The 1,153,433-nt window shown below is 40.0% G+C and overlaps 1 protein-coding gene and 1 pseudogene across 4 annotated transcripts; both read right to left on the reverse strand.

Moving 5' to 3' along the window:
* Nucleotides 1-6,914: 6,914 nt before the first annotated feature.
* On the reverse strand, nucleotides 6,915-954,586 carry SGCD (sarcoglycan delta). Of its 4 annotated transcripts, XM_045436332.1 has the most exons (9): nucleotides 953,870-954,586; nucleotides 571,554-571,707; nucleotides 376,316-376,504; nucleotides 224,437-224,538; nucleotides 156,106-156,193; nucleotides 150,318-150,437; nucleotides 113,493-113,565; nucleotides 13,708-13,831; nucleotides 6,915-12,358 (listed from the first exon to the last, which is right to left on the reverse strand). In XM_045436332.1, the coding sequence occupies exons 3-9, from the start codon at nucleotides 376,502-376,504 to the stop codon at nucleotides 12,185-12,187; spliced, it is 870 nt and encodes a 289-aa protein (XP_045292288.1). In that variant the 5' UTR covers nucleotides 571,554-571,707; nucleotides 953,870-954,586; the 3' UTR covers nucleotides 6,915-12,184. The 4 variants fall into 4 exon arrangements, with proteins under 4 accessions (XP_045292288.1, XP_045292296.1, XP_045292280.1 ...); XM_045436340.1 differs by lacking the exons at nucleotides 571,554-571,707; nucleotides 953,870-954,586 and adding an exon at nucleotides 434,461-434,540; XM_045436324.1 differs by lacking the exons at nucleotides 571,554-571,707; nucleotides 953,870-954,586 and adding an exon at nucleotides 397,093-397,529.
* On the reverse strand, nucleotides 473,791-473,888 carry LOC123582277 (annotated as a pseudogene).
* Nucleotides 954,587-1,153,433: the final 198,847 nt, after the last annotated feature.

Here is a 1,153,433-nt window from a genome sequence, read left to right on the forward strand (position 1 = left end):
ACATTTAACCCTGGTTCCGTGGAGGTCATTTAAAGTGTAAGTCTAAAGCTCCCTCTCTCTATCATCACCCATAAATTTGCTGATCAACTTTCCTAATAGCAGTCAAATACTCAATATATTTTTCTTTGGTTTGTAGTAATATTCCAACTATCTGCTTCCCTGGCGCCAGACACACACCCTCATTGCGTATTTAATATCTGCAGCTGTTTGTTTCATTGTCAAGATTGCCCATTTGTGAGCTGAATGACCACCTAAAGAAAAGAGAAGGATGTTTGCCTAATAGAGAAATAATACTAAATGCAATTGATCTGTCTTTCTATTTTTGAAATATCACTATCTTCATTATTGCTATTTTGTGTTTTGAAATAGTCTATCATTTTAGTGCCTTTTTTTGTGGAGAATATTCCTTAACTTTTTTTTTTCTATTTTATTTTGCCCAATAAACTTTAGATTTATTTTGTTTACTTCCCAGAAAATTTCTGTTGGGATTTTGATGGAATTTTGTTAAATGTGTAAGTTAACTTGAAGGAAGACAAAATCTTTACCAGTGTTAGTCTGTTCAGCTAAGCGTTGATCTCTTCCTTTTAGATTTATCTGATTTATCTCTCTTAAAGTTTTTAATATTTTTTTGTATAGGTTACAACAGATCTCACAGTATTTTTTTTCTGTATACATAATTTATGAATATATGTTTGCATGTATATTATAAATAAAATATAATCAATAATGTGTTGATACTTGAAAAGTTATATCTTGGATGGCATTTCCTACACAAAACTATTTTACTTGCACTTAAGAAACCAGCACTAACTTTTACCTTGTTAATTTAGGTTAATTTTTTATAAATTGTACACTTTATAGAGTTTTTCTGTTTTTTTCATAAGGAAAAAATCATGTTGTAAAACATGCTAGAACATATTTAAAATTTTACATGTGTGTCTCAAACTTATTTTTGTTTTTCAAAATTTCTGAGCAGGTTTGTCTATTTTAGATTTTTGTTTTTGACTTTTTAAAGAGGTAGGATGCAGAATTATTTATGCCCCCTTATATTTATTGTTGATTTTGTTGTTTTGTTGGTTGTTTTGGAAACTTCAGTGCTTTATTTATTTATTTCTCAATTGATATGTTTAAATGCTTTTATTTCAGAAGTCTTCTTTGGCCAAATTTAATAATTTGTACTGTTTTTAATTATTAAGCTGTAGATAGGCTGGGTTCTTTTCCCAAATCATAGATTAGTTAGGGAAGTGTTTTTCAATTAGGAAATTCCTAGGATTTTCTGTTAATATAAAATATATCATCTATTTCTACTTTCAGAGAACTTAGCCTAAAAACAAAGGTTGTTTTAACTTTTTTCATTTTGAGATATTTATTTCTTCTATATGATCATAGCCTGTCAAAGAGAAGTTGTTTCTTTGGTGCCACGTTTAAGGGTGTGTGTGCATGTTTATTATTTATTTACTTATTTTGTGCTTTGCCAAGTTGCAATTTAGAAGATAGAGTGGAAAAAATTTCCTACTACAATCATATTTGTCAATTTTCTTCTTATATTTCAAAGTTGTAGGTTTTTGTTTTTATTACTTGTCTGATCAGTATAATGGTTTAATCATGTATATATATCACTAAGACTAATTTCATCATCATACATTGTTCATCTGAATGTCTCCTAATATTTTTTATCATAAAGTCTACTTTAAAAAATGATTTTACTTTTATTCAAGTTGTATGGGTTAATTTTTGCCCAGCCTGTTTTAAGTGCAACTTTTGACTTAAGTCTCATAATAAGTTAAAACAGATGATTTAGTGTTGTAGCTTCTACTTTTGATTTAGTATCTATTTCCTAAATTTTGCCACTTAAAAATTCTTACTTCCTGTTAAAATATATTATAATTTTGAAGATTCTGTCCTCATATTTTGTATGCCCACTTTAAATTCTATTAAGAGTTATCTTGAAATATTTCACAAGCATTTTATATTCATGTTTAATTCTTGTGCTAGGGAGTTCCAAAGGCTTACATGCTGTCCGTCCATTAATAGGTCATGAGAGCCTTCCTTGGGGCCTGTAAATTAATCATAAATTTTAAGTGTTTGGTATTATTGAGAGTAATTAAAATTTGGCATTCATGAACCAAAATGAACCCATCATTGGACTTAATTGGAGAAGCTAATTCAAACCTGTTGTTCACAATGTACGTCTCTGCACTATGATGCCTGTTCCCCACCTTTGGGTCTTTTAACTCTGACAAAGCAAGTCTGGATTATTAAGTGGGTTACAGAATCTTACATCTTTTTAAAAAAATTTTTTTTTCAACGTTCATTTATTTTTGGGACAGAGAGAGACAGAGCATGAACGGGGGAGGGGCAGAGAGAGAGGGAGACACAGAATCGGAAACAGACTCCAGGCTCTGAGCCATCAGCCCAGAGCCTGACGCGGGGCTCGAACTCACGGACCGCGAGATCGTGACCTGGCTGAAGTCGGACGCTTAACCGACTGCGCCACCCAGGCGCCCCTCCTGGTTATTTTTTCTGCTTTCCAATTTTGTATCAACATTGATGTCAATTAATTTGACTCATTAGTGTCTTTCCCTCTATTAGTGTTTCTTTATCATTTTAGAGACACTTCATTTTTGTCCATCAATGCATCAGGTCTCTTGAGTGGTGATTTCTCTGATTTAACTCTCTTTGATTTAGATTTTTTTGTGTGTTGTATATTCCCACCTCCCAATACCCCCAGACAAACTATACCCTGCATGGGAATCAAATTTTTATCTTAGCCTTTTACCTTGAGAATTCAATAATACTGCTTTAGTGTCATTTGTAATCAGGAGCTAAATTTGTTGAGATGTAGCCTATCATGAAACATATAGTTGGGAATGGACACCGATTCTGTCATGTATTGGTTATGTAAAATTTATCTTAGACTTCCTAGATGAGAAAATGACTTATCTATCTTAAAACATATTATGAGGATCAATTTAAATGTCATTACTCTTTTATAAAGTTTAAAAATGAATATAACCATTCTATGGCTCCAGGTTGGAAGGTAAATAAATAAAGCACAGTACAATGTAAAATTATAGGAGAAATCAGAACAAATTCATAGGGATTTGAGGAAGAATAATGAAGGCCACTGAGACAAGATGATATGGGAATAGGATCCTGAAGGATGATGTCCTGGGGTCGGGTGGTGCTAGATGGAAGGGCATTCTAGGCGGATGGTAGTATGTGTGAAAACTCAGCATTGTGGAAGGCCAGGAGACAGGAGATGCTCAACATAGAGAATTGACTGTGGTGGGTAGATTGGAGTGGTTCTGTTGAGATGCCTTCTATCATAAATTGTGTCACTCACGGCCCCATCTAGGGCAGTGATGCTAAGGTATTCTTTGGAAGACAATGAAAGGTGATTAGGTCAAGAATGGGCCCCTGGCTCAAAAGTGGCTTATTCATAGGCAGACCAGGAATGCTAAGGTAGTCTGATTAAAAAGGTTTTACCTAAAATTGACCAGTCACATTGGATTCAGAAGGGGGTGTAGTATAACGTAGCAAAAGGAGCCTATGCAGGACATCAGGGGAGCAGTCGAAGCTGTTTTCCTGACCTGCTTCAAATCCTGGGGACTTCCCAATTCCAGGCCATGTATTACTGTAAAAATAAGCTCTCTTTTATGAGGCAGCCTGTGTGAATCTCTTCTGAGAGCCAAAAGTGGCTTAATCAACATGTCAGGCCACTGATCAAAGAAATGCGGAAGAGAAGTTCATCTGAAAATTTATTTCTGAGGTAGAGTCAATAGGAGTGACTGACTTATCAACTGTGAAAGAGGAAGTCCCTAAAGAAGTGGACAAGGGTGCTTTCCTTCTTACCAATCATTATTTTTATTAATATATTTTACAAGACTGCAGTTGAAATAATATTAAATACAAATTTTTTTTTATACAGAAAGTGTAATAAAGTTAAAATAGTTCCTTGTAGTTCATAGCATTATTGCAATGCTTACAAAATTTTTGCATAGAGTGTGCAAGGATCGATGTTATTTAAAACAAAACAAAACTAAACTAAAAGGCTCTTCCTCTTACATCAAACCCAAACCCAGAGAAAAACAAAACAAAGCCCAAAATAACCCAAAGGCTGAACTCAATTGCTTTATGGGAATGGGGTTCCTTTTTCAAAGTCTCCAAGCAAGTGGGACTTCTTTGTCCTCTTTTCTGTGAAAAGCACCAGAACCTGGGTTCTCCAGGGGCGTATCTAGCCAGAACAATGACGGATGGTCTCTAACTTTTCCCTTTAAAATATGACCTCCTTAAGAGGTGTGTTTTTCCTTCATGGCCTCAAAGGGAGAAACTTTACTGAGGAGGTAGGTGGTTAATACATAGAAAACTCCAACCCCACCCCTCACCAAAACACTGCATACAAAATAAGCCAATTTTGTGTCTATCCAAAATTCAGGTGTGCCAACTCTTCCCTTTGCTGCTTAAACCTCCCCCCCCCCCCAACCCCTCATTATCAGGGAACCTAATTTTTGGCTCTGGTGATGTTAGTTCCATGAGACTCATTAAGGGTACCCATTTCTGATTTGCCATTGGGACACATTGATCAGTAAAAGAAAATTACTGAATGACTTACCCTGAAACAGGGCTTTTGACATTTTTGAACTTGTCCCTTTATTAAGGTTTTATGGGGTAAGGTTGAGCCAGAGGGGATTATAGGACTCTGGCTCGTACTGGGTCTGTGTCTGTTGGCAGCAGTGGGAAGTTCTGTCTACAAACACCCAATAGATCAGATATGTGCTGTTGAGAAAGCAAGAAAAGCAGGATGAACCCCAGTCTCTTTGCTGCTGTGTTCTCTCAGCTCTGGGTGGGGGCAGATTGATCATAGGACCTTAATATGGGCATACTGGTTTATAACCCGTTCAGATGGTCCCTGGCTGAGTTAATTCTTCAAAATGATTTTAGGTCTTTTAACTCTTACATATCAAACCCTCGTCCCTTTGCTCAAAAGATGAAAGTGCTCCAAAGCCACCAAGTTGTAAGGGACTTCAGATGTACTCATCTTCTCCTTCAGTAGTTAGAATGCCACCAATCTCATTGCTGAATCTAGGACACCAGTCAAAATGTATAGGTTCAAGGTTAAAGAGAGCCACTGTTCAGACAAGAATTGGCAAATAGGTCCCATTTCCAACTCAGATCAATGGTTGTGATGGTCTGAGTGCTTTGTCAAGAAGATTTCTGCTCACAGGGAGGGGTATGGCCCATTAGTAATGGTTGACAAGGTATGGCATGTGGGTCTCCAGCCATTATTAGAGCCTAAGTGGCCACCTTGGGTATTGAATGCATAATGCTAACTGAGTTCTTGCTACAATGGCAGAGATTGAGTTCCCTTCTATTTGATTCTTTCCTTAAGTTTTGCCACAAGTAAAGGTCAGGAAGTATGATAATCAAGACCTCATCTAAAATAAGATCTTTGTCTTTTGAAGTGAGGAATAGGAGAAGGAAATGTATGTGTGCAGAAATGCTGACTTGCTTAGCCTATGCCTATAAATCACTAAGTATTACAATTTTCTCTTAACTGTAATGCTGACACCCCAGGCATCTTTCAATTTGTAAGGACAAGAAGTCTGACTTAAGAATCAAACAGAGCAAACAAAAAAAGCTTTTTTTGGTTCCAGATTCTATTGTTCAGACAGATCACTTATATTTTCACTGCAGATATCTCTACTTTAGTACTGGATGCTGTCATGGATGAGAGACTATACAGATAAAAGTTTTATAGCCTCATCCACTCAAGAAGGTCTAATCTAACAGCTGGTAGGAGACACTTCTCAACACCTTGAAAAATAGTTTGACATATTGGTGACTTCATAGCATAGTGGGTTGGAGTTAGACCCACATTCTAGCTCTGCCATTTTCTAACGAGTGGCTTTGGGCAAGTTTCCTAATCTCTTTAAGCCTCAGTTTCCACATCTGTAAATTGGAACTATAATAGAACTTAACTCAAAGGATTGTTTTGAGGATGAAATAAGTGAGTGCATATAAAACACTCAGCATTGTGCCTAACATATAGTGCTTAATGAACATCAGTCAATGAAAATTATTATAACTGGAGAATAGACTCCAACATTTGACATATCTTAGAGAAGGCTTCAGATCCATAAAAGTCACTTCCATTTTATGTTAAATTTTGAGGGTGCGATACTTTTTGGAGAGAAGGTTGAGAACTTTGCTCAGATTCTCAAGAGAATCTATAACCCCCAAATTCAGTATCATCACCAACATCTTCCTCGTTAACAATTATCGTTTTCCTGCCTTAGGACACTCCTTTGCTATACTGTTCCTATGTAACCAAACTTGTCAGGTGGGAATTTCTCACATGATGAAGTCTGAGCTAACTCTGACTGTCCCCAAATAACCCAAATGGAGAAGTAGGCTGTCAAGACAATGGCAGACGAGAGACCACTAGGCAAGTCTAGCAGGGGCAGAGTAGATTTTAGGTAAAACAGATGTTTCCTTCTTCATGTTTGTTGTATTTATCTGGCCTCAGCTAGGGCTCAGCAATGAAGCAAAATCCCCTCATTCGCTACTGAGGGTGTCTACATGCCTAATGAGGCATCTTGGACTACTTTGGCTTCCTATTATGACAGGTGGCTTTAGATTCTAAAAATACTTCTTGCTTACAGCAAGTTTTCCTTTGTTCTAATTGCAAAATTCATGGACATGGAGCTGATATTCACACTTGCTGGGCTGACAGTGAGGAGTAGCAGTTAGCATTGCTGTTGACCTTCTGAGACTGTTCAGTAATGGATTTGATGACATCATCAACACTGTTGATGACATCACACTGCCTATTGCATCAAGGGGCCTCACATTCTTGAACTGCTGTCTTTTCTCCCAGGAAGATGCTAATTTTGTACTCTATCAGTATCTGCAACAGTAAGTGTGTGTGTGGGGGGGGAGGGGGTAAAACCAAAGCAAATAACTTCTGTGAGCATGAGTCACCCCAAACTTGCTATTTTTTTCCACACTTGTGCTCTAACAATACTCAAAACAAGGACTTCCCACAAATAATTATTTTTCCTTCGCCATTCAGACCTGCCTTGAGAAATGTCAAGGACTCCATTATGAAGAAAGCTTTTCAGAACCATAGAAATCCCATTGCGTTAGAAAGTGCTAATGTGTGTGGTGTGCTAGTGCAAGCAGCAGGCTTCAGAGTGCTTTATCTCCTATCAGTGGGTTTAGCTTTGTGAATGAGAAATTCAGAGGCAACCGTACAATTTTAAATTCAGATTGCCACAAAGAAAGAGATGCATCTGACATCCCAATGCAGTAGTTTTGACTATTTCACTGGAAATATGTTGGAAGGGGGGGAACCTTCCCCTGAGGAGAAAGTGATAAAAGACCAAAAGAGATACATTTTTATCTTTGAGATAAAAAGCCTGTTTTCTAAGGTTGTTTCTTTTATTATAACATTTTCCCCCACCTGCTACTGGAGCACCATGCAAATGTATCATTCCAGAAACTGCTTCGTTATCCTTTTTATGCCTAAGATTTCCTAGTGCTGGGGAAAGAGAGCAAATAGTCTTGTTTGTAACTTACTTAAATGAGGTTCTCACCTTTCACAGAGCCTTAAAAAATAAGGATCAGGTGCTTATATGGATCTGTTTGTCTCTTTGGTCCAAACATCATGCTACCTTTTGCCTAAAATAAACAAAAGCAAGATATTCTCATGGAGCTGCTTCTGTGGAGGGCAGTGTTGCCAATTTAATCCCCTTTTGGTTGAATCCAGATAAAATGCAAAAGGGCTCTTTCTGTGACATTGATTAGGGTCTGATAAATGGTGGTCGATTTCCTTAAAAAAATCTTTCTGACATGAACATTCATGCTTACAAAGAGTCATTCATTATTGATGCTATTTTAACAATATTGAATATAAGTATGGACTTAGCAATAGGCTATTGACTGAAGGGAGAAATCTCTGGTAGGAACTTGCCTTACTACACAGAGGTAGACATGGTAGAATTCAAAATAGGTCTTTTTTTGCACTCCTGCTACACCAAAGAACACACACCAACTCCTTGGAAACAAAATCAAACTGGTATTGATCTGGTTTCCCCCTCAAAACACCTTCATAAAAGACTTTTACTGTATTTTTTTCTTCCCGCATATTTTCAGATGCTGCCTCCAAAATTTCTTATTATTCTTTCAACATTATTTATTGGTCCCACCAACCATTCAGGCCTGGTGGGGACATAGGAATGGCAAGCACACTGGAGGTATAAATAACTGAGGTGATGGACGTCAACAAGATACGTTAGGTCAAAAGTGTTCTCTGGAGGACCATGGAATGTGCGTTTTTCTGGAACAGGTGATGGTGAGCTGGAACCTATGAAACTGCAGAACAGTCTCTTCAGGAGAAAGATTCTAAATTTAATTATAGGACCTTTGCTTCTCTTCTTGTCTTACACAATGCTGACCAGAGAAAGCACCTCTCTATTAAGGGTTCTAAGACAACTCTTGGAGAATCACAGCTTTCCTTTTGCACTAAGGCTTCCTCTGATTCCATCTTTCCTTTTCTCAAGAATCCTGTGAACTTGGATTTCTAAGACAAGTGGATCACTTTTATACATAGCATAGGGCTAATCTTTTTTTCTGTAGGCAAGTATTTATATTTCCAAGCACCCAGGGAAATGTAGGGTTACTCCATGCTTCCTTGGAATTCGTTTTCCTTCCAGGTCTAACACATGGCACAAATGACCTCTACGTCAGGGGTCGGCAAACTTTTTCTGTAAAGATCCAAATTGTACTTTGCTTTGCAGGTCATGAAGTCTCTGACAGTTACTTGGCCCTGCTGTCACAGAATGAAATCAGCCACAGACATCAAGGAAATGAATAAATGTGTCTGTGTTACAATAAAACTTTATCTACAAAGACTGGTGATGACCCAGGTTTGGTCTGGGGACCACAATTTGCTGACACCTGCTCTAGAGTTAAACTTGAAACAATCTTTGGTCTATGGTTGATGGATGTACAATGAAAACCATCCAAAGGAAACTGACCTAAAGGAAGTTAAAGCCAATTCAAGTTTATAAGATCTATCCCTTGGGAAAAAGAACAATTAAAAAGCCTCACACCGAGTTTCCACCTACAGAGATGCCACCATAAGGGCTTTTGACAACCTTTGTCATATGTTAGTAGGTTACCACCAAACTTGTATGACTTATTGAACAGATAACAAATATAAATGAGGGCTAAGTGTTTGGAGATCACTTTAATTTTTAAAAATCTTCTGAAGAATATTAGCATACTAGAACTTCTAGAATATTGACGATTCATTTGAACTCTTTGTTATACCCCCTGCTCCTTAATATCCTCAAAGATGTGATTGTCTAGAAGGTATTATATATAAAGATGAGAAAGAATCTCAATTTCTAAAATTAAAGTTTATCAGATTTTAATGTAAAAGATTTTTTTTTCCAGAATTAAAACTTTTTCTCATGACCATGGACAAATTTTCTAGTTGGAGGAAGTTGGGAGAAAAAAAATATACACTTAAGAACTTAAAATGCATTTTACCGAATTCTGCAGTCAGAACTGAAATACGTGATTTAATCTATGCCAAGTTTCCTGCTTATTACCTGGTATACTGTGGTCACTTAGCACAAATGAAAACCAGAATTTTTTATTATGTCTGTCCCCCACAGGTGCTTCATTTCTATTCTTGGTTTGCTATTATTATTTTTATCCTATTTGTGATCTGATTACCTTTAGGATTAAATTCTGCAAGTGGGATCCCATTACTCTCTTTTTTTTATATTGGCATAAAATTACCAAGGGGCTCATCTTAGACTTTCATATAACGATTAGAACAAACTCCGAGGAAAGAAGTTCAGGGAACCTTCTGTTTTCTTGTCATCCATAGATAGTGTACTTGAGACAGTAAAATACAAAGATGGTCTCTCTGCTTAAAAACACTTAGTCTTAAGGTAATTAGCCATGGAAGGCCTCACAGCTACTACTGTTTATTTGAATGGCGGGGCGGGGGATGCTCCTCGGGGCCAAGGGGGGCTTCTTCTATTTGGCAAAACCCTGTATATAGTACATGCAGATTCTGGCAGTATGATCCTACAGGAAAGAATACTGATGGAGAGCAACTTAACATGTTTTTAGGGTTTTCCTTTTTAGACTCTTAGTGTTGCAAACTAAGTAGTCTTGCCCGTGAACAACTCAATTCCTCCACATGGGATACCGAGAAGGAGTGACTGGAGGGGGTATGGGGTCTGGAATCCAGCAGGGCTGCTGACCAAGCTAGGAAACCACCCCTCCCCACCCCCCGACCCACTCCTAAAGCAACACACAGCTTGCTTTTTACATCCTTTGTATACAAACCTCAGCCTGATGCTTGAGTGTCATCTCAAAAATATCAAACCTCATATTCGTTTCCAAAACTTTCTCTGCTTGTGAAGTAAGAAAAATTAAAACCTTGTTGAAGAAAAAAAAAACACAAATGCCATCCAGGCCTACCAATATGACCTCATTTAGGATTGTGGGGCCGCTGCTTGCCAAATGGCATCCAGGACTGTCTAAGCCAGTTACAACTCCATACGGGCTCCTGAGAGTCCATGTCTGTCAGCCACCTGGTTTGTCTACCAGTTTTTAAGATGCCCACTCATGACTAAACCATTCCCCCTCCAATCGCCCAAAAATAAACTACAGGTAACAACAAGATAAATAGGATGTGCTTCTCCTTGCTGAGTGCATTGACTTAAGGCATAGGCACATTTCTCCCTCTTTGAACAGAGATGGTGTAATCCCCTGTCCCAGCACAAGAGCTGGCCAGGGTGACCCTGGAGCATGACGATGAAGGTGGAGGGATGAGAGGTAGCTGATGGCGGGAACTAGGGAGGTGCCTCCACTTATGGGGGAGTGGTTTCGCTGGGCCGTTGAGGACACGGTGAGTCTGAGAGAGACACTTGACTCAGTTTATATTGCTTTCCAGTGACCATTTCTGGGGGCAGGTATTTCAGATCAGTGATTGTTGGGTCAGTATTCTTGGAGAAAATATAATGGTGGATTTAGGAATATAAATATCCCAACAAAAATATATATAAGGATATTGAAGCTAGAGTTTGTGCGTATCTTTAGAAATAAAAAGGCAAGTCTCCCAATTACCTACCAATCCCAGGAAATATATAAAAATTAATTAGGTTTTCTAGGCTCCTCTTAATTAGGTTTCCATTCCCAAATGGTTTCTCTTGGGGTGGGGGTTCCTCTCTTAAGGATTTTGAGGCTGGAGTCCACTGGATAAAGTCACAAGTGAGGATGAAACAGACTTTGAGCCATTTTTTTCCTTTAAACAGAGACATATCACCCATTTATTCTTTTCCTGTCAGGCCACTGAGTAGCTTCCAGCCGACTGAGGAGCAGCTGTTATCCTATTTTGTGCTGATTTACAACTCCTATTTTGACTGTGGGATAATATGTAATTTTGAAGGAACATAGCAGGAGTTGGGTGGGCAGTTCAAACTTTGCTAAAATTCATCCTCCACATTCATCCAACTACAAAGGCCCCAGTACATTCGGCTGTGAAGGGAGAACAGCCATTTTGAGTTCCCACAGCCAACTTCTATGGCACTGCCCCATCCCTAACTTGAAGAAGGGGAAGTTGGCGAGCCTTACGAAAGCTAAAAAAGGAAACGAAGTATCTGCTGCAATACAAGGGTCTCAGTGCTTGAGTGTGACTTAGAGATTCCCGCCATCACTGCCTTGTAATGACACTAAAGGGGAAGATGCGTGGCTGCTTAAACATGTAGGTGACTATTCGGTAAGAGTCTGATACACTGTGTGGTTTTGAAGGGTCTGGGGAATATTGGGCCTGAATTAGTGTTTTGATTTTATCATGTAGGTGGTAGGGTTGAAATGGAAATGATGGTGGATATCACAGGGTCACCCATGGTTCCTTTTGTACTGAAACCTCATTTTATACAGAGGATATATATATTTATTTATATATATTTATATATATTTATAGCCACCCACACGCATACGCATACACCCACGTCCACACCCACACCCACACCCACACACACACACACAAGGTCTTTGATAGGCTTTCTGTGTTCTAGTAAAAATAGCTGGCAGCCAGTGTCTAAAGCCAAAAATGGCCTTTATGCTGCCAACAAGGTCCACTATGGATGGTCTCTCAAAGGCAGACACTTGTGTTTATCTGACAAGTGGAACCAGTTCCTGCCTGGGACAGGAATAATCTCCCATTGGCGCAGACGCAGATCTCGAAGACCTTCTGCCTCGTTCCTGTAGGCGTGTAGGATCCGTGAGGCAGTCTAGGTAGTTTGATTTTCGCAGCATCTAACTTAATCTAAAGAAAGTGAACAGGAAGGAAAGAGGAGTTAGAAGCTGCCCTTTATTCTCTTGACATTCAGAAACAGTAGATGAAGTTCAACTGCTGTGTTGAGTATTCTAGGCCCTGGGAATTCAGAGACGAACGTGACAGATAAAGTCTCTATCCTCAGGGAAGCATATATTCTACCAAGACAATGTCTCACTGGTCTATATTAGCATTTTACAAAAAGTTTAGCATGTAGAATATGAAGAGAGTCCTAGAGTGAAATGAATTTGGAAATGCAAGGTTGATAATTTCTTTACTATGGATGGGCCTTCACACCCCAGCTCTGTCTGTGTGCATGGGAAGACTGCAAGAACATGCAGTGCTTTCTGGTCTTGAATGACTGTTAAGATTATAATCAATTCCTCCAGAGTCTGGATTCTGAGAGCTATAATCTGCATATGTGATAGAGCCACTATTTCTACACGTGTATGATTTTGGGTTTGTGGCTGTTTGAAGAGACCATTTTGATAACTGAATACTTTATCTAACTAGCTCTTTTAAAACAAATATAGCAAATGCCAAACCCATCAAGAGGTGGATTGGGTACACAAAAGCAGGTGGGGATGGGAAAGCTCTAACTAGATATGAAAAGTGGAATACAGTTTTGATTTAAAAAAATACACATTTTTTCCGTCTATTTAAAAACTCTTAAATGGAAAAGTTCACCTATGCACGTGACGGAGACATTTTTAAAATTTTGCAGTTCAATCTTATTTTCTTGGGGATTTACCTTACCTTGTCTACACAAACCCAAGTAGCTATTCTATTCACCAAAGTTGGATTATATTGGGTGGAAGAATTAATATCTTCAGTCCTCCAACGTCTTCTTGCCTAGTCTTACCCTATTTAAGGTTTGCCTTGTTCTGATTTGGGATAGCTGTTGGATCACACTCTCCATTCTCAAAGTAGAACCATACAATGTAAACTTTGAAAGTCACTGTGAGTAAATTAAGCTCAGCTTGAGTTAGATGTACGTGATATACAGCTTAATCATGCCAGCTACCTAAATCTTACTTTCGGGTGACGAGAGAGAGAATTTAGAAATAGCATTCATTTTTATAGCCGTGTGTATAATTCTCTACTTGTAGTACATGCTATTACTTCAGCGCTTACAAACAATGAGCCATAACTCTTCTGTGTTGTGGGTTAAGCTTATGACGGTGCTGTTCAACATATTTGTTCCCGAAACAAAACCTGATTGGCTCCTCTTGTTTGAAAGTGGGATCAACTTCAGTGCCACGGGAGTCTGGGAAAGGTGTGGGAAAGGTTGGCTTGTTTGGAGCTGGATCTCTCTGAATTTGTGTCCTTCTCACCCCTACCTCTCCATCTTTGGACTCCAGCCTCAGCTCTGTTCTGCAGGTGGCTTCCATGTTGCCGGCTTCTGCATTTATTTCGACTCCTTTTGGGGCCTCCATCACCAGAGACCGGGTCGGGGACTCCAACCTGAAATACACACAAGACTAACACTAAAAATCCCATTTCGTTGTTTTGTTTTGGTAAATTTGAGAGGGAGTTGCTGCTCAGAGCATTGAAACAAAACAGCATTTCTGTATTCGTGCTGGAAATTCTTCTAGCTTTGTTTTACAAACCTGGTCAGGTTTATGACAGAGGACATAACCTACCTGGGCATGGTCTTCATTGCATATGATGAGGATTATAAAGAAGGTGTTCTAGGATCCTGGCTTCATTTTATCTCACACCCAGCTAATTATTGCTTTATTGGTGTAGTTAACCAAGTTCTCACATAACTTTTATTTATTTTTAGAGTAAGGCTATCTCAGGTCTAAACTGAGCTTTCTAAAATTGGTAGATACTCCTTCTACTTTGTCAAAAGAAGCAGCATCAGAGGTTAAAGCAAGAGACCTACCAGTTAGACATGCCCGACTCAAGCCCCGGGGATGCCAGTAGTAGGTGACTTTCGCAATACTCTTCTCTCCTCACTTCTTTCTTTTCCAAAATTTCTCAATTTCTCCTTAGTATTCTCATCTATAAAGTGCCTCAAATGGTGCTTGGCACATTGGAAATGCAGTGTATCTATTAACTGTTCCTATTACCGCTGCTATTGTTTTTATACCATGGAATCATAAAGAAATCTCCGGCCTTACTCAAATAGTTGTCAAAAGAAGAGCTGAACTGATCCTTGGTTGCTGGGGGAGGGAGAGGGTAAGGACTTTGACTACAAAGGGGCAGAATGGCAAGGAGAGGTTTTTAGTGATAAACTTTTTTTTATATCTTGATTGTAGCGGTGGTCACATGACACTCCGTGTTTGGGAAAACTCACATAACTGTACCCAGTAAAAAGTAAACAGTAAAAAGAGTAAACAGTAAAAAGTAAACAGTAAAAAAGTAAACAGTAAAAAGAGTGGATTTTACTGTATGTAATTAAAAAAGGAGAGAAGGTGAATCAGCTACGCTTATGTTAAGTATTATGACCCAACATGATAATACTCCTTAGAAAGATCTTTGCCTAACTCATTTAACGTGAGAAATATTGACCATCCCCAGAATAGTCTAGATTTTAGTAGTATTGCCAAATAGAAATGAATGAACATCTTCTCTGTTTACCAAGAAAGTACCCCAACTTAGGAAGCACAGACCTCAGCATGGCTCTCAACTGCTCTGATTCAGACCAGTCTCCTGTGTTTTATTCATATGCTCCCAACTTTCAGACACGTGGAACATGTTCACAAGGAACAGCATCCTCTCTGCCAACTGCTGGCTCCCTGTACTGCGTCCACCACTCCTTGTAAACCCTCTCGGGTTTCAGCAAGTGGCAGGAAGAATGAGCTGACCAGGGGAGACACCACCATGGAGCAATCCCAAGCCTCATCCCATAGGTGCCAAGAGAGGGCTTTTCTATGCTTCTGAGTCTGGGTTCCTGATGTTTGCTTCTAGGCAGCAGCGTTCTCCACTGATGTTTGTATTTCCCCTGCAGTGACTCAACCAGAGTCCCAAAGAAAAATGACAGGTCTGTAGCACTGGTGAAAGATTGACTTGAGCTTCTGTGGAACTCTCATTTTTCCCTTTGCCATCTCAGCCCTTGTAATGGAAAAAATCCCCCATCCCTCCTGGCTCCTCATAAGTTCTTCCCCAAGTTGGGGCTGAGCCCCCTCTAATTACAATTTACTTCATTTGCACATGGTTTCTCTCACTTTGCCCTCAATACAAGGAGGGGGGTCTTGACATCAGAGCAATGGGGAGTGACGTCTGTGCAGTGCAGTCTTGCCTAGGACCTTAATCCAACTCCATTCAGCTCCTCCTGCACTCTTGATACTCTCACTTTTGAAACATGAAGGTGGTTTTGTGCCATTTTCTTTGTTTCTCTCCTGCAAAGTCTGGCTGGCTTACAGTTTATCCTGCATTTTGTAACGTCTTTTCTTTGTACTAACGTTGATACCTTTTACCCTCAGAAAGGCATAAGGTTCCCCTCTGGTAATATTTTTGTTCAACTCCAGCTTCCTTCACCCAATTCTCAATGGCACAGCTGTCATCCATCTTCTCCAGGTGACAGTCTCATGCCATCTTCTCTTTCCCCTTCCTTCTTCTTCCCTCCCCCTCTTCTTTGACCAGTTAGCCTACAGCTTCTCCCTACTCAGTATACTAATGTATCTCTAACCTGGGCTATTTGACTGCCTCACAAGTTTTGTCTCTCATTCTTCCTTTCTTTCCAGCATACTTCACAAATAGGTCTACCTCCTGAAGTGCATTTTGAATATGTCACTTCTTGTATCAGTAGGTGATGGGCACCGTGCAAAGTGCTTTATACATATTACCTCATTTAATCCCTCACAAAAACCCTATGATTTCGATATACTCTCTTAGTCTTTTTTTTTTTTTTTTTTTTAATTTTTTTTTTTCAACGTTTATTTATTTTTGGGACAGAGAGAGACAGAGCATGAACGGGGGAGGGGCAGAGAGAGAGGGAGACACAGAATCGGAAACAGGCTCCAGGCTCTGAGCCATCAGCCCAGAGCCCGACGCGGGGCTCGAACTCACGGACCGCGAGATCGTGACCTGGCTGAAGTCGGACGCTTAACCGACTGCGCCACCCAGGCGCCCCTCTCTTAGTCTTTTTAAAAAAAATTTTTTTTTCAACGTTTATTTATTTTTGGGACAGAGAGAGACAGAGCATGAACGGGGGAGGGGCAGAGAGAGAGGGAGACACAGAATCGGAAACAGGCTCCAGGCTCTGAGCCATCAGCCCAGAGCCTGACGCGGGGCTCGAACTCACGGACCGCGAGATCGTGACCTGGCTGAAGTCGGACGCCTAACCGACTGCGCCACCCAGGCGCCCCTATACTCTCTTAGTCTTGATAGTGCACAGAAGGATGCAAAGGTAAGAGACTTGCTCAGGGTTGTACATCTAGTAAAAGGGCATAGGTGAGATTCAAACCCAAGTTTAGTGGAATACCAAAGCCAGTATGTTTTCCACTATATCTTACCACTTACAGAAAAAATTGGACTTCTTTCTTGTCTATCATATCTTCACACCATTCTTTAAATTTTATTTGAGAGAGAGAGAGAGAGAGAGACAGAGACAGAGACAGAGAGAGAGGGGAGAGAGAATTCCGAGCAGGCTCCACAAAGTCAGTGCAGAGCCCGATGTGGGGCTTGAACTCACGAACTGTGAGATCATGACCTGAGTTGAAGTTGAACACTTAATCAACTTAGCCACCAGGTGCCCCTTCACACCATTCTTTGTAAAGTCCACCTCTTCATGGAATTAGCACCTGTATTTCCAAAGCCAGTATCTATAAATAAGGGTAAGGTGATAGTATTGCATATGGCTCAGTGATACATACTTCCCCGTATGCGATATTTCTCAAAATTTAAATAACTGACATTAGTGACATCAAGTTCAGGACATGGTGAATGTGTTCATATTTGGTATGTAGCATTCAAACAGACTGATCATACAAATAGATAGCTGGGGTAAAAACATTCAAACGGACTGATCATATAAATAGACAGCGGGGGTAAAAACAATTTAACATAGAAAAAAATGTTTAGAGCTAGGAGAACTTGATCAGATGGCGCGCTGGCATTTCAGATGGACATTAGAATTCCCTTTACTGCTGTGCGCCTCCTGTGGGCTCTGAGATCAGCAGGTGGGCTCCATGGCCAGAGAAGTGGACTCCGAATGACTGCTATCTTTTTCTCCCCTCTCAGTCTTGAAAGTATCAGGGAGCTGAGAAAGGGCGCTACTCTGAAACTGTCTTTTATTGTGAAAAACTACAATAAGGGTAGAAATGGCGATTTCCTGGAAGCAAAGACAAAAAGGTAACTGCATTCTGCTTTGTAGCCTATCTATCTTGATATCTTTTGCTGTTAGGCAGACTTAATAGTTAAGTTCGTTCACATGTTAATCTTTCCCTTGTGGTAAAAAGCTCCTACCAGAGCCCTGGGAGCCTGCATAGAGCACTCCTGTGATGTCAATTTCTGACACTAGATAACCAGTCACAGCACAGTGGCTAAAATAGCATTGAGGAAGGAAAAATGGGAGGCGGCTCCATTCTGATGGGGGACATTTGAGGGTCCTGCTGGTTCTTGGAAAGAAATACTGCTTCCATTAGAAGAGAGTGCAACCGTCTTATGGCAGGACTGAACAGACTCAGAACTGAAGAATGGCCAGGCAGGGAGGTCCGTGGGCTGGGCCAGGTCCTCAGAAACAAGGGTTCTCAACAGTGGGCATCGGAATCACCTGGAGGGCTTGTTAAAATACAGATTGCTGGGCTCCACCCCCAGAGTTTGGATGCAGTAAGTACTCGTGGCAAGTTGAAGCTGCTGGTTCTGGGATCACACTTTGAGAATCATTGCCCTAAAGCAAAGGTCATAATCTCAGGTGCCCACAAAGACTATGCAGGTGATGTAAATCAGTGACCCATAAGAAAGCTGTGAGGAAAACAGTTTCTGCACAGCAATATAAGGCAAGTGATGAAAATGCTTTCCATAGGAGGCGGCTCCTATTCTAATTTGGCTGATTACTGATGACCTTTGTAATGTCCTGAGCTGTTTTGTTTTTTTTTTTATTTCCTATTCCCACCCATTGCCTTTTCTCAAGAGTAACTACTATTATGAATTTTGTGTTGGCTATTTTCTTCTCTTTATAGTATTACTACATGTTTGCATCCTTATGCCATTGTGTACCAGTGCATGTTTTTAAACTTGACGCATAAAACAAGTCCACTTAGATATTCTTCAGCGACTTCTCCCCCACCTCAACATTATATTCCTGAGGTGCAGCTATGCTATAGCACATAGCTGTGATTTATTCAGTTTCCCCGGTGTCCTCTTAATTTGTCCATCCCTCTGTTGGACATTTGGGTTGCTTCTAGGTTTTTGTCTATCAACAGTACATCTCAGCACATTCTGTATGCGGCTCCTGGTACACATGTGTAATTTTCTTGAGGACACATATGTGAAGAGTGGAATTGCTAGCTTCTGGAGGATGCATAATTACAGCTTTTGTAGATACTAGTAGCTCATAGTAGTGTAGTGTGTACAGGTCCCACCAGTACTATATGGAGTTCTGGTTCTTCTCTCTTGCCAGCATTTGATAACGTTTTAGTATGACACGAGTGTGAAATGGGATGCTATTGTCTTTCAAGTTTGCATTGCCCAGATTAGTAATGGAGTTAAGCATCTTTTCATTTGTTTGGAAGCCATTTGGGATTCTCCTTCAGTGAAATGTCTTTTGTCTATTTTAATTGTTTTTATTGTTATTTTGTGTGTGAATTGTAGCCATACTTCATATTCTGAAAAAGAAGTATTTAGCAGTTTGATGTATTTACAATTTCTTTTTGAGTCTGTGGTTTTTGTCTTTTCACTCTGTGCTTAGCATGTTTTCAAGAATGGGTTTTATATTTTATATTTTAATAGCGACAAATTTATGGTCTTTTCCTCTAGGGCTTGTGCTATGTCTTATTTGAGCAATCCTTCCCTACACTGAGGTCATAAAGATCTAATATACTGTTTTCAAAACTTTCAAGCTTTGCTTTTTCATGAAGTTTCTAATTCATCAGTATAACTTTGGTGTATGGTCTGAGGTTGGGGTCCAAACAGATGTATATCCATGATCTTATCATATATTGAAAAGCCCATATTTAGCTTTGCCATATGGCATTGCCATATACCTATGGGTCTCTTTGGGGACTTTCTAGTCTGTTTCGCTATTATTTGTCTACTCCTGTGACAATAATCAATTATTTTAGCTTATTTGTTACAGTTTTAAAAGTCTGTATATTTCACAAGGCAAGTCCTCTTACCTTGGTCTTCAAGGTCTTATGTTCATTCTATTGCCATTGCATCTGTCTCTATTTAGTTAGGTTTTCTTTGGTGTATTTCAATAAAGTTTTACAATTCTCTCTATGTGGGATTAGTATACTTTTGTGGCTACTGAAAATGGTATTTTTATAAAGTATATCTCTTATCCCTATTCCTCTCTCCTGTTGTACTGATACCCAATATTTTTGTGTGTGCTGATCTTATAGTCAATACCTATGTTATATTTGTTAGTAGGCACTAATTATGTTAATTTACAAGAGTTCTATATATATTTCCTAAGCCATTTCTTTTTCTTTTCGTGTTGTACTTACTGAATAAGACTATCTCATATAGTGTTGACCAGAAGTCAAGAAATGGCAATCTTCCTTTTTCCTAACTTTAAAGGGAAAACTTTCAACAATCTACTAGTAAGTATGATATTTTGTTCTCAGCATTTTTAAAAATAATACTTTTTATCAAGATATGAGAGTTCCTTTCGATTCTTATTTTGTTAGTAGTTTCTGTCATACATTAATATGAATTTTTATCAAGTACTATTTCTCTTTAATATATTAATGTGGTGAATTATATTAATTTTCCGATAACTCATTTCTATTTTTTTGGCCTTAACCCAACATTGTAATTGCAGAGTATCTTTTTTTTTTTTTTTTTACTTCTGAAACTATTTGTTAATATATTTTTTAGGATTTTGTACCTGTGTTAGCTCGTAAGTGAGTTTATCCTATAGTTTTTTTGCAAGGTTCCATCACTTTTCTATAGTCTGGATTTCTTATGAAAAATTAGACTGATTTGTATCTGGCCTATTTAAACTCATTTAAAGGACAACCCTCCTTTGGGCACAGAAAGACATTTTTATTAAAATATTTACAGGATTAGCTAGGTTTTGTGTTTTTGGCAGGTTGGGTTTTGGTAAGTTATATTTTTTCTTGGTATTTTTCCATTTCATATAAAGATTTAAATTTGTTGGCAGAGCTTTTCATAATATCTTCAAATACCCTTGCATTTGTAGTTTTGTAATTTTGGGTCTCAAATATTTTTTTTTTCACATCTTTTCCCCCCTTGAACAGTATTGCCAATTATTCTTTTCAAAGAACTAACTTTGGGTTTCTCTATCTTTATTTTAAAGTTTGTTTGAGAGAGAGAGTGCGAGCCTGCGCGTGACTTGGGGAGGGGCAGAGAGGGAGAATGAAAATCCCAAGCGGGCTCCATGTTGTCAGTGCAGAGTACGATGCGGGACTTGAACCCATGAACCGTGAGATCATGACCTGAGCCGAAATCAAGAGTTGGACACCCAACCTACTGAACCACTCAGATGCCCATCTTATTTTTCAAATTTGTTTCTATTTCTTGAATTTCTTCTTCTTTTGTTCTAGATAAATAAGGATAAATCTGCAGTTGTTCTAAGTTCTGAAATATGTTGCCTTCCCTAATTTTTAATATATGAATTTAAGGTTATGCACTTTTTTGGGGGCAGTGTCCCTGTGGAGTATTTATAATATGGGTGCAAATATATTTTTTTTAAATTTTAGTACAATTTTTGCTGTTGTTTATGAGTTTAATAGAGTGTTGTCCTTAATTTCTAAGCATGTAAGATTTTCTGGACTGTATTTTTAGTATGTATTTTCTTGATTGGTTTTGAACTGATAATCTTATAATAGAAAATATTTTATTTATAAAATCAAGTCTTTAAAAATCAAGATTAGGTTTTTGGCCTAGTATGTGTCAATTTTTACAAATATTCATGCCTGTTTGAAAAGACTGTGTTATTGCAATTGTTGGTGTTATCTTCTATATGTGGTTATTAATTCCATATATATAAGATATATATGTGTGTATAGATATATATATTTAAAAAGAACAGTTAAACACACACACACATACTTGTTAGGTCAATTACTAAAAGCAGTATGTTGTTAAATACATTCCAGCATAGAACTGTTATGTCTTTTCTTCTTGTATTGTGTAGTGGTCCTCTTTATTTCTTAAAATGTTTTTTTGCCTTAAAATTAATTTTGCCTATTAGTATAGTTGTTCTCACTCTTTTTATATTAGTTTCTATCTTGGACACATTTTTTTCATACTTTTAAATAGCAACTATTCTGTATGGTTATGTTTCAGATTTTCTCATGTAACTGGATTATTTTTTCTTTCTGATGATTTTTTATTGAAATCTACATACAGTGAAATGCACAGATCTTTTTATTTTATTGACAAACATATATATTGAAGGTGTACAGTGTGACCTTTGGGAGAGGGTCATGTGCTTTTTTCCTTAACTGAAGCATAGTTTACACATAATGTTAACATTTTTCAGGTGTACAATGTAGTGATTCAAAGACTGTATGTTATGTTATACTCACCACAATGCAGCTACCATCTGTCACCATAGAACACTCTTACTCATTCCATAACTACTGGAGTCTGTATCTCCTCTCCATGACCTATTTTGCTAACGCCCACTACTCCTTTACTCTCTGGCAGCCATCAGTTTGTTCTCTGTATTTATGGGTCTGATTTTGTTTTTTGTTTGTTTATTCATTTGTTTTTTAGATTCCTCATATAACTGAAATCACATGGTATTTGTCTTTCTCTGACTTATTTCACTTGGCATAATATCCTCTAGGTCCATTCATGTCAGAAATGGCAAGATCTCATCCTTTTTTGTGGCCGAGTAATATTCCATTTGTGTGTGTGTGTGTGTGTGTGTGTGTGTGTGACATCATCTTTATCCTTTCATCTATGGATGGACACTTTGGTTGCTTCTATATCTTGACTATGTAAACAATGCTGCAGTAAACATGGAGGCATATTTTCAAATTAGCATTTTCATTTTCTTTGCATAAATAACCAGTAGTGGAATTACTGAATTGTATGGTATTTCTATTTTTAATTTTTTGAGGAATCTCCACACTGTTTTCCACAGTGGCTTCACCAATTTACATTCTCACCAACAGTGCCTAAGGGTTCCTTTTTCTCCACATCCTTGCCAACATTTGTTATTTCTTGTCTTTTTGATTCTAGCCATTCTGATAGGTGTATGGTGGTATCTCATTGTGGTTTTGATTTGCATTTCCCTGATGATTAGTGATGTTGAGCATTTCTCACATGACTGTTGACCATCTGTATGTCTTCTTTAAAATAATATTTATTATTCAGGTCCTCTGTCCATTTTTTAAATTGCGTTATTTGTGGGGCTTTTGGTATTGAATTGTATCAGTTATTTACATATTTTAGATATTAACCCCTTGTCAGAAATATCATTTGAAAATGATCTTATCCCACCCAATAAGTTGCCTTTTAATTTTGTTCATGGTTTCCTTTTCTGGGCAAAACTTTTTAGTTTGACATAGTTCCAACAGTTTATTTTTGCTTTTTGCCTGAGGAGACATAGCTAGAAAAAAAAAATGTTGCTAAGGCTGATATCAAGGAAATAGTGTCTGTTTTCTTCTAGGATTTTTATGGTCATGTCTCACACTTAGTTCTTTAATCTATTTTGAGTTTATTTTCGTGTATGGTGTAAGAAAGTGGTCCAGTTCGTTATTTTGCACAAAGCTGTCCAATTTTTATCAGCACCATTTATTGAAGAAACTGTCTTTTCCCCATAATATATTCTTGCCTCCTTTGTAGTATATTAATTGACCGTGCAAATATGTGTTTATTTCTTGGCTCTCTGTTCCATTGATCTGTGTCTATTTTCGTGCCAGTGCCACACTGTTTTGCATACTACAGCTTTGTAATATATCTTGAAGTCTGGGATTGTGATACCTCCATCTCCATTCATTTTTCTCAATATTGATTTGGCTGTTTGGGCTTTTTGTGCTTCCATACAAATTTTAGGATTATTTCTTCTAGTCTTGTGAAAAATGCTATTGGTATTTTGATAGGGATTGTATCAAATCTGTAGGTTTCCTGGGGCAGTATGGACATCTTAACAATATTAATTCTGGGGGCGCCTGGGTGGCTCAGTCGGTTGAGCGTCCGACTTCAGCTCAGGTCACGATCTCGCGGTCCGTGAGTTCGAGCCCCGCGTCGGGCTCTGGGCTGATGGCTCAGAGCCTGGAGCCTGTTTCCGATTCTGTGTCTCCCTCTCTCTCTGCCCCTCCCCCGTTCATGCTCTGTCTCTCTCTGTCTCAAAAATAAATAAACGTTAAAAAAAAATTAAAAAAAAAAAAAAAAAACAACAATATTAATTCTTCCAATTCATGAGCATAGTATGTCTTTATATTTGTGTCATGTTCAATTTCTTTCATCAGTGCTTTATAGTTTTTACAGTACAGGTGTTTCACCTTCTTGGTTAAGTTGATTCCTATATATTTTATTTTTTTGGTACAATTATAAATGGAATTGTTTTCTTAATTTCTCTTATACTTTCAGGGTATAGAAATGCAGTGGATTTCTGTATATTAATTTTGTATCCTGAAACTTTCCTGAATTCATGTATTGTTTCTAGCAGTTTTTTGGTGGGTCTCATGTCATCTGCAAAGAATGTTTTTTTTTTTTTTCCAATATGGATGACTTTTATTTCTTCTTTTTATCTGAGTGCTATGGCTAAAACTTCCAGTACTATGTTCAGTAAAAGTGGTGAGACTGGATAGCCACGTTTTGTTCCTGATCTTATAGAGGAAACATTCTCAGTTTTTCACCATTGAGGATGATATTAGCTGTGGGTTTTTAATATATGGCTTTTATTATAATGAGATACATTCCTTCTAAACCCACTTCACTGAGATTTTTATCATGAACATACATTCAATTTTGTCAAACGTTTTTCTCCATCTATTGGGATAAGATGATTTTTATTCTTTTTGTTGATGTGGTGTATCACATTGATTGATTTGAGAATACTGAACCATCCTTGCATCCCCAGAATAAATCTCACTAGATTGTGGAGAATAATCTTTTTGAGGTGCTGTTGAATGTGGTGTGCCAATAATTTGTTCAGGAGTTTTGCATCTATGTTCATTAGGGATATTGGCCTGTAGTTTTCTTTTTTGGAAGTGTCTTTGTCTAGTTTTGGTATCCAGGGTATTTTCAGCCTTGTGAAATGTATTGGGAAGCTTTCTTTCCTCTTCTATTTTTTGAAATAGTTTGAGGAGAATGGGTATTAACTTTTCCTTAAATGTTTAATAGAATTCACCTTGTGAATCCATCTAGCCTGGACTTTTATTTCTTGGGAGTTTTTTTTTTTTTTTTTGATTATTGATTCAATTTTGTTTTGTTCAGATTTTCTATTTCTTTCTGATTCAGTTTTGGAAGATTGTATTTTTCTAGCGATTTATCCATTTTTTCCAGGTTGTTCAATTTGTCGGCATATAATTTTTCATAGTAGTTTCATAATCCTGTGTATTTCTGTGGTGTTGGTTGTTTCTGCTCCATTTCTTATTTCATTTGTGCCCTCTCTTTTTTTCTTGATGAGTTTGGGTAAAGGATTATCAATTTTACCTTTTCAAAGAACCAGCTCTTGGTTTCATAGATCTTATTCTATTGGGCTTTTTTAGTCTTTATTTCATTTATTATTGCTCTCATTTTTGTTATTTCCTCCCTTCTCTAAACCTTGAGATTTGTTCTTTTTTTCTAAGAGTAGGGTTATATTGTTTATTTGAGACTTTTATTATTTCTTGATAGCCTTTAATCACTATAAATTCCCCTCTTAGAACTTTTTTCACTGTGTCCCAAAGATTTTGGAGCATTGTGTTTTCATTTTCATTTGTCTCCCTGTATTTTTTGATTTCCTCTTTGATTTTTTCATTGGTCACTGGTTGTTTGGTAGCATGTTGTTTAGTCTCCACATATTTGTGCTTTTTTTCCCCAGATTTGTTTTGTTTTGTTTTGTTATTGTGATTGATTTCTAGTTTTATACTGTTGTGGCCAGGAAAGATGCCTGCTATGATTTCAGTTTCTTAAATTTATGGAGACTTGTTTTGTGGTCTAACATGTGATCTATCCTGGAGAATGTTCCATGTGCACTTGAAAAAAATGTGTATTGTGTTGTTTTGTATATATCTGTTATATATGATGGGATGGGATGTTCTGTATATATCCATTAAGTCTATCTAGTCTATTTGTCATTCAAAGATAGTATTTCCTTCTTGATTTTCTGTCTAGATGATTTACCCAGTGACAGTCCCCTACTATTATTATATTATTGTCAATTTCTCCCTTTATGTCTCTGAAACTTTTTTTATGTATTTAGGTGTTCCTATGTTGGGTGCCTAGATATATACAACTGTTCTATCCTCTTGTTGAATTGACCCCTTTATAATTATGTAATGCCATTCTTTGTCTTTAGTTGGAGTCTTTGTTTTAAAGTCTATTTTGTCTTATATAAGTAGTGCTACCTTGGCTTTTTTTAACCTCAATTTGCATGCAATATATTTTTTCATCCTTTCACTTATAGTCTGAATGTGCCTTTAGGTTTGAAGTGTTCTACACAAGTAGACCATGACAAAAGCAATGAGATGTCACTTATGATATTAGTTTAAAAAAGGCTAAGACTTCCATATTGGGTTAGTGCTCTCATTCCCTCACTCTGCGGTATGCCATCTGCTATCTTGAGAGCTGTCCTATGGAGATATCTAAGAAACTGAGGAAGCCCATTAGCCTATGAGGAATCAAGACCCTCAATCCAACAGTCTACAGGAAAATGAATCTTGCCAACAATGACAGGAGTGTTTTTGGAAATAGATCCTCCCCAAGCCAAGCATTTGACAAGACACAGCCTTGACCAACAGCTTAACTGCAGCCTCACAACTGATCTTGAGTTAGAGGCATCACTACATTGCAATCAGATTTCTGACCCACAGAAACAGTGAGATAACGTCTATTGCTTTAAGTTTTTAAGCTTTAGGGTAATGTGCCATATAGCAGTAGAATAATACAATAAGAAACTGCCAAACCATTTTCCAAGATGCACAGTTTTACATCCCTACTACCAATATTGATGTAAGTAAAACTATTCTGGTGGCTATGAATTGGTACTTTAGTCATCATCTTTCTGATGACTAATTACTTTAAGCAGCTTTTCATGTGCTTATTGGCTATTCACAGATGTTCTTTTGAGAGGGATCTTTTAAATCTCATGCCCAACTTTTTTTTTTTTACAGTTGTGTTATTTGTATTTTTATTACTGATTTACTATATATTTTGTGTAAAAGTTCTTTTTCAGATATATATATATATATATATATATATATATATATATAGGATATGGTATATATCCAGTATTTTCTCCTACTCCATGATTGGGCTTTTCTGTTTCTTTTTCTTCCTCTCCCTCCCTCCCTCCTTTCCTTTCCAACACTATCTTGATGAATTTATGTTGAGTACTTTTTGTACCTTTTCTAATAAACCAACACCTACACCAGGGTCACAAAGATAGCCTCTTATATTTTCTTCTAGAAGCTTTATAGTTTTAGCTCTTATATTAGATTTATGATCCATCTTGAATTAGTTTTTAAGAATAGTATTGAGTGCTCTCCCAAGAGATTTACCCTGTTGCTGCAGCACCATTTGTTGAAAAGATACCCCTTTCCCCACTGAATAGCACTGTTTGGTTGAAAATCAACCATTTTGATAGATCTATTTCTAAAGTCTCTATTCTGTTCTGTTTATCTATCTATGTCTAACCTTATGCTAATACCGTCCTGACTGCGAAAACTTCGTAAGTCTCAAAATCAGGTAGTGTCAGTCCTTTAACCTTTGTAAAAGGAAAACAGATTCTTTTGGCTATTCTATAGCCTTTCCTTTTCCATATGAAATGTTAAAGCCTGTTGGGATTTTGATTGTGAACCCATAAAACAATTTTGAGGAGAGTTGATATCTTAACAATATTGATTCTTTAATGGATTTTCTTTTTAAATCTAGCTGCCCAAATTCACCATTCTTCATTTATGTGCTATTATTCCATATTTTGGCTTGTATTCTTTAATCCAGAAAGATTACTGTCTATATACTATTTATATATGTCTACGTAGTTTCTACTTTCTTCCGTTATTCTGTCATCTTAAAATTCCCTTTGTTTTTAACATAAAACAAAATTCTTGGCATTTTCTTTCAGTGATGGTCTGCTGGGCCAAATTTTACTTTTGTTTTTCTGGAATAAATCTTTAAATTTCGTGCCCTACCCTGTGGGAGGAATTTTGGCTGGATGCACAGCTATGCTGACAGTTATTTTGTCTGAGAACTGAAGATATCATTCCTTTGTATTCCCATTCTCACAGTTGTTGTTAAGAGATCAGCTGTCAGTCTAATTTCAGTTCTAGAACTTCTATTTGGTTCTTTCCTCTCCTGTTGCTTTTTATATTTGGTATTTTGGTATGTTATTCTGATGTGTCTCGATGTGGATTTCATTTTATTTACTCTACTTGAATTTTTTTTTTGCGTCTCTAAATTTGTAGTTTTGTATCTTTCATCACGTGTGAGTAATACTCACCTGATATTCTTTGAAAATTGTTTTTGCTCCATTCTTTTGCTCTTTTCATTCTGAAACTTGGACTAGACACTCTCACTCCAGCTTTCCTGTTATTGCATCTCCTTGGATAATTCTCAGATATATTTTCATGTTCACTTATTTTTCACCTATCTCTCAATATCCATTGGAGTTTTACTTTTTGAGATAATATTTTCATTTCTAAAAATTCTGTTTGGTTCATGTTCTAATTAGTCATTTTTATATGTCTTTATCTTTTACTCTTTCTTTAAAAAAACTTTTTTTGATGTTTATTTTTTGAGAGAGAAACAGTGCAAGTGGGGGGAGGGGCAGAGAGAGAGGGAGGCACAGAATTTGAAGCAGGCTTCAGGCTCTGAACTGTCAGTACAGAGCCTGACATGGGCCTTGAACTCATTGACTGGGAGATCATGACCTGAGCTGAAGTTGGATGTGCAACTAACTGAGCCACCCAGGCACCCCTATCTTTTACTCTTTCAATTCATTCTTTTGTTTCTTTACTCAGAGCAAATATACTTGTTTTATATTCTTTCTCTACTAATTCCTATATTGGAAGCTTCAGTGGGTCTAACTTGGCTGCCTCATTTTCCTGCTTCCTCTCCTGCTCATGGTGCCTCATTTAAGTGTTTAATGTTTCTCATTTTTGGGTTCATTTTTTCTTTATCTGTAGAAATTGAGACCTGCATTTAGGGTGCTTTTTCTAGAGAGGATTTGCGTTTGTCATCGGTCACTGGTGCCACCATCAGCTTGGGCCAACTGTAAACTAATTTTTTTTGCTTGAGGTTTTAGAACCACCTAAGTAATAAATATTCAGGCTATAAGCCACAGTGAGGGTCAGTTTGGAGTTAGTTAGCAAACTTTGGAATCATTTTTTCTTTCCCTTCCATTCAGTGCTGAGATTCAAAATAGGTAACTTCCCTTGCAATCCACTGGGTGAGAGTTGGGTACACTGGGGTCCAAGTTTCATTGCGGGATCTCTAATTAGACTGTTTCAGGTTGGCCCTGAGATCTGTTTTGCTCCTATGACTACTAGGACATTAAAACTGTAGCTGAGTTTCATCTAGTTCAGCAAAATCTGTAAAGTTATAGCTGGACTTGATACTCAGGTTGCTTCTCTAGATTCCCATGCTGTTTTAGTTCTTGGATTCTGAAAAATCCTAATTTCCAATTTTAGATTTTTTCAGTGGGTGTGCTGGTTAGGATACTTAGACTACCATTCTACTGCACTAGAGGTCCAAGTTTCTGATTTTTCAAAGAAGATGGAAATTGAAATTACAGTGAAATCACCTCAATTTTAAAACTTGGTAGCCTATTACTATTCTATACCATGAATGTGCCAACTTTTTAAGAGCCAGATCTAAGGTTAAGGTCTAAGGGTTTGGTCTAAGTGTTGCCAGTTTGCTAGAAAACTCTCTAGAAGTTTATTGATCAATGTTCAATCAGAGGAAGAGAACCTCTATAAATAGAAAATATATAGACACCTTGTAGGAATTTAATGTGTCTTTGTGTCTGATCTTGGGTCTTAAGTCAGCAGGACAGGCAGTCAGGAAGGGGAGATGGATGTGAAGTGAAGGGAGAGGATGAGCTGGAACCTACCAGGAAGAAGCAGTAAGAGATCACCAACAAGTACCAGTTCAAAGTCTCTGAGTGAAAGAAAAGCTGCTTCCCCCCACCTTTTTTAAACATTTTTAAAATGTTTTTTTAAAATTCATTTTTGAGAGACAGAAAGCGTGAGCGGGGCAGGGGCAGAGACAGAGGGAGACACAGAATCAGAAGCAGGCTCCTGGCTCTAAGCTGTCAGCACAGAGCCCGACACGGGGCTTGAACCCGCGAACTATAAGATCATGACCTGAGCTGAAGTAGGACGCTTAACTGACTGAGCCACCTGGACACCCCTGCTGCTCTTCTTTGTGAAGAAAGCATGGACCTGGCACATGAGCTGGAGGGGTTAAAGACTTGGCTGCTGCCCCACACTAAGCAGGTGAGCTGGCAGGTGATTTCCAACAGTGCCTGGTGCCCTGCACTGACCTTTGGGGGTAAAAGGACTATATCTGCTATTTAACGCCACCCTTCAGTCCTCATGCAGCCATGCTAACTTAGTGAAGGGAATTACAGGAAACATAGTTCTTTTTTTTTTTAATTGTACTATGTTATTTCATTTTATTACTTTTTAAAATTGAGATTCTCAGGTGTACTGAGAACCTGAGTCTCAGGTGTACAGAATGATTTGATATTTGTATATCAAAGTCTAGTTAACATCCATCACCTTGGAATCACACTGTGATAATGTGCTTCTTTAAAAAATTATTTGGTTAATAATCACTTATAGATTTGTTGCTGTCTAAGAAACCAGTCTCTAAATTAAACCAGTTTGATTTTCAACTCAGTTTGTGTTTAGATATGCTCAAATTTCTAATATCTGGACCAAGTGAATACTGCATTTGCCAAGAATAAATTGGGAAATGAATTCTGTAAGCAAATGACCGATTGTTTTCCTGTAGGTCAGTGAAACGTAGTTCTAACATAGCCAAATTGGTACAATACAAATCCACCCACATGATCCTGTTTTAAATGGCTACTTTGACTTGAACTTCCAAATACAGAATCAACTTCCAATACAGAAACTGGTTGAAATAAAATAAGTACCTGAAAAAACTAAGAAACTTGGGCTTTTCTAATTATGTAAGGTCTACTTTTAAGTTGAGTGAGTTTTACTTTGAAATTCAAGCCCCTTATATCTGCAGTAGGGATTTAAATTTTACCAATGAAGCTGCTGAATTTTTAGAGTTAGATCTGTCTTTAAATCCTGAGTTGAAAAATCTAAGCAGAATATTCTAGGGTTCTGCTCTGAAGATTTAAGAAATGGACTGGATATTCTCATTTGAAGGCCATTTCTCTGACAAAAGCAGTGATATTCTGTCCTCTAGGGCAAAACTGTTTTGAAGTTTCCTTCTATAAAAGGCATGTCAGGCCATCACAAAACATTCTTTTGAATCAACCCTTCTTTTCCAGTGTGGAGATTGCTGATATATTTAATAAGCGTTTATAACACTAGGTCTAAGGGGACACAGTGAAGTGGCCTGTATCCCTGATTGGCAGAGTCTGGGTTGGTCTTGAAGGTCCTTTAAGAATTGGCTCATTTATTTGCTTAAGAAACATTTATTGAATTCTTAGTATATGAAAGATTCTGTGGTTACAGCTGTAAACAAGGTAATCCTAATCCTTGCCCTAGTGAGTTTATGTGCTAGTGAGGATGAGATACATTAAGCAACTTGTTTATGGTGGTGAAGAGTCCGTAATGGAGAAGCTATTAGGACTTATAACTGGAGGCTGGGTCATGGGAAAAGCTGGAGCCTAGGAAAGCTTATGCTGACATCTGAAGGATGAGAAGGTATTAGCCTGGTAAAAGATGAATGTTTCAAGCAGAGGGAACAGCATGCCTGAAGACTTTTAGGAGGAAAATAGTTTCGGTTAAAAGAAATTGAAGGGCAGCTGATAGAAATGTGGTATCAATAAGAAGAGGTAAGTCAGGCCTGGCCTGGCAGAATATGGTGAGACAATAAAGGATTTAAAATGGAGAGGTGGTATAGGGGAGTAAAATGATAATGGACAACATGATCAAATGTCCATGCGGCAGAGATTACTGTGGTAATTAATTTTATGTGTCAGCATGACTGGGCTATGGGATGCCTAGACAGTTGGTCAGACATTATTCTGAGTGAGTCTGTAAGGGTGTTCCTGGATGAGATTAACATTTAAATCGGTAGACTACCTTCCCTAATGTGAGTGGGCCTTATCCAATCAGCTGAAGACCTGAATAGAACACAAAGGCTAAGAAGGAATTTTTCCTGCCCTCAGAATGGAACTTACACAACTGGCTCTAGCTTGTTGCCTGCAGAGCTTGGGACTGCTCAGCCTCTATAATTGTGTGAACCAATTCCTTATTAGATATATATTTCCTCTTGATTGTGTTTATTTAGGAAACTCTAATACTGTGTGTGTGTGTGTGTCACACACACACACAATTATTATTTATATATCTGGCTACAGAGTGCATATAGGGGGGCAAGAGAATTGCAAAGAGAGCAGACAGAAGTCTAAGGTTATCCAGGTACGAGAAGACGGTGACTTCGATTTGATGGTGGAATGACTCCAGGATGATTCCCAGTATTGTGGGTCAGACACTGATGTAGGGAAGAGTAGAAACAGAGCACTTCTAGAGTATCATGAATTGAGTCCCAGACATGTCAGATCGGAGGGGTCTGAGGTATCAAGTGGAAATGTGAACATGTAGGGCTAGAGATAGAAAAGTAGGAGGTATGTTTGATCATGGTTGGCAGTGTATTTCTGTATTGCTGAGTTAATGGTACTATGTATATACCACTCAAAAGAAATATTTGAAAACCTAGTCAGATCCTATGGACGTGTTTTGACTGCTGAGACTAGGTAGGTACACCCCAAGAACTGTCTCAGCCAAGTAATGATGGTGGCATCCCATGAGGGTGAACATCTTCTCTGAAATATTCTCTTTCAATAGCCAGATACAAAGCAAAGTTCTGACCAGAGTTCCACAGCACCCAGACTCTGCTGCCCTCCGAGGTGGCTTCCCAGCTGTGGTGTGGCCCAGGGAATATGACAAGGAGAAATGTGATTGTGTCTCTTAGATTTATAAAGCCCTGGAGAAATGTTTTCTTTATTGAACCATCACTTCTTGGCACATTCTACATTCATTTGTAAGCTATCCTTCTCTGCTCAAATTTCATTCCAAATACCTGTAAAACATGGGGCAGCAATAGTGTCCCTTTCTTCCTCGGTTATACTCAGAAGTGTCATGAATCAAAAAACCCCACAAAACTTTAAATGCTATCACAAGGTCTGTTTTTAAAACTCAGAGAATAATTTATTTGCCGTTGGCATTATCAGTTTGTTCTCTCCGTTTCAACCTCATTTTTTGTTGAAATTGTTTTTGTGGAAACAGTGATTACTTATCCAGATTTCTCGTTTTCATTTCCTTCATCATAAGAATCTACATTAATCACTTCCAAACCTAGACAAGCTTTTAGATCATATTTTGCTCTCATCCTTAGAGAATGAAGACAATCGCTTTTGTTACTTTGGGGAGCGACCTTCAAAACATCATAAAAACCAGGTACTATATGTGGTAACTGAAATAGAAGAGGGTTAATGCCAACATCTAGGAAATAGCATATTCATGCTAACACCAATACCTAGGATTACTCTGTGTGTTCTAAGTTTGAGGCAAAAAATGAAATAGAAAACAATTATGTTTGAAAGGGACATAATTTAGAAAAAAACTAGTGGGTGGGGTTGAAAAGTTTCTGGTGCTTTGGTTAATTATAATGGCTGCTTTTGAAGAGTTCTTGAATTGGCTGAAGCCAATGGCTGGGAAATTTCAATTCAGTCAGAATCACAAGGGGAACTTTCAAAGCTTGCTGGAGGGGAGGTGGTGCGGGGATAGAATAAATGAGCGATGGGCATTAAGGAGGGCACTTGTTGGGATGAGCACTGGGTATACTATGTAAGTCTTGAATCATTGGGTTCAAATCCTGACACCAACACTACACTGTATGTTAACTAACTTGAATGAAAAACAAAACAAAACGAAACTTGGGTCAGATCCCACACAAACTAAATATTTAAATATATTTATTTATATATTTAAAACACTTCTCTATGTGGTGATGGTTGAAAACTACTGGCTTAGATTGACTTAGCAGATCTATGCGTGTGATATAGGTAGAGAAACTTTAATATGGAAGGCTACCATCCCACTAATGAGAATAGAACAGTTGTGGTATTGCTCCTGGTGGAAAAGGAACCCAAACTATGACGATGGCAGCTAAGTTAATATACTTGATAAAACTGAGACCTGCAGTACCGACCCTGTGGGTCCAACGTACTACCCTGGCCAACTGTATTTCTGTGTTGCTGATGTAATGATACTGTGTATATACAACTTTAGCAAATCAGTGGGATCCTTTACCCAAGTTGTGTGTATATTTCTTGAACAGTTTCTTCATTGATCTTAAGTTCATTAACTCTCTTTGAATCTTCAAGAGCTCAAAGTCGAGTTCCTATTTCAAGAAAAGTGCTTTAAAAATTGCTCTCATATTTTAGTTGTATGCTTGATAAACACTAATGAACCAACAGCCAATTTAAAGAAGTTGACTTGTATCAGTATAATGGACCACTTAAAGTCATGTGGAGCGAAATTTTGATGGCGGATAACTTTAAGAGCATGGTATTAGCCACCATCATGTTTAACATGGTGACTCTTCAGTTTTTAGCTTAAAAATTAACAGTATTCCCTCTGACCTTATTCTCCTACAACCCCTGTGATTCATTCTGTATTTTTGAGTTAAGTTTTGACATCGTCTGATTCAAAGGAGCCTCAGAGGCCTCAAGTGAAAACCAGGGACTTATTTAGATTCACATACCATTAATGAAGGCATATTATATGCCCTGCACATGGAGCGCTTTTCATGTATTTTGTTCCATCTGGTATTCAGTTACAACCTCATTTGTGAGAGAAAGCAATAGAGGGTCAGAGAGGTTAAATGTCATGGTCCAGACTACGTGCCTTAAGAGTTGTATACCAAACCCAGGCATCCTGATTTCTAGCCAGTATGTTTTGTAATATTCCATGGTTTTGCTTGCTGAAAAGTGGTTCCACATATTGGTTGGAAGTCTCATTCTATGGCATGCTAAGTAATCTACAGTTCCCATAGGTTTATATTCCAAATTTGTGAAGACAAGCACCCTAGTTATTCTGAGGTTTTCTTTATCCAGGCTAAAGAAGATCTTCAGCAGATGCTCCAGGGAGTATACTTGAGCAACACTCCTGGTCATCCTGCCTGCAGCAGATGGTAAGGCCACCTGCCCCATTTTCTCATCTTCCTCTTCCTATGTCTGGTTTCCCTTAAATGCCACCTCTTTAGAGAGGCCTTCCCTGACCACCCCTTCTGTCACTGAAGGAATGCCACTGAACACAATTTGTAATAATTTGTCTGTTTACTTGATTTAATCTTTTCCTCTAGCATAAGCTCTGTAAGGGCAGTAATTCCCCTAGATTTATGTCTAGCATCAAGGACACTGACTGTTGCTCAATAACTTTTTGTTGAATGGATTTCCCTCTTAGATTCTGCCACCTATTATTGAATACAGTGCTCCTGCTATATTCTGAGCAAGGTCCAGGACCAAAAGAACCAGTCTCTCCCCGTCCCTCCTTGGTATGACTCTGGACCACTTACTGCAGTCTAATGACATTACAATTTGTGGTCATGTTAGTGTTGTACTGAATTTAAACCAAAGAAACCTCCAAATCCCTCAGTGTGTGACCCGTTTTGCTGGTAACTACCTCATTCTGTATTTGTGCTTTTAGGGCCACATTTTGCCCCTTGTAATATGTTACCTTTTAGATTTTCTTTGAGGTCCATAGTTCTCCTCCCCAAAATATATTAATCTAAATATCTTGTGAAGGAATATAAAGCTTGATATTCAGCATCAGGATTTACGTCCAAGCACCGCCATCTGCTGGATGTTGATCTCAGAAAAGGGACAAAGTGTTTTTGAGGTGTTCAGTAGGGATAACAATATCTCTTTCAAAGGACTGTTATGAAGCTGGAATGTGGAAATGTAGGGGTGCCTTAGTCAAGGATATGGCATACAGAAAGTGGTGACAAACAATAGTTTTATTACTGTAGTCATCCAGATAAAAATTCTGTCACACCTGTTCATTCCCTCCTCTCTTCTGGTTAGGATGGATCATCATGTTTCCTCCTCATCTCTAACCACCTCAGACACTTTTAAATACTTATTTATTTGTTTATTGAGAGAGAGAGAAAGTCCCGAGCAGGCTCCACACTCAGCATGGAGCCTCATTTGATGCTTGATCTCATGACCTTGGGATCACAACCTCAGCTAAAATCAAGAGTCAGACGCTTAACTGAGCCACCCAGGCGCCCCACCCTCTGGCATTCTCACCATCCATGAGAGGTATCCTGGCTTACACAGTGGCAATATAACAGACTTTGCAAAAAGCTTGCATGCCAAGCGTAATTTAAATCCAAGACGTTCAAAGGCAGGTTGGCTGAAGAAGTCCATTTTTCCTCCATAGTATGTTTCAGACTGTTACAAGATTTAGTAAAATGTCAATGGCTTTGAGAGCGGAATATCTCGACAGGTTCTGTATAATCTGTCCATTATATTTGCTAAGGGAAAAACTGATCACAAATACTGTGCCTTAGTAGACTAAAATGGGCTCTGTAATGGTGCTTAGAGTTTGGATTTTGTAGCAAATCGTATTTCTCAGAACCTGGGGCTTCCAAGGTGACTGCATATGAAAGTACAGACATCATAATTGCAGTTTCCACAGGAAGTCTTTCAATAGTTCTTCCTGTGCCCTCCCATCTCCAAACCATCACATTTTTTGCTCTGAGAGATTCTTTCTCAAGTGAGATGGAAACTAAATAATTGATTTGAATATCAAAGAAATGATGTACATTTCCACATTCCCAGTTCTCATTAATGACAGTAATAATTTTCAAGTCTTCCCAATAAGACCTAATGCTCTCAGAACATTTAACGACCCATGCAACTAACCTGACTCCATGTGTAGCAGAGCTAGGCTGTCAACTATTTTAATTAAAAATGAAAATTAAGTAATTAACAAATGTTATTTAGATTTCTCCTTTAAATTAAATTGCTAGTTTTGAAGTCAATTCAGCTCAGGAAGGAGCACCAACATGAGTGGATTCTTGTTACCAGATTTGCCACTCACTTACCATGGAGATCCACTCTCCTCTACACAACGAAAGGGTTAGGAGAGCAAGTGAAAGGGTACTTGTCCCAGCCCTAAAAACCAAATCCTGGTCCCCGTCAGTATACATATTTTGAAAGATTAATAGCAAATGAATGTATGGTCTGTCTGCCATGAGATTCTAATGTAAGTGACCCCATCACTGAATCAAGGGGTCATGATGATTTCTGTCCACCCTCAATGTCCACAGTCAGAGACACCCTAAGGAATACCCTGCGTTTGTTTGTTTATATGTTATACAGTAATTCCTGTCTGTGGGGACCGAATTAAGTCCCCTGTATGTTATACAGTAATTCCTGTCTGTGGGGACCTCACTCTAAAAGGCTGAGAAGTGAAAATTAATGTCTCAGGTGTAAATAATTACATTTCACTCAAGTTTAATACTGGAAAAGCTACTTACTACAAAACTACAGCTAAAAATTGTTGCATACTTACTAGGTATGAGGTACTGTGCTAATTAAAACAATTTGAGGAGGAAGTGGCAGAGTGGGTGTTTCAAGCGAACACAGCTCTATTATCGGAACCCATTCTCTTAAAGGCTACCCTAAAACTGCCTCTATTTACCAAGAATGACCACATGTTACAGTAACAAGACGAAGTTTTAGGGCTCTAAAGAAACAGTAACTTCTACTGAAACTTAAGGAGTACCTTAGCTATGCTAAAAGACACTTTGGATAGTATGAAGGCATTCAATGAAAATGAAGGTCAAGTAGTGTCTGTTTTCTATTAATTCAAAATTTCTATTTTGGGCCCAGCCATGAAATAGATAATTTGGTTAATATCTAGCCATGTACTTTGTGGGTTTTTTTTTCCACAACCCATTCTAGGATCCTTTCTTGTTAAATTGGTAACACAGGAAGCCTGAAATTGTATTTGAGAGCTAAACAGAGAGAGGTGAATGGTTCGGTCTCAGGCTCAGGATGATCAGCTGGAGGATTCTAGGTATACTGGTGGCTGACCAAAACTGAGGGCACATTTCAGAGCGATTTGTGCAGATTTATTAAATATCATCATGTATTGAGAACCTATTAGGTTTTGGACTTCCATGTGGTCCAGGGAATCTGCAGGTCAAATCCCTACTGAACAGATGAGGCTTACCGAAGGCCACCCAGTCACTGACTCACAGAGGTGAGCCTCATATAACCAGGACTACTTGGCTTCAAAATAGCTTTCTCAAAACCTTCCACGGAATTAGCAATTACTCTAGAAGATTCATATGTTCCTGTGGGGCACAGGACCCACTGAAAGGCCAGTGTTTCTTTGAAGTCTCCTGGAGTCAGCTTAAAAAGTCATACGATTTAGTGTTCTGCAGCATATAATATCTCTATGTAGTGGAAAAAATAATGATTTGATTCATCGTGGGCTAAATGACTTGACTTCTCCCTTAAAATCCTTGGGCAAAACATTCTCCAGGAAGATGTGTCAATTTTGTCCTGTGGCTTTCTGTATCCTAACTGGAGAAACACTGCACTGGAATAAAGCAGAGTGAGTAAACACAGATTCTGGGGTCTGACATTCCACTCAGTAGCTGTGTGATCTTGGATTAGTGCTAACCTTCTCTGACCTCAACTTACTCATCTACAAAATAAAGGTAATGATGATTCTAATAGACCCTTTATAGAGCTGTTACCAAAAAATGTACGTCCATTGAGTGCTCAGTACAGGTCTGGCCTATTCTGCCATGATTCAGTTGTGAAAGTAGGACAAGAAAAGCTCTCAACTATGGTTAATTATTGGAGATGTAGAATGAAAATACTTGCATATTTCTCTTCTGCCACTGCTTTGATATTTCAATTGATTCCCTGTTAGGAGTATGATTTAATTTCGATCAGCATATGGCCTTTCAGGATATTTTTGCTCTTCATCTCAGTTTGTTGAAGAACTAAATCGAATGGGTTTAATCTATACAGAAGCTCACAGAGTTATAAAACTCTGGATCTATTTCAGAGCCTTTAGTGCAGGGGTGGGGGATGGAAGTCCACTCTAGTAGTGACTACGGCTGGTATCGAGAATATGGCGTATTTCTCTGTTCGCATGTGTTTAATTTGATCACAAAACAAATGAAAATGCAGACAAAAATGCTTTTACAACATGATTTAAATAAAAGCTTGCCCTAGAACTCGGAATGTTTCCTTAAAATATCAATTTAAAATATCAATAGTACTTTCAAGGTCTTCCTACTCTATCATCTCTATTTGTAATATTCATTGAGTGCTTCTTGTATTCCAAGTATTGGCTCAAATCTTTTATGTGTTTCATCCCATTTAATGCTTGCTATGACCCTAAGAGATGTGTCCTATCATCATCTCCATTTAGCCAAAGTGATAGACTTCACAGCCTAGAATCACTGTCTTTTAGGGCTTTGCTCCAAACATTTCTGCTCATACATGTAGGAGATTGAGAAATATAGAACAAACCAGAGTCTTGTTGCAAGGTAAATCATGAGAATAGTAAAGGCATGTGGCCATAAAGAGAAGGTCTTGTTCTCACAAAGGAAAGGTCATAGTATAATAATGTGCTATTGTTTACTCAGTCACAAAAACAGTAAGTAAAAGTTTCTTAGAAAAATCCAAGAATCTTATGTAGCATATACCATATTTTGATGTAAAGCAAATTCTTTACATGGTGCAGATATCTCTGTTAACAATGGTATTTATCAAGATTATTTATTACGAGGCATTAAAATAAATCTTTTTTTCAATTACTTTCTAATGAAATGTTCCAATTACCTTTTGAATGGTGACATATGGTTGTAATCAATTCCAGTGGGGATAAATCTTGCTTATACAAGGTTTCAAGGGCTCCCTCCTGAACTACATTAATTACTGATGTAAACAAAGATAGAGGATTATTATCATATTTATCGATAAATCCTCAACCTCATTGCAATATAGTTCTCTGCGTTAGATGACATTCATCATCAGGTAATTTCCAACAGTTATGGTGCAACTCTGCTATAAAAGGTATGTTTCTGTGAGCCAGCTGATTTTTGGAGCATGTTTATTAATATGGTTGAATTCTGGGGTACCCAGGGAAGAAGTCCTGTAGTTGTTGTACATAGTGACAGTGACAAAATAATGCTCTTAAGCAACTAGTGGACTAGTTGCTGTTGGCTAACAAATGCATAACTACTACAGGAAAATGTCCACTGCTATTTCTGGGTGCTGTTGAGGAGAATGAACTAGGCTTTCACCTGTACCAAGCCTGTGAAGTGCCTCCACCTTTTGGACTAACTTTGTCTTGAATGGGCTTTTATTTTAGTGAGGAACTGGGAGGGGAGCAGGAAGAAAGTATAATTAGTGTGAGAGAGAAGCCCAGTTTCCCAGCAAAGGAAAATCTTTCATTCCTGTTGAGACCACTTCCTTCCCGTTCTATGATACCATGTCACTACTGGTTTCAAAACAGGGATTTTCCATGAAGTCATTCTTCCTCATTTCTGTTCATCTTTTGGTCTTCTAAACCTTCTCCAAGCTTTGGTTTACCCATCTGTTATATGAGGATGATACCAGTACTGGCCTTATAGGATCTGGGGGATTTGAATGTAAGATACTTCATGCCTGGCTCATTTCCACAGTTCAAAGATGTTAGCTATTTTATCATTGATGGAGTCAAACAATTTAATATTCATGAGATAGAGAAAACTTTTACATGTTTTTATTTCCTCAAACTACCCTTTATATTTTACAATGAAAGGAAACTTGTGTAAAAGATGGAAGGTGATTTATAAAGGGAAATACATAGACTACCTTCCCTATTTACCATGGTGATGAGTACTTTATACATCTACTCTTTTTAAAAATTTTTTAAAAAGTTTATTTATTTTGAGAGAGGCAGAGAAAGGAGAGAGAAAATCCCAAGCAGGCTCCTCACTGTCAGTGCAGAGCCTAATGCGGGGCTTGAATTCATGAACCATGAGATCATGACCTAAGCTGAAACCAAAAGTCAGATGCTTAATCGACTGAGTCACCCAGGTACCCCTTGGAGCTATACAAATACTCTTAACTCCCGTTTTATGTGTGAAGGAATTGAGACATAGAAAAAGAAGAGATTTATATTATGGAACACATAGGTAAGTAGCAGAGATGGATTCAAACCTAAATCTAACTTTACTGTATTCTTTTAGTGTGCTTAAGAATTTAGCTTCTAGGAAGGGCGCCTGGGTGGCTCAGTCAGTTAAGTGTCATGATCTTGCAGTTTTTGAGTTCGAGACCTGCGTTGGGCTCTGTGCTGACAGCTCAGAGCCTGCTTTGGATTCTGTGTCTTCCCCTCTCTCTGCCCCTCCCATGCTCACACTCTGTCTCTCAATAATAAAAAATGGAAGTAACAATATGCTGGCATTCCTTTGTCAACCTCTACTAAATGGCTTAAGAACCCAGGGGTTCTTGAGTTATCAGACCAAGAGATAGTAGGTGTCTATCTACATTCTGTCGCATCTGCCTTTACCTATATTAATCAGATGTTGAACGATGATGATCGGCTGTCTCTTCTATAGGTATTTACTGTGACCTTGTTATCTGTGTATTATGCATTGTATTGAGACTATAATAAAGTACTGTTTAAGAGATTTTATTACTATTCCTCTTTTTCAAAGAGGAAACTAAGGCACAGAAAGGTTAAGTAACTTGCTCACGTTCACACAGCTTGGTAGGTAGCAAAACTTGGATTTGAACCTAAGCACTCTGATTCTTACGTTGGTGCTCATTTTACTACCTATCCTGAAGAAGACAAACCTGTAAACTGACAACTGGAAACCAGCAGAAAGCATTTACTGAAAGAGAAATAGAATGAAATGGAAGATGGGAGCTGTGAATGGGGGACCTTGGAAAAGTGTCCCACAGAGAAAGTCACAGGAAATGAGAGGGAAGGAGACTTCTCCAGGTGATGTAGCACAAGGTCTTTGTTACTCATGGAGAATAGGATGGGGTAGGCATGGGTGGAGGTGAGGAAATACCATTGAGACCTTAGGGACCAAGGAAGGGAGTGTGGAATCTGTTCTCTGAAGGGGGCTAAACAGGACATGACATGGTAGGACTGTGTTTAGTGAGACCATCTGATTTCAGCGAGGAGAAGACATTGCAAGAGGTAATAGGCAAGATGGAAAGTGATCAGACAGATGAAGGGGTTATTGATGAGGGAGACGACATCCAGATTTATGTCTTTAAGCATGAGAAGCAGGGATGGGAGTGGGATGGAGTTAAGGGGCCGCACTGTGGTACTCTCAGGAAAGATAGACATCTTAGTGGGCAGTTGTATTAGGGTCTGAGGTTCACCACCCATAGAATTACTATGATAGGTAAGGTGTGTGAAAGAGAACTAAGGATACAAATATGTCTGAAATATTTTAGGGATTTTCAGAACTTTTAAGCACAGCCATCTTCAAGATGTATTGTGCATGAAGATAATACTTAGAAAACAAAATCAAATACGGACATAAATACAACTGAGAAGCGAAAACTCTTGGGAGAAGACTAAAACTTGAAAAGAAAATCTCAAGACCAAGTATTGGATTTTATGAGATGCCAAGTCAGTGACAGTTAGCAAACAGAGTAGACAGAAAGGGTAATATTAATAATTAACCAAGGAGAGATATGGATATGTAAATTAATAACCATCAAGATAATTAAGAGTTGATTATAAAGCAGAAAGTTTTTTTTTCTTCAAGGATTGGAAGATTAATTATATTGTGTTGCAGACACATTAGTCTGTTGGTCAGGCCTGCTTGTGTCTGCTCCCACAATCTCTGCCATGGGCCGTGTGAAAATTCCCTGCACTGAGGTATCTGGAGTGGGGTGGGCCAGTTTGTGTCATCTACAGAGAAAGGGATAAGTTCCTTATTTCTAGATGGAGACCCAATTCCTATTTATGGAACCATTTAGGCCTTTTAAATCTGATACTCCTGTTTCTTTTTAATACATTTCCATAACCTGCCTTCAGTAGACTTGTAACTGCAGTGGACTTTATAACCAATTGATTCTATGCTAAGACGGCTTTAAGCAGATGTCCCAGTGGTCCTAAGGCCCTCTATTAGTCTGTAGCCTAGTCTTCCTTGGATAAATGGTTTTGTAAGACCATGCCTCCAATATGTAGTACTCCTCAATCAAGCTTGACCCTCCCCTGAGATAGCCTATCACTCTTGGCATCACCATGCTAGACAATTCCTTAGAACTCTGGACTTTGTTTTTCCACACTTCCATTATTGTGTTTAAAATCAGACATCCAGATTTAGCATGTCCCCAGTTTAAGCATGGTAGTTCCTCCTCAAGTCTGGTTCTCTTACAGTGCTCACTATTCCAATGAGTGGCACCACCACTCTTAGTCACCATCTAGGATCCATTCCAGACAGTGCAGAAGTTCTCCAGAACACTGTGTGAAAGGCTTAGTAGAAATTAGCACCCTGGCATACGACTCTTGAAGAAGTTATATTTTACTATGATATGCACAAAGGACACATTCTCAGCAAAGTTTTCTGTGAGATCTCAAACTGGTGGATGTTTATTAAGAAGAGAGATTTCTCAAGTCTCTTCAGATCTCCCCAGAGAATGGGCGTGGGCTAGTAACTGTGGTTTTCTCTGTTGAGTGTGATGTCCTATCAGTGCGCAGAAAGCCCCAAATGGGGACTTAAATACTTATATCCTCTAAATATTACCAGTCTAAAATTCTAGCACAATTACATATTTGAAAAAGGCTTTTAGAAAGCCCTATCACCATCCAGTTATGATACTTTCCTATGCTAAAGTTCCATTCTGCTCCCCTATCCAGAAGTTACACACTAGTGATGAAGCATCCTAGATGAGCATCACATTCAGTTCAGTAACAATGGCCAGTGCCTCGCAGTAAGCTATCTTCCATGATAGATGACCGGCAGGGGGTACAGGTGGTAGGCCTGGTGAGGGATTTGTCTTGTGCTCTCTTGACTTCCATATTCAAGTCACTGGTAACTATTGCTATCATCCCGGCCCAAGTCACTAAAATCTTTACTGTGCACCACTGTATAGTTTCCTAACTCTATCTGCACCATGGTCACCTCCAATCCATTCTCTACATTTCAAGGAGAGTGATCTCTTCTAAATAGAAACTAGATCATGTTATATACACAGACCCATGCCTGGCCCAAAACACTTTCAGTGGATCCTCACTGCTTGTAGGCTAAAGATGGAAATTCTTAATATGGCCCACTGATCCCTACATTATCTGGATACTTCTTAATTCTCAAGTTTCATTTAAGACCTTGACCTTGTATACCACCTTCCTTCCAGCTCTCATATATGCCATGCTCCTCTTCCCCCAGACTGCTCACCCATGAACTCCTCTGCTAAGGACCGTCTGCACATCCTTGAGAGGCCTCCCTAATCATGTGACTGGTTCAATTCCCTATGACATATTCATGTAGCATCTTGAATCTTTTCATCATAGTGTTTGTAACCACTACAAGTTTACATATATTTGTGGGATTATTCACTTATGTCTTACCCCCTTACTTGGGAAAAAGGGAAGGATTTTTACCTGATTATTTTATTTGCTATTATGTCCCATAGGGAGGATGGTGCTAGCAACTTGTGGGTCCAAAATCAACATTTGCTAAGGAAAAGAGAAGAAAGATGCTCAATGCTGCAAACCTAAGACATAGCTCAAACACTGGAATCTTCAGGCACTGGATAAGTACATGAAGGAATAAGGATGCATAGGAGAAGTAAGATTACAGTTCAGTGGGATGAATGTGAAAGACCCCCTCCCTCATTTTGCCTCTTAATTTCAGATAATCGTGGTTTGCCTTCCCTTTCATATCTTGTAGAAGTCTGGAGAGATACAGGGTTTCAAAATATAATTTCATTCAGCTCTAATCTCTCCATTAGATTTGACAGTACTGGCATTAAAGGAGCTTTAATCCTCTCTAAGCAAAGGGCTATTTGGAACTTGATGCCAAGTAGGTGTATTCTCTTTCTTTAATGTTGAATTTACTAGCAGGTAAGGACTATGCAGAAAGCTTTTACTCTGAATGTGGACATATTTGATTCAGAAGCTGACTGGACATTTAGTGGGCAAGGTGAGAGAGAAAAAAAAAAAAGATGGCTGGTTCTCTTCAAAAAGGGGACAGAGTGTGTTTGTTCTGTATACCCCTGGAAGTTAGCCAGAGAATCAAGGGTTAGAAGAAGGGAGAGATTTAATTTGTTGTAACATAAAACATTCCATAAATGGAATGGGCTGCCTTATAATAGGGTGAGTCCTACAGCCGAGGTTGTTTATAAAGTCCGAATGGCTAGTTGTCAGGGAAGTGACAAGAATAACTCCAGAACTGGATGTAACATTGGATAAGATGACCTCCAAGCTTCCTTCTCTGAGATTCTATATTTGGTATAAAGTAGATGTTGCATTTTAAGCTTGGGAGGAGGTAGTAAAACACAGTATGATAAGGGGAGCTGAACAGCCACAGAAGAATTTATTGTGGTGAATTCTGAGCCTGTAGGCCAGGAGAGTCAACCCAAAGCCCAGAGTAGCGGCTGTATAGATTTTATGACAACACTGTTATCAGGGCTTTGATTATAGTTGTGACAAGACAAAAATGTATTAATGTGTAAGAGTTCACAGCTTTCCCTCCTCCCCACATCTGTCCAAAAATAAACGTGGCCTTGCCTGCTCAGATTCTCTCCTCTGTCCTTTCTCCTTACCCAACAGAATTTGTCTTACCTAATAAAAACCAGACAGAGAGGTGTGGAAGGATTGGCCACCCTGTGGACTGCAGTCTTAGCAGAGTGGGTTGGAAATAGGTGTGGAATAGCTGCCTCATGGGGGTGACAATACGTGATGGTATGGACTGTGAGACCCATTCTCCCTTATGGAATTTCTTCTCAGTTACCCTTGCCTGTCCAATGTGATTCTACTCTAGGAACAACCTATAGTGTACTCAAGTCTTATAAAGATTATACAGGCATTCTCAAAATAATAATTGCTCCCATTTTTCAGATGCCTATTAACTTCTGTGATCAATGGCTCCTGTTCAGCAGGAGTCGAGCATGGAAGATACAGGAATCAAATGTGAAAGTGAATCATGTCTTTTTTTTTTTTTTTTTTTTTTTTTGCTAATGACTTTGCTTCCTTTTTCACTAAGAAAAAGACAACAGTCAGAAGAGAACTTGCACCCAACTAACCTACATCTGTACTCTGGGAATACTTTGTCTTCCCTGTTTTCACTGTGCATGGACTCTCCATGCACCCAGGGTTAAACTCTGACCTTACCCTCTAGACCTGTGCCCTACTTAAGTAAATCATCTTGCTATTCTCTCTCCTTTGTAACCTAAATTTCCCTTTTTCTCTTGCATTATTTCCATACGCATTCAGACTTGCTCCTTAATTTCTCTCACTCTGATATCAAAAATCCTAAGACATTTGATCATTACTGCTCATTCCATTTCTATTATGAAGACAAAGTCGATGGGCCAGTATCAGTCTCATTAGTCAATCTCTCAGCAGTGTTTGACACTGGTCATCCTTGCCTCCTTCTTGAGTGTTCCAACACTTAGCTTCTATGACAGTTCTATTAATTCTTTTCTTAACTCACTAGCAGTTTCTCCTCCTCTCTCTGATCTTAAGACCTGCTACCCAGGGGATTTTAACCAGTGTCATGGTCTGGTTCCCATCTCTAAGTGGATGACTTCCACATCAACATCTCCTGACTGGGCCTCTACTCTGGACTTGGATAGTTGCCTATGGAATTTCTCCACCTGGATTCCTCAGATATCTCAAACACAACACATTCAACCGAAACTCCTTATTATTGTTCCCCCAGCCTCTATGCCATTCCCCTCTTGGAGCTTTCTCCATCTCTGTTGACTGCAACCTCATTTTTCCAGTTACTCAGGCCATAATCATTGGTGTCATCAACAATTCCTTTCTTTGTCTTACACACTATGCTGCTTATCTGTGCTTTCAATATATATTCAGAATCCCAGCTCTTCTCAAAATGCCTAGTTCTACCACTCCAGCTGTGTCCCCGTCTTATCCTCCCTGTGTGTGTTTTTTAAGTTTATTCATTTAGAGAGAGAGAGCCAGTGGGGGAGGGGCAGAGAGAGAAAGAGAATCCAAAGCAGGTTCTGAGCTATCAGCAGAGACTGATGCAGGGCTCGAATTCACGAACTGTGAGATCATGACCTGAGCTGAAATCAAGAGTGGGACACTTACTGAGTCACCCAGGTGCCCCTTATCCTCCCTGGATTTTGCAAGAGCCTCTTTACCTGGTCTCCTTGCTTTGCCCCCTGACCTTCAGTCTTTTCTCCTCACAAAAGCCAAATAATTTTTAAAGGTAGCACATCTAGGCCAAAACAATCCTTGGAATACTAGCCTTATGAGCCAAAGTTCCCTTTGAGTGAATTAGAAAATAAACCATGGGGGAAGGGAAGGGGAAAAAAATAGTTACAAAGAGAGGGAGGGAGGCAAACCATAAGAGACTCTTAAATACAGAGAACAAACTAAGGGTGGGTGGGAGGGTGGGGGAGAGGGGAAAATGGGTGATGGGCACTTGTTGGGATGAGCACTGGGGGTTGTATGTAAGTGATGAACCACAGGAATCTACCCCAGAAACCAAGAACACACTGTATACACTGTATGTTAGCCAATTTGACAATAAATTATTTAAAAAAAAAAAAGAAAATAAACCTCTCTTTAGGAGAATACCACCCTTTGCTGGATTGCCTTCCATTCTTAGCAGGCCTCATTTCACTGTGTGGCTGAAAACCCACAGGTGGTAACTATGTCAGCCTGAGTTAAAGCTCCAGTTTACACAACCATCTAGAATGCCTCCCCACTCCTGGCCCCCAGCTGCATTCCATCCTCCTCTCTGAACAGTCTCCCCTGTGCTCACTCCTGTTAGCTGCCTTAGTTACCTGCTGTTCCCTAAACATACAAGGCATGCAACCACAAGGACCTGTGGACTGTGTTTTCTCTGCCTGGACCGCACTTACCCCCCAGGCCAACAATATACACAGGGCTTGTTCCTTACTTCTGCTGCCTGCTCAAAATGCCCAGGGAATTAGAGGGCTTCTCTGACCACCACTCACAATAGGATTCTCCCCCAGGCACTCACCACCCTGCTTATCCTACTATTTTTCCTATTACTTACCTGACATCTGTTTATTAGTTTTATCGTCTATAGCTTCTACTTGACACATAATGTTCAATAAACATCTGTTGAATTAATGCTCAGTGACTGGTCAGTGAAAGGCTTTGATAAAAGTAATGGATACAAATGTGAGATCTCCAAGTTCTGCCTCTCTTCTTCGTTCCCTCTCACTGAGAAGTTGGTGGAGGGGTGAAGCTTCTGGGATAACCAGGGCAGGGAGCAAAATGTGTGGAATCAGTGTGGCTGGATCAGTAACACATCTGAATCCCCTCCCCCTTCCCTTGGAAGGTGTTTCTCTCCAGAAAGAACTCTGGAAAAAAGGAATCAAAGGGTACCTTTAAATTTGGAGGTAAATAAGGGATCTTGTGACCCAACTGTGATCCAGTTCTGTTTATTAAAGTCTAATTCAGGGTTTGGAAACACTTAGAGCTAGAAATAAAATGTTCCTGTGACTGCCCTTGTCCTCTGTGCCTTGGGCCTATGCTATACAAGTCTCCTCACTGTTTGTATCCATCCATCCATCCATCCTCCACACCTTAGAGACCTGATGGGGATAGCTTTGCCTAGTGGATGGTGTGAGATCTCTCCTTTTGTCTCCTTATTTAAAATCCTGGGATCTAGCTCTCTACTATCCATATGTATCTTAACACTGCTAAAGGTTTCGATTGTAAAGAAAACCGCCATCTGCCACTGCTTGGGCTTTTAGGTATAGCACTTGGCAGTGCTCTATGTTCACTCATACTGCAACAGGTCGCACTAGTAGACTGACTCCTGCTCTCATATTTTTAGGCTAACATACCAGTAGACTCTAAGTAGATTATCCTTCGTGAGTGGGCCTTATCTGATCAGTCAATGGCCTTAATAGAAAATCACTGATCTCCCCAGAAGATGAGGGAATTCTGCCAGCAGACTGCCTTTGGACACTAACAATAATTCCCCCGGGTCTCCTGTCTGCTAGTCTACCCTGCAGATTTTGCAACTGTTAAGCCTCCACAATTGTGTGAACCAACTGCTAAGAACACCCCTCTCTATGTATGCATGTACATCCCATTGGTACGGTTTCTCTGGAGAACGCTGACTCACACACAGTCTGATAGGAAAGATACACATTATTCAAAAGTCATAACTGTCAGTGAAGAATTATCACAGAAAATGCCACTGAGGGGAAGTGCACGGGGTAAAGGAAGTCTCAACTCGGGGGATGTTTCTCTAGTTAAGGCAGTCAGAAGGGTTCACTGAAGGAGTGGCTCTTGAGTTGCCATGTGTCAAGGGTAAGGAGAGCTCAGGAAGCAGAAAACAACGTTACAGACAGAGGCAAGAGTTTGTAAAAAGACTTGGGGCAGTTTGGGGCCCCTGGGTGGCTCAGTTGGGTTAAGTGTCTGACTTCAGCTTAGGTCACGATCTCACAGTTCCTGAGTTCGAGCCCCATGTAGGGCTCTGTGTTGACAGCTCAGAGCTTGGAGTCTACTCCAGATTCTGTGTCTCCCTCTCTCTCTGCCCCTCCCCCGCTCACATTCTGTCTCTCTCTCTCTCAAAAATAAACACTAAAAAAAAAAAAAAAAGAATTGGGGACTTCTTTCTTTTAATCTTTCTAGCACTTGGAGATAATATTATTGTCCTTATTTTATAGACGAGAAAACCAAAGCATGTAGAGCAGAAATATCTTGTCCGAAGCCATGTGGCTAGGATAGCAGAATTGGTATTGGAGGATCCACACTGGATTCCAAGCCTGTGCCCATAGCCATCAAGCTTTAGTGCCCCAGTCAATCCAGGAGGAAAAACAACATGGCAGCACACATATGGAACTGTTTTCTGACTCATCTGCTACTGATGGACTTGGGTAGAAGGCTGCATTATTTGCAATTCATCTACTTACTCTTCATATGTACTAGGCACAAAAATTTCCTGGATCTTGTCCTAAGTGTTGGGAGTTGAGATAAATGTGACATGGGATCTGGGAAAGTTCAGTCACATGAAGGAACAGACATGTTTGCTTGCACAAAAGTAACCACATTTGCAAGGGGAAGGTGTCACAGAAAAAAACACCTTTTGAGCTGCACTCTGAAACATACTGTTTTAATCAGGTGTGGAAACACAGAAATGACAGTCATGAAGGAAGAGTTTTAGCCACAGAGCCCTAGAAACTCGAGGCATGCGATGCAGGAGGGCCACGTGGGTTAGCATCAGGGTCACTCTGGGGGCAAGAGCCTTTAGTGTGGTTTCCATGGGAAGGAATGGTGTAGGTGGGGTAGGCTTAGCTAGCTTGAATAACTAGTAGGCTCTGGGGTATAGGCACTGTCCCTAGCTGTTGGGTACCTGGCCCTAGGGTGATATGGCAGGGAAATAGTGCTGTAGAGTGTGAAAGCCTCTACAAAGAAGGTGTGGGGGGGCGGGTAGTGTGGACTCTGGATTGGTTGGTTTGCCCGTGATAGGTGTGCCTGCAGGCAGGTGAATTGTGTGCTATCCTTAAGAATTAGCTAATCCCTGGTGGGGTGGTCCCTCCCAGCAAGGCCCCTTGATGTCGAAGCATCAGAATACAGAGAAAGACAGGGTTAATATACATGCATAAGGATGGGATGAGGCCCTATGGGGAAGGCCATACCATATACAGAGCCACTGAGGCATAAAGGAGCAAGGCAGTTTGGGAAATGATAGAGCGTGATGTAGCTGGAGAACAATCCGCATGAGGTTGGGGGAAGATGGAATTGGAGTTAAAATACCTCAATGAGGAAATCAGATTTGATCTCTAAGCAATGAGGCACCATTAAAGCTACACAACTAGATGTACTGGTTAAGAGACCAAGGGCATATCCCAGAGATATCCCACATCTAGTGGCCATTGAAAACCAGCCCAGCTTTTCCTAGCATTGCTTCCAGCGGGACTCCTTTGAACTATCTCTTTGCTGTCAACCTAAAGCCCAGGTAAAATGCTTTAGATGTTTTCCTTTTTAAAATATTCAGTGTATTAATTTCACACATGAAGAGAAACCATATCAAATCTCACTACATAATTAGCCAAACCACAACTACATTTTCAGAAACAAAGATGACTCATGTCATTTCCTAATTAAACCTTGAAAGGTTTAATTAAAAAGCATAATTTGGAGAAAACTAGTTTGGGAGGAATTGGGGCTTAGCATCGTGAATGTGTACACACAGAGCTTCCCTGTTCAACCTCCAGTGAGGGTGGAAGAGACAGCCACATGCACAACATCAGGACCAACCCTTTGCAGAGCGATGGGCTGTGCCTTCCTCATGCATGACACACTGTCTGAGAGACAACAAGGGAATCAGTTCATGTTAAGGAGTAGCTGGAAACAAAACATTCTACTACTTCAGTTGACCAGATGCCCCCTGGCAGACGGGCAACAGAGCAAAATAAAGAGAGTGGCGGAACCTGTGTGGAGTGCTTACTCTATGTCCAACGCCATGCTGGCCACTTTGTGTTAATACCACAGCAATTGCTCACGAGTCTGTGGAAAGGTGCCATTATTCCCATTTTTCAAACATGGAAACTGAGGCACAGAGGAGCGAGGCAGAGCTAAGACAGCTTGTCTGACCTTGGGGCCCTCTCTCCAAGTTGCCTCTGGAGATGGGTGAGAAGCCAATGAGCTCCAGAGCAGAACACCTGCACTGGAACCCTAGCTGTGGGATTTCAAGCCTCAGTTGCTCATCCATGAAAAGGGGGTTAATAAGACCTGGGAAGGTAGATGTGAGGTTTGAATAAAATAATGCACGTGAGCTTGACATGGGAAGGCACACTATCGACAGCAGTTGGATCTATGGATACCTACACCAGTACTTCCAGCATCAACATTCAATCTGGTTAGTGGGTCCCTGCAGAATTTTATGACAGAGTATTTAGGAGCACTATGGGGGACAGTAGCTCAGAGGCCAGTCAGCACTGAAGGGAATTAAAATACTGAGACTGTGCTGAAAATGTTTCCAGTTAAAAGAAAAGGACAGTATATTGCAGAAAGTATATTTAGAACCAACATTGTTTTCTTCTAAACAACATCAGTGTCCTACTTAAATCCATGCAAAGCTTCCTAAATGCACTTAAGAATTAGTTTTAAAATCCTCACCTTGGCTACCTGTGAGGCCCTGTAGGATTTGGCTCACCTACCTCATCTTGTACCACTCTTTCTCTGCTAAGGATATCTTGGCACAGTGGCCACCCTTCTGCTTCTCAGACAAGTACTCAATCTTTGCCAGGCACTGTGCTCAACTCCGATATGCGGATTAGCTCATTTAATCCTCAAAACAGCCTTATGAGGTGGGTACTAGTGTTATCTGTGCTTTACAGTCGTGGAAAGTGAGGCCCTGACAGGTTAACTAACTGGCCTAAGACAACATAGTTAATGGGTGAAGCGGTAATTCAAACCGTGGCACTTCTGTGCCATGGTACAAACACTCAAACTTTCCACTCTACCACATTCCCAAAGTTTGACCTTGCTTGGCTCTCCTCACCACTCCAAGGAAACGTTTGTCGAATGAGGCCAGATTGATGGCGACGTGGGAACATGGATTAGTCACTGAGGACTGGGAGAAGCCAGCATGATGAGCAAGCCAAGTCTGGACCACAAAAGAGACAATTTGTAAATCCTAAATGTGCTAGCGTGATGGGCCTACCTCTCTCTTCAGTTGTCCCCTTGCATAATCCTCATTGAGTGTGAAGTTCGACTCGATCAGCCAGATTGCCCTTTGCAGATGAGCGTCTACAAGCCTTAAAGGCTAATCCCCTGTCCTTTCCATTTAGCCTAGAGTCAGTCAATTTATAATAATTCCATTGAACTTCATCTTCATTATTCATCTTATCTATCCCCTGCCTTCCCTTTCCATTATTGCTTCTTAATTAATTTTCAGTCCAAGACAAATGACAGGCAATACGATGACTGACCAGACATGTTAGAAAGAATATAACATACTTCCATGGCGCTTCACTATCATGAAGGCTGAGTGGCTGTGTACCAAATGTCAACTGTCACAGCTCAGTGAGCCCTTTCCCAGGCCTGTCAACAGTGAACTATAAGAAATACAAGCTCTTCTTCTCCAGTGAGCAGAATGGCATAGATGTTCAGCCCCAACTATTCACAGATATATATATAGTTCTCACAAGCCTGACACCAATGATCTGAGATGAATTTAGACAAGTGATGAAAAAAATGACATTGAAAGGATGCACATTCTTCATCAAAGATTTGTTTTTTGAATGGCTTGTTTTGAAAAAAAAAAAAACACTGTGCTTCAAGCAAACATCTAGATGTATGTGTGTATATACACACACATATACACACACAGTAAGTATACACAGACATGTATAGACATATGTCTACATGTCTGTATGAGTATATATTAGACATTATATAAGTGTGTGTATATATGTATATATATATATATATATATATCTCCATATATCTAAGTATATATAGACTATAGGTCTATAAATGTCTATGTATACTTACTGACTAGATCATCTATGTGATATGATATAATCAAATAGGTATAAAAATCCCTTGAAGTCTCACTAAATTAATACATACATTAATTATTCTATTCTATTCTCAGTATTCACTATAGTTATGTTCTCAAAAGTCACTATGAACACTCAAATAGCAAATACTGAACTGTTACTCTTAGGGGAAATAAGGTTATGTTCCCGCAAGCCTCTGGTCATAACATTTTTGTCAAGTGATCAATAACCCTGTTTTATGTTTAAAGACATTTAATACGCATACTGTTGATTCATTAGCAGTGATCTCATGAGGAGCACTATAACTCATGTCTGATGAGGCTTCCTAACACATGTATTTTCTCCATAAGGCAAAGCACAGCCTTCTTCTGCTTAGGAATACCAGACAGCAGTTCAACACTTTCCTGGGCACCATTTTAAATGACACAAAAAAAGTATCAGTAACTAAACCACAAAAAGGATACTTGTTTATAGCATAAGAGCTGAAACAATAAGGCAGAGTTGTTCTGTTAAATCTCAACTGGGAATAGCACCTTGAATGACTCAAATTTGTCACCATTCTGCCCATGTCCATGAATGACCATAAAAACAATAGCAAGTATTGATTTTGGGGTTACATTTTTTTTTGTATTTATTTGTATTTTTTTTTTTTGGTATGTATTTGGGGATATGTATTTTTTGATGTATTTCACTTCGGGGAGTTTCAGGAAGTCATTTCAGTGAATAGGTGAATTAACAATTATGGGATCTGCGAATAATGAAAATTATGAATATTAATCTCTTGCTTTTGGCTTGAGATTCCCTTCATGTGTGTTGGAAGGAATTGTAATTGGAACATTTATTTGACATGATTCTGGACCTACAACCTCTTCTCCTATGAATGGCACAATTATTAGCTCCTTGAATTGATGTGGGATCAGTGCAAAGATCAGCATCAATCAGTGTGTGATGCACATCCTCCTGCTTAGTTAAGAAAATACTAGAAATTGGTTAAGGTAGCCAAGTGGTGGTGGACATTTGAGGGAGTCTCTCCTAGCTCACAATGATCTCTTTTAACTGCCTGATCACCCTTAACTGAAACTAAACCTATATTTATATATTAATTCAGGCAACATTTAGTGAGTACTGTGTGGGAGGCAACGTTTAGGTGATGGGGATATACTGGTAAACTAGGTGCTCATGAAGCTTACCTCCCAAGTTTGGGGGTAATAAACTAACCAGTTCATTTCCCATTATTTTCAGTGCTGTGAAAGAAATAATGAGAGGATAGAGAACAATAGGAAAACAAAGCTATTCTGGAAAAAAAAATGTTGGGGAATGCCTATCTGAAAGAGCCCAGGAAAGGGCATGCCAACCTAAGGAAAGAGCATGTGTAAAAGCAAGGAAAGGAACAAGGGCTTAGTGCCCATCATCAAGACATGGGCTCATTATGCCATGTGGGAGATCAGAGCCCAGACCCTGGGTCCAGGGTTTCCTAAGAAATTGGATGCTGGTTTTTGGAGTCTGTGAGAAACTCAGTAAGCTTATAATATTTTTCTCCCATAACCTCAGTCTGTCTAGTTTCTAATAATTGCATCTGATGCTTTCTTACCTAGTAGGAAAGTTGATTGGAATAGGTAAGTGGGAACATTACCTCAGCTGGAAAAAGTAAACTTTAATTTATCAATATGAATTGATAAAATAATGACTATTTTATCTGATTCCCATAGCATGCCTGCATACCAACAGCTCATCTTAAATGTTTCTTAAAGATCTGCCAACCCCTGTAGTGTTACCCTCTTTTGCAATAACTGGCCAGACTATTAGGCTATCACACCTCTGCAGAGATACGTATTTTTGATGTATTTCACTTTGGGGAGTTTTGGGAAGTCATTAAAATATAAAACCTGATAAAAAAAAAGTGCATATACTGGATTAAAGCTAAAATAGTAGCTCCCAGGGATCTCTCACTAAGCAAAATCAGGTCAGGGCCTGGGGACAACCTTTCCCTGAAGTCACAGCAAGAAGTAAAGTTCAGCAATTACCACTCCTAACAGAGAGGGTCATCCTCTGGCAAAATACAGAGGATTAAAAAGCACTTATGTTGATGCTGATGGCTGCCAGAGCTGCTTGCATCAAAATTTATTCCCCCCCCCTCCCAGCTTCATTTTCCCTCTTATCTCTGACTGCTCTGTGAGGGAGATATCGAAAGATACATTTGCAGGAACTTAATGTTAACTTGGCAGGAAGCCATCTGTATTGCCTTAGCAGTGTTTACTAAAGTAGGACATTCTAGAACTCCATGTCTATGGGACGAACTCTGTAAAGCCTCTTAGAAAGTGAAGGTACTTTTGTAAGTGCTTGGTGTAACCAAGTGATATCGCCCCCAGGCTAAAAAAAAAATGTTTCTCTCAGAGAGGCAATACTTCGGCTTGTTTTTCCAAGGGTGTTAGAACTGGGAACAGCATTCACTCATTCACTGAGTATTTACTGAGCATTTTATCTCTGTCACAACTTGGTCTATATAGAAATGTGCACATCTTCTTGGGGGGGGGGGAGGGTAAGCTTCCTGGCTTTTTCTACCAATACTCAAGAAGCCAGCGATAGAAGGCCAGAGAGAAGAATCTCCATATCCCAGGCACTTCCTGTTCATCATGCCCAGATTAGTTCCTGTAATTCCTTATGGAGAAGACTGACAAGGAGAAGTGAGATATTGAAGCAAGTACACTTTCCCCAGATGCCATAGCTGCAATGCTACTGGAAGGCTTTAAAGGGAAAAACCTGAATCCTTTCTCCGTGCCTCTCAAACTCTTCTGTCTAAAGTCCCTAATGGTTGGCAGGCTGTGAAGGTGGAGTTTAGAGATGTAGTCTGCTTTTCATGCTGACTCCCTTCTTGACTCCCTAGAGTAGGGGGGAAATAATAAAAGTGATAGGAAGTTTCAGTTTCTCCAGACTTTGCACATAACATAGATCACCAAAAGAATGGATTTCTACTCTTTCTAAACCCTAAGTTTCTTTCCTCACTGTGTTGCTGATCAGTAAGAAAAGGGGAGAAAAAATAGGTGTGCAAGAACATAATCCATTGTTTATACAAGTTGTGGATCAGGTGAAGACAAGCCCAGTTCCCCCCAAAGCTTTCAAATATACAGGATCATTTTAATCCTTATCATACTACTCTGATTTCTTTCCCCCATGAGCTTAGTTTTCTCAATTTCTGTCTTCAGGACAAATCCCTTCCCATTCTGCCTCTTTCCAGACTTTCTCCCGAAGTAGAAATGGTGAGCCTTCAAGTTACTCTTTTTCTAATTGTGATGTACTTACCCATGCATGTAGATTCTTTCACTACAATACTGTTTGCAGGGAGAGGAGGTACATTACCATGTGCCTGACAGAGTGGGGAAGTAGGAATAACCCAACCTTACTGAAACCCCTGCTCTTTTTGATCAAATATCAAAGTATATTTGTGGCTAGTTCACTTCTGTGTTCACAATGGAAATACTCTGCAATTTCAAACTCTTCCAGTTGTTGTTGTTATTGTTGTTGTTGTTTTGGTCACCAAGTGGTCTTGGTGATCTCTGCATATTGACCTGAAAATTTAGAGACACTCTGTATTGTATACCTACTAATCCACTCTGATGACTTTGCCATCTGCTCAATTCTGCCCATACAAAAACAAGCAAGAAATGTGTTTGAAAACCAGTGCTCTATCCTGCAAATTAATGCAAATTTAGCATCAGTTCCTGACTACATCTATTTATATTACATCTATTTATATTTATATATTTGTGTGTGTGTGTGTGTGTGTATCCAGCTGCTGTAATCTTCAAGTAAGGCTGATGTTCTAGAAGACATGTCTTGTTTATATTCTGAAGATTATTTTACTACTTTGCACTCTGATCTGTAGGCCGAAGGAGGAGAAACCAGCTTATACCATGCTGTCTTTCACCTTGACCCAAATCAGGATAAAACAAAACATAAAATTAGACTCTTTGAAAAGTCCTTTCAGATCAGTCTGTGGTGCCAAAAGTTCATTCATGTATATTCTACCTGCCCTAATATTTCCTTATAATTATTATTTTTTAAATTTTTTAATGTTTGTTATTATTTATTTATTTATTTATTTATTTATTTATTTAGAGACAGACAGAGCTTGAACAGGGGAGGGGCAAAGAGAGAGAGGGAGACAGAATCTGAAGCAGGCTCTAGGCTGCAATCTGTCAGCACAGAGCCCGATGAAGGGCTCAAACCCACAAACTGTGAGATCATGACCTGAGCTGAAGCTGGACGCTTAACTGACTAAGTCACCCAGGTGCCTGTCCTTATTCTTTTTTTAATGAATTCTTTTCTTAAATTTTAAAAGGCTACTCTGTTCTACTACCATTAATGGGAAATCAATATTCCTTGTCCCAAAGAAGATAACCAAATAATTAATACAATAAAAACAGAACAATATTTTATCTAGAAACTGTTACATACTAATAATTTCTGAATTTAAAGATCTTTGTTTAAAAAGTATATATAAGGAAATATTACTCAGCCATAAAAAAAAGAATGAGATGTTGCCATTTGTGACAATGGATGGACCTAGTGGGTGTTATACTAAGAGAAATAAGTCAGAGAAAGACAAATACTATATAATTTCACTTACATGTGGAATCTACCAAAAAAAAAAAAAAAAGCAGAGACCCACAAATACAGAGGACCAACTGTTGATGGCTGCCAGAGGGGTGGGGTGGGCAAAATGGGTGACAGGGAGTGGGAGACACAGGCTTCCAGTTAGGGAATGACTAAATCATGGGGATGAAAGGTACGGCATAGAGAATAGAATCAATGATATTGTAATAGCAATGTATGATGACAGGTGGTAGCTATTTGTGGTGTAGCATAATGTACAGAATTGTCGAATCCCTATGTTATACATCTGAAACTAACATTGTGTGTTAGCTATAACTCAATTTTTTAAAAAAGGAGTAGTAACACCAAGTTAATTCACAAAACTAGCACTAACAAGACTTCATCTTTGCCTTAATTAGGATGGTAGAGTTGAAAATGGAATGGGCTGTTACTCTATTATTTAATATACCACCTAACATGATCGTGACACCAGTGCTATGCTTTCTACACTTTGGGAAACACTGACAGTGCTATTCCTTCTACTAGTGTTGATGAAAACAACAGCTCAGAGAAATTAAATGAATTGCTTATTAATGGCAGAGCAAATCTTAGAATCCCTTTTAGGCCCTTAATTAAGTGCTTTTTCAAGTACAAAATGATTCTCATTTGAGGGGAAAAAATGACATGTAAACGTTATTTGTTGGTATCCCTGTCATGATCGTTTATCATATTGATTCAATCTACATCATTAATGGTTTTGTCCAATAATGTAGCTCAGAATTCTCATGTTAAGATCATCTATAAAAGGAAAGAAATACTTCCTTATTTTCAAAGATAAATATGAAATATTCATAAACAAGGAATAAATACTTCACATTCATTTGATTGTGTTCATTTTGGTTTTGTTGTTTTGGGTTAGCTCAAGGGCCTGTTATCTAGTATAACCAGGAAATTTTCTTTTTTAAAAGAGAAAAAAGTGGGGCATGCTGTAAGATCTGATAATGCACTAAAATGTGCAAAATTTGAGTACATTCAAGCATTCTTTACTGAGAGTAATAATTACAATGAATAAAGAGGATGTGAGGCTAAAAAAATAATTCTATTGAAGAGGCATGAAACTAATGTGTTCCATGATGTGCTGGTTAGCATAGACATATACTGTTAACACCCTAGTCTTCAGACAGGACAGATGGAAAGACAAGTGAAAACAAATATTAATATTCATATAAAAATGTCTAGCCTTTGATCAAAAATGCTCTACCAAGAGCCCAAAGTTTGTGTTTTATGACTACGTATATGTATTTATATATGTATCTGATAGAATAATATCTTGATACGATAATGGTAGGGCTTTTTTGGAACACATGCTACTTCCTGTCATTCTGTAACTCTTCTCCCTATTCAGGTAATAGGTATTGTATTCTATGCAAACTATTTCAAGAAAGAGATGACACAGTGGTATGCAAGTAATGAGACAAATTCTTGTCTTTTGCATATCAAAAGGGCGAGGTCAGGCTGTTAACAATGGGTTCTTAAAAACCAGTTGAAGAGTCAAAGTAACAGATCAAACTTGATCAACACTCTCCCACATGAAGGAAGAAAAGGGTAAGTCATAAGAAAAGAAGAAAGTTTAGGCAATGAGGAATTCCTGAGAATGGGCCCTAGTGCCTATTTCATATCCCAGGAAAGTTGAAGTACAGGAAGGGGAAGACTATTGAAACCTCCAATTAAGTTTGGAGACTCTGAGAACAGAAAGAAATGTACCCTCATCCTTTTCCCAGGAAAAGCTAGCAAAGTGTCAACAACCCAAGAAGAAATGGTTGCCTAATGGAACCAAGAGACAGAGTGAGAGCATTTCAGTGTGCCTCTGATCAGGGCACAGGGAGGAGCAAGATTTTTTCCACCATGTAAGTGAAGTAGGAAAGTGACACAGAGAATGGATGGAGTGCAAGTCCAATTGTCAGGATTAGAGGGAGGCCATAAGATACTGCCAGAACAAATGAGTGAGGATCAGAAGAAATAAAGGCATCTTGGCAGATGTCAGTGTATGTGCAGAATGACAAGGACTCAACTGCCACCACCCAGAAGGCTTGTCATGATATTACTACTCTGACCAAAACAGATATATAACCAGAGTGAGAAGGATGGAAGATAGTTACACACTGAATTAAATAATAGATCTATGCTATCTAAAACAAGAGCTGTTCTACATCAATGAAAAAAAAAAGGCCGTTTGATTTTTCATCCCAGATTGAATTGTACCTGCTATAGATACATATAATTTGAGATTTTACACTCAGAAGATAGATAATACATTATACCACTGCATCCTCTATAGAAATGGGAGAAAAACAGGGTTTAAATATATCCTCAAGTGACTTTTACTTTAGAATTTCTGACAAAATTGAATATGATTGCCCCAGCTTGGAGTATTTTAGTAAACATATTTGAACTCACCACGAATAAAAACAAGGCACTACAAAATAGCAGTGAAGGGCAAGATCTAAGCCACATCACTATTAAAGGACTGGCTAAGACACAAAATCAAATATTAGAGTTCTTTAAAGTAAATTAATAAGGGACTATTCAATACCTGTGATCACAGAGTCATGACAAAGAAACTCATCTTCTTTGAGAGGTAGGCAATGCCTAGGCAGAATCGATGCAAGCTAGTTACACACAGCTCATTGCCAACACTCAAAACATTGAGTTCTTCCTAATTAGTATAGGCTATAGCTCTCTGACTTTCGGGTGGGTGGGGGGGCTAACAAGATTCTTTTGATTTCTAGATCAAAACGGTAATTGCATTTAAGCTGAAACAATGTCCTTTTAAATCTCTGGATTTGTTATCATTTGGTTTAGGTTAAGGTATGCTGCAGTAACAAGAACCCAGAATTTTAATGGCTCACGAAAATGATGTGCTGGTATCATGGCAGAAAGGAAGAGAGAAAGTGGCAAAATCAAGCAATGGCTCCTAAAGTCTATTCATACTTCATTGGTCAAAGCAAATCATGTGATTCCTGACATGGGCAGGGCAGTGCAAATCTCCTCCAGGGAAGGACAGCAAATATTTTTTATAATAATACAATTTACCATACATATTCTTATTTCTATTATTTTGGATTTTTTAAGCAACTTACCTATAAAATTATTGTAAGAAGAAGATGGCTTGATTTATAAGTTAGCACTTCAACTTGTGAAAAAAGAAGTACCTACTTTGATTGCCTATCATATTAAGGATGCTTACAACAGCATGTGATAGGTCGAAATTTTTAATAAAAGTTTGATGAATCATTACTATGCATGGATTATGATAAAGATCTTCAAGAAAGAACTAAAATGTCACTTATTTTCTTCCAATCATCTCAAACTTTCACATCAGAGTTGGTTCTTTGGGTTATGTTAACAAGAGAAAGTAGCTGGTGTGATTTTGAGGCTAGTACTTCAGAATTTTTTTAACCTAGGTAAGCTACCACTGGGTGAATGATCATACCTGAAAGGTAACTACATAGGCATCCTAGAGGCATTGTTAGCTGTGTTAAAAAAATAATAATAAAATGTGGGGAAATGTGCAGCTAGCTTCCAGGGTATTTGAATGATGTTATGCAAGTTAGACGAACATTTATAGCAATATAAACTTGAAGATACTGTTCTTTATTTTGTCAATCATTGTTTAATTGATAGCTGCTTTACTAACAGACTTGAGGAACCTACTTTCCTATTATAAATATTTGGTAATTTCAAGAAATGTTTACAGTTTCTATATTTGAACTGTATATTTAAAGGAAAGAAAGATCTTTAGGTAGACAATAGACATTTGTTGTTTCTGTGTGCCTCCTTTCATCTGGTTACAGTGACCAAAATTTGAGTATCCATCTCTTACATATATTCAGACAATAAGATTTGGATGGCTATACCTTTACCTCCAACCCAGAAAAAGTCACATGACCCATACCTAGCCAATCTGAGTATTATACACTCTTGGCTACTTATTATTGGTTCAGCAATAAGCATGTGGTCCAGGTTAGGCTGCTAGGGTTTAATTCCAGGATTTTTATTAGAACTGTTGAGAAAAGATTATTTCTTTCTTCTTCTGGAGTGAATGAAAGGGTGGCATCTTGACAGAACCACAGGAAAGCTTTCCTGAGAATGGAACTTACACAAAGGAAAACAGCTCAAAAATGGAAAGAGTAAAGTGGAGTGTTGGTTATAACATTTGGGTGCCTGGATCCAAAAATACTTCTGAAGCATATTATTCTCTGGAATTTTCAGTTATGTGAGCCAATCATTACTACCCCCTTACACCGCACCATCCTTTTATTTTTATTTTTTAGAAGAGAAATTGAATTTCAAAGTTTATTTATTTTTGTGAGAGAGACTGAGTACCAGTGACAGAGGGACAGAGAGAGAGGGAGAAGAGAGGATTCAAAGCAGGCTCTGAACTGACAGCAGAGAGCCCCATGCATGGCTCAAACTCACAAACCATAAGATAATGACCTGAGCCAAAGTTGGATGCTTAACTAATTGAGTCATCCAGGCACCCACTATCCTTTCAAAAGTCTGTTTGAGTTAAGTGTTCTTCCACTTGTGACTAAAGTTCTTACCAATATACTTGTCCTTCTGGTAGATATAGCCATTCCCCTCTCTGTATATGATAATGTTTCAAGAAGGGATGGTGATTCAGAATCACAGGGTACCATATCATTCTGTGTAGATCATAAAAGCAGTACAAAGCCATAGTGTTTAGAGACCTTGCTTTCTGTGATGCATTTATGGTGGAAGAATAAAATCCATACTAGTATGGATACTGTCTCATCTTTACCTAATTATTTTATATTCATTTAATCCTGTGCTTTATAGTACCAAGAATTCCCTATTTCTGTATCCTCAAGATCCAATGCTGTACCTGGCACAAATTAGGTATGTAATAAATGGTTGAACAAAGGAACGAATTAATATTCCATATTAAAATTGATGCCTACCATAGTAAAAAATGCCATCAAAGTTGTAGCATAAGCCGTTGGTTATTAAATGTATATTAAGTAGTAATCCTATTCACAAAACTCTCCAAATGCCTGCTGTTGAATGACTTGGATAAATATGTGGAAGGCAGGAAATTCCAGGAAGAAGAGATAGCTTGAATAAAGTAAAACAAAGAAGTCTGGGTAAACTTAGAGACATATATTTCCTGTTCCAGAATCACCCACTGTAAATTTTAAAGCAGTTTTTTTACCTTTATAAAAATTATTTAAAAGTATCTTTTCCACAGTTGTCAGTAACAATAATCTGATATTTTACCCTAATTGCAAGCTAATTAGATAGCCTGCTACAGTTTCATGGAAGACATGAGATTCCTAGACCAGAGTAAAAGGACTCTCTTATTCATGGAACAGAAATCAGCATAAGCATCATCATGTCATTATCATTTTTTCTTGCCACAAATCCCATGGGTGCGGGACAATATAGATGGGCTGAGATGGATGTCTGCAAATGCAGTGGCTTATGTTACAGGAGTGGAACCCTGAACCTAGGGAACCCAAAGCTTTTTTAATGGGCAATAATTTGCCTATGTTTTGCTCTGGAGAGACATATGGTTACATACCAGAAAGTAAGTATGGCTCCTTTCTGCTCTGGAGGAGATGTTATCTATTTCCTAAAGCTGTTCACCTTATGAACTTTCTTGAGAAGACAGTTTGGAATCAAAAGCTAAACACAAGACACACAGCAACATAGGAGACCCATGAGAATTGCCTCTCACCAATAGTAGCAGAAATAACAGAAAACCTAAATTAAAAGATTAAAGTATGACCTCATTAAATTTTAGATATTTAACTTCCTCTCAAATAGAACTTCTACCATCTCAGAAACAGAAGCTATACAAAGCCAATTTGACTCTGAAGCATCCTGAAGAATAAAAAGCCAAAAACATATTGCTTTTTTATTGAGAATCATTTTCCAAAGGAAGTTAGACTCTTTTGGGTTTGATTGCAACTCTAGGTTGAGTTTCAATACATTTCCCTCTGTATTTGTTTGGGGAGGACTTAGGGAGGGAATATATCTACAATATTTGCTAGAATGTTAACTTAATGCCTAATATAGAATTTATGATAAAAGGGTAAAAGAGTTCAGAAAAGGAGGTTTTGCTGAGAAATGAGTTGTTAAGAGGAATGGAAATACAGGCTTGTACCTTTAGGAGTGGAAATTAACCCAAGCAGAGGCCCATTGGCTTGAATAAAGTAAATTTTAGTTATCTAGCCCTTAAACACTGTTGTAAACAAGAGTTGAAGTGTAAGTCCACATTTTACTACTCATACTATTCTGTAATATCCAACACAAGTACATCTAGGGCCAGACAAGGATCAGGCAATTTAAACTGAAAAGACCTCTGCCTGAATATGCCTTTTTCATAAGTAAGGTAAACAGAGGGCACAAGTTAAGTTTGAGACTCAAATCACATACAAACCTTAATAAAATCTAAAAAAAAAAAAAGGCTGAACTGGTTCTATGAATTTCTATTTACTTATGTGAAATTTTTTATTTGATTTTACATTTTGTAAAAGTATAAATAATTGCGAAAGAGTGAATCTACTTAACACTTTAATTAAAAAAAAAAAACAAACATAGCCAACACATGCAAAAGCTATCATTTTTAGCTTTCTTTGTAATCGTAAATGACAATATTAGTTACTGCATATCTCCAAGTTCTCAAATTCCGGAGGGTAAGAGAAATCCTGTGACTGTTTTTTCTGGGTCTGAATGTATTATCAAAACATCATTTTTAAATGATAATCTGGGTTAAGTACCCTTTTAAATCTCTTCAGAGGCTACCTATCTCCTTAAAAGCATTAATGGGCCCTTTCAATAGCTGGTCTTCCCTGGGTACCTTGCCTCACCTTCATTAGATGATTTCGGGCAAAGAAGGGATATGGTCTGACTATGATTGAAATGTTGAAAATATAAGCAGTCAATTGTATAAAGCAGGAGGATAAGTTACCAGACTATTATAATAATTCAGGAAAGGGGCAACTGGGTGGCTTAGTAGGTTAAGCATCTGACTCTTGGTTTTGGCTCAGGTCATGATCAGATGGTTTATGAGTTGTGAGTTTGAGCCCTGTGTCGGGATCTGCACTGGCAGTGTGGAGTCTGCTTGGGACTCTGTGTCCTTTTTCTCTCTCTCTGCCCCACCCCAGCGTTTCTTTTTTCTTTTTTCTTTTTTCTTTCTTTCTTTCTTTTCTTTCTTTCTTTCTCTCTTTCTTTTCTTTTTCTTTCCTTCTTTCTTCTTTCCTTCCTTCCTTCCTTTTCTTTCTTTTCTTTCTTTCTCTCTCTTCCTTCCTTCCTTCCTTCCTTCCTTCCTTCCTTCCTTCCTCTCTCTCTCTCTCTCTCTCCTTCTCCCTCTCTCTCTCAAAAATAAATAAACATAAAAAAATAATCCAGGCAGCATGGGGCAGGAGCAGTGGTGAAAATGGTGGGTGCTAGTCAGATGCTGGACATTATTTTTAAGAGAAGCAACAGGATTTTTCTGATAAACTGTATGTAAAGCATGAAAAAAAGAAGTTTCATTTGTTTCTTTTTTTAAATGTTTATTTATTTTTGAGAGAGAGAGAGAGAGAGAGCAAGCCGAGGAGGGGCAGAGAGAGAGGGAGACACAGAATCTGAAGCAGGCTCCAGGCTCTGAGTTGTCAGTGCAGAGCTCGACATGGGGCTCGAACCCACCAATTGTGAGATCGTGACCTGATCTGAAGTTGGATGCTTAACTGACTGAGCCACCCAGGCACGTCTGCTGGTTTGTTTCTTATTGTGTCTCAAGCAACTGGAAGAATGGCATTTCTACATACTGATATAGACAGACCATAAGAATTCAAGCTGGTGGAAAAAATCAGGAGTTGAAAGTTAGCATTTGAGATATCTATCAGACACCCAACAGGGAAAGCAAGTAACTACTTGGGCACAAGTTTGGAGTTTAGGGGAAAAGTCTGGTCTAAAGGTAAATAATTTAGAGTTTTAAGAAGAGAGATAACATTTAAAACCATTAAACTGGATGAAACCATCAAGGGAGTGAATGTAGGTAATATCTTGGGTTGAGTCCTGGGGAACGTTAGCAGACAAGAAGATGAGGAGAAATAGGCAAAGACACTGAGAAGAAGAGGCCAGCAAAATTGGAGAGGAACCTAGAAAAGGAGCACTTGAAGCAAGGAAATCTTTAAGAATGAGGGAGCCATACCATGTTACATGCTGCTGACCGATTTAGTAAAAAAAAAGGACTAAAGACACTGACCATTAATATGGCAATGGCAATGTGGAAGTGAGGGGTAGATCCAGGTTTTGTGGGATCCAAAGCATATACAATTTAGGGACTCTTGGAATTATGCATAGGGGTTTAGCTCTTGGGACCTAGGTACAGCACCTCAAAAGGTCTTGTGGAAATGAGGATCACTGAAGCATAAGCTTTACTAGTTCCAAAGCAAAGCCACCTCTGTTGATGGTCTCTGATGCATGTGGAAAGTGTACTCTGGAGTGTTTGGGAGAGCCTAGTATTGTGAATCTGGAAAAAATGGGAGGGAAGGAAATGAAGACAGAGAGTAGAGACAGTGCTCTCAAGGCGTTTTCTAATGGGGAGGGGCAGAAATAGGGTGGTATTCAGGAGTAATATGGAAGTTAAGGGAAGGTTTCTTTTTCTTCGTTTTTCTTTGCTAGGAGATGATATATAAAGTTGAAGATGAAGATGAGGAGATGGTGGTCAATTGTTGGGTTAATATCTGTGAAATGGTGCGAGAGAAATGGGATCCACTGCAGGAGTGGAAGGGATGCTTTGAAGAGAAGCACACAGACAGTCTATCCTGGAAAATGAAGGAAGGTAGATGATATACACAGGTAGATGTGGATGGAATGTGTGGAAGTTCTCTTTTTATTGCTTCTCATTTTTTTTCCAGGGAAAAGGAAACAAAAACATCAGAAGACAGGGAGGTATAGTCAGGTGTATGAAGGTTTGGAGAAAAAGACATAGGAAGTAATTCTCTAGGGGACTATGACAGGGAATGGACTAAAGACAAGTTGGAGGATTTCTGGACTTTACTTACATTCCTCTTGAGGTTAGTTAGGGCTTGTGATCTTAGAGAAAGGCTGGTTACTATGACTGTATATTTTTTCTCTATTTCTCTATTTCTGCTATTTTCTGCCGCCCCAGTGAAGACAGATGGTAGGCAAATCATTAGATTAACCAAGGATGGGGCATTCATGACAGGGTTGGGGAGGCCACCTTCAATATTTCAACCAGACTCGATTTTTTCATTTCTTCATGCTCCCTATTTTCTCTAGATCTTCCTCCGCTCGCCTACTAAATTCTGCCTCCCACTGTGCCTTGGCTAATTACTAATGATCTTGATGCTACTTCCTCAAGGAAGTCTTCACTTACAGACACTAGATTGTAAGAGGGTTCTCTGCCATTCTGACTTCTTTCTTCCATACAAGACACTCCTTGTTAAGTATCTGTTCAACCTATGTCTTTCATACATGACCTAGAGTTTCCCAAGGCCAGAAATACATCTGCCTCACCCACCTATCTTGCCTCCATGGCTGGCACAAAGCCTAGTTACATACGGTGCAGTCACATGATTCATGCATCCAACATAAACACTGTCATTAGAACCAAACTCTCTGCCTCTTGGGCTCCAGGATGCTGAGGCCCAGAACTAACAGTGACAACCAGTGAAGCCACAGTAAGAATGACCAAGAAGCAAGTGACTATCTTCTTTTGTATAACTTTCCCAAACAGTTCCAATCAAGTAAGATTTAAACTTAAGTTGAGCAAACATTTATTGAGCATTCATGTGGTACTAGGACATATGCTATATGTTTTTATAATTACTATATCATGTAATTTTTAAATATCCTTATATGTATTAAGACTATAGAGACTTAACATTAAAAAAAAAACCCTCAGGTGAGCATGAACATGACATTCACTCACTGATTCATCTTTAGAAATTTAATAGTTACTTAAATGCAGAATAGTTTGGCTGCCCATATATGTGCACTGAGATAGCCTTTTGTTCCTTCTTTTTACTCAATGGATACCAAACCTTTGAGTGCATTAGAATTACTGCACAGGTTTGAACCTATAAAACCATGTACTATAGGTACAATTTAAAAGATTTCTAAGGTTATTTTAAAAATATAACTTGTTCTCTTGGTTCTGCTGATTTTGAAACCTCATTCCCTTATAATTTTATATTCCCTAGGTATAATAACTCAATAAATATGTGTTGAGTGAAAAAAAATACCTCAATAAGAGTAGTTTGATATCAGAGGTACTCAACGAAACCATTACTGGAAAGTTATTAAGTGCCATGAACCTGAGAATACAAAAGTGGAGCACACAGTCTCCTGGGGACAGGTGAGCAAGCAAGTAGGTTACAAGGTAACAGTACAGGCTACCTGGAAGGTACAGAACTAAGATGCTGGGGGAAGTCCAGGAATGCGTGATGTTTTAGGATAAGCAGGAATTAGCCTGATAAAGAGAATCAGGGAGTGGAACTACAGGTATTCCAGGTAAGGGGATAATGGGCTCCAAAGGACAGAGTTAAGGACAAATAAAACCAGCATTACAATTGTTCTAGGAATTGGCTTAATTCATTCAAAGAAAAAAAACATTGGATTTCTTCCATTAGAAAGAAAGAAAAAGAAATAAAGAAAGACAGAAAGAAAGAAAGCAAAGAAAAAAGAAAAGAAAAGCCAAGCCTTCATCCTGAGCTTGAAGATGCCTCCATCAAAAAGAATCAGACCCAAATGGATTTTTTCAGTTGGAGTCAGTGATATAACAAGATGAAAAGTTGGTGACCAGAAAGTAATAACCTCATGGTCCTTCAAAAAACTCTGTGGCCCTACTCTTGGGTTATTGGGAAGCTCATTTCATGTCAACCTCATGTTCAGCTCACATGCACAAGATGTGCTTTAAATTAGGTAGGTGACTCTGAATGAGATCTGGATCAATGCCCGTTGAGAAGTACATGGCAACCTAAGAAGTACTCTCACATATTTCTCAGGAGCTCTGTCTACTGTAGTACATAGCTACTTTGAGGAAACAGGTTTTGGTGCTAATTCATCTTCCATCAAAACCTTATTTCTTTCTTGGTTTGCTGAACTGAGAGCTGGGCCTTAACCCTTGGCCCTCTTACTTGTAAGGATAACTCTTGATTATAATGCAAGATAATTTAGAAAAGTCTCAAGAACAATGGTCTTTTGTTTGGGAAGAAGGAGCCAATTGCTTTTAGAGATCAGGCTGAGATTCCAATTATCAACTTGATGAGCTAGGTAATTTCAAGCTTAGCAATAGAAAAAACAACAACAACAATCCTAACTCACAATTAAAGTCATCAAACTCTGCATGCAGGTATTGCTAATAAAGAAATGGCCTTTTTTTCTCAAACGGATGATTTGTTTGATTTTATATTGTGTAATGGTACTCACCACCTGGTATAGTAGGAACAGAGCTTGGCAAGCAAGATGACCAAGGGGCACAGACAGAACCTTTAAGAAGTTTTCATTTTTCTGTTCCACTTTTTCTTAAAAAAAATGGAGTGGCCCATTCTGTGTCATGATTCATTCTCATTCTCTCTCTCTCTCTCTCCCCAACTGTCCAGCAATTTCCCATGCATACCTGTCCCTGGTTAGTAATTCCTCATTCCTAAGTTTCTTTAATTCAGAATGAGTTCAGGGTCCTTCATTTCAAATCCAGGTATAGTCATGTGATGCCATACATGTTAGTGTAAGATACTGGCATGACTTGGGCGATAATGGTAGCTGTAGCTAATTCTGTTCTTGGCCCTTATATGCAACTATTAGTCCGAGAACCTTTGAGAATTTTCTTGGTTTGATTTTTAAGCTACTACTTATTGGATATTTGCTATATTCCAGGCAACACACTGAATGCTTTGCATATATTTTCTTATTTAATCCTCATAATATAATGAGTTAGATATAATTGATCCCCCTTTTGTATACTTAGAAAAATAAGGACTAGAGAGGTTAAGTAATTCTCCCAAGGATACCCGGCTGGTCAGGAGCAGAGCCATGACTCCAAGGCTGGTGTGTCTCCAGACCGGTGTACTTTAAGACTCTGCTCCTCTGAAACGAACTTTCTATGCCATCATCCAACAGGGAAATCAGTTGTCTCCTGCAGTAATGAGTAATCATCACTAGAGATGCACAAAGAACAAACTGAATACCATCTGTTCAGAACACTGCAGAAGGCACTATTTCATTAAGTAGCAAGTTGGACCAGGTACCCTCTGAAGTGCCTTCCAAGGGACACATTGTAGTAAAAAGTTGGCATATTTTTGGAGTTGGGTTTGGGATACTGAGTAGGCCATTGTAGGTGTCATAAGGGAAGGGACAGATGGGAAGGAAAGACACAGAAGGAAATGAAGAGAATTCGTCATTTTTTCATGTTATCCCTGCTTCTAGCCTGCTTAAAAATTGTCAGGCCTGCAAATAAGCTCTCATTCTGTTTCGTCCCATCCTGGTGAGTTGGTGAGTGATGTTATGTCTTTAAAGAAAATGTGGTGCACCCTATTTGAGCTACAACGATGTCTCTAAATGGTCCTACATGTACTGCCATCTTACTCTTCTGTATGAATATATAGCTCCCCCACCAAGTTGAAAGATGTTCTCTAATTTATAAACAAGCAGGGAGAACAGCAGGACAGCAGAGCTAGGTCAATTATAATAGCAAATGTGGATGAGCCACTATCTCCAGAGTAAGCCTTCATTACACACCACTCAAAAAAATTAAGATTCTGAAAAAACAAAATGACCGATCTGAATACTAACATCCTCACCTCTTTTTCCTCACTTAAGTGAGGAATTGTAGCTTCCATCAGTTCTTACTCCATGAAAGTAAAATCCTAACTAAACTGCACATTAGTAGTTAGGTCATCCATCTATCCATTATCCATCCATCCATCCACTACCCATCCACTCTGTACTTTCTACTAGGCACTGTTCTGGGCCCTGGGGATATAATAGCGGGACACAGTGAAAAGGAGTCTTGCTCTTACAAAGGTCACTGTCTAGTGAGGAGGCAATTGTGGCAAAACATGAAACAGGCTATGATAGGGAAATTTAATGATGTAATATGAGTACGCGGCAGGGGCTCTTAATTCACATTTAGCTGATCAAGGAAAGTTTCATGGAAATAACTAATGTCTAAATTGTTTCCCAAAGGATAAGTTTGAATTCTCTAGACCCAGTACATACATATGAGATTTAAGGGAAAGGATAAGGGATGCCTAGAGAGTTTCACAGTTTAGGAAACATGTGAGGAAGACAACAAAGTGCAGGGGTTTTGGCAACAGAACATCTAGTCGTTTTCATGCATCTCCTCAGACACACAGTCAAGGGTCTTAGAGAGCTGGGTCATTTCTTTCTTTCTTTCTTTTCTTTCAATATGATTAAAAAACAGCTATATTGAGATATAATTCACATACCATATGATTCACTGATTTAAAGTGTCCAATTCAATGACTTTTATTATACTTACAGAATTGTGCAACCTTCACTATGGTCCGTTTTAGAACATTTTCATCATTTCAAAAAGAAATCCCATCCTCCTTAGCTGTCATCCCCTAAGGCAATCAGTTTTTAAACATGCAAGTGACCTTCAGAAGTAAAAAAGGCGTGACTGTCAATTGCCATCTGTTGTCCAGAAAACAAACAGCCAGAAACTCAACTTGTGGAATCAAGAATGGCTTCTATGCCTTCTGTGGTGGTGAAGTCTGCTTGTGTGTATATGTGTATGGAGGGTAGGGGGCAGGAGAGAGAAGAGGATTTTAAGAGACCCTAGAGTAATGAGTCAGATGCTTCATTTTTAGCTCTAAGATAGGCTCATGAAAGCAGAGGTATTTACTTATGGCAACTGATCTTTGGAGAAGGGGGTTTGTCTTTTGTTTGTTGGTCTATTTGTTAAGCAAAAAACATGGAATTGTAAGAGGAAGTTTGGAAACTCCAAGCATGCATAAGGACAGTTTTCCTACCCCAAGCAACTGAACAAATAGCTGTCAAGACAAGAATTGCAGGGAAAGCATATTCAAAGTTTAGATCTTGCCTATGGCCCAAGGCTCCAGGATGCTGGACCAATGAACATAGGGTCAGCCAAGTCAAACTCCACATAGGTCTTGGGGAAGGCTTACAAAGAAAAATTAACATTGCTTAGTTTTAGATAGCTTAGTTGTAGATAGCACTAGAGTAAACTAAAGATCCCAATGAAAAATTCCAGGTCTTTCTGGTGTCCGAGTGGCAATTACCAAATGGTGTAACTAGAGAAATAATCTCCCTCTTTCCTGGCCACACTTGACAGTTCCGTACAGTCTCAAGGAGAAGAGCATCTTAAAATTTCCCAAGCATCCCAAAGAGGGGATATATAGCGAAGAATTGACTGGTATTACTTAGAGGTCTCACGGTTGAAGAAAGTATCAGTGTTTCAGGTCCCAGGGATAGGTGCTGGTGACTAAAACTAGTGGCTCATCTCAAGAGACTGGACACGTACTGATGGCCATGGATTAGGCATCTTCCTCCAAGGCAGGAAGATTCAGAATTCCTCCTCATAAATCATACATCCCTGTCAACTGAATCCTGTAAGTTCAAATCCTTGAAGACTGAACTACCATTTCTTTATGAAAGCTTTACCCTAACTCACAGTAATCTCTGCTTTCTATAAACTTGCAGCCCTTGACTATATGACTTATTTCCCACAAAGGGACTACTCTGTTGTGTTCCTTTTCTTTTGATACTGACTCACAAACTAATTGTGATTCCATAGATTGTAGTCCTCTTCAACAACAGAATGTCCTGTGGAAATACGGGATCAACAAAACCCACTGAAGGTTCAGAATCCTGGCTTTGCAGTCAGGATGACCTTCTTTTGAATCTTAGGTCTGCTATGTCAGCAAATGATCCAGTTTCTCTCAGTTCTAGTTTTCTAGTTCTAAAAACAGGTAAAGTTAGTCATTTTACTCTGGGTATTGTGAGGATTGAATGTGACAGGGTAGTATGGTCAAACATTTACCAGTGTTTTATCTGGGTATTTTCTTTCTCACCATGGCTATTCCTCTCATCTAGGAGCCAGGCTGGTTTGCTCACTGTCTCAGAGAAGAGATACCATGAGAGAAAACAGAGAAAACAGGGGTCTTTTGGTGCCTTTTGGGTTTGAAAAACTTAGTAGGGAGGGTACTGGAAATGCCTCAAGACATGATGAGGAAGAGCGAGCTTTCCTCATTTCTGGACCAGAAAAAAGTTGACCACACTTGGGGACAGATAAAAGGCAGAGGCAGGGGGTGACAAGTTAGGCATTGGCCAGTTCCTGCACCCTGTTCCATGAGGTGAGCCTAGAGAAGAGGGAAAAAAAAGAGAAAAGTTTATGGTATCCAGTGTATCCCAATGTTGGAAAGAACCTAGGAGGGGCAAGATTCTGGGTAAGATTAACGAACCGGTGTGTTCAGAAAGTAAGACCAGAAACTGTCTTAAGGAGTTTTCTCTGCTCCCATGTGATGCAAGAACAGAACAATTATCAAGATAGGCATGCAGATAGCAGAAAGCATCTTTGGGCTTGATGTCTTACAGACAAGAACTCAGGATATCCCATTAGTGATCTGTGATGACCAGGAATCAGATGAGACAACGGACACCACATTGGATATCAGCAGGATGAAGATATAAAGTGCCATATGGACATGCTCCTTTTGTACAGGATAAGCCCTGAGGAAATTATTCTGGGTGTCCCAGCTGGTAGTTTAACTTCTGTCACTCTGTTCCCCTCTGGTGGAATGAAAACTAAAATTACATATTAAGTTGCTACAGAAGAATAAGGATTCTGTATCTTCTATATTTGTATATTTGAGTTGTGGTTGAAATGTATACACATTACATGCCATAAAATGCTTGGCTATATGACGAATTCTAAATATTCTATCTGTCAATCAATAACTGTTAAAATTGTTATGTTACACAAACCCTCTGGAGTATAGATGAGAGGTCTGCAAACTATGGCAGATCAAATCTGACTTACCCTCTGTTTATACAAATAAAGTTTTATTGGAATACAGTCATGCTCATTGTGTTTTCACATTGTCTGTGACTGCTTTCGAGCTATAGCAGAGCTGAGTAGTTGCAACAGAGATCCAATGGCCCTCAAAACCTAAAATATTTACTCTTTTGCCCTTTATATGAAACATTTGCTGACTCCTGGTTAGAATCTTGATTGCTTTAGGATATAGCACACATGCTCGTTTTAGCCATTAGTCAGGTTTCTTCAGAGAAAAGAACCGATAGGATGTGTGTATCTATGTGTGTGTATTTAAGGAATTGGCTCATGAGATTATGAAAACTGACAAGCCCAAATTCTGCAGGGTAGGCTGGCAGGCTGGAGAAGACTTGCCATTTGAGTCCAAAGGCAGTCTCCTGGCAGAATTCTCCCTTTTTCTGGGAAGGTCAATCTTTTTCTATTAAGGCCTCTGACTGATTAAATGAGGCCCACCCACATTTTGCTTTATTCAAAGTCTACTAATTTAAATGTTAATCTCATCTAAAAATATACCTTCACAAAAACATCTAGACTAATGTTTGGCCAAATATCTGGGTACTATGGCCCACTAATTGACACTTGAAATTAACCATTGCACACATGCATGCACACATACACCTGCAGCGGTGCCCTGTGAAAACACAATGCTATCTGTATTCTATCTAAAGATCACACTCAACTTCTCGGTATTGGTTTGCAGTCAATCAGGAAGAGAATACATGACCCTGCACAGTGCTCATTTCCTCAGACTTTGAGAAAGAATACATTTTTGCTACAAAAATTCAAATTTTCTTCTAGAGAATGAAATCAAGGTAAATGTTTCCCACTTCACATCCCGGTCCTTTGGTGTAGCACCAGCATGTAAAGGCTAAATCCAAACGGAGTTTTGTTCAAATCAGCTGGCATAAAAGATGACGCATTCCCTTTTTTCTCTGTGGGAAAACCAGACGGGCCTAATTAATAAAATGTATCATATCAATCTTCAATTACGTCTCAGTGGGGAGGGAGACTAGTGCAACCTAGAAGTCTTTAGGCGGAGAATGATGTTTTAATTGAATAAACACATTTTTATTTTTGTATTTAGGAAACCACTTTAAAAACAATGTATCAGGGTCCGATTTTAAGGGAAAAGGCTGAATGTAAAAAGTCTATTTTAAGAACATGCTATTTTCCCCTCACTTTTGTAAAATAGGTCGAGTGATACATGCCCTATCTCTCTCTCAGGGTGAGCGTGAAAAGCAACTATTTCGGAGAAATTCTTGAAAATTATAAAAGACTGTACAAACAGAAGCTTATAAAGCAAGGGGGTCAGAACACGCTAGTTGGCTATAGTTTGGATTTGAATATCAGTACGCAAGAAGTTAAAAAAAAATCTTCAGTGAATGGCTGAAGACCAAAGCAAAGCAAAAGCCAGGGAGATGTAATTCAGCAGAGCACAGGACTCCACCACACTCACCTAAACTCCCAGATCCAGGAGTCAGCACTTCCTCTGAAAATTACAGTGACCTGGGTGAAAAGGTTCATCCTGAAATTTGGACACCAAAGCTCCCACTTTAATTAGACAACATATTGCAACCTTCGCTGTGGGGAATGTTCTATTTTACCAGACAACCGGAGAACCTCTGAGACCTTAGAGTTCATAAAGTCCGGGTTATAACTGCAAATGTCTCCAGGGATGAGGCAAGGAATGTGAGGGAAGTCACCGCAGGTCCGGTGTTAAATGGCAGCTGGACCTCAGCCTCATTGTTGGGAATATGATAAGGAGTGGTGGGGACTGTGGAGAATAAGAGGCCACTCATCCTTTCTGAAGGCAGCAGCTCTATTTGGAGATTCCCTCACTCTTGCCATGTTAGAATGAGGGTCCAGAAGAAATGTGAAACTTCCCAATTTTCAAATACTGGCAGCTACCCGAAATTTTAAAAACCACAAGAAAAAACTCCCCATAGTCCATATGTTAAACCAAACGTTTATAGTCTATAAATTGCAATTTCTTAAAATAAGCAAGTCATAGGGAGGTAATGTATAGCATGGTGACTACAGTCAATAATACTGTTGCTGTACAGCAACAAAAGTTGCTAAGAGAGTAGATCTTAAAAGTTCTCATCACAAGAAAAATCACTTGTAGCTGTGTAGGGTGACAGATGTTCACTAGACTTACTGTGGTGATCATTCTGCACTATATACAAACACCGAATCATTATGTTGTACACTTGAAACTAATATAACGTTCTATGTCAATTATACCTCATTAAAATTTTTGCAATTTCTGGTGGCCTATCCTTCTGATTTTCCTGACAAGAAATAAGAGCACAGAGATGTGACCATGTGGGGGACACCAGTCAGTCAGCAGCTAGGGGCTCTGGTCTCTATACCATTTTCTTGTGTTTACTACACTGGGCTACACTGGGCAGATGCATTGATGTCCCCAACAGTTTGATTATTCAACATAAATGTGTAACTGCCTCAAATATTCCTGAAGTTGAGAATATTTTCACACTCTCTTTTCCATCTTCCTACCCACTTCTCAAGACAGAAATGAAAACTATTGTGGAAGATCCTCAAGATGGGTTTGAGGTCAGATCCATGCACTTCTTCCCCCACCCCCAAACAAAAGGTTTCATACATTTATTCCTGAACTAACCTGTTCAGGTTTGTTGCAGAAGCAAAGTAACAGAGAAAAATTATTTCCCCAATAAAACAAGTATACTGTTCAGGTAGTAGGGCTGTTTACAGAGTGACAGGATAGGCGCGTGTGACCTTCACGCAGCATAAATATGTGTGCCATGTCATGTATGAGCCTTTACGGACCCAGCTTCATTCTTCTCCAATGCCTCCTCTTGGAGTTGTACCTGATTTTATTACCAGATTTCATCAGAATCCACTGGGGAATGGGATGATTGTGCTTTTGTTTCTCGAACAGGAATCACTTGATCATTCAAAGTTTTGTGAGCATACATGGCAAGGAACAGTCAATTGCATACACCACAATGGTGGAGAAAAGCAGAGAGAGACCCACGCAATTTTCTTTGCTCAAGTCTGGGGATGTAGGATGCACTGGTCTCTTTTTCTCCAGGCAGTCAGAGCATGTAACAAGATTTCCTGCCTTAATTCCATGGTCATAAATATTAGCTTGAACTCACTTGTTCCCCTCCACATCTCTCTCCATGGTTTTTGTCAGATGGATCCAAACTTTGCATAGCTACTGGACCAGATTTCAAAGACAACTTGAGTAGAAAAAGTAAAATCTACCAAAGGGAACATGAGTGGATAAGGGAACATAAGTGGATATCCATATGTTGGATAAGGTAGAAGAAGCTTAGATGTATTGGAAGCCATGTTTCATTAAATCAATAAATTATTCCTTTAATCGCCTCCCCTCTGGCTGATTGGCCTCAGATCCATCACTTAACATACTTGTGCTTCAGCTTGCCTTGTGGTAACCACATCTTACACAGCTCTGGGTGAAAGGAGGGGAGTAGGCTGAGCATGATGTTTGGCACCTGGTTGGCACATGGTAACTGCTAGCGGAGCCTGAGGATACAGCGTACTTAGAATTGCACACATGATAAATCAGGGCTTTGAACACGTACATACAGGCATGCGAGGGTTATTAGACTACAGTGCAGTTCACTCAAGTTTCTTTTTAACCAACCATTTTTAGCCCTTTCAAAGTAGCTTAGTCTGATGTTGCCTTAACATTACACACTAAACAACGCAGAACAATCTAAAAGCATTTAGACAGAAGCATGTGAGGCAGGACTCAAAAGTGGTCAAAAAATAGCTGCTGAATACTATGATGTCTGTGATTTGCTTCTACATAACATGGGGATGGGGAAGTGAAGTACAGATTGGCTATGAGTTGATAATTGCTGACGCTTAGTCATAGGTACATAGAGGCTCATTATAGCATTCTGTCTTCCATATATACTTACATTTTTCTCTACTAAAAGGCAAACAAATGAGCTCATGTACAGTAGAGTTAGATCTTTGAATATTTCAAAATCTAGTATCTTTCCAACACCCTCTATCTCAGTGCTCACACAGGAATGGCAAATACTTATGCCACATGTCTCCACCCCCTCACCCATGGCAGACATTAGCAGTCAGTCATGACACTCCTTATCTCCAGGCTCTAGGCAGCTACTGTCAATTAGTGAAAGTTGGTAGAATAAAATGAAACTCTTTATTACCAATGTCTAATAAATAAGAAAGGTCATTAGTGTACTTAACTGAATTTCTCTTTTTCCTTTTTGAAGACCTTGTTGAGTTGGCACAATTAGTGGTTAAGACTGTAAATACTGATATTTCAGGAAAGTAGGCTATTTTTCTTTTACAGTGACCATCTAATTTGATTTCTATATGGCAACACATCTAATAAGCTAGTCACAAGTTGAGATTCCAGCATATTAATATGAACTCCACACATCAAAATTTCCTTTTCATCATTATATTATTAAAGATCTCCCTTTTTATATTCTAACACAGCTCATGTAATTTTGATGTGTGTTTTTATCTGACTTGCATTATCTATTTGGATGATGAAAAACTCAGTGTTTCCAGAGGAAACTCAGTGTTGATCTGTATTTATTTTATGCTTTATTCTTGTCCAGCCAATCTAGCACACACAGATGCTCAGTAAATACAGTAAATACATGTGCTGCTTCTGTTCCTGAGATCCACGGCGTTCTTGCCGAGAGGATGGTAGACTGCAGCCCATTGGCTAAATCTGACCTGACACCTGTGTCTGTATACAAGCACACAATGGCTTTTACATTTTCAAGTGGTTAAAATTAAATCAAAAGGAGAGTAACATCTCATGATGAAAAAAATCACGAAATTCAGGCATCGTTGTCCAAAAGTAAAGTTTGACTGGAACACAGGCACATCCATTTGTCCATGTATTTACTGTGGCTGTTTTCAAGCTACAATGGGAGGGCTGAGTAACTGTGACACAGAACATGTGGCCTTCTGAGCTTTCCCAGAAAAAGTTTCCTGACCCTAATTTCAGTTCAAGGCTGTATAACAGGACTTTCTGCAATGATGGGAAAGGTCTGTGTCTCTGTGGTCCAATACAGTGGCCACATGTAGCACATTATGTACCTAGTGTGCCTGAGGAGCTGAATTTTTAAATGTAATTTTACTAAAATAGCCACATGGACCTAGTAGACAGTACAGTTCTTGTCTGTCCATGATGGCAATTTGGGTCCCATTTTGACCTTCAAAGAGTATACTGTCCCGCCATCTCCTTAACCTTCTGACTTCAACATTCATCCTAGTTTCCCCCATACAACTGACCTTCACGTTACCAAATACAGTGTGCCATTGGTGATGTTCATTTTCCTTGGCATTTCTTCCACTTGAAACCAGTTATTTTCTCCTTCCTGTGCTTCTGAAATGTCTTCCTATCTCTATTGTGGGCTCTTTTTTCCTTAAAAGTAGGCATTTACCAACGACTTGGCCAGTCTTCTATTTATAATTGTTTTCCTGACAATAACTTCCACTCTTGTGGCACCAACTGTCATGACTAAGCAGATGGCTTTCATATCTGAGTGGTGTTCCCACAAGTCTGCCTGCTGTACGTCTCTATTTAAACAACTCACCAACGTACAAGCTCCAGCTCATTTTTGGCCACCCCCTTTCGGTCTCTCTTAATGTTCCAGAAAAACTTCCAGTTGCAAGGCTCACATGCTTGGAGTCACCCTTTAGTTTTCCCCCCTCCATCCCTACTTGTCTTCAAGGAGTTGCCATAGTCTTTATACAACCTCTCCCATTCATTCCTCCTATTTCCACTGTTGTTCGAGCATGATCTGTTTTGCTTGGATTACAACTTTTAAAAAATAGTATAAAACAGTATATTGATTAAGAGCAAGGACTCAAGCCAGGATGTCTGGGTTTGAATCTCAGCTCTGACCTTTATTAGCTCTATGACTTCAGGTAATTTACCTGACCTCTCTGTTCCTTGGTTCCCTTATCTACAGAATAGGGCTAATATGGTAGTTACTTCATAAGAATGTACAATAGAGGATTAAATGGAAACATGTTTGTGAAACATTTAGGACACTGCCTGGTAGATACTAATTTTAAGTTTGCATTTAAATAAAAATTTAATATTTTTTGAATATAAAAATTATGTTTTGGGAATGATAACTGCTGTTTGATACAATAAAAGAGGTGATAAACTTTTGGTAACCTTTTACCAAGACATCACAGATGACTACAAGCCATAAGCCAAATTCCACTTCCAGTTGGCTTCTCCAAGCTGCCATAAATAGCAGCAAGTGTTTGGTGCCTCTGTCAGATATTTCTGGTTATTTGGATAAGCATAGCCTTTCACTGATGACTATTTCTGTGCTTAAGACACAGGACTGATTTGAATGATATCTTATCTTGAGTTCTGAATCATCTTCCCACCCCATTTCCTGCCTGTGGCTTCTCTAATGAGAACCTCTCCTACATATCAAATTGGAGTATGCCTTCCAAAAGAGAGCTTCAATGACACCATCTAACTGCTAGCAGAGAGGAGGAGACCCCACATTCTTGATGAAATACCACTCATGCAAGGTCTTCCATGTGCCTTTCCTACTCCCCATTTCACTCTCCATCTCCTCTTATAAACCAGGGATATGCTTTCTACTTCCTACTCCTCGGGGAGCCAAATTTCACCCTTTTTCATGACCAACTTGAATACCACCCTTCCACAGTTCTGCCCCCTAGTTTTCTTGCCTTGTCTGACCTTTCTGAATATCCTGCATGTCCATCCTCTTCCTTTCTTGTATGGCTGCTGCTCTTTCTAAACAATTTGTTTCCTTGGTACAGAGGCTGAGATTTCAACTTTTGGGAATTCCACAGTGCTTTGCATATAGACGGTGATTGATAAGTGTGTGTTGCTTTGCCCCAAAGAAGACTAAGGAGAGCTATTACTCAATAAAGATTTAAATACCAAATACCTGGGGCACTTGGGTGGCTCAGTCGGTTGAGTGTACGACTTTGGCTCAGGTCATGATCTTGCGGTTCATGAGTTCGAGCCCCGTGTCAGGCTCTGTGCTGACAGCTCAAAGCCTGGAGCCTGCTGCAGATCCTGTGTCTACCTCTCTCTCTGCCCCTCCTCCACTCGCACTCTGTTTCTCTCTCAAAAATAAACATTAAAAAAAACAAATACCAAATATCTATATGTGCCAGAGCTGTGCTAAAAATAGCACATGTTTCAAAATAATTATTAACAGGATTCAAGGCTGAAATGTCCTGTAGCTCTTTCTGTTCTGAAGTGACATGGTGAGTGCATGTGTGTGCATGTTGGGGTGTCGGGAAGGGGCTGGGAGTAGATGTCAGCAGAATGTCTCATGGTTCCTATAGTGGCTGAATCTCTCTCTTCCAGTCACTAATGTGTTGAAGCACATATCTGGGAATTGGTCTTGTAATGATCATGGTTGTCACCTTTCTACCCTCTATTAGGCAGCAAAATGGTGATCAGCTTGGGATGGGCAGGACCTACAGTCACTGGCACTAAGTGAATGGCACATTTCTCTTGTGCTGGAACCAGCCTTGAGTTCATATCAGCACAACCTGTCACCAAATAGCGATTTATGACAGACACTGATGCAGAGGGAAAGGAGGGTCAATGAATGGAAGTGTTATATATTTTCCTGGCTGGGGCTGCCTGTTTTACCAGACACATTATCTCTGCCTTCTTCAACGTGCAGCTTTGATAACAGTGACATTTTGCTTCCATTCAAAGTTGAGGAAAGAGAGTCTCAGATAGCTATTCAATGCTGGCACAAGTTGAATTTTCTACCTCCAATAAACAACTCACCACCTCCTTTTTCTTTGTTATGTTTGATGATCCTTTCTAAATGGTTTTTAAAGAGGAAAAGAAAGTAACATGGAAAGAAAAGATGGGAAGCAAGGAAAGTTTGTTCCACTTGAATGTTTGTCTTTTTAATTCTACTGATTTCCAGATTGCCTCAATCCAGATCTAAGACCATCTCATAGTCCTTGAGAAACATCCCCCCACCCCCCTGTACCCCCAGGTTGCTCAAATGTCAATTCCTCTTGCTAGGGTGGGGTGTAGGGGGCGTGTCAAAATGCTACAGCCAGGGGCGCCTGGGTGGCGCAGTCGGTTAAGCATCCGACTTCAGCCAGGTCACGATCTCGCGGTCCGTGAGTTCAAGCCCCGCGTCGGGCTCTGGGCTGATGGCTCAGAGCCTGGAGCCTGTTTCCGATTCTGTGTCTCCCTCTCTCTCTGCCCCTCCCCCGTTCATGCCCTGTCTCTCTCTGTCCCAAAAATAAATAAACGTTGAAAAAAAAATTAAAAAAAAAATGCTACAGCCACATAAAGTGCTACCATCATGTGGCTTAGTTTCCTGAAATTTTGTCTCCATGTTCCTCACCCTCTGGTCATCCCTGCCTTTTCTGTTAATCTGCCTTCTCACTTTGTCACAGTAATGCATTTCTCTAAATCCATCATTCCTCTGCCAACTCCTAGGAGATTGTTGCACTGTCTCATGAGGTGTGAGCACATCTGGAGCTGCTGATTGCTGGAGCAGGTGCCTGTGATGGACAGTCACTGCAAAGAGCTGCTTGAAGCATGGGAGATCTTTAAAAATCTTTTAAAAAAACTGCCCCCAGCAGGAATCAGACACATTAATAAATCACAGCCACAGCTGTTAAATCCTGACAGAGGTTCACAATGAGAAGAAGAAATGGTCAGTTTTAAGGACTGGCCCTGGGAAGTCCTTAAGATTAAATTCCCTTGTGGCTTTGCCTTTGCCTATAAAATTCCCTAAAGCACAGCTGCTCAGAGACTCAAGAAGAGCCATCCCCAGTTACTCAGAGGAGTTAATCAAAGTGGTTAATCTTGAAGTACCATGCTTATATTGCTCAGTGCATCTGAAGCAAATAGAATAATCAGGTAGAACTTTGTCCCCTGGACATAAACCTGTTAGCAAGTGGGTGAGCTTTGTGCCAAGAATGGTGGCTGTTCTGTGTTCAGCAGAGATTCTGTCTAAGGCGGAAGATAGCTGAGGACCCCTGGTGTGGAAGATACAAGCCTGTCTACAGACACTCTCTGGGTTCCACTGAGGCAGTGTCCATGCTAAATACACCAAAAGCTCCGGCTTCTATTGGGGCTGGATGGAAAATGAGGATGAAGGTATGAGAAAAGTTTCTTTGCAGATTACCATAACCCTACTTTCTCTGGGTATGTGTTTTAGGGAGATGAGAAAATAGTTGACCGAATAAGGGATAGTCTAGCCTACTGGTCTTTGGACTCAGACAAGCCTGAATTCAAATGGCAGCTGGGTCATTTACTTACAGCATAACTTTGGATTAATAAGTTCCTTAACCTCCCAGGTCTCAATTTCCTTATCAATGAAATGGGGATAAAACTTGTACCTGTTAGAATTGTCTTGAAGATCAAATGTAAATAAAGTGTTTTGTACAGTGCTCCGTGTAGATTAGCCACTATTGTTAATAATTCATGGAAGAGTGATCTTCTTTCTAAAGTGTTTTTCACCCACTTGGAAGAAAGAGTGTGAAAGTCAAGCCTCATGGCATAAAAGAACATTAGGCCAGCTTGATTTAACTTCAGTAGACATTAGTTAAGTAGCTAATGTGGAAACTCATTACTGCCAAGACACTAAAGCAAATGACAATATCCCTGTTGTCTTCCCAAACTGTACTATAAACTTCTTGACAAGGCATGCATGCATGAAGAAATCAGGAAGGGTTCCAAGACAGCACACAAGCAAGCTGGCACTTCGGTGGACAGGGTGATACTGAAATTCCTAGGAGCTACACAACAAAGTACAAAGATATTCATGAAGGAGTGCTGATGGTCTTTTCCTTTCCAACCATTCCAGAGCATGCTTCATCAAATGTTTGGGAAACCACAAAAGCATCCTATACAACAACATGCCCAACTTTCCAAGGAGCATTAGGAACAAAGAAGATTCAGAGACAGAATAATACCAGTGACTTTCTAGCTCACTCTTCCCTCCCTTGGCGTTTTCTCTACTGTCTTCCATCTCTCCACATTCACTGCTGTTGACGGGCAGGAGTCTACCTTGTTACCATATCAGCTGCCCTTGGCCAAGTAGCCCATTGAGTTCTCATCCCATTCTTCTCCCCGCTCCGGTGTGCTGGAGCAGTTGTCTCCATTCCAGCATCCAATTCCTTTAGCACATGTCCTTTACTTCAATGGCTTTTTAAAATTCCACTTGCAGGGTTTGGCCATGTCTACTCCTTTTAGAAACATTTTTTCCTTCTTGGCTTCTGTAACATAACTCCCTTGTCAGCTTCTTTTCTTCCTTCTAGTCCCTAAGTGTATGTGTGTCTTTTTTACCCTTTGTTCTTCTCTGGAGATGTCATCCACTGCAGCCCCGCCTTTGCTCTTCTGCACTTCTGATCTTTTGCTTACTGGGTATTTTTATTCACCTGGTCTCTGTTCCTTCAAAGAAGACTAAATCCTGAAATGATCCCACTTTAAGCTCCAACCATCCCTAACCTTCTTATTTCTCTAGGAACATGCCTTTTTTAAAATGTTTATTTTATTTTTGAGAGAGAGAGCGAGAGAGTGACAGCAGGAGTTGGGGAGGGGCAGAGAGAGAGAGACAGAGGGAGACAGAATTGAATCAGGCTCCAGGCCCTGAGCTGTCAGCACAGAGCTCAACAGAGGGCTCAAACCCACTAACCCTGAGATCGTGACCTGAACCAAAGTCATATGCTTAACCAACTGAGCCACCCAGGCACCCCTCTAGCAACATTCTGATCATTCTTTCAGGCTTTACATCTTAGAACAATGTTATTCATTCAATGAATATCACTAATATGTCCTTGAGGATGGTTAGTGTGAATGAGGCATGGCTATCCATGTCTCTTCTCAGCCTACTGGGGGAGAGGAATATTTCAACATGGACACACAACACAGAAGAATAATTGCTATGATTGTGTTAAAGACTGGAACCACTTTGAGGGTTCAGTAAAGTCGTACAGGAGGAAAAGATGTCTAAACTCAGACTCAAAGAGCAAGGAGCAGGAAGGGTCCCAGGCAGAATACCAAAGTGTTCCAGGCAGAAGACTATTGAAAGACCAAGTGGGAAGAAAAGGAATTTGAGAATCTGGAAAGAATTCACCATTTCTGGAGGCCATAGAGCAGGAAAGCAAAATAGGTCAGGGCATGAAAGACTATTTAGTCACCATGAAAAGTATCCATGATGACCACATGGATGTGGAAGCCCACCATGTTATGCTTTCTTTCTTGTCACAGCATTCTTACTTCCTCATCTTACCTCACCTTTTCTTGTGCTCACCCTTGATGGTCTGAAGTCTAGGGCAGATCATAAAGTGGTCTAACTAGTGTTGTAACTAGTACTCCAATGTGGACCATAGATTATTCTAACTAGTACATAGTTTGGCGGTTCATAACGTCTTACCTGGGAATTTATGCATTTACTCATTCATTCATCCACCTAACTCACCCACTCATCTTTCCATCTGTCCAATGTTTATTAATGACCTATTGTGTGCCAGCCCCATGCTTCATAGTACAGGGGAGTAAACAAAACAAAGTTTGTCCCTGGGTTATGAACTTAGAGTTTTGGCAGGAGACGATCAACTGGTAAACAAGTAACTTATAATTTGTTGTTATTTTACTATTTTAACTGTCTCTACTAGCACTATGGTTTATATATCAAACCTCACACAGGCCTTATGAAATGAGTCACATTTTTTTCTTTTATAAATAAGGCATCCAAGTTGTTAGGTGATTTGTTGAAGATCACATAACTAGTACGATTTCAGGACTGAACCAAAGTCGTAACTCTGGTCTGTATGAGTTCAAGGTTGAGAATATTGTGCAGATGTTTTGGTGCTTCGTAAGTGCTGGCTTTGTTGTTCTTGTTAATTAAATTCTTAGGGACTTGGGTTTTTTGGTTGAGTAAAGACATTTGAACCTATGTCAGGTACAATGAAGTGTGTGAGGTTCTATAATCTAGCAAAATATAACTGTGCCTACAGGATTACACATCTCCTTCTCCTTTCTTAGGGTTAACCATACCAGATGGCTCTGATTTTTTCTTATTTATTTATTTTGCATTCAACAACTATTTATTGAATAACTACTATGTGTTAGGCACTGTGTTAGACCCTAATGATAAAAAAAAGAAAGTTGCCCTGCTTTCATGGTACTTTTGGCTCACCAGGGATACAAAGATGAATAAAACATGCTTAAAAGTGAATGGGCAATACAAAACAGAAGTAAATGCACTCGAGGAGAAATGTGAGGGCTCTAAAAGCTTAGGGTATGGGGTAAAGTGTAAGGAGATGATGTTTAAGCTCAGCATGGAATTTAATCAGGCAAAAGGAAGGGAATCTATGGAGTCATTGATGGGAAGATCTGTGTCTGTTTCATGAGCTTACAAAACTTACAGACTCAGTAAAACCTTACAGAATGAAGATATTCTGATATTTCCTACCATCTCATGTGGTTCCCTTAGATGTAAACATCTTTACATACTGGGCATAAGTTCTTTTGAGACTTATGCTTGACTGTCATTCACCCAGATGCCCCCATTCCCTGCTATCAGAGGAACACAAGTGGAGTGGTGCCTTTTCCTTCTATATTTTATCACTGTTGTTGGCACTTACCTCCTGCACTGAAATGTGTCAATTGTTTTAATACCTTTCGCCTTCTTGGGGATTCTAAGTTAAACCCATGCAAATGTGTGCTGGCAGAAGGATGCACAGGGAAGGGAAGGACTTTAAACATCCGTTAATCCACTGTGTGTGTTGTATGTGTATACATTCTGTGTCAGTACTTTTGAGACTCTCGGTGCTGATACTGTGCCCAGCCATTAAGTGCTGTGGAGTGTAAAACTAAGCTTCCCCCAGTCCTTGACCCCTCATACTTCAGTGCCATAGAGAACCTAACCCCTGCTGGTCAGATGATGTCCTCTGTCTCTCTTACGAGTTGCACATGCTGGTTTCTTCCTCCATTTCCAATTAGTTTTCTGCCTAGTACTTTAACGTTCTTTGCTCATGTCTTGGTCCCTGTGTTAAAACTCTAAAGCAGCTAGAGGACAGCCTGAAGATAATGCCTTTTTGGTAGAAGCTGAAAAGATTTTTACATTTATGCAGTTTGATTTTGGAGAAGAGGGGTGAAGCAAAAGTCAACAATTTTTTTGTTCCAGCGTAAATGTTTTCTAAAGAATTATTTCTTGCTACCTGCCCACATTAGAATCTATTTGACATGTACACTTGTCCAGACACCTTCTGAAATTTTATTTTAGAAGTTTTCAGGTGGCTGTCACATCTTGTGAGAAAATGTAAGATTTTATTTCTCAATGAGAAGGGATCTACAAATTTACTACTTAGGTGTTTCATACCATTAAAACTGTGGTGCTGCACCTGTTTTTGACATCTATTTTTGACTGACATCCCACAATTATCTTTTCCCTTTTTAAAATTACATATCCTCGAATAAATCAGCAACATGTGTCATATTTGATCCTCAGTAAGTAAAGTCCTAGGAAATGTACCAGATAGAAAATGCACCTAGTTTTTCACCCTTTTTATATATACTTTAAGCAGGTTTTCATTAAATCCAGTGCCAGGGAACATGTTACTTTAGCTACAGTGAACTCCTTCATTACGCAAGCCCTCAATTAAATGAAAGCCTGCTGAGATTATATTTTCACCTTCGTGACAGCATTTGGTTTGGCTACTTTATTTGAGGCGATCCATTTTCAGGTGGACAGCTTCGAACTGGAATATTTTTCATCAGTAATCCCAAATTGAGAAATCAATCAAGAATATGGATAACAGTCAAACATTAAAAACATCACTGTGATGATTAATATCGTAGTGCTTCTTTTATTTAATGATTATGTTTGCTCTCCCCCATCATCTATAGGTTGAGATCCAAATTTATTACCATGGCATTCAATTATTTCCATCATCCATTCCTCACGTACCCCTCCAGCACTGTCTCCTATTGCTTCCTGTCCCAAATGCTCTGTCGACATTGTCATTACACTTCTCCTGTATCATACATGTGCTTTCTTGTCTCCATGCTGGACCACGTGCTGCTGCCTCTCCCTGCTGGACGGCTCTCACCTCTGGTGAATTCCTACTCATCTTTGAGCCTCAGCACACATGACTAACCATCTGTGGTGTTTCTGTGCCTTTTATATAAGCCTGTTATAAGACTACACGTTTAGTGGGTGATGTATTCATTGAGATGGGGACGATGATTTTATTCATCTTTGTACTCCGAATATCTAAGCATTCATAATATATGCTTAGTTAGTTGACGGAATGAAGTACAGGACTCTAAAGCTATAAAGGCCTTCTGAAACCCACAGAGTGCATTTCAACCTGGATTGTCTTACTTAATGGTATTAGCACACCCATTTTGCAAATGGGAAAACAGGAAGCCAGGGAGGGGTAAGTCCCTGGTCGTAAGTGGTAGACTCAGGACTGTCTGAGTCTAATGTCAAGATTCTAATACTTATGATATCAGTCTGGCATGTGAGCAGAATATAAAGTATGGATTAAAACTTGTAAGAGGTAGTCTAGTACCCAAAAGAATCCAGGCCTGGGAATCAGGATATTTTGTTTCCAGTGCTGACCACCCCACTTAGCTGTGGGACTTGAGGCAGGCCACTCTCTCTTTCTGGGCCTAGACTTCCTCCGGTAACATGAGAGGACTAGACCTGGTAACTGCCATGGGCTATCTGTATCTTTAACTCTTAAGAATTCTCCTCCCTGAAAGGCTCCTCCCTACATACAGCCTACAGAATGGTTACTAAGTAGAAACCAGCTGCATACTGCACAATTCCTAATTCCAGATTAAATATGTGTGGAAGATTAAAAAAAAATTCTTAGTGCTTGCTCCAGAATTTATCTTAGGGAAGAAATTTTCTTTGTTTGGGAAATTATTTTGATATGACGCTTGAGGGAAAGACAAGACCCCAAGGGCACAGGTCAACAGGAACATGAGTTACCAAGAGTGTAACTAAAGTGATAGTTATCAGACAGAATCCAGATTGTTGGCAGATGGAGGAGTAGACAGTAGGGAGAGAAGAAAGAAGGAAAGACTGCCAGAGAAGACACAGGGACCAGGAAATGTAATCTGGAGACTGTTGGGAAAAAGAATATTCACGTACTACTGAATTTTAGCTCATTTTGCTTTCTTAAAACTTTAGGAAAATCTGTACACACCAGAGCCATTTGTGAGTAGTATTTTTGGTGGAAATTAAATGAAAAATGTGGAGATCCAAGTTTAAATCAATGTCTTAGGAAACAGACCACTTGAGCTGGATAATGAGATGCCCTTTCAGAGTACATGGTATGTAGTTCATGCAGTGCTCAAGGGTGACGTGTGCACACAGTGCAGAGGCAATTCAAATCTTAGGTGTAGTAGGTTTGTGGACTTATAATTTTCCAATACATGGAAATAAGGGTCCTGTTCATAAAAAAAAAAAAATCACCATGTTATGACAAATGTCTGACAGATGGACATGTTGGAGGAAGGGATGCCTTTTTCTATTCTGCACAAAAGTGATGTCTGGTCTCTTGGTGGTACTCACTCTTAAACCAAATACACTCACAGAATAGAAGTTCAAAATCAGAGGTGATCAGAGGTCATCAGGAAACTTGACAGAGGACCATGGGACAGACATTACAGTTTTCTCAAACTGTCAAAAAGAGTTTTGAAGCAATCACTCGTAAGTAGATATTAGAGGGCAGGATTTCGGCAGACGTCCAACTCACATAGTAACAAAGTGGTACTAGATACATCAACAGAAACCCATACAAATGCTACTTTCTCCACTGCTCTCTATTATATACACATACTTGCTTGAACTTTTACATGAAGAAGACGAGGAAGAAAAATTGGAGTACCCAATGTGGTACTGGCATCCCACAGAATTATCCAGCGGTGTTATCAAGGCTGTAACAAGGAAATCGCGGTTGCCCACGTGTGGAAGATACTTCAGCGTCTTTCTCTCACCCCCAATTAAAATGTGAATAGGGCATAAACTGCTCCCTCTGAGCGTTTTTCAATTTTAATTTTAATTTTTTTTTGCATTTGGAGGACAGAGAGAATTCTCAATTGCTTGCATACATTTCCCTTTCACTGCTCAGTTTACAAGCATTCATATCACCACACACAAACTGTAATTTCCTCTTTGTTATCTTTGCTTCCTTCAGACAAACATGATTCACCGAAGAAATAATAATGAGCCATTACCTCTGATGTAATGGCTGCCTGCATTGTCGAAATGGGAGTGTGCCCAGACTGGAGATTAATGTGGTATTAAGGAAGGCAGAGTACATTCCACTTCTAGATGGTGCAAACACTCCACAGTTTACTGTGTACTTTTTCATATACTTATCTAAAACCTTTTTTTCCCCACAGTCGTACGTAGAACCCGAACCCTATAAGATCAACTGTAAGCTACTATCTAGTAACAGTATTCTAAGAACTTACTCATCTCCAGTAATTGTTATAATCATTAGTTTCTTCACTCACTCACTCACCCATTCATCCACCGCTCCACCTACCAAATTATTCAGCAAAACTTTATTGAATATCCACTAATGTGTGAAGCACTCTTTCAGAGTTCATAATACTCAGAGTGTGGACAGTGATGGGGGCATGTGACACAAGAGCTGTCCTCTTGAAACTCAGTGATCAACCTTGGCTACACTCTGGAATCACCAGGCATGCTCTAAACAATACCAAGGCTTAAGTGGCACCTCTAGAGATTCTGATTTAATTGTCCTGGGATGGCGACTAGGAGTCAGGGTCATTTTTTAAACTTCTCAGGTGGTTTGAATATGAAGCAAAGGTTGAGGATCACTGGCTTAGAGTTTACAACTCAGTCAGGCAGACAAAGAATAAGTAAGTGAACAAAATAATAATAATTACATGAAACAAAAGGCCATGAAGAGTGGTGTTTTGTGCTTTCTGGTTAGCTCCAACAAATCTCCATTCTGAGATAAGGCCCAAGGCTTAGTAGGCTGTGACTGAAAACTAAATTTTGTGGATCTGTGTCTTCCCACATTTTTTCCATGGTGAGGTTGTGTTTATAACAGACGTTACCCTTGTGGCAGATTATCAGTGAGGCAATGGCCAGGATGCTGAACCTTTGGCTTTTCTTGCTGTGTCAAGTTACTTGTTCTGATCAGAAAACCTGAAAGCTTTTGCTTTTGAGTGCAATTGAAGGCATAAGAAATGAAACAGGGAGATTGAAATTCCTTTTGTTCTCTGAGGACAGATTCCTTTTGCATGGTGGTATGGTTTAGCAGAAAGAGTATAGAGTCAGGCCAAGTGCTATTATTCTTCCTCACTCCCTGAATATCTTCGTACAAGCTCCTGAACTTCTATGAGTTTCTGGCTCCTTACCCATAAAACAGGGATGATCATGGATGGGGCTTCTTCCCAGAGGTGCTTCTTCTGATATGAAGATTAAATGACATAAGACACACAAGGAACTAAGCTGGTTCTAGGCATAGGATGTTCTCCATAAATACTGACCACTTTGCCTGGGTATTCAAAGTCTCCCCTTCTAGACAATAAACTCCATGAGGGCAAAGACCATACCCGTCTTGGTTGTCATTGCATCCCTAGCACCTAGGTCCAATGCACAGCATGCATTCAAATATTCGTAGAAGGAATACATTCATTTGGGTTATATTTACATGTCTGGTTCAGTAACTCCAACTAGAACCCTGCCCAGTAAAGTGCCCAGATTCCAGCAGCAACTGTCATCTCAAAGATTCTTGAACAAGGCCTAATGGGGAAGATGGCGGCGTAGGAGGATGCTGGGCTCACCGTGTCCTGCTGGTCACTTAGATTCCACCTACACCTGCCTAAGTAACCCAAAAAACCGCTAGAAGACTAGCAGAACGGACTCTCCAGAGCCAAGCACAGACGAGAGGCCCACAGAAGAAGGTAGGAAGGGCGGAGAGGCTAACGAACTGATCAAAAATGACTTAAACAATATAACAGAAAGTGAATTTAGAAAAACAGTCATAAAATTAATCGCTGGGCTTGAAAACAGTATAGAGGACAGCAGAGAATCTATTGCTACAGAGATCAAGAGACTATGGAACAGCCAGGAGGAACTAAAAAATGCTATAAATGAACTGCAAAATACAATGGAGATGACCACATCTCGGATTCAAGAGGCAGAGGAGAGAATAGGTGAACTAGAAGATAAAATTAGGGAAAAAGAGGAAGCTGAGAGAAAGAGAGATAAAAAAAAATCCAGGAGTATGAGGGGAAAATTAGAGAACTAAGTGATGCACTAAAGAGAAATAATCTATGTATAATTGGTATTCCAGAGGAGGAAGAGAGAGGGAAAGGTGCTGAAGGTGTACTTGAAGAAATAATAGCTGAGAACTTCCCTGATCTGGGGAAGGAAAAAGGCATCGAAATCCAAGAGGCACAGAGAACTCCCTTCAGACGTAACTTGAATTCATCTTCTGCACGACATATCATAGTGAAACTGGCAGAATACAAGGATAAAGAGAAAATTCTGAAATCAGCTAGGGATAAACGTGCTCTAACATATAAAGGGAGACCGATAAGACTTGTGACCGATCTCTCTACTGAAACTTGGCAGGCCAGAAAGGAATGGCAGGAAATCTTCCATGTGATTAACAGAAAAAATATGCAGCTGAGAATACTTTATCCAGCAAGTCTGTCATTTAGAATAGAAGGAGAGATAAAGGTCTTCCCAAACAAACAAAAACTGGAGGAATTCGTCACCACTGAACCAGCCCTACAAGAGATCCTAAGGGGGATCCTGTGAGACAAAGTACCAGAGACATCACTACAAGCATGAAACCCTACAGACATCACAATGACTCTAAACCCATATCTTTCTATAATAACACTGAACGTAAATGGACTAAATGCACCAACCAAAAGACATAGGGCATCAGAATGGATAAAAAAAACAAGACCCATCTATTTGCTGTCTACAAGAGACTCATTTTAGACATGAGTACACCTTCAGATTGAAAGTGAGGGGATGGAGAACTATTTATCATGCTACTGGAGGTCAAAAGAAAGCTGGAGTAGTCAGTCGTACTTATATTAGACAAACTAGACTTTAAATTAAAGGCTGTAACAAGAGATGAAGAAGGGCATTATATAATAATTACAGGGTCTATCCATCAGGAAGAGCTAACAATTATAAATGTCTATGCGCCGAATACGGGAGCCCCCAAATATATAAAACAATTACTCACAAACATAAGCAACCTTATTGGTAAGAATGTGGTAATTGCAGGGGACTTTAACACTCCACTTACAGAAATGGATAGATCATCTAGACACACGGTCAATAAAGAAACAAGGGCCCTGAATGATACGTTGTATCAGATAGACTTGACAGATATATTTAGAACTCTGCATCCCAAAGCAACAAAATATACTTTCTTCTCGAGTGCACATGGAACATTCTCCAAGACAGATCACATACTGGGTCACAAAACAGCCCTTCATAAGTATACAAGAATTGAGATCATACCATGCATACTTTCAGACCACAATGCTATGAAGCTTGAAATCAACCACAGGAAAAAGTCTGGAAAACCTCCAAAAGCATGGAGGTTAAAGAACACCCTACTAAAGAATGAGTGGGTCAACCAGGCAATTAGAGAAGAAATTAAAAAATATATGGAAACAAACAAAAATGAAAATACAACAATCCAAATGCTTTGGGATGCAGCGAAGGCAGTCCTGAGAGGAAAATACATTGCAATCCAGGCCTATCCTATCTCAAGAAACAAGAAAAATCCCAAATACAAAATCTAACAGCACACCTAAAGGAAATAGAAGCAGAACAGCAAAGACAGCCTAAACCCAGCAGAAGAAGGAAATAATAAAGACCAGAGCAGAAATAAACAATATAGAATCTAAAAAAACTGTAGAGCAGATCAACGAAACCAAGAGTTGTTTTTTTGAAAAAATAAACAAAATTGATAAACCTTTAGCCAGGCTTCTCAAAAAGAAAAGGGAGATGACCCAAATAGATAAAATCATGAATGAAAATGGAATTATTACAACCAATCCCTCAGAGATACAAGCAATTATCAGGGAATACTATGAAAAATTATATGCCAACAAATTGGACAACCTGGAAGAAATGGACAAATTCCTAAACATGCACACACTTCTAAAACTCAATCAGGAGGAAATAGAAAGCTTGAACAGACCCATAATCAGTGAGGAAATTGAATCAGTTATCAAAAATCTCCCAACAAATAAGAGTCCAGGACGAGATGGCTTCTCTGGGGAGTTCTACCAGACATTTAAAGCAGAGATAATACCTATCCTTCTCAAGCTATTCCAAAAAATAGAAAGGGAAGGAAAACTTCCAGACTCATTCTATGAAGCCAGTATTACTTTGATTCCTAAACCAGACAGAGACCCAGTAAAAAAAGAAAACTGCAGGCCAATCTCCCTGATGAATATAGATGCAAAAATTCTCAATAAGATACTAGCAAATCAAATTCAACAGCATATAACAAGAATTATCCACCATGATCAAGTGGGATTCATTCCTGGGATGCAGGGCTGGTTCAACATTCGCAAATCATCAACATGATACATCACATTAATAAAAGAAAAGATAAGAACCATATGATCCTGTCAATTGATGCAGAAAAGGCATTTGACAAAATTGAACAATGTTTCTTAATAAAAACCCTCGAGAAAGTCGGGATAGAAGGAACATACTTAAACATCATAAAAACCATTTATGAAAAGCCCACAGCTAACATCATCCTCAATGGGGAAAAACTGAGAGCTTTTTCCCTGAGATCAGGAACATGACAGGGATGTCCACTCTCACCACTGTTGTTTAACATAGTGTTGGAAGTGCTAGCATCAGCAATCAGACAACAAAAGGAAATCAAAGGCATCAAAATTGGCAAAGATGAAGTTAAGCTTTCACTTTTTGCAGATGACATGATATTATACATGGAAAATCTTATAGACTTCACTAAAAGTCTGCTAGAACTGATACGTGAATTTAGGAAATTTGCAGGATACAAAATCAATGTACAGAAATCAGTTGCATTCTTATACACTAATAGTGAAGTAACAGAAAGACAAATACAGAAACTGATCCCATTCACAATTGTACCAAGAAGCATAAAATACCTGGGGATAAATCTAACCAAAGATGTAAAAGATCTGTATGCTGAAAACTATAGACAGCTTATGAAGGAAATTGAAGAAGATATAAAGAAATGGAAAAACATTCCATGCTCATGGATTAGAAGAATAAATATTGTCAAAATGTCAATACTACCCAAAGCTATCTACACGTTCAGTGCAATCCCAGTCAAAATTGCACCAGCATTCTTCTCGAAGCTAGAACAAGCAATCCTAAAATTCATATGGAACCACAAAAGGCCCCGAATAGCCAAAGTAATTTTGAAGAAGATCAAAGCAGGAGGCATCACAATCTCAGACTTTATCCTCTACTGCAAAGCTGTAATCATCAAGACAGCATGGTATTGGCACAAAAACAGACACAGAGACCAATGGAATAGAATAGATACCCCAGAACTAGACCCACAAACGTATGGCCAACTAATCTTTGACAAAGCAGGAAAGAACATCCAATGGAAAAAAGACAGTCTCTTTAACAAATGGTGCTGGGAGAACTGGACAGCAACATGCAGAAGGTTGAAACTAGACCACTTTCTCACACCATTCACAAAAATAAACTGAAAATGGATAAAGGACCTGAATGTGAGACAGGAAACCATCAAAACCCTAGAGGAGAAAGCAAGAAAAAGACCTCTCTGACCTCAGTCATAGCAATTTCTTACTTGACACATCCCCAAAGGCAAGGGAATTAAAAGCAAAAATGAACTAATGGGACCTGAAGATAAAAAGCTTCTGCACAGCAAAGGAAACAACCAACAAAACTAAAAAGCAACCAATGGAATGGGAAAAGATGTTTGCAAATGACATATCGGACCAAGGGGTAGTATCCAAAATCTATAAAGAGCTCACCAAACTCCACACCCAAAAAACAAATAATCCAGTGAAGAAATGGGCAGAAAACATGAACAGACACTTCTCTAAAGAAGACATCCGGATGGCCAACAAGCACATGAAAAAATGCTCAATGTCGCTCCTCATCAGGGAAATACAAATCAAAACCACACTCAGATATCACCTCACGCCAGTCAGAGTGGCCAAAATGAACAAATCAGGAGACTATAGATGCTGGAGAGGATGTGGAGAAATGGGAACTCTCTTGCACTGTTGGTGGGAATGCAAATTGGTGCAGCCACTCTGGAAAACAGTGTGGAGGTTCCTCAAAAAAATGAAAAATAGACCTACCCTATGACCCAGCAGTAGCACTACTAGGAATTTACCCAAGGGACACAGGAGTACTGATGCATAGGGGCACTTGTACCCCAATGTTTATAGCAGCACTTTCAACAATAGCCAAATTATGGAAAGAGCCTAAATGTCCATCAACTGATGAATGGATAAAAAAAATTGTGGTTTATATACCCAATGGAGTACTACCTGGCAATGAGAAAGAATGAAATATGGCCCTTTGTAGCAATGTGGATGGAACTTGAGAGTGTTATGCTAAGTGAAATAAGCCATACAGAGAAAGACAGATACCATATGATTTCACTCTTATGTGGATCCTGAGAAACTTAACAGAAACCCATGGGGGAGGGGAAGGAAAAAAAAAAGAGCTTAGAGTGGGAGAGAGCCAAAGCATAAGAAACTCTTAAAAACTGAGAACAGACTGAGGGCTGATGGTGGGTGGGTGATGGGTATTGAGGAGGGCACCTTTTGGGATGAGCACTGGGTGTTGTATGGAAACCAATTTGACAATAAATTAAAAAAAAAAAAGACTCTTGAACAGGTTCAACTTGTCAAATGGTGCTCTATGCCTGCTTCGCATTGTCCTACTTTATAGGCTGTGTCCCCAGATCTTATCAAGTTTTTCCGTTGGAACATGGGAGTGTTGGTGAACCAAAGGATCAGCATTGCTTAGCTTATCCTGAGGTCCCAGGCTCTGTCTTAAGTGCTACCCCAGAGAGTACATGAAAACTGTTTCAACCCATGTGCTATTCATCCACAGGACCTCATTAGTATTGTCTGGTCAAGTGATGCCAGTCCTTTGAAAAATACTGCTGAGGTTTGCTTTTCATGACCATGGGGATATCTAACTATTATTACCAAAGAGAATTCATTTGATTGGCAAAACCACAGCACTCACTCTGTCTTGCAGGTTCATCTGGCCTGGTTATAGGCTGCAGGCAAGAAGCAAGTGTTCAATGATGGCAACCTAAGGTTATTAGATAAAAATCCATGTAAGCCAAGTGAAAAAGAGGTACCCATTCTGGCCTTTGGGGGAAGAAAACACGGTAACTCATAAGGGTGCAATTTAATGAAGGATCAAAACCTTTATGAAGGTATGTGAGAATAAATGGGTGAGCTCTAGGATGGTACAAAACAGTCAATGTGAAAAATGTTAAAAGAAATCTCATTAGGATTTCATGTGTAATTTCATTCTCCTGCTGGGCTTATGAGAGAGCCATTGATTCCTGGTGGCAGTAGAAAACCAGGATGAAAGGTACCCAGATGAGGCTTCTTATTTCTGGGATTTTCTACCTGGTTTGTCCCCCAGGGAAGCTGGTCTAAGCTTCTGTCTCCTTTCTAGAAATGGTTGAAGAAGCTAGGAGGGGCAGTGTTTTGGTCAAGGCAGTGTTAGAGTTAGTGGATTTTAAAACATTTTAAAACTTACGAGCTAATTTGTTTTTCCTTTTTAAACAATGTTTCCACCTCCATCCTCACCATACTGTGACGAAATTCAGAAAAAGGTCAAAAGCTATTTGCTGTATGAGTGCTTAAAACATTCAGCTTTTCATGCATAACCACAACACTTAACCACTTCATCCTGTGTAGTGCAACCTCTCAGTTTCCCTTTCCTTAGGACAAGGTTTGCCTCTCTAATGCATGAATACAAATGGCAAATGGCTTTGCTCTAAGAAAATTTCCAAAGCTGGGTTAAAGTTCACTATTAATGTTTGTTACTTTGATTGCCTTACACTTTGTTTTATTGTTGTTTTGATTATATTGACTTGTATAAAATAGGCTAGGAACCCACTGCTGACCATTTTCTATGGGAGGCAAATGACAGAGCAAAATTACCCCTATCACTGGGACAGATCCCATGGGCATAATCCAGAATGAGTAATGGTCTGTTGCTTCAACAACAAAGTCCTCAAAACTAACATCTGAGTCCCTACATTCTAGGTATGTGTGAAGTTGTTCGTATAGATCATGCTATTTGGTTCTCACAAGCCTTTCTGAATTGGTGCTGTTCTCATCCCCCTGTTCACAAATGAGGCAGCTGACATAGAGGTTTTAAAACCTTGTCCAGAGGCATATCCTAGCAGTGAAGGACACACGGGGATCTAGGGTCTAGTAGTCAGGCTCTAGAATCTTCCCCTCACCTTTACTCTGTACTGCTGCCAGTGTGAGGGATTCTGCCCATAGACTAAAACCTCAAAATCTTACTGAGCTCTGAGAAAGTAACATTTTTCTTATGCCAAACATTAACCCCTCAGTCTCCTCATGGGTACCATGGGGGATGAAGCCAATCCCTCTTGTCCTACTTTAGGTTGTTTCTGAGGGAGTATTTATAAAAATGCTTTGAAATTTACAAAGCACCACAGGAATGTGAAGAATTTGAATTGTACTCCAAACACTCACAGTGCAAGCAAAAATAAAAAGGAATCAATCAATGTTGGTCACAGACTGTGTCCTTCAAGGTTACAGTCAAGATTAGCTCACTGAATGCAGCCTTTAAAAGGAATTTAAATGTAATGAGAGGTCCCTGGTAACATCACATCCATGAGCAGTATTTTGAAGGCCGAGTCTTAGAATGTTGGTGTTAAAGCATATCTGAAAGGTCATTTAGTTAAAATCTTCCCATCTTTTGATGCATGACACATCTCTATAATAGTCTTGGTCTGGTGGCCCCCTGCTTATGCTGAGTCTCTCATGAGTATCAAGGGAGATAATTTACCACTGCAGACCATTAGAAACTGCTTCCTTATGTTGGGATTCCTCACTTTGGGTTCTGTTGCCCTCACTCCTTAGACATCCCGCATCATTAGAATAGCAAAATTCTCTTTTTGTAAGAATATCACACATTGTGCACAGAGAGGAACATTGTGCCTTTACTTGTTCATTTGACTTAGTCACTGCATGACTCAAGATATAGTATTAGTATACGACAGGAGGCAAAACTCTCCATGCATCCTTCTTTAAGAACTGACTTCTAGCTTGAGAATCAGTCAGTAATGTGCTGAATGTATTGTGATAGCTCCTCAAACATGGAGAGGGGGACGTGCCCAATTCATTATGGTTGTGTCTCACAAATGGTCCTCAAAGCATAGCTCAGTCATTTGTGGGGGTGGGTAATCAGAGGCCCGAGGCCTCCTGCTCTCCTGTTTAATCCCACATATCAAGCACATTTTCCATAGATATTTGCACTCAGAGGCTGAAGGGTATTTTCTTCATTTCCCAAAGAGATTCCCATGAGGACCACAGGGAGAACCATAAACTAACAGACAGATGCATCATGTTAAGAAGGGTGTCAACACTTTCCTTTAATCAGTACACAGTCAATATTCTCCATCATGAATAACTAATAAGTTTCTGAACTCCTTCCCTCAGATGTCATTGCAGAAATCTGAGGAATGGCATCTGCACTTAATGAAGGGACAAGCATTATAATTAAGTTCGAAGCTATTTCTTAAGCATGAAGCTGCCACGAAGTGTGAAATGACTATAATTCACATTTTTAAGCCCCAGAATTTATTAGCATCGATGTTCTATTCAAGGTTAGGAGTATGGTGCCTGTACAGTCACAGGATTCAAATGGCTCTGTGCTGTTATTCTGGAGTGAGTATGCCTGAGCTCAGATGTCAGGCAAGGAAAATAATCATTAATGACTCAGGTTTTATTTTTTGGAAAAAAAATCTCAAAGACCTGGAAACTCATTTCCCTTTGTGAATAGGAAGGGACAATGACATGCAAAACTGGGCAAAAGGGGACTTCGCATTCCTCTAGGAATGATAATAACCATGGTTGAGAAAATGGAGAGAAACTACAGGCCAGAGGCTTCCAGTTAAGCATGGCTCTGCTGGAGTGTGATGACTCTACAACCAGGGTGAAAACAGAATCAAAAGTTTTGACACTGCTTGTAAGAGAAAGAAGACTGAATTATTCTCTTTTGGAAATGACTTCATGTAGACAGAAGAAACAAAAGCATGGGATAATAAGTGCTTAGACAAAATCCAGGAGACTTTGATGGGCCCTCCTTTACAAACAAATGTGAAGGAGGCAACTACTCATGTTTGTGCTGGTTGAGCACATACTTTTGGAGAGGATACATTTGTAATGATCCATCTAACCTAAACCCCTTTGTGAGTGTGGGCAATGGCAAACATGGAAAACATCTCAGCCAGTGAATCCAACAAGGAAGAAATGTAGGGGCTTTTGTGTGTCTGTAACAGGCAGGTCATATGAGCCAGGGGTGTGCCCCAAAGGGTTTCCTTAGGAAGTACGATTTAAGCTGAGAGTTGAAACATGATTATGTAGACAGAGAGTACAGAAGAATGTTTCAAGGCAAGGGAATAACAAAGCTCTAAGGGAAGGCACCAAGGTACAGCAGAGGAAACAAAGAGAAGGTACAAGTGCTGAAGTCACATGGAGTTCTGACTGAGCTCAACAAAGGTCTACCTCTGTTCCTTCTGAAATGCCAATGCAATGACTGGAGATAACTGTAAAATGACCCCCCCCCAAAAAGGCACACACCCACAATGAAAAGAGAAGCAGCGCGAGTAGAAGAAAGGTATTGATCAAGTTTTGGAAGTTGAAAAGCAAACAGAGGTGACATCACTAGCAGATGACAGAAAACTGAAAGCTAAGAGCCTGTGGGTTTGGGGAAGACCTAGCCAAAAGTAAATTCAGGCTGCATAATCCCTGCAAGGCGCAGGCATGGAAACATGCCGGCATCACTGTGACTGACAGTCTGGTGGGACTGTTTTCAGGAAGGCTGGTTGAGGTCTCCATGGGAAACTCTCAGACTAGATGTCTCTCCACTGTACATACCCAGGGGACCAGGCCACCTTTACCATTATGGACTAAATGTTTGTGCCCCCCACCGCACTTCCTGCCAAATTCACATGGTGAAACACTAATCCTCAATGTGATGGTTACAGGAAGTGGGGCTCTAGGGAGGTGATTAGGGGAAGCCGTCACAAATGAGATTAGTGCCCTTAGAGACCCCAGAGCTCCCTAGCCACTTCTGCCATATGAGCACACAGCAAGAAGATGGCTGTCTATGAACCAGGAAGCAAGCCCTCAGCAGGAACATGCCAGCACCTTGATCTTGGATTTCCCAGCCTCCAGAACTCTAAAAAATATATTTGTTGTTTATAAGCTATCCAGTCTATGATATTCTATTATAGCAGTCCAAATGGACTAGCACACTCACTATGGAAGACTTGAATTCTGTGAGACAAGGACAGCTAAGGCAGTGCTATACTGAAAACAGGGAATTAAGTGAAAATCTACATGTTGAAGAATGACACCTTGTAGGCTCCACCTGAACACCAGCTTCATTCCCAGCAAGGAATTAGGACACTAATCAGTGACCTGGGGAAACTGACCAGCCCAAGAGAAAAAAGGCATATAGAGTCTCATATTTGGAGTCCCCCACCTAAAAATCCCAGCCTGACCATGCTACTTACTTTGAAGCCCAACATCCAACAAGCTCCATTCATGCACACAAAACTTCCCAAAACATTCTTAGTGCTTCATGCTAAAACATAAACAGACATCTGAGAATCACCAGCCATTTGAAAAAGTCTCAATCAAAAAGCCAGTGACCTGAAACATAATTTTAAAAAGTAAGAACGGGAGACATTTGAAATGATCACTAATATCATCAAAGAATAAAGAGACGATAATACACCTGCAAAATTAATACAGGGTGCTACAGAAGGGAACAGGTATAGAGTAAAATATGTTTAGAAACTGAAATGTGAGCTCAGGAATTAAAAGTTCAGTGGGAGGAACCGGCAATGGAGAGGAGGAGAAGAGAGGGAGAAACAAAATGTGGAATTTGAGAAATTTAACAGAAGACCATAGGGGAAGGGAAGGAAAGATAAGTTACACACAGAGGGAGGCAAACCATAAGAGACTCTTAAATACAGAGAACAAGCTGATGGGGGTGGGGTTGGGGGGAGTGGGGAAAATGGGTGGTGGGCATTGAGGAGGGCACTTGTTGGGATGAGCAATGGATATTGTATGTAAATGATGAATCATGGGAATCTACTCCCGAAGCCAAGAGCACACTGTGTGCTAGCTAACTTGACAACACATTGTTAAAAAAAAAAAGAAAGAAAGAAAGAAAGAAAGAAAAGATTGGAAGGGGGGTAAGGGTGATCAGAGACGAGAAGCCAGGACATCACCCAAGGCCAGATCAACTACTTGAAGGTTACTTGTGAGTACTCTGGTTTTGAAATTTTATCTTCAAGTCAGTGGGAGCCACCAAAGGATAGCAAACAAGGGATTGACATTTGACCCAAGTTGGCACATAGTCCCTGGCCAGGAAATCCAGTGAGTTTATAGAATTCTCTCTGAGATCGGATGGTCTTGATCTCATTTATATTATATTCTAACAATCCATGGAAAATTCTGGAGTAAGAAACAAAATGACATCCATTGGCTGATTTTTTTTTTTCTTTTTATGATTCACTTCTAGTTCTCAACTTATTTCAGGTAAAAAACTGTTGTCAGCTTGTTCCTTTCAACTCCCATTACTCTTTGTTTTGAAAAGGTTATAATTGGAATAAAACAAGGCTGGCTTTGAGCCAAAATCATGAAGGGTGTAATTAAGCAAGATTTTCTGTCTATGCACCCAGCAGAGCCATCCTACTGAGGGGGAAAAAAAACGGAGAATCACAAAGCAATTGTGTGTTTTTCAAGAATAATAGAACAATCTACCCCACACAACTTTACATAATAAATGGCAGCTGCTGACATTTTAATCAAGATAAAAACAATAATAAAGTCACAATGCTCCTTTTGAGGCAGAAGGTAGTCCCAACTCAGGAATTTTGGCAAACCTACACTCATGCCCATTCTGTTCTAAAAGGCTGAGAGGTTAGCACTTAATTTAGGATCTCATACCTGCCCTGACGACATGGACGAAAGTGCCATTTCAAACCGCACTCCCCCCCCCCTCCATCATGAGTTAATCTTCTGAGTAATTTTTTCATATTTTGAACTCTTACATTAAAAATTAATTTAAAAGATATAATTTTAATTCTTAAGTAAAAGCCACTTGTCCTGGATAATGATAATCATGTGTCACATTGCCTTTCTTGGGTTCAGATGAAAATGGGCCAGCCATTAAGGGACAACCACATAGGTACTAAGGTGCCTCATTTCACATGGTTGATGGCTTTAGCTGTCAGAGATAGTCGAGTAATCATTTTGAGAGACGCATGTAAATGTTTTGGTTATTAAGGTATTTCCTCCAGTATTTTGTTGGTTTAAGAGGTTATAAATCTAGGAGCATTTTGGGGACTTTGAGTGTCAATCAATGCTAGTTCAGAGAAACTAAATCACTAATAGCAGGTGCCTGGTGATGGATTCTGAAAGCATTTTTTTTTTTCCTTTTGATCATACCCGGTGTTCCCTACAAGACGCACAGGGGAAGACTCACGGCTTCTGAAGCCTGATGGTCAGCTCAGATATTGTGACTGACACAATACCTTGTATTGCAGGCTGCCCAATTTACAAATTGTGTTCATCAGTGATAGCAAATGGCATTTCTTTGTTGTTCTTACTTGACTTAATTGTTCTCTCAAATTTATCCTTATGGATTGTTAGAAAAAAATTACACTTCTTGTGGCATCTTCTCTGTGATTAAAAAGTATTGTTTCCCATTAGGATAAATAATTAATCTTTCAATTTTCTTCTCCCATTTTATATCATAATGGATATGGGGAGGATGGGGCTTATGTGACCTTGTGGTAACAGGAACAAAGTTCAGATTCCATAAGATGTTGTCCTGATTGACATCAGGCTAGCAGCCCACACTTAAGCCCTCACAGGATGAATTCTGGTTACTGCTCACTGGGCTCATTTAATGCTCGCTGAGTGAAGTCTGAATGGTGTTTGCAGGCCCTGAGGCCTGGGTAGGTTTTCCACTGTACCACCAAATCGGACTGTCTGCTTTGGAGCCCACAGACCCACTGCAGGGAAGCTGCCCAGGAGCCCACTAGTCTGCCCCATCAGTCATCAATCTGCCGGGCTCAATAGGATACCACGTAGATTCCTTCCTGCCCTGGCATTGCCAACCCCCAGGAGCTGAAGGAGATTTGAGAGTGCTGACCCGTCCCCTCTTCCTCTCTAGCCACATGACAATCCAGAGGGTTGTGAGACCAACCAGCTCTATAAGCTGCTTTCCTCCTAGAGTCCCAAATGAAAATGCACAATGACCCTCTGCTTCTGACTTTCTTTGAAATCTAATTGGTTTCCCCTTTCCATGAATCAGAGAACAAAGGTCAACAGGCTGTAGTATATTTTACCACTTGCTTTCCCTACATTTCCTATCTTCTTACTACACTTCACCAGAGATCAGAAAAGATCTCTGGAAATGGATTTTCCATTTCCTCTTCCTGAGTGGGAATTCCTCTATGCCGTAGACTCCGTTTCCCCCATGATGTTATCTTCCATTTATCCTTCCTTGGTAGAATTACACTGTACAGAGGAGATGTCGGCAGATCACAAAGGTTTGGTAGCTTTAAAATATAATCTCTATCATATTTGTAAAACAAAAAAGCCTTAGACAAATATGGCAAAGGGAAAAATGGAAATACCTCAAATATGGCAGGATCCCTTTACCTTTACCCCTTTGTTTCTCCTATATTCTTAGAAAACCATGGTGAAAAGGGCACCTAGAGAAAAGGTTGGGGATAAGGGAACAAAATAAATAGGTAGATAAATCCAAACTCTGTTTGGTATTAATGAAAAAAAGGGGGGGGGGAATGATAGGATTCTGGAATGCAGGAAGAAGGGAAGGAGGGAGAAAAGGGACATATATGGTCTTGAAAGATGGACAAGATGTATTACTTTGGGTTTTCAAACAGGTTTGCCACCTTAAAGCAGACTTCTTTAAGCTCTTGCCTGTGGCTTTCAGATGTTCATTTTTTCTGGGTGGGCACTGTAGGTTGGTGAAAAATTGTGATACAGTCCCTAGCATCTTAGGCAAAATGAGAAAATGGAGCCTCCGCAATTATATGCTAATATTATTACATGCATGCAGTTTATGGGGCTTTCATTCTAAGGCTATGTCTTAGTCAACAGTAGATGTAGATACACAAAAGCTTTTTGGTTTTGTCCTCTATTGAAAAAGAATTATTAGTCACCCAGGTTTCATAGAAACTTTTTACTGGTTGATGAAATTTAAAACTTTAGGGACTCGTGTCTGAGGGCTGGAGCCCCAAGAAAATGAGCTGCTTGTTCCTCCCAGTAGCTAACATTTGTTGAATTAATGTTCACTGAGCTTTTCCCATGTTCTAGGCACTGGGGGAGGATAGCTTAGGAGACTTGTCCAAGTTCACAAAGAAGATAGGATTTGGGGCCAAACTCAAACACAATGCAGGATACCTTCAAAGCATGACTCTTGACCAACATGAACATTGTGTCATGATCCTTCTGTTTTGTAAGGCTCGTGAGTATCTATGACATTATCTGGCCATTGTACATTTTCATTTCTCCTTTGAATCACTTCAGTATTCGTGATCTGTGATCAGACAATTGTGAATTTCATATGTGCAAAATAAAACTGAAAAACCTAGTCTAAGTACATGGAATTGGAAGTTAGAGGAGAGGGAAGATAAACAAAATTACAGAACATGTCTGCAAAATGTTTAAAAAGGAGAACATTTAAGGATTTCTCTTATGATGGTATTCCCCCATATACCATGCACCCATAGCTATAAGAAGCATAATATATAGCCTCTCCCTCCTCTCTCTACCTGCATACATATATAAAATACATATGTATGTGTATATGTATATATGCATATATGTAAAAATGTCATATGTGTATAAAATGATATATATCCATGTATATATAATATATATTATATACATATATATAATATATATATTACACATGTCATTAAAAATGTGACCACCCATCCAGTATTTTTGCTATTTTGACTTTTGAGGTGGACACGGGAAGGGAGAAGTATTACTAAGTCTCTAATAGAACTCTGATGCTTTAACAGACTGTTCCGGTGGCTTACATTTATAAACCGTTGCCAGTCAAATAAACATTTAGTTGGCTACAGCCGTTTTAAAATAAAATTAAAGAAATAAATTCATTTTTTTGTCAATTTGGAAGTGTCTAATTCTTGTTTTCCTATGATATACACAGACTTTAAATCTCAAACGTTCCCAAAGGAGTTTAAATTAGTATCTATCCATTAAAAAAAGATCCTACAGAATACTCAGGTGCATATTGGGAGTAACAGATGCATCTTTCTGCTTTATTATTAAAACTCTGGTAATGTTGTGGGGAAAAAAAACAGTAGCAAAGAAATGCCTTGTTTATTTGAAGAGGCAGAATGGGTTTGATAGTAATGACTCTTACAGTTCTGAATTATGTACTAAACTCTGAAACTTGTAACAATCCTTAAAGTCCTCTGTGATCATATTTGAGATTGCCTTCACAATTTATTAAAGAACACAATGGTCATAAGGAAATTATAGCACCTCATTTTTAGAAATGACACGGTAATATTCTTGGGAGCTACAGAAATACATTGGCCTATTTGCCTTTACATTAAGTGGACCTAGAGAACCATGCTTTTTAAATTCTGAGGCCCACTTACTGGCTTTTTCTTTCATCTTGCGACTAAAATATCCCATGCCTAACCCTCTCAGGTAGAATTCTCTGTGTCATTCTCTGTGTGTCCTCTGACTTTGTTCATATATCTAGTCCATCACTTATCATACTACCTTATATTTGGGTTGCATGTCTATCTTATTCTCCTTAACTATAAATTATTTGAGTACTCATTTATCTCTTTATTCCAAATATTTAGCACATGCCTTGACTCCTAGTAAGTGTCCAAAAAAAAAAAACCAAAAAACAAACAAACAAACAAAAAAAAACTGGCCAAGAGTGACTGACCTATGATGAAATGGAAATCAGGTCACCACCCTTATCATAACTGTATGTAGAGTAAGAGCACATCCGCACATTAGTTGATGAAAAATTCTTTTGTAAGGATCTTTTGGTTTCTTGCTGTTTTTTGGTCCCTTCCAAGCTTTTAGTGATATCCAGAGGAACAGAATTGGCTATATGTGTTTAGTGGTCTAGGTAACCTTCTCCTATGTTTTACATTTGCCCTGGCATATGTCTGGGAAATAAGATCTCACAGTCTATTTCCTGTTCCTGTAGGATCAGAATCTTACAGAGAGCTTCATAGTTGAAAAGAATCCTTAGAGCAAGGTAGGCATTCAAAGGTAGCTTCTGTTCTTACAGAAAATACATATGCAAAACTAAATGGCCTATTTCCTGTCTCAGATCATGCACAGCCTGAGATCAGGGAACTTTCCAATTGTCTTTATACACAGACACCAGGAAAAAAGATAATGAACAAGTGAACATTTAATATAGTCAGATTATGAATTTCAGATCATGAATTTATTAAAATCCAGTTTCTGTTCCAAGTTAGTTTTTCTTATTTCAAGAGATAGGCATAGTGAGTGGTAGATTTTTTTCAGTAGAGTCTTGAATCTAGAGCAACATGTCATTATTTCAGAATTGTCCTTCAGGGGCAAAGTCAACAAACCACCCAACTTGGATATCGGGCTCAGACCTTGCTAACCCTCATTATTTGTCTGGAGAGAAGCAACCCTCTTTTGTGATTTTTCAACTCAACTCTGGATTATTTACAAACATCTTAAGTGAACACTGTGAATACAGTAACGATAGTAACTCTGAAAAAGAAAGCAGTCAACCGAAACTCTAGCAGAGGAAGCTACTACTTTTTGAGCCGAGGATTGAGATCTTCTAGGAAGATGTGCTGGAGGCCTAACATCTGCCTCTCATTAACAAGCAAACAAACAACAATAAAAGAACAAACAAAAAAAAAAACCTTCAAAATCCAAACTGATGTTGGAGGAAACAAGTTATCCCAACAGACAAGGTCTCTAAAATAGATGCTATTTTCCCACGTTTGATATTTGGGGTAAATGAAGGACACGGATGGATATTTAAATTTTGCTTGTTCAGTTCAGAAGATGGTGTATGGAAAAATAACCTGTAGTCTTTTTAACTCAGTTCCCACTGACAAGTAAGGCAAAGAAAATCTGGGTATAGAACATTATTTAAAAAAAACAACTCTCTACTCATCATCAGGGAAATACAAATCAAAACCACAATGAGATACTACCTTACACCTGTCAGCATGACTAACATTAACAACTCAGGCAACAACAGATGTTGGCGAGGATGCGGAGAAAGAGGATCTCTTTTGCACTGTTGGTGGGAATTCAAGCTGGTGCAGCCACTCTGGAAAACAATATAGAGGTTCCTCGAGAAACTAAAAATAGAACTACCCTATGACCCAGCAATTGCACTACTAGGTATTTATCCAAAGGATACAGGTGTGCTGTTTCGAAGGGACACAAGCACCCCCATGTTTACAGCAGCACTCTCAACAATAACCAAAGTATGGACAGAGCCCAAATGTCCATCGATGGATGAATGGATAAAGAAGATGTGGTATATATACATACAATGGAGTATTACTCAGCAATCAAAAAGAATGAAATCTTGCCATTTGCAACTACATGGATGGAACTGGAGGGTATGATGCTAAGTGAAATTAGTCAGAGAGACAAATATCATGACTTCACTCATATGAGGACTTTAAGATGCAAAACAGATGAACATAAGGGAAGGGAAGCAAAAATAATATAAAAATAAGGGGGGGGGGACAAAAGAGAAGAGACTCATAAATATGGAGAACAAACTGTGTGTTATGGGAGGAGTTGTGGGAGGGGGGATGGGCTAAATGGGTAAGGGGCACTAAGGAATCTACTCCTGAAATCATTGTTGCACTATATGCTAACTCATTTAGATGTAAATTTTAAAAAATAAAAAATAAAACAAGTTAAAATAAAAAAATATTAAAAAAAACAACTCTCATTAAAAACATTCTAACAACTGCAGTGGGAGTTTTAAAGATGCATTAATTCACATATCAAGAAATAGTTTTTCTGTTAAACTCTTCTTTACATATTTTTTGGATCTGCAATGCATTCAGGTGATTGCACGTTTTTAAGCAAATCTTACATAAAATAAGATATTTTATGGGGCTACAATGTTAATTTTTTAGTTTTGATAAATATACCGTGGATATGTAAGATGTTAACATCAGAAATACCAGGTAAAGGGTATAGAGGGATAATCTGCAGGAATATTGCAACTCTTCTTTTCTTTTTTTTTTTGCAAAGGTTTATTTACTTGTTTATTTATTTAGGCACAGAGAGAGTGAGAGAGTGAGAGAGAGAGAGAGAGAAAGAGAGAGAGAAGGAGAGAGAGAGAGAGAGAGAGAGAGAGAGAATATGAATCTGACTTGGGACTCCATCTACAAACCACAAGATCATGACCTGAGCCAAAATCAAGAGTCCAATGCTTAACCACTGAGCCACTGAGGTCCCCTGCAACTATTCTGTTAATCTAAAATTACTTTATAATAAAAAGTAAAATAATATAAGGGGATTAGCTGTTTGGAGCCTGAAGAGACCTGGCTTTTTATAGATATCAGGGCTCCAGGATTAGCTCAAGGCTATATAGTGTGTTTGCTTTAGGTATCTGACCCCCAGCTCGGTATTCTTCCCCTCAGTTGTGTTGCTCCTGAGGAGTGGACCAATTCTGCTTCACCTGAACAGCTCACTCAGTGCTGTCTGCTGGCACAAATCCAGGGATCTTCCTTAGGTTATTCTACTTTCCTAAGATGAGAAGACATCCCAGCACAAATGCACTGGATCAGTAAAACTGATCCAACTGTAAAGCCAGAGGCCAGAAGACTTAGTCACCAAGTTCATTACCTATTTACTCAATATCCAAGGTCAATACCGTTCAATAGCACAGAGTAAAGTGTGGTACCATTAGATGACAAAGGTGAAACATCCACAGAAGCACTGGTCTGGGCTAATATATCAGCTACATTTCATTATCTTTCAATTGGTCAGAGATTCTCCTACAAAGTGCCATTAAAATAAAATAAAAAAATCATAAGGATGAAGGAGCTAATTATCACATTCTAGGCCCTGACTCCATTCAGGCTATCAACCATCAACACAATTTGAATAGGGGCGAACATTCTACATTCCAGTTGTAGAATGACGTATGAAAGTCTTTTTATGTGTCCTGCAAGAAAATTTTATTTCTTGTTTCTGTAGGATATGCTTACAACTTTAAAATAAACAATGGAAAGGTAGCAATGAGCAGAAGTCCTTATTTTGTTGCACTTTGACTCAGGAGATTCACTTGTAAATTTTGGAGATTTAATTTTTTTAAGGCAAGGTCCCAGGGTTTTCCATTGGTGTCAACAGAGGACCATAGTCTACAACCTTATATGAGCAATTACTGTGCTCTAAAGTTTTCAGAATATGGATCTCTAAAGTGGGCTGATGCTTGGAGAATTTGTCTTTTTATTTGATGTGGGCTGGGTTTGTTTTTAACCACGTAAGATTTATTTTTCTATTAAAAAATTATTTTTGCATTTATTTTTGAGACACAGAGAGAGACAGAGTATGAGTGGGAAGGGGCAGAGAGAGAGGGAGACACAGAATCTGAAGCAGGCTCCAGTCTCTGAGCCGCCAGCACAGAGCCCAACGCGGGGTTCGAACTGAGGAGCTGTGGGATCATGACCTGAGCTGAAGTCGGACGCTTAACTGACTGAGCCATTCAGGCGCCCTTATTTTTCTATTTAAAGCAAAGTTAGCCTAAATTTTTGACTCTCATATTTTCCATGCCTTCCAGGTAATGGAGCACTTGTTCCATGGGGGAGGGGAGGAATTACTGGGTCATATTTAGAGGTCAACTTCTTCTAGACAGCACCTTTCTTTGGACTGATCAGCACTAATTACTGACCAGTTGTGTTAAAAAATAACCCTGTTCCTCAAGAGGTCTGTGAAAAGAAAGGGAAACAGGTCACACATTAGCTTGTCTCAAAAAAGAGCTCTTATATCACAGACACGAGGATTCGCTGCACTCTCAGAGAATGAGCTTGCTCTCAGAGTCCTGAAATATAGGTTTCCTTGGGTGGATTTGCTGAAAAGATTCCAGCTTTAGTACCTAAGATGAAACAAAGGATCTAGCTGACGGTCAGGTAACTTCTGGCAGGAAGAAGCCCTGAGATGGAAGCAACTATTCAAGGAAAAAATAAAACCTTGCAATGTAGCATATAATGTTAAAAATACAGCCCATGGTATATGGGGTTTGGAGAAGAAAATGTTCTCTTTCTTCACCAACTATCCTCCTCCTTTGGCCCAATTTATTTCCCTATAGTCATAAAGCCTTACAAGCTTTGCAAGAATGCTAGGCATTTTGTAATGAGGAGATATATTCTCCACTTACTGAGAATGTGTTTCTGTTCAGGGAAATCCAAACGCCAACATGGCTGTTGCCGTTTTAGCAAGACATAGATCTCGGGGCTGCATCTTGAAAAAGTAGATATGGCTTGTGTGATACAAACGCATTTGCTTATGTTTGATGTCTACTATTAAATATTCAATATTATTTATGATGATTTATGTTAGAAGAACTACAAGAAATGAAGCAATCCAGCATTCCCTGAATTCTTCATGGCTGTAAATGAGGTAGGGAAGCAGAAGAGACTCCATTTTAGAAAGGTTCCAACTCTGCTGTTTTTCTACTAGACCCCATTTCTGAATAAGCCAAAGGAGCTATGTTCCCACTTCCAAGGGGAAGCAAGAAAGTTAATCTGAATTTTGTTCTAGGTCCCAAACATCTGATAACTTCTAAGAAGAGCCAAAACCCAAACATGTTCCAGGACATTATCTTCCAACAAACCACGGCCTACACTGGCATCAACACCCCCTACCTTCAGTGATTTATGGAATAACAGCTATTGGTCACCCGACACTTGCAGTTGATCAGACCCTACCCTGGATTCCTGGAGAGACGCATACCTCAGACCCCTTTCCCGTATAAAACCCTAATCCCAAGCGATGCTGAAACTCATTCTCCTTTCCTTTCTGAGTCTCCCAAACACTCCATCTGCTATTTTCTGTCTGTCACTCATGCTATTCAATAAATTCTGCTTTCACTTTCTCCAGATTATATTTGATTTCTTCCTGCATGAAGCCCAGGAACCTCTTACTGGTCCTGCGGGAGACCCCTCTGGGTCCCAGCCTGCCTATATCATAAGTATATGGTAAAAATTATAGTTATATTTGTGTCAACATACCACTTTTTATGGGTTCCTTTTTGGAGCCAGGGATGGTCCTTTGGTGGCTGTAATGGTTTTTAGGTTATATCTATCTCTGTTTGTCTGTTTATCTATAGGTATATCTATTGTTCTTTTTTGTTTCCTTAGTTGTTGGTGGTAAATATACAGGATCTCAGAGTCTTTTTCTGCTAAAGGCGGCACAATTATAGATATTTGAAGATTAACACCAGTACAAGGAATATCCACAGAAAGTAGTTCTAGTACCATAACACTCCAAGTAATGGAGAGATTATTACATACAAACAAAAATCTGTATCGTATTAGAGTCCAGTTTCTTTCAGATACCACTTTTCTTTGGGCTGATCAGCACCAATTACTGACTAGTGCTGTAACTGGTTAGGTTTTTTGGTCCCACAAAATACAGCAGGAAACAGGCAGTGCAAATGAATGAATCCTGCATCTCCTAATTACAAGGCTGGCAACCTCTTCCTCCAAACCCTCAATCTTCTTAAGTTCTCAGAGAAAATTTTCCCTTGGCTGTAGCTTATCTTCTTGTCCTTTCTAATCTCTCCCAGTTTGTATATTCATGTTGTGACGCTGTTACATTCCTTATAGTCAAAATGGATCATCAGCCAGTTGCTCAGACAAAGGAAACAGCCACTAATCAATGCAAAGCATAGTCAGAAATTTACCTTAGTTCCTTGAAGGGGTCTGCCCTGACATTAGGTGTCTCTATAGATTTAGGGAACACTGTGCCCTCCGCTCCTGTAAACAAAAGAAAAAAGCAAACAGAGGTTGGAGACTTTGCATGTCACCTGGGGACACGATCAGCACAATGAGTGGAGCTAAATGTAGTGAATCCTTCACACAACCCAAAGCACACATTTTGCTATTGGCTTTAGCTTCCTACCTTTAGTGGGGGGGGGGGGGGGGGGCACTGAATCAAATCATGCAAACAGCCTGTGAAAAAACAAGGAGCTTCTTTTGAAAGTGTTCTTGCTGAGATCAGAGTGAGGCCATGAGGCAAATACAATGTTAACATTAAAAAAAAAAAAAAAAAAAAAAAAGCCTAGAAATGGCACAGTCTAGCTCTTGTCTCTCATCAACTATTAATAGTTACCCAACTGGAAATGTTTTGAAAAACAGCAGCTGAAGCCCTCTTATTTCAGTGTGGGGCACAAATCATAGAACACATATAACATCTCAGCAGTGGGTGGATGGTGGAGAACACTATAACACTGTTAACTATTCACCTAATAAAATCTAGCAAAAACATTTTTCCCTAAAGTTCTACACTATTATCTTGAAAAGTTAAACAAAACAGAACACTGTGAGAGATCATTTGAAGTTCAGTGCTTTCACACTTTGAGTATTATTCAACATTGATCCCCAACCCAATCTAGACAGTTAGCTCTTGACCTTGCTACAAGCTTTTATCTTTACAACTTGTTATCACCAGCTGAACCTTCCCAGCCATAGAGGTGGTGATTATCTGATTTGTCTGCTCCCAAAGTGTTTTTCAACTCATTTACGCCTTAGTTTATCACAGACAATTGCACTGAATATTAGTTTTTCAATTAAACTTAGCTAGGCAGTATCCTGTACTTTGAAGTCAAGGGGTTGATTTTTATACATTTTTTTGGTGTAGTTCTTTGAAGCCACAAAAAGGGGCAGAATAATACCTTGTATGCATGTGTGAATTTCTAGAATCCTCTTGCATTGCTATGATGTCTAGAATTCCTCCATTAACCACTGATATTACAAATCCAGATTTATCTTAGCTAAGTCTAGGAAAATGAAATGGTTTCTTGACTTTTGTAGCAACTGTAAAGATATTTAATCTTTTTGATACGAGTAAGACTACTGCAAGTAAAATCAGCAAACAATGCCTCAAATTTTAACATCATGGATGGTCACTAAAGTATCCTGGTAAATGATAACTATTAATCTGAGCTAACATTTTGAGTGACTACTACAAGCCAGATACCATCATGTACACATCATATGTACTAGCTCATTTATTGCCTGCAACCACCCTACCAACAGTTGCAGTAGGCAAAGAGACGTGTAGTGTGGGGACATTAAAGATCTTTTTCTGCCCATAGACACTTTTGCCTTTCAAGACACCAACCCACCACCTTTCGAATATATCAAAATGTACCCACAGTCTCAATTATATACAACATTTTTTGATGTAAATTTCCTAAGCATGTTGTTTTATTATGCATACACTATTTTGCCCTAGTGATTTAAACTTTATTATGTTCTTTATAAATGTGGTGGTTCATTTTATGTGTCAGCTTGACTTGGATCATGAGGTAATCAGATACTGAGCTAAACACAACCTCTGGGTGTGAGGGTGTTTCCAGATGAGAGTAGAATCAAAGGACTTAGCAGAGCAGTGTGGCCTCCCCAGTGTGGGTGAGCATCAGCCAATCCTGTTGAGGGCCCGACTAGAACAAAATGGCGGAGGAAGGAAGAATTAGGTTCTTCCTGTCTAACTGCTTGAATTGGGATATCAATCTTTTCCTGCCATCAGTGCTCCTTGTTCTCAGGCCTTAATACCCAGACTGGAATCTACACCATTGACTGCACTGGTTCTCAGTGAGCCTTGGGACTCATTCTGAATTATGTCATGAACTTTCTTGGGTCTCCATCTTATAGACAGTAGATTGTGGGACTCCTTAGCTTCTATAATGACTTGAGCCAGTTTCTTATAATGACTTTCTTCCCATAGGTAGATCCATATTGGCTCTGTTTCTCTGAAGAATCCTGACTAACACAATAACTGAATAAGATTGGGTTGGATTATAGACTATAATGTGGCTTTTGTTACACATGTATTAAATTTTGTTTTGCAGAGCATACAATCCACATCTCCAAGATTTTTGTGATCCTTTGAAGAGCGCCTAGATGAAAGATACTGTAGAGGGTGCCTAGTAGGTAAAATAGGCCAGGAGAAATCACGGGACAATGAGTGACACATTGGGACGTGGCTCTAAAGTGTCTGACCCAAGAGCATGGCCTTAGTCACCTCTCAGTACCATCTCAAACCTGTTATTGAGCAATTCCCATCTGTCACTACTGCAATTAACAGGGGCTTCCCTTGAAATCCCTTCCCTTTCTATTCCTTAGAGATGCTTAGTTCTGAGCCACTGGAACCTATTTTTGTTGTTGTTGTTGTTGTTTTTAATGATTAAAAGGAACAATTATACACCTGATTAAGACTAGGAAAGTTATTTCTGTTTACATACACTGTGTCGACTCTTTAGTACCAGCTCATATCTCCCCTTCCTCTACTAAGAAAACTATGAAAACTGCATGAGAAAGAGCATTACCTCCCTTAAAATCAGCCCTAATTGTCTGACTTACCGATACAGCAATTAGTACTGCTCATAGACAACCTTCATTATTTGAACTGGTATTAAAATGCTGTGAGGCTTTGTGTTTCACTGATATCTCCTGTATCCTCCTATCATTTTATAAGGCCCCTTGAAGCCCAAGAATACCTACTTCTTAGGACTATGCAAAATATATACATATATAAGGATACATACTACATTTATTCAGTTCAATTGTCCAAAAATGAAGAATGCCATTTTCTTAAAATGAACCTCAAAAGCATGCACTATATTCTTTATTTTATTCAAGCTTTGTGCTGCGTCTGTTTCTCCATTTGTCAGATACACTGACCAAACCTCATTTGCCACTTCTTAACATCTGGCTGTACTAAGCTCAGGAAGGAAGTGCTGTACCACAGCCAGTGGCCCCTCGCTCTGCCACCCTTTTAAAGAAATTCCAAGGGGGATAAAAAAGGTTATATGAAGTCATCTAATACATTATGGGTGCTCACCATATGCTTGTGGAACAACCATGGTCTCTGAAGGTCACACACAGAATACAGACAGATTCAATTTTAGGTTCCCTAGGCTTCCACCGGACGCCTTATTGGTGTCCAATTTGGTACTACTTATTTCCAATTGGTACTAATACTTCTATGGCAGTACTAATTTACTGTCATAAAACTCCTCATGTATCACATTGCATTTTTAATGAATGTCCAAAATCCAACTCCTTTTAATTGTGCCTCTTAAAATAAAAGAGCCATGCTAAGAAGAGAATATTATTTGGGCTAAATACAAATATTGCTTTAAAATAAAATGAGATCAAAGGTCTGTAGTTTCTTCCCCAGACCAAGAAAACTAATTGTCCTACAAGACAAGTGGGGCTAAAAAAGAGGGGGCTCACAGTCACATGGCTAGTGAATGCCTGAGCTGAGATTCATATGCAGGCATCTGAACCGAGGCCCTACTTTTAGCCACTATACCCTAGTGTCTTGTTTTCTGAATGCCAGGAGAATGTGGCACCCATAAGGTGGCAAGACAGCAAAACCCAGGGGTCTAGGCTCTCATAGAGGATCTGGGTGGTTGACGGGCTCTGGATGTGGGATCAAAGTGAAGGGCAAGACACTCACTAAGGCTCCTTTTGCTCCCACCATCCAACCAGATGCCCTCTGATTTTGTTTTTGATGCACTTTGCCACAGGGGCCCATACGTGCCATCCATACTGGAAAACAGACTCACAGATATGACTTCTCAGGGGAATGTACCAGAATTTCTCATTATCTGAGTGTCCTTGGGCATGAAACCCAATCTCTATGATGCTCAGTTTTCTTCTCTGAAAAGAAAGGATATTAATGGTAACTTTATCTCCTAGGGGTCTTGGAAGATTGAACGAGATCTTTGGCACATAGAAATCAGCAGATGATAGTCAATAAGATACTGCTTATAGTACTAAAATATTTATGAAACCTATTTTTTCCTCCCCTTATCCAGGTCCTCTATGACTCTTAAAAGTGACATTTTTAAAGCACATACTAGAAACTAGAAATGATGGAAATTGTTTTAATTTGATCATTATTATGAGGTAGGGACTATGCATGTCTGTCGCTACGGATGTGGAATCTGACACTCAGGGAAGTCAGGATATTTTCCCTATGGTTGCACAGTGAAAAGGAGGTGTCAGAACCCGAATTCTCATCTTTTGGCCCTGGAACCAATGTCTGTGACTACTATTCTAGACTGTCTCTTTCATTATATTAAATCATTCTCTACTTGTTCAGCTTTTTATGAGATATGAACAAATCCCAATGTTTATACCCTCAAGTAACACTTACTAAATCTCCCCTCACCTTTCTTCTGAAAACAATCCACATGCACAATGAGATGAGATATTAATACTTTGCAAAAACACCATTTATTTCCAAGTCCTATCAGGCTTCTGCTTTTAACACCATTTTTCACTCTTCTAGAAGCTGCAGAGTGGACAAACATCCATCAGGATGAATTCTCCCATCCCCTATCTGTTCTTAGATAATAAATTATTCTCGATTTTATTATTTCAAAAAGGTTTCTATTAAAGCCATACCTACTGATTCCCTCTTCTGACACAATATAATTTACTGGCAATAAATGTTCATAAACAGTTTGAGTGAAAAATCCATAAAGCCATTTCAGTTTTATTTTAAGTTCCATTAATGTCCCTCAAAAATGATTTCATCAATGTGTTTCCATTAGATGGTTCTCTGCCCAATAACTTAATTCCACACAATCAATTAGGAACTTATAAAGCATGTGACAGGATCTATCTAAAGTGTTTTGAATCACCATAAAGATTAGCTCAGTGGTTCTTTTTTCCTTGCAGTACAGGTAGGGGGTAAACTTGTCAAAAAAATCTCAAATCCCCTCCATTGCCATAGTAACAAAAAGCCAGCTTCTCCTCTCGGGAAAGCATACTCAACTTCGGAGGCTTTCCCCTCAAAGTGTCCCAGATGTCAAGAGACCTGAAATCCAGTCCTATCTCTGTGATCCTATGCAAATCAGAAGACCTCTCTGACCCTTGATTTCCCCAGCTATAAAATAAGGGATGGGATAAGAAGTGTCAGAGCTAAATTGTTTTCCCCTCAAATCAAATATTTCATCAGGTAACAATTTAAACAGATGATTGTCTTGGGCCACCTCCATTCCCTACCAGGAAAAAAAAAAAAAAAAAAAAAGAAAGAAAGAAACCTTGAAATATCAAAAGAAAAAATGCTAAAACTTTTCTGTGTTTAAGGAGGAATCAAATAATAGCAAACAGACTTTTGTCCAATTTCAAACTGCATTTAACTGGCAGAACTGCTTGCTAGAAAATAAATTTCATAAGAGATAAAACAGTAGATGGAAAAATTTATTATAGAGGAAGCTAACTGCAAAAACAAAACCCTGGTTCATAAGTCTTTAAACTCCAAAAATTGGGGAAAATTCAATTTTGTAAAAAATAAAAAACACTAAAGTGCCTAAACCTGCATATGTTAAATAAAGCCATGAACCAAATCCTGAAAGGCAGATTCACATCTGCAAAACACGCTACAAGAAAATTGGACTTGAGAGAAGCATTAGACACAAAGGAAGAAATACTATACTAGATGTTATAGTAATAGGAGCCAGAAAAATTGGATGATGAATCAAATTTTTGTTGTACACGAAGAACTGATCTTTCAGACAGTAATTTCAAGGAAAACTTTCAAAAAGGTCAGAAATGGTTTAAGTGTGCTGTTTAGAACATTGATTAAGGAGTTAAGCTGGCTTAATGGAGTTTGCTCTGGTAATTCTTTCTTGATGTGCATGCATTAAGATTGGCACAATTATGATTAACGCTTTTGTATTAATGAACATAGACTAAAACTCATCTTTGGGCTTGAATCATGGGGCCAAAATAGTCAAAATGCCGAGTTAAAATATCTAATCACCATTGTTTGAAGTCAAAACATTTTAAGTGTTCTAATCCGTGTTGCTTGGGTAGATGTAACCTGAATGATAACCCTAAACAAGAACCATATTTTACTTGAAAAGGATATATTTTTATACCAATATTAGGTTATAAAATCGACAACAGATTTCAATCTAAAAAATGGTGATAAGAAAAATGGGAGAAGGAATGATTTGATCTCCTGAAATATCAGAGAACCGACAAACCAAAGACCTGATTTTTAGTGCTGCTCTTCTATGAGTTAGTTTATTATATGGCCTTTGGCAATTTGTTTTCTAGTCTTATTTCCCCATTTGTTATACAAAATGGGGGTGGCGGTTAGATGATCTATAAGGTTGTTTCCAGCTCTGCTGTTTTACAATCCTCCAGATAACCTGGCTGGATAAACCCAACGGACCAGGAAAGGGACCAGAAAAGGAGGCTGGTAGGTTTGAAAAACCCAACATTCAACATGTTTTGAGCAGGAAGGTCTAGAAATGAGCCAAACAGACATGGAGTCCATAGTATAGGAGAGCACAGTGTATTCCAGTAGTGTGTGCTATTAGTTTATTTATTTATTTTTAAGTTTATTTATTTACTTTGAGAGAGAGAGTGATCATGTGGACTGGGGATGGGAAGAGAGAGAGGGAGAGAGACAGAGAATCCCAAGCAGGCTCCACACTGGTAGTGTGGAGCCCTATGCGGGGCTCATGCCCACAATCTGTGAGATCACAACCTGAGCTGAAATCTAGAGTTGGATACTTAACCGACTGAGCCGCCCAGGCACCCCTGAAAGCTATTTTCAAATAAAAATATCTAATAGTTACAAATAGTGATAAAGACTTGAAAGGAAAATAAAAAAAAATGTCTTTGAAATACAACTTGGGGTCATAACTTGGTCTGGCAGGTAAGTTTCCCTGAGAAAGTGAAATTCTGTTGGTATTTGTGAAGTGATTAGGAACAAACTAGTTAAGAGGGGGAAGTGGCAGTTGAAAAGATAATGAAAAAACATCAGGGTTGGGAAGTTGAAGTTAATAAAGATCTGTGTGGCCAGACTATTTTTTGCAAGGGTCAGCAGCATGGTATGAGACTGGAAAGGTGGGCTGATCTGGGTAATTCAGAACCGTATAGGTCACGGTGAAGGTTTTAAGCAGGGATCTGGCTCGATCCAACTGGCATTTTTCAAGATCACTGAGCCAACATGCTATCATCTGCATGTTTGTATCCTCCTAAAACTCATACATTGAAACTCTAATCGTTATTGGAACCTCACCATGCTGGCACCCTGATCTCAGGCTCCCAGCCTCCAGAACAGTGAGAAATTCTTATTGATTAAGCCATCCAGTCTATGGTACTCTGTTACAGCAGCAGCACCAGCAGCTGACTGAGACACTGTATCATGGAAAAGACACTTGAGGAGGGTAAGGATAGATGCAGTGGGGCAGAGAGAGGGATGGTGGGAGGTTGAACCAGAGAATTGGCAGCACAGATGGAGAAAAGTGGATGGGTTTAGGAGATATTTAAGTGGAAAGCCAATGGGATCTGGTGAGGCACTGGACAAGACAGACAACAATGGGTATCAGAGGGCCCAGGGGAAGAGCTGACATGGATGGTCAAAACCAGGTGATTAATACTCAAAGCCAGTGGTGCCCATGGCGACCTTCTACATCTCCAATGAAATCTAGTTTTTCACATTTGATATTTTAATTGCAACTAAAATTGCCTTTACTTAGTAAAAGAAGCTGCTCTGAATCTGACTACATTTTTCTTATGAAGGTGTAGGCAATGTGACAAGGAAACTTAGTTTCCCAAAGTATTTATAAACAGGAAATATTTTTTAAAAAAACTATGAACAGTATAGTAATTTCTTGAATAATGAACATTGTCTTCCTTGCAAGATAACTTTCTAGTTACTCCAAAATTGTAGCTAAGCACGTTTCACATTTCACATATCTGCTACTGTCTAAAAGCTTTCTAGATACAGGAGAAATGGTTTTTGCCTTCTAAGTCCAGGCTAGAGAACACAGTTACATTTTAATATTTAAATATTCCTTAGAGGCCTATTTTCCTGAATAGCAATCCCAATATCATGTTATCCATAAAAGTGTTTCGTGGGAGTGCTGATCACAGGAAATTCCTCAGAAACAGTAGTTTTCTATTTATTTCATAACAAGAATTTTGGCTTTCTCCTAATGGTAATGTGCAGTGAAAAATTCTTTTTAAGGAAGTGGGTTGGGTTATGTCTAATCTGGGATTTAAAATGAACTGAGTAATCAGTGAGATTGCAGAGTTTCCATGAATTTCAGGGCTAAGCACTTTGAAGGCGGCTGTCGGCTTCTGAAAGCCTTCCCAACATGAGCAACAAACAGAAACTTTGAGTGGATAAAGTCACTTGAAGTAATTTAATCCCATTGTGCTTCTCTGGCTTCTGGTAGCATTTAATAAACTGCTCATGCAAAACATTTGTAGTCATTACAAGTCATTTCCAGGATACATACCAAATATTTTCTTTTCAGGAATTAGGGACAATTCTCCTGACCAAAATGTACAGATAATTAATTCATTCAACAAATATTTATGGATGACCTATTCCATAAATGGTTTTGGGGGGAAAACAGATTCAGGCTTTTCTTATTTATGAGATCACAAATACAATTTTCAAAAAATATATAAAATCTCTAGCCATCCTAAGTGTTGTAATATTCATTGTCTATCAACATTTAACAATTACCTACTCTGTGGCCAGCACTGTATTAAGGCAATCCTGGCTATGAAGATCTAACGTCTGCCCTTATGAACTTTTATGGTGGCTAGACAGATACTGATTTTTATAGTGACAATTATTGTAAATCATGTATTCTCAGTGGGGTCAATGTAGCCCCCAAGGGTACAAACACTGGTTCTCTTGTTTAAGTTTATTTATTTAGAGAGAAAGACAGTGAACATGTGCAAGTGGGGGACAGAAAGGGGGGAGAGGGAAACAGAAAATCCCAAGCAGGCTCTGTGCTGGAGCCCATCTAGGGCTCTATCTCACAAACCATGAGATCAAGACCCGAGCCGAAAACAGGAGTCAGATGCTTAACTGAGTGAGCCACCCAGGTGCCCCCAAACACTGGTTCTTAAAGGCACAAGAAATCTTTCTCTGCGCATAGATATATACACAATGCATAAAATGGCTTGCTGCTTTTAAGGAAGAGTAAGGAGAGGACTGTAGCTGGAGTGGAAAGAGCAAGACCGCCATAAGATTTCTGAGGCAGTCAGGGGCAAGGTCACATAGGAGCATTTGGTCCATGTGCGTGTTTGAGAATTTTATCCTAATAGGAAAAGGAAGCCATTGAAAGGCTATAGAGAGGAGAATGAGATGATCAGGTATGTTTTTTTAAATACTCTGGGGCAGATATTAAGGACTGTCGGCTTGTCACATTTTAAGCACAGCGCATCCCCTCTTGCATTTGTCTATGATGCAGCCTGGAAACCCAAACTACTCAACTTCTCAGACTCCCTTTGCAGTGTTAGGTGGCTGTGTGATACAGCCTTGGCCAGGGAGATGTAGGAACACATGTCTGGGGGGATATTTTCTTCCCAAATTAAAAAAAAAACAAAAACGAACAAACAAAAAAAACCCAAAGCATAACAAAGAAGGATTTTTGTTCTTTACTCTTCCCTTTCTGAAACAGAGAAGCAATGCTTTGAGGCACAGTAGCCCTATGAGACCATGTGAGTAAAAGCCATATTGCTAAAGGTGTGAAAGGAAGAAGGTTGAAGGAATCTGGTCCCTTTATAACATTGTTCTGCTATAAGCCTTGGACAGCATACATCCAGAATTATTATTGCATAATAACAAATCCCCAACTTGTTTAAGCCACTACTGGTTAGGCTGTCTGTTATTTCCAACAAAATCGAATTCCAATAGTTACAGGATCTGACTATACTGTATAAAATGTAGTACAAGGGATCAAGAGCAAATGCATGCAGATCAGTTAGATGGCTATTTTAGTAGCCAGGTAAGAAATGATGGAGGCCTAGACTATGTAATCCATAGTGAAAAAAACGGGAAAGGTGAACGTGACAGGTACCAAAGAGGTAGAGTTGAAAGAACCTGGTAGTATGATATGAGGGGTGAAGGGGTAAGAAATGTTCAGGTTTGGGGGAAGAGCAAAACTTTGGTTTTGGCTATGATGAATTTAAGGTATCTGTGGGTTTTCCAAATTCAGATGTTTATGTAGGCAGCTGGATACAGAGGTATATTACTCAAGGCAGAGTTCTAAACCACTGGCATAGAGATTTTTGGAATACAGATAATTATGGAAACTAAGAAAATGGGATGGGTGGTCTGATCCAAGAAATGGTGAGAGTGATGGACAAAGATAGCCAGCGTCAGAATTTTAAGGGATTCCAACATTTCAAGTTTTGCTATCGGAGCATGAACTATCAAAGGAAACTGAAAAGAAATGGCTTGTGAGGTTGGAAGAAGACCAGGAATGGGGTAACATAGGAAGTCAAGAGAAAAAAAGTACTTCTAAAAAGTGGAAGGAGTTACCCATGTTAATTGGTACTTAGAGGTAAGAAGGGAAATTAAAATGCCCATGAAGGGGTGCCTGGGTGGCTCAGTCTGACTCTTGGTTTCAGCTCAGGTCATGATCTCACAGTTTGTGAGACTGAGCCCTGTATCGGGCTCTGAGCTGACAATGCAGATCCTGCTTGGGATTTTCATTCTCTCCCTCTCTCTCCAACCCTTCCCTTGCGTTTGCTTTCTCTCTCAAAATAAACACATAAACTTAAAAAAGAATGCCCATGACATTTAGCAACACGCAGATCACTTATATAATCAGAGTCATTCTATCAAGAAATGGAGGCAGATTCTTGTGGGCAGGAGTAAGTGGGAAGGGAAGAAATTGTTATAAGCAAGAGCTACTACTTTTTGACAAGAGAAATATAGTAAGATAGCTGAATATTGGATATTGGTATTAGATATCAGAGTTTAAAGTTCCAGCTCTGGTTGGTAACAAAACTTTTATAGGGGCATCGGTCTGCTCTATGGCACCTGCTGGGTAGAGGCACATGTGCTTAGCTACTTGAATGTCCGTGTGCATAATGTGGATATTCAGGTTCATGTAGATGGGGGACTTTAATAGACATGTACACTGGGTAAAGTGTAACAAGTTCAGGGTTGTACAGGAAGACTGTGAAGAGGAATATTATACTGGGCAAATTATTTAGCTTTTTCAAGCCTCAGTTTCCGGCTTCGTGGAATGGGGATTATAAAAGTATATATATAAGGTTGCATGTCCTTGAACACTAAAGTGTCACCAAACAACAGATATCATTATTTATTATAATAGAAGATTAGACCAGTAATACAGAAGAATATCATTAAATAATTTGAATGGTAACCACGGAGAAAAATAAAATAAGACAATTTAACTGAACTGGCCATACCATCAAGGTGCACATTTTATATACTTTTGTAGAATGTGAAACTGCAGAGCAATTTAAAGATCCACGTATAAAAATATTCTGGCAAGATATGAAGAGACAAGTAGTTTAATTAAACAAACTGTACTCTAGAAACCAATAGACCAGAACTCATGCTCGGTGTATCATTAAGCCAAAACTGGAAAATATAAAAGGAACCATCCAAGCAGCAAGCAACCTCATTTTAGTTTCTTATGACTGCACTATTTTTGATAGTAAATAAAACTACACAATAAAACAAAGAACCTCAACTCACTGGATTTGTGTAACAGACGGAATGCTGGAACAAGGCAGCCTCTAAGTTAGGATGGTATATGAACAATGGAGCATCATCAACAAGCCAAGAAGGCTGCTTGGCAAGGACAGCACACCTGGGCACGAGAGAGACCCATGTTCTGTGTTCTCAAAGATGATGCACTGTGTGTCTCATGAATGACATGAATGTGGCACTCCACCCATGTTCCCCTCCAGGTCTTTGTGAGACAGAAGGCCAGAATCAGGCCAACAGTGCAGGGAGATGGGGGGAGAGAATGGATACGAACTGCATGATCAAGTTAAGGACAGCACTTGTTCCGCCTGCCCTTCCTCTTGGGAGTGAGTGCAAAATGAAAGCCCCGAATACACGGCTTTCTTAGGCAAGACTCAGTTCCCAAGTGTCTGTCTCACAGTGTGAGAGCAAATCAAGACTCTGAGGCTCGGACGCTGGTGAGACCCAAGAAAACAACACATACATGATTTTAAGGGCTTCCTGGTCATTGAAAAAGAAGTGGAACACTGTGTGCCTGTAGCCAAGCAGCTGGGGGGTGATGCTTTCCTATAGAGAAGGAAATTGAAACATTAATTGAGGACCATGGAGAAACACTGTCTAAAAAATAATTGGAGAGACTTATAAAGTCATTTACAGGAGATCAAGATGACGACTTGAAAAGTGAGGACCAGCAAACTGAAATCTTAATAAAAGTCCTGAATGTCTCAAAGCTTTAGAACACTTGAATGCTTTACTTTCAGAATACAATCTTATATGAAAGTAAGCCTCAAAATGGGGATACTTTACAGGTTACTTGAAGATAATTTGGATTTGGGGCACCTGGCTGGCTCAGTCGGTTAAGCGTCCAACTTTGGCTCAGGTCATGATCTCAGGGTTTGTGGGTTTGAGCCCCACATCGGGCTCTGTGATGAAAACTCAGAGCCTGGTGCCTGCTTCAGATTTTGTGTCTCCCTCTCTGCCTCTCCCCTGCTGACACTCTGCCTCTTCCTCTCTCAAAAATAAACATTAGAAATAAAGTTTTTAAAGAGGTAATTTTGACTGTATGATTTTCACCTTACACACTGTATAGATTTCTTTTACCTTTATCCCTAGTATGGTCAGCATGTCACTTATCAACATCCATTCCTTTGCCAACAAAATATTGGTATTATTCATGGAAGCAAAGTACGCAGCTAAATACTTGCTTTCCCAGACTCTCTTGAAGCTAGGGGTGGCCATTATGACATGGGTTTGTCTAATGCCGTGTAGGTAGAAGCCTACTGAGGATGAGTATGGGGTGAGCTTTTTCTGTTCTAGTAGGAAGGGACAGATATGGCTGGTACCACTCTTATTTCTGATTATCAGTATAATCTGGAGCTGTGAGAGCCATCTTCCAACCATAAGACAAAAGCCAGGTGGATTTCAGATATATTGACCCAGACACCACTAAGCCACCAGCAAGTGTCTATCAATAGACTACTTCTTATGAGAGAAAACCAAGTCCCTAGTTATTATTCATTTGAGCCACCTTGTGAGAATTCTGTTATTCACCCCTCCCTGCATAAGAGTCAATACCATTCTACCCAAGACCAAGGAGAGAGAAGCAAACAGACCCTTTAAGATGATCATACTCTTCACCTAGAATTTTTTTTTTTGCCATAAGCCAAATGATCAAAAGTTGGAAACCACTCTTACTAGACCTTCATATGATATTGAAGTACTTTCTCATTGACCACTGACTGCAATTCTATGTTCTCAGCCAGAAAGTTTTTTTTCTTTTTTAAGTGTATCAAATTCTTTAAGGCCCAGCTCAAATACCTCCTCCATAACAAATCTTTTCCTGGTCCTCTCTCAGTTATCACTAATTGCTCCTTCTTTTGTGCTTCCATAATGTATAACTGAAATGCTGGATGAACACTCATTTTATTCCATCTTGTGAGACAGTCCATTGAGTGTATGCTGCCTTCACTGTCATATAAAGACCACGTCATGGGATTCTTTGTTCTTTTCTAAACAAGATGCACAAACTCAGATGCTCTGAATTCAATTTCTTAGGTAGTAAAAGTTGTGGAATGAAACAGAAACTTCTAGAGGGAAGAGGTTTGAGCTGGTCAGTATCTGCTACACCACTGTGACAGCCTGACACATCTTTGTCCAGGAACGGAAATGGTTAGGGCTTTGGCTATTCGGTCTCAGTGGTACAGTCTCCCTTCTTCTCTAGCAGCTCTCTTGTAACCTCTCCAATTTACTTCAGTCAGTGAAACTTCCCAGAACCCAAGTGTCTCAGTTTTCCTGTCTGGTTCACAGTATGTGATGAGCTCCTGTTCCCTACAACAAAAAGCCCAACATTTGAACATGACATGATCAGGCTTAGCCCCCCTCTTTATCTTCATCTGTGGCTTGATGATTTTTAGAACGATTGATTTGTGTTTGTTCTCCCCATATTTTTATCTCTCCTCAACTTCAAGCAGATAGTAAGACCCTCTGCATTTCTTTGATGTTTGTTTCCAGCAAGTGAAATGTACTATTATTTGTGATCTATCATTCTGCAAGTTTTTAAAATTTTTTTTTTCAACGTTTATTTATTTTGGGGACAGAGAGAGACAGAGCATGAACGGGGGAGGGGCAGAGAGAGAGGGAGACACAGAATCGGAAACAGGCTCCAGGCTCTGAGTCATCAGCCCAGAGCCCGACGCGGGGCTCGAACTCAGGGACCGCGAGATCGTGACCTGGCTGAAGTCGGACGCTTAACCAACTGCGCCACCCAGGCGCCCCTGCAAGTTTTGATAAATAGGTACAGTCATGTATCTATCACCATAAGCAAACACAGCACAATTTTATCGCTCTGAAAATCTGCTTCCCTTGCACTGCCCTTCTGTAGTCAATCTCTCCCTCAAGCCCCTTACTCCTGGCTCCCACTGTCCTCAGGCCCTACAGTGTTGCCTTAGCCAGAACGTCATATAAATGGAATCATTCAGTAGAGAGTTTTTGGGTTTGCTGCTTTCGCTTAGCAAAATGCATTTAAGTTCCATGATGGAAGGTTTTCAGCGGATCAAAAGCAAAGCTGCCTCAAATCGACAGCTATTCCTGCCCTTAGTGAAGGCCTAATCTGAGTGGAGAGTGTGCTGGCTACTCTCCCAGGGAGGGAAAAGAGAAGAGTGCCTTGGAGGGAAGCCCAGAGGAGAGGCAGATTTTGCCCCCGATTTAGAATAATTGTGAGATGTAAGGGCCTCTGGGGACCAGAATTATCCCTAGGGAGGTGGGAAACTCTCAGAGGGCACAGCTGTGTCATGCCCCTTGGCACAATGGTCCACAGCCTCAGCGAAGATTCCTTAGCCCTCTCCGTGGCATGCAAGTTGGGAGACTACATACTTTCAGTGACTATATAGGCTGGAAAAATGAAGATAGCAGAGGTGATCTTAATGGACCAAGGATTAACAGGCTTGCCCACATTTTCTTGACACTCTCTGTGCTACCCTGATTCTTGAGCAACCCAGTAATGATGGAGATAGAGTTTCCTACCAGACTGTTGTGGGAGCTCAGAGTTACACGAGTAAAAAGCCATTTCATTGGCTGATATCTATTAAGTGCTTACTATTTGCCAGGCATGCTTCTGAGCATTTCACATGGATGAACTCACTTAATTCTCACTCCACCCCTATGAGGCACATGCTATTTTTATCTCTCTGTTTTCACACGACACAGCTAAAACACAAAAAGGTTTCAGAGAGTGACGGTGGAATCAGGATCAGAATTTAGGCAAATCTAGCTGCAAAGCACCTTCTTAACTTCTTGCTGAAGGTGTTATTTATTCCATCATAAGCCTGGGAATTGAGACATATTCCAAAAATCTCCTCCTCCAAGAAAAGACCACCAAGAAGTAGTGACGATTGGTTAGACCAGATTCTCTGCTGAAGGGCTATCTAGGTGGTCCTGTTAGAATTGCCACCTGTCCATACCTGACCAATCAGATTCTGGCTTGAAAACTGAAACTAAGCAACCCAGAGGAGAGGTTCAGTGAGTGACAGGTACTGACCAATAACAACTAACACTTAACTGACAGTCATGCTAAGTGCTTTTCCAGAGACAGTCCCTTTCATCTTCGTGACAACCCTCTGGTTAAGAAATATGAGGCTTCTGCAGGCTAAGTGATAACTTACCCACTATTACAAAGCTAATTAGTAATGGACCTGTGATAAGAAACTAGACCAACCAGTCCCCCAGGCTTACACTTTTAACTTTCAAATAGAGATGCAAGGCTGGCAGCCATATTGAAAGTGTGCAAGAAGTAGCATCTTCATGAGAAAATGTGAGCAAGCAGGGAAAAAGGAGGTCATGTGGCCTCCGAGGTGTGGAGGGAATACCTGCATTCTAGGGTTTCCCTGGCACAGATCTCCGAACACCTGACTGAACATAGATAAGCAGCTGTAAGTGAGCTTGGGCCCTTTGAAGAGAAAATACCACTCAGGAGGCAGTTCTTCATTTGTGAATGGTGGAGATATTCCAGGTCATTTGCTTTGCTACATTAAACTGGAGCCATGGCACCCGCTACAATCTTGAGTTCCTCTTGCCCTCTGCCTTCAAAGTTTTGTAACAGGCATTAAACCCTGACTACTCAACCAGGGTTAGGCAATACAGCTATGGAGAAAAGACAAGGGGAATTTAAAAAAAAAAATGAAGTTTCATTTTCACCCATGTCTTTTGTCATTGCAAATCTCTGAGACTTTAGCAAGAAACAAAGTCTGAAGAAAGAATTTCAAAGGAAGATGTCACACCCACACATGAGGCAAGGGAAAAGGTTGAATGGTGACAATGGCTTTACCTGTTTAATATTCCCTCACTCTCCTTTCAATAGAACTATTATTTGCTTTGGGTAAGTCTTTGAGGGCTGCTCATCACATGTTCCTCCCCACATACCCCACAAACACGAAGAAGGGAATGTGATGCAGGGTGGCCAATTGAAAGTATCTGATTCCCCAGAAAGAGTAGTTGCTGTGAGAGCATATTACCCATGTGGGGCTGATCACTTCCCTCCAATGGCAGCTATGTCTGTCCATACAAGGATGTTTCCATCTTTCTCTTAAGGTAATGTCTGCTAAGGAGCTGCCTGAAGAAAACCTGGGCTGGGGAGGAGATGTTAAAAACACCAGAGTTGGCCCTATCTGGAATTTCCAATGATGTGAGTGAGGAGGTTCCCTTTTTTTAAAAAAAAAACAAAAAACAAACAAACAAGAAAAACGTTCCTTAAGTCTGATTAATTTTTGCTTTCTGTCACTGATAATTGGAAGCAACCTGAATAATGCATTCTTTTCCTCTTGAGTGGAGAAGTCTATGTCACGACTGTCCCTCCCACTCAGCATCACTAAAGCAAGGAGAACTGCTCTCTGGAGCCTACAAACAAGCCTGTCTTTTGAGAGAGATCATTATTCCTATACAGCTCTACTTCAAATGCCTGCTCAATATGAAATGGAAATCCACAGGGCAACAGAAGCCAGTCGATTTTCCCTACCAGACAAGAGTTGTGAAAGCGAGTATGCTCAAGTGGCCTTCTGGGCTGAATTGGTGTAATACAGCTTTGAGGGCATTTAGCATCTCTCTCTCTCTCTCTCTCTCTCTCTCTCTCTCTGTCTGTCTTTCTATTTAACAATCCATGGGCAAGGACTTTTTCTGAGCTTTTTATAGCTTTTTCCTCTATTCCTATAAATGGTGCTGATGTCATACAGCAAAGGAAAAAAAACGGTGTCAATGAGGTCTGAATTATTCAGTGCCAAAGAGTATATTCTTAAATGTTGAACTGATTATGTTTTAGAGGGGGAAAAAAAAAAAGGCAAGTGTCAAAATCCAAATCTGCAGAGCTTTATAGCTTGGGTTGGGTATTTGCTAAGTGTATCTTGTGCTGCTTTGTCAATCCAAGTGACAGTTAATCAATACTAATCTGATGCCAGTTGATTCTTCCCTTACCATAGACAGGATTAAGGTATACTACTTATGAATATACTTTATCCCGGGCTGTAAATCTATATGCTTTAACATAAATGCATTAGCGTCTCTTTTTAAATGGAATGCACTGTGTATACAAGAAAATAAAGATGAATTACCAAGTTGTCCTGAAAAATGCCTTTCTGATCCATTATGAAAATGTTTCAGCTTTCAAGGCAGTAGTAAGTAGATCAGGCATTTCCCATTATTTTATATTATGATCTATATGCCCGTCTCTGTGGGGATACCTATTAAGTTAACACTTAGAATATTTTATGGACATATTGTCCTTCCTGGGCTGGGCAGGTGGATTTTTTACTTATTTTTTTTCCTCTGTTTGTTTATGCCATCATTCCTCCTTTAAGTCAATTTTCTTTAGTACCTACTGTAGGTTAGGCAATGCCCAAGGCACTAGAGAGAAGATGGTGAACAATGATCCACAGACCTCCACCCCCAAACTGCCCTAATATTGTCTAATTTCTCCACAGCCACCTGGGGCAGTACACACATAGGGTCAAACGTTCCAATGTGGGACCACTTCAGCCTGTTCATGTACACCAGCGCTTGCTCAAAGCTTGGTAAAAATCTTTTATTTTTTATTATTCTCTTTTTTAATATTTATTTATTTTTGAGAGAGAGACAGAACATGAGCAGGGGAGGGGCAGAGACAGAGGGAGACGCAGAGTCCGAAGCAGGCTTCAAGGCTCTGAGCTGTCAACACAGAGCCCAATATGGGGCTTGAACTCAAACCGTGAGATCATGAGCTGAGCCAAAGTCGGAGGCTTAACCAACTGAGCGACCCAGGTGCCCCCTCAGTGACCTAATCTTTTAATATCACTTTAATATTTATGGAGATTTTCCTACATACTTTTAAATTCTAACAAACACCTATATGAAGGGATTGGGGAGATGAGTGTAAGTGACTCAAGGTTGAGCATCTAACATGTCCAGGACTATACCATACTACTAGAACTGATGAGCTATGATAATATCTACCTCATAGTTTACTGTAAGGCCTTGCTGTTCTTAAGAGAACATACGTATAGCACTTTGCAAGTGCCTAGTACACAGTAAGAGAGTGCAGTGAATGTTAATGGTGATGATGATGTTCCTGTTTAGAAACAGACATAAACTACTGTCAATCTGTCCATCTGTGTGTTGTTCCATCTATCCACCCATCCACCTATCCATCCATCCTTTCTTGTGTGTCAAGCACTACAAAGATGCTGAAGACTCAGTGTTGAATGAGCCCACACTCTCAACCCTCTCACAGTCTGGGGGAAGATTTTCAGTCTTTGGAATTTGTATTCAGTATCAGATGTCACAGACTGAGTGATGAAAAGGTAACAGAAATACAGACTAGACCGGGGACTGGTGAACTACAACCCTAGGGCTAAATCTATCCCCCCATCTGTTTTTTTTTTTTTTTTTGATAAAGTTTTGTGAGAAAATAGTCAAGCAAAATTTCATTTCATGTTGTCTGTGGTTGTTTTTCCACTATAATGGCAGAGCTCAGGAGTTGGGATAAAGATCCTGGGGTTCCCAAATCTAAAATATCTACTATCTGCGTCTTTAAGACCAAAGATCCCTGGCCTGGATTATTGTATCCTTGCATTCTTTCAGCTGTTTTACCTTAAAATCCCTTGGAACTTAAGAAATAAAAGATGATGGCTTACCTTCTATGGGCCAATAAGCTTGCTTTCATCTGATATACCCTAAATGCAGAAAGGTAGTTTATGATTTTGATACTGATTTTCCCAGGGGAATCCTTTCTATCGCCCTCTATGGGCAGCTGGATAACCTTGTGAATATTTTCTTCTAGAGCATGAACTCATTCTTCTGTGGTCCTACTGCTCTCTTCCTATTTATTGTCTCCTTATTATGGCCCAAACGTATTTAGCAATCCTCGGCTCCCTTATGATCTCATGCTTGGCCCAACTTTTCCCCATTATGTGACTCACTGGGCAGAGAACACCATTCTTGTGTTTCTTTGCTAGAATTCTTTTTTTTTTTTTTTTTTTAAATCAGTATTACTTTGGCTTTTATGCTCAAGTTTGTGCTGGCTGATTTACTGAGCAGTTAAGAATTTTTTTTAAATGCTTTTTTTCAGGGGTATTTTAAATATTAACTATTGGATGATAGGAAATGTTCAAGATTCTAAGAACAACAATTGACAACATTACTTTCAGGTGCTTCTGCTATATTATGCTTTTTAATCCCTGCAACAATAACACAAATTAGACACTATTATTTTCTTTATGTGCAGCTGAGGAAACTGAGGTTTTGACAAAGGTAATTGTTTTTTTTTTTTTTTTAAATTTTTTTTTTCAACGTTTATTTATTTTTGGGACAGAGAGAGACAGAGCATGAACGGGGGAGGGGCAGAGAGAGAGGGAGACACAGAATCGGAAACAGGCTCCAGGCTCCGAGCCATCAGCCCAGAGCCCGACGCGGGGCTCGAACTCACGGACCGTGAGATCGTGACCTGGCTGAAGTCGGACGCTTAACCGACTGCGCCACCCAGGCGCCCCTAAAGGTAATTGTTTTTAATGATAAAAAAATATTTTATTTATTGAGAATGTAGTGCCTTTCGGGAACTATGGTAAGCTGTACATGGATTGTGTTACTTAATTCCTACAGCGACTGCCTAGAAAAACAGGACTGCCCACCAACCCTCATTGTGCACAGAAGGGTTGTGGACTTGCTCATAATCCTGCTTCCGGTAAGCAGGGACACCAAGACTTGATACTGAGATCTGACTGAGGCTAGGAAGGTATGTTCTGAGGACTCCCATGGAAAGCCTGTCCTGTGATGCATTCAAACACATTCAGGTCCTCCCTCTTCCTCCCCTTTTAATCAAATATGGGGCCTGCACATAGCTCCCTCATTTGAATAAAGGGCTTTAAAACATTCTGGTTACTTCTTTTCTGTGCTTGGGTGACTGGAGCTGAGAGAATGGCAGAACGAAAAGACAGCAGCTGTCACGGTGGTCCCTTCTGCCTAATGCGAATCCGCTTTAAGCTCCCAAGGATGCCCGATCTGTTATTTTTTTTTCGTTATCTCTTATTTTAAAAATAAACCCAAGGGGCACCTGGGTGCGTCCAACTCCAGCTCAGGTCGTGATCTCACGGTTCACGAGTTCGAGTCCCTCGTCAGGCTCTGAGCTGACATCTCAGAGTCTGGAGCCTGCTTCAGATTCTGTGTTTCCTTCTCTGCCCCTCCCCCACCTCGCAAAAATAAATAATAAACATTAAAAAAAGAAAAAAAAAAGAAAATTCAAAGTAATTAAAAATAAACCCTAGTCCAAGTTCTCATCGGTAATGGAAGAATAGTACTAAAACTCCTGCACATTAAGAAATATACCCTCGGGGCGCCTGGGTGGCGCAGTCGGTTAAGCATCCGACTTCAGCCAGGTCACGATCTCGAGGTCCGTGGGTTCGAGCCCCGCGTCGGGCTCTGGGCTGATGGCTCAGAGCCTGGAGCCTGTTTCCGATTCTGTGTCTCCCTCTCTCTCTGCCCCTCCCCCGTTCGTGCTCTGTCTCTCTCTGTCCCAAAAATAAATAAACGTTGAAAAAAAAAATTAAGGAATATATCCTCTACCATCCTCATGTTGGATTTCCCACCAAACTTACTGTGTGATTCTAGACCTTTTAACTGTTCTGGGCTTAGTTGCTGCCTTATTAAGTGAGCACAATCCACTGTCCAACCTATGGCCAGTTTATCATGAAGCCCAAATGAGAGGAGAGCAAGCTTTTTAACCTGCACGGCAAAGTACAAATGCTAGTGACAAATGGTCCCGGATCAGGGAATCTCCCTGGATCAAATCAAGACTCCTTTTCACTTTTTAAAAACTGCCCCTTTTGTAAGTAGGTCTTCTTAAAGTCAGATTACTAAACTAAATAGGATTAATTTAAGATTAAAAACAAGACTTCCATCTAAGTCATTAAACTCTCTGTATTTTCAAAGTTCCCCAAAGGTCCCACCCCAAGGTCCCATTTTAGGGACAGTGGACACTAACAAATCAATAAACCTAGTCTCATTTTTTTCCTCAATGTTCTTGCTCAGGCAATGCAAAAACTCCTTCCAGATTTTCATGACAAATGGAAACAGCTCAAGGAGAAAGCTCACTAAATGGATGAAGCTGACATCCCTCTAATCCATTAGAGCAAAGGACTTTCAGAGGCCCAGGGACCCCACAGAAATCATCCTTCCACCAGGCAATTGATCATACCTTGAAGAATCATTCAGGATTGGGCCAAATCACCTTAAAGGAGAAGGAAATGCCACCAATTTCAGCACATCTCAGGATTTTAAAGCAACAGATCCAACTATGAGATCATACCCATATTACTATGGTAGTTTAGAGGGCATTCTTGTAACATGTAACACACAACTTAGCACCTGCTACCTACCTACCTACCTACCTATCTATTTAAATGTTTATTTATTTTGAGAGGGAGAAAACGGGAGGGGGAGGGGGAGAGGGAGAATCTCAAGCAGGCTCTGTGCTGTCAGGAACTGTGAGACCATGGCCTGAGGGAGAGGGAGAGGGAGAATCCCAAGCAGGCTCTGTGCAGTCAGGAACTGTGAGACCATGGCCTGAGCCAAAATCAAGAGTTAGAGGCTTTACTGACTGAGCCACCCAGGTGCCCCAGCGTTTGCATTTTCAATGCCTCAGATAACAGATGCAGCCTACCCTTTGTCCTAGTAATAGGTTTTTGTAATAGAGGAAACAACCCTGGTTCTCAATGGAAAGGAATGTGGGGGACGCATCAAAAACATGGGAAGTGATAAAAGTACATATTAGGTGCTTAACTAATGTCAGTGATTTCATAAATGCCTTTTAAGGTCAATTTCTACTACAAGATTATATAAATAAAGGAAGGGATATCCATCCTGTATGACAAGCATAATTTATGCTGTATCAAGAAGAAACAGAACTTCCCATTAGGGATGTCTTTCCCCAGCTGTTTCACCCCCGACTTCACAGATAAAAGTAGGTCATCACACTGCTCTGAATAGGAGGCAAAGATTCAAACCCGACTTGTGTCATTTCTTTTAGTCCCCACTCCCAAAAACCATCTCTTGCAGAGCTCCTATCTGTAGTTCCTTGCTTCTGCCATTACTTTGGAGTGAAGCCTTAAGTTAGGGAGGCAGCAGGGTCACCCCTCATCAGTGGCTAACATAGTGCAACCTGCTGTATGTATGACCTGACATCAGGCACTATGGCAGCATTTGGGGGTGGGGGGAGAATGTAATCTATACAAAACCTGGAGAAATCAGAAAGGACATACATTACATGGGATGGAGGGCACAGAACCAGAGACACTCAAGTTTATTTACAGTGGGACTTCAGTGTTCAATAGACCTTCCTGCTGGTCTGGGGCTTCTCAAACTCTGCATTTGGGGCCAGATAATTCTTTGTTGTGAATGGCTGTCTTGTGCATTGCAGGGTGTTGAGAAGGATCCCTGCCCTCTACCCATTAGATGCCAGTAGCAACCCCAGTCACCCACATTTGTGACAATCAAAGATATCTTTAGACACTGTCATTTATCTCTGAATGGGTGTGTGTGTGCAAAATTGCCCATGTTGAGAATAACTGTCTAGTCCTGGTGTATCGTCGCATCTTCCTCCTACCCATTCCAGGCTAACTCCATTTCCAGAACTTAATGATAGAGCTCCACGTGAGGCAGGAGGCCCTTTCATCTGGTCCATGATACTGAACATGAAATGATACAGACATACCTCAGAGTCTGGAACAGTGTCTGAGTCTTGTTACATCCTAGCTAAATCCCCAGCTTAATGGAGAGACTGCACATTAAGTGCTCACTGAGCATTAACATTAAGACAGGGGACCTCACCTGGAGATGCTAGGGATTCATGAATAGATAGAATTCACATAGGTCTGTGAACTGTGAAAGGGCAGATTTTACATCATTATTTCCTCTCATCTTTAACTGAGATACATCATTCCTTTGATTGGAATGTAGAAAATGGTCCGTATTAATGATTACTCTGTGACTCTTTCACCAACAGAAATCACAGATTTCCTATCACAGTGAAGTTGTACGCACCGCAAAGCCATCATTCATACTCATCACTACTTTGAAATGATGGTAATTCCTCGGCCTACAACTACATCTTTTTAGATGTGTATAATGAAGACCTCAAATATTGTGTCACAAAACCGTGTTTTATATGTTGATAACTATGTCATTGGCTTGCTTTTGTCAGAGACTTAACTGACTGAGCCACCCAGGTGCCCTAGCATTTGCCATTTTAAAGGCCTCAGATTTGGGGCGCCTGAGTGGCTCCATGGGTTGAGATTCCTACTTCGGCTCAGGTCATGATCTCATAGCTTGTGAGTCTGAGCCTCATGTCAGGCTCTGTGCTGACAGCTCAGAGCCTAGGGCCTGCTTCAGATTCTGTCTCTGTCTCTCTGCTCATACCCTGCTCATGCTCTCTCTCTCTCTCTCTGAAATATAAATAGACATTAAAAAAATTTTTTTAAATGCCTCGGATTGAATGGGTACAATGGGTTTAACTCATAAATGGGCTAAAAAAACATTCTGAGAGGAGGCCCATGATCTTCAGAAAAAAGAAAAACTGTGCTTTAGAATGACCACCTAAAAGAAATATCAGGCAAATGTTCAGAGATCATAATCAATCTCTTAGAACTTTCTATATCATCTGCAGTGGCACTTGGGGAAGAGCCATGCTCACAGCAGAGGCCTAACCACTGTCAGCGAGCAGTACGAGAGGTGGGTGACTGGTCCCACCACAGGGCATGACGTCAGAGTAGAAATATACACTCGCTGTGTAAACTTGGGCAAGCTTACTTCCACATTCTTCCATCTCTTAATTTCTCAGATGGAGATTTCTTTTCTTTTTTCCCCCCTCATCCTGAGCACCTTCAAGGGTGGTTTTGAAAATCAAATGAGATGGCAAAAACAAAAACAAAACAGAAACCCCGTGGAAGTATTTTGATCTAACTAAATGCTACTACGCAGAGGGTGATTATACATTCAGTTCTCAAGGACTGCATTAGCTGTTTTGTGTCACCTCACTTGTGATTTGTGGTAGCAAAGACATTCCCCCACACTGATTTCTCACACTCATAATTGGTCTGTCTGTGGATCGCAGAAGGAAAGGCGGCAGGAAGAAGAGGGAGAGAGAAAGAGGAAAGGGCTCATTTTAACCACCAGTCAATTCAACTCCCATCCCGTAATTCATTTTTTATCCCCCAGCTGTTCAAGTGACAGGACTAAGTTTTTAAACTGAAGTTCAGTTACCAGGCTGGACTGCAAGAATAAGAGTGGCTTTTGACATCTCCTGTCAAAGAGAACAGCTTCTTCTGATTGCTCTAACTTCATCCATTGAAATCCTTCAAGGGTTAACTCAGACCTCTACTTCTCAGTGAAGGCCTCTCTTTGGACCATGTGTGGCCCCAATGTTCTGGACACTTTAAGGGAGCACAGCCTTGCACATGGGTTTCTCTGGTACATTTTTCACATCTTATATTCTAGCCTAAGTTCGCAAACGCAAGTAGAAACCATGCCTTATAAATCCAAGGCCCTGGCTCCCTTCCTTGCTCCGCCAGACATCTATGATCAGAGTCTGCTAAGGAGAAACATCTTTTCAGAGTCCGGGAGGAAGAATTAGGCCACAGGAACTTAGGCTCTCATGCAAGGATTCCCTCATTAAACATAGCTAAAGCACTAGAGCCTGAACACTTCCCAATAACCAGTCAGCTAGACAGATAGGAAGTTGAGAGGGAAAGTCATTTTCCTTGGCAGCTGCGATGCATTTAACAGCCAAAGAAGAAAAGCACATTACCTTCCTCCATAGCTCATAGGCACTCTGCATATTGATTTCATATCAGCTCTCTCCTTTGTTTGGTTAAATGCAATCTCTGCCACAAGCCTGTGATACAATACAAGTACTTTAGATGTGCTCTGACCTCTGATCAGCTCCCATCAAGCACGTTAGCGGGAAGAACAATGAACTGCGTTCAGAATTCATCCGCCATGCTTGTGCCCTGTCCAACTGGGATAAAACTGCCCTTCCGCATAGGCTCAGCCTGTTGCCCTTGGGCTGAGCATGAACACGGGAAAGGTGAGCTGTCTGTGAACACTGAAGGTCTTGGAGAGCAGGCCGCATAACTTTCTTTTTGGAATGTCTTTTTGAATTAAACCTCCAAGCAGAGACCTCACAGATGTGTCTGGTCCCATAAATAGTGGGTCTGTCTGACCCACTCCCCAGCTCATCCTCCGTCACACCATCCTGTAAATCACAAATCAGATCTCGTCACTCCCCTATTTGAAGCTCTTTAATGTCTTTCCATTACCCTTAAGTCTAAGTACCTTAATAATGACACACAGTGACCAAGGTAATAGTATTGTTTTATAATAGATGCATATGCGCACATCTCCATAATGATCCGTGTATATATCATGTTTATCTATATATTTATATAACATATAATATAGGCCACATGACATATACAACAAATATATACATACATTTGAAATATATATATGTGTGTGTATTTGTTGCTATAGGTCTGTGATACATGTTAAACGCACAGGCTTTTTATACTAAAATACTGAATTGCACACTTTAAATGGACGAATTGTATGATATGGGAATTATATCTCAACAAAGGTACAAAAACAAACAAAATACAGACTTGAAATCTGATTATCGGGTTTGCATCTAACCTCAGCCATTTAATTTCCACATAACCTTGGGAAACCTGCTTCTGTGCTTGTCAGTCTGTTCGTATGTAAAATGAGCATAACAACAAAACTTATATTACAGGGCTGTCTTGAGAATTGAGTTAACTTGAGTTAAATTGAGTTAACGTGAGTTATCTTGAGATTTGAATGGTATCTGGTATAGGGTAAGCTTTTAATAAATGTTGACTATCATAATTACAGCGGGTCTCTTTTCATATCTGGGCACTCTGCTCCTTGACCTCCACCCTCTGGCCATGCTGGAGTTGCAAAACTTTTTCTAAAAGGTCACGCTTCTCCAGGACTTTGTACATGTCACTCCACACTCAGCCTCTTTACCCCCTTTCCTTGACTAACTCCCATTTATTCCTCCAGTCTCCACTGAAACATCATTTCCATCGGGAAGACTCCCTTACTGGCAAAATTAGGTTAAGATCTCCTAATTTTATGTTTCTGTGACGTCGTACTTCCCTCATGATAAGTCACATTCTTCTCACGTAAATGTTAACAATAGCTGTCTTTCTTGCTTGGCTATGGAATCCAGAAAGGCGGGGGCCCCAGTGCCCTTTGGTCGGCAAAGCAGCCGGCCACAGTAGGTGCTCAATTTGTTGAGTACACCTGAATTTCTTTTTAAGTGAGAACTGCCTACACTATGGCTTAAATAGCGCCAAGAACCTTCTTGTTGATGTCACTCCCTTTCTTTTCTTTTCTTTTTTTTTTTTTTTGGACCCATGAAAGTTCTTGCATCACGAATAACTTCTAATTGTCTAAGTATACTTTTCTCTTTGGCTTACAGAATCAAAATCACATCAAATACTTCCATTAACAATTCAGCCACATCCTCTACAGTATGCTGCCAAGAGTGGAGCACTATGGGCAAGTCCTGTTAGCACATAGAGTAGCTAAGTGCTGACTTCTGTATTCTACCTAAGTTCGTAAGAAACATTTCCACTGATATTTAAGATTTCACTGGGTGCACTGACAGCCCTATTGGACCATAACCTATTTGAGATTGAGAAACTTCTCTGCTGTGTCCTTACATCCCCGCATTGAGATTTGATTGGCAATAGCTGCACAAATGGTGCTCAAGAGGAACCTGTAGAAGGAACGATAGTAATATGCGTAACAGTGGGCACTTACCATGCACTTAGCGCTGTGCCAGGAACTTTTCATATATTATGTAGGTACTCTGACCACCCTCACTTTACATATGAGCAACCTGAGGCTTTCAGAATTTAGACACTTGTCCGAAGTTATGCCATTAGAGCCAGGAGAGGTATCCAGGCAGTCGGTCTCTAAACCCCATACCCATCCAACCATTCTGCTGTCCTACCCTACTGTCACAAAGGGAACTCTGGCATTTGCTTCTATCCTGTTCCCTGAGGGGTTCTGGACAATTTCTCCCCTCCCTCTCTCCCGATCTCTTTAGTTTAGATTCATCCTCACCACCGTACCCATCATTCCTAGGAAAGACATGGTACAAAAGGGGTTAAGATTAGAAGAGTAGTACAGAGAAAAAGCACAGAGCAAGGTGGGAGGGAAAGCATAAGTTGCTGAGGGAAGTATTTTTAGCACTCTTTTCTCCCACTCAAATAAGCAGAATTAAATTCAAGTCCCTCCAATAAAGGAGAATGAAGTTAATTTCCTTCCCCAGTCTGCACACTGAGAGTTTCTTATTCACATTGTCATCTCATTAAATTCCTAGTGTCACTGTGAAACACCAACATTCTCCTTGGTCTCTGCTGGGAAGAGAGAAAAAAAATCAACTCAGGTGACTTTTGGTTGAATAAGAATATTCTGCAACAGTGAATATAATTAAGGAGAAAGGCGACAATAAACCTACACTATAGGGACAAGCTTTTGACATTGAAGATGTCCTGGCAGAACTTTATCCCCTCATTTGAAAACACTCTGTTCTTGGTATTAACTGCCAAGAAGAAAACTTTGATGATAAAAACAAACCAACAGATGCCTGAAAGCACATTAGCTGTAGCTTGATAGAGAATTTCAAGTCGTGTTGGTTCCGCAGACAAAAAAGCTGAGACGTACCCCTCCCTAAGTGCTGGAATTGGTTCTCTTGAAAGCAGACAAAGAGTGAACCTCATCAACTCTTTAATCAAACTAGAAAGCTGACAAATGTCTCCCAACTGCCTTTCCCCTTCTTCCCACCCCACCACGTGCAAGTGAGGGAGACCACGGCTCAGCAACTGGGGAGGTCTGCTAAGGCATTGCTTCTGGGACAGCTGGCAACGTTTACACAGTACGATGAATCCGTCATGCTGATATTAAATCACATCCCTCTTGCCAAATGGAACAGTGTGTGGGGCCCAGCAAATGCTTTTGCATCAGGAATCAACCCCTCAAGCTTGGGGGATGAAGATGCACCTTGAACCGTGGCAGCTCACTGAGGCCTGTGCGCATGGGTGGGTGGGTGCATGAAATGAGGTGGTGGAATCATCTGGGCTTTTGTTAGTTTTGGGAGCATTACGACAGTTCTACTCTGCAGCATTTCAGATGAAACCCCACTCTTGCTCCTCTATTGTAGAATTGTGCTTTTTCTCATTAAGTATCTCTGGTTTATTAAGGTTGGGGTTGTTCATCCGAGACTCTTTTATACTTGGCTTTCTCACTGCATTATTTATGGGAAATGTATCTTTATGATCAAATACATTATTCCTGCATTCCTGTAAATAATAAACTAAGTTTGGAATGAGATGCCAGACAACTCTACAAGAAGCAATTCTTTTTAAATAGTTGAATCTCCTGCAGATTATCTCTGATAATGATAACAGAGAGCAGAAAGAGGGCGCTGGCAGGTTCCAGGCTCTTCTGATTTGTTACACAAATGTTCCTATTAGACTGGGGGGCTCTCATCTCTCAAGAATCAATGTATGAATTCATCACCATTTAAGAGGAATTGTGTTCCATTTTTACTATAACCTTTTGGCCTCTCTCATGCTTCCTTCCACTCATGGATAAGATATTTCAGAAAGGAAAAGAAACAGACAAAGATGGAGGGCAAAGAAAAAGGGGGAGAGGTTGTTTAGAATCTACACACACCGCCTAAGCAGTGATTTGATCAGAGCCAAATAGCCAACATCACATGGCTGGTAGGTATGGCAGAACCAGTTCATCACATTCTAAAGCATTGGGTTCCTTCTCATGGAGAAAGGCAGAGTAGATAAGGGAAAGCCTAAGAACACAGGATGGGGACTTCAATGTGTGAGGATGTGTCTGTGAGTCACAGACGTGACAAACCAGCCTTGGAGTTTTGTTCATAGGAAGAAATGGGCAAGTGGCTGTTTGGTGATGCTCTGTTTGAAAGGCATCTCTTAATTCTTCCTCTGAGATGCCCTCCTAAGCCTAAGCACTCCTCTCTGGAGTCCATCTGTTCAATGCGTATGGATGACTCTCTGGCCCTCTGCAAATGGAACATCTCTTGTGGCCAGTGGACACTTGGCCTCTCCTTTAGGTGCTCAAGCATTAAGACCCAGAGCAACTGAAGCTGAACCATTTCTCTCCAATCTCAAACCTGCTCCTATCTAGTTCTATTAATGATTCTATAAGTATCTGACAAAGTACCCAACACCAGAGCCATCCCAGACTTCCCTCTCTTGACCCTCCACATGCACTTAGTTACCAAGTGTCATCAGTTTTACTTTAAGATGCTCTTTCCCATTTGTTCTCTCTGCTCTTTCCATCCTGGTTTAGGCCCTTATGAATCCTCAGCAAAAGCATAATAATACTCTCTTAACTTAGCTGCACATTCTCCCTCCCTCCCATTCTCTATGCAATCAGATTGGTTATCAAATATTGCAATGTTCAAAATCTTTCAATCCATTCTTGCAAAAAAATATTACTGAGCACTTACTAAGTACCAGGCACTATCCTAGAACCTGAAAAACAAAAGTGCCTTCTGTCATAAAGCTTACATTCTAGTGAGGAAGATATGATATAAATAAACATATTTTTACATAAAATAAACATTTTATCACAACAATGCGTACTGTGATATCTGCCCTGAAGAGGAACAAAGATACAGACTAGGAATATGCAAACTTTTTTCCAGAAAGTGTCAAATAATAAATATTTTAGGCTTTGTGGGCCACATGATCGGTCTCAACTACTCAATCCTGCTGTTGGAGTGTGAAAGCGACCATGGATAGTACTTAAAAAATGAGCACGGCTGTGTTCCAATAAACATTACAAAACCAGGCAGTGCTTTCAGCCTCATTGGCCCAGAGGCTTACTTTGCCAGCTCTTGGTACAGAAAGTGCAAGCAGGAGTGTGCTATTTTTATAAGGTGGCCAAGGAAGACCTTTGAGATGAAATGGCATTTAAGCCATAAAAGGAGAGAACCTTTATATGTAGACTGGAAAAGAGCATTCTATGTGGAGGGAAGAGTAGACACAAATGCTGGGAGATGAGAGCATGCTTGGTGATGAAGTGAGGAGTGAGGTGACGAAAATCCAGTGACTGTGGAGCTGAGTAAGCAAGAGGATGAGAATTTGTAAAGCATCTTCTGGTGATCTTCACAATTCCTGGGTTCCATGGTCTCAGGCACAGTTCAGAATTTTCCATGGTCATACCTTTGATGACAACAATGAATATTTGTTGTTTCTTGCCCAGCGTCCATTCTCTCTTCTGGACACAACACCCCAGTTTCCCTTTGGACAACTGTCCCCTGTAGCTCATTCTTGGTCATTTCCAACCTCAGCGGTGGCAGTGGAGATATGAATCACGCCTTGCTCACCAGCAAATTCCATCACTGAGGTCATAATGACTAGTTGGGGATGGGCATATGGCCCACACCAATCTAGTTAGAGCAAAAACTTAGGCCTTTGTTGGATTTATATTCAGAAGGTAAGCACTATTTCTGCTTTTGAAGAGCTGAGAGGTGTTCAGAGAAAGAGAGTGACTGAATTTCAGTTACATTATTTGAGCCACTGAATCTAGCCTCAAGCCAACTACCAATGGACTTTTCCATCACAAGGCAATCAATCTCCCCACCTCACGACCAAGTGAATCCTTACTGAAAAACACATGCTGTTCCATTCACCAAGCAAACTCTCCCCGTCTATGTTTTGATTTGCCAACGTGTACTCAAGACCTAGTTCAAATGCTTCCCCATTTATGAAGCTTTCTAACCTCTCTCTAGCACACCACCCCACTGCACTCTAGCTGGATTCTGGAATTCTAGTCACTCTGTTTCTATCTTTCTAAGCAGCTTGTTTTTGGGATGTGTGTCTCATCTCCCGGAAGAGACAGAGCTCCCTGAGAGAGCAGGGACAGGGACAGGTACACACATCTCTGTATCTCCATGAAGCCAGAAGTCGCAGTTTAGAGCTTTAGGTATAGAAGGGGATATATGATACACACACACACACACACACACACACACACACACACACACATCTATTTCATGAAAGACCACCACTAAGAATACTGCACTCCTTTCATCATAATTATCCATCACCAGGATGCAGTAGAAAGTTTCATCAAAAACTAATTCAAACGGCTAAAGGTATCATCTGATGTCTTCCTAAGGAAAAAAAACAGCATCAGACCACATTTAAATTTCTATAAATCTTCTGCTAATTTAAATGGATTTAGAATTAATTAAAAATGTTTTTCAATTGATAATAATGTAACTCAGATAATTAGCATCAAGTAGCATCTAGAGGACATATTTAAAAAAACTAATCTAGAGTACAGACCTAATTAACAATTAGAATAACACTTTATAATTATGCTTTGTTTATAAATGCTAGAATGTCCGATTCATTGTTCAATGAAATTGGTCATTAATGAAAATCAAAATTATTTTTCCCTGGTGTCTCCATGAAGATGCCTCTTAGATGCACTGGCTTTTATGCTGCCTATTTTCTTGGTGCTTCTTAAAGGCCATTCCTGTCCAATATTTAATAACTTTATTCTTTAATTAAAGCTGAACAATACCATGCCTTATTGTGCACACTAACTTACACCTTTTTGGTAATTAAGCAGATGCATTTGACTACAAACCTGAATTCTCTCATGTCAAGCCTAAAGAGATAACTCTGCAGTATGGAAAACCCAAGGGTGACAAAGATACCATGACCATATGAAGAGACACAGGGCCGGATACCTTCATGAAAGCAAAGAGACTAGAAGACCAGGGAACTAGGAGACTCCTAGTCTAGGAGAATGACAGCCCCATCAGTGGAATTAGGGAAGTGGGTTCTGGAGACGCAGGGAGGTTGCTGGAAGACACCTAAGTTCAGCTACAGAAGTGAAACTTCTAGAAAGACCTCTATGCAGAAAAATGCAGGCTAACTGCTGAGAACTTGGATTTAGAATTGAGAAGGCAGTTCAAAGTGAATACTGATTGAGAAGGTCATCTGAAAAGAAGCAAGTGTTGAAGCCATATAGAAGTGTGGGATTTCCCACAGAAATGCAAAAAAGAAAACAAGGACTGGACCTGCAGAGAGTCTACACCTGATGCCAAGTGTGAGTCCAGGCTACTTATACAAGATGAAAGAAGGGTTAGTGAGGGAAGCAGAGAAAAAGTCAGGTAAAAGTCAGAGACCTGGGAGAATGGTGGGAACAGCAGAGTATCCAGAATCCAAAAAGGGAAGAATTGTTGAAAAAGAGTTGCCTGGTTTTCTTTTCCTCTCCTTGTGGTACCAGTATGCTATGGAGCTCAAGGAAGGTACAGACTATTGTGATAGAAGTCACATGTGTAGTGGGAAGACTGCCTGGATTCAGATCCTGATTCCCTCAGTTTCTCTCTGTGGAAATTTAGGCAAGTTTTACATTACTCTGTGCCTCAGTTTGCTTGTCTGTACATCAAGGTGATAAGCCAGTGCCCTTCTTGACTCTTTGAAGGTTGTTGTGAGAAGCAAATGTGTTTATTCACCGTGATTTGTTTGGTATTTTGCACAGAGTAAACCCTTAACATGTGTTAGCTATATCCAAACTGACTTTTCTGGAGCAAAGTGATAAAAGCTGAGCTTACACTCAACTGAAAGTTACCAGCAAAGTTGTGGCGAAGTTGAGTGTCTTAGGTCATGGTTCTCAAACTTTGGCATGCATTAGAGCCACCTGGAAGCTTTGCTGGCCCCCAATCCTGAGTTTCTGGCTCAGCAGGTCTGGGTGGGTCTTGAGAATTTGCAAGCCTAACAAGTACACTATAGCTGATGCTCTCCATTCAGGGACCCACACTTTCAGAACCACTGTCTTCATGAGTAGAGGAAAAGACTCTACAAATCTGGGAATCCAGTCCAGGCCTTCAACCTCTTTTAAGTTCAACTTGAGAACACACATGCTAGCAAGATTAGTTTCATGTGCACGTGGGTGAAGTGGGCAGTGGAGTACTTCTTAGCTCTTAAAGGCTCTTTCTAGTCTGGCCCTTCCTATGTCCAGGAAATCGGCTAGTCCAAACTTAACTGATATATGGATACTTCTTCTGCAAGTTCTCTGCCAATTTCTCTGAGTACTTTCTTTCATGGACAGAGAGGGCTGTGTAAAATTTTAGAATGTGATGGGTCCCCTGAAATCCAAGTGGACCAACTGAAAACCATCACCAACATGATGGTTAGCATGTACGGACAGCTTACCATGTGCCACCACTGTGCTATTCACTCTACATACACTTTACCATCCAGTTCTCCCAACTACTGTGACAGTCAAGCATTATCATGCTATGGCACAGAGTAGAAGGATGCCTAGAAAGGTGAAGTGACATCATAAGGACTTGGCTGATGAATGACAGAAACCAGGATTATTGGCCAGTGTCAACTACAAAACCTATGCTCTCAGCCACTCATCTAAGTGGTTCTTGCCTTTTCTCTTTTCCTCAGGAAAGATGTGCATCAGCAATTACAATCTGTCTACAATGATACCCTTCTCCCTGCCCCCGTATCTCTTCCTGGATAATTATTCTGTATGAGGCATGGCTTCTAATCCCTTTGTCAAACTATTCAGGGTCCTTTGAGTGTGCTTGAGGAAGTCATTGTCCTAAAAACTGAATAGGTGGGTGTGATTATCCAGAGAAGAATTTAAACAACAAAGTTCCTATATTTAGGAGGCATGATCTTCTTAGGCTTATTCCTTATTATTTTCTACTGCTATTCCTACTCAACTATCAGTAGAAATAACTGATTTATTTACGTATGTTTCTTATTATATTCATTTATCCTTCCATTCTTTATTTTGTTCCACCCTGTTTTAAATTTATTTTTAAGTGTTTATTTATTTTTTAGAGACAAAGAGACAGAGTATGAGCTGGGGAGGGGCAGAAAAAGACAGAGACAGAATCTGAAGCAGGCTCCAGGCTCTGAGCTGTCAGCACAGAGCCTGCCGTGGGGCTTGAACTCAGGAACTGTGAGATCATGACCTGAGCCAAAGTCGGACGTTTAACAAATGGAACCTCTCCACTCTCTTTGTTTTGTATATGTGGAAACTAAATGTTAGAGAGAAAAACAGATTTGGGTAGGGTCACTCTAATCCTAAATGTTTGAGCAAGGATTCAAATCCAGCTACGTTAGACTCCACCATGAAATATGCATCCAGATTCAAAGCTCCTGAGAACTTGCTCAGTCTGATGACTCAAAAAGACAAACTTCTCATTAAGCAGAAAATGAAATTGCCTAAACTTCTCGTTCCACACCATATGGCTGAATCCCAGCTGACAGGAAGCTCATTTCTGCAACACACTAAGCTCATTTCACTGAGTAGGTTGATGCGAGATTTGTAGGGTGGTCATTTCCTAATCTTTTTAGCATTGATAGCAACAGTGGTATTTATCATGATGCTTCCTTTCTACATTTTAACATGAAAAAGCAAATGTTCCTGATGATGGAGAGAGATAGATCTTGTCCTAAATTGTTCTGTAAGTAAAATATCAAAAGCATAAGCAATGACAGCAGCAACAACAACAACAAAATATCCACCTGCTTTCAAATGACCAAAAATTACAATAATCTTCTAGTCCTACTTAACTGTAGGGTGGGGAAGGGGAAAGTTCTTAAATGATACCATCACAGAGTTTTGCACAGGAAGGTAAAGTCAAAGTATTTGGACATCTAAAAATTATTCTGAATCTTTGAAGATTCAGATTTTAAAGAAGTGAGGTGACTCACAAAGTGCCGAAGAACTAACGGGAGGTACCAATCTCCATTTGTACATAATTATCTTAGCAGGAGATACCATCACTTTTCCCCTGGGCAATTATTTTATAGCTGGTATAGCTAAGTATTCTTTAACAAAAGGAGAGCCAGAAATTTTTGTGTTTGTTTCCTCCACCACCCCCCAAAACGTAGAACTCATGTGGGAAGTGCTATTTCTACAAGTAACAGAGAAAAACATTAATACTAAGGGTTGGCCAAGGTCTTAGAACATATTTATAGGCATTTAGGTATGCTGAGTCTGGAGTCCTTGGGCAAGGATTTCAACTGGTAGCTTGATCTTAGACCATTTTCTTTACTGTTGGTAAGTGTTTGTGTACTTATCTGAAATTGGGACAAATTTGAGGAGGTAGCAAGGTATAGTGCTTTAAAGTCAAGCATGCTGAATTCAAAATACCTGATTGATAAAACATGAAGTCATTTAATCCTAGGGACAACTTGAGATGGTAGGTGTTCACAGCCCCACTGAGCAGGACAGAAAACTGGCTCAGTGAGGTCAATACCTTGCCCAAAGTCACACAGCTAATTGGTGACAGAGTAGGGACATAAGACAGATTAGCTCCAGCACCAGGACTCTGAAACCACCATATTAGACCATTTCACTGTAACTACAGAAGACTAATTTGTTGTGTGCTCCAATCCAATGATTCCAACAGTGGCACCATAGATATTCCTGCAAATGTTTTCACCAATTAATTCTTGGGTCTTTCCACCAGAACTTCTAATTCAGCATGTCACAGTTGGATCCATGTGACTTTTCAGAAGTTCCCTAGGCAATTCTTAATTTATAACCCAGTTTAGGAATCTCCGTATCATGTATGTAGGTCTTGACTGCTTCTACCAAAACTGCCTGCGAGGACAGTATGTGTTCATGCGTATTTGTTGGCATGAACATGTTTCCCTAAATGAAGCTCAGTGTTGGTAGTCATGCCACAAACCCTCCTGACTTGAGAACTTTTCACTGGGGTACCAAATTCTGAGTTTAGGGGGTGGGGGAGTTCATCTACCTTACTTTAAGAGAATCCAGGTAATTGGCCTAAATCTCTCTTCAAGGCAACATTTCCCTTTTCCTCTAAAATGTATACATTGGTATCATATCAATTATATGATCAAAGTTTCCTTACCTAAAACTCTTAATCTCTCAGCTCCTACTACCACTTCATCGTTATCTGCAGAAAAGAGCAATTTTCCAGAAACTGTCTTTACTTCAAACTTTTTGCCATAAGCTTCTACGGCTTTTGGACCTAGAATTGGGGGGGGGGGGAGAGATAGAGGGAGAGGGAGAGAGAGAGAGAGACATTAGTCTCATTGCATTCAATTACAAAGAGTTTTTCACAGGACACATGCATCTGATGAGGTTGTGTGGGACTTTAATATAAGTGGATTGTTTTTCATGAGCCAATCATGAAAATTAGTCTTGTGACTCTGGCCATATCTTGTCAATTACTTTTAATCATGTGCTCTCAGGCTGATTTTAAAGACCATCGTGTCCCTTCTTCAAACTAATGCTTGAATGAGGTTTCCCTTAGCTAACCACCAAATTACTATCAAATACTTGCAGATTTTGGCTTGAAAGTATCAAGGCATAGAAAGTTCACCACCTCTTGAAGTAATCGGAATGTCTATGGCCAGCTCTAACTCTTGGAAAGGGTGCCTTTAAATTCAATTGAAGTCTGTCTCAGCCGGTACCCTTAAACCATTGGCTGTATTTGATACCAGACAAGTCTATTTCTTCAGTATATATAGATCATTTCCTGGCAGAAAAGTCCAGAAAATATATTGCAATTAATTACCAGAAAGTTATTGAATCTTTTATGCTAGAATTTCACTCAATAAAAAATAAATTTTAGAGGATTTATCATATGGCAACAAATGCTATCCTTGAAGGGAAGTTATTCTAGTGGCATCTTCTGATGGACCCAAATAGAAGTTTAGACATTTATTAGTAAATCAGAAAACTGCAGAGTTTTGGGTACCATGGAAAAAATAAAACAAACTAATGTGTTAAATCCCTTAAACAAACAAATAAAACAAACAGAAGGCATTGTAGTTTATCTGAACTAGAGCTAACTGAATATCTCAAGTTCAGGTGGCTCTCAAAAGCTGGTCTGCAGAAATTAATCAGAATAACCTGGGAGGTATAATCATCTTCACAGAACCTCACTCAGATCAAAAAGAATTTATCTTTTGGTCCAGAAATTCATAAAGAAAAAAAATTGGAGGAAAGAGTCTAGAAATCTTATATTTTCCCAAAGCTGATCAGGAGATTCTGATAGAGCATTTCTGTTTCAACTTATTTTCAAGACAGTGTCATTTAATTATAAAAAGCAGTAATGAAAGGGCCCTCAATGCCTTCCAGGTATAGACCAAAGAGAACAAACATGTAGGTGAACAAGTTGAGTTTATTATTCATTGTTGTGATAGAGAACACACACCAGGGGCAACCACTCAGGGCATCTCAGTAAGAAAGACCTTACTATAGTATTTGGTTTTATGTTAAGTTATTTTGGGGCTGAATTTAAGGAAGCAAGGCTTTGCTTTGGATAAGGTGCTGACAGTAAGTGGGTGTAATTTTACAATTGGCATGTTAATAAATCTTATCTAGAGGTGGGGGAGATCAGAGCAATGCTAAACCTGGAATGGATAAAAAACAGAAGTCACTGATATTAACCAGGATTGAAGAAGTTCAGTCATTTTGCTGGTTTGGATAGGTGTTTCCATTTTTATCTGTTTTCAGACATGATTAGAGTTGTCTTTGTTTTCTGTTTTGTCTTGATCCTTCATGACGGCCACGTTGCCTTGTCTGGTGCTGATGTTCTGCGAAATGGATTATGTTCAAACAGGAGAACACAGAAGCCTGGCTTATATTGCCAGGACTACTCCTGGACGTCTAGGGGTGTCTTCCTCAACGACAAGACTATCAGACTAAGAATCAGAAGACAAGAATTATGTTCCAACTCTCTCATTTTCTGGTCATGTGACTTGGGGAAAATCCTCTGATCTTTCTGAACCTCATTTTTCTGCATCTGTAGAATTGTACTATCACCATCTCTTCTATTACCTTATAGAAAGATTAAAAGGATCAAATTATACTATATTTATAAAAAGCACTCTAGGTGGGAAAGTGCTGCGAAATCATGACTATCGTCATTGTGATCATGACCTGTCACCAAGTTTCTAATACAGCGGTCCCAACACATTGAAAATAATTAATGACAATCACCTCTTAGTGCACTTGCCTCATTCACATAATCCTGCCAATTTGGAAGTGTGATCTCCCACTAGTACATCCACACCAGCCCTCTGACAAAAAGAAGGGCATTGGAAAGGCTCCTGAATGAATAGGAAATGGAAACAGCAGACACAGCAGAGACTTTCTAAATGGCATGGGACCGAGGCATTATCTTCTCCAATGGCCTTCATGCGTAGGTGAAAACAAGTGGCAGCAGAGCTAAGGGCTCTCTCAAGGTCATGAGGTCAGCTAATGGAAGATCTGGGTCTGGAATTGAGCTCTCAGAATTGTTCCATAGAAGAAAAGGGATGTGTGTTTGTCTAGAGAGGAGAAGACAGCTGGAGTCAACACAGGAGGAGCAGTGAGGAGGGGACCTTTTGGAGGATAGGGAGAGGGGGCGTCGAAAGCTACAGACAAGGACCAGAAAACAATCCTGAAAGAACAGGGATGGACAGTGAGGGCTTTTGATTAGGTGATTCTTGGAGGGCGAAGATGCAGGTATCTACTTGGTCATACTGAAGACTCTCTGGTCATACCAGAGGGGGGAGACTGGGTACCAGGAGGTGAAGAAGTGTTAATGAATGAACGAATAACCTTGGGATAGGCATGGGGTGAGCACAGTTTGACACTCTGGATCTAGTCAATGGCAAAATGGGGGTATGACTGGGAGACAAAACTGCTTGGCCTTTGCCTCCGTGGATCTGGGCAGTTTCATGAGATATGGCCTTGGAGGAGTTGAGAACACCTGCCTGTTTAAAGCAAGTGTGCTCTGAACTTATGACTGGTTCCTGAAACGTACGAGAGAATGTCCTAAAAACACCGAAACAATCAGATAACTCAAAACACAATTAAGTTATCTTGTTTTTCAGAGCTTCTCAGAACACAAAAGAATTTATCAAGGGCCAGAACCATTTGCACATATAAAGCTCTGTAGTTGGAAGTTCTAGCCAAAACCCCACAGAGCAACTGCTGGCTCAATGGTGCAGATGGCTTGTTCTTTTGTTGATTTTACCTGGGGCTGCCAAATGTCCTGGATGTGGCTAAAATCTTTAAAAACAAAACAAAACAAAACCAACCCCCCCCCAAAAAAAAAAAAAAAAAAAACAAGGGTCCTGGAGCTCAGGAGGTCCGTCAGGGAACCCACTCTTCCTCTCTAGGATGGAAAAAAATCATTATTTGAAGCCCGAAACTACTCCAATTAATCTCCCTCGGTGCCGGGTAGTATGTGTCAACTACTTCCTTAATGAATCTCCTACACGGGAAGAACTGGAAACCATCGGGACATACCAGCAGTTTCCCAGTCATGCCAATGCTACGGATCTGGGAACTGTAAAGGGGCCATCTCGTCTAATCTCCTTTCTCAGCTCCCTTGACGCTGAGACTGTTGCCCACTCTGCGGAAGACTTGCCTACAGCTTTCCTCCTTGCAGGCCAGAGGGCTTTCTGTTCAGGCCACTACTGAGAGGACACTAAATCGGCAGCAGCGTTGGCCAGATGTGCTTTTACGGCCTTGCCTGAGAACTTAACTATCACTTAAAGCACTCTATCATGTGAAAAATTTACCTGAATTTCTAACATTGGAATTTCTTCTGGGCTTTTACGACCTTCGTGAGGTAAGCAGGAGAATTCTTGATCCTCAGGATTGTTTTGGTGAACCTTGCTACCGGGATGAGAGCAGTCATTTGCTCTCGGGTAAGTATAACAGCAAGTATAAGAGGTTTTAGAAGATCCTGTCTCCTGGAACTGCTCTGTGCTTTCTACCACGTGCTTAAATGTAAAAGGAGAAGCCTGAAGGAAAACTTTAGGGGTGAGTGTGCATATGTATACGTACTCAGAATCATATTTAAATACATCTATCATCTTCTCTAGAGATCATCTTGGAAGGCTCCTGCCAGCTGGTGTTAGAGTGGCTTTTTGCCCATCTCATTATAACATGAGCTATGTCATGCCTCACCCTGAGAGCTCTGGGTAGGTATCTCAGCTTCCAGGAGGGTCTAATTTGGGCAGGGGAGATGGGAAGACAGAAGACAAGGAAGGAGGGAGAGTGGAGCAAACGGGAGAGAAAAAGGAGAGAGAGAATGGAGAGATGGGGGAGGAAGAAGGAGAGGGAAAGACAGAGGCTGAGAGAAATAAGAGAAGAGGGTAGGGGAGGGAAGGGAGAAGGGTGAGGACGATGGAAAGCAAGGGTGGAGGAGAGGAGACAAGGAGGGGGAGAGGATGGGGAGGAAAGTAGAGGAATTAGGGGGAAAACAGAGAAAGGAGAAGGTTAAGAGGGAGAGGGAGGGGAAGAGACGCTGACTGAAGAATAGTCATTTGGGCACTTCCAGCTTTATCAAAACAAAATCTCTCAAGTAAACCAAATCTCCCATGGCAAATAAATGGCAAATGATCAACAGGCTAAGTAGGTTCCTTTTGAACAGAGGAATCAGGAACGGGGAGTTTGGATTTATTTCCCTCCTGGAGGCAATTTTCACACATGCTGCTTAAATCATTGCTTACTGAAGCTGTTTATTTAATTATTTAGCATTGTGACTACAGGCCAGATGTTATATAAGCAAGGCCGACAATCCAGTCACACACTGGAACAACATGTTTATGGATTATGGGCTTTGCCGTGCGGCAATCCCTTCCAGCCTTGGTAGATGGTCTAATACACCCACTGGCTATGAATCTCCAGACATCAGATGCGGTGCTCCTGTGGGGAACAGAGACTCTCTCCCCAGCAAGACTCTGGGCACAAAGCACCTGTTTTCTTGTGGCATGTTTATTGGTGGGGCTCCAGATGTTTTAGTCACAGTTTATGTTTCAGGGCATTTGGGCAACTGGCTTCTCAAAATGTCCATCTGTATACTTCTCTCTCAGCCCTGAAGCCAAACAAATGGCATTTTCTCTCTGGAAGTGTAACAGTGCCATTCAGATACATACCCCTTTTTCCCTTCCACTGGCGGGGTGCATAATGGCTCCTGTTTACTGCAGCCCATAATCTACACTGGGGGCGTTGGTCGTGCCATTCAACACATTACCGTGACCATAAGGCCCACGTTTATCATTATAATCATTATAGTGAATAACCAATCCTTGTTTAAATTTTAGGAATATGCAGCTTAAAGCCCAGTGGGTGCTTTCCACAACTGTTAGGAGCAGATCTGCTATATTGAAAGGAACCTCGCAACCATAATCAATGGCAGTACATCGGCATTTTGCAGTTGGGTCAGGCTCAAAGTCAGCACCTATCACAAACATGGCATGGATTCAAATTAACTTTAAAAATCCCCTTTATACCTCATAAAGTACGTGCGCATGGTTTTTTTGTATACTGTGCTCTCAATTAATCCAACACAGCCAGCTTTTCCTCCAGCATTGGAGCAGAGAGCTTTTCTGCTGTTGAGCACCAGATGAAGCAGCTGGCTTATGTTTAGGGGCCATGTTACGTGAAAAAATAGTTTATTGCCCCTCTAAACAAGTATTGTTGGATTTGCATAAGTTAAATGTGTGCATATGATGAGACTCTACCCTCCAGTGGAATCATGCAACACATGCTACCTTCTCTTTCTCCACTCTAAAATGTCTTAGCAGACATTTCTTTCTTGAGTTTACGTGATATTTCATTCAATCTTTAGTTCTAATGTTTTCTGAGTGCTTCGCGTGGACCAGGTACTGCTACGTTCTTTATTGTCTTACCTGTTATCAGCTGAGTTAGCACTTTAGTCTGGTCATTGAGAATGTTCACTGTAACATTTCTGGCTGATTTGAAGTACAGGGCATTACCCTGTAATAAGAAAATAAGAGAAACACATGAAAATGGCAGATTTCTAAATGAAAAACTGTAACCACAACTCTCTAAGGACCTGAACTGGCTTTCACTAAGTTCTAACTGATGTGTATTTATTTGAATACTCCAAGTATTTAATGATCCCCACATACATAATTAATTGGAATTCATCCAAAATGGATTTCTTCCAACGTTTATTTATTTTTTTTGGGACAGAGAGAGACAGAGCATGAACGGGGGAGGGGCAGAGAGAGAGGGAGACACAGAATCGGAAACAGGCTCCAGGCTCTGAGCCATCAGCCCAGAGCCCGACGCGGGGCTCGAACTCACGGACCGCGAGATCGTGACCTGGCTGAAGTCAGACGCTTAACCGACTGCGCCACCCAGGCGCCCCAAAAAATGGATTTCTTCCAAAGAGACCCACAGAGACCAACACCTACTTAAAATAGATTTCACTAACACACACACACACACACACTCGACTCAGAGATAACCCAGCGATAAAGAGTCCTTTAGATCTTACGACAGGTGTTAGTTACCCTTGGCATACAGAATGATCAGGAATGATCAGTAATCTCCTAATTTCACCCTTTCTCATTTATAATTTCTTCAAAAGAACCATGAAAAATACTTAATGGAGTGCAGAAAACTTGTATAAAATACCTGAGGTCAGCCCCTCTGGCACGTCCACCTGCTGAGAGAAGCCGGGTACAATTCAGACTGAAATAGTCTCTTTGTGGAGATATTTGCCATATATGTATACCAGACCTAGGAGATGTGGCTTCTCCGAGTAGGCCTCTGCCTCCCCTTTCTCGTTCCCAAATTTCTCCTCCTTCAAATATTTTGTGCCTTCATCCAGTTTTCCTTTGTCAAAAAGGGCACCCCAATCCATTTCCACACTGTGGAGGGTATTTCTGAAAATGACTCGAAACAGGGGCTGGCACACTTTTTCTACAAAGGGTCTGGTGGTAATATTTTAGGTTTTGTGGGATGTACAGTCTCTGTGGTAACTATTCAACTGGTAACTGCTGTTTTGGTGCAAAACAGCCATAGACAGTACACAGACAAATGGGTATGGCCGTATTCCAGTAACACTTTATTCACGGACAGTGACATTTGAATTCCAAATAATTTTAAATTTAACATGATCTCACTGTGTCATAAAATATTGTTTTTCCTTTTCTCCCCTGATCGTTTAAAGATATAAAAAATATTCTTATTTCATTGGCCATAAGCGAACAGGCAGAGGGCCAGATGTGGCCACAGTTTGTCAACCTCTGGCTTAGATGTTCTCTCTTTCCTGGAGTAAACTAAAGCCATAAACTGAAATATGATTGCTGCCAGAACATGTCAGTATCCAGATAGTTGTTGTTAGAAAAAGGATGTGTGTAGTCATTCTCATTGTTCCAAACCTTTGTTACCACATGGCACTTATCTGCCTGAAAACTCTATAACACCACCATGCATGGAGTCCCAAACCCAGAAAAACATTGTCCCCAGAGCTGTGCAGAAAGCAAAGATAAGCAAGACTCCTCTTTAAAGCCTTACATTCTAATGGGAAAAATACCATGGGCACACAAATAATACCAGGCAGAGAACAATATAGATAATTAAGGAGCTGCGCACAAAGCCTGTGGGGAACTTTCCTGAATGGTAAGAGTATTCATAGCTTGAGGCTGTTGAGTGGGAAGCAAAGATACTTGTTAAAGCTTAAGCTGAGCCTTGAAAAGACTATCGATAGGCTTCCCCAAGGTGAAATGAAAAAAAACGAGGTCAAGGAAGTAGAAAGGTTGTGGGATGGTTGATGTCTTTTTCCTTCTAAAGCAGGCGGGGTATAGGAGAAGATTCATGAGCCAGCCTAGCACCTGCACGTGGCAGAGTGGCCGGCCAGTGCTGACAGGCAGCCTCCATGAAGGCATCCTTTCCATAGACTGAAGATCTGAAGTCATGGTCTCCATCACCCAATCCTTTGTGGGGGATTCCAGTGAATCAGTGGTTGCCCTGATGAAGAAGTCATCATCTCTCTCACCCACACTAGGACAGGAGCTCTTGCCCAAGGTGAACTTCTAAAATGGATAATCAATACCCATATCCCACCCAGGCCCTGAGGAAAGAACGGTTTACCTTATTTTTAAAAAGTTTTTCAATGTTTATTTATTTTTGAGAGAGAGACAGAGAGTGAATGGGGGAGGGGCAGAGAGAGAGGGAGACACAGAATCGGAAGCAGGTTCCAGGCTCCAAGCTGTCAGCACAGAGCCCAATGTGGGGTCAAACTCAAGAACCATGAGATCATGACCTGAGCCAAAGTCTGACACTTAACTGACTGAGCCACCCAGGGGCCCCAGAATGGTTTACCTTCTGTTTCATCAGGGCAACCACTGATTCACTGGAATCCCCCATAATGACTTAAGATTAAAATTCTGCCTAATGGTAAACTTTTTGCTTTGTTTTGTTTTTTGATTAGGTAAGAGAAGAAGAAATTCAATATTGTCATAGGCTTCCATCTTCTGTCCATTACATAACAAATATTAGCCTCAAAGAGATTCTTTGGCATTGCTTTTGGCAGTACTTAAGAGTTCTACTTAAAACTTAAAATCAACTCAAGTAATGTAAGGATTCAGAACCTGGAACCCAGACAGGAAGTTTTATGTTTCTAGAAGTTAATGTACTAATTCTTCTTATATTCAGCAAGCTGGCACTGAAGAGAGGAGCTACCTGGAGTGAGAGAACAGGATAGACTCTGTTGCCATTGACCAGTGTGTGACCTTGAGCGAATCACTTCACTGCTCTGTGATTCATTCTGTGCATTCCCCACCACCAACATGGGTATGATCAGCAAGCTCATGGCTAACAGACCTGTGTGCTCACAATGTGCTGCACATGCAGTAGAAGCCCTGAAGTCAGCCTGCCTAATTTACTATCCCTGCTCTACCACTAGCTAGTTAGGCTACTCTAGGCAAGTTACTTAATCGTTCTAAGCCTCAGTTTGTTGTTGTTGTTGTTGTTGTTTTTTTTGCTATGTATAATGGTGCAAATATTATTGAAGTATTAAAACTCACATATTACTGAAATTATTAAATTCTGTATGTAATTATTAAAACACATGCGGTCCAGTGCCAGGCACACAGTAAGACTTCCAAAGTTGTTGCGGTAATTGGGGGAGGGGAGAGGGAGGGAATGAGGCACGAGCAGTAGGGGAAGAAAGGAAGGAAGGAAGGAAGGAGGCGGGGGTGGGGGTGGTAAGTGGGGAGGGTAAGATGGAGAGAGATGAGGAAGACTGTCCTTTGCATTACCAATCTTCACAATCCATCTGTGCACTGAGTCAGGGCCTTCTTCCATTTCCAGCAACTTCTGTTTCCACATGTCAAAGGATCTCCCTATATGTGGCTGGCTCACTATTATCTTCCAAATCCCAATTTCTCAAATGCTACTTGCTTGCCCTGAATGTTATTCAAACAATTCCACTGCAGAAAAAAAAAAATCTCCCAACAGCTCTGCTCAAGGTTTATAACCAGAGATACGAGAGCCACCCATTCCTTTATAACACCATGTCAAAATATTATCATTTAGCATTAATTGTTCTAATATGCTAAAATCCTGGGAAACACAGTCTTTGGTATGTCATGGTTTAAACAAAAAGCCTCATTCTAGCCTGGGACGTGATGCTATAATCCCCCCTTCCATATACCTGATAACAAAAAGATTACCAAGTAAAATGCACAAACCAGCTAACAAACTCTGAAGCAACTCTTGTGGCAACTGGTCAGTGTGACTTTTATTTGGCTGTCCCTGCTTACTGACACCCAACCAGGAAAATACCAGCCACTGCAAAACACTGGGGTCTCTATAGTATTAGAACAAGTAAAGGAAACGCTCTCCTGTGTCCTTCCCACTCACCACTGCAGCCTCTGGGCCTGGGGAGGTTAATTTCTGCCACAGAGGAATCTGCTCTGGGGACTGGTGACTTTCACTAACTGACTTCAATGCAACCATCTGAGGATAAGGGGCTTGCAGGAAACTGCCTGTGGGTCCCTTCTGCCTGGCAGAAAAGAGTGTGGCAGATCCATGGCTTCTGATGAAGATAAGAGCTCTGGACCAGGTCAAGTCAGTCTGAGGCCAATCAGCCCTTCATTCTTCTGGACGCGGGATGAGACTGACTGGGAGATGAGGAAGGGAGGTGAACAACCCTTTTTCCCATATAGGGAGAGGAGGACAGTCTACATCAGTACTATCCCCCATATAACTATGCCCACAGCATTTTGATGGAGACGGATCACCTCTGTCTCTCTAAAGCAGAACATGCAGAGCAAAATCAAACCTTTTCTTGACCATCCAAGACCACTGAAGCGAACATTATTTGTTCTCTGATGTCCTCGGGGGGCTGTAAGACACACGTTTGAATGCCAAATGGCTCCATTTTTGAATGAGTGTATCTTATTTTTTTAAATGTATTATTTATTCTTTACCAAAATGAATATGAAATGTCAAATATTATAAAGCTTATAATCAAAGAGCAATGGCTCATACCCCCTACCACACCCAGAGCTTTCAATTTGCCAGAATGTTCCTTCATGTATTTCTCTTCCCGTGGCCTGAAATAGGCTTCCACCATATCTCTTGATTTATCAACCTTTAGACATTATCCATTGGATTTCTGCAATCATATGGACTCTTTCATACAACTCTGGTAAAATCAATATTCAGAAGCTACACTATGATTACGTGTGTACTGTCCACAGCTGAGCCACGTAGTATTCTTTAACTACATGTCCTTTGCTGTCTTGCACATTTTTTTTTCTTTTCCTGGAGACAATAAATGCATCATTTAAAAAATGCTTCTTTTTCTAAGTTTTCTTTTTTCCTCCTTCTGTTTAATCCTTTTTCTTTCTTTCTTTCTTTCTTTCTTTTTTTTTTTTTTTTTTGCGGGGGGGGGGAGGAGAATATCCTCAACTTTAAGATCCAATTTTTCTATTGATTTTTATTTATTTTATTCATTTATTTCACTTTTTTAATGTTTATTTTTTTGAGAGAGAGACAGAGAGACAGAGACCGAGCAGGGAAGGGGCAGAAAGAGAGGGAGACACAGAATCCAAAGCAGGCTCCAGGCTCCCAGCTGTTAGCACAGAGCTTGACACGAGGCTTGAACACATGAACCAAATTGTGAGATTGTGACCTGAGCTGAAGTTAGATGCTCAACTGACTGAGCCAGAGGCATCTCTTCTGTCGATTTTTTTAAAACACTTGTATCATCATACTCATCATTTTCGAGAGCATTTTCTTATTCTTTGACCCTTCCTTTTTATGCCATCCCTTCCTTGTTTGATTGATGCACTATTCTCTCTTACATGAGAATAAAAAAACTGGTTGGAAGCTGTGTGCTTCTAGATGGGTGAACCTTGCCATAGGGTACAGTAGTAGGGGTTTGGCTAATTCAATGGAGAGTTTCCAGATGTCAGTGCCAGTGGGCAGTCAGTATCCGTGACTAATTTCATCAAAGAATAGTTCTCTAACTCCTGCCAGGAACCTGGTGGGTATAACTTTTGATACAGGAGTTCTGAATGTCAGAGGGGAAGAGGTCTGGGCATTTTGCTGTTCAGGGACAGACTTTCAGTTAAACCTGATTTCATGCCTTATTCCTGACTTCATATGACCAGAGGTCCTCTGGTCAAACTTTCTAGAAAACAATCTTCCTATCTTCTGTGAGGTTGGGAAGAGGTACTTATTACCTAACTGGGTCAACTGGGAATAGATGGAGAGTCTAAGTGTATGGTCTTTATGCAGATTTTTGACCAGTCCAGGTACATTTTGACTTCTGTGGGTAAAGACACTGCACTTAAAATACCTCATGGATAAGGGGCCCTGTCCCATTCACTTCACAGAGTGACTTTCAATCCTACAGGCATGTTTAGCTCTCATCTACCCTCTTTCCATCATTGTGTCTCCATGGTTTCCTCTCCCTTTCTCTGTGACCATGTACATTTACCCTCTTTCACTTTTGTTCTCAATTTACTGTATTTTTCAGTGGGGTTTTTGAATGAAACAGAAACCTACCATTTCTCACTGCTGTTGTGTGTCTACCTCTAGAACCACCTTCTTAAGAACCATTAAGTTCTATAAGTACTATTGCCTTATTAAAAGGAAAGCAGGTTAAAATTGTGTATAAATCAAGAACAGGTAGTCTCTGTCCAGGACTCAAAAGCTTTCTTAAATTAAACATTTTACATACACTGTGTGAGTGCCTACAACATATACACTGTCCTATGCCCTGGAGAATGAGAAAGATACGGCCTTTATCTTTGAGAAAGCTCCTCACCCAGGAGAAGACTGAACTGATGCAAAATTATCATAACAATGATGTGATATCACTTCAGTGGAGATCTATCCTTTCCTGGTATAAAAGGCAGTGATTTTAATACGTGCCTTTGATGGCAGCTGTATCACCACAATCAGTTCTGAAGTGCTTTGGCCTCTAGAAGTTACTTCTCTTGATAATCTTACATGGTAGTGTATTTTCCTTCCTCCCTGAGGAGCTAACAATCTGATCTGGGAATTTAGATAAACAGAGAAAACCATAACACAGAACATAAGCACCTTCCATGTTCAGGGAAGGCTTTCCACTCAGTGCAAAGTTCAGAGAGGGAAGGGACCAGTGTGGCTAGAGTTCTGAGGAGTCTTCCAAGAGCACAGTTCACTGGCTTCTGTATTTTAAGGGTGGTCTGCAATAGCACAGATTGCATCCAGTGTTAACTTAGCTCACAGGGGAGTCTGGGTCTTGTGGAACGAGGGTTCAGGGTATGAGCTTTGGAGTCAGACAGATTTGGGCTTGAATCACAAGCTCTGCTTTTTTTTGCTAACTGTGGGGCCTTAGGTAAGTCATTACATTCTTTGAGCCCCAGTTTCTATGCTTATGAAATGAAGTGAAAGGCTACATATAATAGTGTTGAAATGAAGATTAAGAAAGACAAAAGATATCAAGTGCCTTACATAATGGCTACCAAAATACTTCATTAACTATAACAAAAACTACACAAAACCTACATGAGGAGGGCCCCTTGAAAAATAGCTGATTCTAGGACTGAGGCAAGAAACATACAAGAAGAACCTGGAGCATTCTGTAGTGACAGAAAGAAAGGAAGTGCTGAAAAAAACAAATAAAAAACCAAACAGAAAAACACTTCTTAATCATGGAAACATGTCAAAGGGACACAGGAGACAACTGAAAGTGGGTGTAATGGCCAAAGCTGAAAGAATTTCAACAAAATAATAGGATGAAGTGTTGAATTATAACCCAAACACACCTTTCCACATAGCCTCTATGGCTAAATATTCACTAAATTTAAGAATAATTGTAGGAAATTCAGAGTGATAAGTGTGTAACATTCATAGTGATAAATGCCTACATCAAGAAATATAAAAGAAATAAACAATCTAACTTTTCATCATCCATTAGTCCAGACTGATAAAAATAAGTGACTGAATAGATAAATGTGATATAATAAATAAGTCTTTCATGTATAAGAATTCCAAACAATTTTCATAGTTAACTATGTTAACTTCCTACTCTTTAAAGGTGACTTTCTTTCAACGAGTATAGGATGGAATGGAGAATGGTAACTTCCCAGTGGAGAAACTTGACAAACACTGCCTCAGCCAGGGGGATCCAGGTCAACATCAGCAGTGATGAGCCACGTTGATAGCTGCACCTCTGATAGAGGTGAAGAAAATGATGCTTTACCTCTGTGGCCTTTCTCTTCAAAACCTGTAACACCCACCTAATAAGGAGGAAAACACCATATGAATCTCAGTTGAAAGTAATTTTGTAAAGTACTTGACCAGGACTCTTCAAAATTGGTAAGGTCATCAAAACCAAGGAAAGTCCAAGAAACCATCACAGCTAAGAAGAGCCTTTTGAAGAAACAATGAAGACTAAATGTGATACGGTACTTTGGAGAAGACCCTTGGGCATAAAAAGGACAGTAGGTAAAAACCAAGGAAATTGAAATAAAGAATGGACTGTAGTTAGTAATAAGGTATCAATACTGGTTTTGGATGTTAGTAATAGGGATACTGTGAGGTATATAAGAACACTCTGCACTATCTTTGCAACTTTTCTGCATATATACAACTATTTTTTTTAAGTTGCAATTTTTTTGAAAGTTATATTAGGCTGCCATATTCTAAGATCCAGAACTTCAGGAAGAGACCTTGGGAAGCCAGCCAATCTCTGAGGAGGCAGGAAGCTTACTACATTATGGACGTGTGATTTCACTTTGATGTTGATAACATTAATGGGAAAGTCTCCCCTAAGTATATTTCCATGGGATTTTGTCATTAGGAATACTAAAATAGGGGCACCTGGGTGGCTCAGTTGGTTAAGGGTCCAACTCTTGATTTTGGCTCAGGTCACAGTCTTACAGTCCGTTGGATTGAGCCCCACATCAGGCATTGTGCTGGCAGCACAGAGCCTGCTTAGGATTCTCTCTCTCCTGCTCTTTCTGCCCCTCCCTGCTTGCTGTCTCTGCCTCAAAATAAATAAAGAACATAAAAAAAAGGAATACTAAAATAAACAATAGTGTAGAGGTCTCTCACAGATAGTTCTTCTTCACACATGGCTCTCTATCCATTATCATTCCTTCCCTGCTCAGCCTACAGAAAACACTGTAATCACAAGTAACCATTTCTTTGCCATAGGTTTCACAATGTACTGGCTCCAGTGACCAAAGTTCATTAAGTAATACTAGAAAAATTTAAGCTGACACCAACTTACATTTGTATTAAAATCATTTCCAAAGGATAGTTTGTCAGTTTATCTTTAGTAAGCCTCAAAATCCTCTATTATCTATTATCTATTATTAATGTCAAGAGGATGCTTTGGTTGTCTCTGAATCGACCCTTTGCAAAGCATGAGAAGTATTTTAAAAAAAAATAGCAGAGTATGGTTAGTTTTTATTTTACTTTAGAATATCTTTTTATAATGATGCTTGGGTAGATTTCTACTGTCTTGAAAAGTTTTCCAGTCATGAATAATGAAGCTACACTCTGAAGCGCTTACTCAAAATAAGCTGGGAACTGGTCCAGTTTTTCCATTGTAGTGTTCCCGTTCAGCCACTCTCTGCACTGTGCCCCAATTTGGGTGCATTTAGGTCTCTCTCAATATTTAACTAAGTTGAGCTGCTCTGTTCAATGACTCCTTTGAGGTATCATGTTAGCATGTCACCAGTGGAAGGGGACTGCCAGATTTTCTAGTGCCTGGCACATTCCTGGCACCCACTAGATTTTCAATAAATATTTGCTGAATAACTGAATGCCCAGATCAAATTAAGAGTCAACAGAGAGTGAGAGCTGTCAACAAAAGAAGTAATTAAGTGGAGGTTGACACCAACTGTCAAAGAGAGTTTTCAAAAGGCAAGTCGTTAAGCATGGTTGAAGTGATAGTCCACACACAGAAAACCAAGCACGGTGGGAGGAAGCAGTGTAGATATATAATCAACGAATATCTGTGTACCACCTTATGGAATGCAACGAGCTGCAGGTGATACAAATGAGATTTGAGATGTTGAGTCTCTAGATGACAGGGAGAAGCAGGGGCACAAATAATTACCCCAAATTCTTACTGACATAAAGGTTAAATTATGCTTGAATCTTCCCTGGGCTTGCAGCATCCATCTAACCTGAGCTATGGAATATGTCCTCTTTCAACTGCCCCTAATCAACTCATTCCACTAACGTTTTAAAGGTATATGTTCTAGGCATAAAACAGTGTGCCAAGTATGAGCAGGTGGCCTCTGCTCTCCTGGAGTGTACATACCACCTGGAAGGGGACATGGACAGGAAATTAAGAGTCCCATAAATGATTATATCCTTGCCATTGCAATGAGTGCAATGAACACAAAGTTGAAGGTGAAATAAGAACAGTCAGGGAAGGTCTTTCTAAGGGAGAGACATTTTGGCTGAGAACACAGGGATAAGTAGATGTTAGGTGAATTGAGAAGAGAGAGAACTTTTTAGAGCAATAGACAAGTAAACAAGCCCTGAGGCAGGAAGGAGGTTGGTACATAAAAGGGGCAGAGAAGGGGTGCCTGGGTGGCTCAGTCGGTTGAGCGTCCAATTGCGGCTCACAGTCATGATCTCACAGTTCATGGATTCGAGCCCCGCATCAGGCTCTATGCTGATAGCTCAGAGCCTGGGGCCTGCTTCAAATTCTGTGTCTCCTTCTCTCTCTGCCCCTCCCCTGCTCACGTTTTGTCTCACTCTGTTTCTCAAAAATAAATAAATGTAGAAAAAAATTTAAAAAAATAAATAAAAGGGGCAGAGAGAAAGGCCCATGTGGTTGGAGACTGATGATCAAGGGACGGAGGGAAACCAATCCCCCGGTGCTGCCATCAGCTCTGTTACCTCTGCCCACGCTGTCCTCTGATGAACGGCAATGTTTAGTTTGATGTAAGAAAACTCATTTGTTTCTTCTTAACGATAGTTTCTTGGGGTTTCATAAAGAAACCCTTTCCTGTCCTAGTTCATTCTTTATATTCTCTTCTAAAAAACACTTTAGTTTTACTTCTCATACTAAATCTTCATTGTCCCTGGAATCCCCTTTTGTACATAGTTTAGGTGAGAACCCAAATGAAAGTCATTTTCCTTAATGCTACTTACCAAGAGAATGTTAATTTCTCCACTGATATGTGGTGCCACCTTCATCATACATTAATTCCCAAATACACAGGAGTCTGTCTTAGAGACTTCTGGTCTCTTCATTTTCTGCCTGTTCCTATACCAGTATGTACTGTTTTATTTCTGTGGTTTGTGATATGCCTAAATATCTGTCCACCCTCCTTGCTCTTTTATGGGCCATTTAAATGATACTTCTGTATTTAGAAAGACAACATTAACACTCAAGTAATAATTCAAAACCATTATGAGATCAGAAACAGACTACACAGGCGGCACTTGAAAATGTTCACCGTCCTCTAATATTATCTTGGGTGACAATTTCATCTTCACACTATATAAAATAATACCTGAGTAACTGTCTGAACCTTCTTCCTAAGATTTCCCAGTGTTCTGTAGAAAACTCTTCCATAACATGTGAGTAGCCATTCTTAAAAATAAAAAACTGGGGCACCTGGGTGGCTCAGTTGGGTAAGGATCCGACTTCGGCAAAAGTCACAATCTTGACATTCGTGGGTTTGAGCCCTGCGTTGGGCTCTGTGCTGACAGCTCGGAGCCTGGAGCCTGCTTCGGATTCTGTGTCTCCCTCTCTCTCTTCCCCTCCCCTGCTCAAGCTCTGTCTCTCAAAAATAAATAAACGTAAAAAAAAAAAAAAAAAAAAAAAAAGCTGACCAAGAAAGGGTTTTTTTTGGGGGGGGGCAAAAAGTCTAGGAAATTCAACATACCTCTCCCCTCCTTTTAGCTGCACAGTAAGTTACTACATTATCAGTTCTGAGAAGTCCCATATCAACATAATTTGGTTAGCTCTGTGCAGTAACCATTCTAAGATTTACTTAATAATGGATTATTTTTCCTTAAACCACATGTTAACACAAAACACTGCAGGACTCATTTTGGGAAATGCTACTTTATTGACTGCTTTAAATACATACATTAAGACCTAGATTAGGGGCGCCTGGGTGGCGCAGTCGGTTAAGCGTCTGACTTCAGCCAGGTCACGATCTCGCGGTCCATGAGTTCGAGCCCTGCGTCAGGCTCTGGGCTGATGGCTCAGAGCCTGGAGCCTGTTTCCGATTCTGTGTCTCCCTCTCTCTCTGCCCCTACCCCGTTCATGCTCTGTCTCTCTCTGTCCCAAAAATAAATAAACATTGAAAAAAAAAATTTTTTTTAAATAAAAAAAAAATAAAAAAAAAGACCTAGATTATCTCTGGCTTCCTCTCTTTAAGACCATGAACGGGCTTAGCAGAGGGTCTGACGCATGATGGGCTCTCAATAATACCTGCTGGCTGGCTAATGGCTACAATCCTAGAGAGCAGGTGTTATGGCCATTTTATAGATGAGAAGATTGAGGATAATTGTGGGGCATGAGTAGTCTGCACCTGCATGCTGGTGAGCTGCAGAGAGAGAGGACTCAGCACTCAGGATTCCAGACCTGAGCACTTGGCTCCTGTTCCACTGCCCTGGGATGTACAGTCTGAGCTGTAAGTAATGGAAGGAATACTTTGGTTCTGGTTGGCACAGTTAGGGGAATCTTCACAGAAGGAGACACATGACACAGAAAGAGACTTCAGTGCAAGGAGACAGCTCAGGCTTTCCCCTGTGAGGTCAAGCGGATTCTGATAGCACAGCATTAAAACTCAGCAGCCACAAGACCAAGATAGGCTTTCCTCATGGAAATTTCATTCCCCCTGATACACAAAGTAATATAGACGAAAATTGTTCCATGCTGTTCTTTGCTGCAGAAATGCTGTAGGCCAAACTTGTCTGGCTTTTGGCCACATTTGTAAACAGGGCCCTTCTACCCATGGTGTCCTTATGATAGCCCGAGAGCACCCCCGGATCTGGGAGCACAAGTCCAGGCTTTGTGGCTGGCCCCCACACATTCCTCAGCTCTGTCTGCTCATGTTTCCCTCCCTCCATCAGCGAAGGCCTAATTGCTTTGGATCTTGACCTTTCACAGAAGGGTGCATGGCATTCTATGGAGTCAAAAAAGCATCTCTCAGGAAGAGTCTGAGCGAAGATGACGTGAGTCTCTCACAAAGAAACAAGGACAAGCGGAGGCTGGAATTGCTCACATGGAAAGAAAGACAATTGTTGCACAGGACTGGCTTCTGTTGTGGGAGAGTGGCAATGTCGGCCTAATGCCGACTGACTTGGTGGAGGCTTTGCCTCTCAAAAAATCAGTCGAGTGACATAGCCCAAACTGCTAACCTTGGGGTGACTCGAGCCCTTCTTTGTGATGTGCTGTCATGGTTATGTTGGGCATGTGGGGGCACACGGCCCCTGTCTGAGACCCCATTTTTGAGCTAGTCTGTGTAGACCACACAGCCTCAATTTCTCAACTGCAAAATGGGAATAATAACAATGGGCAACATAGGGATAAGAACAGTACCTCCCTTACAGAACTTAAAAGATGAACTAAAATAGCACATACAAGGAATTTAGCATCACATTTGTTTCCTCAAACATGTATTTTTTGACAGGGTGTTAGATCATCGATGTTGATGACTGATAAGCTCTGTCAGCCCTAGGAAAATGGCAGAGATATTAGGAAGTGAAATGTTTCTGCTTTGTCCATGGTGGTTAAAAGCCTGATTGGGGGAAGGTGAGCGAGACATGGAACTCAGCTCTTCTATATGCTGGCAGTGGGTAACTTAACCTGTGTCTCTGTCTTCTCATGTAGAGTGTGGGGAGAAAAGTGTCCACTTCAGGTTGCTGTGAGTAGAAAGATAATATATGCACAATGTACAGCATATGGTACGGTCATGTGTGGTAACCATACCTGACATTAAAGAAGAAGGTCCTGCATAGCATTTTGTGTCTAGGCAGGGTAGATAGCCATCTGGTGTATATAGGAAGGTATCGAAAGACACCTCGACTACACAAGGTGTCTAAAGATCCTATGATAGAGGCTGCTCCTTACATGTAAGCCTTCCTTACCCGCTGCCATGAAGAACCTGGCTTGTGAAGAATGGAGACTGTTGATTCATGGAAATCTTTCCCCCCTGATACACGGGGGGAAACTCTTGATTTAAAGTGAGGACAGGAAGCACTAATTCCATGTGGGGTCCTAGACCAAGTGTGCCTGTGTGGGGAATTCATGAAGGATAGGCAGAAGATAAGAGAGAGTATTCAAAGAAAATACTTCATACTTGAGGCAAGGTGTCTGTACTTTGTATCCACGTAATTATCAAATTCACATAAAGGTGAAATAGGAATAATCCCCAGGTCACACAAAACCTGACCTAGACCTAGGCTCATAATTCAAATGTATGTAATGCTGGGACCTTCATGCCATGACCACGGAGTCCTTACAGCTCTTAAGAAGTGGCAGATAACGATTTTAATTTTCTTGCTCAAAAAAAAAAAAAAAAAAAGATGTGTTTGTATTATTTTTACAACCATAAAAAATCATGAATATATAATATTCTCATAATAATTAATATCATGAACATAAAACAAAAATGTGTTAAAATAACATATTATTAAATAAAAAATATTGAAAAGATAGGCAATATGTAAGTTTCTAAATTATTTTTGTGTGCTTTTAATATTCTTGGCAGGTCAAACATTTCTAATTTCTAGGGCAGGTCAAAGGGAGAGACGTGATTTTGTCATTGTCACTAATCCTCTGAAAAGAAAGCTCAATTCTTACAGAATTGAGAAAAGAGAAAAAGTTAAAAAAAGAGAAATAGAGAAAGAAGGAAAAGAGAAAGAGAGAAAGGGAAAGTTAAAAAAAAATAAAATAGAAAGCAAAGAGGATAGAGAAGAAACACAAACCAAGATGGTAGAAATTAAAACAAATCTATACTATGTATATAAAAATCAAAGAAAATACTATTTATAAAAGAAGTAGTTAAAACAAAACCATATTGAAAGGTTGAAGATAAAGATAGGACCAAAAGATATCCCATGTAAACACTTACTAAGAGCAAGCTGATGTATCAATATTAATTCAGACAAAGCAAAAAGCAGTAATGCGTAAGTAGGAACTACATGTAAAACTAAAAATCTAACAGGAAGCTATACAAATCATGACCAGACATGTAACTATCATTGTAGCTTAGAAATATTAATTAAAAGTTGTCAGAAGCATGAGGTAAATTTGGCAAACCCTGGTGTGATATTTTAACAAAAATCTTTTAGAAAATTATAGACTCTGTCGACCAAATAATAGCACTAGGATGCTAATCTGAATAATAATATTTAACTTGTTTAATTTAATGGATATGAGAACTCTGCCCCCCACAAATAGCGGTTCTCCATTATTTTCAAATACACAAAAGCGTTCACAAAAATTAATGTTGGGCTAGTTCACAAAGGAATTAAAAAAAATAGGGTCATGTAGAACACATTTTCAGACTGCAGTGCAATTAAATTATAAATCAAAGAAAACAGATAATTAAGCCAATCTATCTTGGACATAGGAAAAATAAAAATAGCTGTTTCTGTCTATATTGATTTCCCTTTCACTCTTGCTTTCTTAATGTCTACCAGTTCCAAAGTGGCCAGAGTAATCCTTTTCAAATTCAAACATATTATGTCACTCCCATGGGGGGGGGGGTGGAAAATCCTTCAGTGGCTTTCTATCACAACTAAGGCTTAAATTAAGACTCGTACTATGAGACTCCATATGATCTGGTCTGCCACTATTTCTCTAATCTTTATTCCCTACCAGGTTCTCCTCAAACCCATTGTCATTTCTACTCCAGTGGCTTTGGACTCCTATTCTTCAAACAAGTCAGGTGCCTTCCTCTCCTTCAGCCTGGGGCCATTTGTACCTCCTGTTCCCTGTGGCAGCAATTACCTCCCCCCAGATAGTCACCGCCACCCAACCCCCCATAGTCACAGCAGCCTCTTTATTCTCTACCCTTTGGAGAAAGAACATAGATGCTTTCTCTTTCTTTTAACTTAGCACAGCCTAATGTGTATTATATGTCTATTTGATGGTGTTTTTGTGATCTGTCTCCTCCTACTACAATAAAAGTTCCAGGAGTGCAGGGCCTTTGTTTTGTTCACCATTGTGCCATCAGTGCCTAAAATAGAGTCTTGTACAAGGTCGGTGTGAAAAATGTCTATCAGATGAATGTCAAAGTCAACATGAGTTCATTGAATTAAGTGGTTGCTGGAAAGGTCAATACTCTTAGTTTGTGGTACCTCAAATGCTGAAGACAGGAAAATATTCTACTTTACCATGTATAATCAGAGTACTTCTGGAATACTATATTCAGATCCAGACCCTATGCTTGCAAGCAGGAGACAGAAAGAGGCCAACAGCCAACACAGTAAATACAATATGATCCTGAAGTATATAAACATTGATGTATATACTTAAAATTAGCTTCATGGTATTATTTTATAATACATCATGTGCTCAATGACATTATGAATGTTCATTGTGGTGTTCCTTGCTAGCAATGCAGAATTCAAAGAACTGACAAACTGCAATACATGTGGTGTATTAACAAATTTTCCTTAACCGTGCTGTTGTATCTTTCATGCATTGTCTCAGATGGTTTGTATGTTTTTTTCTTGAAGAAATCTGCACTTCTTGCCTATCAGAAGGGTCCAAATATGGGATACAGGTAGGTTGCTGCACATGTTTGCACATCCAGTCTAGCTTAAGACATGATTGACAAGGCAGCCCATCACCACCTCCAACAGGACAGTGGCCATCCTGTTGGAACCAATCTGAGTGACCTTCTAACTAGGCAAATATGGGTATTAATTGGTCACTTAAATATTCACATACGTCAATTAGTCACCTCTGTTTGCAGAATTTACGGTCACCCCATATATTTTACAATGTTTTTCATTGGTTCAATGGGGGTGCACTAGAGATTAGGGTCATTATGATATAGACTCTGGAATCAGACTATGTGAGTTTGAATTCTACCCTTACCTCTTAGAAGCCTCACATAAACCTAAACACATTACTTCACTCCTCTACTGTACAGCTTCTACATCCATACAATAGAAATGTGACCCTGCTTTCTAGATCATTATGAGGATTAGATAATGTCAGAAAACCATGAAAACTATGTCTAGCAGATAGCACACCCCAAAGCTACATTAGCTATTATTTTGGCATGGCTAATAATAAATGTAATATCATTATCACTATCCAACACCCATCAGTGATGGACCACCATCTCTGAGCTTAGTTCAAAATTTCAGGACAATATTGAATTTGCCACATGCAGGGGTCTAACACATTTCAAAAAGGTGTATATCATACTTTGAATATTTACCTATTCTCATTTTATTTTGTTAAACATGATACTTAATGTGTGGTCCCTATACAAATGGCAGTGTGATTGTAACTTTTATGTCAACTTGGACAGTATTTTGGATGAAATTTATATTCGAAGTTTGGGACTCAGAGGTATATAAGATGACTTGTGGGGGGTCATAGAGCACGGTGCTACATATATGAAAGTCACTGCCTTTCAACTCTCTTCTGCCTTTCATGATGTTAAAGACAATGTCTAATTTTGGGCCCCCACTGACATTAATACATCTGCAATACTTCCACATTTCCATTTTTATCAAAGACAGAGTTGATCTTAAGCTTATTCTCTCACTATTTATAGTTATTCTCTATGTCAGGCTTCTATTCATGGGACATCATGCTGGTTTTTCACGTAGTGTTAAATTTGTCTTTTAAAATATCAAAGGAAAACAGGAGTCATATAAAAGGAAAATATTAAGTAAAACTAGGAAGGAGGACCCGAATTATGCCAAGGGTACACAGAGGACTAAAATTCGAGTTAAGAAGGGCAGAGGGTATTCCAGCAACGGCTAAAGGACAAGACCACCACATGGATCCAGTCCAGGTTGAGTGTGGGGACCAGATAAGTTTCAAGATACGTTCCTTCCAATCTGAGATTTGATGATTCCATAACATGGTAGGTCCTTTAAAGTTGGTGTTTATCCTAATAATCCTTATATTATCCTAATAATAAATAGCATGCTATTATTTAAAACATGTAAAATAAGCCATGTAACTTTTAGAAGTAAACACTAGAAATATCCTTATTTTGGTAGACATCTCAGTTTTTTGAAACTGGGTTTATGCAAATTTTATTTTAAAATAAAGGGTGAATAAAACACTGAAAAAAAGAGAGAAAGAAAGATGTTCACTTCTTTGATTCATGTAATTTGGTCAACGGGCATGTGTGGGACCATAATGATGGACAGGTCTATGATATGAGTTGAAAGAGAATAATCCAGGGCTGGCAGGTTTTTCTTTAATTATTGAAATTGAAATGACTTTCACTTATAATTAGTTTTATATGTTCTTTGAAGAACTGTCAAATCGTGTTCCCCAAGGTTAGTATTTCAACAAATCTATTACTTGCTGTGGAAAGTAAAATTTTCACAAAACCTAAACACAACCTAAAAAAGCAAACCGCTGTTCAAACAAAATGATTAGCTTAATTGAGGACAAATGAGATGAAAATGTACAGTGGGAAGCTTTCTGTATTTATGAGTCTATGGAAGAAAAGTCAACAGAAATTTCTGTTCTGTGAACTGTGGGACTGTCCTGTTTATTTAGACAAATCAGTTCCTGAGTCTGTGAGCCTTCAGATCTCTCTTCTACATAGTGTTGGAGCATGAAAGAGACTTTCTACTCTAAGTCTTTACTTGATTACAAAATGATACGACCTCTAAAATTCAAGCAATTAAGTCATTGTGCCATAAGGCTCTTAAAATGTGTTTTGGCTCATCAACAGATAAATGGGCAAACAAAATGTGGTATACACAAACAATGGTATATTATTCAGCCTTTATAAGAAAATAAATCTTGACATGCCACAGAATGGATGGAGCTTGAAGATATTGTGTGAATAAAACAAGCTAGTTACAAAAGTACAAATAATGTATGATTTCACTTATACGAGGTATCTAAAGAAGTCAAATTGAGATAGGAAGGAGAGTGGTGGCTGCCAGCAGGTGGGGGAGTGGGAGTGGGAGAGGGTTTAGTGTTTAATGGGTACAGAGATTCAGTTTTGCAAAAAACGTGCAGACATGGGTGGTGGAGAAGGCTGCAGGACGATGTGGGTAGGCTTAATGCCACTGATGTGTACATTTCAAAGTGGCATATATGTATTTTACCACAATTAAATATTTTAAAAAACAACGTGACCTTGAAAGAGTTAAAAAACTATTTCGATAGAATTTCTTGTTCCTTATTTTGTCTTATTTTTCAATAAATCAATTTGCCAACTAACCAACACGCTAGCATCTCAAAGGACAAATTTACTCTACCATTAAGCATCACATTTAGCTTACTCATTCTTTGATAATGATTCCAGACAAGAAAGATACTGAGTGTGGGAAATCTCTCTTTGATTTAGTCTGAAAAAGTTGAGGTAGTGAGGAGAGAACAGTCTTTATAGAACTTTTCACACTGCATGGACCATCCTCACAGCAGAGCCCCAGAACCAGACCCCCTGGGTTTGTCTCCCAGCTCTACTACTTAGGAGATATGAGCTCTCCGCTATATCACTCAGATTCCTTATCTGTTACAGAAAACTTCAAAGAGTTATATCTACCTCTTAGGGTTTATGATTGCTTCATATAGTGTCTATTTCAGAGTGTTAATAATTGTCTATATACTGTCTTCCTCCTGTTAATAACTCTCTCAAGTTAAATAGTTAAATATTGTTACTATAATCCAAGAACTAAAGTTTAAGTGGAAAGAAGGGCCTTTATGTTTTATTCAGGATCTGATCCCTTCTTACCATCCCATGGCTCAGACCACCATCATCTGTTATCTGGAATTCTATACAGCTTCTATCTGGTCTCCCTGCTTTTATCCTTGCTGCCTTCTTCCCATTTCCTGCTGCTTTCTAAAATAGTAACTTGAGTGGCTCTTTTGAAACTGTGTCAGATAACATGTTTCCTTTCAATGTCTATATATGTTCCTATAATCTTTATATGTTCCTATAATCTTTCAATGTCTCCTCCCCTTATCCTCAAGAGTAAAAGCTAAAGCCTTAACAATGGTCTGCAAAGCATGAGATGGGTCTGGTCCCATCACTTGTCTGACCTCATCTCCTAATGCTGTCTCCTTGGTCACTCTGCTTCGTTCACACTGGCCTCCCTGTTGTTCCTCAACATGACAAGCATTCTCCCTTCTCAGGGCCTTTGCACATCAGCCAAAAACCCTCTTCCAGCAAATATCCTCGTGGCGCATTCCCTCACTTCCTTCTTGGCATTGCTCAAATGTTAACTTTTCAAGAGGCCCACCCTGATGACTCTACTTAATTCTACAACCTCTCCCATTCAGCCTGGCCCTTCATATTCTGCATACTGTGCTACATTTTTCTTTTTCCCCCATGGTAATTACTATCTCATGTAGTACGTAATTTACTCATTTTCCTTATGTTTATTGTTTATTTCTGTTTCCATCCACCAGAAGTTAAGCTTTATGGGTTCAGGGTCTTGGTCTGTTTTAGTCTCTAATGTATCCCAAGTGGCTAAAACAGTGTCTGACACATAATACTCAGTACATATTTGCTGAATAAAATAATAAATGCATATCTATCTATCCATCCATCCATCCATCCGTCCATCCACCCATCCATCCATCTATTGAATGGCTGCCAAGTAAAACATATATACTTGGGGCTCTGCATGACTTATCTTAATTAATCCTCATGTTGATCCTTTAATAGGAGTAATACTATCCCTATTTTTAAGACAAAGCAGTTTCAATTCAATGAAAGAAGTATAACAAGTTTTCCAAGATTGTGGACACGGGAGCTGGGATTTAGACGCAAGTTCTTGACTCTAAATTTAGCATTCTTTCCATAATACCACATCTTAATATGACAATGGAAAAAGTATGTGATGTGTAACAAAAAATCAGTCCATTTGCAGATTGCAGCCCTGCTGGAAGGAGTGACCCAAGGAACCTGCTCAGACACTGGAAAGCCACTTAAGTCCATTCAATACCATTAGATTGATTATGTCTATCTTCAGAGAAGCAAGCGCCAGTGACCCCTATCCTAATAGGAACAATTCTGATCTATGTTTCTAACTCATCAAAACTAAGTTATCTAAGCCTGAACAGTCAGAAAAACCTTCCTAAGAGTTTCACTCTTTTGCTGATTGGACTAACATAATGTTGGATAAATTTTAGCCAGTCTCTTTCTATTGGTGTTGGTTAAGTTTTTCAAATGAAAAATCATTCTCTCTTTTGACGTATTAAGGCAAAGATGAGAATTTCTGTCAATGACTTAAAAAATGGCCTGGACCAATCCTGAGAGAATCTCTAGAAGCCAGATCTGAAGTGGTCCTTGGAGGTCATCCACTCTACTTCATCAGCTGCAGAGGGGGAAAACTGAGGGCCAGAGTTGCCAAATGACTTCCAGAAAGAACCAACTGTAGAAGAAGAATGAAACTTGTCAGCAGAAGGATGTCATATTCTGTACACAGGTGGGAGTTACAGAACGGAATGTCTTCCACATTTTCATTAATATAGTCTTATCTTTCATTAAGACTGGCTTACCTGTGTGTTTCTCTCCACCCCCCCCACCCCCCAGAATGAATTCTAATTAATGAGGTTCCTACTGAACTTTCATGGCTAATAAAAAATTGCAATAGCAATTATTATTATTGAGTGTATGCTATGTGCCAGAGTAAGAGCTAATAACAGTTTCATTTATTATGGATGTTATCCCTCATCTGATTTTTAGATGAGAAAAGTGAAGACCAAGGATATAAACTGACTCATCTAAGTTCATCTAGAGAACCAGAGGCAGAAGACAGAGTGGATGGAACTGGTCAGGAGTCTAACTCTAAAACCAATGTTCATACTCACTTTACTACCCTATATTGTCTCTTATTGAAATCACCTCCAGTTAATTTCACTTGCCTGAAACACAGAGGATGGAGGAAAAAATAAGAAGTATTACTCTAAACTCTAACAATTATCCAGTATTAACTTACTAATGGCTTGTAAATTATGCCCATCTCTGAATTTCTATTATAAAGTTTTTTGGTTTTATGGATTCCACGAGCTTCCTCCATCATGGCATAGATACAGCCCACAGTTGTATTAACGCCACCATCGTATGGAAACTCATGTCAGCACCTGGCAGGATTTCTGGGTGTAGCCCACAATAACTTTGAGAAAAGGGAGGGTTTCTTTCCAGGCCCCTCTCTTTAACTGGCTGATGCGACATTATTTAAATTTAATTACATTTCGTGTAGGATGCGGTCTTTTCCACTTCCAAGGGGTTTTGTTACTGCTCTGCAGCTAGGAATTTGGGGGAGGCTGCGGTTCTGGCAGAGGTAAGAAAAATTACATTATAGCTTGTTTGCTTCTATTAAGAGATCTAAGAGGAAACTGTTACATCTGGCTCCATTTCCATGCCAAATTCTTTAATTGTTTTGTAATTTGAGAAAAAAAAAGTGATCAAAGAAAGCTGATAGAAATAACTAACCATAAATAAAACAAGCTTATAACAGAATCTTAACTCCGTCACCATGGTAATGCATATGTATATTTCTAACCTCTGACCTCTATGACCACTGGAGGCTTTTTATAGAAACTTTTGCTATTGACCTTGTTGCATTCTTGTTGGAGGGAAAAATGTAAAGAGATCCAAAAGTTTTACTCCCTAGGCTTGATAAATATCACTAGCTAGAAACCGACACTGCTTTATAATAATGTGATGTTCTTAGTACCTTTGGATCCTAGAGCTAAACCCTCTTGACATAAAATGGGGAAAGAAAATCCCTTGATATAGGCACAGATCTCCAGGAGACTCAAAACTAGAAAGTTCGGGATGCCAGTATCCTGCCTAATGACCACTGTTACCGAGAACTATGCAGAAGTCTTTAATTCTTTTTGTACCCTGGAGAGAGAGGTTCTGTATCCCCACTTTACAGATAAGGCAACTGAGGACAAGTTAGGTACCTTGCTCTTGTTCTTACTGCTAGAAAGCAGCAAATCTGAAACTTCTTATTCTCAAGGCTGTGTTTTTAACTATTGTTCTATTCTGCCTCTTGTGGAAATATCTGGGCCACCGTAGATTTTTCCATGCAGAAGTAGCCTATCTACTGAGACAGAACATAGTTTTTGTTGTTGTTTTTTGTAATATGCCAACATGTATTAAACCCAAGTTCCACTTTGAAAGCTTAACAGTACCAACGAGACACTCCTGTCTGGCCCATGGATATTCTTCTCACACTGCTCAGTCTGGAGAAGTCATGCAGAAACTAAACCTATGGATGGGGAGAGTGGCAGGTGGTAGAGTCCGGGATTGCTGGCTTCATGATGCAAAACCTCCTAGTCTGAGAGATTCAGGGCAGTTTTTGAAAATGAACCAGGGTTTCTAAGGCTAGAGGCTAAAACCCACACCAACACTCATCTTCCTTCTACTAGACAAAGGTCCACCTTAATACATTCCTACTTTGCAGAATTAAACAAAATCTAGAAATGGCCTTTGCTCTCCTCCATATGGAGCTCCGGCCCCCATTTCACAGCTAATTTTACTGAGGTCGTACTATCCACCAGGCGCTATTTAACACTTCGTGTTATCACATTTAATCCCACAACTACCTGTAAAATTAATACAACCGTTAACACTTTACAGATAGGAAAAATGAAACGGAGAGAGAGAAGGGAAAGGGTCTTCCCAAGGTCATCTAGCTCATGAAAACCAGAACTGGGATTGAAGTGCTGTCAGATCCCAGAAAAGGAGCTCTTAGCCCTATTCTTTGTATGACAAATGGCTCTGGCATCCATCTGCTAAATGCCTACTTTTGTTTTCCAGACTACTGTTAGTCATATCACATAATCAAAGACCAATGAGTACCAAACTTTTAATCAAGTCAGGAAACCTGAGTGATTTTGTTGTGTTTTGTTTTACTAGGACCATCCACAAGTGCAGACAGAAACTGTCTTCAGGCACAGTGAGGATTTGGGACTTTTCTCTATTCACAACATTGGGCTCCTTGGCTGGTTTCTGAAATTCCTCAGACAGAGCAGCATTTCATTTGCCTAGGGTTTTGTTCTCTCATCAGACAAATGTACCAGGAAAGGCAATCATCCTCCGTGATTACCAATCTCTGACGCCCCCACCCCCTTTGAGACTGAGTGGTACGAATCATTTGCTAAGTGTCAGATTTAAGCTCCATGTACAGATGATGAAAAACTTAAGGATCATAATGATATGAGATCCATCTCTCTATCCACAGTGACTGGTGTGGTGCGTCTGACACAGAGTAGGAGTTAAAATGTTTGGTTATTTGTATGAAGGATGTGTCTATACAAGTACACGAGTATTTCTATGCAAATAATAACTTGGAAGTTTGTGACATGACAGAGAGCTGACTTTTGATGAAAGGAAAGGGTGAGAATCACCAGTAATGGTGGCCGTATGTTGAATACTTAGTACACATCAGATGCTGTGCTGACGCTTCACGTGGATAATATAAAGTGTGCCCGACAATGACATAGGAGGGACTTATATTTCTATCTCCATCTGCAGTTGAGAAAGGTGAAATGGGAGCGAATAAGTAACTTGACCTAAGACTTGGAGCTCACCGTGGTGGAAATGTAGTTTTATGTCAAGTAACTGGAGTCCAGAGACCATACATTTAACCACTGCCTTTGCTTATTTATTTTTTTAAGTTTATTTATTTATTTTGATAGAGAGAGAAAGTGGGGAAGGGGCAGAGAGAGAAGGAGGGGAGAGAATCTCAAGCAGGCTTCACACTGGCAGCACAGAGCCTGATGTGGGGCCCTAACTCATGAACCAGGAAATCATGACCTGGGCTGAAATCAAGAGTCAAACACTTAACCAACTGAGCCACCCAGGCATCCCTAACCACTGCCTTTAAAAGGGAGCCACACTGGGGCACCTAGGTGGCTCAGTCGGTTGAGTGTCTGACTTTGGCTCAGGTCATGATCTCACAGCTCTGTGAGTTCGAGCCCCACATCGGGCTCTGTGCTGATGGCTCAGAGCCTGGAGCCTGCTTCGGATTCTGTGTCTCCCTCTATCTCTGCCCCTAACCCACTCACATTCTGTCTCTGTCTCTCTCAAAAATAAATCAATTTTAAAAAATTAAAAAAAAATTTAACATTTATTTATTTTGACATAGAGAGACAGAGCATGAACAGGGGAGGGTCAGAGAGAGGGAGACACAGAATCTGAAACAGGCTCCAGGCTCTGAGCTGTCAGCACAGAGCCCGACGTGGGGCTCAAACTCACAAACTGTGAGATCATGACCTGAGCCAAAGTCGGATGCTCAGCCGACTGAGCCACCCAGGTGCCCCTAAAAAAAAAAAATTAAGGGGAGCCACATAATAGCTTTTTAAAAAAAAAATTAATAAATCATTCAATTAATTCATTCACTCATTCAATAATGTTTTGAGTGCGCTCTTTGCCTTAGGTACTAATATTAGGCACTAGGAATATAAATAAGACAGAATCCTTCCCCATGAATGACCATGTTTCCTGTTTTGATGGACCACTATCTAAATCAGGACATAATGTGAGAATTTTCACAGGCTTAGAGAAAACAGAAGTCACAGAAATTATTTGTTTTGGATATTAAGTTATGAAAGATACAAGATATATGCAGTAATTGAGACCTACCCACAGTGTCATAGGGCAATACGCCCAGATTGATGGAGAGCACAGGAAAGTGTCATGGAAGGCTACCTGGAGGTGGTGATACTGTGTTCTTAGCTAACAGTTGCAAATCTAAAGTGGACATGGGCCTCACATGAAGGTCATGTAGACCTAGTGACAGTACAAAATCTTCTTCTAAACACTTTCTGCTACAAGGGGAGGAAAACTTTGTCTGTAAAGGATCAGATAGTAAATATTTCAGTCTCTGCAGGCCATACATTCTGTCACAACTATTCAGTTCTGGTATATCCTGAAAGCAGTCATAGACAATACAAAATCGAATGGGCATGGCAGCGTTGCGGTAAAACTTTACTTATAAACCCAGGCCACAGGCTGAATTTGCCCATGGTCTGTAGTTTGCTGACCTCTGTTCTACTGTGTAAAACTAGAACCCGTTGACGGCTGTATCAGTGTTAACTTCCCCCAAGTTTATGAACACTCACATGGCCGGTAGTACTTATTTGGTACAGAAACTGTAGAAAATCAGATCAGCTTCTGATCCCAGCATGCAACATGCCTAATTATGACTAACACCTCCCATTTTTATCTGAGGGAAAACATTCTGTGAACAACAGATGGTGTTGCTATGGAGTCTTCAACATCCTCCTCAGCTGCAGATGTAACTATGCGGGTTGCAGGCTGAAAATGATCAACCAAGCGATGGCTTCTTGGGAAAATACTTAAAAGATAGAAACATTCTTCAGATAGTAAATTCAGAGCCATGGTTGATCTTCTCAAATCAAGAGTACCCACTAGTAAAAAAAAAATAATAATAAAATAAATCAAAGACACTCATACTACACAGCTAGAAAACCACCAAAAGTAGGGAAGGTAGGGGCAATTAAGACTAGCCAAACCAAGATGACATTATCATTCACAGGGTCGTCTCAATTTAAGACCCTGTAAAACTGGGTATCTAAACAATAGAAATTATGATATAGTAAAATCATACAGCTCTGTATTTATAAATAGACCCTTTGGTGTATAACCTATAACTGCCGTTTCAGAAAAGTGATAAACCTCCTCTAAGTTTGCAAAAGTTCTTATATAAAGTCCTTGTTTTTGTAGGTGTCCATCAAAAAAGAAAACATTTAGGGAAGGTCTAACATTATTTCTCAGCCGAGCCAAGAACAAAATGTATATAGTTTGGCTTTGCATTGATTCTTACCTTACCTTAAACTAGCTTAGGTCCAAAGAGATGACTGTTAGCTTGTTCATTTCTGAAATATTTATTTAGGACACAGGCCAACAAAAGAGAAGAGCTACAGGGGTATAAGCATTAACTAAATGAAATTACAATCCATTAGAACCTCCCCATTAGCTGGACACCATTTTGGGTCATTGCTGACCATGTGCAATCCCCCTGCTCTATAGATCAGCATTAGATTCCTCTGGTACACAGAGAGATACAGTGAAGGGGGACAACAAGGCAGCAGGAGGGTAGCAAGGAAGGACAGTTGACTGGAAAATCACAGAAAAGGATAAAGTCTGGTAAAAGATCCTTCAAAGGAGAGACGGTGACAAAAAGGATAGAGAAGATTTTAAGTGACAAATAACCATGAATAATGTTATCTTTTTAAGGTCTTCTCTGCTTTAACGAACAACAGTAAGATCAACTAGGCTTAGCTTATTTGGAGGGAGGGACATGAGTTTATGTCTAAGCCCATCCCTGGTAGCTGTTTTGTTTTGTTTTTCCTCTTCATCTATATTAAAGTGTTTTAGATATCAGATGTGTAATTCACTGTTTAGGCAATTAAACAAATATATTATTGATTTAGTAAATGGGAAATTTTAGGTAGAAAAGATCAATTTTCAAAAGGAGAAATACCTAAAGCTTAAAAGATTATGGAAAACTTGGGGTGCCTGGTGGCTCAGCTGGTTGAGTGTCCAACTTCAGCTCAGGTCATGATCTCATAGTTTGTGGATTCGAGCCCTGCGTCGGGCTCTGTGCTGACAGCTCAGAGCCTGGAGCCTGCTTCGGATTCTCTGTCTCCCTCTCTCTCTGCCCCTCCCCAACTCATGCTCAGTCTCTCTCTGTTTCAGAAATAAGTAAACATAAAAAAAATATTTAAAAGATTATGGGAAACAATTTTGCTCCTGATGATGATGATGATGATAATAATAATAATAACAACAATAAAAACACTTAGTGCTAAATTTAATCAAAGAATCTTAAGACATGCATAATACTGAAAAGTATAAAACACTATTGAAAGAAATTAAAGATCCAAATAAAAGGAAAAAAATCTGATTTTCATTAATTTGAAGACTTGATATTAAGATGGCAATGCTCCCCAAATTGATCTACAGATTCCACACAATCCTTATCAGAAGTTCCATCTGCTTTTTTTATCAGAAATAGATACACTAATCTTAAAATTCATAAGAAAAGGCAAAAGATCCCAAATATTCAAATAATCCTGAAAAAGAACAACAAATTTTGAGGCCTCATACTTCCTTATTTCAAAACTTACTAACAAAGCTACTATAACCTAGTTTGGTGTTGGCTCAAGAATAGACACATAGACTAAAGGAACAGAACTGCGACTCAGGAAATAAACCCATACACTGTGAAGGTTTTTCGACAAGGATGTCCAAACCGTTCAGTGGGGAAAGAAGGGTCTTTTCAACAAAAGTTGCCAAGACAATTGGATATCCACATGCAAAAGAATGAATTTAGCTCCCAGCCTCCGACCATATATGAAGATCAACTAAAAATGGACTGAAAACCTAATGTAAGAGCTAAAATTATAAATAATTATAACCAAACATAAGGTGTAGCTGTAAATGACAAGGTATTAGACTTCTTAGATAGGACACTAAAAACATAAGCAATCAAAGAAAAAATAGATGCACTGGACTCCATCAAAGAATAAAAATGTTTTTGTGCCAAAGGACACCATCAAGAAAGTGAAAAGACAACTCAGAATAAGAGGAAATATTTCCAAGTCACCTTTCTTTTTTTTTTTTTTAATTTTTTTTTAACGTTTATTTATTTTTGAGACAGAGAGAGACAGAGCATGAACGGGGGAGGGGCAGAGAGAGAGGGAGACACAGAATCAGAAGCAGGCTCCAGGCTCTGAGCCATCAGCCCACAGCCTGACGCGGGGCTCGAACTCACAGACCGCGAGATCGTGACCCGGGCTGAAGTCGGACGCTTAACTGACTGAGCCACCCAGGCACCCCTCCAAGTCACCTTTCTTAAAAGAGTCTCGTATCCAGAACATACACAGAACTCTTATAACTAAACAATGTGATGACGAAGCCAATTAAAAAGTGGACAAAGGATTTGAAGACACATTCCTCCAAAGAAGATATACAAATGGCTAATAAGTACACAAAAAGATGTTCAGTATCATTGGTCATTAGGGAAATGCAGAGAGAAATGTGTAATGGGATACTGCTTCATACCCACTAGGGTGGTGGTTAGAAAAACAACAACCAGAAAACATGAAGTGGTGAGGACATGGGGCATCATACATTATTAGTGGAATGTAAAGTGGTACCGGCCACTTTTGGAAACAGTTTGGCAGGTGGCTCCTTAATGAGTTAAACATAAAATTACTATATGACTCAGCAATTCCACTCCCAGGGATACACCCAAGAAAACATACGTTCACACACAAAGAAACTTGTAAATGGATACGTGTAGCAATGTTATTTAGAGTAACCAAGATGTGGAAATAACTCAAATGTCCGTGAACTGATGATCTATAAACAAAATGAGGGCCATCTAAACAACAGAATATTCAACGCAGCCATAAAAGGAAGAAAGTCCTGGTACGTGCAATAATACGGATGAGCCTGGAGAACATTATGCTAAGCGGTAGGAGTCAGACACTAAAAGTCATAGATTGTATGTTTCCATTTATATGAAATATACAGAATAGACAAATCTATAGAGACACAAAGCAGATTAGTGGTTGTCAGGGAATGGGGCGGGGGTGGGGAGAGAATAGAGGGTAAGTGCTGATGGGTCTGGAGTTTCTTTTTTGGGGTGAAGTAAAGGTCCTGGAATGACAGTAGCAATGGTTGCACAATAGAGTGAATATACTAAAAACCACTGAAGTATATCCTTCAAAATGGCAAATTTTAGGTTTATGTGACTGGTATCTTTATAAACAGAGGACTATGAAGGAATGTTGGTCCTCAAATGGATAAAATGAGGACCTTCTTCGAAGTGTGCTAACAAATGATTAAGGGCATCCAAAAGAAGAAATGAAAAAAGTAAATAAAAGAAGAAATACATTTGTATAGCTTAGTATCCTTTAAGGTGGAATGACCTAAATATAAAGTTAGGTTTGCTAAGGCTTTAGATAAACTAACAGATGTGAAAGGGAATTCTGAAAAAACAAGCAAGGAAAAAAAAAAAAGAACAAAACAAAAAGCTAAAATATTTTGGGCTGACGGCAAACACAGAGCACAGCTATGCTCTACCGTGAAATGGCCTGTGCTTTCATTGTCATCATCAGTAATATCACTGCTGTCTCAGAGAGAAATAAGAGATGGGGATATCCCAGGCTTGACAGCAGGAGGACATTCTTATTTTCTAATGAGCCGATCCTTACTCTTGAGTGGGTCAGGAGCTTCTCCCCATTCACAGGGCCTCCAAATCCAACTGTACTTGAACCATACCTACCTGTCTACCTACCTACCTATCATAGATAGGAAGCGTCTTCTGTGTGCAATTGGTTCTAAAAAGGGCATGCTTGCTTCGAACTAGTTAATCAGAACCAAGAATATAGGATGTTAGATCCCACTGGGGGCAAGACCGCAAACCTGAAGCTGGTACCACCGGTCCTCCTACTCTTGTGCCTAAGGCAGCCTTGCTAACTGCTAACTGAGCACTTTCTCCCTTGGGCTCAGCATCAGTTTCCCAGTTTCTCTTAGCGCAGCAATCCAGGCAGAAAGGACGCAGCCCACAGAGTGGGTAACCAAGAGGAAACTGATTTACACATTTGCCCTGTAGGCTCTCCTCCCGATGACATCAGGGGGAATGAACAGAGAAGCACAGTGTTAGAAACGTGAGCTTCTCTGTCTGCGGCATAAGTTCTAGTTTACTTTCAGTATTTGAATGGCAGAACCATAGAGGGGAAGACTCGCTTTCATGTGTCCGTGCTGTGGAAAAAAGCCTGGCGATGCATCCCAGACGCCGCCTCTTAGGGTTAAACAGGCCAAGAGAGATGCCCCAGTGTGACTGGTGAGGTCAAGTGAAGAGCAAATAGAGAACTCTTTTCACTCCTGTTACTCAGGAACAGCTTTGTGGTGAGATGACATTTTCATCAGGCCTTTGAAGAAAGGGGAAAAGTGGTAGAAACTTTGGGGAGAAGCAGAATGTGAGAACGCATGGAACGGACAAGTGAGGAAATGGTGATCTGTATCAAGGGTGGCAGGGCAGATATTGGCAAGCATCGACGGAGAGGTTGCTAGACCAGGAGAGATGTCTCTGAGAACTAGAAGTCACTGGGACAAGGTCAACTTAAACACATATTGTTTTCATCTTTCTTCCTTTTTATTTCCTTCTTATCTCTCCCTTTTATCCTTCATTTCTTTCCATTTCACACTTGTATTCATTAAATGACTACCAGATTTCACCACGTGCCAGGCACTGTTCTAGGCATTAGAGATAAAGAATACAAAACAGAGAAGTCCCTGCCCACTTCCCTACGGACATATACATCAAGGGGAGGAACCAGGAAGGGCAGACTTACCTGTGACATCGTGAGAGCAATAGTCTGGAAGATCAGAGAAGATCCAGCAGCTGTGTGTGTGTGTGTGTGTGTGTGTGTGTGTGTGTGTATACACAGGGAGGGGATGAGAAAGATCACACTGCCGTTAAAATATTCCAGGCAGCTAGAAAAGTGCCAAAACCCTGAGGTTGAGATTGCTTGCATTTTTGGAGGGCGCAGGGCTAAGGACTGATGAGGTGAGTACAGGGACAAGGTCAGAAAAGATCTGGGGGCACCATCATGCTTAGGTATGAGGAACAAGTCTAATAGCTGAGTATAAGAAGAAAGAGTGGAAGGACAAGATGGTCAACTCAGGGAGGAAGATGAATACTAAGTGAGGTGCCTCTCTTGAAAAATGCCTTTCTTTATCTCATAACTATTTTCTCCAGTGAAGCAAAGATGAGTCACAAAGGCAGAAAAACAAAGTGAAAAGTCAAGCACCATCTTCATGCAGCATGCTAATTTGTGGATCTTCGATACCACACCTAAAAAGTATCATGCCCCAATTATTAAAGTCCTACTTGCCAATAAGGAACCCTCTTTTCTCCACAGAGGAGAAGTTCTCCAGCACGCCCTGGCTTGGGCTTTAACTCAGAGGTAACCATGGGGCCAAACGAGGGAATTTAATAGTGATGTTTTATTTCAGTGACTCCTCCACAACTGAAGCCACTTGTCTGCACAAGCAAACAAATAAAATCGAGTCATAAACCTCCCTTCACTGACTCTGGGAACAGGAGTGCTTGGTGATGTATCTGTGGTCTGAGGAATCTGAGGATAAATCAGTGGACATAAAGTCAGCTCTCACGGGGCTGTCGGCGTGTCCCAGGCTCACCCTCCACAGGCATTAATGATGGCAGAAGTTTGGGGGAGAATGGGGGGGGGGAAGCAAAGCCATCTTACAACTTATCACCAAAGCAACTAGAGTGTGAAGAAATCACCAGCATCTCTCCCTGCCTGCTCACAGCTGAAACACTTTTTTTTATTTGTTTAATGTTTATTTTTGAGAGAGAGAGAGAGAGAGAGAGAGAGAGAGAGAGAGAGAGAGAGAGACAGCACGAGTGGGAGAGGGGCAGAGAGAGAAGGAGACACAGAATCTGAAGCAGGCTCCAGGCTGTGAGCTGTCAGCACAGAGCCCTATGTGGGGCTGGAACCCACGAACCGTGAGATCATGACCCGAGCCAAAGTCAGACACTTAACCGACTGAGCCACCTGGGTGCCCCCTAACAGCTGAAACACTCTTATCTGGAATGCCCATTTCCGCAGTTCTGTATGACCAAATCCTCCCCGTTCCTTAAAGACTGGATCCCCATTTACTCAGCTAAGAAATACAATTTATCTGTCCTTCTTTCTTAGGATATGTGCACTTATAACCTTGTAGTACGGTTATGAGACAAAGCACAGTGGTTATGAGCTATAAGAGAGAGATGAGCGGTTTTAAATCCTGGATTCACTTCTAATTCTGTACATGAGTTTTTACTTATATTTTCCACACCTCAGTTTCCCCCATCTGTAACACTGATCTAATCATGAGAAACCTCATGGGCTGTATTGTGAAGATGGAGTGGGTCAATGTATGTACAACATTTGTACTGCTTCCTGGCTTCAATATGCTGCTTGTTTTTATGATGATGATAACGGTTATTTGTGTTCAGTTTTCACTCACCTATGAGGGAGTAAATTTCTTGATGGCAGTGATGATTTTGTCCACCTGTGAAGTAGGGTCATTTAGCAGGAAGAGTCTGGGCACCACAGTCAGAATTAGACATGAGAATTTCAGTCCAACAGCCTATCAGCTCTGAGTTTAGGCAATGGCACAGACAGCCAAGAGCTTGAGCAGCAATTAATGAATATTTAGTGTTTGAACAAAGTACCTACCTAAAGATCATGTCACCAAAGAAAAGCCGATGCCTCCATTCACAGCAGACACAGTGACCTTGGCATAGTGCAATGAGGTGGTTAAGCGGATGAGACAAAATAACACACATATTTCTATCTAGCATATCCTATTTCTAGCTCATTTTACTTGAGTAGAATATATGCCTAGTAGATGCTAACACTTCTAGGTCTCTATCCTCTACCCCACCTGGAAATGTCTGTACAGATGCCAAGCCAAGTCCATATCCTGCATGTAACAAGTGCTTGACAATTGTGTGTTTGATGGAATGAATGAAAATTTATAGCAAAGTATGTTAAATTGTAAATAGGCATATAAAATACAGGGCTATAAAGTACCACCACATTTGCATCTAGGCTGATGATCTGAGCACATCCTGCTTTGCTGATGGACATACATCTTCTACATCCTGTTTTACTGAGAAAAAAATCCCATGGAACAGATGTTTTCCTTTAGCAACAATCTGTGATCAAAGATGATAGTGTACCTTGTACAAGGTAATACCATACCTAAATGCTCATGGAGTAATAAATATTCCCCAAAATGTTAAACATATGTATTTCTCATATTTGGGTTTGTTTATTTACTTATTCACCTAGGAGTTTAAGCAATTGATTTTTGACTTTTGACATAGGGAAGGGAATGGGGTGGTGAAAAAAGAGATGGTCTAAATAACTTCCTGTCTGAGCTGGCAATTTTCTAAGTTGAAAGCCCCTTAAATAGCTCAAGGCAGAAGTAAATTTTAAAGTGCTGTGATGCTTACCCAGAGATAGGGAATTTTAGAACATTATTTGAGGTTCTTCTGGAAACTTTGGAGCAGTCACCACCTCCTGCAAGCTCACAGGATCTGCTCTTGACCAGTGGCCTCTCTTCTACTCTTCACACTCACTCTGTTTACTCCCCAGCTCAGGGACAGTCACCTCAGCTGCCCCTACCAGTGACCATTCACTGATGCTTTCCAACACCCATAACTTGTGGGGGCACACTGCCTCACTTAATCATCCCACCAGACTTATGAGGCAGGTCTTACTTTCCCAATCTTACAAATAAGGAAGACAATCAGAGAGGAAAAGTGACTTGGCTGAGATCACATGCTCAGCAGGTAGTTGAGCCAGCTCCCTTTACAAGGAAGACAAACCTCTCAAACTATGACTTAATTATCAATATTCAATTTCTTCCACAATTATAGTCTTTGGCCTTTTATGCTTTCTTTTTGTCTTCCTTGCTTGCTCAGCAAATTCATCCTTGGATGTTTTCATGAACCAGCTTCTATTCAATTTGGAATTTTTGCTAACCCAAACACTAAATTTATATGAATGGTGATTAGCTCAAAATGTAGGAGGTATGACCCCCAATTCACGATAGGCCATACTTATCTATCTCTTTTCTTTCAAAGATTGTGCAGTGGATACCATGGTTAAAAACCCGACATCCACTCCACCAATCTGATCTTATCCATACGGTCAGTAATAGGCTCAGGGACTGGGGTGTAGAGTAGGGGTGCTAAGTCAACTGGGGTCAACAATACATGAAGAGAAGGTTTGTGATGGTTCTTGGGAAAGTGAGTCAGGCTATTTGTCTATCACTGGACAAAATAAGGAAGCAGTTAGACACAGTTGCTGCCAATCACCGTCCTATAGCCCAGAAGGGAATCAGCACAATGCCATGGGTAACAGGCCTCAAAGTCCAGGAAGAATCAAGTCCATGATGACACCAAGAGCTACTGAGTCACCCAAAACTGGAATGTGACTTGCCTCAAGATCATCTGTCAGAGGAGCAAATAGGCTTCCTTCCTGTTCAAGCCGGTTTAAGTCTGCATATTTTGATCTTTGTCACAAAAGGCAAGATAATGGACAGAGATTTTAGTCTTTTTCCATTTACATATGCCTGAGTCCTTGAAGCTAATTTTCAGTTTTCCTCTTCTTTATTTATATAAAAATCCTACCAGCATCACCTCCATCTTTTTGTACAGTGATTCTTCTTTATAAAACATGTCTGTAACAGTGGTTCTCAACCAGAATGGTTTTTGTCCCCCAAGGGATATATGGCATTGTCAGAGGTTGTTTTCAGTTGTCACAACTGAGGGGGGGGTGCTGCTGTCATATGGTGGGTAGTGGCTAAGGATGCTACAATGCACAGGACTGTCCCCACAACAATGACTTCTCCATCTCCAAATATCAACAGTGCCAAGGTTGAGAAACTTGCTCTTGAAGGATGCACACTGGTCATTATGACTGTCTCTGTGGAGGTGAAATGGGTAGCTGCAGCAGATAGTGCCAAAAACTAAACAATTACTTTAAAATAAATCATTGAATTAATTATGATGTGTTTATAAAGGTGGGGAATTTTTACTCATTAAGAAACAAATGTGATTTTTCTTGTTTGAAAACCAGTGTATTTCTTCCTGTGAGACAATGCCACACTTTATCCAGTCACCTGTCCTGGGATTGTACCAATGGCCTCCTGCTGATTTCACCTCCCAGATCTCTCTCCACTAAAGTATATTTTGCCCCATGTGATTTCTTTGCTGAATAACTTATGATACTTTTCTTGCCCTTCAAATCCTGGCTCCATTCCTGTCTATTCCATATTATTCCTACCTGAAAACAACACATTTCACAAATTTTCAAGGTCTAGACAATTTTCATTTGTTCCATAAAGTTTTCTCTAACAACTTCAGTCCATGATGATCTATTTTTTTTTTTTGCCTCTATTGCATTTAGTGCAATTCACTAAATTCACAGAATTCAATGGAATAATCTAAAAATCATTCAGCATTAGGAATTCTCCCATGGATAATAAAGTCCACAGTGGAGGTTAAATAACTATATTTTACATTGTTCTTCCATTGTCCATAGAATATACCAAAGTGGTAGGCACACTGGCCTTCAAAAGACTTTCTAATAAAATACACACATGCACATACAAATGTATACATGCCTGCTGGCCCTCCAACTAATGAGGCAAGCTTAATTTTATGTGAGAAAAAAAGAAGAGAATAAAAATGACCCTCAACACTTGTATATGTAACAAAGATACAGTAGATACATCAGAATCTCCTTCCATAAATAATTCTTTTAGAGAACCACACCATCTAATTCTGAATTTTCCAGTTATGTTTTATGATATGGTAATAAGTATTCCTGAAAAAAACGAGTTCCATGGTCAATCTAATTTGGCAAAGAAATTAAATAAAATCAAATGTATTTCTCTATTGCAGAGCATCTTAGAATACCCTAACATTAATATCTAAGGGGGGACAGAGTATGCCATATTTTTAAGATGGATACCTCTCAGACATTTTTAAAGAATCCTTGACAGATAGTTTTAAAAATTCTAATCTAAACTAATGCTTTCATTTTTAAAATTGAGAAGCTGGCACTCATGTGACACGCTGGTTAGTTACAGAACCAGGATCTGAAGCTGGGTTTCCTGCTGTGGACTCTTTCCTCATCGCCTTTATTTTGTCACCTCAACTCTCTCAGTATCCTCCAGTGTACAACTCTACCACCCACACAAGCTTCCACCTCTGAACCTGCATGACAAGCTAAGCATGTGTGATCCCCATTTGCTAGATGACAAAACTAAGGTCTCAAGACGCTTACAGTCTTGGTCATAGCCCAAGGCTCTTGACTCCATGTTAATCCATTGCTCTTAGTACATTTCTCTTTCTTTTCTCTGCAGCAACAGAAATTACCCTTTTTTAAAAAAAAATATATTTATTTATTTTGTGTGAGAGAGAGAGCGAGCAAGTGCAGGAGAGGCAGAGACAGGGGGGAGAGAGAGAATTCCAAGGAGGCTCCACACTGTCACTGTAAAGCCTGACACAGGGCTTGAACTCACAAACAGTGAGATCATGACCTGAGCAAAAACCAAGCATCAGATACTTAACTGACTGAACCACCCAGGCACCCCTGAAATGACTTTTTAAAAATGTTTATTTATTTATTCTGAGATAGACAGAATGTATGTGTGCACACATGAGCAAGGAAAGAGCAGAAAGAGAAAGAGAGAAAGAGAAAGAGAGAGAGAGAGAGAGAGAGAGAGAGAGAGAGAGAATCCCAAGTAGGCTCCACACTGTCTGTACAGGACTCCAACTCACAAATGGTGAGATCATGACCTGAGTTAAAATCAAGAGTTGGACATTTAACCAACTGTGTCACCCAGTGCCCTGAAATGACTTTTAAATAAAGCCTGGGTGTGGGGACATAGAATCTACTGTCCCCTGGTATTAAAACACACAGTAGTCTCATTCTCATTACATTATTAAGTATTTTCATTTCATGGGATACATACCTAAATAAAACATTTACTACCCAGAATAATGGAATATTAAAACAAGGATGGATTTCAAGAACTATCTGATCCAACCTCCTTATTTCACGGTCAAAGGAAAGTGATGTGCTAAAAGGAGACACAGCTTACAGAGTTCGCAGCCGAGCTGGCACTTGAATAGCTCACACAGTTAAAAGACTCCATGGGCCAGCTCTGTGACCTCAGGCAAGTCACCTCACCTTGCTAGAATCTTTCTTTTTCTAAAAGGTGAGGCTATTCATATCCACTTCTCAATGTTAAGATTAAGGGAAATAAAGGAATGGCAACCTAACACGGTCAGTGATAACAGCAGTTACTAATATCACTTTATGCATATACATGTTGAAATTCATAACTCAGAATAATATCAACAAATATCATCACTGCTATTGCTTCCTGATGAAATATCCCAGTGCCCATAGTTATGGGGGAAATGCCCTTATCTAGAATAGTTGCTTTTTCTTTGGCCTTTTCAGAAACCTACCTTTTACCTTCTTGGCCAAGTGTAAAACCAATCTGACCTTTATTTTTGTTTTGCTCCAGCTAACATGCCAACACTGTATTTATTTCATACTGGGTAGGAACAAAACCCAAATGACCTACCCCATGGGCCAAATAACAGTGAGTGGTGATGCCTGGGATTGATGGGAGTATACCTGTTAACCAAAAACCTTTCTATTCAATGTTCTGAAGACAGTGGGATGGCAAACACACTTTGCAAGAGCATTGTGTAGTGGTTGAACGTGAGATGTCTAATAATGTAGAACAAGCCATTTTTACCATCACCCTTGATAAATGTCCTTTTATTTTCTCCCAATATCTTACTGGATTCTTTTCCCAGTCCCTAAGCAACTGTTATTACAATAGTGTCCTGTCCCAATTTGGGAGGGGTGGGGGGAGTTGGAATTCAGAAAATTCTAATTTTAGGGAATGAAGAAAATGCTGTGTCTGGTTACTCTAGCCCACCCCTTGCTCTGAAACCTTCAGAAGCCCTCACTGAGTTTATGTGGAAGGCTCAGACAGAGAAATGTGGATTGTAGGGAGACTACCATCCATGTCTGGACATTCCAGACTTGTAGGGAAGAAATGACTGAAAACTGAATTTCATAATCTGGCAGTCCTCAAGTAATTTTCTTATTTGAGAGATAAACTGATATCCAGGTAGGTTGAGAGATCCACCCGAAGTTCCCACAGGAAATTACTTACAGGGTTAAGGATTAGAAGGCCACTCTTTACTAGCCAGGCTGGCTCTTTACTGAACAATATTCAAATTTCTCCCTGGACTATGGAAAGACAAGATAATGATACATCTTGCCTGCTGCTTCTCTTTGATTTTCTTGCTAACGTCAACTAGACTAAGGGATATTACTTTGACTAAGTAACCACTCCTTGTTAGCTTGACGTTCAGGTCTCCCTCTTTATTTCTGTAATACACACTCATCTTGTTCCCCAAAGAGGAGAATTAATTTAGAAAATCCCTCTTCACTGGAATACACCCAGCTGAGCTTTCCAAGCTGCTTCTTGAAGAGATGCTGTTAATCTCTTAAATCCTTTAATGACAAAATTGCACTGGAAATGGAGCCAGTCCACTCTTTGGACGGACTCCACAGGGTCTACCACAGTTTGTGGAAGTTTCCCTATAATCACAGAACAGCCACTTGACTGGACATGTTTTGGATGTTTGTCCTGAGAGTAAAGCCATAGAAGTGGGTCCAGCAAGTGCCAGCTCAGAGCATCAAAGACTACCTTTGGGTCCCAGGGGTTATGACAGACATCACCTATGATAAAGATCACTCAAGTACTTACTATGTATGAAGGCATGAGACTGGCATTATGGCCTAGACTCTTACTTTTATTATCCCATTTAATCCTCACAACCAACCCATGTGTTGGGTATTATTATTATCTCTAGTTTGCAGACAGGGCTCCTGTGGCTCAAAGAGAGTTAGTGACTTGCCTGAAATAAAGATGCCCAAACTCTAAATGGATTAGACTTACAGCACATGTCCTCCACAGCACTGTGATACTGTCCAGTTTCCAGACAAGTACTGTGATTCAGGAGTTCTGTTTTACTCAACTTTTAAATGAAAGGGATCTGAACTCACATGATATTTAAAACTGACTAGCACTTGGCAAGCATTTGTTGAATGAATGAATGAATGAATGAATGAATGAATTCTCTTGCATTCTTTCTTCTTCTACATCAGTGGTTGTCAACAAGGGCACTCGAGGGTGTCATGACTGGTGTATGTATGTGGTGCTACCAGCATCTACTGGGTAAAGGGCAGTGATCCTACAGTGCACTGGAGAGGTCCTCATAATAAAGGACTTTCCAATCCCAAATGTCAATGATGCTGAAGTTGAGATGTCCTAGTCTAGACAAAGGCAGCCAGGGTTCCTGTTGAAATATAAGCAGCTTCTTCTTCCTGGAGACATTTCTTAGACTCAGAATCTCCTTTGGTTTCTAGATCTAGGACTCTGCCTTGCCTTCATCTGGATTTCAGGCTTTGGTCTACATCTTACATACCTGCCTCTATAGTCCTGAATTCACAGATCTAGGTCATATGGTCTGCAGGTTCCACTCTCCAAAGATGGAGGACTAGTAGTCAGATCTCCTGTTTTGGAATTCTTGCTCTGTAGTTGCCCCTGATTTGCTGTGATTCTCTGGGCAATTCTTTCTGGTGAGTCAGTGCTTTGATGCAGCCAAGCAGAAGTCATGAGGTTGGTTACTATTAAGGAGAGAGTACAGACTCGAGGTTAAGGCTTGCTTTAAATTCAGAGTGCCTGCATGGGAATGCTGGTTGTGTAGCTTATCAGCTTTAAGACAAGTTACTCTACCTCTCTGAGGCTCACCTCACTGTTTCTTACCTGTAATAGAGGAATAATAATAGTTCCTACTTCCACTGGATTGCTAGAAGCAATACATGAATTAATACGTGTAATGCATATTACCTTGACAGTATATGAAGGAATGCTTAACTTATTTTTTTCCAGAAAGCTGGTTGCACTTACACAAGCTGGTTTCGGAAAGTCAGATTGCACTTCCATAATGCAGATATATCATCCTGATAAATTCTTGCATTTAGATGTAGAATTCAAAGGTGACTATGTTTAATAGATCCAATGCAAACTAAACTACCTTGAAAGGTAAGCCAGTTATTGTCTAGAGGAGAAATGGTTGGCCTAAGACAAAGAGAAGTGGTGGGGGCTGTGTCAACCTGGGGATGGTGTTCCTTGCCAAAAGGCATTAAAAAATTAACATCATCTACTTCTTCCTAAAACACATACATACATTTGCATATGCCTGTAAGTGTTCACTCACACGTGCATGCACACACACACACACACACACACACACACACACACACACAAACCCTCCAAAGTGAGCTTGCTGTTTTATAATTTGTTAACTCCTCCCCAAAGTTTTGATAACATTTAGTCTATACAGGTATCGTCTTTTCCATATAAGGTACATATAGTCACTTGCCCAAGGTAAAGTTGCTCAAACTGTAAGTAGCCGAGGCCCAAAGTAGTCGGACTCAGAAAGTGTGATAAACACACACATACAAAGCCAAACAGAACAGAAGTCATCTTTCCAAACCCCGAATGGAATCCTCTAACTTAGCAGACAGTGAATTCTCTTCCTTCCTTTTCAACTCTTCTAACACCAACTACTTGGCAATTAATCCTGGAACTTCTGTTAGCATCCTTCAGTATGACTTGTATTTAAAGCTTTAAGTATTCTGGGGGGATGGGGAAAATGTATGTTTCACATCACCAGTTTGGCTCCACGCATAATGGGGAGAGGAGGGAGTGTTTGCACACAGTAGGCAGGCAAATAAACCTGTTTTTTCTCCCTAACTTTGCCATTAATATTCTGTCTACTGTTATGATCAACCCATCTTTAAATACACTGGGTTTTTTACATTCACCAGCCTTTGAAACCTGTGGCATTTCACTAAAGGCAAATGTTTTCACTGATGATTAAAACCTATCACTTAACCAGTATATAATGAATATTCAACAGATGCCTACCATAATACGAGTCACTTCTCAAGGAATAAAATATGGAGTGATGTGGCATTAGCTCAGTCCTCAGAAATAGCTTGATGTTGTAGAAAGAAATGAGACTTTAGGAACAGAAAGATCTGGTTTCCATTTCTGGTTTCCTCATTTGCCAACTCTGTAACCTTTGATGAATTATTTAACTTTTCTAAGCCTTCATCTCCTTCTATGTAAACTGTACACGTCATGAGTTTTACTGCATAGTGTTGCCATGAAGTAGAAGATTAAATAGCATATGCAAGGTTAGCAGAGTTCCTGACACACATTAGGGGCTCCATTAATAGATTTCATTTCCCTCTCCTTCTCGTGGTGTCCTCCTTCACTGCCCTCCATTCACGCTAAGAATTTAATTTATGATCGTGGCAAGATGAAAACACACACACACACACACACACACACACACACACACACACACAACCATTCCAACAGAAATCCAAGAATCAAAACTGAGTCCTCTCTTTCTCCTCTCCTTGTGTTCCCAGTAGTTGTCTCAGTAGCTCCCGTCAACTGTACCTTCAAAATACTTTCCAAGTCTCTCTATTCCCATCTTCTCTGCCACCATCCCATTCGGAGTTGCCATTATGTCTCTGTTGGACCATTGTACAGGTCTCCCCCAATGTCCCTGATACCACTGTTGTTCCTTCCTGTGATCCATTTTTTACACATCAGTCACAAAAACAACACGCATCCTCTCCCAGCTTAAAATTCTCCCTGAGGGGTGCCTGGGTGGCTCAGTCGGTTGAACATCCCACTCTTGATTTCAGCTCAGGTCCTGATCTCATGGTTTCATGTGTTTAAACTCCACATCAGGTTCTGTGCAATGGGAGCCTGCTTGGGATTCTCCCTCTCTGTCTCTCCCTCACTCGCAATCTCTCTTTCTCTCTTAAATAAATGAACTTAAAAAAAAAAATCCTATCTCTGACTCTCTAGCTCATTTAGGATAAAACCCCAGCCTATCAACATTACCAATACAGCTTTGGTTGTAGCTGTCATAATCAACTAGTTGTACTCAGCTTGTACAAATTTCCTTTCCAACTGCATTAGCCTTCTTTCTACTCCTCGAACATGTCAAGCTTTAGAACCTTGCGTCCATATTCCTTTGGTTTGAAACATTTCCTCCTTTCTCTTGCCATGGCTGGCTTTGGGTCTCAGAAATATTCTCTATAACAACATCTAAATTAGACCCTTCTCTGTCATCTGTTACCATCTCTTCATACTCTGTCTTCTTCATAGCTCTTAAGAACAATTGACATTTGTTTTGTTGTTGTTGTTGTTGTTGTTGTTGTTTTGTTTATCTCCCGGACTAGATTATTAACTCCACGGAACTAAGAAAATGTGAATCTTTGGAAAAATTGTACTTCGAAGCTCATAGTTTCCTGCCCAGCACCCAGGGGGTGCTCAAGACATCTTTGTGGAAAATGTGAACAATTGACTGCATTAAATTCTGTAGGGCCAGCATGCTGGTGAGAAGGCAAATGGGTGAATACACACTACTACATTACTGCTTCTATTATGCAGAATATGGCCCATCAGGATTTGGCCAGCACTTTGGTATGTGACGAGACAGCAAACTCTGATGCAAAGTAATGATTGATACTTTTTAAACTGATCATGAGTTTAAGGTCCAGCAATGCAAAGAAGCATTTAGGGTCTAGGATTATCAAGTGAATATTCAGAGGGAAATAGGCATTAAATGTGTATTTAAGTGATGTGGCTTAGGGGCTCCTGGCTCCCTCAGTTGGTAGAGCATGCGACTCTTAATCTCTGGGTCATGAGTATAAGCCCCATCATAGATGAAGAGATTACTTAAAAGAATAAATAAATAGAAGTAATGTGGCCTGGCTAAGTGTATACAAACAAAAGGGAAGACGTCTCCTGGAAGATGGATATCCAAGTACTGTCACAAATATTGGTTGGAGGAAAAAACAAAACAAAAAACAACAACAAAAAACATTTAGTGTATCAGTGACCTTCCTCAGAAAAAAATTGTAATTCTTACCTCTCCTTTAAATAACTTGCTATTAAATATAGGGATAAATCATAAATAAAATAAATAACAATTATAATATCTTCCTATCATCCGAATGCCAAGAATGTGCTAAAGACTGTGCTAAGTGTTTTAGATGCATTTTTTTCTACCTTATTTGTAGCCATATCAAGTGTGTGATAATTAAACAATATGACACCATGGTCAAGGTTATGGACTTGAGAGCTGGGAGTCTGGGGATAAAATCCTAACTGTTTATAAAGCTTTGGGCAAATTAAAAATCTCTCAAAACCTGTTACCCACATTTTGAAGGGGGGCTGTACATGTAAAAGAGAAAATGTATTATTCAGTTAATGTTCTACATGGTACTTATAGGATTCTTGACTCTATGAGCTCATGTTCACATTTTACAATTGAGTAAAATGAAGCTTTGACAGCTTCAACAATTTATCTGAGATCTACATTGTCCCAAAGACTATGGTTTTTCCAACATAACTTTATGCCCTTCAAAGGAAATCCATCTTTTGAAATGTGGCAGAGTTGGAACACACAAAAAGAGGGTGACCCACGTGTACCAAGTCCAGCAGGCACATTTTCCTTTTTTTCCTACAGCCCCCAGAATCACCACTCAACACACAAAGGTTGGACACAAATATGGGCAGTGTAAGTGGGGCCTTCTTTGCTATTACTTAAGAAGGACCGCATGGTGCTCTTTGTCAGGTCTCCCCAAAGGCTCTGCTAAAGGGCCACAAATTACTATTTTCATTTTTGAGGCCCCTATGGTCCTTTGTCATAATACACATACCAACTGAGTTTAATACATGAAATTATTAGCTGTTACTTATAGCTTGATTAGAATTAGATTCCAATTAGGAATTACTTAGAAAAGAACTAAGAATGGAAAAGAGAAACTGACAAAGATAAAGGGATAGGACAAACCTTGAAAAATGGGGCTAAGGCAGGACACCACAGTAGAAGGCATATCTCTTTCCAAATTCCTTCCTTCCTTTCCTTCCTCCATTCTTAACCCCCCTTCTTGTTTCCTCTGTCAATTTATTCAATAATAATAATTTATGGAGCACCTGCTCTGTGCCATAAAACGTATCCAAATGTTTAACACAGTGCTAAACAAATAGAAGGAGCTATGAGACTTTTAAGTGTTACATAAGAGAAGACACAGGGCAAGAAGAAACAAAGGTGCCTCAATTCACATGAAGTCCCCAAACTTAATTCACATTAAGTTCATAAGCACTTGCTAAGTGCCTGTTCTGTATAAGATACTGGGAACAGAGCAATCACTGAGCTCTAAGAACAGAGATAAGAGATTGAAATGGCAGGAAACTCATAGGCTATCTCCAGGCAATCATGAAAGGGAAGTCTCTAGGTATAGGAAGTAAAGGTCACTCTGGACCCTCATCCTTGAATACTCCAAGATAACAGAGTCAGCAAAATAAGGTATCAAAAGAAAGCAACAAACACAAAAGTAAAGCATATTCAATTCCAAATTCTGGTCAGTTCTATTGGAAACAACAACTTTTCATTGTAATTTTTCTCATCTGCTCTTGATATACTTGCTTTTTTCCTTTAAAAATATAAACTGAATTGCTCTAAATGACATCACCCTAACATCCAGTGGAATTACCTTCTGCCAACCACTGAGTTTACCTTATTCAAAGGCAGTTACACCAAATGAGTTATTCTAAATACATGGGGATCTGAAAAAGCCGAGAAAAATTTATTAACCAAGAATTCCTTCTGGAACTATGCCAAAATAGGCCCACAGAAGCTCAGCAGCAAGGAACAACATACCATCTTTCAGTTAGTTAAGTCCTACAAGAAAAAAAGCCAGTGTGCTTCTCCAGGCCTAGAGCAATGAGAGGGTGAGAAAAGTCATAAAAGCAGAAACACCTCTTTTCTGGACATTGACATTACTGTTTCACTTTCTACTCACTTGGGCATCCCGAGTGGGTAGAAACATTTTCTTCCTTCCAGCCTGCTGTCAAGAAGCTATTTACAGGATAGAATACGACTAGTTAAGGCAGAATGCTCCTACTCATTTTACCCTGTTAGACAATCAAGGAAAGTTTTTAAGAAGATACTAAAAATACAGTTTCATGGAAAATGGAAATCTGAGTAGACAGATTAGTAGTAGGGATATTAAATCAGTAATTTAAAAACTCCCAACAAACAAATCTCCAGGACCAGATGGCTTCACATCATTGGTGAATTCTACCAAACATGCAAAGAAGATTTAATACCTGTTCTTCTCCAACTCTTCCAAAAAGTTGAAGTGGAAGGAACTCTTCCAAACTTATTTTATGAGGCCAGCATTACCTTGACACCAAAACTAGACAAGGGCACCATAAAAGAATTACAAGCCAATATTCCTGATGGATATAGATGCAAAAATCCTCAACAAAATACTAGCAAACCAAATTCAAAAACACAATTCAGCAATTAAAAGGATCTTGCACCATAATCAAATGCAATTTATTCCAGGGATGCAAAAGTGGTTCAACATCCACAAATCAATCAATGTGATACACAACATTAACAAAATGAAGGACAAAAACTATGTACTCTTCTTTTTTTAAAATTTTTTTAATGTTTATTCATTTTTGACAGAGAGAGAGACAGAGCATGAGCGCGGGAGGGGAAGAGAGAGAGGGAGACACAGAATCTGAAGCAGGCTCCAGGCTCTGACCTGTCAGCACAGAGCCCGATGCGGGGCTTAATCTCACAGACTATGAGATCATGATCTGAGCCAAAGTCAAACGCTCAGCTGACTGAGCCACCCAGGCGCCCCTTGTAATCTTCTTAATAAAAGCAGAAAAAGCATTTTACAAAATTCAACAACCCCCAAAAAGCAGATATAGACAGAATACACCTCCATATAATACAGCACATAGCCAACGTCATACTCAATGGTAAAGAGCTGAAAGCTTTTAGATCAGGAATGAGACAAGGATGCACACCCATGCCCCATTTATTCCATGCCCCATTTATTCAACACAGTATTGAGAGTCCTAGCCTTATCAGTTAGATAGGGGGAAAAAAAACATAAAAGGTATCCAGATTAAAAAAGAAGTAAAACTGTCACTATTTGAGGATGACACGATTTGATACATAAAACACTAAAGATTCCACTGAAAAACCATCAGAATTACTAAACAAATATGGTCATTGGAAGGTACAAAAGCAATATACAAAACTTGGTTGTGGTTTTATACACTAACAATGAACTACTGGAAAGAGAAATTAGGAAACCAATCTCATTTACTATTGCAAGAAAAAGAATAAAATATCTAGGAATAAATTTAACTGAGGAGATGTAAGATGATGAAAATTGTAAGACATTAATGAACGTAACTGAAGACACAGATAAATGGAAAAATATTCCATGCTCATGACTCAAAACAATTAATATAATTAAAATGTCCATAGTAACCCCAAGCAATCTACAGATTCAATGCAATCCCTATCAAAATTCCAATGGCTTTTTTTTTTACAGTATTAAAACAGTCATAAAATTTGTACAGAGCCACAAAAGATCCTGAGAAGCCAAAGCAATGTTGAGAAAGATGAACACATCTGGAGGCATCATGCTTCCTGATCTTAAACTATATTACAAAGGTACAATGATAAAAACAGTCTGGTATTGTCCTAAACATAGATACATACATCAATGGAACAGAATAGAGAGCCCAAAAATAAACCCAGGCATATATGGATAATTAATTTATTAGGAACAAAGGAACCAAGAATATAAAATGGGAAAGACAGTGTCTTTAGTAGGTGGTATTGGGAAAACTGGACAGCTATATGAAAAAGAATTAAGGTGGACCACTATCTTACACCATATACAAAAATGAATTCAAAATGGATTCATGACCTTAATGTAAGACCTGAAATCATAAAGCTCCTAGAAGAAAATATAGGCAGTAAGCTTCTTGATACTGGTCTTGGTGATGGTTATTTGGATCTGACTCCAAAGGCAAGAGCAAATGAAGCAAAACTAAACAAGTGAAACTAGATCAAACTAAAAAGCATCTGCCAAGAGAAAGAAACCATCAACAAAATGAAAAGGCAATCTACTGAACAGGAGAAGACATTCTGAAATCATGTTTCTGATAAAGGGTTAATCTCCAAAAAATACGAAGAACTCACACAAGTTAGTAATGAAAAATAATCTGATTCAAAAAATGGACAGATGATACGAACAAATATTTTTCCAAAGAAGACACACAGATGGCCAACAGGTACATGTAAAGGTGCTCAGTATCACTAATCGTCAGGGAAATGTGAATTGAAACCACAATGATATATCACCTCATAGCTGTCAGATGGCTATTATCAATAAGAAATAACAAGAGTCAGTGAGGATATGGAGTAAAGAGAACCTTTGTGCACTGTTGGTGGAAATGCAAACTGTTACAGCCACTATGGAAGTTTTTCAAAAAGCAAAGTACAGGAGCTCCTGGGTGCCTTAGTTGGTTAAGCATCCAACTTCATCTCAGGTCATGATCTCACAGTTCGTGAGTTCAAGCCCCGCATCAGGCTCTTTGCTGTCAGTGCAGAGCCTGCTTCAGATCCTTTGTCTCCCTCTCTCTGTCCCTTCCCCTCTCGTGCTCTTTTTTCTCTCACTCAAATATATTTTATGTAACATTAAATTATTTAAATTACATAAACATTAAAAAAAATTAAAAGTACAGATATATTATCTACCAATTTCACTTTTAGGTATTTATCAAAAACATGAAAACACTAATTCAAAGATATATATGTACCCCTATGTTCACTGCAGCATTATTTATGGTAGCCAAAATAGGAAAGTCATCTAAGTGTCTACTGATGGATGAACAGATAAAGAAGATGAGGCATATATTTACAATGGAAAACTACTCAGCCATAAAAAAGAACAATGTCTTGCCATTTATGACAGCATGGATAAACCCTGAGGGCATTATGGTAAGTAAAGTAAGGCAGGCAGAGATAGACACCATATGACTCACTTATATGTATAAATTAGAAAACAGAACAAATAAACAAAATTCATAGATACAGAGAATATAAATTGGTTACCAGAGACAAGGGTGGTTGGGGATAGTTGAAGTGAAGGGGATAAAGAGGTATAACTTCTAGCTATAAATAAGTCATAGGGATGTAACGTAGTACATGGGGACGATAATACAGTTATATTGGATTGCATATTTGAAAGTTGCTAAGAGTGTATAAAATTTAAAAGTTCCCACCACAGGAGAAGACATTGTGACTATGTAACAAATGATACCCATACTTATTGTGGTGATTATTTTGCAACGTACATTAATGTCCCATCAAAATGGCATACACCTGGGGCGCCTGGGTGGCTCAGTCAGTTAAGCGTCCAACTTTGGCTCAGGTCACGATCTCATGGTTTGTGAGTTCGGGCCATGCATCGGGCTCTGTGCTGACAGCTCAGAACCTGGAACCTGCTTCAGATTCTGTGTCTCCCTCTCTCTCTGCCCCTCCCCTGCTCATGCTCTGTCTGTCTCAAAAATAAATAAAACATCAAAATGGCATATACCTGAAACTAATGTCAATTATACTTCAATTAAAAAAAAAAAAAAGGTTTCAAAGGCACCAAACTATAACTGATGTGTGATTCCAAAGTAAGATTTCAGAGCAGAATAAGCAGAATCGATGGAGGAAATATCTAAGAACACCATACTGTTTCAAGAAGATGCAAAGGTCAAAGGGGTGGAGGAGAGGGCATTTGCAAATAGACAGTTCTGGAGGGGGCTGCTACTTTTTAACCTTAAGTTCAATAATAAGAGCCTGGAATGAATCCCATCTGAGATCTTGCCATGGGTGTCCTAGCACGAGAGGGATGTGTAGGTACTGGAGGTAGAAGAGAGCTGCTAACTCAAAACGAGTGTGTGCTCTCCGAATCTGTCAAGGAAAGGATGTAGATTATTTTTCAGAAATAAGACATGGGCCAAGTGGGAGAGAGAGCTGTCCTGGTGATATCAGAAGCCCTACCCAAGGGGAAGGAGACAACATTCTGGGAGACAAGAGGTTTCTGTGTGGAATGGAAGGGGGATGAAGCAGCCTGTCCAGGAATGGAATGTTTTGCCTATTTTTTTTCATAGGGGTTGTAAGAGATGCATTGTACTTCCAGGACTGAGAAGCTAAAAAGAATCCAGAAAATGCCTCATGAGGGAAGAAGTCAGCTTAACCATCTACTACTCCCAGAGGGCACAGAGTCACCCAGACAAGGAACAACTCTCTCACCCTGTACCGCCACCACTACCCCAAGAAGGTTCTAAAACTATAGCCGGCAGCTTAGCAGATCAGAAGGTGAGAGTAGACTCAGCTGGAAAGAGTCATGCTCCTCTTCCCCAAAGTAGGAAGCCACCAACAAAGGATATCCAGGGAAGAAAACCAAACATTTAATTCCAAATGAGGTTTAAAGTGTTGATAAATACCTTAGATGAGATATTTAAAATTGCTGAACTGAGCCTTTGTCATTTAAAATACCAACACAATGCTTATAATTTTTAAATAAGCAGAAAATCCACTAGGGATTGGCCAAGTTTTCATAGGAGGGATAGAGGGGAAGACCACCCCTAGCCGATGTTTCAAAGAAAAAGCGAAGACAAAAATAAAGTTGCATTTTAATTATGAGTTGTGCTTATTTAACAGATCAGTTACCTATTTGCTCAACAAAGATTTGTTGAGTGCCAAGGGCGGTGATAGACAAATGAATACAATGGTGAATAAATCCTACAACAGGGCTCTTGCCTGCAAGGAGCTCATAAAGCAGAGGGATGGAATGGGGGCTGCCTTGAAATAGCCTGTTCTCCAAAGCAGATTGATACTGAGATAGAAAACACGCTTTGGGTTAGTTCATATCTGGATGTGAATTCCAACCACTCCACATACCAGCTGGAGAGAATTACCTAATTATTTTGCGCTCTAGCTTTCATCTATAAAATGAAGATCAAATGATCTGCCTTTAAAGACCGCCAAGAGGATTTAAGGAAAATGTATATGAAGTACATATGGCTAAAATCCTTTAGAATCAAACAGACAAAATTATGGATATTGCTATTAAATATCCCATCATAAAAGTTAAAATGCAAGATTTAGCAGAAAGTATTCTTCCCAAATCACTTGTGTCTCACTACTCATCTTTCTTACACTCTATAAAAAGTCCCACTCAACTGACTATAATATTTTTATTTTCTGAACTTTTATTGTATAAATAATCAGTGCCATATAATCTAGGATTTAATCATCTCATTTCCTATGCTTTAATTGTCTTCTTGCACAAAGTCTTATCTCCCAAATTATATTGTAAGAGCTCACTGAAGACAGGGCAGGCAATAACATTTTGGAGCATTTGCTAGACTACTGTAGATCTTCAGCAAATAGCATTAAACAGAAAGGACTTAAGTTTTAAAATTTGTCAGTGTCTGAAAATGCAGGCTATTCAGAGCTCCCACTGTAAGCACAAACACAAGCAAGGCAGTCTCTGTAATCTCCTCTTAAACTGGCAAATACTCTCCTGGCCAAAGCAGAAACACTTCTTGGTACCTGCAAATCACCTTCTGACTGAAGAGAAACTACTTTTGGTATTGAGGTGGGTTCCATACATTACAAAGACAGGTAGGCAGAGAATAAACTTTCTCAAACAATTCTTCAAGTTGAATTTCAACATGGAATCTTATTGAGTCTGCCGATGGCATTTTGAAAAGAATTTCATTAAATGTTGCTAACATGTCATAAGCTCCCTTAAATGGAAGGGTAATGGCTCATAACATTTGTAAGCTTTTTAATTTCATGGAATATGAGCAGCCTAATCAGGACCTATTAAAGTCAATCAACTGTGCCAAGTGGGGCTACCCACCTTTGCTTTTGTTTCTATTTTTCCTTGTGGGTACACCCCGTGAACCAGGAGGCAATAGCCCCAGTATCATTCTTTAAGGCTAACATTGGTGGGTAATATTCTCAACAACCTCTGATGAAACCATCACAGCAGCGTTTGTATGTATGGGTTGGACAGACACCTCTCAGGAAATGGCTTTTGGCTTCTGGGAAAGAGAGATTTCCCTTTCCATTTGCTTCAGCTCAGAGAGTGCAATTTTGGTAAGATTCAAAATCAGTCTTCTGACCAATGTTAGTGGAATTAATAAATGGAGATGAATATAAGGAACCTTATTTATATTTTCAATGACAATGGTACCCAAGCTACCAATCCTTCCAGATCTACCTCCAGGTTCTCTTCTATCCTTAAAGCTTTTAATTATAATAGTGTGGTTTTATAGGGCTGAAGTGCCGGGCAGTGCTCTGAGCACCGTCTTCTCATGAAATTTTTAAAATAACTGTATGATACTATAGTTACTCCATATTATGGAGAGAGAAATTAAAGCTTGAGACATCAAGTATCATGGCCCAAGTTACAAAGTGGTGAGTAGCAGAGCCAAGCTTCAAACTTCATTTTACTCTGACTTTCAATCACATGTACTTTGCTACTATGTTGTATTGCCTTCACGATCACCATGTTTCAAGATTTCCCAAGGGGATGGAGACATTTCCACATAGGGTCTAGAGGAGGGGAGGTAGGATGATAATCCAGGATACTTGAAGGCTGTAGAATCAAATAGGGAGAACTCACCCACCACCGTCAAAGAAGAATGTATACGTCAAAGTTGGAGAAGCAGAACTGAGTCTAATGAACCAGCTCAGGGCAAGGCCACAACAGAAGGATGATTTAGATGTGGGGAAAGCCAAGGGCAATTCAGAAATGGAGTAGAGGCCGAGCAAAGGCAAGCAGTATGACACTAAGACTGAACACACAGAAAGGTTAGTTACACCAAGACTGTGAACACATGGGGAAGTCAGAGTTCCACTTTTGTGCACTGCTGGTGTAGTGTGGGGCACACCAGATGGCTTGATGGAGGTGGGTAGGACCAGACAAGTTCATCATGTAAACCTTCACTGTAAAAAAACCGCAGAATGATGGACAGATAGATGGTGTCCAAATACAGTTTCTGCATTTAATTACCAATTATACAAAAGATCAGGAAAACAATTCATTTATTCTCTAGCCTGCCATTAATGACTACTGGACCAAGAAAACATAGAAATTAACAGTGTACATTCTTACACTGACTGCCATGCACACCCACTATAATACGTGAAGGTGAAGAGAGATTAGTATTCGTCTTAAAAGGAGAAGAAAATTCTATCCAAAAACACCACATGGGTGCCTGGGTGGCTCAGTCGGTTAAGCACCCAACTTTGGCTCAGGTCACGATCTCACTGTTTGTGAGTTCGAGCCCAACATCAGGCTCTGCGCTGACAGTGCGGAGCCTGCTTCCGATTCTGTGTCTCCCCGTCTCCGCCCACCGCCACCTCCCTCTTGCGTGAGCATGTGCAAGTTCTCTCTCAAAAAGAAACAAACACGACAGGGGAAAGCAACTCAAAACTCCTTATCGCACTGTAGGGGTACTACAGCAAGTATCAGTTGAGGTTGATAAGAAATGAAGCAACAGTTCACGGAATAAGAATGGTAGTGGGGTCTTGTACGTACTTTATTTGAAGAACTTGTAAGAGAAGTTGAATTTATAATGAAGAAGACAGAATCCTATCTCCAAAGGGGTTCCCAGAGGTGATTAAGCCCTAATGCCCTAAGACATCCATTACATGTAACAAATTAATTCTCTCCTATGAATCTATGATGCTACCAGCTATTCGATGAAAAGGAAGAACTGGGGACACAGTCAATCATATTTTCTGTGTTATGTAGTTTCACATCAAGAACCAGAGTTAAGAAAGGCCAGCTCTTTGGAAATCTGAAATATCTAGAGATCTTTACAACTTTATATTTGTTTCATTTTGATGGGCTCAGAATGACGAACTGGTAACTTGTAGTCTAAGCTTCTGGACAAAGTCAGAGCTATAGAACTTAAGATCTTGGGAATATCCTGGCATTTTCCCAGAGTCAGACTTATTCTGCACATGGATCCTTGGTTATTTCTAAACAGATACTGTAATAACATTCTAACAGAAGGCATGGCCAGGGAAAAGTAATGGTGTAGTGGAAGACGAGTGCCTTGGGGAAAATAATGGCTTCCGAAGGAAGCTGTGACTATGTGAGGCAAGCCTAGAGAACAGAGGCCATCTGAAAGGGACTAAGGAATGGCCAGACAGCAGTTGGCAGCAAAAGGAAATAAGATGCTCTCCTTTTCACGCAACTGGCAAGGTTCCTGCATGTTTCTATGGGTTGGAGGGAAAGCAGGTCAGGTAAACAGCACCGGCTTACATCTAAGTACCATTTACCATCCAAGGTAATATGCATCCCAGTTGAGAATATGGGTGGTCACGACAACATGGGTTACAATGTCAGGGGTGTGTTCTCCATTAACCCTTGTATTTGCTCATCTCTAAAGAGAGGATCAAAATGATAGGTTCCTTCTACGGTTACTATAAAGAATAAAATATAATTTTACATTAGAACTGTGGCCGTTAGCTATTACAACATGAGGGCCTAAACACATTAAATTCAAACTCAGCACACATATATGGGCAATTACTATGGGCAGAAATCTCTGCTAGGTGATTTGGTACCTATTAGTTCGCTTAATCTCCAGAACAGCAAATCTTTTAATATGTATTAAAGTTACAGATATTCAATATTAGAAGAACACAGTGAAACCTTGCATATCCTCAGCAATACTAAAATTGTCTAACCACTCTCAAATTCCTGGTAGCAATTTGTTAGTTCCTCAACAGAATACTCCAGGCATCTGTAGAGTCTTTTATTCCTCTACTTAGCCTAGCCTCAGTGGTTTTCCTGGCCTTAAGTTTATTGTGTAAGGTTGTGTACATGAAGCCACGGATACTATACTTTGTGGTGGTGTTAAGGACTTTTCAGGGGTGATTTTCAAGTAGATGCACTTTTTGCCTGCCATATGAGCCAACTTAAAAGTCAAAACCAGGTAACCTGCCCATATAATCCACATTGCTGGATTCCACACGATAATGAGCCCAGGGGCCAGCTGGGGTTGTAGGAACCCTGACAGAAACAGTTCCCACTACTTCACCCACAGAGGGTGGGTAATTGTCTTGCACAATCCAGCTGGCACTGGCCATCTTTATATACTAACTCTGATACAATGTCAAATTTGGTTTTCTTTTCATTAAACTTCTTCCTGTATCTCCCTAACCAGAGTGCTGCTTGGATATGATGAAAGAAACATTTTGTGATGCAGTGAACTCTTTGTGGCAACAGTCAAAAGCATGGGGAGGATTCCACGTCTCAGGAAACTCACACGGGAAGACAAGAAAAACATTATTGAGAATGCTGAGAAATAAATGAAAAACCTCTGTTAACAACAGAAACGAGAAACAAACATTGAAACTATACATCCATCCAATGATATGAGTATTCATGTATTTCTCAACTATTAATGGGGGTGGTACTTAAGGAGAATTCATCGTTCTGTAACATTACTCTCATATTTCTTAACATAACTGTCGGAGCCTTAACAGAGTGCTAAAACCAATCTACACAGTTTAAAATTGGAAAACTGCAATTATCGGGCCATCTGTACTTATCTATTACTGTAGAGATGTTACTTTTTATTTCCAGGACTCTGGTGTTACAAAATGAAAGCTGTGGCTTACGAGGTAGAGAGAAATCTACCTTATTGCACAAAACAAGGGGGAAAAAACAGAGTCGTCTACTTGTCTCATTTTTTTTCAACATGTTTTTTTTTTTTTTTTTAAATCAGCCTGCTGGTTCTTCTTCTACTTTCTCCAAAATGCAACAAGTACATCTGCAAAATATTTATTAGTCTTAAAAGCCTCATTTACTTGGTGGACCATTTGGTATTTGCCTAGAGGCAGAATCACTGCTGATAAAAACAGAATCATTCATGGAAATGGAACGTCCTACACTCATAATTTAGGCAACTGCCATTTAAACATCACTGGTGATAATTTACCGAGCACTGCATCAAAAAGGCTATGCTCAGCTGCTGATGGGGATCAAAGAATCAAAGTAAGAGGAAGTAGTTGCTTGTATCTTCATATGGCAAAAAGGCATTTTTTTTCCAGCCTCAGAAATTATGTCTCCTGAAAAATTATCACCGTTTATGACAAATGAACATTTTTTTTTTTTAAATTGAGACTAGCAGTGTAACATATCCACTGCAATTATAAAGTGCTGGGTATGACAAAAGTTGTCAGGAGAGGAGTATGTTTTGATTGAGGCAATTTTTTTTAAGTGATATTTTTGCCAACCCTTTCGGAGTGAAGAACAATAAAACTTTTATGAATGCATTACAGTCTTCTTCCTTACGGTTTGCTCCTCTCTCCATCATACTCCCCAAAACTTAGCAAATATCATTGGCTAAGAGATGCCACCTAGCTCAAGTAGGACTCTTCCTACCATTAAAGGAACATAAACCAAACCACAGGAGACTCTGGTGCCCTCTTAAATGTTGTTTATGAGATAAGCACGAAACATCCCTGCACTGACTAGTCATTATCGGCTGCTGGGATGTTCGTGAAACCAGGAGTCAGACAACGCTGATATGCCATAGTGATGATGAAGAGAAGCTCAAAGATTTGAAGGGCTGGAAGGGCTAATTTCATTCTCTTAAAACTTTCCTGTCTGTAACACACAGCTCCACTCTTGGGAGCTCACATTGGCCTGTGGATGGCATGAATCAAGACGTACAGCAGGGCCAAACTGCAAAGTAGGGGAAGAAGGGCTTTTAGTACCTTTCATACCACTCTTATCTCTTGCACCTAGTTGGCCCCACTTGCCTGTAGCCTCATGCCACATAGCCGTTCATGTCCTCATCTACATAACAGAATATGTGGCGTGTGGCTGGTTCAGGCAATCAATCTATAAGGCCCCATAAAAGAGAACTTGTCTTTGTCTCTCTACCTGAGATGAGAAGCTTTTAGAGAGTCTTTGAGCCAGCAGTATCCTAAGAAAACATCCATTCACTTACTTAAACACACCCACACACAATCACACAATCTGCTTTACTTCCCTGGGGCATGCACTAGTCTAGAAACAGGGATGCAATGGGAAACAAAGCATAAAATAAGTTATTATACTGAAAGTTTATATAGTTCTCTACCCAGGTACTGTTCTATAAGCAGCAAAATTTACATAATTATTTGAAAGAAATGAACTCCTATGATCCTGTAATACATTTATGAGGTAGTGCTATTCCTATGCCCATTTTATAAATGAAGAAAGTGAAGCAGAGAAAAGGTCAAAGAATTTGCTCAGGAGTCAGGATTTTATTCCAGGAAGGTGGTGTTCCAGAGCCTGCTCTTAAATATCCCTCAGTAAGTGCCTTTCGATGTCCCTGCCATCATGGAGATTATAAAGTAATAGCGGTGGCAAAGAGGTTAAGTATATAAATATATAATTATATGACAGAATACATATAATATAAAGATAGAAATAGATATACCTGTGTAATTCATATGATAACACCATGAGGAAAACAAAGCTAGTAGGTAAGGGATATATTCTTGACAGAGTGATCAAGGAAGGTATCCATGAGAAAGTGCCATCTGAGCAGAGACCTAGCTGAAGCAAGGCCAGGTTTTCATCCAGTCTGGTAGTTCTCCGACTGTGGTCTGTGGAACCCTCCTGGCACGTAGGCATCGTGCGGCTGGTGACAGGGACACTGGGTAGGTAAGAAAACAGGCTGCAGGGCTCCAGCCATGGCACAGACATCGCAGCTGAACTTCCATCTTGTCTGGATTTGGGGGTTTCAGAGAAATTTGGCTTATAAAAAGATTCCATGACTTAAAAAAATAATTATAGAAAACCACTGATCATGTCCAACCTCTTTAGCTCACAGATAAAGAACTGAGGGCTCAGTGATGATCAGCAGGACAGTTAAGAAGAAAATTCACATTCCTTAAATTGGAATCTGGTGTACTTTCTAGAACACCGAACTGCCAGCCTTAACTCACCTTCCTATCCAGGACATTGTATAGTCTCTGGAGGGTAAATGTAGAGGGTTTCATCCAACAGGCTGTGTCTCTCTGTTTGGAAACTCCATAATCAAACTCCAGGCTTAGCAAGAGGAAGTACATAGGTGCTCTAGTTTGTCTCACGTATTTTATTACACTGTCTCCACCTCTGCCTTCTATTCGAGTTTATATTTTTCCTGATCTTAACCCATTATAGCTGTTGTTACTATGTTACTGTTAGTTATGAGCTACCTCAAATCCTTGCAGAAGTTTGCATGCACGTGGGGAGAAGGAATATTTGCAGTAGGGCGTTGGCGTGAATATACATTTCTGAGTCTTTGAATTAATGAGATGTGCATGGTGGACCTGTGGGCATCACAACAGGCAGTAAGAAAGAATTTGGGGCAGCCTCCCTGACCAATGACCCTCAAGTCATACAATCAGATGTTCTTAGCCAGATTGTATGTGAAGTTTGGAACTACTTCTACTAAAAATGGCCATTACGGTTCTAAGGAACATCTGACCAAAGCCCTCAGTAACTCTTATATTTACAGCATGACCTTCATTTAAGAAAAGTATACACAGTCAATCGCTCCCAAATTAAAGGAAGAACATGAACCCTATCAGCCCATTTTAATTCTACGGCAACCAAAAGCCTCCGAGTAACTATCTCTGTTTCCCAGGATAAACAAACAAACACACCAACCATAGTATTAAGCATCGATCTACTCAAGACTGTTTGTCTGCTTTAAAAAAAAAAAAATGAGTAAGCAGCTGGTTCACACTATTGTCCACAACAAATTACAACACACAAAAAGAGAGATACATTTCGGGAACGGCAATCAGCTTCCCAGTGCAGATGGGCTTATAGATGACCCTTCCATCTTTTAATAATCTCCATAATTTATGTGTGAACAAAGAAATGCAAAGATGCCTTATGCACCCCTCTGACTTAGTACAAATCACTTTTATTTACTCGGGCAATACTTCATGGTCCAGTTAACTTCTTAATTAAAGACAGCAAGATGCTCATGTTCCATGCAAGTGGCATGGAAAATACTGTTTTATGTGCAATATGTTCAGCTGGGAGTTGAAGCTGTTTTGCTTGCTGAGGAGAAACCACTGCAGCTTTCATTTGGTTCCTCAACTAACCAGAGACATGGCTCTTCTCGTCGCAACTAAATTGTAACAGAGCCTCTTCAGACAAAGCTTGTACTTGTCTGCCATCCCACATTCGGCCACCCCCCACCTTTTCTTTGTCTCAGGCAGAGAATGCTGGATCCAAATTTTCAACTTTCTTTTCCCAATCTGCCTCTTCCCCAGTAATGCTCTGTAGTGGTCAGAGAATAGAGACCCAAAGAAAGCATGCTCTAGGAGTCTCAGGGAGGGGAGAGTGTGGCTGTAGCAGGCCAGAGCCTCAGCCTCCAGAAGCTCTGATGCTGCTCTCCTTTGCCGCTGCACTTGCATATGATTTCAAAACCCCCAGGAGCCAGACTGCTTGGGGAAACTGGGGCACAGAAGAGAACCAAAACAAAAAAGAAATATTAAGGAACAGTGAATCATAAATGACTAAGGATCTTAAGAAGCCAACCTAATTTCTGAACTCTGCATGGCAAGATTTATACATTCTCTATTCCGTAAACCAAGGGCTGTACCCTCAAGGGACTTCAGAGCCCCATCATATAAATAAATGCCTTAAAGCAGTTTGGGTATTATACAATAGTGCCTGGTGGAGACTGTGGCAAACCAGAGAACAAATGTCCATCTGAAGAAGGCAACTTCTACTCAGCCCCAGCCCTTAGAAATATCAAACTACTCTGCCAAATGTCTTTTAAACAAGAATTAGAAAATGTAGATTTTTTTTTTTAAAAAATGTGTAATCTTCAAACATTTAAATATGATAAAAATTCATATTAAGAGAAAAAAAATACTGTGTGAGGTAAATAAACTAGATCTATGAGCTGGATTCAGGGTACAACTTCTGTCATAGGTTTTCATACCAACAGCTTACTTGATAGTTCACAAGGTGGGTCACTGAAGTTACTTCATTTAACTCTCATAGATTTCTGAAGTAGAGAATATTATCTCAGTGATGAGATCAGCTATAATTAAGTCTGGTCTTATTGCATTATCCACTGTTGTCTCCAGTTCGTTCGTTCGTTCGTTCCTTCCTTCCTCCTCCCTCCCTTTCTTTCTTTTAGAGCTTTATATTCCCTCCAGAACTTAACATACCTTCCAGAAAGTTATTCCCCATGAGAGGGAAATGGCCAGCATCACTCAACTTATTGTACTGAACAGTGTCATGAGAAAATAATTTACCATAAAAATAGTGTGTTGATATAGAAGAAGACTAATATTCTGGATTTTTATTCTGACTTTGGCTTGGTAGAACTTGGGTACATCCCTACCTCCTTTCTGAGCCTTTGGGACTCCATCCATTAAATGCAGTGATGGTCTAACTGACCTCTTAGGGGCTTCAACTTCCACCCCAGATAGATCTTGGGAATTCTAGCTGGCGGAAAAACTCTTAATTCATATAATACTAAAATCAGAATGGAATTAAAAAAAAAAAACTCATCTTTCCATAAAACAAGGAGATGAAAGATCCAAATGTAGAAGTCCACAGTGAGAATGACCAGCTCAGACTTTCAAGGAGAATGCAGTATTTTCTCAACTTTCATGAATATTGACAAGGTGGTATACCCTCAAAGCCCATTTTATACGTGGAGTTCAGACTTTAATATGAACCAACACTTAGCCTGATTTTTGTACAACACCAGTGTTTGTGTTTTAATATTTAAATATTTTATTACATTTGGCTCTTTATAGATCATAAAATGAGTGGAAATGTCATTACTGGATCAAAATGTATAAGCATTTGTAAGGTAATTGATATGTGCTATAAAAGTATTTTTTTTCGGAAAGGGTGGACAAAGAAAAAATAAAGACTGTGCCAGTACTAAAACAATTTAAGCAGAAGATGAGAAACAAATGAATTGAACATTGGAAGAGTATAATTCACTGAAGGAAAAAATTAAAATTAAAAGCTATTTAACAGGAAATAGATTTCCTTGGAGGGCAATGAGTTTGTCATTAAGATGACATTTGAGAAGAGGAGGAAAGACCATCTGGTTCAGAGCAAGTTCAAACATCAGGTGATATGCGGGCCACATGACAATGATGCTGGTGGTGGAAATTACTGTCACCGTCATGGTCATCATCACTGTCGTCATCATCATCAGCAACGGGTGAGAGCAGGAGTCGCCATTCCTGGAACACTTACTTCACTACAAGTTCTGTGTTAGGCACTTCACAAACATTATCTTACTTGCAACCACCATGATGTAGCCATGAATACCAATGTTACAAGCAAGAAAACAAGAATTTGCCAAATTACGAAGGTTCTCAAAGATCACTCATCTGTCAAATGGTAGCACTTGCTGCCATCCAAGTTCAACAATATAGCACAGGGGTTTAGCCATGGTGTGATACCGTCTCTTGGAACAGGCAACTTTTAAGAACCACATTTAGTTTTGATATCATAATTCTACACACAGGTTTTAGTAAGTAAAGACATCTTAAAAATATGCGAGTTTTTATAGGATAAGGAAATTTAAAAGACATATAAATCTCAAGTCTAATATAATAATTTTCTACTTTATTCTCTTAAAGTAAACTAATTATTTATCTTCCTCCAACTTCTTTTTCTGCCTCTCCTCTCCTAAACTTCTAAATTCCATATAGTAATGGGCTAGGACCCCTATGCCCAGCCCAAGTATAGTTGGAAGTGAGTATAGAAATAAATTCACTTAAAAAAAAAAAAAGAAAGAAAGAAATTCACTTGCAACTTTCCCATTGCTGTAGGCCTGGCGCAACATACTTATAAGAGTAGCTACCCAGAGTAGCTAGTGTCCCTTCCTTTGTCACTTCACGGGAAGTTATGTAAAAGCACCATCTAGTTGCATCACTCTGCAAAGTAAGATGAGCAGTCTCTCCAAAGTAGGGATCTGCTACTTTTGTCCAAATTGATTCTTTGTGGTTAAAGATTTCCTTAGTATTAGTTCATTCAACCTATCTACTAGTAGCACTTACCAAAACTTTGTAACTGTATTTACCAATTAAAAAGAAGCCTATCAAACACAACACTCAAAAAACAAATACTCCAGTAAATAAACGAGCAGAAGATATGAGCATACACTTTTCCAAAGACATCCAGATGGCTAACAGACACATAACAAGATGCTCAACATCACTCATTATCAGGGTAATACAAATCACAACCACAATGAGATACCACCTCACACCTGTTAGAATGGCTAAAATTAACAACTCAGGCAACAATAAATGTTGATGAGTGTGGGGCGAACACTTTTGCACTGTTGGTGGGAATGCAAACTGGTTTAGCCACTTTGGAGAACAGTATGGAGATTCCTCAAAAAATTAAAAATAGAACTACCTTATGACCCAGCAACTGCACTACTAGGTATTTATCTAACGGATACAAACATGCTGATTTGAAGGGGCACATGCTCCCCAATAGCCAGCACTATTAGCATACGGCAATACTACTGACAACAACCAAAGTATGGAAAGAGCACAAATGTCCATTGAATTATGAATGGATAAAGCAGCTGTGGTATATATACACAATAGAATATACTTGGTTATCAAAAAGAATGGAATCTTGCCATTTGCAATTATGTGGATGGAACTAGAGTGTATTATCCTAAGCAAAACCAGCAGGATGAGAAAGACAAATATCATATGATTTCATTCATGTGGGATTCGGGATACAAAACAGATGAACATAGGGGAAGGGAAGGAAAAACAAGATAAAAATGGAGAGGGAGGCAAACCATAAGAGATTCTTAAAGAGAACTAAGGGTTGCTAGAGGGGAGGTAGGTGGGGGGGAATGGGCTAAATGGGTGGTGGGCATTAAGGAGGACACTTGTTGGGATGAGCACTGGGTGTTACATGTACGTGATGAATCAGTAGATTCTACTCCTGAAATCATTATTACACTATATGTTAACTAACATGGATTTAAATATAATTAAAAAGAAAAAAAGTACCATCATGTTGAAATGGTCATTTAAACGCAGAATTTTTTTGGCAGTATATCCTTTAACTTTACAAAATTCTGTGCTAATGCATTCAAGTAGTATTTCTAGAGACAGGCTGGTCTTTGGATGTCATGGTAGAATAGTTAATTTAGTGTGTGCCCTTTTCAATCTATTTTCTGAGTGGCACAATACTTACAGAAGCTATGCATCCATGTGGCTAATGCTAGCATGTCCTGGGACTTTCATTTAATTCCCAGTTGCAAGTTTTTGTAGGGATGAACATTTTCTCATTAATTTATCTTCCAAAGTGATTGCTATCACACTAATCAATTTGTAGTGACTTTACAGGGTTGCAACCTTCAATAATGAAATTGGATACAGTATTGAACGTTGTGTGGATTGCTTAACCAATCCCAATTCCTTTCAGATCAATGAAACACAAAAGCAATACTTCCATTAGTTATCCTCACTTAGAGGGGTTGAGTAATCTTCTTCAACAGGGCACTGATCTCTTTTCAATGGGCAGAAGAAATAAAGGCAGGTGTAATCTACAGGGAAATGATACTGCAGATACTTCTTCTGAAAAGACCCTCCCAGGGGTGGCTGAAGCAATAGTCAGGTGCATCAGCAAAAAACCAATAAGCTGAAACTGCCAGAATGGAGAAAGGAAGGGAAGTTGCTACGTGTGAGGTTCATGTGAGTGCCCTGCAAGGTTACAACTCAGTAGGTATGGCAAAGTCTATTGGTTGCCTATCCAACAGGCCTTCCACACATTCCTTGCTACCAGAACCCCAGTTTTGTTCAGCGGGCAATTACCCCTGTGCTTGAAAGAAGGGGAGCCCTATAGATTAAGTCACCAGCTTCGGATATCACTCTCCTGCCTTTTGGATCTAGCATATCTGCTTTTACTTTTTGTGAAAATCCAAACAGATACCGATTCTACCTTGGATGCCATGCTTAGTGTGTTATTCTCTAGTCCCTTCTCAGTGCTCTGATATCATCCAAAAGGGAAATACTCAAGGTCTATGCCCTGAACCACTTCCACTATCTCTCCCCAGCCAACCAAGACAAAGCAATTGCAGGCAAGCAAACACACACACACACACACACACACACACACACACACACACACACACAATCTTCTTTAAGTTGAATATTAAATAAATGGTTGAAAGATCTTGATAAAGTGATGTGGACAATGTATTCTTAAAATTATTCAGATACACAAATTGTATTATTCCATTTAAGTAAAGTTCTAAGAAATGCAAAGCAATGTGCAGGACAGAAAGCATATTGGTAGTTGGTTGAGGGACTATGAAGGGGTAAGGGAGAAACTCTTAGGGGTGAAAGATATATTCATTATCTTCATTGTGGTGATGACTTCATGTGTGTGTGTGTGTGTGTGTGTGTGTGTGTGTATATATATATATATGCAAAAACACTTCAATGTACACACTTTAAATAAGTGTAGTTTATTCTATATCAATTACGCTTCAAAAAAGCTCTTAAACTATTAAAAATTATTTAGATACAGAAAATTTACTGTTAATATATTATTTGGAAGAAAAAAGGTACAAAAGAATATGCAAAGTATGGTTTTATTTAAAAAATATACTTGTAGGAAATGCCTAAAAATGTACACTGAACTGATATTTTAAAAAAAAGTTTTTTTTAACGTTTATTCACTTTTTGAGAGACAGAGACAGAGCATGAGCAGGGGAGGGGAAGAGAGAGAGAGGGAGACACAGAATCCAAAGCAGGCTCCAGGCTCTGAGCTGTCAGCACAGAGCCCAACGCAGGGCTTGAACCAACAAACTGTGAGATCATGACCTGAGCCGAAGTCAGATGCTTAACAGACTGAGCCACCCAGGTATGCCTAACCTTGTGTTTTTCAAAAAAATGTTTACTCATGTATTTTTGAGAGAGACAGAAAGCACAAATGGGGGAGGGGCAGAGAGAGAGGGAGAGAGAGGGAATCCCAAGCAGGCTCTGCACATTCAGTGTGGAGCCAGATGGGGGCTCAAACCCACAAACCGTGACATCATGACCTGAGCTGAAGTTGAGCACTTACCTGACTGAGTCACCCGGCTGCCCTGGTATGCAAAAACTGTTAAGAGTGCTTCCTCTGCAAGACAGATTTAAGTGATACTTTATTCGGAATGATTTATTATTCAATTTTACAAATATCTACTGAGCATATACCATGTGCTGGAAATAGCAATAGGGTTAGGGAATATAGTGGGGAAAATCTGCACAATCTCCTGCTCTTCCTAATTTATATTCTTAAGTAAGAAAGAATGTCAAATGATGACAGTTACAAGGAGGAAAAAAAAAAAAACAGGGTGATGTTTCACATATGCTGTTACACTAAATGAGGAAGGTCTTTCTAAAATGGCAACATGTGAACTGTGAACAGGATGACCAGAAGGAGCCCTCTATGGAAAACATCCAGGAGAGAATTTTCTAGGCCTTCATGAGGAGTCAGGAGTTTATTCCGGGTGCAATGGCAAGAGGATGGAGAATCCTTTGGGAAGAGGTGGAGAGACTTGACATTTTGAAACATCCACTTTGGCTACAATGTAGATGTGAGGCTAAGAGAGAAAGGTAGCAGAGAGAGATGGACATTGCAAGGGTGTAGGTGAAGGAGGATAGGATGATGGCCGCAACCTGCAGGTAGCGCGTGACGGAGAAGAATAGGTACGGGCACTGCTTCAGCAACAGCTCATGTGATCTACGGACAGATTTTGTTATATTTGCATATCTGTAGGTCTTTCTTTTCTTCAGTGAGAAGATATTTATTCTGTTGTCAGAATAGCTAAAGAGCTCTATTCACTATTTATTTTTTGAAAGGAGAATACTTTCTAAGGACAATGAAAGACAGTCAATTCTGACACTCGGGTTTCCTTAAGTGATGACAAGAAAGCATGGAATTTAGCTCACTGATTTTTCAATATTAAAATAAGACTTTTGAGGTTATCATTACTTTTTAAGCTTTCTGTCAAGTATATCTTTGAGTTGGTATCATATGGCCATTGATTTTCAGATACGCTGGCTAAAAAATTTGCAAAAAGTTCAATTCCTGCACGTGGGCCTAAGAGATGTACCTGTATCCCCTTTCAAGTCTTCTGAAACACGCTTTTCAATTCCTTTATATGACTCTAATTCTACACCAAGGAAACTTATGTCAGGATATTTTATGCAAAAAATCAATTATTCTACCCATGATCTTAAAATCTGCTCTCTTGGGGCACCTGGGTGGTTCAGTTGGTTAAGCGTCTGACTTTGGCTCAGGTCATGATCTCACAGTTCATGAGTTGGAGCCCCACATCGGACTCTGTGCTGACAGATCAGAGACTGAAGCCTGCTTTGGATTCTGTGTCTCCCTTTCTCTTTGCCCCTCCCCGACTCGCACTCTGTCTCTCAAAAATAAATAATAAAATAAAATAAAATAAAATAAAATAAAATAAAATAAAATAAAATATTAAATAAAATAAAATATTAAATAAAATATTAAAAACATTTAAAAAATCTGCTCTCTTGCACCATATGTTGCTTAGCCAGATCATTTATATATTTACAGAAATATCACTAATATAGAAGGCTTGGCAAGCTTTATCCTACAGGCTATTTTTTGGTGGCCCTCAAGGTAAGAACATTGTTTCATTTTCAAAGAGTTGTAAAGAAGAAAAAAAAAACCAGAAGTCTAAAATATTTAAATATCTGGCCCTTTACAAATAAAGAGGTCATCACCAGTAGAAGGAAATTATAAGTCAAAACTAGTGACTTAAAAAGTTTAATCCAGAATAAGAAGATCGGTACACACACACACACACACACACACACACACACACACACACACACACTGAAATATTATGCAGCCATAAAAAGAATGAGATCATGCCATTTGTGACAACATAGATGGACTTAAGAGGGTATTCTGCTTAGTGAGCTAAGTCAGATGAGAAAGACAAATACCATATGATTTCACTCAGATGTGAAATCTGAAAAAAACAAATGATTAAACAAACTAACAAAAAACCAAATCATACCTATAAATACAGAGAACAACTCCGTTTGCCAGAAAGCCAGTGAGTCAGGATGGGCAAAATGAGTGAAAGGGATTAGAAGATACAGGCTTCCAGTTATGGAATGAGTAAGCCACAGGAATAAAAAATACAGCATAAACAATATAGTCAATGATATTATAATAATGTTGTACAGTGTCAGATGGTAGATACACTTGTTCTGAACATAGAGTAATATATAAGCTTGTTGAATCACTTTTTTTAACCTGAAACTAATAGAACATTGTGCCAACAATACTCAAAACAAGTTTAATACAGGTAAGATTAATCTAAAGTACAACTAGTAACTCAAAAGATGATTTAACCAACTTGCCAGGCTGAGAGAAATAAATACAGATCGAAGCAATGCTTCTAAGAGTGATTTCTTAAATGCTGGAAATTGACTATTTCCATTCAGTTCAACGTGGAATCATCACTCAGCCCTCCTTATTATAATCTTATCTCATGATTCCTTCTAGGATGCAATTTCTTCAAAGATGAGAGATACTATAAATACAGTACTCTTTGTACTTTAGTGCTAACTCAGTGTGCTATGAGTTCCAGTTAAATTTTATAATCACTGATTGGGTTGCTGAAGTGATTTTCTCTTTTTGATAATTTTAACATCACGACTCCCTCCGTTTTACTAGGCACACAAAGAAGTAAACTTATTGGCAATTCAGTAGTTGCATCCAGTTTAACAGAATTCAGTAGTTTAGACAGCATTCAGATAAAAGTACCCACTGCATAAAGTTGCTGAATTTCATTAATTATGCCCATTGATGCACGCCATGCAAATAACACTTTGGGGAGCTTTCACATTACTCTTTGTTTGCAGGTGGGCATGAACCAATCCCAGAAGAGCAAATGCATTAACAATCCTTTTCAGACAGCAAATTCCACCATCCCACCAAAAAGACGAACACAGAAACAAAGCCAAAGAAACAACTGAGAAGAAAAAAACACTCAAAAGCAAAAATTAATTCTGATCGTATTGCTTAATAAAAGCAAACCAGAAATCACTTCTATCGTGACAAAAGTAACAGATGAGAGAAAAAGCTTAAGTAGGAGACTCTGGTTAATAGAAACATTTTGGAATTCGATTTCCTGCACTGGAGTCCCTGGTCTACTACTTCGTAAGTGTGTGGCTTTGAACACAGTACCTCACTCAGGCTCAATTCTTGAATCTGTAAAATTGAGGTGACAATAATTGCCAACCCTATGGACAAATCTGTGGATTAAATTAGGTAATGGTAATGCCTGCAAAGCAGCAAAGTACATGGAACAGAGAGCATTAATACCAGATTAATACCAGACCAGAGTAATTAGTACCATTTCAGAGCATGGTTGCTGATTACCGAATTGATTCTAACCAACCTTGGCTACCTTGTCCAAATTCTTAATGAAAAACAAAATTCTAGTTCTTTACTTCTGTGTTTCTAAAGATAGTATCTAAAGCACTTGGCAATTAAAAAATGATAGCAATACTTTTGGGATTTGTATAGTACCTAGAGCACATCCACATTTATTTTCTTGGCTTATTTGCAGCAGAATCTAGAAAAGTTCATTAACAGAGGTTATTACCCTCTTTTTGGCAGGAATAAAGAAAGGCTCGGAGAGGTCATCATCATCGTTTACGGTACCACAGCAAGTGCTTATGCTTGAGACTTCAGATATGAGCATATCTCACTACCTATATTATCATTCCTTCCCATAATCCTCTATACTCTGCTGATGGCTGATGATAAATTTCCCCAGATCTAGAGTCAAGAAAAACAACCATTCCTTTTTCCTGCAGCAGAAACTTACTGGTCGGGACTGGATTTCTTTGGCGTAGAGAGGTTGCAAGAATTCGGAGTCTCCTTCTAGTTTTAGACCTTTGTCTGTGATTCTCAAGTTCCCCATTCCATCCTGAAATAGAAGCAGAGAGATAACATAGAAAATGCAATTAGCCAATATTTCGAAAAAACCTCAGGCTTTCAAAAACGTAAACAAAGTATTGCCCCCTTTTTTTTGAGAGGGTGAAATGAGAGGAGGTCCAATAAAACACTAGGAAGTATTGTTCAATGCAATTATGCATATTACCCTCTTTGCTCACTTATTCTGAGAAAATTCTATTCCAAGCAATCTGTAATGCCCCTAGTCATTTACTAGCACAGATGAAGGAAGCCCTTTTGCTAGGGAGTGCAGAAAGAAGGGAGCCAGGAAGTGAGTGGGATAGAAGAAAAAGATAATTCCTCAGGTTAAAGAAAAAGGTCCAGTTTCCAAAACTTTATGCAGAAATTGTTAACTGGTAGCCTCATGGTCAAATCCAGTTTTTGGACAGGGTATGTTTTTCTCACAAAATATTTAAGAAGTCAAATTAGTTACCAACATTTTTACCAATATTTTATTATGGAGATATTAAAATGTATACAAATATAGAAAGTGTAAATAGCACACACCTGTGTACCTGTCATTTGTCTTCAACAATGATCCATTTATGGCTATCATTATTACTTTACCCACCACACTCATCTCATTTGGTTAAATATAACCATCACTACCACCATCACAACAAAAAATAAATAAAATCATTAATATCATTTAATGCTCAGTGTCAATGTTCAAATTTCATTCATTTAAATTTTCTCTCCTTACATTTGCTTATTTGGATCAAGTTCCCTGCTGTAATTAGTTGGTACATGAAATACTAGGTCATCTTCTGAAAGTCTCCTAAGTCAGTCAGTTTCTCTCTCACATCCATACACATATACATACTTTATTCGATAAAGAAAACATATCATTTTTGTGATAGCATTGCCCAGAGTTTACATTTTGTTGAGCATTCCCATAATTTCACACAATGTGTTCTTCTGTCTCCTGTATTACCTATAAATTGGTAGTTAGATCAAGAGGCTTGAGAACTCAGTTTTATAGGAAGAACACATTCTAAGAAATGGAATATATTAGTATTCTGTTGCTACTATCACAAATAACCATGAACTCAGTGGCTTAAAACAACACAAATTCATTATCTTACAGTTTTGTACATGTCTGATTCAGGACTCAAAGGGCAAAAATCAAGGTGCCAGCAGGTCTGTTGCACCCCTTCCTGGAGGTTTTAAGGGAGAATCCAGTTCTTAACTTTTTCTAGGTTCTTGAGGCTGCCCACACTCCTGGGCTCATGGCCTCTTTCATCTTCAAAGTTCACATTGACTGGATGACTCTGACAATGAATCTTCCACCTCCCTCTTCCACTTTTAAAGATCCTTGCAATTTCACTGAGCACACCTAGATAATTCAGGACAATCTCTTCATTTTATTTATTTATTTATTTTTTTAATTTTTTTTTCAACGTTTATTTATTTTTGGGACAGAGAGAGACAGAGCATGAACGGGGGAGGGGCAGAGAGAGAGGGAGACACAGAATCGGAAACAGGCTCCAGGCTCCGAGCCATCAGCCCAGAGCCCGACGCGGGGCTCGAACCCACGGACCGCGAGATCGTGACCTGGCTGAAGTCGGACGCTTAACCGACTGTGCCACCCAGGCGCCCCAATCTCTTCATTTTAAAGTCATCTGATTAGCAACCATAATTCTATCCATAATGTTAATTCTCTTTTGCCATGCAATGTGACATATTCAGTGGTTTTGAGATGGGGACAATGACATCTTTGAACTGGAGGGTATTTTTCTAATACATGCTCTGTCAGGAGACATACAATGTCTTCCACGGTGATGTCATCAGCCACTGGTGATCTTTGCCCAGAGGATCTATTACTTCACTAGAGATTTCAAATTGGTGATAAACTAATTCTATTATTTCTTAATTTATTCGTTGGGGTATTCTATTAGGAAAAAGTGCATTTCATCAACTGTTACCCTAAATTATGGTTTACAAAAACCTGAAAGGTGCTTGATTTTTCCTCCTTTATTTATTGATCCTCAAAATATTGGTCACCTAGTATCCTCCAAAGATAACCAATGAGTGCTTTTTTCTTTTCTAAGAATCATTATGGACATTTTACTTGCGTCATTCCAGTGTAGTTTTTATTGTTATTGAAGTTCTAACTGTGCTACCCTTGCTCAGCAGGAATCTCTTCAAGTTGGTGTCTAGGTCATTTTAATATGACCCAGTAGTCTTTGATGGACCTTATGCTTCTGGTATGACAAAATGATCTAGAGTTATTTCACAGAACATCCTGTCCCAGGCCTGGAACCAGTCATTTCTACTAAGAACACCTGTGGCAGCTTTTTGTAGTAAGTAGTAATTAGAAACCACAAACTGAGAGCTTCGGGTGCTCATTGCTACTGGGTTGATCCTTGTTTCTGTGGACAGAGCTGGAGAATAAGTTCTGAATGTTGTTTTTTTTAATAAAATAAACTACAAATTCTCATTAAACTTCAATTCAAATTTAGGACTTGAATGTTTCCATTGAATCTCATAGATGTGACAATGTTATTACCTTTCTTTCAAACCAAAAATCTGTGTTCTCAGTAACAAGAAAATGATTACTCATTTGATTTAACCCACAATATACAGTCACTACTATTCTAACATGATTAAGCAGAGCAATTTAAAATTTGTCTTAAAACAACTCTACAGCACATCCTACTAGGAAGGTACGGTCAAATGACTGGATTTCAAAACCACTTGAAACAATTCCATTATGTATAGTTAGGTTATGCCACCAACCTGCTGTCTGGTAAGGTTTAATCATTTCATTCCCCACCACCTTTCAATTTTTCATGAATGTTTTAAGGTTCAATTTTGTATTATAGTTCTGTGAACTGTTCAGTGGGACCAAAGTCAAATCTACAAAACAACATGTATTCAAAGAAGTCTAGCTTCTTTCCTTGTCCTTCCACCATGTTTCCTTTTTTCCAAATAAGTGTGGGTGTGTATCTGTATCACTCAGTGTTCTCCAGGGAAACAGAACGAACACACACACACACACACACACACACACACACACACACACACACTCATTTTAAAGAGCTGGCTTTAGCAATTGTGGAGGCTGACAAGTTTCAATATCTGCAGTTAGCAAGCCAGAGACCCATTTTATTTATTTATTTATTTATTTTTTTTTTTAAATTTTTTTTTCAACGTTTATTTATTTTTGGGACAGAGAGAGACAGAGCATGAACGCGGGAGGGGCAGAGAGAGAGGGAGACACAGAATCGGAAACAGGCTCCAGGCTCCGAGCCATCAGCCCAGAGCCCGACGCGGGGCTCAAACTCACGGACCGCGAGATCGTGACCTGGCTGAAGTCGGACGCTCAACCGACTGCGCCACCCAGGCGCCCCAGAGACCCATTTTAAAAAAACAATATACACATACATATATAAAAACACACATACACACACACATACTTTTTAAAAATGTATTCCTGGGGCGCCTGGGTGGCGCAGTCGGTCGAGCGTCCGACTTCAGCCAGGTCACGATCTCGCGGTCCGTGAGTTCGAGCCCCGCGTCGGGCTCTGGGCTGATGGCTCGGAGCCTGGAGCCTGTTTCCGATTCTGTGTCTCCCTCTCTCTCTGCCCCTCCCGCGTTCATGCTCTGTCTCTCTCTGTCCCAAAAATAAATAAAATGTTGAAAAAAAAATTAAAAAAAAAATGTATTCCTACATTTTCCCAAACACATGTGAAAACTGAAAGATTTAAATAAAAATTCCAGGTTTTCAGCTTCCTGTGAAGCTGGAAGCCTTGGGAAACCTGAGCCTGCCTTCTCTCATAGTCACCACTGGCTGGAAGTGAGTAGCTGACCTAGGCTATGTTAGGGACCATATACTCTTCAGTTTGCCAGTTTACACCCAGCCTATTTCACTAAGTTACATTTTCTCAGATTCCTCAAGTTCCTCTTGAGTCTACCATTTCTTCTCTCTGGCACTGCCACATGGTCTGTCCATCAATATATTCAGGACAGACACCACATTGGGGGGTATTGAATGACCATGTGGGAAATGGGCACTTTTCCCCATCCCTCCTTCATAACGGCACTTCAGCCTGTGGATGAGAACAGATTTTTCAGGTCAATATTGTCCTTTCATGGATAGCATGCCATCTGTATATTTCTATTTTTGGTACTTGCAGGCACAGCTCTGCCAAAAGGGTCCCAGACTGGGCATTCAAACCCAGTGTGAGAAGCAATGGCCTGAGGGTATGTTCATATCACACTAGCAGCAGGTACAATCCACAACCAAAGAAAAAAAAAAGAAAAAGTTAACACCCACCCAGTCCCCACCCCCCAAAGTATATGTCAATTATCTTGTTTTGGTTTATTCTTGATGATTTTTGTTAGTTGGAGAAGCAGACCTTTTCATAGAAACACATACTACCCCTGACATCTATAAACCAACTAAACTGGTTTGTGTGATGTGTGTTACATAAGAACGGCTAAACATTCTTATATAGAAAATTGTATTTGGGGTAATTAGCAAGCCTATTTAGATAAAATCTATCTCCCTCCCCTCTTATTAAAGTGTATAGATCTGCCATTCTTAATATTTAGTGGTAACTTACTATGTGCTTATTACTATACTCTGTTTTCCGTGCTTTATTTCATTTTTCTGAATTTCTACTGAAAACTACCATGTTTCTTCATGAATTTAATCATAAGGAAATAAAACTATAAATGCAAAATTATTTGGCTATTTATTGAGTTGCTCATCACCTTGCCAGTTATGAGAAAAAAAATTAAAACTTAAAAACTACCCAAAAGTTTCACTGTTAATGCAGAGCCTGACGCAGGGATCAAACTCATGAACCTGGGTTGAAATGAATAGTTGGTCGCTCAACCAACTAAGCCACCCAGGCGCTGCTGCATAATCCATTATTAATGAAATAATAACTCAATAAAGAAATATATGTGCATTTTTACCATTTTTATATAACTATATGTAAATATTCATACAGATACACACATACAATCATATGTGCACATAGGAAGAATTCTCGAAGAAATTTCATAGGGGAAAAATTCTAGAGAGAAATATACTTAAATGTTAATAATGAAAATCTTTACATGCCTAAGATATGAGTGTTTTATTTTCTTCTTTTTGCTTGTCTGTAGTGTGTCTTTTTCTATAAATAGCAGTTGTAATGAGAAAACTTGTTATAAAATAGTAAGTTCTCACTGATTTATTTACAAAATAGTAAGTTGCTTTAAAAAGTAACATGTGGGGGTGCCTGGGTGGCTCCGTCGGTTAAGCGTCAGACTTCGGCTCAGGTCATGATCTCGCAGTCCGTGAGATCGAGCCCCACGTCGGGCTCTGTGCTGACGGCTCAGAGCCTGGAGCCCGTTTCAGATTCTGTGTCTCCCTCTCTCTGACCCTCCCCCGTTCATGCTCTGTCTCTCCCTGTCTCAAAAATAAATTAAAAAAAAAAGTTAAAAAAATAAATAAAATAAAAAGTAACGTGTCAATAATCCATGTCATATACTAAGTGCTATACACATATCATCTCATGCCATCTTCTTTTTTTTTTATTTATTTATTTTTTTTTAAATTTTTTTTTTTCAACGTTTATTTATTTTTGGGACAGAGAGAGACAGAGCATGAACGGGGGAGGGGCAGAGAGAGAGGGAGACACAGAATCGGAAACAGGCTCCAGGCTCTGAGCCATCAGCCCAGAGCCCGACGCGGGGCTCGAACTCACAGACCGCGAGATCGTGACCTGGCTGAAGTCGGACGCTTAACCGACTGCGCCACCCAGGCGCCCCTCATGCCATCTTCTTAATGATCCTATGATATAGTCTTTATTTTTCTTATTTTACAGATGAAAAAATATACTGATCCATAACTTGCTCATAATTGCACAGCTAGTTAATTACAGGATCAGGAATTTGAACCCAAGTCTTTCCAGTTCAGACTATATGCTCTTACTCATTATTCTAACCTCATCTAATGTTTGCAAAAGTAATATATGTAAGTATCTGCTGGATTGCATTCTGCCATTTTGATTTTCACTTACTTCGTGAGAGCGCTCGGTGATGGTACAGAGAGCCCTCTCCAACTGCAAGAATAATGCCATCTGTTCTTATGGTCAAACACCTCTATTCTCTCTTTCCGGGGTCCAGAATTTCTTTATTATAACCCAACTATTTTCCATGCCAAGGAGCATAAGCAAAATGAATCATCTGCTATTTCTGGAAAGACTGCTATGTAGATAATCGTGTACTGCAAACCATGGGGAGTCAGAAAAAAAGAAGGCCTCTCCTTATCCTTCCTCAGAGACAGTTTATAATACAGGTGGCACACAGCCAGAGTGAAGGAGAAGCCAGATGACCAACATCTGAGAAATGCTCATGTCATCCAACAGGCAATGGATTCCTTTGCAACAGTAATTTGAGATTTACTTCAATACCTCTTTTGGTAGGAAACTTAACATAAACTTGCCAGATCTCTACCATTTCATTCAGTTATCTGTTCTTCCTATTCTTGTGAATCATCACTTCATTTTTCCAGTCTTCATCCCAATCCCTAGGTCTGCCTAAAGTATTAGTGGGAAAGGTCTACAAGTAGTATAATTTTTTGTTATTGGCGCCTATATTCTAAATATAATACAAATTAGAGTGTCCAATTACATATGTTCCCACATTAGAATCTTCTTTATGGCTTTGGAACAATTAGACTGGATTGATACACATCAAAACAACTTGAGAATAGCCTTATTTAAAACATTTCACCTTTAACTGCAGACGTAAGAAGCTATCAGTATTATTAAGATAGGAGCTTTAGGTCAGTTTTAAAGCAAAATCTCCCTCCCAGTAAGATGCAAAAGAGGCATTTAGATGGAAGATTCACAGTCATTTCAAAAGTAATTAGGAGGAAATAGAGCTTTATGTCCCCCTGTTCAAATGGTAAAACTTCAATATTCTTAAAGGCAAGCATAAAAATTCTAGCAGCCAGAAAGCTGGGCTCTACAGGGCCAGATCTGTCCAGTTAGTGGTCCTAAAGTCTATAAAGCATGCTCAAAACAAAAGTGGGGGGTCAGGATCCCACTGTCATCCCAGTTGGGGCAGGGCTTCTCCTGTCCTATATATTGCAGTACACCACTGTCTACCCACATGCCTGGCACACAGGGCTTTTCACACGTACATGAGGAAATCTCAGTATTCTCTCAAATTTAGAATGGCCTCCGTGTAAGGTGTTTTGAGGGAAAGAGGGGTTGGGGGTGGGGATGGGAGCAGAGGTGGGTACAATCCAGAGACTCTCCCTTTGGGGTGGTCCAAGAATGATGACATTTGTTCTTTTTTATGCGGTTGAGACTGGTTGGTTGTTTCAAATGGACCGTTTGCTACAAAATGAGTACAGAATAAATAAAGAGATTTCCGAGGGGCAGGACAATGGACTGAAATATTAATTTGTTTCTTTCTTCCCAGCTCTCACGCTGACCCCTGGCCACTTTCACTGCCATTTCAAATAGGTTCCTAGGCTTTGTAATTATGAGGCTTAGAGATTTTGAGAGCAAAGGAGCATAGGCAGCCTGAAAGCAGTGGGGTTTCTTATCTTTTGTGAAAGGTAACTCTCACTGAATGGACTATGTTAGGAAGGGAGGTGAGAAAGAGAAGTTTTCCAAAGGCGGGGGGGTGGGTGGGTGGACAAGAGATTTGTCAAGGCCATGAATTCTAGAGGCCACTGTCTTCCAGGGTCCCCAGGAGGGGATACGACCTTAGAAGGAAGTGGCTGTGGGGTTCCAGCTTCCCCAAAGTCTCCTTTCCACAGCAATGGCAGAGAGGTCCCCTTCCCAGACTTAAAAGGACCACATGCTTGGGACCACGGTTCTCTCAGTCACTGCCAATGAAAGACAGTCACCGGTGTCCCCAGAGGCCTTCCCACTGGTGCTGGCAAAACACTGCGGTGTCCTCAAATTCCTGAGATGTGAAACGCTCTGCTGCCTTTTGTGGGGAGGGGGGGGGGGCTGGGAATTAGTATTATGTTGATTTAAAGATCTTGCTATTTCTTGCTCTTCTGATTTTCCTTCTGCATTAGCATCAAACAAGTTTTTAATTCCTTCAGCATATTTCCAAGCTGGAAGTACTGTCAAGTTCTATTTTAGGAATCAAGTTGCAAGCCTATCTCCTGCTGAGCAATTTTAATGGCAGGCATTACTTGGTTTTGTTGAAGGGTGAACCATTTTTATCTATACACAAGTTGCTTCAGAATGTAAGCTTTATGAGGGGCGGGAGTTTTGTTCACTGTAGTCTCAATTCTTTTTTTTTTTTATGTTTATTTATTTTTGAAAGAGAGAGAGAGGAAGTGCAAGTATGAGGGGCACAGAGAGAGGGAGACAGGGAATCCCAAGCTGGCTCCTGCTGTCAGAGCAGAGCCTGACATGGGACTCCATCTCAATCAAGAACCATGAGATCATGACCTGAGCCAAAAATCGAGAGTCAGATACTCAACCGACTGAGCCACCCAGGTACCCCTATAGTCTCAATTCTTAAAATAATGCTTGGCTCAGCAAATATTTGTTTGATGACAGAATTTCTTCCTTCTAAAGGGTGCATTTTGAAGAGCACTGTGGTGATTACAAAATGTTAAAACCTAGGCTTATCTCTTGAGCAGAGTCCAATAGATCAGAACATGCATTCTCAACAAAGGTGATAGTGTCCCCAGTGGGTGAAATTTGGTGACTGGAGGGAGTTAAGAAAAATCTTAGTTTTTTTATGTATAAAGCACAAATCATGACTAGGTATAGAGTACATATACAGTATATGTGTAGCATTAAAAATTCATGAGTGGGGGGACAATTAGGGAAAAATATATCTAAAAATGTTCTGGGGGAGAGGAGGCAATAAAAAAAGATTGATAAATATTGAATCAGAGTGTCAGAGATATGGAGACTGCTCTAATTTTTTCCCCTTTAATCTATCTATAAATGGTCACTTCTGCCATTCACGTATGGAACCATCTTCTTTGGAGTTCCTCAGCCTGTAAAATGTGACAGAACAGAGCAGCACAGGTAAGGAGAAACTCCTTAATGTAATATTTAACACCGTCTTCATCTGGCACCTGCACACTTCTCCAGCCTCGTCTCCTGCCAGTCTCCCTTCTCTCTGGCACAAAATACGCTAGCAATTTCTCCCAACTCTTCCCCTTTTCAAGTCTTTGCATATGTCCTTCCTTGGGCAGTAATGCTCTTTCTAACCCTTCTGGCCCTCTCCCCAGTCCTTTGGTTCTTGTTAGATGTCTTTTCCTGGTCTGGGGTCCCTGTCTGAGGTCTCCTCATATCCTGAGCGCATCTCCATTAGAGCATTTAACGCATGGCACTGCAGGGATCCATTTCCATCTATGTCCTGCCTTGCCAGACTTCAATGTTCTTTGAGATGAGAAATACTGTGTCACTCGCTATTCAATCCCCGTGGCCCAGCACACACTATCTAAATACGTGACTGTGAGAGCAAAAGAGAAATAGGTTAACCCAGGGATGGTTCAGAAAGCGTGAATCCATACAAATATAAAACCGTAATATCAAAGCTACCATTTCCATATGCATTAGACAAAGCACCCTATTGACATTATCTCCAGTAATCCTTACTGGCAGTAGGCACGGTTCACCCATTGCACAGTTGAGAACTGTTGCTCAGACATGCTGACACACCCTAACTCGAAAACAAAAGTCCTTCATCACCACACTCCATGTGGCACTGCTAAGCTCTTAGTGGGTGCCCAGCCCTGTGCTAGAAGCCAAGTGAGGAGGCATGTAGATAGAGTCTCTCCCTTCTAGGCTAAAGGAAAAACACATGAGTGACGTACATGATGGCAAGGATGTAGATGCACAGGAACTCTCACATACCACTAACAGGAACACAACATGGGGCAAAACTTTGGAAAAAGGTTTGACTGTTAAAAAGTTAAAGCTGGAATTACCATATGACCCAGAAATTCCACTCTTAGCTACTTGCCAAAGATAAGTAAAAATGTATGTTCGCACAAAGACCCGCATGCAAACGTTCGCTGGAGTAAGATTCACAATAACCAAAAGGTGGAAACAACTCTAATATCTATTAAGTGATGAAGAGATATAAAAAATATTCTCTAGCTGTGCAACGGGATACATTTCAGCAATAAAAAAGATTAGATGCTGGTATGTGCTGCAACACGGATGGACCTCAAAAACACGCTAAGTTTTTGGCCTCAGACACAAGAGACCATGTATTGTATGACTGTGTTCATATACGATATCCAGTGAAGTAAACTGATGCAGAAAGTAGATGAGTGGTCGTCTGGGATTGGCAGTAAAGAGTTACCAGAAATAGGCTTGATGAATTTATTGGGGTCACATAAATTCTCCAAAATCAGATTGTAGTGACAGATGCATAACTGAGTAAATTTATTAAAAGTCATTGAAACATTCAGTGTAAGCTTTGAGGCGCCTGGGTTGCTCAGTCAGTTAAGCACCTGACTTCAGCTCAGGTCATGATCTCATGGTTAATGGGTTCGAGCCCCACATCGGGCTCTGTGCTGAAAGCTCACAGCCTGGAGCCTGCTTCAGATTCTGTGTCTCCCTCTCTCTCTGCTTCTCCCCTGCTCATGCTCTGTCTCTCTCTCTCTCAAAAACAAATAAACATTAATTTTTTTTAAGTCATTGAAACATATATTTAAAAGAGGGAATCTTATAGTACGAAATTTAACAAGTTTTTTTTTTTTTTAAGGGTAACAGACGTCTAATAATGTTCACAGAAAAGAGGAATCCGGTTTCAGAGACACAGTATTATGTGCTCCGGAATTCCCAAAATCAGCAAAGAGAACCGGTTTAGAGATGCGTGCCAGGGGAAGGACATAGGAGGTTAGAGAGAGTGCCAGTAAGAGACAACCCTATTATGTGCCTATACCTGGTATGGAGTTACTAAAGGAACAGGGTGGCAAGTGTCGGTCATCAAGGACCAAGGTGAGGGTGGGAGGAGTAGCAAGAAGGAAGACAGAGCTGAATTAGACATAGGACGTGTGTCTGTAGTCAAGGCAATCACATTGTGAGCTAGGCTATGGTGGTAATTGTTGGTCTTCTTTTCCAGGGAGCATTAAAAATATCAGTGCTTGATGAGTAACACAACAGCAAGAGAGAGGCCCAGATGACCGCTCAGTGTCTAGGTCAGAGCTTCTGATCCTTTGTTTGAAATGCTACAGAATCTCAAATGCATCCGTATTCCTTTTCTTTTACCACTGATGTCAATTTATCTTGTAGTTTTTCTTTCTTTTCCTTACTACTGCAAAGTTACCACAGAGCTAAAAGTTCATAGATTGGTTAGAACAGTGTGTGTGTGTGTGTGTGTGTGTGTGTGTGTGTGTGAGAGAGAGAGAGAGAGAGAGAGAGAGAGAGAGAGAGAGAGAAGGAGAAGTATAGAGGGGCAGAGAGGAGAGAGAGGGAGAAAGAAAAGAATGAGAATGAGGAGCAGGAGGAGGAGGGAAGAAAAAAGAGGAGACAGAGACAAAGTGGGGGTATAAGACACACATAGCTGCCAAATTGCTTTGGTGCCTCAGTGGGTCAGAAATTGTGATTCCTCACTTATGTTTTCTAACATTTCATAAAGTTGCTTTTAATGATTTATAGATCCAAGGCCATGATATCTGAAGCATTCTATATTTCCTGGTTGACAGTAGTAATGTATGGATGGACATTCTTTGCTGTATACTTTCCTGGGGGTGAGTTAATCAGCCAAAGAGGAGGGTTACACACACACACACACACACACACACACACACACACACACACACACACACCTATCTAACTATCTATCTATCTATGAGCCTAATTCTCTTTATTTTCAAATTGCTTTATACCTACTTGCCCTTCAGGGCATACCTATTAGTTTCTTTAGGAAATCTTCCCTGATTCTCTTAAATCCTTTAGAAGCAACCTTTCTTCAGTAACTGGAACACACAGACACAGACAGATAGATACACAGAACATTTCGGTAGGGCTAAGAATACGAGTTCTGCAATCAGAATCACGGGTTAAGCATTAGTTCTTCCACTTAACTTTCTATATCTCACTCTTCCTTATATAAATACTTCGATAACCAAGGTAATTATATCTTCTAAACTGAGGATTAAATCAGACAATCCATGTGCATCAGTCAGAAGAGGTTAGGTTGTACCATGATAAAAACAACAAAATGCTCAGTGGCTTCAAACAACAAAGATTCATTTCTCACCCAAGTTATATGTCCATGGAAGCATAACAGCAGAGTCAGCCAGGGATATCAGAGGATAGAGCAGCCATGATTTTGAAAATTGTGCTGCTCTCTGACTTTGGGCACATGCAGGGTTATATTTCCCCACCCACGTATGGTACTTTGGCCCTGAGATTTGTTGTAGCTTGTGAAATGTGAGAGTAAGTCAATTCAGAGCAGATGCTGTAGCAGCCAGGGCATGCCTGACCATGCTTTGCTCTTTCTTCTCTTCATTCATTCTCTCTCTCTCTCTCTCTCTCTCTCTCTCTCTCTCTCTCTCTCTCTCTCCTGAAAGCTTCTAGCAGGCAACGGCAGTATTTTAGCTGTATTTTTATCCCCAATCACCTGTAAGAACCCTTACGCTGAGTAGATAGACAGTAAATTTTGACTGACCAGATGAAAAGTCCTCTGTCAACCATAAAGAACCATGAGTATGGCTCGCAAATGAAGTCAGGCCTGGCTGAAAAGTCAACAAGCCCAAGATACCATCTATCCAGACCAGTACTGTGCTGGGTGGCCACCCAGGCAAACAGATCACCATGGGGATTGAGGTATACCTCTAGATATCAAAGATTATCGTGCAAGACTGTTTGCAAGGAAATGTAAGTACATCTCATGGAATCATAAGAGTATAGCACTTGGGTGCTGGCCTTGACCCTTCTGCTAGGTCTTAATGCAAACTTGGACAAGCCTGGCCAGTCTGAGCCTATTTCGTCCTACGTCATCGTGGGTAGTTGGACAGCATAAACATTAAAGTCTCTTCCACCTAAAAAAGTCCTGTATTATGAGGCCCAGGAAATGGGATGCTCTCTGGATGACAACAAATCACAGCTGTCATTGGGAACTGGTGCCCACAAATCCGAGGGGCTGCAATTAGGGCGTCTTATGTGACTTGAAGTTTGCCAAGGAAATTCTTGCAAAAACTCTCACAAATTACTCCAGACGCACACCCAGATTTGGGGAGGATTTAGGCACGAACACCACTGCCAGCACGTTGTTCTGAAACAGAAACTTGTAAGCAACCTTTAAAAAGAGACCTCGGTGGAGAACTTATCGATCGTTTGAAGGGAAGAAAATGAGAGATGGATAATAAAGTACAAGTTGCTACATCCCCTGTCCCAGGTGAAATATGTGAGCTTATGAATCCTGAGCTATTGTTGATAAAGGAGGGGACTCATTTATCTTAAGCAGACACAGAAAGGAAAATAAGTGAAGTATGATTAGGCCTATGCCAAGTGTTCAGATTAAATTCCCGCCGTGGCAATCCTTGCTGCGCAGGGAGCGCTCCCCACCAGTAAAGCCCGATTAAGATGTTGGCCTGAGTGATATTAAAAATGCACGCTGTGAAAATCCCTCCCAAAATAGATTCTTTCACCGGGGTATACACCCCGAGGGAGCTACCTGTCCTGCCTGCTCTCTGTTTCATTAGGAAAAGTTGTCAGTTGTACACGACGGTGTCTTTTATGAGACTTCAAGTTACAGCTTCAAAGGACCCAGGCCCTTTTTGATACTTGTGAGAAAGGTTTTGAGGACAAGTTCAGAAAAAAAGAAGGCTAGTCCTTGTACCCCCGGCACTGGAGCTGTCTTACCTATTAATTTGGCCCTTCTGTTCAAGTTTTGATGTCCAAATTGGCCTTCCAAAGGATGGTGTCACATGCACTTTCCGTCTTTCAGATGTGTCACCAATTTCCACAATTACTTTTAGCCTTAAACTAACAAGCAAAAGTAGTCTTCCAGAGGTGATGTCTGTTGCCGCTTCCCTGGTGTGTACCCCTAAGGCTAATATTCTTCCCACATTTCATGCATGTATTCTCAAAAGAGTATAGCAACTGAACACAGCACCCTTGGAAAATTGAAGCCTTGGAAAATCCTGTCTGCTCAGAGAATAAAGGAATGCATCTGTGTCTTATTACTGGAGCATTAGCCAGTCAGAACCATGAAATTCTGTGAAGAAGGAGGCAGTGCAAGAGGGTAGAGGGTGAGGAGGGAGGGTGGGTGCACTTTTGACAGGGCGTTGAAGAAGTTGCCTCTGAACAGAAACCCAAATGAAGCTAGGGAGTCAGCCATGGGAAGATCCAAGGAGAGGGGGATGGGTGTGGCCCATCTGAGGAACACAAAGAAGTCCAATGTGACTGCAGTGGTGTCACATTTACCTCTATATAAGATAGAGGACAGTACGAGATGAATTCAGACGGGTGGGAAGCGACGAGATCAACAGAACATCTTGGAGAAGATGCTTTTCAAAATCTGATCTTTGTTTTATACCCATTTTATGTCAATGGGATGCATTAAGGAAGGGAATAATGGGAAGTGATTTACATTCTAATTTAGATAAATTCCAATAAAACTTTCATGAAAGTACTGAACCCAACATTGATAAATTCACTACCTCAGAATTAATTCCAAAAATAATTTTCTAATAAAGAACTTGCTGATAGCAGATTCTGTGATTTTGTTCAACTTAAATAATGTTTTGGAACACATTCTCTGCTTCCTTTGCCTGTGACCAAATTCAGAATGCACAATGAACGTGACGATGTGTTTGGGAATCATAAAGACCTGTTTTGGGGTTCAGATCCCACCACTTACTAGTCATCAGATGTTCCTTGAGACTTTAATGTCCGTAAAACAGGGACCATTTTTGAGGATTGTGTGTGTGTGTGTGTGTGTGCGCGCGCATTTGATCTTCTCAGCACCATGCCTGGTGCACTGTAAATACTCAGCAGAGCCCTACACTGAACCCTCCACTAGTCCAGCCCGTGGCTCCTACCTCCACCTCCTCCTTCCTTCCTTTTCTGACTACCTTCTCTTATCCACACCAGTCAGTCACACTCTGCCACACACAGTTTAGCACATAGTTGATTTGATATGCTCTGAGAGGCCTGTGTAAGAGGAAGCAGAAAGAGGGTCAATGATGGAGTTGCTGATGTCAAGCAGATGGAGCACGCAGGAGGTAAGGGGCAGGATGAAGAAGCAAAAAAAGTTTGCCACTGAAGTTGTCTTAGAGTTTGTAGCAGAAAGTGAAGGGATTGGCATTCACCCAGTGTCTTACAGCTAGCAATGTGGGAGGAAAGAAAAGGAGCAGGGGTGTTCTAGGGTTTGCCAGAATTGAGATTGCCTCCCAGTATGGACAAGAAAGTACCTGCATGATTTTAACTATAAGTAATCAAGTCATCAAATAATAAGAGACTGAAATTGGCTAAAGGGTTTCCATTTACCTCTTATTCCCTTTTAATTACCATGCTAGATATTACCCTCATGCCTCCATCTACTTCTTAGAAGGGAATCTTTAAACTCTGAACACCTTCAGAGACCAAGAACTAGGGTAATTCTCTGGGCAAGAAGGGAAGATGGCAGAGGAGATTAAAAATCCATAGCAAACTGAATCCCAACTACTCTTTAAATCTTATTTAGGATAGTAGTTGTGACAGTTCATTTTATATGTCAATTTGACTGGGCTGTGGGGTGACCAGATAGTCAAACATGACTCTGGGTGTGTCTGTGAGAGTGTTTCTGGATGCAATTAACATTGGAATTGGTAGACCAAGTAAAGCAGATTGTGGTCCCTACTGTGGACAGCCCTCATCCAATCAGGTGAAGGCCTGACTAGAACAAAAAGGCTCACCCTCTCTCAAGGAAGAGGGATTTTTTTTTTCAGATTCCAACTGGAATGTTGCCTCTTCCTAGGTCTCCAGGCTGCTGGCCTTTAGACTGGAATTGAAACATCATCTCTCCTGATTCTCAAGTCTTAGGACTGAGACTGGAACTAACTACATCATTGGCTTTCCTGGGTCTCCAGCTTGCTAACTGTAGACAATGGGCCTGGTCTGTCTCCATTATTGTGTGAGCCAATTCCTTATAATAAATCTCAGTATCCATACACACATACATGCACATGTGGACACATCCTACTGCTTCTGTTTCTCTGGAGAACACTGGCGAATATGGTAGTAGGGAAGTCTATCCCTAAATTCAGATTATTAAAGTGTAACAAGAAACAAAGTGAGCATGACTTTGAATTAAAAGAAACCTTTGGAAAGAATTCACCCATGTTCGAAAATCTTTGCCTGTACCACTCACCTTTGAAAGCTGTTGGGAACAAGAGTCACCAGTGCCCCTTCTGTTTCCTGTGACAGGGAAACCCCATTATGTGACAGATTCAGTTCTCAAGCACCACGTTACAAAGTTAGAACTTTTCCTCTCATAGTTCCCAGAATTGGAAGCCAGGCTTAACGTGACAATGTGGGTTAAGTGAGAATGAGCTATGCCACAACTACAAAGAGCTTACGGTAATCTTGACCTTGATGGCAATGGGGCTACCACACATACGGAGAAATTAACTCCTTAATACAATAAACTTGTTGGGCATCGTTTGGTCAGAGTTTACACTTACTACGGCCGACTAGAAGTTGGAAGGTGCTTCTGTGTGTTGGGTGTGGAATCCACGTGCTTATACAAGGGTCTTGACGGATTTGCCTTTATTTATTAATGGCTCTCTACATGCTTTGGTTATAGGGAAGACATAGTAAGAATCACTTTTTCCTACATTGTCTACAACACAAGTATGTCAGAGAGCTTAGCAAGAAACCTCGCTCTCTTGTGCTCAAAACACAGCAGAAAGGAAGAGATGTAAAGGATGAACAGGAATGACATGGAATCCCTCGGGTCGCACTTAAAAGGTACAATGGAGGAGATCTCAAGTTAACTGGAAAACATTCATCTAAGGTGCACTTCTGTTTTTCAGGAACGTCAGATACATGCAACATGGTAATAACTCCTTACACTTGTAAAACTCTTTATATTAAAAAACAACAACAACAAAAAACAAACAAAAGAAAAGAAAAGAAAAAAGAAAGAAAAAGATAACGTGTTCCCAAAGGTTATGTGGCAGATATTCCTCATACTTTACTAGCACTTTCAATTTTGGCTCAAATCCTATTATTCAGGAGATGCGAATTGGCCACTGGGAACATTTCCAGGAACAATATTTCAGAATTAAAATCTAATTTCACCAAGATGACCCTGGAAATTGCCAAACTCAGGTAAAAGGAAACCTTTTAACATAAACGGCCATGCGTTATTCATTCCATCCACCGTGTGCGGGGAAAACTCGCCAATCTTCTTTTTTTTTTTTATCATCTAAGCCACCTTTCTCATCACACAATGCCTTGTAATGGGCAAGACTTAAAAAAAATAATAAAGGACATGTCACCATCACTGATGTATGTGTAAGAATGAGACCAGGTCCAGGAAACACAAAAAAGCCATTTGGAGTGTCTGAATAAGAGGGGAATAAGAATAGTTTGAAAAAAATACACAGTCTAACAAGTAATTAAACAATGAAGATGTCAGCTTAGGGAATAACTCAATACTTTCTTCCTTGACTTCAGATTTAAAGATGTCTTTTTTTCTCTCTCTCTCTTTTTGACAGAGAAGTACAGTTGCCATAGAATCAACAGACCCTTACTCATATGCCACTTGTACTCTTAATTACATGTATGACCTTGGGCAGGTCACTATTTTGCACCTCAGTTTCCTCTTCTATAAAATATGAACATGTTGCCTAGAAGATGGGTGTGAGCATATAACAATGTGTTTAAGTTGCCAGGCATAGGAAATGGCAAGCTATAGGTGCTCTGTAAATGTTACTGCTCTTATTTCAGTTAAAAGTAGAAAAAGATTTGGCCTTAACGTGCTCTTTCTAGGGGGGAACAAAAGGCCTTCTGTTAAGGGTAGAGATTTTTAAGGCTAGGATAATTGCAGGTTTTCCCTTTCTTTCATAATAACATCAGGCACTAGAGAATGGGTTCTTTAGTGGATCTAGACTGAAGCCCACAGAGTTACTTCCCTTAGGTCCAGGCCTGACATGTGGGACTCACCGGAGTTAGTTTCTGTATATTAGAAAGACCTGGCTTCTGGGATGTCAATTTCAGACTAGAGGAAGTATTCACAAAGTTTCTTCCTGTTGCCTAAGATTTAAGCTTCAAATCCTGAAGCAGTAAAATCCAGGCCCTGATGGCCATTCTAACTGGCATCGGGTTATCCTCTCTCTCACCTGGATTTAGCTCTAAGATCTGGGTTATAGTGTGGTGACACTTACTCTAAGCCCTGTCCTCAAGTTGATAAGGATGTTAGTGGAGATGTCCCAAAGCTCACTCTAATCTCCTGGATGATGCCAATTTTGCAATCTTGAGGTGGAGAAACACTATAATGAACAGCAGGGGTTTACTGAAGTTCAGTACCTAGAAATGTGCTTGCTGTATGAGTTATTTCAAAACACAAAAAGTAACATCCCAACTAGACATGTGAAACAAAATGGCTGGCCTGGTAGGCAGAGAAGAGTGCCTCTCAGTTCAAATGGACAAATTGGCATTTGGCTGCTATGTTGAGGGTCACAACACAGTCTATTCACCAACCAGCACATATAAGGTGCCAGGCTAGGTATAGAGGCTACTACTCTCAGGAAAGAGGTTAAAAAATACAGAAGAAAGAACCTGAATTTCCCCTGAGGTCGACTCCATATATAAATGAAGCCATGGAACTCGAGGACTTCCCTCTCTGTTTGGTTGTGCCCACACCAGGACAGAAGAGAGGGAACATATGAACGAACCCTTGTGGGGAGCAGCAGTCAGTAAGCACGTAAGATGGGCATACTGTGTCAACTGCGACTCGTATTAGTTCTTTCTCCTCAACCTCAGGGGGATTCCTTTCACAAGCAGACATCTAAGATTTGTTGTCTTCTAGAAATGTCACGGTCTGATTCCTGTTAAATATCAAGCATGCATCTTAGAAAAGAGAGCCTTCTAAGGCACGCCCATGATCTTGGGGGGTCTGAGGCAAAGTCTACTGCAGCCACACTGGCCTTCTTGCTTGTCTGGACACATCAAACAGGTCCGACCTCAGAGCCTTCATACCTGCTGTTCCTTCTGCCTGCGTACTCTTCCCCATGTTCCTTGCACAGTTGGCTTCTTCACTTAATTTGAGTCTCTGCTCAAACATTATCTTTCTCAGAAGGCTTTCCCTGACCATGCTATCTAAATTAGCACACTTGCTCCATCTATACCAGCCCACTGCTTGATATCTAACATTCTTTTTGTTTACCTGTGCATGGTTGGTACCCCTATCTAGATCATAGCTCCATGGAGAGAAAGACATTGCTTCGCTTACTGCTGGAACAATATCTGACGTACAGCAGGAGGTCAATAAATAATTTTTCTAAGTAAATGTGTTATCCTTGACAAAGCACTAAAGCCAAGTCATTTTTTCCCCTCATTTATAAGCTGAAATAATGATACCTGACATCATAAAGTTTTGCAAAGGAACTAATATACTTTGAAAACTACTCAATAAGCCATAAAATGCACTGAAGTATTAGTAATCACTATGATCCTCTTTACTGTTAACTAGCTCTTCTATCAGAGCACCAGGTAAATAATGGATTTTGAAGCTTTGGCTTGATTTATAAACTTGTCCAAGAGTGGGTGAACTCCTTGAAAGTAGTAATCATATTTCATTGTTTTTCTCTTTAGGCCTGACTTAAAGTAGACACAATAAATTCCTGTCGGATAAATGGATGGATGAAGTAAATAAAATGCCTTAGCAAAGGAAACGAGATGGGGCCAAGTGTACAGTTCTGACTCATGAAGCTGGGGATTAAGACAAAACACTGGATATGGTAATAGACTAACACCCTGAAGAGTGCCTGGGCTGGACCCCAATCCAGAGGTCCAAGCTGAATCACTGGCCCCAAATCAATAAAACTGTCATCATTAATCAACTGTTCATAAACAGGAGGTCAAACCTGAGTCATGAATCCACTCTGTTAAATGACAACAAATACAAGGCCCTAGGGCGAGACAGAAATTCCTGAACCTAATGACATGGGCAGCCGAAGGTCTGAAGCTACCAGCGAGGGCATTTCACTAGGATGGAAGGAAATAAGCTGCTGTAACTGGGACTACCAGTATGTGGTCAGAAATGGCAGTGGAGTCAGCCATGCATGAGTCTGGGCACTACAGAACTCACTCAGTAAAAATGCACATGTCTCTAATCACATTTAGTTCTCACGTTTCAGGAAGTCCATAGTAAATATGGGAGACCCATTCATGCAAACGATTTATGGTCAGTGATTTTGTTTCACAAAGACAGATTAGATCAGAAGTGAACTGAATGTATATCTAGGCTAAAGAATTTTAGAGTAAAAAGAAACCTTGGAGGACATGGAACCCAACCTTACCAGTGAATAGGAAAAGAAACTGGGGCTCAGGGTCTACATTGACTTGCTTACAGTCATGCAAGTACTTACTGGCAGGACGGGAACCATGATTTAAATCTCTTGACTCCTCATCTGGTGCTCTTTCCACTTCACCATTCTGTTAGTCCTGAATAATAACTAAGTCAGTCAGACCCTTTGAAAATGGCCATCAAACCAAACAATGCAAAATGCCAAGCAATAAATTAAAACAGGGCCTTCCCCTCACTCCAGAGTTGTGTTTGCAGAAACCCAGAAATTTAAGTCATCAGCAAAAACATCCCAGATATATAAAAATCTCAAGATTCCTCCAATAATTTAAAACATATTTTAGAGCCAGAAGGCCCCCTAGCAATCATTAACTACAATTCCCCAATTTTACAGATGATGAACTACATCTTAGAGAGGTTAGTTTCCCAGTAGCATAGATCTGGTTAAAATGACCCAATAATTTCATAAAATGATTCTTATGCTATTCTATATAGGTGGTCGCAACTCTGGGAATGGGTCCCTGGGATGCTATGAAAAAATCCCTTGTCATTCTCATCAAACCAAATGGACATGCTTGCAGAAAATGGTACATTTCCATTGTATTAGAAAAACACTCTAGAGGTGATGCCATTTGCTCTATAACAACTGAAAAACAATTACATTTTTTTGTCTGACATGTGAAACACACCTAGGTTAAACGCAATTCCCCAAACCAGTATATAATATGGGGCTCAAGGCACTGGGGGACTTTCCCATGGCTTGACCTAGAGTAGACAACCTAATAGATTCTTGTTGGATGGATAGATGGATAAGTGGATGAACACAGTAAGTAAAAGGCCTATAGTAGAGATATAAAAGAAAAGGAAAGGGAGCCAGTGTTATTTGATTCATGAAGCTGGGAATTAAAATGCTGGAATAAAAACACCGGATAAGGTAACAGATGAGTGCACAAAGACCCCAAATCAGACACCTCAAAAAATGCCCCCAAACCAGGGGTTCAACCTGAACCACTAATTAGTTCAAATGAAGAAGTAATGTCTGTAATGTAACAACTGATATGGTGCACGGGGCAGAGGGGGTACAAACCAAAGACCTTGCTGGGGTAAATCTAACCCTTGAATTTACTAAGTGAATAGACTGAAAGTCACATTTCAGACCAGATGGTCTGAAATCACTTTAACTTGTCTTTGGCTACAGAATTTCAAACAAGTAAGTGATCTTGTCCCCAAATGTTCTGATATTAGGATATACAAATTTTACCATAAGGCTAAGATTGGAACAAAAACCAATCAGTGGGGTCAATTTCTGTGGATTGTTCAGAAGGCCACAGTAGGATAGCCAGAGGGTGATGACAAGAATGGATACCTGGACTGGCTGTGACAGTCATGGAAGAGCTGATTCCCATCATATTCAAGAAGCCACCCATGACAAATATGGGTACACGTTTGTAAGGCTCCATGCAAGAACGTGCGCCTATTACACCTGTCTAGTTGCCACTGAAGGCTTGTCAAACATTATTAAAGATATGAACACCTTCAGCCCAAGATTTTACAGAAATGCACTTATTTCTTTGCTTAGCGGCATTAGCACTTCCTCATTCATCCTCCTTTCTGGGAAATTCTCATTCCATTCACCTGCATAGCCCTTCTTCTAGCTCCCACACCCAAATAACAGTACACTTTCTGCCTTTTTGGTCCCACTCTAGTTTATTCCTATGAATATCAAAAGAAAGAGAGAAGTCTTCTACGACAAGCTCTTCCACTCACTGTTAATATGGCCCTACATTAGTGGTTCTCAACCAGGGGTGATTTTGTTCCTCAAATGGAAATTTAGCAATGTCTGGAAATAATTGGGGAGAGGGGTCCTTAAAGCAAAGGTAATGGTATTTGGTGGCTAGAGGCCGGAGTTGCCAGTAAACATCTAAGATGCATAGGACAACACCCCCCTCCTGCCCCTATAAAGAATTATTGGGTTCCAAATATCCAAAGTGCTGAGGTTAAGAAACTCTGTCCTAGATAATTCAAATATTTCTAGGTCTCGGTTTTCTAACTGGCCAAAAAGAGAATACTTACCTGCTATTCCTAACTCACTCTCTTGCATGGAGGATAGATTGGTAATGTGCACATAAGTGTTTTGAAAAGTACTTTATACATGCTACTTTTCTTTTTAGCTCTTGATACTTTCTCAGATTATATGAGGAGGCTTAAAAGGTGCTTATAAATCTTACTCATTTATAGTACAATCTTTGTACTTTGATTTTAAGAGAGGGTCTTTATTCTAAAGAGAACACAGAGTGGAGCTTTTTATTTACCAAAGTCTACAGAGCAAGCATTACCATCCCTGTTTTTTGAGATAAAAGAACTGGTAGAAGGAACATCTGACCCTTTCCTCAGGAAACAAACAAACAAACAACAACGACAACAGGAGTTATAATTATTTTGTTCATTGGTTTGATAATTATTTGATGTTAATATGTATAAAACAGTAACGGTAATATAACAAAAAAGATTATTATCAATCCCTTACAACTGCTCAATGCTAAATGCTTTATATACACTGACAGCTTACCCCTGAGGTAGATCCTATTATTATCCACATACGTAGAAGATAAAATTAAGTCTTTGGAGCAAACTATTTGCCCAAGGACAAATAACCAGTAAATGGTGAGGCTTGGAATGGAATCCAGCCCTGTGTAATGCAAATGCTGCTAGTAAACACCATGCCATATTGTGCCTGGCACTGAATGTGCATCCTAGGGGTCGGGAGGAAGGGAATAAAAGTATGAATCAGATGTGGATGCTGCCCTTATTAGCTAGCAGTCTCCTGGAGGAGATCAGAAGCAAATACAAGGGGAGACAGTAATAAGTGTCAAAGATGTGCCAATGACCTTCCAGAATGGAACTCTAAAATTGAGAGCTTGAGGCATACGGATTCTAAGTACTGAAATAAGAATTAGGGAAAAAATAAAACAATGGAAAGGAGGCACCCAGGCAAGGTTCCTCAGGTAGAGAGCAGTGCTTCATTACTTTTAGTGCTTACAGAACTGCTCTGAACTCTGATAGTCCAGCTTATACTGATTTGAACATGATGATGATGAGATCCGAGTCACTGGGTCACCTTCCCGGGGCTAAGTTTCTTTTGCCACAATTCAAGGCCACATACTCAATCAAGGATGGCAAATGTGGCCATGTGTGATGCCACTGCTCCACTGAAATACACATCAAATGTCATAAATAGGCCACAGTACCTTTCCCTATGTCGTCGAGAAAAGTCTCAGAGTCCTTCTTAACCTTCTTCCCCAGTCATTAACGTAGTTGAATAGCACATGAAATAAAACCTATTTCACCTCTCTGGGGTTTTTTTCTATCTGCATGCTATACCTCCTTTACAGAAACATTTGTAGGTGGGATATAAATAGCATTAGGTAAAACAGGAGGGTTGAAAAACATGGAGTCCCTGAGACAGGGCAGTTAACATTAAGGTCAAAGGCACACCTGGGTGGCTCAGTGGGTTAGGTGTTGGACTTCAGCTCACGTCATGATCTCACAGTTTTTTGAGTTTGAGCCTCGCATTGGGCTCTGCGCTGACAGCTCAGAGCCTGGAGCCTGCTTTGGATTCTGTCTCCCTCTTCTCTCTCTGCTCCTCCACTGCTTGTGCTCAATCTCAAAAATAAATAGGTAAACATTAAAAAAAGCGGGGAGGGGGGGATTGCCTGCATAGCTCAATTGGTTAAGCATCCAACTTGGGCTCAGGTCATAATCTCACAGTTAGTGGGTTTGAGCCCTGCATTAGGCTGTGCAGTGACAGTGTGGAGCCTGCTTGGGATTCTCTCTCTCTCTCTCTCTCTCTCTCTCTCTCTGCCCTCTGCCCCTCTCCCACTTGTGCTTTCTCTCTCTTTCTCAAAATAAATAAATAAACTTAAAAAACAAAATTAAGGTCAAAAAAGGATCCAAATCTTAAAGAAGATGTGTTATGCATATACAATGGAATATTATTCATCCATGAAAACGAATGGAATCTTGCCATTTGCAGCAAAATAGATAGATCTAGAGAGGTATAATTCTAAGTAAAATAAGTCACTGAGAGAAAGACAAATGCCATATGATTTCACCCATATTTGGAATTTAAGAAATAAATGAACAAAGAAAAATAAAGAGACAAACCAAAAAACAGACTCTTAACTATAGAACACAAACAGATGGTTACCAAGGAGAGGTTGGGGGGGAGGGGAGGGGTAAAATAGGTGATGGGAATTGAGAGTACAATTATCTTAATGAGCATAGAGTAATATATGGAATTGGTGAATCACTGTATTGTACACCTGAAACAAATATAACATTGTATGTTAACTACACTGGAATTAAAATTAAAAAATAAAGATAGCCTCATTCAAAGCAAGGTGTTTATAAAATATTTCATATATACCAGTTCATTTTTCTAATCTATAGTACAATAAATTATGATTCTAATATCGAAAAAGACCCAAATCTTGGGGTGCCTGGGTAGCTCAGTCAGTAAAGCATCCGACTTCAGATCAGGTCATGCTCTCACAGTTTGTGAGTTTGAGCCCCGTGTTGGGCTCTGGGCTGTACTGACAGCTCAGAGACTGGAGCCTGCTTCAGATTCTGTGTCTCCCTCTCTCTCTTGTCTCCCCCACTCATGCTCTGTCTCCCTGTCTCTCAAAAATGAATAAACATTAAAAAATGAAATTAAAAAAATTTAAAAACACCCAAGTCTTTTAGCAGAGGGTAATTTTCTGTTAAACTTAAGAGTTTACTATTATTAAGGACTGGATTTACCTCTAAGTTTCCTGGCAGTCATGGCAAGAAGGGAAATACTACTAGGGGATATCACTGCCATTTTCTGAACAAGGAAAGAATTATATTTTTTTTCCCTTTTAGATAGCACTGACTCACACAAGCATCCTGCTGCATGAGTCCTTATTTAAGGAAAACTGAGTAACTGTTAATATAGGGCATCCATTTTAGAAAAAAAGTATTTGAGGTGAATTGATGAATAAAAGAGCCAGTCTCAGGGAAACTGCATTGTGACATGTGCCTTTGACCATGAGGAGGCCATCTCTGAGAGTGTGTGTATGGCTAACTTCAAACTCATCCCTGATAGTGGGGGGAAAAAAAAAAAAAGAAAGAAAGAAAAAGAAAAAAACAACAAGAAAAAAAAACGGCTCTAGAATATGCTTTTGGAAGATAGGCCTGTAAGTAACTTAATACTGGATAGAATGCTCTTTCAAATGGACAAGAGTGAAGTTAAATTCTAAGGTCAATGCATAAAGTGGGATTAAGTCAAAAATAAAAATTAGTCTTGAAAATCTCTTTGGTTTCCCATAAGTAAAATATGGAATGCACAGTATTTTTTTGACCCAACATAGTGTGTGCATGTAAATATATGATGCTTACTGTAGTGTATAGTATTCAATAAAGATGACACAAAATAGATTGTTCTTAATTATGTGAGAGTCTGAATAATTAAAGAAATGTGAGTTAAACGTGCATTTGAAATAAGTTCTTTGTATCAACAGGACTAAACCGGTGTTGTCCAAGAGAGATATAATGCAAGACGTAGGTGCAATTTAAAATTTTGGAATAGCTACATTAAAAAGTAAAGAGAAACAGGTGAAATTAAATTTAATAACATTTTGTTTAACCCAATATACCCAAACTACTACCAATTCATCACATAACCACACTAAAAAATATAAATGAGATAGTTGGGGTTTTTGTATTAAAACTTCAAAATATGGTATATATTTTATATTTATAGCATATCTAGATCTGGGCAAGCCACATTTCAAGCACTCCAGAGCTTTACATGTGGCTCGTGGCTACCAAATTTCCTGTATCAGTGCAGATTTAAGCCTTTTCTACCCTTTGGCATTTTTTCCCAGATTTTAATTAATGAAAACTTCTAGTAAGCACCCAAATCACTGTGATCATTCGGGCTGTGGTGGCCTGCACAGTCTTGTTTACCCCACAGCACTGGAATCTCAGACTGGATCCCCTGGAGTTGATCTTGTCTCAAAGACTGATACACAGTCCCAGCAGCTGTTCTGGTCTCCCCAATTCAACACCTCATTAAAGCCTCACTAGTCAGACGGCGGTGGCCAGGCTTAGAAGTGGGGAGGAGGAAGTGTCTCCTTCGAGAGGCCCGGGACCAGATGGCCTGCTCTGTGGGCTGTGCTGGTTCCTGAGTCACCAGATGCAAAGGCTCTAGCAGGGGGCCCAAGCAGGTGGTGTGTGATAAGTCAGGGTTAATGAGGCAAAAGAAAGCCTAAGCCTCTTCACAGATTTGCTGGTAGAAGCCAAAGGGAGCAGAGAAAGCTGATCTTGGGGCCCCACCCTGGCTTCTGTGCCCAAGTGTGCCCCACACCTCAGGTGATCTATAACAGACACCTCTTTAACAGTGTCTTCTTATAATTTGCCTTTGGAACAGATCTGAGACTCACTGTAGAAACATTCCCATTTTTCTTCTCCCTAAATTCCTGGGGAGGCAGGTACTATTATTATTTCCCTCTTCTGACAGATGCAGATAAGAAAACCCCAGACTTGTGGACATCAAGAGACATATAATAACAAAAGTTTCAAAGTAGGAGCCTGTGGGCTATTTGGGGCCAGCAGATGCAGTTTTGGGGATTTACCTAGAGTTTTAAATAAAAAAAAATAATAAAAACTCAGGCATTTGGATTGTGGATTTCTCTTGCAAATCTAAGATTTAGCAATGAGGCCCAAATTCCTATATGATTACAACTGGCTAAGGCTGAGTAGTCACTTTGCTTTTCATGCAATCAGGGACTCTAGGTCCAGAGCATCACAGTCCCCTGACCCCCCAACCCTCTTACCCCTGTGTCTCTTTATTTATTCATTACTTGTCAGTCCTTGTAGATCTTTGAATTTGGGGCCTTGGCTTAATGCATTAGACTTTAAGGGTATATACCTTTCTTTCTTTCTTTCTTTCTTTCTTTCTTTCTTTCTTTCTTTCTTTCTTTCTGAATTTATTTTGAGAGAGAGAAAAACAGTGAGAGAAGAGAAAGGGCAGAGAGAGAGAGGTAGAGAGAATCTAAAGCAGGCTCTGTTTTGTCAGCGTGAAACCTAATGCAGGGCTCGAACTCACAAACTGGGAGATCGTGACCTGAGGCAAAACCAACAGTTGGATGCTTAACCGGCTGAGCCATCCAGGCACCCCAATGATATGTACATTTTTTAAATGGAGGAAACTTTAAGCTACATAAATAAAGGCCCACGGCAGAAATTCAAACACCAATACTCTAGGGGAGAGGGAAATATTTATTTTTGTTATGGCCCTTCTTTAGGCTTTGACACCATGTGCCTTATCTCAGTCTTCTTGCCAACATTATGGAATCCATCCTATTATGTTTTCCATTTATTAGATGACAAAACCAATGCACAGAGACCAAGAATGATGCTCAAAACCATGATCATGTAAACTGTTAGTGGGTAGGTTGCAATGAGCTCCATTTGCCATCTTTCTATTCCTTTATAGTGTTCCTCTCACTCAATTCTCAAGGAATAGTGTGACCTTTTCCCTACACAGTGTTCTTTAGATAAAGCCTTTGAAAGAAATACAATGTTTTTTTTTTTTAATTACTTATTTTTGAGAGAGAGCGAGAGACAAAGACGGGGAAGAGAGACACAGAGAGAGAGACTGAAAAAGACAGAGAGAGAGACAAAGACAGAGAGGAGAGACAGACAGAGAGGATCCCAAGTAGCCTCTGTGCTGTTAGCTCAGAGCCTTACATGGGGCTTGAACTCACAGACTGTGAGATCACGACCTGAGCCAAAAGCAAGACTCAGAGGCTTAATGAACTGAGCCACGTGCCCCAGAAAGCAACACAATTTGAGTCGTAATATCTAATGGGCCTCCTAAAATCTTATACAAGTTCCTTAGCCTCTTGAGATTCAGAATTTTCTAAATAGCACAACACATTTTCAGCAGTGGAAACTGGGAGGTATGCTTGGGGGAGAGTACAGGTTCAGAAAATGCTGATCCCCCCCCCCATCTACTTAACTAAATAAGCTGTTAGAGCAGTTACTGTAATTGCCCATCTACCATGTGTGCTCACAGCCATGAGTAGATGTGACTCCTCTCTCCATTCCAAGAGAAGACCCTGCACAGTGATTGGCTCAGGTTAGGCGTGTGAAATAAGTTGGTCCACTCAGAGTGAAACCCCAGGTTTTGTTTGAGGTGAGGGGGTGGGGGAAGAAAGAGAGGCTACTGTAGATTCTGGATGTGCAATATACTATTGGAACAGCTGCTGCCATTTTGCAACCGTGAGTGAAACCATGTGAAGAGAAGCCAACTTCGAGTTCCTACAAAACTGAGGGAATCCCAGAAAAAAAATGGATCAAAACTCCAGTCAAAGCCTCGTTCTTTCTGGACTTTTACATTATCTAGCAGCCGAGAGCATTCGCCCTAATCCAGACACAGCTGTTAGGTATAGTTGAAAGCACTCTTCTGGTGCTTTCAATTTATTTCAGTCCAAGATGACGAATATCAGGGGACCATGCTAACCAATGTATTCTCCTACTGACTGGCTAGCATACTTGTAACAGCAACTTATCATTCCAGTGATTCAGCCACCCCAGCGGGGATGGAGAAGTAGTATGAGGCAAGGCAGCTGGAGAGCTGACCCTTCCATCTACAGGGGCTCCTCCTGGGCTACCACACTCATCAAGACAGCAGCTGATAGCATTGGCTTTGAAGTTAGAGTAACTTCATATATTTGGGTCAAAGCAGGCACTTTCTTCATGCAAAGTGTTGGGAGACCCAGGAGACCAGAATGTGGCACTTGTTGTAATATCAGTTGGTGACCTACCTATGAGTGGGTGGTTTGTGTCAACTGTGCCTTCCACCTTCCCTAGAGGAACACAGTTATACAAAGAAAGAAAAGGAGTGAATCATGCCAAGACTTTCAGAAAAGCCAGGACTGTTTCCTGAGTGCTTTTTATATTTTCTATTCTTATGCCATTGTATTGGGGTGAAAAGGGAGCCATAGGGGTTCTTGAAGCTGTGAGCATGGGTAAGACACCACAATGGATATGAGCAAAATGAGTGAATCCTCCTCAAGTCTTAGTGCTTTAAAGTTTAAGACAGGGGTCCCAAACTCAAATGCCAACAGAGGCTGGCAGGTGACTTTAACGAATGGACGCCCAAGTAGAAGTCTGGAGACTGTAGATCCTGATAGGGACATGTCTATTTAGCTCCAGTTGAACATTTCTGACAAGAATCTTGAAATGTGTTTTTTTTTAAATGTAAAATTTCTTTAATGTGAAATTTTCATTCATTTTTTTCCTCTCTCAACACTGACAAGATTAAATGAAACACGTAGGTGGGTGGATTTGGCCCTCACACTAAAGACAATTGAGGGAGCTGGCTGGATTACCAGAAAGGAATAAGAGGTGGTAGCTTTTTGGTTCTAAGGAATCCAAGTGGAGAGTGACTGAATGAGGCGGGGAAAGTGGATGGAGGGCTGTGGCTCCCCCATGTAGGTTAGACACAGACACCTCAGGGCACAGGGTTTCCGTTGGGATGACTACATAGACTCCTGTCAGGACCGAAGCCAACCGTACTACTGTTGGGAGATTCCACAATGATTCCTGTGACCAAAAGTAGCAGCAGAGAACAGAGCCACGGGCATAGCTACTTGATCTCAAAATGACCTCATGGGGGTTAGATAGTACCAGTGACCACTGTCAGGGTCTGTAGCTGAGGCTGTCTCCCAGCTTGGGGAAGGGAGCCCACTGAAATTCCTGATATGTGCTTCTCATCAATCTTAGTGAAGTACTCTTAGGAATTAGAGAAAGGTAAATAACAAAAATGAAGACATCTGACATGCCACAGAGTAGTCATAACTGCTATTGTGGGGACTGTCATTTCCACATGAAAAAAAAAAATCATGAGTGTTCTCCAACACTCAAGGTTCACAAAGCTGGTGAATGCCTCAGGTGCACTCAAACCCTAGACTCCAGTCCCAAGTCCCCTCGGATCCAGGCTGCTTCTCCAGGTGTTCTTCCCATACTGAACCCCCCCCCCTTTTTCTCACTGTTGTTTACATTTTGTATACTACCTAGATAGCAGTGGCGGTCTGATCCAGAAATTCCAAGAGTATTTGACTAAAATATTTTTTTTTCTCTACTATCTGTTAACTGTATGGAATGAACATTCCAGAGGACATACTTTGAGAAATGCTGCATTATGCACCTAATGGTACAGAAAATAAATGATTTCAAGGTAAATTTCCACTGCCTGTTTTACCGCCATTACTATTATTTCAGTCCATTAAAACAAAATTTAGATGAAGTGTCTATGGCCATGACATCCCATTTTTTGGTTGCTCTTGAATATTTTTAAATCCTTTTTTGTGAGATCCTAAGTCCAGTTGCTATGTAATCAAAGCCAGTTTCTAGAAGAAGCTCTCTCAAATTGTGGAATACCATGTGCTCTGAAATTCGAGCCCACAGGATGTTAATTTATGGAGGTGATGGACCGATGACATGCTGAGGCCAATGCCATTTCCTGAGGGAAAGGGGCTGCCATGCTGTGCAGGGCCATGTGCAGAAGAAGCACCAGGTTTGGGCAGGCAGAAGGGGGAGTGGGGTGGAGGCTGGACAAAAGCCTTCAGTGGGTTTTCCCCAGGAAAGGGAAGGCCAGGCAGAGTAAATGGTTTATCTTTCTCTGTATACCATATGTTTTCACTCTTACATGGATCCTGAGAAACATAACAGAAGACCATGGGGGAGGGGAAGGAGGAAAAAAAAAAAGTTAGAGAGGGAGGGAGCCAAGCCATAAGAGAATTAAAAACTGAGAATAAACTGAGGGTTAATGGGAGGTGGGAGGGAGGGGAAAGTAGGTGATGGGCCTTGAGGAGGGCACCTGTTGGGATGAGCACTGGGTGTTGCATGGAAACCAATTTGACAATAAATTCCATATTAAAAATAAACGGTTTAGGATTGGCCAGCCTGAATGATTCCAATGATCTCTGGGCCACATCTAATCTAAAACATTAGATGATTTAGGACCGGGGAAACCAGAATGGCGTCATTAGAGAGTTGGATAAGGAGGTGGCTGGGACCTGACTTCGGACTGGTTGATTTGCCCACAGCAGGTATGCTCCCCAGTGAGGTGGTACTGTCCTTAGGAATTAGCTAGCTCTGGGTTTGTGAAGTCCCCAAATGCAAGAGCATCAAGCATAGTGAAAATAAGAGAATACAGTTAATGTAAGTGGCCTTGTTTTAAATGGATGCCAAAGAGATAGATACAAAATCTAAATAAAAACGCTCTTCGAAATTCATGGCAACCGAACATGCGGTTGTCAGGATGAAGGCAACAGCCAGTGGGAGATCCCCAGGAGGTCCTCATGAAAGTAAGTCCTGTCAACAGAGGCCAAGTGCAAAGAACACTGGCGCCAACTACGATAGTACTAGTCGAGAGAGACTTTTCTGCCCTTGTTCTCTTCTCCCTTGGAATTACCGAAATGAGACTGTTTGGGGGACTCAAACTGCCTAGGTGATTCTTCATTATCAGAGTGTGACCAGAAAAGTCATAGGGTTGGCCCTACGTTTATTCAGTGAAAGGGGAAACTCTGGGTGTATTGAGTGGGTTTGAACAGGTTATATTGTGTATGAGAGAATAATCTTGCTGTCTGATTGCATGTTATGATTCTCACTTGCTCAATGTACTGGTTCTACCATAGCACTGTACAAAAACATACACATATCTAAACAAATACCATATTTTGTTGGCTACATTCTACTCGATGGGGCTCAACAATACCAAAGGAGTCCTTAAAAGTAAAAACAGAATATAGAAAGCACGGAGTCTGAAATGTTCTTTCAAAGTACTTTTCAGTTCATTTAACACTGACAATTGTATGGGTTTTCCTTTCTTCTTTCTTCTTTTTTTCTTTCTAAGTTCACTGAATTAACAATCAATGTCTAAACTAGCTATTGCTTGTAGTTCAAGGATATTGTGAGTTCCAACGAAGCTTCTTGTGAACCCATAAAATTTCTTTCTCTTAAAAAAAAAATCCCTGCTGAGATCATGGTGCTACGATCTATGTTGGGACTAACCTGTTACTTAAATTGGCAATTTCATCTGGTCCAGGTGTGTCTTTTTAAAACAAAAGGATTTAGTTTACCTATTGGATGGTACTTGATTAGGGTTCCCAGAGTCATTGTTATAACTGAAGCAGCCAGGATGGGTTCCTCCCTCGGGTAGCAATTTTCCTCTACAATGATCCTGCTGAAGAAGTTCGGGATTTACCATTCACTGTGTTCCAATTCCCCTGCATGCAACATTTAGCTACAGAAGCATTACAGTATGCCCTATTGTCTTGAAGGCATATTTCTTTTCTCCAGTTTCAGATATGGTTCTTCTATGTCCTGATCTTGAAATGAAGTTCAAATGCCTTTCTTCAAAAGTTTTAAACTTCAGGTCTTTTTATGGCCTTGTTCGAATATAATGATTACAATTTGGTCTTTCTGGATGGTGGGGTGAAAAATGATGTTCACTGAGTGTTTTATTGCTTCTAATCCACTCCCTTCCACATCTACTGTATCAAATTAATTCTGCTTCTGCTTTGGCTGCTCCGGTCTATGTACATTCAATTCATAACTGGAATGCTCCCCTCCCACCTTATTTATAGATTTTTTACTAATTTTTCAAAGATTAACTCAAAACTCACTGCCCTTACTTGGTTAAAAAGCAAACACAGAACTGCATCTGGAAGGTGCCAACACATAGGTCTGCAGATCCCTAAAGATCCCCATGCCATCCTCCTACACTTCAAGTTCAAGAACCAGCCACGCAGATTTCTTGGAAGTTATCCAGTTCTCGGCTTGGTTTGGTGATAAATCATGGGGAGACTGGGGCTAGCCCAGCCTGCTCGGACATTAGTGATGAGGAAGAGGCCATAGCTGACTGTTGCCTGCAGGCAAGGCAAATCACAACTACGCAGATGGATTGCCTCTCTCCCTCCAATTTCTCACTCTGAGGCCCCAGGGAACTTAACCTTCAGGCCCCAGTGCATCCTATTCCAAGAAATGTTCTATTTCTCCTGTGTGTCTTTCTTTTCTCCTTTCTGCCTGTCTCAGATTTGGCCACCTCCTTCCCCAAGGGCTTCCTGGTTTCTGTTCCTGTGCCCCTGATTTAGTCCTCTAGGATTCTATCAGGCTTCCTCATAATCCTAACATGCTGAATTGGGGGCCAGAAGCTTCCAGGGAAATACACACTTCTCTAGGAGCTGTCTGCAGCTGTTGGTATACCTGGGAGTGTTTGCTTTATTGCAGTGGGATTAGCTACAAGGGTTGGCTTGCAGAAGGGACTGGAGGATAGGGGAGTTATAGTGTATCTTGTCCCTTCCTATCTTTTGGATGGATTGAAGCCTCTTGGGAGAGACAGACTAGGGGAAGAAGCTGTTAGAACAAGCCGGCACAGATTTCTAAATAAGAGATAGGCTGCTTTGTGGCCCATGAGGAACAAAAGAGACACAAAGTTGCAAGGAGATTTTTCTTCTTTTTCTGCAAGGATCTCAGATGTGCTCTGACCTCTTCCATCACCACTAACCTCAGGAGAAGCTATAGCCTGAACCGCCAGTATGAGCTTTGACATCTGAAGACATTCCATGATGGGGTGGGAGAGGATGGGGGGGGGGGCATCTCTAAATGGGCTGTGGGTAGGGGAGGTCAGCTGAAGTGAGACAGGATAATAGGAGTAATGGTTGCTGCAGCTGAAAGACTGGTTTATGGGGACAAGCAAGGGACCCCTTTGTAGATGGTTAAAACAATGGATGGGGGTACTGTGGAGAGAGCCTATAGTTTGCAGTAATTAAGGCAGGGAAAACCTGCACCAACATACTGTTGATATAAAAAGGAAGTTGGGAGAGGACATCCCGCATTGCCAGAGGCTGGTGGAGCCTGGCATATTTTGCAAGTTAATGGTGCAGGATAATATAGTTAATAGCTATCATTTACTTAGTGCTTCCTGTATGCCAGTCACTACCTTGCAATCTTTCTCCACATGCATTAGCTTAATCTTTGTAACAACCCTCTAGCATTGGCACTATTATCATCACCATTTCATAGTTGGGGAAACTAGGGGTTAGAGCAGTTTAGTAAATTCCTGAGGTCATAGCTACAAAGTCCTGAGCCCCTGAGACCCCATGCACATATGGAAAGTTAATATTACCCTAATAGCACAGCAAAATGGACTCTGGGCACACAGTGAACATCCATCTTTCCTTATACCATGAGTTATGAGGTTTACTTTCTACCTGTTACCCCAATTATCCTTTTAAGAATCTCAAATTTGAGAGGACACATCTCTAAACCGGTTTCAGCTTCAATCAGGACCCAAATTAAATCTATTTCCTTCCAAACCCAGCTGGCTGCTCTTTCTGCGACCGGCTGGAGCACCCCCCTACCTCACCAGAGAGCTGTCAGCAGGGCTGCGGTGGCCCATCTTCAGGACGCCCTGGCTTGCCACTGGCAGATACTATGTCAAAGAGAGGAGACAAACTGCTATGGAAGTGCTAAGGAGTACATCTGAGCTGCCTACAGGAGAGGAATGTCTGCAGCCAGGTTTAGAGCCATTGTGGGTGTGCAAAGGCATACAGGGTAGGTGGCCTCCAGAGTGTTTGCAGGAGACCTTGACACGTGATGCCTACACAAGGGTGAAGCATTTTGAAGACTACCCGGGACTACATCTCCACCTTCAGTGACCTATAGTTTCTCCACCTTGCATTATTGGCTAACAGTTCTTTGCTATGTGGGTTGTCCTGTGCACTGTAGAGCCTCTAGCAGCATCTGTGGCCTCTACTCACTAGATGGTAGCCACCACTCCCCCTAACCCAACTTGTCATCTCCGAAAATATCTTCAGACGTTGCCAAATGTCCCTTAGGGGACAAAATCGCCCCCACTTGAGAATCACCCCACTTTCCCATCTTCACAAAGCAGTGGTTGGATAGGGAGAACTGGATGAGGCTAGGAGTCAGGAGACATGAGGTCCAGGCTCCATTTAGCTCTTCCTAAATGGCACTGAAAAACTCTCTGTTGTTCTCTGGGCCTCAGTTTCCAGATCTGTAAAATTACAGGGTTGAGAAGAATGATCTTTTAATTTAGGAAACCTTCCTTCCTTGCTATCTGAAGTCTCTAATAGTGTCATACAAAACAAAACAGAGCAACTAGCCACAGTTCAAAACTGGTGTCGGAGGGAGTCATTCCAACCCATCTGGTTTATTGATTAAACAGCTTATTTCTTGGCAAAGACAAATTAAGCCTTGTGGATACCACAGGAATGATTCAAATATAATACAGATCAGTGTTCCTCAAAAGGCAGTCATGGGACAGTCACACAAAATACTATTTAAAAACATAAGATTCCTCGGTCAATACCAAATCTAATGAATCATTATAACCATTATACTTGCAGAGGCCTGGAAATCTGTATTTTAATACATTCCCTGAGTAATATTGTGCATATTAAAGTCTGACAACTACAGATATAGATGATGTTCCCAAGGAATCTGCAATCTCTTTGAAGATACAGAAACCAATTTTTAAAACGTGAAAAGCCATACATCTTTAAAGATGGTAAGCACCGGGAAGTTGCCAGAAGGAGAGGCAATGGCTGAAGTACCACTCAAACCTTCCTATCACTATGACCAATGATTTCGAAGACCATTTCATGTGCTATTGGTCATTCATAAATCTTCTCTTGTGCAATGCTTGTGGGGTTTTTTTGTCCATTTTTTTTGAGTTGTCTTTTATTGGTGATTATAGTAACTCTTTATGTATTGATATAAATCATTTATCAAATCTCTATAATGCAGATATTTTCTGTCTCTTGCTTGTCTTTTCTTCTCCTTAATGCTGTCTTTTGATGAGTAGACGTTTTTATATTGAAAAAATCCAATTAATTATATACTCTTTTATGTTTATGTGCTTCTTATGTCCTAAGAAATCCTTGCTATCCTATACTCATGAAGATAACCTTGTATATTTTCTTCCAGAAATTTAATAGTCTTAGTCTGTGATCCATTTCAAATTAATTTTGCTGTGTAGGGTAAGGAAGGGGCTGAATTTCCTCTTTTTAATTTTTTTTTTTTTTTTTACGATTTATTCACTTTTTGAGAGACAGAGACAGAGTGCTATCAGGGCAGGAGCAGAGAGAGGGAGGGAGACACAGAATCCGAAGCAGGCTGCAGGCTCTGAGCTGTCAGCACAGAGCCCGATGCAGGGCTCAAACTCACAAACCGTGAGATCATGACCTGAGCTGAAGTTGGAGGCTTAACCGAGTGAGCCACCCCGGGACCCCTGAATATCCTCTTTTTTTTTTTATTTTTTATTTTTATTTTTTTTAACGTTTATTTATTTTTGAGACAGAGAGAGACAGAGCATGAACGGGGGAGGGTCAGAGAGAGAGAGGGAGACACAGAATCTGAAACAGGCTCCAGGCTCTGAGCTGTCAGCACAGAGCCCGATGCGGGGCTTGAACTCACAAACCGTGAGATCATGACCTGAGCCGAAGTCGGATGCTTAACCGACTGAGCCACCCAGGCGCCCCTGAATATCCTCTTTTTAGAACCTAAGTTTGCTTTTGCTAGCACCACTTGTAAAAAAACAAAAACAAAAACAAAAACAACCTCTCCTCTCTCCCACCTGAACTGCCTTGCTACCCATGTCAAAAATCAGTTCACTATATAGGTATTAACTATATATACTTGAGTATGTATATATACTTGAGTGCATTTCTGGATTTTCTTTTCTGTCCTATCCTTCAGTTTTTCAGTTCTTTCACCAAGTACCATATCATGTTGATTCTGCAGCTTTATACCAAATTTGGTACTAGGAGATATTCAACTTTTTTCTTTTTCAAGACTCTTTTGGCTATTCTTACTCCTCTGCATTTCCACATAAATTTAGAAATAATGTGTATCTACAAAAAAAAAAAAAGTCTCTTTGGCATGTGGACTGTGATTCCATTAAAACTATAAATTAGAGGGAAAATGGAGAAATGGCATTATGATGCAGTAATACTCAGTTTTCCAGTCTAAGATATATGAATTTAATTTCTCTTCTAAAGAGTAGTCTGTCTCCCATCACAGGTAGGTCTTTCTGTTTGGCTATCGTACTGACATTCATAGGTTAGCAAACGGTGAGAAGTCTCCCAGCTAACATGGTTCATTTAATTTCCTCTTTTAGGAATTTAAATTTGAGGAGGTGAATTTTTCAGATTCAATATCCAAAAAAAATAAGGTTTGGGGTTTTTTGAGTTTTCCAAAGATGATCTAGCTCCTGCATTTCTGTAGACTTCAGCTGTTAGGCTTTTTCTTTAATTTAGTGAGTTATTCAATATCCTTTTAAACATTTCTTTCAGGAAGGTACACTGTTGCTTATGGCCAAAAAACTCTAATGTGACTTTTAACATTATTATAGATGAACATAATTTGAATTAAATTAATCCATATTATAATTGCTTTTAAGATCTTCTCTGTTGGTTCATGTTCAAATTTTTTGATATGATACCAATTTGTACCCTAAGCAAAAATGACTTTTTGGAAAAATTCAGAGCAACAGAAGCGATATAAAAATCTTAAAACATCAGTCATTTCATGAATTATATACTAATCATTCAGAGTTAATTGGAAGCATAGCCTGTGGAATAATTCTTCTATTTTAACATTTGTCTCAAGTAATATCCTAGAAGGGAGCTGAGAAGATAATAGTGAACATACAATTATTTTCGTTTCTTCCAAGATGCTCAAGAAATAAATGAATTTAAATTTAGAAAGAACCTGATCACATCCAGAAAGAGGGTACTTCCCTATAGAAGCCAACTTCTTTTCCCAAAGCCCTCAGTTCCCTAGCCTGGCTTCAAAGCACTCACTGCATGTAACTTACAGGTAATTCCCTGGTAGAAGCTGATTACTTCAGAAAATGTGCATGTGCCTCCCTCTATGACCATCATACTTTCTGGATTTCTTAAGCGATATGAACCCAGGAGACTCCAGACCTAGCAGCATTACAGACCTCCACTTCACCTGCCATGTCCATACTTCTCTGAATGGCTTTTTCCACATCTTGGACCCCTGGAGCATCTCTCTCCTTATAGCAAGCTGAGTCAAGATGTCATTACTAACAATAGCTTTTGGAGTCACTCCTGTTTTCTGCAGCTGCTTTCAGTCCCCATTAAATGGATGTCTAGTGTCAACTGATATCAACCCATGAAAGGACTGATCTCAATCAAGAAACCAGGCACATTTGTGAATTATCCTGGCGTTGTGGCAAGGACTAAACGGCATACCACATATAAGTTACTCTTTAGTACCCTGGAAAATAGTAAATACATATTAGCTATTGGATTTTATGTTTTTACCATGGTGATAATCACCCAGAATCAGCAAGGTAGGAGTTATTTCACTTATATTGATTTTCCAAAGTACTGAAATTCCCACCTCTAGATTAATTTCATCCTTTTACATGAGACTTGGTTCCTTACTGTCTGGAAATCTCACTAAAATATATCACTATATATCCTTGGGCATCTTAAATACGCCATACTAATTTAAGGGAACAAGTTCTTGATAACTAGGACTATCATCGTAAGCAATTATGATACAGGCTACAGCAGAGGCCCTCAAATCACATGGACTGTTTGTATAATCACATGATTTGTTGTGGATCTCTCTGAGAAGCGGAGTGAAACTATGAACATTTGCTCCAGAAAAATGCACACATGGAGCAAAAATTAAAACAAAACAAAACAAAACAAGCTCTGGCATATACAAGTTTTAAGAGGATTCATGTGCCCTTAAACGGCACAAGTCTCCAAGGAGACCCCAAAAACCTCATGCCTCACACTAAGCAATGATGTAGAAAAGGAACAAGAGGAAGGAGATAAAACTTTACAACATGCCAGCATTTTGCACTCTACCAGGCTTTATAGGCATGATCATATGTAATATTCCCAACAGCCTCATGAGATATATTCTATTTACACCCATTTATACTAACTTCTCAGATGAGGAAACTCAAGATCAGAAGAATATGTGGTATAATATAGTAATTGAACAGAGAGGAGACTCAAATTCTAGAGTCCAATGTTGTAACACCTGTGTTTTCTAGTTCATCCCTTCTCTGTTATCCTTTCTCCCCAGCAATTATTACACCTATCTCTAATAGGGGTTAAAGTGAAACCATTCATTGAGAACCTATCTCAAGTCAATCAATGACAGGGAACCTTTATATGTAAAATCTCAGTTAACCCTCTCAAGTTGCCATGCATGATGTATAAATAAGTATTCTTAACTCCAACTAATAACTACAAAAACTGAGACTTAATCTGCCTAACACCAGATTTGAGTCCAGATTTACTCCCAAAGACTATGGTCTTTCCCCTCCCACGTCTTTCTAAAAGCTATCCCTGTTTCATATGCACCACCAACAAATGTAGCCATTTGTTTCTTAGGCCCAAACTGATGTGAACTAAGAGTCTGGCTTCAAGAAACTGAGAGTGAAATTTTTTCTACAGTCAAGTATGTATCCTTAATGTATGAGGTCTTGCCCACCTCTTCAGGGGCTCACTGTTCTTTGTACTGAGCTAACGCTAGTCTTTGGGAAGATCTTGCTGCCCCTCCTACAAAATTATTAAACATCCTCTGTCTTTAAAAGCAATTACCTGAGCTGCCAAAGGAATCACAGGGAAAGCAGCTTCAAATTACAACAGAGAGTTGCAGAGCATAACTATGTTGTCATATACCATTTCTGTTTATGGATTTCTATACAGACATGTATCGCTCCTCAATAGAGACTGCTTTATGAGTGTTTTCTTTTCCACACAAAGCAGTCTCTGGGAACACCGAGGTGTGACCACAGTATTTTGTTACCTTATGCTTGGCTTCCTTCTTCCGTATAGTGAAGAAAAATGTGATGGCCTGTTTTAGTTAGAGGAAACCTGTATAGCTGAGACTTCTATTTGGCTATCTCCAATACCCCAAAGTATATCACGTATTTCTTTTGCCTTTTGCTCACATTTTCCACAGGATAGTTCATAGACAATTGAATGAATAAAATAAAAATGTATTTAAACCAGAAGTCAGCAAACTAAGTCCTACAAAAAAGTCCAGACTGCTTGTTGCCTGTTATAAATAAAGTTTTATTGGAACACAACCATGCCCATTAGTTTATATATTATCTATGGGTGTTTTTGCACTATGATAGCAACGATGAGTAGTTACAACACAATAGAGACCATCCCCTCTACAAAGCCTAAAATGTTTACGATATGGCCTTTGCAGAAAATGTCTGCCAACCTTCAATATACTTCCTGGGTGATGGTCACTGTGCTAAGTGATATATATATACATTTAGGGCCCATTGTGACTTTTGGGAGGTTCTAGGCATTTTTGCCCTCATGGTTTCTTCCTCCATAAAAAGTGATCAAAATTATATTTTGTGACTACTATGATATAAATATAAATATATTACATATGAAAACATTTTCTTTGATTTTAAATTCATTTTATTGTCCTAATTTTAAAAGAAATTAAAACACTTTTGTGGTGCTCCAAAAATATCGTGAGCATTGTGCCCACAGTGCTTAAAAAACATCAGCCCGACCTACATCATAGATAGGATTTATACTTCTTAGAAGCCCCATTAGAGAAGATGAGGAAACCAGATCTTCGAGCATCTGATGTCCTCTGTGCGACACAAGCCCACACATGTAGCAAGAACTCAGACTCAGGTTTTGTCAGACCCAGGAGAGTGAACTCTTAATCCCTTTGTCATACATTTTCACTGCCTCCCCTTCCCTGCCACGATCATGGGGACAGTTAGGTAAAATGACCCAAGAACCACCAGAAAAGGAGAGAAGCTTTTCCGTTAGAGCACTCGGGCTACTTAAGTGCCTTGTGATCCTCATTACTCTTAAAACTAGTAGGCATTTTAATTAGTACTTGCAAACAGTTGTAGATAAGGGTTAAAAAAGATTATTTCTCGGAATGTTTTTGCTCCCTAGAGCCTTATCAGGAGCAGGGATGAGATGACTTCTCTTGTCATGTAGTCCCTCCCCTATAGTTCTCCAGTTAAGGAAACACAGAATTTTTATAGTTGTATCTGTTCACTAAAATATATGACTTGGCATTTTCACTCTCAGAATATATTGAAAAATAATTTAAGCTGCCTTCCAGTGTTATCTACAACTTGTACAGGACATTGCTGGCTGCAGAGAAAGCTCAGGAGACTACACAGAAATGAGAGATTTGAAAGATATTGTCCCAAAGGGGAAGGAATAAGTATATTACTTTCTTTTTCTTTACAAACATGTACCAGCTAAGAACTTCTGAAACAAAAAGAAAATGTCTGTTAGCATAGAAGCCTGAGAGTCTAGAGTAGAAAGTACAAGGGACTGTCCACTGAGTGGAGAAAGCAGCTCCTCAGTGAGCCCCATCACTGTGTATCTTCACCAACATTCATGGGCCATCATCTCAGGGATGCCAGGAACCACCTCTGCTCCCAAATCCCTCTCCATCCAATTTCTTCAAATCATTTGCTTTTGGATCAAGGCTTTGAATTGGTCACATTGGCACCAAAATGAGGGTAAGGTTGTGAGGGTACGGGGTCAGGCCACAGTTAACTTTTGACATGAGTTAAGAAAGAGAAAGAAGAAGTCTTAGAAATACTGGGACATATGGAAAAGGAAGACAGATTCTCTTGGAGGCCTCTTGGAGGCCTGTTCTACGGGAGAACAACTTAAAGACTTAATGACTCCGGGAATAAGAGTTACCAAAAAAAAAAAAAAAGACAGAGAGATGACCATGTGGGGGGTAGGTCTGTATTTCCTGTATTTCAGGAGATGTCTACCTAAATTTTGCCAATTTCCTAATATTCCTGAGAACTTTCCAACAACTACTTATAGTAAGTTGTCCAAGGATTATCTCTTTCCCAAGCTGACATGCTGTATCAATTCCTTCTAGTAAGATATAGAAAGGCCCTTCAACTATCTTGATTCTCAAAATACAGTGTATACACCAGAGTATCAGGATCACCAGGTCTAGCCACACCCACCGAATTCGCATGTACATTTCACTCTCAGTGACAGATGCACACATCACTGCTTTGGAAGCACTAAAGACACACTAGAGGCTCTTTGAAGAAGTAGGATGGTCGTTCCTGGAGGGGGATCCTGGAGGGATCCCCTGACCCTCCCTTTTGTTGAACACATGCCTCCATAAATTTCCTGCATCCAGTAACATCCAATTCATACTCACATTGCATCTGAGGCACCGGAGACTGCCTCAAACAGAGCTCAACAAATCTAAAATGTGCAGAATGACCTCATCCTATGTAGCATTTTGGTTCTACTGCATAAAAATGCTGTAATTAATGTTAGCACCCGGGAACTGTTGGAGTTTTGACTTAAAAAAAAAATCAATAGCAATACAAAAGCCTTTCAAGCATTTGGGGGACAAGACACCTCTGTGACACTCTGCCCACACCTAAATGTCATTACGTTATTTGACACACATAACATGAAACATGCATGAACTGTAGTGTATTGTACAAGCCATGTGTGCTCAGGGGAGAGGTAGCTGGAGGAGGAAGTAACAGCAGAGGACAGAGCTGTCATCAGGTTCTATGGCATTCAGGCTTCAAGGCACCATTTTTCCATTATTCCCAGGTTGTCGCTGAAAAGAGCTATGGTATATCGAGTAACATTTCTTGCCACTGCTTTGATTTCAACAAGAGTATTTAAGGCTGCTGCAAAGGAAACATGCCCTGTATTTCTGTATACATCCGTCCTCAAAACATTTTTGTGTATAAAATGGTGGTCCTAGCATCATTTCAAATCTGGCTCTTCCACTTCCTGGCAGTATGATTTGGGGGCAAACTATATAATTTGCCTTGGTCTCTACTCCCTCATCTGTAAAATGAGTTTCACAGTAGTAGCTACTTCACAGATTTGTTGTGAGTTTTAAATGAGGTAGTACATATCAAGTGATGAGCACAACACCTGGCACATAACAAACGTAGCTAAAATGTACCTACTGTCATGAGCTAAGCAATTTTTGCGAACTTCACTTTGAGTCCAGAGAATGAAACAGAGAGAAGCTCAGTGACCCATGCACGGTCCTATGCTTTTAGGAACAGGGAAGCAAAAATCTTACTTCTTCCTTAGCGTTCCCTCTAGTAACAGAACAGTGACCTCAATCCAAACGGTACTGTCTCTATGTAAATTCATCCAAAGAGATACACAGTTCAGGTAAACAGAACAAAACTGTGCCTCAAAACCTATCATAGAACCTTATTACGAACTCATCATTTGGTATCATAATACCAAGAACTGTATGTCTGCTCCCTGAAAAGGGCTTCTCTGGGGAAAGTCAACACATTTTGCCACTGTTAATACACATTTTACTCTGATGTTTCCCAGGGCCGGTCGCTCTCTTCCAACATGTCTGTACAAACTTTTCAAGTGAAGGGAAGCATTTGAAAGAAGAGAAGATGGGCCTAATAGATCACGCTTAACTTTTCTCAAAAATAATAAACTCTTGATGAAATCAGAATATAATAAGAACGCATATTACTTGTGATTGTGTATTAGTCACAATTCTGCATAAGCTCACAGCCTAAAAAAACTACATTACAGCCTTCCTTTCTTTGGGAACATTTCTGTGAAAATAAAAGGGTGCATATTCTAAACATTTGTGCTTCATTCATGTAAGAATACATTCCTTACTACTATCCCAGCAACCACCTCCATCCCAGACACTCAAAGTCTGCTTGATATTTCTTTATACAAAATGCTAACAAGCTTTGGATCTGATTTCTGAACACAGGGGAAAGGACACTACGTTAGAATTAAGGAGTCAAAAATTCTATCTACCTTCTTCAGATATGGTAAGCTTCTTAAGTCATTTTCTCTCTTTGGGTCTTGATTTTCCCGATAGTAAACAAGGATGGTTAAACTAAATAATGTCCTGGGTTTCCTTCAGTTCTGTAATTATGCAATCCTATGGATTTCAGTAGAGGGACACCTCAAAGAAGGATAGGTATCAGAAGTGAGCAGATAAGATGAAAGCAAAAAGGACATACATATATAGTCTAAGGTAACTCTGACATTTTCTTAAACTTCCCCTTAAAGCCAGGAGCTGTACTTTTAGGAACATAAAAGTTCAGGATTAGGTTTTTTTCATTTCTATTTGCATTTTGTCTATGGGTTCCTGGTCCACAGAACAAAGACCAAAGTCTCATCTTAACAGGGGGAGGGACACAGGCTATTTGTTTCCCTCTTCTTACCTCCTCCTCCAACCCTATCTATCCCTCTATGCATTATATAGTTGAACTTGGCTATATAAAATTTGTGTATGATGTTACTCTACTATTTACAGCTTTTCACATGTTTCTTCCTTCAACTGCAGTCTACCCATGGCCCAAATCTGTAATATTTGCAAGAACTGTATAGGTGGCTAGCTCGAGGTCTTAAGGTACAATTAGGGTCCAAATTTCCTTGATTTAACATAGAACTCTAATGGTAATTCAAAATGGATTTATCCATGAAGGAAGGAAATTAGAAATGCACTTGGTCAATCACAAAGGGTATTTTCAGGAGAAGAAAGTCAAATAAGTACCAGATTCCCACTCTATGATTCCCTCCCTCTTAAGTGGAACTGAAAGGCCCAAAGTATATTACAGTAAAGGTGACTTGAAATTTAATTATTTGAAATATGATTGCAAAAATAACTCCAGAGTACAGTCTGTGTCTATCCAAAAAATAAGAGGGCAAAGGATCAAGAAAAAGAGAGTGAAAACCCAGGGCAAAAATGATTTCCTAACAATATCTTATATAAGAAAAGTAATTTGTACGATGGAGGCTTTTTCCCCCCTAAGGAAATTTAATTTCATTACAGCTGTTTTTAGTCAGAGATTAAAGTTATTTTGGGGCACCTGGGCAGCTCAGTTGGTTAAGCACTTGATTCTTGATTTTAGCTCAAGTCATGATCTTATGGTTTGAGAGATCATGCCCCGAGTTGGGCTCTGTGCTGACAAAGCAGAGCCTGCTTAGGATTTTCTCTGCCCCTCCCCCCGCTTTCTCTCTCAAAAATAAATAAATATTTTAAAAATTATTTTACTGTAGCCATTTTTTGTTTGTTTGTTTGTTTGTTTTTAAACTTCACTCTCATTTGGAGTGATGATACAACGTTCTCATTTTCTTTCTGCCAGAATTTTTGATAATGCTATGCTGTTACAGAAACTCCAATGAGAAGAGGGTGTTTATTTTGACATTCGTTGGGTTGACTAGACAAGAAAGTCCAGACACATAAAATTGCTTAAATATATGTAATTTTTTATCATCAAAAATATGTTTTTGAGAATGCAATACACATCAGCTGTCACATATTCTGACATTTTCAGAGGCTTCTTAGAATTGACACAAGGAAGGGGAAGAATTGTCATAAGAAATGAAAAATCTGGACTGGGAGAAAGCTCACTGTGAAAGGAAGTAGGATATTTAGTAAAAGAAACTAGCACACGAAAACTTTTTTTTTGTCAACACTTCTCAAAGCATTCCCTAGAAACACTTTCCCTATGAGATGACCTGGAAAAATGAAATCTGTACTCTGTATCTATCTACCTATATATTGGTATATGTGTGTATAAATACACAAACATGTCATGAATTTCTTTCTTTCTTGGCCGAATCATCTTGGGAAATGCTCTACACTCTATTAACTTCTTAGAAAATGACAAGACACAGTAGTCTGTTCAAGGTTCTCAGAAGGCTAAAATAAAAGTGATTGGTTTAACTTTATCCCAGCGCTTTGAAAATGTATCTGGCTGCAGAACTCCTTTTCATGATCCATCTTTATTATCCTACAGAGAACACCACAGAAAATGCTATTATGACATACCTCAAAATTAGAAAGTCTGAACTTACAGTATCCTAGATTGAACAGTCCTTTAGCTCCACCATTTTAGCCTATGGAACGAATGGGCTCATATCCATTTGTGATTCCCAGAATACCTATCATTCATTCACTCATTCACTCCCTCAACAACACTGAGACAACACTGCTGACCCTTCTCCTTCTTCAAAGTCCTGGTCAGATCCAATTTCCTCAGTGAATTCTATTGCACTGGCCATTAGAGAATGGACCTTTTTCTTTGAACTCCAAAAGAATTTAGCATACCCACAATTATGATAATGATTTCTAGATCTTTTAATGTTTTTAAGTCTTGATTTGATACCTAAATTTTTTTAAGCTCTTAAAAGGCAGAGACTATATTTCATATACTTCAGACTTACAGACCTAATGTCATCTTGGTTTAGTAAGTCATTGTTCACTTAACATATGCAGAAAACTGAACTCTCTAACCTTATAAATGACATCACCCTGGACTGCCTACAGCTGAGGACAGTTGCCACCCCCCCCCCCCCGCCTTGAAATGCAACAATCAATACCGCATTTCCTACTCTGTATTTATAAACAGGAAATTAACTGTCTTCCATCATTGTTCTAATTGACCTTCAGCTCAGGTTTGAAAGGAAAGACCTCAGCCAAATAAGAGGCTTTATTGATGGTATCAATCCATTAGTGGTGCTTTTGGTTTCATTATAATGGTACCGTATGCAATAAAGAAACACATTTCAGTAATCTGGATTGGGGGGAGGGAGGGTGTCTCTAAAACAGGTTTCCCTCTAAAGGAGCAGAGAACCTTTTAGGCCAAAGCTTATTTCTTGCTTGAATTCAAACCTCCAGGGAACACAGAAAGGAAATCCTAGCTAACTTGCAGAAGGAAACAAAAGTAGGTAAATGCGTGCTATCCACTTGAACCTAGGCGTTTCCAAATCAGTGTAGTTAATCCTTAAAAACTGCCTCACTTAAGAAAAAATTGTCAAGATGTTAACTGGCCTATGCTAACTTTCAATACAGTCATGGTGCATTAAATGCATTTTATCTCCTCTTTTAAATCACCAAGTAGTTATCAAAGAGCTAATAAGTATTTACCAACAGTTCTTGCAAACACAGACACAGCTGAGAGAAGACAAGGGAAATGGGATCTTTATAGACACACAAACGGCTGCCAGTTTCTCCCAATGTAAAATGTGGCCAATGAGCTAGAGAGGCCCAGAGAAGACTATAAGTTCTCCAAGGACATACAGACAAAATGGGAAACGCCTGTCATATCTCTGGACTCTCACTTTGTCCAAAGTCTCTCAAATTAAGATGGTATTTTTAAACAAGTCTTCCAAGTGGTTCTTGTGCACACCAAAGTTTAAGAAGTGTTATTTTGAAGAATCAAATGACTGAGAGGGTAAAATGGAATATAACTTCTCTACTTAGACTATAACCTTTCTTGTAGATAATAGGGCACTTGAATGCAGGGAGCTTGTCTGTCTTATGTCTATATGTCTAAGCACTCAGAACAGTGGGAACTCTATAATGTGCACATAATTATACATAGTACTTATAAAATGGTGAATGGGAGCAAGGAAGAACAAAAGACAGAAGGGGGTGAGAAAGGGCATAAGACAGTACTTCATCAGAGATGCTTGGACAAGGTTGATTTTTTTATTCTTGAGTTTGCCATCCAATCAAAAGTTTTCCTCCCTCTTATGTGCTATCAGTTGAATAAAAAATAAGATAATGTCAGTATTTTTTGAAAGGACTGAATTTTATTCTTCATAATTCAGGTTAAATCTCTTTAAAAAAACATACCTTATCTTAGCCTCTAATAACCCCTGCTAAAACTGGCATCTTCCTAAAAAGTCTCAAGTTTTGAGAGAAAGTAAGAAATCAAACTGTACTGAAAGCCTACCATGTGCCAGTCACTGGGTACAGCACAGACAAAGGTTCTCCCATGCGATAGCCATAATACCCTTGAGGTTAGCAGATCACCTCTGTCTCTACCTTACACATGATGGTGATGATGAGTGTGCTTTTATAAGGTGGCCGTGTTTACCCTTTACATAAGTCATCTCATCTAATTTGTACAACATCTGCAGGAATATTTAAATATATATTTATATATACACACATACACATATATATTCATAATATTTTTTGTTCATAATATTTTTATTCATTCATAATATTCAAAATATTTTTATTTTTACAAATAAAAATCTGAGGATTAGAGACCTGTCAAGGTGCCAAAAAGCCACCCACCTAGGTTGTAGGGAAGCCTGGCAAAGACTGTGGGTCAATCTCCATTACTTGCACACACATACCCCAAATAAGAAAAAAAGGTGAGGAGGGGTCAGTGGCCTCCCACATTCTGAGCTCCCAGATGGGGAATACATGTCTCCCAGGAAACCATGAAGTAGGGCATAAGGGACACTTACCCTTTTCTATCACTACCTAAGACAGTCATAGGGTAAGGGTTCTGTTCTTGAATCTTCTGAGGTTACTCTGTGTGCCCCAGGCTCAGATACCCCAAGGGACATTAAGGCATAAATATGACATGGGTGTTAAGATGGAAAGAATTTTATTTTGCTCCTGTGTTTTCTTCAGTATGAGCCAAAACAATGGTATAAAGCCCCCAACGAGGGATGCAATATTTGATACATTTTTGGATGAATGGGTCAAATATTTACTGTTTTGTGCTTTTTATTGCAATGGTTTCTTGTTTACTTAACTTTTTAAGATCGTAAAATAAACTTCATTTCAGTAACTACTGTATATTTAATTCATAAGTGTCAAATAAGCTTCTTATATATGCTAAAAATTATTTTAGGGGACCAAAAGTATATCAATAGCAACTAACTTAAAGCAAGCAGGATGTTTTTTTTTTTTTTTCAACGTTTATTCATCCTTGGGACAGAGAGAGACAGAGCATGAACGGGGGAGGGGCAGAGAGAGAGGGAGACACAGAATCGATAACAGGCTCCAGGCTCCGAGCCATCAGCCCAGAGCCCGACGCGGGGCTCGAACTCACGGACCGCGAGATCGTGACCTGGCTGAAGTCGGACGCTTAACCGACTGCGCCACCCAGGCGCCCCAAGCAGGATGTTTTTTTAAAGGATTTTTACAGAACTATTTGTATTATCAAAGGAAAACAAGGTGCCCATACTGAAGTCTTTACTATTTAGAAAAAATACAGCTTGTAAGTGGGGTATAATCATTAAACACAGACTGTCACACATGAGAAAGCAAATAACAAAGTTACCAAATGTGCTTGTGGTCTGTGTTCCAGTAAATTGTAGATAAATGAACAATGCAAAAACCTAGATACTGAAAATATTTCCTCAGGCTGAGGCTCCAATCAAGACATGTTCACTAGGACCAAATTATTTTTGGATTGATGTAGTTTTTTTATAAACTGCAATTTTATCTATATTCTAACAAAGCATATAATTACTAAATGTGCTTTAATTCAAAATTTGAATTGCTGAATGAAACTTGCCAAGTGTATTCGTCTTCTAGAGCTGCCAGAACAAAGCAATTATACCCTGGGTGCCTTAACACAGCAGAAATGGGTGTAGGGTACAAGCCCCAAATGAAGGTGTTAGTAGGGCCATGCGCCTTCCGAAACTTTGAGGGGAGAAGCTTCCTTGCCTCTTCTGGCTTCCAGTTACCCTAGGCGTTCCCTTTTGCTTCATGGTTCGTTTCTGAGTTTATTTCCTTTTGCACGTTAATATAAGCAGCAAGAAGCCGCCACAATACACCTTCCAAACGTTGCTTGGAAATCTCTTCGCCTCCACATCCAAGCTCAGTGCTTTTAAGTTCTACTTTTCTTGCAATAGCAGAACATAATTCAGTTGAGTTCCACATCACTTTATGGCAAGACTCATCTTTCCTGTAGGGTGTAATGGTATGTCCCTCATTTCTCAGATCTCACCAGAAGCACCTTTAACATTCATATTTTCAGCAACACACTGTTCATGACATTATAGGCATTTTCCAGAACAGTAAAAGCTTTCTCTACAGATCTCCTTTCTTCTGTATAAGCTCTTAACTGGGTTATCTTTAATAGCCATATTTCTACCAACACTCTTTTCAAGGCAATCTAGACTTTTTATGTCAAGTACCTGCAACGTCTTCTAGCCTCTATCTATTACCCAATCCCAAAGCTACTTTTGCACTTTGAGATTCTTGTTTACAGCAGCACCCCACTTATTGGTGCCAAAATCTGTATTGCTGTCCTAGGGTTGCTGAAACAAAGTAACACGAACTGGGTGGCTCAAAACAACAGAAATTTAACTTCACAGTTTTGGAGACTGGTGTCAGCAAAATCAGGCGTCCTCTGAAACTCTGAGGAGACTCCTCCCATGGTTCTGGTGGGTGGAGCTCCACTCCTCTATCAGTCCACCCCCTGCCTCCGTAGACACATGCTGTTCCTCCTGCATGGCTGTCTTCACTTGGCATTTTTATCTTCTCGTAAGGATGCCAGACATACTGGATTAGGGCCCACTGTAAGACCTCAGCTGAACTTGATTACATTCTCGAAGACCCTATTTCCAAATAAGGTCCCAACCACAGGTACTGGGAGGAGTTAGGCCTTCAGCATATCTTTTTTTTGGGGGGGGGGGGCGGGGGGAGGGACAAGGAGGGGCATAATTCAACCCATAACAATGAGCGTGCCAAGTATCAATGAAGTCTCCCTCAACTCCAGATTCACTGTTTGTACATGCTTTTTAATAATGGCCACAACTTCTTCCAGCATCCCTTCTTTATGGTGAAGTTGATGTTGAGATTTTTCCTGGAGGGGCAGTAAGGGAGGAAGGTCTTTTGCTCCCTTTGCCTGCTTCACAGGGGATCGGCACTGTGGGTGTAAGGACTTCCAGTGGAGTTCAGAGCCAGCCGTATCTCCGGAGTACTTAGTCGCTGGGCAGTATTGCAGCCTCTCCCTGGCCTGACAATAGCCCGTCAGCAGCTCTTTTGACAGGGACACTATATATGAGGTCTCCTGCCCTCAGAGAACTCCAATTGTCTCTGTAGGCCCACACTCGGCTTTCTCACAACCAGTTAGGTCCACACTCTTACCATTGTGTCATCACTCTTTCCGTAGGTCCGTGGTTGGTTCACCTGTACCCTGGGATCTCCTCTGTGTGCAGCCATTGACTGAATGCACCCCATCTAGACTCCGGAAGGCTGCCTGTTGCTTGACCAGTGACCACAGACCAGCTCTGATCTGAACCAATTAGCAAACTTCTCTGTTACCCAGGGGTCAGAACTATATACCGTCCAACAAAGTCTGATGCTAACTTGGGAAGAGGGTTCCCTTCCAAGTTTGACATTCCTTGGGTTCTTTCCCTTAGCTCTAGGGTACCATGTGGAGTTTCCTTATGTCTTTGAGTTTCTCTTTCATTAGTATTTAATCATTCTTTATATTAAACTTCTCCTCTTTAGCTTCCTGCATGGTCTTTATCTCATGATTGGACCCATAATGATATAGCGAGCTTTTGTAGATTTTTTCTATGTTTGCTAGATGGGCAGCACAATGGATCTAAACAAAATAATAGCACTTTGAAGTTGGGAAGCAAAATTAAAGATCTTGAGTGCAATCGTTTCTGATGTACCACATCTTTAAATTTTTTTTTTTTATTCAGGTATGATTTACATCCATTCATGTGCATTTTTTAAAACAAACAATGCAGTGAGTTTTGACAACTACATATACCCATGAAAATACCACAATCAAGATGCAGAACATTTTTATCCCAACAAATTCTTCATGACCTTTTCCAATCCATTCCCTCCTACCACCCTTGGTCCGAGGTAACCGCTGATCTGCTGTCACTATACAGTAGTTTATATTTACTAGAATTTTGTGCAAATGAAATAATGCAACATGTATTTATCCTTTTGTGTCTGGCTGCTTTTACACAGTGTCACAACTTTAGAATTCCTCCATGCTGTTGCATATATCAGCATGTTGTTACTTTTTATGGCCGAGCAACTCCACTGTATGGATTTGCCACCTTTTGTTTATCCCGGAGTCTTTCACCCTGGGCAGTACTGTCATTTGGGCTGGATAATTTCCGTGTCCTCTGTATCACAGGACATTTAGCAGCACCTCCCATCTCAAACCAATGGATGCCAACAGTATTCCCTTTCCACACTGTGACAAACAAAAATGTCTCTAGCCATTGCCAAATGTCTCCCTTGAGCAAAACCACCCCTGGCTGAGAATACTGACTTATCTATCCACCCAAATAATGGACAGTTAGGATGTTCCAGTTTTGGCTACTGTGACATTCATGTTCAAGTATAATGCTTCCTTTCTTAGCACTCATGATACATAATTTTCCAGGCTCTAACTGAACACTTTTGATGGTGAGGGTACTCACTACTCTGCAAAACAGCTAGTCATATAACTGGACACTGCAGTGTGATTCCCATTAATGTGTCTGTTCTACATGATGGGGAAATCTACCCATTTGCTCTACACTACAGGCAACTATAGATGATGCTCTTTCTTCTTCTATGTGACAGTGTTTCATATGGTAGACTATCTTATTTCTCCTCTGATTTTTTCTTTCTCTTCAGGATAAAAATTTCTAGTTTGTTCAGCCTTCCTTCATATACCATAGTGCTATTCTGTTTGTCTTCTCCAGGATCAACTTCAACGTAGCAAAAGTACTCTTAGTATGCAATATTCAAAATGAAGTAAAAAAAACCCCACCAAATTCTATTTAATAGTATAAATAAAAGGATGAATGATCATAGTCATTAAGTAAAATTATCCTAATTAATGTATTTCAGGATTGAGGTGGTTCATAATAACTTATGGGTAAGTCAGTCTATATTTTTTTCCACGTAAAGTAAATTAGGGTCTCTTTTATCCCATTCTTCCACAATTATTTTGGAGACAGTGCAACTATAAGATTTCACATTTCTCTAAGTTACCTTTCACCTTGTTCATGTGAACCCTCATTTCAATAAGTCATTGTTCATTGAAATCTTGATTGTGCCATTCAGTGCAGTACCTAAGCTTTGTGACATTCAGAAATTATCTAAAATAATTTCTCATTCTTCTATGTTTTAAGATAAATGTTGAAGATGGAAAGCCAAGGACCCTGTTGGCTTCCAATGATTTAGTATGTTTTCTAACAACCATGGTGATTAAAGGCAGGAGAGGCTATTGTCACAGTCACTTAGAAACTGTCATAGAACATTTGGTTCCTGCAGAATTAAGGCACTGTTTTCCATGTATAAGCCAAAGAGGGAATTTTGTTTTTTCCTGTCAAAAAGCTAGTAGCTTCGGGGCGCCTGGGTGGCGCAGTCGGTTAAGCGTCCGACTTCAGCCAGGTCACGATCTCACGGTCCGTGAGTTCGAGCCCCACATCAGGCTCTGGGCTGATGGCTCAGAGCCTGGAGCCTGTTTCTGATTCTGTGTCTCCCTCTCTCTCTGCCCCTCCCCCGTTCATGCTCTGTCTCTCTCTGTCCCAAAAATAAATAAACGTTGAAAAAAAAAAAAAACAAGCTAGTAGCTTCAAAAGCCTCTTAACTGTGCGGCACAATCTGAAAAATAGGTAGAAGGCAAGTGGATCATGCGGTCAAATGCAGAGAGCTGCAGCTTGTGTTATACAAAGTGCAAGCATTGTGTAAGAATTAAATGCTAGAAAAACTTAATGAGACGACATACCTAGAGCATGACTTCTGAAGAAGTGCAGGGGCCATGCGCTGTCTGCAATGAGAATGAAAAACTACAATGCCAAGAGGCAGACCTTGGAACCCAGATGAGCATGCAACCAGCTGCCAGCATCGGCAACAGAGCTGAAAAATGGTGAGTAAGGCAGAATGAGGAGGCAAAGGGTAGGTACTGTGACTGTATGTAGTGACCGAAGCTTGGAATCAAATCTGTGCCACACCCCATACCAGCTGTGTGACCTCTGGTGAGCTAAGTAGCCTCTCTCTGCCCTAGTTCTCTCATCTATAAACCCAGAATACCTGTCCTACAGGGTTGTTGGGAGAATAAATGAGGTAAGTCATTAAAGTCTTTGGCAGTTCCTGGTACAGATTAAAAGCTCAACAAAGGCCAAGTGTTTTGTTACCGACCAAGGAACAAGGTACAGACATTCATGCCAGCCATACCTAGCTGAGTGTGTCAATGACTTCTGTGTGCAGATAAAATGGAGTGTAAATAATCACCATGTACCATGTTGTAGTTTGATGTTCTAGTTCACGGTCAGGTGAACTATTTATTAAACTCAGTACTACACTACTCAGCACCAATTCAACTAACTTCAGCCCCTGGTCTTATTGGTAGAATCCTTTGTTATAAAAGCTCCTCCAGATTTTGTACCAAGTCACAGCAAACTCCAGACCAGTCGTGTCCGTGACTGTGTCCACAGCATTTCCAAACCCACCAGTTGCCCTTTTATGATTCCATTCTTAGAAAACTATTTCATCATTGGCAAATGGACTTTCACTGAAAAACTGCTGTTAAGATTTTGGTCATCAGAACTTACAGATGCAACGGGTCTCAACAATTCCTTAACAAGGTGTATTCCTGGGAAGTGACTGAGCATAATACCTGCTAAACATACTTGTCCCAACACCACTGGGACCTCCCTGTTGGTTGCCATCCATGCATTAATCAAGGCCTTAGGGTACAACTGCTCAGCCAACTGTGAACTTACCTAATTGTCCTGCCATCTAGACCATATCTCTCCCTCTTATCCACAAGTATGTAATAAGAGACTTTGTCAAATGCTTCACTAAGCCTAGACCCAAAACATCTATGGCATTAAACTGATCTACTAATCAAGTCCATCAATTCTTAGCTGAGATATGTTGTCGGAAAAGAGTATGGTCCCACTTAAAAAAAAAAAAAAGGAAGGAAAAAGAGAAAAATAAGATTACACAATCTGTCTGCCTATCTCTAGAAAAAAAGGCTAATTTCAGGAATGAGGAAATTGAGCAAATTTTTATTTATGTTTTGTTCATTTATTTTTCAGAACTTCCCCCAGTATATCTGCATTATCTTAATATAAAAAGAAAGTTTCCTCCAAGTTATAGATAGATAGATAGATAGATAGATAGATAGAATTTGCTTCTACCATTGATTTAAGTTCCAGCTACACTCCTCTTAAATAGTTTTCATTTAAAAATGGAAATTCTGGGGCGCCTGGGTGGCGCAGTCGGTTAAGCGTCCGACTTCAGCCAGGTCACGGTCTCGCGGTCCGTGAGTTCGAGCCCCGCGTCGGGCTCTGGGCTGATGGCTCAGAGCCTGGAGCCTGTTTCGGATTCTGTGTCTCTCTCTCTCTCTGCCCCTCCCCCGTTCATGCTCTGTCTCTCTCTGTCTCAAAAATAAATAAATGTTAAAAAAAAAAATGGAAATTCCACAAAGTATTTAAATTATATGATCTGACAACAAATGCCAGGGCTTTGTGAGGAATGAGATTCCCCTCACACCTCAAATAATAACAGAAAGAAACCAGAATGCTATTTTTCTAATCTCTTGATCTGGAACACAATAATTCTTTCCAAAGAGGATTCACAGTTAATCCCAGTGATCTTTTGGTGAATGTCTCAGCTCGCTGTATACTATCTTTGTTATCTGAGTTATTTACATTCGCAGGGAAAATGGAGAGTAAGTTTTGGAGGACTTTTTAATACAGGCTTAAGAACCCTATGAATCAAATATCCTGCCTTTAGTAGCTTTATTCTCAGCAAGCCTTACTATTCAGTGTGCAAAAAGCACACCCTGTGAGAGCCCCACCAGTCTTGAAACACCTGTCCACATTTCCTTGTTCTGCACCTGGGTTCCTATTGATGGTGTGGACATGAAAAATGGACTGTTTTGGGCAATCAAAACAGCCAAGCTGCCAGCAAAGGAGGCAAATTCAATCTCCAGGAAAAACAAAATATATGGGCAATCAAAATTGCAGGCCACTGAAATTTTCTGAGAGGAATAAGACAGAGCAATATTGAAATATAGTAGCAAGTGTTTACAGGGCTCATCTGACCAGCTGCCAGGGTGTGAAGGGTAGTGAAAAGAGGGAGCTCAGAGTACATTGGCTCCCAGATGCTCTCATCCTCCCTCCCATCTGGAGAACATACCATTTCAGGCTTTCAGAACCTAAAAATAAATATAACCATCCATCTTAACAGACCTAAATAACCCCAGCCTTGTACATACAGAGTTTGGAGCAGGCCCAGCTTTGGAGAAATTATGAAGTTAGTGAAGTTTCTTTTTTATTCTCTCACTCTTCTTATTTCCTTCTTCCAGGTGGGTTGTTAGGCCTCCTCCTTATCCTTCCTTGCCTAACTCCCTTTTCTTCATTCCTTTATTAACTCATTCATTCATTCATTCATTCATTCATTTTCAAACACATCTCAAATGAGCCAGGTGTTGTACTAGTTACTGGAGATTCACTGGTGAAGAAATTCAGACTCAGTTCTGCCCTTACAAAACTTAAGGTCCGGTTTGAAACAAACATGACCCAAACAATCTGACAAACAAGGATAAATGAGAAATTGAGAACAGTAAAGAAACAAGATTTGTTTAGTTTCATAAACTTATCTGATCATGCAACCCTTTTTAGAGTAAGACCTACTCAATCCCACAGAACTGATCTTTCAGACACACTTTAGGAACTGAGGACTCAATCATGTATAGGTGTTTGGAGTGCTTTCTTAAGGCCCTTTCAGAAAAGCAACAAACTGAGGGTTGATGGAGGTTGGGGGAGAGGGGAAAGTAGGTGATGGGCATGGAGGACAGCACTTGTTGGGATGAGCACTGGGTGTTGCATGGAAGCTAAATTGACAATAAATTATATTTTAAAAAAGAAAAGAAAGGCAAAGTAAGGACTTGAAACCTTCTTGTACATTTGAAGCATTCCTGTGAATGAGGATGTGCCCGCCCATTTCCATCACCATGGGCAGGTACCTGTCCATAGAATGGGCAACTGCCAAGACTTCAAATTCGTGTATGTGATGAAGTGTCCTGAAAAGGTACAGGCAATGTGAGGCTACCTGAAGCATGTCTTTTCAGTCCATGGTGCTGTGCTGTGTGAAAAGACAGAAATGCCTAAGGTGACCCACAGAGAGCTTGCTGTTTAGTGTTGTACACAGACCGTACTAAGGAAGAAATTAAACAACTTCTTTCCAGCATCATGCTCTGATTGAGAAGTCAATATAATTCATCCCCAATAGAGTGTTCTAATTAATGTGATCTCATTGTAACTTTGTGTAGACTCACGTAGCTGGTCAAACTGAAATGGAGGTTCATGTAACAAGGCACAGGGATTAGGCAACGAGCACAGCTGGAAAGCAAATGAGGGGCAGTTAGGAGTATGAAATTGAGACAGATTTTAATTGTGCTGCAGGAAGTTTACAGTCCCAGTCACTGGGGGACTTCAAACAGAGAAAGGATTGAGTAGTGTTGAGGGTGCTGTTGAATGAGATTTTGCAAACGTAGAATAGAGTGGACACCAAACATATACATTTATATTTAGGTAGACCTAGGTTTGAATTCTATCTCCTAGGTTTGAAAACTAGTTTGACCTGGAGAAAAACTGCTTAAGCTCATCGACCCTCATATTTCCCTCTCCCATAAAGCAGAGATTAAAAACAATGTCTAAGAAAACAAACAACCTGATTAAAAAATGGACCAAAGACCTCAACAGTCACCAAATAAGATCTACAGATGGCAAATAAGCATATGAAAAGATGCTCCACATATGTCATCAGGGAAATGAAAATTAAAAACAAACAGACAAACAATGAGATACCACTACAAATCTATTAGAATGGCCAAAATCCAGAAGTGACAGCCTCAAATAACAGGCAAAGGTGTAGAGCAAAAGAAATTTTCATTCACTGCTGGTAGGAATACAGAATGGCAGGGCCACATTGGAAGACACTTTGGTGGTTTCTTAACAAACTAAACATTCTCTTATTATATATGATCCACCAATGATGCTTCATGGTATTTACCCAAAGAAGTTACAAAACTACATCCATAGGTACACACACACACCCACACACACACACACACACTCACACACAGACATACAAGGACATTTATAGCGGCTTTATTCATAACTGCCAAATCTTGGAAGTAACCTAAGATATCCTTCAGTAATGAATGGATAAAGAAACTGTGGTACATTGAGACAATGGGATGAAATTTAGTGCTAAAGAGAAATAAACTGTCAAACCATGAAAAGATATCGAGGAACCTTACATGCATATTACTAAATAAAAGTCAATCTGAAAAGGCTACATAGTATATGATTCCAACTCTATGACATTCTAGAAAAGGGTACAACTACTGAAATAGTGAAAAGATCAGTGTTTGCCAGGGGTTGGGGGTGGGAAGAGGTAAGGGATGGATAGGAAGCCTACAGAGGATTTTTAGGGCAGTAATACCATATACGTGTCATTACACATTTGTCCAAACCCATAGAATGTACAACACCAAGAATGAGCTGTGCTATAAACTATGAACTTTGGGTGATTATGATGTGTGAATCTATGTTCATTAATTGTGGTGAAGGTACCCTCTGGTAGAGGATGTTGGTAGTGGTGGGGGCAGTGCAAGTGTGGGGGCAGAGGTATGAGGGAAATCTCTGTACCTTCCCCTCAGTTTTGCTGGGAATCTTAAATATCCCTAAAAAATAAAGTCTTAAAAATATATCTACACCTCATAGGGCAGTAATGAAAATTAAATACAACAATGGAGATAAAGCATTTAGCATGGCACATGACTTATGATAAGCACTCAGTAAAAGGTAGTGATTACTACTTTAAACATTTTTTTAATGTTTATTTATTTTGAGAGAGAGAGAGAGGAAGGGAGAGAGGGAGGGAGAGGGAGGGAGGGAGGGGGGAAGGGAGGGAGGAGAGAAAGAGAATGTGCACATATGCATGATGGAGGGGGCAGAACAGAGACACAGGCAGAGAATCCCAAGCAGGCTCTGCGCTGTCAGCACAGAACCTGACACGAGGCTTGATCTCACGAACTGCAAGATCGTGACGTGAGCAGAAATCAAAAGGCAGATGCTTAACCAACTGAACCACCCAGGTGCCCCACTTTAAAATATTTTTTTAATGTTACTACTTTTTTTTTATATATGACATCCAGGTTGTCCATTAGGGTATTTATATTTGACAAGGCATGCCAACATTACAAGAGAAAGATGGATTTCGATGAAGGCAACATCACCCTAACAGGAGTAGAAAATTTGTTTAGGGGATTCAGGAAGTATGAATTATTCCTGGTCACACTGCTGTGTTCTTAGAATATCAAATAAGCACTCATTTGTGTGTTATATTGCATTATATTCAATGTTACAGAAATTTCCATTTCAGTATGTCCAAAATGGTCAGATACTGACAATTTCTATCTCTATGGGGATGATATCCCCCAAATCATACCTCCCCATCTTATGTTCTAAAGAAATATTTGTTGGTAGGTAGAAGTAAATTAACTTCATTGAAATATTTATCTATGTAATTCCACAGGACTCCCAATAAAACGCTGTAAAATTCTTTGTGGACATTTATAAAAGCTACCTTATCTCATCTCTGGAATCTTATCTATGTTTGTTCAATACCTGTCATGTGTTCTGGGTACTGTTCTGGGAACAGTGCCTGTGGTCTCTGTTATTGCTTGTGGAGACCTGGGGGCTAAAACCCTAGGCCTGCCACTATTTGATGCATAATCTTAAGATACATGTTTAATTTACCCAGTCCTCAATCTCCTATCTATAAAAATGAAGGAGTTGGAGTAGAGGCCTTCCAGATCTTGGCCAACTCTAAAATTCCCTAATTCTATAGCTGGGTTCTAATGTGAGGAACCTGGGATTCATGTTCTTTCCCACATTATCCCATCCTCATAAAATCATTCCATCCCAGGAATTTTACCAAGGGCTAATTTGCACAACAATTATTCCTACCCTGCCAGCCTTTTCCTGGATCCAGCTCTTTTGATCAAGAAAGGAAGTAGAACTCTGGCCATCTGTCTGTCTACACTACAGACGACGTTTCTGAATGGTCACCTAGGATAAATTTAATTAGGCAAGTAAACCTGTTGGGAAAAATCACAAAATACATTCATTGAAAAACTAGAAAATAAAAGGGACTTTTGAGTAAGATTTGTTTACTTCTACAATCCTGAAGTTGGCCCAAAGCCTGGGCTTTTCCTTCTTTTTCACTTTGCATTATTAATAGCATTATCCTGGTCATCTTCAGTCATCAGATACCTCCCCATCCCTAAGGTCTACCAGAATCTTCATACCCCCTACCCCATTGCAAATGCCTTTGTGATTTACTTTGTCTTACAACACCCTCTCCCAAACGTCCCTAACTTTTTTTGTGTCTGTAAAGGACATTTATTTTTGTGGCCCAGCACCTTTTCCCCCAACTTTTGACAAAACAAAGACCATTTGCTTTTGGGAAAACATCTTCTATGTCCATGTTTTCTGGAGCCCTGGGGTGGAGCTCAGGACCTCGGGTGAGCTGACCCAATTCATCCACTCAGCAAATCTCTTTTTCAGTACCAACAATGTGACAGACCCTGAGGATGCTGGACTAGAATGACAAGGCTCTTGCTTGGAACTTACACTTGTATAAGAGCTCCTAGAGATCAGAGTGATTTTTCATTTTGCCATCCCTAGCAACTAGCATACTACCTAGCACACAGTACACACCTCCCAAACAACTGGTTAAGGTATTAAAGGAAACATCTCAAGTGCATGGGATGGTGAAAACATCATGTATTGGTGTGTGTATGCAACACATATGACATTGTGGTAGGACTCTACAATTGTATCACGATCGCTCCTACAGTTTTACACGAGTAAATTGATTTAATCTTTACAGCAATCCTATGTGATTGATGTTATTATGATGCTAGTTTGCAGAGGCGGGAAAGAATGCACAGAGAGATTAAGGGACTTGTCCAAGGTCAGAGAGGCAGCAGACAGTTGATAGAGGATGGAAAGCCAGCAGTTGGCTCCTTAGATGACAGTTATAATCATGCTCCTTTGTCGTCTCATTCTCAATCATGGACGCCCGACCGAGGGCAGTGACAATACGATCACAGTAGGAAGCATGACCTTTCTCTTTCCCATCTGAAAGGTGGTATTTTGTATTTTACATTTTCTTCTCATCCTCAAATCAAATAAATACACTTGAAAGTAAATTGTGACTCTGTGGTTCTCATTTTGCCAGGAAGATGGAAGATCAAGATGTAAAGACCTCTAGTTTGGGCCAAGTACAATAATTTTGATAAAAATACAGAAGAAACAACTGGTGAGAGGGATCAAAACACATCATCAGTGCCCACGTAACACAATGGAGAGTGAGATATTTGCCTCCTCCTTAGGGACCCCCATAAGATCTTTGTAAAATACTCTGGCTCACAGAAGTCAAAGATCAGCCTGGAAACCAGGAGAGGTTCCCCAGTAACCTTTTAAGTTAGGGCCTTTCTGTGGCAAAGCAAATTCATCAGTTAGCATTCCACGGGGTCCTGTTTACAGTATGCAGGAACATTCATTGGGCTATTATGAAGAACGCTAATGCTCTCAATTACACCTAAATTAAGATAAAGCAGTAACCTAGTTACTGTAAAAGTGGTTTTATTTATAGACAGCAATTTAATCTTTAATATGCAACTACCATCTGTAAAACTACTTAGCCCCATCTATCCCATTTATGTCTTTATTATCCTCTTGTAAAAACACATGGAGAATTCTTGGTTATACATGCGAAATGAGTTCTTTCGGTAGCACTTTTTTTAAGCTTAAAAATGTTGATGTAATTACAGCGGATAGATACATTTTCGTGCTGAATGTTCTTCATCCATTATAGCCGATAATGAAATTAACCACAATCTCTTCAGAAGGAAAAACGATTTATGATAGCTGCAGAGGAAGACTACTTCCCTCCTCTAATAGAAGCATTTGTTCCAGTGGCAGGGATGTCTGAAGGAGGGGTTAGGGGTGGGGGAGGCACAGAGAGATTCCCATGCTCAGCGCCATCAACCTTTCCAACTAAAATCATCTCTCAGCAGAGTGCAAGCCTCTGAGCCCATGGAACCAGCTGTGTTCCTTCAACTGGCACAGTTGGGGGCCCAGCTTTGAAAATGCAAACTGTCTCCTGTGTCAGAACACATCTGGAAGCCTCGCCAGCTTCTAAGCTAAGCATTTCATCAGAGGCAGCCTGTCTATCCCAGAGGAGAGACACGTTATTTTCTGAGCAGGGTTCCCAGGCTCTTGAGGGGCTTTACAAAGCCTGACAGTTACTAGTCATTCCTTTAATAATGATTAGTTGACAGCTGGAAATAAAAGCCAGCAAACATATACAAACAGAAAGAAAAAGTTTTGAAAACTTGGTGAGACATTCAAAATCAGCAAGTATCTTGTTTTGTTTAGGCTAATTTTTAAAATGCAGATAATCTCAGTTAACTGAGATGCTTATTTATAAAGGTGGAAGAGTTTTATAGCTAGATGACGAGCTTGAGATGATCTAATTTGGGGTCTGCAAATGCAAGTCAGGAGTTCAAAGTTCACCTCTCCCTTGCCCATGGTGGACGTAATCAACTGTGGCAGACTTTGTCACTGGGCCCTGATTCAGTGCTCCACACTACCGATGGCACTTGGGATGAAATCGAAAAGCCACTACACGTCAAATAGTCCCTTAATTTTTATATCTGAGAAACTGAATCCCAGAGAAGTTTAGTGACTCTCTCAATGACACACAGCAAGTTAGTGTCAGAGACTGGAATGTATCCCAAGGGTTTCCCCTTCCTGGTTATGGAGACTTTACATGTCTCAAGAGTGTTATTTGCAATCAGCAGTGATGCAGAGTGTAGTAAAACATGACCCTGCAAACTGAACTGCAAGAGATGACTGCAAGTTCGGTTTCTAGTCAGCCTGATCCACCCTCTAACACTCACAGTCCCAGACAAGAGGCTCAGTCTAATGACTCCCTGGATAAAGTCACTGCAGAGCCAGGCATATGGTTGACTCAGGCTGACAAAAGTGTTTCCAATAGGAATTTAGCCATGCATTCTACTAAGAGTCTGGGAAATTGTTATTATCCTTTGCAATATTAGTCTCAAATGTGTGGATATGTTATAAGCAAATAGTCCACCAGAAAGTGGAAAGAAGGTTCCATGCATCACAGTATGCCTCCTCTATAAAGTAGGTCCATTCCCTCTTTCGATCCATTGCAGATGTCTATTTCCTTCAGAAATACCAACCACGTTCTGAAATCACTTACATTTGCTGTCCTGTTTACTATCCTCTTCTAGGACGTAAGCCCTATAAGGGCAGGGATACTTCAGTCTTATTCTCTATCATATCCCCAATACCTAGTAAGGGTGAGTGCTTAAACTGTATCTGTTAACTTAAATAATGAGTAAAACTCAGAGCAATTGTAACAGAAGACAGAGGGCTTTTACCTAGACAGACAGCCAGAGGAAGAGGGCATATAAGGCAAGATTATAAATGATGCTTGCAAAGATGACCTGAAAACTTAGGAAAATGCTCACAGAATGGAAAGAGAAGGGTGCAGGTAATGAAGCTGCATGTGTGCTGTGGGCTCAAATACACTCTTACACCTATAAATTTTATCCTGTGGTGCTTATGAATTGCCGTTGAAAAGTCAAATAATTTAACAACCACACAATTTTTCCCTTCAATTTTCTCATCATACAGTTAAGAAAACTGACTTCCAGAGATGTGGGGCTATCCAAAAATGTCTAGAGGTGAGGAAGGTTAGAGATGAGGTTTAAAATGGGGTAGTCCAATTCTATTTGAATGCCTTCTACTCTACTGGCCAGATTCCTAGGGTTGAGTATTGGCACAGTCCTTACTTCTTGAGTCAGACACACTTACAGAACATGGACAATTCTTCTGAATCTATTTCATTAGCTTGGAAGATAAAGTAAAACAATACACAACTTCTCAGTCAATCACTACCATCCCTCTCTCCCCAAACAACCACAGTGCCACATCTTGAGTTAAATCTATTATTTCCTCTTACCAAGCACCGTTCGATTTTTTTTTTCTGTCATCCACAAAAGTGCACCATGATTTGCACATTTAAGGGCTTTCTACTCTCAAATGGTAACCTGCTTCCTCCCTCCTTGGATAAGGAATACATTTCACAATTAGGGGGATGCTCTGATGGCAGTGCACAGAGTCACAAGTCATACATTCCATCCAAATCAGTCATTTCTAATGTGGGTGGTTGTGAGCAACTCGCCCATTTGCAGCACTCAGGGAGTGCATAAGATTAACCCCAAGGCCTGATGACAGCCTGAGAATACATTGCAGGGAGGTGAGGTCAGAGAACAGCTTCGGCTGGATTCCCGGCACGTTTCTAGGTGAACTTGCCCTGTACTTACACAGGTGACCAACAGGTTTCTTATTTTAAAATCCATGGGGAGAGGCACTGAGCTACATGGCAATGGCAAATTTTGATTGCAAATGCAGGAGGTTTATCTGTGCAATCATCTTTCAATTAGTCACAGTAAAAGAGAGGAACAGTTGCACAGATAATGCAGAACCACTCAATGTGGGAATGATCATTCATTCCAGTTTTGTATCATATGTAGTGATTAGTAAAGAATAAAGTGATACCTGTTAATAATATAGCTAACAATAACATTTATCAAGCATTCACTATGTACCACATGCTGTATTAAGCTATTTATAAAATGTCCTCACGGAGAGTATTATCATCCTTCTTTTACAGAAAAAGAACACTAAAGGTTCATTAACTTGTCCCGTGTCACAGAGCCGGCAAGTAAGTCCTGGATTCAAACTTAGAATCAAGTCCTGGATTCAAACTGCTGTTTGCCTCTAAAGCTGTACCTGTGACAAGTATGCTACACTTGTTAGAGATTCAACTTCTCTGTGCTCAGAGTAGCTTTACTATGTTCAGATTAGATAGCTGATGATGTGTCAACTTGAAATACGTTGCTACACTGGGTGTTGTATGTAAGCGATTCATAGGAACCTGCCCCCAAAACCAGGAACACACTGTATACACTGTATGTTAGTCAACTTGACAATAAATTATATTAAAAATAAATAAATTAAATAAGTAAATTCCTTATAAAGATAAAAAACAAAATAAAATAAAATATAGATTTATCTGATGTCACAGGTAGATGATAAAGTGTTTATCATTATAATTTGTTTTAAGAGTTATATATAGAAGTATTTCAATTTTACATTGCAACAACCCTGATGTTCAAAAATGAACTTAAATATCTGGCATGCACATCATTAAAATTAATGTTTTCACAGTAAGTTGTTTATAATGCATTGTAATATAAAAAGATGTGTCACATGACAACTTCTGTCAATCTGCTTGCATATGGAAAGTACAGTTGGACCTTTTAACAATGTGGAGGCCAAGGGCACTGACCTGTCTGTGCAGTGGAAAATACAATGTAACTTTCGACTCTCCCCAAACTAATAGCTTACTGTTGACTGGAAGCCTTCCTGATAAAATAGTTAACACACACACACACACACACACACACACACACACACACACACACGAAGAAAAAGAAAAAAAAAAGTAAGTTGCTACAAGGTCACTCCTACCAAAATTAGTGTTGACTCATCTTATTACAGGGCCTGAAAGCATACGATTCATGTTTCAATTTTTTAGGTTAACGATTTAATAGCTACAAGAAGCCCATTAAAATGCCAATGCATCTTAGATATAATACCCAAAGCACAAGCAACAAAAGAAAATGATCAATAAATTGTACTTCACCGAAATTAAAAAAAAATGTTCATCAAAGGACACCATGAAGAAAGTGAAGAGACAAACTTACAGAATAGGAGAAAATATTTAGAAATGATTTATCTGATGAGGATCTGGTATCCAGAATGTATAACCAATTCTTAAAACAATAAAAAGATATAAATAACTTGATTTTCTTTAAATTAGGAGGGATTGGAAAAGACACTTCTCCAAAGAAGACATATCAAATGGCCAATAAGCACATGAAATGCTGTTCAACATCATTAGACACTAGGGAAATGCAAATCAAAACCACAATGAGGTACACTGTATACCCAGTAAGATGGCAATAATAAACAAGATGAACAATGAGCGTTGCTGAGGATGTGGGAAAATGGGGACGCTTCTTATGTTGCTAGTAGAAATGCAAAATAGTACAGCTACTACGGAAAGAGTTTGGCAGTTGCTCAAAATGTTAAACCTAGAGTTCCCATGTGATCTATCAATTCTACTCTATACACAAGAGAACTGAAAACATGCCCACAGAGAAATTCTCAAACAAATTATTCATAGCAGCATCATTCCTAATAGCCACAAAATGTGGAAACAACCCATATGTCCATCAACTGATAAATGGATAAGCAAAATGTGGCATTAGCCATAAGAAGGAACATCATCTAACCACAAAAAGGATTGAAATACTGATGCAATGCTACAACGTGTAAGAAACATGGGAGGTTAAAGAAACCAGACACAAAAGGCGACATACTATATAGACTGCGTTCAATGTGAAGCATTTGGAAGAAGTAAATCCACAAAGACAAATGCAGACTGGTGGTTGTCAGGGGGCTGGAAGGAAGCGGGAATGAGGAATGACTGCTTAATGGATACAGGGTTTTGCTCTGAGAGGATAAGAATGTTTTGGAACTAGGCAGAAATGGCAGTTGTGTAACATTTTGAATATACTAAATGCCACTAAACTGTTCACGTAGAAATGGTTGGTTTTAGGTTATGTGAATGTCTTGACCTCAGTAAAAATAAAAGCAGCCAATTTTCTAAAGGAGGGGTCTCCTATGAGTTCTGGACCTCAAAAGATTGAATGAAAGGCATGAAAAGCAAATCTACTCATTTCTTTTATCTATCTATCTATCTATCTATCTATCTATCTATCTATCTATCTACCTATCGTGATCTGATACAACCAGGCAAGGTATTCATTAAGGGCACAAACCTAAAGGATTCTTGTTTAATTAAGTGCGGCATGCTGTACAGTGAGTTTTTAAGTTGAGCCAAAATTCTACTGTGCACTGCTTTTCCAAGAGCCCATGCCAAACAGCTTTAACATGGGGACCTGGAGACACTCAGGCACATATTCTGACTGGGGGCTAGATTGTATATAATTGCCAACAGAATGCAAATTGGTTTGTGGTAGCTTAATTTTCTTATTCCTTTCATGCATAAAGCAAAGCTATATACATAGTATACAAACAGATATACAGTATATCTGTGGTATTAACACCAGATGGGGAGGGTGGTGATTATGAAAAAAAGACCCAAATAGGCTCCTTTGGGGAACAATAATGAGAGAATAATTGACAAGCCCTGCCCTAGATAAAGAAAACCAGGAACAATTCATTTCTCTTGAGAAATGGGTAAGCTTCCCCATGGAGGCATCTGTAAGTAAATAGTACTTGTTCACCACCCAGGTAAATATCAAGTACATCTTGAAGATGATGTCTTAACAGTACTTAAGAGAAGTGATTCCCCGGCTGTTCCCCTTACTAGCTGCATGGCACTGAGCAACTAATCACCTTTGTGAACCCAAGTTTCCTCCAATGGAAAAGGGACTGGAAAGAGCTCCCACTTGAATGGGTTATTGTATTACCTAGGATTATATCTCAAGGGGACTTAGAACAGTGCCCGGCACAGTCTACCTTCCCTATAAAGGTGAGATGACCTTCCTTATCTCCCACTACCATAGGAAAGAAAGCCCAGTAGTGAGAGAGGGCCATGGAGACAGATGACCTGGGCTGAAGTATTCGCTCTGACTTTGGATGATTTACTAAACATGCCTGGTCTTCAAAGCCTTTCCAATGAAGGAAATAAAAGTAACTCTCAGGGTTGTTTGAAGACTGAATAAGGGGTCAGTACCTGGAAAGCTACCATGGCGTCTGCCACCTAAAAAGCATTCAATAAATGAAAGTTGTATGACCATTATTACTGCCATGATTACTCTGGCAGCTATTGTGATTAGTGGCCTATCTGGCCATCATAATTAAATTAGGTACAACAGGTACAAAAGACTTTTAAAAATGTAGACCATTTACGGTGGGGCCACTGGGTTGGGGTTCCCTGTGCGAAATGAGGAGAAAAGAGACGGTAGGAAATGATGAATTGCTCAATACCACCGGAGAGACGGTTGGTACTCCACAACTATATAAACAGGAGAGCCCAGCATGAGCTGGAAAAGCTCAAGAAAGCTTCCTGGGAGAGATGGGAGCTGAGGTGAACTTTCCTTTCTATCACGCACAAGTATAAACACCTCCCTTTAGCTCTGGTCTTCTTGCAGCTGCACATGAAAATCGTTGCAAAGAGATCTTTCCATCTTTATACAGTTTCCCACAGGCTTTCCTCTCTTGCTGCAAATTGCCCACCTGAAAACCCATAGAAAACAGAGCCAAAGTCCACCTCACAGAATAATAGGTCCTTAAGCTACAGTGACTGCCAGAAAATGCAAGCTCTCAAAGCAGGAGCATATGGTGAAAACGGCCGAAAAGGCAGTGGTAATTTTTACAGCAGGTTATTACTACAAACCTCCTTAGAGAGGCCAATTCACAGCTTGTCCTGAACACTACATTAACTCATTTATGGTTTTCCAAAAACGCTCAATTTCCTACTGTCCCTAAATCCAACAAATAAGTTCTCCTCATTCAAAACCCTCATGGATATCCTTAAACTCCCAATTGAGTCTGGTGCCATTTCCAGGTTGCAAATCCAGCCTTCAGGACGCATCCTCTAGATAGCACACTTAGGCGTAAGCCTTCAATCCCTCTCAACATAGGTTTCTTTAGGCTGCCAGGACTCTTGTAGCTTCTCTGTTTCAAACCTAGAAAATGTGCAGCTGGAAACACTTTGGAGTGCTCATTCCAACAACCCCTTGTAATGGGGCCAAGTAGTGATCCTAAAACTTGAACTTGGTTATCAGTTCCAAAAGTTAAAATATACATACATATATAAAAATATAAATATGCGTATATATACCTATTTTTAAATTCATATTTATTTCCTATATTTCTATATATTTGTTTTTACATATGCACACACACATATATATATAGTTCCTTCCTTCTCCAAAAGAGTGACATTACCCATTCCTTTTTTTTTTTTTTCTAAGAGAGAGAGAGAGAGTGCACAAATGAGCAAGGAGCAGAGAGACAGAACTCCTGGAGGGGCAGAGAGAGAGAGAAGCAGGGCTCACTCAAAGCGAGGGTCGAACTCATGCTAAGTGGGGCTCGAGCTCATGAACCATGAGATAACGACCTGAGTGAAAGTCAGATGCTTAACAACTGGACCACCCAGGTGCCCCAGCTATATGCTCTTTATCTTTCCCTGAATTGCCATCTCCTCTTAGTCCAGATTTAAAGATCTACCAGTCAAATTAGGATTTCCCTTTGTTGCTAGATAACTATAAATCATTTCCATCTGTTACCAAGTCTCTTGTTTTCTTGAAAATAATGTGAAATTTAGATGTGAATGCAACACTATCTGCATTGTTTAATCACAGCAACGAAACAGCCTTTATATGCTATAAAATTCGCCAGACATACAAAGAAAATTTAATTTCTACCTTAGCAACCTTTGTGCCATCTGTCATTTCTTTAAAATAACCAAATAGCTCTGGGCATGATATTAGCATAGAAGACTGTCGGACGTGCCTTGCCAGAAATAATACTGCAGAGGAATTAAGATGACTTTAGGATAGTATCTTTATTTTCATTTAAATTAGACTATAAAAAGATTTCTTTGGGAAGTTTATGAATGCTCCCCTTTGGGGCATGATGGGAAGATCACAGAATCCAACTAAAATAATGAGTAGGTTGTATCCCAAAGTGCGATGCACATATCACTGATTATACTAAAGATGGCTTACATGGTACAAGGAGGCATTTAAAGTAATATTTTCAAGTGTGCATTAGAGGAAAAAACCTTGGACATCAAACCTGAGATTCCATATATATGTATTACTATTTAGGATGAATCCAGTATTTTTTAAAAGCTCATTCAAAGGAAAATGTTTAGAATTTGAATACAGCGAAAATTGTGACCAATGAATGGGAATAAACAAAAACTAGGGCACAGATGAAACGATAATGGACGAAGCTCCAGGAAGCAGAGCTTCCTAACGGTGACAACCTGACATCACCAGCACCCTGACATTTTGATAAGAACCTCTCCATGAATTAGATTTGGCTGAGTTGCTTAACTATAAAGCAGAAATCTCTAGGAGGACTGGATGCTAGTTATCCACGCACTGTACAAAATTGGATTTGTTTCTAATTTTTTACAGAACTGCAGAGAGTTTGCATCTTTGCTTGAGAGACAGGGCAGCAAGACTAGCTTTACGCCCCACTGGGTAGAACACGGCAGTGGGGGCACGGTGTAATAAGGAAGGCAATGGGCTTGTTTGAAAGCATGGGTTCTGATTCGGTCCCTGCCATGAACATGCTCGGTGACCTCAGGCAAATCTCTCTCTATCTGCTCATCTGAGCAACAATGGTTGATTGGAGGATCTGGAAGAACCTTGTAACTTAGGAAATTTATTACTTCTAAACTTCTGCAGCAACAGGCATAAGAAATGGAAGCCTATGCTAGCAAAACTGTAAGTCAAAGTCTTTAGGAACATTCTCTTTTTTTAAAGTTTATTTCTTTATTTTGAGTGAGAGAGAGAGAGAGAGAGGGAGAGAGAATCCCAAGCAGGTTCTGTACCCCCAGTGCAGATCCCCATGCAGGGCTCAAACTCAAGAACCACAGGATCATGACCTGAGCTGAGGTGGGACGCTTAACTGACTGAGCCACCCAGGAGCCCCTAGGGACATTCTTATTACATGATTTTTTTCTCTTTTTCTTATGATCAGAATTCATTTACTCGTGCATTCATTCATCTGATAAGTGCATACTGAGTACCTAGTGTACTTGTCTGTTTTTTTCAGAGAGCCAAGAGCGTAAGAAAGTATTTTCAGAATTTACAGTGCATAAGAATCACCTAAGCAACTTGCTAAAATCCACTTTATAGTTCTTCCCCTCTGATTAAATCTGGGTAACAGCCAAGAAATTTGAATTGTTAACAGAAAATCCAGGTGATTTTGATGTGAGTGTGCCTGGACCACATTTGGAAAAACTGTAGTCTGTTGAGAGAGGCAGGTAATCAAGCAGGATACTTGAAATATGAAAGACAGCTGCCATGATAATGTAAGGTTATGGCGCCGCGGCAGGCACAAAGACTCCCTAGTTGTCATGGGACCCAGGGTTGCCTACTTAGAGGAAAGAAGATTCAAACAAACACTTACAGATGAATAGAATTTCACCAGCTCAGGGTGAGGATGAAAGGCATTTTGGACAGAAAAGAGGCTGAGACAAACATTGGGAGCCCTGTGTCTCCTTTTCAACACAGAGAGAAGTCTCCAAAAGCCTAAATTAACAGTGTTTCCCACTGCAAACTCCTCTTCAGAAGTATCTGTAGGATTAGTAAATGGGTAGAGGAATGGATAAAGTAACTTTAGTGGCTAACAACTCATGGATGTTAGCATACTTGGACTCTGGTGATGTATGCTGGGAACCGGATACAGAATTGTAAAGGAATGTGTATATCTCTACATCACTTGCCAGAGATATTCTAGAGTACACACAGAAAATAATTTTAAGTACTTGATGTAGCAGGAGCTTATATCTCAATAGCCCTTGTTACTTCCAGCACTGTTACACATACCATCCCATGCCAACATAAACAGTCTAATTGTATTTGTCCATCAGGCAGATTTTCCATTTTCCTCACAATTACATGTGTGGGTAGATCACAGTCTTGTGCGATAATTGTCTCTCTGTAAAAATGTCACAGGATGTCTTTAGCCTAGTGACAAAAGGGGGTAATACCTTCTGCAATATTTAATTCACAAGTTACACTCCGTTGACTACATAGTCTTGTATCAAAGGCACAAATTAAAGTGTGCTAAGCTGTGTGATCTTGAACAAGTGGTACGGCCTCTCTGGGCCTCATTTTTCTTCAGGAAAGTAGAATGGCATGGCTTAGATAACTCCTAAGAACTGTTTCTATTTCTACAGTCCTAGAATCAAAGTAAAAGAACATTTCCACAGGAATTAATTAATCCTCAGGGGATAAAATGAGATAAGCATTTGCTTTTATTCTACATTGCTCTGCAGATGATCTCTCCTTTACAATAATCAGATCTGAAAAGAAAAGGCCACGTGACATGCCCAAGTGTAACCAGACTGTTTTCTAAGAGATACAGTAAATTGAGGAATGATTTTTGCGAAGCCCAGATGACTGGCTTGGCAGCTATAATTTTACCTTCTCAATGACTGAGCCAATTTTCTCCTCCAGCTCTCTTACACACCTTTAATGAATACATGTTTCTTTGATTAAATTAACATTTTTGTCTAGCTAATTAGCCTGAAAAACCTATGCTGAACTGATCTGGTCGCAACTTCATTACTGCTCATCGGTGCATGTTTGTGACCAATCACTGTCAGCTCAATCGCCTAATGATTAGGGGAACATTAAGTTTGGCTAATTTGGCTTTCTGTGGCCATCATCACGTTCCCAGTGATGAGCCAATCCCCACCCTGAATCGACCCTGCTTGACAGTGACAGATGTTTTAATCACAGGGTTTCATTCATTAATGTCCATCAGCATTGCTAGCCAGGTTTGCAGCAAATACCTTGATTTGAAACCAAAACTAATTAAATACTATCTTCGTAATTACCTTATATAGTTACCCTTCCCTAAGTGGGCCAATATGATAAGAGCTGAAAAATAAAGCCCTAAATGCGACTGGAGAGGGAGGGAGTCCCTGCATGGCGAACTGCATTTCCTGTCTGCAAGTTTAATAAATGGTATGAGTGTATGGGGAGCCGTCCCTCCCGCTAAACACAACGTTCAGAAACGCGTTTCTCACTTTGGCCTGTTACAAACCAGCCACACTGCGGAACACATTGCTTTCTTCTACCTATGATGTTTTAAAAAGATTATTTTGTGCATACAACACACTGAGAAGATGCCACTAAATCTTCATTACCAATGTAATCACCGTTCTTGAGTATTGGCCACTTGGAGAGCCACCACACTGCCTTTCCAAGTGGTTCTGATGGTGTTGGCTCCACCTGCAGCTGCAAGGTGGCATATGGCTGGGTCCCAGCCAATGAGGATCCAGCATTTCCTAGTAGAAATGATTTACGGCCAGGCGTGTTACCCAATGAGGTCAATCCCAGGCAACGATCCTTAATTCTGGGAATCTCAGTTTGAGCTATGTAAGAAGCTGTCACTGTCTTTCCTGAGACATGTGACACTCAGAGACATCAAGGTCTATGAGTGCTATAGCCATCCTGCAAACACAACCAGAGGCACTTTCGAGAAAGGGGCTTACATGAAGGCAAGTAGAGCCTAAAGCTGGCCAGGGAGGAATCAACTTGTGTTGACATCATTTTGGCTCTTTTATCCAAGCTCCCCATGTTGACAGACATACTCCAAATTCTCAGTTTTACGCCCTTGATAAAAGACCTTTTGCCAAAAGACACATGCAACCAAAGAGGCAATACCTGACATAGGCCCTTTTTAACTATTCAACATACATTTACATCTGATACCTTACATGGCCTCCAGAATGACACTGGGCAGTTGATAGGGCAGGAACTGTTAGCTTCATTTTGGAAACAAGAGGACTAAGGCACAAAGAGACCAGAGCTCACTAACATCCAAGCCAGTGCTAAACTTGGTCCACCAACATGGCCCATTATTTTCCTGCTTAGTTCATGGTGTCTTGTTCCCCTCACCTGAATCACTCTGACCACCACTGGTATAGTGCTTGGGGATGACAACAGAGCTCAGATTCTGGCGTCTGCCTGATTCAAATCGTGGCTCCGCCATTTACCAGTCAGGTGACACTTAGCGAGTTCAACATATATAAGCATTGGTGTCCGTATCTACAATGGGAATAAAGCATGTAGCATGCCCAGCACAGAGTGAATAGTTCTTTCTCGACCGGAGAAAACGGCAGAAAAGAGGTAACTTTAATATTTTAAACTGATTGTAACATAGGAATTAGCCCAGCTTTGTATTCACTGTAACAAAAATTTTAGGCTTTGCTCTCTGTGGTTCAAAATAGCCATCACCTACCCAGTTTAAGAGAAACACCCCTTGCTCAGGACTGTAGCGATAGCCACATCCTATACTTATGTCAATTTAATTATATAAGGTTTTTCTCAGGAGCTTTTTCCAAAAACAAGAAAATAACAGGTCAAGCTATTTTCGGGGGGGGGGGGGGAACCTGTCAAATCCTCTGTGTCTAATTACTGGAACAAACCTAAATTAATGACAGAGAGTATGCCAATCTGTGATCTAAAAAATAAATTGCTTTCCAGGAAGCTTGAGGTACATTTCGGCTCTTTCTGTTTTTAGGTCTGTGACCTGGAGCAGGTTACTTCTCTAAGCCTCAGTTGCCTTACTTTATTTTTTAATGTTTATTAACATTAAACACCTGTGTGTGCATACAGAGTAGGGGCAGGGAGAAAGGGGGACAGAGAGAATCCACAGAAGTCTCCATGTTCTGCAAGAAGCCTGACTTGGGGCTTGACCTCAGGATTTCAAGATCACAACCTGAGCCTACATCAAGAGTCGGTCACTTATATGTGGAATTTAAGATACAAAACAAGTGACCCTAAAGGAAGTGAAGCAAAACTAATATAAAAACAGGGAGGGAGGCAAACCATAAGAGACTCTTAAACACAGAGAACAAACTGAGGGTTGCTGGAGGGGAATTGGGTGGGTGGGATGGACTAAATGGGAAAGGGGCATTAAGGAGGACACTCGTTGGGATGAGCACCGGGTGTTACATGTAAGTGATGAATCACTAAATTCTATTCCTGAAATCATTATTACACTATATGTTAACTTGGATGTAAATTTAAAAAAATAATTGTAAAAGAAGAAAAATGACTGAAAACTTACAAAAAAAAAAAAGTCAGGACGCTCAACCGACTGAACCACCCAGGCGCCCCATCAGTCACCTTATTTTAACAAGAGATAGTTTCATTTTCTTTCCTGCCAATGCATGTACGGAATGACAATGAAAACAAATATGCAGAAAAGACTTAACATAGCAGGCTTGACTGCTATCATTTAGAAGCCCTGCTGATAAAGTTGGCTCTTGGTTGGTGTCTGGGAACTTATACTTGGGGAGCGTTCCCACCATTCCCAGAACTGGTAAGAACGTGTCAGTATTTCCAAACTGTTTGTACAGGCAATACGGTTTATGCTATTTATCTTTCTTTCTGGAATTTTGATATATCCCCCATACAGGCTACCTACGTGACCACGCCCCGCCCGCCCCCCCCCCCTCCCATAAAAGCCCTGCTCATTAAGTCTCTAATGAGCTTTCCCTGAATGGGAACATATTAGATAGGTGTGGTCAGAGCTGGTGGCTGGGAGAAGCAAATGCATTTGGTGGGGCATCCGTGAGAGAACTCTGGGTGTTGGCATCTGGTTTCCTCTGGCCTTTGCCCCATGCACCTTTTCCTTTGCTGATTTCATGGGCTTAGTTTGCTTTTGCCGAGGAACACCATAGTGTCACTATATGCTGAGTCCTCCCAGAGAATTAACAAACCTGACTTGTTGGTGGTCTTGGGAGCTCCCAATACATTAAACATCTATTGTAACATCCAGCATATAAAAACATACAACAAATAGATGTGCTTAGCATGGTCATCCTCTTGATATATTGATTTTTTAATTTATTTTTTGCTCTGAATGAAACTGAAGGCAACAGAGGTATCGATGTAGCAAGACTGGAAACCTGAAATGCTCTCCTAGTTCAGCTTCTGTCTGACAGGAATGTGTGAACAGTATATATCCAAATAAATTCTCACATGGCTCTTAAAGGTTTATAAATGAGGATATTCATGATGATGCTATTTGTGGAGAGCTGGAGGCCATTGGGTTCTTATTACTGGGAGAATGCGAAGGTAAAATGTGTTGATCCCTGACCATCATGTAAGTGTAAAGGAGTTCAGGAACGAGCAGCCACAGGCTGGGTGAAGAGGAGGAAAAAAACTGATTAGAGCACAATATCCCTTACATGAATTAAAGATATCTGCAAATAAAACAATATTTATTGGGGTGCCTGGGTGGCTCAGTCAGTTAAGTGTCTGACTTTGCTCAGGTCATCATCTCGTGGTTTGTGAGTTCGAGCCCCACCTCGGGCTCTGTGCTGACAGCTCAGAGCCTGGACCCTGCTTCAGATTCTATGTCTCCCCCTCTCTCTGCCCCTCCTATGCTCATGCTGTCTCTGTCTCTCAATAATAAATCAACTTAAAAAAAAAAACAATATCTATTTTGTAAGAACACTTAAACAAGACATTCAATAACTATATCAGAATGATTGTCAATAGTAGGGGAGAGGGAGAGAAGTGGGGTGTGGTAATGAAAGGAAGTAAATTCATACAAACTGATAATAAAACAACCTTGCACAGATCCATAATGAAAACGTGCCATTTATAGAAGAGTATGATTAACTCAGCCTCCTGCACCTGGGATCCAAGATACATCTATTTCTCACATTATATGGACAATGATGACGCTGACAATCATCTTACTAGATAACATTAATTAAGCATGATATACCAGGTACACACTTTTTAATATTACCTTATTCAATCCTCTCTGCAATTCTACTGGGTATGTATTGTTAACACGCCCACCTTAAAGATGAGGAAGCTAAGGCTCAGAGCAGAAAAGCAACTTTGCAAGGCTACAAGCTCTGAAAGCAGCTCAGAGGCTTTCAGAATCAAAACCTGAACAGCTTGGCACACGACCATTAAGTTAATTCAAGGATGCTGAGGTTTAGCTTGTACCTACGGGGCTGATGGTTTTGGTACCATTCTTGAGATGCTCTCCTCCCTCTTTTTTCCTTTCCCTTTAACATCTAAACACACACACACACACACACACATACACACACACACACACACCACAGGCTAAGCCATACTCCAGAAAGAGAAACAAAATCTTCACAATCCAAATTGTGACATTCAAGAAAGAAAGGATATAAGATACTAGACATACCTTCACCTCCAAGGTACCTGGGAATCTAGAAGACCTGTACCCTTTGCCTGTCTCAACTGTTTCTAAAGACCCTTGTGAAATGGAGGCTTAGGCTTACATACTTTTCTTAAGACCAATCCTGCATCATGAGTTTGGTGTCCGTGTAAATCAATCAGTTTGTGAGTAAACACTGCTGGCCTTTTAGTATTCACAACGTGCGGATTTCTTGGTCTCACCTTGCACACAATTTCCTGTAACCCTAGCAACCTACAGAAGGACGTGTTAGCCTCACTTTACATCACGGGTTCTCAACCAGAACAAGGGGAGAATTTTCCCCACAGGAACATGTGGCAGTGTCTCAACCAATTTTGGTTACCGCAATCAGGTACGAAACTGTGTTACTGGGCAACTCGTGGGGTAGAGGTGAGGGATGTTAACACGCCATAACGCCCAGGACAAGTCCCTAAAACAAAGAATCACCCAGCCCGAAATATCAATAATGCTGCTGACACACTCTGCTTTATTATAAGGAAATTGAAGAAATTATAGCCTATGGTATTCATGAACTTGGAGAATTGGGAACACATCAAGTTATCTTGCTTATGAATATCAAGGGTGTAAAGCTGCATATACGTTTTCAGTGATTCCCTTTCTATTTCAAGCGTTGATTCCTTTAAAAGGCTGCTGTGATGCTGCTGTCATCAATTATACGTGAATGGAAGGCCAGAAAAGCAAGAAAGGATCACTTTGACAGCTGCCTTTTGGAAAACAGGCTTCACTCTGATGTCTGAGAAACAGGAACCAAAGGAAGAAGAAAAAGATTGACAGAAATGGATGGCTCAAATCCCACATTTGGGGAGCAAACTGTGATATTGTTTTGGACACTTTGCTTCTGCCTTACACAGCCTGATTTTTATTTTTACTTAGGTTCCTACTCACTGCAAACAGTTCCCCCAAGCGAGTAGTTCTAAGTCCTTGAAAAGCAATTGGAATGGGAAAAAGAGGCCCAGTGATAAGATCAAGATATGAACTATCAACCCTGGCTTCTGGGTGATAAGTTTAACTTTCTGACCTTCATGGGAAACCACATTAGTAAAGTGCTGATAAAACACTTCGAGCTGGTGGGCGGAAGGTGTATGTTTCCAAAAGCACTTTGTGGACTCACTGGCTTAGCATCATACCAGGCTTACTTATCTCTGTAATTTGCAGAGGGCACACACTGTCATTGCACATTTATCCCAAGTGCTAGTCCTGGGAAAGCCTCACTCACTGGGTTTTAGGGTTTATCCTTAAACCAGGGCCAGTCGGAAAACTTTCCAAAGGCAGTGCTGAGTAAGGGAAGGAATCCCCCAGGTTTCTGCAAGTAGCACCTATGATTTCATAATGGGCCTTTTCAGGACACCGCTGAGAGCTTCAAGTGCTACCAAAGACTCTCATTTACGTAAAGACCATGTTAGCAATTCAAACTCTATGGCTGTTGAGATGTGCCCCGTCTGCCCCTGTGGTCACCCATTCTTCCCCTCTCAAGTTATGTCCTTCATACTACACCTCCGCGTCTCCACTTCAAAGGCAATTGTACAAGTGGGAAGATGATGTTATTGGACTAAAAGTACATGTGTGGCCGAGTGTCTTGTCACAGGGGCAGTCCTATGGATCTGTGTTTGTAAAATTCATCAGCTGTTGTGAAGAAAGCTGTCAGCAGTTTTAGAATAAAGCAAAGATAACGCAATTGTTCATAGTGCCAAACACCAACACCAACATAACGAACAGGCAGGGAAAACGTGTTACTTTAACAACAAGTAACAGAGTTGCTTCAACGAGACACAGGTCTGCAAGTGATACAATGCTCAGTAGACAGTTATGGGTTGGCAGGTAAGGCCTCAGGCATCAGGACTGAAGGAGGTGGGGTAGGGGGGCTTAGCAATATGGTGGAAGGCAGGCTCTGTGGAGAAATGGAGTCAGTTGGGAATTTCTGGTGGGGCTACAGCCAAAGAACTTTTCACACACACAAATTTAAACTTTAAATGATTTGTGATGTAAGCCACCTCTATCATCCTAAATCACACATAACAAATGCTTGACCAATAGTCTCATGTTGGTGGAATTATGGGCACTGAGAGTTTGAAATGTGTTGGGTGTACAAAACAGGGATGGTAGGAGCTGAAAAATGCAAAGATCCATCACCTGAACTAATATAGCAAAAGCAAGAATTCATACCCAGAAGTGGAAAAAATAAAGACATGTCTCCTTCTCCCAGGAATTGCTGAGGCTACCTGGAGAGGTACTGAATTACTTGGTGGGCACATAACAGTAGGATTACATTTATTTAATGTATATCTCAAAGGGCAGTCTGCTCTAGCAGACATGTGGGACCTAAAACCAGTGTGATTTACACTAGGACTTTTTAGAATATAAGCTTCATAAGGGCAAAGATATGACCTGATTTTTGTTGTTTTGTATTGTCATCTAAGTGGCCAATGATTTACACAGTACCTCACACATAGCTGGGACTCAGTAAATACTTGTGTATGGATGAAAAGTTCTTTCATCTAATAGAAGTACCCTGAATTTACAGAGATAGAAGCCAATGCTAATATGAGATCAGAAATTCATCCAAGGTCATAGAGTTTGTAGATTCAGGGTCAGGATGCAGATGCAAGGTGTCAAAGGGTTGCTCTTGCCACCACACCACAAAAAATTCTAGTTCTGCAACCTAACTATTATGATGCTTTCATTTGCCCATCTAGTAGAAAATGCTTGAAGACGCTATGCCATCTAGGCTGCATTATTACCCCACTATTAATAATAGTTTAGAGGGCATGAGAGAAATTTGGACATTTCTGTTCTATACCCCTCCATGTACTTTCATTGTGCCTTTCTTTCTGTAAGTTTTCTGTCAAGTGTCCCATTGGGACCATTTTGTGTTTTTTGTGTTTTTTGTTTTGTTTTGTTTTTAAAGGTTTGCTGAACTAAGCATTTGATTTAGGGGAAATAGCAGGTTTCAAAGAAAGATATCAGGAAACTTAAACATAACAGATGCTTGTTTGCAGACACCTGCTTGAGCGGAATTGAGAGCCCCAACCTAGACCCTGAAAGCCATAAATGTCAGTTGACTGGAATTGAATCATAACCACTTTGAAGCATGGTTCACCAACAGATAGCCATTTTAGAATCATAACATCCAAAATGGCTCTTCATCTTGTCAACACTACTGAAGAATAACATAATTCTTACAGTGGGAAGGAGCTTTCATTTCTAAGAGATAGTAACTGTACCTTGCAGCTCATTGTCTTGGCAATTACACAGCATAGAATCTCTTTTAAAAAAAAACACCATGGAAATACCATGTTGGTCTCTTATCTCAGCAAAAAACCTGAACACCATTGCCCAGCAGGTTGAGAAGAGGCAGCGTAAGTTTCTTTGTAAGGTAGGAATTGAAATTAGAATCTGGCCTCAGTTGACATGGAGTTTTACGTAAATCGTATAGAAATGATCAGGCAAAGAAGTTCACAGCCCTGTGAAATTCACATAGATTAGTTATGTGAGTTATTTGGAATATTATAGAACATTCTTCCAATATTCTCTAAAGTCCTAATGGTCTGGGCTTAGTAAAAACGCCCCAAGAACATATTTCATTTGGTATTTCTGTCATGCTTCACATATATATTATGTGCTTCCCCTTTGAAATAGCTTCCCTTGCATTTATAATATACTAAACATTTTCATATGTAAACTCACATAGCAGGAATTTCTTGGACATTTTATATCTGACTCTGTTCAAACCATAACGATAGGTCCATCAGTGCTCTGGACTCAAACCGAAGTATGATGTAAATAACAGAAGACTTCAGTGTCGTGAAGAAAAAAAAATGGTGAGGTTGAGGGCCAAGTCTGAGTAGATATTTTGGCAAGTTACTGTGGGAGGATGCTGAGAAAGCTAAAGCAAAATACGCTAGGACCAGTGTTTGGGAAGGGAGAGACTGAGGTGGGGAAAGGGGACAAAACCATGTCATCAGAGTCTTACCATCTCAGCAGAACTAAACATTCTGATATCTGCTGGAATGCAGTCACCCCTGGCAAGGATAAAGAAAAAAAGACTACTGTATTAGTATACAAGTTTATTCTCCATGCTTACTGCCCACTTAGAGACATATGTACTAACCCTGGTAACTATCAGTTATGGAAATGGGAAGACCATTCTGCTGTGGAACCATGGAAATGGGCTTAGGTCTTTGTCCAGAAAGATGTTTTTAAAATGTTTCAGTAAAAGATCAAGAACATCGGTCATGACAGCCTTCTGTTTTTTCTTGTCCTTTTGTGAAATCAATACATGATACAAATGACAGCTACAAATCCCTATCTCCCCTTGCTTCTTGAGGGCCAGCCTGTTGCTGACCCATAACCATCCTGTCATTACTGCTTGCTGACTAGGACGACTTTATCACATTCTTTAAGTGATCCACAACATCAGCCAGACTCCATTCTGAGTGGCAGTATTCCTGTTTCGTATAAAGTATAAATCTGATCCTAAAAAAAAAAAAGAAAGTGATGGAGGTGCAAGTGTCATGGGCTAAATAAAGATGCATATGCTATTTCACCAACAGAACATCAGTTCTTAAACTTCAACTCCCTATTGTGGCTACGTTCCCGGCAGTGGATGATGGCCATGGGTTGTACAGCAAAAGGTAGGATACTAAGAATTCTCTACAGAGACACGATCTGGGACCATAACTTTGTTATCAACAAACTCCCATTCTTTTGGTTAAGATCCCTTGCTGCTTAAGGGACAGGTAATTGTGATTGTTACTTTTATTTTAGTCAAACCCACAAGTGAAAAGGTGAACCCATGTGATCAAATACCGTTTCATTTTTTAGGTGGCAAGATCATGAATGACAAGTGTGTCTGGATTCTACGGGTGGTTGGAAAAATAGCCTAAAGAATGCACTGAGATATGCCCCTTAATAATAGTAAGCTAACAAAGTAGGTTAATAAAGTTTATTTTCATTCTGAGGCAGCCAAGTTGCTATGTATCTCTAGAACCACAATGGGAACCGAATGCTGGAATCAACATGTATAAAAGGAGAGAATTCAACACTAGATTTCATTCTGAATGGGAATATAATGGGAAAATAAATGGTAATGCCAAACGTACACTAGTCTGTAGCAGCACACCAGAGGCCCCTAGGGAGAGCTGAAACATGAACTTGAAATGAACCTACCTCAGCACAAAATGTTTTCAGCTGTAGAAGCTCTTAGGTCGGAAACCGTAGCAGATATTAGTTTTTGTTTTGTTCTGTGGATATCCTGCATCTAACAACTTTCTATTTTGAGGTATCCCCCATTTATATGCGGACACGGGGCCTATGTTCCCTGGTGGAAGATATAGGGGCCAAGATCTTCCCTTTTTGGTCCCATGTGGAGGAGTCATGAGTGCATGATCAAAGATAACTGGAAACATCCTTCCTAGCACTGTGACATTCTATACAGTCCCTTTAAGATGAAGGATAGTTTGAATTCACTCAGAGTGATTGTGGTGGAGACTGTGCCCTCCAGCAGCAGGGATGGGTGTCCAGTAAATGATTCTGGGGGTACTTCCCACCCAGTGGCTGTTGGGATTCACACCCCTAGTCACCAAAACAAACCCCTGTCCTCCTCACTGATTCTGTGAGCCTCCAACATCCTTTTGATTGAGATCAGAGTCAATTTACATTTTGTGCAACCACAAATATCCTAATCTATGTTGACTTATCCCATAAAATTGGAACTAATTTTCATATAAGCTTTCATTTGAAATACAATCCCATGTATCACCATACTAAGCACTCTGATGGTTGTCAAAAGGCCTCTAGGATCGTATCGATAATGAATTATCAGAATGACCTATGGAAAAGCTCTTCAACTTTTTGAACCTCAATTTTTCCACCTGAATATCTGGGTGTAAGTTTTGTGTGGATGATTTTTGAGATCTGTGAGTCTGCGATCTTGTTGATCCTCATTACTGCCTTATATGTTAACAAATCAATGGACAGATGTCATCCAAACCCAGTCTTGAATGTTTCCATCTACTTCAAGCTTCTCATGGTGCAGAAGAGTGGAAGTACTTCTGATATTTGTGGACCAACCATGACAAATGCTGAGGGCAAGAAATCATACTGTTAAATTGACAACTGAGCTCCAGACCAGCAATGGTTCAATTTCTGAGTGTACATTGCCACGAATGCAATTGTGACTTCCCCAAACTCATATGCTGAAGGCTTATCCCCCCAAATACATGACTGTATTGGAGACTGGACATTTAAGGAGGTGATGACAGTTAAATGAGGTCATAGCTGTGAACCTCTGACCCTACAGAACTGGTGCCCTTATAAAATTAAAAAAAAAAAAAAAAGGAGCAAGAAAAACCAGAGTTCTCTGTTCCTCCCCTGTCATGTGAGGACACAGAAGGAAGGCTGCTGTCTCCAAGTTGGGAAGAGGGGCCTCACCAGAAACCAAACTCTGTTGGACCTTGACCTTGGACTTCCAAGCCTCCAGAACTGTGAGAAAACAAATTTTTATTAAGTCATTCAGTCAGTGATATTTTGTTACAGCAACCCAAACTGACTGAGACAACACCTAAGGCATTCTCTGAAAATCACTTGTAAATATTAAGCAAACTTCCCAAAATTCATTTGCTTTCTCCATTTCCCTGTGAGGCATTCTTATCATCATCATCCCAAAGCATTGATAGAGCATTTTGCATTTAGAGGTGCTCACAATCATTTATTAATCAGTAGAGAGGTATGCTACTGCCTTATTGCTTAGGATCTTGTCTCTGAACATGAAACTGGGATGGAAATAAACATGTGATGTTTGGAACAAAGGTAAACACAGAGAAATTGAGGATTTTACTTGGGGGAATGAGATGAAGTAATTCAATCGAAACATTTGAAGCATCACTGCATTATCACAATGTGCAATGTACGATGTGTTGTGGAAATAGTTTTCTCAGTTTTCCCCCCTAAAATGAATTTTTTAAAAAAACATTGTTCTCCTATGCCCTTTCTTCTACTTCCTGCCACTACAAAATGATTTTTTTTAAGCAAAGAAAATCTAAGAATAAGATACAGAATTGAAACTGCATTTGACTTAGAGCCAAAATTATGCCTTCTTCAAACTCACTAATGACACAAGGAGGAAAAATAAATAAATCAGGTGCCATTTCTCACTCATTTCAATGACTAAAAATTTAAAAGGACACAAAGCCCTTGCTGATAAAGTTTTGATGGTCATTAGTGTACCCTAAGACTGCTGATAGTGTTGCAAATTCCCCTAAAGGTTTGGAAAGCAACTTGACAATATGGATTCCCAGGATCTGCCTGAGACTGGGAACTTCCCGTAAATGATTTCTTTATAAGACAAACAGGACAAAGGAGACCAGAGACATGAAGTAGTTTGCCCGAGATGACACACAGGTTGACTCCTGTACTCCCAAATACGTTAACATAGGACATGTCATACTGTGGGGCGTTTGTTAAGTGTTTGTGAACAAACAAACAAATTTAGATGTCAAAGTACTTTATCCCCCTCCTAGAAATTTCTCCAGGATAGTTAAAAGGAAGAAAAACATAAATGCCCAGTGATGTTTAATGGAGAGTTCATTGTAACTGTGGGGAGATAATGGAATGATTGTAATCTCCCTAAAATAGGAAAAGAATTCATTTCTTTCTAGTAACTTGATAAATAATGAGACGTATATTTACTAAATATATATTTGCCAACCCATGATTCTGCATTTGAAAATACAAAGCTATTTTAGTTGAAAGTTTTAAAAAGAATTTTCTCTAATTAGGAGTAAATTAGAAACCATAGCTTTGCTTCATTTAACTGATTTTGAAAATCCACAGAATGCAGACTTCACAGTTACAGAAACATTACAAGATGGGGGTAGTGTCTACCCTGGTATTCTGGAGTCACACAGAGGGTAGGCCATTCAATGCCTACAAGTTGAGTTTCTGCTTCCATTTTCATTAAAATAACCTCTAACCTACATGTTAATCATCCTATCGTATCAACTGGACTTGGACGATGTATCTCAAATGTAAATTGTGTTCAAAACAGATGGTTAGTCTTCCTTCTCTTTCAGTTGTGTTTATTAATGTAATTTGATAAAAGAAAGTAAGGGCACCTTCTAATCTAGTGCAATATGCAAAAGATGGCCAATGCTCTGATAATGTAAAATTCAGGTTGCTGAGAAATACCAGACCAGGTATATTCCTCAGGTTTTGTTATATTTTAAAATTTGCTTTCCCTAAGGATTTGCATCAACGTTTATCTTTGTCTAGAATACGAGATCAGAGTATAACTAAAGCCAGAACTTCACTTGATATCCAAACACTCTTCAAGACTGAAAACTTGTTCATGATCGAGGGTAATTATGCTCTGTTCTTGTGTAAATTTAATTAGTTTAATTTTATACTTCTGGTTTCTGCCTCCAATGAATAAAACACCAGCAACTGCCCTAATGCCATAGTAAGAATATAGTTAAAGATTATTTATTTGGGCTGAACCACCCAGAATGAGTGAAAAGTCTGAAATTTTTTCTTCAAAATTGGAGTATCTTCATTGTTTCTGCTGATTATAAGGGCAATCAATTATTGTTTATTTGAAGCTACCGAGTGCTTATATCACACCATTTTCCCATTCCTAAAATATAATCAACATTAAACAATCTGGTAGACAGCCTTCCAAATATTTAATTACTGTTTAATAACAAATTATGTCACACTCTCCGTAGTGTATAATAAAGGTCTATAAACCACAGCCCGCGGGCCCACTGCCTGGTTTCCTATATAAAGTTGTATTGGAATACCGCCACATTCATTTGTTTACGTATTGTCTGTGGCTGCTTTCACGCCAACGCAGCAGAGAAGGGGAGTTGTGATAGAAGCCATATGGCTTTCAAAGCCTGAAATACTTACTATCCAGTCCTTTACAGAAACTGTATGTGATATGCTGGCCCCCTCTTCTGTAACCTTTATTTCCTGTCAACTTTGCATCAGGAATATCCTTTTATGATGTTATCTGATGTTTTAGCTTATTCTTTTCAAAAGACACATATTATTAAATTGTATGGAATTTTAATAGTTTAACTAATGCCCTACTGATAGACATTTAAAATTGTTTTTATAGGTTGAGTTTATAAATTCAAGAAAGAGAATCAGTGAAGCATTTAAAAGTGGTGGGTGGTAGAAACCTACAAGCACCTCGCTTTAGAAAACTGTAATGAAAAACGTTTGTGGAGTCCTCTAATAATGGGTTGTCCCTTCAGTTCTTGGGCACAGTTTAATACTAAAATTACTCAAAGTATTTAAAATATTCTTTCAAAAATCGTGGGAGCAGAGAAAGGGGCTGCCAGGATGCCATATTATACTCTTAAGGAGGACATGTGCTGTGAAGCAACGTTTGTTAGCCTTTCTGAAAGTTCACAAATTCTGTGTGACCTAAATCCAAAGGAAGCGGTCTTCTCTCTCATCCGGGCCCATTTTAAGGAAGCAGCCCATATTCCTCCATCCTTGAACTCTATGTTCTGTATTCACCATTTCTGAGTCCCAAGCTCTTTGCTAAGGTACTTGCTTCTATTAAAAAAGGCTTCCTTGGGGCGCCTGGGTGGCGCAGTCGGTTAAGCGTCTGACTTCAGCCAGGTCACGATCTCGCAGTCCGTGAGTTCGAGCCCCGCGTCAGGCTCTGGGCTGATGGCTCAGAGCCTGGAGCCTGTTTCCGATTCTGTGTCTCCCTCTCTCTCTGCCCCTCCCCCGTTCATGCTCTGTCTCTCTCTGTCCCAAAAATAAATAAATGTTGAAAAAAAAATTAAAAAAAAAATAAATAAAAAAGGCTTCCTTTACTCAGTTTTCTAGCTTTAGTTCCAGGAGACTAACCTATGAGAAATCCATTGTGAATGTCCTGGCCAGCAAAGACAACATCTGTTGTCCACACTGAGAAGGCTCAAGAATGAGGTAAGTGGGATAGGACTGTGCAGCTACTGCAAGAAATTCGAGATTTTAACTGTGAGGAAAAAACCCTCCACCTCCATCCTGTTGCAGGATGCTTTGTCTGCCTTGCTGGGTTTAAAGGATGAAATTCCTTTTTAGTCTAAAGTAATGTGTTAGATTTGGTCTTCTCTCTGCCCTGGGCTTCTATGTAACAACAAAGTTGAGGTGTCACAGATGTGTCAGGCTACCTCCTTATTTCTTGCATCTTAGATTAAACGTCACCCCTTCCGAGAAGTCTTCCTTGATCGTCCAATTCAGAGAGAGGTCTCCCTTGATCCTTCATTCTCCATGTCAGTGGTTGCTGGTTTTAGTTACAACACTTATCCATTTCCATGTGCAATTAGTTACCTCCTCATTCACATGTGTATTTACTTACCCACCAGGCTATGAACTCCATGAGAGCAAGAAGCAAGCCCTTCCAGTTCCCCCTAGCACCACCTGCCCCCCAGCCCTCACCCCACCATGGTCTGCCCCACCTGACACACAGTAGATGATTAATACAGATGTACTACAGGAAGGAACGAGTAAGTCACAGAATATGAAGTTTCTCTATATGGCCATTATGTTCATGGACTCTGGAGACAGATTAGTGGACATATGAACACTAATACCTCTGATTATAACCGGAGACTTCAGTCAATTGTAACTTCCTATCTCTGTGCCTCCCTGTGCTTATTCATAAAAGGAAAAACAAACAACCTAGTTCATAGGATTTTTGAGGCTCAAATTAATTAAGCTTACAAAGCACAAAACACCTATGTCTGTTGCTGTTTTTATTACTATGCTCTTCTTCAGTTTATAAAAACGGGTAGGAAAAAATAGCTGTTATGTTGTATATACTCCTAGAGTACTACAGTTCTTAGAAGTCCTTTTATATATGTACACTAATTTTATAATATTTTTAAAAAGTTAATATTTATTTTGAGAGAGAGAGAGAGAGGGAGAGAGAGGGAGAAAGAGCAAGTCGGGGAGGGGCAGAAAGAGAGGGAGACACAGAATCCAAAGCAGGCTCCAGGCTCCGAGCTCTCAGCACAGAGCCCGATGCGGGGCTCGAACTCGCAAACCGCAAGATCATGACCTGAGGTGAAGTCAGAGGCTTAACCGACTGAGCTACCCAGGCGTCCCGATGTACACTAATTTTATATGAAGAAATGCTTAATAAATCTAGTAGGCTGAGTGATCATGCTAATCATTTTGAGGGGAAATGGTGAGAAATTAAAGGCCTCCTCACGAACGTGTCTCACTCAGGTAGGATGTGGGCAAGTTCGGTGCCACCCTGGCCCCCCACATAGTACAATGTTTCCACATTCCATTTCCCTAAGTCACTTTAAAAAGGTGAATGTAATACACGAAGGTGAAACAAACATCCTATCAAGGTCCATTCTGAATGCCTGACTAAAAAATATTAGCCAAATTCCAGACTGCCTTATTGAACTTTCCCCTCTTTAGGGAGCATAAAAATTGATCAGTTCTTGAAAATTCAAAGTAAAGGGACAAAGGTAATTTTCAGACTTTTCCTTCTGGCTGTCAGGTAGGAAATAACAAAAACAGCCCTAACTCACAGGTGTATTTTATCAAATTTTCCTCCTGTTAAGCAAGAAGAACAAAATAATCAACTTTTAAAAATGATTTGACAACAGGCCTGAATGTAGATGAGAAGTTGTTCGCCAAGTGTTTGGCACATGCATCCATAATTTCGGCAGCGTTCTCTCTGGGAGGCATTCCAAACACCTCTGGGACTGAAGAATAATTGTATTAAATGTCTATGCTGGGCCAGGAACCATGCTAGGAGCTTTTTATACAATTTCTCGCATCTTACAGTAGTGTGAGTTTTTTATACAATTTCTCGCATCTTACAATAGTCCAGTAGGCAGATATTGTTACTCTCACTTTCTAGATTGATGAACAAAGATTCAGAGAGGATGAGCAACTCGCCCTAGGTCTCAAAGTACACAACAGGCAGAGTCAGGATCTGAGCCCAGTCTTGTCTGGCTCCAAAGCACCTTATTCTTTCCTCTGTAGAGAGATCTCCCTGCTTCATTTCTCAATGTGCCTTGGGGGATGATAATCTGAACCAGGATTTGACTAACTTGAGCCTACTTTCAACTCCCCAGTGCTCCATCTGACCCTTACTTCCCACCTCCCCCAGAGGGGCTGCCCACCTGCTTTTGCAGTTTACAAGGAGGGTGGGAAAGGAAATGACTCATGAGCTAATTTCTGCAAAGCAGATGGAACCTCTTGGAGGGAAAGGTTCTGTGCAGGGGCCAAGAAATAAATGGTGCGTCCTAAGGATCAGATGGTACATAAGCTGAAAATTCCATGAAAATCAACCTAGGAAATCACCAACAAGAGTTTACTAAGCTTTTAGTGTGTAACTGCTCAACATCCGTCTCGGCATTATAAAGGAAACACAGGCAACAAAGAAAAATCCATCCAAAAAAAAAAAGTGTGTGTGTGTGTGTGTGTGTGAGAGAGAGAGAGAGAGAGAGAGAGAGGTGTATATACAATACTATTCTAAAATAACGTCAAGGGGTGCCTGGGTGGTTCAGTCAGTTAATACGACTTCAGTTCAGGTCATGATCTCACGGTTCGTGGATTTGAGCCCCACATCAGGCTCTGTGCTGACAGTTCAGAGCCTGGATGGAATCTGCTTCAGATTCTATGTCTCCCCCTCTCTTTGCCTCTCCCCCAGTGGCACTCTGTTTCTCTCAAAAATAATAAATAAATGTTAAAAAAAAAAGACTTAAAAACTGGTCATTTAAAAAATAATGTCAAATACTGTAAAATCATTTGCTAATGTAAGGCATTGATACACTAAATGTGACAAAGTTCCAACTAAACTGGCATGGTAAGGTCTAGATCCCTTCTTTTTATTCATGAAGTAAGACTTTATCCCATCCTGGGAGAACAAGAGGGACTGGTCAAGAGAGAAGGAGAGAAGATTGGGATTCCAGAAAGGAAGAGTAAGAAAAATGGCAGGACAGAGGCTGAGAAAAATGTGGCCCCTTATGTGGGTCAAGCAGCTCATACAGGAGGATACTGGGAGGTACGACAGCAATGGCAGCTAAAAGGTCAGGTTGAGGCTGGGCTGTAGATGAACTTGACTGTCCACCAAAGCTTTTAGGAGTTCATTCTTTAGGTTAAAGAGAACAGGGACTGATTTAATATCCTGCTGCTCCCATTTACTGAGTATGACCTCTGTACTAGGGCCTTGATATTTTTAATTCCTACACCACCTCTGCAGGGCGTCTGTGATATTTTGGTCTTTAACTTGAGGCAATTGAAACTCAAAGAGGTTCAGTAGTCAGACGAAAGTTATCCAGCTAAGAAGTAGCAGAACGAGGATTTAACCTAAGGTCTGCCAACTCCAAAGCCTATACACTTGTTGTAACATCTTACTTTCTGAGCCCTCCCCACTGCACAGTAGTAAAACTGATCTAGTATTTGTGTGTGGGGTCTAGTATTTGCAGTAGATGGGGGATGGGGTAGAAGATGTATATAGCAAAAAGGATTGAAAATGAAAAGACTACCTCTTGTTCTAGTAAAACAAAAAAACAAACAAACAAGAAAACCTAACCCCGAGGGTTGGGATAGTGTGCTGCCGATAAAAGGACTGCTTAGTACAAGAAGAGATAAGATTATCTACCACTCTGTTTGATGTTCACAATAACTCTTGGAGGTAGAAACTATTATGATTATTATCCATATTACAGATGAGGAAGGCAAAGCTGAGACAAGTTTAGTGGTCAAAGGCCACATAAATCTTAAGAGGCTGGGCACAGACACAACACAACTAATGTGTCTGCAGAAGGGGAGGAAGGAAAAACAACGGCAGTCAAGGTTCTAGTAGGGCCTGGAGATGCTGGGAGTGAGCAAATAAAGGCAATGAGCAACTCCAAGTCTAGGCTATGGTCTGAAGCTCGGGAGACCAGAAGTGTGTTATCTTACAAAAAACAAAAACAAAGCGAAAAAACAAGGAGGAAGCCCTTAGTTGGACATAATGTCCAAAAATGTTCATAGTTGCTTTCAAAGACAAGAATTTGACCAATGTAGTATAAAATACCACAGGGACATCAAGAAGGAAAAAGGAATAAAGGCTATTGGATATAAACAGTAGGTCATCGGTGACCCTCAAGAGAACAATTCTGAAAAGACAGAGGAAGGAAGAATGGGGTTTGTAGTGAGTTAAGGGGTAAGAGAATCGGTGGGGAGGCAGTGGGGACTAAGAAGAAGGGCTTGTCTTGCAGTGCAGACAAACGGAGAAATAAGCTGGCTTCGGGACACAGAGCCAGAGTCAAAGAAAGGTCATCTCTTTCTAAGGACAAAGGAATCTCGAGTACATTTTAGGTAGTTTTTATTACGGTACTGTTTCACGTTTGTCTTTCTACTGTCAAGATGGTATAAGCTCCTTTAATTGGGGAGAAATATACAGCAACAGTGACCAGGGAGGCAAGCAAGAGAAGGGCCATGGTCTCCTCTGCAACTCTGCAGAAACCAAGGCACAGAGAAGTACGGGACCTGCTTAAAATCACCGTGTGCAAGCAGTGCACCTGACCATGGAACTCTCAGCTTTCACCTGTACCTCTTCCCCAGACACAAAGGTCTTGACCTTGGAAAGGAAGGGCACGGCTCCCTGTGTCATGGAAAAGGAGGAGAGAATGACTCAAAGTGAGAGATGCTTTGAGGATGTAAGGAGAAGGTGAACACAGAGGAGGAAGGGGAACCAAGAGGAACAAGAAGCATTGAGCAAATGAAAACCAAGTGTGGATTCCTGCTCAGGAAGCAGATAAGCCAAAAAGAAAAGCTTTCAAAGTTTGTCAGCTCGTAAGTCTGCTATGTGTAAGTCCACAGAATGTAGAGATGGCTGCATCAGGATGCTTTTACCAGATGCCTCTTAGCCCTTGTAAAATGCTGAATTCAGGAAAGAATGTCAAGAAACATTCAGACTGAAAACTGAAAAGATAAAAGGGTTTAGGGGGCAGTGATAAACTTTTATTAAGTTGTGTACGGCTTTATAATGTCTCATTACATATTCAACAGTAACATAAAGGAGCATGTAAATGTTACCTTGTGCCCCTCCTCTCTCCCCACATCACCATCCCCGCGAGCTGACCATTTATATCCCCCAAACCAAGCATTAAATGCCACCAGCCTCTGCTTCAAGGAAAAGATCTTTCTTCTCCACATGTGTTATATATGATGCCATAAGGCAGAACGTTTGTGAAAATGAGCTTTGGGAGCGGAATATCTTAAAACCATTGCTCTGAATGCCCACAGTGGCGGATCGCGGACTTCATCCAATATTTATTAAATAAGCATATTAAACATCGATGATCCAATAAAACCCATATTATGGAGCAAGAAGCAGACTTGCTCTCCTTCCTCCATTATTTCCCCTGCTCTGTGGGTGGCTTTTTCCTGCAATTTTCCTTTTCCCTTCTTTGAAACAAAAGCGGAAGGAAGGCAGGCCCTTCTAATGTGGCCATTAGTGATTGGCCTTACCATAGACAATTTAATTCTGAGTAGATGAAAATTTCTCTTAAATGTTTCTCTCCTTCGTACCTGTTTCCTCTTGCTATTTTTCCGACCGCTCATTTATGAAGCTCAGGCGAGTCCCATATTTTATGAGGTGTGTATTAAGATGGAGGGGATGTGATCCCGATCTTCCTGAAGTTCAAAGACCAACTGGGGAGAAATATTTGAATCAACAGTGACAGGAAGTCATGAGAGCTCCCCCACAGCCCAGGCATAAGCTCTGGGGACCCAGATGGCAGCATAGCATGGAGGCAAGGCAAAGGGCCTTGTCATGATAAGCAGGGGTTTCGGGCAGGTAACTCCTAAACACCTGGCTTCATCCTCTGTAAACATGAGGATAACGTCTGCCTCCTGAGCTGTTGTGAGCACTACGTAAGATAACTCCTATAAAGTGCTCGGCGCAGGGAGCGTATTCGGTACATGTTTGCGAAGAAGTCCGCTGCCCAGGGAGGTCAGGGAAGGGTGTGTGGAGGTGACGTTTGACGGGCATCTTGAAGGAAAACTGCACAGATTGTGGGGAGGGGCTGTAGGAACGTTCGCTCCAGAACAGGCAACTGCATAGACCAAATCTGGAGGGGAAGAAAACCCCAGGGCACAGAAGAGCTGCCAGCAGGTGAGCAAAACTAGATCAGAAGCCCGCACAAGGACAGCAGTGGGGATGAGGCTGCAAGGGGCTGAGAGCACAGTGTACCAGAGATGGTCGATGTTTTCCTGCGGTTAATGAGAAGCTAGTGAAGGGTGTCTATGCTAACGGCCCAGGAATTATAACAGGTTGCCTCAAGGAAGGACGCCACCACTGACAATCCCCTTCCCTGCTGTGTCCGAGGCTGTGGCTCTCAGGTTATTTCTTGCCTTACACAGAACTCCTAACAAGCCAACCATGGTCTGAACACATTACAGTCATTCAATCTTTAATGCCACGGACCAGCTGCTGCTCAAATTATTTCTCTCTCTGAAAGAGGGATTTATGCCCAGAGGTCTTTTCTTTTTCATTCATTCTTCTTCTTCTTCTTTTTTGTTTTTTCTTTAGCAAAGATGGGGCCAAATACAGCAGGTGATATCTAAACACAGGAGCGGGTGAAGAATCAAAAGGTGAGTTGACTGACTTTATTAATCGGGAGCGCTGGTCCTTGACTTGTAAAATCAATCCATGCACGAGTGTGTGGGAGGACCGACTGTATATGGGGCATTTGGCTAGGCTCAGTGGGGACATGGGAGCTACACACTGGAGTCCTGCCCTCAGGCCCCTAGCTAGGAAGGCAAGACAAAAAGTGGAGAGCACCGAAGGACACAGGATTCAAAGCCACCTTGACAACAAAATCAAAGTCATTACTTGGGCACAGGTTCTAAGAACTCACTGCTAGGAAGAAGGGGATGTCTCAGGGGCAGGACATCCCTAGGAACCCTGGTGAAAAAGTTGACTTGAAGTGAGCCTTGGAAAAGGGGATACCTTCAGTGACAGAAGGGGGGGCACATTTCACTCTGATTCCTAGACTTGGTGATATCACTGTTCACAGTCAAGCCATAGAAGGCGGGCGAGAGCTGACTTGGACAGATCAACTTTTTGTTTTGCCAAAGAAAGAACCTTTTATTAAACATACAAAAACCTCTCCTTTACTACCACCATCATTTCAAAAAGGTGAGACTATTTTAAGAAGCACAATGAAAAGAAAACCAGCCCCAAATAAAGGGCACCTAGCAATCATCTATGGCTGTGTTACCCATTACTACAGGTTTAGTGGCTGAAGCCAACACCCATTTATTATCTCACGATTCTCGAAGTTCAAAATCCAGGCACAGAACTGGGTTCACTTTCCAGGGTCTCACAAGGCTGGAACTAAGTTGGGCTGTGTCCCTTTCTGAGATTCAGATAATTTTCAACTCAGGTGGCTGTGGGGGAAGTCAGCATTTTGTAGCTATGGAATGGAGGTTACTGATGTCTTGCTTTCTAACTGCTGGGGACTACTCTTGGGTCTTGGAAGCTACGTTAGTTCTTTGCCATGTGGTCCCTCCTGTATCCCCTCACACCTCCAGTCTCTGACTCCATACTTCAATTCAAAGGTGCCTTTGAGGGGCGCTTGGGTGGCTCAGTTGGTTAAGCGTCCGACTTCACCTCAGGTCACGATCTCACGATTCGTGGATTTGAGCCCCGCTTCAGGCTCTGTGATGACAGCTCAGAGCCTGAAGACTGCTTTGGATTCTGTGTCTCCATCTCTCTCTGCCCTCCCCTGTATTCATTCATTCATTCATTCATTCATTCTCTCTCTCTCTCTCCCCAAAATGAATAAACATTAAAAAAGATTAAGAAAATCAAGGTGCTCTTGAGAATGGGTCAGGCCCACCCAGATAATGTCCCTTTTGATCAACTCAGAGCCAGATGATTAGCAACCCACCTTACCTCTGCAAATTCCCTTACATGGTGGAACATAACACGTTTATAGAGGGGAGAGCTCATCATATACTATAAGTTCTTCCCTCACTGAAACAGAGGAAATTACATAGGGCATGCATAGAGGGTGAAGGTTTGGGGGGATGTCTTGGATTTCTACCAGCACGCATTTTTTTTCCCAAAAAGGAAGCAGCACATATTTATATCAAGATATTATACAGGATATCTTTAAAAGTTCTTTAAGTTGATTTATTTTTGAGGGGGAGAGAGAGTGCATGAGGGGGAGAGAGAGATTTATTTTTGAGGGGGAAGGGCAGAGAAAGAGAGAAGGGAAGAGTGAATCCTAAGGAAGTTCTGCATTGTCAGAGCAGAGCCCAATGCAGGGCTCGATCTCAGGAACTGTGAGATCATGACCTGAGCCAAAATCAAGAGTTGGACGCTCAATCAACTGAGCCAACCAGGCGCCCCAGGATATCTTCAAAAATTCTTAACTGAAGAAAAATAATCACAGTGTTGCATAGCCCCATTTTTACATATGCAAAAAAAAAATGTATAAAATCTACCACTGCCCTCAGAGAGAGGATGCAGACGGAAAAGCCCTTTCTTTGAGTCGGAAGCTGGAGAAATTGAGCTGCTCTGAATGACATGGGGAGTGGCAGAGAGGGACAATGTGAGAGGAAAGAGGTAAAATTCAGGAGGGAGAAGTTAGAAAAGAGACCTTGGGTGTACCAGGGGAGAAAGGCAGAGGAACAGGGGCAAACCCCAGTGTGATTTGGAGGGGACAAACTGACTTAGTAGGGAAGATAGAGTTGATGCAAACATCAAGGTCTTTGCTACAGAAGATGTCCTCACTCTGGCTCCCATACGAAATCTTTAGTAACATCTGAATTCCTCTCTAATGCTCTCTGTGTGACTGGAATTTCCCTGAAAAATGCAAAGAAGTGCTAAGTTCTGCATCAGAGAGGGATGGTGTGGAAAAAACAGAGAACTCATATGAAGACAGCAACACCGCTTACGTGCACACACGTGCACACACACACACGGAAGGAAGCTGAAGGCAATAAAAGCAACATTCTTAATAGTATTTGTGCTTAATTTTGAATACTTTGGGAAAATGAGAGATGGCAGGACATCTTAAACTCTTCTCCTATAGGTGCCTTTCTATCTTCTTCCCAAAGATCTGGAAGAAAAAATTATGCACAGACCAGAAGTTTTAGCGCAAGGACTACAGCTGAACATCAAGGGCTAGTACTCAATCCCTACAGAGCAGGAAGGGATTTCGTGGGAGTGACGTACTTGAGGATCATAGCTCTAGATATGGACTCAAAGACACAGGAGCCAGAAAGTCAAATCTAAGTCTTTTGCAGCCAAGTGAACATCCAGCAAAAGGCTTTGGAAACACACCTTCTTCTATCATGATGCATTTCCTTATGACCAGCTCCAAAGGGAGGTTGTTACAATCATTTCAGGGAGTCAGAAGATACAGAAAATTGTGGAGGTTAATGACCTGCCTGGGGCTGCCGCTCAATATGGGGCAAAGCTGAGCTGAGAACTCCCCAGTGCCTATGCCCCAGGCCTTTGCTCAACCTTAACAGAGTTAGAGTTCTCTAAAATCAGCAGCTTTTTCTCTGGAGCATGGTGATAGGATCATGGAAGACGGTACCAGGATGGAACAACTGTGATTCACAGGGACACATTAGAGGCCACCTGACCTTGGGTTTAAAATCTTGTCTCGATTTCTTATACTGGAGGCAAAAAGGCAGCATTGTAGCTTTTCTTTACTGGGGAAAATGGACTGAAGAATGATCAGGGGAAAGCATGGTGAGGGGCTTACTTCCTTGAACAAGTCAACATAGAATGGCCATATAACCCAGTAATTCCACATCCAGGTATTTACTCAAAGGAACGTAAAGCAGGGGTCAGGAGAGAGATTTGTATACAAATGTTCACAGCAACATTATCTACAATAGTCAATAGGTGGCGAGGACTCCTGTCTACTGAGGGATGAATGGATAAACTAAATGTGGTAAATGCCCAACAGTGGAATATGATTCAGCCTTAAAAAGGATGCAACTTTGGATGCATGCAATGACATGGATAAACCTTGAAGACATTAGGCTTTGTGAAATAAGCCACTCACAAAAGGGCAAATACTGCATCATCCTACTTTATGCGAGGTTCCTCGAGTAGTCAAATTTACAGAGACAGGAAGTAGAATGGTGGTTTGCCAGGGGCTGGGAGAGGGAGAAATAGGGAGTTATTGTTAAATGGGAATAGAGTTTCGGTTTGGGAGAATGGAAGAGTGCTGGAGATGGGTGGTGATGATGGTTGCACAAGAGTGCAAATCAACTTAATGCCACTTGGACATTGCACAATTGGAATTGGGTTAAAGTGGCACATTTTATGTTGTGTGTATTTTGCCACAATTTTTTTAGAGGGAGAAAAGAAGACCATGGCTGCTTATTCCTGTGTACATCTCCACTAACCATAAGGCCTGTGATGACAGGGGCCACAATGTTTTGCTTCTGATATTCCCAGTACCTTGCGCAGGACCACACAAAGTAAGTTCTAGATAAATTTTTAAGATTCCTTTTTAATGTTTGTTTGTTTGTTTATGAGAGATAGGGTGCAAGTGGGGGAAGAGCAGAGAGAGAGGAAGACACAGAATCCAAAGCAGGCTCCAGACTCTGAGCTGTCAGCACAGCGCCCCACGTGGGGCTCGAACTCACGAATCGGGAGATCATGACCTGAGCTAACGTCGGATGCTTAACCTTAAGACTGAGCCACCCAGGCACCCCGATATTTGTTAAGTGAGTAAACCAACCCCGGCCACTCTTCTGGAGTGGCACCACCTGTGGCTTCCTCTGTCACAGTACCTTGCTTTGTGACAAGTCAGTCATGGTCTCTTAGCTCTATTTGTAGCTCACCCTCTCTAGACTAGGCAGCTCTCTGTAGCTGGACTAAAAGAGCTTTGGTCAGCCTCCCTGCCCTTTGGTCTATTGACCAACAAGAGAACAAGACTGGATAGGACAGACTCTACCAAATAGGACATCTACACTAGGAAGAACTTCTAGCAATAGTGTACAAGACAACATCTTGTCATAGTCAAGCATTTGAATGAAACCCAATGGATTCCAGGGCTACCTGGTCATCAGCAACAACTGGAGAGCTTATTGAAACTACATATTCTCTGGTAGCACCCTTTCAACATCTGATTTAGTAGGTCTAGAATGGGCCCTGGGAATCTGAGTGTTTGTTTATTTGCTTAAGCTGCTGTGAAAATACATTTGGAAACCTCTGCTCTAATTGCTTCATGCGTATGTCTTGCTTCCCAAATGATAAGACCTTGCCCATGAGGGCAAGAAATATGCCTTCTACGTTTTGTGTGTCACCCAGAGCATCTAGGAAATTAATAAGTGCCAAGCTGCGTGATTAATAATATCCCTAAAAGCATAAAATTGCACCCAGGACTGGGCCATCCTACAGTCACTGCTGTCCTTCCAAACACTTCCCTAAACCTAAAGACCCAGATGCAGCTCTTCATTCTAACACAGCAAAATATATAAATTGAAGTATCAATACACTTAATCTATTGCCTTTTGGAACAATACCAGCAAGAGTTGATTATTCCTTTAGGTCCTCATCTGTTCTTTCAAATACTTGGAATTCAGCAGACTTATGGATATCACATTTCAAGTCACAGGAGAGTCCAAGGGGCAAAAAGCTGCATGCTGTCAGGGCCAAGCAATGTGTGTTTAAACTAGAACAGCTGCAGATACAAAGCATCAGGGTTGCTTGAAACAATAATAAAGTCAATGATTTGAGTTATAAACAGTGCTTTCCCAGGCAATATAGCATTGTGATCAACCCCACTTTATAACTAGGAGGAGTAGGTGATTTTTTTTTATACTCCACCCAAAGAGTATGTCACTATTTTGGAATGAGGTCTAAATTCTACCAGCAGCAACACGTTATTTGTGCTTTAGACTGTTTTCTGCCTACATGTCCTTTTTACAATGTGCATGCATTAATTTATAATTCATTGACACGTAAGTATGAACTAGGTCAGCATATCCTAAAGTTAGCCAGAGTTCTTGATTTAAGGAGCCCTTTAGTTGTATAGTTTGGGAATTGGTGAAAACTGTATCTTTTCTCCAAGAGTCAAAAATGCAGTGGTTCTGAAAATGTGGCCACTGGACGAAACATACCAACCTCGCTTGAAAACTTGGTTAACAGTGCAAATTTTCAGGCCCATCCCTGGCCTAGGGAATTAGAAACTCTGGAGGTAGAGTCCCTGATCTGTTAAAACACAGGTGAGTCTGACGCTCAGTGAAGTTTGACATCCACTGTATTAACACATTTTGGTATAACAAGGCCTGAGGCAATGAAACCTGCTTATTTTAAGCAGCACTACTCAAACATATTTGCCTCCACACCTCTTTTTCACGTAACAGCTATCAATTTCCACGGAATCTGTGGTGGACAAGATATACATTAGAAACTGCTATGCAAGTCTATGGAAAAGCAAAATATATTCACTGCACTATTGGCAACATAAAATGTGAAGAAAAAAAAATATTTAGTGTGTTATACTATGTGCCAGACCCCAGGAACACTGTGAGAGATTTGACACACGTGATCCCTTCCTCCCCAGGATATATGGACTAGTAGCGAAGATGGATAAACAATGAACATATGGAAACATTATATATGAAGTGCACCCTGTGCAGAACGATGTGAAGCACATTAAGAGGGCCAATGGACGGTTCAGCATGACTTTGGTCATTAAAGTTGCTCTGCAAGCCATTCTCGTCATTCTCTTGTCCACACTGCCTAGGCCATGGTGACTAAGGCACCTGTCTACAGCAGGTATAATCAGACTACTTGTAGCATGTTCCAAGTATAAGGGCTTTAGAAAAGTCATGGTCATCAACAAGACTGGCACTATGGTCTGGATGTTTGTGTCCCCAGCCCCTATATTCTTATGTTGAAATTCTAATTCCTAAAGGTGATGGTATTACAGTAAGTAAGGCTTCTGGGCAGAGCTGATATCATGAGGTTGGAGCCCTCATCAACGAGATTAGTGACCTATACAAGATTCCACAGAGATTCCTCACCCCTTCCACCATGTGAGGGAAGTAGCAAAACTTTGGCAGTATGCATCCCAGAAGTTTTTTATCGGACACTGAATCGGTCAGCACCAAGATCCTGAACTTCCCAGCCTCTAGTACTGTGAGAAATAAACTTCTATTGTTTATAAGCCCCACAAACTGTGGTATTCTGTTATAGCAACCCCAACAGACCACCAATGCTGGCCAGCAAAGCTACAGCACACAGGCTCACAGACAGGCTTGTCGTCTCTTAGGCTGCTGTTTCTCACTGGGTCCTCTGAACCTCCAAAGTCACGCCTCTGGTTTGGTGGGCCTGCTGCTTAGAATGTAGCTGAGGTATGGGGGAGAACTGGTAAAAGACAGTGGCATTGCAGTAGGCACTCAACAAATACCTGCCTTTTACAGTTCAGCAAACCCTCTGTGTCAAGCTTATTCTGATCTCTATATTAGTAAGGGGAGGCTAACTTAAATTAGTATCAAAAGCTCAAATGTAATAGAGAGAAAATATCCAATACAATTTTCTGAAGTCACGGACATTTTCTATGTGTTGTCTGATAGGACAGCCACGCAGCTATCAAACATAGGAAATGTGGCTACTGTGACAAAGGACCTGGAGCTTGTTCTTTTATTTTTTTTTAACTTTATTTATTTTGAGAGAGAGAGAGAGAGGCAGGGAGGGGCAGAGATAGAGAATCCAAAGCAGGCTTTGCACTGTCAGTGCAGAACCCAATGCGGGGCTCGAACTCACAAACCAAGAGATCACGACCTGAGTCGAAACCAAGAGACGGACGCTTAACTGACTGAGCCACCCAGGTGCCCTGAGGAACTAGGGTTTTAATTATAATTACTTTGAACAGCCTTATGTAGCTCTCCCATTTAGACAACACGCGAGAAGTATATGACCCACACACTATGAGGGCTCCACTATACTCAATATAGAACATTCAATCCTAGTTACAGAATATTAGAATTAGGTAAAAACTTCATTCAACTGTCAATCAGATGTTCAGGCAGTTCATGCTAGAATGTTCCCTGTGACACCCTTTCCAGTTATAAACAGGGACTTTCCTGAAGAACCTGCAGGGGGGGGCCTGCCCCACCCCCCATTCCTCACTCCAGACTTTCTATTTCTCTTTCACTTCAAGTCCAATATAACTGCCCCTTCTCTTAGAGCCTGTCTGGATGGTGGCATTATTCTCATTAACATTTGCACCTGACCCTCCCCAGTTTCCTGCATACAGAGCTGTGCATTAAATTAAGGACTTCAATGTCTAGGCAGAAGGAACGACCAAGAGAAGAACTTCAAGTAGGGCCTTTGGGGAGATATTTATCTAACAGGTAGGACTAGCTCTTAAATTTCCTGGAACATTTGTAAAAAGGGGTTAAAAAGTTTGAATGTTGGCTCAAAACGGTAAGGGCATTATGTTAATAAATCCTTCCTGGGCCAGCCTCCAGAGAGATTCCAAACCATTTCTCAATAGGTAAGATAAAGGAGAGCAACAGATCTCTTTGCCCAGAAATGCATCAAAGGTGTGCCTGCCCTTGGTTGGGAGCTTACAGAAATCACTTCACCCTATTTTACTGGAACTCAACATTTAAGGTGGCAGCTACTTTCCTGGCAATAATTTATGCACTACTTTAGGGAGAGTTCTGTATTGCTGGTTAACTTATCTTGTATTCTGGGTCTTGTCTGTGTAGACTTTAAGCTGCTAGTGAAGGCAGGAGTTCATTCTACATGTGTGAATCCCTCACCCACTTAGCTCTATGGCTGGTAAGCCACAGCACACAGTGAACTTACACCTGTTCAGTTGGGTCAACAGGGTCACTAAGCTATTCTGGTCAATGCAGGTTCCAGTCCTGGATGTGTGGCCTTAGGCAAACCACTTTCCTTCTCTGAACTTTGTCATTATCTTCTAAAAGAGACTTCAGGAAACTACCAGCTGTAGGCCAAATCATCTTTTCTATAGGCCAAATCATCTTTCTGGTCTGTTTTTATACAGTTTATCAGCTAACAATGATTTTTATATTTTAAAGATTTATAAAAACAAGAATATACAACTGAAACCAAATGTGGGCCCCAGAGCCTAAAAGTGTTACTATCTGGCTTTTTATAGAAAAAGTTGGCCAACTTCTGCACTAAACTGAAGACAGTAAAGTAGAAAAAAATGTTTTTCTTCTATTACACTTTATTTTTTTTTCCCCCACCATGTTATGAAAACCATATCTCTGAAGACTTTACAGGGACTCCAAGCAGTGAATATACAACACAATGGCAAGCCATTGAGGTTGGTGCATGAGTGGAAACTCGACCAATACCCCTTCCTTTAGGGCAACCCCCTGAGGCTTCTGTTGTACAGTCTGAAAGCCTCAGACCAGAGTGATCCATAAAGTCCTGTTTTGGCCTAACTATACTCTGTTTCAGGGAGTCTGTACAGTTAGCAGTTAGTGCTTAAGCTTAGGAGTCAGGATATTCAGGCTGAGTCCCGGAGTTCTCTCTTATTACCTTGGTAAGTCACTTAACCTTTCCAAATCTCAATTACCTAAAGTGGGAGTCATGATAGGAACGCTTTATTGTGGTAAAGTTTACATGGGAATAGTGCATGAAAAGCATTTAGTAGAAGGCTGGCAACATGCTAATATATCAGTGGAAACTCATTGTTATTGTGATAATCCACTCCTGTCTCCTGCACATGCCTGCCTTTTGAAACAGTCCCAATTAATACCGTTTGGAGGTCAAAAAGCCCCACATGGGAAAGTACCCCCACCACGCTCCACACCAGGGAACACGCATTCCTGTTATCCAATCACTACTGTTGGCAAAGGGCTCTGCATCTCACAGATGAGAAGCCCAACAAGGGCATGAAATATCTTCTCTTGAGTGTCTGCATCACCTGGCTTACCCGAGCCCAAAGCCCTCCAGATACCCTCTGCACAGCAGCAATAATAACACACACAAAACCGCATATATAAATAAAAGATTTTGCTGCTAATGAGAGGCAACCCGGCAGTTTTCCCACCACTTCCGTGACAAGTTAATGAGCTCTACAATTGCAGTCGAAATATTTTTGCTATTTTCATGATTTTCTTGGCTTCTTTCCCAAGGAATGAATCACTTCTACAGCACTGGGGAGAAGCTGAGAAATCACAGACATGACTGAATGACATGATAGTGCATTCTCTTCACCCACGCCCAATCTCTCTCTGTGCAGGAAATTGAATCGTTCCAGGGGAAAATGGCTTGCTCTGGTAGGGAAGGTGTGGAAGCCTAGATCCTTCAGGGCTCTGGCATCATGGGAAGTGTTCAGTCGACCATGGAGGTTGATTTCAGTTCTTTTGAGATTCTCCAATTCCAGGTGAAGCACCAGGAACATACTTGAGGTCCTGTGGCTGTGCCAAAATTAAACTTCTGGTGTCATGGTGTCACTGGGCTGACAGGAAATAGCTGCTCTGGTGGGCCAACTAAGTTTATGACTGAGAAGGCAGACTCCTGTGATCGAGTTTTGAAACAAGAAATTCTACCTGAGGAGACTCCAGAGATCATCCTGTTCATCTCCTCATGTTGGGAATGAGGAAGCTGTAAACTCACAGGCTTTGGAGGTAGACACACACGTATTCGAAATTCCGCATCTTGTTACCAAATCGCCTAACCTTTTTACAATTCTCTTCTTCTCTGCAAATGTTACAGTACCTTCTTCACAGGGTTAGTAACAGGATTAAAGATACAGTGTAGCACAGGACTTGGTACATATGTACCAAAGAGGGAATACAACTTTGACCCACAACTGCAGCAACCTGCCCAGAAAACCAACCTCTTGATTACAATAAACTCAGGAGGCCAGCCTGCTATAGGTTGGATGCACAGGGAGTCAGATTCCTGTCTCCAGTGACAATGCAGGAGGTTAGACAATAACTTCTTTACATTTTTTTTTAACGTTTATTTATTTTTGAGAGAGAGAGAGAGAGAGAGAGAGAGAGCATGAACAGGGGAGGGTCAGAGAGAGGGAGACACAGAATCTGAAACAGGCTCCAGGCTCTAAGCTGTCAGCACAGAGCCCAACGTGGGGCTCGAACTCATGGACCACGAGATCATGACCTGAGCTGAAGTCGGCTGCTTAACCGACTGAGCCACCCAGGCGCCCCGACAATAACTTCTTTAACAATCATCTCCACATGGCCAGAACTTAATTAATAACTGACAGCTTCCCTAATTCTGTCCCTGCTCCCAACTGAGATCAAATCAGAGAAAACCCAATATACTCCCCTAACCAATCACATAAATACCCTGCATCTAGTTAGCCTGCCTACAATCTGCCCATGCCAACAGCCTGGAATCTGGGCTCACCTGAAGTTTCCTACTCCTCTGTCTGCCTATGAGTCTTCGCCAAAAGACAAGTCATAGTGGCTGTTTCCCTTGCTGTAGCCAGCTCTGAATAGACAGACTTTGCTTGTTCCCATTTAGTTGGTCTTCCTTTACTTCCACAATGCACATACATACCTACCCCACACATTGTTTGCATGACCATACACGTTACCATATAGTGAATCAAGAAAAGTCTTGAAAACCAGCGTGGTGCTTTTCAATTTGCTGATGTACCATCACAAAGGAAGTAATCACCATAGTATCACTACTCAAGCTTGTTCTATCCAATAAGAATTCTAAAAAGGCTCTAAGTTTGTGTAGTGTTTAATCTTCTGTGAGTTTACCCAACTGTTCCCTCATTCATTCACTGACTTTATGAATGGAACAGAGACACAGTCAACTTCTCCGTTAAGAACATTAAGAACCAAGCGAAGGGCCCACAACATTTTGAGAGGCTCACAAAACATGGTTTCATTTCTTATAAAATCAGAAGGAAAAAAACCCCAAACTTTTAGGTGGAAAAAAATAATTTACACATACTCTAAGTATCTCAGATTTTATACCACAGTGCTGTAAAATATAATTTTAATACATTTTTGTGGAGGAAAGGACCGATAAAAGCAAAAATATATAGAGTCTTCAAAAGTCATGTTGCAGCCCTGGTGAGAAAAGAAATAACATTTGCCCTTTTTGTGGATGAATAAATCAATGGTCAGCTATCACTTGCCTATATCAGCATCTCCACCCACCCATGATCTCTATTCTATATTTTGGTAAGTCTCAGATTGGTCTTCTGCCTATTTTCTGGTGCACTGATCCTCTTAGTTCATCCTTTCTGCAGCTGTCAAACATAATGTGTTCAAAACACAGGAGAGATCATTACCCAACTTGTAGAAAAATCATTTAAAAACTTTGCTGGCACCCCACGTTCAGGATCACAATATGATTCTAATTTATAGTCTGTTTTACCCACTTCTGTCACCCACAGAAGTTCCCCATCCTTGATCTAGGCATGACTATGCCACACCTGCCCAGGTGTTCCTCCACCTGCTGAGAGCCACTGCATTCTGCTCACATCTGGCTTTACATATCACATTCTCAATGAACTCCTCTCAGGTGTCCCATCTGAGATGTTCCTTTGTCTCACTCCCAAACCACCATGAGATCAAAATTAACTGTAATTAGTTAGATATACATCTGTCTTAGAATATGGCCCTGTTGAGGGCAGGAATCAGATCTTATCCCTATCTTTTTATTTAATGTTTATTTATTTTTGAGAGAGAGAGAGAGACAGAGAGAGAGGAAGAGAGGAAGGGAGGGAGGGAGGGAGGGGAGAGGGGCAGAGAGAGAGGCAGACACAGAATCTGAAGCAGGCTCCAGGCTCTGAGCGGTCAGCCCAGGGGCCCGATGCAGGGCTCGAACCCATGACCCATGCATGAGACCATGACCTGAGCTGAAGCTGAATGCTTAACCGACTGAGCCACCCAGGTGCCACTTATCCCTGTCTTTCATTGATGCCCGGAACTGACATTTATTAAACAACATCCCCGGAATGTAAAACTCACCAGTAGCAAAGTTGATATTAGAAGCTAAGTCACCAGTCTCCTAGTTTTGTCTTCCAGTTCATCATACAACATCTTAACACTAGCCAGTCAGACCAGGGAGGTGGACAGGTGCTCCAGACGCCAAGCACTGAAGTACAACAGTGCGGTGCTAACGAATATTTAAAAAACAGCCTCACCAGGAAAAGACTAAAGAACAACAAAAAACAACTCCTTTGATTTACAGTGTCTGCCTATTTTCCCTTGTGTAAATACTCCCATGATGGCCAATTTCAAGCTATCAACCATCAACATGACTTCACTGAACACGGAGTTAGGGAGAGATGCACAGGGGCATACCATTATGTAGTATTTCCATTTTGTAAATGCCATAGCCTAAATAACCACAGAATCTAGTAAAAATAATTAAGAAGTGATGATTTTTGAGTACCCATTACCTTTATTTCAATTAATTTAACTGTATATTTATAAAGAACTTAATTTTAATAATGGGTTAGTAACTAGCTCCACTCGAAAATTTCTGAGAATTTAACAATCTGCTCCTATTAGTCAGTACAAGCTGTCTCATCTGCACCACAGGCAGCACGGAGTTTTTTCAGATGTAGCCTAAAGGAGCGCCAAAGACAAACACCCATAGTATTCGAGGGTTTAGATCTACCCTATGACCCAGCAATAGCACTGCTAGGAATTTACCCAAGGGATACAGGAGTGCTGATGCATAGGGGCACTCATACCCCAATGTTTATAGCAGCATTTTCAACAATAGCCAAATTATGGAAAGAGCTTAAATGCCCATCAACTGACGAATGGACAAAGAAGATGTGGTTTATATATACAACGGAATGCTACTTGGTAATGAGAAAGAATGAAATCCTTCCATTTGCAGCAATGTGGATGGAACTGGAGGGTATTACGCTAAGTGAAAAAAGTCAGGCAGAGAAAGACAGATACCATATGTTTTCACTTATACGTGGATGCGGAGACACTTAACAGAAGACCATGGGGCAGGGGAAGGGGGAAGAAAATGTTACAGAGAGGGAGGGAGGCAAACCATAAGAGACTCTTAAATACTGAGAACTGAGGGTTGATGGGGGGTGGGGGAGAGGGGAAAGTGGATGATGGGCACTAAGGAAGACACCTGGTGGGAGGAGCACTGGGTGTTGTATGGAAACCAATTTGCCAATAAATTATATTTAATATTAAAAAATAGATCAATAATATAATAAAGGCACCGCTTAGATTCTATTTCATTTATTCAGGTAGATCTTCCCTGTCCCTTTCCTGGGCTTTTCTAGGACATGCTTCTGTTTTATCATATGTGTTCCATGCTTACCTGTCCCTAGCATACCACAGACTCTGTGAGGTAGAAGGCCCTGTCTATTCTTCACCGCTTTATTTCTGGTGTCAGGACCTCAATAAACATTTGTTGAATATGTGGGTGGGTAAACATGTGAGAATCTTATTGCCACTTGATTTTTTATACTGACATGATAAGGGTGATGCTATAAGACGGATGTCAAGTGACACAGGGTTTCAAACAGGAACCACGAAAGGCAAAGTCTTTACTTAGTGTGACCTAATGTTGCTTACATTTAAGAAAACCCCAAGACAACACTGAGTATATGTGTGCTAAAAGGACCAAGGCTGCAAATAGGGGTTACCTGCTATGCTTTCTTGAGCGGTTTATACTAAGCGCTAGATATCAACTATGAAGTAAAAGGCAGAACAGCAAATAATAACACACAAACTAAAGTAATATTGCACAAAACACTATTTTTGTCCACAATTTAAGAAAGAAGTGTCATCAAAGAAGAACATGTAAGACTTGGATTTTTAAAAATGTTTTGCCCTGTATAATTTCAAAATAAATGATAACGGTAACTGTGTGTGTGTGTGTGTGTGTGTGTGTGTGTGTGTGTGTGTATCCTATCTGTGTGTATAAAATTCCTATGTTCCAGGAACCACTAATTCCTTTAGTCATATGACAACTCTCTAATGTATGCACTGTTATTATTATAAGAAAACTGAGACACTAGGAATTTAAGTAACTTGCCCAAGGTCACATAGTTAGAAAGTAATGGCAGTCTGGCTCCAGAGTCTCTGCCCTTCATCATTATGCTATACTACAGCTGACAAAACAAACGATGTCCAGAATGTCCAAAATGTCCCTGGAGTTTTATCTTTCTGGAGTTAGTCTCAATTGTCATAAGCAAGAGTTTTAATCTTACGAGATCTCTAGGGTAGGCATCTGATCTCTGGATGAGAGGAGGGACCACCCTAGTTTGGGGACACATAAATGTCTCCCCTACCAGTAGAAAGAGGATCAGGAGTTCCTACTAGCTGCCTAGATTTGGGCAAGCTCTTCAGTGTATCATTTCAAATGGAGATATGTCTTACAGAAGGAAGAATTTGCTAAGCCTCTGTTTGTCCCCCCAGATTAGGTAGCCAAGAGAAGGCCCATGGTAGTAAGACACAAGAAAAGCTGATCTTTGTGGAGGCTTGGGGAGAGGAAGCTTCAGAAATTTGTGCTTTTCAAATATGTCAGCATTTGTGTGCCTTTGTGGGAGGGTGGTGGGAAGGTGCAAGCATTGTGACAGGCTCATGCTAGATAAGAACCGTGCCTTCCTTCCTCTCTGAGCCCTGTTACAGAGTCAAATCAACACTTCAGGTATGTATATGTGAGGACAGTTCAGTAGATGTGTACATAGCATCGCTGTTTGTTTGTTTGTTTGTTTGTTTGTTTGTTTTTACAAGGCTAGCATTGGGACCTTCTGGTTTCAAGTAGTTTATATTTCAAAATATTATCTGTATTATGTTTTCACTTCCAGAAATGTTTAGGGAATTACTTAAAATACAAATGGGTCTCCATCATTCCTTTTTCAGCTGCTAAAAGTAAGAGATTAATAAAATCATGGAAGGATACCAAGATTGGGAGTGAGGAAAATTTACAAGTTATATTTATTTTGTTAAGAAAAAACAGAGCTTTGCTGGAGGAGGAGGAATTGGTCTAATTAACTGATCCAAGCCCCCAGCTGTATTTTAATGTAGTCCATGTGTGGATTCTGGCACAATATGGTCTTCAGGCTGCCAAATCCAAAATCAATTTGTAGAAGAAACAGCAATCAGTCATTAATTGATTTCTGATTCCATTTAGCTTTAAATTAAAGGACACCTCTATGTCCTTGCAAATAAAATAATAATCAGTGATTGGGCACATCTGATAGCAATTTGATTGCTGTCCATATCGGACTACTGGGCTTGCCAACGACTGCCATTTGCCTGGCACCTGGTCACTGAATGAACCTGCCTTCCATATTTAACCCATCGACTGTCTTTCTGTTAATGATCCAGAGTCCATGGCACAAACAGAAGTATTCAAAGAAACTATCACCAGGAGCCTTTTAAAAACAGCAGTACAAGCAGATGGTTCTTGTACTCCCATCCTGAATTTCTCAATAGCCACCTCAACTTTCCTTCATGCAAGTGTTTCTTTTTAATATGTATTTTTTTTTACTTTATTGTTTTAATTTAAACCCAAGTTAGTTAACATATAGTGTAATAATGGTTTCAGGAGGGCTAACAGACATGAAAAGATGCTCAACATCACTCACCATCAGGGAAATACAAATCACACAATTGTTTCTCATGGTAATTCAGAATTACAGGTTGGCGGTTCTGACAACCAAAAATTGGTTCTTCGCAGACTCAGAATGTGAAATCCAACTTACATAGCTCTTCTGGCTATGTAATAGCCATCAATATCCACTGATCCTGAAAAGATAACTTAGCCCAACTTCATACCTATTGAGTTTTATTTAGAATCTTTCTTTTTCTTCTCCCTCTGTTCTTCTAAGAAAAGTTAGAATGGAACGAGCAGAGCAAAAGAATTGTAGTTAAAGGAATGTTTGCTTTCCGAGGTATCACAAGTGATGAGGTCAGTTTTAGACTGTAATGTGAATGTGAGCAACGGATAACTAATATCCTCCACCATTTTGTGTATTTTTTACTTCATGCCAAAGACAATGCTCATGTCTCCTTCAATATGTACATTCTCCTAAATGAGGAAATTGTTCTTGGGATTGTTTGGGGGTACCTTTTTTTCTTATTGAAAATACATTTTCCTTCCAGCGTTTCAGAAAGTTATTTAGAGACCATACTCTAGGCCAAATAATAATTCTGTTTTTATAAAGTAATGCCAGGCTTCAACATCTATTTTTAATCTGCTAAGACAGAGTTAGCAAGGAATATTTTATCTTCAGTTGGGCCCTGTTAGTCCTTCAACTCAGCTTATAGGTGCAATACATCATGCCTGGAGGCCCTCTGGTATTATATAACCTCCCATGCATAACGTGAATTAGCAAGGAAATGACATATTTATATAGCAATTAAAAATATGTTTAGCATTCCCTGAGGTGCCACCCCTCCCAATTATTTAAGCTAAAAGCACATTAATCATCCTGCAGGGTGTAGTACAATAGAGACAGCAGTTGTTTCTGTATGCAGTGTTTAATACCGCACATGGAAACGTAATCTGAATTTTCACAACCTTGACATGTCACCATACATTGATTATACGTACACTTAAACACAGCATGCTCTTTTTTAAACAGCACCATTTGGAGCTGTCACATACCCAAAGCATGAGGCTCTGGGCTTTCATGTTAACCCGCTTCACGATAAGACCATTTATTACTGAGCATGAACAAGAAGCAAAGGGGAATCGAGCTCATTCCCATAAGCCTTCTTGATTTGAAAGTCAATGTTAGGCATTCTCAGATGCTGTAAGATCCCAGAATCTGTTAGGTATTCTGGAATGTTTATTCCTGAGTGTTCATAAGTGACATCACTTAAAATTAAAACAAAAATATTTATTTTTGAGGAAGAGAGAGAGAGAGAGAGCAAGCAAGCAGGGGAGGGTCAGAGAGAGAGGGAGACACAGAATCCAAAGCAGGCTCCAGGCTCTGAGCTTTCAGCAAACAGCCTGACACGGGACTCGAACCACGAACCACAAGATCATGGCCTGAGCTGAAGTCAGACACTTAACTGACGGAGCCACCCAGGTGCCCGATAAATGCATTACTTTAAAAGCACAATTTTAATTGCTGTGTACACCCCTCAAATACAATAAAAACGAGAAACAATGGATAAACACACATTTAACTTGGTTGACCATTCTGACATAATTTGGGGTGCACTAAAGTTTTTGAAATCCTAGGATGAGCCTCAGATGGTTTTCACTGATCCTGAAGTAATGACCATCAAACACGGAGCAACCAGCCTTCTCTCACGGGAGCACCCCGCCCCTCCACGATCTGGAACACTCTCAATATCAGTCGTGAAGGAGCCCTGAACAGCTCATCATCAGCCAGGTATCACCAATATCTGTATGGGGCTTTGTGTTCCAGAAACCATTTCTACATACTTCATTTCATTTAGGCAGATAACAACATTCTGAGGAGGTACTATGACCACTGGTTGACAATTGAGACACTGAATTTCCTGAATTTTATCTGACTTTTTAAACAATGCACATTTTAAAAGTCACAACCTCAGATGTTTATACGTAAATCCATCAAACGTGATAATGTGGGTGATGATTGTAATATCTGGTCACATGTGTTACATTTTCACTGTGTGCCATGTACTATCTGTATTAATTTTTTTTTTTAATTTTTTTTTTCAACGTTTATTTATTTTTGGGACAGAGAGAGACAGAGCATGAACGGGGGAGGGGCAGAGAGAGAGGGAGACACAGAATCAGAAACAGGCTCCAGGCTCCGAGCCATCAGCCCAGAGCCCGATGCAGGGCTCGAACTCACGGACCGCGAGATCGTGACCTGGCTGAAGTCGGACGCTTAACCGACTGCGCCACCCAGGCGCCCCACTGTATTAAATTTTTAACTACATTAACTCAGTAATCCTCACCGCTCCATGTTATGGATAGGAAAATCAAGACTCAAGAGGAAGGGGGCTTGCCCTGTGTCACACAGTCAGAAGCCAGAAGGTAACACCTGACAGTCTGGCTATAGAGTCCCCACTCTGCTTTACCATCCACAGTGCATGGTCCCCCAGATCATACTGCTCCCTGACCACTGGATTTAGCACGAGGCCTTAAAGAATATTCATGAATCGTAAACTAAGGGAGGTCAAATAACGGTAGTGTCACTAACATGCATGAGGAGGTTTCCTGACCAATTTTATACCTAATAGAAGGAAAAAAAATATGTTAGTCATCATTTCCTGCTAGAAGGCCGTCTGGCTCTAAACATTTGGAGTTCACACTCTGACTCTAATTAGCTCTATGTTCCTGGGAAAATCACTTACTCTCCCTAATTCTTCAGTTTTCCTCACTCATACCTTAGTGACAGGGATGGAAAAGACCCACGGGGGTAGTTCAGGCAACCATTGAGATCATGGATAGAAGTCACTTATCAGAGTGCCTAGAGATTGCCAAGTACTCAACAGATGGGGATGTCTATAGTTTTGTTTTCTTTTTAATTTGAGGATCCATCCAACTCCATCACATTAAGCTTATAAAGCTCTAGTTCCATGCTCAGGTCTTCCCGCAACCTGAAAGACACAGTTCACCTCCATTGCCACCTGACATTCATTGGTCAAAGTCCCTTCATTTCTGGCAGGCCAACATACGCTCTTACCTCCTCCAGAGAGTACCCACAAGGCACTGACCCTTTCTCTTCTCTTGCTCTGATATTCCCACACACTTTTCTGAATCACTCTTTCAGACATCAACCCAAATATATTGTGAAAACACCAATAATGATTGTCCAACTTAAAGTAACTCCCCCACCCCCACTGATTTCAGTTTTGAAAGTGTAGCACCCTTGTGAAGAACTATATGAGTTCTTAGTCTCTCCTTTCTCACCTCACTTCCCGATTCGCTTTATTCTCCCTTACTCCTAGGCTCGAGACTGCCCAAACTTGAGACTCACTTGGGGTGCTAGCAGAAAGGGTTGTTAGGTGATGGGTATTGAGGAGAGCACCTTTTGGGAGGAGCACTGGGTGTTGCATGGAAACCAATTTGACAATAAATTTCATATTAAAAAAAATAAAAAAATAAAGAGACATTTGGAAGGCAAAAAAAAAAAAAATGGTTGTTTAGGGGGTCCTTGTTTCAAAAACTCCCACTGGCCAACATGTGACAGGGCATCACATTGCCTACTGCCCAGATGGAAGCTGAGACTTCACATTTAGGGGGTGAGCCAATCCGCTCATTTTGCAGGTAGAGAAAATGGAGCCCAACAAGCAAGGTGCTTTGCCCAGGGTCATAGGACTGGCTACTAGGCAGGCTGGAATTAGACCTCAGGTCTGTGAATTCCTGGGTTACTGCTCTTTCCATTGTAGGCCACTATCTGAGCACAGATCCCTGACTACCCAGACTTTTGAGTAAGCTTCTGGTATTTTCAACAGTCTGCCACATCGGGCTGGATCCCCGAATCTTCCCACGATGCACCAGAAGCCATTCAGCCTGCCCAGAGCTACAGTGTGCTTTCTTTCCCTGCCTCGCCTACCTGCTGTCTCCAAACCCTGACTCCTCCCACCGCACCTGAAAACTGCAGCTCCACATTTGGGCCACTGGTTTTCAACACCTACATGTCTTCACTCAAGTATGACTTGTTGTCCAGGCCAGGCCCCTTCTCTCGTCACCCAAGGCCTAGAGTGACTATCAGAGTTTGTACATAAACATGGTATAACTTGTACTCACATAGCCTTATATTCGAGAACATTATCCTAGAATCTAGAATTCTTAGCATCTACCACATCACATCTGATGTCATTGACTGTAACAGTGGAAGGGAAAGAAAACAACTGGGCATTTTGTTAATTGCATTTATTAAGGGATCCTTTTTAGTGTTCTCCTCTATAGGTAAAACTCTGAAGATTTTATTGTTTCTTGGCATTTAACTTTTCTGAAAAAAATTGTGTGTTTATTCAGTTATTAAACACATGTTTCCCGTTCTATCTTCCTGCCTAGAACAGTGTCAGGCACACAAGAGATGCTCAATAAACAGGACAGATAAGGTTCTTAATCTCATAGAATTCTTCTTCTGATAGGAAAGGGCCAAGTCACCAAACAGTTTTGTGAAGTGTGAGAAAGGCTTTAATCGGAAACATCTATGATGCTTTAGGAGCATACAGGAGAGACATCTAACTTAGATTTAAGGGGTCAAGAAAGACTTCCTGGAAGTAGGGATTTCTATGCTAACAGCTAGTGGAAGCACACAAGCTAGGGAAGTAAAGAAAATTTCAATTAAACCAGCATTATCAGAAGAGAGACGATATACTCAAAGCCTTGCAAGTAATGAAGAACTTGGTCCATTTGAGTACTGGAAGGATCTATACCCCTTGGCCCTTCTTCTTTGGCTCTTACTAAGGTCTATTGCATATGCACACATTTAACTTATATTCTGATCCAAATAATCCAACCTCAGCCACTAAATGTATACACACAGACATGCATGTAAAATATGTAGCCATACATGCTGTAAACATCCATGCACTCCAGAACGAGCAAGAGAGATTAAGAGATTTGATACTCAGTCTCCACATCTTTCTCACACATGCTGACTCTCTTGCCACGTTCATACAAATCTGGTATTTTACAATACGTTTTTAAAAAATATATGATTACCCCCCAACTCCTCGCCAAACACAAGTCAATGACTGTATCTGGCATCTGGTGCTTAATCTGAGGAACCATGATCTGTTCCATCATTGGCGGAATAAACGGCTGTTTCAGACCTCTGGAGAGGTGACATACATGTCACCTAATATTTCTAATGTGAAGCAAAAGTCCCAGGGCCACGAGCACATCCATGTTTTGCATTATAGGCCCTGGATCAACCTCTCTTTAGACCCCAGTGAAAAGTTCCCTTTTAAAGATGTGAGAATCAAGGTCACTAAGAGGAACAGTGAGTTGTCCAAGCCCACACCAGACCAGGGGCAGCACAGCTCCGGGAATCTTTTCCTTCCAGGAAATACCCTTTGTTCAAGCATCCTATTCTTATAGATGAATTTCGGAGGCAAGCACAGAAGATCTTGGCCCAAGCTTCATGATAGGATCATAGTTACCCTTTCAGACTCCATGCCTTCTTTTTTCCTAAAATACCAGTCTTTGGAATCAGGTGGCATTCATGAATGTTTATCTCCTCTGTAACAGCCTACCTAATAAAATGGCTGGTGAGCTTGTAACCTATGGGAAAGAGCTTGGTGGTTGCTGAGAATGTAATCAATTACACTAAATATAGCTATTCACCATGATGTGAGCGCCTGGAATGCCCTTATCAACTAGATGAAAAGGTAATGATGTTTTCCTCTTAAAACTGTGCCACCATCTTTGAAAGTTCACACAATTTCTTATGTGAATCACCAGTTCAGCAGCCTCGAGTAAGAGGAGAGAAACTTTTCTGTTTACATGTTTCAGTGAGCAGACTTTGGCAAGTTAGCAAACTAAACATGAGTGCCAATATATCCTCAACTGGATTTAGAAAATGTTGTATTCCTACTGCTATTATTACAGGTAAAACTGAGTGTTCCTAATTTTTATTGCTTCTTGTTTTAACTCCACCCCCCCCCCCACCGGCTTCCACTGTAGCTCTTGCAAATAATTTTTAGGTTTCAGGCTTTGAGTAACAACCGACTGGCATTTGAATGAAATGAGACAGAATCACTTCATAAAATTCAACCCCGATTTGCTAGTGAATCAAGACACAAAAGTGATCTTCCCATTATTCTATTAGACCAAGCCCTCACCCTCTTCTTGGTGTTCATGTTTGTATATTCCCTTGATAGGCATCTTGTTTCTGACACACAACAACATGAGTGAGCAAGTCTCTGAAGGCTGCAAAACAATGTTGCCATTCTGTAGCCAGCTTCTTTTGGCAGAGGAACGTTGACCCAGGACATGGAAATATGCCAGATGAATATCTGAGAGGCACTAATTAAACATCTGGAGAGTGACCAGTGAGCACCGTGTGCCCCAAGAGCATGGGATTTGGAACAAGACACCTCAGTTCGATTCCTGCCCCCACTATCATCGCTTGTGTAATTTAACATTCCTGACCCTTCGGTTTAACAGCTATAAAGTAAGGATGAAGACCATACATACTTTAACTTGTTGTGGGACCAGAAGGAGATGATATAAAAATAGTATTTACCATAGTAATAAAAAGAGATGCATTGAGCGCTTACAATGTGCTAAGCGTTGTACACATTATATCGCGCAGTCCTCGCGACAACCTTAGGAAGAATCCACTCTTACAATTCCATTTTGTGGATAAGAAAACTAAGGCACAGAGAATAACAGCCAGAATCAGAGGCTGACTTGGGGGAAGCTGGGATCCATTCCTGAGCAGACTGCCTCTAGAGCCACACTCACAACTATTAACTGCACTCCCTCACTCTTAAGTACCAAACTTTCTATGGTACTGTTAAGTACCAAACTTTCTACGGGTCCCCTTCAGCCTTCAAATGCTATGATCCTATGACTTCTATAGCAAAGTGTGCTTTTTAACACAGACACAGAAGACCTAGCTAGTTGTGGCATAGAGTGGCACAAAACGTTAAGATACCTTTCGATCCTAAATAAACATATGCGTGTTTACGTGAAGTCCCGTATCTGGCCGAGCAAGCACCACGCTCAGGTGGGAACCTAATGCTTCTGGGTGAATTGTAATGAAAACATTTCCACCGTGGCCCCATGCCCAGACACCCAAGCCACCTGAGCTACTGAAACAGTACCTCAAACTCCAGTGTTACTGTGACCCCAGAACAGCATAGTGCTCCTACTGGACTTACAAGACAGAGAGCCCACCATAGCCCTTATCTTTGCTTTGTCCTCATGTGGCTCCTCAAATTTTAAGATTGAGATGAAAACCATGAGCAGTCTATATACAATTTCAGCCTCTGCTACACACTTTCTCTACGCTAATTCCTCTGCTTCACTCAGAAACCTTGTGAGGGGCGCCTGGGTGGCTCAGTCACTTGGGCGTCCAACTTCGGCTCAGGTTATGATCTCCTGGTTCATGGGCTTAAGCCCCATGTCGGGATTTGAGCTGACAGCATGGAGCCTGCTTCAGATTCTCTTTCTTTCTCTCTGCCCTCCCTGGCTTGCACTCTCTTTCTCTCTCTCAAAAACAAATAATAAAATTAAAAAATCTTGTGAGATTCGTACTCTTCTCCCCATTTTACAGATAAGGAAACTGAAGTCCATAGACGTTTAAAGATATATTTAATAACATGTCTAGGAAGCAGCAGAAATGGAATTTAACCCACATCCATCTTAACAGCTAAGCCATATTCTAAACGTCTTCTTCTCAAATGTTAGCACGACTAAACACAGAAAAAATAAACCTTCTAGGCTTATAAATCATAATGCTTCATCGACATTATTTGGCAAGGTTTTGTTTGGACGAGGAGTGCCTGAAGAGCACACTTCTCTGGCTTTTGTAAATTCAGCCCTGTCAACCACTTCTGCTATATGTTGGAAGAAGAAGGTTGTGTTTACGTTTTTTAAATAAGAAAAATAAATAGAAAATACAATGCAGCAATCAAATTAGGGTTCTCTAAGATATGGTTACGTAGGAGAGCACTTTTGATGTCTGAATTTGACTTTGGTAAAGTCTGCACAGTACATTAACTTCTTCATTACTGTAGCAATTCTCTTTGAGACCCAGAGGGAACAGAGATGTGCCCACAGGACCCTGAAAGGAAAGTTGAAAGCAGATGTCTGCCACGTAATTTCTACTGAGAACAGAAAATTAAAGGGTAGGGTTTAAGACCCAACCACTAAAAGCTTTAGGGAACACACAAGACCATAAATGTGGCTCCCAGAACGGGCTCTAGACCTGGATGAGCCCACACTTTGGAACTGTTTGCTTTTGTTCAAACACGGGGAAATCATTTTAAACAACAGATGCATTAAGACTAAAAACGGCTCTTTCAATGGACCATTTGTCATCTGTACTCAGGTTTTTCTTTTTTCTCTTTATCTAAGATAATGTTCTCAACTCTTCTGGAGAAACTTGCAAAGTAAAGGAACGGGTGTCATGTTGGATTGCTCTTTTCTTCCTCACTAGCAGCATCCTACCCAAGCCACACATCCTGCCAAAAATATCTCCCCCAAAATATCTTCCTCCCTACCTCGCCTCATCCTGGCTCACATCACTATTATTGCACACCTGGATTATTGTAATAGCCTTCTACCTCAGCTCTGTCTCTCCCCTGCCCTTCTGCAGTGCCTTCTTACCACAGCAGTCATAGCCATGCCAGTAAATTAAAAAATCTGGCCATCGTTCTTCTGCTTAAGAAGTGGCTCAGAAGTAAACTTTCAGAATAAAAACTCCTACCTTCTTCTGATTTACAGATACTCCATGATTTGGCCCCTGCTGACCCTCTGATCTTATCCCTATTATCCTGTCTGTCATCACACCCTGTGCCTCAGCCACACAGTAAAACACTCCTCTTTGCTTCTTGAACATGCTATCCACACCTTACCACAAGATCTTTGCACACGCTGGTTCCTCTGATGGAATGTTCTTTGCCCAGACATCTGCCTGCTTACCTTCTTCACTTCTTGGAGATCGTTACTCAAAATCACCTATATGAGGTTTTTCTGGACTATCTACATGTTAATTCCATCACTCCAATGACATTCTCCAACCTTCATCTAGGAGTTTTTTTTTTTTTCCTCCTTAGCAATTATCAATATCAAAAATACTATGTATTTCTTTACATCTTGCTTACTGTCAGATACCATATTAGAATGCAAGCTATATTCAGGGAAGTGTCTTTTCTCTTTTATTTCTTTTACATCTTTGGAACCTAGAATAGTGTGTGACACATGATAATTACTCTTAGTGATTAATTGTTAAAAGAGTAACTAAAACATAATTAATGTGTATGCTTGGGGACAAATAAGTAAGCAAATGGAATAGAAGTAGATGCAACTACTTGGTACAAAGTAGACACTCAGTGATTTAAAAGATTAAAAACATGGATGAATCATAACATGGGGTAGTATCTGGGATGGTGACATTACAGGTGATTGTATTTTATTCTTTAGGATTAACTATATCACTCACTTATACATGATAAGTTTTTACAATGATGTTTCACTCATATAGGACTTTAGTTAACAAAATTTTTCCATATACCACATCTTGTTTTCATCTCTGGGTGGTACACCAAGTAGGATTATACTGCCTTTTACATGTGAAGACCTAAGGCAGAGAGAAAATAAACTGATTACCCATGAACTCACAGCTAGTAAGGGACAAGGATAGAAAAATCGGAACGCATTTATTCTTCTGTTTCTGTAAAGTGACTGAAAAATGACAGGAAAAGTCTTTGTTTTAAGTATGCTTCTATCAAAATTTCAACACACTAGGAGCTCGATGCTGATAATAAGTTAGAGGCATCTAGACTTGAGCCTACACTTGAGGATTTATATAATGCTGGGCAGAAAAATGAAAAAAAAATAATTTAAATGATGGTAAAATACGCATAAAAAAGTCAAGACGGTAAGTTTTATGTTATGCGTACAGATCAGTGGCATTAAGTACATGGACACTCTTATGCAAACATCCCCACCGTCTATCCCCACAACCCTTTTCATCTTGCAAAAGTGAAACTCTATACCCATTAAATAATAACTGCTCATTCCCCCTGCCCCATAACCTCTGGCAACCACAATTCTACTTTCTTTCTCTTACGAATCTGACTATATACCTTATTTAAGTGAATCAGATTTGTCTTTTTGTGACCAGCTTATGGCACTTAGCACATCTTCAAGGTTTATCCCCATAGCAACATATGTCAGAACTGCTTTCCTTCCTAAGGCTGAATGATATTCTATGGTATGTATATACAACCCTTTGCTTATCTATTTATCTGTGGATGGGCAGTTGGGCTTGGTCCCAGCCTTAGGCTACGGCAGATAAAGCTGCCTTCAACACCAGTGTACAAATATCTATTTGAGGTTCCTGTCTTCCCATTTCTTGGGTATATCCCTAGAAAGGGAATTATGGGATCACATGGAAATTAAAAGCTTATTTTTATAACAAAGATTGACGATAACTGATAGACATCATTGCTAGCGAGTGGCTGCTTAAGCCTACACTTCACTGGACCTGGACACACAAACAAGCCAGTTCACACCGTTTCCATCCCAAATTGCATTGCTGGCTTTATTTTCATCAAGAACAGCCACTCACATATCCCATCATCTACTGAATGTCTTCCATTCACTGGGCTTGGTGGTGACCTTGCTTTCATCATAGGGCTTGCCATCAACTGGGAAGTCAGGCAGATATTGCACAAATCATAACAAATCATCACTTTATGACTGTGATACATGCTTCAATGAGAAAACACAGTGTGTTGTGAGAATACTGAATTAGTCATCAGGACGGAGATAAAGGAGACTTCTGCAAGAATCAGGGTAAGTTTTATCATGCAAAGGGGAGTTGAGCACCCATGAAATATCACATTTATTTTGCAGAGTAAACAACTGGTGTTGAGCATCATTAAATTCCTCCCTCCAAATTTCAGAACCATACTCTGCAGATTCAGAATAATGTTGGCAATATTCAGATGCTCATCAGATGAATTAATTAGACTAATTAGCCTAAAGTTTAATTAAATAGTAGCTATTAAGTTCATTATCCCCATAACACTGATTTATTTTTTAAAGTAGTGGTTTGGGATTTTACATATAATTATTTTCCTCTATAATGTTGTATTTTCTATTTCAGTGATATATATATATATATATATATATATATATATATATATATATATAATTTATATTATTATATATTATTTATATATATATAATTTATATTATTATATATTATTTATATATGTAATTTATATTATTATATATTATTTATATATATATAATTTATATTATTATATATTATTTATATATATTATATATAATAGGAAACTGTTGGATAAGTGAGCTCTATCTTACTTTCTTTTTGCCATTATTTTTCAGTGATAATCTGTTTTGGTTCTCTTCTGTTACGAGGCCAATATAGGACTAAAGTAGAACTGGGAGATTTAAAAACCAAACGTTACCTACTTTTCACCATCACCTGTCACAAAGAGGAAATTATTTAAACATCAAAAAAAAAACTATTTTTATAAAACTATTTTAACCCAGAGCACCTTGGGACACTGATAATTCCTTAATAAACTAGGAGAATTCAAGTTCAATAAATCCCTTCTCCTGAAAGTATTAATTTCCTCCAAAAAAGTATGATTCGGGTTAAAAATATTTAAAAAAATCACAAAAATACTTTATTAAGAATCCCCCCCCCCCAAATAAATCTAACACACAGGAACCATTTTATTCTATTCCAATCAGTTATGCTGGGACTCAGTGACTCCATTTGTAAAATGAAGGGTATTTATTACCTGCGCGGGTGATCTCAAGAGAGTCTGTGCAAGAATCAAATGAGAGGATATGAGATTAACACAAAACGACTAAATCAAACTTGTGAATGCCAAATACACATATGCCAAATACAGGTTTCTAGAGACAGCTAGTTTTTCACCAAAGATTTATATTCACCTTTCTTATTCTGGAGTTGCTTCCTGAAAGCAGTGCCCTGCCAGGAATAACAACCCTCCCCAGCCTTCTCCCACCAGTCATGACCCTGGGCCATGAATCCTTGTCTAAGGAATGTGCCTGTAAACATAGGGGCCAGTCCCTTGCAAATTTCCCTCACAATTCTTTATAGCTTCCTTTGCGCTGGCTGGGTGTAGCACCCAAGGTGATTTTGGGAGCCACTGCAATAAAAAATGACAAAACCACCTTCAGTCTGGGTTCATGAGTGAATGTGAGGAGCAGAGCCCTCACCCCCCTCTCTGCCACTGTATTCTAGGTGAGTGGGAAACTATCTGTTTTGTTAATCACTGATATGGGGTTTATCATCTGCTACAGTTTCTAGATTTTGACTCATACAGTAAGGCACTGGTGTGAAGTCATAGATCTTATTGCATGACTATTGCATTTATAGGAAAAATGAATATTTTAAACATAAATCTTACATTTTTTTTTGTTATATTACAGTCATTTTCAATGTTTCAAAAGAAGGCTGACTAGCCCACAATTGAAAAAAACAATTAAAGAGAAAAGACTTTTTGAGGTGAAATACATACTGTGAAAATAGGTAACAGCATTACCCAAATTGAATGATATAGATAACTGAGGGCATCAGATGGACGGTCTGTGGTCACTAAGGGAAATTCTGGGATAAACAAATAACATCTCCTCACGGTATAAATATGTGAATACTCAGAGCCTATTATAAGCCCATGCATTCTGTAAATCTTCAAGAAGTGAACGAATGGAGGTGGGTAAGTACTGTTTAAAGTTTTCCCCAACTTTGAACTCAAAATCTTTACTTTCCATAGCATTTCCTGGAACAAGCATTTCATGAAGCATGTCTCGGGAAACGCTGATGTAACACACAATCTTGAGATTACTATAGAAGAGCGGCCATCATGCTCCCTCTCAAGGTTTCTGAGTGTCTAAGGACCCAGGCGAGGGGACAGGCAACATTACTAATGGTTTCGGAAGTTCTTAAAGAGGATCAAGGATCTTACTGGTTCAGTGAATGCAGTTTGAATATGAACTGTGGGTTAGATAATAGAATTGTAGCAATTGTAAGGGTCCTGAGGTTTGATCATTTTACTGTGTTTATGTAAAAAATGTTTTTTTTTAGTATTTATTATTTTTTTTAAGTTTTATTTATTTATTTTGAGAGAGAGAGAGGGCATGAGCGGGGGGAGGGGTAGAGAAAGAGGAAGAGAGAGAGAATCCCAAGGAGGTTCCACACTCTCAGTGGAGATGTGAGTTCCGAACTCACTACCTGTGAGATCATGACCTGAGCTGAAATCAAGAGTCAGATGCTTACCGAAAGAATGTTCTTTTTTCTTAGGAAATGTGCACGGAAATATTTAAGATCAAAGAGGCATGATATCTCCAACTTACTCTCAACCTATTGTTTTAAAGAAAGTACATATAGGGGGTGGAGAGAAATAGAGGGAGTGGAAAAGGAAGAGAGAAAGAAATATAAAGGGAGGGAGGAGAGGGGAAGGGAGAGGAGCATTACATGAACATAGAGTAAAATGTAAGTACTTGGTGAATTTCAGTTAAACAACTTCAGAAGTTCCTCCATACTCCTGTCATTTTTCTATGCTTGGCATTTTACTTACACACACACACACACACACACACACACACACTACTAGAAAAAGAAAGAAGAGCGATGCCCTGTAGTTAGTAAATTCAATACTCAGTTTGGCTGTGTCTCATTTCTAACATGTCATACATGGCTATTTAAAATTGCCCTTTTCAGAACTGAATGGCACCTGAATCTGTGAGTTTTGACTTAAAGTGGCTCTTATCTCTGGCTGAACTGGTGGTTGCTGTCCCTGGTTGGTGGGCAAAAAGTGAGTGTTGCTCTGTACTGTTTATTCATTCAGGAGGCTTCTGCTTTAAGAAACAATTCAAAATCTCTCTCTCTCTCTCTTTTTTTTTTTTTTTTGCCTCTTAAGCGAGAATTGCAGCCTCTCATTTTTTTTTTTTTTCCGTCAATGAATAAGCCACGTGCTGAAAAATAAAGGTCATAGACAATTTGCTAGGTTTCTGTTGCTCCTGGAGGAAAAGAATTGGAAACTCAGTAGCTGCTGATCAAGGAAACTATTAATATTTTGCCAAGTCAAGCTGACTGGCAGTAATTACCCCACAGATTACTTTTGTGTTGTGCGGTAGTTGGCTATTTGTTACTTTTTCCACTGCAAGGAAGATCCAGGACACCAGTTACTGTTTTCAAGCCAGACACGGATGGGCTCCTTCTGTAGCTATCTGTGATACAGTTTCTGCATAAGTCAGCCCCTTAGAGTCAAAAATGTATTTGGGGGCAGCTGCGTGGCTCAGTCAGTTAAGTGTCTGACTTCGTCTCAGGTCATGATCTTAAGGTTCATGGGTTCCAGCCTGATGTCGGGCTCTGTGCTGACAGCTCAGAGCCTGGAGCCTGCTTGGGATTCTGTGTCTCCCTCTCTCTCTGCCCCTCCCCCCACTCATGCTCTGTCTCTGTCTCTTTCAAAAATAAATAAACATTTGAAAAATGTATTTAAGCTAGGAAGTGCTGTCAGTTACCTGAACACTGAGGTACCAATATGTACTTCTGCACTCTGAACACTTTCTTCCCTGCTTGGTCTTTGTTCCTTCTCTTGCATTATTTCTTTCTCTCTCTCTCTGGTTTTCTCTCTCTCTCTCTCTTCCCTCATTGGATACCATTTTCATCATAGTTACTGCCTACCTCAAATAAAAATATCAGTTGATAGCACATCTCCTCTTCCAGTTTCTATCAAATTTTTCAAGTCCCCTTCTCAAAAAACATATCTTGAAAGAGAGGTAACTAAGCCTGGGGTCTACTTCCTCACCAATGCAACACAGTGTGATTGGTCTTTCCATACCTATCCCTCCATGTTGATCACTGGATGATGTGTTGTTCTCAGCAGCCACAAACGCAACACAGACCCTAATAAAAAGGTCTATGAAAGGATGACACCTCTTGGCCTGAGTTAGTAACAGCCACCCCCTGCCCCCTGCCTCTGTGTCAGTGCCTCATTTTAATGTTTAAATAATTTTAAGGTTTCAGAAGGAAGTACCATTCTAATTACAACCACTATCCATTCACTTTCTCTCAGTGCTGTAATTCTGTGAATCTTAAACATTATTATAATCAGAGCTACGGCAATTTCTGGAAATTTAAGGAAGTTTTGCTCACTGTGGCATTCTCTAAAATTAGGTCTAATTTCTTCTGGATAATAAATGCTTTCACAGAGATGGAAAGAATCCTGGTGAATTTCCAAAGCAAAATGTGCAGTAGGCTCTTGTTAAACTAATTCTTAAATGGAGTGATTTTTCCAAATATAGGCTAGCCTTGGGCGGTCTTAATGCATTACTTACTTTTAAGTGATTAAAGGTAACTCCTACCAAATCAATAGAAGGGATACTAAAGAGGGAACAGTAAAACTGAAATTAGCATTAACTGAGGCTAGATATAAAAATAATATGAGATCATGTTTTTATTTAAAAGTCCAACGGAATTATTGGAGGTTAAAGAAAATGAAATGAGAAATTGGAGATGTAATTGGATTGGCAAGTGTCCTCCCTTACAGATCTCTTTTAGAGGAAATTATACTCTTCTCCTGTAAATTATCTAAAAGACATGAATGCTAACACCAACATAAATGAAACCTACTCCAATGTCTAGACAGCTAAATTATGATAGACTGTTAACTATTCAGTTAAACACCGAAAACCTCTAATGATCAAGAATCCCTACTCTGTCCCTCTGGGATGATACAAAAGAAGATGCAAATCACTACATTTCTGGACATTTTATAAAATGTCATCTTCATTAGGGTATCTCAGGCTGATAACACAAGGGCAAAGGAGTGATACATGATTGGAATCTACAAAGACCTGAAGGGAATAGAAGAGGAACATAAATGCACAAGTGCTTTTAGCTTGAAAGAGATGTATTGAGAATGAACAAAATAAACTTTAACACCCAAACTGTAGCAAACCTAAGGGCGCCAGCACCATGACAAAATGCTGAACGCTGTTTTAAAAGCTTCAAGGTACTTAATTCATAGGAGGCAAGTTAGGTACCACAGTTCTGCAGTAACTAGCTAAAATAGCCCTTGGTCTCCCAAAGCACGCATTTTTCTGGGTAAACTGTTACTCCCGCCTTCAAGGAATTCATATCTCGGTTGATGTATACACATCGTCGGCAAGAAATAAGCACAAAAGAGGCTACAAGTAAATGTGAACTGTGATGATTTATACTACTCTGATTTCTGAGCGTCCCAAAGGGAAGAGGTAAGAGGCAACTGAAGGCGACTTCCTGGGGAAGTTAAATCAAACGAGCCCTAATAGTGTGATGGGCTTAAGGTAGTTGGATATTACAGGTGAGCACAATAGTACAAGCGTACCTATTACCGAAGACTGCAGACCATCGCCTCTCACTGCTTCAGGTACCAAAGGAAATTATACAACTCAAATAACAGATTAACACAGCATAAAGACACTACAAAAAGCCCATTATGCCACAGCTTTTGAACAGCCTTCAGTGATGCATTTCCTACATTTCAAACATTCTTTACTTTTGCTGTTTTCCATTAGAATTTCACACAATCAGCTAGCTCAAGTTCAACTAGGTCCTGGAAGAGAACACAGTTTCACTGCTGTCAATACACCTCAAGAGGCCCAACGTTGCCTCAACTGCCTTGAGACCTCTGCTGGTCATCATTAATAGTGTTTCATCTTCTAATTATTTCAAGAATGAAGGAAAACACAGGGCATTTTCTTTTTTTAATTTTTTTTCCAACGTTTATTTATTTTTGGGACAGAGAGAGACAGAGCACGAACGGGGGAGGGGCAGAGAGAGAGGGAGACACAGAATCAGAAACAGGCTCCAGGCTCTGAGCCATCAATCAGCCCAGAGCCTGACGCGGGGCTCGAACTCACGGACCGCGAGATCGTGACCTGGATGAAGTCGGACGCTTAACCGACTGCACCACCCAGGCTCCCCACACAGGGCATTTTGATACTGATGGCACACTGACAGAGAAATAAAAGTGGCACTCATCCTATGGGAGCTTGAAACAATGAAAGCCAAAATTCAACATATGAAAGGTAGATTCCTGTCCTCTGTTAAAGACTGCAAACTTCAGACTCAAAGGTGTGGAGATTAGAAGAGCACCCCCACGGGACGGTGATCATGTCCCCGGAAGAGGAATGGGGGAGCGTCCCTTGGAGAGTTTGAAAAGTCCAGAGGACAGTTCCAAGGGCGACGTGATTAGAGATCCCTCCAAATTAGGCAGAAGAATTTCCTCTTTTATACAGATGGCACTGGGGAACTGATGACCATTTTGAATGGGGGGCCTGAATTACAGGGGTAGCCATGAAGATGGAGAAGGCAGGCAAGAAGCAACAGGAAGAACATTCAAAAGGAGATTAGTTTCTCCAGTGCCATGGGAGATAAAATGCTGACTCAGAGTCAGCTTTATACACCTTGGGTTCTTGAGAAAGCTTGTGAGTGTGCAAGGGCGAAGTTTGCACTTTGAATCTCCCTACTTCCCTAATGGGACACTCTGACAACCAGGGCTATCACACGCCTGACACTGGGTGTCTCTCTTCTCTCCAGCTTCTAAGAAGGAACCTTAACTCATGCCACCCGTGTCCTAGACTTACTGCTTTTCTCCTTGCGACTTTCTGTCAGCATCATGTAAGGGACAGTGTTCCCTACATCCATCCCTACATAGTCTGTAAGGTACATACAAGCCCTGTGCCTTAATATAAAACAATCGTAAGATTATTTTATCCCTCAACTTACAGTATAAAAAATGACTCCTAAAAATAAACACCTCCCAGAATGAGTTAAAAAAAAAAAATCTGGTTTTGTGGGATGCAAGCACCAGAGGACCAGCTGTTTGAATTGCTCTCAATCATATTTAATCTCTAGACATAGCAATATAGGCATCGCACCCTATATTTGGCAGAAAGGTAAGAAAATGAACTGAACATATTTGTAGTTGCAGGTTTCCTAAATAAGGGAAAAACACTCTCAGGGACTAGAAGAGGGTAAAAATAGAAAGCTAAGCTGGTAACTAAATGTCATAAAAAAAAATCATTTTTTCCCCCCAGTACATGAATCATCTACTTGCTGGTGTGCAAGCAGGAAAGAGAAAAAAAATACAATAAATCCTCTATTGACCTCCCGCAGAATCTCAGGCATTAGAGTCCAATTACTTTGAAATGCACACTGCTTTGCCGACTATTTTAGTATTCCACATTCTAATCACTCTTGTTCTGTTGCCTCTCAAGATCTCCCCTCCCCATCTTTGTTTCTATGAATGCCATGAAGTGATCCCTTAAAAATTTTAATACATGCACACAAACATACATACATTAGCTTGCAACCGCTGCACTCACTCTTGGAATGTGGGTGTTTCAGCCTTACAGACTTCCTACTGACAATCCTATGCAGGTGACACGAGGTTCCCATGTCAACATTTACTGGAAACTGATTTTCAGATATCATAACATCATAATAAATGAATCACATGCATGAATCATTCATCAGGTACCAGTGTGCAGAAAATAGTTCTATGCCCTTCACGAAACATGTTCAAACCCTCAAATCTCTAATACAGGCAGGTTCCATCACCTATCCGAGCCTCAGTTTCCTTATCTGTTACCTTGTGACAACAGGGTTTACTTCCCAGGCCCCTTGTGAGGTTGAAATGAGGTAAGTCTCATGCAGCTCCTAAGTGGGTTTGGCATACAAGAAATTTTCCACCCTCTTTGTTAGCAGCACACATCCCTCTTTTTAGAGAGGGGTCCTCAGTCCCATGGTCCTTCCCTCTCTCAGCCCTTGTCTTTCAGCAGACTCTTTGCTTTTCCCGACATCACCAACCAGGGGTCTCCTGCTACAGAGCTGTGCCTTCTGAGTCTTGTCTCTAATAAATAATTATTCTCCCAAGGTCATTGAGTAAAATCTGCAATCTTAATCTTGGATGTTGATTTCTGGAGAGTGAGTGACCTTTAAGAAAGGCGCCCTCTGAGAGCACCTGACTCAAGCCATGAAATGCTGAATCATTAACAATTTAAAGCAGAAAAGAATTTAACCAAGTTAGACAACCTGTAATAGCTCTTGTGACTGGGGCCATTAGGACCATTTTGGTGTAGTTCAGACCAAACTAATGACTGTGAAGAGAAGGCACCTGAAAACAAGTAGACTGATTCAGCTTTTCTATTTCCATTTTAAAACCCATTTGGAATTTCTCTGGTGTGTCTTCCTAGGTTGACATTTTTTTCCACATCAATCCATTCTAATTAGTCAAATAGTTTTTAACCTCCAAAGTCTACTAAAAAAATACCTTTACACACTGGCTGTCCTGAGTCTGCAGAGCAGAAAAGCTAATGTTAGAAACAAAATTGAATTCTCCTTTTTCTCCACCACCCCCCCCGCCCCCACATTACTATCCAATGCCTATACAGGCCAATAAGGCAAGCATAAAGGAGCAGTTGCACTGGGGTGATGTCACAGAGAGTGAAGGGCTGTGGCAGAAGGCACACCCTGTAAAGGCTCTTCATGTGAACGACAACAAGTGTCAACACCCTCAAGGCCCAATGACACATTCTGCTAGGCAGTTGGGCCAACTACTGATCCACAACTCCTGATGTAATTCAAACCTTTCCATTCACAAACAGAAATTTAGCCCAGAGAACTCTAAGTGGATTGTCTTAGGCCACAGTAGACAGAGAGCTGCCAGTGGGATCCCATGCCTCCTGATCCAAAGCCCCCAATTTCATCTTCAATGTACTCCTGCATCCTGAGGTGACACGAGGAACTACAACACCATAAACCCAAGTCTCTATAGAGCATCAACTGTGTTCACGACTCAGTTCTAAGCCCTGGGGTGGATAAAGAAATCATCAGTTTATAGCCCTTGTCCTGAAGACAGTAATAATCTGTTACTTCTTCTGTTAAGTCTAAATCCTCTCTCTCACATGCACAGGTGCCCACAAACACAGATCTTAGAGCTGAAAGGAATTTCAGGGACTTATCCAGTTCACCCCCTGCCTTCAAGGAGATAAAGTATTAGATGCATTTAAACAATAAAGTTACCAAGGGCCTGGGAAAATGAGAAATTTACCATAACAAAGAAGCTAGCCTTCTTGCTCTTTAGGATAGAGGTTTACCCTGGAAGAGACATTCCAAACCATAAGATAAAAAAATAAATAAATATACGTATGAGCTAACACATACGGTACAGACTATGTATACTGAAGACAGTGAAGAGAAGTCCCTGGATTCTGGTCAGTGGTCAGTAAAAGCTGCAACAGCTCTTAGTACATCCCAGGAAGCTCCTTATTTAAGGGGGAAAAAAAAGTGGTTAAAGTGCCCAAGAACTACAAACACTGGTTTCGCCATTCGGGTAAAGATTCCACAGCATTTCTGAAGGTCAGACTTAGGTAAGTCATGCTATTTATCCCTGGCACAATGCTAATGCTGTGTCAAGAAGCCTGCATGGCATCACCAGAAATGACTTTATTTACAACAGCAACCAGAGCAGGGTGGATCAATCACTCTGGGATTAGTTGGGACCAATCACCAGGGCTGGCGCTTACCATGATCCAGTGGGGACCTACCATATTGTATCAGGGGTGGTGGAGGAATGTCTAAGTGTCCTTGTCAAAGATCTAGGACATTCTGCATGTTCACATATGTCAGGAAGCTACATGACTGCTTCCATGTTACAATTAACAAATAATTAAACTGAGTCTTTTCAATTAATCGGAATGCTCTTCATGCTTGTTTGTCCATTTAGAACTGTCTGTTGCCTTCGAGTTACAATTTCTTCCTTCTCTGCCCTCAGGTTTAAAAGACATTCATTCTTAAGGTTTTCTTCTTCTCTTTTTTTTTTAATATTCTTTTGTTTACTTAAGTTTTACCTACTATCAAAGTGAAGACAGAAATCATACATTTTTATTGCTCATATATAATACACATAATTTTGCCCAAATTTTCATCTTTGTGCCCCTATAACTGCACCTCTGGTTTCCTCTTTTTGGTCTTCGTAGATGTAATCTGGCATCTTGGATATTGGTTTTTAGACTATTTAACATATTGCACCTCTTCTTATCTGCTTATAGCTATATTTCATAATTTTTAGCAAGTGTTTAGAATGTTTTATAATTTTAGCAAATCTTTCATATACACACAGTTCCAAAGCTTACCCAGCAGCCATTTTATATCACAAGCCTCTCACTAGGGTTCTTAATTTGTGGAAGTTTTTCACTTGGCTGGAGCAAACAGGGAAGGGAAGGTGTGTCTGGTGAGGCTTAGAACATGTGAGAAGGCATTTCCGTTGTCCTCTCAGAAGGCAGACAACTTCTCTGACCATAACATTCATGTGATTCACTTTTCCCCTCCAATCTTCATTCCTCTAAAGAAGAACTCTCTAATCAACATAACTCCGGTTCTTTTGTAAGATTTTTCTGTTTTCACACTGGAAACATATTTTGCTCAGTGTTACTGAGGGGGTTTGGTTGTCTTTCCACGTATTTCATGTGGCTCTCTATGTAATCTTTCAGTAAATCCAGCTCAGGAAAATTCGATTATGTTTTGAAGTGTTAGTCTCAGGTCTAGTCTTTTCCTCAGGAATTTCTATAGTTCTTAGAAATTTCTATAACTCAGTCTCTATCCACCATTGTAATCATCTTACTTTCTCCTGCTTTATCACTTGGCTTCCTTATTCATTTCCGTGAAAGCACTCAATTTTATTCTTTACTTGGCTGATTTACTTTTACTCAGTATGAAATCTGTGCTGATGCCGAAGTGGGTTTTAATTCTGTGACTGCCTTTTCAGTTCCCTCGCAATGTTTCCTATGTCATTTCCCTTGAGTCCGTGACCTTTTTGTCAGCCTGACCTGTCTTTATGGATTTCCATTCTTCTGCCGTGGAGAAGTCACAATGACCTTTCCCTGATCCACCACTCCCCACTCCCACCCCCCTAAATCTTTCTTCTGATTTGTAAAGTAAATCATTTTTCGAAGTGTGTTTTTTTCTCCCCATCTTCAGGATGATGCTTGTGTTCCTTACTCTAGAGTTTTCTCCAAAGGCTCTATATTGCCTCTATTGATGCAAAGAGGAAAGAGCTCTGTGGACGCGTTGCTCCTGGATGCTCACTGTCCCACGGGTTGAATGCCCTTCTCACATCGCCGTTTAGCTGTTCCTCCAGGCGTTGGGAAGGCACTTATCTTTCACACTCTGAACAGATGAAATTCACGAAGGACATTTTCCAGTTTGCATGGCTACTCATGTCTCCTTGTACCTTCTCTTGCTTCAGGAGCTTTGTACATGGAAATGTACCTTTCAAGATACAGATGTCTTGGCTCTGTCCTACTTCTGGCTGCTGTCATTTTGGGATTGTAGCCTCTCACTAGCTTGTGTATGTATATATATGTGTGTGTGTGTGTGTGTGTGTGTGTGTGTATATATATATGTGTGTGTGTGTGTGTGTGTGTGTGTACATATGTACATGTACTTGTGCTCGTATATCTATATCTATATCTATCTATAGATAGATATATGCATATATTAAGTGTGCATAGGTATATATACACATGTGTGAGTGTTTATTCTCTGCAGGGGAAGAAAACAGAAAAGCACACTGACTCCAAAACATCACCCACAAAGAACAGAGGGGGACATTTTTGTCTTCTCTGTTTCTGCTGATAATGGATTTCACATCCAAGGCACAGATATGGGTCCAAAGGGAAAACATCTCCTTTCTGGTGAGGAGAGGAATCCTATCTTTCCAATGGCCTAACAGTATCTTTAACTGTGTCCTTTAAGGCAGTTTCATAAGCCTTGAAGATTCCTGACAATTCCTCCAAGAGTTTGGTAAGAGACTACTGCCATTCCTAGCTTTTGATGATAGAATAATTCCTCATTCTCTGTTTTATCTTCTACATTTTAGTAGATTGTGAAGAGAGACTAAGTAATATGCCACTTTTAATCCAAAAGTCCCTGTTTTACATCTCCCCATTCCAGATGTTTACAACTTAAAAGATTAAAAGCTATCTGAGACAGAACTTGGTTCTGTATGCCTTTGAAACTCTCCATTTTATCAACATGTACCATGATGCCCAGAGGGGACGAGTCGTGTGCCCAAGGTCCCAAAGCTTGTGACAAAGCCCAGACCATAACTCAAGTTTCCTGACTTTAATAATGATGAGACTCTACATGATTCTGGAGAGAAAATGATAATGATAGCTATTTAAAAAAAGCTACCCAGTCTGTGTGTACCTTAGCTTTCCCAGTCCTTGGGGGAAAGGAGGAGTGACTCTCATTATTCTTGAAGCACTGTCCTGTCACTAACAATAGCCAGTTCCCATTTCTTATCCTCTGAAATGAGCAAAAACTCCACAAAGGTAGGGAGGCTGACTTCATACGCACAGAGGAAAATGACCTTCCTAGAGTCTGTGTACAAGACTCAAAAGGTACTGGACCTCTATAGACCCTCTGAAAGTCACAAACTGGATTGCTCTTTTTTCCAACTGCTTACGGCTAACGGCTGCCTAGAGACGGACCAAAGGTTTTTCAATTCATGCAATTGCCAGACACTTTTCCATCTCATTCTAAGCCATGCACAGCCTCCAAAGCCAATTTTGCAAAGTGCCACGTTCTTTCTAAATATTCCATGGATTTCATTATGCATTTAAAAAAATGTAGCCCTGAAGCTAATAATAAGATAGGCACTGAAAACATGTTCCTTTTGAATTGGTTCTATAATACTGGTTGTTAATGAACCTTGGAGAGATATAGAAAGGAGGAGCACTTTTCAGATTCAAAATGCACATACACTGACCATCTTGAAGAAAAAGTCACTCTAAAGTCAAGAGGTTCACCAGGCTTCTGCTGTTACAAAGCCATTAAAATGCAGTACATTCAGCTCTGATATGCACCTGTGAATGCCTTCCCAATAATCTCCATCCCTTCACTTGGTGTGACCCTAATTTTCTTTCTGCTTCCATACCTCCCTGCACAGCCTATTGGCTTGGGGTACCAGTCCTCAGACTTGTGAATCAGGTCCAAGCCAGTGATGATAATAACACTCCATCGCCACAGTTACTGGTCCAGAGATGAGCACGTGACACTATTCAGGCCAGTGAGACAGGTGGTGAGTTTTGCCTGGTGCTCCTGGGAAAGAAGCCCCTGGGTCTTCTGAAAGAGGTTCAAAAGCATCACCCACCTACTTCCAGACAATGAACACAGAAGAACGAGAGAAAAAGGGAGAATTTCACTACCTTTGATTTTATGCAAGACTTATTAGGGAGATGATAAGGGAACTAATAAGAAAGTTTAATTGCCAATCAAGTGAGAAGGCATGTTTTCAGAGAATAATTTCTTAGGATTAAATATGGTTTTCTAAAGATCTCTGCAAAGGGAATAGCTTCTACAGCAAGAGAATCTGGCTCAGTGTATAGTAAAGTTATCATTCTTCTCAGGAAGACAAATCCTGGAAATATCAGGAGATTTAAAAAATAATAGCTATTCTTTTTGACAGTTAGCTGATCAATGTAATTTGAACTGTCATTCAAATAGACTAAAAAAGCCTAGGTAACTTTATGAGAAGTAGTCGGCTTTGGAGAACATATCAAAATCATATTTCTAATTTTTCTTTTTGGCTTTCATCAAAACAAAAGCAATGCTATTCTAGCACACTTTTTTTCATTGCAGTTTCAAAACATGAAACATGGGTTATAGAGGTAATCACTGACTTCTGTGATAAAAGTCATAAATCAAAGGAAAGAGTAATACTTTGAGAATTACGCAAGTTGATTTAGTATTACCATGGAAAGGCAGGAATGTAGATAACCTGAAATCTGATGTTTAGAGGTCAGCAGAGAAAAGGTTATTGTTTGCATGGAAAAGCTACTTCTGCAATTAACTGAAATTAATTATACTTGTATAAATTTTATAAACACATCCCAGATCTGGATTTTTGGCTAATTAAGCTTTAATCTAGTTGAGAAAACTAAACCATATAAGCTTTTATGAGAAACTACTGCTCACCCATTGAAAGGAAAGAGGTAAAATCATAGTTTTAGGAAACATCTGGAGAAATAAACAATTTAGAAAAGCTGTAAAAACAGAAATTATAGTCAATTATCCAAGATGTAAAGCCATATTTTGAGGTTACGCTGCCCTTCATTTTCTCAAGAGTACCCCTTAATTAGATGGAAATCATCAGAAATGGCAATTAATAGATTGCTATAATTCCGATTAGATAGTGGAGCCCATTTACAATACTTTAAGGTTGCTGTGGACTCTGAGAAAAACCAAATAGAGTGTATATTCATAAATCGTCCCCCAGTGTATCCGTTATTGAACCGTTTCCTACAGTGGCTCCATCTCCAAGATGATCTATGAGGTCAGCAGCTGTCACTCCATCACCACTAGTTCTAGGGCATTTGGACATGTCATCTTCAATGACACATAGGGATACTGGCTTGGAGTAGACCAGTGGCAGGCACCGGGCCTCCAAGAGGATAGGACTTTTGAATCACCTTGTGTAAGCATCACATCATACCCATCAGGAAAGAGTCGTTAAAGATCAACTGGTCTCTAATGAAGGACACAGTGCAGAGCAGGAACCTGAGCACAAGTGTATTGTTCCTTCTCTGGGTCCCATCGGAAGTCTGATTTCCCACAGTGAAGGCTGAATAGCCACTCCCACTTCCCACCACACAGAGACTGTCTGGCTCATGCCTTTCCCCCTCAGGGTCTTTGCACACACCTCTCACTCTGGCTGCAATCTCCCTCAGCCCTTTGACTGGGATCATGGCTGTCTTGATCTTGTTCTTCAGGCTTCTACTCAAATCTACTTCTCCAGAGAGACATAGGCTCACCTGTATCTCAAGCACATTGTTGCATCTCTTTATTTTGTTCAGAGGACACCTCGTGATACACGATTACTTTGTTTATTTAGTCGTCTGCTCCTTTATAGGCTGTCTCATCCATGAGAATGGTTATAGTTTCCTGTGTTTCATGCAGTTCTAAGTTGAATCAGCAATAATGCGCACATATAAAATACTGGATCGACTGTAACTCTTAAAGCAATAATGATTTTTCAGCCACACCCAAGTTAAATACGCTTTTAAGGCTCCATTAGTCATTTCTTTAAAAGGGAGCTCATGACTCTAGGCTAAATTTTAGCAACCAAATCTCCTCCTCTTTGCAAGGCAATTCTCCAAGTGCTCAAGTTGACATTAATAATCGCAAGCATTTACTGGTTGTCTACCTAGCTCTACCTTCAGGTTCAATCTTCCTCACAACTCTGTAAAGCAGGTGTTATGAGTCCCATTACTACAGATGAGAAAATCAAGGCTCAGAGATGTTAAGCTACTTTGCCAATATCACCCCGGCTCATCAGTACCAGAGTTGAGGTTTGAATCCAGGTCTGTCTTCTCTAAAGCCATTAAACCACACTGCCTCTAACACCACATTTTTTTCACACATCAGCATCCTTCTAAATCATCGGCTGGTGCCATCGCTTCAGAACAACTGTGGCCAATCAGTGTGTGATGGAAAATGAGCCAAGAAGCTGGGCGGTCTGGATGGACTGAGAGGATTTGCTCCAACATAATTAAGGTTGCTGGTCGTGAGGCCTCTTAACCTCTCTAAGTTCAATAAGTGATTCGTCCCATATGAGAGAAAAGAATCAATAAAGTCCATTAAAAAACAAAGAGAAGACAATTTCTCAATAAACTGTGTGGGAGGCATACCACCAGTTGGGAACGAAAAGTACTCATCCTAATGTACAGACATTTAGAAGGTTCTAGAGATCGGTTCATCTTTGAGATACTGCAGACCATCAGCATTCTTCATGCACTCTGCTGTTGACTCTTTGAACCATTACAGTAATGTCACAAGCCTGGGGACTGGGGGCCCTGAGGAACAAAGACAGTGACCTTTCAGCTTGTAGGGTATCATGGGAGAATATACGGCATAGTTATGAGGCATTCTGGGTTCATATTGCCTTCATGTTCCAGGTCTGTCACTGATTGTAACCATGAGAAAGTGACTTGACCTCTCTTCGAAACCTCAACTTCCTCATCTGGGAAAGGGTACAATTAAATTTTATGTTTAAGTGCACAGTAAGTACCCACGTTAAGTGCCCAGTACCATGCCTGGCACAAATAATAATAATAATAATAATCTCAATACATGTCCATTGTACTAGTGGCAATAATCCATTTGGAAATCTACAATGTACCTGTGAGTAGCCAAATACTGCTTTGTGCCAATGAAGAAAGCAAAGTCCTATTATAAACAGGCTACCGTTTGGAATGCAGTAAGTATTTGTATTAAGTGTGAGGAACTATAGTCTGTATTCATCCTAACAACTGAGGTCCCTAATTCGACCATGAAGATGCTAAATTGTCCTTAAAGAAAGTAAGTATATGCTATACTACCTTTTTTTCTATTTATGACTTTTCTTCTCTTTTTCCTTTTACCTCCTTATTTTTACTTTTGAGCCCCACAAATATTACATAAGCACACATTCCTTGAAAAATGTTCAACAAAATACCATGACAAGGAAAGGCACCTTCCATCAGCCTCTCGCACTCACCTTGACACCCCACCCCCTACCACCATCCAACTCTCCCCTCAAAGGGAACCATTGCTCTCAGATTTTCTAGGGATCCTCATACAACATTACTAGATTGTTTTTATCTTTTTCCATTATCTTGCTTTGTTCAGTTTCACCTTTAGCATCTATGCGCTCACCTTGTCCTGAAAGTCCCCTCTTTGATTATGCCAAATCACCCTTCATACGTTATACATTTTTAAAGTTTATGTATTTAGTTTTGAGAGAAAGAGAGAGAGAGAGGGAAAAAGAGAGAGAGAGAGAGAGAGAGAGAGAGAGAGATAGCACAACCAGGGGAGAGAGGGAGAGGGAGAGAGGGAGAGAGAGATGGAGAGAGAGAGAGACAGACAGAGAGAGGCAGGGGAGAAAGGGAGTAAGGGAGAGAGGGAGAGGGAGAGAGAATCCCAAGCAGGAAGCAGATTTTGTACTGTCAGCGCAGAGCCCAACCCAGGGATTGAACTCACAAACTATGAGATCATGACCTGCACCGACATCAAGAGTCAGATGATCAATGGACTGAGCCACCCAGGTGCCTCTCCCCTTCATAAATTTTTACAGCATCCACTTATCACAGGGTTATTTTTACATTTATTTGTTTGACCATGTGATTACTGCTTATCTCCCTGACCAGACAGCAAGCTCCTTGAGGCAGGGACTGCATTTGCTATTGTTCACTGTTGTACCTATAGCACCTAGTACAGTGCTTAGACAACAGGAAGAGATCGATAAACATGTACTGAGTAAATAATGGTTATTCATTCACTAGGCTATAACCAGATAGCAACTAGACTGACAACAGATTTGAAGAGCTGAGAATTTCAAATAGGAACCATTCACCTAATTGGGACCAGGAAACTATTTTTCAAAGAAAACCATGAAAGTCAGAAGCACAAGGCTCTCCATCGGTAAATAAACAAGACACAAATTATCCCCACTCTCATGAAATCCTCCTTGCCAAACTGCAAGGCAGGTTTCAAATGGGAATATCTGACTTTGCTTATGTGAAGTATAAAACATTCATTTCTAAAATGATGCACGAGCAACCAACGAGGCATGACATGAAGTTGGTTTAACCCAGTGAGTGATGGAGTGACCCAAATGATCATTTCCCTCTATCTCTGGGTTTTAGGGACATATGTCCCCCTCTTATCTTGGAATGAAGAGATTTGTCAGAGAGAGAATATATGCTTACTTAACATGGCTAATTACACTCTTCTGCATTAATGGCTCAAACTCCTTGACATTGGCCAACCCAAATTTAATGGCCACACAAGGAACAAGAATGTGCTGAGCCTCTTCCCATTTATCCCACAAACAATGGTTCTATGACTTGCCTGAATCTGGAAAAGTTAACTGCTGTGTTCTATTGCTCATTATCCATTCTCATGTATTCTTAAGTTGGGAGGTTGACTATAGCACTTAATAGACAGGAGACCTTAAGCAGATCACCGAGCCTTGGCTGCCCCTTCACTCAAAGGGTAAAAGTCAATTACCCCTGCCATGTCTCTCCTGGGAGGATGTTTGTAAAGGACCACATAATGCAGTAGATGTGAACAGGCTTTCTAAGGTGGAAAGAACTTTTAAAAGCATAAGGATGTTATGGGGATAGAATGAAGCTCTGTTTTCTTTTATTGTGTCCTTTGGAATATAGTAGGCATCTAAAAATACCTGTTGAAATAAAATGATGATTATGTCAACATGGTAATGATTTCATGGATCTCTTTACTATTAGTTTTTTGAGGAGGGAATTACACACGAGGAGCTCCATCACAGTTTCTGGTCGTACCAAGTACTTCCTAAGTGGGTATTAAATGACTCATGTCCTTCCACAGTATTTTACACCAGGGGCTCAGTAGGCTGAGCATCTAACTCTTCATTTCAGTCAGGTCCTGATCCTAAGGTTGTGGGACTGAGCCCTGCATCAGGCTCTGAGCTGAGTTTGGAGCCTGTTTAAGGTTCCCTCTCTCTCTCCCTCTGCTCCTCTTGCCAACTCATGCTCGTGCTCGCTCTCTCTCTCTCTCTCTCTCCCTTTCTCTCTCCCCCTTTCTCTCTCTCTCTCCCCCCCCAAACAAATAAATAAAATAAAATAAATAAAATAAAAGTCTGGGGTGCCTGGGTGGCTCGGGTAGTTAAGCATCTGACAGCAGCTCAGCTCATGATCTCACGGTTTGTGAGTTCGAGCCTGCTTTGGATTCTGTGTCTCCCCTTCTCTCTGATCCTCTCCCACTCACACTCTGTCTCTCTCTTTTTCTCTTTCAAAAATAAATAAAAACATTTCTAAAAAAGGCTTAAACTGGTTCTAAATTTCACTCACTAACTCATTCTTTAACAATGAACAGAGCAGGGTGCGTGGGTGGCTCAGTAGGTTGAGCATCCAACTTCAGCTCTGCTCATGATCTTGCAGTTTGTGAGTTTGAGCCCCACGTTGAGCTCTGTGCTGACAGCTCAGAGCCTGGAGCCTGCTTCGGATTTTGTGTCTCCTGCTCTCTCTGCCCCTCTCCCATTTGTGCTCTCTCTCAAAAATAAATGAACATTAAAATTTTTTAAATAATAAACACAGAACATCTACTATTAGAAAATCAAGTTTTATGAGATGCTAAAGAGGCCTCAGTTTAACAAAGTTGATTGATTAATTAAAACCTGGTCAAAATGTGTAATTTTATGTTTATAAGCATTCCAACCAAAAGGTTTCTCCATGAAATAGAAGGGCTATGCTCCTACCAAGAAATTTCTTTCTAGTGTAACTCCTTATTTATCAAAGCACCAAGTGGTTATTTACATGTGACTTAGTGAAGGCAAAAAAGTAACTCACAAAAGCAACCAAAAATGATTCTTATACCACAAGAACCAGTTATGGAGTTACTATGACTCCCTAAAATATTCACGAATACAGGGGTGCCTGGGTGTCTCAATGGGTCGAGCGTCTGACTCTTGATTTTGGCTCGGGTCATGATCCCAGTGCTAAGGGACAGACCTGTGTGTTTGGCTCCACCTGCTTAGGAGTCTCTCTCTCTCCCTCCGCCCCTCTCCCTCACTCACGTGCTCTCTCTAAAATATATCTATATCTATATATAGGCTTATATCGATCTATATAGATGTATAGATACATAGATATTTATGAGGATAAAACTGCTTGAGTAGTCAATGGCTGAACCAGTACCGAAGTAGTTTTAAAATGCCATTCCTTATCACTTGTAGCTACACACTAACCATCACTGCCATTAAACATTATACAACTAAATACATTACTAGCTAATGACACGTCTACTTTTTTTTGACAGCAAACATCACCAGACAAAGTGAAAAGCCAAGACTCTGAAGTCAGACACACCTGGATCCACAGGCTGCCCCTGCTACTCACTAGCTGATGAAGTTGGCAGGTTAAGCAAGCTGTCTACGCTTTTGCTGCATCATATATAAAGGGGAGATAAGAGGACCTCCTTAAAGGGTCAGTGTGAGGAATAAGAGATAACAGAGTAGGCACTGCTCACTGTGCTCAATACAAGCTATGGTGTTTGCATGGTTATTGTCAGTTGTTGTGTGTGCTGTTATGACAAACTACTTTCCAAGGATGGCCACAACACAATCTGTACTGGTTTCCTGTGACTGTCATAACAAATCACCATAAAACCGACGGCTTAACACATTGAAAAAAATACTACCTCACAGTTCCAGAAGCTAGAAGTCTGACACCAAGGTGTCAGCAGGGCTGTCCTTCCCCTGGACGCCTAGAGGAGAATTCATTCTTTGACTTTTTCATCTTCCAGAGGCTATTGACGTCCCACGTGGGGGCATCATTCCAATCTCTGCCTCTGTGGCCGTAGTGCCTGCTCCTCTTCTGTGTCAAATCTTCCTCTGCCTGCCTCTTATAAGGATATGTGTCACTGGATTTAGGGCCCAACTACGTAATACAGGATGATCCCCTCATGTTAAGATCTTTAATTGAGATAAAGTCAAATATGGTAACATGTACAGGTTCCAGGGATTAAGCCAAGGGCATATCATCTGGGGGCCACCATTCAACCCACTACAATCTCTCGTCCGACATTCTTTTCTAGAACCTTGCAACTCCCCCATGGAGAGGTACTGTCTGTGTGCCCTTCCCTTGAATCTAAACAGGATTTTGTGCCTGCCTTCACCAACAGACTAAATCGCAAGTGATGCTACCCAACATCTGAGTCTAGGTCCTAACAGCAATACACACTCCCATCTTGTGTAAGTAAAACACACCTTCTGGAACCCAGCTGCCACATGCATTAAAAGCCCAAATTAGCCGATATGGTGGGCCGTGTACAGATTTTCTGGCTTGCTGAGGTCCAAGTTCACAGATGTGGCCACACAGGAAGTAAATATGCCTCTAGATGATTCCAGCTATAGCTCTTCAGCCAAGCCCAGCCTTTGAGTCCTCCCAACTCAGAAGCCAGATATCAGGAAGCAGAGAGAATCCATTCCCCTTGACCCCCATTCAAATTGGAGATTGCGGAACAAAATTAATTCCTGCTATTACATTAAGCCATTGGGTTCGGGGGTGGTTTGTTGGGTAGCAAAAGATAATGAGACCAATTAAATAATCCAGTAAATCCATTCATTAAATAATTGAATGAATGAAAATTTAAAAAATTTTAAAGGCCCACGAGATACACTCCCTGACACTTAGCATCTTGGATTTTTATCTAAATATAGTGTGAACACACACACACACACAAACACACACACTTCTAAAGGAAAAAAAATGGTTAAATCTCTGTCATTCTGAGTCAAAGAGTGGGAGGAAGCAGTCATTAATTATGGAAACTGTCTGGGGCATCTGAGTGGCTCAGTCGGTTAAGCCTCCAACTTCAGCTCAGGTCATGATCTTGAGAGGTTCATGGGTTTGAACCCCACATCGGACTCTGTGCTGATAGCTCAGAGCCTGGAGCCTGCTTCAGATTCCGTGTCTCCCTCTCTCTCTCAACTTGTGTGCGCGTGCTCTCTCTCACTCTCTCTCTCTCTCTCTCTCTCTCTCTCTCTCTCTCCCCCTCTCTCTCAAAAATAAATAAACATTAAAAAAATTTTTAAAAATATATAGAAACTATCTAAGGTCTGGAGGGAGGACCTTGTATTTCATCTGGTCCCAACTGCATATTTTACAGATTGAGACAATAAGGCTCAGAAATGGTCCAGACCCTCCCCTCTCAACAGAGATTTTTGCCCAACAAAGAGCCACCCTGATCTTCAAAACAAGATGAAAATCTATCATAGTCTTACTACCTTCCCAGTTAGGAGTACTGAAAGGAGGAGAGGGGACTGAGAGTGGGGGGTGTGGAAAAGGAACAAGGATGTTTTAACCAGTTATTTGGAGCCATTCGCTCATCAGGTTATGAGACACTTTCTTCTCTTTCTGTTGAATTGAGTTTTATTTGTTCGCTTTTTTTCTACCCTACTCCCATGGCTCCAGGTCCTAAACATTGTCTAGGACACAGAAATAAAAAGCAAAAATTACTGTACAGAGAGAAATAAAAAAACTTTTTTGTTCAAAGATCTGACCTATCCAAAAGGCAGGTTAGTAGATTCTAGACCTGTTTTATAACAAAGAACTTTCTGCAATGATGGCAATGTCTTCTATCTGCTCTGTTGATGAGAGTAGCTACTAGCCCGTGTAGCTGTTGCATATTTGTGATGTGGCCCGTGTGACCAAGGAACTGAACTTTTTTTTTTAACGTTTATTTATTTTTGAGACAGAGAGAGACAGAGCATGAACGGGGGAGGGTCAGAGAGAGGGAGACACAGAATCTGAAACAGGCTCCAGGCTCTGAGCTGTCAGCATAGAGCCCGACCCGGGGCTCGAACTCACGGACCGCGAGATCATGATCTGAGCCGAAGTCGGCTGCTTAACCGACTAAGCCACCCAGGCACCCCACAAGGAACTGAATTTTTAATGCTATTTAATTTTAATTCTACATCAGACAGTACAGTTCTAGACAAAGCATTTACAAAACTACTCTGAGCTCAGAGTACCCTAACTAATAACTCTCAGGCAACTCAAGTGCCCTGAAACCTCCTCGTAGTTACCATGTTTTCTTCTTCAGTCTGAATAGCCCCTGCCTATGGTGGAAGAGTCCTTCAATCAAGTTCTCTGTAGTAACATACTCCCTTGAGATTCAAAACTTCTCTCCTATGATTGCTTAGTGCCTCAGTGATAGTGAGCAGTGCTCTAAGATCTGGCCATAACTTCCGATTTTGAGAGTAATTCAGAGTTCTGAGTAACAGAACGGTAACAGCCACACGACCTATAAGATCTGAAACTCCATGTGTGAGCAGCTACGCGTGATGTATGAAGACAAAAATATTTCCAGGGCGATCGCGGACATTCTCAATTTTTCTCAATTCCAGAATCATTCACAACAAATTCTGAGTATATGAAAATAGTAGTAAGTGGCAAAGGTCATGGGTATTATCCTAGGCTAACATTACATAGTAATTTGTTTGCAATTAGAGCTCAAGTTTCTCAGTCTGACCTCTCGAGAGTGTCTACGATTTGCACTGAGAGTGTCTATGATTTGCATTCTTTTGGACGTTTTGAGCATCGGCTTCCACTCTTTTCCTTCCCCACCCCATCTTTTGTCTCCAGGGGCCTGAGCTCTCAAAGCTGGAGCCCTAGTGTCTGAGGTTTCCCAACCAGGCTTAACACACTGCTTCCAAGCTGCCGTCATGGGGTTCTCTGCTTTCAATATGACTCAAAAGTCCTTAGCCATCGTGTTACAATCAACTTAAGAAGTTTCTCAGTACCTTCTAGCTTTAGCTGACTCCTTTATTGATACTCTCTTAAAATATTTGTAATTTTTAGAACACACGTTAGTGTTTAGAACATGTTTTAGAACATGTTATGTTCTAAACATGTTATGTTTAGAACATAAATTTGTAACAAGCTTGGCTTATAGCATTTTGCAGCAGTCACAATGACTAAAATCATCCTCGAAGATTTTCATTCTTATAAAGGTACAAAACACAGCAGGCTTCAAAGCAAATAGGACATTATGGAGCCATATCCCAGGACTGATAGAACAGGTGACTTTTGTCTTTTGTTTTTCTGCTTCACAGTTTTCATGCTGCCTTAAAAAAAATAACATTTTGGCAACTTTCAGGCTGATGAATTTGAGCTAATGGATAAAAAGTAACCACAGAAGTCAAAGCACTGAGAGTCAGAAGCATGATGTTTTCAATATAGAAACTGAAGTGGATGCTACTCACACACACGGTATATTCACTAACAGCATTAAACGAAAAGTCTAACTGAAGCCAATAATATCATTTTCTTTCATTTGCTGAGCAAATCTGTATATTAACTAGGATGACATCTCCTGCTTCAGTTCTGTTTCACACTCCATTATTACCCTTCTCTTCTCATGTAATTAAAATGTAGCAGGTAGCTGATACACAGGAGGGAGTGTCTATATTAAAAATACCTTTTCATAATCAAATTCGAGTACTCATCTCATTTATGATCTGTCTACCTTAATAAATGAACTAATAGTTCATTTTAAAAGCCATATAAAGCTCTATTAACCCATCTTTACACATTTTAATTTAAAGTGACAGGCTATTCATGATTTTTTCCCATTCATTTATTCAATAAACATTTTAAAGACTATGTGCTAAGCACGGTGCTTAAACTTGTGGGCTCAAATATGAAAAGTTTAAGGTTCCTGCCTTCTGGAGCTCATAGCCTAGTAGGAGGGAGGGACAGGAAAATAAATGAGTACAGGACTGCATGTCCCCCCCCCCCGCCCCCCCACCGCTTGACAGCAGGGAAAGCACAACACAAAAGAAAGAGTCATCAGCTTAATAGGGGAAGATTCCAGAGAATAAAGGAGAAGAAAGAGAAAAGCTTAAAAGAGGCAATGTTTACCTAAGATCCAAGGTAGATAGGCTTTTCGAGTGTATTTCTGACCTAATGGGAGGGAATCCTGGCCAGGCTGCTGAAAGAGCTGAACTCTGAGAACTGCATGACTTTGTGCTGCCAGGACACAGCTGATGGGGCATCTTACTGAGTCTCTAGGCATGCAAACACGTCACAATGTGATGTGCAGCATCTGCTGGGCCAATGCACTTCCCTCTCTGGGATTCCACCTGGGTAACAAGAGACTGGGACAGGTACAGGCGGGAGCTGGAGGAAGGGCCATTTTAAAGGGAAGGACAAGGGCAGATGTGTGTTTAAGTTGCAAAGAAGCAGAAAACGCGATGGCACAACCAAGGCAGAAGGAATCTGGCCTGCAAATAGCAACGGATGTCTCAGGGCAAGATGGATGTCAAGTGACCCTGTAAAGCCAGAGGGTGGACATCCCCAGAGCAGGCTTGGTTCCTGACAGCACTCTAGGTGTCTCTGCTGTGAGGTGCTCCCATCTACCCACGAGATTCCTCTCTCCTCCCCGGAGCATGTGTGTCCTCACTCCCCTCTACTTGAGTTAGTTTGACTAGGTCGCAGTTCCTTGAGCTTTCTCCAAACAGATGATATGTCGGTGCTCTGAGTTAAGGAACACACTGGCCGTTCTCTCTGGCTTTTACTGTTTTACAATGTGTCCAATTTACAAGTATTAGAATGCCTTCCTCTGACCCTCAGTGGATCTTTATCTTACTTTGGGGTAAATAAATCATGTTTTAGACATTGCACTGAACAAATTCAATTTGTCTTCATGAAAAATAGCACTTGGAAAATGGACAGTGTAGTGTCCTGATTAAGAGTATGGGCTCGAGAGCCAGACTCCCTGTGACCCAACCCCAGCTTCATGGCTTACTGACAGCATGACCTTGGGGCAAATTACCATACTTCTTGGACTCTCTGCTCCCCCACCTGTAAAACAGGGGAAAAGTGGTGCCAAACTCATAGGGTGTTTATGAAGATTATATGGGAAAAATATTATGTTCTGAGTTTTTATTAAACAAATAGACATTTCATTTCTTATATAACCATGTACAAAATGGTTTGACTTTTATCATTTTAATGAAGGAAAAGAGAAATATAAGTTAAGGTATCTATTAAACAAGGTATAGAAAACTATAATTTACTGAGGACCTACCATGTGACCTGCACTGACCAGGTACTGGACATCCAGTATCTTGTGCATGTATCGGCACAAAGGCAATTTAAATTTGACAAGCACATACTGAAAGCTGACTGGGTACTGGAACCGGGTTGAGGTTACAAAGATAAATAGAACATAATCCCTGCTCCTGAGAAGTTCCCTGGCATGGTTAGGGCAATGCAGCTGGGTCAGGCAACCTCACTCTCCACTTTGGTTCCATCATCTGCAAAATGAGGAGGTCTGATGAGGTGACTCCTAAGCTTTTATTTTGTCTAACAATGAATGATTTCATACTCAATTGTGCTAAGAGATCAGGCCATCTATTCATAATTCCCAAACCTTTTAAATTTTATCACTTACTAACCACTTCTGCTAAATGATATTTTAGATGATCAATACTGAGTGTTTTGGGAGGTCTTCAGAGCCACATTATTTGGACGGGGTTGTTAGAATGTACTGGCAGTAGCAGCAGTCTTCTACAGAATGAGATCACACATGGTCAAGGCAAAATCCAAAAGACAAAACCATAGTGTTCTAACAGAAAGATACCTATGGTCTTATAGATACCTACTTCAATGCATTCATTTCTATACTGAGTCTCGGGGGAGGGGGGGGGGAAGTGATGTAGTTCATTGCCGGCTAGGCATCTAGTTCCCTGACATTCATGTTAAGATTTTATTATTATTATTTTTTTTTATTATTATCTAAGTAGGCTCCATGCCCAACATGGAGTCCTAAGCGGGGCCCGAACTCACAACCCTGAGATCAAGACTTGAGCTGAGATCAAAAGTCCGATGCTTGACTGAGCCACCCAGGTGCTCTCCTACTTTTTAAAGTAATCATCTCTATACCCAACGTGGGGCTTGAACTTATAACCATGAGATCAAGAGTCCCCTGCTCCACCAACTGAGCCAGCCAGGATCCCCCTCATGCTAGAACTTTTTGTGTTGCCCCACATTGGCTAACAGACCAGGTTCCAGAGGCAGACTGCTTGGATTCAAATCTTTACTCTGCCGCCTTAGAGCTGTGTGATCACAGATCAAGCTACCACCTTGTGAAGTTGGTACCCTATTATCATCTACTCACAGAAGGGTTAAGTTAGGTAATACTTACAAATTACAACAGTACAGTGCCTGGCACAAAATAAGCCTTCAAAAAGTTATGATGTTGATGGTGATAGCAACCGCTACCATAACTTAACATGTGCCAAGCTCCATTCTAAATAGCTTGGACTCATCACCTCATGTATTATTCACAAGAATCCTATGAAGAGGTAGGTGCTCTTACTCCCAGGAAACTGCAGCACAGAAGGCTGAGGAACCTGACAAAGTAAGAAACAGAAGCCAGATCTGTATCTAGAGCATCTCTCTCCAGAGTGTGTGAGCCCTTAACCACTCCACTATGATGTAGGGTCTCTCACGACTTTCTGTTGCCAATATCGAGCCTTTCTGTGGGTCAGAGGCTGCCATAAATGCTTAACACAAATGAACTCACTGAGTCTCCATGTCAACCTATGACACAGAAATCATTATTAAGTTTATATTAAATGTTTACATGAATACAACAAGGGGATAAATCAGAAGGTTGAGACAGTGGAGGGAGAGGGTCATAAGAGACAGTGCCAAGAGAAAGAAGATGAGGACTGAACATTCACAACTATCAGGGAACTACTTGGCACAGCAAACACCAATGGCTATCTCAGATGGGAGGGACGTTTGTGGTTCAGATGAGAGAGGGTGGGCAACAAAGATAGTGCCCATTTTGCCAGCTTTAGAGTTTTGTTGAAGAGCCAGATCACTAGCGCAGTTAGAAGGAGGAGGTTCATGAGAGACTCTTAAAAACTGAGAATAAACTGAGGGTTGATGGGGGATGGGAGGGAGGGGAGGGTGGGTGATGAGCATTGAGGAGGGCACCTGTTGGGATGAGCACTGGGTGTTGTATGGAAACCAATTTGACAATAAATTTCATATTAAAAAAAAAGAAGGAGGAGGTTCAGTGTAGTGGAAAGGGTTGGGCTTTGAAGGCAAACACTAGCTCTTTTACATCTTAGCTGTGTGTCTTCCAACATGTCACTTAACTTCTCTGAGCATTTTTTTTATTAAAATGGAGATAATACCTAATTTATAGTTGTTGTGAAAATTAAATGAGATACATATTTTAAGGGCCAAGCACAGTGACTAACAGAATGAACTAAAAGAATAAATGTGTAGTAAATAGTAGTTCCCTGGGGCAGCACAGTGTGCGATGAACTAGGATACTTTGACTTATGGGTCACAGTATTGGTAAGCCATACACTCTTCCATGGAGGGGAAAACTGAGAATACAAGTGTAACCTTGCCCACCTGCCTTATAATGAACATCAGCATATTCTGCTAAGAGCATAGGAGAGCAAAACCACTTGTCTTCTGATTTACATCAAGAAAACTTGGTTAGATGTTTGTCCAGATTGCTCTAACGGAAGGGTTCTTGCAGCGAATATCCTTGGGGATGGCATAGAAGTCTGACTACAGAGTAAAATTCTGGATATCCAATCTTGGATAAATTGCCAAATCCCAGAAATACCTTCATATGACATCATTCTCTTAGTTCATTCTTACTCAGAAGGTTTGATTATACTGTCAACTTTCCCAAATTGCAAATTATTGAACATTTTAGATGTACAAAATAATCACTCTTTTCTGTCGATGATATTTTAAAATCCATGCATAAAATGCTTGACTCTTATCCCACTGATTTCCTTTGCTCTTTCACCCCACATTCTCCAATATAAAATTGGTTAATACCTTATTCTTTCTCACGATCTTCACTGTCAGTAAATTACTATTTGTGGAATAGAATTATAATTCTAAAAGAATAGGTTTTATACTGTGATTGATGGAAAAATATGCTTTTAACTTGCAGGGAAAGATCAATTTTCTGACACTTCAGCTCTATTTGCTCAAATGCATTACTATTATAAAGCACCAATTATGGCTAATAATGGCATTATTCTCAACTCAGTAAGTACTTGGTTTGGTAAAGCTTTAAGAACTCTCAACTTTGGCAATCAATTTAGTTAACTACAGGAAATAGCCTATTTCAAATAGATTATTACCTTACTGTCATATTGCTCCCCAAGCTCACATACAATCAAAGTGAATTGTCACTCAATATACATTTACATATACCTTTCCCTATTAAGCTTGCCAAATAAAACACACTCCAGAAGGCATATGTGTATGATGCCAGTTTTAAAGATTTGAGTTCATGTCCTCCACCACATTCACCCCAAAATCTTTCAGGTTCTATAAATTAACTTCATAAGAGATTAGGTTAAAAACACAGAAATAGGGGGTTAGGGGGTACATGAGTTCCAGCTAGGTTCCAATGGGAAAGTAATCAATTCTATCTTGCTCTTTGGACCCCCCACCATCCAACTATCTCACCAGCCAGAACCTGAGAATATTCCAGCATATCTTCCAACCCCTTGTCTCCTACATCCAACCAGTAGTTGAAGTATTTATTCAAAACCATCTTTTAAATGTCTTTTCCATCTTTATTCTCCATGCTACTGCCCTAGCCTCAGTCTTATTTAACACTGCAAAACAAAAGTTTCTCCACTTTGTAAGTTCATGAATTACAAAATAAGAACATCACAGAACATGCACATCAACAAATGGCAATTGTGGTCACTTGGACTTAGGACCAAAGGGACCCTGGATACCTCTTAAAACCATAATCTCTAAAAAGATTCAGCACTCAGTCTTCTCAGAGGGAGTCTGTCTGGGAAGTACAGGCAAAAATTCTTATCTTGGGTAATGAGTGTAATAAGAATCAGAGAAATGGAGTTACAGGAGGATCCAGGGTTTTCCCAGGCAGCTATAGGAGCATCAGGCAGATGGAGAAAAGTAGCCCAAACAGAAGATACTTCCCCCGGAAAGGCAGGGAAGCATGCCTCTGCACTGTGTAAGGATAAAAATAAACTTTATAATCCAGAAAAGGCAAAAATCCACTATCTTATTTGGGATTTTCACATGAAAATCTTACTGGTAACTTACTGTAATATGGTCACATTGCTCTATACAATAGGATTTATTTTTATGGCCAATCTAATTATTTACTTTTGACATCACAAGGAAGGAAAGTAATCTCAAGGCAGCAGATTACTATCCACTATGCTTTCACTAAAAGTGAAAGTACTTACAATGCCAGAATCTCTAGGAAATCTAAAGGGGAAACAAACCCGCAGAATGACTCCAGAAATCGTATTTCCAGGATTTTCTTTTCATTTGAACTTCAACAAGTAAATGGTCAATGTGCATAATACCCTTAAGTACCTATAGCAAGAATTTCTTCAAAGAAGCATAAACACAATTTTTACTACAAGAAATGAAACATGGCTCTGCTCTCATTTCCATCCTGCTCTGGCAATGGCAAAGAGAATTGCCCTTCTAAAAATCAAGGAGAATCTCAATTAAACATAGTAATGAGCTACCCGGCATATACAGACTGTTAAAACTCTTAAATAATTCACAAAGCCTCATTTTACTCAGATATTTCTACCCTCCACTTCACAAAATCTTTCACAATCACTACTAAAATTTGGGAAAACTTAGTACTTTGAATTTTTCCCATATTTCTTCCTGCATTATTTACTCAGAGGGCTTAGAAACTACAGGATACAGAGACACGGTTATCAAAGTGAAGGGAAACCATATGAGAGACTGTAAAGGAGGGAAATGCCTCCAAATTGAATTACCAGCCTTTGGGAACTAGATATGAGATAGAGGTGGATCCCCCAAAGTAATGTGAACAGAAATACTTTTAACCAAATGCCAGGCTACAAGATCTTTTGAATCCTACTACCACTACTTTTCCACATTCCTTTTTCTTTGTCCACACGTTCCCTTCCCTTCCCCCAAGAAGGGCTGAAGAAACATGTGTTTTTACTTACAATTGTGAAGTTCATGACTTTGAGAATCCAGATGGTCATGGCCAAGTTCACCAGTATTAAAATCATCAGGAGTAGGACAAAGAAATACAGGCATCTTTTCCGCCAGCCATAAATGCCCACCTTGTATACTTGTGGCCCCTCAGAGCTGGGCATGGAGCTCCGGTGGTGTGTGTACTGTTCCTGAGGCATCTGAAATAGACAAGGCAAGAGAGACGCACTCACGTTAAACTGCTGAGAAGAAGAAAAAAAAAAAAAAAAAAAGAAAAAAAAATCAACTGATGAAGAGATATGGCTGGCTGCCGTCTGTACATTTCCATCCTCCTGACAACTCCAAAAGTCAGTTTCCCCTGGACAAAAGTATCTCCTGTGGACACTGTGTTAGTCCCCTCATTTTACACAGTCATCTCTCATGATGTATATACCGAGACATCCACAGGTGCGCATACCCTGGGAGGAAGAGACCCTTAGGAAGCCATTTTCCAAATGATTCTTAGAATTCCAACCTCTTCGTGAGGGAGATGCTCAACCGCCTACCAAAGTCCTGAGGGCAAAATTTAGAATTTGTCTGAGAAAATAAATGAACCCCAACAGTTCATCGCGGTGGTATAATAAATGCTATTCAACTAATTTATTTGGTGTGTGGGGGGGTGCTAAATGATCTCAAATGCAGTCATTCTGTACTGCCAAAAAGTCGGGGAAAAGTAACAATTTTTATCTTCTCCCTATTTCAGAGTTCAAAGTGATGCTGATGGGCATAGATTAAGCCCCACCGGACTCAGAAATCTTCAAATGGTAGCTGGTGCTTAAATGCCTCCCTTAACAGTAACCTCATTACATGATGAATTAGTCCTTAGGAGTTACAGGATTCCAATTGTGATCAATCAATTCACTTATTTAATAAACATTAAAGAGGCTCAAAGTCAAGGAAGGTGTGAAAATGCCTTCCAGGAGCTTGCAGGTTAATGGGAGGAAAGAACTCATTAAGTAGTGATTACAGCACAGTGAGATAAGTTAGAAAAATATTTGTCAAAGTTAAGTAATATATTAATCCTCCTTAAAGTAAGGAAGCTTTCCTTAAACCCTGCTGTTGACACGAAAGATCTTTCTCCTACCACTCTACTGCTTAAGTATCAACACAAATCTAAGGAAACTTATTTCAATAAAATTCTAAAACCAAAACTGAATTTAAAATTAAATACGAACAAATCAACCAATGTGTGTCAATCAAAATGGACAATAACCGACTTCTACAAAGGTTGATGATTTCCTAAAACTAAGTGACATAATGTGGTACCAAGGACTTTAGCACAGCATCTTCTGAGTCTATCACCCCTATTCTGCCATGAGCCATGTGACAAAATGGCCCCTACTGTTTTTCTCTATTCAAATACTTGCACAACCTTTCTTTTGGGATTTTTTCCTTCATTTGCCCTTCACGTAAGCATACTCCATTCCCTAAGAATAAAGCTTGCCTCTTCTTATTTTCTTTCAACGTTTATTTATTTTTGGGACAGAGAGAGACAGAGCATGAACGGGGGAGGGGCAGAGAGAGAGGGAGACACAGAATCGGAAACAGGCTCCAGGCTCCGAGCCATCAGCCCAGAGCCCGACGCGGGGCTCGAACTCACGGACCGCGAGATCGTGACCTGGCTGAAGTCGGACGCTTAACCGACTGCGCCACCCAGGCGCCCCACCTCTTCTTATTTTCATCTTGGTCAAGATCAATGAAATGTGTTGTATGCAGTACCAAAGTGACCATGGTGACAAACAAAACGTGGGCTCTGAAATCACATCATTGATTATTAATTCATCTTCCAGATGGGCTGGAATATGATTATAGTTTTTAGATAATCATTAAAATGTACACATAAAATCTAAAAATCCCCTTGAGAACTCAAGGCCTTTAAACATCACTGATATTCTGAAAAGCCTAGTGAATTCTTATTTATGATCAACGGAAATGCTCAATGAAGTCCTACATGACATCTGTCTTGTTTTGGACACTATCCTAGCGCCAAAATCAGGTCCTAATATAAATATTTATTTAAATATATGTGTATGGAATGAATGAGTGAAAAAACAAATACATAAATGACAAATGAATGATTTCCCATCTAATATGAAATCCTCTGCCATCTGGGAGTGTATAGAAGCTTAAGTCCAACACCACAGGGAAATTAATTTTTAGTATCCCTGCACATTTTCACTTAGGCTTCCAAAGCGCTGGGTTCCCAACCAAGCAGTGAAATTTACGCTACAAGAGGATCTCCATTTCATAACTCAGCTCCTTATAATTCTATAGATCAGGGCTGTATTGTAACAACATAGAAATGCAACAAAGTTATTTCTCGCTAACTTTTTTACACACCAAGATCCCTTAGAAGGAGAAAGAATGTTTTATAAGTTTGAAGGAAATTACGCCTTTATTTCCTATTAAAACATATTCTATAAATTAAAGAAATGATCACATAATTGTAAAATCGTATCTGCAAGGTCCTTTAACTCCAATGAACAATTTTATGAATGAGCTGATTTAAGCCTACAGTTGACCAACTTGTGCAGGAATACAGGGCTTATAGCAGGGCAAGGACAAGATTAACTGTACTGGACTCTAGTAGGTATGATGAACAATGAGAAATAAGAGTACAAAGGCTAGACATATTGCCACCACACCAGCTGCTTTTTCTTTGACATTTGCCACAACCAATGTGGGAATTACGTAATTTAGCTATAAAGTGGAAACAACATGTTCAATAAATATTTAGAAGACTCTAGAGATACGGATATCACACTTGTGACTTTTTTTTCATACAAAGATTGTTAGACCTTGACGAAATGCAGTGACTGTCTCTATTAGGGTTTCTCAATCCTGGATACATATCAGATAGCTATGGAGGCTTTAAAAACACCTATTAAATAATAGGTGTCTATTAAATAATAATCACAAAGGTAAGGACTCAGGCATCAGCATTTTTAAAGTGTCCCATGTAATTTGGTATAGACAAGGTTGCATACCACTTGTCCAGAATAATCTCCCTCAGCCTTGACTATGCATCAGGCTCAAAAACAAACTTTTAACAAATATAAGTTCTGAGCTCTATGATGGAGTTATAATTGCTAAAAAAAATAAATAAATAAAATTAATTAATTAATTAAAAAAACTCCCTAGGCTGTTCCAAGCATTTGGGACTACTTCTCTAAAAACTGGCCTTCAATATATTTTTTAATAGTATGACCACTGCAAGAGAAAAAGATTGCAACAAATTCTAGAATATGCAACAGCAAAAAAGCAAAAAAAGGGCTTGGCAGGACTCTTGCACTCCTAGGGACCACTGGTATTGACCACCATGTTTACTGACTAGCTGAGGAGCTTGAAGCCAGGAAGGAGAAGTAGTTCTCTTTCAAGTCACACAACAAATTAAAGGCTGAGTGGGGATCAGAATTCGGACCCCTCGTGAACGATGTAGTGGCCTATTCTGTATGTAATGAGGGCTCTTAAATCTCTACCACACCAACTGCCTACTTAAATAAGCCACATAAAACAGAATACTCCAGTTTGCAACTCAGATGGTAAGGGAAGAAGGAAAGGACAGGGAAGGGAGTGAGCAATTTTGTATGAATGGTTACAACAGGAAGCGAAGCCAACCAAACATAAGGAAATGCATACATCTGTTACCAATAATCCTGCCGAGAAAGGGAAAATTTAGATATGCTGAGTACACTAATTTTTCTAGTCAAAAACTGAAACATGTTGAGATGATAAAAATATAAAAAGAAAGATAGTCTCCAATCTGTGTTTCTTCTTGATCCTCCCCAGTAGAAATCCTTCCAGGGAATCAAGTTTCAAGTCCTGTCTTGTCCAGGTTCCTTTCATGACTCTAGGAGGCACCCTAGTAATACATTAATAGCACCATCACAATTTTTGTCAAACGGGCTAAAGTTAAGATGTTTTAATTACAACTAGTTAAGACTGTGTATTTTTCAAATTCCCTTTATGTTGGGTGGCTTTGGAGGATTTACATTAAGTTTGGAGGTCCAATGAACAGGAAGGTGAATTGGGGGTTCATATAGTTTGGGTACTGTAATAAGTATTTATGTCATTTGCAGACACTTCCTTGTAGAGGGTACATTATTTCTAGTCCTCCTCATGTAGCAATGTGTTCCAGAAATTCTTCTTCCACCCTTGGTGCCAACTCACCGAGTATGGTGTCATGAAGGTAAAGAACCCAAGTACACCTTGTGATGTAAACGTATCCTGTGATGGCCAGCACCAGAAATATCTGGGTAGTAAAGAGCCAGATGCCAGCTGGACTTTTTTTTTTCAATCATTAGATATGTAAAATTTCAAGTGAGATCCAATTCTCACTGACACTTAGTCAAAACAGAAATTCTCTCTTGACAAGAATATATCCAATTCAGCATATAAAATTATAGGTGCTCCATACAGTTTTTATTTTTTATGGGAATCATGGAAAATAGAATGAACCAGAATTCTTACATTTGCAGGTTATGTGCACTGTGTGTTTAGATTCTGTTTGTAAAGTTGCATGCTTTACACATCACCATCAGCAGTAATGAAATCTCAGTTCTGTTGAAATTGCCATAGGAAGCAACGATCTTTCTATTGTCTATACAAGAAAGTGATAGTGCCAAACAGCTGTCATATGAAGAGGCAATCTACGGCTATGCAACCAAAAAGTATGGAAAAAGTATGTCAGTTAATTATTAACAATATCATTTTTCTGGATTTTATGATAGGTCTTTTAAAAATTAATGATTTCTTTTCTCACCCTAAACATATTCATGTTTTTAATTTGTTTGTGTTTATAATTTTTTTAGTTTATTTTTCCCATTAAAACATCCCCCCAAATTATTTAGGCTTAAGGCCTCACAAAACCTGGATCCTCCCCTAGCCCCTGCCATAAAGGACCCTAGGCATATGGCAAGCCCTCAGTGGGACACCACTGTGGGACATCACTGCTTAGCTGAACACACTGCAAGGTACTGTTATCGGTCTTCCATTAGGAGTGACTTTTGGACTTCGCAGTGGATAAGAACCACTCCAGGGTAATTGATTAAATGCACATTCCTAGGTGCATTTATGCCCTAATTCAGTAGGGCATCTCAGGAACCTGTGTTTATTAAAAAGCACCAAATGATTTTGATAGATGTGGCTCAGAGACCATGCTTTGAGAACATGAATTTAGATCTAACATAGAGATACATCCCTGGCCCAGTCATTGGCTCACCCATTTTCCTCCCATGTCTATATAGAGTATATATAAATATACATATATAAATATGAAGGCTGGCAGAGTAAAAAATATATATATACACATATATGTGTATGTATATATGTGTGTGTGTGTGTGTATAGACAGAGAGAGGGAGGGGGAGGGAAAGGGAGAGAGAAAGAGTCATATTTTTTTCCTGTGTCATCCTTCACATGTTCACTGCTTTCCTACACTGGTGCTTCCATTTCCACCATCCTCTTTTAGCAGGATACTGAATATTATGCTCTTTACAACCTTTGGTGTCTTGTTTTTTTTTTTATTTTCAACGTTTACTTATTTTTGGGACAGAGAGACAGAGCATGAACGGGGGAGGGGCAGAGAGAGAGGGAGACACAGAATCGGAAACAGGCTCCAGGCTCTGAGCCGTCAGCCCAGAGCCTGACGCGGGGCTCGAACTCACGGACCGCGAGATCGTGACCTGGCTGAAGTCGGACGCTTAACCAACTGCGCCACCCAGGCGCCCCTAGGTGTCTTGGTTTTTAAACGTGCAGGTATCTTTTCTGCCATGAGAAAGAGATCTCAGCTTACATGCATCTATATCTATTGTACTGCGCATGTGAATTTTAAAAAGGGGTCCCTCTATCCCAATACCGTCTTCTTGAGAATCATAAGACTAGGACTTTCCATCAGTCTTTGGGAACCTCTTTAATTGTTACACAACATATTTTACAGTGATATGTGTAATCTCTCTGAATATATCCTAAATGCTTTTAAGTATGTAAAACTTTTAACTCCAGGAGCAACTAAACAACGGTATGTTTATGTGTGTATGTAATTATATAAAATATGTGTGTGTACATGTGCGTACATGCATACACTTACTCAATGAATAAAAATGAAGCCAAAACAACATAACCAACGCACATCCTCCAGTAACACAAATCTATAAGATCACTAGTAAAAGAAAGTAACTTTACACAATTTGACTCCCTTTCCAAATACACATGTGACTATACTGATGTCAAAAGTAGGCTTAGATCTAAAGCATTATTCTATTCCTTTATGAGCCCATTTTCAGTGTTCATTTGTTTATAAACAAATCCAGTTGACTTATAGATCATCTATGCCTTGCACACAAAATGCAAGGGAATTGTGTTTCTCATAGAATGAATATAGTGGAACTTACTGTTGTTTTGCCCTTAGATAGGAAGGAACTACAGTCAAGGTCATACCATAATATAATAACCAAATATCATCACGGGTTAATTAAGTAGCTGCTAAATATAATAGATGCTGAGTTTCCAAAAAAGGTCATTTTGGATGCACACATTACTAAAGCATGGTTTTGAAAGCTGCAGTCTCATGGTCTCACACATTCAAACATTCTTACCTGGGATCACGTAACACTAGAGAACCGAGGCCTGATCTTAATTTGTCAGCCTTAAGGACAGTATGCTTTCACAAGACCCCTTCTTAGGGTGTATAGCCCTATTTGTTTCCCTGTTGCCATTGCAGCCATCACCAATAGCTTAGTGACTTTCTGATAGCCATAAAGCTTTTCTGAATGGACTCACAGATGCCCAACACCAGTCATAGGAGCCACTGGAGGATTTGTACAAATCCCAAGTTTATGGTGAAGTCATTACAAAGACCTTTAAGCCAGGCCAGACTAGCAGGCCCCTGAACCCTGTAGCTATTGCTCCCGAGGAAGCTGAATTATATGTTCAGCTTAAGGTCACCAACATTAAGCTTCAGAGTGAAGAGCCCCACTTCTTTGACAAACCTTTGACATCCTAACACGGAAAGATGATCATACTCAAGTGATCATACATTTCATACATGTTGACTTCCCTTCCTCAATCTAATTGACACCAAATAGCTACTAGCCAATCTCAAACTGCCCCAGTTCTTAGATTTCATCAGTTGCTATAAGGTGGATGGAAGGTCCTGGGGCAGAACCCCATACAGCTGGCATACTTTGTGAGGCTGAGTACATATTCGAATCTAATACTGCTGTAAGTCCTCATTTGTCTGCGCTCAGTGTTTTTATTTCCACAGAGATCTTCTTCAGGAGAAGAACAAATGTTGTCCTTTTCTCTCCCCAAATAAAAGAGATACCTGGAGAATAGTTAGAGCATCTGCATTATCAATCTGCTATGGAGGAATGCATTATGTTTTGAGAGCTGATTTTAAAATAACTAGTAAACTTTCTAAAGACACATATAAGGCCACCAAGTTTCCTGATGATTTTTCTTTTGGGCCTTTAAAATTTTAGACTATGATCTGCTCTACTAACAAGGTAGAGTTGAGAACAAGGAGGTACTGGCATGCATTTCACTCCTGCTTGCCAGACTCTTCTGCCCACTAGGCTTTATAAATATCTTGTTCCATAAGGGAATTTATAGGGATGCCAATGAGTGCAAGTCTGTAAAGTTACGCATAAGAGGGAAGAAACATGGCAGAGCACGGACCTGGCCTTCAAAGGGAATTCCCAATCACAATCTATTTTTTCAGCAAGAAAAAATATTTTGGCCACTAAGTTCCAAGTAGCACAGCAGGTCCTAGAGATACGTAGGTCTTCAAATGAAGGAGGAGGATCGTATTTCTGCTTTCTTCAAGGTTGTACTTTCATGGGAGAGATGGACAATACTCTTGCCAACAGATTAAGCCATTAGATCTAAGTTAGGTGTTAAGAAGGAAATGAAGAGGGTTCCCTAGGAGAGGATGGAGAGTGATCCACTCTGATCATGGAAGGCCATTCTGACAAAGGGACAATTAAAAAGGAGAACACATTTTTCAGCAGAAGACACAGCAAGCATTCTGGCCATAACAGCCTGTTTAAATTAAGCAGGGTTGGTGGCAGAGCTGGTGCTGAATGAGCTCAGTGGACAGACTAGTTTGCAGACAGAGACTCTGGCCCACCTGGACACCTTGTAAGTTATGAAAAGGAGTAATGACTTAAAATGGCCCAATGAATAACTACCATCTTATTTAGAAATAAGACCAATAAGACAAATCACGGGAGCTAGGGTTTGTTGATAATGATGCTGCATGTTAATATCTCCAGTACATTTACAAGTAAACACGAATCACATCACTGTGTACGAATCTAACCAGTTTATGTAAATAGCAGGACTGCATTCCCCCACAGCTGCATCACAGTATCTAGGGTTTGTGTGAAATCACAGTCATTTTGGATTATCTTGGCACGAAAATAGTTTTCCATTAGCCATGTTAATTTTGAGGTCTCTGATTTCAAACTATCTGCTTTCCAGGGTTGTTTTCCATCAGCCATCCAGATAGCACATTAGTCTTGGTTTGTTAATATTTGGCACAATTTAGACAATTGTAACAAACTCATCACTTTCGGTTGTGATTTAACAATCAGCACTTTTTTTCTTATAAAAATTCATCTGTAAGAACAAATGCTTGTTTATGTGAAACAGTCTAAGAATGGCATCTTCCATTTAAACACGTATGTGGATTAATTTAAAAGTTAGGTATTCCACAGTTTAGTTTTCTAAGAATTGGAATATGTAAGTGTTGAACAATTTTTACTGAAAAAACTAGACAAGTGCATGTATTTAAAAAAAGCTTAAGAGTACACATTTAAAACCTTTTTTTGTTGTTGTTCACACTTCCAGTTTCCCTCCACAGAAGTGACTATTACTAGTTTTTTTATCTTTATAGAAATGTTGAATAAATATGCAAGCTTTATTCAATATGTACACACATGTTTAAATTTTCCCTTTTTACACAAAGAATGGCATATTTAAGGCTCTTTATTGTTCTGAATCTAACTTGGTTAGATTCTGAATCCAACTTAATATAGCCAAGGGATAGTCCCATGAAAATATACATAAATTTGTATTTTTTAAGTTAAACAGTTTGAAATTATATGGATACATGATATTTTACCTAGCCAGCATGTTAGTTATGAGCATTGAGGTTGTTTCCAATAATTTTCTGTTACCAAGGCTTATTTTAACAAAGAAGTACTTATCAGGGATTCTCATGACATTAGCAGTAAAAAGATGCCCTGTTTCTTGGACCTTCCATTCTAGTGGGGAAAACAATCAACAGATAAACAAACCAAAATGAAATTTTAAACTTATCCTTGAGAAGAAGGCTTAGGAAGAAAAAAAAAAAAAAAGAAAGAAAGAAAGCAGGAGGAAAGGATAATGAGCGGGAGCCTCTTGTCTCAAGGATGGTCAGGAAAAAACTCTATAGTGGAAAGATTTGTGACAAAAGCATCAAGTGAGAGAGCAAAGCATGAAGACATCTGGGGGAAGCACTCTGGTCAGAAGAAACAGTATAAGCACATGCAAAGGCACTGAGGTGGGAATTCAATGGGCAAGTTTGAAGGACAGCATGGCTAGACCAGAGCGAAGAAGAGGGAAAGTGTTTGAGAACCAATTTGGGAGTGCAGGCAGAGGGGTGCACACTGGGTCTTATAAGCCACTGTGAAAATCCTAAGGAGGGTACTGATTATGCTGTTAACTATCTGAGAACCGAGGCATCAGAGGAAGAGGGTCCGATCTTCGCTTTGGGATCTGTAAGGAAGAGAGTACTGCAACAAAAATGCAGATAGAGAAACCAGGCACCTGTGATTACTGCTATTGCTCAGGGGCTGGTGGGGGCAGTAGCCCAGACTGGAGCAGCGGTGAGAGAGAAGTTGGTGAGGTATGACTGTATTTCAAGTCTTTCTGGAAAGTAGAGCTAACAGCATTCGCTGCTGCCAGAGACACAGGGTGAGGGTAAGAAAAGGAGAGGAGCTGGGGAATGCCAAGGGTCTGGTGTGAGCAGCTGGGTGAAGGAGGGTACCATTCGTCATGATGGGGAACACTAGGAGAACAGTGGGCTCGCCGGCAGGTGGTGGATGGAGTGTACAGAGGGGAGAGAGAGAGGTCAAGTTGATTCTGAAATGCATAGAAGAATCCATGGGGGTGGGGTCCCAAAGGCACTTTGAAAGGAGTCTGGAATTCAGGGGAAAGACTGGGCTTAGAGATTAAATATTCAAGTCTCCTGTATATGAATGTTATTTAAAGCCCCAGTAATGTAGCATGCATGTTTCATCTATGTCCAAATGTGCCTCAGAGAAGTCCTGAGAAATTGAATTGCTAGGTCAAGCTGCGTATGTGTGGGGAGTGGGGGTGGGGGGGAGGGGACAGTGTTTCCTATAGATATTACCAAAGTTCTCTTCCAATGTATAATACACCTTATACTTACATTCAAAAGGTTTATTTCTGATCAACTGGAAGATATTTCAGTATAATTGCGACCATTACTTCTCACCATCTCTGAGAGTTAGAAGTATGAAGTGCCAGCTGAGGTAGTTTTAAATGGAAATATATTTTTGAAACACACACACATATTTGTACTAGGGACCATTAGATACATGAGCTAATACATTCTTGGCAATACCCTGGAAGGTGAATATTATTAAAATCATTTCATAAATTAAGATTCTGAGGTACTACGGAATGAAGGAAAGTCCTCAAGGACAGCTCTAATTAGTATGCTGGTTAGGGTCTGGACTCAGAGTGAGGCCCAGCGTTCTTTCCACCGCATATGGAATGTGGCAAAGACTTGCCTTTCCCTGAATGTAACATGAGGTGTTTAGAATTACCATCCTTGTGTACTTAGTGCCGCATGCGCTTAAAATGGCATAAGCACGGCCACCTCCTGACAAGTCTGTGTTTTCCTTCAGATCCTCCCAAGCTACTGTTCTGGGCATTTGGAATACATCAGTGAGCTGAAACACAGATGCCTAATCTCACGGCAGTGGTGAGAGGCAGTGAAGGGGGAGACAGATAACAAATATGAAACCAAAGTATATTACACTTATGTTACAGGGGACAAGTACTAGGGGTAAAGGGCTCTCCCTGATCAAAAGACAGGAAAAGGGGGATCAGAAGTATGGGGGTTGGGGGAGTCAGAGCAGGTTCGATTCTTAAAAGCACGGGAAGGGTTAAACTCATGGAGAAGGTAATATCTTTTTTTTTTTTTTTAATTTTTTTTTTTAATTTTTTTTTCCAACGTTTATTTATTTTTGGGACAGAGAGAGACAGAGCATGAACGGGGGAGGGGCAGAGAGAGAGGGAGACACAGAATCGGAAACAGGCTCCAGGCTCTGAGCCATCAGCCCAGAGCCTGACGCGGGGCTCGAACTCACGGACTGCGAGATCGTGACCTGGCTGAAGTCGGATGCTTAACCGACTGCGCCACCCAGGCGCCCCGGAGAAGGTAATATCTTAAGAGACTTGAAGGAATCTGGAGAGTCACTGAATCTTTGGCTGTGCATAAAACGTGGACATCATTGTAACGTGGTTCTTGATGCTCCAAAGTGATGACTAAAAGAGAACATGTAAACTGAACACCCTTAAAGAGGAAAGATAATTTCAAACACCTGACCACAATTTTAATCGTATCATTTTCACATGTGCACTTGGCATGCATCTACCCATCAGAGCCTCACCTATGGTCAGATTTTGTTTTTAAAGAATGTGACTTTTTAATGTTTATGTGAACAGTGAGGGAGGGGCAGAAGAGAGGGAGACAGAGGATCCAAAGCAGGCTCCGCACTGACAGCATAGAGGCAGATGCAGGGCCTGAACTCACAAACCACAAGATATAACCTGAGCTGAAGTTGGATGCTTAAACTACTGAGCTACCCAGGCACCCCCATGGCCACCTTTCTTAACAGGAGTGACAGTCCTTTGCAGCAAACCAGCTGTGTTATACAAGACCAATGTTTCTTAAATCCCTGTGATGACTCCAACCAGAATCAGTAATGAGGATCCCAGTTGAGCGTCTAGAACTCTTCTGTGACTTGGGGATCAAGCCATGTAATAATAATGAACATGACTCAACTACTTAAGACCGGACAATGAGATGCAAGCTGGAAGGGGACACAAGCAATATAAAGTTGAAATCATTATTTAACAGGAGAAAACCAGGTTCAGGGAGACCAGAGAGTAAGTCAGAAATAAGGCCAAAGTGGGCCAGAGAACCACAGGCTTCCCACAAATCCGGGCTTTGGTCTTTTCAGCTGTTTGACATCACTTTCATCAACCACCACCGGCACACCTTCGGAACAAAACCCAACGGCAAATCACAACAAACCCATTGGTTTGCTAGCCCAAAGAAAACATGCAAATCTGATGACAAATGCTTGTTTAATGGTTACCATGTGCCAGACACTGTTCTAGATGCTTTACTGAACCTATATAATTCTCACAGTCATGTAATTATGAGGAAGGCACTATTATTATCCCCACTTTACAGCTGAAGCAACTGAGAAGCAGAGAGGTTAAGTCATCGACCCAAACACAGTTGGAGTGTTAAAGCAAGAATTTGAATTTAGATTGTCTGGCTGAAAAACCAATCCTCCTAACTCATGTTAAATGATTCCACACAAAAGTGTCTACTTGGTCAGAACAGCCTGATGACTAATGAAAAACATGTTTTTGTGACAGTTTGAGCGTGAATTTCTCAACATGGATATGAACTGTAAGACAATTCATCGATACTACAAATACTATGGCAACAGTAGTTGCTGGGGTACATGTTCCTTAAGTACAGGCATCTTTCCCAGGTAATAAGCCATCTTTGATGTGTCTCTGGAACCCACAAACTTTTACAGCATCATGAAAAACAGCTACAACAAATTAGGCGCATCTTTTAATAGTGATTCAATAGTTCCATAAAATTAGAATTGATCCAGTAGATTTTCCCTTGACAATTGTGTTTGGTAATGATCTTTTGCTGTGCTCTCAAATATTTGCAGTGAAATCTGTGGTCTGAAAGGAAATGCTATTTACCTCATTCTTAGTCATGTTATTTGTATGTATGTATGTTTGTATGTATGTAAGGAAGTATTTACATTTTTTTGTTTTGTTTTAAATCAAGGCGTCCAGAAACAAACACGCTAACAATAATAGTGAAGTTATTACGTACTTGGATAAGTACCTGGCATGCCTCCATATATGTATGTATGTATGTCTATTAAGCTATAATTTACTTCCAGTGAAAAACACAAATATTAAGTATTCAGCTCGAGTTTTACAAATCTGTACATCTGTGTAAACAATATCTGATCAAGGCAGGGAATGTTTCCAGAACCCTAGAAAGTTCCCTTATGCCCCTTCCTAATTAATCCCCATCCCTAGAGGCAGTGACTGTTCTGATTCCTAGCACAATAAAAATTTTAATTCCATGTACAATCCTATGATGTGATTACTCCAAGGAATATCTGACTTCAAAACCTGTGCACTAGGCATGCTGTCCTACTGCATTTTTGCTCAGTAGATACCTACCCACGACCTACTCGACAGTGCCCTCTAAGAGAGTCAGGTCATAATGCTTTAATTTCTTTCCTATGCATCTAGAATGGTACTTTACGTACCACCCTTAAAAGAACTATAAAAGAAAGGTGATTCAAATCTTTTTTTTTTTTTTTGAGAGAGAGAGAGAGAGAGAGAGAGAGCAAGAGCACCAGAGCAGGGGAGGGGCAGGGAGAGGGAAAGGGAGAAGGAGAGCGGGGGAGAGGTAGGGGGAGGGAGAGAGAGAGAACATATCTTAAGCAGGTTTCACACCCAGCACAGAGGCCAATGCAAGGCTTGATCTCACGACTGTGAGCTGAAATCAAGAGTCAGACACTTAACCAACTGAGCCACCTAGCTATCCCTCAAATCATTTTCTATATTCTGAGGTTCAGAAAAGAAACCCTACTGAAAGATTACTATTGAAAACACCTATAGATCAGGAGGGTGGGGTTAGTGAATAAAGTGGACACATAACCCTCTCAAAGTAATGGGAACAACTCAGATCTTACTACCTGCCATGCTGTGGGAGACCAGACTAGTGACACCCTTCTTTGCCTCTTTCTAGATTATCTACATTTATAGATAATATCTCAGAATGTCTAAATCCTTTGTAATTAGTTAAGAAAAAAAAAACACTTGGTGATCCAAAATGTGCCTTTAGGCCAGCCCTTAGACTGTGATCTGCTGTTCGCATCCTTGGCCTAGTGAATACCAGGTGTAGTTTTGTCTACAACAGAAGTGATGCCACAAGCCTTTGAAGATCAGGGTCAACTTTGGGAGTTAATGTGTGTCATTACATGGTCATTACTTAAGGATATTAAGAAACATCCTTAATAGAGAGAAGAACTGGCAACAGGAAAATGGAATATTTAAAGAGAGAGAGAGCGAGCTGGAATGAGTATAGGACAAGAGAAATGATGGCGGACAACCACAGGTAAGAACAGGAAAAGGAACACAGTGTGACTCTGCTTGTCCGCTATTCCTAGGTTCTAAGTAGTCTTCTTTCATGGAACATGCCACTCCCACTACCACAACCCTAACCGGAGTTAGGACAACAGGGTGGTGTCTAATGTTTGCTTGGACAAAGGAGCTAACAGCTGATATTTACTCACTGAGCTCAAGAAGTACAGTTTCCATGGCTAAATACTTCAACCCCAGCTGGTAACTAACTGCAGGGTTTCCAAGAGTTCAGAAATATGTTATTTAGAATTCAGGGTGCTCATGAGAGAGTCTGATCCTATCACCTCGCAAAGGAAAGTGGGCTGAACAAGGAGGGAGTTTCTAATCCCTGGCAATATAGTTTTTTATCAGGAAACTGGGCTTGTGTTAATAGGTGCCACTGCATTATCAGTTACAAAGAAGAATAAAGCCTTAGCTCCACATTCACCTACACACCCGGAGCTCCGTTAGGACAGCCACCAGCAAAGGTTTTCGAGCAAGCCAATCTCACAGGATTTATACACTTAGTGAACCGTGGTGACACCTTCCTCCCCAAGTCCTACAAACCTCTCTGACAGCAGGCCAGGGGCCACAGATTACAAGGCTTCTTTATATAAAGTGGTTCACACCTGGCAATTGGAATTTGAAATAATAATGAAGACAATCACTTCTTTGTGTGGCAGCAAAGGTGAAAGAGCACAGTGGAATCTGGAGAGAAATTCGGGCAACGCAGAAAAAGTAACTTGGATAACTCAGGGTAAAATATTCTTTCCTCTGCTGATTGTGCCCATACTTCTTTTTATCTTGGTTTGCCTATTTCATTCTTTGCCAGTCTGTCTCATGCTGTCTTAGTCAATATTAAATGTGTGTGTGTGTGTGTGTGTGTGTGTGTGTGTGTGTGTGTGTGTATCTCCTTCTGCTATAAGATCATCTCACCTCCCACTCTTCCTTCTTACTGTGCCACTTCTCCCACAAAATCACTCTCTCCCCCTTAGGTTAATAGACGTTTGGTGTTCTGTTCATGGAATATGCACCTGGCAGATGACTGGAACTGAGTTCAGGGAATCATATTTTTGTCAAGAGGAGTTTAAGTAGAATGTGTTCAAGAAAGGTAAGGAGAATAGCACAGGAAAAGAGGAGGGACATATGAAATAATTCAAGATGCCCATCCTTGGGAAAGGAAGACTTGGACCTTCATAAAGTAATGGGAGAGCTTTAGAATTCCAAGAACGATAGATTCTGAGAAACAGAAAACACTCTAGTGGCATCGGATCCCATTGTACAGGTGGGAAAACTGAGATCCAGCAATTAGTGAAGTCAGGACCTATCCCAAGATCTCTGACCACTTCTATCTTTACTCCCTTTCTCCACCTCACTTCTGCACCAAGTACCATCACCCATCTCAAATGTGGCTCCAGAGCCCATGACAAAGGGCATAGGTTACAAGGCACAGACATGAACATTGGCTCAATTTGAGGAGACTTGAGGTGAGGAATGACACCCCAGCTGCCTTGCAGAGTAGAGAGGTTCTCCATCATTGAAGGCACTGCCAACCCATGTGGCTGATATCTGTCAGCAATGCTATAAATGGCATCCCTGCAGTGGATACTGATTTAACCACATCTTAAACCCAGTTCTGTGCACAGTGTCTGGCTGGCTTCAAAAGACTCACTCAGAGAGCTTTTAAAAATATAGAGACTCTCCAACTCTAATCTCTGGAATTCTGATTCAGGAGATTTTGAGAAACCATGGAGGCTGGTGATTTCTGAGGAAACTTCCAATACTAAGATTCCAGTGTGTTTCTCTCTCTTTTTGTTTGTTTTGTTTTGTTTTTGAGGCTTGCCTTCCAAAGTATCACTAAGTTATCATTACTGAGGCGACGCATATAACATGTAGTCCACACCAGACTCATAGTCAAGAAACAAGAAGCATTGCCATTGTCGCAGACTGCCTGTGTCCCTTAGACAGTCTTTTGATCTCAGTGTTCACTTTCCGGATCTCAGTGTCTGCTTCCATAAAGTGGAAGGAATAGATTACTGAGGCAGTGTTTTTCAAATGTATTTGTTTATTTGGTTTTGTTGTTGTTGTTGTTGCTGTTCTTGTTGTTTTGTTTTTTGTTTTTAAGCATTTGTGGCCCCAACTGTCCATGCCTGTCCTACAGGCATCCTCCCTGGTGTTCACTGATAATAGATAGGCACTTGATAGGCTCATCATCTGGCAGAAATCTCGATCTGAATTTGTGGGTTCCTACTCCATACCCAGAGGGTGAAGCGTGGTTGGCTGTAACCCAGTATGGTAGTATCATCGCATGGGACCAGTGGGTACACAATCCAGTTCTGGGTGTGTATTCTGAGATGTGAGGGGAAGTCTACATGGGACAGGATCCCTTCCTGATGAAAGGGGCAAAGTCTCATGAGGAAAGGTGTTTTCCCCTTCATGCCCTGCCACCTGTGCCCTGACTTAGACATGATGCACGGACATGAGCATGGGAAGGTCAGCTAAAGAAAAGAAGATGGGGAAGCAGAAAGGAAGCTGTGTTCACTGGGGACAGTGCTCAGTTGTCCCACTAGCCCTGGACTGTCCAAGCACGACCTATACCTGTCCACGCCACAAGCAACACCTTATACCTTCAGACTTCTGTGAGCAGAGTTTTTATTACTGTAGCCAAACACAAGTTTCACGGGTACTGCCTTAGAACTCTCTTTTCAGATGAAATCTCCTGCAAAACCCCAATACAGACAACAAGTCAAAGTAGCTGGGCTACAGTAGAAATATGGAGAGGGTGTTTCTAGTTCCAGAACCATCCTTCCCCAGATTCCTGATGAGGTTCTTCCACAGAACCAAAACCAGCCAGGACCAGCATCTCTTAACGTGGAGACCCCATGAGAGATCCTCAAATCTTCCCTGAGACCTGAGAGTTCTGCACCAAATCTGTTCTTGTGTTTTTCTTTCCTTTTTTTTTTTTTTTTTTTTGATGTGATTATTTGGTGTAAATTTTGTCCTAGAAAATATAGGTCAGATTCACAACTAATGCCTACTACCACACAGCTTTGGTGTCTGTATTTGTATTAACCATGTGATCGCGTGGGTGACAAATGACTCCATTCTAATTTTCATGAAGAGAGAAAGGAGAAGAATGTGACACAACATAAAAATGGCACATTCCTTCAAGGTGCAAATAAAAGGACAGAGTGAAGGTAGATGGGAAGAGAAAACAGCTGTTGAAGAATCAAGTGTCTGTCCAGGATATAGGAATGTAAGTGTGCTGGGATCAAAGTAATCTCTGGGTACATGTTAGTCCCATATTCATGGTGTAAACCTTATTAAATTCCATGGGGCGCCTGGGTGGCTCAGTCGGTTAAGCGTCCGACTTCGGCTCAGGTCGTGATCTCGCGGTCCGTGAGTTCGAGCCCCGCGTCGGGCTCTGTGCTGACAGTTCAGAGCCTGGAACCTGTTTCAGATTCTGTGTCTCCCTCTCTCTGACCCTCCCCCGTTCATGCTCTGTCTCTCTCTGTCTTAAAAAATAAATAAACATTAAAAAATTTTTTTTAAAAAATTCCAATAATGCATGTTCTACATAAGAAACCAAAGTTCATAATCTGAATGTTATGAGATATATTTCTCTGTATTTAATGCAAGATTTTGTTTTAGGACTATGTTTATTCAAGAATGATTAAAACAGAGAGGTAGTATCTAGGTGGGTATTTTCGGTTTGTACATATGTGACAGTACAATAAAATAATTAAGTCGATAATGAGGGCATTGATTTCCCCCACAAACACCCTGTTATGAAAGGGGTTTCCATATTACTCATACTCAAGAAATTCTGCACTACAGGATGGCCCAGGTCTCTTCCGGATGGTCAAATCCAAGATTCTATGAACCTCCTAACCTTATGAAAGTAGAATTAAACACTTTCACCAATAAATGGTACAGGTATGGCCTTAGAGATGTTTTTTTAATTAAAAATAATTTAAATAATTTCATTCATCAAAATAAAGCCTATGTATCCTTTTATCTTCCTCTGAAAAACTTTGTCTTTATGACAAAGTGTCCGTGGGCAGGGCCTAGAACCAACTGGTCACCACAATCACTCACCCATCTGCACCTGGTCCATTCACTCAACACCCCCAGTGGGAATACCTCTGGATGGAAGAAATAGGGGTTAAAAATAAAGCCTTAAGAGCCTGCTCCCTCTCTGCTTGGGAAATCTGAACCCCTGGGCGTTGCCGTTCTTACAAAATGTGCTTTCTGATTGCTTCCAGAAGACACAGCGGGGCAGACTGGCCACAGGGTCTCCCATCGTGTTAGAGGGTAAAACGATTCTCACCGAGACCGTGGTTTATCCACACACTTCAAGCGAATGAATTGGTGCCTGCTGGTTTGTGCTGTTTCTAGTCTGCAGGCTTCATTCCTGGTCACCGTCTCCTCCCTCTGCCCTCACTGGCCCCTGTGTGGAGTGGCCACTCCTCTACCCTGTTGCCTGCACCTCTGCCCTGATTCCTTCTCCTCTACCCTCCCACCCCTTCTTTTTCTTTTCAAATGTCAAGGGAGCTTGATTCGCCCCTCCTATACTTCCAAAAAAGGGAAACTATAAAGTTTCTTCCAAGTTTTAGGCGCTGCCGTTCAAAATTCTGTAACCCGGAGCTGCCATTTCACGCCTGCTCTGCTCAGTGCTTGACACAGGCTAAATTTAGACAAGTATGACATTAGAGCTCACTTGAGTCTCCTTTTTCACTGGCAGTGGGCTTGGCTATGGCTCATGCCGGTTCCTAATGTGTCCTGGCATTCTGCTCACCCAGTAGGCACTTAGGAAAAACACCAATGTAGTCACCGTCTATGCTGAACTCCAAATGCACATTTGTTTCTGTCCCACATCCTGTGCGTCCCAAACCCTCGCCACCCAACATAACACAGAGATAAGACTGATGAAAAAAATGTTTGCATGCCACTCTTCGAGTAAGCACCCCTGCTGGCCCCCATTTCCCAATTCCTTCCTCCAAGTGCACAACTGTGGAGAACATGAGGGCTGAGAGTGCGGACTTTCCACTGAGAGGACAGAGGTCGGCCTGCACAGACGTCTTATACAGAAGATGAAGAGCTCCAGCCCTGTATTTTCATTCACCCATCAATCTGGACTGTTAGCTCCTCACTGAGAGATTTTAAAACTAAAGTAAACACGCACCTGAATCCATTCATTCAACTCTTTCTCCAGCTTGACTCTTGGCCAAGACCCTTTGGAGAGCACAAGAGCTGTCACCAATTGCTCTGCCAGTAATCACAAAGCTGGAGTGAGATTTCGTCCAGCCCTTCCTGAGCTGAACGAGTTTCTTAAGTGCAATTACACAGTGTATTTTCCAAATGCTAAGCACAGAATAAGGTAGAGCTTTCCAGGGGTGGGGTATAAAAACCTGTACTGCATTATAGCTGATACATATGACGAAGGATTATTTAAAAAGTTGGGTTTTTTAAAGCACTCTTTCCAGTAAAGTGTAAAATAAAATCAATTAAGGAGCTAAAATTCACCCCATCCTATGTCTGTCTTGTAGCAACGATTATGAATAAACTACTGTTTTCCGTTTCCCTTTAGTTGTCTCTATTTCCAAAATACAGAAGTAGTTTTTGAGAGTAAAACTGCCACTAACTTTTCAACTCAGGATAGTTGAAAACTATTATAGAAACAGAATTACAAAGGTTGATCCAGCATATTTCTAGGCAAACCTATCAGTGGGCTCCTTAATGACAGCCCAAATCCCGTAGAATAATAAGAGATGCCAGGAACTCATATACACATATCTGCTCCCACACTCTGAAAATGTAATCCAAAATAGAAACTTCCAACTCTGATTCCTTGCTAAAATGAAAGCTATTTTCTGCTAAAAACACCCCTCTCAAAGCTCTCATGAAGCAAAGAACACAGTTTCATCTCAAATGATCTTTCGTGCCAACGAACCGTCCTTCCACGCAGATAAGTTACAGAAGGTGGGAACAGGGTGACTGCCCAAGGATTCGCAAACTTTTCCTTTCCCGTTTGTGTTGCTAGCTAAATCCCAACTTTCAAAAGTGTCTCAGTCCTGCTGGAAATCAGAACTTGAAGAGGGTATGGGGGAGGGAAGAAAAAAAATGATTACAAGTCCACACCGAACGTTTGAAGGGATGGAGTTCTAACTTGCAACACACACGCACACCGGCCAAAAACTCCCAGTACTTGCAAACAAACAGCAGGCTGAGAAAGTGAAAAGAAGCGTGGAAATGTAAAAACTTAACAGTGCCCTACCTCGCTTGTCTGCTTCACAAAGCGCCTGATGAAAATCGCCCACAAGCCCAGAGCGAGCCGAGAGGCTCTGAAGGAGGCGGCCGCTCAGCCCGCCGAGCGTGAGCAGGCCCAGCCTGTGTTCAGAAGCTGCCCCAGTCAGATTTTCCAACTGCAGAACTGCAGCCAAGTCCCTGCCCATGCCTGAAGAATTTCCTGAACAGCATTCCCGTTCTTTCTCTGACGGCTTTGAAACCGTACTCTGTCTGTACTTCAATAAGGCTTTGTCAGGCCAACTCAGAGCTACTGGTCTGTCTCCAGCTATCAATGGGAAACACATGTGTCAAGCACAGACTCGCTCCCCTGCAACAGCGTCCGTGGCGTCTGCTGGGCTCACATTCACAACCCCAAGGGAAAGGGCTTCTAGAACCAATTCGGATCCTTCAGCCATTCTCCAGGTTCTGCTCTGTGCTGCCAGATGCCGGAGAGGAGTCTTCTGCTGCTCAGCACTGCCCATTTTTAAGTTCTTCCCCTGGCAGGCCCGGGCTCAGCCCTGTGAGCCCACTGAGCTCTTGCCAGCCCTGATAACGAGCCTATTTACAGCTGAGAGATGCGAATTCTAATTGAATCTCCCTACCTGCCTTTGCCTCAGTCATTGCTCAAAATCTCAATTGCTGGAGGGGGAACAGTATTTTTAGCATTTCTAGATTTTGGTTCAGTACTTCAGAGTTCTCCCCTCATCCTAGTATGTGCATCTTGGCTGCTGCAACTAAAAATAATGCAATTATTTTCAGGCATTTTAGTTGCTGTCTGCTCTGTAACTGTGCTGGTCCAGGAATGTAACATTTCACATGCTCTTGAGACATGTGATGGTTACAGGGAACAGAAAGGAGAAAATAACGTACCTTTAATCAGGATATGGCCTAATTCTGTGCACCTGTGATTATTTCCAGATGACATTCCATCAGGATGTCCTGTGTACATTCTGCTGGATTTCGTGATCGACTTTTGACGTTTCCTCTTACCATCAAACACGAGAAAATCTTGAAAGATACCACGAGGACACCCCTCTTCTCCTACACTGAAAACCCCATTTATAAAGAGTCAAAGCTAAGTTGTCAAGGTAACACTGTAGGAAAGCGATGATTTATAGAGAAAGCCTCATCTGTTTTGAGGGTTTTTTTAAATTAATATTTTATGTCCTAAAATCACATCCCATTAGCAACTTATTTTAAAGAACGGGCTCACCAGATTTTAGAAAGTGTTGTGTGTTCCTGAGGGGCTGTTGTAAAGAACAGGATCTGGTGGGGTCTTGCTTGAATTTAGCATCAAATTGCAATGGGTGCTCACAGCAGGATTAGATTTTTGCTTTGGGAAGCAGTGTATGTATGCGTGTGGGGAGGGGAGCACGTGCACCTCTACGGTCAGGATGCAATTATAGAATCCGAGGACTTCAGAGTTGGAAGGAACCCCAGAGACCATCCAATCCAAATTGTTTCTACCCTTCATTTTGTAGAGGGAAATGGAGACCCAGACAGATGAGATGACTCATCCAGAGATGCAAAGACAGTTAATGCTGGAGCTGAGGTTGGAAAATGGGCTTTTGGCTAATTTTCTATGTGCTTTCTCCATCCCAGCATCATTGGGGAAGGGCAATGCCATCTAACCTTCCCAGGAATAGGCTTGCAATCAGTTCACCTGGGTCTAATCTTAACTTTGTATCTCTTACTGACTGTGAATCTTGGCCAGCTTGCTTAACCCCTAAGGACCTCAGTTTCCTCATCTATAAAATGGAAACAATGATAGATTCTACCTCGTGGAATTGTTGAGGAATTTGGTGAGATAACTCACGTAAAGTGGCCTATAAGATACATTAAATATGATATGTTATATTTATGAAATATTATTACAGTGCCTATAAATTTCAATTTAGTTTTCTCTCAATGGAGCAAATATTGGACTCTTTCTCTTGACTCAAAAAGCAAAACTGTGCTCTTACATCTAGTTTGAGCTCCTAAAATAAGCTATTTGTCTAGTTTTCTGCCACTTTACCTTTACGTAATAGGGGCCTATCTCCTTAAACATAGGCAAGTATCCTAATACCTTCCTGGAACATTAAGCCCACCGCATAGCTACTTTTCATTTACTCCCTGAACTTAACACTCAAGTCTTTCCTCAAGATTAACTCACAGGAAAGGAAAACAGTGAGACCAAATCTGCCGTCAGTTACATGAGGCTGAACAAAGTGCCATTTGCAGAGAACTGGACTTGGTCTCAGAACCTGAAGAGCTCAAGATTACCACTCTAAAAATAGGAAACCACTAACAATTACAATTCCCTGTTTGGTAACTGTGACATCCTCAATTAACAACAACCATCCCTACCCACTCACCCCCCCCCCCCGCCACCCCATCCCCCACACACTCCAGAAACTGAGAAAGAAAACTTACTGAGCAAACAGCTGCAATAAATTCTAAAGAATCAGATGTCTACCTGGGGTTCCAGAGTCTTTGTCTTAGAGCCAACAGCAGCAAGCAGTTAATGAACCACTAGCTACTTATTAATCATGTTTAGTGTGCCAAACTACTTTCGCAGAAACAAAATAGGTCGAGAAGTTAATTTTGAGAGGTTTACAAATGTTTTAGGAATCAGGTAAACAAACCAACATAAAGCAGCTGGAAAAAACAAGCTCTGACTTATACAAAGGCCGGACAATGGTGATGTGATTCAAAAGGTGCGTCCCCAGTACCTTTCCCCCCAAAGTACTTGCTACATGGCTCATTTCAGGGGGGATATTTGGAGAAAGATGGATCGGTTGTGACCAGCCTCATCACTGAAACTCAAAAATCCTGAAAAGTTATTTACCTCTTCTAATGGTAAGAAAAATTATCCAAAACTTGAAAAGGCCAAAAGATAATCATGTGCTTTCAATGTTTTATGTGGTGTTTGTCACATGCTCTCTCAAGAATTATCTAAGGGAAATGTGCTTTGCTCCATTTACTACTTGCTACTAAATAAAGGTCCAGAATTTAGTGAAGTTATGTTAAAGACTTTTTTCTGTGAAAGGTACAAATTATTTTTCTCCAGTAGAAAAAAAAAAAAAAATCCCATGTGGTTTACTGCCCTGTGAAACATTAATCCGTTTTGTGTCTCACCTAGTAATCTTGTACTAACATTCTTTTATTAACACACCCATAAACAAAGAGCTCCTCAAATGTTCTTGGACCCAGTCTTACCATCATACTGATGTCCTCATCAATCAATGAGTCAAATTAAATTTCTGACATCTTTTTACTCTTTATTTGTAGAAGTCATGTTTTTAACTTCCAAAATGATAGTGTGATGTGGTTTCATTTTCCCCATCTGCATGATGAGTGTTATAAATCTCATGTGAGATAATGCATAATAAAGCACTTAAGGTGTAATATTTGTTTTTTTAGTTTTGTAAAAGACTCTAGGGATTACTAGACTAGATCACTCAATAATCTCCTTCCTATTACATCTTCCAATCCTGTCTTTAGATTCTACAATGGCCACTTCTGCTAGAATCCTTCCATGGATGTTGACCTCCTAGCTTCTCAGAAACTTCTACTTTTAATGTTCTAAAATTAACAACTGAAATACATCTCCCTATGACACGTCCCGATTCCAAAGCCACTAACTATAGAAGTCAATTTAAAATTCCGACTTTAAGAATCATGTGAGTGAGAAAACTTCATTCTCAACTAGAACATCAACTCCATGAGGACACGGATTCTTGTCTACACCATCTCCTGCCATTGTTTCCAATGTCTATGACTGGGAAGTAGTTGGACCTCGTACTTACCCTCTGAATCAATAAAAGCCTTGGACTTCCTTGAAAAGGGAGGTCCTAAATCATCCTTTGTGAAGAACTACTTGACTACAATTTCAACTTCTCTGGTGCCATTGGATCATTTCTGCTCAAGACAGTGCAGATTCCTCTTACCACCTCATTTGCCTCTTCTAGGAATGCTTCAGTTTGGCTAGTTTTCTCCTAAAATCTGATGCCAAGAGTTGAACAAACTCTTTAGGTGTGCTAGGTCTAATTTGGGGGCAGAGGCACAAAACTCTCTCTCATTTAGGAACTATGTTTCTATTAACGCAGTCCATGATAATCTTAGCTTTGGTGGCGGTAACCTTGAGTCATACAGAGAAGCCAGCTCGCAGAGCCTCTATCACAGATGCGCTTACAACTCCTACCTGGCTTACATCTGTGATTCTCCAGCCTAGCTTTACGTTAGAATCATCTGGAGGGAGCTTTTAAAATGACCAGATCCAGGGGCACACACCTGAGACTTTGATTCTACTGGAATGGGACAGGAACCCTGTAATCCAGGTGATTCTAATACCAGCCAGACCTCACAATCATGAAGTTGCAGTGATAACTTCTAAAACATAATCCTAAGCATGTCACTTTGCGAACTAAAATCCTTAAATGTCTTTCTTACTATTTCCTGAAAGGTAAGGACAACAACTGTCACCATGACTTGAAAGGCCTGGCTTCATCTGGTCCCTTGTCTACATCTTCTGTCTCATCTGCTGCCACTCTCTCTTCTTCAAAGAAATCGTGTATCTTCCCACTTGAGAATCTTTTACAAAGCTGTTTTCTCCTTCTGGAAAGACTTTTCTTTTTCCTAGAAGTTACCCTCACTCTCATGTTTTCAGTTCTTTAACTCCTATTCAACCTTCAAATGTATACTCCATTATCACTTCCTCTAGGATTTAGTTATCCTTGAACACAACAGCCCCCCATTACCTATGCCCAAAGACCAATACTTATCGTAGATTTGATTACACATTTATTTGTATTTTTATTGGATCCATGTCAAATGTCCTGATACAAAATGAATCTTTTCCATTAGAGCAGAAACCTCTTACTCTCTATTGGGTCCTAGCTCCTTCCACTGTGCCTAGCTCAAAGTAAGTGCACAAAATATACTTTTAAGTACGTGAATGCAGGGTTTGGTTTTGTTTTTTTAACCCAAGCGCAAGAATATGCACACAACTCCACTTTATCTTCAAGTTTCAGACTTCATTTAATCTTTCTGACATGCTAAAACATTGTATTGTACTCAGGATATGGAGTTCTCTTATACGATGTAAATATTCCCCCAAAACTAACAAGCCTTTTACATGTTTATCTACAAGACTTTGTGCAAAATTACCAAGTCAGGTTTCTGACAAAGACCTTAAGGTCTGAGATACAAGGTAGAATGGCTATGATTATAGGGTAGACTGTTTGTTGTGTCACTTACTTGGGAGGGCAGGCTGAGATACTACTTTGGGGTCATCAAGAGGCACAAAGTAGTTACGGCACAAATCTGAAAAGAGGTATTTGCCAAGAATCTTTTGGTTACAGCAGTCAGAACTCATTCAAATTAGCATCAGGGGAAAAGAGGGGGTTCCTAAATCATGTAACTCTAATCTTAAGGTGGGTGCAGCACAATAGTTCTAATACAATTAAGGCTATTTCCCTCTTCTCTAGGCTTCTCATGGTTTCATTCTTAGTTTTGCTTTACTGGGATGTAAAACGTCCACAGGTGATCTCAGTCTTACATGGAAAAATAAAAGATCTTTTCCATAAAGCATTCTAAGTAACCCAGCTTGAGCCACATGCTTATCCCTGAACAAATCTCTATGATTGAGGGATGACGTACTCGTGTTGTTCATATTTGGCTCATATGACAATCCCAGAGACTAAAAGGAAGAAATCAGCTCCATATGCACCACATGGACTCAGTAGGCTAATGAGGGAATTGAGAAAAAGTGGAAGGCAGACAAAAGTCCCATGTGCACTATGGATGATAGGGCACCCAAGACATATTCATAATCTTGCCCAGGGAAAGTTCTTTAAGAAGTGTTCTGAAACAACATTTAATTTAAGGATAGAAAAGCATTTACTATTTGTTCTTCCAACCCCTGAGCATTTGAGTTAATCTAATAGCAGGTGATTACAACAGTAACATTATGCTAGCCGTTCATTTCACAAATAATACCTGATGCAAAATGACACTCACCCAGCTTTGGCCCTTCCAAACAGAACAAATACAGCTCTGCTTTTCATTTGCCAAAGACAACATTATCTGGTTGATTCGGAAGAGGCTTTATCTTTGGAGGAAGTCTAGCTCAGTGACAAATCAGTGACCCACAGTTTTGAGAATATCTCCATTGGCCCTAGTGTCTAAAGCTGAAATCATTTTCTGTTTTGGAAATTCAAATCTATGCATGGTACAGAATGAAGGTTTCTCAAGCTATGTCAGTACTTTGAGAAGGAATTGACGCACTTGGTAATTAATGTGACTAGTAATAAAATTCACTGTAGATATATCTTTTTAAAAGAAATTAATTAAGTACTGTAAAACAAATACTGGTATAGTCACACAAATGGTTCCATGCATTCTTTCCTTGTCAGCACCAAACACTAATCAATTCTCCCCAAATTGTTTTTGGCCAAAATATCTCACTGTATTACTGCTTGCTGAAAGTAAAATTCTTGAAATATCATATTTTTATTTGGAAGTAAAATTTATTGATCAATAAAAATGGGCCAGACTTCACGATAGGCACCCCGTGGTAGGCAGAAATAAATAAGGTCTGTACATGAAAAATGTTAGCACTGCTCGTCTTTATTTTGATAGCCCATCAGTACTCAGTGTTACAAAATACAACTGTCTGATGTGGGAATTCCATGCTAATTATTAGCTGCCTGAATCCCTGAATCCTTGAGACCAAAGGCCTCAACACCAACTTCCAGCAACCATACACCAAAAAAAAATTAAAAGTTGCCAACAAGAGAAAATGCAATGTTATACATTTCAAATTATTTGATCTTTAGAAGGAATTCATTTAAATATGTGAAAGATACACAGTTGGGCAAACTCACAACTAGCATAGTGTTTGGCATATAATAGTTGCTTAATATATGTTTAGTGTTTTACTAATAATAAACATTGCTAGTAACAAATAAGATTTTGACATTACCAACAAATAAAAGCTGAGGGAGTTCATCACCATTAAACTTGCCTTACGAGAAATGATAATCAGAGTTCAGGTAGAAACAAAACAACATGAAAACATAAATAACAATGTGAAAAATCAAAGTATAGAAAGTCACTGATAAAGGAAAATACATAGTCAAATTCCAGAATACTCTAATAATGTAATGGTGGTACATAAATCCCTCTTAACTCTAATTTCAAAGTTAAAAGATAAAAGCATAGAAACAGCTATAGCTACCATCATTTGTTAATGGGTGAATAATATAAAAAATGTCAAGTATGAAATCAAAAGCATAAACTGTGGGGGGGGGGGGACAAGTAAAAGCGTAGAGTGATTTTGTATGCAATTAAAGTTAAGTAGTTATCAGCTTAAAATATACTGTTATAACTGTAAGATGTTTTATATAAGCTTTGTGGTAACCACAGACAATAAAACCTCTACTAGATACACAAATGATAAAAAGGAATCAAAACATACTACCACACACAAATACACACACACACATCACAAGAGACAGTGAGACAGGAAGAGAAGAACAAAGGAACTACAAAAGAATCAGAAAGCAAAACAAAAAATGGCAATAATAAGTCCTTATCAATAATCATGTTAAATGTACATGAATTAAATTCTCTGATTAGAAGACACAAAGTGGCTGAATAAACAGAAAAAAACAAAATGCCACAATATGCTGCCTACAAGAGACACATTTTAGCTTTGAGAAGACATGTACATTGACAGAGAAGGGATTAAAAATAAAAGGTATTCCATGTAAACGGTAACCATAAGACATCAGGAGTGGGTATAGTCACATCAGATAAAATAGACTTTCAGTCAAAATCTGTCACTGTATAATAATAAAGCGGTCTATTAATTATCAGCATTTAACCATTGTAAACATATATGCACCCAACATTGGAGCATCTCAATATATAAAGCTAGTATTAACAGAATTGGTGAGAGAAATATAGAGCAATACAGTAACAGTAGGAAAGCTTCAGTACCCCACTTTCAACAATGAATAAATTATCCAGACAGAAAACCAATAAGAAAACAGTGGTTTCAAATAACGTTATAAATCAAATGGACCCAGTAGACATACACAGAACATTCCAGGCAACAAAATACATGCTTTGCACATGTGTTCACGGAACATTTTCCAGGATAGATGGTATGTTGGGCCATAAAACTAGTCTTAACAAATTTAAGAAGATTAAATTCATATCAAGCATTTTTTCTGACCACAGTGGCATAAAATTAGAAATCAGTAACAGGGCAAAAGCTGAAAAACTCACAAATATGTAGAAACTATACCACACACTCCTGAGCAACAAATTGGTCAAGGAAGAATTCACAAGGAAAACCATAAAAGTATCTTGAGGCAGACAAACATGGAAACACTATGTACTGAAAATGATGGGATGCAGCAAAGTGGTTCTAAGAGGAATGTTTACAATGCTAAATATCTACTAGGGGGAAAACATCTCTAACAACCTAACTTGACACATAAGACGACAAGAAAAAGAACAAACTAAGCCCAAAGTTAACAGAAGACAAGGAATAACAAAGAATAGAATACAAACAAATGAAAGAAAGACCAGAAAAACATGAGAAAAGAACAATGAAATGAAGAGTTGTGGTTTTTCTTTTAAAGATAAAACTGAGAAACCTTGGGCTAGACTAATACAGAAGACTCAAATAAATAAAATTATAAATCAAAGAGAAGATATTACAACTGATCCCACAGAAATACAAAGGATAAGAGACTATTTTGACAAATTATCCATGGATAAATTTGGCAACCTAGAAGAAAATGGATAAATTCCAAAAAACATAGAACTTACCCAGACTGAATCATAAAGAAAGTGAAAATCAAAACAGATAATTATTAGTAAGAAGACTGAAGTAGTAATCAAAAACCTCAAACAAAAGCCCAGAACCAGACGGTTTCATGGGAAAATTATACCAAAAATTAAAAAAAAAAAAAAAAAAAAAAAAGGAATACCAATCCTTCTCAAACTCTTCCAAAACTTTAAAGAAGAGGAAGCACTTCCAAATGTATTTAACAAGGCCAGCACTACTCTCAAACCAAAGCCAGATAAGGCCACTGCAAGAAAAGAAACAGGCCCAAATCCCTGATAAATACAGTTACAAAAAATCTTCAACAAAATATTAGCTAACTGAACCTAACAGCACGTTAAAAGGACCATACATTGTGATCAAGTGGGATTCATCACTGGGATGCAAGAATGGTTCATCAGAGTAAATTAATGAAAGTGACACACCACATTAACAGAATAGAAAATAAAAATATTATCTCAATAAACACAGAAAAATATTTGATAAAAACATCAATATGTTTTCATGATAAGAATTCAACAATAGAACCACCCTATGACCTATCAACTGGACTACTTAGTATTTATCCAAAGGACACAAAAATGCTGATTTGAAGGGGCACATGCACCACAATGTTTATAGCAGCACCATCAACAATACCCAAATTATTAAAAGAGCCCAAACGTCCATCAAATGACAAATGGATAAAGAAGATGTGGTACATATATACAATAGAATATTACTCGGCAGTCAAAAAGAGTGAAATCTTGATATTTGCCACAATGTGAATACAACTGAAGTGTATTATGCTAAGAAAAATAAGTCAGGCAGAGCAAGACAAATATCATAAGATTTATATACATATATATACACACATATATATACATATACATATATATACATATATACATATATACATATGTGTGTGTGTATATATACATATATATATATGTATATATACACACACACACACAATGGGATATTATTCAACAGTGAAAAAGAATGAAATCTTGCCGTTTCCAACAATGTGGATGGAACTAGAGTGTATTATGGTAAGCAAATCAAGTCAGAGAAAGATAAATATCATATGATTTCACTCATATGCAGAATTTAAGAAACAAAACAGATGAACAAAAAAGGAAGAGAAGGAAAAATAAAGAGAGAGGGAGGCAAACCATAAGAGACTCCTAAATAAAGAGAACAAACTGAGAGTTGCTGGAGGGTGTTGGATGGGTGGATGGGCTAAATGGGTGATGGGCATTAAAGAGGGCACTTGTTGGGATGAATACTCTGTGTTATATATAAGTGAAAAATCACTAAATACTACTCCTGAAAAAAAAAATATATCACATTGGCCAAAAAAAAAGAAGAGAAAGAAAGAAGAAAGTATAAAAGCAACGTACCTCCACTTAATAAAGCCACATAGGACAATCCCATAGCCAACATCATGTTCCACAGTGAAAAACTGAAAGCTTTCCCTTTAAAATTAGGAATAAGACAAGGGTGCCTAACTAGAGGGAAGAGAATGGGGGGATGGGCAAAAAGGGTGAAGGGAAGTGTGAAATACAGGCTTCCAGTTATGGAATAAAGAAGGTATGGGGATAAAAGGTATAGCATAGGGAAAATAGTTAATGGTATTGCAATAGTCTTTCATGGTGACACGTGGTACCTCAGAATAATACTGAGTTGTTGCATCACTATGTTGTACACTTGAAACTAATGTGACATCGTGTGTCGACTATACTCAATAAAATATATCAGAGGACTCACCCCCCCCGCAAAAAAAAAACACACAAGGCAAAAGTGTCCACTCCTAATAAACTACTGAAAGTCCTAACCACAGCAATTAGGTAAGAAAAAGAAATAAAGGTCATCCAAATTGGAAAGGGAGAAACTAAACTGCCTTGTTGCAGATGATATCATTTTATATAAATGGTTTTGTAACCCTAAAGATTGTAAAAAATATTGTTATAATTAATCAATTCAGGGAAGTTGCAAAGTTGCAAAAATACACAAAAACCAGTTGTATTTATATACTAACAACAAATGATCAAAAATTAAGAAAATGATCAAAAATTAAGAAAATAATCCCATTTACCTTATCATCAAAAAGAATGAAATGCTTAGAAACAAATTTAAGGAAAGGGAAGATTTTTGTACTGAAAAATATAAAGCACTGATGAAAGAAACTGAAGAAGATATAAAAATAAATGGAAAGATCTAGTTTATAGTTTGGAAAAATTAATATTGTTAAAATGTTCACACTACCCAGAGCAAACTAATGATTCAATGTAATCCCTATCAAAATTCCAATGATTTTTTTTACAGAAATAGAACAAACAATACTAAAGTTTGTACAGAACCACATAAGACCCTGAAAAAACAAAGCATTGTCAAACAGAAGGACAAAGCTGAAGGTATCACACTTCCGGATTTCATACTATAGAGTTAGAGTAATCAAAATTGTGTGGTACTGGAATAAAAACAGATGCACAGACCAATGCAACAGAAGAAAGCACAGAAATAAACCCACACATATGCAGTCAATTTATCATCGCAAAGGGTGCCAAGAATACACGATGGGGTAAGGATAATCTCTTAAATAAATTGTCCTGAAAAAACTGGATATCCACGTGCAGAATGGAGTTGAACTCAAACCTGGGTCTAAACAAAAATTAACTCAAAATGGATTAAGGACTTAATCATTTCACAATGTATACATATATCAAACATAATGTTTTATACTTTATGTATATGTAATATTTCTTTGTCAATTATATCTCACTAAAGCTGGAAAAAAAATAAAGCACAAACCAGATCAACAGAATAAAAAATATTCTGGTGCCATTTTTGCAGATTGCAGGCAAGAGAACTTTACGTAATTTTTAAAGCCCACAAATTGTGAGCTGTAGCATATTCTGATCTAGAAGGAGACGGATGGTCAGCCCAATTTTTTCATTACTTACATGGAAAACTAAGACCTGAAATGACATGGCGAGAGTCACGTAGACAGATAATGTAGGAGCTGACAGAAGACTCACAATTTCTGATACCTATGTTGCCTCCTAGGGCCAATAAATGTGGTTCTAGGACATGATTTACTGTACCACTTCTTTACTCTCTTGGGTAATTTCCACTGGGAATCAATTCCTAAGACACAGTTTATGCACCAAGTTGCACTGTTTGGTTACCTACTTTTCTCCTTACCTCCTCTTATGCAATCTGGAGATCCTTTTAAGGATTTCTAAGTATTATGTTAATAAAACTAAATGGAAATAGATAAGGCTGTTTGAAAAATTAACACATAAGTCCAAAGATAGAATGTTATCTTTCGAAGTTAAATGCAGGCAAAACATTGTCTTGTATACCTCCAACCTTGCCCTTAACAGAGCAAGGGCTCATTAACTATCCATGGAAATGGATGGAAGTAAAACACGTTTGTAGTTTCAGTAGATTGCAGGGTTCAATGACAAGGTGGCTTTCCCCAAGTCTTCCATTTTGATCAACTTTAACAGTCTTTTAATACCTTGAGCCTCATCTCTAGTGATTAGCAGAAACTATTAGAAACAATAGACTGGGCCAATCTGGCTGAGCTGCATTACTATCCTATCTTAAGAGGTTAGCATGGAGTGTCGATGTAACAGGTTTGTAGAAATAAACTTTATGTAAAATGTACTTAGTGGCTGTACCCTGTATGCCTTGTATCTCACTTCCCAATCTGGGAAGCAATAAGAGGCAAAAACACTAAATGGATGAAAATATAAATGCACAAGTCAGCATGAAAACACAAATTGGCTACCTGACCAGCATATTCGCCCCTCACTGTACTGTGTTGGCATATCTAATGAAAGAATGTAGTGTTCAAAAAGCCATCCATGGATGCACAGAAGAAAGGAGGGTCACAAAAGGGAAAAAGGAGGCAGAGTTCATTCAAACACTAAATACAGGAGTCTTAGTTCAATGGAATCTACTCTCATTTGAGGAGTGGCTGTTCTGCCAGGCTTTGCAGATATGACAGATAGAAGGCAGATGGGGTCCTTACCCTCAAGGCTTTACAGGTTTTGTTGGGAGAACTTTGTCGTCTGGGACCACTGACAAGACTTCCTCTGTTGGGCTGACCTAGTCTGCTGCCACTAAAGAATCCTTGCTACCTAACTTGTTTTGATTTCCATTATATTAATTATCATAATTATCTTTCTCATTATGTTCCCTTTTTAGGTAGACCTTTCTTTTTTTTTTTTTTTTTTTTTTTTTTTTTTTTTTAACGTTTATTTATTTTTGAGACAGAAAGAGACAGAGCATGAACGGGCGAGGGGCAGAGAGAGAGGGAGACACAGAATCGGAAACAGGCTCCAGGCTCTGAGCCATCAGCCCAGAGCCTGACGCGGGGCTCGAACTCACAGACCGCGAGATCGTGACCTGGCTGAAGTCGGAGGCTTAACCGACTGCGCCACCCAGGCGCCCCTAGGTAGACCTTTCTAAAGGGAGTGAAGATGTAGCTCTCTTGATCCATGCAACACTTACTTTTCATTGTAAATTTACAAAGTGATATTTTTAATGTAGACATCAATCTCATGAGGTTGGTTAGAGGGAGTCTGCAATTGAGAGATAAAGCCTCTCTTGCTGAGCTGATAGAATCAGCTTCCTAAGACTGAAGTTATGAAAGACATTCTGTGAAGACTCCAAGGAAAAGATCTGCCCATCAATAATCACCATAGCATCTACAGATTTCCAGACCTGGGATGAAGAATAATGAATTGGCCAAGGTTTGTATTTATAGTTAGAGAAATGGGTCAATTCTTTAACCACTCCATTTAACATGTTGATAAGAGATCATGGGAACTGAGCCACTTCATTTAATCCTCTCTTGCTGAGATATTATCGTACATCGATATTTTATTTCCAAGAAACACTTAAAGATTCTATTGTTAGATGAGCAACAGCAGCAACGAGGCTCAATGTGAAAGGTGAAGTCAAACTTCTTGAGTTTGTAAGGATATAATTAATATCAATAAACATCTTTTCCACTGTTTAGGAACTTAAGTCAAAGTGTAAAACATGTCCACATTGAATAAATGCATTTGAGGTTCTAAACGGATTTTAGGTGAGGAGTCTATTGACTTGGGAACTGTAGTCTTTTAGTTTTAATACCATGAATTTCAAAGTATTCTTTACAGCTAGGTATGAAAAATTGGTTAAGGGGAAAACTTTGTACTTGCCACCATGCTTATGATTTTCTGGAGTTAGAAACTGTTTGCCCTGGCATGGAATTTGACAGACCTGGCTTATTATACTGATGCTGGAACTCTAAGCCCGGAGGAGATGGTAAGCTACACAAAGTCTCTTATCCTATCTCTAGTCCTCACGTGTAAAGTCGGTATAAGAGCAGCTATCTCATGAGATTGTACGAGGGTTTAATAAAATAGTACTAGTAAAAGTGGCTTGAACATACATAGTAATAACTAACACGCACTGAGTGCTTACCATGCTTCAGCTTAGTAAATGCGCAAATATTAGCAGATATTGCTAAATTCTGCACGTGGATTTTTTTTTTTTTAGCCATCCCCTTACTTGGTATTTAAATACATTCAGGACACAGGTATGCTTTATTACAGGATTATTTACAACAGCCAAACTATGGAAGCAGCCCAAGTATCCATCTATTGATGAATGGATAAAAAAGTGGCACCCGTGTGCACATGTGCACACGCGCGCGCGCGCGCGCACACACACACACACACACACACACACACACACACACACACACTGGAATGTTACTCAACCATAAAAAAATAATGAAATCTTACCATTTGCAACAACATAGATAGAGCTAAAGAGTATAATGCTAAGCGAAATAAGTCAATCAGAGAAAGACAAATACCATATGATTTCACTCATGTGGAATTTAAGTAGTGAAACAAATGAACAAAGAAAGAGAGAGAGAGAGAGAGAGAGAGAGAGAGAGAGAAACCAAGAAACAGAGGGTCAGTGGGTGAAACAGGTGATGGGGATTAAGAGTACACTTTTCATGATGAGGACTAAGATATAGCATTTTTGAATCACTGTATTGTACAACTGAAGCTAATATAATGCTGTATGTTAACAATACTAGAATTAAAGTAAAAACAACAACAACAACAAAAAACCCAATGCATTCTTTAATCTTTAGACACTCACTGTTAGTCTCATTCGTAATATAAATAGTTCAGAGCTTCTCATTTCTCTTAGGATACAATGTGAACTTCCTAACACAGATTACAAGGCGTTGGACGACCTGGACCTGGAACCTCTTATAGGACAGCCAGGAAACAGCTTATAGGTCCCTTCTGGCAGAAAGTCTTCTGTTTCTTCTCCTCCTCATGTACTCCGCCAAACCTTAAGTCCTCTGTTGTGTGCTCCACAACATTCTTTGAATTTTCCTGTCATACTACATGCCCTTCTTTATTGTTATTGTCTGAATGTTCAACTACATTGTCAGCTCTTAAGGGTACACACTATGTCTGTCCCATTCATCAGTTATCACAAAAGCCATCAACAGGGCCTGGGCCAGAGTAGATACTATAGTAATTGCTGGATGAAGGTAGAAGGGAGGATATGAAAATTGTACCCAGAAAGGTGGTAGTGACAGAGACAGTACTGGTGTATTGGAGAACTTAATACAAAATAACATTTATGATAGTTAATAATTTTTATTCATAAAGCTTAATCTTAAAATGTTTATTTATTCTGGAAGGCAGCTATGCTAACCGCTCTACCACCAATGCTCCCTAAATGTTGATTGACTCTGTGTTCTGTCTAAATACCTCAAGTGCTTACTGACCAGTGAAATTTCCATCTAACTTTATTCTCTGGCTCAGTCTTTGTAGACTTTCAAAAATAAAGCTTTTAAACTGCTACATTAATTAATATCCTGAACATTATATCCTTGAAGTTCAATTGGAATAAACTCATCACCAATAGAGTAGCCTTCCTCTAGATTTATACTTTTACGTTTAATTACTTTTAAATGTTTGACTAAATTGGCTTTTCCCTGAAAACTCTTTATTGTACTTAATTAGGAGGAAACTGAGGCATCTCATCACAAACTCAATGACCACAGGCTTGCCATTTCTGAAGAATTTCAGGAACTGTTAGCTAAGATTTCCATGATGTATGGAAAGACAATGTTAGAACAGATACCTAACTATTTAGTAGAAAAAAAAATCAGGATTCTACGGCTTGTGCAGCATTTCTTATACACATTTTCACTGAAGCTAAGTTGAACAGCCTTCACAAATTCAAGAATGAGTTGTATGAACAGAGAAAAGATAAATTGGAATGTGGAGTCTGCACTGAGGAATGGAAATCTATCCCTGAGAAGTTACTCAATGAAGACAGCAACTACCTTAACATTCCCTGCTCCCAACCCCACAATGTTAAATACCAACTGCATAAGCCACTGAAACAACAACATCCTTCAGTCTTTCCTACTCAGAGAGCTTCACCCCCTCAAACCCGATTTCTACAGCCATTCTGAGGCACTTGGCTTTATTTCAGGAAACCTGACCTTAGAGGACATTATGTTTTGTAACCAGAATTGGATAAGATGCACAGACTCTTTTTATTAACATAATATTTACATATAATCCTAGCAGCCAAGACTTATTGAGTGCCCACTGTGTGCCAGATGCTTTAATTATAGTTTCTGTCTTCATCTCACAAAAACCCTGTGTAGTTAGTCTGATCTCAGGGTTTGGCAGACTTTCTCTGTAAAGGGCCAGATAGTGAATATGTTAGGCTTTGCAGGCTGCACAGTCTGTTGCAATTTTGCAGCTTGGCAGTTATGGCAAGAAAGCAGCCGTAGATATGCATAAATGAGTGGGTGTGTCTCATTTTCATAAAACTTTTTATGAACACTGAATTTTGAATTTCATACATTTTTTCTTTTTTTATGCATCAAAAACTTTTTTCTTGTTTCACTTATTGAAAAAAAAAAGCAAGCCATTCTTAGCTCATGAACCTTGTAAAAACACGTGGCAGGCCAGATTTGTCTCAGGGAGGGCCATAGTTTGCCAACTTCTGCATTATCTAAATATTGGGGCAGAGGATTAAAGCTCAGAAAGACAGTTACTAATAAGAAGCAGAGAGGGGCGCCTGGGTGGCTCAGTCAGCTAAGTGTCTGACTCTTGATTTTGGCTCAAGTCATGATCTAGTGTCCCGGGATCCAGCCTTACATCGGGCTCCGTTCTGGGAGGGGAGCCTGCTTAAGAGTCTCTCTCTCTCCCTCTCCCCTTCCCCATTTGTGCTCTCTCTCTCTCTCTCTCTCTCTCTCTCTCTCTCAAAATAAATAAACTTAAAAAAATTAAGTGGAGATAATTCTGACTGGATGGTTCCTACTCCTTTTGATTTATGTGCTTCTGTCTGTATTATGGCTCATATTTAATGGAAAGGCTAAAATCTTCCTCTAGCCAAGATCTTAACATGACTGACAAGTAAGTGGATTATGACTGAGTTGATAGCTTTCTTCTTCAAGTAACAATGAATTCAACCACAGACCATTCTCTTCAGTGGAGCTTTTCATCTCATTTGGAAAGCAAGTGGTTCTGGCAAATCAAAACTAATAAATTATGCTTGTAGTTACTCGTTGATCCTTACCATAAAAACAAGTTAGCTTCCCTATTGCTCTGTATTTTATTTATATGTTCTCCAATTGGTAAGCAACATTTTGGTTAAAAACTCAAGAGACTATTAGAACCAAGTTCTTGAGAAAAGGAGGAAAATAAAGTAAGAAAGAAACAGTGTGGGAAATCAAATATAAATTAGATTCTATTTAATATTCCCTTTTAAATGTGTCTCTTAAAATTCAAGAGCAGTGTCTTTCCAGCTTCCAAGACAAATCAGGAACTTCAAGCACCATGAATCAACAACTAACCATTATTTGTGGAAGGGGTACGACATCAGGTGACACATTCACAAGCAAGAGAATAAGAGGGAAGGTGGAGGAGGAGAAGGAGAGAAGAAGGAAGGAATGTTTCAGCCATGAGAAGTAAAGAGAGATACATATGGACCTGGTACATATCGCTAAAGTGAGATGGGGGAGGGAAGAAAGTGTAGAAGTTGACAACAATACTGGATTGGGAGAGAGGAGCTCTCAAGGGCTTTGTAAAGAAACTGAGCTTGTAGAACAGCTTTGTACAGAAATTTCAACTGGGTATGGTGACAAGTGTCTACTGTACTTATTGTGGTGATCATTTCACAATGTACATGAATGTCAAATCATCATGCTGTGCACCTGAAACTAATATCATGTTACATGTCAATTATACCTCAAACAAAAAAACAAAAAAAAAACAAAAAAAAAAAAAAAGAAAGAAAAAGAAATTAAACTTGGGATTAAAGAAAAAAAGAGTAGTCCCCTAACCAGTATCTATGGGAAACGAGAGCTTAGACAATTCTCTTATAAGGCTAGTTAAATTGGCAGAGAAATAAGATAAATCTAATTCCAGTTATTTTTTTTAAAGCTCTGACTTGCTACCTGCACTGTCTTAAGTGTTTTTCATGTAGAATTTTAATCTTTAGACAACTTTACAAGTTAGGTGCTGGAATTGCCTCCATTTTATAAGTGAGGGAACTGAGGTACAGAGAAGTTAAGTAACTGCCCCCAAATCATCCAGTGGGTAAGAGATAAAGATGGGATTAACTCAGGCCTGCCTGATGACAAAGTCTGCATTCTTAATTGCTATGCTCAACTGCTTCTCATTCCTATTAATGAATATGAAATTGAAGTAGAGTGATGTCACGATTTAATATTTTATATGAGTAATGGACTAATATAATTTTAATAGCACTTTGTAATTTATAAAATGCATTCACACACACAATGTTTCACTAGAGTTCCACAATATCCCTGTGTGGTAATTTAGGATTATCTTCTTCTAAGTGTATCAGTGAGGAAATTTATGCACAAAGAAGTGACCTGTTCAAGGTCACAGGGCTGGAAAATACTGGTGTGGTAGAAGGCAAAGATCTGGCTCTATCTATGTATCTGGGAACTCTGACTCTGCCACTCACGGAATCAACATCTTTGGACAAACATACCCTTTCCAACTCCAGCATCTACAACTGAAAAAATGGGGATAGAACGTTTACCTCTCAGAGTCTTTCACAGCAGAATGTTCTTTAACCTACGCAAATGCCTTTGGTATATGTTAGGCATATAACATGCAGATCTCCTTTACCTGCCTGTGATACTGAGTTTCTAAAACAAACCAACCAACGCTGAGTATATGCACATCAAATCATCATGCGGTATACTTTAAATATCTACACAATTTATTTGTCAATGATACATCAATAAAGCTAGAAAAACAAACAAAACAAAACAAAGAACAATCCTGAATCAGTGTTGGAAAATCTAGGTTCTTTTTTCAATCATGCCCTTAGCCAGTGTGACATGGTATTGATAGACTACATCCATGTTTATCCATGGGTTGGTTAACTGGGTTGTGCATAGGGTGACATCACCCTATGTGATGTCAACATGGAGCTGGGAAGAGATGTATACTTCATCAGAGATATTCTCACCAACAACTAAAAGCTGGTCCCAGAAAACCACAGAGTACAATGATGAGATTTTGTGAAAGGAGAAAGCACTTTTTTTTAAATATTTTTTTAATGTTTATTTTTGAGAGAGAGAGAGAGAGAGAGAGAGAGAGAGAGAGAGAGAGAGACAGCGTGAGCAGGGGAGAAACAGATAGAGAAAGGGAGATAAAGAATCTGAAGCCAGCTCCAGGCTCTGAGCTGTCAGCACAGAGCCCAACATGGGGCTTGAACTCACAACTGTGAGATCATGACCTGAGCTGAAGTTGGACACTTAACCGACTGAGCCCTAAGAGAAAACACTTTTTTCAGAGGTGAGGCTGAAATGCTTGAAGTGAGTTAAAGAATAAAACAGTAGCAAAACCGCATTTCCCAAGCAGTTCTCACAGTAAAAAACAAAAACAAAACAAAACAAAGCAGTAGAAAGGGCATCTTTAGTCAAAATCATGTGGGGAGCTAACTAATTTAAATAGAATGCTAGATGCTGGATTTTTCAGAGTTCAAATCCAATGTATATTATGGACCTCCAGGAGCCATCTAGTACACAGAGCATTTCCTAAGCTTGTATGACCACAGATTCTTAATGGAGCATTTTATAGGACTAATGTTCTATAGAATGCATTTTGGAAAATTTCACTGCAGAGGAAATAAGGCAAGCTAACAAGAACTCTAACTCCTTGTTTTAATCAGTGCAATCTAATCAAGTAATTACCTAACACCAATAATGTGCCCAATGCTATAGTAGGAGGCCATGGAGACAAAAAAAAAAAAAAAAAAAAAAAAAAAAAAAGAAAGAAAAAAGAGAACTGTCTGCATGTCTTTCTCCATAGGAGAAAAATAGACATGCTAAGTAAAGAAACCATGGTGGAAGTTCTGAAAATGGGATCCCAGGGGCCAGACTGTAGATCCAAGAGACTTCATCATCGAGTGATACTCTCATAGTCAGAATTGAAGCATGAACCATGTAGCAAATGCTGGATACCTCAAAACATGTCAGGAAAAAAGAAGTGGACTGAGGACATGTTTATTCAAGAATCCAAATTGGAATTTTATTCATCTATGGGAAAAAAAAACAACAAACTAAGAGCACTTCTTTTGGTCTTCAATCCCACAAAATCACAAACACACTGAGATTACCATTCTACGATGTTTACCATGTTTGAGATGCAATGAGTCCCAGAAGTAAAAAGTCCAGTTGGTTCTCCTTTGGACAAACACCAAACAGAATAGTGCTCTTCAGGATACCACATAATGCTTATTGTGAAAAGTAAACCCTCTGAACAGGCAATAAAACCCAGAAGGGCTGCCAAATGAAGTTAACTTCAGGTAGGTAGAGAAATGTTTCTTTCATCCTAGGATTTGGTTGGGAATAGAAATCAGGCCACGTGGTACAAATGAAACCGTGTAAGACTCTTAGTTCTACTATGTTAGATATTGTATGCACCAAGGGATGAACTCACAACTACTGGTTTCCTTGTGTCTTTGAAAGCAACTGATAAAACACAGGGGAAAAAAAATCCAGTGACAGAAAACTCCCGGAGTTCTACGCAAATGACTGTTTCCAAACTGTTTCCTATCAGGACACCTTTCCTGACACAAGCCTATATTTGCAAAATATTGTGGGGCACACAACTGAGTGGCAAGATCCACCCGGTATAGCTTTTAGACTTTTGGGTCATCTTAGTCTGTATGTAATGTTTTAAGAATTCATTCTACCTTAGCTTAAATGCCTTCAAATCAGCATGACCGCCACCACCATATATGGCCCAAATGGAGGGGATGAAATTTGGCATATATATTCTGTAACCTAAAACTACCAACAACGAAGATATGTATATATACGTGGGTGTACACACACACACACACACACACGCACACACCCTCTTTGTGGAACTAAGGTTTCAGGAAGTTAAGTAACATGCCCAAGGCCACCAAGCTGGTAAGGAAGAGCCAGAATCACACATGAATCTCTCGTAACCACCCCTACAGTCTTTCCACACAGTCTGTTTGCCTGAGCTTCTCACTACCTCTCTCCCATAAAGGTTTTAGTCTTCCCTTCTTTCTCCTTGTGTCTGTCCTTCCAGTTCCTGTCCACCTTCATTTCTAATTCTCTCTCTAGCTACATTGCTAAACTTCCTTCCTTACTACCCTCTAGCTTACTGTTTCTTAATCAGATTCCAAAGTCCAATCCATTAGCTTTGGAACCACCTTTCAGTCAACAGGTAACTCCCAGCCCAGGCTCCAACCCAGACAATACATAGAATAGGAATATCTGGGGGTGGAGTTTGGGCACGTGAATTTTGGTTAAGCTCCCTGAGAGGTTAGTCTATGTATTATGTGTATATCAAAACTGCTTCTCTTCATACACCTATCACCAAGTCCCCTCCATCTTACTTTTCTTCATTTCACTTCTTCCCTCAGAATGGGCTGTGTGCTTATCCTCTTTGTTGTATTTTCCTTCTACAATGTGAACTCTACATAAGCATAGGTTTTTGTCTCTTTTCTTCATTCCTAACTCTCTCCATTAGCATCTACTTCATGATCAATAAATATTTATTGAATAAATGAAGGAAAGGGAATCATTCCATATTTAAACTCCATCCACAGCAGACTCCCACTAACTGGTCCTGTCAGCAATTTAAATGCTCTATCAATCATTTTTCACCACCCTTCCTCTATATGATATTTTCAACTCAAAAGCATATCACATTGTCCCTGACTTTCATCCTTACAAGATGCCCTAAGAAGATATGCATACATACACACAATTCAACAATGCAGGAAAACAAAACTCAAAGTTAAGTGAGCAAACTATTCCCTAAATGAAAGATCTGTGGTGGGGGGCGCCTGGGTGGCGCAGTCGGTTAAGCGTCCGACTTCAGCCAGGTCACGATCTCGCGGTCCGGGAGTTCGAGCCCCGCGTCAGGCTCTGGGCTGATGGCTCAGAGCCTGGAGCCTGTTTCCGATTCTGTGTCTCCCTCTCTCTCTGCCCCTCCCCCGTTCATGCTCTGTCTCTCTCTGTCCCAAAAATAAATAAACGTTGAAAAAAAAAAAAAATTTAAAAAAAAAAAAAAAAGAAAGATCTGTGGTGGAACTCAGCACTTCTCATTCCACATTTCACTTTTTCCTCACAATACCAAGCAGATATGCATCATAACCAACTATTTATTTGAGGTTGAGCAGTGGTTCTCAAAGAATGGTCCCCGGCCATCAGCATCAATTGAGAATTTGTTGCAAATCCTAATATTTAGACATGACCCCAGACATAATAAGTCAGAAACTCTGCAAAGGAGCCCTGTGATTTGTTTTAACAAGTCTTCTAAGTGATTCTGGTGCACATTCAAATTTAGAACCACTGAATTACAACAAACAAAACAAAACAAAACAAAACAAAACAAAACAAAACAAAAAAGACTGTTAAAAGGGAAAAGCTCTTGGGGCACCTGGGTGGCTCAGTTGGTTAAGCATCCAACTCTTGATTTTGGCTCAGGTCATGAACTCACTGGTTCCTGTGACCAAGCCCTACATTCAGCTCTGCACTGACAGTGTGGGCCCTGCTTGAGATTCTCTCTCTTTCTCTCTACCCCTCCCCTGCTCATGTGTCCTCGTTCTCTCTCTGTATTCTCTCTAAAATGTAAACATTTTAAATAAAGAGAAAAGCTGTTTGTAAAGAAGAATGCACTGAGCAATCATCACTAATAAGCAACACAGAGAAAGAACTTTGTAAAATTAGCAGACATCACAACAGAAGGAGATAATGGGTAAAATACTTGGCCTATCTTCTATTTCATAGTAAACGTGCCCCAAAATGCTAGGGAAAATGAATGACATAACACGTAAAGTTACACAAATATTTTAAAAGAGGGTAACCACAAATATACAAAGGATTGTAAGAAACTGCTGTGAAAAATTGTATGCCAACAAATTAGATAACCTAGAAAAAAATGGATAAATTCCTGGAAACATACAATCTTCCAAAAGTGAATAGAAAATTTGAATAGATTATTAGTAATGAGATTGAATCAGAAAAAAAAAAAAAAAAAAACCACAAAAAACAAAACAAAACAAAACAAAAACTGCCAAAAAACAAGTCCAGGACCAGATGGATTCACAGGTGATTTCTACCACACATTAAAAATAAGTTAATTCCTATTCTCCTCAAAATATTCCAAAAAAAAAAAAAAAAAAAAAAAAAAAAAAAAAAAAAAAAGGAAGGAAGGGAGGGGAACTCCCAAATTTATTCTATGAGGCCAGAATTACCCTGATTCCAAAATAAGACACTACAAAAGATGAAGATGAAAACTATGGGCCAATATTCCTGATAAATAAGGATGCAAAAAATCTTCAACAAAATATTAACAAATCACATTCAACAATACATTAAAAGGATTATTCACCAGGATCAGGTGGGATTTATTCTGAGGATGCAAAGATTGTTCAACATCCACAAATTAATCAATGTGATACTCCACATTTAAAAAATTAAAGATAAAAAATCGTATGATCATCCAAATTGTTGCAGAAAAAAAAAGTTGATAAAATTTGACATATATTCATTACAAAAACCTTCAACAAAGCAGTATTAGAGGAAATATACTTTAGCATAATGAAGGACATATCTGACAAACCCACAGCTAATATTATCCCCAGTGGTGAGAAATTTAGAGCTTTTTCCCTAAGGTCAGGAACAAGACAAGGATGTCTACTCTCACCACTTTTTTTCAACATAGTACTGGAAATTCTAGACACAGAAATCAGACAAGAAATAAAAATCAACCATATTGGTAAATAAGTAGTAAAACTGTCACTATATGCAGATGACATGATACCGCAAAAAACCCTCAAGACTCCATGATGAAAACAAAACAAAAATGAAAAACAACATTAGAACTAATAAATGAATTTGGTAAAATTGCAAGTTATAAAATTAATGTACAGACATCTGTTGTATTTATATACATTATAACAAAGTAGCAGAAAAATTAAGAAAACAATTTCATTTACAATTGCACCGAAAATAATAAGACCTAATATTAACCAATTAGGTGAAAGACATATATACTGAAAACTATAAAACACTGATGCAAAAATTGAAATTGATGCAAACAAATGGAAAGACAAACATTATCATGGACTGGAAGAACTATTAAAATGTTCATACTACACAAAGCAACCTCCAGATTCAAGGCAATCACGAACAAAATACCAAAGTCATTTTTCACAGAACTAGAAAAAATAACCCTAAAATTTGTTTGGAATCACAAAAGACCGTGAATAATCAATCTTGAGAAAGAAACACAAAGCTGAAGGTATCATAATTCCAGATTTCAAGATATACTACAAAGCTGTTGTAATCAAAACAATATGGCATAAAATAGACACATAGATCAACTCAACAGAATAGAGAGCCCAGAAATAAACCCATATTTATATGGCCAATTAATCTAAGACAAAGGAGGCAAGAATATACGGTGGGGAAAAGAAAGTCTCTTCAATAAATGAATAAATGGTGCTGAGCAAACTGGACAGCTACATGCAAAAGAATGAAACTGGACCACCTGCTTATAATATACACAAAAATAAACTCAAAATGAATTTAAAGAGCTAAATGTTGAGACCTGAAACCATAAAACTACTAAAAGAAAACATAGGCCGTCATCTCTTTGACATCAGGCTTAGGAACATTTTTCTAGATAAGTCTCCTCAGGCAAAGGAAACAAACACAAAAATAAATTGTTGGGACTACACCAAAACTTAAAAAAAAAAAAAAAAAAAAAAAAAAAAAAAAAACTTCTGGACAGAACATTTGTGAAAAAACAACCCACTGAATGATAGAAGGTATTTGCAAATGATACATCTAATAAGATTTTAATACTCAAAATATATTAAGAACACACAGAACCAAGTAACAACAAAAATTAACTAAAAATCAAGAAGACCTAATGCACATTTTTCCAAAGATGACATATATATGGCCAACAGACACATGAAAAGATGCTCAGCATCACTAATCAACAGGGAAATGCAAGTCAAAACCACAATGAGTTCTCATCTCACACCAGTCGGAATGGCTATTATCAAAAAGACAAGAAATAACAGGTCTTGGCAAGGATGTGGAAAAAAAAGAAGGCCTTGTGTTCTGTTGGTGGAAATACAAACTGGCACAACCATTGTGAAAAACAGTATAGAATTTCCCTGAAAATTCAAAACCAGAAATAACATAATCCAGTAATTCCACTACTGGGTATTTATCCAAAGAAAAACAAAAACATTAATTCAAAAAAAGATATATGCACCTCTATGCTTATTGTAGCATCACTTATAATAGCTAATATATGGAAACAACATAAGTGTCCAAAGGTACATGGATGGATAAAGAAGGTATGGTATGGGATGTATACACACACGTATACACAATCAAATATTACTCAGCCATAAAAAAGAATGAGATCCTGCCATTTGCCACAACATGGATGGGATTAGACAGGAATTAGACAGCATTATGCTACCTGAAATAACTCAGATTGGGACAAATACCACGTTTTCACTTAATATAGGAAACCTAAGAAAACAAATGAACAAAGAAAACGTAGACACAGACCCATGAATACAGTAAACAAACTAGCAGTTGCTAGAGTGGAGGGTGATGGGGGACGGGCAAGATAAGTGAAGGAGAGAGAGGGGTAGGGGCTCCCAGTTATGGAATGATTAAGTCATGGGGATAAAAGGTACAGAATTGGCAATATAGTCAAAGGTACTGCAATAGCATTGGATGGTGCCGACGGTTGCTACACTTGTGATGAACAGAGTGTAATGTATAAACTTGTCAAATTACTATGCTGTACACCTGAAACTAATGTAACATTGTGTGTCAACTACACTTCAATAATAAAAAAGAAGAAAGAGAAGAAGAGGGGAACGAGGCTGATCTAATAATGTTAAACCACAGTAGAGCCCAATTTGAAGCAAAGAAATACAACTTAGTTTTTAAGTTTCTAAATACCATGCATGCATGAAATGTTTATATGGCTCTGTCCTTAGGACCAACACCGATCATCTTCTTTCAAAGGATTACATGATCATGAAGAAATAACTATGGTCCGCTATAACCATTTTGTGTGAATTTGCTTCTAATTAAATGTCCCTATTATATACAATGTTCTCTGGAGAATAACTTTAGAAATGTAGAATCTCTTATTGGACATAGTAGAAAGTGTCCCTTCTTATCCTTCTAGCAACACTAATTTACTCACCTCCAAATAATTTTTGAAGTACAGAAAATCACTAGAAATTTCAGACAATGATATCATGTGCAGAAATGTCCAAAAATTATATATTTTCCATACTTAAGATATTTACCAGTTTAATCTACTTTTATTAAAATAAGTATTTTTAAGTATTCAATTGAGTATCTCAGTGTAGACAGGTACAAGCATACCAGTTTCCCTCTTTGGAAGAGAATGTCCTTTCCCTTTCTACAAGAAAAAAAAAATTAAGAATGAATATAAACTACATTTAGAGAATCAGAGTACAGGATAAAACCACCCCTTTGCCCAAACCAGTAATTATTCAATTAAGTATCTAATAGTACCCAACCAAATTACAGCTAATTGAGTTACTTTTCTTTGCTCATTCTATAAGGCAGTTAAATACATACAGCTGCCTTACATTTTTCCTTGTGCTGGCAATGATAGAAAGTATTATTTAGCCAAGGCAGCCAAAATCACGTGTCTAAATCATTCATGTATTCATTGGCTCATTCCTTTAGTAAAAGTTTGAGGGCCTACCACATTCCAGGACGATGATAACTGTGGGAGATAGGATACTCCACAGGATAAACAGCCCTCCCCCCCCCCCCCCCGCCCTACACAGTACATACACCTCTGGCTCTATTTTCTGGGGCTTCAGAAAGCAAAATTCTACTAAGTGAGTCCAAATGTATTAGATGCCCATGGCTCTTGTCTTTCACTCATTCTGCCGTCCTCTTGTAGGAGAGCCCTCACTTTCCTTAGAGAACCCTACCATGTTTCAGTTTACTTGGTTTGACTGGGGCTGATTCTACCACTGAGTACCAGAACTGGTCACATGACTCAGTCCTACTTTATTCAGCATACTCTATTTTCCTGTGATTGATTCAAGTCAGAGGTAGGACTCAAACCACAATGAGATGCATGTGTGTGGTTTATGTTAGAGCTACAGGAAAACAGATACCTTATCTGCTGAAACTGGTAGTTTTTTGGACAATGTAAGCTCAGAACTCTTGGAGTTACTACAGTGACACAATCTATGGTACACTGAGGAAATCAACACGAGATGGAGAAACAGACTGTGAATTACATTGCTTGATCCATTTCCTGTATCAGGCCATGCCTGAAGCTGGAACTAACCTCTAGTTTACATTAGAAAGCACATATACACACTCCATATTATTCTTCCTGCTTTATTATTATTTTTAAATCTGACACTCTACATATTTTAGATGTTTATTTTCTGTCAAGATCCTTTCACTCCCATAGAATATAAGGTTCTTGAAACCCTTTTTTTCGGGGGGAGGGAGCATCTATTTTGTTCACTATCATGTTTCTGCATCTGGAATAGGGCTTAGCACATGGCAGTCACTCACTATTTTTCAAAAAAATAAATAGGAAACAATAGCAAAGACATAGAAATAGAATCTCAGAGTCCATTGACAGGTGAATGGATAAGGAAAATGTGATACGCGCACATACACACACACACACACACACACACGCACACACACAATATTACACAGCCATAAAAGGATGAAATCTGGCCATTTGTGACAACATACAAGGGACCTAAAAAGTATTATTCTAAGTGAAATAAGTCAGACTAAGAAAGACAAATCCTATACGATTTCACTCATATGTGGAACCTAAATGACAAATGAATCAACAAACCAAAGGCAGAATCAGACCTATAAATATGGAGAATGAACCGAAGATTGTCAAAGGAAAGGGAGATGGGAGAATGGGAAAAATAGGTGAAGGGGAATGAGGGTTACAGGCTTCCAACCATGGAATGAGTAAGTCATAGAAATAAAAGACACAGCATAGGGAGAATAGTCAAAGATATTCTAATAGCATTGTATGGTGACAGATGGTAGCTACATGTGTGGTGAGCATAACATATAGAGAAATGGAATCACTATGTTCTACACCTGAAACTATTGTAACATTGTGTATAAATTATATTCAAGTAAAAGAATTAAAAATAGGAATTACTTTGTTCCTAATCTTCCTTTCCACTGTTACCACTAACCCTTTTCTCACGTACATACACACAGGATACCTACTTAGCGATACTGCTAGAGCATCCTAAATTTTCATTGGCTAATCATTCTTTTCTTGATCTTAATCATTGCAAAAAAAGATGTAACAATTAAGTAGACAGATTATTTTTTTTGTCATGAATCGGGAAAACTAGGCTTATAAATTAATAACCTGTTTCCTAAATGAATATGCTGGGATTAAAGCTCAACATTTGTATTTCTAAATGTAACACTCTGGAAAATACAAACACGTGAACTCCTCTTCCTCTCCCCCACCTTTTATGTTTCCATCAAGATAGTCTCTAGTATTCTGTATGTACTCATACATGTCTACTGTATGTTGACTAGATATAAATTAACAGGTTAAATTTTCATTTTGTATCACTGTTTTTACTAACACCTATATCTTTACTTCTGAGAACTGCCTCCTAATTAAATGACCTTACTCCACAGGTTTGCTCTAATAACTATTTTTGATTCCAATTAATACAATGCAGTGGGAAAACTAGTTCACTGTAAAAATTTCTCCCCATTAAAGGAAAAAAAAAAAAGGGTGAAGCAGATTGGGTCCAAAATGCTACTGGCAGGAATTGTATTCTTAATTCTTTTTTCCCAACACTGAAATGTGCCCCCTCTGTGAATTGCCTGTGCTTGTACTAACTATGTAAATGTATCTATGATTGATTTTTAAAACAGCACACCAGGGTATATTCAGTCCCCGAACAAGAAAAATATCATCCAACTGTAAATATCCAGTGGAGTATTAAAACTGTTTCTTCTTTGCCCTGTGTAACTGCAGAACCCAAAGAGAGAAGGAACATTTCCCCAAATCTGCCTTTCCATTACATTGAATAAACGTCAACTCGAAAACCAGGAAACAAAAATGCCATTATGAGGTCTTCTGAAATATAAAATATTCAAAAGTCTCTCTCTCCAGCTCAGGAAGGATTCCTGAAACTGCCTTTCAGGCTTAAACCTGTAGGTGAATGTTTTAAAAGTTTCCACTCTAATTGCACATTGTTATGTGTGTGTGCCCCTATTCCCAAATCAGACACACTCTATGGGTTCCCAGTGATCATGGCATTGGATGCGTATTAATACAATGCCGTTGAAAAGCCAATCTGTTGGATGAGCTGTTCTCAGCATCACAAGAGGCAAACTGGGGGCACAATGCTGTTGCCAGTTGTGGGCCAAGGTGGATTTTTTTTTCATTCTCATTAAAACACGAACAACTGCTGAAATTGATATATATTGGTCAATGCAACATCTCATCTTACCTGGGAGAAAGAAAAGACTAGATAAAGCCTCAGAGAACACACCAGCAGTACAGCATTTTTTTTTAAAGGAAGAAAATAATCCTTATTTTGTATGCTCCTCAATAGTACTAATTAGTATATAAATTAGGTTCTAACCATTTCACAGAGCAGATTCCTATGTGGATTATTTCCTGGTCTGCCATCATGACTTGGTCATCCTTTTTGCCAAAATGTGCAGCCACACCCTCCCCCTTGGAGTAGCTTCTTCAAGATTCTTATCCAAGGTAACTAATATAGAAGGTGGCCCCTCTTTGCTTTCATCACTTTCTGTCTCTGTATTTTCCACTAATAAGATGACTTTGGATACAGCATAAAATAGTCCTTTCTCATGGAAAAACTTGGCACTTGCATTTTCCATGCACTTTCTATGACCACTGTTCCCAAATCAAAGAAAAACAGATTCTGGTGGATACAAAAAACAAACATCAGTCACCACATCCGTTCCTACTGTCTAGATATATTTTTAAAATAAAACTATAGGTGAATTTGATGTACAAAATTTTTAAGTTGTTTTAATTTTAATGTTTGTTCATTTATTTATTTAGAGTGTGTGAGTGAGGGAGGGGCAGAGAGAGAGAGAGAGAGGGAGGGAGGGAGAGAGGGAGGGAATCTCAATTCTGCGCTGTCAGCAGAGAGCCTGACATGGAGCTCAATCTCAGGAGCTGTCACATCATAACCTGAGCCAAGATCAAGAGCTGGGTGCTTAACCCACTGAGCCACCCAGACACCCCATGATGGGCAAAAACTGTTTTGATTTTGCATCTCATATTACTGAAGCTCTCAAATACATTATTTTACCAGTTTGAAATATTAGTTTATTCTGTAATTTATAGGGGGTTCAGATAGCAACATATAGAAAAAAAATCAAATACATTTTTCATGTTTGTTGGTTTTATGAATTTCTTCTTTTTTGACCTGTCTATTTATATACTTTGCCCATTTCATCATTGGGTTATTTTAGGGAAGTATTTCTTATGATGTCATGTTAACAACTAGAAAAAAGAGTAGAGATCTCATTTGGGAGAAATCTTAAGTAGTATCTATCAGGTGTATACTCTAAGCACTAGATTTGCTAACACCATTATCTAAATTTTAAATGCAAGCTATTAATTAAATATTTAAATTTTGTTAAGAGTCTACAGCTCTGTATTTGATTTCCCACATGTAATTTTTAAAATTTGTATTTGAAAGGCTATAGAATTGGACACTTGGGACAATGTTATAGGTTTCTGGTTATTTACAAGAACTTAGGACCCTTTGTGTTTCCTATCCTGACCATAATGGACTATGATTGATCAGTCAGTGACACTGGTGAAGCCCTTTCTAGCTCCATGCAGAACGACAAGCTAGTAAATATCCTTCTAGTTCAAGTTTCCTTAACCTTGGCATTACTGACATTTTGAACTGGGTAACTCCTTGTTGACGGAGCAATCCTGTGTGTATCATGTTTACCTGGCCTTTTTCCGCTAGATGCCCGTAGCACCTCCTCAGTTGTGATTAATCACCTCCAGACATGGCCCAAATGTCCTCTGAGGGACAAAATTTTCTCCATTTCAACACTAGCGGTCTAGCTTATTCGTATAAATCTTATTCATTCATTGATTCATTCATTTTTTTTATTTTTTGAGAGAGAGTGAGCACTAGCCAGGGAGGGGCAGGGGAAGCAGGAGGGAGAGACTCTCAAGAGGCTGCACGCCCAGCATGGAGCCTGATGTGGAGCTCCCTCTCATGACTACGAGATCATGACCTGAACTGAAATCAAGAGTCAGATACTTAACTGACGATGCCATACAGGCACCCCATACAGAAATCTTTAATAGTTTCCAACCAAAATTGCCTTCAGTTGAAAATGACTGGTTTAATGTATACATGGAATAGAATTTTTTTATAGTCTTCAAAGTGAAAACTCAGTCTCTGCCAAGGCCAGCCATTCTTCTGAATGCAACAGAAACATTGAAGTCAAGCAACATGACCATGGAAGAGAGTGCCAGAGTAGAATGTTGGGTGTATATTGCTCCTAACTTTTGAAAAGTTGACTCTAGTTGACCCTTGAACAACATGGGTTTGAACATGTGTGTGGGTCCACTTATGCATAGACTTTTTTTCAGTAAACATACTGGGACTTTTTTGAGATCTGTGACATTTTGAGAAAACTTACTGATGAACCACACAGTCTAGAAATTTGAAAATGTAAAAAGTAGGTCATGAATCCACGTATGCACATACTAGTCTATTTTATCATTTGGCACCATAACATGTACACAATTCTATTTAAAAATTAAAATTTACCAAAATGTACATACTTAACCAACCATACACATCGCTGTTTGTTTCTGAAAGAAATGTAAGTAACAGTGAAGATGCAGTCTTATGTTGTAAATAACTGCATAAGGTTAACTAGAGTACAAATTGCACCACTGTAATAATTTCATAACCATCTGCTGTTACTCTTGGAGGGAGCTCAACTGTTATAAGTGTCCCCTTAAAATGCCACGTGATGCTAATCATCTTTACCTTTTTCTCTCCAGTTAATTGCCCAATGCAGTAAAAAGTGAAACTTCCCAGTTCTTGCATGGTTTTCATCGTGTTTAGTGTAGTAGCATAAACCTTAGAAAACACTATTGGACATATAAACTGCCAATAGCAAGGCTGGAAATGCTCCAAGCAGCAGAGAGAAGTCATGACATGACACAAGAAAGTTGAATTGCTTGATATGTACTGGTAGATTGAAATCTGCAGCTGTAGTTGTTTGCCATTTCAAGATAAATGGATCCAGCCTAAGGACCATTGTAAAAAAAAAAAAAAAAAAAAAAAAAAAGGAGAGGAAATTTGTGAAGCCATCACTGCTGCCATGCCAGCAGGTACAAAGACCTTATGCTTTTTGCAATATACCTTTTTATCTTGTATTGAAAATGCAGCTTGTTTTGTGAGTGCAGGGTTGCTATAAGAAAGGCATCCCTGTAGATTCAGAGTCAAGAAAAAGCACAGTTATTTTATGATAATTTAAAGCAGAAGGAAAATGAAGGATCTAAAGCTGGAGAATTTAATGCCAGCAAAGGATGGTTTGATAATTTTAGAAAAAAGTTGGGCTTAAAAAATTCTAGACAACAGTAGAAGTAGCTTCTGCCAACCAAGCAGCAGCAGACAAGTTCCCAAATGCCATTAAGAAAATCTTTGAGGGGTGCCTGAGTAGCTCCAGTGGTTGAGCATCCAACTTCAGTTCCTGTCATGATCCCATGGTTCATGGGTTTGAGCCCCACATTGGACTCACTGCTGTTAGTACAGAGCCTGCTTCAGATCTTCTGTCCCTCTCTCTCCCTGCACCTCCCCCTCTGTCCCTCCCCTGCTCATGCTCTCTCTCAAAAATAAATAAATATTACAAAGAAAGAAAGAAAGAAAGAAAGAAAGAAAGAAAGAAAGAAAGAGAAAGAAAAAGAAAGAAAGAAAGAAAGAAAGAAAGAAAGAAAGAAAGAAAGAAAGAAAGAAAATCATTGAAAAGAAAAGGTATCTGCCAGAACAGGTTTTTAATGGAAGCAAAAGTGTCATATTCTGGGGAGGGGGATGCCACAAGGATGTTTATTAGTAAGGAAGGCAAATGAGCACCAAGATTTAGGGCAAGAATAGATAGGCTAGCTTTGCTGTTTTGTGCAAATGCAGTTGAGTTTATGATCAGAACAGCCCTCATCTATCAAGTGCCAACCCCCAAGTCTTGAGAGAAAAGACAAACATCAGCTGCCATCTTTTGGTTGTACACAAAGGTCTGGACAATGGGAATCCTTTTTTCTGCATTAGTTCAATTGATGTTTTGTCCTTGGAGTTAGGAAGTACTTGTCAGTAAGGAAACGCCTTTTAAAGTTCTTTTGGTATCAGCCAATGTACCTGGCTACCCAGAACACCATGAGTTCAACAGTGAAGGTGTGGAAGTGGCCTACTTGCCCCCAAACACAATGTCTTTAATCCAGCCCCTAGACCAGGGGATCTTAAGGACTCTTAAGGTACTCTATGGAGAGGATTGCCAGAAATATGGAAGAGAACCTCAAGAGAAAAGACATCATGTGAGTCTAGAAGGATGACACCAATGAAGATGCCATTGTTGTTACAGAAGCAACAATGAAAGCCATCCAGCCAAGCAATTCCTGCCAGGAAACTGTGTCCAGACATTGTTTAGATGACTTGACAGGATTTACAAGAGTCAATCAAGGAAATCACGAAATCATGAAAAAGTGTGGGTATGGAAAAATGGAAAAATGGAAAAACGGTGGGAGTGAATGGTTTCAAGATATGGCCCTAGGATAAATTCAAGATCTAGCAGATAGTACACCAGAGAATGACTACTTCTGAGCCAGTGCCAGACGAGGAGAACAAAGACTTAGAAGGGCCAGTGTCAGAAAACAGAATGACATTAGACACTCCAACGCAAGGGTTTTGGTTATTCAGGACATCTTTTGACTTGTTTCACAACGTGAACCAATCTAGAGTAAGGGCACTGAAACTAAAGCCACTAATAGAAGAATGATTGGTACAGATAGCAACTTTTTTAGAGAAATGAAAAAGCAGAGAAGTCAGACAGAAATTATACTATATTTCCATAAAGTTACACCTAGCATGCCTGCCCCTCTGCCATCCTTTCCACCCCCTTCACCTCTTCTGCCTCTGCCACCCCTGGAACAAGAAGACACCCCTTTCATCTCTCTCTGCTCACTCAACACAAAGACAATGAGGACGAAGACCTTCATGGTGTTCCACTTCCACTTTATGAATAGGAAATAATCATCACACTGTACAGTTAATGAACTTACATGGTGTAAGTTGTGTGTTCACATGAAAATCTAATAACTGAACGGCAAGAACTGTAGGAGATATTTTGGCATCATCACCACCACCTACATATTCATCACATAGAACATCTTATGCAAGACTAGTATGAACGTAAACAGCCTGTCATATACCACAAGTATAAGGTGAGTGATATTTAACATAAAATTAACAATGTGTTCATTTTATTACTGTTTTATAACGGTGCTTTCAAAGAATTATATTACCATACAGTATGCCTTTTTTTCTTTCATAATTGGAGAAACTGCACATCAGCTTATCATCACAGGTAAGTGGTTTTTTTAAAAAAAAAGTAACAATACTTCCAGGGCTGTATTATGAATATGACTGTAATACTGTATGCCATAAAATTTTTATAACGATTCATTCACTAGTGTATAGACTAGGCTACTGTGAAAGAATCATACAATTATACTAGACTACCATAAAGTTATCATATGGATGCTTCTTCATCATCAATGCATGAATTGTTAGACTTGTAAATAAATATGAGTTTATTTTTCACATTATCTATTCATTTTTGATGTCTCGTGTTAGCAATATGAATAACATCTACGGTGTTTTGTGGCATATAAAATTGATATAGCTAGGTTCGGACAGAGGATTCATCTTATGAACAAGAGACATAAACTTATGGTATCAATAAATATAGTACTATATGTTTTTCCTCCATATATATATATGGGTTTTTTAGCGAGAGAGACAGAGAGAGAGAGAGAGAGAGAGGGGAAGAGATTGGGGGCGAGACGGGGAGAGGGACAGAAGGGAAGACGGAGAGAGAGTGAGGATCCCAAGCAGTCTCCATGCTCAATGCAGAGTCTGATTCAGGCTCCTTCCAACAACCCTGGGGTCATTACCTGAGCCAAAATCAAGTTGGACGCTCAGCCAACTAAGCCACCCAGGCGACCCCTTATGGACTTAAAAAAAAAAATTAATCTTTATTTTGAGAGACAGAGAGAGACTGAGTGCAAGTGGGGGAGGGGCAGAGAGAGAGAGGGAGACACAGAATGCAAAGCAGACCCCAGGCTCTGAGCTGCCAGCACAGAGCCCCATGCAGGGCTCGAACTCATAAGCCATGAGATCATGCATGACATGAGCCGAAGTTGGAAGCTTAACCAGGCGCCCCAGTGAAATTCTTAATTTTCTTTTCTTTAGCTTACTTTATTGTAAGAATAGAGTACCTAACACATATAACATACAAAATTTGTACTAATCAATTGTTTTTGTTTTCAGTAAGGGTTTCTGTTAATAATAGGCTATTAGTAGTTACATTTGGGGGAGTTAAAGGATATATACACATTTTTGACTGCATATGGGTGTCAGCCCCTAACCTCTGTGCTGTTCAAGAATCAACTGTTCATTACATGGTGTGCTGTGTGGCTCTACTTCCATGAAAAACGTAAATAAAAAAAAGCAACCCACCATCTCCACGAGGATAGATTTGTCAAGTATTTGTGAAACTGCCGCAAAATGACTGTATCAAGAATCACCTCATAAAATGATAGTGATGTGAGTTCCACGTCCCAGAAGGCCCCCTCTTACATATTTCTCACTTCCAACCCATCACCGAGTCTTCCTGATTTTGCCAGAAGAAAACACATTTTGAGTTGTTTCTGTTTGCATGTCTGTCACTGCCCTCCTAGATCAGGCTCTCGCCATCTCTGTGATAGTGAAAGTCTCCCAAGTGGTTTTCTTGCATCCACCCGGTCCTGCTGCAGCGGACACAGGCAAGAGCAGCCAGAAGAACCCCCGGGAAACATTCTGTCATGTTCGCCCTGCATCTAAAACTCTTCAGTAATAGCCCAGGGCTTTAGCACCAAGGCTCTCACCACAACTCACCCAAGCACGTTACTTCTTGTCACCTCTTCCCTTGCTCCCTATACTTCAGTCACCATGACCTTCTTTCGGCCTCTCCTCCACCTTAATTCCCTGGACATACTCCCTCCCCTCTGCCAGAATGCCCTTGCTCCCCTCTTCACATGACTGGCTCCTTCTCGCCTTCAGCATCACCTTCCCTGATGTTCCAATTGGATGCTTCCACCCCGCCCCCTGCTTCTCTCTCTCTCTCTCTCTACCCCCCTCTTCTTTTCCTCAATAACACACATCTCAGTCCAATGCTTCATTTACCATGTATATAATTGTATGCTTAAGATTTCCAGATCTGGGTACAGTTCCATGTGTCAGGGACAACGCGTGCCTTATTTGTGGGGACAACACAGCGCCTCACCCACAGCACAAGATACAAGTGACTGGAGATATGAATGATCCACTAATTCTTAATCACCCTTATATCTCTTCAGCATAATAGCAAATGCCAGCTTGCCCACAAAGGTGAGCATCCCTCACAGAGATTAAAACAACCCAATTATCCCAGAGAAAAGAAAAAACCCAGCCTGCTACTTCTCAAAGCAGAGGCAGGGAAATAAATGAGCTTGATTGCAAAACCACTCAGGGTCTCCTCACCTCTTCAAAGGGTAAAACTGATCTATCATTTGTCACCCTCCTTCTACTCACCGAAGTTTTATTAGGCTGTGGTCAATACTCTGCAGCGAATCCTGCAAAGGCTAATAGGCCAGCTCAGAGAGCCCACAACCCGCTTTGCATTTTCACGTCCTTCATTACAACAAGTGGGCTATTTTTATACCTGTTAGCTGCTAACAATCGGCAAAACCTCAGGCTCAGAATAAAATATGACAAGGGCCAAGAGAGGTAACAATAACACTGCTTGTACTGCAGCCAGTTTGCCATTAATAATAACAGGGAGAGAAAGTGAGGAAGAGACAGGGGAGGAAAGAAGCCTCTTTGGAACCCAGCAGAGACAATGTCCTGGGGTGGATGTCATATGCCCAGGGCTGTGACCCATCTCACTCTCCGTTTCCTTGCCCTCTGAACCGAAATCCTTTAAGATATTAAATCTTAGAAAAATGTCATAGCGTGACAGGACCTTACATTGGATAAGGCCAAACGACCGTGAGGTGTTAATTTCTTATAAACAGCATAACCCACCATTTTGTAACTTTTCAAAGTTCTTTCACAACCATGTATTTGTACATGGAAGGAAAGGGGTATCCACAAGGATAATCAATGCTTCGTGCATTATTAACAAAAATCTGAAAACACCTGTTTATTGCTAGAGGAATGTCACGTAAATTTTGGCACATCCATGCCTTAGAATGTTATTATATCACTACTGTTGATGCGCAAAATTGTGAGCTGACATTGCATACATTTTATCATACATATCTATTGCCCATTTAGAAGTGGACTCATTTCTCGTTCCCATTACTAAAGTGTAAGCCCAGTGGGGCAAGAGCCCTCATTCCTTGAACAGTATGAGGTTCACTAAAAATGTTTGCAGAAACTATGATGAGTTAATATATACTCATTAAAAGAGGACAGTGAGTTCCTATAAACTTTTACAGAGGGTTTAAAACTGCTCTTAGTTGTTTTAAAAAATACTGGGGAAATGTGGTACACATGACAATCTGGGAAAGGTACCTGAGCAGCATTCAAAGGCATACCAGGAAGAGGGAGAAACTGATACAGGGTGCCAAGCTACCACATCCTTTTCAAGGTGAACATATTTACCCTGATGAGAAATTAAAAACTTTGGTTGCAGGTTTGAAATCAAAGACTTTTATAAAAACGAACAAATATCGCCAGTCTTCTTTTGTCATTTTGACCTGCCTGTAAGTGACCTGTTTGGTATCTAATAACCATGGCATGAAAGCGCCTTTTAGAAAAAGATTCCAAAAGGTGTTAAGCCTCCCTAGAAACCAGAAAGATTCTGTGTCAACTGCCACGCGCCTAGGGGTCTGTGTCCGGTACTGAGCCAGCTGGGACATAGAAGATGATGGAATGAAATGGTTCTGAGATAGGTTTGACATTCTGGTGGGGCTGGGTGGTAACCACTTCCTAGCTACAGGACCTCAGGCAAGTCACATCCTTCTGAGGCTCAGTGTCGCCACCTTAAAGAACGGGAATAGCACCTCCAACGGACACATGATTATTTTAAGAATTACAACGTACATAAGGAATTTAGGACAGCACCTGGCGCACCAAGCGTTGAATAAATCATAGTTATGCAGTTTTATTGGAGGTTCGGACAAGGAGTTTTACTTTCGGAGAGCCCACTGAGTGCTGCTACATTTTCGAGCCACTGACTGAACCAATATGGCACCTCAACAGTGACATCTATTCACAAAGAAGGGGCAACATGAGAGGAGTTATTCAAACTTATTTTCATTCCTTAAAAGTAATTCAAACTCATTTTCATTCCTTAAAAGTAATTCCAAGCATGCCAGTTAGGACAGAATGTTTGGTCACTCCCCATCCTTACTGCCTTTCCATCCCGGAACTTGGTGCATACATACTGAAGCTAGCACAACAAGGTGGAGTCTTTGGTAATGCTACCCAATAAAGAAGGGGAGACACTCTAGGCACCTGGGTGGCTCAGTCGGTTGAGCATCTGACTTTGGCTCAGATCATGATCTCGCAGTTTGTGGGTTCAAGCCCCACGTTGGGCTCTGTGCTGACAGCTCGGAGCCTGGATCCTGCTTCAGATTCTGTGTCTCTCCTGTCTCTGCTCCTCCCCTGCTCATGCTCACTCTCTCTCTCTCAAAAATAAATAAACATTTAAAAACTTAAATAAGAATGAAAATAAAAAGAAGAGGAGACACTCTTGAAAGCATCATGATATGGGGCGCCTGGGTGGTGCAGTCGGTTGAGCGTCTGACTTCAGCCAGGTCACGATCTCGCGGTCCGTGAGTTCGAGCCCCGCGTCGGGCTCTGGGCTGATGGCTCGGAGCCTGGAGCCTGTTTCTGATTCTGTGTCTCCCTCTCTCTCTGCCCCTCCCCCGTTCATGCTCTGTCTCTCTCTGTCCCAAAAATAAATAAACGTTGAAAAAAAAAATTTAAAAAAAAGAAAGCATCATGATGTGTAAGAGACACGTCAGCACCAGGAGACACAGGCACTGGGAAGACCTCATCTCATTCACCTTGGTCCCCTCCTCACTTGCTTTAGGTGTGCCACTTCCGGTGTCTGAAGCATGTATCTCCAACATACGGGTATTTATTTATAAATTATACACATGTACCCTGTCCTCATACAGTATGTACACTATCAATTTGAAAAAGAGACATGTAAAGGGACGAGAAAAGTCACGTTGTTTTAGACCATCCTCTGTGCATTCTTGGCACCCTCAGGATGGAAAGCTTCCCTCCTTCCCCATCCTTGCCAAAGGAGGGGGTCAGAGCTGGGGGAGCAAAGGGTTAAGACAAGGTGTCAACTCTGCCTTCACATACGTTTTACTTGGCTTGAGTTATTTTTTGCTTTAGTTGTCAGCATTTTACAATCAGGACGTTTCTTTTACCTAAAGAAATAGCAAGTCCAAAACACTGGGCTCCTGAGTTCGCTGACACTTTTGTTGGACCTGAGTAGCACTCACACAACATCCTTTAATATAGTTCTTGCCAAACTGATTTCTCCCATTTGCAAAATTTGCTCTAATTCTATAGGTATTTGAGCTTGCAGTGCTATATAGACTGTGGGGCCTCGGGGCCACAGGAAAAGAAGAGGAACATGTCTACCATGGGGGAAACTTCTTGACTGGCCAAGTCTCCATGTCTGTCGAAGGAAGAGCATGGTGGAACCGAGTAGTGCAGAAACCAGGCTGGGTTTTTAGCCGCTGTGATCTGTGCTCATTTTGCTCTGGCAATGGAATCCAGAAGAGAGGACTATCTAAAAATCCATTTCCTGTTGTTAAATGTTTGTTTATTTATTCTGAGAGAGGCAGATCAAGAGTGGGCACCCACGAGCAGGGGAGGGGCACAGAGAAAGGGAGAGAGAGAATCCCAAGCAGGCTTCCCACTGTCAGCGAACCTGAGGCAGGGGCTCGATCTCATAAATGGACCATGAGATCATGACCTGAACTAAAATCAAGAATCAGACGCTTCAACAACTGATCCGCCCATGTGGCCCTGAATATTCTTCTTGATCTATGTGTTTCGCTTGTCCAACTAAGAGCAGGACCGGTTTGTACTGACAGCATCAGCCAGGGCTCTGTAGTCCCAGCAGAGTCTGAGGCAAAGGAAAATGGTGCATTCCTATAAGCACTTACCAATATAACCTCTTGTATTTTGAACCAAGTGTAAAAAGTTACTGAAACTCTGCTAATAAAGAACATGACTGCATTAAAGAGTCCCATGTGGCTTCCTCTGTTCACAACCATTTGAGAGAAAGAGAAAACGTTTGGGGGATATTAACAATTCTTAAAAATATGGCATTAAAATAGGATTTATCTGAACTTTAGGCATCCCCTGAAACTCTGTGTCTGAAACAAGAGCCTGATCCCCTCCCCATGGTCCTAGCCTGGTCCAGGTAATAGGTCTCTCTCTTCTGCTAGGGACCCACTGTAGAAGTTAGGTTTTTAACTCACTCAGAGCAGGCCCCCAGCAGCATCCCCACACCCAGGCCAGTGTCACACCCTGGGGATGCCAAGGGGGCTCCAACATGACCTGATTGACCCACGTTGTACATAGCCTTGAAATTATGTTCAATCCTCACTGAGGACAGAACTGGGTCTCCTATTTCCCTACAATCCCAAGGAGAACATGACAACCTTACAAATGCAGCAGCAGCAGCACCCGGGCTGCTAATTTTAGCTACAGGGACTTTTTAAAAAATGTTTGTATCAATTTTTCTCACTCCGCTGGGATCCTATGATAACCCCCAAGTGACTCACCTCCACTGGCCAGCACTGAGTCCTTTCCCACTTTAAAAAATTCCAAAGCCAAAATTCAAAGTGTCTTGCATGGCAAATAACCAAGACAACTCTTCTCCCAGTTGTAGAAAGGGTGCTAAAAATTCTTTTCTTCTAGACGATTAGACCCTTTGAAAGGTCAGAGGAGAAATAAATTTAGCTCAGGCAATAAAATGGAAAGATCCCATCACAGAGTTACACAAGCACCCGATTAATAAGTTATGTTGGAGAAGACTGCCCTAATGATCCAAAATGCGAGAAGTCACAGGCATCTGAGAGCTGACAATGTGCTGGGAGGGGGATTCCCATGTTGTCAAAAGCTCTCTCTCACACTAATCTTGGCAGTGCTCCCTACTGACTTGCAAGAAAAATGAGTTCAAATCAGCCTGCTGGTGTTTTTGTTCTTTCTTCTATATGTGAGGAAAGACATACTATAAATATATATAACAAGCACAGCAATTATTTTGCATTTGCTTCTTGCAAGTTAAGGGAATGCTAAGGAAAGAAGGGGACCCTAGGACTTGCCAACCTGAACAAAGACATGTGGGTAAAAAGAAGTAAATGATCCTACGTCCTGCTGTCCTCCTTAGCTTTCCCTCACTCTGACATCCTCCTCACTGACCCCACTTTTCTGATTCTTCTAAGCAGAGAAGCTAGAAGAGCTCATTCTAAGAAAGGTCTAAGGAAAGAAAAAGTCAAATTCCTCTAGGGCTATCTTTCACCCTCTAAAACGGGGTCAGAAAACATTTTTCTTTAAAGGGCCCCAAACTGAGCATTTCTGGCTTTGTAGGCCATATCATCTCTTTGTAACTATTAACATCACCATTATAGCGTTCTAAAGTGGCAAGAGACAATAAGTACATGGATGTGGCTGTATTCAAAGCAAAAACAGCTTTATTACAAAAATAGGCCCTGGGTCATAGTTTGCCTTCCCCTGATCTAAAAGGCAACTGGCATCAAATCTCTCCTGAGTCTTGAACATTAAAAACAAGCAAGCAAACAAACACCTTACTGCCAAGAAACAGAAACAGACTGTCTTTAGCAGAAAGCAAAAAACAACTCAGTTCTTCGCAAGAATCCAAGGCATTCCTGAGCTTTGGAACCAAGCACCTGTGTTCTTGTGGATGTCACTACAGTAGGGAACTAAAGTCAAGTGGGATTTTGCTTTTGCTGCAAAAAATCAAACAAAGCTTTAAATTGAATCTCATCCTTTCTCTTTTAGACATGTGTTGCCGTAAGTCACGTTCTGTGATGGCGTTCTGCCTGGGCAGAAGTTAGCTGGAAAATATTGCAACTCATGGGCTTACCCACTGCACCTGTTGCAAAATTTCCCTGGGGGCCTGCTGCAAAAAGCATGCTAACTTTAGACTATGAGCAAGGGAGGAGGAGGAATCCACCACGTTCTCTGGGACATGCCTGTTGGATCATGGTCTATTTACCAAAATAGCTTCCAAGGACTGTTCTCCTTGGCAAACATGAAGTCACACACATACATACATACATGTCTTTTATTCTTAAGCTAAAAGACACTGCAACATATTACTTTTTAATATTTTGGAAACAGACTAATTCAAGTATGTGATAAAAGCTACATACTTTGCCAGTGGGGGGAAAATATATATATATACATACATACATGTATGTATGTATGTATATAATTTTAACACCCTTTCCTCCCTGCCCAGGCCTCCCCCCAGATCCCAGGATAAGAAAGCCCTACTTCAGAGAGATTAAGATTTTGCCTGGAATCTAGTAAGACCAAAACAAATGTTGGGGAAAAAGTGGACTCCCTAGACAAGATCCAACACTCACCCAGGCAGGATGGTAGCATGGAAATCCTTTTCCCAACAAAAAAGATTCACGGAATCTCAGTCCTAAGTGCCAAGAGCTTTCTAGGGCAAGTCAGTTCTGATACAACATCTCTATCCTTGATGTTCTCTAAGAACATGCTGGCACTGGAAATATTTTTCTCAAAAAGCTATTATCCATGGACTCTTCACAGGGATGACAATTAGAGCAGGTGTTTACATCTGTGGAGTAATTTGAGAGGAGTTGAGAGGGGTCCATTTCCTTCCAAAAATTACCTCCATTAGAAATCCCTTATTTTAACTTAAGCTACTTTATCAATGCCAGTGATGGAGACAACATGTTTAAATCTAATGTTATTCAAATGTTGCCTGTATTAGGTTGATATTAAAAAGGAAGAGCAGAGTGCCTGAGTGGCTCAGTCAGTTAAGCTGTGGACTCTTGATTTTGGCTCAGGTCATGATCTCAGGGTTCAGGGGATCCAGCCCCATGTGGGGCACTGCGCTGACAGCATAAAGCCTGCTTCTGATTCTCTGCCTCTCTTCCTGTCCCTCCCCTTCTTGCACTTACTCTCTTTCAAAATAAATACATAAACTTACCAAAAAAAGGAGGAGGAAGAGGAGGAGGAGGAGGAGGAGGAAGAGAAGACAGCGCCGCCACCAGTGTTTTCTGTTGGTGTTTTTGGGTTTTGTTTTGATAAAGGCAGTATGAAGAAAAGAGCATCGTGTCTCCCACCATCTAGGCAACTGTGGACCAAAACTAACAACAGCTAACATTTCTTGAGTACCAGATGCTTTATAAAGTGCTCTCGCTGCTCAGTGTGACTTGGTTCTTCCCACAGTCCTACCCTAGGAGGTACTGTCACTATCTCTATTGCACAGATGAGGACACTGAGGCTTCAAGACCGGAAGTGACAATCTTTGCATTGCACAGCTAATAAGTGGAGCATTGAAAATTCAACCTAGGTCCTCTGGCTCCAGGCTTTCAAGTCTTACCTTTACCAAACACACCGTGTGCTTGAGAAGTCTTCATCCTATTGTGGCCTCAACAAATAACTAAGTGACCATGGAAAGTTACTCAATTTGGGGGGATTCAACTCTGAAAGCTGGCACTCAGCAACTATTCAAAAATTGTTTTGGAAATGCAAATAATATTGGATAACCAAACAGTCTTTAAAAAGGAACAAATTTAGAGGACTTAGGCTCTCTGATTTCGAAACTTGTTAAAAGGCTACAATACACAAGACCATGTGTATTAATATAAAATAGACGCATACAAAAATAAAGAACAGGTGTAAGCAATTCAAGTTACCATCAATTCAATTAGAAAAGTTATGTATCTATTGCTAGAAAAAAATTGGACAGGTATACGAAAAAAAAATGCTTGTCTCTTTTCTTACTCCATACATAAAAAGTTAATTCAATATGGATCACCAATCTAAATAGAAACCTGAGAACCTTAAAGCTTTTAGAGAAAATAAATAATACATTTGTGATGTCTGAGTAGACAGACAGAAACCATAAAATAAATATATATATATATGACTTAATCAAAATGTAAAATATTGCTCCTCAAAAGGTATCATTAAGGAAATGAGTAGGTAAGGTATAGAATAGGAAAGAAGACATATACAGCTTGTCTAAAGAAAAATTTATATCCAGAATAGACACAAAACTCTACAAAACAATAAATTAGTGACAAATCCAATAAAACAATAGGCACAAACTTGAAAACACAAATTATAAAGGTTATAGGAATGGCTATTAGGGATGAAAAGATGCTCAACATCATTAGCAATCAGAGAAAACCGAAATGAAACCAAAATAAAATAAGACTTTACACCACCAGAATGTTTTTAGTGTTTAAAGAAAAATAGCAAATGTTGGAGAACATATAGAAAGAAACATAAACTGCTGATAAGAATATAAAATGGTACAATCACAAGTAAGACTAGTTTGGCAGGTTCTTATAAAAAGTTGTTCCTTGAAATTTTTAGTCAGGACCCCTTTACTCTTTTAATTATGAAGAAGCCCAGAGCCTTTGTTTATACAGTAATTATAAATCAATAGCTACCATATTAGAAATTATAACATAAAAATTTTAAGTATTTCCTTATCAGTGCACTTGAAATGACAACATATTTAATATTTTAATGAGAACTATGCAGTATACGTCAAAACAAAAAGAATTAATAAAAGTTCCACGTGATTATAAATCTCTTAAAAATCTGGCTTAAGAGTAGACAGCTGTATTCTTTGAACTTTCTCTGCATTTTCTTGATGTTATTTTAGGTTGAAGTATGTGAAGGAAATCTTGCCTTACAATAGAAAAGTCATTGGAAAAGAAAGGACCATTTTAATGGCCTTTTTGAGATAATTGTGGGTATTTATTGTTGTCACTAAACCAACATCCAGGGGCAGATTTTTGAAAGTGGAATCAAACCACGTCAGTAAACTTTTGTGGTCAGTTACTTTAAAAGCCATTGGTCTATCTTGTTATATAGATTGATCTCTATCTCATGCATGATGTTGTAGCATTAGGCAGTGACCATTTGGAAAACATTAGTCCTCTGAATGATGTGGATCTTCCAAATTACACAATCTTTTGATATCACATTTGTTAAACTACCACCAATCTCATCAGAAAAGAGCATAATCCTGAAAAGTTATTAAGCTCATGGCTAAAACATGTTTTCTGAAATTCTAATTTTTGTTTGGAAGCTCCAATTTTTCACTAACAACAAACGCAGCCAGTTATTTTCCGTAAAGTGATAGACTTACTTTGTTCGTTTACAAGAAAATATCTGGGGTGCCTGGGTGGCTCATGGTTGAGCATCTGACTCTTGACTTCGGCTCAGGTCATGATCTCACGGTTCAAGTTTGAGCCATGTGCCAGGCTTTGGTCTGAGCATGGAGCCTCCTTGGGATTCTCTCTCCGTCTGTTTCTACCTCTACCCCACTCATTCTCTCTCTCTGAAAATAAGCTTAATATAAGATTTTTAGAAAGAAAATATTGGGGGTGCCTGGGTGGCTCAGTCAGTGAAGCATCAGACTCTTGGTTTCAGCTCAAGTCATGATCTCACCCTCAGTTTGAGGGTTTGGGCCCCGCATCAGGCTCTGAGGTGACAGCACGGAGCCTGCTTGTGATTATGTCTCTCTCCCTCTCTCTCTGCCCCTCCCCTAATCTCTCTCTCAAGGTAAATAAACTTAAAAAATAAGTTAAAAAAAAAGAATTAAATAAGCAAATAAATAAATTTAAAAGAAAATATCTGCCATCTATCCAAGTCTGAATAATCAGTCTGTGTGTAAATAACAAATGATGCTCCAGGAAAAAATTAGCTAGTTCAGCTTGTAACTCAAACAATTGCACAACTATGTTTCCTTGACCCCAACTGCATACCTTGGTATGCAGAAGTGCCTTTTGTGTAATACCATTCCATCGTACAAATCATTGAAAATATGAGTAAAGTAGAGATTTAATAAAATTAATAATTTTTTACTGATTCATCGACATTCTTTTTTAAAGATTTTGTTTAGCATTTATTCATTTTTGAAAGGCAGAGGGAGACAGAGCGCAAATGGGGGAGGGGCAGAGAGAGAGAGGGAGACACAGAATCCGAAGCAGGCTCCAGGTTCCCGAGGGGTCAGCACAGAGCCTGATGCGGGACTCAAACTCACGGACCATGAGATCATGACCTGAGCTGAAGTCGGCCGCTTACCCAACTGAGCCACCCAGGCACCCCAAGAACATTCTTAACTGAAACTGCTATACTAAAAAGAGTGTTTGGTGTAGAATAAGGCAGGATTACCATGAGTGCTTAAGGCTCCATTCATTTTTTCCCCAACATTGCTTTTTGTATCAGTAGTGTAAAAGGTAAACATCATGTTAGAATTATCACAAAAAACCTACAATAGTCTGATGCTCCTCAGGGGTCCATGGACCATAGCCTGAGAACCAGTGTTAAAAATTTAAGGATCAACCTACCCTCTGACCCAGCAGTTTTACTCCTAGATCCTTACACGAAGGAAATGAAAATGTACATCTACCAAAATACTAGATAACAAGTTTATAGCAAACTCATTCAAAATTGCCCAGAACTGGAAACAAAACTAATATCCATCAAAAGGAGAGAAGACAAACAATGTGTCATGTATCTATAGAATGGAACTGTAGCGGATAATAAAGAAAAAGAAGAATGATAGCTGCGACAACTGGGTGTTTTTGTCCAAAACATTCTGTCTAGTGAGGGAAGCAAGACATAAATGAGTATATACTGTGTGGGTGTTCCTGAGGAGGTAGGACTAGAAAGGGACTGAAGGAACATTTCTGGAGGAAAAAATGTTCTATAGCTTTGTTTAGGTATATTTAATTTCCAAAACTCACTGAATGGAATGTTTAAGATTTGTACATTTTATTGCATGTTGATTATATCTCCATGAAACTTCCGCAAAAAATTACATACTAGAAGTCTCAATTATTGAATTGGGTGTCTGACCTACAATTTTAGTAAAAATAAGAATATAAAACAGGAAGAAAGAAGTAGTAAATACTAGATATTAATAAAACAGAATGCAGAAGATCAATAAAGCCAAAAGTTGATGCTTGGAAAAAACAAAATAAACCTCTGGCAAGATAGATCAGGAAAGAGAAAAAGAAACTATTACGAATGAAAACAGGATAGAGTGACAAAAACAAAACAAAACAAAACAAAACAAAAAATGAGAGTAGTGAAGGCAGAAAGAGAGAGAGAGAAACACTACCTGTAACTATGTCAATAATTTTGAAAACCTAAATGGAATATCTAGAAAAATAATTCACTGAAACTTATTTAGGAACCCACCTCCACTCCTTGAAAACAAAATCAGATGGTGATTTTACAGATGAGTACTACCAAAATCTCAAAGAACAGATCCAAATTTCACACATACGTTTTCAATTAACAGAAAAGGAGGTACAATTCAATAGGAGACTGACACCAAATTTATCAAAGTATCACAAGAAAGAAAAATTAGATGTTCCTTCTAAAAGATTACTAAAATAAACCCATCAGTGTAATATAATAACCACACGAGAATTGGGTTGCTCCCAATTGTGCAAGAGTGGCTTATTGCTAGAAAATTCACAAATGCTTTTCACAATATCAGATTTAAAGAGAAGAAAAATCACATGATTATTTCAGCTGGTACCAAAAAAATGACAGAATTTAACATGCATTTAGGGGGAGAAAAACAAAACAAAAACCCTACCATTTGTTGTTTCTAATTAGAAACAAAAAGTTTCGTAACCTGATAAACAGTATCTTTTGAAAACAATAACCAGAGCAAACATTGTCATAAATGGTTCAGTCTTAGAAACACTCTTTAAAAAAATTTTTGTTAACGTTTATTTATTATTGAGAGACAGAGCATGAGCATGGGAGGGGCCGAGAGACAGGGAGACAAAGAATCTGAAGCAGGCTCCAGGCTCTGTGCTGTCAGCACAGAGCCCCACGTAGGGCTCGAACTCACAAACCGAGAGATCATGACCTGAACCGAAGTCGGACGCTTAACTGACTGAGCCACCCAAGCGCCCCTGAAACATTCTCTTTAAAATTCGGAATGAGGCACATGCCAACCATCAGTGTACTACTCGATAGTGATGTTGGATTCCCAGCCTTTATAATAGAACTAGAGATTTTAAAGAAAAGTGAAAAGAAGGAAATAAAACTGACAGGACTTGCAGATAATAGGATAGTTTACAAAGACCTCTACTTCCTCAAATATATACAGAGACAATTCATTGAAAACAATACAAGAGTTTAGTAAGGTGACTTTTATTATTTTACTTGCTGACTGGGACTCCTGGATCTTGCTCTATGCAATTTAACCACTGGAAGAAAGCGTAGATTCTTTTGGAGTTAGGGAAAACATTGGTAAGGTTTTCCTTGAGTAAGTTGTCTGAGTAGAAATAGTATTTACTGCAGAATTGTATTCAGAATACCATACTGAACCTGACTTTCAGCTAGAGGACAGTTCAGTTATACCACCTCCCCTTGTTTAACTGAGGTTAACTGACTAATTGTGATTTCTGTGACCTGAGGGACGTAAATAATACAACACAGGGCAGGTATGTTTTAGATGAATTAATTTACTAGGCATTAGATAAGTATTCAAACTAAATATTCTGGATGATGGGAAGAACCATCGCAACAGGAGACAATGGAGTCAAGTACAAGAGAGTGAAAATACGGTCATAATACATTTCTCATCTTTGTGGCTTTTTTCCTCGTTTTGAATTTTCACCCCAATTCAAGGATACTCGTGACTGGGGACTGATTTTGGCACACGATGTCTTTCTTGAGCATGTAAAGCTGGTATTGATAATGCTAGTTTACTTCTCCTGTTACTTGAATGGAGGGGAAGTTACTGCAGGAGGTGTGGGGAGGTCCCACATCTTGGGAGACAGTCAGCAAAGGGATAGACAAGTACGGGCCATGTGCTCAGAGAAAAGACAAGACAAGGAGTCAGGCTTAGAAAGGCACAGAATCCAAGTCACCTGGCTTCTGCACTCGTTCCTGTTCCAATTCTACTCTCTGACATCAGTTTTATGAGATGACAAAGTTAGTTCTGTGGGTTTCTGCTACTTTCAAGAATGAAGCATTGACAAAGGTATGTGGAAAAACAGGGTTTTAATGCATTAGAAGGCTATTCTACTTGAAAAGACTAGGTATTAGTGATTTTTTCAGATACTTCTCATCTTAGCACCTTCTAAAAGAACAATTTGTGCCTGTTTCTAACTAGGGGCATAGACTCCAGGGGCATGTAAGTAGCATACTAGCCACTATCCAAAGCCACAGGATAAACATGTTGCATCTTCCCACAGTGTCCAATTTACTACATATTATGTAATTTAAGATCTTTTTTTTATTATTAAACTAAGACTTTGTATGAATATTTAAGATAAAATACCAGACTTCAAAGACATTTCTGCTTGTTGGCAGACTGCTTGAGGCCAAGTTTGAGCCTCATGGGGTCGCCCATTGCTTTCCTCTGCCATTAGGGGTTCTTTAGAAGAAACGTTTGAATACTCAAGCATTATATTACCAATAACTAGAACAGTCCAAAAAGTAATTCCATTTGCCAACATGCATAATTTAGTCTCAGATTCTCTTCACAATTAAGCTTCTCACAATTCCCTTCTCAAGACAATTATTATACAACCACAATGTTTCAAGATCTGCTTTGGGCATTGCTAAGAGAAATAGAAAAAAATGTCTAACATTGCTGCCCAGAATACACAAATACAACTTATACAGGGAAGGGGAAGGGGAAGGGGAAGGGGAAGGGGAAGGGGAAGGGGAAGGGGAAGGGGAAGGGGAAGGGAAAGGGAAAGGGAAAGGGAAAGGGAAAGGGGATGGGGAAGGGGATGGGGAAGGGGAAGGGGATGGGGATGAGGAAGGGGATGGGGAAGGGGAAGGGGAAGGGGAAGGGAAAGGGAAAGAAAAAGGGAAAGGGAAGGGGAAGAGGATGGGGATGGGGATGGGGATGGGGATGGAGAAGGGGAAAGGGAAGGGGAAGGGGATGGGGAAGGGGATGGAGAAGGGGAAGGGAAAGAGGAAGGGAAGGGGAAGGGGAAGGAAGATATGATATATTTTGCTTTTTTTTTTTTTCTCAACGTTTTTATTTATTTTTGGGACAGAGAGAGACAGAGCATGAACGGGGGAGGGGCAGAGAGAGAGGGAGACACAGAATCGGAAACAGGCTCCAGGCTCTGAGCCATCAGCCCAGAGCCTGACGCGGGGCCCGAACCCACGGACCGCGAGATCGTGACCTGGCTGAAGTCGGACGCTTAACCGACTGCGCCACCCAGGCGCCCCTATATTTTGCTTTTTTAAGACATTAAGAGATCCTTTAATGATTTGCTTTCCTAATTTATACAGAAAGTTTATTAATGTAAAATGTGTTTATATTTTAATAACATTTTAACCTAAGTTTTCGACAGTAAGAGTAATTTGGTAAACCATAAAATTAAGCTAAATTCAATAAACTGAAGCAAAAGAAATCATTAAACTCTCTCCAGAGCAATGCCTGTTTCCAAGCTTTTGGTTAAGTGTCTATAAAAAAGAGCCACAAGATATTTAGTTGTCTCTTTATTACCATTACTTCCCCATTGGCTTACTTGGTAATTTCAGATATACTTTATTTTCAGTCTGGATTCATTTTCTGTTGGAATTGACTCAAAGGGGAAAAAAAAAGCACATTTTAATTTTCCCTGATCACTAGCTCCCAACTTCCAGTTTTGTGTCAGACAGTTAATAATCTGTAAACAAACCCTAAAACACACTTGAGTCTTCCTGAAAGAGATTTCTAGATTTTGTTATACAATCTTGCAGTTGGTGAATTTTATAGGCAAAATGACACTGGTTACAACTCTTTTTCTTTTTTATTTATCTTATTTATCTTTTTTTTTTTTTTTTTTTCCCCAGCAAGTGGAACTGGAGCAGTGAGAACCTTGTTTCAGGGTCCCATAGCTCATTAGTAGTAGGGCAGGATCTGGACACGAATTGCCAGCCCAGGACATTCTGCTTCCTTGCCTCTGCAAATTATTTGGGGTTTTATGTATTGGATTTTGACATCGTTAATTTTATCTGCGGTCCTTATGATGTTCACACACTTTCTGTATCGATCATAAAAAGGACTACCACGTCTCCTTTGTATATACATCAAATGTCATTGTATAAAGGTCTCTTACTGTCTTTGGGAAATACCAGTGGTGACAAGGGTAGTCTTCAATGTTTCTTTATAAATTATATCTGACTTCAGAATAAATTCCAAAAAAGAGGAAATTCAAATTGATACTGTTGATTTTCATGGCCATGTAAGAAATTCCAATGGGAGAATGAATCAAAATTTCAATGCTCATTACAGTTATAAAATTCCACAAGAGCCTAGAGAGAGCCACATCACATAAAATGATTCTTAATGTTATCATTTTTAATGTGTAAAATCTACAGACATGCAATTTGAAACCTGTATGGGCACTTGGTCAGGAAATGTTTCTTACCAAGTAGACAGCCTTATTTGTCACACATACATTTTGTTACACACTTCCTTCCTAAAAATAACCTTTATGAATCATTTTTCTATGACTGAAAGAGTAATAATGTGCTTTTTAGAGAATAATAACCTTAGGAAGCAATTTTTATACTAATTCCTATGGAACTTCATTACTGAGGCTGGGAGAAAGAAAATTACTTGTGTAAGAACATACAGGTGATAGGGGTGCCTGGGTGGCGCAGTCGGTTAAGCGTCCAACTTCAGCCAGGTCACGATCTCGCGGTCCGTGAGTTTGAGCCCCGCGTCGGGCTCTGGGCTGATGGCTCAGAACCTGGAGCCTGTTTCCGATTCTGTGTCTCCCTCTCTCTCTGCCCCTCCCCCATTCATGCTCTGTCTCTCTCTGTCCCAAAAATAAATAAACTTAAAAAAAAAAAAAAAAAGAACATACAGGTGATAAACAGAACACCAGGACTTTAATGCAAGTCCTTTAATATCAAATCCAGAGCTTTTTGCCTTATATCACCTGTCTTGGAACCTGTAGGCTCAGAACACAGGGAACATCAAAGGTTCTAGAAATTTGCTGATACCACTCTGAGGATTATCACTGCACTGTAATATGGTATCCATTTCCTCATCCTACCTGACCCCCTCTGAGGCTGCTACCCTTCCTTCTTAATTGAAACACTCGCATCCCACTGCTTCTATGATATCTACTCTGCTGTTCACTTCCTACTTCTCTGCCCATCCTTTTTTCTTGCCACCACACGTGTCCCTTCCTCCACTCTACCATGAATGTTAGAGCTCCCAGAGGCTTACTCCAAGCATCCTTTGTCCTGTCACTTCATAGGTCACCATTCACACCCAAAGCTGTGATTTCTACTTTTTTGCACGGGTGCACCCAGGAGCTCTTATCTGCAGTCTGAACACATATACTCAAAGGAACCGTCAAATGTTCGATTCAATGTCTCACGGGTGCCTCAGAACTCATTAAGTCTCAAAAGTATTGATGTCTCCCTTCTCCAAACACAGTCTCCTTCCAGGCTTAAATAACTGGTAAGTGGCAACTTCATCCAATTAATTTCACAAGAAGCCTGGAATCACCTTGAACGGTAGTTTCAAGCCACCAGCCCTACCACTCCATCATACCAAGTCCTACCAAAAGTGGCTCCTTTCCTTCTCATTTGCTACCACCTTGTCTCCTCCATTTTTTCTCTCCTGCCCAAGGGCTCCCATTGCCTCTTAACTGGTCTCCCAAACAGATTCCAATTCATTCTTCACCCAGTGACCTGAGTCATCTTTTCACACTTTGGAGGCTTGCTGCTATCTTAGGATAAAGTCCTAAGTGTGTATTATTGTCCTACATAGCCCAGCATGAGCGAACTTCTATTTATCATGAGTTCCTCCTGTACTTTTCTCCTTTTGCTCTCTGCATTTCCCTGACCTAGGTTTTAATTTCTAGAGCTCATACTCCCTTTTGGCCAAAGGGCCTTAGCAGGTTCTGGTCCCTCTACCTGGAATACTCCAGTCCTCCCTATCCCACCCACATCCTCTCTTGCTCTAACACACACACGTGCCTGCCCATGCACACACACTATGCTACACTCTTCATTGTACTTAACTGTTACCCTTTAGAACTGAGCTCAAAGGAAGCTTCTTCAGGGAACCCTTTTTAATGGGCCTACCCCACCCCTGCCTCTGGCAGGTTCATTAGTTACAGACTCCCAGAAAACCATGTTCTGTTCCTTCGGGACACTTATTTCAGTTTATAGTTATGGCTTTATTAGTGTGGCTCTTTGTTTAATGCCACTTCCTTCATGAAGTAGGGGATGATCCCTGGGCCCTACTGAGGCACAAGGCATTGTAGGTACTCAATAAATATGAATGAGTGAATCAACTTCTGCTTCAGAAAGGATTCAATGTGAGAACGAGGGACAAGGCACAACACTAAAAATGAAAAGGTTAATTGTTTCCAAACTTCTATTTTCAATTACTAACCTCCCTTTTGGGTATTTTTATCGCATGGGTAGTGCCATAACATACCAAGTTGTCTATGCTAGAAGCCTAACAATCATTCTGATTCCATTCTTTCCCTTGATCTGCTGTGTTTATCTCTAAAGGCCAGCAGGGGCCTTCCCCTTCTCTTCTCTCTAGCATCGCCGAAATCATTCAGTCTAAGGCACCCTATCTCCTACTGGAATTATGCAATTGCCTCTTAACTAGTCTTCGTGCTTTCCCCTGTTCTCCTAAAATTATTTCTCTACTCAGAGGTTAAAATGATTATTGAAAATGAATAAATCAGATTGCTTCAATTCCCACTTTAAAAACTCATAATATTACAGAAAAAAAAAAAAAAAAAACACCTCTTTCCAAAACCATTATCTTTTGTCATATCACTATTTTATTCCTCTCACCAAATGATACTGTCTGATGATTTTCCGTCTGGCTCCAACAAGAATGTAAACCTTGGGGCACCTGGGTGGCTCAGTCAGTTGGGCGTCCGACTTCGGTTCAGATTTGATCTCGCCATTCGTGAGTTTGGGCCCTGCATTGGGCTCTGTGTTAACGGCTCGGAGCCTGTAGCCTGCTTCAGGTTTTGTGTCTCCCCCCTCTCTGCCCCTCTCCTGCTCGCCCTCTTCCTCTGCCCCTCTCCTGCTCGCACTCTCTCTCTCTCTCTCTCAAAAATAAATAAACACTAAAAACATGTGTTAAAAAAAAAAAAAGAATGTAAACCTCATGAGGGCAAGCACCTGGTGTGTGCACCTATTCTCACAGGCACTTAGTAGGTGTTAAGAGCTATTGTTAATTCTTGAATGTGCGTTGACTGTGACCTATTTTGCCAAAATCCCCTTTCAGGACATTTTGTAAGAGTATGCTTACTGAAAAGAGTCAGGGGCTCCCTTTACTCTGAGTCTTACTGTGAGCTTTGAGAAGCCCAGGAAGTCAAGAAGCCGCCCAGAAATGACTTCTAATGATTAGGACCCCAAAGAATGCTTATTATATCTTGAATAAAATCTACTGAGCAATTCATGACTTTCAGAATTCATATGAAAGAAGGATAACGTGATCCTCTAATTTCTTGTCCTTTCCAGTCCTGACTTAGCATGAGGACTGGAATGTGTAGCTAACAGGGCAACAGGGTAATAATCTTCATTATCTCTCCCTCTTTTCAAAATTGCTCATGAAATGCTTCAAATGAAAAGGGGCCCACTGGTGCCCCAGGACTGTGAGTCTAAGTAGTGCTTTTTTTTTTGTTATTTATGCTAATTAAGTAGGTTGCAGACTGGTTACTTAGCAATATCCTTCATTGAGATGCTCAGTCCTCAAGCTTAATTATATGTTTTAGGCCTAAAGTGGTCATTGAGCAGGCAATATCCAGGGATTGGATGCTATTCTCAGTGCTTCTGGGGTCTGGCATGTGGAAACTCCTGCAATGTGCAAAGCCATTTTTATGGAAAGATACACTGGATTATATTATGGTATTTCACTACCTACTGGCTCAAATGAAGCACACAAAAAAAGACATCTTTTAAACAAAACTATTTTAAATACAGTTTCACATATTAAACGTATTGGAATAGAGTGACACTATATCCTTTGCACGTGGGTTTGAGAAAGTTTTCTTAGCGTTAGCATACCCCTTGTTTGTATGAAGCAGTTAACACACCTCTCCTCAGTTGGTGTGAATAACAACTTCCTAAATCAATCTGCTCAGCATATGTGAAAGAACAACTCCATTAAAAATCAAATTTCTCATGGGCTTTAATGGAACCCATCAATATTGTGTGTTAGTGGGGAAAAAAATCCATAATCCTATTTTTTGCCCAAACAGAAAACAAACTATTGATTTTTTTTCAACAGATTTTTACTCGTTTAGAGTTCTTTTCCCTCTCAGACATCAGTCTGCTGCCACTGTCTGTAAGGCAGAGATGAAAATGTGCTGATTTTATGCTAGCACAGCTGACTAGGGAGCGCTCCGTGGAAGCAGAGCAAACAAATGTAAACAACATAAAATATTTAGATCACAGAAACATTAAGAGCGATTTTGGTGATGGGCATGAATTATATTTAGTGGACGGATCATCTATGGAACAGCGAGAAGCTGATAATCCTCCAACATTTTTACAGACAATAGAGACAAACCGCAGTTCAGAATAAAAAGCTAGAAATCTGGCAGGTTGGAAAGGCAGCCACCATTGAAAATGTACTGGATATAAACATATTCTAATCTGAATCCTGTCACTGTGGTTGTGTGAGTGATGTGCATTTTTTCCCCAAGCTTCACTGATCAATATCCATTCTGTCCCACATTAATAAAGTCTTAAATGTTTAACTTAGAGGATATGTGTGGTAACTCTTTTTGAAAGCTGATGGAGGACACACATTTGACTCACCACTGTATCCCCAGTGAGAGTAACAGGTGCTAACATCATGGATAGGAGGGGTGAGAGGGGCATGACTACATTGGGAGGCTAGCTAATAAGAAAGTAAGTCCATAAAAAAAAAAAAAAAAAAAGACATCATGTACCCTTTCATACCCTTCTCTCTCGCATTTACTTCATGCTAGTATATTCCTCTAGTATATTTTCATCACTTTTAACAATTATTCTACATCACATTACTTTTAAAACACTTGATGATGATCCATAAAGGGAAAGTCAGACATTTATTCTTTCTTGTTTGAATGACACTTTAGGGTAATCAAATAGTTGTTCAGAAAAAGTTATTCTTGGGGTGCCTGGGTGACACAGTCGGTTAAGCGTCCGACTTCAGCCAGGTCACGATCTCGCGGTCCGTGAGTTCGAGCCCCACGTCGGGCTCTGGGCTGATGGCTCAGAGCCTGGAGCCTGTTTCCGATTCTGTGTCTCCCTCTCTCTCTCTGCCCCTCCCCCGTTCATGCTCTGTCTCTCTCTGTCCCAAAAATAAATATAAATGTTGAAAAAATAAAAAGAAAAAAGAAAAAATTATTCTTCAGAGAAAATCCCCAGCTAATAAATGAGTGAGAAGTGATAAAATTTGAACACCACCATTTTACATTTCCTTTTGAAATAATGAATCCAGGTAATAAGTATGGCTTGTAAAATGAGAAGGTGAAAAATCTTGTGAGGAGTTTTAAAAAGGAGAAACCGAACTGATAAACAAACAAAACAAAACAAAAACAAAACTGATGATTAATTTTAGCAAAAAATAAAAAATAAAAAAAGACAACCAGACATTATGTATACTCTAATGTAGAGCAATAAGACATACATGAACCACTTTCAAGATAAGCCAAGAACTTGAACCTGAATCTGACAAAGCCTCTAGTCTACAGGGCAGTTTACAAGAAATACGAGGGATAAATGAGTACATTAAATAATACTACAGTTGAAACTCACCAAAAATCATCTAGAACATGAGAAATTCTAGAACACAATAAATAATCTTTAAAAAAAATAAAGAGGAAATGATTACCATGAAATGACATCTAATATATTAACCAAATGCAGTGTGTGGGCCTTGATTATTTTGAACAAGGCAACATAATGGTCATTTATGAGACAAACGGAGAAATTTTAACACTTTATTTGAAGATACTGAGAAATTATCAACCTTGAATTTAAAGTATAGTAGTAGGGGGCATGACTTCCAGGTAAAGCATCCAACTTCAGACTTTGGGTCAGGTCATGATCTTGTGGTCCGTGAGTTCAAGCCCCACATCAGACTTGGTGCTAACAGCCCAGAGCCTGGAGCCTGCTTGGGATTCTGTGTCTCCCTCTCTCTCTGCCCCTCCCCCACTCACACCTGCGCATTCTCTCTCTCTTAAAATTAAATGTTAAAAGAATCTAAAGAAAATATAGTAGTGGTATTGTGGTTATATCTGAAAAATATATGAGATGTTATTATATAAAGATATACACCAGAATGTTTACTCATGATGTCTGGAGTTGCTTTCAAATAATCTTTTTGGAGGAAGAGGAGGATTAGATGCAACAAGATTGTCCATGTGTTCATAATTGTTGAAACTAGACAATGGGTACCTAGAGGTTGATTATACTACTTCTCATACTGTGATTGAAATTTTCCACCAACAGTGGAAATGCAAACTGGTGCAGCCACTCTGGAAACAGTACAGAGGTTTCAAAAAGTTAAAAATAGAACTACCCTATGATCCAGCAATTGTACCACTAGGTATTTACCCCAAAGATACAAAAATACAGATTTGAAGGGGTACATGCACCCCAATGTTTATAGCGGCATTATCAACAATAGCCGAATTATGGAAAGAGCGCAAATGTCCACTGACTAATGAATGGATAAAGAAAATGTGGTGTGTGTGTGTGTGTGTGTGTGTGTGTGTCTTATATACGCATATATGTGTGTGTGTGTAGGAATACTACTCAGCCATAAAAAAGAATGAAATCTTGCTATGACATAAATGGAGCTAGAGAGTATTAAGCTAAGTGAAATAAGTCAGTCAAAGACAAATACCATATGATTTCATTCATATGTGGAATATAAAAAACAAAACAAATGAACATATGGGAAAGAAAAAAATAGGGAGGCAAACCATAAGAGACTCTTAACTATAGAGAAAAAACTGAGGGTACTGGAGGGAAGGTAAGCGGAGGGGAGAATGCATTAAACAGGTGATGGGTATTAAGGAGGGCACTTGTGATGAGCACTGGGTGTTGTATGTAAGTGAAGAGTCACCAAATTACACACCCGAAACTAATATTACACTGTATAACTGGAATATAAATAAAAACTTGAAGATACATACACACGTACACACACGCACACGCAAAAGCCAAAAAAACAAGACACACAAACAAAGAAAAAAAAGAGACAGAGAGAGAGAGAGAGGGATACAGAGAGAGACATACAGAGAGAGAGAGAGAGAGAGAGAGCGCGTGTGCACAGAGGAGTGGCAGAGAGGGAGAGAGACAGAATCCCATGCAGGCTCGATGCTCAGCCAAGAGCCGCATACAGAGCTTGATCTCATGACCATGAACTGAGTCAGGTGCCCCAAGCTCTTATTATCCGTAATACATTCACTCCTTTGATAATTTTCCTGAACATAACCAATAGTCCATCACTGCCACGACTTTACCCCGCACGTGGATGACCTCCTGACACTGCACCTAGCTACTGGATTCCTGGTCCCTACCTCACCCTGCATGCAGCACTGTGCCACATGGAAGCCCTCCTCACATGATTCCCCATTCCATGCCTCCCTCCCACAGAGACACACTCTTCATCTTGCTTGGGTTCCATCCCCGTGCCAGGCTGCCTTGGCACGGACACAGTCCTCAATCCGCTAGCGTTCTGACATCTCGCGGACCACCCTCACACACAGTCACCCACCCTCTTCACTCTCGCCACACAGAAGGCTCCCAGAATGAACCTTCCTTACCTTGCCTAACACACCAGGCCATTTCTTCATGGGAACAGCTTTCTCATTTTGCTTCTACTTTGACCTCGACATCCTTATCACCCCATGTATACACCTTCCTTTTGCCCCTTAGGCTCTGAGCTCCTGGGCAGAGTCACCCCTTCCCCTGGCCAATTACAGACTTCTTTCTCATCTTCTCAGGCTCCAACACCACGTGCTAGGCAGTTATTCTATTCAACGCCCTCCACAGCTCACTTGATTCTGACACCGTGCACTGGGCAATGCTCCTACACGAATGCCCTCCTCAGTCTAGTTGGTTCCTCTTTTACTTCGTCATGTTATTTTATCGCCATTATCAAGAAGACAAGAGATCAAAAAAAAAAAATGCTGAGAAGCCTTTAGAGAAAAGGGAACCCTGGTGCATGGTGGTAGGAATGTAGAATGGTGCAGACACAATAAGAAACAGTATGGAGCATCCTCAAAAATTAAAAATAGAACTACTACATGATCAAAGAAGTACACTTCTGAGCATATATCCAAAGAAAATGAGATCACTATCTTAAAGAGATATCTGCACTCCGCCATGTTCGTTACAGCATTATTCACAAAAGCCAAGACAGGGGAACAACTTAAATGCCCACTGACAAATGAATTAATAAAAGAAATATGGTAAATACATACAGTGGAATATTAGTCATCCACAAAAAAGGAAATCCTGCCATTTGTGACAACACTGATTGACCCTGAAGACATCATCCCAAGTGAAATAAACCAGACAAAGTAGAATGGTGGCTTTCAAGGGCGGGAGGTGATGGAAAATGAGAAGATAATGTTTAAAGAGCACAAACATTCAGCTGTAAGAAAGATAAGTTATAGAGATCTGTGTACAGCATAGTTAATTATTAACAAAACTGTGTCCTATACGTGAAAGTTAGGAGAGTAAATCTTAAATGTTTCTACCACACACCATACACAAATGATAATTATGCGAGTGTAGTTAAGGTATTAAGTAACCTTGTTGTAGTAATCATCTCACAGTATTTATCTATAGGAAATGATTACATTGTGTACCTCAAATTTAACATATATTGTACGTCAGTACTATCTTCGTAAAGTTGAAAAATGTTTTATTTTAAGGTCATGGCAGATTTACATATACACGTATAAGAACTAATAGAGATCCCACATACCCTTTACTCAATTTTCCCTAAAAGTAACAGTTTACAAGAGTATATTTCAAAATAGAAGACTTACATTGATAAAATGCACCAATATTATTCAGGTATCTCATATTTTACAGGCATGTGCAGATATATGGAGCTCCATACAGCTTTATCACATGTATCGAATCATGTGAATCATGTGAATACCACCCGAATCAGTACAGAACATCCTTCATGTTATACTTTCATAGTCTGATACAACCTCCTCCCACTCCCACCCACCACCACGTCTGACTCCTGGCAACCACACACTTGACCTCCATGTCTATGGTTTTGTTACATAAAGTATATTGTGTAAACGGTATCCTAAAGCATGTGGCCATTTGAGATTTTTTTTTTTTTACTTAGTCTAATTTCCTGGAGATATATCAAAGTTGGGTTTTTTTTTTTTGTTTTTCAATTGTTGAGTAGTATTCCAAAAATATAGATGTACCACAGTTTATTTAACCATTCACCTGCTTTAAAAAGAATTAACGTTTTATTTTTTGAGAGAGAGGGACATAGCATGGGTAGGGGAGGGGCAGAGAGAGAGGGAGACACAGAATCTGAAGCAGGATCCAGTCTTCGAGCTAGCTGTCAGCACAGAGCCAAAGGTGGGGCTCAAACTCATGAACTGCGAGATCATGACCTGAGCCAAAGTCAGATGCTTAACCTACTGAGCCATCCAGGCACCCACGTGCTTTTTTGTTTGTTTGTTTGCTTGTTTGTTTGTTTGTTTTTAATGAGTAAGGGAGGGAGGGAGGGGGAGAGAGAGAGAAAGAGAGAGAGAGGGAGGGAGGGAGGGGAAGAAGGAGAGAGAGAGACAATCTTAAGCAGTCTCCACGCTCAGCACTAAGCTCAATGTGGGGCTTGATCCCATGACCCTGGGATCATGACTTGAGATGAAATCAAGAATCTGACACTCAACCGACTGAGCCACTTAGGCACCCCAACCATTCAGCTGTTGAAGAACATCTAGGTTGCTTTCATTTGGGGCCATTATGAATAAAGCTTCTATGAACATGTGTGTTCAGGCTTTTTGTGTCAACACCTTACCTGGCCCCTCACACCTTACACTGGCCTGCATCCCTTCACAGAAACCCTGGGAGTGGGTTGAGTGCTCTCACTACAGGTCATCGTATGGAGACACAGCACATCCCTCCCAGCCCCAAGTAGCAGTGTCTTCTTTACTCTGCCCTACTTACTAGATTTAGGACAGAATAGTATGAGAGGTGAATACACAGGAGCTTAAGTGATCATAAGCACTATGCGAAGGCTACTTCGGAGAACATATTTCCAGCACCTACTACTATAGTGACTGGAGCCAGTTAAGCACTCAGTGGATGTCTGTGAATGAGGGAAGGCACATTTGAGAATGTGCTTCCTCAACAGACAAACTGGAAATTTCTTAATGATTGATGAATGTTAAATTCTTAGGGGTAAGAATAAATGATTCTGTAAAAGAGAGAAGAATGGAAGGAAGTGTTAGGAAAGTTTTTTTAAAGAAGGAAACTTTGGAATGGACAGCAGTGTGGAGCTAACCTATGGTTTTGTCCTAGCTACTCCCTCCCTCCGTCTATATCTCACAATCTATGCATACATGTTCCCTGTAAGCCCACAATGAGTCAGTCACCCTCCATGTTAATGCGGTAAGGAAACAAAAAATTGTTATTTACCACAGCTTCTTAACAAAGCTTTCTCTAATACTGGAATTAAGTTGAATCACTGTAAATCAACTTTCTGAATGATTGATTTTCTGATCCATTAGATAAATAATTAAGGACACTTTCCATCCCCCCAAAAAGTTTTGATCTTATGATGCATCTCCAATGGCCAGTTAGCTATGAACTCATCAGGGCCACTGAGAAGAATGTCTGTTTCTCAAATGTTTCAAATTTCCAACTTTCAACTGATCTCAACCTCTCAACGGTCTGCTAAGTAATTGGTTCCGTTTTCCCTTAAATACACTTGACTTTATATTTGTCAGCTTACGCTGCCTCTCACAGTGAAACAACTTTGGTGAAATATCATAAACCCATTTTAAGGTGACTCTTCTTCATTAGTTTTTACAGAATCAATCATTTAGTGAAATAACTAGAGCCAACAATTCTCATCTAAGAGCAAATTATTTCTTCTCCAACTTCACAAATATGAGTATCTACCAGCGACTCTAAACATACCCAGAGTGAAGAATCAACAATTTGTTGTCATTTTGTGTGTGTGTGTGTGTGTGTGTGTGTGTGTGTGTGTGTCAACTGGCCGCTGATTAATAGTTTGGTAAAATATAATGAACATGAATTATAAGGAAAAGGAAAATTAAGAAATAAGACAAAGGTCCATAAAACGTAAGTCTCAATACTTCACCATATAAAATGAACTAAAAAGCCCTCTGTCAAATTGGTCTGGAAGTTTCTAAGCACTTACTCTCAATTTCTGCCCTTATCTCATCCGGGATGAGTAACAATCACCCCAGCCTGGTGCCAGTCTGCAGACCATACTTGGTGTGGCACTGGTCTATCTGACCCCATCTCACACCTAATTACATATTGGCTTTTTCTCATTCTCTAAGACTTCATGCATTTGCATGTATCTCTAGGTCAAAGACAATGTTTTCTATTTTGTTAGCATCTCCCAAAGCATCAGCCTGATAGAGCTTAATAAATTCTTATCGATCAACAGAAGACAGCTTATTCTACTCTTTTGATTCCCTCCTCTGCTTTTCTCCCCTATTATATTCTCTTTGAATATAATTCATTTTAAATCCTTTTTGGAAGGAGGCACATGTTGCAAACTGGTGGCCTGCAGGCTAGATATGGACAATAATTGAGTTTGTTTGTCCCACAGAATCTATTAAAAGTCAGCCTTTAACTTATCAAAAAGGCATTGGCAACTCCGGGCCCAAGTTCATATGCAGCCACAGAATGACGCCGTGTGGGGCTGCACCTTCCAGACTGCGTGAGCTTCTCAAGTTCCCCACGACCTTACTTGGTTCATCCAGTTATTAAAGTTACCTGCGTGGAACCTTTAGCCTTTTGAAATCGCAACACCCCACATTAATAAGATTGAGGTCAATGAACCTTACAGAACACAAATAAAGAACAAACAAAAGAGCCCCCAATACACTATTACAGAAGCTTGTGTCTCTAACAGCGCATAGGACCAAAGCATTTTGTTACCCCATTCAAAGCTCACAAGACCACACGAGAGGAGGAGATAAGGTAATTGTTTCCATTCATCAGCAAGAAAGCTGAGGCTCAAAGGATAAGTTTTTCAGACTTCACAGCAAGCAGGCTAAAAAGCCTGTGGACTCAGAGCCAGTGTCTCTGGGCCGCACTACACTGCACACTCATGAACTAGTCGCAGTGGTTTTCTTTCCTAAGCATTTTCCATACACATGGCCATAAAACTTTTTTTTTCTCTCTAATGTACACAAATCTGTTTTCACAAGTATCCATTCAACGTTCACAGCAGATCTGTGATAGCAATTCGGGGGGTTTTGTTTGTTTATTTATTTTTTGTTTTTGTTTTTGTTTTTTAGCTTCATACTAATCAGATTCTTTTTCACAACAATTCTCATCCACTATTTTATGCTATACTGTTCTCCAGTGCACTAACCAAATCTGATCCTTTATTTCCAAAACAAAGATGCTCCACTGGAATGGTTCCAGGAACAGGTGATGTCCTCAAAGAGGCTTTACATTTTCTTTTTTTGTTGTTGTTGAAAACTCTTCTAGGCTGTCATTCGGAATGCCTTTGGCCCAAAAGAAACGTCACCTTCCTGACAGACCAAACCTCAGCATCTCACTCAAAAACTTAGGAAATCACTGATCAGAAATTCTTCCATAAGCCTATTATCACAGCAAAAGAAGCAACTCCAAATTCCCATTAATAACCCTCCAGAGTAGATTGTAGGACACTAATACTTTGGGATCATAACACATGGACCATCAAACCATAGTTGAGCTCCAGCCTAAATAAGGTCTCTTGACTCTCTATAGTCTTGGTGAGGGGGAGGGGGCGGGGGGGGGTCACTTTAGCATGTGGAAAAACATGGCTATGCACATCTTATTAGAAAAGTGTGCAGCTCTACAGGGTAACCACCATCTCTATGTGGCTGTTTAAATTTAAATTAATATTAGATAAGGTTAAAAATATAGTTCCTAGGGGCGCCTGGGTGGCGCAGTCGGTTAAGCGTCCGACTTCAGCCAGGTCACGATCTCACGGTCCGTGAGTTCGAGCCCCGCGTCGGGCTCTGGGCTGATGGCTCAGAGCCTGGAGCCTGTTTCCGATTCTGTGCCTCCCTCTCTCTGACCCTCCCCCGTTCATGCTCTGTCTCTCTCTGTCCCAAAAATAAATAAACGTTGAAAAAAAAAATTAAAAAAAAAATATAGTTCCTAGCCGCATCTCAAATACTCAGTAGTGATAAGGGGCAATGTCACATGAAGTCTGGCCTTGGCCTGATCCAAGGGGAGCCAGAACCACAGGGCCCAGCCTCATGTGGGTACAGATAGCGGGGCAGTTGCGAGCCTAAGCTGCTGACATGCCTGGGAGATGGATGCCCCATCCAGTGGAGAATCTAGGTTCTAGAACTCTCTACCACAGAAGGCTACAGGTTGTATTCTTTCACCAAATAAAACTGACAAAAACATAGCATCGCAAAGAAAATAACGAGCACGTAAAATCATTCCTCTTGTTCTCCATGAACATTTCCTTCTACTAGTGGGAACTTTACCGGTTCCCAACTTCCCCACCTGACTGTAATCTCCCAGAGGGCAGGAGCTGCTCTTTTGTACCATGTATCTTTGGCATCTGGCACGTGTTAGGTGCTCACTAAGTATTTACAGAATGAGTACTGAATTTAACAACTATCTTTAAAAGCGTTACAATTAAGGTGAGCACAGATCCTGTTTTGCCGCCTCCATTCTAGTTTATGCCAGTTGCTCTACTGTAGTTATTAACAGAATTCCCCCTTCTTTTCAAAAGAGCTGCAGTTCATTTTACACATTTCGTGGTCCTTCTAGTTTAAAGGACCGCTAGTCAAGGTGCCAGGACAACCGTGAGAAGAGGCTGATTGACTTCAGTAGCTACTTCTGTTAACTTTCTCAGTGTGCCCACACATCAGACATTTTTCAGTGCAGGTTCTCCCTTTAGAGATAAAATGTTTACATTTTACTAAAAAAATGGTTTTGTTTTAAAATTGGCTCATAAGTGCATTCATTGTATTTCTGGTTATAAGCTTTTTTTTTTTTTTTGTATTGGGAGGGGGAGCCCTCAAAATGAATATACACTTAGCAACATACACTGATAATCAAGTTGTATGGGTAAAATGATCCATTGGTATCATTAACTTCAGGTGGTGCCAGAGTTAACTACTGGAGGCTAAGAACTCACTAGAGCAGAAATGACTGTCCTTCCACTAAACCCAAAGGAGTAATACGACAAACTAAATGAGGTTTGCCTGCAGTGTATAATAGGACACACACTGATCTTGTCTGATTTCCCAGTACATCGTGGGGAAGAAAATATTACTCATATTTTAATCAATTAGTGATCTGCAAATTTCTGGGTAGGGGCGGAGAGCATAGGAAGGACATACTTTAAAGATAATATCAGTCAGCATTTGCTCCTTTATAATATTTTATAATCATTTTCTAAAATGAACTTTCTTCCAAGAAGGGGGTTGGGTGTATTATCGTGTCAACAAGCATGTCTTTTTTTTTTTTTTTCCCCACAAGAGAGAAACATTTCACACCATGTTTCTGCCTTATGCACCAAATTGTGTGTTTACTTCAAGACACATTTGATGAGAAGGTGAGATAGAATAGACTGATTTAATGAAAACCTCTCTCTTCCTCTCCAGATTTCTTAATTTCCCTAATAGAAGAAATAGAGGAGAGACCATTGAACTCTCCGATTTATGAAGCATTCAGGAAAATAAAATACCTCACACAAAACAGTATCTAATTTATAATCATGTTATCTGAAGAACCTCCAGCTTTCTAATGAACTTTTACATAATAAATTCATGGTCATCAAAATCCTTAAGACTGAATTATTTAATTACATTGGTTTCCAGCAGAGGACGGACTGTTGCACTTTAACCTAAATTATCTGTAGAGGAGAGAAGAGTTGTTTCTTTCATTAAGAAGTAAAGTTAATTCATAATCAATAGAAGAAATCTATCTTTGACAATGCTCGGAGCTACATTTGTGCTCAGCAATTACATATTTACACATGGCTGTATTTCTCTAGTCCCGTTTCCTTACTTCCCTACTGTCAAGTAGCTTATAGAGATAACAAGCCGAAGAGTCAAATACATTTTAAGATATGGATAACCATGTTCTCTTGCTTGCTCATTTTTGTTTTTGTTGTGTTTTTTTTTTTTTTTTTTTTTTTTTTTTTATCTGATATAAGTCATCCAAGAGTTACATGGTACAACATGATTGATCTTCTGCCAGAGAATAAAAGCTGTGCACCAAGTGACATTATCAAGCCCAGGTCAACTAGGCCATATGCACAGTCATCCCAATTTGATTTGCAGTAGCGGCCCCATGTTCTTTTTCCAAACTGTATGCTTCAGTCACTGCCAGTGATAGTTCCTCCATGTCATTCAATGTTTTCTCTATGTAAAACCTACCAGAGAGGGCTAGGGAGGGGAAAGGCTATGTGTTGTCAAGGTAGAGACTTTGGTTTATAAACAGTTGTCACTGGTATTATAGAAAAATCTAATCAGACCCATAAATCTCCATTATCAGATATGAGTTATCCACTGGTAAAATAGACCCACCTGTTCTTATATCAGAACTCTCGTGGAAATGAGAGAAAGATCAAGTATAGGTGGTGACTGAAAGGACCAGACTATGATAACCCCACCTGGTTCGTCCATCTCTTGGCTTTGTTCCTCTTCAAAAGGCATTATACTCAGATCCCACGTGGTAGCACTGTGGCTTCCAGAAGCGCTATAATAACATTTGCCCAGGTCTAAACCCAGCAGAGATGTAGGAGTTAAAGTAATCTAGCAAGAGTCTACAAATGGTCACTGATTGACCATATTCTCATCTATGAGCCAATCACTAAAGCAAATAGAATCAAATCTGTGATTGTGGCAGCCAGACCTGAGTGCCATGTTCATATTAACCACATGAACCAGAAGCACAGATAGGACGTTTTTATAAAGCAAAATCAAGAATTAGTACAAAAATTGGTAACTGACGCTGGAGACACTCTATAAATGTATCACACTTCAGATCTGAGGAAAGTTTTCTTACGCCTAAATCACTGTTTTCTTACCCCTAAATCACATGTTTGGTCATCTTTTTTTTTTTTTTTGATAATACCAAATATCAGAAATTATTACTGAAAATTCCTCCCCCCCCATCCCACGAATTAATATATCAGTCTTTTAGATTAAATGAAGAGGCTCATTGATAGGAACACTTAAACTATGACTGTTTTTTTGAAAGAATTTATATTAGGTCAGATTCTTCAAGAGAAGTTGTAGATGTAAGAATAGAAGTAGTCCTAATCACTTGGAAGATCCTTGAAAGCACTCCTTTGAATCCTGGAACTCAACAAGATTTCTATTCAATGGACACTCGACTCTGCACACGCTTAGGACTAAAAAGTATCCAATGCTAGGATTGCCAAATAATATAGGAGGCTGTTAAGCTGGAATTTCAAATAACTAATGACTATGGTTTTGTATAAAGATGATCCAAATATTCCATGGGCCATAGCTATTCTAATATATATGTAGGGATATGTTGTACCTTTGAAATTCTAATGTAATTGAGTGGCCTGAATTTTATTTGCTAAATTTGGCTTACCTATCTGTTATCCATAAGTACCATTCCCTTTTTGGATTATTCTGACAATTTAAAAGTTCTTCCTTATGCCAAGGCTTAAAATTCCAGAAAGTACTTCTAGCTATCAAAATGAATTCTCTTCAAATATTGTCCTCATTAAGTGTTACAACAGTATTATTATTATTATTATTATTATTATTATTATTATTATTTTAAAGCTGTGTAGCACAGTGCAAAGTTGTAATGATACCCCCATGGGGGAGGTGGGGTGGGACACTACTGGGTTGGGCTCATGCCTCCCATCTATGATTTTGCTTTAATCTAGGATATTAATTTAAGCTCCTGGTTTAGAATTTAAATTTAAAAATTATTATAAAAATGTGGGTTAAGAGAATGAAAAGACAAGCCACAGTCTCAGAGAAAATATTTGCACAACACCTGCTTCATAAAATAGTGGACTCCAACATACACAAATAACTCTTAAAACTCAACAAGAAAACAGACGAGCCAGGGCACCTGGGTGGCTCCGTCGGTTAAGCATCCAACTTTGGCTCAGGTCATGATCTCATGGTTTGTGAGTTCAAGTCTCATGTTGGGCTCTGTGCTGACAAGTTGGAGCCCAGAGCCTGCTTCAGATTCTGTGTCTCCCTCTCTCTCTACTCCTCCCTTGCTCACACTCTGTCTCTCTCTCAAAAATAAATAAACATTAAAAAAAAAATCTTGGAATAAAAAGAAAACAGACAAGTCAATTATATTAACATTGTATTACATATTTTAAAGTTGCTAAGATAGTAGATGTTGAAAGTTCTCATCACAAGAAAGATTTTTCTAACTATGTGAGGTAGCATGTGTTAACTAGATTTACTGTGATCATTTCATGACATACACAAATATTGAATCACTATGTCATACACACCTAAAACTAATATGTTATATGTGAAGTACATATATGAATTTATGTTTACAAATACACAAATTTGCAAGTATATAGATGTAATATTTATATATAATAAGACATACATGTATAAATATGACATATTTCATATGGAAAGTAAATGAATATAATATTTATATGTAATATAAATAATAGTACTATATGTATAAAAGGAAAATGGACAAACCAATTAAAAACTGGGCAAAAAACATGTACATCCAGCTCACTAAAGAAGACGTGCAAATAGTAAATAATCATTTGAAAAGACATTCAGCATCATATGTCATTAGAGAACTGCAAACTGAAACAGCAGTGAGATGCCATGGAACATTTATTAGAATGGCTAAAATCCAAAACATCGAGAACACCAAATGCTAGCAAGGATATGGGGCAATAGGAACTCTCACACATTGCTGTCAGGAATGCAAAATGGCACAGTCACTTTGGAAAACAGTTTTACAATTTTTTGCCAATATTTCTGGTCGAACAAACACACTTGCCTTTGGACACTTAAGCAACTACTTCTAAACTCCTTTGAATCAGGGTAATGTGTTATTATCTGACTGAACCAAAACACAGCCACACGTTCCTTTTAGGTGCACATAAATGTTGACACTCTAAAATCATTGTTTCCAATTTCCATTCCTCTCAATTTCTTGCATCTATCAATGCTCTGACTCGATTTAAGTTGAATAAATTATCTGAAGCACCTGTAAACACTTTCTAAACCTTCTTTTTCCCTTCACTAGTACTAAATGCCTTAGCTTTTTAATGTTTGTCTCTTGAACACACCCTTGCTCATCAACAGTGGCACCTGAAGTTAAGTGGAAATCCATACACAGAATAACTGACAGTCAAGTTATGGTTGGAGCATTCCCATTATGCTGTTTAATTACTGGAAGTTATAGGAGCTTTCAAATGTAACATTTATTACTCTGTTTTATGATACTTTATTACAAAGGCATTGCACAAATAATTGCCCTTCTCTGAATAAAATCTGGAGAGCAAATCTTAGCATTTTACATAGACAATGGATATAGCCTATATTCATTTTTCCTATGGGCTATTTTTATATTTGGCCACAAATTTTTCCATGCTTCCATTAGGATAGGCAAAATAAATTGTAATTGATCAAGCTTTCTCTGGTTTCCTGTTGTCAGGAGGATATTCCTATGATCCTCCAAAGAGGGAAAACAATGCATCAAAGAAGTCCTTTCAGGCAATCCCATACCAGTTCTTCATCTCCAGCTATGATACATCAGAGATGAGTTAAAAGGCCTTTATTTTGTGTAAAGAGACAATTCCTGTATCTTTGTCTTTATATTTTTCTGATGGGATAAATGGTCCTTTTAATAGGAGAGAAAACACTGGGGATCTAGGGAAATGTACAGGAAGAGCCCCAGACAATATTACTCAATAAATATACATGGAGTGAAGTGCGAATAAAGGCAATACAAAGTCCCAGAACTGCCTAAAATAAAACGTGGCATATTTATTATAGGAGATACTAATAGGCATGCTAATATACTCAGAAGGAGCTACGATTCCATTAGGCTTTCAGAGTCTGCCAAATCATCGCAGGTTTGGAATATGTAGAGACCTAATGATACATGCTGTATATGTCAGTCACAACACAGCTTGTATAAGTTAAAGAAGCAGTTTGTTGCCATTCGTTTCTCAGAGAAGCAGAGTTACTAATGTTAAATCCTCAGGTGGAATGTGAAAGACTCACCAGTATCAGATGGGTTGTTAAATAGTGACCTCGAAAGAAGTAGAACAAGAATCCATGGGTAAACACATAGAGATGGGTTTCTGCTTCAATTTTAGGCATCTGTCCAACAGGTGAAACTGAGGGTGAAATCGTTTTTATAAACAGGTATTTGAGGTGCTTAAGCAGAGATATTTAAGATGCTAACGGCTTTCATTCATTGGATTGTTGTTTCATCTAAGACAGTTCTAATCTGTTGTTAGTGATTTTAAAAAATCATGAATACTTAAGTTAATGGTGGCAAAAGCTGAGGATTTTAAATGGAGGCTTATGGAGGTTTTAAAGAAAATTTCTGGGTACATTCTACTAACTTTAAATGTAGACTAATGTTGGCTCTCCTCTTGGTTTTCATTTTTCTTGGTAGAACTGTTTGAAATACTCACTCTTCTTATTAGCCAAGATTAGGGGACTGACTTTTTCTGTTGCCCAATCTTATGCTCTAATGGCTACTGGCATTGCCTCTGAGGGACATTCCTAAAGCTACTAATAGTGCCTCTGAAGTTCATTACTGAAGCTATACCTTAAGCTGTCAAGAAAAGACAGGGATACCTCAGAAGCCCAACACAGGAGGTTGATGGTGATCTATAAGACCTGGAATGGGGAATAGGAGAACAGTCAAGTTCTAAAGCAATCCTTGCTTCCTACTGATTGGCATGTCTGAATGGTACACAAGTCCTGCTCTCACCAAATAAACTTAAGCCAGTAATTTGGGTTACCGTGGTACTCAACTTCTTCTCAACTCTGTGAATCTACAGCTCTTGTACCTTTTCTCATGGATCTAGTTTCTAACTCTTAGTCCAAATTATCAAGATAATCTGAGAAGCTAATCCTGGGTTAGTAAATCTTCTAGTCCAATAAACTTTCCCAAGTTTACCTTGTATTCAATATTAATAATGGGTTCCCAGAACCCACCTTTCAACAAAGTATGGAAGAGAATTTCCATGGAAGTGGCCTCAGTTCTATCAATTATTGCTAAGTCTAACCATCAGCAACCACCTACTAGTTTCTTCTCAGATATCATGGTGGCTGCTTCCTCTCGTTGTGTTCCAAACCAAATTCATTACCCTTCCTTTCTATCATTTTTCTTGTATCTTTCCTACTGAAACAACCCCTCTTCCAAGCTACTTATTTCCTTGTCCATCCTCAATCATTTCCACCCAAAACTTCAAATTCAGCTTGACTTCTGTTTTTCTCAGGACAGATTGTACACAGCTGATTACTTTTATGCAATGTACATGCATAAGCTGATATTTATACTTTGAGAAATATTTATATATCCAAATACCTTGTATGAGTATTACAAGTATTGATAATACAGGTGATAGTAAGTAACTGTGCTGGGCTTACACAACTATTTATTTGACCACTAAACATTTACTAAGCACATACTACAAGCCCATCACTATGCAAAGTACTGGAGATAAAACAAGTGAATGTTGCTGCTTATACCCTGATTGCAGTACTTGTATTTGAAATCATTTCAAATAAGTGTCCTAAATGCCTAACAGCTTACCATTTATTTTCCTTATCAAAGTAGAAATCATTCAACTGGGTAAATCAGGTGGTATAAGTGTTACTTTTCCACAAAACTTAGGCAAACTCTTGAGTAAACAGATGAGAGAGTCTCTCCTAGCTTTCTACTTTTCTTATATCATCTATCAGAATGGCTAAAATTAACAACACAAGAAACAACAGGTGTTGGCGAGATGCAGAGAAAGGGGAACCCTCTTGCACTGCTGGTGGGAGTGTAAACTCATGCAGCCAATCTGGAGTATGGAGGTTCCTCAAAAAACTAAAAATGAGAACTACCCTACGATCCAGCAATTGTACTATTAGATATTTACCCAAACGACACAAAAATACAGATTCAAAGGGGTACATGATCCCCAATGTACAGCATTATGAACAATAGCCAAACTATGGAGAGAGACCAAATGTCCATAGACTAATGAATGGACAAAGAAGATGTGGTATATATAAACAATGGAATATGATAAGCTATCAGAAAAATTAAATCTTGCCATTTGCAATGATGTAGGTGGATCTAGGATGTATTCTGCTTAGTGAAATAAGTCAATCAGACAAAGACAACTATCATATGATTTCACTCATGTGGACTTTAAGAAACAAAACAGGTTAACATATAGGAAGGAGAGGGAAAAGAGAAGAAAGGGAAACAAACCACAAGAGACTCTTAACAATAGAGAACAAATGAAGGGTTGATGAAGGGAGGTGGGTGGCAGATGGGTTACATGGGCGATGGGTATTACGGAGAACACTTGTTATGATGAGCACTGGGTGCTGTACGTAAGTGATGAATCACTGAATTCTACTCCTGAAACCCATGTTGCACCATATGTTAACTACCTGAAACATAAATAATCAAAAATAAAAATCAATTAAAAGACTGAGGCAAACTCTTTTGAGTAAAAAGATTAGAGAGTCTCTCCTGGCTTTCCAGTTTTCTTTTATCATTTGTGCTCTTCTCCCTGTTTTTGTGTCTCAATTGAAAATTATCTTCTGTCAGTTATAGTAAATACTGATTCTCAATCTCTTTATTTCAGTAGAAATTTAAATGACACCACTGAAAAAATCAAAACTCAAATTGTAGTTTTGAAACTATAGGAAAATTTGGCATCCATTCTCTTAACAAACTGTTGGTTTCTGGTCTAGCAATAGCAGCAAGCACATAGAATGCTGAGTAAGAGGTCCTGAAGACAAAATTAAGAGAGACTCAAAATGTCATTTCATGGCACCGTATATTCTAGTTTAGATTTTCAAAGGGCAGTGTGCATTCTTTAGTATTTACTGGGATATATGATTGTAATTCTAATGATAATAAAAGTAATAGTCTTTTCGGCAGATTGTGCTAATAAGAGTTTTTCTGTCATCTCATATGTTTAGAAAATACCCTATTAATCTTCACAGTGTGACATTTTTATGTGTGATAAGTAATTAATATTTAAGGTAGATTGATAGCTAGATTGCTTACCACTGAGGAACATTTTCAGTCAAGAGAGAGTTATTTTACTAAAGTTGAACTTCACTAAAGTTGAACAAGCTCTGAACTGTGAAACGCCAAGGTAAAAAAAAAAAAAAAAAAAAAAAAAAAAAGCAAACTGTCATCTTTGACATCTAGCTAGCACTGGATTGGTTTCTAATGGCTTTAAAAGGCTTGCATGGGAAGTTATCAATTAAGTGGTCAATGATTAAGATACTTTCACAGAAATGATAAAACAAAGAGGTTAAGTGACTTGCTCACTAAAAGCGAAAGAGCCTAACATAAAATTTAACTTATCCTTATATTCTTTTTTTTTTTTAATTTTTTTTTCAACATTTATTTATTTTTGGGACAGAGAGAGACAGAGCATGAACGGGGGAGGGGCAGAGAGAGAGGGAGACACAGAATCGGAAACAGGCTCCAGGCTCTGAGCCATCAGCCCAGAGCCCGACGCGGGGCTCGAACTCACGGACCGCGAGATCGTGACCTGGCTGAAGTCGGACGCTTAACCGACTGCGCCACCCAGGCGCCCCTCCTTATATTCTTATTTTCTGCTTTAAATGATAACTCAAGAGATTTCTACCAAGAGGTGAAGTCGTGCAGATTTTTTGTTTTGTCTGGTTTTTGCTTGATAACAATCTTTTCCCCAAAGTGACTTCTGTGGTTAATTTGAGTTAGACTAGTTACAACAAGACCTACTGTTCTTATAAAACTGCCATTTCACGAAATGAAAATGTAGCCAATTGGGAATAAAATATAATTTGGAAATAAATCTCATTGGAATGTAGTTGTTATTAATAATGATGATAAGGTCATGTTGGGACACTAAAAACCTATCTGTGCTTCTGATAGTTTGTATCCTTGTTTTTAGGCTCAAATACCTCCCTCTTTTGTCTGGGACACTATTCTTCATGTTTTGTCCACTTTAAAAGGTAATTGAAGAATAATGGTTTTGTCTCTGGAGTAGGTCACCATCAGAAAGTTAATCATGACATAGAATGCCAAATTTTTAAGAGAACAGATCTGGGTCTGAGTGATGAAAATTGAACCTTGGCCCTACCATTTACTGGCTGTGTAATGTTGGACACATGTCCCTAACCTTCCTAAACCTCAGTGTTGCCGTCTATACACTGGGGGTGAAAACTGTACATATATAGACTAAACAAACCAATGCAGATGAAACAGCACAGTGCCTATTTTATAGTAAGTGAGCAATCAACAAAAGAGAACTGCTATCATGTTAACACAAATTCATAACTTCTCTATGTTGACATTTGTTATAAAAACCCAGAATTGAAAGAAGATATGGATCATAATTGGATTCATTAATTTATGCACCAATTTTAATTTTCCCTTCATTGGATGGGTACCTTATCACATATGTTGATTTATCTAAAAAGACATGCCCTGTTGTGATTACTGTTCCATTTGTGGCGGTCCTTGGACAGAAAGCAACTGTCACACAATCTACATCCTGCTGCTTTGTTGTCACGTTAGCCACAAGCCAGTCATGTCATTTAGGTTCCCCCTCTGCATTCAATCTGTCACCACATCCTGCTGTTCACTCTTCCATGGCATCACTGTCAGCCCCATGCTCTCCATTCTTGGAAACACAGCATTCCAGCCATTGTCTGCACAAACTAAATCCAACTTATTTCCCAGGATTCTACCTCACTGCATCAACTATTTCTTTAGAAAATCAACAGGTCCAAAGTCTTGTCCAATTTCTGAAATCCTGAATTATAAGCTTTCAATTCAAACCATGAGCAAACAAAAACCACGTACTCACTTCACCCAACAGTCTCATTTTGGAATTCTGGGTATTGTTCTCCTATGTTAAACCAACACCAGGGTAACTCTGTTTGCTTATACAATACTATCGATCTCTCATAGAACTAGTTCTACATAGTCCCATCCTTCCTCAGCACCCATGCAACAATCTCCACTGATCACCTAAGAAAATTCAACTTCTTCAGAGGCTATCTATCCAAATGGCCCTGAGTTTTCACAATCCTATATTGTGAATGCTATTACTTTCAGTCCAAAGAGTCAAAATCAGTTACTTCCCATAAACTTTATCAACTCTTCCTGCCTCATCTGATAAAACTTATACATTCAAAGTAAGAAGAAACTGCCCATTGCCTACCACTTACTCCCTCTTTACATTCTTCCAAATAAATACAAGGACTAATTTCATAGTTTTAAACTGATAAGAACAGATACTACACGTGATCTTAGCCAAAAGGCTGAGAAGCGATTAATTTCATAGCTATAATAATTAGTTTATTATTTACATTGACAGCAATACATCTTTATAATAGTACATGGGAAGATTGGAGGTTGCTGGTGAAGGTTGACCAGGGAGGCATATCAGAATCTTCAAGATGGAATAAGTCCACTAAAAATACAAGTAAAACATGATTGACAAGAAAGGTTACCTAAATGGTGCTTTATTTTTCACACAAAGTAGAAAAAAATATTTTAAGCAGACGCACCCAACAATTTTCAAAGCAATAAAATAATGTATAGATTTTGCTACTTCTGTCTCTTTAAAAGTCAAATAACTGTCCAGTGACTGATGAATGGATAGAGATGTGTGTGCATACACACACACACACACACACACACACACACAATGGAATATCATTCAGCAATCAAAAAGAATTAAATCTTGCCATTTGCAACAACGTGGATGGAACTAGAGTGTATTATGCTAAGTGAAACAAGTCAGAGCAAGACAAATATTACGCAATTTCACTCATTTGTAGAATGTAAGAAACAAAACAGATGAACAAAGTAGAAAGGAAGGAAAAATAATATGAAAAGAGAGAGGGAGGCAAACCATAAGAGACTCTTAAATACAGGAACAAACTGGAGGGGTGTTGGGTGGAGGGACAGTCTAAATGGGTGATGGGCATTAAGGAGGGCACTTGTTGGGATGAGCACTGGGTATTTTACGTAAGTCTTGAATCACTCGGTTCTACTCCTGAAATCAATACTACACTGTATGTTAACTAATTTGAATTTAAATGAATAAATATTTAAAAAATAAATACTTGAGGTCTTAAAAAAATAAAAGTCAAATAACTATCTTCTTCCTGCTCTAGTATGTTTTTAAAAATACATTATTATGTTATTTGCTTTGAAACTTCAATGAACATTCAAAGGAGAGCAGTCCATTTTTATGCTCCCTAAGAAGATGTGAGATTTGTGAAAATTTCAGAAAAACAAGTCCAGAATGAATCCCATTTCAAAAGCTAACCATTTTACTTCTCTTGAGGGTTCTTTAAAGTACCAACTTCTACCTGAAATTATTTATTACCAAAAAAATCAAATGTACTTTACCTCCTACAGAATAAAAACCAATAGATGATGTTGAGTGTAAGAACTTGTTAAAACTTGCCTCTCCCTTCCTTCAAAAGAAAATATTAACAAATTCAACAGAGTAACTAGCATAAGGTGAATTCTCTATATGTAGGAATCTCAAAAAGTAGAAATTGTTAATATTTCCTCTTTGTCTCAACCCATAAACACTTGCAAATACTTAAAATGTGGGATCTTAGCAGTGGATAGAACTTTAGAAATCGTCTAGCATGATACCTTTGTTCCCATGAGAACCTTTTCTACTTGACTTTTGTCTGCAGTCTGAGAACAGTTGTTTCCAATGACAGTGAGTTCATTCGTCCTGGAAGAAGCCTCGTCATTTTCTTAAATGAAAGTATCAGAACTGAAACTTTCATGCTTACATCTACTCATTGGTTCTAACTAGGCCATATGGAGCCATGAAAAATGAGCTCAACCATTTCATCATCATAGATCCTACAACAATTCCATTTCCTACACATTTCAAAGTCTTCAGTTCTCTAAGCTGCCAATTGTTCCAACCATTCTTGTTGAGAAAATGAGAGGAGTTAAAATAATGAGGCTGAAAATCAGTCTGATCGAGCTCTCAGTACCAGCCCTGTCCTACATGAGTTGCAGGTCCTTGGGCAAGATATTTAATTTCTATGAAACTTGTTTTCATCTGGGAATAACACCATTTAATTCACAAATTTTATGATTAAGATTAGTAGATCCTGTATGTAATTTGCTTAAAACAAACAAAAACTTTGAAGAAAGCGTTGATATTTTCATAATGGTTTTGTTTTACCATCATCTCTTGGGATGTACTTCCCTATAAGCTGATAAATCTCCAAAAATAAATGAGTCTAATAAACATAATAAAATTCCTATTATTAATGAGATTACTACAGTTAGATACCCAGTCTACCATTCATATTATCACGTACTAACAATTTAAGAAACAATTCTATTTTCTGATTATTTTCAATAGATACTTCATGCCTGTATCTGAAGTTTTTGATTTATAGTGATAAAAATCACAAAAAGCTGGTCTACTTGATAGACTCTATTGGACACATGAGTAAATTAAATAACGTCAGGACATGTTAAGATTAAAGCACATGCAAACATGCACAATATCAAAATGGAACAAACTCCCTTATCTAGCTAATACTCTGAGGTATGAATCGGAAACCTAAGGTACAGATTCTGCGGCAAAACTCCAAAAATATGTATTCATAAAGGCCAAGCTTTGCAAAGCAAATAACAAAACCAGAAACGTTCCTTCTTCTCCAAACCTTGAATTACCATGACAGCTCCAATGTGTGTGAATTCTCAAATACTTATAAAAATGATACCAGACTTTAACTGAAGGCAGAAATATGTGAATATTTATTTTGTCCTATATTTTTGTCTCCAGAATTCATTGAAAATCTGTAGAAGAATAGAAGCAGCCTAAGATTTCAAACATGGTAATCCTACCCCTGGGAATTTAAAGACAAAGATCGTGTGCTAAAATGGCAGCGTTACACTCTCCAGTTCCATCCACGTTGCTACAATACTGGAGAGTGTTATGCTAAGTGAAATAAGTCATAGAGAGAAAGACAGATACCATATGTTTTCACTCTTATGTGGATCCTGAGAAATTTAACAGAAGACCATGGGGGAGGGGAAGAAAAAAAAAAAAAAGGTTAGAGTGGGAGACAGCCAAACCATAAGAGACTCTTAAAAACTGAGAACAAACTGAGGGTTGATGGGGGGTGGGAGGGAGGGGAGGGGGGGTGATGGGTATTGAGGAGGGCACCTTTTGGGATGAGCACTGGGTGTTGTGTGGAAACCAATCTGATAATAAATTTCATAAAAAAATAAAAAATAAAAATGATATTAAAAAAAATAGATAAAAATGAAATAAACTGGCAGCGTTGCTACCATAGCAAAATGTACATTAATTGACTTGGCATTTTGTGAATTGTACCTCTGCATGTTTTAATCTAAAATAGTTCTCGAGGGGCGCCTGGGTGGCTCAGTTGGTTAAGCGTCCGACTTCGGCTCAGGTCACGATCTCGCGGTCCGTGAGTTCGAGCCCCGCGTCAGGCTCTGGGCTGATGGCTCAGAGCCTGGAGCCTGCTTCCGATTCTGTGTCTTCCTCTCTCTCTGCCCCTGCCCCTCCCCCGTTCATGCTCTGTCTCTCTCTGTCCCAAAAATAAACGTTAAAAAAAAAAATTAAAAATAAATAAATAAATAAATAAAATAAAATAAAATAAAATAGTTCTCGTATATAGGGTTAAAACTTTGAAAACTACAGAAGCAGACAAAATAATCAATTATTTCCACCATTACTAAATCTTATGGCTGGCCTTAGTTGTCGTTATATCAACTAAGGTCTAGATGGCAGGAATGGTATTTGTAGCTCTATCACTAAGAGATAGCAACATAAATAAGGCTCTGGCTTCTATTTTTAGTTTGACCTCAATAACATATTACAGAGTTACAGCTGCTTCTCAATGATTTGATTAGCTATTCAAATCACAAGGTCTCATTTTAACAGACGTGGTGATCCTAAAGCATGTGTGAAGTGTTGTGGTTTTTTTTAATGTGTAGGGATTATGCAAAAAAATAAGATTCAGAATGCTTTTATGATACATTAACTCAGTTTAACTTGTAGTCCAACTACCAGAATGGAAATTCTCTCAATTGAAGAAATTTGCATATATATGCACCCATACACATACATTTATGTATGTGTTCACCTGTCTATGTATATCATCAGTGTGTTTAGCTTTTTAATTTTACCAAATTAACTTTTTAAATATTTTTACAGTACTTTCACAACTCTTATCTAATTTTATCCTTACTATGTATGTTCCTATATATGGAAGAGGTGAATAGATGTGAGTGCCCTTCAAAGATGAAGAAATTAAAGTAGATAAAGATCCAATATATTTCACCTGGTCACGAAGGAAGACACAGGTCTCTTGACCTACAGCTTTGGAAATCTCAACTAGATAGTATTTAAAAAGAGAGAAAAGAGACAGCAAGAAAAAAAGAGAAAAGGAGGTAAGGAGAGAGGTAGATAAAGAGAGAGATAAAAAGAGTGAAAGAGGGAAAGAGACTCTACTCAGAAACATTTATATGATTAAAGTACATTTCTTCCTTGTGGCTATCTCATTTCTTTTGACCAAGCATCTATTTTAGGATAACGGCAAGACAAGACAGTGAATAAGTGTATCAATGAGTGGACATGGGTGAATATACTACTTGGAAAACACTCTACGAGGTCCTGTGGAATGAAGATGGAAATGTGAGTAGTTTAAATATAAAGACAGCATTGCATCCGTGACAACACGGATGGAACTTGAGGACACTGTGCTAAGTGAAATAAGTCAGAGAAAGAAAAATACCGCATCCTATCACTTATACATAGAATCTGAAAAAGCTGAAGTCAGAGAGTAGAATAATGGTTACCAGACACACAGAGGTAGGGGAAATGGGGAGATGTTGGTCAAAGATTACAAACTTCCAGTTATAAGAAGGATAAGATCCGGGGATCTAATATACAGCATAGTGGTTATAGTTAATAATACTGTGTTACCTACTTGAAAATTCCTAAGAAAATCATCTTAAATTTTCTCACAACCAATAAGAAATGGTAATTGTTTAAAGTGACTGAGGTGTTAGCTAATGCAATGATGGTTATCTTTTCAAAATATAGGTGTATTAAATCAACATGTGTATACACTATAAACTTACACAATGTTATATGTTAATCATATCTCAATGAAGCTGGTAAAAAATAGGACATAGTTCTTTTCTTTAATGAAATTTATGGTCTAATAGGCATAAGCATGAAAACCATGTAAATATACTAATACACTTATGTATATTAGCAGAATGAATGTACACACAGAAAGAATAGGGAATAAGCTATTCTTTCACCCACTGGTAGAGTTTTTAAAACTACAAAATAAAAACTGTCATAGTTCTGCAAACAGTGATTAAGGAAGAAAGACCCAACTCATGACTCTGGCCTTTTCACACAAGACTCGGGTCAACTTCGCCAAGACTTTAGAAAAGTGTTCAGGCAACAATAGCCATTTCAGCAAAATGCCAATTTAGTAAATTGTAGTTGGATAAACTAAGTTTTGCCAAATAGAAAATGTTGGCCGTAACATTATTCCATCGCAGGCTGAAAATCTGATGAGGTTAAGTTCTATTAAACTGTTGCCAGCTTACAAGAGTCAGGTGCTAGGAAACGTATGGCAATTTTCTTTCTGTTCCAGCCTTAAAGTAAATCTGACTCCTCTTGTCTCTTTTTTTTCTTTTTCTTCTTCAGACAGTGGTGTATGTAATATCTTCCATGTTGTTTGAATGACAATATTACATTTTAGTAAATATAACACTGTTATTAATGTTAAAAATTCTATTAATAGCTTCTTTCCTTCATTAGGATAATCACTGTAATATTTTTGACATTATTTTGATGATGAATAGAGCAAATAAAAAGATGAAGAAACAGTAAAAAAAATCCCCCCAAAGCCATGGTGATACATACTTATTTTTATTTTACATTATTAGCTGTTATTTTCTCTGTTACTTGGTATGTATCGGTCAAAAGATTAACATCTTCACTTTTAAATTTATTTATGTTCTACTTCACTGAAAAAAAAAATTGGGGGAGTTAAATTTGGCACAGTTCAGAAGGTCAAGCAACTGTAGGTTAAACCTTTCTTAGCTATTACCTATGCAAAGAAAGATACGCCAGAACTAATTTTTGTACAAAAATAATAATATTTAAAGTTAAGGGGATTTAAAATCCATTTTAAGGCTGCCCCACACCTATTTCTTGTATTAGAAATTCTATGGAAGAAGAAAAGCCAAAGGGGGAAAAAAAAAGAGTTAATGGTTAGCTTAGAAAACTCATGGCTAGTATTTCTTCTTGCTGGTCTGTGAATGTGTGGTAATATTATACTCTTTTAGAAGATTAGGATTTTATTTTTAGGTAATCTTTAAAACCAAAATATTTCACTATACTATTAAATATCAAATTAAATTTTTCTTCATGACTGCATAAATTAAGCCTGACATTAATACACTTTACATAAGTATATTTATAATGCCATGCTATTTTCAGAGATGCTATTGTTTAAAACACCATGCATTCTGTTTTCAATCATGTTAATACTCTTGTGGTCTTAATATTAAAATATTACATTCCTTTGATTATGCTGGCTTTAATTTTTTTCTCCAGAACTCACATCATTAAAGTATTCTTTTTTCTGGAATTTCTCCAAATGTATTTACCTTGTCCCTATGACAAATGTGTTTAAGAGCCTGAGACTATCATGACAGAATACAAGTTACAAAACTGAATCAAATGCATGTCTATACTCTTGAAAAAGCTCATACTTCATTTTGAAAGTGCTAGGTATAATGTAGCACCTTATGGGTGGTGGCATAAGAGACAGCTGGGAATAAAATAAGTATTGCCTTGGCTTTATAGAGATACTTCCATAACAAACTAATCTAGTATTTCAAATTTAAGAGTTTAACTTTACAGAAGTAAAAGCAACACGGCAGAAGAATATATATATAGATACAAAACATGACTAGTGGAGATATAATTCTAAGAGCAGCAACAATGAAATGGTATTTATCAGTAGAGAAATTGTTAAATATTTTAAGGCACATCTACAGTTGTTAGGTGTGGAGAGTCATAAGAAACTGTCCTTCAAGAAGTCCAGTCAACATTTTCATTGAAGCCAGATTGTCCCAAATCCTTTGAATAGCTAATGGGTTAAACTACACAACCCACATCCACTGGTAGCTCTCCAATGTGCTGAAATATAAGTGCTTCTAATCATAACTAAGAACTACTTAAAATGAAGGCTATGTGAGTCAACTCCAAAAGGCAGAAGAGCTACAGGGAATCAGGAGAGTTTCAGACACATTTGATACAAATGACCTTATATTGATTATTTATCAATATATAATATCTAAAATCCAGAATAGATGTAAAGTTGATTGCATTTGCTTTCTACTGGATCACTGTATAACCAAACTCTCGAGGAGAGAAAAAAATGGAGCTTTAGTTTGTAGTGAGAAGCAGACAGACTCACTTCAAGTTCTGCATAACAAGTCTTGTATTAAAGGTGTTCTCATGTAAGAAGTCTTCTTGGATTAATTCCACCTCTTCTTTTTTTTTTAATGTTTTATTTACTTTTTAGAGGGAGAGACAGAGCACGAGTGGGTGAGGGGAAGAGAGAGAGGGAGACACAGAATCCAAAGCAGGGTCCAGGCTCTGAGCTGTCAGCACAGAGCCCAATGCAGGGCTGGAACCCACAAGCCACGAGAACATGACCTGAGCTGAAGTCAGACACTTAACCAACTGAGCCACCCAGGAGGCCCTAATTCCAACTATTCTACATATTCCTTTAAACAATAAGTTATAAACGGCATTGTTATAATTTATGCTCACAACTCTTCTCATGTATTTTATCTCTCTCAAGTTCAATTTCATGCTTATTAATAATGTTGAGTTTTATAGCTAACTTTTTATTATCTAAAATCATGTTTTTATGGAGGGTCTCAAAAATGCTTTAATGAATAAAATGATAGAAAAGAAACACAATGACCACTTTTCTTACCTTTTTTATTTTTCTCAATGACAGAAGACAACTGTCAAAATGACCAGTTGCTAGAGTGACAAGTGCAACAAATGCAGATGGATCAATAAACAAAAATTTCCCCTCTACCTCTGGTTTCTACCTATAATTTTAGGAAATGGTAGCCTCTTTATTCCACAGTTTTAAAACACCTACAGTACATTATAATCAAGAGACTATATGCAATTGATATTGAAATAATTTGGGAAAAGATTTGGAAAGCTCAGCAATAATCTAATTTTGATGTAGATTTAGATATTCCCTACAGAAGTGCCAAAGCTTAAATGTAGAAGGTAAAAATTGATAGCGTAATTAGAATCAAGAAAGCATTTTAGGGGCACCTGGGTGGCTCAGTTGAGCATCTAACTGTGGATTTTGGCTCAGGTCATGATTGTAGGGAGTCATGGGCTCAAGCCCAGCGTTGGGCTCTGTGCTGAGCATGGAACCTACTTAGGATTCTCTCTCTCTCTCTTCCTCCCTCCCTCCCTCCCTCTGTCCCTCTCCCCAAATTGTGTTATCTAAAAAATAAAAATAAATTAATAAAAAGGAATATATTTTAAATCTATAAACAGCATTAAAGATCAGCTAATCCAAACTGTTTATATTTTAGAAGTGGGAAATATTAAGATCCAGAAATACAAAATGACTTGCTTTAAGTTACAAAGAACAGTGGTAGGGGCACCTGGGTGGCGCAGTCGGTTAAGCGTCCGACTTCAGCCAGGTCAGGATCTCGCGGTCCGTGAGTTCGAGCCCCGCGTCGGGCTCTGGGCTGATGGCTCAGAGCCTGGAGCCTGTTTCCGATTCTGTGTCTCCCTCTCTCTCTGACCCTCCCCCGTTCATGCTCTGTCTCTCTCTGTCCCAAAAATAAATAAACGTTGAGAAAAAAAAAAAAAGTAAAAAAAAAAAAAAAAAAACAAAGAACAGTGGTAGGACCAACCAAAAGTCATGCCTCTTCCTTGCTACTTTTCTTTTCTGAATGTTTTCCTTTTATAATTTGTGGCTTTAAAAAAAAATATATTGACGGAGTCACAAGCATCTTAAAGCCATCAGAGCATAAGTACAATGATCTCTGATGAAGAGTAGGTGGTGTCATACTTTGTCAGCTGATTTTTGCCTTTTTCAAAATGGCGGAAACTAAAATGTCCAAAAGACATTTGCAAGAAGAGACTACTCTGATCTAAATCATTCTTTCTTTTAAAAAAATTTAATGTTTATTCAATCCTTGAGAGAGATAGAGAGACAGCATGAGCAGGGGAGAGACAGAGAGAGGGAGACACAGAATCTGAAGCAGGCTCCAGGCTCTGAGCCACCAGCGCAGAGCCCGATGCAGGGCTCAAACTCACAAACCATGAGATCATGACCTGAGCCGAAGTCAGATGCTCAACCTACTGAGCCACCCAGGCGTCCCCTAAATCATTCTTTCTAAACACATTAAAAAAAAAAAAAAAAAAAAAAAAAAAACACAGTTGGCAAGCTCCAAGGGTCATGTTCACCAATAAAAGTATGTTTTATTAAAATCTTTTTGATACAATAAACATTTCAATTTAGGTCTTATCATTCAGTTGTCCTGGTAATAATGCCTATAAACATGTGACTAAGTGCATTTGAAGAGAAAAAAAAACTCAATCTTTTCAAGGGCCTAGTGAGTCACCTTTGAATAATATGATGCATTTTTATGTAAAAACCAACTTTTTCCCTTTGGACATGTGTCTATATCATATGCACTACACAAATGCTCTAAGAAAGAGTGGCACAAAGAAAAAGTCTTCCTTCAAATGAACAAAATGATCTATTCTAAAAGCTATAGTACACAATATCTATTACACTTTCAGGTTAAATGCAGAAGTGTCCTGTACTTGACTTGGCAAAAATTTAATTTCTAAAATGCCACATAAAACCATTTAACCATACTCATCATATACTAATCAAAAAATATTTTTAGGGGCACCTGGGTGGTTCCGTCAGTTGAGTGTCCGACTTCGACTCAGCTCATGATCTCGCGGTTTGTGAGTGTGAGCCCCACATCAGGCTCGCTGCTGTTAGCCTGTCAGAGCAGAGCCTGCTTCAGATCCTCTGTCCCCCACTCTCTGCCCCTCTCAGAAACACTCTCTCAAAAACAAACATTTAAAAAGTATTTTTAATATTTCATACCTATAAGACCATCCACATGTTACAGCCTAACCAAAAATTATATTGTTGCTGAGTCTGTAGAGAAACCAATAAGCTCATATACTATTAGTTGGAGGGCTAACTCCAACTAATGATTCAACCTTAATGAAGAATAACTCTACATATCTAGCAAAACTCTATATGCATTCATCTTCTGACCCAGCAATCTAGGAGTTTACCTAAAAATGTATTTCCACAAGAATTAAACATATGCACAAAACCTTGTGGCATATTCATTGTAGCATTAATTGTGACAGCAGAATATTGGGAAAAACTAAAATGTCTAATCACAGAAGACTGGTTAAATACACTATAATAACTTCATACTACAGAGTATTAGATGTACAACAGAAATGAGAAAATCTTTATGAATATGGAGTGATTTCTAAAATAGGCTGGTAAGTAAAAATATCAAGGTATGAATGACTATTGTATTTACTTTTTGAGTAAAAATGGGTAAATGTAAGTGTATGTATACATATGAATGTACATAAATGCACTTATTCAAGTGTATGTAGACACGTAAGTATGTGTATATATTTGTAGCATGCATTTGAATGTACACAATATGGATAAATGAAAAAATAATAAAATCTACTTATGGGAATGTCAGAACAAAGTAGCAAAAATAAAGATGAGAATAAGATTTGTCCGAGCACAACTTTTCATTTAGTTTTAATTCTAAACCTAGAAGCATTTTACACTTTCAAAAAAGCTACCTTAAAAAGGTTTAAAAGTCATACCTAATATAAAAGACAAAGAGCAAAGAAACTTAACTCCATATCAAATTGATGACATAACTATATATAAAAAGTAGTTAATCCAAGTAACTTTCTTGGTGAGAAACATTCTAAAGACAAAGACACTGCAAAGAAATCTAAAACTTAGTATCAATAACAAAATCACAATACCAATCTGGTGGGTTTGTTCTTAGAATTACATTTTAAAAATATGTACAAGATAAGGGAAACTTATCTTGTGGGGTATATGAGTATCCTTTCTGCTATCTTTAGAATAGTGGAATAGTAGAATCTTTCAATTCTTCTGAAATCTAAAATTGTTCTAAAATAAGGAAATTTATCTAAAGAAATAAGTTTACTTAAGGAAAAATAAGTGCGTATGCAGAAGAACTAAGTATAATATTTGACATAGAAGAAATAATTGATCTAAAAAAAAATCACCAAATATCTCAAAGATAGTGAACACTCACTGAACACTTAATGTTGTCACGACTATTGTTTTGTTATTGCATTCTGATAGATTTTTGGGGGTAGGCATTAAATTTTGTGTGACATAGTACATTCAACAGTTTCTGAGTCATGAGATCAAGCATCATAAAATCATTCAACCATACTCAGAGATCATTTTCCAAAATTACCTTATAATTACACTCTCTATAAGGTATTACATTTATATGTATACAGACATATATACGAAGAGAAGTAACTCCTTACTGTTTTCAGGGGAGATTCGCACATTACCCTACAAAAGCCTCACAGTGACTCAGCAAAATAGATAGGGCAGGCCAGGACATCTCCCTTGAACAAATAAGCAAACAAGGGTCTAGAGATGATTAAATACTTGTTCTTGTTCACACAGCTCATTTGTAATAAAGTTAGGACTAGAATCCTACTCCCTCCTAGCCCATTGTTCTTCCTGACACATGCTACATCCTCACCTATACATAGGGGATTAGGATCTATTTAAGTTAACAAGGTATTGGCTTTGCAAAAATGTTACGAATTTGTTGTATTTCATTTAGGAGAAAGGTGACTCTCCTGCCCCTTTATAAGAAGTATTTTCAAGGTAAGGTCTCAGAAGTTACAGTTTGCTCTACAGAATCTAGGGCATGGTGTACATTGATTAGGAAACTCACAGAAGCACCAACACAGGGAAAAAATAAAATTTATAGACATTTCTCTCTCAATACATTTCTGACATTATAATAGAGTACCGTTTTATGCAATGGAACCTGTGTGATTATTTTACAAAGTCCTAAACAATCTAGCTTCATCTGACTCTTTAAACCTTGTCTTCTATTCTTCAACATAAATTCTGCTCATTACCCTGATCTACTCATTGTAAATATTCATTTTGTTGCCTTTGTACCACTCTTTGCTTCTTTAGTTCCTGTTGTTTCCCACTAAAGAATCCTCTCACTAGCCCAACCTCAAAAGAATATAATGAAAGATCATGGAGTAGCTCTCAGATTCTAAGCCTTTAGAAAGGCAGTAACCCGGGTGGCTGGTGACGATGGGTGTCTGGCAGTTCTTAACAGTTTATACTGAGTGTGCATTATGAGCTTTTGCTTCACCTCCTTCTGTGGATGCAGGAAGGGCAATTTATAGCAGCAAAAATCTATTGAGCACTATGAATGTAACTTAGGTAAAAATTACACGTACCCAATGAATATCTCAAGATTCAGCCTTCCTGTGTATTCTAGGAATTTCCGTGGTCTTTGGAGATCACAGTTCTGGAAATCTCTATTCCTATATCACTCATTGCTAAAGAACACATCTGACACAAACTTACACTCTCATTATCAAACTCATCCACTGATTTTTTTGAGTGGTTACTTAAACCGTATCTTGCTATTTAATTGAGATACCTTTCCAAACGTACATTGCTTTACAGATAAAGGAAAAGACAATTCAAAGTTGTCTCATTCAAGAAGTATCCAACATGTCATTTATGATAATTTGTATAATTGCATTTATTCTTGACAGTAATTCCATGAGGTAGTGACTGCTGTTCCTTTTTCTCAAAGAAACTAAGGCTCAGGGAAGTAATATAACTTGTGAAGGTTACATATGCTGACACATGCAAAGGAGGTTTTAACAATGTAGGGAATTAAACCTGATCCACTATCCACACCATCTTCTTGGCATATCATCATGTGGCATCAATCCAGGAGCCACTCTAGTTCATGTCCTATAGTGAGTGTGTGTTACCTCCTTCATTAAAGTGGAACCTCTTTCAATAAGAGTATTTCAATAATATGTACCTTATGTACATATTACATCATCTACCATGCTTAGCATATTACTGAAAACATTATAAGCCATTAAGAGGTGACTCTTTTTTTTTTTAATGTTTATTTATTTTTGAGACAGAGAGAGACAGAGCATGAACGGGGGAGGGTCAGAGAGAGGGAGACACAGAATCTGAAACAGGCTCCAGGCTCTGAGCTGTCAGCCCAGAGCCCGACGTGGGGCTCGAACTCACAGACCGCGAGATCATGACCTGAGCCGAAGTCGGACGCTTAACCGACTGAGCCACCCAGGTGCCCCCATTAAGAGGTGATTCTGACTAATACATGATTCACTTGAGTTATAAAGTCAGCATCATAACCATATTTTTGGAATGGAATTTCTATTCTTATTATATAACACAAAGATATCCGCTGGTCAGCCCTGTTAGAGAAAGGTTAAACCTCTCACTTTTAAGTGGGTTTAACTTCTGAAGATTCAGGCTTAATCACAGTTGTTTAGGAAGAAAAGCCACCTCACTATCCATGACCCAGTAAATCAGGATCAGAACATCAGAATTAAAAGACACAAGGAGATGACAACTTCCCACAAACCACACTTTTTGCTTTTATGGATATCTCCAATAGCATCACTGTAGCTATGAAATTAAGTCACCTCTCCATTAGCCAACACTTTAGTTTTGAGATTAAGTCTATAGTTGTAAGCAATGTGGAAGCCCCAAGCATGTAAGCTCAATGGGGACTTAGTCTTCAAAATAACACATGATATTCTTATCTTGGGATCTTTCTCAGTATTTTTTCCCACTTTGACAAGTTTCTATTTCCAGTCATACAAATGTAATCATTACATTAAAAAAAATTACCCCTTCATGTTTATGTTATGTCACAGTACTAAATGGAGCACGGGGCTCAATTCCAAATACCTAGGTCCTATAGTGTATACTTCCATTAGTTAACTGTGATATTGGACAAGTTATTTCATTACTTGGGGTTTTGCTATCCTACTGGATAAATGGAGACATCTGCCCCCCAAAAACTGAAAATCTTACTCCTAACTGGAAATCTTCCTGAATACTGTATTATTTTGAGGGAGTTCAGAAATAAGATGGCAACAGAGATTACATAATTTCCACCTTCACTTTTCTAGTGTAAAGCATACTGTCTTGTAGCGTATGTTCAATAAACATGGGATAACCATATATATGAGTGAGTGAATACATGGCTAGAATATAGAACCATTAAAGATCTTTACACTTTCATGAATTTCTAAGTGTATAGTCTCACAAACAAACATGGAAATTTGTCCAAACCTGTCCTTTTGATGCTACCCTGTTTATTCATGTCAAATATCAAACTGCACAATAAGTACTTCTTTGTACTTCTTCACTTGGGTCAATAGGGGAATATGATTACAATGTGGTCCTAACTAACTTAGTGATTTAGAAAAATTTAAATTCTAAGTACCTACAATCTAAGCTTGATCTCCAAATAGATTTTTTTTAAAGGAGAATGTTAACATAATGTGAGCAAGCAAATGGAAGTGGAAATGCCACAGAAAATATAGAAACTATACGTAGATAAAATTACATGGGTCATTTATATGCAAAATTAGAGTATGGTTTCCCCAGGTGGACTCCACAGCACACTGTTTTGGAAAATTCCCATAAAAAAAGATTTTTATGATCAGATTCTTTGGGATATGATGTATCATTTTATAACCTTCTGGAAAGTCCTGAAGCATTATAAGTGTATGAAAGCTTTGAAAAATCTCACTTCGTTAAATGTATTATTTCTCAAACTTGCTTGACCATAGAATCTACTTTCTATAGAAGACAACAATTAAAACATTTTCAACCACTATTTAATAGAACACACTACTAACCACAAGACATAAAAACAAAACAAAACAAAACAAAACAAAACAAAACAAAACAAAACAAAACCTAGCAGAGCACATCCTTACCCTTGACCAAATGCATTAAAGCCACTCTTTTTTTTTTTAATATATGAAATTTATTGTCAAATTGGTTTCCATACAACACCCAGTGCTCATCCCAAAAAGTGCCCTCCTCAATACCCATCACCCACCCTCCCCTCCCTCCCACCCCCCATCAACCCTCAGTTTGTTCTCAGTTTTTAACAGTCTCTTATGTTAAAGCCACTCTTAAACTGCAGTCCTTTTAATTAAAAATAAACAAAAGAACCTCTATTTCATTATATTATCCATGAATATATCTAGTACTCCACTTTCTATCTTGATCCTGACACCCCTGGGTGACCTTACATGATATAGACAGTGAATCTGTGTCTTCAAAATCTTGGAGATATAACATTATTTTGAACCACAGACCTCTTCTCTAAATGGAATGCTTTAGCAGAGACTTTGAAGGGCTTTTCCAATATGAATGTTTCTCTAAGGCCTTAGTTTCATCACTGAGGGTCAAGGAATCTCGGTGCTAAAAACAAATTACAACTGAAAGACTATATCATTAGCCTCACACCTCTTTCAATTAACTCAAGAGCCATAATAAAGATCAGAATAATTCACAACTCAGAGGCTATATAAGCAAGAATCATAGTGGTAAATTCAAACCTGTGAGCCAGTTTGGCTTTCGTTCATTCACTGCGAAAGTATTTATTGTAAGCCTAGTAAGTATGTGCTGGTAACTGAACTGAAAACAGTACTGAATTCTGAGGAATCAAAGAAACATTAACACAGTATGACAAGCTCAACACTGAGGAAGGTCACAATCAAGAGACTGTTTTTTTTTAATGTATGCTTGTTTATTTTTGAGAAAGAGAGAGCACACACGCATGGGGAAGGGGCAGAGAGAGAGGGAGACAGAGGATCCAAAGAGGGTTCTGCACTGAACAGAGAGCCAGAAACGGGGCTTGAACTCAGAAATCGAGAGATCATGACCAGAGCCAAAGGCAGATGCTTAACTGACTGAGCCACCCAGGCACCCCAAGAGACTGTTTAAATAGTAAGGCTTAAAAAGGAAACCCCTAGGTGATGTCTTTCCTCTAACAAGGAGGTGCTCAGAGTATTAATAATGTTTTGAAGTTTGTAAATGAGTGCTGTTTAGAATTAGGTCATTTAAACCTGGATACTGTTTGCGATACAACAACTACAACAACAACAACAACACCACGAAATTCTTTCACTGAGTGGACCCAGAGAGGTGTTTTCGAAGTCAGGACTAATCCAGGAGTCGCTCAGAGGGCGGCTCCCCTGTGGCCTCATTAGCGGACTCTCATAAGGTACACACAGAAGCAGTGTCCTAGATTCCCACACACCAACTCTGACATTTATAAAGCACTTGCAGTCCTGACAAGATCAAAAACTCAGCATTCTTTCAAATCTCATAATAACTCCCAAACATGCCTGGCTCAGGCTGAGAAACTGAAAAATGATAAAGCACTTATTAGATTTAAAAACACACACGCGTGCACGCGCACACACATACACACACACAAGTGGGCTTGTCCACTTGCCTCCTGCAGCACGAAGCATTTATTTGGTTTTAATAACACATTTTCTCCTTAGCAAAGGCTCATTGCATTTTACCTCCCAAACTGGACTCATCTGCAATTACTATGGTCCTATGATATTGGCACATTTACCAACAGACGGTGGCTTTCCTGTTAAACTGTGGGCTTCCAACCAAAATCTCCTGTGGCTACACTTTAACGTCAGTGTGAGACATCTTGGTGTCACGTTGTACAGTGATTGGAGCCTTCCTCATTGCTAGAGTGGGCGTGAAGAACGTGTGGCAATGTGTTTACTGAAACTATGTCCTGGGCTTCTGCTTGCACAAAGATGATACTCTGGGTTTCTTAGTTTTTCAAAATAGTGAACATACCGTTTTTAAACATAAACATGATAGCCGAAGTTTATCGTGTACTTACATGCCATGCCCCGTCATTATTTTTTATCGTGGTAAAAAACACATTACATTTACTATCTTAATTTTTAGGTGTACGAATCAGTCAAGTATTTTCACATTGTTGTGCAACCGATCTCTAGAACTTTTTTCATCCTGTAAAATTCAGGGGTGACTGGGTGGCTCAGCCGGTTGAGCATACACCTTCAGCTCAGGTCATTAACTCATGGTTCGTGAGTTCGAGCCCCACATCAGGCTCACTGCTCTCAGCACGCAGAAGGCCACAGTCTGCTTCTGGTCCTCTGTCTCCCTGGCTCTATGCCCCGCCCCCCCGGGGTGCTATCTAAAAAACAAAAAAATAAACAAACAAAACTCAAATTGTACACCCATTAAATACTAATTACCCCTTTGTCTCCCCTAGCCCTTGGAAACCACCTTTCTGCTTTTTGTGTCTATGATTTGGGAGACTTTAGATACACTTTATGAACAGAATAATATGGTATTTGGCCTTTTGTGACCGCCTTGTTTCACTGAGCACATTGTCCTCAAGGTTCATTTATGTTGTAACATGTGACAGGAGTTTTTACTCTCCTACTTTGTAAAGGCTATATGATATTCATGTATGTGTGTGGTGTATATATCATGATCTACATAAACACCCCCTCACACACAGGAATATTGTGCATATTACATTTTCTTTATACATTCATCTGCCAATAGATATTTGGATTGTTTCCACCTTAAGGCTATTATGAATAATGCAACAATGAACACAGGTGTGCAAATATCTCTTCAAGATCTTTCTTTGAATTCTTTTGGCTGTATACCCAGAAGTAACATTGCTAGATCATATGGTAATTCTACTTTTAGGTTGCTTTTTTTTTTTTTTTTTTTTTTTTTGAGAAAACTTCATGCTATTTACCATAATGGCTGCACCAGTTTTCATTCCCACCAAAAGTGTAGGATTCTAAAAATATGCATCTTTTCTAACATTTGTTCTTTCTGTCTTCTTGATTGTGGCCATCCTAAGGGACTTAAATGATATCTCATAGTGGTTTTGATTTCTATTTCTCTTATGATTATGTTAAGCATATTTTCATATGCTTTGGCCATTTATATACCTTCTTTGGAGAAGTATCTATTCAAGTCCTTTGCCCATTTTTTAATATGGATATTTTTATTGTTGTTATTGAGTTGTAGAAATTCTCCATATATTCTGCATACTAACTCTTATGAAATATATGATTTGCAAATATTTTCTCTCACTCCATAGATTTCCTTTTCACTCTCTTGATATTTCCTTTGATGCATAGAAATTGTAAGTTGATGCAGTCCATTTGTCTATTGTCTGTTTCCTTGGCTTTGGTGTCATTTCAAGAAATCACTGCCAGGGGCGCCTGGGTGGCGCAGTCGGTTAAGCGTCCGACTTCAGCCAGGTCACGATCTCGCGGTCCGTGAGTTCGAGCCCCGCATCGGGCTCTGGGCTGTTGTCTCAGAGCCTGGAGCCTGTTTCCGATTCTGTGTCTCCCTCTCTCTCTGCCCCTCCCCCATTCATGCTCTGTCTCTCTCTGTCCCAAAAAAATAAATAAACGTTGAAAAAAAAAAATTAAGAAATCACTGCCAAATCCAAAGTCCTGAACATTTCCCCTATATTTTCTTCTAGGATTTTTAGAATTGTAGGTTTTATGTTTAGGTCATTAATACGTGTGTGTGTGTGTGTGCGTGTGCGTGTATGTATGTATATATCATAAGGATCCAATTTCAGTTTTCTGCATATAGATACCCAATTTTCTCAGCACCATTTATTGAAGAGATCTTCCTTTCCCATTGTAGTCTTGGTACCTTCGTTGAAAATCATCTGGCCATATGTGCTAAAGTTTACTTCTGGACTCTATTCTGTTCCATCGGTCTACATATCTATCTTTATGCCAGTACAAATATTTATTATTATAGTTGGGTCTTAGGTTTTGAAATCAGCAAATATGAGACCTCCAACTTTGTTATTCTCTTTCAAGAGTGCTTTGACTATTTGGGGTCCCTTGAGATTCCCTATGAATTTAGTATGCTTTTCTCTATCTCTGCAAAAGACATCACTGGGATTTTGGCAGGTGTTGCACTGAATCTATAGATCATTTTAGGTAGTATGGACATTTTAACCATGTTAAGTCTTTCAATCCATGAGCACAGGTTGTCTTTCCATTTATTTATGTTTTCTTTTATCGTATTTACATCATATCATTTTAATAATCCTTTAGTAAATTCCTAGAATATTAAAGTTTATCTGTAGGCAATATGATTCTTAATCCAAAACCCCATTAGCTGAAGTCTAAGAAGCTTTGAAAATCGATGAACACACACACACATACACACGCAAGAAATAGACACAATTTTTAGTTTGTGTATCCCATGGAGTAAGATAAAAATATCAATGGTAGTCATTAATGAGTCTTATATTCATTCAGCACTAAAGCATCTAATATGCATGGTACATCTAATGTGCATGGTACTTGGGATACTGAAGTCACAGTGAGTGAGAGCCCTGCCTTCATAAAGTTTCTGGATTTTCTGTGGGCAAATGATCTATAAAAGCTCAAAATTATTGCTAATCCAATGCCATTATTTCTTTTTACAGTTAAATCCTGCCCATATTGAAAGTAAAATGTCTTTCTTTTCTTGCAGTCACCAACAATCATCAATATTGCTGGCTTTAAATAAAATCATGCAAACTTGACTTGAATTCCCTTTGCTGCTAATTCTTTCTCTTCCCTTTCCCCTCCATTTCTGTCTTCCCTGAATGCACATACCATTGTAGTAATGCTTTATTCTCCAGTGTCATTTTTCAAAAAGGACGGAATCAAGGCATGAGGAGGTAAAGTAATTTCCCAAATGTGAGAAACCCAAAAGCCAGCAATAAAACTTTGAAATGGGAAGTTTCCAGACTCCCAGTTCTGTGTTCTTTCTTACTTTTACCTGTGATTCTACTAATAGGAGCACTCACAAAGGAGTACAGGTTGGTGAGATAGCAACTTGCCTAAGAGAGGCCATTTCCTGAAACCCATGTGTGTGGGGTACTAAATAAAGGACTATGAGTACCTCATTTAATTTACTCCTTCAGGACTCTGCGAGGCAGACACCATTTCTGTTCTTGAGTCAAAAATTGCCAGAAGGTTGCTTTTGAGCCAACAACTAAAGTAAACAAATCAGAAATCTCTTTGGGTCTCAACTTGACCTTCTTCTTTGGAAGTGACTGGACTAGACAAAGGACAGTAAGCCAGCTTGATCTCAAACTCTTGGTCCACTCAATTGGCATAGCCCTCTAAAGCTAAGTGTTGAAAAGCCCTCAAAGATCATATCTAGGCTCACAAGCAAAAAGTTCAGATTATTTTTTTTTCCACTGAGGCTGTAAGAGGTGTGTGTGCATGTGTATGGGTAGGCATGTGTGTCTGTATTGAGGTAGTAGGGTTACTGCCCGTGTACTACATTTTTTTTTCATGCCAAGGAGATATTGCAGCCCTCATTCACTGGAAAGTCCCAATTCTAAACTTATATACCACACTCATGTACTATAAGTCTTTAACTTTCTCAAAATTGAAGCAAAGATGAGGACTCTGTCACACCTCAAATAAGACTGCGAAAGATTTCCTAGCAATGTCAATTAAAATGCCAGTAATAATAAATATTTGTGCCATTTGAGTCCTCAGTGAACAACTAAAAGGAAACCATTAGCCCTTTCACATAGAGGGCCATGGGCCACACACAGAGACATTTCTGGAAGGTAACAGAGTAAAGAGCAAGAGGCGGAAAGCTAGAGCCAAATTCCAAACTACTCACTCACTGATTCCAACCACTCCAAGCCTCAGAATCCTTATCAACACAGTGGGGAACATAAAAGCACATATTCCATATGAAAGTTGGGGAAATTAAGTTAATAAATACAAGGCGCCTAATACAGTATCTCACAATCCAAGTACTCAGTAAATTATTACTGAATAAAGAAGAATACATTTATTTCTAATGTGAGTACAAAAAACATTATGTATACCCAAATTACACCATTTGTACAAGGCCAAGTTTCTACTTGGATCTGCTCCAAGAACTCCTAGACTACTTATCTACCTCTACTGTCTGCATCTCTCCTTATGAGTAAAGATCATCTTTTACGTTTCCTTCGCTTCTTTCACAGTTGTCTAAGAAAGAATGTAAGAACAGAGGCACCTGGGTGACTCAACCTGTTAAGGATCTAACTCTTGATTTCAGCTCAGGTCATGATCTCATGGTTCATGGGATTTGAGCCTCACATTGGGCTCTGTGCTGACAGCATGGAGCCTGCTTGGGATTCTCTCTCTCAACCTCTCTCTCTGCCCCTCTCCAACTCGTGCTCACTTGCTCTCTCTCTCTCAAAAAAACAAAACAAAACAAACAAAAAACACTACCTTTTTTTTTTTCAACGTTTATTTATTTTTGGGACAGAGAGAGACAAAGCATGAACAGGGGAGGGGCAGAGAGAGAGGGAGACACAGAATCGGAAACAGGCTCCAGGCTCTGAGCCATCAGCCCAGAGCCCGACGCGGGGCTCGAACTCACGGACCGCGAGATCGTGACCTTGCTGAAGTCGGACGCTTAACCGACTGCGCCACCCAGGCGCCCCCTTTTTTTTTTTTTTTTTCAACGTTTATTTATTTTTGGGACAGAGAGAGACAAAGCATGAACAGGGGAGGGGCAGAGAGAGAGGGAGACTACCTTTTTAAATGAATGTAAGAATAAACGCAGCCCTAAAGAAGAAGGAAAAAGAAAAACAGATGTTGGTGTTCTTAACATAGAAAATATCTCCCTGACTTTCAATGTTTGTGTTACATTTACAAAGGGAATGTAAGATGAAGCAGGGAGGGAATAGTGAGGTGAGGAGGGAAGAAGTGAAAGCCAACATGTTTGGGATCAGAAAAAGGAGAGGTTTACCTTCCTTCTTTCTCTCCTTCCTCCGCTCATCCTTTCTGTCCTGCTATAGTCTGTCCACTCAAAATTCATATGTTGATATCCTAACTCCCAAGGACAACGGTATTAGAGGTGAGGTCTTTTGGAGACATTTATCTCATGAGAGTAGAGCCCTACTACTAGGTAAGATTAATGTTCTTATAAAAGAGACTCCACAGACCCCCCTAGGACTTTCTACCATGTAAGAACACAGCAAGAGGGAGCCAGTTAGGAACCTGACATGACCTGAGCCGACATCAGATGTGTAACCAACTGAGCCCCCTAGGTACCCCTGTGTTGTTTTGCTATAGCAGTCCCATGACACATCCTTCCTCACTTTTTCCTTCCTTTCTGGCTGTGTCTTGGGGGTAATCGTAATTCACGTTGATTATTTAAAGAATAAGAGAACAGGGCACCTGGGTGGCTCAGTTGGTTAAGCGTTCCACTTTGGCTCAGGTCATGATCTTACCGTTCGTGGGTTTGAGCCCAATGTTGGGCTCTGGGCTGATAGCTCAGACCCTGGGGCCTGCTTCAAATTCTGTGTCTCCTTCTCTCTCTACCCCTCCACCACTCATGCTCTGTCTCTGTCTCTCAAAAATAAATAAATGTAAAAAAAAAAAGAATAAGAGAAAGAGAACATGAGAGAGGAAAGAACCAACATGCCCAAGTAAACAGGCACAAAAATCATATGTAATTAATATTTACAAGCAAAAGAAAAAAGTACAATTTTCATAGCTGTAGGCTTAAAATTCATTGAACAATATAATGCTTCATCTTTCTACTTGGCCTTGATTTTCCACTCTCCATCTCTTATTAATCACTTTTACTCCTTTGGCTTTCTTTCAGCCCTAGTACAGCTATAAAAAAGAAAAAGAAAAAAAAAAGAAACATGAAAATAAAAATTATTCAGTTCTAAATAATTAATGGAGATTTTAGTAGGTGGGAACAAACAGTAGTTCAACAGATAATTTTTAAAATATAATCCAAGAGAATGCTGTGAAATAGGTGAGAAAACTGTTTTCCAACTCTTCATATGGTTGTCTCAAATTAATTAGTGAGGGCTGGGAAATGTGTATCCTTACTCATTGCTAGTGGAAATGTCATTGAGACACCATTTCTTGAGGGCAAATTGGCAGCATACATGAAAAGGCTAAAAAAAGATGTGTACACTTTGACCCTTCAGTTATACCTTTAGGGAAAATTTTCTAAGGGAGTCATTAATAATTTATGCAAAGATTTACCTACGAGCAGATGTAAAAGGCTTAACTTTTATACTGAAAAATTAGGACCAGACATTATAAATGTCTGACAGTGGAGGAATATTTAAATAAATCACTTTTTAGAACCAGGTATTGAGAGAGGATTCATGCCATGTGTAGATGTTCATAATAGATTAAGTACACAGGATAGATCATGAGGCATTGAACACCCCATATGACATTTTAATAAAAAATACAGGAAGGTCCTTTTTTGATAAATGCAAATTTCTTATAAGGTTTAAATCTGAAAAAAAAAACTGTTTTATCCATAGTTAGGTGTGCTGACACGGGTTTTATTTCCATCAAACTAAAATATGTCTTATACTCCTAACTGAATGTAGTCTTTCACACATAATCTTCGATAATATATTTCTAGCATTTGGGTCACATTACTAATTTTTGTTCTTTCCCTCAAAATGCCATTTTTACATTTTCCTGAGCTCCAAATTCTCCCCAAATTATGTATCCTTAAACTCATGGCCAACAGGTATATTTTAGTCTTAACATTGAGCTTTAAATGAGGAGTAAATGCCCACAATATTAAACAGCTGCATCAAATAGTGACGTACAGAGATTGCAATCCTGAAATGATTGATCAGTTGCCTGGTAGACAGCAGCATCTTGATACTAGAGTCTAAATGTCAGTACTTCAGGGATGCATCAAGTCTACATTTGGTTTGTGAAAGATACTTTGGGGTCTCGTGAGTAATGTTCAAGCAAAGGATGAAAATTCAAACAGTGAAGAAATATGATATGTGAGCATATCAGTCAGGGTCCATCAATTCTTTTAACACATATAATTTAATCTATGAAAACTGTTCAAGAGATATGAGAGCACTGGAGAGGCAAAGGGTTATATGTAGGTATCACAATGGTAGAAACCACACACAAAAGGTGCAGCCCCTAGGGCGAGACAAACACAAAAATGAAATTGGAAGTATCAGAAATGAGAACAGGAACGATTTTATTGATACTCCACACTTTGTGTCTAATTTCGTCCACAGCCATATTCTTAGGAGCACTTTTGACCAAATTTCTGTTGTTCTATTGATAACCATGAAACTGATCTGTTTCCTATTCTGGCAACGGTAAAGGAAATGTCTCATGGCTGATACGACTCAAAGGATTTCTATCTCTGAGAACGCCTCAAATAAAAATATTTTCCCAAGTATCAATTTTTCACGAATAACATGGCAATATACAGCTTGCATGGGTTATAAAAACACTAGATTGATGGGGGAGTGGGAGGGTGGAGGGGGGGTAATGGGCATTGAGGAGGACACCTGTTGGGATGAGCACTGGGTGTTGTATGGGAACCAATTTGACAACAAATTTCATATTAAAAAAAGAACACTAGAAATCTCAAGAGGACATTGTGCGCAATGTGATTAGCAACCCAAGATAAAATTACTAATGGGATTATACAATTTTAGAACATAGTATAATAAAAATGAGTTTTACCCCCCCCCCCAAAGAAAAACATTACTAATTTGGGGATGTATTCAGACTGGCTGATAACAGAGTAATTGGACTGAAATAAATGACATAAACAATCAAAAAAAAAAAAAAAAGAAGAAAAAGAAAGAAGAAAAGAAAGAAATGAGAACACCCAAGGAAGCCCCCAAGGGATCTAGGGTCTAGAATTCTGAAGAAGGGCCCTCCTTCCCTAGTGCTGGTGCCTTCAGGGCTCTGGGCGGGTAGGGGTGGGGTCTCCACAAAGCTAAAAACCACAGCCCTCAGAAAAGGGTGCATCAATTTCACTCTGAGAATATGAGAATAATATGGAAACTAACACCAGCCAACACAGGAATCAACTGCTGCCATGGGTAGTAAGCCCTTGGTGAGACACAGTCAACCGAATAATGAGGAAATATTTTTTAAAAAACGAATTCCTTTGCCCACCTACTATCCTCCAATTTACCTCTTACTCTCTCAGTTGGCAAGACCTATCAGGGAACCAAAAACAAAGGAGGATTATGGTTTGTCCAGTCCTAGCCATAGTATCACAAAACAAGGTACACAAGAACAGATTTGGAGTTGAGTGATAGGAACTTAGAGAAAAAAAAAAAAAAAAAAAAAACACATGGAAATATACGCACAGGGAACAAAAAAAGCAGCATAATCATCAATATGCTGGCAGTAGTTATTACTAGATGGTGAGAGGCTATGAATGATTTAATTCCCTTGGTGCTTTCCTTCATTTTCCAATTCTTCCATAAAAAAATAAGTCATAGCAATTCTCTTATACAAAAAAGACGACTTCTGATTAAAAGAATGTTAAATGATATCATGTAACATTTGGATGTGAAAGCCTCTGGTATGTTTGAGGGCTTTTCAGAATGAAATTTCTCATTTACACTAATTTCCCTAATGGCATCAAGAATAAAACGCGAGCCCCTGTTTACCCAGCTAAACAATGATTAATGCTAAGCATATGGAAACACATGGTAAGACTAATGAATAGTTTCTCTGTTTGAACATGGAAATCGTTTCGTGAAATTGGCTAGCGCTGGGTTTAAATGAGGTTACTAGATCAAAACCAAAGATTAATCAACTGGTTAATAATTTTGGCAACAACCATTGGCAATAAAAATAGGATAAAATAATTATTAAGCATTTCCTAAAGAACAGTAAATATCGCAATACTGGATATTATCTTATTCTGTTTCAGTGGCAGGTTCCAGTTTCCCCTGTGACTTCTCGATTGTAATCATCATCATCTCTACCACCACCACCACTGCCATTATTATTGAGCATTTACTATACGCTTAATGTGTGTTACAGAATTACTTCGTTTCCTCACAACAATCCTATATGTCATAATTCCCATTTTTGAGTTCAGAAAATTGAGCCATAAATGGTTTAACTATCTTGCCAAAAATCAAACAAGCAATGAAGGCAGAGCCAGCACTTTAAAAGGAGTTTAATTTGGGGGCGCCTGGATGGTTCCATGGGTTGAGTGTCTGACTTTGGCTCAGGTCGTGATCTCACTGCTCATGAGTTCAAGTCCCACGTCAGTATCTGTGCCAACAGCTCAGAACCTGGAGCCTGCTTCAGATTCTGTCTCTGTCTCTCTGCCCCTTCTCTCCCCATCCTCAAATATAAATGAACATCAAAAATAATTTAAAAAAGAGTTTAATTTCTTCAGGTTATTATTATATTATCAATTTAAAGTATATTGTTACTAATAAATTTAAATACTATTATATTAATAACTTCAAGGTATATCAATTCAAATTCCAATTATTTATTTTGTTGCTGTATTACTTTATCTGTGGTCCAAATATGTAAGATACCTTAAATTCCTAAAATAGAATATAATACCTTCATCTCTCCCCATGCCAATTTATATTATTTAAATTACAACATGGTTGATAATATTCCAAAAACAATAAAACTATGAGAGCTTCATGGGTATTTTAAAATTTTTTTAATGTTTTTTTTTTTTTATTAATCTATTTTTGAGACAGAGACAGAGCATGAGCAGGGGAAGGGCAGAGAGAGAGAGAGAGAGAGAGAGAGAGACACAGAATCCAAAGCAGGCTCCAGGCTCTGAGCCGCCAGCACAGAGCCCAATGCGGGGCTCAAACTCACGGACCGCAAGATCACGACCCGAGCGGAAGCCAGATGCCCAACCGACTGAGCCACCCAGGAACCCCGAGAGCTTCATGTTTTAAACGTACCTTTCACAGAGAGTATTAATGCTCAAATATTTTACCTCAAACAAATACCTATTTAAAATTTGAAATCTTAATATGTTCAAGGAATGGTCTATCCTTATTATATATGATCTTATTTGATATTGAAAGTGCCTCTGGTACTCTCTTTTTTGGGGGGGTTGATAATAGTAGTTTCTTCAGGATATATGCCTGGCGGGGACGTTTGCAACAGGAGCACTGCCATTCTTCCATGCTGCAGCCGCTAAAACTAATCACTGGAGGGCACCTGGCTGACTCAGTGGGTTTAGGGCCAGACTTCAGCCCAGGTCATGATCTCAGGGTTCGTGGCCTCCAGCCCCCATTGGGCTCTGTGCTGACAGCTCAGAGCCTGGAGCCTGCTTCGGATTCTGTGTCTCCCCCCGTCCCTCCCCCACTCATGCTCTCGCTCTCTCTCTCTCTCTCTCTCTCTAATAAATAAACATTAAAAAAAAAAAAACAAAACTAATCACTGTTCTCATTTCCATAGGAACCATTCGTGACTTCAAAATCTAACAACACATGGAGCTTCCAGGTTTGGTGAACACACGGAGGTGCCAGGAGAACAGAATGTCCCCACCTCACTCCACACATTATTCTATGATTCTCTTCTATTTGGATATTTCTGACTTTGCATCTTTTTAAATAAACTAGTAAACATATTAGTGGAAATAAAAGCCTATTTGGGGAAGGGCTTAACCAAACACCAAGATGGCGACCCAAGAGGCTCCTGACTTTCCCTTCTCCTAAGGTAACATCAAAACTAAAGCTACACATGGCAAAAAATTTTCTCTGAGAGAATTCCACAAACTGGCTGAGTGACTCCTACACATCAGGCAAATGTGAAAATACCTCTATCAAAATGGGTAAGAAAGGCTGAGGCACACTCTTGCCATAAACCCAACTCATGGCATAGCACCATACAATTAGGAGGCAATATCCAACTCCCAGCTTCTCTTTGGTGAGTTAAAGGTTTGGATTGCATATCTAGAACCCCAACATTTAAGGCTCCCACCCAAGGGATGGGCCCCCAAAACACCTAACTTTGAAAAACAATACAGTTTGCATTCACAAGTCAGTCCATCAGGACTCTAGCCAACAAAAAAGGACTATTAGCAGGAATGCACGAGCCCTTGCCCTGGCTACCCCCACAGGGCTCAGGGCATAAGGAATAGGCATAAGCATTCATCTCCCAACCTTTCCCTAAATGAAGTTTGAGTGTCTGATTGACAAGCTGCTGCCTGAGGATCTAGCTCCTAATTGGAACACATCTAGATGCCGCAATGGGATCCTCCTTGGAGTACAAAAGAGCCAGGAGGTACTTCCCATGACTTTAACCTCTAACTCACCTCATAAATAAAACCAATCACAAAGGTCTCCATGTAAAATAATGGTCATAAAGGTGCTTGCCAAGGTCAGGAAGACAATGCATAAACAAAGTGAGAATTTCAACAAAGAGAAAATATGAGAAACTATCAAACAGAAATAAAACTGAAGAATATAATAACTAAACTGAAAACTTCACAAGCTGGTAGGGAGGTTTCAATATCAGCCTAGATCAAGTAAAAGAAAGGATCAGTAAAATTAAAGACAGGGCAATGGAAGTATTCCAATCAGAGGAACAAAATGAAAAAATAATAATAATGAAATAAAAGGAGTAAATACAGCTTAAGAGACCTATAAGATACCACCCTATAGACCAGTATGTGCATTACAGGGGTCCCAGAAGGAGAAGATAAAGGAACAGAAAACTAATCCAAAGAAAATGGGTGAACATTTTACCAATTTAGGGAAAGAAAAAGATATCCAGATCCAGAAAGTACAGAAATTAAAAAAAAAAAAAAAAAAAGATAAATCCAAAGAGATCCATCCTGAACACATTATACTTAAATTGCCAAAGGTTAAAGACAAGGAGAGAATCTTAAAAGAAGTAAGTAGAGCCAGAAGGGAGTGGCATGACACATTCAAAGTCCTGAAAGAAAAAGACTGCCAACCAAGCTACTCTCCCAATACACTGCCAACAAAGTCGCCCTTCAGAATTCAAAGAGATATAGTTTTCCAGACAAGCAAAAGCTGAAGGACCCCATTACCACTAGACCAGCTTTACATAAAATGTTAACAGAGGGCTAAAATACAGGCTGCTAATTACTAACAGGAAAACAGGAAATTATAAAACTTGCTAGTAAACATACAGTTAAAATCAGAATATATTGTAATTCTGACACGTTGACCAAGTAAATGGTGAAAAGTAAAGTATAACACCAGTATAAAGATCAAAAGAGAAAAATATTAAAAAACAACCAGAACTAAAATAATTTGTAGGAATGCCTGGGTAGCTCAGTCACTTAAGCACTCTACTCTTGATTTCAGCTCAGGTCATGATCTCACAGTCATGAGATCAAACCCTGCATCAGGCTCGACACTGGGCACGGAGCCTGCTTCAGATTCTTTCTCTCCCTCTCCCACAGTTCCACCCCTGCTTGCACACACACTCTCTTTCTGAAAATAAGTAAATAAATAAAAAATAAATGGATAAATAAATAAATAAATAAATAAATAAATAAATAAATAAAATTTAAAAGCATAACTACAGTAATCTGTTAGATACACAATATCAAAATGTAAAATGTAATTGTGACATCAAAAACAAAATGTCGGGAAGGAGTGTAACAGTGTAGAGTTTCTGTATGCAAACCGAGTTAAGTTTTTCTCAGGTTAGAAGAAACCATTATAAGATATTTTACATAAGCCTTCTGGTAACTGCAAGGCAAAAACCTATAGCAAACACATACCATATACAAGGAAAGGAATCAAGACACAACACTACATAAAAATCATCAAAAATACAGGAAGAGACCAAAAAAGGAATAAAGAAACAAAAGAACTACGAAAACAAAAACAAAAAAACAGACAATAATTAACAGAATGGTAATTGTAAGTCCATACTTATCAATAATTACTGTAAATGTGAATAGAAGAAACCCTCCAAGAGAAGTCACAGAGTGGCTGAATGGATAATAACACAAGATCCAACCATACACTGTCTACAAGACACTTGCTTCAGCTTTAAGGACATACACAGACAAAATGAGGACAAGGAAAAAGATATTCCACACAAATGGAAACCAAAAGAAAACAGGGGTCACAATATTTGCATCAAACAATATAGGCTTTATACCAAAAACTGTAATAAGAGGCAGAGATGATCATTTAAAATTTCTTTTAATGTTTTATTTATTTTTGAGATGGAGAGAGACAAGAGCATGAGCAGGGGAGGGGCAGAGAGAGAGAGGGAGACACAGAATCTGAAGCAGGCTCCAGGCTCTGAGCTGTCAGCACAGAGCATGACACGGGGCTCGAACTCACAAACCGCGAGATCATGACCTAAGCCAAAGTCGGACGCTTAACTGACTGAGCCACCAGGCGCCCCAAGAGATGATCATTTTATAATGATAAAAGGGCCCATTAATCAATAAGATCTAGCAACTGTAAATATTTATGCACCCAACACTGAGCACCTAAATATAAACAGCACATATTAACAGATCTGATGGGAGAAATAAATAGCAATACAGTAATAGCAGGGAACTTATACATAACTCCAAACAATGGATAGATTATGTCTTCAGAAATATAAGGAAACACCGGACTTCAACTATACCTTAGACTAAATGGGCCCAACAGACATATAGGGAAAATTCCATCTAACAGTAGCATAATGTACATTCTTCTCAGGTACAATGGAACATCTCCAGGAGAGATCATGTTAGGCAAAAAAAGCAAGCATTAATGAATTCAGGAAGACTAAAATCATATCAAGGATTTTTTTTCTGATCACAAATGTATGAAACTAGAAATAAATAACAAGAAGAAAAGTGAAAAATTCACAAATGTGTGGAGATTAAACAACATTCTCTTGAACAATCAATGGTCAACGAGGAAATCAAATGAGAAATCAAAACAATTTGATTTTTTTGATTTGATTTCAAAGACAAATAAGACAAATGAAAATGAAAACATAATATACCAAAACTTATGTGATACAGCAAAAGCCATCCCAAGAGAGAAATTTGGAGAGATAAATGGTTAATTACGAGGAAAAAAGATCTCAAATGAAGAACCTAACTTTATACCTAACATACTAGAAAACCAAGAGCAAACTAAGCCCAAAATTAGTAGGAAAAAAAAAAAAAAAAGGAAGTGGAGGATAGAAATCATTGAAACACAGACAAAACAAAAAGGTAATAGAAAAGATCAGTGAAACTAAAAGCTATTTTTCTTTAAAAATAAACAAAATAGACAAACTTCAGCTAGATTTACCAAGAAGAGAGAGTGCTCAAAATCAGAAATAAAAGAGGAGACTTTATAACTGATGCTACAGAAATACAAAGGATCATTAAGGGATACTATGAATAACTTTAAGGCCAATTAACTGGACAACCTAGAATAAATGGGGAAAAATATTACAAATATACAACCTACCAAAACTGAGTCACGAATAAACAGAAAATCTGATAGGCTGATCACTAGTAAAGACATTAATAAGTATTCAAAACCTCCCAACAAACAAAAGTCCAGGGCCAGATGGTTTCACTGATGAGTTTTACCAAACATGTAAAGAAAAATTAATACCAAACCTTCTCAACCTTTTCCAAAAAACAGAAGAGGAGGAACACTTCCAAACATATTTTTTCTGAGGCGAGCATTACCCTCATACCAAAACCAGACAAGGATACAATAAGATTAGAGGCCAATATCCCCATTGAACATAGATGCAAAAATATTCAACAAAATTAAGAAACAAAATTCAACAACACATTAAAAGAATCACGCTGGAGCACTGGGTGGCTCAGTTGGCTAATCATCTGACTTCAGCTCAGATCATGATCTCACAGTTCATGGGTTCCAGCCCCACACCAGGCTCTGTGCTGACAGCTCAGATACTGAAGCCCACTTTGGATTCTCTGTCTCCCTCTCTCTCTGCCCCTCCCCTGCTCATTCTCTGTCCCTCCCTCCCTCCCTCTCTCCCCCACCTCCACTCAAAAATAAAAATAAGCATTAAAAAAATTAAAAACAAGGGTTTTTTCTTCACAAAACAAGGGTTAAAATCATATCATCTCAATACATTTAGAAAAAGCATTTAACAAAATTCAATAACCATTTATGATAAAAATGCTCAACTAAGTGGGCATAGAGGGAATGTACACCAACATATTAAAGTCCATATATCACTAGCCCACAGCTAATATCCTTCTTAATGGTGAAAAGCTGAAAGCTTTTATTTTAAGGTCAGGAACAAGACAAGGATGTCCATTCTTACTACTTATATTCAACATTGCAATGGAAGTTATAGCCAGAGCTTTTCAGCAGGAAAAATTAAAGAAACGTATCATATCAGAATAGGAGTAAAATTGTCGCTATTTGCCAAAGATAAAATATTACACATAAAAAGAACCCTCAGACTCCACCAACATAACTGTTAGAACTAATAAACAAATTCAGTAAAGTTATAGGATATGAAATCAATGTACAAAACTGAGTTCCATTTTCATATACTAATAATGAATTATCAGAAAGAGAAATTAAGCAAATAATCTAATTTACAATACATCAAAAAGAATAAAATGCCTAGGAATAAATTTAACCAAAGAGGCAAAAGTCTTATACACCAAAAGCTGTAACACACTGATAAAAGAAGTCAAAGATGACACAAATAAATGGAAAGATATTCTGTATGCAAGGTCTGGAAGAATATTGTTAAGATGTCCATACTACTCAAAGTAATATGCAGATTCATGCACTCTGTACCAAAATTCTAATGTTATTCTTCATAGAAACAGGAAAAACAATCCTAAAATTTGTATGGAGCCACACCTTAAAAAGATTTCTCAAGCAATCTTGAGAAAAAAGAACAAAGCTGAAGGCATCACGCTACCTAATTTCAACCTATATTATGAAACTATAGTTATCAAAACAGTATGGTATCAGCATAAAAACAGATTCATAGATGAATGGAACAGAAAAAGAGTGCAGAATTAAACCTATGCATATATGGTCAATAAAGTTAACACACAGGAGCCAAGAATACGCAAAGAGAAAGGATAACCTTTTCAATAAATGGTGCTGGGAAACTGGATAGTCACAGTAAAAAAAAGTTAAATTTGACCCCTACCTTACTCCAAAGAAGTCAACTTGAAATACAGTAAAAATTTTAAATATAAGACCAGAAACCACAAAATTCTTAGGGGAAAAAAAATATGGGGTAAGCTCTGTGACATTAGTCTTAATGAAGATTTGTTTAAATTTTATACCAAAAGCAATGGCAAAAAAAAAAGAAAAAAATTAAAAAGGACTATACCAAACTAAGAATCTTTACTGCAGCAAAGGAAATCATCAACAAAAGGCAATTTATGGAATGAGAGAAAATATTTGTGACCCACTCTTCCAATAAGGAGCTAATACCTAAAACATATCAGAAACTCATACAACTCAATCACACAAAAACAAACCAATTAGAAAATGAACAAAAGATCTGAATAGATATTTTTTTCAAAGAAGACACAAAAAATGGCCAACAGGTACATGAAAAGATGCTCAATCAACATCATCAATCATTAGGGAAATGAAAACCAAAACCACAATGAGATATTACCTCATACCTGTTAAAATGGCTTTGATCAAAAAGTCAAGAAATAACAGATATTGGCAAGGATGTAGAAAAGGGGGAACAAATCTTCACTTTTGGTGGGAATGCAAACTGGTGCAGCCACTCTGGAAAACAGTGTGGAGTTTCCTCAAAAAATTAAAAATACAGCTATTTTTATGACCCAGCAATTGCATTACTAGGAATTTATCCAAAGGATACTAAAATGCTGATTCGAAGGGGCACATGCACCCACAAAGCTTACAGCAGCGTTATCAACAATAGCCAAATTATAGAAAGAGTCCAAATGTCCACTGACTGATGAATGGATATGGAAGATGTGGTATATATATATACAATGGTATATTACTCACAGATCAAAAAGAATGAAATGTTGCCATATACCAAAATGTGGAAAGAACTAGAGTGTATTATGCTAAGCGAAAGAGTCAGGCAGAGAAAGATAAATATATGATTTCACTCATATGTGGTATTTCAGAAACATAACAGATGATCATAGGGAAAGGGAAGGAAAAATTAGAAAAACAGAGAGGAAGGCAAACCATAATAGACTCTTAAATAGAACAAACTGACAGTGGCTGTAGGGGAGGTGGGTGGGGAGATAGGCTAAATGGGGGATGGGCACTAAGGAGGACACTTGCTGGGATGAGCACAGGGTTTTATATTTAAGAGATGAATCACTAAATTCTACTCCTGAAACCATTATTACACTACATGTTAACTAACTTGGATTTAAATTAAAAAAAAAAAAAAAGACAATATGAGGTGCCTGAGTGGCTCAGTTGGTTGAGCATCCGACTTGGGCTCAGGTCATAATCTCACAGTTTGTGAGTTCGAGCCCCACGTCAGGCTCTGTGCTGACAGCTCAGAGCCTGGAACCTGCTTCGGATTCTGTGTCTCCCTCTCTCTCTGCCTTTCCTCCATTTGTGCTCGCTCTCTCTCTCTCTCTCTCAAAAATAAATAAAATGTAAAAAAAAAAAAAAAGACAAGAAATAACAAATGCCAGTGAAGATGTGCAGAAAAGGGAACCCTTATACACTGTTGGTGGGAATGTAAACTGGTACAGCACTAGGAAATATGGAGGTTGCTCAAAAAATCAAAAATAGAACTACCCTGTGATCTAGCAGTTCTGCTTCTGGGTATCTATATTCCAAGAAAAAAAGAAAAAATGCTATCTGAAAGAGAAGTCCATACTCTTGCATTTATCATTATTCGCAATAGCCAACATACGGAAACAACTAAGTGTTGACCGTTGAATAACAAGAAAATGTGGGATTCTCTCTCGCTCTCGCTCTCGCTCTCGCTCACACACACACACACACACACACACACACACACACACACACACAAATATTATTCAACATTAAAAAAGAAGAAAACCCTTCCATTTGTGAGAACACAGATGGACCTGCAGGGAATTATGCTAAGTGAAATAACCCAGGGAAAAACAAATACAGTGTGGCATAATTTATATGTGGAATCTAAAAAAAATAAAAATAAAATTTGAATTCATAGAAACAGAATAATTGTCGCCTAGGATGGGCAGGCAGGGGGACAGAGAGAGGCTGGTCAAAGGATATAAACTTTCAATTTTATGTGAATACGGTCTGAGGGCCTAATGTAAAACCTGGTGAATGCAGTTAATAACACTGTGATGTACAACCAGAATTTACTAAGGGAGTAGAAAATAAATGTTCTCACACACACCAAAGAGGTAAATATGTGAGGAGATGAAAATGTCAATTAATGTTGGGGATCCTTTCACAATGTATATATGTATTAAATCATCACGGTGTACTCTAAATATATCACAATTTCATTTGCCAATTTTAACTCGATAAAGCTGAAAAAACACTAAAATCAATATGTGACACAATGTCCCCCCAAAAGCACTCTTGATTAATCAGATTAAGTATAAAAGATGAAACTTCTTAGTTGTTCAGATCAGAGAATGAGGCTCCTTCTCTGTGGGTGGCTGATTTGTTTTCCTGTGAAGGAAGTAGACATTCCTTTATATCTTTGGTCAAAAGAAGATCCTGTGACAAGACTTGGAAATTAAGCCTTAAATTGGTGGTCAAGCGGACCCCCTACTCTCTCTGAGATGCTACTATGACCAGCCTGTAAGGTGGTCAGACATATCAGGACCTGTTGCGTGAGCAGGAGGAATGTCCCCGTGGCCAGAGCCACGGGGGAGCCACACATCCTGTAGAGATGACTAAATGAAGACATATCTACTACCTTGTGGGCCAGGTTACCTATTTTCACAAAATAACAAAGAATGCTGGAAAAGAGAAATAAATGTAGCTTGAATGCTCAAAATAAGCTATGCCACAGGGCTATCAGGGAGGAACCATGTGCTCCTCAATGGCTAGACTACTGAGATTTGGTGACTGAGACAGCCGTGAAACAAGAAAAAGAAGAGGAAGACAAAGAAGAGGAAAAGGAGGAGGAAGAAGCGGAAGAAGAAAAGGAAGAAGAAGAATCATGAAGCATAAAACTCTAGGTGCCCTTCTCCATGAATGTGCTTGAAGAATTAGGCTTCCATTATATTGAGAACAAATTCATTGTGTTGTTAGATTGTGTGAGACAGGTATCAGCAAACTACTACCTAAGAGCTAATAATACATTTTACATTTCTAAATGGTTAAAGAAGTAAAGAATATTTCATGACATGTTAAAGTTACAGGAAATTAAAATTTCAGTATCTGTAAATCACCGTTTGTTGGAATACAGCCCTGGTCGTTAATTTACATATAGTTTATTGTTACTTTTACAATGACAGCGTAGCTGCAACAGAGGCCACATAACCACAAAGCCTAAAATACACACCGTGGAGCCTGGGTGGCTCAGTCAGTTAAGCATCCCACTCTTGGTTTCAGCTCAGGTCATGGTCTCCCAGTTCGTGAGTTTGAGCCCCACATCAGGCTCTGTGCTGACAGCACGGAGCCTACTTGGGATTCTCTGTCTCCCTCTCTCTCTGCCCTTTCCTTGCTCATGCTCTCTCTCTAAAATAAATAAATATTAAAATATATATACACACTCTTGGGCCTATTATAGAAAAAATCATCAATCCCTATTAACACAGATAACCAATAGAGCTCTTTAAGGATGTGTGCCCATTATTAGAATTGTCTGATTGATCATGCTAAAATTTCACAGATATATCACCTCTAGGGCATCTGTCAAGTATCCAACTACGTCACCATCAGATTATGAGATCTCTCCTTTTTAGAGAAATTTCCCCAAAGTGATCAAATATAGGCCCTGTCTCCTTTATGTTCACCTTTCTTGTAGACTAATAACCCGCTGAAAAAGGAGATGTGGAGGCAGCTGTTTTTTGTTTTTTGGTTTTTTTCTATCTTGGATCCTTAGAAGTCACTTTCTACAGTTTATGTAATCTGACAACCTCCTCCATCATGATTCACTTTTAAATTGTATTAAAGCATATCATTTTGTTTATTTTTACAGTTTTCTGAAGGAGAGACAGATGGAACTTAAACAGGGAATCCCAAAACCCTCTGTTGGCTGTTGGTTGCCAGCCAGGCTCTCCTGCAGCTGAGCTGTGAAAGTGATTGGCTGGTTCCCACTGAGCCCCAAGACCCATTGGTTGCTTCCCACTGAGCTGTGATCCTGATTGACAGCTTCACAATCTCACTCCCTGGGCTTTGTCTGTTATTTCTTGCCTTTAGCAGTGCACCTGCATAGCTGCTAAGAGTGGAAATGAGAGTCATGAGCCACATCTCAAAGTTTTGTGTCCTTTGTGTTCTCTCAAGGAAATAGGTGGGAGGAGGAAGAGAACTCTAGCAATAAAAAAAGGAGAGAACTACATATTGGGCATATGAAATTAATATCGTACAAACTTTGGGTTTTAGACTCAATCTAATAACATATTTAACATATTTTGAACGGTAACTTAAGAGTCTTGGGAAGATGTCGTCCTAGACTTTAGATACATACATTCTGGAAACTGCAAATATGTATTCATATTATAAATCAATAAACTGTCACCTTTATTAATTTACCTTTTGTTATTTTGATGTGATGAAATCCATCCCTCAGTGCTTAATCCCCCAGCAGTAGATTAACTGATAAGAATCTAGAATCTGGACTCCAAACTGGGATTATACCTTGATGTCTTCAAGATCCCCACTTTGGGATCTTGATTTCGGGATCCTGATAATCTTTTCTTTTGACATCTCTACAAAGCATAGTTTCAATTACTGTAATAGGAATCAGGTGATTCTGAATTATCATCCTAACCGTCATCTTCTCTGTACTATTCTATAAAACCAAGATCCTACCACATAGCTCCCATCTTCTAAATAAAAATTAATTCATCTTACTTAACCAAGGAGGTGCAAAACTTGTACAATAAAAACTACAAAACACTGCTAAAGCAAAGAAAATCTCAACAAATGGAAACGCAACTTATGTTCATGGGCTGAATGACTTACTAGTGTTAATACTGTTAAGCTGTCAGTCAATACTACCCGAAACAATCTATAAATTCAATGCAATCCCGATCAAATCCCAATAATTTTTATTTGAATAAATGAAAAAAAAAAAAAAACCTCCCACGGTGCCTGTGTAGTTCACTTAGTTAAGCGTCCAACTCTGGATTTTGGCTCAGGTCATGACCTCACAGTCGTGAGATCAAGCCTCTCACTCTGCCCCTGCCCTGACCCCCAGTCTGCTTAGGATTCTCTCCCTTTCCCCCACTCACTCATGCACATGCTCTCTCTCTAAAAAGTAAAAATAAAAAATAAATAAAAATGAAACGATCCCATGCCAGAATTCATGTGGAATCTTAAAAGATCCCAAATAGCCAAAATAATACTGAAAAAGAACAACACAGAAAGACTCATACTTGCTGATTTCAACTTGTACTACAATGCTAGTCCCTAATTGGGATCCATAATTGATCCCAGTATAAAATATAACTCAAAATGGATTAAAGACCTAAATGTAAAACCAGAAACTATAAAACTTTCAGAAGAAAACATAAGATTAAAACTGTACACCATTGGATTTGGCAAGAATTTCTTGAATGGGACATCAAAGGCACAAGCAAGAAAATTTTAAAAAGTCGAGAAATTGGACTTCATAAAAAATTTTGTGCAACAGAGTACACTATCAACAGAGTAAAAAGACAAGTCATCAAATAGGAGAAAATATTTGCAAATCATGTATCTCATAAGGGATTAACGTCTAGAATTTATACAGAACTAAAACTCAATAAGAAAACAAACACACAATTTTGAAATGGGCAAAAGACTTCAATAAACATTTCTTCAAATAGAATACGGCCAATAAGCACATGAAAACATGCTCAATGTTACTAATTATTAGGACGTACAAATCAAAACTACAATGAGATATGACCTCATACCCTTTGGGATAGCTAATATTTAAACAAATGGGTTAGCAAGGATATGAAGAAACTGGAAGGCCTGCTTACTATTGATGTAAATATAAATGGTATACCCACTGCGGACAACAGTGAGGTGGGTTCCTCAGATAATAGAAAGAAAATTACCCTATAATCCAGCAATTCCATTTTTGGATATATACCCAATTGAATTGAAAGTAGGGCCTCAAATATTTGTATTTGCACACCTATGGTATCTATACACCCATGTGTGTAGCCGTATTACTCACAGTGGTGAAAATAAGGAAACAACCCAACTATCCACCAAAAGATGAATGGATAAACAGACTGTGGTATGTACATACAACAATGATGAAGCCTTAAGATGTAAGGAAATTGTAACATCTATTACAATATACATGGACCTGAACATTATGCTGAGTGAAATAAGCCAGTCCCAAGAGAACAAATATTGTATGATTCCAATCATGTGAGGTACTTAGAATAGTCAAAATGATAGAGGCAGAAGTGGAATGGTAGTTGCCAGGGACTGGGGAGGGAAGAATGGGGTTGCTATTTAATCAGCACAGGGTTTTAGTTTTACTAGATGAAAAGGATATGGAGATAGATGATGACAAAGGATGTGCATCACTGTGAATGTACTTAATACCACTGAACTGTGCACTTGAGTGTTAAGATGGTAAGTTTTTTGTTACGTGTATTTTGCCAGGTTAAAAAAAAATGAGGAAAAATGAATTCACCTTTTGACATACCTAATTCATAGAACTATTGTGAAAATCAATGATCCGTTATTTAGTATAGGACATTCCCATGAAAAGTATAAAAATCATACGTATTCAGAGTGGTATTACTTGAATCATTTTTTTTTTTCCAAAATTAACTCTATCAGGTTTACAGTTTTTATCAGGTTTTCAAGCCTTACAGAAGGCAACAGCAGTTACCACTCCTAATGGATTTGAACTAGTACAGGAGACAAATTCTTAGAGCTGGCCTGGGTCCTTTAACGTGGGGCATCTTAAAGTGTGAACTACCATCTGTATCCTGCTCTACCCTTCTTTCCCATAGCACCTATCGCCTTCTAACATAATATGATTTACTTAGCAATTGTGGTTTTTTTTAGTTTTTGTCTCTCCTGTTTAGCTCCTCATGAATGGGTCTCATTGTCTATCATGTTCACTGATATATGCCAAGCCCCTGGAATAATGTCAAGCACATAGTAAGTATGACAGCAGATATTACCGATTTCATCAATTTTTACCTAACCCAAGTAGTTATCATTAAGTTATATAGGGTAAAACATAGACGTTCATCTTTATTCAGGCCCTCATAAGCCTAATACCTTCCAAAGGAGTTATTTCTAGGCAGGTGCCTTTTTGTTCATTTTGGAACTGTCTGAAATACACGGTAGATGGGTCGCCAACTTATTGAATTATTTAATCAATATTTATTAAGCACCTACTATGCACTAAGCCCTTTTCTAGATGATTTCCTCAATTACATTCTCTCTGTCCAAGCCTGATTATGGACTCCTGGGTTGCTACTACTAATGCAGAAGATTTACATTGTAAGACAAACTTTCAGGTGCACATCACCATTTGTATAAGATAACTGAACTAGTCAGGTGATGTAATCCTGTCTGAGTCAGCTTCCACTCTACTCGAGGTTAATAGAATACAGCATGAAGCCCAAACGCTGATTTTTCATAAATATGAGAAAAGAAATTAACTAGACCTACACATTATATAGATTGCAGGTATGGTTCTATTTTTGTCACTATCTTCCAAAGGAAACCCAGTTGCAATGAACAACCATTGAGTGAATGAGAAAATGCTCTAATGCTTTTCCCCCAAAGTCCCCAAACACAGAACCAGCGGCCTTTAATTGTGACTCATTTACTTACTGTAATATTAAAAAAAAAAAAAAAAAAAAAAAAAAACAACTGCTGTCATGTGGAGCTTTGAGATATCCTGCACTCAATGACATGTTCTTCTGTTTGTACATTAGAAATGGCATACAACAGAACCTAACAAACTTCAAAACTCCAGTGCTTTATGGCTCCTTTTTTTTTTTTTGGCCTCATTTATTTTCCTGATTTATTCTTGTCCTTTCGTGCCCTTAGTCTCCTCTGCTTTGTCTTCAAACATCTAATTGCCATGTGTTCTGATGGATAAGCCCGTCTGTGGGCTCCTGTTTTCAGTAATAGCAGCTCTCTCCCTTTATCACTCTTTTTACAAAGGAGATTTTCCTAATTAAATGATCTTTGCACTCGTCATTTCCTAACTCTCATTTCATATCTGCTTTGCTAGATGATCGCCAAGGTCCCCTTCCAGTTCTAAAATTCTATGACATTTGTGTGTGACAAATACTAAGGAGATCATAGAATTCATCATTCTCTTCTAATTTTTTTTTAGTATTACAGCCTGCTTTCTCATTTCAGTGATATTTTACAGTCAATTTGCCTTCAGATTTTTCTCACAGAATCTTTTCCAACAACTGGAGGTTTTTTAGCTTCCAAAAACATAGAACATCTGTGTCACTGGCAAGTTCGCCATAGGCTGCCTTAATGGTAGGTGTTGAAAGAGCTAGAACTTTTGGTGTATCATATGTTAGAGGAGGCACATAGACAGCGATGAAAACCCCCTTCTTCCTGACTGAACCCATGGCAGACAGGGCCCATGGCTTCTAGAAAACACTTCCAGCTGAGGAAGGAAGTAATCTCAGAATACTTTTACCGTATAGGAGGTGTCAGGAAACCATTCCTAATGAATGTGAGTAGGTAACTGGAAATGAGACCTGAGAACGGGCTTGAGTCAGCCTTTAAACCAAACTTCTCCAAGGATGAGTTACTGTCTTTTTCCTGCTCTATTTTTACTTTTCCACAGAACATATTACATTCTAACATATAATTTACTTAGTTGTCATATTTATTATTTTGTCTCTCCTGCTAAAATACAAACTTTCCAAGGCCTGCAAGTTCTGTCTTTGGAGGTCACTGACACACGCCAAGCATCTGGAATAATGCCAGGCACACAGCAGGTACTCAAGAAACAGGTCTAATAAAGAAATGAATGATTTCTTCCTCCACCAGCATCCAAATCTCAGGGTCCAGCCCAGAATGAAGTGAATGAGGCCTCTAGGGTGCAAAACTTAAGGAGGCACTCACCCTCAGGGTCAACACTGCCCAAACATACCCTCAGGGAGCCAAGAGGACTCCCTCAATTTTGCATCTCAGGCACCTCACTTGCCTTGCCCCAATCCAAGATCTGACAACCATCATTATTAAAAATACACATTATTTTTCCCACCATACCCTGTACCTATTAAATCACAACCATTGTGGGAAAAATGGTGGCTTGGAATTTCACATGTCATGAGCTACTTGGTCATTCCTACACACAATTTTATTTGAGAATCAGTGCTTTAAATTCAGCAGCACTGCCAAGAAGACTTTTTCCCTAAACCATCTTGAGCCAGTTCGTTCATTTCATTCAAGGCCCTTCATGAATTTTGTGTAGCTTAGCTTTGCCCTCTTTTCCCTGACAGAGCTCTGATAGTAGTTAATGTATCACCTTTTCATGGCCCAGAACACTGCTCCCAACATGACTATATACTGCACCTAACTGTCATATAATGCCGTTTGATGTATACCACCATTGCCACTCACATATGAGGAAATTATGGCACAGAAAGGTTACAAGTAAGTCACCTGTGGTCATGCAGATTCATAGAGACTACATTCTAGACAGAATTCCTTCAATATTCTAGCTCCCAGGGAATTGCTGTCATGCAATTCCTAGATCCTCTCAGATTTCTTCTTTACTCAGGTATTCTCTTTATTGAGAAAGCTTTTCCACTCATTCTTCTGCCAAAATCATCCCCATTAAAACCACACCCATTCTCCATTATCCAAGTAAAATTCCAGTTTCTTCAGGAAGCCATCTTCAAACACTGTGGTGTGAAGTATCCTTCCCTTTCTTGTGGTCATTTAACTTGGTTTCTCTCTTGTTTACCCTAAATTAGGTTTGGTGCAGAACTAACCAGATCTGATTAAATATTTTGACACACTAGCCCTTATCAAGCCTTATTTCCTCTGCATGTTGTCCCTTTCTCTCATTAAACCACCACCCATGCTATTCTATACTCCCTGCTTCTGAAGAAAAAAATCACCATGAAGAAAAAAAAAAAAAATAAGTAAGTAAACTCTTGGCTCTTGAGTTTCAAAAGTCCAGCACATTCTCCTAGAGAAGAAATTACTCATGAGCAAAGGCCATCAATTAGAGAAATCTTTTGATGAGTAGAGGCCTCAGCTTTCTGGATGACTTGTAATTCCACCCACCCAGTTAGATAAAAATCCCCAACTTGGATGAGAAGTAGAGGGGAAGGCAAGGAATAAACAGAGATTTTAGGTTCATAAAGAAGGGGAGCCCCACAACAAGTGCAGATGTGACAAATCTTATTAGTTTAGAAAGACAGGAGAGCAGCAAGGACCCGTACATCAACTGTAGACTGGAGCCCAAGAAAGCAGCAAAACTCTAGAGAAAACCTGTCGCTGTACATGCAGGCAGAGGGGGCATGATGCACACAGAGCATGACTCAGGGTAACAAATCAACTAATTTTGCCCGAAGCAGAATCAAACCAGACAGTGCCTTAGTGTTAAAGGTGCTTTCTTAGACTAAGGTGGCATTTAAGCAGCAAAATGATTTCACATGCCCCAAAGCAGTTTGCCAAGATCTGAGGAAAAGCTGTTCTTGAATGGTAGGGATGATGAGTGATTCCACAGTGTCTAGAATGGCCAATGGGCCACATGGCAACAAGAGTATCATGCATGTATCAGCATTGACAGATCATGACCAGTCCATTTTCATGACCCATCCTCCACCAGCCATGATCCTGACACTTTAGAACTTGGACAGTTGTCCCCATGTTTATATCTTACATTCCCTTTGTACCACAAAGTTTCCCTTGATTATGATCAGCTCCCTGGCTCAAGCCCCGGCACAGGGCGTGCTCGACACATTTATGTATATGAATCTCATAAATTTGAAAATGGATATTTTTGCCAGGAAAACCCTCTAATGACATGAATAGTCATTAGAGTGGCCAATGACAAGATCTGAGAAGTGGATACCTCTATCATGGCTGTCTAATCATAGCTGTTTGGTTCAGATCAAAAACACCCCCACATCCCGAGTTCTGGAATACGCAGCAGTAACAAACAGTATAAAGAAAGCACGTGAGAGATACAGCTATTTTACTTTGGTTTGTAAAAATCAAAGTCCAATGAATTCTTAAAAGACCCACAAAACAGTGACATTTGCTGAGGCTCCACCAGAGATGGTCTCTTTAAAATTTAAAAAAATGAAACACATGGTTTCTGGCGAGTTTTCCTTGGGGAAAGTTAGATGTTGGACTATCCTTAACTTCAAGGTAATTTATACATTTCAGACAACTGAAGGCCTTCATTTTTTGATCAAGGGAAAAATATATATATATCAATGTATAGATTTTTTTAACATTTATTTATTTTTGAGAGACACAGAGAGACAGAGTATGAGCAGGGGAGAGACAGAGAGAGAGAGAGAGACAGACAGACACACTAGCGCACGTGCGCGCGCGCGCGCGCGCGCACACACACACACACACACACACACACACACACACACACAGAATCTGAAGCAAGCTCCAGGCTCCGAGCTGCCAGCACAGAGCCCGATGCAGGGTTCGAACTTATGAGCTGTGAGATCATGACCTGAGCCGAAGTTGGATGCCCAAATGACTGAGCCACCTGGGTGCCCCAATGTATAGATTTTCTTTTTAAAAAAGGAATACATAGCTGAAATGAGGATAGAAAAAAAATGAAAGGAAAAAGAAATAGACACACTACATAATAAACCAAGTCATCTTACGTTCTGACTGCTACCACCATTGGAACATTTGAACCAAAAGACTTAGATTTCAATTTTACGAATAAAATAAAATTCAGAGACTGAGTTAAAAGTAAAGATATGTGAAAAGTGAGACTCCATGGGAAATAACAATTCCTTGAATGGGTGTTGAAAGCTTATCAGAGGACTTAAGAATACTGAACATTGGAGTATGCATCCCAAACCTAGCTTACTTTGTAAATTTGTTGTTTTGTATAATTAACCTTTCCAAAGAAATAAGATGCAGGACCTGATCTCAGCCTTAGGACAACATCAGGAAGCACTAGGTCACTTAGGTGTTTTTGATGTAACTGGCATCACCATGGGCTAGTGATCCTCATGTTATTTGTTTTCTTATCCTGGGGGTTTTGTCTCCTGCTTGTAGACATGATGAATTCTTGGCTGCAGCAAACTAGTAGCAATGGAGGACCTCAAGGGGTAGGGATGGCATGGTCTTCAGAACGAGCTGTGTTCTTCTGGATTTGTATTTAATCAAAGCCTCATTAGTAAGATACTCCAGATTTGGGATGTTTTTGAGAAATCTCATGAGTTTCAGACAGGGGAGGAAAAGGGAAATCAATAAAAATATGAGGGCACATTACAATAGCAGCGTTTCAGGAGGACTGAGGCAGGGATAGCTTCTTAATTCCAACTATTTTTAAAAATTATTTCATCATTTAAAAATCAACTAATAAGATGACTAGAATGAAAAACATCTGTGCCCTAGTCATCCATCCTTCCCTAGCTTCCCACATCCAGAGACACAATTTTCAACCCTTTTAGTTTTTCCTTCTAGTATTTGCCTTCATGTTTTCAATTCACATGAGTATATTTCAGTTATCAATCTTCCACGTTTAGCTATTACTCATTGATGCTACTAAGTAAGATGGCAGTTTAACTCTCTACTACCACCAGCCACCTTCACACCCCCACTAGTTTCCCTCTCCTTCTTCCTCTTGGTATAATTCAATCACATCTTTAATAAAATCCATATGTGGTTTTTAAAAACATGATTACGACTATGTAAATATTTGTCATTACTAAGCTATGTCAAATACTATTTCAATTCCATTCCAACACTCCATTTTTCCTTGAGTTAATTGCCTCTTTTATTCTTTATATGTTTGTGTTTCTTTGAAAAGTGACTAACATTTGCCTGACAGTCCAGTTATTGACCTCTAGGACAATGGCCTCAGCTGGAACAACTGGGGTAATATGGCATCTGCTCCATGTAGTTCTTCCAATGGATTAGCCCAGATGTGTCATCTTGGGTTGGCCGGGGGAAAAAAAAGCAGTAGAGATGTCCAACTCTTTGTTTGAATGATTTGCCTAGCATTTACTTCTGTTACATTTGCTAATATCTCACTGGTCAAGACAAGTCACAAAGCTAAACTCAAATTCAAGGGGCAAGAAATTAGACTCTGAACCTTTGGCAGGAAAACTGCCATCACATGGCAAATGACTACAGACAAAGGAAGGGAGGAAGAACAAGGACCATTACTTTAACTGGTCTTTCACAGTCATGAATCAGGTGACCATATTCTGAATGGGTCTGTTTCTGATTCTCTAGCTTCTTCTTTTCATTTGTCCTACTCAAGTCAATACTCCATCTGAATTAGTGGAGCTCTGTAATACGCCTTAATAATTTGTGTTCAAAAACAAAAACAAAAAAACCCACAAGCCAAAAATGCTATCAGTTAGACAAAGCACCCCAACCAGTGCTTACTACATAATCAGTTTCAAAGTCCCCCAGAACTACAGTCTTAACAGTCAGTCAGAAATTGTTCAGCAGCACCAAAGAGTGCCACATGGGTCCTCCCCATCCCTCAAAGAGGAGATGATCTGCACCCTAGAAGATGCGTTGCCTGAAACAATCTTTTTCTTTTGCTTCAATTTCTTTGCCCCCTCCTGCTTCCATTTGGTGCAGCTCCTTGGACTGTCGACTTGTTACATGGGGTACTGCTGGATTCATGAACCATTTAATAAAGCCAATTAAACCTTCAAATTTCCTTGGCTGAATTTTGTTATTTAACACTTGTAATGTTAAATCTTAGAATTTGTTGTTCTTGATAATAGCCTGGACTATTTTTGGCTCTTTTCATTTCCATATGAATTTTAGAATCCAGTTTTGCTAATTTCTGCAGAAGTATCTCTTGGGATTTTAATTGGGATTGCACTGAACTGCCAATGTGGAACTTTACCTGAACCCTGTGCTCCTGGAAAATAGCAAAGGTCAAGATATCTCCCTACCCTTTTGTTCCAAAAAAAGAGCTTACTTCAAAGAATTATCTTCCCTTAATGACTTGAAGAAGATTCAAAGGTGCCCACCTTATTTACCCAGGACAAATCAAGATACAGACCCTCAAAATTACCATTTCTTTGATTCAGAAATGATGCACTGATCTCTTTGCACTCAGTGACTAATCCGGGAAAAATGGATATATACATCCCTTGTGTTTTTTTAATATGTTTGCATGTTCAACTATGGTATCGTCTGAAAAAGTTGGAAAATCAGGAACTTATTAATATTCAACCACTCACGTGGGAGGGATAGAGTAAAATGTATAATCTTTATAGAGGAAAAATCATTATATGCCCCACACATCCATAATTTGACCAAAGATATTTTCTTAGAAGTGATGTTTTCAGGCACTAAATTCATTAAGTATGCAATTATGTATATACTGGAAGATTTACACAAGCATTGTTTTCAATAGAGGAAAAAAGGAAACAGTTCAATTCTCCAACAAAAGAGGAATGGATAAATACAACTATATTCATTGCTAAATATGGTATCAGTACATTAGATTTTTAAAAAATAAAACCACACATAAAATTTTTGTTGGAAACATTTATATGTGTATACATGCATTTAAAATATGAAAGCACATATTAAAATGTTACTAGTCAACATCTGGTGAACTACACAAAATGTCTATAAAATATAAGCTGATATAGGTGTTAAAAATAGCACCACAAGGAAACAATGATGAAAGCAGGAAAGAGGTCAATAGCCTTTATTTCTACTTGATTCTGAAAAGTTGTTATTTATCAGCCTAAGACTGAGGTTTAGCTTTGGTTATTCACTTCCAAAAAGAGTAACTGAGCACTGGACCCGTTAGAGAAACATTAGCGGTAGGAAATTTTAGACACTGTTAGAAGCTCAAACAATATATATATTGACAACCATTAATAAATTCAATTAAGTGTGGGATCTGATCTCTGTTATACCACCTGTCTTCATGATGATTACCATCTGTTAAGCATGTATGTGGCCTGACATTTGCTAAGTATTTTGCACCTATTAGTTGTCCCTAGAATTCCGTAGAAGAGGAAAACTAAGGCTCTGGGACTAATATGTATCATTTACTTTTATATATAAAATTGCATTAAGAAATTCACTTACACATTTGTTGTATGTATATAGCAAGTCAAAGAAAATTAATCTGGATGTATAGACAGATGTACCTCTCTAATTGGCCAAAGGGGTTTGCTGTGACTTCTTTCATATTCATCTGTTCCTGTTTTGAAGTGCGCTCAAAGAAATAAGGTTTGGACATGCCGGTGATGAACTGAGGCTGTAACAGAACAGGGCAAGCTATTTCATTATAAATCTTTTCAGTCCATGTTGCTGCCCTTGAAACATTATCAAATAGCATTCCCTTTAGTTACCATTTAGACAAAGGGTATAAAATTCATGCTAAGCTCTCCCTGCCCTAATGTCATCGCTCTTCTCTGTATCTTCTCAAACTGGTCAATGCTCTGCATTGAACAAATACCGTGTTCACAAGACTGCCCTGCCAAGTTAATCAGTGACAAGAATCAGATCACTATCACCCAGAATTTGGAGAGGAGCTTAGGAGAGGTGTAGGCTGCGTAAGGACTTAAGGAATCTTTTGGGTATGGTGCAAGGGTTCTCTATCTTGATGGTGGGAATAGTAATTTCATGCATGCGTATGTCTGACTAAACAGAATTGTACACTTAAAATAAAAGCAGCGAATTGCATGTAAATTATATCTTAACAAAGTTGGTTAAATAAATAAACTCGCGAAATAGTTCCTGTACCTCAGGAGAACTTAATGATCATGTAGCAACTCTTTCTCTTTCTATACTTTCTGAAGCTTCTGTTGACTATGAGACCCAGTAATAGACCCAAAAGCCACTTTCCAGACCATCCGGGTATATTCCATTTTAAATATCTCAGTTTAGAAAAGGTTATCTGGAATTCATTCATTTTTGTTTGAGAGCTGGCACCTGTTTATGGTTTATATTTTACACCTGTTTATAGTATATATTGTTGTTCAGAGATAAAGAACTAAAGGTCCCAGTATCTTCTTTTAAAGCATCATCCTTCACAACCTATCACCTTGTAACTATCCCAAGCTGAAGCCAAATAAGGATTAAAAGGGAGTGGGTATTGAGGCAAAAATAATGTTTTTTGAAGGCAGACATATTTAAAATGAAAAAACCATAAGCAATCGATTTTTCACATATAATTACAAAACATATTGCCACACTCTTTTGCAGACTCCAACATAAGATAAAGAAAGCCCTCGGACTTCTAAAGGTCTGTGAAATCAGTCAGAATGATTATTTTATGTTACAAATAATTCCTGATGTTTGAAGGATAAACACATGGTGTTCTTCACCTGCTCCCCAAAGTAAACAAAACAGGACACATCATTTTCTTTAAAAAAGTAACTAAAAATAACTAAAATATTAGAATTACATTGAAATTAAGATTTCAAAACAGAACATAGCTTGCTATGGGTGAGCAAGACTTTTTTTTTTTTTTTCCTTCAAGATTCTTTATCTCCTGGCCTATAAAAAAAATGGCATAAGGTATTCCTTGGAGATACGTCCATTTTTCCTTGCCATTCTTCATATCTGTAGTGTATTTCTATTTGAACAAAGCCCATAAGTAAATAACTCTATGTACTTTGCCCTTAGATTTGACTCCAGCATCTCTAAAACTAGACGGTTTGCCTGGTTGCAGTTGATAAAATAGGAGAATACACAACTGACATCCGAAATCTGTGAGCAGATAGAGTCAGACATGCTGTCACCAAGCACTAAGCCACCACCACGGCTAAAAACAACGTTCAGTAACAACCTGAATTCCATACCCACCACACTAAGCTAAAACCAAAAGAAAATAACAAGATTGCAACCATCTTTCCGAAAGTGGTTCATCTGACATGGGATAGCAGTTCTACATATACTAGTCAAATAATTTCTTTTAGTTATCCTCAAAATAAGAGTAATGATCCAGTGAAAAGTAGCACTTAAGTGTGTATTTAGCTAAGGAACATCCTTAGCTAAAGGAACATCCTTAACTAAATACATTTGAAACGAGCACTAATCTTTACTCTTCCAATTGAGAGAAAAGTAATTTTGTATCCTTTAAGTGTAACGTAATGTATTTTCCTCATTATTGATTAGTACCAACAAAATTATATTAATTGACCTTCATAAGAAGTCTAAATAGCAGCATATCTTTCTAGGGCCCATGACTTCCAAGTGAATTTATTTGGAGCACATTTCCATTTTTCTTTCACATATAAGTAGTTACTGACTCCCTATTTATTTTTTCAAAAGATAAATTAAAACCAGAAACTCCTTGTTGTGTTTTCTTTTCCGCAGAGTCAGTCTCTTAGAATGATGCATTTTCCTAGATTAATTATTACATCTTTGGATAATATTCTTTTCAGGAGAACAAAAATACGATTAAAACTGGCTCTGTGTGCACAACAGAAATGAGACTCCATTGGTGATAAAACCCTATTGTAGTTGATGATTTGGTAGACAGTATGGCACACAAAATACTTCTTTTTCTGAATAAAATGCTCTCACAAAGAGCTAGATGCATTTGTATTTTTATTCTACTTTTTCAGTTGATTTTTTTTACTACTTTCTTGACTCCTTTTGTTTGTTTTTCTCTGCATTCAGAATGGACAAATGTCTAAAATAAACTCTTCAAAGACTGCCTAGATACCAAGAAAATTCATGATTATATGACTAATGAATACTTAGTGATTACACCTAAATACAGTTCACCATAAATATTCTTGGTTATTTTTATAGTGTCTTTTCCTTACTCACCAGCCAAATCAATTCTAGGCCACCAAGTTTGTTGGTATTATTGACATATTGGTCTGTCATCAACTGATTTTATAATGTTGCTTCATTTAATACATCCCATCTTAACTAAATCAAGCTCTTGCCCTGGACTTATTGATCTCTCCCGATAGGTTCCCTGTTTTTCCTTCCTCATCACTTTTTGATCTTTCCACTCCTAGTCCCAAACCCTTGGCACAAGGCATCTCCAAATAGTCAATTTTCAGCCATAACTCACCCTGAGTCTGCATTCCCTCCCACAAAAGCTATTCTTACAACCTCAACTGTTATCTGTGCCCTTCTGTAACTTCAGACGAGAAACCATGAAGGCTTGTTGGATGCCTTTTTTTCACCACTCACTCACATGGAATTTTAAGGTCCCCTGGTGGGTCCTTCACAACATAATTGCAACCATGCTCTTCCCATTCTCCCCATTCTCGGCACCATAACCCAATACTGTCCCACCATCTGAAACTCAAAATACTGTGGAAATACCAAAATTTCAGACTTCAAACTACATCCCTCAGTTTGTGTCTCATACCTGAATTACCATAAACCTCTTGGATGACAAATGCAATAGTGAAAACTATAGGTGGATCAAAAGCCCTGTCCAACCACAGGGGCTAAACCCGTGAGCGGATGAGGTAGGCAGCAGGAGGCCACAGTAGCAGTATCTTTTGCAGGACCTCAAGACGTTGAAAATACCATCACTATGGGGCGCCTGGGTGGCGCAGTCGGTTAAGCGTCCGACTTCAGCCAGGTCACGATCTTGCGGTCCGTGAGTTCGAGCCCCGCGTCAGGCTCTGGGCTGATGGCTCAGAGCCTGGAGCCTGTTTCTAATTCTGTGTCTCCCTCTCTCTCTGCCCCTCCCCCGTTCATGCTCTGTCTCTCTCTGTCCCAAAAATAAATAAACGTTGAATGGAAGCTACTTTAAAAAAAAAAAAAAATACCATCACTGGAATACCTATCCCTCCAGTTTTATACAATGGATCTAACATTCACTGACAAGTGGAAAAGCCGGACTACCAGAGAGGAAACTAGGCAGAATATGATGAAGGCCTGGGAGGTAATGTTTGATAATCATGTGTCCATTACTGTTTCATAGATCTCTTTATTCTACTCAGATTAATTTCTAATTTTTTTAACATCTATTTATTATTGAGAGACAGAGAGAGACAGAGCGTGAGGGGGGAGGGGCAGAGAGAGGAGGAGACACAGAATCCGAAGCAGGCTCCAGGTTCCGAGCTGTCAGCACAGAGCCCAATGCGGGGCTCGAACTCACGAACCGCGAGATCATGACCTGAGCCGAAGTCGGAGGCTCAACCGACTGAGCCACCCAGGCGCCCCGATACTCAGATTAATTTCTAACGCTGCTACCCCGACTCATTCTAATTTCTCTGCTATACTCCCCAGTAACCTACTTTCATCTTCCCATTCATAAGGAACGCCATTCCTTCCTACCACACCCCTTTTTTTAAATGAAAAGTTCAAGTCTTACATCTCATGGCCTGTGACAAATCTTAACCTCCTCCCAGAGAGCGTCACAGAAGCCACCGAGCAAAGATGTTATAAACTAGATCTGCGTACCCAGAATGCCTGGGTTCAGAAGTTGTTTCCCCTATGTCATACAGTGTGGTGTAGGGCAAGTTACTAGACTTCTCTTAGCTTCGGATTCTTTATCTGTTAAAAAAAAAATGTGGCAGGGGTGGGAGGTATAAAAAGTACCCAATAAAAGGGTTACTCCAAATATTCACTCTCTCCCCCTCCCCTGCTATCTTTCTCTTAAAATAAACATTTACAAAAGAAAGAAAGAAAGAAAGAAAGAAAGAAAGAAAGAAAGAAAGACCTGTGAAAGTAGAAAAGAATGATTAAAAAAAAAAACAAAAACAAATATTCAATGAGATAATCCACTGGAAAAGCTGAGCACTTAGCCTAGCACAAAATATGAGCTCAATACCTGTCAGACATTGTCATTAGCATCGTTATTTTTCTCCCCATCCCTGAGTGTTTTCCTTCTTCTATGAATTACTGTAATACATCAACATTTCAAAGTATTCTGGAACTTCTTAATTTAAAATCAGGTAGGCTGCTAGTTCATTTTGTATACAGATCTTGCTTTACCAGCGAGTTAAAGTTTTAAGGGCAGAAACCATGTCCTCAATTCTTTGTTCCTCCTCCAATGATTATATTAGTGCTGTTAGTGACAACAGTCATCAGGCACTGTACTTATCATTTTTAATACAGTTGATGCAGGCGATCATTTTAACATTGCCAGAAAGGAGTTTCCATCTCCCCTTTAGAGGCAAGGGAACAAAAGCAGGAAGGGTTATTAAACAGAGAGCAATGCACTGAACAGGTGCTTTCATGCTTTTAAAATTTACTTCTATAACCTAGCCAGAGCCAAAGGCATAATAGCATGATCTAAAACACATCCCATCACTAAGCATTTTTTAACAGTCTGTTTTGTGATAGCACTGTGCCAGGTACTATAGCTTTAAAGATTAAGCAGGACCTGGTCCCTGACCTTGAGATGATTGTGGTTTTAGTTGGCAAACTAAAAAGTTAACCAAATAACAGGAGTATTTGATTGCTGTCACATTAGATCCTTGGTGCTGCGGAAACACAGAAGAACAGGATTTTGGGAGGGTGAATGGACATCACAAAGCATTCTAGGTAGAAGGAAGAATACAGGCAGAGGTGTGGGGGAGGGTGGGAAGGGCACAGTAGGCCACTTAGGGAAGCACAAAAAGATCCCATATAAACGCCTCGGGTTAGTGGTGACAAGTTTGAAAATGAAAGAAGAAAAAAGACATTTCATGTCCCAAATGAAGTCAATCGGACTTTCGTGAGTGATGAGAAATCACACAAGGTTTTTAAGCAGTTAGGAGGGATGGGCACGGATGAAAGGAGAAGTCAAGAGCATGATCAGATTTGATTCTAGAACCAAGCACTTCAGAAGTCATTTGGAAGACAGATTGCAAAGCGCAACTTTGGAGTCTGTATTAGTACAAGAGGGAAATGATGATGGCCTGAACGAAAATACTGGCAGTGGGAAGCAAAACAATGGGATAGAAGAAAGAGATATTTAAAAGACGGAAATAATGATTGAGATCATCAACTAACTATGAGTTATGATGGAAGAATCTAGAAAAGGCCAAATATTTATATTGGAATACTCTGCTTTCATCTACATATTCTGTCTCTAACTTTGTGGCTACTAGGAAATAAAGTGTTAAGAGAAAACAATCCATGAACAAATCGTGAGAGGAAACTGCCACATATGACTATTGCCTTTGCTCTTGAGAACATTTATGGATTCATTTCAATTCTTAAAACAATCACAAAGCTTACCCAGGCCTCCAGAACAGCATGGTGTATATGGCTCAGTGTGATCTGGCCCCTGCCCACATCTCTGGTTCCATCTTGTATTCCTCTTCCACATAATTCACCATGCTCCATTGACCCCGACCTACCATTTGTTCCTTCAACTTGATGTGTTCCTCCAATGGAATGCTCTTTCCTTATATTCCCTTACCACTGGCTCTTAACTCAAAGTTCCCTTTCTCCAAGAGGCTTTCTGCAACCATTTACCTAAATAAAGCAAGCCTCTCCCTTCTACAAACCCATTACCCTCTTCAATTTATTTCATATTTCTCATCTCTGTCAAAAGTATTTTGTTTTCCATTGGTTGTCTTAATTGTAATTTGAACTCCACGAGTAAAGACACACACACACACACACACACACACACACACACACACACACACACTGTTTTTTGCTTTGCTCACTACTACACCATGAATGCAGTGCCTGGCACATAGTAAGCACACAATAAATACCGAACTGTTTCAACTGCCCAGAATATAGCTTTGTGTACTTTATAATGCACTTCGATATCCATTAAGCCCCTGATATAAATTCAGCAAGAATTTAAGCTCATTGTATGCATAAGGAAACTGAGACTTAACAAGGTTTCCTGACTTTGTAAAGTCACATAACTATTAATTGCAGGTGCAATACAAAGAACTTAATTTTCCATATGATTGATCATCATTTAAAAACTACAGACTTTTTAAAATTTACTATCAAAGGGATAATGATTAAAGGTCAAGTTAGCCATGAAAGAAGTTATTACTTCATTATTCTAAAGAAAAGGAAATAAATTTAGCTATTTAACATAGTTTGGGGAATTTTAGGATTTCACTAAGATTTCTGCATCAAAATTAGTTAAAAGGCATTAGAATGGGGGAATCAGAAATGATTCTATGCACAAAAGCAACAATGTTGAAGACATCACTTGAGTCTGTGTATTGAAACACATGTAAATGCTTATGAACTTACTGGACTGATTTATCCCCTTTTTCCTGGATGTTATAGCATTTGGCAAAATGACGACCACTTTTCTTTTCACTTTTATTCTTTTTAGTTGAGTGGCTGCTTATTTGTGCTTCTTTCATTTATTTTGGTCAAGAGAAAAAAAATGACATTAATTTGGGTATTTGTGTATTTGTGTGGGCATTAATCCTCTAGAGAACTATAGCTATCCTCAAGATCTTGCAAGGAAGATTAGTAAAAAAAAAAAACTTAAAAATAATTTTCTATTGCATACCAGGAAATGACATTTTTGGCAAGTGAACATGATTCTTTCTCGGTCTTTTAATTTTGGTTTATATAATAAAGCGGGTTATAATCCAGTAGTACTGAAATTTTTCTTTAAATTTTTAACGTTTATTTATTTTTGAGAGAGACATAGAGACACAGCATGAGCAGGGGAGGGGAAGGGGTATGGAAAGAGGGAGACAAAGAATATGAAGCACACCCCAGGCTCTGAGCTGTTTGCACAGAGCCTGACACAGGGCTCGAACCCACGAACCATAAGATCATGACCTGAGCTGAAGTCAGACGCCTAACTGGCTGAGCCCCCCAGGTGCCTCAGTACTATTGAAATTTTAAAAACCGACTCAGGGGCGCCTGGGTGGCGCAGTCGGTTAAGCGTCCGACTTCAGCCAGGTCACGATCTCGCGGTCCGTGAGTTCGAGCCCCGCGTCAGGCTCTGGGCTGATGGCTCAGAGCCTGGAGCCTGTTTCCGATTCTGTGTCTCCCTCTCTCTCTGCCCCTCCCCCGTTCATGCTCTGTCTCTCTCTGTCCCAAAAATAAATAAACGTTGAAAAAAAAAAATTAAAAAAAAAAAAAAACCGACTCATATTGGCCCAAAATTTTCCAGGATTCAGAAATTTCAATTTTTACTACTAGTCGATCCTAATTTGCTTAATACTGACTTGCCATGTCAAAGATTTTAAGAATAGCTAAGGGGTTCTTAAGGCGATGTTTGAACTTAAATAAACAGGATCAAATTCATGTTAGTCTTCATTAATTCACATAAAATTTGGTAAGGTAATAGCGGTTCTTCCCTTATAAACTCAAACGATGATGTTTAACTACATTCGGAACAGCTTATCTCTATCAATTTCTTCTCATTCCAGTGTTGCCAATAATGTATTGAAGATAAAAAAGAAATAAGGCAAATACATGCAAAAAGTCTGTATTAATTTTTTTACAATAAATTATGAAAACACTTCTCTTTCAAGAGCTCACACTTTCTGGGATTGGTGGATATTTCGTCGGAAAGAAAGAACTGGAGGATTATTCAAAGGGAAAAAAAAATCATGTGGATAAGAGCTCAAACGTCACATAAGTCCCCTGCAGATCAAAAGGTTATTTTCCATAAGTCTGGAAAGGATTCCACTGGATAGAAAAGTTGAATGGTAACATTTCAATTGAAAAGTACTCTATATAGGTCAGCAAGTCAGAGAAATTTGAAGCTGGAAAAATCCTTAAGGGTCGTCAAACCCTAACTCCTTGTTTTATAAGGAGGAAATGGACAGCCAGAGAAGTGTAGGAACTGGGCAATATCACAGTTAATAAATGGCAGGGCCATGATTGATACACACGCATCCAAACTCTCTGGGTTGGAGCAGGTATGTGCATTAAGGAGCAGGGGCTACAATTCTGGTCCCTTATCACTAACTGTGGATTTTGGAGGAGCTACTTCCCTACTCTGAGCCTTAGTTTCCTCACCCATGCACTGCAGATCAAACAGTACCGGCCTCACAGGGTTACTGACTGCTTATGAGTTGGCTTCACGGTTTCCAGCAGTTGCATTATTATTATACTGCTAAAGATGATTCTCAGTGAACTATATGTACACTGGAACACTGCTTCTAGGGCTGGATTTGAAAGGCACAAGAGAGATCGACAAACCGTCTCCCTCTCTATTATATCTTTTTTTTAATTTAACTTTTTATTTTGAAAACATTTTAGATTTACAGTAGAGTTGCATAGATAGTGCAGTCTGCTACGGCGCACCTGTCACCCAGCTTCTTCTACTGGTTTGTATCTCGCATAAACACGTTATGTTCAACACAACTAAGAAATGAGCATTGGTACAATGCTTTTAATTGAAAGGTTACCACTAACTAAATAGATTATTGGGATTTTCCCCAATTTATCTACTATTGTCTTCCTTCTGTTCCAAGATTCAATCCAGGAGATCACGCTTCATTTAGTATAACCTAGGCCTTAAATCAGACCCTATATTGCTCTAATTAAGAATGTAGCAGCTTAGCTCTATTTATCAAAATCAAGGGGCTCACAGGTAAGCAGAGAACACTGTCAAAGTACCCACTTCATCATTAGAGAAAGTGCCACAGGCTTGCATTAACCAATCCACAAAAATTGAAATGCCATCAGTTCGAGAACCTACTTAGCACAGCACAGAGCTATGCTCCGCCTTTTGGTTTTAAGTCTTGTGGCACTAAGTTTAAAAAAGCAGATATGGGCATTGCTGATTAACCTGCTTTGGTACCTGATTTTCATCCATGAGGCATTACAAATTTCTGTTTCTAATGCTTAAGCCACAAAGACATAATAACTTTAAATAAAGAAGAAAAAAATCCTGCCCAGAGAAATCAGACAGATCCTAAGACAGGCCTCTCATTCAGAGAGGAAGGAGGTTCTTCACCAGCTTGGAGATGGCTTAAGAGCATACCTAATGGATAGTGTCTGGGAACATGTTATAAATGCCTATAGGCTTCCAAATACTAATTCCAAGCACTGCAAAGAGAAAGTACTTGTGGCCAAGTCTGGAAAAGCAGCAATTTCTTCTACTGCAAGAGCCACATGGGAATTTATGGGGGGGAGAGGATGTGATTATGGCCTGTACCTGAGCCAGGGCAAAAGGATAACAGGGTGCTGGTCTCCGCCTACATTAACAAATGGCTTTCCTGATGTGACCGATGATCCATCACACCTCCTCTTTATCTGTTTTACCTGGCACTGCAAAGGAGCTCCAGAGGAACAAGAAGTACCACAAATAGGCTTTCTGGCACCACTGGATTATCAGAAGTTGGAGCGAGAGGACACTAAGGACACCTGCGATTTCTGGGAGTCCTGAGTATCACAGAAGCTCTGGCTCTCTGGGGAAGTGCTGCTGAGTGGCGTCATACCCCTGCTATTCCGTTTGTTTTCCTCTACCATTTACTGGGCGCTAACTATGCCCTGATCTCTGCCAAAGGTGTCTGTTAACTTATCATGGTCAAAATGTACCCACTACAAATCAGGTGAGCAAAAGAAAATTTGACTATTTTCCATTATTTATCTCACCTTATTTCTAGTCCCCATCTCGAAGAAGACTACCAAATCTTCCTTTGGTGATAGAAATGCCCCTTTCTCCTGATTTGCAACTTGGTTTTCTTTAAGCAATGACATCTTATTTTAGAGATTTTCCTTCATCATGGACTGGCTCCGGAAGAACCCTTACTTGACAACCTGACAGAAAGGGTCCTTCCTCTCAGGATCTTTAGTGTCTCTGATGGTGTCCTATATGGATTGTTCATTAACAGGCTCAAGGCCTGATGGCTCCTGCTTTGTGACTCTATCTCCCTTCAGACTTTGCTTGCGCTGATTTTCCAGGTCCTGGCTGTAAAGCCCCTGGTAATCCACCTGTGGAGAGTGTACCATCCTACATATATATATATATATATATGTATATATATATATGTATATATATATGTGTGTGTGTGTATATATATATATATATATATATATATATGTATATATATATATATATATATATATATATATGTATATATATATATTCATCTTTGGCTCTCTGAGACCCTTAGAAATTCCAGATTCCCAGTAGACTACTCAGTTAACATCTCAGAAGCAACATACCTATCACATACATAAAAACTGCTCTGATTCTATTTCACCTCCTCACAATACACTCCCCAGCAAGCAGACAGAGTGACACTTTTAAAGGGTCAATCAGACCACGTACCCCACTGCCCAGAACCCTCCATGGCTCTCTGCTTCGAATGAAACCCACGATTCTTGCCAAGACCTAATAGGTTCTCTGTGGTCCAAGCCTCCCCCCTAACCCTTCTTCCCATGATGACTCACCTACCTACTCCCCTTTGCTCATTCAGCTCCAGTCACACTGACTTCCTTCTTATTTTTGCAACAAGCCAAACACACCCCCACCTTAGGGCCTTTGCACAGACTACTCTCTTTTTAGGTCCACCTTGAAACAGTTCCCTCCAGAGCTCACCTGCTGATATGTCACTGTCTCAGGGTGACCTGATGCTCACCCTATCTGGAAGAGCACCCCACCCCTCTTCTCTCCAGCCCCTGCTGTATTTTCTTCATAGCACTTCACCATCAAACATCTTATATAGTTGTTTGCTTGTTTAAAGTTTGTTCTCCTCCAGGGAGAATATACATCAAGAGAGGGAAACAAAGCAAAAACTCCATTAATGACCCATGGACAACAACCCTTAGAGAGAGATTTTAAGACTGTTATTATTTCCATGGTACAGGTGAGGAAATTAAGTTCAGTGAGCGTAAGTGATTTGCAGAAGCTCAAATAATGAAAATTGTTGTCTTTCCCCCTCAAGGGAGAAAAAAGTTTACAAAACGAATGGTCATGTAAAGGAGGGAATGGGACAAGAAGACTGCTAGCAACTGACCTAGGGTCACAGAGCACCAGCGGCCCAAGGGGAGGACTGAACAGCTACAGTAAGCAGCCAGGTATCTACTCAGCAGTAACTCCATCATTTCCTGGACACAAACCTCCTTCGGGGAGGCCTGTTCATTTTTCAAGTGGTCAAAGCAGCAGCTGGGCCGCAGATCATCAAGGAGCCTGGGGGCAATTAGTTTTAACGTTTTGACAGTGAGCAAGTGGGAAAGCCTCAGCGATTTAGGAATTGTTGTCATGCTTGGAAAGCTTTTTACTAGGCCTGAAGATCAGGGGTTTCTCGTGTCAGCCATTTTGATTTCCACTTACAAGGGCTGAAGCTCTTAGGCTCACTTTCTCCATGAACAGGCTCATCGCCTCCAGGATACGCAGAGGGTGAGGGGAAAGGCTCTTAGTCAGCAGTCCAGTGACTGCAGATTACACGTGTATATTTCTTCCTGCTGAACCCCAACCACTTGGGAGTCCAACCGGAGCCTCACTCCTCTTTCTATCTCTCAGAGCACCTGGCACAGAGCAGGTCCTCAATAAATCTCTGTTATGTTGAATTGGCAGTTCATTTAATCAGGTCCAGGTCTGTTTTTCTTATCTGTCAAATGGGGAGAGTAAAGCTCTCTACAAGGATTATTGGATGAACAAGTGAAATCAAATGGATTTTTTTTTTCTTAATAGCACCCACAAGATGTATTGGTTTTAAGTTTAAAAGGTAAAACCAACATGTTCTGAGCCTTTTAGGGGGCATGACATTATCTCACTTGTCATAAAACACAGTTTTAGAAAGGGAAAGTTCAGATTTTTATTGGAGCTACTTATTCATTCGGGGGGGGGGGTTGACACAACATCAGAGGAAGGAAATTAAATTCCACATTCACCAACGAATTCATACATATTCTAATTTGTTCAATCTGATCACAAAAAACATGTTGCAAATTGAATGAATAATATTGTTCTACATTAATCTAATACCTAGTATTTACTTATTCTAACCAGAGAGTCTGAAAAAATGATTTTATCTTAGTTACCATCTTATAAGTTACTAGGTGCTAGGTATTTTTTACAGTGCTTTGTATGGATAACCTCTTTGTTCCTCAAAATCATCATGTGTATTTCTTCCATTTCTCTGAGGCACAGAGAACTTCAACCACTTGCTCAAGGTCACACAGCAGAGATGGAGCGGATAATCAACACATGCGCTGTGATGTGACAAATGCACCACCATCCTGCCTCTCTAAAATTGACCAAGATGAACCACCCGTCCACCCTTCCATTCAGGCACCCAGGCGTCCACCCACCCATCCATCCATCCATCCATCCATCCATCCATCCATCCAACAAAGATGGATAAGCATCTACCACGCACAAGGTTTGGTAGTAGCTGCTGAGAAATGTAACAGAGAATAAAGAGAAACAGTTCTGCCCTTGAGACACTTGAAATCCAATGTAGGATAATGGCATTAAACAAGGATCCAAGCAAATGAGCACATAATTACTAATTACAGTAAGTGCCAGGAAGGAAAATTTCAGGGAACTATGACAATATCGGACACCACAAGAGTGAGTGACCAGGGTACAAATGTGGATTGTCAGGGAAGGATCCTCCAAAATGAACTTGACAGGTGAGCTGAGAGGGCAGGGTATGTTCTGCTAGAGCCAGGTGTCTACGGAGATGCTTAATTGGAGAAAAAGCCGGGCCTCAGAATGACAGAAGCAAACACCAGAGTTCAGAGAAGAGTGGAGAAAAGTCCGTATGCAGAATCAGAGGGGGGGGTGGGCAGCCTGCTAGAGAAAAGCTTTACAATTGCTGGATTGCTGTGGGGTATAATTGCCTTCATGGGGCAGGTTGGGGAACTGTTTACAAGTTGGGGGGGGGGGGGGATGGACACAATGGCAATGAAGAACACTATTTTCTGGGTGTGACTAAGTTCATTTTTCACTGGAAAGGATTTGAGTAGTGTGTGGATAAGCACTAAGGGCAGAGAAAGTCCAAAGTTGTGTAAAAATCCTTCTCCCAAACTTCGCGCAAGCCTATTTCCGAAGTCAGTAGGACAGGTCGGGCCCAGATCCTCGGTTCAGTCCAAAAGCCAAATGTGACAGAGGTCTGCTCTCGGGTGGCTGGGGATGAACTCAGCCTTATCAACACACCCTGGAGAGACTGTAGTCTCTCCTATGTAGTTTATTTTATGTCCCTATAAAGCAACAATTAGTACTATTTAAAAAAAAAACATTCAAGTGATGTACTTCACTGACATATTAAGGGGAACAGGCACATGTAAAAAAAAAACAAACAAAAAACAACAAAAAAAAAGTCCACAAACTAAATTCCAGAAGCCTGATAGTCCAAAAGAGGGAATATACACAACAGACATGGGAAGAGAAAGAGAAGCTAGAATCTAAGAATTTAAGGAACTGCCAAATGCAGATTATGAGAGAAACATTTTTCACACAACGCTAAGTCAAAGAGGAAAAAAAACATACTGCCTTGCCATCCTTTTAACAACTTTCTCCAAAATGTTTGTGCTATTTCCTGAACTCTTCCTGAAAAACCTTGCAAGATACACTGGTCCCAAATTCTTTAGGCACACCTAAGTGATTTTTTTTTTCTTTTATCTGAAAAATACTTACTACCAAATTTTTACAATTAGGCAGTAATGGAGACAAAAGACAGTAAGCAAACTAGAGAAAATAATGGCACTTCTTCCTAAAATTGTCTACCTGCAACTTTCAAACAGTCTGAAGCATTTAGAGGCCAGTATTTGAAAGATACCTTAAACTTATATACAAAGGCCAAAGGCAACTGTCAATACCACCCAGGTCTGAAGCACTCTCACAACTTGACCTGTGTAAAGACTTGCACACACAACCAGAAAGCACAACAGGTGTCCAGGCAGTGGGTTGTATGGACGGAAGTACACAGGCTCCATCATCTTGCATTTTGGGCAACACAAACATAGCGTCCTAAGGTCAAGTAAAGAAGTGCTACCTTTCCTAGAGGATATAGGCTGAACAATTTCCTTGCGAAGCTGGGTATCTCTGACAGAGGTTCAACTTCAGGCCCTGTTTTTGTTTTTATTTTCCCCCGTGAGTCTTTATGTCACACGCTGTCAAGAAATAGGAGAAAGGACAAAAAGAACATAAGGGGATGTTGTGCTACCCCTGAGAATGTCCACTGGCAAGTCTTTTTTCTGCCCCTCCTCCACTCTTAATGGCCCAACTAAATTCCTATGACCTCCATGAAACTTGCGGAAGGGGAACATTAACACCTTCCCTCTTGAACACCTGAATTCCCTGCTTGCACATCGATTTAACTCTTTTTTTTTCCTTTAGTCATTTTATTTAGTTTTATTTTTTAATTGATTTTTTTTCATTTTTCCAATATAATTTATTGTCAAGTTGGCTAACATACAGTGTATACAGTGTGCTCTTGGTTTTGGGGGTAGATTCCCGTGATTCACTGCTTACATACAACACCCAGTGCTCATCCCAAGAAATGCTTTCCTCAATGCCCACCAATGTAACTCTGTTTAAAAACATTTTTTTTTTAACGTTTATGTATTTTTGAGAGACAGAGAGAGACAGAGTACAAGCAGGGGAAGGGCAGAGAGAGAGGGAGACACAGAATCTGAAGCAGGCTCCATGCAGGCTCTGAGCGGTCAGCACAGAGCCGGATGTGGGGCTCGAACCCACAAACCGTGAGATCATGACCTGAGCTGAAGTCAGTTGCTTAACCGACTGAGCCACCCAGGTGCCCCTCCGTCAATTTAACTCTTAAGAATACACTGTCTGGTGAGGTCTCTCAGATGAAAACTGTGTACACACACATTACAATTACATAAATTATAAGATCCCCATTTGACAATTATCCAAATGCATTTTATATATTCATATGTGTATATACATACACGTAGGTACATATACACACACATATATATGCACATATATAAAGTGTATTGAGCAGTTATTCTATTTTAGGTCCTAATCGAATGTCCTCACATTTTTTAATTAATTACCACAACTCAAAGAAATAGAAAACCTCATCATGTCCATTTTCCGGAGGACTAAACTGAAGAAATTTCCTTATCCCCCATTACAAACTGAGTTACTTATGAATTTGTGAAGATGCTTGCACGTGTCTTGCCTCTTCCAATAGCTCTGAGACTTTGGAGAGACGGGACCTGCTGTAATTCTGTGTCACTCGGAAAGCCTAGCACACCGTCTTGTGCACAACATTAACTTGCATATGTCAATGTATTTTGATTTGATATCGAAAAGACCAGAGAGGTAATGCTTTCTTAAAATGTACCCTCTACAAATGACTGACATTTGAGTTCAATATTGACTTGGAAGTAAAATTCAATACCCATTCATATTCGGTACTAGAACCAAATACCAAATGAATATAAATGGGAGGCATTTCCATGTCTGCCATTCTTTTGGTATTTCCAGCCTGGGCAGGAGCAGAGTGGAAAATGCAGGCTCCCTCATTGTAAAACAATGATGCTGACACCAGGGTTCAGTGCCATTTCATGAAGGGAGCTGCAAGGGCAGGAGTGGAGAACAAAGCTGAAAAGGCAGAGAGAAAAGAAAAAGAAAGAAAGAGGGAAAAAAAAAAAAAAAACAGACATTCACATCCTGTGGATTAAAAATCCAACGAAAGGAGAGTAAGAAGCCAGTCCAACAATTGATAGAATTTTCAATGCAGTCAGCCTAAGCTTCAATATTTATTCCAGCAGGAAAATTGAACCTCAAGTCTAAAATCGACTCTCAGCTCCCATTCTCTACCCAAATACACATACATTTACATTTATGGGTGACTATGTGGCTATATTTAAATTCGCAGCTCTAAAAGCTGCAGGACTGTAAATAGACTCATTTTAGCCATTTTATCAAATTGTATTAGCTTTCCTTCCCTGCCATTCTCCAAGGCAGGCAAAGTTCAGACGTGCAGAAAATGTGAATGATTTCTTTTGATAATAGCACTGGTAGATTCTAAACCCAGAAATCAGCTTATGCTTATTTCTGAGAGCCTGTTGAGTGATGCCTGGTCATGGCTTTGTGCTAAGGGAGTAACTTACAGCATAAAGAGTCAATGGAATGTAGTACCTGAGGTCAGAGAGTGTGTGGGGGGGCGGAGGGAGGGGGTAACAATTACACTAGTACCATATGTTCCTCAAACCCAAAAGACCTTATATGCTGGGTGGAGAAATCACAGTGAACAAGAATGAGGACTGAAGACACCTCTCTGTGGGGAAAACCGTGTGTGGTTAATGATGGTGTCTGTCATGGACTCTGAGACAAGAAGCCAAGGTTACTGCAAACTAATAGGCGCTTCCAGGAAAAATGATGGGTTCTCATAGAAATAGAAGCCCTCACCTGGTTCCTCAATAGGGGTGGATTTCACTCCTCAGTTTGCATACCTCAAGTGGTGAGATTATATATTATCTCCCTCAACTCCAGTTACCTTAGTATTTCCTTGCAATCTGTCATTAGCAAAATGGAATCCAGCATTCTGCAAATACAAGAAAGTATACCATAATTTTTGAGAAAAAAAAATCAAGTTATTGACTGTCATATTTAAAAGTGTCTGAAATCTAGCTTATGACAGGAAAAATTGAGAGAGAAGCTTGGGTATATTCCCATTCCAATCTCTACCAGCCAAATCTAGAAAAGCGAACCTCTTAGCTGAGGAGAGGGACAGGACAGAAGCGTGATTAAAAAAACAAGTAGTTGTTGATGGGATAATAAACTCCCACCTGGCCCCTCCCCCAGGCCCCACAGATGTGGACATTACAAAATCCAATTCAGTTTTAAGAATTTTACAGTAGAGGACAATTGTGGTCCATAACCTGCATGGGATTAGGATGGCAGAGTGTTTTAGATCTGCCCTAAATCAGTGTTTTGGTGTGCACATGAATGAATCACCTCCCATAGACCAGGAGCAGCTTGGACAAACAGTAAAATCTTCCCATCTCCTGAGCTGGTAAGAGACATCAGTTGAGAGATAAAGCAGAGGTGTGAACAGTCCTCCTGGTCAAAATGAAGGACAGATAGTAAAGGGTAACATGCACATTTCTTCAGAGACCACAGTAGGACTTGAGAGGATGACATTTCAGTAGAACAAGCCAGAATAAAAAGGAATCTAATCTAAAAAGGAGTCTGGCTACTTTTCTGCAAATGCCAACATACTGGGAACTCCTGCTTCGTGGACCTGGTTTATGGTCCTCATCAGATTTACTCAGCCCGCCCTGTCTCCCTGTCATTGGCCATGTGCTCAGTGGAGAACTGTGTCCACAACCATGTGGCCTCATCTATTAACATCTGATTTCATCCCGCATGACAGCGGGGCTGCAGCCACCCTCCAACACACCACATCAAAGAAGATCCAGCATCTCTGGCTCCCAAACCCAAAGCCGTCAGATCCAAGAGGCTCTGCCTCTTCTCTTCTAGACTCAAGTGCAACACCGCTCATGGGACATGGGCTGTGGCTTCCCCAACAGCTGCCTGGTGAAGGGGGCTGACAAAACCCAGAAACGTAGATGAAGCTTTGACCAATGGGAGGCAGCCATCTGTGTTCCGTAATCTCCAGATTTGTATTTGCTTCCTTCCTTCCTTGGGCACTTCTTTCACCGCCCTGGAACTGCACCCTGGACTTGTCATTAATATGTAGATTTTGTCTCACACTTTGTTTCCTAGAGAATGTGGGCTAAGTAGTGGTATTTAACATTAACTCCAGGAAGGGAAAGAAGAGGGGAGAAAACATCTAAAATTAACTTGAAATTAACACTCTGGACTCAACTAGGAGGCTGACAAAGGAATTAAGGTCATAGAAAGAAAAAACAGTTACGTCTTTGTACATCTAACTTTGCAGCTTATGAATTAAATAGCTGTTATATTTAGAAATATAAAAAAATCGAACTTCATGAAAATCTTTTGCCTAAAGGCTGGAGACAGACAACCCCAAATTCAGGGCCACACAGGAGAGAGAAAAGGAGAGTGTTTAGTCTGTGACAGTCAATATACAGTAGCTCCCCACCCTTCCCTATCACTCATTCCTCATTTTATAGTATGTAGGATAAGTTCAAGCAGTAGCTGAGCATGAAAGAACATGGATTCTGATGTCAAAGGCAGGCAGTCTTAGTATTTTTCCTGCAATTCATCAGCATTGTGACCTTGGGCAACGGACTGACACTCTGTCTCCTTATCCATAAAATAGAGACAAGAGCACATACGTCTGACATGGGCTTTGAGGGCAAACATACAGTCCCTAGTACTGTACCTAGAAAAGAGTGAGCACTTACTGCGTGTGCGCTACGATTATTAGTATCAAAGTGTTTGGTTGAGTGCAATCTGAAAAATTCAACAACTTAACAAAGAGAATATTCCTCTTTTCAGAACTAGAAGAAGAAATAAAGTTTTTACTGTTCTCCATCTTAATGAGCTTATCCCTCCACGCTGCAACATTCAAATCAATAGGGTGGGTCTTCGGGATAGAACAAAAATCCCACCCTCTGGTATGTTTGGCCACTGATTCCCTTAGTTTCAAAACTATTCACAGTAGACACAGAATTTTATAGATATTCATATATATATGTGTATATATATATGAATATATATATATATGAATATATATATATATATACACACACACACACACACACACACACATACATACACACACACACGTAAAGAAATATGCCAACATCTAATACAAGGTCCAAAGGCAAATACAGTGTAAGATTTGTCTTTGCAAATAAAGTCTAACTAGAACTTAGCTTCACCCGTTCATTTACATATTGTCTAAAACTTCTCTCACACAAAGAGAAAGGTTAGGGTCCACAAAGCCTAAAACATTTACTATCTGGCTCTTTAGAGAACAAGTCTGCTGACCTTTGATCTAAGGCGGAACTTGAGGGAAGAGGCAAGAATCCTAAAGACAAGCTGAAAGGAAAATTGAGAAAATATCAAGTGAGGTGGCTTCAGATGATAAGCTCCTATTTCCCACATGAGGATGGGCTCAAATGGGGAAGAGCCCAAGAAATAATACACATAAATCAAGCTCAGTGTTAGCAGAAGACTAATAGCATAAATGCTACTTACAGCTAAATGTCGGAACCAAGAATGTTCAGGTATTTCTCTCCCAGGGTCTTAAAGTAAAGATGTTACATTTCAGGAAATACAGTTTTTAAAAAGCACATTTAAGTTCACAGATAGCCTTTTGTGTGAACTAAATGCAACAAAAATTGGATTTAATTTGTTTTGGCTGTTGATTTATAGGATTATTACCAAAACATCTTTGAGACTATAAAGAAGATATGTTGAAATATATGTAATTCTGTAGCATTTTTATTACTTCATTAAATGAATTGAATGAAGAAAATACAGGAAGTGGAGGGATTTCTCTAATAGAAAAACTCAAAATATCAATTATTTAACACTTTGAAATTAGTGTATATAAGATTGATGCTGGACTAGATCTTTATCTGCACATCAATACGTCCCTATTAAAAAGATAATTTCCTTCCAGTTTCATATTATAGTCTTTAAAAAATTAGATTATTTAAGATGACACATTTTCTTTTTTGAGATAGTTTTATTCTTTATGTAATTATTGTATCTTATTGTGAGGCACTTGCAGAAAATGAGTTAAAGATTTAAAAATATGTTTAAACTGATTTAATGCAGGGAATCACATGGACTCAAACACTTACTGCAAACTAAATTTGCTGAAGAACTCATTTATAAAACATTTAAAAAATACAATTTCTTATTGTTTTTCAAGCCCCAATCTTCCATAAATACTTGAGGAAAAATGTCACCTTTTCTTAATCATCAAAGACACTTTTCAGGGCGCCTAGGTGGTTCAGTCCATTAAGCATCTGACTTCAGCTCAGGTCATGATCTTGTGGTTCATGATTTCAAGCCCCACGTCAGGCTCTCTGTAAACAGTTCAGAGCCTGGAGCCTGCTTTGGATTCTGTGTCTCCCTGTCTCTGCCCCTCCCCACTTGTACTCTGTCTCTCCGTCTGTCTCTCTCTCTCAAAAATAAACATTATTTTTTTTAAAAAGACACTTTTCAAAAATATACACATTTAGCAGCATGAGATGGATTTAAGAAATTAAAGAATTCTTATATGGCCATTACAATTACAATATTGAATGACAAAAATATATTAAAAGAAAATGTGAACTTTAAAAAAAAAGGAAAACGTTACAACAATGAATTCCCATTTTATAAGAAGCGTGTGTAGGGGCGCCTGGGTGGCTCAGTCGGTTGGGTGTCCGACTTCGGCTCAGGTCATGATCTCGCGGTCCATGAGTTCAAGCCCCGCAACGGGCTTTGGGCTGACAGCTCAGAGCCTGGAGCCTGTTTCGGATTCTGTGTCTCCCTCTCTCTCTGACCCTCCCCTGCTCATGCTCTGTCTCTGTCTCAAAAATAAATAAATGTTAAAAAAAAAAGTGTGTAAATATTTAATAAAGTGATTCTTTCTGGAGTTGGGAGATTATTAGTTACTTAATTTCCCTTACTTTTCTATTTTATAGATTTTATTTGTTCAATGTTTATGCCATCTGTAGTTAACAGAAGAAATAATTCTATTAAACATTTCATAAATAGTATTTACCACAAGAAACTGATTATTACAAACAAAAAAAAATTAACACCCTCCTGAAGCATAAGGTATGATAAGTTTCATTTTAATAGGTAGTTGGGAGAAAAAAAAATATATAATATACATAGTGGTTGGACTCTAATTTCTTGTGGCTTGAATGTTTTTTTTTTCATTCGTCTAAAACCTAATATCAAAGAATAATTTAAAAATGATCTTTTTAAAAGTGAAAGTTGAAATTATTCCAAATATTCAGTAAATATTCAGAGCATTAAAAAAATTGGTGAAATTCACATAGTTTTATTCTTTAACAAAGATTCATAGTTTTACTTAGAAATCTACTCTGAATGATTAACAACTATAAATTTTTGTATAGATAGCACATGACATTTTATCAGGCTCTTCGATTATTTGATCTTCGAAATAATCTTGTGAAATAGGCAGGACAGTTATTACCATTCCTTTAATGATGGAAATGAGGCTCAGAGAGCCAGTCTGTATGGACATCATCAATGGAACCACTGGTCCTCAACCCTTCCAGTTGGATTTGCTCCAAATGGGGCATTAGGAGATCAGGGAACAGAAGAGTTGGGTCATTAGGTTAACTAGTCATCGGGCTTCCTTTCCTTGCTCCTTCAGGGCTAGAAGCAGTTGTAGCCCCCTTTAGTTACTGGGCCCGAGTGATGCACTATCCACAGTTTCCTAAACCTTCCTACATTCTCAGCCTGAATATATCATCTGTGCCCTGATTTGTTATTTGGAAAAAGAAGGGAAACTCCTACGCCCAATTTGACTCCACAGGGGGAGGGTGGGGGGGAGTCATTCTTTTCCAAATGGGGAATGTCAAACAGTGTCTAGGATTGATGGGGATTCTGAGAAGGTTACAGAAAGGAGGAGTCCCAGAGACTATCCAATGTAGTTCAATACCCTAGCTCTACAGATGTGGAAATGGTGGAACAGAGTGTGAGTTACTTCAGAACACAAACTTTAGTGTTCACATGGATCACCAACTTTGTTATTCTGCACCCCTTGAGGAATATTAATTTGGATGATTTACATTGTTTCGAACTTTGAATATGAATTCAGAAGCTTCTATTTTGATATATAATTTCAAAATCCCCAAATTCAAATGCTCAAAAAACCAGTTGTACCATAGTTCTTAGCAAACAACAAGTTGTACAAAAGACCGAGTAAACGCACTTAACTACTATACTAAGTATAGTTCCTTTCAATATATCCTTAATTAAAAGTTCCATTTTCAAAATCCATTGTGTTACAGTACGAATTGTAAAAGTTATGAATATGTTAGTGAAACAAAGCTACAGAACAATGTTTTGCTCCCACAGTGAAGACAGCCAGAATGAATCAAGTCTCTTGTTTATATTACACAGACAACAGTTTACATTTCCAATTGCATCCTTTGTGGAAAAATGTTTTGCCTCCAACTAAACACCACATTCTAGTACTTGCAGAGTCCACGGCCAACTGGAGGTGAGGAATAGTGTTGGATGGAGGTTTTGAGCAAGTGGGATTGGAGGGTTTTTTTAAGGAAGTTGAGGGGACAGTCACCCACTGGACCTAGGCACAAAGCTGAGGGGCCATCTCTTAAGCCCAACACCTGGCTCTGTGTATTCTTAACTCTGTTTCCCAGGGCAAATTTTACAATCTGAGTCTTAGTTTTGTCATGTGTAAGATGGTAAAAATAATACACCTCGTGTGAGTTCATGTGAGGACTAGACGATGATGTTTAAAACAGCATTCAGTCCAGTACCAGCACCTGGTCTGGAGTCTGTAAGCTGTACTGCCTGTTTAATGACTATTACTATATTGACAGCAGCTAATCATTCATGGCCAGAGAAGACATTAAATATCTCCATGACCAAAGTTAAGCATCTTATAAAAAACCTGCTTTCCAGTAACTTTGGTATATTTCATCATTCTTGCCTTAGAGATTCTGGGAATGTTGTTCACATCATCATTTGGACTCCCGAATGCAATAAATCTTTGAGCATGCTTCAACTCACATTTGTCAAGCATCAGGGATCCATGAGGAACACTCCTATACAATGTATAACAATTTCTATACTCTTGAATTTACCTCTGAAGGCAAAAGTAAACTAATCTGCCTTAGAGTCAAGTATTACCAAGACACATGAATACCAAGAGTTCTAAGAATATCTACAGTAGAATTCAGTTGTGACCCATCTGGGTATGGAGTCCAGCAAAAGCCAATGATTCCCAACTACCTGTCCCTGGAAGAATTACCTGACAGTGATCCAGGGACCTGGGAAAATACACCTTCTTCGTCCTCACTCCCAGAATTCTAAATCAGCAGGTCTGGGCTGAGCTGCATAGCTGGGTTTTAATGCTCTTCATGGTATTCTGTTGCCTGGCCAGATTTGGGAATCCCTGGAAAGTCAATGAACTGAGTCATGAAGACTCAAGTTCTATTCTGCTAACTTTAGAGTGTCCTTTTGCAACTTCATTCTCCTCTCATGGCCTCAATTCATAAATTTGCAACACAAATGGGCTGCATCGATAGCATCTGTAAGATCTCTTCTGGAATCTGCCATTTTACTTGGAAGGCTAAAAGTAAACGGAAACAACTAGAAAGAGGAAATATCACGGTAAGTGTGAAAAAGGTCAATGCACATTTGGCCAATCAGGGAGAACTTTGGCAGGTCAAGTAGTTTTTTGGACAGCTCTTTAAAAGGCTTTCCCACCACTCAGAGCAAAAACATTATCCACAACCTTCTGTTTCCTCTTATCTGGAAGGCTTGCTGCCTCCGCAACAAAGCTGCCAGTTTCCTGCATACCAAAGTGTTTATCAAGTTAAAATTAATGAGAAACTGAGCCTTGGCAGGAAGCCCACTGCTACCCCAACTCTCCTGGTCACTGGCAAGAGAGCACAAGTCAGTCTGCAAAGAGGGAAGAGAGCCACTTGGCTCCATTGGCTGCCTCCTGACACTGCCGCTGAGCCGCCAAGAAGCTGATGGATGTACCGGAAGCTGCAGAAATTCTGCAGGAGCAAACCCTGGGTGCTTTTGGTCCTAGAGCTAGCTCACGACATTAATAGGTTTGTCCCGCTTTTCACTATTTGGTTTTGGTTTGTTTCTTCTCCACTGAAAGTAAAAGCTTGTGATCTGGAGGCCCAGACCCAGAACTAGATTGAAAACCTAATTCATTTGGCCTACTGCAGTGTCTTTATACCATTTAAGTCAAGTTTTGGAAAACTGGAATATGCCACATAAAAATCCCATTTTCCAGATTCCCATGAAAAATCCTAAATGTTAGGCAAAAAAAAAAAAAGGCCAACCCATCATCTGTGAGAGCTGAGTAACTGCTCTCACAGCCAGTAACTGCTCCCATTTAGAGGGAACATGTGTAACCCAGGCTACCCCCAGACCCTACCACTCCCTACTATATAGACAGAAGTCTAACATCCATGGTTGGTTCCTACCTTGCTCCTGGTATCTTTTTATTTGTTTTAGTTTTTTTTTTTTAATTTTTTTTAAAGTTCTATGTTTTTATTTATTTTGAGAGAGAGACAGAGAGTAGGAGCTGCAGCGGGGGGGGGGGGGGCGGGAAAAGAGAGAGAGAGAGAGAGAGAGAGAGAATGAATCCCTAGTAGGCTCCACACCGTCAGCACGGAGCCCGACACGGGGCTTGGACTCATCAGCTGTGAGAACATAACCTGAGCCAGTTTCTTCACCCACTGAACCTCCCAGGCGCACCGCCCTTGTTTGTTTTTAAATAGACAAATACTTTGGCAGCTACATTTTCAACAAAAGCCAGGGTGTGGAAAAAAAAAGCTGGTGTCAGTGACTGGTAGGTTTCAGAAAACTAGGATGAGGATACACAGCTTTTGTAAATGCTTAACATGCAGACCTGACCCAATTCACTGATTAGCATCCCCCACCTTGTTCCTCTAGACCCTGGATTTGTAACCCCTTCATTAATAGAAAGGTTGAGCTGAGACAGTCAGGGACCTTGGGAACAAGCCCCTGTGCACCTCTATCCCTGCTGGTTTACAGCTTTTTTTGTTTGTTTGTTTGTTTTTAAGCACCAAACACAGAGGAAGGAGTTTTGAAGTGCCAAACACAGAAGCCCGGAATGGTTCAGACTAGTCCACAAATAAGATGGCCATCAAGTTTGATCTGTCACCAACCGCTTCTTTCACTATAATGCTAAAAATCATGCCTCGAGTTGGAGACTTAACATGCAAATGAAGCATATGACATATGAAGAAGCATGTCAACTTCATGTTGTCATGTCAACTTCACCTCTGTACCCAATTCCCTGTATTTCTTCACCCTTTTATGCTTAGATGTCACTCCTTTCCTGCGTCAGGCCCGTTAAAACTTTCCCTGGCTATTATTCTTGGGAGCCAGTCTGACACTCCAGCTGTGACTGCGTCTCTCTTCAGCTAGAGCCATTGCCCCATTAAAGCTTTGCCTGTGTTTGTACATTTTGGGTCCAGCCTCATTCCTACCATTGCTGAGTCCAAGGACATGAGTCTGGTAACAAGAGCTATGTCCAAAGCTCACTAAGAAACCAGGGGACTGTGTAAGAAGCAGCATGTTGCAGGGCAGGGGTGTTCAGGCCCCTTGCGATGAAGATCCCTTAAAAGGAAAATGAATGTTGGAAAAAAAAAAAAAAAGATTTCTACTGGTTATTTGTTGAGAGGCAGTCACGTTGAATGTTTAAGGGCAAAGTTTCAGAATCAGACAGCTTAATATAAAAATGATCTAGTTACTTACCCTTTTTGCCTCTCTGTTTCTCACATGGAGATAATTAATAATCCTTGTCTCTTAGGGTTCTTATGATGCTTGAATCAAGTATTCATATAAAGCACTAAATGTGGTATCTGGCAGATGGTAAATGCTCAATAAGGGTTATTAATATTGCCATTATTGACAGATAAAATGCATAACATAAAGCTGGTATATGTACATTATTTTGAAATGGATTTATTTTTCATTAATCCTAGTGGCATCTGCATGCATATGAAAAATAGTAGTGTATGTATTTGTCGGACATTATTCTGTTCACCAACCATATGAACTGCTTTGGCAGTTCAGCCTTCCTCACTGTCTCCAGGGACTTTGAGGTCAAAGGTTAAGAGGGTAGAGAGAGGCCAAGTCACTACTCCAGTTCAAGACATTAGGCTTCAATTATGTTTTTGCTCCCAAACTGGCCACCATCTTCTCTCAAAGGAAACAAAGCGGAGGTACAAGTAGAAAAGGGAGAAGAAAAAGCAAGTGTCCTGGGGCAACTCACTGAACAGGGATTAGCTGAGAAAGTGAGGATTTCACATTAGATCCAGGGCTTTCTATCTGTGCTCCCTGGGGAACATTTGGGTAGGGAGTTAGGGGCAGACCAAGTGGCTGGGTTTCAGATCCAGCCTCGCTTTGGAGAGAAAAGTTTTTACAGAGGTTCCTCATAATAGATCATGTGCGAAAGTGTTGTGCTGCTTCCCAAGTGTTTCAAACAATGGGGCTTGCAAATCTTAAAAACAGTGGTTCTCCAATTTGGCTGCCTGTTGGAATCACTCCAAGGAGCTACGAAAATACTGATGCATGGGACTTAGCTCAGGACTGATTTAAATGGTCATAAGGGTGGCCTGGATGTCCAGATATTCAAAAGCTTCTCCAATGATTTGACCTCGAAAATATTAGCCAAGACAAGACCAAGGTTACCCACTGGTCTGCCCTCAGTCTTTTCAATGCAGAGATCCCAGGAAGCTTATGTAAGGAAATTAAAAAAAAAAAATCCCATAAGGAGCATGATTTGGGAAGAGTTCAGATCATTAAAGAATGCCAGTGATGTTTACTTATTTTCTTGAAGACCTGATTTCTAATTACTTTCTTTCATGGAGATAGTAAAAGAAAATGTAAATTCAGTTTTAAAGGAGTTCTATAAAACCAAGGTCTGCATTAAAAAAAAAAAAAAAAAATTCCAATCACAGCCTAGATTCCCACTCAGTCTATAAGGAGTTAAAGTTCTACTTTTGCCAGAAGAAAAAAAATTAATTTTGATTCACTTCGCTATGACAGTTCCTTTAACAGGTTATTTTAGTAGGGCTTTGTGGTAAAATGAAACATTTCAGTTCAAAGAGCAAATAGAAAGGTATACACCAGCAGGGTTACAAAAACATTGTTTGGAACATTTGAACAAGATAATACAGCAACTTGGCTATGAACAATTAACTGACAAATACGTATTAAATTGTGTTTAAACCAAGGGAGGTTTATCATCTTTGGAAAAAGGGGATTAGAGCATTTTCCTTCCCCTACTTTGGCTAATCAAAACCCACCAAGATCAATTTCTAACAGTCTCAGAGAGAGAGAGAGAGAGAGAGAGATCTCCTGACATATTTTTGGTAAATAAAACACAAGGAGATACAGACCCATAGCATTTCCAGTTTTGAAAAAGATATATATTAACTGGTCAAAGAGTACTTTTATCACATTTTCTTCAACAAATCATATATTCACAAGCCATTATTGAAGTCAATGCTGTCGAAAAGAAGTAGAACATGACAGACATTTGAAATGAACAGCCGCGTAAATATGTAAAAAGAAAGGGTAAAATGAGTTTTGATACATTTTAACCTGCTATATCAAAAAATTGTCATTTCAACATATAATCAATATTTATTATATCAGAAACAGGTGAATTATACAGGTAGGTGAATTATAGATCAACATGTTAAAATGATTATAGATATTATACATTTTTTAAATACCACGTCTTGGAAATCTCAGGTGTGTTTTACACTTATACGACCTATCAGTTTATACCTGTCACATGTATTTCCAGTATTTTATAGCCAGACATAGCCAGTGGCCACTACACTGGATACGTGACTTAAATGATTCACATGTACAATCATGACGTATGCAAAAGAACTATCATGCACATTTAGGCTATCTCCTCTTTTGCTCACTTCTCTATCTGAAGATGCTCTCAGTAAACAGTATTTAAAATTTTCAGAACTTCATCCCTTCATCTTCTATGTTACTCACGGGAGCAAAGAGATAAAAAGAGGCAAAAGCAAGAATTTCTTGTATCTGTTTCTCAGCGGCTCTCTGGCTTCCCTTCTGTTTACCACCTTTCCCTACTGGCTGCCCTTGATGTATCTCAGCTCATATTATTGTGTGGCCGAATGGTTTATGTTCCTCTCTGTTCTCAGTTTGAATGCAGAGTAATGAAATGTTTTATGTCTTTCTTTTCAGGAAATGTTTACCTACTGACGGCATCGTATTTTTCTCTTCCAGTTATGTTAAGAGCCCTTGAGGTACAGAAGTTTTTTAATCACTGTCCTACATGAAATTAACTATGCATTTGAGTTTTTGTTTAGAGTCCTTCTGGTTCTTCATTAGGTCACAACAGAAATCTAAAGACCAGTGGAAGCCTTTCAGAACAAAGACAAAAAAATTAACGACCTATCTTTCAGAACACGAAACAAGTTCATTATTTAGAACCAGCAAAATCTCTGCATGCAACTGCCTCCTCTCTCAAAATCAGAGGCTTTAACAGACTCAGAGAAACCACCAGGCTGAAGATCATCTTTCCCCCTGTATAAAATCCTATATCCTCACAACATTCCACACTTACTACAGGCAATGTTAATTCAATGCCAAATCAATGCCTATTTATCAAGCTCTTTACTATGCTCGTTACACTATACCACATGAAGATAAACCACGAACAAGACAAACATCATCCTGTCCATTAAGGAAAATTACTGTGTGATAGGAAATTATGATTATAATTTAGGGTTTGATGTACATGATGATGTAGGGCAATGAGGTCATGTTGGCTGCATATAAAGGTAATGAAACCAGCCCAGTAAAGGGGGTTAATGAAGGCCCCTTAGAGCATAAGCTGAGCCTTGAAAGGTATCCAAAAGTTCCCTAAATGAACAAACCTAGGAGGGTAGAGAAGCATCCCAAGAGGCATGCTAGGACTGACAAAAGCCAGAGTTGCTGGTGTGGTAGTTCAGACTAGACAAACCAAAAAGAGTCACAGAGAGAGGGAATGACAGAAAGAAAGAGGAGGTATAGTAATGGGGAGAGCCCCCAGAAACCCTGATAAAGTTCTGGCATTTACCCCAGCTCTAATAGGAAGCTATCAAAGGGTTTTACACACAGAAAATATGTGATTACGTCTGCTCTTTAAAAAGATCATTCTAGCTGTAGTGTGGAAAACAGAGGAGGGACTGTGAATGGTTGCAGGGAGACCATTTAGGGATCTAGAAGGGTCCCTGCTTTCAAGGTCCAGACTTGGGTGGTAAACTAGCTCCCAAGTGAATGGAGCCTGCCAATACATCTCATTTAGTCCACAAACCATTCTGAAAATTAGATGTTTGCATGTAAAAACCTGCCTTTCCAGCATCTCTTAAAAGATAGCCTTGGCAACTGTAGGCTCACTCACGTAGGTATCCCAAACAACCAGCTGGAGCTGAGGAGTGCCAACCTCTTTCAGGCAGGGCCACAGGCCTCCAGTTTCTCAAGGTCCCTGTCTCACCACACAACTTCATTTATGGGTCCTATATAGAAACTTGACCTCCAGAGTAGAACCATCTAGTGATCAAACTCAAGACAGGGAGAAATTAAAGGGCCTGTGCCTCCAGGGCTAAACTGGCAAGCAGTCCATCATGAGGCTACCACAACTGGGAAAGGGGTGCCCAGGAGCCATCAGAGGCTCCAGCATCCTGAGATACATAAAAACGCTGACGATGATGCAACAGACCATCTGAACAGTATCATGCAAATCATGACGATGATGCAACAGACCATCTGAACAGCATCATTGCAAATCATGCAAATCAGAGTATGCTGTAAACTCAACTTGAAAGACCATGGTGCAGGGGTGCTTGGGTGGCTCAGTCAGTTGAGTCTGACTCTTGATTTCAGCTCAGGTCATGATCTCATGGTTTGTGGGATCAAGCCAGACACCAGGCTCTATGCTGACAGTGCGGAGCCTGCTGGGGATTCTGTCTCTCCCTCTCTCTCTGACCCTCCCCTGCCTATGCTCTCTCTCTCTCTCTCTCAAAATAAATAAGTATTAAAAAAAAAAAAAAGAAAAGAAAGACTATGGTCCAGTTGTATCGACAGGAGTCAATTCTAACCTGCTTCAAATAAAGACACTGGATTTGTGGGGTAGGAAGACCTCTACTAGCAAGATGACGAAAATATAGAGGCCAAACATCTGCCAGGACCCCTCCACTTCTCCTGATTGGATAGAACATTTTAGACTTTTGAGGCTGGATACAACCCCAACATTCTTTGAAACAGGACTAGCCAAAAAGCATCCCAGTTTCTAGATACTGATTGTATGTGGTCTGTGTGGGAAAGAGGACAATCCAGTAGTGGGGGGCGGGGGGGAAAGGCTTATGATTATGGGTTTTAAGAAAGTGCAAGCAGCAACCATTTCTTAACCCCAACTATAAAATAAATAGGAGGACATTTTCTCCCTGAAATCTTCCTTTTTTGTTTCATTCAGGAGCATGTTTGCAATTAAGATGAAGTTAATGAAAGATCTAAGAAATAGAGAAGGCTTTAATAAGTCATTTAACCTGACAATACTTCTATCTTAACTCCATTTCCCTTCACATCTGAATGTAACTGCATTAAAAGACAATAGAATTTCTCCCAGCTATTTATTAAACAACTTGCAAACTGCCATATCAACAGATTTTGTAGATTTAAGTTTCCCCTTCCAGATATTTATTTACTGATCTTTCTTTTCCTATGTTCTTATCTCTAATTTCCCATCATTGCATTATAAAGTCAGCCAATATTTTTCTAAAGTTAAATCATCAGGGGCGCCTGGGTGGCTCAGTTGTTTGAGCCTTCAACTGTTGGTTTCCACTCAGGTTATGATCTCATAATTCATCAGGTCTAGCCCCACACTGGGCTCTGCCTTGACAGGGTGGAGCCTGCATGGGGTTCTCTGTCTCCCTCTCTCTCTCTGCCTCAATGATTTAATGACTTAAATCATTAATTCAACAAATGTCTTGAGAATCTACTATGTAGGCCTGGGCACAGAAAGCTTCCTTTCTAGTGGGGGCGTGAAGCGAGCAAAGAATAATGAAACATTTTTAAATGTTGTCCTTGTACTAGAGGTAGGCTACAGAAACAGACACGGAGAGAGAAAAGTCAGATGCTGAGAGGGTTACGGAAATTTTCAGAGGAATATTTGAGATCTTTTAGAAACAAAAGCTATCTAAAACTTGTCAATTAAGAGTATGAAATGTCTGCTATGAAATGAAAAGGCAGACTTAGATAGACATTGTTCAACAAACTCATCCAAGAGTTATTTAACCCTCTGGAGAATTCACTAGTGTTTGACTTTGCTATTTACTAGTTCATTAGAGCTGAGACTTTGAGAAGCTTCTTGTTAACATGTAGACGCATAACCTGTAGAAAAGGTAATTTCAAGGTTATAGCTTGCTTTCTCTCTAGTACTAACCCTTTTGTCGCTGATCAAATTCATCTCCAAACACCTTTTATGGTATACTATAGTTACACTGCTCCTTAAAATGCTCTTGGATCTAGATTTCTATTTTCCTTTTATTCACATTTATTAATGAGTTAAATAAAACCTTTGAAATATATCCATTACCTATTTGGATGAGTCATGTTTATACTTTCTGAATATTATACTTGGAAAAAGGGAGTCTTTAAGGATCAGTAAACATCTACCAAGAAGTCAGGGTGAATTCCTTCTTTTTAATGTCTTCCCCAAAAGAAGACAAGTACAGAGTAAAAAGCAAATACTCTGTTGAAACACAACAGTTGCCTTCCTCTTTCTCCAACCTCGGCTTCCCAAAAGCAAATCAACAATATTTAACTGACTCAGTGCTTAATTCTCTAATGATTATCTCACTCTCCTTTTTAGGCTTATATTCCTCTCTCATAATTTACCTTTTTATGATATAATCTATTAACTCTATGAAATGTAAGGATTTAGCCTATTCTTCTCTCCCCCAGCTTTTATTCTTCTGCGGTTTTACTTGTAGCTGAAATAATACATCTAAACTTTGCCTTGCTTCATTAACCTCGGAAGAAAAAAAAAATTCATCTTCCCATTTTGTTAAAGATCTTCATGCCTCTCTTGTCTCTGTATCCGCTACTCTTTTCTGTTCTTCCTTTGACTCTGTATCCACTATCTGCCAACCTTGCTCTTATTTCCATTATTCAAGGGTTATAACATTTGCTTAACTTGCTTGTATGTTTACTTTATAGGAGGATTCTAAAGTTGGACGAGTTTATTATGACGACATAAATTGTCCATTGGAGAAGCAAGGAGCATACTAAGATAGCATTTAGTTCTCTTTGGATTAAATGCCATACCCCCAGACTATAGTAGTCAAGTGGATTCTTTGTTATTTTTATGCTTATTTGGGCCATGGTCTCCTCATGTAGTTCTTGCCATTGTTCTTGTTGAGACTTATTTCCAAATGTCTGCCTTTTCTTTAAAGACCCACACGCTCTCCTTCCCATCACATCACTTGATTCACTGGCAAAACTCTCTTCATAGTAATCTGCTCCAACTTTCTTCTTGAAGATATCCTTCTTAGAGTTCCTGATTTCTCCAATTTTGACCAAGTACTTTCCATACCTGCTGTACTGCCTTATCTTCCACTTTTTGAAGGGTTTTTGGCTTTAGTTTCACCATTTCTTGGTATCTTCAGAAATATTAAATTTCCATGGTAAATTCACATAAATATATCCAGAAAGGGTAAATGAGAGGTCTATATACTTTGATGTTTTTAATTTTTTTAATTCCTTGACATTGTTCTCACTTATAATTTGGTTTAGAACTGAATTCTAGATTCAAAAGAGTTTTTTTCTCAGAAATATAAGAAACTATCCAATGTCTTCCTGACTCTAGTGTTGTTGATGAGAAGTTTGATAGCATTTTAAAAATAGTACCTTTTGTATAAGTTTTTTCCCCCATCCAGAAGCTTTTAAGATTCTTTTATTCTTAGAATTTTGAAAATTGAATCTGATACACATCAGGACCTTGTGTTTAATTCCCATTTAGGTCACTGGTTTATGATGTGTAAATTCAACCTATAGCCTCACTTGAGTAATATTTAAAAATTTTGATAATCAAATAGCCCCACCTCCCAAATTTATCTGGTGTCTTTGGAGATTCTTCAATGGGATTTATCTACAATATTTGACACTTGATTTCCACTAAATATTCTCTTTTCTAGGTCTTAGATCTATACTTTATTTCACAACCCTTTAACTTAATTTACAAGAGATAGTTCTTACTCTCAGTGTTTTTTAATACTGTTCTGTACTTATTTTATGAACAGATTTTTTTTGCTATTTTTAAGGATAAAGATAAGAAGGTTTTAAATACACTCTTTTGTCCCTCACATTATCTATTTTTGCAATGGTTACACATTTTAGTAGTAACCTTTGTTAACTTTTGTCCTTCTTTCATGATTTCTCCTTTACAAGTGGTTTTCTTCATTAGTGTGATTGTCAGTTTTTGGTTTAAAAATACAAAAATGAAGTTTCACTTACAGTTACGATATCAAAAAGCATAATTCAATGTCACCCCTGCCACAACTACATGAACCAGCCAGATAAACCTTTCTTTAAAGGTCTTCACTGAAGAGCTATGGATTCAAAGAGCTCTAAAAGAATCAAACTCCAGAGAATGATTTCATACTTGAGAGGTTGGAGGAAGGGGAATCAGAGCAACAAGTCTCCTAGAGAAGGATAGCCTTTGTTTGACCAGGAGAAACTAGCCAAATGTTGATGAACCTGTAAGCTACTGCGTTGGATTTGAAACTAGAAATACCCAAAATGCGCAAATTCATTCCACGGCCCTAAACGTAATAGCTAGAGCCATAAAACTTCTAGAAGAAAACTTAGAAGAATATCTTAGTGTTTTTAAGTCAGGCCAAGATTTCATAGGTAGGACATAAGAAGCAGAGACCATAAAATGAAAATGTGAATAAACGGACACTTCATCCAAATGAAAAACTCCTGCCCTTCAGAAGACACCACAAAGAAAATGAAAAGTAACAAACTGAGAGAACCTATCTGCAGAATATAAAAGACACAGAATTTATATCCAGACCATTTGAAGAATTCCTACAACTATGAGCACCTGAGTGGCTCAGTCAGTTGAGCTCCCAACTTTTGATTTTAGCTCAGGTCATGGTCGCAGGGTCCTGGGATGGAGCCCCACATTTGCCTCTGAGCTGAGCATGAAGCCTGCTTGAGATATATTCTCTCTCTCTCTCTCTCTCTCTCTCTCTCTCTCTCTCTCTCTCTCTCAGTCATTCCCTCTTCCCTGTCCTTCCCCCACTCACACAATCACTCTCTCTAAAAAATAAAATGTAAAAAAATAAAGAATTCTTATAATAATTAAAAAGACAATGCAATTAAAAATTGGACGAAAGACTTTGACAAACCCTTTACAAAAGAGATACAAATGACCAAGAAGCAGAAGCTTAAGTGCTTAACATTATTAGTCAACACAGAAATGCAAGTTAAAAGGAGGTATCGTTTCACGTTAACTAGAACAGTTAAAATTAACAAGGCTAAGAATACAATTGTTAGCCGACAGAACAACTGGATCTCACGCATCTCTTGTGAGAATAAAAAGTGGGAGTGAAGTACATTGAAGAACAATTTGGTGGTTCCTTATAAAAGTAAATATACATGTATCCCATGACTGAGCAATTCCATTCCTTTATATTTACCCTACGAAATTAAGATTTATCTCCCAAGATTGGTTCACAAATGTTCATAAGAACCTGATTCCTAATATTTCCAAACTGATATCAGCCCAGACATCTACCAAAGAAAGAACAAGATAGGATATATTCATACAATGATACTGATGATAAATAACAGTGAACAATCTACTAATACACCTAAAAACATGAGTATTTCCCCAAATCATCACACTGAATGAAAGAAGCAAGAGACAAGAGAATATTGCATAAATGGCCATTTTTAAGAAATACTGAAGGTGGAGATTACTGTTGCCTCAGAAACATGAGGAGGGAAACATCAGGACTGATGAAACTTTCTAGTGATACAAATGTTTCAACATCTTGATTGTGGCTGTGGTTATAGGAATGTGTATGTTCAAAATCCAAACTATTCACTTACAATATGCTACCTCAGGAAAACGGATTTTTAAAAAGGAATGGGGAGAGTGAGTTAACTATTTTATTATAGATAAACTTTCCTCTGTTTTACAGTGTAGTCATCTTACATAAGGGTTAGAATACAGAACCCGTATTTGAGGCGAAATTCATTTACAGTGAAAATAACCCTTGGAATGCCAGTAGAAAAGTGTCCAATATTTCACAATAAATATATCACAAAGGTCTTCCTCTAGGGAAGAAATCAAATTGAACACAATATGAAATAATTACCTAATGTATTTTTAGAAGTCGAGTTATATTCAATACAGGGAGATGGCCACCCTCTGAAAACCATGAAGGGCACCTGGGTGGCTTAGTTGGTTAAGCATCTGACTCTTGATTTGGCTCAGGTCATGATCTTGTGGTAGATGGAGCTCCGCTCAGGCTCTGAGCTGACAGGAGGGAACCTGCTTGGGATTCTCTCTCTCTGTCTCTCACTATCTCCCTGGCCCTCCCGTGTACATGCTCTCTCCCTCTCTCAAAATAAATAAACAAACATTAAAAAATAAATACAATCATGCAAGAAGTGAGATTTAATAAATTAGCAAATATGTGCCCCATCTCACGGTCAGCCTAGAACATGCTCTCATTGAGAAGAACGGTTAAATTATTTTTCTCAATATTCTGACCACACATAATGGAATTGAGGTAAGTGTAATGTACATACTCTATAGCACTCTTTTATGTTCAAGTCTTACTACTAGATTCTACCCATGAATAAGATGGCTACTTGGCTGGCCATTCTATGGGTATGACAGAGCTACAGCACTGCCTGCATTTCCTCAAAGCTGGACAAGCAGGAAATTCATCTCAGGCTTAGGACGCCCTTGAAAGGTTTAAGGCAAAACCTTAAACCTTCCTAGGACCTTAAAGGTTCCTTCCTAGGACACCCATCCAATTGAAGAGCTCTACATAGGAAGCTCACTCAGTGTCTTCAGAAAGGATCCTTTCCAGTTTGTTTTGCTTAAGGTTAAAATGATTTTATCAGCTCTGTTAATGAGAAGCAATAGAGAAGAGACAAACCAAAATTCACACCACAGGCAGATTTTTAATTATGCCCTTCTTTTCCCTTCTTTCCTCCTTTATGCCCGTACTTTGGCGTATTTCCCATTTTTAGAGCTCTACTGAGCGTTTTCCTCTAATATCTTTACTGAGCTATGTTTTATCTATCAAAACACTGCATTTCCTTTATAAATCTTCCAAAGATATTTTGAAGTTTTATATACTGTTTATCCCTTCTCCCATCCTTTTTCCCAATTGGGGTTTAACTATATAGAGGGAAGCAGACACATTTGCTTGAGTTCAATCCTACAGCTTCCAGTAAAATCCTTGATATCAATGTTGTGAATATCATTAAATGCCAAAGATTACTTCTGGTGGCTTTCTATGTTTATTATCCCTCCTATAGGTCACATACTTGCTTTTATGGGAACTTGGCCTCTCTTTCTATTTTATGTGTGTATTTTCACTCCTAAAGGGGGAGGAGATTAAAGCCACAAACTAATTAACTAGGGTGAGAATACCTTCTACATAAATATAGGTTGAGTTCTGCACTTTTAATCCATTGATGGGGTTAAGTAGATACAAACACATCCTGAAATTACATAAGCACCATCTATATTTACATGTGGTCATTGTTTGGGGGATGAAATTTTGTGGCTTAATCATAGTCATGGATAGAAGGTAATGTGATTGAAGACAGATGTCAGAAAATTAGCGACTACAATGAATGGATTATATTTCTGTTTCTGGGGAAGGGAGCTTTTATCAGCTTTATTATAGTTATAAATCAATTTTTCATCAGACATTCCTATATTCTTTGTTAGACCCACAATAATGACATCAAAACGTTATTTGCAGATGAGACCATCACCTGCCAGAAAACACAATCAAGAGGTCTCTACCACTAAATCTAGCCTCACGAGTCTAAAATATTTTGAAAACCCTCTGTTAAAAGAGTAATTTTTCTTCAAAAACCTGAAGAATCTCCAGGGACATTAACATTGATTTCTATCAAATTCAAACTACAGAAACAGCTCTTCAGATATCCCAAATGTTACGCAAGTGCTTCTTGGCTTCTCAAGTCCAATGGAGCAAATTGACAGCTTGTTAAACTTTTCCCAAATCCTAAAACCTCTAATCTCTCAAGGAAGGAGCTATGGTTTAGATACATGGAAGGCAAGGAGTAATTAAATGCATTCGGTCTTTAAGCAACCAGGTCCCAACCTTGCAAAGAGTAAATGGAAGCTCTGGAAAGGAAATCTCCCAGGCCAGAACAGGCAAATAGGTTTTGTTTTCCATGCTACGATCAGTTGTTTTCTGGAGTGATGTAGGATTCTAGGGCTCTGAGCTGGGATTGGTGAGTGATGTTTGCACAGGGCACAGGAAAGGACAGTTGGAGCACATGCAACATGGGCACCAATCCTGTAGTCAGAGTGAAGACTTGAGAAAGGCTGCCATGCATAGTGCTGTGTAAGAGAGACAAATAATCAGAGTCGGTAGTGTAGCTAGAAAGAAAATAATAGAAGACCTCCAAAAAAGATTATACGGATGGAAAAATCAGAAGTAGATAGAAACCAACAACAAAAATAGAAAACAACCAAAAAGAAAATTTCGCAATCCAAAAGTAACCAATCACCCAGGAGAAACTGACCTATGTTTAAACTGAATCCATTCTATGATATACTTAAGCACCCTCTATCCATTCCCATGCCTGTTAAGTACTCACCATTTTATGGGAAGAGTTGGGAAGCCGCAGATACATTCAGAAAAGCAAGGATGGATTCCACTGAAGGAGACTGATTTCCAAACACAAGCACAGTGACCTCTTTCATCCTAACAGTGATAATGAAGGCTTGAAATAAAGTGCCAAGAAGTCAGAGAAGAACTGACACATGGCTCAGGGGAGTCCCAGAAGGCTTCCAGTGAATTGGATCTTAAAAAATGAGTAACATTTCAGATTTTTTTTTTTGGTGGGGGAGTAGGGATGGCCACTATGGGCAAAAGGACCAGTAGGTACAAAGAAGTGGTGGTTTAAAAAGACAGAGCACATTTCTAGAAAAATGGAGAAGGTCACTGCAGCAGGTGCAAAGGCTGGGGGTACCGAGAGGGTGAGCGAACAGCAGAAAGAGCTGCTGCACAGACAGAATTGAGCAGGAAGATTGGGTATTGCACATCAAGGTCTTTGGACAGTTCTTCAGGGGGGATTTTCAAAGTATTTTCACAATTATTCCCATCTGATCCTCACAACAAACATGGGATAGGCACAGATCGCCTTTGCAACTCAAGCTCAAGATCAAGAAAATGCTGGTGTGAACATTTGAAAAACTGTCATGAAAAAGAAATGGCAAAGTGGGGGGTAGGTTTAGCAGCAAAGGGGAAGAAGAAGCAAGTGGAGGAGAAAGTCTTTCTGAGAAGAAAGATCATCAGTAGTTGCGAATTTGCAGTTCGTAGATTCCTAACCTAGGTTATATTTGCATAGTTATAAAAACACCGTGCCCAGTTGCAGGAAAAGTTAAAAGGGCCATTTTGTCATTGTCATTGTTGGTGAGAGTGGTGGGCTTGTGTAGGTGTTTTAACCTGGCAAAGGAGACCTCAATCTGTACAAGATTCTGAACACGGCAACCACTCAGATTTTGTTAGTTTCAAAGGCCTTGGGTAAAATTCAGCTCAAGTAAACAGACAAACTGCAAAACATCATGCTCAAGGGGAGAAACACACATCTTTTCCTCAGCAACTGTCAAAAGGAGACTATTCCTAAAACAGTAACTCTTTGAATTAGAAACAAAATATACAGGCAAAAAGGTGCTACCACATTGGGAAGCAGAATCAAAGAGCAGTGAAGCAGGTTTCTTGTAATGGGTAAGCTTCAGGGCAGGATGAAACATTCCGTAAATGGAGTTGGGCCCATCGCACATTTTAAGGGCCTAACCCAAAGATCAGAGAGTTTCTTATTCTACCAGGATGGTTTCCAGAAAGTTACTTAATATCTTGGTTCCTCAATTTCCCCCTCTGTAAAATATCCCAAAGAAGACTTTCTGAATGGTATTCTAACATCTCAGGGTATACAGTGAGAGCAAAAATTCAACAAGTAGGTTCCCATTCAAGATGGTGACACAGGAAGACTCTGAACGTCCTGCCATGAACACACGGAGTCTACAGCTACATACGAAACAATTTCCTCTTAAAATACCTACAGCCTGGCTGAGTCATGACCGTACATCAGGAAAATGAGAAAACTACGTGAAAGCTGGTCAGAGATGCTGAGACACTATCTCACCATGAACGCCATCCCTGGCACTGGAAGCTAACCCAAAACCCAAAGCTTCTCCCTGAGGAGCAAAGGATTCAAACTCTCCATCATGCACATCAACTTTCAAGACATGCACTCAAGAGTCAAGCCAAAAACATGTCGTTTTGAAATCCAACACGACTCATATCTAGAGACTGTCAAGAGAGTAGCATCTGAGAAACATCTCTTAAAGGGCCACAAAGTGGGCTCTGACTCACTTTCCCCAGGGCCCAACTCGGAGGCAGCTGATGGCAACTGGACTTCAAGTGAAGGAGGCTTACCTGCTTATACTAAAACCTTGGACTGGAGGGCAGACATCTAGTTTAACACACATGTCTGAGACGTGCTGGAAAACGCTCTGTGGATTGAGACTGGAAGGTGCCCATCTTTATGCTCTCCCTTTGATGTGCTAGAGCACCCAGAAGGGAGCCTTTTTCATGCAGCTGGTGCCCTGCTTTTGGCAGCTGCTGCTCAGGGGATAGATTGTCTAGCACTGGGTGCCATGGGGAGCTTGTATTCCTGGTCACATGAGAATATAATTTGCATCACGCAGAAAGGAGCTCATAACCCCTTCCGGCACCCTAATTTGTGTGACTGCTGCCAGGGGGCCCCTCTACATTGCCTACCTTGTGGCTAGTGGGGCTTATGCTTATAGGTCCCCAAGGACTGTAACCAACAGAGAAAGAGGTCTTAAACAGCTGCCACCCCCAAGGCACACCAAGAGGCACCAGACCCATCAGCCTGGTCTTTTCTGTGGAGGTCTACTGCTAATCATCATGACTGTGGTCTGAGGAACAGGCTTCTAATTAAACTCGCATCAAGGCCTTCCACAGACCTTGAAGGGTGGGCGCAATCTTCACACTCACCTTGTTGTGTTCCAGAATGCATCTATGGAAGGGGAGAGATCTGTACGCATGTAGTGCCGGTTTTTTTCAGCTAACACCCAGGAGACTCCCCTTGATCACTGGTCCTAGCGGTCAGAGGGGCTTGCATTCCTAAGTCCCACAAGACTGTAGTAATCGGCAAGACGGTTCTTGGTAGGCTACTGCTCCCAGGGCAGTGCAGAGTGGACTGAGGCATAGCCGCTAGTCTTGTTGTGAAGGAGGCTGTTTTCCTTGTTATGGAGCTTCAGATGCAGAGGCAGACTTCAGGTTTGGCACAACTGAGTGGCCTAGGGAGTTCCTCTCAAACAACATAAGCTGTGGGCACTGTCTTGGTAGCCTCTTGCTCGCTCCAGCTTGCCAGTGTCTCCCGGGAAGGAGCTTAGGTACTAGTCTGGAGCCCCAATTCTTTGACTGCCACCCAACAGACACCTTGACATAGAGCTCAGTGATGATGTTTTCAAAACTAACGCCAAGAACAAGTGCAGCAAAAGCAAAAACAAACGAGTACGATGACATCAAATTAACAATCTCCTACATAGCAAAGAAACCATCAACAAAATAAAAAGGCAACAGGCTGAATGGGAGAAAATCATTACAAACCATGTGACTGACATGGGACTAATATTCAAAAGAGATTTAAAAAAAAAAAAAAACCTCTACAAATCAACAGCAAACACACAAAAAATCTCATTTAAAAAATGGGCGGATCTGAATAAACATTCTTCCAAAGACCTAGATGCCCAACGGGGGCATAAAAACATTCTCAAGGTCACTAATCATCAAGGAAATACAAATCAAAACCACAACAAGATGACACCACCTCCCATCTGTTGGAATGCTTATTACCAAAAAGACAAGATACATCAAGCATTGGTGAGGATGTGGAAAAAAGATAACCTTTGTTCATTATTGATGGAAATGCAAACTGGTCCAAACTATATGGAAAACAGTATGGAAATTGCTCAAACAATTACAAATAGAAATACCAGGGCACCTGAGTGGCTTAGTCAAACATCCGACTCTTGGTTTCAGCTCAGGTCATGATCTCACAGATCGTGGGATCGAGGCCCCGCATTGGGCTCCGGGCTGATAGCATAGAGCCTGCTTCAGATGCTATGCCTCCCTCTCTCTCTGCCCCTTGCATGCTCCCTCACTCTCTCAAAAATAAATAAGCATTAAAAAAGGAAATAAAAATAGAAATACCCTGTGATCCAACAATTCTACTTCTGAGTTTATCTGAAGAAAACCAGATAATTGGAAAAGACATGTGCACCCCCCATGTTCACTGCAGCATTATTTCCAATGGTCAAGATAAGGAAACAACCCAAGTGTCAGTGGATACACAGATGAAGAAGCTATGGTAGCAATACATGATGGAACATCACTCAGCCGTATAAAAGAATGGCATTTTGTCATTTGCAACATGAATAGAGACTGAGGGCATTATACCAAATGAAAATGAGTGAGGCAGAGAAAGACAAACGTTGCATAATCTCACTTAAAAAATAACAACCACCACCACCACCACCACCACCACCCAAGCTCATGGAGAACAGATTGGCGATTGTAAGAGGCAGGGAGTGAGAGGTGGGAGAACGCTTGAACCGTTTTGTTTAGTTTAAATGAACCCAGTAAAAATGTGTAACAATTTACACAAAAACAAAATTCAGCAAGAAGTTTGGTGAAGAAGTTTTAAATTTCTTCGTCTCCAGCTGTTTGGACCTTCATATTCCATCTTTGAATTGAGCCTTACAGACAGGTGTCAAACATGTCCAGAGTATGTAGCTGTAATACCATTAATTACTCATTTATTTGAAGTGAAACTGGACTACTTGCTGAAATTGAGAATATCCTTAGGCTTATGTGATCTGAACCCCCATTTTCCATATGAGGAAACTGAGAACGAACCGCAAAAGTGGGTAGGTGTCCTACAGATACCAAGTAGCAAACTCGGCAGGACGCCTCTGCTCAAGAATGTGGTTGGCACAAATTGCTTAAAGAAATAAAGCCAGCTTCAGAAAGCAACACTGTGGGCTCTCCAGCAAGATTCTCTTCCTTTCACAAGGAAGTATCTCTGCTAATGCTTTCATTTCTGACAGCAAGATGTTTATTACCAGAGATGAAATGTTGATGCGTGATGAATGTTAAGGGCAATCCAATGAGAGCTGAAGCAAACCATGAGAAGGGCCGTCTGAAGACTTGATAAGTTAGCCACCTTTCGGCTAATGTGCTGGGAGGCACACAAAATACAGAAACCACCATTTCCACTTCTGAAGGAAACAGGTAAGTGCCCAAGTGATCCACATCAATACTCACACTTGTACAAAAACTGGCATAAGAATTTATTGGGGAAAAATATTCCAAAAGGGAAATACATGTTTGTACACACACAGACACAAACACACACACATCACACACACCCTGACAATTTCTGAAGAGTTTTCCTAAGCCACCCACCTTCCCACACTTAGTGGTGACAATCAGAAACAATGACAAAAAACTATCCTCAAAAGCAGTTTTAAATTTCCCTTTCATAACATCTTTCAGAAGTGTGTAGAGATTTTCTACTGACATAGGCAGGTGGTAATAAACTAATTTGTATTGTGTAGGAAAAGCACTGTTAGCTTGCACCTATTTGTAGTATCTCTGGATTTTAAATTTGACCATGGAAATTGAGACTTTCAAGAGCACAGCTAAAATACAGACTGATGTCCAAGTGTCACACACAAAAAAAATAATATGACAGTACCACAAATCAGAGACGTACACAGAGAAATTCAGCTTTTCAGTGTTCCCAAGATAATTAACCTTGCTGATATCCACTAGCCATGTTAAGCTTCAGATTCCCTTTCAATCACTCTGGACAAACTGTAACATGCACATTTAATGACAGCTCTCCCTCAATACAATTTCCTACATACTATTTAAACTTCTTTTTTTTTTTACAACAGAATCAACTTTTTCCAGAGTTTCTCAATTTTTATAATTAAAATGATCCAGTTGTTAGAAAACGACAGTAGTTTGCTTTCAGCTTTAGTTAAGTATACACAGGATTACACACACTGACTCAGAGAGGCCACAGTAAACGGAAGGTAATGCTAATTCTCTTACTCAGGAGGGTCATTGCTCATGTGATCTTTAAACCAAAAACAGCAGCTTCATATTCATATAGATTAAAAGAAACCAACACGTACTAGCACTTTACAAGCACGATTTCACTTACTCGTCACTGCAACTCTACCAAAAATACATGAGAATCGTTCCCATCCCATAAATGAAGAAACTGAGGCTGAGAGCTAAGGGACTCACCACTGGTCCTTTATTCAGAAAGAGGAGGAGCCCACACTTGACCCCAGGCAGGCTCACTCTAGGGCTCTGGATTAAATGACAGTGCTTCTACCTGTCGTTACACAGTGTTTTCTAAACCACATATTTTACCCTTTGTGGTACTGCTTTACATTATGTTCCATAATCAAGAAGGATCACACTAACAAAACAGGCCTTTTTTAGAATACTCTAAAGCAAGGATCCCTGAGGGTGCTAATACTGTTTTCTATTCACTTTGTATACCCTCTCCCACAAAGTTATCAAGAAAATGACAAATTCATGTATTTAATAACTAGTGTCCTTCATTGGGCATTCTTCCAGGGGAAGACTGCCTTCACAGTGGATCTAGAATTAAAATGGAGCCAGAGACACTTATGCTGAAGGTATAACATGATGGCTAAGATGAGTTTTGGAGACAACAGGACCTACCCTTGAATTCAGCTTCTGCAACCAAGCAGTAGGTCTTGGTTATCATTTCTTAGGATGCACTTCCCCATCTGTCAATTAGGAAAAGTCACACCAAGCCTAGAATTGTTTCAAGGATTAAATGAGTCCACATACTAAAAATAGCACTTCTGACTAAGCGCTTAATAAATGGGAGTTTAGGGGCACCTGGGTGGCTTGGTCGGTTAAGCGTCCGACTTCGGCTCAGGTCATGATCTCACGGTCCGTGAGTTCGAGCCCCACGTCGGGCTCTGTGCTGACAGCTCAGAGCCTGGAGCCTGTTTCAGATTCTGTGTCTCCCTCTCTCTCTGCCCCTCCCCTGTTCATGCTCTGTCTCTCTCTGTCTCAAAAATAAATAAACGTTAAAAAAAATAAAAAATAAAATAAATGGGAGTTTAAAAACAATATTTTATGCATTTTTACGTACGTGATTTACCTATAATGAAATGCTTAGTGAATGTGCCATTTAATCAGTTTTGATAAATGTTTGTCAAGACACAGAACCTTTCTGTCATTCCAGAAATTTCCCTCATGTACCATTCTAAATTAGGTAGGTAATCATATCACACCAGAACTGAGCACTGAACAATTTCTATCATTGGTGAGTTCTGATCATTCTACAACTTCACATAAATCCTAAAATAAGTATTTTTTGTTATTTAATTTTAATCATGCTATTTTTGAGATCCATTCATGTTATTATGTTTATCTGTAGAATGTTCCTTTTTATCACTAAATAGGATTTCATTTCCCAAATATACCAGAGCTGATCCATTTTCCTGTTGGTGGACATCTGAGTCACTTTCAGCATGAAATTATTATTTAAAAACGCTGCTATTAACAGGTGTCAACAAAGGTTTTCAAGCCTCTTGAATAAATATCTAGGACTAGAATATCTGGCCCTCCGGGAAGACAGTTGTGTAACTTTCTAAGAAACTACCAGATAATTCTTCCAAGTGGTTGGAACATTTTACATATGAGAGCTCCAGTTGCTCATACATGAGGGAAATTTCTGCAGTGACAGAAGGTTCTGTGTCTTGAAAAACATTTGTCAAGACTGATTAAGTCTTGGTGTTGGCACACCTTGAATCTTAGCCATTCTGACAGGTATGTAGTGGGATCTTACGTTTTTAATTTGCATCACCCTGATGACACGTTATGTCAGATGCCATCGCTTCTGTTCATTGGCCATTCTATATCTTACTGTATGAAGTGCTTTTTATGTACATGTTAGATATATGTGTTACAAATATGCTCTCCCAGTCTTGTGGGGCATCTCTTTATTTTCTTAGTTTTTTTCAGTGAATAGATGTTTTTAGTTTTCATGAAGTTCAGTGTATTTTTTCCCTCTCATGGCTTGTGCTTTTGTGTCCTTTAAAAAAGAAAACCTGGGGCGCCTGGGTGGCGCAGTCGGTTAAGCGTCCGACTTCAGCCAGGTCACCATCTCGCGGTCCGGGAGTTCGAGCCCCGCGTCAGGCTCTGGGCTGATGGCTCAGAGCCTGGAGCCTGTTTCGGATTCTGTGTCTCCCTCTCTCTCTGCCCCTCCCCCGTTCATGCTCTGTCTCTCTCTGTCCCAAAAATAAATAAACGTTGAAAAAAAAATTAAAAAAAAAAAAAAAAGAAAACCTGCCTTCTGAAGTTAGAAAGGTATTTTCATTTTTCTTCTACTATCTTTGTTGTTTTAGCTTTCATTGTTCAGTGTGCAATTTGACTCAAGTTGCTTTTTATGTATGGGGCTAGGTGGGGGGTTAGATTCTTTATTTTTTCAAGTAAATATCCAGGTATTCCAGCACTATTTCTTAAAGCAGTTTTCTTATCCCACTGAACTCATGTGGCGCTCTTGTTGAAGGCCAGCTGATTGCACATGTGTGGGTCTAATGCAGAATTCTGGTCCACTGATCCATTTATTTACAATGGCAGCCAATCTAACATTACTTTCTATTATTATCTATTTTTTAATTTTTCCTTATGTCAGATGCAATAATTAAAGCCCAGTACACTTTGCTTTTGGCATTTGAGAAAGGTTTTAGTCTCTCTTTCAATGACATATGGATGTATTTATAAATACGTGTGTGTGTTTACATACACATATACACATACACTTAGGTGTACCAATTTTCTGAGAGTGTCCCAGTTTTTAGACCCAAGATTTTCTAAAACTCTTTTTTCAGAGCTCAAGGAACAGGGTTAGCAGTGGTTTTCAAATTTTAGCAAGACATATGAATTATCTTGAAGACTTGTTTAAACGTAGATTCCTGGACCTCACTTTAAGATGTTCTGATTTAGTAAGTCTAGGGAAAGGCCTGAGAATTTGCATGGCTCACAAGCTTAGGTGACGCAGATGCTGCTGGTGTCTGGGCTGCACTTTGAGCAGCATTGGTTTCAAAAAAAAATTAAATGGCTTTCCTAATGTTCATACAGAAGCTTGATTTGCCTTTTCTAAAGTGTGTGACCACAGCCACTAATTTATACTGTCTTCACTTGAAAAGACATCTGAAGAATCTGCCGAATGCACTGGAGCATGGGAGCCAGGAAACATTATGGTAGATTGATGTACCAACACTGCCTCATTTCCTCCTTCCTTCCTGGAAATTCAATTTTGGTCTGTGAGCAGGGGCACACACATACCTGCGCACGCTACAGCGGAATCTAGCCCCGTGACGTCCCCGCACCGCAAAGCGCATTCTTCTCCCTGTGGCCTCCGCCAACAATCAGAGAAAGTTTTATTTTCCCCTGAAGAGTTGATTGGTCTCTAAACCAGGAACATTTTTAGGGCCAAGTCCTTTAAAACTTTCTCTGAATTTATGTTTTAAGTGGTTAGCGTCTAGATGAATATTCCTGACAGAACAGAGGCAGGTTCTGAATTAAAGATCAACACACTCAAAGAACTCAGTCATCAAAATCCCAACCCAAACGCCCATGCTTCTCTAGGTTTTTATGACTAGCACAGAACAGCTTTTTGAGCTTTTCTTTCCAACAGATCAAGCACATGCGAGCAGAGGGCCATACCACAATGATGCATCTCTTAGGCAGAATGTTGGGATTTGTGCAAGAACCCAAAGAAGGGATGCTACTTCTTTTTCTGATTGTTCAATTACCTAGTTAGCCTTTGAAACCATGTTAATGGGAAATTAATTCATAAATAATATTTAGATGTGAACTGCTTTGAAGGTGCCCTTTGTGAAGGAGATAAATTATTTTTCCTTCTTTGAAAAACATAACAAATCCCCCAAATAAAGGGAAGAGAGGAGTTTCAAATGCCACCCTCCCACTGTCACCAGCCCCTCAGCACTCTTTTCAGAGGTGCTGTGAGCAGCGTGAGCATCAGAGCTTAATCATTTCTGCACGGGCCTTGGAGGATTTTACGAAAACTGGAGAGAAAGTAAATGTACTTCCTCCTTAAAAGAAGGTCTTTTCAGAATCAACGCAAAGTATCTACCACATTTCTTTCAGCAGTGAGAAAGTCGAAGATACGATGAAAGCAGGCCTAAGGCTGGAATGTGTTTGATTTTCATCAGCTCTAGAACTCTACCTTGCCCAGCTGTTGACCTATGGGAGTCCTCTGTGCCAGAGAAGGGAACCAACCAACACGTTAGGTACAACTGTTCTCCCCATTTCCAAAGCCTTTGGGGTATGAGGGTTTTGTCTTTGAAGGCAATTAAAATAACAGCAATGAGTTATCAATGGAATTGTCGGAGATGTTCTCCAGTTTCTCTTAGACATGCCATGTGCCCCAGGCTGTTAAACCGCATTTCCACAGGGCTTACCCAGCTGTGTGTGCTGTACTACTATTCTCTACAGTAGTGACATAGAGATGTAAACTCCAATATGTCTGACAGTGTCTGCCCATTGGCCCTTCCTTGGTACAGAGTCTCAGAAAACCCTTTTACTTACAGTTCTTTTGTTTTCCCAGAACAGAAATCCCTATTCCAGATGGCTGTTATCACTTATACTTGTGATTTTCCCCCCGAGCTTACAGAACAATGCCTAACACAGTAAACGCGCCATTAATGGTAGTTTCTGTAGGTTTCTCTCTCTCCTCCCTCCATCTGTTCCTCTCTCACCATCCAGGGAGAGAGAAAATGAGAGAGAGAGAGAGTTTACACACCACTCCACAAATTATATATATATATATATATATATATATATATATATATATATATATAAAATAAATATGCATATATACATATGTATTATAATATGTATGTGTTATAATATATATACATATGTATTATAATCATAATATACATATAATATACATATATAATACATATGTATATATAATACATATAATACATATGTATTACACATATGCCCGTATATATACACAGTGATTATCACTGCAACCAGAAAAAAAAGTGGAATCTCCTTATTCAAATTTGCCTCAACATTGGTATGTATCCAAAATAAATATTAAGGCAGGTCCTCCCAAAGATCTTAAGAAATAATACAAAGCTTTGTCAAAAGTGTCCTGTGGACACTGAAAGTAGGAATTACCAGTGTATTCCATAGCAGGCCTTCTTCATTCATCTCTGTACCTGAAGTCCTATCACATAGGCGCCTGGATCCATTTCACTTTTCTTTCTATCACAGACACCTGCACACACCTCTCCCCATGCCTGGTCTCACTCCCCTCTGGTCACTTCATTATTATGGAGACCACGTGGACTTTGGCTTCTCTCACTGTACCTTTATTCATCCCACCACATCCCAAAAGTTAGTAGCAAGAGAGAAGATCATTGCTCGAAAAGAGGAAAGGAGAAAGGAAAGAGAAATGGGGTATGAGGAGGAGAAAAGAATGAAAATGATTAAGTATCTTTAATTTTTTTGCCTTAAATATATATTTATATATTTTGCCTTAAATATATGTGTGTGCGTGTGTGTATATATATATATATATATATACACACATATATAAATATATATACATATACACATATACACATATATACACATATATAAATATATATACGTCTATGGGTGTGCGTGTGTGTGTATATATATATATATATACACATATATATATATTCTTAAATGTATGTGTATATATACATATAGATCTCAAGATCAAAGTTCCATACCTTAGCAGTCCTAATCTTCTTGAATCTTGAACACAAATTTCAGGGCAACATTGGGGTTAAGCTAGTCTCCTCAGGCCACCACCAACGGGATAGTGTTCTTAACCTCCACACGGGTTCCAGTACTGCCTTCTGAAGATGGAGGTTTCTTCCACGGCTACAAAAACAACAGCAGCAAAAAAAAAAAAAAAAAAAAAAAAAAAAAAAAAAAAAAAAAAAAAAAAAAAAAAAAAAAAACATCATAAGAGAAAGAAGATATTCATAAATGAAACCTAAACCGGACCTTCAACAAGGATATTAAATTCTAAACCATTTGACTTGAATAGACTAAACAGAAGACACATTAAATTCTGATTGGCATAAATACAAATAATACCTGAATGGATTCAGTCTTGATTAGACTTGAGTAATCATACAAAAGCAGAAAAGGTCACACTGCATCAAGGCTGGCAGATTTTTTAGGACACAAATAACCAAATTTGCTCATTTCACTTCATAGGGAAACTAAAAAAGAGATTTTTTTCCCAAGATAATTCATTACTGGTGGCATATTTGCACCAGTGAATCAAGTAAATCTTGAATAAAAACAAGCAAATGTGCTTCACACTGTGGTCTATGTTAAAATGAGACAAGGGGCGCCTGGGTGGCTCAGTCGGTTAAGGGTCCGACTTCAGCTCAGGTCACGATCTCGCGGTCCGTGATTTCAAGTCCCACGTCGGGCTCTGGGCTGATGGCTCAGAGCCTGGAGCCTGCTTCCGATTCTGTGTCTCCCTCTCTCTCTGCCCCTTCCCCGTTCATGCTCTGTCTCTCTCTGTCTCAAAAATAAATAAATGTTAAAAAAAATTAAAAAATAAAATAAAATGAGACAAAAGGGGACAATGCATCCCTTCTTCACTTTGAGACAGTTCCCTCCCCTGGCTTTTAAGACAGCAAACTTGCCTGTCATCACTGGCCACTCCATCATGACTACCTCTGTGAGTCCCCTCTCTTACAATGTTCAAGATAAGAGCATCTTGGAACTCAGTCCTGAAACTATCTTCTCTGTGAACTCACTCAGCAGGGGCATCCCCAAGCTCCAAGGCTCAGGAAACTATTTATACCCTGACAACTCTGAGATCATCTCCTGGCCCAGGTACTTCGCTGAACTCCAGACTCTCAGATCGACGGACTATCCAACAACTCTGCTTGGAATTCTGACAGACATGTCAGGACATGCCCAAAGTGAAGTCCTGATTCTATTACCCACACAACACCCTCTGAATAAAAAAAAGTGAGGCTCACACTCTTCCTAATTTATTCCTTCTCAAAGGCAATTTTATTCACCCTGCTGGTCAGGTGCAAACCCTGCCAGTCAACCTTGAGTCCTCTCTCTCATACATACCCCATGTTCTCTTCAAAATTCAGTGGTTTTATCATCAGGATAAATCCAAAAGCTGACCACTTTACCTTCTCCTTCACTCACACTGCTTCCTGGCATCATTATAGATCTATAAAGTTGCACAGCAGGTATGCTCAAGCCATGGCTGTCACTCTCAACTAGACCCCTGAGTAAGACCATGACACTCCCCTGCTCAAAACCTTCCACCTCACTCAGAACCAAAGTCAAAGTCATTATACTGGCCGAAAAGGCTCCACATGACACAGCTCTGTTACCACCGTCTTTATCTCCTACCCTCGCCCTCACTGACTCCTCTCCAACCATCTTGGCCTCCCAACTATTCCTCTAGCTGTACTGCAGACTTGGGCACTTTCCCTTTACCTGGAAGGCTCTTTCTCCCCTCATTACTTTATATCTTCCTTCCAGTGTGACCTTTTCACAATTGCTGGTAATAGTAAACCCTGACAACATCTCCTCATCCCCCTTCACTGTTCACAAATTGGTAAAGACCTGCTCATATACTACATGGTTTACTCAATTATCTACCTTTTCCCAGTAACACACAAGTTCCATGCAGACAAGACATTTTATCCCTGGTATCCTGCTGGATCTCCAGCACTTCACGTACAGCCTAGCACCAACATGGAGCTCAACATATATTTTTGAATGAATGAATGAATGAATGAATGAACGAACGAACAGGAAGGTTACATAAACCTTCTCAAGGCCACTCAGATGATAAATGGCTGAGCCAGGTTTAAACCAAAAGCATCTGTCTCCAGTATTCCTGATACTATGTAATCACAGCTACATGAGGACCGATTAGTGTTGGCATTAGGAATAGGTTCAGTACAGCCCGGCAGGTGACACAGAAGATGTATTTTATATTTGAAGAGCCCAAAGATTTTCTAGAAACTCAAGAGAATATATTTCATATAGTGGGATGGCTCTGCTTACACCCTTATGTAGCATTCTCACTATTAACCTTCACCTCATCTTTCTCAGTTTCCACTGCCTTTCCTCTACACTTATTTTTTGTCCCTCCCTCAAATTTCAGTCCCTGCCTTTCTTGAGTGAATATGAGGAAACAGGATCCAAGATTAGATAAAGGCAAGAGGAGAAATAGGTTTAGGGAAAAGGTGTGGGGCAGGGATCAAAGGACTATGGATCTGAGGCTAGTTGGGCCACCAACGCACCAAATGCCTTTAGTGGGATCCTTTCCCCTTCCTGAGATCCTGATGCTCGCTGAGCTAAAATACATGCCCTTCAAAGAGGTCCTCGCTCCCCCAAAATCGATTGCTTTCCTTTGTAATTAGTAAAAGGCTTCGTCATTCTGAGTAGTCGAAGACTGGTTACGAAGCAGGGTGCAATATTTAAGAACTAGGGTTCAGGACAGTGCTCGCATTCACATCCTGTTTCCACCACTGTGGAACTCTGAACCAAGACACTCCACCTGTCTAAATATCATTTTTCTGTCAAAGCGAGTGGATAGAAATAGCTGTCTCTATACGGGGTTTATGGAAATCAAACAAGGTAACATAGGTGAATCACCTGTTACTGTGCCGGGCCTAAGAACTCAATATTTGTTGCTCTTAATTTTTATTTTGCATGATTGCAGGCCACCATCCTGCATGAAATTTCAAGTTTTTCTCTACCTGCCTGCAGAGTCTTAATCTTCTCCATCTTTCATCACACGCAACTGCTTTTGCGGCCCCTGATGACTTTCTTTGGAAAGGCTTTACCCCAACTGCCCCTATTTTCTAAGGGCAGATGGCAGAAATATGCGACATGAGACACTCAAGTTCTCTGGTTCTTTTCTTATCCTCTTGCTGATGACCAGCAATCTGAGGATGATCTTGTCCCTAGAATTCTTTTAGGCTGATAATCATAAAGCCACAGTCTACAATTATTCCTGCATTCCAAAGCCAAGAAACCCAATTTGGAAGGCACACAATGCTATCATTTGGCACAATGATACATGGAGTTATGAAGAAACTTGTGCTGACTGCTTTGAGAATTTGAGTCTCTATCTGGATTCATCTTTCTTCCTTTTTTTTTTTCCTAACTGATATTAGGAAACTATGCGCAGGTAGTAACAACATAAAAATGTCACTTACTTTTCAGGTTTAACTACACTACAACCCAAGCATAAGTTAGGATGCTTCAGGGACAAATTACGTATACTCCATACTAAGTCACTGAAGGACTTGCCCAGAAATGCATTTACGAACACATGTTTTTTGAACACACGATATTGACCATGCACTTTGTTAAGGGCAGGGAAGATTAACGATTTCATTCCTATCCTCATGAAGCTTTTACTCCAGCAGTTTTTTGTTGTCTTTTCCCATTTCTTAACTTCTGCCCAGATATGGGAAGATTGGACAAACTCCTCCAAAGCTGTGGATTGTCTCAAGTAGTGACAGACAGTGTCCTGCTATATAGAGCCTAATTTCTGCTGATTTTATAGAGAACTCTCTAATTCTTGGTTTTCTCAAGAATTAAGCTCATGTCCTTAGTTTGCTGCCCAGCCCCCATCCAACACACACCTCTTCTCAGTTGATCCTGGTTTATTTCCCTTCTGCAGCAAAGAAACAAAAAAGTAGCCACCAAATCCGCAAGTATACATTCCATTCATTAACAAAATGCTACACGGATGGTATGGTAAGAAAGTACTGGGCTCAAAGGACACAGCTGCAGAAATCAGCGTTTTTTGAAATCTTCGGGAATGTGATGGGATTAATGCTGTTATTTGGCAAAATAAACTGAGAAAGGATATACTAGGAATATTGCCAAAGGGAATAATGTCAAGAAAGAACAACATGTGTCTTCAATCACCAACGTCTGCATGGTTAGAGTGCTAATCACAGAGGTGGGTGTAATCTCTGCCTGTTGGGCAGCCTTGAATGCTTCAGGGAATATGTAATTTTTCAAGAGGCATCAATTAGTGGCTGTTCTGATGGCAGAGTGTGAACCACACCTCTCTAATGATTGGGCTGAGTTAATAATGATTCCTCTGAGTGTACAACACAACACAAATGCACCCAGACACACTCGCCAGAGAGGGCAGGATGAGGCAGAGTAGGAGAGGGACACAAAGATACTAGGAACTATGTATCTTGAATAAGATTTCTGAGTGGAAGCGGGCCAGGGGTAAGGGATGAACCGTGAATTTAAATCCAACGAACTAGGCTGGGTTTTACCAGGAACTGGAGAAGCACTGCCCTAGAGGACTTCCCTTTCAAGGAGAAGCACTGTGATTATACACAAACCATGAATGTGTCCAAGGCTGCACCTCACAGACATACACGTGGCATTCGTGTTTGCCAGCAATGCGTCACATGTTCATTACCGCCATTTGCATACGAAGACGTCATTAAAGTAATGTGCGTGGGATCCCGCAACTAGAAAGTGACAGGATTTAACTCAGAACCAACCCTGGAGTTTCGTGGTGTTCTCCAAATACACTGAAAATCACAAAGGATTCTTTCCTAGATTTTAGATCTGGTCAAGGGGAGTTTTGACGCTCAGAAATGCCGCAGTCTGATCTTCAAGGAAAGAATTCAGTCAGTCTCCTAAGCACCCAAGTGGGAAGACTGGCCCCGTTTGGTTTCTGCCAGACAGAGTGAAAGCACCCAGATACAGGAGAGGGCAGGTTTCTTCCAAAGCCATAGAAGAGGTCACACCCCATGTTGGAACAGTTGCCTCCTGAACAGCAGATGCCCTGCACCCAGTCACCACTGGTAGTGGACTCAGTTTCTAAAATATTAATTACACTTCCTACCAGCTAACTTTATTGAAACAGCTTTGGGTCGGTGAAACATAAAATATTTTGGAGATCTGGGTGCTCATCTGTAACTGCAATCACTACCTTTGGGCTAAATCTGGAAGTCTTCTATTTATTCCTAATCTGGACACCAAACCATCAAATTACTAGGGAATAAATGAAGAATAGTTGTGTCACTGGATTTTAAGGATAATAGGATATATCTAATGACTTTCAGATAGCTGATCTCTTGCCAACTCATTAACACCTCATTTTCTTACCTGGTGAGCCTTTTACATTGAATGGTGAGGAGAGCCTGCGCGGCTCAATCGGTTGAGCGCCCAGCTCTTGATTTTGGCTCAGGTCATGATCTCACGGTTAGTGAGATTGTGCCCCAGTTGTCAGGCTCTGTGCTGGCAGCATGGAGCCTGCTTGGGATTCTCTGTCTCTGCCCCTGCTTACGTGCATGCTATGCTCACTCGCTCTCTCAAAATAAACATTTAAAAAAATTGAATAGTGAAATCAAAGGGACTCTAGAAGAAATGTCACTGAACATTATAATGAAACTTGAAAGAATTTGCTAGCTTTTGGGCTCATTGTTCACCTGCATTTTTCTTTGGCTAGTTAACAAATGATTTATCTCCAACTTCATCAAGAGGGTCAGACACTGACAGTCTGTAGGCAGAAACAGCAGTGGCCCACAAGATGTGCTTTTAAAATTTAACATTCATCGAAGGATAGATGCCCACCCTCACCCCTTTCCATATGCACCTATCCACTATTTCTCCCAGTCTGACATTTGCTATTTTCGCTATCTACAAATACAGGTTCACCTTTGCTTCAGGAAATGTATCACTGTCACCAGAGAAGCCGTCTTTGTTCCCAGCCTAATAGCAAGTATATATACGATTCCTTAAATACACCTGCTCTTTTCATGACTCATGTATTCAAACTCTCCATCAACTTCCACACGTCTATGGACCATTCGACCTTGTAGATCCCAACAAAATTCACAGTGGCAGCACAGTACCTCACGTGGCCTCAAATCCAGACAGTAGGCTTCCTAAGCCACCTCAAACCCAGCCAGTGGTGAGTTTATCACACCCCTCTTATATGTTAGCATGGAGACACAGCTTGAGTACATGCCTCAGTGAACCAGTAGTTAAGTTATCAGGGGCCATTTTAAGTGGCAGCTTTCCATCTAGATACTAACACAGTAAGTGTTAGTTAGATACTAACACAGTAAGTAAGTTAGTACTAGATACTAACACAGTAAAGAAAATATAAGAAAGCATCACCTCATCCCTGGAACCCCAGTCTCTGATCTCCTGCTCTTGGTGACATACAGAAGTTAGATCCACAAGATTATGACACCATGAACACTCAAGGGTGCTCAGCAAAAACATGTCATTCTAAGAGTCTGTAAACATGGACACTGTCTTGCCTTGTTACCATAAACTGCAAAGGTCATACTGGCTGAAAGTATCAGATCCCTGCATGGGTTTGATTCCTGGCTCAGCTGCCCACTATCTGTATCTTTGGACATGCTTTTTACGTCTCAGTGCTTCATCTGCAAGACAGAAGTCACAATACATATCTCAAAGCGTTCTTTTTGAGGAATAACTTTAATACAATGATGGTATGTTTGAATTAATATAATGTAATTATGTTATAATTCATAGTGGTATGAATTTTCTTATTAAAAGGGCATAACAACACCTCAACTAGCTCTGACAAGGATTTTAGGAGGTAAAAAATATTACGTGCAACATTACGTCCGTGCCTTACCTACTAGAACAAGACATTGAGAACATCAAATCTATCTGCGTCATGTTTCTTTCTTTGAGGAACAGAGTAAGAATGTAACATGGAGACATTGCATAGGCATTATATCTGTATGTGGACATATATTAATCATTTATGTTTGATCTCCTTCACTGATTGATCTCCAAAGCAAGTTATACATTTTCCTTGCTAATTCTGTGGTGGCAAAGAGGGAAGGCCAGTCTAGGGAATGACTGAGGCATTGGATAAACCCAAATCACCTGAGAATGAGAGGGGCAGAATTATTGTCCAACCCCAAGATGTTAATAAAAGCATAACACATTTCATTGGTTTTGTTAAGTAATCAAAGCCTCAGAAATGATTAGCTATTGAGCTCATATGTACCAGCACTGTTCTGAGCTTACATTTGCTCAAGAAATGCTCCAAAATGAAGCAGTGCTATTGGGATTCTCTTTTTGCATATGAAGAAGGAGAAGGCTCAGAGTATTCAAGCAAGTTGTGCCACAGTACAGAGTATGGATTGGAACCCTGGACAGTGAGTCTAGGCTCTGGGCTTCCAACCACCCCTAGAGTCTTTCCTGATGGGTCATGAACTCATGTTTGTCTATGATAAAAACTGCCCATGTTTTGCTCCTTATATTGCTTACATGAGTTTTTGAGGGGTAATCTTTTCATTTTGTAGGATAAAAGAGTTAATATTCCCAATCTAAATACCTTATAAAGATAGAAAAGAAAAATACTAATAAGTGTCTAGAAAAATAGGCAAGGGATATCAACAGGAAGTTTACAAGAAAAAAACATGCAAATAGCTCATGAACTCAGCAACACTCATAAGAAATCCAAATTACACATGAGAAAATTAGAACATAAATGATCCTAATACTGCAAAGAATGAAAATATCACAGATATATTTAAATCAGTGAGTTTATAATGATACTAAGAAGAAAAAAAATCTTACCCGTCACCTTTGGAAGACACTAGAGAACCACATCATTACTTGGAAAATAGTAAATAAATGGAAATCAACCTTCTGTCCTGCCTTTCCTTAAGACGTATAATCAAATACTGAAGAAAAGAAGTTACCATTTGTAGAAGTTTCTCACCAAAAAATGAAAACAAAATAAAAAAAAGTAGAATGTCTCCACTGTTTAACCCCTAATGAAATAATGAATCCAGGTAATAATCACCAATGGGTGCTAATATTACAAAAGAAAGATAACAGGTGCCTCCTTATGGAGGCACAATAGCTTCACCTAGGAAGCAGTCTAGCCAAAAACATGTGACCTGAATTAAACTTGCTAGCTTAAAGGAAATGCACATGACCAAGGAATTTGCTTACACAACAGAGGGATACAATGAGCAGCATCCAGGCTGTGGAACTGTCTGCAGGATCAAGAACAAGATCATCTTCAACAAATAAATCACAAGGAGAAGAGTGATGGGAACCTATGGATTAAGAGAAACTTCAGAAAGACAGTCACTTTTGAGGGCTGAAAGGGATTTGGATCTTGAGACACAAAGTGAAAGAAAAAAAATGTCAGCAGTCACTTCAAAAAAGACTAGGTATTTGCTAGTACAAAATAATATCTTTGGTATAAGAATGACATTGTTTTATTTATAAAAAGGATGTTACCATTTAGAGATGAACCAGCAATATTGAAGGAAGAAGGTTATGGGTAGGAATTTGCTCGAGTGAGGTCTGGGTGATATATGAAACAAGACTGCTAATGAATTTGCAAGTCTTACAGTTCATTTATGGTTACCTAGGATTTCATTACCCTGTTCCCTCTATTTTAAAATTTAAGTTTCCATAATAAAATAAGGGGAACTATTTGCCAGATAAAACCATATAGAGCAACTTTAAAAAAATTTTAAGTTTATTTATTTATTTTAAGAGAGAGAGAGAAAGAGAGAGAGAGAGAGCATAAGCAGGGGAGGAGCAGAGAGAGAGGAGCAGAGAGAGACAGAATCCCAACCAAGCTCTGCACCATCAGTGCAGAGGCCGATGCGGGGCTTGAAACCATGAACTGCAAGATCATGACTTGGGCCAAGATCAAGAGTCAGATGCTTAACCGACTGCGCCACCCAGGTTCCCCAACATAGAGCAACTTTTTAAACAAAGGAATGTGATAAAAATGTTACTAGTTGTCTCTAGGTGGTGAAATTATGTAGGCTTTTGACCTGTTTAATTCTCATTATTTTTTTCCTCTTAATGAGTGTGTGACACACTTACAAACAGAAATGGGAAATTCATTTTATTTTTAATTGTTTAGTTTTATTTATTTTTGAGAGAGAGAGAGAGACAGAGCAGGAGTAGGGGAGGGCAGAGAGAGAGGGAGACACAGAATCCAAAGCAGGATCCAGGCTCTGAGCTGTCAGCAGAGAGCCTGATGCGGGGCTTGAATTCATGAACCTTGAGATGATGACCTGAGCCGAAGTCGGATGCTTAACAGACAGAGCCACACAGGCTCCCTGGGAAATTCATTTTAAAAACAATTTTTTTCCAGGGCACCTGGGTGGCTCTGTGGGTTGAGCGTTGGACTCTTGATTTTGGCTCAGGCCATGACCCCAGTGTCGTGGGATCAAGTCCCATATCAGGCTCCACACTGAGTGTGAAGCCTGCTTGAGATTCTCTCCCTCTCCCCCTCTCTCTGGCTTGCTCTCTCTCAAAATAATGTTTTCAAAAATCTTTAAAATTTTTTTTTTTGCATATGAAACTTTAACCATTAGTATTTTATTACTTCAACAATTGGGAAGCAAATATTGCAAAATCTTAGGATTTGCCATGCTGGGTGATAGACACACAACCGTTCGTTTTATGATTTTCCTTAATTCAAAAAAAAAATGTAACCTTGTACAATAAAATATTATAAAAACTGAAAATAAATGGACTGTCCTGTGATCTCTGTTAGGTCATATTGAATACTTTCTCCAAAGTGACCTCTAAAAGCAAAGGGTGTCCCACAATGTAAAATAGCTTTACTCTCACCATAAATGTAAGAACAATTTTGCAGCCATTTCCAAAGAATTATGTAAGAGGTAGTAGGAATCCACCCTATGAGGAAGCCCACAGAAGAGCGCACTGTAATACTATCCACCTTTATATCTTTAAATATTTTTACTTTTTAAAGGAATAAAAATATGACCTGTAATTCGTGACATTGGAGGGATGTTACCGTAACACTGTTAAATAATTAGGACCAAGTCGAAATCATCCGGTTAAAAATATTTCAAAGAAAGGACTGGACAGGATCATAGGGACCAGCCAGTAGGATCCTACTACTTTGCAGATGACTTAAGTGGCTTGTCCAAAGTCACAAAAGTGATTGGGGCCAGATGGGCAACAAGGATCCAGTTCTCTACTGCCCGATTCCCATCTTGAAGGACCATGCCTTACCAAATAGCATCTTTCCAAATGTTTCTATGATACTGGCACAACGATACACCGGCATTCTATCTATTATCAAAAAACTAGTAAGAATATATAGGACACATAAGGAGTTGTGGCTTACGTGGAGGTGCCTGAGAGGAACAAGGGGTTTATTTTTTTAATGCTTATTTGTTGAGAAAGAGAGAGTACCAGTGGGGGTTGGGGGGTGGAGGGAGAGAGAGAGAAAGAGAGAGAGAGAGAGAGAGAGAGAGAGAGACAGACTATAACAGCAGTTTTAGGCTGACAACAAACTGGAGCAGGGAGTGCAGAGAGTTCTCATATGTTTCCTCCTCCTAAGCAGGCATGGCCACTCCCATCCGCAACATCCTGAATCAGTGGTCCATCTGTTCCTATCAATGAGCCATTACACTGATACATCATCACCACCCCAAGTCAATAGGTTACCATAGGCTTCCCTCTTGGTTTTACACATTCATAGGCTTTGGCAAATGTTTCATGGCAGGTATTTATATATCGTAACAGTATTTATACAGAATATTTTCATCGTCCTAAAAATCCCCTGTGCTCCATCTGTCTGTCCCTCCCTTCCCTCTAATCCCTGACTAAGATTTTAAATATCGCTATAGTTTTACTTTTTCGAGAATGTCATTTGGTTGGAATCCCACAGTACGTAGCCTTTTCAAATTGGTTTCTGTCGTTTAGTAATCTACATTTAAGTCTTCTCCAGTTCTTTTCATGGTTTGACAGCTCATTTTGTTAGAGCACTGAGTCATATTCCATTGTCTGGATGTACCACAGTTTCTGTACCCATTCACCTCCGGAAAGACATCTTGGTTGCTTCCAAGTTTGGGCAATCGTGAATAACTCTTCTCTAAACACTCAGGAGCAGGTTTCTGTATTATGGACTTAAGTTTTCAACTCTCTGGGATAAAATTAAGGAGCATCATCACTAGATCATGAAGTAAGAATATGTTTAGTTTTCTAAAAAAGTGCCCAAGTGTCTTCAAACTGGCTGGACAGAGGGATTTAATGTTAAAAATCAGCAAAGTGAAAACCACATAAAACCAACATCATTCTTCAAAATGTCTTAGGAAGGTGGCACATTAACTGATAGATTTCAGAAGCCACTACGCTCTAATTACTGTGAGGGCAGGTGATCTATTCTAGTAGTTCACTGTATCCCCAGTAGTATTCCTAGCACCTAGAACAGTGCTGCTACATAATAAAAGCTGATTTAGTATTTGTTAAATGAACAGATCCAGAGGGGAAAACAAAAAAACCTTCCTTCCGTTTTGTACCACACACTTCTTTAGTTGAACAATCAAAGTGAAGACTCATCTTACGGGCCTTAGAGTGTGAAAAGTAAGTATGATTAAGGGATAGAACTTCACTCAGACCAAATTCTCACCCTACAGGGGGGCCAAAGACTGGGACAGACACTGAGAACAGCAGAATACAGCCTCTCTTCTTCTGTGGCATGTGCCCACTGCATGGAACAGGGGACAGAATCCTCTGCACTATGTAAATGGCTCTCTTTTTATTTGCTATGCACGTACAGTTGAATTTGCATAAATTAAATGCACATAAGCTGAGACTCCACTATAATTGCAAAACCATTGCATTGGAAATAAGCTTCCACTGAAATCACATTAGAAACCAGAAAGATTAGATTTAGAAACATATTTAGCCCCATCAAGAGGTAGATTATGGAAAGTTTATAAAACAACACAGATACACATTGTGGGCCAGCCAAGGGCCTGGCTAGGGAGAGGAAGAGCCTTGTAGCCTCAGCAAGGAGAGGAAAGCGGTCATCTAATGTCAAAACAAAGACTACAGAGTCACTCAAACCTTTGAACCAAATCCCTGTTCCGCAAACTTAAAGCAATCGACCTACTCATCCAGCCTCAGTTTTCCACGCTGTGAAGGAGGCATAAGAATACCCACCGTTTTGAAAGGAGAAAAGAGTACAAGACAGGTCTAGCATCCTGTTTTGATTTTCAAAACAAACACAAAATCCAAACAATTCCGTAAGTCTAGGCATGAAGTATGGGGAAATACAGGTTTGCTGGTCCTAAGCCTTTCCGAACCATCTGTTTCCCACCACAGTAGAAGCTAAGTCACTACACTTAATATTTTTTAAGAACCCACAGAGCTGTATGAGTTACATAATTGTGCCTTAGATAGCTATTATTTTTTCCCTTCACTTCTTACTAGGCAAATGTGAAGTTAAATTAGTCGCTTATCATAAAGTTCTCTGAAAACATCACAGTTGAAAGAAATGCCTGATAATTGTTCTTAGCCATCTGGCACCAAGTGACGTTCATGAACTTACATGAACCATTTGGCTGAAGTCCAAAAACTGCTATCTCAATTTTATAGCTTGCTTACTGAAAGTTCTAAGTTGAGAAATTTCTTAGAGGAAAAATGGTTTATTAAAAAGGAGAACAAATGGGTCAATCCTTGAACTCCTTCACAATTACATAAGAAAGCATAAAAACAATTCTACACGTAGCCTCCAGTTTTAACAAATACAGTTAAGGCAAGGTTATACACTCTACCTCGTCAATACACGCACGCGCGTGCATACACACAGAATACACGCTGCTTTTCTCAATGTTTTCACATGAAGAGCCACACATAATCCTGCTAAGCATTCAGGACAACTGCCACTCAGCAGCTTACCTGCAATGCCTCTCACATGGTGGTGGCTTCTCCATCTATTGTCACTCTCCTCTCCTAGAAGGAGTCCCTAAAAGCACATCCACTGGTCTGGAATATTTCTACAACCTTCTCAACGGTCTCTCATCAACCCATCTTGGGCTGACCCCACCCCTTTTTCTTCCCTATAGCAGGAATGAGCTTTTAAACCTAAGTCACTTCCACTCCTCCGCCTAAATTTTCTGAAGGTTTCCCACGACTTTTATAACACAATCTCAAAACCTCACTGTGGTTTAGAAGATCTGAGGTCTGGCCCGTTTCACCGGTCTCATCTTGTATTCTACACTTCTACCTACTTAACATGTGCTGGCCATACTGGCCAGTCTTCTGTTTGTGAGGCACCAGCCATGCCCCTTCTGGTCTCTAGTCTTTAGCACACTGTAAATAGAAGGTGTGATCTTTGTTCCCCATGCCCTCAAAAAGATACCACAATAATTTGGAGGTGATTTGTCGAAGACATGGACTCTCTTTTCTCCCCCCCCCCCCCCCATTCATGAGGAGGTCGGGTTCACCGGCTTAGAGAAGTTCCAGGTGTTCCATGGATGTAAAAGTCATTTCCTTCCTTCAGTAGCAGAAGTATGTCCTATTTACTGGAACCGGATTTTCTAGTAAGTTTCTCTCATTTGCCTATTTCCTCATAGTTCCCTCCCCACCCCAAATCTCAGACAGTTCATAACATATTTATCCTCACTGTGTGTATAAACTGGCAACCTGAATGCTAAACTCCCTTCTCAAGCATGATTGGAATCAATTGAGCTACTCTCCTGGAGTAGTTAGAAGAAAATTACTTATCTTTCAATGATTTTATGACAAGCTCCAGCTTCTGAAAATTACTGGTTATTACTCTAAAAATAAAGCATTACAGATAATTACCCCTGAGAATGGAACACATCACTACCTTAATTCGAAAAGTTATTTTGGATACAGGGCAAGAGTACTTGTTTGCAAAATAAAATTGCCAATGTACACGAAGCAGCTCAATGCTGAGAGGAAACAGGAGAACAAAAAAAACCGTTCCATGCTTTCTCAAAATCATTGTGTTAACGGCCGGCAGCCAATCCAATGCTGTACTATCTCCCAGAAGGCAGAGAAGAAGTACTTACACCAAGTAGTGTTATCAGGAGAGGAGGGAAAGAACACTATCGGTGAGTGAAAAAGATGGAAGTCCTGTTTATATGTACTGACTCAGTTCTTCTCCCTAACTTATTAGGAAGGTTCTATCATCATCTCTACTTCATAGGAGAGGACACCAAGCACCTTGTCAGAAGTAGCAGTGCTGGGATTTAAATCCAGAGTCCACACTTACAAACCATGGCACAAGGTTGCCTCTCAGGTCTTAAAGGAATTCAGGCCCAAAGGGCTATGTTAAATGTTACACTTTGACACTGATCATCAAAGCACATGTGAGCTGGGAGTTCCTGAAAACGTAAAAACAGAAACAAGTTTGTATAGATGAAAAAGACAAAGTCTTAAAGATCTTCTGACTTGCCCCAAATGATGCACTATCTCTCGATTCCTAATCTCTAAGTGCCCTCAAAGGCCACGGTTTCTCATTTGGCAAATATACATGTAGTGTCTTTCAAACACTCATCTCTGTGTTGAGAAATGACTGAGATACAAAAAAATGGTTTGACAGAGTTAAGTATCAGGGTGTGCAAGATCACCAAAGGATAACCTTCATTTGGGTCATCACAGGGAGGGGAGTGTTCTTGAGCTGTGAGGCTGAAGAGTGTTTACCTGGATGAAAACCGAAGAAGAGGGAAAGAAAGGTGAAGAGCTTCCTAGGCAGAGAGAACTCCTTGTAGGAGATCCTGGAAGAGAGAACGTTGTGCTTTCAAGGAACTTAAAGAAGTTGTATATGGATGAAGGTATTACACATTTTCAGGATGGAACGTTGTAACCACTCACAATGGAAAAATAAATTGGGATGAGACCACACAGAACCATGAAGGCTACATTAAGGAATTACAACAGACTAAACCATTTGTACGTTAAGGAATGAGCAAGACTTCTATGTTGCATGGCTCCCCCTCCCTCTCCCTCTGCTTCCCCACTGCACCACCCTACCACTGAAAAATCAGACAAGGACCAAAACTAAGTCAATAAAATCTGCACAGCGTCTGAAAGGAAACCTAAGAAGTCAGCAAGACAAGAGGTGAAGGGGGGGGGGAGAAGAAAGAGGGTATCCTAAGGAAGGGGAATTTTACTTTACTGGAAGGCAATCAACTAGAGGGCAGCTCTGAAAGATGAGATCAAAGAATCTGTCCTGGTAAGCTGAAGCCAGCTAACAAGAGTCCTGCTCAATTTCCAGGAATTTTGTAAAGTGGCTGTTAAATTATGTACCTTGAAATCAAACATGTTGGGAGTATTTATACTCTTAACATTGGCCAATACTGTAACACAAGGTGTTCATTTCTGGAGATCTGGTTTATCAGCACACTCAGTGAGGATTTGGTGGCATTATTACTATTGTTGGAAAGAAATAACTAGACTACTACAAAAGGAGTTACTTTCCATTACCCTATGGACTCTTAAGGTATCAGAGAGTAACAAGCCTGAAATAATAAACTCGTTCATTTCACTGCCACCCCCACCACCATGTTGGCTTGATGCACTCACAGTGAAACTAAATACTGAAATTGATGAGCCCTCATACCCAAGAGTTTCCATATTTGTATATACACAGCTCAACAAAATTTATTAAATAAAAACAAACATTTGCTTAGAAAGGCAATGAGGTCTTGGTAGAAACTTCATCTGTGGATGTGAATACTACCCAAAGTAATTATCAGTGTCCTCAAGATCCTTAAAGGAAATACAACTAGGTGTTTTAAAAGGCTGTTTCAAATAAATAAAATTAAGGACATATCATAAAGATATATTATGGAAAGTAATTATAAAATTATAAAGAATTATGGAAAGAATTATATTCTTTAGAATTTTCTAAATTAAATAAAATTTATGGAAAGTAAATACCCAGCAACTTTCCCTATTAACAGATCATATTTATTTAATGTGTGGTATATGTACAAGGCATCCAGTCTCATCACAAACTATACTCAGTTATGACTATTATCCCCATTTTACAGTTGTGAGAATTCAGTCATAAGCTAAACAGGTTGCCCAATATTGTATAGCTATTAAGAGGCAAGAGTTCCTACCTACTGATTCCACATGAATAGCTCTTAAAATCTATACCTAGCTGCTTCATAAAGATATTTTAACATCTGTTGATAATACTACAGAATGCAAACAGTAGAACATCATTAACTTATAACTTTCAAGGTTAACATTAAAATTAAGTAATGAAAGCTACTAGAAGGCATGCATCTTGTTACTCCTATTTTTCTGTCATAATAACTGATACAATCAGAGTGGATTAGTTCCCCTATTGCAAAACACTCTAAAGTGGCCTACAATACACCAATTCATCAAATTAGACAACGCTCTTCATTATTTTTATCAAATGTAGCAACCATTGCCCACATCATGATAAATAATTGAAGCTACTCTACTACTTTATTACATCTCACACATTTCCATCCCAGAAGTAGGGCAGTGCACATTTTGAGAGGCAACCGGGTTAGCTCCCAAACCTATTTCGGTCATTCTTGTTGAGAAAAGCCCATGTCTCTTCAGTATTTACTATTAACACTATGTGAACAAAAATATGTGATGAAAAAAAACAGAATTTCTGTTTCCAGGAAGAAGTTGAACATAGTGGCAGAAATACAACTATGACATAGTCAAACACACAAACTTGAATGAGAGATACAACTATAAAGTGGGACGGGAGTTGAATGTGGGAATGACGGAGAAAGGCTACCCACTTTTGGCTCACATGAAGGTTCAGGAGAAGACAGGGAGCTTCATGGCACAAGGGGTGTTGAGTTTAGCTCGGAAAAGTAACCAGAATTTTACAAAGCAGAAACCACACAAATGCAAGTTAATATGACCAATACGGACCATTAATAGAGTCTAATTTAGAACAATAAGGGTTCTAATTTAGAACATTTTAGAGAGAACTACTCAATTGGAACAGAACAGTAACAGGAGAACTGCCAGTCTTGATAATTCTAATCATCGAGGTTTGAACTTGAAGCCAAGGATGACTTCCTCAGTGTTCCATGAACCCCCAGAAATTTATGTGAAACCTTTTGTTATTTCCATCTTCCTAAGGGAGAAGGCCCACAGTTTCTGATCCAAAATAAGATTTAGAACCAGTGACCTCTAGACTTATTCCAAGGTAATTTGATGGGCGAATGAGAAATAAAAGTTAGCTGTGATTTCCAACTTTATTTACTTTTAAATATCCATAACAGGTATCAGAAGTAAATTGACAATGATGGTTGAAAAAGAAAAGACAAGAAAAGAAAAACGCTGTCCAGAAAAACAAAATGGAGTGATCAGATAGAGCACTTAGAAAAACTCTTAATTTGACCTGAGGGGACTAGGACCATATCACACGGTAATCAAGGGGAAGAAATGTGTTCTGTAATCAAAAAAAGGCCATAATCAATAGGATACACATTTCCCAAAAGTTACTAGCAAAGAATTCAAGTCTTTCTTAAGATATTATACACTAAAATAATGCATCACTAGAGATGGAACTAATTAAAAATAAATATCAAAACAGGATGTTTTCATAAGCTCATCATCACTAAAGGAGGAGGGGGGGTTAACTTTACGTATGTATCAGTGGGCACAAAGAAGCAGTTGTGTTTATCTCCAGAAGGAGATTAATGGGATACATGTGCCCATTCTAATATGCCCCGGAATTTTACTTTTACTAGTGTTCTTCAAAGTGGTGAGCTGTTAAATATAGATCATTAGTCAGCGCATGTTTAATTACATACCAGTATTTCTTGAAGATTAAAAATGTCTGCAGTTCAATTATCCTCACAAGGCAAGTCCCATTTTGTAGTCATTCAGCTTGGAACAACGTAGTCACAAAATATATGGTTTTAGATTAAAATCTTTCTGATAGTACTCCACCGGGCTGATTTCAAAGGGGGAAATATGCACCTGCTTCACTTCCCAGGGAGAATACCAGCTACTGCTTTATACCTTTCTCCATTCACGTTGGACAGATTCAGAGCACAGCAGTGACCCCCTCAGACATTTCTCTCCATCACCACCGCCACACAATTATCACACAGCTGGCCTTTCAAATTCAAGTCATGCAAAATGGTTCATCTTTTACGTAAATGGTCTCAGCTCTGGTTCTGAGGCCTGTCCCCCACGCGTAAGCCTATCCTCTTCAGAGATTTGGATTCCTGCAGGCAGTTACCAACACAAAAATATTCTGACAAAAACCTAAGTGTTCTTTTGCAACTAGAGCTCATTCTTCAGGAGAGAAGGGAAAAAAAAAGACAGTGTTTAAGTTCTGAGTTTCAGGTAGAAGACCCAGAAAAAACAATTTATGGTGCTTGGAATAATTTACTTGATTACACGTACTACAAGTATTTTCCTTCATGTTTTTGTAATGAACCTGACCATGAAAAAACAAATTTACGTCTGTCGTCTGTCTCATTATGAGCTGAGCTCATTTGGTGCAGAAAACCTACAGTTTAATTGCCTGATTTAAATTTGGCTAGTAGAATGCATACTGAAACATTACTCTTTTAATTATGTTAATTTATAACTGAAAAGCTAAATTTACAAAGGCAATAACATTAATTATTTACTTGCCCATTAAAGTTGAATATACATTACCAAGCTAATTGGTTTCATAAGTCTGCCAAAAAATTAAAAACAAGTTTGTTCACTGATTTATATGGGAAAGGTGTCCATATTCTCAGTGGGTTACTTGTTCTTTATTGGATTACATGAAAATATGTGTAAAACACTTCATCTATACAATATTCCACATACCTTCTTCCTTCCTTCTTGGGCTACAACACATTTTAAAGGAAAAATAGAGGCAATGAACATTTCCTCAATGCTTATTCTGTATCATACCATATATGAATCATCCTGTTGAATCTCAGAACTGAATAACATACTAACTAGCATTATTTCCCATTTAAAGTTGAAGAAACCAAGGTTTGGAGAGATTAAAAAGTTTGCCAAGGCAAGGGCCAAAATAATTAAATCCAGGACTTGCTCTAGAAAGAACCAAGATCTTAACATTTATGCTGTACCGTTTTAATACCTGTTACTCACAGCAGATGGGACACTTGCTAATTCAGCATGATTCCCTAAGAAAAAAAACTTGCTTTGACGTCAAAATCAACTACTTTAGTGAAAAATTTAACCATAACCCCATATGGATATTGGCATAAAAATAACCGTAGAGCCCAATCCAAAGCACAGAAATCACAGAGGAGTCTGTACTCCAGTGACCTAAAATCAAAACAGCACAAGGAGAAAGTCCAGCAAATACTCTCGAACCTTATCTCTACAGTGGGAATCAGTATTAGGCAGGTTCCACTTAGACCACAACTCAACAAGGGGATTACAAATTAGAGAGGATAATACCCATCATACTATCCTCTTGGGCACAGTGTGCAGATCAAATGTGAAACGGGATAAGAAAGAGCTATGAAAATTAGCAAGCATTATGCAAATCCAAGTCAGTACAATTAGTGTTAGATGGTTTTGCACCTAAAGAATTTCCACGGAACTTAGTCTGAGTTTACATGGAGACTAAAATTTAGCTATATTCTCTCGTAACTTGAAGGCTTCTAAAATTTCTCTCATATAAAATTTAGCTAATATTTTGTCAAGCAAAAATGTCATTAATGTGACCTCAACAAGTTACAATTAGCAGTTTTTAATTAATACTCCATGAAATATTGTGAAATAAAACTGTGTTCAAAACGGCTTGGGCCAATGTATTAATATTGTACATTTTTTATATCTGGGAAACACCAAAATATTAACCATGTATTTACTCATGCACACTTTAAATCATACAACTAAACTGCTAATGGTTATAGAGCAGTTAAGGACATTTTAATATGTAGCGAAAAGTGATTTTGAGCATTTTCTAAGAGAGATTTCAAATACACTCTGAATGTCTGCAAGTCTACTAGGAAGGACAACAATATTCCATCTTCACTGACTTCCTGAAACTTTTCCAAATGTAGCCTAATAATTTTAGAGATCATCTATAGCAGTTCCAGACCTACTGTACCATAATAAATTATCTTCTAATACTGCTGTGGAACACTTCCTATCATTCATTATGATGGAGTTTTGCTGAGGGCTAGAAAACTAAAATCATCTAATGAAGTTTAAATTATACTTTGGGTCTTTTGTTTTTATTCAACATTTAAGCATTATTATGTTGTGTCTGGGGGAAGGCATGGATTATTTCTAAATAAAGGAAGAGATATTTACACATTTTTATATGCCTCACATCATTAAAATGGAAAAATTGAATTTTTTGAGTGTTAAACTATGAAATAAAGACATGGATCAATGCACCCAGCATCTAGCGAGAGCCCACTAAGTGCTAAAAGAAATTTCAAATCATGAAATTTCAAATAAAAAAGGCTCTTTGTAATGTCAAAATAACATCACCACCACCCACAGCAGAATAACATTATTCAACATTAGAACTGGGCATGATATCCTATAGGCCAATATTTCACTTTTCATTTATCAAGTCTAGAGCAGAAGTGGGGAGCTTACACATTACTTTCTATCCAACCTCGGCTGATTATTCTGACATCAAGGATCTGGCTTTGTAATAGCAGTAAGTCCTTGAGATTCAACTACAAGCAGCTAAAACTTACCAAATCCAGAAAATCCAATTCAATTATTGCATTTTATATACTGATTTGTTAAGAATTGCACAAAAACCTTGTCATGAACTAAAGTAGTAGATGTGGCCTTTTAGTCAACTCCTAAATACTTTTACTTGTTAGAACACATTGAGCATTGGTAATAAGTAAATAAATAAATAAATAAATAAATAAATAAATAAATAAATAAAGCATTTAATCCAACTTAGTTTTTTTACATTTTCTTCCACATTTTATTTTATTATTTTTAATATGAAATTTATTGTCAAATTGGTTTCCATACAACACCCAGTGCTCATCCCAACAGGTGCCCTACTCAATACCCATCACCCACCCTCCCCACCCTCCCACCCCCCATCAACGCTCAGTTTGTTCTCAGTTTTTAAGAGTCTCTTATGTTTTGGGTCCCTCCCTCTCTAACCTTTTATTTTTTTTCCTTCCTCTCCCCCCATGGTCTTCTGTTAAGTTTCTCAGGATCAAAAAATTAAAAATAGATCTACCCTATGACCCAGCAATAACACTGCTAGGAATCTCCCCAAGGGATACAGGAGTGCTGATGCATAGGGGCACTTGTACCCCAATGTTTATAGCAGCACTCTCAACAATAGCCAAATTATGGAAAGAGCCTAAATGTCCATCCACTGGTGAATGGATAAAGAAATTGTGGTTTACATACACAATGGAGTACTACGCGGCAATGAGAAAGAATGAAATATGGCCTTTTGTAGCAACGTGGATGGAACTGGAGAGTGTTATGCTAAGTGAAATAATCCAACTTAGTTTTGCCTCTTTTGAATTATAAGCTTATCAAAGGAGACCTGTCATCGAGGAAAAAAAATTAAATTCATACAATAGTGGACTCTCATTGAGTTCCTGAAGGAAATGTTAATTAAAACTTCATGTGTTACTGCTGGGGAGCCTGACTAGTTCAGTCAGTAGAAGATGCAACTCTTGGTCTCTAGGTTGTAAGTTCGAGCCCCATGTTGGGTGTAGACATTACTCAAACAATTAAGATTTTTACAACTCCATGTATTACTCTATAAAACTATAATGGCATTATGAAAAATACATGGAAAAAAAGGTCTGTTTTACTAGACAAAGCACCAGCCCTGCAGAGGATCTACAGAACTGATGGAATACTGCCAAGCAAATACGCATCAACACTTGTTTACATGTGTAACTTCTGAAAATCCTCAGAAACTGCTAAAATATGGATACATATATCGGCTGGCTTGAGTCACCAAACATCACAATACACAGAACTATTTGTTAGGAATGCTGTGTAATTTGAGTAATTAAAATACACTTACCAAAATGGCACAATGGTAGACTTCAAACAAACTTGTGTTTTCAAATATAAAAGATAAAGATGTTTATAAGCACCTCAAAGGAGAAATCAGGATTTATCAGAGGAGAACATCCTAGCTAAGGACAAGGTATGTTCCCATACTCTGGGCACCATTCTTATGCTAAAACAAGACTCCCTCCACCAAACACACAGCTTTCCCTGAATACTCACATGGAATATTCCTCTCTACTCCTGGCACACCCGAGAGGTAAGAGCCTATAAAAGGAGAAATTTCACTGCATGAACCCAAATACGTTTCTTCCCATGTATCCAACTGATTAGCTCAAAATGACACATGCTACATCATAGGAAAATGACTAAACAGAATCTTGAACAGGCCAGGCCATCTTCTGAACTTCACTTTTCTGAATTCAGAAAGAATTTCTGTGCTTTGTCTTTAAAAGCAAGGTAGACTGTGGCAGTTTTTGCCTAATCTACTAGGGTACAAGCTGCTCTGAACAGGCAAATATTCAAAAATCTCATCAAAATAATACCTACCAAAAGATGTTCTTTAAAAAATACCCCCCCTCTGAAAACATAAATAATTTTTTTTTTTTTTTTTTAATTAGGGGCAACTGGTGGCTCAGTCGGTTAAGCATCCGGCTTCGGCTTAGGTCATGATCTCATGGGCCAGGAGTTGGAGCCCTGTGTGCTGACAGCTCGGAGCCTGGAGCCTGCTTGGGATTCTGTGTCTCCCCCTCTCTCTGCCCCTCCCCCACTCATATTTTCTTTCTCTCTCTCTCTTTCTCTCTCTCAAAAAAAATTAATAAACACTAAAAAAATTAAAATAAAAAAATCTCTCATTTATCGGCAGAGCCCATATGTATATCCCCCCTCCTCTGTAGGTTGCTCAATTAATATCTGTTAGGAAATGATGTGCAAATTCCTAATTTCTCTTTTGTAAAAGCTGTGGTTTTGATCTAACAGGCATGGTTAAAGAAAAAACACTACTGTAATAGGGAAAAATGAAGATGCTGAATCATTAGATACCAGAATGACAAACATTTTTTGGATTTCTAACAAGGAAAAACGTATAAGAAATTAAATTGCTTCATGTTGCCCATCTTACGCTAAGGAAAATAAAAAATACACCTCCATGCACACATGTATTAAAGACATCTGCTAACAGACATATTTCTCACCTCCTTGATAATTATTAGTGTTTTGACATTCCCAGGAGATAACCCTCTGATAAAATAAAAAATCATATCCCCTTTCATGTTTTATTCTGTTTTAAGCCAACCCTATTCTTCGTTCACTTCCTAAATGCATTAAGAAACAGTGAGTGTTGAGGAGCCTGGGTGGCCCGGTCGGTTGAGTGTCTGACTTCAGCTCAGGTCATGATCTCTCGGTTTATGAGTTTGAGCCCCACGTCAGGCTCTGTGCTGATAGCTTGGAGCCTGGAGCCTGCTTCGGATTCTGTGTCTCCCTCTCTCTCTGCTCCTCCCCTGTTCTCTCCCTCCCTCTCTCTCTCTCTCTCTCAAAAATAAATAAATATTTAAAAATAATAATAAAAAAGAAAGAGTGAGTGTTTTCTTTGGCTCTAGACTGTTAGGCATACTAAGATGTACCATTATTTCCCCTAATGACACTTCCATGTGAACAACTCTGAGAAGAATTCTTTCAGAATTTCTCCTCTCCCTTCTTTGCCATTATTTCGTACTATGTCAGTGCATCATTTGAAGACCACTCTGCTCCAGTATGATGCTATACAGATTAGACACAAAGAGAGTCAGAATACACATACGGCCTATTACATGTATGTGAACATGTATTTATGAAAAGTATATAAATATTCTTGTGAAAATCTTTACCACATAGAAAAGTACAAAGTAGAAAATAACAAGTTTTCCACTACTTACACTAATATAAAAAGTAGGTAGCTATATTAGTTGTCTATTGCTGCATAAAAAAAATTACTAAAAACTTACTGGCTTAAAACAACACCCATTTATAGTCTCACAATTTTAGGGGTCAGGGATATGGGCACAGCTCAACCTCTGCTTCAGCATCTTTTACAAGACTGTAATGAAGATGTTGGTTAGGGTTGGGAGTCTCATTTGACACTCAACCGGGGTAGCATCCACTTCCAAGTTCAGGTGGTGGCTTGCGGAATTCAGTTCCTTTCAGGCTATTGAACTTCCTTGCCATGTGTTCCTCTATATATGGCAGTTACCGAAGCCATCAAAGGACAGACAGATTCAACCAAGTCGGCTAGAAAGATAAAAGTTACAATTTCTTGTTTCTCCATCGTAGTGATGACATCTCATCACCTTAGACAAAATTGTGGTTACAAGCGAGTCAGTAGGGCAGCCCATACCTAAGGGGAAGCAATCACACACAGAATATGAGATCATTAGAGGTCATCTCAGCTATGCATGCCATACTAGATATGTAAACAAATATGGAGGTTCATTTTCTACATGCACTTTGGCAATTCTGTTTTATTCACTGTATCAAGGCTAATTTACCATTCTAGTTTCCAATGCTATATCTTTTCAAGTGTTTCCATTTCTTCTTGGATTTTCATCCCCAGCCCCAGAGATCAGAGATGATTTTAGATTTTCAGATTATAGCAGATTACTCCCAACAAGCAACTTAATTAGGTTATGTTACTACTTCAACTTACTAAGGATCCACAAGACACAAAAGCATGATTCCAAACATCACAGAAAGGTACAGATATTGGTCAAGTTTAATTTCTTCAGATATTTCTCCAGGAATGATACAGAGACTGAAAAAGATAGAGACCCGGTGATTCCACAAGTCCACTTGTGTTCATTCCAACAAAAATTTTGCATAAACTTGAGGAAAGGAAAGAGGAAGCAACTCACTTTCCTTGGGGAAGTGACTACAGTTACGTTTCTTCTAAGAATTTTAGGCTTTACACACTACAGAATGTACATAGTCTTCTATCTAAGTGAAGGCAGTTGTTCACCTGGTAAAATTATAGATAGGTTCAAAAGGCTTCATTTGGCCATCGTCACACCTAAGAGTCTAAGTACAAGCCTGATATTGCCACCGTAAGTGTTTGTTTCATTTCGTGTGCAAAAGTTTGTAACTGAGAATATACTGTAAGTCAGGACTGTGTTAAGTACCAGCAAAAGACTTGATTGGTAAAAGAGGAATTATAATACCAATTATCTGTAAGATATGGAGAAATGTATTTAGATGGAAAAAATTGATGCGTAAACAAACAAGAAAGGTACAGTACACATTACTCCCTTCAGGACAAAGTGGCACAAGTATTTCTCCATGCTTCATTCATGCAAAGCACAACTTTTAAAGCCCTATAAACTGTAAACCCTGCTATGAGAGATAAAGGAGAACACTGATAGGCAATAAGAAGGTGAGAAGCAGTATCCCAGGATAAGAGGGACAGCACAGTGGCCAGATGTCTCATTTCTTAATTATCCTAAAGGAGGAATACTACCCAGACCTGGTATTCACAAGAACCTCCAACCTCGGACAGGGGTTGCGGGGGTGGAAAGCAGCCCGGTAAACTCATTCTTCCCTACAACCAAAGGAAAGTTTTTCTGACAATATAAGGTGAAGTGAAAGCAAACAGCAAGAGGGATTCATTGGGAGTCCAGCCAGAGAAAGAGCAGCCAAGGGAAACATGGGCCTGAGACATCCTCTTCCTACCAAGAACTAGGAAGGCAGGGTGCAGAGCTGGCAGAAAAAACTCAGCTATAGCAAGGAGCATAGTCGAGGAAACCCCTTTGTCCTCATGGGCCCATGACCCTCTCCCCCACCCAGAAACACCAGGACGCATGGTCAGAACTAAGAAAAGGAAAACAATCACTGAAAGTGGCCTACACTGAGAAGCTGCTTTATTCCTGTGTACCCAACTCCCCTCAGTTGCCTACAGGCATTGGGGAGGCATACCGTGAACTCCTAGCTCCTCTGAAAGAGATCAAGTCTGAGTAGCGAGGCAGCCCAACCTGGAGAAAGCCCTTCTGCCCCAGCAGGCAGTAAGAACTGGAAAAAGTGGGAATTCCAGGGGCACCAGACAAGCCAAGCAAAGCGGAGTGTTACCACAAACACTGTGGAAATTCCACGGTCACTGGAACTACAGCCCACAAAATTTAACCAACACCTGTGTATTCAAACAAACCAAGGTAACTGCCTACCAAATTAAGAATTTAAATAGAACCTTGAGGGGTGCCTGGGTGGCTCAGTCAGTTGGGTGTCCAACTTCTGCTCAGGTCATGATCTCGCATTCCGTGGGTTTGAGCCTTGCTTCGGGGCTCTGTGCTGACAACTCAAGGGCCTGGAGCCTGCTTTGGATTCTGTGTCTCCCTCTCTCTGCCCCTCCCGCACTGGTGCTCCATGTCTGTCTGTCTGTCTGTCTGTCTGTCTCTCTTGCTCTCTCTCTCTCAACAAAAATAAACATAAAAAATTTTTTAAATAGAACCTAGAATCTGACATAATCAACAAAAGGTCCAGGGTACAGTGAAACATTACCTATCATACCAAGAAAATCACAACTTGAATGAGAAAAGACCATCAAATGATGCTAACAACAAGATAAATCCAAAGTTGGAGTTCTGTGACAAAGATTTTGTAGCAGTTGTCATAAAAAAGCTTCAACTATCAATTACAAACTCTTGAAACGAATTAATAGGAAATCTCAAAGAAATTACAGAACAGAACCTACAGAAATTGTAGAACTGAAAAAAAGACAGCAACAGAAATGAAAAATTCTGCCTAGATAGCAAAATTGAAATGACAATAGCTGAATGGAAATAACAAAGGATAGAATCCATAAACTTGAAGACAGATTAATAGAATTCACCGCATCTTAACAATTTAAAAAGAACAGGAAAAAAAAAAACAAAACAAAAAGGGCGCCTCAGAGACCCTCTATCTAAAGAATAATGATGAAAGAAGCAACATTTTTATCTAGTCCTAGAAAGGGAGGAAACAAAAGAGTATTGGGGGGGAAAAAGGCTCAAAACTTCTCAAATTTGGGAAAGACACAAAACAACACATCCACGAAGTAAGTGTACCTTAAGCAGGGTAAAATCAGAGAAATTCAGAACAAGACACATCATAATTAAACTTGTGTATACTCAAGATAAAATTGTAAAAGCAACCAAAGAGAAACAGGACTTTGCCTAGAGGGAAATACCAAAGAGAGGAACAACAGATTTTTCTCCTGAAACCATAAAGGACAAAGAAAGTACCTCAACATTTTTTCAGGTGCTAAAAGAAGTATTAACCATGAAATCTGTATCAGGCACATTGATCCTCTGAGAAAGGGAAATAAGAACATTAGGATATTAAGAAACAGGAAAATAGGGGCGCCTGGGTGGCGCAGTCGGTTAAGCGTCCGACTTCAGCCAGGTCACGATCTCGCGGTCCGTGAGTTCGAGCCCCGCGTCGGGCTCTGGGCTGATGGCTCGGAGCCTGGAGCCTGTTTCTGATTCTGAGTCTCCCTCTCTCTCTGCCCCTCCCCCGTTCATGCTCTGTCTCTCTCTGTCCCAAAAATAAATAAACGTTGAAAAGAAACAGGAAAATATTTTTGTTATTAGCAAAAATACCCTTACATAATGACTAAAGGAGGCTTCAAAGAGAAGGAAAAGAGGTAAGAACTCCTGGGAGTATCAGGACGTATCAGGAAGAAGGAACAAGAACACAAAGATGGAAGACCATGAACCATCCCTTGCCAAAGTTTCATCAATAAAAACTAGAGTACCATCTGATACACAAGATAATGCTATTTAAAAGTGGTAAAGTGGGGTGCCTGGGTAGCTCAGTCCATTGAGTGTCCAACTTCAGCTCAGGTCACTATCTCATGGTTCTTGGGTTGGAGCCCCCCATCGGGCTGGCTTTGCACTGACAGTGCACTGAGGCTGCTTTGGATTTTCTGTCTCCCTCTTGCTCTCTGCCCCTCCCCTGCTTGTGCTCTCTCTCTCAAAAATAAACAAACATTTAACAAAATTAATAAAAGTGGTCAATTGAAGAGACCAAGATAGAGGTGAAGTTCTACACATCTCATTTTAAGTGGTAAGTGCTGGTAACTGTAGACTGTTACAAGTCTACTTTTTTCTGGTTATTATAATACCTAGAACGACTACTACAAAATCTACACATGCAAAAAAAGATGCATTCTAACCCACTACAAACAAATTAAGAGGAAATAAAAAGAAAAATTTCAATTAATCTATAGCAAGGCAAGAAAAAATGTATGAAAAAATAAGTTTAAAGATGGCATACTTATGCACTCATATTAATTTTTGCAAATTCCTATGCACGTAACAGCTGTATTCAGATAGAATTCACGTATCATCAACTTTATCCTTTTAAAGCATACTATTCAGTGGGTATTAGTATATTCAGAGTTGTGTATCCATTATAAATTTAAAGTATTTTCAGTACTCCAAAGCAAACTGATCACCTGACTGTCATCTCCCAAAATGCTTATCTTCCTCAGCCCTAGGTACCCATTATCTCTATCTATAAATATTCATAGTCTTGAAATTTCATATAACTGGAATTATGCCATGGTTCATCCTTTGTGACTGGATTCTTTCAGCTAGTGTAATGTTTCCAAAGTTCATCCATATTGTAGCATGTATCCGTACTTCATTTCTATTGATTGCCAAATAATTTTCCATTGTATTGATTTACGACATTTTATCTATCTATTCATCAGTTAATAAATACTCAGATTGCATCAACTTTTTAGGCTATTATAAACAATGCTACTATGAGCACTTGCATAGTTTTTATAAGGACATGTTTTAGGTTTTCATTCTCTTGGATATACACATACCTAGGAGTAGCTATGTTTAACCATTTGAGAAACTGCCAGACTGCTTTCTAAAGCAGTTGTACCATTTTAAATTCTCACTAGCAGCATATAAAAGTTCCAATTTCTCTACGTCCTTGCCAATCCTTGTCATTTTTTTTTAAAAATAATTATTGCCAGTCCAGTCGTTACAAAGCATTATCTTACCCTGGTTTTCATTTGCATTTCCCTGATGATAAACATCTTTTCATGTGCTTATTGGCCATCTTTTTCCCTTCTCTCTATCCAAATCATTTGACCATTTTAAAAGTGCTTCTATCATTGAGTTCTTATAGTTCTTTATATATTCTAGATACAAGTTCTTTTTCAGACAGGAGTTACAATTTTTTTTTCTCTCCATTCTGTACATTGTCTTCTCTCTTTCCTTTGAAAGGATGTCTTTCAAAGCACAGAAGTGTTCAATTTTGGTGATGTCCACTCTTACCAATCTTAATGAACATGGTACTAGAACTTCCAGACACTGCAATAAGACAAATAAAAGAAATAAAGAGCAGACAGATTGCAAAATAAGAGACAATAATGAAGAAAACCTCAAGGTATCTCCCCAACCCCCCCCATACTAGAAGTAATAAATGCAAGGTCGTAGGTTTTAAGATCAACCACATTTCTATTTACTGACACTTAACATGCAGTAGTTGGAACTGAACACATGCCATCACCTACAATCACTCCAAAGAAAATAAAACCCTTAGGCATCATCTATTTCATCAGTATGCGTACCCTAAAAACAAAACGAAACCTTACAAAATGCTGAAGAAACTTAAGATGTCTTAATTTTAAAAATACCATATTCATGGATCAGAATACTCTATATAGTAAAGGTGTCAATTCTCCCCATATTCATCTACAGGTTTAAGGCAATCCCTGTCAAACTCCCAAGTTCTTTTTTTGTAGACACAGGAGAGTTTATTTTAAAATTTGATTGAAAAGACTCAGGCTCTTGAGTACCTAAAAAAATACATATAATAATAATAATGGAAGTCAAAGTAGAAAGAATTAGTCTACCTGACACTAAGGCTTGCTAGAAGCTACAGTAATCATGACAACATGGTATTGCTGGGGGGGTGGGGGGGGGAACACCATACAACATCAACACAGAGAACCCAGAAAAAAATCCACAGAAATATCCTGGTTTTTGACCAAAGTACAGCTCATTGGGGGCAAAAAAAAAAGAAAATAGCGAGCGAGAGCCTTTTGATCAAAGGTTACTGAAACAACAGGACATCCACGAGCAAATAAATGAATCTTGACCTAAACCTCACACCTTTTACAAAAACTAACTCAAAATAAAATGGATTACAGACTGAAATGTAAAACAAATATGTGAAAAATTTAGGGGGGATAAAAAGGAAAAAAAGTCTTTGGAGTCTAGGACTAGGACAATAGTTCTTAAATTTGATACCAAAAACATAAGCCATGAAAAGAAAAAATTGGTATACTGGCGCTTATTAAAACTAATAGCTTTGGTTATGTGAAACTGCATTTGAAAGAGGATTTAAAGACAAGTTACAGATGGAGAGAAAATATTTGCAAACCACACACCCAACAAAAGATTAGTATCTTAAATATATAAAGTCTCATAAATCAATAGTAAACACACATGCCAGGCAATACAATTAGAAAACATGGGCAAAAGGCAAACAGATATTTCACTGGCAAAGGTATACAGATGGCAAATAAGCACATTAAAAGATGTTCAACATCATTAGCCATTAGGGAAATACAAATGAAACCACGATGAGTTATGCAGGCATGTATGAGATGGCTAAAATTAAAAAAAAAAAAGTGACAACACTAAATGCTGAAAAGATACTGAGAAATCAAATCATTCATACGTTGCTGGTGGGATTTTTTTTTTTTTTTTTGCCTTTTTTTTTTTTTTTTTATCTGGCACAGCTACTTTGGAAAAATGTCTTTACTTTTTTTTTTTTCTTTTTTAATAAATGTAACAACTATCACATGACTCAGCAATTACACTCCTTGGCATTTATCCCCTTTTATATATATATCTTGCATATTGTAGAGAATTCAAAACATTTGTTCATACAAACACTCACACATGAATATTCACAGTGGCTTTAGTGGTAATAGGTATAAATTTGCATCAGCCCGGATGTCCTAAGGGATGAAGAGTTCAACAAACTGTGCTACATACCATAGCAGACTTGCATGGATCCATGTGGAATTGTACTGAATTAGAGCCAATCCCAAGTGTCACAAACTATATGATTCGATTTATAAAACACTTTTAAAATTAAAAAAAAAATTAGAACAGGTGAAGAGTTTTCAGGGGTGAAGTACAGGGGGACACAGAGGGAACAGGAGGTTATGTTTACAAAAGGGCAATACAAAGGACTATAGTGAGGCTGAAATTTTTCAGCATCTTGCCTGGGGAGGTGATACATGAACCCACCCAGGTAATAAAATTGTACTGAACTCAGTGCACGCATGCACACACACACATACACAGTGAGTACACATAGAACTGCATAAATCTAAGACTAGGGGATTGTATCAATGGCAATAACCCTTGTTGCAAAATTATACTACGGTTTTGAAAAACATTACTACTGAATGAATGCAAGTTGGCCAAGTATACAGGGAATCTTTCTGCATTATTTCTTACAACTGCTTGGGCATTGAGTTATCTCAATAAAATTTTCAAATAAAAAAAAAGTAAACTATAGTGTACAAGCTATAGTATAGGAAAGTGTTTCAAGAGAGGCAAGGCCAGAAATGTTCTCTTCCGCTACCTTCCCTAGAGTTAGGCACTCTCTAGAATAATGTAACAAAGTTTTTTTTCCTGTGAGGCAGTAACTCCAAGCTTAAAAAGACACCCAGATGTTTAATGTAAGAAGGTATATTTAAACTGACAGTGAAAAGTTAATCTTTATAACTTCTAAAGATGAGTTGTCTTTTAGATGCTTTACCCGGAGGCCAAACCACAGCAACCTTACAAATCATGTCAGAACTTACACCCTCTTCTTTACTGCCAACACTCAGAGCCAATCTTCTGTCCGAGAAGAGAAACTGACCTGAATGAGGATGCCTGTGAGTACCCTGCAGTGGTAAGACACAAAGGGAGATGGGATTTCAAGAAGACAAATTCTTAGAAAGTAGAGAATGGCTAGGGGCATGGGCAAATGAAGATTTGATAACCTTGGTAAGAAGGGGAATAAAGAACCTCTGATGAACAAGTACAGGTAGTACCTAAGGGCAGGAATTACTAGATGATCCCAGAGTCAAAGCAGAGGGTTTCACAATAGCGAATGGCACGTGGGGACATACCACTGGGACAAGTTGAGTTGGCAAGAGAAGTCACTCTCAGATTTCTACAGTTCTGCACTCTGAGTCGGAAGAGAAATTTTGATGGTGAAGGAAATGATATACTGGGTATTCCCTGGGATTTACCTGAGCCTGATTGCTAACAGCAGAGACATTTTGGTGCTCAATTGTTCTCCTTCCCTCTCAGTATTGTGGGACTGTGGTTATAGAGGTTAGTTACTGGGAAAAGGAAGAGGGCGGTTGATTGTGCTCTGAGGTTACTCATCTGGAGGACTCCACAGAGCGCCAACATCTGGGATGGTTCTTCAAGGATAGGGAGGAGATTGCCGGGTGGTGACTTATTCTTACTACCTCTTTTTGGTGCAGCAGTCGCTAAAGCCAAATTATTATGAGAGAAGTTACATTAAGCCATTCATGTATTTGGAATCTGCTTAATTAACTTCCATCACCTAAAGATCCAGAAAAGAAAGAACCAAAGGACTGAGGGAAGGGAGAGGGAAGGGCAATTATCGAAGTGTTTTCATTGACTTTTCCCCTCTTTAATCCTTTTTCCTTTCATGCATTAGCCTTATTATGTGGGTATTACAGCTCCCCTCTGGCAAATAAAACATGGAAAATAAGAAGTGGAGAAACGACTCGCCCAATGTCACACTGCTTAAAGTACAATATTTCAAACGCAGGTTGGACTCCAGACTCCACGCTCTTTCCAGGACCAACACACTGTGACAGCAATAGATGTCATTACAAGAAGGGACAGGTCACATGTGGTATGTGTATCACTTAACAGGACTGGAGCACATGGGTGCTAAAATGGCAGGGCAGCACCAGGGCCCTGAGGGCAGCATTGGGAGAACTGAAGGCGAACTTCACTTAGGCTACATTTCCGTCAAGGCCTTCTTTTCCAACAAGATAGATGATCAAATCCTTACAACACATTCGAGGAGAGCCAATCTAGTGAGTCCAATACTGCTTGTAAAGATAACAATGTATAGTGGTGAAGTACACAGGATTTGGAATCAGATTGGCTTGGGTTCAAAACTTGGTTCCTTTTGGAACCAGCTGGACCGGGTTCTTCCTGTGAATGGCCACTTCACGCACCTTTTATTCCAGCCATGGCTGGAACACTTTCTAGCAGCCATCAGCCAGCTTAAGAGTGGTGCAAACTAACAGCATGTTACTTTGGGCCCTTGACACAGAGTTGTCTTAAGTACCTGTCTCAGACCTTCTTGGACACCATGTTGAGGAACACCAATGAGAAGCTGCTTGGCCCTCAGAAATGTACTACGTGAAGTCAGTGTACTAGGTGAAGTCAGTGACAACAGCTAATAGAAAAATGTTTCCTTCTCATCCCCAAGGAGGATGGTTTTGAGATGCCCTTCCTGGAGTCTCTCATAACACCCTTCCAACAAGAGCAAACAACAGATTTCTAGTAGTGTCAAAATCAGTAACATTCTACATACAAATTCCCTCCTTCATTCCTGATCATTCCACTCTTGCTCAACGCAATCATTTCCCAAGAAAACTACGACCCACAAATCTTTGTTTCTGGTGTTGCTTTCAGGAGAACCCAGGCCAACAAACGAGATCTGTGGCTTGAGCAACTTGACCCTTCTAAAACATATTTTCCCCAAATGTAAGGTTACTAATTATACTGCTCCTACAGGGTCTTAGAAGTATTAAAAGATATATCGCAGGTAAAGCATTTATCCCAATGTTGAGCCCATGGTAAACACTAAATAAGTGGCAGTTATTTTATTCACTGGTTCTTCTGTAAAGTCACTGTGTATCTTGTAAGGAAGCTCCGGACTTATATCACAGTGGGTCTCTAGCAAATGCCCAAATTAGAGCCATGACCAACCTATTTTTTCTAACCCTTTTACAGCTTATTACCCAGACAGTGTCCATGTTCAGAGTGCTCCATTATTGTACAGCCCAACACAGTGTTGAGCAAAAATTAAAATATGTGAGAGGTGGGAGGGAACTGGTGAAGAGTAGGGTTATCTACTGTTGATGTAACACCCACCTCAAATCATCAAGAAATGCCAAATGCCAAGCTTTATCACACAGCCAGCGAGCAATTTTAAGAAAATCCAGAACTGGTTTCAGAGTCTGACATTGCTTCAGGGATGTAATCATTTTCCTCATTTCCATCCTCCTCAAATTTCTTCGAGATTCATTTGAATTCTCCTTTTGATTGAGAGGTTTAATTTTGAACTGAACAAGGTGGTAAACTTTTATATCATATGCTGCATAAAATTACGGTAAACTAAGCACCAACTGGAAGATTGGAAATGACGAGGACTCCCAGAACCTTTTAGAGAAAGACCAACGAGGACAAAAAGCCGTGAGAGCTGGAAGAAAACACCCACCCCCTGTATCAAGGTGAAGACAGGTGGAGGAAGGAAGAAAGCATACAAAAAGAAACCTGTGCATTTTGAATCAACCAAAACAAGAGAAATGGCAAGAAATGACACTTGGATTACTTGGATTACTCAAGGGATCTAATTCTCTCCGTATTTCAGAACATGGACCACAAAAGAGTAGTTCTGTCCCTTGTTGGAATTTATTTTAAAACAAGCATCCAAATCTAGAATAAGGTCTACTGGTCTATGATATTTTGCACATGAAAAGGACATATCCAGAAAAGGTTCCAGGTTTTTAAATAGTGAAAACAGATTCATTTAGGATGCCATCTGTGTGGAAGTCCCAAAGCCTACAATTGCTTTTGACTTGGTATGCAGACTGTCAGCCCAATTTAAATCTGGGGAGGAAGGGCCTCTCCAGAGGACTGGGGGGCTCCGTTGATTAAGCATCTCATTCTTGATCTTGGCTCAGGTCATGATCTCAAGGTTCCTGAGTTCAAGCCCCACATCAGACTCTGTGCTGCTTGGAATTCTCTCTCTCCCTTTCTCTGCTCCTTCCCCGCTTGTGCTTGCTCTCTGTCTCTCTCTCTCATATTAAATAAACTTAAAAAAATAAAAATGAATCTGGAGAGAAATTACAGGTTGAAAATGATGAAGGTCAAGATGATCCAATAGTCTTTTCAAATTATCGCGTCCAGCCACAACATCTCACAAACACTGCCTCTGAGATTTTCCTTATCAAATGTTTTGTACTCTTCTTACCCCTATTACCCTAACACCCACCTTAATCACCTTATGTTTGGAATATTACAAAGGGCTCTTACTACGTCTTCCTTGATTACCATTTTTTCTGTCCCAAGTCCATCAAAATTCCACTTTCATATTATCACTGACCCACATCAACAGAATTTTTCTCCTCTCTATTCAGTAACCTTTCGATAGGTTAATTTCAAACCCTGAATGTTGGTGACCCTAGTCCCTCAATTGGACCACATGGCAACAGTCCAGTCTAACCTCCATAAACTCCCTAAACTCAATCTTTCATTCACAGCACAAAATCCTCTGTAGACATGCTTGGGCTACCGTTGAGATAACACAAAGTCACTGCACCACACATTATTTACATTCTGGCTGCAAGAGACAGACAATAAATAAGTAAATAATTAGATAAACCAGACAATTTCAGAAAGCCAAGGCCATTAAGAAAATAAGCCCATTTGTTCATATCATCCCTCTACTCTCCCTCCTCCTTCACTTTTCGGGCTCTGATAAGGAAGTCTTTTCTATCCATTTACCTGAATCCTACCACCCTTCAAGAACTAGCCCAGTCCTCTTTCTTCCATGAAATGCCTCCTGAAACCTTTCCCTTCCCCAATTCTAGTCCTTGGTAACTTCTCTCTTCTCTAACGTTTTTGACTTTACAAGCTCCGAGACTCCACAGAGCCTCTGAGCAGCTTTTCCACTGAACATATGGGGCTTTGAAGCACGTTTTATGAAGAAAACAGCTGTGGCTAAAAGCACAGGCAAAACTGACTTCCTTCCCCTGTTTTATTTCTGTCCCTTGTCTGCTCATTTAATTGGTATGCTCTTCATGGGCAGACACAGGTTCTCCTTCTCTTGTATTTATCAGACACTAAGTACCAAGAATTGGATTCTCCCACCCAGTGGATCTGTCCAAGGACAGAACACAGAGACCTGGGGCAGCAATGTGATGTAATGGAGGTGAGATCAGAGGAGATACAGGAGATAAGCCACCTGCTGCCTCCTGAATTTGCTACAAAACAGGCTTTTGAATTTCATTTATGAAATGAAGCAAAAATGGAAGGTGGGGCATTATGGCCATTTCTTAGGAAAGTTTACAGTTCAAGAGGCATTTCAGACCATGGCAAACGGAGAGGTTAGAAAAGGAAGGCTGTTCCAGGAGGAACAGATGGACAGACACCTGTTTCAATGGGATTTTGTTGTTGTTTTTGTTGTTGTTTTTGAGTTATAATTGACATATAACATAATAACTTAGTTTACACAACATAATGATCTGGTATTTATAGATCAAGAATACTTATAGACTATTTATAATAAAAACTGAAAATGCCAGGAATAGATTACACTAAGTCTCTTACAGCTGCAAGCTTCTATGAAGGAGTTCTTCTAAACCACATTTTGACGTAGCCATGTCCCCATCTGTTGGGTCTATGGAATCATCCAGATAACCCACTAGATATTTGTTGCCTTTGCTTCTTACTTTGCCTTTACTTCAAACATAAATTCTTCGTGCTCCTAGTTTTTTTTTTCTCTTAGCAATTATTTAAGAGCAATTATGTACCTTGTCCTTCTACCATATAGCTCAAATTTATACTGATTCCTACATTTTAACAATACTCCCTGACAATAGCTTTATTTTTCTACTCAGGGGTCCAATTCATTAATATTTATGCAATGGATTCATTTTTTTTTTCAATGTTTATTTATTTCTGGGACAGAGAGAGACAGAGCATGAACGGGGGAGGGGCAGAGAGAGAGGGAGACACAGAATCGGAAACAGGCTCCAGGCTCTGAGCCATCAGCCCAGAGCCCGACGCGGGGCTCGAACTCACGGACCGCGAGATCGTGACCTGGCTGAAGTCGGACGCTTAACCGACTGCGCCACCCAGGCGCCCCTGCAATGGATTCATTTTTAGATCTTTGCCTCCCATCCTTTAAGGCTGAAACTAAAATGACAGGAAATCCTGGTTCTCAGTAGACTAGTTCTCTAAATTTCAGCCCATGCTTTAGCCAGCCGTATTGGGTTTCTCTGGTCCACAACAGTTCAGCAGTGTAAGGGTATAGTAAGATAGAGCTAGAAAGCACCTGTAATCTACAAACATAACACAAATGGTGCTTGCTCCCTCAGCCTCAATTAATAGATAAAACAACTTCCCTTGCAAAAAGGCCCCCCCCTTTTTTTCTTTTACTTCTTTTATTATGTATGCTGAAAATAAAACCTTCTCATCCTAGACTCAGAGTTCAGATGTGGAAAATATCATCTCTCTAGCTTTGCTATTCTGAGTAAAGATTTAGTTCAATCTTCTAAGGTCAAGCCTGAAAAGAAACAAGTAAATCCTAAAAGTGATCAGGAAGCAAGCCTATAGAATACAGGCACAGTACCTAACAGATATAATTGACTTCCTGTCTCTTTTACTAGTTGTTCCCCGCCCCGTGTTTTTGTTTTATATTGGTTTTAGCAGGGTTTGTTGTTTGTTTTGTTTTTTTTTTAACTCCAGGTCCTCAGCTTAAGGCCAAGGATTATGTTCTCTTAGCCTTAAAGAATAATAGATTAGGCATAATCTGTATAGTGTGAAATAATATGGATAAGCTCTTGGAAAATTTTACTACGGTACAGTTTTTGTTTTTGTTTTTTGCAGGGAGTACAGTTCTTATAGACACATTTTTATGGAATATTTTATTTGCTATTGACAATCACACATAAATTTAAAATGTGTCTTTAAGGCTAGTGCTTCGGTTTAGGTGAGGATGAAGTCTTGAACAGATTTCAAATCAATTCTTCCAGGAATCCAGACATAGCGCAAAGACACAGGCAGTGTTTTTCTTGGTGGCCTTTTTTTTTTTTTTTTTATTTTTTAAATGTTTATTTTTGAGACAGAGCAGGGGAGGGGAGACAGACAGGGAGACACAGAATCCAAAGCAGGCTCCAGGCTCTGAGCTGTCAGCACAGAGCTCAAGGCGGGGCTCAAACTCAGGAACCATGAGATCATGACCTGAGCTGAAGTCAGACACTTAACCAGGCGAGCACCCCAGCACTGCCCCCGCCGGGGCCCTCTCCTGTAACTTCATTTTGCTCCCAGAGCAATACTGTGACACTAATTTTCTACTACAATTAAGTTAACTTAATCAAAATTACTATATGTCACTCTTATTTTTTGGTATTAAAAACATCCTTTCCAGTTATAATACCCAGATTATAGCTATCAAGACTAAAACAACTGTACTCATGCTATACTTGAATGTACCTTGAATTCGTCACATTGCCCAAAGTTCCAAACTTCTTGATCTTACTATTTCCATTCATTAAACCAACATGGAGCCCAGCGTTAACTACACCATTTTCCTTGCCAACACCCATTCTCCATATATCCAATGCTATCAGTTCTGCTCCCAAGGTGTCTCATAGAAACCGTCGTTAAGGAACAAACAACTAGGGGCGCCTGGGTGGCGCAGTCGGTTAAGCATCCGACTTCAGCCAGGTCACAATCTCGCGGTCCGTGAGTTCGAGCCCCGCGTCAGAGCCTGGAGCCTGTTTCCGATTCTGTGTCTCCCTCTCTCTCTGCCCCTCCCCCGTTCATGCTCTGTCTCTCTCTGTCCCAAAAATAAATAAACGTTGAAAAAAAAATTAAAAAAAAAAAAAAAACTAAACGTTGGAATGACCTTCGATATCACCCACACAATCCTGTCTTCTACCATCTTATTTTGGGTCTACAGTCCTCTGGCCTCAAAGGCAGGGACATCTTTTGGGCTGCTCCAAATCTTCTCTACAATCCAGTCATCCCCCACCAAACCCAATACAAAGAAATCATACCTTAGATTCTTACCAGATTATATTCCTGCTCAAAATTTTTCAATAGGTACCTCACTGCATAATAACTTAAATCCATACTACTTAGCACGGCATTCAAGGACATGTAGGAACTGACCCCAGATTTCCCATCTATTCTCATTTTTCCACGGCTTCTAGTCCTGCCCACCTTATATTCCAGGAAGTTACTTAAACAGGCAGTGGATTGCATGGTGCTCCAAAAGCCTAACTTTTAAAATTACTTACAACAATAAACCCAAGCTACGATTTCAGGATAGTTTTTCTGTAACAAGAGTTTGAATTTTATATAGGATTTTATTCACTAGCTTCTTGGCAGAATATATGACTTGAATGGTTTGGTGACAACCATACGCGTAAAGAAAATGATGATCTGAGAATATTGCAGAGCTCCTTTGGGGAGAAGAGCCAAATGTGGGGTCCATTAACATCTCAAAAGGAGAAAGCAAGAAAAATAACTGCTAAAAAACCAGTGAAGTGGGAAATGATTCACGGATTGGTTGAAATGGCAGGTGTGGATATTTTCTTTTCAACCAACAATAGCCACAGAAACAATTTCTAGTTATTGCCCGGGAACTGTTTCCAAAGGCACTATATTCCTAAACCTGGGAAGTAGCAGTATTGTTTCTTTGTTTTGCAAATGGAGAAATTCAGGCTGAAAAAAGACAAAGCACTCTGTCAGAGCCACAGAACAGCTAAACCGCAAAGCTGGGATTTGAACTCAAACTGTGTTGCCTCCCAAGTGTGTGGGGCTTAAAAACATTAGACTCTTTTACCTAGCACGCCTTGCCGAGCCACTGCCAACACACGCGTAAAGACAGCCAAATCCAGGTGGTGTTCCTTTCCAGCAGGGTCTGATGTTTGCAGCCCGTTCGGGTTTCTAAGACACCGCTTCTGACAAGTTAAAATAGCTGCACTCAGATTCCTCAACCTTTCTTCCCCAGCTCTCCAGTCCTTAGTCCTGAAGGGCTGTATCCTTGAAATGCCCCTCAAACTCTCTCAGGGCGCGGGACTCCCGGAGCAGGAGGAGAAATGAAATGAACCTGCCCTCCCCTTCCCCCTTCTGGCTTTCTCTGCTGGGAAACAACCTTAATTTATTTAACTTGTGCTCCTCTAGCCAGGGTGTGGGTTTGCTTGTTAAACCTAGTCATTTTCAGCTGGGCCAATTAGCAGGGGACTCTCCCTCAACAAAATAAAACAAATTCCTTGAATTTCAAAATAACACACACACTGGTAGAAATTTGGAAAACTATGGGACAGCACCAAGAAGAAAATAAAGATCACCTATAACCACTCTTAGAGTTTCCAGTATACACTTCTAACCTTGTTTCTACGCATAGGCAATAGATATTTCTAACCTTGTTTCTACACATAGGCAATAGATATTTATAAACTAACTTTTCTCATGGCAAATTTCAAAAATACACAAAAGTAGGCAGACTGGTATATAAAGAAATCCAATGTGCCCATCATTCAGCACAATTATTAATCATGGCCAATGTCATTTCATCTACATCCCTACCATTTCCCCCTTCCTCTCATCTCAGACATCATATCCTTTCAAATGTAAATGTTCCATTATGTACTTGTGTAAAACAAATGTGCTTTTCATTAATCATAATCTGATAGCATTATTTTACCTACAAATTTAACAATGGTTCCTTCATATCATTAAATATCCCCATTTAATGGCTGTATTTCCAATTTCTCATGCATTTCTTTTTAATAGGCTTCTTAAGTGTTTATTTATTTTTTTTTATTTTTGAGAGAGAGAGTGAGCGAGCAAGCATGCACAAGCAGGGGAGGGGCAGAGAGAGAGGGAGACAAAGAATCCCAAGCAGGCTCCAGGCCCTGAGCTGTCAGCACAGAACCCAATGCAGGGCTTGAACCCACGAACCGTGAGATCATGACCTGAGCTGAAGTCAGACGCTTGACTGACTGAGCCACCCAGGAGACCCCAAGCATTTCTTTTTAGGTTACTTGTTTGAATCAGAATAAAATTTAGGTCCACAAGTTGCTATGGGTCAGTGCGTTTCTTAAATCTTACCTCCTCAAAGTGTGTTGGGAGGTGGGGTGGAAGGGAGTGGCAGAGGCATCACCTGGGAGCTTGTCAGAAATGCAGAACCTCAACCTCCCCTATGCCCCCCCAACCCAGACCAACCAAAGCAGAATATGCATTCTAACAAGACCTCAGGTGATTTACATGCACATTAAAGTTTGAGGCTCACTGGTTTTAAGTCTCTTTTAATCTATGGTTTCCCATTCTTGTTTCACCTTTTCATTTAGTAAATCTTTCCAGGAAAAAAAAAACAAAAAAACTAGCTTGTAGGTCTCCTCAAGTTTCACACAGTGTAGCTAATGTTATCCTCATGGTATTGTTTAACCAGCTCCTGTCTCCTGTATGTAATTTAACATAAACGAGGAATTTATCTAAAGCCTTGATTAGAATCAGGTTCAATTTTAGGGAGGAAGAATACATCACTGGCAGTGGTGGCTTCTATCAAGAGGCACATACAGTTCAGTTGCCCCTTTTTGTGATGTTAGTAGCCTTAAAGATCATTCTGTAGAACTATTATTTCATTAGGCATTGTAACATGGTGACATTCTATCTTTCTCCCTCTTGTACAGCGTTAACATTTCTAAGAGCATCTTTTCTTTATCAGCTCTAGGATTCCTCTGAGGCATAATCTGTACAAGAAAGACAAGATGACTCTTCAATTCTTTCCCTTTATTAGTTTTCAGAATACTGAGTTGGTTCTCAATCAGACTCTAGGGGTGACCAAAAAGCTTTTGGGATTTTTCTTTTTTTTTTTTTAGCATTATTAGGAATGCATGGATTTACACATAGTTGATATTTTTCAATCATCTCAATTATTATCTTATTGAAGCTAAAATCCTTGCATCTTTGGCTAGCAGGATCCCTCATGTTCCCAAGAAGCCTGACTTAACGACAGTCATTTTTTTCTAGCTCTTTTCAGAGGACAGGCTTACTAAATATGTTTTGTTTCCAGAGAGAGTCATCATAAGTTCAAAATGATACTTACAAATCAAATTCAAAATGATCGTGATTTTATTTAAACCCATTTGTCTTACCGTCGGTTTTCAATTCTCATACACCAAACACCCTGGATCTCAGTGACATCAACATAATTCCTCATTTGTCCCTAATGATGGACTTTGAGGTTGTTTCCTGTTTTTGCTATTACAAATACTGTTGCAATAAATAGCCTTTTGTTTGCATCTTTTGTTTGGCAAATTCATCTTTGGAGAGGTCTGAAGAAGTGGTTGCTGTGTCAAATGATAGGCAATACATATGCTAATGGGATGCTACTATAATGCAGTGTGTATTTTCACATAACGTTTACACTGTGAACATTTTTTTACATCATTAAATAATTTTCTACAGTTTTATTTTTGATGGCTAGGAGATAGACTTTTTAATCATTCCCTGATTACTAGTCATCCAACCTGTTTTCTATGGATCACAGTTTCAATCATTTTAATGACTATCCGTGTGGATAAGCCATTTGCACGGTTTCAGACCTACCTCCTTAGGAGCTAGTTTGCACCTTCACTTGATGAAACTGCTTTGAACAACCTCTTCCACTAAGCAAGTATCAGTCATCACATTCCAGGGATACTGCCAAAACAGCACTTTCAAAGCTAGTTTCAAAGAAAGCCCAATTGATACAACTGAATAGCCGATGTAGAACAGCATCTGACCTCAACTTCATCACTAATTCTGACTGATGAATCTAGTCCACACTGTCATTTATAAAAGAGAAGCGTTAGATTAGATGATTTTATTTAATAAATTTTCTTCCAGCTTTAAAAATGAGTATAATTCTAAGGAGTTTCATATGCTTTCGTGTTCTTTGGCATTCTTCAGAAGTCAGGGCTGTTATTCTACCTATTTATTCTTCTTTTATTATTATTATTCCACTAAGCATCTAATATCACTCTTTACTCTTGGTGAGTTTTATTACCTGCATGCTGAATTAACTTTTCAGACTCCCTCCTGGCTGTTGAACTAGAGTGTATGGCTCTGAGTCTAGGAAAGATTCATGCCTAATTTAAGTACTACAAATATTTATTGACTGCCTCTTATTTACAAGCCACCATGCTTGTTTAAGTGTAATTTTCAGATAAATTAAGTTTGTTAGAAAAGTAAGTTCACTTGAAAATATATAGCCTAAAAACTGTCCCCTGAAATATCGTTTCTTTACCATCTGACCACAGAACTGGTACAAGAGACAGGGAGTTCTTTAAAACTAGGCCACTAAGGGGGCACCTGGGTGGCGCAGTCGGTTAAGCGTCCGACTTCAGCCAGGTCACGATCTCGCGGTCTGTGAGTTCGAGCCCCGCGTCAGGCTCTGGGCGGATGGCTCGGAGCCTGGAGCCTGTTTCCGATTTTGTGTCTCCCTCTCTCTCTGCCCCTCCCCCGTTCATGCTCTGTCTCTCTCTGTCCCAAAAATAAATAAACATTAAGCTGAGGGGTGAGTTTGTGTTTGTTGTATAAAAAAAAAAAAAAAAAAAAAAAACTAGGCCACTAGGACTGGGTGAACATAGTTAACAATCTTCATATCCATATTCATCTACAGAAGAACTTTATCTTTAACATAATTTCTAATTATGTCCCTGCTCTCAACAGGCTGCCTGAAGCAGTAGCTGGAAGTAGAGACAATAATAATCCTGGGCCTTCCATAAAGACATTTCTAGTTTTCTCTGACGTCATTTGGAAGAGACCCAATTTAGAGATGCTCTGCCTAGATATCAAAGACACAGTCCAATGTAACAAGGAGCCATGTCTGTAATCCAGCTACCAGAGGTTTGGTCTCCCCAGTCTGTCTAGTGTCTATCAGACACTTCCTTCTTTTATTCTTTAAGAAAAGAAAGAAAGAAAAAAAGGAAGGAAAGGAAAGGAAAGGAAAGGAAAGGAAAGGAAAGGAAGAGCCTAGGGGGTGAATTCTTCTGGGGGTCAGTGCGGGGGGGGTGGGGGGGTTGGGGGGGGTGGGCGGTGAAGGAAATAAATAAATGGAAGCTGGCAGTGCCAGAGGCAAATCACTGGAGAAAGGTTGTTCTCACACATCACCAGCAGTCAAACATCTCGTAACTTCTTTGACCACAGGACTCTTACTTTAGATTATTTTTGACGCCATCTCACATATAACAGGAGGAGGGGAGGGTGGTCCAAATAACTTGACTTTGAAATGTAGAATGTATGGGGGGAAACAATTAAAGACAGACATGTTGGCCAGAGTTTTCTAACTTGAACTATATTTGAGGCAAGGGGATCTAGCCCAGCTGCACATTTTTATTCTAAGAAAAAAGAAAGGCCCAGTGTCTCTCTTTGTGTATTCAAAATACAATACAGAATTTCATATACTGAAAATCAGAATAATTTGAGTTAATGTTTACTTGAAAAATAAAAATACTATTTAGAAATCAGAAAATTGGTTTTCTGGGATAATAAAATGGAAAATGAATATAGGTAATTATATGAAAAAGAAAGACCTTTGAAAAGGCATTTATGTGAGCAAATAAATATGAAGGTCTGCCAAAAATATTTGAGATATTAAAATATAATTGATTCTTGAAGAAAATTCTCTGAAATGTACAGGGCCACTTATACATGGACTTTTTCCAATAAATACAGTACAATGTACAATACTGTAAATGTACTTTCTCCTCCTTATGATTTTCTTAAAAACATTTTCTCTAGTTCATTTTACTTTAAGAATACAGTATATGAGGGGCGCCTGGGTGGCGCAGTCGGTTAAGCGTCCGACTTCAGCCAGGTCACGATCTCGCGGTCCGTGAGTTCGAGCCCCGCGTCAGGCTCTGGGCTGTTGGCTCAGAGCCTGGAGCCTGTTTCCGATTCTGTGTCTCCCTCTCTCTCTGCCCCTCCCCCGTTCATGCTCTGTCTCTCTCTGTCCCAAAAATAAATAAATGTTGAAAAAAAAATTAAAAAAGAAAAAAAGAAAAAAAAAAGAATACAGTATATGATACATCTAACATACAAAATACTTGTCAATCACTGTTTATGTTATTGGTAAGGCTTCTGGTCATCAGTAGGCTATTAGTATTTAGACGGTGGGGACTCAAAAGTCATATGTTGATTTTCAAGAGCATGGGGATCAGTGCCTCTAGCCCCCCATTGTTTAACTGTACAGAATATTTGTGATTACCTAGCATCCAAACATCGAGATGCTTATAGATGTTCTTTTTTTTTTTTAAAGAGTTAATGAAATTATCAGAATATGACCCTGAACATTTCAAAGCTTTTAGAACTTCTATAACCTCTAGCCTTATATTTACAATTCCTTCTTTGACATCTTCCCCCAGATCCATCAAAGGCATCTGGAATTTAGCATGGTGAAACTGAAGAACTAATTTCCCCTTGCAAAATGAATGGTTTTCAGTCTTCCCTAACCTCAGAACACAGCCCCAATATCTACCAAGATGCCTAAGTTAAAAACTTGGGAGTCTGGGCCAGCTTGATGGGTATATGCCCAGCGCCTTCATACAGAGCCTCTCACTCTGGAGGGTCCTGCACTTGGAGTTTAAAACTCTGTGGTTGCTGTCTTTAATTTCTGAATTGGATCTTCCAATTTGTGTTTCCTAAGTGAAGTGTGGCAATAAACAATGGAGCACGGCAAGGGCTTAGAGTTTGGCTCACATGTGGTCCTAACCTCCTACCATCTTCCTGCCTCCCAGGACAGGTTCTCAGCTTCCCGTTGCCTGTCCCCTAGCATCTGGAGTCTCACCCAGTTTTCCCCTCCGTGTCACTGCCCAGTGGCAGGTGCTCCCCTCTATCCAGGACTGTGACCATTTGGCACTGGTGGCAGGTAGGACACTGCATTTTTCTCTAGCCCTTCACCCTCAAAGGGGAGCCAAGAGCAGGTACACAGAGGGTCAAGGCTGAGCACCGCCCCCCAGCACCCACTGCAGGCACGAAGGCTTACAGGCCAGGCTGGCTGCTTCCCATGCTATAGCCCATCCTCAGAGAGACCTCCCAGATCTCCTTCCTAAGTCTTCCTCCTACACTGTGCTGTCCCCTTCATGCCCTGTATGCTGTTTTATTCATTTGCTTATTTTTAAACTTTTTTTTCTGTCTGCCTCCTCCTCTCTAGGCTGCAAGGTTCATGAGGACAACAATGTCTGTTTTCTCAACCAATCTGTATCAGGAGCCTGAGTACTTGAAGTTTAGTGCTCAACAATTATTTATTAAATGAATAAATACTCATTACGGTGATAGTATTTAAGGTACTATTATATCATATCAGTTTGGAGCCTTTGAAAGTTGGAAACTTGGGTATACAATGGATATTCAGTTTACCAGAAAGCATGTAGATGAATACAAATTTGCATATTAATTTTCAAGCCTCAACCCAATCATTGGACTGTTGACCATGGTACGTATGGATCTTATATTCATGGAAGAAAGGAAGTACAGTGTTACTTTAGAAGAGTAAGCTAGGGGCGCCTGGGTGGCGCAGTCGGTTAAGCGTCCGACTTCAGCCAGGTCACGATCTCGCGGTCCGTGAGTTCGAGCCCCGCGTCGGGCTCTGGGCTGATGGCTCAGAGCCTGGAGCCTGTTTCCGATTCTGTGTCCCCCTCTCTCTCTGCCCCTCCCCCGTTCATGCTCTGTCTCTCTCTGTCCCAAAAATAAATAAACGTTGAAAAAAAAAAAAAAAAAGAAGAGTAAGCTAAATTTTGGGATTTATTGGAAATTATCTAGAGAGATAAACTCAAAATCAAACTTGCCTGGGCAATTTTTCTCCTCCCCTCCTTTCCTTCCTTCCTTCCTTCCTTCCATGTTTCCTTTTTAATCACAGTCCATAATACTCATCCCTCAAATTTTATAATAAAGTTTAAGAAGGCAAATAAAAATTCTTTTTAAATGAAATGTTTAATACTCAGCTATTTTAGTCTCTGGTAAAAGTTTGTGATAGGCAGAACAGTTATCACCCAAAGTGGTTCAGGTTACAATCCCTGGGACTTTGAAAATATCACACTACACAGCCAAAAGGACTTTGCAATGTGACTACGTTAAAGATCTTGGATGAAGAGATTGACCTAGATTATCTAGTTCAAACCAATGTAATGAAAAGGTTTTTATAAGAGGGTCCAATCCAGAGATATTGGAAGCTGCTACGCTGCTGATTTTGAAGATGCAGGATAGGGACATAAGCCAAGGAATGAAAGTGGCCTCTAGAAGCTTAGAAAAGGCAAGAAAATGGACTTTCCCCTAGAGCCTCCAGAAGCAAGACATCCTATTGAGACCTTGATTTTGGGACTTCTGTCCTCCAGAACTGTTGTTGTTTTAAGCCACTAAATTGGTGGCACATTATTACAGAAGCCATAAAAAAACCAATATGGTTTATTATAATGAGAGTTATATAGTTTATATTTTCATATATAGCATGGAACAGAAGCACAAGTTTTAAAAAAAAGTCATAAAATATTATCTACCCTACTATTTCCTAATGTTGTCTAGGGATCAGAGTCAAGTGAGGAATTTATCATAAACATGCTATCTCATGCTCCTTCCTTGGACATTCTGATTCAAGAATTCTGGTCCAATACAGAAAATGAAGCTTAAGAAAGTGAGAATGGTGTTCCTAAGGCCTCAAAGAGAGTCAATAGCTGGACAGGTGCAAAACTCTGATTTTCCAACTGTTAGTACCAAGATTACAGTTCCACACTGAGCTCTTATACTGACAGCAAGGGCCTTATAAGCAATATACAGGGATCACAACGTAATTTTTTGATTTTTAAAGATTAAGAAGTTTCAGCAAACCAAGTCCTAAATCAAAATGAGAGGGGGCTATGCTGGACTAAAGACTCAGAAGGATCTATTATGGACCCATTTTGGGTGCTCCCAGAATTCATATTGAAGCCCTAACCCCAGTGTGGCCATATTTGGAGATGGGGCTCCTAAGGAAGAAGTCAAGGTTAAATGATGTCATACGGGTGGGGTTACTGTTCTTACAAAAGGCACCAGTGAGCTAGCACCCGGGCTCTCTCCCTGTGAGCACATGCAGAAAGGCCATGTGAGCACACAGCAAGAAGGTAGTCATCTGCAAGCCAGGAAGAGAGCCACCACCAAAAACTGACCCTGCCAAATCTTGACCTGGGACTTCTAGCCTCTGGAGCTCTAGAAAATAAAGTCCTGTTATTTAGGACACCCATCCTGTGGTACTTTGTTATGCCAGGCTGAACTGAGTAAGATAGGGCTGCAACAACCAGATGCATGTGTGGTCTTGAACTGGACACTGATTTAGGAAAAGCAGCCTTTTAATGGACATTTTTGAGTCAACTGGGGAAATCAGAATGAGGTCTGTGTAGTAGATAAGATGAATATCTACCTGTAAAGTGAAGATTATGAACCGAAACTGCAAGATTATCAAACAATACATATAGTATTATCTCATGCTGAGAAAAAAATTCAAAAATGTGTGTGTGCATATATATACATATACATTTTATATGTATATAAAATATACATGGAAAGGTATACACTAAAGTGTTATAGTTTGGACCTTTCTGTGGTAGGAATATAAATTTTTATTTTGCTTGTCTGTATTCACAAATTTTCTATAATACACATGTAGTGCTTCCGTAAAAATGAAATATTATTTTTTTAATTGATGCTAAGTGTTTTAATTAAGTTTTAATTTTAATCCATTCAACAGCCTTCATCAAGCATCTCATGTGCTCAAATCTCTAGGCTGGGACACACCCTTCTTCTTACATGACATGTTCTCTTCTTTCTTCCTCACCAAATACCTGGATTTTACCTCTTCTCGAAGACCCAACTCCAATTTCTCCAAGATGTCTTATCTGATGTCTCTAGGCCACAGCAAATATCCCCCTTGTTTGAAACTGCAAAGTGCTCAGTGTCTCTTTGAGTACATAAGAACGAGTCCTTGGTTTTTTCAATATGTTTAACTTCTCTCCCTCTCTTTATAGATGGACTATAGGGCCTTGCGGGGTAGAGTCCTCTTTAAAAATCCTCTGTATTCTCCACAGTGTTTTCCACTTGGTAGACACTGAACAAATGTTTGTTGATGAACTGACAGATCTGGGATTTCCTTTCTCTTGCTCTAAAGCTGTAGTGCAAAACTGCTAGCACACAGTTAATACATATTGAAACGATGCCAATCCTTGGTCTCTAAACATGGTAATGATCCCTTTCTAAAGAGTCTTGGATTTCACCCTGTTTTCTAACTGGCTCTAAAAAGGGTAGGGCTGGTTTGTTAATTTACAATACAAAGAAGAAATCTCTTCCTTCCAGTCTGTGCCAGATGGGTGGGTTGAAATAGTGAATGAGAACTGAAGGTCTCCACAGTCATGCACCAGGTGACAAGAAAGGAGCTTTTTCCAAGTAGTGAAACTGCTTTTTCTCTGCTAAGAGATTGTCTTAAGAATCAAGAAACAGCCAGGCTGAAAGTTGTGTCTTTGTCCCCGCTTTTCTAGTCCTGAGCCAGGAAAATGAGATCCCGGAGAAGTGAAATTTTGCCAAACCCCTGAGAAATGAGGCATTTGCTGCTGGGGATGCAAGAAGGTTGGTGACATTTAATTGAGGAATTGCCCAATTTTCCATCTGGTTGAAGAAAAAAAATCAAGGTGAAACAGTTGGGCCCCGATTTGTGTGACTGAGCGAAAGGCAGGTGCCATCCAATTTCATTTTCTTAAGGCAATGGATCTTTACAACAAGATGTCTCTGCTCCACGGTCCAAGGGAGCAATTAGAAACATGGGAAGCATCATGTCTTGACTCTTGTTCTTCCAGAAAGACACTTAGAGTATGTTAACTTTTAAGCTATTCTACTGTGCAACAAAAACTGGTCACAGGTAAGATATGGGCTGTGGAGTCTTACAGATTTGTGTTAAATTCCTAGCTTTGCCAAATTTTACCTGTGTGACCCTGAGCAAGTATTCCTATCTGTTCCTCAGTTTTGTCATCTGTAAAATGGGCACTATCATAGTGACACACACACACACACAAATACAAATATATATATATAGAGAGAGAATAGAATAGAAATATAATATATAATATACAATATAAAATATATAATAATAGAAACTGTACTTTTTTAGAAGTATATGTCAGATGCCCTAAAAGAAGTGTAATTTGCCTTAGTCTATTGTTTTATATATATATATATATATATATATATATATATATATATATATATATAACATATATATTATATAATATAATAAACCATATATAATATGTAATAAACCATATATATCATATATAATAAACCATATATATGATATATTATATATAATATATGTATATGTATTACACACACACACACATATATATACATATATATATATATATATATATATATATATATATATATATATATATGAAACAATAGCCTAAGGCAATTAACACTTCTTTCAGGGTATCTGACATATACTTTTTAAAAAGTAGAGTTTCTATTATTATTCTCTACCACATCAGGGAAACTCTTTTAACTATAAATTAAAAATTCTGAGTCCAGCTTTAGAGGAAATGGTCTACCTGGGACAGTTCTACAGAAGACCAGAGCACTTTAGTATCATTGGAATGGTTGCACCCAAGGATCTTGATGTTGACTCATTTCATTTCGACAAGTGTACCAAAGGAGCCATTATTCCTTATTTTGATCAAACCTTTTATATCTTTGTCTTCTCAACTATTTATTCCCTATCCCTAGCATTCCATTGGTTGCCATTGTCAATATAACTAAATCCTGTCCCTCTTGAAGCCTTAGTCCAAAGGTTACTACCTCCAAGAAATCATGTAATCTACAGTCAGAAGCTACCACTATTGTCTGGAACTGCCCCCCTCCCCAACCAAACTACTTGGATATTTCCTCCCTTTAACATTTATTTCATTCCATTTTACCTTAGATTATTTGTTTTCTAGGAGACCTTCTTGTGTCCCCAGCAGCAGCAAATGTCTCATTTCTCAAGGATGTATCTTTTTATAGAAATTACATCCTTGTCAAATGTGTATCTTTTCACACCTAGAAAGTGTGAAAAGATACACACATGAAAGATACATGAGCCTAGAAAATTTTACATAGGTACTCAATAAATAGTTAATAAGTGAATAAATAAATGAGTGGCTTCAAGCCTATTCTTGAATCAACGAAAGAACTTGATCTATACTCTAAGAGCAGCGGCCTCCCCCCACTAATTTCCATCATTCTTCTTCTAGCATTTTTATCTTTCTCCATAAAACAGCAACATCCGCTCTTTTGGAAGTATTGGTAAGAAAAATTCTGTCTGTCCTCCCACCTCTCCTTACTCATTCATAGCCAAATGAGGAGGAAGAAGTAATGTTACCAGCAAGGTTAAGAGAAGGGCCCAACCATACGGCAATCACCTTATTCCAGAGGCTCAGATGTCACCACATGGGTGAGTCAGCCTGATTTGGAGGCACTCTTGGTATAGGCCACCAATGCTGGTCCAGCTTGTCTATGAGTCCTAGATGGACTTTTTAACGGATCCATTATTTATAGAAGGAAAATAAGGATGACAGCCCCACATACACATCTGATAATACTCACAAATTCTAACATTGAGCTGATGTGGGGAAGGATACCAAGAAAAAACAATATTTCTAAATAGGATACTTCAAAAGGAAATACAGAACATTCTAAAGTTTATACATCAGAAGTATCAGAGAAAAATCCCAAGAAGCTATCATCCTTCTCTGAATTGAGATTCTAAATCCGAAGATGTTTTATTAATAGGCTACTATAAAACTGAAATGGGCCTCCGGCCAGTGCATTCCTAAATTAGAGGCTGATACCTCACTGGAAGGAGCTCCACCAGGACCAGGATGGAACTAGGTTCAGCAGAGGATGTTAAAAGTCCTAAGATAATTTGATACAAACTTAACAGTAGATGGCCCACTACAAGAGATTAAAACTGTCATCCAAATGAAAATGAAGGAATGCATCTGCCCACACTCATGAGAGAGTCACAAACAGCTGGAGAGATCCTGAGCACAACACCACACCATCCGGATATTTGAATGCAGTCACCCCAACAGCAAATGCAGAAGAGTGTAAAGTGGTAGCTTTTCACCGTGACTTGGCTTTAATTTCACAAGATCTCCTAAGTGCAGTATGCGCTTGGGGTGCAGTATGCTAGTGGAGCGAGCTCCTCCAAGGCATAAAAACACGTCATCCAGTTTGTTGTATCCTCAATACAGGAATTTTTGTTTGAGTTCCTCTATTGGGTAATTATGATCAGGGGGAGATCCAGATTTTCTGAGGCCTTGAAGCTTATGTAATTTGAGGGTATGCCCTTAAGAAAATGGACACAAATTTATATACACAAAAGCAAGAGGACATTCTTGAAAGAGACTCTTATAAGCCATGGGCAGTGAGGCTTAAGATTCACAAACTTCAGGAAATCCTCCTCTGATTATAGCACAGCAGTGATTGTCCCCGTAAAACCCTCCATTAACGGTCTGCTCGGTGTTTGCCAAATGACCATGTAAGTGATGGAACAAATGATGATGGAGGTGATGAAGACGAAGATAATGGTGATGGTGAAGATGATGAAGGCGGAGGAGGGAGAGAAAGATTTATACAGAGCACACGTCTATATTACTTCATGCTCTTGCCAATGGCCAATGGAAACCCCATCAGAAGCCTAGATGACAACCCTCTCCATTGTCTTGTGGCTCTACTCCCTGCTACTCTCTCCCACGTATAACCCCTCGTCTGGGACCTGCTGCTCCCACAAATGGCCTGACACTCACTGTAACTTATCCTCACAAGGGCACCACTCAGAAGAATAGGAAGGGACTGCACATCAATCTCTTTCATTTCTAGAGAGGTTTAGAGAATTTATTTTTTCTTTTTATAGAGGAGTCATGACAAGAGCCAACTGAAGCTTTTCTGCAAATATATCGCCTGTGATATGTTACTTCCTTTTCTCTCTCGTGACTGTGAAGCAGAAAAGGGAAACTACTCTCTCTGTAGTAAAAGGAGATTCAAGGATAACCGACAAGGCGTAAAGACTGAGAGGAGAGAACACATGAGTATTTCAATCTAGTTAAGTTAGATTCCCAAATATTGCTTTTCCTTAACTCCCCAGTTGGTTTCCAGATGATTGTTTCCATTGTCTAGTTTTCATCTCATAATTTATTTGTTCAAAGATAGTTTAAATGTCTATCATGTGCCTATACGGTAGAGACCAGACATCTAGCCATGAACTTATGATAAACGGCACATGCCTAAATATCATTATGCAAAAAGAAAACTCCCCCAAGAAGCATACTACTCTCTTTATTAAGGTAGATACATTGCAGACATTTGGGTTTCAGGATGCTAAGGGGCAGGGATGAAGGCAGACCAGGATTAAAAATAACAAATAGACAATATCAGGCACGTTGAGGGGGGTATGACCATAGAGATGCTGTTTTAAAATGGGGAAGAAAGATTGTTCAGCTACAAATGTATGTATTAATAGTGGTATTGTAGAGGGCAAAACTGAACACATGGGACAAACTTCGCTGACTGATTCACTGGAGAGGCACAGGATACTGTAAGCAAAAAAAAAAAAAAAAAAGATGGCCTAATTGGTTCTTAGGGGTAGGAGGTTGATGGAGGGTCCCTTGGGGAAGGTGTGACTGGATGATGGAATCTGAGTACTATGTGTGTATAAGGGCAAGGATGCCACTCTACAGGCAGATGAAAAGGTCCTGAGGCAGGAAAGTACATGACTCATTTGGGGGAAGCAACGATGGCTGGATTGTAGAGAAGTAAGTCTGGGGAAGTGGTGAGACCACCATGAAGTGCTCTATAGACCATGCTAAAGATCTGGCCTTTTACCTAATATATGCCATTTTGTACATTTGTAAAACTACAGATAAAAAATATATATATTAAAGCGGCCTCAATGTGTAGTATGGTGGAACGACCCCTTTTTAGGATCCTCGAAGACTTTTGTAGGAACCCAGAATAGATCCTCCAAGGTGGGAAATATTTCTCATTTCAAGTCTAACAGAGTAAGTAACCAAGTAAGGCTCCAAGTGGCCATGTTGCCTCTGTTAAGTTTCAGTTCCCTTGTCTATAAAGTGAAAACTTTGGCCATATGGCGTGTGTGTTTGTGTGTCTGTGTGTGTGTGTGGCCACATTTTTTTAAACTATGGATTTTGAAATAATTTTAAATTTACAGAATTTTTTTTACATTTTTATACATTTACATTATAGAATTCCTGTTGAAACTCTACTCTGCTTCTCCTAATATCAACATCTTACATAACTATGGTATCTATATGAAAACTGAGAAATCCACAATGGCATAAAACTTTTCACTACACAACAAACTTTATAAGATTTCATTAATTTTTCCAGTAACACCTCTTTTGTGGTCCAGGATGCAACTCAGGTCATCTTCTTGCATTTAGTTGCCATATCTCTTTAGTCTCCCCCAAATCAAAGATAGTTCTCCATCTTTTCTTGTCTCTCATGACCTTGACACTTTTGAAAAGCAGTGGTCAAGTATTTTGTAGAATGTCTCTCCCCTTGGGCTTGTTTAATGTTTTCTTCCTTTGGGGAAGAACATCCTCTCATCAGCCATATTGTGAGTGTTCCACACTCTCCCGCTCTAAACTTTATTTCAAAAAAAGAAAAAAAAAGTCTGGCCTCTATCTTCTTTATTCAACCAGGCCCAGCATAATCTGCACATCAGACCTGAATGAAGCTTAAGATATGATAGTCACTGGAAGGCCTGTGTTCTATCCCATCTTCTTTTTGGGAACGTCATTAGTCTTTAACCCTCCTCAAACAGTATTTGTTCTAGTCATTTCCTACATTTTCTCCTTCTCTCCGTCCCCTGAAGCCACCACAGATGCAATATGTCTACAATAACAAGATAAGTATTATGTTCCTTAGAAGAATTTTCTTTTAACATGATAATTTTTGGTCTCTAATACCCCCAGGACATCCCTTTCTAGGTAGCATACTCTATCTACACTGGCAGGGAATTAGCTCTTGCAAGACCCATGCCTGCAAATTCTCTAAACTTTACTGTTTGCTTTGTAAAAAGACAATGACTCATTCCCAATTATCTTCTCTTGACAACAGAGCTGTCTCCCTGAATTTAAATCACACCTATCAACCTGGGACCTAATCTATGGATGGAATCTGCAAAGATGGAACACAATAGGAGCAAGATTTCTTTGTGTCCTAAGATAAGTCACTAAGTAAGTTTGTATAAGTACCCTTCAGTTTAGATAAATTTGACAGGCAGAATTGCCTCCTTACAGAGTTAGGAAATTAGGTACTGGGAACTGTGAAGGTGCTAACAGGGGAAGTCAAAGACTTGGAGAAATGCCTGGTGTCGGGGAAACACTGAGGAGAAAATTACTGCAAGTCACCCTGTTTTACAAGCTCCATCACACTTGGGTCCAATTCCTTGAACACATAACGTCCTCTTCTCCTTAGGGCCTTTGCACACATTGCTCGTGCTGCCTAGATAACTCTCCTCCCCACCTTCTTTTTGGCCTTCCTCAGAACAGCCTTCAGCCCCCTTCCAGACTAGGTCAGGTTTTCCTTCGTATGTTTTCACCATTTCATGTGCCTTTCCTTCATAGCACTTAACAAACTTTATACTTGCGTATCTGTGCCGTCGTCTAATAACAACATGGTCAGCTAACAACTACTGAGAGCTCTCCGTCTATGCCAAGCACTGTACCTCTCGTTCACTTTTCCAAATCAAACCCTGAGGAGTTGGAGGTACAACTAGATAAATGCCTCGCACTCCAGCAAACTGTAAGTGGCCTGTGGGCGTGTTCTGTGTTTGTTTCGCTCTCCCCGGAATCACCCGTGTTGGCAAAGATCTTAGAAAGAAAAAAAAAAAATCATGGTACATATTTATTAAGCCAATGACAGCAGCATGATGTAGCAGGGAAAACGTGTGTTTCAGAGTCAGACACGGTGAGGTTCAAATCCCATTTTTGTGATTGGCTAGCTCTGTAAACTTGGACAGCTTATTTCATATTTCTTACTCTTCATGTCCTCATCCACCTGAGATAAGAAAACCTCATCACAAAAACCTGTAAGGGAATTAAATTAGATAATATAGCTGAAAGCACAGAATCATGCCCTGCATGAATTATATGCTGAATAGGTGCTAGCTTCTCTATTCTATTAAAAATGTATTTCTTAGCATTCTAATATTTCTTTAGATGATTTCCCTTACGATACTACCAGTCTTCTTAGACATGATTTGGACACCGTGCACACTAAAATGTTATGCTTCAAGATAACCATTTTGGGTTCTTTGATGTTATTTCAAGAATGAAGACGGGTTTATTAATGGGCAGGGGAACAGTTGACCAGTGGAAATCAACAGGAAATAATCACTTTACAGTCCATTGTATTAGACTACCAGAGAGGCAAATTGCATTTCTGTTCTGTTCTTACAAAGTCACCCAACTGTCACCCCATTCTACTCTTCTGGCTTATAAACCTACCTGCCTAACCACTTTGATATAGCTTTGGCAGAAGGTTTAAGTTGTACTGATAACTGGTAGAATTGAAACCCAAATTAAAAGATGCACAAGACAAAAGGGAATCATGGCATTAGCATTTCAAAGTAGGAAAGCAAACAGAAAGACTCACAAAGGAAAAGTATAAGAAACACCTTAAGATAAAATTCCTTTGAAGTTTCTTAATCCCGCAAATAACAGAATGGTTATCTAATGGTATCCATTATGTCCTACTAATTACCTTATAAAATTTACATTGGAAACATGTAGAAAGAAGGCAGTCTCAAAAAATAAAAGTTGCCAATAAAATACGTGAGACTAAAGAGTGCTCACAGAAAGAAAATAGCAAAACTCACTTACTTACGTTTATTAAGCATTTACGATATGCTATTCTCTGAACTAGACATTTTAGCTAATTTAATTTTCATGCATTTATTCAACATTTATTCAACAAATATTTATCAAGTGCTTACAATACATCAGACACTGGGCTTAGATCAAGAAACACCAGATCCCTGCCCACACAAAGCATGCAGTCCAGCAGAGGAGAAACACTGTAGATACAGCATAGAATATCTGTTTATACCCTATCCCGCTTCCTCAGATATCAACATGTTACTTAACTATGGTAGAGGCACCTGGGTGGTTCAGTCGGTTAAGTGTTCGACTTCAGCTCAGGTCACGATCTCGCAGTTCGTGGCTTGAAGTCCCTCATCAGGCTCTGTGCTGACAGCTCAGACCCTGGAGCCTGCTTCAGATTCTGTATCTCCCTCTCTCTGCCCCTCCTCTGCTTGTGACCTGTCTCTCTCTCTCTCTCTCTCTCTCAAAAATAAACATTTAAAACTATTTACATAACTACGGTATATGTATGAATAATGATAAATCACCATTGGCATAATACTTTTTGCTACATGGCAAACTTTAGGCAAATTTTACTACCTTTTGCACTAACATCTCTTTTGTGCTCCAGGATGTAATTCAGTTCGTCTCACTGCATTGTCTAATCTCCTTAGTTTCCCCCAATCAAAGGCAGTTTCTCCATCTTTCCTTATCTCTCCTGACCTTGGCACTTTATACATTAAACAGTTTCTTAACATTTACTGCCTAACTTAGGGTGACCAACATACCCTGGTTTGTCTAGGACTTTCCTTGTGTTAGCACTGAAATTTTCACATCCCCGAAGTCTTCCCTCAGTTCTGGGCAAAGGGGTAGAGTTGGTCCCCTAGAAAAGTGACACATGATGTAATTAAATATAATAAGCACTACTATTAAAAAGTTCAGTTATATGAACTATGTGTGTTTACACGCAGATGAAGAAACCAAGCTTTTAAAAAGTTAAAAGTCTGTATTTAGTAAAGTAGGGAGCTAAAACCTAGTTGTTCTGACTCCCAATTACACAGCCTGATGCCATGTACCAGTTGATAAAATGTCTTCTGATACTTTATACTTAAGAGTAGCAATCTAGACTTGCTCTAATTGATGAAATGCTTCCAAAAGGTTTGGGAGAGGAGTGGCCATCAGAACAAGGAAAGCAAGATTTTAGAGCAAATCCCTTGGGTCTGGATTCTGAACGCACTTCTGTCCTTGCTGGAAATGCATGACAAAAGAAACACCTGCACACCCTCTGCCATCCCCATCTTTCAGCTTTGGGTAGCTCATGGACAAACAAAAGAAAGCATTTTTCAGCTTGACTGCAGTCTTTTGTGAGAAACAAATTATGTTTCTTCAAGTGTGAGGAGTTGGGTAGGAGAGAAGGGCTGTTAAAAATTGGTAGGGCATACCTAAATACCTCTGAGCAGTGGGTGAAAAATACCCCAGAAGGGTGTTTCAGCAGACTACACCAGCTCATTTTGGTTAGAAAGATGCAGTTTTCCCTTGGTGGACATTCAGTGAGGAAAAGATCATGTCTAGCATTAAGCAGCTTTATTTAGCTGGCATCCTTGACAAAAGATATGAAACCAAGCAGTCTTGAAAATTGGCAACATTGGCCAATAAGAAGAAACTGGGTTAGCAATACCCTCTCAACCCCATTATGTTTGCTCCAATGACAGAAGGATCTTTGGGCTGTTTTGGCCACTGCCGTATTCCCTATACACAGAACAGTACCCTGCACAAAGTAGAAAGTCATTAATAATTACTGGGTGGGTCAGTGGATGGATGGATGGATGGATGGATGGATGGATGGATGGACGGACGGATGGACAGATGGATGGATGGAGATGTCTGTATGGGTGCAAGGATGGCAAGATAAGAGTTCTAGTTCTAATCTGTGAATCTAGGAAAGCTATTTTACCTCCCTTGAACCTTGTCCTTCTCATATAATAAATGGGAGAATTCAAATATATGACTTTTATCTCTTCCAACAAAATTCAGAATTCTATGTCCCAAGGGATACAGGTTAAGAATCCATTCATAGAATGAGTCTCAATGTCAGGACATATTTCTAGATGCCCATCTAGAGAAAAGAAGTTAAATAAATTATAGCATAAAAAAATAAATCGTCGTTAACATTGACATTATAGGAGTATATTTATTGACAAGGAAATTGCTCGGGGTACTTTAATTTTTAAAAATTACAACATAGCATAAACATTGTAGTACACCCCATACGTGTATAAATATGCAGGCTTAGAGAGAGATCTAAAAAGATATACAGTAACATGTTTGGCAATGCCTATCACTGGGTAGTGGATAAACGGAAGAATTTATTATTATTAACATTATTATTATCTGTACCAGCTAATTTTCCTCTATGACTATGGGCTGTCACATAATATAAATAGATATAATGACCCAGCATCTACTAGGCACCTAGCTCATCACTAATGAGGTACCATAATGTGGGAGTTAGCACAGGGACTCTGGAATCAGACAGCCTGGTCTAAATCCTAGTTAAGCCCCTTAATTACTGTGTGACCTAAGGTAAGTTACTCAACTTCTCTGAGCTTCAGTTTCCCACCGTATAAAACAAATAGTAATACCCAACTGATTGATTGCTGGTAAAGGTTAAAATAGGTAATCTATGCCAAGTGTCTGGTATACATCATACATTTGATAAATGTTAGTTATTATTATCATACCAAATACAAAGAGGTGGTTTTTACGTGTGTGTGTGTGTGTGTGTGTGTGTGTGTGTGTGTTTTATAAACCTGTCAAAATGACGTAGTCATTTTCCTCAAGAGACTTTTAATTTGGTGAGAATAATAAGACTAACACACAAGAAACAAAAAGAAAGCACCATAGTAACTTCCCACAGTCAAGGATTTAGAACTAATGCCTTCTCTCTCCCTGAACCTCTCTCTCCAATGAGATGCCTGAGACCCACCTGGTAGAAATCTCTTGCCCCATCTTCATACCTACTGACACTCCTTCAGCCCATGTCTATCTTTTGTCTGCTCATTATGTTAAGCTCCAAAGGGTCTCCTGGCCTCCTGTCTCTTCAAATTCCCATCTCTCAGCAACAGTGGTCCTCAAAAGGTGGTTCCTGGACTAGTAGGATCAGGATTATCCGAGCACTTGTTGGAAATGCAAATGCTTGTGCTCCCTCAAGAGCTAATGGATCAGAAACTCTAAGGATGGAGTGCTATAATCTGTGTTATAACAAGTCCTCCAAGGGGTCATGGGCACACTCAAGCTTGAGAACCTTTACTGTCAGATCAGTCTTCCCAAAGCCTACATACATCTGACGTATATATGCTCTATGATTCTCCCTAGCTACTGAGCAATGGTAATACATCCTCATATGCTGCTGCTCAAACTCTTCCCTCTACAGTCTAAGCTCAGTCTCCTTTGCCAGGTACATCTACCACTTCTACTCACAAAATGCTCTAGCAAAACCAACGCCCCTAATTCTCTCTGGACACGATTCGTGTTATGATTCTACTAATACGTTCCTATGCCTTTACTCCTACTAATTCCCAAAAGTGTAATATAATTTCAACTTTCTTCCTATCTTAGATGTGCACACCCTGCTAAACCGCAAGGCCCAGGCCCACCCATGAAACTTCTCTCAATATACCACCAATACCCTATAGAAATGACTGCTTTCTCCTAAGAACACCCTAGTCCATGTTTCCCTCATGTCCTTCCTTGGTATCATCGTGGTGTATTCGTTCCCTAGGGCTGCCATAACAAAAAACCACAGAGTGGCTCAAAGCCTACACCTTTACTCCCTCATAGGTCTGTAGACGAGAAGTCTGAAATCAAGGTGTCATCAGGGCTGGGTCTTTTCTCTTAGTATCTCATGTTGCCAGAAATTCTGGGTATTCCTTGGCTCACAGACACATCACTCCAATCTTTGTCTCCATAGTTACGTGCCATTTCCTTAATGTTTCTGCATTTTATTCTCATTTTCTAAGAACACCAGTCATATTGGATTAGGGCCCACTCTAATCCAATGACCTCATCCCAACTTGATTACATTTGCAAAAGACCCTATTTACAAATAAAGCCACATTCTTTTATACTCCAAGGTTAGGACTTCAATCCATCTTTTAGAGAAACACAATTCAACCCATTGTCATTTACACATTTGACATATGGCCCCTAATCAATAGCAAGCTCCTTGCAGACAGGCACTGTAGTTCATTCCCATTTTCCCTTCCCTGTTCGTCTCTCCTAACCGCCCACCCAATCCCCCTAGAGGACCTAATTGAGAAAAATAACTCCTTTGGCATATTGTAGTTTAATGAATGGAAAACTAAAAACATGTGGCAGAATACAGCTAAGTGGTAGTTACATTAACTAGTAACTAAACAGTAACTTGCGTTATATGGTCTATCCAACTGTGCAGAATTGGGAGGTTAAAAGCAAGGTCTATGAGAGTGGCAGTGCTTAAATAAGGCTTCATGGAGGCAGAAGGGCTTTTTAATGAATGGACAAGCTATAGGGAGAGAGAGAGTAACTTTCCACGTAGAGAAACAGTATGAACAAAAGACTGTGGAAATTTAATTAAAAAAAAAATTCTGTGTTAGTAGAACCAGAGCCCTAGCAAGTGGGTCTGGAACGGAAGGAGGAAGATGGGCAGAAATGGGAAACAACCCATCGCTTGTTCTTCTTGTTAGTTCAATGATCATTGTTTGTTCTCTTCTCTATTTTTCCTACTTGTTTATTATTCCCTAGCTGGCTTCTAAATTCATGTCTGAGAGAAGATAATTGAGTTGGCAGCTTAATTTGCCCATGGAACCCTGGACTTCATTCTCCTGACACTAATCATCTTCCTGTGCTAGAGGGCAAGCTACAGAGTAGGATGAGGACCACATCTGCTTTGGTGACTATAGTATCTTCAATACTCACCATGCAGAACAGTCTCAGTAAATACATCTTGAATGGACGACTGAATGACAAAGGACAATTATAACAATATACATATGTATGCACGTATGTGGGTATGCATGTATGTGTATATAGGTGCACTTATCAGTGGCTATTACAGTCCATGAACTCTAGCTTCCTGGTCACTGGAAAACAATCATTCAATTGACACCTTGGGTTCCTAAATAGTGTGAATTGCTTATTTAACTCGATTTTTTTCCCTGCATAGTCCCCAATCTTGTTTATATTCATTCATTAAACAGGGCTTTAGCTTATATCTCTTTTGTATCTATTTTAACACAGTGTTTTGCTTAAACAACATCAGATATACCAGACAAGGCTTACGCAGAATCTGCTTGTGTTCAAATTCAAAGCAGATGATGAGGTTGAAAATGGTGGCCTCAATAAATTAATTCTTTAATTGTGGTATAAAAAAAGGTCAGAACAGCCTAAAAGCTATACAGAAAATGTGTGATTTTTTTCATAGCTTTCCTTCCAACTCCCTCCAGTGCACACATAGCAAAGTCAATGAAACAAGCAGTGTATACAGCGTGTACTTTTGCACGGAGGGGTATGTCCTCGCAATGGGGAGCATTAACACTGACAGGTTTTCTTTGACAAGCAACAGTAGGTTTGGGACAGCATCATGCTTTATTCTCTTCCTTGTGAAGGATGATTATTAAATTTTTATCTTGTAATTCAAATGAAATATTAAATCTCTTTCAAGGAAAAAAAATCTCCATAACTTTCTCAGATCTCTCAATGTGTGGTACATACATCTTAATGACTCATCTCATACCCGCGCCTTCGTTATGTACAGAGGCTTAAGAAAGTATAGAACCTCACTGTCATTATCATCGTAGCAAATATTTGTTAAGCAATTCTTATATTCTAAGTAGAGCTTTTAGTACTCATTAAGGCAAAGCGCCACGTTCTCTAATTTAAACATCACAATGATGCTGTGAGCTGAAAATTGTGATTATCATTTCACACATGAAAAAAAATTGAGATATCAGAAGAAAAATAACTTGCCCAAGGTCACACCGTTAGTAATTTGAAGAGTCAGATTATAATTCAGTTCTGACTCACTCTAGAATGTATGTGCAATTTACTCAGTCATGTTGCATTCATTTTTTTAACAGAAAAAGGAAAGCCATAAAAAAAAGCAACTGATCTTAGAAACAAACTCATCACAGAGCAATGTTCAAGGACTATTTCTGGGGTGAGTGCACACTCCACCCCATCGTTCATACTGCCATCATGGCCATCAACAACAGTCACTGAACCCAGAAATTATACCAGACTCAGAAACTCAGAAACTCAGAAACTGAAGTAAAACTACCCATTGTCTTTCTAGACAAGTTCACCTGTCATCAAAAAAAAAAAAAAAATACTTATATATGGGGTGTGTGTGTGTGTGTGTGTGTGTATATCTATATAGATAGATACAGATACACACACACGTATTTCAGCAATACAACTATTTCTTTTCATCTGAATTTTCAAGTGACTGATATTGACAAAAAAGTAGCAGAGTCTTTGCCCTTATGTGTTCATTCATTCATTTATTAATTTTTAAAATATATATTCAGCATATTGAGCACCAACCATGAGTGAAGTTTTATGGGGAATGCATAGCAATTTGAAATGTGATCACTCCCATCTAAGAAGAAGCTGAAATAACTGTAATCATGATATTTGCTATTTAACTGTCATCAAATTCTAGTAAAATGGGGATCAGTGTCAGATCCATAAAAGCTGTGAAGCAGGAGCCATACTCTTACTGGCAACTTTCCATTTCATCTGATCTAAAGTGGACAGGTCTTTAGAGAGCCTTTCCATTTATTCCAAACTCATTCTTAAATCCTTCCTTCACATCAAGGTGTTAAAACTGAATCATCTTAAAGTACCTCCCTTTCAGAAAACTTGGTGTCCAACTTGGATTTGAATACTTAAAATAGATAATGTACCAGCCGGGGAATTTGAAACATCACATGAGAATGAATAAGGATCATTTTTGATGGGAAGGGCCAAAATCTTTTCTGATATTCCTAAAATTGCACTGCATTTGTGGACCTGCTTGAAATACCAAAAGGATGTCACCAAAATGCCTTTCTTCATTTAAGGAAAAAAAAAATCCCACTGGTTGAGAGCAGATAAAATCAGGTATATGTGGATTGTGGATTAAGCTACTGGTCTGCAAACGATGACCCAGGAGCCAAATCCAGCCTGCTATTTGATTTTATAAATAAAGTTTTATTGGTAGCCTCACCTCTGCATTTATGTATTATTTATCACTGTTTTTGCACTACAGTGACAGAGCTGAGTCGGGGCCACGTGGCAGGCAAAATCTAAAATATTTACTATCTGGCCTAAAAAAAAAAAAAAATGTTTGCCAAATTCTGGTCTAAACCATCAGTCAGATTCTTCCCGAAGAGCCATATACCACTATGCATGGGCCCTCTTGCAACTGTCCCTTCAGGTAGGTTACCATGGGAACTCCAACAGAATCCAGGTATTAGGGAAGACAAGGCCGTATTATTCTTGGAATTAGTTGTGATGTGGGCCTGATACCACCGAGAGGCCCACGATTGAAGTTAACTGATTTCACGTAGGTCTTTCTCAGAAGTCATTCTTGTCTCAGAAGTCCCTGAACAGCTAAGGCTCAAAAACTCTTTCATATGAAAGAACACATTTGCCAGGCAGCCGGGTGGCTCAGTTGGTTGAGCATGAGGCTTTGGCTTAGGTCATGATCTCACGGTTCATGAGTTCGAGCCCCACATTGGGCTCTGTGCTGACAGCTCAGAGCCTGGAGCCTGCTTCAGATTCTGTGTCTCCTTCTCTCTCTGCCCCTCCCCCACTCATTGTGTGTCTCTCTCTCAAAAATAAATATTTTAAAACATTTTTAAAAAAGAATAATTTGCACAATTTAAAGTGTATGGTTTCACATAGTAATAAGTTTAAATTCAGGCCTTGCTACCTCTAAGATTTCTGGCTCCTCCTTGTCTTTGGAGTTCAGACTACATATTGCACCCCTATATTCCATCAGGCTGGTTTGGGGAATTCATACATCCCTTTCACCCAGAATACTCATCTCAAGTTATTTTATACACTTGTGATTATTTGATTAACATTTGTCTGTAATAAACTGTAACCTTTATGAGAATTACCACTACTATGTCTATTTCTGTCTCCCTGACATATTCCTGGAGTTTACTATAGTTTGGGGTCACAGAGTATATCTTCAAGAAGTATCTGTTGACTGATGCTTATTATCTATCTAGTAGTAAGTATTCACTGTTGCTTTTCCCACACAATACTAGGCTGCATACTTCTTTGACCCCTCCTCAGAGCCCAGCAATCGAACTTCCATTTATCAGGAATTCAGCAACTGTTTCTTGTAGGAATTGAAAGCCAACCAAATTTGATCTAACAACAGCTGACTAGAGCCACTGTCTGTGCTACTCACTTTACAGATGATGATGTCATTTAGCAGTTCAAAGAAACTTGGTGGCAGCTGTTATTTCACATGAGTGATAATATTTTCATCTCCCATCCTTCTAAAATAAAGGGCCAGTGGGCTGTTAAAACAACATGAACAAAACTACCAGTAGACTGGCAAGTCTTTCCTCATTACCCAGTAATCACTTCTGCTATATTCCAACAGTCTGTTTGCTTTGCCTTTCTAGCATGTGCTCTTTGCAGATATTGAGATCAGGCTATGAATTGTAGTGGCAAGTAGCACACTTAGAGCAATTTCCATGAAAATAAAGGTTTACAAGGAAGACAGCCACCAGGCGATGAGGAGAATTGATGCTTATAGCAGCAGTGACAAAGGAGATGTATAAATTACCTATTGCGATATTGATCAAAGTATGTTCCATGGAATAGTAGTGTTGCAAGGTGCTCCTTGAAGGAAGAGTTCTACGTACAAATGAATTTGGGAAAAACTGCAAAAAATTAACCCATCTTGAAGATGGGTAAAGTATGTTACCACTTCAAACCTCCAAAAAAGGAAAAAAAAAATGGAAAACTTCCCTGCAGTTATGAAAATATGATACAATTTGACTCAGAGTAGTAGAGATTGCTAGCCTTCTTTCACATCTGGGTTATCCTACCGTTACTGGACAAAGAAAGATTCTCAGCCCCTTGCCATTAGGCAATGCCCTAGGACTAGTTCCAACCAATGAAATGTGCCTGGGCGTGACTTCCAGGGGAGGCAGGGAAAAGTTCCTGGGTCATCTTCAAGCTTTCTCAATTCTTATGAGGAGATCATGAATACCATGCTATGATAATGTCAGAACCATGTGAGGGGGTGCCATGGACCTCTAAGTCAACACATAAAAGCTAACTTCCCCAGAAAGTTCTCCAGGTACGTAGGGCTTTTCAAAAGCAAGAAAGAAATATTTTCCAAGTTTAGCCACTGATATTTGGGGACTAACTTGTTACCACTGCATGGTCTATCCTAGCATTTTTTCTAAATTCATTTGAGCATAGAGTTCCTTGTTCTCATAAAAATAATAAATATCATACAGAAAACTTCTTACAGGGAAACACTTGGGGGATCACTATGCCATCTAAAATAGTTTTCCCAGGAACCCTGGCTGCAGCATTTTGAGATTCTGTAAACAAATAAATATACCTGAATCTGCAAGAAAGACAGAGGGAGAATCCAGAGAGCCAATTCAAAAGTGGAAGACAGGTACTAAAAATCACAGTTCTCTGTGCTTCTTTCTCCTCTACTAACTCTCTCAATGTTATAGCCCAAATATCTCTTCCTTCAATAAATCACTTAGCAAACATTTACTGAATGTATCCTGAGGGCACCAAATAGCATGAGATGCGGTTTGTGATTTACACTCTACCTCCTTCTACCCTGATTACTCACCCTGGTGGGCTATCTTCTCTACAAGGCTTGAATTGTCTGTCTCTGTCTCTTGACATTTAGTTCAAACGACCCTTTATTGATAGCTATCCATTCACTTCTGCAGAGAAAAGGCTGGAAATGTCTCGGTTTCCTACACTTCCCGATACTCAGGTTGCCATGCTTGTAACCGATAATCCCTGGCATTGGCCACAGATGATGGAATCATGATCACTGGGGAAGCCAAAGGTAGCAGCAACAAACCACAGAAGATTTGTCCCAAAAAGCCTTCCTATAGGAATATTCTAAACTGGATTCCAACCAGAAAGTTAGCTAGACCTTCTCTCTGGAGAGGCTTCAAAGTCAGAAGGGTAGCCCAATAAGCGGTATCAATAGAAGAAACAATCGTGGGGCACCTGGGTGGCTCAGTCGTTTAAGCGTCAGACTCTTGATTTCGGCTCTGGTCATGATCTCACAGTCGTGAGATCGAGCCCTGCGTCAGTCTTGATGCTGAACATGGAGCCTGTTTAGGATTCTCTATTTCCCTCTCTCTCTACCCCTCCCCTACTCATATGTATGCTCACACTCTCGCCCTCTCTCTCTCTCATAATAAATAAATAAGTAAATATTAAAAAAGAAGAAGAAGAACCAATTGTGATCAGAGTGGAAGCTGAGATGAAGACAGAAGATGTGAGAATGGCAAAGCCTGTTGTAATGTTAGCCTTGTTAGAGAGCTAAAGACACACAGGGTCAATAAGGCTATCGTGCATCCTGAATGGTGGTCCAGGTCTCCATGGCCCCTTACTGGGCAGCTCTGACAGCTGCCTGAATGTTCTCACACTTCCTCTATGTAACTCAGCCTATCTCAATCCCTGAAGGAACTTAGCGAATACTACTCAAACTCATATTCCACATTGCTTGAGAACAGTGACCGGGTGCTCATGTATTTTATTACATCCTCCATAGTGCTAACCATAAAGGCTGGGATCTAGAAGATGCACAACTTATTAATTTCTGTAATATTTAATGAGATACCTACTCATACCTCGGCTGCAGGCAGCATTTAACACGGCAGAAAAGTCCTTGGCCTCTTGGAGCTCATATTCTAATTCTAATTCTAATTCTAATTCTAATTCTAATTCTAATTCTAATTGCAATACTTTAATTTTAATTTTAACTTTATTCTTAATGGTTGATTGGATGACAAGAATAGTAAGTGTAATTCTTGGCAACATAGGGACACTATGTTAACATGGAAGCCAAGACCTAAAACAACTAAAGGACCATTTGTGTCCTGTGGAATCAAAATTACTTATCAGATAAAGGGTTAATATCCAAAATCTATAAAGAACTTGTCAAACTCAACACACAAAAGCAAATAATCCAGTGAAGAAATGGGCAGAAGACATCAATAGACACTTTTCCAAAGAAGACATCCAGATGGCCAACAGGCACATGAAAAGATGCTCAACATCACTCATCATCAGGGAAATACAATTCAAAACCACAATGAGATACCACCTCACACCTGTCAGAATAGCTCACATTAACAACTCAGGCAACAACAGATATTGGTGAGGATGCGGAGAAAGAGGATCTCTTTTGCCCTGCTGGTGGGAATGCAAGCTGGTCAGCCACTCTGGAAAATAGTATGGAGGCTCCTCAAAAAATTACAAATAGAACTACCCTATGACCCAGCATGTACACTACTAACTATTTATCCAAAGGATATAAAAATGCTGATTTGAAGGGGGCACAAGCACCCCAATGTTTATAACAGCCCTATATATAAATTGTAACAGCCCTATAGCCAAATTATGGAAAGAACCCAAATATCCATTGACTGATGAATGGATACAGAAGATGTGGTATATACATATATATATATTGGAATATTACTTGGTAATGAAAAAGATGAAATCTTGCCATTTACAACAATGTGGATGGAACTAGAGTGTATTATGCTAAGAGAATAAGTCAGAGAAAGACAAATACCATATGACTTCACTCATATATGGAATTTAAGAAACAAAACAGATGAACATAGGGGAAGGGAAGGAAAATAAGACAAAAACAGAGAGAGAGGCAAACCATAAGAGTCTCTTAAATACAGGGAACAAACCGGGGGTTGCTACAGGGGTGGTGGGTGGGGATATGGGCTAAATGGGCGAGGGGCATTAAGGAGGACACTCGTTGGGATGAGCACTGGGGGGGTGTATGTAAGAGACGAGTCACTGGGTTCTACTCCTGAAAGCAGTACTACACTGTTAACTAACTTGAACTTAAATAAATAAATTTTTAAAAATCCTCCTTATTTAATAACCGCCACTTCATGAGCTTCTCCTGTGTGCCAGGCACACTACTGCTTGCTTACAGATGCTATCTAATTCAGTCCTTCCAAGAACCCCATGATGGAGATGTCATCATTCCTAATTCACCCATGAGGAAGTAGAGGCTCAGAGAGTCTAAGTAACTTGCCCAAAGCCTCGCAGTGTGTGGCACGGAGTCCCAATTCAAATTTCGTTTTTCCCTGGCTCTTTCTAAGTCTATGCTCATCCCACTGTTCTACACTTAGGGAAAAAAAAAACAGGATGAGCTTTTTAGCCAAGGAACAAAGAAGTGACAGCTGAGGTGGCAGGGTACATTGTTGTACTATCTTTTTGCGGGGCGATTCATAGTAATCTGACAGCAGAAGATTATTTTCCAGAGTGAGTTTCTCATATAGCAAGGGAAGAAAAGTAATTACTATCTGATTCTACTTCTATCTTTTTATTTTGGCATGACCGGAAATAAAAAAAGACGGTAGAAAAAACCTGACAAGATTATTATAGCATTACAGTATTATGTTCTAAAACAATTAAAACATTTGCTGGAAGGTAATGTTATTCCACTGATTTCCTCCAATAGGAATAACTATGTTCAAACGTTTCCACACAAAAAAATTCCCTAAATTCCGTCCCTCAAACAAATTTCTATCCATTATTGGGAAAGTATAAGAAATCTATGTAAGCCCTTGTTCTTTAATTGAAATTATAAAATGTGTCATGTTTACATGCTCTCATAATATTGCATTGCAAAAAATTAGGCACTAAAAATGCGGGAGTTCTTATTTCTTCAAAGGAGAAAATACACACTATCCTATTTTAGAGGTCACAGTTGGCCATTTCCAAAAATGCTATTGCATGATAGTTATATGTTTTAAGAATAACAATTAATAACCAGGATATAATTTCATGTTTCTACTGTCTTCAAGGTGAGCTTGTTTTAGGACTTCAAATCTCTGAGGTATTTTAGACGCTGCTAAAATCACTACACAACAACAAAGATACAACATCATGAACAATTTACTCAGCAGTAAAATTCAGGAAGTATTTGGCAAAAATAAAAAGGCCAGAAGTACTGATACAAGCTATATCATGGCTAGATCTCGAAAACATCACGCTACGTGAAAGAAGCCAGAAAGAAAGGTCACATGCTGTATGATTCCATGTATATGAAATGTCCAACAGAGCCAAATCCATAGAGGAAGAAAGTATATCAGTGGTTGCAAGGGGATGGGGGAGTGAGTACATGGAAATAGAGGATGATGAGTACTGGGTTTCTTGGGGAGGAATAAAAATATTCTGGAATTCACTGAGGTGATGGTTGCACAACTCTGCAAACCGTGGATTACATAATTTTAAAGTTGATTTATTTATTTTGAGAGGATGGGGGGCAGAGAGAGAGAGAGAGAGAGAATCCCAAGCAGTGCAGAGCCCAACGAAGGGCTCAAACTCACAAAACCGCAAGGTGGTGACCTGAGCCAAAACCAAGAGTCAGATGCTTAACGGACTGAGCCACCCAGGCATGCCTGAATTGTACATTGTAAATGAGTAAACTACATGGTATGTGAATTAGGGGTCAGTAAAGCCACCCTATGAAGAATCATTACCAGCAGTGCCCAAAGGCAGCCTCTCCTTGAACTGCTCTTCTCGTTCTTAGCACTGAGATCACACGGCTTCCTCTGGCTCCTGAGACCAGACGTGCTAGGACCCCACACCAGGCCTTTGAACCTGCTGTTCATGCTGCTGCCAACGTCCAGCCTCCCCCTTCCACCTCTGCTGCTACCTCCAACATGTCAGCCCGACCTGGTTAACTCTCACTCTTGTCAGATTGCCCCTCTCATGTGGCCAAAGGAAGCCTCCCCTTACCCTCCAGAATAATCTCTGAAAATCACACATGATCCCCTTATACATCCACACATTTCTTTAAACTTTGAATTTTTTCAGGGGTTTTGATCCTGCTTGTCCCTCTAGCTGGTAGCACAACAGCGGGCATACAGTACAAGCTTGATACAAATTTTAGAAATGAACGAATTTTTTGTCAAACTTTTTTTTTTAATCACAAAAGGCTTCCTTTTCCTTGTCTGTTTTTCTAGCAAAGAAATATAGCTAGAATTTCTCTTAAAAACTTGCAGATAAACTGTCGATACAGGGAAGTACGAATGGAACCATGGCTATTAACCAAACACAAAACAGATTTTTTTTTTAAGTGATTTCTTCCAGAAGATAAATGCCCTCAAGGAAAATACCCAATAGAATCGCTAGAACAATTTGTGGCCTAAGGAAGAAACCCTTTTTCTTTATATAAACAACTTTTGGGGCGCCTGGGTGGCTCAGTCGGTTAAGCGGCCGACTTCAGCTCAGGTCACGATCTCGCGGTCCGTGAGTTCGAGCCCCGCGTCGGGCTCTGGGCTGATGGCTCAGAGCCTGGAGCCTGCTTCGGATTCTGTGTCTCCCTCTCTCTCTGCCCCTCCCCCGTTCATGCTCTGTCTCTCTCTGTCTCAAAAATAAATAAAACGTTAAAAAAAAAATTTTTTTTAAATAAAAAAAAATAAACAACTTTTGTTTTCTTTTCTGGGCAAGTCTGCCTTTTGCTTTGTTCCAGGCATAACCACTGAGCAAATATCTCAGAGGATCAGCTGCCTGTGGGAGTGCACGGTGGTTAGGAGTCGGCTTGCACGCAGCCTCCTAAATGGAGTGCAAATACAACCTTTTGCAAGTTACTTGACTTTAGCTTCAGTTTCCTCATCTGTGGAATTAAAATAACAATACCCAGCACCAGAGGGTTGGTCTGAGGACCAAATGGCATATATCTATAAAGCACTCTGCCTAGGGGCAACTGGGTGGCTCAGGAGGTTAAGCATCCGACTTAGGTTCAGGTCATGATCTCATGGTTCCTGAGCTCGAGTCCCCAGTTAGGCTCTGCACTGACAGCTCAGAGGCTGAAGCCTGCTTCAAATGATGTGTCTCCCTCTATCTCTGTCCTTCCCCTGCTCTCTCTCTCTCCCTCTCTCAAAAATAAACATTAAAAATAATAAAAATAAAGTACTCTGCATAAAGCCTAATCAATAAATACATAATGATGATGGTTCATTCTATAATCAGGAAACCAATAGCCTCCAGAAGAGGAGACAGTGAAGAGGCCTCACTATAAACCATTATAATTCAAGATAGGAAACAATTTTACTGCTATGAATTAATCCCACCGACAACCCTTGCAAGAGCTCTCCAATATAAACATTTAAGAGTGTTTATAATATGGGGTGCCTGGGGTGGCTCAGTCGGTTAAGGGTCTGACTTCAGCTCAGGTCATGATCTCGCGGTTCGTGGGTTCAAGCCCCCGAGTCCCGCATCGGGGCTCTGGGCTGACAGCTCAGAGCCGGGAGCCTGCTTCAGATTCTGTGTCTCCCTTTCTCTCTGCCCCTGCCCCACTCACACTGTCTCTCAAAAATAAAATAAAAACATTAAAAAATTTTAAAAACAGTGTTTATAATAGATGCTATTTTTTAATAGATTAAAAAAATTCAACTAGAAACAACTGACATATCCATTACAATAGGATCGGTTAATTAAATTATGGAGTGCCCATGCGATGTGATAAAATGTGGCTGTTAAAGTATGAAGCCAACTCTTTAAAAACTAAGGCACAGAGCAGCCCTCTTCTCAGCTCCCTCAATTTTCTCTAAGGCTTTAGTTTCATCTTTAATTAAGGAGAAAAAAGGAACAGCATTCCTCATTTATTCTTGAAAATCATTGAATAAAGACACGCATATTAAAAATGAAAAAGAGGTATACGTGCTCAGTTGATATTTAAACATCATTAAAAGGAAAGATAAAGAATAACGCAGTACGTACAACATAAATCCTCTTGACTCTATAAAAAGTATAAAAATGAGCACACATAGTAGGTGTATCTAGTCGGAAAAATCAGGGACTATTTTACAAGGGACTTGGGAAATTCGAGATGGAAAACTTGAGAAGGGAATTAATTGCAGGCTAAGGAAAGCAGGGCCACGCAGGCACGCGGGCTTGGAGGTGAGCTTCCCCGGGGAGAGGTGGGAGTTTGCAGCTACTAGAGAGGCAGAGAGTCACAGGAAAGTGCACAGACGTGAGATGTGAGATGCCAGACAAGAGTCAGGCTGCTTGCGCAGGATTTCAAATGGCAGATCTAGGCCTCTGGACTTTGCCTGGTAGGTGTTGGAAAATTAGAAAGATTTGTGAAGAAAGGAATGATATGATCAGAGTTGCCCATGAGGGCTGGTCATGTGGAGGGGTATGTGCTAAGGGGTGGAGGGGGCAAAGCACGAGTAGGCATTTAGGCCGCTACCACAAGTTGTCCAGTTTTTCCCTCTGCATTTTATAGCTGCCATATTGATACAGCTCCAATTTTACTTCCTGATAGAATGTTTTTGCTGCTTTCATAAGAAATGTCACATGAATGGAGCTGGCAATTCCTTTCCAAAATTCCTGACAGATGTTCCACACATCCCTAAATTACTGATCTCCATTCAATAATCAAATTCTGGGCAGATATCATATTTCAAAGAAATGTGATTTTGCCCATTTAAGGAAAGGAAGTGAGATCATTAAAATAGTTCCCTAAGTAATGCATTTTAAATGAAAGCCTTTTTTTTTAAGTCTTTGGGGGAAAAAAATATCAAAAGTCAAACTGAAACATCCAGGAAAAGCTCAAATTAATATGTTAATTCTGTCAACATCCAAGGTTCTGAGTCCAAGCCTAGAAGTAACAGTGCATATGGTGATTTCCTGCTCCATTGCTAACATTTTAACTATGCTCATTGAAATCACAAAATAAATGTCTCAAGTGAAGTTTTCATCCTTCTTCCAATGTGAAATATGCAACTTCTCTGCTTTATTTTAGAGATTAGTTAATGATACTAGGAGCCATCAGTGATTTTCATTAAATATGTCAAATAAGGACGAGCTAGGGAAATAGGTGATAGATTAATGGCAGAAATTGTGTCTTTCCAGTGAAAAATTTCATGTCTCTCTGTGGACATTATGTATTTCCCTGTCTGACAGATTTTTTTTCCACAAAAAAGACAATGAACCTTTGAATTATAGGTAAATGAAATTACATGGTTACAGCTCGATGAAAGACTTGGAAATATTATGTAGCATCAACTGCGAAGATTTAAGTTTTCTATTTATCTGTTACCACTAGGGAAATTGCCATCGGTGCCTTGGTGAGAAAAAAAATAAACGTCTGTGTAGGAATGCTGAAGTACTATACAAATGATGGCAACTCTATTCTTTTTGCCAACAAAGGGCAGTGTGTGCGTTTTTCACGGGGGCAGCCTCGGGTTCTACAGAGTTAGGAATCGCAGCTTGTCTCTTAATAAGGAGAAATTTCACGAGGACATTGAAACATTAGCATCGCTCATCTCAGCAAGCCCTTCCTTTAGACAGAGGGAAACATAACCTAAACACAGTTCCATATCATTCATAAGCACTAATTGGTGAAAATGTAATGTCAAGAGACACAGAATGATCAGGGATTCCCCCTTCTACATGGTAAAATAAACTAGGGTTGATCGGAATTATCACCATGTAAGCCCAAACTTTGTATTGGTCATCTACCGCTGCATAACAAGCCGGTCTAAAACACAGCAGCATAAAGCAACCAGGTGGTGACTCTACTTATGGTTCTGAATTCGGACAGAGCATAGTAAGAATCGATTTTCTCTGCTATAAGCTGTTCGGAGCCTCAGCTGGAAGGACTATGATTCGGGGGTTGAATTGATGGCTGGGGCTGGAATAATCTGTGGGACTCATGCCTTTTTAATTTCCATATTTGTGATGCTTTGACATCCAAGGCCTTCCTGATACTGGGGGACTGCCTGTCTTAGCTCATTTGTAGAGATAGCTGACACTTGTCCCACCCAAGAGTGCCCCTTTCATATGCAAACTAAGCAATCCAGAGGCATTACCCCAACCATCTGGTTTATCAGACTCTCCTACCCCTGGCCACTAGCCTGCCCTAATCACCTCAGATGTGGGTACCAGACAACTAGAGACAATACTTATACCCCTGAGCCCACTGAAGTTTTTCAAACTAGACAATTCTAAGCCCACCATGCCTGTTCCCTCTGTAGAAGCCACAATAAAGGTTCTTGCTCACATTTTCCTCTTATTCTCTCTGCCTCCTGAGCAATGCTGAAGCTTCCCCGTGTGGCCCTCCAGCATGGTGTGGCCATGCCTCCTGTTTCTAGGGATTTGTGAGTGCAAGCTTCTTCCTTGGTGACAGTCACTTTCATGTCTGTGTGTCATACCATACTCGGCTAAAACAAATCTTGAATACGTTTTAAAGCAACCTGAATGTAGCTTCCCTTTCATGTCTAGTGGTTGATGTTGGCTGTAGGTCAGAATATCTTGCCCACGGACCGTCTGTGGTTGCAATGCATGTGCCAGTTTGGATTGTCTTGCAGCATGGTGTCTGAGTCCCTAGAGCAAGCTTCTTCATAGAACAAGGCAGAAGTACACGACATTTTCTGATCTAGCCACGGAAGTACCACAGCATCACTTCTGCCACGATGCTACTTCTGGTTGAATCAGACACAAGGTCCACCTGGGTTCAAGCGGAGGGAACAGAGGTTCCACCCCTAAATGGGAAAAGTATCAGGTCACATTGAAAAAAGCAAAATGTGGAATGAGAGATACGATGGTGATCCTATTTGGAAAACACACTCTGCCCCAAGATAGTGCATGTATCATTCCTGAGAAGTAATGGAGACCATACTAGTGAAAGGAGACCAGAAAGGACCACCACACACTGGATGCATGAAAGATCTAATATATTTTGGACAAGAATCCTTGAACATGAAATATGACCTCCCATGTAAAGCACTAAGTCACATCTAACACAGGCAAGTGAACCCTGTTCTTATTTTGCTGGGGGACTCTGCATCTGTATCTTCCCTCTTCTAGGACTTGTGCTTTGAAAGACAATGAGACACCACTCTCACCACAAATGGCAGGAAGCAAAGTCATATTTGTTGAAGACGTGATAAGTTACAGGTTTTGAGCGGGAAACGTTCTGGTCGCGATGCTTGGAATCAAGTTCTAGCTCTACTGTCAAATAGCTTTGAGGCCTCAGATAGCCAACCACCTGGTTTCTTTATCTGTAAGACATGATCAATAATTGCTTCCCTGTCCTTCTGTCCTCAAATGAACTCTGAAGCTGGATATAATTTGTGAACGGTTCTGCAACCGCATTATAATTATGTGAATGCAGCCTGTCATGGGAATCTTGGTTGACCACAGGGTCAACAAGGCTGACGCAGTGCAGTTGAGACCCCAGAGCTTGTTTCGACACTGACTAGGTAGCAGCCGCTGTGCTGAGCACTTCCCTAGATTCAGGTTGACTGTGGGTGCCATTTCCGTTCACAGCTGTATATTCGATGGGAATGCTGGGGCATGGAGAGTAACTTATCAAAGGCCACAACAGCCCTTAAGGGATAGAGCCTGAATTTGAATTCAAGCCCTCTGACCCAATAGCCCACATTTCATCCTCTGCACCGGAGCCTCTGGTCCTGAAAAGCCACACTGATGCTGGTCTTCAGCCAGGCTTCTTATAGGTACTTGCATTGGCAAGAGTTGGGCTCTGTGGACGTTGTCCATCCCTGTTACCTAAAAGCAATCTGGCAGCACGTGGAGAGGGAGAACGCCTCCTTCAGAAAGAAAGAACTCCAGAATGCCCTTTCTGCACCAGAGAAGGAGATCAGGAGCACATTCCTTTACAGCAGCCTGACAAGGGTGTGGGGTCTGCTGATTTCTTAACTAGTTTTATTTGCATGACAGCAAGCCATGATCTGTCCCTCTATGTTAGCATTCAGTGATAAAATGGATTCAAAGCCAGCAGTGTGTCCTGTCTTCTGTGTTTATTTAATGAATGGGTTTAATTTTATTTAAGGGGCACTGGAATAGCAAAGGCTGCCAAAAGGTAAATCAGAGGTGTATGTATGTATATGTATACGTATATATACATATATACATATATATATGTGTGTGTATATATATATATATATATACGTATATATATACACACACACACGTATATATATGTATATATGTATGTATATATGTATACATATATACGTATATACGTATATATACGTATATATATATACATATATATATATATATATGTACAGATTTGCCTTAATGTTATGTTTCCATTTTTTTAACAGCAAGCAAAGTTATTTTTATCCATGATTTTGGAAGGAGTTAAAATTTATAACTCGTCGGTCTTTCTGGTTGAGAGATTGTGTTAGGACAATGATTACATGGGAAAATAATCCTACTAAATATAATAATAATTGATGAGCCATTATTGAATGTTGACTATGTGTTCGGTACCATGCTAAGCGCAATGCAAGTAATGACTAACTTAATTCTTACAACAACCCAAGGAGATGTTTACTATTATTAATCCCACTTCACAGCAAGAAAGCTAAAGGTCAGGGGCACATGGGTGGCTAAGTCGATTAAAGTCCAACTCTTGGTTTCGGCTCAGGTCATGATTTGTGGGTTTGAGCCCCATGTTGGGCTCCATGCTGACAGCACAAATCCTGCTTGGGATTCTCTCTCCCTCTCTCTCTGCCCCTCCGCTGCATGTGCTCTCTCTCTCTCTCTCTCTCTCTCAAAATAAATAAATAAACTTAAAAAAAAGCTGAAGGTTACACAGCTATTAAGGGGTAGAGCTTATAGTCTGTTTCTTTTCACTAGTCTACGCTGACTCCTGGTATAGTGAAAGGGCTAGGGTATTTTATCCATTCTAAGCGAGAGTTAGGGATGTTCTGCATTTGGCTGTTAAGTTTGGGACACTTGCTTGAGTGACTTTGGCATCCCTCAGATTTTTATCATCAGCCTGTTTGGCTCCGGATACAGGAGTTAGAGCAATGTTCCTATAAGTGAATCTTTTCATTGTGGAGCATGCCACTCAACATGGAACATACTTCAACAACAACAAAAAGTAGACCGTATGGGAATTTGTTTCTGTCTTCATTTTAAGTGGGTCCTCTCAGCTCTTACCAGAGAATTTACTCTTTCTGCCAGAAAGGCCGTTGTGTATACTTCCGAAGAAGTCCTAACCCTACTGGAACTTCTTTAACCTAGGTACAGATACATTGCGTTCCAAAATATATGTCATATGTTTGAGTCTTAGAAGACATTTCCCCATGGGGAGAATATTATAATCCCTAATTATGGATACCTAGAACGCAGCTACCTTCCCTGGTAACATAGGGGGACACTGTGGAGAAGTGCTCTTCAAACTACCAATGTATTGTTGAATCTTTGTTTTTAAATGTTTATTTATTTACATTCGAGACAGAGAAAGAGTGTGAGCAGGGGAGAGGCAGAAAGAGAGGGAGACAGAATCCTAAGCAGGCTTTGTGCTGTCAGCACAGAGTCCGATGTGGGGCTCGAACTCATGAGTTGTGAGATGACCTGAGCCAAAACCAAGAGTTGGACACTTAACTGACTGAGACACCCAGGCTCGCGCTGTTGATTCTACAGTTCCATTACAGAGAACCCCATTACAGAGATACCAAGTGTTGGCAAGGATGTGGAGAAAAGGGAATGTAAATTGATACAGCCATTGTGGAAAACAGTATGGAGGGTCCTCGAAAAATTAAACAGAACTACCATTAGGTCAATCTTTTCACGATTGACATTCATGGTGTCTTAACATTGAATTTGAACTTTCCTATTGCCCATGCACAGTACAGATTACTTAAAAGTGTAAAATCTTAGAATATATGGTTCAGAAGGAAACTTATAAGCACTGAATGTGCATGTGTCAGGGGCTGCCTCTAGGTAGGACTAGATTTTCTTATGTATTATGATGACAGTCGTTGCCTCAGGCATTGAAGATGCTGGATGCTTTTCATAAATAGGAGGATCTGTGTAGCATAATAATTTTAAAAAGTGATAAAGTTATTGCAGTTTAACATAATAAGCAAACTTTATAAAACTTTCTCCATTTTAGAAAATCAACAGGGGTTGGCCAAATGTAGAACTCCAATGTCAGCTAATCAGCTATGCCACCTGGTCTGACAAATCTGGTCATGTTACCTACACATAGTCTTATTTTTAAAATAATTTAAAAAATACCTTTCATCGTCAGCAAGGAAGTAACTTAGGAAAAGGCAATTTTTTGTTGAATTCAAAGCTGATTTAAAATTCTGTGTGGGTGTTTCCTGAGAAATTTGCTGACGAGGGCAAGTTCTCTCTGCTTGCTGGCTTCTTCTATTGGTCTACATTGTAATCAGAAAAATGTGAAGAATTTTCATTGATGGCATTGCCACAAAACATGATCCACTTATTTCATCATCTGTTGGTGGCACATCTTACTCTGTGGTGTTGATCCGTCTTATAGACCTTAAATTGCAGGTCTGGCCCTTTGGATAACTGCACCTTGCAGGGTTTCATGCAGAAAAACACCTGTGGTGTACAAGCCAGTGTATAGAAAATGTCTTTCTATCCTATCAGGCTTGTTAAGTCCTGGAATTTTGCAGAAAGCTTAGTAAAACACCAGCTCACACTGTTCATGACTTCCTTGCTGGGATCCCCTAATGACAGGGCATACAATGGAAGATGACTGTAAAATGGACAAAGTATAGACATTCTTTGTTAGTTTCACTTTGATGATCTCATTAGAAGTAAATGTCTGAGCAGCGACCCTGTCTTATTTGCAGCTGTGGGATCACACTCTGACATGAAGCAAGTGAACAATGTGAAATAAGACCTGTGCGTAGAGATGTGGCATCTCTGTTTTTATGATACCTTCACCTGCAACCAACATCCTCGCCCCACACCCAAAGTGAGCAAATGAACAGAGATTTCTTCTGGATAAGAGAAACCTTAGTGTCTATGACTAGTTTGCCAACATTCAGGGGCCCTGCCCGCTTAGTTCCCTTGGAGGTGTTACCACAGGGTTTTCGGTGAATTTTAAATACAAAAACTCTGATAAAAAGTTGCCCTGCAAAGACAAGATGAACAGTTATGCCTTTGCCAGCTCCTGGGGAAATCATTGGTTTGTGTATTTGTCTCCCCCAAACTGTAAATTCTTCAAGGATGGGTTTGATGCCCCCCATATCTTGGTGTCTCCTGCCCAGCATACAGCAGGGGGCCAATAAATGATTGTTAAGGTACACTTAATATACTTTGGAAAGTTGGATTTTTTAAAACTGGTTCCTTCAGTGATTTGTTTTTCTTTCATTTTTTCAACAAACATTTATCAGGAATATCACTAATCATCATGGAAATGCAAATCAAAATGTCAATGAGCTATCATTTCACACCTGTTAGGGTGACTATTATCAACAACAAGAACAAGAACAATAACGACAAAAACAAGAGATAACAAGTGCTGGCAAGGATGTGGAGAAAAGGGCATGTAAACTGATACAGCCATTGGGGAAAACAGTATGGAGGGTCCTCGAAAAATTAAACAGAACTACTATATGATTCAGCAACGCCACTTCTGGATATATATCCCAAGGAATTGAAGTCCAGATCTCAAAGAGATGCCTGCAATATTATTCACGATAACCAAGATATGAAAACAACCTAAGTGTCCACCACTGGATGAATAAAGATAATATGATATATACATGGAATGGAATATTATTCAACCGTAAAATCGAAAGAAATCCTACTATTTGCAGCAATATGCATAGACCAGGGAAGCATTATTCTAAGTGAAATAAGCCAGACACAGAAAAACAAATACTGTATGAACTTACTACTATGTGGAATCTAAAATAATCAAACTTGGGGTGCCTGGGTGGCTCAGTCAGTTAAGCATCTGACTTCAGCTCATGTCATGATCTTGTGGTTCGTGAATTTGAGCCCCAGGTCGGGCTCTGTGCTGATAGCTCAGAGTCTAGAGCCTGCTTCAGATTCTGTGTCTCCCTCTTTCTCTGCCCCTCCCCCCTGCTCATATTCTCTCTGTCTCAAAAATAAATAAAGCATTAAAAATTTTTAAAAATAATCAGACTCATAGAAACATAGAATGGAATGTGGTTTCCAGGGCTTGGGGGGAGGGGTAATATGAGAAGGTGATGGTCAAAGGGTACAGATTTTCAGTTACACAAGAAAAATAAGTCTGGAGAAGTACCTAGGGAACAATACTGTATACTTAAAATCTGCTAAGACAGCAGATCTTATGCTCAATATTCTTACCACATACTCACAAATAATAAGATAAGGGGGTGGAAGGAAGCTTTTGGAGGTGACAGGTTTACAGCCTTGATGGTAGTGATGGTTTCATGTGTGTAGGGTGTATACTTATTCATAAGCTCATGAGTTGTATGTATATATATAGGTTTTTACCTGTATATCTTAAAAATTATTTGAATAAATAATAATAATAATAATAATAATAATAATAATAATAATTACAATGGATTAGGAGGGGAAGAAAGAACATATTCTGTGCCAGGCTTTTGGGTAGACACTAAGGACACAGTGATAAACAAGACAAAATTCCTATCCCAATAATGGAATCCCACACAGGTCCCTCTGAAGAACTGATTAATTCATTAGAACTCGACTTTAAATCTTTGACAACACAAAAGTAGTTTTACTCTTCCTTAGAAGTAAAATGGCACAGGTGGAATACAGAAATGTTTTCATTTCCTCTAGATATTCACTCTTCCTCAAGATAGATGGGAAAACTTCTTTTCCAGAAGCTACTGCATAAAATAAACAGGTAAGATAAGATAAGATAAGATAAGATAAGATAAGATAAGATAAGATAAGATAAATTTTAGTTTTAGTTGCATTGCAAGCAACCACCCAAGCAAAACACATTTACTTGTCCTACCCTGTAACCAGGTTCTCTTGACCTTTGGGTACTTGAAAAAAGTACAAATGGAGTGTATAAAAATTTAAAGTTATAAATCAAGTAAACAAACTGTTAATTAGAGTTGGTTTTATCTTTCTATCTTGACAAATATACCTTCATAATGACTTGAAGGGCCAGCTCTAAATTTAAGTTTCTTGGACCCCTTGGAGTTTGGAGCCTGGACCATGGACATCCATGTTGCTTCAACCTGGGGCCACAGGCTTCTCTTTCCAGCTTGGGCACATCCCACACTGTGAGGGACCTTTGTATGTCCATGGGTGAACACCCAAGTCAACATTTCTAGGCCCTGCCAGCCCTGTGCACCACCACCCCTCTTCCGTCTACACAGCTGCTATTTGGTGCCCTGTTTTAAGAACGCATGTGTTGGGGCGCCTGGGTGGCGCGGTCGGTTAAGCGTCCGACTTCAGCCAGGTCACGATCTTGCAGTCCGTGAGTTCGAGTCCCGCGTCAGGCTCTGGGCTGATGGCTCAGAGCCTGGAGCCTGTTTCCGATTCTGTGTCTCCCTCTCTCTCTGCCCCTCCCCCGTTCATGCTCTGTCTCTCTCTGTCCCAAAAATAAATAAACGAAAAAAAAAAAAAAAAAAAAAGAATGCATGTGTTGGCTGTTACAAGGTCAAGTTGGTGCAGCCGCAGGAGATTATGAGAGTGAGGCTTGCAGGGTTTATTATTCTCACAGCCCAAAGAGGGAGTCACTGCATGGTGTGCAGGGCCACAGGGGAAAACACCAGGGTGGTCAGGAAGCAGAATACGAGAATGAGAGGGAGAGCTTAGACTAATCATGGCCTTTATTGGAGTTTTCTCAGGAAAGTGAAGGCAGGACCCAGGACTGGGTTAACAGTTTGGGATTGGCTATTTTGAAGAATTTCTGAGGGCTCTAAGTTACAGAAATTGTCTCCAGTCACTTGGCACCTGGCCCTGGGATGATTTAGGGTGTAGCGTGTAAGAGTTAGATAAGGAAGTGTTTGGAGTATAAACTCAAGATTGGTTTGTTTGCATGTCAAAGGTGTGCAAAGGGTTGGGTCCTTTGTTTTCTGTAGAAACTGGCTTGCCTCAGTAGAGATAGTCTCCCTCCAGCCAGAAAGTTTTTTGTTTTTTTTTTTTAAGATGTCAAAATACCATAATATATAGAATACTTAAAAAATAAAAACAGATTTAAAAATTATTTACAATACATGACTTCTTGGGACTACAGTGCACACAGGTCGCACAGTTCACCTTCCAGAAGATGGTCCTGGGCAAGAGGCCAGCACCACAGGTCTGGGAAATGGACTTGGGCATATTTGGGCAGGCAGTTCTGGGACCTCAAAGGCAGAGCAGAGTCTGGAAGGTCTTGGGCCCCAGGTTGGCATGTTCCCTTGTCCCTGTGAAAAGGGAGGTCACTGGAAGAGGGCTGAGCATAAGACGTCTATAGCACGAGGCACCTCTTTCTGTGTTCTAAGGGAATTCTGGCTGGAACAAGGTTTTTAAATACAAAAAAAAAAAAAAAAAAATTAGCATAAAAATGATATTTTCAACAAAGCTATATATGAAACAGGTAAGAGAAAGGTACTTATATTGATGTCAGTACCTGAAGCTTAAAATGAGCCCTGATTGGTTTTCTTCCTTGGGTTCACATTCTGCCTTCCCTCTTCCCTTTCTATATCTCTCCCCACTCTCCTTATTCCCACCCCATCCCCATACTCAATGTCAGATGTGCCTTTGAGGAACATTAGGGCTCTGACTTTGGACTAGACCAGTGGTTCTGAAACTTGAACAGGAATCAGATTCTACTGGAGGGCTGATTAAAACACAGATGGCTGCCCTTCCCACTCCTAGAGTTTCCATTTCAGAAAATATGGGATGGGGAGCCTGAGAATTTGCATTTCTAATAAATTCCCAGGCATTGATAGGGTGCTGATCCAGAGACCAGACTTTGAGGACCACTGGATCAGAAATGATGACTCAGAATCTTGTTCGTGCTAATTCCCATGAAAACTTTTGGGGCTTGTTGTCTTTCACTGGAACCACCAAATGATGCCTAAGATTTACATGTCATGTAGAATAATAAAATAGGAGAGGGCTGTGTTGGGCAAACTGCAAGGCCTACTACTTGGTTGGTATTTGCAATAATTGTCTTCTCATCATCTTGCTTCTTGATGCCAGTGACACAGAGTGGGAGCTGATTATATAAATGGTTATGTGTGGCAGTTGGAGAAGGCCAGCACATTCTGCATTTAGAATAAAACATCTGAAACAGCTGTTTAAATAAATTCTTTTAAGATTAGAAAACAAAATCTTCAGAATGAAATGCACTTGAACAGGGAGAAAGCTTTTTGTCACTACTTTCTAAGTCAAGAAATAGAGACTAATTTATGGGGAACCTGGCTGAATTTCAAAATCTTGCCAATGATTCATTAAAATTTTATTTTTAGTTAGAAAGATGTGTTTTATATTCCATCAATTCATTGAAAAATGTTATAATTACATTTTACTTTCATGCTGTTGAGAGCAACTTGCGGTCTGAATAGTGTATCTCTACCTCATATTCCCAATTTTGAACTCCTAACATTTAAACAATATTCTTGGTAATTAACCATCCAATTTCCAAATACTTATGTTCTGTAAGAGGTATTATTGAACATTAAATTTGCTTCAGCTGAGTATTATGTTCCTAGTATATAAACATATTGCTTTGGCCAGCAATTACATTTTTACGTGCAGTGTATCGAGTTGAGGAATAGATTAGTAGTAGTAGTAAAGAAAGAACAGAACCAACTGACTTATTTGACTAAAAGTAGAAACAAATACATGCATGTACATGAGGGTGGAAACTCAAGCAGAGCTCCGTCCTCATGGCTGACCCAGAGGATCCACTGAGGAGGAAGGTACCGGCCAGAAACACTCCCAGCCAGGCAGGCTGGCAGGCTCTTTACAGCTCCGTACTTGTGAGGAGCCTATGGCAAGTCAGAAGATATGACTGGTGTACTTGACAATGAGACCCCAAGCTGAAAGAGACAGAGAAAGATTCTCTTGCTCTGTGGGCTCTAAACTGGCCATGAAGTGAAAAAAGAGTCACATGGTGGTGTTGCGGGCAAAATTACGCCCCTCTGACCCCACCCCACATTCCTCTGTTGAAATCCTAACCCCAGTACTAAAGAGTGTGACTGCATTTGGAGACTGGGTCTTTAAAGAGCTAATGTAGTTAACATGAGGAGAATTAGGTTGGATCCTTATCCGATATAAGTGGAAAAGCACTGGTGTGGTATGAATTGACACTGGAGCCGCAGCCCAAGTTTGTTCCGGCCAAGAACTGAATCCAGACCATCCACTGTCACTTAATGCTGAAGAAAGGATGGCGTTCTCCCTAGTGCATCCCTTCTCTCTCTCTCTCTCTCCTTCTCTCTCTCCCTTAATACTCTTTAAGAAAAAAAATAAGAAAAGAAAAAAAAAATCTCTTCTTTATTAGAAGAAGAGATCAGGACACAGACACATATGGAGGGAAGACCGTGTGAGGACACAGGGAGAAGGTGGCATCTACAAGCCAAGGAGAGGGGCCTCAGGAGAGGCCAATCCTGCAGACACCTTGATCTTGGACTTCTAGTCTCTAGAATTGCAAGACAGTAATTTTCTGTTCTTCAAGCCACCTGTGGCACTTGGTTATTACTGCCCTAGCAAACTAATACAGACAGGTCTCCTAGAGGTTGTGTTTTGGGGATGAAATGTCCTGTGCTCCTTCTATGCTCACTGACCAGGGACACAGCTCTCCCATTCAGGCCCCTCTTCTAGTACTTGTCTGGTCTCTGTCATGTCATCCCTGTGATGACACTAACTCCTCTCTGCCCTCCCCGTGGCGCACCTGCCGGGCCCATGCTGGTGCACAGGACACTGGAATAAGAATGACACTTGAAGAAGCAGATTCCTAGACTTGTACCCAAAGATTCTGATCCAGTAGGTCTGCAGTGAGGTTCTTCTACACTTTTAACAACCCCCTTGGCCGATTCTGCAGGAGATGTAGGGGAACCGCTCTTGACTAATAACTGCCTTAGACCACCCTAAGCAAGAGGAAAAGCTGAATCCTAGAGATTTTCTAGGGAAACAAAACAAAACAAAAAAAAATGGGACACTCTTGTACACTTTCATTAGATTTTAATTATGTTTATTTCACTTATGTTACCTCCCTGCTTAAAATCATTCCATTGCACTTAGTACAAACTCCACCATCTTTGCCATGCCAAAGACAGTTCAGCAGAAGAGTCTACACCCAAACACCGAAATCATGGGGTGATATCATCCCTGTGGAATCACTGAAGCTACCCTCTCCTGACTTCCAATCTGTTGCCATACGGGTTCCTTCTGCCTAGAATGGTTTTCCTTCCCGGCCAAATCCCACTTACCCCATAATTTAGCTTAAATGTCATTTCCTCTCCTCTCATCAGTTCTCGTATTCCTCCCTTTTACAGCACTCTGTTATTATTTTCCTCCTAGAAGGTATCATAATGTACACTTGTGGATTTATTTGCACAACTGATTATTTAGTTCCTGCCTCCCCCAATAGCCTATAAGCTCTACAGGGCTTTGTTTTGAGTGGGTTCATTGCTGTCATCCAGCAGCAAGTAGCATGTCCAGCACAAGATAAAAGCTACATGAGTGTTTGCTGAGTGGAGAAAGGAAGAAGTATGTGTTGAAAACCCCAGGGAGTGTGAACAAGGGCTTTGGAGGTCATCACATCGCTTGGAAGGATATGTGATGCTCACCCCCACCTCCCATCCATCTTAAAAGGTCCGTGTCATCAGTTCTGATGATGTGTATTTTCAAATTCCCTTTCCCTCCTCCCCAGAGCTGTCTGACCTGGGAAGAGGCTGACGGAAGGGCTTATGGGAAGTCAGTTACCCTGCAGAAATGGGGACTAGAAGTAGCCTTGTCCAGTGTTTGATACATCTGGGCACATTGCCAAGATTTTTGACAAGATAAATGACTTAATGATTTCCACCAATTCTCATTCCAAGTCAGTGGGATTGATATAGAGGTGGTCAAAGCAGATTTTGAATGGAGATCAATACTATTTAATATCTAAATTTCATTTCAGAATGTGACTAAGGATAAGCTAGTGGATTTTTGCTAGAGGTAGAATTATTTTTTTAAAATAATGATCCTCAGGGCCCCACAGGTTTTCCAATTACTATCATAAGGGGGAAAAACCTGCTGAAGATGACCCCACAAGCTCTTGCCTTGATTTGCACAGTAAAGATGTTTTGATATTTTTCAAGTGTAAGATCAAAGTGTTAGGGCTCCATTAGTCACTGCATTAGGAACAAAGATAGAAACATAGATTTTGTTTTAATTTGAAAGCAAGTGGCCTTATCTTCTATTTCATGTTATTAGGGTCTCAGGGAAGTCCATTTATGTTTTGCGTGCTTAAATAGATTAAGAAAGAGGAAGATTAAGCAATTCTCTTGAATTGATACCTTCAAAGAATAATGGAAAGCATCTTAATTTGTTATGCCTGTACTTATTGCGGGGTGAGATGTTATTTGATACTCATAGCTAGAGGCAAAGCATTTTAAAAAACGCGAATATGTGTGGTTCTTAAACATAACATTTGTGTTTTGGGGGTAACTCGTATTCGAAACGTATCCAACACTTGTAAGTTGCTCCTTTCTACAACGGTGCTGCTGCTACCCTGTTAATCCTTCTACTACTACTACTGGTATTTCTATGACCAAAAACGCTCCTACCACTCGTAATCCTGGTGCTTTTACTGTTATTTATGACCATGAGAACGATGAGCCCTCCAACCAACTCAAAATGACAGTGTTCCTAGTCTTGTATGAGGTGCTCGTGTAATCAAAACAACCCTAAGATCAGCACTATCACTGTCCCTCTTGCACACTAAGAGAGTGGCAGAAAGAAGTAGTAATTTGCCCAAGGTCACCCAGCCAATGAGCGATGGGCCCTCAACTCACGCCCACATTAGCTTCAGTAGAAAGGTCAAGTTCCTTCAAGTCCTCCAGGATGTCTTTAATAGGAAAGGCAGATAATAACATTTACATAAAGCAAAGTTTGGTGTCTGATCTTCTTTTACACTTTTCTGTCATACTACCTTTTCAGAGGATTTTAAACATTTTTTCAATGTTTATTTACTTTTGAGAGAGAGAGGGAGAGAGACAGACCGAGCAGGAGTCGGGGAGGAGCAGAGAAGGGGTGGGGGGCACAGAATCCGAAGCAGGCTCCAGGCTGTCAGCACAGAGCCCTGATGCGGGGCTCGAACCCACAAACCGCGAGACCATGACCTGAGCCGAAGTGGGACGCCTAACCAACTGAGCCACCCAGACGCCCCTTATCTGAAGGGGGCTCCAGGCTCAGAGCTGTAAGCCCAGAGCCAGAGGCAGGGCTGGAACTCACAAACCGTGAGATCCTGACCTGAGCCGAAGTTGGATGCTTAACCGACTGAGCCACTCAGGCACCCCTTCTTTTCAGAGGATTTTAAACCATTTTTATGTAATACAAATGCTCTATTAGCTGGGTGAGTGAATCCACCTCTTACACTAAAATACATACATTCTTGCCTCCAGCCAAATTGAATCAATTCCTGTTCCCCAGATTGTGCCCATTCCTACTTCCCGTTCCGGGAGCACTCGCGGCAGTCACCTACACAGAGATAAAAGAAAGGCCATTGTTGGCAGCTGAGGAATAACTGGGGTACTAGGGGAAGGAACCACAGCCCAGTTAGCTGGCATTCCACCCAGGGGTGAGCCCTCACTGGCAGGTGGGAGCCACAGCTCCGAAGTCAGTTACATGGAGATTGGAGTCACTTTAGGCATAAAGCTTCAAAGGCCTCAATATAAATCTGCAGAGTGGGGAATTCACGGGTGGATAGTGGGAAATTGACTCCAGAGTTATAGCATTTCAGGAAGCAACTGACACTGAAGACATCTGAAACATTTCAGAAGGATCCTGATATCCTCTTGGCATTGGCTGTGTTCAGCCACTTGCCCTCATTCTTCTTCTAATGGCCTTCTGATTGATCTTGCTTTCTAGCTTGCATTAGGGCAGTTTCTTCCCAGTCTGTATTTCACGGAAGGTATTCTAACAGAATTAAGAAATATCTCAAGGAAGGAAATCAAATCATACTAAAACAAAAGTTAGGTAGCTTTCAAGAATAGTCTTCTATTTTCTTTTCTGGTTGCTATTTTTGTTGTGGCTGTTGTTGTTTGTTTTAATCCCCAGGGGCAGCTTCTCTGGTGCACAAAGTCTCTTGGACTCAGAGTCCAGGATGCATCATTGGGTGCCCCTTCCCCCACGTTTATTTTGAGCGTGAGAGGACAAGCACGGAGGGGCAGAGAGAGAAGGAGAGAGGAGAGCCTCCAAGCTGGCTCTGCACTGGAGTCTGATGTGGGGCGTGAAACCACGAACCACGAGGTCATCACCTGAGCCCAAATCAAGAGATGGACACGTAACTCACTGAGCCACCTAGGCGCCCCATTTTTTTTTTTTCTGGGCTATTAGGTGATATGATGGCACCATTGTATTTAAGTTCACAGGCTCTAGTGTCAGATGGGCCTGGGTTTGAATTCCAGCTTCTCCATTTATTGATGGAGAGTTGTATAACCTCTCATAGCTGCACTTTCCTCCTCTGTAAACCAGGGTAGGCATGATAAGGACTTTGGGTGGCTATTGTGAAGATCAATTTCAGAGAGTTCAGATTTATCCCTTAGCACATCTCTGGCACAGAGGGTACATTCAATCGATGTGAGCTGTTGTTGTTGTTGTTGTTGCTGCTGTTGTTGTTGCTGTTGGAATGAAGGACCCCTATTGATCGTGTGTAGGACCCACGTTCATCCAGTGACTGCTAATATTTCACCCCATTTTCTAAAGAAGGTCACCGGCAGCATTTCTATGCATTATAGCGTTTTCTACCTTGGCACTGATTTTGAATTCAGAACCAAAATCCAAGTGACAAATCCCTTTAATTTTTTTTCATTGGCGGTCAAAAGCCTTTGTTTCATTCACTGACTCGTTCAAGCAGGGCTGATGGTTACTGCATTCTCACAGGCACTTGCAAGCTTGTTACAAATGAGTTGTCTGGCGGATTTAAACCTCTCTTCCTTTCAGGAAATGAAACGGCACCACTTTACTGAGCCAGGCCATGTATCCAATCATTTACCATAGCTGAGAGCCAGAAAAAATCTGGTTCTGTTCACTTGATGCTAGAAAGGAGAAATCATTCTCCCTAACTTCCACCACCCTGAGATAAAATATAAACACGTTTCCTAGGTTTTCACCCTTCAATTTGGGTTGCATTGCCTGGTAGGGGGGAAGGGGATGACAAATGAATGGATTCAATTTTACTATAAGTCCTAAAATGGAAATCTGTACTAGGGTGTCATTTAACATTCTTCCAGCTGGAGTGTTCTCCAACTCGCACTGTCCAACCACCAGAACGATGTGGATTGAGGGGGAGTTCTGACTCCCTCCCTGCACGAGTCAAGGGCTCTAATACCTTCCTTGGATTCTTGGCTGTCCTAGAGGAATCCAGGAAGGCTGTCCTTTCTTCCTTCTTAGTTTCATCAAGTCATTTTGTTTTCCTCTTTCTGTTCAACCTTTATCTTTTTCAGGGCTGATACTTTGCAGGTGCATGCGGATCCAGAGATACATTTTTGTATCTGTTGAAATAATCAATAGCCTCTATTCTAAGAACCCACCCCCTTCAAGGGCCCCTCCACTGCCTGATCTCTTTCCCAGGATCCCCTTCCCTCCCTCCACCAATCCTTTAACTGAAGCGTTGACCCCTGGCAGGGCAGGAGACCTCCAGACCCTGCTTCAGTTCTGTACCACCAACTCCATTCTGCTTGGGAAGTTCTCTTGGCAACCCTTCTAAGAAACCTTTCTGAGAAGAGGGGCCAGAGTCTTGAGGGGGAGAGAGAAAAGTGTTCCAAACTGAGGTAGCAGCACATGCATACTATGGAGGCAAGAGAGAGGAGGCACTTTGGCGGGGCTGTGGTCCTTCCCTGTGATGGAAGGTGAGGTTGGGCTTGGAAGCTAGGTGGTGGTACCTAGGTTGATTATACCTCACCCCAGTTTCTTCTTCTCTTACGAAGACCTTTCTGGCCTATTAAACCTTGAGTCCAAGTTCTTAGCAAGATAGGATCTCTGTTTCCTTTCTTAGAAAGCAGGGTGGGCGTAATCTTCAAACCCTCCTAGAAGGTGATGAAAACTATTTCATTTCTCCTTTCTAGTTCATCAAAGAACAAAGGAGTTAAGTTTTCATATGAAAGTTGTCTGAACCTCCTTTGAGATTTTTGTCAGAGGAACTTGTTTGTTTTCTACTGAAGTGAGCCGCATCTCACTAAGCCTCTAGTCTGGCTTAGTGGAACAGACTCATTCAAGCGCTGGTGTATTAAAATGGGAGGAGCTTGATTATTATCAGAACTGGAACAAAAACAGAGTTCTAGAGTAGTGGACAGGATGCCAAACTTCATTTGCAAACAGTCGGCAAGTAGGTGGGGCATGGCCAGGTAAGCATGCTAGTAAAACAACAAATTCAAGTGGGCAGACATATGAGTAGGGGACTTGTCAAAAAAAAAAAAAAATGATACAAACATTGGGGATCATGCAAAAGGGCTGGAAGTGGGGAATAAGTCCTTTTAATATGTCCTATTGGAACATTATTTAATGGGCTACCCATGGGGTTTTGAATTATCTAAGGGACGTACTTTTGCTTGATTTACCATGCACATTTCACTAAAAGCTCAGGCTTTGTGGTGTTATGTGATAGCTTGTAGACATTTGTCCAGGAGAGGTAGTTTCTCTCCCCCAAGATAATGATTTGGCTGCTCTCTAGGATATAAATCAGTTTTGTGTCTTTAACAAGGCTATTCTAAGATTTTTTTTTTTTTTCCGAAATGACAGTATATACCCAACTTCTCAAATGCTATTTGAGCCAGGTTTACCCAGGGGATAGTTTCCTAGAGTTGCCATAACAAATGACCACAACTTTGGTGGCTTACAGCAGCAGAACTGGAGAAAGGGAGAACTGTCATGGTCCGGAGTTTAAAATCATGTCTTCTCATCTCAAATCAGGGTGTCGGCAGAGTCATGCTCCCTCTGAAATCTGTTGAGGACAGCCTTCCTTGCCCTTTGATGGCTTCTGGGGGTTGCACAGTGGTCTTTGGTGTTTCTTGGCTTGAGTTGTATCACTTCGATCTTTGCCTCCATTGTCACTCGGCATCTGCCTGTGTCTTCAGATAGTCTTCTTATAAGGACAGTGGTCACTCTACTGCATTAAGGGCTCACTCTACTCCAGAATGGTCTCACTTTAACTCATCACATCTGCAACGACCCTGTTTTCCAGGAAGTCCGCATCCTGAAGTACTCAGCATTTGGATTTCAACATATCATTTTGGGGGAAACAACCCATAGCAACCATCTTGCTTGTCCTGTCATTAATGAGTTAAATAATGCCTTTAGTATATGTTAATCCTATGCTTATATATATTAGAATCATGTATTTAACATTTTGGAAACTATGCTCTGACCGTCTTTGGAGGCTAATGAGGATGTTGGAATAAAGGACATGTGTGAGATCAGCTAGAAAGTCTGTGGATGTTGGATCTTGACCAGCGACTGGAGAAAAGGAAGAGATGTCTCCAACCCCACTGTCAGGTCAGTTCAGCAGGAAGTAGAAGATATGTCCCCTGATACCACATACCTTCCCCTACCTAAAAAACACTTACAAACACAGAGAAGGTTCTGTAACACCATTGCTAGATTACGACATGAGTTTTATCATGGGATATTCATGTTTGTGGACTTTTTCACAAGCAAAATAACCCTGTGGGATCCAAATAATCTAGTTCACAAATTGTAATGCCTTGCCAAATCACCCTGCCTATCAACCCACCAGTCCCCATGGCTGGGGATGCTGACTTAGCTTGATCTCTGCTATGATAACTACCTGCACACATGTGAGATCTTAGGTAGGTGTCTCAGCCTATTTCCCTGCTGCTGGACTACACTTCTCATGATTGAATTTAGTCGTAGGCATCCTAGATCATATCTGTAGGGATGTTAATCCTTGTGTTCTTTGCCTCTTTGGTCTCATATTCCCTGTAGCCAGGCCTCCTAGACATTCATTGCTAGTACAGTGTTCAGCACACATTAGAGACACAACAGCTATTTGAATAAAGGAGTAAGCAGGTTACAGTTGGCCCAGATGCTGCCAGTAATCCCCTTGCTCCTTCAGACTCCTATCTTTGACATAGATCTTTAAGAATTTTCAGCTTCTCCTGGGCAGGCTTCTAATGCTCTCTTAAACTGGCCCAGTCTAGAGTTATGGCTCTGATACCTCTTTGAACTTTTGAATCAGAGTCTGCTCGTAGGCTCTGTCTAAATTGTTAACCTACTACCTTTGAAATGAATGCCCTCATGCTTCCCTAGGAATGCATATTTTGCAGAAAGCCAAGAATCAGCATAGACTAAAAGGCCAGTTTTCTTTAGAGACTTAAACAAGTTTTGGCAAATTTTCCTCTTTAATGATTTTGCCTAAGTTCAAATATTTTACTCTTTTGTCCACTTAGAAGCTTGATGAGTTAGTTAATGAGACCCACATATATTGTTATAGACTCTGAGAGATTTAATTAAAATGTGCTAATGTGTAAAATCAACTGTGCGTCAATGGTTTCTTAATTTTTCCCAAGTTCAGATGGAGTGAATTAATGGTACTTACCATAACTTTGGGGGTGTTATAGAAATTCTACACACAGTAGCAATTAGATTCTGTTTATTACATAGTATACTAATCTTCAGGGTAACATTTAACAGTTAGAAGTCTCATACAGTAATTATTTTGTGGCTTTGACAAACTAAATATTTACAAAATTATAATTTAGTGTGAGAATATGCCCTGTAGCTGTTAGCATGTCAAAACATGTTAGGCAGCTCATACAACCTGTTTGTTAGTGTTAAAACCCAATTAATGTATAAATTAACTTTAAATATATTTTTACCAAATGCATAATCAAATGTGGAACTGAAATAATTTTTCAGACTTTTTTTTCTTATATTTTTTTTTAATTTTTTTTTTCAACGTTTATTTATTTTTGGGACAGAGAGAGACAGAGCATGAACGGGGGAGGGGCAGAGAGAGAGAGGGAGACACAGAATCAGAAACAGGCTCCAGGCTCTGAGCCATCAGCCCAGAGCCCGACGCGGGGCTCGAACTCACGGACCGCGAGATCGTGACCTGGCTGAAGTCGGACGCTTAACCGACTGCGCCACCCAGGCACCCCAAGACTTTTGATGTCTAATGAATCTAGGTGATTTAGTATCTAGTCAACTGTAGCTTTAATCTATTATAATAATTGTTTCAATTATTAAGTTATTACTATTACCAAATAGGAATTCGACAGGCATTGTGCTAAGTGATCTACATACATCTCATATATATATATATATATATATATATATATATATATATATATATGTATATATATACATATATATCATATAATCGTTGGCATAAACCTAGGACGGAGGTAAAGGTTTAATACCTATTTTATAGTTTGGAAAACTGAGGGTCTGTGAAGTCAACCTAGTTATCCAAGTAACACGCTATTTCATGAAGGTGGTCTGAAACAAAGCCTGGACTTGACCCCAGAGTTGCCTGATACCAAATCTCATGTTCTTAACTACCACTAATTCCTGCCCTTTCCAGAAAATGCTACTCATGATATATATTGTTATGGCTGATTTTATGCTCATTCACTGAGTTTCATTTTGCTGTGTTTCAGTTCTTTACCAAACACAATCATGGTTACCCCACATACCTTAGAGAAAGACATTAAAAGTATAAACTTAAAATATCCATATTTATGTATCTTTACCATGGTGACTTTTTTCTTTCTTTTTTTAAGTAAGATATTTAGGAACGAAGAAAGAGAGAGAAGGAAATTAATTTATTTGGGGCCTCTATTCTCATCTAGATATTGAAGTAGCCTAGACACTTCACAAATTAAATCCTTATAATGGCTTGCCATCTTCAATCACTTATCCAAATCATTCAAGCCAGATGTGTTTTGAAATTTAGATTTGTTTGTTTAGAAACCTGTACATTGAACATGTACTTTTTCGATGGCAACAAAACATGGGACACATAAGCCAAATGGAATAAATAAAGGCAATCCTTGGTCCCATGTTGGTTCAGATCACATTTTACAGTTAGATGAGTTCATGTCAGGTCAGGTTTGCTACCAAAGACATTCTGAAAACCTTTTAGTTTTGAGAGCTTTTGATTTCAGAATCATGGACTATGGCATGTGGATTTGTATTACCCACACACATAGATCAGGAAAGTGTGGCTGAGACAACTCCAGTGACTTGTACTTTGGTCACATGGCTCATAAACAGTGGAGCAAGAATTGGAACCTAGATCTTGTTCAAGCGAGGGTCTCCACTTGATTTCCATGGTCTCTTTTTGTAAATGTCCTTCAGGATGCAGAAGGGAGAATTAAGTTTCTACCAGCGCCATGCTCTTATGGCCCTGAGTTGCTAAGCAAATCCAGCCTTCACTCGGGCTTCCCATGGAGATTCAGCAAGGTGTACAAGCTCAGTATTATGCAAGGTCTTGCTCATTTCCCCTGATCCTGCTGATGACCTGGCCTGCATGTGCCCCACCACCCTCTGTGCCTTTCTTGCTGACACACCAACCCTGGAAGAACACACAGATACATGGGCATGAATAGAGTCTTGAAATTACGGCCTAGGCTTTAAATTAGATTAGACATTTAGTTAATAATTTCCCCAGCAAACCAGGAATGGCTCTGATCATTCCTGGGTTATAGTAGTCTGTATCTCATCACCCTGCCCCACATTTCTCTTTCTGAGATAGTGCCTGGAGGTAGGAGTTGAGGGTGTGCCCTCATTCAGTACTCAAATTTTAAGATGCTTACAAATCTTCTAGGATCCTGTTAAAATGCATTAAATAGGTCAGTAGGTGTGGGACAAGCCTGAGACGGTGCATTTCTCACAAGCTCCCACGTGATGCTACAGGTCCATGGACCCACATTTTGAGTATCAATGGCTTAGGTGACTGAATGAAGATTAGGTCAAAGTGGAAGTCCTCTATTCCTTTCGTCTCCAAGGCAGAATTCCTCATGTAGCAGTTTGCTGTGATGGGCTTGGTATTAGAGTCACCTGGGTTTGGTGTTAGAGTCTTTGATTAGTATAATCCATATCCTGGTCTCCGTATGCTGCCTTGGTAACGATTTCATGAACCTTTATGGCTGGATGGGCCCATGTGGGCTCTTATTTGCTAAAGACCCTCAGGCCTGCATGCTGTCTCCTATCAACTAACTCTCACTGACTCTCAACTGGGAATCCATGCCATTCAAGAACTGAAGGTGCTCTGTGTTGGCATACTAAAACTTCCATCTGAGCACAATCAGCCACGTTTAATATTATGTAACTACATTTCAGGATTTGAGAGGGAAGTTGCAAGGGACCTCTTTCAAGTGTATCATACTGGGTGTGGATGCCAGAGCCCCCTGCCCCTCCACCCTCCACAGATCTCAACTTACCTAAAATACCTCCACATCTCAAGGTGCAGAATTGAATAGTTATGTCAGAGACTGTGTCCTATAAACCAAAATATTCACCACCTGGACCTTTAAGGAAGAGGTGCCTACACTGCTCCATACCATGGGGGCGTGTATAAGTTGAGTTTTCTTGATGTAGTGTTTGATAGATTCAATGAGAACTCATCTGAATAATTCTATTAATTTTTTTTTTTAATTTTTTTTTCAACGTTTATTTATTTTTGGGACAGAGAGAGATAGAGCATGAACGGGGGAGGGGCAGAGAGAGAGGGAGACACAGAATCGGAAACAGGCTCCAGGCTCTGAGCCATCAGCCCAGAGCCTGACGCGGGGCTCGAACTCACGGACCGCGAGATCGTGACCTGGCTGAAGTCGGACGCTTAACCGACTGCGCCACCCAGGCGCCCCAATTTTTTTTTTTTTTTTAATTTAGAGAGTGAGATCATGTGAGTGGGGAAGAGGGAGTGAGGGAGGGAGGGAGAGAAGAAGAAGAAGAAGAAGAAGAGGAGAGAGAGAGAGAGAGAGAGAGAGAGAATCTCAAGCAGGCTCTATACTCAGCACAGAGCCTGATGCAGAGTCCATCCCACAACCCTTGGGATCATGATCTGAGCAGAAATCAAGCGTCGGATGCTCAACCAACTGAGTTACCTAGGTGCCCCATGCATAATTCTATTTTTAATTGTAAAATATGACTAACACTTAGTTACTTCTCTAGATTTCTTTTTGTAAATCTGGATTCTTTACCAGGTACTTGCTTTGGACCAAGGTCACATACACAGAAAGGCAAAGGACAAAAACACATTAATAACTTTGAAAATATTGCCCCCATTTAAAATAAACTCTACCTCTACCCCTGGATAGGTTCCATTCCAATTGTAGATACAAACACATATCCCTCTCAAATATATTTAACCTTACAAGGAGGTGGAGCTTAATTATTTAGTGTTTACTGAATACCACTTAAGAACTTGAGGGGTGAGGGGCGCCTGGGTGGCTCAGTCAGTTGAGTGTCCGGCTTCTCCTCAGGTCATGATCTCACGGTTTGTGAGTTCGAGCCCCGCGTCAGGCTCTGTGCTGATGGCTCAGAGCCTGGAGCCTGTTTCAGATTCTGTGTCTTCCTCTCTCTCTGCTCCTCCCCTCCTCGTGCTCTCTCTGTCTCTCTCTCAAAAATAAACATGAAAAAAAAATTTAAAGAACTTGAGGGATGAGAGATATGTCACTATCAACTGTATATGTCATAAAAACTGTATGTATCTCATACTATTAATTATACATTTGTATCTGTTTTCTATTTGCTCCTTTTACTATGGTTCTCCAGATGTTATATACTGTTTTAGCAGATAATAATTTTTAAATCAACAGAGTATAGATTATATTTATCTACCTATTATCTAAAAGAAAGAGTTTTATACTTGTAGTTGAAAACAGATCATGAGCATTTTCCATTATCATTCAGTATCCATGCAGGCTTCACTTTTAATGGGTTCATAGCATTCCCTCATATCTAAGGCCATGCAGTGCTTTTCCATTGCCCTATAGCTGGACATTTATGTGTTTTCCACGTGTTGCTGTCTTCCTTCATGTTTGATTTGAAATCACAGTGAGATTAGAAAAATTTAAGGCTATTGGGGTGCCTCGGTGGCTTAGTTGGTAAAGTATCTGACTTCGGCTCAGGTCATGATCTCACTGTTCATGGGTTTGAGCCTTGCTTCGGGCTCTGTGCTGACAACTCAAGGGCCTGGAGCCTGCTTCAGATTCTGTGTCTCCCTCTCTCTCTGACCCTCTCGCATTTGCACTCTGTCTCCCTCTCTCTCAAAAATAAGTAAACATTAAAATTTTTAAAAAAGAAAAATTTTAAGGCTATTAATGAACATACCAAATTTTACTCAAAAGACTTCATGTCAACTTATTCTTGCATTAGTTTGTTAGAAGTGGGACACTACCAGTTTTTCTTTTAAATTTTTGTGAATTTAGCATCACAATCCCAGACTTTAGCCTCTACTACAAAGCTCTAATCATCAAGACAGCATGGTATTGGCACAAAAACAGACACATAGACCACTGGAATAGAAGAGAAACCCCACAATTAGACCCACAAAAGTATGGCCAACTAATCTTTGACAAAGCAGGAAAGAATATCCAATGGAAAAGAGACAGTCCCTTTAACAAATGGTGCTGGGAGAACTGGACAGCAACATGCAGAAGAATGAAACTAGACCACTTTCTCACACCATACACAAAAATAAACTCAAAATGGATGAAGGACTTGAATGTGAGACAGGAAACCATCAAAACCCTAGAGGAGAAAGCAGGAAAAAACCTCTCTGACATCAGCTGCAGCAATTTCTTACTTGACACATCCCCAAAGACAAGGGAATTAGAAGCAAAATGAACTATTGGAACCTCATGAAGATAAAAAGCTTCTGCACGGCAAAGGAACCAATCAACAAAACTAAAAGGCAACCAACGGAATGGGAAAAGATGTTTGCAAATGACATATCGGACAAAGGGCTAGTATCCAAAATCTATAAAGAACTCACCAAACTCCACACCCAAAAAACAAATAACCCAGTGAAGAAATGGGAAGAAAATATGAATAGACACTTCTCTAAAGAAGACATCCAGATGGCCAACAGGCACATGAGAAGATGCTCAACATCACTCCTCATCAGGGAAATACAAATCAAAACCACACTCAGATACCACCTCACGCCAGTCAGAGTGGCCAAAATGAACAAATCAGGAGATTATAGATGCTGGTGAGGATGTGGAGAAAGGGGAACCCTCTTGCACTGTTGGTGGGAATGCAAACTGGTGCAGCCACTCTGGAAAACAGTGTGGAGGTTCCTCAAAAAATTAAAAATAGATCTACCCTATGACCCAGCAATAGCACTGCTAGGAATTTACCCAAGGAATACAGGAGTGCTGATGCATAGGGGCACTTGTACCCCAATGTTTATAGCAACACTTTCAACAATAGCCAAATTATGGAAAGAGCCTAAATGTCCATCAACTGACGAATGGATAAAGAAATTGTGGTTTATATACACAATGGAGTACTACGTGGCAATGAGAAAGAATGAAATATGGCCCTTTGTAACAACGTGGATGGAACTGGAGAGTGTGATGCTAAGTGAAATAAGCCATACAGAGAAAGACAGATACCATATGGTTTCACTCTTATGTGGATCCTGAGAAACTTAACAGAAGACCATGGGGGAGAGGAAGGAAAAAAAAAAAAAAAGAGGTTAGAGGGAGGAAGCCAAAACATAAGAGACTCTTAAAAACTGAGAACAAACTGTGGGTTGAAGGGGGGTGGGAGGGAGGGGAGGGCGGGTGATGGGCATTGAGGAGGGCACCTGTTGGGATGAGCACCGGGTTTTGTATGGAAACCAATTTGACAATAAATTTCATATTAAAAAAAAAACAAAGAACAAAAAAATAAAAAAGTAAAAAAAATAAAAAATAAATAATTTTTTGCGAATTTAACAATGAAAAATTGTATCACTCTTGGTTAAACTTTTATAGGCCATAACATACATTTTTTTGATTTTTTATTTGTCCTTATTTTTATTTACAGTATTTCTTTTACATATAGCAATCTCTCATTTCTATATCATATTAACATTTTCCTTAATTGTTTCATCATTTGTCTTTATTCTTTAAAAGGCACTGCTCATTCTTAAATTAGATAGTTATTCTTTGGCATTTTTCTTCCATTGCATGTGTGTGGGTTTTCATGTGTTTCTGCTTATTTGTACCTCATGCATGTCTTGGTTATTTTTGAGATAAAGATTGAATTTGATTTTTTTTCTCAAACTGTTATAAAGTTGTTCCAGCATTAACTTATTAGAAATATGAGTCCTTTGCCAAGAGATAGAAATTCCAACTTTAACATATGTATTTCTAGTGTCTCTTTTGGGGCCTTTAGATCTCTTTCTTTGATCTATTCATCAATCCTTAGACTAGCATAAGACTAATATTTTAGAACTTTCTAATGAGATTCAATACTGGTAGAGTATGACTCTCCTTGTTACTCTATTCTTTCAAAGGTTCCTTGGCTTGTCTTACTATTTATTTCTTCCAGTGAAATATAGAATCTTTTGTTTTATTTGAAATCATTTTAAATCTCTAGAAACTTACAAGAATACAAAGAAGTATATATAAGATTTAATTTTCTTTAGCATTTCCCCTATTTACTCTATTATCCACATGTATGTATTTATTTTTTTCATTTGAGAAAATGATGTATTTTTATTATTTATAGTTTTTACTTAAGGTAGACTGTATAGGTTAAAACTTAATATTTCAGTGTTTCTAAGAATGAGGATATTCTTTTATAATCATAGTAAATAATTTATCAACTTCAAGAAATTAATACACAATGTTTTTATCTAATCTACAGTCCATATTCAGATTTGTCCCAATTTGCCCAATATTATCCCAATAATTTCCTTTATGGCATTTTTTTCCCTCCAGTAGAGAATCTAGTCTGGATCGTTACATTTGTCCTGTCTGCTTAGTCTCCTTCAGTCTAGGACAATTTCTCAACCTTTCTTTGGCTTTCATGATATTGACATTTTTTAACAAGATCAGTTACTTTCTATAGTGTTCTACATTTGGGGTTTGAAGATGGTCTCTCATAAGAAAGATTCATGTCACATTTCTAGTCAGAATACTATGTAAGTAATGTGTGCTTTCCAGCACATCACATCGGGGGCACATGATGTGTACCTGACCTTCAATGGATAATGTTTATTGTGGCACCAGTCAGGGTACTGTCCATTTCTCTACTACGTATTCTACCTTTTCCCTTGCAACTAAGAAGCATTCTTCAAGGAGACACTTCAAAACCTCTACCTTTGATAGTTACGGTATGAACCAACCCTCACTTGGTTGCAAAGTGGTGGTTTTTTAACTCCCTCTTCTCCATATTTATTAGCTGGTACTCTAACATTAGGGTGAGCCCTGACTTTTCTCTTACTTATTGATTGATTTACCCATTTATTTTCAATATGGACCTATGGATTCTTACTTATTCTGTCGATTAAAATATCTTAGTGATCTTAACCATGTTGACACTAAATTTGTCCCAGATTCACCCAGTTGGGATCAGTTGAAGGTGATTCTTGTGTCTTTTTGTTATGTCTCTGTCACCCTTTGAGTGTGTATTTTTTCTTAATGAGGTAGATATGTATATGGTGATTGTTAAAAACCTTCATGATACATTGCTAAGTGAAAGAAAGCAAGGTACGGAAAAAAAATATATATAGTATTCTACCATTGTGAAGAAAATGGAAAAAATAATATATATATTTGCTTATTTCTTCAAAAAGATTTTCTGTATAATCCCCAAGAATATAGAAAGTGGCTACCCACAGGTGGCAGACAAAATAACCACTGAAGACAAAGGTGGTGGTGGTGAGATTTTTATACTATATCTGTATTGTAAAATTATTTTCAACCATATGAATGTCTTAATTTCTAGAAAAAAAACATAAATTACACTTGTGAAAGCATATATATTCTATTCTGTAATAGTTAATTGTCCAGTCAAGTACTTCATAATAAAGTTTTGTACTATAGGCTGATCCCAGAAATTGGGAAAATGTAGAATTTATCTTATTAAAAGTATATGGGTATTCACATAAGTTACGGGGTTAAAGGATACAGCTTAAGAAATACAATCAATGGTATTATAATAGCATTGTATGGTATCAGATGGTAATTACACTTGTGAAAAAAATAGGTATGGGTAATCTTCACTGAAAAACAAGTAGTTAATGATACTGGTACTATAGAAAGAGATATGTAATCCTACCTAGTTTGGGATAACAAAGTTGATTAAATTTTATTTCTTTATTTCCATGAATTTTTTTGTAATCAGAGCATGTATTTTCTCACATTCTACATTAACCAGATGTTCCAGCTCTGGAGTTAGATGTTTCTTCAAAGAGTACTCTGGTTCTTTTCGTGGGGAATGGTATTTAACAAAAAAATCTGGCTTCTAGGTGGTTCTAGGGCATTATTGGTTCCAAGCCTATTCAAAACCAATTCAGTCCCAAAGGTTTCTTACTTCAACAAATCACTGACGTCTTTTGGTACAATAAACTGATTTTTGAAACAAAAAGGGAAACTAATAACACTTTCATATTTCAGTATTGTAATCTCCCTTCTTTCACAGTGAGAATCCTGATCCCATCGTTAACACATTCACTCATTTGCCCAGTTCTACAATCCATGTATAAAAGTTTCACCATACCTCTCTAAAAACCAAACTGTCTAAAAAGAGTTCAAGATTTGATATTAGTTCTTTTTTTTTTTTTCACTAGACTGAAGATATATGTCAAAATACTGTGTTTAAAAGTTGCCTGGATTTGTTTTCTTTCCTTTCTTTTCTGTTGTTATTCATTTAAAATGCAGTTGGGGTTCATTTATTTCTGTCTATATTTAGTTTTAGTGTCTTATTTCTATTCTTGCTGCTTTAATTTTATTGTTTTCATTTGTAGAATATTACCATGATTCTAAAAGTCAAAGCTACCAGAAAAGGGTCTCTCCATCCATTATCTCTTGTTATCTGTAGCCTCTCCCCCATCCTGGATTGGTAACCAGTTTGACTGGTTTCTGATTTATTTTTCCTCTATTTTTTTTTTTTTTGAAAAATAAGCAGACGTACATATGTTTTCTTATTTTCCTTTGTTTATTACACAAAGGTAGCGTATTATTTATAATCTCTTTTACTTTGCTCTGTTTGCTGAAATACATCTTGATAATTATTCTCTATCAGTGCACAGAGACCTTCCTTCATCTTCCTTATGGGTACTGTGTTCCCCTTTTGTATACATACTATAGTTGATTCAACTAATCACCTATATGGGCACTTAAGATTATTATCAATATTTTGTAGTTACGCATGCTGTTGTAGTGAATGACCTTGACCTTGTAAATATATGCTTTCGTATGGTTGGAAGAGGTTTGTTCAGGTATATTTTCAGATATGTGATTGGTGTATCAAATCATAAAAGCATGTAGAGGTTATAATACATGTGCACATTCTCTTCTGTTGGGGTGGTACCTTCAAGGTTCCACCATCAGTATATGAGAGTGAATATTTTCCCATGGCCTTACCAACACACTATATGGTTACACTTTGAATCTTTGAATTATGGTTGAGAAGTTTGCATTTCTCTTACTTAAAAGTGAAATTGAAATCTTTTCATATGTTTAAAAATCATTTTGAATTCTTTTGTAAAATATCTTTTGCCTTTTCTATAAAATATTTGTTTTTTCATTTCCTCATCTTTTCTTTCGTAAGTTTAGTTGAGAGATAATCTAATTTTTCAATAAAAAAGAAATATTCTCTATTTTTTTCCCAAACGAACACTGACACTTTATTTTTATTTTTATTTTTTTTATGTTTTATTTAGTTTTGAGAGGGAGAGAGACAGAGCACAAGTGGGGGAGGGTCTGAGAGAGAGGGAGACACAGAATCCGAAGCAGGCTCCAGGCTCTGAGCCGTCAGCACAGAGCCCGATGCGGGGCTTGAACTCACGAACTGTGAGATCATGACCTGAGCTGAAGTCGGACGCTTAACTGACTGAGCCACCCAGGCTCCCCAGAACACTGACACTTTAAATAAATATTAATATTTCCTCGATGTTTGAAAATTACACATGTTAGGGGTGCCTGGCTGGCTCAGTTAGTTAAGCTCCCAGTTCTTAATTTTGGCTCAGGTCATGTCATGGCTTGTGAGATAGAGCCCAGAATCCAGCTTGGGATCCTCTCTCTCTCCTCTCTCTCTGCCCCTCTCCCCAGCAGCCTGTGTCTGTGTGAACTTGCACGCTCTCTCTCTCTCTCTCTCTCACAAAATAAATAAATAAACTTTAAAAAATTGTTAAAAAATAGTAATAGGAGTATTATTGCAAATACTTTCTCCTACTTTTTCATTTGCATTTTGACTTTTATATTTTTTCTTGCATGAGGGAAAACTTCCTCCTCAGCTTTACTGAGGTGTAATTGACACATGAAAACTTTATTATTTTTAGTGTACTCAGATGCCCCAATCTCTCTTTTTTTTTACTGAAGTAGAGTTGACATGCAATGTTACATCAGTTCAGGTGTGCAACACAGTGCATGGACGACTCTAGATGTTATGCTGTGCTCACTATACGTGTCGCTACCGTCTGTCACGATTTCACATTATTATAATATCATGGACCATATACCCTATATTGTACCTTTCATTCCATGGCTTCGACATCCCAAAACTGAAAGCCTGTATAGCCTTCCCCTTTACGCATTTTGCCAGTCTCCCTATCCCTCTTCTGCTTACCACCAGTTCTCTGTGTTCATGGGTCTGTTTCTACCTTTTGTTGGCTCATTTGTTTTGTTCTTTAGATTCCACATGTAAGTGAATTCATATTTGTCTTTCTCAGTCTGACTTATTGAGCCCTACTCAATATACTCTGGGTCCATCATATCGTTGGCAATGGCAAGATCTCGTTTTTTTTATGGCTGAGTAATAATCCAGTGTGTGTGCGTGTGTCTGTCTCAAGGTACCTTCGATTGCTTCCATATCTTGACTATTGTAAATATTGCTGTGATAAACATAGGGGTGCAGATACCTTTTCAAATTAATGTTTTTCTTTTCTTTGGGTAAATAGTAGCGGAATTACTGGATCACATGATATTCCTATTTTTGATTTTTTTGAGGAACCTCCACACTCTTTTCCACAGTGGCTGCACCAATCTACATTCCCACCAACACTACACTAGGGTTGCTTTTTCTCTGCATCCTCACCAACACTTGTCGCTTCTTGTGTTGTTGATTTTAGCCATTGTGACAGGTGTAAGGTGATATTTCATTTTGGCTTTGATTTGTATTTACCTAGTAAATGTTGGGTGCAAAGCTAACATTTAAAGATTTTGAAATTCTTTAACCTCAAGAAGGCTGGGATATGTATAATATTGCTTCTCATAGGAAGTTCCCTTTTTATGGATGTAACTTGTACCCAGCCAAAAGGATCACTTCTCCAGAGCGTGCACAGAACAGGAAGAAAGGGACAAGCAGGGTTCCAAGAGGTCTATTTCCTGCCGATTCAGTTTGCTTTTTATAATGACAGAACTAGTCTGATCTTAATTTGAAAGTAGCATCCAACCCAAATGAGGGGGAAAAAAAACCTCACATATTTCGTGGGAAGATGATAAAAATTAAAATTCAAAGGCATGTGCCAATTTGAAAGGAGTCTCTGAGGGCTTTGAAGGTTCAACTACAAGGGAGGTGGAGGAGTGATACAACAATGTCCATGTTAATATACAGACAGAAATGAGGAGAGGCAAAAATGAGAGAAAGTTGGATGTCTCATCCCCCAACCTTGTCCAAAAGCCTGCCTCTGTACAGTTCAGAATACAATCCCCTTTTGAAAAGGAAAATTAAGGGGTGTGTGGGTGGCTCGGTTAAGCGGCCAACTTCAGTTCAGGTCATGATCTCGCGGTCCGTGAGTTCGAGCCCAGTCTGTGAGTTCGAGCCCCACATGGGGCTCTGTGCTGACAGCTTGGAGCCTGGGGGCTGCTTTGGATTCTGTGTCTCCCTCTCTCTCTGCCCCTCCCCTGCTTATGCTCACTCTGGCTCTTGCTCTCTCTCAAAAATAAGTAACATTAAGAAAAAAATGAAAGGGAAACTTAACATGATAGGAAAAAACCTCCTTATGGAGTGGACTGAAAGTGATGCCAGTCACAGGTTTTCCAGGCCCCAGCCACCAAGTAATGGCAGGTATAGAACAATGTGCAACTCCTACTGGATCCCAACAATATACTACCTCTTGGTTAGCAGTATTTTTGATCCTGAAATCCAGAAGTTGTTTTGGGGTTCAGAACACAAAAGTATGAGTCAGAGAAGCCTACAAAGTGTTTGTGACTTTATCCACATTTACAATAGTCACACCTACCACATACGTGGTGCTGCAAAATGATGGGCACTTCGCTTCAACACAGGCAGGCTTCCTCGAGGGTATGCTACTCCTGCGACGACTGAGCCATCCGAGAACAATCGGTCAGTTTGTTCATTCACAGACTCAAACACAGACTCTGCCATGTGACAAAAGTATTTAGGTCCAGCGATTCTCAGATAGGCCATCTGGATCATCAGGAAATCCTACGGCAAGGGATGTATAGAAAGATACTGGTTCCCCTCAGTACAGAGGAGACAAGCTCTAATTTTCAGAACAGTGTTCTTCTATATCAAGAGAAAACCAAATTAATAATGATAATAATAATAATAGCAGCAAAATTTGGATTTAAAAAAGAACGTTTTGGCATGGTGATTATATTTAATAATACTGCCTTATACATTCAAATGGTGCTAAGAGAGTAGATCTTAAATATTTTCACTTCCAAAAAGAAATGATAATTATGTGATGAGATGGAAGGAAGAGGTAACTAATGTTATAGTGGTAATCATGTTGCTATATATATATATATATATATATATATATATATATATATACACACACACACAAACACATACACACACACATATGTAATAAGTAAAATAAATATACTATTTATTTTATATACAATAAATAAAATTTTATATATATGTATATATATAAAATCAACGTGTGGTATACCTTAAACTTACAGAATGTTATATGTCAATTATATCTCAATAAAGCTGACAAAAATAAATAAAAACAGAACTTTCAGATTATCCCATACCTAAAATGCCTCTGAGGACCACTGACCACATTTATTTTTAATCTTCCTTAAAATTTGTACCTGGCTCTCTTTGCCCCCCATGCCCAATTCGGCCCCACCTGCCTGTCAGCCTCATGCCCTTTTCCTCTAGCAACACAGGCCTCCTTTTACTTCTCCCAAAGCACTAACCTCTTTCAAATCGTAAGGCTTTGCTCATTCTGGAACCTCTTCTTTCATCCATGATCCAGTCGACTGTTCCCTTTCTTCAGGTCTTGGCTGGGGGCAGACCCTTTCTGACCTCAGAGATTATGTCATCCTCTCCCTGTGCTATGTTGTCATCAGGCCCTGCATTTCCTTTTTATCCATCTCATATTGTTATGGGAATGGAGTAATTATTTGTGGAATCTTCTGTCCTCCAACAAACCCTGAACTCCAAAATGGCAGATGCCATGGCTTATAACGTACTCATCCCAGCACTGGAAAGAGCACCTAGCCTCCTAGTAGATGCTCAGTAAATATGGAAAGCAAACATGAAAATCACTTCTTCTTGTGCCACATCACTTATTTTCCACACTGAGTTCAAATTCTGTCTTCTCTGGAAAACTTTTATTAACAATCCCCTATGTAAAACCTCAAGTCCTCTAGGTTGAGACCATAAGTACAGGAAAAGAATGTAATATATCTATTTAAGGGCAGTGCCTGCCATAATCCCTGACATCTTGGTAAGACCTCAATAGATGTCTGGTATACCTAACACAGTAGTTTCAATTGTTTTCAATTGAAGAACAAGGGACATATAGTATTTGTATTCAGGTATGTAACATAGTGATTCAACATTTATATACATTATAAAATGTTTACCACAATAATCCAGTTTCCGTCTGTCACCACGTGAAGTTGTTATAATATTATTAACTATATTCTCTATGCTGGAGACAATGAGGAAACAAGACTGATATTTTAACATAAACACGTAAAGTGTCAAAAGTCAAAACCATCAAACTAAAAAGCTTTTACACAGCAAAGGAAACCATAAAGGAAACCAAAAGACGACCTACGAAATGAAAGAAGATATTTGCAAATGACATTTCCAATAAGGGGTTAATATCCAAAATATATAAAGAACTCCCACAACTCAACACCAAAATAATAATAATAATAATCTGTTTTAAAAATGAGATGAGGACTCAGTAGGCATTTTTCCAAAAATGTCCAGATGGCCAACAGTCACATGAAAAGATGCTCGACATCACTCATCATCAGGGAAATGCAAATCAGAACCACAATGGGATATCACCTTACAACTGTCAGAATGGCTAGTATTCAAAACAAAACAACAGTAAATAACAAGTGCTGGCAAGGATGTAGAGAAAAAGGAAGCTTCTTGTACTGTTGGTGGGAATGTAAACTGGTACAGCCACTGTGGAAAATGGTATGAAGATTCCTCAAAAAGTTAAAAATAGAAATACCATATGATCCAATAATTCCACTACTGGAAATAGTGGGAAAATGAAAACACTAACTCGAAAAGATACACGAACCCCTATGTTTGTTGCAGCATTATTTACAATAGCCAGGACATGGATGAAACCTAAATGTCCATCAACAGATGAATGAATAAAGATGATATAGTACACACACACACACACACACACACACACACACACACACACACAGGACTATTACCCAGCCATAAAAAAGAATGAAATCTTGCCATTTGTAACAACAAAGATGAACCTAGAAGGTATTAAGCTAAGTGAAATAAGTCAGATAGACAAAGACCAATACCATATCAATTCATTTTTTTTGTGGAATCCAAAAAAACCAACCAAACAAAAAAACAGAAATAGACTCTTAAATACAGAGTACTGGTAGCTGCCAGAGGGGAGAGGGTTGGGGGATGAGAGAAATCGTTGAAAGTATTAAAAGGTACAAACTTTCAGTTATAAAATGAGTCATGAGGATGTAACATACAGCATTTGGAATACAGTCAATAATACCATAGTAACTTTGTATGCTGACAGACGGCAACTATACCTATCGTGGTGAGCCCAGCATAATGCACAGAATTGTGGAGTCTATTATGTTTTACACCTGAAACTTATATAATACTGTATGTCAGGTATACTTCATAAATAAACAAATAAATAAGAAAGTCAAAATAATTGTCTGCCTTGGCTGACAATATATATTTTTTAATGTTTTATTTATCCTTGACAGAGAGAGAGAGAGAGAGAGAGAGAGAGAGAGAGAGAGCATGAGCAAGGGAGTGGCAGAGTGAGAGAGGGACACAGAATCCAAGCAGGGCCCAGACCCTGAGCTGTCAGCACAGAGCCTGTCTCAGGGCTCGAACTCACAAGCCGTGAGATCATGACCTAAGCCAAAGTCAGACGCTCAACTGACTGAGCCAGCCAGGCGCCCCCTTAATATTTTCAACGTATGAAGCAAGACTGAAAAGCAATGAGGCACATAATCACTTTTTTTTTTTTTTTACCACCTTGCAAGTATTTCTAGAATTCTATAACTGGATATAAAAAAAAGTTTCTGAAGGAAGGTAGACGATAGTTATACATGAAGAGAGAGTCTAAAAGAATGCTTATCATCACACATTGAACATCACCTGTGAAAAATAATCTTTATTCAAAAGTGTTTCTTTCTAGCTACTGCTTTTTTTTCCCCCTTTAGCATATCATGTAATCTTTTTTAAGCATCTTGATCACACTTCCTGCTCCCTCCCGAGCTGAGGGTTCCACCCGTGAAACAGCAATCTTCTGCGGCAGCCACCCGCTGCTGGCTGTGAACTCCCTTCAGTGTGATCTCTTTGAGTCTGAATTCACACTCAGGGCCCTGCACCTCGTTATGCTGTTTCCAAAAAACAGCTTGGTCCTTAAGAGATTAACCTGCCAATCCCAGGAAGATGCCTCACACTCACTCGGCGCAGACGAGCTGTACAAAGCAGCGAAAGCCTTTCAACAGAACTTTGAAGTATCAAACAATTTATACTTGTGTGTGTTTATGCAGACACATATGGGAATGCAATATATATATATATATATATATATATATATATATATATATATATATATATATATATATATATGGCACTTGCTTGGCTCAGATAATGCTCTAAAGAACATAGTGCTTTTTTGCATTAAGGTAGCACGTTATATCTTCAAAGCCTTTGCACAGATGTTAGACAACAGACAAAGAGAATAATGCCATTGACTTGAGAGGTGACTTAAACTGCTGTTCTCAAAGTGTGGGCCTAGAGGCAGAAACATCAGCATCACCCAGGAACTTATTAGAAATGCATATCCCTGGGTCCTAGGCCAGAACTACTAAATCACAAACTTTGGAGTTTCTAAGTGTATAAGTCCTCCATGTGATTCTGAGACATTCTCAAGTTTGAGAAGTGCTATCTTGAGAGAGAAGCATAGAAGATTTAGTACAGTGGTGGTTAAGAGCACAGAAAATGCCTAGTAGTGCAGTTGCTGGGTCGTAGGGTAGTTCTCTTTTTAGTTTTTTGAGGAACCTCCATCCTGTTTTCCAGAGTGGCTGCACCAGCTTGCATTCCCACCAGCAGTGCAAAAGAGATCCTCTTTCTCCACATCCTCGCCAACATCTGTCGTTGCCTGAGTTGTTAATGGTAGCCATTCTGACAGGTGTCAGGTGGTATCTCATTGTGGTTTTGATTTGTGTCTCCCTGATGATGAGTGATGTTGAGCCTCTTTTCATGTGTCGGTTGGCCATCTGGATGTCTTCCTTGAAAATGGCCACTGAGAGCTGGGGTTGACACCTGGCTCCTCTGTTTACTTCAGCAAATTATTCACTGACATTGTCTCAGTTCCCCCATCTTAAAAATGGGAACAATCATTATCACAAAACGTTGTTGCAAGAATTAACCGGTAAGATTCATAAAGTGCTTAGTGTAGTGTTCAATAAATGTTACAAGTGTTGAATGGGGCAGGTCCCTTAAACACAGAGGCCAGAGATTCAGAAAGGCCTTAGGGCCAAGAGGGCAGAAAAGTTCTAAAACTATATGTGACTGAAAAAAGGATAAAGCCTACAAATAAATAAAATGATAACGCAGGCACCCATTGCCGTCAGTCTTACTTTCATACTTGATCCATGTGGAAATCCCACTCTACCCCAGAAACATCAAATTACCTATAATAATACCATATAAGTTCGCACATGCACTTTCCTTCTCTAATACAGATGGAAGAATAAAGATTGATATATCTTTACATCTTTACAAAAGTACTGCTATTTTTCAAATCTTTCTATGTCCTATTCAGAAATTCTGCAGCTGCCTTGTTTCAGTACCCTATTGATATTAAACGCACTGGAAAAATAAAACAGGTATGTTTTTGTGCAAAACAGCTTAGGGGAAAGCAAGGCTGAGAGTTGCTCAGAACCCTTAGCTTAAGAAATGGTGAATCCTCTCAATTGTACACTTTGCAAGCACACTTTTTTTTTTTTTTTTTTTTTTTTTTTGCTACAAGGAAACAAGTCAAAGGCATCAAACGCTGGCTCTGACAGCTGTTGTCTCTCATTTTCAACCTGACATAATGAGTTTCAAGACTTCAAGGCTGCTGCCCAGAAGTGGCGGTGGGGCCTGAGTAATTGGATTGAAAGAGTAAAGGAATTGAACAAAAGGAAGGAACAAACGTGGTCTCATTTTTATTCTCAAGCTACCAGGCTGGCATTTATTTACTCCCGGTGGAATTTTACAAGTCAAACCGTGATTTGTCATGTGACCAAAAATGCAAGGGTATTTTAGTCCTGAATTCTACAGGCCCAGCCTAACAACACAAGAGATGAGGTGGACGCGTGGCTGTGGCTAATCGGACAAATCTTGATCATCACCTGTTTGAGGGTGTGATATTATTTCTTGCTTCCTCATAAACTTAGAACATTCTAATTATGCTGAGTTATACTTGTTCAAAGCTGCCTTATCGACTTACAGAAGACAAAATAAAGTTCAATGCTTTTGAATTGTGTACTATCATTCCAGTAATAGGAGCTAGTAGTTTGTGCATTAAAATTGCACTTGGCGATATTAAAAGCCACAGTACTTAATTAGGAAGTGGGTTCCAGGGTGACAGAGTGGATGATAGCTTTAACCTAATATGACAGAAAAGATGGTGATGACATTAAGTAAAACCAGGGGTGGTGAACAACAGTCCACAGCCCAAACTCACCTAGCCATGGATTTTCATATGGTCCATGAGCTAAGAGTGGTTTTCATATTTTTAAACACTTTTATAAAAAATCTAAGAATAATACTTCATAACTCATGGAAATTACATGAAATTCACATTTCAATGTCCATAAGACATATGTATACATATTGTTTATGGCTTTTTGAGGTTACAACGACAAAGACAGGATCGCCTACATAAAGCCTAGGATATTTGCTATTTGGCTGTTTATAGAGAAAGTTTGCCAACACTGATAAATGAATAGAAACTGACTTCAGTGGGCTCAACTCTAACTACAAGCCCCTAGATGGGTATTTTGCTTAGGATTAGTGAATCAACAAAACTGACAACAGTTCAAAATCCCTCTAGAAGAAAAAAAGGAGCATCTTGGCAGACAGTCAATAAGTAAATACTCCACATTCTTACGCAATGGGAAGGAGAGGCTAGGTCTGCTGGTTCCATCTCTCACCGTTAAACTTCAAAAACTACAATAATTGCAGTAACAGCAACAGCTAAGATAACTGAATGCCTCCAGTGTTCTGAGCGAATGTGCATTATTTCTCTGAATCGTGACATGAACCTTCTGGTGTCACTGTCATCATTCCCATTTTAAGGAGGAGGACACCGGAGTTTAAGGAGTTTACATAACCTGTCTACTTAATGATTTAGGGCTCATTCACACCCCCCACAAACATGATCGAATCTTCAAATTATTGCTCGTTCCATCGCTTCTGATTTTGAATATCTCCTTTCTTGTTGGACACTAGAAAACGCATAAGTACACCATGAGGGCACCTGAAGCAGGAAGTCAATGGGACCACTTGAGAAGAATGGCAATACATGCTGTGGCTGGCTTAAGTAGTGGTCCACTTAGTACCTAGCTCCGCCCAGTTTCTGTTCACAGAACTTGACTTCATTCAAGGTGGCAATGAAGTCATTCACCCTCATTGTGCCTAGTCCCAGGTGGGATACAGATCTCCCTGACAGCCAGAGTGACTCTAGAACACGATTCTGGCCAAGGAAAGGCAGGCAGGCCCATGAAAGAGTTGCCGGGGGCTCTTAGAAAACACTTTTTCCTTATAAAAGTCAAAGATATAACTGGAACCACTCCTGTTTTCTCTGTCTCCATGCTTTAAAAGTAGATGTGATGTCTGGTGTTAGAGCAGTCATTTTGTGATCATGAGGCAACATGCACAGGAGTAAAACAAAGAATTGTAGAGAGGCTGCTCTGGAACCAATGACGGCAATTGCCATCCTCACATTCCTTCACATAGTCATTACTTGTAGCCATTCCTAACTGACAGAGATACACAATGAGGCAACATACATTGAGCTCATCTCTGCATTCAGTCCATCCTATTTCCTGGATGCCTGGCTCCCAACACACACAAAAACTCAAATTCATATGATATTTCATAACAATAAATATATAAACTCTATATGTAACCCAGCTAAGCCTTCAGTAAATTCTAACAGTCATGCATTTGTTCCTTCATTCTCTCCCTCCAAAAAAAACACCCTTTAAGAATCTTATTACTATGGACCAGGCACTGTTATACACGCTCGGGGCAAAGAAAGCCTTAGAATTCAGAAAGGCCAAGAGTCATTTGCACCAGAAAGTCTAACTGCCAGGGATCATTTCTGCTATCATACACTGTGGAAGGCTGTTCAAGACAGTGCAATCAAACACAGAGGACACAGAGCCAATTAACAGAAGTTGCCATTATTATTATCAGCAACACACAGAGGTACAAACAACATATATTTAAATACCGGTGAGGGAAGGAGGAGTGGTAGAGGAGGGTTGGCATGAACCAGAGAAGGCTGTCTGGGAAGATGCTTAGGAGTTTGCCGGAGAAGAAATCAGAGGGAAAGCAGAACGTTTGGGGCATAGATAACTGCCTTAAGGGGAGAGTTTGGCAGAAGTGGAAGATGGAATAAAGACCGCGGTGAGCCTTAAGAGCTGGCAGGTGATGGGAAGGAAAGGCCAGACTGGAGCCAGATCATGAAGGGCCTCATAAATACCAGACTGAGTCCGGTGCTTCATCCCACAAGCAAGAAGTCTCTGAAGGGTTGTAAGCAAGGAAGTGACATAATCAGGTCTCTCAGGTGGATAATTGGCAGCAGAATGGGAGTTTGGGCTGGAGTTGGTAGAAAGTGCAAGTAACAAGAACCATTAGAAGGTATTTCTATAAACCAGCCACAGAATAATGAGGAACCAAACTAGGGCAGCGTTGCCAGAGCAGGTGGAGGAGGGTAGTTTGGAGAGACACTTTGGAGGGAGAAAAAGGATCAGTGAGCTTTGGAAGGGTACAAAAATTAAAGACTCAAAGTGGACTCTGAGTTGTTCTGATTGGAGGGTTGAGAGCCCATTAAATGCTATTACCAGAGATAGGAATATTCAAGAAGTGTACTAATAAACGAAAGTTCAAATTATAATATGATCTTTCTGGAAGTTCACTGTTTCTGTCAAGTCCTTACTAAAGTCTCACCTAATTCTCCTTCAACACCACCCAGGCCTGCTGTCTCTGGGGACATCAGAGCACAGGAATAAGGAATGGCCGTGTTCTGTTCTTAAAAAGCCATCATAAAACAGTTGTGAATCCACACTGATGAGAAATAGAACTTCCAGCCTCTTCACCAACAATTCCATGAAGATTTTGCAGTCAGGATACATGGTTCGATTTTCCTATTATCCACCCCAGCAGCCCGCTGCCGCCATGCCCAAAGTAGGACCTTGCAAATGTAAGTGCCCCAAAAGTGGCTATTCCTTTGATCTGATGTGAAATCAAACTCCTTAAGGGGCCACTTAAAGTCTTTGATGATCATTGTGGACGCTCCAAAGAGACCACTGTGGAAGGAGTCTTAGACGTCAGGGCATGGAGCTATTTGCGTGAATCTAGGCTCTTGGTGATTTGGCTACAGCATCATAGAGATAAAATATGGCATTCTCTGGCCTGAGCCCTAAACTTCTTCAGTGTCTCTGTCCCATGACCCAGGGTCAGTTCTCAATCTTTGACCAGGCTGCGCTTGCTCGTCACAATTCATATACTTCCCATCCCGTAAAATGGTGCATTAGTGTTGCAAGTTGTTCCAGGGCATGTGCTCCATGCATCGGCCCTAGCAGGTTTGATGCCGTGCTCCTCCCTGGCCCCCAGGACTCCTCCTGTACTTTTTAGCATCCTTAACTTCACTTGGTCCGTGTTCTCACCCAGCATGGCCCACGTGCTCCCTAGAGCCCTGGTTCCATGCATGTTAATTAGGTGTCACACAGGTTAGGGCGGTGTGATCATAGAGAAATAAGTTTGGTAAACAGCCGATCCTTCTGATACACTACCATGCACCGAAAATAATCAGAAGCAGAAGAACCTTTATAATATTTCCAACACTGACCTGATAATGATATTATCCATTATCCGGGTGAATGCACCATTTCCAGGATGGATAAACAAAAGAACAAAGGAAAGAGTATTTTCAAATCTTTGGCCCTAAGATTTCATATAGAAAATGCATGAATGAATGAAATTAACAAAATCAATGGAATGAACGAATTACCAATATGTTTTCTCTGAAATAATTATTTCCCCGTGGGGAAATTCTGAGATGTCAAAAGTAAGGAGATTCCCTTTTAGAGAAAAAGTATTGCATTGGACAAAAACAGCTCAGGAAGTAGTCACACGAAAGAGAGAAAGCATTTACAAGTAAGGGACAGGGGTGCCTGGGTGGCTCAGTGGGTTAAGCGTCCAACTCTTGGTTTTGGCTCAGGTCATGATCTGATGGTTTCGTGAGTTTGAGACCCAGGTCGGGCTCTGTGCTGGAAGCGTAAGCCCACTTGGGATTCTCTCTCTTCCCCTCTCTGTCTCTCTGCCCTTCCTCCACTCATGCTGTGTCTTTCCCAAAATAATTAAATAAACTTAAAAAAAAAAAGTAAGGGACAGCTCCAAAGGGACAGCCATCTATTGGGGCTGGCAGCTGTCTGCCAGAAAACACACTCTTCTCCTTTGTCCATTTTGTAAATCTGATTCACTCAGCACTCCTGCTCCACAAAAACGAGTGCGTTAATGTGGAGTGCTACCACTCAAAAGTAATGGAGTGAGAATACCATTATTTTAAATTGTTTGAGGCCATGCAGTCCCCAATTTCATTAGCTCCATTTCTTAGGAACCTATCTACCAAATTCTCTGGCATCACAGAAGTGGGGGGAAATCTACACAAATGCCTTTCTATCTCAAATGCCATGCTCTTCATTATGATAAATCACACAAATTTATAGGCACTTGGGATTTATGGTAGGCAGAAAAATGGTTCCCCAAATATGTCCATGTCCTAAATCCTAGCATATAGCAACATGTTGAGATTATCCCAGAGTGTCCTGGTAAGTCCAATGCAATCACACAAGCTCTGAAAAGCAGAAAAGGAGACAAAGAAATCAGAGACATGAGGCAGAAGGGGAAGGCAAGAGATAAGAAGCACAGAGAGGAATCTCATCATGAGCTGAGGAATGCCCGCTCCAAGAGCTGAGAGTGGCCTCGGGTCAACAGCCAGCAGCCACAGAACTGAATTCTGCCAATAACCTGAATAAGCCTCGATGCAGATTCTCCCACAGATAATAAATAGCCCAGACCTACCGATGCCTTGACTTTGATCTCGTGAAACTTAAGCAGAGAACTCAACGGAGTCACCCAGTGCCCAGGCTTCGTGACTCATAGAAACAGTGGGATAGGAAATGGATGCTATTTTAGGCCATGGAATTTATGCTAATTTGTTATAGAGGCCCTAGAACAATAATACAGGATTTGTTCAAATAATCTAAGGATATTAAAATGTCAACATTGGTGAACATTAGTTGATTCACCCACCCAAGTATCCCTTTTTGGAGCAACTCACCTCCTCTGGTCAGATACATGGTGGAAACTCTTGTAAGAGGTAAGCTCACAGTGACGAGCAAAAACAGGTCTCCCCTCCAGTGCTTTCAGGCCAGCTGGGGACATTAATATTAAACAACATTCACATAAATACAGGTGTCATATTAGACTGTGACGGATAAAATGGAGAGGAGGTGGCCGGTGCGAGGACAGCCTGTATCAGGGGTTCCGGTGGGGGTGTGCTAATGAAGACTTCCCTTCACTCTTGACAGTGAAACAGAGATCTGCAGTATAGGCAGGAAGGATGTGAAGGTGCAGGGATTTGCGGGCAGAAAGACCAGCAGAGATGTTGAAGCAAGAGGGAACATGAGGAGTGTGAGACAGTGAAAATGCTGGGCTAGCAGTTTGGGCTGAAGAGACAGACAATGGTGAAATTGTGACTGCTTTCTAAGGATTTTCCATAAAGAAAATAAAAACATGCATCATGTTTGTTGTTTCTCGGGTTTTTTTTTTTTTAAGCACTAGGGGCGCCTAGGTGGCTCAGTCAGTTAAGCGTCCAACTCTTGATTTCGGCTCAGGTCACAGTCTCACAGTTTGTGGGTTCGAGCCCCGCGCTGGGATCCGTGCTGACAGTGCAAAACCCACTTGGGATTCTCTCCCTCCCTCCCTCTCTTTCTCTCTCTCTCTCTCTCTCTCTCTGCCCCTCCCCCACTTTCTCGCCACCGTGCGCTCTCTTTCTCTCAAAATAAATAAATTTTAACAAAATTTAATGCAAAATTCCTTTGCTTAAAATTGCATTAAGCAAAGGAATGTCTCACTGATTAATGATTATAGAATTATAGAAACTGTTACATACATGAAATGATACTCAGGCTGTCCCTGTGAGCTGTAGGCTTTCAAGGTTGTAATCCGTAGCTTAGGAAATGGAGTACAGGGAGTGACCTTTAATTTTTTTATTTTTATTACTTTATTTTTAGAGAGAGTGCAAGCAAGGGAGGGGCAGAAGGGGAGAGAGAGAGAGAGAAAGAGAGAGAGAGAGAGAGAGAGAGAGAGAGAGAGAGAGAGAGAATCTCAAGCAGGCTCCATGCTTAATGTGAAACCAGACACAGGGCTTGAGCCCACGACCCTGGGATCATGACCTGAGTTGAAATCAAGAGTGAGACATTCAACTGACTGAGCCACTCGGTGGCCCAAGGGCATGACCTTTAAACATCAGATCTCCAACAGGTTCAGAAAAAGCCCTAAACTTGGCATTAGGAGACAGAGATGTATAAAAAGTGATTTATTCTCTCTAAGGCTCAATTTACTCACCTACAGAATGGAAATGATACTTTAATGCAAATAGGAGACACAATAAATACTTGCTGAGAAGCTAGGTAAATATATTCCTGCCCTGCTTGACTCAGGATCAAACGAAAACCAAGTATGTGAATGTGCTTTGTAAAGTGGAGTATGTTTCACAAATGTGAATACTAATACTATTAATCCAACAATGTCTTCAAAAAGGAAAGATGGATTATACTTCTAAAGAGAAATAAGAGTAACTGACAAATGAAAGGAACAGGTCAGTGAAGAAGGTCATAGAATATTCAAGCACTCATGCCTGGAATAGCAGCCAGTGGCCAGCAGCAGATTAGGGGGATGTCGGCAGAGGGAACAGGAATTAGACCAGGCAAGGTTTCCTGAGTCCTAGGTTTCTAGGTAAACCTGCTCTAACTAGAACAAGGGCCCAGTAACTCTATGGGCTACTAACGCAACATGTGGTTATCATTGGAGTCAAATCTGCCAAAAATTGCAATCGGTACAAATTTGACATTCTTTTAAAACATAATGTTTCTATGTTTGCCAGAATCCTTCCTTGGAAACTTGAGAGCATTTTGTTTCTCTGGGGGCTCTCTTTCCGAGCTCTTAATTCTGGCCGGGAATTAGAGCCTACATAGTTCCCTATCACAGAGAGAACATCACAGTGTTGGAAGCCTGAACTTTGAAGTCCCAAGAGAAATGTGTTTCATCACAGCCCTGGCTGACAGTAGGGAAGTTACTTCACCAATACGACTCAGTTTGCCCATCAGCAAAATAGGAACAGTAGGATGACCTAACACGCATGCTTGAGCTTTGTGCATGCCTACTGCATAAAACTATTTGGCAAATCCTATTATCACTATCAATCCACGTCTCCTGTGACACTCTGAAAGCTCAAATCGCTTTAAGACAAAAAAACAGTATTTCAGAAATGCAATTAGTATCTCACTTATTGTTCCGCAGCCTATGTCTTTTCTCTCTACCACTAAAATAGAAAAACAAAAGCAGAAACAACTGAAATCATCCTACAGAAGATTTCCTAGCTGAGCTATCTCTCTTTACTGGGGGGCTGAAGGGGGTGGCTCTCCCAGGCAGCAATGAAAGAGCCAAACTCGGGGCTGCATTAAGTACAGACAGCAGAACATCCGTGCTTCAGAGATCAATCTCGATTGTTGGCATTTGAAATACTTTGGAGACAGGAGTCATCATAATTTCCAAAAAGACTTACCCCAAGAAAGCAGAGCAGACAGAGTCATTCATCCACAGTATCATAGCCGAGGCCTCAAAGCAAAGCCCAGAGTTCAGGCATGTGGTAATTAGGTCTCTAAATTTACTCAACTGACTGGGAAACCTGTCAAAGAAATTCTTATCATGGGAGCACTAATTGCACATGAAATGACAGAGCAGATACACGGGGAGGCCAGCGGTAACCTGGAGAGAGATGGCCAGAGGAAGGGCAGCGAGCAGCCGCGTCCAGAGCTGGTCTCTGTGTACACCCAACCCTACCAGCCCCACAAGTGCACGTGAGTCTGCTGGGATCAGAAAAGAGTGTTTTCAGGGTCCAAGTAGAGGCATGTTGGGTTCATTCACAGGAAGCCGAAATATACTACAGAACCAGCAACCGAGAACTTTCGAAGATTTGATTCACTTACTCACCAAGACAAGAAATTCTTTACAGTCTGCTTGCATTTCACTCACCCGTTTAAGCATTTACTGGAAAAGGACACCCATCAGACACAAAACCTGGCCTGGAGAAATAGACTAAGCTCTGCCCTCACACCACTGACACTTGGAAGAAAAACAGAAAACAAACAAAAACACACACAACAAACGGTCATGATGAATTGTGGTAAGTGCCTTAAAGGAAAAGAATAAGATAGTAGGGGAGACATACAGGCTTGGGGCAGAGGACATCATCTGGATTGGGAGAAAAAGTGAAAGGAGCTTTGGACTACAGCAAAATAGACATTCAGTATATGAAGAAAGAGTAGAGAAGCATTCCAGGAGCAGGAGTGGTTTCAGGGTCCCCATTTCCCTTACTTTCCTTCTTTCTGTCTTTCGTTCCATGCATCCAGCCAGCCAGGCAGCCCACCATGGGTTGAGAATAACCCACCATCTCTTTTAGGTACTAAGGAGGGTGTAAAAGAAGTGAAACCTTGTCCTTGCCTTCTAAAAAAAATTTTTTTAATTTCAGCAGGGCAGCAAAGCCTATGTGCATGTGAAACACTGATAAACAGTGCCAAAGAGCATATAACAGAGCACCAACCAATGACCAGGTTCCCCAGGTTCTCCAGGCTTCCACTGACCACGAACCCAGCATTAAGCGTGCTCCACTTGGGCTGGGCCACACAGCCCCTCCCCGGCTCTTGCCAATCTCTCTACTCCGATCCAACCCTTTCCCTGGTGGGCTGGAGCCCTTCCAGCTGGATTCCCTCTCCTCCACAGTGATCCCTCCTCCCGCTGCTACACCTCCCTTCTGAGCCAGACAGAATCCTCCAGAGATGGAGAAGAATCCAGAGCGAGCCTGAGTTTGCCCTGCACCTTTGGATTTTGTGAGTTGGACCACTGGTTTCTCATGTGGTACCATCCTTAATGGTTGCTTCCCTGCAGCTGACCATTCTTCCTCCTCAGCTCGGAGACCATCCAGATCCCAGGGTACCCAACACGTGGCACTGATACCTTCTGCTAATGTAATTTTGTTTCTGTGTTCCTTTGCGAGAATTATTTCTGCACCCTCCAACCAAATATAATTTTTTTCAAATCTGAGTAAGTTTTAAAACAGGCTAAAAGTCATTATGAAAAGAGTGATCACGCTCATACTCCATGCACCGAGTAGCCTTTGAGAGGTGTCTGTGCAGTTGATAAGAATCTTGAGAGGTCTACGTCAGACATGATCACCAGAAGTACACATTACAGCCTTATACACTCTCATCTGAGCCAGCCCCAGTGGGTACCTCAGTACCAGCGCAGAACACAGAGCAATCAGCACGACCAGACCCCCTTTTAGGAAGAGTACTGATTCCTCTAGCCACCAAGACTGAGGCCAGCAGACAGCCCTCGGCTATATATCCTCTCTAAGAATTGTCCTTGTGAGCTACCCTACATCCAACGCCTCTTCCAGGCAGGGGTATTAAGGCCCAGTTTCCTCATCTCAACTAGGGATAATTGCAGTGAAGCATCCCCGCTTTACAACTCTCCATGGGATCTGCAGAGGCTTCTTGCAAATGGCAGTCCGTCCCAGCTTCTCCTTGCAATCCTTTCAACGCACAGCCCTTGCTGCTCTCTTGTACAGGTAATGATTCCACAGCCCTCTTGAGTAGAAGTCCCACATGCTAATTTGCCACCTCGGGGTCTGTTTCCTGAAACCTGAGCTACCCTACCCAGAGACTGTTGGATCTGTAATGCAGATTCTCCCATTTATTGAGCACTGCTGTGTGCCGGGCACTGGGTCCCCGTAAGAAGTCTGTAGGTCCCCTCTAGAAAGCAGAGTCTTTTTCACAGGTGAGCATATACTACACACTCACCTACAAAGCCGAAGGCACTAGTTGTTATTCCAAAGAGTTTGATCTTTAATATCCAAGGTAGTTGCAATGATTCAACGTGGACCATCTGTTGTTGTGTCAATCTGTTCAGGCAAGAGAGTTAAAATCCTGGGAGAGTCTGGAATCACAAGTTTCTTGCATTCAAAAATAATGTGGCAGCATTTCCAGCCCAGCTGTGAAGCACTGGCTGACTAAGAAAATACAAGTCCCCTCGGAGACACCCTGTGCTACATGCTAATGAAATCAGGAAGAGGCCAGCTTTATGGTCTAATTGGTCATCTGAGAGGCTGGTTTTTTTAACCAGGTCTTTAAATAGTGATTTTCTTGCTGTAAATACACTGTCTTTTTTAAGGCAGCTGGGTAGCTCTATCATTTTTTACTTTAACTCAGTTTTTTTAACTCCAACGTTTTCTCCCCTCATATTATCTCTAAAGAAACAGTTCTGCTCCTGAAGATTAATTTAGTAAAAATAACACAAAATGCTTATATTTACAGGTTTGCATACTAACAATATCTCGTTGTTAAGAGATATTAACATCTTAATTAAGATCTCTTAATTAAGAAGGGGTCAGCATGAGAATCCAGGGGTGCTACTGATATCTTGTGGGCCCTGAGTCTAGACAAGGGGAGCAAAATCAACATTAATCTCGGTCGTGGATGAGTTAAAAGCAGGAACCACCATGCACAACAGGAGAACACATTTCATTGATGCGAGAACTGCATCATCCTTCCTGCTTAAAGGGACTCCATTGACATAGCTGCCACGAAGTCACGTTCACCATGACTTGTGTTTTCATTAGTTCAAAAAAGCGTAAATGGCCAGGAAGTTTTGAACCGTTTTTCCTTTACTCCACACCCCATCACCTCCCAACACCCTCACTCCACGCCCTGCCAACCCAACTCTCTAATTTACTATTCTCCTGCAGACACTTGGGATCTGGTCTGATCCTTCGGATTCAGAATCTGTTTCTAGAGACGCTCAAGAATCTGAATTTTTAGCAAGCACAATGGGATCGTTATGCGCCATAATGTCTGGAATTAGTTGTTCTGACAAGTGAAATCACAGTTGGAACCCCCAAATACAAATGAACTATGCCACCTTCTGGTCTTCTCATAGATGTGTGCATTCTGACCACTTTCTGTGGGGCGGCCCCACCCGTGAAGACCTCCTCCTTCACCTGCAACCCTTCATCATTTAACTCCTTGGTTTCCTGGTCCATTGGGCTCCATAACATGACTCCTAACAGCAGCCTGACAGTCCCTTTCCTGGTGGCCACTCCAGAATAGTTTTTCATCCCTCAGATCCATGCATCATGACACAGGTAACAGATAAACTGAGGCCACAGATAATGGAAGAGCTGAGTCCTGTCCCAGCCCCATGACAACAATAGAGAAAAATGCATTCATTCACTCGCTCATTTACTCCTTCTCTTATTCAACATATAGTAATTCAACATACACCAATTACATCCCAGGAACTATACTATGTCCTGAGGATACAGCAATTAAAGAATAAACAAATAACAACAGGCTTAGAATTCATGTTACAGGGTTATATTTGAACAAACTTTAAAGTGATTATGTAATGGGTTGTATATTTAAACTTGTGAGAGCTCTAAAGAATAATTATGATGTTCTATGGGGGACATACAGCAGTGAATCTACCTAGATTTGGAAGAGACAGGAAAGCCCCTGAGGAAATAATACTTGACATGGACATTATACAGCGGGCAGGAATCAATATCTTGGCCAAGGGCATGAGATGTAGATGGCGTGGGGCCAGAGGCAATGCCAAGGCAATGCATGGGAGGCCGCGTGTGTCAAGACCCTGAGGTATAAAGGTGTTCAGCCAAATGCTGGAAAGCTAAGAAAAAGACAAGAAAGGGGCTCATATCCTAAGATCATACTTGATCTTTACACTGAAGATTGTCTTCTTACTCTAAGAACCGTGCGAAGCTCTGAGAAGTGGAGTTAGGAATTCCAAACTGCATTTCAAACACTCTGGTTGGGCGTGGAAGACAAATGAGAGGAGTAAAAAGGGGAGCTGTCAAGAAACAAACGAGGAACAGTAAGATGCTGAGGAGATGAGATGACGAAAGTGGAGGGGGAGGGGAGAGAGGTGGGTACTTTGAGGACTCAGGAAAATTTGGTGCTTGAGAAAAATATGAGACGAGGAGGCAGTGTTGAGGAGGATGCCCAGAGAATGCACATAGCACTCTTCCTTTGGTCCTTGTGAATCCTGATTCATGGTCTCTCCTGTGGAGAAGGGGAGGAAGACACGGCACTGAGTGCACACCCTCCAAATGGCATGCGCTCTGCATGGGGCTCGCTGTCTTTGTCTACAACAAGAAGAAAATAAGAGTATGGATCCTTCTGGACTTAGAATGGGGTTCTGTCCCAATAAGCCCAGCATAAGTTGAAGATATCATAAGTCAAAAACGCATTTAAAACACCTACCCTGCTGAACACCAGAGCTTAGTCTAGCCTACCTTAAACATGCTCAGGACATTTAGATTAGCCCACAGTTGGGCAAAAGCATCTAACACATAGCTTATCTTATAATAAAGTGTTGAATGCCTCATGTAATTTACTGAACACCGTACTGAAGGTGAAAAACAGAACGGTTATATGGGTGCAGAATGGTTGGAAGCCTATGGGTTGTGGACTCTTGTGGCCGGCCACGAGCGGCCACTGCCCCATCCCCACAGCACGAGAGAGGATCATACAGCACGTATCACCAGCCTGGTAAAGATCAAAACTCACCATCTGACGTATGGTATCTACTGAATGAGTATCACTTTCACGCCATCATGGAGTCAAAAGATCATAAATTGAAACATCACAAATTGGGGACAGTCTGTGCTTATTGTGTGGGATTTGAGGGTGGATTAAATGAGTTAAAACACATCAGTTACAGAGAACAGTACCTGGAAGACGAAAGGCTCCAGTCACTACAACCTAGTCTCACACTGGCTCACGCTGTAGAATAGCCTGGTATGCTAATTCAGAGTGGGGGCTCTAGAGACATTTATATCTAACTATGAATCCTGGATCTGGCATTTAGTTTCTATTTACTTCTATCACTTCATTTCTATCACTTCAGCTCTACTTTCTAAAAATTTCTTTTTAGCTCTGGGTTTGTTTTTTATTTCTTTTTCCAAATATAAAATATTTCAATCAATCCAATATAGAAAATAAAGTGTCAGGCATCCCGTGCACACTCCTAGATTTAACAAATGTTTACAAGGTGTTTCAGATCTAATTTTAAAGAAATAAAATGGTGTAAGATCCAATTAAAGAACTCTCTCCATTTCCATTTCTTTCCTTCACAAGAAGTGACCATTATTCTACAATGTGTGTATCTCTCTCCTAAGGTTTTCAATACTTGTACTACATATGTAAATGTCCACAAAATATACATAGTATTTTTTTTTGTTTGCTTAAAAATTTCACATAAATCACATCATACTGGGCTTAGATAGGATTTATGCCAGGAATGAAAGAATAGTTTTAACATTTAAAATTCTATGGATAGAATTTATCACATAAACAGATTACTAAGGATATGACACATGCTTATCTGGATATAGCACAAGTATTTGATAAATACTTCCCTACCCATTCATAATAAAACTCTCTTCAACTTGCTAATGTATCATGTTAGGCCAGGGTTTGTTAACCTGGGCATGACTGATATTTGGGGCTAGAAAATTCCTTGTTGTGGGGGCTATGTGTTATGGTAGAATGTTTAGCCTGTAGTACCCTCCTATTCCTTACAATCAAAAATGTCTCCAGACATTGTCAAATGTCCGCTAGGGACAAAACATCCCTTGATTGAGAACCACTGTGTTAGGCAAGTTATTAATCCGTGTAAGATTTGGTTTTATCCCTTACAAAATGGAGAAAATAATAGGAGCAACACTATAGGAATCTGCAATAACAGGATATAATGCATTTATCATACTGGCTAGCAATTTCACAATAAGATGTCAGTAAGTGCACTTGGCTGATGGTGGTTGTGGTGATGGTGGGGATGCCAACGTCGATGAGGACATGAGGATGTTGTTGAAATACACACAAATGTGTTTTTCGTTCTCAGGATTCTCTTCTTTCTCTTGGGCCCTCTTCATTCATCACTGAGGCCTTCTGCAGTCATTTCCTCCAGAAGGGATGACAGCAGAAATGCACAGAGACAATGATGAGGAGTCAACTGCCAGCCCCAGGAATGGGTGGTATCTTATGGATTGGATATGGGATTAGATATCTCATGGATTAGAATAGGTAGGATCTCATGGATTTAAGAAAGGATCTGCTAACATACAAATTTCCCACTGTGGCCTAGAACTGACATCCTGGGCTGAAAAGAAGAGACGGGTGTTCTCAGGAGGATTAGAAGTCAGAGGGGTCCTAAAAAGGAGGATCTGACTTGAAGGGCACATGCCAAAGGGGAAGGGGCTACCTCCAGAGGCCTCCTGTCTTCTGGGGGGCATCCCATCAGGGGTACTCTGTCTGTCCCCCACACACATGAGAACAGGTGAGCTCCCACATCCCATCTACTCTGTTACCATAAACAGTGCTTATCATCTCACTGAGGCTTCTAGGAGCTGGGCTCCCAGACTGGGTCAAGCAGGGAGGGAATGCCATATCTACTTTCAGCACACCATGCACTCACCACTGCTGGCTGGCCAGGGGAATACTGTTGCACACTGGACCTTGTTGGATAACCCATGTATTGTGACCTGTGGGAACACCTTTCCTGGACACCTTGATGGCCCTTGACACCTGGAGAAAAAGACTGTGTGGAAGAAAAAATCATCTAGCACCCGTGCCTCACCATTGGATGCAACAGACAGGAACCAACCCAAGACTCCCATGTTACACTACAATTTTGTAGAAGTTACTTTTTATCATTATTACTCATATTTGATGCTGGGCAAGTAACGTAACTTGACTGAGTCTCAATTTCCTCTACTGTATGTGAGCCTGAAATCACTCAGTTCTAAAATTTTATGATTCCTCTCCCTCTACTTTTGCACAGATTAACTGTTCTTCATAAATATGTAGTAACTGCTTGAGAAATATTCAGATGTCATCAGTTTTAAGTCACGAAAGATTGAGATGTAAAAAATAAAATAAAAATGAGAAGTTGGGCTACTTTAGCAGACAGTATGAATTGAGCGCCACAGAGAACTTGCTTATAAAATGTCAAATTAATGGCAGTTTGGCTCAGTTTTTATTCACCTCTCTTACTTTCATCTGCTATGATTTTTAAATAGTGCCTACACCTGAGGCCAAAGCACGCTGACATTAAAACAGATCACCCAGATTTTTATAATCAACAGTGAAATGAACATCAGAAATGATAAAATAAGTGATCTTAAGGAAAGGGCCATTACAGATGTGACCCTTGTTTCTTGGATAAAGCTGTATCCTTATCTAAGCTTTGAGAAGTCAAATAACTTGTCCTCCATAAATATTAAGTGGAGAAGCCAGAATTCAGGGCCGGCCTTCACGATTTCAAAGACCACACTCATAATCAGAGAATATCCAGATACAAACTCTATACATTTACTCTACCATTGCATGTGCCATTTATAGCCATACTGTGTGGGTAACTTGCTGATTTAGTTGAATAGCCAAATACCAAGGCATTTCTTTTTTCTCTCTCCTGATCATTTTCATTCCAATCCCCTTCACTTACAAAACCCATCACCATTGACAAGTTTGGGTTGCACCTACAATTTCATTCATTAGAGAGAACATCTGGGCAAAACAAAAGCCAGAAACTTTCATAGAAGCTAAGTTACACCTGTGCTGTTGTAACCGAGCCACAGGCTCTCCCTTAAAAACCTTCTCAGGGTATAGCTGGATTCAAAGGGGACTATATTAAAAAATAAGTCATTCATTTCTCAGAACTAATTTTAAATGGTTAGAAAATGAGAAAGTCTGTGCAAATATGCTATGGGTTATTAAATCCTGGTTTGGACTATACTGCAAATGGGTGTGGGTAAATATCAGCTGCGTAATGATAATTACTCAAGTCTGACGAGGCCCCACACAGTCAAAGCTCCCTGCCAAGTAGATTTCCAACTCGAAATTCTGTATACTCAGACCGTTTCTGACTTTTCACTGCAATAAGGCCAGAAACTAAGAAAGAAAAAGAGGACGCATTTGACTATAGAAATATTTTTAAATTGGGATGGCAAGAGACCACAAACGCAGTCAAAAGACAAAGGACAGAGAAGAGCGGATTGACAACACAGGTGCCCCATGTAGGGTTAATACCTAAAATATCTAAAAAATTCATCCAAAAATGAAACAACCTAATTGAAAAGTGGGCAATATCATAAAGACAACAAAAGAAAGAGTGACCAACAACCATAGGAAAGATTCCTGAAATCACTGCTTATCCAATAAATGCAAATTAAAACAAACATATAATTGTTTCGTCTTTCAGATTAATGAGAACTAAAAATGCATGCTACCTAGTGCTGGTGAGAATGTAAGGAAACAGGCACTCCGACGCAGCTGGTGGAGGGTAATCTTGTAATATCTACAAAAATCTCTAGTATGCCTCCCTTCTCATCAATTGGGACCATGTCTGGGTGGTATTCTTATGGAAATACTAAATATCTGCTTAAAGATACAGGCAGTTCTCAAGAATGTCTATTATAATATTAAACATTTTGGGAAAAGATGAAATGGCCCTTATTGGGGGGTGGGCTGTAAGAATTGTAATTCATTCTTAAATAATACTACCTGTTAAAAATAATTAGGTACATGTAGATATACTGGTATGAAAAGATCACAATATATTTTCATTTATAGTGCTAGGCAACAGAAGTTGTAACACAATATTACATTCCATTAATAATGATAACAATAGTAATTACAAAAATAATAACCACTGCGAACAGTTACTGAAAAACGTTTGAAAGGATATAAACTCATCTCTAACGGTAGTTATCTTTTGGAGTTAGGACTAAAGAGAAATTTCACTGTGTCGTGTAAACATTTCTGTATTGTTTGTATCTTTGGCAATTAACATGTATTCTTCTTTCCTCCAATTAGGAAATGCCAGAAAGTATTTTTAAGACTTGATGATCTAATCATTCACTTCAAAGGGCTTCATGAGTAGGGTAGAGCCAATGATTACATGTACATTGCAAGAATGATGATTCTGTACCTAACCGAGGCAAGTTCAGAATTGCTATATAGGACGGAATTCGAGGCAGTCATCTGTTTGAAGGGAGGTAACTGAATCTGCTTTAGTAGAATGTTTTTTCTTGTTTATTTGTTTATAAGAGTGAGGAGCACATGACTAGGAAATATTAACTTTGTTTTAACACCTGAAGTCATTTGTTTTTTTTCTAGGTATCCCTTTACCCATGTAAGAATGGCAGTAAGGATTCCTGCATTATTCCCAGGAAAGCTATGCAAAGCAGATGAATCAATGCAGGTAAAAAAAAAAAAAAAAAAAACTACATGTAAAGTGGAGGACCCTCAACATGTATGAAGGGTTCTGTGACTCTGGACAACACCCAAGAAATAATATAGCAGTGTTTCTTCAGAAGATAAATTAATGTACTTTTCCTGTAATCCAGTATCTACATTGCACCTGCAAGCATGGTTTTGGTCTCTGGATTTGCAACAAACTGCATCAATTGTAGGAAAACTCTTATGAAACAACAGATTGTTCAGAGGAAAAGTTGATCCCAACAAATTCCAATGCCTGGAAATTATACTTGAAAGAACAGAGAGGGATAGTACCAATATTAGCCACACAGCCACCATTGGTGCTGCTGCTAGTGTTTTGGAAGGAGCTGTCACTGACATTAGTCACCTCCTTTAGATCCTGTAAGAGACAATGACCACTCCAAAGGAATCAGACAAAGAGAGATTAAAAAATAAATAAATAAAACTTTGCTGCCAGACAGAACTGGTTTACCAGAGCTGTGCCACTGGGGATGTAACTCACAGCAGAGTAAATACGAAGCCAGCACTCCCTTCCACTTTGTTCCTTACTTTCTTCCACTAGAGAGATTGTAAGAGCTAAATGCTCACTGCCTCAGTCTTCCTCATACCAAAGGGCAGCCAGGGGACACTGATCATCCCAACTGCAGGGGGGGGGGGGGGCATCTGTCCAGTCTGCTTTCTTTCCTGCTTTCTTCTCTGGCAAAAATAAACATTTAAAAAAAATTTGAAAAGGGGCGCCTGGGTGGCTCAGTCGGTTGAGCGTCCGACTTCGGCTCAGGTCACGATCTCGCGGTCCGTGAGTTCGAGCCCCGCGTCAGGCTCTGTGCTGACCGCTCAGAGCCTGGAGCCTGTTTCAGATTCTGTGTCTCCCTCTCTCTGTGACCCTCCCCTGTTCATGCTCTGTCTCTCTCTGTCTCAAAAATAAATAAACATTAAAAAAAAATTTTTTTTAAATTTTGAAAAAAAAGACACATACACAGATGTTCATAGCAACGTCTTTTTTGTAAATGTAAAATAATGTAATTTAAGTATCCATCAATATGTTAAATAAATTGTGGTATATCCATAACATGAAAGACTTATCAGCTCTTAGAAAGAATGACCTAGATCTATATGTACTGATGGGGATAGAGCTACAAAATATGTCGTTAAGTAAAAAACAACAGCAACAACAAAATGATTTAAAAAAAACAATAAAATATGCCCCATTTACTTCAAGTAATCACAAAGCAAAACTATGTATTACTCTCTGCACTAATTTACATACGTGCATTCATGCAAAAACATCTGGAAGACACACACACACACACACACACACACACACACACACACACACGCCTAACTAGTAATAATGGGGCAAGAAATAGGTTGAAGGGTGGAGATGAAAGCATAAAATCCCTCTGCTCTTTATTATGGGAATTTTACAAAAAGAATGGGTTCATTTACATTTGTATAGCAAAAGAAATTACTGAAGCCATTAGTATCCCAAGAATAGATTCCAAAAGCTTCAACCCGCTGAGCCTTGCAACTGAAGCAAATACCCCCCCCCTCCCCACCTAATTCCAAGTGTCCTTCCATTAGAAATGTCTCAAATACTACTGACAGACTGTTTCCATTTAGGAAACTCAACAATTTAAATTTAGAACCACCACACAAAATACACATTTTGATCAACCTCATACACTACCTCAGCTCGGCTTTGAGAAAATGATGATCACTTTCATGACTGTATCACACGAAAACGAACACCATCACCTCCACCACCTCAGCCCGCCGTCCTGTAACGCTGAGGCAGTTACCCGTTTGAGAACAGTCCCAGGCAAACAAATTACAATTATTTACATTCCTGCCTGAAAAGAAAGCAAGAACACTCCCTGGAAAGCTAAAATGCACTGAAGGAAGAAGGCGAGACACAGAAATCACTTCTGACAATGTTCAATTATGAGGAAGAAAAAAGGTGTCTTAGCGTTTTCCTCCTTAAAGTGTCTGTGTGCCTCCTATTTCCAGAAGCTCCACACCATCTCCACCAAATTAAGAGGAAATGGGTTGAGGAGATGGAGGCAGTGAAAGCAAATTGTCCATTCACTCCTGGCCGCCTCAGAAGTCATTACTGAACGTATTCCATGGGATAATAAATAAAACTGATTGGATGTGTGTGGTTAAGAACATTAGAGAAACCTGGAGCGCCTTTAAAGAGCGTTGTGCTGAGAGAAGAGAATTAAAAAGTGAGGCATTTCCTCTCTTCACATTTAAATGTGGTGGCTTGGGAGAGAAACCATACTTGAAATGGATAGGGGTAATTTTCCATCATTATAGAAACCTTAAACAACCTCTGACTGCTTCTCCCCTCATCTCTTAGCATCCTAGTAAATTGCAGTTATTTGTTCCAAACAAACAGAAAGGCCCTTGGTAAAATGGAGCAATTTAAGGCTGGAAGAATACGACACCTGTAATTCAATTTCATGGCAGCTGGTTTCACAACATGCTCCTCTCCCTTTACCTATGACATAGGAAACTTCCCTCCCAGCGCAGCAACTCTTCCCTGGCTAAGTCCAGGGCTCAAGACAAGAAGTGGACTTTTACATGGACAGAGACACTCATCACAGACAACGGGCAACTCAGCCTCGGTTCCCCAGGCAGCCCGACATCCACTGGGTGCCCAGGCTAGCGGCAAGTTCTTACTCTCTCAATGGTGTGTGTGAAGCGATCGAGTATTCTAGAAGAAGTTCTCCGGGAAAAAGTGCCCACCGATTATCGCAATCTCCAATACATAAGACAATAAAGGCAGAGCTGCACAAAATGTATTACAGACGTAGATATCGATATATAGACAATTAGAAACTGTCCCTTATAAAAGAACTGAAAATAGAATACAAAACTGCTCAAGGCAACCACGGATTAAAATTTGCTCAATAGACAGAACCATAGGAAGTTAACACTCAGTGACCTGCTACATTCTGATGCTATTTGATGCAAACCCCCGTGTTAAGACTGATATTAATACTTATACTGGGCAATTCTGAGTGAGCACTCACCCTGTGCTAACCAACTACACTGAATTCTCATAATTCCAGGAGTTGAGAACCATTATTGTCACCCCTGTGTTCGAAATGTGAGAAATGAGTTTCAGAGAGGTTTCAGACCACACAAAGTCACACAGCTGGTCAGAGGTTGAGCAGGCAGTTCAAACCCCGACAGAGTGATCCGGAGTCTGAGCACCCCACAGTCTCCCGCAACCTGCAGATGTGGCTCAGAGGACTCTTTTCAAAATGTTCTCATGGAAACTTTTGGCTTCTGCCCAACGTTTATAAAGTACTATCCCACGCATTGCCTTAGTTTATTATTTCAAATTTTACAGTCAGAAAGGGTGTTATCCTCATTTCGTAGATGAGGACACTGAGACTCAAATCAGTCAAGAGACTTGTCCGAAGCTGCACAACTGACAAGCGGAGATACAAAACTTGAACTCGGAGCTGGACACCAAAATTTGCTTTCCCTGTAGCTCAAAGATTGCAATGCTTGTTCCCATTCAGGAGGCTGAAATCAAGTTGGACTCACATGGACACAGGGAGCACTTATTAAAAGAGTGGTGATTCTGTTTGGATTTGACAAGAATTTATGGAAAGGCAGGATTTCCAGATATTTCTCTTGGCATCAAGAAATTTGTTGAGGTCTGTGTTTGAAGTGAGTACATGCTGTGTTTTAAGAGGTTTATAAGATTTGCAAGCGTTTAATGATGATTTTTTTAATATTTCTTTATTTTTGAGGAGGGGGCAGAAAGAGAGAGAGACAGAGAATCCTAAGCAGGCTCACATGGAGTGCAAACTGACTGTGAGATCATGACCTGAGCCAAAATCAAGAGTTGGACACTTAACCGACTGAGCCACCCAGGTGGCCCTAACGATTAAAAAAAAAAAAAAAAAAAAATGGTTTTATTCAAAGAATAAATAAACAGAGCACCAGGCGGAGAAATTCCCTTTTTCTCAAGTCCTACTACTCATATTTATTAAAATTAACTAAGAGACGTAGAAAGAGAATTAGCATGAGACATAAGGAACAACTTCCCTATTTTGATGGCTGGGGGACGTTATCAACAGTACAGCATCAGCCACAGGCAGGAACTGAACTGTGGCAGATGGAGAGGAGAAGGCCATCCTTAGCAGGGAGCTCTCTCTTCTGCTGGGGGTGGGCCAGGGTGATGGACCAAGTGCTTCCGGTACTCATGAAGAAGGCTAAGGGCTAGAAAGCATTAGAGGAAGGAACTGTGAAGTATCTGGTTCTGAGCAGCACTGTGTACCATGGAAGTCTGCTGAAGACAAAGGGAAGGATTTTGAAGCAAGGTCTAACTTTACACTTGCAGAAATCAGAAAGAATTTAGGACCACCACACTCAACTTTTCCTGTTGTATGGAGCAGAGGTGCACCAAATGGAGTGTCTGAACACTGTGAGAGTCGGTAACGGGGACTCTGGGCCCGTTCCCTGAAAGCTGCTTCCAAGAATTTTCATGTCTTGCACTCAGGCAGCCTTGAACAATTCTGGAACCTTTTTGGCCAGAGAGGTCCACTACAGTGCCCTAGGGTTGGGTGTCTTGGGACCTGGGAGGAATGCTAAATCTGCACTGATACTCACCTGTATGAGTAGCTGGGGAAAGTTGAGCATACAGGTGGGGGTTGAATTTATTTAGTGGAGTTGGGCCAATATCCCAGCTATTGGCTCATCAGCAGAAATGCAGGAGTCCTAGCCACACGATGTAGGGGAATTGGGGTTTGGAGTCATAACTTTTAGCATACCATCCGAGCTCTGTCACAGATTCTCTGCATTCTTAGTTCCCTTCTTGGAGGCCCAGCACTCTGATCTATGCCATGAGGAATTGTAATAGGCTGTTTATGGATGAGATGAACGAATCTGTATTTATCGCTGAACACAAAAGCCAGCCCATCATAGATACCAAGAAAAGTGGGTTTGTCTTCTTTCCTCCCCTTCTCTCCTTTGTGGTGAAAAAGATGAGGAGGCATGTTGAGGCCAAAAGGAAATGCCCATAAGTCTTAAGAGGCAACACAACCCTGGTCGTAAAATCACAGGAAAGCAAAATAGATCTAGAACTCTTGCAGGCAGTTTTCTCTGACGATAGTAATGGGTAACTATGAGAGAAGCCATTTGCTTTTACAGATATCTTCATGGACAGATTCTGTGGCAATCAGGCCAAGCTCCGTGAATGTTGTGGGGCATGAAATATGAACAAAAACTAAGTCCCTGAAATGACGTGCCCCAAAGCATCAACTTTCTGGTGCTCCAATTTCAGGCGAGTTTTAGGCTCACTTTCTGATATGAGGGCTATGAATTATTTACGAAAATAGAATAAAACACTAAACTTTTAGGGTTTTCTTTTTTGGTTTTTGTTTGCTTATTTGTTTGTTTTTAACAGAGCACCTACTGAATACATCATTGCTACAGCCACGAGAAGAATAAGGAAGGCTGGGGTTCTCCCTGGGTAACAGATCACTCAGTCACAGAATTTTATACAGGCCACTCCTGGAGTCTCAATTTTTCTATCTCCAAAATGAGAAGAGAAGAATTATGATGTTTTTCATCATAACAGTAGTTGTGTAGATTGAATGAGACAATACATGGCATATGATGAGAACAAGGCCGGGGCACCTGGGGGGCTCAGTCGGTTAAGCATCCGACTCTTGGCCTCAGCTCAAGGAATGGTCTCACCGTTCTTGAGGTCGAGCCCCACATCAGGCTCTGTACTACTACTGCATAGACTGCTTGGGATTCTCTCCCTCTCTCTCTCATCACTACAGAGGATACTAAGACAAGCTGAGGCATTGCCTCATGGTACGTAAGGCACTCTTGTCCATACCCATGATGGCAGAAAGCCTTTGTCCTTGAATGTTAGCCCTGATTATTGGAAACAGACCAAACTGGTTCAGGGCCAAGTCTAGGCAGGTGACTAAGCTGGGTAATAAAACTGAGCCCTGCTCTGAATGGAGTCAGATTTCCTTGTATGCCCCCACAGAATTCTGAAAGTAATTTTCAAAGGGCTTTGCAATGGAGCATTGGCAGCATTGCTGAAATGAGTGCATGGTTCACTAAGGTGACTACTTTGAAAAAGACAGCATTATGATTTCAATATGTAAGACCCGGTGGTTTTGTCAGAAATCAGTCTCTTAAAACACTCCCTGCAGCAGAGCCAAGATTTCCTGTCCCTTTGCGTCTTCCTGTGTCACTTAGTACGGCTTTGCAGACACGGTGCAAGCTCAATCAAGCACCTATTCTACCAACTGTGAAAGATGCCCCCAGGTGGTGACCCACGCCTTTGCCCCCCTAATTTCTCTAGATGGTTCAGGACACTTTCTCATTTCAGTCTTGCCACACTCAACTGAAGCATAACCCACTGCTTGCTGCTAAAATTGTATTTCCTGCTCTTCCCCCTACTACCTCCAAAGGCTTCCTATGATGCGAGCTTGCAGGGCTCCTTCGAGGTACAGTAGCTGTAAAGAAACCAGTAGAGTTTCTAGTAGTATCTAGTAGAGGGCACTGAGAGTCCTGACTATGATTCAGTTTAGTGGAAGGACAGGAAGAGTTATGTCAGGGCCATCTGAAGGCCAAAGCCCACATATACCCTAGATTAGCAAAAACACGAGGGCTCTGGAGGGAATGACTCATGTACATTTCCAAAGGTAAATACACTTTCTAGGTTCTCACAGATGCTGACAGAACGATTTACCCAAGCTCCATAGGCATAGTGGGTTTATAGTCAGTAAATATCATGATTAAAAAAATAATCTCTTAGACAGATTTTGAGTTAAAGTGTGACTCTACCCTCTGATTGCTATGTCACCAGACACAGATCATATATCTCTGAGAGCCTCAGTTTTCTTATCTATAACGTAGGGATTCTAATAGTCCCTAACTCATTAGATGTCGCAATGATAAAAATGCAATAAAGCATCTGACACAGAGTAACCTTGTAAAAATAGTTGTAGTTATTATTATTATTGATTAGAAAGTATTCAGGGGGCGCCTGGGTGGCTCAGTTGGTTGAGTGTCCGATTTCAGCTCAGGTCATGGTCTCGCGGTTAGTGGGTTTGAGCCCTGCATCAGGCTCTGCACTGACAGCTCAGAGCCTGGAGCCTGCTTCGGATTCTGTGTCTCCCTCTCTCTGCCCATCCCCCACTTGCACTCTCTCTCTGTCTCTTGAAAATTAATAAATGTTAAAAAATTTTTTAAAAAAAGAAAGTATTCAGACCATAAGTATTTGCTTATCCCCTTTTCTATCAATCTGTTAAACAACTGCATGTTTTTCTTCATAAGAAATATGTACTTACCAATGTATGTGCAGAAAACCTCTACCATACCAAATGCCATTGTTTTCATGTATTAAAAAAAAAAAAAAACAACTTACTCTTCTCATTGAAAACCTATACTTTTCCAAAAAGGCTGGAATTAAAGGTTTTAAAAAATGATTCCGCAATAGACCTAAAAACACCCAAACAAAACACCGACATTTGGTTTAATAAATGCCTTACTTGCCTACTTTAGGAAGGAACTGATAACTCTTAGTTTTCATTTCTAGCCAATGGAGATTAAAGCTTGCCAGGGGACAGCAGGTGAGCAACATATAGGATGGCTGATTGGATTTTTAATCTTCACTAGTCTTCAGCAACCCATATCCAGCAATGTCTATTTGTCGGCTACCATGTTAAATTGCCAGCCAATTAAAGGCCAAAGGGAGCAACTGTTACCTGGCTATTTATAGTGAGAGCCACACTTTGTTTTCAGGGAAACATTTTAAATTATTTCCCATAAAAAGTATACAAATTAAAGCTGCCGCTGAATTAAAATAAGAAACGTAAATACTCATCAGCTGTGGAAGATCATTTTTAAAGACTAATTGAGATGTAATTGCTCAAAAATAAATAAAATATACAGAATAATAAAATAGAAAATGAAGATAAATTTTAAAGCAAATAAAGGGGAGCATATTTATCTGTGTCTTTAAGCAAGGCAAAATTCTCCAAATATTACCTATTTACCAACTGAAGCAGGAGGAAGCCAAAGCAAGCAAAAGGAAAACTGGGTTGTTATTTGATGATCCTGATACATGAATAGAACGTCAGAAATTTCAGATCGGGAAACTGATGGAAAGAAGTATATAACCAATAATCCTGGATGCATTTCTTACTTCCCTTTTCTCCAAAGCCATTGTTAGCCCTCGTCGTATTTCCCCCATCATCACATATTCAAAGCGCTTGAGTTCTCCCACGCGAGATGTGGAGTTCCAGGGTAGACTTAAGAACAGGGACCCCAGACCCAGAGCGGAAGTGGAAAACTACTACTACTCCTTATGTGTGTCAGTTTCAGCCTTTGGGGAGAGAAACTGGAGCTTCCTTGGGGAGACTGCAACTCTGCCCTGTAGGGAAGCTCTTATGTGAGCCCATTTAGATAAGCAGATATACTGTTCTTGCGGAAGTCTTGCTATTCTTGCGGAAGTCTTAAATCTGGGGAGCAACCCAAGCACAGGTGCCCCTAAGATGTCAGGTTTTCAGCCTAGTGAAAGAAAACAGGTTCATCTTTATCAGAAATGGGTTCATCTTCCTTAGGGCTCTCCCCTTCCGGCCACATTTAATTTTCTTCTATGAACTTTCACCAGACTACCTTGAAAATTATTGTTCGGGGTGAGGTAGGGGATATGTGTAGGCTTTTACTATTTTTGTCAGAGGATTTTCTCAGAGGGGATCATGAAGCTGGAGCCTGACAGGAGAAAGACACAGGTCTGAACTCTCTTCACCGCATGCTGGGAAGTGCCCAGCCTTGGTGCCTGGCCAGGGTCAAGACTCTTGGTGTCCTACCCCTGACATAAGAACTCAGAAGTGAGTAAATGTTCTGTCAGCTCCTGTGAGGACCTCCCCTGGGCCTTGACAGACCAGGTCAAGAGAGTGACCGGGGCTGGGATCCCCTCAAGGAAATGGATGTTAGCACTATTGGTTGTAGAAGCAACAAAGGGGAATTGGAAAGAAAAGAGGAGAGAGAAGGAGGCAGGGAGAGAGAGGGAGGGGATAGGAGGGAGGGGGTAAGGGAGAGAAAAGAAGGAAAAAGGAGAAGAAAAAGGAGGAGAAGGGAAGGTAGAGGAGGGAGGGGTGGAGAGGATAGGGGAAGAGAAAACCAGATCATATATTATGCCCTGGGAAACTCTACCACAAAATCATTGCTTCTGATCCACAATTGCTGACTTTTGTTTGTTTTCTACTATAATAGGTTTCTCTCTCTCTCTAATCCTGGGGTTAGGGCAAGGACTTGGGCTTCAAATGTCAGTTTGAAAGTGTAGATGGGAACCTTCTGAAACGGACTACTGTACGACCTTGATGTGATCTGTTAATCCAAGTTTCAGTTTCCTCAAATGAAAAACAAAACAAAACAAAAAAAGATAAGAAGTCCATTTTCCTTGGAGCTGTTAGGAGAGTTAGGCAAGTCAATATATACCATGCTAAGCGTCCTGTCTGACACATAGCTAGTACGTGGTGCTAATTAGGAAATATCTCTATGACAAGAACGCTACTTAACACCTTCCAACCGTATTTTAAAAAATATCTCCGAAAACACTGATCGCATATGGAAAATATTATTCATCAGTTCCTTAAATTCTAGCACCCGAAAGTTACTCTAAGGGCAGCCCCACAAAATCTTCTCAAAAACCAAAACAAGGAAACAAAATATAAGTCTCTGTACACCGTAAAGGCGGACTGTCTCAAGACAATACAGAACATCCAGACAAAGAGGAACATTCCACTAAGGGACGTACATCCCGGATCCCCCCTGTATAAGGTGCATGACATCTGGAACACACCAAGCAAGGCCACTGGCACGCTCTCCAGGCGGAACTTGGAATTAAAACTTGGAGAAACCCCAGGGCAGGAGCTGAGAATAAGGATGAAAGACAGCGCTGGCTCAGGGCACCTGGCGAAGGGCCTGGCTCATAAATGTAAGCGAGATAAACGAATGAAAGAAGGGATGGGAAGAAAAACTACAGATGACTGAGAGAGGCTGATGAATGTGCTAAGCTATGTCCCATTAAACTGAGAAATGAGGCCAGGGACCCATAAATGACCTCACCGTAGCTAAGTGGTACGATACGACGTCCAGCGTTTGCAGCAAACTTGTAGTTTGGCCGACCTCGAATGACACTCACTGGAGTTCTGTTGTGGAAGGTAAAGGGCAGAGAGAAGGAAGGGTGAAGGATTTGGTCTTGGGGAATAAACTCCCAAAGTATGGGGGCCCTGAGGACAAGCAAGGTCCTGGCACAGGACTGTGTGAAGGGTTTTGTTTGGCATTAGGATGAGAAACCTCCTCCTTCTCAACACGGCATTTATTTACGGAAATAGCCCTTTCTGCTTATGAGTGCTTTCTTAGCCACAGGCACAGGGGTCCTCTGGGCGTGGTTTCTTTTCTACCTCACAGCAATCCCTGGGGCAGATACGATCTCCATCTCACAGAGGAAGACATCCGGGCTTAGACTTGCTAAGTGCACAGTATTTCTAGTAGATGGTTGGAGCGGGACTCAAATGGTGCTCTCAAGATACATGTTTTTAACTATTTTTATTATTGTCACCATGCTTATACACATTCCTCGATATTCACTGTCTGCCTATGTTAAGTGCGGTAAGTACCAGCATTTCCTTATGAGTGGAAGACGCAGGTCTTACTCCTAGGGGAACACAAACTCTGGCTGGGAATCAGATACAAGAAGTGGACGGCAGAAGACAGTAATGGTGAGGCGTGGAATGTCTGAGTTTCTGCCTGGGTTTTATTCCGACTCTGCCTTTCCCCAGCTGTGGGACCTTGGGCATTTCATTCCTTTAAGGCCTCAGTCATTCCATCTGTAAAATGGGGATGGCAATAATAACAATACCTAGCTCCTTTTGTTTTGTGAGGATTAGTTTAGCTCATACATGTATAATACGTGGACCAGGAAGTAGCCACCCAGGATAAGCAGCCATTGGACGTTAGCTTTTGTGCCAAGTGTTTAAAGACTGCTTCTATCCACGCTGTTCAATGCAGCCCTCACCACAATCCTGTGAGGCAGGTAGGAGCCTAGCGATGTCACTATCCTGGCAAACTCATGCCCCACTCTTAGAGGACTCTCATAACGTCTCTGCTCAAGCCCTTGGTACCTCTCAGCTATTGACCTCCATTACTACTTTACCAGGAAAAGTGAAGTCATCAGAAAAGGACTTCTACAAGTTCCCAGTATTGAATTTACCTACCTCCACTCATCTGTGCCCATTCTTGCCTTCCGCTTTGGCACGGATGAAGTGTTCGTGTGCCCATCTGTGGTAGGCAGAATACTGGCCTCATCCCACCCCAGGCCCTGTGAATATATTGTATTACGTGACAAAGGGGAGCTAAACGAGCAGATGGAGTTAAGGTTATCATTGAGCTGATCTTACAACAGGGAGATGATTCTTGATTACCTGGGCAGAGCCAGTGTAATCACAAGGGTCCTTAAAAATAGGAAATGGGGAGGGGCGCCTGGGTGGCGCAGTCGGTTAAGCGTCCGACTTCAGCCAGGTCACGATCTCGCGGTCCGGGAGTTCGAGCCCCGCGTCGGGCTCTGGGCTGATGGCTCAGAGCCTGGAGCCTGTTTCCGATTCTGTGTCTCCCTCTCTCTCTGCCCCTCCCCCGTTCATGCTCTGTCTCTCTCTGTCCCCCCCAAAATAAATAAACGTTGAAAAAAAAAAGGAAATGGGGAGGCAGAAGAGACAGGTGGGAGTGATCTGATGGCAGAAGGACTGGCCCCACGGTCACTGTCCTTGAAGATGAAAGAAGAGAGCCACCACGAAGGAAGGAGGGCAGTCATCAAAGCTGGAAAACAGAAGGAACTGGATTCTCCCCTGGAGCACCCAGAAAGGAACACAGCACTGCTGACACCTCAATTTTGGCCCATGGAATCCCGTTCCAGACATCTGACCTCCAGAAACGTAGTCCTGCCTCGAGGCAAGGGAATCCAGCTTTATAACCTCATATGAACTAGTCCTTACATGCAGGCTGCCCCAGGAAGGCAGCGTGACCTTGGAGAAGGCAGCACTCCTAGGTCAAGAGCATCTTCCAGAGGATTCAGTGGAGTAGCCAGAAGCTTTGGGGAGGAGTCCCTCGACACTGAAGGGAGAATCCACACAGCACATCACAGCATCCACTACAGGCACCTCCCACCATCCTTTCCTCTACCTGAAATGCTGCCCTCCAGATACATGTAAGCTCCTATATTCAACCTTTTCAGACTTTATCAGATATCACTGCTCAGTGATGCCTTTCTTGACCACCTTACTCAAAACGCATCGCCTTTCCACTCCAAAGTTCTCCATCCCCTTCCTGATCTGTTTTCCCCAGAGCACTCATCTGATGCACTTCAATAGTTTATTATTTTTATATTTATAATCTCCTTCCTTACATTAGGTTGAAATCTCCAAGGGCAAGGACTCTTGCCTGTATTATTCACTGTTTTATGCCCAGCCCTCAGAATAGTACCTGGCCTCTGGAAGAAACTCAATAAATATTTGTTGGATGAATGGAGGAGAGATAGGAGATCACACAGGATGAGAGACACTGAGTACTTGCCCAAGGTCACAAATAAGTGTGAAAAACTAGCAAGGTTCTGGACATCAATCAGAGTTTTTCGACTCTATGCCTAGTGCTCTAAAATTTTGCTGAACAACAAGACATCCTCCCTGATCTCTCTTCGTATATTGTGAAGAACAAAATCAAAGATGTAGAATTGATCAGGATGGCCTGGTAGATTTCTGAATAAAGAGTGAAATCACTGGGGAGAGGGAAACAACACTGGAGTATAATCAATAATGAGTAACCACATTTTGACTCAAAACATACCATTTAATCCATTTTAAAATGTGATCATCACAGAACATTATTCATCCAACAAAAGTGCTGAGTATCAGTTATTTTTATTTAAGTTTTTAAGTTAATTTTTGAGGAAGAGACAGCGTGAATGGGGGAGAGGCAGCAACAGAAAGAGGGGGAGAGAGAATCCCAAGCAGACTCCAAGCTGTCAGCACAGAGCCCAATGCGGGGCTCAAACTTATGAAACCATGAGATCATGACCCGAGCCAAAAGCAATAGGCAGGTACTTAACCGCCTGAGCCATCCAGGTGCCCCTGAGTAATCAGTTATATATCCGGTACTGAGCCGAGCTCTGGAGATACAGTTGATGAAATAAAGTAGACATGTCTGTCACCTCCTGGACTTCTGACAGCCTTGTCCTATAATATATACCTAGGCAAGAAGATCTGTGTGTATCAAATGGAAGAACGCTATTGATTGGAAATCAAACTTCCTCTTAAGATTTGATATCTAATGGAGGGAAAAAAATAAACATTTCACAGCTCGTGTTCTAGATGGTATTTCAAGTAATGGAGAGAACTAGTATTTTGGCAAAAGTAAAAAGTCAGTGACTATCTTGATAAAATGTTAATTTCCCACAAGTGACTTGAATTATAAAAACTAGAAAATGTTTTTCCTTCTTATGTCCACTATGGCCTTACACAGACCTTCCCCAGCAAGAGAGGAACAACTAACATAAGTTTTTAAAGCTATTTGGCAAATTACTTAGTCAAGCCCCTCCATTTCATCCCACAGATGCCACTTAACCTCCAGGTTTCAGCAAGGCTGTGCTAGCGACACAGCAGCTCTTCTCCACAGCCTGCATGGACCAAGAAGCAGGGAGAATAAGTGAACAGGGTTCAATTGCAGCTCCCCAAATATTTGTCCAAGTCCTAAGCCTTGGCACCTGTGAATGTGACCTCATTTGGAAGAGGGGTCTCTACAGATGTAATTAGGTGGAAGATCTCAAGGTGAGATCATCCTGGATTAATGAGATGGACCCTGACTCCAGTGACAAATGTCCTTATAAAAAGAAGAAAAGACACGATGTATCTTCTGAGGCTGAGGACTCCCTGAGGAGAAGCACAGAAACACACAGAGAAAGCCAACTGAAGACAGAGGCCGAGACGGAGTTTACGGTGCCACAGCCAAGGAATGTTGGAAGCCATGTAAGCTAAAAGAGGCAAGGGAGGACAGCCACGCAGACACCTTACTTCTTGATTTCTGGCCTCTAGAACTATGGAAGAATAAATTTCTGGGCTTTTTTTTAAATGCTTTTAATGTTTATTTATTTTTGAGAGAGAGAAAAATAGAGCACAAGTGTGGGAGGGGCAGAAAGAGAGGGAGACACAGAATCCGAAGTAGGCTCCATACTCTGAGCTGTCAGCACACAGCCTAATGCAGGGCTTGATCTCATGAATCATGAGATCATGACCTGAGCTGAAATCAGGAGTCGGATGCCCAACCGACTGAGCCACCCAGGCACCCCTAAATTTCTTGTTTTAAACAATCCAGTTTGTCATAATTTATTATGGCAGCCTTAGGAAACAAATACAGTAAATATACCAGGGATCAAGAAAAAGGAAGCTCATTATCTTCTGTGCAAGCTCAAGATACAAGCTGCCATCACCTGTCAGAGGAGAATCTCCATTCATGTAGAGTTTTGATTTCTTTTCCTCAGAGTTGATTAAATCCTGTCTTTTTTTTTTTTTTTAACTCAATGTTCCATTGGTCATAGAGCTTCCTAACTTCAAAAATAACCTAGTATTAAACAAGCCAGATGCCAAGTCAATAAAATCACCTCTTGCCAGCTGGTAATATCTGTGATAGATTTACAAGAAGCAGCAAGAAGGGTCTAAATCATGAACACAAACACTTCAGCCTATAGCACGCCCACCCTGGATGAACCAGAGGGAATGCCAAGGCCATGGAAGGCAGAAGACGTAAGGAAAGAATAGCAAGGAGGCAATTTCAGTGGGATACTGAAAACAACATTATTAATTTTTAAAGTGGAAATGCAATTATTTCAATGTTTGCCTTCTCCAGTATTACAAGTAATACTGATTCCTTCTCTTTTGAATTATGTTGGTGCTCACCATCAACTTAACACATTTTATACTTAATTCCCTATAGTTTTACACCTGCCAGTTAATTGTTACACAACTGTCTTTATAACTCACCCTGTGAGCTGTTTTAGTCTAGAGACTATCTCCTATTTTCCTTTCTTATATCCCCAGTTTCTTTTCAGGGCTGAGTAAAAAGAGGAGATAATTAAGAGATAGCTATTAATTGATTTTTAACTTTATTTTCCTAGTCATAAGCTTCTACCCCAATATTATAACTATTCTTCCTAATGAATGTTGAAGCATTGCTATGTCAGTGTATCAGTAGATCTAAAAATATATATATATAGGTAGCATGTTCATATACGTGTGTCTTCACAACAGATACCCCAACACACACATGCTAACATGAAGCAGAAGTATTTGACCCCAAAGCAGTTCTGATAACAACTATCATCATATCTGAGAGTTCTAGTAATATGTTAGGTAATTATTTTTCACAAAGGAGAACAAGAAAGATGAAAATATCTTCAATATAACAGACAATGGAGTGTTTGCACAGATAATATTAGAACCAAAATATTCAAGTGTCCCAATCTGAAATATTACACATTGCACTGTGTATAATTAGTTATAAGCCAACCCTGGCTTCAGAATACGTCAAAAAATTTTAAGAAAATTCATAACAATAATGTGAATTTAGTGGTTATTCTGGTTCAGCCATAGTTCTAAATGCTTTATGTTCATTGAACTCACTTATTTATTAAATCATCAAATATTTATGGAGTTTGTGATGGTTAATTTTATGTCGACTTGACTGAGCCAAGGGAAACTTAGACATTTAGTCAAACAAAATCCATGTCTCAGTGGCTTTACAATCTATCACTGAATCTGAAAGGAGAACCGTAATATAGCCCCAGTAATAGTTTTGTTTTTTTTTTATCCCTGTTTTACAAATAGGACACAAAGAATTGCCTTAACGCCAGACCTGGGTCACTAACCAAGTGGATTCCCGTTGCTATCACATTAACCTAATACATCTTAGCAGGGTCCATTTTAATCTCTGATTTTATTGATTCATGTCTCCTCGGTTTAGCAAACACATGCGTGTGCCATGTAAGTACACTTCCTTCTGCAAGTTCAGTCAAATGTGGTGTTACAAGGTAGGTAGGAAGCGAAAGTGGGCCTTTTCTTCAGGAGTCAAAGTTTAAGAAGCAATAAACTTCAACCAAAAAACAGTCTAAAATTACTGATGAGCCAGAAATACTTTCAAATACTCTTTGAAATAATGCTTTGTTATCTTTCACAGACAGAAGAGTCGGGCGGGATGTCCATAGTCCATATGGTAGAGAAGTATGAAGGTTTGGCCGTCAGCAGTCACAGTTTTAGGTCTCAGTTTGACTAGACTTGTGAAACTGGCCTATCTGCTTACCCCAATGGCGCCTCCATTTCTGACCTGCAAAGTGGGGATAAAAAGAATATTTGCCAGGGCGCCTGGGTGGCTCAGTCGGTTAAGCGTCCGACTTCAGCTCAGGTCACGATCTCGCGGTCCGTGAGTTCAAGCCCCGCATTGGGCTCTGGGCTGATGGCTCAGAGCCTGGCTCCCTCTTCGGATTCTGTGCCTCCCTCCCTCTCTCTCTGCCCCTCCCCCATTCGTGCTCTGTCTCTCTCTGCCTCAAAAATAAATAAACGTTAAAAAAAAAAAAAAAAAGAATATTTGCCTCCAAAGGCACTAGCAATCTGGTGAAGTAACAGATAGAAAGTTCTGGGCACAATACCTAGACCAGACAAAGCCCTCACTAGGTATTAGGTAAAAATGATGAACAGAGATAATGCGGCTAAACTCAGGCATCAATTTAATATTTTAAGGCATATGTGCAAAATTAATATTAAGCCTGGCAGACAGGAAAAACATGAATTACTTGTGCCTTTCGCCTTGGAAGATGAAAACACAGCACCCATTTTGTGAATCCACAGTACAAGATGACTTGGTCGCCTGGGTATCAGGGTGGGAGCACAGATATTCAGCAAATGAGCACTCACTAGGTGTCCAGTCTGTACCAGGCACGCCACAGACAGCACAGCTCAATCAGCGCACCTCATTCTCATAGCCACAATGTGCAGCTGATGTTGGTCTGAATAGCTTCTGTGATCCAGGCCCGTGTTTGGTGCCACATGTCAGTGATGAGTAAAAGTAGGGGCTCCCGGTCTTATAGGATTTCTAGTCACTAACTAGTCGGTAAAGACCAATTGGATGAAACGCTTATCTGGGCAAGCTTTGTGGGTCAAGAGCCGGAGAGTGAATATTTTAGGTTTTGGAGGCAGTGGTCTCTGATGCAGCTATTGTACTTTGCCACTGTAACACAAGGCAGCTCCAGACAATATGTAAACAAACAAGCATGCCTGCATTCCAATAAAGCTTTACTTGCAAAAACAGGAGACCCGGCAGGCTGCAGTTTGAAGATCCCTGGATAGTGGAAGAAGCAAGTAACTCACAGCCTTGGGGAATTAAGAAGAGCTTCACTAAAACCGGGAGGGGGGAGGGGTTGCTAAGTGAGCAGTGCTTGGAAGAAACAAGGCTCCCTAGAAAGTCAGAAGGGAAAAGAGAAAAGGTACCTCCTGGCAGTGGGAATGACAGGGCAAAGTCATGGAATCGTTAAAGGACACGGCTTGTTCCAGAAGAGTGAGGTACCATGAGAACTGGGAGAATGGGGTCAGAGGAAAATGAGCAGAGATTTAGAAAAAGCCTTTCTGCACATAGCTCTGTGGTGGTTGGAAGCCAAGTTCATATTATCTTTCGGTATTTCTAAAGGTCGAGCTGCGTTTCCCCTCCCAAAGCTAAATGATAACATGATGCAGTTCAAAAGCTGGTCATATCAAATTGCCATCTAATCATTTAATTAAAGCCCCATGCTGGCACCAGCCATCCTCAGGGCCCATTTTTCATTTGGGCACATTTCATTACACTTTTCAAAGCAAATTTGCCTTTTCAAAGGCGAAAAATGCAAATGACTAGGTTTGAAAGGAAATGCATAACACTCTGCATAATGACAGGGATTTTCTTGGAAAGCAGTGATGCACAGACAGAGCTATCTTTAGGGGCTGAGGGTGGCTTATCAGCCCTATAGGAACTCTACATGATACTTCATTACAGCACCAGGATGCAAACGGAAGTGAAAATACCAAATAGCAGAAAGCAAACAGCCATCCCCGTTTCCTTTTTCAGCATCACTGAAACCACATTTTGAACCAGGATGCATCCTCTGGACCGGCAAGACCAAGGCAGGCATTGATAAATGGAGGACATTTATAGTGTGGCCAAGAAAATGATGAAAAGCTAGGAGGGACTGACCTGTTCAAAGATAGGAATAGGAACACCTAAAGGCCGATTAACATAAAGCATTCACAGGCAAATTAAAGTATGTTCAAAAAAAAATATTCTCAGGAATCAGAAAACACCCCCATTGAGACAGCATAATGTATGTTGGGGGTGTGCCCAGTAGGAGAATAAAAGTGACCTTAATAGAAATCAGCATCTTCCTTCTAGGGTCCACAGAAACTCTTAGAAGCACTGCATTCCCAGTCACTTGGGTCTTTCACCTTGGAAGAACAAGGCGCAGCACACATTTTATGAATCCACAGACCCCAAAGTGAAAAGCAATAATAGTCCAAATGGGAGAGAGTGGTACATACTAAAAGAGTTAATTCACTCTTTACCATCAGGGAGAGAAGAAAAGCTTAACTTCAGGATTTCAGGGAAAGCATTTCACCCTGTGAAAGCACCACCAACAGCATGCTGAGGTTTAGGGTCTCCACAAAGTTCAAGGTTGCAGACGCTTTAGATCTGCGGCCAGAGTGCGTGTGGATCTCTCAAACAAGAGCTTCTGACCAGGGATGTTCACTAGTTCTGGAACCGGAGCTGGTTAGCTCAGCAAAGGCCTCACTCTACAATAGGCTAACGTCCTCATTCTATTCCTCATACAGGAAGGACGCTCATCCTTAGCCAGGCTGCCTGCAGACCTAGGCAGATGGAACACTACCCCAAATGTGGCATTCAGGTCAGAGTACCATCCCACCTCACAGACAAGGGGAAAAACTAGAGCACAGTAGGACGTTTTGATATAGCCTGCCTCATATGGTTTTTTTTCCATTTAATTTCAATTATAATGAAATACAATATACCTACACAAAAGTGCACACATCATGATCACCATGAACATACCTGTGTAGCAAACAACTAGGGAGAAAAATCATAATAATTACTTTTGCACCAGAAGTTACCCTCATACCCTCTTTAAGGATGACCACTGCCCTGACTTCGAACAACATAAGGTAGTTTTGCACGGCTTGTATTCTTGCACAAATGGAATCATATAGTATAGCCTATTATGTCTGGATTCTTTGGGCCCAAATTAAGTTTGTGAGATTTACGCATATCATTTAGTCTAACTGTAGCCGGATCTTCCTCGCCGCTGAATAGATTACCATTATGTGAATATACCACAATGTATTCATCTATTCTACTACTGGTTGGTAGCTTGGGTTATTTCCCGCTTTGTGCTTTAAAAAATAGTGCTTGCCGTGCCTTTTGGTGAGTGTGGCAGATTTTGATTTGCCACTTTGATGTGGGGAAAAACATGGTGGCATGGCATTTTGACAGGGCAATGTCAAATTTGTCCTGTTAAAATGCGAAATCCGCTTCTTTTGTTTAGGGTAATGTATGAAGGAGACATTCCTGGTTTACATGGACCATCCTCAAGTCCGTCCCTGTCCCCCACGATCCTGTCTATTTCAAGGGGCTGAGACTGAGGAGAAATACACAGAAATGAACACTTAGGAAGCCTGGCAGATCACATACAATATTAAATCACCCACCTAAAAGAGAGAACAAAATATGCTTTCAAAACCACGTAAGGATTCCTTAAAGAAGAAATTTTAGGTAAGAGGGTTTCCTGCCTCCGGCACAAGAATCAATAATTACAACAGACTCTGACAATTTGAAGAGTATCATGTGCTAGCAGTTGTTAAAAGAGAGAGAATATATACAACTCCCTATAATTCAAGCCCTCAGACAGGAAAGGCTATAGAAATAGAGAGGAAAAAAAGATAAATTCTGCCTGCCAGGAGCAGGCTCAGGGAGACAGAAGGGTGAAAGGCTTTGGGGCAGGGAGATGCAGTGAGCATTTGTCAGGCCTTCCTAGCAATGATTCTCCCTTTCTTTCTGAATCACATCCCAAATTTCTCATCTAGTGATTACAATGGTACTTAACCAATCGCTGGCTTTAAGGGTGGACACAGACTGACTAGGATCCAACTAGGATATCTCATGTTTGTAGCCTAGTTACTGGTTCAGAGATGTGTTTAATCCACTTCCGAACCAATCCACAGAATTCCTTCTCTTGGTCACAGACATTAGCCTGAGGCCAGTAGGACACATGACCTAATAAGATAATTCAATCACTGTGACATGCAGTCTTTTTGGTGAAGGTTAAAGCACAGACTCCTATACTACTCCATTCTGGCCTAAGTGGTGTGAAATAGAAGCTTTGGAGAGAAAAGTTGGATACGGCAGGAGGGGCATGAATCATGTTCTGATAATATCATTTTTGTCTCAGACGGAACTGTAAGTGATGTAAGACGAATTTCCAGATGTGTCTTATACAGGTTAATAGACCCTCTTTTTGTTATTTTTTAAGTTTATTCATTTATTTTGAGAGAGACAGAGAGACAGAGAGGGAGAGAGGGAGGGAAGGAGGAGAGAGAGCATAAATGGGTGACAGGCAGGGAGGGAGGGTGAGAGAGAATCCCAAGCAGGCTCCACATTGTCAGTGCAGAGCCAGACATGGGGCTCAACCCCATGAACCATGAGATCATGACCTGAGCTGAAATCAAGTCGGACATTTAACCTACTGAGCCACCCCAGGCACCCTGTGGATCCTCTTTTTAAAAATCCAATTTGAGTTTGGTTTTTGACTTGCTTGCAACCTAAACTTCCACGAAGTGAAATAAGCGAGGGCTGATCTGGACGTGGAAAGGATAAGAGGCATTCCACAGGTAGAGCCGGCATGAAATTGTGTTCCAAGAGTAAGCACAGTAGGATGAAGGCGGTAAAGGAGGGTCTGTGGGCAAACCCAAGTCAAGAAAGGCACCACAGCAAGGTGGGAGACTGCATTATGCATTGGACTAAGACAGATCAGAGGTCAGCAAAAATCGTCGTGTTTGTAAATATTTTCAGTTTTGCAGGCCACGTGACTTGTGTCACAACTACTCAGCTCTGCCACTGTGGTATGAAACCAGCCACAGTCAATACGTAAACAAATGAGCACATTCCAGTAAAGCTTCATTGATGGACACTAGACTTGAATTTCACATAACTGCCACAGGCCACGAGGTACTGCCCTCATTTTGGTTTCTTCAATCATTTGAAAGTGCAGAATCATCCTTAGCTCATGGGCCATAATTTGTGGACCCCTGAGGTAGAGAGAACACAAAACTTCTATATTCATATTCTTCTTCGACCATATGTTAGGTATCTAACACTGGACAAATTACTTAATCTCTCTAAGCCTATAACCTCATTGAAATGATAGGGACCATTATAGGTCATAACCCATAAATTTGTCCCAAGAATAAAATAATCTAATGCATACAGAAATGCTTAGCAATGGGGTGCCTGGGTAAGCTCAGTTGGTTAAGCAAATGACTCTTGATATGGGCTCAGGTCATGATCTCAGGGTTCATGGGATCGAGATCCCCACATTGGGCTTCATGTGCTGACAGCAAGTAGCCTGCTTGGGATTCTCTCTCTCCATTTCTCTCTCCCCCTCCCTGGTTCATGTCCCCTCTCTCTCAAAATAAATAAATGAACATTTTTTTAAAAAAAGGAATCCTTAGCAAATTGTCAGAAGGACAGATGAGAAAGTGAGGACCTATTTAAGGTAACTCATAGTGTGCATTTCTAGTTTAGGGAATGCAGATGTTTATTAGCATGTTGCTTTTCATTTCAGTGCAACATTCAGTGTGTGTGTGTGTGTGTGTGTGTGTGTGTGTGTGTGTGTGTGTTGTTTATTTAGTTATTTTGAGAGACAGACAGAAAGAGAGAGAGAGAGAGAACAGGAGAGGGGCAGAGAGAGGGAGAAAGAGAGAGAGAATCCCAAGCAGGCTCTGCACTGACAATACAAGCCTGACACAGGGCTCGAATTCAGGAACCGTAAGATCATGACCTGAGCCGAAACCAAGTCAGACGCTTAACCAACTAAGCCACCCAGGCGCCTCTGCACTCACTGTTTTTTAAAAAAAGAGGTCATGATTTTGTGTGTGTGTGAGAAGAGGGTACCCTGCTTCCAGTCCTACGTCATGCATTTCTTTAGAAAAAAATTCTTTCGCAGAGACTCAGCTGAGCTAATAAAAATTTTAAAACCCACGGTCACTTCTGGTTTGAACTGCATTCGTCGGTTTAGATAATTTATTCATTGACTAATTAGTTCAGCCAAATCTTAGAGACTATGTCTCTTTCTATGAGCCCAGATGGTACCCCATCACACAGATGATGGGGAATAAGACCCCATACTCTGTTTGTCAGACACCCCACTGGGTAACTGATAACCAAAAAATGGTTCAGTAAAGATTTGCATTTAAGGTCTCTTAAGGTCCTCTGATTCTCTCCAGCACACACTAAAGATCCTAACCCCGTTTAAGATCATTAGCAAATCCCAATCTTCATAAATATCACAGGGGAGCTAATGAGACGACTTAGAGAAGGTTTGCGGCTCATTGTATAAGAAGGCACCAAGCCAGTTTGATTTCTCTGGTCCAGGCTACAGGGAAACCAATGACAGTTTGCTTTTGCTTGAGGGATGCAAACAAAAAACAGTGTAATTTGGTTGAATAAATTTGTTAAGGCAAGAGATTGGGATCCATATTAATAGCAATGCACCTGCAATTGAAGGTGTATATTTTTCTCAAACTCTTGCCTCTCAGGTGGGCAGTCACCAGGTAAGCAGCATGTCTTTATTGAGTATGCATGTCAGGAACTGCACTAGAACTTTCAATGTATCGTCTTAGGAAATCTTTACAATTACCCTATGAGGTAGGTCCCATTTTCCCAGCTTTACAGGTAATAAAGGTCAGGCTCAGAAAGATCATGCTCTCGCTCAAGTTCCTAGAGCTGGGGAGCCTGTGCTCTCCTCTCCATCTCTCCCGCATATCTCTTTGCCCACTCTTGGGGTCGCAGTGAACAACAGCACTGTGTTCCAAACCAACGTGTGCCAGCGGGGGGTAGTAGGCAGTCAGTTAAAAATTGGTCCTTCCTGCTCTCTTCCACCTCTATGTCTCACATGCTATTCTTTAACTTAATCTTGATTGCATTAATTTTCCAAAGTACCTCTGTAAGTAGTTTCTCCCCCTCTGGGAGCTGAATACTCTTATACCCATTTTACAGATGAAGAAAGTAAGCCCGGGGAGGTAAAGTAACTTGTTCAAAGTCCCAAAGTAGTGGACGAATGAGCTCTATTGCTACCTAGATCTGGGTCCAAAGATCACGGTATTTCTAAGATTCTAAGACTTTGAGGAAAGTCATAAAGGTTCCCTCTGTATCCCCATTCTTTTTTTTTTTTTAATGTTTATTTATTTATTCTGAGAGAGGGAGAGAGAGAATCCCAAGCAGGTTCCACACTGTCATCACAGAGCCCAATGCGGGACTCAGTCCCATGAACTGTGAGATCATGACCTGAGCCGAAATCAGGAATCAGACACTTAATTGACTAAACTACCCAGGTGCCCGTGTATCCCCATTCTTATATAGAAAATTCCATCTTTTTGGAAACAACTACATAAAAATAAATACAAATTATAAGTCATTTCCGAGATCCTTAAAAATGTATGCCTATGTACACTATATATATATAGTTTAGGGGTTTATGCTAATATTAAGCTAATAATCTGAGCCTCAGTTTCTTCATCTGCTAAATGTGGCTAATAATACCAATACTACTAGGTTGTTAGAAGAATTAAATAAGGAAATAAGTAAACCATCAGTACTCTAATGGCTATTAAAAAGAAGCCTGTCTATCTTTCCATCTGTGTCCACCCACTCCCCACACATCTACCTTTCCCTCTCACTATCCATCTGTCACATATGTTTGCTGACAGAATGAAAAGGCAATGGTGTGGAAAGCTGGTTTCCTGGCCCACCTCCATTACCAGATCTACTGCTCTAGTCATCTCTGCCAGGCTCTGTGGCCCCCATCCATAAAATGAAGGGTTTTGCTGGATCATCCCTAAAATGCCCAATATTCTCAGACTCCATACAAGTTCATCATCACCCTAGTACTCCATCACCCTAGGTTACCGCCACATTCAGTTTCCCAGAGTGCCAGGCAAGGGGCAAAATCATGTGCAGTTCTGTCCTCATGATTCAGCTGGTTTGGGTGGCCACATATTCCAAAGAAAGCTATAATTAGGGGTGCCTGGGTGGCTCAGTTGGTTAAGCAGCTGACTTTGGCTCCGGTCATGATCTCGCAGTCCATGAGTTCAAGTCCCATGTCAGGCTCTGTGCTGACAGCCCAGAGCCTGGAGCCTGCTTCCGATTCTGCCTCTCTCTGCCCCTCCCCTGCACATGCTCTGTCTCTCTCTCAAAAATAAATAAGCATTAAAAATTTTTTTTGTAAATTTTAAAAAGCTATAACTAGTCTGGGCAGTGGCTGATGATTTCACTGTGGTTATATAAACAGTAACTTTCAAGCCACCAAGGCTGTATTGTCTGGATATTAAAACGTGCTCTGTTTAAGCTAGAAGTATCAAGCTCTATTTAAATCTCTAGAAAGATTGAAAAAGAAGAAATCAGGGAGGGCATAACCCTATCAGTATTAAAATAATGTTGTATTTTTTAAGGTTTCAAAATACCATTAGGAAAAGAGCTTTCATGTTTATCAAAAGTCTAACTACTTGGCAAACATTTGATTAAACTCTCTCAGCAAGAAAAATACAGTAGAAACATCAGAGACTTGGAAGCTGGCTACACCTGGCTTCAAATCCCAGCTCTGCCCTAAGTCACTGGATGATTTTGGGTCATTAATCTAATCTTTAGTATCTTGATATCCTCAATTAGAACACGAGTATAATGAGAACTAACTTACAAGATGATTATGATGATGAATGAAATAAAATATGCAAAGCATCTAACAGTGCCTATGACTCACAGTACCTCAAAGTCAACATACCCTAAACAGAAATAAGAACTGTTTTCTTCTACAAACCAGCAGTTTGCATTCCAGTGTTTTCTGCCTCAGTGGACACCAGCAGTCACTCAGATGCACCAACCAAAAGCCTTAGATTTCCTCATCACCCTCCAACTGCTTATAACATCCCCCTTCTCATCTGCTTACCTCTTCAATTTCTCGAATGCAGCCCCCTTCGATCCATTTCCACTGTCACTCTTCATGCTCCCACCCTGTCGATCTGAACTGCACTATCCCACCTGAACTGGCCTCTTCACATCTGTCTCTGTCTCCCCTCCAGTTGACTCTCCACAAAACATCCAAAATGATCTTTTAAAAAGCAAATCTCCACATGTCCCTCCTTGCCATTCAGCCCTCTGGGTTCCCTCATACACCTAGGACGTGACCAAATTTCTCACTGAGATCTTCAAGGCTCTGCCTGAGCTGGCCCTTGGCCATGTCTTCAGCTCCATCTTAACTCACCATCCACCTTGTCCTCTGGGTTTTGGTAACACTGGCCTTTCTCGTATGCCTGGAGGGTTCCTGGTGCTCTCCAGCCACACAATTGGTACTGATGCTTGAATACTCCCCTTACCAGCATGTATATATACCTCTATTCTTTTTTTTTTAATGTTTATTTCTTTTTAAGAGAGAGAGAGAGAGAGAGCAAAAGCACAAGGTGCAGAGGAGCAGAGAGAGAGAGGGAGACACAGAATCCAAAGCAGGCTCCAGACTCTGAGCTGTCAGCACAGAGCCTGGCGTGGGGCATGAACTCACCAACTGGGAGATTATGACCGGAGCCAAAGTCACATGCTTAACCGACTGAGCCACCCAGGGGCCCCCATATACCTCTATTCCTAAGGGAAGTCACTCCTGACACCTGAGGTTGAGTCAGCCCTCTGCACATGCTTTCATGGCTTCCCAGGCTTTTCCTTACAACCTACAATCACTTGCTTTGCTTGCATAGTCCTTGCACTAAAATCTATAAATTCAGTGGGCAGATGGGATCATTTCTGTTCTTACTATCGTTTTTCTGGTAACTAGTATGGAGCCAGGCCCAGAGTAGGTGTTCAATAAATACTTGTTTAATTCTTTTTTTTTTTTTTTTTTTTTTTTTTAAAGTAGGATTCACACCCAGCAGGGAGCCCAGTGCAGGGCTTGAGCTCACTACCTTGAGATCAAGACGTGAGCTGGGATCAAGAGTAAGACACTTGGGGCACCTGGGCGGGTCAGTTGGTTAAGTGCCTGACTCTTCATTTTAGCTCCGGTCATGATCTCACAGTTCATGAGTTTGAGCCCCATATCGGGCTGTGTGATGGCAGTACGGAGCCTGCTTGGGATTCCCTCTCCCTCTCTCTCTGCCCCTCCCCTTCTTTCTCTCTCTCAAAGTAAACAAATAAACTTAAAAAAAAAAAAAGTCAGACACTTAAATGAATGAGGGGCACCAGATACCCCTCAATAAATATTTTTGAATCAGTGAGGATTCTCTCCCTTTCTTTTCTTCCTTTCCCTGATCTCCTTCCCTCTCAACCTTCTACAAATATTTACTGAATATTCACAATATGCCAGTTACTCCATTTCATGCTCTTAACATTCTTTTCCAAGCTCTGAATATTTCCAGTAACATGGACCTCATTACTCCCTCAAATTTTCGTGTGGGGACAGTTCTGATAGCTCTTTTTCAAAACAAGAGCTTTATAAAATTTATCTCTATGCAGCTTCTGTTCATTTGTACATGTGGCTTAAGTTTTGCACTCAAAATCAGAATAAAACCATTGGTGTTTACAAAACTCTTGGTATGTGTTTGCTACCTCGGGCTACCACCAACGTGGTGAGATTTGTCCTCCGCTTCATGGTTCCTACATCTTCAATAGCATGCCCAAAGGCAGACAAAAGGAAATCTATTTAAAAAATTACCCTGATGTCATAAATGTATGTTAACTATCAGCCTGCAAAGACAGAAAATAGGAGAGGCAAATATAACTGAAACTTAGGGACAAATTTACAAATCTACAATCACAGATTCATCATACTCTTGTAATTTTTGGTTAGGCTATCCATCTTTGCCACTAACACATGAGTTTCTTGAGGGTAAGTTTATATCTTCATAGTATATGTCTTGGCCTAGCACTTAGTACAGAATGCCCTCAATACAAAGTTGTTGAACAAATGCAACAATGATGGCTATTACAGTAGCTTTCTTTTTTCAAGTTGAACAATGAAAACCTGTGTTTTATTCTGGACTCTAACTTTTGATGTCATGTGGGCAAATGAGGTAATCAGTATCTTGAGATAGAATAATATCTAAAATAGATTGTTTCTTTTTAAGTTATAAAACAGTACACATAGTGTGATTCCATTTGAGAATGGGGAAAAAACACATATGTGCCCAGAGACAGATGCACAGCATATGCCTACACATTGTCTGATATCCACAAACCCTTAACAGGTAGGTGTTTGTAGGAATTGATTTGCCTAAGTGGGGCACACAAACACATTTACTTTTCATTTCATACCAAACTGTACGGTTTTGGATTTGTCTGGATTTTGATTTGGTTTTACCTTAATTTACAGTAAGTATATATTACTTCTGTGATTAAAAGAAACAACTTACAGAGTTATTACGGAGAGCAAAGTGATCAGGCTGATAAAGGGTCTGGATGCCATGGGAAAGGAATAACCACAAAGAAATGGAGACATTCGGCCTAGAGAAGGCCAAGGCAGAACACAATAACTGCCTTCAAACTCTTGGAGGGCTGTTGGCATGCAAGAAGCAGCCGAGTGCCCTCTGCAGGGAAGAATGAGGATCACTGAATGAACAGAAGGCTCAAGATGCAAATGTCAGCCAACTGCAGTGAGGAAAAGTTCTTTCCCACCTTTGAGCTATTCAACAGAAAAATGAGCTGCTTTGAGGTAGCCAGTTTGACATCAGAGAAACAGAGATCTCTGCAAAAGAGAGTCTGAATAAATTTCAGGGGTCAGTAAATCCCTAATAGTAAGTTCAAAACAGTGTGCGTGTAGACATTTTTCAGAGGAGCAGTTCTGTGACTTGCTTCAACTTCCTGTAAGATTCAGTGGCCCCAAAATAAAGAAGCACTAGCAGGGACAGGATAACTACGTATCATTCCAGAGAACAAGGGGATTCATGTACTCTTGAAAAATCTTCATCATCTCATCTATAGCAAATATGAAAAATTAGAAAAAAAAAAGTACAGTTCCAGAGTTTCTTGGTTCTCCCTCTTTACAAATTATGTAACGTTCAAAATTACATATGACAGTTTATTGAAGGCAAGGGCTATGTCTCACATAGGGCTCTTTTTCCTCTATAGCAAACACAGCTTCTTGTACAAAGTAGGTGCTTAGTAAATGTTGAATAAATACACGAAGCAATATAGGAGCACATTTCTATGAGAGAATTTTCCCTTCTGACTGCTTGATGTAGTAATTACATCAGTAGGGCAGAATTCCATATAGGAATCGGTAGTGGTGGAATGATCATAACGACAGTAATGATAACTAAAATGTTATTAAGCATGTACTATGTGTCAAGCACTTCATTAAGCTTTTTATTTGTAATAGCATGAATAATTCTCACAGCAACTATTTAAGGAAAATGAGGCTTAGATGAATTAAATGATTTACCAAGGTTATATATCTAGGAAGTGATTCACACCAAGGCAGATCAACTACAGCATGTGAGCTCTTCACTTCTATGGAAAATTCTACTGAGAGTCTAATAATAATACCTGGATGTTGGTGTCACCTCTGTCACAGCTGTGTGAAAAATTTAGGCAAGGTACTTCTCTACCCTTTATTTTTCACATTTGTCATGTGACAACAGTATACTAAGTAAAATCTGGGAGATGGCATAGCATGGTGATACAGAGCATGGGCTGTGTTTATTCATTATTAGCACATTTTACTCTACACACTTGATAATAATTATAATATTTGCTTTGAAATCTGCCAGTTCTAACAGCTGGGTCACCTGAGGGTTACCTCTGTTTATTGCCTTGAGTATGTCTACATTTTTTTCTGTTTCCTCACATTTATATCTAGTAATTTGGGATAGTATCCTGGATATTGTGCAAGACAGTTTGTGCTGGCTTCTATTATGTTCCTCTGAATAGGTGTGTTTATAGTTGGTGCCATCTGCTTATTTTAGCAGACATTCAGCTGGACTTGGACTCCAAATTCTGCCTGTATTATGGCATCAGCTGAATCCTGTTTGATTCTTGTAGCTTTGACACTTGCGTAGCTCAGGGATCATCTAGTGATTTCGGCAGAGCTTATTACAAGGCTTCCCCTTGGGGTGCTCTCCCTTCTAGATTCTCTTCTTCACTTTCCAGCTTCTCAAGTAGCCTCAAATTCTTTCTTCCAATTCCTCGTACCAATAAGACTACAGGTTTTAGCTCACACAGCAGTAAGAAACCATTAAGTAAAAGTCATAAAAACAGGACACTCACCCAGTGCCATTCTCGTCTTCCAAGTGTCAACTCCCAGCCCATTTCTGCCTTCTTTAGGTCACTCTCCATTGTGTCCACAAAGTTTATACACTTTGAGGTCTGGCAGACTCGAGTCACTGCCCTGACTTTCCCTTAGAGCGTTCTAACCATGGAGCTGATAACGGATTATGAGTGACTTCTCAGCACTTACAGCCATTTATCTCCACCTCAGTTTACCCCAATATACAGCATTTTCATTTTCTAAGTGTGCCATAACATGGAAAAGATTTAAAAACACCGTCTTAAACAAAGCTACTCTACCTTTTACCTCTTTAGAGCCTGACTTTTTCCCATCAGTCAAATAGGGATAATAATGATATCTACCCAAAATAGTAATATTGTAAGGATTAAATAAGATAATGTAGGTAATGGTAGGTAATATGTGAGATAATGAATATACAGGCATTCATAAAAACCTTGATATGATACTAATAGTGTTTATTTTTAAATTATTAATAACTATTAATGCCAATGTAACTCTAACTTTGGTGATTTAAATAATATCACTGATTATTAATGGTACTCTAACTGTAATAGGAGTATGCCACCCCAAATTACATGAGACCATTCATAGTCTCTATTCATGAGACTATTCATGAGTCTCTTCCTCCACCTTGTAAGGAAAATGTGTCTGCTTATTAGGTTCCTGGTTCCTGTATCTGGCTCCTAATGAACTGATAAAGATAAAATCAGTAAGAATGAGAGCTAATTTTCCAACACTACCTTATTTTCTAGAGCATTGCTATATCAGGTACTGTTCTAAGCACTTTATACATAGAAACTTGTTTATTCCTCAAATCAGTATCATGATACTGCACTTATTATCATTTTTTTTTTTTTTTTACCAAAGAGGAAATTGAGACTCAGACTGGTCAAATATCTTGCCAAAATTAAACAGTTAGAAAGGGCTGGAGGCAAGATTTGAATCCAGGGAATGCGTTAACAAGATCAGCTTTCTCAACAATCATAATCTGAAGAGTAAAGACACAGAACTGAGGAAAATAAAAAGGTCAAAATAATTTACTCTAAAAGACACAGGGGACTACCTGATGGAGAAAAACTTGGATCTGTAAAAGAGGAGGAGGCAAAAAGGAAAGTCTAGAAAGGGATGAATTTTGGAGCAAGATCTCTGGAGAGTCTGAGGCACTCAGCTGAGAACTCTGGGAATGAACAGATTTGGGGAAGATGGATGGAATGTATATCTTTAGCTATGTTGCCGTGCAACATGCTTTGTTTTGACCTGAGATAAAGATTTAGGTCGCTTTAAATTTTTTTTTTTTTTTTTTTTTTAGTTCCGGGCATGAGATATTTTTGTCTCTGCTAAACGTGATACCATACTGACATTGACTCTCAAACCAGTGCAGCTTCATCTGGGTGGTGATGGCGATTCTGACTGTAAAACAGATAACAAGAACCATGAGGCACGATGATAAAGGGGAGAAAATAAGAGGATTTCACGTTTAAATGCTAATTTTGACACTTATTAGTCGGGTCCTTAGACAAACTATTTAAACTCTCAATGGGATTGTTTTCTCATCTGTGAAATGGGAATAATAATGTCTACTTCACAGGTATATTGGTAGGATTAAATGAGATAGTACATAGATGTATCATGCACCTAATAGGGTGCCCAACATTGTGAGGGAACAAAACTGTTCAATTTCCTTCCCCTTCCCCTTCTTTCTAAAGTTCTCAAATCAAAACATCCCCTACAGGGAACAGCTACTGCCTTATGAGAAAAATCATTGCCAGAGTATCAGCACTCTGGTTAGTGGCCCAATTACGCTAATGCCTATTAAATTCATGTATATTTCAATAGACCATACATGATACCAGGGCCAATAGAGGAGAGAAAAAGGCAGAGTGATTGATGAAGCCCCAGAAACAGCCAGCCTGATGCCTCATAAACAACCACATGTTTGTTTACTCATCCATAATTTGTTTACTTTTCCTTTTTGAGTCCCAAACTCAGAAAGCACTGTCAGATGAGAAATTCAATCTGAAGCGATTCCCTAGGCACACTGATCCTGGGGCAGACCCCACTTTATTTCAGGCTGACAGCTGGCACCTGTGGCCTGCAGTGAAATACTCTCTGACACTGATGAAAAGAGACAGGTGGCAGGGCTGCCACCAAATGCCACATTTGATTGATAAAGTGATCTAAGTATCACAGGCACCAAGAATGTCATTAGCAATCACTGTTTCCCCTGTAGAAAGCACCCCATGGGCCAAGAAGGCAACAGAGAATGTAGCCCCTGGGTGTCCATATATACAGACCTATATGTGTGTGTGTGACTGGAGATGGTTCCCAACGCCATGGCTCAAAGAAAGAGCACAGGATCTGGAGCACGGGAAAGCTGGGTTCCAATGCTGACTTGGCCACTGACGAGCGATGGGGCCAAGGGTAAGTCATTAATCTTGCGAACCTCAGCTTGCATCCTTCTCATCTCCTTTCTGCGTGCTGACAAGTTAAATGCCACTTCCTCAGAGAATCATTCCCTGATCAGCCCCACTCCCAGACCAGTTTCAACCCCCTCATAATATAGTTGAATAACACCTTGCATGGTGTTCACATCACACTTGTAATTAGGTAAGTGCTGATTACTTATGAACTCAATGCCCATCTTCCCACTAAATTATCAACTCCAAGAGAGCTGAGACTGCATCTTTCTTGTCAAAGCCAATCTGCCTTGCACATTCATCTCCCCTAGGTCTGTTCATCCCCAAATATCTCATTTCATGTGCTCCAGACTCTCCAAAGACCTTTCTCCAAAACTCATCCCTTTCTGTTGTTTTTTTTGTTTTTGTTTTTGTTTTTGTTTTTGTTTTTTTCCTTTCTCACTCCTCTTCTTTTACAGACCCAGGCTTTTCTCCATCATGTATCCCCCTGACCTTTTTTTATGGAAATCAGTTTCACCTTTTGGCTTCCCTGGTTCTGTTTCCGTATTTTCCAGATTTGTAGTTTTTGAGAAAATAAACCTTCGTAGGAGATTACCTGGACTTAAGCCTGGGCCCGGCACTTCCCAGATGTAAGACCTTGGGCAAGATGGTGGACACACTGGCCCTCTCTCTCTAGGACCTTGATGGAAAGCTAGTTTGCACTTAGTGTTCCAGGCCTGCAACGCCCTTCACCTGAATCTTTTCCTGGCAGTCTCTTTCTGAAGGTTCAGGTCAAACACAACTCCTCAGCGAGGCTTTCCCTGAGCCCATACCCGTCACTCACGATCCCATTATCCTTTTAAGTTACCTCTGTGGCACTTAACTGCTGGATAATATGATCTCATCTGCTTACTTGTTTAGCCTCAGTCTCCCCCTGTAACAGAGAAGTTCCATGAGGACAGTTACCTCTCTCATCTTGTTAACCACAGTAGCCCAGCCCCGAGGACAGTGCCTGGCAAATAACTGTCCTTTCATCAAATAGATTTGAATACATGAATGAAGCAACAAATGAATTCATAAGTAAATGAATGAATGAACAAAACTCACTGGAGTACAGTAAAGATTAAGTAACAACAACAAAAAAGTGAAAATGTGGTCTTGCGTCAGCCAGGGTTCCCAGTTACAAGCAGGAGAAATCAACTGCGGCTGATCTAAGCACAAAAAGGATTTGATTGAAGGGTATTAGTTAACTCAAAGAATTCCTGGGAGGATTCAGAATCTGCTACAGGCTGAAAACCAAGTATTTACAACCCAAATCCAGTCACAGAATGATGTGGTAAGAACATCACTGCTAAGACTGCCCCCAGGCACCAGACAAGGCAGCTTGTGCCACAAGAACGTCTAATGGTTGGGAGCAGTAGCGGCGGTGAATGGGGGTGCTGACACTGTTGATCCGGGAATCCTCTGGGCACAAACGCTGTCCCCACAACAGTCCCTGGGCCCCAGCATCAAGTCATCAGCTCACAGTCCAAGTCTGCAGCAGGTGTAGCCAACTGGCAGACTGTAGGCCAGATGCCCACCCTATTACTAGGGTGTGGAGAAAGCAAGTGGCCAACAATCTCAGCTTCTGTAACGGAAGAAAGGCTATCACTCCCACCTTGAATCAGCAAGTGAGTTTTCCAAACACAGGAATGAGGTTCAGACGCTGAACAGTCAACAGTGATGACAAATTTCCATTACAATGCTCAATAAATATTAACCACAAAACAATCCAATTACCAACAGCTTCCCTTTTAGCAAACAACTGATAGTCAATTTTTTGAAAAGGGGAAGGCACAGAAAAACCTACTGCTTAATTCCCTAAAGCGGGACCAAGTTGGAAACACACACTTTGCAACGTCTTCATGAGTTATTCAGTTTGTCAACTAGTTGGATATTAAATGTGCTTGCGTATTGATTTGAGGGAACTCTTGTCCTACATAGTTCGGTGCTACACACAGCACACACGCAAAATCATTAAAGAGGTTTCTCGCCGCCACAGCTCTGGGGATGCAAGCTTGCTCCCAAAGACGCCAGGCCATTTTCATGGCCTGATGCTCACCACAGAAAGAACCTTCAACTGCTTTCCAAAAATGCAGATGTCAAAGGCTCTTTACTGAGGCACCTGCTGACTTCATGGGGCTCTGAACTCTGCAACATTCTCTAACATGAGTTAGCTTCGGGATGCCCAGTCCTATCTGATACAGACTTGATGCAACTATGCATCAAGATGCCCAAGGGGCGCCTGGGTGGCGCAGTCGGTTGGGCGTCCGGCTTCAGCCAGGTCACGATCTCACGGTCCGTGAGTTCGAGTCCCGCATCAGGCTCTGGGCTGATGGCTCAGAGCCTGGAGCCTGTTTCCGATTCTGTGTCTCCCTCTCTCTCTGCCCCTCCCCCGTTCATGCTCTCTCTCTGTCCCAAAAATAAATAAACGTTGAAAAAAAAAATTAAAAAAAAAAAAAAAAAGATGCCCAGCTACTCCTAACCAAACTTGATCAATTTGAGTCACTCTCCCTGGAATGTGAATCTTGACAGATATCCTAGAAATACAACAACAACAAAATGGGAGATGGCGCTCCCTAAATATCCTGGTACCTAGATCGTGGTTTCATTCAAATTCCCATTGGTTTTTTGACGCTGGTGCTTAGCTTTCCTTAATTCTGTGAGTTTTTCATATATATCATCAGATTCTATTGCTTTAAACAAGGTGTGTGTGTGTGTGTGTGTGTGTGTGTGTGTGTGTGTGTGTGTGTTGAAAACATCCAAATATACTGTCTTAACAACTTCCAAGTATACAATAGAATACCATTAACTATAGTTAATGGTAGACATCAGAATCTCCAAAACTCATTCATCTTCTAACTCCCAAGTTTGCACCCTTAAATATCATCTTTCCAAATTCCTATCCCCAGCCGCTGGCAACCACCATTCTACTCTGTTTATATGAGTTTAGCTTTTTTAGATTCCACATATAAGTGACATCATACAGTATTTGTCTTCCTCTGTCTGACATATTTCACTTTGCATACTGCTGTCAAATCTCATCCATGTTGCTGCAAATGGCAGAATTTCATTGTTTTTTTATGGCTGAATAATATTCCACTAGTGAGTGTGTGTGTGTGTGTGTGTGTGTGTGTGTGTGTGTGTATTACATGAACATGAATAGGGGGAGGCAGATATCTGTTTGATAGAGTGATTTTATTTTCTTTGAATATATAACCAGAAGAGGGAATTAATGGACCATCTGATGTAATTTTTGACAAACTCCATACTGTTCTTCATAGCAATTAGACCAATTTACATTCCTACCAACAGTACAGAAGCACATTCTTTTCTCCACATTCTCACCAGCACTTATTACCAGCACTTATTCATCGTTTTGATAATAGCTACTTTAACAGGTATGAGGTGTTATTTCATTTTGGTTTTGATTTGCATTTCCCTGATGATTAGTGACGTTGCATATCTTTTCATGTATCTGTTGGCTACTGGTCTATCTTCTTTGGAAAAACAGTCTACTCAGGTCCTTTGCTCGTTTTTTTAATCTTGTTTGTTTTTCTGCTATTGAGTTATCTGAGTTCTTTAATATATTTTGGATATTAAACCCTTATCAGATGTATGGCTCGTAAATAGTTTCTTCCATTCTGTAAGGTGCCTTTTCACTTTGTTGATGGTTTCTTTTGCTGTACTGAAGCTTTCTAAATTGATGTAGTCCCATTTGTTTATTTTTGCATTTGCTGCTTGTTTTTGGTGTCATGTGTAAAAACTTATTGCCTATTCCAATGTCCAGGAGCTTTTTCCCTAAGTTTACTTCTAGGGGTTTTATGGCTTCCAGTCTTACATTTAAGTCTTTAGTACATTTCTAGTTATTTTTTATGAATGGTGTAAGGTAAGGGTCTAATTTCCCCAGCACCATTTAGTGAAGAGACTGTCTTTTCTCCATTAAATAGATATGGTTCCTTGTCAAATATTAGTTGACCATCCATGCATGGATTTCTTTCTGGGCTCTCAATTCTGTTCCACTGGTCTATGTGTTGTTGTAACATACTGTTTTGACTACTATCGCTTGGCAATATAGTTTGAAATCAGGAAGTGTGATGCTTCTAGCTTTCTGTTTCTTTTCTCGGGATTGCCTTGGCTATGCAGGTGCTTGTGTGGCTCCATATAAATTTTAGGATTATTTTTTCTATTTCTGAGAAAAATTCCATTGGAATTTTGATCGGGATCGCACCACACCTACAGCTTTGGGTACTATGGACATTTTAACGATACTAATTATTCCAATCCATTTAGATGTGTCTTCAACATCTTTCTTCAATATCTTATAGTTTTCAGTATACAGATCTTTCATCTCCTTGGTTAAATTTACTCCTAAGCATGGATTGGTTTTGTTTGTTCATTTGTTTTTGACGCTGTTATAAATGGGATTGTTTTATTTCCTTTTTGAATAATTCATTGTCAGTGTGTAAAAATGTAACTGATTTGTGCATGCTGATTTTGTGTCCTACACCTTTACTAAATTCCTTTATTAGTTCTAACAGCTTTTCTTTTGCTGAAGTCTTTAGAGCTTTCCATATGTAAGATCATATCATTTGCAAACATAGACCATTTTATTTCTTCCTCTCTGATTCACCTGCCTTGTATTTTTTTTCTTGCCTACTTCTCTGGCTACTGGCTATTATGTTATGTTGAGTAGGAATGGTGAGAGGCATCCTTGCCTTCTTTCTGATCCTAGAGGAAATGCTTTCAACCTTTCACTGTTACAAATGATGTTAGCTGTGGGCTGGATATATGCGGCCTTTGTTATGTTGAGGTACATTCCTTCTGCATCCAATGTGTTGAGTTTTTATCATGAAAAGGTGCTGAATTTTCAAATACTTTTTATGCATCTATTGGGATGTCCATATGGTTTTAAGTTTTATTCTATGTATACGGTGTGTCACATTTACTGATTTGTAGCTGTTGAACCATCCTTGGGGATAAGTCCCATTTGATGATGGTATATGATCCTCTTAAATCACTGTTTAATTCAGTTTACTAGTATTTTGTGGAGAATGTCTGCATCCATATTCACCAGGGACATGGGTTTGCAGTCTTCTTTCCCTGTAGTATCCTCACCTAGCTTTGATATATGGGTAACACTGGACTCATTAAATGATTTTGGGAATGTTCTCTTGTCTTTAGGGTTTTTTTTTAAAGATTTTAAGAAGGATTAGCATTAGTTATTTAATGTTTGGTAAAATTCACTAGTGATGCCATCTGCTCCTTGCCTTTTCTGTGTCAGGAGATTTTTTGTTACACGTTCAATCTCTTCATTCATTATCGGTCTGTTCAGATTTTCTATTTCTCCATGATTCAGTCTTATTAGGTTGTATGATTCTAGGAATTTATTCATTTCTTCTAGTTATCCAATCTGTTGGTGTATAATTGTTCACAGCCGTCTCTTATGATCTTTGGTATCTTTGTGGTATCAGTTGTAATGTCTCCTGTTTGTTTATGATTTTCTTTATCTGATCTCTATTTTTCTTGGTAAGATTACTTAAAAGTTTGTCGATTTTGTTTATATTTTCAAAAACCCAACACTTACTTTCACTGGTCTTTTCTATTGCTTTCCTACTCTCCATTTCATTTATTTCTACTGCTAACTTTGGGCTTAGTTTGTTCTTTTTTTTGTTCCTTAAGGACTTAAGGTATAAAATTAGGTCGTTTTCTTGAGAACTCTCTTTTTTCTCAATGTAGGCTTCAAAATAGAGACTCTGGGGTCTTCTCAGACCCTCCCCCCCGCCCTCTCTCTTTTTGCTGGCTCTCTATCCTGCAAAGTCACGCTAGGTGCTGACCGCCTCCCATTTGCTTTCCCTAGGATGATGCTGAATGCTCAAGTGGCTGTGTTTTCACTCAATCCCACACAGTAGGGGAGCTCTCTGTACATGTTGACCAGTCAGTCATCTGCAAAGGCTGGCACTTGCTACCACTGGGGGCACACACAGGGTGTCAGCCAAGGGGTAGGGAGTTGTAGGATGAGGCATGAGGAGCACGGGAGGAGCCTCTGTGCTGGCTGGAGTGATCCACAGATGAGATGTCCCCAGGGGCTCATGGATGGGCTTCCTGATTTGAGTCTGCAAACTGGTTAGCATGGACCAGCGTCCCTATGATGCCCTCCCAGAGCCCTGGCTGCTGTCCTCCCAGTCCTACCCTACCTTCCAGTTGTGTAGCACATCTCTGTTTTCTGGATGAGGCAAAACCAAAATGAGCCTCTCGGGCAGCATCTCACACAGGTGGGGAAGCCAGGCATTCACTAAGTTTTGCCCATGGGAGACAGTGTGGGCCAAGAAGGTTTCTCTTGCCAAAGAATGAGCTATGCCACTTGAGGGAGAGGTGACAGAGGTAAAGTAAAATTATCCCTCGTACCCTTTTCACTGGGTCCAATCTTGGATTTTTTTTTTTTTTTCCAACAGTGTGCTAGGACTTCTTTGCTGAATTCTTAGAATTTTCCAAAGGCATTTTTATCTTTGGGTGATTGTCAAAATCAGTTTACTTCAAGGAGGAAGACAATAGAAAACTCCTTTTCTGCCATTTTGCTGATGTCATCTCACAATGAGCTTTAAATTACAGTCTCATCTGGAGATAACCTGAAGATGATTAAATTAATGATTAAAGTTTAATTAAGTACTTTTTATATTGCAGGCTTTGGGGCAAATGCTTTATAAGCCCCATATCATTTTAGCCTTCACAAAACCTTCAAAGTAGATACTCATTTTATATCCAACTTGCAGTTGAGAAAGTTGCAACTTACACAGGTTAACTTCCTAGCCAAGGATACACTCATGGGAGTGGCTACACGACCCATTCCATCTTAAGCCAAAGTCCATGCACTTGACCCCTATGCACTAGATGATAAGAACGGGATTCATTCATTCACTCATTTTTTCATTCAATAATTATTGACTAGACATTTCCCAAGCAGGAGACTAAGTGCTAAGGTAACAGTGTGGGACAGAAGTGGTATTAATGTGTGGTGAAACAGTTCAGAGCCATGCTAACACCTGGCACAGAACATTTGAGACAGACATAAATGTCAAGTGCTATCATCCTTGGGGGAGGAGTGAGCATAAGGTGTGCAAGACACAAGGCTTGTATGGCTACAGTAAATTGAGACAGGATAAATGAGTAGAAACTGAAGTCAGGTTGACAGGAAGAATCCAGATGCCATGGGAACTTCGGAGTTTGGCTTCCAATTGTCGTCCTATCTCTAACAGTGGTGTGTCCTCAGGAAACTCACTAATCCTGCCAGGGTTGTTTCCTGATTTGTAAAAAAAGAGAATGGAGACACAGGAGCAGGGGACCTGAAAGGTCTTTCCTAGTCCTGGCATTCTGTGGTGAGATAGAGAACACAATGGATGACAGGAAAGACAAAAACTGAATAATGAATCCAGCCTCACCTGGTGGTCACCTTGAACATCGCCATCTTTTTGTGTGTGAGTCAATGTGAGGGTTTATAGATAAAATTACTCTTTCCAAATATTGTAGGCCCATCTGATAACATGTTTGTTTCATCATTCATTAAATAGAAGGAGATAAGCCAAATGCCCCTGACATTTACAGCAAGGAGATTAGAAACATTTTGGAAATCAGTGAAATGCCCACCACTCTGATGAAACATTTTAATCTGATGAAGGTCCAGGGTGAGGTATTTATTAAGCGCTTACATTTTAATGAATCTTCCAGAGAAACAGCTCCCAGAACGAGCTATTTTGGATGTGAATGGGTCAAATCATCTTTGAACTGCAACAAGACAAAATAATACATGAAATTCGGTCACATACATAATGGAAAATGAACCTAAACATATTTCTTATGAGCATCCCTAGTTACGTAAAATAGGCCCAAGAGAATACCTTGGGAGGACAACAGTCTGATAAGTTAAAGGCACAGACAATGTCTAGAGTCAAGCTTGCGACCCAGTATGTACAAGCTCAAAAAAAATCTATTCATTACTTCAAGAAACTTGCATTCTAGAGAAAACCTATGGTCAGGAAGTAATTAATTAAGTATATGAGTCACAGTCTGGAAAATGCTACAATAAAGTAGATAGTGTTAAGGAAGTCCGTGATAAGCTGATGAAGCTATCACATTGTGGAAAGGAAGTGAACTGCATTAACAACAGACAGTAAGTGGTTGAAAGCAAATGTGAACCCAGGTTTTCTGGTTTTGAAGCTATACATTATCTTACCAAATGAAATGCTAAGAATAGCTGACATACTTCCAGATTGAATAGTAATATAGTCTGAATAGAATTCAGTGCCAAAATACTAACAATACTTCTTTATGTCAACTAAGAAAATGTATTATTTGCTGGGATACTAGAAACACCGGCTCAACACAACTGGATAATCTTGCTTATCTCTTCAATAGCTCCTAAGCTATTAAAAAGCAAAAACCCACAACTTTTATGCCTCATATAGAAATAATTACATAAATGACATTAAATGAAGAGAACTACAAAGACTTTGGAATACTTCTGGTGCATGTGTAACTGAGTCTGTTTAGGTTGAAGTATATTCACAGATGAGTGTTTATAGTACAAAAGAAATAGAAAAAACAATCCATTAAGGTGTTGAAGCAATTTTTCACAAAATAGTTATTTGAATGTTTTCTACTTCCTTCTAATTTCTTATAACTCCCCATGAAACTCAGAATACAGAGCATATAATAAAACTTATCCATTAAAACTAACCAAAAAAAGCCTTCTGATTTTAAAAGCTTTAAGAAAACTAAAAAGAATGAAGCGAGATTTTTCCTTGATGCTTAGTGATTTTACTTTTCATGTGACTGGTCTCAAATACCATATGATTATTCAGTTTAGTAACATATTCCAGCAGCATACGAGAAACATCCATATGCAACCATTTGCAAATGTTAAGCTATTCTAACCATCATGGAAGATCATAGTACTTTGACAACATTAAATAAGCAGAAAAGAGGAAAATAAAAATGAGTAGCCCTGGACTTTGACTTCAAAACAAGATTATATACAGCTTAACATTAAACCTGATGGAACTGTCAGGGATTATGTTTATTATGATGGTTCTCGTTCAAATGTGACCTTTCACCTCAAAATCATTTCAACTAACGAGGGCAAGCATATCTTAAGCCTTAAGTTTTCAATAGCTCTCAACAGTTACCAATGTAAATAAGTATCGGATTGCAGAATTTCTGAATTGGAAGGGACAGTTTGGGTCATCTCTCCCTACGTCCTAATTAATGATATTTGGCTAGTGTTATTTTTAGACCATCAGAATACATGTAGGACATAATTTGTTCGTTATGAAAAGTCCATGAGCCAGAGTGAGACTACACTACTTCTGGCCCTCCATGGAGGCCTCCACACCTGCTTCTCCCCCACTCTCCAAGGATGGGGCACAATGACCCATGGGAGGGATATTCAAAAGACCGTTTCCATTAACCACAGTGCTCCAACAATATCACAGAACCTAGTATGTGCTCTGCTGTCTAATATTCTCTCTTCCTCCCTCTCTAACCTGCAGACACTGGAAACACACTTTGCCTCTACAGCATGCCCAATGGATTAGCAAAGTCCTTCTGCCTCAGTGGCTGAAGTTGTTCAACTCATTTATCTCAGACGTTCGCCATCTCTTGCACACCCTCTAAGTGTACCCCACTGACACAGAACGTGTGTGATCATTTTTCTGTGTGAAAGCCTTCTCCAGTTGTACACAGGGGCATTCCTGGGATCCGGACATTCCAGGGATCATGATATGTGGCATGAGAAATATGAAGACGAACAGAAGAATTAAAGAATCTCTTACATTCGAGTTTTCTTTGGCAAGAAAGGGAGGGGAATCACAAGGGCACAGGGAAGATGTATGTATGCCATACCTTCAAAGCGGGGGGAGAACATATACTGTGGTGTAAGCCAAATACTATCAGCACAAAGAAACCAGAGCAAGGAAGTCAATCTGGAGAACCCTAGACGTTTTGCATAGGGAGGACCTTTGGGCTTTAAAGGGCACATAGGTCTTTTCCCAAGGGAGACCAGAGAGAATGACATCACGAAGAGGGAGAAAAATCAGTGGAATATAAGCAGGCAGTGGATGCGGGAAATGGAGTGGAAATATCATGTAATCAGGCAGCACAGTAGGCACACAAAAACGAAGGGCTGAATGAATGATTATTAGGGTAAAGGCTGTGGAGGCGTGAAGGAGGGTGAAGAAAACCAGGAAAAGAGTTTGAGAGTCAGTGCAGAAGAGCTTTCAAGTCTGTGCTGCAACGTAAGGACGGCATCTGGGGAGCAGTGAGAGTCTGAAGTTTTGACAAGGGGCAGGATGATCTAGATTCATATTTTAGAAAATAACTGAGGGAAAAAACTGTGGGACTGGTTGGAGGATAAAAGATTGGGGAGAGAGACTATCTCAAGGGCTGAGCTACTTGAAGAACTGAGATTAAATATGATGAGTAAGTGTAATAGACCAGTGATAGAAGAAAAAAAAAAAAAAAGAAGGTATTTGGAAGAGAATATGGCAGTAAATCACAAAGTCTCTATGAAAGGATAAGGGAGAATACAACATGTTTCTTTTCTGAATATCAGGTTCATACAAAAGCGTTCACTGAGATAAGAAATCCCTGAAATTCCATTGAAGGTGCCTCTCATTGAAACTTCTGTGGGTACCTGGGTGATTGAGTTGGTTAACTGACCAACTCTCAATTTCGGCTCAGGTCATGATCTCACAGTTCGTGAGTTCAAGGCCCACATCGGGCTCCACACTATGACAGTGTGGAGCCTGCTTGGGACTCTTTCTCTCTCTCCTAAAATAAATAAACTGAAAAAAGAATTTTTTTAATAAAAATAGAAACTTCTGAGCAGGTACATATGGCGCTAGGAAGCAGAAATGACCCATTGGGGACAGAAAGCCGGCATAATCCTGGCCGCATGAAACATATCAGCTTCTCACGTCAAACTGAAGACCAATACTTCAAGTATGGAAGTAAATGTATTCACACTGGTTAAAAACAGACAAAAATCTATGAAGCCTGTAATAATTTAACATTAGATTAGGGGAGCTTGGTGGCTCAGTCGGTTAAGTATTTGACTTCGGCTCAGGTCACGATCTTGCAGTTTGTGAGTTTGAGCCTCACATCAGGCTCTGTGATGACAGCTGGGAGCCTGAAGCCTGCTTCAGATTCTGTGTCTCCCTCTCTCTCTGCCCCTCCCCACTTGCACATGCGCTCTCTCTCTCTCTCTCTCTCTCAAAAATAAATGAAAAGTTAATAAAATACAGTAAAATAAAATTAGATTAGATTAGAACTGGAATTACTGTGGGGATCAAAATTAGAAGAAAAAAAAGATTTGCCATACACTTTATGCCCTTTGGACTGTTTGAAATTACTATAATGGGGAAATATTATTTTTAACATTTAAAAATTCAATAAAGATTAAAAAGTAACTAAAAATACAAAGTTCAATAGGCCCCCAAACCCAATTTCAAAAGGATTCAAAATATAAAGAGAATTCATGTATATTTTAAAGATGCCCTTGAAGATTCTCGCTTTGGGTTGTTGCATAAATATGCTTAATTTAATTTGCTTGCCCTGAATGTTACTGAAAACTGTGAAAGAGAGAAAATCCAATTTTTTTCTTTGCTTGTTATTGAATGTGAGACCCTGAAGACATTCATATTCTTTTATAAGCACTGTGTTTTTCTCTTTTCTTTAAAAGAATAAAGGCAAAACACATTTTGTTTTCTATAAATCAAGATTTGATTGATTGATACAGAATGCCATCCAAACCTGATATCCCCCTTTGAAGAAGCAAGTCAATTTCTGTATGTGTAATTCATTTAAAAAGCCATTACCACAAAGAACTTTCCTACTGCTTCTATGTTACATAAGGAGAGTCACCTAAGGAGTGGGTATGAAACAGTAGCTACATTTCTTTCTTCTTTTCTCCAAGTTCCTTAATAGCAAAGGTCATGACATATTATTGGGAAGAGAGAGAATTATTTACAATTGTCTTCTTTTGCCCGTATTGCAGAGATGAGATTTCATTCTATCATATTGCAGAACTAACTCCTTTTTCTGTGAGCATGCCTTTTATTATTTTTTAATTAACATGTATTTGTTCTTACTACAAAAGTAATATGAATTCAAAGTACAAAGATTCAAAAAATATCGAAAGGTGGTAAGAAAATTAAATGGACTCAGAAAGAAAAGGAAGAGTAGCCTCTGACTTTCAGAAGCTGGCCTGCCACTCACAGGTGGCCGTGTTATTCTCCTGCTGGATCTAAGCCGCCTTACAGAATACCAACCTCACACATGATTACTCTGAGACCACGACAAAATGACACAAAGCAGGCCACTTCAGAGTTTTGTGCAGGCATCGACTATTACAAGGTCACTGTACCTCCCACAAAAAATCAAGCACTCCCTCTCTCAGCCAAAAATGTATGACAGTGACTTCTTTACCAGTTACAGCTCTGTACTCACCCCAGTCTGCTCTCTCCCTAGAGGTAAGATCGATCAGGATGCCTAATCACAGAACTACCCCCGCTTTCTGGTAATACCCAGAGTGAACCCCTTGCTGCCTTATAACCTTCCACAAGTCACTCAACTAAAGCCCAAACTCTATAATGGGTCCTTTCTAACACGCTTCTCCCAAGACACCCCATGATTTTCCATGGCTTGTGTCCTCCCCAGCTCTAACTTGTTCAACTATTGAAATGTCCCCAAAAGTCTTTGGCTGGAAGGCACTGACGAGGCCTACAGTGCTGTCACCGTCACACTCTGCTGGATCTCTTCTTGCCTTGCACTGTGACAGATAATAGTGAACTAACACACACTAAATGATTAACAGCGTTTCAGTCACTGTTCTCGTGCTTTACCTACATTGTCCAACAACTCTAATCTTAACCCTATATAGTGGGTAGGATTATTTCTTTTTTAGCGGTGACAGGCAGAAATGGAAAGATTAAGCAGTTGCATTTTATTTATTTTTAATTTTTTTTCAACGTTTATTTATTTTTGGGACAGAGAGAGAGACAGAGCATGAACAGGGGAGGGGCAGAGAGAGAGGGAGACACAGAATCGGAAACAGGCTCCAGGCTCTGAGCCATCAGCCCAGAGCCTGACGCGGGGCTCGAACTCACGGACCGCGAGATCGTGACCTGGCTGAAGTCGGACGCTTAACGAATGTGCCACCCAGGCGCCCCAAGCAGTTGCATTTTAAATCAAGGATTCTCAACCATGGCATATTTGGGGCTGGATATGTTTTTGTTGTGGGGAATGGTCACGTACATTACAGGAAGTTGAGCAGCACCCGTGACTTCCACCCATTAGCTGCCAGAGTCATGTCCCCCTCTCCCTCAGCTAAAATAACCAAAAGTATCTCGAGACATCTCAAAAGTGCCTTGGAGACAAAATTGCCCCCAGTTGAGAACCATTGCTTTACTTTTTTTTTTTTTTTTTTTTTTATAATATATGAAATTTATTGTCCAAATTGGTTTCCATAAAACACCCAGTGCTCATCCCAAAAGGTGCCCTCCTCAATACCCATCACCCACCCTCTCCTCCCTCCCACGAGAACCATTGCTTTAAATGATTGGGATGATACTGTGCATCATTTTATTTCCAGGTTTTTTTCACTTGAGGTTTTATTCTGTTTTCCCACTGTTAATATACTTTTTACTTTCTGAAATCCTAAATCTTAACGGGTACAAAAATATATTTACACCACAATATATTTACAGATTCCCTACCATGGACTATTTCATTTGTTTTCAATGTTTTTGCTGTTTAAATAATTCCCTAAGGAACAACTTTGCACACAAATTATTTTCAATCCCTCTAACTTTTCTCCTTCGACTCAATTATTAGGAAAAGGAATTATTGGACTACAGGGGATCTTTATTTTTCTTTTTATTACTTTCAAAAAGTGGCATACCCTTTACATTCTTTTTATTCACCAATTTGTTCCACTAGTATAATTAAACAAGATACAGGTTTCTTTTCCAACTCTCTGAACAACCTGTTTCATTTGTATCCTTTTGCTGAAATACATGTACCTCAATCTTTGCTATATTCAGACAGCATCATATTTGGAGCCAGAAATCCAGCATCCATACTTAAAAGCCACCGCAGGTAACAAAAATATGGGATGAATGGGATGAGACTGTGAACAACAAACTTGTGAAGAATCTCCCATGCCAGATGTACTGGGTTGAAGACAGTTCCCCAAAATTCATGTCTACCCAGAACTTCAGAACGCTAACTTATATAGAAATAGGATCTCTGCGGATGTAATTAAGTTAAGATGAGGTCGTACTGGATTGGAGGAGGGGGCATAATCCAGTGAAAAACGTCCTCATAAGAGGGAAATTTGGGCTCACAGGGAAAGTGCAAGGACAGACACACACGCAGAGAAGGCCGAACACTGCCACAAGCCAAGCTACACCAAGGATGGCCAGCAACCGCCAGCAGTTAGGAAGTGGGAAGGGAGGGTCCTGCCCTCGAGTCTGCAGAAGGAACATGGCCCTACTGACAGCTTTCAGACTTCTGGCCTCCAGAACTGTGAGCAAATCAGTCTGTGCTGCTGTAAGCCGCCCAGTTTGCGGTACTTTGTTGCAGCAGCTTGAGGAAGCTAATACCCCAGGATCAGGACGTGGCCTTTACTCTGTCCCTGAAAAGCCACCGAGGGAAATTCAGCAGGAAGCTGTCGGTATCAGAAGAATGGTTATATGTGTGCATGTATGTGTATGTGTGTGTTTATTACCATCACCGTCATTGTATAAAGGCAAGAGTATTTTAATACCAATGTAGGTTGGCAATAATTTCAGATGATTATCAAAATTTAAATAGGATGGGTATAATTTCTTACTGTCCTCATGTTGCCAAAGACTGGTAAAAATCCAGTCAGGGATCAGCACAATTCCACCCTGGGTTCATTAAACCCTTGCCAATTCTAGTCTATTCACAAGTGCAACAACCTTCACAGTCTCCCCTTGGAGCGTCATGACCATGCACACAGGAAACACCAGCATTCTGCAAACGTTCTCTAGAAATCAAATGTACTCTCTTGCATTTTCTTAATATTTCCACGTGTACAAGCAATTTAGGTTTAGTAGAGAGTAAATCATAAAAATCTGAACCTGAAATAAATTCTGGAGATGCCGATTCAATCTGTTCCTATAACCTAAAGAGATGCCGAGGCTCAGGGAGCAGGAAGACTTACACGTGACTACTCAACCAGTATAGCAAAGCTAGTACTGATTGAAACCATATCCGTTAACTTCCAACTTACGGTTCTTTCCTCTGCTATTCTTTGCCTTGGTTGGTTTTCTCCTGGCTTCCGTTTTTCTGTTTTACCTCCCCAACTCAAGGCTAAGCTCTTAGAGGTCCAAGGCCATCCTTCCACAGTTCTCCTTCTGGCTAAGCAATCAGTGCCCGTCTGTTCAACACATGTGGAAGAGAAGAAACAGGCAGCGGCTTATTTTCATCTGTGATGGGTAGTTCTCCTGCTACAGGTAGGAAGCATCGTCCTTCATCCTTAAGGTGATTTCTTTAACTGAATCAGACCCCTCTCCCCCACCCCCACCTCCACGGGATCCTTTGTTGACAGCCTCTTTCTTGTTTTATCTTCCCTTGTGCTTTCAGTGATTAGTATTTCCTCCCACGTTTGCTGTGGCTAGATACGTTTGGGTTGGATTAAAATCGTAAAGTTGTTCTGGACTTTTTAAAACTATAATGTTGCCTTTCTACAGCAAAAGGAAGACAAAAACAAAAAGGTAAAGGTAAGTGATGGAATGAGCGAGGGAGTAGAATGGAGGTGTTTTTGTTTTTGTTTTTGTTTTTGTTTTTGTTTTGTCTCACCAGATAGCACTTTCTCAATCATCTACTTTGTACTGCTCTTTCCCTGCAGTACAACATATTTCAGAAAACACCCCAGGCAAGAGCACTAAAGACCTCGGTTTAAGTTGGAATATGGTTCTTAATTTTTCTAAGACTCAGTCTGTCTATTCACAGTGTGGGAATTTCAAATTGAGCCTATTTACCTAATAGGGTGTTTGTAAGGATGAAATATATGTGTTTATAAACTATAAGGTGTTATATGAAGAAAAACAAAACCAAACCAAAACAACAACCCTAAAGTAAAAGGCACAAAACAAATACTAAGCGTTCCTGGTAAAGAAATATTGCTTGCATTAGCCAAATCTGTTTGTCCAATTTCCTTGATTCCCTTTCTTGCTTCTCTGAAACTCTAATTGAAAATGCAATGACACTCCTCAGTTTGGAGGGCCTGTCACATTAACATATCGATCACGTGATGGTTTTTCCAAGGGCCTTGTGTGGAAATGGCCATTCACAAGAAGCCTACTATATAAAGAGCACAAAATAGATAATTATCAATGTCCATATTTTCCATATCGTAGTTCTCTTTGCTAAAGTAAGAAATGAATATTCATGGCTTAGGGTAACAACTTTTGATGTTAACCATTAGTACCATACAAAAGATCGGAGTTCCACTAATTTATTGTCAAAGCACAGAAAGTTTTTCCAGAGATATGTCCCTAAAGTGTTCTGATAACGCAGCCATTAGACATTATCACGTGTAAAGTAAATTTGTGACATACTCCTAATTCATGTATGTGTACTTTCTGGTAAATCCATACGTTCCATTATATTTATATATCATATATTTAAAAAAACACACAAAAAGTTAAATGGATGAAAGTAAAAATATAAAACTTTAATGTTTTCCTCCAGCATCTGAACAGTCTTGCTGACTTTCAATCCAGTGTGAAAACCCCACTTTGGAGACTATAATTCTATCAGATTAAGGAGATAAACTGTCAATAGTGATGAGAATTATCTGTTTGTGCCCTGTCCTGTCCCAAATAATAACTATGTCTCATGCTATATGGTTATGTTAATAGGGCTCATCTAGAAATCGATCTATTCGCCATTGTACGCGTTTGTTCATTACCCACTGGAGCACTTGGGGCATTGTCTGATGTCCAAATTTTTCAGTAGGCATTGATTGGGCTGGAGCCGCTGGTGATTTATTGGTCTTCCCAGATGGAACAGTCAACCTCACATGCCCTCTTCCTCTACAACTTACTTTTCTTTGGGGGCTGGCAATATTGCAGTTTTACTGAAAGTACTGGCAAGCTTTTGCACTGAAATATCCGCTCTCGCAGGAGAGAGGAAATAAATGTCCTCACAGTCTGGAATTGTAACCTGAAAGGCAGTGCTGCAAAATACCAACCCACCTCTACACCTTCTCTGGAGCCATTCATTAGAAAATACTCACCAAATGCAATTTTGTAAACTGCACAATTTCTTCGAGGGTTCTTTTTTACTTGAATTGTCTCTTCTTTTCTTTATTGAGCCATTTTTAAAAATTTTAATGTGAAAATAATGTTTTAAAATCAGGAACACCACATAAATGGATGCCTTCCAGGAGATGGTCCACGTTTACCCTGCTGCTGTGGGTATTCCTATTATATTCAGGATTATGCTGGCCCAGTTACAACAACTGACAAGTAAAGGCTGGGGGATGGGATCCACCAAGTCCCCACCATGTTGCCCACTGTCCACCTATGAGACTTTGGCAAGTCACTTAACTTCTCTGAACCTCATCTAATGATATCAATTCCTATGATGAAAACCAGGGACAATTCACATGTGCCAACACCCTGCCTTCTAAATCACACTTGAAAGATCTCATCCTGTAAATCCAGAGCATGAGAACTCAAAGAAGGCCTGGAAAAGGAGAGTGGAAGGTCCAGGCTTCCAGGTATGGAATAAGTAAATCACAAGGATGAAAGGGCCAGCATAGGGAATATAGTGAAATGTAACATAAGAGGTTGTATGATAACAGATGGTAGCAGCTATATTTATCACGAGCGAAGCATAACTTGGAGAGTTGTCGACTCACTCTGTTGTACACCTGAAACTAATATTGTGTGTCGACAATACCTCAATGTTTTTTTTTAAAAAAAAGATTTCAAAAAAGGGAGGCCTATAGATCATCAAACAACATTCTGAAGATAACAAAACAGAGCGTCAGAAAGGATGATTTACCAAACTCAGAGAGCTAGTATTTTTAAACACCAGAAATGATTCTTACTCGAGGAGAAAAACTGCTTCACAAAAGAAAAGAATTTTCTCTGAGAGTCCTCGATATATCTGGAACTGAACCCTGTGTCCCAAGTACAAGCCCACCATCCTTTCTGCAACACATGTCTCTAGCCCTCGCACACAGTAGGCGCATAAAGCATGCTCGCTAAAACGAACTGAATTATTCCAGCTGAAGGATGACTTTTGTGACCAACTACAGGTGTCATTCTTAGTACTGCTTCTTGAAGCTCAAAACATTTTCTAAGTATTTTCCAATGGCTTCAGAGAGGTTTGCATATCTGGGGTAGTTTTCAGCACTGTTTCTGACTATGGAGATGTGAATCAAGCTCCATCTGCCGATATACCCAATGTTTACCATGCAGGTCTCAAAAGAGCTGCTCGCTACGTGAGTTCAGGTTTCTTCCTAATTTTAAGCAGCCAAAATCTTCAGAGGCCACACGCTCCACTTGTGTTTTCAATCTGATACCCACCCTCTTCAGCCTCCTCATCTGGCCCGTCTCTTTTCAGATTCTCAACCCGCCACCCCACTACCACTACTCCCTATGAGCACTCTTCCATGCTCAAATCTTTCCTTTCTCAAAATAAAACTAGACAGAACCTTCCATCGTGTGCACTCCCTCCACTTCACCCCATCTCCTTCCTTCAAGAGCTAAACTTCGGAAGAGGGTTGTCTGCATACACTGGGTGGCACTTTCTCGTCTTCTCTTTTCTTTTCTCTTTTTTCTCTACTACAACCTGGTTTCTGCCTCCAGAGTTCTACAAAAGCTGGTCTCCCTCAAATCACAATGACTCTGTTGGTGGCTAAATCCAGCAGACATTTTCAAGCCCTTCCTGCAACACTGGACCCCAGAGATGTACCTTTCTTCCTGGCTTCTAGAACCAATCTCCCTTGGGTTTCCAACCTCTGTAGACATTTTTTCTTCATCCTCGGGGCTCCTTTTCTTCACCTTACCCACTAAGTTTTGGTATTGCCCGAGGCTCTGGTCTAGTCCTTCTTCTTTCTTCACGGTTATCCAGGACTCCAACCATCTTCTACACTGTAATGAATGCCAAGTTCACTTCTCCAACCCCAAGCTTTTCTTCTTACCTCCAGACTCATATATAAACTGCCTCCCAGATAGCTTCACTTACCAGAGTGGTGGATACTCCAGTGCTCTCCCTAGATCTCTTCTTCATGACTGCCAGGGGTATCAGCTGCTGACTGTTCACAGCTGTGTCCCTCAGTCACATTTTCTCCCAGCAGGAAGCCCACAGTAAATGACCAGTCAGTGGGGATAAAAAGACCAGACCCTCGGGGTGCCTTGGTGGCTCCGTCGGTTGGGTGGCCGACTTCGGCTCAGGCCATGTCATGGTTCATGGGTTTGAGCATCGGGCTCTGTGCTGACAGCTCAGAGCCTGGAGACTACTTCGGAATCTGTGACTCCCCCCCAGCTCTCTGTCCCCTTCCCAGCTCATGCTCTGTCTCTGTCTCTCAAAAAAATAAATAAACATTAAAAAAAAAAAAAAAAAAGACCAGACCCTCTTGCTACAATTTCCAGGACTATAACATGCCCTCCACAGCTCAGGGCATAGCTGGCTGACATCTCAGTTGCAACCCCATTTCTCACCTTGTCTCTTGGCTCATTCCTCCATTTATTACTCCCCTATAGGGGTATCTCCTATGAGAACTCCCCGATACATCTTCAGTATCCAACTCTCCAGGTTAGGGAACCACAGTCTACATCAAAAGAAAACTCATCACACACCTCCATGAATTTATAAAAACTTTTTTTTTACTTATTTAAAACTTTATTCTTTAATTATCAACTCTATAAAAAATGAACACATTAGGACTCAGAGGCAAAGGCAGAAATCCCAAAAGAGCTGGATTTTCCTTAACTTGTCAGACTTGAGGAGAGTTTAAACCAAGCCAGACCAACTCAAACTATGGCCACACCCTATGCTATCCATATTCTGGCTCCAGTTTTGTTGGTTACAAACAGGCTGCACTCTTCCCGAGGACCTAGTCCAAGGGTAGTCATGGTTTCTTTCTCCTCCTTTCCCTCCTCCTCCAATATTCACCATCTCAGTAAAAGGCACCGTCATCCACCCAGTTGCTTAGGACACATACTTTTCCCCTACATATCAGCCACTCACCAAGTCGTGTCAATTCTTCTTCCCAAATGTCTTCCAGGTTAATCTTTTCTCTACTTTTACTATAATTTCCCCAGTTCAGGAAGACGTCTCCTCTCCCCAATCATTGCAGTGCAGCCCAACCAGTTGATTATCTCATCCCGAGGGTGGCCGTATGGAGCCAAGGCAGCCAGGACAGACCATTTATTTGCCTGTATGCAAGAATAACCTCATCCAGGATTCCAAATTACTACTGGGGTCTTATAATTTGTCATTTAATATTATCATTGCCTGTGTATGTCACATTGTGAGAAACACAGAAAACACTGCTATTGCTATAAGGTCCCAATTGGTCACCCTGCCGAGTGTCTCCCCTTTCCTGTGCTAGGTGGTTAAGTTCTTTGAAGATGGGGACTCTGTATTTCCTGTCTTTCCACTTCCCAGTGTTTAGCCTAAGACTGACATATAGTTGACACTCACCATGTATTTGTTGAATAAATCAAAAAACTCATCAATCAGTCCATAAGAAGTAATGAATCAAAGGGAAAGGAAAGGAGGCAATAATGAAAACAAGAAAGGGAAAGGAAAAGAAACCAGTTTTTCATCCTTCCAAGAGTCTAGTCCCTGGTGTTGAATTGATTGTCATGATAAATGATCTACGTTAGAAGGTAAGAGGAATGTTGGTAAAGTTCTGAAGAACAAGGTTTTAAATTATAGCTACATTTTCCCATTTTGTACCTTTTAATTTGTAATCTCCAAGAGGGCTTATAATACCAGTCTGTGCAATGAAGTAGTTTACTCAACAGAGAAAAATCAATAAAGACTAATTGATGATAATAATTATGGAGGAATAAGTAGGTGGAGGACAGGACTAGAATGGCTAAGCAAGCAAATCTTTCTCTGGAATGGAAGTTTTATACCACCCATCCTGCCTGTTCCATTATAATTATTTTCAATACTGGAAAAACCGAGTCAACAAGTAGAAAAATAAGTGTTCATCTCCTAGCTCAATCAGAAACTAGTGATGTGACCTTGGGTTAGGCACTTAACTCCTGTGAACTTGTACTTCTTTGTCTGTAGAGAGAAAGGACTGGACTTGTTGGTGCTCATGTCCACTTCTAGCTCTCAAATTCTATTTCATTCTGTCCTATGTTATTTTTAACTTTCTCAATGTCTGTCAATCCAGTGTGTTCCACAAACTGGAAAATGAATTCAAACTGGCTCTTTATTAGACTTAGCCAAAAATAAACTTTAAAACAGAAACCAGGAAACTACTCCGTGAAAACAATGCATGTCAGCAAGCTGAAAGCATTCTACGGGAACCATTTCCAGCCTTGTTCTTCTTCACCTCTTACATGTGCTTTAAATAGGAAAAGAGATAATGAGCAAACATACATACTTATTTATGAAGTCGACCTATGGAAAAGGAGGAGGAGGGAGAAGACAAAACATGGAAATTTGGGCAACTGCTGAGTTGCTGGAAATCGCACAGAAAAGTCCGAGAAACTGGATCAGAAATGGCAATCCAAGGACTACTGGCCGGCACTAAGTGGATCTATCCAATAATTCGCCTCTCTCCCACTACCTTGCTTAAATTAGGAGAAGAAAAAATATATGATGAGGTATGAAGGCAAGTCTGGTGTTCTAGAAATATTTGTTGCCACAATATCCTGGAAGTATTATATCACTTCATGCACTTTTAAACTCTATTCTGGTGATCTACATTAATTGAATGTAGGAGACCCATTATTGGTCTTTTCAGGAGACCCATTATTACTATTTTCTTTTCCTCTTGTTTAAAGGAGAGGGACATTCATATCAGAGTTTTAGTAACATGGGCTGATACATTCTCCATTCTTTTGAGGCAGGTAGACTCTGAAAGAAAATCACCTGATTAAAAAATCAGACCAGGGACACCTGGGTGGCTCAGTTGGTTGAGGGTCCGACTACGGCTCAGGTCATGATCTCACAGTTCGTGAGTTCGAGCCCCACATCTGGCTCTGTGCTGACAGCTCAGAGCCTGGAGCCTGCTTTGGATTCTGTCTCCTTCTCTCTCCGCCCCTCCCCACTTGTGCCCTGTCTCTCTGTCTCTCAAAAATAAATAAATGTAAAAAAGAAATTTTAAAACATCAGACCATTCTTAATATTTGGCCATTTAGCAAATGTCCCAGGGCATTAGAGATCAGAAAGCACAGTATGAGTTAGAGATCAAGAGGAATGGAGACAAAACATATAACACACACATACGTTATTCCTAATGAATTAAATGAAACCATTAATTCCTACTTCAAGGTAATTCTCCTCTGTGACCAGATCCACTGAAATAAGCCCCAGGACTCTTTGAAAAAGTCTTCTCGTGGTCACATTCGAACAGTCCTAACCTTTTAGAAAGACAGATCCATCTTTGGGAATAGATGCGGATCACAGCTAACATTTGTAGAGGTGCACATTCTTGGCCATCTTTCCACCAGTGCAGGTTCTCTGCTTTAAGAGCAGGGTGAGTCCTCTCCTTTGAGACTGGCATCTTGGTCTAGGAGCCAAGTTCCTAAGGACATTGTGTTTGCTATCTAGAAAAGGTTTCTTTCCAGTTGACTAGGCTACAGGTGACGTTTCCACTGAAAACTCATTCTTTAATTCTCAAAACACGATTCTCAATTTTGCTTAGTAACACTATTCTATGTTCCAGTAATGCCTACCGAGAATAGCTAGCATTAAATTGCTTACTTCCTATGGGCCAGACCCCATTTTAGGTGTTTTACATGCAAACTTTCCTTTCACTCTTTACAACAGTCCTATGAAGTCGGTATATACTACAGTCAACCTCATTTAACACTGCGGCAACCTAGGCTGACCCTCATGTATGTTCCACCACTTGCTTGGAGGGCGCTAAGGTTGTCCCTCTTGGGTAGTAGTAAGTGAAAAGTTCTCTGTCTGGCCCTGATCAAATGGAATTAGAGGTGAGAAAGGCAACAAAGGATCACTGGAAATTTAAGAGTGGTGCATATCCGTGGGTTGAAAGATGAGGTTAGGGCCAAATGTCAAATTCAAATACAAGCTACCTTTTATGTAAATGACTGATTTTGCTTTCATTATATCACCCTTGGGCATACTCAGTATAAATGTACTTCTTAAGAGGACAAGGAGAAATACGGGAGATAAAGTCATAGTTCAGGAAAAAGCAAAGGGAAGGAGTTCAAGAAACAAGCCAGCCAAGTAACTTGAGCAAGTTACTTCACCTCCATGCTTACTCTTCATTGGGTGTAGAATTCACATATTACTCCTTGCCTTTTCCATTCCTGGGGGCATCTGCAAGATTCATAGGAGATAATAATCTTGAAATAATTTTGAAAAAGCCTGACTGACTTGTAACTGCAAGACATAATTATTACCATCCCTCTAATTCAGTTCAACTTCATTTACCTGAAATTCTAGGATAGTAAACTTCAAAAATAATCGCAGCAACCTTCCTACGCTTTTCTCAAACACAACGTATCCTTTGTACTTTAGCTATAATACTACAGTCAGCCCAGAAACAACTTCAAAGAAACAAAAAATGAGATTGTTAAAATGAAGATCAATACCGACCCGACGTTCATACTCAAACCAAGTTCAATTTGGGACAACTCCCACCCCCCACCTGTCAAAACCATGATCATCACCAGCCATGGTGACGAGGATGCTGGACCAATCTCTGGGAGAAATTCAAGATCAGAGACTTCACATCTAACTGCCCAAAAAATCATAACTTACGATTTTTAGGAACTTTAAAACAGACACTAAACTAATCCGCTAAATTATACACAGAATAAAGCCAAGGGTTATTTCTGAAAGAAATTATATTACATCCAATTTTTGTTTTATCCTTTCTTATAAATCATAAGATTTTATACTTTCCCCCAAAACTCCCCCTAATGAAAAACCTCCTTTAATAGGGCTTGTGAGAAGTAACAGGCTTCTGCTGGGAAACATCAACAAGACTTCCTTATTTTCCTTGCTGGCATGGTTAGGTCTGTGTGTACATCTTAGTATGTTTCAGGCTTGCTAAGAACTCAGTTTCTGCAATGAGCATATGGCCTTTGTTGGGGGGGGGGGGTTGTAAAAAGAGCTGCTTAACTGAAGACAATTAATCCTGTCAAGTATTTTTCTTTTACATATGTATAAAGATAACAACCACTTAAGCACCAAAGGGAACTGCCACCTTTTTGCTTTTTATCCTATTACCTTCTTTCTCATCTACATGTCATTTCTGGGCAGTCAAGGTGTGATTCAAATTTCATTTTTATCAGGAAATCTTCCTGAGACTATTTTTAGAAGTGCCACCCAACATGATCTCACACATATTAAATGTACCCATACACCGCTTTAAATATATATGTTTGCCAGAAAGTTTTTGAAGTGTTTAAATAATTTAGCTTCTGAACTTCGTTGGTTATGAGTAACTCATTTGATGTGCTTAAGGATCTGATTCAGGCTCAGGGATTAGTAAGAAGTGGAAAAAAAAAAAAAAACCCAACTTACAAATTGTTTTCAAATGTAACCCAAGTTTTAGGAGCTTAAAATTGAAATTGATACAATGTTTTATAGATATTTAGTTAAATATTGATGAATTTTGATTTTGCATCTTCCATTCCATAGCCATTGATCTAAATTTTTTTCTTTCAGGCCCTGGGTCTATTACTCTGATCTTTCAGGGTCTTGTATATCATAAATCTGTCTTGTACTGCCAAATAGATAAGCAGGGATTATGTTAAATCATACATTCTCAATATGGAAATAATTCTCTTATGGGGATGAAAACTGGTTCTTGGAAAATGAAAATCTAATTATGAGTGAAGCACAGATATATATACACACAGTACATAAGCAGAGATACAGTATATCTGTGGTACACATTTTCAGGGGGTAGAAGGGCAATTACAATAAAAGTCTGAAAAGGTTCTTTAGAAGGGGTGCTAATGGCATAAAGACATTGCTTTGGATTGTTTTCATATGCTTTATATGTATTCATTTGGTTTTCCTAACAAAGTTGAAGCTATATAAGAACAAGGATTATATCTTCTACTTCTGAATGTTTACACCACCTGCTCAAAGTTCCTAACAATTTTTGGTTTTCACCCTCCTGGGAAAACACTGTGGTCTAATTTTATGCAACTCTAAATTATGCAAATTTGAAAACATGTCATAATAAACACCCAGGGTTCAAAATGTGAAATAATGCAAATTTCTTCAAATTAAAAATTTGCCAAGAATTGCCTGATTTCAAATCTGGCAAGGCAAGTGCATTGTTAATTGTGTTTACTGCCAGGTGGTAGCATTGTGGGCATAGAAATTCTCTCCATCTTTTGTAGGGAACAAATTATGTGAAGTCTGTAGGAACACTTCTCTCCAATAAAATGAAATTTGTATGCTAGAATCTGTTGGAGCATACTTGCAGGAACTTAATATATAACAATTATATGTGTACATTTAATTACATACATAATATACAACTATATACAGATATGTACATAGTAAGTTTGGAGATGTTTGAAAAAAATCTGTTTGACTATTATACATAAAGTCAACCAGCAGGGCATATTTTGGTTATTAAATTATCATATTCATTCCTCTATATTGCCTGTGTTCAGCGGAATGGGTATCACTGTGGCTTGGTTTTCTGTCATTTGGAATACTGATCTGAATAGACTTTATGGTACATCTAGCACTGGCAACAATGAGTGAAAGAGCCAAGAGGCCTACCTTAAAGTCATCTAGAACACTGGGCTCTCAGCGCCTGGTCTAGCGGGTGGCACAGAGAAGTGAAAATGAGTTATTTGTTAAATGGACGTAAGATAAGTTCTTGGTCATGCTCAAAGACAACCAAATACCCATTGTGATGACAGTATACATCCCCCTTCATTACAGACATACATTTACAACGTCATCAAAATTTGATGGCAAACCTGTGAAGGGCTGGCAGTACACCATGAAAACCATAATCGTAAAATAAGGCACAACAATGGGAAGGTAATGAGAAGATACAAGTTCAGGGTTTTCCTCCATTTACTCACATTGACACTTGGGGGAAGTTGCTTGCGTCCCTGTACCTTGACTTCCCCATTCATACACTGAAGGCCCTGGACAAGTGATACCAAAAGGCCAGCATTTTAACCGTAAAACTGTGTGAGTTTTATGCTCAATAAAAGTTCACCAGCAATTTCTCCTGGCCCATGCTGGGTTTGAATTTATAGCTTATATTCCTGTGCCCAAAAAGGTTAGCATGAAGGAAACTCTTTCAACAGTCTTAATATCTCTGCTTTTGAATGTTGCATGGTGAGCACAGACTGTGCAAGGCATCAGGGTGGGCCTACTAAACTCAACCACATCTCCACAATATTATGGCCTTTGGCCTATTTAAAAAAAAAAAAAAACAAAAGGAACCCTACTTCAAATGTAACTCAGTATAACAAGTCCAAGTTTTGCCTAAAGAAAGGAATGATAATTTCCTGATTCTCCAGGTGCTTAGAAGTACTGAAGAAAAAAAAAAGTAGGCATAGATAACAAATAACAACAAGAAATAATATGTATTCAACTTTTTTACTGAATGTGCTCAACAGCAAAAATATAATGTGCCGATAACTAGAGCTAAGAGTGGTCAAAATGGGAGGAGATTGGTCAATATTCATGGAATTCCCAAGAGGTTCAGTGAAGGAGGCAGTGCTTTGGAAGCATAGCATCCTGGACTGCAAGGGGCCTGAGACGTAACTTAACCATTCTCCGTAGAGCATTTCATCTCCCTATACCATCGAACTGTGTTACCATTTAGCAGCATTATCCAGATAAATGTTGCTACAGATGGAGAAGCCAACAGTTCATTACATTAGACAGTCCATTTCTGTCTCACTCATCCCTTCTTATTACACAGTTTGCCTTGGGGTGACCTAAAGCTGACTTTTCTTTTGCTCTTCTTTCCATAGTCTATTTTCTGGAGTCCCACAGATCAAGTAGATTCCTCTTCCAATTGAAATCTTTTAAGTCACTTACAGGTAGGGCTCAGCTCACCCTCTGTCTTCACCTGGGCAATTATTCCCAGTTCCTTCTACCATTTCCCTCACGTGACTTTGTTTAGTCTGTACCCATCCCAGCCCCACTCCCCATCCCTGTCCCTGTTCAAAAGGCAGCCCTCTTTCCTAAGCCTCTTTGATATGAATAACCTAAACTTGAATAACTCAGGAGTAGGAAAGACCGTCAGGAATCTTGTTAAAAAGAGAAGTTTGGAAAGGTATTTACCATGTCACCACTGCAGAAAATATCACAATACAATAGCATGAAGAAATTCATGACTAAGAGTATAGATTCAGACATATAAGAATCCTTAAAAGGAAAATTCTTAGAAATTATTTTTCTAAAAGTAAGTGTCAAGAACAAATGGAGAGTGGAAAGAATAAAATTAGGAAGCAAGGAATTTGGGAAGAAATACGTAAGGAATTGAGGACGTTAGCAATAAAGATGTTAAGGAAGGGAAATGGGATGGAAAGAATCTAGGGAAGAAGGACACTATTAGAAAGAAAGAAAGACTGTGGGAAACAGCAAGGAGGGAGGGAGGAATGCACGCCAGTCAAGACAAAGCTAAATTGGCTGTCACACAGTCTCCCAAAGAAAATTAGTGTAAAGGGAAAAATACTTCCAACACAACAACCTCACTTCCAAGTTGTGTTTAAAATATAGCCACGAAAGCCACGTGAATTGGAACAAAATGACTTACTGTGTGGTTCCTGTGCACAGAGCAGGTTGTACTGCTTCATCCTGGTACTATTTGAAGAAACTTGTTCTGAACACCATTTGGACAGAACCCAAGGTGTTCATGCCCCAACAAGAAGCACAAATCGTTAAAAGAAAAATCTTGAAGGCAGTTGCCATGTTGGTGTGTAATTTCTCAATGGTGCTGCCAGCACGAGAAATACTTAAAAGGTGGGCAAAAAGCTAACAAAGCACAGTGATAAACACAAGCGGTACTCTTCCCACCTCTTCCCTTCCTCAAGTATCCCAAGTATCCTGAATCCCTCCCCAACTCCCTCTGTGGAGATGGCATGCATGAGCACACCTGGGGATTCACCCGGGTGTGGTGTCTTTTCAGCCCTCCAATATCCAAGAGCTCTCCTATCACATACTACTTGTGAAATTCCAGAGACAAAGAAGGTATCAGTTCCATCAAAGGTGAGAATGAGTAAGTGAAGCCACTGTCCACACTTTCCATCTAAGTCCAACTCATGGGCAGGAAAGACACTTGGAAAAAAGGAAGTTTGTATGCACAAAGTCCTTGGGCCAGAGATTGAGGAAGAAGTGTGGTGAAGTCTGTCTAGCTCCCCAAACTGGGGCTACCCCTTTAGGGAGAAGGCTGTGGGCAGCAGCAAAAGAGGTTGTTCTCACATGAGGCCCTGAGAGATACAGAACACACAACAGAGCAGGTGTAGCCCCCAAGTGACAGAAGTGGACAGAAGTGACACTGATTGGAGGAGAGGGCCATTCTATTTTTTCATGCCATACAGTTCTGATCTAATCCCCTGACAAGATACTTCCAGAGTTTCAGGACGCATCACTTTATAACATTTCATGTTCCCATGGTGGATGCTAGCAGGAGGACAGAGGCAACAACAAGTGAATTCACAAGCAAAGGACACTAATACCAGAATAGGAGAAAAAGAAGAAAAACAAGGCGGCTACCACATCATGAATGTAGCTGGCTAAGAAGCCACTGAAGCACTTTTAGAACTCTCAGGAAAAGACTTTCCAGTGGACAGTACAGTTATGAGCAGGAATCATAAAGCATGAAATACAAATCCTATTGTGAACTTATTTGTACCCAGAGGCTATTAAAGTCAAGAAGATGTTTAGATTTCATTCCATTTTTCTTTGCTTATGATTTGGTAATCTTAGGTAGGCCCTGCTAAAGAATTCCTCTGGGAGAAGAGACGTGATATTCTCATATAAATAAGATTATCTTCAATAAATTAAAAAAAATTAAATCTAGAAATGAAGCAGTTGGAAAAGATTCGGAAATTCACATGCAATAAACAACATTTAAAGATGGCAGTTAAAATTCAAGAACCTGGATATTCTGAGGTCCTATAAATCTCCGATTTTATAGACTGAGATGGGCCATGGCCCTTCTGAAAACAGCGACATCATGTTCGTGATCATACAGGTAATTACAAATAACACATCCCTCTCCAGCCGGCATTCATTCTAACATACCTTGGAGAAGACAGCCAGCGAAGCCTGCTCTGTGATGGAACGGGCATCTAAATGCCAAATTAGACCCTGAAATCATCCTCCCACAATTTCCATGCAGAAGATGTACAGCTCTCTCTTCTGAGCAACAAAGCCCAAATATTTATGTAGCAGGTCATAAAGCAATTGAAGGAATGAACAGAAAGCAAATATACCATCAGGTTGCAGGGTATCTTCCATTTTGACAACATACTCCCCTAAAATTTGGAAAACTCGATGTACATGATTCATTTTCTCTTCTCTATTACCAAGTGACAGATTAGTTACCATTTATTCCTCTTTTCCTCGAGGAGAAAAAATAATTCTCTCAGAGGCCAGAGTATAGCCAACCTTTCCGTCGGTTCTTTTCCACAGACTCACGTAAATTTGTCATCCTAGTGTTTTGCTTCTTCAGGGCCCTCTGTGGATATTTTTCACTATGAGAATTGACATGATATGTAATCACCAAGCTACTATCTTGGCTAAAACTCTCTGTGCTGGGGGATCTAATGACCTTCTTGGGACCAAAGCCCAAGACTGGCTTTCTTCCCTAATTTCACTTGTCTGTCATCTAACTTCTCACTGCTGGATTTCTTACACTGCTTCTTTTACTGAAATCTGTCACTAGAATCCTGCAACCCTATTACCAAAAAATGAGAAAGGAAGATTTAAGTCTCTTGCATTTTTCTCTTCATCACTGGTTTTTAAACTTCCTTACTGAGTGGAAGAAACTTCATGCTCATTAATGACATACTGGGCAGAACCCCAGTCTACAAAATAGTAAAAGGTGGTGATAACGGGTCTAGACCACCATCCACAAGATATTTCTCCTCCTCACCCAACTATCACCTTCTGTATCTTCCAGAGTACAAAATTTGAAAACCATTAACTCACAACATCACACAACTTTCCATTTTAAAGAATATTTAAATTGAAAATGGTTGAATATATTCCATTTGGGGGAAAAATGAGTTACACCTGATATCACCAATGGGCTATAAATATGGCTGTTGATTACCTTTTGTTCTTAGACTATTAGAACATATTGTGATTTAATCCCAACAATATTCATCTCTAGGAGTAAACTGTAAATTGTGAGATTTTTATCCAAAATACCCTGGGGGGAAAAATCCTAAAATTTGGAAAAATGTTGCCTTCATTTGCTAAACTGTTGAAAAAATGGAACGCACTCAATACTGCTAAGAATTTCAATATTTTTGCCTGCAGTCCACTACAAAAGATTTAAGACAAAGTTCAAGTGCCTCTCACTTTGTTAAGGGCCTGGGGAAACCTGGAGGAAGTACGCAGTGATTCTTGGAAGCTGAAGAGCTGATCTCTCTAAAAAGACATACTCTGATGCCCTTGGAAGCAACTGCTATTATTTATTCATCCCAGTCAAAAAGACTTTATAATCTCTGCTTTAGTTCTTATAATCTTATTTTTCAAATGCATGCCATCCTAGAAGGGGCATTCTGGTGATCTGGAGACAGATTCTTAACTACCAGATAAAGCTCTTCTTCAATAACATGAGAATGTTCTCCACATAAAGGCATTGTGCAATAGCAGCGAATAAAGGAGAAAATGACGGTTATTTATAGAGATATTTACAGCCCTGTTCCATCAGGACCCCACTCATCACCAAGTAATAAAGAAGATCCCCCGGAAAATGCACACTTTCTATCTTGTGAATATTTACTAAGCAAACCAACTGTTTTTAAGGTTTATTGGAATAAGATAGCTATGGCATAAAAGGCACTTAATGATTCACAGGCTGAAACTAGACTTCCTTTTAAAGACGAGAGAAGGAAGATACACTTTGTTCCTTAAAAGAGTTCAGCAGGAGACCTGTTTGGAGCATATGGAGGAGAATTGCACACAATTGCAGAAAGATTATCATGCACCTTCTCAGAGCCTACTAGTCACCAGATGATTAGCCTCAAGGTAATCAATGATTTAAAAAATGAAATCATGCTTCCTTTGTCCTTCATGAATGAAGAAGCCACTAATTTATCAGCAGTAGGATATGTGTTCCATTATAACACATTTGGAAAGTTAAGTTATCTACCCATTCCTTCCTTCATTTCACAAGAATTTCTTGATCACCTACTATGATACAAGATAAACTGCATCTTTTGAAGTTTAATGATGGAAAGCTGCTGCCTGACAAAGGAGACAGACATACCCACAAGGTAATTAATTTGCTGAAGTTGTCAGAGTTGGCGGTCGGACTCTCAGCCCAAAGAAGTTTAGAAATGATACTGCCTAATTCCTAGATGTATCGGTTCTTGTTGATGCTGACTTAAAGAAGTAAAGCTCACAAGAAATTGATGTATAAACAAGTAAGAAAAATGACTGCAAAGTGGACCAAGGATTTGTAAAGTGTATCCCAATCAATGTGCTCTTCAGAATTATGTGAAAAAAGGTTCAAAATCTGTCACTTGCTCCCTGACTTTGTGCGAGTTTAGCAAACTCTTAGATCCTCAGTGAATCAAAACCTACTCCATAATATTGTTGCTATTAAGTGAAATAAACTTTAAATGGTGTTTATTACTTATTAACTCAGTAAATATGTACTGAGCACACACTACGTACCAGATATCATACTAAACAGAGCAGATACAGCAGTGAATGAATCAAATGGGCTTTTGGAGACAAAGTGAAGTGAAATAGAGGGGCGCCTGGGTAGCTCAGCTGATTAAGCATCCAAATTTGGCTCAGGTCATGATCTCATGGTGCATGAGTTCGAGCCCCACATAGGGCTCTGTGCTGACAGCTCGGAGACTGGAACCCACTTCGGATTCTGTGTCTCCCTCTTTCTCTGCCCCTTCCCTGCTCATGCTTTGTCTCTCTCTCTCTCTCTCCCTCCCCAAAATAAATAAACATTAAATATGTATACACATACATATATATACGCACATACATAAGCATATATATATGCTTCATATATATATATATATATACACACACACACACGTAAATATATGTATATGTGTATACACATATACACATGAATATGTATATATACACACATATATACACACATACATAAGCATATATATATGTTTCGTATATATATATATATATATATATATATATATATATATATATATATGAGAAATAAAGAGAAAGTTGTCATCCATTAGTAAAAGGGGAATTAGCTGCCTGCTTCACACAGCCAGGTGTGGTCAAAGGGTTACCTATCAAGTAAGCAGGTTGGGTCCTGTTGAGTTCCCCTCTGTGATTCATTTTTAAGACTCTTTTGTTGTACAATATCCCTTCTGACTGAGAGCCGCACTCAACATGCATATCCAAAAAGCTAATACTAGTTAATAATTACTAAGCATATACCATGTGCTGGATAAAATGACTCACTCTGGCTAGGAATGAGGCCGTCTCCCTAACATAATTTTTCCACCTGTTTTCTTTAATTCAGTTATTATTGTGGTATATTTCTTTGTGCACCAGGTAAGGTAAACCAGAATTATGCCACCTAGAACTCTCATTCCTGCAATATGGGCTACATGAGACGTCTCACCTGAGAGTTGGAAGCAATGAGAAACCTACCTGGGTCCATCTGCTCTCAAGGACTCTGGCCCATCCTGCAGGCTCTAGATTGTCCTCACTTCCCCAATTCGCATCCATCTTTCCTTGCTGACTCCCACTTAGCCAACTCAGACTCCAATACAAGACACCAAAGCAACAGCTTCCCAGGTAACCAACCCTTAAAACTGTGAAAGAGGAATCTCTATATAAATCTTATCCATGTTGGCTAGGGTTTCTGCTTCTCTGATTGAATTCTGATTGACACAGTGTTCATTTCAAAACCTTCCTCTAAGGGTAGGTGCCATCTTTTCAAAGTTCCTGCAAAGATGGATGAAGGGTAAAACCATTGTGATGAATCCCATTCCTTTATTGGTTTTTAGAATATTTTTATTAAGACATAACTCACATACCATAGAAGTTCCCTTTTAAACTGCACAACACCATGGGTTTTCATACATTTACGAAGTTGTGAAACTATCAAGATATCTAACTCTAGGATATTCCATCACCACCCCCCAAAAACCCTGTATCTACTGGCAGTCACTCCTCATTTCTCCATCCCTTCAACTCATGGCTACCATCAACCTGCTTTCTGTCTCTATATATTTGCCTCTCTTGGATATTTCATGTACATGAAATAACACAATTTATAGACTTTGTGTCTGGCTTCTTTCCTTCAGCATGTTTTCAAAGCTCATCCATGTTATAGTATATATCAGTATTTCATTTCTTTTTTACATCCCCACCAAGAGTGCTCAAGGTTCTAGTATCTTCACATATTCACCAACAATTGCTATCACCTGTCTTTCTGAAGATAGCCATCCTAGGGGGCGTGAGGTCATATGACCATGTTTGTCCCTATACACATATTCTAGGTGGTCAGAGTAAAGACTATCATCTTTATCGTCTTGGGCAAATTGTTGTTGTTGTTGTTTTTCTCTTTTTCACCTTGAAACTCACAAGGGAATAATGATTAGGGTGATGATCAGCGGTATATTTTGAATCAGCACAATGCTATATTATGAAGAAATTCTTTCATTATAACACCATTTTCTCCACAACCCTTTGAGAAGACAGCATAAGTGCCGTTATTTTTCCATTATCTCCAATGTATGACACAGTACCAGGGACAGAGTCAGATCTTTGTTGAGTGGCTAAAACTCATTCCTTTTATAGATGAGGAAACTGAAAACTCAGAGAAAGAAACTGTCATACTCAAGGTTGTCAAATCAGTAGGTGGCAGAGATCCCTAACTGCTGCTTTTTGCCCAAGAAGATTAAACATTCTATAGTTACAATTAAAACGGTTAGTGGTATTTAACACATAAGTGAAGCATATTAGGTCAAAATAAAAGAGGCTACATTCCATGCTACTTCTTTGATAATATGGTTTAGTTAAAAAAAAAAAACCCTAAAATTATAAAAATCACAAATCAAAAAGCAAGTCCACAGTAAACAGCTTGCTTGCTCTCTCTCTCTTTCTCCCCTTCTCTCTCATCTTAGTAGGTCACAGTACAACCATTTACATTAAAAAAAAATGTCTAAAAAACTCTTTCACTTACATTCTACATAAGCATTTAAGGTTATGGAGGTATTACTCTGTTTAAAAGATATTCCACAATACATATAAAAGTAAAACATATGAATAAACGAAAAATATAGGTAAATAAGTATGTTTTTTTAATCATTAAAAACAAGGGTATAGGGGGCACCTGGGTGGCTCAGTCAGTTAAATGTCTGACTTTGGCTCAGGTCATGATCTCGGGGTTTGTGAGTTCGAGCCCCACATCAGGCTCTGTGCTGACAGCTCAGAGCCTGGAGCTTGCTTCAGATTCTGTGCCTTCTTCTCTCTGCCCCTTCCCTTCTCTCTCTCTCTCTCTCTCTCTCTCTCTCTCTCTCTCTCTCTCAAAACTAAATAAACGTTAAAAAAAATTTTTAAGGGCATAGTATTGATGGTTGTATAATAAAGCAAATATTCTAAATATCACTGAATTGTACACTTTTTTTTATTATTTTAAGAGAGAGAGAGAACACAAGCTGGGGAAAGGCAGAGAGAGAGGGAGAGAGAGAATCCCAAGCAGGCTCTGTGCTGTCAGCATGGAGTCCGACTCGGGGCTCAAACCCATGAAGTATGAGATCATGACCTAGGCCGAAACCAAGATTCGGACACCTAACTGACTGAGCCACCCAGGTGCCCCAGAATTGTACATTTAAATGGTTAAACTGGGTAATTTTATATGAATGTTACCACAATAAAAAAGAGGAGGCTAAAATTCTTCAACTAAGCCTATGACACTTGTTAGCGGTGAGTTCTATTCTATCAAGATTGGGCAAGGCCATAAGTGACTTACAACATGGTTACCAAGGAAACTGGGTCCTCATTGGAAGAAAATATTCAACAGCTACAGAAATATATCAGGAATATTTCCCAAAACCCTTTCTTCTTTTAATTTAAACCAGGTCACAGGAAACAAGGAAGGACATTCTTTCTAAAGGCACATGCACATACAGATTTTTACATGTTCTCACACACGTGCACAGTCCCACATTAGCACTCACATGTGTCAGAGGGAGAAATGCACTGGGAGCAATCAGGGCATCACCTCTCTGAGAGCCGGTGAGTCAAGGCTGGAATGAAGTCAGCGGCGAAAGTCCTTATGACACAAAGCTCAAGTTCCAAAGCCCTGCTGAGGTCTTTGTGCTGCCGAAGCTCCCAAAGCCCTTTGGTTCTAAGAGAAGATCCACAGTGAGTTGAAAGTTGTTTTCTATTCGAGCCAAGGAGAAAGTACATATTTAACTGAAACTGAATTAAGAGAAATGAATACACTGTGCCCAGAATTCATATTTCTCTACAACTCCTTTGTAGCCCTGAACCCCATACATAATAGGTGTTTTGCCACCTATTTATTCGATTGTATTCTACCATTACCAACCATTAGAAATTAGTTCATAATCAATTGGCTAGTCCAAAAGAGGTTTTTTTTTTTTTTTTTAAATATACAAGTATGTAATTCATACCTATCAGAGTCCCAACTTTACTCAATGTCTCAAGGGTAGGAAGCTGCTTCACTCAGAGACTCCAGCTTGGTAAAGAAGCAACTGAGCTTTTATGGGGCACCTGGGTGGCGCATCAGTTGAGTGTCCAACTCTTGATCTCGGCTCAGGTCAAGATCTCGCAGTTTGTGAGTTCAAGCCCCACATCGGGCTTTGCACTGATGGTGCAGAGCCTGCTTGGGATCCTGTCTCTCCTTCTCTCTGACTTTCCCCCGATTGTGCGCTCGCTGTCGTGCTTTCTCTCTCTCTCTCTCTCTCTCTCTCTCTCTCTCTCTCTCAAAACAAATAAATAAACTTAAAAATTTTGGAAAAAAAAAAAAAAAGAAGAAGCACTTAGGCTTCTTCTACACTGTTCCTCAGAACAATGGATAGACCCTGGCTAAACCACTGGAGTTTAACTCATTCAAGGGTAACCAAAAGACAGGAAGTTTAGAGACCTACAAGGAGAACTTGGAAATACAACAAAACAACAACAAAAAACTCTGTTCCATGAAAACAGTGGTAATTAGCTGGTCCAAAAAAGATTTTCTCCTGTGGAGTCTGTATAAGGATATATGGAGGGAACCAGCCAGTTGTTAATAAAACAATAAAGGAGAAGCTGAAGACATTGCAGGAGAGAAAGAGAAAGAGAGAGACTGGCTGAGAACCCAGAATAACCCATGGGAAGAAGGCACAGAGAAACATAGTTGCAGCATGCTTGGGAAGAGCAGGGCCGACATCCTTCCAGAAAGCCCTTCTCTGTTTCTTACAGCACAGAATATCTGAATTCACACGATTAACAAAACCTGATTGTGAGAAAAATTCTAATCTTCATTTTTCATTTTTCAGTAATGCTTAGCTAGTTCAACTACATACATAATCATAGTCCAAAGATTTGGTTTGAAAATACTTGGAAGTACAGACAGGGCTCCAGAGAAATGAGATTGCCTGTAAATAACTCTTCTCTACAAAACGTCATCAAATAGCCTGACATTGAATAGACCTCTCTTATGCGCTAGTATGGAGAACAAAACAGATCTGGGCACCTATCTGGAGAATTCTATTGCTACAAATGCTTATGAATGAACAAGTATAATATGCTTAATTTCAAGAAAACTCAGGAAAAGCAGAGTAATAGTTAATGTCTACTGAGCACTATGCTAAATTGTCAAATTTGATCTTGATAATAATTCCATGGGAACCATAATTGTCTCCAAACTGCAAATAAGAATACTGAAGGTCAGCAGCCCAGGTCACAGAACCACTAAGGGGCCAAGCTGGGGATCCTGACCTGGTTGGCATGTCTGTAAGGACTATATTTTAATTGTTATCTTCATCTGCCAATTACGTACTGTATGATCCTGAGAAACCAATTAACCACCCTGTGCTTCCTCATCTGTAAAATGAGAGTATTGGCATAGATAAGGACCAAAATTGCTTCTGGCTTGAAAATGCTATTGTTCAAATAAATAACTTTTAAGTTTGGGAAGGGAATATTATTACCAATACCAACGAACATTTATATAAGCCCTCTCTATGAGCACAGTTTCACACCCAGTAGGTGTCCAATTAAATATCAGCTGAATGAATACAAAAAAAATACTAGCCTTAGTAAACATATTATCATATTTAATCCTCACACTTATAGGATAGTTACTGCTACCAGTCCCTTTTCCCAACTGTAGGAATTAATCCTTAGGAAAAGTGACTTGCTTAAAAGGCACAAAGTAAATGATAGCAGTGGCTTCAATGCAGGAAGTCTCAAATCAAAATATTCGACCTTGACACAGAAGATAAAAACTGTGGGTATACAATTTCAGGTTGGTTAAATCTTTAGTATCAGATTATTTTTTTAATACCAATCTATGAACCAAGAGAGAGGGAGGAAAGATTGTAAGAAATCTACAAATAGTTGTAAATGAGAAATCTGTTATTTTGGGTAAAATCCCACTAAGCCATTACTGTCTCATTTCTGTTCCCGGATCCATAAAAGCAGGGATAAACTACCAGCTACAAGTAGGTAATAAGGTTCAGAAGTAAGAAGGTTAAATGTTAAAGGAGATATGGAAGCCATTTGAGAGTCAGAGTTCAATACAAATGCAAGGGTTTCTTTTTCAACGTTCTAAAAGGTTCATCCTCCTGGCTAGATGCCAAATGAGAGACTCCTGAAGCTTTCAGATGTGTGAGGTCAGGCCTGTTTGAAAAACTAAATGTGAATTTATTCCCTTACCAGGTGGCTTTATACAAAGAGCACTGAACTTAGTTAACTTTCTCACCATATTCAGAGTGCTCCATACATGATCCACATGTGCCACTTGTGATTCAAAGAAGAGGGGTGAATCACTGAGCTTCTCTGGGCTGCGTTTTCCCGGGTCAGAGCTGGTCTGCTTCCAGCCCAGAATTTCAGATGCAATTTCTGAATCTCAATTTCAGAGGTCCCAGAAACCTTAGCAATGTCATTTATGTTGTCACTTTTTGATTGTCATATCCATCTAGCCACTTAAAACCAACTCAGCTTCTGGTTTCCTTTTGTATTTTATACCAACTTTTGAAACATGGGTTATAGCCCCAAATTCCAGCATTTGGTAACAAAACACAGTTCTAAATAGTTCCTTAAGCCCTTTCTTGAAAAGTGAAAACATAATTGAGTTACCATTATTTTCAAAGAGTTTAGTATGCTCTTGTAAAACACCCTAGCAGAAATCTTATTTCTGCCTTTTGAATTATTACCTAGAACAGACCCGAACATCCACTCAAAAGTCTGCTTGCAAAAAGATACGAAATTGTGCGGCGGGTCATTGATGGAAGAGCAATGGTTAGTTATCTTATTTCTGCTGTTGTTTAAATCAGCTTTCTCTGTATTGTAGTTTATGAAGCCATTATTAATTGGTATGAAGAGGGGGCATTTACCAGCTCTCAACTGCAAGAATCTTCTAGAAAAGTTTAATTACAGGCATTCAAAGAATGGGAAAAATTTACAGTAGTTTGATTATTCTGCAATATGAATAGAAAACAAAAATCTCCAATATCATGGAAGACCCCAAATGAACAAAGCAAATTAACTTTTAGCAGATTATGTGTGGGTAAGAAGGAAACAGATACCATCTTTTGACCAAGTTAGGAAAAGCAAACCTAAATTAGTAGAGAGTAGAACATGAATCTTACAAAGAAGACTCATCGTTTCAAGCATAAACAGCATTTTAACCATGCTATATTTTTCCTTGATGGGATTTTTAGATAATTCTGATTTTCTAACAGCTAAGAATTCTCTCTATATTCCATGTAAATTGCCTGCAAAAAAAGAATTTCCAAAATGTTTAAAACTTTATTCGTCTTGGTATTTATGATAGTTCTCCTACATTTTTTGTGTACCATTTAATTGGTTAAATGATAAAAGGAAATTATTTTTCAAAGATCTTGCAAAAGTTAAGTTTCAACCTCATCGCCCTCCATAAAGCAGATCATAAATTCTAACTAGTCATGATCTGAAGAAAAAAAAATCTAAACAGGAAATTACGTGCAGCAAAGAACATTTTTAAATGATCCTTATTTATTTTTCTTGAGGTTTCTAATCTAAAGCATGCTTCTCAAATATCATGCCCAGTGCATGAAAGAAACACATTCTTTTCGGGTGGAAGTGTTAATTAATGTGCATGACATAGAGAGAACAAGGAAAAGGTTAGAGCTGATGGTTTCGCTAATAGCATTTCTAAAAATAGAGGATTTTTGAAACAATGCTCTTTCATGTTAGTTAACTTTCTCAAAGCCCTAGGATTTGAGCTAAAAATATGCTGATTTGTTAAAATAAAATCATGTTACGCAGATATTATTTATGTGTATTCGCGTTTCAACTAATTCATTTATCTCTCATCAAAATCGATTTCTAGGGGTCAAGCTGTGATGGTTTTTCATCCACATAATTCCCCCCGTGTTTTCCTAGGGTTATCAACAGGAACAGACTTCCCTTTGAAGTTATAAGCACAATGGCCTATAAAGTCATTAGCACAGTATACAAATCTACACATCTCTCTTTTTTCAGTGTTGTTTCATGCCTTCTTCCCCATGACAACTTCCCATAGCCACACTTAACTTTCCTCCGGTTCTCAAACACATGGAGACTTTCTATAGCCCCATATCCTTGCAAGTCTTTCCATTTCTCTGCCTAGAAGCTTCCCCCATTTCCCTCCAGGCAAGCTCTAGTAAGTCCTTCATAACAAATCCAATAGCGCCTTTTCTGGTAATATCTTTCCTGACTCCTCTAATTTGTCAGATTTTAGCGGTGGTCTGCTCAATAGTCATTCCTAATCTCTTCCTGCCTTGCTGGCCTCCATTTAAGAAGCTGAAAGTTAGATACTCAGTTTCCCAGTTTCCACTGCAGCTTGAGGTAGTCATGTGACCCAGTTCTAACCAATGAGATATGAGGTATCTGCTTAGAGGTCTCTAGAAATAACTACCCATCCTGATTAAGAAGTGTGTCAAGAGAACTGCTTCTGTTCACCACCGTGGCTGCTTTGTCTCCTTCAAAAGCAACCTCGGAAAGCCTGGTATTCCTGAGCTCTGGAGCATTCCACAACTGCGAGAAGAGACTGCTGAGGTCGTGAGGCTGGCACCCAAGAGGAAGAATTGGGGAAATGCCAGTTTAGGATATCACGTCGGATACTGTACCAACCCTGGAATGCCTACTAAAAAGGCTGGAATTGTTTAAGTATTATTGGTTAACTGCTTTTCAGAGCATCTTACAGATATTCCCAGCCAGGGGGGAATACTCATCCATGTGACTCCCAAAACATTCTTATGATATCTTTCTAAAGGCATCTATTCATATTGGTACAATATCTTCACAAATATATGGCTCATTTCAAAGACTGTGAAGGGAAAACAAGTGTTGGCAAGGATGTGAAGGTAACAGAGCCCTTGCACACTGTTGGTGGGAATGTAAATTGGCACCGCCACTATGGAAAACATGACAGTGGTTCCCCAAAAAATTAAAAATAGAACTATCATATATCCAAGAATTTCACTTCTGGGTATACATCTAAAGGAAATGAAAACAGGATAGTGAAGAGATATCTGCACTCCCATGTTCCTTATAGCATTATTCACAATTGCCAAGATATGGAAACAACATAAGTATGCATCAATGGATGATCAATGGATGAATGAATAAAGACACTGTTTTGCACGTGTGCGTGCACGCGCGCGCGTGCGCGCACGCGTACACACACTCTGGAATATTATTAAGCCATGAAAAAGCAGGACCCCTGCCTTTTGTGACAACAAATGGGTAGACCTTGAGGGCATTATGCTAAGTGAAATAAGTTAGAGAAAAACAAATGCTGTATGATACCACTCATATATGGAATCTTAAAAAGCTGACTCATAAAACCAGAGAGTAGAATGGTGGTTACCAGGGTCTGGTGGCTGGGGGAAATGGGGATATGTTTTTTAAGGGTAAAAACTTGCAACTAGTAAATAAATAAATCCTGGAGATACAATGTACAGCGTGGTGATTATAGATAATAACACTATATTATAAATTTTAAAGCTACTAAGAGACTAGATCTTAATTGTTCACACCACAAAAAGGAAATGGTAACTATGTGATGTGAGAGAGGTGTTAGCTCCACCACAGTGGTAATCATATTGCCACACAAAAGTGTATCAAATCAATACATTGTACACCTTGAAATTCCGCAATGTTGTTCAGCAATTATATCTCAACAGAAATAAATTTAAAAACAAAGACTGCGAACTCTCCATTCCCTAGCATAGGATTAAGCACAGAGAAGAAAATACAAGTGTATTAAAAGAGAATATGAATGAATAAGTGAATAGATAAATTAATAAACATATACAGAGACATAAGAAAAGTACTTGGTGCTATTCTTGGCACATTTACTTCTCTATTTTTTTTTTTCATATCTGCTATTAAAGAAAAGTGTTCCCCAAATGGTAGCTTACAGTGGTTCCAAAGTCTTCTGATATTCACCTGGGACATCAGGACAGTTCACCCACAAGGCAACTGCTCAAAGTATCCCAGGCACAATTCTTAGAAGTTACCAACTGAGAAGAGAGCAGAAGGAAAAGGGGCTGATATAAAGTGCCAGTGGAGGGGCGCCTGGGTGGCGCAGTCGGTTAAGCATCCGACTTCAGCCAGGTCACGATCTCGTGGTCCGTGAGTTCGAGCCCCGCGTCAGGCTCTGGGCTGACGGCTCAGAGACTGGAGCCTGTTTCCGATTCTGTGTCTCCCTCTCTCTCTGCCCCTCCCCTGTTCATGCTCTGTCTCTCTCTGTCCCAAAAATAAATAAACGTTGAAAAAAAAATAAAATAAAATAAATAAAGTGCCAGTGGAAGTGGCTTCAAAGTTGAATATAAGAATTCAAACCAAAAGTATCAGAAAGGGGCTCAGGTGTTCATTCATCTACCTATTCCTTCACCCATCCAGAACTTACTAAGCATCTGCTGTGTATCACGGCATGGACTACATGCTAGCAATTGAGTATGATTCAGGTAGACATGAGCCTTGCCCTCATGGACCTTACAGAATAAAAGGTCCATTGCAAGTATCTCATCGCCTCCTAGGAAATGCACCATACAATGTCATCAACACGTCACACAAATACACACCTGAATAACAGTGTGTGCTTTTGCTGAAATTGTTTTTATGAAAAAACAAAGAATCACACCCATGTGATGTTGAACTCAGAAGAAGTTCTCACAGATTATCCAAGATACTGATTTTCAAACTTTAAGTTTTGGAGGGTTTTTGTCCAAACACAAACTTGTGTCATGACTGGGCGTAAGACCCTGCCTGTTAGGCTGGCAAACCCCACGGTGACTGCTGGGCTGTCTCAGAAAAACCGAGGGACTCAAGGGAGCACAGTTTGAAAATTGCCTAATTTATTCTAACTCCTTCATTTTAAGAGGGAGGAAAAAAAAGTCCAAAAGTTTAAGATGTCCCACTTAACACCCCTAAGCTGGTATTAGAACTCAGATCCTTTGCCTCTCCATTCCAGCACATTCTCTTCTATTCCATGTTCAACTGACTTACTGAATATGAAACCTGAGAGAGATCTGATGAAGGACCAATGATCTTGTATGGATGTTAAAACATTAGAATTTCTAGAACATACTAAGATACCACAGGGAAAATGGAGTAGAACACAGGAAAACCAATCCATTTGGGAAAATTGAGGATTTCTGGTTGTTTCACCAGGTAAGTCAAAGTGTAAGAGAGAGAAGTCATTTAAGCCAAAGGCCATACGTCTCAGACAACACTGCGGGTCAGTTCTCTCATGGAAATGGGGTAGTTCAAGTAAAATAATATCAACGATTTTAATTTTCTGGGCACTGTAAGGCTTCACTCTGCGTATTACTCCCTGAGATACCACTTTCTACTCACATCCTTGCAATGTGCTCCCGCTTTGTTGTATAAAAGCCAAAAGGCAAAGTAATCTCTAAATGGGTCTGCATCCCACAGAGAATTTACTTAGATGACATTCAAATCTGTTTTTCAGGGCGGTTTTTTTTTTGGTGCCATCACAAGAAATCATACAGTCATTACACTTCGAATTTGACAGTTCTTTCACAGCGTGACAGGCAGAAATTAGGTCCAAATGTATTTATTTAAATGCAAGGTGTCACTTACCAGCAGGACATTAGTGAAGGCTGAAAGATGACAGCAGAGTGTGATGTCTGTACTATTGTTATTGCCCGAACCCCTAACTACGAACCACCATGCTCAAATATTTTAGCTTCAAATATGAACCCATTAAAGAGGACTTTCAACTACTATCTCCCTTCCAGCCATTCAAAGAACTCAGTTTAATTCACTTAACAAACACATTAAAGGGTGAAAGAAAAACATTTGCTAGGAACAGGTTTTCAAATGTATCTGAAGACCAACGACCCAATCAGGCAGCACTTTGTTAACCAGATCTCAAACATCCCCCAGATTGTTGGCCACCTGAGAACTGAACCCAACAGGTCAATCCTACTTGTGGAGGGAACAAAGTCATGTGGACGTGGCATTCTTGCACCTTATTGTGTGGAGGCAGGAAGACTGTTTTCCCGTGAAGCTTCAAAGGCCCATGGCCTCTGTTTGCCTCCATTGGCATGCCTCCATGGGTTTTCAGGAGAAAATCCATGCACCTGCATAAGACCCACCTTCCTCTGACTATCTTGCCTCCAACTGGTGAACTCAGTGCCTGAGATTGCAACTCCCCAGGCCCTTCACACCATCAACAGGAGTCAAGACAGAAGCCCTTAGTCTCAGAGTGCCCTGCCCCAGCTTCCATTTTCAGGGCTCAAGCGGGAAGGCTGGCCCTGATACTCCCAGCACTCAGACTTTCATCCACCTCCATCTGACTCAAGCCCAGATACAAATCTCATTATGCCTTTTATCCACGATTATGTGTCATCACAAGAAACCCCCATATTCCCAGCGTCTCCTCACCTCCATATTTTAATCCCCATAAGTAGGGTGACCATATGTCCCAGGTTGCTGTGGATGCAGACAAGCATACAACCGTAGTGTCAATTGTTGTGTAGAAAACTCAAGGGGCCCTCAACACCACAAGGCAACCAGTCTGTATTTTCCTTCTTGATTATTCTTTCACCTTCCTAGACAGCTATTTAATTATTTCTTAACACTTCTCTCTCTTCACCTTCAACACCTCTTCCTCTACCCTCACTCTTAGCTGATAGACCTTTCCTCTGACCTACATGGAAAAAGCAAAGCAACTGGAAGAGAATTTCCAAAGAGCCACCTCAGTTTCCCATCTGTCTCTAATCTCATACCACTCGTACGTGGTCTGTATGCTTTACTCTATTTTATTTTATTACCCGTGGCGATACATGAACTATTTGTACGTCTACCTAAGGCCAACACATTCGGCTTGTGTACTAGACCCAGCCCCCTCCCACCTACTCAAAGACACAACTCCAGCAGTTTTCCTCCCTCAAATTTATTCCTCCCTATTGGATCGATTCCATCAGCATACAAACATGTTATTATTAGTAATCTCTTAAAAGAAACTGCTTGAGCCCACTTCTCTTCCCAGTGACTACTTCCCTTTACTGCAAAACTCTTAAAAGCTGTCACTACCATTGTCTCCAATCCTTCTCCAATCCCATTTTCTCTTAAATCCAATCAGGCTTTAGATGGTTTCCCCACTGGTTAATGCCACCCACATTGGTAAGTCCAAGAGTCTGTTCTCTGTCATCATGTATCTTGACCTATTATCAGCATTTGACACTATCTGACATCCTGTCTAACTGGAAACACTGAAAAGTCTTTGTGAGAAAGTTCTGAAGTTCAGTTCAGCTTTGGACATCTAAAATTTGAGATGCATATTATTAGATATCCAAAGGGAGATGTTATGTAAACAACATGGAGTGCAGGACATGAGTCCAATCTGGAGATCAATACTGGGGAGTAACCAGTATGGAGACCTATAATTAAAACCTCAAAACTGATGAGATCAATCGAGAAGTGAGCCCCACAATTAAGCTTCCAAGCATGTCTCAGGGAAAAAGGGAATAATCAGAGATCCCAGCAATTATCAGCTCAAAGAAATGCAGAGAGGTAGAGAGAGGACAGAATGTGTATAGAACCTTGTAGGAATAGTGAGCAGTCAGGTGGAGAAACATTTTCATCATCAGAGTTCCAGAGGGAACAGGGAAGGCAGACTAGCCAAGCAAGGCCACTTTCTGTGTTCGAACACAACACAACAACACAACACAAAACAAAACAAAAAACAGAAGAGGAGGAGGGATTATACTACAGGAATCCTGTGCAGGATCTGCACATGGTGGGGTGAGTCAAGGGTAAAATGCAAGGACTCAAGGAGGGAGATGAGATGGAGAGTAAGAGAGAGACAAAGGAACAGGGAAATACATGGGAGCTTTGGCCTGGGACCTCCAAGTATCTGTATCAAAGTTACCAGTCTATAGAATGTTAAGTGTGAATGGATTTTTAAGGAAAATACATTAGTACCAGGTTCTGTTTCTGGGCACAGTGCGAGTGTAAGAGAGAAAAGGCCAGGGGGACCACAATCTGTTGGAATGAAAGCACAAGTGAGGTCTGACAATCCTAATCTGAAAAGAGTTGGGGTGGGCTTTGAGTTGGCCCAGGCTTTAGAAACGGAGTCAGGCCAAGGGCAAAAAAAGTTCAAATGACATACACGTTGCACATACATTACCTCATTTAATATTTACCTAAATCCAGGGTGTTTGAACTACATTTTATAAAGAAAGAAAAAAAATTAATGAAGTCATGTAAGTTACCCTTGTTTATCTGGCTAATTTGCCATCTGCTGGGATTCAAATGCTGGCCTTGGGACTATAAAGGCCAATCTATGTCTCTCTTTCATCATGCCTTTCTCTGACAACTGGTCTTAATAATCAAACGCAAAAAAAAAAAAAAAAAAAAAGTCAACCATTCATATAATTCAACTGAATCATGCTGAATATCCGGATAATGAGAAATAGTTCAGTTTTTTTTTTTTTAATTCAAGTATAATTAACATATAGTGTTAATTAGTTTCAGGTTACAACATGATTCAACAATTCTATACATTGCTCAGTGCTCATCAAGATAAGTGTATTCTTAATTCCCATGAGTCAAGTTTTAACACAGTTTATGTCAACACTTGGAAGACCAAGATTTTTTTCATTTTTCTACTCTACATGTTAGGGATCCTTTAGAATAGAGTTTGCAATTGGTGACATCCACACTGTGGATGCATATTATTTGACCTAAATATTTCCCTTTTTAAGTAAAATAGTTGCCAACATTTAAAAATCATAAGAATTTATACAAATATCCCAAATTCTAAGTCATCTTGAAAAATCAGAAGATGGGGTGATACAAAAACCTGCATTTTCAAAGGGCAAGAATTGACTAGCACTGAACCCCCAGGTATGCCTTTACATGGGGTATGTGTCCTCCACAGATCTGTCCATTCCCTATAGAACCAACTAAGTCATTCTTTCATGGCCCAGGCAGGACATGCCTAGCCACGGTAAGCATCAAAGTTTATAATCCCTGCCTTAGACACAAGATAGATTCCATGACTGTTTTGTTCCTCCAAAGAGATCAAAATACAGTTCAAAAAAAGCAATAACCTATGTCCAAAAACATAAGAGAGCTAAGTAATCTTTCAGTCCCCGAAGAACGTGTCCTTTTTGCAGTGGAAATAATATACACTAGAGTATTATCTCATTTCATAGATTATTTTTATAATTCTCAAGAGAAACTCAAGAAACAGATACAGGTCTCAATTCTGTTGCCACTAAAAACAGGGGAAAACACGTTTAAGGATCTTTCTCTCGTTAACTAGAAAAATACAAGTAAGCATTGTATGATTAGATTGTGCCTTAACACTGGGGTGACTAATTGGGGGTTTTAGTTCCTAAGATTTCTCCAACATGGGAATTCTGTGAGCATTGACATCCAACATGAATGTCACTTATCTGCCAGACATGGAATATATGTGCCACGCTGACTTAAGGTCAGCGTTGGAGCACTGCCGTATTGTTTTCATTTCTATTTTGAAGGACAAATTGAGAGTGTAACCAGGTAATTGCATATTCAAAACAAAACAAAACACTCTTAAAATTATTTTCCTCTTGAATTTGACAACTCCTTTACCACGTTTATATTCATCAGGAATAGAAGGATGGGGAGGGAGGGGAGATGAGTACTACTGTTGCAGAGGTTAGAAAAACTGCTTAATAAGCCTACCTCCTCATTTTATAAATGGAAAAAACTGAGGCCCAAGGAGACAGGCATTTACTGCCCAGGACCACTTAGCTCTTTAAGACAGAGCTCAAAAGGGGGCACCTGGGTGGTTCAGTTGGTTGAGCTACTTCGGCTCAGGTCATGATCTCACGGTTTGTGAGTTCAAGCCCCGAGTCCGGCTCTGTGCTGACATCTCAGAGCCTGGAGCTTGCTTCTGATTCTGTGTCTGCCCCTCCCCCACCCGTGCTCTGTCTCTCTCTGTCTCAGAAATAAATAATCATTAAAAAAAATGTAAAAAAAAAAAAAAGCTCAAAAGTTTTATTTCACTTTTAGCCACAAATAAATTGAAGAGACACAATTGGGCTGAGTGAGTGGTGACCAGAATGAGACACGTAAATGAGAAATAAGGAAAAGCTCAACAACTGGGCCTCTAGAACAGTAGGCCCCCAGAGGTGGTTCTATATCCAAAATCTATCTAGGAATATGAGCAGTAGGAGTTTGAAGACTTTTCTTCATTTATATTATTCTTTACATATTGGCCTTTCTCTTTTCTTTTTCAATATGAGGGGTTTTATTTTGTGTTGTGTTAAGATTTTATTTTATTTTTTTAATGTCTATTTATTTTTTTAGAGAGATAGAGCACAAGCAAGGGAGGGGCAGAGAGAGAGGGAGACACAGAATCTGAAGCAGGCTCCAGGCTGTGAGCTGCCATCACGGAGCCCGATGCGGGGCTCAAACTCACGAATCACAAGGTCATGACCTGAGCTGAAGTCGGATGCTCAACCAACTAAGCCACCCAGGCACCCCACGATTTTATTTTACTTTTAGAGAGGGGGTGCTTGGAGAGAGGGGCAGAATGAGAGAGAGAGAGAGAGAGAGAGAGAGAGAATCCCAAGCAGGTTCCACATCTAGCACAGAGCACGATGCAGGACTCCATTCCAAGGCCATGAGATCATGACCTGAGCCAAAATCAAGAGTCAGGTGCTCAACAGACTGAGCAAACCAGGCACCCCTCAATATGGGTTTTTATCCTCCACAGGATATTTATTATTATTTTAGGAGATATTTAGCAACTGTTTTCTTATGCTTTGGGGATACCCCAATCTTTTTTTGGGAAGGCCTATCCTGACTGATAGATAAACATAATAAGGCTGATAATCAGGTTGTTCTGCCCTCGCTTGACTGTGGGATGGCCATATGACCTAAGCTTGGCCAACATGAAGTCGTACTCTACAAGCACCACCACTCCATATGATGAATCTTGAGCTGAGTGACACAAAGATGGGAAAATATAGGTTGGAGCTCATTCCAGTGAAACCAGTCTTGTTAAGGTAATTAGTTAATGCTATCCCAAGGCTACTCCATAGCTTCCCTGTGTCCTTTCCTTTTCTGAACCTCATTTTCCACCCTCCCCTTATAATCTGTGAACTATTTTATATCCTTCCAATGGACTCTTTAAGTTTGGCCATAACAGATTTCCTATATCCGAAGAACCTACACCAACAAATTATAAAGGATATGTGTCTGTCTCCACAGAGCTTCTCTTTTATTCTTGACACTTGTTCTTCAGCAACTTTAGCTTGCCTGTGACTCGTCATGGTTTTCCAAGCCTCACTATACAGCCTTGATTGGTAAACCTTAATGTAAGTAAGATAGAGTGTTTCTTAAACATTCTTTCCCATCTGTGTCATCCATGAATCTGAAATCTGGAGATGGGACCTGAGAATCTGCATTTTAATAAGAGTGCCAGTTAATTCTGGTGCAGGTAGTCTCTAAAGATGCTGCTCTGGGGGATCCTGGGTGGCTCAGTTGGTTAAGTGTCCAACTTTGGCCCAGGTCATGATCTCACGGTCCGTGGGTTCGAGCCCCGCGTCAGGCTCTGTGCTGACAGCTCAGAGCCTGGAGCGTGCTCTACATTCTGTGTCTCCTTCTCTCTCCGCCCTTCCCCTCCTTGCGCTCTCTCTCTCTCTCTCTCTCAAAAATAAATAAAAACATTAAAAAATTAAATATGATGCTCTGTATCATAAACTCTCAGCATTTGCTCCTACTAGGCTGACTTTCTTGTCTGAATATTTCTTAGTTCATGTTTCTGAGAGAAAAAGGCTATTTGACCCCAGTCTTCTTCACATGCCTGCTTTAACCAGTCTATGGAATAATTTAGGTGACTACTCTCTGCCCAACTGGCCAAGTGAAGGGGAGATGGGGGTGTGACAAGGTCACAAGGTCCACTTGGAGCCATCCCTGATTTAGGATCGGTGGTACGGTTTTACTCATAAAAGGCTATGAGTGTCGGACAACGTATTTGATGTTGCAACACCCCTGATTAAGAAAGCAGGTTTCTGGGGCGCCTGGGTGGCGCAGTCGGTTAAGCATCCGACTTCAGCCAGGTCACGATCTCGCAGTCCGTGAGTTCGAGCCCCGCGTCGGGCTCTGGGCTGATGGCTCAGAGCCTGGAGCCTGTTTCCGATTCTGTGTCTCCCTCTCTCTCTGACCCTCCCCCGTTCATGCTCTGTCTCTCTCTGTCCCAAAAATAAATAAACGTTGAAAAAAAAAAATTAAAAAAAAAAAAAAAAAAAAAAAAAGAAAGCAGGTTTCTGACTAACTTTCCAGTACTTTTTGCCTCTGACCACCCTCCATTTACAAGGTCTCTCTGACATTATTCATCTTTTGACAATAAGATCCAAGATATAATGAAAGGTGTTTAAATTAACAATTCTCCTACCTAGGAGTTACAGACTTCTAATGAATAATTGTTAGGCTGATTACTTAAACACCCATATTCTCTTGTTAATCACTTTAATTACCACCTCCTGAATCTTCTATGCAGTGAAAACACAAAAAACCCTACCTCCCAGAGAATGATAATGCTTTCATGTAGGGCCCTAAACTTCTTCATAGGAACATTAGGTCTCACGTTACTAGACTAGATCCTATTTTTAAGGAAACATATGACCCAAGTGCCCAAACTTACAAAGATTACAAATGGGAAAGGAAACCTTCTTATTTTTAAAAATTAGTCTACCAAAAACATAGTTGTGCCTGGGAGTTTACTTAATCAGTCTCTTTGTAGGTGAGTTCAGTTACTGGCTTCCTTCTGCATACAAAACTTTTGGGAACCTAGGACAGGAGATGATGGACACATGCTCCTTGCTTTGAGGAACCCAGAGTCCAGTGGTGGAGACAGATACCGAAAAAGAGGAAAAAATACACTATGAGAATTACTGTACAGGTGTATGAATATAGAGTTATAAGAGTAGAGGAAAGAAACCAGTCAATTTGTTCTGAGAGGAGTGGGGAAGAGAAAAGACAGGAATCTGAGAAGCGTCTGATAGGCCAGCAAGTTAACCCAGGGAGGAGAGTGGAGGCCATTTAAGACAGACCCAACAGCCTGTGTAAAAGAACAGAAACTAAGGACACCACGGACATTAGAAGAATCAATGGCAATATGGTAAGACTGGACCACCATGGTGGAACTGGGAATACGGATTATGAAGGACCGACATGTTTCATAAATGGACACCCACTGAAAGCTCATACCTACTAAACGTTTTAGAAAAATAACTTTGAGAGGAGGCTGGAAGATGGTTTGTGGAAGGAGAAGTTGGGGGCAGGATGGCAGACAGAAAACTGCCTTATGATCAGAAGAGAAATCTGTAGAAGCTGGGATGGAGAGGAGCAAACCATTCCAGAAATATATCAGAACCAAAATGGGCTGTATTTGGTTAAAGAGACTTATAGGTGTCAACAGCATGAGTTTGGGAATAAGACGACCCTGATTATAAGCTGAAGCTCTGCCACTCACTAGCCATACAACATCACACAAGTCATCCCATCTCTCCGAGCCTCCCCTTTCTCATCTTTAAAATATAGACATGGGGCGCCTGGGTGGCTCAGTCGGTTAAGCATCTGACTTCGGCTCAGGTCACGATCTCGCGGTATGTGAGTTCGAGCCCCGCGTCGGGCTCTGGGCTGACCGCTCAGAGCCTGGAGCCTGTTTCCGATTCTGTGTCTCCTTCTCTCTCTGCCCCTCCCCCGTTCATGCTCTGTCTCTCTCTGTCTCAAAAATAAATAAACGTTAAAAAAAAAATATAGACAGTGTTGGGGATCCTGGGTGGCTCAGTTAAGCATCCGACTTCAGCTCAGGTCATGCTCTCACAGTTCATGAGTTCGAACCCTGCATCAGGCTCTCTGCTGTCATCACGGGGCCTGCTTGGTATCCTCTGTCCCCCTCACTCTCTGCTCCTCTCCCGCTCACACATGTGTGTGGTCTCTCTCTCTCTCTCCCTCTCTCTCTCAAAAATAAACATTAAAGAAAGAATGAGGGAGAGAAAGGAAGAAAGACAGTGCAATCGAGAGGACCAAATAAGCTAACAGTGTAAAGCACTGAGTATAAATTAAAGCACATACTAAATGCTCAATGCTCCCTGAACAGTGACACTATTACTACCATTATTACTACAAATATGTAATGAATAATTCATGGGGAGATGGCAGGGAAGAGAAACAGAAATAACCGTCTAGCTTGGGAGTCTTCTAAAGACAATGCTATAAACTGAAATATGCTACTAATCAGGGCACCTGGATGGCTCAGCTGGTTAAGCATCCGACTTCAGCTTAGGTCATGATCTCGCAGTGCCCGAGTTCAAGCCCCACATTGGGCTCAGAGCCTGGAGCCTGCTTCAGATTCTGTGTCTTCCTCTCTTACTGTGTCCCTCCCCGGCTCACAGAGTCTGAACACCAACACTCTCAGAAGGCACGGGAAGTTCTGGGATAGGGCAAAGGTGCCTTGGTAAGGGGAGAGAGGCATCATTCGTTTAACAAGCTCAGAGACACTAAAATGGACTAGAGTAGTGGAGTTGGAAATGTGGTGTGTTCATAAATCATTTTTCTACTCAAAAGAAAGACCAAGTAACAGAGAACCTGAGACAGTAAAGCATGAAGAACTATTGCTAGCAGAAGATTAATCAGAAATGCAAAAGTGTCTCAAAAATCGCTTTGCAAGGCAGAGAGAAAATACCACTGGAGTAACACAAGTTTGATTTCTGTGCGACTTCTCAGGAAGCAACCCATGTGTGAAGGAGAGAAGTATCTTTATGACTCCATTCTCCCAACACGCATTCCCAGCGTCAACCGTGATATGCGGTTAGAGCCCTAGTGTTGTTCCGTGAGCAGGGCTGTCTCAGTGAAATACAAGGGAAGCCAGGAATTTTCCTGTTGGGACTGCCCATCAGGAGATTTTCGATGGCAAGAGAAAGGAAGGTTGTGGTTTCCCCGCCAAGAGCTCCACCAGAGGCTTTTGGGAAATCTTCAGCCAGTATGTTCTATCTGGTTCTGAATGACAGAGCTAACTCGGCAGCTGCTTCTGAGGAGAACATCCGAATCAGTGAGGCTTCCTACTGAGTGATTTGGCCCCTGGGCACACTCCCTGACAGAGCAGTCACAGAAGGCTGCAGGGAAGTAGGAATCTCAGCTGCTAGTCCTGGAAGCTTGCCTAAATAAATCCCTACCCACCATGAACTTGTCTTTGCTCTTTAAAGCCCATGTATTTTCTTTCCATGTTCAGTGCAGGAACATCCTTTTGTAACTATGCCTGGTATCCAGAATACTTTCCTCTAGAGTAGACAATATCTGTGTAATCTGCTGGTCCCATGACTTATTCATTCGTTCTATGGCTGTGCACATGCATGTAATACGTGGGCCTATGCACACGCACACACACATGCGCCCGTGCGTGCGCGCACACACACACACACACACACACACACACACGCCTCTGCCATCATGTTTGTGTGGAATGAACCCATCCTTCTGGTTCTCATTGAACCAAGAACAGACAAATGACTCAAGATCCATCAATCAGATTCTCTTATTTGGGAATTTGGAATCTCTGGATGGTGTGTGCTAATATGAGCTGGGAGCCAAGACCAGCGTTTGGGGGAGCACCTTTCCAGTGTAGCAAGAAGCAGGGAGTAGACACTTGGGAGCTACAGATGGTCATCCAGCCCCTTCCAAGGCCTCAATGAACTCCCTTCTTTTAAACTGCCCGAAATACCCCTGTATTTTTTCAAAAAAATTACCTCTTCTGGGATTTGGTTAGTTAAAACAAGTACTTGTTACTTATAACTTAAAAGCCTCCACTAAGACATGCAGCAAAGGAATTTTATATCAATGCAAATACTGCTGGAAATTTCACTCTCCAGAAGCCCAAGATAAGGCAGAAGCAAGGACTTTCTCTCTGTAATAAATTTGTAAGAAAAATAATAATGATAATAAAGTTTTTTTTTTCTCAAAGTAGGCCTACAAATAGTGTGTTATTTAAATTTTTTTATGTTTATTTATTTTTGAGAGAGAGAGAGACAGACAGAGTGTGAGCAGGCGAGAGGCAGAGAGAGAGGGAGGCACAGAATCTGAGGCAGGCTCCAAGCTCCGAGCTGTCAGCACAGAGCCTGACGCGGGGCTCGAACCCAGGAACCGTGAGATCATGACCTGAGCTGAAGTCAGACGCTCAACAGACTGAGCCACCCAGGCACCCCAATAGTGTGTTATTTAATCATGACTGTTGGTGTGGCATTTCAGACCCTACTCATAGATGGAGAAACTAAAACATAAGGAAACACCGACATCTGTTCTAACTTTTCTGCATTCTTGGATCTCCAATGTACCCATGTTTGGAATAAGCGGTTTGAAGATTTATACTATTTTTGAGATGGACAGATCACTGATTATAAAAGGCTAATCATCACTTACTCTTTTCTTTCCTTGAAAGTAACAGAGAGGGGTTCCTGGGTGGCTCAGTCTGCTAAGCGTCTGACTCTGGCTCAGGTCATGATCTCATGGTCCATGGGTTTGAGCCCCACATTGGGCTCTATGCAGATGGCTCAGAGCCTGGAGCCTACTTCAGATTCTGTGTCTCCCTCTCTCTCTGCTCCTCCCCTGCTCATCCTCTCCCTCCCTCTCTCCCTCCCTCCCTCCCTCTCTCTCTCTCTCTCTCTCTCCCAAAAATAAACAAACATTTAAAAATTTTTAATAAAAAAAGAAAGTAACAGAGAAAATTAAATTCCCTGGGACTTGCTTACAGAGAAAATGATACACGTTCAAGTTTTCCGTTTAGAGAGCAGTTGTTCATGTTGCCAAACACCCAAGCTTGCATTTATGCAGATTAGTGGCTGCACAAAATTCAAAATACAAAAAATAAGCATTTTGTTCATAACATTTGCAGGAACATAAGATTGTATGCAACCTATTATTACTATTATTTTTTACTTTGGTCCTATTCAGACATAATGTTGTATCTCCTAACTTAATAATCTGGTATGTTTTCAAGTGGTTTCTCTCCACCTACTGACTGCCCTTCCCTTACCACCTCCTATCTTGCTTCTCTGGGCTTTCATAACATCTGAATTTTTATGCTTGCCTCTATGTCAACAAATACTATGTTGCGTTAACACCTGTTTAGCTACACTAGGCTGGGAACTTATTAAGGGCAGGAAATTTTGTCCTTTGTCTCTGTATTCTCAACACCTAGTACAGTCCCTAGTACGTAAGCAATTATTAACTACCACTGTATGGTAAAAAGTGGGCATATATTATCCACCCAAATAAACTCTATGTATCCCAGAAGCATGTCACTTTGGACTCTATGGGTGTAAATTCGTGTTTACTAATTAACTACATGATCTTTCACTCATGATATACATCTAGGCTAAGTGCTAGGGGGAGGAGAAGGATGGAGAAAAAAGCATAAGATAGGGGCACCTGGTGACTCAGTTAGTCAACTGTCCAACTCTCCATCTCAGTTCAGGTCATGATCTCACGGTTCATGAATTCGAGCCCAGGGTCAGGCTCTGAGCTGTCAGCGCAGATTCTATCTCTTCCTCTTCCCTAAGATTCTGCTTGGGATTCTGTCTCTTCCTCTCTCTGCTCCTCCCCTGCTTGTGCTCTCTCTCTCTCTCTCTCAAAATAAATAAATAAACTTCTAAAAAAAGCATAAGACATTATTAATTTGATGGAGGCTAGAGAGAAAGTATTTCTATAAAACATGTCATGACTATGTTTCCTGCATTACTGAGATATGATTGGCAAATAAAAATTATATATATTTAAGGCATACACTGTAAAATGATTACCACAACCCATCACCTCACACAGCTATGCCTCTGCCCATAGGTATATGCTGACAACACTTGAAATGTACTCTCTTGGCAGATTTCAGTTATATAATACATTACTGCTCAAGACAGTCACCATGTTGTACATTAGGTCTCCAGAACTTACTCTTCTCATAACTGAAAGTTTATATCCTTTGAAACCTGTCAGACCTATTGTCAGCAGTAGCAGCCTATCATTCAATCCCTTATTATATATCAGGTATTATGTTAAGTTCTGTACATGCATTTTCTCATTTCATGATCAGAAGCCTTTACCAGCTAGGTGCTCTTAACTATTCCCACTTTACCGGTTGAGAGGCTGGGGTCCACAAAGTCTTAAGTAATTTGCTCCAGGCCACCCAGCTAATAAGTGGCAGAACAGAGTTTTGAACTCAGGTTGGCCAGTCTCTACAGTTAATACTAACTAGATGCCAGAGACAATGATACCAATTTGAAGGGCACTAATTGTATAGCGAAAGGATAGAGCAATGAGGCCTGATAAAGAAAATTGCTGGGGTGCCTGGGTGGCTCAATTAAGTGCCCAACTCTTGGTTTCTGCTCAGGTCATGATCTCACAGTGTATAAGTTCAAGCCCCACATCGGGCTCTGTGCTGACAGAGCGGAGTCTACTAGGGGTTCTCTCTCTTCCCCCCTCTCTCTCTTTCTCAAAAAAAATTTTTTTTAAAGAAGAAAACCCTTGCTATGTTTCAGAGTATTTCAACCTGAGAATCCTTACTTAGGCATAGGCATGTACACATATTATGAAATTATAACAGTTGGAAGTAATCTTTCTTAAGAAAAGCCCTTCAATAATGGTAAACAGTTTTTATAATAGCTGAAAGCTTGATGATGAGCCGAATTTACTGCCAAAGGTTACATTGGAAGGCTCCCAGGCATCACGACGGGGAATGGGGCAGGACTTGTGTGGAATTTATTGTTCCTGAGGAGAGCAGCAGCCCCAGAACCACTAATCAGATCATAAATCAGCAGAGTGACTACTGTGGACTCTTCCAGAGACACAGAGAGACAAACAAGTGGCTTGAAAGTAAACGAAAGCAGGTCTCTCAAGCTCCCTCACCTCGCACAAAAGAGCTATGAATCACCTTGGTAAAGGATTCATCATCTTTAGGTGTCACCTGGGTCATAACAGAGGTTTTCAGTTGTGTGCAGGATGGCTTATATCAGAGATACAAAAAGCCAAGAAGAATAGGGCAGTAACAGCATTCAAAAACCATTGGTGAGAGCGAATTCCCATTATGGGCACATTGGCACAAACCATGTGATTGGAGACGGCACTGAAACGAGAGTCTAGAAATCTGGACTCGTTTCCCAGTTCTGCCACTAACCATCCTGTAGGATTGCGCTGAAATGCTATGAGCCTTCATGTCTCCATTTATCAAATAAATACTTAGCCGATGAACCCTTAAATTCTTAATTTTTAACTGGTATTGACTACAGGTGGAAGCATTTTATTTATGGGAATTCTGGTAGATTGAAAGTCAGAACACCTGGCTGTTATTTAGTCTGACTACTCAACTGAGGATTCTCTCCCCTCTCCCCCACGAGCCTCAGTTTCCCCATCTCTAAAATAAGACGTCTCATTAGACAGTCTCCAACACTGCTTTTAGCTGTAGAGGTCTTTGACTCTGCATTTCTGAATCTCAGAATATTAACTTTCGAAAATACCACAGGTGATCATTTCACCTCCAAGAAGGAATTTTTTCTGCTTGCCCAGGAGTTGAATACAAGTAAAATTCTGAAATAAAAACAGCAGAAGGATAGATCAGGTTCTGACAAGACTAACAAATCTATGTCCTTATCCGCAGGGGAAATGTACAGTCTGGATTTTTTAGAGAAGGAATCAGAAAAAAAAAAAAAAAAAAAAAAAAAAAAAAAAAAACCACATTCCCACAACATTCCTGGCAGGAATACAAATGCAAATGCAGGTTTGCTGGCTGGAGTCAGAGCTGTGGAGAGTCACAGGTCAGAGTGGCTGGAAGATATGCATGGGCACAAAATCAGGCATAAACACCCCTTTATCCCACCATCTCCTCTTCTATAACATGGCTTGCACGTGTGCCCACCAGTGTGTGCGTGCGTGTGTGTGTGTGTGTCTGTGTGCGTGGGTGCGCGCGTGCTAGGCACGTTCTCATTAAATCCTCAATCGTCTAGAGGGTTGGTATGACCTTACTCCTATTTTAAGGGTTAAGGAAACTGAAACCCAGCATTGTTAAGTTCTTTGCCCCAGGACGCACATACATTTAACAGCCCGGTTGGCTTTTGAACTGAGGTGTGGCTGATTTCAGAGGTCTTCACTACCACATAGTTTGCTGCTCTCTTAGAGTTCCTACAGTTCTGCTATTTAGTTGCTATACAAATCTGGATAAGTTACTGCAAAACTCCCCAATTCAGCTTTTCCAGCCAGAAAATGGGTAGCAAAAAATGACAGTATAACCTCTTTGTCTTTCTTACTATAAAGGACAACATAAAATATAAAACCAAAACAGATGAACGTAGAGGAAGGGAAGGACAAATAAGATAAAAACAGAGAAAAGAGTGAACTGTAAGAGACTCAAATCCAGAGAACAAACTAAGCGTTGCTGGAGGGGAGGTAGGCGGGGGATGGGGCTAAGTGGATAAGAAGGGCACTTGCTGGGATGAGCACTGGATGTTGTATGTAAGGGATGAATCACTATATTTTAACTAACTTTGATTTAAATAAGATAAAAAAATAATAAAAGTAGGGGCACCTCGGTGACTCAGTCATTTGAGTGTCCGACTTTGGCTCAGGTCATGATCTCATGGTTCGAGAGTTCTAGCCCCACATCAGGCTCACTGCTGTCAGCCTGTCAGGGCAGAGCCCATATCACACCCTCTGGCCCCCTCTCTCTGCCTCTCCTCCGCTTGAGCTTTCCCAAAAATAAATAAAGTATTAAAAATAAATAAGTAAATAAATAAGATTTTAAATTAAGCCAAACTAGGCAATGCCTACGAGAGTAGTGGCAAGACTGTTTCTGTTTTCATGCCTGGGTCTTCTAATCTATCAACTTGTTAAAACAACTGCCTTAGTATACAGAGTTGTGGTGAGGATGACATTTTTTTTAATGTGAAAATTCTTGGGAAAATTGAAAACCTATAGACAATTTGTTTTCATTATTTCCATCATCATTTGAACATAATAAGATAAAATGTAGTGGTTGGAAATGCAAAAAAAAAAAAAATCCTGTATTCCTATATTTTATTTAAAAAATATCCTCCTCCAAAACTGTACTGCATATGATAAGGAACGTCAGAAGCCAGAAAGGGTGTTTTTGCAAGAAAGAACATTTGCATCCAAAGGAAATTCTGTGATGATTCAATTGTCTCAATCACACATCTCTGAGGGGAAAACTTGGAGGGGACAACAGTTATCGGCAGAAGCTGTCAAAAAAGCTTTCAGTTAGCATCGTTTTGACCCAGATGGTGAGACAACCAGCAACGCCTAATTCTGAGCCTTCGTACCTGCTTCACCGATGGGAAGCATGAAGAATCCAGCTGCACCCACAGAAAAATCATTCTGATGTACAAAATGAGCAGGTTACAGTTTCATAAATACAGTTTGCTGTTTTATGTGTTTAATTAAATACATGCCACATCCGTGAGTTCTAACTTTGCAGTTTATACATACTAGGACATTTGATGCTTAGAATGAAAAGTATATAGGTATTGGCTAAAAGCCATGTTATTTTTATAGCAGGGGATGAAAGATGAGTAAATTCAATCTGTCCTACCTCCAACCCCAAATAATTTTTCTAAGTTGCAGATGTAGCTCCTGATGACTACAGCTATCTCCTTTAGTGTACTGAGCGGGTTTGGCTGTGTGGTGTGAAATGCAGAACTTACACATCTTCAACTCAATTAAAAAAATGCAAACTCAGTTTTATTTGCCAGTAGTCACTAATAAACCAAAACCCAGTCAAACTTGTTCGAAGCAGCAAAAAGTAAGAACATGTACTTCGGTTTAAAATATAACATGGGGAGCCTAAAAGTCCATCAACTGACAAATGGATAAAGAAACTGTGGTTTATATACATAACGGAATACTACGGGGCAATGAGAAAGAATGAAATCTGGCCTTTTGTAGCAACGTGGATGCAACTGGAGAGTGTTATGCTAAGTGAAAAGTCATACAGAGAAAGACAGATACCATATGTTTTCACTCTTATGTGGATCCTGAGAAACTTAACAGAAGACCATGGGGGCCGGGGAAGAAAAAAAAAAAAAAAGAGGTTAGAGAGGGAGGGAGCCAAAACATAACAGACTGTCAAAAACTGAGAACAGGGGGTGCCTGGGTGGTGCAGTCGGTTAAGCATCCGACTTCAGCCAGGTCACGATCTCGCAGTCCGTGAGTTCGAGCCCCACGTCGGGCTCTGGGCTGATGGCTCAGAGCCTGGAGCCTGTTTCCGATTCTGTGTCTCCCTCTCTCTCTCTGCCCCTCCCCCGTTCATGCTCTGTCTCTCTCTGTCCCAAAAAAAAATAAATAAACGTTGAAAAAAAACAAAAACAAAAACAAAAACAAAAACATTAAAAAAAAAACAAAAAACAAAAAACCTGAGAACAGAGGGTTGATGAGGGTGGAAGGGAGGGGAGGGTGGGTGATGGGTATTGAGGAGGAAACCTGTTAGGATGAGCACTGGGTGTTGTATGGAAACCAATTTGACAATAAATTTCATATTGAAAAGAAAAAATTAAAATACAATATATACAAAAAAAATAAAAAATAAAATAAAAAAATAAAGTATAACATGAGGCCCCATGAGTATAACATGCTTCATACCTTTTCAAATGTGACAGACTCCACTTTTGCATATTCTCATGTGACTATTTTAATTCTACTGGATCTGAAAATAGCACCCATAATGTCATATGGGTTAACAAAATGCTTACTTTGTGATGCATAATATCATACGGGTTAGCAAAATGCATATTTCAGTCTCCTAGCAAAGAAATTGTTTTAGGCGTGGACTTGTTACCCAACATTGACCAAAAAATGTAAGGCAACATCTGTTTGAGGATTTCTGGAAATATCTTTTTACTTTGAATAAAGAAAAAATACCAGATGCTCCAGTGTTCTATTGGCCACTGTTTTCTTTTTTTCTTTTTTCTTTTCTTTTCTGTTCTTTTCTTTTCTTTTCTTTTCTTTTCTGTTTTCTTTTCTTTTCTTTCTTTCGCATGTTTTGAACCGCTTTGAACTTGGTAGTCCACGTAAGACTACCAGCCAACATTTTGAGGATGGTAGAGAGAAAAAAAAAAGGGAAAAACCTGGGTCCATGAAAAGTCACTTACTGCTGGATTAACCAATTTTGGAACCTATCTCTAGACTGCTTATGAGATAATAAATATTCTTGCAGTTTGCCATTTTTGATTATGGGTTTCTATTACTTGCATCCAAGAGTATGTGAATTGCTACAAACTTCCACCTGAACACCAAAAATTCCACTTCTGCCATAAGCCCACTGCTGAGCATACAGTCTCAAATAAATTCGGAGTCACCCATATTAATGGCTTCCTCTGCGTTACAGGACTGGGGAAAATATGTGGACATTGAAGATATGGTGATTTTAGAAATCGTCCCTTGTCTGCTAAATAAAATGTGATTCTTAGTTTACTAAGGTAGCAAGAAAAATAGTATCCGAAAGAGTTTGACCTTAATACATAAGTTCTCCATAACAACCCTTTTGAGTCATACTGCTTACTATCATATTCAACACTCTAAGAAGTCTTGCAGCAATAAAACCTAATTAACTTTATTGTGCTTAATCAGGGGTTTGTTTCCCAAGCTTATCTAATCACAGAACCTTTTTTTCGCACCTAAAATATATTAATTAATCCAGGAGGACGAATGTTTTTCCAAACATACTTTGAGAAGCATTAACTTAACCCCAAGAATTTTTTTTTTTTTAATTTTTTTTCAACGTTTATTTATTTTTGGGACAGAGAGAGACAGAGCATGAACGGGGGAGGGGCAGAGAGAGAGGGAGACACAGAATCGGAAACAGGCTCCAGGCTCTGAGCCATCAGCCCAGAGCCCGATGCAGGGCTCGAACTCACGGACCGCGAGATCGCGACCTGGCTGAAGTCGGACGCTTAACCGACTGCGCCACCCAGGCGCCCCAACCCCAAGAATTTTTAAACAAGTACATTGAAACAAAATGTATTGAAGAAACTTCACGATTTAAGCTTGCCTATTTGCAATAAAAACCATTTTTAAGTGAGAATAGCTCACAATTATTGAATGCTTACTCTGGACTGGGTGCTGTCAGAAAACACTTTAACTCATCAGTTGCAGATACTACTGTTATAACTTAACCAGGGTGCCTGGTGGCTCAGTGGGTTGAGTGCCTGACTTCCGCCCAGGTCATGGTCTCCTATTCACAGGGTCGAACTCCACGTCAGGCTCTGTGCTGACAGCTCGGAGACTGGAGCCTGGAGCCTGCTTTGGATTCTGTGTCTCCCTCTCTCTCTGCCCCTCCCCTGCTCGCTCTCTGTCTCTCTCCGTCTCTCGAAAAAAAATAAATAAATAAAATGGTAAAAAAATTTAAACCCACTGAACAGATGAGAAAAGGGAGGCCCAGAAAGACAATGGGCCCTGTTATGCTGTGATTTACATGACTCACACTCTTCACAGTTCCTGAAAAGAACTTCATCCTACACTTAAAACTACTAGCCAGATTCTATTGCTAGACATGCACTCTTCATACTGATTGAAATTGGCCGTGAGTAACTTGGCAAACCTCACCAGAATGCTATGTGGGTGCTGAGTGTCAGTGAGCATTTTAAAACCGGGGTTGATGGCTTCAGGATGCAGTAGTGTTGATATGATCTGGAGACACTTCTATTTAAAGACACAGTTGGATTTAATTTAATCCTGGCACAAACAGCCACAGCCTTCTTCTTAACAACATTTGCATTTGCAGAAATCCTTTGGGATTCTTTAGGCTTTAATTTTTTTAAGCCCATAAGACGTTGACAGATCACTCACAAATAAAAGATTATTGAAGTTGAGAAGGTTTTCTGAGCATCTCAACACAGCCATAAGTTTCTTGAAGACAATGAAGGTATTCCAAAATACAGAGTATATAGTAGTCATACAAGTTAAATCTGTCTGTTAGTTTCTACTGTCCCACGTTTTTTCTTAGAATCTATCAAACTAGTATAGCCTTTACTTAGTATTTTCACTTAATTGTCATGTAGAAATATATCTTCTTATTTAAGTACAGTGCAGATCATACAAAGGCAGAATATCTGTGTCCTTAAAACAACTTACATTTTTTTTTGTTTTGTTTTTGATTGTTTTAAGTTTTTGTTTAAATTCTAGTTAGTTAACATATGTGGTAAATTTGGCTTCGGGTGTAGAATTTAGTGACCCATCACTTACATACCACACCCAGTGCTCATCATCACAAGCGCCCTCCTTAATATCCATCACCCATCTGGCCCATCCCCCACCCAACTTCCTCCATCAACACTCAGTTTGTTCTCTACGGTTAAGAGTCTCTATGGTTTGCTTCCCTCTCTCTTTTGTTTTGCTTTTTTTTTCCCCTTCACATATTTTCATCTGTTTTGTTTCTTAACTTCCACATAAGAGCAAAATCATGTGGTATCTGTCTTTCTCTGACTGACTTATTTCACTTAGCGTAATACACTCTAGCTCCATCCACATCATCCCAAACAGCAAGATTTCATTCTCTTTGATGGCTGAATGGTATCTTCTTCTTTATTCATTCATCAGTGAATGAACATTCGGGCTCTCTCCATAGTTAGGCTATTGCTGATAACGTGCTATAAACATCAGGTTGCAAGTGCCCCTTTGAAGCAATATGCTTGTATCCTTTGGGTAAATACCTAGTAGTGCAACCGCTGGGACATAGGGTAGTTCTATTTTTAACTTTTTGAGGAACCTCCAGACTGTTCGCGAAGTGGCTGCACCAGTCTGTACTCCCACCAACAGCCTAAGAGGGCTCCCGTTCCTCCACATCCTTGCCAACATCTGTTGTTTCCTGTGTTGTTAGTTTTAGACATTCTGAAAGGTTTGAGGTTGTATCTCATTGTGGTTTTGATTTATATTTCCCTGATGATGCATGATGTTGAGCATCTTTTGATGTGTCTGTTAGCCATCTAGATGTCTTCTTTAGAAAAACGTCTGTTCATGTCTTCTGCCCATTTCTTAACTGGATTACTTGGAGGGGGAGGGGTGTTGAGTTTGAAAAGTCCTTTAATGATTGTGGATATTTATCAGATATGATAATGATCATATAATGATATAATGATATCATGATATCATATAATGATATCATATCATATCATGATATCATATAATGATATAATGATCAGATAATGATTGTGGATATTTATCAGATATGTCATTTGTAAATATCTTCTCCCATTCCATAGTTTGTCTGTCAGTTTTGTTAATCGTTTCCTTTGCTGTTCAGAAGATTTTATCTTGATGAAGTCCCAAGAGTTCATGTTTGCTTTTGTTTCCCTTGCCTCCAGAGACGGTCTAGTAAGAAGCTGCTGTGGCCAAGGCCAAAGAAGTTGTAGCCTGTGTTCTCCTCTAAGATTTTGGTGGTTTCCTGTTTCACATGTAGGTTTTCATCCATTTCAGATTTATGTTTATGTTTGGTGTAAGAAAGTAATCCAATTTCACTTCCTACATGTCTCTGTTTAGTTTTCCCAACATCATTTGTTGAAGAGACTGTCTTTTTTCCACTGGATATTCCTTCCTGCTTTGTTGAAGATTAGTTAATCATACAGTTGTAGGTCCATTTCTGGGTTTTCTATTCTGCTCTCCTGATCTATGTGTCTGTTTTTGTGCCAGTGCCATACTGTCTTGATGACGACAGTTTGGTAATATAGCTTCAAATCTGGAATCATGACGCCTCCAGCTTTGCTTCTCTTCTTCAGGATTGCTTTGGCTATTCAGGGTCTTTCGTGATTCCACATCAATTTTAGGATTGTTTGTTCTGTGAAAAATGCTGGTGGTATTTTTATAGAGATTGCATTAAATGTGTACATAGCTTTGGGTAGTATATTTAACAATGTTTGTTCTTCCAACCTGTGAGCATGGAATGTTTTTCCTTTTCTCTGTGTCCTCTTCAATGTCTTTCATAAGTGTCCTATAGTTTTCAGTAGATGCAGAAAAAGCATTTGACAAGATGCAGCATCCATTCTTGATAAAAACCCTCAACAAAATGGTTGAGGAACATACCTCAACCTCATAAAGGCCATATATGAAAGACCCACAGCTAATATCATCCTCAGCGGGGAAAAACTGAGAGTTTTTCCTCTGCAGTCAAGAACAAGACAGGGATGTCCACTTTCACCATTATTTGTTTCTTTGTTTTTATTTTTTTTAAGTTTATTTATTTTGAGAGAGACAGACAGCGTGAATGGGGGAAGGACAGAGTGAAAGGGAGAATCTCAAGCAGGTTCCACAATGTCAGCGCAGAGCCCGGCGCAGGGTCTGAACTCACAAAACTGAGATCATGACCTGAGCCGAAATCAAGAGTCACAGACTCAACTGACTGAGCCACCCAGGCGCCCCTACCATTATTTAACATAGTACCAGAAGTCCTAGCCTCAGTAATGAGACAACAAAAAGAAATGAAAGGCATCCAAACTGGCAAGGAAGAAGTCAAACTTTCACTATTTGCAGACAACACGATAGTCTATGTGGAAAACCTGAAAGACCCCCCCCCCAAAATTACTAGAACTACTACATGAATTTAGCAAATTGCAAGATAAAAAAATTAACATACAGAAATCTGCTGCATTTCTATACACCATAAGGAAGCAGCAGAAAAAGAAATCCAGGAATCGACCCCATTTCCAATTGAACCAAAACCAATTAAGATACCTAGAAATAAACCTAACCAAAGAGGTAAAAGGCCTTAAATTTTTTTAATAGCCTCTTGTCCTTTGACTAGCAATCAAATTATGAAATGTCATTTTAATATTCTAAAATAGCCTACATAACCACACACCATGGAGAGGGGTATCTGCCCAAGTATTTCTATCATCACAAAAGGAGGACATTAAGAAAGACAGCTAAGTTGTAGACAAAAACACTTAAAATTATAACTTACAACGCTTCAAAACAAATTATGTAAATTTTCTTCAAAGGTCAAAAGGCTTGGCTTAAGAAGTGTATTACTTTTCAAATTAAATTCTAAAAAGTTCTTTCACACGAAGTGTTGTTATTAAGGCACTTCAAAAGGAAGGTACATTTTATTAACTATAACACAACCACCTCCATTCGTGTGGTGCTTTCCAATGTGTTTTGCATTTTTTTTTATTTTTAAAAAGTGTGATACTGTTCCCCAAAATGGGAAGATATACAGATGTTCTTATACTGATGTCACTCCAAATATAGAGAGAGATGAAGTGTTCTTATCCATGTCAGTCTCAAAACATTTTTGAAAATCAAGCTGGATGCTACAGAAGGGGTGGAGATGATCAAAGCTAGTTTGCAGATTTTTAAAAATATTTTTAATGTTTACTTATTTTTGAGAGAGAGAGAGCATGAGCAGGAGAGGGGCAGATGGAGAGGGAGACACAGAACCTGAAGCAGGCTTCAGGTTTCCTGCGGTCAGCACAGAGCTCAATGTGGGGCTCAAACGCACAAATTGTGAGATCGTGACCTGAGCCAAAGTCAGACGCTAAACCGACTGAGCCACCCAGGTGCCCCTCTCAGATGATGTTTAACATGCTTTCAATTTTTATTCGCTCATCAATTCTTGGAACATTGCAATGATGTGAATTCTTTATTAGCCACATCTCTCCAACTCCATCAGGCCACCCAAAGTGCCATCAATTTATAACAGACAGCAGGGGGGTGTTAGGAGATTCTGCCCACTCCTCAGAAGGTTGTGACAGAACTGTCACAGGACTGCCAGACATCCTTGCCTCTGGCCCGGGGAAGTTGCCATCATGGCTTTGAAAGGAAGGTAAAAAAAAAAAAAAAAAAGCCATTAACCACTTAAAAAAAAAAAAAAGTCAAGCCATCTTGACTAAATTCTAAACTCTGGTTAAAAATAATACATCAGTTTCTGAGAATATAGAAACATCTTTAAATTGCTGCAGCTTGGTAGAAGGCAGATGGAGACCTAGAGAAATATCACAAGTTTTGCAAGAGTCCTTAAGAGCAAATGTACCAGGTTGTTAAGTTTGATAGAAGTTTCCCAAGTAAAAGGTTCTACAAGGCGCTCATTTCTTTCATCTTTACTTATATTGTTTTGTGTTTTTTTTTCAAAGATCTGTTGAGTTATAATTGACATAAATTAAACCACATATATTCCAAGAGTAAAGTTTGGTAATTTGGGGCATATATTCATGCTATGGAACTATTTCTACAATGAGGATGATGAACACATCCATCAGACCCAGTAATTTCCATGTATCCCTCTGTCATCTCCCTTTCCTACCTCTCTCCAATCACCCTCTTCCAAACCAGGCAATAATGACATGAATTACACAATCGCTATATAACTTGCATTTTCTGACATTTTATATCAGTGGAATCCCACGGTAGGCACTCATCTATTTGCCTGGCAAAGAACACTCACCATAGCATTTTGATTTTCATCCATGGTGTCGCATCCACCAAGAGTCTGTTCTTTGCCAAGAAGCTCTCCATTGTACGTATATATCACAATTTGCTTATCCATTCATTTCTTGTTAGACATTTTTTGCAGTTTTTGCAGTTTTTGGCTACTAGAAATAAAACTCCAGTGAATATTCATGTGTAGTTCTTTTGTGTGGACAGATGCTTTCTTTACTCTTGGGTAAATACCTAGCAGTACAATGGCTGGGCCATATGTTAAATGGTTGTATGTTTAGCTTCTTAGGAAACTGTTAAGCTCTTTCCCAAAGCAGCGGGACCATTTTGCAGTCCCACCAGTTATGAATGAGACTTCCGGTTGCTTCACATATTCAAAAACACCTGGTATGTCCATGGTTGTTCTTATTTAACTTTAGCCTTTCTAGGGATGTGTAATGATTGCTCCTTATGGCTTAAATGTGCATGTCCCTAATGACTAGCAATGTTGAGCATTTTTTTCATAAGTTTATTTTCCATTTGCATATGTTCCCTGGTACCATGTTTAAATCTTTGTCCCATGTGCATTCGTTTGCTTTTCTTATTATTATTGAATTATAAAAGTTCTTTATATAGTCTAGATACAACTCCTTTGTTTGATGGCTGTCGTGCAAATATTTTCTCTCAGCCTGTGCCCTGCCTTTTCATTTTCTTAACCACGCTTTTTCAAAAAAGCAAACGTAATTTTTTAATCTTAAACTTTTTTACTTTTTTGTGTCGTATTAAAAAATCTTTGACAAACCCAAAGTCACTAAGCTTTTTGTCCTGTTTCAAGAAGTTTCTAGAAATCCCATAGATTTGTTGTTGTTGCTATTATTTTTAATATACATCTGTACTCACACTGTGGTAAACTGTAAAAAATGTTCTTTTTCTCATCACATCGTAAAAATGTGTTCCCTGCAATTGAGTTAGGCCAGAGGGTGATGCTCATTTTGTATATACAAAACCTAAGGCAGGTTTTGAAAACCTAAGGCAGAATAAGAAGAAAAAAATGTGCAACACTGTACAAAGCATATATGGTCACAAAAATTGCTGTGGAATTCCAAGAAGCCTCCCGCTGATATGAGCAATGATGTAAATGTTCAAAAAAGCCTACGGTATAGCGAACTGTTTCCTTGTAGTGGGGGAGGATGATATAAAAATTGATCCCGGCTGAAAAGAACGATTTTAAAAACGAAAAATAGATGCCATGTTAAATTTTCTGAGATGGTGTTTAAAACTGAAGACCGACTAATTTAAAACCTTGGATGGGTGGCTTCATCTCTTCCTTTTAGAAATACTTTTTTCCCCTGGTGAGTCATAAAATTATAACTGCAAAATGGTGTGCTTTTTTAACTTTTTAAGAGGTATGCTCTTACTGAAATATAAATATTATGTGTGTATTCTTTTGGTAATGGCTTTTCAAAGCAAAGTGGTGGCACACAATTTAAAAATCAGAAAGAACAGTATCTCAATTAAATTCAATGAAAATGTTATTGGTTTTCCTACTATGGTCATAACCAAGTGATGAGCAAACCACCAGTGGTGGCCCCGAGGAGATAAAAAAACCAAATGATTAATGAAGTCTGCCCCTAAAAATATTAACTTCTTACAGGTGTCTTATTAGTTGGAAGGATGTTAACCTCAGGTACACCGCATCTAATGCAAAGATTAGGAACTGGGGAAATGATTTGCATCTAGAGGGAACAGACAAATCTTTTATATCAAGAAGTGTTGGAAAGTTAGGATTAATAGAGCATAGTTAGTTTAAGGATTACCTCAAAAAGTAACAAGGAGGAGTTTGGACATGAAGTACATGAAGTACTAGAAAAAGACAAAGGGACCAAATAGAGAACTCTTTTTATCAGATGCAAGGTGTCAATGATAACCGAGCATCATGACACATTCCATGAGTCACTGTGCTACAGCCCACATCAACAAGGATGAAGGAATACAATGACAATTGTCCTTAGAAGATTAAGCCAGACCTAGTAGGGAAAAAATGGCTCAGAGACAGTTAGGAATAAAAATGGCTCAGAGACAGTAGGAAAAAATGGCTCAGAGACAGTTAGGACAGTTAGGAATAAATAAAGCAAAGAACTATCTGCAGGAACTTGAGTATAAAATGAAGAGAGACCAGGTTAGAAAGGACCAGTGGAAATAGAATTAAAAAAAAAAAAAAAAGTGAATCCAAGCTATTTTAAGGATGCACTCTGTATTTCACTCCATGATTACAGGAGCCACACGTCTCTTATTCATCTTTGCATCTCCAGCAATTAGCACTATGAGATACTGCAGAAATGAACGTTATCTGTACCTTTAAAATGCCAGTATTCAATCCACAATTACAGCCAGAGAATTCAACACTCCCTCTCAATAAATGACAGAACAGGCAGAAATCGGTAATGCTACAGAAGACATGAACAACACTATCAACTAACCTGACCTAATTAGTATTTATAGAACATTCCACCCAAGAATAGGAAGATACACTTCCTTCTCGAGTGTGCACAAAATATGTACCAAGATAGACTATATATGGGCCATTAAAAAGTCTGAATAAATTTAAAGGGATTCATGTCATACCAAGTACATTTTCTGCCTAATGCAGAATTCAATTATAAATGAGTAACAGATAAGTAAAAATTCCCCAAATATTTGGAAACCAAATTATGTACTTCTAAATAACGCTTGATTAAATGAAAAAGAAATCTAAAAAGAAATTTAAAAAGTAGTTCTAACCAGATGAAAATGAAAACCCATGTGGCAAAATTTGTGGGATGCATTTAAAATACTGAGAGGGAACTCTATAGCACAAAACACCTACATTAGAAAACAAAAAAGGTCTCAAACCAATGCTCCCAACTCCCATCATTATAAACTAAAAAAGCAGAACAATAATACCCAAATCAAACAGAAGAAAGAAAATAGGAAGAAGGTAAATTTTAAGAGGACGAAAATTAATAAAGCAGAAAGACATTAGTGTGAACGCAAAATGGTGCTACCGCTTGAAAAAGAAGTCAATCAGTTTCTTAAAAAGTTGAAAGCAGAGTTATCATATGACCCTGCGACTGTAACCCTAGGTATACACCCAAGAGAAATGAAAACATGCCCACACAAAAACCTGTATACAAATGTTCATAACAGCATTATTCATAACAGGCAAAAGTGGAAACAAACTAATGTCTATCAACTCATAAGTGGCTAAATGAAATACGGTACATCTATATGATAGAACATTGTTCAGCCATGACAAAGAACAAAGTACTGATACCTGTTAAAACATATATGAACCTCGAAAACATCATGCTAAGTAAAAGAAGCTTTTTGTAAAAGATCACATATTGTATGATTCCATGTATACAGAATATCCAGAACAGGCAAATCCGTAGAGACATAAAGGAGATGAGTGGTTGCCATGGGCTTGGAGCGGGGGAGGAAATGGGGACTGATGGCTAATGGGTACAGGGTTTCTTTTTTGAGCAATGAAAATGTTCTAAAACTGTGCAGCTATAAATATACTATACACCACTGAACTCCACACTATTTAAGTAAGTGAACCGTACATGGTATGTGAATTAATCTCAATTTGCTATATTAAAAGATACGTTAACATGCTTAGCAGCAGGTGTTCGGTTTTTTATTCCCCCCGTCCCATCGGGACCTGTATCATTAGGTAGGTTTGCCTGTTTCCAATCATCTCCCAGGGACACGTTTTGCAAAAGAACCACTACCACGAAATGCCCAAACGTGGCTCAGAAACTAGTGAGCCCTACCTTGAAACCACGTACCACTTCCTACTCTGATTCGCCAACGTGTATGAGCACGGCCGTGCCACGAGATGAGGATAAACAAAAGTGCCTCACCCTCGGGTCGTGCTTCCAACATAGAACATGGACGTAATAGTCCAAAAGGTCTCTCCTAGCTCTAACATTTCACGAGTTCACGGTGCCATTTAATCGCACAACAACCCCAAAGAGAAAGCAGACTTATATTATTATACGATTGTTGCCATTTAACAGGTAATAAACCTGAAGCTCAAACACTTGGATGCCTATTTATTCAATAAATATAAGGAAATCATTGGTACTGCAAGTTGATTTGTAGGCCATCGTACAGTTAAAGTTAATTATTTTCAACGCTAGAATAAGGGTCAAGACATATAAATATTTTTTTAAATACATAGAAATAAGGATTTAAACAAAGATTTACTTAGTTAATTACCTAGAATGTTTTCTTAAGAACCACTCCTGTGTGCAGATTATTTTTCACAAGCAGGAGAAGTCAAAACATGAATTCGATCTTCCCCTTGTGATCAGGTCTTCATTCACAAGACCCTGCCTTACGCTCAGTGTCCCCGAACATCAGCCTACTGCTCTTTCATTTTTTCCTGATAATCCCATCATGCCACAAAATAAGGTAGTCTTAACTCATCTTCTTCTATTGTCTCACTTGGTCTCTTTTTTCTTTCCTTTGTTACTATAAATTCCTAATACTATAGGCCTGACCTGCCTTTATAGGTTCTCAAATGCCTCTCTCCAAAAGAATATAAAGTCCACTGTAGAGAGTCTGGCAGGAGGCAGTGCTTTATAAAACTCCAGTATACAGTAGAGAAAATTCATCCCTTTAAAGTTTAAAGATCTGTTTCCCCCTGTACAAAAGATACTCAGAGCAAAAAGCTCCTTTTAAAATGCTGGCCCTGTCACTTCATTAATATTTACAGTTTCTCATATGCTGGCGGTTACTTACTGGGTATCTGAGCACGTTTCTACTGTAAGGGGCAATTTTCCCCCCAGCTTTGTCATGGACCTTTCAAATAATAGATCAATATTCTACTCAGTGGGTTTATAGTCCTTGCAGACATCTAATTGCCTTTGATTCTTCTTTCCAAAATGTTTTGTTTTATCGTGACCTTCCTTTGAACTCCACTTGCTAAGGAATGGGTCTATGTTCCCTCTCCAGCCTTCTTCCCTCCCGCCTCTTGGGACTGCAGGCCCTTTGCGCTGATGGAGCACTGGCTGGCGTGGATGGGAAATGAGCTGATGCCGGGTTGCTGTCAGCCCATGTGGTGCCTCTGTGCCAGTGAAGAAATGGTTCCCATCGTCATGGCAGCCACACCCTTGCAGGTGCCCAACCTAGTAAGCAGAGTGCAAACAGGACTCAACACCGCTCACCCCTTCATACAATATCCCTGGGCAGAACCTACGCACAATCTTCACAAAGGCCTTAAGAGCAATACTACGCACATCTGTCTTCTATTCAGCCATCCTTCCCAAGTCTCATACAGCATCTGGCCTCATTCAACCACGACCCAGGCCCCAATAGCAACTACAGTCTAACCCAGGCTGAATTTCTATACAGAGCGTCCCCTGCCCTGTGGGTACCTCTCTCTGCAGTTCTGGGTACAAGGCAGAGGCTCAATAGGTCAGAAAGGATCACACATCTTGATGTTCAAATCTTACTTGTGTTATCTATATGACTTTGAGTAATTTAATCAGCCTCTCTGAGCTGTAAAACTGGGAGAGGAACGTCCTTCTCAGCGTGTTGCGAAGATTAAGTAGGAAGTTGTACGCAAAGAGTTTAGCACCGTCCCTAAAGCAGAAAAAGCTCTCAAAACTGGCAGTTGCTATAACTCTCATGCATGCTACTTTTAAGAACATTTATTGATGGATAAACTGCCAAGTATTTGCACTACTGAATTTGTTGCCGTAATAAGGCATTTTGCCTCACTAGCATGGTATTTTGCAAGTTAAAATTCTTGAAGCCCAAAGGACAACTGTGAATGAATATTTAGAAGTCTCCATTCCAAACGATCTGTTAACTCAGAATTCAGGCTTCTTTCCAAAGAAGTCTGACATTCATAACGTAGGAAGCTCACAAAGAATTTTCACCTTGATTCTCTAACATGCAAATCCTTAAATAGGGATTTTTTTTAACTCTTTGTGAATCAACATTTGTTGAGCAATTACATGTGCCAGGCATTGTCCTAGGAGCTCATATATACAGTATCTCATTTAAATTTCCCAACAATCTTGAGTATTAGGCATCATTATCCACATTTTAGAGGTAATCAAACGAGGACTCAGAGGGGTTTGCCTTGCCCAAGGTCACACAGCTAATAAGTCTCATTATAATTCAGCTTTTATGACTCCTAAAGAATTTATCATCATGGCACTCTAATTTTCATTTCCATGAGATCCTGATTACACAGGCAATATCAGGTGCTAAGAGAGAAGTCCCAGGGGGAAGAGAGGGGCACTAACATTCCTGAGTGGAGAAGCAAGACTGCTAATGGAAACCTTGGCTAAAGTGAAGCACGTTGAAATGATGGTAACTGGCTTGGACATCCACCAAGTGAAGCTTAGCATTCTCTTGGGGAGGGAGGGCCCCATGTAGGACAGCCGAAACCAAAGAAGGTGCCCTAGAGGCATGTAGCCTTTGCTCAGGCACCCAGAGGAGTATTCAGTGCACCGTTCCCTTGACCAGGGTAAGGACAGGCTCCTGGGAAGCTGTAACCTCTTGGAGACCTGCCCAGAGACTGGCTTCTAGGAAGAGGATATCTACTTAGTTTTGAAAAAGACACCCAGGCTTTTTTCACAACAGGTTTCTTTTTGTACCCATAAAGTTTTGATATGGGTGTGTTGCTCTAATTATAAGACCATTTCAAGTAACGACAAATGCTGGATCTCATCGTTTTCCTGGATTATGCATTATCAACCTACATCTTGCCCACACCAGATTGGCCATATTTTCCATGTTAATGGCAGTCTGCTACCAGAGCAGGAAAGAAATTTCACAGCCATAGCAGTTGATTCTCTTGGGACAGCATCTGGCTGTACCTCTTAAAAAAAACTTAGGACAAACTACTCAGTAGTTGGCAAAAGGAACGCACGGGATGTACATTAACCTTTTTCTTACAAACACATAGCAACCTTTACAATATTCTGGGAAAGATTTCCGTTCAAGGTCACTTGTATGCTGGCTGCCTCTCGATTTTAACAGCAATGCTTTTGGACTTTAAAAATTATGTTGTAAGGATTAAGAATATGATTACATATGGGGCAAGATTTTAAAGATGTCAATAGGCTATGGAGTTTTCTGTGTGTGTATATGTGTGTATGTGTGTGCATGAGACAGAGAATTTGAGGAGTCAATACTTATTATGAGGTGTTATGCCCTGGGCATTATGCTGAAGATTCCACATAAATTTTCTCATTTAATCCTCACTACCATCTTGGCCGTAGACATTCTCATACTCCTTGTAGGGATGGAAGTTAATACTACAGGCACCCACTGCCCCAGGATGTAGCAACTTATTAACTTCCCCTTCTCCTTCCTTAGCGTCATCTTAAGTAACATACACGAAGTAAGAGGTGCTAGAAAAGGCAGATGGCCCTCCCCGTTTCCAGGAGCTGTTGTGATTCTGTCACAGGTCCCACTGCTCCAATCCACTGGACCTCTTGCCTTTCTCTCCCCTAACCCAACTGTCCAGCTCTCATTATTTCTTGCCTTGGCAACTGTCATCTTCTCCTAACGAGACTTTCTAACTCGGGCATTTGCTCTCCACCTCATCCTACGCGCTACCCTCAGAGCTTTAAGATCACGAATCTAATGATGTACTTCTTCCGTGTTTGAGACGTGGGTGGTTCCCACTTACAGGCAGAATAATGCCCAAAGTGTTCTCAGCTTCACTTCCAGCCCATCGCTACCAGCCCTCCCTCAACAACCCGTGGCCTGGCCAGTCGTTCTTGGACATGTTCACCTCCAGGTGAAATTTCCATCACAGCCTCCCTACCTCCCAAAAATGCCCAGTTCCCTACCTTCGTCTTGGTCCCCCCACTGAACGGCACCATGCCTGGCTCACGGCACATGCTCAGAACAGCACTTTCTCTTCTTCTTTTTGCACGTGTTCCCACAGCATTTTGTTTATGACCTAACACACCTTTAAATCACAGTTGCTCATTTATCTGGCTCCCCAGGCAGACCGAGATTCCCACCCGGGCATTTCTTACCATCTCACGGCCTGGCATGACGTCCAGCATACCACAGTCCCTAGCAAAAGTTTTCTGAAGACATAAGGACTTTGGCAGACAGGTAGCACACCCTAAAGGCACAAACACAGGCTTTGGGTTTCCCGGACCACATTCTGGACGTGCTCGAGCCCTGCAGTTTCAGCAATGGTCTATGACAATAGACATCTCATTTGTCCAGGAGAGATTTATTCCACTAAAAGATTTTAGCACCAAAATGCTATAATTCTGTAAACGAGGGCTCCAAACATCATGGGGGAATGCCATTTTTCTTAGCAAGAGCAGTCTCTCGTATGATGTAGTAGGAGTTCCCAACAAATGCCTCTGTTGGGTCCCCTCTCTGAATCCAGACATTTTGCTTCCCAGCGCCTCTGCACAAGTTGCAAAGCTAATCAACAGTCTGGGATACTCCATCCCCACCTTTATTTACATCCTGCTGAGAATATTTATCTATTTTTCTGACCCTGCAAAGATTTTCATCCTGAGTAATTTATTTTGAAAGCAACAATTGTGCAAATGGACTCTATTCATTCTGTTGATAGTGATAAGCTAAAATAATAATCGGGTACAGCAACCTCTTGGTTGAAGCAGCAGAGATGGAACAAGAGTCACCTACAAAAAAAGGCATCGTCTTGAGAGCATTTCAACAGGATGTTTTCACATGTCTCCTCCGAAACCACTTTTGGGTTTTTCTTTTGTTTCCGACATGGGAGCAGGACACCCACAGGGTGGGTTTCTCAGTAGGAAGAATTCGGGGCAGGTGGAGAAGGGGTCTAATAAAGTGTGATTTGGGGTAAATATCATTTTAAGGTATCCTTTACAAGGACAGGGCAGATGACATAATCATCAGAATATTAAAATCCTGGATATTCCTTTTCTGTCCATCATTAGGTATTTTGGGGCTCATTCTGGCAAACAAAGTAAAAAGAAAGAAAGAAAGAAAGAAAGAAAGAAAGAAAGAAAGAAAGAAAGAAAGAAAGAAAGAAAGAAAGAAAGAAAAAGAAAAGAAAAGAAAAGAAAAGAAAAGAAAAGAAAAGAAAAGAAAGAAGGAAGGAAGGAAGGAAGACAGACAGACAGACAGACATGAGGGGCCCCTGGGTAGCTCAGTTGGTTAAGCATAAGACTCTTGATCTCAGTTCAGTTCTTGATCTCAAGGTTGTAAGTTCAAGCCCCATGTTGGGCTCCATGCTGGGCATGGAGCCTACAAGGAAGGAAGGAAGGAAGGAAGGAAGGAAGGAAGGAAGGGGGATGAAAGACATGTTTAGTAAATAACAGATCCTCTTAGAGTATTTGGCAAGGGATGAGGCAAAGGCAAATAACATAAATAAGATCATAAGATTTGGATGGGATGCCTGGTGCTCAGTCGGTTAGGCGTCCAACTTTGGCTCTGGTCATGATCTCACAGTTCGTGGGTTCAAGCTCCGCGTGGGCTCTGGGCTGACAGCTCGGAGCCTGGAGCCTGCTTCGGATTCTGTGTCTCCCTCTCTCTATGTTCCTCCCCCATTTTCGCTCTGTCTCTCTCTTTCTCAAAAGTAAACAAACATTCAAAAAAATAAGATAATATGATTTGGAGAGTTAACTGTGATTCAGCAGTGATTGGTCAGAAGAAATTAGGGGACAATTCCCTGATACTGTGACCCTTCATTACCCCCATTTTGCAGATGAGAAAACTGAGACACAGAAAGGATAGATAACTTGCCCAAGATCACACAGCAGTAAACTCAAGAGCTCAGGTTCAAGCCCAGGCTGTCTGACTTCACAGTCTGTGCTTTTAACCACTGCACATACCTACCTAGTTTTGTGTTATAACTCAGTTTATAGGCACTATGTTATTTAATCTTTTCAATCACTGTACAAGATAGTTGTATGCCTCCTTTTTATAGATAAGAACACTAAGACTAGGAGAGGTAAAGCAAATTGCCAAAGGAATATAGCTTATAAATGGCAGAGGTGGTTCTCAGACCAGGTCTGACTCCAAAGTCCAGGCTCCAAACAGCTACAATGTGCTGTAACCTTAGACAGGACAGTCAGTGTCCACATCTATCAAACGGGAATGCTAACAGTGTTCCTAACACAGTATCATTATCATGACTGAAAAGAGTAAACTCATTTTAGAAATTGCAGAGCTTTACCCAAACGTGAGGAAAGAATGAAGTAACAAAGGTAAAGGAAGCATCAGATGACTGAGACCACATCCATTCATTCGTGCAACAACTATTTTTGAGCCCCTACTCTGCACCAGGCAACAGTCTGGGTGCTAGGCACTCAACGGTGCCCATAAACAATCAGTGGGGTCTCTGCCTTGTCGCAGGGCTCCTTCTGGCCTACAAAGACAAGACTGAAAGGGACATGAAAGTCATGTTTCTTAACTAGCAGTTCCCTTAAACGTGTACGATGAAATGATTAATTACAGTAGAGAGAGACAATCTAAAGTATTAACATCCAAAGTCCCCTCCAACCCTGAGATTTACAGCTCCGTGTTAAGCCTCAAGAGAACAGATAACCTCTATGTTTCCTTAATTCCGAGACCACCGGTTTAGGGTTACCAGATGACTTTTACTCATTGTGGCAAATTCTACTTTCTATAATAATTACTCTTCGTGCTGTTTCGGGAGAAGGGCCCCCCTCTCTGCCAAAGTTGCTCCCTGCACCCTGCATCCTATTCCTCCCAGTCTGCTTCTCCCAAACCTGTCTCCCCTCCTACCAACAACCTCTTTATCATCTGACACATCATTCCCATGCACCTTCCACGAACTTCAGCCTCCTCTCACGTACACCTTAAGTCACCTCAGTTAAAAATCCATGCCAACTTTAAGCTATTTTAGGTTTTTTTTTTTTCCTTCTTTTATGCACAAACCTCTCCCACAAGCCGTCCATTTTCTGTACTCCCATAGTTACTGTCACCACGTCCTGTCATTTGCTTCCAACATCACCACTCTACTGACACCTCGCATAAAGTCCGATGACGGTCTTCTTCGGTTTTCATCATTCCAACTTCGCTTGGCAATTTTACATAGACCTTTTTGAGCACATTCCGCTCCTTGAATTCCCTAAGACTGCATTCAGGTGGACGAGGGGTGCTGGAGTCCAAGAGAGCGGGAGTCTAAGACCAGCTGAACCAGCTCCCTCGCCGTGCGACCCTGGACAGATGTTTAATGTTTCTAAACCCTATTGTCTCCATCCCCCAAACTGGGACTAAAACCTATTCTCATTCATTAAATTGTTCTGAGAATCCAATCACCCACTGCATGACAAGCCCGGCACATGAGATCTCGGTACGTGTCAGCCACCACCATTATTACTATCACTAACGTATGCTGATGACGCAGCGACAGCTACAGTGGCCGCTGATGTGCTTCCACCTCTCAAGTCACAAGCTCCTTCTCCTACGTTGGCTCTTCTTCATTCCATCCTAAGGGAAGGCATCTTCCATTATAAGCCCTCAGCCACCCACTCTCAGGAAATCCACCTTTGCGAGGGAAACCTCGACATAAGGCACAAAAAACTATTTTCGGCATGTCTTCGGTCGGCTACACTGATATCACCACCACCAGCTCACCATAAACTGTCTACATATTCACCACCAATCTGTGAGAAATATCACGTCTCCCTTGAAGGCTCACACTTGAAAGCTGGGAATCCAGGGAAATCATTTTCCTCTGCATCCCCCTATCACCAATGACTACACTCTGGATGCTTTATCTTGGCTCTATTTTTTTTTTTTTTTTATTCTTCTTTCCCTTTGACGGTGGTTCAAACGACTACCACGTGCTGATGAACCACAATGACCTTCAAGACTTTCTCTGACTCTGTCCTCTTTTCTTTGGTAAAACATCCACCACCAAGGCCGGTTTCATGTTACTTTCATCACCGGTGCTGTTTAAGAACTTAAAAGCTTCTTTATGAGTTAAGGTCAGGCTCCTCACTCTGACATTCAGCTCCTCAATCCATTCATCCCATCCTCCCATCCAAAACTGTCTTTCGAGATGGCCAATGGGTGCTCTGCTTTAGGCTCCGTCTTTCCTTTATCCACCACATAAACTGTGCCCATTCCAGTCCTCACTGTTGCACTTTTTTAGTCTTCTCATCCAGACCCCTGTGTCCTTCCGAACAATCCAGTTCATACTCCCTTCTGAGTTCTACACAAATTCTACTCTCATGTGTGCCAGGAGAGGGCGGGGCGCAGGGGAGACCAACTTTCCAGACTAACTTTGGGTCTGACAGGCCTGCGTCGGAGTCCTGATTGTGCTTCCAACAAACCCATGTGATCCGAGACAAGCTGCCTCACTTCTCTGCGGCTCGTCTTGCTTCATCCGGGAAACACACGTTGCAAGCGGCAGCGGTTCTCAAATTGTGGCCCACAGACCCGTCAGACTGAGGTAGGAGATGGGCTCCGTATCCCCAGATCCTCTCAAGGCGTCTGCAGTGACAAAACCTCTGTATAATAACACTAAGATGTTGGCTTTTGTCCCTGCTTTGACACTCGCCCCGATGGTGCAAAAGTAAAGGAAGAGAAAACCGCTGGCACTTCGGCCCGGACACCAAAAGTAACACAGCAACATAAGCAGCGGTACCAAAGTAGCATAGCAATCATTGTACTCATCACCACTCAGTGCCAACAGACAGAGCAGGAGAGCGAGAGAGCAAGAGAGAGAGAGAGAGAGAGAGAGAGAGAGAAGAGCAAAGTTTTCTTGCACATACTGCCTTGATGAAGTAGTAAATACGATTGATAATATTAAATCTGGGCCCTTGGATGCTCATCTTTTATTTATTTATTTATTTTTTTTAATTTTTTTTTCAACGTTTTTATTTATTTTTGGGACAGAGAGAGACAGAGCATGAACAGGGGAGGGGCAGAAAGAGAGAGACACAGAATCGGAAACAGGCTCCAGGCTCCGAGCCGTCAGCCCAGAGCCTGACGCGGGGCCCGAACTCCCGGACCGCGAGATCGTGACCTGGCTGAAGTCGGACGCTTAACCGACTGCGCCACCCAGGCGCCCCGGATGCTCATCTTTTAATATGCTCTGTGACCAGATGGATGTTACAGAAGGCACTTCCTTCGCTCAGGGAAGCACTATGACCGTCCCAAGGAAAAGCGTCTGGACAACGGTTTGAGTTGTGAAGTTAAACTAGCAGTCTTGGCCACACAGCTTCCTGTTCACTTGAAGTAGCGACATGCATCCTGTGGTTACCGGGACCTGGATACGTGGTAGACATTTTCTTAAAAATGAAAGAAGCAAGCCTGTCCCTTCAAGGAAGACAATCGACAACATTCATCACCGATTTTGGAAAACCTGCATTTGACACTCTAATGGCTTGAGAGCTTCCTAAAACAGAAAGACTTCTCTGATGAGACGGGTGGCAATACTAACACAGGTGACATTTGAAAACTAGCTAATAAAATATGTCAGCAGTTGGATATCTGCATCATTCAGGGAGTCAGTATTTTCCAAATGACAAATGTATGATGTTACAACATTGTGCCTGGGTAACATGCAAAGTGATCAGTGGATGTTAAGTTACCAGAATAAAACAGCTAGTATTACCTCAGATTCCCCATTACAACTCACTTTCTAGAAGCCTCCACCTGTTGAGTTTTAGTTTAGCATCCAAGGACAATATCCACAATGATCTAAAAAGAATATTAAAGAACGCCTTCCTTTTCCACTCTATATGTGTGTGAGGTCAGATTCTCTTCATATACTTTAACCACAACCATACATCGCAAGAGACAAATGTGACAATTCAGACATCTTCTATCAAGCTAGACGTGAAAGAGACATGCAAAAAAGTACATCAGTGCCATTCCTTCCACATTTTAAAACTTTGTAAATGATAGTATTTTCATGAAATGTATGTTATCTGTTAACATACGAAGGGTATTATTTTAAATTAATCAATCATTGTTAAATGTTTTGGTTTTAAATCTTAATAGTTTTAATTCCCCTCATTAATTCTTTTTTATTTTTTTTAATGTTTTTTATTTATTTTTGAGACAGAGAGAGACAGAGCATGAGCAGGGGAGGGGCAGAGAGAAGGGGGAGACACAGAATCTGAAGCAGGCTCCAGGCTCTGAGCGGTCAGCACGGAGCCCAACGGGGGGCTCGAACTCACGGACTGTGAGATCATGACCTGAGCTGAAGTTGGACACTTAACTGACTGAGCCACCCAGGCGCCCCTCCTCATTAATTCTTAATATAGCAATTAAACATCAATATCTGTAACCCACATAAACAAAAGCTCTTTCGGGGTCTCAACGTTTTTTTCTTAGGGGGAGAGAGAGCACGCCCAGGCTGGGGAGGGGCAGAGGGAGAGAAGGCAAGTGAGAGAATCTTAAGTTTCAACACCCAGCACGAGCCTGACAGCCTGAAGTGGGGCTTGATGTCACCACAATGAGATGAGTACCTGAGCCGAAATCAAGATTTGGGTGCTTAATGATGGAGTCACCCAGGTGCCCCAGTGTCACAGTGATTTTTAAAAGTCTAAAGGGGTCCTGGAACCAAGATTTTTGAAAATTGCTGGCACAGGTTGTTTTGAAGGTTTAAATGTGCTTGCTTATGGAAAAATCCCAGCACTAACTCTGGTAGATGGTGGGCACTCAGTAACATTAGGTTTCTCACAAACATTTAAGCATAATTTATACCAGAACATATGTTCACATGTTTTTGTAGTTTATCCAACGAGATTAAAGTAACTTGTTCAGGAGAAGATCAGGAATCCTACCACTTATTTAGCTGGGTTTTATTTAGTAAGTGCTTCATTAACTCTTTCGGTGGCTAAAGCTGTATTCAAATTCCATTTTTTGTTATTTTATTTTGTTTAATATTTTTTAATGTTTATTTATTTTTGAGAGAGAGAGAGAGAGAGAGAGAGAGCGCAGGGGAGGAGCAGAGAGAGAGGGAGACACAGAATCCGAAGCAGGCTCCAGGCTCTGAGTTGTCAGCATAGAGCCTAACACAGGGCTTGAACCCACGAACCATGAGATCATGACCTGAGCCGAAGTCAGACGCTTAACCGGCTGAGCCACTCAGGTGCCCCTCAAATTCCATTTTTAAAAATGTCATTCATCAAGATTGCAATAGTAAATTTCAAATGCCTCTGCATTTGAAACATTTTCATTTACCTTTAAAGATAATACTTCCAATCACTCCAATAACCCAGCCCTGGAAACCACTTTTCTGTTTATCAGTCCAAGCCAAACCCATCTCTGGCCAGGATTACTTCAACCCTCTACTGAAAGACCTCCCTGTCCTCACCCTTGCCACCCTTTGGAATTAGCAACATAGCAGCCAGAGCCGTCCTGTTGAAACAGAACTGAGGGGCATCTGGGTGGCTCAGTCGGTCAAGCGTCAGACATTTGGTTTAGGCTCAGGGCATGATCTCAAAGTTTCGTGGGTTCAAGCCCCGCGTCAGGCTCTCGCTGCCAGGACAGAGCCTGCTTAGGATTCTCTCTCTCCCTCTCTCTGCCCTTCCCTTCCTCGTGCTGTCTCGGTTTGTCCGAGACATAAATAAACTTTATAAAAATAAAACAGAACTGAGATCATGCCTCTACTCTGTACAAAATTTTTCTACAGCTTTGTAGTACAGCCATTAGCTAGGAGCACCTCCTCTGTAGCACCGCCATCCAGCTCACAGCACAACCAGTGTCCTTGCTGTGACACCCACATCTTGCTCCCACCTCCTCTCTGAGCTCACCTCCTACTGTGCCCCCTCCTGATCAGGCCACTCTGCGCTGGCCCCCCAGTCTCCGGGCTATTCTCCTGACACACCAGATCTCCATGCACTTATTATTTTCACCTCCGGAAAATGTTCCTCCCGGGAGCCCTCACTTTTTTTCAGGGAAACTCTCCCTGGAGACCTAACTGAAATTGCCATTAGCCAGCAGCCCCCTTTCCCACACACCTACATCCCACCTGACCGCCCCCACTCCCCTTCCCTCTGTGCATGTATTATTATTCTCTTTGGCAATTTCCTCTGGCTAACATACTTGTTTGATTATCTGTTTGGTGACTGTCTCTCCGTTGATGCACAATTTCATTGAGGGAAGGATTTTTGTCTGTTTTTCCTATTATGCACCTGACACACAGTATACGCTCCATCCCGTATTTGTTGAATGGAGAAATGAATGCATAAACAAATGACAGCTATTTAGGCCTTATTGATTCTGAGGCTTTCTCGAGAATTTAAGGGAAGAAAGCATTTTTATGAACATGATCCCTGGGATACACTGAAAGGGGATCTTGACCCTTATCTCCAAATCTCCCATGGAGAGAGCATTTCAGCATCCATGGAAAATGCAATCCTTTCAAGAAGATTGGCAACTTTGTTGGAGGAGAGTAGGAATTTTTTTGTTCTGCGAATGAGGTCTAACAACACCTCAGGGAGAGAAGGGTAATTGACTTAGGCCATCCCAGCAGGGAAAGCAAAAACACTTGAGGAAATAAAGACTGTGATTGGTCAAAACACAGCATCTTTGAGTTAAACTTAAAGGTATGAAAATCATACATTGTTTTCTCATCCGGTTGGATCTCTCATTTTACCCTGAGAACCTTTGCATTGCGGCTGAAGATCTTGAAGAAAACCCACCAGGAAGTCATTTCAAAATCAACACACACCATGAAGGAAGCAACTTTAATTCAATTTCAAGAACACATTTTTAAAAAATTAAAGCATAATGAGAACCTGCTGCCTCAAACTGCAGCCAGGTGGGAGTCGGGCTGTAGGAAGCGGCCATGAAGACAGCTCTACATCTGGATGGAGCCGCCATGCCGTGGGGGGATGACTAGGGCCCAATATTGTTATAAGTCATCTGGCTGCTGGCTTCAGGTGGCGACTCCCCCGCCTCTCTGTGAGTCAAGTCAGAGGACACCCGTTGTCCACTCCAAAATGCATTCAGACCTCTCGACGGTTCTTTCAAAACGTCCCTGGTTCAGCAAAGATAGAGCTCCCTGCTTCCCTGATAACATTTTCTAAAATGGTACCAAAGGTCACCTCCCCTCTGGGTCTTCTCTCTCCACTGTTGTAAAAGGCAGTATTAGAGTCCCAAACAAATGTCTCCAGGCTTCTGAACAAACTGCTGACAGTAAGAAGGTAGCATCACAGGAGGCACACCTTGGGGATCTGTGGGGCGTAAATCTTGCCCCTGCCACTTACTAGGTTTATAGACAAGTTATTTCCCTCTCTGCTGTATTTCCAACGACCCTCAGAAGAGAGATCATATGTGTCTCTATCTTACAGAATTGCTGGAAGAATTCACTGAAATAAGGCAGGGAGTGGGGCGTGAACAACTAGGGCTGTGTTCCAGTGTGGGTGAATAAGGTGAAAGTATGCATAGGTCAAAATACCATTTGCACCCTAGAAGTCACACACAGTTCTCAGCAAGATGCTCAAACTAGGTGCCACGGGACATGTGCCAAGTCACTTAAGACAGGTCTCTCTGGACCATGGCTCACTGAGAGGAATCACTAGCAGCATTACCCAAGTTGCTTACGTTTTTATTTCTTGCTGTCTCCTTCTCCTGGGAAGAGATGGGGAGGAGAACGAGTAAACACAGCTAAAAGCACATAACCATGGGACTCTTGTGTCACATGCACAGCTTTCATGGCTGGTACAAAGCAAACACTCCACGGGCTGGCCATCGTTATTACTGTTTCCGATTATTTAACTACTTAACATAAGGCTGGGGGAGGGGTTGCCACAGAAGAACTCATGGGGTCTGTGGGAGCCAACCAGCAAGTCTTCTACTAGTGGGAAAATAATCAGGAGAGACGACAAAACTATGGATTCCATCAGAGAACTTAAATAGGATACCCCCACCTGCTGGTAAAATCCTCTAGCTCTCAGATCCCACAGAATCGAAAAATAAGCCAGAAAGACCACACACAGAGAGGCAGGGCTAGGAGTTCTCCATGGCCCACAGGTCCCAGAGGAATGGGAAACAGAGCCCTGAATGACCCTCCCCCCTCTCCAAGGGGTCAGAAGTTAAATAAGACAAAGATGTTATATAGGAATAATACATATAAACATCACTTCTTGAAGGAGGACTTTTTTGACTCAACTAAGCTATTTCCTCCCGATATATGTTCCTGTACCAGCAGGCACTTGTTCTGATTACTTGTTTATTGTAAGTCTTTCCCACTACACTGTAAGTTCAACAAGAGCAAGGACTAGGTTTGGCACATTAAAGGTGCATGACAGGGCGCCTGGGTGGCTCAGTCAGTTAAGTGTCTGACTCTTGATTTTGGCTCAAGTCAGGATCTCATGGTTCATAGTTTCAAGCCCCACAATGGGCTCTGCGCTGACAGTGCAGAGCCTGCTTGGGATTCTCTCTCTCCCTCTCTCTCCGCCCCTTCCCTGTGCTCGCTTGCTCTCTCTTTCTCTCCCTCTCTCAAAATAAATAAGATTAAAAAAAAAAAATAGAGGTGCGTGACAAACATTTGTTGGATAAATGATAAATGATCGTTCTGTACGTGCATATACTGAAAAGTGTATGTATATCTTAGCTACATGAATGTGCAGATTCTCTGCTCTTTTCCGCAACTTACGTTTTCAAATTAAACCATTTCTAGACTCAGAACTCATTTTATTTGCCAAAGAATAACCTATAACTTGGAGTTTATAAAAACCTTGAATTCTACTTTAGGGTTTTGCTGCTTTGTCTGTGACAGTCATCAAATTGTTTTTGTTTCAGACTTTCCACATCAAAAGCTATATTCCCTGGATTTTATTTTACTCTTTAAAAATAACTAAATAAGAAATCTTGAAAATCTTAAGTGAATCGCTTGAGAGCCTCAAAGTGGGCTCTCAAATACAGGGCATTCCAAAATATCAAAATGGGTATTCCCAAACATAGGGAAAATGATTCCTGTGAAGCATGCATTTCATCAAGAATACTTTGCAAGACATCTAGGGAAGTGAGATATCAACAGCTTGCAAAAGGAAACGAATCTTTCAAAGACCTCAAATTCAGTGTCTCAGTTGTTTGCAAATCCTCTGATTATTTTCACCTTTCTTGTTTCAGCACTAATCTTGTACTTCTTTTTTTTTTTTTTTTTTTAATTTTTTTTTTTCAACGTTTATTTTTGGGACAGAGAGAGACAGAGCATGAACGGGGGAGGGGCAGAGAGAGAGGGAGACACAGAATCGGAAACAGGCTCCAGGCTCCGAGCCATCAGCCCAGAGCCCGACGCGGGGCTCGAACTCACGGACCGCAAGATCGTGACCTGGCTGAAGTCGGACGCTTAACCGACTGCGCCACCCAGGCGCCCCATTAATCTTGTACTTCTGCTGGGGTTGTCTAGTGGCTAATTATTATCACTACAAGAGGGTGCTTAGGAAAGTAACTATGTTAGCGAAGTTGGAGCGCCTGTTAAGTGGTCAGTCGGTTAAGTGTCCAACTCTTGACTTCTGCTCAGGTCACAATCTCCCAGTTCGTGGGATCAAGCCCATGCGTGGGCAGGGGGCTGTCAGCACAGAGCCTGGTTGGGATTATCTCTCCCTCTCTCTGCCCCTCCCCCTGCTCACACTCACTCTCTCTCTCTCTCTCTCAAAATAAATAAAAATCTGCTCTTTAAAAAAAAAAAAAAAAGACTTCAGTGAACCTGAATTGAGGTTTGACTCAGTTTCTCAACTGAAAATCATGATGAAACCAAGATGCAACTTTTCTAAAATGATCAAATGTTACCAACACTATAAAAATTTTTACAAGTCAGGATTGTCAGTTAAAAGCAGGAAATAACCAGTTGAGTCTCCAGGCTAACCTTCTCAAATAACTTCTATGAGAAGCACTTAGAAGCAAATCGGTCCAAAATTTACACTGGGTGACAAGTTTCCTAAGAAAACAACACATCTTTGTTTCCTTACCGTCTGGCCCAGTGTCCGTCACATACCTCTACGCACATAATGCTACACAGTACGTAACACTAAGTTCAGCACTTCAAGGAAATTGTTCTGTCCCTCCCCCGCCTCATCTTCCTCTCCAAAGGGCATTAAATGTATGGAGAGAAGGGCTGCACCTGGAGCGATCTCTCAATGGCCAGAGACAAGAGGACTTCGCAATTTTCAGAGAAACTTCTGGATTCTCAGAGCCCTGTGATGAATGGATGGCCTGATCAGCTCCCACATCTGAGATGTGGATATCACCTGGATTTTTCGGAGAGGGCCAAATGTGTACACCCATGTTTTCAACTTTTGGGCTCAGTGGGAGGGGCGTGCTCATTTCTCAGACCATAACCATTACAGCCTCGGCAGCCACACAGGGTCGGTCCCATGGCTCTCTCTGGGTTCCCTGACCACTAGGCTCACGCCTGCCTCCTACCGCCAGTTTTAAGATACACCCACACAATGGAATACTACTCAGCAATAAAAGGTATATACTATTGATCCACCAGCAGGGATGAATCTCAAAAGCACAGGCTAAGTGGGGGAAAAAAAAAACATTAAATACTAGGTCATTTCATGCCCATGAAATTCTAGAAAAGGCAAAACTCTAATAGAAGAAAAGCAGATCAGTGATTCCAAAGGCCAAGGATTAAGGGGAGAGGACTGACTTCAAAGGGGCCCAAGGAGACCCTGTGAGGAAATGGAAATATTTATATCCTGACTGTGGAAATTGTGGACCATATATACTTTTCAAAACTCAGACTTGTACACATAAAGTTGTTGACCATTAATGAATGTAAACTATTCCTCATTAAGGCCTGATCTGAAAATAATAAAAATTATAACCACAGAAAGTAAGCAAATCACTCTCCATTTAACTAATACTTGGAATTAAAGCCCTCCATTTCGGGGCACCTGGGTGGTTCAGTAGTCGGTTAAGCGTCCGACCTCGGCCCAGGTCATGATCGCGCGGTTGATGAGTTCGAGCCCCGCGTCGGGCTCTGTGCTGACAGCTCAGAGCCTGGAGCCTGCTTCTGTTTCTGTGTGTGTCTCTCTCTCTGCCTTTGCCCCACTCGGGCTCTGTAGCTCTCAAAATAAAATAAACATTAAAAAAAAAAAAAAGTCCTCCATTTCCATAAGAGAAAAAATGTATTGCCTGATAGTTAGACCGTGTTGAATTCTCCAGGCTACAGGGTTATTCCCAAATGGAACACTTGTCAACCTTTCATATGCATAGGTATCACCTAGGTAATTAAGGCTGGGGCCTGAGATTCTGCATTTCTAAAAAGCTCCAAGGGGACACTGATGTTGCTGGTCCACGGGCAGACACTGAACAAGGCTATAAAAGACCCACAGCTTCTCCTGCTAACAAAAACGTTGACTGCTTTACCAGTCATCGTGTTCGTTCCCTACACAGCGAATGCTGATTTTGCTAGCATATCTTAAATTTTGCTTGCTATCTTAATTAGATAATACAATTAAATATTACATAAAACAATGTATTTTGAGAGTGAAAAGAGCTGAAATGCCAAAAGCTGGGTGCTTTGTAAAGACTCAATAAGGGTGAGTTTATAAAACCAGTACTCTCGACGTTGTGTGGACAACGATAAAAGATTATATAAATGTAGAAGTATAACTGACATTAAATACAGTACAGATATTTAAATAGTACCATTAGATGAGTTTTGCAAGTGCAGATATGCTTGAAACCATCATCACAGGCATAACGAACCTACCTGTCCTACGCCAGTGTTTCCTTGTGTCTGTCTGTAATCTCGCCCTCCTGCCTCTACCTCCCAGGTCCCATCTCTTCTACTCCCTAGCAAAAGCCAGTGGGTTGCTTTCAGTTAGGATAGATTGCATTTTCTAGATTTCTTTTTTAAATGTAATCATAAAATATATGTTCTTTTTGGGGTGCTGTCTTCTTTTGGCATAATTATGTTGAGATTCATCTGTGTTTTCCTGTGTAAGATTTCATTCCTTTTATTGTTGATTAATATTCCCATGGATATGCCACATTTTATCTACTTACCTGCTGATAGACATTGACTTGTTTCCAATTTCTGTACATAACAAAGAAGCTGCCATTAATGTTTCTGTACAACCATTTCCATTAACATATATTTTGATTCCCTCTGACTAAACGCTCTGGAGTTGAACGACTGAGTCACATAGTAGATACATGTTTAACTCCTTTCAAAACTGCCAAGCTGTTTTCCAAAGTGGTTGCACCATTTTATATTTTACTGACAGTGTATGAAAGTTGTGTTGCTATATGTCCTTGACAAACATTGGCACATTCTTTTTAAAATTTCTGCCACTCTAATATGTGTGTAGAAGTATCTCATGGCTTTAATTTGTATTTCTCTAAGGACCAATCTAATAATCTTTTCATATCCTTCTTGCTTCTTTTATGCATTTTTTTTTGATGAAATGTCTGTTTAAATTTTGCACCCATTTTTTTTACCTGAGTGTTTTACCAAGATTTAAGAGATTTTTATATATTCTGGATACAGGTCCTTTAGCACAGATGCAATTTACAAATGTTTTCTCCCACTAAGGCTTGTTTTTATGCTTTCTTAATTAATGGTGTCTTTCAAACAGGAGAAGTTCTTAATTACGATAAAGTCTAATGTACCTCTTTCTTCCTTTTTTGGGTTTTCTTCCTTTTGTGTCTTTATATTTAAAGTGGTTTTCCTGCAGGCAGTATGCAATTGGATCTTTTTTTTTTTTTTTTTCCTAGAGAGACTGAGAGCATGAGCAGGGGAGTGAGGTCTCAGAGAGAGAGAGAGAGAGAGAGACAGAGACAGAGACAGAGAGGCAGAGAATCTTAAGAGGGCTCCACACTGATGCAGAGCTCAATCCCAGGACCCTGGGATCATGACCTAAGCCAAAATCAAGAGTCAGAAGCTCAATCAACTGAGCCACCCAGGCATCCCTGGATCTTACTTTATAAACCGAAACTTACAATATCTTTGGAGTTTTTAGACACTTTACATTTAATATGATTATTTATATGGTTGAGTCTAAGTGTACCTTCTTAATATTTGTGTCACCCTTTCTTTGTTATTCTTTCCCTTTTTCTCTGTTTTTTTTTTTTTTTTTTTTTTTGGAGGGGGTAGATAACGTTTGTGATGATTCTATATGATCTTGTGTTGTCTTCTTAACTGTAACCTGAGATATTTTAGTTGTTTCTTTAAGATGTATAGTGTCTATATACATTTGTGGGTGTTGTTTTGATTTCTTATTTAGTTTATTTTCTGTTTCATTTTAGATAGTTTTTATTTTTATTGCTATATTTTCAAGTTCATTAAATTTTTTTCTGCCATGTTTAAACTATTGCTAATCTCATCTATTACATTTTGCATCTCCAACATTTTAATTTCCTTGTCTCCAAGTTTTGGCTATATTATATATATAACATAATACAATGTTATTATTATGTATTATATTATAATACATTATTAATTGTATAATAAAAACATAATGTATATAATATACAATATATATTAATATATGATATATTATAGATATTATAGACTTACAAAATCTTGTCCATATCATTCTGATTGAGAGAGAGAGAGAGAGAGCACAAATGGGGGAGAGAGGCAGAAGGAGAGACAGAGACAGTTTGGATCGAAGGCTGGATCCCATGACTCTGGGATCATGACTTGAGCAGAAATCAAGAGTCAGATGTTCAACCCACTGAGCCACACAGGCACCCTTAATCTTTTCCATATTTTGATATGATCAATCTTTTCTCTCGCTTCTTGAATATATGGAGTACAGTTAAAATTGTTTTAATGTACTAATCTACTGAAGATCCCTGAAGATTTTCCCTCTCTGTGCAGCTTTCTTCTGTCCTGTACTCTACCCTGCAAATTTGAACTGCCTTGGCCTCACTGGGCTCCGGGCTCTATCTCCCCACACTTACTCTGCCTAGTTTTTCCCTCCGTGAACTTCAGCCTGGAAATTCACTCCAGGTAGTAACCTGGGACACATGTGGGGCTGGCTTACTTGTTTCCTGTTCCTCAGGGATAATCATCACTCACGGCACAAGGTCCAACATCTTAAAAACCCTTGTTTCATACATTTTGTATGTTCCCTTAGTTGTTTCAAATGGGAGAATAAATCTCATTCTTGTTACTGCATCTTGGCTGGTATTGGAAGTCTTTATAAATGTCTTAATTTTTTGCTATACTTTAAGACACCAAAGACGAACATGGCAGATGATTCATTATGGATATAATATATGCAAGAAAAAGAAAAAAACAACACTGTGCCCGATAAACAGACATATCCTCAAAGAAAAGGCCTTGACTGTGTATCTAAAGAATGGTAAGTATATGTACATACATATGTGTTAAATTAAATTAAAATATTTAATGTATCAATACAGCATGTTTGATTATTCCATTAACTATTGTGGATTATGTCAGGTGAAAGATTTTAATTTTTTTTTTTTTTTAACGTTTATTTATTTTTGAGACAGAGAGAGACAGAGCATGAACAGGGGAGGGGCAGAGAGAGAGGGAGATACAGAATCTGAAACAGGCTCCAGGCTCTGAGCTGTCAGCACAGAGCCCGACGCGGGGCTCGAACTCACGGACCGTGAGATCATGACCTGAGCTGAAGTCGGATGCTTAACCGACCGAGCCACGCAGGCGAAAGATTTTAAACTAACATATATCAAGATTTTTTGCGGGGCGCCTGGGTGGCTCAGTCGGTTAAGCGTCCGACTTCAGCTCAGGTCATGATCTCACGGTCTGTGAGTTCGAGTCCCGCGTCAGGCTCTGGGCTGACAGCTCAGAGCCTGGAGCCTGTTTCCGATTCTGTGTCTCCCTCTCTCTCTGCCCCTCCCCCGTTCATGCTCTGTCTCTCTGTGTCTCAAAAATAAATAAAAACATTTAAAAAAATTTATTAAAAAAAAGATTTTTTGCAAAGATTATATTTAATTCAAATACAAAAGTCTAGCACAGTGACTAGATCAGTGGTTCACAGCTGTGGTTGCATATTAGCATCCCCTAGAGAACCTTAAAAAGATGTTTCAGTGCCTGAGCCCTACCTCAAACCAATTGAATTATAGTCCCTGATGACTAGCCCTGACATTGGGGCTTTTTAGAAAGGTCCCCAGGTGATTTGGACATACTTTCAGAGTTGAGATTTACAGACTCAGATCTTAGTAGGTGCTCAGTGAATGAGAGTTATTAATATTTGTATCATGGACATGGAAAGTAGATTGTCATATAGAGAAATTATTTGTTATTGGGCAAGAGTGCTGGTGGGCTCTAATCCACCATCTGCAATCAAGAAGTAGCGTGGCATTGGTCAAGTCACTTGACTTTCTTGAGTCTGAGTGTGTAAAGTAGCAAAACAATAATAATAATTTTTCTGCTTACAAATCAAGATGGTTAGGAGAAATAAGAAAGAATCTCAGAGCAGAGACTTCTAATTATGCCTCTTCTCTGATAGATGATGAAACTGAGGTCTGAGAGGCAATGGATTTTTCCAAGGCAATTCATGGCTGTTTGAAAACAGAACCAAAACCACAACCCAGGTGCTATGGGTGGAACTATGTCCCCCAAAAGAAGATGTATTGAAGTCCTAACCCTCACTACTTGAAAATGTGACCTTCTTTGGACAAAATGCTGCAATTAGTTAAGATGAAGTTTATAGAGTAAAATTAGCCCTTGACCCAATACGGCTAGCGTCCTTAGAAGAAGAGGGCCGTTTGAGGTCAAGGACACAAAGAGAATGCCATTTGGCAATAAAGGATTGGAGTGGTACATCTATAAGCCAAGACCGCTGGCAAACCACCAGAAGCTAGGAAGAGGCAAGAAAGGATTCTCCCCTAGAGCCTTAAGAGAGAGTATAGCCCTGCCAATACTGTGATTTTGGACTTCTAGCCTCCAAAACTGTGAGGCAAGAAATTATTGTCTTTAAACCACCAAATTTGCGGTATTTTGTTATGGCATCCCTAGGAAACTAATACACCAGGTTGCTGTCTAAGAGTCTTTCCATTATACAGTTGTCTTCTCTAATACTCTGTGTGCTTTGTAAATTGTAAAACTTCGAAATTTTATGTTATTATTTATATTGTTCTTCAATTTGCTTCAAGAGTACAAATTTTGTTTCCTGTAATTGGTTGCAAGCTTCTTAAGGGTAAGAAGCCCACAACACCCAGCATAGTCCTTGAATGAATTAGTTGAAAACATAGTATGTATTCAGATACTATAGATTGAAATAGGATATAAATAAAGCTCATAAAAAATGTCAAAGTCACCAAAGACCTTCTGGAAGTTGAGAAACTGATTGTTAATGAGACTGAGTCTCCATATGGCATATTATTTAAGCTCAACATATGGCTATACACTTCAGGAGATTAAATTTCAATGTAATAGATAAATATATTATAACATAAGAAACACATTGCGATACATCAGCTGAAAATATCTCAACTGCTGCTCTACCACTATATAAATGTACAAGTTTTTATTCCATTAATGTTGAACTCTAGTGTGGATTCAACATCAATCATGTATCATCTTCTCCATAAAAGCAAATTTTGGGAAAGATAACCAACTTAGCTTGGGTTTCCCCAGAAATCAACCTTGAGGCAAGATTTCAAGGGCAAGTAGTTTACCTGGGAAGTGAACCACTGGTAGGGGAGGAAAGGAGCACTATAGGGAAGGGGAAGGCAGCTAATAAAGGGTATATTAGCCAGCAAATACACTATCAACATGGGCTTAATGGTCCTGGGAAACTCTGGAGCCCAGTGTAGCAGTCTCAGAGCTATCTCGTTTTAGGGTCAGAGATCTAGGGTATGTATATGCATACAACCGCTCCCACCAGTCATTAACTGAGAGTTGCTAAAGGAGCATGGGTGTTAATTCACCGAAACTTCTTGCTTCCAGTATGGATAGGATAGTCCCAGAAGAAGGAAGGCAGACCCTCAAGCCAAGACGTAGATATTAGCAGTTAAAGGCAGTCCGGAGGGTTTTACAACAGTAAGCCCGAGGAGGTGGCTCAGAGAAAAGAAAGTGGTGGATCTTGAGAAACTTAATAGAAGACCATGGGGGAGGGAAAGGGGGAAAAAAAAGGTTACAGAGAGCGAGGGAGGCAAACCATAAGAGACTCTTAAGGACCAAGAACAAACTAAGGGTAGATGGGGGGTGGGGGAGAGGGGAAAGTGGATGATGGGCAGGGAGAAGGGCACTTGTTGGGATGAGCACTGGGTGTTATATGGAAGCCAATTTGACAAAAAAATTATATTTAAAAAAAAAAGAAAGTGGTGGGCATAACAGCACAGAAGTTGAGAGCAAGATCTTTAAGAATCAGAAACCCTTGGTTCAAGCCCTAATGCCAACCCTGAACAATAGTTTACACTGGTCTAGTAACTAAACTTTTCTAAAGCTTTTCTCTCTACAGGGAATAATGACAACAGCAATACTGACCCTCAGGGTACTTACAAGCATTTTAAGACTCACTGTAAGTAAAGCTTTATTACAGTGCCTGGCACAATCAATGCCAGCCACTATTATAATAATTTCTATTAATACTATACCTAAAATGTGAATTTTTTAAGTTTATTTATTTATTTTGAGGGGGGTGGGTGTTGAGGGGCAGAGAGATGGAGAGAGAGAACCTCAAGCAGGCTCCGTGCTGTCAGTGCAGAGCCTGATGTGGGACTACATCTCACTCTCATGACAGTGAGATCATGATGTGAGCCAAAACCAAGAGTCAGATGCTCAACTGACTGAGCCACCCAGGCACCCACCAAATTGTGAATTTTTTATGATGCATGCTATTCACATTAGGAGGTAACGGGGTATCAATATGGGAAGGTCTCACTAGAGCATCTTTATTCTGGGTTTCAGTTCAAATGTTATCGAAAGTGCTACACAAAAGTTTTCACCTTTGTTTTGTTCTTAATAGCGAAAACACGCTTTCCAAAAATCTGAATCTGTAAAATCTACCTATAATCAAATCAAGTTAAATAAAATATAAGGAGCTATACTCCAAGGCAAACTATCTATAGAGATTAAAACTTTTTTTTTTTTTTTTTAATCCAAGGAAAAGAATCACTTCTTAGGGGAAAACTATGTAAATCTTGACTGTCTCTGCCATAGAAGCACACCAATGGGTAACAAAAATGAAGTAAAACAATAACATAAAATCTGGAAAAAATGATAATTCTGAGGCGTGGCTCTCAATCTAGGATGATTCTTTTGTTCCCACCTCCCCAGAGGACATTTGGCAGTGTCTGGTGACAGTTTACTGTCAAATTGGGGAGGGGTTGCATTATGCTACTGGCATCTAGTGACAAAAGGCCAGAGATGTCGCCAAACACCCCACAATACAAACAGCCCCCCACAACGAAGGCTGTGCCCACTTTGAGGAATCCTGATTTACAGTTTACATAGTAATGCCATAAATCACTGGAGTCTCTAAACAATAAACACTTCTGATACGCAAGTGTTTTCTTAAATCATAAAATACTGTATATTTTTTAAATGTTAAAAAAAAAAAAGGCTTCCTATGACAAGAAGCACACATCAAGCCTTGAACCCTGAGCAGCTCTCCCTACCATAAATTTGTTGTGTTTCAACCTGCCAGATGAAAGCAATTTCAACAAGCCATCCACAAAGCCAGGTAATTACAATGTTGGTATAGACATGACCTTGGTTAATTCACCCCAACTGATAATAGCTAAAATGATGACAGAGAAGAATGCAGGGATTTCTAAGGTCAAAGCTATGGCACATGGGGCTAAAATTTTCTTTTACAAATTATTTTAAGCGAAATGACGGTTTATTACAACAACATGCATTGCCTTTTTGTTTTCATTAGCAAACCCTCTGGGAACTTTAACACAACAAGTACAAGCTAAACCTGATTACTTGGTTTATAGAACACAGAGAACATTATCAAAGAGCTAATGACAATGCCTATTCACTTAGAACTCTGAGCAACCTGCCGACTTTTAATCAAGTTTTAAAGGTACAAGAACAAAATAAAAATTGAGAATGAGTGTTTTTACTTCCAACTATTGGAAGGTAAAGAGGCTTGTCAACAATTGTTCAAATAACATCAGAACCAAGATTAGAACATGTAAGCAGAGAAGCAAACGCATTTTCAGCAAGGCAATTTTTTTTCTAACTGACAAATTCCACCCAACTCCACAAGAAACTGTGATCCAAATCCATTTTTTCTACTAAAATTGCTTTGTTACAGCACAGTTGTAGCAAAACTAAAGAGCTGAAAACACATTTTCTTCCCTAAACAAGCTAAATAAGATGAGACCCAAGCATGTAAGCACACTGAGTTTTCAATTTACTAAATATATGTTAATGCATGCTAATAATAAACTCTTAAATAACAGCACTAAAACCGTTTTCATTTCCCTGATGTTTCTATTCATTACACTATCACTGGAATTATTCCAATCTTAAGGTTTGGACATTTAGCATACCAAAACCCAAGATGAAATCAACAGATGCAAGTCAGAGAAGAATTACTAAAAGCATCTGTCAATTCCTACAAAATGTAAATAACAGAAGCAAAGTGTTATTCTGAAATCAAGATTCAGAACCTATGAACTGTAACTCTTCCCCCATTACCTGGGCAACTCTGACTCGAGTCCATAATACTGCACCAAGTTGTGATTTAGCATCTGTGATATAAGACATCAGCACATCAAGGCCTATAAACAACAATGAAAAGAGGTATGCAGAAAGTTTACTATTCTACAAGTGTAAAGGGGTGAATTAACATTTTTCTAAATTTCTTTCTCCCTCACTTTTCTTCTTCCCCAAAGACAACATCCATGCATTTGACCACAACAGCTTTCAATGAACTACATGTTAACTTTTTCTCCTGCAGGAAAAATTCACATCCAAATCTGTTCCATTCTCCTTTGTCTTTGACCTTAATCCTTCATTGGTGAAGGGGAAAAATGCTTCTTTAAAATAATCTTATTTACAATAAGATCTCACTGCAAGTATTATAATAAGAGAAGTCATGATGAAAGTTCTAATACCTTCAAGAAGTCCCCATCACAAATACATACTCCAAAAAACACGAAGCATATGAGTTCATACACCTTCAGCTTTTCAAAAAGACCTTCACTACACTGAACAAAAACATCAAATTAATAACAAGACAATAATCACCACGTGGTCAAGCCTATTAACAATTTCTAAAGGGTGGACTCCCTTAAACACTCTCTATTCATTCAATGATCTGATGCCAAGTTATAGAATATTTGGGGAAAAGATAACACAGGGAAAAAGCAACTTGAGAAATAACAGGATTATTTTTATGTGGAAGAAGACATAGTTCTTTAAACATCAAACTCTGAAAATATTTTTTCATTCAACTTTGAAGAGTCTAGACGGAGCATGAACAATGCCACGCACGCTCTGCCACAAGTCATGTCATTATCCAGGACAGGAGCTCTTGCATTTAGTGCTCTGAGCTCCTATCCTGACCCGGGCTTTGGGCGAGTAGCTGAGGTTGTCCAAATGAAAATGACAACTCAAAGAGCTCCCGAGATTCTCAGTCATTTGGGAGCAGATCCAGGTAGATCAATAAGAGCAAATGAGTGTGGTCACAATGGATGATGGGCATACGAACAGGATACCTTGGGAGTATTGTGGACGGGGCTAGGATCCAAACCCTAGGTGGGATACAAACCCTGGATGGTGCCTCTAGACACCACCCAGTTCAACACCATGTGACGCTGTTTCCCATAGATTCACACTAAGGAAGGAAGAAGTGGCTCTCCAAAGTAAAATCAAGATGGTGGTACAGGAAAAAGGGATAGCTTCTAGGCAGGCAAAATCAGCAGATGTCCGGGAAGCCAGAATGATTTATTCACGTAGAATATGTAGGGCAGACCTTTATAGACAAAGGGATAGCATTTTATAATGAACTGTGCTTCTGCAACAGTAGCACTGGGGCCACTTGGCACTGACATGCAGGTAGACAGCCAGCACCAGAACGTCAAAACTAGCAGAAGTCAGCACTGACCATTAGCATTGGTCATTAACATTGTATTCCTCCACTGGTCCACTGTTCCATCACAAGAAAGACCAAAGGCACTGCTGGACCCTCTAATGATGAATTGCTCAAAGCAGCCGGGGGGCAGGGGGGAAAGAAAGAATGAAAAAGTATCAGCTCACAATTGAAACTGCGTTTTTTGCTTGATCCTGACAACAAACTCCTTTCTCTTTCATCCAAGAACACAATGAGCTCCCCAGGTATTCTTGTGTTCCTCTGGAAAGCTGGAAGATACAGTCTTTTCATAAGCTCAGATCATTCAACTGATGTGGATCTTGAAAATATTACAGATTAATCCCAAAGAACACACTGTGTTTTGCCATATTCATGTCAGATTTGTAAGTCATAGCCTGAAGTTGATATGTATGACTAACACAGGCAAAAGACGGGATGGAAAATGAATTTCTCAGAAAGAAAGATACCAGCTGCTTGGAACTGTAATTAGTAAAGCTTCTAATTAACTGGCACTCTAAAAATAGAATAAATCAGATACAATATATATCCTCTGACAATCATAAAAATCACAGCTCATTTATTAATGTAACAAGGCCTCCACACCCCATTGATTTTCTGTGATTTTATCAGAAGCTGCTTTCAAGCAAAACAAAAGTTCAGATAATAATTTCTAGTTCTACTCCCATCTCTTCCAACAGACTGAGACTTCCTTGAAGGCAGGAACTGTGTCACGTGCATCTCTGGAACCCCCAGAATGGGTCTGATGTCCATGCAAAAGGAGGGAGAAGGGCAGGGTGAGGGGCAAAGTCAACAACAAGAGCAGCAAAGGGACAACAGACCTAGAGAGTGTTATCGCCATACCTGCCACATCACCTACTACGGTTTCTACATAATCACTCAGCAAACGTTTGTGGGGCTGTTCCCTGGTGGACTCGAGTCCCGTGACTGGTCGGCGTATAGTCTCCTTTGATATTTCTTAGTTGGCCTGCAATGTCACTTTTGATCATTTTATCAATTCACCATCCTTTCATCAGCCAAAGCAGAACAAAAGGAGGCCTACTCTCACCCTCTTACTTTGGCACAGACTGCTGCATGAGTGAATTCTGGTTTTGTTTTGTATTTTTTTTTCTTAAGGTCATTGCAAAAAATTTCCCTTGTTTCTTCCTCCCTGCAGGCTCTTAAGTCAAGACAGGTTTCAGCAATATCACCAGCCCAGTAAGGGCTCTCGGATAAAAGAGCTGTCTGCCCAAGCTCCTCAATTGATCAGAGCTTTCAGACATGAAAGAGTAAACCAATTCCTAGTCAGCAAAGTTGCACTGGAGAAAAAAGCAAATAAAACCATCAAATGGATTACATACAAGCCTTGAATCCAAAATTAAAGAATATGGGGAAACAAGGTATTTAATCAATTAGGATGAGCCCAATATTCTCTTTACAGCCAGAAACCAACCAATTAAGCAAACAGCAAATAACAAGCATTCCATTCCTGATATTTGTATAGCAAATGATATGGCCATTCATTCTAATGTCCCAGCTTAAAGTTTCTGGCTTAATTCTTCAAATGTATTGAATCAGAATCATTTTTTTTTTTTTTAACTCTGTCAACTCATTCAAGGTCATTTTCTTCCACTGAATCAGATATTTGTACTTTCACTAAGATGTGTGCTTTGGCCAGTTATGATATTTAAAAGGAGAGGTGGCATTTGGGGTGTCTGCTAATGTATCTAAACCATTCAATTCTACCTGACATAATGGAATGACATAAACAAAGTCCATTTCCATTTTAATGCAAAACAACATAGCTAATATCTTTTTACCATACTCTTATTTTACGATACTCTTACCATATTCCCTTATGCTATGTAATCCAAATTGCTATTCAAATAAGAATTGTGCAGTTAATGCTGTTATGTTCTCCTGATTAATCAACAACTTTCTAAAAACTTATGTAAGATAGCAAAGTTTTAAGTCCAGCTGTTATCTGTAAAGAGACCGCAGGCATGTGTGATGAAAATGTAGTTTTTAATCCTTTACTTGGATTATATCTAAATAGGATAGATAGATAAGATACCGCACATTAAGGCATCTCACTCCATAAAGTGTTTCCTAGATATAAATTGGGCATCTTAGTATTAAAAATAGCATTTACTGCTCAGTAGTATTTTAGTTAGTAGCTTAAATAGTTGTCAGTTACGCCCTGATGGTGGACATGTGAAAGGGGGGTGGGAGGGCATTAGGCTTCTCAAAATTCCTATTACTTCCCAGGAACAGCTTTCACATTGGAAAAATCTGATTTCCATTACAACGTTAATTAAAGTAAATGGACAAAACTTGAGGACATGGTCTGGTGACCATTTTTCACATCCCTGGATGATCTGTGATTTTTCTCATCCATTACAAAAACATTTACGGACATATGTTTGCCATTAATAATTCAATAGGGGATGTTTTATGACAAAAAAATGAACTCGTTCGTGATTAAAAATACTGAAAACGGCGTTATGTTAGCCATGCACTAATTAATGCATTCACAAACTCATTCACTCATTCATTCATTCATTCATTCATCAATTATTTATTGAATACATTCTATGCTCAGACCTTACATAAATAAGGAGGCAGGCCTTTTTTCCCCTTATTTCTCTCCTCTTTTTCTTGCTTTGAACAAGCATTTTATTAAGCAGCTTCTATGGCAAAACACTAGGGCAAGCACTATGGTGGATATGATGGTAAGACACAATTCCTTGCTCTAACTGATTTCTCAAACAACTGGGGGAAACGCTACATAAACAGCTTTTACATTAGGGAGGGTGAGCAAGCATTAGCGAGAGGTGCTATCAAAGCAAAGATCTGCAATGCAGTAGAAGAAGAGATTTTGGTGTCTGAGAATGGAACACTGAACTTGACCAGAAAAAAAGGAGAGGGCTTTCAACAGCAAAGAACATTCCATGTGGAGGACTACATCTGCAAGGGCTTGGAAGTGGAGGCTGTATACTCTCAGGGAGCGATTTTGTTGAGCGATATCCTAATTGGCGCTTTTTCCACCCAGACTTCTTTTTGTTCTGGCACCTTCCTCCTTTCAGGCCCTGAGGTGCGAGGTTGCCAACAGTGGCGGTGTGTGTGGAAACGGAGAACACTGATGCCAAATCCTTGATGTTTTGACCCCAGAGCCACAGGCTGGGTGGCATACAGGTAGTGTCTGACTCACTGCAGGCACATTTCTGCAGAAATGTCCTCTTAGTCTACCTTATTTGTCTTCACAGCATACCCACCACCTCAGAGTATCTCTTTGTTCGTCTGTCTCCCTCCACACTATCTGGAACAGAAGCTCCAGGGGACCGGTGTGCTTGTCTTCCCTGTCGCTTCCTTCCATCCATTCATTTTCTCATTTAATCAACTAAAATGAATTGAGCCACAACTCCAAGAATGAACCTGTACTAGAAATTAGAAGTATAAAGATGGATGAGATGGCATCCCTGCTTTGAAAGAGTATGTCATTCACAAAGGTGGGCGTTCAATTATCTATTCTTCTGAACGATCTACTCCAAAACATAATGGCTTGGTACAACCTATTATGATTACATTTCATAATTCTACTGGTCAAGAATTAGGACAGACCTGGGGCGCCTGGGTGGCTCAGTAGGTTAAGCATCCGACTTGGGGTCAAGTCATGATCCTGCAGTTTGTGAGTTCGAGTCCCGCGCTGGGCTCTGTGCTGACAGCTCAGATTCTGCTTCAGATTCTGTGTCTCCCTCTCTCTCTGACCCTCCCCTGCTCACACTCTCTCTATGTCTCTCAAAAATACATAAATATTAATTTTTTTTTTAAAACTAAAAAGGAAGAATTAAGACAGACCATAGCAGGAATAAGCTCATTTCTCCTCCATTGAAGTCTGGGATCTGAGCTAAAATGGTTTATGCAGTCAGGGTCTGAACAACTGAGGGCTGACTGGGCAGCTTTCCCTGTCCATATGGCCTTTCCATTTGCGTGGCTTGAGCTTCCTTACAGCAAGGAGGCCTCAGGGTACTTGGATTTCTAACACTGGCTCACGGTCCCTGGAGATCAAAGTGGAACCTGCCAATCCTCTTAAAGGTGAGGCCAGAACTGCCCTAGCATCATTTCCATCACCCTCCATTTGTCCACAAAGTCACAGTCCAAGCTGGAGGAAAGGGGAAAGAGACCCATCCCTCAATGGGAAAAGTGTCAAAGAATTTGCAGTGAGCCAAGCCGAATCCCAAATTACTGTGCCATGAGGTAAAATACAAAGCACCAACACGGCAACATATTGTCATCAAAAGCAAGACTTGGTGTCTCACAGACATGGTTTTCAGTCCTGATTCCACTGTGTCCTAGGAATGTGACACTGGGTAAGCGACTTAGCCACTCAGAATTTTTGTTTTCTCCTCTGAAAAGGGAGGCTAATACTTCTACCCAGATGGATGAATTTTTTAAATTTTTTAATGTTTATTTTATTTTTTGAGAGAGAGAGAGATGGCGGGCAGGGGGTGGGGGGTGGGTAGTACAGAGAGGGAGACACAGAATCTGAAGCAGGCTCCAGGCTCTGAGCTGTCAGCCCAGAGCTGACGCGGGGCTCGAATTCACAGACCGCGAGATCATGACCTGAGCCAAAGTCGCACGCTTAACCAACTGAGCCACCCAGGTGCCTCTGATTTTTAATAATTAAATGAGATTTCATTCAACACACAAACACCCACAGGCACTTGCAGACACATGCACACACACCCACAGAGGAGTATGCACGCACACAGAGCAGACACCTGGCCCAGACATTGGGACATGGCAGACACTCGGGGAAGGTTAGTTGCTATTCTCATTAACAATGGTACAATTGAGTAAATATAACCATTTCATGTCTCTGTAATTTTATATTTCATATTTTCAAATATGTGCTTTTGAAGTAATCACATCTACAAAGATGACAGAAAACAGTGGACATTCCTTTTGAGCAAAAAATCAAACTGAGTTGGGGTGCCTGGGTGGCTCAGTTGGTTAAGTGTCTGACTTCAGCTCAGGTCATGGTCTCACAGTTTGTGGGTTCAAGCCCCGCGTTGGGCTCTGTGCTGACAGCTCAGAGCCTGGAGCCTCCTTCGGATTCTGAGTCTCCCTCTCTCTCTGCCCCTCCCCTGCTCACCCTCTGTCTCTCTCTCTCTCAAAAATAAATAAAACATTAAAAAATTAAGAAAAAATTAAATTGAGTTACCAGCAGCTCAAGAAGGAGAGGTTGAAGGTTAAACAGAAAATTAAAAAAAAATAAATAAAAAACATAAGAGGCAAGCAAATAATTACTAGTCTAAATCACGGGGTCCTAGAAGAAATAAAATAGATCTCAGAAGGCAGTAACATTAAAGCAAAATGTTATTTCCCATAGCACTTTATATTATGCAGAGATTCTGAGCCAATTCTTTAAGAGATAAAAAAAATCTGGCACAAGTAGATGGCAGTTGTGGGTTTGTGGTCAGAGTATAAACTGTTAGAACCAAAGAGAAATATGGTGAATCAGACAAATGACTCTTAAAAATCACCTTCAAGGTTTACAGGGAATCAGAACATAACAACATGGATGGATGTCCTTCACTAACCACAAGGACAGACAATGGGTGAAACACAGAGAAGGTATAGCAGAAAAGGCTCCACTCAATTTATAAGTATATCTGTTACCACAACAAACCCATAAGGCACTCAAAGAGCAATAAAGTATGAGCCCTTCATTTTAGAACTTTACTCACTTAAAAATCTGTATCACCAAAAATCTAAAGGAAACCACTACAAAGTGGCTGATTTCTGATTCGTAGGCTGAATGGTGTATCCGGGCAAATAGGTTGACCGATTATCTAGTATGTACTCTAAGTGAAATTATAATAAAATTAACATCACCAAATTCTTTTTTCCCCTTTTGGGGGGGGGGGTAAAGCTGTTTTTTAAACATAATTTATTGACAAATTGATTTCCATACAACATCAAATTCTTACCTTCATGAAAAATACTCTGACTTCCTCAAGTCACTAAAAGTTATCATGAATATAATTCTTAAGAGAGGATGCAAAGTTCCAGTCATTACTTCCTGACGGAGATGACACTGAGAATTCCCATACTGCCCATGGGCATTATCTTTCATGGGAAGCTACAAAGAGAATTGTTTTCCCAACCAAGAAAACTTGTTCAGCTCTTCTCAGGTTTATATGTGAAATTAAAAAAGCAAACCTATTCAGACCAAAGCATGTGGGCAAGAGGCCAAGAAAAGTGAGAATTCCAAAGAAATGGATAAATTCCTAGAAACACATAACCTCCTAAAACGGAATCAGGAAGAAATAGAAAATCTGAACAGCAATGAAATGGAATCAGAAATTAATTAATTAATTAAAAAAAAAAAAAAACTACCTCCCAATAAACAAAAGTCTAGGACCAGATGACTTCACAGGTGAATTCCATCAAACATTTAAATAAGAGCTAATACCTATTCTTCTCAAACTATTCCAACAATTAGAAGAAAAGGGAATGCTTCAAAATTCATTCTCTGAAGCCAGCATTATCCTGATACCAAAACCAGATAAAGACACTACAAAAAAAAGAAAACTATAGGCCAATATCTCTGATGAACACAGATGCTAGTATTAGCAAATATCAACAAAATATTAGCAAACAAAATCCGACAATACATTTAAAAAATAATTTCCCGGGGCGCCTGGGTGGCGCAGTTGGTTAAGCGTCTGACTTCAGCCAGGTCACGATCTTGCGGTCCGTGAGTTCGAGCCCCGCGTCAGGGTGATGGCTGATGGCTCAGAGCCTGGAGCCTGTTTCCGATTCTGTGTCTCCCTCTCTCTCTGCCCCTCCCCCGTTCATGCTCTGTCTCTCTCTGTCCCAAAAATAAATAAACGTTGAAAAAAAAATTAAAAAAATAATTTCCCACAATGGGGCACCTGGGTGGCTCAGTGAGTTAAGCATCTGACTCTTGCTTTCGGCTCAGGTCATGATCTTACAGTCACGAGACTGAATCTCTTTTTGGGCTTGTGCTGAGCATGAAGGCTGCTTGGGATTCTCTCTCTCTCCCTTTCTCTGCCCCTCCCTACCCCTCACAAAATAAATAAACTTAAAAAAAATCATTTACCATGATCAAGCCGAATTTATTCCCAGGATGCAAAGGTGGTTCGATATTCGCAAATCAATCAAGGTGATTGATATATCACACCAACAAGACAAAGGATTAAAAGCCATAGGGTCATTTAAATAGATGCAGAAAAGCATTTAACAAAGTATAGCATCCATTCAAGATAAAAACCCTCAGCAAAGGAGGTTTAGAGGGAACACACCTCAACATAATAAAGCCCATATATTAAAAAGCCACAGCTAGGGGCGCCTGGGTGGCGCAGTCGGTTAAGCGTCCGACTTCAGCCAGGTCACGATCTCGCGGTCCGTGAGTTCGAGCCCCGCGTCGGGCTCTGGGCTGATGGCTCAGAGCCTGGAGCCTGTTTCGGATTCTGTGTCTCCCTCTCTCTCTGCCCCTCCCCCGTTCATGCTCTGTCTCTCTCTGTCTCAAAAATAAATAAACGTTAAAAAAAAAAAAAAAAGCCACAGCTAATATCATACTCAATGGGGAAAAACTGACAGCTTTTCCCTTAAGATTGGGAATAAGACAAAGATGTCCACTCTCACCACTTTTATTCCACATAGTACTAGAAGCCCTTGTCACAGCAATCAGACAACAACGAAAAGACATCCAAATTAGTAAGGAAGAAAAAAATATTCACTATTTGCAAATGATGTGATTATACATATATATACATATATATGTAGATATATAGAGACATATGTACATATATATGTACATATATATAGTCCTAAAGACCCCACCAGGAACTCCCGGAACTCATAAATGAATTCAGTAAGGTCATAGGATACAAAATCGATGTACAGAAATCTCTTCCATTTCTATACACTAATAACAAAGTGGCAGAAAGGGAAATTAAGAAAATCCCATTTACAACTATACCAAAAATAATAAGATACTAAGGAATAAACCTAACCAAAGTAGTGAAAGACCTATACTCTGAAAAGTATAAAACACTGATAAAAGAAAGTCAAGACCACTCAAACAAATAAAAAGATATCCTATGCTCAAGAATTGGAAGAACAAATATTGTTAAAATGTCTATGCTACCCAAAGCAATCTACAGATTTAATGTAATTCCTATCAAAATACCAAGAGCACTTTTCACAGAACTAGTATAAATAATCCTAAAATCTGTATGGAACCATAAAAGATCCCAAATATCCAAAGCAATCTTGAAAAGGAAGGACTGAACTGGGGATATCACAATCTCAGATTTCAAGATATACTACAAATCTGTAGTAACCAAAACAGTTTGGTAGTGGCAGAAAAACAAACACATAGGTCAATGGAACACAATAGAAAGTCCAGAAACAAACCCCTGATTATACGGTCAATTAATCTTCAACAAAGGAGGAAAGAGTATACAATGGGAAAAAGTCTGTTCAACAAAGGGTTTTGGGAAAACTGGACAGCTATATGCAAAAGAATGAAACTGGACCACTCTCTTACACAATACACAAAAATAAACTCAAGATGGATTAAGGACCTAAATGTCAGACCTGAAACCATAAAAATCCTAGAAGAAAGCACGGACAATAATTTCTCTGACATTGGTCATACCAACATTTTTCTGGATGTGTCTCCTGAGGCAAGGGAAACAAAAGCAAAAATAAACTATTAGGACTACATCAAACTAAAAAGCTTCTGCACAGCATAAAAATAAAAAAAAATCAACAAAATTCAAAGACAACCTACTGAATGGGAGAAGATATTTGCAGATGACAAATTGGATAAAGGCTTAGTATCCAAAATATACAAAGAACTTACACAACTCAGCACACACACACACACACACACACACACACACAAATAATCCAATTAAATGGATATTTTAATGGCAGAAGACATTTCACCAAAAAAACATACAGATGGCAGGCAGACACATGCAAAGATGCTCAACGTCAATAATCATTAGGGAAATACAAATCAAACCAACAATGAGCTATCACCTCACACCTGTCAGACTGACTAAAATCAAAAAACACAGAAAACAATACATGTGCACTGTTTGTTGGTGGGAATGCAAACTGGTCCAAAACATTAAAAACAGAATTACCAGATGATCCAGTATTGGATATTTTCCCAAAGAAGAGGAAAACACTAATTTGAAAAGATACATGCAGCCTTGTGCAGTGGTAGTATCGAAGCCAATGAGGTTTATCCGAGCTGCAATTATTCCTAATTGAAAGATACATGGGCCCCTGTGTTTACTGCAGTGTGATTCACAATAGCAAATTGTGCAAGCAGCCCAAGTATCCATCATAGATGAATGAATATACAAGAAGTGGTACATATATTCAATGGAATATTACTCATCCCTAAGAAAGAATGAAATCTTGCCATTTGCAATAACATGGACAGAGCTAAAGAGTACAATGCTAAGTAAAATAAGTCAGTCAGAGAAAGACAAATACCATATAATTTCACTCATGTGGAATTAAAGAAACAAAACAAATGAACAAAGAGAAAAAGAGACAAGCCAAGAAATAGACACTTAACTATAAAGAACAGACTGATGGTTTCCAGGTGGGGAGGGGATGGTTGAAACAGTTGAAGGGGATTAAGAGTACACTTACCATCATGAGCACTGAATAATGTATAGAATTGCTGAGTCACTATACGTACACCTGAAACTAACATAATACTGTATGCTAACTACACTGGAATTAAAATAAGAAAGGGGCGTCTGGGTGGCTCAGTCCGTTAGGTGTCCAACTTCGGTTCAGGTCATGATCTCACGGGTCGTGGGTTTGAGCCCCACATCGGGCTCTGTGCTGACAGCTCAGAGCCTGAACCCTGCTTCGGATTGTGTCTCCCTCTCTTTCTGCCTCCCCCCCTGCTTGCACTCTCTCCCTCTCAGAAAAATAAACATTAAAAAAATTAATAAAAAAAGTATTAAAAAAAATGAAAAGGAAAGTGAAGATTCCAGATAGGAGAACATTCAAGATAAGAGAGAGGCAGCAATGTTCTGAAGAGTCAGCATAATTCCTACAGGAGTCTTTCCTGGTCCTCTGTGAACCCTAGGTTTGCACACACAAAAAATGGGTTTGCAGACCGTGAATTAGTTTTGCCAGGGACTCCGAGCCTCCAACATCTGGGAGGCTGTATGACACACAAAAAGTTATCTGGTGTCTTCCTATAAGTCTCCCACCTTATTGCCACTATGATTACATCCATGAAATATTTCTGAGCTCTAATTTTCAGTGGGAAGTTAAGTAGGGTGGAGACGTTACACATTTATGGAGAAAGGAGTTGTAATAAAATTGTTCATTGTTATGGCCTTATTTGGGCAAAATTAAATGTGAGGGAAGATAATGTGTAAAACCAGGTATGGGCCTTACAACTCGGCCCTTTAATTTTTCTTCAAACTCCATTGAGAAGAAGGCACATATCCCACACCTTTCTACTATAATTATCAAATTACTCAACCACAAAGACAGTGTAGAAGGCAGCAGGATGTGCAATTGGCTGATTGAAATTTGGTAACAGTTTTAAGACTGTGAAATGACTGTAGCAAGCGTTTCCCACATATTGTCTCATTGAAACCAAGACGAGTTAGTACATTTATTTTGAAGATAAGATGATGGAAACACAGAAAGGTGAAATAACCAATGTCACCTAGTCATCAAGTAGCATGGATCGGAGGACACGGCTTCCACCCTTCCTATAATACTCTTACGAGTCATCAAACTGCTCCTTATGATGCTGATTTTAACTGAGCAGGTGAACTTAGGTGAGTCACTACCTTTAGGCTCTGTTCCATTGCCAGCACTAACAACACAAGGATGGCAGCACGAAGCTTCCTCAATTAGGTTTTGGTAAGTAACAATTAAGAGGAAGTAGATGACAGTGCTGTATGGTTATTGCCTTCTTTCCTTTACATTTACTATAGAATCTCCTCTTTCCCTCCATCATCGTAAGAAGGCTTCTATTAATGAATGATGCCTCTTTCCAGGATCCCTGAGTCACAACTTTATTCTAATATGTTATAAACAGCCTTATTTATAAAAATAAAACCACATTCTAAGTCTTAGCAACACCCTCTGGCAATTAACAAACTTGCTTAAGATGAGTTTTTATGCAGTAAGTGTGGGAAGAACCTAATTAAGGAAGATGGAGAATTTACAATGAAGAAGGGAAATATAGGACAACATATTGTCGTTAAAAAAAATACAAGATTTTAGAAATCCAGTAAAGTGGGAAGCTGCCATAGCCAGTTGAAGGGGCAGGGCTACGTGCAAAGAAGGAATGTAAAATCAAGGGAAACACAAACTCAAGCTCAATACACAAGGCCTTCGTGAGCTGTGTTTTTTGAATTCATATTATTGACATTCATTCTAAATTGCAGAGGAAATGAATTTTGAGTTTCAAAGTATCAACCCTACTACAAGTTATTCACACCACCGCAAGAATAATGGGTTGTGTTCGTTCTAAGTGTAGCACTCCATAAATCAAGGACTTTGGGACATAACGGAAACTCACTTCAAGGTAGATTGAGCCGAACTATGTGTTTGGGAGAAGAGATGATGGTGCAGAATTTATTAGAAGGGTCTACATGTGTCCATTGAGATGGAGTCAAGAGAAGAAACGTTTTGTGCTTCGTGAGAGACTTGGACAGAGCAATAGGAAGCCACTGAGAGTCAAAGGTACAGGTGAACCTTGGGGCCACATCATGTCCTAGCTGGAGCATCCCCAGTCAGTATCTCCCTTCTGAATCTGAGTTCTACACTTACAAGAAAGAGAATCAGACTGTCTTGCTTTGAGTCAGAAGTCACCTCTCCTGTTCTATTTTGGTCTTGCCCTGGGTAGAAGGAATGGGTCACATAGTTCAACTAACTCCTATCACTTGGTTTAGCTTGGATTGTCACAAAAAAATAACAATAGACTAGGTGGACTAAGGAACATGCTTCACCATTCTGGGGTTGGAAGTCTGAGATGAGGGTACAAACATGCTTGTGTTCTGGCGAGAGCTTCCTTCCTGCCTTGCGTACTGTCACCTTATCTCTGTGTACTCACATGGCTTCTCTTCAGTTTATGTATAGGGCTCTCCCTCACTCTCTTCCCCTTAAGGCCACTAATCCCATCATGAGGGTGGAAGTTAGAAGTAATCTAACCCTAATCACCTTCAAAGGTCCCATTTCCAAATGCCAGAACATGGGGGGGGGGGGGGAGGCGGTCAGGGCTTGAACATACATGATTTGGGGTGGGGGGCCTCACAAACATTCAATCCATTGTGCATATAAATTTGAGACTTCAATGCACACACTTGAGAGAAAGATAAATAATTTTGAAACTGAGGATTCTGTCTGCTGACGGACTCAGTGAACATATTCCTAGTGTGTGCATGATTTGGAAAACACAAATCTGCTGTCACCTCAGTGGAGTATCTTGCTGTGTAAGTGCTACTCTAGGATTTAAAGATACAAATTTTCCCTAAAAAATGCCCCTTAGACCAAGGCCAAGTACATTATCTAATTGAAGAAATAGCCACCGGATGCAAAACCGAAGGAAAAAGTGGCTATGCCCAACACAGTGATGGGCAATTTGCTATTCTCCCAATGGAAACTTCCTCTTTGTTTTTCAAGGTCAACTATGAGCATATGTGTTTTTTGTCTTATGTGTAGACTTTCTCACATAATCCTCACTTAAGACATAATATCTTTGTACAAACATCTCTCTTCTACCAGACCCGTTCTTGAGGACAGAAGTTGATTATTTGAAAACTGGAGGGAGGAAGCAATAAAGACACAGCTTTCAAGGTGACTACAAAGAACATGGACTCTGGGAAACTGGAAGCTTTTATGGGGAGTTTATAAATTTGGAGTCAGTTTGGTAAAAAGATTCATATAACAACTGATCAGACATCATTACAATCAAAGTGTTAGCAGAAGATAAACGATGCCCTGATATTCATAATTAATCATTTTTACAGAAGAACAGGCAAGTAGTTTGGAGATTTCTATTTTGTTTTTGTTTTGCTTTTATATTTCCCAGAAAGCTGAATTAATGACAAACATAATTAGACACTTCTACCCACTAATTGGAAGACTTTTTGTAATGCTGTGTTAATTTTATTAAAATTCTATGTGTCAGTTTCCATGATTACACAGTTGCTTCTCTGAACTGATATTACCTAGAACCACTAGATAGCAACAAGCATCCCTTGAAAACAAGCAACTTTGTAGTAGTTGGTCATAGTTTGGTTATTAAAAAAAAACAATCTCAAACTAGTTTAAACAAAAATAAGTAATTCTCTTGCTCATACGATAAAGTGGCTGAAATGGAGGCCTAGATAGGTGCAGAGGTTCATTATCTTCAGGCATCTCTCTCTCTTTCTTCACCTGTCTCTCTTCTCTTCTCTATTTTGGCGTCATTTTCAAGTCTACTCTTTCAAAAAGACAGAAGACATTTTCTCCCAGCAGCCCACACTCATGATGATAAAATCAGGGAGGCCTTTCCAACAGCATTTCACAAACCCAAAAAAGCATTCCTGTTGGTCTTGCTTGGACCATGCCCGACTCCACTGCCAGAAAAACTAATGTGTCTAGAAGAATGTGCTACCTGACAGCCCAGAAGGACAGAAATCACACAACCACCTCTGGGTTTTCTTTCTTGCCCTGGACATTTGGGGAAGAGAGGGTAGTCACATACTCCCAAACCACATCGACTAAACATGACTATTATAAAATGACGAAGAGATAGTTCTCCTACAGGACTTATGGAACGAAAAAAAATATCATGCTTTCTGGAAGCTTCAAGATAAACTTTCAGAAGTGACACACTATGAAAAAATATTTGCAATACACCTGACTGGCAAATGGTTGATGTCCCTAATAAGGAAAGAGCTTATAAAATAAAAAAGAATGAAACCATCAACATAGAAAAATGAGCAAAGACATGAGCAGAGAATTCACAAAAAATGAAATACAAATGGATTTTAAACATTTGAAAAGATGTTGAACCTTGCTCATAAGAAATGTGTGAATTACAACTACACTGAGATGCTGTTTCTCACCTATCAAATTAGAAAAAATCCACAAGTTTGAAAAGGATATTGGCAAAGTAGTGAGGAAACAGACTGACACACACACACACACACACACACGTACATATGCAATAGATGTACATACACAGGTGTGTGTATTTAAATATATTTACTAGGGCACGTAGCAAAAAGAATGGAGAGGACAAAAATGGGCGTTTTGTAGATTTGACTTTTGCATCACATGAATGTTCTATAATTCTTTTTTTTTAATTACAAAAAATAATCTTGAAATAGAAAGCTATTTTGATTCTACAGTTTATATGGAAAGTCAAAAGATCCAGTTCTAACACAATACTGAAGAAGAACAAAATTGGAGGACTGACACAACCCAACTTCAAGAGTTACTTAAAGCTACCATAATCAAGACAGCACAGTATCGATGCACAAATCAACAGAATATAATAGAAATCCCAGAAATAGATAACCCACAAATATTGCCAACGGATCTTTGACAGAAGAGCAAAGAACAAAGATAGTCTTTTCAACAAAAGGTGTTAAAACAACTGGATGTAGTATACAAAACTCTGAATCTACACTCAGACCTTCCACCTTTCACAAAGAGTTAACTCAAAATAGATCATATCCCCAAATATAAAATGCAGTATTTTAAAATTTTTAGAAGAAAACATAGGAGAAACTCTACATGATCTTGGGTTTGGCAATGAGTTTTTAGATACAACACCCAAAGCATAATCCATGAAAGATAAGACTGATAACTTAAACTTTATAGCAGTTACAATCTTCTACTCTGTGAAAGACACTGTTAAAAAAAAATCAAAGAGCAGTTCAAAAGCTTGGAGAAAATATTTGCAAACTATATATGTGATAAATAAAAGGTGGCAAAGGTTGAATAGTTGAAGCACAGGGGACTTTTACCATGGTGAATACATTTATCAGAATTCACAAAACTTTACTGCACAGAGAGCAAACCTTAATGTACATAAATGTCCAAAACTCATTTAGGACCTAGGGGGATCCCAGGAAACAATGTATTCTGTGAGGAGAATCTAACTGTATCACAAATACAACTGGGGAAAAGGGAACTTCGGGGGAGGGGAAAAGTGCTGACTAAAGGTCAAAGGAACTGCAGGTAACACACTGTATTCTAGTTGATAACGTTGTTTCCCAAGAGACTATGGGTTAATTCTGATACAGCTACACATGTATACTAGAACAGAACAATTAAGTAAGTGGATGGTGGATGTTAGAAGCCACGTTTCTCACTGTTAACAGTGGAAATTTACAGATAAGCAAGGGGTAGAGGCTAGAATGATCCACGTGGGAACAGAATTGGAGACACGGGTATAAACTCATATTTAGATTAATATAGGTGCAGATGGTTACATGAAGAAATATTGAGTTACATGTATACACAGGTTAGATACATATTTCTATGCTCACTTAGCTGATATCTGAAAGAAACAGCATCTGAGTAACAATGAGCAGACCTAGCACCCAGATTGTGGTTTTTAATATTATTCTCCAATAAAAGGAACCAGAGCTCCTAGGAGAAATGGCTGACCGCAAACTTGAGGCAGGAAATACATGAGCCTAAAGAATCACGTAGCAACAGGCACCTGAACAGCTCAGTTAAGTGTCTGACTCTGGATTTGATTTCAGCTCAGGTCATGACCTCATTGTTCATGAGTTTGGGCTCCGTATCAGGCTCTGTATCAGTTCTCTCTCTCCCTCTCCCCGGCCCCAACACTGGCGCTCTCTCTCTCTCTCTCTCTCTCTCACACACACACACACACACACACACAAAGCTCCGTATCAGGCTCTGTATCAGTTCTCTCTCTCCCTCTCCCCGACCCCAACACTGGCGCTCTCTCTCTCTCTCTCTCTCTCACACACACACACACACACACACACAAAATAAGTAAATAACATTAAAAAAGACAATTTGCACCTTAGTATTATTGTAAAAACAGTCTAGATCCCATACATCCCTTGAGGGTGCCTCAGAAACCCCCTGCCATGTGACCCCAGACCACCCTTTGAGAATTGCTGCTCTAGAACTGACAGCCCATTTACAAGATATACGGAGGAACATGTTAAATGACACCATAGGGAGATTGCCAGCAAAATACAGAATATGGGCAACTACAGGATGAAACAGTTGTAGATAAAATAATGCAACACTCAGAACCTGCTTCAAAAGAATCCAATGAAATGGAGGAGAGAAGGTCAGGGGGAGCCAAGGCTAGGCCTTGAGGTCACAAATCTCACAACACTATTTTCCTAATTTTTTGTGTTTCTATTTTTTCATAAAAAAAAATGAGAAAAAAGAAACAAACAAACAAACAAGATGACTTCTCTGGATATGTCCACTGGAACTCGGTGCTCAGTGGGCCAAACGCCTTTTAGAAGTCTCCAAATGCAATTCTAAATGAGAGCTGAGACAGTTCAACAGCCCACAAAAGAGTCACTAACTCAGAAATGACAATTCAAGGAGACGTAAGATGGTTTTTGCTGATTTCTGCATAAGGAAAGCGGGCTGAATTACATTCACTTTGCTTTTATCCTGATGGTTTTTATGACAACAGGCATTCTAAGCATTTCTTCTCTGTACCACAGTCCAGGAGGTGTGACCTGTGTGTGTGTGGGGGGGGGGGGGCTGTGAAGATGGGGGGTGCACGGAGAGAAGAACTATGAATGCCATGACTAGGTCTCTCCTTGTGTAAATTGTGGGAAGCACTGGATTATGAGAACATTTTATGATGCCCCTACCAAATCAAAAATTATATATTTGAAAAGTTTATGGAATGAAAACTACCACAATGTTTTAATCAAGTGACAGATTAGAAAACTATTAAAATATATGTAACCAATGGTTAATATTCATCCTATAGAATGCATTTATCATCACATTAAGTGCTATGGACTGAACTGTGTCTCCCCAAAATTCATAAATTGAAGGCCTAATACACAATGTGACTGTATTTGGAGACAGGGCCTATAAAGAGGTAATAAAAGTTACATGGGATCTTAAGGGTGGGGTCTTGATCCAGTAGGATTAGTGTCCTTAAAAGAAGAGACACCGGAGAACCCCCCCTCTATGTGCACTCAAGAAAGGCCAAGTGACTATGTGCAAGTCTGCAAGAGGGATCTCACCAGAAATCAAACCCTGCTGCACCTTGATCTGGCTTCCAGCCTCCAGAACTGTGAGAGATAAACTCCTGTGGTTTTAACCACAAGAAATACAGGATTTTTTTATGGCCACCAGATTAGGCTAATACACTAAGAGACACTATGCAGCAATTAAAATATGTGCAGGATATATCACTAAAGAAAAAAAAAAGAGCACATCACAGACAATATGTGAAGTATGATCCCATTTACGTAAAGGACCAACAGAAAGGAAACGGTAAAACAACTATGCAGGTGTGCATATGTGTCTTTGGGGGGTCTGGGTGATTCTGTGCCCAGTGAATGAGTACACTTTCCCCCAAACTCCTTTTTGCACTGTAACCCCACTTCGGGTACTCCGTTGCTTGTTAAGATAAAGATGTCACTGCAGAACTGCAGATAGAAAAAGACATCCAACTCCTGACATTTCAGTTTTTAAAAGCTGAGATCCATGTGTACAACACTTGCAACACCATTTTTTTGTTTGTTTCCTATCCTAGAAGACGTGGGTGGGCGGAATACCTCTCCCTGGGTAGTAGAAGAAGGGAGAGATACTTTTGCTCTCTCCCCCAAGGTTAGCTTCAAGGGTATGGGAGAAACAGAAGCTTCTGCTATATACAGGGTTTCACAGCAGAGATGCCTGCTGCCTGTTTTCCCTGGGGCAAGCACTTCCAAAGGGGGCTCTCACTCACTCAGGAAAGATGCCTGGGATGCTTGTGCGGGGAAGGGGGATGTGAAAGGTAAAGGAAGCCCCACCTCGCTCCCCGTATCTTGAAGAACTGCTCCTCATCAGCACAGAAGAAAGTCTATACGCCTGAAGGGCTCTTATACAGACCAGAAGGTAGTGACATACACAGTGCAGCCAAGGACCAAATAGGAATGCCAATACCTTACTGGGTGCTCAGGGAACCAGGAACCAGGGAGGACAATACATGCCGCAGAAAATTCTAAGGTGAACATACCCCATAGAGTCCAGCTGTTTTTTCACTCCAGAAGCCATGACCCTCCTTAAGTGCCCAGCATTTAGATAAGCCATGGGGGAAAAGGACAGGCAAACAGAACTATCAGGACTTAAACTTGTAAGAAGAGTCTTGCTAGGATTGGCTAGAATCCTACTGTCTGTCACTAGGTAAAATGGGAAATCAAAATAGTACCTCTAAAGAAAAATTGTGTGTGTGTGTGTGTGTGTAAACATATAAGTGACTAGAAACTGTGGTTCTCTGGGGGTCAGAATAGAGTTTGGAGAACACGTGAAGGAAGAGAATCTCACTCTTCATGCCATTTGTACTTGTAGAAATTATTTCCGTTTTTCACATCGAGCACATGTTAGTCCTGTGATAAAGGTTTCTGGTTTGTCAGAAACAATGACGGAAGCCAAAGGTTCTCACAAACAGTTCCGTGGACAACCAGCGGGGCATCTTCCCTCATGTGTTCACCGTGTGACACTGTGGCTTCATTGTAAACATGGTGTCAGACATGAGGAAAAGGGAGACCTGGGTGACCGTTCACGTCACAAGGAAGAAAAGGTGTAACTGTGTAAAAACATTAAAGAAATGTCAAAAGTACTTGGCAAGAGCTATCTGGGGTGCATCACATGTCACAGCACTGCCTTTCTAGGAATCATCTAAAGACGGAGTTTTCATGAAAACAGAAAATATAGTAAAAAGGAAAACCCCAGAGTGCCACTGTAGCCAAAGTCTACAAAAGACTGAAAGGGCGGGCCTACGCCGGCTGACTCCATCTTGTTCTGTGACCTTCACCTAGACCACGCCTCCTCCCCTTGAGTAACCTCCCGCTCACCCGTTCAAACTTCCTGATCAAAACACGCCCAGCGACCTGCGAAACAGGACTCTGACCCTTCCCCAGCCAATCGGCGGAGGCCACGACCCTTCCCCAGCCAATTGGCTGCCCCTAGACCCCTATAAAACCTTTGTGCTTTTGAAACTTGCTCCCCCCCCCCCCCCCCCCCCCCCGGTATCTCACCGTTGCGTCGGTGCAGGTAGGGGATTGAGCTCGAGCTAGCTCGAATAAAGGCTCTTTTGCTTTTGCATCGGACTCGGCTCCCTGGTGGTCTTTGGGGATCACGAATTCTGGGCATAACAAGACCATCTCCTAAATTGCAGTATCATCTGTATCCCCACCACACAATTCGTCGTATTTCAACCATCATATGCTTTTTTATCCTTTTTATTTATTTTTTTAATAAATGTTTATTCATTTTTGAGACCGAGAGAGAGAGAGAGAGAGAGAGAGAGAAAGCAAGAGCAGGAGAGTGGCAGAGAGAGGAGGATCCCTGAGGGATCCCAAGCCGGCTCTGCACTGAAAGCAGTGAGCCCAATGCAGGGCTTGAATTTACACACCATGAAATCATGACCTGAACTGAAGTCAGATGCTCAAGTGCCTGAGCCACCCAGGCGCCCCTTTTTATTTTTTATCAATACATATAGACAGCCACACTTCTAGAAATTCCATAAAGCTGTAACCATTCATTACTGTAAATTCAGTGTTTGCATGTGGTACAGACCTCAGAAACACGTATTTCAAATCAACAAATGTTTGTTGGGCACTATGCTGTGCAGTCTATTGGTGCCCGAGGTGCAGAGATGAATACAATCCAGCTCCGGCCATGGGGCATTTACAGTGTTAGAGGAGAGACAAATATATAAACAGCTAATAATCATATAAGGCAAAATGAAGCAAGTGCCACTCATAATTACAAGAAAGTAGCTGGGGTGGGTGGTACATGAGTATGAGTATCAAGTTCTACACGGGTGTTTGGGCTGGCTGTCAGAGAACGGTGAGGATGTAGCAGGCAGAGAAGGGGCAAGGGCAGTCAAGGCTAAGAGAACAGCGTGAACGAAAGTGAGGAAGCATGAAAGAAAGGCTGAGGTCCTTCCACATTCTCAGCACCAGATCTCTAAGAAAATGCATTCTCTACACTCTTCATTGAGGTTATTAATCATGCGCATTCCATATTCACTTTCCTCCTGTAGCCAGAGGCCAAGTAGGCAGACCTAGCCTAAATTTATTAGAAAGAGGAAGTAAAGTAGAAATGCGTTCAGCACACATGGGTTCCTTGAAAGGTAGAGGTACTCGTACATCATGCAGAGGCAACGTGGGAGGCTCTTAAACATGGCTCTGCGAGACTCACTGTGGTTTCCCCAGTGAACCTGAAAAGTGCCGAAACATAGCGTGTAACAAGACTGCAGCTTGCAGAATGAGCAGGTAGACATTTTCCCCCTTGGTTAAAAATTCTTCAAATTGGGCTCCAGCTGAACATAAATCATAATTTCAAGTAGCCAGCTGTGATGCATTTAGAACATTTCTTTTGATGTCTTCATCCGTTGGGGTCCATCATAGCTTGTGGAGTAGCAGCGCCCTCTATTGGAAAGGAGGTCTCCTGAATGCCCAGGATTACCAGGAAAACCTCTCCAATTTGCAAATAAAAAGGGGGAGTTGCTCCATTGGATTCATCAAACCATTCACCAGTGAAGAGATTTCCTCACCCATTGTATTTGATATTACAAACACAAAATCTGTTTCTTTCTACAGAAATAAGTGTTACATAATGGTTATTTCTTTATATTAACTATTAAATTTTAGTTCAGTGCCTTGTGACTTTCTTAAAAACTGGTATACATGCTCACTGACAACACCCCACAAAATGTATATATAATTACTACGAAGTACATAAAAGAGAAAACTAGGTACTGTAAGCATAAAAAATAGTCTCATTGATATTTTCAGGGGCACCGCACTGGCTCAGTCAGTTGAGCATCTGACCCTTGATTTCAGCTCAGGTCACGATCGCAGGGTCACGGGAATGGGCCCCGCATCAGCTCTGTGCTGAGTGTGGAGACTGTTTAAGATTCTCTCTCCCTCTCTTTCTCTTTCTCCTGCTGCCCCTCTTGCACATGCTCTCTCTCACTAAAAAAAACTAATGAAATAAAATATATTTTTCAATGTTAACAAAAATAACGCCTTTTAAAAATCTACAGTTCGTGGGGTGCCTGGGTGGCTCCATCGGCTGGGTGTCCAACTCCAGCTCAGGTCATGATCTCTCAGCTCGTGAGTTTGAGCCCCGCATCAGGCTCTGTGCTGACAGCTCAGAGCTTGGAGCCTGCTTTGGATTCTGTGTCTGCCTTTCTCTCTGCCCTGCCTGCTCACACTCTTGTCTCTCTCTCTCTCTCTCTCTCTCTCTTTCTCTTTCTCTCTCTCTCAAAAATAAATAAACATTAGAAAGATATTTAAAAAAATAAAAATAAAAATCTACGGTTCGATATACACCAAAACATCGTTGCTATTGTGTTTCATTCACCTATTCAACAACATTTTTTGTAAGTCTGTTACATCTTCAACCTGTGATTTACAAAATAAATACAGCATCGTCATGGATCTCAATAAGGGGAGAAGAGTAAGTCAGCCAACACTTACAAAACAATATGCCCAGTACTACAGGGGCAGTATGCAGGGGTGCAGAACAGAGCCTATACTCAATCCTCGAGATAGATGTTCATATACAGAAAGGTGGTAATGCTCAGATTGTATTCTGAAGACTAGCTAGGAATCAACCATGCAGGAGACCAGAGAAAACAGTTTCCCAGAAATAGGTAAGAAGAGGTACAAAGGCACAGAGACATAAAAATGCCTGGGGTATTAAGGGACTACCAGGTTCATAACTATTACAGAGATACGGGGTGCTACCCTATGGGGCATGTTGAGAGGTAAGGCTCAGAGTAGGGGGTGGATCTCGGATCTCAGGAGCTGAAAGGATATTACAGGTCATCTGCGTCTAGATTCCAGAACACTTTCAGGAACCCAGCACTGACCACCCACACAGCTATCCCGGCTCTCATTTTGCACCCTGTGGTCTCTCGGTATACGCTTAATCCCCCTCTCACTCGTGGAACTAAAATCAGTTCAACTTTTTTGAGATGAAACACGAAGTCCTGAAGAATTGGCTAGATATTAAATTTTCACGAGTAAATATAATCAGAGCTGAGCTGAGGGTGAGCTAGAATATCCAGGGTTGATGTGACCCCCTTTGCAGCATCTGTGAGCCACAGTAAATAACCAAGTCTCTGAATTTATTCTGACTCTGAAGAAGACGCCTCCAACAGCAGGGCCCTTCATGGCTTTTGTAAACGCCACAAGACTTCTGAGCGCAACTGAAAAGGAACAGCTCTCTCTAATCCCCAAGATCATTGCCTAAAGCTCCTTGTGTACTTCCCTCGAGAAGCTCCGTTCTCCTCATCAGACCGAGCACTGCTGATATCTAATCTCCCCATAGACTCCGTGGAAGCAATTACTAAGTGCGGTCATGATTCTACTGATCAGGCGGGTTTGCAATACAAGGAAACAAAATCAACCATGTTAATTTCAGCTGAGCAAGAGAGGAGTGGGGGGAACACTGGTACTTGCCAAATAGAGAAATCATTGCTCCTCAGAGAAAGCAATTCAATTTGCAAACTCTAATTGTAAGCTGAAATTAAAAATAATGGAAGGCACAAAACAATTGCATACAGAAGTCCAGGTAATGTCAGTGAAAAAAGAAAGCATCCTTCAAAAAGCAAGGGCACTTCTCAACCTGCTTTCTCCTATAAATCTGACAATGGTTTCTACATTTGCCACTACTTAATCGGCAAGAGGTTAAAGCAGGCAATGCAATTAAACTTGGGAGTGAAACAGAGGCAGAACTCCCTCATTCATATTGTGTACACCATCCAAGATAAAATGAACTAGGAGGGGGAAGTAAGGGGGAAAGAAGGGGTACCCAGAAGAGGCAGTCAATAGGAACAAAAATCAAAGCCACAAGAGCCAGTGAAAGCGTTAAGAGTCTTACAAGAGCACAAGAGGCTGTTCATCTCAGTGGCTTAAGAGCTAAAGACCCAGGCTTGCGAATCAGACCTGAAGTCAAATACCAGCTCTCCCATTTCTAGCTGACTGACCTCAGGGAAATTATTTAAGCACCAAAAGGTTCAATTTCCCCACCTGTGCCACCCTCCAGGCTTATTCAAAGACTAAATCAGACACAAGGAGCATATGGCCTTCAATGAGTGTCTCACATATAACAAGCATTCAGTGAGCTTAAGCTTGAAAAAAGAAAGCCTAGCATACACCAAACTAGCAATAATTGTTTGCTGGGGAAAGTCATAAAGAAGCAAGAAGAGAAACTGAATTCTTTTGTGTTTGAAAAAAAGGATAGCCAATAACACGATGGGAAGATGGTAATAATAGACTGAAGTAACGACATGGCCCCAAAGAAAGTCGCAATGCTTCCCCACTTTCACAAGAGTTACACCACGAGAATGGCCCCATTTTAATTTTATGCCAATAATGCCTCGATTTGCTGATGAATTATATGCTATTTATTTCTTAATCATAAGCTTTTTTAGAGTGGGAGAAGTCTTTAAAAACTGAATAATCAGTGCAGTTTTTATCGTATATCAACAATACCTCAACAAAGTTATTTTCAAAAAATAAGGACTTTTTTTTTTAATCTATGACAGACTTGCAGCCAGAGAAGTTATAATGATTTTGAGCAAAGTCCTATTACCAGAATAGCTGAGGACACTGGTTAAGTTCATGGGCTCTAGTTATGGAGTAAATTGGGTCCCCACTGCCACCAAAATTCATATATCGAAGCCTTAATCCCCTATGTGACTGTATTTGGAAATGGGGCCTTTAAGACGGTAATTAAGATTAAACAGGGTCATAGCAGTGGCGCCCTAATCTAATAGGGTTGGTGTCCTTATGAGAGGAAGAGAGACAGAGCGCACGTGCGCACAGAAAAGGCCACGTGAGGACAGAGTGAGAAGGTGTCCATCTGCAATCAAGGAGAGAGGCCACGGGAGAAACTCACCACTTCACCTTGCTCCTGGTTCCTCCCGAACTGTAAGAAAATAAATTTCTGTTGTCGCAGTGACCCAGTCTCCGGTATTTCGTGTTATGACAGTCCTGGCAGATTAATATACTACAATCCCTGGCTGACAAAAGTGGGTCTAAATTCAGTCTCAACCGCTTGCTAATGGAGTGACTTGGGGCAAAATATGAAGCTACTCCAGGCCTCCCATTCCCTCATCTGTGAAGAGAGATGATGTCACCGTCCAGTACACATCATTATTTTGGCTACTTGGAGAATTCAGTGAGAGAACGCATTTAAAGATCTTAGCAACAATGGCAGGCATGTAGAAGCCCTTGATAAGTATTAACCTGAATTATGATTCTTGTGATTCAGAATCACTAATACAACTTAAGTTTCCAATCCAGGGCTCTTCTCACTCACTCATCTACTACTTTTGCATGAAATTTTACCCCTAAGATTATGTGCCATCCACATTTTTACCTAAACCAAGACAGTTAAAAAAAAAAGGGGGGGGGGGGAAATGATGATAAATGACAAGGTAAATAAATTGCTACTTTGGCTTCTAAATCTCCTATTCAATTTCCTCCATAGTGGCCTCCCAAACTGGCTGAGTTGGCTTTCCAAAACCAGGTGTCTTTATTTTGCTTGTTAGCAGCCTCCTTTGAGGCCCAAGAATGTATATAGTCTCCCTGCTCTCTTCTCATTTATTATTCCCTGGAAACACAGACAGCCATCACACTCTGAAATGTGTCTGGGGGGAGATCCCTTGTAAGGGCTTTGGGATGAGAAAAGTCTAGTGCAATTTAGGGAAATCAGACATCAGCTATTGACAAGACATTATTAGGGAGAATAATGCCTATAGCCAGTTTCAGGGGGGAGAAAAGCTATTTTAGAACTTCATGCATTTTCAAAAAATCTGACCCCCTTGAACAAAGAGCAATGGTGGGGGGCGGGGCCTTTTGCTAGGCTACAGGCTCAGAGGCACACGAATGCCAAAGGAATACACTGCATTACCTAAATGTTTACTGCCAGTGCTAAGGAAGGATATGGTCATCCACCCCTAGTACCAGGGGATTATCATCTCCTTTGACCAGTTCGGAGACTTCTTTCGCCTCTAAATTACATTGAAAGCGAGTGAAAAATGACTTGATCATTCCCCTCAAGTGGCATTTCAAAAATCGTGGCCAGGTCTTCCAGCTTTCCACTGGAGACAGAACTAAAAAAAAACAAAAAAACAAACAAACAAAAAAACCAATCTGTACTGACTACAAGAAGCACTTCCTGTAGGGAGAGTTCTTTAACACCAGAAGAGGCTGGGGTGGAGAAAGGATGGGGTGGTGGGTGACGAGGGTGAGGGGCTGTTCATCAGATTCACTTGGTTTAGAGATGACATCAAAACGTTTTCCATATGCATCTACCATAGACAATCCCTTGTAGAAAACTCACAAGTATCTTCTTTACGGAGATATTGCTTTGGTTTATTTCAAAAATTTACATGTCAAGCACTTCAGTTCATATTCATTTTCTCATTTAATCTCTACAGCCAATGAGGTAGAACGTGAAGTATAACAGAAAGAATGGATGTTGAGTCAAACTGCTCTGGGGTTGTATTCCAGATTTATCTCCACCAGCTAACCTCACTCTTCTCATCTAAATGAGAATAACACACCCCTTGCAAAACAGACCATTCTGTATGTACATTGCCTGACAAGTACCAGAATCCAATATGTAGATAGACATTACTACCATTATTTTCACGACCATAGGGTAGACCTAGAAATAGGCACAGAGAAATGAAGCAGCCTTCATGAGGTCACAATATCAATAAAGTGATGAATCCAGATATGGCAGGAGTGGGTAAGTGCTAAGTGTCTATTACTCATTAACCAGTCTCTCTCAGTAACATGTTACTAAAAATTATTCAGAGAGGCAATCTGCGCAGCTGAAAGATCATCTCCTATTATTCAGCCTCTCTTTTAGCTACAGAGAGCCAGTGAAATGCAAACACAAGAGTTTAGATGGAACACACAGAAAGTCTCCTTAAGAGGCCAGATAGTGGGCACAGTGCCTGTGTGGATTGTAGATGTGAGAGCTGAAGGCTCCAAGCTGCCGTGATAGCATGCAAGGTTGCTCTGAGAATGAACGCCATGTACTAGGGATGGTGAAGCTCCAAGACGCAAGGAACCTGGGTCACTGATGACCTTCACGCTGCCATAGAGCCCTGGTGTGCCCACATTTGAATTCACTTTATGTGAAAGAATAATCTCTTCCTGTGTAAAATAATGTCACTTCTGGCTTCTGTTATGAGCAGCTAAGTACAATGCCTCATTGATATATTAGGTCTTTCTGATTCTAAAGCCAGGGAAAGCACATAGGGTAACCTACTAACCCTGCATCCTGGAAATCAATTCCAGGCAAACTGGGATGGTTAGTTATCCAAAAAGCAGGTTTCCTCCCTGAAGAGTACTATCAAAACATGTTTTTAAATTTCATCTTACACTTTTTCTCACTGAACAGGAAGATAAATTTTTTGGTTGAATCCAATTCAACAGATACTGTCTGAGTACCTACATGCAAAACAGTATAGAGGAAAAAAGACAAGGCCCACTGCTGGCCCTGAGGATCCTGAGGATTATATTCATTCATTCATTCATGCACTCACTTATTCATGGCTTATTCATTCACTGATTCATTCATTAAATATAGTTTCATTCACTCATTCATCCATGGATCCTGCACTCTGGAGTCATATTTATTCATTCATTCACAGATCCCCATTGTCTAGTTGTATTCATTCATTCATTCATTCAATCAGCCAGTCAGCAAACATTCATAAGAGTTCCGTCTACACACCAGGTATGACAACAGCAAGAAATGAACATTATTCTTACTCCTACGGAGCTTGCATTGTGGTCAAGGGAGAGAGAGAGAGAGAGAGAGATAATACAAAAGTGAATAAATGAACAACATAAATTCACCTAGGATTCTTCAGATAAAGTTCTGGACACTGAGCAGCAGAAAGGGAAATCTATCTGAAGAGGTGTTATCTAGAGAGTGAGAGCTGCATGCCAAGAAAGACCCAGTGATTCATCCAGAGCACAGCAAATGTAAAGACACAAGCCAGAAGGAAATCTGGCTGATTCTAGGATCAGAAAGAAGACTAAACAGAGAGAGGAACGCCTGGAGCAAGGGTGGGGATAGTAAGAGAGAAGTCAGAAAGATAGAAGGGTCTGATTCTATCAGATCCTATAGACCATGACAGTAGATTTAGATTTTATTGTAAGTGCAATAAGTAAAATAGGAAGCCAATGGAAGATTCTAAAGCAGAGAATAAGATCTATGCTTTAAAAAAAATCACTCCAATTGCTGGGTAGAAAATGAATTATGAGGCTAAAAGAGTGGCCACAAGGAGTTCGGTTGGGAGCCCAATGCTGTAATCCGGTTGAGAAACAAAGATGGCTGCCATGGTGTGGCAGCACCCATCTTGGAGAGGGACAGGCAGATCTGGGGGACATTTTTGAGCTATAATCGCTTGACTGGCTACTGGATGGCATTTTGCACCAGCAACAGGATTCATCTTTTCAGTGGAGCTTCCATTATCTTTTTCCTTTTTTTTTTTTTTTTTTTTTTTGGCGGGGGAACGGGGCGGGGGGTGGGGGGGGAAGATGATTGACACACAATATGTCACATTAGTTTCAGGTGTACAACACAGTGATTCAACTTTCTACATGACATGCTATGCTCACCACAAGCCATCATTGTCACCATACTATTATAATACTGCTGACTATACGCAGTGCCTCTCAGCCCTATGATTTGCTCATTCCATCACTGGAAACCTGTACCTCCCACTCCCCTTCCCCCATTCTGCCCATCCTCTTGCCCCCATCCCCTCTGGCAACCATTTGTTCTCTGTATTTATGGATCTGTTCAGTGGAGCTTCCTTCAAACTTCACTGGGATATTTTTTGAAATCAAGCATCTGAGAAATAATTTACTTGCTTTTTTTGACCCGGTACAGACCCTCCCAAAAAATCAATGTACAAAATCATCTCCACTGTATGAAGAGGCAATACCTTGCACCTGTCTGACATGTTTGTGGCAACTATAACATCCTCCTGCTTTTTCTATCATTTCACCTTCGAATCCTAGCACCATACGCTAATGAAGAACCAGGAGCACACCATGAAATCCAAAGACCCCTTAGACCAAGCAGGTGTTTCACCTTCAAATGTTAATTCTGAATAATTAGAAAACATGACCCGGATGGTGTAACACAATACACCATTTACCCACCGAGCACACGGTTCTCGCCTTCCCTCTATTTGGAAGTCTGGAACACCTAGTTCACAGGAGCAAAGAGATGAAGCCACTGTTTAGGGACCTTTCCCCTTGCTGCTTAGCTGCTAATGAATTTTACAAGTTCCCTAAGCCTAGAGGAGGTCGGCTTTTCTTTCTCTGCTCCCTCTTACCTTCATTCCCCTCCTGCCCCTTCTCCTTTTTCACAGAAGTGCATTAATCATCATGAGTGGCTGGAAATGGAATCATATGGATCATAGGATGTCTTGGTGCAACTAGAATCAAACCCTGACACAGGCCCTCACTGATGAAATATATATTTGGTTACAAAAACAAATGAGTTCAGCGCTGTACCCAGTAGGTTATCAATGCTTAAGAAATGAAGGCAGAATTCCTCTTTATTTTTTCAAAAACTGTCTTCAACCGTGTCATGGCCATGGACCTGGGCCTTTCCTACATTGTGAGCTGGCTGGTTTTTAATCTGCACGGCAAGTTTAGAGAAGGTATGGTCCTCTAACTCTTGCAGATAAGGAAAGCGAGGCTCAGTGAAACCAGGCAATCTGTTGACCACAACCTATAGCGAGTGCCGTGCTACAACTCAAAGCAAGATTCTAACAACTCCAAAGCCTGTGCACTTCGCTCTCTCAGGCTCCCCTCCACTCAGCATAACAGAGAGATGAACATGGGGTCCGAAAACACGGATTCAAGTCTTAACCCCTCACGATCTTCAGAGATTAAATAATCTCTTTAGAGGTTATTTAATCAAAGAACCCAATTTCCCAGGGCCTCGGCTTCAGCATCCTTACAAGGACTTAGAGAGTAATGCCTGTGAAGGTGTTTTATAAACTATGAATTTTATGACAGATCATTATAAATTTTAAAAACAAAATAAAATTCAAACAAGCAAATGATGACGCATATAAAATAAACTGGATTTATTTTCCCTACAAGTAACTTGCCTGTTAAGAACATTTCTCAAGTATTTAATAGTAGAAAAGCTTTAATAATGGGAGATTTGATACTAATTAAACCCACCAGTATTGGAAAGCTCTCAACCTATGATAATAATGACAATAATAATAATAATAACAACACAGTTATTAAGTGTTTAGCCTTTGCAAGACTGTGTTTTAAGTGTTAACTCATTAATTCTCCAAAATCTCTAGAAGGCGGGTGTTACCATAGTCTCCAGTTAACAAATAAGCAAACAGAGGCACAGAGAGGTGACGGTAATTTGTCAGGTGAAATGTTAGGATGTGAATCCAGACAGCCTTGATCCCTGCCTACATTTAACTACTATACAGGCCTATAGCACATACTGAAAATCAGTCTTCAAATAATCCAGGTGTTGTTTTTGTTTTTGTTTTTGTTTACAGAAAGGTATCAATTCTTGAACAGGGGATACCTATGTCTCTGATGAATGTTAAAAATACTTCCAGGCAAGTTTAGCAGAATGGAAATATTCAAGATTAATACTCCGGCAGCCTATCGTAGGCTTTCCATAGCAGTTTAAACCCTTCCTAATCTGACTTTTCATCAGTCCTGGTGACTCACGACAGGCTAATGATTTCCTTCCCCCTAAGAGTTTCTCGATTTCAGTCCGTTCCAGTTGTCCTGGTGTGGTAATCTGGGATTAGAACAGAAACATCAACTATGAATTCGCAGCTGAAGAGTTCCGAACTCCCAGGTGGAAATGGTCAGATACAGGCAAAATGGTAGTAATGATGCCCGAAGAAACAAGCACCAGGTGATATTTCTTCAGCATTCTGAAGCCTATTGTTTGCAGCCACTGCTTACATTTTTTAATTTAGAGCAAAAGAGTGAATGTGCAGCTAGCTATCAGGAAAGATTCTGCCTCTCTTCTGGGCACCTTAGACTTCTGTCCGGAACCCTGTGCTAACATCCATTGTATCTCAGGGGAACCACTCCACACACCATTTAGCTCATGGGTTGATTCCCTAACTTTGGAAAAAGGGGGAGACAGATGGCCACACGTTTGGGAGGGACTGCTACTCAGAGTTATTTAGCAGGACATCAGTGAGGAAAGACAAAGAGCAGGAGGAAATCTCCACTCCAGAAGTTTTCAAAGGACAATGTGTTTCAGATGTGATCAAGCAAGTTTGATATATAGATCAATTAATATTTAGTAAACATCTACTATGTGCCAGTCCCTGAGCTACATGCTTTCCTACATGTTATTTTATGCAATAATCATAGGACAAGTAAAAATATCAGTGTGCATTGTTACAGAGACTGAATACTAAAACATAATGGATAAAATCCTACAGTTGAGCAGAAACATTTTAGAATTCTGCATCCATCACTCACTCAGTGCTAGGGATTATCCAGACAACTGCCTATAGATTTTTTCTTTGTTCCATTATTTAATCTAGTTCAGGATTTCTCAAACCTCAATGTGTAAAATAATCATTGTCCAGGGTTATAGACACCAAATCTTATTTACTGTGCTTCATGGTCAATTTCAGGACATTTCAAGGTTATTTTCAGGGCCTCTGTGTAAACTTAAGCAGGTTGAAACCAGCACCCTGAGAGGGCAAGGGGGCTTAAACCCACCTGTTCCTTACTGTTTAGCTGATTCAGCTGGGATGAAAAGGTACGTTTTTGCAATTCATTTGTCCAGAGAGGGGCTACTTTAGAGGCTGACTTTACAAATTTAAATAGTTAGATATAAGTCCACTGTTCCTTTATTTTTATACCTTTCCCTCCTCACTGGAATGTGAGCTTCATTTAACCATTTCTGTATTGCCAGCATCGTATTCAGTGATTGGAACATAATAGATTCTCAGTAAAAGATGGTTAATACACATGACATTTAAGTAAAATTTGGAAAATTTAACTTAGTCAACATCTAATGATACATATATATATGTATGTATATGTATATGATATATGTATATGATATGTATATGATATGATAGATATATCAGGCATGTAGTAATCATCATATAGTCCTTACAAAATCCCTAAAATATAGGCATTACCAATACTATTTTAGCCCCATTTCCAGCTGAAGAACAAAAATGTATTTAAATATGTTTATTTTGCATATTAATTGATATTAATATTTTTAATAGTATTATAATATGATCTTGCCTTTTCTCTTTAATAGTAAATAAACATTGTTACTTGTTATTACATATTCTCTTGAATTATAACTTTTTTAATATTCTACAAAATAAATATCCTATCATATCAAAGTATTAAAGCATTCTTCTATGGATGGACATTTAGACTATAATTTTCACTGTTAAAAATAACTTCCAATGACTCTTTTAGTACATAAGCCTTTGCCTTAATCCCTGATTATTAACTTTGAACAGAGTCCTAGATGTGGGGGGAAAAAACTGGGTCAAAGAGAATGAGCTTCTAAAGACTCAGGACACAAATCTGTTTTCTGAAAATTTATCTTGTATGTGTTTTCTGCTTAAAAGTGATAGGTTTAGATTTCAGGTGTGTTCTGGGTTATATATTCAATTTGTTCTACTACTTTTTTCTGACTTTTGCTTTGGAATAATATTTCTATTATTATCACTACCACTACCATTAAAAGCCAAGATGCATGGAGTCCTCACGTGGGGCTGGGCTCAGCAATTTGCATGCACTATCCCATTTAAGCTTTACAACAAGCCTCTGGGGCCAGTGTGGATGTTAATCCCATTTTGTCCATGACAACCGCACAGATGTTAAGAATAAAGCTAGGAACTGAAGCTTTGGTCTGTTCCTTGTCAAAGCTGTGACCTTAACCACTCAACCAGCACCTTTTAACAGAGGAAACTCCCAAGTAACGGTCACTTGCAATATAAATACTAAGGCTGCTATAACTATAACCCTTTTATCTGTATGGCAGTTTATAGGACACAAAGCACATCCACATGCATTATTTTAACTGATGACCAAATCACCCCTATACATCGAAGACTAGACCTTTCTTTCCATTGTTACCTATCTATGATATGCTAAAGAGCCAAACTCAAAGAAAACAAAAGCAAAATAGTATTTCTCAGGGAGTCTGTGGCAAAACTGTTACTTAGAGGGAACTGGCAAAAGACTAGGAGGTTTGATTACAGCTTGACCTTTCAAAGACCAGTGCCAGCAAATACATAACGGAGCACTGGCCCCTGAATATGACCCAGGAACTTCAAAACCAACTGATGTGGCTCATTCTCACAACCATGGTGCTTGGACATTCTAGCCTTGCTCAAAAAAACAACCAAATCTGTGCAATCACAGATCTAAGTGAAATCAATGCAGGCTACAATTGTATGACCATGAATCTACATTTTAAAAAACATTCAGGGAAGGGAAAGGCTTACACTGTCTTCATCAGTTATTTAAACTCCTGATCGCAACATTCCTGAGCAAAATGTTGAAGTCACAGGAGTATCACTGGCACATTTCTATCTCCCTTTTCAAAACTCGTCTTCCCATTTCCCATGGAGACTGAGATCTTTGTGCTTTCCATGGACAGAATCCAGATCCACAGATGTTTCTCTCCACAGACCCTCAAGAAGAAGTGGCATATGATGGCTAGAAGTGTGGACTCAGTCAGAATTCCTGGGTTCAAATCCTGGCTCGGCCACTAATGAGCTGTGTGCCTTTAAGGAAATAATAAAGTCTCCATGCCTTAGCATCCTCATCCTGAAATGAAGATTTTAATAGTATAGATGTTGTAGGATTGTTGTGATTAAGCAATTTAATAAATGGAAATGCACATGGTAATGCCATGTAAGTGTTTCTTTGTTTATTATTCCCTCCAGTCACCAGTCCCTTCTCACATGACACATCCCTACTCCTCCAGCTGTCAAGTGAGAGAATAGTTGATATAATTAAATCCTTCTGAACTCATAATAACCAACTGATTTGGTATATTACCCCTGTGTTGTTTGCACATGGGGAGAAAACTAGTGAATACTGAGAAGCTGAAATACAATGAAATTAAACTCTCGAGATAAAATTTCAGGTGTATATACATATAAATGAAGATACATGTGATTGATAGAAAAGAAAGGGAAGAAGAAAGGGTAGAAGAAAAGGAAGAAAATGAAGGAAGGAAGGAGGGAGGGAGGGAAGGAAGAAAGGAAGGAATTTAAAGAAAACACGTCTTTAAGGTTTCTTGAAGCATATCTGGGATTTTAGAACATTCATGTTATAAGGAACTTTGAAAATATACAGTCCTTTCTTCCCTTGAACATGTGAAAAAGCTGGGAGTGCCTGACTGGCTCAGTCAGTAGAACATGCAACTCTTGATCTCAGGGTCGTGTGTTCAAGCCCCACATTGGATGTGGAGCCTACTTTAAATAAATAAATGAAGTGTACAATACATGTTGAAAAGCTCAACCCCAGAGGGATGGGGTTACCTACCCCTAAGGCTGCAGTATGCTGTGATTATAATCCAGCTTCACGACTCTCTGTGCAGTTCTCTTTCTACTACATCATGTTATTCTCCTGTCTATTAACAATTTACAGAACATTCTTGAGAAACTGTGTAAATACGGAAGCTGCAAAAGGAAAATCTCAAAAAAAAAAAAAATGCTAGAAGTGGTGTAAAGACAGCTCTGATCTTGGTACCCTCCTCCTTAAATACCTTTATTCCCAAAGTAAGGAGTATAAAATTCCTAAGCATGCCCCCCTCTGCCTCGCTATGACTGTTCCTGCCTTGTCCCTCTCCCCAGAGGATGTTCAACCTAATCTAAACTCCGCCCATCCCTTCCAACTCCCCTCCTCTATCTGTGGCCACAACCTGCCTCTTGCCTCTTCCTTTCTTCTTGGAATACCCTCCTTCCAACTCCGTATTTTCCCTACTGACATCTCATTAACACTTTGAGATAACCTCTGCTCCACGCCCCCCGCAACCTCACAAAAGTAATTATCTTGCTTTTGTACATAAAAATGAAATGTACTTGTTGCCCAGTTAGAGAATTTTCTCAGGATCCCGTATGTTGCTGTATACGTATCTTATCTCCACCACGATATAGAAAGCTTGTTCAGGGTTCAATCATAACCTGGTTCATTTTTGTATTCTTCCCAGCAATCAGCATGTTCTCTTTATGAAGTGTTTACTGAACTGAATAAGGAAAAATATATTCTGCATGTCTGACTCTTCAGAAAGTCTACAGTAAAACTTTCTTTATAGCCTCTCAATTTTAAAACATCTTTACTGTAACTTGTGATCTGAATGCCAGTCATAGGCTGTTTTTTCCAATACATGCATTTCCTACTATAAATTAACGTTGTATTTTTTCTTTATTTTTTTAATTTAAATTCAAGTTAGTTAACATACAAGGTAATCTTGGCTTCATCTCCTACATATGACACCCAGGGTTTATCCCGAAAAGTATGCTCCTTAATGCCCATCACCCATTTAACCCATCCCCCTACTATGCCGCCTCCAACAACCTCAGTTTGTCCTTTGTGTTTAAGAGTCTTTTACGGTTTGCCTCCCTCTTTGTTTTTATCTTATTCTTTCTACCCTTCCCCTACGTTCATCTGTTGAGTTTCTCAAATTCCACATGAGTGAAATCATATGGTATCTTCCTCTGACTGATTTCACTTAGCATAAAACCCTCTAACTCCAACCATGTTATTGCAAATGACAAGATTTTGTTCTTTTTCATTGCTGAGTAGTATTGCATTGTATATATAGACCACATCTTTTTTATCCATTCATCAGTTGATGGACATTTGGGCTATCATTGATAGCATGCCCACATGCCTCGAAGGTACAAGGGCCTCTTCAAATCAGCATCTTTGTATCCTTCGGATAAATTCCTAGTAGTGCAACTACTAGGCCGTAGGGTAGCTCTATTTTAAAGTTTTTTGAAATAATGTTTTTTTGTTTTTTTTTTTTTTTTTTTTTTTTAAATTTTTTTTTTTTCAACGTTTATTCATTTTTGGGACAGAGAGAGACAGAGCATGAACGGGGGAGGGGCAGAGAGAGAGGGAGACACAGAACCTGAAACAGGCTCCAGGCTCTGAGCCATCAGCCCAGAGCCCGATGCGGGGCTCGAACTCACGGACCGCGAGATCGTGACCTGGCTGAAGTCGGACGCTTAACCGACTGCGCCACCCAGGCGCCCCTTTTTGAAATAATGTTAATGCTCAATCTTCTGAGGTACTTCTGTAGCCAAGAGAATGAGAAGTCCAAGAAAGTGGACCCAATACCAGCCTTTCAACCAGATATGGCATTAGCTTGCTTATTTATTTATTTATTTATTTATTAAGATATGCTCAGGCTTTATATGGGAAGAACAAAGAAGTTTTCCTGTTCTGACCTTGAGCTAATAATGGCTCTATATAAAATCTCATGCCTTATAAATAATTCTCATATCTGGGGGAAGAAAAGAGTTCATTAGCTAAAAGGCCAAATGATAGGAATACATAATTTACATGAATGGAAATACAAATAATAAGCAAACAAATTAAGAAAATTGCCATCTTCACAAGGAAGAAAGAAACCATAATTAAATCAATCTTAAAGTGTAATTTTAAGCCTATAAAATTAACAAAAACATTTCTCATGATTAAACTTATTGTTGACACAGACCGGAGGACAAGCAGTTCCTATATACGTTGTTTGCAGCTGAGTAAAATTGGTAGCATCCTTCCAAAATCAGAATGGTAAAAAGCAAGTGCTATAAAAATGTTCTAACCTTCAGATCCAATAAATCTATTTTTGTGAATATGTACTCTAAAAATAATTGAATGGAAGGAAAAATAGTGTATGCACAACAGTATTTATTGCAGCATTACTAAAAATAAAAGAAAACCAGCAGGCAATCTAAATATGCGACAATAAGGCAATGATTTAGTAAATTGCAATAGATCAACATGATGAAATTGTATACTGTTAAAATTATTGTAACTAGAAGGAAATGTAGAAAATGTTTACGATGCACAGTTAAATGAGAAATGCAAAATACAAAATGCTGTATGCACTATGAGAGCAACAACGTAAAATATACAGATGCAGCGAAAATTTGGAGAGCAATATATAAAAATGGAAACAGGTCCACAATAGTTGTGTTCAGGCATGAAGTAAATAAGGGACTTGCTTTTTTAAAATGTATAAATCCTCAGAACTTCTTAAAAATTAGTAATTTTTATTATCCAACCTACTTTTACATCAACCATTTGTTCAGCCCACTCACATAATTTTTCAATGTGTTTCCACTGTGACCTTATTAGCTAAGCTAATATGCTCATTGAGACCTGTATATGAATTATTCCATGAAAGGCACGTTCAAGGAAGTCATGGACCTGCCTTGTGCCTACAAATCTATAAGCTCTACAATTTCAACATTTTGCCCAAAACTCATCTCTAGGAAGCTTTCCTTCAGTGATTTCTCACAGAGTCATTTACCCACTATCTTTGTGACAATTATTTTCATTAGTTACTACATCATGTTCTAAGCATCCACCAACTGCTAGATGATACGTGTTTTTACCTTTCTACACAATTTTCAGGTTCTCAAAAGAAAAAACCAATCCTCATCCATTTTTTTTTTCACTAGTTCCAATTAAGCCCAGGAAAAAGGTTTTTACACAGGGAATACTCAGCAAATTTGCTCAATGAACAGAACCCTAAGTTTTCAACTTCAAAATAGCTAGTCAGTTAGCTATTGTATTATAGCAGTTGTATTATAAATACAACCATCAATAAACGTTTTCCAGCGTGCTAAATCTGTCTACCCTTGCCTTCTCTCTTTGCCTCTCAGTCTTTACTTATTGCCAATTTTTATTAATTATGGACATGTCTGTGATAACTCGGAATAATGGTTCAAATGAATTTGTTTTTATTATGTATCATGTGTATGGCTTCATACTTTGTCCAACTAATATTCTAGATAGATCCTATGGATTCTAACTTTATGTTGAGAGCAGCAAATATGTCTCCACTTCATGAATGTGAGTTACAATTTTCTCTATGAACTACTTTCATGGATGTATAACAAACAGGCAAAAATTAGTAAAGAACAAAAATGACAAAGACTATTAACAATTTAAGAAACAAGGGGTGCCTGGGTGGCTCAGCCTGTGAAGCGTCCAACTTCAGCTCAGGTCATGATCTCACAGTTCATGGGTTCAAGCCCCATGTTAGGCTCTGTGCTGACAGCTCAGAGCCTGGAGCCTGCTTCAGATTCTTTGTGTCCCTGTCTCTCTGCCCCTCCCCTCCTTGTTTGTGTCCTGTCTCTCTCTCTCAAAAATAAATAAGTAAACATTAAAAAATGAGAAAGAAACAAAACAGATGAACATATGGTAATGGCGGGGAAGCGGGGGAGAGAAGAGAGGGAAACAAACCACAAAATATTCTTACTGATAGAGAACCGAGAGTTGATCCAGGGAGGTGAATGAGAGATGGACTGGATGGGTGATGGGTATTAAGGAAGGAACTTGTGATGACTACTGGGTGTTGTATGTGAGTGATGAATCACTGAATTCTACTCCTGAAACCAATACTGCACTGTATGTTAACTAGAATTTAAATAAGAAAGAAAGAAAGAAAGAAAGAAAAAGAAAGAAAGAAAGAAAGAAAGAAAGAAAGAAAGAAAGAAAGAACGAACGAACGAACACAGGAGCTTCAAATATAGAATCTGGTTAAAATATGATTTGAACTGGTGGACAATAACACAGATATGTTTAAAATTTTTAAAATAAATGAGATACAGGGGCGCCTGGGTGGCTCAGTCAGGTAATCATCCGACTTTGGCTCAGGTCATGATCTCATGGTTGGTGGTTTCAAGCCCCGCATAGGGCTCTGTGCTGACAGCTCAGTGCGTGGAGCCTGCTTCGTATTTTGTGTGTGTCTCTCTCTCTCTGCCCTCCCCCACTCATTCTCTGTTTCTGTCTCAAAAATAAATAAACATAAAAAAATTTTAATAAGTGAGATACATAAGTTACTAATACAAATTAGTACAGGTGTACTAATATAAAATTAAGATTAAATGAAGCAAATAATAACACCAATCTCTAAGAATTGTGTTAAACTTATTAAACTGGGTAGTAGACAGTTTACTTAATATCAGAAAGGATTACATTGATGAGCCACAAGAAACAATCATTGATCATTGTGTTTACTCTCTAGGAAATATCCACTGACTGAAAGCCTTTTCGTTATTTTATTTTCTTATAATTAAGACTTACATGAAAAACCATTTGGGTTTAACTGTCATGGATTCTCTTTCTAAATCAGTGTGACTTTTACCATCTTAGTAAATAGAGTCAAGAAATAGGGTTTAGTTTGTGGTTGATGATTTGGGATCTTAAAGAGAAATAGGGCATTATTTTGTATGGTAAGTATATATTAGGTTTTTTGTTTTTTTTTTAATTTTTTTTTCAACGTTTATTTATTTTTGGGACAGAGAGAGACAGAGCATGAACGGGGGAGGGGCAGAGAGAGAGGGAGACACAGAATCGGAAACAGGCTCCAGGCTCTGAGCCATCAGCCCAGAGCCTGACGCAGGGCTCGAACTCACGGACCGCGAGATCGTGACCTGGCTGAAGTCGGACGCTTAACCGACTGCGCCACCCAGGCGCTCCAGTATATATTAGGTTTAAAGTATTGGCCTCAGGGTTTTCCCTGATCCTTTCAAAACTGAGTGTAGTATGTCCCTCCTATGTTCCGTGCATATGCAGTGATTGCTCTTACCACCTTATATTCATTCATTCATTCAGTTATCCAAACAATGTTCACGGAGTGCCATTTATGGCCCGGACAATGTGTTGACGTTACCACAATGAATGACTTAACCTCCATGCCTTCTCGCATGAAGCTTAGAGTCTAGAATAAGAAATAGAAATTTAGCATCGTGAAAACAATCAATTATATTGCTGATAAGTGCTGTAAAAAAGAAAAGGTATTTGTGATGAGGGAGTGATGAGAATATATAGCAAGAGATAAACATCTGGTCTTGAAGGACAAAGAAGGGAAAAGTAACGGTTTATAGTCAAATGCTGAAGGATGACTGGAATCTGGCCAGACAAATGGGAGCTAGAAGAACACTCCTGGAAGCAGAATGGGCAAACGGGAAAGCTCCGAGGTGGAGAGGATCTTGGCAGGCACGAGGTGCTGGTGCAAACAAGAGAAGTTTGGCTGACACATTTAACATGAAAAGAGTAGAGCAAGATGTACCTGGAAACTATGTAGGGGACAGAAGGCACAGGGCCTGAGAAGCCAGATGAAGAATGTGTGATGTTACCCTAAGAATAACAGTAACTAATACTGAGGCATGTAAATGCCTGTCCCTCCACATGTGACAGCGAATGTTCTTGTTTCATAATCCCAAGTCCCAGAATCTTGGGGAGCACCTGACACACAGTGGGCATTCAATGTCTGTTGGAGGACTGAAGAATGAACGAATGATCTTCTGCCTCTCCTCAAAGAATTAAGAGATTCTGAGTTACTGAGGAAGATTTAACGAGGGTGGCGGGAGGGAAGACTCCAGCCACTACTGTTTCCCTGCCTATCCTCTCACAGTGGCATTTAAAAATACATCCAGTGCAACTGATGTCTAACCGAATGGGATAAGAGGCTACCAGACAAGTGAACTGCTCCATAATCAAAGCCAAAGTCTGGTCAGGGCAGGACCCCAACAAAGTCTCCCTGGAAAACTATCAAATCACAAGCAAATGTTCTGAGGTTACAGAGTCAACCAACAAGCCTTCAGAAGAATCCCAAAGAGGATGCCAGCTCAACAACACAGAAAATACCTAGAGGAAAACTGTCCTCCAACAGTGACCTGGGAGGGTGATGTGAAGTGATGAGACTGGGGGCTTTGATTAGGACCTGCTCACAGGGTGTTCTTCTGACCTGGGGATGCTTTGTTTTTATTCTCTAGCTAGCCCTTTGCTCTCTGCTGAATTCATGCATGAACAGGTCTTTTCTTTTCAAGCATGCAAACAAAAATCTCTTGCAGTTTCAAACGCACTGCCCTCTCCCTTGCAGTCCACTTGATAGTTTGCCTTTCTTTCTTTGCTTTTTGAAAACAAGCTTTGATCATCTCACCCCCCCCCCCACCGCTCCACCCTGCCCCACCTTCAGTGGCTCACCATGGCCTGAAGAATAGAATAAAAACTTCTAAGCCTGCCACATGACATCCCATACCTCCTACGTGCCCCACATGCTTCTCTAACCCCTTCTCACTTCCCCTCTACATATTCACCATGATCAAACCATTGTTCTGCTTATTAGATGCAATGACAAAGACAACCAGTCTCAAGCATCCTGATGTCCTTCCTTTGTTTCTTCCTTTCATTTTCTTTTAATCCCACCATCAGTTACCTCTGCAATGCAAGTCAAGATGCCTAAAGACACAGGAGTCATGGGCATCTAGAACAAAAACAAACTTTCCAGTTCTCCCATTGAAAACATTACTTTCTTGTACCAAGTACAATCATGATGATTCCTGGTTTGTTCCCAGGATGGCTGCACAACTAAAGCCACAGTAATGGTACTCCATGGGGAAGATGATTTAATTGAAGCAGTTGAAGACGTCCTGGGAAAACTAGTTAAACACTCAGATTCCTGAGCGGGCTTCAAAACACTGTGTTGAAATAGTCTGGTGGATCCGGGAATCCACCCGATAACTAGCACCAGACCTGGTTCTGATTTCAATGGTCCTAAAGTGATACTTGGAGAAATACTTTGAGAAATAAATACTTCAGTGTTTCTGCAGTGTTGAGGTGGACTTCTACATTTCACACAGACTGCTCTTCTAATTCATTATATTTCTCTATTGACATGCTAATGGCAGAATTCAGCTGAGTACCTGTTTCTGGTGATAGGAATTTTTGAAGGAAATTAAGAACTGACAATAACTTTAGAGTATTAAATGTATGGTGGTTTATTTGGTTTTTCATGATCTGAGGATGCTCGTTCCCAGCTTAATGCCTTCAATAAGAAATTATCAGGGTGAGGTCAGACTGACATTGGAGCGGCATTCTGAACAATAGACCATGGATTAGTACTTCCTTCTTGGCCCAATTTATTCTCTAAGGGACATGTCTCTTCATAAGAATCCAGGTTTATTCCACAAATACCTTTTTGAGGGTCTGCCAATTTCCAGCCATGGAACTGGGGGCTAGTTTTAAAATCCTGCCATTGTTTCTGGTTCTGTGAAATAGACATCCTACGCCATACTTTCACAGATGATTATTTTATCCAGCATCAGCCTAAATGACAACAGAAAAGAGTATTTCTGGAAAACATAATGATTTATTGGTAGTTCCGTGGGACCAAGAATCTAGCATGGAATGGAATTTATCAGTAAAAAGCAGACATTAAAGGAAAATTACTGAGAGAAAACCCCTTTGCTCCACAAAGTCACGATTGATCTTTTTAAGGCAAATCTTTTTATCCACGCTTTACTGCAAAACTTTTCGTAGATCTAATTTTCATCGAATGATTGTTTTCCCATTCCCAACATTTTTTATGGACTTAATCAACATTTAGTTCTTCATTTTATCTTTATTGAAGTTAGGAAGGTTAACTGTAACTGTATGAAAGTAAACTAACATAACTGATGCAATCAAAGGGAGATACCTACGCTATTATTAGATAGGTAGATACAGGGATAGACAGATAAAGACATCTATAACCCTTAAAAATGCTCTCAAAAATTGGCTTGACATTTGGAAGAAGAGGAAAACAGCAATGAAATAACAAATACAACCTTCTAAAAGCAAAATATCTTGCAAAGCTACAATTTTATTTTTAAAGAGCAAGACAAAAGCTCAAATTATTAAAAGGTGTGTTGGCTTCTGCACAGAAATAAAGGAACATACGGAAAGAGCATCTGACAAGAAAAAAAAATTAAGTACAGGAACACATGGTTTAGTTAGTTTAAAGCAACGGCATTAAAATTTATAATGGCTTATTTTATTGGAGATTGCACAGTCTTAAATTAATATCCCCATTATCTTTAGTGAAAATAAAAACATCAAAGTATATGCATTCTTTGTTAATTACATCTAATGAAAGTAATAACCCTGGATAAATTAACTGTTCCAGCAATAAATGACCAACCTTTAAGCCAATAGGAAGGAAACAGAAGAGAATATTTGCACTGAAAAGGGAGGTTCATTTTATTCTACTCTTTCATTTTACACAAGAGACAACTGAGGTCCAAAGATGTCTGTTCACTTGCCAGGATCACACATTCCAGAAAGTCATCCATCATATGGTTATTACAGAGTTATGTCTTCATTGATAAAGTCTTCAGGAAGGAAAGATAATGCTTTCATGAAGCAATCCTAACTATCTGTTGCCATGCGTATGCATTGACGTTCATTCAGGGCCCAAAATGTTGACTCTTTTCTTTTACCACTTATGTATTCTCCACAAGATGCTTATCCTTCCTAAAGATGGTAGCCCTTTCTTCCACCCTCCTCCTTCCTCTCCCCTCTCTATCTTCACTTTTCTTTTCCCCGGCTCTATTCCTCTGTTCCCTCCCACTCCCCATTCTTTCTGTCTGCCAACCGAGAACTTACAATCATACATTCAGGCACTAGGAAGGTGAGCAAGTCAGCAAGATTGTTCACCTACTCAAGGCAACAGCAATACGAAGACCCTTGTTGAAAACGGCTGGAGATATTAACCTCAAACTTTAGGCAAGAACATCTCTGAACACACTAGTTTCCTACTAAACACACTACATTCATCATCTTTTGGTTCTTCTCGATAATTTTAAATACACAACCAAGTTCTTTTCATTTACAGTTAACAGTGTGCTACAGACTGAATGTTCATGCCCCTCCAAAATTGCTATGTTTAAACCTAATGCCCAACATGATGGTATCAGGAGGTGGGTTCTTCAGGAAGTAATTTGATCATGAGGGTAGAGCCCTCATGAATGGAATGAGTGCCCTTATAAAAGGGATCCCAGAGAGCTCCCCTGCCCCTTCCCCCATGTGAGGACACAGAGAGAAGACAGCCATCTATGAACCAGAAAACAGGCTCTCATCTGACACCATCTCTGCAGGCACCTTGATCTTGAACTTCCCAGCCTCCAGAACTGTGAGAAATAAACTTGTTTACCAGCTGCCCAGTCTGTGATATTTTGTTATAGAAGCCTGAACAGACTAAACACAATGATGTAGACAAACACTCTTCTACATACTGTCTCTCTTATTTCCTAGTGTAACCACTCTAGTCAAAATGTATCAACATCGTCCCTGGTACCAGTCTATGAACTTCCTGAGACTGGCAGAGATGTACCTCAGCTCCTAGCACTGTGCCTGGCTGACTCTCAGAAATAGTTCAGAGACTTGTAGGTAAAAGGCAATTATCAGCTCTAGACTTGTGAGTCCACAACTAGGTAGCTGAGTTCTCTTGAAACATACTTAAGAGGTATTCAGCTCATATAAGATATCTGAGTGACAACAGCTAATGCAATAAAAACATGCCATCAGCCTCCTTATAAAGAAGTCTACAAGTACAGAGTGTCAGGGTGGGTGACTGTGGCTCTAGGACAGCAAGGACCCAGAGCTGTCTCTTCGTAACTGTGTGACTTTAGCATATACGTTATTTCTCATACCCTCTGGTTTCTTGTGAGAACACCCGTGGTGTTGGACAGCACTCGATAAATTTTTCTATCATTATCATTATTGTCTCAAACATCACTACTTTATGAAAGATTTTACCCACTCAAGAGTTCTCTAAAATCAAAATGATAACCCAGGAGCTGGATAATCTCTATGCTTTCTTCATTTTCAAATAAATGACTCTGTGTTTTATCTATTTCTCACAGATTGGGTAGCTTGCTCAGCATCATCTAATCTCCACTGGATTTTCCTGAGCAGGAGGAACTTATGGGATAGAAAAGTGACTCGGTAACTACTACATGAAGAGAAGAGATTCTCCCCAACAGCACAGTGTCTGTGCCTCTGTCTGCCTCACATGAGTCTTCTCCACTCTACCTACCAACAGGGGTGGGGGCAAAGGTTTAAGGAAAACAAAATGCAACCAGGTTGATTTTCTGTCCATCAACCGTTTATGCTACACAAGCACCTTTTAGAACAGTATTCTGGTGGGTGCTGCTTTTCAGTGGCGAGAAAGATTTGGAAATAAATGGAAATTTGTTAAATGACAGAACAAGGGGCGGGGGGGGGGAGGAGGAATAAACCACAAAGTGGCAAGATACCAACTCTAAGTTCTTGTTCTGAGTAGAAACAAGGAAGCCCATGGGATATGTGGCCTAGCTGTAAACAAGCCAGGGAAATGAAATTATAAAAGCAGGACAGAACCCTCAGAACTCCTACAGGGGACTTTAAGTGCCAGTGCAAGTTCATTCACCCAAATCTCAATTTTTATTCATCCCATTTTTTATCAGGTGGTTGACATAGGAATTTTAGTTAAGTACATCCAAAGAGCCAACATATTACTAATATAAGGTACTATTTTTGCCTCTGGTAATAAATCCAGCTTTCTTTCCTAACTAGCTATGTTTGGACCATGGGACCCTACCCACCCAACTCCAAGCCTCAAAGGTAAAAAACAAAAACAAAAACAAAAATAAATAAATAAATAAACAAACAAACAACTATCCTCTCTCAATAAAAGGAGTCTTCTTGGAGTCGCATCTGGCATTCCAAACGTTCTGAAACATCTGCTACAAACAAACAAACAGATAAGCTCCAGTTTCCCACAAAAATACACCAAATGCTTTCTATCATAAAACAAGGAAAACTTTCTTTTGAACAGAAATAATGGAAATGACCAAGAAATATTTTATGGGCTGCACTAAAATAATCTAAGAAAGCTCAAAGGGAATGCTTTATGGGGTTTATGGACTTATCTCAAGCAACAGGTCGTAGTTCTACCATTAAACACACACACACACACACACACACACACACACACACACACACACACACACACACAATTTAATGACGGTTTGGTATTTGGGTTTGTTTTAACTTCTACACACAGAACCTACTGGCTGGACCAACACTGAAGTATATTAACCACAAGCTGGGTCACTAGAGGAATTGAAACACAAATGAATCCCAATTTATTTCGACAAAGTTTGTATAAAAACATATTGGATCCGGTCCCTGCCTTCAAGGAGCTTACTCTCTTAGTGTAGAAGCAAAATCCAAATAAGGGAAATAATGGTCCCAAACACAACTTCTCATGTGCTCATGTATACAGTACATGGTTTAATCTCACAAGGATTTAAATACACAAGATAGAATAAATTAAGAGCTAAACCACTGGACTAATGGGAAAATAATAGGAATTCAGTCAGGGAGGGCTGCTCTTAAACCCTTAAGAGCATTAAACATGCTCTTAAAAGCATCTACCATTAAACATGAAGTCTTGGAAAAGAGAAACATCTCTAGGGGCATTTCTTTCCTGCACTTAACCTAAGAAAATCAGGCAGTCTGGTTTGTATATGTCATGTATGTATCTGTACACTATGCACATTGTTTTTATTTATCTGTCCCCTTGCCCATTCACTGCTAGTCTCAATGCTGACATAGTATGTTCCCTCGAGATCAATCTAGCCCTGCATATTCAGAACCTCAACTTATAAAGCCCTTTTGTGCTCATTACTCTATGTTCTAAATACAGTAGATTGTTTAAATGAACTAATCACATGACTTACAAGTGAAATTAATACAATAGCAAAGTGCTGTCTAAAAGAAGCAGTGACCCAAAAACCACAACATTTCTATTCTTTCATTGCTGTCTTCTCTGATTCAAGACATTTATATCAAGTAATTATAAGCGTTAATCCCTAATACTCAAACTGCTCATAAAAATAGATAACATTTATCTTACTATACCCACATATCACAATATATAAATACATATATATTAAATATATTCAAATTATTCAGAATTTATTATAAATGAAGATGAAAATCATATTCTTACCTTCCCTATCTCAATATCACAATAAAAATGAAAATAGGAAAATAGCATTTTCTGACACTTCATTCAAAAAATCTACATGTAAAATCATTCTAGAAAACTCATTTCTGGGGCACCTGGCTGGCTGAGTCGCTTACCCATCCAACTCTTGGTGTCAGCTCAGGTCATGATCTCATCGTTGGTGAGTTCGAGCCCCACATCAGGCTCTGCACTGACATCATGGAGCCTGCTTGGGATTCTCTCTCTTTCGCTCTCTCTCTCTCTCTCTATCTCTCTCTCTCTCTCTCTCTCTGCTCCTCCCCCGCTCACTCTCTATCTCTCGAAATAAGTTTTTAAAAAATAAATTTTTAAGAAGAAAGGAATTCCATTTCTAATGAAAATACAAAATGCAAAAAGCATGGAATTACAAAAAAAAAAATCACATAAATTTTCTCAAAATCTGTCCTTCCAAAAATGTATTTGTGAGTTTGTACGCAGTGGAAGACTTGATTTATTTAAATGTTGTTGAGTGGCTGATAGTTGAAAACTATCACAGCCTTTGGTCAAGCCCTTGCTATGTGCTGGCACAAGCCGTGACATCAGCCCTGATATGGTCTGCTTCCAATGGCTCCCCAACCTGGCTGGTTTCCCACTCAGCACAATGTGCGGGAGAACACCCCACTTCAGGTTTGCCTTCCAAAATAACGAAATCGATCCTCTCCCTCTTCTACCATAAAAGTCTCCACTGGCTTTCTGTTGCTTACGAAATCTCTCTCGCTCCACAGATGTTGTCTGAAGCGCTTCATATTTGGCCCCACCCCCATCAATGTGCTCCTTCTCATTAGCACCATCCTCCCTACCCATGCTCCCCCCTTAAGTGACTCACATGCCCGTATTGAACACCTGTGGTTTTCACACAGTGTTTCCTCTCCATCAGAGGTTCTCAGCCAGTGGTTAGTCTGTCCTCCAGACACTATTTCACAGTGACCGGAGGCATTTTGGAGTATCACAAAAGAGTGTGATAGTGCCATTGGCATCTAGTGGGTAGAGGCCACGGCTGCTGCTAAACACTCTGCAATGCACAGAGGACAGTCACCCATGGAAAAGAACTATCCATCCCCAAATATCTATCACTAAATATAACGTAGCCTAAAGTAGTATCCAGATTGAAGGACTCTGTCCTACCAGAAAGGACTTCCCTCCAGCCAGCCAACTCCTCAATTTGTCAAGGTCCAACTCAGAATTCACCTTGTCCTTGAAACAGCCCCTGATTTTCCAGGTTGCCAGTAACTCCCTCACTTTCTCCCAACCCAATTTGCTTAAGCTATGTTTCAACCCACACATATACTAGATATCTACTTCAGTGTTTGTATCTTCCCCTTCTGAGAACTCTAATCCGCCAAGTCTTATTCTTCTTTCTACCCCTTGATTTGCCTGCCGTAGATACCCCATAAATGTTAAATGAGTGTACATCCCTTCTCATAATACTCTACTTTTCCCTCTAGACCTGCACTGCCCAAATACAGTATTTAAATTTAAATTTCACAAAATTGAAAATTCTGTCCTTCAGTTCCACTAGCCACATTACAGCTCAATAGACACATGTGCCTAGTAGCTACCGTACTGGAAAGTGTAAAAGGTTCCACTGAGCAGCACAGCACCTAGACTAGAAATTCAAGAGAGTGAGGGGCTATATCTATATTCGTACACATGCCTGGTACACAGTGGGTATTCCATAAATATTTACATGAATGAATTAAGGTACAGGGATCCTGGGGGTGCTAACTTCCATTTGCTCTATTTGCATGAAAAAATAAAAGCAAAGCCAAGACTGAAAGGGTCTGAAAATTGCAGTTTGCTACTGGTCAGCACAGAGAGCTTTCAGTCAAGAGTGGCAAAATATGGTCAGGGTGAGTAATGAATAAAATCCAGGGCATCAGGACAAACAGAAGAGTCCTATGTCAGAAAATTAACATTCCAGAAGCCAAGCGACAGTTGCCCAGACTGAGTCTATCCTGACTGGCTTCCTGGAACAGCTGAATCCTGCGACAGCAACGATATAGATGATACAATTATAATGCACACAGATCCCAAGGGGAAAATTCAAACTCTGGAGAGACAACGGGGACATAGAAACTAGAACAGGAAAGCCTCAGAGCATACTGACTGGCTACGGACACAGATTTTAGAGTCAGACAAGTCTGGGCTCCTGTTCCTCCTGTCATTTTCTAATCAGGTAACTTGGGCAAGTCCGTTGACTCCTTTGAACTTTAGTTTCCTTATCTATAAAATGTGGCTAACGGTAATATTTACCTTCCTCACTGTTTTATTGAAGAGATTATGAGATAACGTATGATGCGCTCAACAGAAACATACCTAACAGGCAATGAATAAATATTGCTATTTTCATAATTATCAAAAGTAATCTTTAAAGACAGAAGAGACCAAGAGGTCAATCCAACTCCAACCCTATCTTCTGTCTTCACTCTCTGACTTATTTTTTTAATGTTTATTTGTTTTTGAGAGAGCGAGAGACAGAACAGGAGTGGGGGAGGGGCAGAGAGAGAGAGGAGAGAGAGACAGAATCGAAGCAGGCTCCAGGCTCTGAGCTGTCAGCTCAGAGCCCGACATGGGGCTCAAAACCACGAACCGTGAGATCATGACCTGAGCTGAAATCGGACGCTTAACCGAATGAGCCACCGAGGCTCCCCTTTCCTTATCCTCTTTACAATATTCTTGCCAAGGATTGCTCAGTCTCTAATTGACATCATTTAATGACCATGAACTTACTGCTTCTTGAGGCAATTCTTTCCATGGCAGATGACTCTAACATAAAATCACAATGTTTCTCCATGAGACACTCACTATTAGCACATGGATGTGGCATTTTTTTTTATGATACTGTGCTGTCCCATGTATTACAGGACATGGAGCATCTCCAGCCCTCTAGATACCAGTAGCTTGTGCACATGCGTGTGCACACACACATAAACACACGCACACAAAATCACTGTAGAAACAACAAAATGTCTTCTTTTTTTACTGTACAATCTAGGTATTTTATTTATTTTATTATTTTTCATATGAAATTTACTGTCAAATTGGTTTCCATACAACCCCCAGTGCTCATCCCAACAGGTGCCCTCCTCAATGCCCATCACCCACTTTCCCCTCCCCCAACAACAAAATGTCCTTATATGTTTCCCACGTTCCCTATAAAGGCAGTAGTACTATCAGCTGCTAAAACCTATTTCCATGGCTAAAATCTCCCTCCTAGATGTAAGCTTGAAAAAAATAAACAGGAATGCTCAGAGAGGACTGGTATTTCAGGAGTTCCGTTAGCTATATGGTAGACTTTGCCTGCTAGCTCCCAGATCCATTTCCCCTCCTTCTCCTGCTCTGCATCTCAAGGAATGACATCCCCAGAGCTCTTTGGCCAACTGCCTTCTAGGTGGGTTCATCCAATAAAAGGTACTGTCACGTGGGAAAAGGAGAGAAGTCAGAGTGTTTTCTTACTCTGCCTTGCGTAGTGTCCCTTCTCTGGAAGGCACCAGTCCTCCTGGATCCAAAAGCCCTTCTCTCCATAGGCCAAATTCCTGCAAGGGTAGCCCTGCCCATGTTCCTGCCCCTGTGAACTCTGGCCTTGGGGCTTTGATAATACTCCCTCCTCTGGTCTCTTCAAGCCTCTTCTTACTCTCTACATGGCCTCATGCCCCTGGTTTCTCTTTCAACTTTTCTGTCACCTATGTAATGAATTTTCTGCACCATTAAATCCCTTCTGTTGAAATACACTGAGGAGTTTCTGTTTTCCTGATTGGACACTGACAGACACAAAGATAGGAATGATGTCTTTTTTCCTATTTTTACCTTGGATGAATGACTGAAGAGAGAAGTTAGAGGAACAGATTATTTCTGACATTTTTTTTTTCATTGCTTGTGGAGAAGTAATATAGTGACTCTTGTTTTTTGTTTTGTTTTGTTTTTTAAAGTCTGTTTTTTGAGAGAGAGAAAGAGAGACAGAGTATGAGCAGGGGTGGGGCAGAGAGAGAGGGAGACACATAATCTGAAGCAGGCTCCAGGCTCTGAGCTGTCAGCACAGAGCCCAAAGCAGTACTCGAACCCATGAACAGTGAGATCATGACCTGAGCCAAAGTCAGATGCCTAACCAACCAAGCCACCCAGGTGCCTCATAATGTAGTGACTCTAAAGGAAACATGAATTTTGTGATGTTTTATCTCCTAGGGATATAAGTGTAGAAGAAACTGTCAAAGCTGAAACTACTTTTCTCCTCATGGACATGCTTTCCTTTGTGGAAAAATTCACCATTTCCCCCAAGGAGACTGATTCCTCAGACAGGAAATCTCTGTGAGGAGTAGATGGAGGCTGGACTTCAAAGAGACAGCATATTGGCTTATTTCTTTCCCCCACTTTCACTCCAACTCTAGAAATACAGGAGAAAGAAAAAGGAGACTGATTCCAAAATGTGACCAAAATCCACCCCAATTAGTGCTAAAAAATGCTCCAACTTCTGACTGAAATACCTTAGATACAAGACTAACGGCCCTAATTTAAAGTGTAGAAGCTAGGGTGTCTGAGTGGCTCAGTTGGTTGAGCATCCCACTTTCGTTCAGGTCATGATCTCATAGTTTGTGAGTTCGAGCCCCGCATCCAGCTCTGTGCTGACAGCTCAGAGCCTGGAGCCTGCTTCAGATTGTGTGTCCCTCTCTGTGCTCTTCCCCTGCTTGTGCTCGCTCTCTCTCTCTCTCTCAATAATAAATAAACATTAAAAAAAGATTTTTAATAAATAAAATAATAAATAAATAATAAATAAAAATAAAGTGTAAATAATAAATAAAAATAAATAGAATAAATGAATAAAAATATCCAGAAGTTATCTAAATTATTGATACATGAACATATTTATTTGGCCAGGAGAGCAAGTTGTCTTTCTGAATCTGCTTATTTCCCAACCCATCTTTCCATTATCATTTTCTATGTATACTTGGTCAGTTACAATGATAAATGCCTTAGGAATCCTCTAGTTCTTAGGAACAGATACTCACCCAAACTAACTGAATGACACAGAAAATGGGCAGAATTTGTTACTAATCTAGAAGCAAACTCATGAGTTCCAAGGAGAAAAACTTCAGGCAAGCCTATGGAGGAAGAATAAAGCCAAGAACTAGAAAATCATCAGGAACCAAGGAAATATTCTTCCTATGTCATTCTCTCTCCATCTACGATTTATCTGCTCTCATCTGCGTGCCAGTGGACTCTCTGGCTTCTCTTTACGTATGGCTGAGATGGCTGGCCACCCCACAATGCTATCCTCAGCATCTATGTTAGCCTGTCCTTGGTTCAGGTGGCCCTGATGGGACTAAGGATTCTCTAAATCCCCAATTCAAGGCAAATCACTTTCATCTGACCCAGCGTGGGTCCAAGGTCAGCAGACTCCCTCAGCCACTCCTGGGGAAACCAGATCATTTAGTATGAGTAGGACTGCTAGACTAGCCCTGTTGCCAAAGCAGTTCTAAGAGACAAGGTTGAGGGGAAGAAGAGAGGAATAGGATAGGTAGGCACCCCTTAAGCATATCAACCCCAAAAACAATACAAAAGAGCATTATTATAATTATTGTGATTTTTTCAGGAAAGAAACAGGCACAGAGGGGTTAAATCACTTGTCCAATATCTCACAGTTGATTAATGTCTGAGCCACTCCAGACTCCAGAATTCTTTCTCCTCAATTCTAAGTTAACACCTATATCATAGAATCTGTAGCAGGCAAAATATGGAAAGTGAGAGCCTACTGATACCCCTACCACCACTATTACTTATTATTTTTATACCAAAGTGGCATAAAAGCATAAACTTACAAATAACCATAATTCTAAAGGAACCAAGCAAGTGTTCCAAAATCATCACCTATACTATTTGTCTACCTTCATCAGCTCAGCCATCTGCCTCTCTAAAGTCAGCAGCTGCTATGAGATGTTTAGTAGGACTCAGAATCTAGTGAAATACCTGTGGCGAGAACTTGAAACAAATTCTGTGCAAGCGCCAGAGAGCCTCAGAGCCCTAAATAAAGCATGGTAATGCCACGTCTACAGAGCTCAGCAGAGTAGGGTAAGGGAAGTTCAACTTCATCCATTTTGAGAATACGGTCTCCCCGAGCCTTCAATGTCCAGGAGGGAACTAAATGAACATAATACATCTTCCCTACTCCCATGATTTAGAGTGTGGAGGGAGATCAGATCAGAAAGTGACTTTCTACTGTGCTTAACTACTGTGGTAAAAGGAATTTAACAGTCCTAAGCCCCTTACCCACAAGGCAAGAAATCTCTTTTTCCCGCCCCCACCAAATACAGGATATCTACAGTTAAGAATATCCTCACAAGTAAACTTGAGTCCCAAGGAGTCAACAGAGGAAAATACCTTACCTTCTTGGGAGGCCAAGCAAGCAAAGAAGTGGGCCAGGTAAACGTGCACTCCTGGAAGAGAGGGGTGCACCCGAATGTAAAATAATAAAGGTTCCAGAGAGATTCGAGTGCAAACCTTAATAGACTTCCTGGAACTTAAAGATATGATTTTGAACGATAAAATTCAGTAAAAGAATTAAAAATGAGAATAGGTTGACTCCTGAGATAATAATCAGTGGCCCAAAAGATTGAATATAGGAAATATCTCTCAAGGCACAAAACAAAAAGAAAAGAAAAAAACAAGGAAATCACAAAGGAAAAGACTAAGAAACTAAGATGACAGATGCAACATAATACAAATGGAGAAAAAGAAACAGATGGCATAAAAGCAATAATAGTGATTAATGCCTAGAAACAAATACTAGGAAAAACAATACAAAGAAAAAGGGGCACCTGGGTGGCCCAGTTAGGCATCTGACTTCCGCTCAGGTCATGATAGGGTAATGATATTAAGGCTTGTGAGTTCTAGCCCTGTGTCAGGCTCTGTGCTGACAGCTCAGAGCCTGAAGCCTGCTTCAGATTCTGTCTCTCTCTCTGCCCCTCTCCTGCTCGTGCTCTCTCTCTCAAAAATAAATAAACATTAAAAGAAATTTTTAACAATACAAAGACAAAAACAAAAAGTACTTCCCTGAACTGGGCAAAGATCTGAATCTGAAACTGAAAGGGCTTGTGAGTTCCAGGCTGTGCTGATGGAAAAAAAAAAAAAAAAAATTCCAGTCTTATTTTATTACAATGTATGAAGTTTTAGGATTAAAACAAATGGTTAAACTGTCAGACAAAAAAAAAAAAAAAAAAAAAGTCTACCTAAAAAGAAAACAAAACACAGACAGGCATCAGACTTTTCATCTGCAGTATTAGAAGCTAAAGCACCTATAGACCACATTCATAAAAGGTCTGCAACTCAAGAACCTTCTGCCAGCCAAGATATAATTCACCAATCAGAGTGGAAGAAAGAACATCTAGGGCTTGCAGTAACTGAGAAAGCATATCATATGCATGCCTAATCTGAAATACCTGAAAAAAAGTATCCTAAGCAAACAACAAATGAGCCCAAGCTGAGTTTAAAAAAATATATAGAAGGGAGGATACACTAAAGCAGATACACCAGTGAGCACTGAATTGTAATTGGGTGGGCACGTGTAATATGAGTACCAGGGAGGGATATTTGAAACACAACAGACACTTAGAGATACATTTTCTATACATTTTCTTAAACTCTTGGGGCGGGGGGGGGGGGGGGGGGATTAAAAAGAAGCAGGAGGTAGAAATAAGGAGAAGATAAAAACATTTGGAAAGCATTATACTGCATGTATCGAAGGCATACATGTTGCATATATGGAAGAAGATGTGGAAATAAACATTATTATCCTTTGTGGGAAGTAACAGGGAAGTAGAAAGGGAGTAAAATTATGATGATAATGAAGAAAAAAAAATGTACTGTGGGTGGGACTGTATTTTGCTACCAAGGAATAGCAATCATCTATGTGTGAAACAGCAAAAAGGGGACTTGTAATTATTATCAGGTAACAGTCGAACCTCCATGTCAATAAGACAATTGTTCGAATCTCAATTTAAATCCTTTTAGAGTAAAATGCATATCAAACAGATATCTTTAAAAGGTACATGGACAGATATCTGGCCAAAGAGAGAGGCTTGTGTCCCTTGAACAGTGATGAGATACAGACTGTAGTGATGAATTGTCCAGTGAATATGTCCTGAATATATTGTTGCATGTAAAGTAACATCTAAGACTCACTCAGGAATTACCTAGAAAACAAAGAAAAGGACAAACTAATGTTTACATACATGCGTGCATTTCTTCCCTAGGTTTCCTCTACAGATCATTTAATATGCATCTGGAATGAACATCTGTATCACATGCATGTCACTGCAATGACTTAGGAACTATGGTGAAACCGACTGTTTTCCCCTAGAAATCCCCCAGGAAAAGGACAGAGCCAAAATCGTCTCATTTCCTTAGCTTTAAATGTACTCCTCTGAAAACATCCCTCACACAGATGTTTTTGGCATCTCTGTGTCTATCACCTCCTACAGACAGAGGCTGAGATCATTCATGAAAACAGTGCCTCCATGACATGTGTCATTAGAAAAGAAAATGTGTCTAAGGAAAGCACGTTAGTAACGTGCATTCCGATTATGGAAGAGACTCTAGTGTAACCTGGTAAAATGAGTCAAAACACACACAATTACTACTGTTTAAAAAGACTGATAGTAAAACTTGTGCAATTTTTTTCCATGGAAATAGTGTGAAAGACGGTACTGGTTGGATGCAAATCTATTGTCCTGAAGTTGGAAAAAGAATTGTTAAATAGTCTATGAAATATTTTTGGTTTGAGGTATCATTAAGGAGAATGCATAACCACGTGGTCCTGGTATGTTTGGAAATCTTTTGTGTCACTTAGTTCAAAATAAAATATCTGAAATCAGGGAACATTAGTCAGTTATAACAGGTGGCCAACAGCAAGTTACTTGGAGACACTGGCATAATAAAAATGAAGAGACTCAATAGTTTTGACATTCTTATGACAACAAAAGAAAAAGAACTGTGTATGGGAGTATGGGGAGGGTGGTATATGGGCAGAGAAAAATGTCTTAGAACATACAGAGAAGGGTTTAAGTCAGAGCAGGTGCCTTGAGATTGTGACCTAGAGAATGTGTTACCTCTGGTGCCTGCTTGTTTTCCCAAAGGCTTAGTAACAACCGGGTAAATAAACCCAGAGTTTGTGAACTCACACAGTCACACAAGGCCCACTTGTCAGCATCCCTGTACAGAGGAAATCAGTGGTATCACTCACTCCTGGGATAACTTTCACGGGGTGCTAAAAATTGTGGCAAGTCAATGCCTAAAAAATCTCTACGTCTTGCCACTTGCCTTTCTCAATAGGGTAGAAAGGAAAGACAACTCAGATTTCATCAGATTTGCCAGGAGTCTTTAAGATTTTCAAGCCCAAAGCCTTCATTGGACAGATGAAGAAACAATTTAGCTGTGAGATATTAGCTTATTTGTCTAAGGTCACAAGCAGTTTGCAACAAAATTTTTACCTAGTTCTTCTAAATCCCAAACCAATGTACTTTGCACTGTTAGACATTTATCATCAAAAGATCTTTAAATCATAAAACTCAGTGGAAGTACAGCTCTGTACTGCTGACCACTTGCAATAATTATATTGGCCTCTCTCTGAAGATGATAGACACTTACAAATCAGTCTTGAGTAGTATGATTATGCATTTCTAATACGTATATGGAATAATTTTTATTATTCTAATAAACATTGTTATAAGGACTGAAACGCCTCTTGAATTATTTTATAACACACTATAATACCTAGGTTTCTGACTTTATTAAACTTCTTGTAATCTTCGCATTAAAGAATCATGAAACAAGGGGCGCCTGGGTGGCTCAGTTGGTTGAGTGTCCAACTTCGGCTCAGGTCATGAACTCGCGGTTTGTGGGTACGAGCCCCGCGCCGGGCTCTGTGCTGACAGCTCGGAGCCTGGAGCCTGCTTCCGATTCTGTGTCTCCTTCTCTCTCTGCCCCTCCCCCACTTGTGCTCTGTCTCTATCAAAGATAAATAAACGTAAAAAAAAGAATCATGAAATAAAAATAATATACCTTCTTTTCCTTTTATCTAGAAAAGATGATGAATATTCATCAGTTCTGTTTTATTTGTTCATTTGTGGGGAGGTTTTTTGGTTCCACATATAAGTGAAATCACATGGCATTTTTTTCCATCTGAGTTCTTTCACTTAGCATAATACCATCAAGGCCCATCCATGTTGTTGCAAATAGCAAGATTTCCTCCTTTTTATGGTTAATACATACATATAAACATGTGTATGTGTATATATAAATGCTATGCATGTGTGTGTATGTGTGTGTATGTATGTGTGTGTGTGTGTGTGTGTGTGTGTGTGTATATATATATATATATATCACATCTTCTTTATCCATTCATCCATCAGTGAACGTTTAGGTTCTCTTCATATCTTGGCTATTATAAACAATGCTGCTATGAACATAAGAGTGCATATATCTTTTTAAATTAGTGCTGATATATTCTTTGGATAAATACTCAGCAGTGGAATAGCAATGTTTTTCATTATTTTAGCCCTCCACAATTTATTTAGCCCTCCACAATTATTTTAGCTACACCAATTTACATTCCCACCAAAAGTGCCTAAGAGTTTTCTTTTCTCCACATCCTCTCCAACACTTGTTTTCTGTTTGAGAATAGCCATTCTAACAGGTGTGAAGTGATGTCTCATTGTGGTTTTGATTTGCATGTACCTGATATTTAGTGATGTTGAACATCTTTTCTTGTGCCTATTGAATCCATACCTTCTTTGGGGAAATGTTTACTCAGGTCCTCTGCCTATTTAATTGGATTGTGTTTTTTGTTGTTGTTGAGGTGCAGGAGTTTTTTATATATTTTGGATATTAACCCTTTATCAGATACATGATTTACATAAATCTCCCATTCAGGATTGTTTTTTCATTTGGTTGATGCTTTCTTCACTATGTAGAGGCTTTTTAATTTGACATAGTCCCTTGTTTATTTGTGTTTCTCTTGCCTTTGAAGTCAGATCCAAAAAAATATCACTAAGACCAATGTCAAGAAGCTTACTGCCTATATTTTCTTCTAGGAGTATTATGACTTCAGGTCTGACATGCCAGTCTTTAATTCATTTTGAGTTAATTTTGAGTTACTGAAGACTGTTTTTGCCCAATGTATATTCCTCTTTTGTCATAAATCAATTGACCATAAATGTCTGGGTTTATTTCTGGGCTCTCCAGTCTGTTCCATGGATGTATGGGTCTGTTTTTATGCCAATACCATACTTTTTTGATGACTAGCTCTTAGTAGTATTCTTTGAAATCAGAAAGAGTGATGCCTCTAGTTTTGTTCTTTCTCAAGATCACTTTTGTGATCCAGGGTCTTTTGTGGTTCCATATAATTACTAGAATTATCTGTTCTAGTTCTGTGAAAAACGCCTTTGGGATTTTAATAGGGACCGCATTGAATGTGTAGATTGCTTTGAGCAGTGTGAGCATTTAAACAATGTTAATTCTTCTAACCCATGAGAATGGAATATCATTCACTTTATTTGTGTCTTCTTTACCAGGGTCTTGTAGTTTTCAATTTACAGATATTTCACCCCACTCATTGAATTTATTCATAGCTATTCTATTCTTTATTATGCAATTGTAAATTGGACTGTTTTCTCAATTTCTGATAGTTCATTATTAGTTTACAGAAATGCAAGAGAGTTCTGTAAACTGATTTTGTATCCTACAACTTTACTGACAAAAAAATGCTTTTGCTCATCCCATAGATTTTAGACTTTTATATTTCCATTTTCAAGTCTTTTTGTGTGTGGGGGGGTTGATTTATCTTTTGATTTCTTCATTGACCCATCAGTTTCTCAGTAGCATGTTGTTTAATCTCTACATATTTTTTATTTTTCCAGTTTTATTCCCAAAATTGATTTCTAGTTTCATATGATTGTGATTGGAAAAGATGCTAGATAGGATTTCAATCTTCTTAAATTTACTGAGACTTGTTTTATGGCCTAACGTGATCTATCCTTGAGAATGTTCCATGTGCACTAGAGAAGAATATGTATTTTCTGCTGCTTTTGGATGGAATGTTCTATCTATATCTATTAAATCCATTTGGTCTAATGTGCAATTTAAGCCCAATGTTCCCTTATTGATTTTCCGTCTAGATGATCCATCCATATCCATTGATGTACAAGGGGTATTAAGTTCTCCTACTACTATTGTATTGTTCTCAATTTCTTCCTTTAGGTCTGTTAATATTTGCTTTATATATTTAGGTGCTTTTATGTTGGGTGCATAAATATACATAGTTGTTTATATACTTTTATTGTATCCTTTTGTTATATTCTCTTTATCATTATGTAATGTTCTTCGTTGTCTTTTATTAGAGTCTCTGCTTTAAGGTCTATTTTGTCTGATGTAAGTATAACTACACCAGCTTTCTTTTTGATTTCTCATTTGCATGGAGTATCTTTTTCCATCCCTTTACTGTCACTCTTAGTGTGTCCTCAGTTCTGAAGTGAGTCTCTTTAAGACACCATATAAGTGAGTTGCATTTTTTTTATCCATTCAGCCACTCTATGTCTTTTGGAGAACTTAGTCCATTTACATTTAAAGTAACTATTGAGAGATATGCCATTATTGCCATTTTCTTGATTGTTTTCTGCTTATTTTCAATAGTTGCTCTCTGTTCCTTTCTTCTTCTCTTGATCACTTCCCTTCCAGTTTGGTAATTTTCTTCAGTGTTATGTTCATGTTCCTCTATAGATTTTTGCTTGTGGTTACCATGGGATTCATATATAATATTGTATATACAGAAGTCTATTTTAAGTTGATAATAACTTACATTTGAGCACATTCTAAACACTCTACATATTTATTCCCCCTGAAAATGTTGTGGTTTTGATGTCATATTTTACATCTTTTTATTTTTTGTTTAATTATTTAATTATGTTTTGTTTATTTTAATTACTATGTTATTGTTTACTACTTTTTTAAAATTTTTTAATGTTTATTTTTAAGAGAGAGACAGAGCATGAGCAAGGGAGGGGCAGAGACAGAGGGAGACACAGAATCCTTAGCAGGGTACAGGCTCTGAGCTGTCAGCACAGAGCCTGATGTGGGGCTCGAACTCATGAACCATGAGATCATGACCTGAGCTGAAGTCGAGCATTTAACCAACTGAGCCACCCAGGCACCCTAACTTTGCCACTTTTATTTTAACCTTCATATTAGCTTTATAAGTGAATAATATACTACCTTAACTACATATTTGCATTTATAGTAAGATTTTTATTTGTACATATTTTCTTGTTACTAGCCAGTGCCATTTCTTTTCAGCTTAATGAAGTCACTTTAACATTTCTTGAGGGCTGGTTTAGTGGTGATAAACTTCTTTACTTTTGCTTGACTGGAAAACTTTTTATCTCTTCTTTAATTCTCAATGATAACCTTGCTGAGTATAGTATTCTTGGGCTTTTTCCTCTCAGCACTTTCAGTATATCATACCTTTTCCTTATGCCTGCACAATTTCTGCTGAAAAATCAACTGATAGCCATATGGCAATTCCCTTGTACATAACAAGTTGTTTCTCTCCTTCTGCTTTTAATACTCTTGGTTTAAATTTTAACATTTAAGTATAATATGTCTTGATGTGGATCTCTTTGAGTTCATGTTATTTAGAATTCTCTGTGCTTCCTGGATCTGGATGTCTGTTTTCCTACCTGGGTTAGAAAAGTTTCCAGCCATTATTTCTTCAAACAAGTTTCCTACTCCTTTCTCTTATTTTTTTTTTTCTGGCACCCCTATAAATGTTATTCTGCTTGATGTCCTACAAGTCCCTTAAACTATCTTCACTTTTTTTTTTCTGCTCTGTGTGATTTCTACTGCCCTGTCTTCCAAGTTGCTAATCCATTCTTCTATTGCATCTCATCTCCTGCGGAAACTCTCTAGTGTATTTTTCAGTTCAATTACTGTATTCTTCAGCTCTGACTTCAGTTTGGTACTTTCTCATATGTTCTGTCTCTGTTGAAGTTTTCACTGTGTTGATCCTGTCTTCACTAAAGTTCAGTGAGCATCTTTATGACCATTACTTTGAACTCTTTATCAGGTACATTATTTATCTCCATATCATAAGGTTATTTTCTGAGTTTCTGTCTTTTTCTTTCATTTGGAACATATCACTGTGTCCTCATTTTGAGTGGCTCTCTGTGTGGGAAATCAAATAGCTATGTCCTGGGTTAGGAGATTATAGGGAACTCACTGCAAAGCAGAACATCGCTTTCTGGTCTTGCTTAAAACAGCAGGCCATGTTTTGCTTATTTAGTTAATGTATATCTAGGGGTTAGGTCCTGCCTATGCTCATAAATTCCTTAGACCATGTTATCGAATGGAATATTTTATCCTGTCTTGTTTTTCATGCTTTATATACATTCTGACTGCCATGTAGCCCACTGATATATTGCACAACGTTTCCCTGAATGTATGCTCAATAAATATGGGAGCTTGAGAACAGCTCAGGGAGAGTTCCCTTAGCCTCTCACCTCTCTTGACTTGCATGGAGTCTTGAGTAATCCTTTCTGCGGTCCTCAGCTTTTCTGGACAAAGCTGAAAGCCGAACCCACATCTCTGTGTTTGTTTCTATGTATTAGGAAAAACAGCTATTTCTCCCAGTCTTGAAGGAGTGGACTTGTGTAGGAGATGGACCTTATCATTCAACTTTGCCCTATTCTTGTTGTTTCTCAAACCTTTGTAATTTTCTAAGTAGCCTGATTTCTTCTTTTTTTTTTTTTAATTTTTAACATTTATTTTTGAGAGAGAGAGAGAGAGAGAATGCACACGCATGAGTAGAGGAGGGGCAGAGAGAGAGGGAGACACAGAATCCAAAGCAGGCTCCAGGCTCTGAGCTGTCAACAGAGTCCAGAGCAAAGCTCAAATTCACAAACCGCAAAATCATGACCTAAGCCTATGTAAGACATTTAACTAAGCCACCCAGGTGCCCCCTGATTTGTTCTTGATAGATCCAAGTTGTTGAAGGTGTGCCAAGATGAGTCAGTATCACAAAGGAACAGATAATGCCTAGTTTAGCTGTAAGTCAGATCTGCAGGCAGAAGCTTTTAAGGCATGTAAATATATAGAGTCATAGGAGTCCCCTATCATAAACCCTACTGGCCTCAGACAAGGAGATCTGAAGGTATCTCCTGAGTAACTGTTGCAAAAATCGTGGCTTTAGATGTAAGCTTCTTTCTTGGAAATATCAGTGAGCTATGGAAAGGCCAAGGGAGGGTACTAATGTGGTGTCTCCCTGCCCATGTTCCCTGGGGGCAACTCTGTAACCTCTGGGATTTGTGGCAAACCTGAAGCCTGTCCCTCAGGCTAAAGCTCCAGGACAAGAAAATAATGAAGAAATAAAGAATGGGGGGATGTTTCAGTCTGCTATTTGTGCAGTGCCTGGAGGTGGTAGCCTGCCAAGGACTATTTCTTCAAGTGTTTCAAACCCATGGGTCCCCAGAAACCCAATCTCCCCTGGCCACCAGGGCTGGGCACTCAAGGAGCATTCCTGGGGGTAGGCTGTACAAGCCCACCAGCTGTGGTGGGGCAGGCTGTGGCTATGACATTGCAGGGTGGGGTGCTCCCACCAGAGCCACAGGCTAGAAAGAGGGGGTTGAAAACCCCCTTAGGCAAGAAAAGAATGCAAAAATGGCACCTACCAGCACCTCCATCCCTGGCAAGAGTCCTAACAGGTTCCTGCCTTCCAGGCAGACACTTTAAGATTAACAAATGAGTCTCCTTCTCATATGGGCCACGTGCCTTTCAAACTATTGCTTCCGGGCTAGGTCATGGGGTGAGTGGGTCTACACAGGATGCCTTTAAGCGTAGATTTTCCATTCCCTATAATCATATAGTTCTTCTTAAAGTAAGCCCTGCTGGTTTTCAAGGCCATTGCATCTCTCCAATGCAGTTCCCAAAGACTGGGGTGCCTGTGTGGGGCACAAACACCTCATTCTTCAGGGGCAAGCTCCATATTACGAAATCCCTCCCAAAAGTGGGTCACTACACCTCGTGTGGTTTCTTCCAAGACCATGTGTCTGCTTCTCCTACCTGTCTTGATGTGGTCCTTTTGTCCTTTGTTGTAGAGGTGCTGTTCAGATAGATTTCAGGTCATTTTCAGAGGGAACTGTTCCATATGTAGCTGTAGATTTGTTGTGTTCATGGGAGGAGGTAAGTTCAGGATCCTTCTATGCCACCATCTTGAACTCTTTGCTTTAATTCTGATACTCCAATTACTTGTATGTTAGACATTTACATTATATTCTACAATTCTTATCCTTCCTTTACCTATTATACATTCTTTTATTTCCTCTCTGTGCTTCAGTTGGACAGGTTCTGTTGAGCTGTCTACCAGATTATTGTTCCTGCATTCAACTGTCAAATACACTTACTAAGTAATTAACTTAAGATATCATATTGTTTCATTCTACAATGTCCATTTGATTCCTTTTATAGATGGTACTTCTGTGGTAAAAGTATCCATGTTTTTTATCCATTGCTACTCAGTTTCTCTATCTTCTTGAATACACTAATCATAGCCATTTTTAAATATTTGTCTTATAACATCAATTGTTATCACCTGTGAATATGTTCTATTGACCCTTTTTTTTTTTTTTTTTTTTTGTCCTGATATATATTTTTCGGCCAATTAGAGTTAAATGAATGTCAGGCACTGTGTTAAAAATTGTAGGGGTTCCAGATTACATTATCTTCCTCCAGAGAAAAATTGCCCTTTTTTCTGCTAGGCACATAGAGTCAGAGTTGATCATCCTTATCCAACCAAGGAATAATCTGCTTGGAGGCTGGGCTGTAGTTTTACTAAGGCTCAATGAACCTCTAGAAGTTTACTTCCCCTAGGGTGCAGTCTTGTACGCTTCCAACTAAATAGCTAATATGATCACCAGGATCATTATCCCAATAGTTCTTGAACACTAATCTTTGTTGCTTCAATGCTGCTTCCCAGAAGCTCTTGACTTTGTTTTTCTTTTGTTTCCCTCCCCCTGCCCTAGCCCTTCATTCATTTTCAGAATTTAGCAGAGGTAATAAGGAAAAAGTAGGCTGTGTTTTGAATCACTTTTTTTGTTTTTAATTTTTTACTCCACTCCTTTGAGATGACCAAAATTCTGTACATTTCTTTTTATAGTAACAGCAGCCTCTACCTGGGCAGAGGCCCTATTCTCTACTTCCTTAAGCCTGGTTTTGTTGTTGTTGCTTTGTTTTGTTTTTTTTTGTTTTTTTTTTTGAGTTTTTATTCTTTACTTCCTACCCATGGCCAAAAGTAGGGCATTTCCCCAGAGAAAAGGTATCTATCAATCATCAGCTCATATTTCCATGGTTGTTACCATCTCTGAAATTTTAGCCATTCTAGTTCTCATTAGATCAAAAATTCTCTGATGCATTTAAGCATAACTTTTTACACGGCTAGCCATATTTTCCAGCTGTTACAAACAACAGTGATATTCTACCCCCCAAGTCACTCCACCCTATCCAGAACCCTAGTCATATTTTTGTTCATTGTAAAATAAATTCCACCAGTCCCTTCAAAAGTTGTCATGGAAGACAGACAGATGGGGAAGTATTATATTAAGTAGCTGAGAAGAGCTTTGTACAGTGCAAAGGAATTTAAAACGCTACTTAGAATACTGCAAAATCACTGTATTGCAGCCTAAGCATAACGCCGCAATGAGTATGCATGTCACCAGATTTTATATAAAAGACAAAGAAGAACAAGCAATATACCTCTTATTTCCAGCAGCAAATCTTGATGCATAGCCCTGAAGGAAGAGGTGTCTTACAGCAATTCTATAATATAACAAGGAAATGACACAGTGATGTTCCATGTTGTTCATGTTTTTGGGGGTATGGATTTGCTTTTTCTTTTGGATCTATATACTTAGAAGATGACAGCAATATTTTTCCTAAAACATGTAAAATCACTTTGATATAACTGTCCTTATATGTACGAAATTCTTTAAAAACCATTCCATTTGAAATGCCTATTCTTCTATCTTATTACTTAATCTTGCCATAATGGATCTCATCAGTCCCCATACTAGTATGTAAATGAAAGCCTGGAAATGTTTGCAACTTCAAAGTTTAACTTTTCCATATTCATTCATGAAAGCAGCCAATGAAAAGTAAGAATATAAAGTTATCTCTTTCTTTCTGGGATATATTCTTAACAAACATGATATCTGGGATGACCTTCCAACTTTTCAAAAGACCCAGTATTTATTATATAATTAAAGAGTCCCCATCTTGCTAGTAACTGAAGATCAATGGTGATAGCCTCTAAAACTGGAGAATTTCAACTTAAAAACATAGGAGTAAAACATTGTTTCTAGAGTTTGGATTTTATGGGTTTGTTTCAAGTTACTGAGGCAGTCATAAGGAACATCATACCACACGTTTTGCTTCTAGAAATATGAGCGAGGTTCCTTGATGCTTATGGATTTCTGAATTTATGCAAAGTCCAAAACATATGGTACTGATGGTCATCTACTATAGCAGGAAAATGAGGAAATATTAAGAAAATTAATAGCATAAACTGAGATATAGAACCATAGACTAATTACCAAAGGCCCTAGGCTCTAGGCCTATTTCTATCAATTACTCATTTTGTTACCTCCAGCAAATCATTTAACTTCTGTAACTCCACGACTTCTTATCTATAAAATGAGGCTTAAAACCTCCTAACATATTTTATGGGGATCATAATTGTTGTGAGGACCAAACGAGAAGGTGTTTTTTAAAGTATTATGCTTGAAAATGAGAAAGCACTATGCAAATGTTTAAGAATCAGTATTTGTGTAACTCTAAGAGGTATTTTTATCCTATTTCAGAAAACAAACTATCTTCAGGCACTTGAAAACCTCGCCAGCTTTCATTTGCATAAAATTATTATTCTAATTACAAATTATTTTCATGTATTCATTAAAGCAGGTTCATCAGGGCATCTATTAAGCAATTCTTTATTAGCTTAATTCAAATTATGTATATGAAAGTAATAAAGCTGCATTTCTCTTTCAATAATAATTTCAAAGAGTCTCCATTAATCCAACTAACTGAAGTATTACTCTAAATTGTAACTTTCTGATTGTGAGAGAGGAAAGCCTACATTTGTGACATAAGTTCAGTGCAAACTCCAACAGTTACTGACACTCTCTTTGGTGACAATATCTAAATATTATGGACATGCTTTATGCTTTATTCTGCGATTTCCATTTCACACTCGAGAAACAGCCTATGTTTAAAAAAAAGAAGGTTAAGTTCAAGAAACATCACTATATAATATCGAGTAACATGAAGAGACTGGAACTTACAACTCCCTGGTCTCCAGCTCATTTTACAGTCTTGATAATCCCTCAATGCCCAGCCCACCTGAATTACGGACACGAAGAGAACCAGGTAAAAAGATATTTATCTCCTTGTATTTAAATGTATCTAAATACGGAAAATAAAAGAAGCATATCTTTATGGCCTGACACCTCGTTTCTCCCCTTCCACATTCCCCCTTCCCCAAATACACCAGCATTTCTTGAGCACTCCAGGAAGCTCGCCTCTTCTGTGTCTTTGCTATTCTCTTGGCCTGGACTGTCCAATGTCCACCAAAATCCTCCCTCATCTTCGGGCTGTGAAGCCATGCCTTGCCATTATTCCACCGAATGTTCGGCCTAGTAATGGTAAATTGTTCACGTACCTGCCTCTTCAACTAAAGTATAAACTCCCTAAAGACAAAAACAATGCCATATTCATCTTCCTATCGTCCATGGCACGCTAGAGTTTGGCATATGCTTAAAAGGCAAGGATGTGAAAGCAAAAAATGGATGAATGAATCAATGAATGGCTAGATGCTATAGAAGGCTAGGTGACAGACACAGTATTTTCAAGTTCTACAGATTGATACCTATAAGCTAGCATACACTTGGCAGGAGAGCAAATTCAAATTATAAAAAAAAAAAAAATCTACCTAACTTATAAATCTATCCTGATGTAGAAATAATATTATCCAATCTTATCTGGTATGAATATCTTGGATATTATCACATAAAACTTGATTCAATTGTTCACATAAAACTACTGTGGATATGAACCATTAAAAAGATTTATGTTCCATCAATAATCTGTCATTTTTCATGTGTCTCCAAGTCATTTTTTATTTTCAAAAGTCTCTAGTACCTGGACCCAGGGGAAAAAGGGACCAGCAATAAAACAACAGTGCCATAACTAAACAAAGTGTTATTTAGCCATATAACTTTGAGGTAACATAAAATTACCAAAAATCATGCTTTTGAAATATCTTCCCAAGAAATGTATTAAGTGAATAAAACAGAATATTCCTTACTTTTCTGAGTAAACAGTTTTACCTATATTTCTGCCTTCATGTACGTAGATAAAAAGCTAGAAGAATACACAATATAATGTGATGCACAATATACAAGCAGTTATCTTTGGTTGGTTAGATTACAGGTGAATTTTTTTTAATTCAAAATATTTTCTGGACTTTCTCAATGTTATAAAAAAAAAAGAGTCTTCTGTTATTACAATCACGAAAAAATGCCTATACATTATTTCCATTTAACGAAAGAAAACCTTCAAAGTCTCACGCAAAAAGAACGGGGCATGATTATGCCGGAAGGAGAATCCAGTGTCCCCCTACCTTACTATGTGAATCTAAAAGCCATTTGATGCTTGCAACCTCAGCCTCTTCATTTTTAAAAAAAGGTGCTTGGGTAGATGAGCGCTCACGAGCCATGAAGCCATAAAACCCTGGAACTCTAAGCAAAAAGCAGATAGCCTTCAAGAGCCTCGGAAATCAGTTCCATCCTTTACAACAAGACAGGATATAAACATGAACCAAGTAAATATGGAAACCAAAGTAGCAACTGCAAGAACCACAGAAATCCCCCAAAGACCAAATACCATCACATTACAACACTGTCACCCAGATTCCTTACACTCACAGAATGGCCCCCTGTCTCTTGAGTTGATTCCCTTGAAGGTTAATTAACTGCTTGCTGTCTGGGGTATTCTCGAGATGCTAAGGCGTCATTTGGGGAGGGAATATAAAAGTTATACTAAACAATAATATGCGATTTATAGTCTGGATGTGGCACATACTGTATGGGCTTACTTTTATTTCACAGTTAATCTCGCAGCTCACAAAAGTTTTATCGGATTGGAGGCATGTGCAGTATTCCCTTTATAAAATTTTATAGTCCCTTGCTATTTTCAGGGGTTTGTTTTATAGGCACAATTTGCTGCTTTAATCTCACCCAATTGTCATGTTCTAAATCATGGTGAATAAAAATGTCTTAAAAGGAGAGCTGTGCTGAGGGTAGTACTTAATTACACTTAGTGCCTGATTTAAATGTTATCTGGGCATTGCCAAGTGCCGGGCACAGAGTAACCCAGCAGTGCAAATCTGCATAAACCGACACAAGTCATTACTGGGCCTTTAATAGCAAAAGCTCACTCGCGCTCACTCAGATCACACTCTGGCGGCATTCTGATGAAGGTGGGTCCTCCCGTCTTCCATCAGGATCGGGACAAATTAAGGCAGCTAATGAACTAGCTCCAATCACTAATGCTCTCAAAGTGGGAAAGCACGGGTTTCATCTTTGAGCCCATCGCTGAACAAGGCAATTTCTGGTACATCTCTTAGAGGAGCTTCCCTAATTTTCACTCAGCCAGATGCTACTGATGAGGAATATTAGGATGGGAAAGGAGAGTTTCACCTGAGGAAAGGCCATTCATTCTTAGGAGTCAATTATGCTTCAGCAAAATTCAAGAGTGCTTAAAACCTGCATAGCCTATTTCTTATGCATTTTCTTTTAGGTGTGTGAGAGAGAAAAATGAAAGAACAGAATCGAAGGTGTTCTATGGCATCTCCAGTTTTCGCATGCCCCCTGGACCTGGCCTTTGGCAACATCACCCCGCAGTCCCTTTAATGAAATACTCCTTCCTTATTCCTTCTACCTGGTGTCTCACATTTCCTTTGCCGGAACCAAATAGACCAACTAATTTCTGCGCCATAGTGATTGTTTCAGAAAGGGGCTTGTGAGCCGAGGCAAACCGATCCAAAGCCTCCTCAAGACTCTCCTGCAGGAGAGATGTTCTCTGGCTGCTTAGGTGGCTACGTTGGGAGTGAGCGAGTCTGGGGCTGTCTGCCTGGGAGCACTGCCAAACAGAGGGACAGAGCTCACAAAAAAGGTGAAAGGGTCTAGGTCTAGCCATGCCTAACGAAACATCACCCAGGCTTTTGGGAGTCAAGCCCATAATCCTCATTTTGTCTTAAGCTAGGGGGACTTCAGTTTCTGACATTTGCGACAGAATGAGTCCAGACTAAAAAGAGACATTATTGCAAATGGAACAAAGTGTTTTCTTCAGAAGAGCAGCGCTATCCGTCCTCCTTTTTCTTTATTGAACATTTCCTAAGTAGTACACGTATAGAGAAAGAGAGAAAATATGATCACATACTCCAAACAGATGTTGTCATCAATGACAAATATTGCTTTCACATCCCCCAAGGTAACATCAGCTAACTCCCAAACGGCCAGTCCAGCACATAAATGGAAAAGTATATGGGAAGCACTAAATAAATGGAAACTAGCAGCAATCATAGTAATATCTGGAACACTCAGGTTATTTATACTGAGAAAGGCTTAATTTACAGCTCTATTGATCTTACGGTGGAAATTATCTTGCTATTTATAGATAAATATACTAAAGACTATGAGGATGTTTTTAAAGAGACTGGTGAAGTCGGTCTGAGTTTTCTTATGCCTTTGTGTGCATTTTACCACATATGTACACACGCAGAATAAGGTATAATGGTTTATGAGTTTTAAAACCTACATTCATGGTATCACAGTATATCCTTTTACAACTTCCCTTGGTTGGCCTGAATTAATTTTTTTTAATTTGTCCCTGTATACAAATAAATCATATATATATATATATATATATATATATATGATTTATATTTATAAATTATATATAATTTATATACATAAATATATATTTCACTTCAAGATTTCTTAGGCATTTTATTATACAAATAAATCACAATTTATCAGTTTCTCTATAATGGCCTGTTAGGCGTTTTCGTTCATCAATCATTCATTAGAACAAACAGTATTATGATGAATACCCCAGTAATACACACATCCCTTATATGCAAACTGTGTGAGAATTTCTCTGAAGCATATAGCCAGAAGTGGATATAGGAGCCATATACAACTTCAAATTCATTATGTCATAACAGACTGGTCTACAAACTGGACAGACCCATTTCATGTTCCCACCAGCAATTTGAATATCCTGACAACTGAGAAAAATAGAATCCTATGTGAATAAATAAAAAGAAAATAAATTCATGTGAAAAATCTCACAACAGTGAAAGAATTAGGAATACCTGACTTAAAAGCACTATGTATAACCTGACCCATTTCATCCCGCTTTCTTGTTAATAGCTGATATTTGTGTATATCTTTATAATTTTCAAACCACTTTTAACATACGACTTTTTTGTAGATGCTAGAGATAAGGGATCAGGAAAAAGGATAAAAAACATAAATAAAAAATGGGCTCTAACATCTTATTTTATAGCCAGGATCAACATTGCCCCACAAAAATACCGTCACATCATGTTCCTAGCCCAGATTACCACAACCACCTTCCTCTTCTTCTTCTTCTTTTTTTTTTTTTTTAAGTGTTTATTTATTTTAGACAAAGAGAGCAGGGGAGGGGCAGAGAGAGAGAGAGGGAGGGAGACACAGAATCCGAAACAGGCTCCAGGCTCTGAGCTGTCAGCACAGAGCCCAACATGGGGCTCAAACTCGCAAACGGCAAGATCATGACCTGAGCCAAGTTGGAACCGACGGAGCCACCCAGGCACCCCAACCACAACAACCTTCTAACTGGTCTCTCCCAGCTACAGCCAGTGGTCCTTCTAATCCAGTTGGATCATGACTCTCCTCTGCTTCAAACACCTAACTACCCACTCAATCCAAATCCTTTTAACATTGCTGGATACTGTCTGCCTGCCACATTTACCTTCCTAGCATCACCTCTTGCCCTGACCCTGAAACTCTCCTCGCTCCAACATTACTCAATAGCTATTAGTTCTGCTTTTTCCTCACAGGTCTTCAGACCTGCCTGGAAATCTCTCCCTGTCCATTTCTATCTACTTGCTCCAGGCTAACTTCTATTCCCTTTTTGAGTTTACAGCTTAGCTAGGACTCCTTCCAGAAAACCTACCACAACTCCCCAAATCTGGAAAGGGGGGGGGGCGTGTCAAAGGCACACAGAGCACTCTGCTCCAGCAAGCCTGGCACCTAGTCCTTACAAGAGCACACTTGCCTCATCTGTATATTTCTCCCCACTGGACTGGGAGCCTTTCTAGAGCAGGAACCCAGGCTGGTTAACTCACCACTATCATACTTATGATAGCCTGGGCCAGAGAGGGGACATCAGGAGAAAGCAAGACCAAACAAAGTTGCTAACTCGATTTTCTCTCTTTTGTATTCTACTTTTCTTGTTTCTTTGGTTTGTCATAGATATAGCTGCAGATTATTCCTGTAGCTTTGTTGCTATCATACATTGTATTCAAAATAATTCATACTCTTCATTTCCACACAGGGGATAGAATGTTTTAGCCTAGCTTTCCTGGTATTTGAGGTCTGGAGAGGGAGATGCTTGATATTGTTGCAATGTTATTTTCAGCATGAATTAATTCTAGACTGAACAAGTGTTGTTATTAATCTGGGGCAATTAATCAGTCCTATTCTAGGTTGCTTGGTTTTATCATGTGCTACTGGTTTCCACTGTGACAAATACAGAATGCTTTCAGTGACTATGCTTTTAGACTCCATGAAAAAAAAAAAATCCCTTCTATATCCTTTTTTCTCACTTAGTGTTTAAATTTTTATTGGTTTCAGGAGAATTTAGAATTCATCACTTACATATAACACCCAATGCTCATGCTGAAAAGTGCCCTCCTTAATGCCCATCACCCATTTAGCCCATCTCCCCACCTACCTCCCCTCCAGCGACCCTGTTTGTTCTTTGTATTTAAGACTCGCCTAGGGTTTGCGTCCCTCTCTGTTTTCATCTTATTTTGCCTTCCTTTCCCCTATGTTTATCTGTTTTGTTTTTTAAGTTCCACATATGAATGAAATCATATGGTATTTGTCATTCTCTGACTTATTTCGCTTAGCATAATACCCTCTAGTTCCATCCGCGTTGTTGCAAATCGCAAGATTTCATTTTTTGTTAGAGCTGAGTAATATTCCAGTGCATGCATGCATGCATGTGTGTACATCACATCTTCTTTACCCACTTGTCAGTCAATAGACATTTGGGCTCCTTCCATACTTCGTCTAGTGCTGCTATAAACATTGTTAGAGTGCATGTGCCCCTTCATATCAGCATTTTTGTATGCTTTCGATAAATATCTAATAGTACAAATGCTGGGCTAGAGGGAAGTTCTATTTTTAATTTTTTGAGGAACCTCCATACCGTTGGCCAGAGTGGCTGTATGAGTGTGCATTCCCACCAATGGTGCAAAAGGGATCCCCTTTCTCTGCATCCTTGCCAACATCTGTTGTATCCTGAACCATCAATTTTAGCCATTCTGATAGTTTTGAGGTGGCATCTCATTGTGTTGGGGTTTAAGTTTATGTATTTCTTTTGAGAGAGAGAGAGAGAAAGCAGGGGAGGGAACAGAAAGCAGGGGAGGGAGAGGATCCCAAGCAGGCTCCATGCTGTCAGCTCAGAGCCTCAGGGCCGTGTCAGCTCAGGGCTTAATCTCATGAATCACAAGATCATGACCTGAGCCAAAATCAACAGTTGAATGCTTAACCAACTGAGCCACCCAGGCGCCCCTCTCATTGTGGTTTTGATTTGCATGTCTTTGATTGCATTTCTTAACTTTTAAAAATATAGCAATTCTGTAATTGGCCAAACCAGTCACCAAGCAGCTAGATATCCTGTCCTAAACAGCAACACCAAAGGTCACTGGAATCAGGAATATGACTGTAGTATCACTTAAGAGCTCAATATTCATTTATGAATTCATATAAACTGCCCTTCAACATTTTTATAGTTTAGCTCCGTATCACTTTAAAATGTTTAAAATGTTGACATTTCTTTCATTTGTCCTTGCCTGCCTCTTCAAGCTTTCACAGGACAGGAAGTGGTGTTTTTAATTTCCCACCAAGAGCATTCGCACTGATGGAAGTTCCCTTCCGCTCATACCAGCACTTCCAGACATGATTCACATACACTGTATCATTTCATCTTCAGAACATCTCACAAGAGCAGAGACCCATCTTTGAATTTTCAGATGACAGACCTGAGGCTCGGAGACGTCCAGTTCTCTCCCTTTCCAACCCCCTTCTTGCCGCCCTCCCTCCGTCTCTCCTTTGCTGTCTACTCCTTCTAACTCTGGGATGAATCCTGTGATTTTAGACAATTATTACTTATATGGAGCTGGAATCTATTTCCCTGTGTACTTTTTTTCCAAAAAATAAAAAAAAAATGAGACTTTAGGCTTTATTTTATCTCTTAGAACATTCAGGAGCAAGACCCTCTTGTGCACAAGAGCTCTTGCCATGCAAGAGATCCATACTCACCTCAGTCAGTTGCTAAAATTACTACTAATAACGAACTAGTCTCTGCTTGTTTAACTTACCGTCTCCCTAAATGAGCTTTAGCAGTGGTTTTTCAAACGTTCTGTGGCAGGCAAACCCTTTGTACAAAACGAAACCCAAATGCACATTAAGAAAAAAAAAAAAGATAAAATGCTATGGCTCTGACTGAAACGAATGTGAAACATCTGGAGTTCATCTCTAAGACCCCTCCCTCTCCATCCACTTAGCCCTTCCTTCCCGTGAGACCTCCATTTCAAGTAACCAACAAGGAATCTCTGGGCTTCATGGTATGTGGGTACAAGCCACTAACTACTAATACTCTTTTCATCTTTCTCTAGGCAGATGTGCTGGACTGAGTCTAATGATCAAGTAATCTAAGGAATACAAACATTTAGGATAATTCACCGAAAATATCTATTAGTTTATCAGTCAGTTTATAACCTATCTGGACATCAACAAACTAACAATCACTCGAAAGAGCCATTCATTTATTGCCATGTTCTTTCATTGGAGGGTTTGTTGGGTTCTATGATGGATGAAAATTACCAAAGAACCTGAGATAAAAAGACCCGTATGACTCCACGACCTATTTATCAGGAAGGTCTCCAAAAAAAAAAAAAAAACAGAGAGAGGAGAGATTTCTCTTTTGAGAGGTTCCTAAAACTTAAGAATAGGATTTCTCTGAGTCTCAGATTCCTCATCTCTAACACAATCAAGCTAGATGATGAATAGGGCCATTTCTACAACTAACAGTTCATCATTTAATCAAATTGAAAGTTAGACTTTACCTCTCAAGGAAGCTGAATACACAATAAAAGCTGAAGTCATTCCATGATTTTATTTTAAATATACAGACAGGGTTGCCTGGGTGGCTCCGTCAGTTAAGCATGGGACTTTGGCTCAGGTCATGATCTCACAGTTCGTGAGCTCAAGCCCCACCTCAGGCTCCCTGCTGTCAGCATGGAGCCCACTTCAGATCCTCTGTTCTCCTCTCTCTCTGCCCCTCCCGTCCTCTCTCTCTCTCTCTCTCTCTCTCTCTCTCTCAAAAATAAATAAGTAAATAAATAGACAGACAAGCCAGAAGTATGTGAACCTTGATACTCAAACTATAGCGCTGGTCAGAAGAATGGCCAAGTCAGTACTATGCTAACTCTAGGTGCCTGAGAAAGTCTGTGAAACACTTTGATAAGTCTGATGATTTCACATACTGTTATCTTGATCCAAGTCCTTTGGGGTCTTTTATTCTCTTCAAATGCAGGGGCAAAAAATATTTCATAGTTCCTTGTGAACACAACAAGTTTGAGAATCACTGCTATACATCAATGTTAACCATTTACTGTGAATTCATACTGAAATGTGCATTTCTAGAAATCACGTTTCACCTTTGCACCTAGTGGAACCACATGTCACCTCCCACCATTACGGAACGCAACCTCATCTGAGGCGGGAGTGCTCTCCTCCATTCAAATGACGCTGTACCTCATTCCCCAAAGGAGTAGCAAGACAAGTAATTGTCAACAATCATTGTAAAGGAACCAGATGGAAATTCATGGGAAAAATAAGTACATTTATAGTGCAGTGGGGGATTTCAAATTTTCCTTTCAAATAGAGCCAATTAAGATACAGGAACTCTGACAGAAGTTCCACTCCAGAGGAAGAAAAATAATGCACTATCCATGTCACTATTTTAATTGGCTCCACAAAGAGAGCATTTTCTAATCATTTGAAATCAAATCCTGCCAGGATGCATAAAATGTACTCAGTTGCGTAGACCACACAGTATGACTCTGAATGCCACAACGCTTCCCAAATGTCTTTTCAGAAAGTGACACTATCAAGTTGTTTAGGGGAAGGACCCAAGTGTCGCACAATTAGATAACCCTTCATGCCGTAATCAGACAGAGAAACCAGGAATCCAGAATTTATCTATACTGTTGCTGTGCATCTAGAAAAAAAGTGAATATAATGACCCAAATCTACTAAGAGATTATCTATATTTTATTTCAGGGTCTGAATCCCTGCAAATCTAAGAGTAGCATTTTTTTTTCCAGTGAATTAATGTATGCCCTTTAAAAATGCTTAAAAACTGCCCCAAAACACATAAATACAAAATTCACAAAAGGGAAAACATGAGTGCCCGCTACCTATGAGAAAGTACTCAGGCTTACCCTTAATCAGAAAAGTGCATACTAAAATAATTAATATAGGGACACCTGTGTGGCTCAGTCAGTTTAGTATTTGGCTTCGGCCATGATTTCATGGTTTATGAGTTTGAGCCCTACAACAGGCTCTCTGCTGTCAGCATGGAGCCTGCTTTGGATCCTCTGTCCCCCTGTCTCTCTCTGCCCCTCCCCCCCACTCTCTCTCTCTCTCTCTCTCTCTCTAATAAATGCAAAACTTAAAAAAATTTAAAAATCATGAATATGATATCCCTTCATACCCACTGTAGAGGCAAATATGGAAAATCAGATCATACCAAGCATTGGCAAGGATGTGAGAGGACAAGCACTGATTTGGAGATTGTAAATTGGAACAGCTATATCCAAAGTCAATCTGGTCATTTCTAGATAAATTAAGTATGAATATTCACTATGGGTCAGAAGTCTCATATTTAAATATCTGGCCCATAGAATATCTCACATTGATTCCTAAGAGGCTTATAAGGGGACATATACAAGGATACTCAACAAAGGCAGCACTTCTGTGGCAACAGTGATCTGGAGACAAGCTAGAGGTCTATCAGTAAGCAAGTGGATAACTGAAGCTGTGGAAAACTTTGTATAGAATATAATTCAGAAACAACACACTCGGTTTCTAACAATAAGTTGGACAGACATCAAAAACATTGCTGAGTTGAAAAAAAGAAACACAAAACAAGATAAATAATAGTACATGATTTTTATGTAAATTAAAAGCCTACAGCCTCCAAAGCAGTACCATGCATTTCATAAGAATACCTGTAAATGTAGAGATACATAGAATCTTCAGGAGGAAGAGAATAAGCCTGGAGTTTGGAGCTAAAAGGAAATAACATACTAACACAAGTGACAAGAGTTGTTGGGCCCAATAACGGAAATTCACTATGTGTTGAGGCGTGTTATAAGCTCACATTTCTGCAACCAAGATTCAAAAGGAGGAAACAAAAAAATAATAATAAAAAGTTTCTTCTATGCCACTGATTGTTTCACTTAAATTAATCCTTCCTACTTACAAAATACTGTAGTCAACAATAAGAGTAAAACAAAAAATTCAGAGCATCAAATCCTCATTGAGTAACTTCTATGCATAGGACACTACTAGAAAGGCACCGACAAACTAGCCCACAGGCGATCGTCAGTTGTGTACTCACCATGTATGAGATATCAGACTGGACAAAGGATTAAAATATGAACCCACTCCTCAAGTTCTGTCACTTTGGTTTCACTGGGTTTTAAAAATCTCAGAAATCTACGCGGAGATTATAAAATGATGAAAGTACACATACATTACAGTAGAGATCAAGAAAGCTTATTCAAACTAAGCTTGCCATACAACTTTTCCCAGCACAGCTCAATTCATTTTAAGAGCTCCTCTTTTGGAACTACCTTCAAAGTCTCTGGCACTTTATTTTGGAAATCCTCAATGGTGGCAAAGCTTATATTCGAAAGATGTAGTTCATGTTTTGGTAAGTATTGCCAAGCCATAAAATAACAACTTCTATGAGCGCAGTTCTTTAGGCTTTATAGAGTATTCTCATAAACTCTATTTTGGCAGTGTGTTTCACAATCAGACAGAGAAAAAAAATAATGATCAAGTAGGGATACTTGATAGAGACTTGGTAATAAAACAGTGAAAATGATTTCTTAATATGCCATGAAATGGCTCTACAGGCAAAGGCAAAAGCAAAATTGTTCCAAATTCATTTTAAACAATGGCTGCAACAGCCTAAAAATAAATGTAAAGACCTAACATCTAAGGTAACAAGATTAGACACTTAGGCTCTGGTATTTCTGTGTTAACTTCATTATATTTGAAAACTCAAGAGTGTTCACACAACTGCTAGATCTAATAACACTGCTGCGTAGAGCAAAAAGTGGCAAAGCTTGAAGGTCTCGGTTATATTCTCTTCTCTACTAATTATAGTAAGTTCTTCTATAATGCTTATTCTGCTTCTGCAGATGTGTTGTAATGTAATTGATACGTTAGAAAACAATTTGCATGTAACACAAGTTTTGCATTTGCATAGGCACAATTTTGTCCACCAGAAACACTATCCTAGGTAAACACAGAAACTCCATCCAGGTGAATGCAGCCATACAAGAAGACACAAAAGGCACGCATCTCAAATATCTAACAGCAACTAGTTCACTGTGTGCATTATCCCACAATGCTGTGTTTCACTGTTCTTTGGTAACTGTGAACTTGCTTGTATGAAAAAACACTCTTTCAATGTCCTATTTATGTCAAAGTATCCAGATTCAAAAATGCCACAAAGTATATGCAGAAGCTAAGTCTTAAATCTTGAGAAAAAACTTGAAATAAGAATTTTGAGGCATCTGGGTGGCTCAGCCCATTAAATGTCCAACTTTAGCTCAGGTCACGATCTTACAGTTCATAGGTTCGAGCCCCACATCAGGCTCTGTGCTGACAATTCAGAGCCTGGAGCCTGCTTCGGATTCTGTGTCTGCCTCTCTCTCTGCCCCTTCCCTACTCTCTCTCTCTCTCTCTCTCTCTCTCTCTCCCCCCCCCCCAAAAAAAGAAATAAACATTAAATTTTTTTTTTAAACTTGAAATAATAATTTTGAAAGCAAGAGAACATGTTGCTCTCCTGAGTAATGGGCATGAAGAAATCAAGATTGCAGACCATCAGAATCAATGTGGGGCGGGGGGGGAGCTCTACAGATAGAACAATTCAACTGTTGTGAATTCATAAGGACACAGAAGTAGATGAAGAGAATATTGAGCAAATACAGCAAATAACAAACAGAAAAAAAAATCAGAAACAACACTTTTCATGATCAAAGAGAAAGCACCATCTATCTAAGAAGACCTTAAGCTAAAACAGAAATTGCCAAATCCAGCACAAACGGCTCATTTTAGTGCCAGTAGTGGCAGGTGTGGTGGCCTCAAACATCTCTACAAATTTCCAAAACTGTCAGCTGTTGGGTGAAGCCACAAGTGAAGACAAAAACACTGTAAAAATTTGTAGCAGTGCTACCAAAATTAATTACAGAATAAAGCTATCCATCAGATCAAATTTTCGATCTGATGAAACAAGTTATCAGTTATAAACATATGCCTCTAAGGCCCTAGTCTCAACAGCAGAAAAATATGCTCCAGGATGTAAGGCTGTAAAAGATAGCAAATGCGTATTACCCTCCTTAAACCACTTCACAATAACTCATCAGGAGGAACCCATTCGTTGTCCATCTTCAAAAGCAAATTCCAGATCTTTTTCAAGATAAAGTGCCATATTTACTGAAGGATTTGTGGACATGGCTGTGCTGCCGTTTTTGTTATGTTTCTACCCTTTGCTTGTGATGCCCCAACCCCATTTTTACCATAAGCCCATGACTTTGTTTAAATTTGCATAGTGTGGTTATTGTGAGTTCATATTGTTTTGTATTTCATATTATTGCATAACTGCCTGTATGTGACCCCCTATGTCACCATGCAGGGAATACCTGTTAATTTGATCTACTGAATAAATCTGCCATTCAAAAAACTGTCACTTCCCCAATATCAGGCATGAAATTTGATTTCTCCACAGTAGAAAGAGACACGTGACCCCGTCCAGCCAACCAGAGTACCTTGAACCATGGGCCATCATCATATTTGAACATGAGGTCCAAATAGAGCCAAATGGAGTCCTCCTAAAGAACTATGTTTCCTGGAGCTACCAGAAAAGAACTGTCCTTATTTCTTCTGGGTCTCTAACAGTAAGAAAAACAAAAACATCTCACTGCCCAGCAGCCATCTTTGTAACCAGGAATGAAGAATAAATCCAACACAGAGTTTTAATAACATCATAGAAATTTCCGGATCTAATTTAGAAGCTAGTTTATATGCAGAGATTTTTTTTTTTTTTTTTTTTTTTAGCAACCTGAGCCAATATGTACCTAAAATTTTTAGCTATTTTAAATAGAGTTTCTGTTACTGGGAAACCACAAGCACATTGATTAATATATGCTGCTCAGAGAAGCCTTTTGCAATGCCACAGATCCGACACTCCCCTATTATCTGTTCTACAAAACACTCTACTTCTCTTGTGGAGGAGTCATGGCACAGGTAATGGTGCTGGATTCCCCAGAGCACCATAAATTCCTCGAGGGTAGAGATTTTTGTCTGTTCACCACAATTTCCCAAGACTTCGCCCAGCATTAGCGCCTCATGAAGGTTCAGTGAATGTCTGTTTAACAAATGAAGACTGAATGAGTGAACACTGGACCACTCAGAGCCTGTTTGCTCATCTCTAAAATAAAAAAGCAGGTGATTGTTGCCTGCCTTTTTTTTAATGGGGATCTCGTAATCTAATGTATGTGAAAGTGCTGTGTTAGCTATGAAGCAATAATTGTTATTCATTCAGCATATACTTTGGTGCCCTAGTAAAGAGGAACATAATGGAGTTGATAAAAGCATGGGTGCAGAAGTCAGAGTGGACTGGAATAGTAGCACTGTATCTTAGTAGCTGTCTAATTTGAAACAAGTTATATATCTTCTCTGAGCCTGTCTCAGGGTTTTGTGAGCATTAAAAAAGTTAACACATTCAAAGCACCTTAATTATATTTTAGGTATGCTAGGTGCTCTATCAGATACACTGCTAAAGCAAAAAAGGATTCTGTCCCCAAGAAACTTACAGTCTAGAGGCGCCTGGGTGGCTCAGTTGGTTATGCATCCGACTTCGGTTCAGGTCATGATCTCACAGTTTGAGAGTTCAAGCCCTGCGTCAGGCTCTGTGCTGACAGCTCAGAGCCTGGAGCCTGCTTCAGATTCTGTGTCTCCCTCTCTCTCTGCCCCATCCCCACTCATGCTCTGTCTCTGTCTTAAAAATAAATAAAATATTAAATTTTTTTTTTTAAAAGAAGCTTACAGTCTATTAAGAAGACAAATCATGGGGGCGCCTGGGTGGCTCAGTCGGTTAAGCGTCCGACTTCGGCTCAGGTCATGATCTCGTGGTCCGTGAGTTCGAGGCCCGCATCGGGCTCTGTGCTGACAGCTCAGAGCCTGGAGCCTGTTTCAGATTCTGTGTCTCCCTCTCTCTGACCCTCCCCTGTTCATGCTCTGTCTCTCTCTGTCTCAAAAATAAATAAATGTTAAAAAAAAAAAAATAAAAAAAAAAAAGACAAATCATGTATATAAACAACTTGAACATAAGACAAAGTGGGTGCCCTAAAAGAGCTATGAAGTGCTATAAGACATCACAGAGGATCATGAGAAGTCAATCACGCCAGTTTTTTTTTTTTTTCTGCCTTTTTTAATGTATTACCTTAAAAAAATTATTATTATAGGGGCGCCTGAGTGGCTCAGTCGGTTAAGCGTCAGACTTCAGCTCAGGTCATGATCTCACAGTCTGTGAGTTTGAGCCCCGCATCGGGCTCTGTGCTGACAGCTCAGAGCCTGGAGCCTGTTTCCGATTCTGTGTCTCCCTCTCTCACTGCCCCTCCCACACTCATGCTCTGTCTCTCTCCCTGTCTCAAAAATAAACAAACATTTAAAAAAATTTTAAGAATTATTATTATAGTTGATGTGCAATATTACGTTAGTTTCAGATACACAACATAGTGATTCAACAATTCTGTACATTATGCTACGCTCACCAGGATGAGTATTAGTTACCATCTGTTACCACGCAATGTTGTTATAATATCATGGACTGTGTTCCCTATTCTGTACTTTTTATCCCCATGACTTATTTATTTCATAACTGGTAGTTTGTACCTTTTAATCCCCATCACCTATTTCATCCACCCTACCCCCACCCTGCCTGCTCTGGGAACCACCAGTTTGTTCTCTTTATTTATGAGTCTGTTCCTGTTTTTTGTTGCTGTTGTTCATTTGTTTGCTGTAGACTCCACATACAAGTGAAATGATACAGTATTTGTCTTTATCTGTTTGACTCACTTCACTTAGAAAAATACCCTCTGGGTCCATCCACATTGTCACAAATGGAAAGATCTCATTATTTTAATGGCTGAATAATATTCCACTGTGTGCTTATATACCACATTTTCTTTATTCATCTTTCAGGGGAAATCTGGGTTGCTTCCATATTTTGGATATTATAAATAACACTGCAATAAACATAGAAGTACATACATTTTTTTGAATTAGTGTTTTCATTTTCTTTGGGTAAATTCCCAGTAGTGGCTCTCTCTAGTCCTTTAAAAGTAAACATTTTTCTCTTTCTGAAGTTACTAAAGTATCTTCATACAAAGTAGTATCTTCATCGTCAAGCAAGTCGTAAGAAACTCTTAGAAACAATGATATTAAGCTTCAACCACCGAATCACCTATTGACATTGTTCTATATAGTAAATACAAAAGCATTTAGATGGAAATTGGAAAAAAAAAAAAACTGTATACAAACTAAAAAAAAAAAAAAAGTGCATGGCTTCAATATGGACATCTCTGCCTACGTGATCTTGTTCTTATATCCTTTTGACTTCATCTCCTATTATTCTTTTTCCTCATTGACTTGTCTCCAAATTGCTGCTACCATCAAAGGATTCATAAGCTGCCAGGGGACCTTGGCAGGGTGAAATAATAGCCTCCAAAAATGTCCTTCATCTAATCTCTGGAGTCTGTGAATATTACCTTACATGGCAAATATTTTTGCATATGTGATTTTGCATATGTGATCAAGTTAAGGATCTAGAGATGGGGAGATTATCGTGGATCATCTAGGGGGGGCTTGATAGAATCGCAGGGGCGCTTATATGATAAACACAGGAGTCAAAAGAGAAAGCCATAGGGGTGCCTACCGGGTGGCTGAGTCTTTTGAGTGTCTGACTCTTAATTTTAGCTCAAGTCTTGATCTCATCAGGAGATTGAGCCCAGTGTTGGGCTCTGCATTGACAGCATGGAGCCTGCTTGGGATTCTCTGTCTTCCCTGCCCCTCTGCCCCTCCTCCACTCCCACATTCTCTCTCACACTTTCTCTCAAAAATAAATAAATACAACTTTAAAAGACAGACAGACAGACAGAGAGAGAAGACCATGTGATAATGGAAGCAGAGATTACAGTGATGTGTCTTGAATGGAGGAAGAGAACATCGCCAAGAAATACAGGTGACGACTAGATTTGCAAGTAATTGCAAGTAATCAAATTCTTCCCTTTGAGTGTCTAGAAAGAACCAGCCCCGCTGACACCTTGACTTTAGCTCAGTGAAACTGCATTTGGATTTCTGACCTCCAGAACTGTTAATAAAGTAAACTTGTGTTGGGTAACCCACTAAGTTTCTGATGATTCCTTAAAACAGCCGCAGGAAATGACAACAGAGACAGGAAAAAGTGACCCCTGTTCTTTGATTTCGGCTCTTATTTTTAATGAGAAAGAATGTTACAAAGCACCCAGATGACTCCCAACTGAGAGTTCATTTACAGATGGGTAGCAACTGGGTGAAAATTCTGAGAAGAGCTTTCTACCACAACAATTTCCTAAAAAAAAAAAGCTAAAAGGCTAACTTCCAAAAGCACAAAAATGTCTTGGAAATGACCCAGGATTTTGAGCAAAGTTAAAATCCAACATCCTCAAGCTGAAAGAAATTTTCTCATTGTCTCCATTCTTACGTGTTAACTTTATGAGAAAATGCATTCCAAACCTAAGTTGAGAACTGGAGAGGTAATGCATAATCATAAAGGAGTCCAATTTTTTATCAAGCACTCTAGAAGTCCATCATCCACATGCCTGTTGTAATCTTTAAAGTCGACCCTGGAGTGAGGAGACAGGAACACACTCATTCTACTATTTCTGGACCACCGTCACCTCTCCACCCATATCCCATGCATAGGTCACATGATCACCTTTTCCACTGCCTGCCTTTGCACATGCTGTTTCCTCGCTTGCGGTGTCCCTCTTCCATTTATTAACTCCAAGACCTAGTAAAAGGCATTCAATTTTATATATATATTTTTAAGACTCAATTCAAATCTTGTCTCCTTCATTAGGTTTCTTTGACTCTAAGCCCTAGACCAGCTCCCTGCTTTTTGCTCCACGTGCCATCTTGGGACAGAGTATCATTAGGAGCTATGCCACTGTTCTGATTACTTGTCTATGCATCTGTTCCCCCAACTACCTGGAGGCCTCTCCTGGGCAATGACTATGCCCCTATTCCTCTCTGAATCCTAAATGCTCACCACTGTGCCTGGCACATAATGGGCGTGACAAATGTCGGTTAAAGAAATCAAAGCATCAGTGTAGCAACGTCAGGAAACCAGTCTCAATAACTTACACCTATCTCCGTTGTCTACTGTATATCTTCAAGACTTGACTCCAAAAAACATTTGTTTCTAAAAATCAAGCATACACTTGAGAAAAAGTTGCCACAGTGGAGAATCTACAAAAACGATGTGTGACTAAAAGCTTGGCTTCCGGACTTAGACAGACCCCCACTCAATCCACCTCTGCCACAGCCTCCATGACCTGACCCTTCTTACATCCTTTTGACTTCATCTCTTTCCCTCATTTACTTGCCTCCAAAGTGTTGCCCCTCCTGGAAACCTACCAGGTTTTCCTGAAGATAAAACGAGATAATAGGCACAAAAGCATTCGGAAATATCAAAGTGTTACACAGATAGTTGCTACCATGATGGCTAGCCCAAATAGCCAGTCTTTATAATATGGGGTAGCCAACTTACTCTGTCAATGCCCTTCCTTCCTCCGGAAGCAGCACCCTCTGATTCTGGGGCAGATAATAGCTCCCCTCTCCCTCCCTATTCATTGGTCCAAACAAACAGGAGGTGTTGCCTTGTCCCAGGCAGAAGCAAGAGCCAGAAAGGGCAGGTTCTGAAGTGTGGGGGACCCTGCGGGACCTGAGGCCCACTCTACCTCCCACGGCTTACCGACGTACATCAATATATTCCTGCTTCTGAATTTGGTTTCTGTCTCTTGGAACAAAGAGATTCCTGACTAACGTCCTTCACCACAAAGTAAAGAGGAGCAAATCCCTCAAGTTATTTCTTCACAACACTCAAATGAATAGGTTTCTCGAGCTATTTTTTAAGGAGCATAGTACGAATATTTATCAGGCCTTGTGCTTACAAACATTATACTGCATTACAGATGAATCTGGAGAAAGACAAACACTTCCATATAATAAGTAGCAACATGGCAGAGCATGGCAGGAATCCAGGAAATCCGAATGTTAAAAGGATGCCTTCAGACAAGGGACTTTGACTCTCTGGACCTTGTTTTTTCACCCAGAAGATGCCAGGATCCGTCTATGTTCTAAACTACCAACAAACATATATTGTGTGGTTCAGAATACAGCAGCACTTCCCGAACTTTTTTTACGTCAAAAATTTAAATGTCTTTTAGTAAAGAAAAATGAAAGAACTTCTCCACGGGATTTAAATGAAAGTTCAAATATCCAGAATACTTAAGAGATCATTTCACAGTTTTTTTAAGGCAAAACCAGAGCCATCATTCAGTATATGATTAATGAACTGAAAATAGGAGATTACCAGGAAAGTTACCTTTTTATGAACTTATCTAGCTTGCTGGATAAAAACCGATAAAGAGAACTAAATTCATCCCCTGCTGAAGTGTGGCTAATTCTATAATCAATCACAGCCGCATCCTTCAATATGGCAACAAGTACTCACTGAGCAACAATTATATGCAGGACACTGTGACAGGTGCTGAGGGGAAGGCAGGAAGGGATAAACTGGATTTATAATCTCACCTCCCTGCTTAAAGTCCTCCCTCCCCCGACAACAGCATTGCACTTGGATGGAAATCCACGTTCGTTACATGACCTTTAAGGCCTGACTTTGAAGACTCCCACCTTCCGAGCATCTTCTGCCACTCTCTCCCTCAACCTCCCTCCTCCCAAGTCCTATTTCAGATCCCAGTACAGCCAAGCACTTTCTTGCTTCAGGAACTTTGAATATACTCCTACTTGATATTCCATCTGCCTGGAATGTTCTACTCCCACTCGCGCCATGGCTGGCTGGCTCCTTCCCTCCTGTTCGTGAGGTGGGAAGTAAAGGCGACTTTTTCCCAATCACACCCTCTCTCCTCCTGCACCCCACCGTCATCACTGTTATTCTCTTTCTCAGCCCCATGTTCGTTGTCTTACCATGGCTTTCCCCAAGTGGTACTTGTATCTGCTTGTCTCCTTTGGCTCTGCCTGGGTGTGGGGAGGGGGCAGGGGTGTGGAGGTCTGTTTTATCCACTGCCGTATCTTCAGTCCCCAGCACGGTACCAGATACACAGGAGTCACGCCATGAAGATTTACAGAATTAATGAGGGAATGAAAAAAGAAGATTCACAGAAATACAATAGCTGTAACATCAGGCAGTATACATTAAGTGTTTACAGGGTAGGAAAAAAATGAAAAGCAGGTGTTTCAAGCAAAACCACGAAAGAGAAAAGCGCAAGTTCGGTCTTCCGTGAGGTATGCGAAACGACATAGCTGGTGAGACTGCATCTTGTACAGTCTTGAGGGCTAAACCAGGGAATCTGTATTTATTCCATGAGCAATGGGGATTTGTTTAAAGTTTCTGATAAGGAGAGTAAAATTGTTACGTCTGTGCTTTAGAAGAATCTGTCTTATCGTCGGTACAAATGTATGAAGGATAGAGACCAGAAGAGAGTCATACCAATAGGCCTGGCCAGTGTATCACAGAAGAATAAAAGAGTCAGAGCAGGGGTTCCTGGGTGGCTCGGTCAGTTAAGTGGCCGACTTCAGCTCAGGTCATGATCTCACTGTTCATGGTTTCAAGCCCCACGTCACGCTTTGTGCTGACACCTCAGAGCCTTGATCCTGCTTTGGATTCTGTGTCTCCCTCTCTCTCTGCCCCTCCCCTGCTCACACTCTGTCTCTCTCTCAAAATTAAACTGTAAAATTTTTTTAATTTAAAAAAAAAGGGTCAAAGGAAAAAGTCAAACTACACAAAAGAACCTTTGCAATTGATTAGACAACAGAAAGCAAGAGAAGAAGAAGTAGGTCCTCCCAGGGCTATGCCAAGGTTGAAAACGGGAAAATCTGGGAAGAGTGAAGGTTCTGGGTTAGATAAGGGAGATAGTGAGTTCAACCCTGGCTACCATTTAAAGCCAAACAGAAGAGCCAGACTCCATGAGTTTGTTACCTGCAGCCATGTTCTCATTCTGCTATACAACTCTCTCTTCTACGTTGTTCTTTTTTTCTTTCTGTAATTGAATATGCATTTAGTTTTTATAAAATATGTGCATTTATAAAAATGTATTTATAAAAATAATTTATGAAATTTATAAAACCTCCATTCACAGCCCACAATATATATACCCATCATATATATATGATATATATATATATCATATATCATATATATATCATACATATATGTATACACATACATATATACATATACACATATACATATATATATTTGTGTATTGTGAATATATATAGAGATCCTACTCATCTTTTTAAGGCAGCAATTTGGTGTTTCATTGTGGTATGGCCTTTAATATATTCAGTCAATCTCCTACTGGGGGCTCTTTAAGATACTTTCATTTGTTACTATTGTAAGCAATACCTCAGGGAACACCCTTGAATACACGTCTTTGTGCAGCTGTTTGGTTCATTTCTGCAAGCACATAGCAGAAGTAGTGAATGGGTCCACTTTTCTGGAAAGCACTTACAGGAGGGTCAGCAGAATTAAGAAGGGCATCAGGGACACAGCCTGGGGCCCAGCAACTCAGGCCTTCCTTTATGAGAGGATAACATGCAAATCAAGAGGAATATCTGGGGTGATTCACTGCAAGGTCAAATAGGTCTTTCTGTACAAAAGCCCTTCAGAAGATGAACAGTTTTCTGTAAAATAAAGCCAGAACTTGAAAGAAAGGCCTCTCACAGTTTTTTTTTTTTTTTTTTTTTTTTTGGTTTTCTAATTTAGGCCCAACACCATGACTAACACTGTGTGACATTCCCGAACGATCCTAGTTACCTGCTCCTGGGTGCTCTCGCGGTGTTTGGTTCACACCTCAACTTAGTACTTTTCCCACCAGAGCATGACAATTGATTTATTTACCCACTTCCCAGTCTAGATTCTGAGCTTCCCAGGAACAGGGACCCTGCCTTACCCATTACTGTATCTCAGTGTCTAATGCAGAGTAAACTCTCAATAAGCATCTACTGTACGAATGAACGCTTGGACAAATGTATAAGTGAGTGAATACATGAGAGGCCACAGAGTAAAACTATTTCCAGTATTATTAGAAAGCATTTAGGGGGAAAGAGAGCTGCTGTTGTTGTTGCTTTAATGCTCTGCCACTATCAGATTCTCACTGCATCTCATAAAACTCAAGGAACTGGAGATCTATATAAAGAGGCAATCGCTATGCCTTCTAAGGACTGCCACATGGAGGGTGTGTGCCTCAGTCACCCTGGTGAAAATCACAGCAGGAGACCCTGTGCAAAGTGCATCCATCAGGCCCTCGCCTACCTCCGTGCAACTGCTGTTGGTCAGGAGCTGAAGCATCAGCCAAGTGACACACATGTGATCAAATACAATGTTTAGTATTCCCACATGCAGAGAGGCTACACATGACTCATGGGAATAAGGTCATGAGAGTGAGCAGGATGGGTAAAGACTGAAACCATGCCATAAGATGGACCATCACTCAACCTCCCCTTGGCTTCAAACTGCATATCTGTAAAATGGGCATAATGATAATTGCCTTACAGAGTTCGCAGGAATGAGTTAATATCTATAAAACTCAACACAATGCTTCAATCTCTACCTTTCAATAAACGTTCATGCAGCTAGTAGCTTGGACAAGATTCAAAAGACGTAATCATAAAAGCAAATCCATTTTGACTGCCACTGTCCCTAAAATCTGCCATGGTTTAGCTGAAGCCCTATCCTGGATAAAGATGTAAACAGTTCCAGTGATATTTCTCACCACTCTTAGAAAGCTTTGCCGTCACTCTAACTCTTTACTGAGAAATCAGCAAGTCCAGTCGACCAGGCAAAACACACAACATTCTTCTCTCCAAGGCAGGGCCTCTCTCCCCTCCCCCACAAGCCACAGCCTTTGCCTTTGACAATGGGTTGTGGTTCCCCAAGGCTTCTCTCTCTTGCTTACCTCCTTCCCCTCTAGGTAGCTGCTGTGTGTGACCTGTTTAAAGTCCATGTGGGAGGGGTTGGAGAGTTAAGAGGGATGAAAACTCTTTCATGGATCCTACTGTCCTTTGATGGTTTCCTGTTGCCTGCACCAGGCAGATTTTTAAAGCACTCCCTCCCTCTCTCTCATGCATAAGGTCATGGGTTCTCCCTGCTAGGTGTCTCCACTACGACTTCTCTTGGGTGGCTGAGCTTTTGCCCCTGGGGAAGCATCCCAGCCTCTTCCAGTAGCGCGGAGCGCTCACCCTGGCATGCTGCCCTCTTAAGCAGGAACCCTTTAAAATGACCCCTGCCAATAGGCATGCCACAAGTTCTATAGATCTCTCCAGGACTTTGCACCCCTTGGACCCCATAAGAGGGGAGGGCAGACACACCCAAGAGCAGCCCCCTTCTCCACAGGCTGCTTGAGTTTTCTTAGATGTGGGTCTGGCTCCAGACCTCTGCCCCAAGTGGTACCACTGATGACCTTCCTGCTGGACTTGAGGTGAGGGGGAGACATTCTCTATCACTCCCACTTGGTGGTAGGCAGGAGCCGGGAATCTCAGCACAACATTTTCAAAGAAACCCTTACAAAAATATCTTTTTATTGTTTTTTATATTAACCCCCCTTGTGAGTGGGGGGTGTAATGGTCATCCAACTGATTTTGGGTTATTCACTTTGGAATCCTGCATATGGACCAGCGCCTCCTTTGCCCCTGTTGCATCTTGGTGCCTCACAATTGGTGAATTTCGTGTCCTGTTACATTCATGATCACAAAAGTTCTTCTATATAGAAAATTAGATAGCCTATAAGGCTCCAGATTCAGCCAGTGTTTCTTAGAGTTTTTTCAACTCAGACCACTCCTTTATGAATGAACATTTATTTGCATTTACTTTTAAGGGAAAGTTTAAAGAAAAAAATGGCCTATGATCTGATCAGTCCATTTTAGTTGATGGCTTAGATACTAACTCTATGCACTTATTGTTTTCTCTCCCTGGAATGATCCCTTCACCCTCACTCCTGGGTCTTAGCATGGTTTTAAGCATGTCTGGGCTCACTGCTGTTCAGTTTCCAGCTCAACTATCAGAGTGGCCTTGATTTATAGTGTCAGTTATTTTGTAGCACATATTCACTTGCATGCACTGTCCCCAGGCATCAAATATAACTCTCCACCCCACTGTTCACTTGGCTTGGCCACAGATCTTGCTTTGGCTGTGGGACATGAGCAGACAATGATGCAAACAAAGGCCTTCACCGGGCTTGCACAGTTGGGCTTGGCTCTTTTGCACTCTAGTGATTTATCATGAAAAGAGTCTCCCAGAAGAGCTGTTGTGCTTTCCACCCGGGACCCAGAATGAACAAATACAGAGCAGACTTGAGTGCAATCTGCAACCTGCAAACCCAGATGACTGACCCACAACTTCCCAGCCATGCCCAGCCTAGATCTGCTGAGTCACAGTTGACTAGCAGAATTGAACAACAGGATAAATGCTTGTGTTAAGGCATCATTTAGAGTGTTTTGGTTTTGTTTTGTTTATTGTACGGAGCATTTAAGGGGCAAGAGTTGATGGTAATGCTATCTAAAATGGTCGTCCTCCTATTCATCTTTAACTCATTTTGTTATTATTTTTTTTTTTTAGCTCTTAGAACTCTCTGGTGTTTTCTTTTCTGTGTTTTCTTATTACTTTCCGTTTCTTCAGTAGACTTAGCTTTCTGAAAGTTGGGATCTTGCCATTCTTATAGAGAGCATTACAATGCCCGGCACAGTAACCTTTCAAAAAATATTTGTGGAATAAATGACTGGATGATTAGTTATGCAACTTTAAAAAGCAGTAAGTACTAAGTGAAAGTTTAAGTCTCCCTTCCTGTGGTTTCTCTCCCCAAGGTAGCCTTTCTAGAATAATTTTTAGGGATCCTTCCAGGAGAAAAGAAAAGTCTATGTACATGTATAAGCACAAGGGAGAGGGGGAGGGGGTCATAATTGAGAGAGAGGGATGTTTATTGTTTTTATAAGGTTCGGGGGCTGTTTCCATACTAACGGGATCACACTATTGTTAAATAACAAAAATGCAACTGAGTAAATTTTAAAGATCTCATTGGCTTTATTAATCAATTCATGAATTGAACAGCAAGCCTATCTAGCAAGGAGAGGGGAGCTCCAAAGGGCTACAGAAAAGGAAAGGGTTTTAAAGTGAAAGAGGGAGTGGAAAAAAGGAAATTATTAACAAAGAATCCATTGTTTTAGGCAAGGTCACCCTAAGGGAAACGGAAGGGGTCTATGAGTAAATTTCCTAGCGCTGACCAGGAAATTCCCAGGTCGACTGGGTAAAGGTTACATTTCTGGGGGGCTGAAACTGCAGTCAGGTTAGGTATTAATTGGTTTACTAACTTGAGGCCTTAAAGTGACACCATTTGGGGCTTTGTGGTTTTCTTTTTAACACTATTCTCTGTGCCCTTCATGTTGTTGTTGTTTTAACTTGAAATATATGTTGGAGATCTTCCAATATCCACACTGCTGTTTGTTCACATCAATGGCACAACGATACCCCACTGACTTAATTCAGCCACTCTGCCTTTAATGAGTCTTTTTTTTTTCCCAGTTCTATTTGGTTCTGTTATTACAAATGATGCTTCTGAAAACAACCTTGCATATTTCTCCTGAACTGAGATATAGCCCATCACACCAGTGACATTCTGAAACTCTGCCCTGGAGAGAGGAGGAACCCAACTTGGTGGGAATATCTAACTTTTGTGCCCTACCAGTTGAGAAGATTTTACAAGGTTTAACTCTCTATAGCTTGGTTAACAATATTCATTATTTCTCATTTCTTAGCTATAATATTATTTTCAGAATATTGCATATGAGTCTTTTCATCCATTGGCAGCCCCTCCTCCCTCTAACCCTCTAAAAAGCCAGCCTCCCTGGTTGAGAATTGCTACTGGGAAACATCAGGTTCCATTGTAATTCCTTCGGCCCAGAGATTAGAAAGTCCTGTACTCCCTCCTCTTCAAAGAGCACCGTGATCAAAACACCAGGGCCAGCTACAATGGTTTTAATCCCAATAACAAGAGAGTTTAACTGAAGAATTAAATGACCCCAAACAAAACTGAGGAAAAAGAACAAAGAATCAATTCTAAGCACACGTGAGGCAGATTTCTGCTCTGGGCATGTTATCTTTTCAACACCAGTGAGCAAGCTCCTGGTGCCAATTCAGCTCCTCTACCGGCAGTGTCTGCAGGGAGGAGGGGAAAGGAGAAACTGCAAATCAACAGTCTCTTCACCTTTGCTCTGCTCCTGACAACATGAATCTCACTCACCTACCCGGGGTGCTCCTGACGCCTAAAGAAATACACATGGCTGCTACCAAGCTGAAAATAGAATGAAGGACTAAGTATTGGGAGAACTTCTGTAATACAATGAACTGTATCACAATACACAGGTATGTTTCAAGACTGTGATACAGCTGGGGGCGCCTGGGAGGCTCAGTCCATGGTTAAGCGACAGACTTCAGCTCAGGTCATGATCTCACAGTTTGTGAGTTCAGGGCCCTTGCACTGGGCTCTGTGCTGACAGCTCGGAGCCTAGAGCCTGCTTCAGATTCTGTGGATCCCTCTCTCTGTCCCTCCCCCACTCACACCTCTCCTCTCTCTCTCTCTCTCAAGAGTAAATAAATGTTAAAAAAAAATAAATTAAAAAAAAAAGTGATACAGCTTAACAAAAACCTTTAGAGCCACCATAAAGATTAAATGAGCCCCCAGCACATGGTAAGTGCTAAATAGCAGATACCTAGTATTATGATTACTACTATTATTATTATTATTAAAATAAGCAAAGGTACACTGCAAACTGTAAAGTACCATAGATGATAACATTATTATTAAGAGAGAGCAATTTTGTGAAAATCAAAGATGTTAGTGTTTTTTATAGTGGGTTAGCAGACAGGTCAGAAAAATCACCGAAATTTTTATGGGAAGGGACGTTAAGCTTCATTTCATTCAAATGTCTTTTTTTTTTTTCTTCTTTTTTTTTTTTCCATCTGAGTAAACCTAAAGTCCAGATGTGACTTGTACATCACCACCAGCTGGTAAGCGCTTGAGCTAGCTGGTAATCCTTCACAGTGGTCAGGCCCTGGATTTGTTTTGTCCATCCCCAACCAGCCTGGGTGTGCCCAGGAAAGGGAAGGAGCCAGTCAGGAGGAGTATAGTTGTATAGTGACACCTTGGCACAGTCTTCAGAGCCAAACACAAGAGATGCCCCCACCCCAGCTCGGCCATTTAGTGACTGTTTGGACTTGGACTTGGCCAAGTTAATTTCACTTTCCTGAGACTCAGGTGTCTCATGTGTGGTATATAATGAGGGCTCAGCAATTGGCAGGCACGATGACCATTATGATCCCGGTGGTGATGGAGAGGATCATAGAGAGGCTAACAGGGAGGAGGCTAAGGAGAACAGTGGAAACTGCTCGTGGGTCTCTTCCCAGAAGTTGCTTTGTCTTAAGGCAGATTAATGAAATTCATGTACACAGACAGGATAGGAGTTACCTCCCAAAAAAGGTTCCTGGTCCTGGCAGAAAAGCCGGAAGCTGTTTGACCCAATGAATTTGATAATAGCTGAGGAGTAATTGATGGCAACTAAGATCTGGAGATCAACAAAGGGCTGGGAGTTGAAACCAAGTGACCTCTCCAGTGGGTTCAAGAGAAGATAAGAAAGGCAAAAGTGTGTGTTAAAACATAGTACTTCACTAGTTAATAATACATCTGATCATTTACTTCCTGATGGTGAACACCTCACCATAATTACTCTTGTCAGTGAAATATGCACACTGCTGACTTATGGATTCAAAGAATAGGACACCCTTGTCCACATGCACTCCTGTACACAGAAAGTCCTAAGTAATTAACAAAGACAAGCATCATTATTTTGCATCATTATAGCCTGTGAAGAATGTGTTACACTCTGGAAGGAAGAAGAAAAAAGAAAAAGTAAAACAAATAAGCACTGGAGAGAAAAAGAGGCAGGAGATGGGACAGAGAGAGAGGTGATATGAATCACTTGTAACACAGTAATGTTCTGTATTAGACATAAATAAAATATTAATTTCAGCCCCTTGGCTATGATACAAAAAATATTTTCTCTGCCAAGGTTAATGTCTAAATAGTGCCATGCAAATTCAGTACAAGAAAGTTTGGGACAAATTGGAGGCTACGTCACATCTTGAAAAGTTTCTCAGCCATAGTTCCATGACCAAATACCACAGTAAATGGACCACCAACTCCCTGAAGACAATGAAAGCATAAAATAGAAGGCTATTAGCCTTTCAGAATGGATCATATTCATAAGGAGAGAGGGGGGAAAAAGCCACAATCACTCCAGACCACATGAAATGAGAAACTACACTTGGCAAATTATCTTTCTGCAAATTTTACTCATGTAATGACAAAACTCTCGATGACTTCAATCATCAAGATGTATCAAAGTTGGATACAAAGACTGTCCTTCCCCTGCCAACAGCGGAGGAAACAGTAAATTTACGGGTGAGCACACATCTACAGAGGTGATTAGCAATGAGGAAAGTCACTTTGCCACCGATGTTCTAACCTGGCCCTACGCGTAACTCAGAACCAACCTAAACATGATGGGGAACTTCAATTCAAGGTGTTCACGTAGGAGACTCAACAGCTGAATGAGGAGCAGATACACAACACCAGACCAGAGCTGGATGGGCTGTAAAGGTCATACAAATCTACCGGAGAGTTTGAGAACAAAGAAAGAACTCAGATCCTAAAGAAGATGCACCCAATACCCTGTACAATTTGGGGCAGGTTCCTTACAGCTATTGTTGTCAACCACAGTAAGCAAAGGATGAGACAAGAAACAGCAGTGTTCACCTTTTGCTCTCAGAGATACTTGATTTTGCCACCTGGCTTTGCCATTTAGAAACTGCTTGTGGCTAAATGAGGCATCTGAGATCTCCAAGATCTGAGACCTTTCCATTTCCGAATTTACTATCACGAGCCCCATTGACAGTTATCAAGATTAAATGGGGTAATTTATACAAAACCTTCAGCATGGATCTGGCACATAGGAAGATGGATAAAAGACTGCTTAATTTGTGCGGCTATTGTAAGAATTAAATAAGTTGTAATGCAGTGCCTACCCTATAGTAGATACTCAATAAATACTAGCTCATTGTTACTATATAGACATAACAAGCCCTTGACATGGAATCTCACTCACCTACCCGGGGTGCTCCTGATGCCTAAAGAAATACACACGGCTGCTACCAAGTTGAAAATAGAATAAAGAACTAAGTATTAGAGAACTGCTATAATACAATGAACTAACTGTACAAGGCTCTAAGCCTTCCATGATTAGGTAACCTTTGTTTCTTGTTACTTAAACTTCAACCTGGGTTTCCTGTCTCCCAGCCCAGAATGTTGGCTCCCACCCTGCTTAGAAACTGAGTCAGAACACACAACCCCAAGTCAGAAGCCCCAGTGAGGCACTGAGGACCAGCTTCCCACCTACCCCTGCACAGGGCCTTCCATCGCAGCCTGCGGCCCACAGCTGACAGACAGCCCTGGTATCGGGCACCACTTCCTGTGGAAAAGGACGGACAGACACACACATCCAGTTCTGGCCTTTACCCCGGAAACCTGAGATGTAATTGAGGTTTGAGACGCTTTGAGGAAGGGTCAGGTTGATGCTACACCTGTGTCATCTTTGTGGTTGACATCTCACCACATCAGTGTGTGCAACTCACGCCTATCTCAGGCAAAAGCTTCGGGGTGAGGTAAATGCCATTTCTTGGACAGCTTCTCCAGGACGTGCTCAATATTAATGAGCTATACTTAAAAAATGCTCGGCGTTTCTCATAAACCGGTAATGTTTCTAGACTAATTCTCATCACATACAGCTGCAATAGTAGATAGGCCACAGTGACCAAAACAATAGCTAATCCTTACTGAATGGTTAATTGTGGACCAGAAACTTTATTTTCAACATAATCACACTCAATCCCTACACCAACTCGAGGGGGCCGCTGCTGAAACTTATCAGGCTTCAAGTGACATTTGCAGGACCTTTTATTGACCAACATATCAACAATTTTTGTGGGGTGTGGGGTTCTTCCCCCCACCATGGGGGGTTTCCACCCAGGGGGCCAAGGGAAGAGGAGAAAAGACCAACCTGTGCAATAAAAGACTATCACCTAGCAACAAGGCAAGAGCTTTTTATAATAAAAATAAGTTTCAGGGCACCTGGGTGGCTCAGTCGGTTAACGGTCTGACTTTGGCTCAGGTCATGATCTCACCCTTTGTGAATTCGAGCCCCACATCAGGCAGAGCCTGCTTTGGATCCTCTGTCTCCCACTCTCTCTGCCCCTCCCCTGCTCGTGCTGTCTCTGTCTCTGTCTCTGTCTCTCTCTCTCTCTCAAAACTAAATAAACATTAAACAAACAAACAAACAAAAAAAAAACAGTAAGTCTCATTCCAAGTACAGTTCAAACTCCCCTCCCCCTTTCCGGACCTCCAGGTGACCTTCACATGTGTCTCAATGGGTGCACCGCATTTCTCAGGAAAATGCCTCAGTCCACACACGCTTCTGCGTGCAGATCTAAGAATGGCCAGCGTTGTTTTATATAAGTGAGATCAGCACTCTTTATTATTGCTGCCCCCACTTTATAAATGAAGCACTGAGCCAGGAAGTTCACAAGGCCACACAGCTGGTAAGTGCCAGAAGGAGCACCCGAACCCCGGGCTGGTTGACTCCAAAGCCCACACTCTTCATCATTAGATACACACTCTGTAATTGAACAAATGGCAAGATGTGAATACCAGCCAGGTGGTGAAAATTATTCCTAAGTTTAAATCACCAAACTGTAGTTCTATTGTTTTTGGGGGTTTTTTTTCCGCCGTGACTATGAAAAGGAAAGATGCAAATACCATTCATGTATTTAACCACCATCAATTGCGCACCAAATATCTACCCAGCACTCTGCTCATATCAGGACCATAAACATTAACAAACTGAGTGCCAGCTCCTGAGTAATTCACAGTCTGGAGGTGGATAAATCGCTGTAAAAAAAGAGTTATATAAAAGGAAATCAGTGTGTTCTCAGAAATCTTGTCAGGGTTACAAGAACACAGAAAGACCTGGCCTACCCCCCAGGCATGCCCATGAACACAGAAGGAAAAGAAAGCCTCAGTGCAAGTCTAGCCATAAAAAAGAACCATAAGAGATAGTCCTTTTTTAATTTACCCATCACTATGCATTAGCTACAGCATCCTCAGCTAGGACAACACGTTGGTTGATCTCCTGACTTACAGAGAAGGGCCAAGTATATGTTTTCCCCACAAATTAAGGGACTCCACGATAATGTGTTTCATGATGTTAGATTGGAGAGGTCTGATTCTTCTATTAGTCTCATAGAATAGGTCTCAGAACAGTACAAACAGAAATGAAATAAAGTATTGAGTCCCAGGATATGAGAATGTTATTTTCATAGTTTATGTGAATCCGCCCAGGTAGGGCACGGTAAGTTGCTAATCTTTTTGTTTTAATAAATGTGTTTACCAGCTAGGAGAATGCAGCTTGATTCAATGTCTCATAGAGCACTCAATTTTGGTAAATTAAAGTTAATAACATTTCTCCATGAGCTATGATAACATCTCGTGGTGAGTCACAAGGAAAATGCACCGAGTTGTATGGAAAGGTACCAACAGGAGCGTCGTGCACCCCAGCAGTCTCTCGCCTCGAGGACACAAAGGTTAACGTGTGTTCTCATCACAGTTCAGAGGTAGGTGGCTGTATGTCGCCCACTTCTCTGGATTCTATCCAGCTGTCATGGCTGCAAAACTGGGCTGACAGTAAGCCAAAAATCCCATCTAGAAAGACATCAAATGCAGAAGGTCGAGGGAGAAATCTAAGTAGAAGGTTAGAAATAATTACAACTACTACTAAGCATGAAATTAAGCCGTATGCAATGAAACGCATTATTGATAAACTTTCAGTTATCAATTAAGGCTAGAAAAACTCCATTGCCTCTCGCCTGTCTGTTGAAAAGCATAAATGAAGCTCACTTTTGAACAAAGTTTTTTAACGCTAAGAAGTGGTTTAAAAATAGAGTGTTTAATGGTCCACTTTATAATTGATGTCATAACATACACTGCTCCAGAGCCAACACAATACACTGCAGTGTGATCATTTGCATAATTGTATAGTTCTCTGGGACTCCGTTCAAACTCATGTTCCCTCCTCTCTCCTACTCCCTCATGCTGGTGATTGGAAGCAGGGGATCTCCTCCCTCTGTGCCTGTGTGTCTTAACTCTGCAACTCTTGCCCGTTTAATTAGTCCTCTTTCTGTGGTGGGTGTCAAAAATTGTAGGGCAGGCTGTCCATGGCCATCTTGCTCTGTCTGAAGCCAAACTCACACTTAATTATAGTCCCTTATACTTGAACCTTTCTCCATTTACTCAATGTTCTCATTGTCCATGATCTCATCTGGCTTTCACAGCATCTCCATGGGAAAGACAGGGCAGAGATTATGATTCTCAGTTTAGAGATGAGGGGACAGAAGATGAGAGGAGCACTCAAGGCCATGTTAGGTGAACAGCAAGCTTGGGATTGAAGATGCCAGTTCAGTTTTTTCTAGAATATGTTGCGTGCCTCGTAATTCAAGAAGTGTTTTACCCTGGTACTTCACGCATGGTCTGTAAACTCAAGTAAGGAATATGAGTGAATATTATGACTGAATCATATCGGTGCAAGACAGCAGGGAATGGTGGGGACTATGGCGAAGTGGTAAGCATTTGGGGAGAACTCTGTCTAAAAAAGCATGCCAATTCAAAACAATTTTAAATAGGATATGGGTCAAAAGACAACACACTTAAGGATGGGTAGAAGAGGCCGTAAATCTGGACCTTGAGCAGGCAGTGGTGATTCCTGCATTATACGTATTTGTCAGTACGTATCTAAGGAATAAAAGCTCCCAATGCACACAGAGGCACACCTGGGAACCATATTCCTCCAACAACTGAGAAATGAATTCCCAATAGGAAATCTGTCCTTGGTCTTGAGGCTTCACAGTCTACTGAGAAATGATGGGCAGACCCATCAAAACATCACCCCCTCAGGGAAGCCACTCTTCAACTCCTCCCAGTCAGAGTTAGGCAGGTTTTCTTCGGAACTCTCCTAGCCCTTTGCACACACTGGGATGAGAAATAATTCTGTGTGCAATGCAAGAGAAACTGTGTAGCGATTTTGCTTCTAAACTTACCTTAGCATAAAGCCTTCCTGGCACTCAATAATGTTTGACCGTGAATTACAGAAGGTTTCGATAAAACTCAAGTCCTCTGAAGGCAAACAAACAAAAGGAAGAGAGGTAGTTGAGATGAGACGGTTTCTGGCTGTAAGAGGAGCGACGACACCGAGCACTTATTCTAGGTTCTTCAAGATGCAGCAAAGGCTAGAGGTTAAGGGCATCGTATTAGAGGCAAGGAAACCTGAATGCAAATTACCGCACCGGTTTCAATGTGCTGCGTTATAGTAAGCAAAGGCTCTAAAAATGCTCCACGCTTCATTTTCCTCTTCCATAAGAAAGGAATAATGATGCCCACCTCACAGTGCCATCACAAGGATTCAGTGTAGAGTAAGTGTTCCCTTCATTCATGATTTAATTCATTCAGCAAATCTTGATGGAGCGTCTATGATCTTAAGGCAACTGCTAGGTGCAGAGGATACAGGGCTAGTCCTTGACCTCATGCAGTTTTCATTCCAGCAGATAAGATGGAGATTGATTAAATAATCACACAAATCAGTACAAAATTATAACCGTGATAAGTGTTTTGAGGGAGACATTTATGGCCCGGTGAGATTGGGGGTGGGGGAGTCAGACCTGACTGGGGAGGCTAAGGGTCAGGGAAAAAAAGGAAATAGCTGAGGGTACCTGGGTGGCTCAGTCGGTTACGTGTCCGACTCTTGGTTTGGGCTCAGGTCATGATCTCACGGGTTCATGAGTTCAAGCTCCGCATTGGATTCTGTGCTGACAACGCAGAGCCTGTTTGGGATTCTCTCTCTCCCTCTCTCTCTGCCCCTCCTCTGCTCACACTGTCTCTGTTTCTCTCAAAAATAAATAAACTTTAAAAACATTTCTTTAACGATTAAAAAAAGGAAGTAGCTGGAGAGCAGGAGAAATCTGAAAAATGAGTAGGCATTCATCAGTTGGGAACAGGAGAAAAGACTGAGCAGAAACACAGCCTCAGTGAGGGTCCCCTGGGAGACAGTGAGTCAGAGCAGGACACATAAATTATAACAAAGTTAGGATACTTGAGTGATGCAAGCCATGGGGAGCATGGCTGATAATACTGAGGTTAGGTAGCAGAGACCACACCATGCAGAAACCTGTGGACTATTGCTTTTTTGTATGTTTATTTTTGAGAGAGAGAGAGTCGGGGGTGGGCAGGGCACAGAGAGAGAGACACACACAGAATCTGAAGCAGGGTCCAGGCTCTGAGCTGTCAGCACAGAGTTGGATGCGGGGCTCGAACTGACAGCCACGAGATCATGACCTGAGCTAAAGTCAGACGTTCAAATGACTGAGCCACCCAGGCCCCCTGGAGTATGAGCAATGAAGAGCCTTGGAACTGGTCAGATCATATTAACTTCAGAAATCTATCACTCTAGCTATATGGCATGTGGAGAATTAGGCATTGGGGGGGGAGGGGGCGGGAAGTTAAATGGACATTATGTTCCACCAGATAACAACAAGTGGTCCTTTAAGCTATAGTGTTGGCAATGAGATGAAGGAAAGCGGAATAGGGCTTAGTGTTATTTAAATAACCCTTGTTATTATTGCTGTTACAGATATTACATGCATTATCTCATTTAATCCTCATAAAATCTCAGTAGGGAAGACCACTAGTCTCATTAAGTATAGAGAAAACAAGATCTTGAAGAGATCATGTGGTTTGCTCAGGGTCAAATGGTTGCCCATAGGCTTGACTTCAAAGTACTCTGCACTATCCCAAATTGCCTTTGGACAGGCAGGCTTCAAAATAAAGGTAGTAATGCCTTAGAAGATGGCACCAAGTGAGTCAAAACTGTAACATAAGAGGGGCGCCTGGGTGGCTCACTCGGTTAAGCATCCAACTCTTGATTTCAGATCAGGTCATGTTTTCACGGTTTGTGAGTTCGAGCCCCACATCGGGCTCTGTGCTGATATATGGGGCCTGCTTGGGGGTCTGTCCCGGTCTGTCTGCCCCTCCCCCACTTGCTCTCAATCTCTCTCTCAAGTGCCCTCTCTCTCAAAATAAATAAAAATAAAACTTAAAAAATGTAATATAAGAAAGGGTTGAACCTTGGCTTTTATTTGAACAAAAGAATGTTTTTTGTTTTTTTTTTTTAATTTTAGAGCCTTGATCTGTATCACAAACAAATATAGTCATTTCAAAGTTATATAGCAATTTTAAGACAGAAGCTGTCAGGGTGCTCATGTACATAGATCAAAGAGTACCAAAAACAAAACAAAACATGTGCACTCCTATCCACTGACAATTTGTCAAATTCAAAAATGTAGAACTCCTGTTGGTGAATATTTTTACCACCCACTTCCCTAAAACCATGCAATGATTTCTTATTATCATCATTGAAAATAAACGTAGCCATGATTTAATTTTGTGTACACTTTTTTACGTTTTTATTTCTTGATTTTGTGAGAGACAGAGACAGCACAAGTGGGGGAAGATCAGAGAGATAGGGAGAGAGAGAATCCCAAGCAGGCTCCGTGCTGCCAGCACAGAGCCCGCTGCAGGGCTTGAACCCACGAAGCTGTGGGATCATGACCTGAGCAGAAACCAAAAGTCAGACACTTAACAGACTGAGCCACCCAGGTGCCCCCTAATTTTGTGTGCATTTCATCAAGACATTTTGTAGTTGAATTTACATAGTGAGGTGCTAAGCAGGTCTAAAACTATCAAAGAACCACTTTGGCGAAAGACAGAAAGACAGAAAGACAGAAAGAAAGAAAGAAAAAGAAAATTCTAAATGTGAAAGGGTTTTAGTTAATCCACAAAGGTGTTACCATCTCAATTACATCATCTCAATTACATTCACAAGACCACCCCTCTTCCTTTTACCAGAGAGGTTACAAATTCAAATGCTTACAGAGCCCCATCAGGGACAGCAAATGTATACAACAGTCTGGAGGAGTAAGGGCTGTTATAAGCCAGTGAGCACACGTCCCACCTAAAGGGCAATCCAGTTTCACTGAAACACACTTCCCTCCACTGAACAGCTTCTCGGACTTACATGTAACTCTGGCCAAGGGCCAAAAGTAGCCCACGAACACCAAGGTGTTAAACTGAGAAGGATCCCTCACTGTTCACAAACCATTAAGCACAGTATCTTTTAAAATGTATTTTGTAATGTAAAGTATGAAGCTGTTTTAAAATTCTCATTCTTCAAGAAAACTGTCATTTTAAGACGCCGTTCTATAAATACAGACTAGGAACGGAATCTTTAGAGAAATACTGTTCTTCATACATTAATTAAAAGGGACAAATATGGGTTATTTTTTTTTTCCTCCCGAACGAAATGCAGCCTTTAATGCATCTCTCCAGGGTGGTTTCCTTTTACCATCTAGCAGATATGGGAAGATTACATGTGGAACATGCCAGCTCTGGTCTATGTTTAAATAAACTCTCTGCCCTATGGTGGGACAAGATGTAAAGGAATGAGTAATACATTTACTTTCTGTACATTCTTGGAACAATCCTCCCACACCAAAACTATTATTTATCAAAATCATGTAAAAAATATCTTTTCTATTTGCAGTACATCTGTACGTTCATTTTGATGGCATGTGATTATACAAAATCATTACAAGCACCCAGATTCTAATTGTAACAATGATGGTTTGCTTCAAAACTTTTCGGGTTCCTAGCCCTCTTCCCAAAGTCAGTTTAAAAGCTGGAATCATTTTAGAATCTTTAAGTGAAAGAAATGTTACTCTCTCAGGCCAAACAAGCATGAATCAATATCAAAAAGCAGCAATAACTAAAGTCATTATAATTTCAACAAAAACAATTCATGCCAAAGTCACCTGAATTTTAAATAAGCTTACTTGTCTTGCAGAGTAATAGAATTCCATAATTGTGAAATCTATAGGTTTTGGTAACAAAGCTGCCAAAATACTTTGTGATAAATTTACGGACAAGAAGGAAAAAATGTAGGGTAGACTATGATAAGATTAGGGTGGTAAATGTATATCAGGTCAACCCACCATAGACAAAGAACTTCAATTTATGACTGATACAAAGATCAGAGCTTACAAGAATGAAAGCATCTCTCAGAGTGTGCCCCAAGGCTCTGTTTTGCTGCCTCCCCCTATTGTGCATCCTCTAAAAAATCTTTTGGGGCACCTGGGTGACTCAGTCACTTAAAAATCCGACTCTTGGGGCGCCTGGGTGGCGCAGTCGGTTAAGCGTCCGACTTCAGCCAGGTCACGATCTCGCGGTCCGTGAGTTCGAGCCCCGCGTCAGGCTCTGGGCTGATGGCTCAGAGCCTGGAGCCTGTTTCCGAATCTGTGTCTCCCTCTCTCTCTGCCCCTCCCCCGTTCATGCTCTGTCTCTCTCTGTCCCAAAAATAAATAAACGTTGAAAAAAAAAATCAAAAAAAAACAATCCGACTCTTGATTTTGGCTCAGGTCATGATCTCACGGTTCAGTTCATAGGATTGAGCCCTGCGTCAGGCTCTGCACGGACGGCATAAGCCTGCTTAGGATTCTCTCTTCCCTCCCCAACCCCGCGTCTGCCCCTCTCCCGCACAAGTGGACATGTGCACACTCTTGTGCTCTCTCTCTCAACATAAACTTTAAAAAATCTTTTAATTAAAGAGTAGGAAAAAGTCCTAGAAGTCCAATCCTGCTTGTCAAATGTATGCATGGCACAAGTTTCATACAATGATTAAAATTTTGGAGTATCAAAGTGATCTAAATAGATTAGAATACAGGGCCAATACCACAAATAAATGCTTGACAAGGTAAACGCCTATTTCTACATCCGAGCTCAAAATTAAATCCATCGCCAAATCATCACACAGAGAAATAATTGGATAATTACTCAGAAGGAACGGAGGGTTACACGTGGATCCAAGCCCATCTTAGGCTGCAAGGGAGAAGGCAGCATGAGGGGGAAGGAGGAACATGTGGGGCAGAGTTTAAGACCCCCCAGCTGTGAGGCTTGCAAGCTAGGTGATCCCCGAACTTCACTTAATTCAGTTTCCTTCTCTATCAAATGGCGATAATAATTATCGCTTAAAGAATAATGACTAAATAACATAGTGAACATACTAGGGATATTAATAATAATGATAATAGCATCTATCACCTATTTGAATCATTAATTACAGGCACTATCACATTAATCTGTCTTCTGTTACAGTGTTTGGCACAGAGCAGGTGTCTAATAAACTATGGCTCCCATTATGAACTAGTTGGCCTTACAACGTTATCTGGGAGAATCACTCATAAGCATGTCATTAAAACATACCCAAAGTTCCTGACTCTCAACTCCAGAGTCCAGTATCTGCAGCAAGCCCCAGAGACCCTGGCCCTTGTGGGGACCAGTTCTACCACAAGTCATGTCTAGAATTTCTGAACCTTTTAATGTAGGGCCCTTCTTTAGAACGGTTTATTTTCTCTGCTCATGAGGGCTCAGGAAGTATGGCAAGACTTTTTCAGTGGATGATCACATATGCCTCTTGACCTTTATCATCTAGGGGTACTTGGAAGAATGAATTTAATATTATGGCATAGACCACATTTTTGGTCGTATTGTTCCCAACATAACCTCAAAAATATGTCAGAAATCTATGTGGGTCTGAGTGATGTTACAGTGAATCAAAACTTAATTTTTATCTATTGGGTAAGAGATATTATTTTGGAACACTTTGGGCTGCTCTGATCAGGAGAAATTTAACATTTGGAGAACATTTAATTTAGAGAACATCCAGAAGAAGGTAGCTGGGATTATAAAGGCTCTAAACACCATATCTTAGGATGAATAGTTTAAAGGCTATGAATGTACAACTTATGAAACCTGGTTGGGGTAGGGAAGAGTTGAGGAAAAAAGGGCACTCTCTCAAAATGTCTGAAAGGATTCCCTGTGGAATCACGAATAGCTGAACACAGGCTATAAGCAGGAGGAAGGAGCTCTGGATAAGTAACCTAAGAACAGTGAGGTGACCAACAATGGAACCAAGCACATTAAGTTCTAGAAAATTCTACATCACTAGAAATATCTGAGCAAAGGCCAAACTACCACATGCTAAGACTGTTGCAGAACGAATACCTCCCACCCGCAATATAATTTTAGATCACAGGTTTCAACCAAACACCCCCACAGACAGATCAGATTATGTTCAGTTTGGCCCTCCATGCTATTTTCCTCCTAAGACGAGTTGTGTAAACATATTTAAATTTAAAACATATAAGTAAAACTCCATACTTCCAGCTTCCTTTGAAAATCAGAAGATGAGGCAATACTCATAGCCAGACCGTGACAATCAGCTGGAGTCTGATTTTGATGGTCTCTATCATACTCTGTGGCTGATGCCATTTGCTTTCATATCTCCTTGGGATTCCTAAATTAAATGATCTCTGGATCTTCTTGACCCAGCACAATTCTGTAATCCAAACGGGAAGAACTCTGGATTTTGGACCAGAAGGTCCATATGTTGTCCAAATTGACTGAGTTTGTGTCCCTGGACAGGCTGCTGGAGTCCTCCAGTCTGTGTTTTTCTAATAGGGGTACGATGCGTTTCCCCACCATCTCATAGGATTGCAGTTAAGAATGATATGAAATCATTTCCACAAGCAACACCACAGCACTTATCAATGTAAGATACTATCACCAAACACACAGATGGCTTCCTTATTCATTTCAGGAACAGAATGATATAGCTTTAGATATTTTCTTAAAATAAAAACAGATTTGATAAATATCTGAAATACCTATGATTTGAAAGGACCTAGATGAAATTACTAGAAGGCCTGATGAAAACAATAAAAATCCTGCAGTAAATTGTGTGTGTGTGTGTGTGTGTGTGTGTGTGTGTTTCACATCTTTAAGTTGAACAAAGTTTATTAATGTATTTTGTATCTGCTTTATACCATTTTGCCTACAGGAGCTTAACAACTTGACTTTTTTTTTAAGTTAGACTAATATACATGGAGAAAGGAAGGCAGAACACCGCGACAATTTCCAGAAATTTCAAACAAACTTGACACCGAGAAAATAACACCACTCCTGAATGACTCATGCTAATTGCTGCATACATCACACGCACTGGATCATTACAAAACTCTCCATTTTCTTATATCTGATTAGAGATGGGGATTGTCAGAGAATCACTGGAGTGAAGCTACTAGAAGGAAGTGAGCTACAGAGTAGAATTTTCTGCGTAGAAACTGCAATCATCAAGAACTATAACCGAAGGTGTTTTGAGGAAAGACAGTGAGCCAACCAGGATCTAAAATCTTTAAGAATTCAAGAGCCATGACCTGGGGATCTGTGAACTACCATACCCAGGGACGGTAGCTGGTAATGGTCAAGGGTTCAAACTTTAAATCAAACAGCACATAGAAAGGCCCTATCCTCAGAAAGAACAAGAGGTTGGGAAAAAAAAAAAAAAACAAAGGCCAGCACAACCAGTGAGAGGGAGAGACAGGTGTGAGACAAGATGGAGAAGTAGGGGAAGGATTTGATTCTTACCCGAAGACAAAATAAAAAGAACAGAATAATGTTAAGGTAGCCAAAAATGACAGGATCAGATTTGCCTTTTCTTTACCACAGCAATAAATGGTCAGGTTGTACGGTTGTTTAGGAATGTTAAGACTCTAGTTAATTAGAGGTAGGGAGAAATTCTGAGAAATGTCCGGGAGAAGCCTGGGTTTTTGATTTGCCTAACTGGAGCCATTTTACCGAGATAGAGAAGTGGAGAGTAGCAACACTAAGCTAGGGAAAAACTCTAAGACTTTGGATAAGAATAATCTTGTTATAAGCTTGTAACACAGAATATGATAAGTGCTATAATTTAGGTATAACTACCTTATGTTATGGTAGACTGTGAAGCCAGAATACAGAGGTTCAAATCCCAGCTCCACCATTTCGTAGCTGGTAACTCAAGCTAGTAGTTAACGACAACACCTTCAAAATGCAAAGATTCAGACTTCACAAGTGAGAATAAAAGGATGGAAAAGACTGACTATCCTGCATCCGTCATTACAAGGAACCGGTTTGAAACTCATACAAATTAAGCAAGCAAAATTTAAAAGCCAGCTAATCAGTGAGAGTCTCCCCTTCTCAACGTCAATCAACTCCAATAACCACACTTTCTCAGATAAAGGGTAGCCAACTACCTAAACCCTCTGCTTCTCAAAGCCAGGTAATCTCTGGACCCCATTGGCCATGCACCTCTCCTAATGCATCCCCTGCCTCTCCCTCAAGAAGACCGCGATCATACACGACTTTGAACTTCATTTATTTTCTTTCCTCTCAAACATATTATACACGTATAAGCAATTTAGTGGTGCTTATTCTCGAGCAAAATGCAAAAATATTATAAATATCATACCATAAATTATGTATTTCTTATGTTTATTTTTGAGAGAGAGTGTGCACACATGCATGAGCAGGGGAGGGGCAGAGGGAGAGAGAGAGAATCCCAAGCAGGCTTCATGCTCGGCTCAGAGCCCAACGATGGACTCGATCCCATGACCCTGGGATCATGACCTGAGCTGAAATCAAGAGCTGGATGCTCAACCAACTGAGCCACGCAGGCACCCCATAAATAATGTAATTATCATTCAACGTTTTGATCTCACTACTCATCTCTAGGTTAGCGTATGTAGTCACAACTCACGTGTTTTCTCTGCCATGTCATCCACTGCATAAATATTCTACAACTTATTTATTCACCCTCCTAATGATGAGCAGTTTGGTTATTTCCATTTTTTTACTATTATAAATAATGCTTGCATGAATATTCTGGTATGTGTCAACCGCAGCACATAAGCAAGAGTATCTAGAAGACATACACAGAGTAGCAGAACCGCTAGGTCAGAGAGGACACCAATGTCTAACTTCACAAGAAAATGCCACATTTCTAAATGATGGCCAATGATACACTCAAAGCAATGTATCAAAGTCCTCCCCAAGGCTTCATATGTTAAGGCATCTTTCTCTGTTCTAATCAAGCAAGCATAAACAACATTTTATTGATGTCTCATTTTTCATTCCCCCAGTTACTAATGAGGTTTTGCAACTTTTCATACATTTGTTATCATATGTCCTTCCCGGGGCGCCTGTGTGGCTCAGTCAGTTGGGCGTCCGACTTCGGCTCAGGTCATGATCTCATGGTTTGTGAGTTTAAGCCCTGCATGGGGCTCTGTGCTGGCAGCCCAGAGCCTGGAGCTGGTTTCAGATTCTGTGTCTCCTTCTCTCTCTGCCCCTCCCCAACTTGTACACTGTCTCCATGTCTCTCAAAAAATAAATAAATGTAAAGAAAAATTTACCATATGTCCTTCCTTTTCAGAGTACCTCCTACTAAAGTCCTTTGGCCATTTTGCCATTAGGTTATCTTATTCTTTTGTAGTAGCTTTTTATATATGCTATTCACTACTTCTTCATCATTTACATGTGTTGCAAGAAAATAAAAAATAACAACTTTCCAGTTTGTGGCCGATCTCCTCACTTTACATATATTTGAAGTAATATAAAACAAAGGAACTATAAAGTCAACGGTTTCTTTTGCAATGTCTAATAAAACTGGTAAGCAGCTAATGGGATCCATGGTGGGGGGGGGGGGCAGGAGATAGGAAGATGGAAGGCAGATTATAAAGCTGTCTAGGAGTTTGATTCTGTGGTTGATTAGACACACACTCCTATTGTCTAGTATTTTGTTTATTTTCTTCAAAAAATACACAGGTGAGAAAAAACAGCCTATTATTTAACCTTGTTTACAATTTACCAATTTATTTTACCTCCCATTCCACCTTCTCTGTATCAGACCTTCTTTCTAGGATGCTTTTCCTTTGTACAGTTTCCATAGTGAAGCTCTATTTGTCTGGAAATGTCGTTTATTTTGTTCTTATTATTAAAAGGGTAACAAGTCTTGCTTGACGGTTTATTTTCTCTCAGGTGTTTGAAGAGACCCTTCCAGGTCTTCCTCTTCTGCTGCTGTCAAGGAACAGCCTCCCGTCCGTGTTGATTGTGGTTCCTTTGTAGATGACCTGCCTTTGCTCTCTAGATGCTTCTAAAACCTTCTACCATTTGTATGTTTACGTTTCGCTATGTTTTGCAATTCCACCACAACATGTCTCGGTATGGACTCATTCTTTATTTTTCTTGCTTGTACTTTCTGTATCTGGGGATTGACATCATCCATCGGTTTAAGAAAATTCTCAGACATTATCTCTTCAAATGTGTCTCTCCTCCACTTTGTTCCTTTTCTGGGGCTCCGATTAAGCATATAACAAACTTAGTCTGTTGTTGCAGGCTACCATTTTAAATAACTGCCTTTAGGGGTTCCCCGGGTGGCTCAGTCTGTTAAGCATCTCTTGGTTTCAGCTCAGGTCATGATCTCACGATTCATGGGATTGAGCTTACGCGGGGTTCCACGCTGTCAGTGCTTGGGATTCTCTGTCTCCCTCTCTCTCTGCCCCTCCCTTGCTTGCTCTCTATCTCTGTCTCTCTTGAAATAAATAAATAAATAAATAAATAAATAAATAAATAAATAAATAACTGCCTTTATTCCTTTGAGGATTCATCTCTATTTTATATTCTACATGTGCTAATTCCAATAACTAAAAAAGGGGGGGGTATTTTCTGCTTTGTTTTATGATATCTCTGATAATGGCTGGTTTTCTTGTGTATTTTTATCATCTTTGATTGTCGGATCACTTCTTTATCTTTACCCATAGGATTCCTGTAGTCTCAAATAAGGCATGCTTTCCTTAGAGAGGATTTGCGGTTGCTTTTGCTGAAAGCCACAGGAGGCTACCAACCTAGGACCATTTGGTCCCCTTCTGGTCCTGATTTCATGCAGGGGTCAAGTTCTCATTTCTTGTTTCCAACCGGCTTACTCAAGGCTGATCCTCAGATACAGAGCTTTATGGGTATTTGCCTCAGAATAATTCTCGTCATCCTCACTTGTTCCTTGCTCAGTACATTCTACTTGAATTTCTGCTCAAGCTTTGTGTTTGTTTTCTTTGGGGTGGTGGTTGGGTATTTGGAGGGTTAGGGATTTCCTTTACTCCAAATCTAGCAGTGCATTAAACCTAGGTTTAACCATGATCTAGGTATTTTATACTTAGACCCTTTGAGACAGTCTGCCAAGTGAAAGCATAAAATAACTATTTTTAATTTACTGTTGTAAGAGTTCAGTTGATATAATCCGGGTCATATAAAACTGTTCATTATCCATTATATGGTGGCTCTCTGATGACATGTTAGAAATGCCATCCAATTATGTCACTCCTACCTAATCACTTCTTTCTCTGGATCCTAGAGAATTCATTGTCTACAAGCATCCAGTTTAAGTCTTAACTATAAACAATAGCTTATCGTTCTCAATATGCTCTGGGTAAGTGTACGCAATCTCTAAGTTCTCCAAAGACAGAAAGCATGGTCTTTACTTGTCTTCTATTCTCCCAGGACCCCAAGGACAAAAGTTCTTTGACCAAAAAATAATTGTTGGTAATTTCATGTGTTAAAAAAGAAAAGTTCACACAATTGAGTTAAAAATAGAATTCTTGAAAACAAGCACAAAAGAGACACAATTATAGATCTTCTCTTTTCCAAAATAATTCATCCATTTATCACAAGTAAAATCAATGATGAGAAATATAAATACCCAGCCCCCTTCTTAAAACTACAATTTAAACTGTTCACAGCAAAACTTCCTGGAGGAGGTGGGAGGGGAAAGGGTACCACCAATGCCTTGAAGGAAAATTAAACTCTTAACTTTGCACATAATAAATTGCATTTGTTTCTGTATGAATCTCCCTCTCTATCACATTCTTAAACAAGAGATGGGAAGCAGAAATCTATTTCCTCCTCCAAGAGGAACAACCAAAACAGACCTAATGATACAAGCACAATCCCTTAGTGAATAAAATTACAAAGAGTCTAGCTACTCGGGTCCAATTTGTAATCAGAGCATCAAGCCATACTGTACGAAAATGTCAATTCTGGCGCAGCCTTGATGAGCTAAGATTGAACGCAGGGGCCAGTTTATCATATTCTCCCGACTGCCCTCTTTTAAAGCTGGCAGGTTCAATTTGAGTACAAAAGGGTTTTCAGTTTGAGGAATTTTGCATCTGAAAAGGAACCACTGGACTGATAGTGTTTTTCACGGCTATGTTATTTTAACAGAAATAAATGCACAGTAAACATCCAATATAAATATTTTCTCAAAATCAAGTAGTCCTATATATATGTTTCCATAACACTCTTCCCTGAGATGTATAAAAATAAAAATCTTGCTAAGAGTTGAGATATTTTTGCTGTTAAAAATGTGTGTCCTTCAATAAAAATATATTAACACATTTCAAGCATTTTGATACAGTCTGCTTTTATCTCTGTCTTTTGAGCTGGTGGGGGTAGCATGGAAGGAACACATTAAGGCAGGGTGGGGACAGAAGAACTGGCTGGTATTAACTCTGGGCTATTTCATTTCATTCTATTTCATTCAAAACAACAGATCTTAAAGCTGACAAAAACCTCACAACTTTGAATACAAAGTAAAAATTTCTCCCTCCTTTGGCTGGTATGGAAATTCCCTTAAAACTGGCTGTTTTACAAATTTCACTGAGTTCTCTGGGCGCCCATTAGGAGGGAGCTGCCCCGTTATTTTCACACTAGCCAACCTAGTGAGTTTGCTTTCTGATTCATTCATTTATTCTATTCAAGTGTATGTTCCTTCACTGAATATTTACTGGGTCCTTTGCTGTTTCCTTCGAACTCGCCAGAACTATAGGCAAGAGAGTTTCACTGAAAACTCCTGAACTCTAATATATTCATAGATAGGAAAATCTATTTTCTTATAATTGAGAAATCGCCACGTAGAGCCTTCTTCAAACCTTCTAGATAACCCTAGTTGGAACATTTCTATTTGTGCAGCACACCTATCCATTGGCCTAATGCACCTCTTTCCTAGGAACCGAGATGAGCTACTATAGTTTCTACTTCAAGTACCACTAGCTTCCTCGCAGGTTCTCTTTTGTGAAACTCACAATCCCTCCTCAGGGCCTGTGTACTCACTCTCCCTCTGCTTGGAAGGTTCTTTTAGCAGATAACTCCTAGATAACATCTGGCTTACGTCTCAATAACACACAATTGTTTATCATTCTCCACCTGTTTTGAGTAAGTAAATGCCATTTACAGATTCATCAAGGACTAGAAGCACTGTCTGTCTTTTTCTGCTATCTTCCCAGGATCCCAGAGACAAATCCTCAACAAGAGGATGCCAAGATCCTCAACAAATAATTGTCCATAGTTTCATGGTGTGAAAAAAGTTCATACAATAGTGAAAACTTTTTCTTTTGTTTTAAGAGAGAGCGAGCAGGGGAGAGGCAGAGAGAGAGAGACAGAGAGAGAGAGAGAGAGAGAGAGAGAGAGAGAGAGAGAATCCCAAGCAGGCTCCATGCGGTCAGCACAGAGCCCAATGCAGGGCTTGATCTCAGAATTCATGAGATCACAACCTCAACCCAGATGAAGAGTTGGATGCTTAACCAACTGAGCCACCCAGGTGCCCCATCGTTTCTTAAAAACATGTGCAAATTCAGCTCAATTCACTGGGGCCTTCCCTGGCTTCACTCCCCACCCCCCTCCCCCCGCACACACACACACACACACACACACACACAAGCAGGTTCACTCCAGACTTTAGGCCCTTTATCACTACAGTTGACCACAGCTAAATAAATCCCAGCACACCCATTATACAGCTCAGAAAAATAAAAAGGCAGCTCAATACAAACATATGTCAACATTCACCAAGATGTACCATTTAAATTTTAAAAAACAAGGTCTGTTTTAGGCTGTCATTCACATGAAAGAGGAAAATCATGTGCATATTGTCCCCAGATGTAGTAGGGAAAATGCAGAACACACTAGAATCATGGTTGTACCAAGAAAGAGGGAACTGAGGACTTGGGATCAGAAATGGAAGAATGCTTCCTTTTTGCCAATTTGTATCGGTTAGCATTTTACCATTTGCACACAGTGTTAAGTTAAAACTTATCATTTTTTAAAAGGTCTGCCCCCCATCCCAGGACTCATCAGAGCTTCCAGAAAGAGTTCTTTGTACACCCAGAACGGCAAAGCCAGGCTCTCATAAGCTTTCGTATTAATGTCTTTAAACCTAAGAGTAATGGCCTCTGAGTTGAGAAGGGGGAGTGGCCAGAGAGAGAGGGGTATAGGGAGAGAGGACCTCCAAGGTGGCATTAATGCTTCTTCCATCCTCCAGTATCATAGCCTTAATCATATGATCAATACGTCTGTGGAGGTCCACAGAGGAGCCACCACCATCTCTGCCTCTCCAAAGACCCTTTAAGCCACAAACACCCACCACCAAACTCATGCATCACAGATCAACTGTCACTCAAATCTCACAAAAAGTCTCTACACGAAGGGAGTGAGTCAAGGCTAAGTCAGAAGGCAGATACCATAAGCAATCAATGACAACAATCCACTATCAGACTGATGCTAAATTATGGTCCAGCATCCACAATCAAAGATGTCTTTACTCATAGGTGTGAGTGGGCACCGGGAGCCCAGCTCTAACACTGGCTCTGCACTAGCTTGTCATGGTACCTTGGACCAGGGAAAATGGTTATCCTTCCCTGGGCCTCACTTTCTCCACCTCTAAATTCTATAGTGGCTGATTAGGTAAGCAGTTTTCAGATTGTGGGTTTCACACCATTAGTTATGAAATCAATTTTATGGGTCACAGCAAAATTTTTTTTAAAAATTAACTAGAATAGAATGGAAAGCATCAGAGTATATCACCCATGTTAAGGGTAAGTATCATTTTTTGAAACTTCTGTTTCGTGTATATTTGTGAGTATGTTGTATCTGTATGTGGATATGTGCACAGTAATAGAACAGGAAATACCACAAAATAAACACAGTCAAGGTAAGTGTTGTTTTTTTTTTAAAAAAACCTTTGTGTCCGTTGTGTGTGGCTATATACTAGATAAGGATGTAAAACGTTTCTTCATGTACATTATAGTCATTCGTAAGCCACAGGACAAGACAGATATTCTCTAAGCTCCTTTCAAGCTAGGAATTTTCTAAGTCAACTGGAGACAGTATGACCTAGTGAACTTCGAACCTGAGAAAAGCCTGGGTTCAAAGCCCTGCTCTACACTGTCAGTGGTGACAATTTGGTGCACATTAACCTTTCAAGTGTCAGCTTCCTTAGCCTTCTCTGAAGATCCCACTTGGAGACGGGGATGTCTGGGAATAGGGAAAAGGAAGAGATCACGTTCCCTCCTGCCCTTTTGCATTGCTGCTCCCTAATATTTTCCTGCTCAGACTACTACTTTCTTTCTTACAATTCTAGGCAGATCCTGCCCAACTTTGGGGTATATTTGTCAATCTATGGTAACATCGCGAGTCCCGTACCTGTAACTACAACACTGGGCTACTGGGCATATGAAATGAGGAAAAAAAAAAAAAAAAAAAAAACATGGAAGAAACTTAGGACCACCTCAGTACATAGTAGGACCTCAATAAATGGCAAGAGTAATAGTGGAATTAGAAGCCATAGTAACAGGTGGTGGTGGTAGTGATGATCGAGTTCATCCTTAATGGCTATCAAAATGCCTCCAGCAGGGTCAGACATATGGATGAGATAGTAGGTCTAAACGGATGAAGTAACTAAATGATATCCTGCTCAGAAAGTTTTACATTTTAACAGAGGACCACAAAATATTCCAAATTATTTGAATCCCAAAGTAATTACTTTTTTTTTTTCCTTCCAAGATTGTATTTAAATCCAAGTTGGTTAACATAGAGTATAGCATTCATTTCAGGAGTAGAATCTAGTGATTCAACACTTTCATATAACACCCCGTGCTCATCACAACAAGTGCCCTCCTTAATGCCCATCACCCATTTAGCACATCTCCCACCCACCTTCCCTCCAGCAATACTCAGTTTGCCCTCTATAATTAATAGTTTCTTATGGCTTACCACCCTCTAGGTTATTTTATTTTTCCTTCCCTTCCCCTATGTTCATCTGTTGTGTTTCCTAAATTCCACATGAGTAAAATCATATGGTATTGAAATCGTACCATTTGCAATGACGTGGATGGAACTAGAGTGTACTATGCTAAATGAAATCAGTCAGAGAAAGACAAATACCATAGGAATTACTCCTTCATGGAGGGACTTTAGGAACCCAGACAAGGTAGGGAAGAGAGGAATTCATTCTGGTGGTAGGGATACAAAGAAAGATGCCTCTCCCTTGCACCCAGTTCTTGAAGACCAAATCATAAATAGCACCAATCATCTCAGACTGATTGTGGTTGAGAGGAAAGAGAATTCTTAACGGGGCCTTCTCTCCTTGAATAATCACAATTTTGTTACTTTTGGTTGGTTTGGGCAAACACTTCGGGATGCGGGGAAGGTGCTATGTTGAGAGATTTCTGCTGCTTTGTCAGCACTGATTATAATGTTTCCAAAAGATCATCCACAATACATCGCACCACTGATCTGTGTCTTACTGTCTCCATGATATTGACACCATGTGATAAAGATCTGTGTGTTAACAATGTCAGAGTAACTGCCCACACTTCTGTGCCTGTGGATGTATTTAGGCTGGTCCAGTTAGTGAGACACCAAAGCATCCTGGAGGGAGACACAAAGGTCCCAAGGTGACTACATCCCACATTAAAAACAACAACAACAAAAAACAAAAACAAAAAAAAAACAGTCAAGAAGAAAGAGGAGCCTTATCTGAACCACTATTTTGCCAGCAACCCTCAGCCAGGGGTTTGGCAATGCACTTCCATATATCCTTAAATCTCCCTGAAATATTATGTTTGAACATCAGAGGAAGATCCCTGCCAAGCCTCATTTCCTTGTTTGAAAAGCAGACTGGGAATCCCAGAAGCCCATATGACCTTGGCAACACAGGACCTGCTACCATGCTCTCCTGCAAACTTCTCTGAAACTTGGGGTTTGTCCTAGCTACACACTACCTCAATCTTGCTTTCCTCCTTCCCAGCATGGGCTTGATCTTGGAATTCTGCAGAGGCCAGGCTGTGTCTGGGCAGACGGGTTGCAAGAATGCCTTCGAAGCAAACAAGTAGCTTACCACAGATGTGTTAACGACTCTCAGCTGTGCATTAAGAGTCCTGAGCTAGCAACCAGAAGCCTCTGGAGCTCACGATGGCTCTAGCACCTATTTGCTGGATAACCTCAGAAAAGTCCTTTCCTTCTCCGGGCCTCAGTTTTCTCTCCTACAAGCTGGTAGAACTAGATTATCTCTATCTTTGGTTCTAACCCCAGAAGTCTCTTTTTCAAACTTTTGGGCTGAGAAACAAAAGTGTTTTTCTGAGCAGCTAATTAAATGTACAGATAAAATCACGTTAACTTATATATCAGAATGTCCCTTCTAATTATATCTTCAGCAACATCACAATGGAACTTGCCCAGAGCTACCAACATAGTTAATCAACAACTACTGATACCATTACACTCCTTCTATCTGAAGAACTGCTGTCTCTGGGAACATATTATACTTTATGGCTTGCAGTTCCAGTGGTTGGATGTTTGTCTTTTAGAGTTTAAACACAATGGTCACTTTTTCTGGGCCACCAAGAATTAGCTCGAAGTTACAATTGGTCATTTAAAAGTATTGTGTGAGTTTTCTGTATGTCATGTACCGTCCTGGCCCCTGTAGATACAACTTCAATTAAGACAAGATTCCTGAACTCAAGAAGCCTATACATAGACTAAGTAGCATATAGAGAAAAGTAAAGAGAAATGTACATACACTACAGTTTAAGTAGAGGAACACATTATAAAGACTCATAACCCAGCCGTTGAGGAGTCAGGGAACTCTTACTAATCCATGAAACTCGTACCAATTCCTGGAAAAGCACAAGAAAATTTGGGGAGGTAAAGTAACTACCTAAAAGTTATCCCCCCCAATTCAAAAGATCCCCACCTAGAACTGTTCTACATCATGTTCTCTGTAATGGATTTAATTAAAATACAAACCAGAATATGTTGCATACGCAGCATCATTTCTTAACGTGTAAGAAAACAACAGGGACTCAAACCAATGCAACAGTAAGACTCTGGGGAAGTTTAAAAGGACAGATCTGGATTTCAAGTCTCCGTCTATTACTCAGGATCTGGATGACATGGGCAAGTTGCTTAACCTCTGTGTTGTCAGTTTCATCCACAGTTAAATGGAGCCTGGCACAGGACAAATGTTTAACAAGTACCACCTAACAGATGAGTCCTTACCACATGCCAGATGCTGCGCTCAACACTTCAGTCCCTGACGAAGATAAGTCCTAGCAGCATGCACAGAAGGAGCATCCCGTTACTGTCTTCAATGTCCGGGGGAAGAGACAGAGGCTTAGGGAAATTCTATAAGCCGATGGAGGTCACGACAGCCAGCAAGTTGGAGGCAAGCCTTAATCCCTAGTTGTCTGCATTCTAAGCCCCAGTCTTAACCACTAACGGTGTTTCTACCTTCTACTTCTCCATTGTCAGCCATGCCAGAAAAGTAGGTTTTCACCACTGAAATGGCAAAACATTCCCAGTGTATTAAAGACGCAGTAACTACCTGTATATTCCTTGGTTTGTGTTCTAGTCAAACACCTGCCATTATTTAAAACACATGTTATCAGACAATTGCTTATCAAAGCCACCTGAGTCTCCATTGCGATTCTTCAATAAGAGGTCAGGGTTAAAAGCAACAGATTCAGAGGATAAATCTGGATCTGAAAAGGGAAAGATGACAAAACAGTTTGCTGGACAAGATGTCTGGCCCCTTTGGCCACTTTTCAATGAAATGGAAGGGAAAAGATGTTGAGGTCACTGAGAAAACAATTTAAGTGGGCCAGAAAGAGACACAGTGTGTGTGATGGCTCCTTTTCACCTGCAGGAGACACTGACATAGTCTGAGGCAGTCAAAAGCGTAATAATGAAGAGGAGGAAAGGGGTTTTTCTTACACCACAGCTAGATCCACTAAACTGGGAGACGGAGCTTGACACTTTTTGACACAGCAGCACATTGGCCTGGCTCATGGTGTCATTTTGTGTCAAGTATTAGTACAAATACCGACACTGATGCATTGAAGGAGCATTTGATGTTTCCTTAAATGGTTTCCGACTTGGCACAAGAAAAACCAAGTGTAACAAACATCAGTGTGATTGCTATACCTCTCAAAGAGCTTTCAAAGTTGCCTCTGGGTTGACCAGCTTGTTTCCTTACCCATGGAACATTAGCAAGAGCTGCAGAACACACAGAGGATACTACTTTTTGTGTGTCTGCTTTGCTGGAAGGGGGAGGGACTTGGAGAGCTCTTGAAGCCGTTTGAAAGTCAGAATCCAGGAGCTACGGAATAACTGGGGCAAATGGTAATGTGCAGATGCAGACTTGGGGCACGGACAAAATGGGCTCTTGGCCCCAAGGTTTGGATTCAGTAAGCCTCTGTTGGGTTCCAAGAGCTCGAGTTCCGATTGAGATGCTCATGTGACCTTGATGATCAGCCAGGTGTAATCAGCACTGGTCTGATGGGGAAAAGGCTGGATGAGACTCAAGCTATCAGGGTGCTAGTCCCAGTTCTGCTACCTCCTGGGTGTGGGATTTCTGGGAAGTCACTTCTTTGTTTTTTCAGCCACTTCTCCTTTCCCTCAATTGATAAGGTTGGGGAGAGAGAGTCCGTGGGAAAGATCTCCAAGGATCTCTCGCTCCATCAGTCTCGAACATAGTGTAGGGGTTAGGGGCCACCACGGAGCATAATTAGGACCTTAGACCCTCAAGGCACCGAACCTTGGTCCCCGTTTCAGCACTGCTGCTCTCCAGTTGCCGGACAACTTCTATCATTTCTCCAGGACAAGTAATATAATTTCTAACTCTCAGTTTCCTCAACTGTAAGTATAAAATGCCGATGATAGGGGCACCTGGGTGGCTCAGTCAGTTAAGCTCCCGACTTCGGCTCAGGTCATGATCTCACAGCCTGTGAGTTGGAGCCCCATGCTGACAGCTCAGAGCCTGGAGGCTGCTTCGGATTCTGTGTCTCCCTCTCTACTCCTCCTCTGCTCATGCTCTGTCTCTCTCTGTCTCAAAAATAAACATTAAAAAAGATTTTTTTTAAATACTGATGATAAAAAAAAAAACAGCACTTATGGCATAGTTTTTTGTGATTAGTTTTGTGTGAAATAGGCAGTGCATGAAGAGTGCCCAGGACAGTGCCCTGAGTGCTCAATAGCTGTTAGTTGTGGATACCCCTGCCAAGGTCAGCCAGAAGAGCTTCCTGCTGTCCCCTGGAGCTACTGTGATTAATGAGGTTCAGGGAAAGGTAACCCTGGCTGCACAATCCTTGGTCTTGTCCTTTTATCAAGAGAAATTCAAAGGAAATGAGCTTTTTGGGAAAGGGTGGGATATTGGAGGGAGGGGATTAAGTTACGCCTCTTAAGAGGAAATGTGGGAACAAATTTGAGAAAGGCATTATACAATCTGTACCATGTTTATCAAAGTGTGGTTCAGGGATGATGTGCTGTAGAACCAACCGGGCGGTCATTAAAGAAGCCTATTCCTGTCCCTACTGGATCAGACTCCCAAGGGGGTGGGTCCAGCAATCTGTTTTTCTCACAAGCTACACAGGAGTTGGAGGATCACTGGCAAATATAGTTGATGAAAAAATCCTCCCCCTAATTCTCCAGTCCTGTGTGTACCCAGGCGGGGGGAGGGGGGGGAACAACACAGTGAAGGCAAATGAACTTGTGCATCTGTGCATTTACCAAGAATCTAAACTTCTTACATTCTTGTCATCTCCAGTGCAGCTGGGTTCCAAGCAAGTGTCCAATTTGTGCATAATTCACAACTCCCCAGAGAAACAAACACTAGCCAAGGGCTGGCTACTTACGGATGTGGATTATGTCAACTTCCTTAGAATGGCAGCATGGTTTGTAAAAATTAAATACAAGCAGTGAGTGCCTCTCCACTTCCTCTGCCTTCCCCTTCCTCTGCTCTGCTCTCCCACCCTGTCTTTCCTCCCCCACTGACTTCACCCCTGTTTCCACTGCTTTCCCTTTATGCTTTCTGTGCTCAGGCTCTTTTGTTCAGATTTCTTTTCTTTCTCCCTTCCTTCCACTCCTCTCTCCTATGTTTGCCCTCTCTACCCTGCAGTTTTCCTTCTCTCTTTTGCCTCTTTCTCTCTCTCGTTTTGCCCCGGGGGTATATGTGTGTCTCTGATTCCCCTCCTGTTGTGCCTCTGTCTGTGGGTCTCTCCCTGTCTTTCTATCACACACAATACCTCATTGCCCCTTCCTCCACTTGATGCCTGGCTCTTGGCTCCCCTCTCACCAAGGAGCCTCCAGGGGGCACACTTCTGGGCAGGCAACCCTGTGCCCCATGCTAAGTCAGCCAGCGCCCTCTATAAGAGGTTCGGTCTACTTACAAGTTCTTGGATATCTGCTGCCAGAGACCACCACTGAGGAGGGTCCTTCAAAGGAATAGAAAGGAAATCTGGGCTGGGAAGATGCAGCAGCAACTAAGGAGTAGAAACAGGAGGGCCCGACAGCTCTAGTACCTGGAGTGTCTCCCGCACAGGAAGTCACGGGGCCAAGCCTAGCAGTGGACGGTTCTTCTGCAGTTTGGTTTGTCTATCACTCCATTTCCAAGATACACACGAGGGCAGGCAGTGCAGTGGGGGTGCCAAGGGGGTGGTTGGGAAAGCTTCAGCCTCTTAAAATTTCTATCAGTCTTCTCAGAGCCCACTAACCTCCTCAAAACACAAACTCTAAATAAAAATTGTGTGTCTGCTTTGCATGTAGCCTCCAGACCACGCTACAACCCCCGACAACCCCCCCAGCTGCCCCTCCATCTACCAACCCTAACCCATCTCCAAGCACCTCTTTTATAGACATACCAGAGCTCCTGCCAGGAGCAGAGGTAACTTTCCGGATCTGCAGTTAGGCAAATTGAGGGACAGAGAAGTTGCACAGCAGCCTCCAGAAGATGTTCCTCTGGAGTGCCGCTGCTATCAGGACCCAGAGTATTTTGCATACTGGAAAACACCAGAGGATGGTGAGTTCAGAAGAAACTTTTTTCAAGGCTGAAGCACAGCCTCTCTCAATGTGAATCTCCGTCGGCAGGGGCAGAACTTCGTTCCTAGTTTCTTCCGGTGCAGCTCTCAAACTCGACGGGTCCTCACGCTAATCCGCGCCTACCACCTGTACACGCGCTTTCCCCCACCCTGAGCCCTCTCTCTGGGTTTTAGGATTAAAGTGTAGGAGGCCAGGCCGGTAAAGAAGAATAAACTCAGGCCATGGCTCCTAATGCTCCCGCAATTCCCCCCTCCCCTTGGTGGAGTATAGAGGGGCAAAATGCTGAGGTTTGGCCCGCTGCCCAGCCAAGGGAGCGGGAATACCCGCCACCAGGGACCGCAGAAGGCAGGGGCTCGCGTCCGAGGACCAGCCAAGTCCGCGTCGCTCCAGCTGAATGGCCCCTCAGTTGCCTGCAAGTTGAAACCTCAGTCAGGCACACAATGAGGCCGCTGTTTTCCGACAGGAGGCATTTGGATGCCTCACACACTCAGCCCAAATCGGGCCTGAGAGCAGAGCGCATTTCCTTACCCATGTTCAGATGCGCCCCTGGATGCCGTTCAGTTGCGGTTCCCTTCCCGCGTGCCTGGCCACAGGAAGCCCGTGCAGGCCACCTGTTGGACTCTGTCCGGCCGCCCTAGATCTTGCGCCCTCAAACCCGCACTGAGGAGCAGGGCTTCCAAGGTACCCAATCCATCAGCAACAGAAAAATTCACTTGCGCCCTCCTCCTATGGCTATCTTTCCTGCTCCCAATCACACACATACACACTTCCTTAATATTCCAGCAGTCACTACTCTTTAATGAAGCGCGCTTAGCCTCCCCTAGGGGCCCGGGCTGCCCGTGATCTCCGAGCGCGCCCAGGCGGCAGCGGATCTCCAAGCGCTTAGCTGGGTGTCTGCTTAATGCGCGGGCGGCAGAAAAGCCCCAAATGGCACATTGAAGGGGAACAGTCCGTGGCCTGCTCTAGGGAGCCCCCTTGCTCCTAGGGAACCGGAAGGGGTCTCCTTCCTTGGTTCAGAAATGAAGGCATTCGGGGAAACCCCGAAGGCAATCGGATTGGGGGAAACAATGTTGCGTTTCGCAGCCAAATCCCAGGATAGGTGCAAAGGGGCTCAACTTTCTGGTGTCTCCCTGCCTTCCCTGCAAGCAACTAGCTGGGGGGAAAGGTTCGCCGCCACGAACGGGCTACTCACCCCTGGGTATGAACGCTGCCCCCGCAGGGGACCCCAACAGACTGACGCGCGTGGAATCCGTGGAACGCCTGGGTGTCTCGCTCGTCTCCCGGGCCACGCGGCGAAGGCTACGCGCTCCAAGCGGGGCAGCCGAGGGCAGTCGATCCCATGGGTGGCGAGTTGGCAGAGGGCGCGCCGCCCGGCTGGGGGCGCATCGCTCCCAGGGCTGGCGCAGGCTGCAGTGGGGAGAGGGGCTCCCGGGGAAGTTGGCGGCGCTGAGGGTGGACTTCGGACTTCGCGCTCGCTTCGGCTCGAGCGGCCGGGCGCGTCCTCTGGGATAGACAAGGGACTCGCCGGTGGAATGGGGGCAGGCGTGGGCCGTGAGGCTGCAGGAAGCCTCCGCTGGCCGCCGCCTAGAAGGAGCACAGCGGCATCGCACCGCCTGGAACCCCCAGCAGCGGCTGGAGAGCACAGAGCGAGCGAGAGAGCCGGGCTGCCTCCTCCCAGTTGCGGGCGCCCCTAGCTCAGAGCCCGGCTCGCCCCAGCCCGCCGCGCCCCTCCTCCTGCCTGAGTCCTCCTCCCCTCCGCTGTTTCACCAGCTCGCAGGGCTCGCGGGGCTGCGCTTGGGCCAGAGGCTGAGCGGAAGGCGACCGCAGAGCCCGCAGCATGGAGGGCGATCTCGCCGGCTAGGGCTCGGGCTCGGGCTTGGGCTCCGGCAGCGGCAGCAGCGGCCGCCGCCTCCCGCGCGCCCACGTGCCGGAGCCCCGGTGTGCGCGCTCCGGCCGGCCGGGCTGGAGGGAGGGAGCTGGGGCCAGCCGCGGGTGGGGGTGGCGGGGAGAGCCTGCACACCCGCGCAGCGGAGGGGAAGCCGCCGAGAGGCTCCCTGGGGCGCAGGGCTTCTGGTCTGCAGCTCCGGGAAGACTGGTGTGCAAGGTTCCCCCAGCTCCCCCCTCCGTTTGCAGAACGGAGGGAGCCTGAGCTAAACCCGGGGCGGGAGGGGGGGGGGGGGGCGCTCCACTCCGCAGGATCAGCCGGGAGCCGCGGCCGGAGGCGGCTACGTGTCTCCACCAAAGGGACGGGTTCCAAGTATCCTTGAACCCCCTCACCTCTCCGGGGAGAAGAATAGGGTTCGGAAATACAGAGTGAGGGAATATGCGGGTTCCCAGAGAGAGCTTGTTCCGGCTGGCCCCGCCTTCCTCCCAGAGTGAGCACTTTTCCCGTTAACCAACAGACTCCAAGGGGCTCCTCCTTCCCGGGAGAAAGGAGTTGTCTTGCAAGATGGGCCTGACAACCTCCAATCAAGTGACAAATAATTAGTGAGCACTCACTTTGAGTGATGCCCGGGCAGTGTCCTGAATCGTCGGGCCCTCCCCGGTTTCAAGTTGTGTTCTCTGTTCTGCGCGCCCTTTAGCAGGCCCTCCCTGGGCCTCCTGGCTCCAACCAGAAAATGAGGCTCCTTCCTCATTGGAGTAAGAAAGACAAAACAAATACCTGTGAGAAATTTTAAATTAGAAGACACTTCAAAAGATGTGTAATAAATAATTTGATATTAACAAGAAACGTGATTATTTTTTTATAAAGTTACAAAATAGATCTCTAGGGAAACAAAAACTAGCAAAATGCACCTATTATTGGGCACATGTGCAGTTACTTAGAGACCTTTGTCTCCAATCTTGTCATTATTTAAGCGGAAACATTGAAGCTCAGAAAAGACAAATGGCTTGTCCAAGGTCACACATAATCCAATTTGGTTAGTCTGGTCTTCTGGCAAACCAGTGCTTTCTCTGCCACACACCAGGACACAGATTATACTCAGCAGTATTGTGAGGAGACATCAGCAAAAAGGGGGAGATGTTTGTTTCCTCTGGGTTTCCAAAAAAAAAAAAAAAAAAAAGGCTTCGTAAAAGTGTTGGGATTTAAGCTAAACCCTAAACAGTAGGCAGGATTCAGATATCTGGAAAAGCCAGACCATGCAAGGGGAGGGAGAGAGGTCACAATGAAAGATTAAGAAGGACGTGTTTACAAGAGCAGCAAACAAGTTTGGCAGGAGCAGAGAGCTTGCCTGGGTGATGGGAGCCACTGAAGGGTTTTAAGCAGTAAAAGAAAATGAGAGCTTCATTTTATGATAATCTATACGTCCTGTACAGAATGGATAAAAAGGGGGGGGGAGAGATGAGGGAGGAGGAAGGAGACGGAGTGGGGGGGGCAGGTGGGAAGCGAAGGAATTGCAGGCAGAGAGAACCATTAGGAGGTCAAGGCAGCTATCCAGATGCAAGTGGTAGAAGCCTGATGAAATGTGGTGGCAGGTAAAGCTGAAATCAATGAAACTTTCTAACTCTGTTCTTTTAAGCCTCCTTTATAGGAAGTACTCTGCTGTTAATTGCAGGGGACACTGTATGGAAAGGGGCATGTGTTTGAGATACAATGGAAAGCTGGGCGCCAACCCTCAGAGACTGAAGTGGAGCTTTTCACAGTAACTGATCTGAAGCTTATCTGGTCCCTTGGTTTTAACATTCAACACTGGGGAGCTGGACAGCAACAGCCTTTAGAGAAGAATGGGCTAAGTTAGAATTTCTATCAATCAACCAAAACAGAAAACCAGAAAGGGAAGGGGAAATCGTGTTTTCTTTTATTCCTTGGAGGCTCTTGAAGTCACAAATGAATGACTTCAAGGGCCTCCTCGGATTCTTCCAGTGGAAATAGTTTCTCTGTGTAGCAACCCACGATGTGGACCAGCACCAACAGCATCTCAGGCTTACCAGGCACAGAATCGGAGGTCCCACCCTCTGATTCCCAATCAATCAGAATCTTTGTCTTAAGATTCCTAGCTGATACATTAAGATTCCTTTCTCTATCTGTTCCTCTCCTAAGCTAGTGTTCTTCAAACTTTTGAGTGTGATGCATGTTTTTTCAAAAGCCATATATTACACCACAGCGACACACACACACACACTTACTTATAATTTAAATAAATATTTCATAAAACAACACATATCTTTAACGTACAGTTGACTTCAATATTTTCTATTCAATTTATTTCATTTAAAAAAAAAAAAACCACTGGCCATGCCCTACTAATAGATTCCATGACCTGCTAAAGAGCTGTAATTTGGGGCTTGAGAAATATTGAGCCATGCTATCAATTATTTTATCTTGGGTTTTGTTTGCATGTGTGTGTATCTTATCTCCTCCATTAGACAGTGAATTCCTTGAGGCAACGTTCAGATTTTTTATCATTGAACTATAGATCAGAGTTAACGGAGGGTTCTGTATGAGGTAGCAACTCAATAACTATTCAATGAGTGAATCCATTAATGCATAAACCGATGGAAGCCAGGGACTGGGGGCAAGCCGAGGGAGGAAGAGAACAAAGCTTGGAGTGTAGAAGAACCTAAGCCAGGAAAATATTTACCCAAAACTCCAGTTCCCTGAAGCAATATCAATGGACTATGAGCACAGAAGGTCATTTCTAAAACAGTCATGCATTCCAAATGCTCCACTGTTGGCCAGAATCTTCTTTGCCAATGGTGTTCACCTTTGTTGCTTCACAAAATTCGAAACATTGGGGACTTGAGTAGGAGGGAAAGAAGCTGAGGAGCGAACACAGAATCTTAGAAAAGGAAAAGAAATGGGGAAATGAGGAAGACATATCCGTACAAACCTGACATGAAAAGAGGGAAGCTTCACATGGTCTTGTCATCCTGGGACCAGGGTCTCTGACAAAGAGAAGAAAATAACTGGGAGTGGATTTTGTTCGAATACACAGAGATGCTTGGCAACGATATCTTTCCAAAACGAAATAGATTCTTTTGGAGGCAATGATTTCCCTGCCACAGGAAAGAGACCACAGAGAATGAAGAAGTGCTTGCTGTTCTTAGACGGAGTGGACAGTATTATGATTTATTTCATATAAATAAAATCATAACCTAAAATGTGCACAGGAGAGTTACAGTATCTCGTGGTATAGACATCTCAAGTGTCCACCAGTTCAAACCCCTATCTGAAAGGAATCTGTATGGGGCGCCTGGGTGGCTCAGTCAGTTCGCTTCTGACTTTGACTTAGGTCATGATCTCACAGTCTGTGAGTTCGAGCCCCACATCGGGCTCTGTGCTGACAGCCTGGAGCCTGCTTCGGCTTCTGTGTCTCCCTCTCTCTGCCCCTCCCCTGCTCATGCTCTGTCTCTGTCTCAAAAATAAATTAAAAAACATTAAAAAAATGTTTAAAGGAATCTGTGGAAGTTATCACAGAGTTCCTTATCATGAGATATCTAAGAAAGCTATAGCTGAAGTATTTAATCTGGGACTTCCAAACGCAGACATATATATTTTACACAGGAATGCCACAAATGACACGGGAGGAATCTCTAGTTCAAGGTGAAGATGATCAATGAGTTACTGAAAAGGCTGGAGTGGATATATTTATTGAGTATCTACTATGGACTAGGCACTGGAGCTGCTATTTCTCATGCTTGAATTTCATAAAATCCCCTTTTACAAAAATCCATGAAGTAGGAGGTTTTGTTTTTGTTTTTGTTTTTGTTTTTTTTCAACGTTTATTTTTTTGGGACAGAGAGAGACAGAGCATGAACGGGGGAGGGGCAGAGAGAGAGGGAGACACAGAATCGGAAACAGGCTCCAGGCTCTGAGCCACCAGCCCAGAGCCCGACGCGGGGCTCGAACTCACGGACTGCGAGATCATGACCTGGCTGAAGTCGGACATTTAACCGACTGCGCCACCCAGGCGCCCCGAAGTAGGAGGTTTTAATCTCCATTTTGCAAGTGAGGAAAGGCAGGATCATCCAGAAGGGTAAGTAATTTGCCTAAGATTTTAAGGTTACAAAGTTCCAGATCAGGTTTTGAACAAAAGCCTGTGTTACTCCCAAATCCGTTCTCCCTCTTTTCTTGCGCTTTGCAGCCCCGCCACGGAAGATTTCCAGCAAAAACTGGCTGGAAGATGGAAGGACAGAGTTCTGATTGGGGCAAAGGATTGAATGGCTGACTTGAAAAGGGGCCCCTTGTGCTGAGATTCTGGGATGCTCTGAAGGGTTGTTCACACCAAGGTGGAAATACTATTAAGTACTTTGAGTACCCCCCGCTGTGCAGAATCCACAAACTGACTCAGTGGTGGTCCATTACACTTGAAAGTTAATGCTGCTGTTGAAAGCTGCTTTGGCTGAAGCTCAAAAGGAAGTTTGTGCATCAGGGGAATTTCACTCCCAGTGTAAATTAGTGCTCTTCTGTTGTTTGGAGTAACAGACACCAACCTAAGCTAGTTTGAGGCGTGGGGCAGGAAACTGATTTTAAAGAATCAAGGGACTCAAGAAATCCACGGAAAGTAATGAAGCAAGACCTCTGGAAGGGACTGGAAAGTGGGAATAGAATCCTGCTAGAACGCATATATTCTTTCTCTCTCTCTCCCTCTCTCTCTCTCTCTCTCTCTCTCTCTTTTTTTCATCTCATTGTCTTGCTCTGCTTCTACTTTCTTCCCTTCCTGCAAAAGACCTGACTGCTTCTCTGCTCCTGTACAAGATAATATCCATCCCATGCATTTCTTGACTTGTCGCTGGGTCTCCCTCAGGAGAGGGTATCTCATTGGTCAAATGTTCACCTATGGTCCATCAGACAGAACCAGGAGGATGTACTCATAACAGTCACAAAGCTGCTAGGAGCTTAGCCCTGTGATTCAGATATAAAGTGGAGAAGGTAGGTTAGAATACATCCCAGACAGAATGCAGAAATGTGGCTATGACACTCCTTTTTTTAAAAACTTTTTAAATGTTTATTTATTTTTGAGAAAGAGAGAGAGTGGGGAGGAGCAAAGAGAGAGGGGTGACAGGGAATTCAAAGCAGGATCTGTGCTGACAGTAGAGAGCCCATTGCAGGGCTTGATCTCATGACTCGAGATCATGACCTGAGCTGAAGTCAAATGCTTAGCTTAACCCACTGAGCCACCCAGGTGCCCCAGACTACTACACTTAACATGAACAATCGAGTGCTTTAGAAATGGTGTGAGGGATCTCAGTATGCACACACTAGATTGTATATAGGAGATCACTAGGGGGACATGAGGACTAGCGATGTTACCACTGATTGAAGCCCAAAATGCAATGGAGACTATTTTAAAGATCCTTGCCACCCATGATCCTGTACAGATGAGCCAAAATTAATGGGAACCAATGACTGTCCCAGGCACATTGATCTGGATATTAATGTTTCAGTTCATTTGGATTCATTTTAGTTTACTGGGAAGTACACTAAGTCAGGAATCAGAGAACCCCGATTCAAACCCAGGCTCTGCGCCTACCTGTTAGACAAGTTACCTCCCTGGGGGGTAACAAGCATGCCCTGCCTACCTCAGAAAGCTCTTCAAGAAGCGAATGAGATAATATCTGTGAAGCTAACACTATGTAAAATCTCAAGCACTGAGAAAATGTAAGAGATTATTAGTAATACAAGAAATAACAGGAAGCCAATGAGTTGTAACACTTAGGTTACCTTTGCAAATATCTATTTCACCATGCTCTTTGGAGTAGAAAAAAAATCATGCTGCAAGAAATGTAATGAATGTGAAGTGTGTTTATTCTATTTTTATGAGCCATGGTTGGGTGAAAAAGATCAGTGCAGCTCAAAAGTGAAGGATTGAAAGTGTAGAGTTTTTAAGAAATAACTTGAGCCTTCAGTAGCAGTAGTAGGAATAGTTACAGCGGCAATACAGCAATGACCATGATAACCATATGGTTGCCATGTTCTAGGCTTTGTGCTAAATGCTTTCCACGCATTTGCTCATTAAATTCATATAACCTTCTTAGCTGAGTTCCATTTCTGTCTCTGGTTTAGAAAGAGAAAACTGAAGCAGAGCAAGTTAATAGTTACCCACAGTCTCAGAAGTGCTAAGTCGGAGAGTCCAGATTAAAATTTGATTTACTTCATTCCAAAGTTAAAGTAAGTAACTACTACACTATTCTGCATTTTATATCCTCAGGGAGAAATGTGAGATAAATGTAAAGTTTTGGTGGTGCAAAACGTATTATAAAAAGGGAAGCCTCAGGGCAGCTGGGTGGCTCAGTTGGTTGAATATCTGACTCTTGATTTCGGCTCAGGTCATGATTCCAGGGTTGTGGGATCAAGCCCCTTGTTGGGCTTCGTGCTGAGCATGCAGCCTGCTTAAGATTCTCTCTCTCTCTCTCTCTCTCTCTCTCTCTCTCTCTCTCCCTCCCTCCGTCCCTCCCCATCCCTCTCTCCCATTCGCATCCTCTCTTTAAAATAAAAATAAAGGAAGCCTCTAACAATCAAAACTACCCAATCATAAATCCACATACACTTTTGATGTGTATATTTTTCTGATGAATATATGGTCACTAAGCAAAATTTAAGTACTTTGATGACAACACACCTATTAAAATAGATTTTTGTTTTTTATTTGTTTGTTTTGAGAGAGAGAGAGAGAGAGAGAGAGAGTGAACATGAGCAGGGAAGAGGGGCAAGGAGAGAAAAATAGAGAACCCCAAGCAGACTCCATGCTGAGCACAGAGCCCAAGGCAGGGGCTCAATCCCACGACTCTGGGGTCATGACTTGAGCCAAAATCAAGAGTCTGAGCCACCCATGTGGCCCTAAAATGGATTTATTTTATTTTTTTTACATTTTACTTATTTTTGAGAGACAGAGAGAGACAGAGCATGAGTGGGGGAGAGGCAGAGAGAGAAGGAGACACAGAATCCGAAGCAGACTCCAGGCTCTGAAAAGTCAGCACAGAGCCTGACGCAGGGCTCGAACCTATGAGCTGTGAGATCATGACCTGAGCCGAAGTCGGACGCTCAACCGACTGAGCCACCCAGGCACTCCTAAAATGGATTTTTAAATAACAATACCAATTATTGGTGAAGATGCTAAGTGACAAGAATGTCCATTTATTGCTAATGGAAATGCAGAATGGTACAGCCACTTAGAAGATAGTCTGGGGGCACCTGGGTGGCTCAGTCAGTTGAGCGACCGACTGCGGCTCAGGTCATGATCTCGCAGTCTGTGAGTTTGAGCCCCGCGTCGGGCTCTGTGATGACAGCTCAGAGCATAGAGCCTGTTTCAGATTCTGTGTCTCCCTCTCTCTCTGCCCCTCCCCTGCTCATGTTCTGTTTCTGTCTCTGTCTCTGTCTCTCTCTGTCAAAAATAAACATAAAAAAAATTTTAAAAAACGAAGATAGTCTGGCAGTTCCTTAAAAGCTAAACATAGTGTTACCATGCGACTGAGAAATTGCATCCTTAGGTATTTACCCAATTAATTTGAAGAAATGTCCACACAAAAACCTGCAGGCGTATGTTTATTACAGTTTTTATTCATCGCCCCAAACTGGAAGCAACCGAAATGTCTTTCGATAAGGAAATGGATAAACTGTAGTATATGCATATGATATATATGATACAATGGTATTCATCAATGAAAAAGAGTGAGCTACCCATTTATGCAAAGGCATGGGAGAACCTTAAATGCGTATTGAGAAGTGAAAGAAGATAGCTTGAAAGGGCTACTTCCTATATGATTCCATTTGTGGGACACTCCAGAGAAGGCAAAACTAGAGAGGGGGTAAACAGATAAGTAGTTGCCAGGGGCTTTGGTGGAAGGAGGACTGAAGAGTGAAGCACAGAGGATTTTTCAGGGTGGCGAAACTATTGTGTAGGATATGACACTGTGCGTTTGTCAAAATCCATAGAACGTTACAGCACAAAGAGTAAACCTTAATGTATGCAAATGTAAGGAATCATTTAGGCAATCTCAGGAAGGAATGCAGACTCTGACAAGAGACTCTTAATGACATTACAAATATATGAAACACTGTCACTGGAAGAAGCGAAGGAAGAAGTTGTTGACCTAAATAACTAAAAATGCGTGGAGTCTGTAAGACCAAAGGTAAAGGAAATGTACATATGCACTGTTTCCTGGCTGATCAGGTTGTTTCTTGTGCAGGTGCACATTAACAATTATGAAACCACCATCCATGTCTGCTGGAATTGAACGATTATGTAAAGGAATGATAGTGGGAGTCTGGTTTCTCACCCTTGGAGTGGGAGATTTCAGATAAGCAATGAGCGAAGGTTAGAACAATCCATGTGGTAATGGATTAGAGTTGGAGAGATCAGTTTGAACTCATACAGATCAGATGGATACATACAGAAATCATTACAAATATGTGAACACATACAGATTAGTATACACACGTATATTTCCTTGTTCTGTCATCTTAGAGGGCCTAAAAGCAATGACACAGTAAAAATGAGTATACCTAGCACCCAGATCCTAGTTTCTAATACCATTTTTCCATTTAAAAAAAACCCCAGCATCTTAGAGAAATGGCTGATCCTACAATTAGGGTGGGAAATGTACAAAATGAGCCTGGATCATCTTGTAGTGCCAGAAAGCAAGGATGTACTCAACATGCGCACATGCGCGCATACACACACACACACACACACACACACACACACACACACACACACAGAGTATTGGGGGAATATGTCAAATGGACAAAGGAGCCAAGACTCCTTTAGACATAGGTCTATGTCTAAAATAAATATTAAGACGTCCACACTGATATAAGTAAACAACTGGCTGAATAAATAAATAAGAACAAATATCCCATATGGAAGAATTCCAAATGTTTTATGTACATACCTCCCTCAAGGAGATGAAGCCTAACTCTTCCTCCTGTAAGTGTGGGATGGGTGTTGTCACTTCCTTCCAAGAGCGCAGTATGCAAAGTGGGATAAAAGAGGAACTTTACAATGGAGAAGGCTGAAAAACCCTGCCTCAGCCAAGTGATCAAGGTTAAGACCAGCAGTGATGTCATGTTGAGGATATGTACTTTTGATACGATGTGATGAGAACAGCATTTTACATCTATAATCTTCTTCCCAAGGACCCACAACCACAGTCTAATCATGAGGAAAACAGCAAACAAATCCCATTTGAGGGATATTCTACAAAATACTGAGCAGTGCACCTAACACTGTCAAAAATGATCAAACACAGAAAGTTTGAGTAGCTATCACAGCCAAGATGCATCTAAGGAAACATGACAACTAAATGCAATGTTTACCCTAATGCAATCTTGAGACAGAAAAAGGGCATTAACTTAAAAACTAAGATGTATGAACAAAATGGGCCTTAGTTAACCATAATGTATTATTGACTCATTAATTGTGACAAGGCTACCATACTAATTTAAGATCTAATAATAGGGGGAAGTAGGTATGATGTACACAAGTATATGGGAACTCTCTTACTAGTTTGGTAATTGTATAAATTGTATAGATTCTATAAATCTAAAACTATTGAAAAGTAAACAAGCTTTTCAAAAAATTAAACAACAACAACAACCAAAAACAAATGTAAAGCCCCAGGAGATAGGCTACAGGAAATACATAGTATCCTTTCTCACATAATAAAATATTTAAAGCATAAAAAAAAATCCAAAACGAAAACAAAAATGAAAACAAAACTTAACTAATTTAGACTCGTCAATGAGAAAAATATAACAGTTAATTTTCCAGACAAGCCAATTGCCCTATTCAAAATCATTAGAAGCCTCATGTTGTTGTCAAAAACAATCTTCTTTCTCATTTTTCTGCTTTCTAGACCTGTTCTGTTCATATTTGATGGCTATTTAGACATCTCAAAGATAATATTGATCTGTGTCTTAAAGTGGAATTGATTATTCAGCATGCCACTATTAAAATGTCCCTTCATTGCATAGGCATTTGCCTCGGTGCACATTAAGTTATTTTGCCCACAGCATGTATTCGGTGGCTATTAGATTCAATCTCAATGAAGCAGATAAAATCAAACTTGATGAGGAGAGTTTGATTTAGGTTTAGATACCAATAACAAAGTGCAAGTGTGCGTTTAGAAGACTGTGTGCCAGTTTATATATGGGACAAAAATAGAGGGAATAAGGGAATCCTTTAAAAAGATGACTGTTTTCTATCATCTGGTGATTCCTTAGTAGACAAAAATGTGTGGATGGTAACTGTGGCCATTTGAACGGAGTAAAACAATTAGGAGGTGATTCAAATCCTCATTTCCATCCATTTTCCTCGTCTATTCATTGGCTTTTGGAGGAGAGAACAGCAAAATGAAGATTGCCAGCCAGTTCCAAATTACTAAAAGAAAGGATTCTGTATTTCATTATTCACCCTCTATGGCAAACCAGGCAGAACTGAACTATTCTTTTGGGCTTCCAAAGCTGTAGAATTTTTTTCACCAATGCTTTCTCCATACAGTATTTTCTTTGGAAAGCATGTTGTATGTGAGTTCTTTTTGTTGTTGTTGTAGTTTTGAGTAACACAAATATTACTTCAATGCAAGATATTAACTCTCCCGGAAATTTTTTCCAGAATGAAAATTTGAGACCCAGCATACCAATAGAACCAAATATTTACTTTAGTACCCTGGAATCTCATGAGATTAAATTATATATGTAATAAGATATGAATTTTGTGACTTTAGCAAACCTAATTAATTGTGACAAAATATTGAAGTGAAATTGCATAAAGTATGACCTAGCAATTCCATTTGTAGCTATACATCCCCAAACTGGTATTGAAACAAAAATGTATACGGGAATGTTCACAGCAGCACTGTTCCCTGTAGCCAAAAGGTGACATCAACTCAGATGTTCACCAATTGATGAGTGCATAAACAAAATGTGGTACATCTATAAAACGGAATATTATTCTTCCATAAAAGGAGTGATACATGCTACAGCATGAATGAGCCTTGAAAACATAATGCTAAATGAAAGAAGTCAGGGGGAGCCTGGCCAGCTCAGTTGGTTGAGTCTGACTTTGGCTCAAGTCATGATCTCACGGTTTGTGAATTCGAGCCCCGCGTCGGGCTCTGTGCTGACAGCTCAGAGCCTGGAGCCTGCTTCGGATTCTGTGTCTTCCTCTCTCTCTCTGCCCCTCCCCCACTTGCTCTCTCTCTCTCTCTCTCTCTCTCTCTCTCTCTCTCTTGCTCTTTCTCTCTCAAAAGTAAATAAACATTAAAAAAATAAAAAAAGGAAAAAAGAAAGAAGTCAGACTTAAAAGGTCATATATTGTACAATTCCATTTACTTAAAATGTCCAGAATAGGCAAATTCATGGAGATGTAAAGCAGATAGTGGTTTGGAGGGACTGGAGCAAGTGAGAAATGGGAAGTGATTTCTTCCTGTGGGAGGTAGAAATGTTCTAGAACCTGATAGTGGTGATGGTTGCCCAACCTTGTGGATGAACTAAAAGTCACTGGATTATAGATTTGGAAATGGTTACAATGGTGAATGGCATGTTACATGAATTTTATATCAACACAAATGTATACGTGTGCATGCATATCACGAGGACTCATGTTACAAAGCACCTGTACTGAACCACCAGCCTTGTCCAATTGTAACAAATAGTGTTCATGTGGAGAGTAGAGGGGATTAGCGAACAGAAAGAGTAGACACTGTACAGGCAAAAGAATACTGAGAAAAAGAGCCGTTTTTGTTTTTTTTTTCCTGGGAGAACCAACTCCCTATTGATACTCTGCCACTCAGCTGTTCTTTGCCACCTAAAACATCAAAAGTAGAAATAAGAAAGCAACCTCCCATCAGGCAGAGAAGCAGATGGTATTGAGAGGGCCTGTTAGGCCAAGAAGAGGCTGTGGTGGGTGCATGGACCATGTGTGGAATCTGAGACGTGCATCCAGAATATCCAGTGTGGTCTGCGAAGCCAATGGCAGATTTGGCCAGACTGTAGATGGAGTTGCTTAGCAGACCCACAGATATCAGATTTTGACCAGAGGGACAGTGGACAGGTGGAGAGGATGGAGGGACAGCTAGTCATGTGAAGAAGCATAAATTTGAGAAGGATACAGGTTATAAACAGGAAATCATGGAGGAAGTCAAGTTAAGGTAGTTAAGGTAGTATTTGCCAAACACAGTGGGTGTCAGATGTCTTTTTTGGGGTTTGGTTGGACCTCTCTCATTACCTCTCAAGGCACTGGCATTTCATGAGTCAGAGCAAAGTACAGATGAGGTGAAGCCAATGATGGTTCACAGAGCTACAAGATAAACACTGATTATAAGAGCTTCCATTTACACGGTGCTGACTATGGGCCAGGCATGAGCTAAGAGCATCACAAATATTATCTCACTTAATACTCACAATTACCCCTCGAGGCAGGCATTGCCCCCATTCAATGAGCACTGGGGGAAACTGAGACTCGGAGAGGTTAGGGAATTCTCTCAAAGTCTCACACGTGGCCAAGCTGGCGTTCGCAAGCTGATTGTCTGACGGTCGTGCCTACTCTTCTGGTCACAGAGCTACCTTCTGGAGCAGCCCCACTCACAGAAAGTGTTCGGGGTGAGGCCGGTAGGCCCTGGACCCAGGCTAATCCGACTCAAGAAATTTGCAAAGGGATTTAGAAAGACCCAGCAGCTCATAGTGAAGACAACACAAAAACCAGGATGTTAGTACCTGTGAAGCAGGACAGAGATACCAAAAATAGACTTAACAGGCTTCATTGCAGTCATCCATTTACAGAACTATCACCCCTACTCAACTGAGAGCCCCTAGAAAGCAGGGACCCTGAGTTTTGCACCACAGCGATCAGCACAGTATCTAGTATAGAGTAAGTCTTTAACAAACTTTTTTTTTTTAATAAAAAAAATATACCAGACTGCTGGTATAGTGACTGACAGGAATAATAAGTGTTGCTACCTTTTACTGAGTATTTAATTTATGCTAACATATGTACACTTTATGAACCTTATGCCTCATTTCCACCTCCCAGCACATGCAAAATGTGCCCTTACTCACATTACAGACAAAGAAACTGAGGCGTAAATAACTTTGCCAAATTCAGCCATCTAGAAGAAGTGAGCTGGGTTTCCGACCCTAATTTCTACGACTCTAATCTCAGGTGTTTTAACCTCTTCTCTTTCCTATGATAGACTATCCATCTTTTAGTGAGGAGGGAGTGGATTATTATTGAATGGTGTACATTTTGGCAAAAGAATAATGAAAATGGTACTCTAACATCAGGCTTCAAAAAAAGACTGCAAAATTATACATGTGCTTTGATTACATTGAGTGAAAATTCACATACATACAAATGAACCAGCAGGAAGCCCGGAGAATAAAACAGTTGTATCAGAATGGTGAGACTATGGCTAATTTTCTTCACACTTTGCTTAATTTTGCTACAACCTTATTTTAAGAATAACTAAGACTTGAAAAATACAAGTGCAGTAAAACAAATTACGACGTGCCCACAAACTGATTGCTTTAGGCAGAATCATTGCTTGAGCCCTGGGTTGTAGGGTCCAGGTTAATTACAGGACATCTCCGGTACCATATCTTCCTCTAGATACAGCGGAGCTCTTTGCAACAGGACTTTTGAGTCTTCCTGAATTCTCCAGTTAGGATTACATTTTGAAAATATGATCTACTATTCTCCTCAGTGGGACATTCAAAAATATCACTTGCTGTAAATGTAACTGCAAACCAGTTTCTTTCACGTAATCCATGAAACAGTCTCTATATCCATGTATATGAAGTTTTATTACCCCTGAAAACGTCAACTCAGCCATCAGTCTTTCGTCCTGGGGCCAGTCATCTTTTTAAAAGTCAGGTCAGTATATGGCGCTCCCCTCCTCAAAAACCTTCTAGCACTTCCCATTAAATAGATGGTAGACAGAACTCCGAGGGCTAATCTCTATTCCCTCTTACCATCCTCTGTAGACTACATGCTCTACTCACAATTTGCCGTTTACGTTCATGATTTCATGCTTCTCTTATAATAGACTTGGTCTCAAATGCATTCCCTCACTTGTTAAGTTTTTACTTCAAGTTTCTTCAAGACTCAACATAACTTCCTCTGTTAAACCTTTAATAATACCCCACCCCCCCACCCCCTGGTACAAATGACTCTCAATTTTACCATCCCGATGCATAATATTTGCATCGCTAATATCTTACTACATCCTGTCATTTATTATATGAGAGTCGTAGGTAACATTTATCAAACACATTAGTTAGGCATTCTACATGTATTAGCTCATTTATTTTGTAATTTTTTTATGTTTATTTATTTTTGAGGGCCTGCGTGCACACAAGCGGGGGAAGAGCAGAGAGAGAAAGAGAATCTGAGGCAGGTTCTGCATCGTCAGCGCAAAGTCCTACGTGGGGTTCGAACCCACGAGCCCTGAGATCATGACCTGATCTGAAGTTGGATGCTCAACCAACTGAGCCACCCAGGCGCCCCTGTATTAGGTCATTTAAAACAACAACTCCAGGAGCTGAGTACTATTAGCTCCATTTTAGAGAAAGGGAATCAAGGGCTTAGGATGATGAAGTGCCTCACCCAAGGGCATAATGAATCAGCATCAGAGACGAGCTTCGAACTCAGGTGGGCCTGAGCCAGAAACCTGTGTTCTTTTTTTTAACGTTTATTTATTTTTGAGACAGAGAGAGACAGAGCATGAACGGGGGAGGGTCAGAGAGAGAGGGAGACACAGAATCTGAAACAGGCTCCAGGCTCTGAGCTGTCAGCACAGAGCCCGACGCGGGGCTCGAACTCACGGACTGCGAGATCATGACCTGAAGCCGAAGTCGGATGCTTAACCGACTGAGCCACCCAGGTGCCCCCAGAAACCTGTGTTCTTAACCATTACGTTAAAGGAAAACCTTCTTTCTCCAAATTTCCAGTCATCTGCCTGAGAAATTAATTGGAGGCAAGTGGTTTGGATGGCAGAAACATATGCATTTGATGTATATGTCAAGTGCTTAGTTCCAGCGCCATGCTGAGCCTGAGGCAAAAGGAAAAATCAGTAATACTGATCCCGTCTTTATTTAAAATTGGTTTTTTTTTCCCATCATGGATTTGCTTGCATTTACTTTGATTTAAAATTATTTAAAATATGACATATTATTTATCTTGAATACTAAGTTTGGGGCGTTGTCCTTGTAAATTACACACCCAAGATGAGTGCTTAACTTGTCTCACCCTAGTCCTTGCCCTACTTAGCACAGTGTCTGAAACAGAGGGCACTCAGGAAAGAGCTTGGATGTTTAATTTACATGTCAGTCTTTCCCACAAGACCTCAAACTCCTGGAAGATAGTGACTCTTAAGTGATTCCTTTTTGGACTCTCACTAACTCCCACACTGTATCTTTTCAGTTAGATCCTCAAAAAAAAAAAAAATATTTTGAATGAAACACATTGCCTCTCCTACTTTCGGCTGTGGCAGAGTTCTATTTCACAATGCCCACGAGAAGGTAACTTTTATAGTGAAAAACTTGAAATCTGACCATAGTTTTAATTGTCTATCAGTTGTCAAATCAAATGATCCATGACAAACAAAACAAAACAAAACAAAACAAAAACAAAGTAAGTATTAAAGGTCAACTTTGACTCCTAAAAATCCTTCCCCAAAGTTTTCCCCCACTGAAAGTCTTAAAGAACTATTTTTAGTTTCTCTCAAGGATACCTTACAACACTGTAATCCTGCAAACACAACAACAGAACTCCTGCTGTTAATGAGTCATGATACTTTGTATGACTGGAAAATAGAGGCCAAGGAGTTGTTTCAAGGTTTTGAAAGGTAATGAGTTCTCTCTAATTCGTTTTCTTCTACAGCTTTGTGTTGGGAAAGCCATCGACCAACTGAAGATACTCTGCAGTGTGAAGCAGTTGTTAAATCGAAAATCGAACAGCCTTGGTTTGCATTCTAGATCTGTCACTAACTCTGTGACATTAACAAGCAATAGAACCTCCTCAGATCACATCCGAATCATGGAGATAATAGCAGTACCACCTGTTAAGGGACTGTTACGGCTTTAAGTGAGAAAATGCTACGTCTAGCACACGGTAATTGCTCAGGAAATAGTACCACATTTTTCATGTAATACATTTATATTGAGAAGTACCATACGCTAGGTGTGGGGTTAGGCGTTAGGAATGCAGGTCAGAACAGGCACCCGAGCACACGCAGTGGTTGTTCAAGCAAGCTGTCTTCACTGAGCATCTACTGTGTGAAGTCATTCTACTAGACACTGTAGGGGAACAGAGTCAGTGTCTACCCTGGGCGCTGTAGGAGAACAGAGAGGAAAAAGAACAAAATCCCAGCCTTCAAAACAGGAGTCTGGAAATGGGATTCATTTGCAACAACAACAACAACAACAAAAAAAAAAAAAAAAAAGGGGGGGGGGAAAGGCTACTAGTAATTAAAGCAGAGAAAATGATAAACAAATGTGAGTTTGTTAAAGACGCACCAAACTATATAGTGTTATGGCCAATTCAGTGTAAGAAGCCCTGGAGGGAAATTTTTGCATCTTAGCTCAACTATGTGAAACAAACAGTTTACTCCAGCAAGATGTAGACAGAATTGCGTCCAGCTGAGGGAAGATGTAGATTCTGGCCACCACGTGTACTGGTAATGATGGCTTGGTGAGCTTATTTCACCTTTCACTTCTAAAACAGGCTTGTTCAGGCGATTAGGGGAAATAACCTTTGGGCACCGGTCACTTGAGGTCTTGGGAAACAGATGCATGACCGAATGAGAAGCACAAGAGAGTTACTGAAAGAAATTCTGGTGGCGGTGCTATGGGCTGAACTAGAGTCCTCCCAAATTCATCTGTTGAACTCTGAATCCCAGTAGTTCAGAATGTGACTGAATTTGGAGATAGGCTCTTTGAAGAGCTGATTAAGGTCATTAGTGTGGGCCCTAATCCAAGGTGGCTGCTGTCCCGAGAGGAAGAGGAGGAGATTAGGACCCAGACACGCACACAGAAGGAAGACCACGTGAGGCCACAGTGACAAGGCTGCCATCTACAAGCCAAGGAGAGACACTTGAGAAGAAACCAATCAGACTTCTCGCCTCCAGGCTGGTGGAAGAACGAACTTGTGTTGCATAAGCCACTCGGTCTGTGATACTTTGCAAATGAATACAAAGGGATAAAGCAGAAAGAGAACATGAGTGGTCAACGAGAGCCCTCAGGCCACAGTGCAAGTCTGACATCCATAAATGGGAAGACAGAAGAAAGGCTGCTTGGGTAGAAAGAGCCTTGTCCTGCAGTGCAGTTCCGAGAAAGTCTCAGGCAGGCCCATGGAGAGCTGGGAGCATAGACTGCCTGTTAGAGAAGTGCCCCATTGGGCAGGAATGGCCTGGCTCTACCGCGGTGTGCAGATCCTGCAAGGTATGTGGCTGGAAGCTGTCAGTTTATTGTACTCCAAACAGAAGGTTCTCCCGTAAAGGGGGATGTGGGGGGGTATGCCTCCATAGCGGCCACAGTGAACGGATTTGAAAACGTTAAAGAAACGTATTATGATGATGGTTACCATTCCCCTTGATGCTGTTTCTGCCGCTACTATTACTAAATTTGTTCTTTTACTCAGTGAAGGACAAGGAGTTGGAGACTCCAGCAGACTCCAGAACCTCAATCTCCACAAAGGTACTAGAACCTAGCCCTCTGCTATATAAAGATATAATGCGGGGTGTCTTCTCTGTATCTTAACTGGTCTTACCACCTTGCCCAATAGTTCGCCATTAGAAATTTATCAGTGTGGGGGCACCTGGGTGGCTCAGTCAGTTAAGGGTCCAACTTCGGTTCAGGTCATATTCTCATGGTTTGTGGGTTCGAGCCCTGCGTCGGGCTCTGTGCTGAGAACTCAGAGCCTGGAGTCTGCTTCGGATTCTGTGTCTCCTTCTCTCTCTGCCCCTCGCCTGCTCATGCTCTGCCTCTCTCCAAAATAAATAGACATTAAAAAAACTTAAGAAGAATTTATAGGTGTGGTTTAAGATGTGTATATCTAGTAATCTCTAATTAATCCAGATTCATCAACACCAAACCTGTGTTCTTAATCTTGTACTAAACTGGAAATAAATTCCTATATAAGTGTATATACTTATTATTCTTAAAATGTTTAGTACAGGTGATGGTCAGTGAAAGTCAGCAAAGTTTTTGTGGTTGGTAAAAGGCATACAGAAGATAAAATGAGGAAAAACATTAGGATGCATACATTTTGAAAAGCTAAGTAGTGTAGTAAAACCCAGGTCTGAAATTTTAATTCCTCCTACAACCTTAAATTAGGTCCCTGGTCAGCTGCCTTCTGTTGAGGCCCTTCAGTCTCAGAGAACTTATTATTCTTTTAGCAATGTCATGTTTCTTAACTAAAAAGGTAGTCTGGTTAGTCTAGTTAATAGAAAGTTTAAATACAACCTGTATAAGAACAACTAATTTTTCACCTATTTTAAATTAAACAAAATACACTCCCCATAGAACTTTACAATATACAATTTCTTTTTGTCCTGTGATTCAGTAGCCCCTTAGGAAGATTTTATTGCTCCCAAAGTTACCACTAAGAGAAAAACTACAAAGAGAAAGTCAGAAGAAATTAACATTCATTGGGAATCAACTTTGTACAAGAAACCAGGTAGGGTACTTCCCACATATTAGCTCATTGGAATCTCAGAGCAACACAATAAAACAGGCATCTTCATTTTCTGCATAATGAAAATGAATCTCAGAGAGGTGAATGACAGACTCAGAACTCTATAGCTAGAGAGGTGTAGAACCAAGAGATTTGAACCAAGTTGAATCTGATTTTTATTGTTCAGAAAATGTGTTTGGCTGACAGTAATACAGACAGTAGATTTTATTTTTTTATTTTTATTTTTTTAAATATGAAATTTACTGTCAAATTGATTTCCATACAACACTCAGTGCTCATCCCAACAGGTGCCCTCCTCAATGCCCATCACCCCCCATCAACTCTCAGTTTATTCTCAGTTTTTAAGGGTCTCGTATGGTTTGGCTCCCTCCCTCTCTAACTATTTTTTTTCCTTCCCCTCCCCCATGGTCTTCTGGTAAGTTTCTCAGGATCCACGTAAGAGTGAAAACATAGGGTATCTGTCTTTTTCTGTATGACTTATTTCAGAGTAGCCTTTAAAAAAAGGTTTTTTGTTTGTTTGTTTGTTTGTTTTAAAGAGTAGTGGTTTACTCTCATAGAAAAAAAAAGTCCAGAGCTAAGCTACATGGTACTATTACAGCAGTTCCAGGAAGTCGTCATGGACCCAGAATCTTTCTACCTTTCTGTTTAGCTATCCATGGCACTGCCTTCATCTTCAAGGACACAGATGGATGCAAGACTTCCAGCTCTCACCTCCAAATCCCAGAGAGAAAAGAAAAGAAGGTGGCCAAGACATATGTTTAAGAATATGTCTGAAAAAAATCATTGAGACTAGAATTGTTTCACCTTATAAATTACCATATTTAAATAATCTTACTTGTGGTGATCTAAAGTTTCTCATTAGGAAGTGGGGAGTGAGTTTTTTCGTTAGCTTTAAAATCAGATAAACCAGGTTTGGTGTGTGTGTGTGTGTGTGTGTGTGTGTGTGTGTGTGTGTGACATGCATTTGATACTAAATGGAATTAGACAGCAAAATTTATAAAATCATATCAGAGAGTTTTACAAATATCATAATTTTATGCGTCCACATGTTCTAAATGCAAAGACATGTTCTCATCAGGATCATAGAAGCAATGAATGTAAGAGCTGGGGGCTGCTTAGAGATTATCATGATTACTTTATTTGAGTATTAGGTTTCTACTGTTTATAGATCTCCTTTTCTAGTACACTACTGTCATATGTGTGGCCACCTAGCGTCATTTAAAGCCTTCCTTTGCTTGTGGGCTTTCCCACATTCTGAATCTTTCCTTTACAAGGTAGAAGCCAGAACCACTTTTTCCAGACTCTCTAGCAACTAGGACACAGGCATTTCATCTGAGCTTCTTCAATCAGTCATGCTCTCTTGGGACTCTGTTCAGAAGGGAGCAATGTGTAGGGATAGGCATGTGGAATCTACTTTCTGGTGAGCCTGAAGAATAAATGAGGGCTGAAGGCAGAGACAGTGGTTCATGGGTTGCATCATACACATCATCTGTGATACTAGATTTAGTATCTGTTTCTAGCCACTGTGGCAGCACAGGAATCTCTACCAGGAGGCACAGTCATTCAGGCATTTTTCTCAGATGTATCATCTCCAAGCATGGGTCTCTGCCCTCCATAAAGACTCTGTCTTTTAGCAAATCTTTTTCCACCAAAATTAGTTAGCATGGGAGTTCTGTTATTTTCAAATCAATATCATGAAGAATATACTTTATTTTATAGATGGAAAGCTGAGACTTGGAGAGATTATGGTTTATAACATATGGTAATTTGATACATAACAGGATAAAATAGGCACAGATTAAAGAATCATAATCAACATGATAGCCAACACATATCAGCAGGAGTTGGGAGAATATACTGTGGAGATGAAACCTGGGGTTGCTTATTAGGGGGGACAGAACATTAAAGAGGGGACAAAGAGGAGTTTCTGTCATAGAAATCCCTTCCCAAGATGTAGGATTGAATATGCTGGCAAATACCCAAGGAGACAATGATAACACAGAGTTAGGATGGCTCTTGGCAATATGGAGAAAGCAGCAGTGGCCTAAACTCAGTGAACTAGAAATGCCAAAACTATTATGGCAGATGATCAAAGGAGAGACAAAAAAGGCTAAAAAAGGTGTGTGCATGCCTAGAGTATACTTGCTATACAAGGCTAAAAACCAACAGCCAATTATATTCTGTGTGAAGATGTAGAGAATGTGGAGAATGTCATGTTTTACAATGCACTTGGGAATACTGGTGAGCTGGGCACCAGAAGCATTGAGAAGCTCAGTGGTGACTGTCCTTTTCTAGACTGGATTTAACAGGAAATTATTTTACAAACTGTATTCCTTTATAGAACTGAGGATGATGGTAAATCCAAGTGGTGGTGCTTGACTATTAGAATCAAGGCACAATTATATTATTGTGATTAGAGTCATAGTGGCAACTAAGAAGGTCTGACTTGCAGAGAGCTACAGAAACAGTTAAAAGAATACCGCATCCCTAGGAACAAGATAGGTGGGCAGCCAACAATGGCAGTGTTTAAACCATGGGTCAGCAAACTAAGGCCAAATCCAGCCTACCACCTGTTTTGATACAGTTTATGAGCCAAGAAGGTTTTTCACACCTTTTAATGGCTAAAAAAGTACAATGAGTAGTTCATGATAGGTGAAAATTATGATTCAAATTTGGTATCCATAAACAAAGTTTTATTGGAGCACAGCCATGTCGATTCATTCACATGTTATCTGTGGACACTTTTGTGCTACAATGAAAGAACTTACTAGTTATTATAGTCACCTTATTGCCCTCAAAGCCTAAAATGTTTGCTGTCTAGACCTTTGCAGAATAAGTTTGCCAACTTCTGGCTTATACCAATCAATCAAAAGAATATCAAAAAGACTTTGGCCCACTGTCCCAATAAAAACTAAACGTTTCCTTTCCTAGTTTCCAGATCGAAACCAGTTTTGAAAAAGGAATTTATTGGTGGACAGTGCCAGGTCTCCAGAGGGAAGGGCAGAACACTTCAGCAAGAGTATGCAGTCCTTTCCCCCCCAAAATCTACTGTTATTTAATCCAGTAAACCAAGAAAAGAGGAATACTCAGATATTTCAAGAATTGTTGGACACAGGATCTGAGTTGGCACTGATACCTGAAGTGTCATCATGTCCCCCTTTTTGAATGGGGGAATATTGGGAGGACCAGGTAATAAATGGAATATTGGCCCAGATTTGGTTACCAATAAGTCTAATTTGTGCATGGACCCAACCAGTGGACATTTCTTAAGTCTCTGACTGTATAATTGACATAGACATTCTTGGTAGCTGGGAGAGCCCCCTTATTGGTTCCTTGTCCTCTCACAGTGAGAAAAGCCAAGTGAAAACTTCTGAAACTGGCTAAGACAGTAAATCAAAACTTGTATTAAGGGAGTGGGGGAGTCCCATGGCAAAGATTAATGCCAAATTAAAAAATCTAAAATATACAGAAATGGTACACCAATTATTTTTCCCATTTAATTCATAAGTTCAAGTCAGCCCCTATAAAAAGCATGTGGGTCCTAGAGAATGAGAGTGGACTACCAGAGACTCAAACAACCATCAGTCCCATTGCAGCTACTGTGCCCAAAGTTGAAACCTTGATAGAAGAGATTAAGACAGCTCCGGGTACATGTTATGTAGCCAGTGGTCTTGTGAGCGCATACTTTTCCATCCCTATCAGGAAGGAAGATCAGGAGAAGTTCACATTTGGGTAAGATGAAACAGTATAAATTTATAGTCTTGCCTCAGAGTTACATTAACTCTTCTGCCCACTATTGGATCTAAGCTCTTTTGACATTCTGCAGAAAATTACACTGGTTCATTATATGGATAACATCATATTAAGTGGTCCAGATAAGCAAGAAGTAAGTATGTATATTTAGGGACTTGATAGGATACATACCAGATAGAGGGTGGAAAATTAAAACCTACAAATATATGGTATCCCACCGTATCAGTGAACGCTTTAGGGATCCAGTGGAGTGGGACTTTCCAGGATCCCCCTCCAAAGTAGGGAAAAACTTTTTTTTTCATCTTGCACCTTCTACTCCTAAAGAAGGAGCACAGGTTCTGGAGGCAATAGATTCTAAACCTGGTATATTAGTTGGGATCTACTCAGAAAATTTTAATATAAGGAATTAGCTATTGACTGGGTTTTGGCTACTAACAGCTAACAAGAACTTGGAATAATACAAGAATCACAAACCACAAATGAGCAGTCACTACTTAGAACTGAGGCAGGTACCTAAGGTCTTGGAAAAGGACCACCCACGGTTGCGATTCTGACCTCACTGGAGAAAGTATATCTATAACCTACTGGATGGCAGAGAAATTAATCTCTAAGATGCTGCAGTCCCAGACTGAATAAAGAGAAACTGCCTCCAGGACTACCAAGAAAGCTTGCTGGGAAGCTGCCAATAGGGGACACTACTGAATTCACTGGGAAGTCAGCTGAAGCCTGTAGAATTCACCAGAAGTTTCCTGTAAGATTTGTCTGAAACTCACTGGGAGTGAGCTCTACCCAGGGTCTGAGGTACTAGCTCAGCCACCTAGAAACTAGTAACAAGGAACATACACCAGAACCAAAATAATAATAATAATAATAATAATAATCATAATCATAATCATAAGCCTGGTTTTCCTGCAGTGACACTCCAGGGGTTCTACTGGCAAAGTTTAACATCAAGCTCACTGGCAAAGGAGAAATGTTTGCAACATGCAACCCTAGTATTACAAACAGGGCAATGATGAGTAGATTTGGAGCTGACAGGCAATGAATTGGTATCAGTCCACCCCTTTGAATATTCAGCTTCTCTATGCATCACCCTATAGACATTTGAACTTCTGTACAATGAACCAAATATGTTCTAAATTACAGGATATAGCTATCCTTTTTACAAGTGAAGAAGTTCTCACTCTTTTCTCAAGAGAAAGAGACACAAAATCCCACAACTTTGTATCTGTGTCAGACTATATTAATTACTCCTCAAATCTGAAATCATGATGAATATTCTGCTAATCAGAAATTTACCTCAAAAACTTACATAAATAATAGTAATGGGGAAATAAAGCGAGAAAAAAAACTGGTTAGCATATACAAATACAATAAGCAAAGAGAAAATAGTCCTTGTTTCTGTAAGTGGTCACAGAGGCTGGAATTGATATCTGTGACTTCCTTCTTCCACTGTTCATTCCATATTTTCCTGGTCCTCAGCCAGAAGCTAAGCTGGTCAGTTTTCACCTGGTGGAGTGAACAAACCTTTATTTCTAAGGGTTCAAATCCTAAGTGGGCAAGGACTTTGAAGATATTTGTGTCTCATGTGAGTGCTCCCCAAAGTTACGTCCACTGCAGAGAAGTCTCTTAATAACTCCCTGAAAGGGCAGAGATGGATTTGGGGAAAGGAGACAATGCAACAGATGTCATTACTGCCAGAGCAAGAGAGATCTGGTCATGACTTACTCATGCCCTCTGCACCTATCTATCTCTCGTTTGCCATTCTACTCGATAGATTGTACACACACTCAACCTTATGATAGGGTGTGTGAGACACACCCAATTGATGACAAGAAGCGTAGGTCACATGGTCATCTAATGTACCATCATTAGGAATGTAGTAGTCTCCCCAGAGGAACCGGCAATAAAGAAGCCATTTCTCAAAATGATAATAGTTATCAGCAAAAGAGGGCATGGATTTGTTTCAACAACATAGATATGTATGCTGTGATCTATTGGTGCTTGTCAGAGACTCCATACAGCATTCCTAGTGGCCACAGATAATTCAGGTATAATTCAATCTGTAGGATCATAAGGTCCAAGCAAGTGATAGAGCAGCTCATAATGCAGCCTGGAAATGCTGCAGAGGCTTTTATTTTTTCTCTGTTCCCCAGTTGAAATTGGCAACCGTACAAGGTGACTTCATAGATAGGTTGAAGTAGCACACTCAAATGTGGTATATATTGACTCCTAAGTCCAAAAATGTGTACCCAACATTGTGTCTCCTTTTTCATAATGTGTGACACAAGGTTGAACAACCTGTATTTTACCTTGGAGGATATAGTTTGGCATATCTCAAGTGAGCGAACCCCCCCAAACCTTCACGGAAGTGGTGGGACCCTGAAATTTTATGTGCTTTATTTCCCATCATCTCATTCATATTTTTTCCAATGTATCAAATCACTCTCTACTTCTTGTTTATCAGATTAAAACAACATAATATAACCCGTGTAGTAGACCAGTGTGGTATTTGGTAGATGGTCAAGATGATCAAGATCATTGCAGACTATTTTATGCCAGAGAGCAGAATTGATGTAACCCTGAGGCAAGATGTAAAGATATATTGTTGGCTCTGCAGAGAGAAATAAACTGCTTCTGGTGGTCCCTGAAAATTGGCATGGTGAAAACATCATAACCCAGGTGAATAGTTACATACAAAATGCAAGGACCATGTCACTTTGCCCTAGTAAAATCACTATATCCGAGGTGGCAGTTGCAATTGGAATCAAAATCTGATTAACTTATGATAGTCCATAGTCTTCAAGACCCACTCAACTTCTGTATAGGTCAACCAGATGGGTTGAATGAAGATGTGATATGTATCACATGCCCATATCTTTCAGATCTTTGGTGGTGTCATCAATCTCTGCAATTCCGTCAGGAATAGAGTATTGCTTCTGGTTAACTATCTTGGTAGTGAGAAGTTCCAGGGGCTTCCACTTGGCCCTTCCTACCATAATAATTCTGTTTCAGAGAAGCATGTGGATATTCCACCTATTTACTGGTATGTCTCTTCAAATTCTACATTAAGGAGGGGTACCTGGGTGGCTTAGTCGGCTAAGCATCCAACTCTTGATCTGAGCTCAGATCTTGGTTCAGATCTTGACTTTAGGTCCGTGAGTTCAAGCCCCACATTGGGCCCTGCACGGGGCATGAAGCCTACTTAAAAAATATAAAGAGATACATTAAGGAACTGGAGCAAATAACCATGGAATAGGTCTAGTGGTGGGAGGTGGTAAACCAGTCATAGTATGATTAAGACTTGAACTAAGAGTCTATCTATAACTTGATTGCCATAAGGCTCTTACTCTGTGTCCCAGAAATTAGCATCAATTCAAAGCCATTGTCTAGTAATCTCTGAAAGATCTGTTCATTTCCTTTTCCCCAAATGCTTAGTCATTCTAGTATGGCTACAGATTTCTTGCAGAAGGTTTGGAGGAAGATTTATGGTATGTACTTGTGGCGGTGTTACAAGGTCTTTCCTCAAAGGGACCTAAACTCCCCTTCAATCAAGGAACCTAAGCATCTGTGAATTGGTTTAGGCCTGGAAATGAGGCTGTAACTAACCACTGTGGTGATGCAAGTCAGATTTTCTGCTATCAGAGCTAGAGGTTTCTTTAGTTATATAGATAAAGCAATATACTAGCAACTTGTCCATAAATTTTGTTACTGGGACAACACAATCAGTTAAGCACTTCCAAAGGGCTTCGTAGGCCAAGGCATTCTAATTACCAGTATGTCCCTGCTGCTCTTTATGGTTGCAAAGTGTGGCCACCTTGTATTTAGAAGTATTGCCACTTGGCCTTTGCTGCTCCGTAATATTATCATACTTACTGAAATCAAGGAACAGCTTGGATGTCACACATGCTAGCTAAGAACCAGAGGGGCAAGAAGCAAGGAAAATACACCAGAACTAGACAAAAAAGAAAAGACAAACAAAAACACCTTCCAGCACCCTCTACTGGCAAAGCTTTATTACATGCAAGCTGGCAAAAGGAAAACACTTACAAAATACAGCTCTAGTTATCACAAGAAGGGTGATAAAAAAGTAGATTTAGAGCTGTTAGGCAATAAAATGATAGCTTTCACCTTAAGAATGTTGCTTTGAACAATTTATCAACTAAAATGAAAGACGGCTTCCATTGAGTGGGTGCTCAGAGCAGTAAGTTCTCTATAGCAGGTCCATGACATAGTGGAAACAGCCCTGACTTGTAGGTCATATATACTACCAGTCTTTAGGTTTTAAAGAAATTTAAGTCATAAAAGATATATGTATAATGTTGTGACATGCCTCAAAGAAGAATCACATCATCAACACTATAGCATGGTGAAGAAAGGCCATAGCACTGGCAGCAGAAAACTATACACCATTTAAAAAGCTTCTCTTGACAGGCAACTAGATGCTGGTAAAAACAGAGAATCTAATCATGGAACATCAAGTGACTATGGGGCCAGAACTGCCCATCATGAACTGGGTTCTTTCAGACCCACCCAAGTCGTAAGTTTAGAAAGGTCTTGAAACATCATAAGTTTAGAAAGGTCTTGAAACAATCTACTGTAAGGTAGAAATTTCTAGCCATTATTTCTTCAAATCATTTTCTGTCCCTTTCTCTTCCTCTTCTCCTTCCAGGTGTCCTTCTGGGCATCCCCTCCCCCAAACCTGGGGAAGAAGACAGGTAACTAGATTCAGGAACCCCAAAGAGTTCCAAATAAGAAGAACCCAAACCCACACGAAGACACATCATAATTAAAATGTCAAATTTAGAGAGAGAGAAAGAATCTTAAAAGCATCAAAGGAAAAGCAACTTTTTATACACAAGGGAACTACTATAAGACCATCAGCACAATTTTCAGCAGAAACCTTGCAGGCCAGATAGAAATGGAATGATATATTCAAAATGATGAAGGAAAAATGCTTCCAAGTATTCCAGGAATAGTCTACCTGGCAAATTTAACATTCAGGATTGAAGGAGAAATAAAGAGTTTCTTAGACAAGTAAAAGCTAAAGGAGTTCATCACCACTAAACTGGCCTTTCGAGAAATGCTGAAGGGACTTCTTTAAACTGAAAGTAAGGGGCACATATTAACAACAAGAAAACATATGAAAGAATAAATCTCACTGGAAAGGTAAATATATAGTAAAGGTGGTAGAGTAATCACTTATAAAGCTAGTATGAAAGTTAAAACACTAGTAATAAAAACAACTGTGATTGCAATAATTAGGTAAGGGATACACAAGATAAAAAGACATGGAATGTGAAATCAAAACGTAAAGCGTGAGGGAGAGAGTAAAAATGTGGAGCTTTAGAATGCAAACATGTTATCAACTGAAACTTTTACAAATATAAGTTGTTATATGTAAGCCACATAGTAACTAAAAAGTAAAAATTTAATATAAATATGCAAAATTTAAAGAAAAAGTAAGCATATCACTTAAGAAAGCACTCAAATCACACACACACACAATAATAATAAAAAGAGAAAGAGAAGAGAGGAACCTACAACAAAATTCAGCAAACAATTAATAAAATGGTAATAAATGCATACCTATCAATACTTACATTAAATGTAAAGAAACTAAATTCTCTAAACAAAAGACATAGAGTGGCTGAATGGATGAAAACAAAACAAAACAAAAACATAACCCATTTATGTGTTGTCTATAAGAGACACACTTTAGATGTAAGGACACAACACTGAAAATGAAGGGATGATAATAAGATTCAATTCAAAGTGAAAACAGGGGTGCCTGAGTAGCCCAGTCAGGTAAGTTACCAACTCTTGATTTCAGCTCAGGTCAGGATCTCACAGTTCATGGAATTAAGCCCTGCATCAAGCCCTGTGCCAAGAGCATGGAGACTATTTGGGATTCTCTCTCTCTCCCTCTCTCTCTCTCTACCCCTCCCCTGCTTCTTCTCGCTCTCTCTCTCTATCTCTCTTTCTCTCTAAAAATAAATAAGCATTTTAAAAACCTAAAAAAAAAAACCCTGAAAACAAAGAAAGCTGGAGTAGCTATCCATATATCAGACAAAATAGTCTTTAAAACAAAGATCGTAATAAGAGACAAAGAAGAGCATTACATAATGATTAAAGGGTTAATCAGACAAGAGGGTGTAAGCCTCTATTTGTAAATATCTATGCATACAACATAGGGACATCTAAATATATAAAGCTCTTTTTATAAGCAAACCTAACAGGAGAAATAGGTAACAATATAGTAACAGTACAGGAACTCTAATATCCCACTTATCCACCCATCAATGGATAGATCATCCAGACAGAAAATAAGTAAGGAAACATCAGCCTCAAATGACACATTAGACCAGATGGACTTTAAAAATATACATCAAACATTCCATCCAAAAGCAATAGATTAACATTTGCCTCAAGTATATATGGAATACTCTCCAGGACAGATCATATGTTAGGCCACAAAACGAATCTTAATATATTTAGCAAAAATTAAATTTAATCAAGCATCATTTCCAACTACAATGATATGAAACTAAATCAATTATACAAAGAAAACTACAAAATTCACAAATATGTGGAAATTTTACAATATGCTACTGAATAACCAATGAATCAAAGAAAAAAATGAAAAAGAAATAAAGAATACCTTGAGACAAACAAAAATGAAGATATAACACAGAAAAATTTATGGAATGTAGCAAAAACAGTTCTGAGAGGGAAATTCATAGTGACATAGGCCTACCTCAAGAAATGGGAAAAGGCTCAGATAAACAACCTGACCTTACATCTCAGGTACTAGAAAAAGAATAGCAAACAAAGCCCAAAGTTGGTAGAAGAAGGGAATTTACAAAAATTAGAGAAGAAATAAATGAAAGAGAGACTAAAAACACAATAGAAAAGATCAACAAAACTCGGAGCTATTTGGTTTTTTGTTTTTGTTTTTGTTTTTGTTTTTTTAATAACCAGAATTGAAAACATTAGGTAGCCTCACCAAGAGAAAAAATAATAGAGAGATGGCTCAAATAAATAAAATAATATATGAAAGAGATGTTACAACTTGTACCACAGACATACAGAAGATCATAGGAGATGACTATGAACAACTATGCTGCAACAAACTGAACAATCAAGAGGAAATAAATTCCTAAAAACATGCAACCTACCAACACTGAATCATGAAGAAATAGAAATCTAAACAGAGTGATTAATAATAAGGAGATTGAATCAGTAGTCAAAATCTCCCAACCCAAAACGTCCAGAACCAGATGTCTTCATTGGTGAATTCTATCACACATTCAAAGAAGATTAATACCAATCCTCAAAGTCTTCCAAAAAACAAAAGAGGGAACTCTCTCCCCAACTCATTTTACAAGGCCAACCTCACCCTGATATCAAACCAAACAAGGATTCCACAAGAAAATAGTATTACAGGCCAATATCCCTGATGAACACAAATGCAAAAATTCTCAGCAAATATTAGCAAACCAAATTCAACAACACATTAAAAAGATCATGCACCATGATCAAGTGGTATTTATTCTAGGGATTCAAGGATGGTTCAATATCCACAAATCAATCAATGTGATATACCATATTAACAAAATGAAGGGTAAAAATCATATGATCATCTCAACAGATGCAGAAAAAAGCATGAAAAATTTCAACATCCATTTAATGTTTAAATAAAAACTCTCAAAAGAGCACATGTAGAGGAAACCTACCTCAATGTAATAAAGGCCATATTTGATGAGCTCACAGGCAACATCATATTAAATAATGAAAAGCTGAACGCTTTACCTTTAAGATCAGAAATAAGATAAGGATGCCCCTTCTCACCACTTTTATTTAATTTCATATTGGAAATTCCTAGTCAGAGCAATTAAACAAGAAAAAGAAATATAAGTCATCCAAAGTTGAAAGAAGTAGAACTGTCACTATTTGCAGATGGCATGATATTATAAAGAGAAAACCATAAAGACTCCATCAAAAAAACTGTTAGAATAAATAAATTCAGTAAAGTTGAAGAATACAAATCAATACACAAAAATCTGTTGCATTTCTATATACTACTAATGAACTATCACAAAGAGAAATTAAGAAAAAAGTCCCATTTATAATTCGCCAAAAGAATAACACCCCTAGAAATAAATTTACCAAGGAAGTGAAAGACCTACATGTTGAAAACTGTAAGACGTTAATAAAAAGAAGACAACACAAATAAATGGAAAAATATTCCATTCTCATGGATTGGAAGAATTAACATTGTTAAAATGTCCATATTACTCCATCTACAGATTCAATGCCATCTCTAAAAAATGCCAATGGCATTCTCCATATATACAGAAAAATCAATATTAAAATTTGTATGGAACCACGAGGGAATCTTGAGAAAGAAAAACAAAGCTGGAGGCATAATTTCAAATTCTGATTTCAAATTCTATTACAAAGCTGTAGTAGTAAACAAAATAGTGTGGTATTGGCATAAAAACACATAGACACATTCATCAATGGAAATGAATAGAGAGCCCAAAATAAACCCATACATATATGGTTAATTAATTTACAACAAAGGAGCCAAAAATATACAATGGGGAAAGGGCAGTCTCTTTACTAACTGGTGTTTGGAAAACTGGAAATCCACATGAGAATGAAATTTGACCACTATCTTACAACATACACAAAAATTAATTCAAAATGGATTAAAGACTTGAATGTTAAGACCTGAATCCATAAAACTCCTGAAAGAAAACATAGGTAGTAAGCTCCTTGACAGGTCTTGGTGATGATTTCTTGGAATCTGACTCCCAAAGCAAAGGCAAAAATAAACAAGTGAAACTACATCAACAGGCTTCCACAAAGCAAAAGTAACCATCAACAAAATGCCAAGGCAACCTACTAAATGGCAGAAAATAATTGCAAATCATGTATCTGATAAGAGGTTAATATCTAAATTATTTAAGGAACTCATACAACTCAACATCAAAAAAACAAACAATCCAACTAAAAAATGGGCAAAAGATCTGAATAGACATTTTTCTAGAGATGACATACAGATGGCCAATGCTAATGAAAACCACAATGAGATATTACTTCACATCTGTTAAAATGGCTGTTATCAAAAAGACAAGAAATAACAAGTGTGGGCAAGGATGTGGAGAAAAAGGAACACTTGTGCACTATTGACCGTAACGTAAACTAGTGTGGCCACTATGGAAAAGTGCATAGTGTTCCTTAAAAAGTTAAAAATAAAACTACCATACAATCTAGCAGTTCCACTTCTGGGTGTTTATCCAAAGAAAATGAAAACACCATCTCAAAAAGCTATATGCAATACCATATTCATTCATAATTCATTGCAGCATTATTTATAATAGCCAAGATACAGAAGCAACCTAAATGTCCATTGATGGATAAATGGCTAAAGAAATTGTGCCATATTACCATATGTACCATTGTACCATATATATATATGGTATATATATAATTATATATATAATTATATATATGGTATATATATAATTTTATACATATATAATTGGGCCATATATACACACATATATAAAAATATATATTGTATATAAAATATTATTCAGCTATAGAAAAAGAATGAAATCTTGCCATTTGAAATAATGTGGATGGATTTCCAGGTGGTAGGAGGTGAGAGAAATGAATGAAAGGGTTATTAAATATTAAAGAAAAAATTCAACAGAATAAAGGCAAGGAGATGAATAGAAGAAAAGAAAAATAAATGGCCATTTATGTTCAACTCTACTAGAACTTAGGGAAATACAACACATAATAATATTGAGAATGCACATACAATATTTATTGCAATTCTTTTTTAGGTATATACATATTAGAAAGATTCTTGCATATGTAAACAAGTAGATATAGAATCTCAGCAAAATTTTAGTTGTAAAAATTGGAAAAACCCCAATTCTCATTAATAGGGAAATATATAAGTAAACTGTAACATATTTTCAATAAATAAAGATAGAAGCAGTAGTTGTGGTAGCAAACACATCTATGCCATAGGCATAAGTACAAGTACTTATGCCGGAAGGCATACGTAAGAAGTACAAGCTGATAACCCAGATTCCCACAATGTCCACGTGTGTTATACCAGTGCTTCTCCCTCTACTCACATGTATAGCCATGTTGCAGGGTGTCCCTTATTACTAGCGAGCAGAGGAGAAAAAGGCCAAGCTTGGTTCATGGACCAAATAGCTCAAATTGTGTTTGTATGTGAACACAAACCAAAAATGAACTGCTATGTTACTGCCTTACTCGACAATGTCCCAGAAAGGCAATGGGAAGTGGAAGTTCCCTCAGTGGGCAGAGTTTTAGGTGATGCTAATAGTCATCCACTTTGTATGAGAAGAAAGTGGCTTGGAAAGAGAGAGTTTCAAACATAAGGAACAAGGAGGTCTGAGGAAGAAATATGTGGATGAACTACCAGAGTGGGAACAGATAGTAAATATCTTTCATTTAAATGTTAATAACTACAAGACATATGAACAGTGGAAGAGATACTAGTAAGCAGATAGACCAGATGTCTTAGCAAGATGACATCATCCAACCTCTGTCACTCACCACTGCAGTGCTGGTACAATGTTACCACAAATGAAATAGCTATGGTGGTTGGGATGGAGGTTAGGCATTAGCCAATAGTAAGGGCAGCCACTCAGGAAGGCAGATCCAGCTACTGCCAATGCCAAATATATAACTTCCCAGCAGATGACACCATACTGAACCCCCGAACTAGCTCCCATTCAAGGAGATTAGCCAATATAAGTTGATTATATTGGATTCCTTCCACCCTGGAAGGGGTAGGGTAGCAATTCATCTTGATGCAAATTGGAAAATTCTCTCAATACAGATTTGCCCTTCCTTCCCATACAGTCTCAATCAGCACCACTATATGAGGACTCAGAATGTTTGATCCAATGGCAGGGGATTCCACGAACACTGCCTCAGACTGAGGGAGAAAGGCAATGGGCATACGACCATGATCCTGTCACATACCTCACTCTTTGAGGTTGATGGCCTGATAGAATGATCAAATTGTCTTTTGAAGTCATGCCTAGACACCAGCTTGGAGATGATACACTGAATATGGGAAATACAGCCTAACTTAATTCTTATATGGTGCTATGTCCACAACTATCATTCCTAGAGACCAACTTGGGGAATCTGTGCATCCCATTTTCAAAAGTCTATGCTTCTCAGACCTAAGGGTTCTGGTTCTATGAGTGTAGTGTGTCCATAAGAAGACACTGCAAATGTTCAAGTAGACTTTAAATTATGATTGTCACCCATTCTCTTTAGGCTTCTTTTTATTTAAGATTTTATTTTTAAGTAATCTCTACACTCAACTTGGGGCTCAAACTCACAATCCCTAGATGAAAAGTCGTATAATCCACCAACTGAGCCAGCCGGGGGCCCCTTATCTCTGTAGGCTTCTAACACCAACAAACCAGCAGGCAAAAAAGTGTCACCACTCTGCTAATGGTCATTGGGAGTAGGTATATTGGGCACCCGGGTGATCTCCAAGAGCATCTCTTGGTACTCCCTTGCCAATTTTGAAGGTAAACAGAAAAGCAGAGCTGCCACAACCTGAAAATGGTGAGTAGAGGGGCGCCTGGGTGGCGCAGTCGGTTAAGCGTCCGACTTCAGCCAGGTCACGATCTCGCGGTCCGTGAGTTCGAGCCCCGCGTCAGGCTCTGGGCTGATGGCTCAGAGCCTGGAGCCTGTTTCCGATTCTGTGTCTCCCTCTCTCTCTGCCCCTCCCCCGTTCATGCTCTGTCTCTCTCTGTCCCAAAAATAAAATAAACGTTGAAAAAAAAAAAAAAAGAAAATGGTGAGTAGAGGCTCAGACTAATCAAAGAAGGTCTGAGTTATTTCAGTGGGTAAGCAACTAAGTAAAAGAAGTATTGCCTGAGGGAGAAGGAAGAGAGGAAGAAACGCGTTTCAGTTGACCCTGAGACCAGCTACAGTATCCGAGACTAGAGTCCACTCAACTAATCCTGATCTTTTAAGTTTCTCCAGGAAGAAGAACAAAGAATCCTGGAGGAATTGGTGCCAGATTTAATGAGTTCATTATCTGAAGCAAGCAGCTCTCAAAAGCACATACGATTTACTAATGGATGCTGTGGTGTACTACCCAGATTCACTGTTCAATATCGAAATGACCATTCCATCAGTATCTAGAAGTGTTGCCTGATGATGGCTCCGAGCTGTGTTCTTTCCCAAGAATTGCCCTCAGCTCAAGTCTCTGACCCTCTCCTTGAGGATAGCCTAGGAGGTACAAGATTTTGGAGTCAGATAACCTTACCCGAGTTGTGATATCTCTGAAGCATCATCCTAGCTGCATGATTTTTTTGCAACTACATAACAGATCTCTTTTTAAAGTTATATTTAATAATACAAAAGAACTTAAAAAAGTAGAAGTATGAAAAATGTATATATTATGAAAATAATAAAAGAAAACTAGGATGCCTATGTTAATAATAGATAAATTAGACATTAGGCAAAAGCATTAATAAAGATAAAGAGGGTCCCTATGAATAAATGGCTCTCCTCACCAGAAAGACATAATTCTAAACTGATATGGACCTAATTAATAGCTTCAAAATGTATACAGTCAAAATGATCAGAATTACAAAAGAATTTTATAAATCCACCATCAAGAAGGACATTCTCAGTAACTGGTAGATCAAGTGTACCAAAAAGAAAATTAGGATATAGAAAATCTAAACAACGCAATTAACATACAAGTCAACAAATTAAAAGGATTAGCTTGCTACCAAAAAATTCTCTGACCATAATAGAACAAAGTTAAAATTCTAAATATTTTTAAAAAATAGAAAAATGGGGCGCCTAGGTGGTTCAGTCGGTTAAGTGTCCGACTTCAGTTCAGGTCATGATCTCATAGTTCATGAGTTCGAGCCCCGTGTCGGGCTCTGTGCTGACAGCTCAGAGCCTGGAGCCTGCTTCAGATTCTGTGTCTCCCTCTCCCTCTGACCCTCCCCTGTTCATGCTCTGTCTCTGTCTCAAAAATAAATAAACATTTAAAAAAAAATAGAAAAATATAAAACATCCATATATTTGAAAATTCAAAAGCGCATTAAAAGGGTTAGTGGCACAGTGAAATCATAACAGAAGTTAGAAAATTTTAAAATTTAAAACAATATCAGTTAAAATATTACACATCAAACTTATGGGATACATTGAGAATGATATATATTTTTTTATTTTAGAGAGAGAGAGTGCAAACAGGGGAGAAGGACAGAGGGAGAGAGAGAGAGAGAGAGAGAGAGAGAGAGAGAGAGAGAATCCTAAGCAGATTCTAAGCTAAGCATTGAGCCTGATGTGGGGCTCGATACCATGACCCTGGGATCATGACCTGAGCTGAAATCAAGAGTCAGACGCTCAACCAACTGAGCCATCCAGGTGCCCCAGAGAGCAACATTTACTAGGAAAATACGTAACTAGCTTTAAATACACTTTCTTTTTCTTTTCTTTTTTCTTTTCTTTCTTTTTTTCTTTTTTTCTTCCTTTCTTTCTTTTTCTTTCTTAAATAAGCTCTATGGTCAACATGGGGCTTGAACTCATAACCCTGAGATCAAGAGTCACATGCCTGTATGCCAGGAAGGCACCCCTAAATACACATTTTATTTTATTAAAAAAAATTTTTAACGTTTACTCATTTTTGAGAGACAGAGCACAAGTGGGGGAGGGGCAGAGAGAGAGGGAGACACGGAACCCAAAGCCGGCCCAGGCTCTGAACTGTCAGCACAGAGTCCGACATGAGGCTCAAACCCATGAACTGTGAGATCATGACCTGAGCCAAAGTTGGACGCTCAACTGACTGAGCCACCCAGGTGCCCCAATACACATTTTAGAAATAAAGGCTAAAAGTAAATGAACCAGGCATCCAGTTTAATTAAGAAACCAGGACTAAGTTTGGATATTTTTAGGAATTCAAGTTTACCTTAACATTAAACTTTGATTGATGTAGTTGATTATATTGACCCATTAAAAGAGAAAAATCATGTGAGTCATCTTAATAGATGCAGGGGAAAAAAAGATGAGATAAAATTCACCATCTGCTCTGAACCTTGGAAACGTTCTATTAAGTGAAAAAAGAAACAAAAGGCTCTATTATTGTGTGTCCAGAAGAGGCAACTCCATAAAGACAGAGAGTAAATGAGTGGTTGTCAGGGGATAGGAGGTGGGGATGGTAGGGAGTGACTGTTAACAGGTGGAAGGTTTCTTTCTGGAGTGATGAAATGTTCTAGAACAGTGGTGGTGGTTGCACAATACAGTGACTATAGTAAAAAACCACCAATTGTACACTTTATGCAGATTTTATCTAAAATATGTCTTGAAGTAATGAACTACTGATACAACTAACACATGGATGAATATTTATACTGATGAAAAGAAGCCAGACATAAGAAAGTACAACCTATACAACTCTAGTCATGTTAAATTCCAAGTACAACAACAGAAATCAGTGACTGCCTAAGGCAATAGGACACAGGGAAACTTTCTAGGGTGAACAAACTAAAATAAATTAAACTCAACATCCACTCATACTAAACCCTCTCAGCATAGAGAAGTGGAAAGAACTTCCTTAGCCTGACAATACATATCAACAAACAAACAAGCAAAGATTTAAGACAATGGTAAAATGTTAAAGTATTCCACTTAAGATCAAATTTTGGCCATCACCACACTCATTCAATATGGTGCTGAAGATCCTATCCTATGTACTGAGGAGATAAAAAGCATAAAAGGTATACAGAAGCATGAAAATTGAAAAGCAAACAAACAAAACACTTAGTATTTGAAGATAACATTATTGTCTCCAGGGAAAACATCAATAATCCACAGATACATTATTTTGATTAATTAAAGAGTAATATATTTCACCCAAGTCTTATAATGGATGTCCATTTCTTCAGTCAACCACTAGAAAAGAAAAGCTTGGACTCTGAGAATTCCACTTTGATAATTCAACCAAAGATATTCATAGCATTGATGGTTTGTAAAATCCTCCGTACCTTTATCCATCCTGACGGCAGGTCATGGCAGGCTAGGAAGTCATAGTTTCAGAACTCTGAAACTGTAACTTTTATCACAATGAAATCTAATTCCATCTTCATTGGTCATTTTCTCTGCATGGAGACATGAGTGGGGCCAAGGTGGGGCCAAGAGCGCCAAGGCTTTTGTAGGGTGGACAGAACCTCCTACATTTGAACTCAGGAATTTGTTCTTTCCCTCTTTGGTGCCTGTGGAGCTCTTTGCTGCACAGTCTTTGTAGAGTAGAATGCAGGAGGAAATGATTCCCTTGGAATAGCTATGATTTTAGGATTATATAGGATCCTTGGAGGTCACAGGAAGATAAAACTGTGTTAAAATGATGTCAAGGTTCTGATTTAACCCCAGGAAACCCAAAGATTTCCAAGTGCTTAAACAGCTTTATGTGTAAGTAACTATCCATTTAACTTGGTGTAAATTCCCATGCAGAGAGAGACTGCATTTTTTGCAGGCATCTGTGATTATCATGATTCTTCTACCAGGGGTAAAAGCAGACTATCAGCAACATAAGCATACAAACTGAAAAGAGGAAAAATATATAATTTAGGCTTTTAAAAAATCCTTATATCATTTAGTCATTTCTGAATCAGTCTTTTAGTTAGTAATGGTACAAAATCCTAGATTTTAAAAGATGAATGAATACTTAAGCAGTCCAACTTGCAACCTTCAATCTAACCTCTGCTTTTAATAGATGAGGAAATGGATTACAAAGTGGATAGTTTAAATGAGCAGAATGAACAAGTGAATTTGGTGGTGAACTGGGGAGCATACGTCTCACCCAAAGGAAGCAGTATTTACCCAGCCACTGCTGACTGTTGCATTAAGGAATTGTGGACCCTGTGGGGCCACATCTTCTGAGGTTTTCATGATAAACCAGAAATCAAGATTTTCTTATAGAATCTTTGACTTTTACAGGTTGGCTCAAACTGTCCCCCACAAATACTGCACAGGTTATAACAAAGACATCTGTCACTTATTCGTCAGAATTCATATGTAAGCTGCCATTTTGTGGCTTCAGGACAAAATGACTGGTCCAGTTAGGTGCAGTACGAGATAAAAAATCCAGTCTCTCCAAAGAAGACAAAATGGTCAAAAGGTACATGAAAACGTTCTCCACGCCACTAATTATTGGGGAAACACAAGTCAAAACCACAGTGATACATCACCTCACACCTGTTAGAATGGCCATTACAAAAAAGACAAGAAAATAAGCTTTGGCTGTGGGGAAGGAGGAGCCCTTGTGCAATACTGGTAGGGATGTAAATTGGTACAGCCACTCTGTAAGCATGGAGGTTCCTCAAAACATTAAAAATAGAATTACCATATGATCCAGCATTTCCACTTCTGGGCATTTACCCAAAGGAAACCAAATTACTGTCTTAAAAAGACCTTCACCCCATGTTCACTGCAGTATTATATACAATAGCTAAGACATAGAAACAACCTAAGTGTCTGTGGATGGATAAATGGATGAAGAAAATGTGGTGTGTGTGTGTGTGTGTGTGTGTGTGTGTGTGTGTGTGTAGTGGAATATTGTTCGATCACAAAAAAAAAAAAAAAAAAAAAAAGAAGAAGAAGAAAAGAAGAAAATCCTGCCATTGGCAATCGTATGGATGGAACTTGAGGGCTAAGGTCCTTATTTACTTATTGACTTATTTCACTTACGCTAAGTGATCTAAGTCAGACAAAAGGTGTCTACTGTATGATCTCACTTATATGTGGAATCAAAAAAATTAACCAGACTCTTGGATACAGAGAACAGATTGGTTGGTGATTGCCAGAGGTAGGGGTGGGTGAAATGTGTGAAGGTGCTCAAAAAGTACAAACTTCTAGTTATAAGATAAATAAGTCCTGGGGATGTAATGTACAGCATGGTGACTGTACTTAACAATGCTGTACTGTAAGTTTGAAAGTTGGCTAGAGAGTAGATCTTAAAACACTTATCACACAAAAAACATTTGTAACTATGTGTGTGGTGATGAATGTTAACTTATCGTGGTGATCACTTTGCAATATATACATAGACTGAATCATATTTGTACACCTAAAACAAATACAATGTTATATGTCCATTATATCTCAATTCAAATTTCTTTTAATGTTTATTTATTTGAGAGAGAGAGAGACAGACAGAGAAAGAGAATGTAAGCGGAGGAGGGGCAGAGAGAGAGAGGGAGACACAGAATCTCAAGCAGGCTCAGAGCCTGATGCAGGGCTCAATCTGACAGACTGCGAGATCACGACCTGAGCCAAAGTTGAATGCTTAACTGAGTGAGTCACCCAAGCACCCTCAACTATATCTCAATTAAAAAAAAAATCCAGTCTCCCAGATCCCAGATCAGGGCTCTCTTGGCCCCAGATTGCCTGTCTGGAACATACCAGATTTTATTTTATTTTATTTTATTTTATATTATTTTATTTTATTTTATTTTATTTTATTTTATTTTATTATTTGTTTATTTATTTCAGAGAGAGAGCATACACAAGAAGGGGAGAGGGTCACATTGTGGGGGGGGGGGTGGAGAGAGAGAGAGAGAGAGAGGGAGAGAGAATCTTACGCAGGTCCAGGTTTAGCATAGAGCCTGACATGGGGCTCTATCCCTGACCCTAGGATCATGACCTGAGCCGAAATCAAGAGTCAGATGCTCAACCAGTTGAGGCACCCAGCCTCTCCTGGAATATACCATATTTTAAATTCATCATTGTTTCCCTTATTATATGTTTCCTAAGTGAGATATGCCTTCCTTATATTTTAACATAGAAAATCTAAAATTGGGCAGGAAACCAAATAAGAAAGGAAAGAAAAAGAAAAAAAAATGTCGAGGAAAAGAAAATAATACTGTATTGAATTACAATTAGCAAAGAAGTGTCTTATTTAATTTTCCATGTATTTAGAAATATAGAGCATATATTTCCAGAGAATGTTTTGTATTTACAGCATGTCTGTCTAGTTATATGGCTGCAATATAATTGTTTTCCTGCTGAGAATTATGACAGTGAAGTTACTCTGGGTCCTATTACAGCTAATTATAGTCTTGCTCTGGAATTTAAGAGCTCCCCTGCAAAGCTCCCTGCTCTCCAGTCCTGCACAATGGACCTGGAGAGCATTCTGATCCTACATGTGATTGTCATTCTCAGACTTCTGCTAGAAATATGACCTTTGGATGTTTAAGGGTATAAATTACCAGAAATGAGTCCAAGTTGATTAGAATAATTCTGACTTTCAATTATATGAAGAAGGAACACGATTGTGTGAAGAAAAAAAAAGTGTATATATTTCAAACCAGGTCCAGAGAACTATAGCTACAGACTCTCCCTGGTCTGATGTCTGCAAAGAATGCAGGAGTGTGAGCTGGATAGACAACTCCTCTGGGCTATCATAGTTTGAGCAGAAGCACGAAAGTCCACCACAACAAAGATAAAAATATTTCTCTTTAATTTTTTGTTAATGTTCATTTTTGAGAGAGAGAGAGAGACAGAGCTTGAGTGGAGAGGGCCACAGAGAGGAAGACACAGAATCCGAAGCAAGCTCCAGACTCTGAGCTGTCAGCACAGAGCCTGACGCGGGGCTCGAACCACGAACTGTGAGAACAGGACCTGCGCCGAAGCCGGATGCCCAACCGACTGAGCCCCCCAGGTGCCCCCAAAATATTTCTGTTTAACTGATAAACTTCCTTGGGGCTCAGAGTTGAAAGACTGGGGTTCTTTCCAGCAATATAACTTCCTACTCTGGGTATATGTTAACAAATCATTCAACTTACTTAAGCTTTACTTTAATTGTTGGTAAAATGGAGAAACTAACGCCTGCCTTGCGTTCATTCCAAAATTTCTGTGAGGATGAAATTAGATGGTGAGGTCTAATTAGATTAAGATCGCATGCCTCTTTTGGCTACTACTGCCTGAGAAACTGGGAGGTTACCCAGCATTTTGAGAAGCAAGATGTGTGCAATTAGACCCTGCTAGTCTTGGGAAACTCAAGGTGATGAGGGCCATAAGTGCTTGCTGGAGTTGTTGTAAGGGTTAAATGACATCGTGCACAGTAAGTGCTCTGCTCCGTATCTGGCTCATAGAAAGGCCTTAATAGTCTGCCTCTTCTGCATTCATATTATATTGAATTTATTGAAGCTTTTTTATTGTTATTACCAGAGGGCTATTTGCATACACAGGACATCAACTAAGATCGGCACTTCTATTTTTATGGTTGTGATCATTGATTTTTACCAAAAATTGAAAGATTGTTGTTAAAAAATCAAACAGTGCAACAGAAAGCTTCCTGGGTTTTAGAAACAAAGCGAAGAAGCTAAGTTCAGAATGTCTGATCTCGAAAGGGTCTGCTTTACTGTCTCCCCCAGAGCACATCAGAAGAGGAATGAGACAATAAGGAATTTGGAAATTTTTTTCTCGAAAAATCCTTTGTGGCAGGGAGGGATACTTCTCCCTCAGTTTTCTAATCCATGCCTTTTATAACATTCATTTCTTAATTTTATCAAAGGATTTTTCTATATGACTTAGAAGGTGAAGAAGACCACAAGGTTTAGACATGGAAGGAGCTGTCTCCTGCTCTGTCCTTGCTCCCCTCCAGTTCCAGCTACCTACAGGTGGCCACTTCCAAATTTTTTTTTAAATTAATTTATTTTGAGAGGGAGAGAGAGAGAAAGAGAGGGAGAGAACGAGTGGGGGAGGGGCAGAGAGAGAGGGAGAGAGAGACAATCCCAAGCAGGTTCCACGCTGTCAGCACAGAGCCTGATGTGGGGTTGGATCCCACATACGGTGATCATAACCTAAGCTGAGATCAAGAGTTGGAGGCTTGACCGACTGAGCCACCCAGGCGCCCCCACCTTCCAAATTTCTTAGGCGTCTCTTCTGTTATTTATCTTCCACATTCTAAATAACATGCTTATACTGCCATTCTTGATTTATTTCCCATTTCTATATTGACCTCCTACTGTACAATATGCCCTGAAACTCTTCTTCCCACCCCAACCCCCTTTCCCCATCCTCCCAGTGAAATCACATAATACTTTTTAGGCTAATCAATAGTAGTGTTCACATCAATATGACTCCAGTTGTTTGTTCACAGCTGTACTACACAGTGTTTCATAGAACTCCTTGCTGATATAAAATTTGTGTTTCCAAGAGTTAATAATGGGTGCTTTCATTTGTTTGCTTATCTTTTTACATATGCATTTCCAGCTCCGCCCCCAAATCTCTGATCCTCAATAGAGTCAATAACATCAGTAAATCTATCCAATTCATTGTTTTCTTTTTCTCTTGGAGATAATGGCTCTGAAACCCCCCCCCCCAACTAAGTTCTAATCTCAGCTGGTTCTTTTCGAAGCCTGCTGTATAGATGGTGCCCTGTTTTTTTATTTTTTTTCCTTCCCCATCATCTGAGAATTCTTCACACCTGTATTGAATCCTCTGCTTTGTTTCTTTTTCTTGATTTACTCTCTCATTTTGGGGAGCATGCTCTCAAATAGCTTCCTGACAAAAGGTGATTGGTAGACAAATTTTTTGACAACTTGCTCCACTAAAAATATTGTTGGTTTACGCAGTGACTTATAGTCTCACTGGGTATACAATTCTAGCTTGTCAACCACTTCTGATGACAATTTTAAAAGTATTGTTCTATTGCCATCTAATTTGCAATTATGTTGGTGAGTAGTTTTAACACAAATCATTCCCAGTCTCTTCCTGGAAGCTGAGAAAATGTCTCTTTATCCCCGGTGCTTGAAAGCCTGTGTGTGTGTGTGTGTGTGTGTGTGTGTGTGTGTGTGTGTGTCTGGTAATTGTTATGCTTGACACTCAGGGAAACTTCTAATCTGGAATATCAGGCACACTTTTTTGGGGGGGACAATCTTTCTATATTTCTTTTGTTATTTCCTCTCCTCAATGTATCTGTCTTCCCATTTGGAGTTCAGTGATGTCAGATGTTAGTCTTATTAAACTCTCCAATTTAGAAATCTTTTCTCATATTTTCTCTTTTTGTCTTAATTTATAGGAAAATCTCATAGCTTTACCTCAAAAAAGTCTTCTATTGAAATAATAATTTCAGCTGTTCTATTTTAAATTGCATTGCTTATTTTTTCTTCTTTGAATACTCTTTTATTTTTTAGATTTTTGTTTCATGGCTCCAATTCCTTATCTAAAAATTGTAGTGATGATTGGGTTTATTTCGGTTTTTGTCTGTTCTCTACCATGTCTCTGTTTTCCTCTTACATTCTTTTTTTTTTCCTGTTTTTTTTTTTTTTCATGTTTTCATGTCTGGCTAACCTTGGTTGTTCAGCCATACTTAAGAGATAAGCATTAAAAAGCTGATAGAAAACTACGTGTGACTGAGCAGAGCATTATAGGGTGAATAAGCAAGGGCCTTGAATTTCCTTGGGGGACCTCTTGATGTCAGTACCACTTTATTTTTTTCATAGATAGGTTTTTCCAAGAGAAAGCCTCCACTCGCCTGCGTGCATTATATAAGGCTGGTGCCAGCATTCTGGAAACTTAATGGGTAAGAAAGTGGTAGAAATTCTCACGATGTCACCTATGCAGACATCCTGCTCTGTCTTTTCTGTGCCTGATGTCCCGGGGGAGAGAGACTTTCTGAACTAAAAAGCTCAAACTTCTTTCCTTCCAAGCTGGGAGGGAGTGAAAGATCTTCTGATCTGTCATAATTGTTCAGACTTTCCATCGACCCCATCACTTTAGCCCTATTCTGAATCACAAGCTTGAAGGATACAAGACGCTGTTAATTCCAGACTTTCTAGAACTCTTCAGCTTGAATCACACACTTCCCACCCCCAGCCTACGTGGCAGAGAGGTTATAGCTTTCTCCACTCTGCTATGACACTTACCACTCATCTATCCACTTTCCATCTTCCAAACTATGATCAAAGACTGCTAGAATCCCCTTTCCCATTGTCATTGTTGCAGGGATCTGTATCTTGTTTAGGTCTGTGTCAGCTCAGGTCCTCCGAGGAGCAGGGGACAAGATAGAATCAGACCTGCAAGCAATGAGAGGAGACACCTGTAAAGGGTAAGGGAGAGGGAGAAATAGAGGAAGAGTAGGTGGAGAGAGCCTTTGAACTGTGCTGATGTCCTGACATCTCTGAAAAGAGAGGGGGAGGGCAGCAGGGGTAGGTACGAAGATCACGGACATTGGTGAAGTTCTAACAGCCGATGGGGAACCTCCAGGCAGAGAAGTCCATAGAAGTCCTGCGCTGGGCATAAACGGCCTGGCTCTACTTCCTTCACCACCCTCAGTCATTGCCAGGGAGCATCCCAGCAGGAATGTGGTCTCGGTGCCCCTAATGTAGTGGGTCTGAGGGTACAACAGTTGGTACCTGTCAGCCAGTGACCCGGCTCACACCAGGTCCTCTGGATGGAGATGAGAGTGGTGTACCTCCACTGCCACTAAAGTCAGCTATGTTTTTATTTATTTGCCTTATTTAGCAATTTTTGTGTGATTTTACTTTTGGAAAGAGCAGAGAAAAGTCTCGGTGTTGAATGTATTCCACTGAAAGCCACTCAACTTTCGAAAAAGCCACTGAAGTTAGCAAGTGATAGGTAACTCACTTGAAATCACAATATGGCTCCAAGAATAGAATTACAACAGCCCAGCTAATGTCACATACCGTCCAACTAGCTCTCCAGAATTATATGCAGAGACCCCATGAAAAAGCTTACTATTTAAAAGAACGATTTTCAATGATCAGAAAACTGATATATTATTGGTAATTTCCATTTTTTTTCCCTAGCCCTTTCAGTGCGAGAAGACAGGGAAAGGAGGCTGTTTGGGGTCTAGAGGAAAACTTTGTTTTTATGAATATGCAACCATATTTCAGAGCGCAGTGGGATGAATATTTGTGTCCCCCACCAAATTCCCGCTCCCACAGTGTGATGGTGTAAGGAGGTGGGACCTTTGGGAGGTGATTAGGTCATGACAGTAGAGCCTTCATGAATGGGACAGTACCCTTATAAAGAGACCCCAGAAGGTTCTCTAGTCCTCTTTCTGCAACAAGGAGTCAGCAGTCTGCAACCCAGAGGCGGGTCCTCGCCAGAACCCAACCAAGCTGGCACCTGACCTTGGACTTCCAGCCTCCAGAACTGTGAGAAATAAACTTCTGCTATGTATAAGCCACCCGTCTATGGTACTTTGTTATAGCAGCCCGAGCTGAAATACAGCGCTTGGATTCCTTTGTTACTCTGAGAAAGAAGTGTTCTTCACTCTGACATGAGATGAAAGAGTTTTTATTTTAATTTTAGTTCTATGAGTAAGAAATTGAGAAAGTACAAATAAAGCAGAACCTTTATCTCTTACATTTATGTTAACCCTCCAACCCTTCCCCCACCAGGGGTAGCCATTTGTACAGAATATAATCTTTTTGACCATGTTTTAGTGTGTGTGTGTCTGACTTTCTGAGTGTATATATGTATCTCTCCATAGATATATATACACAAACACACAAATTATTGTTTCCCTGATTTTTTAAGCTATCAATCATATCTACTGTAAGTATTTTTCTCTTTTCGTATAACAATAAGATTTGGAAATCTCGATGTGTCACTGCATACAGATTTACCTCATTCTTTTATTTCTTGCATAATATTCCTCCACTTGTATTTACTCTAACACAGATCATTTAACTTAGAACATCAAAGATGTTCACAGATGTTACATAAATATGTATAAATGAATGAATGAATGAATGAATACCAAAAGTGTTGTATACGATTCTGAAAAGATAAACTACATTGTTTTTGTCAGCTGACCTGATATTAAAAACACCAACAGTATCACTGGATTCACAGGCCAGATCTTTTGTTTCTATTCCCTGTCAAGGGATCAGACAAAATAGTAAGAGTAATCGTATCAGGGGGAGCGGAATGTAATTCAACAGACCTTGTCGTCAGAAGACAGTGATTCAAACCCTGGGTCTTCCAGGACCTAATGATAAATTAGGCATATCACATCTTTCCTGCGTGTCGATTTCGACATTTGTAATGGGGATAATAAACTCCGAGTTCAAAGGAAGAAAGTATGCGATAGTCTGTGTAAACTACAGCACATTATGCAAATGTTAGTTTTTATTACCTCCTCAGGTGCCATAGTGATAAGTAAATAGTGGACTCATGAAATGTTTGATTCAGCCTGGACTTCAGCTGAATCAGTGCTTTCTCCCTCCGCACCTCTGATCCTCCTTGCCCCCCATCTTGACGTGCTGTTGTCCCTAAGTGGCCGCACTGCGACGCAGCACTCCATGTATTGCCAACACGAAATGTCAATGAGCTTTCCAGATTAAAACATTAAAAATGGATGGGGAACTACTGTCATGCAAAGAAGCTAATAATACTCATGATTTTTTTTATAAGTAAGCTGTTCATTTCAATAGCAACATGTATTACCATAATCAGTAAAAATGATTCTAATACCTCCTATTGGTTCACACAACAGGAAACAGGCGTTTTAATATCTATCTCAATTTTTACGTGCTGAAGTACAACTGTGTTTATTCTACCAACATATTGCTCTAGTTTTTAAAAAGATATGAAACATACTGCACCAGCTGTAAGCCAATTTATTATATGGAAGTTGCACAGTTATATAATTTTCTTTAAATGCCAGCTAATGTTCAGCAGGAAAGGGAGGCATTTGCTCTATGAAATGTTGAGATGTTTTAACCTTCTTTTTTTTCCCTCTCTCTCTCTCTCTCCTGCTTTGTCTCTGCCCACCCTGCCAACTTGGGAGCAATACTCTATCATCCTGTCAGCCTCCTGCCAGGGTGAAGCACATCTGTTACAGGATGCTAACTTCAACCCACAGCAGGCCAAACACAGTGCTGCTCTTGGCTATAGATTTAACCCCAACAGGCAACCACCGATTCCGCATTATGCGCCACATCGCACCGATGATAATCACCAACATTTTTCATAGCACTTTAGACGTGCATTCTTAGGGGTTCAGGGTTTGGATTTTGGAGTCAGGTTGCATGGGCTCACAATCTGATTCTTATTCAGACAAGATATCAAACTTCTCCACGCCCCGGTTTACTCATAAGGTTTTTTTTTTTTTTTTTAAGCTTATTTTTTTTTTTCAACGTTTATTTATTTTTGGGACAGAGAGAGACAGAGCATGAACGGGGGAGGGGCAGAGAGAGAGGGAGACACAGAATCGGAAACAGGCTCCAGGCTCTGAGCCATCAGCCCAGAGCCCGACGCGGGGCTCGAACTCACGGACCGCGAGATCATGACCTGGCTGAAGTCGGACGCTTAACCGACTGCGCCACCCAGGCGCCCCACTCATAAGGTTTTGAGAAGCACTGAGACAACCCAAGTAATGGGCTTTGCACAGGGCCTGGCACACAGGTGGGACTGATTCCCATTAGCTATGACTGCTACTACTATTATTGCTATTTAAGCCACAAACCAGCCCTGTGGGGGAAAAAAAGGGGACCCCCTCCCCTTTTTCAGGAAAGAAAACAGACTCCTAAAGGCTAAATGGCTTGCCCAGTGCCTTCCCCCAGCAGTTGGCAGGAACCAAACAGACTCAAAGCCAGATCTGTTTTTGCTAGACTTGTGTGTTTTCCCCCTTAAAAGAGCCACTTCTCCAAGAAAGAGCAACAGTAAAGAATGACAAAGAAAAAAGGGAAGCAAAGTTGGAATCAGATTGAAGTCAGGATGACCGTGCTGCCCAATCACCTCTTCCCCTACAAACTTACTCGATTTTGTGGGCCTTTATTCCACTCATTGACTTACTAAAGACACTAGAAATTTTGTGGTGAACAGGACAAACCCACGTACCCATACTCATGGGGTACACATGTCCTGGGGAGAGGGGACAGATAGCCAACCAACAACAAACAAACAAACATGGCAAATTCGGATCATGATTAAGTGCTGTGGAACGTGTAATAAGAACAGTGTAATGTGACCTTAAGTTCAGGACTGAACATCAGGAGGTTGAGCCGGCATGGTAGGAGTTGAGAGCACGGATGATGGCCAGAGCCAGACAATTTGGATCCAAATCCCGGCTTTATCACTAACTGGCTGTGTGACCTTGGGCAAGTGACTTAACCTATCCGTGCCTCAGTTTCCCCAGGTGATTGTGAAGATTGAAATGAGTTAATATATACAAAGACTGGTACAGCAAGTGTTCTGTAAGTGACAGCTAAATAAAAGAAGCAAAAACGGAAAGATGTGGATGAACAGTACTCGGGTATAAGAAACAGCAAGTGCCGAGGCTGTAGGGAAGGCCCAAGCTTAGGTTTTTTTTTTTTTAATTTTTTTTTTCAACGTTTATTTATTTTTGGGACAGAGAGAGACAGAGCATGAATGGGGGAGGGGCAGAGAGAGAGGGAGACACAGAATCGGAAACAGGCTCCAGGCTCCGAGCCATCAGCCCAGAGCCCGACGCGGGGCTCGAACTCACGGACCGCGAGATCGTGACCTGGCTGAAGTCGGACGCTTAACCGACTGCGCCACCCAGGCGCCCCATGAAGGCTAGTATATTACAGAGCAGTAAGTGACACAGATAGTAGTGGTTGATGAGGTCTACAAAACACCCATAAGAGAATGTTAAAAGTAGTTCACTTATCTGAAATGAAGGGTCTGGAAGAGGCATTACTCAATGTTCCGTTAACTCTGAGACCGTTTGAAGGGGCTAACATACTAACACACTGCAGGTCACCTACCAAGAGTAAGTATGTAGGCTCAGATTCAGATGTCCCCAGTGAGCAAGGCTCAGCACGCACCAACCACCCTCCTCCCCCTCCACAGTGACCAATCTGGGAATCAGTAGAGGGGGCCAAGAGCTGAGTTTCTGATCCTCGAGCACCATGCTTCTCAGGGTGTTGGCAGTTTGACCCTACAGGAAGCAAATGACTGATCTGGGCAGCACATGCAGCAGCCTGCCCAGAACCTACTGGAATCAGCCCCCTACATAGCACCAGCTTAGACCAGTAGGTCTGCTTATCATGCGGGGAACTCATGGATCCACCTACCCTGGGAACTGGTCAGAATAGGACCTGCATGGGTCTAATCTAATCTTGGTGAGCCAGCTAGGTGATTTTGGACGTAATCTGTAAAAGGAAGAGAGATAACCGTACACATCTCACAAATCATGGTGAGGATTTAGAGGTAAAGCACAGAGCCTGGCACAGAGAATTGTTCGATAAATGTTAGTGATCATTCTTAGAGATGATCACATCTTGCTCTCAGCTCAAAATAATCTGGCAATAAATATCTGAGAGCTACTTCCAATTATTGACTGCTGAATGATAACATATCCTTCTGTGCTTGCATAAGAATGGAATTTGGGCAGTATTCAGCCAAAAAAAACCACAGTATTAAATCAATACCTCATGTACCAGGGCAGGCCCTCAGGAAAGATGGGCCAAGGAAAGTGGGTATTGTCATGGAAAGACCATAAGCTCCAGACTCATTCACACATGGATTCATATCCAAATCCCCATTTTATTATATTTCATGATTTTGTGGATCAGACATTCGAGTAGGGCTTAACTGAATGATTCTTATGTTCCATGTGGCAACAACTGGGTTGCCTGGGGATGTTCAGCAGGCAGATGAACTGATCTAGAGCTCCAAGAAGTTCCATGCAAGCTTTCCTCACATACCCTGCTCCTTGGTGACCACTCTCCATAGAGTCACAGGATGCGTTCACTCGGACTCTCCAGCAGGCAAGTTGGAACTCTCACATGGTAGCCCCAGGCTCCCTGAGACCAGGACAAGTGCTACCGGTCTCTGGCTGCCAAGACTACACTTGCCTTGATGTCACTTCCACATACTCCAAGTCCAGCCCAGGTTCAAGAGAAGAGGGAACACTTCTTGATTAAAAGACAATCAACGAATTTGTGGCCATCTTTAATGTGCTATAGTAGCTGACACTAGGAATAATAAGAACTTGGAAGGATGGTCAACTGGACTGAAAAGCTGTTATCTCCATGCATTAGCCAGTCTCTAGCCCCTTATTTCTTCCTCTTTATATCTGCAGCACTTCCTCTATTAAGACTCACCCCGTATGCAGTGACAGGTGTAAGCCATCCTGCTAACTGACATGCAAAATGATAATATTTTGCAGAGCACCTTGATTGCGCCATTCATCCAAGAATATCCAAGTCCTCTGCAAACAATAATTAAGCCTCTGCACCCCCGTAATGTTCCATTATCTTTTCTTTATAGATGGAGAAGCACTGAGCCCAGAAGAGTGAATTTGCCAAGGTCACCGGAGTTGGTGACAGAGCTTTGAAGGAATCCACTGCATCAGCAGCTTGGTCAGCACATACATTCTGCACTGCCAGTGATGCTGGACCTAGAAATCCAGGGGGAAGCCCTGCCCACCCACTTTCCCGGTGGCTCATTCTCACCTTGCCCCTCAATAGCATTACTGTCCTTGCTTACGACAGTATCTCTGGACCCTCAAAGCCAGATGGAGACCATCAAGAGAGCTGGAGAATCTGCACATTCCTCACTTCACCTCCAACATCTCCAATTACTCGGGAAGTCATGCACGATTAAACAGAGGCAGTGAGCAAAGCACGGTACAGGGGTTGTGCTTTCACTCTTCACTGGGCAGAGCTCATTTGCTTTGCTGTCAGATAGCAAGAAATTCCAGAACAAGGAGACAAAAAAACACGGGTGGGGAGGCAAGAGAGTGAGAAAGAGTGACTATAAATGAGATGCCGTATTTGGAATGTATCATTTAGCTTCTGGCAAACTATTGACTCCTGCCTGATCTTTGTCAAATCTTATAAAGCCAAGTGCTATGCCAACTGCTAAAGCTTGCTGGAGTCATTTAACTTTTTGGATAAGTTGGAATGAGAATAGACACATCACCTCTTATGAGCGCACCTTCTTTCTGCTGGCCCTGTCCCCCCGGCCCTCATGTTCCTAGACTTACATCAATAGAATCAAATTTTTAAGCTGATCTTTCTATATCCGTCCCCACTGTAGCCATTCTATTTTACTAGTTCCAGTTTAATATTAGAGTTTCAAACTTCTACAAAATAGGACTTTGAAGGGATCTCAGAATTTACCTAGCTTAACGCCTTAGCATTACAGGCAGGGAAACTGAGGCATCGCTATCGTGTGATTTGAATACCGTGTGAACTTGGACCCAGTCTTTAACCTCTGAGTCTTAGTTTTCTCATCTACGAGATGTGGATAACAAATAATACTCATCTGCCCTAGGGCTGTGGTGAGGACTAAATAGAAGCAGGCACATAAAATGTTTGTAGCTGTAAACTACTTTAGAGAAGAAAACATTTGCTCAAGGTCGCATAGCAAGTCAATGACACAGTTGGGTCTAAAACCCAAGTCTTTTAATATCTACTTCAAGGATCCATTCAATAAACGTTTACTGTGAGACTACCATGTTCCAGGCACTGTTGTGAATGCAGGAAATTGAGTAAGGAAGGTGACAGTCTTGGTTCCTGCTCTTATTGGAGTTTACAGTGTAGAGGACAATAGGATTTACATTTGTTAAACTGTGATAAGCATGATAAAGGAGAAGTAGAGGGTGCTGGGGTATTGAATGAGAGGAAAAGAGCCAGGCAAGGGCAGTGAGGGAAGACCTCCCTGAGGAAGAGACATTTAAACTGTGACTGAAGGGTGAGCAGGCTTTGGATAGAAGAGAGAGGGCCAGGAGGTGGGTGGGAAGTGCCAAGGTGGGAAGAGAGAGAGATGTCCTCAGAACTGAAAAAGAGCGGCTGCATTCAGGGACCCACAGAGGCATTTTCCTGTCTCCAGCACCCCCTTCAACCCTGTTTCTGCCAAATAAGAAAAAATAAAAGCCCGCCCCTTTCTGATGCTTCTTGGAGATCCCCTGTTAGCGGTGAGTAGGAGGGGAAAGTCACAGCCCTCTACTTCCATCTGGGGCTCTGTATTTCCCAATGTCAGAGAGCTTTATGGCTAAACATCTTGACTTACCTAAAAGATAAATTGGGGAGGGAGGGGCACCTGGGTGGCTCAGTTGGTTAAGCGTCTGACTCTTACTTTTGACTCGGGTCTCCCGCTCATGAGTTCAAGCCCCACATGGGGCTCCGGGGCTTGGGATTCTGTCTCCTTCTCTCTCTGTCCCTACCCGGCTCAGTTTCTATCTCTCTCTCTCAAAAACAAATAAACATTTTAAATAGATAAATAAAAGATAAACTGGTAGGGAGTGAAGTAGTGAATATTTGCTTGCACAATATGTTAGCCTCCGCTTGTCTTGTTTTACTGCTCTGATCTCTGGATTGCAAGTTGGAAAATCAGCTAGTTACTCAGGAGTAGAGGTGAGAGAGAAAGAGATGTATTTACAACCAAGACGCCACTGAAATTATACCAGTGGACTGTTTTTTTTAAAAAAAAAAAGGTGTGGGGGCACAGGATTCCTTTAAGGGAACAGCTCTCAGTCTGTCTTCAGTTCATTTATCACTTCTCTTTACTCCTGCGTCCATCAATGCCCCTCACAGTCCTGTTTCTTATCAGGTTCAGCCTGTGCTTAACTTTCCATTCTGACCATTTCTTTTTCTTTTTTATCTTAACACAGAAAAGAGGAAAGCTGTCCCCTAAAACTCAGGTGCAGCCCTAGTGATGGATTTGTCCTGCATCAAGAATCAGTATTTGGTAAGCTGAAAGACTTTATTCACTGACTTTAGTAAGCTGTTTATTTTCTCAAAGGGAGATGCACTTACTTTCCACTCCCAGTTTTAAGAGGCCATCGTTAGGAAAGATACTGAAGACTTACTCCATACCTCACCATCACCCAGAAAGTTCTGGTAAACAACTCTAATTCACACGGCCCTGGGGATACAAGGAAGTATAAGGTATATAACTATAAGGTATAATCAATGGCTCCAAGAGTCATACAAACCAGTTAAGGAAATCAAATAATTGTTTTCATGATAATAACTAATATTTATTATGCCCTGCATCAGGCACTGTGGTAAGGGATTTATACACATTAACTCATTTAATCCTCCCCAAAGTGTGATTTGTCCTGTTTTACAGGTATGGAAACAGTATATAAGAAAAGTTAAATAGTATACCTAAGATCATATAGATAGAACTGAGAACGAAATCCATGCTGTATAATTCCAAAACCCTGTGCACATAATCATGTCACAATAGATATAATGATGAAAGGCAGTTTGTAAGGGCCACAGAATTCAGAGAATCGTGTAGAATGAGGTGTGAGGTTTAGGGAAGCTGCAAACAGGAGGCTCTGACTTTGAAGAGTGAATGATGCCTTAGAGCAGCGTCTTCCCACCTCAGCATTACTGACATGTTGGTCCAGATAATTCTTTGTGGGAGCTGTCCTGTGCCACATAGGGATGTTCAGCAGCATCCCTGGCCTCTACCCACTGAATGCCAGTAGAACTTCCCAACTGCAACAACCAAAAACGTTTGGAGACATTGCCATCTAAGCCTGGGGGGGTGGGGAGGGGGGGCAAAACTCCCCGCAGCTGAGAACCACTATCTTAGAGAAAGTTAGGGATCTCAGAGGTCAGGGGGAACCCTGAGGGAGGGAGGCCATGCAAAGCCAGGGGAGGTCAGCTGGACCTGAGCTTTCATGTTAAAGAGAAGTTGAGAAAAAATCAAAGTGGAGTTTGGAGCCAGATCGTAAAAGGCTTTAAATGTGAGGTTAAGAAATTGGGGAACTGGAAGCAGGTGCAGAGTTGTGTTTTTGAGAATAAAGAGGGCATGTACCCCTTACTTCCTACACATCAGCCCCCAGCCCCTGTGCTGTCCTCTGGATATGCCAAGCATACTTTGGCCTCAGATCTTTTGCATCTGCTATTTCCTCTTCCCAGGGTTCTGTTCTCTCACTTCCTGTAGAGCCTCTCTCTCTCTCTCCCTTCTGTCATGTCTGTTTTCTTTTCTTTTCTTTTTTAAAAATTTTTAAATGTTTATTTATTTTTAAGGAAGAGAGAGAGACAGAGACAGAGTGTGAGCTGGGGAGGGGCAGAGAGGGAGACACAGAATCCGAAGCAGGCTCCAGGCTCTGAGCTATCAGCACAGATCCTGATGAGGGGCTCAAACTTCTGGACTGCAAGATCATGACCTGAGCCGAAGTCAGATGCTTAACTGACTGAGCCACCCAGGCGCACCGTATATTCCTTTTTTTTTTTTTAATTTTTAATGTTTATTTATTTTTGAGAGACAGAGCATGAGTCAGGGAGAGGCAGAGAGAGAGGAAGACACAGAATCTGAAGCAGGCTCCAGGCTCTGAGCTGTCAGCACAGAACCCAAATACAGGTTCAAACTCAAGCACCTTGAGATCATGACCTGAGTTGAAGTCAGACACTCAACCAACTGAGCCACCCAGGCACCCTTGTCATGTCTGTTTTCAAACATCATACGTGAGCTCTGTGACTTCACCACTGGAGCCACCCTGCTATGTTCTGACACCCCAGAAAAATCATCAGTTCCTATCCTGAGTGTCCTCAGTGGCAATTTAAGGTGTGGCCAGAACTCAACCAGGCATCAGGTAAAGCTATGGTAAAGTTATGAGAAAGACGGGCCCCCCCTGTAACACTCTACCTTCTTACCCTGCTTCAGTTCCTTTCATAGATCGGCCTTTCCTGCGCACCAAGCCCACCGTATCATTCGTTGATGTGTTTAGCATGTTACTGCCTGCCTCCTCTGTTAGAACATCAGCTCCATAAGTGCAATACCCCAGCCCTAGGAACAATTCCCGGCACATAGTATACACTCACTGAACACTTGTTGAATGAGCGAATTCAATTGCAAGAGAGTGTTTTATGAAGAGTGTTTCCTTAGAAGCCAGGCATCTTTGTGTCCAACCTGTAAAGGGAAGGTCTTGAACAAGGTGGGAGATTCAAAGAATAGTTTGAGTTTTCTCTGAATCAGTTAACTCGGGCAGCATGTCTATTAAAGGGTTAGACTTCTGTGGCCCAGGCTAGGGTCTACAAATCAGAGTACCTGGATGATAGGACCCAGAATGCATTCCAAAGTTCATAAGACATGTGGGAACTCTTAACATTCTCTGAGACAATTATGTCATTGCCTTTTTGTTTAACGTCGCCTCTTGAAAGACAAGAGTCAGATACTCAGTGGTTACTAAGCGTGGGATTATAATATAGAACATTCTGAGATTCCACATTGGTGTCCCTCTGGTTTATCAAAATAAAAAATGTTCACGGTATGTTGATATAGATCTTAAATTCTCCCAGCTCTTTTTATCCACAGCATTTCACATTCTCAATTTTTTCTGATCCTCGTCACAACCTTCAAGGAAGACTGACAACAATTTCCTCCATTTTGTCAGTTGACACATTTAAAACGCAAAAAGTTAAAGTGACCTGCCTACAGCCATGCCATTTACTAAAGATAGAGCAGGATAGTATTCACCCCTGAGCCACTTCATTGATTGACCTCTTATACAATTGAATGCATTGTAATAACACAGAGTTTACTAAAAACTTTCACAAAACCTTACGAAATATATTTAATTAAATGGTATTATCTACATTTGCAGATTAGCCAATTAAAAGATACTGTGAAATAAAATAAAATAAAATAATACAAAATGAAAGAGACTGTGCAGTACCGTAATTAAATTCTAATGCTGTGGACTGAATGTCCTACTTGTACCACTTGTTCTGTGTTCTTGAATAAATTACCTAACTTACCTGAGCATCAGTTTCCTTTTCTGCAAAATGGGGATAAAAATAACTCTTAGAGAGGGGAAAGTGGGTGATGGGCACTGAGGCGGGCACCTGTTGGGATGAGCACTACGTGTTGTGTGGAAACCAATTTGGTAATAAATTATATATATAAAAAAAACTCTCTTAGGATTTAAGTGTCATAATTTATATAAAATGCAGATAGCCTGACACACAGATTGAATTCAACAAATGCCAACTCGTATAAGTGATAATTAGGGTTCTGAGATTGATAAAAACAGAAAGAATGTCTCATTGTAGTCTTGTTGCTTATGAATGGCATAGCAGGAATTCAATATATACCTCCTCAAATAATCCAGGAATGAATAATAGAGGTTAAATGACTTCCCAGGGTCATATAATTGATAAGGAACAGAGCAAGACCCAACCCCCTGTCTTCCAACAACAGGTCTGGTGTTCCTTATACTACACTGGTCCTCCAGCCTTCTATTTTTTTTTTTTAATTTTTTTTAATCTTTATTTATTTTTGAGAGAGAGAGAGAGACAGAGTGTGAGCAGGGGAGGAGCAGAGAGAGAGGGAGACACAGAATCCGAAGCAGGCTCCAGGCCCTGAGCTGTCTGCACAGAGCCCGACGCGGGGCTCGAACTCACGAACTGAGAGATCATGACCTGAGCCGAGGTCGGACGCTCAACCGACTGAGCCACCCAGGCACCCCTGGTCCTCCAGCCTTCTTAACTAAGCAATGAGGTGATGGCAAGGATTTATCTCACCATTGTGCAAGCATAGTCTGAGAAACGTCTCCACTCGTGAATATAGAATTGTGAAGCTTGGCTTTGAAGAAAATGTACTGGACCCAGTAGGCCAATCTAGTCTTTGTCCTTATCATCCTATCTTCCTCCTTGATGCCTGGGTGCCAGGAGCTGTACATGAAACAATGTCAAGGTCACTCAGATGCTTCTTTCTAATTTGAGGATGCTGTCTCAGTCTGCACACTCCTCTGGCTCAGGAGTGAATCTAGAAGGTAAATGGCTAACATGTTCTGGTCTAAGCATGAAGGAGAAGGTTTGCGTAATTGTGATTGTGCTGCCACATGAGGTTAGTAAATCCCCTTCCTTCTTTCCTAACCCTTCAATCACTGCTGCTACCAATTTTTCCACCCCTGCCTCCTACTAGAGAATACAAGCACTTGAACTAATCTAATCCATTTTCAACCACTTCTGCTACAAAAAAAATGTATTCCCCAAACTCCTCAGTTTATGGTGTCAAATCTGCATTGAACAGCAACCACGAATCAATGTTTATTTGTTGATAGTTCAGGAGCTAATTTCTTTGGAGCCAGACTGAATCATGCAACAAAGATTATAGTACTCCTGACTCAATTTAAATGTGAGCATTATTTGGGGAGAAAAAACATGAAGAGTGCAGAATCAATGTGTATTTCAGAGGGCAAGGAGATTTTTTTTAAACAGCAAAAACTTGTTTGTGAACTAGAGTCCTGGAATATTAAATGGATAGACCTTAGAAACAATCTGATCCAACCGTCTCGGTTGTGAAAATTGAGACCAGAGGGAAAGATGGAGGACACGACCAGGCTGAGCAACTTCTTTCTCTATAGCTGGCAATGCCTCTTCCCGGCCTGCCCATCACAGATGTTTCTAAACAAACCCTAACATAACACCAGGAAGCCCTGTTTAATATGATTCTCAAGTGGCGAGCATGGAGGGCTATTAGAGTTGATTAGAAGGTAACAAGATGGCCCAGGAGTTGAGCCTCTGCTGCCTCCTGGAGAGATACTCTAGTCCAGGAGATTGCAGGTGGAGGGAAATTTGCCAGCTCAGAGTGTGAGGGAGGGAACAGGGCTGCAAGTCAGATGGCAAAGATTAGAAGCACATGATAAAGCTTCTCTATTAACTTAAGCGATTGGACATACTCAATCAGGAATCCCAGCTCTATCAGTTATAGATGATCAGTGACATCAGGCACTTACATATGAGGCTGTCCTGGGCTCTCAATGCTAAACTCTGGAAGATAAGAACTGGAAATCCAAATGCTTAAAACCCAGCCTTCTGTGGCTGTGAGATACTGGCAGAGAAATTTGGAAGACTGCCATGCTTGTGTGCACGTGCACACACACACACACACACACACACACACACACAGACACACACGAGCAATGGTAATTCTTATTAGCTTTTGGAAACCATCCTTAGAATGAAGATGCACAGGACCTCTCAAAAGACTTTCTCTTAATCTATTGTTTTGAACCTGCTTCCAAGGTTAACCAATGCGTGAATGGTAGGATCAGAGATTCTAGATGGAGCTCGATCAGTTACACTGGGGTATTGTGGAACAGTGGCCTCTGTTTGTTGAGGGCACTGATGAACAACCTGTGCCCCGCCCAGCCCTGGGATATGATTTCAGGATAAAATATCACAGTGCTGCCTCCATGTTGCTACTTCTCAAAATGTCCTGATATTAACATTTTAAGGGTTAAAATACCAGACTTATATTGTTTTTATTGGCATTGTTCTCTTCAATAAGATAGTAGTAGAGAGCACAGAAATAGCAACAGAAACATCAGTTGAATGTTAGTTTCACCATGTAGTAAGAACTGTGCTAAGTGCCATGTGGGTATTCTCATTGAATTTTTCCTACCATGTGACAGATATTGTGCTTTTTTTTTTCTTTTTTTCATTTTTTTTTTAAGAGAGAGAGACAGGTAGAGAAAGAGAGTGAGAGAGCACATGTGGGGGAGAGGGTCAGAGGAAAAGAGAGAGAGAATCACAAGCAGGGGCTCAATCCCATGACTTTGGGATTATGACCCGAGCCAAAATCAAGAGCTGGACGCTCAACTGACTGAGCCACCCAGGTGCCCTGTGTTCTTATCTCCATTTTACAAATGAGAAAACTGACATTAAACAGTAACTCCAAATTATCCCAGGCACTAGGTAGCAAAGCTAGATCAAATTCCAGGTAAGTCTGTCTCCAGAGTTCTTGAGAATCAAGAAAGTTGTTTTACTTTTGTATTTTACTTAAAAATTAATTTACCATAAAATTGCCTTTTTGCTGTAAAATTTTAGAAATTCTAAAACACATATTAATTCTTACAATCACAATAATATGAATACAGAACAACGTCATCATCCCTAAAACTCCTTTCAGCAACCCCTGTGTTGTCACATCTTATTCCTGATCCTAACCGATGACAACCATTGATCTGTTTTCCTTCACATTTGGTCTCTTCAAGAATGTCATGTGAGGAGGCAAAGCAAGTGTCCATCAATAGAGGAATGGATAAAGTAGATACACACACACACACACACACACACACACACACACACACACACTGGAATATTACTCAGACATGAAAAAGAATGAGATCTTGTCATTTGCAACAACATGGATGGACCTAGAAGGAAAATGCTAAGTGAAATAAGTCAGACAGACAAAGACAAGTATCATATGATTTCACTAAGATGTGGAATTCAAGAAACAAAACAAATGAGCAAACAAAAAAGAGATTAAAAAACCCAGACTCTTAAGTATGGAAAACAAACTGGTGGTTGCTGGAAGGGAGGTGGGTAGAGGGATGGATGAAGTAGATGAAGGGGATTTAGAGTGCACTTACCATGATGAGGGCTGAGTAATGGAAATCATTGTTGAATCATTGTACTGTACACCTGAAACTAATATAATGCTGGATGTTAACTACAATAAAAAATTAAGAGAAGAATGACGTATAAGTGAAATGATATAGTATGTAACCTTTGAGACTGGTTCCTGTCACTTAAGCACAGTGCCTTTGAGACTGATCCAAATTGTTGCATTTATCAATAGTTTGTTTATTGCAGCACTGTATTCCACTGTATGGATATCCTAGTTTGTTTACTCATTCACTCACTGAAGGGCGTTGAACCGCTTCCAATTTGGAGCAATTATGAGCAAAGCTGCCATAAACATTCATGAGGAGGTTTTTGTGTGAACATACTTGTCATTTCTCTATGGTAAATACTCAGGTGTAGGATTGAGGGGTCACAGATTAACATGCAAGAAAACTGCCAAACTGTTTTCCAAAGTGGCTGATTACTTTTCACTCCCTTAAGCAGTGTGAGAGAGTTCTAGTTGCTCTTTTCACCACTTGATATTTTCAGTATTTTAATTTTAGTTATTCTAACAGGTGTGTGATTCTCTATCACCCTGGAGTTTTAATTCATATTTCCTCAGTGACTAATGATGTTGAACATCTTTTCATATGTTTATTTGCTATTTGTATATCTCCTTGGGTAAAGTTCAAGTCTTATGCCCATTTTAAAATTCATTGTTGTTTGTTTGTTTTTTGTTGTTGTTTTTTCATTTACTGTTGAGTTATGAGAGTTCATTCTGGATATAAGTCTTGGATCAAATGTGTGTTTTGCAATATTCCCCCCAAATCTCTAGCTTGTCTTTTCATTATTAATATATATATATATATATATTTTTTTAATATATTTAATATATATATAATACATAATATATATATATTTTATATTATTAATATATATATTTTTTCTTTGAGAGAGAGAGAGACAGAGAGAGAGAGGGAGGGAGGAAGGGAGAGAGAGAGAGAGAGAGAACAAATGGGGAAGGGGGCAGAGAAAAAAGGAAAAAGAGAATACCAAGCAGGCGTGACCCTCAGCACGGAGCCCTATGTTGGGCTTAGTTTCACAACCTCAAGATTATGTCCCGAGCCAATATCAAGAATCGGATGCCCAACGAACTGAGCCACCCAGGCACCCCTAGCTTATTTTTTGCATTATTTTAATAGTATCTTTCACAGAGCAAAAGGTTTCGAATTTTGATGAAATACAAGTTACCACTTTTTTTAATGGATCATACTTTTGGTGTCAGATCTAAGGCCTCTTTGATGAGCTCTAGGACTGGAAGAATTTTTTGTGTGTTTCCTTGTAATTTTTTCTAGTTTCCAATATATATTGAGATTGATGATGTCACTTGGATCTAATTACTGCATAGGGTATGAGGCTTAGCTCAAGACTCATTTTTATTTCATACGGACGTCCAATTGCTCCAAGACCATTCGTTGGAAAGAAATAAAAGACAATAAATTAGCCATAGTAGTGTGGGTCTACTTCTGGAGTCTGTATTATTCCATTGGTCCATATGCATATTCCTTCTCCAATACCACACTCTTGATACTGGTCTTTTTTTTTTTTTAAGTTTTATTTATTAAAGTAATCACCGCCCAATGTGGGGCTCAAACCCATGATCTTGAGATCAAGAGTTGCATGCTCCCCTGACTGGACCAGCCAGGCACCCTTCTAGGCGGTCTTTATATGATTCCTTCAACTTCACTTATATATATATAAAGCCTATTGTGATTTTCATAGAATTATATTAAAGTCTAACTGAATTTGGACAAAATTAACATTTTTATTATGTTAAGTCCTCCAAACCATGAATATATGTCTCCATTTATTTGGACCTTTCATTTCTTTTGTCCACGTTTTTGGGGGTAGTTTTCAGTATAGAGACCCTATACATGTTTTCTTATATTTATACATATGTATTCTGTTTTTGAATACTATTGTAAATGCTATTTTAAAAGTTTGTTCTATTTTCCATGGCTAGTGTATAATTGATTTTTGTGCGTTCACCTTATATTCTGTGACTTTCTCAAACTAATTTATTTAGGAGGTGCCTGAATGGCTCAGTCAGTGAAGTGTCCGACTCTTGATTTTGGCTCAGGTCATGACTTCACGGTTCATGAGTTCAAGCCCTGGGTTGGGCTCTGTAGTGACTCTCTCCTTCTCTCTGCCCCTTCCCCTGCTCTCTCTCTCTTTCTCTCAAAATAAATAAATAAGTTTAAACTCTTTTATTTCGTTCTAGGAGTTGTTTTTATAAATTCCCTGGGATTTTATGTTCCTTGGGATATTCTATATAGACAATCAGATTTCTGGAAATAGAGACAGTTTTGTTTCTTTCACTCCCTTCTATTCTGACCCCTTAAGACTTTCTTTTTGTGGATTATTTTCTCTTTCAGGTAAACTTCCTGAAATGAATTCTAGATAAAGATGTGGGAGGGGCGCCTGGGTGGCACAGTCGGTTAAGCGTCCGACTTCAGCCAGGTCACCATCTCGTGGTCCGTGAGTTTGAGCCCTGCGTCGGGCTCTGGGCTGATGGCTCAGAGCCTGGAGTCTGCTTCCAATTCTGTGTCTCCCTCTCTCTCTGCCCCTCCCCCGTTCATGCTCTGTCTCTCTCTGTCTCAAAAATGAATAAAACATTAAAAAAAAAATTAAAAAAAAAAAAAAGATGTGGGAGAGAGAAAATGAGAGTGTTGGATGCAGTCTTAATTATACTAAGCTGTATACCTTCTAGAAATATCTGAAACATCTTTAATGCTATCAGCTTCTGGCTCACATCAATTCACTGAATATTTACTTGGTCCCTACTGTGTGCAGATATTCTATGTAGAGGGAGATAAAATGTGAGATAAGAATAAAGTCCTTCATCAGAAATTTACAGTGTAGTAAGGGTTACAGACAGTTTCACAGATCACTTCAGTGCAATGAGGTAAGTATTAATGATGTAGGTAGACACATGAGAAAAAAATGAGAGAAATTTTTACTTTGGACTGGTAACGGACGGGGTGACCGGATTACTCTTGTTCAGGCCACCACTATCTCCTGGTTGGACAAGAGCAACAGCCTCCTAATTTAGTTACATGTCTCTAATCTTTCCCTACAAACAGTCTATTCTTTTAAAAAAAAAATCAGCTTTACTGAGATACAGTTCACATACCATACAATTCATCCGCTTAAAGTGCACAATTCAATGACTTTATTATACTCACAGAGTGGCACATCCATCATCACAGTCTATTTTAGAACATTTTCATGATGTCAAAAAGAAATCCCTCTCTGCTCAACCATAATCCCCCAAAGTCTTATTTCCCTCCATTCCAGGTAACCACTCACCTACCTCTGTCTCTACAGATTTGCCTATTCTGGGTATTTCATATATGTATAGTCCTACAATACATGTTCCTTTATAACTGGTTTCTTTCACTTAATATTCTCCAACTTCATATGTGTTTTAGCATGTGTCAGTGTTACATTTATTTTTATTGACAAATAATATTTTATTACATACATAGAGCACAATTTATGTATCCCACTCATCAGACGGCAAACATTTGGGTTATTTTCACTTTTTTTGATTGTCATGAAAAATGCTGTGTAAACATTTGTGTGAATCTGTTTTCACTTTTCTCGAGTACATTCTCAGAAGTGGGAATGTTGAAAGATACAGTACCTCTGTGTTTAACACTTGAGAAACTGCCAGACTCTTTTCCAAAGTGGCTGCACCATTTTCCATTTTCACCAGGAGTGTATGAGGGTTCCAATTTTTTCACATCCCAGACAACACTTGTTATTACCTCTTTATTATAACTATCCTAGTGAGTGTGGAGTGGTGTCTCACCAAGGTTCTGATTTGCCTTTCTCTAGGGGATGATGTGGAGCATTTTTCATGTTCTTACTGGCCATCGGTATATCTTTGGAGAAATGTATATTCCTGTCGATTGCCCATTTTTGAAATGAGTTGTTCTTATGTTATAGTTATAAGGCTTATCGCACCAGCCTTTCCCTTTGCCCATAGTACTTGTCTCAGCTCTATTCATGGCCATCCCACCCCAATATTCATTTTTTAGCTCAAATGCCATCTCAGGCATCATGACATATCTTATGCCTTCATAGAAATTACCACCTTCTGTAAATATTTTATTTCCTTGTTTGTTGGTTTACTTATGTATTGCCTATCTCTCTAACAGACATATATAGAATATATAGAATGCAAATCCCATAAGAGCAAGGACCCTGTTCAAGCTTCCCACCAATCTTTTATATAGTACGTATTCAGTAAACATGTATGAAATTGTAAAAATACACGAATGAATGAATGAATGAATGAGTGAACGAATGAATAAAGCGAGCCAAAGAAGTCATTGTGGAGTAGGTGGCACTCGAGATAAATCTACAAAAAACCTAAATAAGACTCACTGTGATCTCTGCATGAATTACACCCTGTATGGGACCGTTTTACAAAACCTGCAAGAGCAAGGTCTATAGTTGATCAAAAACAACATCGATAGAGAAGTTAATGTTTATTGTATTTGAGAACATGTTTGAGAGCATACATTAGTAAATTGGAGATTTGTGGCCAGATGTAGCATCTTTAATTATGCAAACAGAGTAATAAATGTTCCTTTCTCCTCTGTCTGCTTTTCAGACTCTATTCTGAGCCCACCCTCTCTCTGGTTGTAGTTTTTCAGCTACAGATTTGTGAATCAAGTCAAATGTTTTCTGGGCTGAATTGTAGTGCCAACTTCGAGGCATTCCTTGCTACCAAGACCAGCTGTCACATGAGGAAAATGCAGCCCACTTCCAACTGGCACATAATGCTTAACAGCTAGACTGAGCAATACTCCCGCACTGGCAGCTGGACCCCGGTGGAGTTTTGCAGGACTTTTTTTTTACCTCCCTGGCCCCACTCTTATAGGGAAACAACATGGTATTTGCCCTCTTGCCTTAATTCCTTTCAGGACTCCTTTCCTAGGTGTTTATACTGCTTGTCAACATTCACCATTAATAGAAAGACAGTCACAGCAATAGCACAGAACAGAATGGACTTTGGAGTCATACGGTCTTGGATGCAAATCACAATTCTGCTCCTTACCAGATGTTTGACCTTGGGCAAGGGACTTAACTCGTCTCTAGTTCAGATTCCTTATTCATGACATGGAGAATATGCATCCTATCTGAGTTGTTGGAAGGAATTGTTCACACACACACACATTCAACTCATACTCACAGGTGCCTGTGATAACACGCAGTTGCCATGTCCTGAGAACATACCATAAGCCAAGCATTGTTCTTTTATTCTCGGGACACTCTAAGACCTAGGAAGTATTCCGTTTTACAAATGGGGAAACAGAGTCCCAGAGATATGAAATAAGTGCCCAAAGTCACATGGTTAATGAGTGGCAAAGACAGAATTTAAACCTGCCTCCAGTCTTCATTCTTAAGGACTACCTGCCACGAGGAGGTCAGGATTTTTGCAAGTTATATGCACTGCATATTCTGTGGTATGGAGATTTATCAGTGTCTATTGGTCGGGTTGCTCCAGTACAAAGTAAACGCTCCATAAACACATGCTGAAGGAATTCACAGACTTTCTACACTGCTCTACTACACTAGCCCCTATGCAAAACACTGAGGATACCGTAACACACAGGGAAGGCTTGATCTCTGTCCTCCTACAGTTTACAATCTAGTTCAGATTAACTAAGATCCTGCCTATAAAGCACCTGGCACTGTATCTAACACATCATACTTAAAAAAAAGTCCTGCTATTGCTATATTTTATAAGACGTTCCTTTTTTTATGTAACCCAAACTCAAATACCCATATTCTCACGTGCAATAAGGGAATAACTGTTTTATAATTAACGTTAGGGTATTCATCTTTAGGAGCTGTCATAATTTATTCTCATTCATCCTTTTTCTTTTAAGTTTATTTATTTTGAGAGAGAGAGAGAGAGATTGACTGAGGGAGGGGCAGAGAGAGACGGAGAAAGAGAATCCCAAGCAGGCTCCGTGCTGTCAGCACAGAGCCCTACACAGGGCTTGAACTCACTAACCGGGAGATCATGACCTAAGCTCAAATCAGGAGTCTGACACTTAACCAATTGAGCCACTTGGGCACCCTGCCACTTGTTCTTTTCAAAGGTATTTCCTGAACATATACTCTGGGTTAAAACAAAAACAAAAAAAACAAAAACACAATTCTACCTGCCAGAGAACCTGGCCTTGTTCACCCGGCTATTGGCTTCCATGATCCCATTACTTCTGGCTGGAGGAGGAGGAGAGGTACGTCTCAGGACCCAGCAACCTGACCCTCGTGTGGAGCACCTTCCGGAAAACCCAAGAGCAGATCTGATTTGCCTGTAGTCATTTTCTTCTCCCACTAGGAGATGACACAGTATCAAGGGAGGTGGGTGCGAATGAAACGAAGGGTGGGATTGGTGGCAGTGAGAACAAAGAGCCTAGAACAGAGTAGGCTGGGCCCCAACGCAGGCACTTCAGCATTTATCTCCTTTTCCACACTGGTAAATTTCAAGAGGCTGACCTGAGGAGGCAGGTTTAGACCTGCCATGTGGGGCCCCTAACAAAAGAAGCAGAAATCTTCACAGACAGACAAAGCAGAGCATCAAGAAAAGAGAAAGAGTTCGGAACAACAGGGAGGTGTTCTGCTGCTTCATTTCACCGCACAGAGGTAGGGACTAAACAGGCTCCTCGCCATTGACTAGAAAAAGAGAGAAATAATGAGAAACATCTGGAGCTTTTTCTGATGCCTGGTCAGATTCTGTCCTGCCCAACTGGTTTTTGTGGGCTTTTAAGTTTTGCTTTGCATTTTCTGAGACCGAAACTAAAACCACACTTCATGCCAAGTATCATTACATTTACATTTGCCACAAATTTTACCACAATCCTTTGAGACAATTACCACAACAACTATTATATTACCACTACTACCGTTGCCCCGTCTTACAAATAACTGAGGCTCAGAGAGGTTACAGAACTTACCCAACGCCATGTGATCAGTCAGAGGCAAAATTCACACCGTGACTGCCTACAGGGTCACGTGGAAAGGAACTATGGGAAGCCTCTCGAAGCAAAGAGCCGTCCCTGACTGACAACCACCAAGGAAACAGGGGCCTCTGTCCTACAATCTCAGGAACTGAACTCTGCCAACAACCTGAATGAGCTCGAACGAGCTCGAATGAGCTCTAGGTGAAGGAGCTCTAGTTCATCCCAGCTGGACTCACTTTTCACCCTGTGAGACTTCAAGTGGCGGCTCCAGCTAAGCCAACCTCAGACTTCCCATCTGCAGGAGCGGAGAATACATGGTATTGCTTGAAACCACTAAAGATGTGGTAACTCGCTGTGCAGCGATAGAAAACAAATTCAGTGTTTAATGTAGACATTTGGGACACCTGAAGGAGTTGACTGGAGGAAAATAAATATCACCCATCATCTCACCACAAGAGGTAGTAACCCTGCTGACACTTTTGGTGTGTTTGTTTCCGGCATTTACGAACACGTGTTCCATACCGGTAGCAAACTGTTAATAAATTTTGTTCTCTCACCTCTCATTTTCTATGTTGTTCATCAGTACTCCAATAAGAGAATTTTTTATGGTATCAAATATGACTTGCAAATTTAACTTTTGGCAATTACTATATTCCTTTTATTTATTTTTAAAAAATTTTTTAATGTTTATTTATTTATTTATTTTGAGACACAGAGAGACAGAGAATGAGCAGGCAAGGGGCAGAGAGAGAGGGAGACACAGAATGTGAAGCAGGCTCCAGGCTCCGAGCTGTCAGCACAGAGCCCGACGCGGGGCTCGAACTCAGGAACCGTGAGATCATGACCTGAGCCAAAGTCAGACGCTTAACCGACGGAGCCACCCAGGCGCCCCTGCAATTACTATATTCTATGCATATATAAATATTTCTGTAACCATGCCCTTTGGAGGCATCTAGATTGTCTTCATATTTCTTTTGTAATAAACTTCATTTTGATAATTATTCTTTTCATAAACCTGTACGTCATCTCTTTTATCTTTAGGACAGATTCCTGGAAGTGCTCTGGATGAATCAAAAAGCTCTTGAAATCCTTCAATATCTTGACACACATTATCAGTTTGTATCTAAAAGGGAAATACTGTCCCTACCAGCCATAGGGAAGGAGTTAGAAACTACTAATCTCACCGTGCTCTCACCCCACTGGGTGTTATTGCCTTTAAGAAATCTTGGCAAATCTGATAGGCAAAATGTGGCATATTAATTTGTTTTCTTTTATTCATACCTTTATTAGCCGTTTGTACTTTTAACGAATGATTTATTTGCTCGTGCTCTTTACTCGTTTTCATCTGGGGTGTGTGTGTGGTTTTGTTTTTGTTTGTTTGTTGTAGTTGATTGGTAAGATTTGTTGGTAAGATTTCTTCCTACGTTCAAGAAGTTAACCAAGTATTTATTTCAAATATTTTCTCAGTGTGTCATTTCCTTTTTTATTTAGATTTATGGCCCATAGTAGCTTTTGTTCACTCATATACAAACTATCATCTCTTACCTGTGTGAACTTTTCCATTGTTTTTAGAGAAAAATGATTGCCCAGCATGGTATCCAATAGTGACATGTGTTTTCTTCCGCATTTAAACTCTTCTCTTTTCTATTTTTAAGTTAACTGTAATCCATCCTGTGTGAAGTGAGGCTTCCCCTCCAGTGATGGGGCACCTGCCTAATGACTAGATGGGGGATGACTGTCAGGGAGGCATGAACTATACCTTGCTCAGGTCTGCTCCATGGTTCTAGCACAGACATACACCCACCTAACACAGTGTAAACATGTCTCTCGAATCGACGTGGATTCGACTGATTCAAATGGTCTCTCAGAAGCACCACAGTCATGGACAGATGATCCCAGGATCCTCATATTGATCAACATGCTTCGGTCTGATCTTGTGTCCATTGTAAACTCACTGGATAGCAGTTGGAGGGAACGGCTTTAATAAAATCATTTATTTCAGCTCTCCCAACTCAGTGGCAGATGCTTCTGGTTCCAGACCTCTTCCCTCCTGCCAAATTTGTCAGATGAAGCTGCAGACGTGAGGGTCTGTTGCCATTTCAGGATCAAAAGGCACACTTCCACCTGCTGTCATTTGTCTGATCCTAAACAGGCACCAGGTGATTGGATGTGACAGCCATCACATCCAACACAGAAATAATTTCCAATCACCTGAGAACTATCCCCTCCCTTTCACCTCATGTTCACACCGGATAGAATCTAGAGCTTAACTCAGGCAGAATCTTTTTTCAGTCTTTTTTCAGGTTACATTTATTTCCAACTAAATGTATGTTGATTACTAATGATGAAGCACAAACAAATACTTTTAAAACAGGAAAGCTGCGGAAAACCTATTAGCCACGGGCCCCTCGGTAGTCCTTTTGTAATTTATGAGCCTAATTCAGACCATGTGACTTCCTGGAAGCCAATGTTCTTAGATAATCAATTGAGGCTGGTCTTATTTTGGGTGAAAGAATGCATACAGAATGTACGCTTTTTTTTTTTTTAGATAAGGCAAATCATCTCTGCATGGTAGAAAATAATTGTGCTGCACCTTCTCCCTTGATGAGTTATTTCATACTCCCGTTTTCAACTATCTTGCAAATGCTCATGATGCTTTGACTAGGTAGGTACTATCTTAGGTCAATGTTCTGGTTGTCACTCCAAAATTCAGTGGTGAAAAAACCATTTTACTATGTTCATACACTATTATGCATATGATTCTGTGAGCTGGGAACTAAGGGCACAGTGTAGATAACCTGTCTCTGCTCCATGATGTGTTGGAATCCAACTGAGAAAACAGGGATGGCTAGGGGTGACTCCTATATTGGGGCCTGAAATCACCTGGAGGCTTCTTCACTCACATGTGTCACACTTACACTGGAAATGACAAAGAGCAAGGTGCTCATTGGGCATCTCACTATATGCCTATAGAGTGTCCAGAACTCTATGTGGTCTTTCAGTGTGGCATCTCCAACATGGCAGCCTCAAGCAAACTGGATTCCTCACTGGGAGCTCAGAGCTCCAATGGCAAACGTTCCAGCGAATGAGGCAGAAGCTCCATGGTCAGTTATGACCCAGGCTCAAAACTCACATAGCATTACTTCCACTATAAACCTACAGGTTAAAATACAGCCAGATTTAATGGATAGGGATCTAAATCCCATCTCTTGATGAAGAGCATGTCAGAGCTTGTAGCCGTGTTTATTTTTTATTGTTTTAACTTTAAAAAAATGTTTATTTTTGAAAGAGAGAGAGAACACAAACTGAGGAAGGGCAGCGGGGGGTGGGGGCGGGGAGGGTGGACAGAGGATGCAAAGTGGGCTCCCTGCTGTCAGCACAGAGATGTGGGGCTTGAACTCATGAACCTCCAGATCATGATCTGAGCCCAAGCTGGACACTCAACCAACTGAGCCACCCAAGTGACCCTGTAGCCATGTTTAAAAGCTGCCACCAGGGGCGCCTGGGTGGCTCAGTCGGTTAAGCATCTGACTTCAGCTCAGGTCATGATCTTGCGGTCCCATGAGTTTGAGCCCCACGTCGGGCTCTGTGCTGACTGCTCAGAGCCTGGAGCCTGTTTCGGATTCTGTGTCTCCCTCTCTCTCTGACCCTCCCCCATTCATGCTCTGTCTCTCTCTGTCTCAAAAATAAATAAACGTTAAAAGCTGCCACCAAACAACCTCTGAGCCAACAAGTCAAGTGCAAGAATTCAGGGTGACTTAACTAGTGGAGTAGTGCTATGACCAACTAGGGCTCAATCTCAGCAGCAACTATGTGATGCAGCATAGAATAAGCCCACTGTTCTCCCCAACAGTGAAGTAAGGTTGAGGAGCTATTTATCTACTAACTCCTCATAATCATTGGCTGAGAGTTACTTGGCAAGGGAGGTATGGGAACCCCCTGACACTTCCAGAGGGTTCCCACTGCCAGAGGACCACCCCCCCCCCTCAAAAAAGCGTCAGTTACTTGAAGTTGGAAGTTTTGGGATTGGCATGTACAGTAATGTTGAGAGCTGAGTAGGTATGTAATTTGGGGCTTGTACAGGGTCTGCTACAGGACTTTCATCATACCTTAATTATACTGCTGATCATCTAGACAAGAAATTCAGATTGGTTGATGTATCTCTTCTCCTAAACTGTGACCTCCGTCAGGGCAGGAGCTGGGACTTTTTCATTTTTGTATCATTAGCACCCGCAATGGAAACTTGCACATAGGAGAGCCCCCCAAAATCATTACATACTAAAATAAAGAATGCATGCATGCCTTTCGTTCAAATCCCTTTCCAATAAATTCCCCAGATTTTCTTACTACCTAATTTTGTGCCGCCTTGGAAGCCTCAAATTTCACACAAATAGTCTACTGCTGTCTTTTTCATACTGTGCTCTAAGACCTTAAGCCTGCTTCTCCTCCTGTATTTACTCTCTCGATAAATGGTTCCATCATCTATCTATTCAGTATCCGAGGTAAAAACTCTTGATTCTTCTTTTACCTCATTTCCTCCCAGAACCCTCCACATGTATGTTTCGCCACATCTATCTTTGGAGTTATACTATCTCCCTCTTTGCCACATCTTTCTGTTACTGCTTCTAGATCAAATGCTCATCATCTCTTGCTAGACTATTGCTATAATTCCCTTATTGGTCTTATTGCCTCAAATGGCTCCTGAAAATTCAGTGTACTGAAAGCATCCCCCAGCTTAAAACCCTTTAGTTATTCCAGTATCAGGTGAAAATAAATGCTCTGAGCTTTCAATTCTCAGCCAACACAAATTAAAGCACGTAGATCTTCAAATGTATCTCCCATCCTATGTATAAAACCCATACATTGGTCCACACAGTTCACAAAGCCTCAAAACCCCCAAACTCACCCTCTATATTTGGGTCATTTCTTCCTAGTCTCTCTTCCCAGAATACATTCGATGTCAGTCTCCATCTGACAAAGTTTCAGCTATCCTTCAAGGTCTAATAGGTGCCACTTTCTCTATTAGAATAACCACTATCACTAACCCTAGTTAACTAACCACTCAGCCTCAGTTAAAAGTACCATATTTCCTCAATTCTAAGACACTATGAATTACACGATGCTTTATAGATTTACTGCCACATTTTTAAAGATGGCAAGAAACTAAATGGCCTGTGCACATTTTAGAAACATTACATGTGAACAGTGTTGGAAACTGTAGGGGTTCAGAGCTGTCACCCAAAAGTGTGTTGCCTTGATACATTGACTATTTTGAGTTGAAGATACTTCAAAAACAGCAAATGCAGTTGTTTAACATAGTGTTGGAAGTTCTAGCGTCAGCAACCAGACAACAAAAGGAAACCAAAGGCATCAAAACTGGCAAAGATGAAGTCAAGCTTTCACTTTTTGCAGATGACATGATATTATACATGGAAAACCTGATAGACTTCACCAAAAGTCTGCTAGAACTGATACATGAATTCAGCAAAGTTGCAGGATACAAAATCAATGTACAGAAATCAGTTGCATTCTAATACACTAATAATGAAGCAACAGAAAGACAAATAAAGAAACTGATCCCATTCACAATTGCACCAAGAATCATAAAATACCTAGGAATAAACCTGACCAAAGATGTAAAAGATTTGTATGCTGAAAACTATAGAAAGCTTATGAAGGAAATTGAAGATACAAAGAAATGGAAAAACATTCCGTGCTCATGGATGGGAAGAATAAATATTGTTAAAATGTCAATACTACCCAAAGCTATCTACACATTCAATGCAATCCCAATCAAAATTGCACCAGCATTCTTCTCAAAGCTAGAACAAGCAATCCTACGGGGCGCCTGGGTGGCTCAGTCCGTTGGGTGGCCGACTTCGGCTCAGGTCATGATCTCGTGGTCCGTGAGTTTGAGCCCCACATCGGGCTCTGTGCTGACAGCTCAGAGCCTGGAGCCTGTTTCGGATTCTGTGTCTCCCTCTCTCTGACCCTCCCCCATTCATGCTCTGTCTCTCTCTATCTCAAAAATAAATAAACGTTAAAAAAAATTTTTTTTAAATAAAAAAAAAAGCTAGAACAAGCAATCCTAAAATTTGTATGGAACCACAAAAGACCCCAAATAGCCAAAGTAATATTGAAGAAGAAGACCAAGGCAGGAGGCATCACAATCCCAGACTTTAGCCTCTACTACAAAGCTGTAATCATTAAGACAGCATGGTATTGGCACAAAAACAGTCACATAGACCAATGGAATAGAAGAGAAACTCCAGAATTGGACCCACAAAAGTGGAAAGAATATCCAATGGAAAAAAGACAGTCTTTTTAACAAATGGTGCTGGGAGAACTGGACAGCAACATGCAGAAGAATGAAACTAGATCACTTTCTTACACCATTCACAAAAATAAACTCAAAATGGATGAAGGACCTGAATGTGAGGCATTCAAAACCCTAGAGGAGAAAGCAGGAAGAAACCTCTCTGACCTCAGCCGCAGCAATTTCTTACTTGACACATCTCCAAAGGCAAGGGAATTAAAACTAAAAATGAACTATTGGGGCCTCATGAAGATAAAAAGCTTCTGCACTGCAAAGGAAACAATCAACAAAACTAAAAGGCAACCAACGGAATGGGAAAAGATATTTGCAAATGACATATCGGACAAAGGGCTAGTATCCAAAATCTATAAAGAACTCACCAAACTCCACACTTGAGAAACAAATAATCTAGTGAAAATATGGGCAGAAGACATGAATAGACACTTTTCTAAAGAAGACATCCAGATAGCCAACAGGCACATGACAAGATGCTCAACATCGCTCCTCATCAGGGAAATACAAATCAAAACCACACTCAGATACCATCTCACGCCAGTCAGAGTGGCTAAAATGAACAAATCAGGAGACTATAGATGCTGGTGAGGATGTGGAGAAACGGGAACCCTCTTGCACTGTCAGTGGAAACGCAAAGTGGTGCAGCCGCTCTGGAAAACAGTGTGGAGGTTCCTCAAAAAATTAAAATTAGATCTACCCTATGACTCAGCAATAGCACTGCTAGGAATTTACCCAAGGGATACAGGAGTGCTGATGCATAGGGGCACTTGTACCCCAATGTTTATAGCAGCACTTTCAACAATAGCCAAATTATGGAAAGAGCCTAAATGTCCACCAACTGATGAATGGATAAAGAAATTGTGGTTTGTATACACAATGGAATACTACTTGGCAATGAGAAAGAATTAAATATGGCCTTTTGTAGCAACGTGGATGGAACTGGAGAGTGCTATGCTAAGTGAAATAAGTCATACAGAGAAGGACAGATACTATATGTTTTCACTCTTATGTGGAGCCTGAGAAACTTAACAGAAGACCATGGGGGAAAAAAAGTTAGAGAGGGAGGGGGGCAAACCATAAGAGACTCTTAAAAACAGAGAACAAACTGAGGGTTGATGGGGGGTGGGAGGGAGGGGACAGTGGGGGATGGGCATTGAGGAGGGCACCTGTTGAGATGAGCACTGGGTGTTGTATGGAAGCCAATCTGACAATAAATTTCATATTAAAAGAAAAAAAAGAAAAAAGAAAAAACAAACAAAAAACAACAAAAAAGGAAAACAGCAAATACAAAATGGGTACTCTCACCTTTTTTCTTCTTAAAAGCAGGAGATATAACTCCCATGTGAAAGATGTCGTCCCTATACCAGGAAGAAGGAAGACATCAGTTTCACCAGAGATGGAGAGTGGGGATCAAGAGAAATCTGTACGAACAAACCTTGTTAACCTAATGCTTATCTTCTTAGTTAGTTTTCCACAATTAAATACCCTAGCCCAAACCCCTTTATGTTGTCACTTTTTCACAATTTACTACTTTGCGTCCAACCCAACATGTAAACTCTGGCTTCTAACCGCTTCTTTGGGTCTTCCTTTTTCTTGTGAAGTCTCTAGTGTACGTGCAAATGTTACTTTTAAAAATTTTGTATGCTTTTCTCCTGTCAGTCCCAGCTACGGACCCTGAATGTAGAAAAAACTTTACTTTCTTTATGAAATATAGCCACTGATTCTTCTTCTGTATTCCCAGAATTCCTTTATGGCCAGCTGTACCTCCAACTGAAAGTCCGCTGCATGCTCTGAGAAAGCCAGCCTTCTAAATAAAATTTCTTGAAATATCTCTTCATTTTTTCATTGTCATGGAATGTTCTAGGTTAACAAAAAACAGAAAACCAGCCACATGTCTCACAGTGCTGAGGACAGAGGAGGATTGTGGGTAAAAATTTCAAACTAGATTATAACTGGGATTCAGATAAGCCAATGGATAAGGAGCTCCTGGAAGAGGCCAGCCTGGGAAAAGGGGCAGTGAAGATCCTGAGAGAAAGGAACCCTGAGGAAGTACCTGACAGAGTGACTGTTTGTTACTAGGTTTTGAGATGCTGAGTCAGGTTCTGCCACAAGAGGAGACCAAGGAAAGATTCAGGAAAAACAAAGTTTACATACTCACAGTTCCTAGGGACAGAAGCCACAGCACACCACATGGGGTCATATGGGCTGTAGAGGTGGCTCCTAGGGGTCCTATACCTGGTCCAGGGATGATAAACACACAGGAAGATGACCTCCTGGGGTGCAAGGGCCAGAGAGAGGAAATATGGCTCTGGATTAGTTAGTTTGTATATCAAAGAAGTGTTCCCCACTGGGCCCTTTGCTATCCTAGGAAGATAGTAAATTGGCCAGCTCAGGCAGTATCACTCTCTCCTCCACCAGAAAGATTTTTTTAAATGTCAAAACATCATAATGCAGAGAAAGAAAATGCATGCACATGCACATGCACGCACGCACATACACATCACGCTGGTCAAGACTGAACAGCAGGTCCTCCATCTGAGTCTGGCTCTCGCCAAACTCCAATCCATTCTTTCTCCACTACTCACCTGTGCCCTCACACCGGGTAAGAACTATACAGTATAAGTGAAAAAACTAGGTTACCAACAATCCAAAAACTATGCCGCGGGAACTCTCTCTGAAGGAGTGGTCATATAAAGGGGGGGAAAATTTCCTATTAACTGAAGAAGGACAAAAGTAGGTGTACTCTGTGGCCAGAGGAATTAAATTGTTCCCAGGCAGTGGTGGCCTTAGACCCTGGCCTTAGACCCAATGTTACAGTAGAAGTTGACAGCGGTGCAGGCAGTGGAAGGACAGAAAAGTAGGCGGCAGAATAAATAATGAAGATAAATGAAAAGGAAGAATGTCAGCAGTAGAGCACACTAGGGAACAGGGTATATCTATAAAGTGACACATGGATTCAGATAGACAAGTCTACACTTTACTTCATTATGGTTAGGAACAAAAATACATCAGTAGTTACTGTATGTTTTCATTCTCTCTCTCTCTCGCTCTCTCTTTCTCCAAAGGAAAGACACTATTGCCTACAGGGTCAAAATTTGAGTTTCAAACTTAACACAGGAGGTGAAACAAGTGTACTCTGAAAACTACAAAACACTAATGAAGGAAATTGAAGAAGACCCAAATGGAAAGATAGGCCACACCCACTGATTGGAAGAACAAAAATTATTAAAATGTCCATACGACCCAAATCAATCTACACATTTAATGCAATCCCTATCAAAATCCCAACAGAATTTTTTTGCAGAACTAGAACAAATAATCCTAAAATTTGTATGGAACCACAAAAGACCCTGAATAACCAAAACGATCTTGAAAAAGAACAAAACTGGAGGTATTGCAATCCCAGATTACTGCAAATGGCAGTAATCAAAACAACATGGTACTGGCACAAAAATAGATACATAGATCAACTGAACAGAGTGGAGAGCCTAGAAATAAACCCATGATTCTGTGGTCAATTAATCTTCAACAAAGGAGACAAGGATATGCAGTGGGAAAAAAGATAGCCTCTTCAACAAATGGTGCTGGGAAAACTGGACAACTGGACCACTTTCTTACACCATACACAAAAATAGTCTCAAAATGGATTAAGAACCTAAATATGAGACCTGAAACCATAAAAAGCCTGGAAGAGAGCAAGGCAGTAATTTCTCTGACATTGGCCATAGCAACTTTTTTCTAGATAAGTCTCTTAAGGCAAGGGAAACAAAAGCAAAAATAAATATTGGGACTACATGAAAATAAAAAGCTTCTGCACAGTGAAGGAAATAATCAATAAAACTAAAAGATAAACTATTGAATGAGAGAAGATATTTGCAAATGATGTATCCAATAAAGGATTTATATCTACAATATATAATGAACTGAAAACAAAAATGAAAACAACTCAACACCCCAAAACAAGTAATCCAATTAAAAAATAGGCAGAGGATATGAACAGACATTTCTCCAAAGAAGACATACAGATGGCCGACACACACGTGAAAACATGCTCGATGTCACTTATCATCAGGGAAATGCAAATAAAAACTACAGTGAGATACCACCTCACACTGGTCAGAATGCCTAAAATCAAAAACATAAGAAACAAGTGTTGTCAAGGATGTGGGAAAAAAAAAGAACCCTCATGCACTGTTGTTGGTGGGAATGCAAACTGATGCAGCCGCTCTGAAAAACGGTATGGAGTTTCCTCAAAAAATTAAAAATAGAATTACCATATGATCTAGTAATTCCACTACTGGGCATTGATCCAAATATGAAAACACTAATTCAAAAACATATATGCATCCTTATGTTTATTGCAGCATTAGTCACAATAGCCAAATTGTGGAAGCAACCCATGTCCATTAATAAATAAATGGATAAGAAAGACATGGTATACACACACACACACACACACACACACACACAATGGAGTATTGCTTAGTCATAACAAAGAAAGAAATCTTGTTATTTACAATGATATGAATGGAGCTAGAAGGTATAATGCTAAGTGAAATAGGTTAGTCAGAGAAAGACAAATACCATATGATTTCACTCATATGTAGAATTTAAAAAACAAAACAAATGAAGAAACAAGGACACAAACCAAAAGCAGACTCTTAACTATAGACAACTGATATTTACCAGAGGGAAGGTGGGTGGGGGGATGGGTGAGATAGGTGATGGAGATTAAAGACTACACTTATCATGATGAGCACTGTGTAATGTACAGAATTGCTGAATCACTCTATTGTATACCTGAAACTAATATAACACTATATGTTAACTATACTGGAATTAAAATTTTAAAAAAATTGAATCTTGATGGTTGTGAGGCTCCTGAACAATAAGCAAAAAACAAAATCCAGAGATCCTTAAACAGAAGAGGAAAGGGGAAGAGAAGAGAGAAAAGAGAATGAAACACAATAAAGGAAACCTTTTCAGGTAGATGTTGGTAGAAATTTGGGCAGCCTGGAAGCTGAAAGTAGGATAGAAAAGAGAAAAACATTTTAGGCAGATATTGCTGACCATGTGGAGAATGAGAGAAGCACCAAAGAAAAGGAAAGATGGTAAAAATATTTTCTATGACTTAGAAATACATATTTAGTATTTTAGTATTTTTACATACAAAGTAAAAGATTTACATTAAAGATGAGAATTATTCTTATTTGCATACTTTATTTCAGATTTGCTATTTCAGTTTTAAAATTTCTTTTGGTTTTTTCTTATATCATCTATTTCACTGCTGAGGTTGTCTATGTTTTCATTCATGAATATATTTTCCTTTACCTCATTAATTACAGTTATCATAGTTGCTTTAAACTGTCTGCTAATTCTGACATCTGAGACATCTTGGGGTTGGCCTCCATTGATAACAATCAATTCTTCAGAATGGGTCACGTTTCCCTATTCTTCATGTCAAGGAATTTTGGATTGTATGCTGGACATTGTGCTGTTATGATGTGGAGTCTACATTCTATTACATTCCTCCAAAAATTGTTGACGTTTTTAGTTTGTTTATTCTAGGAGACAATTTACTTGGTTGGAATACAACTCCAAACTGTGTCTGTTGGGCTGCAGTGCAAATCTGTTTCGTTAGGGTTAGGGTTAGTTTGCAGTATGGCAGGGATATGTGCTGTTCAGGGATCAGCCAGAGATCTGGAAAAGATACACAGAATTTTCCCTCTTCCTCCCTTTCTGGTTCTCTCCTTGCGAGGATCCCCACCTCACTTCTTAATGATTATGGTTGCCATAAACTCTGCCCTCTGTTTCTTCAGGCCAGGAAGGCTATAGGGTTCCTATCACAAGTTTAGATGCTGCACATGGTGCCAACGTTGCCTACACTCAGGCCTAAATTCATATTAACAGGAAATTTATCCTATGCTAGTCCTTTTTTTACAAGTATCTGTTACTCTCTAGAATTTGCCAGCTTTTGTTTGTTCTCAGATCCTTAAAGTAGTTGGGTTTTAGACTTTGTCCAGAATTTATAGGTATTATCTGCAGCAGAATACATCTATTAGGAGCTTACTTTACCATGCTTAAACTTAAGTTGATTTTTAATCATTGGATTCTGTTTCTTTGAATAGGAAACCAAATTCAGACTAGTCCTCATTGACTGTTCCTTGTTTTTTTTTTTTTTCCTTAATCTATCAGGTGGCCAAACACATTCTTCAATTTACTGTGGGAGAGAACTTAAACCCAGATTACAACTGAGGTTCCTAAATGTTTCTTAAAATGAATTAGATTTTAAATTCATAAAGGAAATATAAACATAATCCCAATTAATGAATTTATTGGTAGAATTTATTAAGAGAAAATAGGAGCCATAATATTACTAAAGCACAAAAAAGTGTCCTGAACTGTACCAGATCCCTAACAAGGCATTTTATTATATCATTATGTTTATGAACAATAGCTCATTTTGTCATTGCCCCGCAGCCTACCTCTACAGTTGATGATTGCTAATATAACAACTCTTGTTTTTTTAGACTCAAATTCATGGAACTTATATATCTCTAAATACAATGGGTTTCACTACCGTTTATATGTGAAAATTTTACTTTTAAGTCTTGAATATTCATACAACATTTTTTAACAAAACAATGGGTGCCACTTGCAACAATGCAGATGGAACTAGAGGGTATTATGCTAAGTGAAATATGTCAGTCAGAGAAAGACAAATGTCATATGATTTCACTCATGTGGAATTTAAGAAACACAGCAGATGAACATAGGGGAAGGGAAAGAAGAATAAGATAATAACAGAGAGGGAGGCACACCGTAAGAGACTTAAATACAGAGAAAAACTGAGGGTTGCTGGAGCAGAGTTGGGTGGGAGGATGGGCTAAATGGGTGACGGGCCTTAAGGAGGGCACTTGCTGGGATGAGCACTGGGTGTTATATGTGAGTGTTGAATCACTGGGTTCTACTCCTGAAACCAAGAGTACACTGTATGTTAACTAACCTGACTTTAAATGAATAAAAAAAGGAAGTGTAGAGAAAAACTCTCAAGTTACATTCCAGTTACAAATTGTGGAAAATCAGAATCCCGTTTTTTGTTACATGCTGGTTATCATCAAAGGGAATGTTGCTAGTGCAAAGAGGCATCAGACCATTATGTTCCGTACATAAACTGTTTGCTAACAATCATATTGACAATTTGGTTATCAGGAAGCAATGTTTTAAGCAGTTGATATCCTAAATGATAAGTTGTTACATATATATGTGTGTGCACTTAAATTGTGTTTTAGTAAATTAGTTGTAAATTTGGGGTTGATGAATAATGCATTATAAGTTTTCCCATTTAAAATAAAAGTAAATATGCTCTTGGTTAGCGTTTTTGTGTAGAACATTAGATTTTTCAAGAAGAGATTACTGATTTCATGCTAAGCCGAAGATGTCTGTAATTAAATTCTTACATGGGTATGCAGGGGTACTAAATATTACAGGAAAACATTTTCCGATTTTCCAGTGCATTCCACAAAACTTGTGCAAGTTGTTAATAGGTATCCCTATGCCTTTCCCCATCATTCTTGAAGAAGTCCTAAACTGAGGTGTTAATACAAATGTGAATGTTTCTGACAAAGAGGCTAAGCATTCTGTTTAATAATGCAAACTGCTGAGTGCCTGGGTGGCTCAGTCTGTTGAGCAACTGACTCTTCATTTTGGCTCAGGTCATGGGATCTAGTCCCATGTCAGGCTTGTGAAACCTGCTTCAGATTCCCTCTCTCTCTCTCTCTCTCTCTCTCTCTCTCTCTGTCTCTCTCTGCCTCTGCCTCCCCCCCTTTTTTTTTAATTATTTTTATTTTTTTAATGTTTATTTATTCTTGAGAGAGAGAGAGAGAGTGAGCAGGGGAGTGGCAGAGAGAGAGGGAGACATAGAATCCAAAGCAGGCTTCAGGCTCTGAGCTGTTAGCACAGAGCCTGAGGCAGGCTGGAACTCACAACTCACCTACTGTGAGATCATGACCTGAGCTGAAGTCAGAGGCTTAACTGACTGAGCCAACCAGCAACCCCTCCTCCGCTACTCTTAAAGAAATAAATAAAATAATATAGACTGCTTTCTTGAATAGGCTGAAGTCAAGGTTAAAAACTTGAGGATGTTCTCGTTATAGATGCATACCAAGTTGGATAATATATGACACACACATACTTGTACATATATAACTACATTCATGTGCATATCTCCTGTATATGGACTGCATTTAGCTTGCACAGAGGTTTTGTTAAGACCCACGCAGTGTTTTAAAATGTCCTTCCGTTCTTCTCTGTTCCAACCTGGTTGATTACATTAAAGTCATCTGCCTAAACCATGTGCCTATTTGAGTTTGGGACCTTAGATGTAGGATTTGGAAGCAGAAAGTTGGGTCTGAGAACACTAGCTCAGACTGGGGTGTAGGGAGGGCCTCAGTTTATCTTTTGGCCCTGAAAAACCAGTCAAATTCTCCTGCAAATATTTCAGAGCCGTCCCTTTCCCAAACGTTTCTGGTCTGTTTTGAAGACGTTCTTCTCTTTTACTATTAGAGTAAAGCATTTTCCAAAACAGAATAAAAAACAAACAGAAAGAGATGAAGTTGTAAACTCAAATTGCAAGTGAGCAGGATTTTCAAAAAACAAGCTTCAACGAAAAAAGCAACTAGTTCTTTTTTGCCTTCCCATGCTTTCCTGGCCCTGTCAAATGTAAACAAACTCCCACAAAGCCTCCTGTTTAGAGATATAAAAAAAAAGAGAGAGAGAGAGAAGAAATCAGCCTTCTCTCGAGGCATCCATTGAAGTATTAGATAATTTATTTTAATAATACCTTCCCATCAGAGTGTTGAGGAGACTTGCAAGTGTGCCCCAGGGATGCTTGACTCCAGATCACTTCCCCACTCAGCTGCTATGACGTCACATAGGCTCCATTGAAACGCAGGAAGAGGGGCGCCTGGGTGGCGCAGTCGGTTAAGCGTCCGACTTCAGCCAGGTCACGATCTCGCCGTCCGTGAGTTCGAGCCCCGCGTCAGGCTCTGGGCTGATGGCTCAGAGCCTGGAGCCTGTTTCTGATTCTGTGTCTCCCTCTCTCTCTGCCCCTCCCCCGTTCATGCTCTGTCTCTCTCTGTCCCAAAAATAAAATAAACGTTGAAAAAAAAAAAAAAAAAGAAACGCAGGAAGAACCCGTGAGTTATCTGCCTCAGAGATTTGGACACCAGCTATAGCAAGATCAGTACTGCGGCAGAAAACCTTGACCTGATAACATTTACAATCATTGATTGCAGGATTGGGAGGCAGACTGGTTAGAGGCCTAGATCCAGGTCATACTGTGAGATGGCCAATTTATTCCTGAAGTCAGTACTGACATGAACTGCATCTGAAGCTAGAGTAATTTGCATCCATTATGAAAACGCACATGTAAGTACAATTAAGTGCTTTCATCCATTACCTCATTTAAATGACCCCGCTAGGCTCCTAATTGCTACAGTCTTTCCAATCGAAAAACGCCTATAAATACTTGCACACAAAGATGTTCCTCTCCGTGCTCTTTATAAAGGAAAATAACTGAAAACCACCTAATTGTTCAACGTGAGTGAAATGAGTGTGTTATGATCTATACATATAGTGCAATAAAGTTATGACCCTGAGGTTTTCAGAGTTTTTTGGGTTCGTTTGTTTTCACTGGAAAGTTCTTATGAAATAGTGATTTTAACAATATAAAATGCATTAGGGGAGCCTAGGTGGCTCAGTCGGTTAAACGGCCAACTTCGGCTCAGGTCATGATATCGCTGTTCATGAGTTTGAGCCTCCCCGCCGGGCTCTGCGCTGACAGCTCAGAGCCTGGAGCCTGCTTCCGATTCCGTGTCTCCCTCTCTCTCTGCCCTTCCCCCGCTCATGCTCTGTCTCTCTCTGGGTCAAAAATAAATAAATATTTAAAAATTTTTAATAAAATAAGAGAAAATAAAAACAATGCAAAATGCATAAAGATGCAATAAAGCCTGCCAATGTGCAGAACCCTGTAAGCAAGAAGGGGTCTGGATTTTATTCTAAGTGTAAGTAGAAACCATTTAAGTCTGTTGAGCAGCAGAGTGATGTGACTGAATTTGCATTTTTATTTAAAAAAATTTTTTTTCTTAACGTTTTGTTTGTTTTTGAGACAGGGAGAGACAGAGCATGAACAGGGGAGAGTCAGAGAGAGGGAGACACAGAATTTGAAACAGGCTCCAGGCTCCGAGCTTTCAGCACAGAGCCCGACGCGGGGCTCAAACTCACGGACAGAGAGATCATGACCTGAGCCGAAGTCAGCCGCCTAACCGACTGAGCCACCCAGGCCCCCTGAATTTGCATTTTTAAAACAATTACTGTTTCCTCTATAGCTCTTTGTTTCTTTCAATTTTTCTGCAGCAAAGACTAATGTTTTAATTTTTTTAAGTTAAAAACAAAACAGAAGGAAAAATAAACCTGTAGCCCTTGCTTTGCAATCTATTTGACAACCCCCTAGAACAAGCCCAAACCAGGAACAAACTTCAAGAGCCAACTTCAGGACCTCTAAAGGAAGGCACTGCAGGGTATCTCAAACATGAGGAGGGCCACGAGCCCCCAATGGCCCTTGATCTTTCTGCCACTATGACACCCTTTGCGCTTCTCTGTATGACGGCTTCGAAAGTGGGAATATATTCGGATTCGAGCTAGCTGGTGCTGGGTCCGGAGAGATAGCTGTTGGGCGGGGACAGTTTTAGCCTGATTCATTACCCAAAGATGGTAAGCCTAAACCAGAGTCTTTCAGGACACAGGGGCCAGTGGGGAGAGAAAGCGAAGTTGCAAGAACTCACAGAAGGGGCCAGTGGAAGGAAGTACAGGGGAAAAGTACAGCCTGAATTTCCTGCAGACTTGTTTCCCCCATCACTCCAAGACCTTGGGCGGGATACGCAACCTCTCTAGCCTGAGTTTCAAAATGGGCATGATAATAACCACCTCTTAGACCAGTGTGATGATGTAGACAATCTTCAAAACATCTCAGGCTGTGGGGCGCCTGGGTGGCTCAGTTGGTTGAGCGTCCGACTTCAGCTCAGGTCATGATCTCACGGTTTGTGGGTCCGAGCCCCGCATTGGGTTCTGTGCTGCCAGCTCAGAGCCTGAAGCCTCTTTCAGACTGTGTGTCTCCCTCTCTCTCTGCCCCTCCCTTGCCCGCGCTCTGTCTCAAAAGTAAATAAACATTAAAAAAAAAATTAAAAACAAAACAAACCATCTCAGGCTGCGCATGATACATAGGAAGCCGGGGGCTCTGCAGTGTGGTGCAGAAACCATAACTGCAGCCCCACTGCCATCTTTGACAATTAAAAAAATAAAAATAAAAATAAACAAATAAATGAATAACTGAGGGCTAGAGTCCTCGCTCACTTAATGGAACTCTCACAATTTCATTCTGCTCTTATGACCTTAAATAAGGAAATGCATTTTCCAAATGATCCCTAAATCTTCAGATCCTGAATCATGAGAAGAACACAATTATGTTCCCCAGAATTATGAAGACAGGGAAGCATACTCATACATTTTGGAAGGTTTTTCAACATAAGCTGAAGAGGAAGATTCTATTTAAACTCTCAATCAGGAAAGTAAAATAACTAGAATGCTATTCTTAGAGTCATGTAGTTAAGTGAGATTTTACTATATTTAGCATATAAATACAATGGTCAATGTGATACTCCATAAACCATCTATGCTAAATTGATCTTTTTCTTTATTTAAGAGTGAGAAGGGGGAAAGGGTTACCTTAGACATGAAAGGGTGAGTTAATCAATTTTCTTATCTGATAACATACATATTTCTAAATGATATATGACCCTTCTCTTGTTTTCCCCCCTCTGGCTTTGCTAATTATTTTTCACATCTTTTCAATAAAATGCAGTTTTTAATACCCCATCCCCATCCAGCAGATCACACACATCCATGCACCCACGCTCTCCACTAGACAACAAAATTCCCAATCAATATTTAAGTTGTGTGTCCGAAGTAAGGATGGAGAGATCAGGCTGAAAGCTTAAGTATAAAGAAGCACAAAACTACAGTGGTAACGGAATCTGAATAAAACGTGGTTAAGATATCTATTTCAAGCAACACACTTCTCGGCTGGAGCCTACATTCCAATGAGGGCTGCTCTTGGACTCTCTTTCTATGGATGGATTCCTACCATCCATATGGCCAACATTCCAGATAACTGAAAAGGAAGGCCTAAGATCTCTGCAGATCCTTGGGGCTGAAGTCATCGTTCCGGAGTGGAAAGAATACATGCCCGAGAACACCTTTTTGGGATTCCCATGCCTGGAGACTTGTCAGATGTCCTACATTTCATGTTTGCTGGCTACAGAAAGGAAGTTTGGGAAACAGAAGCAGCCTCCTGTGACTGTTTGCTCCATATTGTACCAGCCATCTGTTACTGATAGTAACAGGGAAGTCCTGATTAAGGAGGAAAGCCAAAGAAAACGCCTCAGGTGTGACTCTGGAGAGTCTAGTGGCCAGCCCACCTTATGGCAGTGCTGGCTTGTGTCCTCACCGAGCAATACACATTTCGGATTTGCCCAAGTCCATTCCATTCAGTTGAGGTGCACGCCCCACAACATATAAGGACAGATGGGACGCAATGTTCTAGTGTCAAGTGGGTACTGACGGGTATTAAGGCAGTAGAGGGGTGCCTGAGTGGCTCAGTCGGTTAGGCATCTGATTTTGGCTCAGGTCATGCTCTTGCATTCAGTGAGTTTGAGCCTCGCATCGGGCTCTGTGCTGACAGCTCGGAGCCTGGAGCCTGCTTCGGATTCTGTGTTTCCCTCTCTCTCCGTCCCTCCCCCGCTTACGCTCTGCCTCTCTCAGAAATAAATAATAATTTAAAAGCATTTAAAGAAAAAGAAAGGGTGTAGAGAAAACAAAAACATTGTTTTATATTAAATCAAACAATACGTGATTGGATAGAATGCAAAAATCTCACGAACTTTTAAGATAAAAACATGTCCCTCTCCTCTGCCTTAGGGGCACAGAGTGAGGGCAGGAGTTAAGAAAGAAATGGTGCCATAAAGCAATGAAGGGTAAGGGGGAAGAGAACTGGGTTGGGACTGAGGATATGTCAATGCTAGTCCCGAATTGGATATCGCCTTGCTGTGTGACCTGGGACAAATGCCTTACCTTCATTGGAGGGATTATATCACCTTTCCATAAAACTATCATAATTACGACAACATTGTGTGGGTACAAAGATAGATATATAGGTTAATGGGATAGAGTAGATAGTATAGAAATAGGCTCCTATGCACATGATCAGTCAGTTTGCAACAAAATTCAGTGGGGAAGGGATAATCTTTTCGATAAAAGTGAGTGGGTGTACTGGAGATGCAAAATAACGAATCTTAACTCTTAGCTCATGCTGCACGTAAGAAATTAACTTGAAATGAGTCACAGATTTAAATGGAAAAGCTAACGCTATAACATTTCTCAAAGAAAATATAGGCAGCTTTGGTTCAGGCAAAGGTTTTTTTTAAGGTAGCAAAAATCACAACGAGATCAGAGATGAAAACACCGACAAATTGGATATTAAGACTAAACATTTTCCTCTTTAAAAGACGCTGAAAAGATCTTTTAAAGGTGCTGTAAAGAGCACCTGGGTGGCTCAGTGGGTTAAGCGTCTGACTCTTGATTTGGGCTCAGGTCATGATCTCATACTTCATGAGTTCAAGTCCCACATCAGGCTCTGCGCCGACAGGACCTGCTTGGGATTCTCTCTCTCCCTCTCTCTTTGCTTCTCCCCTGCTCTCTTTCTCTTTCCCTCTGTCCCTCTCAAAATAAATAAATAAGCTTAAAAAAAGATGCTGTAATGAAGATGAAAAGGTGTTTCATAGAATGGGAAAAAATTGCAACACATACCTCTGATAAAGGGCCTGTTTCCAGAATACATAAAAATATGTCTACAACTTAATAAGAAGACAAAATAAGACACTTGTTTTAAAGTGTGAAAAATAGTGGAACAGACACTTCACCAAAGAAGATTCACAGATGGCATATAAGCCCATGAAAGCATGCTCAACACCATTAGTCATCAGGGAAATGTAAATTAAAATCACAAATGAGGTACCATTACATACACCCCCCCCCCCCCCCCACACACACAGCTGAAACAACTAATCATGGCAAGTGTCGGTGAAGATTTGGAACAATTGGAATACTCATAGATTTCTACAGGGGATGCAAAAACAGTAAAACCACTGGAATAGTTGTCCATTTCAAAAATGAAAACATATACTTACTGTATAGCCCAGTAATCCTATTGTGATTTACCCACGACAAATTTTTAAAAAGTATGGTTCCACGCAATTTTTTGTGTTTACCTCTATAGCAGCTTTATTCAAATAGCCAAAAATTGGAACTAATCTGGATGTTTCTCAACTGGTGAGTGGATAAACAAGTTGATGTAGAGGCATATACTACTACTCAGAAAATTAAAAAAAAAACAAAAAACAAAAAACTCATGAACTACTTATCCACACCACAACATGGGTGAAACTCAAGTGCATTTTCCTAAGTAAAAGAGATGAGACATAGAAGAAGACAGCCCGCTGTATCATTCCATCTGTATGGACTCTCAGAAGAGGCAAAGATATACGGACAGAAAACCAACATGGCGGGAGTCCATGGTGACCAGAGGCAAGGGATTTAGGAGAGAAAATTAACCGCAGAGGGGCAGCAAGGAACTTTTGAAGGTGAGAGAAATGCTCTATACCTTGATTGTGTTGGTAGTGACAGTATTCTACAGATATGATGATCAAATTGTACCTCCGAAATTGGTAAACTTTACTGTATTTAAATTACATCTCAGTGAAGCTGTTTTTTTTTTTTTTTAATGTATGTGTGTGTGTGTTGGGGGGGCGGTTAGATTGTAGAACTTCTAATATCCTTTCAATCCATAAAGTGTCTCAGGGAGCACAAATCTTTTAGACTTTGCCTGACCTTTTGCCCTACAGGAAGACATGATCTTTATTGCACTGGACAGGAAATAAACCTCCCTCCTGCTCCTGAGGGGGCATGATCTCTACCTTTCAAGGCTCTGTGCTCTACCAACATCCTTGAAAAGATGGTCTAGAACAAAGGCAGTCAGCACCTCTGTGGGCACGACACCAAAAATATTGAGAGACCTGGTGGAGAACAGGCTTTCAACATCAATTGCTTACACCTCCTCTGAACTTCTGTGGTTCGAGCTTGCTGTCACATCATCTGAGTTCAAAACCAGGCTAAGCCACTACCCAGCTGGACCAATTATTCGATTTCAGTGAGGTCTCATTTTCCTTGTCCAGTAGACTCAGGTCATAATCCCCGCCTTAAAGTAATTGGGTGAGCCAAATAAGACAATGTATTTTAAAGTGCTTTTTAAGCCACAAGGAAGTAGATAAATAATTACTTCCCCATGTACTTTTTATGTTATTTCATTCTTTTACACTGTCAGGTTTGTTGTCAGCTCCTTCTACTCTTCTTTTCTTCCACGGCACTTAACACAAAATTGAGCAAGTAATGAGTATTCAATTAACCCTTGATGGTTGCCTAATACTTTGACTAACTGGTTGAAATTGGACTTGCCAGTTTCCCCTTATAAATTCCATGGTTTCTCTTTTACTCTTTCTCCTTTGATCACCTATCTCCAATCACATTTAAATTAAAAAAAAAAAAAAAAAAAAAAGCAAGCTAGTCTGTTTTCCTGAAGAAAACGCTTTGGATTCTATTCCAGCACTTAACAGGTGGTTACTTCTATCTGTGACAAGTCCTTAGCAAATAAAGAGCTCAGAGGGGGTGGTGCACTCATCATGCTCACCAAGCAAGAAACATGTTCCTATGAGTGGTCAGCACTTAGCGTGTGTTCATGTTCAATGGGGAATGAAAATGGCATATGAGAGGCTAGAAGAAAATAATCATCCCTTGTGTAATTCTCTCTCTTTTTTTTAGTGTTCTGATGAATCAACCCGAGGAAGCAGTTTCTTCAGTCCCTTTTCCTGTATGAATGATCGCAATGTAGAGTTCAGAAAGAGAGACATGGATTGGCCCATCTGTTGTGGGCACAGTAATGGCAGAGGTTACCATGATGATGATTATGGTTGAGAATGACAAAGTATACTGCAGAAAATATCTCAACAGAAGGTAGGTTCTAAAGTCAGCACACAAAGTGAAAAATGTGAAAGGTCAAGACCATCCTTGAAAAATACTAGGAAGGTGTCACATTGGGTACGAAAATATTGTGCCTAATAGGGCTTATTACATTTATGTAACAGCTTATGTAATATCCAGATTTCCCCAGCAGAGCGTCACATGATAGACGTGGCTTGCATTTATGGGTCATGTTATTTTTTTTTTAATATAAAATTTTAAACCCTATATTCTCCATAAGATGCTCCCATTATGGAAGCACATGGGCACATAAACAAACTGAACAGAAGCAGATTCCCCTCTGCCTTCACTCCTTCCTGGTTAAGGTCAAAATGCCAGTCAGAACTCTTTCCTTAACCTTTCTCCCTCTCTCTTTCCCACAAAGACTATGTCCACTCCAGTTAAATGGGATTATGATGACACTGCTCTATCCTAAAAAGGTCTTAATTTCCTTTCTCAACTTTCCATTTTCCTTCTTATTTGATGTACCTAGATTCTCATGGAAAACACTGGACGCATCTGCAGACAGCTTTTTCACATATAGGGTATATCTAAACTGGATACAAAAGAAGGTCATAATAAGTCTTCTCTTGGTTACATGATTAATGTACTCTGAGGCTTAGGAAAAAGCCAGTAATTGGGAAGGTTTAAGAGTACATTGAGTGAATTCATTGCTGTCAGAGACAATTCACCATTTCACTGATAGAGCCAGCAGCAGCCCTTCCGAGAGCAAGAAATAGCCATAAATCTAAACAGGAAAATATCCGAGTTTTGCTACCATGTCACATAAAATATCTCTTCTCAGAGCTGGAGGTATTTTTCAAAACTAAGTTAGAGTCACAGCTGTGAATAAAACCGGGCTTCTTCAAGAATGAGTAATAGAGACAACATTTTATAAGACTCCAAATTTGACCTTTCTTGGAAATTCTAATATCTAGCAAGAACTTGTCTTTGAGCACATAAACATATCATTTGTTTGCTTTTCTTCCAAATTTCCACTAAGGTAAGATTGCAGTTGAAGGAAAACTAGTAGGATGTGTAACGAGAGGAACACAGTGATTCCCCTCGAACAGAGGACATCACCAGAGGCCAGTGGGCTCGACTGTTCCACAAGTATGTTTGACTTGGCCCATACGGTGGTGGCCTGAGATGAGTTTAAAAAATGTCTGAATTAATTGCTAATGAAAAGAATGGTGGTTTCACGTTGGAAAAAAAAAATCTAGAATTCCAGCTTCTCTTAAAAAAAAAAAAAAAAAAGCAATGGCAAGCAATATTAGGTTGACACCTCACCCAAGCCAAATATCAGCTGGGCCCGAGTAGAGATCACCTCTTCAGACCCCAGGGAATCTCGGGTTTGCTACACTCTGCACCACTTCTGGTTATTTCCGGGGCTCCAAGGCCAACTGCCGGCTGTGGTTTTATGTGACAGCAGAGTTAAAAGAAAAGTAAAAGTTTTCTACTTATATGGCTACCAAAGGTCTTGGGGAAAAAGGCAGACTGAGCCCTGGTTCATATATTTGTGTTACCTGGTTGGCCCCTGTGAACATCTGAGTCTGGACTTGCTACCTTAAAAATTCACCTCCTGGGGCACCTGGGTGGTTCAGTTGGTTACGCCTTTGACTTTGGCTCAGGTCATAATCTCACAGCTTGTGAGTTCAAGCCCTGTGTTGGACTCTGTGCTGACAGCTTGGAGCCTGGAGCCTGCTTCGGATTCTATGTCTCCTTCTCTCACTGCCCCCTCCCCCTCTCGTGCTCTGTCTCTGTCTTTGTCTCTGTCTCTCTCTCCTTCAAAAACAAACATTTTTAAAAAATTGAAAAAAAAAAAAGCTCACCTTCCTCAGGAAGCTTGCCTGATTTAACCGACTGGGTTATAGAATGTGAAATGCTCTCCACCAGAGGATTCCATTAGAAACCGATGCAACTGAGATTTTAGATGCGACATTTTAATTATCCTTACATGAATCATCCATAATTAATAATTTTAAAAGAAAAACATTTTGAGTGTCTCAGGTTAGCACAAGGGCTTTCTCACTAAATGACCACCCCAGTAATTTACCACAAATGTTGACATTCTTCTCAGAGTTCTCTCTGTTTCTCACTTAAGAATTTGGGAAGGGGCTCCTTGGTGGCTCAGCTGGTTGAGCGTCTGACTCTTGGTTTTGGCTCGGGTCATGATCCCAGGGTTGTGGGATTGAGCCCTACATTGTGGTCCATACTGAGCATGGAGCCTGCTTGAGATTCTCTCTCTCCCTCTCCCCCTGCCCTTCTCCCCTGCGCACTCACTCACTCTCCCTAAAATAAAAAAATAAAATAAAAAAAGAAGGAATTTGGGAAAAGGAAACAGGCGTAGTTATGACTTCTAATATGAAAACCTCTAAGTAAAGACAGGTTTGCCTGCCATAATTATGTAATTATTACAACGAAATATAACTTACCTCACCACCCCATGAGAAAAAGTAATATTTTCCTTACTGAAAGGACCTGACTCGTTAAAAGATTAAAGGTGGTTACTGCCCTATTTCTGAAACAAGAGGGAGAAACTTAACGAATAAACATTGCTTTCAGCATAGCCATGGCACCACAATGATCTGATTGTTGCAAGGACACTGTTCAGAATATTACATGACGCTAAAGGGCGACAGACTTTCCATATTTAATATGAGCCTTTGAACAAAATTAAATTTTAGAGCAGTCTAAGGTCACACAGTCGATACGCCAACGCTTTTTACATTTATTTTAATCTCATCTCCCAGCACTGTCACCAGATCCTTGCCATCTCTTCATCACCATAAATAAACCGAGTTGACTCTTGGACCTGCTCTCAGTCTCTTGGCTTAATTACCTTCCATGATAAGGAATTCACTTCCCATTTCCCTAAAGTGGCCCAGATGGGCACCTCAACTTGTTTCCCCTCTCTGCTCTGCTAATCTTTGTAATACTCTGTAGGGAGAGTAGAAGAAGGAGTAAGCCCCTTCCTAAGTCCCCCCACCCCAAACCCTGCCAGAGATGCTCTGAAGTGGAGGTGACCTCAGGGCTCTGTGCCCTCTTGGGAGATGCGTCTTTCTCACCTGTGGCCAGATGCTTCTCGGAGTAAGCATCTGGGAAAGATTTCGGGTAAGATATCTCAGGACCAGATTCCTTGTTCATCTGAGCACGATTCAGAGTCAGTGTCGTTTGAGCACTAAAAGAAATATGACCTTATTTTTTTTTTATCATAGGTTGCTAAAATCTGGGGATATTGTTAACACTTCGAATCATAGAATCTTAACACTACAAAAACCCAAAATGCATTTAATCAAACTTGCCCATTAAGGACACAGGAAAATTGAGGATCAGAGGCCATTGTCACATAATTATATACTAGAAGACCCAAAAGGCATTCATCTTGTCTGTCTTTTAAATATTTTTTGAGCAGCTACCACGGGGCCAGCTTTCATAGATAAACACATGAATTCAAGTCGTTAAACAAATTTCCCACTATGAGCCTGGCACCGTGATGGACATGGGGCATATAAAAATAAATCAGACAGGGACTTTTTCTTGAGGAGCTTACTGTTGAGTAGAGAAGCAGCAGCTTTACATAAACGAAAGTTTACACAGTATGATAAATGTCACTCCTGATGAATGTATATGGTGGGATCACATCGTACACATGTAAAAAGCCATTCCTTATCTTATCCGTGATCACAAACTAATCTAATAACACGTATCAGTGTAATGAAAGAAATTTATTATTAAAACTGAATGGCATCAACCCTGTAAACAAGCAGGAATGCTTCAAAATCCACACGATTAGTCACTTGGGAAATGCAAAATAAAGCCACAATGAGATACTACCACACATCTCTTGGCACCCCCAAAATTTAAAAGACCATATCCAGCATTGGCAAAGATGTAGAGGGATTGGAACTCTCACACCCTGCTGGTAGGAGAGCTAAACGGTAGAACCGCTTCGTAAAAATAGCCTCGAAAATAGATAAACTGCACTGTGTTTAAAAAAAATGAGACATACACCTACTACGCAATCTAGTCACTCAATTTCTAGGTATTTATCCAAGAGAGAACAAAGTCAAAGTTTGTATATGTGAACATGAATGTTCACAACAGCTTTATTTGTAATCCCCCCAAACTGGAAGCCACTCAAACATTTACTAACAGGTGAATGGATAGACACATGGTGAGATATCCGCATTATGGAATAGTATTCAGCAATAAAGAGGAATGAACTATTGATACAGACAACACCACGGATGAATCTCAAAAGAACTAAGCTGAGTGAGGGAAGCCTGAAAAGTAGCACACATACTGTTTGATTCCATTTTTATTCAATTCTAGAAAAGGCAAAGTAACTGTAGTGATAAAACATAGGTGAGTGATTGCCTGGCGAGGGGTTGTGGTGCCTGGAGGGGCTGGAAGAGGGGGCTCAGAGGGGCACAAGGAAAATTTTAGGAGTGATGACTGCACAGGTATATCTTGTATCACAGCTTATCAAAGTACACACTTGTGCTCAGTCTATCAATAAGGCTGCTAAAAAGTAAAGAAGCAAACGGTAATAACAAATCCTAAGTGAACACGAAAAAAAAAATCAAGGAGTTTGGAGTTATAGGGCATGAGCCCGGCTACCCATCATCTGCATAGCCATGCCTAAGTCTCTAGACTTTTCTGGAACTGTTTTCTTATCTAGCAAATGGGGGTAATAATTCTTGTCCAACTCATTTCATGGGATTATAATGAGGAGCTAATAGAGGAACAAATGCAAATGGGCTTCATAAAATTTTAAAATATTATGCACCAGGTGGTGGTTGTCCTCGTTGGCAGACATGAGAATCTATAGGGGCAGGAATCTCTGTGAGGGCTGGTTAGGGGGAGGAGGGCTGGAGGACAAGAGAAACCAATTCGCGTATGAGGACGATAAAGCCAGGGCCAAGAGGCTGCAGACGAGGGTAGGGGGCAGGTGCCTCAGGGCAACGGAAAAGCAGCAAGAACAAAAGCAGGTCTGACTCTGCGGCTGGATAGCAGGGGAGGAACCAGATCACTAAGGAAGAAGAAGGCAGAAGGCAGAGCCTGGAACCCACACTGAGGACAACAGCACTCTTGGGAACACAGGCTTGTGAGCAGACTCTGCTGTCCTCACTGCAGACAGATGGATCATCATGTAACTCAACCACCCACCGGCTCTTGGGATGAGGACAACAAATCCTTAGCATGGCCACGCCCCCGGCCTGTCCCTGCCTACCTCTCCAAGCTCATGGCCTACCACTTTCTCCCAGCAATCTGCACCCTGCCCCTCTCCCAGCAGGCACCACAGAGACTCAGTCGCGCTATTTCCTCAGCTTCCACTGCCGTGCTCTCTCCTGTTTGCCCAAACTCCTACTTACACATCACTTCTCAGATCAGCCGTTGCTTCTTCAGGAAGCTGACCTGGCCTCCCGAGCTTAATCGGATTCCCCTCTGATGCCCCTCGTGGCAGCTGGAACCACTCCTCCATAGCATGTACTGCCGTCGCACTTACGGTACTTGGGGTGGTGAGTTCATCAGGGTCTGTCTCTCCCATCAAACTTCACCTTCGTGGGGATGGAGAGCATGTCTAGTTTTGCTTGCCTTTTGCACCACCTGCCACAGGTGCAAAAGAGGTGATGCATGAAGGAATGAGTCAGAGTCTTGTGGGGAAAAGACTTTCTTTGAACCCTTAAGAATTAGAGAGCCAATGACATGTGTGTTCGAGCTCAATCTGCAGGCATAATCTATAATGGAGACCTTTGAATTATGTCCATTTTATAGACGCTGACATCAAGGTTCAGAGAAGTAAGGTAAATGCCTAACATCACACCAATCATGAGCGGCGGATCTGGGAGGTGCCCCTGACTTCCTGACCAGCCCTGTCTTTCTAATTTTAAGGGGAAGGTTGATACCTAAGGCTCTGTCCAGCTCTAACTTTCTCCAATCCTATAGTCTCCAGAAAATTAACTGGTGGATCCTCCAACAATTCAACCCCCATCAATGGCCTGCAATAACCTTTCAGATCCTCAAGGCCTGCCAACAACACCCTCTTCCACTTGTAGGTTAAGAACTGAAAGGGGCGTCTGGGTGGCTCAGTCAGTTAAGCATCTGACTTCGGCTCAGGTCATGGTCTTGCAGTTCATGGGTTCAAGCCCCTCATCGGGCTCTGTGCTGATGGCTCAGAGCCTGTAGTCTACTTTAGATTCTGTGTCTCCCTCTCTCTCTGCCCCTCCACCACTCATGCTCTCTCTCTCTCTTTCTCCCCCCACCCCCCCAAAAAATACATAAACATTATTTTTTTTTTAATTTTTTTTTCAACGTTTATTTATTTTTGGGACAGAGAGAGACAGAGCATGAACGGGGGAGGGGCAGAGAGAGAGGGAGACACAGAATCGGAAACAGGCTCCAGGCTCCGAGCCATCAGCCCAGAGCCTGACGTGGGGCTCGAACTCACGGACCGCGAGATCGTGACCTGGCTGAAGTCGGACGCTTAACCGACTGTGCCACCCAGGCGCCCCTTTAAACATTAAAAAAAAAAATTAAGAACTGAGAATACGTTTCGGTGGACTCCTTGGGCTAAAAGTGCCTATTTAGCTTATATCCCAGCAGTGCTGACTCTGAATTAATAGTTTGACATCTGTCTTCTTTCACTGTGTGGCCCACTCTGAGCCTTGTCCTCCTTGAGTGTGCCTGAGGCAGCCGGACCCAGGGAGGGAGAAGGGACAGAGGAGGGCCAGCCTCCAGGGGTCTAATGAATTGTTTCGCTAGGTGAGAGACTTCTGCTCAGATACAACTTCTCCCTTCTAGTGCGCAGACCGTCCCCACCCCTGACACCTGTTTCCCCAGTGGGAGTGGTGTAAAAGTGCATTTTTCCCAGTCAGAAGTGTTTAAGCACTGGCTTAACATGGTCAGTTATCCGAACAAGTGTTAATAACTTATGGGGGTCTATCAGCTCCCCAACACGTATGCCAGTTGATAAGCCTCTTGTTATGGCCACAAGCAGCCTCGACATTAGTCTAGTTTGGTATCTGTGGGGTAGGATGGGGTAGCTAGGGAACAAACTTTGAGCACCTACTAGGTGCCAGGCATCCCTGTCTCATCGAATCCTCACAATAATCCATCCAGGTAAATATTAGTATCCCCATTTTAGTGTTAATTAAACTGAGGCCCAGAGAAACTGTTATTCAAGGTCACATGGATTGGCAGGATTAGATTTGATTCCAGATGTGTCTGGCTTCAGGTTCGCCTAATGTCTATGAGTTTAACAACTGATACTTGGAAGACAAGGTCTAACAACCTACAAAGAAATAAGAATTCATTTATATCCAAACACACATTTGAGGAATCACGTTACTGAAAAGAATGCAATTAGACCAGTGCTATTCAGAGCATGGTCCACAAACTCATGCCAGCTCACGAACTGTCGATTATCAGCCTACTGGGGTAAGTGCAGAAATTAATGAAAGCATTCAGAGAGTTTGATAACAAGTTGACATAGGCATAACATCCAAGCATGTGATCACATAACTCACTGTTATCGTATTTTACAGAAGTATTAATCCAGAATATATCGGAGATGAAATTTGTCAGTGGTCCTCCTCCACAGTTTTTGAATAGGACTGAATTAGATAACACTGGGCCTGGCAGTCTGGGATCATCTGATGGGTGCTGTAGTCAGTACTGTGTCAAGCTCAAGGGTAAGGGCTCTTGGAGGCTCATTATTGCCAATCAAATTTCTGCTCCTCCGTGTATCTGCTGTATGACCTTGGGCAAACCACTCAACCTCTCATGTATGTAGAGAGACGATGGCGCTATCTAGGATTACTGTAAGAATCAAGTGGAATTATCTACGTGTACCACTTTGCACAGTGCTCAGCATAAAGTAAGCACTCAATAAATGCTAACAGCTGCATTTATGATATGCCTAGCCAAGCTGGCATTATTATTATTATCCTTATTACTGACCTTTTATTGGCCTCTCTTCTGTCATTAGAATGTATTCCTTCGAGTTAAGCTAGCAGTCCTATGTGAAATATGAATATGCCCCTAGAAAAGTAAGTTACGTCAACATATCAGCTCAATATATCAAATATCATTGTCAGTAACGACTGGGGGAAGTGAAGTCAGGGAATGGGAAAGGCCCCAAGAGGTCATGAGATGGCTGAAGGTGTGGGAGAGAGCTCATGAGCGTGGCCTAGGAAACATAAAGTTGGTCGGGAAGGGTCTTGAAGAGTAGGATTCTGGAGGCATAGGGAAAGGGATGGGGCCAGGTGATGACTTGAGGGAATTATCTTCCAAGAGGCAGAAAGAAGACATATTCAAGTCAGCAGCACAGAATACGGTTAAGAGCCAGAAAGCTAGAGCCAGATTGCCTAGGTTTAAATCTTGTCTTTGCTATTTAATAAGACTGTGACTCTAGGACAAGTCACGTTACCTCTCTGTGCCTCGATGTTTTTGGGCTATAAAATGAGGATAATAATAGAACCAACCTCATAGGGTGCTCGTGAAAAGTCAACAAGAGTATACAGATACAGATATAGATTTATCTTAGTGCCTGGCACACAGTAGGAGCTATAGAGTATTTGCTCGAATTAACAGTACTAGTAGCAGTAGGAACAGAACATTCCAACCCCAGGCAGCTCCATCAAAAGTCCTTGCTAATAATTTCAAGACACCCCAGGTGAGGGTATGAAGATGTCTCAGCACGCCCCAATCTCACTACACATAACAGGTCAGTAAACCCAGCCTCTGCACCCAAACGACCAGGCTCTGAAAAAATTAAAATCAGTCATCCTGAAGCAGTCTTCTCCTAATTACTCCCTAAGATCCTTTTGACGATTACGGCCTGAGACTTTGGCAGGCAAAGAATCTTGTTTGTCAAGCGCAGCTCTGGGGCACTGTTCACCCAGAGCCCTCCTGGCTGCACTAGGCTCCTGCCGCTTCTTCCCATGCCCAGGGCTGCTCTTTGCCACATGGGGAACCAGTGTGACCTCCAACATTATCACCATATGAAAACATACAGCACATCATGTTAAGAACATTTATGGGTTCCTGATGACCTATATGACAAAGCTTAAATTCTAGAAGAATCCCTTAGGGGCAACCCTCCCTGGCATATTGCAGGTTTGGTGAATGAATAAATAAATCATCCAGTCTCCAAATTTGATTCCAATGAAGGCAAGTGATGTATCTAAATTTTAAATGGGAATAAAACATAACGTTTGATGAAACAAAGTATGATTTTATTTTAATTGGAAACTATTTGAAAAGACTGAAGGGTTGGGACCTCAATGTGGAAATCTCAGGAACCCTATACATAAAAAGGGAGATATTTTGGAATGGGGTATGAAAAAAAAGGGAGTCTTATGACTGCCTTTCTAACCATGCTGCATAGACAACATTGTGCCTACTTGTAAGATCGGCTCCAACTGGGAGAATGTAAAGTTGTCCTTACCCCCCCAATTTGTCAATCCCATCACACCCCGATCCAGTCACTTGGTGACCTCTGCTGGCATCCTCTGGGTAATACACAATATGTGCAGGTGGTTCCAGAGCCCTTCCTCGAAGAATACTTTTACCCCAGTTATGTGTCTCTGCGTACCCATTGTCCAGATCCTGCTTTTTCTGACCACCATTCTCTAAGGAAAGGAAGAATGGGTCCTTGGAGAAATAGCTCAGTCTAAGGTTGGGCAGGAGAAACACAAGATGACCCTGGAAATTCTTGTAATGCCTGAAAGTGAAGATCTGTTCAAGAACCAGACAGTTGGGAGCATGTCAAAGGGACACAGGCTTCAACCTGAAAGAACTCTCAACGGCCAAGGCTGGAGTAATTGGAAGCAAAAATAAGTAGTATTGGATTATAACCCAAAGTATAAAATAAATATCTATCAGCTCATACTGAATTTTACTGAGGTAAATAAATGATTGATTGATTGAATGAATGAATGAATGAATAAGTGAGAAGGAACAAAACTTGTTCTAGGAGGTGGAGATTAATCCCCCACCATCTCTGAATGTGGGCTGGACTTTGTGATTTGCCTCCAAAGAAAAGAATATGGAAAGGGAGACAACAGTAACCACTGTTGAGAAACCTGGTAGATAACCAAGTGATCGAAATTAACACCACCAGCTGGAAGTTAATATCATGCAACCCCTGTTGTGATATGATGAGAGGAACACTTAATTTCTGTGGCAATCTTCCCAAAAAAAGAAAAACATCCACAACCCCAGTCTAATCATAAGGACAACTTCAGACAAGCACACCCTGAGTTCCATTTTGCAAAGTGTAAAACTGACCACTACTCCTCAAAACTGCCAAAGTCAAGTAAAATATAAAGAGACCAAGAAGCTGTCACAGACACAGAGGAGACTGGCGAGACACAATGACTGAATGCAGTGCAGTGCCCTGGCTTCTATCCTAGAAAAAAGAGTACCACTGGACAAATTGGGTGAAACCCGAATCAAATCTTGACTTTAGTTAAAGGTATATAACAATGCTGATTTCTTCATTTTGACAAATGTACCTTGGTAACGTGAGATGCTAACATGAGGGGAAACTAGGTGGGGCGGGTACGAGAATTTGCTGCACGACCTTTACAATTTTTCTGTAAATCTGAAATTATTCCAAAATACAAAATTTATATTAAAGAAGTCATTCAGGAGGTTCACACCAAGAGAGTTGAGCCCCAGGAGTATGGAGAGATTTCTGAATGGACTACCAGGTAATTAACTCATCAGGAGCTTGGGTGTGTGTGTGTGTGGGGGGGGGGTGAGGACCTGGATGGTAGACCAACAATGATACAAAAGGATAGTTAAGAATTCACTCCAATGAGGGGGCGCCTGGGTGGCTCAGTTGGTTGAGTATCTGACTCTTGATTTCGGCTTAGGTCATGATCTTGTGGTTCATGAGTTTGAGCCCCGCATCAGGCTCTGCACTGTCAGTGCAGAGCCTGCTTGGGATTCTCTCTTTCCCTCTCTCTTTCTGTCTGTCTGTCTGTCTCTCTCTCTCTGTCTTTCTCTGTCAAAATAAATAAATAAACTAAAAAAAAAAAAATTAAATGAATTCACCCTGATGAAAGAATGAAGCAAACTAGGAAGTTCCATGCTATTAGATGGGCTCACCCCAAAATCCTCCTACTAGGGAAAAAAAAGTATGGGGGCTCCTGGGTGGCTCAGTTGGCTGGGCATCTGACTTTGGCTCAGGTCATGATCTTGTGGTTTGTGAGTGCAAGCGCCACATCAGGCTTTGTGCTGATGGTTCACAGCCTGGAGCCTGCTTTGGATTCTGCGTCTCCCTCTCTCTCTGCCCCTCCCCTGTTCATGCTCTGTCTCTCTCTCAAAAATAAATAAATATTTTAAAAAGAAAAAGAAAAAGAAAAAGAAAAGCATACTCATCAGTACGCTTCTGTGCAGAGAGACAAGGAGATATACACACAGATAACTTATAGTCTTGGCCCAAACCATAGGGCCACCAGATAAATTATAGGACACCCAGCAGTATATGAATTTTGGATGAACAGTGACATAGAACGTGCAGTATTTGGGACATACGATATTTGGGACATTTAATTTGGGGCCATACTTGCACCAAAATTTGTTGTTTACCTAAAATTCAAGTTAAACTTGGCCACTGATATTTTTATTTGTGAAATCTGGAAACTCTACATAAATGTCATCTCGTCACTGAAGCCTCCCATGATCTTTCTCTTTAAAATTACAACCTACTCTTCCTACAAGCTCTGTTCTCCTTTTCCTCCTTGACACACAACCTAACGTGTTATATATTGTATCTGTTTATCATAGTCACCATTTATCTTCTGTCTCCCTGTGCTGAATGGGAGCTTCCTGAGGGAAGGGATCACTCGTTGATCCTTAGTTCTGTAGGCTGGCACATAGGAGGTGCTCAATAATTATTTGTTGAATAAATAAATATCTTAAAGAAGTAAGATTTTATTGAGCTTCTACATTATAGCAGGCATTGTGGTAGGTGCTTGGGAGATTGGAGAAAATGATCTTCAGATTATTGATTTGGTGTGCCCCAAATGGCATTTTGCAGACGTATGGGACAGAATGCAAGCGATTGTTCTCCACTGCTCTGTGGGATCCTGTCCTGCATCAAAGCCACCTGGACTCACTTGCCTCTTATCACGTTCAAAGCACACATTTGTTAAATTGTTTCAAGATGTCTCCAAGGTACAATTTTGTTTTATAGTCACTGTCAACCCAAACCATTTAATGTTAATTTCTTACAATCTACTCCACCGTCAGCTTTCCTCATCGTTGGTATTTATTTCCCAGCTAAATGTGCATTTATTTGTTGACATTTTTATTAAATTAGACTGTAATAAATCTGTCTGTGCTCATATCTATTTTCCCTTTGTGCTCAAGAATTCAAAGTAAGTTGATGTGTTTATTAACTGCCTGACCAATTGCCCACAGCAACTGATGAAGGGTAAGTGCTGTGATATTAAATCATGGGGAGGCAGGGCCCAAAAAGCCCCTTCGTGGTGTTTTGGCTCATCTTGAAGTCGAGGATTGGTTCTGACGCCTGTACCACTTGGATAGGCACCTCTGAGAGATACGCAAAGAAGACATATCGTTCTCCATGCCATTAATCTCCGAGAACTTGGAAAGGGGGATGGGGTGTCAGGGAAAGCTTGATGGGTGAGTAGGGAGCCTGGGAAATGATCTCAATCTCCTGGTGCATCGTCAGCAAGTGTAATCGAATGATTAAGAGCTTAGGCTTGGGAGTCAGACAGATAGAGCCTGCCAGCCTGCCAGCTTGCTATCTGTCTAACACTGGGCAAGTTACTTAACCTCTCCAAGCCTGAAATATCTCAAGTATAAAATGGGGGTAATTATAATATCAACTGCATAAGGTAATTATAAAGATCTAATGAGATAATGCACATATGTGCTTAACACTACTGCTAACGTTGTAACCGCTCTAGAAATAATGCATGACTACCATTAGAATTTCCCCAGATTCCAGTCCCCTCTTCTGCTTGGTTTTGTCTGGCTTCTGCTGCTGTTCTGTATTACTATTTGCCTGTCCTTAGTTCTCTTGTGGAAGCCACGATTCAGAACTGTGACCCATCCAAGTCAAAGCGGAGTGCCTTTTTTTTTTAATTCAGGTCAAGAAATTCCCAGTGCACCTAACAGAACATGGGGGAGCTCCAGCAGCACAAAGGATTAGAGCAGCTGCGAACTTTGAGGCCAGAGGACCTCTCTCAGAGACCCCAGCGATTCTGCCAGAATTGCAATAGCTTGGGCAAGCTGGTTTAATTTCCCAGAAACTCAGTGCGCTAATCCAAAAAATGGGGACAATATCTTATCAACCTGCTACCTCCTGTGTAACTGTGTAACACGCTGAGAAGTGTTGGACAGATGTTCATGAAAAGCTTTTTAACCAGTCTAGGTTTTACAGAAAAGGAGGGGAGAGAAACTTCTGTAGAATCTAAATTTGGGGAAGAAGTGAAGAGATGAACAATTATTATGTTTTGTAGCTACTGGGATGACCTTGGCTGGCTCTAGTTCTTGGAGGCAGCAGAACGAAATGATAGTTTCCTCTGGGGAGCTCACAGATTCCCTTCACATCATTAGGGACATCTTCAAACCTGACCTAAAATGACAATCAGTTTGCTATCAGGACCTTCCAGGAATTTCACTCCACTATAATTTTCTCCTAACTAAACAATATAATGCACAATCAAAGTTATACAGAATTAGTGCAACTAAACCACCGTGTTACTGCTCTATCAAATGGGCCATATTAGTCTGCCTAGCCCCAACAATGAGGATATGACTGATGTCATGAAAGACTAGCTTCCGTAGCTGGAACTAAGGTTTGAGTCACTGCCTCACAAACTGCCTGCTTAAAAACACATGTGCCAGCAGCATTAGGTCCTAAAATCTAAAGTGCATATAAGATTTCCATAAAGCAAGTATGAATGGAAAGGAAGCTTCAGAATGAAAAGCTTTGAGAAACGGTGTAATATCAGGGAAAAAAAAAACAACAACAATGGATTCTGAGTCAGAGGTCTTACTTCTTGGGACCTCACACAAACCCAGAGGCTTGGTTTTCCCACCACAAAACGGACACTATCCCTTCCTGGGACATATGCCAGATGGGAAAATATTTCAGAAAATCCAAATCATCACACAAATGTAAGGAACTGTTGGAAACAAATGAAATAAATGAAAGAGTCAAGATCTTGGGTGAGATCTCCAAACCTCCATCCTGTTATCCAGGGGTGCTCTTGCATGGTGCAAACAGCCTGGAATAAGGAGCAGAAAACCAGGGATGAGGCCAATGTCCACCAAGTAATGGGAGTGGGGGCAGGGTTCCTCCTACGGAAAATGGAAACAACTCTCGTAGACCTCGTGAGATATGGGAGATAACATACATTAAAAATATTTTGCAAAGCCCTCTACAACATAAGAAAACATTTTGAGCAATATCGTAAATATTACTCTTGAAAGAACCCCCCTCAAAAAACTACTTCACCTTTTTCCTTCTCTTTCTTTGTTCTTTCATTTTTCTTTTTCTTTTCTCGTTTCATTTACTTCCTTTCTTTCCTTTAGTTTAACTTTGCTTGCAATCCATCGTAATTCGTGCATAAAGCCAACTAACCAATGAACACATGAAGTAAATAGGTCTTACACTGATAACAGATAGCTTTGAATTCATTTGTCTCTTGAATAAAAGCCAGACGCCTTGGCACAACTCGCTAGCCTTACACAAGGCTCTGCCTCTTCCTAGTCTCACCTCCCAACTCCCTCCCCCTGTTTCTGGCAACCTACTTACCTCAGTCCTTTAGGGCTGCTAGATACCACAAACTACATGGCTTATAAATAACAAACATTTATGTCTCATAGTTCTGGAGGCCGCAAAGTCCAAGATCACCGTGCAACAGATTCTGTGTCTGGTGAGAATCTGCTTCCTCTTGAATGGCCATTATGCTCCTTCCTCACGAAGGGCCAAGGGAGGGATGGCTGGGTAGCTCAGGAGGTTAAGTAAGTGACTCTTGGTTTTGGCTCAGATCATGATCTCACAGTTTGTGGGTTTGAGCCCCGCATCAGGATCGGCATTGGGGGAGCAGGGCTTGCTTGGGATTTGTTCTCTTTCCTTCTCTCTCTGCCCCTCCCCTGCTCACATACTCTCTCTCTTTCAAAATAAATACATAAATAAAATTATTAAAAAAAAGAAGAAGAAGAAGAAGAAGGGGCAAAGGAGATCTCCACGGTCTCTATTATAAGGGCACTAACCCCTCTCATGAGAGCTGTGCCCTCACGATTTCATAACTTTCTCCAAAGCCCCACAGCCTAACGCCATCACTTTGAGGGTTAGGAGTCAACATATGAATTTAGAGAGAGAGACATAAACGTTCTGACCACTGCACTGCCTTCCCAACACACACCACGTGTTCTTGCCTCAGGACCTTTGCACACATTTCCTGGACTTTCAACACTCTTCCCCAGATGTTCACTAGGCTGCATCCTTCCCATCATGCAGCCCCAGCTTGGTTCCCACGTCCTTGGAGGCCTCCTAGAGCACTCTCAGCTGACAGTTGTGCCCAAACTCCAGTCTCTGTGTGACGTCTCTCACCTCAGGGTCCTCTTGCCACTTTCTGTGATCCACATCAGTGGTGCTCTGCCTGGGTCAATAACGCCACCTGAGGCAGTGTTTGAACATGTGTGGGGAGAGTTTTGATTGACCTACTAATAGAAGACCACCACTGGCATTTAGTGGATGGAGCTAAAGAATGCTAACTGTCCAGCAAAGCCTGAATGATTCTGAACCACAAAAACCACCCAAAGGGCCAGTGGCACCCTTGTTGGGAAACACCAACGTGCTATCTTACCTGTTGCTCTCAGTTGAAATGTAAGTTCCTGTATCAGTCTGCTATTGCTCTGTAACAGAGGACCACAACCTTGATGGCTTAACACAACACAAATGTATGTATTCTTTTACAGTTCTGGAAGTCAGAAGTCTAAAATCGGGCTGTCCCGAGGGCTGCATTCCTTCTGTAGACTTCAAGGAAGAATTCATTTTCTTGCCTTCTTCTAGAAGTCACCTGCATTCCTTGACTCACGGCCACGTCCTCAGATCATTTCCCTCTCTTGCTTTCATTGTCCTGTCTCCCACAAATGGTTCTTATCTCCTGCCTCCCTCTGCAAAGGACCCTTGTGACTACATTAAGCCCAGTGGATAATAAGGATGCTCTCTTTGACCGAGGATCCTTAACTTAATCACATCTGCAAAATCCCCTTCGCTCTATATGGTAACATTTGAACATTCCAAGAATTAGGACACATCCCCGGAGGCCTGTTATGCATCCTACCACATTTCCCAATGAGCAGACCTTATCTGTGTTGTTCAGTGTTCCTGGCCCAGAGCCTAACACAGACCCTGGCACATAGTATGGACATACTCAGAAAATAATTGCTGTGGCTGGGGCGCCTGGGTGGCACAGTCGGTTAAGCGTCCGACTTCAGCCAGGTCACGATCTCGCTGTCTGTGAGTTCGAGCCCCGCGTCGGGCTCTGGGCTGATGGCTCAGAGCCTGGAGCCTGTTTCCGATTCTGTGTCTCCCTCTCTCTCTGCCCCTCCCCCGTTCATGCTCTGTCTCTCTCTGTCCCAAAAATAAATAAACGTTGAAAAAAAAAATTAAAAAAAAAAAAGAAAATAATTGCTGTGGGATGAATGAATGTCAAGTCTGCTGTTCACTGCAGCCCCGTCAACATGCCTGTGGGTGGGGTCTTGTGTGAATACTGCCATATGAAATAGAGCTGCAGTTTAGAACAGTTTTGTTGGCCCTCGTGGAATATGGATTTATTCATGCTGAAAACTCCTTTACAAGCTGAGTCCTTACTCAGAATCAGTATTGTGACTTTGTCAGCATCTGCCCCAACCCTGAACTTTCAGAGTAAATCTTCCCACGAGACATCTTCAGTCATAAATCTTTCCACTGGTGGTTTTCACAAGGAATTGGGTGTAAATGAGGAAAGGGAGTTAATCCTGAAAGCTCACTGTTACCAGCTAACTGATGCCTTATTTTAAAACAATGTAACAAATATCAGTGTTTGAGGCCGGTGTTATAGAGGCTTCCCCTTGGAGATTGGATCTGGAGGAATATATAATATGATGCAGATTACTCAGAAAGGCTAGCACGGAACCCAAACTGAAAACCAAAACATTTGCAAGTTTTGCCCTTTGGAAAATGTTTTCTCGGCTCAAACAAAGATCGGTATGACATGCCATAAATTTCCTCAGGCCAGGCTGACACACACAATTTACAAACCCACACTTTTACATTTATAGGGCCTTGATGCTTGCCTCCTATGCCCTTTGTGTTCAAGCATTGCTCCACCAAACAGATGAGAATCAGAAGCTCAGAGACTGAGAAGAGCAAGACAAAGGAGGCAGTGCCAGTATTAGAAGTTAGGTCCCCTGGCTTTCCAGCCAAGGATCTTCCTGTTCACTGCACACACACCCTATGCTCTTCCCAGGACAGGATTCTCTGAGCCCACCAGAAAGCCAGAGGTGGACTCTTCGCTAACGGGGAGGTTGCTCAACTGGAGACCTCAACTGTGGGGGGAGTTTCTGTGCTCAAGATTCTTAGACCCAACATAGAAAGGGGCCCATGCCCTTCCTCTATCAGTGTAACCTGTGTGGGCCAGGGGTGCCTTCGCGGTTAGTATAAAGAATTGGAAGTGGGAGGAAGAGAGCGACGTGGAGAGGGACAGGAGACCCGAAGTGAATCACTGTCTTTATCAACTACTACATGTATCAAAGGGAAATGCCCATGTGTAGAGCAGATTACATTTGCTGTGAACTTCAGGCAGGGCTTCTGACAGCCGAGGAAGGAATAACTCTCTCTCTCTCTCTTTTTTTTTTTTTTTTTGTAATGGAAATTCAATCTAGTTTGATGCCGGGAAACATGGATCCATCTGAAATGGTAAGTGACAGGCAGAGCAATGTGTCGGGTATCTGCTCAGGCAGGCAGTGGAGCTGCACCCCCCGCCTACTTCCACGCGTGTACTGGACGACCAGCCCTCTTGCTGTCACCATGGAAGCAGTGGGAAATCGTTAAAGCTTTCACAGACACTTCAGGGTAGGAGCTGGGAAATAGCCTCTTCAAATTGTGTGTTGTAGACCCTTCACAGTTAATTCAGACCAGCACCCTCGGCTGATGGACTGCCGGTCCCGGGCAGAAAGCCCTGGAGGTGGGAGGGTTCTCTCATGCTTGCGGCCTCGGAAACGCATGCTCTACTCTTCTGCAAGGCAGCTGGAGCCCGGAGGAGAAAGCGTGTGTAAGAATCGGAGTGTCCAGCTTTGTATCTTGACTATAACCTTCCCATGGCTCTCAACCCTGGAAAAGACGTTTCCTCTCTCCAGAGGGCATTTCCTCATCCATCACAGAAGGGGTGTCGTGGGCTGTGGTAGCTATTGTTGTTTGGTCTTCCCAGAATGTACGCTTATCTCCTTTGTTTTGGGTACTCTCCCTTTTGTTCTGGGGAAACTCTCTTCTCCACACACTCACCCTTGACTTGAGGGCGCACCCGAGACAAGGGCCGGGTCAAGCATGGTGGCCCACCCCCCGGCCAGTGAGGAATTCAGGAAATCTGACTCCAGCAGAGCCAGTAAGACTGTCTGGGTTCTAAATTTGCTTTGTCACTTGTAAGCTGTGTCAACTTGGATAGCGTCCCTAACGCCGCCGGATCTCCACTTTCTCAGCAGAGATGATAACAGCAATTCTCAAGGAATTGTGTAACTTCACGGAAGGGTAAGCACAAAGCCAGGAGCACAAAGCAAGTACCCAATGAAAGTTGGCTATGCTACTTACTATTGTGATTTCCTGGTATTATTAAGTGAATACTGAGAGGGAATTCTTCTACCTTCTGCAGCTACAAAATTGGCGATGTGAAGTTGAAGACGCCAGGACCATCCTGCCTGGCAGCATAAAAAAGCCAACCACAAGAGGAGAGAACACAGATAGACAAAGAAAAACAAAACCGTGTGATGGTAAAAGAGACAGAGTCCTGGTAATTCTACAGGAATGACTTGATCCAACCAGACCTGAATCTCAGCCTCTGGAAAGGCCAGTTACATGGGTTGATGAACGCTTCTCTCGTTCTAAAGGCAGTTTGAATTGGGTTTTTTTCGACTTTCAAATCAACACAAGGGGATCTGATTAAATCATTTCCATGGGTTTTCCCATTTCTGACATTCATTTGACCGCATCAATTCATGTTACTTATTCATCATACATTTGAGGCTCTCTGAAGTGTAAAGGGTCTTTTCCTGACAAAGAAGACCGTACTGAGATGTCCCCATTACAACAAAATTGCCCATAGATGCCCAGAATACAGAAAGTTGAGAGAACTGACTTGGATCAGTGAGGGAAAAATTTAAGAAGGTCAATGTGAAGAAGTGCATTTAAGTTGAACCTGAAGCTTGAATAGGATTTAACATAAGGGCAAATAGTAAGAATACACCCTTTTTGGTGATCAGGAAATACAAATGAAGATCATAGTAAGATACAAATGTTATACTACTGCAATAGCAGCAAAGATTCTATGTATTGTTGAACTTGTTAATTTGTGCCAATGGAGAGTGGGACCAGGGATCGTTCATACATTGCTATGGAGTATGAATTAATGGAGTAACTTTGGGTAACCGCCATTGTAGCATAAAGTCAACATTCACATACCTACGACTCAGCACAATTCCCCTCCTAGGATATACACCAAAGAGAAAGTTTTGCACAACAGGAAACCCGTATGAAAACACTCACAGTGGCCCTAACCGTGTAACAACAGAATCTTGGAAGTAGCCCAAATGCCCACTGACAGGAGAATAAATAAATTCATTGTGTCCTAAATACCACAGGTAGGCACAGAAGGCATTTCAGCCCAAGAGAGACGTGATCATATTTAGATTGTAAAGGGTCACCTTGGCTTCAGAATAAAGAATGGACTGGGGGATAGGAAGGCAGTAGGAATGGGAGCAGAGAAAGGAGGTAAGAAGTTCTTGTACTTCACCAGACAAGGGAGATCTTGGTACCTAAGAGCACTCATTCAACAGAACATGGCAGCCAAAGTGAGTGCAGTATAGGTATTTACACCCAAATGGGTGAATCTTAACAATATAGGGTTGGGGCACCTGGGTGGCTCAGTTGACTAAGCATCTGACTTCAGCTCAGGTCATAATCTTGTGGTTCATGAGTTTGAGCCCCTCATCGGGCTCTGGGTTGACAGCTCAGAGCCTGGAGCCTGCTTCAGATTCTGTGTCTCCCTCTCGCTCTCTGCCCCTCCCCTGCTTACACTCTGTCTCTCTCTCAAAAATGAATAAACATTAATATATATATATATGTGTGTATATATATATGTATATATATATATGTGTGTGTGTGTGTGTATATATATATATATATATATATATATAGTGTTGAATGAAAAAAGTAAAAAAAAGAAAAATTACAAATTATATACATCATGATAGCACTTTCAGAAAGAAAATAAACTATAATTTAAAAATGTACATTTTAAGAATACACCAGTATGACAGAAAGAAAGGAAGAAGAAGAAATGGAAGGAAGAGGAGAGAGGCCGGGGGGGGGGGGCGGAGAGGAAAGATCAACTCAAGATTCTGATGGTTTCCTTTGGATGGAGGGAAAGAGATTAGGACAGTGGAGAATCTCATGAGTAAATATAAGTTATTGTAGGTATTCTAATTTCCTAACTAGTACCAATGTAAAGAGTGTTTTGTGAGCTGAGGATTATGATTATTCTCATTCTGTGCACCTGAGTTTTGAAGAGAAAAAATGTAAGGAAGAGCATGAGAGACAGAAGAAAAGGCATTTTTGAAAGCCTTTTCCCCCCATCTCTCCCCTCCCTCTACCACTGCCCATGGGTGAAAGCTGTGTGTGCATGTATGCGCATGTGTACCCACACTTGTGCATTTTTTGGTAAGGAATGGAGGTAAGTCAGAAGAGTAGTGTGGGGTCAGAGAAGTCACAAGGTACATATCAGGGCATTTTAGGCCATAAGGACTTGAGCTTTTGTCCTAAATACCACAGGTAGGCACAGAAGGCATTTCAGCACAAGAGAGACATGATCATTATTTAGATTGTGAAGGGTCACCTTGGCTTCAGAATAAAGAATGGATTGGGGGACAGGAAGGCAGTTGGAATGGGAGCAGAGAAAGGAGGTAAGAAGTTCTCGCACTTCACCAGGTAAGGGAGATCTTGGTACCTAAGAGCAGTGATGGAGAAGGGTGGATGAATCTAAGAGAATGTTTGGAAACAGAAACTATATCTTTCTAAATTTTCCATTTTTCTCTTCTAAGAGACAAAAAGAACCAAAGGCCTTCATCTATAATTTTCTATTCATGATGTCAAATGATCAATTTACACATTCACCATTAGATAGTCGAATAGAGTCGTTCAATGAGGGGCAGCTGCATTTTATCCAGAAGCTCTCACAAAATAAGTGGCCTTTGAAAACCTAGGCTAGCAATGCCCACAGTAGCCACCCACCATGCTCCAGCAGAAATTGGGGGAAAATCCAATCCATGTATTCATAGAAAGGAAAAAGAATGGCTCCCCCACAACCCTCCCCCCAAGTTTATGACTTAGAAATCTAGGCCATAGGAATTGAAAACAAAAATCCAAAAACAATCAGAAATTTTGACCATCATGTACCATGTAGGAAGGCAAGCCTCATCATTCCTACTTTCAACCAGAATGCCTGGAACGCCTAACAATTTTAATTTTCTATTCAGGTTTTTGTGACAATTAAATCAGACCTTGATGAATTTGGAGGAAAAAACCCAGCAAAGTGATTATGAGTACTAATTAGGAAGCAAAATAGTGGCTTTGATGAATCTGTGCTTGGTTTGTCCCTTAATTAATTGACTGGCTGCTGTTATACTTGGTGGTTGATTGCTTGAAAGGGTCCACTAAAATCCAGTATAGTCAGGGTCCTTTATTCTGAAGAACCTTCTAAGGATGAAGAGTGAGTGAGAAATGGGGATGTGGAAGGCATTCATTCTCATTCATTCATTCACTTCATTCATTCATTCAATTTATTGTTGAATGCAGAGGGATTTTTTTGAGCAAGGTTCTGAGCATATGTCTTCATCCAGGTACAAGATAGCCTGCATAACTCTGGGGAAATTTGCTTTAAAAGTAATGAACAACTTGTTCACTGTGCTAGATGAAAAGGGGCCCCTGGTAGTCCTCATGGCCTGCTTTAAACACTTACTGTGCCCACATATTTACCCATGACTATGGCATTACCATGTGAAATGCCACAGCTAGGTTGGAACATCCTCCCTGTTTTTGTGTCTATGGGGGTGGCTCTGGCTGCCCATCTAAAACATTACCAGGGTAAGTCTCAGATAGGATGCAGGGTGGTATTTCCCCAGTTCAATCCCTCTAATTTTTTGGTAACCTTAACTCCTTTCCTCCTGCAAGATCTTGTGGCATTGATCTAGAGAGCAGATGGCAGCAGTCAAGCTCAAGTTTTTTTCCCCTGCTGCTTAAAAACCACACCCTCCTTCTTGGTACTCGCAAAGCAAGTGTATAGCATGTTGAGACTTCTCAACAAATAATTTTCTAGAGATCATTCTGAAGAAATTGTAAATCTGACTCAAACCAAGAAACTGTTGGAGTCACTCGTGGCAGGGATCCTACAACAAGTCAGCTCACCATGAGAGCTCCAGCCTCCAAATTCTATTTTGGCACTTGCATCCCGTGCCCAAATAGGACACCCACCCTTGACTCTGCAGCAGGCGGTAAGAGCAAAGGAGAGGCTGTCCGTCCATAGCCATGCCGTGCCCATTCCTACTGATGCAGAGGAAATTCCTATTTTACTAATTATAATTGTATGTAAGAGCAATGAATATCTACATGGTTAAGTGATGATGCAATTATGAATATTACTTTTATTTTTCCAACAAACCCACACTGGTTGGGGTAAGAGTGGATAGGGGTGCCTGGGTGGCTCAGTGAGTTAAGCGTATGCCTCTTGGTTTCAGCTCAGGTTATGATCTCATGGTTCGTGAGTTCAAGCTGCGCATTGGACTCTGTGCTGACAGCGTGGAGCCTGCTTGGGATTCTGTCTCCCTCTCTCTTTGCTCCTCCCCACTTGTACTGTCTCTGTCTCTCAAAATAAATAAATAAAACTAAAAAAAAAAAAAAAAAGATTGGCTAGAAACCTAGACAATTACAGGACAAAACCTCTGAGTTCTTAGGTTCTATGAATGCAATGTTATGCAAAGTCTACAACTGCTGTGACTTTCAGAACAGAAAAGAATCACCAGCAGCCTATTCGGAGGCAGAGTGCAGGAACCTGCAGGCAACCTCCTTGTCCTGTCTGCAAATGTCCTACACTCGTATCAGAGATCCAATAGCTTCTTCAGCAGGAATGGGCTTGCTAGATGGGACAACACCTGTGTCTGCTAAAGGACACAGTTGTTCCCTATGAGAACATGTGTCCTATGTGATATCGGGGGAGTCACACCTAGGAGGAAAAAGACAAGAAGTGTTCTTCTGTGTTTTCTTTGAATCGCCTACTTGCTGACATTGCCTCAGCTCGCACAGAAATGGAGCGGGCACTGCTGTGGGAGGTCCTACCCGATCTGCTTCTCCAGGCTCCTGCTTTTCATCAGCACCTTGTGCAATGTCACTATGACCCTGACAAGCGGGAGGAAGAGTGGTGAATGTTTGATAATCTGGCTTGCTTTAAAACCATTTCTAGGTGGAAATCTGAGCTGTTGGGGGTTGTCAGATACCCAGCTCTGTCTGAAGAACCCCCCCTTACCATTTGACACAACTCCAGTATCATTTTCTCAGACGTCACATTTCCTTCCTTTGAAGATTCACACCTCACTCCTTTGCACAGTCCTGTCACACGAGGTTTTACTCTATGTTCCAGCATTTTGCATTCTTGCCTTATTCCTCTCTACTATAATATAAACACCCAGAGGGCAGCATCTATCTTTTATTAATCTAAAGATCCAAATCTGGTTTCAGGCATCCAATGGGAGTTTAATAGAGAGAACACAGACTTTACTCTTAGACCCACATGAATTAGAACTCAAGCTTCCGGATGTACTAGCAGCTCTAGGACCTGGGAAAAGGCGCTTGTCTGCCTGGAGCCTCAGTTTCCTTAGCTGCAAGATGGCAATAATGGCAGCATGTGTTATAGGGCTTTGGGCAGTATTAAATAAAATGATGTACAAAGTATCTAGCAGAGTCTCTGGCATAAGACAAGTGCTCAGTAAGTGGGAGTTATTAAACTTACTGTGAAATGAAGCCCGATCTACTCCCTGTCTCTCTTTGTAACTGGAAGCTCCTTCCAGTTAAAGGTAAGATTTTTTTCCCATTTCCATAGTACCTAACATTGAGCTTGGCCCACAGTAAGTGCTCAGTGTCTCTCAAAAGTGTGCGTTCCAGATGTCTGACTTGCAAACTTATGTCCTACTGTTGCTTGTACAACTGGAGGATCTTTGATTCCACTGCTAACAGAAATGAGAAAGCTAACTGTCTGGGTAGCAGAGGTTGTGGGGGGCGGGGGGTGGTCTGCAGGCCTCTGGTTTAAGAACTAGAGACTGCTTCCCATCATTCACTAGCATGAGGTTACTGCTTCCGTTTTCTATTTTCCGCATCTCCCTCACCCCTTTTTGTTCTTAAAAAACAGAGTAGAAGTGAAATAGGAAGAAAAAAAAAACAAGTATTATATTGAAATGCTAATCTCATTTTATTAAATGAATTGTGGAGGCTGAGATAGTTATCTGTATCCTCAAAGAATAATTTCTTTAAATACCTTGAGCTCAATATTCCCTTCTGGACAACTTTTTATCTTTCTTCTTAAAAAAAAAAAAAAAGCATTAAATTATGTTAAAGAGCCCCAATTAAGCCTGGCTTTCAGAGCATCCAAGCTTAGGGGGACATACTCGGTGGTGAGGGTGAAGTACAAATGTACCCTGAAATCTCCACTTAAAAACAGTTCTGCCCCGCCTTCTCTGGCTGGCTCACATCGCCTGAAGCAACTCCCTGAAGCTGAGCAGTGCTTATTTCAGGAAACAGCAAATAAACACACCGTTTCAGGTCAAGTCCATTACAAAGTTGGTCAGGGCACCTGCAAGCTTCTCTCAGAGGCTTTGGCCCCAAAGCTTCCATATTTATTGGGAGCAAACCTCTATCTAAAAGAGCATCCATTTTCATTCTCCAGGGAGGACAGCCGCTGATCCAAGTGACATCCCTTCTAATGAGGTTGGGGTTGAGTTCCTGAAGGTGTTCAAGGCCAGGTCTGTGCCTATGGGTTTGTACTTGAACTTGGGGAAGTCAGATTCAAAGTTATTTTTAATTACAGTTTTTTTTTTTTTTTTAAAGACACTTTAACCTAGAATGAAAGGGTTGGGAGCATGGAAGAAAAGAGGTGCTCCCAGAAGAGAGGGAAACGAGGGAGGGAATTAAACAAAGCAGGTGATCTCACAAGTGCCGGAGGAGGCCAGGACAGATAGGAGGGAAGCTGCCGTGTTCCCAAAGGCACAGAATTTTATCCTAGAATATCAAGGTCTCTAGAAAATGTTGGGAGGGCAGAAGAGGAAAAAGGAGAGGCGGGAGGAACTATTAAGACAACACAAATAATTAACTGTATTCAGAAAGGTTCTAGTCCTTTGGCACCAGAGGAGAGAGTAAGAAGCCACGCCATTCTCTCTGGATGTGTGTATATCAGAGACGGCTCTGAGTTGCCAGAAACTAAGTCTGGTTCATTGAAGCAAAAAATTGTTCATTAGAAGGAAGTTGGGTGGCTCCTGATCACCAGGAAGGCTGGACAATGGACTCAGCAGCTAACTGGTCAGAAACAGCACCTAAATTCACACAGCAGATCTGTTAATACCCCACTTGCTGTCACGATCAGGCCAGTCACTGGCGAGGGAGTCCAGTGTTAGCAAGCGCTCTCCCTGAGAACACAACCTTGTTACAACCAGCCCCATTGCCAGCGAGGGGCCTCCGGCCACTAGCTCCCATTCAAAGTCCGGGTGAGCATATGTTCGAGCGTAGCTCATGTGCCTGTGCCCTAGCTGTGCCCTAGCTGACTTTCTGGCATCTTCAGCCTCTCCAGTCAGGGCTGAGCCCTGTGTTTAGCAAATTCCTCAAACAGAGGGAGAAAGTTCTGAGAGGAAAGCAAAAGTATGACAGAAATTCACTACATGATGGAAGCTTCTTGGGGTTTCGAAAAAATTAAGAACAATAGGAGGCCACGGTGCTGAGAAATAGCCACCAGGCGCTATAACCACCATTGGACATGTCGGTGATAAGCACGGGTTCTGAAGGCAGAGAAACTTAGGTGCATTCCTGGTTTTAGGACCTCTTGCCTCTCTGACCCACTTCAAGCCTCTGTTTCCTCATCTGCAAAAGGGGGCTAGCAGCGATTTGGAACATTGATGCCATGGCATCTGCTGTGACATCTGTTGTCTTTGCCTGCCTAGAGCTTCTTCCCAATCCTGTTGTGCCAATAGGGTCCCTCTCTCACTACGGAGAACCTGTGCAGTGGAATCCACTGTAAATCAACGTGCCCTCATTCATGTAAGTGGATACTACAATATGCTTTTACTCACAATACGTCTGGCACCAAATGTGTGGGTTTTCCATATCAAACAATTCTCCAGTTTGGGCAGTAACTAGACAGAGTTAGCACAGACCCTACAGGTTAAAGGCGCAGGCCCACCAAAATGTTCCTACTTCAGACACCAATCGCAAGCAGTGAGTTCTCAGGTTACCCACACTTTCGTCTGACTTGACTCCAGACTGGGGGGATCCCATGACCCCTGCCTCAGGTTTGATAATTTGCTGTAAGATCTCAGGACACTCAGAGAATACTTTACCTACCATTATCATTTATTATAAAGGAAATTATAAAAGATATAAATGAACAGCCAGATAAGAACATAAGAGGTACATAGAGTGAGGCCTAGAAGGATCCTGAACATGAGAGCTTCTGTGCCCATGAAGTTTGAACCACACCACCTGACTGGGATGTGGATGCATTCACCATTCAGAAGTTCTCTGAACCCCTTTGTCTAGGGTTTTAATGCAAGTTCCATCTCATAGGCATAATTGATTATATCGCCGGCTACTTAATCCCTAGCGTTTCTCCTAACCCTGGAGGTCTGAGTTGGGGCTGAAAGATCCAACCTTCTAATCACATGATTGGTTCCCTCTGGCAACTAGCCCCATCCTGAAGCTCTCTGAGGGCTTCTAGCCACCAGTTATCTCATTAACATAAGCCCAGGTATGGTTGAAAGAGACTTATTATGAATAAGAAGACCTTCCTCTCATACCTATCACTCAGGAAATTCCAAGGGGCTCTGTGTCAGGAACCAGGGATGAAGATCAAATATATATATTTTTAATATACTGTGATAGCACAGCGGCCGACTCAGGTCTGACCAATCATTGTACACCATGTCTCTGTTCTCAGCGATTGGCTCAGGGATGAGCATGGGACTCAAATTGGGCCAATCAGAACCCTCCATGGAACCTTTCTCCTGAAGATGCCTCTAGAGGCAATTTCTTTCCCCTGGGCCTGCAACGTTAGTATCCAGTGAGTATGAATCTGCAGGAGTCCATCTTTTCTACCTCAGAGAGAAAGTCGGCCTGAGGTAGAGAAAAAAGAGTCCTAATGACATTGTCTGGGCCCTCCGTCCAGCTGGACACAAACTCAGCTCCAGGGGAGTCTTAGTTATGAGAGTCAATACATTTCCTTTTATGCTTACGCTGGCTTGTATTGAATGTCTGCCACTCACAACCAAAAGGCTCCTGAAGAATCCGGTTGTTGAAAAGATTACATGAGATAATGCTAGAAGTGATAAGCTCAGTAGGGTGTCCGGTGAATATTTTGTTTCTGACCTTACTTGCCATCGGTGCAGGCATTAAACTTGACTCCATTGAAAACTGGTGTCATTGTCAATTGCATTATTAAGACTGGCTATATCTGCATTACTTGTCTCTCTATAGGATGAATGCATTTAAATTTTGGTAATAACGTCCCCTCACTCCTGAGTGTATTTTACTTTGCCCTCATTGTACCTGAACCCTATACCTTTCACGGCTCAAATGTTGCTATGTACAGAAAGCCCTCCGGAACTCTTCGAGACTTCCTCAGTTTCCCCTCTCTCTATGCAAAGCACAGCACAGCACGTTTCAAGTGACTTCTTATTTGCTTTCCTAGATTCCCTCATCCTGTTAGCTGTGTCATATTTGTCCCATGTTCCAAACTGCATTGTCATCTCACTGAAAAACAAATCTTGTGCTTTTAAATTTAAATCCCGCTGCACGAAGCAGGGGGTAGCACTGCTCTTCTCCGAAAACAGAGGGCAACTGATCAGGTGACATTACAAAAAGTTGGGTTTTGCGAGCATGGATGCTCTGAAAATACTTGGTGGCAGAGCCGTTTCACAGACTGAACCAACAGATGCTGCATTCAAATCCACAGAGGGCGGGAAACCTGCCCAAGTAACACTTCCGGGAACCAGCAGACTGAAGCTCAAACCCAGATCTTCTTTCATTGGAATATCGCTTCACCAGGACAGTAGATGACTTTAGTGATTTTGAGGGTGCAGCAACTACAGAGTTATTGATACTTAATATTATCTAAACACGTATCATGGGCTGGTGCCATGCTTTCCCTGCGTTGTCTCTAATCCTGTGAGATACATAGTATTGCTCTCCCCTTTTTTGCAGTTGAGAAAACTGGGTCTCAGAGAGGGTAAGGGATTTGACCCAAGTTTCACAGCTGTTAAATATTAGCCCAGGACTGTCTGACTTAACAGACGCTTCTCTTAACTACTGGATCATTGTGTGCTTTCAGTAACCAAACAGTACGTGTCCTCATTGCCTCTGAAAAGTCAACGGAAGCCTAAGACCTCAGTAGCTTTGACACATACCTTAATGCCCCGAGGAAGCCAGGGCCTCCTTGCTGTGCTTCTGCCATTTTCATATGTCAGACGATGCGAGCGCCTCTTTACAGCCATGTCTCACATTTTGCTCATTAAAAAAAAATTTTTTTAATGTTTTTATTTATTATTTTTGCATGAGCATGAGCAGGGGAGGGGCAGAGAGAGAGAGGGAGACACAGAATCCGAAGCAGGCTCCAGGCTCTGAGCCGTCAGCACAGAACCTGACGCGGGGCTCGAACCCACGGACTGTGAGATCATGACACCTAAGCTGAAGTCGGACGCTTAACCGACTGAGCCACCCAGGCGCCCCAGCTCATTTTTTAATGGAATGTTAATGTTATATGCATTCTGCACACCCAGATTTAGACAAGGCACTCAGTTGAGCACACTCAGTTTTTATCTAGATGTGCCGTATCCTGGGTGAAAAATGTGCTGCCTGCAATGTAATTATGTATTCAGAATAATGTGTATGTCTGCTGGGGGGCTTATAAATCAAGAGCTCATTGTGCAATATATTGTCCATTTTTTTTGGTCACAGACATATTCGAGGAAACTCAAGCTTGTCAACTGGTTGCACATTAATAATGAATTTGAGGTTTGGACAAGAAAGGAGAATAAATCTGAGTTGACATTTGTTGACCAAGAAGACCTCCACAACTTTCTCGTCTGTCTGCTCTACCCAAGACGTGAGCAAAGTCTAAAATTAGTCTGTATCATCACAGTAAGGTAAGGCCTAGTTCTTTGGTTTTCCAGAATAGCCGTTCATTCTCCAACAAACATTTATTGAATATCTGCACTAGGTCCCAGGACTAGAAGGTGAACTGTACAAGGCGCCTGCTATCTTAGGAGCTGGAATATAAGTGGAAAGTGACAGGCAAGTACACAAATGCACAAACTGAAAGATTATTTCACGTGGTGACACGTGCTTTAAAGAAAATAAAACAGGGTAGTGAGATAGAGAGACACTGGGGTGAGGAGGCAGGAAATGTCAATACACAAGTATTTAGGAAAGGCTGCACTGAGGAGAAAAATATATGAACTGAGACCCAGAAGCTGAGAAGTCAGCTACACACAGATGAGAGGGAGAACATCCCAGGGATAGGGGACAGCATATGGAAAGCGGACAGTGTGTGCAGAGGAAAAAGGGCCATGTGGCTGGAGAGTACAAAGCAGAGGGAGAAAGGAGTATGAATGAGAATTGACAGGTGAGCCAAGGTTTGGTCATGTAGGACCTGGCAGGTCACTATAAGAAGCTTGGATTTTGTTTTAACTCTAGAATGCAGCCATTGGAGGGATTTTAGCCAGAGAGTGATGTGGTCTGATTTATAAGCTTTCTGCCACTCCAGCTAAATTGCATGTACTTACTGCAAATTTAAAGTTCTGGAAGAAAAATTAGCTCTAAGCGAGAGTTGCCTGGGTACAAACTGTATTACACTCTATAGATTTTTTTTTTTTCCCCTGGGAGAGTGGGAAAATTCTTTCCCAATAGCCACATCGTTACAAGGCAAGTGCTTTTGGGAAGAAATTTGCAGTATCCAAATTGCCAACAGACTCCTGGAAAATTTACCTTAGATGTTATGGTTAGAAGGGGGTTTTCTGAATGACTTACTGAGCTTCACTGAAAAGCATGAGGCAGGAAAGGCCTTTCTTTGTAAATGGCGATAAAGATTTTGTCCTCAACCACCCCAGGAGCGCATCTATTAAGGGCTATGAATTGTGCTTCCTAGTAATTGTGTTACTGGTCACAACGAATAAGCCATCCACATCCACCCATCCAACTGAGAAACCAGTTCTGCATCTTCCTCGTTGTGTAATATTAGGCAAGTTTTTAACACTGATGAGCCTTCGTCTTCCAATCTGGTCTATTAATCTGAATTAATGATGGTACCTTCCTTCTTGGGTTATAATACGAAGTAAATGAGTCATGCGTTAAACCCAGGACAAAGAAAAAATACTTGCCATTAGGGGGTCCACATTGGAAAGGTGGAGAAGTATCAACCATGGCACAAAATATTCGGCAGGAGAAGGCAAACTGAACCCTAAGGGCGACTCTGCCTTTTAGGAGAGCGACACTCAACCCGAGGGTGGATTATCTATGGCCGATGGGCTGAATCCAACCCACTACCTAACAGCATGGCCTGTGAGCTAAGAATGGTTTTTATCCTTTTCCATGGTTGAATAAAATAAAGAATGCGATGGCATGTGAAAACGATATGAAAATGCAATTGAAATGTCAGTGTAGATACATAGTTTTATTGGAACACAGCCATGTTCACCTGTTTACAGCATCCCCCGGCTGTTTGCATACAAAACCAGAATGGAGTAGTTGCAGGAGAGACGCGAGGCCTGCAAAGCTGAAAATAGTTACTGCCTGGCCCTTTTCAGAAGAGGTTTGTTGACTCCTGCTGTAACCAGCTGAACTGGCTACACTAGAAGGAACTAAACCCACATTCTGTTAATATTCTCATTTACATTCAGGTGTCTTTTGACAAGACTTCAAACTCCCAGCGGTGGTTAATTCCCACCCTCCCTCCCCCTAGGATATCTGGCCTGTAGTTAGTGTGCACTTACCCTGGGTGGACTGTAATAGGTGTGTTAGGATTCCGTGGCCATCCCACCTGTCACCCTGAGGTAAACTGAACAAACAGAATGCGGTGCATTTTCCTACTCAGTTTTTAGTGGAGAAATTCTTTATGAAAAAGCCAACCAGAATCGTCAACAAATATCACAAATAACTGATATAAGACATGATTTTAAGAAACACAACCAGAAGCACTTGGAGATAACTTCTCACAAGGCAGTAGGGTTTTCCAAACCTCAAAATATAATATAATAATTATATTAATTAGGGTAATTAATATAATTTGGACGACATCTTCACACTTGAGAAGATTTCCATCTCCAGACACAGAAAGCTTATATGTAAAGATATTAAAAACCCTACAGGATTTCTGGACCATTCTCTATCAAAAAGCCTTGGCAGGCATTCCCCTTTTAGCCTTTGATCTCCCTGTCAAAAGATGTCTGTCAGGGAGCAAATTATCAGGCAAATGCCCTTCCAAGTTCCTTGCTCTTGATCTGTCTCGCCTTCTCAGAGAGTCAGGATAGATCTGTGCTTTAAAGAGAGAAAAGTTATGTGAAAATGTTGTGCTTCTGGTATGTTTGAATCCTGATGGGTCTTTTCATAATCAGAAGAACTCATTGTCTCTATCAGCCTTTCCTGTCCATATTTTTCTTGTGAATAAGTCCTCATTGTCTCCTAATCCTTTAGCATACAAAAAAGTACCTCTCCCACCATTTGCCAAAAGTTATACTGCCTACTTCATTTGTATGGTTTCTTTTAACCCTTATTTAACATTGGGTTGTATTTTGTTTTCATTTGACAAGTATATAAACTGACACTTGGAGAAAATGAGTCATTTGCCTTGGGTCATGTAACTTGTAAGTGACATACCTGGGATTTGAACCCAGAGATTCTAACCCCCAAAACTGCCCTTAGAGACTACAACCCACTGTAGTTTTCTTTGCTTCGCCTAAGTTTTACTTTGATCATTCAAGATCACCTTCCCAGAATTAGCCAAAGGTAAATAATTTAAATCGTACATAATAAAGGGACTTGGTGTTCCTACGAAGAATTAAAAAATAAAATTTTTTTTCCAGGAGGCTTACTGTGTTTGGAAAATGGATCACAAACTCTGTGAACCAATAACATGTTTTATCTAGGATGAGACTGATAGATTTGGGACACTGCTATGTTGTTCTTACTCCTTAAGGATTTAGCAACCAATGAAAACATTCCGCATCCGTGTTACTGGAACACAATACGATGAGAAGATGTGAATTATGTGACATGTTGATTCCTTACAGTTTATTCAAATCTACTACAGGAATCCGTACTTCAGAGTCCAACCATTTACCCAACCTGTTTATAATCTGATAAGGAATATAGAAGTAATACCATGGGGCGCCTGGGTGGCTCAGTGGGTTAAGCGTCTGGATCTTGATTTCAGTTCAGGTCATGATCTCACAGTTTGTGAGTTTGAGCCCTGCGTCAGGCTCTGCGCTGACAGCCTGGAGCCTGCTTGGGATATTCTCTCTCTCTCTCTCTCTCTCTCTCTCTCTCTCTCTGCCCCTCCCCCGCTCACACTATCTCAAAATAAATAAATAAACTTAAAAAAATTTTTTAAAAGAAGTAATAGTATTATTGAAAGTTCATTCTACTGTGCTTATGGTATTTTAATGGTATTTTATTTTTAAGTACTTTTATTGAGGGATAATTTGCATATAGCAGAATGCAACTATTTTAAGCGTACCTTTTGGTGCATTTTGACACGTGTATTTACCTTTGTAAACATCATCTCAATCAATATAGGAAACTTTTTTATTATTCCACAAAGTTTCCTTTCGGTCTTCTGCGTTCGATCCCATTGTGAACCTCACCCCAGGTCACCCCTAGTATCAGTTTTGACTGTTGTAGAATTTCATATCAACGGACTCACGCAGTATGTACTCTTTATTTTTTAGATTTTATCCCTTGGCACAGTGTCTTGGAGATTATTTTATGTGGTTGTGGGCACTGGTAATTTATTCCCTTTATTACTAAGTGGTGTTCTACGTTATGGGTATGCCACAATTTATTTATCCACTCATCTGCAGTGTCCACACTGGCTGCTTTCAGTTTGGGGCTACTGCAAGGCTGTACATCCGTGTACAAATCTCCGGATGGGCAAATATTTTGACTTCTCCTATGACTAACCTGGAGTGCAATATCTGAACGATCTGGTGTGTCAATTTTGTAAGGAACTGCCCCAAAGTTCTTCAGGGTGGCTGGACCATCTATGTTCCCACCAGAAACGTGTGAAAGTCCTAATGTCTTGATCATAGCTATCAGGTAGTAGATTTTAACTTCATGCCAATCTTGGCCTTTTTCATCGGAAAAAGGACTTTTGAACCGGAAGAAAAATCGTCCCCAGGAGGCCAATTTCCGTGACGCCATAAAGATAAATAATATCACCTCAACGGTTTTCAACTTAATTTCACTGGTTAATTTCCAAGAAGGAATGCTCACAGGTTTTGAAAGAATAGGATTCGAAATTCAGTCTGTGAAAACTAAAGTGACTTGGGTGTTCTGTTGCTTAAGAGACAGGACTCGAATAAGGAACTACTGTTGGGGCATTGGCCATGGTACGATAGCCACTTGGGATGACTAATGACTTGAAAATGTGCCCCACCTCAAACCACCATCTGATGGCTGCAGTCTGCCTTAGTTGGGCTCTCAGGCTAGGCCTGACTGCTTCTAGGTCTTCATGAACACATGGGGACTGCTGTATCGGAGGAGAAGCAGATTGAAAACAGAGGACGAGGTCAGGAAGCCCAATCTGTACCCACACCAGCACCCTGCGTTCTGTTCTCACAAAGGAGCAAGGGAGTGAGGGACATCCTGTGGCAAAGTGAACTTCCACTCTCCCCACTGAACTCAGTGAGAGGCAGTCAGGAGCTGAGCAGCGATCGGAAACTTCCCTCTTAATAGCGTGAAACAGAAAGGATTTTGATTTCATAGCCAAGAGTCATTAGTTCCCCAAATTAAACTGAATACTCACAAAGACTGGCAGAATCACAAGGGAGTGGCACCAGGGGAAGAACCCCAGAAGAGAGCACACAATGTTAGAGCTATCAGATAATGAAAATACAAAGATGATGCCCTGTCTTAAATCTAATATATGAGAAATTGCTGTGTATGCAATTCTTTGTCTCGTTGCTTGCTAAAAGTAGCTTTTTTTCTCTCCAAACATGATTTTAGTTTTAATATATGTAGGTAGGCATCGACATAAAGCATATGGTTATGTGTTAAACAGTGGAGTAGGGGTTCCTGATTTATGGAGCGTGGATTTGGAGGGCAGATGCAGAGTTCTTTGAAAAGAATAGCATTTATTAGTGGCCTTCTCAACTGATAGCGACAGATTCCCGCAGCTTGAAAAGCAAGAAAAACCAGCCTCAAATTGTATAGGGTCGTAGGATAGCACTGGAAGAAACAAATGTACAGAAAGAACTCTCCTAGTGATTAATACCTAACTGTTAAAGTATTTGCCGTCATGCAAAATCCATGAAGTATGCTGTCTTATTCAACCTTTACAACACATTCATGAAATACTTCGTTTTCAGCCCATTTTCTAGCTAAAGGAACGGAGTCACACAGAAGCTTGCCCACGTTTACACACCTGAAAAAGAACAGAATGTGCCAAATCACAAAATGAGCAAAACAAACGTCCCACTCATGAAGTAAAGCTATGGTGCCTATGCTTGGCCCTGGCAAAGAGTAGCCTCTTGTCTCATAGCAGATAAGGATCAATTCCCAAACCTGAGGAGAGAAATGCTAAAATGATGGAGCACGGGTGAGCAGAGGCCCCTGTAGAAAATGGCTGTTTATACACAGGCAATCTTTAAAAAAAAATTTTTTTTAACATTTATTTATTTTTGAGAGACAAAGAGAGACAGAGTGTGAGTGGGAGAGGGGCAGAGAGAGGGTGACACAGAACCAGAAGAAGCAGGCTCCAGGTTGTGAGCTGTCAGCACAGAGCCCGATGCGGGGCTCGAGCCCACAGACCATGAGATGGTGACCTGAGCTGAAGTCCACGGCCCAACCTACTGAGCCACCCAGGCGCTCCTATACACAGGCAATGTTTACATCTGTAGAGCACTTCCTGACAAGTGAGGTATTTCCCATAAAGGATCTCATTTAATCCCCGCAACATTGGGATGGGCACAGCAGGGCCTGAGTTAATCATTATTGCTATTTCACAGAAAAGGCAATGAGGTTCAAAGTTATCAAAAACCTTGCCGTTATTCCCACAACCAGACTGGGAAACTACCACTAGAGCCCTTGTTTTCTGGCTCCAGTTTCTGGTTTCCAGTTTTAACTCTTCTTCCTCCCTATGGGGGGGTGAACTGGGTGACAAAAATGTAACTTTATAAACCTTCACCAAGATTCCCTGGACTAGACTATTTTGATTTAACGATCATGACAAAAATAACATCAGCAGAGGCATTTATTGAAGACTGTTGCCAGATACTATGCTAAATATCTTACGTATATCCCCTCCCGAACCCTCTTCACATAAGCCTATGAAGTAGGAACTATTATTATACCCATTTCACAGTGGAGGAAATTGAGTTAAAGTGATGGTTAGTGGACCACAGCCCAGGCCTGACTTCCTCCAGGGCCCCAGCGTTAATCAATGAGATGTACTGCCTCCTGCTGTAGATTTAGTTTCTTAGATTAAGGTGGAACACCTCCAACTTGATGAGATTTGGAATTGTAACAAAGAGGCTGCAACACGACCCCTCGTTGCGAATGTACAGATCAAACTTCTACATCACCACTAACGCGAATCCATTGTCATAGCAACAGACACATCAGATGTTCCAGCTCGAGCACACGGAAGCTGCATTCTCAAATGATCCACAAGAGCACTTGCCTGAACTCAGTGTCATCATTCCAGATTTCGTGTGATTTTTTTTTTAAATTCCATTTGCTCCCCCTTTTAGTTTAAACAGAAAGCCCAAGAAGCAGAGAAGGCGCTCATGAGAGAAATTAAGACACAAAGCAACTCAGTGTAAGAGATCCAGGGGAAAAGAAAGTTTCGCAACATGTGGGGCCATTTTCCTGATACGGAAACCTTTCATCTTTGTACCTTTTCACCACCTACTACTAAATTCTACCCTGATTTCCAGTCAGTCCGACAGTAGAGAATTCCAAATTTCCTGTAAGAAACAAGAGTTCTGTTCCAATTTAATTTTCTCCAGGTGAACTCATTTTACCTGCTGAATCTATAAGCTACTGGTAAGAAAATATATTACCCATGGGACATGCTTAAGTAAAATAATTATTCATAGGTTACCTAAAATTCTAATTTAATTTGGCACCTAGTATTTTTATTTGGTGAGTGTGACAACCCAATTTGGAACCAGACTAAACAAATTTCAACTTCTAGGTCTACCATCTACCAGCTGTGTCCTCAGGTCAGTTATTACAAACCTGTATATGAACATGTCCAGTTACCTAAACATATCCACCTTCTCATCTGTAAAATGCAGTTAATGTTCATATCTACTTCATAAGTTCGTGCTGAGGATTAAAAATTTTAATTCTGGAACTGATAACAAGCACTCGATTTATGTTTGTTACTTATTGCTACTACTATTATTACCCGTTCATCTTTAGAACCACCACATTCCTCCTAAGAATGATAAAAAAAAGTACCAAACTTCTTTCCAGAAACCCAAATGATGTGATGAGTCAATGACACTTGACTAATGATAAATAGCAATTAACTAAATTCAACTCTGTAAACATTGATTAATTTCCTAAGATATGCAAGGCACAGAGCTAAGAGCCAGAAGAAGTACAAAAATCATAAGCTGTCAGAGAGAAAAGGAAACTTACAAGGAAACTTACAGTGCCCCTCACTTTACAGAGGAGGAAACGAGTCAGCGCAGGTGGCCTGATCTACCCAGCACCATGAGGCAAAATGGTGACAGACCAGGACCGGAGGCCATCTTCGTGACTCTGAATCCATAGCACTTTTTATTCATCTTCCTTGCCTGCTTGTGCAGAGAAAGCCCCTGTCATCTGAAGCATACACTTGGGTAGTGAAATGTCAAACAGATATAACCACTGTTTTGTTGTTTGTTTTTGTTTGTTTTGCCGGGGGTCCACTAAAATAGAGTAAATTTCATCTAATAATTTGATCCTCACAAAAATATTTTGAGTTAAGAGGAAAGAAAGAAAGAAAGAAAGAAAGAAAGAAAGAAAAGAAAGAAAGAAAGGAAGGAAGAGCGAGCGAGCATTAAACTTATCTTTCATTATCCTTAGGAAAACAGAATCCCCTAGAAGTCAATTGATTGACATAAGATTTTAAGGGAGTTCAAGTCAGAGTTTAAAGTAGATGCTAGAACTCCTGGCTTCTTCCACTGAAGCTGGCTGCCCCTACCCAAGAAACAGAATTGAAACATTGTGTGAAGCAAAGTGAGCCAAGCAGGTGTTTCTTAATAAAGACATCTTGACACAAAACTGCAAAGAAAATTAGAGTGAGCCTGGAGACCAAGCAGAGGGAAATAACCAAAATTAGCCAAAATTCAGAAAAGCCCCTTCACTACAAGCAAACAACCTGCCTGCCTAGATGACCCAAAAGAAATTCCAGACTGATACCAAAAACCAGGACAATGGAGCAACCAGAGCTCGTACTTACAAATTTCAGAGATATGGACCAAGGTTGTGCTTGAGGACATAGCAAACCAGTGGTCCAGATGGGCTTGTGCCCAAGTCTTCTGAAATTCAGTTTGCTTTCCACAGAGCCACACTGTCCCTTTGTCCCCTTCTCACAACCGTGAGATCATGTCCTGAGCCAAAATCATGAGTCGAATGCTTAACCAACTGAGCCACCCAAGTTCCCCATGATCCATTATCTTTCATTCTGTTTTATTCCATCCTGGCCTAGTCTCTTCCCATATCTCAACTGATTAATTCCTCCTGCATATTTGTAAATCATATCTGCTATTTTAGCCGTTCTAGCTGTACCATTCAGTGGCACTGAATACATTCACAGTGTTGTGCAAGTATCACCAACATCCATCTGCAGAACTTCTCTGTCATCCCAAACAGAAACTAAATTCATTAAACAAAACACCCTATTCTCCCCTTCCGCCCCTGCCCCCCCTGCCCCAACCATCATTCTACTTTCTGTCTCTTTGAATTTGCCTTTTCTGGGTATCTGACATAAGTGGAATTACATGACATTTGTCTTTTTGTGTCTGGCTTATTTCACTTAGCATAATGTTTTCAAGATTCATCTATGTTGTAGCATGTACCAGAATTTCATTCCTTTTTATTTTAAGGCTGAAAAATGTTCCATTGTATGTGTGTACCGCATTTTGGTTGTTCATCCCTTCACTGATGGATACTTAGGTTGTTTTCTGTCTTTTGTCTGCTATGAATAATGGTGGTAACGAGTGCACAAATATCTCTGAGACCTTGCTTTCAGTTCTTTAGTGTCTATACCTAGAAATGGAATTGCTGGATCATATGGTCATTCTGTGTTCAACTTTTTCAGAAACGACCTTTTGTATATTTTTAAAACAGATTTAAGCAATGAGACTTTACTTGTAGAAGCTCAAGAACTAAGCTTAATTATTCTTGGATTCTCAAAACTAATTACTGACTGAGCAATGCTACATGCCAGGATTGTAGGAGGTACTGGGAATTCAGCGTTGAGCAAATACAGACATAGTTATAGTTCCTAAGCTCATAGAGTTTTCAGTTTGGTTGGGAACCAGACATAAAACAAATATACAATGATTTTATTCATAAGTGGGAATATAACTCAACTACAAAAAATCACAAATAAATAATCTGATTTAAAAAATTTACAAAAGATCTAAATAGACGTTTTCCCAAAGGAAAAGCAAATGGCCAAGAGGTGCACGGAAAGGAGTTCAGTATCACTAATCAACAGAGAATTGCAATTTGAAACCGTACCTCATACCTATTATAATGGCTGTTATCAAAAAGACAAAAGATAAACAATCTGCATGTCCATTGATGGATGAATGCATAAAAAAGTATTGTGTACACACACGCGCGCACACATACACACACACAATGGTATATTAATCATAAAAAAATGAATTTTTGCCATTTGTAACAACAGGGATGGACGGACCTTGAGGGCATTATGCTAAGTGAATTAAGTCAGATAGAGAATGATAAATACCATATGATCTCTCTTCTATGTGAAATCTAAAAAAAAAAAAAAAAAAAAAAAGGCTCATAAATGCAGAGAACATATTAGAAGTTGCCAGAGACAGGGGGTGGGTAGTGGGAGAAATGGGTGAAGGGATTCAAAAGGTAAAAAATAGTAATAATTGAAGTAAATTAAAGTTTTAAAAAAGACAAAGGATAACACATATTGGTGAGGGTATGGGAAAAGGGGAACCCTGGTACATGGTTGGTAAAAATGTAAATTGGTAGAGCCACTATGGAAAACAGCATAAAGGTTCCTCAAAAATTAAAAATAGAAATACCACATAAGCCAACAATCTCACTTCTGGATACATAGCTGAAGGAAATGAAATCAGGATCTCAAAGAGAGATCTGTACCAGTTCAATGCAGTATTATTCACAATTGCTAAGATATAGAAACAACTTAAGTGTCACCAACAGATAAAGAGATAAAGAGGAAGTGATATACACCCACCCCCCCCACACACACAGAGAAATATTATTCAGCCATAAAAAAAGAAGAAATCCTGACATGTGCAACAACATGGGTGGACTTTGAGGGCATTATGCTAAGTGAAATAAGTCAGACAAAGGCAAAATGGGTGAAGGGAAGTGGAAGGTACAGGCTTATAATTATGAAAAGAACATTTCATGGGGTTAAAAGGTGCAGTATAGGGAATATAGCTAATGGTATTGTAATAGCACTGTGTGCTACATTTGTGGTGAGCATAGCATAATGTATAGAGTTGTTGAATCACTAGGTTCTACACCTGAAATAATATAACATTGGGTGCCAACTATACTTCAATTTAAAGAACTAGAAAAAAAAAAGAAAGACAAATATTATATGATCTCACTTACATGAGAAATCTTAAAAAAAAAAAAAAAAAAGATGAACTCATAGCAATAAAGAGTAAAATGGTGGTTTCCAGGGGCGAGGGGGTATAAGAAATAGGGAGATGTTGGTCAAAGCAAACTTGAGTTCTAAGATGAATAAGGTATGGGGATCAACGTACAGCATGGCAATAATAGTTAACATAACTACCTTATATACTCAAAAGTTGGTATGAATAGATCTGAAATGTTCTTATTACAAAGAAAATAGTAATTATGTGAGGTGATGGAGGTATAAATAACTTTACTGCGGTAATCATTTCTCATTATATATATGTATCAGATCATCACATTGTACACCTAAAACTTACACAGTATATGTCAATTATACCTTAGTAAAAGCTGGAAAAAAATACTCATAAGTAGAATAACTGATATGGAGACCCAAAGAGTTCAGGTGAAGTTCCTGAGGAAATGATGTTTAAGCTGAGATCTGAAGAATAACAAAAAGCAGTGGTAAGCAAGCTATTGCACGCAGGTAAATCCAGACAAGCATCTACTTATATAAATCAAGTTTTACTGAAACACAACCATGTGCATGTGTTTACATGATACCTACAGCTATTTTCATGATACGATGTCAGAAATGAGTAGTTGTGATAGAGTATATTGGTCACAAAGCCTAAAATATTTGTAATCTGGTCCTTTACAGAAAGTCTACTGAGAACTGACCAAAAGTCACTGAAGACAGGGGATTGAGTGGGTGGAAGTTACCACAGGAAGGATACAGTATATGTACTGTCTCTGAGAAGTGAGAGCACGCAGGAAAAAAACTTTGAGTGGTTGGCTTAGTCGTTAGGGCAGCTGTCACAAATTATATATTTGGTGGTTTAAGGCACCAGAAATTTATTCTCTCACAGTTCTGGAAGTTACAAGTCTGCGATACTTAACATCAATACAGCTCTCAGCAGGACTGGTTCCTTCTGGAGGTTCTGAGAGAGAATCCATTCACTCCTTCCTTGCTTCTGTTGGGAACTATTGGCATTCTTTCGTGTGTAGATACATCATTCCAATTTCTGCCTCCATCTTTACATGGCTTCCTCCTCTTGTGTTTCTGAATCTCCTCCTCTTCTGTTTCTTATAAGGGCATCTATCATTGAGTTTAGGGTCCACCCTAATCCAGGATAATTTTATCTGAAGATCTTTACTTTGTTTACAAAGTCCCTTAGTTCAATTAAGCCCACTTTCTGAAGTTCCATGTGAACATACATCCTGGCGAGTCCCAATTCAAAAAACTACTGTAGTCAAAGAACTCATGAAGGCCAGTATGATAGAAAATAGGATGAGAAATGAAGAATGTCAGGAGATGAGCCTTGAGATACTGAGAGGGATCAGCGCTTAGGGGCCCTTGAAGGACATACTAATGATAGAGGAGATTCCTCTAGCCCTTTTAGGGGAGTTGGACGTGGGGAAGGATATTGTCATGCAATCTGACACAAATTTGAAAAGAAAAGAAAAGAAAAGAAAGAAAAGAAAAGAAAAGAAAAGAAAAGAAAAGAAAAGAAAAGAAAAGAAAAGAAAAGAAAAAAGAAATGAACACGTAAAAGATTGTGTTTTACAAGATTGGATCAGCCCAAAAGGCACTCCAGAAATACTTTTCGTCATGCTTTCTTCCAAATGGAGTCCCCTCTCCCTCGTGTCAGATTAGTAAGTACCAAAAATGCTTGACAGAAAAATTAATATTAATGATAAGATTCTTTCTTGGATTAAAACCTACAAGATTTTTAAACACAATATGAGTAGTGTGGACACTATTTTTACCTAGTAATTCACATTGTCTTTTTTTTTTAAAGATTCATTTATCAAAGACTGAATCACTTAGACAAGTATTCTCAGGCTTTTAGTCCTCTCTGGGACTGAGGCCATGTGACTCTCCCTCAAAACTTTGCCCTTCTCATTCATTATAGCCAAGGATGATTCTTGAAGGAAGGCCTTTAAACAGGTTACATCCCATGATCAGAGCACCACACAGGTCTCAGCCATTGTTAATTCAGCTTGACCTTGTCCCTGAGTTTGGGAACTCAGCAACTTCATTCATTTCCCAGGCCCTGCAGGCTCCTTGAAATGTAGTTCTGGTCCAGGAGTCCTGCCTTGCTCCCAGAGAATGAAGTTCTGAGTTGATAATATTTTTTTTGTATAATATACCCTCAATCCTAGAGTCATGCTTTGGTCCTATCAGTCACCCATGCAGAGCTTGCCCTTAACTTTGCGATTGTTGCTGAGATGCCAGTAACTGATCAACTTCTATAGCAACTATAAATGGTAGACCACAAGACAGGAGACAGGAAATGTAACTATGTTTTTCTTACATTGAATTTAATTACCATTCTGATATGTCCTTCTTTGCAGTAGAAACGAACTCACCCAATGCAGAATGTCCCCACCCCTCTTTTTCCCCAGGGTTACATGGGGCCATGGTGTAAGTGGGAGGAAGCTGATAAGGGCCATTGTCATCCATCCATGTTGGCATCCTCTCGGATAACTTCATTCCAATCTAGTCTCATTGAGATCACTGCTGTACCCTCCTTTCCCAACCCCAGGGCTTCTGCAGGTCTGGCTCTGCAGGCCTGTGGTTTACAGGAGTGACTAAACTAGTGTGGGCCACACTGAGGGTTAGGAAGCCTGCTGGTTCTACCTAGATATTTTATGCATCATTTCTGCTCCATTTTTCCTGTACCATTCCAGGTGCAAGGGAATTCTGGGATCTTACCTACTCCCTGTGGTTTATCCAGGGATGGAGGAGTACATTCCTGTTTTCAGACTCCTTAGATCTTTCTGGGGATGTTCTCTCTACCTCCAGCCCAAAACTCAGAAGAGGGGAAGAGAATAGGTAACTCTCCTCAAGGACCCTCCTAGGACCACTCTGATCCTTCTTTCTCTTCTTCTAGTCAAACGTTCTTTTGATTTCATGTCACAAACAAGGAAACTGGACACAACCAACTATATTTTCCTAAGTCTTTTTATCTTATACTTATTTGAACCTTAGCTTTTGAAACTCCAAAGTTAGAAATTTTATTCCTTTATTTTTTGGTTATGGCTGCTTCACCCCTTTCTTTGAGGGCAGGAGTTACAGAATATTCTAGCCGCTCTATAAATGGAAGGATTATAAAATATGAGAAAGTAAAGGGAGAAAAATATAGGTTAATAAATCAAAATAGTAACCTGATACTCTTCCCTTATGACAACTGCCTTTGGACTACATCAAAATTCATCGTGTTCAATTTCTCCTAGCCTGGTCGAGTCCCACATTAACTGGCAGTGTCTCTTCTAAGACCCAGGTGATTACTGACACTCACCACAAATGAAAACCAGTCTGCATCATTCCTTCTGTCATCCATTCTTGCACTGTTTTGGTCTCTACTCCTTTGATACATGTATATTGAGCCCCATTGATATGTCAGGCACTGTGCATCGCACGTGGGACACAGAGATTATCCTGAACCACAAGGATGATTTCATGAAGGAGCTCTCTGTGTAGGACAGGGCTACTCAGTCTTGACAATAATGAGATTTGGGGTCGATAACTGTGATAGAGAGCTGTCCTTTGCATTGTAGGATTTTTAGCAGCATCCCAGCCTCTACCCACTAAGTGGCAGTAGCAGTCCCCCAGTGTGACAACCAAAAATGTCTCAAGATGTTTTCAAAGTTCCCTTGTGGGAAAAACTTGCCCCAGGTTGAGAATCAGTGCTCTAGCAGAAGAAACAGGCACATAAATATCATTATAATGCAATGAGGTCAATGCATGGATACAGACACACACAAGTTAGTACGGAATCCTAGAAAGGGCATCTAACCCACCCGGGGGTGAAGTGGGATAGTGGTACCTGAGAACATAATACTCTTCTAATGTTCTAAACCATAGCCCATATTGCTGTTCCACATTTCTGCTCTGTCATTCACCACTTCCTTATTCATTCAATAAATATTTCTGAGAACTGACTTCAGGAGCTAGACATTGGAATACAGAAATTAATAAGGCATGGCTTCTGTGTGCAGAGAGGCCATATGTTATTACAGTTAAGACCATGGGCTCTGGTGTCAGACTGCTTGATTTCAGACTCTCACTCTACCACTTACCATCTCTGTGATGTTGGATACATTACTTAACCTCTCTGATCTGCAGTTTCTAATTCTGAAAAATAAGGAAAATAATGGCAACTACCTCTTAGAGTTAATGAGATTAAATGAGATAATTCTTATAAATCTCTTAGCATCTGGCCTGACAGATGGAAGGCATGGAATAAATAGCAGATTTTTTTTTTTTTTTTTTTTATCAGTGGTCATCCAAGTTATATATTATTGTGGGAAAGCCTTGTTTCAAGCCGTGGCCTCTCATCAACGCCAGTGCAGTTAATTGGATTATGTTTGGTCATGTCCTGAAATGTGACAAGCAGAGACACACTATCTTGTCCATCACTGGATTTCTATTAAAATGTCATTAAGATTAAAAGTACTATAAAATCTTAATTAGGACATTAATTTCCACCATAATAAATTAAAATTTCCAGGTCAGCTACAGTAGCTATAATAAACAAATAGGGAAAAAAAAGAAGAAAAAAACCTCTAAAAAATAAACCGTAGATTTCAGATTTTAACCTTATTTCTCCATTGATATTTTCAGTCAAAATTTGTTTTTCTTCAAATTTAATACACAAACATTAGTGTGGAGACTCTATCTTCTTCTAGGCTTTGCACAATTCCTAGAGCATGTCTGAGCATAACAATTACCCAGCAAAGAGAAGCTTGGGGATGGTTTAATAACAGTCTTCAAATATATGAAAAGTTATTACACGAAACATGATGACCAGCTGTTCCCTACTTCCACAGAGAACCAAGAAAAATAAATAGGATGAAAATTACAGGGGCTGACAATTTGAGGTAGATTCACTGAAGAACTTTGCAGAGTATAAATTCACTGCAAAAAAAAAAAAAAAAGAAAAAGAAAAGAAAAAGAAAAAAGGGGATTTGAAAATATGGTATAGCAAAAAGAGGACAAAGATCCAGATGATGTAGCCTCCTGTGCCAACTTGAAACCCATGATTTCCTGCAAGCCACTGACCCTTTACGTCTGTTTTCAAATCTGCAAAATCTTCCACACATTCCTCATTTATACGATGGGGTCATAATATCACCAGAATTTTCCTGGGACTCAACAGCTGTGGATACAAGTAGGTCAACTGTAGAGCAGTGGTTCTCAGCTGGGGGTGATTTTGCCTCCCACAGGACATTCGGCAATGACTGGAGACATTTTTACTTGTAACAACTGAAGGAGACAAGAGGCTACTGGAATCTAGTGAACAGAGGTCAGCGATGCTACTGAATGTTCTACAATGCACAGGCTATCCTCCCCACCCGACAACAAAGAATCATTTGGTTCAGCATGTGGACAGTGCCAAGGTTGAGAAACTCTGCTCAAGAGCAAGAACCTGACTTTCTTTAGTTTGTGCACCTTCCCATTTAACCCTATGACTCAGTGCCCAGGTTTTGTCTGGTAATTTGAATCTTCGGATACAGGAAGTATTGGTATTTGTGGAGTATTTCCAGCCTTCTGCGTCCTGGGTCATGGTAAGGCTGTACTTTCCTACGCTTTTTGAAGTTAGGTGTGGCCATGTGCTTTGGTTTAGCCAGTAAAATATGAGTGTAAGTGATGTGCTTAATTTTTAAGGCTAATGGGTGATACACTGTGTTCTCTTCCCACTATTGGGACAGCCTTGGAAACATAGCCCAGAGGTCACAATGAAGCCCTTGTCCGCCTGGCTTTCTCAGTTGGTGCTCCCTGCTAACTGTATTGGACATACAATGTTGGTAAATGATTTCCCCATAGTTAGGCAGATCCAAGAGTATGATTATTCTGAAAGCGCAAAAATAGTCCGGAATATTCCAGATTCCAGAAGAGCATCACGTGAAGAATGCAGGGTACGAAATCAAACTTCCTTAATTCAAACCTGGCTCTACTACTTATTAGTCATATGACCTAAGAAAATTACTTCTCTGACCTCCAGTTTTCTCATATGTAAAATGGGATAATAATAGCTCTTCTTCTGACATCAAATGGGATGTAGATAGAGCACTTAGTAAAATGCCTTGCTTAGTTTTCCAAGCACATTATAATTACTGACTCTTTGTTTACTTCTCCTAACAGCTCTGTGAGATAATTACTATCCCATTGCATGGATGAGGAAACTGAGGCACTTAGAAACAAAAAGACTTGTTTAAGCCCACAGAACCAGAAAATGACAGAGGCAGTATCCGAATTCAGGCTGTCTGACTACAGAGACCATGCTATTAACCATGACACAACTATGATGACGTGATGATGATGACGAAGACAATGTAATTATCCTAAAAATACTATCTGTTGGGCCACATTGAGTTACAGAGAAGTACAGGGCCCAGACTCTACCCTCAGAGAGTTCACAGTCTATTAAGAAAGATAGGACATGAACTTTAAAAATGCCAAGGCAACATATTATGTGATAAATGCCATAAAACAGATAAGGATAAGTGCTTGGCAATTTTATTAAATCTCCCATTTAACCCTCAGTTAACCTGAAAATTCAATTAACCAGAAGCATTACCCATATGTTTCCATTAATCATGGTTTTATAGTATCAGTTGAACTCATTTAACCTTAATAAGCAGATGATTGCATATGGATTACAAGGGGATACAGAAGCACAATAACTCAGAAATTGGCTCCATGGCTAAGTGTTTTCCTAAAAGCAAAGAGAATGTCGCTGAGCCGAAAAGGAGGGGAGAGAACGATGAGCTCCAGCACAACATGGTAACAAAGGGGAGAAAATGTTGACTTGCGGAAGACTAAGTAGGTCAGAGGAGAAAGAAAAAGCCCTTGGCATTGCTGACGTTATCTGGGTAACGTCTGTCAGAACAGATGGCCCTGCTTTTCCAGCAGACAGTGCAAAGGACAGTAGCTGGCAAAGCAAGGTGTGCCTATCTACATAAAATGAATTGTGAGGATGGAGGAGCCAGCACTTCTTGAGCCCCCCAAGCATGACTATAAGGAACGGTTAAAGAATTTAAGTGGCAGTGGGATTTAGGACATGTGCAGAGGAGCCATGGAGATCAGGCTAGTTCCCTGTATAAAATGACCTTCTTTCCTCCCAACCTGGGAAAATCCAACGCATCTTTTAAGGCCCAACTCAAGTGCCCTGAAAACTGTTCCCTAAATGCTCCAGAAAAAAATCAAGTTGCTCCTTTTTCTATATCCACATGGCTCTTTATTTATGTCTTCTCTATGCCAGTTTTCGCATTGCAGTGTATACAATAGGCTTTTCTAGAAAGGAAAAAACAACAGGGTCTTGACAGGTGTAGACATTTTTGTCACTATCAGTGTGTACCACTGAATGCAAAGGTCTGGAGCTTCTCTCTCTCCAGACAGCCATGCCGTCTTCTACTTTTGTGAACTACATGTCAATGCTTGTGACCCAGTGGTACTCAATGAGTATGTCTCTCACTGTGAAAATTAATTTTATGGTTTTCCTTCCTCAGCCTTCGCAAATAGTACAATCAGAAGACTAGGGCCCCCAAACCCAAGTGGAGAAGTGAAGCTTTGCTTAGTGGTAGAGGTAGAGGGAGGGAGGGAGGTGAGTAATATTTCACATGAGTAAGACTAATCTTATTGACATGTGACAATAATGAAGCAAAAGTTCATCACATTAAACCAATGTCTTCCAGTTTGAGAGCATTCCAGGTCACGCCAATAATAGAACTGAAACATACTGCTTGTAGATTTTTTTCTTCCCCAATCTCATTCTTCATAACCTCTTGAACTTCTACTTTTGCATTTTTATTCACCATGGCAGTCTGTGCATCCCCAACAAGATTTTGAAGCTTGTTTGGCCAAGAGGTCAACTTTACTTGTGTCTCTTGAACGGGCTTGTAAAGACGACCTTACCAATCGGTTTTCCTAATGGCAACCTAAAAGCTCAGTCAGACCTGTTCTCTCTTTCTAGAAAGCAATGAAGGATTTAAGTCTGATACAAGGAAGCAGACATGAGTTCACCCATCCTTTCCTTAGAATCAAGGATGCGAGGTTATTGTCCACTATGATCACCTCTTTGAGCTCTGCAGCCACTACAGTCATTGCCGACAGCTATACTTGGAGAAGTTACAATCTCAAAGTTAATTTTAGCAAGATTAGCAGAGATTAGCGATCTGGGTCCAAGCTTTCTTTTGTAGATTGGAATCACTCTCATTTCCCAGCCACCCTCCTGAACGGATGTCATCCAAATAGTACTGTGAATATGTGGTCTTGGAAGACTGGTGAACAATTAATTCCTGGACTGGCATTTGCCTTCTGAGGTTTGGAGTAGGCTTAGACTGAATGTTGGGGCTAACACCTGGAGCCGGTCAATGATGTCTCTTGCATGTGTGTTGGTGCAAAGGCGTATGTGCTGGTGACACGAACAACTCCATCGGAAGTTGTTTCTGCTTCCTACGATGCTGTGTTCACCTTCTCATGAAAAGGATGCTTATGACCAAGTGTCCATTTCAGCCCATTAAGCACTTAGCAATGTAACTTGATATTTAAGTTGAGACACAATGAGCCTTACATCATATTTCCAGCCGTGGCAAACAAAATCAAGCGGCAGAAGTACTTGCGTATACTATGTGATTCCAAATTCCAGAAAAAAAATCATAAGAAGTTCCTCCATTATTCCCTTCCAATATATAACTTTACATGCCCCATATTTTACAATTCCCACTGTCATTATGGGATGGGGGGCTGTGAGCGATTGGACTACCTTTCTCAGGTAGGTGGTTCTGAAGATAAGGACTGTCAGTTCTTAAAGAGGATCATAAACTAGAAAAAGTCACTTAGAGATTAAAATATTCATTTTTTTACTCAACCAATATTTATGAGTACTACCATATAAAGAGAATCTCACAAGGTCTTATAGTAGGTGTTTGCTTTTATTCTGTGATGCTTACAATGTAGAGGTAGAAATTACCAAATTAATCCTCTTTCTTGCATTTTCCAGAAGTGAGGCTTAACTTACGTGACTTACCCGAGACCTATGGCCAGAATAGAATGTAGACAAAACATTTCATACATAAGAAGAGGTAATCACTTGAAATGTGTATTTGGGTACAAGTTATTTCCGATACCAATATTGGCCCAAACTGGGAGTGGTTAAATCTGTCCTCACCACCTTTGTTAACTCCCTTTTATACTCTGCTCAATGATCTTCTCCAAAGGGTTTTTTAAATGAAGTGTATTTACTTTATTTATCCCAGGCTCTATGGTGAAGAGTTTAATAGAAGATTATCTAAGAAGTAAATAAATATTAATCTATAGAGAAGAATTAAGAGCCCTTGGTTTCCAATTATGGGAAGGGGTATTCTGGTATAGGTAGCACAGTAATTCAAAGAAGCCCTCCTGCTGAGGACAGTCAGAAAATATGGGCAGAATATAAAGTGTCTGCTTAAAGGCATCAGAGAGGTAGTAAGGTTGTAGAACTTTACAGGGCCAAGCTGCTGGAAGAAGAAATACAGAGAGGTTAAGTCAGATATTTAGGGCCACATTCGACCTTAGGGCATTTACAGATGGGATTAGACATGAGAGGCTAAGCAGCACTTTGACAGTCTCCTAGGGAGTGTTTACCCAGAGAACCCAAACAAACTATGGATAAATCATTAGAATTAATAAATGAGAACAGCAAGACCATGGATACAAAGTCAATATTAAAAATGCCAACAATAGACAGAAAATGACATTTAAACATAATTTAAATTAAAAAATTCCAAATAAATTGGAATCAGTCTAATAAAATATATACAAGACCAGTATTCTGGAAATCGTAAACTAGTGATTCTCAAAGTATGGTCCTAGCACCAGCATCATAAGCATCACCTGGGAATTTCTTAGAAATGCAAATACTCAGGTCATACCCCAGATGTACTCAGACTCTGGGGTGGGAACCCAGCAATCAGGATTTTAAAAGCCATCTAGGCTGGCTAAAATTTAAGGAGCTGTGCTCAAAAGCATTATTAAGTGAATTTAAGGAAGACAAATAAATTGAGAGATATGCCATATTTTTGGATTCAAAGTCTCATGATGTAATGAAGTTAATTTTCTATTTGAATTACAGGTTCAAAGGAATTCCAATCAAAATCCCAGCTGATGTCTGTGTTTGTAACTTGATAAGCTTATCTAAACATTCATATGGAAATACAAAGGGCAGAGAATAGATAAGAACTTTTGAGGAAGCTGGTTTGGGAGGACTTGTTATACTAGATTTCAAGACTTACTATAAAATATCAGGAGTCAAAACAGTGTGGTTGGACAAAAGAGACAAAAGAGGGCCCAGAAACAGACTTATACTTACAAGAACATTTGACTTATTATAAAGTTTGTACCATAGAGAATTTTCAATAAATGATTCTGGGTCAGTAGGATAGATATCTACGGAAGGAAATGAAACTTGAACATAACCTCATACCAGAGGCAAACGGGTGATCTAAATATGAAAGCTCAAACAATAAAACTTCTAGAAAGATAACATAGGAGAATCTCTTTCCCTACCGCTAAGTTGGAAAAGACATCTCAAACAGAACTCAAAAGAAAGAGATTGATAAATGTGACTATATTAAGTTAGCGTTTTCTGCTCAAAGGATGCTCTTGAGAGAGTAAAAAGATGAGCAGTAAGTTGAAGACATTGTTTACACTTTAACTGGGAAGGATCTCATATTTTGAAAAAATAATAATGATATATATATAATATATATGGATATATATTGATATATATGGATATATATAATGATATATATAGATACATATATGGATATATATAATGATATATATATGGATATATATTGATATATATGGATATATATAATGATATATATAGATATATATATATGGATATATGTATAAATCCCTAAGTCAATGACAGCTAATTGAAAAATACACAGGTAAACTGAACAGGCACTGGCCAAAAGGGGATGATAAAATGTCCAGTAAGATATGACAGTATACTCAGCCTCATTAGTAATCAGGGTAATGCAAATTAATACTACTATGAGAAAACACTATATTGTCTCCAGAGTATCTAAAAATAAATTGAACAAAAAATAAATAAATAAAAATGAACTGAACATACCAAGTGTTAGAATACAGAGCAGTGGGAACTCTCATATACTGGTGGTGGGAGTTGCAACTGGTGAAAACCACTTTGGAAAAGATTGCCAGTGTCCATAAATGCTAAGCACACACCTACTCTGTGATCGAGCATTTTCTCTCTGCAAGTCACCCAAGTCAGATGTTTGTGCATCTGTACCAAGAGATATGTAGAACAATGACTGCAGCAGCATTATGTATAATAGCTAAAAGTTAGAAACAACCCGAATGTCCATCAACAATAGAATGGATAAATACATTGTGATATATCCAAACAACATAGCGTGAAGATAAAGGTACATGTATATCATGGATGAATCTCACAGCCCTAATAATAAACAGAAGAAGACACAAATGAATGAAAATATTATTTCATTTAAAAGAAGTTTGAAAACAGCAAAAACTAGCCTGCAACATTTAGGGATGCATAAATAGGTGATAAAAATATAAAATATTAGTGTATACCATGAAAGTCAGGACAAGGCTTACCTTTGTGGAAAGAAGATTAAAATTAGGAAGGAATATGGGGGTCCTTATAAAGTGATAGAAATGTTCTATTTCTTTTTTTTTTAATGTTCATTTTTTTTGAGAGAGAGAGACACACACACACACACAGAGTGTGCATGAGTGGGGGAGGGGCAGAGAGAGAGGGAGAGAGAGTCCCAAGCAGGCTCCATGCTGTCAGTGCAGAGCTGGATACAGGGCTCAATCACATGAACCATGAGATCATGACCTGAGCCAAAGTCAAGAGTCAGACACTTGGGGCACTGGGATGGCTCAGTTGGTTAAGCATCCAACTCTTGATTTCGGCTCAGGTCATGATCTCACAGTTCATGGGTTCAAGCCCCATACCGGGTTCTGTGCTGATGGTATAGAGCCTGCTTGGGATTTTCTCTCTCCCTCTTTCTCTGGCCCTCCTCTGCTCACTCTCTGTCTCTCTCTGTCTCTCAAAAAATAAATAAACTAATAAAAAATTTTTTTTAAAAAGAGTCAGATGCTCAACCAACAGCCACCCAGGTGCCCCAGAAATGTTCTATTTCTTAGTGTGGATGGCGTTTCCATAGATGGTGCTTTATACTAATTAATTAAGCTGTGTATTTATGTTGTATGACTTTTCTCCGTGTGATTTATTTCACAACAAAAAGGTTAACAATAAAGCCATTGATTTTTAAAATGAATTGTAAGTCATAGTTACTGATTAAATATAATGTGTCAGATATTATACTAAGACCTTTACATTAATTAACTCACTTAATCATCAAACAACCCTAGAGGTACAGACTGTTATTATCCTCATTTTAGGGATAAGAAGATGGAGCAGTGGTTCTCAACTTTGGCTGCACATTAGACCACTTGGGGAACTTTTATAAATCCTGATAGCCTGGCTTTTCTCCAGACCAATTAAGCCAGAACTTCTGGAGGCAGGACAGAAGCGTCATTATTTTTTAAAACTTTTCTTGTATTTCCAAAGTGTAGCCAAGTTTGCAAACCATCAAACAGCATCACAGGAAGATCATATAATTTGTCCACAACCAGAAAGCTTCACCGGAATTCAAACACAAGTAGTGTAATTCCAGGTCTCCTTCTCTTGACCACTATACCAGACTGCCTCTTGGATGAATGAAATAACATCCCTCCCTCAAGAACCCCACAATCCAGTCATGAGAACTACGAGATGTGCAGGGAATATGCTCCCCAGAACGACTAGAGCAAGATGTGAATGTTAGGGTTGGGCCATGTTGCAGGTGAGGCTGAAAGGACAGATGAGAATCAGGGACGGGGGCAGGTCTGTTAGGACAAGTGTTTGGGGCTTTATTCTTCTGGAATTGGAGAGTGCTGTGCATCTTGGAGAGGGCATTCTGACTGCATGGGCAGAGGATGGGGTATGAAGAGGAACAAGACAAGAGGCAGAAGAGGCACCCCAAGGTCAATGGCAATCACCAACAAAAGGGGTGAAAAGGATCTGAACCGAGTCATTGTGGTAGGAAGGAGCAGGAGAAAGCATTTGTAGAGGTACTTGAAGGGAAGATTGGCATGACTCCATTCCAGTAGGGGATGAAAGATAGAGGGGATCTAGGATGACACTGAGGCCGGGGTGGAGGATACCATTAACCTGCATCAAGAGAACAAGAGCAGAGGACTTGGAGGGGAAGGTATTGACATCCATTTGGGTTGAGCTGGAGGTGACTACGGGAACTTCAAAAGGAAGCTGGGAAAAAAAAACCCTGAAATTTAAGAGAGAGGTTATGACTTAGAAATATAGTTTTGGGGGTACCTGGGTGTCTCAGTCGGTTAAGTGGTTGACTTCGGCTCAGGTCATGATCTCAAGGTTTGTGAGTCTGAGCTCTAAGTTGGGCTCTGTGCTGACAGTGTAGAACCTGCTTGGGAGTCTCTCTCTCTCCCTCTCTTTCTGCCCCTCCTCCTGCCCCTGTCCCCCCCATTCTAAAAATAAATAAACCTTAAAATTAAAAAAAAGTTTTAGACATCATCAACATATGGATGATAGAAAAACTCTGAAAGTGGGTGAGAATGCCTCAGTTATCATTCTCTTAAGTATATATTCCTATACATACTTTTTGAATGTTTATTTTCTAGTTCTTCACTACATTCCTACCTCTGAAGTAAGCAGGAAATGATGGCTGGAATGACCCAGTTCACACCTTGCAAACTGGCTAATTCTTGGATATGCCATTTAATCTTTTGGAATCTCAGTTTTCATGTCTATAAAACTGAGCTAATTATCAAAAACTCTCATAATTTTACTTGGAGAATCACTTTATAAGTACAGAAGCTTATGATTATTAATATGGTCATTTTTATAGTAAGAGAGACCAAAGCACAAGATTAAAAAAAAAAAAAAAGTCTCGCATCACATAGATAGCATTGGAACTTAGGAACTGAATTTCTAGTCCTGTGCTCTTTCCTTGGATAACTTGTTTCCTAGCCTTCATTCCCCTACTCCTGGGAAAAAAAATTGTAAACAAGAAACAGGTCTTTGAGGAGATACATTATAATGCTCACCATCACTGTTAACCCTCACTGGACACTACATGCTTGGGCACTGTTTTCTTAGTGCCTTATGTGAATTAACTCATTGAATTCTTGCAACAACCCTATAAAATGGGTGCTAGTATAATTCCCATTTTATTTTTATTATTATTACTTTTGAGAGAGAGAGAGAGCATGCATGTAAGCAAGGGAAGGGCAGAGAGAGAGGGAGAGAACCTTAAGCAGGTCCATACCCAGTAAAGAACCTGATGTGGGACTTAATCTCATGACTGTGACATCATGACCAGAGCTCAAATCAAGAGCAGATGCTTAACTTACTGAGCCATCCAGGAGCCACAATAATTCCCACTTTAAAGATAAGCAAACTGAGGCACTGAGATGTCAACGTTCTCAAAATTACACAGCTGATAAATAGCAAAGCCTTGATTCAAACCCAGAGAATCTAACTTAAGAGACTACACCCTTAACTACATCTCAAATGGTGGGACTTCAGATGACAAACCAGGGTTGTAAGGCAGAGGGAGATTGTCAGGGATTGTCCAAATCTCTCAAATGACTCCACAAAGGCAACAGTGTCTGTATGGTCTCTGCAGCTGCCGAAGCTACTGTGTAGGAGACTGATTCCTTGAGGTGTGAAGTTCCTTCAATTTAGTCAGAGATCAGTTTGGGTAGAAAAGAGCCTTGAAATCATTAAGGAGAAAAATCCATGACTCAAATGGACAAGAGAAAACATCACAGAGAACTTGCTCTGAAATATCCTGACTTAGGGCACAGTATTAAAGTAACAGAACTGGGGAGAGGAAGGGCCACAGAAGGAAAAGGCTATTGGCTCCTGAAGGGAGAAGTATATCTGAATTTGAAAAGAAGGTATTTGCTTGCTTTCTTTCTTCCTTTCTTTCTTTCTTTCTTTCTTTCTTTCTTTCTTTCTCTTCCTTCCTTCCTTCCTTCCTTCCTTCCTTCCTTCCTTCCTTCCTTCCTCCCTTCCTTCCTTCCTTCCTTCCTTCCTTCCTTCCTTCCTTCCTTCCTTCCTTTAGTAGGCTTCATGCCTGGTGTGGAGCCCAATGAACCTGAGATCAAGACCTGAACTGAGATCACGAGTTGGATGCTTAACCGACTGAGCCACCCAGCGCCCTAAGAAGGCATTGTTTCTTTAGGCAGCGAGAGGAAATCTAGTGACAGAAATATACAGGATTCATATTTTCCTGAATGTAGGATGCAGTCCCTGGCTGCCCACGGGGTGATGCAGGGCAGTAAGAAGTTTCCCATTAGGTGACACAGGGATGTTGTTAAGAGTGTGTGGGCACATCCTTAAATAATCTAGGGAGAGAATAATTCAAGTCATTGTTATTCAAATAGGGAGAGAATTATTCTTCCATCATTTTCCTTTCCATTCTTCTAATTATTATAAAGTCTTAATTTGATACTAGTATGTTTTTAACAACTCTCTGACACCTATAACCTCCCCTTGCAACAAAGAAACTTTGGCAGGCAATGGAGTATTTAACTAAAAGTGAATAACATTCTTTCATTTTTATTGTGTTCATTTTTATGTCTGCCTTCTATTTATGTCAACTATTTTTTATTGGTGGTAATAAAAGGTTCTTTTCAAAGTAAATTTATGTAAGAAAAATGTAAATGTTTTAAAGAATTATTATATAAAAAGTTATAAAGGTCATATACATGTATGGCAAAATAACTGTGATGATGGTTGCCTCCTTCTCAACACTTCAAGCGATCCCTATTCTGCCTTGTATCAGTGTTCTGTCCTGCAATGGTCAGTCCATACTGGTAGCATCATGTCTGTTTTCGGAGATCAGTCTCTAAGAGAGATGGAGACACACTCAAGATGTCTAAAGTGACTAAAGAATGACTAGAACAGTGCACAAAACCATTATCACAGCACAAGAACATGAGTATCATGGAGGCCTCTGCACTAGGGCAAAAGGGCTTCCCTGAAGAACCTAAAGAACTGTCATGTCGATGGTACTTTGTGGGATTTGGTCTTGTCCGCAAAGGATAGACACAGTTCTATCCATCTAGGTGTAGACACTCTCAAGAAACAGGGTTTTGAATTTCACAGGTAGAAGATAGTAGCAAGAGAATAGGCGGAGGGACCGGAAGGTATGCCTGGATTCTAGCCTTCCCACCAATAATTCTTGGTAAATGAGACTGTAGACAGGAATTCAGCTCTCTGAGTCTTTGTCATCATGTACAAGATGAGACAGTCAGACTAGATGAGAGAGAGTGAACAGGTTCACCTCGATAACGATGATTGCTTAGTATTTGCTGCCTAGAATTCCTTATTTAGAAGAATTTTGAAGCTATGTTCAGGCTTCATGGGAAGACACACTGATTAGTAGCAGCCATGTGGATAAGAGAGGTGAGTCACCGTATTTCTGATTGCCATGGACCAGATGATCACTATGATTCCTCCCAGCTGTATAACACAATGTTAGCATCACATCGCTTCATTTAACTTGCAAATAGGTACACTTCCAAAATCGATTCTTGGTTACACTATCTATCACGTTAAAACATTTTTATTACTGGGGCGCCTGGGTGGCTCAGTCGGTTAAGTGTCCGACTCTTGATTCTGGCTCAGGTCATGATCTCAGGTTCGTGAGATGGACCCCCCCCACATTGGGCTCTCTGCTGATAGCATGGAACCTGCTTGATATTTTCTCTCTCCCTCTCCCTCTCTCTCTGCCTGTCCCCCACTTGGTCTTGCTCTCTCTCTCTCAAAATAAATAAATAAATAACTTAAAATTTTATTACTGCATTCGTGAGTGTCAATTGTTTATGGATATCAACAATGCCTTTTCTAAAATAATAATAATAATAACTCTTCTATTTTTATGGGATTATTATGACAGTCAAAAATCATGGATCCGGTGGCACTATTCAGTGTTCTCAGAAGCAGACTGGTGGATGCCTAGGACCTTTAGGAACTGAAATTAAATAATTGTTCAAAATTAACCTGTCCTTGAGGTTTTTATAAATGTATTGATTTAGTTGGCCTTCCAGATGAATGCAAGGGAAATTCTTCTCCCTCTACTTTTCTAGGTTTGACCTGCACTTCTGAAGTGTGCAAAAAGCTTTCATTCATTTCTTCATTTCATAAAGAATGTTTTTAACAAGCATGCCTTCTTGCGAGGGGGATTTCCTCCCCCAGACGGAACTGTGATGGTATCTAGTAAATCTGCCTTTACGATGATTATGTGAGTTCCATTTCATTTTATTTCTCTCCTCGTACATAACATGCAGGATAATAGATGATCCAGCACTTGAATGCCATGAAAAGATCTAAGGGAGAATGCATTTGTCAAGGGCCACAGTAGACCCTGCCAACTGCTAGTGCTGCTAGATTGTGACCACACTTCATTTTTCAACAGCATTCTGCTTAATTTACCACGAGTGTCATCTCCCGGGGCTGTCAGCCTGGAAAGATGATGCCCTTGTTGTGTGGGCTTCACAGGTACTACCTGGTGAGGGGCTGGGGCTGTAGGAAAGAGAGCCGTCATTCATAATTTCCCACTCTATTTAGTTGAGGTGGGCAGATACCTCGGGGGGCTGAGGGAAAGGAAGACATGAAGCTAAGCAGATGGGCAAGAAAATATCTCAGAAGCATCTGCTGCTGGCTGTGATGTTGCTAGCTACCTATCTTCAGGAACAGGACTTCTACTTAAGGTAGTGCTCTGTACTATCCGCATGTGGCTACTGGGCACTTGACATGTGGCTAGTCCAAACTGAGATGTGTTGAGTGTATAAAGTACATACCAGATTTTGAAGACTCCATTAAATAAAAAAAAAGAATGCAATGATTTTTTATGTTGATTGCTGCTGAAATTATCATTTAGTGGATAAACTGGGTTAAATTATGATCAAAATTAATTTTACTTAGTGGTCTTTACCTTTTTAATATGTCTGTTAGACAATTTAAAATTACAAACGTGGCTTGCATTATGTTTATATGGGAACTCACTGCTCTAGAGTCAGTCGCCAATCCCCAACTCCTTCGCTTTACAGAGAGAAAAACCAAGAACCCTATTAAGTCGATTGACGGTGACAACATAGCTAATGAGTGAGGGTTGGGATGAGTCTCCAGATCTCTAATTTCTAGTCTTGACCCCTTTTTTCTTCCACCATCTTCTAAGGAGAAGCACACAATTCTAAGAGTAGGGATACGTGGAGATCATTACATATTCAATCCCTTACTCACTGGTGACAGTATAAACTTTCCTGTGCCTCAGTTTCCACTTTGCTAAAAAGTGCAAACGTATCCCACATAGGTGGTGGGGAAATCAGAGAAATAAAAAAGAACCTTGGGAATCTTAAAGGACAACACATTACTAAGGCAATCGGGTGTAGAGTTTATAAGCACAAACCCTGGAGCAAGACGACCTATTTGGGTTTCAGTTCTGACACCACACTACCACCATTTGGGGTTAGTTATTTACATTCTCTGGGTCTCAGGTTCCTCATCCATAATAGTATCTATGTTATAGAATGTATGGGAAAATTACATTAGTTAATACATGTAATACACATAGAACAGTGCCAGGCAGATAGTAAATACACAAGAAGTGCTAGCTATTATTTTTGGAGATGACACTACTCCACTTCTGTCATCCAAATTCCCATAAGTAAAACTCACCGAAAGAATTGTTCTTAAATATAAGTGCATGAATGATCCCTCAGTCTGTGTGATTTAAGGATAGGTGAATGACCCAATGCCCGTAAAGGAAAAGCGAATTTCAATGACTCTAAACATTGGTAATAATTCACTTAACTTACTGGGTAGAGATAATTAAATGCCCAATATACTGCTCGAAAATAAATGTTAACATTCTACTTTAAACAAAAACAACAAAAACCTTTCCTACCCACTAGCAGATGTCTAGATGTCTAGCGTGTCTAGCACCCATGCTAGATGTCTAGCACCATCATCGGAAATATATCACTTCAATTAAAACTTTGGTTTTGTTTGCTTTCTCTACCTGTCCTTTTTACTTCTCTCTCCAATCACAGAACTCCATCAGCTCCAAAAAATTTCCTCTACATCTGGCATTCTTCTAACTTCAGCTCTTTTTCCCTCTAAACATTGCCTAATTTACGTAATTAACTGGTCGACACATAAGGCCTCTTTTCTTTCTGTTGATGATTTTCTGATGCCTCAAGCCCCTGGACTGAGTCTATACCACATCTCATTTAAGTGGGTTTTCAAAAGCACCACAAAACACCATATGGCAGGGCAGTACCTTTTCTTTGTCTTTTTTCCATTGAATTTACTGCACATCCTCCTTTAATTCTTTGTTCTCCTGCTAATTCTCTGATGACACATCTTCCTCCTCTTGGTTCAATCTTCCCTTCCTTCACCTGGACCTTCCTTAAGGTCTAGCATTTTCCTTTTCACTCTATGTCTTCTACACCAGTGACTGGATTATCCCCCATGGCTTCAACTCACTGCTATGAACATGCTACAAATCTTTGTCCGCCTTTTCTTTAAGTTTATTTATTTCTTTGGGGGGGGGGGAGACAGAGAGAGAGAGAGAGAGAGAATGAGAATGAGTTAGGAAGGGGAAGAGAGAGAGAAAGACAGAGAACCCCAAGCAGGTTCCACACTGTCAGTGCAGAGACCAATGTGGAGCCCAAAAGCAAGAACCATGAGATCCTGGCCTCAGCCAAAGTCAGATGCTTAACTGACTGAGCCACCCAGGTGCCCCTGTCCTTCTTTCTCTGCCTTTCTTACACACACACACACACACACACACACACACACACACACACACACATTTATTATGAACTGGCTCACGTGATTATGAAAGCTGAAATGCCCCCATGATATACTGTCTGCCAACGGGAGACCCAGGAAAGCCAAAGGTGCCTGACATTTCAGTAAGTCTGAAAGTGTGAAAACAGAGGAACTGATGGTACAAAGTCCCAATCTGAGTCCAAAGGCCTGAGAACCAATGGACTTGATGGTGTAATTTCCAGTCTCCGGGCAGAAGTTCATTGTCTCAGCTCAAGTAGTCAGGCAGAGAGAGGGCAAACTCTCCATTCTTTGACCTTTTTGTTCTACTCAGAACCTTCATAAATTGGATGATACCCACCCACACTGGGGAGAGCAGTTTTTTTCAGTCTATTGGTTAAATTGCTACTCTTATCTAGAAACACCCTTACAGACACACCAGAAATAATGTTTAACCAAATATCTGGCCACCCCGTGACTCATCCAGTTCACACATAAATTTAACCATCACACTAGCTGTATAATTTTGACCAAGTTGCTCAACTTGAGCCACAATTTTCTCATCTGCAAAATAGGGTTGATGTGGGGATTATATAACACCTTCAAGACACTTAGCATATCCTTTTATCCACCATGAATATCGTCTTCCAACTAACTTCTTACCTATTCATTAAGATAAATTGTCCACGGTGTTTCTTTTTTCTCTCACAAATAAAATATACTTATTTGATGTCAGGCATTATTTTTACTATTATGACTCCATATTAACTTGCAGCATTAACTTGCAGATTTTTTTACACTTGTAGTAACTCATCATAGTTACTCATGGTAGTCATCGACTTATAGATTCTTCCTATGAAATGTTTTTTGTTTCTCTATACTTTTTTATTTTCCATCCATACTATTTCCACAAGTCTTTTGTCATTTTATAATAAATCTGCATACAATTTCCAACAATGTCTTCTTCTGGCTCTTGTTTAAATTCATCTACTCTGCGTAATTTCTCTAAAACTCTATTATTATCCTGTCATTTCCCCGTTATACGCTTCCATGATACCCCATTGCCTGCCTGCAGTAAAAAAAAAAAAAAAAAAGTAGTAATATGTAGACTCTTCATTATCTGACATTAAGCTAATTTTCTAGTGTCATGTCCCACAATTGCCTGCAATTTCCTCCACTCCAGTTCTACCAATTTATTTCTTGGTTTTTGAATCAACTTTGTGTTCTCACATCAAGGCCTTTGCTAACAATATTATCTTCCAGGACCATGCTCCAAGCTCCTCTCTATGCATTCTTTTGAAATTCTGATTCCTTGAATTTTCTGCAGACCACTATGACTCATGTGAGTTTCTGCTTCCTGTGAATCCATAGCCATATCTGTTTACTTCTTGGTTGGTTTTAAATCATGTATTGCTCTGGTCAGCACGTTCACAGATTTTCAACCCAATATTTAGTTTGAAAATAGCTCCTGCTTCTTTCTAACTGTATGAATTTGAACAAGCCAAATACAACTTCTATGACTCTGTTTCCTCAGCTATAAAATGGGTATAATATTGCCCATTTCACAAGGATGCTGTAAGATGAAACAATATATTGCATCTAATGTGTGCCAGCTACCAAGGAAGCAAAATAAAACCCAGACATGAGAAAAAAAGCATTTTCCCATCATATATCTGATAAAGGACTAGTATCCAGTATATATATATATATATGTCAAAGTATAATAACTTTGACAACCCAATAATAAAAGAACAATCCAACTTAAAAGTGGGCAAAGGATTTGAACAGAAATTTACCCAAAGATGTACAAATGGTCAATAAGCATGCAAAGATGCTCAACATCATTAGTTATTAGAAAAATTAAATAATGGAAATGCAAATCAAAACCACAATAAGGTGCTCACCAGGATGATTGTAATTAAAACAAAAAAATGGAAAATAGCAAGTGTTAAGGAGGATGTGAAGAAATCAGAACCTTTATATATTACTGATGATAATGTAAAATGATGTGACTGCAGTAAAAATATAATCTGACCCTTGCTCACAAAGTTAACATGGAGTTACATGTGACTCATTAATTCTACTACTACGGGTGCCTGGATGGCTCAGTCGGTTAAGTGTCCGACTTCAGCTAGGTCATGATCTTGTGGGTCCCTGAGTTCAAGCCCCATGTTGGGCTCTGTGCTGACAGCTCAGAGCCTGGAGCCTGCTTCAGATTCTGTCTCCCTCTCTCTCTGCTCCTCCCCCCACCTCTCTCTCTCATCAGCATGGATGAACCCTGAAAACATTACGCTAAGTGAAAGAAGTCAGACATAGAAGTCCATATATCACATGGTTCCATTTATATGAAATGTCTAAAATAGTCACAGAAAGCAGATTAGTGACCCCAGGTGCCGGAGGGAAATGGGGAGTGATTGTAACAGGTATGAAGTTTCTTTTGGGGGTGATAAAATTAGATAAAGAAATTCTAATGTGGATTTCTAGATTAAATTGTGATAACAGCACAACCTTGTGAATGTACTAAAAATCACTAAATTGTAATACTTTTAAAAGGTGCATCTTATGCTCTGAATATCTCTAAAAATAAAAAAAGAGAGAAAAGTACATCAGAGAGTGCTTAGCTTATAGACAACGAGCAATTTGCTAAGTTACCCCTTACCCCTTTAAGAATGGCAATGTCAGGATTCAAAAATTAAGTCATTCTAATATGAAGACTGGGGCTTTTCACCACCCCACTGACCTTGACTCTCACATGTGCTGAAGCAGAGGTCTGTGAGAAAACAGAGATAGTGAAATAAGCCTTTCTGGTGGTTCAGCTACTCTGACAAAAAGTTGTTCAATTATATGATCAGTTTATGGTGATTAAAGAAAAACGTTACCATATCTTTTGTTCAACTAAGTGGATCTGTTGAGACTGTACTAATAAATCCAGCCAAAGATACAAAAGATTATACACAGATAATTTAGGGAAGGAAGTAAAAGAATTAGGAAAGGCATGGAAAAAGCTAACACTGCTTTTGCCTAAACAAAATCCTGCAAGCATTGCTTTTGCCAAAAAGGTTATGAAAGGAGCTAATGAAATCGAATTAAACTTGAGGGGAAACTGGTTTGACAAATAATTCTTCGGCTAGAGACTATATTAAAGCAGGGATTAAAGGGAAATAGCAAATGTTTCTGGGGTGCCAACCATGATGTAATAAATCAGTTACACATGGTTTCACAAGCCTCTTCTGCCGTTTGCTTAGCCAAGTAACCTTGGTCAAGTTATTTAATTTCTCCAATCATCTTTTACCCTCTTGTGTAAAATACACATAATAAAAAATTTCTTCATAAGATTATTATTATTATATAAAGGGCGGCAAGTAGGTATGCTAGATAGTAGCTCTGGTCATTATTTATTATACAGGGCAGGAAGGATGGTACCCAGCATTCGGATGGGGATCAAATGACATTACCCACTTTTGAAGGGAGAGAAGAATTTTTCTATGTCAAATATAAGCCTCTGAATATACACAGATCATGCCCTAAATCGTCTATTGGTCAGGAAATTTTTATTTGTAATTTTAAAAGTGCAGAAAGAGGGGCATCTGGGTGGCTCAGTCGGTTGAGCGTCCGACTTCGGCTCAGGTCACAATCTCGCGGTCCGTGAGTTCGAGCCCCGCGTCAGGCTCTGGGCTGATGGCTCAGAGCCTGGAGCCTTCTTCCGATTCTGTGTCTCTCTCTCTGCCCCTCCCCCGTTCGTGCTCTGTCTCTCTCTGTCTTAAAAATAAATAAATGTTAAAAAAATTTTAAAAAAAGTAAAAAAAATAAATAAATAAAAGTTCAGAGAGAAGCATCATCATTACCCTTGGCGGAAAAAACATAATGTACAGAAAAATGGGATTCTCTTTTTCAAAATGGCAGACTAAACTGACATAGAAAATTCTCCATCCCATATTAAATAATTTGAAATATTTAAAAATTTTCTCTCTCACAAAGATTTCATGGCCCAGACAGTTTTACAAAGGAATTTAACAAATGTTCGAAGACACTTACAATTTAAATGTTAAATGTAAAGTGTTTCAAAGATTAGAAAAAGAAGACAACTACCCAAATGATTTTCTAAGACTGGGATATTTTTACACCAATACTAGAAAGGGACAGTAACAGAAAAGGAAATTACTGACCAGCTTACTTTATATACATGGATGTAAAATTCCTATATTAAATGCCCACTGGTTGAATCCAGCAGTATTTTAAATCTCATAAATCATGCCCAGGCAGTGTTTGTCCCAGGAATGCAAGATTGTCTCAGTATCAGGCTCTATAAAAAAATTACCACAGTAAAGAGAAGTGTTGGGTCACCTCAATGCATATAGAAAGGACACTAGACACACATTCATTTCACACATTCTAATAAAAGTTTTTAATCAAAGAATAGCAATAAAAGCTATTGTTCTGGGGGTGCCGGGTGGCTCAGTTGGTTAAGCATCCAACTTTGACTCAGGTCATGATCTCACAGTTTGTGGGTTCGAGCCCTGAATCAGGCTCTGAGCTGTCAGCACTGACAGGCTGCTTCGGATTCTGTGTCTCCCTCTTTCTCTGCCCCTCCCCCATTCACACTCCATCCTTTCTCTCAAAAATAAAACATTCAAACATTTAAAAATTATTATTCTGATAAAAGATACAAAAACGTTTGGAACCTATAGCAAACACCATACTTAATGATACACTTTAGAAGCATTCTCATTAAATTTAAGGAACAAGACAAACTTCTCATTATAATATCTATGATTATTTTGCTGAAGGGCTTAGCCTATGGAATAAGATATGGGAAAAAATCTAATACAAGGATTAGAAATTTTTGTCATTTGCTAACAATTTGTCTATATAGAAAATTGAAAGAAAAAATCAAACTGCCAGAACCTGTAAAATAATTCGGCAGGATTACTGGATATAAAATTAACTATAAATATCAATAAGTATTTATGTATTATCAATAATTAATAAATATAAGAGAAAAACTGTTATTCACAATAAAAATCAAGAGATCAGGGGTGCCTGGGTGGCTCAGTCGGTTAAGTATCTGACTTCAGCTCAGGTCATGATCCCACACTCAGTGAGTTCGAGCCCCGCGTCGGGCTCTGTGCTGATAGCTCAGAGCCTGGAGGCTGCTTCGGATTCTGTGTCTCCCTCTCTCTCTGCCCCTCCCCTGCTCATGCTCCATCTCTCTCTGTCTCAAAAATAAATAAAAACATTAAAAAAAATTTTTTTTTAAATCAAGAAATTAGATTTAATTAAAGATGCTTAGGACCTTATGGAAATATTATTAAATGTATTTAATATATTAATAGAGAAGGAAGGAGAGAATCAAGGGGACAAAAATTTAGAAAGACCCTCCCTGATGCAAAGTGCAAAGGAAAACCTAAAATTGATGGTGGAGGTGACCTTGAGGAAAATGTCATTGAAGGTCACAAAAAAGATCTGAATAAATGGAGAAATAATTAGGTTTTTAGATAGAAAGATTCAATATCTTAGATATTAAAGATTTTTTTGGGATTAAAAACCATTATAGGTAAAACAAAAGAGAATTCCTATTAAAACAATAATGGGGAGTAAGGCATTTATACATACACAAGTAGATTAATGAAAAGTATAGAGAACCTAGAAACAGACGGAAGCATTGGCAACTTAAAATATAAGATCACAGATTTGAATGAAAAGCAAGATTATTTAATAAATGGTGTTTCTATTTGGAAAAAAAAAAAACTAAAATTAAACTTTTATATCACACTATACACAAGAATTCCAGATGAGTTAGGGGCGCCTGGGTGACTCAGTCAGTTAAGCATCCAACTTCGGCTCAGGTCATGATCTCACAATCCATGAGTCAGGCTCTGTGCTGACAGCTCGGAGCCTGGACCAGGCTTCTGGTTCTGTGTCTCCCTCTCTCTCCACCCCTCCCCCTGTTTGCACTCTCTCTCTCTTTCAGAATGAAATAAAGACATAAAAAATAAAAATAAAAAATAAAAGAATTCGTGATGAGTTAGACCAAAATGTTAAGAAAAAAATTTGAATTTATTTGATGAAGTGTAGGAGGAAGCCTTTTTGACACTGGAATCTGAAACAATTTATTAGACAAAACAAAAAAAGCACAGTTAATAAAGAAAACAATTGTTCAGTTTGGCCTTTTAAAATTCTGGGTGGTAAAACACCATAAACAAATTTGAGAGATAAGTAGCTGGCTAGGAGGAGTTACAACACAGAACAAGGATTAATGAAAATAATTTATATGCCAGCCTACAAACTATTAAGAAAAAGAAAATAGAAAAAGTAGCAAAGGATGTGAAGAGGAAATCAACACAGTCAATGAACAATATGAAAAAAGGTACCACCTCACATCAAAGAAATTAAAATTACATGGCACCATTTCACACATATCTGATTAATAAAATCAAAAGGTATAATAATACCAATCTTTGGTGAGGATGGAATAAAAACCGGTAGGATTATACATCATTGTAATCACTTCAGATACTAATTTGTGTTACGTGGTGAAGTTTAAAATCTATGTAGTATAATCTATGACTTAGCAACGCTGGTTGTTAGGTGTAAACCTTAGAGAAACACTGGTACTAGACTTTGCATGTGAGGTCATTTATTGAAGCAAAAATGTAAAGAGAAAAGGCTTTTGACAATCTACATAGAAAATAGAAAAATTGATAAATAAATTGTGGTACCTTCACAGATGAAATACTATAAAGAGATTTTGCAACACTCCAATTTAAATGATGTAACTAGATCTATGTAGATGGATACATTTAGAAACCATAATGTTAAAGGAAAAGAATAAGATATACAGTAAGTTTTAATTATATCAATTAAAACACACAAATCAATATCACATAACATGTAATATGTATTTTATACAGAAAAAAAGTACAGGTAGGAAGGCATCCCAAGCAGTTTGCCTCTGGGAAGGAAAAGAAGAAATACAGAAAGAAGATCTGACACAACATATTGATTGGAGACCCAGAAGAAGCAGAAAAGATGAAGCAAAAGAAATATTTGAACAGATGATGGCTAAGGATTTTCCCAAACTGCAGAAAGATACTGATGTCCAGATTTAAGAAACCCAATGAACTTTCGGTCTGCTTGGGATATAGAGAGCAGAAAAAGCATTCCTTCCTTACAGTAAGAACACAAAAGTCAGAAAAACTTCAAGGTCATGACTTTTCTTAAACCTATCAGAAAGCTGAAGTCTTAGGGCAATAGCAAGTCTGAAAACTAAGGAGAGACAAGCGCTTGCAGAAGAGGATGGGACGTGAGCCCTTGCTTACCTGGAAAAGACAAAGGCAGACACCGGTAAGAAGAGTTCAGCTGCGATTTTCATTCACGAATTAATAAAGAACAGATGTGGGCTGGTGAGAACATGGAGAGTCCCTTAGGGCTACAAATAGAGAAGGGGTTTATATGACCCAAATGTACTTTCTCCTCCATGGCCCTCACTGGACACCTGCCCAAAGACTCCTGAGAAGACATCCCTCCCGGTACAGACCTAGGAAAGGCGAACAGCAGCCACAGCTGTAGGGCCACAAAGCCTATCCAGATCCTTCTTCCTTTCTCCCCTACACAACTGGGGCAGGCAGGAAATAATGTCACCCCCCATTACTTGGGTGAAAACCCACTGAGAGAAGGTAACAGGAAAAGTCTGCCTACCCTTGAGAGAGAAATAAATACATACAGCTGAGCCCAGAACTACTGCTGGGGAAGAGGCAGGAGCTCTGAGAAGACCATACTCACGAGACCAATAGACATGATACCTGCCAAAGACTCAGGCTTAATCAAAACAAAGAATACTCCTCACCCAACCCTCACCAACAAGCATCCAGGAATCAGCAATAGCAGAAACTTCTGGGAGAAGGAAGGAGAGAATCAAAAGGGCAAAAAGGTGAGAGACCCTCCCTGAAGCAAAGTGCAAAATGAAACCTTAAGTTCGTAGTGGAGCTGACCTTGAGGAAAACCATCTAGCAAACTATCCCTTCTCCTAAACACAAGATACAGCTAGAGGAATATAAAATGTGATACACAGAATGCAACCATAGCAACCACACACCCCAAGCCCAAGTCATCTCCTGATTAGATTGGTTCAAAATCCTCAAGCAAAGGCAAAGATTGAATTCATGAGGAAGATGTGAATTACCTAATAATATGGCCCCAAAATACACCAGATAAAAATCCTTATCATTACAAGGAAATATAAACCAGTTGACAATCACAGTAGATAGATTTAAATACACCCTTCTGTAATTGACATAACAAACAGACAAAACAGCAAAGACACAGAAAACTTGAACACATGTAGTGATCACGACCTAAGGGACATATATAGAAAATTACGTCCAATGACTACAGAACACACATTCGTTTCAAGCACACATGGAACACTTACAAAAACTGACCATGTCCTGACCCCTAAAGGTGGTATGGATTTCAAGAGATGAAAAGTCCAGTTTCTGACTCCAGTGTATTTAAGCAAGAAACAAAGGAAAGGTAAGTAGAAAAAACTTCATGTTTATAAATTAAGAAATATACTTTAAAAACCCATGAATTAAATAAAACATTAAAATCTAAATTGGAAAATATATTAACTGAATAATAATTAAAATGTTCCTTATCAAAATGTGAGATTAAGCCAAAACTGTAATTAGAAAAAAATTACGGCTTACAAACATATATTACAAAAAAGAGACTACAAGTTAGTGAGTAAGCATCCATCTTAAGAAGTTAGATCAAGAAGAGAAAAACAAAACCAAAGGAAACAGAAGAAAACAAATGTTTAAATAATAATAGAAATCAGAGAAATACCCATAAAATGAATAAAAAAGTATTATTTGTTTGAAAAAAGTAATAAAATTAACAAACCTCTGATAAGATGGTTAAGGAAAAGAAAGGAAAACGAACTAGGAGTGCCTGGATGGCTCGGTTAGTAGAGCCTGTGATTCCTGATTTCAGGGTCATGAGTTGGAGCCCCACATTGGGCACAGAACTTATAGAAAAAAATGATAAAAAATAAAAAAAAAAAAAAGAGAGAAAGAAAAGATGAGAGGCTATTATGAACAACTTTAAGACAATACTTTGAAAACCATGGTTCAACGGATAAATTCCTACAAAATATACAAATTAAGAATACTGAGCCTAGGGATGCCTGGGTGGCTCAGTTGGTTAAGTGCCCACCTCACGGTTAGTGGGTTTGAGCCCAGCATTGGGCTCTGCGCTGACAATGTGGAAGCTGCTTGGGATTTTCTTCCTCGCTCTCTCTCGCTGCTCTTCCCCTGCTCATGGGCACTCTCTCTCTCTCTCTCTCAAAATAAATAAATAAATATTAAAAAAAAAAAAAGAATACTGAATTAAAAAAAAATAGAAAGCCTGAATGGCTCTGTAACTACCAAATAAATGGAATCCATGATTTAAAAACTTATGCCCAAAGACTTCCACCAAACAATTAAAGAAATATAATATGAATCTTTCATCAACTTCTCCAAAGATCATAAAAGGAGGGAAAGTTCCTGAATTGATTTGATTGTATTTTGATACAAAAACCTGGCTATGTCAGTATGAGAAAGGAAAATTTAAGCAAGTCTTACTCATAAATATAAATATAAAAACATTTTTTAAAAACTGACCTGTCCAGCAATATATAAAAAGGGTAAAAATTATAACCAATTTGAGGTTTATTCCAGTAACACAAGTTTGGTTTAACTTTTCTTAAATATCCAATTTTAATTTTAATAAACATATCGTGGTTTTAACATTACAAGAAGCTGGTGAAGGCATATGGAAACACTCTGTACCATCTTTCCAACCCTTACATAAATCTAAAATAACTGTAAAATACAGAGTAAAAAAAAATCAGTGTAATTCCTTACATTAACATGTGATGAAGGAGGAAAATATGTAAGTATTTTAATAGTTGTGAAAAAGCTATTAAACAAATTCACAATCCATTCATGATTTTTAAAAACCCTTAGCAAGCTACAAGTAGAAATATAACTTCCTTTATCTAATGAAGAAGGTCTTTATAAAGTCTAATCAGCAACTTAACTGTAAAATATTAAAACTTTCTCTTTGAGACCGGGAGTAAGGCAAGGATGTCCATTGTCGTCCTCCTGTTCCACACTGGATTGGTGGCCCAGCCAGACGGCAAGGTAAGAAAGAGATACAGTCATGCACAGAATGGAAAGGAAGAAACAAGACTGAATGAATGCTATGACTAAAATAGGTAGAAAACCTAAATTATCTACAGATAAATTATGGTAATGTACTAATGAGTTTTGCAACATTACTAGAACTTTCTTTCTCTTCCTTCCTTCTTTCTTTCTTTCTTTCTTTCTTTCTTTCTTTCTTTCTTTCTTTCTTTCTTTCTTTCTTTCTTTCTTATTGAAGGCAATTTCAATCAAAGTCCCAAAAGCCTCTAAAATGTACATAGAAATGCAAACACTCATCATTCATCAAAACATTCTAGAAGAGGGGCGCCTGGGTGGCTCAGTCAGTTGAGCATCTGACTTCGCCTCAGGTCATGATCTCACAATTTGTGGGCCCTGTGTCAGGTTCTGTGCTGACGGCTCAGAGCCTGGAGCCTGCTTTGGATTCTGTGGCTCCCTCTTTCTCTGCCCCTGCCCTTCTCACACTCTGTCTCTCTCAAAAATAAACATTAAAAAAAATTTTAAAAAACCACAACATTCTCGAAGAACAGGTGGGAGAACATGATCTATGAGGTAGAAAGATTTAGTATGATGCTACAAGTTTCAATACAGTGTGGTATTAGTTCAAATATTAATAAATAGATCAATGGATTCAAATAAGGATCCTTTTGTGAACCACATCAAGATTGTCTCCATTCTACCTTTAACTTTAGCCTGCTATTTGCAACAGCGTGTTGGTCTTCACCAGCATCGTGCATGTGCTGGTCGCCACATCTTGCTTTTTTAAAAAGATATATTTATTTATTTTCTGGGAGAGGGTAAGTGGGGGAGGGGCAGAGAGAGAGGGGAACAGTGGATCTGAAATGGGCTCTGTGCTCACAGGCTGACAGCAGCAGGTCCGATGTGGGGCTCAAATTCATGAACCATGAGATCATGACATGAGTCAAAGTCACTCAATCGACTGAGCCACCCAGGGGCCCCTCCACATTTTGCTTTTGACCCACACTACATACTTCTTTCTTCCTACCCTAGGATTGCTCTAATACCAAGGTATGGGATGCCCATTTTCAGCACTCACACATTGCAACCTGGAGGCGTAGATGTTTTAACACTTGTGAAGCCAGCTTTGGACCCAATGAAGAGTTTTTTGTTTTTTGTTTTTTGTTTTTTGTTTTTTGTTTTCTTTTTGTTCCCAGGCAGAGTGTTCCAAGTTGTATTTATTTCCTATGGCTCCTTAAACAGGCTGAGCAGCAGTGACATATAGCAGTGGCCAGTTCTATTATACATCTTGAATTGACTTTTTTTTTTTTTCTTATTTCACTTTCTCTGTCTTGTACTTCTCCTGCCTGGGGTTCCCAAATAAATGACCTCTGTGCACCCTTTGCCTCAGGAATCTACTTTTAGGAAAATCCAGATGAAGACAATAACACTGTTGAGGAATGGGGCAAGATGGCATTTGCAATGTATGGTGCTGTCACAATGAGATATCCATATAGAAATAATAAAAGCTGACCTCTACTTATACCTCATTTAAAAAATCAATTTTAGGTAGATTATAGATCTAAGTTAAGAGGCAAAACAATAAAAGCTCGGGAAGATAATGTGGGAGCACATATTCCTGACCTCAGGGATAGGAGAAGACTTTTAAAGTGAACCCGTCAGTAACAAAGAATCAAAGTCTGATAAATTTGGCTACATCAAAATTAAGAACATCTGTTTGTCAAGACATCATTAAGAGAATGGAAATGCGAGGCACAGAATAAGAGATTTGCAACACATAGCACCAATAAAGGGGCTTATATCTAGAATATAAAATGAAGTCCTAAAAATCAATAGAAAGACAGAAAACCTAAGAGAAAAGTGCGGAAGAGAGTTGATCAAAGAAGATATCCAAATGGTTACCAGACATGCAACAATGTGTTCATTAGCCATCATGGGAATGCAAACTAAAACCACAAAAAGATTCACAGCCACCAGACTGGCTAAACATTTTTAAGCCGACAATTCCAACTGTTGGCAAGGATGTGGAATAAGGGAACTCTCAAATTCTGCTGATGGGAGCATACATTAATACCACCACTCTAGGAAAATTGGGCAGTATCTCCTTAAACTAAACATGTTTATTGCCCATGACCTAGCAATTCTGCTCCTAGAAATACATCCATCAGAAATGCATATTCATGGGGGCGCCTGGGTGGCTCGGTTAAGCCTCTGACTTCAGCTCAGGTCATGATCTCGCAGTTTGTGGGTTCAAGCCCTGCGTCGGGCTCTGTGCTGACAGCTCAGGGCCTGGAGCCTGCTTCAGATTCTGTCTCCCTCTCTCAATCTGCTCCTCCCCTGCTCGTGCTCTGTCTCTCAACAATAAATAAATGTTAAAAAAAAAAATAGAAATGCATATTCATGGAGCCTCAGTGGCTCAGTTGGTTAAGTGTCTGACTTCAGCTCAGATCATGATCTCACGACTTGTGAGTTCAAGCCCCTCATTGGGCTGTCTGCTGTCAGCACAGAGCCTGCTTGGGATCCTCTATCCCCTCTCTCTCTGCCTCTCCCCCACTCACAAGTGCATACTAGCATTCTCTCTCTCAAAAATAAACATTCAAAAAAAAAATCCAGATTCATGTGCATCAAAGAGAATGGGCAGGAATGTTCACAACAGCATTACATTAATAGGCCAAAGTTAGAAAACAGCCAGGAGTTTATCAACCATATGGGACAAATCAATCACTGAGTATTCACACAACAGAAAACAGCAGTGAAAATGAAACTATAGCTCTACACAATAACAAGAATGATTATCACAAACGTTATGCTGTGAAAGAAATCAGACCCAAATGTCTGCATGGATTTGGTTATTTAAAATTCCAAAACAGCCAAAATCATATTGTTTATAGATGTATACTTTAGTGTTAAAAATACAAAAGGAAAGCAAATAAAGCGACTGTCATAAAGGCAGAATAACGGTTTCTCTTAAGGGGAAAAAGGGAGTTGTTATGGAGTCAGGTCACTTTGAGGGTTCACGGTGCTGGCAATGCTATTTCCTAATCTAGACTGTACTTATACAGATAATTACTTTCTAATGATTTATGAATCCACATGTTTATTTTCCTCAGTAAAGTATGTAACATTTCACAGTAGAAAAAACATTTCACAGAGAGAAGAGCAACACCATCCTAACACTAAATGAATAGTGGGTTTTCATTAAATTTTAACACATTATTCTCATGAAGAGGAAGTTTAATAAGCAGCCAAAAGCTGAGGCATGAGACCTAGAAAAGCGTTAGTCATAACAACACTATACTATTGGCCACATGGCAGAGTTTTCCATACTGCTTCATATGCTTGATGACATTTTTGGGGTGGTGAAGAAATTGTCATTCAGAAGAGTCAAAGGACTTTTCCAAGGGCAGAAAGCTATGAAAGGCCTTTAACAGGACTTGAACTGGGGCATTCCCCTTTAAGTTCAGCACTCTTTCTCCCAAATCCAGCAAAGGGACCCGAGAGGGGGAATAAGAACCTATAGGAAGAGTGGTCGGGAGAGTATGAAGTGAGGCATTGGTCCTACAAAGTGGTTGCTGTTTAAGGATTTTGACTTTTTATGTGTGTGTGTGTGTGTGTGTGTGTGTGTGTGTGTGTGTGCGCAGACGCATGCACGTGCTTGTACTTTGGTTTTGTTTTGTAGAGGACACTCTCGCTAAGCCACTTAACCAAGGAGAAAAGAAAAAATGGGAAAGATTATGATCACTTACCACAAGAGGCTTTCTTTCCTTAGGTCCTGGCTGTGTGAACCTGTGTTAGGACCGGAACGAGCTCATGTTCGCATGTTCATTTTCAGCTTACCTCTTTTAATGACGTCTATTGCTGCAATAATAATCACCCTCCAAGCTCTGGGTGCTGGAACTCACTCTCTGAAAGACGTCTTAAGAAACTGCCATATCTCACCTATGAATAAATTACCCATCATGAATGCACTTCAGCCCCAGAATAATGTGATTTGCCCTGACCCCATTAGATTACATCAATGTAACTACACAGATGCTAATTGTAATACTCTGTTATTTGCACACAGAATCAAGGGGCAATGTCCTGCCTTAAGAGTTTAATGGCTCTAAAGCAGTGAGAAGCAGACTTCGTTATCCCTCTCTGGCTTTTCAGCAGCTGGTGGTCTCTGTAGGAAAATGCAAATGCAGAAGCAGAGTAGCTGAACCTTGGGTATATTTGCATTTATACCTCGTAATTAAACCAAAGGAAAACCTTACCTTCCCCACTGAAAACCTTCTGCCCTGGGACCTCAGCCCAGGTACAAGCCAAGATTGTGCTGTTCTCCTCACTTAGAACAATGCTGTCCACTGGAAATACAGTGTGAGCCAAAACTGAGACCCATGTAAGTAATTTTAAATTTTCTAGTACAAAAAAAAAAAAGGCAAAATTAGTTTTAACAATATCATTTTAGGCCAGGATATCCAAAATGTTGTCATTTATATATTTAACCAATATTTTAAAAGTTGAGATATTTCACATTCTGTTTTTTTAAAGGGGTTTATTTTATTTATTTCTGGGAGTGAGAACGCAAGTGGGTGAAGGACAGAGAGGGGGACAGAGGATCCAAACCAGGCTCCATGCTGACAATAGCAAGCCCGATGCGGTTCTTGAACTCATGAATGATGAGATCATGACCTGAGCTGAAGTGAGATACTCATCCGACTGAGCCACCCAGGAGCCCCTACATTTTGTTTTCATATTACATCTTCAAAATCTACATTTACAGCTGTAGAGGATAAAAAACATCTTTTCCTCTACTTTCTTATATTTGGTAGCGAACGTCTGTGAATTAAACTGACAAACGACAAATTAACAGGTGAAAAGCATACACATTTTATCTGATGTTAGGATTTTAATTTGTACATGCATGGAAGGCTTCACAGAAAAGAAGTGAGACCGAGAGAGGTAGTTAGAACTAAGGGCTTACGTATCCCTTTAACAAAGGTTGATTAGTTGTAGAGAAGACATAAGGAAAGGAGTTCAGGCTTGTGGGCATGGTCAGTTGTGGGAAGGTGAATGTATTGAGGAAACTAACTGAAGGTGAGGGTTGTTTTAGTAAGCTTTGTTTGTGAAAACCCATCTCTCTGCCGACCTTCTGTCTCCAGTGGTAATGACTCTTTTGTCTTCCAGGTACAGGAGAGGGGAGAAGGGACAACTTCACAAAGGCAAGTTTATGCCAGCTTTGGGTAGATGGGGAGAGCACAGAGCTCTCTGTGTCTACTGTCTCTCAAGTGCTATCAGCTCAGAATAGTCCTTACAGCAAATTGGCATATTTGGGCATATTCTGAACTCCTTCATAGGACCTCTCAATTTGGACCCTAGACATTTCAGCTGCTCCATAGTCACAGGTGATGAGGGGCAACCATACGGGACAGTGCAGATTTAAAGCTTCTTTGTGTTCCTTCCAGAGCAGCTTCTCCAAGTGCAAATGAATCTAAGACTGAAATTAGGCTAGGAGTATTCAAGCGCTTAACATAATCTCTAAAACATGGTCTGCTCCAATAAATGATAGCTATTATTGTTGTTGTTGTTGATCTTGTATTGAATACATTCAGCTTGCCTCATATCAAAGTCCACATCTGGGGGTGCCTGGCTGGCTCAGTCTGTAGAGCACACAACTCTTGATCTTGGGGTTGTGAGTTCAAGCCCCACACTGGGCATAGAGCTTACTTCAAAAAAAAAAAAAAAAAAGATCCACATCTAAATTTTTATACCTGTCTATTGCCCATCTATGCAAAACACCAAAATCTTATTATATACAGCATTTGTAAAATGCCATAGGGGCGCCTGGGTGGCGCAGTCGGTTAAGTGTCCGACTTCAGCCAGGTCACGATCTTGCGGTCCGTGAGTTCGAGCCCCGCGTCAGGCTCTGGGCTGATGGCTCAGAGCCTGGAGCCTGTTTCCGATTCTGTGTCTCCCTCTCTCTCTGCCCCTCCCCCGTTCATGCTCTGTCTCTCTCTGTCCCAAAAATAAATAAACGTTGAAAAAAAATTAAAAAAAAATAAATAAATAAAATGCCATGCATAACATTATCTTTAACTATAGTTTTTATGACATAGCTGCTCACACTTAGAACATTTTTACCATACATTTGATTTTACCAAATCTGCATAACACCTGTACTATTATTTTATATTTGCCTTCAAATCACCTTTTTTCTTTAATCTGAGTATTTCGGGACTTTACTCTCATCCGAGGAAGTCTCAGTCCTGAAATTGGGGGTTTGATATGCTAGATTAGGACTTTTCCTAATATTAATATAAATGCATAACTTAGAAAAATTTCCTTGTGCCTTTCCTAAAGACATCATATATACAATAATAGTACACCTTAACACACTTTGAGAAAAAAGTGATATAATCACTATTTTTATACAGCATTCTATGCTGGCTCTGTTATCTTGAAGCTTTGTTGCCTTGGCAGGTTACTTAAACCCTCTAACTAATGGTTATCTAACTAATGGTTGTGTTATCTGTAAAATGAGGATAACAAAAGTATCTATTGCACAGAGATTTTGAGTATTAGATGAGATAATGCATATAGAGTGTTTAACACAGTGCCTGGTTTTCTTGAGTGCCTTGATCACGAAATGTTTGCTCTATCTTTATTATAAGTGATTTATAGTATACAAAGCATTTCCCATGTATTAATTCCACAAGAACATGCTAAAGAAACCAAGTATCATTATTTCTACTTTATAGATAAGGAAGCCATGCCTGATAACTTATTCAGGGTTAATGAACCAGTACGTAGCAAAGTTGGACTTAAATTCTTCTTTGAAGGCACATTCATTGCTCCTTCCATTAAATTACATATGCTCTAGTAGGAAATGTCTTTGCCTGTTTTTTGTCATTGCCACCTACTAAAAAAGGAATTTTCCCACTGGCAAAAAAATTGAGTACAGGAAGGTGGAGAGTCATTTCTGTCATGACCATCAATACGCATTTATGAAGCACCTAGATATGCAAAGCCCTTTTCACCAAGAAGGTATGATTTCCTCTGCTCCCTTAGCTGACCACAGAGCAAGTCACTGTGGAACTGATTGTCAGAGCAAACACTCAAACATGCATTAAAGTGAAGCCATCACTTCAACTTGGACTGCCTATCACCAGGTGAATTCAAGAATCTGAGCAATTTTTCAGACAATGTGGTTCTGGTGCTTAAAATAGTGTGGTATGTTAGGTTGGAGGAGGACAGTACAACATTCTTTTGGAATTTGATTTTCAAGTCAAGATCTAAATGCTTTGTTTCACTCTATGAAATTAGGGTTTTGCTTTTTTTTAAGTTTGTTTATTCATCGAGAGAGAGAGAGAGAGAGAGAGAGAGAGAGAGCAGGGAAGGGGCAGAGAGAGAGGATCCCAAGCAGGCTCTGCACTGTCAGCGAGGACGCTGATGCGGGGTTCAAACTCATGAACCATGAGACCATGACCTGAGCTGAAATCAAGAGCCAGATGCTTAACCACCTGAACCACCCAGGCGTCCCATCACTCTATGAAAATGTTAAGGCACACAGCCTTAGTGTCTTCCACAGAGTAAGAAGAACAGATTCTGCCTTTCAACATTTCCAAGAAACCTTTCAAGGCAAATTTAAGTCAGAAAGTCATACTAGAAACTATCCTCCAGATATGAGGCAGCTCTAAAAAACTGCAGGGTCCTGTTCATAAGGAATAAAGAATTGCTACTATTGATGCCATATTTTCTTCTGTTTTCTTCCCCAAGAAGAAATTTAGATTACTAACAATCACAACTTACATTTCCAGAAGAGACACACCTATAAATGCCTGAAAATATAGAATCTGCAGCACAGCATTTACATTTTAATATAAAACTCTCTTAAAAATTAGGGTGGCGCAGTCGGTTAAGCGTCCGACTTCAGCCAGGTCACGATCTCGCGGTCCGTGAGTTCGAGCCCACGTCGGGCTCTGGGCTGATGGCTCAGAGCCTGGAGCCTGTTTCCGATTCTGTGTCTCCCTCTCTCTCTGCCCCTCCCCCGTTCATGCTCTGTCTCTCTCTGTCCCAAAAATAAATAAAACGTTGAAAAAAAAATTAAAAAAAAAAATGATTGTATATGTGTTGGCCAACTATCCAACAAAAATGCAAAATCTGTTGGGGCAGATATATTGTTGACTTAAAAAAAAAAAAGATTCCAAGTGTTGCAAGTGATCCTATTTCTGTAAAACCACAACTACGTCTTAAAAATCTCTTTTATCTGTATATCTTTATCTATCTGCCTAGCTGGAAGAGAGTATATCAAAATGTTAACCGTGTCCCTCTGGAAGGGGGGATGATTATGTGGGTTTTTTTTTTCTCCATATAGTTTTGTATTCTAACTTAGACAATGAGCAGGTGTTAGTATCCTTTGCAGTATGTTCTTTCAAACTATTTAAAAAATAACAACTCCAGGGCACCTGGGTGGCTCAGTCGATTAAGCGTCCAACTCTTGGTTTTGGCTCAGGTCATGATCTCACAGTTTGTGAGCTGGTGAGTTTGAGCCCCACACGGGTGCGCTGGCAGTGGGATTCTCTGCCTGTGTGGGATTCTCTGGCTCCCTCTGTCTCTGCCCCTCCCCCACTCACTCTCTAGCTCTCTCTCAAAATAAATAATCCTTAAAAATAAATAAGTAAAATAAAAATAAAAATAACAACTCAGGACCACTTTGGCTATTTGGTGACTTACAGGTTGCAGCTCCCACAGGGAAAGTAAGGATGAAGGATGATGTTCAACATTCCACCAAACTCCTGGATGTAGCACATCTTTGGAGGAAAAAAAAAATCCATGTAGATCTCATCTTAAGCAAACCTCTGGAGAAACCCAATACACTGGGTGGGGACCACTAACAAGCTATTCACTAATCAGGAATTCAGGTAACCTGACTAACATCTTTCCCATGACCTAGGAATTGAATGTGAGTTTTCAGCCTACACTTATCACATGGGAACATTTTCTCATCCAGTATAATGAGGATAATGCGTTTCTATTTCACAGGGCTGCCTGAGGACAGGGTAAGGTACTATGTGTGAAATGCCCAGCCCAATGACTGGCAGAGAGCAGAGGTACTTAATGAGTAGGAGCTACCTGCAGCCAGGGCCAGGCCAAGTCCCTTCCCCAGGGGAGAGGGAAGGAGACATTAATTCCAAATCCCCAAATTTCCTCTTCCTTTTAAGTAGTACAGGCAGACTCTGAAACCTCTCTCTGCTTCAGCTTCAGCTTCTCAAATGTGACTGGTGACGCTAGAGTTCCTGTTAGGATCCCAGAGACTGCAAGCAAGAAAAAGAAGAATCCTTCAGGAAAAGGGACTTACTCTTAACCATAAAGGTCAAAAGCTAGAATCCTGAGTTTGTTCTGTTCACAGAGAGAGAATTAAAATTTCGATAACACGGTTCAGAAATGAGCACTAAACATGGATAATGCAAAGCCATCGAAAAGAAAGTAATTGTCTTACAAAGAAGAAAATGTGACATAGTGATAAGAGCGAGGCTTAGAAAGGCTAGCTTCGCCAGGTCCACACAGGTAGGAAGTGGTGATACTGGGATTTGAAGTGGGTTCAATTCCACCAGCTTCCTTGTCTTACTACAGTTATCAAATCCTTAGGTTCCAAATGAATGTTAGAGGCTCCAAGTCAGTTTCCTCGTCTCTAAGAGGGTTCAAACACTAGTAGATCAGGGAATCGTGCTCCGGTTTGTAAACTTGTCCACTAAAATATCATTAGTTTGCCAGATTTTGGAAAAGAAAAAACACAGGATGCCCTGTAAATTTGAATTTTTGATAAATAAATAAGTTTTAATATAAGTGCATGGACATACTTATATCAAAAAAAAATGTTGTTATTCTGAAATTGAAAGTTAACAGGTTCCCTATCTTTTATCTGGCAACCTAAGATACGACGTCAGCCCAGCATTCCACATACAATCTAAGCAAAAGGAGAGATTCTTCGAGAATGTTGAAATGTGTAATTCAAAGCGAAAGGATGACATTTTTGAGTTTTTAAACCATAAAGCATTTGTGAAGCACTTTACACTTGACTAATAACTTCCTTTGATTTCGGTCCTCCCAGACTGACACTCAAAGAAATTATGCTACTCGCTCACTGTCACACAGCTAGTAAGTTAGAATGTCTGACATTAAATCTAGATAATCTAAAGTCACTGCTACTCTTACTACCATTGCTAATAATGGTAAGCACAGCTATAATTTATTAAGTGCTTGCTATATTGTCTGTCAGGTGCTGTGACTGGACTTTTATACATCATCTCTTCCTTTATGAGGACAAACTTCTACACAGAAAAGACTCTCATGGAACACTATTTACAATCTTCTGTCTCAAAACATGTCTTTCGAATTCCAAAATCATGAGTGACTAAATTGAGGAGTACGTTGCAAATAATTTAATACAAAATTTGACAAATTCCTGGGAAGTTATGGAGGACGGGGAATATGTATTGGCCAAAACTAACTCATCATCCTACATTGAACCCAGCACTCGGCAAAGAAAAGGGATCCAAAAATCTTTTTTATTAAATGAAAGAGCAAACAAATAAACAGAAGTCTACAGATATCAATCTAAGAGTCTAGAAGAGTTGAGAAGGCATCCTTTTTTTCCAGTAAACAATTTAAAACCATCACAGAGCCTTCCAAGAGAAAAAAATAGATTACACAGTAAGTAAGTAGTGTTGATATGTACAACAAGCCTCGCTTCTCTAAGCTTTGCTTGAAAAAAAAATATTGTCAGAGAAGGAGGAAGATGGAGAAAAGAACAAAAGGTCTTTGTTTAATTAGGCAGTATTATGGTTCTTCAATAGACAACTTGCTTCATTGTGCAGCCTACAAAATTCACGGAGAGTGATCTCAGAAAAAACCCACCTGCTGCCGTTGCCATGTAAAGTTCTGTTGTCGAGAGACTCGAAGTGTCTGCTTTGTGTCAGATACTAGGAGGTGGCTGAACTGCGGGACTATCCACAAGAGTTACAAATAACCTAATGACAGATGGTTCGATGGCCACTTTTCTGGTACAGAAAAGCATAAGGGAGGAGGGCAGGAATGGAATAGAGGAATAGAGAAGACACCAACAAATATCAGGGGAAGAAAAAGAAATGAATTCAGTAAGGGTCAAGAGGGTGAATTCTAGCTCTAGCTCTACGAGCTGCTAGGGATGGGGTTAGATGAAGTTCTTTCCTTCCTGGGCCTCAGTTTCTTCATCTGTAAAATGAAGGCATGTGGGGTTTCAGGCTATGTCACCCCCAAATATGCCACTTTAGCATATGAGTTATTTTGAATTAAAGCTGGTTGAGAAACAGCCAGGGCAAGAGGACACTCTGGTCACCTTATGTGCCCCTAAATGCAGGAGATAAATCTCCCATGCGAAAGGGACCCTTGCCGTGCCAGAGGGTAGAAGACATCCTTATCACCAGAGACGAGAACCTGGGGCTGCTGCGAATCTAGATGGGAATCTATGAACAAACCTTATTACTCTCTTGCCATATTTCTACCCTTAGCCCAGACCCCCTGATCTTGTAAATTATTTACAAACTGTTTCTTTATTGAGAAGCCAAAAAAAAAAAAAAGAAAAGAAAAGAAAAAAGAAAAAAAGCTGCCTGCTTTGGTCGCGTCTTTGAGTCTTATATCTTTGGGGGGAGGGGCCTCCCGTATGTGTGTGTGAAATTACATTTCTTTTTCTCCTGTTCATCTGTTTTACGTCAGTTATTAGACCAGCCACAGAATTAAGAAGGAAGGAAGGAAAATGTTTACCTCCCCTATAGGCGTTAGACTTGAATGTTTCACGGACTATACTCATGGATTCACAGGATATCACCAAGTGGTACACAAAAGAAAAAATGCACTTGTGTGGTTAATTAAATTTGGAAAATGCTGGATGAAGCAAGGCAAAATGGGTTTCTTTATTTTAGGATTTTTAAGTTCAAATGTGCTTTCTTTTCTCATCTTTAAGGGGGGTGATAGTGCCTACCCCATTAAGTTCTGGTGAGGATTAAGTGAGTCAATGTTAAGCGCTAAATAGATATTAGCTTCTATTAGAGTGGCTATCATCATCATCGTTAATCTCGTAAGTGGAAGGGTATAGAATATAGCATCTTCCAAACTTAAGAGCAAGAGACTTGTCTTATTTATTAATTTATTTGTGATTTTCTCAGCGGGTGAACATAGCTCGCTATACCATCTGAGAAATCTTGATCCAGAATTGACTCTAAGACCCCTTCCATCTCTGATATCTTATGACTCCGTGGTAAATTAAGCTCCTAAACACAGGCTTCTATGCCCTCAGCAAGAGTGCTAAAGCCCACAATATGCACTAAATGAAATTTACTGAACACATGATTTTTTTTTTAGTCGAGGACCCACAAACTCCACCTAGTTCACAAGCCCAGATTCCAGCCCTACGTCCAGCTGCAAGAGTTTTTCAGAGACTGGTTTTGATACTTGGAAAGGGGACGAGGAACTTCAGTGTATCTGCAAATGCTTAGCACCACCCCTCGCAGGCTAAATTTGCCCTCATCATCCAAGCCATTAGCTGTTTCATTCATTCACTTAGTTATTCATTCATTCAGAAATGTCTACGCAATTTCCACCATGTTCCAAGCACTGTCCCCGCAATGAGGAGATTACAGTGATGAGTCATTCATAGAGCAGGCCTTCACAGTAATTACAGTCTCCTAGAGGGGAAAAAGTATATACAGTAATGGTAAGATCAGGTGAGGAGTGCTGAGAGCAGCAGCAGTTTAGTGCAGTAACAGATTACAGTCAGCTTTGGAGAGCAGCAGCGTTGTCAGGGGAGAAGCATGTGGCATTTAAAGAGGACCTGGGGTCTGCCCCTCCCCGGTTCATGCTCTGTCTCTCTCTGTCCCAAAAATAAATAAACGTTGAAAAAAAAATTTAAAAAAAAAAAAAAAGGGGGGGGGCGCCTGGGTGGCACAGTCGGTTAAGCGTCCGACTTCAGCCAGGTCACGATCTCGCGGTCCGTGAGTTCGAGCCCCGCGTCAGGCTCTGGGCTGATGGCTCAGAGCCTGGAGCCTGTTTCCGATTCTGTGTCTCCCTCTCTCTCTGCCCCTCCCCCGTTCATGCTCTGTCTCTCTCTGTCCCAAAAATAAATAAACGTTGAAAAAAAATTTTTTTAAAAAATAAAGAGGACCTGGGGGGCGCCTGGGGGGCTCAGTCAGTTAAGCGTCCGACTTCAGCTCAGGTCACTATCTCACTTTTGAGTTGGAGTCCCACATCAGGCTCTATGCAGAGAGCTCAGAGTCTGGAGCCTGTTTCAGATTGTGTCTCCCTCTATCTCTGTCCTTCCCCCGCTTGCGCTCTCTCTCTCTCAAAAATAAACGAACGTAATAGATAGATAGATAGATAGATAGATAGATAGATAGATAGATAGGATCTTGAAGGAGATAGGCATGTGGACATTCTAGGCAGAAATTCACGGGCAAAGAATTAATACCCCATCATATCAACAGCTCACGTCGTAGTGTGTGGGCCAATCACGTGGCACAGACTCACAGGCTGTGAAGCCCTGGAATGACACCCCAGGTCTGCCACCTGCAGGTCACTTCCTTAAGCAAGTAACCTCTCCTAGTTTCCTTACTATTTCCCAAGTGTAAATATTAATGTGAGATGAGTAACCAACAGTAAGAGTTGAATTTTATTTAGCCCTTGCCAAGTTGCAGGTGCTATTTTAAGCCCTTTGTACGTATTGGCTCATTTAATCCACACAACAAATGCATTTCCCAGGTGAAGTAGTTTGACCAAATCAAGGAGTAATGATAATCGAAGCCCAGACTTCTTCCCAACTCTTTCTGATTACAGACCCAGGCCAAACCACAGTCACTGTTATGATGCTCTCTCTTGCACAGTGAAGAAACTGAAGCCCAGCAAAGTTACGAAACTCAAAGGCTTGAGGTTACACAGCTAGTAAATGGCAGAGCTGAGGCTCAGATCTAAGGCTGAACCTTCACTTGCCAGTACGTGCTCTGAAAGGCCCGTGCAGGTTCTTCGAATAACTGTACCAGCGCATATGCTTCAAATAACTTACTGTGTGCTAGGCACTGTTTTAATCATTTCCATGGATTAATTCATTTAGGCCTTCCAATGGCCCCCTGAAGTGAGTATGGATGAGAGCAGGGAAGTATAGGGGCGCAAGGTAAGTGACCCACAGACTCACAGGTAGGAGCTAGTGTACTCAAGACTTGGACTCAAGCCAGGAGGCCTCCCAGTCTGAGTTCTCACTATGACATCGTACTCCCTCTTTTAAACTTTGTTGAATGTTTATTTTTGAGAGAAAGAGAAAGAGAGAGAGAGGGAGGGAGGGAGGGGCAGAGAGAGAGGGAGACAGAGAATATCAAGCAGGCTCCATACTGAGTGCAGAGCCCAACACAGGGTTCGAACCCACAAACCATGAGATCACGACCTGAGCCGAAATCAAGTGTCGAGTGCTCAACCAATGGAACCACCCAGGTGCACGCTCCCTCTTAAAAAAAAAAAAAAAAAAGAGGAAGAACGGGACAGAAGACACTGAACATTCAGAACCCCACTTTCCTTACTCAGAAGACACTTGAGATGATCTAAAATTTGAGGGTAACATGGCTAAACGATAAAGTGCTCCCTTGGGAATTACCCCTTTCCTGATTTGAATCATTCATATTTTCCTTTTTTTTTTTTAAATGTTTATTTATTTTTGAGACAGAGAGAGACAGAGCATGAGCAGTGGAGGGACAGAGAGTGAGGGAGACACAGAATCCGAAGCAGCTCCAGGCTCTGAGCTGTCAGCACAGAGCTTGATGCGGGGCTCGAACTCACAGACTGTGAGATCACGACCTGAGCTGAAGTCGGACGCTTAACTGACTGAGCCACCCAGGCGCCCCGAATCATTCATATTTTCATTGCAGGAACTGTGTAGGAGTTGGGGAGAGATTTCATTAAGTGAACGATGTGGCACTTTCTGTATGTTCAAACTGACTTTGTCGATATGCACCCTTACGGAAGACACTTGAAATCTTTAAAATTGGAGCACGTACACAGCGGGTGATAGCGGTTGTGCCCACGCACAATAAATGGAAAAACAAATGGAGGGAGCTATAAAGTATGAGAGCCAAGTGACAGGATACACTTTAAAATTAGAAGAGATGACGGTCTCCAAAGCTTAAATGAAAGGAGTCCTATGGAGCCTTTTTATTTCTACCATTTCATGTTCTGTAACCTTCTTTTTAATAGTAGCTATCATCTTAAATGTGGTGGGCATTTTTGGAAGCTAGAAATGATCATTAGCTCTTAGAATTAAAAGACACCAATAATTGACTGATAATCTGTCTCAGTTAAGCTTTTTCCTGACGCTCTTTCCCTTGTTTTTATTCAGAGTGTGAAAAATGCCTAGCAGGTGGACTTTCTGCTGAAAACTGAAGGAAAGATGTATTTTGGCTAATTGCTTTGTGCAAGAGTTGGTTAGGAAATGAGAGCTGGCGTTAAAGGCAAGATAAGTGTGCAATTAATGACAACTGGGTAGGAATTAAAGAGCAGGAAAATATTACAGCGAGTCTACGTTAATAGCATGAAAATAAAACCTCTCCACTTGAGAGGCAATCTCCTCTGCTTCCTTGTTTTATATCTTGAGTCTTTTTCAATTAGCTGCAGGTCATGGAAAAACAAATAACAAATCTATCATCCATCTTTTACTTCCATTTGAAACTACAGTATGAGATTGTTTTGGGTAGAAGTAAAATCGGTCGTTTTAAAAGTTTATTATGTGTATAAGTGCACATAAAATATTAATTATGGTATGCCTTATAATATGCTAATACTAACAATTCCTGAGCATTACTCTGTGCCAGGTACTGTGCTGGCGCCATGGGGATTAAGTCACTCAGTCCCGACAATTTAGAAGGATGCATGGAGATAGCCAATGAGGAAACCAGGACTCAAAGAAGTTAAGTAATTTATTAAAGGTCATACAGATTACTGGCGGTGAAGAAGGATTCCAACTCATGGCCTTGTGACCCAAAACCCTTTCTCTTCATGGCCACTCTGTATGCCAGTTTTACCTGTTGTTATTCCTTACGCCACTTGCTTGAAACAGCAGAGAAACCTGTTAGCGGCCGTCTTATTATCTGATCCTTGTATAAAACTGTGCTTCTCAGGTTGGAAACTGGGGAACACAGGGAGGCACCTTGGTATCTGAAGCCAGAGGATATTAAATGATGTCCCTTCCTAGAATGTTAAAGCTAGTCAATTGGTAACTCAAAAACAATGTGGATGGAACTAGAGCGTATTATGCTAAGCGAAGTAAGTCAGTCAGAAAAAGACAGTGTATGATTTTACTCATATGTGGAATGTAGAAACAAAGCCGATGACTATAGGGGAAGGGAAGGAAAAATAAGCTAAAAACAGGGAGGCAACCCATAAGAAACTCTTAAATACAGAGAACAAACTGAGGGTTGCTGGAGGGGTTCTGGGTGGGGGATGGGCTAAATGGGGGATGGGCACTAAGTAAAGCACTTGGGATGAACACTTGGTGTTATATGTAAGTGTCGAATTACTGGTTCTAATACTGAAACTAATGGTACACATATGTTAACTTACTTGAATTTAAATAAATACATTTTTTAAAATGCATTATTCTTACATTAAAACACGTTATAGAGAATGCATATGAATTTTTGAGGTAAAACATGATAAACATTAAAAAGAAATGTTGGGTTCAGCTGTACATTCCAGAAGAGCTAAGCCCATCCCCAAGTTTTGGTTCATCTTTCAAAAGACATCATCACACCTTACCCCGCCCACCTTCCCCCTTCTTCTGGTGATTGCACCATATCATTCTATAGGGGACCACCCTCATGTACATTTTCACTCTCAGTGACTCAGTGGTGGACCCCATTCCTGGCTCTAATGGAAGACTGTGATCCAGGGGGACCCAATTATAGGTAATTGGGAAAGAGAAATTCTTTTGTATTGACTTGAAGCTGGGAAGATGACTGCCTAGAGCTGCTCTGAGCCATCTGGCCTCTATGTGAGCAGACCTTGCCCGAGAATGACGCCAGCATGGAGCAAATCAGGGCCAAGAGAAGGAGCAAGACCAAGTCCTGCTGAAATCATTTGAGCTCTGGCCATGCTTGAGGCGAAATCCTGAACTCATTCATTATGTGAGCCAGTAAATTCTTTTTTTGTACAAATGTATTTGTGCTCTCACTTGTAATGGAAAGTATCCTAATACAAAGCGCATTAATCCCTTTGATCATTACAGAAACGCCGAAGTCAAGCTTTTGGCCACAAGATGGAAGAAAAAAATCCATCGCCGCTGGTGGTGTTTCCACAATACAATACATCTGTATAGGATGGGAGAGGAAGGATCAGAACCTCAGAAAAAGGAAAGGCTCATGGAAATGGATAGCCAGGACCCTCTACCTCCACAAGTACATAAATCAAGCAATGAAACAAAAATGATGTATTGAGAATATGGGCAGGATTCCCAGAATAAATAATTCTTTCTGTTCCCATAATAATGTGATGGTGGATATGCCTGGATAGGAATGACCTATGTGATGAGACAAAGAAAAGAATAAATGTAACTTAGCCAACCCTCTAAGAAAACCGTCGGCCACGTTAGTAAAAAAAAGACAGATAATTAGAAACAGTGCGCATATATCTTTATACATACCTGCTGTATTTTTCAAGAACCTGGATCTAAAATTGGCTATAATTTTATTTGTTGGGCCTCCTAAACTTTGAAACTTAATACTTTTTAGCTCTACAAAAGCAGAGTGGTGTCCAACTAAGACCAAGGTCGAAGAAAGCCAAGAGCTCTCAGCTCTAGTCTCAGCTCTGCTCGTTATTACCATGTGGTCTTGGGAACCTCTTTCATCTTGAAGGTATCCCCAAGTTTGGCCCCAGTGTAATGATCTCAACTTCCTTTTCTGTAGTCAGCACACCCTCATCCCCTCTGCCAGACAAGTGTCCCTGTGCTCATGCCACCCGATACTGCCATACTGGCTGTTCTAGGTGCACCCTCCCTTTCCGCAACGATTCCAAGTCCTGCCTACACTACAAAGTCCTCCTTACTGTCACAGTTTACATTTATTTCTTCCAAGTTTTCAGAACATAGAATATCAACAGGATATTTAAAGTGTCATCTAGGGGCGCCTGGGTGGCGCAGTCAGTTAAGCGTCCGACTTCAGCCAGGTCACGATCTCGCCGTCCGGGAGTTCGAGCCCCGCGTCGGGCTCTGGGCTGATGGCTCAGAGCCTGGAGCCTGTTTCCAATTCTGTGTCTCCCTCTCTCTCTGCCCCTCCCCCGTTCATCCTCTGTCTCTCTCTGTCCCAAAAATAAATAAAAACGTTGAAAAAAAAAATTTTTTTAAATAAAAAATAAAAAATAAAGTGTCATCTAGTCTAATCCCACCCTCTTTCCACCAATTTGTGGCTTATGTATTTGACCGGTGCAAACTCAAAAGCCTGCAGGGACCCTGAGAAGTGCAGGATGTACGATGATGGGGTGAAGGTGTATAACTGAACGTAACACTTGCCTGGTTACCATAATTTCTAAAATATCGCACCCACCTCATAGCCAAACCAAACTCAACTGTAACTATGTCAGACCAGCGGATCAGCACTCTAGACCCTGCCTTTCATTATCTCAGCCACGACACGGCTGATCATGAATGCTAACCAAAAATTATAGTTGTATGAAACATGGTATTTCCGCTTTCGTATTATTTCAGCTCTGTTGAAATGCCTTCTTTAGGAATCAATTAATACCTGGAGTGTTTGCTACACTAAGAAGCACTCCACTATCTCAAACCTCTGCTACTTTCCACAATCATTTCAAAGGTATTACTAGTGTTACTCCCCAAATGGAAGCCCCTTGAGATCAGGACACAAGCTGTTATGTGGCACACAAGTTGGGTTAGAGACTGATTTTTTTTTTCACTTGACTCATGCATGCTCTACCCCTGACCATGAGAACATCTTGTTGGAAGAGAATTTCTCTGGAGGCCTATTTTAGAAAATTACAAATAAAGTAGTGAAGCAATTAAATCCAAACTGCTCACCCATAGGATGTGGGAGAGGATCTCTCATTTCATCCAGAAATCTTGATTGTGGGATGATTTTTTGTTTTGGTGTGTCTGCAAAGTAAAAAATCCTCAAGCATTCATCACCCAGCAATTATATATAAATGTTGCAATTAAATTTTCTATTTTCCCAAGCTGATAAGTGTCAGGAGAAAAAAACCACATTAAATCCACTTAGGCAAGGCAGGTTTGAAAAAAAAAAAAAACACTTTAATGGACCAAAATTATGTCAACAACTCTCAGTTCCTGTTTGCAAGTAGAGACATCAGGATTATTCCACTGGTTTTCTGATCGTTCAATATATTGGGTTCCCTCACCTGTGCTAGACTCCAGGTCAGGTCCTTCTGCCTTGTGAGTAAACCTCAGTTAGATCAAAGCAGTCCACCTGCACTGAGGATCCAGAAGTTAGAGGCCTCCAACATCCTTGGCAAGTGACCAATGAAGACATGATACTCGCTCTCTGTTGCTGAAAATGGAATGAAGAAATTTAGGGCTTCACAAATTCCTTTCAAGAGAAACACCCGGGGGAGCCTGGGTGGCTCAGCCGGTTAAGCGTCCGACTTCAGCCAGGTCACGATCTCGCGGTCCGTGAGTTCGAGCCCCGCGTCGGGCTCTGGGCTGATGGCTCAGAGCCTGGAGCCTGTTTCAGATTCTGTGTCTCCCTCTCTCTGACCCTCCCCCGTTCATGCTCTGTCTCTGTCTCAAAAATAAATAAACGTTAAAAAAAAAAAATTAAAAAAAAAAAAAAAATGAGAAACACCCGGATCCACGCCTGGCCACTGACACTTCAGCACTCATCTGCAAATGAGAGCTGAATGAGCATACAATTTCCTAACCTGATTAGGTTTTATATTTGGTAGTTTTGCAAAAGGAAGGAAAACAGAGGCAGGAAATATAGAAACTGATAATCCAATGACACTTGTTTGTGTCATTTGTTTATGTGCAACATAAACGAGACTTGCCATTCTTTTGTCAAAGGGGTATAAACGTGTTTTCGTGAGTTTACTCAATAAAAAAATAATTTTTTTTCTAGAATAGCTTAGCTCTTGTGCATGAGCCCATTCACATAAAAAAATAAAGCTTGACATTCTCAGAGAAAATATTGACATATTTAGAGTGTTAGTACTGAAAATAATATTTATGGAGGAAGTACCACAAAGAACTTTACATTGAATTTTGCAATTAATCCTAACAATCAGTTGAAATAACTAATATTACCCTCCATTTTACAGAGGAGGAAACTGAGGCACAGACAGATGAAGTATCTCAGCCACAAGGATATAATTACTAAGTAGTGAAATTGAGGGGCACCTGGGTGGCTCAGTTGGTTAAGCGTCCAACTGTTGATTTTGGCTCAGGTCATGATCTCACAGTCATGAGATCAAACCCCACATCAGGCTCTACACTGAGCATAGAGCCTGCTTGGGATTCTCCTTCTCTCTCTCTGTTGCCCTCTGCCCCTTTCCCCTGCTCTCTTTCTCTAAACTAACTAACTAATTAACTAAATAAGTAAATAAATAAATAAATAAAATTTTTAAAAAAGTAGGAGTACTGGGATATGAACTCAGGAAACCTAAGTTCAGAGAATATAAACATTCCATATATATGTGTGTATTTTTTTATTTCATTTTTTACTGCATCAACTGGTGCCCCAATGGCCTACTTTCATGAGACAATTGTGTTCCTAAAGTGGCAACCACTTTAAAATCACAAATCAGCATCATCCAGTATGTCTTCCAGGGGACACAACTGTTCTGTCAGATAGCACTCATTAGCAGAGCAATTAGGTCCAATACGTTTTGGAAACTTGGACATAGTTCAAACAGGCTGTTCTACTGCAGGACCCCTCAGAGCCTTTAACGCATCAGTGTGCACTGCGTTTAAAATAAAATGCAAACTCCTCAGCATTGCCTACCAGACCCATCAAGATCTGGTTTCCACAGACCTTCCCAAAGCTGAGCCACTGAACTCATCATCTCCACCCCACTCTGTGCCAACCACGCTCCCCCACCTCTGCTTCTCCCACCAGCCAATCTCTCTGCTGCCTCAGCATCTTTCTTTGCACTTGCTGCCCCCCGCCCCCCATACTCTCCCAGCTTCTTACAGAGTTCTTTCTTCTTCTCACCACTCAGGTATCAGCTGCAATATGGGCTCTTTCAGAAAGCCTTTCCCACAGCCCCATTTGAAAAACAGATGGCCCATCCCTGTTGTCTTCATCCTATTACCTCTTTTGTTTTCTTCACATACCTTGTTCATTTATCTACTTACTTGATTATCAGCCCTTTTCTAAATAAAAGGTCCTGGAGATATGAGGACACAAGGCCCAGAAGGACAAGGATGCTATTTTATTCAGTGCTGGATCCTCACTAGTTAGCACAATCCCTGACACATACGGATGCCCAGTAAATGTTTGTCAAATGAGTGAATGAATATCCAAGAAGTGGACCCAATTCATTCCATTTCCTGAACAAATCCGACACCTCACCTTTTTAATACCTATTATATCTCACAGAGGGCTTGTGCACCACTGAACGCAGTTTGTGAAAAGCAAAACTAAGCCAAATAAAGTCTCACTATTATTTAAAGTAAAGGAATATTTAAATTACCTATCTCTGGCCTACCTTAAAATAGCTGTGCTTAAAATTAATATTGTGGGGTATTTCTAATGAAATGTTTAAATGCATCTAATTAGTATAATTATGTTCCATTAGATTAATTTAAATATGTCTAGCACTTTTTATGGTTTAAAGAATACAGGATTTTCCATCCTCAAAAATACACCTCGGCCAAGTGATAGAAGCTCTTGAAGTGATGCAGATTTTAGATATAAATAGACTTACTGAAATTCCTGAATTCTCCAAGAATGATATATTAAAATGCATACTGTGGGTTGAATAATTGTGTCCCCACCCAAAAAGATGATAAAGTCTAACCCCTAATACTCATGAAAGTGATCTTTTTTGGAACTAGAATCTTTGCAGACAATCGAGTTAAGATGAGATTATTAGGGTGAACCCTGATCCAGTAAGACTGTGTCCTTATAAAAAGGGAGAATTTGGATACAAAGACAGACATGTACAGGCAGAAGATGATGTAAAGACACAGGGAGAAGATCATCTACAATTCAAGGAATACCTGAGGCTACCAGAAGCCAGGAAGGAAGCCTGGAACAGATCTTCCCTTATATCCCTTAGAAGGAAACGGCCCTGCCAAAACCTTAACCTTGAATTTCTAGCCTCCAGAAACATGAGATAATAAATTTATGTTGTTGAAGCCACCCAGTTGGTGGGTCTTTGTTACAGCAATCCTAGGCAACTAACACAATAAATTAGAACTAATTATAATAGATTAAGAGATTCATTAGAAAAAATACCTGTTCAGGAAAGGAAGATGGTATAGAAGGTGGCTGGGAGAGCCATCAGAGTGCCATGCAGTTCTATCCCTTATGAACCAGAGAAGGATGGAAAAAAGGAAGGAAGGTATGTTGGCTAAATAGAAGAGCCTTAGACTGCATTTCAATTCCGAAAAAGTTACACAAAGCTGATGGGGAGTCCTTGAACAAAATTGCCCATCAGATAAGTCCCATGTCTCCCAGAAATGGGTCTGCCTTACCGTCTTTACCATGCCCAGTCATTAGCTGGGAGCAGTCCATGGGAAGCATGGCTTTAGCACCAGTGCAGCAATAAATTTTAAGGCACGGCAGCTGGGACAGTCAGAGATCTGACTGACACCACTGCCTCCACACTCTAGCCTTGCTGTTATCATGGAGGTCTTGCTAGAAGTTAAGCTGGAGAGATTTGGGAATCCTATGAAAGTAACCAGTTACATAGTGGTTAAGAGTTTGCCATTCCAATTAGAAGACCAGATCTTCTTGTTAGTTCTGCACTGCTACTTACCAGCTCTGTGGTCTCAGGCAGCTAATGATCTCTGAACCTCAGTTTCCTCTTCTGTAAAATGAGGAATAATAATATCTAACTCAAAGGTCATTGTGAGTTTTAAATCAGATAATGTAAGTGCTCATCATAGTTTCTGGCACGCTATTACCAACAAATAACATGCAATGCATGGTTTTTAACTGTTATTATCATAAATATATTATCAATGTAGAAAACATTTTTGAGGTTTAGTTTGTGTATTTGTTTTGCCTGTCCCACACTGCTTAGCTTTAAAAAAAAATAATGGAATTAGTCTTTCCTGTGGAGAACCCAAGTATTGATCAGTCCCTCACCACTTTCCCACATCTGGGATAATTGCAAATCCTAGAGAAAACCAATTAATGGGTTTCATTCCCTTGCCACCAGACAGCATGCTAATGTGTCCCTAAATGGGTCCAGTTGTGGTCATTCCCTTTACCTACATTCCCAGGGAAGAGACTATTTTTACAAGGATTCAAACTGTGGGATATGAAGTCCTAAATGTCTCTGCATGAGCTGAGTTCTTCTTGGCCCCACTACGTCTATTTGTGGCATCCTCTCCCTTTTTCATTATCCTTTAGCCATATAGGCTTTCTTTCAGCTCCTGAGATGCCATAATACCTATCCCAATCAACGCCTTTGTCCAGAATTCTCTCTCCTCTTCCCTTTGCCACTTCTGCACTTGGTCATCTCATCCTCCAAAATTTGGCTTAGACATTCTTTCTTAGAGAGGACCTATATTTTCCCTGAGGTGTCTAAAGCATCACCAAGTCAACATGGCCAAACTCTAATCCATGCTCATCTCCCAAACCTGGCCCCCTAGCTCTGCAACGTTATCTAAGCTAAAATCACCATGCTTGACCTGAGAGTGATGATCATGCCTACCCTGTAGATGTAATGATTTGAGAGAAGAAGATGCAAAATCCTGGCTCCAGCTTGTACTAGACTTTCTTAAGTGAGTCAGCAATCTGCTTTTCTTCTTAAGCTAGTCTGGCCAGGGTTTTTATTTCTATAGCAAAAAGAGTCCAAGCTAATAAACTTATCATTATCATCATCATTATCTTCATCACCATCATTAATATATTTGTTGTTGTTGTTGTTGTTAATATATTTGTATTTGGTGCTGGGTGGCTTAGTTGGTTAAGCAGCCAACTTTTGGTTCAGGGCATGATCTGGTGGTTCACCAGTTGAAGCTCCGGGTCAGCTGTGCTGACAGCTCAGAGCCTGGAGCCTGCTTTGGATTCTGTGTCTTCCTCTCTCTGCCCTTCCCCTGCTCATGCTCTGTTTCTCTCTCACTCAAAAATAAACAAACATTGGGGCGCCTGGGTGGCACAGTCGGTTAAGCGTCCGACTTCAGCCAGGTCACGATCTCGCGGTCTGTGAGTTCGAGCCCCGCGTCAGGCTCTGGGCTGATGGCTCAGAGCCTGGAGCCTGTTTCCGATTCTGTGTCTCCCTCTCTCTCTGCCCCTCCCCCGTTCATGCTCTGTCTCTCTCTGTCCCAAAAATAAATAAACGTTGAAAAAAAAATTTTTTTTAAATAAACAAACATTAAAACAATTTTTAGTTAAAAATAATTAAAAAATAAAAAATATATTTGTTATTGCACATATATGGAAAAAGGAGCAAACCCACCTCTCCAGGAGGTATAAATGTGAATTCATTGACAAACAGTGGGGTAGGCTTGAGGACAATCAGAACTTCATCTAGATAAATGCGTTTAGGAGCTAGAACATCAGAGGTGAGCTTTCTTGCTCAGGTTTCGACTGCCCTTAACCTTCAGCAATGCTCATTTTTCACATTCACCAAAACCATTTCACTAAACTTTGAGTACTCCATTCATCCATCCACCCAGGTGTCACTGGGAGTGATTTAGAAAGATTACAAATCTCTGTGCCTTTCCATTGTCCTTAGAGGATAGACAAAATTGAGCCTGAGATCCCAAGGCAGCATGAACTGGGAACACTATGACCGTAAGTCTCATTTCTGTTGGGGGGATGAATATGGTGTAGGAAACCCTGGGTGGAAACCATGACTTGGGGTAAGCCTATGAGCACATTCAATTATACCAGCCACAGTGAGTGACACACTGATGGGCATGTAAATTTAGTTTGACCCGTCAGCTTGAGAACCACAGAATATTTGCTGGGAAAGCTGAGGCAAAGACTCTCTCTTTTCTGCTGGGGATAAAAGATTGTGTGTGAAAACTCAGGAACACATGACAACCATCCTGGGACCCCAAAGTAAATCAGCCATGGGATAAAGTCAAGTCTGGAGAAAGAGGAGCAGAAATGGAGGAGAAAATACATGGCCGTCACATTGTTGTGTTACTAGATCAAGCCTCACCTGGAGCCAGATACTTCTGGACTTTTTGGTTACTGGAATCAATAAATTTCCTTTAGAGTTTAAGCCTGTATCATAGGGTTTTCTATAACTTGCAACTAAGGCATCCTAATAGATTTATTTTTATATACATACTTATTTCTGTGAGAAGAGTTAAAATTTCTCATATTCTCATGTTACCTGTGACCCCAAAGAAATATTTTAAAACTCTGAGCCAAAGAATTTCCAGGATTTCTTGCAACACTAGCATTGTGTAATCTTCCAATTGATTTTGTTTTAAACTCCAAGCTTAGCTGATAATGCATAAAGCTAGGCAATGTAAAAATATGTTTTCAAATAAAATTGGACTTTCCATTATAAAAAGAAACATTCTGGTTAGGAAAATATTTGAAAATATAAGAAAGAATAAAATAACAGAGAGACAGCCACTGTTGATATTTGGGGGATTATTTTTCTACGCATTTTTTATACATAATTTTATGGAAGTTTCCATGTGGTTCAGCTGATACCATATATACACATTTTTTGGCCTTTTATCACTTGACACTGTGACATAAATATTTCTCCAGATTATTAGGAACCTTTGGTAAACACCCTTTTTAATGGCTGCATAACTTTCTATGGATCACTACAGTTTCCCTGATGTTAGACAGAATGAGGTTGTTGTTTTTGTGATCTTATTTCCCTTTTCTGAAAACGAACTCTTGCCTAAACGTAAAGGAAGGAGCGACAGTGGTGACCGTGTGTGGCAGCCAAGCTATGGGGAAATAGGAAAGGAGGCACGATCACACCAGCATTCTCCAAGTAGTCCTTTCCTCTTCTCTGAGTATCATCATCATCTTTCTCTTGCTGCAGGGTATCTTTCTCTGGTTCTGAGGCCACACTGAAGTTGCTGCCATCAGTGGTTTTCAAGGTTTGTGCCCAATCACCTGGAGAAACTGTCTCTAGATAAATCATGACTTCGATGAGCGTGAGTCAGGTGCTCACCTTCAGTTCATTCAACTCTGCCAGGGTGGAGGGTAAGGGGTACAGCGTCACATTGTATAAAATGTCCGTTGGGAATCCACCACCATGGATTTGGACCTCACCCATACGGATCAGAAGAATAAACAGAACCCAGTGGGGAAGAAAGAAAAACCAGAACAAAAAACATAAACCAGGGCTCATTAATTCATACTCTTAGAAAACACCCCCCCCCAACTCTTCACCATAACAGATTATAAATATAACACCACCCTCCCTATACTCCTGATCCTTAACTTCTCCATTGTTCTTTGCGCTAAACCTTAACCTTTATAGAAGATTTCCCCAACAACTGAGAGTTTTCCTGCTAAGTCTCATGCAGTGCTTGGATGAGAAGTTACACTTTTCATATCCGTGGCTCTTCTTAATCATTTTATGCCCAATTTCTTCAAGGCCAGACTTAGCTGAGACTCCATGGGCTTCCTCATTGTTTATAATACAAAACACTTCCCTCCTGGATCTGTTCTGACAAACAGCTAAAAAGTCAGCTTATTCTGGTTACTGGATTCATTAGGCTTTGATGTCTCCTGCCTGCCCCAGCTACCCTACAGGTCTGGGGACGGGGAGGTGAAGGCGGAGCAGGCAGCTCAGGTAAGAGAAAAGGAGCAAGGATTTAAGTTACTCCTCTGGGCTCCACTGTGTGCCTTGTAAACATTCACTGAGAACTCTCTGAAGTTTACACTCTTTTGAAGGGCACAGTTAATAAATGCGTATCTCTAAGGAGACATAAAAGGGCTGATGTATCCTGTTGCTTGCTGATACAATCAGTCAGTAGCTACACACATCTCACATGTGTTAACTGTTCATAGTCTGAGGGGCAATGATTGAAGAACTTTTCTTCCTTTAACAGTTGTTCCCCCTCTTCCTACCCTCCCCCCAATAAACCAGGACCTGTACCAGGTGGTATAAGTTGACAGAAACAGAAATGTGACATAACCCAGATCCTAAAGAAGTTTGCAGTGAGCAAGAGGCTACAATAAGGTACGAAGTGTGATCTGAATGTGGACAAAAGAGTGGTAATTCTGACTGTGAGATCAGAGAGAATCATGGAGAAAGTGAAATTTACTCAAAGTCTGTTAAAAGTGGATATGATCTAGACAAGGGGAAAAGGGAGTGGGGTGATATTCCCATAATAACACACATAAAAATGAAAGAGTATAAAATAAACAGGGCTATTCAGAGACCACTGCATATTCGAGAAGATTCCAGCAGAAGGTGCAAATGGTCCATTTAAAGGGAAAGCTGGAAAGGCAGATTAGGGTCAGGCACTGGCAGACCCTTAAAGTTGGGCTAAGGCGTTTGAGCTTCATCTTGTAGGCAGTGGTAAAGCCATAGGAGATTTTCCAGCCTCATTCTTACTGAAACATAACTCTAGAGGCAGTTAAAAGGAAGGACTGAGTGAGGGAGGAAAGACTGGAGGTCAAGAGAACAGTTGGGAGGTTGTGCTATGTTTAGGCAAGAATGCCTATGACCAGAGTTTTGGCAGCAACAAAAGAAAGAAGAAAACTGCCGCCAAAGCTTTGCACCCACAACACGCACTTGAAATAGTTCCCTTGTTCAAGTCCTAGGAAGGAGGGATTCACGTAGGCTGGATGTGTCTGAGGAAGAAGAGACAGAACATAAGGAAAGCTAAAGGTAAAATTCATTAAAACTGTATGAGGCAGCACTCTGCTAAGGATTTCTACACATCTGTAATTCAGGTGAACATGAAAGACATAAAATCTGAACAATGCAAAGGTAAGAGAGGAAGGAGGGGGCAAGATAAACTGCACATAGTCAAGATAATATTAGATTCAAACTTCAGTCTGAGTATATGGTTAGCAACTGCAAAGAAAAAAATGGCAAAAAAAAAAAAAAAAAAAAAAGCCCCGCACAACTCTTTTTCTTGCACATACAACATGTGTTAGCTTCTATGCTAAACGCTTTACATGTGTAATCTTATTTAACCCTTGAAAGAACTCTATGAGATTTTTATTCCTCTTTTTCAAATAAGAACACTGAAATTCAGAGAAGTAAGGGCCAGGTCCAAGATCACACAGCTAGTAACAGAGTGGAATTTGAACACAATCTGGCTGGACTATAGCTCAATCATGCAACCTCTATACTACACTATCTCTGAGGGACTCCAAGCCCCTACAGCATACTTTAGAGCTGAGTTCAGGCTTGGACTTAGAAGAACGACAACTTAGAGGCGCCTGGGTGGCTTAGTCGGTTGAGCGTCTGACTTTGGCTCAGGTCATGATCTCATGGTTCGTGAGTTCAAGCCCCGCGTCGGGCTCTGTGCTGATAGCTCAGAGCCTGGATCCTGCTTTGAATTGTGTCTCCCTCTCTCTCTCTCTTTCTCCCTCTCTCTCTCTCAAAAATAAATAAACATTAAAAAAATTAAAAAAAAAAAAAAAAAAGAAGAACTTAGCCCTGGATAGGCTGTTAAATCTGGGGGTTGGTAGCCGGAGCCCAAATCCCCCTGAAGGCACAGGTCTAATCTAGTGCCAGGCTGCAGGAGGGAAGGAGAAAGGGAGAGTGGAAGGTGACCAAAAGCAAGAGAAATGAGGCACAGGATGAGTAGGTTACAACCACAGGGATACACACATAGAAGAAGAGTAGAAAATTACTATTTGTGGGGTGGATGGATGGATAGATGGATGGATGGATGGATGGATGGATGGATATGCTTATATATTTACTGGTTTGAAGGCCTCTCATATTGCTGGCAAATTGTCTTCCACCCACTTGTGTTACTTTCAAACTATTCTTCTCTTTACAGTATTACTTATGAAAAGTTGAAAAAAGACTTTTGGGGAACAGACTCCCATAATTACTAGAACAAAGCATTGTAGAGATTCAGAAAAAGAGAGTACCTTGCAGCCAGCCCCTGAACGCCTGGATTCTAGGTGTAGCTAAGCTAAAATCTCCTAGTTAGCTGTTGCACTAACCATTCTATCATTAAAGGGCTGCTGTGGAAAAAATCAGTCTCGCAGCCTTCCAGAACGACATGTCCAGGGAAAACAGTAGTAGCCAAATACTTACATGGCTCTGTCACAAAGCTATAAATGTCATCGATGAATGCATTTCTGGTGATGCTACGTATTCTGTATGTTCTGCACTCTGAGTAAAGCTTTTCTACCTAATACTCCTTTTATTTGTTAGAAGGGAGAGGTAGAAAGTAGAGTTGTGGCTCTACCACTGACTATATGATCTTGGGAAGTTGACCACCTCTCCACAATTCAGTTTTCTGAAGAAGAACAATAACAGTGCTTATATCTAGGATTATTCTGGAGATAAAGTGAAATGATACATGTTAAGTACTTACCTTGGTGCCAAGAATATGGTCATATTCCATAAATGTTAACTGCTTTATAATTATTACTGTTATCATGCGTGACCCATTTACAATGGAGAATTCTCATGACCCATCCTCCAGCAGCAAAAGCAAAGAGGCAACGTGTCCTGTTTCATAATCATTAAGATATTTCTCTTCACAAAAGAAAAAAAGAAAAGAGGAACGGGTATGTTTTCTTCCATCACTGCTTTATCTGAAATGAAGTTTTTATCAGGTATGTTATACTTGATAAATAAAATATAAAAAATAAAAGAAAATTTACCCCTCCACACAGCTATAAATTCAGGTGGGTGCTCTCAGTGTTAGCATGTTGTAGTCCTCGCAAGGTACCAAGTAGAATGGCCATCAGATAAACTGCCAGACACAGGTGGCCCAGAGGCAAGAGTGAGGAAGATTGTTCGGAGCAGATTAGAATTCCATCCCTCCAGCAGCCCATGGCTCCCCACCAGACAATACAATTGATTCTGGCATTATAATAACACTTCCTACCCTTAGCACAATACCCATGACTCAGGCTTTCTGTAGTTTTTAATGCCTTTTTCTTTTGGCTCAAGGTTACAATCCTTAGCTAAAAGAATGATGTCTCATTTCATGGCCAGTTCCTATTGGATCTCAGAGTTTCTCAGAACTTAAGGCCAAGTAACTGATCTGGCAGAGAGACTGCTTACAGGCTGGGGATAAGATTCCAAAGTGACAGGGCTAAGATGGTAATAGAGTCAGGATTCTGGACAGGGATTTATGAGACTGTCTAAATGCAGATCAGGAAGTGAGGGTGTAGGAACAGAGATTCTTGGCAGAGTATGAACTCTAGCATATTCATTCTGGAGAGACTTCTGGGAATTTTGTTATTCCAAGTTGGCAAACTGGTAGCTTGGAAATCAAAATAAGCCCAAATGAGTTGTGTTTGATGTACATAGTCTAAGATTAATTTGAAGGAGATACGAACATTTAAAAATTGGGAAATAACAGATAAAGCTTGTATTTCTCGGCTTGCTATAAAGGATGTGAAGATTCTGATACCCCTGGGTCCAGCAGCAACGATCTGAATATCAGCTGCTCCTTCAAGGGTTCACGAGAGTCCTCATTCTCTCTGAACTCTGAACACCAGAACCTATGGAGAACTGTCACTTACCATTGACACTGTGCAATAATATTTCCTGTCAACATGCTTCTATCAAAAGTAGAATACAAGATAAACTGAGAAAGCTAATTTTTTCAAAGAAGATGAAAGGGAGCCCATTTATATCTAGATGTGAGGTCAATTTCTGTTTATTTAACATCCCAACAGAGTATGTCTTTGTGGAAAGAATACAATTTCAGACAGACATCACTTGGAAATAAACCTAGCCTGCTTTGGTCATGATTTACCTATCTGGTCTTTTTTGCCATCTGAATTTGTAGCCCGGGGATAATACAACCCCATGGTTGTACAGGAGGAGAAACTGAGGCACGGAGAAGGCCTAAGACTCAGGCACACAGACTTTAGAACATCCATGACCGCTCTGGCACAAGGACGTAAAACTGTGAAAAAATGGCTCACAAGGTCAAGTAGCAGGTGCCCAGGTGAATGGTTTGTGCTGAAGAAGACAGACAGTGGATGAAGCAGGTAGCAGAATTGGGCATAGGGGCAAGAGTTGATTTAAATCATGAAGGGAGATGCATGTTGGACACTTCATGTGGAACACTGTAAAATCCTCTTGTTGGCTACCAGTCCTATGCAGGCTTCAGTCAGCTTGTGCAGGTCCTGTGCTGGGACTTGGCATTCACACATGCACAACCTAGGAGTGTAGGCAAACTGATAGTCCTTGGAATAGCCCTTGACCAAAGGGGACAGGAGCTGATTGTAAATGTGTTCCCTCTTTGTTCCCTCCAAGTATACATTTCTAAGACAACTTCATATGGCTTCTGAAAATGCCCTGCAATATCAAGTAACAGTTTCTTGTAATGGTGGCCAATTTGATGACATACCCTCTAACTTCTCTGGCTCCTCCACCCTGTGTCTCAGTTATGGCTTCTGTAACAATAACACCGTGGACTGGGTGGCTTCAACAACATTTACTTCTCGCAGTTCCAGAGGCTGGTAAGTCCAAGAGCAGGGCGCCAGCACATATGGTGTCTAGTGAGGGCCCACTTCTCAGTCTATAGACAGCTACCTTCTCACTGTGTCACCACGTAGGGAAGAGAGAGTGTGGTCAAGCACACAAGCTCTCTAGTGTCTCCCCTTCAAGGGCACCAGGGCCATTCATAACGGCTCTACCCTCATGACCCAATCACCTCCCAAAGTCCTCACCTCCAAACACCATCACACTGGGGAGTAGGCTTCAATGTACAAACATTCAGTACATAGAACCCAGCCACCCAAATCTTCATCCCTAACTAGAAACACATCACCAAATAAACAGCTCTCACAGAAACCTTTGCTTTAGACTTTACTTGGCTAAAATACAAGTTCAGTGGTAGTGGAAGGTAGATACTATTTCATATAGGAAGGCAGGTGGTATTCAGGGGACAGGACTGCATATCTCCAGTGCAAGGGTTTTAGGCAAAGGAATACCTGGGAAGAATTGATTTCCTCAGTATTACATCATACAAACCCTTGTGAGCTTTAATTAAAGGATATTAGAAATGCCCCAAGAATGCCCTGCTCAGTGGCTCAGTGCCGAGAGAAGTTGAAATACAGCTGTAAGATTAAAAAAGCACAGGACCTAGGAAGGACGTTTGTTTTGTTTCTTTCTTGGTGTCAGCTTTCAAGTCAAAGTATTTGAGAGTTTTTCAATTGTATAAAACAGCCAAAATTTTTGGAACGCTGTCAAGATGTGTCCAAAAATTCAATGTCATTATTTGAGAAAGCTTTATAGTTTAAATCATTTCAGATGCTATTACCTGCTTTCACCTTTCATGCTAATTTTAATGAGTAAAGTCTAGATGTAATCCTTTCAGGATTCCCAAGGTAAGAATTAGGATTATTTCCTACGGCACTTGAGCAAGAAAACATGTGTGTGCAATATGCCATTAAACAAAGATAGTTCTGGTCTAGCACTCATTCCCTGGATGAGCTTAGTCAGGAAATTGCCTTTCCCTCTGATGCTTCAGTTTTCACACGTGTAACATGAAAGACCCTACCATATTGTTGGGAGGAAATCCGCACATTTTGTAGTTCAGCCCAAGGGTGCAAATCCCTTCTTTGTGAAACCCAGAATAGTAACTAAACATTCGATTTCAGCATGAACATCCCCAGTGACTTCGACTGCATGCTTTCCAAAAGAGCCCATTCAGGTTTTAGACAGTGCTAACCTGTTCTGATGTCCAACACACCAGTTTAAAATGTTCATGAATAGAGAAAAAACACCCCGTTTGTTTGTGTGCTTACGTGCTTGTTGTTTATGTGTCTGGTTTATAGCAGGCTTGCTGCAAGGATAATTCAATATGGCAAAGGAGGTGGCACAAGTCCTAGGCTGGGTTCACCAAGAGCATTAATGATTTTCTTGCTGTCCCTGCTTTCAGTCTCATTTTAAGTTAGCTCTGAAACTTCCTCACTGAAAGCTCTTGGATTTTGTACCTTAATTAATCCCCCTGGAAGACTCAGAAACATTTTTCCCCAAACGCAACATGACTCTTCAAAGTACTGGAAGTGGCATAACCTCATTGGTGGTAGACACGCACCCCAGAAATTCACCTCTGGTCCCACATGGGCTGACTCTACCTACTTCTCTGCACTTCAGTCTACCATTTCACTTCTGGCATCAGCATAGTTGGGGCTGAGTATCGGTTATTTTAATCTCACAGACTTGGCTTCAGGATACTGCTTCCAAAACTCTTTTCGGAAGCAGGTGCATAGCAGAGAGTTCTGACCTGGCCCTCTCCTTGACTCCTGCCTGAGAAGATTGGGCATCAGGCACCAACCAATGTTGGCATTTGGGTCCTCTTGGTGTGGGTGCCATCTGATTAAGCATCTGTAGGTATCAGGACCTCGCTGACATCCAGATCTTTCCTTCTGGCTGGACTTCATTGGCCAAATGTGGCCTTTCAGTTCACATCTGTCCTCCAGGCTGGCCATACGCAGGATATTCGCATTTTGGCAGACAATAAAAGCACCCCCATTACAGCTGTCTCTGTGTGGTCCTGCACATCCAAGCTCTTAATTAGCTGACTTGCCTTAGGCTCATTATTCGGAATCTTGCCCCAGGGCCCATCAGTGCAGATTTTCCCATAGAAGTTTCACACATCTTTCATTAGTTTTATTCCTAGGTTCTTGATATTGTACTTACTCTTATAGTGGTGTCATTTCTTTTATTTTGTTTTGTTTCTGGTGTATGGGAACTACAACTGGATTTCTACAGTAAAACCCATAACATGCTCTGTAATGATGCATATTTAGACATGAAGCTGTTGGTGTTTGAGTCACCTCCATTCTCATAGGCTAAAGTTTGCGTCTTCTGGGGGCAGGAGGGACACAGTTAGAAACTGGTCGCTTTTGCTTTAGGGCCATGTAGGACTGTCCTGGGTCCACACATAGTCAATTGCGTAGAGCATAACTGTCATTTTTATTTTGTATTTTGTAGATGAATACAGAGGACTTGAAATATTTTGCTTTGCATTAACCTCACCAGAAATGAGTCCTCTCATTTTACTGATTCAATTTTTGGACCCCACTTATAACATTATGGTGTGGTGTTGTCGTATATTGATTTCATTTCCAATCATCTTGCTAAATTTGTCTATTCTCTCTAATTTTCTATAGAATATAGATTTAATTTTTTGTATCAACTATAAATAAAGAAATTTTGTTTCTTCTTTTCTTTGTACCTCTTTTCACCCTTATTTTATTTTATCTTTTCTCTTCTTTAAAGTCATTTATTTATAACAGATTTTCAGTAGATCAAGGACTGTTTTCATTAAAAACAAAAAAGAGTCTATTTTCTGGAAAAGCATGTTCTATTTTCAAATGAATAATATTAGGTACCCATGAAAGAAAATTATGTAATTAGTGTGCATTAAATGATGGCTTCAGAAAAGAAAGACTTCAAGACATTGTTTTCCTTAAAATTGAAGAAGGTACAAAGAAGTGGAAAAACATTCCATGCTCATGGATTGGAAGAATAAGTATTGTTAAAATGTCAATACTACCCAAAGCAATCTGCACATTCAATGCAATCCCAATCAAAATTGCACCAGCATTCTTCTCAAAGCTAGAACAAACAATCCTAAAATTTGTATGGGACCACAAAAGACCCTGGATAGCCAAAGTAATATTGAAGAAGAAAACCAAAGCGGGTGGCATCACAATCCCAAACTTTAGCCTCTATTACAAAGCTGTAATCATCAAGACAGTACAGCATTGGCACAAAAACAGACATATAGACCAATGGAATAGAATAGAGACCCCATAATTGGACCCACAAATGTATGGCCAACTAATCTTTGACAAAGCAGGAAAGAATATCCAACAGAAGAAAGTCTCTTTAACAAATGGTGCTAGGAGAACTGGACATGCAGAAGAATGAAACTAGACTTTCTGACACCATACACAAAAATAAACTCAAAATGGATGAAGGACCTGAATGTGAGACAGGAAAACATCAAAACCCTTGGAAAAAGGGCAGGAAAAAAAGGAAAAAGCAGGAAAAAAAACCTCTCTGACCTCAGCCGCAGCAATTTCTTACTCGACACATCTCTAAAGCCAAGGGAATTAAAAGCAAAAATGAACTATTGGGACCCCATCAAGGTAAAAAGCTTCTGCATTGCAAAGGAAACAACAAAACTAAAAGGCAACTGACAGAATGGGGAAAGATATTTGCAAATGACATATTGGATAAAGGGCTAGTATCCAAAATCTATAAAGAACTCACCAAATTCCACACCTGAAAAACAAATAATCCACTGAAGAAATGGGCAAAGACATGAATAGACACTTTTCCAAAGAAGACATCCAGATGGCCAACAGCCACATGAAAAGATACTCAACATCACTCCTCAACAGGGAAATACAAATCAAAACCACACTGAGATACCACCTCATGCTGGTCAGAGTGGCTAAAATGAACAAATCAGGAGACTATAGATGGTGGAGAGGATGTGGAGAAATGGGAACCCTCTTGGACTGTTGGTGGGAATGCAAACTGGTGCAGCCACTCTGGAAAACAGTGTGGAGGTTCCTCAAAAAATTAAAAATAGAACTACCTTATGACCCAGCAATAGCACTGCTAGGAATTTACCCAAGGGGTACAGGAGTGCTAACGCCTAGGGACACATGTACCCCAATGTTTATAGCAGCACTTTCAACAATAGCCAAATTATGGAAAGAGCTTAAATGTCCATCAACTGACAAATGGATAAAGAAGATGTGGTTTATATACACAATGGAATACTACTTGGCAATGAGAAGGAATGAAATCTGGCCATTTGCAGCAACGTGGATGGAACTGGAGGGTATTATGCTAAGTGAAATAAGTCATACAGAGAAAGACAAATATAATATGTTTCCACTCATATGTGGATTCTGAGAAACTTAACAGAAGATCATGGGGGAGGGGAAGGGGGAATAAAAAGTTACAAAGGGAGGGAGCCAAACCATAAGAGACTCTTAAAAACAGAGAACAAACTGAGGGTTGATGGGTAGTGGGAGAGTGAGAAAAGTGGGTGATGGGCATTGAGGAGGGCACCTGTTGGGATGAGCATTGGGTGTTGTATGGAAACCAATTTGACCATAAATTATATTTTTAAAAAAAGACTTTGTTTTCTTAAAATACATACATGTAGTTTAATGTATTTTGATCACTTTAATATGATAGTGACAGGAACATAAATGCATAACATTGGCTTTCCAGATAAATAATGAGATGTGATTCTTTCAGCTTTTTGAGGTATAATTGACAAAATCATGATATGTTTAAATTGTGGTAATTTGATATATGTATACACTATCAAAAGATTCCTCCATTTTGTTAATTATTCTGTTCATCACCTCATTTTAAGTTCCATTCTCTGCAAATTTCAATTATACAATACAGCGCTATCAATTACAGTTTCCACGTCACACATTAGATCCTTAGACTTTATTCACGTCTTTTGGAGGTTAGGGGGGAAAGACTCTCAAGCAGGCTCCATGCTCAGTGTGGAGCCTAAGGCGGGGCTCAGTCCCACGACCCTGAGATCATGACCTAAGCCAAAATCAAGAGTTGGACGCTCAACCAACTGAATCACCCAGGCTCTCCTCAGACTTTATTCATCTTGAAACTGAAAGTTTATATCATTTTACCAACCTCTCCTTTAATCTCCCCCCACTACCACCCCCCGCCCCGCGAGTCCCTGGTAACCACTTTTTTACTCTCTGTTTCTAGGAGTTTGACTTTTCTTTAGATTTATGATATAAGTGATACCATGCAATATCTGTCTTCTCTGTCTGGTTTATTTTACATAGTTTAATGCCCTCAAAGTCTATCCATGTTATTGCAAAAGACAAGATTTCCTTCTTTCTCATGGCTGAGTATATTCATATATATATATATATATATATATATATATATATATATATATATACATATATATGTATATATATGTGTGTGTATATATATATGTATATATGTGTGTGTGTATATGTATATGTATATATGTGTATATATATGTGTATATATGTGTATATATGTGTGTATATATATGTGTATATATATGTGTGTGTACACACACATATATATACATGTATACATATATATATTCACATCTTCTTTATCCATTCATCTGTTGATGAAAACAGGTTGTTTCTGTATCTTGACTGTTTGTTAATAATGCTACAGTAAACACAGGAGTGCAGATCTCTCTTCAATATTCTATTTTTATTTCCTTCAGATATAGACTGAGAAGTGGGATTGCTGCATCATAAGATAGTTCTATCTGGAGTTCATTAAAGAAGAGAAGGGTTTGGAGTGGACATTCTCATCCAATATCAAAAGGAAAGTTACAATATTTCACCATTCAATACAATGTTTGCTTTAAGTTTTTTATAGATACCCTTTATCCAATGAAAAAAGTCCATGTGTATTTTTTATTTGATATGAGTTTTCATTTTATGTGGATAATGAATTTTCCCAACACTTTTTTTGCATCTACTTAAATGGCTGTACAATTAATCCTCTAATGTTCAACATAACCTAATATTCCTTGAATAAACAAAAGTTGGCTTTCATATAATATATAAATATTATCTGTAATATATATTATACATATCATAATGCTTGATTCAGCTTGCTGGTGTTTTCTTGGGATTTTTACATTTATAGTCATAGCCAAGATTAGTCTGATTCTCATAGTACATCCTAAAATGAATTGGAGTGGATACTCTCTTTTCCTATATTCTAGAAGACTTGGTATAAAGCTGGAGTATTTTTTATTTAACATGGATAATATTCACTAGTGGGTCTGGAGGTTTCTGTGAGGGGAGGTTTTTAAAAACTTGTTATAGGATTTTCAGATTTTCTTATATCTTCTGTGTCAGTTTAGTTTGTATTTGCCTAAGAATTTGTCCAATTATTCTGAAGTTTTGGCATAAAATTATTTTTAATACCTTCTTGTTATCTTTTAAAAATACCTGAAGACTCTGTAACAGTGTATCTTTTTTAAAATCCATGATATTGGTTATTTGTGTCCTTTCTTTTCTTGATCACTTTTACCAGGGGTTATATTCTTCTTTTCAAAAAATCAAATTTTGGCTTTGTTGATTCTCACTATTGTCTATGTGTTTTCAATTTCATCATCTTCTATTTTCTTCCTTCTACTTTCCTTGGATTTCACTACGTATTGCATTCTCTAGTTGTGCTGTATTTCCCTCTTTTTTTTTTTTTTTTGTTTCATCAGTTATAAAGGAAGGGTTGTGACACTTTGTTTAAACATAGATTTGTTCATTTCTCCTTAGAGTCTATTATTTTTTGCTTTATATATTTTGAGGCCATATTACTAGAAGCTTGCAAATATATCTTTTCTGTTGAATGACATCTTTTACCAT

Source organism: Leopardus geoffroyi, chromosome A1 (assembly GCF_018350155.1).
Source record: "Leopardus geoffroyi isolate Oge1 chromosome A1, O.geoffroyi_Oge1_pat1.0, whole genome shotgun sequence".
NCBI lineage: Eukaryota > Metazoa > Chordata > Mammalia > Carnivora > Felidae > Leopardus > Leopardus geoffroyi.

What these genes read in the sequence shown, in the direction of transcription:
- SGCD (XM_045436332.1), bottom strand. Translation starts at nt 376,504, where the DNA reads ATGCCTCAGGAACAGTACACACACCACCGGAGCTCCATGCCCAGCTCT. An exon ending in TGAGAGATTAAGAGTTTTAG is followed by an intron (nt 113,566 to 150,317) that starts GTAAGGAAACTT and finishes TTTTGTTTACAG; the next exon opens with GAGCGGAGGGCACAGTGTTC. An exon ending in GACCCCTTCAAGGAACTAAG is followed by an intron (nt 13,832 to 113,492) that starts GTAAATTTCTGA and finishes TGTGTATTTCAG; the next exon opens with GTTGGAGTCCCCGACCCGGT.